A 918204-nucleotide genomic window follows, 5' to 3' on the forward strand; every position below is an offset into this window, starting at 1 on the left:
GCGACATCTAACAAACGATTTGCGCGTGGCGCGTGATCGACGCGAGATAAGACGAACGATCGGCTAAAACCTTCGCATTGCGAATGCGGTAGAAAACATGAAACGTATAATAACATACTTAAAAAATTAATTATTTATTATAAATAATAACTATTTCTAATTATAATAAATAATTATTATTTTAAAAAGCATGTGTTGTACGTTATTACGTTTTCGAAATTATTGCATTCACGATGCGAAGATTTAAGTCAATCGCAAGAATAATGTAATTTTAATTACATTCCTCTTATCTCGCGTCAATCACGGGCCACGCGCAAGTCGTTTGTTAGATGTCGCGTTTCTGGCAACATAATTCTTGTGGTCGCGCAGTCTCCGCGGTCCGTCGCTTCGCGTCGAGTCATGTGCTGTTTGCATTCGCGTTTCTTTGAAAGTAATTTTTGGTATCGATAAATCAATAGTGAGTGAATAAACAGTAAACTCGTTATCGTGTAATCTGTATTGTGTCAATCGAGTGTGAGACTAATAATCGAAAAAATTTCGATGTGTCGCGCATCTCTAGCAATCATAACCGTGCAGCAGATAACAATACATAGCATGAAGATTCGCTACGCTGCTACAAGGTGAGTGAGCAAGTGAGTAAGCAGGTGAGTGAGTGAGTGAGTGACCGAGAGAGTGTGAGTGAGAGACTGAATAAGAGAGTGTATGAGTGTTGCGTAAAAGAGAGAAAGAGAGCGAGAAAAAAAGTGCGTGCGTGTGTATGAATGTCTGTCCCTCCTACCCTCCCTCTCTCTCTCTTTCTCTCTCTCTCTCTCTCTTACGCACACACTCCGCCATACACACATCGCGTGTAGCAATCAGCTGATTGCAACGTCGGACGGCCGGCGATCCGGAACAACTTTTCATTATTAAAATAACGTTATTTTAAGGAACACGTATTTCTGACGTAATTCTAAGACATTTTCTTCTTTACCAAAATTTTATTTAAAGCATAATTTTATGTTATAAGATAAAATAGTTAGCGACTCATGCGGTGATAATCACCCGTCGGGCGGTCAGCTGCGCCCGCGCTCGCGGCACGCCGCGCCGCTCCTGCCTGCCTTCTGTACCCGACGCATGATTTACTAACTATTTTTGCTCATAATTCAAAAACTACGCTTCAAATCAAATTTTGGTAAAGGAAAAATTGTCTTAGAATGGTGTCAGGAATACGTCATTTTAAAGACATAACGTTTTTCAGGATCGCCCTGTATATATACAGGGTGACCCATTTTAACTTAGGCAGCCAAATAACTCGAAAAATAAGCACACTACGAAAAAATGTTTAGAATCAAAATTTTGTCATTTCGAGGGGGACGTACAATGACGTTAAAATGAGCCCCCACACCCCTCCCCCTGGGCGGTGAGGGGGGCAAGTTTGAAATCTTAAATGGGAACCCCTATTTTTTATTGCATATTCGGAATCTTTGGCTAAAAACACATACAATTTGTCTGAAACATTTTTCTCGATTCATGATAGATGGCGCTGTAATCGACGAAATTCAATTTCTTCGATTTCTCTTACTGAGAACCCATGCTTACGATTCTGCAATAAATTAACAATAAAAATACCACGTTTTCATTGTTAATACTCGAAAGTCTGTTAGTCTTAAAACAAACTTCTCATTATTTTTTATTACTCATTAATTACTTCTCAAGAAACTGCTTTTAGCGTAACCCAGGAACAACGTCGTGGACGTAGCAGTTTTCTGTTCCCTTCGGGGTGCTTGATTAACGTGAGTCCCCTCGCCTCTCACAATTCGGGGTGCTTGAACGTGTGGTAACCCAGCCAGTGAAGGCAAGGTCGTGTGGTGATCCAGCCAGTGAAGGCAAGGTCGTGTGGTGACCCAACCAGTTAAGGCAAGGTCAAGTAGTGACCCAGCCAGTGAAGGCAAGGTCGTGTGGTGATCCAGCCAGTGAAGGCAAGGTCGTGTGGTGACCCAACCAGTTAAGGCAAGGTCAAGTAGTGACCCAGCCAGTGAAGGCAAGGTCGTGTGGTGATCCAGCCAGTGAAGGCAAGGTCGTGTGGTGACCCAACCAGTTAAGGCAAGGTCAAGTAGTGACCCAGCCAGTGAAGGCAAGGTCGTGTGGTGACCCAACCAGTTAAGGCAAGGTCAAGTAGTGACCCAGCCAGTGAAGGCAAGGTCGTGTGGTGACCCAACCAGTTAAGGCAAGATTGCATTGTTGTCAGCTCTCTCCGCATGGAGGAGATGCTCAAAGTGTGCACCATTATTTTCTAAGGATAACAGTAATCGACAGCGAAAGTTACGTTGTACATTTTCTAGCATTAAAGGAGTTATAGCTTCACAAGCTCTTCTTATTCTTTCCATCATATTCAATCTTGTCGTTGGAGCTTTACTATACACTGTATCTTTAACGTATCCCCATAAAAAGAAATCAAGGGGGTTCAAATCCGGTGATCTCGGAGGCCACAGAACTGGTCCACCCCGCCCTATCCACCGATTTGGGAACCTTTGATTCAAAAACATCCGTACAATACGAGCATAATGAGCAGGAGCACCATCTTGTTGATACCATAAATTTAGTCTAACTGCAAGGGGAACATTCTCTAGGTATGCTGGCAAATCATTTTCGAGGAATTCTAAATACATTGGACTATTAATTGGACGTTCAAAAAAATGAGGTCCAATGACTTGGCCATTGCAAATGCCTACCCATACATATAAACTCCAACGATGTTGATTAAGCACCTCACGATACCAATGTGGATTTTCTGGTGACCAATAGTGGCAATTATGCCTATTGAGACTACCATTGCTGATGAATGTTGCTTCATCACTGAAACAAACATTACTAAAAAAATCTGGATTCTGATCTAACATCTCAAGAGCCCATCTAAAAAATTGTACTCTGAGTACGTAGTCGGCCTCACTTAATTCCTGTACCAGAGTAATATAATACGGATGGTAATTGACTGATCGTAACAATCTATGTGCTGTAGTTTGAGGGATTCCCAGTTCTCGTTCTATTTGACGGGTACTAATATGGGGATTTTGATGAACCACAGCCAAAACTGCGAGCAATCTAGGGTCATTATTATTATGAAGTCTATTCCTTCGCCTTTCGCGATGAAGTGGATTATTACGAGATCTCCTTTCAATGTTTATAATTTGTTGATCAGTAGGATGGCGGCGATTTGGGAATCGCTCCGCATAAGTACGGGCAGTAAGTCTGTAATTTCTACCACATTCGCCAAAGGTTATAAGAATATCGACTACTTCTGTAGGCGTATAATTTGCCATTTTACCAGAATTTTATCAGAGTACAAATGTTAAAAAAATACATAAACACTTGTGACTTTGGCACTAAATGGACAAAATTTGGGAGGGATACTTAGAGGAACTCCATCAGATGGAAAGTCCAAAATGTCTCGGTACTTTGGACCATTCAAGTTGCCTAAAGGGCAGGTTACGCTAAAAGCAGTTTCTTGAGAAGTAATTAATGAGTAATAAAAAATAATGAGAAGTTTATTTTAAGACTAATTTCGAGTATTAACAATGAAAACGTGGTATTTTTATTGTTAATTTATTGCAGAATCGTAAGCATGGGTTCTCAGTAAGAGAAATCGAAGAAATTGAATTTCGTCGATTACAGCGCCATCTATCATGAATCGAGAAAAATGTTTCAGACAAATTGTATGTGTTTTTAGCCAAAGATTCCGAATATGCAATAAAAAATAGGGGTTCCCATTTAAGATTTCAAACTTGCCCCCCCTCACCGCCCAGGGGGAGGGGTGTGGGGGCTCATTTTAACGTCATTGTACGTCCCCCTCGAAATGACAAAATTTTGATTCTAAACATTTTTTCGTAGTGTGCTTATTTTTCGAGTTATTTGGCTGCCTAAGTTAAAATGGGTCACCCTGTATATATATATATATATATATATATATATATATATATATATATATACATCTTTATTATTTAGAACTTTTATTCTTAAGAAATGTGTAGGATCTACATTGAAAATAATATCAAACTTTCTCTCTCTTTAAATATATAAATTATTTATTAATAGTCTGGTAAAAAATATCTTATTTTCAAGTATAGTCATATTATGAATAAATTTCTATATATTGTATATAGCTATTTTTAGTATAAATCTATATATATATATATATATATATATATATATATATATATATGGAGAAAGAGAGACCACAAATCTTATTTACATTAAAGATGTATACATAACTTGTCTTGCATTCATATTTTTGCAGTCATATTGCCAGCACTTTGTGCATATAGCACGGAACAGAACCACAAATCGTGGACATAGCATGTTACCCTTTGAAAAGTTTCATGGACATGGCTATGTAGTTCAATGTCCACGTTTTATGGACATAGAGGCGCTTCAAATACGGGTTCCACCTAAATCAGGGGCATGGCCGCTCTCAGGCTTCTCTCTGATCAGAGAGAAGAATGAGAGGTGTCATGGCCCGCTTTTAGGTGATCCCTGACAGAGAGAAGAATGAGAGGTGTCATGGCCCGCTTTTAGGTGATCCCTGAAAGCGATACGCCCTCTGTGGACCTTAAAAACGTGCACCTAAACTACGAAGCCAAGGTGCACGAATGTTCTCAGAGGGTAACATATAAGGTGCACAATTTCTGGTTCTGTTCCGTGCTATGTGCACAAAATGACGGTAGCACCAGTGCTGTATAGCAAGACGCTTACGTATATTAAATAAATTTTTAATGAATTTTGTATGACTCTCTCTCTCTCTCTCATATATATATATATAGAAATTTATTCATTATATGATTACAACACTTGAAAATAAGATATTTTATTAGGCTATTAATAAATAATTTATATATTTACAGAGAGAAAGTTTGATATTATTTTTAATGTAAAACGCGTACACATTTCTTAAGAATAAAAGTTCTAAATAATAAAGATGTATGTGTGTATACAGGGTGACCCATTTTAACTTAGGCAGCCAAATAACTCGAAAAATAAGCAAGATAGAGAAAAATGTTTTAGACAAAAGTTGTATGGTTTCGAGGGGGCCATAAGATGGTATCATTGGTTTGACCTTGAAGAGTCATTTGAAGGTCACGTGAAGGTCACTTCAATTTTTTTAAATGGAATACCCTATATATTTTTGTACATTCTTGTAGCTTATTTCGAGAGCTTTCCAAAACACTATAATTAAGTATCTTTCCGTTAAGTACTTTTTGAGTTATGATGCTTGAAATAATTTCTTAATTTTACATAAACCGTAAAATATCTTGTAAAATATTCATTTTTCGATTATCTTACCTTAATACTTTTATGTACAAAATAATGAGAGGAATCAATTGGTGTAAAGAAAACACATAGTTGTTTCGAAGAAAAAATATGGAATTGTTAATTGCAAATTACATATTTTTTCTTCGAAACAACTATGTGTTTTCTTTACACCAATTGATTCCTCTCATTATTTTGTACATAAAAGTATTAAGGTAAGATAATCGAAAAATGAATATTTTACAAGATATTTTACGGTTTATGTAAAATTAAGAAATTATTTCAAGCATCATAACTCAAAAAGTACTTAACGGAAAGGTACTTAATTATAGTGTTTTGGAAAGCTCTCGAAATAAGCAACAAGAATGTACAAAAATATATAGGGTATTCCATTTAAAAAAATTGAAGTGACCTTCACGTGACCTTCAAATGACTCTTCAAGGTCAAACCAATGATACCATCTTATGGCCCCCTCGAAACCATACAACTTTTGTCTAAAACATTTTTCTCTATCTTGCTTATTTTTCGAGTTATTTGGCTGCCTAAGTTAAAATGGGTCACCCTGTATATGTACATACATATAATTACAATATAGCTTATATATTTTATACATATTGTAAATATAATTGTAAATATAAATATGTACAAATGGTATGACCTTTTCGCGATCAAAGTTTTTCATACTTTCTTTTAAAAAAGAACATTATTTATACACATATTTACATACCTTCTTTATTCGATTTTTCTTCTTTTTCTCTTTCTCCTTTTTCTATCCTCTTCACGAGATTCTTTTTATTTCTTTCTTAACGAACTATGTAGCACGAAAGACCAAAGTAACAAATAGGTTATGAATGACGAAGCGCTCGAGCGCTACGCTACTTACCGCGAATATATCGCAACGCACCAGCATCCAATCAGCATCGCAGAAAAGGAGGCTTCAACGTTTCGATATATTCGAGTAATCGACTTAACATACACTTTTTAAGGTAGGATATCACGTTGCAAAAGACAAGAAATCCACACTAAATTATTAACTGAAAGTTTTTCTCCTTTCATGAACTGTATTCTTTTATAAACTTTAACGTAATCACATTTATTTACTCACTCGATGAGACGAGAAATTTACTAATGACTCTCACTAATCACTATTAATCACTGTCGAATAATAACTGTTGGCGATTAAAAATCACTCGATGAAAGAAACACGCGCGGACACGTTACTACACGATGCGATGACGCGACAATGCGACGATAATTACTCGGCGACTGCAAGCAGTTTTTGGTCATGGTAGGTTGCGGTAGGTTAAGGTACTACTGGCGCAATCGAACGCGATCATGTGTTCGATTGAAGAATGCGGTAAACATAATAAACATTTAACATATTAATATTATTATTATCATGAATGTGTGTGATATCCATACATCGTTTATCTATTTAAAAATTAATTAGATTAAATAAGTGTTTTTAAAATATTTATTACTTTGTAATTGTATTGTAATTTTGTATGTGAAATATTTCAGAAATATACCTGCATCATGTTTTTTATAATTATATTATAATATTATAATATTTATATTTTATATAATATTGTATTTGCAATATTTCTGAAATCTTTCAGAAAGATAAAAAGGTTTGCTAAAGAAAAGATTATATCTGTATGTTTCTAAATATGTAATAGTACATATGTATGTATATAGAATATGCCTCCTCGCTTTGCCGCTATGCGGCGCTGCATCAAATTAGCTAACTCGTATTCAACTTTTCGTCATAAAGTGTATATAAAGAACTGATACTAACACGGTCCGAAGTTTATTTTTTCGTTTAAGGACCGTCTACGATGGAAGTAATATTGGTGGAGTGGACGGTGGAGTAAGGCGTAAGCGAATGGTTCTTTTCCATTTCGCATTACTCCTAGTCTTACGCCTTATTCCACCGTCCACTCCACCGATATTATTTTCATTGTAGACGGTCCTTTAGTCAGTTTAATTTAATAAACTGATTTAATTTAAAATAACTTGTTTAATAATCTGGATCGCTTGTTGGGATTCAGAATATGGAACAGATTATTTGAAATTAAACGGATAAATGGGAGATAGCCCATTTATTGCGTATATTAAAAATAAAATATAAATAAAAATAAAATTATTCTTATGGCCGAGTGTATTTATATACTTTTATAAATGTCCAAGATATTTACTTATCAAAAATGAAAAAAGTAATATGTCTCGAAAGTTCATGAAATTTTCACATAGATTCCATGTAGATTCTAGTACCGTTTTTGAGCGGATTATCCACTCGAATATCCACGTGGATTCAACGATATTAATCTACGTGGTAATAACGTGGATTTCACGTACTGTTTTTGTCGGGTATGCCAGAGACTACTCACGTCACTACTAATCACGTTTTTTGGCAATGCCCAAAATATAACAAATCTAGAGAAACATTGATACCGTCCTTGCTTCACATTGTATCTACTCTGCCCATCCCTATAGAATCACTATTAACAATCATGGATCTGGATATCTACTACCCCCTTGCTAGATTCATTTCTAGCATTGACTTGCATATCTAAAAAGATATAACCAGGTTTCTCATTCATAGAACTAATTTTGAATGCAAAGAGAATATATTCCCAGAAAGAGTCAACTTGTAGTTTTATTAATAGAATTGTATTTTTAGTTAAAGTAATCTACAAATTACAATGATAGAACTTCATGTCAATGTATAAATACAAGCCTTTTGAGTTCGATTATTATTTTCAACCTGTTTTCTTTTTTTTTTTTTTTTAATGATTATTGTACAGTTTGTGTATGATATTAGTTATCATCACCATTATTATTATTATTAATTCTATTATTATTATTATTAATATTAATATTGTTATTATTATTTTTATTACCATTATTAGTGTTATTCCTATCATTAAAAGTTAGGGTAAAGGAGATATTTAATTTTAATTTTAATTTTAAGTACTAGAATAGAATAGATGATAGAATAAAACTGTCTATATAGTCCTAAGTGAAAGATAATAATTATGTTATCGTAAATACGATATCGTATAGATATATGTTATTGTATGCTACAGTTTTCTTTTCTTCTAGGTATTTTAATTTAGATTTACAAGTATAAGTGTAAATGATACTTATAAATGTCATAATGAATTTTATTTTATTTTATCTTAGACTCTCGTTATAAATATTGTAATTTCGTGTAAAATGTAGTATAAGAATAACTCGTTAACAAATGTATAATAGCTGGATGGGTAACCCCCAGGCTTTCTTTTATACTCTAAAATAAAAAAAAAATAAAATAAAAGCGGGCCATGACACCTCTCAGTCTTCTCTCTGATAAAAATAATATTAGCTATATTAAAATGGAACATATGAATTCTTTATATTTTATATAAAGGAAGAGATTTAAAATATTTTGCAAAATCAGTGATTAATTTGACAAATTCTATACATGTATTAATAATTAAATTTTTAAATAATTAAAAAAATGATTGATAAATATCAAAGATCAGTTTACTGCTAATTAAGAAGATTTATAGAAATACGGTTAAAAATGTTTTTATCCCACAGCAGGCATTTTGTGTTTTGTAAATAAAAAGATATAAATATGACAATGAATATAGAAAAATATTTATTTCATCTTTGAATATTACATTATCTTTCGCGATTGAATAATTTATTTACTATCAATTTATATACATAAATATCTTGTTATACAGCACTGGTGCTATCGGCATTTCGTGCACATAGCACGGAACAAAACCAGAAATTGTGCACATTATATATTACCAGAGAGAAGAATGAGAGGTGTCATGGCCCGCTTTTAGGTGATCCCTGAAAGCGATACGCCCTCTGTGGACCTTAAAAACGTGCACCTAAACTACGAAGCCAAGGTGCACGAATGTTCTCAGAGGGTAACATATAAGGTGCACAATTTTTGGTTCTATTCCGTGCTATGTGCACAAAATGTCGGTAGCACCAGTGCTGTATAGCAAGGTGCTTACAATATCAAATAAATTTTAATATAAATGAGAAATGACGAATTTGCGATCCTCTCACACTCTCTCTCTCTCTCTCTCTATATATATATATATATATATATATATATATATAATTTTTTTTTTGATATATGAATTTGCAATGAGCAGCGACATATTTTTTCTTAAGAACAATTATATGTTTTTTTTACATTAACTGATTCCTCTTACTATTCTATGCATAAAATTATTAAAGTAAAATAATCGAAAAATGAACATTTTATCAGATATTTTATAATTTATATAAAATTATGTTAACTTAAAGAATCAAATATCTCGTTAACTGTTCAATTTTTGACTATACTATCTTTATAACTTTTTACATGGAATATTGCGAAGAATCGATTTATATAAAAAAATTAGGATGGTTCCATTAAAAAATATGAAGATAATCTTGAAATTTCTAAAACGCTTCCACTTACGAAAACAATATTACTAGCATATCATGGTCCTTTTAATCGTACAATTTTCGTAATTACAATTTTTTCATATCTGTAAAAATAGCGTTGATATTTCAAGTGAGCAAAGTTTTATATACATATATGTGTGTGTGTGTGTGTGTGTGTGTGCGTGTATAGCGTATACGAGTTATGTGAGCAAGCGAGAAGGTAATAAGAGAGAGCGAAATGGCAATAAGAGCGAACGAGATAGCAATAGCACGAGCAACGAAGACTTGGAAATAGAGTCTTTCTTGCAGCCTGGCATACTATTTCTCTCTCGCTCGCTCCTATTACTATCTCGCTCGCTTCTGTTATTGTTTCACTCGCTCTTACGTACTCATATACTGTCATGCTCATCTCGTTATCAAATCTGCCGCTGGCAAGCGGCCGATGACAAATTATGACAAATAAATAAGTTAATTATTTTAAGATATATTTATAAGGGTATAGAAGTAATTTTAATGGAATAATGAAAATTTTGCGATTAAAATAACAAACATGGTATCAATCGGATAAACGTAGTTAAATATATAATCAAAATTTTTATTATCAGACCAATTAAAAATTATCCGATTTACGTCGTGTTTGATATCATTTTAATCGCAAAAATCTCAATAATTCATTAAAATTACTTTCAAATGGATAAAATAAAAATTAGGAGCTTCAGTTTTTATTTTATAAGATGTTTACATTCGCGAGGAAGCCGAGTCCGCTTATCTTTACGACCTGTCAAGTGCGAGAGCGACAGCGAAACCGCGAGTCGAGAGCGAGCGAGATGACCTATCATCAAAGAATTCCGAAGTCTCTTACAATCGGCTTCTTCACTTCCTCTATCCATTCGCAATTTACGAGATTATAAAGTAAAAACTGAAACTTTTATTTTTTATTTTATCAATATGAAAGTAATTTTAATGAATTATTGAGATTTTTGCGATTAAAATGATATCAAACACGACGTAAATCGGATAATTTTTAATTAGTCTGATAATAAACATTTTGATTATATATATTTAAATACATTTATCCGATTGATACCGTGTTTGATGTTATTTTAATCGCAAAATTTTCATTATTCCATTAAAATTACTCGCATACCCTTATAAATATATCTTAAAATGATTAACTTATTTATTTGTCACAATTTGCCATCGGCCGCTTGCCAGCGGCAGGCTTGATAACGAGATGAACATGACAGTATATGAGTACGTAAGAGCGAGTGAAACAATAACAGAAGCGAGCGAGATAGTAATAGGAGCGAGCGAGATAGTAATAGGAGCGAGCAAGATAGAAATAGTACGAGCAACGAGGACTCGAGCTCGAGAATCGGATTTTTCTTGCGCGCTATTATTTTCCTCTCGCTCGCTCCTATTACTGTCTCGCTCGCTCCTATTATTGTCTCGCTCGTTCTTGTTGCTGTTTCGCTCGCTCTCGATTCTTGGGTCCGCTTATCATTCCGGGCTATCTATCACGACTGCCAAGTGTGACAGAGAAAGCAAGACCATGAGTAGAGAGCGAGCGAGATGACCTATCATCAAAGAGTTCCGAAGTCTCTTACAATCGGTTTCTTCGCTTCCTCTATCCATTCGCAATTCACGAAAATGTAAACATCTTATAAAATAAAAATTGAAACTTTTATTTTTAATTTCATCGGTTTGAAAGTAATTTTAATGAATTAAAGAGATTTTTGCGATTAAAATGATATCAAACACGACGTAAATCGGGTAATTTTTAATTAGTCTGATAATAAAAATTTTATAATTATATTTAACTAAATTTATGCGATTTATATCGTGTTTGATATTATTTTAATCTCAAAATTCTCATTATTCCATTAAAATTACTTTCAAATGAATAAAAAATGCATTTAATTTTTTGACATATATTCGTGAATATTATAAATGAAGTCTCGTGTAAGAAACTTCGGAATCTGCGACATCGGGAATTTTTTCATTATTTATAATAATATACGACTTTAAATTGCCATAAAATAAAAACTAAAGCTTTGATATTTTATTTGATCTTTTTGATTAAAAGGGATTAATGAAATTTTTGAAATTGAAAATTATTCTAATAAAATATTGAGTTTAATGTGATTTCAATCGTAAAAATCAAATTAATTCTAAAGTTATGTTCAGTAAGATAAATTAAGTAAAGTACAATGCAACATTTTATACAATGTAGTCTTATTTTCAAAATTATAGTTTAAATTAGACACTATTAATTTATTAAAATAAAATTATAATTATGAGAAATTAAGAGTTTTATTATATACATGTACACATTGATTTTTACGATTGAAATCACATTAAACCCAATATTTTATTAGAATAATTTTCAATTTTAAAAATTTCATTAATCCCTTTTAATCAAAAAGATCAAATAAAATATCAAAGCTTTAGTTTTTATTTTATGGCAATTTAAAGTCGTGTATTATTATAAATAATGAAAAAATTCCCGATGTCGCAGATTCCGAAGTTTCTTACATGAGACTTCATTTATAATATTCACGAATATATGTCAAAAAATTAAATGCATTTTTTATTCATTTGAAAGTAATTTTAATTGAATAATGAGAATTTTAAGATTAAAATAATATCAAACACGATATAAATCGCATAAATTTAATTAAATATATAATAATTATAAAATATAATTATAAAATTTTTATTATCAGACTAATTAAAAATTACCCGATTTACGTCGTGTTTGATATCATTTTAATCGCAAAAATCTCTTTAATTCATTAAAATTACTTTCAAACCGATGAAATTAAAAATAAAAGTTTCAATTTTTATTTTATAAGATGTTTACATTTTCGTGAATTGCGAATGGAAAGGAAGCGAAGAAACCGATTGTAAGAGACTTCGGAACTCTTTGATGATAGGTCATCTCGCTCGCTCTCTACTCATGGTCTTACTTTCTCTGTCACACTTGACAATCGTGATAGACAGCTCGGAAAGATAAGCGGACCCAAGAATCGAGAGCGAGCGAAACAGTAACAAGAACGAGCGAGACAATAATAGGAGTGAGCGAGACAGTAATAGGAGTGAGCGAGACAGTAATAGGAGCGAACGAGACAGTAATAGATGCGAGCGAGAGGAAAATAATAGCGCGCAAGAAAAATCTGATTCTCGAGCTCGAGTCCTCGTTGCTCGTGCTATTTCTATCTCGTTCGCTCTTATTTCACTCGTCCTTCTCGCTTCCTCACGTAACTCTCGCATCGCTTTTATGCATATATACGTACATACATACGTACATACCACACATACCCCCATCCACATATATATATACAGGGTGACCCATTTTAACTTAGGCAGCCAAATAACTCGAAAAATAAGCAAGATAGAGAAAAATGTTTTAGACAAAAGTTGTATGGTTTCGAGGGGGCCATAAGATGGTATCATTGGTTTGACCTTGAAGAGTCATTTGAAGGTCACGTGAAGGTCACTTCAATTTTTTTAAATGGAACATCCTATATATTTTTGTACATTCTTGTAGCTCATCTCGAGAGCTTTCCAAAACACTATAATTAAGTACATTTTCGTTAAGTACTTTTTGAGTTATGAGGCTTGAAATAATTTCTTAATTTTACATAAACCGTAAAATATCTTGTAAAATATTCATTTTTCGATTACCTTACCTTAATAGTTTTATGTACAAAATAATGAGAGGAATCAATTGGTGTAAAGAAAACACATAGTTGTTTCGAAGAAAAAATATGTAATTTGCAATTAACAATTCCATATTTTTTCTTAAAAACAACTATGTGTTTTCTTTACACCAATTGATTCCTCTCATTATTTTGTACATAAAAGTATTAAGGTAAGATAATCGAAAAATGAATATTTTACAAGATATTTTACGGTTTATGTAAAATTAAGAAATTATTTCAAGCATCATAACTCAAAAAGTACTTAACGGAAAGGTACTTAATTATAGTGTTTTGGAAAGCTCTCGAAATAAGCTACAAGAATGTACAAAAATATATAGGGTATTCCATTTAAAAAAATTGAAGTGACCTTCACGTGACCTTCAAATGACTCTTCAAGGTCAAACCAATGATACCATCTTATGGCCCCCTCGAAACCATACAACTTTTGTCTAAAACATTTTTCTCTATCTTGCTTATTTTTCGAGTTATTTGGCTGCCTAAGTTAAAATGGGTCACCCTGTATAAGTATATACAGGGTGTCCTAGACCACACGTACACCCCTTTTCTTTCAAAAACTAAGCATTTTAGAGAAAAATGTTTCAGACAAAAGTTGTTTGGTTTCGAGGGGGCCATAAGATGGTATCATTGGTTTGATCTTGAAGAGTCATTTGAAGGTCACGTGAAGGTCAGATCAATTTTTTTAAATGGAATACCCTATATATTTTTGCACATTCTTATATCTCATCTCGAGAGCTTTCCAAAACACTATAATTAAGTTAGTTTTCATTAAGTACTTTCCGAGTTATGAGGCTTGAAATAATTTCTTAATTTTACGTAAATCATAAAATATCTTGTAAAATATTCATTTTTCGATTATCTTACCTTAATACTTTTATGTATAAAATAATGAGAGGAATCAATTGGTGTAAAGAAAACACATAGTTGTTTCGAAAAAAAAAATTAATTTGCAATTAATTACATTTTTTTTTTCGAAACAATTATGTTTTTTTACACCAATTAATTCCTCTCATTATTTTGTACATAAAAGTATTAAGATAAGATAATCGAAAAATGAATATTTTACAAGATATTTTGCGATTTATATAAAATTAAGAAATGATTTTAAGCCTCATAACTCGGAAAGTACTTAATGAAAACTAACTTAATTATACTGTTTTGGAAAGCTCTCGAGATGACCTACAAGAATATGTAAAAGTATATAGGGTATCCCATTTAAGAAGTTGGTGGTGATTTTTACGTGACCTTCAGGTGACTCTTCAAGGTCAAACTAATGACACCATCTTATGTCCCCCTTGAAACCATACAACTTTTGTCTGAAACATTTTTTCGTATCTTTCAAACTTTACGAGATATTTCGATGTCTCAAGATAAAAAACTCACCCTGTATACATATAGATATGTATACATAAATTATACATATGTATGTATGTATGTATGTATTATTTGTATAATTTCTTATATATTATTTTTTAAAATAAATGTAAATTATTAATATTTATTTCTTTTGTTTCAGGAAAGGCGAGAAAGTTATAAAAAGTGACAAAATAAATAGTAGAAAAAGAGGAAAAGAAGAAGGAAGAGTGAAGAAAGAAAATTATTTGAGAAAACTTTTTATATTGTTATTTTAATTTAATTACAATTAGTATTTTATATTTAATTATATTTTAATTTTATTGTATTATAATATATTTCATTATATTGTATTTATAAAAATTTAATTAATATTTAATTTTATTACAGTAGTATTATTAATTATTATATATTGTAATTTATTTTATTTTTTTATGTATGTGTAATTAATAAATAAATAATATTATTCAGAAGTATTGATTATTAATAATAATAATAGTATTATTATTAATAATAATTATGATATTGATGATAATCGATGATATGAATGATATATAAATGATGATACTGATGATATAAACTATTATAATATTGACGATAACAACAATGATAACGATAAAAATGATAATGAAGATGATGATAATGATGATAACAAAATAATAATTTTAACAATAACTATAATAACCATAATAATTAACTTATTTATGTAAGCTAATTTATTTAAAGTGAGAAAAACAGCAGCAACTTTATTAATTCTTTGAGCGTTGTATCGACATCCATATTTGGTCTTAAAGTAAATGATAATTGTAACTCCGATAATAATTCGTCAGATTCCACTCCTAAAGAGAATATTAATTTTTATTTTAAATTGAATTTAATCTAATAATAATAATAATAATTTATAAGTAATAATAATATTTAAATAATAATATATAAATAATAATAATAATATATTATTAATATAATAATAGTATGTAGATTATTTAAATAGTAAAAGATATTTCAATAGTAAAAAATTTTTTGTATAAATTATTTTCTCTTTATTAATATTTATTAATAACATTACGTGTATATATTTAAGATCTCATATATAGTATATTAATATAGAAAATTCTTATGAAATGACAAGACGTAAAATTGTACGTACTTTAGAAGAAAGAAAAGAATTTTTACAACGACATCGAGAAAAAAGAAGGGAGAATCAACGACGCCGTCGTGAAAATAACAAATTAGTTGAAAATTCTTCAAAATAGTCAAATCAACAAACTATTTGTATTGCTGGTACATCAAATGATAATCGTGTAATAGAATTAGATTGGGAAATTGAAGAAAATCCTTTAAGTGTTAGATCAACATTACAATCATCTGTAGAATATCAAACTCGTTATCGATCACGGCAGAAAAAACAACCTCGTTTAAATAATATTAGTACACTATCACTTACTGATGTAATTGAATATTATATTGGTCCTATGGATGTGTATTGTATTCATTGTAATGCAAAACACTTTGCAGCTGAAAAAGTTTCTAATAGAGGATATTCATTTCATGATTGTTGTAATCATGGTGCAGTATCTGTGCAACCATTGCCTGAATTTCCTCAATTCATTCGTAGTTTATTTGATGGTCGTCACATAAAATCTAATAATTTTTTTCAAAATATTCGTAGTTATAACAGTTCATTTTCATTTGCCTCATTTAACGCTAATTTAATTAACTTTCAAGGTAGACGACCTGGTCCATATTGTTTTAAAATACAAGGACAGATTTATTATCAAATTAATAAAGCATTATATGCTGCACAAAACGAAAGTCCTACTTATGGCCAACTTTTTATCGTAGATTCAAATGAAGCAATAAATCATCGTCTTAATCAAAATTCATACATAGATTTTGAAATTGTACAAAACCTTGAACAAATAATGCGGGAATTTAATGTATTTGCTCAGTCTTATCAAATGATGGCTGAAGAATTAGAAAAGCAACGACGTTTAGAAATGGAATCTGGTGAATTATTACCGGAATTACAATTATCGTTTACTTTAAGACCAAATATGGATCGACGTCGATACAATGCTCAAAGAACTAATGAAGTTGCTGCTGTTTTTTATACAACTGCTGATGGAGAAATTCCAGACTCATATGTTACTATATGTAATAAAAATATTAAAAGTTTACAAAAAGTTAGTATTATGGATCCCAATGTTGAACCATGGGTATATCCTTTATTTTATCCACACGGCACTCAAGGATGGCATCGTGATTTAAAAAAATTAAATAGTAATAGACGAATAACTAGAGGACAATATATTAAATACCGTATAGCTATTCGTGATGAATTTAATGGTTTTTTATTAGGACGTCGTTTATTTCAGCAGTGGCTTGTAGACAGTTATGTAAAAATTGAAAAAGATAGAATTGATTATTGTAAAAATCATCAAAAAGAATTACGTAGTGAAACATATCAAGGTTTAAGAGATTATTTACAAACTACAGCGAATAACTTAAATGGGCGTATTGGAAAAATGGTCATACTTCCTTACACATTTATTGGATCGCCATGTAATATGTTACAAAATTATCAAGCTGCAATGGCAATTGTTAGTAAATTTGGTAAACCAGATCTTTTCATTACCATGACTTGCAATCCAAAATGGCGTGAAATTGAGGAAAATCTTTTACCCGGTCAACAAGCTTGTGATAGACCTGACATATGTGCTCGTGTTTTTAACATTAAAAAGGATTACTTAATTGATTTGATTGTTAAGCAAAAGTTTTTTGGTGAAGTAGCAGCGTTTGTGTACGTTATTGAATTTCAAAAACGTGGGTTGCCACATGTTCATATACTGATTACATTAAAATATAATTTTAAAATAACTCCGCAGATCGTTGATAAATTTATTTCTGCTGAAATTCCTGATCCATGTGAAAATCAAATCTTACATGATATAGTTATGAGACATATGATTCATGGACCTTGTAGCGATTGGTGTTTAGTAGATGGACGTTGTTCGAAACATTATCCGAAACCTTTTCTCGAAGAAACTAGAATGGATGAAGATGCTTATCCTTATTATCGTCGACGAAATAACGGAAGAAATTTTGAACGTCCTGGTGGATATGTAGTTGATAATCGTTATGCTGTTCCATATTGTCCTACTTTATCAATTATATTTAATAGTCATAAATGTTGAAGTAGTTTCAAGTATTAAATCAGTTAAATATCTATATAAATATATTTATAAAGGACATGATGTTGCTGCTATAACTATTGAACCAATAACAGAAAGTGTTGTTATTGATCATGATGAGATACATAATTATATCGAAGCTCGTTATGTTGGATCTGTTGAAGCTAGCTGGCGTATTCTTGGTAAAAAACTACAAGATAAAAGTCACGCTATAATACGTTTACCAGTTCATCTTCCTAATGAGCAAAATATTATAATTGAAAATGAAAACATTGACAATGCAATGACTTCTGCTTTAGATCAAGTTACTATGTTAATAGATTATTTTTCATTAAACTTACGCGATGAAGAAGCAAAACAGTATTTGTATATAGAAATTCCAAGTTATTATACATTTAAAAAAGAGAAAGTTAATGGTAAAAATGTATCACGTTGGGTCAAACGTAAAAGTCATTATAATTGTATAGGACGAATGTATTCCGTTAGTCCAACACAAATAGAATTATTTCATTTACGATTATTGTTACTCACAGTAAAAGGGGCCACAAGTTTTAACGATTTAAGAACTGTAAATGGAGAAGTTTGTCAATCATTTTCAGCAGCATATTTAGCTTTAAGTTTGATTGAAGATGATGATGAATGGAAAAGAGCTATGAATGAAGCTGTTGGATGGATGATGCCACGACAACTTCGTAGATTATTTGTACGTATATTATTACATTGTCAACCATTACATCCTGAAGAGTTGTGGGAAAACTTTAAAATAGCAATGTCTGAGGATTATATTCGATATTTTGGTACGTTACAGGGACAAAAAAAAGCATATGTACAAATTAATAGTATGCTTCGTGGTGAAGGTAAAAGTTTTGTTGATTTTCCACAAATGGAACAATTAACAGAAAATGAAGAAGAAGAGGATTGCATGGCATTTGAAAAAGCTATGGAAATAGGTACCAAACAATATAAACAATTAAATAATAAGCAGAAAGAGATCGTCGATCTTATATTAAATGAATTAGAAAATAATATTATCTCTAATAATTGTTTTTATATTGATGGTCCAGGTGGATCAGGTAAAACATATATATACACAACTATCTATTATTTAGCTAGAATTAAAAATAAACGTGTATGTACAATGGCATTTACAGGTATTGCAGCTACATTATTACCTTTTGGAAAAACAGTCCATAAGATATTTGGATTACCAGTTCCATTATTTGCTGATTCATCATCAACTATTAAAATCCAATCAAAAGAATCTCAATTTAAAAGAAATTGATATTTTTATTTGGGATGAAGCACCAATGGCACCACGATATGCTTTAGAAATAATGGACCGAACGTTGCGTGATATTATGAATAATGATATTCCTTTCGGTGGAAAAATTGTTTTATTAGGTGGTGATTTTAGACAACTTTTGCCTACCTATTAAAGTACATGCTACTCGAAGTGAAATTGTAAATCTTTCTATTAAATTTAGTTCTCTTTGGAAACATTTCGTAAAATTCTTTTTAATACAAAATATGAGAGTTCTTCCAGAAGAAATTGAATTTGTAAAGTTTTTATTGAATGTTGGAGATGGTACATTAAATGATCTTAATGATAATATACAAATTCCTGAATGTTGTATAGCATCTATTAACGCTGATATTGTGGAAGATATATATGGTGATTTAATAAGAAAAAAAGAATTTGTTAAAATGTCTAAATGTGCCATACTTTCTGCAAGAAATATTGATGTAGATGAAATTAATAAGAAAGTTGTGGAATTATTAAATATAAATGAAGAACGAATTTATACAAGTGTAGATACTGTCGTGAATAATGACAATGGTGACATGAGTGAAGCATTGTTACCAGAATATTTAAATAGTTTATCTCCATCGTCTCTTCCTCCTCATGAATTGCGTTTAAGACCAAATTGTATTATTATGTTAATTAGAAATTTAAGTATCAATGAAGGTCTTTGTAATGGCACTAGATTAATGATTATAGAGCTTAAAGATCATTTATTAAAATGTAAGATTTTAACAGGTGACAAAATAGGAGACATTGTTTTTTTGAATCGTATAACGTTATATTGCGAAAATGTATTTCCATTTACTTTTTCTAGGAGACAATTTCCAAAAAAATTAGCTTTTGCCATGACGATTAATAAATCACAAGGACAGACGTTTGATAGAATTGGATTAGATCTTCGCAAAGATGTTTTTAATCATGGACAACTTTATGTTGCTTTTTCGCGAATTCGTTCTTGGCAAGCATTGAAAGTTTATCTTGGTAGTCAACGAAATAACAAATTTGTTAAAAATTATGTATATAAAGAAATTTATATTTAATTTTTTGTTTATTAAATGTGAAAAAAACAATTTTGTTAAAGTAATAATAATAATAATAATTTGTTCAGGGAATATATAAAAATTTTTTACAAATATAAATTTTAATATTGGAAAATTTTACATTTTATTTACTAATAAAATGCAGTGTGTAACGGAAATAATTTAAAATATTTTTATTAATACAAAAATATTTAATATTTTTATTTTATAAATTATAGATTATATAATATTATACATTAAAAAAAATTATTAAATAGAAAAAAACTCATTTTTAAATATACATAAAAAAGTTTCGTCAAATGGATGTTATAAGTAATGAAAATAATAACCGTATTTTAAATTTAATTACCACACGCTGTTTTTAGCTACGACAAACACTATTTTTTATAATAATATATAAATTTTATACTAATTCTATACTAATTTCATACTAATATAAGAAATATAATAAATCTATATTATTAAAGTTTGAATTATGTAAAGTAATATTACATAAAAAAATCACAAGTACAATATCACAAAAAAAATATTTTTATCAATTTTTTGTTGAGAAGATAAGGTAAAGTAACAATAACTATGACATTATGTGGAAGTTGGATTCCTCTTATTCTGATCCTATAAAAAAATATATAAATTAATTTTATATATATGTGTGTGTGTGTGTATGTGTACTATATAATTATAATTATACAGGGTGAGCCATTTTAAGATACCCACCCCAATAACTTTTTTATTTTTGAATCTACAACAAAATGTTTCAAATAAAAGTTGCTTGACTTCGAGTGGGACAGAAGATGGTGGCAAAAATTTGACTTTGGATAGTCATTTGAAGGTCACATTAAGGTCACCTTCAATTTCTTAAATAGAACCTACTATTTTTCATTGCACATTCTTGTAGCTTATCTCGAGAGCTTTCCAAAACACTATAATTAAGTACCTTTTCGTTAAGTCCTTTTTGAGTTATGAGGCTTGAAATAATTTCTTAATTTTACATAAACCGTAAAATATCTTGTAAAATATTCATTTTTCTATCATCTTACCTTAATACTTTTACGTACAAAATAATAAGAGGAATCAATTGGTGTAAAGAAAACACATAATTGTTTCGAAAAAAAAAATGTAATTGTTAATTGCAAATTACATTTTTTTTTTGAAGATAAGCTACAAGAATATGCAATGAAAAATAGTAGGTTCCATATAAGAAATTGAAGATAACCTTTATGTGACCTTCAAATGACTATCCAAGGTCAAATTTTTGCCACCATCTTCTGTCCCCCTCGAAGTCAAGCAACTTTTATTTGAAACATTTTGTTGTAAGTACATTCAAAAATAAAAAAGTTATTGGGGTGGGTAACTTAAAATGGCTCACTCTGTATAATTATAATTATATAGTACACATACACACACACACATATATATAAAATTAATTTATATATATTTTTATAGGATCAGAATAAGAGGAATCCAACTTCCACATAATGTCATAGTTATTGTTACTTTACTTTATCTTCTCAACAAAAAATTGATAAAAATATTTTTTTTTGTGATATTGTACTTGTGATTTTTTTTATGTAATATTACTTTACATAATTCAAACTTTTAATAATATAGATTTATTATATATTTCTTATATTAGTATGAAATTAGTATAGAATTAGTATAAAATTTATATATTATTATAAAAAATAGTGTTTGTCGTAGCTAAAAACAGCGTGTGGTAATTAAATTTAAAATATGGTTATTATTTTCATTACTTATAACATCCATTTGACGAAACTTTTTTATGTATATTTAAAAATGTGTTTTTTTCTATCTAATAATTCTTTTTAATCTATGATATTATATAACATATAATATTATAGAATTATAGAATTATTATATAATATATAATATTATAGATTATATAATATATAATATTATAATCTATAATATAATAATATTGTACTATATATATACATATAATATTATGTATGTAATATTCTTATTTCTTTTTTAGTTTTTTCCAACTTTATTAATATTTTTTAGTTTTTAACTGTCACAAAAACTTATGTTAAGATGTGCCAAAATGTTATTATTCCAAACTTTTGTGTTATATAAACTCTTTCTGTTTCTTTTACGAGTATTGAAATAATCTTTACAAATATTAATCAATAATTTATTACAAAACATGTTTATAAAATGTTACAAATTATTAATACTATTATACCCGCGATGAATATATAAAAATTAATAATTGATTTAATAATTTGATTAATCAAATCAATTGATGATATATTGTAAATTACCTTTCATTAAAATTTGTATCATTTTATATACTTTGATATATTTTACTGTAATATTCTGTATAATTCTTTTTATTGGCGTAAATTTATGTTTTATGCTCGTAAAAGAAACTGATGAAAGAATCGTATATATATATTTGCACTTATATAATTTATACTATCATTTTATTTTATTATATTATTGTATCTTAGGTTAATCAACTGTGATTTGATGTAAACCGAAAGTTCATTCTAAGCCAAAAGGCAAGAAATAAAATAACTAACTATAACTATATACAGGGTGAGCCATTTTAATTAACGCACGCAATTATTTCGGAAACAAAGCATTTTAGAGAAAAATGTTTCAGACAAAAGTTTTATGGTTTCGAGGGTGCCATAAGATGGTATCATTGGTTTGACCTTGAAGAGTTATTTGAAGGTCACATGAAGGTCACCTTCAATTTCTTAAATGGAACCTCCTATTTGTCATTGCATATTCTTGTAGCTTATCTCGAGAACTTTCCAAAACACTATAATTAAGTACCTTTTCGTTAAGTACTTTTTGAGTTATGAGGCTTCAAATAATTTCTTAATTTTACATAAACCGTAAAATATCTTGTAAAATATTCATTTTTTGATTATCTTATCTTAATACTTTTATATACAAAATAATGAGAGGAATCAATTGGTGTAAAGAAAACACATAGTTGTTTTTAAGAAAAAATATGGAATTGTTAATTGCAAATTATATATTTTTTCTTCAAAACAACTATGTGTTTTCTTGACACCAGTTGATTCCTCTCATTATTTTGTACGTAAAAGTATTAAGGTAAGATAATCGAAAAATGAATATTTTACAAGATATTTTACGGTTTATGTAAAATTAAGAAATTATTTCAAGCCTCATAACTCAAAAAGTACTTAACGAAAATGTACTTAATTATAGTGTTTTGGAAAGTTCTCGAGATAAGCTACAAGAATATGCAATGACAAATAGTAGGTTCCATTTAAGAAATTGAAGGTGACCTTCATGTGACCTTCAAATAACTCTTCAAGGTCAAACCAATGATACCATCTTATGGCCCCCTCGAAACCATAAAGCTTTTGTCTGAAACATTTTTCTCTAAAATGCTTTGTTTCCGAAATAATTGCGTGCGTTAATTAAAATGGCTCACCCTGTATACATATATAAAAAGAAAAATTTTTGGTAAATTAAAAGAAACAATAAAGGTAATATATTTAAATCGTATTTCCTCGAATTTGTTACTCATCTTAAATATTAAAATTTTAACTTGTTTGTATTTTTTAATTCTTCAATTATATCTCATGTATGAGCATGTAAAAAATGAGCGCAATATAATTTTATGATCATTAAATAATATTGACTGTATATATAATTGATACTGTATATATATATATATATATATATACATATATATATATATACACAGTATCAATTGTAAGAAATAAATAGCGCGCGCGTAGCGCGCGCCTGTATTGTTCTAGTCTACGTTAAATTTGAGAACGAACGATCTATCGGAAAATTCATTTCTCCTTCAAGCAATTACAGCAATACATCAAAAGTCATCGAACAAGGTAATAATAACTATTTTTTGACGTTATGTGAAAACAGATCTCGGGAAGTCAGAGGGACAGTGTGTCAAAGGAAATTCGTGAAAAGAGAGGGGTTTTTAGTGGGTAGGGAGTACCGAGTTGGTAATTCGACTTGGTACTCGAGTTCCACATAACTCATTGGATCGACCGGTGGGTATACATAAAATGCATTTTCCCCTCTCTCGTAAAAAAAAAAAAAAAACAGGTGAGTGAGCGAATGAGCGAGAGAGGGGGGGGGAGAGAGAGAGAGAGAAAGAGACAGACAGACAGACAGAGAGAATGTATGTGTTCGCATGTGTGTATGTATGTGTATAGCGACCAGCTGATCGCAGCAGGCGCCCCGCGTAAGCACCCGCGTCTGACGGTGAATCGCGTCACCCTTGCCTGCCTCTTGTATTCGACCCGTCATACGTTAACTACTTCCTTTAATAATTCAAAAACTAAGCTTCGGACGAAATTTTGCCAAAAGAAAAATCGTCTTAGAATTCGGTCAAGATTATGTTTTTGCAAAAGCATAAAGTTATTTAGAATCACCCTGTATATTATGTATATATACATGTATATATATATTATTATCTTTGGAAATATCGCTTAGAATATTTAAATGTTTTAACAATATCAAGATCTCTCTATACGCTTTCTAAACTAAAATATTATACATACACAACCATTTATCTAATTCTGATACATGAAAATAAAAATAACCATAAGAGAGCCCCAATTATAGCTAACGTAATAATATAACGTAAAAATATAAAGCGTTTTTTAAGTAAAATAATCACATTTTCTTTAAAGAGTTGTATAAAAAGTAATCTTATCAAAAGACTCTGCCATAAAATAACAACAATCACATTTTCTTTAAAGTATAAAAATAATCTTATCAAAGCACAAATAATCCCATACTGTTCTGTGCAAAATGCTTACGCAAGAAAAGTTGATATATTCATGAACCCATAAGTAATTAAACCTTTGATATATTATTTATAAAAACACTACTCTTGTTCCGCCGTAATTTTAAGATTTTTGCTTCCTATTTCCCAAACTGCCGTCACACTGCTTGCGCCATTTTGCATCTTTTAACCACCCAGCCAAAGCTGCATTTGCTTCAGTAAGATCACTATTCGAAAAAGCTATTTGAAGAGTTCCTAGAACAAGACATGTACATATATAAATATCAAACATTTTGCATCTTTTTGCATAAAAATAATAAAAAATACAATTAACAATATATTAATGTAAATAATTACCTTGAAACAAATCATAAAGTTTAAGAGATTTGAAAGCAATTTTCCCATTAACTCCGTCACAATTTATTTCACTTGCCAGTGTATTAGAGAGTAATTTTGTTAGCATATTTGTTGCGCTTTTCCTTTCAGGATTCTTCACGCTTAACTTCATATAACTAGACATGTAATGACACTGTAAACGAGAAATAATGAAACATTAGTAAGTACATATAGAAGGAAATTTTCTTTAAAAAATCAAAGAGAAATTATTTATTGACAGCAGCAGCTAAATTATGATCCGCTTCCAAGAATTTATTAAATTCTTCTAAATCTTGTTTTGTGTTAAGCGGTAATGCTGGCATTTTTTCAGGACGCGAAATTCTCTTTTCTGAAGGTAGTATAACTCTCATGAGGTTGCTCATGTTCATGTTGAGAATATCTAGCTTTCCAGAAACTTCTTCCACTATAACAAGTGTTCTGTCAAGTTTCGTTTTGAATAAGCTTAATGTCTCCTCTGCAATAAACATAGTAGAAAAATTAGAATCACTAAAAGCAAAGATTGGTTTTACACTCATATCACAACAAAATTACCTTTGTTCTTATCATGCAACTGCTCTTTAAATGTTGTACGTCCGTACGTACGATGGGAAGTGCTTGAATTAGATAATTTTGATGAATGTTCGCAGTTTGAGTCACTGCTGTTCTTAGAATTACGATTAAAATTATCGGTTGTCATAGAATCTTGCGTTGAAGTTGGATGAATAAACAAATTGTCTTCAGGTATTGTATCTTGCATCGGTGATTGTACATTTGAAAAAAGATTTTCTTCTTCTTGAACAGCACTTGTATCAGAATTAGCAGGACTATTTGTAAATAATGAATTGAAAGAAGTTGGAGAAGATATTGACACAGATGATGACACAGGTTTTAATGGACTTTTTACAGTCTTGCTTAATGAGGTTAATAATTCTGGCCTTTTCATTTTCGAGGCCGCAATTTCTTTTGCTGTTTAAATTTCTTTTCCTGCCAAGTTCACGTTAGAATGTTTAGAGAATGGCCTTTTTGTTTTAACCCTTTTATTTACGTTTGTTTCTTCAAACTTTTCTTCTTGAAGTTTTTCAACCTCACTTAACTTAATAGTAGAGGAAGCAGAAACATTCCTCTTCATCAGTTTTGAAGAAGTATTGGAATTTGAATCACTATCACAGTGTTGAGTGTTGGAGAAAGCTTTCTTAAGAAACACAGGAGGAGGAGCAGAAATAATTTTCGTCGTTAATTTTAATGAGACATTAGAATTAGAATCACTGTCTAATGATGTAATTTGTCGACTCTTTTTCCTCCTTTTCCCTCGATCCATGTATTGCTCTATCTCAGTTTCATAATTAGAATCAGCAAGGAATCCAGAAATAGCTGCACGGGCTTTTGGATAAGTATCTAGAAAAATTGTTGAAGTATTTTAATGTGGGTGTGTATATATACAGGGCGATCCTGAAAAACGTTATGTCTTTAAAATGACGTATTCCTGACACCATTCTAAGACAATTTTTCCTTTACCAAAATTTGATTTGAAGCGTAGTTTTTGAATTATGAGCAAAAATAGTTAGTAAATCACGCGTCGGGTACAGAAGGCAGGCAGGAGCGGCGCGGCGTGCCGCGAGCGCGGGCGCAGCTGACCGCCCGACGGGTGATTATCACCGCATGAGTCGCTAACTATTTTATCTTATAACATAAAATTATGCTTTAAATAAAATTTTGGTAAAGAAGAAAATGTCTTAGAATTACGTCAGAAATACGTGTTCCTTAAAAAAACGTTATTTTAATAATGAAAAGTTGTTCCGGATCGCCGGCCGTCCGACGTTGCAATCAGCTGATTGCTACACGCGATGTGTGTATGGCGGAGTGTGTGCGTAAGAGAGAGAGAGAAAGAGAGAGAGAGAGGGAGGGTAGGAGGGACAGACATTCATACACACGCACGCACTTTTTTCTCGCTCTCTTTCTCTCTTTTACGCAACACTCATACACTCTCTCATTCAGTCTCTCACTCACACTCTCTCGGTCGCTCACTCACTCACTCACCTGCTTACTCACTTGCTCACTCACCTTGTAGCAGCGTAGCGAATCTTCATGCTATGTATTGTTGTTATCTGCTGCACGGTTATGATTGCTAGAGATGCGCGACACATCGAAATTTTTTCGATTATTAATCTCACACTCGATTGACACAATACAGATTACACGATAACGAGTTTACTGTTTATTCACTCACTATTGATTTATCGATACCAAAAATTACTTTCAAAGAAACGCGAATGCAAACAACACATGACTCGACGCGAAGCGACGGACCACGGAGACTGCGCGACCACAAGAGTTATGTTGCCAGAAACGCGACACGCGACATCTAACAAACGACTTGCGCGTGGCGCGTGATTGAGTAAATAATAATTATTTATTATAATTAGAAATAGTTATTATTTATAATAAATAATTAATTTTTTAAGTATGTCATTATACGTTTCATGTTTTCTACCGCATTCGCAATGCGAAGGTTTTAGCCGATCGTTCGTCTTATCTCGCGTCAATCACGCGCCACGCGCAAGTCGTTTGTTAGATGTCGCGTGTCGCGTTTCTGGCAACATAACTCTTGTGGTCGCGCAGTCTCCGCGGTCCGTCGCTTCGCGTCGAGTCATGTGTTGTTTGCATTCGCGTTTCTTTGAAAGTAATTTTTGGTATCGATAAATCAATAGTGAGTGAATAAACAGTAAACTCGTTATCGTGTAATCTGTATTGTGTCAATCGAGTGTGAGATTAATAATCGAAAAAATTTCGATGTGTCGCGCATCTCTAGCAATCATAACCGTGCAGCAGATAACAACAATACATAGCATGAAGATTCGCTACGCTGCTACAAGGTGAGTGAGCAAGTGAGTAAGCAGGTGAGTGAGTGAGTGAGCGACCGAGAGAGTGTGAGTGAGAGACTGAATGAGAGAGTGTATGAGTGTTGCGTAAAAGAGAGAAAGAGAGCGAGAAAAAAGTGCGTGCGTGTGTATGAATGTCTGTCCCTCCTACCCTCCCTCTCTCTCTCTCTTTCTCTCTCTCTCTTACGCACACACTCCGCCATACACACATCGCGTGTAGCAATCAGCTGATTGCAACGTCGGACGGCCGGCGATCCGGAACAACTTTTCATTATTAAAATAACGTTTTTTTAAGGAACACGTATTTCTGACGTAATTCTAAGACATTTTCTTCTTTACCAAAATTTTATTTAAAGCATAATTTTATGTTATAAGATAAAATAGTTAGCGACTCATGCGGTGATAATCACCCGTCGGGCGGTCAGCTGCGCCCGCGCTCGCGGCACGCCGCGCCGCTCCTGCCTGCCTTCTGTACCCGATGCGTGATTTACTAACTATTTTTGCTCATAATTCAAAAACTACGCTTCAAATCAAATTTTGGTAAAGGAAAAATTGTCTTAGAATGGTGTCAGGAATACGTCATTTTAAAGACATAACGTTTTTCAGGATCGCCCTGTATATATATACATATATATATATATATATATATATATATATATATGTATATATATATATATACACACCCACATTAAAATACTTCAACAATTTTTGAAATGTGCGGAAAAACATATTGGCCCCCTAATTCAAACTCTGTAACACAACTAGTAAAAACCGAAGAATCTTTTAAAACTAATTGGCCAAAACACGATGTGGAAGTGAAGAGATTTTACAGTAAAATTTTATTTTATTTTTTTGTGAACACACACTCTTTTATATATATATATATATATATATATATATAAAAGAGTGTGTGTTCACAAAAAAATAAAATAAAATTTTACTGTAAAATCTCTTCACTTCCACATCGTGTTTTGGCCAATTAGTTTTAAAAGATTCTTCGGTTTTTACTAGTTGTGTTACAGAGTTTGAATTAGGGGGCCAATATGTTTTTCCGCACATTTCATCATCAAGATCTGTGCAAATCCACTTTCTTAAACCAACATCAAAATATGTATCTGGATCCTTATTTGTTGGCAGAAATTTTAATACAACAAACTGTGAAACAGAAAATAAGAAGTATAAATATATTACGTTCTATAAATGTTTAGATTATTTATGTTTCTAAAATGTTTAGATTATTAATTCATGTAATGTGCTGCATGGGCTTTTTTCATTAAGGGAATAGTGTGAAGTAGCAACACATATAATCAAGTTTCTTGATTTGGAATCAAGTAGCACTTGCATTCTATATCATTGAGAGGATATGCTATTCTCCTCTCCTCAAGCTGAGAAACACAGATAATGCCTAGTTCAGAAGTGGATATGTATAAAAGTCTTTCTGTTTTTGAAACTTATAACCAACAAAAAATAGAGTTCGATGTCTATAAATAAGATTTTTTAGCAAAACAACATTACCGTTTGATGTTTTAAAACAAGAGTCCTTTGTACCTATTCTGACGTTCCTTCGTGATGTTGAGGTTGCTTGCGATTTCTGAAAGATTCATCTGTACGGAGGGGTTGATTAAGGTCTATGAAAGTAATCCTGTGGTTATTGTATTCTCCAATGACGGTGCACTTCTCACAAGCTGCGTAACCTGAATGTCCCTTACAACATTTAATAAATGCTCTTGCAGGAGCGTCTAAAATATAATTTCTAATTATAACTTCATAATTGTTGCCCTCATATTTATAACCATTATGAAATAAATCTTCTAATTCAGTTACATATTTTTCTAGATATTCTTCAATATTCTGAGGATCACTTTTTCCACAGTAAATGGCAATAATAAAAGGTTCATTTAGAGTCCCAACAAGATGCCCTAAAATTGGCCAAAATTTAAGTTTGGAACTTTTAAAGAGCGGCAAACCATCAATATTAATATCAATTATAATCTTTTTATGAACTTGCAAATAATCTTGTAATAACATCTGATCCAAATTAGCTCTAACACCTTTGTACCATAATTCTTCTCCATTTTGACAGATATTTATTTCTGGATTAATATTATTTTTCAAAAGTGTTTTGTAACTTTTAGGCATATTAGGGAAACCAACACTGAGACGTTTTAACAAATTATCGACTTTTAACATAGAAAGGACACCTGATTCAGAAGTCCATGCTCGAAGTGATTCAATAACAAATTGTTCTTTTTGAGCAACATTTCTAAAAACTATTATAATGAAATAAAGGTCCGTTAGATAAAATCAATAAAAAATTAGTTAAAAGGCTACAAGGACCAACGCAATGGTGGAAATATGCAAAAAATAATAAAACGGTTATTACAATAAAATAACCATATGAAAATGTTTATTTAATTTGAACATGACAAACGCCGCGTTTCAATCCAATTCGGATCCTTTTCAATGTCGACTAACAAAGAGAATAATAAACATTAAGATAAAATTAAAATTAACGGTCATAGGAGAAATGTAAATAAGTTTCGGAACAACGCAAAGTCAAAAAATCGGAAGCAAATATATGTACAATAACGGAAAATTTAAACCGTCAATCACAAAAAAGGAAAGAACGCATCGCATTAACGTATCGCCACAGAAAACCCGAAAGCTCGTACCGCATACCACCAGTATACCGTTAAAAACGAGATGATCCTCTCCAAAAAAACCGGAAGGAAAACCCACATACAGGTCCATGACCATTTCCAAAAGAAAAAACAGTCAAAGATGCATAAATCGATGACCAGTTGGAAACTTGATGGTCCAAATATGTGCGAGTAAAAGCTTAAAAATCTGACACTCTAAAAAAGAAAAACAAGACAGAGCAATAATTTAACAAACAATCCGGAAACTACTTAAGAGAAACCTTCATATAAAGCAAGAGTAAAGTTAATATAATAAAATCACATACCGGTCTCTAAATTTGAAAGTGATCTCAAATCAAAAAATCGAACACAAAGGGAGAGCAAGTTAAGCACAACTTAACGTTCCAATCAACAGAGCCGAACTGAGGCACATGGGGATCACATATAGCACAGAACGCGAAACATCAAAAAGAGGGGGGGGGAAGGGGGAGAGAGAGAGAAGGGAAAGGAAGGAGAGGAACAAAACGTCACAGAAGGAAAGAAGACAGAACGAAGGAAAAATTTCAAATAATTACTGCGAACATTTTTTTATAATGGGCAAATACATCTTATCCAAGAATTCGGTATCGCTCTGAATGTTAAGGCCATGGTTCTGACCAGAGATATGTAACATCTCAGCAATTAGCCTCTTTTTATATCTAGGTTCCTCCTCCAAAATGGAAACATTCTCCCAATCAAACTCATGTCCGTTCAATCTATGAAGAGACACAACTGAGAGAGAACCAGAAGATTTATTGATATCAGAACGATGTTCTTTAATTCTGGTCAGTAACTTCCTTTTAGTTTGCCCCACATATGAAGCATCACAGTCTAAACAACTAATTTTATAAATGACATTCGCGTGGTGGAATTTAGATACCGGATCCTTGTACAGTCTAATAAGGGATTTTAATTTGTTATTGACTGTATATGCCAATCTTCTGTTCGCATAACTCTTGATGTTGGAAACAAAACCTCTTGGAAAACTTGAGGAAAAAGGAATGGTGAAGAAAGGAATAAGAGAGGAGGAGGATTGAGTGAGAGCAGTTTCGTTATTGTTCACGTCAGAGATTAAAAACTTTAATCTTTGAGAAATAGTGTGAAAAATAAATTTAATAGGATAACCATTGCCTAATAAAGTCGAAATAATAAAAGAAAAATTCTCATTATGAAACCGTGGATGTGACAGTTTAAAAATTCTATCAGTCAATCCAATGATAACTCCTTTTTTATGTGACAGAGGATGGTGTGAGAAAAATGATAGAAATCTTCCTGAAAAAGTCGGTTTCCTATACCAATTAAATTCAATATAGTTATTGTTGATTATGATAGTTGTGTCCAGGAAATTTATACTGTTGTTGTTTGAATATTCAATGGTAAACCGTAGTCTATTGTGAAGCGAATTAAAAACCTGGAAAATATGTTGGATGTATTGTTTAGGAGCAGCAAGAACAATATCATCAACGTAGCGAACATAAAAGGGAAGGGAAACAGGAAGAGACGAAATTGCTCTGTCTTCCAAATCAGACATAATAATATTCGCTAAGATCGGGGAGAGAGGAGATCCCATGGGAGTGCCAAAAATCTGTTTATATATGACATTGTCAAATTGGAAGTAGGTGGAGTCCATAATAAGATTTAAAGAAATCAAAAATTCCTTATAAGGAATGTTGATGTTGTTTTTAATTAAATGCCATCTTTTAGCAATTCCTCCAATAACCAAATCTAATGGAACATTAGTGAAAAGACTCTCCACATCCAATGAGACCAAATCGTACCAATCATCTAAGAACACATTGTTAAGTCTTTTAATCAATTCAAAGCTATTCGCAATATGGCTATTCGGATTAGGTAAATTTTTGTCTAACATGTTGTGAAGGAAAGACGCTAGCGAATAAAGAGGGCTATTAATACAAGAGATGATGATACGTAACGGGCAATCTTTCTTATGGATCTTTGGCAGTCCGTAGGCACGCGGTAAGATCCCATCTGTACTCAATAGCGCTCTATAAGTACCGTTAGAGATGTAATCATTTTTACGCCAACGCTGTAACAACTCCCTCAACTGGGAGATGACTCTATTCGTCGGGTCGCGGTTCACTACCATGTACGTGTTCCGGTCTGATAGGAGGTCATGCATCTTGTCAAAATATTCGGTCTTATCAAGAGAAACAGTTACATTCCCCTTATCAGCTTTTGTGACAATGATGTCAGGATGGTCAGAAAGGAATTTTTTTGTAATTTTAGTTAAGGATAGCAAACGAGAGTCCAGATCTGAAAAATGAGGAGGGGATAATAGACATTTATTAAGAGTCTGGACTGACAAACATCTAATATTGTTAGCCGTTTCCTGATCCAAACTGGAGATATTATGTTCAATATTCTTAATGAAATCGAATACAAAATGTTGCGAATTAGGAAGGGAACGCAAACAAAATTTCTCTCCCAATTGTAAGAGGGATTGAACTTCCTGAGGAATATCGGTCTTGGACAAATTTACAAACCAATTGTTATTAACCGAATTAACAAGGGATAAATTATCTTTCATGTGAAAATTCTTGGGATTAATATGTACATTAAAAGGAGTATGAGAGGGAGGTTGAGGAGTGGGTGAAAAGGAAAATGTGGGAAGGGGGTGCTGTTCATGAGGGCAAGAACCTGTAAAAGATCTTAACTTTTGCTTGTAAGGATTCATGGGAGGATGGGGGGGGACGGAACAAAAATATTTGATAAGAGGTACGTTAGGACGAAGGAAATCCGGCTGTTTTTTAGCGATCCATTTTAGTTTGTTATTGATTCTCTTATTTTCCATTTTATCGATCGATGTTTCGGAGGCGATGTGAAGCAATGTTTTAAGAATTGGATTGGTTTCAACAAAAGAATTATAGCTACTAAATGTAAAATTTTTTTCTTGAGGGAATGCAAAAGAGTCAACTTGGTTCCGCAACATTTATTTAAATTTACCGATAACGTGATTTCATTTTTTGATGACAATTCAACTTCTTTATACAAAAACTTTGTGCGTGGTTCTATTAGGCGGTTGTTACAGATTGAAATTTATGACGCGTTCAGATTGTTACGATTTCTACAACATAATGTACTGCGATGCTCTAAGATTCTGTTTAGACGGGTCCCGGTTCGTATTCTTAATGAATTTATCAGGAGACAACGTTCCTCTCTTAATCATTTTAATATTGTGGAAAATAAGAGAATCAATAACAAACTAAAATGGATCGCTAAAAAACAGCCGGATTTCCTTCGTCCTAACGTACCTCTTATCAAATATTTTTGTTCCGTCCCCCCCCATCCTCCCATGAATCCTTACAAGCGAAAGTTAAGATCTTTTACAGGTTCTTGCCCTCATGAACAGCACCCCCTTCCCACATTTTCCTTTTCACCCACTCCTCAACCTCCCTCTCATACTCCTTTTAATGTACATATTAATCCCAAGAATTTTCACATGAAAGATAATTTATCCCTTGTTAATTCGGTTAATAACAATTGGTTTGTAAATTTGTCCAAGACCGATATTCCTCAGGAAGTTCAATCCCTCTTACAATTGGGAGAGAAATTTTGTTTGCGTTCCCTTCCTAATTCGCAACATTTTGTATTCGATTTCATTAAGAATATTGAACATAATATCTCCAGTTTGGATCAGGAAACGGCTGACAATATTAGATGTTTGTCAGTCCAGACTCTTAATAAATGTCTATTATCCCCTCCTCATTTTTCAGATCTGGACTCTCGTTTGCTATCCTTAACTAAAATTACAAAAAAATTCCTTTCTGACCATCCTGACATCATTGTCACAAAAGCTGATAAGGGGAATGTAACTGTTTCTCTTGATAAGACCGAATATTTTGACAAGATGCATGACCTCCTATCAGACCGGAACACGTACATGGTAGTGAACCGCGACCCGACGAATAGAGTCATCTCCCAGTTGAGGGAGTTGTTACAGCGTTGGCGTAAAAATGATTACATCTCTAACGGTACTTATAGAGCGCTATTGAGTACAGATGGGATCTTACCGCGTGCCTACGGACTGCCAAAGATCCATAAGAAAGATTGCCCGTTACGTATCATCATCTCTTGTATTAATAGCCCTCTTTATTCGCTAGCGTCTTTCCTTCACAACATGTTAGACAAAAATTTACCTAATCCGAATAGCCATATTGCGAATAGCTTTGAATTGATTAAAAGACTTAACAATGTGTTCTTAGATGATTGGTACGATTTGGTCTCATTGGATGTGGAGAGTCTTTTCACTAATGTTCCATTAGATTTGGTTATTGGAGGAATTGCTAAAAGATGGCATTTAATTAAAAACAACATCAACATTCCTTATAAGGAATTTTTGATTTCTTTAAATCTTATTATGGACTCCACCTACTTCCAATTTGACAATGTCATATATAAACAGATTTTTGGCACTCCCATGGGATCTCCTCTCTCCCCGATCTTAGCGAATATTATTATGTCTGATTTGGAAGACAGAGCAATTTCGTCTCTTCCTGTTTCCCTTCCCTTTTATGTTCGCTACGTTGATGATATTGTTCTTGCTGCTCCTAAACAATACATCCAACATATTTTCCAGGTTTTTAATTCGCTTCACAATAGACTACGGTTTACCATTGAATATTCAAACAACAACAGTATAAATTTCCTGGACACAACTATCATAATCAACAATAACTATATTGAATTTAATTGGTATAGGAAACCGACTTTTTCAGGAAGATTTCTATCATTTTTCTCACACCATCCTCTGTCACATAAAAAAGGAGTTATCATTGGATTGACTGATAGAATTTTTAAACTGTCACATCCACGGTTTCATAATGAGAATTTTTCTTTTATTATTTCGACTTTATTAGGCAATGGTTATCCTATTAAATTTATTTTTCACACTATTTCTCAAAGATTAAAGTTTTTAATCTCTGACGTGAACAATAACGAAACTGCTCTCACTCAATCCTCCTCCTCTCTTATTCCTTTCTTCACCATTCCTTTTTCCTCAAGTTTTCCAAGAGGTTTTGTTTCCAACATCAAGAGTTATGCGAACAGAAGATTGGCATATACAGTCAATAACAAATTAAAATCCCTTATTAGACTGTACAAGGATCCGGTATCTAAATTCCACCACGCGAATGTCATTTATAAAATTAGTTGTTTAGACTGTGATGCTTCATATGTGGGGCAAACTAAAAGGAAGTTACTGACCAGAATTAAAGAACATCGTTCTGATATCAATAAATCTTCTGGTTCTCTCTCAGTTGTGTCTCTTCATAGATTGAACGGACATGAGTTTGATTGGGAGAATGTTTCCATTTTGGAGGAGGAACCTAGATATAAAAAGAGGCTAATTGCTGAGATGTTACATATCTCTGGTCAGAACCATGGCCTTAACATTCAGAGCGATACCGAATTCTTGGATAAGATGTATTTGCCCATTATAAAAAAATGTTCGCAGTAATTATTTGAAATTTTTCCTTCGTTCTGTCTTCTTTCCTTCTGTGACGTTTTGTTCCTCTCCTTCCTTTCCCTTCTCTCTCTCTCCCCCTTCCCCCCCCCTCTTTTTGATGTTTCGCGTTCTGTGCTATATGTGATCCCCATGTGCCTCAGTTCGGCTCTGTTGATTGGAACGTTAAGTTGTGCTTAACTTGCTCTCCCTTTGTGTTCGATTTTTTGATTTGAGATCACTTTCAAATTTAGAGACCGGTATGTGATTTTATTATATTAACTTTACTCTTGCTTTATATGAAGGTTTCTCTTAAGTAGTTTCCGGATTGTTTGTTAAATTATTGCTCTGTCTTGTTTTTCTTTTTTAGAGTGTCAGATTTTTAAGCTTTTACTCGCACATATTTGGACCATCAAGTTTCCAACTGGTCATCGATTTATGCATCTTTGACTGTTTTTTCTTTTGGAAATGGTCATGGACCTGTATGTGGGTTTTCCTTCCGGTTTTTTTGGAGAGGATCATCTCGTTTTTAACGGTATACTGGTGGTATGCGGTACGAGCTTTCGGGTTTTCTGTGGCGATACGTTAATGCGATGCGTTCTTTCCTTTTTTGTGATTGACGGTTTAAATTTTCCGTTATTGTACATATATTTGCTTCCGATTTTTTGACTTTGCGTTGTTCCGAAACTTATTTACATTTCTCCTATGACCGTTAATTTTAATTTTATCTTAATGTTTATTATTCTCTTTGTTAGTCGACATTGAAAAGGATCCGAATTGGATTGAAACGCGGCGTTTGTCATGTTCAAATTAAATAAACATTTTCATATGGTTATTTTATTGTAATAACCGTTTTATTATTTTTTGCATATTTCCACCATTGCGTTGGTCCTTGTAGCCTTTTAACTAATTTTTTATTGATTTCTAAAAACCATCGCATTCTCATTTTCGACTTCACTTCTATCAGACTGTGGACTCTCACTCAATTCACTCTGTGAATCATGCACAATATATTCAGCAACCTGTACCTTCAACTTGTACAGATGTTGTATCACTATTATTACTTTCTTCAGAAACATCACAATAGCATTCATCGTCAGCAACATCTGACAACACTAAATTTTCTTCAATTTTTGATGATACCTCTGAACTATTATCCGAAGATTATACATATATCTTATTGATTTTCATTTGCAATTCATCGGCTTCAAGTTTTTTCATGACAGCTTTTGCAGCTCTTCTACGCAATTTTCTCTTCATAGGCTTAGAAACAATCTTAGATAGTGACAAATTATAAAAAATGAATTTAATAACACTTCATTAAGAAATACTAATAGATATAACATTATATATATAGTATTATAACTAACTAAAATATTAAAATAAATAAAAAAAATATAAAAAAACAAGATTAATATCTCTTATATTACACTCGACTAAGGACCCTGTGCACAATAGAGAAAATATTAGGAATATGAATAAATATTAAGCATTAAGCTTACTGCACAATACAAAAGTATAATTAAGCAATAGGAATAAAAAATAGAAAATATTCATCAATAGAAACAGGGAATATCTATTGTTCCCTAATATCTATCTGCTTCTGTTAATGGAAATTTTTATTCTCTATTCTTATTGTGTATACTTTTGTATTGTGCAGTAGGCCTATCTAATGATTAATATTTATTCTTATTCCTAATATTTTCTCTACACTGTGCGCAAAGTCTAAGAAAATTACTAATAAAAAATAATAGCCCAACCTAAAAATAGTAATTTACAAAACTTACCAAATTTTCTTCCATTGTGTGCTAATAAATGACTTTGTTATAATTGTTTGTTATAATAACAGTTAATCACTATGCCACACACTAATAAATAATGTAACAAAATCCTGGTTAGAATGTTTTATCAGAAAAGTAAATTTCTTTTCCTATAATTTCACTGAGTAACACAAAGGCAGACGGAAGGCGGAAAGACGTATCACCGTAGGCGCGCGCATACTGTTATGTGCATGCGCATATATGGACGTGCACAATATTTTACCAATCAGATGCTTTCCTGAATCGACATCGTTTCGATGTCGTTTCAACATTCAATTTCTCCTATATTTATAATGATGTCGAAATGATATCAAAACGATATCGTTTCGATCCCTGAATAAAAAATAAAAAAGAGAGAGAGAGAGAGAATATCAAATTATATATAAAATATATTTACCTAAAATATCAAAAATTGCATGAAACTTCCAATAAACTTTTCATAAACGCACTTTTATGTTGCTCACAAAATTCAAAATTTCGACGCAAATTTCGAATCGACATCTTTTCGATATGAACGACGTTCAATCGATATCATTTTGATGAATCATTTCTGACTGGGAAAGCAGTAACTAATTTTCGAGATTTAAAAGCTTTGATAATATTAGTGTACAGAATAGCAATATTGTCACTACAAGCTTTTTTTCTGCGAAAACCAAATTGAGAATCAGGAATAACTTTATGATATTCAACCCACCAATTTAGTCTATTGCATAAAAGTCTTTCTAATATTTTACATGTACAAGAAGCTAAAGAGATTGGTCTCATTTTATCTGAACTAGATTTGGGAATAAAACAAACGAGAAAGCTTTTCCATTCACTAGGGTAAGTACAGGATTAACATTTCATTTAGAATTTCAAGTAATACTTTAAGGCCATTGTCAGGGAGTGAAGCAAAGAGCCTGTAGTCGACTCTATCTAATCCAGGACTAGATTTTACTCTAAGATTACTGATTAATACTTTTAACTCTGACAGTTCGAAAGGTTGATCTAAATAGGGGTCACAATCATAGTCATCAAGATTTGGAGGAGGCGATGCAACCCATGGCGGACACAGAGATGATATTACGGATCTGATTGCGTTCGTTTTCTTTGGAGAGTACATATTATTATTACCTGAATTTGACCATCTATTTTTAAAACGTTTAATTGTTCTCCACACGAAAGAAGGATTAGAATTCTTTCTTAATTCTTCATAAAATCTTCTGAAAGATTCCTTTTTAATTTTTTTTAAACCACTTCTAGCTCTAGCTTCATGTTTTTTAAAATCTATAAATTTTTCCCACGTACGATCTTTTCTGAACTCCTTTAAAGCTTTCTTCCTATTGCTAATCAGTTTTCCACATTCCTCATTCCACCACGGGCAAGGCAGATGTTTGTTAGTTTGAGACAGTTGACTAATGTTATTACTTTTATTTTTGGGATTTGCCTCCTCAACTGAGTTAATCATGATGTTAATAAACGCATTTAATCTGCATGCTACATCAGGGAAATGTGCCGAATCAAGTTTTCCTTCTAATACTGAAGAGTTAAAATATTCTTGAAATTTTATCCAATCAGTTTTTTTAGAGTGATACCTTAAGACACCTCTATATGCTTTATAAATTATCGATTTAGTAGTCGAGGAAATGGATATTGGAAGATGATCACTCCCCCATAAATCCGAACCGACTGACCATTCAAAATCAAGACTATCTGATGTATTTAAAAGTAAGATCGACACAGGACTCAACATTAAAGTTCGAGGAACTGATTAATGTTGCCTGTCCCGTATTGAGGCAAGAAAACTGAGATTCTATCAGACTATTTACAAGATTCAATCCTACAGTACAACTTCTGCAGTCACCCCAAAGGGGGTGATGTGCATTAAAATCTCCTCCTATCAGAGTTCTTCCCTTGAATTGATTAAAAAAACAATTCCAAGAAATTATGTCAATTCCGATACCAGGAGCTCTATAACATGAGATCAATGTTAACTCACCTCTGGCATCCCAGATCTTTGCAGCACATACCTTTAATCTATCCATACAATTGTGTTGAATATCTACTTCAAGGTATTTAATATTGGATCGGATCAGGATATCAGTAGTTAGCACTAGGAGAATTCTAACGCAGGGATCTCAGGGGGGTGAGGGGCGAGGGGATCTCAGCGGCGCGGGGGAATGACGTCACGCAGGATGGAGGGGGATGACGTCACGCGGGACGGAGGGAATTTCGATGGCGCGGGGGCTGCGGGGCGGGGGACGCACGTATAAACAAAAATGGCGGTATTCCTATGAAGAAGATTTTGGGTCTCTCTCTATTCCTCCCTCTCTCTCGCTCTCTCTCTTTATCCCTTTATATTTCTATCCCTCTCTCTCTCTCCCTCTCCATCCCTCTATCCCTCTATCTATCTCTTTATCCCTTTTATCTCTCTTTCTCTCTGTATTATCGCAAGTATACAATATTAGTCATAAACTTATATTTTGAGATATTTCGGGGTCCGACGTTTTCGAGCAATCTGTGAATCATAGCGAGATAACAACACATTTTTGAGATATTATACAATATTACCAGTTAACAAACAATATAAATAGAAGTATTCTTTGAAGGATTGGGTGGATGGAAATGCGTGCGAAGAAATTACGTCATGATTTTGTTACAATTAAAAATATATATATAATTTATTTAAATGTGTGTGTTTAATAAAAAGTATACAATATAAAAAAATAATAATAATAATAATATATAAAATAGACCGTCGGGCTATGTTGGGGAAGCCGTTTCTGAAAACAGAAGAAAACATACGCATTTCATTAGTTTAAATTATTTTAATAATTTATTTTAAAATACTTTTGATATATAATAAATTAAGATACTTACAATGTTATCCATCATCTATTTTAATTTGTGCAAATAGGGCACATGTTGCAGGCCAATATTTGATTCAAAGATCTTCTGCACTCTTTGCATGACATATTTTCCAAATGAACATAAGCTATGGTTCTATGTTCTCGAACAGCACTAGTTTCTTCATACTGATCCGGTGCTTCTAGAAAGCATTCGATACAAAATTTTAATCCATTTTCCATGTAGTAATATGAAATGCAACATATCTTTGTTGCTTGATTGTATGTCATTATTTCAGATATGCTTAAATCTCGCTGTTTCTTTTGTAACCGTTCATCAAGAATATCGACACTATTGTCACTATCATAATCACTGTCCTTCGCCAAGATAGCCGTTCATAGCCGTTCGATAGCCGTTCATAGCTGTTCGATAGCCATTCATAGCTGTTCGATAGCCGTTCCCAACCCGTTCGATAAACCTTTGTAGATGCTCATAGCTGTTCGATAACCGTTCTAGCTGTTCGATAGCCGTTCCCAACCCGTTCGATAAACCTTTGTAGATGTTTAATAATTGTACAATAGCCGTTCCTAAACCGTTCACTACAGCCGCTCATTACAGGTTGATAGCCGTTTCTGAATTAGTGTTAATCGCACGCCGAAGCTCGTTTATCGCAGTCTGCAAAGCTCGCACATCCTTCTCGAACGCAGTCAGCTTCTCGTCTGATTCTTTCTGCTGATTCTTCAACGTTTTAACGCATTGTTCCACGTACAGTTTGTTGACTGCATCGGTATCAGCCTCAGGTTGCGCTACACGGCGAATCTTGCGCGACCTCGCGTCATAGTACGTAGCGACGCGACACAGAGCGTTTTGACGCAAGTAACTTGTCACCGATTTACCCCAATGATCGCTAGTTCTAATTGCTTCATTTCTCTGTTCGAATAATCCAAATTTGTTGATGGGCATTTTTTTCTCGATGCGAGTGACGTCGATCGACTGATTAGTTTCGTCGAGACACCGTTTAATTTATAATAAGGCCGACTTCGCGCCGAGCTGGCCACAACGCTCACGACAACGAGATCCTGTCGATTATAGAGGAACTTCGCGAAGTCGGCCTTATTATAAATTAAACGGTGTCTCGACGAAACTAATCAGTCGATCGACGTCACTCGCATCGAGAAAAAAATGCCCATCAACAAATTTGGATTATTCGAACAGAGAAATGAAGCAATTAGAACTAGCGATCATTGGGGTAAATCGGTGACAAGTTACTTGCGTCAAAACGCTCTGTGTCGCGTCGCTACGTACTATGACGCGAGGTCGCGCAAGATTCGCCGTGTAGCGCAACCTGAGGCTGATACCGATGCAGTCAACAAACTGTACGTGGAACAATGCGTTAAAACGTTGAAGAATCAGCAGAAAGAATCAGACGAGAAGCTGACTGCGTTCGAGAAGGATGTGCGAGCTTTGCAGACTGCGATAAACGAGCTTCGGCGTGCGATTAACACTAATTCAGAAACGGCTATCAACCTGTAATGAGCGGCTGTAGTGAACGGTTTAGGAACGGCTATTGTACAATTATTAAACATCTACAAAGGTTTATCGAACGGGTTGGGAACGGCTATCGAACAGCTAGAACGGTTATCGAACAGCTATGAGCATCTACAAAGGTTTATCGAACGGGTTGGGAACGGCTATCGAACAGCTATGAATGGCTATCGAACAGCTATGAACGGCTATCGAACGGCTATTTCTTTCGTTGCTCTTCTGTGTTTCGGTGGTCTGCTGCACTAGAGTATCATTTCTTTCGTTGCTCTTCTGTGTTTCGTTAGTCTTGTGCAATGGCTGAAGAAAACGTAATTATCATCGACGACGATACGGATGATGATTACGATTATTGGATGGATCCAGTTGTGGCGGAGCGGATGGAGATAGAGAGAGAGGAAAGAGAGAGGAGAGAGATGGAAGATGATGGATCTGATATAGAACCCTTGGCGAAGGACAGTGATTATGATAGTGACAATAGTGTCGATATTCTTGATGAACGGTTACAAAAGAAACAGCGAGATTTAAGCATATCTGAAATAATGACATACAATCAAGCAACAAAGATATGTTGCATTTCATATTACTACATGGAAAATGGATTAAAATTTTGTATCGAATGCTTTCTAGAAGCACCGGATCAGTATGAAGAAACTAGTGCTGTTCGAGAACATAGAACCATAGCTTATGTTCATTTGGAAAATATGTCATGCAAAGAGTGCAGAAGATCTTTGAATCAAATATTGGCCTGCAACATGTGCCCTATTTGCACAAATTAAAATAGATGATGGATAACATTGTAAGTATCTTAATTTATTATATATCAAAAGTATTTTAAAATAAATTATTAAAATAATTTAAACTAATGAAATGCGTATGTTTTCTTCTGTTTTCAGAAACGGCTTCCCCAACATAGCCCGACGGTCTATTTTATATATTATTATTATTATTTTTTTTTTATATTGTATACTTTTTATTAAACACACACATTTAAATAAATTATATATATATTTTTAATTGTAACAAAATCATGACGTAATTTCTTCGCACGCATTTCCATCCACCCAATCCTTCAAAGAATACTTCTATTTATATTGTTTGTTAACTGGTAATATTGTATAATATCTCAAAAATGTGTTGTTATCTCGCTATGATTCACAGATTGCTCGAAAACGTCGGACCCCGAAATATCTCAAAATATAAGTTTATGACTAATATTGTATACTTGCGATAATACAGAGAGAAAGAGAGATAAAAGGGATAAAGAGATAGATAGAGGGATAGAGGGATGGAGAGGGAGAGAGAGAGAGGGATAGAAATATAAAGGGATAAAGAGAGAGAGCGAGAGAGAGGGAGGAATAGAGAGAGACCCAAAATCTTCTTCATAGGAATACCGCCATTTTTGTTTATACGTGCGTCCCCCGCCCCGCAGCCCCCGCGCCATCGAAATTCCCTCCGTCCCGCGTGACGTCATCCCCCCTCCATCCTGCGTGACGTCATTCCCCCGCGCCGCTGAGATCCCCTCGCCCCTCACCCCCCTGAGATCCCTGCGTTAGAATTCTCCTAGTGCTAACTACTGTGATAAATAATAAAGTGCAAGTTAAATAATAAATAATTAAATTATTAATTAAAAATTCGCAAGAGCCAGTAAGGTATGATAATTGGAACGCAAGGTAAATAACTATATCTATTTTACAAGCCAAATATAAATATATATAATATATATATATACACTCACCCGCAAAAAAAGCGGTACACCTAAAATTTGAGAAAATTTCATCAAATTTTAAATGATCATAACTTGGTAAATAATGATGATAAAAATATGTTTAAAAAAACAAAATGAAGGCTGTAATGTCCACTTTAAGAATATTTAAGTGGCAATTATGCTCAGCCATTGTTTTCAAAATGGCGGATAAGGAAGTGAAAGGATGTAAAATTGATTATTAAAGGATCGAGTTTGGGACGGTGCACGGCGTAAATCAGGTAACGCAACCCAATGAGACCAAATGCTCGTGAAAGTGTGGAGTGTTATCTTTAAAATGTTTTTTTACCGAGCTCGATACGATGATTTTTCGCTGAGTTATTCCGAATTTAATTAAAAACGCTCTTTTTTCTTCTTCAATTTGCAGCTCAGCGAATAATTATCGTATCGAGCTCGGTAAAAAAGCATTGTAAAGGTGATACTCCACACTTTCACATGCATTTCGTCCCATTGGGCTGCGATACCTGATTCACGCCACGCACTGGAGCAAAGCGGGAACCTTTATTTATCGGTTTTGTATGCTTTCATTTATCCGCTATTTTGAAAAAAAATGGTTGCACATAATTTCAATTTAATTTAGGTGTGTGTGTGTGTGTGCTCGTTTGTATACCACAAGGATAAGGACCCCGTGGTTCGTCAGCTCCACAGTATTTAAAGACTCCAAACCCTCCTTGTGGCGTGTGTGTGTGTGTGTGTGTGTGTGTGTGTGTGTGTGCTCGTTTGTATACCACAAGGATAAGGACCCCGTGGTTCGTCAGCTCCACAGTATTTAAAGACTCCAAACCCTCCTTGTGGCGTGTGTGTGTGTGTGTGTGTGTGTGTGTGTGTGTGTGTGCTCGTTTGTATACCACAAGGATAAGGACCCCGTGGTTCGTCAGCTCCACAGTATTTAAAGACTCCAAACCCTCCTTGTGGCGTGTGTGTGTGTGTGTGTGTGTGTGTGTGTGTGTGTGTGCTCGTTTGTATACCACAAGGATAAGGACCCCGTGGTTCGTCAGCTCCACAGTATTTAAAGACTCCAAACCCTCCTTGTGGCGTGTGTGTGTGTGTGTGTGTGTGTGTGTACGGGCGCACGCATGTGTGTATTAATAGTGGGTATGACCTCCTCGTGCGCGTATTACCTCATTCATACGATCAGGCATACTCTGTATTAGTCTTTTTATTTCATCCTGCGTAATTGCATCCCATGCATTTTGAAGAACTCTTTGAAGTTCTTGCAGTGACTGAGGTGCAGGTACGTGATTTCGTACTTTCTTGCCGAGATTGTCCCACAAATGCTCAATGGGATTTAAATCCGGACTACTTGCTGGCCAAACAAGTCGATTTATGCCAACTTCATCGAGGAAATCAAACACTCTTCTCGCAGTGTGTGGTCGAGCATTGTCTTGCATAAACAAGAAGTTCTCTCCGATAAAGGGTGCATACGGAACAACATACGGAAGGAGTATGTCTTCCACGTATACATCTGCGTTCATGTTCCTGTCAAAAAAGTGCAAATCTGTATGAGCGTCCGCTGAAATACCTGCCCAAACCATCACAGAGCCTCCATTGTAGCTGTACCTTTCACTTACAGTACAATCTGCAAATCGTTCTCCACGACGACGATAAATTCGTTCTCGTCCATCTGGAGAATAGAGACAAAAACGAGATTCATCGCTAAAGAGTACTTTGCCCCAGTCTGCGTAATTCCAGTCTCTATGCGCAACTGCAAAATTGAGTCGAGCTACGCGATGACGACCTGTAAGAAAAGGTACAGCCGCTGGCCTGCGCGAAAACAGATTTTGTTCCGCTAATCTTCTCCGAACGGTGTCAACGGATACATTGCAATTGTGGACATCCCTTAAATTGTTTCGAATTTGAACAGCTGTTCGATGTCTGTCTCTTAATGAATTTAAAACAATAAATCGGTCATCGTTTTCATTGGTACGTCGAGGGCGCCCAGAACCAGGCCTCCTCTTGAAAGAATTGGTGTCTAAGTACCTGGCATAAGCACGTTGCACAGTTGACACTGACAGATCAAGTGCCTCAGCAACGTATCTTCGACTTCTGCCATCTTCAATTAAAGCAACAACTTGAGCAGCTTTTTCTGGAGTTATCGTTGCCATAATCGAGAAGTAATATCGAGAAGAAGTAATTAATTATGGTTTCAATAGATGAAGTCGCAAGGAGCAACGCGTCTAGAGAGCTAGCAAATCAATCGCATAACTTGTACTATAGTCTTTCAATGTACCTGGCATAAGCACGTCTCAAACGGAAAAAACATTGAAAGACTATAGTACAAGTTATGCGATTGATTTGCTAGCTCTCTAGACGCGTTGCTCCTTGCGACTTCATCTATTGAAACCATAATTAATTACTTCTTCTCGAAATTACTTCTCGATTATGGCAACGATAACTCCAGAAAAAGCTGCTCAAGTTGTTGCTTTAATTGAAGATGGCAGAAGTCGAAGATACGTTGCTGAGGCACTTGATCTGTCAGTGTCAACTGTGCAACGTGCTTATGCCAGGTACTTAGACACCAATTCTTTCAAGAGGAGGCCTGGTTCTGGGCGCCCTCGACGTACCAATGAAAACGATGACCGATTTATTGTTTTAAATTCATTAAGAGACAGACATCGAACAGCTGTTCAAATTCGAAACAATTTAAGGGATGTCCACAATTGCAATGTATCCGTTGACACCGTTCGGAGAAGATTAGCGGAACAAAATCTGTTTTCGCGCAGGCCAGCGGCTGTACCTTTTCTTACAGGTCGTCATCGCGTAGCTCGACTCAATTTTGCAGTTGCGCATAGAGACTGGAATTACGCAGACTGGGGCAAAGTACTCTTTAGCGATGAATCTCGTTTTTGTCTCTATTCTCCAGATGGACGAGAACGAATTTATCGTCGTCGTGGAGAACGATTTGCAGATTGTACTGTAAGTGAAAGGTACAGCTACAATGGAGGCTCTGTGATGGTTTGGGCAGGTATTTCAGCGGACGCTCATACAGATTTGCACTTTTTTGACAGGAACATGAACGCAGATGTATACGTGGAAGACATACTCCTTCCGTATGTTGTTCCGTATGCACCCTTTATCGGAGAGAACTTCTTGTTTATGCAAGACAATGCTCGACCACACACTGCGAGAAGAGTGTTTGATTTCCTCGATGAAGTTGGCATAAATCGACTTGTTTGGCCAGCAAGTAGTCCGGATTTAAATCCCATTGAGCATTTGTGGGACAATCTCGGCAAGAAAGTACGAAATCACGTACCTGCACCTCAGTCACTGCAAGAACTTCAAAGAGTTCTTCAAAATGCATGGGATGCAATTACGCAGGATGAAATAAAAAGACTAATACAGAGTATGCCTGATCGTATGAATGAGGTAATACGCGCACGAGGAGGTCATACCCACTATTAATACACACATGCGTGCGCCCGTACACACACACACACACACACACACACACACACACACGCCACAAGGAGGGTTTGGAGTCTTTAAATACTGTGGAGCTGACGAACCACGGGGTCCTTATCCTTGTGGTATACAAACGAGCACACACACACACACACACACACACACACACACACACACACACACACACACACACACACGCCACAAGGAGGGTTTGGAGTCTTTAAATACTGTGGAGCTGACGAACCACGGGGTCCTTATCCTTGTGGTATACAAACGAGCACACACACACACACACACACACACACACACACACACACACACACACGCCACAAGGAGGGTTTGGAGTCTTTAAATACTGTGGAGCTGACGAACCACGGGGTCCTTATCCTTGTGGTATACAAACGAGCACACACACACACACACACACACACACACACACACACGCCACAAGGAGGGTTTGGAGTCTTTAAATACTGTGGAGCTGACGAACCACGGGGTCCTTATCCTTGTGGTATACAAACGAGCACACACACACACACACCTAAATTAAATTGAAATTATGTGCAACCATTTTTTTTCAAAATAGCGGATAAATGAAAGCATACAAAACCGATAAATAAAGGTTCCCGCTTTGCTCCAGTGCGTGGCGTGAATCAGGTATCGCAGCCCAATGGGACGAAATGCATGTGAAAGTGTGGAGTATCACCTTTACAATGCTTTTTTACCGAGCTCGATACGATAATTATTCGCTGAGCTGCAAATTGAAGAAGAAAAAAGAGCGTTTTTAATTAAATTCGGAATAACTCAGCGAAAAATCATCGTATCGAGCTCGGTAAAAAAACATTTTAAAGATAACACTCCACACTTTCACGAGCATTTGGTCTCATTGGGCTGCGTTACCTGATTTACGCCGTGCACCGTCCCAAACTCGATCCTTTAATAATCAATTTTACATCCTTTCACTTCCTTATCCGCCATTTTGAAAACAATGGCTGAGCATAATTGCCACTTAAATATTCTTAAAGTGGACATTACAGCCTTCATTTTGTTTTTTTAAACATATTTTTATCATCATTATTTACCAAGTTATGATCATTTAAAATTTGATGAAATTTTCTCAAATTTTAGGTGTACCGCTTTTTTTGCGGGTGAGTGTATATATATATATATATATATATATATGGGGAATTCTTTTTTAAATCAGCCACCCCCCCTGCCCATTTCAATTTTGGGGAAAAAAATTTTTTTAGCACACGAAAAAATTTGTCAAGAAGTCTAGTTTTTGATGCCGTTAGGTGTTTTAAAAAAAAAAAATTTTCTAACCTCAAAAAAACTGTCTAAAGTGAGGCATCTCGCAAAAAAATGCCATTTTTTAGTCAAAAATGATCGAAAAAATTATAATTCGTCAATAATTTTGACCAAATTACTCATTAAAAGTATTTTGGGGGTCGCTGAACAAGAATCCGATGTCAGATTTCAAATTCAAGATGGCGGACAGTATTTTTCTTACTGTTGACCGATTTCTACTAAATTCTGTATGTAGGGGTTTTTGGGATCGCTGATTACGATTCCGAATTCAAATTTCAAATTCAAGATGTCTGATCCAAGATGGCGGACCTTAATTTCAAATTCCAGATTGCGGATCCAAAATGGTGGACAGATATTTTCTTATTATTGGCTGATTTCTACAAAATTTTGTAAACGGAAGTTTTTGAGGTCTCTGATAACGAATTTGAGCTCAGGTTCCAAATTCAAGATGGCGGATCCAAGACGGCGGACATTACTTTTTTAAAAACAGACATTTATGTCCACCATCTTGGGTCCGCCATCTTGAATTTGGAACCTGAGCTCAAATTCGTTATCAGAGACCTCAAAAACTTCCGTTTACAAAATTTTGTAGAAATCAGCCAATAATAAGAAAATATCTGTCCACCATTTTGGATCCGCAATCTGGAATTTGAAATTAAGGTCCGCCATCTTGGATCAGACATCTTGAATTTGAAATTCGAATTCGGAATCGTAATCAGCGATCCCAAAAACCCCTACATACAGAATTTAGTAGAAATCGGTCAACAGTAAGAAAAATACTGTCCGCCATCTTGGATCCGCCATCTTGAATTTGAAATCTGACATCGGATTCTTGTTCAGCGACCCCCAAAATACTTTTAATGAGTAATTTGGTCAAAATTACTGACGAATTATAATTTTTTCGATCATTTTTGACTAAAAAATGGCATTTTTTTGCGAGATGCCTCACTTTAGACAGTTTTTTTGAGGTTAGAAAATTTTTTTTTTAAAAACACCTAACGGCATCAAAAACTAGACTTCTTGACAAATTTTTTCGTGTGCTAAAAAAATTTTTTTCCCCAAAATTGAAATGGGCAGGGGGGGTGGCTGATTTAAAAAAGAATTCCCCATATATATATATAAAATATATATTATATATACTTATTCTATATATATTTTTATATAATTTGCTTATATTAAAAAATATACATATATATATATATATATATATATATATATATATATATGTATATATGTATATATGTATATATGTATATATATTTTTTTAAATATAATATCTCTTAGCAAATTAGACTAAAAAAAGAATTGATATAATCCCCAAAAACTTACCTTTTTAAAAAAAGGTAAAAAAAGGGCGCCAAGTTCATGCACTAATTATATCCAACTGTCATATTAGGCAATTTTTGGCGATCGTGTGGTACATGTACCAAGGTTGTTATTGGTAGAGGCGGAGCTTATTCTGGTATATATACCACAACCAGCAGGCTAAAATAGATTGGTTAAGTTTCCATACGCGCGAATTCAAAAATAATATTGAAATATTTTCTATTTTTATGCGAATAGAACACATAAAAGAGAAAAAAACATGAGTTTTAGAAAATATTTATCTATATTTTTAATGAATGAAGCATTTAATGATGATGAAGATGATGAAATCCCATTAGTGGAAATTTATAAATACTTTTTTGCAAAGAATACAAAAAAGAAAATTAGATCAAAATTAATAAGAGTAAGTGAAAGAACAAGTCATAATCGTCCTGGATTATATTCTGAAATTTGGATAAATTTATACACCGAATATGATTTTTTTTTAAATTTTAGAATGAAACGGTTAACATTTGAATATTTATTAGAAGTAATAATGCAACAAGAAGGAATACAAAAAGTAAGTAAATAATATTATATAAAGCAACTTATACAATTATAATATAATTTTAGTTATTTACTGCAGGATTTGAACCAATACCACCAAGAAAAATTCAACAAATGGCATTATATTACTTGGCATATCAAATATCAATGGCACAAATTGGAGACAAATTTGATGTAGCAACATCGACCGTTTTAAATTGTATAACTATTTGGATAAAGTGTATTTTAAGATTGGTGTCAATATTAATACAATGGCCTACTATTAATCAAAGGATCAAAATACAAGAAAAATTCAGAAACATCGCAGGTTTTCCAGGTGTGACTAAATATTGCATTGAAGACAGATTTAATTATATTGTTACGTCCCTGGTTCGGGTCGCGGTCGAGTCCGTCGTGGAAAGAGAAGAAGTCCGTTGTCAAGAGGTTGTTGACAGCGGCGGCTGTCATTTGAGTCTGGAGCCAGCTGTCAGGCTGCGTGGACGCGTTTCTCTTACGAGTCGATCCGTGTTATTAATATTGTGTATTTACGTTCTGAGTTACCGTTTGTGTTGTAATTGTGCAGTGCATTAAAGTTCATTAGTTTCTTAAAGTGTTTGTTTATTTAGCGCGTCCCGCGAGCGGCCGATCTCTTTACCGCGCGACTTCGATATTTATCGAAGTCCCCGCCCCGGGCGTAACATTCTTCTGAAGGCTACGTTCAAAGACTGAAGAAGAGATTAAATAACGTACATAGTGAAGCTAGGCGGCATTTGAATCTTCAATCTCTTCGTTCCAAAATTCGTTATGATCAAAGGGCTAGGAAAATTAATTTTAATATTGGTCAAAAGGTTTGGTTCTATAATCCTCGTAGGGTAAGGGGAAAATCTCCTAAATTGCAAAGTAATTGGGAGGGACCTTATGAAATAGTTAGAAAGCTTAGTGATGTTGTCTTCGGAATAAGGAAGTCGAATAGACACAGATGTAAGGTGATTCATTCCGATAGGTTGGCCTCTTTTCACGAACGAAGTTTTGGGAGGAGTTTTCGGGAGCCCGCTATTTAATAAGAATTAATTTTAGAAAAGCTAAGTTTTCTGCTCCTTTTTTTTAAAATTCTTTCAGAAGCTCGACAAAGAAGATGAAATAAAAGTGATAGTTGAAAAAAAAACTGAAGTTTGAGCGGAACCGAAAGGGATCTAGGCTGCCTCACCCACGGTTTTTGACCCGTGGTTTTCCCGTGGGTCTTCGGGCGAATGCCGAGGCAGGGGCCTGAGGAGTTCTCTTGGGAGAACAGAGGGTCCACGGGAGGTCACCCCCCCCTCTTGCCTGAAGATTTTTCTCTAAGGAGAAAATCAGTGAAGTCGTTGGAATCTGCGAAGTCGTTTGATCCCAAGAAGATGTGTGGTTCGGTAACCTGCAACAGCAGTTCAGGGAGAACATGGAGACACGTCGGGAGCTGAAATACGACGAGATTCCTTTAAAGACTTACCACAACGTGATTGTCGGGACGACAATCTTTCGAGAGGGGAGCAAGTGTTACGTCCCTGGTTCGGGTCGCGGTCGAGTCCGTCGTGGAAAGAGAAGAAGTCCGTTGTCAAGAGGTTGTTGACAGCGGCGGCTGTCATTTGAGTCTGGAGCCAGCTGTCAGGCTGCGTAGACGCGTTTCTCTTACGAGTCGATCCGTGTTATTAATATTGTGTATTTACGTTCTGAGTTACCGTTTGTGTTGTAATTGTGCAGTGCATTAAAGTTCATTAGTTTCTTAAAGTGCTTGTTTATTTAGCGCGTCCCGCGAGCGGCCGATCTCTTTACCGCGCGACTTCGATATTTATCGAAGTCCCCGCCCCGGGCGTAACAATATAATAAAATTGCTAATGTTAGTGTGTGTGTGAATTGTAAATTAATAAAATATTGCTAATTGTAATATTTAAGGTGTCATTGGAGCAATTGATGGTTGCCATATAAACGTTATAGCACCAAGTAGACATCAAAAATGTTATCAAAATAGATATTTGACACACTCAATAATTTTGCAAGGAATTTGTACAGCAGACTGCCTATTTACAAATGTATATGTCGGTCATCCTGGATCAGCTAATGATTGCAGAGTATTAACCAATTCACGCTTATATGTTCAAATTGAAGCAAATGGGTATTCACAATACTTCTCATCAGATCAACATTTATTAGGAGACAAAATATATCCTATAAAAGAATGGCTTCTACCTCCTTTTAAAGATTATGGAAATATTACACGTATGCAGGCAACATATAATAAAATACATAGTAAGACAAGAGTTAAGATTGAAAATTGTTTTGGATTATTAAAAGGTCGGTGGCGAAGACTCAAAAATATAACAGTATACAGGGTGATCCAGAACAAACGTTTGTCTTTAAAAAAATAAATTGTCGAGTCTATTCTAAGACGATTTTCACTTTACCAAAATTGTCTACGAGGCTTAGTTTTTAAATTATTAAATAAAATAGTTTGCGAATTACGGAACGAGTACAAGAGGTAGACAGGGACGGCGCAACTCATCGTCCGATACAGGCGATCATGTGGGGTGCTCGACGCGATCAGCTGATTGCTGCACACGATGAGTGTAACAATCAGTGTGTGTGTGTCTGTGCGTCTGTATGTCTGTGTGTCTGTGTGTGTGTGTGTGTCTGTCTGTGTGTCTGTCTGTATGTGTGTGTGTCTGTGTGTGTGTCTCTGTGTGTGTCTGTGTGTGTGTGTCTGTGTGTGTGTGTCTGTGTGCTGTGTGTGTGTGTGTGTGTGATGTATTTATGCACGCGTATCCACACATGCACCGTACTCTCTCTCTCTCTCTCTCTCTCTCTCTCTCTCTCTCTCTCTCTCTCCCTCTTTCTCTCTCACACTCTCACTCACTCACTCACTTATTCTTACCTTAATAATGAGATTTTTCATACTGCTGATAAATAGCAGTGCCCAGTGTGTTGCACGATAATAATCGTCGTCGACGAGACGTCGTTTCTTCAACACGCAGTCTGACACATCGTCAAATAAGCGAAGTTTTTTCTTTCATCACTTTCGACACTTTTACAAATTTACTCGCGCACTTAATCACTCACGATTGATAAAAGGAAAAATTTATCAACGGTTACGGTACGAATTTAATAAACGGTTAACGCATTTAATTATTAATTACACACTCGATTAAAGAAACGCGTTAACAGAACGCGATACTCGATGCAAAGCGCGCGACGCGACGACCGACGACAAGCAGGTCAGGGTAGTACTAGCGCCTCTAGCGCTAGAGGCGCTAGTACTTGGTGTTATTGATAATTCTCTCGTTGCCGAAATATTTTCTGTAATATGAAATATTCGCTCGCGGAATATTAAATTATAGAAGTATTTTAATTTATTGATTAAGATTAATTGATTATTTATTAAACTATTCATAAAGTCTTTCGTTATGCTAATTATTTGCATTTATAATTCGATTGTTTTATATATTTCGTGTTCCCTCATAATCCAAATTATGTTTAGATTGTCAAGTAAAATGATAAAGTAACACGGATGAAATATATTTGACTTTAAGTATTAAAATAATAATTATTGCCCGTAAAGATTGCATCGATGTGATTATTTAATATGTTGGATTCCTATCACATTAAATCGATTCTCGATTAAATTGTACATTGTTTAATTAACAAGGATTGTTAAAATTTAAGGTATTTGTCGAAATATAATTAATTCTAATATTGTTAATGAAATATAATAAGCATCAATGATCGAAAGTTCATAACATAATTAAGTCTCTTATCCCCTTTTATGTATATTTTGTTTCAATTTTTAATCACGATAATGAATGATTGCGATTCGATAAAGATTTATCGTTGCGATACAGTTTCATGTCGTTAATTAATTTTTAATTAATTAATTTTTATTAATATTTAAAGCAAATTATGTTTCGATACTAATCGTAATCGTGTTTAGTAAAAAAATTACAATATACGAAGCGTTTCTCACCACTACTTTATTACTCGAGAGTCATCGTGCGAATGATGACAAAGCGGTAACGGTATAGCGCGCTACTGTTTATATTTTATATTGCCAAAATCGAACACCGTGTTGTCGATAATTCGTTGCCGAAATATTTTATATATTATAAAATATACACTATCGCGTAATATTAAATTATAGAAGTATTTTAATTTATTAATTAAAATTGATTATTTATTAAATAATTTGCCCGAACTCATCACTCCTTCCCCACTCTCCGTCGCGCGCCTAGTATAAGGTTACAATCAGACGACTCTCGTTGCCTCACCCAAATTGGCCGATTTTCTTTAATTAATTTTTCGTTAATTATTACTAATATTGCAAAACAGAGCATCTTCCTTCTTAATTTGAGCCAATCTACCTTCACACTTCGGGACTACAAAAAGTTATCAGACATCCTGTATACATATCTCTTATAGTACGTAAAACACATATTTCGGCAATGAATTTTCAATAACATATAGATAGTGATACGAATAAAATTACTACATGTTCTATACGAATAAAATTACTTCTTTAATAATACATATAGTCAAATATATTTCGTAATAAAGTATAATTTATTATTTTAGATTCGTTGAAACCTTTCAAAACGTAACGATATATCCATCAGGTAATCATAATTTTACTAATCAGGTAATAATATTTTTAATAATATTTTACGATAGTAATTTTTTTAATTAAAAAATAATATGAATAATATATAAAAAATTTATAAATCACTTACCACGCAATTTCATTACTCCGTATGTTGCCTGTCCTATATGCCTTTCCCAATATCCTTTTCCTCCCTTGTTCGTCCTTTGTTATTTTTTCGTGGCACTCACTCTCGAAAATACGACTAATTATAATTATGGAACGATTGTGAGATACCTTGCACGGCATGCCTCATCGCGGAATAATTATACAAGAAATGCACTTTATTATATTGTAAGAGATAGAGAACACACGAGGGACGTATTCGCTCGATATTTATATCGGGTCAAATTCAATACTACTTGTTAAATGCTATTTTCATTGTTGATATATGTATATTAACACGAATTATAAGATCGAAAGATTAATGTAATTGAAGTCATGATATGTAATAATCATTTAATTATTAATTCGATAATATACAAAGTATTTTGTATCACTATCTTTGCTCGAGTGTCATTGTGCGAATAATACCAAAGTCGTGGCATGTAAATATTAGCGCGCTGTTGTTTACGCCACCAAGGCCAAGATGTTATTGTCTGTTCATCATCGAAATATTTTACATTCTTTAACAAATATATGCGCGAAATATTAAAATATAGAAAAATATTTTAGATTATACAGATTAATTACATAATTGTTTATTAAAAGATTAATGTATCTTTTATTTGGAGCTTTTCGTTATATGTTAATTATTTAGACGATTCTACCATTCGACGTTTTAAAGTGCGCGTTTTTAATCCGAATTATATTTAAATGATTGAAAAATAGGTGAAACGTCGGAAACGAATTATATTTGACTCTATATAAATATCAATAAAAAATAATTTTCGCTCATAAAAATTGATTTCATATTAATTAAATCAAAATTGCACATAAATGCCACAGCGCGGTAGTTGGACCGCAGGAAAAAAACAATACTTCCTTTTTATTAATTGTTGTTTATTTCGAACTAAAAAACTACAAAAATAACGAATATTACGGATCGTCTTTGATCCTTCCTCAGCACGATTAACAATATAAAATATTATACATATAATGTTATAATATTGTAATCACATAATATTTTATTATAATCTTCATTGCTGCAATATTTTTTATATTTAAAATGCTCTATATTATATAATACAATGTACTTAATAATAAAGTATAACATAATTACAAAATATATTATTATTATATTATTAGTAAATTTTATAATTCTTTGCAAGCTGTCTTTTTATATGTCTAATCGTTATGCGTCTCTGTCCAATGCATCTTTTTCTTAGAGTCTTCGGATTGTTATGAACTGTCGCACTGCCTCATCCTAAAAAACTGTAGAAACGCTTCTTCTTCTTGTCATGTCCATCGGAATACTTTCTGTGGCCATTTGTTGTCTTCAGGCATTTTTAACAAATATTCAAATTGCTGAAGTCTATTTTTCTTTATTCTTTCGATTGTTGTCTCTTTTGCTTCATTTTACTCAAAAATATTAATAATTCATTTCATTCAAAAATATTAATATAATAATATAATAAATATTATATATTAATTAATATAATAATATAATAAATATTATTATATATTAATTAATATATTAATATAATAAATAATTAATATGAATAAATAATATAATAATTTTGGTATCTCTCTTAGTCTGACTCTTCCCCTTCGACATGTCCGGCATGGGTGTCCCTGCCGGTAACGACGGCCAGTATTCATAATTCACTCTTATATTTAAGATCGTCTTAAGTAAGTTGGAAAATATTATATAACTATTTATTATATAACTTATTATATAACTTATTTTACTAACTAAGCGGAATCTTAAGAAGCAATCTAAGATACTTAAGATTATTTTAAATATAAGAATAGTCTATATGAATATCGGCGTGTGTTACCGCCGGCATAACTCTTAGGTTCATTAGAGTACTCAAACCTCCTCACCAGGCAAATGCCTTCGTTAAGGTAGAGATATATCGAGGAGGAAAAATTTTTTAAATTTTTAATTTTTTTTCAATACAGGGTTTAATAAAAAAGTTAATGTGTAAAATATAATTTGAAATTTAATACAAAATAATTTATTACATGGAATAATTTATTACACGAAATGAAATTTAATACAAAATAATTTATTACATGGAATAATTTATTACACGAAAATGTCCAAAATATACGTATAATCTAAAATTTACTAAAAATTTTTACATAGTCCAGAACGAGAATGATTAGCCGAGAATGATTAGCGATGATTAATTACGCGACATTTATTATTAATAATAGATATGCAATAATAGAATTTAATGTAACGTAATTATATATAACGTAAATAATCGTGATCAAAGGAGTCATTAATAAAATTATTGATCATTTCTACGATTGTAGAAGAAAGTATTTGCATTACTGGCGCATTTTGCGCGGACTTATTAAAGACAATATTCAAAGACATGGAAAGAGAGACAAAGCTTCGATGTATAAGTCAACGATTAAATTATAAGATCGCGATTTAAAATTCCCGAGAAAACTCGACAATTAAATAAATCGATAATATTCGGAATATCCGATTGCGATATGTATAATTTTTATAATATAATAATCGAAGCTTCAATAGACATTATAATCGCGCGCGATATAATTATTATCACATAAGTGTAAAGATATATCGACAGACAATTTGATGTCTGTAATATTTACGAATATAGTACTCACTGTCATTTACGAATCTTTACAAGATAAATGGCGATTTGAATTCACGAGAAAACGCGACGAATAAATAAATCGATAATATGCGGAATATTTGATCGCGATACTTATATTCGAATAATAATCGATTATTATATTATAATTTTTATAATATAATAATCGAAGTTCTCAATAAACACGAGCGCGATATAACTATTGTCACGTAAATATAGAAAATCGAAGATGTTTCGACAAACATTTGAGGTCTGTAATGTTTGCGAATATACAATTCACCGACCGATATATTTGCGAATTTTTATAAGATAAATCGCGATTTAAAATTCGCGATAAAACACGACGAATAAATAAATCGATAATATTCAAAATATTCAAATGCAGATACGCGAGTGACATACCGGTAATATCCGATAAAAAGAGGAGCGATCTTAAAAATGGAGAACGATTAACATCTTGTTTCTACATCAGATTTCGTAAGATCAATCTGCGAAGAAAAGTTAAGTGATCTATTGAACGTCGGGAACGTCGGGAACGTCACTGTAGGAGGGAACGAATCCCGGATCTTCCGGACTATTCCCAATAGCAATGATTTTAGTAATAAATCAACGACAATTATCCCTCGTCATTATGTTCAATTCACGAAATTGATATGCACGTCAGAAAACATGTTCTTCCATTACTAAGAAATATATTTCTTCATTGAAAATTAAATGGATATAACGATTTTATTTATAGAAATGTGATTACGAACGATTATATTTATAAATAATAAAATACATGCATCATTGGAGTTTGTGTTAAATGTGCGAACACATAATTTGGGGTACCATTTGCGCGCGCGAGACGAATCGAACCCGATAACAGCAAGATTTAAAAAATTTCAATTCGAATAGTGTGCAAAATAAAATAAATGAAATAATATTAAATATATAATTAATTCTAGATTAATTCTCTAGATTCTTATTCTTATAACGTTTAAATTAATCATTTTTTTTCTTTTAATCAATATCTTACTGATATAGGGGTACCCATTCGATTCGTCTCTAAATTTTTAAGTATTCGCACATTTTATGCAACATTCATGTATATAATTTCGCTTATATATAATATATAACATTATTAAAAATTATAAAAATATTTTGGATACGTGAATTTGTGCATGTATTTTATTATACATATATATAAAATGGTATATGCCTAAAAACTAATATTTCAAAATGGCGATGGATGTCCAATACCTGCAAATAGTTTCTTAAAAGAAACTAAAAATTAATGTTAATATCCCCAGCACCTAGAAATAATTTTTCAAAAGAGACAAATTATATTAATTAAAAATATATTCGTTCGTAATCATTTTTATCAAAAAATTTATACAAATTAATTACAATATGAAATTACTTGAAAAATTAAAATTTATACACAACGCTATTGTTACGTCCAGACCCTTAAAAGGTCGGGCCGTCTGGAAAGACGCAACCTACTTACCCGGTGACACACTTTTCGGGCGTGTGTATAGATCGGGTCGAGCGCACTGTCAGGGGCCTGGCACAGGTCAGTGACCAGAATGGTCCCTTTAACTCTGTGAGTGTCCCAGGCCGTTACGCTCGTCGGTCCCTTTTCGGTAAGAGAATCGAATCTCTTTTACTCGGGACGGGACCCTGTGCGATTTCGGACTTCAAGGAATGAGAACGGGTAGCAAAATTAAATGAAGATTTTATTATAAATTATCATTTATTCAATAATTAGTCGTTTGAGCGATATGAAATGTTTACATAAAGATCTTTTCTAAAAATACAAAATATAGTTGAAAATTTTATATGTGTGTTGTTTGTATGTGTGAGGGAGTTTCCGCGGGTGTTACATTGGTTCGGAGGACGTCAGCCAGGAATAAAAGTGGTAAATCTAATCTTAAGTATTAACCCTGGCTGGAGATTATTACAATTTTGTTATTTTTAATTTAAAATTTGCTATCTAAACAGGTATCGAGTTTATTACTGTCTATACTAGTGGTCGAACGATTTACTGGACCGCCGATAGCCTGAGCCAGCCCTTCTCTTAACCGTTTGTTCCGGCGATTCCGCCAACGCCTATTGTTTGACCGCGAATTATGAGGCGACACTAGTAAAATTTAAGATACGCGATTTAAATACGGTAATTATTGATGAAGATAGATGATCGATCAGGTATATTAGGTCTCTATCAAGAAACGATCTTCAAGGTTTATTTATCGTTCAATCCTTTCATTTGAAATATATCCGATCACAATTTGAAGAAGTAAATATATATATATATATATATATATATATATATATATATATATATATTTATATCGAGAAGAAAATTAAAGGGAACTAATGGGATAGATTGCTGTAAAGAATCTTTGGAGAGTGGGGAAGTATTCGTGAATTCCAATTCTGAAATCCGCAACGAATAGATAGGAGGAATATTCGTGAATTCCAATTCTGAAATCCGCAACGAATAGATAGGAAGAATATTCGTGAATTCCAATTCTGAAATCCGCAACGAATAGATAGGAGGAATATTCGTGAATTCCAATTCTGAAATCCGCAACGAATAGATAGGAGGAATATTCGTGAATTCCAATTCTGAAATCCGCAACGAATAGATAGGAGGAATATTCGTGAATAATTCTGAAATCCGCAACGAATAGATAAGAGTTATATGGAAAGGGAATTGAATTGTTAAGGATAAATTACTATTGATGGTTATTATGAAATTCTAACTGATCGAGAGTATTATTGATTAAATTTTTATTATTTTAAGGATCTATAGTTCAAACTCTTTAATTACTTAAAGATCGTTTTTGATATCGCCAGTCGAATGGGAAAGAGAAATAGGAGCTGAGAGAGAAATTTAAACTTACTACTTATTGTGAACGTTGCAAGGTGTTGAAAAAGAAATTTAATCCGACCGGAGCTGAAAGCGCAGGTAGGTGGCTGTTGGTTGAAGATGAGTAGAATGCTCAGCTGATCCAAAGTTCACCTCACTCACTTCACTTACTTATTGACAATGATTGAATTTAAACAGATACTCTGTGCTGCACGAAAGAGGTGTCGTAATTTCTTTAAAATGAACTGTGTTCTATGAACTGTGAACTGAAGTGTGTCCGCGTCTTCGGCTCGCAAGTTTTAAGGATTTTACTCCTCCTCCCTTCTGGATGGTGGGGAATCTTTTTAGGCGAATCAAATGATTTCTATTACTCCCTTCCTAAGGTCAAGGAGCTTGATTTTTTAAAAGGAGAGAGGTCTCTTGAGATTTTAATTGGTTAAGCCCTTTGGCTCGAGACTTAGCTCCATCCAGTAGAGAGTGGGAGTGAGCTGATTATCTTATCGCTTGATGATTTGGCGATTCGGAGAACGCTTGAGGGTGGCCTGTCGAACGAGCGCACGTGCACTATCAATTTCGAAAGGTTTTGTCTTACGTTTATTATTTGTCACTCTTCCGAGGACCAGATCTTTATTTTGAAAATTCTTTGGATAGAGAGGCTTGGAACATAAAGCCGTACCCATAGATACGGGACAGTTAGAATTTCTCATAACAACTTTTCATCATATAACTCGTAAATTTATTTAGAGTTTCGTTGACGCTATCTCGACTGGCCATTCTCAGTATTAGATTTGTTAAAGTTTAATGACGATACCCGCGGGTGAGGTTACGTTCTTCTAAGTGCTATCTTTATTTCTAAGAAGAATCGCTTTGCATTCCGAATGCAAGTCGATCCTTGATTTCCTTCTTCCACGAAATCGTTTCGAGGAAAGAAAAGAATCGTGGAGTCCACTGGACGTAACACCCCCCGCCTTAGACAAATGTTGGGGGTACACGACATTTGCAAATAATAAGAATATTAGATTCTTTTCTTTTTGAGAAACGGAAAAAGGAAATTTATACGCATTATTATTATATATTTAAAGTAATATGTAAGAGTATAGTATAAGTGTGTTATAAATTTTAAAGAAGGAGGAAAGAAAAGGCGACCTCCATAACCCCTTCCTTTTATTCTTTCGTCCTTCTTGTACATGATTTCTTTTTATATATGTTTTTTTTTTATATAATATGATTAAAGATTATATAAAGGCAACTTAACATAAGAAGAATATAATGATAGTTTAATAAAAATTATTGATAATTGATATTTTAACGCAGTTATATAGTTGCGTGAAAGAGAAGACTGGAGCGGAGAAAGGATAGTAAGGACAAGAGAGAGATGTGGACATTTTGTCTTTGTCAGAGTCGATACCAGATGTGCGTATGAGAGAGAAAGACAAGGCTCCTTCTTTGTCTTTTGATCTTACTCTTCTCTCTTTAAGGGAAAGACTGGTATTCCCCACCCTCGATTCAGGTCAGTCTCGTCAGTCTTCCAAAATGTTTCAATACAGTTTACACATTCGTTTGCAGGTCTGATTCTCATCATGGTTTGATTGCATTGCGTGCAATTTCTTAGAGGTTCAGTAAGGTCTGTATGAATTAGCATGTGTGGCAACACCATTAAGTATTTACGTCGGTGGCTTTTTGGCACTGTAAGGTAGCAGTGGGTGCAAATTTTTTGATGATTTGTGAGGTGTTGGAAAATATAGTTTCTTGATTGCCTGACACACCTGAGTTCTAATAAGTAATCTGGTGTTCCGGAATGGTCTTGTGGTCTTGTTTTCTGGTAGATCTATGAATTTCTTCTCCATGCGTGTCGGGGTTCCAGGAAAGCCATTGTCTTTCTGCCATTTTGTGCTGTGGTTGATGGTTAATTATTCAAGAATTAACTGTAAATACTTGGAATGCGAACTTATATATATATATATATATATATATCTTATATTCTTGGTTTTTTATTATATATATTTCTAGTATTATTTTTCTTCTCTTATTATTATTATCATTATTATTATTATTATTTTTTTTTTTTTTGTTGAGGGAAAGTAGTGAATAATATAGAGACAAGCAAGGGCATGTGGTTATGGTTACAAAGTCAGGATTTGATGGTGAGAGTGCGAGGGGGAAAAAGGGGGAAAAGGTTTCTCTTTTCACTGTTATGTTTCTTCCCATCGGGCGAAGACAGGCGCTCCCCATCCTTCGCTAAGATATGCTTTATCGGTGTTCAAGTATTTTTCGATGCATCCTTTGCACTCTTCAGCTGGTCTAATTTTTATTATTATTTTATAGCATTGTGTGCATCTGGTTTGATTTTCTACTGATGCTCTATGTACTAAATTATGTGGTGCCACTACAGCGTATTCTTGCTGATAGTCTTCCGGAACTTTAAAGAAACATAAACTGCAGATTTTATAGCAGTCTGAAATACGTTGATAAATTTCGCCCTCGAGTGAAACAATACATCGAAGTTCAAATAGGTAGCTGTAGGTTTCAGGGTGATCGCTTGGTTTTACGCCGTCAATCAGTTCATCGTCTTCTTCCTGATTTTCAATGGATAAGTAATGGTGTCCCGGCATTTCTACGCTGTAAGCGATTATCAAGTGTTCAAGGGTGACTCTTGTTGTATATATATATAAAAGAAATTAGAATAAATAGCTTTTGCGCTATATAGTTGTTATCCTATGTGTTTTACTTATTGTATATATATTTTGCATATATTCATTATATATATATTTTTATTATTATTATTATTTTTTTTTTTTTAAACTGCGGGGGAAACATGCTCCATAATGTTTTTGCTGTGACGAGCTATTCCTAATTTAATTAGTGCTTCTTTAAAATCGTAGGACGCATCGAAATTTACAGATTGTAGTCGAAGATTAACTAAAGCAGCTCCTTTCCAAAGAGGTTGTACTATGTTTATCCATCCTTTATTACCCTCAGCGACTATGCGAGCTAGATTTTTATTAACCTCTGGCCAGGTGGGAGTGGGGGGTTCTGATCCTGTGTGAGCTAAAGCACAAGCGATGGCACGCCACGGTAATTTTCTGAACTCATCGTCAAGTTCGTACAGTTCATTATGAGACAGACATATTTTCCGGCCAATGTCCTTTAGAAAGATTTCGGCTGCTCCTATTAGTCTGCTGACTCTGGTTATTATACCTCTATGCCAGAGCTTGTTGTGCATTACGCTGACGGCTTGATCTTCATGTATATTTGTCATGAGTTTCTTATTAGCGGCCATTTTTATTTGTAATTTATTTTGCAGTTTTTCGTAGGCTTTTTCATCATTTCGGAGTTGTACCCAGAAGAGTAACGGTGATTCCACGCATACAACTCTTACTTCTTGATGCCCTGAGCGCAAATGTGTGGTGTCGATGGATTCGATTTCCATTTTCTATAAAGAGCGATAATGTCGATGGTATTATCGAAAAGATATTTCCTCCAGTGTTTTTATCAAAAGATGGAAACCGTGCGATTATTTTAATTGTTATCATTATTATTACTATTTTTGTCATTACTACTATTGACATTTTATCAGGGAATATAATATATATATATATATATATATATATGTGTGTATATAATTTTAGGGCAGTACAAAGTACAAATTATAAAGAAATAGTGTATAGGTACAATGAGGGAAGGGGGGGAAGGAAGAAAAGGAGAAGAGTAAATTTGCTGATTTAGTACTTAATGTGAGTGTATTGTATAATTTTTCTTACATAGATTAATTCGTTCAATGTATGCGTATTTTAACGCTGAATGGATTGTTATGATGCTAATATCCTACGGTGTTAGTATATATATATTACCTTATAAATTAATGTAAAAGGTGTGTGCTATGGTATTAGAAGTATATGTATGTATATACTAATGAATATATATATACATATATATATATGTAACTGAGTAGTTTTAATATACGTAATAATAACATGAGTATATAAAATATCTAGAATAAGTATATTAGTATGTAAAATATATATATATATATATATATATATATATATATATAGTGGAGATATACTAATGATATAAATGTAGTTGGGTTCTCTAAAACCCCCCTTTTTTTTATTATATATCTATATTTTTTTTTATATTTTTATTTTTTATTTTTTATTTATTTATTTTTTTTTATATTGCGGGGAATACATCTCTTGTTATTTTAGTACTTAATTCTACGTGTCCTAGCTTAATTAACATATCTCTAAAGTTGTAGTTTCCTCCATTATGTTCGCCCTGTATCGTCAGCTTGACGAGGGCCGCTCCCCTTCCTAAAGGAAGTATAATGTTGATCCAGCCGGTATGACCTTCGGCTAGGAGCCGGCAAAGTTCTCGGGTTTTCTCCGGCCATATTGTCGAATTATCGGGTGATCCTGTGTAGGCGAGCCCACACGCAAAGGCTTGCCAAGGCAGGTCTCGAAATCTATCTTCCAGGTGATAGGTTTCGTGCATTGGTCGCCAGGTTGACCAACCGTGGTCGCCTAGACGTACTCTGACCATCCCCGACGCCTGGCTGATTTTCTCTATCCATCCTCGCCGCCAGCCGTTACCTTCTTTGACTACGACGTCCATTTCCAATTTTATGTCTTCTGGGAAGCATATCAGGAACTTGCTCCGTCTTGACATACGGAGGGCAAGTTCCTCTTCCAACTCCTGAAGGTCCTGGTCACCGTTTTTCAACCGGACCCAAAATAATAAGGGAGACACGACCCGGAGAATAAAAACCTCCAGCCGAGATCGTGTAAGGCTTCCCGTGTCAATGGCTGCTGGTTCCATTTTTCTATAAAAGAGGTTAATTTGTCTTATCATTTGCGACTTTTTCGTCGATTATCTATTTGAGTTTTACGGAGTTGAGATAACGTTGACAGAAGGCTGTAGAGAGGGGATAGAGGTTTGTAGCGGAATGCTTAAACCTTCATTCCCTGAGTTGTAGAGTATAGGTAGTGTTCTCTTTATCAGAAAGAGATGGATAGATACGGTCTGAGGATCCTTCAGTGTCAGCGGGGTGTTTATTCTTTTGTGGATTCTCGAGTGGAGCGGATGGTTTGTTTGTTGACGGTGGTTGCTTTAGTTTTAAGTGTAATAAGAGCTGAGTGAGAGAATCCCAGATGGCTCCAAGCAAGTATATGGACCAACCATATACTGTATGCAAAGCGTAGCCATGAACTAGAGTATCTAATATCAATTTAAAAATTCTAACGGATAGATATATTCCCATTATTCCAGCGCTGATATTTCCGAAAATTAAAAATCTATTCCAAAATTTTTCCCAGGTAGAGACGGCGATTTTTTCTATTGCGTCTTTGTCTAAAAGATTGGTAATTGAACCTCCCTGTAAGGATGTAGGTCTTCCCATTATTCCCCTGGCGATGGTGTTAAGTACCGCGGGCCTCTCGGCAGGGAACATAATATGGTCTTTTAGATCTTCCAGATCGTTTTCGCTATATATGCCACTAGTGGCTAGCGAACCAGGGCTAACGTACTTCCAAGTAGGCTTGGTTAGAGGTTTCATAATGGCAGGGGGTACTGTATCTACTGGTTTAGGCATAAGTTTATACCATGAATCTCCCAGCAGGTACATTGCAGGTGCAAATGCGTTGCATGCCGTTTGTATCCCCTGACGCAGTATTACATGTGTCTGCGGTGTCAAAAAGAATGTTCGATTTCCCCTTAATACAGGAAGTTGATTGTAACAATATTCTGTTTGAGCAAGTCTCACCTCGACAGGTACGCATTTTACTATGTGGATTACCTCACCGGCTAACAGTGCCATATATCCTGGTCCTTTCATTAAATAATATGCAAATATATCAGGCGATTGAGTTGCTATGGCTAAGGCGTTTTGCAATAATTGTTGCTCCAGATTACATTGTTGTAAAAGTATATTTCTATATAATTCACTTATTTGTGTACGTATATGTCTTTCTACATACACGAATTTGGAATTCATGTATGTAAAAATGTCAAGATTTGATACTTTTGATTGCTTCTTAAAGATTTCAATGCCAGGTGATGCTTCGAAAATTATTAATTTTGGATGTTCAGTACGAATTAGAGTATATCCACAAGTAATATATTTCCCACGGCTGGTTAATGCGAATATAGTGTTTTGTGCTGTTAACGAATAAGCTACTTGTGATTGCTGATTCATGCTGTCAATTATCTTGTCAGCATATCCTTCATATAATACGCCATAGCTAGAAAATTTGCAAGTATCAGCAGGTACGGGATCCCAGAAGGTATCTCCTCCTTCTATATCTAAACAACTTGTAGCACTGAGTTCACACGCTACTCCAGATCTGAGGTGTACTTTATTAGTATTTATTTTTACGTCGGCTATGTAATCTTGGAGAGTAATTTTAATACTGCCCAGTACAATGACGTCCGCCCATGTTCCATATGGGTCGGAATAAGCGCTTCCGGAGCACGATCCTTCCGAGTCGACGTGACCAGCTAATATTATAGGACGTGTCAGGGTTTGATTTGATTTTAACCCAGTTATATATGTTCCTGCCAATTCATAAGTTCCATAAGTGTGCATACGGCGGCATGCTTCACGAGTGGTTTCTTGTATGAACGAATATTTGCCGTTAAAGACATCCATGGTGTGAGAAAACATCCCGCATTTCTTAATTAATCGGTCGATTTCAATTTTACATTGTATTACTTTCACAGAGTCAAATTCGTTAATTTGAAGTAGTTGAATATAAATTCGGCTTGAATTGACGCTTTGCTGGGGAATATCACATTCTTCGATGTTTAGTAATGATAAGGTGGTGAGATTAGCAGACGCTGAACCACAATCGTAGCCTATTATTCCATGGGTGAATTGTAAGTTCACGAGTAAGAATGTTAACGTAGCTATTCCCCTGGGATCCATCTGCAAATTTTTCTTATATATATATATATATATATATGACATAATTAACCTATCTATTTATCATTCATTTACGTCGATTAATTATTATATTTATTATTTAGTTACTACCTAACAAAAGGATATTACATGTATACGTATATGAGGTTTTATTATTACTACTATTATTAATATTATTATTATCACTATTGTTTATCCTCTTGATGGTTTGATGATTTATTAATAGGTTTAATATAAGAAATTCGCAACCGATTTGGATGTACTATTCGGCTGTTCTTTTTTATTTTTATCCTTACATTATTTTTATTTAAAATTTCTAAAACTTCATGAGGACCTGTGTAATGATCGCCGAATTTTCCCGGTTTCGGGCCCTTTAGTAAAAATACCTGATCTCCAGGTTTAAAGGTTTGAGGATTGATTTTTCTGTCATAATATTTCTTTGATCTATGCTTGGCGCTGATTACATTTTCTCTTGCATTCCCTTGAATGTTGTGTAGCTGTGTTACAAGGTTTATCAGGTATTCATCGTAATTCGCTAATCTATCTTCGGGTGCTGGAAGTTCACTTGAAGGAACTCTTGCTATTTTTCCAAATACTAACTCGTATGGAGTGTGTTTCGTAGCTTCGTGGACGTTTGTGTTATAATTAAACATTGCAAGTCCTATCCATCGGTCCCATTGCTTTTGTTCATTAGCATATTGTTTAAGATATTCTCCTAGTGCGTGATGTGACCTTTCCAAAGATCCGTTTGATTGCGGATGAAAGGCGGTAGTACGGAATTTACGAATTTTAAATAATTTAGCTATTTTCTTCATTAAGTCACTAATAAAGTTTCTGCCTTGATCTGTTAATATAGCCTTGGGGGATCCAAGTATGCAAATAAAACGGTCTACAAATGCTTCTGCAATTGTTTCAGATGTCTGGTTTGGCAATGGTATTCCCATGCAAAATTTTGTTAATTGATCTTGCAATGTTAATATATATTCGTTGCCTCTCTCAGTCTTTGGTAAAGGACCAACGATATCCATTGCTACTTTATCGAAGGCAGATCCTGGAGTGTCAGTGATTATCATGGGCTGTTTAGTTTTTACTCGGACTAATTTCTTTAACTGACATTGTAAACATTGTTGTATATATTTTTGGACGTTTGATTTTAAATTTTCCCAATAATAATTATGTTTTATTCTATGGTATGTTTTAGTAACGCCACGATGTCCTCCTGCTGGTGGACAGTGCGTTTCGCCGATTATAACAGTGCGTAAATCTTTAGGAGAATATTTAATTAATCCATTACATATTATTATTTTAGTAGGTGTGTCGAGAAGTATTAATCGAAGCTGTATCTTAATATTATCCCACGGGACATTGTTAACATAATCAGTCTTTGCTATGCTGAGTGTTTCTAATTTCAATGTTTCAAGTAGATTTCGTAAATCGTTTAATACTGTAACGATTTGGTTGAGAGTTACTGTAGGACCTTCTCGTTGTCCTTCGCTGACAGGCAGTGCCACGTGGTAATAGTTCTTATATTTTATGGCGTTAGCTTTACCCAAGGCAAGAGAATTTAGATGTGGTAATTCATTTCGCTCAAATAATTTTTTAGATCCAGAATCCAGAGGATTTCCTTCAGTATCAACAAAATATGCAATGTTGTCTTTTCGTAAAAATAGTAATTCACGTGAGTCGACAATATTACTCTTTAAGAATTTATTTCCGATTATAAAGGGTTTTATTTTCCTAGATTTTAGATTCTTATTAATGTCATCTTCTTCCGTATCTTCTTCTTCCTTCCTTACTTCTTTTGTGCTTAATTCATTTATTGTTTTATAATTTTTATCAGGTGGATCATTTCGTTCATTAATTTTTTCGGTATCAATCTTGAATTTAGCTGTCTGACTTCTTGTTAATATTCTGTTCTGTTTAGGAGGGTCATGTATCAATGCTTTCTCTGTTAGCTGGGCCTCGACTGGTTCATTTAATTCTTCTAAAGTAAATGGAAGTAAGTCAGGATTGTCTTCCGTTATTATTTCTTCATTATCCTCGCTATCGGAGAGATGTAAATGAAAATAGTCGCTTTCTTCTTCTTCTTCGTCTTCTTCAAGTTCTTCTAACATTTCAGATATTACTTGAGCATCTTCAGGGTTGTCAGGGTTTAAGAGTTCTTTATTTCTTATAATTTTGCAATCAAATTCTTCAATACATGCTGGATTCCTGGATAGTGCATCTGCATTTACATTAGTTTTCCCTGCCTTGTATACTACTTCATAATCATATTCGGCCAATTTCAATCTCCATCTTAATATCCGCATATTTGCATCTTGAGCTTTTTTAAACCACATTAGTGGTTTATGATCTGTAACTAGGGTGAATTTTCTTCCGTACAAGTATGGTCGGAAATGCTTAACGCAATATACTATTGCAAGTGCTTCTTTTTCGTAGGTATCGTACTTTAATTCATTGTCCATCAGAGTTCGTGAGGCATAGGCTATTGGCCTGTCTTTATTTACTTGTCCTTGTGATAGGATTCCTCCTACAGCTATGCCAGAAGCGTCAGTGGTTAAAATAAATGGTTTAGAGAAATCCGGGTATTGTAATACTGGTTCTTCGCACAATTTTTGTTTTAAAGTTTCAAATGACTCCTCTTGAGTGGCCGTCCACTCAAATCGTACATCATTCTTTAATAATAATGTTAATGGTTTCGCTAATTTAGAAAAGTTCGGTATAAATCTTCTATAATATCCGGCAAGTCCCAAAAATTGTTTAATATTTCTTGGTGTTTTCGGTCTTGGAAAGTGTTGTACTGCTTCTAATTTTTTCGGATCTGGTTTTACTCCATCTCTGCCGATTACATGTCCCAGATATGTTACTTCAGATTTCAGAAACTCACATTTATCAGGTTGTAATTTCAGGTTAGCCTCACGAAGACGTTCAATTAATGCATTGTATTTCCTTTCATGTTCTTCCAATGAAGATGCGTAAATGACGATATCATCCATATAAACAAATAATTCTTCACCTTGTAATCCGGTCAACACTAAATCCATTAGGCGTTGAAAGGTCGCTGGAGCGTTTTTAAGACCGAAAGGCATTCGCTCGAATTCATAATGTCCAAAAGGCGTTGTAAATGCGGTTTTATGACTATCTACAGAATCCATTTTTATTTGGTGAAAACCGGATGCTAAGTCGCATACTGAAAAATAACGAGCTCCTCCTAATTGATCCAATATATCGACGATATTCGGAAGAGGATATGCATCTCCTATAGTTTTTTCATTTAAAGCGCGAAAGTCTAAGACCATTCTCCACCTTTTATTACCCTTTGAATCTTCCTTTTTTGGCACAATCCATATAGGCGTATTGTAAGGTGATTGTGAGTGTTTCACAATGCCTCCTTCTAGTAATTCTTCTACTTGTCTATTTATTTCTTCTTTGTGTATTTGTGGGAAACGATACTGTCGGGTATTTATTGGATGGTCGTCTGTGGTCGGAATTTGATGTAGTAATACGTTCGTCGCAGTCAATTTTTCTCCGGGAATGTGAAATCGATCTTGACTATTCGTTATTAATTTTATTACGTTGTCTCTCTCTGTTCCATTTAGGTGTTCTAATCGTAGAGATTCTATTATTTTAACGAGTCGATCCTTCATTTTTATTTCAGTGACCACCAAACACTTGGAATTTGCAGTATTAATTTGTTGATTTTCGTCATGTTTTGATTTACGTTTTCGCATAAATTTATCTATGATCTCTTGAGATTTGTTTAACAAAGACGTGGAAATTCTCGAAGACGGTCTGTATTCTTTGAGACCTTTAATTTTTAATTTTTTATTTTTTCGATTCATCGTTTGAACTTTATTGAGGAGATTTTTTAGAGAAATTTCAAATTCATTATCATTATTTTTTGAAAATAATTCGAATTCCGGAAATTCGATATCAAAGGGGGATAAGGAATCGCTCCCCTTTTTAAAACAAGAAGGTGTCGAATTGTGTAATGAGGTTTGGTAACTTCCCTCCTCACAATTGACGGATCTAGGATTTTCTGTCGAGGTTTGGAAATTTCCCTCCGAAATCCTAGAGTTAATTTCCCCTGGAGAGGTCTGGTAATTTGCCTCTTCTAGAATTTTTAAATTTATTTTCCTGATTTTTTCTTCATGGTTATTTTTATTTTTAGTTTCTTTCTTGTTTTCCCTTTTGTTTAATATCTCTTCTTTATTTTCATTCAATATTCCATCAATAGTAGGATTATGTTGATGGTTTTCATGTTTAAAGTCCGCTCCATTTTTGCAACTTGCAGTTTCCTCTTCTTTCTTCCTTTTTATTTTTATTTTATTTTTATTCTTATTCTTGATTTCATTTTCTTCTTGATTTATTATTTCTTTATTAGTTTTGTTTTGAGATTCCTTGATGCTAACTTCATTTATATTTTTATTTTTATCTTCGATTTCCATCTCACCCTTGTAATTGAGCTCTTCAATCTTTTTGTTAAATTCCTTATGTTTAATTTCTTCCTCCATACGGACTGATTTTTCTAAGTCGTTTCTATTTTCCAGTGTAGATTCATGGTCGTCAAGCACTTCATTCAACGGTTTTAAGCGCAAGTTCGGAACTTGTACTTCCGTTTCTTCGTCTAGGGTACTTATGATGTTTAAATACGCTTTTCCGGATGTATTTTCGACAATGGTGTCTCCTAGATAAATTCCGTGAGTTAATTTTAATCTGGGTATATATCCTACTTTTATTTCTGGATTTTTTATCCTCACATAAAATAATGACTCAGATCGTGGAGCCACTACGATCATCTCCGGCGTAAAGAAAGGTATGTTAATTCCGGATGCAACCAGGCATTCTTCCGCATAATCTATTTTCGAAAAAGTTTGTTTAAAAAATTCGTTGCCTAATATTCCAGATTGCGGAATTGGGAAATCGTTAGATACAATATGAAAGATGACTGGTATTTCAAAAAGAGTTAATACGATTTCACCGAGGGTGTAAACAGGATAATCATTTATACCATTTAATTTTAATATATTTTTGTAATTAATATTAAGTCCCTCAGGCGCGAAATTTTCTTTGATAACATTAGGTCCAGATCCTGTATCTAACATAAGAGTTATGGAAGTCGGCATATCTTTAACGTTAACCCGGACAGTAGGCACTAGGCTTTGCTTGTTGAGATTTACTGTCACAGGCTGTACATTTATGTTATTACTTTCTATTTGACCACTTGAGATTGTGAAGGGTGTGAGGTCTGCCCGGCCCCCTGCTGCACACCCGACGTCGAGGGGCCCTTGTAGTTTCCCTGACTATTTTCCTTGCGACGGTTGTTACTCGTGATACGTAATTGACAATCATCGAGTAGATGACCTCGGTCTTTGCAATATCGACAGAATAAATCGTTCTTAGGCGCCGCTTGTTGATTAATTTTAGAACGACATTCTTTAGAGGTGTGTCCGAATTTGTCGCAAGTTTGGCAAGTAATTCTCGGTTTATTTTCGAGGTTTCTCTCTTCATTTTGTTTTTTCCAGCAATTATTGGCGGAATGCCCTGGCTTATCACACCACTGGCAAATTACAGAGACTTTATTGGGTTGACTATTAGTATTTTGTCGACAGGTTTTTGCATTATGTCCTGGTTTTGAACATAATTGACAGGTGACAGCTTTTTCCTGTATTACGTTTATCGTTTGTCGAGCTTGAGGATCGCGAAACCGACATTTGTCAGCACTATGCCCTCGTTTCTTACAAATCTGACATATTAATATTTCCATGCCTAGATCAGATTTATGGTGATTTTGTAGTGAAAATTGAGAGAGTTTTCGACAATTGTTTGCTACATGCCCCTCTTTGAGGCAAATTTGGCACGTTTCTCGCAATCGATTAGTAGGTAATATTTTTGTCCTGTTTGAGTCATTGCTCTGTCCCTGTCGTAAATCTGTCATTACCCGCAGTTCTCTTTCTATCCTTAAGGCATCGGCGACCGTTTCTTGTACATCTAAATCCCTCGCTATTCTTTGTTCGATTTCGGGCTTAAGCCCCCTTATAAAGCATTTACTCATATCTTTTTCTAGCGATGTCTTAGTAGCTTGGTCTGGCAATGTATTTCCGGGTCCTCTATACGCTTCTAATATCTGTTTTCCTAAGATCTTGACGCGGTTAGCGTAAGTAACTACATCCTCGTCATTTTTCTGATAAACACATCCTAGTTCTCCTTGGAGTTGATAGACGGTTTTTACCGGCCCATAAATTCGTTTTAAATAAGCAGTTAGTTGCGATACTTTATCAAAATCTTGGTCTTGAATCGTTCTGCGTGCTTCACCTACTATTCGTGTTCTTAAAATTTTAGTAAACTGCGGTTCGGCTTCCTTAGGAAGCATTGATCTTGCTTCTTCGCAGCCTTCAATAAAATAGTTAAGCGGAATGTTGCTGCCATCGAAGAAGGGGACAGCGTCAACCGCATATTTCAGTGTGGCGAAAGGATTTTGTTGCGCCATGATTTTAGGGTTTTCAGGATAATTTTCAAAGTTATTACTATCAACTATTTTACTTATACTAGCGTTTGCGGCGGTAGATTCGGAATCGTTGGAAGACGGCTCAGGCGAATCGGCAATTAAGGTATTTTCAGTTAAATTGGAAGAATTTTCCTCAATAAATTGGACTTGTTTAGATGTCGCTTTAGGGGTAGATGTGTGTAAAGGAGTAGAAATAGCTCGAGTGTTTTTTGGTTTACTATATCGCTCTATTGCAGTTTTATAAAGATCCTCTATTTCGTCTTTATTGACTTTACTTCGAGTCCCGTCACTCATTCCGGTTTCCAAGATCGCACATTTCAATCCCGGACGAGCCCCCAAAAATTAATCAGTATGTTACGTCCAGACCCTTAAAAGGTCGGGCCGTCTGGAAAGACGCAACCTACTTACCCGGTGACACACTTTTCGGGCGTGTGTATAGATCGGGTCGAGCGCACTGTCAGGGGCCTGGCACAGGTCAGTGACCAGAATGGTCCCTTTAACTCTGTGAGTGTCCCAGGCCGTTACGCTCGTCGGTCCCTTTTCGGTAAGAGAATCGAATCTCTTTTACTCGGGACGGGACCCTGTGCGATTTCGGACTTCAAGGAATGAGAACGGGTAGCAAAATTAAATGAAGATTTTATTATAAATTATCATTTATTCAATAATTAGTCGTTTGAGCGATATGAAATGTTTACATAAAGATCTTTTCTAAAAATACAAAATATAGTTGAAAATTTTATATGTGTGTTGTTTGTATGTGTGAGGGAATTTCCGCGGGTGTTACATTGGTTCGGAGGACGTCAGCCAGGAATAAAAGTGGTAAATCTAATCTTAAGTATTAACCCTGGCTGGAGATTATTACAATTTTGTTACTTTTAATTTAAAATTTGCTATCTAAACAGGTATCGAGTTTATTACTGTCTATACTAGTGGTCGAACGATTTACTGGACCGCCGATAGCCTGAGCCAGCCCTTCTCTTAACCGTTTGTTCCGGCGATTCCGCCAACGCCTATTGTTTGATCGCGAATTATGAGGCGACACTAGTAAAATTTAAGATACGCGATTTAAATACGGTAATTATTGATGAAGATAGATGATCGATCAGGTATATTAGGTCTCTATCAAGAAACGATCTTCAAGGTTTATTTATCGTTCAATCCTTTCATTTGAAATATTTCCGATCACAATTTGAAGAAGTAATTATATATATATATATATATAATTATATATATTTATATCGAGAAGAAAATTAAAGGGAACTAATGGGATAGATTGCTGTAAAGAATCTTTGGAGAGTGGGGAAGTATTCGTGAATTCCAATTCTGAAATCTGCAACGAATAGATAGGAGGAGTATTCGTGAATTCCAATTCTGAAATCCGCAACGAATAGATAGGAGGAATATTCGTGAATTCCAATTCTGAAATCCGCAACGAATAGATAGGAAGAATATTCGTGAATTCCAATTCTGAAATCCGCAACGAATAGATAGGAGGAATATTCGTGAATTCCAATTCTGAAATCCGCAACGAATAGATAGGAGGAATATTCGTGAATTCCAATTCTGAAATCCGCAACGAATAGATAGGAGGAATATTCGTGAATTCCAATTCTGAAATCCGCAACGAATAGATAAGAGTTATATGGAAAGGGAATTGAATTGTTAAGGATAAATTACTATTGATGGTTATTATGAAATTCTAACTGATAGAGAGTATTATTGATTAAATTTTTATTATTTTAAGGATCTATAGTTCAAACTCTTTAATTACTTAAAGATCGTTTTTGATATCGCCAGTCGAATGGGAAAGAGAAATAGGAACTGAGAGAGAAATTTAAACTTACTACTTATTGTGAACGTTGCAAGGTGTTGAAAAAGAAATTTAATCCGACCGGAGCTGAAAGCGCAGGTGGGTGGCTGTTGGTTGAAGATGAGTAGAATGCTCAGTTGATCCAAAGTTCACCTCACTCACTTCACTTACTTATTGACAATGATTGAATTTAAACAGATACTCTGTGCTGCACGAAAGAGGTGTCGTAATTTCTTTAAAATGAACTGTGTTCTATGAACTGTGAACTGAAGTGTGTCCGCGTCTTCGGCTCGCAAGTTTTAAGGATTTTACTCCTCCTCCCTTCTGGATGGTGGGGAATCTTTTTAGGCGAATCAAATGATTTCTATTACTCCCTTCCTAAGGTCAAGGAGCTTGATTTTTTAAAAGGAGAGGGGTCTCTTGAGATTTTAATTGGTTAAGCCCTTTGGCTCGAGACTTAGCTCCATCCAGTAGAGAGTGGGAGTGAGCTGATTATCTTATCGCTTGATGATTTGGCGATTCGGAGAACGCTTGAGGGTGGCCTGTCGAACGAGCGCACGTGCACTATCAATTTCGAAAGGTTTTGTCTTACGTTTATTATTTGTCACTCTTCCGAGGACCAGATCTTTATTTTGAAAATTCTTTGGATAGAGAGGCTTGGAACATAAAGCCGTACCCATAGATACGGGACAGTTAGAATTTCTCATAACAACTTTTCATCATATAACTCGTAAATTTATTTAGAGTTTCGTTGACGCTATCTCGACTGGCCATTCTCAGTATTAGATTTGTTAAAGTTTAATGACGATACCCGCGGGTGAGGTTGCGTTCTTCTAAGTGCTATCTTTATTTCTAAGAAGAATCGCTTTGCATTCCGAATGCAAGTCGATCCTTGATTTCCTTCTTCCACGAAATCGTTTCGAGGAAAGAAAAGAATCGTGGAGTCCACTGGACGTAACAATGAAATATAAATTATTTTGTAATTACGCAATTTATAACATTAAAGTATATCCATTTGAAAGTAAAAATGTAAAAATTAATTGCGCGCAATAATTAGTTTTAAAATCAATTATTTTGAACATTGCTTTATATAATAGATTTTCTCTTATCTTTTATATTTTTATTTATCGTTCATATTTGCGAATTAAAATTTATATAGTATATTACAAAATAAATTATATATTATATTATATATAAAATTATATATAATATAACCCTCCCATAGGGTACACCTTGTCGCGGTGGGAGGGCTTAGTACTTGGATGGTGCCTTGAGGTTTATTTTAAATTTTTCTATTTATGATATATCTTAAGATGCCTGAATGGGAAGCTAAGTACCCTTTCGCGTCGTCGGTGCCGTCAACGTGCCGCGGACGGCAAGCGGTTCGTTACCGCGTTTTCGCGTTATAGTATTCTCGCGTCGTCGCGTTTTCGCGGAACTTTTGGACTCTTTCATATAAAATCCCAATTTCATTTATTGTCACGAGTCTCTACTTCCGATGCCAACTAACTGGGATGTTTCGAGTTTGCACACGTTGCTATGCAATGTACACTGGCGCTTCGTGCTTCGTCGAGTGATTCGTCCCGAATTAGTTAGAACTCGATCGATTGCTCGGAATGGTCGTCAATGGGTCCCTTCTCTTTGCTCGTCTACAGTCACACGCACTGCGTGTGTTTACCCTGTCGAGGAGTCGAGTGGATTCCCCTAGGCACGATTTTCGCTCGGTAAAAGGGGTTGCCTCCCCATTTTCTAAATTGCTGAATGTTAGCATTTAAAAAATGTGGGTATCCTCTTCTTTTGCCGTCTACTAGCCTGGTGTAGCATATAGCAACCGCGGGAGGCATAATATGTCCGGGCGGAGCACCTGAAATCGTGCTTAGCGGGTCCAGGTTCGATACGAGATAGGATAATTATGCGCGAAAAAGAGTTGGTGAACTTCATTTTACTTTATTTCCGTCAATCGTTTCGTCTTCTTTCCGGTTTGGGCCTAATCCTTGCTCGTCGTATCGTTGCATTCCCGACCTGTTGGCTCGAAGCTGATTCTCGTAAGTGAAATGGGATTTTCGCTCGTACCGAAACCGGGAGTGTCGTTCAAAGTATGTACATATTAAGTATATACATCGCGCGATCAAATAAAAAATTTTTAATCGCATCGAAAGTGCGGAAACCGTTAAGTATCGCGCGTAAAATAGCGGAAATAGCGATATAAAAATATCGCTCGTGAGTGCGGGAGTGCCGTTAAGTATCGCGCGTCTAATTGTAAGACTGAGAGGAGGAGGAGGCCTAGGAGAGGCATCAGGCTCCGGCAGAGCAACCTTCTGGTAAGCAATTTATTTATTTGTAATTGTTCAAAAACATCAAAAAATTAATTAAAACTCTCGCAATGGCCCTCGACTAAAAAGGAGAGTCGAGGGCCCGGCCGTTCGTTCGGCGCCCCTGGCAGCCGATAGCGAGATATCGCTTTGTCAGCGAATATCCGAAAACAGCGCTCGCCCTTCTCGAAAGATCCAACAACAACAAATAACCCGTTAGATCGCTCAATTTAAACATTGTCTCGGTAACCGTCGAGTTCACGAAAAATCGGGATCTTTCGAGAAGGGCTTGAGTATAAATCGACGCGATCACGGAGCACTGAGCCTTTTGTCGAAAAGTCTCCGACGCGATCATTTAGCTCTCGAATATTAAAACGTTCTTTCCGTCGCTCGCGGAATAAATCGATTTTCTCCGTTGTTTGCGGATTCAAAATTCAGCTTGAATTTTTCGATCTTTCTTCGTCGTTAGTCAAGAAACTGTAAATATATTAAAAATTGTATTTGTGAATTAGAATAAAGGACTGTACATAGACACATATATATATCGGGACTTGTCGTTCTCTTTCTTTCGCGCCGCGCTCACTTCTCGGTCTATTCTCGCGCCTTTTGCTAACATTTGCTGGTCCTTCGAGCCGGATCTTCGTGACCGGTTTTTTATACGACGCCGTGTGAGTGAAAAGTGGTGTGCTTCCTCTGTGCTTCGGAGATCAGTCACCTGAAATTCAAGCCATCATGAGTCGTAAGGCAGAGTTAATAATTACCGCCGCAACGGATCTCTACGGCAAAATCGCTCGCACTCACGAGAACCTGATGAAGCTGGGCGCTGCCAGAATCACTGTGGGCGCCGTGGAGGCGCGCCTGCAGTCCTTGGAGAGGTACTGGACCAAATTTGACACTCACAACGATGAGCTTCTAAACCACCTAGACCAAATCGCAGATTCGGAGTATTTAAAACTCGACATACCTGCTCTGGCTGAGGAGGCCTACCTCGGTAATAAAGGTTTGCTGTTGGACCTTCTGCGTAGCCTCAAGACCGAGGAAGCTGCTACGAAGGCGCTAGAGCCGTCCTCTCAGGCTCCTCGCACTACGCTTCCACGGATCCAGCTGCCTCATTTCTCCGGGAAGTACGAGGATTGGCCAGCTTTCCGCGACCTTTTTCAGTCCCTAATCGGAAGGGACACCCTCACAACACCAGTTGAGAAGCTCCATTATCTGAAGGCGTGCCTTAAGGGAGAGGCAGAATTATTGGTCAGAAGCCTGCCTACGACAAGTGAGAACTTCGAGCGCGCGTGGGATGCTCTCATTGCCTACTATGAGAACAAGCGTCTCCTGGTGCGAAGTTACATCTCCCAGTTCACGTCACTTCAAAAACTGAAGAGCGAGTCGGTGATTGATCTGCGCAAACTCTACCACAGCGTAAAGAGCACCGTGGGCTCCCTGGAGAGCATTGGGCGCCCTATCACGAAGGGCGAAGACCTTTTTGTGCACCTGGTTGTCGACCTTCTCGATCCTCGATCTCGTCGCGAGTGGGAGAATTTTATTAGTGACTCAAACGATCCACCTTCGTATGATAAACTGCAGCTCTTCTTGGATCGTCGGTTGCACACCTTGGAATCGTTGCAGCCAGTCAAGGTCGAGGCCGCTTCTTCCAAGTCGAGTTCGAGTACAACGCAGAAAACCCGCACTCTACACGCGCGAAAGCAGGACAGCAAACGAGGTCGCTGCTCCTTGTGTAGTCAGGACCACTACATAATGTTCTGTGATCTCTACCAGAACAAGACGGTGGAAGAGAGGAAGCGTCACGTCGAGGCGAACGATCTGTGTCTTAACTGCCTCGGGAAGCACAAGGTAAGCGAGTGTGCTTCTCAGAAGACGTGTTCGTTGTGTCGCGCGCGTCATCACTCGACTCTCCACGAGGCGTGTCCGTCGGTCGAAGTCGCTAAGACGTCGCACTTAGCGCAACGCAAGGCCGAGCCGACGGTGTCGGTGCTCCTTGCTACCGCGCGCGTTCGCGTAATGGACCGGTTCGGCCGCGTCCACACTGCGCGCGCCCTAGTCGATCAGGGCTCGGAGTCTTCACTAGTTTCCGAAGCTTTAGCCCAGCGTCTTCGTCTGGTGCGATCTCCTACCTCGGTCGCGGTGTATGGAGTCGGCGGCAAGCAGACGGGCCTCGCGCGCGGTCAGGTCGCTCTCCAGATCCGCTCTCTATGCGACGGGCCTTTAATAAACGTGACCGCCTTGGTCTTTCCCCGGCTCACCCTTTATGAAGGCGGGATCAAGGCCGACCGTCAAGCGTGGACGCACATCAAGGGACTGGAGCTCGCCGATCCGGACTTCTCAGCTGCGGACCCCGTGGACATCCTTTTGGGAGCTGATGTCTACGCCACCATCCTCCAGGAGGGACTTCGGCGAGGCAAATCACAGGAACCTGTGGCACAAAAAACGGCATTAGGCTGGATCTTATCTGGGGCCGTCGGCGCAACAGCCACTCCGCGTCGCACGCTAGCACACCACTGCCTGGCCGAGGAAAGTCTAAGCGCTCTCGTACAGAAGTTCTGGCAGCAGGAGGAGCTCTCTGACGCCGCTGTAGCTCTCTCGCCTGTGGATCAGGAGTGCGAGAACTTCTTTCGCCGGACTCATACGCGAACCGCCGACGACCGATACGTCGTGCGTCTGCCGGTCGTTTCTCCTCTGCCAGACTTTTCAGCAACGCGCTCTTCGGCTCTGCGAGTTCTCTTCAGCATGGAGAGGCGCTTCACTCGGGATCCTCCATTTCACGCGCTCTATTCAGACTTCATGCGGCAGTACGAGGACTTGCGCCACATGTCACCCATAGCTCCTGCCGCCAAATCAAATGAGTCGGTGAATTACCTACCTCACCACGGCGTTCTGCGGAAGACCAGCGTCACCACGAAGCTGCGCGTGGTCTTCAACGGCTCCACGCCAGCTACTTCGGGCAGAACTCTAAACGATCATCTTATGGTGGGTCCGAATTTGCTGCCTCCTCTCGCCGACGTGCTACTCCGCTGGCGACAACACCGATACGTCCTCGCCACCGACGTAGAAAAGATGTTCCGGCAGATCCTGGTACATCCGGACGATAGGGACCTGCAAAGAATTCTGTGGCGTTATTCCGAGCAAGACAGTCCAGCGGAGTATCAGCTGAGCACGGTGACTTACGGTCTCGCGTGTGCGCCGTTTCTGGCGATGCGCACCCTGAAGCAGTTAGCCGAGGACGAGAGTGAGCGGTATCCACTGGGGACGGCCGCACTCCGACGGGACGTCTACATGGACGACATTCTGACTGGAGCATCAACGTTCGCGGAGACCAAGGAGATGTGCAAACAGCTGTCCGACATCTGCATGGCGGGCGGCTTTCCTCTCCGGAAGTGGTCGACCAACGACTCGGCTCTCCTCTCCGCCATCCCGATGGAGCATCGGTTGCAGCGCGATCTCCGTGACTGGCGACCACACGAGGCTCGCTCCACCTTGGGACTGCAGTGGCATCCCGCTACGGACGACTTCTCTTTCGCTACCCGGCACATTGCCTTGCAGTCCGTCACTAAGAGATCCGTGCTGTCTTTGGTGGCGCAACTATTCGATCCCCTCGGCTGGCTGGCGCCGGTCGTGGTCCGTGCCAAGATCGCTTTCCAATCTACTTGGCTTCAAGGACTCGAGTGGGATGCCCCGCTCGACGACGTCTCCGCATCAAACTGGGTCGACTTCCATGCGGAAATCCCGGTACTCGAGCAAATCCGAGTACCTCGCTGGATCAATCTGGACCCTTCTTGCACGCACCTGGAGGTCCATGGCTTCTCCGACGCCTCTGAACGCGCGTATTCCGCCGTCGTGTACTTGAGGACAAAATTAAACGATTCATGGGCCGTCAGTTTGATCACCGCCAAAACGAAGGTCACGCCGCTCAAACAGATTTCCTTACCTCGCTTAGAGTTATGCGCTGCCGTCCTTCTCTGCCGCCTAGCCAAACACGCCATGGCGATCCTCGACGTAGCCGCACCGCTTCACCTGTGGACGGACTCCACCGTCACGCTGGGCTGGATTCGAGGTCACCCGACCAGGTGGCAAACCTATGTCGCGAACCGCGTCTCCGAGATCCAGAGGACAACCCCGGAGGCTACGTGGCATCACGTCTCTGGCCAGGACAACCCAGCCGACTGCGCTTCCCGCGGTCTCTCTCCCAGTGCGCTGCTGAGTCACCCACTGTGGTGGCAGGGTCCACCTTGGCTAAGGTTAGAAACCGCTGCGTGGCCGACTACCATCAGCCATAACATCGAGGAGGACCTGCCTGAGAAGCGCACCCGAGTCCACGTCGAAGCAACAGAGGCATCAACGAGCGAGGCCGCCGAGTTGCTGCGTTTCTCCTCCCTGCAGAGACTCCTGCGCGTAACAGCCTGGTGCCGACGGTGGCTGAACGTGAAGGCAGGTTGTGCAGCGGTCACTCGCCGGCGCTCCCCCGGAACGACTCTGTCTGCTGACGAGATAGAGGAGGCTCGAGTTTCCTGGATCCGGCGAGTGCAATCTGAAAAATTCAAGGCCGAATTAAAATTAATAAGTCAGGATCTTACGCTCAGCAAATCAAACTCACTCGTCCGTTTTAGTCCCTTTTTAGATCCTAAGGGCCTCTTGCGGGTTGGCGGCCGGCTTAAGCACTCCATCTTGGCCTACGACGAGCGTCATCCCGTCCTCCTGCCAAAGGATTCGCACCTCACCCGGCTAATCGTGGACGACTGTCATCGACGAGCGTTGCACGGCGGAGCGCAGCTCACATTGTCTCTGATCCGCCAGCGATACTGGATTCCACGAGGTCGAGCCATCGTTAAAAGAGCTATCTCGCGATGCCTCATTTGTGTGCGATGGCGGGCGGCAACCCCACAGCAGTTGATGGGCAACCTTCCACGAGAACGCGTGGTACCTGCGAGGCCCTTCCTTCACACCGGGGTCGACTACGCCGGGCCGATTCAACTTCGCACCACCAAGGGGCGTGGACATCGCTCTTACAAGGCCTTCGTAGCGGTCTTCGTCTGCCTTGCTTCCAGGGCAGTACACCTCGAAGTGGTCTCGGACTATACGGCCGAGGCCTTCCTTGCGGCCCTCAGACGATTCGTCTCTCGCCGCGGCATTTGCCGCAGTCTCCGTAGTGACTGCGGAACCACCTTCGTGGGAGCCGATTCGAAGTTGAGGGCTCTCTTCACCGCTGGCACCCCCGAAAGTCTCTGGGTCATCGACAGACTCGCCTCCGAGAAAATCGAGTGGAAGTTCAACCCTCCCTCCGCGCCGCACTTCGGTGGTATCTGGGAGGCCGCCGTCAAGTCGTTGAAACATCATCTCCGACGGGTGCTTGGCGACGCCACTCTAACATACGAGGAGATGAGCACCCTCCTCGCTCAAATCGAGGCGTGCCTGAATTCGCGGCCACTGCAGGCGCTCTCGGACGACCCTGAGGATCTCGCCGCGTTGACACCCGGACACTTCCTGGTGGGAGCCGCCCTGACTGCCGTACCCGAGCCGTCCTTGCTGCATCAACCGGCGACTCGTTTATCCCGCTGGCAGCTCCTGCAAAAAATGCGGGATCACTTTTGGGAGCGCTGGTCGAAGGAGTACCTCCACTCCATAACTCACCGTCCTAAGTGGTTACGCGAAGAGGCGGGCTTCCAGGTCGGTCGGCTATGTCTTCTCCGGAACGAACTCACACCACCAACGAAATGGCCACTCGCGCGAATCACGAAAGTCCACCCCGGAGAGGACGGCCAAGTTCGCGTCGTCACCGTGCGCACCGCAGCCTCCGAGTTCGTACGACCGGTAGTGAAACTCGTAGTGCTACCCGTCAACAGCAGCGAGGATTACGGACCTCAACCGTAATAGATCCGATCTCGCGAGTAACGGATCTGAATTTTTTAATCAGATATAGAATATTATTCTGAAATTTTTTCCTACTGTAAAATAAATTCTCCCATTGCGTGCAGCGCATCCACTGCCGCAAATAGCCTAATTTCGCCAAACGCCTTCGGCGAGGCGGGCGGAATGTTCAAAAACATCAAAAAATTAATTAAAACTCTCGCAATGGCCCTCGACTAAAAAGGAGAGTCGAGGGCCCGGCCGTTCGTTCGGCGCCCCTGGCAGCCGATAGCGAGATATCGCTTTGTCAGCGAATATCCGAAAACAGCGCTCGCCCTTCTCGAAAGATCCAACAACAACAAATAACCCGTTAGATCGCTCAATTTAAACATTGTCTCGGTAACCGTCGAGTTCACGAAAAATCGGGATCTTTCGAGAAGGGCTTGAGTATAAATCGACGCGATCACGGAGCACTGAGCCTTTTGTCGAAAAGTCTCCGACGCGATCATTTAGCTCTCGAATATTAAAACGTTCTTTCCGTCGCTCGCGGAATAAATCGATTTTCTCCGTTGCTTGCGGATTCAAAATTCAGCTTGAATTTTTCGATCTTTCTTCGTCGTTAGTCAAGAAACTGTAAATATATTAAAAATTGTATTTGTGAATTAGAATAAAGGACTGTACATAGACACATATATATATCGGGACTTGTCGTTCTCTTTCTTTCGCGCCGCGCTCACTTCTCGGTCTATTCTCGCGCCTTTTGCTAACAGTAATTATATATTAAATATTAAATATATTTATTATAATTTAAATTAAACAATTAATCGCAACAATTAATTTGATGTTTTTATTTATATTTTTTTATTTATATTATAAATAAGAGAGAATTAAAGAAAAAGATTTTTAAATTAAAGCTATAATCTTGTAAAGGTGTAAGCTTTTATAAGTTATAAGAGAATTAGTAGATTAGGAGATTAGTAACGTTTTTTAAAATTTATAGAATTATTTTATTAATCTGCTATTATTATATGCATCAAATATATAAAAATTCAATGTATACAATAGTTTTTGAAATATTAATTATTTTGAACGCTGCTACATTGGAATCTTCTTTTGTATGTTATAGATCGATGCAACAACCCTGATGATCTGAGAGGAGGAGCAGGCCTAGGATAGGCATCCTGCACCGGCGGAACAACCTGATGGTGAATATTATTATTTATATATTAATTGTTATAAATTGTTAACTTGTTATAAACGAACAATAATTCGATCTTATTATTTAAATGTATTAAAGAGAAAGATTTCTATAAAAGTCATATAAAATTTTCTATTTAAAAAACGGTTTCAAAAATTTATAAAATTTTTCCATACGGGTTTATCTGCTTATTATTTTACACATCGGATATAAAATTCCGCGCGATAAAAATTTTTTTAAATATTAATTGCATTTTGTGAGCATTATTATAAATGAATTTTATATTTGTATGTTACAGACAACTAGCTTCGATAACAACAACTCCGCTGTTGCGCATCAGTGCCGGTGAGTGAAGAAAACTTTTATTTAACTTTAAGGTAATGGATTCGTAGAGATTGCAGATGTAGATGTAGATGTAGATGTAGATTGTAGATTGTAGATAAATCCGTTGCCTTAAAATAGATGAGCTAAGATGGATTAAATTAAATAAATTAAATAAAATAATTAAGTTAAATTAATTAAATTAAATTAAATCACTTTAATAATTTCTTTCGAACTTATGCTTTGCATCCATTGCGAAAATATATTGAAATATTAATTAAAAAAAGAAGAGATCAATAAAAGATTTTTTTGTAAAGATTTTGTCTAATTTGTTAAATAAAGAACACGCATTAACAATTATCAATTTTATCAATTTTTAATGCTAATTTATTCTTATAATACGCACTTATCTTCTAATTGCTCATAGCTCATCCATCGTAGAATTTGTTTGTAGATATTGTTTTTAAATATCGCATTGAACTGATATTTATATAATCCCTAGATAAATAATATTACTCCGTGCCCCAAAAAATCGCAAAATATCGCAATATGAATAAACCTAAACCAATAGATATAGAATATTACTCTACGTCCGAAAATATCGCAAAATATCGTAAAATATCGTAATAGAAATAAACCTAAACTACCGATAGGTACAGGATATCCATATATTATTCTACAGCCGTAAATATTGCAAAATATCGTAAATTATCGCATTGCATTTAAACTTATACTATCCCTAGATAATTAATATTACAATGTGCCACCAAATATCGCAAAATATCGCAATATGAATAAACCTCAACCAATATATACAGAATATTATTCTACGCACGTAAATATCGCAAAATATCGTATAACAAAGCATTGTATTTAAACTTATACTATCCCTAGGTAATTAATATAATTACACTGTGCAACCAAATATCGCAAAATATCGCAATATGAATAAACACTGCATGCGCCTTAATCCCAAACTTACCAATGGGTACAGAATATTATTTTACGCCCGTAAATATCGCATAGTATCGTAAAATATCGGAATGTATTTAAACTTATACTTTCCCTATGTAATTAAATAATTATATTTAATAATATTACACTGTGACCCAAAATATCGCAAAATATCGCAATGAATAATCTGAGACTTACAGAATATTACTGTACTCTACGCACGTAAATATCGTAAAATATCATAAAATATCACACATTCTATTTAAACTTATACTATCCTTTGTAACGATGCATCCCGATGCATCGTTCCTAATTCCCGGCAGAACACCAGCCGGAAGCTGCCGCCCGGCAGAACACCCGACGGGCAGAGGCAGGGGCGCGGTGCGCCCATCTTTTAATCGTTCTCATTACGGCCCAGAGCCGTTAAGGGCTCAAAACGGCCGAACACCGCCGATCAGAGCCGAGGTGGCCCGAACCGCCGACCGGCGAAAACCCGCGTTCGGCGCTCAACCCGAACCCCTCCGAACGGACCCGACCGTACCGTTTCCGAAAAACCGTTCGGAAGGGGTTATACCGCCGCGCGCCGACGCGGGCAATTAGTCGGTATAAAAAGGGCACATCTCGGCGTCTAATCACCATATTCCTGATCCGCTCTAAGCAGTACGCTTCAGCAGCAATCCAGAAATCCTACCAGGCACTAATTACAGAGGACGAAAGGTGGAGCGCGCTCCGTCTTAGCCGAGTGATCTCGATTCCGAAGTACAAGTGCAAACCGCCTAATCCGCAGCTGGGCCATCACGGAAGGTGGAGCTCAGAGCCGCCCCGAGTCGAGTGTTCTCGACCCAGCTGCAACGCGATCACCATCCTTCGCGACGCGATCCTATCTCGCGTACTTTAACATTGAACGCATACGCGCATTTGATCATCGCGGCCTCCGCCGCCGCACGTATCAACCGCACCGAGCGCAGAAGCGCAACCGTTTAGCGCGGCCTCCGCCGCCGCGTATGTTATTACCGAACGCATAAGCGCATCCGTTTATCGCGGCCTCCGCCGCCGCGTAGTTTGTACCGAACGCATAAGCGCATCCGTTTATCGCGGCCTCCGCCGCCGCGTGTTTTGTACCAAACGCATAAGCGCATCCGTTTATCGCGGCCTCCGCCGCCGCGTATTTTATTACCGAACGCATAAGCGCATCCGAATATCGCGGCCTCCGCCGCCGCCGTCAAAGCGCAACACGCGCATACAATTATCACGGCATCCGCTGCTGTGATTAAAGCGCACCGATTATAGTAGACTGAACGCGGACTTTAAATCGTATCGTCGAGGAAATAATAATTCTCGCGAAAGCAACCGTCGATTCCGAGAACCCGAGGATTCTAAGAACCGCGGGGATTCCTCGCGGAAAAGGCGCCGCAAAAACACGCGCTGTCTCGCGCGCCGTAAACACAAACAGGTGTACGCGATCAAAGACCGGAATTAAAGACGAAACGGCATTTGTCGCGTTATTAATCAGCCAGCGAAATTATTAACCACGCACACACACACACACACACACACACACACACACACACACACATTCGCATACACATACTCTGTACACTTATCTATTCGAATAAATACGTTCGTTTAAAACACTTCACGTATTTTCTTTCCAACGAACCTTGCACCGGCGATCTATCCGCGCTGCAAAGAAAACGGCCGAAAATACGACCGTTACACCTTAAATAATTAATATTACACTGTGCTCCCAAATATCGCATAATATTTCAATATGAATAGAACCTAAACCAATACATACAGAATATTACTCTACGCCCGTAAATATCGCAAAATATAGCAGAATACCGCATTATATTTAATCTTATACTATCCCTAAATAATATCGTATTGTATCGTGTATCGTATCGCATCGTATCGCATCGTATCGTGTATCGTATTGTATCGTGTATCGTATCGTATCGTATCGTGTATCGTATCGTATCGTATCGTATCGTGTATCGTATCGTATCGTATCGTATCCTATCGTATCGTATCGTATCGTATCGTGTATCGTATCGTATCGTATCGTATCGTATCGTATCGTATCGTATCGTATCGTATCGTGTATCGTATCGTATCGTATCATGTATCGTATCGTATCGTATCGTGTATCGTATCGTATCGTGTATCGTATCGTATCGTGTATCGTATCGTATCGTATCGTATCGTGTATCGTATCGTATCGTATCGTATCGTGTATCGTATCGTATCGTATCGTATCGCATCGTGTATCGTACCGTATCGTATCGTATCGTGTATCGTATCGTATCGTGTATCGTATCGTATCGTGTATCGTATCGTATCGTATATCGTATCGTATCGTGTATCGTATCGTATCGTATCGTATCATATCGTATCGTATCGTATCGTATCGGGGGCACGGTGTAAAATATCGGAATGTATTTAAACTTATACTTTCCCTATATAATTAAATAATTATATTTAATAATATTAAAAATATCGCATTGTATATAAACTTATACTATTCTTAGATAATTATTATTACGCTGTGACCCAAAATATCGGAAAATATCGCATTGTATTTAAACTTATAATATCCCTAGATAAATAATAATAATATTACACTGTGCACCCAAATATCGCAAAACATCGAAATATAAATAATCCCATACTAACCAATGGATACAAAATATTAATCTACGCCCATAAAAATCACAAAATATCGTATAATAAAACATTGTATTTAAACTTATACTATCCCTAGGTAATTAATATTACACTGTGCAACCAAATATCGCAAAATATCGCATTGTATTTAAACTTATACTATTCTTATATAATTAATATTACACTGTGCCCCTAAAATATAGCAAAATATCCCAATATGAATAAACCTAAACCAATAGATACAGAATATTAATCAACGCTCGTATATATCGTATAATATCACATTCTGTTTAAACTTTACTATCCCTAGATAATTAATGTTACACTGTGTCCTCGTTCCTCAAATATCGCAAAATATCGCAGTGTAACCTAAACCAACAGATACAGAATATTACTCTACGCACATAAATATCGTAAAATATTGTGAAATATCACATTCTATTTAAACGTATACTTTACCTAGATAATTACTCTACGCCCGTAAATATCGCAAAATATCGTAAATTTACGATAGGGATAGTATACGTTTAAAAGCATTGCGATAATTATCGCAATATACTATCCCTAGATAATTATATTACACTGTGCCCCAAATATCACATAATATCGGAATGTATTTAAACTTATACTATCCCTATATAATTATTATTATAACTTATACTATCCCTATGTAATTATTAATATTACACTGTGTACCAAAATATCGCAAAGTATCGCAATGAATAAACCTAAGTCAATAGATACAGAATATTACTCTACGTACGTAAATATCGTAAAATATCGTAAAATATCGCATTGTATTTAAACTTATACTATCCCTATATAATTAAAATTACACTCAACCCCAAACATCGCAAAATATCGCAACAAGAAAGAACGTAAACCAATAGATACAGAATAATAAATATCGCACTGTATTTAAACTTATAATACGCCGAGATAATTAATATTACACTGTGCCCACAAATATCGCAAAATATCGCAATACAAATAAACTTAAACTACCAGTAAAGAAGATAAGGAATATTTATATACAGACATATATTACTCTACGCCCGTAAATATCGCAAAATATCGTAAATTATCGCAATGCTTTTAAACGTATACTATCCCTAGATAATTATATTATACTGTGCCCCAAATATCACAAAATGTCGGAATGTATTTAAACTTATACTATCCCTGTATAATTATTATTATAATAAATATATAAATATAATTATTATTATAAAAATATATAAATATCGCAAAATATCGTAATACAAATAAACTTAAACTACCAATACAGATACAGAATATTTATATATTGCTTTACGCCCGTAAATATCGCAAAATATCGTAAAATAACAAATATCGTAAAATACGCAATGTATTTAAACTTATAATATCCCTGGATAAATAACATTACACCGTGCCCCCAAATATCGCAAAATATCGCAATATGAATAAACCTAAACCAAAAGATACAAAATATTAATCTACGCAAACAAAAATCATAAAATATCGTATAATAAAACATTGTATTTAAACTTATGCTATACAGAATATTCATTATTACTATACTCCCATAAATATTGCAAAATATCGTAAATTATTGTAATGAATTTAAACGTATACTATCCTTAGATAATTATGTTACACTTTGCCCTCAAATATCGCAAAATATCGTATTGAATTTAAACTTATACTAACCCTAGATAATTAATATTACACTGTGCCACAAATATCGCAAAATATCGCAATATGAATAAACCTAAAACAAAAGATACGGAATATTAATCTACGCCCATGAAAATCGCAAAATATCGTATAATAAAGCACTGTATTTAAACTTATAATATCCCTAGACATTTAATATTACATTCTGCCTCCAAATATCGCAAAATATCGCAATATGAATAAACACTGCATGCGGCTTAATCCTAAACTTACCAATGGATACAGAATATTACTTTACGCCCGTAAATATCGCATAGTATTGTAAAATATCGGAATGTATTTAAACTTATACTTTCCCTATGTAATTAAATAATTATATTTAATAATATTACACTGTGACCCAAAATATCGCAAAATATCGCAATGAATAATCTGAGACTTACAGAATATTACTGTACTCTACGCACGTAAATATCGTAAAATATCGTAAAATATCACACATTCTATTTAAACTTATACTATCCCTAAATAATTAATATTACTGTGCTCCCAAATATCGCATAATATTGCAATATGAATAGAACCTAAACCAATACATACAGAATATTACTCTACGCCCGTAAATATCGCAAAATATAGCAAAATATCGCATTATATTTAAACTTATACTATCCCTAAATAATATCGTATCGTATCGTATCGAATCGTATCGTATCGTATCGTGTATCGTATCGTATCGTATCGTGTATCGTATCGTATCGTATCGTGTATCGTATCGTATCGTATCGTATCGTGTATCGTATCGTGTATCGTATCGTATCGTATCGTATCGTGTATCGTATCGTATCGTATCGTGTATCGTATCGTATCGTATCATATCGTATCGTATCGTATCGTATCGGGGGCACGGTGTAAAATATCGGAATGTATTTAAACTTATACTTTCCCTATATAATTAAATAATTATATTTAATAATATTAAAAATATCGCATTGTATTTAAACTTATAATATCCCTAGATAAATAATAATAATATTACACTGTGCACCCAAATATCGCAAAACATCGAAATATAAATAATCCTATACTATCCAATGGATACAGAATATTAATCTACGCCCGTAAATATCGTAAAATGTCGTAAAATATCGCATTGTATTTAAACTTTATACTATCCCTATATAATTTATTACACTTCTACCTCAAATATCGCAAAATATCACAATATAAATATCGCACTTTATTTAAATTTATACCATGCCGAGATAATAAATATTATACTATGCTCCCAAATATCGCAAAATATCGAAATATGAATAATTCTAAACTAACCAATACATACAGAATATTACTCTACGCCCGTAAATATCGCAAAATAACGCAAAATATCGCATTGTATTTAAACTTATAATATCCCTATATAATTAATATTACACTTTGCCCCCAAATATCGCAAAATATCGCAATATGAATAATCCTAAACCAAAAGAAACAGAATATTAATCTACGCCCATAAAAATCGCAAAATATCGTATAATAAAGCATTGTATTTAAACTTATATTATCCCTAGATAATTAATATTACACTGTGCAATCAAATATTGCAAAATATCGCATTGTATTTAAACTTATACTATTCTTATATAATTAATATTACACTGTGCACCCAAAATATCGCAATATATCGCAATTTGAATATACCTAAACCACTGAGCCCCCAAACATCGCAAAATATCGCATTGTATTTACAGTTATGCTACCCCTCGAAAATTAATATTACACTGTGCCCCCAAATATCGGAAAATATTGAAATTTATAAATGTTCGAAAATCATAAAATTCATCCCGAATTAAATTTCTTAGAATATTTCAAAATGTTCTACAACTCGAGAATTCAAAATTAACGGGCGTCAAGAAACTTCTCGAGATCTCTATTCACCAGAAAAACTCGATCGTTCAAGTTATCTCTAACTTTTTTTGGTCATAAGAAACGCGTGTCATAAACATTGACAATAATAATATCAACCGTCGACAAAATCAGCGTAACGTACGGGCATGCGCGCCCATACGTCACGATCAGCTGATTGCCAATCAGCTGTTCTAAAAAGACTGCGCGCATGGCAACCGCGAAAAAGCCGACGTCAGACCTCATCGGCGGCCAATTACGCGCGGCGCCATGAGGTCACCGCTAAACAATTAAATTTATTGGGCCACGTCGCAACGGGCCCAAAATTCCGCTCGCCTTATAACGGGCACCGCACGCGAGCAAGCCGAAGTCTCGCACTTTTCGTCAAACCGCTTTGTCAAACCGCTTAGTTAAACCGCATAGTAAACTGCTTATAACGATCGCTTACTCTCTTGGACTTTCCGCAATCTCTTAGATAAAACCGCTGATTAACCGCATTATACGACCGCTTACGAATTCGGAAAACGCATTTAGCTCGCTCTTGTTTCGCTACACCGCTCGCGATACCGCTCGCGAAAACCGCGCTCACTTTGTTATACCGCTGTTTCGCTAATCGAAATCACTGCACTAAACTCTTGTCTTTTAATTTTGACTCCAATAAACGTCAGTCTTTTGTGTAAACGAGGCGCACTTTTTTTTCTGAAAGACCTTCCGCTCTTACTGTCCACTGTCGGATTCGCTCGCGAACAATAAACTTAAACCAATAGATATAGAATACTAATCTACACCCGTAAATATCGTAAAATATCGTAAAATGTCACATTCTATTTAAACGTACACCATCCCTAGATAATAAATATTACACTGTGCCAACAATTATCGCAAAATATCGTATTGTATTATACTTATACTATCCCTATATAATTTACATTACACTGTGCCCCCAAATATCGCAAAATATCGCAACAAGAAAGAACCTAAACCAATAGATACAGAATAATAAGTACTTTACGCTCGTAAATATCGCTAAATATCGCATTGAACTGATATTTATATAATCCCTAGATAAATAATATTACTCCGTGCCCCAAAAAATCGCAACATATCGCAATATGAATAAACCTAAACCAATAGATACAGAATATTACTCTACGTCCGAAAATATCGCAAAATATCGTAAAATATCGTAATAGAAATAAACCTAAACTACCGATAGGTACAGGATATCCGTATATTATTCTGCGCCTGTAAATATTGCAAAATATCGTAAATTATCGCATTGCATTTAAACTTATACTATCCCTAGATAATTAATATTACACTGGGCCCACAAATATCGCAAAATATCGTAATACAAATAAACCTAAACTACCAATAGGTACAGAATATTCATATATTATTCTACGCCCGTAAATATCGCAAAATATCGTAAATTAATTCATTGCATTTAAACGTATACTATCCCTACGTAATTAATATTACAATGTGCCACCAAATATCGCAAAATATCGCAATATGAATAAACCTAGACCAATATATACAGAATATTATTCTACGCCCATAAAAATCGCAAAATGTATAATAAAGCATTGTATTTAAACTATAATATCTCTAGATATTTAATATTACACTCTGCTTCCAAATGTCGCAAAATATCGCAATATGAACCAATATATACAGAATATTATTCTACGCACGTAAATATCGCAAAATATCGTATAATAAAGCATTGTATTTAAACTTATACTATCCCTAGGTAATTAATATAATTACACTGTGCAACCAAATATTGCAAAATATCGCAATATGAATAAACCTAAACCAAAAGATACAGAATATTAATCTACGCCCATAAAAATCACAAAATATTGTATAATAAAACATTGTATTTAAACTTATACTATCCCTAGGTAATTAAGATCCCTCTAGTATATACTAAAATCCCCACTGTATCAAATAGCAGTGGCGGATGGACCCTAAGATAGGGCCGGGGCAAGCCTCCAGAAAAAGATAGGGATGTATGTGGGAGGAGGTCGGACGTGTGTATGGATCGGGTCGAACGAATGTGAAGGGCCTGACACAGATCAGGGATCGAAGGTCTCTTTAACGGTGCGTTTTTAAGCCTATTCGTTCGGTGGCCTTTTTTCGGTAAAGGAATTTAATCCTTGTTACGCGGGATGGGACCTAGTGCGATCTGAGGATTTAGGGAAGAGAACGGGTTAAATAATTAAATTATACATTAAATTAAAAATACATATATTATAAAAAAATAAAGAAAGAGAAATACATCTTAGCAGTTGTAGCTATGCGTGAGTGGGTATCTGTGTGTGTATGTATATATTCTCGCGGGTGTTACAATTGTTCGGAGGTCATCAGTCAGAATATACAGGGAGAAATTTACGTTAAGAATTAGGTTCTGACTGGTTATAACAATATATATAATTAATATAATATAAGAAATAAAACAAAAATAAAAGGTGAATGTGTAATAAATATATGAATAACGTTTACTCATTAAAGAAGTATAGAATTCGTCGCTTGCGGATATGTGTTATAGTTAGAATTAAAATTTTCTAAATTCGCTGAAACACAGGTCTAAAATACAATAATAAAATTAAGATAAGAGATTCGCCAAGTCTAAGTTCGAAAATTATTCATCTATTTCAACGGTTTCTTTCAAAAGTAATGACAAAGGAAAATAATATAAAGAGAAAAAGAAAAGATAATAATAATAATAATAATTAGAGATTTGGCTCAAGTAATCAAAAAATTAAAAAGAAAATGGCATAAGAGCCAACGCGCGGTAGTTGGAGCGCAGAGAAGCAATAATACTTCTTTCTTTTTTCAATATTAGTTTATTAAAAAACACAAGAGTTTAAGTAGAATATATTGATAATTATACGTTAGTAGTAAGACTAAGCCGGTTCTAACGCAGGGGCTCCGAGGGGGGGTGAGGGGCGAGGGGGAACCGCGGGCGGGGGGTGACGTCACGCGGGGGAGCGATGACGTCACGCGGGGGGGGTGATGACGTCACGCGCGGGGGATGATGACGTCACGTGCGAGGGATGATGACATCACATGCGGGGGATGATGACGTCACGTGCGGGGATGATGACGTCACGCGGGGATGATGACGTCACGCGGGGGATGATGACGTCACGCGGGGGATGATGACGTCACATGCGGGGAAGGGGGGATCGCGGCGCGACCGGTGGACGAGGGGGTCCGCGCGGGTAGGGGGATCCGCGGCGCGAGCGATGGACGAGGGTGTCCGCGCGGGTAGGGGGGATCCGCGGCGCGAGCGATGGACGAAGGGGTCCGCGGGGGTAGGGGGGATCCGCGGCGCGAGCGATGGACGAGGGGGTCCGCGCGGGTAGGGGGGATCCGCGGAAAGAAGACGGTGGTGTGAGAAGAATAGCGCTACGTGTGGGAAAAGGATAGCGTAAAGTGTTTGTGAAGAGGACAGTGCGACAAGGATGGCATCAACGTGTGACAAGGATGGCGTCAACGTGGGACAAGGATGATGCATTGTAAGATGCCACATAGGTGGGAGCAGGACGACGCAAAGGTAAGTGAGTGAGTGATAGCGGCGAGCTTGTGAATGAGAGAGAACGATAATAGCGCGAAGAGAACGCATACGAAAGAGAACTATAATATCGCGAGAACAACGTGTGCGAGAGAGAACGATAATAGCTAAGATAACGCGTGCGAGCGAGAACGAAGATATCGCGAGACTTACAACTAACGCGAGACTTATTGTTGGAACGATAGCGCGTACGAAAGAGAGAGAGAACGATATCGCTATACTTACAACTAGCGCAAGAGAGACGCAAGGGATGGGAACGCAAGGAGAGGCGCGTAAATAAATACATTTCTTTTCAATACTAAATATAACATTTATTTTAAAATGTGTGCGTGTATTATACAATTTGTGTTTTGTGTGTGTGTGTGTGTGTGTGTGTGTGTGTGTGTATGTGTCTAATAAAATAATAATATAATAATATAAAATTTAAAATTTAAAAAATATAATAATAATAAGAATAGTAATATAATAATAAAATAAAAATATAAAAATATAAAATATATATATATATATATATATATATATATATATATATATGGGGAGGGGGCGATGCACCGGACTAAAGGGAGACCGCTCCTAGAAGGCTAAGGGGTCGATGTGCCGGGCTGAGTGGAGCCGCTCCTGGAACAGAAAAAGATTTGAATAGTTTTTTAATAATTTATTTTAGAACTTTTGATGTATTATAAATTGAAAGTTACTTACAATACTTTCCATGGCATTTTCCATTCACCGTTATACAATACACACAATTTATATTTTGATGCAGGTTTGGATTCACATATCTGTTTATCATCTCGTCGACCATTCATATCATCGCGTAAACTCTAAAATCAAACATATTAATTTTATGTTTTAAATTTATAACACATCGACAAAAATATTTTACCTTCAACGTTTCCAATTTCCGCCGTAGTATATTCTCATGATCATCTTCTTTCAATTTTTCAAAATCTTCTATTAATTCGAGATTTTCACGCAGTTTGTTTCCAATACAATTTACTTTAGAATGATTAGGTTCTATATTGAAACATTTACATCCATGATATTTTGCAAAATCTCGCGCACATATTTCTCGAGCTAGAAGAAATGTCCTCAACGAATTTGTGCGAGGTTTTTCCAAGCCGAGCTCTTGATGTCTTATAAACCGAACGATTGAAGTTTCTAGATTATTCTTTGAAAGTTGTTCCCGCTCGTATTGAAGTAATTCTTCATCATCACTAGTCCGAAAACGGAAATCAGGTTTCCCATCGGATGATCCCTCCTCCATTTCTCTCTCCTCTCTCTCTCTCTCCATCTCATCCATTTCTCTCTCTCTTTCCATCCAATAATCATCATCATCCGTATCGTCATCGATGATAATAACATCGTCTTCAGCCATTGCACTAACGTAACACAAGACTAACGAAACACAGAACAACGAAAGAAATAATATTCTAATGTCGCAGACTCCTCTTCATTATATATCTTTTAATATCTTTTGTCTCATTCCAACTAGAGCATCACGTCTCATCTACCTCAGCATTTTTCTACATCTTTAGCGGAGCGTGTTGAGAAAAATATAACTATTCTTATTCGTATGGAAGGAAAGAATTAAAATCATAGATGGAATAAAAATAATTATTTATTGCAAGCATCATAAAGAATATCATTTACAGCGCATGTTAATAATTCACAATCGATTAATGATTCACTGTTAAAGACATCACTATCGCGTATCGTTTTTACAGCATCGCATACAGTAGTAATATTGTTACGTCGTAAAACAGTTTCAAATTGTTTAAACTTTTCATTCACGAGATACGTATTCTCGCATAACCAATTATGCATATGATCGATACAATTTTCAAAATTAAATAAATGTAATAATGTCGGTGGTTTCATGTACAAAGAATTGTCACATAATGTGAGTTTTACAATTTTCGATTGATACATTTCGATCGATAAATCTCCAATCCTTAATGCTAGAGCAGTCGATTGTAGAAATTGTTCAATGTCTGCTTGCTTCTGCATCAACAAATTCCACGTTGAAAAAGGCAACACTATTTGATTGCCTCGATTATCACCGAGAATCAGTTCCACGTACGACACAGCTCCAACGCTTATTCCAATGTCCAAATACTTGTACGACGTTGGGGTTAGAGCGTATCTTCTTCCAAGTATGCGAGTCGCACGACGAGGCTGAATGCTATAAAAATATATAAATTAGATCAATATTTAAAAAAAATTAATAAATAAAATATTTAAAGATCGAAACTTACGTGTCACATTTTTGCTTCTTACACGGTGGAGTTTCACCGTTTCGAATCGGAACGTAAAAATTCATGTTGATTTCTTCAGTGAACCTTTCACACGCGCGATTGATGCAATACTGATCGTATTAGAATTAATATCAATTCAAATAGTATCGCAAATTGCAATGTAGAGGGGATTATTGCTGACACGACATTTTAATTTCCTCTAAAATTTTGTCGCGCCGATATACGGCTGCGATGACATCATCATCCCTAGAACAAAGATTTAGCTGAATTCGCTAAAATCGAGCGCCGATGTACGGCTGCTCCCGACGCAACCACGTTAGATTTTTCAAATGTATGTGACAAAACGCGAAATTATCAAGGTTAAATTGCAAACGCTACTCCGGGAATTTTTTAAGATGAAATCATTCTAGAATGTTCGATGATATGCATGAGTATATAAATCATGCCGTCAAGGTTAAAACACACATCACCCCTAGACAAAGATTTAGCTGAATGTGCTAAAATCGTGCGCCGATGTACGGCTGCTCCCGACGCAACCACGTCAGATTTTTTCAAATGTACGTGACAAAACGTAAAATTTTCAAGGTTAAATTGCGCATCAGAACAAAGATTTAGCTGAATGCGCTAAAATCGAGCGTCGATGTACGGCTGCTCCTGATGCAATCACGTCAGATTTTTCAAATGTACGTGACAAAACGCGAAATTTTCAAGGTTAAGATGTGCATCGGAACAAAGATTAACCGCCAAGGTTAAAACGCACATCACCCCTAGACAAAGATTTAGCTAAATGTGCTAAAATCAAGCACCGTTTTACGGCTGCTCCCGATGCAACCACATCAGATTTTTCAAATGTACGTGACAAAACGCGAAATTATCAAGGTTAAATTGCAGACGCTACTCCGGGGAATTTTTTAAGATGAAATCATTCTAGAATGTTCGATGATATGCACGAGACAGTATATAAATCATGATCAAGAGGCACGCCCCGCCAGTAATTTTGCTAAAGTACATCCGGAACTATCATTGGGAAGCGCATTTCGCAAGTGTGTTACAATATGGAGGAACAAAATTTGCGAGAGCAATCCACATTGATTGATTCGCTGGAAGATTACATTGTGTGGGAACAACGATGCGACCAATACATCGAGTCGTTGGAAGAGCAAAGTCGCATCAAGCGACCGCGATTATCGATCGGAAATCGACAATCGCTGATTGCTCGGATCGCGCGCCTCGAAGGGTTGAAAAATTCGGTACGTGGACGTTTCGTACACGCGGGTGCCGGATGTAGCGCGCGTCAAAATAGACTTGTGTGGCGCGAGATTGATACGGCGTTCGAGAGTCGCGTATCGACTGGCGCGGTGATAAACTATAATCACATTGAACCTCGCCAATTTCTCGATGACGCCAAAGACATAGTGATAGAACATGTGCAGGACGTTATGAAAAAACACTGTAATGTGAAAGTGAACACTATATTTAACGGTGAATTCGTGGCTGGGGATAAACACGCCAACAAAAGTATCAATACGCGAAACTATGAACTCTTTCGCACATCCGATTTACGCGAGTGGTACGAACGGCGTGTTATCGAACCCACCCTAGCGTCTCTGGAAGAGTTTCAGGAACGCGATAGCGGGTGAGCTTTGTCGCGAATACTAAATTTAACTGTAAATATAAATAAGTATAATCCTATGCGTGCGGGGTGTCACATCAAATTACCGCGGGAGATTATGTTGAAAAGAGCGGTGATTAATGTACAATCTAAAGACAATGCGTGTTTCGCGTGGGCAGTGGTCGCCGCCCTATACCCCGCCGAAAGAGACACGAATCGGGAATCATCGTACCCGCATTACACGACAGTGCTGAATCTCCAGAACATTGAGTTTCCAGTGACTGTGAACCAAATAAAAAATTTTGAACTTGCCAATAACATTTCGATCAACGTCTACAACATCGAAGACAAGAACAGCATTGTCCCGATGCGTCTTTCGCAGCAGAAGCAGGACAAGCATATCAACTTGCTTTACATTGAAGACGACAACAGCGTCGGACATTTTGCATGGATTAAGAATTTATCCCGGCTCGTGAGCTCACAACTGAGCAAACAGGATCACAAGAAATATATATGCGACCGGTAAGTTTAATTTATATTGAATAATTATAGGTTATATACACTTTGTTATATAAATCTTTAAAAAATTTTTCTTTTACAGATGCCTGCACTATTTTAATTCGGACGCCAAGTTGCAGTCGCATACGGTCGACTGCGGAAAGATGAACGATTGCGCTGTCCGATTGCCGAGCGATAAGGACAAGTGGTTATCGTTCAACAACTTTAATCGGAAGGAGCGGCTCCCGTTCGTCGTGTACGCCGACCTGGAATGCGTTCTGGCCAAGATGGATGAAGAACAGCGAAATTTGCGTCAACATCACCAAGTATTTAGTATAGCTTATTATGTACATTGTTCATACGACGAATCTTTATCGGCGTACCATTCGCGTCGTAGCGCCGATTGTATAGCATGGTTCGCCGCAGACCTCAAAAATTTAGCGTTACGTGTAAAAAATATTTTAAAAACAAATGTCCCCATGGTAAATTTGACGTCCGAAGAGTGGGAGAAATTCCATAGCGCCACTCAATGTCATATATGCGAAAAACCGTTCGTGCAAGACGATACACGCGTTCGCGATCATTGCCATCTGACCGGGCGGTACAGAGGTCCAGCACACTCAAATTGCAATTTAAATTATAAAGAATCTTTTTGTATTCCCATAGTTTTTCACAATTTATCCGGTTATGATTCACATTTCATTATCGAGGAAATAGCCACATCGTTCGAAGGGAAAATCGAGTTACTTCCGATAACAAAAGAGAAATATATTTCGTTTACAAAAGATGTTTGTATGGATGAAGAATCAAAAAATCATGTAAAATTACGTTTCATCGATTCATTCAAATTTCTCGCATCGAGTCTCGACAAATTGGCATCGTTTTTGGACAAAAATAAACTCAAAATTTTAAAATCAGAATTTCAAAATTTATCAACAGAAAATTTCAATTTGTTAACGCGAAAAGGTGTATTTCCGTACGAATACATCGACTCTGTAGAGAGGTTGCAAGATACGTGTTTACCACCGCGCGAATCGTTTTACAGTTCCTTGACCGGTGACACTGTATCCGAGAGCGATTACGCGCACGCCGAGAACATCTGGACACGATTCTCCATTCGAACGCTAGGCGAATATAGCGATTTATATCTTAAAATTGATGTCTTGTTATTAGCCGACATTTTCGAAAACTTTCGAGATAAATGTATCGAAAGTTACGGACTCGACCCCGCGTATTACTATACTCTCCCCGGATACACGTGGGACGCCATGTTGAAACATACCAAGATCACGTTCGAGCTGCTTACTGACATCGACATGGTTATGTTCATCGAACGTGGTATACGCGGCGGTCTGAGTCAATGTTCTGGTAGATACGCTCGCGCTAATAACAAGTACATGGAGTCGTACGATCCATCGAAACCATCATCGTACTTGATGTACTTTGATGTAAATAATTTGTACGGATGGGCAATGTGTCAACCGTTGCCTTACGCCAATTTTCAATGGGTCGACGATGTGACCAATTTTGATGTATCATCCATCACGCTAGATTCGCCTACAGGCTATGTCCTCGAAGTGGACCTCGAGTACCCGCAACATCTTCACGATGCACACACTGACCTACCGTTTTGCCCGACACGCGACAAACCACCTGGCAAGCGGGAATTCAAACTGCTTGCAACGCTATACGATAAGAAGCGTTACGTGATACACTATCGCAACCTGCAGCAGTGTACGCGTCACGGTCTTCGCGTAACAAAAATACATCGAATTTTACAGTTTTCACAATCTCCGTGGCTTCGAAATTACATAGAATTAAATACACATTTTAGAACATTGGCTAAAAATGATTTCGAAAAAAATTTATATAAATTAATGAACAATGCAGTGTTTGGTAAAACGATGGAAAATGTGCGCAATCGTGTCGATGTTAAATTATTAACAAAGTGGGATGGTCGGTATGGCGCAGAGGCAATGATCGCGAAACCAAATTTCCACAGCAGAAGCGTTTTTTCAGAAAACTTAATCGCTGTGGAATTGCGCAAACTCGAGGTGAAATTCTACAAACCGATTTACGTGGGTATGTGCATACTCGACATATCCAAGACATGTTTGTACGAGTTTCATCACGAGTATATGACGCCAATGTATCGCGACAAATGCCAGGTAATGTACACCGATACGGATAGTCTCATATATCACATTGAGTGCGCGGATGTGTATGAGAATATGAAGCGCGATATCATCAGATTCGACACGAGCGATTATGCAGTGGATAATGCGTACGGTATACCGCTTGTAAATAAAAAGGTACCGGGCCTGATGAAGGACGAAAACAACGGTACCATAATGACCGAATTCATCGGGCTCAGAGCAAAGATGTACGCGTTACGAGTGAATGGAAAAAAGGACACGAAGAAAGTTAAAGGTGTCAAGAGTAACGTTGTTGCGAGAACGATAACGTTTGACGACTACACGCGGTGTTTGAAAGAAGAAATTGAAATGACGCGTCAGCAGTCGTGTATACGATCTAAACTGCACCAAGTATACACGATCTGCGAGACGAAAATTGCTCTGAGTCCGTACGACGATAAGCGGTATATCGTACCCGAAACCACCGATACGTTACCATGGGGACATTATAGAATACCATTGTAAATAAATGTATATTTTATTTATTATTAATTGTATATTTTGTACATAACCATGTATATATTTTTATATTTAATACATTTTATATATTTTTATATTATTAAATATTTATATATTAAATTATTTATATAGTTTATATGTATATTATTTTAATAAATATTTATAATACACTATTTTTATGTATCCAAGAGTTGTATGATTTATCCATTCCCAACCATTTCACGTATACGTCATCACCCTTTTCCCGCAAAATTTTTTCCACGAGATATACGTCGGGATTAGCGACGCGTTGTAATTCGTATTCGTAGAATCCTCCAGCGACGGGATCTCCACGCGAATCTTCGAGTATGAATGTCGCGGGATTAGTTTTCTGCACCTCGACAATCTTAAAAACTTCGGTTGTCCAATTAGGTGTGAAACCTTTTTCAAAGATGGTCTTGTATTTGCTTACGCGTACCGAATCGCCTACTTTAAATTTTGTCGGAGCCGCAATTTTTACTTTGCTATACACCGTATTTAAAAGTTTTTCGGCGATCGCTGGAGTGACGTCGGCAGGTCTCATACCGATGGTGCGATGTTTTCGCGTATTGTACTCTGCAACGAGTCGAGATAGCTCGTCGATCCATTTGTAATTTCCGTTGAGCGTAAACATTTTCCACATATTGTTTTTCAAAGTACGGTTGAATCGTTCCACGACCGAAGCTTTCATAATGGAATACGTCGAGTAATGATTAATGTTGTGTTTCTTCATGAGTTTCTGCACACTCGCGTTGTAAAATTCTTTTCCTCTGTCGGTTTGAAAATTTTTCGGACACCTTTTATCGTCTCCAATAATCTTTGCAATCGTTTCGGACATTTCGTTTCCGCTCTTACTCTTGAGCGGTACGGCCCACGCATACTTGCTCAACACATCGATAACTGTGAGTATGTATTTATGACCCTTGTTGAGTCGAGAATACGAACGCATGTCGACCACGTCCGCCTGCCACAGATCGTCGTATCCGCGTACAATGACGCGTCTTCGTGGAAAATTTCTTCTCGCCGGAGCATGTAGTTCCTCGACAAGTTGTCGCTTTTCGGAGGTGTTTATCTTCTTTCGCACGTTTGATCGAGGCATAATTAATATTGCGATATTAGTATCTCTCGTTTACTGTGTCGAGTCAGATGTTGCATATCTCAGCACATTCTTTATCTCGTCCATCATTATTCGTAGCGCCTGCACGTGTGTTTCAAGCGTGATAATTTTTTGCTCAATTTCTCCCTGTCGATCTCTCAAAAGTTTATCCACGTATCGTTTGTTGACGGCGTCAGTATCAGTTTCCGGTTGCGCTACACGTTGAATTTTGCGCGACCTTGCGTCAAAGCCGGTAGTAGTCTGGCAGAGAGCGTTATCGCGAACGTAATTTCTCAATAATCCATTCCATTGATAGTACAAATTATTCGACGTTCCGAGCGATAATCCAAATTTATTAATCGACATTTCGGTACCGAGAACTTTGACCGAATGACATGTATCGTTGACGCATAGTTTAATTTATAATAATGCCAGCCTCGCGAAGTTCTTCGATAATTGACAAGATTTCATTGTCGTGAGCATTGTTGCCGGCTCGACGCGAGGCGTCCAGCAATCGCAAACGATCTACCAATTCGTTGGGATCGTTCCAATACACGTAATCGATCATGTTGTCGCTTAGCGTCATGGTGTGCGGCGCGTCTATACCTCTTCCCACCTTTCTATCAGGGAATAATGGTGCAATTATATATTTGTACTTGTATCCTTTGTTACTTTTAATAGGATTATTAACTTTGTTGTCACGTTTATGCGCATTTGTTGCTTTTAATATACTTTGATATTTATACAAATCGTCTTGAGTGTATTTTTTATGATTGGGAAATTTTCTAAAAATCAAATCGTAGATACCTTCGGATCCCGTATATTTTATTCCATCGATAATTATATTATCTTCCATGTCCACATCGAAACGTTTATCACCGAGCATCATTCCTTCGCTGGTAAATTTAACACCGTAGACGTAATCCATACTCTTATTTTTATCAACACTCATGATAGCTCCTATATATTTTTGCGCTAGTGGACCAAAATGATCTCGGAACGTTTTCTGACCTTCGGACGTTTCTAATTCATGTCGGACCGATGTTACAAACGAATCGGGCGTGGTCTCATAAATTTCTTCGACGGACGGGGATGGTATTGTTTGACGCGGTTGTACTTTTATCGGAGTAGAAACAGTAGCCATATTAGAAAATTGTTTCCTTCGTTTCGATCGATTCGGTGTCGAATATATCGGCGAATCGTTTATCGGCATATTTATCCGTGCTCGCTTTATTCCTTGCTTCGACTCTTTTATTTTTTCCTCGTGCTTCTCTCCAAACGTTAAACTCAATGGTTCAATTTTCGGCGCATCAGATTCCACAGTATTTTCGATAAGCTGTTTTAAAGGTTCGGTAATTGGCTTAAATTGTCTTTCCAATGCAACGTCTTCCTCCATTTTACCAGTTTTCAAAGCGCGATATTTTTTGCGAATTGATTCGCTCATTTTTGCAATCTCTATCGCAATCTTTTCACGATCGCCGTTCATGATGCTTGATCGATGTGTCGATGACGACTGATCGCTTTACGGTATCGCGAAATCATTAAATCCTCTTCTATATCGTCCATTGATCAACGTGCTGTCTTTATCAATGACTACGAAGCCATATTTGCGTTGCCAACATTTCTGACACAATGCGCGGAAATCGTTGTAAGACATGTCGGTATTTACATGATCGTTGTACACATGTTTCAAGTTTGTGCCGTCTTGTTTAAATAAAATCAAAAGATTCGCATTGTCGCGTATAAGATGCTTAGGTATCTTGGCATACGTTTGACAAAGATAGAAACAGTCGACGCTCGAGTGTCGACCCATTGCAAAGTATTCTCTTATCGTATCTTGCTTGTCACATGCCACGTCATCAAAGATAAAGATGGAATTCGGAAGCGCCTCGCTCGGTGGAATGACATCGCTGTTATTAGAGAATGTGAAATAACCAATTTCGTCTATAGGTGCTAATAAATTTTCCAAGTATCTATATTTCGGTTGTTGAAGCGATTTCGAGTATACGTACGCGTTCTCGAAACGTACACCGTACAGACTTTCTATCAAACTAATCAACACGTTTGTCTTACCGCAGTTTGAAGGGCCGCAAACGATACCGCGTATAGTAGTCGGTAGCATGTTTCCATGCTTGCGTACTTTTTTCTCCGATATTAGTCTATCGTCGAAATTTGATACTTTGATTATCCGCGCTTGTCGCACGAACCGCATGTTTTCTCTTTCGAATCAATTTTGCGAATGATCACGAGGGGGGAGACCTATTTATAGAGGTGTCTCAACTCGAAACCGTTCAGTATCAAAATGTTTCTCCTTCTGTCGGATGAAAGAGACATTTTCCGGCTTACCGCCGAACAACTGCAGTATATCCCAAAGATTGTTTTACTACAAAATTTTGGTGATTACGTGGAACGATTGTGGGACAAGCTTCCAGAATATATAAAGGCTGATTCGGAGGTTCGACAATATCGTTCGTGCATGCGACATTACAATCAGCCGTGGCAGCGAACGCACATCGACGGTCCGCCACCGTTAATAAAAGATTGCTACGAATGTCAGCGAGAATCGTAAGAGGTAGCGGTCTCTTAAATCGTGCGATAAACGCGCTTCCCACCGAATTACATATTCCCGGTTATCAGTTTTGCGGCCCGGGAACTCGATTAGAGAAACGATTGGTTAGAGGCGATCGAGGCATCAATCCATTGGACGCCGCTTGTCGCGAGCACGACATTGCTTACTCGCGAAGCAACGACCTCGGTCAACGACACATCGCGGATCGCATACTAGCTGCAAGAGCGCGAGAACGCATTACCGCGAGGGATTCGACTCTTGGCGAAAGAGCAGCCGCTACGACTGTTTGGGCGGCAATGAAGGCAAAGACAAAACTCGGCATGGGGATGAAAAAGCCATCGACGACAAAGAGGAGGAAAAAACGAATACTTCCAGTAGCGAAACGCGGTGGTATTTTACCACTTTTACCGTTGTTGGGAGTTGTCGGTTCTTTGGCCGGCGGTGCGGCGGGAATCGCAAAGGCGGTAAACGATAGCAAGGCGGCGCAACGTCAGCTGGAAGAGTTGCAGCGTCACAATCGCGCTATGGAAGGTCGCGGACTTTATCTCGCTCCGTACAAGCGTGGACAGGGATTCTCAACAAAGTCTAAGAGAAAAAAAAAACGTCGAAAAAACATTAAAAATGCCTACGGGTGCGACAACTAACGTGCAATTGGAACAATTGGCGAAACGTATGCACATACCGTTCTTTAGAGGTGTTTTCATGCGCAATAATTTACCAATAAGCGGTGTACGACGAAACGAGAGCGGTATCGTCAATTTGGATGACGTTGATGGTCCCGGTACTCATTGGGTAGCGTACGCAAAGAGGGGAGATCGTGTCGTATATTTCGACAGTTTTGGAAACCTTCGACCACCCAAGGAACTTGTGCGATATTTCGGACGAGTGAAAATTGAATACAATTATGCATCTTATCAAAGTTACAATCAGAGCATCTGTGGACAGTTGTGTTTAAAATTTCTTCAAACAGTCGACGATCAATTTAAAGCCTGACAATCCATCGTCACGACTCAGTATTCGTTCGACATGTCACTGACACTTACGTTGACTGGCAGAAGCAGCGTTCTCGCTGTAAGCTATTTTCCCGCTATAGATTTGACTGATGCCGATTACGAGCTTGGATTAACGGATTTTGAAACTTATCATACGATTCCAAACGTAAATTTTTCGAATAATAAATTTTACTTTGGCAACGACGACAAAGACATTACGATTCCCGAAGGATCGTACGAATTGCACGCTATAAATGACTATCTCAAACGTGCAATTTTGCAAGATGAACACCTTTCCAGAGATGTTAAAAACGATTATGATGAGGAATATCCAATAGCGCTTCGCGCCAATCATAGCACGCTAAAGAGCGAAATCAAATGTGCCTACAGAATAAACTTTACCAAACCCGACAATGTAGGATCCTTGCTTGGATTCTCATCGAATCGTATATTGCAACCTCGCGAGTGATACGAATCGGACGAACCGGTTAATATTATAAACGTAAATATTATTCGTATAGAATGTAACGTGACTACTGGTGCGTACAGCAATGGCATGCGCGTACACACAATACATGAATTTTCACCGAGCGTACCACCAGGATATAAGATATCGGAAACGCCGGCACAGATCATTTACCTGCCGATCATCGTACGGAGCATTACGGATTTAACGATACGTATTGTGGATCAAAGAGGTCGATTGCTCGATTTTCGAGGAGAGGAAATTACCGTAAGATTGCATATACGGCGGCGACAAACATAGTATGCTCGTGCTGAACGAAACGGAGCACGCGAGAGACAATACTTTTACGAGGGACAATACTATTGCGGTATCGGGTGACAATAATAAGATAGCCATTAAGAAGAAGCTGAGCGCGTTGAATCGTGAATTTTTAAAATCATTGGGATTCATCGTACGAAAAGAATGATTGATATTTTGAATATCGGAGGTGAGCCAGTCTTTGACGATCGCATCGTCAAGATTGAGACTCATACATACAATCCGTACGCCAATACGACGCTTGGATACAGCGACGAGATACGAATACCTATACAACATCAGGATTTGTACACGTTACCGTGCGAAAGCTTTCTTTACATCGAGGGAAGGTTTAATGTGCGTAAAGCGAATGACGAAATGAAGGTTGTATTGGGAAACAATTGCGTCGCATTCATGTTTGATGAGCTTCGATACGAACTCGACGGAGTAGAGATTGATCGCAACAGAAATGTTGGAATAACTTCGACGCTCAAAAATTATGTCTCTCTAACGCACCAGAAAAGTATAAACTTGAAGAACGCTGCGTGGGATTTGACGTACAATGGTGACAAAAATTATTTCAACTATTGCGTACCGCTCAACATGCTGCTGGGATTTTGCGAAGATTATAAACGCGTTGTGATTAACGCTCGTCACGAATTGATTTTGATACGTTCGCGCAACGATAATAATTGTCTATTCGGACACCCATCGTCGGAAGCAGAGATTGAATTACTCAAGATACAGTGGCGTATGCCTCATGTAATATTGAACGAGATTAATAAATTGTCGATGTTGCGAATGTTGGAAAGCGGACGATACTTGAACATGAGTTTCAGATCTTGGGATCTATACGAATTTCCTCTGCTGCATAGCACGACTAAGCATTCATGGACCGTGAAAGCCGCCTCCCAGCTAGAGAAACCACGATACGTGATCTTTGCATTGCAAACTGGTAAAAAGAATTCAGTGTCACAAGATGTTACATTATTCGATGACTGCAAATTAACCAACGTTAAACTCTATTTAAACTCGGAATTTTATCCCTATGATGATTTAAATTTAGATTTTGAAAAAAATAGATTCGCCGTTCTATTCAACATGTACTCTCGTTTTCGCAAATCTTATTATGGATGCGATGATAATGCAACGCTATTAACCATTTCAAAGTTTCTACATTGCGGTCCTCTCGCGGTCATTGATTGCTCGCGACAAAACGAGTCTGTCAAAACTGCTACCGTGGACGTGAGAATAGAGTTTGAATGCAGGGAAAATATACCGGCGAATACTACCGCCTACTGTCTCATCTTGCACGATCGGGTTGTCGAATATAATCCATTGACCAATGTAGTCCGCAAAATTACATAAGTCAGCAAATATCCCCTCCATTGCATATGAAAAAATATAAAAGATTGAGATGTTTGACGATCGACATCAGTCTGCGATCGGATCTTGTCATCATGGCTGTGCCAACGTTTGTGGATCTACAAGGATTTATCGTTGGGAAAAATTTTGTCGTGAAGGAAGCTGCTGTTCTGAGAAAGGGATCCGTACTTTCTCATTATATTTTTACATGTCCCGAACCATGGCACATGCTCACAAAATCTGAGAGATGTCAGGTTTTATGGTTGATGAAAAATCACCATGGATTATCGTGGAATGATGGACACGTTTCATATTGGAAATCGAAACGTTTAATTACGACAGCGGTGATGGGTGCAACGGGGGAGGATGATGATGCGTCACCTCTCGTGTACGTTAAAGGGCATGAAAAACGGCAATGGCTAGCCGATATACTGGACAATGATGCAAGAAACGATGTGATTATCGAAACTTTGGATGCAGATTATGAGGATGTAGCTTCTTTAAATAAGTTAGATGTTAAGAATACTGTACGTTGTGAAAATCATGTAAAAAATTGCGCTTTAGAAAATGTATTTAAGATTTATAATTGGTGGTTAAAACATCATGATTCATCGAATCCATATTTATAATAAATTGATGATGCAATATATTTTTATCGTCTTTCTTATTCTCTCCTTTCTTTCCTCATCTCTATCTATGTACGTGTGCAGTATCGTGTTTCCGTACGCGACACAGCTGCCACAGATATTGTATTTCGATACTACATTGTGGTACATGATAAAACATTTAAATATTTGATAATTGAATATAGTTTTACGTTCGATGACCGTTCGACGAGCGTTCATTCCCGTTCGACGAGCGTTTGTTTCCGTTCGACGGGCGTTCGTTTCCGTTCGATTACCGTTCAATTACCGTTCGACGAGCGTTTGTTTCCGTTCGATTACCGTTCAACGGGCATTCGTTTCCGTTCGACGGGCGTTCAATTACCGTTCAATTCCGTTCGATTACCGTTCGTTTCCGTTCGATTACCGTTCGACGGGCGTTCGTTTCCGTTCGACGGGTGTTCAATTACCGTTCAATTCCGTTCGATTACCGTTCAATTCCGTTCGATGACTGTTCATTTCCGTTCGATGATCGTTCAATTACCGTTCGACGACCGTTCAACGAGCGTTCGTTTCCGTTCGACGGGCGTTCGATGACCGTTCAATTCCGTTCGACGAGCGTTCGTTTGCGTTCGATGACCGTTCAATTACCGTTCGACGACCGTTCATTTCCGTTCGATGACCGTTCGTTTGCGTTCGACAGTCGTTCGTTTCCGTTCGATGACCGTTAAATTTTATATTTTATATGTTTTATATATTTTTTATATTTTATATTTTTATTTTATTATTATATTACTATTCTTATTATTATTATATTTTTTAAATTTTAAATTTTATATTATTATATTATTATTTTATTAGACACATACACACACACACACACACACACACACACACACACACAAAACACAAATTGTATAATACACGCACACATTTTAAAATAAATGTTATATTTAGTATTGAAAAGAAATGTATTTATTTACGCGCCTCTCCTTGCGTTCCCATCCCTTGCGTCTCTCTTGCGCTAGTTGTAAGTATAGCGATATCGTTCTCTCTCTCTTTCGTACGCGCTATCGTTCCAACAATAAGTCTCGCGTTAGTTGTAAGTCTCGCGATATCTTCGTTCTCGCTCGCACGCGTTATCTTAGCTATTATCGTTCTCTCTCGCACACGTTGTTCTCGCGATATTATAGTTCTCTTTCGTATGCGTTCTCTTCGCGCTATTATCGTTCTCTCTCATTCACAAGCTCGCCGCTATCACTCACTCACTTACCTTTGCGTCGTCCTGCTCCCACCTATGTGGCATCTTACAATGCATCATCCTTGTCCCACGTTGACGCCATCCTTGTCACACGTTGATGCCATCCTTGTCGCACTGTCCTCTTCACAAACACTTTACGCTATCCTTTTCCCACACGTAGCGCTATTCTTCTCACACCACCGTCTTCTTTCCGCGGATCCCCCCTACCCGCGCGGACACCCTCGTCCATCGCTCGCGCCGCGGATCCCCCTACCCGCGCGGACCCCCTCGTCCACCGGTCGCGCCGCGATCCCCCCTTCCCCGTATGTGACGTCATCATCCCCCGCGTGATGTCATCATCTCCGCGTGACGTCATCATCCCCCGCGTGACGTCATCATCCCCGCATGACGTCATCATCCCCGCACGTGACGTCATCATCCCCGCATGACGTCATCATCCCCGCACGTGACGTCATCATCCCCGCATGTGATGTCATCATCCCCCGCACGTGACGTCATCATCCCCCGCACGTGATGTCATCATCCCCCGCACGTGACGTCATCATCCCCGCGTGACGTCATCACCCCCCCCGCGCGTGACGTCATCGCCCCCCCCCCCCCCCGCGTGACGTCACCCCCCGCCCGCGGTTCCCCCTCGCCCCTCACCCCCCCTCGGAGCCCCTGCGTTAGAACCGGCTTAGTCTTACTACTTACGTTTAGAGGATAGTGCCTCTCAGAGTAAAAATAAAAGTATAATTAATCTAATAATTGAGATAAAGGAACCTATAGATGAAATAATATTTCATGAAAGAAAGTTATCTGGGTAATCGGAGTATCGTCGTGGTATACCTCTTAAACCTAAAAAATGTTGAGGAAAAAATGTTAAATTAACATCAATAAATATTCTAATAAATTGAATATTTAATAGGAAGTTATTGAAAGAGAATCCAGTAATCAAAGGAAATCAATGAATAAAACTTGCAATAATAGCGAATACAGCACCTATTGATAGGACATAGTGAAAATGAGCTACTACAAATAGGTGTCATGTAAAATAATATCAATAGAAGAGTTTGAAAGTATTACTCCAGTTAGACCTCCGACGGTAAATAAAAAAATTAAGCCTATAGCTCATCATAGAGATGAATTATAGTTAATTTTTGATCCATGAAGAGTTGTAATTCATCTAAAAACTTTAATTCCGGTAGGAATAGCGATAATTATGGTTGCTGAAGTGAAATAAGCTCGAGTATTAATATCTAATCCAATAGTGAATATATGATGAGCTCAAACAATGAATCCTAAGAATCCGATGGTGATAATTGCATAAATTATTCCAAGAGCTCCGAAGGTTTCTTTTTTTCCCCTTTCATTTATGATAATATGTGAGATTAAGCCAAATCCGGGAAGAATTAAAATATATATTTCAGGATGTCCAAAAAATCAAAATAAATAAATGTTGGTATAAGATAGGATCTCCCCCTCCAGAGGGATCAAAGAATGAAGTATTAAGATTTCGATCTGTTAATAGTATTGTAATAGCTCCGGCTAGAACAGGGAGGGATAAGAGAAGAAGAATAGCTGTAATAAGAATAGATCATACTAAGAGGGGGATTTTATCTAAGGAAATATTAGTATTATGTATATTTAAAATTGTTGAAATAAAATTGATTGCTCCAAGAATTGAAGATATACCGGCAATATGAAGGGAGAAAATAGTTAAATCAATAGAGGGGCCACTATGGAAAGTGTTGGACGCTAATGGGGGATAGATAGTTCAACCTGTACCAGATCCTTCATTAATAAAATTTCTTAGGATTAAGAGGGATTTTTAAGGGCTATAATTTAAATAAAATGCGATATTATGCGATATTTATGGGCTTAGAGTAATATTCTGTTCTGTACATATTGGTAGTTTAGGTTTATATATATTGCGATATTTTGCGATATTCGGGAGCACCGTGAAATATTAATTATTTAGGGATAGTAGTATAAGTTTAAATGCAATGCGATATTTTACGATATTTTGGGGACACAATGTAATATTAATTATCTAAGAATAGTATAAATTTAAATAAAATGCGATAAATATCACATAAATGCGATATTATGCGATATTTACGGGCTTAGAGTAATATTCCGTATCTATTGGTATTTTAGGTTTGCACAGTGTTTATTCATATTGCGATATTTTGCGATATTTGGAGTCGCAGTGTAATATTCATTATCTAGGGATAGATATCCAGAGAAAGATAGGGATGTATGTGGGAGGAGGTCGGACGTGTCTTTACGCCCATTTGATCAACGAGCGACAGAATCCATCCGTGGCAACGGCATCGACGCATATCCTGTGGAGAGAGCATTCACACATTTTGCAGCCTAACGAATAATTGCTAGAAAACAATATTCGCAGACTAGAAAAGTATGTGAGGCGCAAGCCATATCCTCAGTGTACCACAAAGAATGCTACTCCTCTCGAAAACAAAAACCGAAAGGAAATCCCACATACCAGTCCATGAACATTTCCAAAAGAAAAACAGTCAAAGATGCATAAATCGATGACCAGTTGGAAACTTAATGGTCCTTAATATGTGTAATTAAAGGCTTAATTAATGTGACACTCTAAAAAAGAAAAGAAGACAAAGCAATAATTTAACAAACAATCCGGAAACTAACTATAAGGGAATCCTTCATATAATGTAAGACTAAAATTAATCTAATAAAATTACATACCGGTCTCAAAATTGAAAGTGATCTCAAATTTAAAAAAATCACACGAAGGGAGAACAAGTTAAGAACAACTTAACGTTCCAATCAATAGCGCCGAACTGAGGTATGTATATGGGAATCACGTATAGCCAAGTAACATCAAAAACATCAAAAAAAGGAGAGGGAGGGGAAAAAAGAAGAAGAAGGAAGAAGAAGAGCAAAACGTCACAGAAGGAAAGAAGACAGAACAAAAGTCAAAAGGAAAATTTTCCAAAAAATCAATGCGAATATTTCTTTATAATAGACAAATATAGCTTGTCCAAGAATTCGGTATCACTCTGAATGTTAATGTTATGATTCTGATTAGAGATATGCAACATCTCTGCAATTAATCTCTTTTTATATCTAGGCTCCTCATCCAAAATGGAAACATTCTCCCAATCAACCGAGAGAGAGCCAGATTTATTGATATCAGAACGATGTTCTTTAATTCTGGTCAGTAACTTCCTTTTAGTTTGTCCCACATACGAAGCATCACAGTCTAAACAGCTAATTTTATAAATAACATTCACGTGATGGAATTTAGACACCGGATCCTTATACAATCTAATAATGGATTTTAATTTGTTATTAACTGTATATGCCAATCATCTGTTCGCATAACTTTATATGTTAGAAACAAAACCTCTTGGAAAACTTGAGGAAAAAGGAATGGTGAAGAAAGGAATAAAAGAGGAGGGGGATTGAGTAAGAGCAATTTCGTTATTGTTCACGTTAGAAATTAAAAACTTTAATCTTTGGGAAATAGTATAAAAAATAAATTTAATAGGATAACCATTGCTTAATAAAGTTGAAATAATAAAAGAAAGATTCTCATTATGAAACCGTGGATGTGAAAGTTTAAAAATTCTATCAGTCAAACCAATGATGACTCCTTTTTTATGTGACAGAGGATGGTGTGAGAAAAATGATAAAAATCTCCCTGAAAAAGTCGGTTTCCTATACCAATTAAATTTAATATAGTTATTGTTAATTATGATAGTTGTGTCCAGGAAATTTATACTATTATTACTTGAATATTCAATGGTAAAACGTAGTCTATTGTGAAGCGAGTTAAAAACCTGGAAAATATGCTGGAAGTATTGTTTAGGAGCAGCAAGAACAATATCATCAACATAGCGCACATAAAAGGGAAGGGAAACAGGGAGAGACGAAATTGCTCTATCTTCTAAATCAGACATGATAATATTCGCTAAGATCGGGGAGAGTGGAGATCCCATAGGAGTGCCAAAAATCTGTTTATATATGACATTGTCAAATTGGAAGTAAGTAGAGTCCATAATAAGTTTTAAAGAAATCAAAAATTCATTATAAAGAATGTTGATGTTATTCTTAATTAAATGCCATCGTTTAGCAATTCCTCCAATAACCAAATCTAATGGAACATTGGTAAAAAGACTCCACATACAATGAGATTAAATCGTAACAATCATCTAAGAACATATTATTAAGTTTTTTAATTAACTCAAAGCTATTTTCAATATGGCTTTTAGAATTAGGTAAATTTTTAACTAACATGTTATGAAGGAAAGACGCAAGTGAATAAAGAGGACTATTAATACAAGGGATGATGATACGTAATGGGCAATCTTTCTTATGGATTTTTGGCAATCCATAGGCACGTGGTAAGATCCCATCTGAACACAATAGCGCTCTATAAGTACCGTTTGAGATGTAATCATTTTTACGCCAACGCTGTAACACCTCTCTCAACTGGGAAATGATTCTATTCGTCGGGTCGCGGTTCACTTCAATGTACGTGTTCCGGTCTGACAGAAGGTCATGCATCTTATCAAAATATTCGGTCTTATCAAGAGAAACAGTTGCATTCCTCTTATCAGCTTTTGTGACAATGATGTCAGGATGATCAGAAAGGAATTTTTTTGTAATTTTGGTTAAGGATAACAAACGAGAATCCAAATCTGAAAAATGAGGAGGCGACAATAAACATTTATTGAGAGTCTGGACTGACAAACATCTAATATTGTTGGCCGTTTCATGATCCAAACTGGAGATATTATGTTCGATATTTTTAATGAAATCAAACACAAAGCGTTGCGAATTGGGATGGGAACGCAAACAAAATTTCTCTCCCAATTGTAAGAGGGATTGAACTTCCTGAGGAATATCAATCTTTGACAAATTTACAAACCAACTGTTATTGACCGAATTAATAAGGGACAAGTTAGTGTAATAAATATTAATTATATAAGGATAGTATAAATTTAAATACAATGCGATATTTTGCGTTATTTTCGATATTTACGAGCGTAGAGTAATATTCTGTATATAGTATATCTCTATATAATTAATATTACACTCTACCCCAAATATCGCAAAATATCACAATATAAATATCGCACTTTATTTAAATTTATACTATGCCGAGATAATTTATTAATTATGTAATATTACACTATCCCAAATATCGCAAAATATCGCATTGTAATTAAACTTATACTATCCCTAGATAATTAATATTACACTGCGCCCATAAATATCGCAAAATATCGCAATATAAATAAATCTAAACTACCTCTAGATACAGAAAATACTCTGCGCCCCAAGATATCGCATTGTAATTAAACCTATACTATCTATAGATAATTAATATTACACTGCGCCCCAAAATATCGCAAAATATCGCAATATAAATAAACCTAAACTACCAATAGATACAGAATATTATTCTACGCCCGTAAATATCGCAAAATATAAAATATCGCATTGTATTCAAACTTATACTATCCCTACCCACACAGCACATTATACTAAAAGATAACGAAAAGATGTCTTTTTTAAGGATGTTTTGTACCTATTTTCAAAATATTGAGAATTTAATGAAAATTGTACAGAATGTTCTTACATATGTTTAGAATCTTCAGTACAATTTTTAAATCGATTCACTAAAGCGTTCACAAGTTATAAGGATTTTAATTTGCACCGAATTAACATGTGTTCTTATGGGAAACGTATAACCACGTCGATTCAAATGACAAAAACACATGGAAATAATATTCAGAATTTGTTTAAAATTTGCAAAAGTGTAGTTTAGATATAGAGGAAATATTTGGTCAAATAATATTATACAAGTACTAACTGGTTAAAAAGATATTAAATATAATTCAATTAAATTAGCCATGTATCTGACACAAGGCGAAATTCTCTGTGAAAGTTTGGCAACATCGCACTCGGCTGAGAAGAATGAGAGAGACGGGAATAGTGCCGAAGCATGTTGAAGCTGTATACTTAGAGCAAATTGCGAAAAAATACTAATATATAATATATACGAACTAACCTTACACCTCGAGCAATTTCTGAAAATCTGTCAACCTACAAATGCGTATAAACCATCGACTGATATAAGCAGTATAGGCTTCGTGTGTAGAGCGCGAAGTCCGGCCAACTTACGAAAAATTACAACGTTGTCACATTTCACGCTCGCCAGAGACATGACAAATTATTAAATTTATTAATTAAATTGCTATAAATAATGCATTCTTTTAATTAATAAATGTTTTAATATTTATTTTGACACTTTAAACCACTCAGTATCGTTAAATTATTTTATTCTCAAAAATGAAATTTCGTGTTGTCAAGTTGAATTTAAGGTATCGTCACTGCCAAAAGTTAATCATTTCGATTAACAAAATTCGGAATATTTTAGTAAAAACGCAATAAATATTAAAAAATATATCTGCACTGTAGCTAAGATCAAATTCACGCAATTTCTCATACTCAAAATACACCAAAAGATGGATATATTCGTCAATATTGATTTTCAGCTATTTTTTGCTGGGATTGTACATACAAAACATCCTTAAGTTATCTTTTCGACAAAACGAAAAGATGTCTATAAAGACATAGATGACATAAAAAAGACATAATAGTATGTGGCATTTGTTTCTTCGCTCGCCGCTACGCGGCGAGCCACTCTTGACTTATCTCGTATTTAATATTTGTCACGAAATGTATATAAAGAATTAGTAATTAATATAAGATCTGAAACATATTTTTGCCTTTTACGAGCAGTAATGCCAGAAAGAGGATACTGCTCGCGCGCATCAATCAGGGAGAGCCACATACACGTGCTACGCAGAATGATTGTATGCGTGTGAGCCGCATTCTTTTCCTGACATTACTGTTTATCAGTTTAATTTCTGACAAATTGAATTTAAAATAATTTATTTAATAATCTGGATTCCTTGTTGGGATTCAGAATATTAAACAGATTATTAGAAATTAGGCGGATAAATGGGAGAAATAGCCCATTTATTGCGTGTATTGAAATATTCCTACTACCGAGTGTCGATAATCTATATAGAATGAATCAAGTCTTCTTTTAGTCATCATATGGACAAGACTAAGAAGTCACTGAATTCGGGTCATGAGACGACTTTTAGCCATCTTTCCGTCGACTTAACGATGTCAGTAAAAGATGTCTGTGACAAAAAAATGTCCAGTTTTAGTAGTATTTTTAGACGACTTGGTACTGTGTGGGTTAGGATTAATTACATTACGTTGTTTTACGATATTTTGCGATATTTGGGGCGTAGAATATTATTATGTATCTAGGGGTACTTTAAATTTAATATATTGCGATATTTTGCGATATTTGGGGGCGCAGTGTAATATTAATTATATAGGGAAAGTTTAGGATTAATTGCGATATTTTACGATATCTTGCGATATTTATAGCGCAGAGTCTTTATAGACATCTTTTCGTTTTGTCGAAAAGATAACTTAAAAAAGACATATTTTCGTTATCTTTTAGTATAATGTGCTGTGTGGGAAGCTATCCCTAGATTATTAATATCACTGCGCCCCAAATATCGTAAAATATCGCAATGTAATTAATCCTAAACTATCCCCAGAAAGCGAGTATAAAGGTAACATTTCATGAGCAGTAAAAAGCAGCAGCAGTTTAGTAACTAACTAGCATTGTTTGGTAATTTCACAGAATTGCTGCGCTGCCTATGAAATAGGTTTTCTGCAGTGTTTTAAATCGTTAATCTCAATTTCAATAGTAATTGAGATATAACCGAATGAGTAAAAGCACTATTGCCTGTTTCTACCAACGTCGTTTAACTTTAATCTTAGCTTAACTCACTCTTTGTCTCCTTCTAACTGTTCTTTTAGAAAGAGACAAAGAATGAGTTAAGCTAAGATTAAGTTAAACGACGTTGGTAGAAACAGGCATATGTCGTATAATCAAAAATTATATCAATAGCAAACAGAGTGTTTAATTAAAATTAATGAGTATAATGAAAAAATACATATCTATAATATCTATCTATTTATCTATGTATCTATTATTACTAATTATTATCTAACTATTTATTAGCTTACAATTATTTTTATAATTATAGTTCCTACAAACTTATCTCTGGTGATTCCATACTTTAGAATATATGTACTACATATATAACCAAAACACAGCTTTTACTGCTTTGCTGTTCAACAGAATGAACTTCAAACAGCAAAAACTTGCGCCGGAAGTACGTCACCGATTCTAGTTTCTAAAATGCTGCTGCTTTTCACTGCTCATGAAATGTTACCTTAACACTGCGATACCAAATATCGAAAAATGTCGCAATAAATGAAACCTAAACAACTCCTAGATGCAGAATAATACTTTGCGCTCCAAATATATCTGTGTTCCGTTTAGTCTGAGTTATTGTATGTTTCTCATGATTCTATTAAAGTTCTTGTGTTTCAAAGAACCGTGTTATTATTCCTGAGTGCGCGAGTGTGAGCGTGTGCCGATAATTATGCCGCGCGCATTTCGTTATATATATCGCTCCGCGGGCGCAACAATATATATGAAGAGAGAGAGAGAGAGAGAGAGAGAGAGAGAGATCACAAAACTTATTTATATTAAAGATGTATATATATACAGGGTGGACCATTTTAACCTTTAATGGAGAATAACTCGAAAACCAAGCCCGGGAGAGAAAAATGTTTCAAACAAAAGTTGTTTGGTTTCGAGGGGGCCATAAGATGGTATCATTGGTTTGACCTTGAAGAGTTATTTGAAGGTCACATGAAGGTCACCTTCAATTTCTTAAATGGAACCTACTATTTGTCATTACATATTCTTGTAGCTTATCTCGAGAGCTTTCCAAAACACTATAATTAAGTAACTTTTCGTTAAGTACTTTTTGAGTTATGAGGCTTGAAATCATTTCTTAATTTTACATAAACCGTAAAATATCTTGTAAAATATTCATTTTTCGATTATCTTACCTTAATACTTTTATGTACAAAATAATGAGAGGAATCAATTGGTGTAAAGAAAACACATAGTTGTTTTTAAGAAAAAATATGGAATTGTTAATTGCAAATACATATAGGGAAATAGGTAATATTGATGTCGTATCTAATATTGTGCAATTAGCATATGCTGATTCTGATACTTGATGGTGTACCAGCAACTTTTTATAAGCACTTTCAAATAAAACACTTGATGGATTACTATTAAATCCTCCACGACTTCGGATTGCACTAAAAAATGACTCCAAATGGTCTTGTAATAATTTATATGTAAGTAAATATTCAATATATTTTTTTGAGTATAAAGTTCGATATAATTCAAGTCCATTTTCTAAACTACAAACTATTCCAATAAACCCCGTACTTCTTGTTGAATGTATGATTTTTTGGCCAGTATTATCTTTTAAATTAGAAACATATGTTTTAAATAATGATACAAACTCTGCATATTTTTCAATTGTATTATTATTAATGGGCTGATTGAAGGGTTTTTTAGAAAATTTACTTCGACAGTTTAATATATCAAATGCTTGGTTCATTAATGAACAAAATTCTGCTGTAGCAAAAGCTCCTTTAAAACCATCATATTTTTTCTCCTCACAATATATTAATGCCTTGCTAACACTCTCGCTCAAAACTTGGACTGCTAAACGAACATTCATTTTCTCATTATAATAATTAATGTGACGTCCAGTTAATTTTGTGGCAGCTTTTAATCCTTCTGTTTTTTCTTTATTATAAAGTGCGATAATATAATCCCATTTTATTATGTCCCCTTTTTCATTTAAAAGAATTTTTTTGTCACCAAAAGTATTTCTTATTAACTTTATAGCATGGGAAGGATCCAAAAAAATAAAAATATTGTCTCTTGTTACAGGATGACAAAAAGTATACAAAGAAGTGTTAAAGTCAAAAACAGCACCAAATTGTGCACACATAGACTTATTAACAGGTGCTCCATCCAAAGTAATTGAATGTACATGACATCCTGTATCATATAATAACGATAAACAAGTATTTAATAAATTTGCTCTTTCCATGGCATTTAAACTATTAATTAGAAAATATCCTAATGGTATTTTCCAGTGACTATTTAAAGCTACGGCAAGAAATACTAAAGCATTCTTAGCTAAATCTAATTCATCATGATCATAAGTAAAATCAGAACCTAAGTTGATAAAACCAGAATAATTGTGACCATCCCAGTGAACATGTTGTCTAATGGCCATCTCATCAATTACAACGTTAACAATAACAACTCCTTCTTGTACTTTTTGCCGAATGGAATTGAAAGATTCATGTGTAAATCCTGGTTTGCCATCAATTGATTCAAACCATTTTCGTATTGTACGCTCGCTAGGTAATAAGTTATTAAAAGATCTTCTGACGTAAGCATAAGCTCTAGCTGAATAAAAGTGTAAAGTGATAGCAAATCGTCTTAAATCTGAACTAAACGATGCTTTCTTGACTCCCGACAAATGTCTTTTCATTATCTCTGAAAGCGAATCTGATGTTGTCGTCTATATATAGAAAATAGAAAAAATTAATATTTCTTAATAAAAAATTCCTTTTTTCCATTAATAATTAACAGTTATATTTAAAAAATAACTGTTAATTATCTATATATTAATTTTCTCAGTAAAAAATCCACAAAAAACTGCATTAAAATTTTAAACATTAAGTAGTAGTAAAATCTGAAAAACAGTTTCTATATAATTGATTATTTATTATATATTATATACACATTATATACATGGTAAAGTGTTTTTATTGTAAAGTAAAAATTTCAAACTAAATTATATATAAATGAAAACTGTAAAATATTAATTATGAAAAATATATTTAATAGATTGACACATTAATCATTTATTGCATTAGTTTAACAACAAATTAAATTAATTAACTAATGAGATTAAATAATTAATGAGTGTTTACCTTATTAAGAGCAATTACAGAATTAAGAAGTTATGTTCATTATGATCAATTTTGATAGAAACATTTTGTACATTTCACTACTATTTAATGATAAAATGTTAATGATGACATTAAGATTTTATGTGTACCAGTAACATCTGAGCTGCATTTTCTGAAATTAATCGTTTCTTTTGTAATGTTGAAAGTAAATCCTTCAATGTCTGCACTTTTAATTGCAATCTTTTAAATCGCTTTTTAGAAGCATCTAATTGTTTGTGATATTGAGAGACTTTTCTTACAGCTATATCAAAGCATAACTTAGCACGGCGTGGAGTTGAGAAATGTTCAGCTGTACAATCTCCAATTCTTGCAGGACGCCAAATTTTTGTACTTGCACTATGTGACTCGCTAAAAAGTAAATTATTTTATATAATACATATATTTCTATATACATATAATATATAAAATAATATATATATAGAATATATTTTGGGATAAACAATAAATATATTACTGTAATGGTATTGGTTCCATGCATTTCTCTTCTTCATTAATTTCTTTCCTTTCACTTTCATTTAATGTCTCTTCTTCACTGTTAATTTCTTTTCTTTCACTTTCATTTACTGTCATTGTTGATGCTTCATCTATATTAGATATGGATGACTCTTGAGCTCTACAAAACAAAGATATATATATAAAATATATATTCTTATTTTCATAGGATTATTTTCAAAGAATAATATACCCTGATAATGTAATTTCCATTTCTTCTTGATTATAAATAGATTCTTTTGCATTTTCTACACCTGACGTTGCGGGAGAAGATAGGTTTGATACAATATTTGAAACAGTCAAACATTGTTTTTGTATACTAAAATAATAAATATAAATTATTGAAGCAAAATTTTTTGGAAATTATTTTTCTAAACATTATTAATAACATTTTTTAATAAGATATAGAATATAACTTTTCTGTAGCGATTAAAATTGCATATTACATTTTTTTTGCCTTTATATTATATTATATTTATTATATCTTATATTACCTTTTTAGATACTTTTTTCCTTTTCCAAGAAATAATGATGGAACTGCGTTTGGTTGTAAAATTTTTCGAGATCCATTAGTCCATCGCAAATGAGAGAGAGAGAGAAGAACTGAAGTGACGTGAACATACTCTGCTTTCTTTCGTGATTTCGCTTATATTGCACGCATCCATCCATAATTTTTTATACTTTTCATTTGTTGGAAAACTGAAATTTTTTATGTTTTTCTTTCTTGTACTGTTTACAGAATGTCACTTTAAAATAATTAAATTAATATTAAATACACACACAGAGACTTTCTGAGACTTCAGACACAACCTCAATATTATGTTCTCTCTGTAATAATACATACATATACACATATACACCAATCTGAATGTTTTACTGTATAGTATATGTCATGTGCATGCGCAAAACGTATTTCCGGACACTTGTAGAAAGAGAAGTACCAAAAAGATGTTTCTCTCTCTAACCTCCTCCGGACACAGTCTGATACGTATTGCCAGAGAGAAGAATGAGAGGTGTCATGGCCCGCTTTTAGGTGATCCCTGAAAGCGATACGCCCTCTGTGGACCTTAAAAATGTGCACCTAAACTACGAAGCCAAGGTGCACGAATGTTCTCAGAGGGTAACATATAAGGTGCACAATTTCTGGTTCTGTTCCGTGTTATGTGCACAAAATGGCGGTAGCACCAGTGCTGTATAGCAAGACGCTTACGTATATTAAATAAATTTTTAATGAGTTTTGTATGACTCTCTCTCTCTCTCTCTCTCTCTCTCATATATATATATATATATATATATATATATATATATATAGAAATTTATTCATTATATGATTGCAACACTTGAAAATAAGATATTTTATTAGGCTATTAATAAATAATTTATATATTTACAGAGAGAAAGTTTGATATTATTTTTAATGTAAAACGCGTACACATTTCTTAAGAATAAAAGTTCTAAATAATAAAGATTTATGTGTGTGTATATATATAAATGTGTATGTATATATATATATATATATATATATATATATATATATATATATATATATATATATATATATATACACATACATCTTTATTATTTAACATTTTTATTCTTATATATATATATATATATATATATATATATATACAGGGTGACCCATTTTAACTTAGGCAGCCAAATAACTCGAAAAATAAGCAAGATAGAGAAAAATGTTTTAGACAAAAGTTGTATGGTTTCGAGGGGGCCATAAGATGGTATCATTGATTTGACCTTGAAGAGTCATTTGAAGGTCACGTGAAGGTCACTTCAATTTTTTTAAATGGAATACCCTATATATTTTTGTACATTCTTATAGCTTATTTCGAGAGCTTTCCAAAACACTATAATTAAGTACCTTTCCGTTAAGTACTTTTTGAGTTATGATGCTTGAAATAATTTCTTAATTTTACATAAACCGTAAAATATCTTGTAAAATATTCATTTTTCGATTATCTTACCTTAATACTTTTATGTACAAAATAATGAGAGGAATCAATTGGTGTAAAGAAAACACATAGTTGTTTTTAAGAAAAAATATGGAATTGTTAATTGCAAATTACATATTTTTTCTTCGAAACAACTATGTGTTTTCTTTACACCAATTGATTCCTCTCATTATTTTGTACATAAAACTATTAAGGTAAGGTAATCGAAAAATGAATATTTTACAAGATATTTTACGGTTTATGTAAAATTAAGAAATTATTTCAAGCCTCATAACTCAAAAAGTACTTAACGAAAATGTACTTAATTATAGTGTTTTGGAAAGCTCTCGAGATGAGCTACAAGAATGTACAAAAATATATAGGATGTTCCATTTAAAAAAATTGAAGTGACCTTCACGTGACCTTCAAATGACTCTTCAAGGTCAAACCAATGATACCATCTTATGGCTCCCTCGAAACCATACAACTTTTGTCTAAAACATTTTTCTCTATCTTGCTTATTTTTCGAGTTATTTGGCTGCCTAAGTTAAAATGGGTCACCCTGTATATATATGTGGGTGGGGGTATGTGTGGTATGTACGTATGTATGTACGTATATATGCATAAAAGCGATGCGAGAGTTACGTGAGGAAGCGAGAAGGACGAGTGAAATAAGAGCGAACGAGATAGAAATAGCACGAGCAACGAGGACTCGAGCTCGAGAATCAGATTTTTCTTGCGCGCTATTATTTTCCTCTCGCTCGCATCTATTACTGTCTCGCTCGCTCCTATTACTGTCTCGCTCGTTCTTGTTACTGTTTCGCTCGCTCTCGATTCTTGGGTCCGCTTATCTTTCCGAGCTGTCTATCACGATTGTCAAGTGTGACAGAGAAAGCAAGACCATGAGTAGAGAGCGAGCGAGATGACCTACCATCAAAGAGTTCCGAAGTCTCTTACAATCGATTTCTTCGCTTCCTCTCCATTCGCAATTCACGAAAATGTAAACATCTTATAAAATAAAAATTGAAACTTTTATTTTTAATTTCATCGGTTTGAAAGTAATTTTAATGAATTAAAGAGATTTTTGCGATTAAAATGATATCAAACACGACGTAAATCGGGTAATTTTTAATTAGTCTGATAATAAAAATTTTATAATTATATTTAACTAAATTTATGCGATTTATATCGTGTTTGATATTATTTTAATCTCAAAATTCTCATTATTCCATTAAAATTACTTTCAAATGAATAAAAAATGCATTTAATTTTTTGACATATATTCGTGAATATTATAAATGAAGTCTCATGTAAGAAACTTCGGAATCTGCGACATCGGGAATTTTTTCATTATTTATAATAATTATTATAAACACGATATAAATCGCATAAATTTAGTTAAATATAATTATAAAATTTTTATTATCAGACTAATTAAAAATTACCCGATTTACGTCGTGTTTGATATCATTTTAATCGCAAAAATCTCTTTAATTCATTAAAATTACTTTCAAACCGATTAAATTAAAAATAAAAGTTTCAATTTTTATTTTATAAGATGTTTACATTTTCGTGAATTGCGAATGGATAGAGGAAGCGAAGAAACCGATTGTAAGAGACTTCGGAACTCTTTGATGATAGGTCATCTCGCTCGCTCTCTACTCATGGTCTTGCTTTCTCTGTCACACTTGGCAGTCGTGATAGATAGCCCGGAATGATAAGCGGACCCAAGAATCGAGAGCGAGCGAAACAGCAACAAGAACGAGCGAGATAGTAATAGGAGCGAGCGAGACAGTAATAGGAGCGAGCGAGAGGAAAATAATAGCGCGCAAGAAAAATCCGATTCTCGAGCTCGAGTCCTCGTTGCTCGTGCTATTTCTATCTTGCTCGCTCCTATTACCATCTCGCTCGCTCCTATTACTATCTCGCTCGCTTCTGTTATTGTTTCACTCGCTCTTACGTACTCATATACTGTCATGTTCATCTCGTTATCAAGCCTGCCGCTGGCAAGCGGCCGATGACAAATTGTGACAAATAAATAAGTTAATCATTTTAAGATATATTTATAAGGGTATGCGAGTAATTTTAATGGAATAATAAAAATTTTGCGATTAAAATAACATCAAACACGGTATCAATCGGATAAATGTATTTAAATATATATAATCAAAATGTTTATTATCAGACTAATTAAAAATTATCCGATTTACGTCGTGTTTGATATCATTTTAATCGCAAAAATCTCAATAATTCATTAAAATTACTTTCATATCGATAAAATAAAAAATAAAAGTTTCAGTTTTTACTTTATAATCTCGTAAATTGCGAATGGATAGAGGAAGTGAAGAAGCCGATTGTAAGAGACTTCGGAATTCTTTGATGATAGGTCATCTCGCTCGCTCTCGACTCGCGGTTTCGCTGTCGCTCTCGCACTTGACAGGTCGTAAAGATAAGCGGACTCGGCTTCCTCGCGAATGTAAACATCTTATAAAATAAAAACTGAAACTTCTAATTTTTATTTTATCCATTTGAAAGTAATTTTAATGAATTATTGAGATTTTTGCGATTAAAATGATATCAAACACGACGTAAATCGGATAATTTTTAATTGGTCTGATAATAAAAATTTTGATTATATATTTAACTACGTTTATCCGATTGATACCGTATTTGATGTTATTTTAATCGCAAAATTTTCATTATTCCATTAAAATTACTTCTATACCCTTATAAATATATCTTAAAATAATTAACTTATTTATTTGTCATAATTTGTCATCAGCCGCTTGCCAGCGGCAGATTTGATAACGAGATGAGCATGACAGTATATGAGTACGTAAGAGCGAGTGAAACAATAACAGAAGCGAGCGAGATAGTAATAGGAGCGAGCGAGAGAGAAATAGTATGCCAGGCTGCAAGAAAGACTCGATTTCCGAGTCTTCGTTGCTCGTGCTATTGCTATCTCGTTCGCTCTTATTGCCATTTCGCTCTCTCTTATTACCTTCTCGCTTGCTCACATAACTCCCGTATACGCTACACACGCGCGCGCGCGCGCGCGCGCGCACGCACGCACGCACGCACGCACGCACACACACACACACACACACACACACACACACACACACACACACACACACACACACACACACACACACACACACACACACACACAACTATATATATATATATATATATGTATATAAAACTTTGCTCACTTGAAATATCTACGCTATTTTTACAGATATGAAAAAATTGTAATTACGAAAATTGTACGATTAAAAGGACCATGATATGCTAGTAATATTGTTTTCGTAAGTGGAAGCGTTTTAGAAATTTCAAGATTATTTTCATATTTTTTAATGGAACCATCCTAATTTTTTTATATAAATCGATTCTTCGCAATATTCCGTGTAAAAAGTTATAAAGATAGTATAGTCAAAAATTGAACAGTTAACGAGATATTTGATTCTTTAAGTTGACATAATTTTATATAAATTATAAAATATCTGATAAAATGTTCATTTTTCGATTATTTTACTTTAATAATTTTATGCATAGAATAATAAGAGGAATCAGTTAATGTAAAAAAAACATATAATTGTTCTTAAGAAAAAATATGTCGCTGCTCATTGCAAATTCATAAATCAAAAAAAAAAATATATATTTATATATATATATATATATATATATATATATATATAGAGAGAGAGAGAGAGAGAGAGAGAGTGTGAGAGGATCGCAAATTCGTCATTTCTCATTTATATTAAAATTTATTTGATATACGTAAGCACCTTGCTATACAGTACTGGTGCTACCGACATTTTGTGCACATAGCACGGAATAGAACCAAAAATTGTGCACCTTATATGTTACCCTCTGAGAACATTCGTGCACCTTGGCTTCGTAGTTTAGGTGCACGTTTTTAAGGTCCACAGAGGGCGTATCGCTTTCAGGGATCACCTAAAAGCGGGCCATGACACCTCTCATTCTTCTCTCTGGTATTGCCAGTCCATATCTGTAAGGTCTATGGTCCGGACACTTGTACGGACACTTGTAGAAAGAGAAGTACCAAAAAGTATGTTTCTCTCTCTAACCTCCTTCGGACACAGTCTGATACGTATTGCCAGTCCATATCTGTAAGGTCTATGGGTTCCACCTAAATCGGGAGCATGGCCGTTCTCAGGGTGCAAACCCATGGAGCGGAACGGCGTACGCAGAAAAATCGCGGAACGGGAGCCTCGACCAATCACAGGCATTCCGTGATTTTCAGTGTCATTCCGCGGTTTTCAGCGGATAGCTTTTGTCCGCAAAATGGCAGAACTGCGCAATACGCAATTTCATGTACATGTGCTCAATATCACGAGGTTAAGTATCTTGAAGTGTCAATATGCACAACACAACGGATAAAACGAATATGAATAAGAATATGAACAAGAAATTATCACAAATGGTAAGAAATATTTTTATTATAAATTCTAGTTATAATCAATTAAGATAATTAATTCTAATTTTTTTAATTTTAATGCTTCTTAGAATTAAAATTACTTGTTATTTTTTACATTATGTTATTATTTACTCTTTTTTTATAAGAGAGAATTTTAATAAGGTTATGTTACTTTTTTTATATTTATTATTATATATAAAGTCTATCCTTTTTCTTCATAAGAGATTAATTTCAGAACAAAAAATGCGGATATTATGGCTGGATCCTATCGAGCAAAGTGGACCCATTGCAGCATTCCTGTTTCTCCGATTATGATACAAATGTAAACGTACTGCTCATGGATGAAAATAATGTTATAACAATAAACTGAAATATAGAATATAAACACTATAATAAATAAACACTATTTTTAATATTTTGACAGCACACATTCAAAGGACATTTAAGGATATTTAACATCTTTCGCCTTTTGAACATGTATATGCTTCAGGGATGTTATAATTAAATTAACACCTATTATTTAACATCATTATCTATCCCAGATAGCACAAGGATGTCCAATGTATGTCAAATAAATGTCCGCTTCTAGACATTAGGATATCCATATAAAGTCCAAGTAAGGTCCGTCGGACATTTGATTAACGTCCATTAGATGTACATTTGTCACAACTTTGTACATCCACAAAATATCCAAGATATATCCAATTTTAAATCTATTTTGGACTGATTTTGGAGTAATTTTGGACTGATTTTGGATCTTTTTTTAAATTATAAATTTAAATTTAAATATTATAAATTTTAATGAAATAATAACATTTAAATTATCTTTGTATAAATTCTTTATTTTTATTTTATGAGAAATATTTTTTATATTGAAAAATATGTAACATAAAATACATAATTTTTATGATAATATTGCATATTACTATTATACGATAAAATTCGGTATTAACTGAAAAACAACTTTCTAGCAAAAATATTGATGCTACATATGATATTATATATTAAATATTAAATATTATATAATAATATTGCATACGAAAGTGGCTAATATTAATAATGTACTCTCGAAACAAAAATAGTGGCTTAACGTATTAATCATAACAATACATATGTCTTTGATATGCTATATCACTTGTGCGGCATACGCACGGGTTAAACAACAAAAAATAAAATATATCGTACATGCTATCATACAAAAGAAAAGAAAATTTAAAATTGTAAAAAATAAAATTTGTTTATAATCTTAACGTATTTTTTAACGATTATTCGTTACGTGTTCGACTCAGCAATTTTTTTTTCATTTGCATCGGATCTTTCCTTTGCTCTACGTAACCATTTTTGTGTAGACTCTTCTATGTCCTTTCTTGTAAACGACGTATTACATGCTTCTCCTGCAGCTGAAACGTAGAATATATATCGAGTAAAAATAGAAATTTAAATTATTTTTTTAAATTATTATACTTCTAAAGATTTATTTTCTCCGATTTATTGCGTTTTAAGTTATTTACTATTTCGCAAACATTATGTACTTTATCAAGGTTTGTAAATTTTGTAAGTTTGTAAATTGTAAATTGTAAATTGTTTGTAAATTTTCTGATATACATATATTCTACAGTATCAGAAAGACTAGCTTTGATAAAGCAATCTGTCAAATCTTAATAAAACGTAATAAATAAATATTACTAAAAATCCGAAAATATAGAAATATAAACAGGAAAATCATATGAAAACTTTAAAATTAATTAAATTATTTAGACAATATTAATTACCAATTAACATTTCCGCTAATTTTAGTTCATGGAATTTTTTTTTATGTTTTCTTCCAAACCAACTGTATTTTTCTGCCAATTTATTACTTAAAAGTTGGCTCAAATTTCGTTTCACAAATTCGTAAGAATGTTTGCCACCAGTACGCGATGCTTGTGTTACCTGCAATAAATTTATATTATCTTTTGTTATCTTAATTTTAATCCTTATAATGTGTTTGAATTTACATACACACATATTTACATGTATTTAAATTACATGTATAGTATACAGTAAAATATACAGTAAAATATACAGTAAATATACAGTAAAATAAATAAAATTTTTATATTTAAATGATAAAAATATTCAATATAAAAACAATTACCGATTTCTCAAAATTGGTTTGATTTTTTAAAAATTGTTCAACTTCTTCTAATTGTTGTTCCGTTTCTAATGGAAGTGTGAAAGAGCAAAAAACTGATTCCTGCCTTTGAGTGTCGTAAAGAGCTTGATTTAGTCCAATATTTTTTAAATCTCGTATGTCTTCAGATGTTTGCCACAATTGCGCCTTAAAATAATTTTGTTGACGAATTATTTCTTTAAAATATATTTCTGGAAAATAAAATTATATAAATAATTATTATAAATAATTTTGTATAAACACGTACATGATAATTTAAAATATACACCATTTTTATTCTGCATCTCAACGTGTATTGGATAAAGCTGACATGTGCACTTCATATTAGTCAAGTTATTTTCTTCTGATTCAACAAAATTATCCTCAAAGTCCTGCTGCACAGCGACCAGTTTGCCTATAATATTTGTGTAAAGTAATGAAATTATTTTAACAAATTGGATACATAAAATATACATAATTATTTTTTAATATTTATATTTTTATTATTTAATATTTTTAATTAAAAATTACCAATTGTTAATAAAATTATTAATTGTTAATAATTGCATATACCTTTTATTGGTTGGGCTTTTTTCATATTTAGACTTTTTAATGGATTGGACTTTCTTACAATTAGAGATGGACTATGTTGAAAAGACTCTTCCAAATGTGATTTTGCAAACATGTTATTTGCGTGTGTTACTTCTGCAATTTCTTGATGTGCGATTTCATTTTCTTTTGCCTCGTAATTATCTATATAAACATTTATATACTTTTATTATTTAAAATTTTTAATATTACAAATTACTAATTGTTAATAAAATTATTAATTGTTAATAACGTAACCTTTTATAGATTAGGCTTTTTTTATGTTTGGGCTTTTTAATGGATTGGACTTTCTTACAATTAGAGATGGACTATGTTGAAAAGACTCTTCCAAATGTGATTTTGCAAACATGTTATTTGCGTGTGTTACTTCTGCAATTTCTTGATGTGCGATTTCATTTTCTTTTGCCTCGTAATTATCTATATAAACATTTAAATACATATTTTTATTACAAAGTAAAACATTTATTTAGAAATAACAAAAACGAAAAAGATAATATACGTATATATACACATAATATATACACATAAAATCTCCAAAAAATTAGAATAGATCTTTTTTAATATTTTCATGACTACAATTAAATAATCATTCCCGGAAATTTAAAAATATACAATATACATTTATTATTAAAAAATAAATGTTTATAATTATTAATACATAAATAAACCTTAACTTAAATCTCTATAATTTACCTTTCAAAAGCGGAGGCGTTGGCAAGAATCTATAACTGCAGCATTCATCATCTTCTGAGGAAGAAAATTTCCTTCTTTTAATTTTCCTTTTTGTCTTTTCTTCGCCAGCAGAAATTTCAGAATTCAATTCTGACGTATCTTCAGCTCTTTTGCATTTCTCCCTCGCCATCATGTAATTGTCTAAAAAATGGAAATAAATATTTAATTTATATCAATATATATATATATACATACATACATACATACATACATACATACATACATATATATATATATATATATATATATATATATGTATTGACTATAAATCGCTTTAGATCTGTAATATAACACGTTTTTAGTCAATTAAAAAATCCTGAATAAGATCACAATTTTAACAAATGTAGATCCAACTTACGATAAGTGCTGTTTCGAAAAATGGTCACTTTATATAAAGGCCAATGTATATCCGCTTCTTCATTTTTACGAATTGCTGATATTACTTTGTCACGTTGAAAAGGTGGCCAATAACAATATTTGTTATTAATCCATGAAGTTGGCACGGCTTCGACTGAATTTTCGTCGTTAAATTTTACGACAGTCCACGATGATCCCGGCATTTTTACTAGAAAACTTAACAAAAGCAGTATACAAGTGCATTGAGAGAGAGAAAGAGGGAAAGAGAGAGAGAGAAAGAGAGAGAGAGAAAGAGAGAGAGAGAGAGTACTGTATATAATTAATTATAGATTAATTTGAATGTAAAAGAGGAAATACAACATACTGATTTTTATATTTTAATTTCAAATATTTATATGCAATTAGCTCTAAGTTCCACATTTCTAAGTTTCCGAGATTATCGACTAAATAAATACCAAATTTAGATGATTTACAAGGTTCAACATAAAAATCAATGAGTGAATTATATTTATGTCCAATTATAAAAATATCTTTATCATTGGAAACAAAATTTTTAATAATTATAACAGCTCCACTAGTTAAAAAACAACAATTATCAGGTTCATTCGTTTTTAATGTATAATTTTCAAATGTAACTTTATTGAATTGTTTGCATGTCTGAAAATCTGGATGTAAATTTAAATTATTGATGAGTGGCCCATTAAAATGCAGATTATGAAGTTTACCATTAATTACTTTTAGCTTATGACTATCATTAAGATAAAAATTCTGTTCACTTATTCGACAAACAATTTGTTCCAATACTTTATCATTTTTCCGAATCATTTTTAAAATTGATTGCAAATAATTTTCAAATGGAAAAGCACTAAATTTCTCTAGAGTTCCAAATTTTATTGCATCATCACAAAGATGTAATAAGTTATGAATATTACTTGATGCATTTTCTTTACCATATAAAATAATGAAGGTTTCGACAAAGTATTTTAATAATGATTTAACATAATCTAAATAACAATTCATGTACTTAGAATTTGACAAAATTGTAACAGCTACATGCAAAATTAAAAAGTTAATATATTTATTATAATTAAGAATAGATTTCAAAACAACAGGTCCTGTATACAACAAAAATGTCCTGAATTCTGTTGCTTTCCATCTTTTACATTCAAATAATGTTCGTGTTTTCCGGTTAATTTCACATGGTATATTAATCTTTTGCATTTCTAACATTTTCGAAATTTCAGACATTTCATTAAATGATAATTTAGATCGGGGTGTCCCAAAGCTCCATAATTTGACAACTAATTTTTTGACAACTCCTAGATAAAGCAAATGCATTGGATCTGATGGAAAATCTTTTATCATATCAATATTAGGAATTGATTCTAAGATAGAGGTACCTGTATGATGATTTATTTGTAACTTTAATCTAAAATCACTATCTGTTCTTAAAGGAAAACTATTTAAATATGGATAGCACACGCGATCACGAATATATTCCCCTTCTGCTGTACATTTCGAACACGAGTAATAACCAGAATGGCCTTTTGTAAATTTAATGAAAGATTTAGCAGGTACATCGCATATAAAAGCATTAATTTTAAATGGATAAGTGTGATCATTAATTGTAATACCATAAGTAGTCAAATTAATGGCCTCTTCCGTGAAATCTTTTAGAAAAACGTTTGCATCTGCAGGCTTTTCATTTCCGTAATAAATTCCAACAATATTTACTTCATTGAAATTTTCAACTAAATTGCACAAAATAGGATATACTTGACTATTTGAACTTTTAAATAAAGGAAGACCATCAATATTAATATTAACTTGAACAAATTGCAAATGTTGAACAGAATGCCGCGACAAAAGTTGTTTGACACAATTACTTAAGCCAAAATGATAATACTGTCCTGGTTTTACGTTTTGTATATTTACTTTTCTAGGAGTTTTTAATAAACTACGAGCATCTGAAGGTAATTCCGGATATTTAGGTTTTATAGCTGCCATTAATTCATTTAACGCAACATGAGAAATACGATTTTTAAGAGCCCATTCTTGCAACCATAAACTAAAACTAGACGAATTATCAACAAGACTATTAGATGCAGGAGCATTAACTTCATTAATGTGAAAACTGCTGTCATTTATATTCTCAGTTTCTAAAACATTGTTACTATCTTCAGAATAATTAGAATTGCTATGTACTTGTTCAAGGTTATCTAGATCGTTTAATTGATAATTATTGCTATGGATGTTCTGTTCTAATAAGAAATTATTTGATATAGAGTTTACACTATTACATAATGAAATATTACTACTTGAAATTGAGGATGTGCATTCTAATGAAGTCAAATTACAAATGTTCTGCACAATATTAATTGTTGAATCTGACATCTCCTTAGCTCGTCGATAATAATGTCGTTTTATTTTTGGCATTCTTTTAAAATTACTATAATATTATAATTATTAATACTAATATAATATTATTGTATTCTTACTTACGTTTAATATTACGTTTAATCTCTCTCTCTCTGTTATATATTCGAAACTTTTGCCAAATATATTCGAAACTATTGCCAAAATACTTTTTTACTTCTTTTTCATCAATCTGAAAAATAATTACAAAATATTATTTTAATTATGTATCTTTTTTAATTGAGCATTTAAAATATTTCTAATAATTACGAATTTATTTAATTATTATAAAGATTTATGTTTTTTGTTAAATTCAGTATTCTGAACGGAATCTGAAAACTATTATATATGTTTTATAATTATTGTGTAAATATTTGTGTTAAATTAAACTGTGACACTTTATCTTAAAGTTAGATATAAATTGTTAAATTATAAACATTCATAAAATTTAAACGATAATAATATCAACAATATAAATGTTACACAATAAGATTAATATAAATAATAATAATCAATATATGTAATTAAAACTTATTAATATTCCTCTTTCCATAATTTTGAAATATTTATATTTTATGTTTATAAATGTTCGTTTAATAAATCTTATATGCTTTAATAAAATTGAGAACCTAGTAAACACAAGTATATTATATGAACATGTATATTATATGTATATTCGTTGCAATTTCCTACTCATACATGATATAACATTTATAATTTAATATATAATTTATATGGTTATATCATATGATAGCAAATTATAACATAAAATAATTCTTTTTTGCTATATGGAATATGGAATATATATTTGCCGTGTATATATCACAAATATATATACGTATAATATGCATTTTTATGAATGCAAAATTCTAATAAATATTATTTGTTATAATAAATATATATCATATTTACTGAGAAATGCATATTTGAGGTGAACAACTGATTTTTTAAGAGCACAAATTTGCAACATAACCTTGTAATAAGTATGTAACTGCAATGTGATAATGTCAATATTGAGATACGTTACACAGAGAAGTTTTATATATTAATAAAAGTGCACCTACCTATTTTTAATCGACAATTATCACTCTTCGAAAATATCTTTCTGTAATATTCTAGACACCACTCAACACGTGCGCACATGTGCGAAGAACATATGAGATATGTATCATCTCTCATGCCTTGCGTTTCGCCAAGTTTTGGCGCCAAATATGATAAAGATGAAGCAACGCACATGCGCAATTTAATATCTTTATCAAATAAGATAAAAATGCTGATTGATAATTTTTAATGTTTCTCAAATAGTAGAAAAAACCAACAGACATCTTTTAGTCGTCTTTTAGTCATATATGCTATCTGGGTGTGCTCTTTTATTTATATATTAATAAGGACAACTTATATTTATATAGAGGTACCCATGGAGCGGAATAAGCAAAGCGTAACGATTAGTATATTCCAATAATTACTTTTAAATCATTCTATTTACAAGTAATTATTATAATCATGTTTATAAATATAATATTTAATGGATTTCCTGTTAGAAATATTTAATTTAATGCATAAAACATTGAAATAAAATTTAAACAAATTTTAAATGGAGACTCGTGATTGGTCACATGCAATCCGCGCTGCTTTCGTTACGCTCCATGGGTACATAGGGATCGTGAATCCGCGCAACGAAAATAGCGGAATGCCTGTGATTGGTCGAGGCTCCCGTTCCGCGATTTTCTGCGTACGCCGTTCCGCTCCATGGGTTTGCACCATAGACTTATATAATAGACCAAGCCAACCGTGAGAGCAACCCACGCTGGCACAAAAGTGAGAGAGCAATAGCTGGAGTTGTGCTCTCTCTGTCTAAATGTGATAAGGTGGGGATAAAGGAGAGAATAAGATAGAATAAGATATAGTGCCTTCTCCGCCTTCTCCGTCTTCTCCGTCTTCTCCCACTCTCTCTCAAATATGAGAGAGAGCGGACGACTCCATCACTATCTCTGTCCTTCTATGTCGGCGTGCGTGCGCCCATAAGATGGCGCGGTCTATTATATAAGTCTATGGTTTGCACCCGCAGGCTTCTCTCTGCTGATAGCTATCTCACACACACATACACACACATGAATAAATATGTATAGGATATTATTACGATATTACTTTCGTTGCACGACAAGCTTCGTTGATTGGCTGTTATTCTGATTGTTGAAAGAAACTTTTGGGGATCTCTAAAATTCTCTATCCGATAGCCAATCGGTATGTTTGACACTTTGACAAGTGTCTTTTTGCATGGGACATGCATGCGCGAAAAATTGGACATAACCAATATTCCGTAAAGCGGATATGCTACCTGATGCTACAGAAGCCATCCACATGCTATCTTCCATTATTCCTTTTCTCTAGGATTTACCGATAAGTGCCGCTTGTAAAATTGACAAAAATTCGTATTTTCATACGCAATAAGTTTTTTTAAATCGCTGCAATTTTGAAATATGGCAGATTCATTTGACACCTCTTTGTATGACAATGATACCAAAGGAATTGATCCCGAAATAGCGGGGCTTCTGATGGTCGAAAAGCAAAAAGCGCAACTCAACGCACAGGTGAATTATTATGCATAAATAATTTTTTTTTTATATAAATTAAGCGGTATCTAGAAAATTCTAAATCGTTAACATATACCATTAGATCGCATTGAAAAATAATTGCTCGTCTATTTAATATAAAAATTTTGTTTGTAAAATAAAAGAATTTATAGACATTTTTTGTTTTGTATGTTTATAGAAGTTTCGTTTATAAAAATATTTTTCATTTAGATTCACGAATTTAACGATATTTGTTGGGACAAATGCGTGGATAAACCAGGAAGTAAATTGGATGGACGCACAGAAACTTGTATAAACAATTGTGTCAATAGATTCATAGATGTTTCTGTCTTCATTACTAGTCGTTTTGGACAATACATAAATGCAAATGTAGAAAAATAAAATTTTGTAAAATACATTATTAAGATGTGCTATTGTTTGTTTAAAATTACAAGATATATGTACAGCAATAGTATTATAAGACTATAAAAAAATGATAAAGCTATCTCCTTATATTTGTAATTTTTAACATTTATTAATATATAACAAAATAATTATATAGAATATCTTCATCTTGTGTATATTTTATGTATTTTTAAAGTATGGAATATACATACAAAAATGTGTGTCAAATATCATTGATTATAGAATTTGATAAATAAGTTTGCAACATAATAATGACAAATTCAATATCAGTTCTTGTTATTTCTCAAACTTATTCACAACTAAAATACATATCCATTATTTTTATTGTTGTGTATATCACAAGTGAAATGTTTCAAAAATGCAGTGATGACATTATGAAAATTGCTTTATATGTAGATGTGCAAATAGTTTATTATTAAATAGAGAATTTCATTTTATATATATATATTTCTTTAATTAAATTTTGAAAATTAAATTATGTACAGTTTATCCAACATCAGAAGACTATAGGTCTTTGTGGAAGGCACATATTATAAAATGCATCTTTTCTCCAAAAATCTCTTGTTTTCCATCCACACCATCCTTTATTTATTATGGTAGGTAAATGCTCTGTACCAGTGTAATGTGGATCTAGAATTAAAAATTTCCCCTCTCCAGATGATTCATCATAACTAACTCCCAGAATTGTATGAGCTAAAACTCCTCCACCTACAAAATCAATATCAAAAAATTAAGCAAAATTACAAAACAAAATGTAAATATTTTGTTAAATATATTCAGTTCTTATTATAGCTGTAGAATATGAAGAAAATAATTACCGATCATGATAGGTGTGCCCTGTGTATCAAAATGACTTATAAGTTGTGGAATTAAGGCCGACATTTCTTCTCCGCTTGATGCACAAAGTATTTTTACATCTATATTAAGCAAAGTCTGCAATACGAAACTTACTTCGGTAGAACCAATCCACTGTTTACTGCCAATGAATGCAGAAGGTTTATCACCTATGTCAACTAAACATTGTTGTATTTTGCGATGAGAAGGTATTGGTATTTCAGTATAACCTTGTAGTCTATAATATACAAAAGATTGTAGTTTACTTGTATATATATTTTAGTAGCAAACAAAATGCTACTGCAAAATATAATTATTTCATTTGATATTTTATTACCTAAACCATGAAATGATGGTTTGAAGAGATCTATAGGCACATCCCCAACCATTATCATCAAAATTATTTTGCATATAATGATGATACGAATACAAACCATCCACAATACTGAGTTTTCCTGCAACACCTAATAAATATATTATATAATTATATAATAATTTCAAAATCACATAATTTTCAGTGCTTAAACATATACCTTTATGTAAAAGGGCTTGATGAGGATTTACAAGTATTTCGTTTGCCTGAATATTGAAATGTATAGCGTTCCCATGTCGAAAATATGGTTTAGTCAAATCTAATGCTAAAGCCTTGTGTAAAGCCTTACGATATTCCACTGAAATTATATGACTGGTCTGTATAAAAGCAAATAGATGACACGTATGTTACTGTATGTCATTAAAAATGTGCGGTAATATTAATTATATAGTACTGCAAAAATGATATATAGAACTTGACAATTAGAAAATTTATTATATAACTAACAACAATCAAATGTAATTATAATATGAAAAATCTTACTTGTGCTATCGTTAGTAGAATCATCAGAATATACTATTGTAAATAAATGCCCACAGCTTCGAGGTTTAAAATGCATGATTTCTGATAACTTTGCAGATAATTTTATATTTTTGGACTGGAGACCTCGTTGCATTTCAATTAATCTAATGTTCCGACAAATGGACTCCACTACAATTGCGTGCAACTCAGCTGATGTTGCATTTAAACTTACTAGTGACAATGCATTGATGTGTAGATTGCATTCTAAACCATCAAATGATTCTGTAACAAAGGTATCAATAAATTAAAAATATAATATTAATATCTAATATTTACAGATTATTATATTTTGACAAATTTCTTTGCAATACTCACGTTTGATATGTTGCAAGACAGGAGCATATTTGATAGATTCTTCAGAATTTTTCTCACTTGATATTTTTAATAATATGTTTGCATGTATGATATCCTATGAAAATTAAAAAGATAATTAAATTATATATAAAGATAATCTTTCCAAGTGTATATAAATTTAAATTTTTGAAAATATACCACAGGTCCAATAATGTGATTTATATTATTTGATCCAGTTGAAAATTTCTCTTCTTTGGATAAGGATAAAAAATCTTTTAACATTGTGTCTTTTAAACTGTCATCAGTACTAAAGAGATATACATTATTCAAAAGAAAATGTATTCCTATTTTTCCAGATGCAATCTAGCAACACAAAGTTATATACAATATATAAAGGTGTGTAAAACTATGAAATAAAATATTAATATAATTGTCAAAAAAGAGGAAAATCTTACATTTTTTCGTGATTCTTGTAATGCTTCCAATATGTTTCCATCTTGAGCAACTAATGGGAAAGTTGCCTGTGATTTAATGTACACAAATTGTTGAGAAAGATCATCTTCACTAATAATACTGAAATAATTAACAGCTTCTAATTTCTGATGTACATAAAAATATGCCTGCATATCCAATGTATTGTGCGAGTACTTTAAAAATAAAGGGTTATCTGTAATATCGATATCCTAAACAAAAAAATACATTATCTCATTGACTCATGTAATATTTATATTTATTTTGCAATAATAAGGTAATTTCTAAATAATATAATATTCTATGGATATTTTATATAATATTAATATACGTATAAGTAACATATCAAATATAAATATTTTTGTCATCAATCACCTTAAAAACATCTGGATTTACTTCTTCACATTCACCAATGTGCAATATACCACAAAAATATATGTCTGCAGGTAGATTGAATTGCAGTGTCGTATAATCAATTATACTTTCACTCTCACTTTCATCTGAGTTTAAAGTAAATGTTAGAACTACCAATGTATTATTATACAGAATACCATAAAGATAACCAGTTGCTGTAGTTTCTATGCATTCTAATCGCTGAAAAAATAGTATTTAAGTACTGAATGCATTATTATTAAAGTACACTGAACGAAAAATGATATCTAATGATGTGAAGAGACAAAGTGTCTCCATTTGACAATATGGATTAAATATTTTTCAATTATTGACTGAAACAAACCTGTAGAATATTCGATAAAATTTGTAATTGCAATGCCATCGTGTCGTAGTAAAATCAGAGGTAAGATTACGATCAGAATCAGAAGAGCTTTGATCTGTTAACGGGAGCAATCACCATATGGAAATTGCAGAAAATTACAATTGTATTCTGGAACATGAACCATCTAGATCGAGAGGTTAAATCTGTCTTGCTTGTCAGTTTCAAAGACGCATAGCAAATTACTTTGCAAACTGCCTACCCTAAATTAAATCAGTATATTTCAGGAAAAGGGATTCACTTATTACACATACACAAATATGTATTTTTATTAATTAATTTACGAAAATTCCTTCTTAAACGATAATTAAGGCGCTCTGAAACAATGACATATACGCGCAATTTGGTGGAAAATCGTTTCACGCGAATATATCTCTAGAAATATTTGATCGACCAATCAGGGCAAAGGAAAATTTTGTCTCCTTCGTCCTGATTGGTCAGGGAACTAAGAGTTCGTCCTATCAGCGCCGTCGTCTCTAGCGCGAGCCAATAACGACAATCTCTCTCGCACATGCGTGGAAAGAGCGCTTGACGCTGTCAGTCCATCAATACCCTGGCGCGGACAATTTCAGGGTATCGTGCACGAATCAAGGTACTCCTCTCTTCACTCGAATCGTGCGTAGTAAAATGGCCGTCCGACTCGACCTGAATGAGTGACGTTTCTCGTAAAGGTGTTCCCGTACGCGATTCGCGCCGTGCAGTGTTTCCATGAATATTCGTGCGCGTGTCCGCGCACGGCTGTCACAGCGTGTCCCGCGTGTCCGTCCGCATCCTCGTTCGCGCCTAAGTTCCGGCCGATCACACGGCCAGATACGTGCGCCTCTTTCCACGGCCTCCACGGCGGTACGTTTCGCCGCAAACGCATCTAGGTGTGTATTATCGCATTACGCGTACGCAGGTACGTGCGTGCACCGTGTCCGCCTGCGTGCGTGCGACCGGAGCGGCGCCGAGACGTCTCCCCTTGGTGACGTTTCTCTCGTCCCGGGATCCGCGCACACGCCAGAGTTTGGTTATACCCGAGACGATTTTGTTTCCTGTCGTTCTCAGTGGGCGGTATTTAAATGACAGATCCGGACGTCGCAGGGCGAACGACGGATCGACTCCAACGCAAGCCCGCGTCTGTTTTCTCGATCGACAACTGCCGTCTTACTCGTTTACGTCAATATTTCCGATCCACCGAGAGAGAAAATGCGCGAGATGTTAGGTATGTCAAGATGGAAAGGGAGCTCCTCTACTTTGCAGGTCTTCTCTTAGTTTGATTGTATTGCCAAAAGTTAAAATTTGTCTCTCCTAAAGTCTTGAAAATAATTACTATAAGAGGAGGATTTAAATATTTCGTATTACATGTTTTTTGACAATAGAGAAAAAGCCATCAACAAAACTGTGAATAAATAATCGGAATTTTAACTAAAAAATGTGTCGAGTTAAACATGATTTGCTTGAAAATTCACATTCTTTATTATTATACAGGGTGACCCATTTTAACTTAGGCAGCCAAATAACTCGAAAAATAAGCAAGATAGAGAAAAATGTTTTAGACAAAAGTTGTATGGTTTCGAGGGGGCCATAAGATGGTATCATTGGTTTGACCTTGAAGAGTCATTTGAAGGTCACGTGAAGGTCACTTCAATTTTTTTAAATGGAATACCCTATATATTTTTGTACATTCTTGTAGCTTATTTCGAGAGCTTTCCAAAACACTATAATTAAGTACCTTTCTGTTAAGTACTTTTTGAGTTATGATGCTTGAAATAATTTCTTAATTTTACATAAACCGTAAAATATCTTGTAAAATATTCATTTTTCGATTATCTTACCTTAATACTTTTATGTACAAAATAATGAGAGGAATCAATTGGTGTAAAGAAAACACATAGTTGTTTTTAAGAGAAAATATGGAATTGTTAATTGCAAATTACATATTTTTTCTTCGAAACAACTATGTGTTTTCTTTACACCAATTGATTCCTCTCATTATTTTGTACATAAAACTATTAAGGTAAGGTAATCGAAAAATGAATATTTTACAAGATATTTTACGGTTTATGTAAAATTAAGAAATTATTTCAAGCCTCATAACTCAAAAAGTACTTAACGAAAAGGTACTTAATTGTAGTGTTTTGGAAAGCTCTCGAAATAAGCTACAAGAATGTACAAAAATATATAGGATGTTCCATTTAAAAAAATTGAAGTGACCTTCACGTGACCTTCAAATGACTCTTCAAGGTCAAACCAATGATACCATCTTATGGCCCCCTCGAAACCATACAACTTTTGTCTAAAACATTTTTCTCTATCTTGCTTATTTTTCGAGTTATTTGGCTGCCTAAGTTAAAATGGGTCACCCTGTATATGAAGAAAAATTTTCATCGAATAATCATTTTCTAAATTTCATCTTGTAACCAAAATGTTCTGAGAATAGAAACATCTATGTCATTCATGTGTTTAACAAGAATAAAAAGTTTTAATCAGTTCATTGAAATAAATTATTTAATTATTTAGAATAGGAAAAGAAATAATATGTATACAGTACTAAGAAAAAATTATTTGATGAAAAAATTACTTGTAATGATACTAGAATACAATTTCAAAGTATATATATAATTTACATGCATCAATTAATGCAAAAAGTTCACTCTCTTTTCTAAAATCAAAATTGTAAAAAAAGAGAGATAAAGTTTATCGTCTAATTTTAGCTGTTGAATGTTTATAGGAAGAACCTGTATCTTCCCAAAAGGTACAGAATTAGAAATTGGGACTATTACTAATTAGAAATATCGACTCCTAGGGCTTTTATCCAGATACGCGTTTTCGTCTTTATATCCCCTGACATCATGATCCGGTTCGATTCGTAGCGCGAGAGGAACTTTGTACGAAACGACCGAGTGATTAATGTATCTCGGTGTCTCGAACTGGCCCCGGTCTCGTGTGAACCCAGGCAATTAGTAATTGGCTAATTATACAGTTAACGGGCGACGCTAGCGCGCAATGAATAACGTAGTCCTAGCTTAATTGAGCGCCTTAAATGGAACGTCCTTCCTCCTTTTCTGTCGAATCGCGACCGCAAAATCGAGCGAGATTTTATCCTATGTTCCTCTTATCTAATTAATTCGGTTCAAGGAAGGCACCGACAAAGACGTGTGACATTACACCGGATGGCGTGACTTTAAGTTGCATCTATGTACATAAAATAATATCTGTGAAAAGACTGATCATTATAGGAAAACACTGCAAGCAAAGGACACGGTTATTCTATTTTTATTTACTTATCGCATTGCGATAAACATTTAGTTCATAAATATTGGCGATATTTTTCGCTTATCAATTGCGCTATTAATGATCCGCAATAATTTTTGTGGATGTTTCCTGAAAAATATTTGTGATGTAGAGATTAAGATAAGGATCATAGAGAAATTTAACAATTTTTTATTTCTGTTTCAGAGGGGCAGTATTTTAGGAAGATGGATACTCGATGCAAAGCATAGGTTTGCTTCAAAAACATTTTGCATTACGCTAGATTATCTCCACATTCTATCGTGAGTCAATCTTCGTTTTCGAGCAAGACAAATTCGAAGGGATTAATGTTACGATGCGTGCACGAAAGAACAGAAGCTAGAGATTCGCGTTCCATTCAACGGAATTCTATTTTATTCGGCCCTCTGTGTTGGCGCGAGGCGCGAGTAAGTATGCTAGAGAGATTCGAGAAACGAAAGATAAACGCCGCTTTTTGTGTCGATTCCAATTCTCCCTTTATACGAGAACCAAGTGCCGGGTGTTTGATCCCGCTATTCAACGCTAGCGTTTGCAGTTCACGCATTTCAAGATACGAGCTACTTGTATATTCGACATTGCTTCATTTTTGTCGACGTCGTCAAGAACCGTATGAATGAAAAAAATCTCAGATATGTCAGGCTGACAGAAAGAAGAGAAAAATATGATACGAACATCTTGAAGATTGTATAATATTTTATCCAGAAAAATTCAAAAATACTTTAAACGATATTTATTCAATTTATATTTTTAAATTCATATTGAAATATATTTTTTAAATTCACATTCGTATAGCTAAATAAAATTTATCATTCGTTTAATTTTATTTATTATCCGTCTTGAGATGTTAAAATCAATAATGTAATTTCTATCTAATTAATATATCTAATGAATAATTCAAGAAATATCTTAGAAACCAGATGCGAGATTAGAGACCGTAGAAACGGTAAATAAAATATCTGTCTTCGCGATCAAGAGGATATTTTCTCTGTGCGATTTCATGCTTCTTAATCACTTAATTCGAAAATTATTCGCGTGTCGATAGTTCTGTTAGAGAACGAATCCGCACTAAGAATTGTTTCTAGAATTCGTGCACAAGAAAAGTGGTGACCTGGCATATCTTTCGTCGCGCTGGAATGACTAATGAAATTTCGCGTTTTGACCCATGAAAGATCCCGTTTCAGCGAGCTAATCTACAGACTGTCAGCGCGACTAGACAGAGTAACTAGACAAGTGTCCCTTGCGATGGTCGGCAGAAATTTTCGCGTCGCGCATTCGGAAGTCATCTTCGCGAGAAGCCGGGAAAAGGCGTCGGAAGAGGAGAGTCGAAGGTTTGTTGTCCTCTCTCCCCCTCCCTCCTTCCCCATTGTGCGTGCGCGACGTCAAATGGAAAACGGTGGTGCGGGTCACGGTACAGTAACGTGTACTGTTAAAGAGCCGCGGTAATACCACGGGCTCGTTCGCCGGGCACGAATCTGTTGCACGCGCCCGCACTCGCCTCCTCCTTCTCCCCCTCCCCCCTGCCTCTTCTCCCCTCGTTACGTCTTCCTCCTCTTCTCCGGGTCTTTCGCGGCCCTTTTACGCTCTCTCGCGGGATATTAATAGGACCGCGGTGCGTGCCGGGCACGAGACTTGCGTAAATCGCTCTCGCGAAGCCAGAGATCTTGAATATTTCGTTGTCCGTTTTGTGCGGACGATTTTACACGAATCAGCTATGCGAGAAATTTTCGTCGACTCAGTGTAACGCGTATCTAATTTGATGAATACGAAATATTCGATCTCATGGTGAGTGCGTCCGATTTCTTAGACTTTCAGAGTATGCTATAGTTAAAAAAAAAAGAATATATATATATATATACAGGGTGTCCTAGACCACCCGTACACCACTTTTCTTTCAAAAACTAAGCATTTTAGAGAAAAACGTTTTCGACAAAAATTGTATGGTTTTGAGGGGAACATAAGATGGTGTCATTGGTTTGACCTTGGATGGCATCGTTAAGATGAGGTCAAGGACACCTTTAATTTCTTAAATGGAACCACCTATTTTTTATTGCATATTCTTATAGCTTATGTCGAGAGCTTTCCAAAACACTATAATAAAGTATTTTTTCATCAACTACTTTTCGAGTTATAAGGCTTGAAATAATTTCTTAATTTTACATAAACCGTATAAAATATCTAATAAAATATTCATTTTTCGAATATCTTATCTTAATACTTTTATGTACAAAATAATGAGAGGAATCAATTGGTGTAAAGAAAAAACATAGTTGTTTTTAAGAGAAAATATGGAATTAATTGCAAATTACATATTTTTTCTTCAAAACAACTATGTGTTTTCTTTACACCAATTGATTCCTCTCATTATTTTGTACGTAAAAGTATTAAGGTAAGATAATCGAAAAATGAATATTTTACAAGATATTTTACGGTTTATGTAAAATTAAGAAATTATTTCAAGCTTCATAACTCAAAAAGTAATTAACGAAAAGGTACTTAATTATAGTGTTTTGGAAAGCTCTCGAGATAAGCTACAAGAATGTGCAAAAATATATAGGGGGTGCCATTTAAAAATATTGAGGTGACCTTCACGTGACCTTCAAATGATTCTTCAAGGTCAAACCAATGGTACCATCTTATGGCCCCTTCGAAACCAAACAACTTTTGTCTGAAACATTTTTCTCTCCCGGACTTGGTTTTCGAGATATTCGACTGGATGGATTAAAATGGGCCACCCTGTATATATATATGTGTATATATATATATATATATATATATATATATATATATATATATATATATATATATATATATATATACTCCTTAAAGCTGATATTTAAATTTTAACAAAAAATTTTAAAGAAAAAGTGAAAAAAAATTATGCGTTAATTTTGTCCAGGAGTATATATATAATTAATTACATTAACAATTACTGTGCGATATAATACATTTCATGTAATTTTTTTGTATCTATTATAAATTATTATCTTTCTTTAAGGAAAATTAATGAAAATATGAAAGAAAAAATACATATATATTAAGAAAATATATTAAGGAAAATCATCCAAGGGAAAATCTTCCCTCTTCTAAAAAGATATAATTTGATTTTTTTTAATTTGAAATTTTGCTTTAAAAATGTAGGCTTCCAGTAAATAGCTCTCTTTTTGCAAGCAAGATACAAGATACTCTGTTCATAGAAATTCTTCTCGCCCTGCTTGTCAAAAGCCAACAAGGGGTGGAGTCGTGTGATTATCCCAATTTACTGTTCAGATCCGAAAGCTTATAGTCACGTTCACAGCGCAATCGCATCACGGGAAAACTTTTTACAGGTAAACGAGGGGCTTTTCGTACGCGAATATAATCACATGGCTATCGATGAAATATGCGCGCAATGCGAACTCTGCGGTCTGCGGTTCGCATAAAACCGCCCCGAGAGTGAATCACTCGAAGCTGGACTTCGGAAAATACTGATGTAAACAGAAACTTCCGCGTCGACCTTGAAATTTGCATACGAAATGCATAATTATTACGTATTTGCGTTTTCTGTTGAAATTAACATATATGTATGACATTGCAATCTACTATTCGATCGATTCGTAATATTTTTACAAGTGCATCATACGAAGTTTCCTGAGCCTTTTTTTCGCGAAACGGGCAAGCAATGATATTTGCCTTGTAAAATACTTAGCTTACTTTGCGTTTCTATCTGTCCGATAAACAGACTTGGAAACTCGAGAATTTTAGCCATTTTGCTGCATCAGGAACGAAACAGTAGATACATATCCGTCGATCTTAAAGAAAGTACTTAAAGAAGTTACTTTTCTGAAAATAAATTAACAATCCACTTATATATTTTTAAAACATTATTTTTAAAATATTTTTTCAAAAAATTTATTCAAAATATTTATTAGTTTTACATTATTTAATATTTGTTAGTATGTTATTTTCAAAATATTTTTTCAAAATATTTATTACAAATTCTAAGATAATACTATTAATACGAATAAATATCAGATTAAATCAAAGCTGAATTTTTGTGTGTAATAAAATTTTCAAATCAATTTCTTCCATTATTCATTCATTGATCGGTAAAATCTTTTTTCACGATGCATTTTACTCATCAAGTTTTCTATGAGTATAAGAAATCTCTACAGAAATCGCACGCATTTTGTTCTGAATCACCGATATTGGACTATCTCAGATAGATAGTTTGCGTCATAGAAATGGTAGATTTATAACTATACATATATATGACTCTCTCAAGTACTCGGTTGCATGCGATACAACAGTTTTGCATAGCAGCTTTTTTTTTACACGTGTTATGCACCGGCGAGAGAAGAATTAACGTCGCGTGCAGCCGATAATAAATTTCATTAGCCTGAAATCTACGCGGCCGTGCAGTCGGATGGTAACCCGACAAGCGCGACGTGGAACGTGTATTACACGTGTATGTACGCATCGCGCATTCGGATTCAGCCAGATTGATATTCAAGGCGTTTCGCGTTTGATGAGCGCGCGATGTCCGTTTTTTCGGCTGTGAACAAAATATTTCGTAGAGAAAGACGGTGTTGCGGAGGATACCCTCTCTGACCTATAAAAATTCAACGTTTAACTCTCCGTTCTTGTTTCGTCGAATACGTTTACGTGCGGCCAGCGTGATATGAATTATGCAGTTCTATCGGATATCGTAAATTCGATCGGCGCGAGTTCTCCGAGGTATATATTTTTCAAAACGAAGAGTAACTCTCGTCTAATATTCTCTTCGGCATCTCGTATTCTCTTCGACGTAAAGCTTGACCGCTCTCATCCGTCTGTCTGCCTCGAAATCCGGAGCAGGGACACACGACAGAAATGTGGCTACTTAAGGGAGGAGGGGAAGAAAGGGGGAGTTTATGTAATAGAACGATTCGCATATTATTATTATTATTATTACGTTTCGCTGCAACTATACGTGACATAACTGGCTCGCTCGTTTCTCTCTCTCTCTCTCTCTCTCTCTCTCTCTTTCTCTCTTTCCGTCTCGCGGGCACCCGACCAAGGATAGATCCTCGGTTGAATTATTCAATGTTTGCCGGTACGATGGATTTGTTTCTTCTGTCTTATCGTACTTGATCATGATACGGATAGCGCAAGGAAATCATGCCGGCAAGCATTTTCTTTAAAAGCTATTCCCCTGCATATCGTACGTGTTGTAATATTTCATTCATCTCGTCTGGCAGAGAGATTTCTCCAGCCTCTCTCAATGCGTCAATGCGTGTTCTGATAAATCGATTCGGTCTGACAAAATTCCGTTCTCAAAGTACGACACAACAGAGCATACGTTCGAGAATGGATGCGACTTTAGATTTCTCGCGGTAGATAAATTTTCAATCGGAAACGCAGCCCGCGTAGAAATTATGTCGCTTAGTCAGATTCCGATAATTATAGGCTTACTACCACGCTTATTCGCATTACAATCGTTGTGAAAATAACGCGCGACTGGTGTGACTCACCTATCATACACGTCCCTTGTACGGACGTGCGGCGCATCGTAATACGGCAGATGAGCATCGCGCTAGTATGGTGCCTTCAGACAATAGGCACGTTAGACTAACCGCTGTATATTAAAACTCGCGGTCCGGCACATACATGTACCGGTTGAATTTATATCGAGCTCCAATTTGCCTAACGAGGTTCAATTAATTATCGCTTCCTCGCGAATACGCGTATTACTTCCGGAAAAATTGAGTCGTCCCGACGATGTAAGTCATCGCTGATCACCTCGCAACTTACTTGCATCTTCGTACATAATTTCTTTTCTATCAAAAAAATTTTTTGCGACTTCTTAAGATAACGAAGGATAAAAATTGAAAAAAAAAATTGTCAAATACGCAACTATTTAACGACCTAATTTAACGTTCTCTCCAGGAGTACAGGAGAAAGTAGGTGAATGCTTGTCCATTATGTTCATGACCCTAAAAGATTATCTCGAAAGAAATCTAAGCTACAAGATTCAACGAATACATATAAGGATCATTATGCGCGATATTTAACAATATTAAATATTTGTATATATTTTTAAAAAAATTTTAAAATTACGCCTTGGTCTCAAACTCTTCATCTCACGTTTTTTTCATTTTGTGCCCTGCGTTATATTCTGCATATGAATCACGAATATACCGGAACATCTGTAATACGCGTCTTATTTAATGAGGCATACTGAATAAATCATGCCCGCTCATGTGAATGCGCTTCATTCATTTTCGCAGGTTAATAGAGCCTACTGTGCGGCAACTGCCATGCCAACGTACCACAATGCGGGTGGCGGATACCCGAATGTGTCAGCGCCAGCGCGACAAGCGAAGCTCGACGGCAATCAAAATCATCACACTATCCCTTCAAACGTAACGTCCCATCCCCTCATACAAAACAGCACTCAGCAGCAGCAGCAGCAACAGCAGCAGCAACACAGCGTTCCTTCAAACCTGTCTGCAGGTAACATTCCGTCCCATCCAGTATCGCCGACGATGACCACGCATTCGAGCGTCACCACCCCGAACATCACCACGCACGTGAACGCCGCGCCCTCGCCGGTGATTCTCACCTCCAATGTCATTAATCCGGGCGCCAACACCACCGCGTTGCCGGTCAATCCGCGACACGAGGTGAAGCTGAACGCGATGCCGTATGTATCATCACTCTATCACACACTTAGCTTAACATTTACAGATGTAACAATTTCAAAATTACATTTACTAACTTTAAAACATTAGGATATACGAAAATTGATATATATGAATCGAATTTTTTTCACACATGTACTACTGAAAATATTATAAATTAAAAATCTATAATATTCCATTTACTTTGACATTTTATGACCTTTATGTTACAGATGGTTCCATGGAAAGATATCTAGAGAAACGGCGGAAAGATTGTTGCGACCGCGAGAGGATGGTTTGTTCCTAGTCCGTGAGTCAACGAATTTCCCCGGAGACTACACGCTCTGTGTATGCTACCAAGGACGCGTACAGCATTATAGGGTGAAATATAAAAACAATCAGCTAACGATCGATGATGAGGAATTTTTCGAGAATCTAGCGCTCTTAGTGGAGCATTACGAGCAGGATGCGGACGGTTTATGCACGCAGCTAACAAAATCCTTACCGAAACAAGGCAAGCAAGATTTCTGCGTCGACCCAAAGGCGTTCGTAGAGGCCGGTTGGGTGATTCAGACTCACGAGTTAGAATTAAGGGAGTGCATCGGGAAAGGAGAGTTTGGCGATGTACTGTTAGGCGTCTATCGAGGGGAAAGAGTCGCGGTGAAAATGTTAAAGGATAACAGCGAAGCGGCGCAGAGGTTTCTGGCCGAGGCGAGTTTAATGACCTCCTTGATACATGACAATCTAGTTAAATTACTCGGTCTCGTTTTTAATAATCAACACATGTACCTGGTTACGGAATATATGAGTAAAGGATCCCTAGTGGATTATTTACGCTCGAGAGGACGATTACACGTTTCCAAAAAGGATCAGATCAACTTTGCATAGTATGTAAAAATTATAACTTTTCGCGCCGATTATAAAATATCTAAATGTATTATTAATCGCATTTTTAACATATAGCGATACATGTGCTGGTATGGCGTACCTGGAATCCAGACATGTTGTTCATCGGGACTTGGCAGCGAGAAATGTTCTTGTGGCAGAGGATAATTCCGCTAAAGTATCCGATTTTGGACTGGCACGGGATGAAAACTTTTCCCTCGATGGTGGAAAGCTTCCAATCAAATGGACTGCACCAGAGGCTCTAAAACAGAATGTAAGTATGATAATTAATGATAACTTATAGGTGAATCAAAGATATATTGTTATAACATTGTATTACATTGCATAAGATTCATTATTATTATTACATTGCTATTTCTAGAAGTTTTCAAACAAGTCTGATATGTGGAGTTTTGGGATTCTCCTTTGGGAAATTTATTCCTTTGGTCGTGTACCGTATCCGCGAATTGTAAGTGATATTGTCACATTGAACTTTTATAAGAAACATACGATACATTTTATTCACACGTTATTACTGTAATTATAGCCATTAGCCGATGTTGTAAAATGTGTAGAAAAAGGGTATAAGATGGAACCACCAGATGGATGTCCTGCGGAAGTTTACGATATTATGAGACAGGTAAATTTTAATGATTCCTTGATTTTTGCTACATTATATACATTACATTACATATTTATCATTAGTAAAACACATTATTTTTTTAATAGGCATGGGATTTACAGCCAGAAAAAAGACCGAGTTTTCACGATATAAAAGTAACACTCGGCCAATTAAGAGCTGAGTATACCAAAGGCGTGAATTAAAAAGAAAACTTAATACATTTAAAAAAAACTATAATGAACTTAGCGAGAACTGAGAAAGCGGGAACTGGTGCGTCTGAATGATTTTTGTTTTTGGAGCGAAAAAATAGTGATTCTGAATATTTTTATTAGAAAGTAAAGAAAGAGACAGAACCTCTCTCGATTGTACATTGTATACAAAAAATAGTATTCGCTTTGCTTATATTTATTGTTATTTTAGTTCTTGAAATGTATGGGGAGAGTTTTAATTTTTACATAGTAATATTTTGCACAAGTATTATCTATGGTCAATCGTGCCTTTGTCCAAGTTGACGTTCCGAATCAAGAAATTCAACTTGCACATATATCTGGATAAGGAAATCCAGATATATTCGGAATAAAATCTCAAATTTAAAGATGCGCAATTGCCTACTTAACTTTCAATAGTCACGTTTCTTTGAAGTCTATTATGGTGATGATAAAAATAGCTGATAGCTCGTGACTATCATGGTTTTTCTAAGTAATTCAAGTTTTTCTTTTACATTTATAGCGCACAGGTAACATATGTACAATGTATTGAAGATTTTTTAGATTCATTACACATTACATTATGTATTCATAATTGCATTCATCTAATCTTGGATCATTGATTATTATCTCGTTCTTTGTTAAATTATATAAAAAAAATTTATTTGCAATTTGTATCATTATAAATGTAAAAGATATGCTTCAGCAATCATATATTGCAAGTACTTTAGTTGTTTAAGTTCTTGATCAAAGATTTGTCGTAGAAAGTATTAATTTTTAACTAAATTTTTTTTATATATATCATTTTTTTATAATATGCCATTACTTTGCATGTAATGGTGTACATGTATTTCTCTCTGTAAATATTTTTGTATATATTTACTCATCAAAAATAATATTTTTAAAAATAATTGATATTGATTGAGAGATTTAACAAAAAAATGTTTCTTTTCTTTTCTTATTTTTAGATTTAAGATTAACACACGTATTATGAACGAATGTCCATATGCAATTGTTGCACCACGCCAAAAAATAATTATCACTCGTTTATATATTATTGAGAAAAAATTTTATATATACATATATATATAGTAGTATACAGGGTGATTCTGAACAAACATTTGTCTTTAAAATATCAAATTCTTGAATGAATTCTAAGACGATTTTTCCTCTTGCAAAATTTTGCCCGAAGCTTAGTTTTTAAACTATAAAGGAAAATAGTTAACTAATTACGGAACGAGTACGAGAGGTAGGCAGGGACGGAGCGATATAGGCGATTACGTGGGGCGCTCGCCGCGATCAGCTGATTGCTACACGCGATGAGTGTAGCAATCAGTGTGTGTGTATGAGAATGTGTACGTACGTACGCGCGCGCACACACCACACACACACACACGCACGCACACGCGCGCGCACACACACACACACACACACACACTGATTGTTACACTCGTCGCGTATAGCAATCAGCTGATCGCGGCGATCAGCCGGCTGATCAGCCGATCGCCCCACGTAATCGCCTACGTACATCGCGCCGTCCCTGCCTACCTCTTGTACTCGTTCCGTAATTAGTTTACTATTTTCCTTTATAGTTTAAAAACTAAACTCCGGGCGAAATTTTGCAAGAGGAAAAATCGTCTTAGAATTCATTCAAGAATTTGATATTTTAAAGACAAATGTTTGTTCAGAATCACCCTGTATATTGTTTGCAATACATTGTTTTGTAATCTATCTCTCTTTCATACACACATACACACATATTTTTCATAAAAGATTCTGCCAATAACGGACTAATTTCTTGAATGTTTGACGGCCGTATCTCGCTAAAGTAGCTAGTAGCAACAAGCTACAGAGAAGATCAAATATTTATTCTTTAAGATACCGCGCGAGTAACAAAAGATCTGTAAAATTGTAGATATTAAATTCTTGTATATGTCACATAATTAAAAAAATAATAAATTTTTCATTAATTATATATAAATATCGAGATATCTAATATATATGTATATGCAACAATCGTAAAATACTGTGTATTAAATTGACACTGTATTACGCGATGATTTGTTAAACTTTGAAATGTGACGATGGAGATGTCGCTCAGTTCCTTTTAAAACGAAATCTTTCATAATAAAAGCAGAGATTGTCGTGACTGATTAAATACTTCACAATAATAGGTTCGATCTTTCTTCCACAAGTGTCTCTTCAGTCTGCAGTTAGACGTAGTTCTATAAGAGATCTAGAGCATATTTATCTTAAGCATATGGTCCGTTTATAACTTTGATATTACAGTATGTACTTGAGGAGTACATGTATTAATAATGTGTATTAACATGGCTCTAACTGGCTAATATTTTGAATTGCTTTTTCATTGCAAAGTTTGATATTTGTATGTATTTACAATTTGCGCGAACATTAACACTTCCACACACAAATATGAATTTCACATTACTTGTGTAAAATGCCAATTGTGTATCTCCATTATGTCTTCGATATTTCGATCCATGATGAAGCATCATCTTATTCAGTGAAGAATATTATACATATATAGGGCAGTATCATGTGACGTTGTTATTTGTGTATTTTGATATGTGAAGACAGGATTCCGTTGTTGCGATATTAGTTTAATAACCAATGCGTTAAATTCGTTCATTTTCTACTGATAATCGACTTTAGGATGTAAGAAATCTAATATATATTAAATAAATAAATTAGAGATCGAAAAATTATAAAGAAATTAAAATGTGCTTGATATGCATATGTTCGTATTGTAATGATTACATGTCAGTTCGATGCGAGTGCACGTGGAATATGTAATGAATACTTTTTCCACGAATACTCTCTCCCATTCTTTTGTAGAATCCGAAAACTGATTCTGGAAAAGCGCATTCAAAACTTTATCGTCATACACTGTTACTACGTCACAATTTTAAAGATTCTCATTAGACGGCTATAGCGACAAGAATAGATCACTGACGAAGGAATAAAAGTTATTAATAAAGGAACGAAGTTATATTATACTCGATAATTGTGTACTTTATTTACCTTTTTAGCGAGAAGGAGAGGGTCGTATAAATAATATTTTTATAATTCCGAATTATATTTGCTGGTATAACAGTATACTCTTGTCAGCTGCTAGATAATAATAAACATATGCTGCGATTTTCGCACGTATTTGTATTTATTTCAGTTTGCAATCCGGAATAATCATGAACGTTTATCACGAATTCATCGTCAGCTAAATCGATATTATCAACAATTACGCGTTTTTGCGTACTAAATGCATTATTATTCGTAATATCGTGCGAATATTCGCGTAAAACTTGTTTAAATTCAGTACCGTATTCCCTCATTTCTGATACTTTATCGCGTGTTTTTATAACTTCCGATAATCCCCAGAATTTTTCGCTATTCTTCAATTTGCGTATTTTCCCTTCTTTGAACGTTTCTATATTTTCATTACGTCTCGTTTGATGGAATTTCTGAGGTAAATTTTTCCCAGTGCGTTTCAAAAGCGAAAAAGGATGTGGAGGGTCCTGCGTACTCGAACGATTTTTCAATCGACTGCGTATCAGAAGGCTTCTCTGGACCTCGTAAGGGTGTCCTGAATCACGTATCAGCGTAAGATCGCAATCACGACTCGATGTGTTGATCAATAAATATTTCGTATCATTTTCCTGGTCTTGGATTATCGAGTGTCTTACTTTACGCATCCTATCATATCCCTCTCCCGTAGAAACCCGTGATAAGCTCGCGTCACGAAAATTACGTTTGCTGATTATATCAAGTATTCCTCGATTTAAATTAAAGGGACGATGCAAGATATTTGGATCGTGATCTTTTAAGATTCGTGATCTTTTTAGCTCGGGGTGACTGCATATCGGAGTGACTGCTTCTCGTAAGGGATTAATGTTTAAATGTCTTTTACTTTTTATTACGCCACGATTCGGATACGACAGTCTTCCATTCAATGTAATTACTTTATTGACGAATGCAATCACGCGATTGGCGATAACAGAAAATATTTCTGACACAAAACTTTCTTCGCATTTCGTACTGGAATGCGGATAACGCGCATTATCCTTGTAACGAGTTTCCGGGCTATTTTTTGCGACATCGTTCCAGTGGGATAAACGTTTCCTAGCCGTAATTCCCCCTTTCGTTATCGGACTTGGATAAACTCCTACGTCGTTTCCGTTTCTCTCATTATCTGTATAAAAAATTGAGATTTAAAATTCTGCATTATATATACCTAATATTCAATAATTTTTACAATTATTTCCTGATGATTTTTTTTTCCTTAATTGAAAGCAATTGTTATAATTAATTAATGGAAATGTGAAAAATTATTTTTATTAAAAATGATTTTTAAATTGTTTTTATTTTCAATTTTTTTCTCTTTTTAAGATAGAGGATTGAACTAATGACTTTTACCTGCCCTACATTTATGCAGATTCTTGAACGGAGCAAAGAGATTTATTCTTAATAAAGATATTGTTTTCTTTTCCTTAGATGCAATCTGGCATTGACGATCGACGCAGAGCTTTGAAAGATCTTCAAGTCTTTCTAGAAACATGTTCTGTGGATGATCTTTTCCAATAATATTGTGCGTGATGGCATTTCTTAGATTTTCTATCGAACTGTATTTATCCAATTTTTCAATATCCTGATCGGCAGTTATACTCATCTCTCTTGTTACTATTTTTTTATCAATTTCATTTCGATATTCATAATTTTCGTTATATACGATATTTGTCATCAACGAAACAATCTCGTCGTGAAATCTCGTCTTTTTCTTGCTTTTTGGTACTTGATTTGCGCTTCGGTCTATCGTTTCAATCGCGGAAAAGATTTGGCCGTTTTTATCTTTCCGTTCACCTTCTTGCTGGTCTCTCTTCGACCTTAACGTAATTTCTAGCGATGAAGTATAGTCGTTCAGTGATTTTCGCTTTGTTTCCTGCGCACTCGAAATTGGCTCATCGTCCGTGATTTCTTCAATAGTTATGGTTTTCACCTCCGTCTGCTCAGCTTTCGGCGACGAGACATCCTGCAAGCGCCTAGTCTCAATGTCGTAGTCCTTAATTGCCTCATTCTTTCTCGAAATTGTGATCGCAGTCTCTGCTTGTTTTTCAAACTGTCGCAGATCCGCCGAACTTGTAAATTCCTGCCGATCCATTATTTGGCCCAAGCTTCGAATCTCAATCGCATCTCGCGATTCGCAAACGTCCTCTGCATCGATCTTCTCGCTGAGCGTAATCGCGTCGCTCTCCGATCCCGTTAAAGTCCTCGCCGATTCATCGTCGGTGACATTGATATACGCTTTGGCCATCCAACATTTCGCATCGCATGGAGTCTCCACGTCGCTTTTCCCGTTACATTTTCGCGCATTCGCTCCGTATCTCACGCAGACGTTCGACGTTAGCTTTATCAAGGACGACGGTTCCTCGACGTTACACGCCTTTATCTCGACGATCCTCGGACGGAGTTTTTTTTTAGCCTCATCGACGCTCTCGTCCGACGTCGTCCTGTCGCAGGTGCAATCCTCCGTGCTGGAAGGTCGCTGAAGGTTGGCTGTCGAGGAACCTTCCTTTGTAGGACCGGTACCACTATCGGTCGTGGTTTTTGGCGGATTGCCGGGCGTCCTGGTTGTCGGAGCAGTAACTTGCGTCGACTTAGTTTCGGGCTTGCTCGTGCACGGTTTCAGCAGCAGCCTCTTGGGACTGCGCGGTTTCGCGCAGACGAACGGATCGGGCGAGCGGGGAATGTCCGGGGGTAAAGTGCTGTACAATCTTCTGGGATCCTCGAATCTCGCCGAGTAACACGGTCTGGAGAATTGCTGCACGATGCGCGACGTCAACGTCGGCGCCGGTAGCATCGCGCACCGTCTACGATCGAATTCGGCCTCCACTTGACAAAGCTTGTTTTGAATATTTCTCAGCCGAGTTTCCGCGATCGCACGCTGCGAGCGATAGGGTGCGAAATTCACGTTTACTCGCTCATCGCATTCCTTCTGTCGCAATATCGATAGGAAGTCTCGTAGCTCGGCATCGGACTTTAGAGCGAGTACCGTGGGATCTATAAGTTCCGTCTCCACCTTGGGATGTATATATTAGTGTTTTTAATAATATTCCAATTAATCATTTTATATATAAATATTTCTTTAATTATATTTATGACTTTTAGGATTTAATAAAATTAGAATCTTATAGACAACTTATTATTAGATCAGAGTTAATAAAGTCTTAGACTATCATTAGTTTTAATTAATTTCAATATAATGGAAATAAAATAATCTTAATTAAATATATTTTAAAATATAAATTATATGTAATTCATTTTTTGATGATTATTAAAGTGAGATAAAATTTATACTTCTTTATAATTTTTACATCTGTTAGAAATAAATTTTACAATTTATTATTTTTAACAAAAGAAGACTAAACGTATATATATATGAAGAATAAAATTTTTAATACCTCCACACCGACGCCCTGAATTTCCATCATCTTCTGGTTGATGAGTCCCTCGACCTGCGCCTTCAGCAGATTCATCTTCAGCTGTACCAGGGTGAGGATCGGGATGATATTGGGCGGCGGATTGGCCGTCATGTGCAAGTTGATCAGCGCGTTAACTTGCTGCGCGTTCCTCGACTCCGACAACAGCTGATCCTTTGTCAAAACGCTTATAGCCTTCTGCGCCTTCGCCATCGTATCTTCCATGGTGGTGGTTACGTTCGAACCGGGCACTTTGCGCAATATCAATCGCGTGGCAGCGCACGCAATGATACCCTGCATCGAGAGGAATTGAGATGCCAATGCTTGAAGATGCAGCGAAGACGGACAGTTTCTCTTCGCGCAGATGGTGTCGTCGGTGGTAGGCACGCAATGATGCTCGTCCAGATCGGAGTCGAAACGACAACCGGCGGTTCGCGCGACGCTTCTGATATCCGTCGAATCGACGTCCCTTCGCCGGTAACATCCGCAACTCTGCGCGATATCTCGCGCGCGAGTAGATGGATCGTAAAACGGCATGGGTACGGGATAGGGATAAAACGGCGGTGGCGGCGGGTAACACGCGGCCGGATAAGTCAATCCTGTCGGCGGATACGCGGCTGTTGTCGGAGGAGGCAAACCCGTCGCCTGCGGCAAAGTCGGCTGTTGTTGCTGCTGCTGAGGCGCCGGTGATTGTTGGCAATTACCAGGCAGGATGAAAATGGGCGCGGTGTTGCTGACACACGCACGGATCTGATCCAGAATATTTTGCGGCAGCTGGCCGCAGCTGGGATGATTCGGCAGGGGGTTGCACGGACTTTGGAAGACGGGTTGGCATGGATTCGTTATTGGTTGCGACGCACATTGGTGCGTTACTACATAAGTGTCTGGCTGGCGAACGAAGGGTCCTTGGATAGAGACGAAGTAGAGCGATAGTTTAACATTTTGTATAATTTTTTTTATATATATACATTTTTTAAATAAAATATTTTGTTTAATTTAATATATATTTAATTTATATGTAACATGTTAAAAATATTAATATTTGATTAGTACGATTGACTTTCTACCTTGAGAAATTCCGGAACACGGACCGCATGTAGCAGTTTGCATCTGCTGAGTACTGGTTTGCCGTTGTTGGCATGTTGGAAAATTATACTGACTCGTCTGTACGGGTACGTTCTGACAGGGCGCGATTTGTGACATCGAGGCCACGGTACAAGGTAAATTAATCATCGGTATCAGAGGTTAGATCATTGCTTTGCTTTAGGAATTTAGATCCCGGCTGCGGCTGTCGTGTCCATTTATTTCGGTTGGTGATCAATGATGCATTATTCTGTTTCTTGTTTGTTTGCAATTTAAACTTGGTTACACGTGAAAATTTAGATTAGAATGATGTGAATGATATGTCAAGCACGAGATGTTCGGTGCTTTTGTTGAGATTTGAAGTTGTAGCGGGTAGCGGCTCGTTAAAATAAAAATCACGCCATCGATAGTTTATATCGTTGAGGAAAATTCGTTGGCGCATAAATAATTGCAAAGTGTTTTCTCTCAAAGTATTCGAGAAAAGATTACCGTAAAATAAAAGTGCTTTTTCAGCTATGCAAACATTTTTAATTCCGCATTTTAAATGTACGTTCACCACGGAAACTTCACAATTTATGCTCCGCTCGAAGCTTCAAGTTCGTTTCACGACGAACGTGGCGAGAGACAATTTTTCTTTCGGCATTTTAAAGTCCCAAGCTCACGCGTCACCTGATTAAAATAAATCCGATTAGTTATATAGATCCGATTAGAGTGAGTAATTTCTTTAATAAGACGGTAATCTCTGTAACACAATTTAAAGTTACTTCCGCTGTTCTTACGATCGATACCTTTTTCCGGATTAAATGCCAATGAAAATATACTTAAAACGACAGGAACGATAACTAAACGGTTCGTCACGCTTAGTTCGCGGCATAAACTCGTTTGTGACGTTATTAAAAGCCAATGAAAGTCGGCTTCGTTATCTTGAAAGAGTGGGGAGATATAGCTCATCGTGCCATAACTTTCTACGCAGCGCTCATTCATTACGTGTAGCTGGGTTGGCCCCTCGTGACACGGAGGTCTTTAAACAAGAGACTACGGTATCGTAATTGTGTCTTTAATATGTGTACGATTTTCGCGAATCACAATATCTGATAAATTATACGCTTGAGGAAATTATCGCGAGAAAAAATAATTCCCCGATTTATTGAATAAATCTAAACGAAGATACGTGACTGGACTTTTATCAAGTGTATTAAAGCTACGTTTGACACGTGACATTCCTCGTCTAAAATTAGCTCCAGATCTTTCTCTTTACTTATTCAAAATCGCTAGTGAGTGCTTTAGAAATGAGAGGAAAGAAATGAATAAATAACAGATGATAAATGGATTAAACAGATGATATAATTACTATATATATTTAATATATATGCAAATTAAAGTTAGAAGAAAAAGTAATATTCTCTATTTGAGTTTTTAAAACTGCTGACTGGGTCGGTCAAATGAATGAGGAATCGTCAATGAGACGAATGGAGGGGAGACATTCCAGTTACGTAACGGAGATGGTGAATTTCTAGTTAGCAGTGGCCTACGATAGAGAATTCTACGAGTAATTCTATAATTTGTCGAGATAAAGTATATTTAATAAATCATTTCTTTCGCAGTAATTTGCATACAATTGCGACAACTATTCGTATCACTTGTTTGGTTATTAGTGGTAACGCTCGTCTACGTCGCTCCACGACTGGTTCTCGAGGCCAACAACACGATTAAAATGTTTTTAATTATTCCGGCGACTCGTTGCATTTCGTGACGATAAACATTATTAACGTGCGCGGCACTCGTCGCGACAACGTTATTAGGACGAGGAGGGCATAAGGGAAAAAAAAGAGAGAGAGAAAGAAGAAAAAATTCCTCATAATTCTCGATTTTCCGACTTCAAGTGCGCGCGCGCGCGCGGGTTCTCGTAGTGCCGGTGTCCTTAATTGCTGCCGTGTTTTATTACAGCGATATTATTTTTCCCTTTTGCTATGGCCGACCCAGATTTCCGCACCAAGTCGGAGGTGCAGTGCCGGTGCGGAGACTGCGATTTCATGAGGCAGGAATTGATACCGGAGATGGTGTACGATCGTCGCTTCTGCGAGCCCGGCTCGAGGGAATTCGTCGAGTTCGATTCCCTTGACGTGGAGCATCTCGGGATGCACGATTACAGCACCAAGTTATACCGGGTGACGGCGAGGGTGAAATTTTCCGGCGAGACGTGCAGCTTCCCTCTCGTTATCAAGTTGCTCAAGGCGGACGCGGAATCTCCGCCGTCCGGCCCTTTTCAGAACGAGGAGATATTTTATACCAAGATGACCCTCGAGTACGGGACGGATGGTGTACCCAAGTGTTATCTGTCCGACCTGGGTCGATACGGTCGGCCGGTCATAGTGTTGGAGGATCTAGCTGTGCGTGGTTACGCACATGTAGACGATAAATTAGACGAGGATCACTTCAAACTGTGCGTAAAAGCTCTGGCGACGTTTCACAGCAGAGGATTGAAGCTCAAGGCGCAAAAGTTTCCCGTTTTCCGAGAGTTCTACGCAAAACTGTCTGTGTCGGACAGCTTGTATTCTGTTCAGCAAATACTCCATGCCAGGTAAATCACCTTTTAATACGTACGCACGTTTAAAGGTACCGAAACGATTACACGTTTTTTATAGATTATGTTAACATTTATTATTATTATAATTAATGTTACATTGAATTAAAATATCGCGCGAGATCATTTGTATCGATTCCTGATTTTAAGATGTGACCAATACGTAATCTCTGTTGTTAATTTTTATAATAATAATGTATTATTATAATTGATATTTTATTAATTAAAAAGTATCAAAGTAGAAAGATTTGTAAGATACCCTCGATCTCTTATTGCTTGTAGCGAACATTTGAGCTTGGCATCACTCGAGTCAAGTCTCGTTGAGAAAGTAAAAAGAAAGCTACACGAAATGGAAAGTCTGGCCACGGAGATCAACGATGTATCGATCGTCTGCCATGGTCATTTCACGCGGGATAACGTATTGTTCAAGCACGAGAATGGTAAACCGAGCGACGTAAAGATGATCGATTGGGAAACAATGAAGTACGGCTCGCCGGCGATCGATTTTGGTCTTATTCTCTTCGCCAACATACCCGAAGAAGGTGAACTATCGAAAGTCGAGGCATTCTGCCGGAATATTTTACGACTTTACTTGGATACCGTGAAGGAGGAATATCCGGAAGTGGAGCGCGAACTTTTGGAACGGGACATTATCGCCAAACTGCTATTGGCATACATTAGCTTGTGCAATGACGATCCGATTAGAATCACGTACGAAGAACTGGGGATGATGTTGCGCGTGCTCGATGGTCTGGGTAGCCTCGATTAGAACTGCTCGTACATGTTGTGTACATTGGCAGTTTATTTGATCCTCTACGATGTACGCGATACTTGTTTCACGTGTTAAGCTCTATCGCAACTTTATCGCGCGTGTTCGCGATAAGAACATACATCGAAGAAAGTGTTATTAACAGACATAAAAGGGTGTGTCTGAAAAAAGCGGATGTTATGGCTTCATATTTTACAAATGATTCTATCTCGATATTTAAATTTTTTTTTGTATTTAAATTCGTGAACAAATAAATTTTTGTAATTACTTTTATAATTACTCGTTTCAATTATTTGTTTTAAAATTATTCACGTGTTTAATTCTTGCAACTCTTATCGATGTCTGTAAAATCGAGAGAAATGTAGCGATTTTTAAAAAGCATAGATTGATCGCGTCGTAACAAATTATTATTATTAATATTATTCTTCCTCGATCGTAATAAACTAACTCTGTATGTTACGAAAGCTTTATTATTGCATCTCTTTGTTTTAGTATTCAGCATTACATTTATACGATTGAGATGTTTATTTTTTACACGTGATGAATGTATTGTATAACAGCTGCCGTTATGATATATAACGTCGATGTCCAGCAATGAAATGCAGCCTTGCTGCTTGGAAATGCAAGCTCGTATTGTTACGGATTATGTTGCTCTCGACGCTGATATTACCCTAGTTTAATATTTTTAGATTTATTTGCCAATTTCACATCTTTATTAATCTGCATTACATATTTGTCGGAATCCGTTAGGATAATTCCGATTAAAACTTTCTAAAAATAGGTAGCTATGTATAAAGAAATTATTATTATCCAAGGAATATTTCTCAATTATATAATTCTAAGTTAAATTTATGGAGAGAATTCATATATGTAAGTACATATTTTTTAAAAATATAAACGATAAATAAATTACAATTGTCTTGGAATTATTCTATACATTTCCCGAAGAAATCAGGAATTATCAAGAGTTATAATGATGTTACTTCATCTCTCAGCCGTTTGCGCAGCCTCGGTTCGCTCCAACGCGATATTTCGGGAAGCTTGCGGTTGAAGTCTCATTGGCCGACGTATGTCAGGATTCGCTTGTTGGTTCAAGGATACCCAATATATAGCGGCCAACAAAAAGATCAGGATGACGGCGGAGACGAGCATCCGTCTTGCTCCACAAGTGGACTTCACCATCGCTGTTATGACGGGAGAACATGCCGCCGTGACTTGCTTTGACGGAGTGCATTCCTGCACTTGCTGGCTGCTGTTACACGGGCAATGCGTTCTTGTCAGTCCCCACCCCATTTGGAATTTTGTAATTTTGACTGTTTCGTGTCGAGAAATGTGTGTCAGCCAAATTATAGTTGGAGTTGAATCCGAATCAGATTGTCTGAATCATGACAGCGGATAAAGAGTCGATCGTCTGTCTTTTTAAAAAACCGCTGATCGATTGTACACACTCGAAAAACAAACTCGAGACTTACTTCATCAATTAATCAAATTGGGAATTTAAATTCAAATTATGTAATCTCTTGATTAAAAATAAAAAATAAAAAATGAACGTACGAATTAAGACCAGAACATGAATGTTAGATTAATACATCTCTCGATACAATTCCAATTTAAAAATTCTACTTTCGTCCCTTTCCTGATTGCATATTAAATAACGTAATCGCTTATATTTTCTTCATTCTGTAAATGATAGTCGCGCTGATTTTACGGTGCGATTCGAGCAATTTTCTGTTTTGTCGTCAGTCAATCTATTTTATTAATGAAAACGGTGCATACGAAATACAAATGAGACTATTCCCATGCGCGATGTTATTCGTGTGTCAGGTGAATATATTTAGAGGTGACCGAGAGATTCGGTGCTTCTGGAGAATCGTCCGTTGCAGAGAAACGGATAGAGTGAGAGAAGTTGGAAATTATGTACATAGTTGACGACCCCTTTACGGCTTTGGCGTTCGTCTATTTCTACGATTATGGTACAGATGTTTGTGGCATGTTGATCGCGGTCCTGCGGCGCGGTTCGTATATAGAACAATGTTATGCTTCTTACGCAGGCATAATGCATTCGGCCGCGTTTATGTTTTCACTCCAACAACTTGCCGGGCGTGATCAGTGTTTCAGTTTCACAGCCGTCGAATATACGAAAGGGTCTAGGTAGATTGTTTGCACCGTCACTAACAAGCCGCGTCTGATTTTATCATTTTTGCTTTTCAATCGCTATCACGAATGCGTTTGCGATAGAATGATATATTTCAATTTTGATATAGTAGCCTCGTCTCGCAGAAGCAATGGAATTGCACCCGATAACAATTTGCTATTCCTTTTGAAAATAAAATTGTGCCGCGACGGAATTTTATACCATTTCATTTAGGAAATGAAGGTAAATTAAATTAAATGATATTTTTATATGCGATCAAAAATGAAATCTACTAATTACGATAAAAAGTTGCATTACTCAATGCGCACATGATTATCACATTGTCTTGTATTATTGAAAAAAAAAGAAAATGTTTAATCAATTTAATTTTTTAATATTGTAAAGTAGAGCTTGACCAGAATTTAATGAAAAAATACTTGTTCAAACAAACACGCTGTTGCGTAACGGGATTTTTTCGTGGTATATTATTTCGAGAGTATTAGAGGAAAGCAAGTAAAAACAACTCGTCTAAATAAAGATTCACTTAACGGTCGACAGTTATTTCAAGATTAGACCGCAAACGAAGATGACAGAATGCAGCCTCCATTCTTTTCATTTCGATTTTTCTTTCAATTTCGCGTACACGATGCGAAGAGGCCAACAAACTAGAAAGATTTGTGAACGTTTTATAATGAAGCACCTCTATGGGAGGCAGGCAATTTAATTTTGTAAATATTAGCCACGTATCTCTCTCGAGTACGCATGCAAGAATTAACATTTATTAAAATTTTATAAAATTACAGATTTAAAATTTTATCAAGCTGTAAATTTAATAATACGCGATATCCATATTTTATGTTGAATGAGAATACATGAAGAAACAAAACGCTCGATACGATCGTCTCGATATAAAATCCAATCAAGTTTTATCGTCTAAATTAATTTAAGAAAGATGCTATCACATCAGTCGCTTTCGAGATATATGACTGACGATGTAAATACGCGCGACGGGCCAAATTATTATGCGGCATATATTCTAACCGAGGAATGCGGCTCGAAAAATTTCCAAACGCCCGCGTGTTTCTCACTCTTGGCCCATTAAATTTTTCACGCTTGCATACCAACATTATGCCCGAGAACCAACATTCCTCGTGGTCGAATATATTCTGACATCGCTGACTTTCCTGAAGGATGGTCCTAGATTGTACGACGGCTGCGAATATTGTATATGTCGCTCTTCTTATCATATGAATTATGATAAAATAAGCGTACAATAATAATTCAATTTTTATTACGTTTAAAAGAAAGAAATTTTGAAGGTTATGAGACAAAAATATAGAATTGATTTCATATTGTATATATGTAGCATAATTATTATTTATATATTGCAAAAATATTGATAACAATTATACGAATATTTGAATCATTATTATAACATTTGGATCGATTAGCTACGCTGTAATATGTTGAAAAATAATACTGTGTAAGTGATGCATGTAACAAAATTTTGCAGAGAAATAAAATGCAGAAGGCAAAAAGTATAAATTATAAAAACCATTAATTACTTTTGCGTTACAACTGCATACATATTTATGTGTACCTGATACAATATTCGCAAATTTGTTAATTCGAGATTAAAATAGAAAATAATTTAAACTCACTAGTACGGTGCGCAACGATGAAGTTACTGTAGTTGATGTGTAAAATACAAATACATCCAAATTATACACACATACATAAAAAAACAATGTCAAAAGTAACGGGTATTTCAAAAAGTACTTATACTGCGACTAATTAAATTTTTATCTCGATTCTTTATTTAATAAAAAGTTTTAATTTTTGAAAAAAACTTTTTAGATATAAATTTTTTAAGATATAAAATGTGAAAAATATATAAAAATATATTTATATATGTATAATCTAAATAATTATAAATTTTAAATAATATTGAAACATATTTTATACATCTAAAAATAGTAATAAAAAAGTAAAATAAGTAAAAATATATCAATTATTATGTTAATATCTTATATACATATATCTTTTTGGGGGGGTATTGCGAAATTATATGAATCAAAATTATAATTTAGAATATTTTTTTATTACATCCGTTATATTACGTAATGTAAATAATGTAAGATAAATAAAAAATATAAGCAATTCTCTCTCTCTCTCTCTCTCTCTCCCTCTCTCTTTCTTCACAAGTATTGTGAATACAATATTTAAAATTATAAAATAAAATAGGTTATAAATTGTTTACCTCACGTTTTGCGTTGCTATGTGCGGGCCTTTTTTATTCTGTTCTTTGATGACACTCGCGAAAACACACAGTAATTATGATCGCGCGCGCACTAATTAGCAAAATAAAATGATCGTTAATCGTAGATAACGATTCGATATCTTCTCATATTTGTCGCGTTTAGGAACCCAGGTAGAACATGAAACTCATAATGACATCATTATGACGTCACCTAAAAGTCATTTTTAAGTCATAGAAAAATCATAATGATCTCATTTGATATACTTTTGGCAATGTTTTGGTGACTTATTTATATATATATAAATAAGTATATTACGCAATTACTTGTTTATTTAATTATTCATGTATATTTTAATTATATTTAAGCAACATAATCTTTTTAAAATTATATAACGCGATTATTGAACTTAAAAATTTATGATTCTTTTTGTCATCTTTAACTCATTTTTTAATCATTTTTGTTTAGGTAACTTTTAAGTGATAAATAAAATCATGATGACGTCATAATGATGTCATTATGAGTTTCATGTTCTACCTGGAAAGATAATATGATATCACGCGTATGAAACAGCTGTGTCTGCTCATCGAATCTCAGTGTGCAAATAATAATGACACAAATCAATCGAATATAAACTTTATTATAGAATATAATCGCGTTTCACACTTTCTCCTATCGTATTTCAAAAGATAAGGCGACGACACATGTCATTATCTTCTCGAGGTTACCGACACGACTGATTAAACAGTCGAGTGTACGAATATTGAACACATTTATTACTACCGTATTGTCGATCTATGAATCTAAAAAATATACATATAAACATTGGATATAATAATACACCGCAATTATTTCGTAGTACGTTAAATATTTTGATATATATTGAACGCGCACGAATACACAGTTCTTACTTTTGTGACGTATGCTCGCTACTGTTTATTTCACCGCGACTTTCGCTACATAATATGACGTCATACGTCTGCTCATCAAATCTTGGCGCGCGAATAATAATGACAAAAATTAATCAAACATAAACTTTATATATAGAATACTTTATATATAGAACTTTATATATAGAATATAATCGCGTCTCACACTTTCTCGTATGTGTTGTTATCGTATTTCAAAAGATAACGCGACGAGAAAGACACAATAAGTCATTGCTTACCTTCTCAAGGTTACCGACACGACTGATTAGACAATCGAGTGTACGAATATTGTACACATTTATTACTATTGTATTATCGATCTATGAATGTAAACAATATATATATATAAATGTTACATATATAATAATACGCCGTAATTATTTCGGAGTACGTTAAATATTTTGGCATATATTGTACGCGCACATATACACAGTTCTAGCTTTTGTGACGTAGCTTGCTATAGGTCGCCGCGACCTTCGCGACTCAAATTCTGACTTCTGACGTTATAGTATCTTTCAAGACGCGCGACGCGAAAGGACGGCCGCGAGGTTCTCTTCCTATAATTACGTATTATAATTAGAATATCGACCGTGCAACATTAAATAATTAATCATACGATGGACATTATGGCCGTTGACCGAATTTCGAAGAATTTCGATGCATTTTCTCTTCCGAAAGAATCGTATCGTGACATATTTCGTCGGGTTTTATCCGCGGATATTTCGGGAGTGCCGAGTGAAGCACGCATCGAATGAATATCATCGCGAGTGAATCTTTGCAATGACGCAGATATGAGCATCATGGCCGTTCTAAGTGGAAACTGGGACTTATCGTTAGAGAAATTCGATATTCTTCCTCTTCAAAAGAATGTTGCAACACGTTTTTATCCGCTAAGATCGCGTTTTCGAACGTGAAGTGTCGAGTGAAGTATCGTCTCGCAAATGAATCTACTGGACTTGTGTGTGTTTCTACAAAAAGATAGGGAGGATCGGATTACAACGACGTTTGGTCTGGAGCACAAGATGGTAGATGACTTGGTTACCCGGACGGGACATTATCTATTTGTGAGTACATTTTTTCACTAATATGAGAGAGAGAAAGAAAGAGAAAAAGAGAAAAATTCTTCTTAAATATAATATATGTATTCGAAAATTTTTTATAAATATAATTATATATATAAATAAATTATTTATAAATTATATATAAATAAATATAATTATATTCGAAATATATTTATCGTTTTGACACATCAATATTTTATATATATGAAGAATAATACATATTCGAAATATATTTTAAGCACAGCTATTATTTCAAGCAGTTAATAATGAAAGAACATGGTAAAAAAAGCACCATATATATATACGTATCTTTAACTAGATTTCCACAGCTAATTTTAAGCAAAAGTGTCGATCTTAATGCTATACTAATTTATGGAAAGATTAATATGGAAACAGTAAATATACTCTACGATGCATTTCCATTTTATTTGCGGACAAGAGGTAGGAAGAGCGTTTCGACACGAGAGAAATCGAGCTACAAAAGGTTAGATTACGATTCCCGTGAGATTTTTCGACGGGATGCATTCGCGAGAAAAACGCATTTCGCTCGTTATACCGCGAACGAACTGGATCGTCGCGCGCGATGTTGCATTATACACGGTGTTAAAATTGTCGTTATCGTTTTACGGAATTTGCTTGCGGTGCGCGATGTCGTCGAGAGAGAGAACGAGAGAGAGAACGAGAGAGAGAACGAGAGAGAGAGAGAGAGAGGGAGAGAGAGGGAGAGAGAGGGAGAGAGAGAGAGAGGGAGAGAGAGGGAGAGAGAGAGAGGGAGAGAGAGAGGGAGAGAGAGAGGGAGAGAGAGAGGGAGAGAGAGAGGGAGAGAGAGGGAGAGGAGAGAGAGAGAGAGAGAGAGAGAGAGAGAGAGAGAGAGAGAGAGAGAGAGAGAGAGAGAGAGAGAGAGAGAGAGAGAGAGAGAGAGAGAGAGAGAGAGAGAGAGAGAGAGAGAGAGAGAGAGAGAGAGAGAGAGAGAGAGAGAGAGAGAGAGAGAGAGAGAGAGAGAGAGAGAGAGAGAGAGAGAGAGAGGAGAGGGAGAGAGAGGAGAGAGAGAGAGAGAGAGAGAGAGAGAGAGAGAGAGAGAGAGAGAGAGAGAGAGAGAGAGAGAGAGAGAGAGAGAGTTACGTGCTTCTCGCGGAAACAAGGGAGAGAATAGGCGGACGGGGCAGAGGTGAAGGGGAGGGGGGAGGGGGAGGCAGGGGAAACGTTGCATGCCTAATCAGACAACGACGGCAGACAGTGCTTTATGCGTTCGCTCCATCTGCAGATTTCCGTTTAATAACGTCATCTGTATGCAGGAGTACATTATCTTTAGCCGTCTCTTACTCTCCCCCTCCCCTCTCTCTCTCTCTCTCGCGTGTTCTCCCTCCCGCTCTTCTCCCTTTGAAGGATTCCCGTGCATTTGCGCGGCTTCTTTCCCCGTGACGATTTAGCGGTAGTTGTTTAACGTGCTCGTTAAGCGCTACTTTGGACGATTCGTCTTCGAGCCTCGTCGAGTTAGTTTCGTGATTCTCGCCATAATGCGATTTTCAAAGGAATCGAGCGTAGGAGGGACGCGGAAATAAAGTTCGCATTCTCAAATGTTCTTTCATGTTAAGAATATAATTGTTTTTTTATTCTTCCGTAATATATTTTCTACCGTGTAATATATTCTATATTATATATCTAGATTTTTTCTCTCTCTTTCTCTCATTTTAAAGGTAAAAATATGCAGCGCAACGGAGTATTTATAATTTAATTAATAACACAGTTGCGGAAATTTGTTCATATTTTTTCATTAATTTATTCACATTTTACCGGTGAGCTTTTTAACTTTATTACGCATTTTGAAAAATATAGAATTTACGAGTTTCGCTTCTCTCTACCGTGCGTGCAATATACAAATAGCAATATAAAAATGATATAGTGATAATTTAAAAAAAATGAAAATTTATTAAATTTAGAAAAACTGTTTTTAAAATTTATATTACGAGATTTATGTGAGATGCACGAGTGATTCATTGCGTTTTCTTCCACATGACGTTTCGTAATCTTCTCATTGAACTTAAGAGATACTCATAAATTAGTATTACGATACCTTCTTTTTAGACAGAATATTTTCTTCGTTTTTTCTTCGTATATTTACCTTTGAAAAAAAAGTACAGAGGGAATTCTTCCATAAGAAAGTTCCCAGCCTGATATCGACTACGTTGACGATCGCGGGACTTTGTCTACATAGACGAGCTAAATCTTGGTCTTAACCCTCGCCCACCCTTGTCAAAATATGTATGTCGGGATAAGTTCCGTGCCTACGATCTTAATCCGACGGTTATCCGGCACCGGTAATTTACGTGAATCGGTAGCCTCCGTGTGCGACGATATTGTGCCTGTCCTTAAAAGGGATCTTTAAGCACACACACGATATAATTAACATGTTCAAACTTGTAACGATGCACCCCGAATGCATCGGGGTGCATCGGGGGCCGCGTAACGGCCCAGCTTTAAAAATCCGACCGCCGCCGAAGACCGTCGACCGGGCCCGAACGAGCAGAGCGCACCGGCCCGCGTTCGGCGGCCCCGAACCCCTCCGAGCGGGCCCGAACCGACCGACTACGTTACCCCGTTCGGTAGGGGTAATTCCACAATACGCCGACGCGGGCTAATTAGAGGAGTATAAAAAGACGGTCTCGGCACGGTTCAGATCAGATCCTTCCGATCCTTCTCGAGCCAAGCTAGTCTGACGGCAAGCAAGCGAAGAGAAAATCCGAAGCGAAATCCAAGAAAGCCAGAAGGTAGTGCGAACGCTGCCTCTGCCGATTGATATCGGTGCTTGCGGAATCGCCTCCACCCGAGATCCGAATATCAGGCGTCGCACCTATTCCGGGGGTGGAACTTGAGCCGCCTCCGACGCTTGCTAGCGTCGCGACGCCTTCCAAAACCTCTAATCCTTAAAGGGGAAGAAGTTAAATAGCTAAGCCGAATAACCGCATCGATTTAAAGTATCGAACAGCTGAGCAGTAAGAACCGCGGCAAAAACTGCGACACGCGCGGCTTCGGCGAAATTCACCGCGCGCTCGAGGAATTCGATATTCAGCCGAGCGATTATCCGAGAAATAAAATTAACGGCAATATTAATAATTGTAACGCACTCCACCGCGAGATCTGCGGCCGATTAAATTACATCGCGGCGAGCGAATTGCAACGCGACGATTCCATTCGCGCTGCGCGAATATACACTATATGTAAATACGTGAGTCACAATAAAGGTTTTGTTATCGTAAAGCACTCATCAATTCCTGGAACCCGACGCCCAATTCCGACGGCTATCCGTACATTTCGCGGACACGAAAACCGCACGTTACAAACTTAATTAACATACCATATTAAACAGCAATCAAATAACGAATTGCAAATTGAATTATTAATTTGAATTATATTTGAATTTAATTTGAATTATTTGAATTTATGCTCACTCGATCATTGATAACGTAGTAAATATCCCAGGTAGCAAGGTGTCGTCTATTTGACGTCATGAATTAGTCATTCTTATGACGAATCTGACGTTTAAAATGACGTCCTAATGTCGCAAAAATGACGTGGATTTGTCACAGGTACGTTACGTCATATAGTGACGTAAAAAATACGTCACATAGTGACATAAAGAATACGTCATTATTTTCGTGTTATTACCCAGGTAGCAAGCACACGTCATTTTGACGTTCCAAACTGGTCATTTTTGGTCATATGTCGTCAAAATGACTGATTTGTTACATGACTTTATATTGACGTCTTGAATAATTTTCATCAAATAGCCAGACATTTATTTGTCCGACTTATAAGATCGATTTAATATCTGAAGCCTCTCTATTGAGATTGTATCAGAAATTAAATCGAAGTAATATTTCTAATTTTATCTGTCACTCTTTGCAAACTTTATATAACTCTTATGACTAAAACTAAATACGAGAGAGATAGCGATCATAGCGGTAAACGAAGGAACTAGCGCTTGGAGTATCCGTCTGACGTTAATAATTGGTAAAAGATGTGACGTTGCAAATACGTCGTAGGTTGGATAAATACAGGACGTCATGAATTAGTTGCTATAATGACGTTAGTAGTACGTCGTCGATTGGGGTATCAGTCTGACGTTAATAATTGGTAAAAGATGTGACGTTGTAAATACGTCGTTGGTTGTATAAATACGGAACGTCATTAATTGGTTGCTGTAATGACGTTACTAGTACGTCGTCGATTGGAGTATCTGTTTCACGTTAATAATTGGAAAAAATATGACGTTGCAAGTACGTCGTAAGTTGGATAAACACAGGACGTCATTAATTGGTTAAAAAAATAACGTCATTATTACGTCTTACATAGGTAATATGACGTCAATTATCTAAAATGACTAACTAATGACGTCATATAGACGTCATCTTGCTACCTGGGATATGTTTACATAATTTAATTTAATTGATGGAATTTAGTTGACACATCGCGATATATTTTCTAATCTTTTCTAATCATAGTTTGTAAATCTTTAACATTTGTTACTACGTTTTGAACGTACAATTTTAAAACGTTAAATACGCTATATAAATATTTTATTTTTCTCATTTCTCTTTAATGGGTACCTTCTATCTCTGTAGGATAAATTTCGATGGCAAAATTGCAGTGGTTCGTGAATATTTTAAGAAATGGTATTCGCTTTATACGTGTGTCTTATATCACGCAATTTCGTTAAGACGAGCTAAAATTATCTTAACAGGCCCTTTTCATTTCGCGCACAATGGCTAACCGTATCGCAGTTTTATGTCAGATTTTACTTGCAGTCGCGAAAGAGAATACATCAGCGCTATGTCACAGATATTAAAAATTAAACTACTAAAAGAACTATTGCGTTCGATGCATTAAATTAAAAATGGACGAATTTGTTTGAATTAAATGTTAAAAGTATACAAGATCTTATTTTTAATTTTATTTCAAGTAGATCTCGATTAGAGAATGTTAATCGGAGGGTAATGAGTTACAAGTTTGTTACAGGTACTTAAAATTAAACGTTACGGAGTAACGAGACGTCGGCTTTAAGACAGTAATGAGACATCGACTTTAAAGTGGACGAAAAGAATCGGATAAAGGGAAGCGCCGAGAACCTGTACATACGATTGCGATTCTCGCGTCTAACGTGCCACTAAATTTAACAGCAGTCATTCCTTGACAATTCTGCGCTCGACGAAATCTGCCGCATGAAATTTACACGCCGTTAACCTTTTGTATGTGTTCCTCTTTTTCATGCGATCGCGCCCGTCGTCTTCGTCGTCGACTTACCCGGGATTCGATACGCCGTTATCGTAGCTAGAGATCTCGCACATGCACATGAACGTAAATTTACTTTTCGAGGATCGCGATACTCTCTTTTTCCTGCTCCGTTCTTTTTTTTTATTGAGACGCTCCACCGGAGATAGTCGCGAGCTTTAAACTTGGCTGACGTCGTGCTTTAGGAAAGAAATCTCACAGATTTGGAATGTTATATACGATATAATTGTGATAAATAATTAATAAAGATATATATTCTTTGGCGCAAAAAAATTGTTAAATTCTGACATGTCTCGAGTTTCGGAAATTGAATTTTTTCGACTTGATTTTCTGATTTGGAATGTTATATACGATATAATTGCGATAAATAATTAATAAAAATATATATTCTTTGACGCAAAAAAATTATTAAATTCTGACATGTCTCGAGTTTCGGAAATTGAATTTTTTCTTGATTTTCTGATTTGGAATGTTATATACGATATAATTGCGATAAATAATTAATAAAAATATACATTTTTTGGCGCAAAAAAGTTATTAAATTCTGATATGTCTCGAGTTTCGGAAATTGAATTTTTCCGACTTGATTTTCTACAGGAATCATCGAAATCCGCTCTATCGGATCGTGATATTTTGACAATGAGTAATGACAAGTGCAACGCCCGCTTTTAATTCGCGACGGGGCTCGGAGGTGTCAGAGATTCGTATTTCATGGACGACTTAATCGATAAATTATTGAGGGATCTATGGAACCCGAGGGTGGTTTCGCGTTATTCACCGATTGCTATGCCGTCGCTAGTATGTATAAAAAAAACTCCATAGAGAGACACGATTTTATGACACACCTGCGATTTGTTTTCCTGTTTAATGCACACGCGCGTTACTTCCACACAACACACCGGGAATTTTATCTTTCGATGGGTTTCATACGATCGATGCTTCGATCGGAACGATTGGTCGCGAATGTGTCGCGTGACTATTATAGATCGCTTTCAGGAAATACGGTAGTTCGTCTTGCAGGAATTGATATTGCTGCGATTTATCATTACAACAGCACAGCATTGACTTTATTCTTTGCTTTGATCGTATTTATTTTTTTCTACGTCGTAGTTTCTCTTCTCTCGGAATTACTTAAACCAAATATGATTCAATTAATACGACAAATTTCAGCTAATTTATTGTAATACAACATACGCGAATTTGTTTATTTATTTGAAAAATTATAGATCATTAAATAGAATTAATCATGTACATAGAAGTATAGGCAGTTACCCTATTTATCCTCTATAAATATAAGTCCTGCCAAATTTAGCACGCTAAATAGGGACTCGGCAGCTGATAGGCGCTCATATCCACATCCTTTGATACGCGTTATTTACTTCGTGGCTACGCGCAAATATCGGCATTACTATTCCTATTTGCTTTCCGTTTGTCAATCTGCGCGAACGATGGACCATTACGCGCATCAGTTACAGCCGGCGTATTAATTGCTCAGAAATGAAATTACAATGCGATAGTCCGTGAACGGTATAGATACATTTCCTATTGATCTGATTGTAAGGATATTTGATATAACGATCAATGTTTTACATTAGCCGATTTATCGATATTCGCGTTAAAAAAAATTACTATTACATCACGTGATGTTTTGCGCTTCCCAGAAAAATGATTGTGTTTTACATCCGAGTATAAAAATTCTTTCATTATTCATAGATTTAATACGAAACGAAAACTATATTCTGACGGCAAAGTGAGAATAATTAATAATTTCACAATTTTTTTGCATGTATATTTTATATACGGATGATTGTCGTATGTACGACAATTAATATTACACAGGGTGTTCTGGACTTAATAAAAAAATAGTTGAGCGAATAAATATTTTTTTTATGCTCGATCTGAGAGAAGAGGTATCCTGTATAATTAATCGTACATACGAGAAGCGATGATTAATTTTACATGAAATATAGATTTTTAAAGCGAAGATTTAAAAGCTTTTTTTTCCTTATCCAACGACGTCTGGCGCGAAATAAATTAAAGGCCATCTCGATTGCGCTCTTCTCATCCGTGACTTAGAGTGAATCGCATTCTTTCGCTATAACGTCTATCGGATCGAAACGAACAGGACTAATTTGAAAATAGAAATGACACCCACAACTGCGTTCCAGTCAGCCGAAGGAATCTCTTTATTATAGCACGCCGTAGAGTATTGCGCGATGAGGAATGCCCGTCTTTTTAGCGATAATGACGATGTTCCGGATACCGGATGTTCGATAGCGAAGGAAGCCGTTGAGCAAGACAACTGCGTTCCGCGGATGTATGTAGTCCATGGAGCATTATCGATGGATCTCTCCAACGCGCGCACGTTTAATGAAAAAATGATGCGTTTCCAAGAGCCGATTTATCTCGCTTCGCGTTTGCACTAATTTTCAAATGGCCATAATCGTCCGTAATCTATCCGCCATGCATTATCGTTCGATCGAATTATCATTTGGAATTCGCATAAACGGCTCATATTTAGGGCAGCTCTGACCAACCGAATTTGCTTTCAGCGATAGCTGCTTGTAAATAATGAAAATTATATTTAAATTTTGCCAAATATTTATGGAATGAAAAATCACGATATTCGATTCGTTGATATCATTTTTTAAATAAACAAAAAACTTTTGCGAGGTTTATTATTCATCTTCCATTAATTTTAATATTAATTTCGATTGTTATTTTTTTTTTTTCGTTTTCTCTTTCATTATTTATAAATAAGATTTAGATAAAATTTTGATAACAGATTTATATAAATGTTTCGATACGTACGTAAAAGAAAATATTGAATCATTTCATCTTCTTTTCCTTCACCGAACGATTATATTTTATTACGTTGGCAATCCCAAAGATGAACCGCCTGTAATTCGATAATAGTTGGCTCCCTCTCGTACTTTTCTTTCTGGGTGACGAGCTTGCTTTATCTTTTTTTCTGTCAGCATCTCTTGCTCGACTCGTTTATCGTGTCAGTCACCGCGTTAGCAGCCGTTCCTCTCTTTCTTATCAAACCGTGGCGAGGAACGTTAATTAATCGATGCTTTCTTTGATTAATAATGCTGCTGTATATAAATTTTATCATGAAAATTTTTACCAGAGACTTGGCCGTTCAAGTAAGATCGCGAAGCTTGATCATATATTACAGATCATGTATCATATATTCGCTTTATCTTACTTTCACTTTATCATCGTGTATAAAAAATGAAAAATTTTGAGATATTTTAAGGTTTATTTCGCGTCCGGAGATTTTTACAGAAAATAAATCAAACTTTTCCGCACATATATTTTGAAATTGAAATGATTAATACTAAAAAAAAAAATTTCTAATATTAGATTTTATTCAAAATTTTAGAATTTATTTAAAAGATTGAACTAAATAATATATACATATAATATGTAATTATTATATTTATTTATTTATACATAATTATTATATTTTTATAAATAATATAAATAAAATTATGTAATTGTATTTTTTCAATGAGCGCAGCCTACCCTCATAAAACTAAAGACAAGGTTTTTTATTTCTTTTTTATTATTAGTCATCATATTTTTAACTTTTTCTGTGCTATTTTTGCTGAAATTGTATTCAGAATTTAAATCGACGAGTTTTGTGGTGTCATTTTTAGGTACACTATCGCCGGAATATTCACGAAAATTCACTTGCATATGAAGAAAGCAGTACGGAGAAGATTGAGAAACTTGTAATCCAATTTTTATCGTCGTACACGTAATGAAAGAGAGAGAGAAATGGCTGTCGCTTCTTTCCACGAATCTCTCACTTTTTCGTGCAATTTCGGTAACGGTGAGAAATAATTCTGAATATGTTCTTCATTATACCATTGCACGAGATGGAAATGTAATGTTAAATGTCTCGCAGATTAATAAAAACTCTTTTCATTTCCTATTTCTGTCACTATAAGTATATTTAACAAGCATCTTCAATTCTTAAAATGACGTATCTTTTCGACACATTATATTTCTTATAAAGATCTGCGATTTTAAAAATAGGAAAGACTACTAAGTATCTAAAAAGCACTTCTTCGAGTCATTCATTGTTATCGAGTAATTTTACATTTTACGTCAAAGATTTATAAGAGTTTGAAAAAAATTGAGTTTCACAAACATACATATATAACTAAGCTAAAAGTTTTATTAATAAAGAAAATGATTTTCAAAAATTGTCTCATTCAATAAATATTATCGGCAGTTATTTATTTTCTACAGTCGATATACGTCAATATAAGCAATTTATTGTTATTAAATGATTTCAAAAATTGTTTTATTCAATAAATATTATCGGAAATTATTTATTCTCTAAAGTTGATCGATATACATTAATATAAGCAATAATGTATTTTTCATGTGAAATAAATATATACATATATATATTAGAAAGAAATTGATTGAAAAAAATTTGAGAAAATAATTATTATACATATTATAGTTTTATGAACAAAAATCCAACTCATTTACTTTAACTTTTTATCTTTAAACGCTTCTCTCCGATTTTCTGTCGATCGACCGTGTTTGAGAACCGGTGCATAACTACGTGCGGTAGAGTAAACAGAATAGTAATTATATTTACCGTCTCGTTCTCGATGATAGAGAAATAATAATGTAGTACTGCTCCGCAGTGCTCAACTTCACAACATATTCAGAGTGTAATTTATTTAAATTTGGGCGTCGTTCCGCCCGTCCAGTCTAGGTGTCACTAGGCACCGTCTCGCCCTCTATATCCTCATATTGTTTTGTTGTGCGACGATTTCACGACGTATTATAGAGTGTTACAGTAAATAGTCAACGAAAACAGGCAATTATGTCAAATACAAGGAAGAGAAAACGCTCAAGATCTCATTCTCGAGATAAATATAAAAGAGAGCGAAGAACGGAAAGACAATTACAAGAAATGCAAGACCAGATCTCTAACCTAACCAATACGGTTAGACAGTTGGCGGAATCACAGTCTAAAAATGGAAAAGAAAATCCAGAGGGTATGTAAAATTGAAACAAACTCTTCTGTTCCACACGAACGTTGAGTTATCAAAAAACCATGCGGTTTTTTTTTTTGTAAAAGTGAAACAAACTCTTCTGTTCCATACGAACGTTGAGTTATCAAAGAACCACACGTTTTTTGATACTGAGCATTTGGTAAATAAGTTCAATAAGAACAAGAATTTACAAAAAACACACATTAAAGTGTTACTCAGTTTGGTATTTTATTTCACTTACTCCCTCATAAGATGGCAAAAATCCACACGATTTAGTCAGCAAGTAAAAAAAAAAAAAAGCACAAATAGTGCATAGTAGGGTGCAAAATATGCACAAATAGTGCATAGTACAATACAGATGCTACTCCTTATCATTCTCCCATTAAAAGATGTTCGTTTTTTCAGATATGACAATAGAGACAAATACTAAAAAAGTTATTGTGCCTCCTAAAGATACATCTGTTCCCCTCGAAATAGTTGAGCCTGCAGTCGAAGTAGTCGAGGCTGCAGTTGACGCAGATCAAAAGGACATCAACAGAAATGAGATCCAAAAATTTCTGGGAATAGATCCTAGCGAATCTAAACAATTAAAGATAAATTTTAATGAGGAATTAAAAATCACATGGACAAGATGGATGAGAGATGGTCTTTCAGTTGAAAAGAAAAATCGTATTTTAGAAACGTACTCACGCAAAGAAGATTTTTATACAGAGGCTCCGAAGATAAATACAGATATTATACCAATTCTAACAGATATTGCCAAGAAAAGAGATCAACATTTTGCGGACACTCAAAATTGTGTCGGAACGGCAATATCAGCGTTGGGAGCGGCAATATCAATGATGTTGGATGAACCAGAAGATGATATAGATCAGGAAAAATTCTCCGATCACTTATGCCATGTAGGCCAACTCTTGGCAGAGATTTTCCACCAACACTCACTCGCGAGAAAATCCTTCATCACTCCCCTGTTAAATAAGTCACTCAAGCCAACACTGGATACAACAATCTCGGACGAGTGGTTGTATTCAGAAAAATTCAGGGATGTGGTTAAAGAAGCAAAAATTATTGAAAAAGCAGTAGTTGGCCTTAAACAATCGGAAAAAACTCATAAGACTCAATCAATCCCTCGTAACCAGGGAAACTGGAAATACCCACCTGCGAATTGGAAGCAGGTGGGAAATTACTACAGACGACCAATGTTCAAATTCAGACCGAGAAACCAGGGAACCAAACGGGAGTCTCAACGGAAACCGGCAGCGAAAACGACGAGCCGCTCATCGTCGAAGAAGTGATTAAAGTAAAAACTATAGCTGGTCATCTCCAATAGTTTAGTAACGCGTGGAAAGAAATTACGGATGATAAATTTATTTTAAAGTGTATTAGAGGATACTCAATCAAGTTTAAGAATAATCCGACACAAGAGATAACTCCGAATGAACAGAAATGGTCAGCAAAACAGAGCGTAGAAATTAAAGTTGCACTGGCCCAACTAATAACAAAAAAGGTTATAGAAGTATGTGTAGAATCAGACGATCAATTCGTATCCCCTTTTTTCCTCGTTCCAAAACCAAATGGCGCTAATAGATTTATTATTAACTTAAAAGAACTGAATAAATTTATAGAGCCAATACATTTTAAGATGGAAGATATTCGTGTGGCTAGAGACTTAATTAGAAAGAATGATTTTATGTGCACTGTAGACTTGAAAGATGCGTATTATTTAATTCCGGTAAAAGAAAATAATAGAAAATTTCTGAGATTTCGTTTCGAAAAGAAATTGTACCAATTTAATTGCTTACCGTTTGGCTTATGTACAAGTCCATATATTTTCACAAAAATTATGAAACCTGTGATTAATTACCTGAGACGCGCAGGTATTTTATGTATTATTTACCTTGATGATTTTTTATTTATAGCGAATTCAATAGAGAAGTGTAGAAATAACGTTAAAAAAGCAGTGAAGCTGTTAGAACGACTAGGATTTATCATAAACTATAAAAAGAGTTCCTTAGTACCTAGTCAAAAAAGTAAATATCTAGGATTCATAATAAACTCAGTAGACTTTTGTCTAGAATTAGATAACAATAAAAAACAAAAAATTGTATCTCTGATAGAAAAATTCCAAGAAAATAAATGGTACAAAATTCGTGAAGTGGCACAATTGTTGGGCACATTAAATGCAGCCTGTCCGGCAATAGCGTATAGTGTCATGTATTGTAAAAGAATGGAAAGAGAAAAATTTCTAGCCTTGAAATTTAATGATAACAATTTTGAAAGAAAAATGCAAATAAAAAGTTCAATGGTTGAAGATCTCCAGTGGTGGAAAAGAAATATCCTAACGGGTTCTAACCCCATTAGAACCCAAAATTATTCGTTAGAAATTTTCTCAGACGCATCTCGGACTGGTTGGGGTTGTTATTGCAACAACATAAGCTCGCATGGTACATGGAACGAGGAAGAAAGAAAACATCATATCAATTTTTTGGAGCTATTGGCAGCATTTTTTGCACTAAAGTGTTTTGCTTCAGAAATTTCGAACAGAGAAATTTTGTTACGATTGGATAACACCACAGCGATCTGTTATATAAATAGAGTGGGCGGTATTCAGTTTCCACATCTAAGTAAGCTGGCGAGAAAAATCTGGCAATGGTGCGAGAACAAAAAATTGTGGGTTAAGGCCTCCTATATCGCATCCAAAGAAAACGTTGAAGCAGATGCAGCCTCTAGAGTCACAAATCTAGATACGGAATGGGAATTATCGGATAGATATTTCAAAAAAATTGTTAAAAACTTTGGAAGGCCTTCAGTCGACCTTTTCGCTTCCAGAATAAATAAAAAGTGTAAAAACTTTTACGCCAGATTCCCGGATCCAGATGCATCAGCAATAGATGCATTTACAGTTTGCTGGAAGAAAATAAATTTCTACGCGTTTCCCCCGTTTGCACTCATTTCACGTACTTTAAGGAAAATTATTCTCGATCAAGCAGAAGGGGTGGTTGTAGTACCATTGTGGCCAACACAACCGTGGTATCCTCTATACAAGTCCCTTCTTATTTCAAAATTGCTAGTATTTAAACCGAATAAACATCTTCTAATATCACCTTACAGGGACAAGACGCACCCCAGAGCTTCCCATCTTTCCCTGGTGGCAGGGAGATTATCATATCAGCGTTATTAAGAAATGGCGTAAAAGAAGACTCTATAAATACCATGATTGCCTCAATCACTAACTCTACGTTGAAACAATACCAAAGTGCCTTAAAGATGTGGTGGGAGTTTGCCCATGTCAGAAAACTAGATATTTATAATGCCCCAACTCCGGATATATTAAGTTTTTTATCAAAAAGATTCAACGATGGGGCAAGTTATAGTGTAATAAATACAAGTAGATCGGCAATCTCACTTATCTCGTTAAGAGACATTTCTCAAGATGGTCTCATAACTCGTTTTTTGAAAGGAGTCTTTAAACAAAAGCCGACTAAACCAAGATACGCCAGCACTTGAGATACAGCCCCAGTATTAAACTACATTGAAAAACTTCCTCCAATGTCTAAATTAAAGATTAAAGATGCAGTTGAAAAACTAACAACCTTATTAGCATTATCAACGGCACACAGGCTTCAGACTCTAGCGTTAATCAATATTGAAAATATTTCAAAATCCTCTTCGGGAATTACAATAAAAATACCGGACCAAATTAAAACTTCAAGACCAGGGTCTTTTCAACCGGATTTATATCTACCTTTCTTTACGACAAAGCCTAGTTTATGCGTTGCATCTTGCGTGCTGGAGTATGTGGAAATCACAAAACACTTAAGAGATAGAAGTAACAAAAGGTTATTGATTTCGACAATTAAACCATATGGCCCAGCTAGTCCACAAACTATAGGACATTGGATAAAATCTTTGTTATCCAAAGCAGGTATTGATACGGAACAATTCTCAGCGTATAGCACCAGACATGCAGCGGTCTCGGCGGCATTTAATAAAGGAGTAGATATCGCAACTATTAGGCGAACAGCGGGCTGGTCAGCACAGTCTCAGACATTTATGAGATTTTACAATAGACCGATTCAATCATCCAATGATAGCTTTGCGCGCTCTGTATTATTATAAAAAAAAAAAAAAAAAGGATCAGTAATAAAGATTGAGTTATTGAAGACGCTAAAAATCTACATTATTATTTCTCTATCATCGAGAACGAGACGGTAAATATAATGGAATGATCGAACGATCCCGCCGAAGGCGGGTGAAGTTCGATCGAGATTATATTTACCGTCTCGTTCGAAGATGATCCAAGTCCCCCCCTCATGAACCCAGGTTATTAATACCCAGGATCATCATCAAAAAATATAACTCAAACTTTACTATAATGTATACAAAAAACAATATGAGGATATAGAGGGCGAGACGGTGCCTAGTGACACCTAGACTGGACGGGCGGAACGACGCCCAAATTTAAATAAATTACACTCTGAATATGTTGTGAAGTTGAGCACTGCGGAGCAGTACTACATTATTATTTCTCTATCATCTTCGAACGAGACGGTAAATATAATCTCGATCGAACTTCACCCGCCTTCGGCGGGCTCGTTCGATCATTCCATTACTGAGTAAAATGGAATTCAGTTCATAGTGTTTATCTTTTGTGTAACAATGCCATGTATCTCGCGACGGACAGATCTACCTACTTTGACGTAATGCCATTCGCGAGTACGGCGGGAATTGACGACATCTCCAAGACGATTCGAAGAATCTGACTGGCATAACCGTCTCTGAATACAACGAGGCATTAAGAGTACTTATGGGACAATTCGAAGATGGTTTCGTAGGTTCTTCTATCGGGCATGTAATTACATGGGGGCTGTAACGAACGAGCCGAATAATAGCTCTTAAATAATGTACTCATTTTCAGACTGAACCATTATCTTTTCCATGTTTTTTCCTATTTTTATTTTAAATGTCAAAATTCTCTCTCTCTCTCTTTTTCTCAGTAGAAACTATAGAAGAAGAATCCTGATTCACTATGTTGTGTAAATTTAATTAGAGATTGAAATGCACATATAAAAATGCACACTTGTGAAATAACGCAAATCTCTATGCATTTCTATATATTTACTTAAATAAAATTTTAGTTTTTGAAATAAATTATTATATAATTAAATAAATATTTATATAAAATTATAACATTTTTTTATTATAACAAGCTTGCTGCATTATTACTCTTTAATTCGTAATTTGGGATCAGAAATAAATTAAAAATTTATTTTATTGTGTAACTTTAAAGCTCATCTCCTTTTTAGATATAACAATATAATTATTTCAATACCGATTATTTCGCATTTCTACTTCTCGGTTACAGTTATATTTTTTTATTATAGAAATACATATGACAAACATTACCATATTGTGATAAGTCAATAGAATACGTGCGATTCAAAAATCAAATATTTGTTCGGTTTGGGTATAGAAACACAGTTGTAGGATGATATTGCAATATGTCGGAATCGATAAAGGAATTATCTTGCTTTTAAATCAATTTATTTTCCCGTATGTATCGCAAATATTAAAAGCGCATTTATGCGACGAGGCAGCAATACGCGGTATTAGTTATATATGCGTATATAGATACAAGTGGTACACGTGGAATCGATATCGGCAGCTAATGGGAGTGTAATCAGTTTTGTGGTCATACATACAACGTTATTCAAATTATTGCGCTGACTGTCAGTGAGACGTTCATTGCAATATGTGTGTGTGTGTATATAGAATTGCGTCCAATTTTCCTATCAAATATCATTTTGCCTACGTACTATAACGCCTCGGTAAATACGGGAAAACAATATGGTAAACAAATACGAGAGATTTACTCAACGTCTTGATTTTTGAAGCGGGTAATTTTTTATTATGGAGATCATGTGTTGCGAACGCGTGGCAATAATTTTGTCGCGATTACATGACTTTAATCATGAAACTTACCAACAGCTTAATTAGACGCGAATGGGCCAATTTAAGATAACTGATAAGGTCACGGGGAAATGTGACCCCGTTCATCTAATCGTTCGGTTTTAATCAAATGCGCCATGCTCAGCCCGAACCGCCTTCGTATAACGGGCGTGCAAAAATTGGCTCGTTAATTTTAATTATTTCGTTCTGGGCGTTCAGGGCATTTACGTAAATTTCCTGCTCTTGTAATTAGTCGATAGAAAAGTTCATTTGCGCCAAGTATTATATCAAATTCAGTACGCGCGGCGGTTTTTCTTACCCTCTCGTCGCTGGCAAGTAGGACATTGAAAAATGCTTCGTATACGCGACAAATTTGCGAAAAAAAAAATCTCCACAGAGTAACGTGTCGCCTTGAAACATTTTAATGTTTTCGTGTAATCAAGAAGATCGTGCAATTTCGAGAATTTATATTATCCTACATTTATAAAATATCCTGGATATTTTTTAAAAAAGATATTTTTTAAGAATAATTTTCTTTTGTAAATTTCAAGTAAATATTTTTTTCTTGTACGAAAAAAATTACATACATCTTTACGATGACGTAATCGAGCATAAAACTCTTAATTATTTAAGATTATAACGCTTGATGCCTCGAAATAAATCGAAGTGTCACTCTTTCGAAGAGATATTTTAAGAATTCATCTGCGTCGCGTCGCGGAAAATCCATAATTATCTGTTATATTTATAAAAGTAGATAGCTTAAACGAAGATTATAAGGATCGCGGTCCATTTTAATGTCTTCCTGGAGGTTTATTCAAGCTGCACCGTGTACTAGGTGCATTACTTGATTAAATTGACTTAGTCCTGCACCATGAAGCTCCATTGCGGAAGTCTCCGCTTCATTCTCCGAACGAGTCTCTCAAACCAGACCTTCTTGCAAGACCACGGTTCTTACATAATTGGATACAATTACTATGGCTACATGTAATTCTTCACAGACATGTTAAATGTTCGAACGTTCCTCAAAGTACATCTCTCGAAATTAAATTTACTCGAAACAATTATTGAAAATTATTATCAATCATTAGTTAAATCGCTTATTGCGTTATTATGCGTGCGATATAAATATTAAAAAAATGATTGATGCTTGCGAATTAATATGCTCAATTTGACATTATTTGACTTCCAAAAATAAATATATACATATAATAAACATATTTGAATATATATGTGGATACACCTAATTATTTAACGGTACGTTAACGCAGATACACATACAACTGATAGATTACTATTTACCAAGACTATGCGAAATGATTTATTCGCACAGTTAATCAATTAGTTCTTCGACATGTGGTCCGTTATAACCCTGGTGCAATACGCGATCCATAATCACCGGGCACAAATACTTCTTGATGTCACAGTTGATTAAGCAAATAGAATTATTAATGCTCAGCCTATTATATCGACGTGGTATAACCAAACAATTAACAGTTATGCTCGATATAATTGCGCAGAGTGATAATTATCGCATCTCGTCAATAATTCTGCGATCTCATTTCGACAAAAATGACGTAATCTCGATCTTTAATACGTATGAAATATCAAATAACATACTGGTCTATTGTTTTATAATTTATCCGATTTATTGCTTATATGTATTAAATTAATATTTAAACGATTTTAAAGATGACGATAATAAACGCCTCGCGTACATTTATCGAGTCGAATATCTCGTCTAGAATTTTGAAAAATCGCGTTTACGTTTCGGCGCGTTTAATTCGTATTTATCAAGTATTTCGGGGTAACCGAGTCGATCGGTTTTGAATTCGATAATACTTTTGAAATAGAACCGACCGACACTAAATTACTTGGACCGGATCGATCTCGTCCTCTAGCTTCGCCAATTTGCTTCGCGCAGTCCCGGGCTAAAATATAAGGTTTACCGTTAAAAGGCGATCAAAGCGATCCGAAATACTCGGCAGATGCGATAGCTTTGCTTCATCGTCATTCGTCGTTGATCGTCTTGAAATGGCATGCAAACGCGATAAAAACTAATCGCGCGCGAAACGCGCGACGTACAACTTCCGTTGGCTGAGAAAATGACTCGGGACGCGCGTAACTCAATCGACTTTGCACGTGTTCGCGCGTCATGGTTCGCGTATAAAACAGTCGCGAGGGCGATCGTCATTCAATATTGGCAACAGCCAGATGCAATATCATTTCATTCGCCTGTGTATCCTGTTCGCGTCGCTGTTTTCGAGATTTAGCGCGTTCTGTGGCGCATTGAAAAATTGATTTGTACTTTCGTTTACACACGAAACGCGCGGCGCATCGAACGGGATCCCCGGCCGAAAATTAAACTTCGAGACCTTGATGGATTTACATGTTTTAATCCCCGAACATGGCTCCACCATTTTTTAGATGAGATCTGCGCGCAAGCGCAGCTTTGTACCGCTTAAATTCGTCAACACGATCGTTGAATAAAAACCGATTATCCGATTATATCGGAGTTTAATAATCTTTTCGTCGAGAAAATATAAAAAAAAAAAAATGAAGCCGCCGATCATCGCTTTCTCGGGAACGCATTAATGCGAGATGCAAAAAATTATGCGCACTCGATGAGCGCAAACTTTCCTCGTGTCACGTGTATTCCAGCGATATTTTTCGAGAGAATCGTATTTACAGATGCTTCCCCAGGTAGAACATGAAACTCATAATGACATCATTATGACGTCATCTAAAAGTCATTTTTAAGTCATAGAAAAATCATAATGATCTCATTTGATATACTTTTGGCAATGTTTTAGTGACTTATTTATATATATATAAATAAGTATATTACGCAATACTTGTTTATTTAATTATTCATGTATATTTTAATTATATTTAAGCAACATAATCTTTTTAAAATTACATAATGCGATTATTGAACTTAAAAATTTATGATTCTTTTTGTCATCTTTAACTCATTTTTTAATCATTTTTGTTTAGGTAACTTTTAAGTGATAAATAAAATCATGATGACGTCATAATGATGTCATTATGAGTTTCATGTTCTACCTGGGTCATCTCCCGAGCAAGCAGCTTATTCTTAGTTTTCTGCCACTCGGCCTAAAGAAAAGCGCGCGTTACAAAGTAGACGAGTTGACTCATCGCGCGCGTTAAATCCACCGTTTCTATCTCGCTTATAGAGCGTAAAAGGGAATGCTTTCGGGCGCGACTTCGCGGGTGTCGCAACAGCGTTAGATAAATCAAGAGCAGAGGTTGCCAGGAAACACGTAGAACGCGTGCAGCCTTCATTGTCCTACTTGTCACGTTTATAAGTACACATATGCCGCACGTATACGCCGGCGTTTTAGGCGAGGAAGGGCCGCGGTAGGAAGAGAGGGACTTTGTATGTATGCGTGTATGCGGGTGGAGAGGGATGCCTTTCGTCTCTGCGTGTATCCGAGAGCTGCCGGCTCGTCTAGTCAGATCCCAACTAATTTATACCCTACTGCATTAATATGCGCATTATTCTAGAGGAGGAGACAGGTACAGACGCCCCGTGCGCGCTACGCGCGGCTAGGGATATTACATACACACGTGCACACGCGCATGCATATATTCCATTCGGTCCATCGAATAATTATTCACTTTATATATGCTTTATGCACTTCGGAGCATTGACTGACTATTTTAATGAAGGAAACTTCGGCTAGACCGCGAGAGAGAGAGAGAGAGAGAGAGAGAGAGAGAGAGAGAGAGAGAGAGAGAGAGAGAGAGAGAGGAACAAGCGGGCGAATGTCGTGTACTAGGCGCTCTCGAGACATCGATAGGAACGAACGAACGAACGAACGAACGACCGGATACGTCCGATTATTATGCGTAGTCACGCAAATCAGCCGGGAATCGACGTCTATCGCCGTTTATACCGCATCCCGCGGGGCTCGAGCCTCGTATATACGGTTACGTTCATTCGCGCGTATTTCCATCGACTGATCGATCCGCGAAGATGCTTTCCGCGTATCGGTTTTCAAGTGGGTCATCTCGGCGGGAGCGACTTGTTTCATGCGCGTTTGTCGCGCCGATTGTTATTTAAGCGAGATTAGTAATCGACCGGATACGGTTGTGTACATAAAAGACTGAGATGGACATAACAGCGTACGTTTGCCATTCGAGCGTGCGCGATAGAGATCGCGCCTCGTGTATGAATAGTCGGCGAATACGATAACGCGTATTTTACCGCCGGTGTACTTAATTCTATCGACGTTTCCGCGAGGGTTTCTCACTCGTCGACAATAAAATTTGAAAAAGTAGGGAATTTCGCGTCGCGTGGAAATGGAATATTTCAGAAATGGATCCACTCACGCAAGGAGTCTCGATGCCAAAAAAGCCCGTTTGACTTATGTCGGTTTTACCAGGTCTGAATTTCTCCCTCTGTGACTGTTCAAGGCATTTTTTTTTCTCATTTGTAATTCTCAGATCTCTCCATCTTGCCGTATTTTTAAATCGCCTTGTCACCAAAAATCACGTGTTGCGTGTCTTTATTTTTTACTATTAAAATTTTATTTTTCCCAAGAACTGGATATACTTCTCCCTTCTGCATGATTAGATTCAAATTTGCGGATTCAAATTCTGTATATACCGCGTCCGTATCGTTTTCAGCGGAATGCATTCGCATGCACAAAACGAAGAACAGGGAGATGTCCCGCTCTACGTATCGGCAACGCTACGGTCCGTTGTCTTTTCTGAATTTACCCGTTCAATTGAATTTCATGCTTTGGTATCCCTACGATCGGCGATTGTGCTAGACTCGTGTGACCCAAATTATTCCTACCCTCTCTAAATACGGGCCGCGAATAGTTTCCAGGCGCACAGCCGGGGACTAAATATCCATACCTACCTACTTATCTCCGGCGTCAAATCGGGAGGAGAGCATCCTTTCGAAACTCGCGACCCACTTTGCACGAAGATCTCGAAATTCACCTACGGTCGAAATGATTTATCGCCACTTTTACGAATTGCATCGGTTATTGCATATAAGGGACTCTCCTCGCTTTTCATCATACGCGGTCACGTGTGCTCTTATGCACTCTTGGTTCCTTTCTGTTATGTTCAACATGCCCTGCACTCTCCCCCTCTCCCTTTTCATCTACCCCATCATTCGTATCTGCATAGATCTGCTTGCAAAAAAAGAAAATTTGAAATAAAATTTATTTATACAATATTATAATATGATGATAAAAACAGAATGGAAAAAACAATATTACAAAGAAAAGAAATCATATAAAATATAAATCATCTAGATACGTATTATATATTGTTTGCTGCATCGCGATGCGAGGAAAATATCAAGTATCCTTGGAGCTTGGTAATAAAACGTTTTGCGCGCAGAAATTTCGGAGCAAAATTGCATTGGCGAGATACGAACGATCGAAATATCCAGATTCGTCCATCGTTAGAAACAATGCGATATGCAGTCTTAAATTTTCGTCACGATGGAAAAGTCACGAGGACAGGTCGGAGGAATGAGAGAAGCGATAGGCTGGCACGCCTCACCGTCACCGATGAAGAATATAAATTACAGAAATGGTGCATTCTGAAAAATGACGTCTCGAACAAATGGCGACATCCGCTATGCCCGCAGGCTACGTTTGTTCCTGACGGCATTGTAATCTCGCGCGAGTAACGATCCAATAAAAGATGTGCGAGCGCGAATCGTTAGCATGAATTCAGTCGGGAAATAATGACGCGGACGCAACTTTCGAATCGGCGCGATGCATGTGCAAAATCTTGAAACGCGATTAACGCGTTTAATCCGTTTATCCTATAATAAGAGAGGCTGCGCGGAATTACGATGGGTACATGGGAAAATTTGACAACGTAATATACCGATGGAATTATCAGAAAATCAATAGTGGGACACATAAACGATGTATCGATCAGTTTGAATCCCATCAAAAGTTTCTATCGCGCGTGATGGAAATAGTCGAGTCGTTTCTTTGAAGCGATCAGCGAACAATGAGGAGTGATAGTCATCAACAGCCGAGGGCAAATCGGGCGCGTAATAAATATTTGCGAGGGATATCTCTCGCGCTCGAGCAGCCGTATGATTATTATATTTAACAAGCAGGAAAAGAGAGAGAGAGCGCTTGATAACGAAATCGGCGAGAGGAATTTTCTGTAATGGAAAATTCAACGCTGTTAAAATAGAAATCATTGCTCGCAAAGTGTCTTCCGCCTTGATTCACCTCGCTGTAAAATTTATCTGATGTGATATAATTAAGTAGCATAGCGGGTAATCGCGTTATGTACGGCATCGAGTCCGCACGCGACGGACGCGTCGTAAAAATAAAATGCTCTCGGTGTGAGAGGAAGCTCATCGTTATATCCGTCGCGTGCAACTGCATTTCCGCCTTTATACTTGTCTCGCAGACCGGATAACATTGGTTCCCGCCAACGTTTGCGCTCGAAGAAGGAATTAATTATACTACTGCATCGGTTCAACGCGCTTATCTCGATATGAAATTCTATTGTAAAAGAATGTTGAGATAATTGATGGGGAAACTAATACAGACGGATACCGTGAAAAAGGGAGATTATTACATACGCGTTCATTAGTTTTCGTATTAATACGCGGCACGTGAGGGCGCGGGACTTGATCGTTAAATCAGAGCGCGACTACCCTACTTATCTATCTCGGGGGTAACTTTCCTGAAATAAAAGTTGCCGAGCGAAACATTGTCGCCCGAGCTCCTCATGAACGCGGAGCATAATAGATATTTAGAAGCGGGGAACGGAAAGGAGGAAAGGAGGTGGAGAGGAGGGTGGCCTCCCTCGGATCGATGGCACGAGAAATGAGGTTTCTCTCCGCGGCAATCATTTTTCTACGCTCCACCCCGTAATTACAAGTCATTACCGGTCAAAGGAAATTTCGCTAGGTGTCGACTTTCCGAACGCGCCCGATCGAATTTGCGGTCGTGTATGTATTTTCCTTCGATTTAATTAAGACGACGGCGGATTTATTAGTGCCGTCCGCCGGCACAATGGGCGTCCCAAAATTGATGCTCGCGGGTGATCAAGTACGTGAATATTGCGGGAAATTGAATTTTCACGCCGACGTTTACGTGTCACTTGCTTATTCATTCGCTCGCTTTTTCTAATTAATTGTGCGATAAAAAATTACACGTTCGCGCTTCTCGTAAGTCAATTCGTATTATTCAGATTTTACTCGTTTTTTTTCTCCTCCATCGCAATTATTCCGTCAAAATTTTATTGAGACAATTTTATAATTAAATATCGGTGAAATAAAGGCTCAAGCGAGGCGACTTTTGTATAAAAACCACGTCGGAAGATATATGTGACCGTACATAATGAATAATTTCAGTTATATTTTTAGCGTATTTTTTTGTACACTAATGTATGTATAGCGTGCTCCCCTTCTAAGATACAAGATTTATTTGAGGGAGCGTAGAAACGTCAATATCATTACGTAACGTGGCAATAATCCTAAGATCAGCGGCTTCCCGCAATGAATGTTGAAAACTTTTCCACTTTCACGTGTCGACAAGCGACATGTTTCACTCCAGCGCATCTTAAGACATACTTTAGAACGATATCCGTACTTTGATCTTCCCTCCGCTCTATCATATACCCAATACGCGGTGCGTCAAACTTGTTCCTTTCTCGCTCGATAGAGACAAGAGTTTTACAAGCGTTCTCTTTTTTCTTCGGTAAACAATCTTTCCAAGTCTTTTCTTCTTCGTTCTCCCCTTTCCAACTCTTTATGAAGAAAATAACTTGATATTGGGGCACCTGTTGGTTGACGACTATACAAGGAGAAATTAGCACGTCAACAGCATGGAGGAATTATTAATTGAAACTACACGGAAAAAAAAATTGTTTCTATCACAGCTAATTATGGTTTGCTGAAACTATATTTGCTGCTATAGCAATCAAATTTGCTACTACATAACAAATATTTGCTGCTATTGCTAATACGCCGATGCAGTAGCAAAATATCGTAGATAGTCGCATGTCTGTTACAGTCATTTTATTTAGCAACATAAAGTTAACTGTCCTAGCTACTTAATATATCTACGGAAAAGAAAATTTTGTCTGTTATAGCTAATCATGTTTGCTGAAATTATATTTGCTACTAAATTTGCTGCTATACAAGAAAAGTTAGCTGTCCTAGCTATCTGATATATCTCTTCGTCGACGTTCGTTTTTTGTTTTCAACGACGCGGTGTATGACGCAACAGTAGTGTACATGCAGTATAACACGCAATACGTTAAACTCTGCTGCATATTAGACGGACGTAATATTTTGTTAAACAGTTTCTTGTCTTTTGAAGCTTATTTCAAGAATATGTCAGACATAAGTGCGTGTAGTTTATTAACAAAATGGGGATTCTCTTCTGAAATAACAGCGAATTTTACAGGTAAGTACAGGTTAACTTATTTTCGACAAAAAAAGCAAGAGCAAGGGCCTTAGTAGAATGATTGTAATTTCAAGCCAATGATTTCATGCTCTTTGCCTAATGTTTTAATTGTGTTTGTTTTAAGTAAGGCATAATACTGTGTTCAGGTCTTCAACCTCATATAATAGAAATCAATCTGAAATCTCGGTCTAAGAAATGTGTAATAAAATTGCTGCTCTTCCATAAAAACTGCGAGTTGATTTGCTATATATTTCTTAAACCAAGATCTTGGATCGATTTTTGTTATCGTGGACACAAGGCTTTACATGGATTTACATATGTACACGAAAACAATATTTACAAGAAATAAATGTATGTATGTAAATATTCAAAAATAACAATTTTAGTGTATGACTAATAATACTAATAATATATAAACATTTTATAAATATTGTCTTGAACATTGCAAATCATTCTGCTAAGACCTAATATACCTTTTCTCACGACAATCTATTCTCTTCTTTTACCAAATTACAACATTTCACGCGTATTATCTTAATATATTCATTAGAGTATAGTGTTATTTTGTAGTTTTATGTTTTTGTAGTTATTAATTGCATAATATATTAGTTGCTGAAATTATTTAAAATTGTTTTATAATACTTTGCACAGTGTTAGAACTTTCTTTATAATATGTTTGTTTTAATTCCTATCTTGTTACTTGAGATAGTTAAGTTTTTCTCTCTTGTCGTTTGTAACTATTCATTACAAACAGTAAGAAAAAAAATATTATATAATAAAATACATAAAATAGTCTTATTGATAATTTACTGTTTAATATTTAAATCTGATATATCTGATATATGTATTTTTTATTTGCATTTTAGCTCAAGAAATTGAAATAGATCAATTTAATATTTTAACAGAAGAAGATCTGAAAAGTTTAATCCCAAGTATAGGACCTCGAAGAAAATTTCAAAGTATTGTAAAACAATATTTTTCAAATGAAAGAGAGGTATTCATTTACATTTTACATTTTCTATACATTTCTTTGTTGAGGCAATTTATATTTCTATATAAATAAAATTGGCATAAATGTTTGTTAAGATTCAACAATCATATCCGGAAAATTCTAATATAATTCATCAAGAACCATCAGTACAACAGGAACAAATAGAAAAAACTACACAAAAAAATATAGAGTGTAATACAAATACTCAAGATATTGTTATATACTATCTACAATCATTACCTGAAACCCAGCATAGTCTCTCAGACAACATCTCTATTGTTACAACAAGTGAACTTAGTGGTGAGAACAGAGAACTATCTAATCTAATCATTTAATATTAACGATTATTAAACAATAATAACTGTTTTCTGATTAGATGCATCACTTGAAAAAAAAGAAAATCAATCACTGAAACGACGTTTGACTGATGATGAATATGTAAGAATGTTACATATTACATTAACAATAATATTTTAATTTGTTATGTTTCTTATTATTATGTTTATCATTGCAGGATCTTGAAACTGTGTTAAAAAAATCTGAAGGCTTGTTGGTGCTAAGTTCATACCAGAAAGAAAAAAAGTTGAATAATGATATGCGAAACAAGCTTGCAAAACTAATTGTTAGTAATGAGCTATCACCTAACATAAACTCCAGTATTACGAGTAGCAGAGCATTATTTTTAAGCGGAGAAGTACAAAAATTATTTCCTACTGAAGAAAAAGTAAGTTTAGCTCGTGTCTAATAATAATAATAATAATAATAATAATAATAATAATAATAACAATAACAATAACAATAACAATAACAATAACAATAACAATAACAATAACAATAACAATAACAATAACAATAACAATAACAATAACAATAACAATAACAATAACAATAACAATAACAATAACAATAACAATAACAATAACAATAACAATAACAATAACAATAACAATAACAATAACAATAACAATAACAATAACAATAACAATAACAATAACAATAACAATAACAATAACAATAACAATAACAATAACAATAACAATAACAATAACAATAACAATAACAATAACAATAACAATAACAATAACAATAACAATAACAATAACAATAACAATAACAATAACAATAACAATAACAATAACAATAACAATAACAATAACAATAACAATAACAATAACAATAACAATAACAATAACAATAACAATAACAATAACAATAACAATAACAATAACAATAACAATAACAATAACAATAACAATAACAATAACAATAACAATAACAATAACAATAACAATAACAATAACAATAACAATAACAATAACAATAACAATAACAATAACAATAACAATAACAATAACAATAACAATAACAATAACAATAACAATAACAATAACAATAACAATAACAATAACAATAACAATAACAATAACAATAACAATAACAATAACAATAACAATAACAATAACAATAATAATAATAATAATAATAATAAGAACAACAACAACAACAACAACAACAAAATAATGAAACACATATAAAAATAATACATATAAAATAAACAAAATATATATAAAAATAATAAAAAACAATTATACAATTTATATACATATAAAAATAACAGAAATAAATAACATAAATATACAATTTATATTGTTATTCTTGTCTGCAATTATCTTATTAACATTATTTGTTTTTGTAGAGTGTTTGGTATATAAAGAATAAAAAAGGGGAATCACAAGGAAGAGGTAAAATTCTTACAAAATATTATTCTATGCGAAGACAACTTATCAAAGCTGGTTTGTTGGCTATAAAGTCTATTATACCTACTACAACAATTGTAACTAAAAGTAAGTTTTGCTTAGAAAAGTTTAAATATGTTGCAAAAAAAAACATGAATTTAGAGATATTTATATTAGTAATATACGTACATTTGTGTTTATATATTGTTCTGTGTATATATGTATCTATACAATAAATAATGTTTATAACAACAAATTATTTACAAAAAATATTATTAATATTTTATCATTATTTATAGATGAGCTGAGTGATGATGACTTCGCCAATTATGAAGAATATTTGTTATGGCTGAAGAATAATTCTATACCATAGCAAAAAGTAATTACATACTGAATTCAGACTTCAAAAAAACGAGTTCAAGATCTTATAATAATCAGCCTTGCCATAAGTATATGGGCTAGTTTCCAGCTCTCTCTGATCCATTAGATTATCTATTAGTGAGTATATAACATGTAACTATAGTATCTATTAAATAATTCAAAGCATGGATTTTTAAATCACAGTTTTCACTTTTTTACTTTAGACAACATTGTATTGAACATAATTCACAAAACATATACAGGTATATACATATACATATATATAAAATTTTTTGCACTTGAAATAAAATAAAATGTTAATACAAATATTTTTTTAAGCTGGAACAAGATTTTGAAATATTACATCCAGATCGTAATTTAAAACTTTATATTGCTTGGCCACGATTATCAGAATTTGTAACTAATAGAGTAAATTCTAAAGCTAAAAAACGTTTGGATAATGTTGCGACACCTGGTAAGATTTTAATACTTTATTTTATAGTGATATTGTCTAATAATTATATTTAATTTATTTTTCTAGTAATATATTTTATATTTCTACAGAGGGTACCAAAGTTGTAATTCTATCATTAATGCCTCATTTATTCCCTATAATCACAGTAAAAAAAGGTAAACCACGAGATTGGAAACCTTCTAGAGAAGAATGTGAAGAAGCATTTCTTTTACATGTGAAGGTAAATATGCAATTAAATTGAATACACTTTCCAATTTTTCCTTTTCCACACGTTAGATTCTTTGGAATTAAAATCTATGTTATATTACAATAAAATTTGAATTTTTTAAAATATTATACCAGAAATACGTTTATATTTTGCAGACAATTACTGATCAGGATGCTAGATTAGAAGAGCGTGCGAAAAAATTGAAATCATTTGGTCTGACCTCACAGCCCGTTGCAGTGATACTTGGTCCCAACTTTGATGAAATTCATCAGTGCTTCGTGATAATCAACGAGTTAAGATATCAGGTAGAAACACCACTAAAAAGTGTAGACTTCGTGTTTAAATCATGTAATGCTTTAAACCTTCAATATCCTCCCGAAGTAGGAACTCTTTATGTTTTTGTAAAGAGCTATATATGATTTTGAAACTTTATGGGATAAGCATAAAAATTCTCAACGTACTTCTAATGCTCTTGCTTTGATTGAAGAATACAAAAAATTATAAGTCCTTTTCCAAAAGTATTTTATTTGCAATCATGCCTACGTTTTTTTTATTTGTTTCTCTCTTTTAAATATGGGTCTTAATTGTGATATTGGTGGTTTTGAAGTAGAACGAAGTACAAAGTGGATTTTTACTAAATATGAAGACTTACTGTATTCTTTTCCTTTATTCGTTTATACTATGGCAACTGGTGAGCGATATGTTATTTTACATCATCCTATATAATCATATACTTTTTATATCCTACTTTTCTGTTTATATTTTTGTGTATAATATCATATATTTTATGAAAAGATTTATTTTATGTTAAACTGGATATATAAATTTATTTATTAATATTACATAAATAAAGCACACACAATTATATTCATTATTATAAAGTGATAATAATATTATAACATTATAATACCATTATCATTTTATTATACTTATATAGTTTAATTAGAATTAAGATTTATAATATTAAATATAAATAATTTCACATAGTTCTAAGTAATCTTTCTTACAATATGTTGCTAATATTCTATTTAACACAATTAGTTTTGCAATATATATTATAATCAAATACAATTTTGCATTTTAATATATTAATTTTAGCGTTTACGCTTACTTTTCTTGATTTCTCATTTATTTAAGAAAATAAAAAAATAGGAATACTAATAATAATGGCGTAAAACCAATGCAAAATCGTATTAGATTCGATATAATTTATATAAGAATTAATAGTCATGTATACGTGTATAAGAAAAGTAAATATAAAATATTTTTGCATATATATGTATAATTTATAATTTCTCTTATTTATTATTTATTTATTATTTTTTAGCCTCCGCCAATAGAATTAACAATTATTGGCTGCGTTCAGCAGAAAAAGCTGTTTTGCAACTGTTGTAAAATTCGTGAATCTGATTGACGTATGCTCTTAGATTCAGTCAAAATTAAAAGCATGCGTCAATTAGATTCACAAATTTTACAACAGTTGCAAAGCTGTTTTTTCTGCTGAGCACAGTCAATAGCTATCGCGTTTATACCATTTTTGATACTATTTTAGCTGTAGGATATACCTCGAATATACAACGTCATTTGTGTAGATTTAGCTAAAATATTAGCTATGATACTGATATAGCTAAAATAATAGCTATAGGACTAAAACTTATAGCTCTAACAGCTAATTAACGTGCGCATCACTACTAATTGTTGTTGTGCATATTGCCATAGCTATTTTCTGCAATGTGTACTGCAGCTAAATCTTTAGCTGCCACAGTTACAAATGTTTCAGCTAATAGAAATAGATATCGCAGCTACAACTTTAGGTGTCCATATAATACAAGCGAAGTTTAGTTACAGGACCTAGTTTTTAGCTGTGAAAGCTAATTTTTTTTTCCGTGTAATGAGAAAGGCGATTTGAAGAGGCGAACTTTACGAATCATCGATCGAATCGCCTCGAAACAATGACAAAAGTTGTTTTTTCTCTCCTTCTCTCTCTCCAAGCCTTTGTTCGTCTCGCACGCGATCCGTCTTCTCCGTCTCTAAAGTTTTAAATTTTGTACCCTCGCCAATTATTCAAAAACTACCCCCGACCCTCATCAGTTTGAAAAATATGATACTCTATCCTATCGGCAGAATACATACACAACATATCATACAATTTTCTAAATTAGATATTTTTTACAGACTGAATCGGGAAAAATGACGTTTGTATGTATCACTCAGTCAACAATAATATTTGCGCGATGAACGTTTGAACATTGAATGATTTTGACGAATTATATATTAGATAGATAATATATAGAACACACACACTATTAGAGAGCACACATCTATTAGAGAGATAATATATAGAACGATAAATTGTTCTCTTCATAAATCATAATCTAACGGAATTTTAATTTTAATCCAGATAATTAGCAAATTATAAATGAGGAATTGCGAAGAAAATTTGAAAAATGTTGATTAAAAGATATTCTAATCTTTTATCTTGTTTTTTATAGTTACTAATCAATTATATAAACTTTATTTATGTATATAGAGAGTGAGTTGTACGTATGGAACGAGGAGGGAGAGGAGATAAGAAAAAGGAAGAATTTTTAGGAAAGAGTCGAGAAGGAGACGGAGAAGAGAGAGAGGCAAAGGGAGATAAAAGAAAGAGGAAGGACGGAGGTAGAAGAAGCAAGAAAATAAACTCAGAGCTAAGGATGATCTTTTGGAACGTTGCAGGGTTGAAAAAGAAGGACAGAGATTTTTGGGAATATATTAAAGAGTTTGATTTTATTAGCTTGTGCAAGACGTGGGTAGAGGAAAAGGGTTGGAATAAATTAAAAGGATATTTGCCGAATATTCACATGTGGGAGTGCAGATATGCAAAAAGGGATAATAAAAAAGGTAGAGCAAGGGGAGGTTTTATAATAGGAAACAAGAAAGGAGGGGGGGTAGAAGATGAAGAAATGATTGAGAAATGTGGGGAGGGTTGGACAGTAACCAGAATGAAGGAAGGGAAAAATGGAAAGGATTTAATAATTGTATCGGTATATAATCAAGGGAAATGGGAAAGTATCAAAGAGGTTATAAGAGAAATAGTAGAAGAAAATAGGGGGGAGAATGTTATAATAGGGGGCGATTTTAATATAAGGATAGGAGAGGAAGGAATAGAGGATGAAGAAGAAAGGATAGGCAGGAAAAGTTAGGATAAAATTATAGGTAACAGCGGGTGGGATCTACTAGATTTAGTTAGGGACATAGGAGGATATATTCTGAATGGAACGGTAAACGGAGACAGAGAGGGAGAGTTTGCATATATAGGGGCGAGAGGTAATACAGTGATAGACTATGTAATAGCGAACGAAATTTGTGTAGATAAGGTTAAGGAATTTAAAGTAGGGGAAAAAGTGGACTCGGATCATATGCCTATGACAGTAAAGATGAGGGTGGAGAGGGAAGAGAAGAAAGAAGAGGAGGAAAGGTCCGCGGAAATGAAGACAAGAATAAGATGGGATGACGAAGCAAGGACCTTTTACAAGGAAAAAACGGAAAGGGCAGAATGGATTAAATACCTGAGTAACGAGTCAACAGAAGAAATCTGGAGGAAATTAAAAGAGATGATTCAGGAGGCTATGGTAAAGAAAGAGATTGGACGGAAGAGAAAGAAAATAGGTGGCCACAAGGAATGGTGGGATAGAGAGTGTACGAGAGAGAAAAGGAAGGTGCATAGGACTTTAAGGAATTGGAAGAAAGGAAAGATCACAAGAGAGAAATACATAGAGGAAAAGAGCAAACTGAAGATTTTTTTGGAGCGGAAACAAGAAAAATGAAAGGAAGAAGAGGAATCAGAACTTAAAGATCTGAAAAATGAATCTGAAGTGTGGAGATATATAAATAAGAGAAGAGGAGGAAAAGAGAGGATAAAAAATAACAGGAAAGGAAGATTGGAAAAAACATTTTGTGAAGCTATTAAATGGAGCAGAGGTTAAGGAAAGAGAAGAACCAGGAAGAAAGGATGAGACAATTAAGGAAGGCGAAGATAGGAGAGGTGATGTGGAGTTTATAGAAGATGTTGGAAGCGCAATAGAAAGATTGGAAAATAAGAAAGCACCGGGAATAGATGGTATACCGATGGAAGCCTGGAGGTATGGAGGTGCTGCAATAAGGAAAGGATTAACAGAGTTATTAAGACGAATCTGGAATGGAGATAACTTATCAGAAGATTGGAAAACAAGCGTAATTTTACCGTTATATAAAAAAGGAGATTAAGAAAAGACAGAGAACTATTTCAGAGAGGAATTTCATTGCTTTGTTCAGCATATAAAATCTATGCTGAAATGATAAGGAGGAAACTGGAAGAAGAAACAAAAAGGTTGGAGGTACGAGGCCAGAGAGTCAAGGAGGATTTAGGAAAGGAAGAGGAACAATGGACAATATCTTTATATTGAATCATATAGTACAGAGAGAGAGAGAAAATTAAAAGAGAAAAAAAGGTTTTTGCCCTTTTCGTGGACTTGAAAGCAGCTTTCGACAACATAAGAAGAGAGAAGTTATGGAGCATAATAGAAGAATTAGGAATTGAGAAGCACACGATTGGAAGAGTGAAGAGGATGTATGAGGACACAAGGGTGACGATTAGGACTGAGGATGGATTGACGGAAGCTTTCAGTACGAAGAAAGGAGTAAGACAGGGATGTGTCATGAGCCCACTGCTTTTCAATCTGTATATTGCGGACTTAGATAGGTGCATGCGGAAAAGAGGTACAGGAGGTATTAAATTAGGTAATGAGAGGATTTGGTCGCTACCGTATGCGGACGATATGGTTATTTTGACAAAAAATAGGGAAGGTTTAATGGACATGATAGATACACTGAAAAAAGTTTTAAAGGATAAAGAGCTAAAGTTAAATACGGAAAAAACGAAGATAATGGTATTTAATAGGAGCGGGAAAGAAAAATTAGGAAAATGGAAATGGGAAAATAAAGAGCTAGAAGAAGTAAAACTGTTCAGATATCTTGGATTTACATTTAATAGGAAAGGGGAATATAAAGATCATATAAAGGAGTTAGAAAGAAAGGGAAAGTTGGCAGCTAACAAAGTTTGGGGGCTAGGAGAAAGAATGTGTAAAAGTGATTTTAGAAGATGGGTGCTATTTATCTATTTGGTTAAAAGTGTAATGACATATGGAGTGGAAATATGGGGTTAGGAAGAAAAGAGGGGTTTAGAGAAGATAATGCTAGATTATGTGAGGTGGATTTTTAATTTGGATTTGTGTACACCAAGATATCTGATGTCAAGAGAACTAGGTTTAGAAAAGTGGGAGTGGCTCATTGGCGCACAGTACAATTGGACACGTTGCAATTGCACACCGTGCTCTTACAAGGGGACATCGCGACATGATACCAATCGATTTTAACCAAACTCGTTGTAGCGATAGATCTTTATGTCAAATAATATTGAGTAAAGGGATAAGTTGCGCTTCTTAAGTATTTGCGAGAAAATCAAAATTAAAGATTTTCGAGCACCTTATGTGCAAATCGAATAAAGCGTTTTATCGAAGAGCGCGTGGCGCAGCGACAGCGTGTCAGACTCGTAGCATCAAACGTTGCTGGTTCGATTCTTGATGAGATTTTTTCAAAATACAATTTTTTTTGCATCAGAATGCAATTATTACACAAAATAAATGTACATTACATGAATTAATACATAAATGAAATTTAGTATTAAGTATATAAGATTTAGTTATATAATCGCACAGTGATTCGTCAAAAAGTTCACGTGAAATCATTGAGTGAAAAGTGAAGTGAAAAATTCCGCTCAAAATTACATGATAAATGCCCAGGACCCACAATTCCAGCACCCCTCGGGTGAGTCAAGGTCCGATGTGGACAGTCCGGAGGATGGTGTTGGCCATTGCGGGGAAGCCCGCTTCAGGGAGCTACCCCAGGGAGATTCCCAGCGCGGAAGCTCCTCGTCGTCCTCGATCGTGGAGTTCGGTTCCTGGCTTGTCGAGGCGGTTTGGGTCGCGGCATCACGCCCCAGCTCGAAAGCGATTTCGGTGGTCGCGTCCCTCGTGGCGATGACAACCTGGACCCCGGCTTCTTTCTGGGGTGGAAACTCGCGCACTACGGCGCCACGAGTCGTGACGCGCGCTTCGCGCATCTTTCGATACTCGTCTGTCAGTTCAGTCCAGAAGCCGGGCTTAAGCTCATCGACCACGTCAATAATATCGCAGTGTTTCTCCCAGAACTCTCGCGACATTCCTTTATAATCCTGGAGGGTTAGGTGGAACATTATATGGCTTTAAGTCCTTAATGTGTACCTTGCCTACTACTCTATTCGCGCTATCTTTTAACTCGTATACGACCGGTGACAACATTTTCGCGATAGTAAACGGACCGTGGAACTTAGTCGCTAACTTAGCCGAAATGTTCTGAGCGGCGGACGACAACACATGTTGCCGCTTTAGAACTTGCTCACCAATCGCAAAACGATGCTCTCGTCTTCGCAAATTATAATAATGTGCCTGTTTGTTATGCGCAGCCTCCAAATTTTCCACTACCCAATCTCGCAAAGCCTGTATTCTCTCCATACGTTCTCTCCAATTATCGGGATTAGCCTCCGCAATTTCGACAGCTGGTTCGTGTCTCCCGCGCACGGTGTTAACCGGTTGAGGTTCTCTGCCGAAATTCAAAAACGCAGGGGTGGCCTGTAAGGACGTGTGATACGCCGTATTATACACGAATCTAAATTCTGTTAAGTGAACGTCTCATTCACAGTGATCGTTCTCGAGAAATGCCGTAATCATCGTCTTAAGCACTCTGTTGACGCGTTCCACCGGATTTGCCTGAGGGTGGTAAGGCGGTACCGTCGTCGTATGAACGATACCATACTCTCCCGCAAACGCTTGTAATTCGCGATTTACAAATTCGATCCCGTTATCGGTCAAGAGGATTCGCGGCGCGCCCCAACGATTGACAACTAACTCGTCTAATAGCTCGCGAATTTTTTTCCCGGTAGCTTTTCGGAGTGCGCTACACTCGATCCACTTCATGAAAAAAGATCTTGAATAACCAAAATATACGCGTTACCATTCTTACTAGGCGGAAAGGGCTCCATAATATCCGCGGCGACAACCGTCCACGGAGTTTCGACCGTTCGTTATCCCATTAACCCTCTCGGGACATTCTGTTCCACTTTCGTCCTCTGGCAGGTATCGCACCGTCGAACGTAATCCGCGATCTCGCCAAACATACGCGGCCAAAAATAACGAGTCGCTACGCGCTGATACGTCTTTTCGACTCCTAGGTGACCGGACTGTGGCACATCATGCGCTTCTCGAATGATATCCGCGCGCTCTTCCTTAGGAATTACTAACTTCCACTGTTCGAAATCGTCCACAACCTGCGATACGACAGCGTTCGGTTTTCGAAAGTAAAGCTAGTTATTTTCTATTTTCCAACTGGAATATTTACGCGGTTCTGTTCCCACGTATCGAACGCATGCATCGTACCAATTATCTCCTGTGATCGCGATAGCGCACAGTTCGTCGGTATTCTCATATATTCGCGACAACGCGTCAGGGACATGGTGTAGCGCTCCTTTACGATGTTCAATTGTGTAATCATATTCTAATAATTCTAGAGCCCATCGTGCTAGTCGACCCGTGGGATTTTTTAAGTTGTGCAACCAACGCAAGCTGCTATGATCCGTGATGACCTTAAAACGATACCCCTCCAGATACGGCCTAAACTTCTTAATAGACCACACGACGGCCAAACATTCCTGCTCGGTGGTAGAATATTTCCTTTCGGCCTCCGACAAGGCCCTACTCGCGAACGCGACTACGTGTTCCACGCCCTCCGATTCCTGCGTCAACACGGCTCCCAATCCGACCGAACTCGCATCTGTCTGTACCACGAACGGCAATTCAAAATTTGGGCACGACAACGTAGGCGGCGACATAATGCATGATTTAATAGATTCAAACGCGGCTTTTTGATCCCCACACTTCCAAGAGAAATTCTTCCGGAGGAGACGAGTCAGCGGTTCTAAGCACGTCGCGCCCTGCGGTACCAAGACACCATTCCGATAAAACGTCGTAATTGCTTGATGTTTTTCGGCGGTGGATATGCGACAATCGATGCGGTTTTATCGGGGTCTACTTTGAGCCCTTCTTGTTGTGTCAGGAATCCGAGATATTTCACCTGCGACAGAATTTGTTCTTTTCGGGGTTTATCGTAAGACCCGCCTCTCCGATCCGATCTAATACGCGTTTTAACCAGACCAAATGTTCTTCAAATGTACGCGTCACGACAACGATGTCGTCTAAATAGGCGAAAGCGTGTGGTTCCATCTCCGGACCAATAAGTCGGTCTAATAAACGCTGAAAAGTTGCGGGTGCCCCGGTAAGACCGTATGGCATTCGGGTAAAATGAAAAAGCCCTTTTCCTGGTACTGTAAACTGCCGTTAATTCGCGACTATTTTTCTCGAGCGAAATTTGGAAGTAGGCTTGGTTCAGATCGATAGTCGAAATATATCTCGCGGATCGCAATTTATCGAGAATTGCGTTCATGTACGGCAAGGGGTACGCATCTTTCTTCGAAACGCTATTTAATTTTCGAAAATCTAAGCAAAATATCGATAAGTGCCGTTAGGTTTTTTAATCATGACTATGGGACTAGACCATTCGCTTCTCGACGGTTCAATAATTCCCGCCGCTAACATTCTGTCGACCTCAGCGTAGATCGCTTCTTGAGTTTTTGGCGAAACGGGATAATACCGCTGTTTAATAGGAGCGTGACCGCCGACATCGATTCGGTGCTCCGTCAAAGTAGTCGCTCCCGGATTATCCGGATCGCCCACGATATGTTGTTTTAAAAATTCGGTCAATCGACAATTTTCTCGCGACGACAACTCATGTAAACCACATCAGGTAAGCGAGTCAGATTTCGATAGCCGATCTCGTTTCCTTTCGCGATTAGAGGTTGTTTTCGCGGCACGAGTAACCTCTCGCCCGTCGTCTTCCGATTTTCGGTTTTCTAATTTCGTGTTTTCTGATACGGAAGGATTATCCGATTTACTATTGACTGAATTCTCGAGCGCTATACTGAGGTGATAAATCGAGTCCCGGGGCTGTTCCTCAAAATGATATACGACAGTCGGCTCATCCTCGAAATACCACTCGGGGCGTGCAAAGTTAACTATTATTCCGAATATTCTCAAAAAATCAAGTCCGAGTATACACGGTACGGCTAGCGTTGGTAAGCCATACGCTATTACGGAATTCGTTTTCTTTAGTACAGTAAAAGGAAGAACCACCTCCCCCCTTATACGCGTCGTTTGTCCGGTGGCAGTGATTACTCGACGGCCATCCGATTTTCGAAACTGTAATTTTGACCGGTTCACTAGCTCGACAATACTAGGACCCAAAAACGTACGAGTCGAACCGCAATCTACTAAAGCGCTGATTTCGCTTCCCAATAATTTAACACGAATAAATAACATAGATGAAAGATCACGATACCCGAAAGTACTTAACGAAAATTCACGAAAACAATTGACGACACGAAAAGGGGGTTGGGGTTTAATAGGAGTCGGGTCCCCCCCGTTATTCGACTCCCTTATTCTTTTCCCGAACAGTCGGGACACGTTCGTAAGGTCACCTCCGCTCGACCGCAACGATAGCAGTGTAGGCGCGGAGAGGCGGCACAATTTCACGAAATATGTCCGATATCGTCACAGTTCCAACATTTTAAGCTGGGAGATCGCGGAGTTCTCGTGTCGGCAGCCGTCGTCTCCGAAGACGACGAAGTCGACGGGGTGGCCTCCACCCCGATCGCGGCTCGATTTGCGCGATTCTTATTTCTTTTGTCGGCGCGCGAACTAGATTTTGTTTCCGGACTAGCGGTCGACGTACTCAATGCGGCAAGGGTATTTCTGACCGGACTGCTTAGCGTTGCGCGGCGCGTGATATGCGAGATCCGGAAATAAAGACTTTTCGGGAGTCGGAGGGGCTCGATATCGTTGCGAAAGTTGATGACTAGCTTCCACGCGTGTCGCGACATCCTCTAAATTGTCCAAATATTCCACTTCATTTCTCCGGATCGACTGTTGCAAGCGCGGTAATAAATTTCGAAACGCACTGCTGACTTGTTCCGATTCAGTCCACGGGGGCGACAACCGATCAAACATAGCACGAAGACACGTCAGAAAATCCGCGACAGACTCATGCTCTCCCTGAGTCCTTCTCATAATCTCTTCGCGAAGAGCGAACTGAAAATCCGGGTCTCCGAATCGAGTCCTCCACGCGTTTTTAAAGGTGGCCCAATCCGACAGTCGATCACGTCTACCCCGGAACCAATGCAAGGCCATACCGGTAAGGAAAAATGGCAAACAACGTAAGATGTCTTCGTCGGATACGGGAACTAATTCGCGGCCTTCTTCAATACGAAGTAAAAAAGTTTCCGCGTCTTCCCCTCGTGTCCCCGAGAATTTGAGATTCCATTTGCGCATGACGTTATAAGCGGTCATCGCGGAATTCGCGGAACTTTCGGGTGTCGAATTTCGTCCGTTCGATCGGGGGGTGACAGGGGAACCCGACAACGTGCACGGTCTCATCTGATCCATCGGGCTATTAGGCCGGGTTCTCGTGTCCCTCAGAACCTCCAAGCGCTCCTCGTCCGACATCCCGCCTTCCGCGTTATATCTTCGGTCTTTTCGCACGCGACGTAATAACCGTGCAGTCTGAATTGAATAACTCCCCTCAGTCGGGAGTCTACACCGCTGTAATTCTCGAATTAATTGTTCGCGACTTAACACGAAGATCCAATCGTCTTCTGGATCGACTTGACTCATACGATTCTCAGAAAAAAAATCAGCGAGAAATATAATCGAGGAAAAAAATTGAAGCTAAAAGCGAAAAACGTAATCGAACTGAATGATATTTTAAAGACCGATCGTCGACAATCTCAGAGTTTTCGAATCGATCAAAATTTCGACAATAGTCCGACAGTGGTTAACGAAAAAGAAGAGAAAAAAAAGAAATTTAATACTCCTCGCGAGAGTATCAGTTGAGTCGTTCAAGAACAATAATATTTGCGCACAGCCGTTATACTTGACATCGTCGTGTTATTCTCAGTATTATTCTGCCGTTATTATCCCGTCCGGCGACCTTGTTTTTCAGTTCCCCGAATATTTATGGAATTTCGAAACAACGAAAGGTACGTTGTGATCCTTCTCGATATTTCCCTTACGAACGTTTAAACGGAAATTTTTAAACGAAACGGACATAAATAATTTAAACGAAACGAAACGACGCGAGCAACAAGAAAAGGAAAAAAAAGACAATGGACGAAATAATACCATCCGCGAAACGATAGCCTAATTACGCGAGTCCAAAAGTTCTTTTAAGATGCCCAAAAAAAATTTTCCAAGATGCGGTTCCTCATAAATATTCCCCAGCGAAACCTTCCAACGTTTAGCGGTTCAAATTTTCAACGCGGTGGCCCCACATTGGGCGCCAAATTTTTGCGAAGTGTATTTCAATTTTTAAGAATTTTTCCTCGGATGGAAGAGAGAAATAAGGGGAGCGAAAACGTCGTCAAAAAGAGAGAGCGGGAAAAGGTACTCGCGTCTGGGGGAGCCGGGATGGACGGTGCTCCTGCGCGAGCCACGGCGAAGCGGAGGCCGTTTCGATATCTGGAAGTGGGCGCCAGATACGGTCTTTCACGTATCAATTCGCGAAACGCAAAATTCACGACAAACACGGGCCTTTTTCGCCACGGACCGACTAGCTCGCCTAACGGTAGAGGGGCGGGGTTATGGGAAAGTTTGCTATAATCCTTGATTACGAGGCTCCTCGAAATTGGAGAGATCAGGCAGGCGAGACAACAATTTAACAATCACAGCCGACACTTAAATAAATTACGCGAATTTAGAATAAAGAGAAATAACAAATTTATTAAAAAAAAATTAACAGAAATCAATGAAAATTAAAGAAAAATACAGTAGTTAGAGAAAATCATAGAATAATCGGGCGGTAATACAGGCAGTAATAATAATAATAATAGAAATTTCGAGAATAGAAAAGGTAGATAGACTGGACAATAACATAAAGTTACGAATGACAAAAATTACCCGGAGCACGACAACGGTGATCGAAATACTTGAGATTCGCAGAATCGTTTTTGTGGCTAGGATTCGCCGAACGGCGCCTCGCCGTAATATTGTATTTTCGCCTTGCTTTTCTCTGCTGCGATAATTTTGCTAATTCACAATAGCGACACGGAGAATAATTTAATGACAGGACTTACGCACTCATCGGCGAAGACGAGGGGGCTCGTTAGCGTTGAGCACAGGCGTAGCGATCGATAATCGATCGCCGTCGGACGCTGATTCCGCTACTCACAACTTAGCGTTTCTTAAAATTCTTCTAACATGCGCGGACTTCCCGATTCTCAAAGATCTCACGACCTACCGCAATCCAATGCGCACCGTGACACACTCACACACGCGACATACAAAACAGTCATGCAATTCAATGAGCGCGACAAAGATAACGATACCCTCGACCACACACACGCGCAGCACACCGATTCTCATTTACACACGAATTTTTCACTCGAGATTTGATTGCGGGGGTATTTTACGCTGTCTCCACGGTCTCGTTACGAAGTTACGCGTACCGCGAACGTCTATATTGCGCGTCTACCGCGCACGCGATCAATTGACGAGAGCCGATAAGTTCGCGTGTTCCGACTATGTTCCGACACCCCGAATCCCGAAGAGACGAATGGTTCCTGATCGCTTCCGGCCGCCGTTACGATCGTCGTCGATATTCCGGTTGCTTGACTTTGACCGCCCCGAATACTCTACCACGAAATTTTAAGGCCGAGCCCTCATAAGCTAGAACGCGAAAATGGCGACCACGGCAGAACAACCGGCTCGCGGACGATAACGCGTACGTGGCTCACAACTTTTTAATAAGGATGGGCAACCTCACCGATACGTCCTGGTCCTTGGCCAAGGAGTGGTCCTCGGTGCCGTCCTCCAAGGTCCTCAATGCACGACAATCACACGACAATTGAAAAATTGACTGATTGAGCCAAGCGCCCGTGACAGAGTGAGTCCTGGATCGCGCGATCCGGGCTCGATAGCGGCGTCAATCCTGCGCACAAGGGTGCGCAGATTCGCGGCCAATAGCGCCGTTACACGGGGGTCTCATGGCGTCACGTGACAATGCCGTATCGGGTCATTAACGGCCCCGAAATTCGCAAAATGTTGGAGGCGGTTTAGCCTCCCCAAGGGCGACTTCTTCCGGTCGCTCTTTCGCCTGGATCTGCTGCTGGTGGCGGCGATATAGGCCCGGTGACCTCTGGGTCCTGCGGCCGGCTTTTATTGCAGTCCGTTCACCCCATGTTTGGGGGTGGACGCCACCCAAGATTTCGAGTGGTCCTGGCTCGGCGCCGTCAAAATTGGTCGCTCGTATCGGACTGAAGTGGCTTCTCGAGCCGTCGATTTCCTTCCTTACTCCTCTCTTTCCATCAACCGCCGCTCGGACGAGGTGCCCGTATATAAAGCAGTTATCGAAAACAACAAAAAAAATAATTAGAGTGCGATATCGCTAATTTTTGGTTCGCCCCTCTGGAGATCTCGACGCGGCTCTCGCAATCCCCTCCGGCGCGGCCGCTCGGCTCGCGTTCGTCGAGGACCTTTGGGGAGGATGGACGCGCACCGTGACGGCAACGTCACATCCCCCTTTGCCAAGAGAGACCGTACCAGCTTCAGTCACCCATCATGGCCACTAGTTCGAACTTCGTTCGTCCAATCGTACACGTTCGGGAGACGGACACAAACACAAATAACGTAACAACAACAACAACAACAAAATAAAAAATTGCAACACGACAAAACGTAACGGGACGGAAATTTGCAGCTCGTACTTTAGCGATTCACTTTCGCGCTTTCGTCTCTCGTTGTGGTCCGTGGTCCTGACTTATTAAGGAGATTAGGCAGGTTGAACGCAAAGGTGACGGAACGAAAGAAAAGAATAGCATAGAGGTCTATCTCAGCTCTTTTATTAGAACATTAGAACGTTGCGACACAGTTTCCCTTTAATACGACAACCAGAAAATCGATTTAAGGGAGGAAACGAAAACTCTTACGCGATCGAAAACAAGGCCAACGAAACTGAGGGGGAGAAACGGAAACTACGGCTCCCAAAAAAAACTGAGCGACAACAAAAAAAAGAAAACAGTACTCTCACACGGGGCAACGCGAGAGCCGAAGAGAAAAAAATAAAAAAAAAATCTTTGGTCCCTTTGATAGATCGTCAGTGACAGTCGGGTTTTAATATGACACGGAACGGGTACCAGAGATGCCAGTTTTGGCCCATTGCACTCTCACTCACACAAAGAGTATACATACATATATATACAGGGTTTACCAAAAGTGTGAAAACCCCTTAATATTTCGAAAAATACGCATTTAAAAAAAAAATGTTTCATAGAAAAGATAGGGTTTTATGTGGCGCATTACACAGCAACATTATTATGACCTCGAATAGCGTTGTCAAGGTTATGTGAAAGTCACCTCCAACTTTTTAAATGGGACACCCTATATGCTCTTGTAGCTTATCTCGAGAGCTTTCCAAAACACTATAATTAAGTTAGTTTTCATTAAGTACTTTCCGAGTTATGAGGCTTGAAATCATTTCTTAATTTTACATAAACCATAAAATATCTATGTAGTAAAATATTCATTTTTCGATTATCTTACCTTAATACTTTTATGTACAAAATAATGATAGGAATCAATTGGTGTAAAGAAAAAACATAGTTGTTTTAAAAAAAATATGTAATTGTTAATTGCAAATTACATATTTTTTCTTAAAAACAACTATGTTTTTTCTTTACACCAATTGATTTCTTTCATTATTTTGTACATAAAAGTATTAAGGTAAGATAATCGAAAAATAAATATTTTACTAGATATTTTATGGTTTATGTAAAATTAAGAAATTATTTCAAGCCTCATAACTCGAAAAGTACTCAATGAAGAAATACTTTATTATAGTGTTTTGAAAAGCTCTGAAGGTAAGCTGCAAGATAATGTAATAAAAAATATAGGGTTCAATTTAAAAAATTGAAGCTGACCTTCACATAACCTTGACAACGCTATTCGAGGTCATAATAATGTTGCTGTGTAATGCGCCACATAAAACCCTGTAACTTTTGTATGAAACATTTTTTTTTAAATGCGTATTTTTCGAAATATTAAGGGGTTTCCACACTTTTGGTAAACCCTGTATATATATATATATATATATATATATATATATATATGTATATATATACATATGTAGGATATTTTATAAGTACGTATGCTGACCAGTCCGATCGCGTATTGTGCACGGTCACACAGCACTAAAACACGAAGCATCTCGCGCGGCGTTATGTCTTCCGCGTGTGGACCTTTTGGGACGCCCCGCACAGCTCCTAGAACGTCCTGCGCGTTAAGATTATTTTATAACTAACGTATGTACGACGGAAGGACGAGCATGAGCTGTAGCAAGACAGCTCAGGCAGACAGTTCCTAACGATCGTTCGAAGAATCACGACGCTCTACCGTACCCTAACCTTGTAACTACACATATTCCGTTGTATATTACTTTAAATAAACTATACTTGTAAATAACATCCTACATATATATATATATATATATATATATATATATATATGTATGTATGTATGTATACACACGACTTGCAAAAGCTGATCAACTTTTCCCTAGTGCATATTAGATCGGCAGTACGACGAAGAGTTCGTCATCGAATCTCGAATCGACATGAGGCGCACAGCGGCATACTATATTATTAATTGTAAAAAGCGCGGAATCTGATCTGCTGTGACGTCGCATAGCATAACTATAGTATATTTAATTGATTGTTGGAAGCAGAGCGCTTACTAGACCTCCGCGGGATGCAATTTAGCGTCACCTACGCGTCAAAAACAAATTCGTTTAATGTAACGCGTCACTATCTGTAATATATATTGTTAACATTGCGCTGAAGAAGGATCAAAAGATGATCCGAAACGTTCGCTTTTTGTTATTATAATGTATTTTTTAATAAAAATATTGAAAAAAAGAAAGAAGTGTTGTTGCTTCTCTGCGCTCCAACTACCGCGCATTGGCTCTTATGCCATTTTCATTTTAATTTTTTTTATTTAATAATAGTTTGAAGTTAATTGTATTAATATTCACAAATAGATATTATTTCACTTTTCTAAGCTTAAAAGACATAAGTTAAATCGACCACACTGGCAAATTTATTGATTGGTAATATATCACAACGTTTCGACCAAGGTTTCGGTCCTTATCAAGTGAACTACACAATTTTTTACAGTATTATAAGAAGTAATTGACATACAGTAAATTGATAATAAAAAGTGAAAAAAATCATATACATACAGTGTCTTAGTTAGATATTAAATTGTGAGAGAAAAGGAAATCACTGTGTCAAGATTGCATTATGTCAACCTCTCCATCAAACTAACTGAGAAAGACTAAACGACCTTTATTAGTCTATCATAAATATTGTTTAAATTCTCAGTGTCCTTCTGTAAGTTAATAGTGTTGTCAAACTTTTTAATAAAAAACATTTTAGCAATTTCTCTTTTTCTCACATGCTTTCCATTATGTAAAATAACCGGTATTGACCAATCGAAGTCATGATTAAATTCCAATTTATGTTTACTAATGACAGAAAGATTACTAGCGTGCACTTTGATGTTATTAAAATGTTCTTTAACACGAGTACCTAAATGTCTTTTCATTTGGCCACTATATGACGTATTACAACTTTTACAATCTAATTTGTAAACGACTTCAATCCTGCTATTAATAGGCAATCTATCTTTCCCACGTTTAATCAATGCATTAAGTTTTTTAGGTACATTATAGACAACATTAAGACCAATATTCTTAAAAACACGGCTAATCTCATCACTCAAGCCATCCACAAACGGTAGAGAGATGTAGGAAGGTGTGATTGAATTATTACACTCAGTATTCGTATTTACGTCATCACGATGTTTTAAAAAATCAAGTCTTCTTTTTAACGTAACGATTAATAATTTGAGTAGGAAAACAATTGTTGAATAAAATCTTTTTCACAATATCTATATTCTTAAAATGAAACCGAACATCAGATAATAAAATAGCATGGTCAACGAGATTATAAATGGTGTTCATTTTATATTTAAACGGATGCTTAGAATGAAAATTAATGTATCTGCCAGAGCACGTGGGTTTTCTATACCAATCAGTCAAAAGACGACCATCTGAACGAATGATAGTCGTGTCCAAGAAACTAATACAAGAATCAGACTCCATTTCGTGAGTAAATGTCAAACGTTGATGATAATTATTGAAGGTTAATTTTATCTCGTCAACCTTAGTGCGTGGAACAATGGTACAAATGTCGTCAACATATCTATAATACATTGGAACATTAAAGCTCAACAAACTTAGCAATGCGTCTCTAAATCATCCATCACGATATCTGACAGAATAGGTGACAGGGGAGAACCCATAGGACTACTAAAGATCTGCTCATAAAATTGTCCATTAAACGAAAAACTAGTGAAATCCAAAACAGTTTCTATCCCGTATAAAAACTGAGAACAATTAAATTTCGTGTTAGGAGCAATATAATTCCAACGTTTAGCAACAGCACTCAAAACTAACTCTTTAGGAATATTAGTAAATAATGCAGCAACATCAAGTGAAATCATTATTTCGTCATCATTAATAAATTTATCTTTCAAATTATTGGCAAATGTCCAATCATCCTTAATATGAGATTTAGGTTCCAAAATCAAAGTCTGTAGTATATCATGAATGTATTGCGCGACATTGTATAACGGACTCCCAAGTGCTGACACAATAATCCGCAATGGAAAACCAGTTTTATGATTCTTGTTTAATAAACAGTTTAATGAACACCATTTATAATCTTGTTGACCATGCTATTTTATTATCTGATGTTCGGTTTCATTTTAAGAATATAGATATTGTGAAACAGATTTTATTCAACAATTGTTTTCCTACTCAAATTATTAATCGTTACGTTAAAAAGAAGACTTGATTTTTTAAAACATCGTGATGACGTAAATACGAATACTGAGTGTGATAATTCAATCACACCTTCCTACATCTCTCTACCGTTTGTGGATGGCTTGAGTGATGAGATTAGCCGTGTTTTTAAGAATATTGGTCTTAATGTTGTCTATAATATACCTAAAAACTTAATGCATTGATTAAACGTGGGAAAGATAGATTGCCTATTAATAGCAGGACTGAAGTCGTTTACAAATTAGATTGTAAAAGTTGTAATACGTTATATATTGGCCAAACGAAAAGACATTTAGGTATTCGTGTTAAAGAACATTTTAATAACATTTAATAACATCAAAGTGCACGCTAGTAATCTTTCTGTCATTAGTAAACATAAATTGGAATTTAATCATGACTTCGATTGGTCAATACCGGTTATTTTACATAATGGAAAGCATGTGAGAAAGAGAAATTGCTGAAATGTTTTTTATTAAAAAGTTTGACAACACTATTAACTTACAGAAGGACACTGAGAATTTAAACAATATTTATGATAGACTAATAAAGGTCGTTTAGTCTTGCTCAGTTAGTTTGATGGAGAGGTTGACATAATGCAATCTTGACACAGTGATTTCCTTTTCTCTCACAATTTAATATCTAACTAAGACATTGTATGTATATGATTTTTTCACATTTTATTATCAATTTACTGTATGTCAATTACTTCTTATAATACTGTAAAAAATTGTGTAGTTCACTTGATAAGGACCGAAACCTTGGTCGAAACGTTGTGATATATTACCAATCAATAAATTTGCTAGTGTGGTCGATTTAACTTATGTCTTTTATTTTATCTACTGGCGACATTGAAGAATTTAACATTATTTTCTAAGCTTATATTTTTATTATTAAATATTAAATATTTGTGAAATATTTTTTTATTACTTAATATTTTTGTTTTATTTTATTTGCTTTTCGTTTTTTTATTTTTTTATTCATTTAATTATTTTTTATTTTAGATTTTTATTTGTTGTTTTTTATTAAACTTTACTTTTTATTTTATTACTTATTATGTTCTTTTTTACAATTTCATATCTACTTTTTAATTTATTATTTATTATCACTTTTTTTGTTTTTACTCTTTTTATTTATTAAGCTTTTTTATAATGATTTAAACGTTGTACTTTTTTTGGTAGCAGTCGGGAGTATTTTTTTTCAAAAAAGTTTTTTTGTAATTTAACCTGTTGCGGAGTGTCGGCAAACTGCCGCCCAAGTCTTTTTACCGCCGGCCGGCTCCGTCCGTAAAATGTTAAATATCCATTTCTCGACTGCAACTGGCGTGGATGCCTTCGGCACTTTTCATTCGCTATTTTCACTGTTTGAAACTGCACTCGCGGGCGAATGCCCGCGAGGTGCCCCCTTGATGTTTCGCGCAGCGAAGATCACACGGATCGGTTTTACCGCGCGTCATTTTCAATTCCGCGGCTGTTCGACCGGGAGGACATTTCATACACCGGCGGGGCGCGCTCGCGCCCAAAGGGCGCGTTACAAAGCGCGCGTTACAAAGCGCGCGTTACAAAGCACGCGTTACAAAGTGCTCTTTCAGCGAAACTGACAGGTTTGGTTTAATTTTGCTGATTTGGTTCTTCTGGCTTAAGGGGTTATACCTAGTAAGCAAGTCGAAGAAAACGTATTTTTGGGGAATTAAAAAAAAAACTGTTAAGTATTTTTATTTCATCGATTCTTTATCACAATATATATCTATCAAAGAAGTTTTTATAATTTTTTCAATTAAAAATATTGAGAAATGTAGGCACAGTAGCTATTTTCCAGAGACATCTTTTTTCGGAGGCGCTTGGCGGTGAGCAAGATTGCTTGGAGCTGGATCATTTGAAATAAAAAATTTAAAAGGATTTAGCTTTCGTATAAATTGATCTAGTCGGTGAACGAAGAATTTTACAAAAAATTGATTTTTGACAATGTGACAGACGTTTGACGCAAAAATACGAATTTTTCGTGTTAAAACTTTTTCGTTCTTTTGTTAATAAAAAAAAAGATTTCATCAAAATTAGAATTCCTTCGTTCACCGACTAGATCAATTCATACGAAAGCTAAATCCTTTTGAATTTTTTATTTCAGATGATCCAGCTCCGAGCAATCTTGCTCACCGCCAAGCGCCTCCGAAGAAAGATGTTTCTGGAAAATAGCTACTGTGCCTACATTTCTCGATATTTTTAATTGAAAAAATTATGAAAACTTCTTTGATAAATATATATTATGATAAAGAATCGATGAAATAAAAATAACACAGTTTTTTTTAAATTCCCCAAAAATACGTTTTTTTCGACTTGCTGACTAGGTATAACCCCTTAACAGAGGTCGAAAACTTCCTTCTGTAAATATCGGATATTTCGCGAGACGAGTTTTATTTTATCTCTTCCTCTATTTTATTCTTGAAACCAAATTTTCAACTGTGCTTACGCATCAACCTCCTGTGTATATCGACAATCTAAAAATCCCGTTTTACATCACTGATTATATCGTTTTATTTCCCGTGCGCAAACTTTTGCGATTCGAATGCTAAAGAGTTGTCAAACGAAACGTACGAGTGACGTGTTAAATAATATAAAAGATTGTTATTCCCGTGAAAACTGTTTCGAGAGAGAATCCCAACAGGAAATATTATTAGATACATTTTAGCGAAATGTCTTATCTTACTGACGAGTTTAAAATAGTTTGTATGTACAAAATGGCCAACGAAAGCACGAATCGTAACTTATTGGCAAATTGAATACGTCCATTATAAATGTTTTTTGTAAATGAAGTTTATATATATACATATATATATAGGGTGATCCAGAACAGACGTTTGTCTTTAAAACAATAAATTGTCGAGTCAATTCTAAGAAGATTTTCCCTTTACCAAAATTGTCTACGAGGCTTAGTTTTTAAATTATTAAATAAAATAGTTTGCGAATTACGGAACAAGTACAAGAGGTAGACAGGGACGGCGCAACTCACCGTCCGATACAGGCGATCGTGTGGGGCGCTCGACGCGATCAGCTGATTGCTGTACACGATGAGTGTAACAATCAGTGCGTGCGTGCGTGCGTGCGTGCGTGCGTGCGTGCGTGCGTGCGTGCGTGCGTGCGTGCGTGCGTGCGTGCGTGCGTGCGTGCGTGCGTGCGTGCGTGCGTGCGTGCGTGCGTGCGTGCGTGCGTGCGTGCGTGCGTGCGTGCGTGCGTGCGTGCGTGCGTGCGTGCGTGCGTGCGTGCGTGCGTGCGTGCGTGCGTGCGTGCGTGCGTGCGTGCGTGCGTGCGTGCGTGCGTGCGTGCGTGCGTGCGTGCGTGCGTGCGTGCGTGCGTGCGTGCGTGCGTGCGTGCGTGCGTGCGTGCGTGCGTGCGTGCGTGCGTGCGTGCGTGCGTGCGTGCGTGCGTGCGTGCGTGCGTGCGTGCGTGCGTGCGTGCGTGCGTGCGTGCGTGCGTGCGTGCGTGCGTGCGTGCGTGCGTGCGTGCGTGCGTGCGTGCGTGCGTGCGTGCGTGCGTGCGTGCGTGCGTGCGTGCGTGCGTGCGTGCGTGCGTGCGTGCGTGCGTGCGTGCGTGCGTGCGTGCGTGCGTGCGTGCGTGCGTGCGTGCGTGCGTGCGTGCGTGCGTGCGTGCGTGCGTGCGTGCGTGCGTGCGTGCGTGCGTGCGTGCGTGCGTGCGTGCGTGCGTGCGTGCGTGCGTGCGTGCGTGCGTGCGTGCGTGCGTGCGTGCGTGCGTGCGTGCGTGCGTGCGTGCGTGCGTGCGTGCGTGCGTGCGTGCGTGCGTGCGTGCGTGCGTGCGTGCGTGCGTGCGTGCGTGCGTGCGTGCGTGCGTGCGTGCGTGCGTGCGTGCGTGCGTGCGTGCGTGCGTGCGTGCGTGCGTGCGTGCGTGCGTGCGTGCGTGCGTGCGTGCGTGCGTGCGTGCGTGCGTGCGTGCGTGCGTGCGTGCGTGCGTGCGTGCGTGCGTGCGTGCGTGCGTGCGTGCGTGCGTGCGTGCGTGCGTGCGTGCGTGCGTGCGTGCGTGCGTGCGTGCGTGCGTGCGTGCGTGCGTGCGTGCGTGCGTGCGTGCGTGCGTGCGTGCGTGCGTGCGTGCGTGCGTGCGTGCGTGCGTGCGTGCGTGCGTGCGTGCGTGCGTGCGTGCGTGCGTGCGTGCGTGCGTGCGTGCGTGCGTGCGTGCGTGCGTGCGTGCGTGCGTGCGTGCGTGCGTGCGTGCGTGCGTGCGTGCGTGCGTGCGTGCGTGCGTGCGTGCGTGCGTGCGTGCGTGCGTGCGTGCGTGCGTGCGTGCGTGCGTGCGTGCGTGCGTGCGTGCGTGCGTGCGTGCGTGCGTGCGTGCGTGCGTGCGTGCGTGCGTGCGTGCGTGCGTGCGTGCGTGCGTGCGTGCGTGCGTGCGTGCGTGCGTGCGTGCGTGCGTGCGTGCGTGCGTGCGTGCGTGCGTGCGTGCGTGCGTGCGTGCGTGCGTGCGTGCGTGCGTGCGTGCGTGCGTGCGTGCGTGCGTGCGTGCGTGCGTGCGTGCGTGCGTGCGTGCGTGCGTGCGTGCGTGCGTGCGTGCGTGCGTGCGTGCGTGCGTGCGTGCGTGCGTGCGTGCGTGCGTGCGTGCGTGCGTGCGTGCGTGCGTGCGTGCGTGCGTGCGTGCGTGCGTGCGTGCGTGCGTGCGTGCGTGCGTGCGTGCGTGCGTGCGTGCGTGCGTGCGTGCGTGCGTGCGTGCGTGCGTGCGTGCGTGCGTGCGTGCGTGCGTGCGTGCGTGCGTGCGTGCGTGCGTGCGTGCGTGCGTGCGTGCGTGCGTGCGTGCGTGCGTGCGTGCGTGCGTGCGTGCGTGCGTGCGTGCGTGCGTGCGTGCGTGCGTGCGTGCGTGCGTGCGTGCGTGCGTGCGTGCGTGCGTGCGTGCGTGCGTGCGTGCGTGCGTGCGTGCGTGCGTGCGTGCGTGCGTGCGTGCGTGCGTGCGTGCGTGCGTGCGTGCGTGCGTGCGTGCGTGCGTGCGTGCGTGCGTGCGTGCGTGCGTGCGTGCGTGCGTGCGTGCGTGCGTGCGTGCGTGCGTGCGTGCGTGCGTGCGTGCGTGCGTGCGTGCGTGCGTGCGTGCGTGCGTGCGTGCGTGCGTGCGTGCGTGCGTGCGTGCGTGCGTGCGTGCGTGCGTGCGTGCGTGCGTGCGTGCGTGCGTGCGTGCGTGCGTGCGTGCGTGCGTGCGTGCGTGCGTGCGTGCGTGCGTGCGTGCGTGCGTGCGTGCGTGCGTGCGTGCGTGCGTGCGTGCGTGCGTGCGTGCGTGCGTGCGTGCGTGCGTGCGTGCGTGCGTGCGTGCGTGCGTGCGTGCGTGCGTGCGTGCGTGCGTGCGTGCGTGCGTGCGTGCGTGCGTGCGTGCGTGCGTGCGTGCGTGCGTGCGTGCGTGCGTGCGTGCGTGCGTGCGTGCGTGCGTGCGTGCGTGCGTGCGTGCGTGCGTGCGTGCGTGCGTGCGTGCGTGCGTGCGTGCGTGCGTGCGTGCGTGCGTGCGTGCGTGCGTGCGTGCGTGCGTGCGTGCGTGCGTGCGTGCGTGCGTGCGTGCGTGCGTGCGTGCGTGCGTGCGTGCGTGCGTGCGTGCGTGCGTGCGTGCGTGCGTGCGTGCGTGCGTGCGTGCGTGCGTGCGTGCGTGCGTGCGTGCGTGCGTGCGTGCGTGCGTGCGTGCGTGCGTGCGTGCGTGCGTGCGTGCGTGCGTGCGTGCGTGCGTGCGTGCGTGCGTGCGTGCGTGCGTGCGTGCGTGCGTGCGTGCGTGCGTGCGTGCGTGCGTGCGTGCGTGCGTGCGTGCGTGCGTGCGTGCGTGCGTGCGTGCGTGCGTGCGTGCGTGCGTGCGTGCGTGCGTGCGTGCGTGCGTGCGTGCGTGCGTGCGTGCGTGCGTGCGTGCGTGCGTGCGTGCGTGCGTGCGTGCGTGCGTGCGTGCGTGCGTGCGTGCGTGCGTGCGTGCGTGCGTGCGTGCGTGCGTGCGTGCGTGCGTGCGTGCGTGCGTGCGTGCGTGCGTGCGTGCGTGCGTGCGTGCGTGCGTGCGTGCGTGCGTGCGTGCGTGCGTGCGTGCGTGCGTGCGTGCGTGCGTGCGTGCGTGCGTGCGTGCGTGCGTGCGTGCGTGCGTGCGTGCGTGCGTGCGTGCGTGCGTGCGTGCGTGCGTGCGTGCGTGCGTGCGTGCGTGCGTGCGTGCGTGCGTGCGTGCGTGCGTGCGTGCGTGCGTGCGTGCGTGCGTGCGTGCGTGCGTGCGTGCGTGCGTGCGTGCGTGCGTGCGTGCGTGCGTGCGTGCGTGCGTGCGTGCGTGCGTGCGTGCGTGCGTGCGGTGTATTTATGCACGCGTATCCACACATGCACCGTACTCTCTCTCTCTCTCTCCCTCTTTCTCTCTCATTCTCTCACTCACTCACTCACTCACTCACTTATTCTTACCTTAATAATGAGATTCTTCATACTGCTGATAAATAGCAGTGCCCAGTGAGTTGCACGATAATAATCGTCGTCGACGAGACGTCGTTTCTTCAACACGCAGTCTGACACATCGTCAAATAAACGAAGTTTTTTCTTTCATCACTTTCGACACTTTTACACATTTACTCGTGCACTTAATCACTCACGATTGATAAAAGGAGGAATTTACCAACGGTTACGGTACGAATTTAATAAACGGTTAACGCATTTAATTATTAATTACACACTCGATTAAAGAAACGCGTTAACAGAACGCGATACTCGATGCAAAGCGCGCGACGCGACGACCAACGACAAGCAGGTCAGGTTAGTACTAGCGCCTCTAGCGCTGGCAAACATAAACGTGTAGCATTACGCGCGAGACGCGAGACGCTACCGTGTGTCTTATAATTAGCTGCAGCTTCCGCATTGTGAATGCGATAGTTTGGAAAATCCAAAATCTGTAGTATTATATTCGGTTTATGTAAATAATTTATTAATATTTATTTTGCTTTATCTCCTTTTTGCAAGCGAAATGTTCCATGTAAAAATATGTTGGTCGCTCTGAAAAGAGCGGATTATCTTTGATCGCTCTGAGAAGAGCGGATTTAAATATGATTTATAATAAGTGCTCGAAATGAGCACCATTCATTCTAACGCATGCTCTCATGCGTTTCACTAAATTATTTTGGACGTTCTCCATTATTTCGTCTTCGATGGCCCAAATAGCATGTCGTAATCTTGTATCTAATTCGTCGACATCTTCGGGAAGCGTTTTGTAAATTACTTCCTTACAATATCCCCATAAAAAAAATCGAGAGGGTTGAGATCCGGGGATCTTGCAGGCCACCGTATCGGGCCATATCGATCCATCCAACGTCCAGGAAATTGCTCGTTTAAATAATTTGTTACAACTCTGGCGTTGTGTGGTCCAGCACCGTCTTGTTGAAAAATAATCTTGTGTCTGTCTAATAATGGAACTTCTTCTAAAAATTCGGGCAGATTATCTCTTAAAAATTCAGCGTATGTTTGGCCTGTTAAAATATCTGGCAGAATAACTGGACCAAGTATGTGAGTTCCCATTATTCCAACCCACAGATTCATCTTCCAGCGAACTTGGAAATTTCTTTGTCGCGTGACTCTGGGATTTTCTTCGCTCCAAAAATGCATATTATGTGTATTAAAAATTCCTTCTTGTGTAAAAAACGATTCATCGCTGAATATTACATAAGAAGGAAATCTAGGATTTTGATCCACTTTTCGTAGAAAATTTTCACAAAACGTTCGTCTTGTGTGGTAATCTTCTGCTCGCAAATGTTGCACGCGAGTATAATGGAATGGATGCAAGTTTTCTTCTTTCAGTATTCTGTGTATAGTTCCGTAAGATAAATTGTATTCTCGAGCAATCACCCGAATACTTGATTCGGGATTATTCTCGAAAGCACGCAGAACTTGCTCCGCATTTCGTACATTTCTTACATCGCGATGTCTCCCAGTGTCCTGTTTGTTTAAAAGGACACTGCCAGTTTCGTACAGCCTCTGAACTGCTCGAAGTATTACGGCAGCGGATGGATGTCTTGCTCGATTCGGATACAATTCTGTGTATCTTTTCGCAGCTACATGATATTGCCCATGACACTCGCCAAGTGCCATCAGCATATCGTAATATTCTTCGTTTGTGTACGACATATCGTTCTTTTAACGCTTCTAATGATTGAAGGGTTATTGATTGCAGCATCGATCGCCCGACCGTATTTATACGATCCTCGCAGGGGGTCCATGCCGATCGCCTGTATCGGACGGTGAGTTGCGCCGTCCCTGTCTACCTCTTGTACTCGTTCCGTAATTCGCAAACTATTTTATTTAATAATTTAAAAACTAAGCCTCGTAGACAATTTTGGTAAAGGGAAAATCTTCTTAGAATAGACTCGACAATTTATTTTTTTAAAGACAAACGTCTGTTCTGGATCACCCTGTATATACAGGGTGACCCATTTTAACTTAGGCAGCCAAATAACTCGAAAAATAAGCAAGATAGAGAAAAATGTTTTAGACAAAAGTTGTATGGTTTCGAGGGGGCCATAAGATGGTATCATTGGTTTGACCTTGAAGAGTCATTTGAAGGTCACGTGAAGGTCACTTCAATTTTTTTAAATGGAATACCCTATATATTTTTGTACATTCTTGTAGCTTATTTTGAGAGCTTTCCAAAACACTATAATTAAGTACATTTTCGTTAAGTACTTTTTGAGTTATGATGCTTGAAATAATTTCTTAATTTTACATAAACCGTAAAATATCTTGTAAAATATTCATTTTTCGATTATCTTACCTTAATACTTTTATGTACAAAATAATGAGAGGAATCAATTGGTGTAAAGAAAACACATAGTTGTTTTTAAGAAAAAAAATGGAATTGTTAATTGCAAATTACATATTTTTTCTTCGAAACAACTATGTGTTTTCTTTACACCAATTGATTCCTCTCATTATTTTGTACATAAAACTATTAAGGTAAGGTAATCGAAAAATGAATATTTTACAAGATATTTTACGGTTTATGTAAAATTAAGAAATTATTTCAAGCCTCATAACTCAAAAAGTACTTAACGAAAATGTACTTAATTATAGTGTTTTGGAAAGCTCTCGAGATGAGCTACAAGAATGTACAAAAATATATAGGATGTTCCATTTAAAAAAATTGAAGTGACCTTCACGTGACCTTCAAATGACTCTTCAAGGTCAAACCAATGATACCATCTTATGGCCCCCTCGAAACCATACAACTTTTGTCTAAAACATTTTTCTCTATCTTGCTTATTTTTCGAGTTATTTGGCTGCCTAAGTTAAAATGGGTCACCCTGTATATATATATATATATATATGTATATATATCCTAGAGATATATAATAATATATGACAATCTCAATCTCTGAGGTATCATCGATATGTTGTCACTCATAAACCAATCTTTATTCGAACCACAGTCAAGTCTGAAGTGAAACCGTATTTCTTTTACGCAATCATACCGACTCTCGCTCTGAATTCAAATCATAAAGTTGGTGAGAGAGAAACGACCACCTCTCTTGTAAGCGTCGAGCAGAACGATTGCTCGTGAACCGCGCGCGCACCAACAGCGCTCAATTTGGAAATTGGTGTCCATTGAAATTGGAAATGAAATTTCGTAAAGGTACAAATGTGGAGTGGCAAATAGGGTTGCAACACTGGTTACATCCGTAAAGCGCGAGCAATGTACCGTGTGCACGGCGCGCGCCATCGATCTCGTGGGAACCGATTTATGTTTACGAGTCCACACGGTGAAGCAAACGACGCTATGTAAGGAGAAAGAAACTCCCGTGTATTTCTTTTCATTGTTATTGTAACCGTATAAAAATTCATCTGAAATAGAAAACGTTTTAGCAACAAAATAAATATAAGCCGTATGAATATAATCGTAAAGAAATGTTATCTTTAAAAAGATGAAAACATTATATATCACTTACGTTACTATCTTCTTAAAAGGAAATAAATAATATTTTTAATTATTTTCGCAAAATATAAGTATCAAATATTGTACTAACACAATAAGATTATCAGGATTCCTTTTTAAAAAGAATATATTTAACAACTTTACATTACTCTTTTTAAAATAAACACCTACTTTCGGATGAATTTCTCTCTCTCTCTCTTTCTCTTTCCTTCTTTCTCGTTCATATCGCGAGGTTACAGATGTTGATGTTATGCCTCCGGAGCGTGCATAGACAAAAGTGAGAAACTCTCTCGAGGCAATCTTACAGTTAAACATCTCTTTTCGCGCGCGCGAATATAGCGGGGTTTAATCAGAGTAAAGTGTGCGGCGAGAAAAGTCGTCAGCTTTTGATATTTCGCTGTGATTTACTGTAAGGGGTGGCTGATGGATAAAGGGCGCGCAGATCTCGGCGACCGGCCGAGAAACCGTCTCGCTCGAGAGCTAACGAAAAATTTTCAACAAACTTTCTGAAATACGAGCATAATCCTAGGAAGTTCTGTACGTCTCGGATGTTTCGCGGGGCTGGAAATTTTGTTATCGCTTTAAAGCCTTGATCCGTCGGTCGGATACCTTCCTTAGTTATCGTGTAACCTAAATAATCTAATTTTGTCTGAAGGAATCGACACTTATCCAGACGTAGTTCCAGAAGATTCGCAGTGAGGAGCTTAAATATCTTTTTTAATACCCGAAGATGATGCTCTATTGTTTCGGTCGCGATGAGAAAGTCGTCCAAATAAACATATATTTCCCCTGCGGCAATTTGATCTTTAAAGACCTGCACAACATAACGCTGAAATTTGAGAGGGGCGCCTTTTAACCCGAAGGGCATTCTCACGTATTCATACTGCCCTAACGGTGTGACGAATGAAGTATATTTTATAGAATCTTCATGCATTTTTATGTCAAAAAATCCATCTTTTAAATCTAATGTTGTAAAATATTTTTTTCCCTCTAATTGGTCCTAAATCCTAAATCCAATTGGTCTTCAATTATGCGGCGTCTACAATGAGATTTTAAGGAGACTTAAAGCGTAAGACTTAAGAAATTGATCAATCACAGTCAAGTATTAAGAGAATACTCGACTGTGATTGGTCAATTTCTTAAATATTACGCCTTAAGTCTCCTTAAAATCTCATTGTAGACGCCGCATTAACGGGAGTGGAAAATTATCTCGAGTTGTTATCGCGTTAAGCGCTCGAAAATCAATGCACATTCTTGTTTCTCCGTTCTTCTTTTTCGTTAAAACGATTGGCGAGGCATACTCTGACGTACTCTCTCGGATGATGTCCTTAGCTGTCAGGTCGTCTAAAATACGTCTCAATTTGGACTTTTCATCGTACGAAAGTCTACGCGGCGTACACGAAAACGGTTTGTTATTCGTAAGCGTAAGTTTCATGGTGTTCTCTACCGCGGGATTCGACGGTTTTTGCGCGTTAGCGTAATATTTCTCGAATAAATCACGCGCTCGCGTTTTCACCCCAGTCGGAAGGTCCTCGTTAATACGCATATCTTGTGACGTTGCGCGAACGTCTTCGCCTATTTCAATATTCATAATATCGACGATCTCTTTTTCGTCGCTCAATGACAATTTTGCTAATCTCATAAAGTCACGTCCTAAAGCGTCGTCTACAATGGGAGTAATATCGGTGGAGTAAGGCGTAAGATTAGGAGTAAGCGAATGGTTTTTTTCCATTTCGCCTTACTACACCGATAAAACTGTCTTACTTCCTACTCTGACATCTTATTATATACATTTCGTAGGGTACTGTCTTTATTGCTTAGCTGTAGCTCTATCGCCCGTCGGAAATCATCGTTTTCTTGTTGCTCCTGCGCCACGTAATTGACGTCTTCCTTCGGTGTGCTGCATTGACTCGCCCGATGACCAAATTGTCCGCACTTGAAGCAAGATCCTCGCTCCCTTTTCGGCTTGTTGCAGTCCGCTGCGAAATGTCCAGTCTCGTTGCAGTTATAGCACTTCCGCGGATTCGCTCCCTTGATTTTATTCTGCTCTTTGCCTTGCTGCTGCTTATTTTTCCTCGGCATCGACGGATCTCCCCGAGGTTGCGTAGAGGATCGATGAGACGTTCCTTTTGGCGACGGAACATCTGCGAATGCGGTCAGCATAGCGTCCACCGACTCATAACGTTGCAGTTTTGCTTGTGTGCGTAATTCTTGACTCGGAACGCCTTCGATAATATAACTAATAATCCGTGTCTGAGACAGGCATCCGATTTGCCAGCGTTACCTTGTCGTGCAAATAATCAGCAAATGTTTCTCCGGCGTTCCAAACTCTTGCCTCGAATTCACGCCGTAAAATTAACTGATCGGATCGCTGCCCATACATCCTTCTTAATTCCCGCAAACGATCACCGCAACTTAAATCGACGCAGTCGACTCTCGAATGATACCACTTCAGCGTCTTGCCTGTCAATCTGCTGCATATTAGCGCTTTCCCTTGGTGGTCATCCAAATCATAAGAGGAGAGTAGTTTATTTATCCGTTTCTCCCAGCGATCAAAATCTAAGTTGTTGCCGCTAAATTCCCCGACTAAATCCTTGAGCTCTTGCTACTTTCTAAGCCGGCTCGAACGGGCGTATTTTCTGACCGTGGCGTCATTCTCAGCAGCTCTAATTCTCTCCTCAGCAATTCGGCCTCACGTGCAGCCAAATCTCTTTCCTTCCGCAAAAGCTCAATTTCGCGGAGAGTAGGGACGTCGACTTGAGTGCTCGTCCCTGGCGGAGGTTCGGTCGATGCCTCAGATTCTTCTTCTGCGTGCGCCATCCTGCCTCCTCGCCATCGAGGCGAATCCTCGGGTTGGAATCCTGCTTCCAACAACCGCTTTACTAGTTCTGCCTTCGTGCCCGTTGTCGGCAAACCTCTGCTCTTCAATTTCTCCTTAAGGTCGGGTGCCGTAAGCGCATTCATTATAACACTCTCTCTCTCGAGTCTATCAACCTGTCGTAATTGTTCGTAAAATTTCTACCAGCTCGTACGCAGATAGTGACACACAGTCTTAAGAGTGTAGCCAACCGTTGAGATTCGCAACACACATAAATCAGACTTAAAACGCGAAATCTGAACGGCTGCGGTAAAAGGCGTTACTGTTCCATAAACATAACACAATAAGGATCCATAAGTTCATAAGTTTGCGCGAACCGGACACATAAGATTATATAAGTCGGACGCACAACATAAACGATTTTCTCTTAATTCGTTCGCGGTTTCACAAACATAATTTTCCGCGACTTCGTAAATCGGACACATAAACATAAACGATTTCTTCTTAATATGTTCGCGGCTTCACGAACATAATTTTCCGCGACTTCGTAAATCGGACACATAAACATAAACAATTTCTCCTTAACGTAATGCCGGATTCAACGCCGATGGAATCCCACTTCTGAATTTGTAAGGGGTGGCTGTTGGATAAAGGGCGCACAGACATCGGCGACCGGCCGAGAAACCGTCTCGCTCGAGAGCTAACGAAAGACTCTGCCCTTACGGCTGCATAACGACTGCATAAGACATAAGACAGCTCGAGACGTATCAGGTTCAAGTACCGGCGACGTGTCCGCCTGGCGCCAAAGCCTTACATTACCTACCTTGCGAGCGATAAAAAGCCCCGGCCTTGGTAGTCGGTATATGATGTATAGTGTTAATAATGTTCTCTCCTTCTTGCTTATCCTCTTACTTTCTCCGTCTTCGCCAAGCTCCTCCACTTTTACCAGTCGCGGCGCGTCTCTCTTCACGTCCTCCACGTCTTCTCGTTTCTCTCCCGACGGAGCCCCTTCTCTCAATCCAGACTGAAGTATATGTGTTACGCTAGAAAAATACGTATATACATAAATATATGCTCCAAAAGCGCTGCTGGGAATTTGTACTTAATCGTACATATCTTAAGATACATTCTTAATGCATATGCACGGTTTCGAAGGCTATTCAGTGTTTTATATACATATTTTTTTTATGGAACTCCAGCGCTTTGGATGAATTTATCTCTTTTAAGTAATAAAATCTTCGGACTAATCTAGAAAGCTATTTCTTTCTGCAATATCTGAATAATTTCTTAAAATCATTTTTCTGTTATTCCACTCTTTGCATCTTTCTTTCCATCGATTTTACGTAATTTGATATTTAGAAATTAATATTTATATTAATTATCTTACTTTCTCCATCTTTTGTCTTCGCCGAGCTCCTCCATTTTTTTTCAGTCGCGGCGCGTCTCTCCTTACATTCTCTTTCACGTCTTCTCGTTTCTCTCTCGACGAAGCCTCTTCTTTCAATCCAGACTGAAGTATATGTGTTACGCTAGAAAAATATGTATATGCACAAATATATGCTCTAAAAACTGCTGGGAATCTGTACTTAATCGTACATATCTTAAGATATATTCTTAATGCATATGCACAGTTTCGAAGGTTATTCAAATATTTTATGTATTCTTTTTTTGCGGCACTCCAACGCTTTGGATGAATTTATCTCTTCTTAAGTAATCTTTGGACTAATCTAAAAAGCTATTTCCTTCTGCAATGTCTAAATAATTTCTTAAAATCATTTTTCTGTTATTTCAATCTTCACATCTTTCTTTTCCATCCATTTACGTAATTTAATATTTAGATATTAATATTTATATTAATATTAAAAAAATGCTAATGCCGTCTACATTGATCATGATCGAATTTATTGTCGACGATACCTCGCGATAGAAGAAATGTCAATATACTCGAAATTTATTTTTCGATACCTATTTGGAGGGAAAAGAATTGCGATGAAGATTAATCGACGGAATGAAATGCAGAACTGTAGGGTTTTTCTTACGGATTAAAGAATTAAACAGAAAAATCTATCGTCACGTATATGAGAACGTGTCGATTCCGGAGAATCATGGGATTAATACCAAGTTCTCATTGGTCAATTTCAACTTTCCCATTTTACCCGAAATAGAATCGCGTAAAAGGGTGACCGATAAATTAACGACGTATAATATCGCGCACATTATGCCGCTATAAAGATAATTGCGGTCAACAATGCGAATGCAAGTATAATGAAATTTACACACAATCCGGGGCAAACAGTATTAATGGTACAAATGATGTTGTTACATTATCCGATACATGTTTAACCGAAATTCGTTGATGGGGAAATATCAGTGACGTTGTACGCGTGCAGAACTATTCAAGAACCACGTTATGCGTTTCTAAAGATTGCCATTGCGAATGGTTTAATCCTTCAAAACGTATCGAACAGCATTACATATTTAAAACATTATACATAAACCACTGTATTCTCTTGCTCTCTTTACCTCTCTTTCTCTCTTTCTCATTTATTTATAATTAATTTTATCATCTCTAATAATTAATTTGAAGTATAATTTATAACGTATTGCATTTCTAACACACAAGCAACGTTCACCAATGTCTCCCGCTATTTTTTTATTATTATTAAATCTAGCATTTATAAATCAGAAGACTTACAGATTTAAGAGAACCAAGTTGACAATTGATTCTGCGTCGAAAAATAATAAATAATAATTTTAATAAACATTCGCGACTCAGATTCGCATACGTCGGATCTTACATACTCTGGACGTCAACGACGATCGGTCTCGCCGATAACGCCGCGTCTCACGCAGATGCGCACATCCTGCCTTCCGGGGTGCAGGTGCGAACGTACATGTATGCACGCGAACGACTCATAATGGAATATGCACCGTTGATACGAGACGATATCACCCCTTCCCTTTCCCTTCTCGCCGACCGGAGACGGCGACACAAGACAACGCGCTCGCTAACAAACCTAACCTAAACACAACGGCGGCCCTTAAGGCCATCACACACAAAATTGCATAGCTGCATATGCACAACATAAGACCATATGGACCAATGAACATCGAATATTATGTTATGTAAGTCAATATGGCGACTTAATACTCAATGCTCATTGGTCCATATGGTCTTATGTTATGCATATGCAGCTATGCAATTTCGTGTGTGATGGCCCTTATCGTATTCCTGTCACCTATCGCCAGGCTGCACCCGTTGCAGCACATTAGAAACGTTGTCCTCTTCGTCGCGTAAGCGCGTCGCATTCCAATGCGTACCAGGACGGACCGCCTGCTGTCATTCGTGTCGCGGGATAAAGTTATCGAGCATTTATACATCGATATTTCGAACATCGCTGAATGCGCTGGAAACCATTCAAGACACATTTTATTTTGCAATAATTAAAATGATATATTTTTACGTATTAATCGAATAAGTCATACTAAACAAAATACATAGACATATTATTTTATTATAAGAAAAAAATGAGAAAAAGCTCCGAGATTTTTTTACAGTTGAGTGATTACAGTTTCTAAAATATCAGAATTATAAAATTTTTATCGCGAAGCGCTAAAATAATGATGATAATAAATTATCAAGCATTAATTTCAATAAACCTTTTATCAGGTACTCTAGAAAATCATTCATATATAATACATCGAATTGAAAATTTGAAGCGGTTTATCCATTAATGCAATCGATGTTATTGCAGTAAGTGTTAAATAGTTTTATGACTTACAATTTATAATCTGCAATATAAAATCCGCAATATATTAATGCTATTTCATATATTGTACAAATATTTATTTGGATCATACATAATAATGTATTTTTATATATCATACAAAGTATTAAACTTATTTTGAAAATCATTTTCATTTTGTCAAGAATCTAATACATAAATGCAAGATTGAATTTGTGACAAATATTTCAAATTACAAATCCCTATCAATTGCTTCAATGTACTTGGCTAATTAATGATTGATTTCATATTTAGTTTTGAATTTTTTTTAGGAAAAATATATATTTATTGTGAGAAAATTTTTATTCTAAATTATTCTTAGGGATTTTTTTTTTAAACGTTTTGTTGCATACAAGGCGGAATATTTTTTATGTACTTGGCGTATTTTTTTTACCTTTGTAAGGTTTTTTTGGAGTCAAATATTTCATAAATAAATAAAGCGGTTTTACGATCGCTATTTAATACGTTCATATAAAATTCGTAATATCAATATTGAATTTTCTACAAAGAACGTTTTATATCGAAATAGGCGGAAATCCGATAACAGGTAAAGTCTGTCTTTGCGTTAAAAAAATCGAAATGAATTATGATTGTGAACTGCGAATGGAAATAACGCGATATTTGCTTTTTCTTTTTGATGCAGAATCGAATAAAACGATATTTCGATGTTGCATGTAAAATATTTCGAGATTGCATGTCAATAGTTAATGATAGCCTTTAATTCGCGTATCTCGACAAATTTCATTATGCGGTTATTGTCCATTAAATATTTTATTACTAATAGTTCAGAATAAGAGAGAAACGGCAATTCAATATAAAAATATATTAAAAATCGATTCTATGTTGTGTCAAATAAAAAATATCTATTGAAAGTCGATTTGTATATTTTTGTTTCCAGTAGTACATATGCAGCACGCGATGTATATTATATATCGTAACTTATTCCATCGTAATTTATTTTTTCACAGAATAAAATATCCCTCCAAAAAAACCTTACAAAGGTAAAAAAAATACGCCAAGTACATAAAAAATATTCCGCCTTGTATGCAACAAAACGTTTAAAAAAAAAATCCCTAAGAATAATTTATAATAAAAATTTTCTCACAAAAAATATATATTTTTCCTAAAAAAAATTCAAAATTAATATGAAATCAATCATTAATTAGCCAAGTACAATGAAGCAATTGATAGGGATTTGTAATTTGAAATATTTGTCACAAATTCAATCTTGCATTTATGTATTTGATTCTCGACAAAATGAAAATGATTTTCAAAATAAGTTTAATACTTTGTATGATATATAAAAATACATTATTATGTATGATCCAAATAAATATTTGTACAATATATGAAATAGCATTAATATATTGCGGATTTTATATTGCAGATTATAAATAGTAAGTCATAAAACTATTTAACACTTACTGCAATAACATCGATTGCATTAATCGCCAATTTTGAATTCAAAAGAGAAAAACTAATCGACTTCTTTTAAGATCATAAGTTTTACTATGTAGACCTGGAACTAAAAGATTTAAGAAGTTATACAGGGTGGCCGATTTATCTGAAGACATTGAAATATCTCAAAAACTAAGCCCAGTAAACAAAAATGTTTCAGACAAAAGTTGTATGGTTTCGAGGGGGACATAAGGTGGTTCCATTGGTTTGACCTTGAAGAGTTATTTGAAGGTCACATGAAGGTCACCTTCAATTTCTTAAATGGAACCTACTATTCGTCACTGCATATTCTTGTAGCTTATCTCGAGAGCTTTCCAAAACACTATAATTAAGTATCTTTTCGTTAAGTACTTTTTGAGTTATGAGGCTTGAAATAATTTCTTAATTTTACATAAACCGTAAAATATCTTGTAAAATATTCATTTTTCAATTATCTTACCTTAATACTTTTACGTACAAAATAATGAGAGGAATCAATTGGTGTAAAGAAAACACATAGTTGTTTTGAAGAAAAAATATGTAATTTGCAATTAACAATTCCATATTTTTTCTTAAAAACAACTATGTGTTTTCTTTACACCAACTGATTCCTTTCATTATTTTGTACGTAAAAGTATTAAGGTAAGAAAATCGAAAAATGAATATTTTACAAAATATTTTACGGTTTATGTAAAATTAAGAAATTATTTCAAGCCTCATAACTCAAAAAGTACTTAAAGAAAAGATACTTAATTATAGTGTTTTGGAAAGCTCTCGAGATAAGCTACAAGAATATGCAGTGACGAATAGTAGGTTCCATTTAAGAAATTGAAGGTGACCTTCATGTGACCTTCAAATAACTCTTCAAGGTCAAACCAATGGAACCACCTTATGTCCCCCTCGAAACCATACAACTTTTGTCTGAAACATTTTTGTTTACTGGGCTTAGTTTTTGAGATATTTCAATGTCTTCAGATAAATCGGCCACCCTGTATAACTTCTTAAATCTTTTAGTTCCAGGTCTACATAGTAAAACTTATGATCTTAAAAGAAGTCGATTAGTTTTTCTCTTTTGAATTCAAAATTGGCGATTAATGCAATCGATGTTATTGCAGTAAGTGTTAAATAGTTTTATGACTTACTATTTATAATCTGCAATATAAAATCCGCAATATATTAATGCTATTTCATATATTGTACAAATATTTATTTGGATCATACATAATAATGTATTTTTATATATCATACAAAGTATTAAACTTATTTTGAAAATCATTTTCATTTTGTCGAGAATCAAATACATAAATGCAAGATTGAATTTGTGACAAATATTTCAAATTACAAATCCCTATCAATTGCTTCAATGTACTTGGCTAATTAATGATTGATTTCATATTAATTTTGAATTTTTTTTAGGAAAAATATATATTTTTTGTGAGAAAATTTTTATTATAAATTATTCTTAGGGATTTTTTTTTTTAAACGTTTTGTTGCATACAAGGCGGAATATTTTTTATGTACTTGGCGTATTTTTTTTACCTTTGTAAGGTTTTTTTTGGAGGGATATTTTATTCTGTGAAAAAATAAATTACGATGGAATAAGTTACGATATATAATATACATCGCGTGCTGCATATGTACTACTGGAAACAAAAATATACAAATCGACTTTCAATAGATATTTTTTATTTGACACAACATAGAATCGATTTTTAATATATTTTTATATTGAATTGCCGTTTCTCTCTTATTCTGAACTATTAGTAATAAAATATTTAATGGACAATAACCGCATAATAAAATTTGTCGAGATACGCGAATTAAAGGCTATCATTAACTATTGACATGCAATCTCGAAATATTTTACATGCAACATCGAAATATCGTTTTATTCGATTCTGCATCAAAAAGAAAAAGCAAATATCGCGTTATTTCTATTCGCAGTTCACAATCATAATTCATTTCGATTTTTTTAACGCAAAGACAGATTTTACCTGTTATCGGATTTCCGCCGATTTCGATATAAAACGTTCTTTGTAGGAAATTGAGTATTGATATTACGAATTTTATATTAACGTATTAAATACCGATCGTAAAACCGCATTATTTATTTATGAAATATTTGACTTCAAAAAAACCTTACAAAGGTAAGAAAAATACGCCAAGTACATAAAAAATATTCCACCTTGTGTGCAACATAACGTTTATAAAAAAATATCCCTAAGAATAATTTATAATAAAAATTTTCTCTTAAAAAATATATATTTTTCCTAAAAAAAATTCAAAACTAAATATGAAGTCAATCATTAATTAGCCAAGTACATTGAAGCAATTGATAAGGATTTGTAATTTGAAATATTTGTCACAAATTCAATCTTGCATTTATGTATTAGATTCTCGACAAAATGAAAATGATTTTCAAAATAAGTTCAATACTTTGTATGATATATAAAAATACATTATTATGTATGATCCAAATAAATATTTGTACAATATATGAAATAGCATTAATATATTGCGGATTTTATATTGCAAATTATAAATAGTAAGTCATAAAACTATTTAACACTTACTGCAATAACATCGATTGCATTAATCGCCAATTTTGAATTTAAAAGAGAAAAACTAATCGACTTGTTTTAAGATCATATGTTTTTCTATGTAGACCTGGAACTAAAAGATTTAAGAAGTTACATACAAAAATTTGACCCGAGTCGTATTATAATTTACACATTTTTATTATTAGGAAATATTTAATTTTGAAATTAATCATAAAGCTTTGCCAAGTAAATTTGGAACTAAAAAAATTAAGACCAAAACGACTTACAAAAACTTGGCGTGCTCGGGCCACATTATAATACACATAATTTTATAAAATTTGCGAATTATATACCTATAATTAATTTCAATTATAGAAATATGTGAATTATAATACGACCCGAGCACGCCAAGTTTTTGTAAGTCGTTTTGGCCTAAATTTTTTTAGTTCCAAATTTACTTGGCAAAGCTTTATGATTAATTTTAAAATTAAATATTTCTTAATAATAAAAATATGTAAATTATAATACGACTCGGGTCAAATTTTTGTATATAACTTCTTAAATCTTTTAGTTCCAGGTCTACATAGTAAAACTTATGATCTTAAAAGAAGTCGATTAGTTTTTCTCTTTTGAATTCAAAATTGGCGACTAATGCAATCGATGTTATTGCAGTAAGTGTTAAATAGTTTTATGACTTACTATTTATAATCTGCAATATAAAATCCGCAATATATTAATGCTATTTCATATATTGTACAAATATTTATTTGGATCATACATAATAATGTATTTTTATATATCATACAAAGTATTAAACTTATTTTGAAAATCATTTTCATTTTGTCGAGAATCAAATACATAAATGCAAGATTGAATTTGTGACAAATATTTCAAATTACAAATCCCTATCAATTGCTTCAATGTACTTGGCTAATTAATGATTGATTTCATATTTAGTTTTGAATTTTTTTTAGGAAAAATATATATTTTTTGTGAGAAAATTTTTATTCTAAATTATTTTTAGTGATATTTTTTTATAAACGTTTTGTTGCATACAAGGTGGAATATTTTTTATGTACTTGGCGTATTTTTTTTACCTTTGTATGGTTTTTTTTGGAATCAAATATTTCATAAATAAATGAAGCGGTTTTACGATTTAGCGAATCTTTTACGAATTTCTTCTGCAGCAGTCACATAAAATGTTAAACAGTTCTCTCGAACAATTTTAACTATGTTTATTTGATCTTTCAACGTTAATTCGTTCAGATATTCCTCACATTCTAATCCCAAAATAATTTCATTAATAGGTTTTTGATTTTCTTTTAATGAGAATATAATATTTGAAGGAAATGGTTTTAAATATTTTTCTTTTATAAAATTTCGACAGATTTGGAAAAGAAAGTTTAAAGATTTTGGATGCAATAAATAAAACCTTGTTTCTAATGCTTGAAAAAATGCATTAAATGCATTAAATGCATTAAAGAAATTCAAAACGTATTTTAGAAATAGAAAATAAGCTTTTATCTCAACGTTGTCCATCATAGATAATAAATATTTTCCAGAATGTGTTTTTTCACTCGCAACCATTTCAGTAAGAAAATATTTAATTGTGTCCCAAGATTCAAGAAGTCGTTCGATGCATAAATAATGCGAAAGCCAGCGCGTATCACATAATTTCAATATTTTGCGATTTGTTTCTTGGAAACACTCACAAAATTCACGAAAAATAGCCGTACGTTTTGGACTGTTATTGAGATAAGTAGCAATTTTTTTAGAAATTCCTCGCAATATGCAGGCATTTTAGAACATGCAGCATGCGCTGCTAATGCAGAAGAATGACATGGGCATGAAAATGTTAATAAATGTGGACATATTTCTTCCAATTTTTTTTTAAACGATAAATGTTTTCCTGTCATAACAGATGCATTGTCACATGATAAAGCTAAGATATTTAAAAATGGTATCTGTAATTTCCACGTTTCACATTTCAATGCCTCAAACAATTTTTCTGCACTTGAATCTTTGGCATCAATATTTATTAATTTAACTAATTGCGAGCGAACATCTAATGTCTCCGGATCAACGTATCGGACAAAAAAAGTCATCCATTTATCATTAGTTATATCAGATGTTTTGTCAATAAAAATTGAAAATTTTGTATTCTGAATTTTATTGACGACACGATCTGTTTCAACTGGGCACAAAACATTTGTAACAATGTTTCTATGATATTTACCCGACGACAGCAAATAGTTTTTGGTTATGGTAAGTTACGGTAGGTTCTTCAATCAAACACATGTTCACACGTTCGACAGCGCTGTTATACCTTAACTTACCGTAACCTACCATAACCAAAAACTGTTTGCTGTCGCCGAGTAAATATCGTCGCGTTGTCGCGTCGTCGCGTCGTGTAATAACGTATGTGCGCGTGTCTTTCTTTAATCGAGTGGTTTTTAATTGCTAACTGATTATTCGACAGTAATTGATAGTGATTAGTGATAGAGTCATTGGTAAATTTCTCGTCTTATCGAGTGAGTGAATGAATGTGATTATGTTGAAGTTTATAAAAGAATACAGTTTATAAAAGAAAAAAAAACTTTCGATTAATTATTTAATGTGGATCTCTGTCCTTTAGAACGTGATATCTACGTTCAATTTGAGTGAAAGTACGATCTATCGGAAAATTCATTTCTCAAGGAATTACAGCAATACATCGAACAAGGTAATAATAACTATTCTTTAGTGTTGTGTGAAAACAGATTTCAGGATGTCAAATAAAGTGTTAGAAAAAATTCGCGAAAGAGAGGGATTTTTAGTGGGTAGGGAGTACCGAGTTGGTAATTCGACTTGATACTCGAGTCCCACATAACTCACCGGACCGCCCGGTGAGTATGCACAAAATGCATTTTCCCCTCTCTCGTAAAAAAAAAAGAGAAAAACAGTACAATTTAAAATAATAATAATAATAATAAAATTAAAGCGAAAATGTATAATAATAAAAAGTAAATAATAATTTAAGTAAGAATAATAATGACTTAAAGTGAATAAGCAAATGAGAGAGACAGAGAGAGAGGCGCAGAGAGAGAGAGAGAGAGAGAGAGAGAGAGAGAGAGAGAGAGAGAGAGAGAATGAGAATGTATGTATTCGCATGTGTATGTCTGTAGCGATCAGGTGATCGCAGCAGGCGCCCCGCGTCTGACGGTGAATCGCGTCACCCTTGCCTACCTCTTGTATCCGACCCGTCATAAGTTAATTACTTCTTTTAATAATTCAAAAACTAAGCGTCGGACGAAATTTTGCCAAAGGAAAAATCGTCTTAGAATTGACTCAAGAATGTGTCATTTTAAGGACAATTAGGTTATTTTGAATCACCCTGTATATTACAAAGTTACTAGATTTTCACTTTTTCGCCAGCAAATTTGATGGCGAAAAAGTTCACGTGAAAAGTTTCTCATTTCCACGTTTTGTCGAGTTACATGATCATGAGTTCACGTGAAACTTTTCACTTTTCGCCTTTCTGACCTAGGAAAAGTTACATGATCGCTGCCCAGGGCCCATTTAGCCGGGGAATGCCCCCGAGAGCGACGCAAGGAATTTTGTTTTTGATGCGGCACAAGGGGCTATACCGTACGAACATGTCCGTATTGTCGTGGTACATACACTTATTCTGATCGGTTTCTTTTAAGCCTTCTCTCCTTAGTATCGTCTTCTCTTAAATCGCCTCGTTCTTAGATTTCGAGTATTAACAAACTTATTCAGTGTTTGCTGCACAGAATAGCGGTTAGCCCCAGATTCGCACTCTTTATTGATTGAATTTTAACTAACGACTGTCCGCCGCGGACCCGCGGTGGACGGTTTTTAACACCTCATTTTTAGGGGTATTTTGGAAGGGATCGCCTAGCGACATGACCATATATGGTCATGGAAGATTTTCGTGGCGGTCAAGTCCAAGTGCAAACGAAGGAGGTTCAAAGTCGAATTCCTTCGTTGGCATTTTCATGTTTCCGGCGAACTCGCGCGTGGTTCGCTGAGGTAGCGGTTTTACGCGGTTTGCGAACATTCTATCGCATTTTAATTGTATAAAATTTATTAATGGTAAAGTAAAGTAAAGTTATAGTCTTTCGAACTATAACAATAAAAACAAATTGCAAAGATGTTAACTAATTTGAAAAATAAAGGATAGAAACAGAATATAAATGATAAAAACTCCACTCTTGGCCAACATGTACGTTTTTCTCTCAAAAAATCATGCATGTTAATAATATTCTTTAATGAATGATATTCTAACAATATATATAATATATATAATTTACCAATTCGTAAATAAACAACGTACATGTTGTTGCTCAACGAAAACCGCGAGAAGGTGGTGGTCTCTTCCGTCAAGAGGAAATGTAAAAAATGTTTCTTGAAAAATATATTAAATATTATATACAATTATATACTATTATTAAATACTAAATTAAATACTACATTAAATAATAATTAAATATATTAAATATTAAATATTAAATAAAAAATTATATATAATGAAATAATACTATATGATGAAATAATACATATGTACATATATACAGATAATAAAATATATATGTATAAATAATTGAATATGACATCAAAGAAAAGAATTTTGTACATTTCCAAAAAATATAGAAGATAGAACAGAGGATATTTATAGAAAGGATAGTAATAGAAAAGATAGACATATAAAAAGTAAATATAAAAATAAACATAAAATTTAAAAGAATACAAAGAATAGAACATAGAAAAAGAACAGAACCAGAAAAAAGCGCACATGTTTTATTTAATATCGAGAAAATAATGTGTGTGTCTGTGTGTGTGTGTGTGTGTGTGTGTGTGTGTGTGTGTGTATGTATGTATGTATGTATACTCTGTGTGAGTGAGCGTGCAATGGGCCAAAACTGGCATCTCTGGTACCCGTCCCGTGTCATATTAAAACCCGGCTGTCACTAACGACCTATCAAAGGGATCAAAGACTTTTTTTTATTTTATCGTTTCTTCCTGTAAATCGATTTTCTGGTTGTCGTATTAAAGGGAAACTGTGTCGCAACATTTTAATGTTCTAATAAAAGAGCTGAGATAGATCTCTATGCTATTCTTTTCTTTCGTTCCGTCACCTTTGCGTTCAACCTGCCTAATCTCCTTAATAAGTCGGGACCACGGACCTCAACGAGAGACGAAAGCGCGAAAGTGAATCGCTAAAGTACGAGCTGCAAATTTCCGTCCCGTTGCGTTTTGTCGTATTGCAATTTTTTTATTTTTTTATTTTATTTTTTTTTGTTGTTACGTTATTTGTGTTTGTGTCCGTCTCGCCTCCGGAGACTTTGGTCGCCCGAACGTGTACGATTGGACGAACGAAGTTCGAACTAGTGGCCATGATTGGTGACTGAAGCCGGTACGGTCTCTCTTAGCAGGGGGGGATGTGACGTTGCCGTCACGGTGCGCGTCCATCCTCCCCGAAGGTCCTCGACGAACGCGAGCCGAGCGGCCGCGCCGGAGGGGATTGCGAGAGCCGCGTCGAGATCTCCAGAGGGGTGAATCAAAAATTAGCGATATCGCACTCTAATTATTTTGTTGTTGTTGTTTTCAATAACTGCTTTATATACGGGCACCTCGTCCGAGCAGCGGTTGATGGAAAGAGAGGAGTAAGGAAGGAAATCATTCCCGACGGCTCGAGAAGCCACTTCAGTCCGATACGAGCGACCAATTTTGACGGCGCCGAGCCAGGACCACTCGAAATCTTGGGTGGCGTCCGCCCCCGAACATGGGATGAACGAACCGCAATAAAAGCCGACCGCAGGACCCCAGAGGTCACCGGGCCCACATCGCCGCCATCCGCAGCAGATCCAGGCGAAAGAGCGACCGGAAGAAATCGCCCTTGGGGAGGCTAAACCGCCTCCAACATTTTGCGAATTTCGGGGCCGTTATTGACCCGATATGGCATTGTCACGGGACGCCATGAGACCCCCGTGTAACGGCGCTATTGGCCGCAAATCTGCGCACCCCTGCGCGCAGGATTGACGCCGCTATCGAGCTCGGATCGCGCGATCCAGGACTCACTCTGTCGCGGGCGCTCGGCTCAATCAGTCAATTTTTCATTTGTCGTGTGATTGTCGTGCATTGAGGGCCTTGAAGGACGGCACCGAGGACCATTCCTTGGCCAAGAACCAGGACGTATCGGTGAGGTTGCCCATCCTTATTAAAAAGTTGTGAGCCACGTACGCGTTATCGTCCGCGAGCCGGTTGTTCTGCCGTGGTCGCCATTTTCGCGTTCTAGCTTATGAAGGCTCGGCCTTAAAATTTCGTGGTAGAGTATTCGGGGCGGCCAAAGTCAAGCAACCGGAATATCGACAACGATCGTAACGGCGGCCGGAAGCGATCAGGAACCATTCGTCTCTTCGGGATTCGGGGTGTCGGAACATAGTCGGAACACGCGAAGTTATCGGCTCTCGTCAATTGATCGCGTGCGCGGTAGACGCGCAATGTAGGCGTTCGCGGTACGCGTAACTTCGTAACGAGACCGTGGAGACCGCGTAAAATACTCCCGCAATCAAATCTCGAGTGAAAAATTCGTGTGTAAATGAGAATCGGTGTTCTGCGCGTGTGTGTGGTCGAGGATATCGTTATTTTTGTCGCGCTCATTGAATTGCATGACTGTTTTGTATGTCGCGTGTGTGAGTGTGTCACGGTGCGCATTGGATTGCGGTAGGTCGTGAGATCTTTGAGAATCGGGAAGTCCGCGCATGTTAGAAGAATTTTAAGAAACGCTAAGTTGTGAGTAGCGGAATCAGCGTCCGACGGCGATCGATTATCGATCGCTACGCCTGTGCTCAACGCTAACGCGCCCCCTCGTCTTCGCCGATGAGTGCGTAAGTCCTGCCATTAAATTATTCTCCGTGTTGCTATTGTGAATTAGCAAAATTATCGCAGCAGAGAAAAGCAAGACGAAAATACAATATTACGGCGAGGCGCCGTTCGGCGAATCCTAGCCACAAAAACGATTCTGCGAATCTTAAGTATTTCGATCACCGTTGTCGTGCTCCGGGTAATTTTTGTCATTCGTAACTTTATGTTATTGTCCAGTCTATCTACCTTTTCTATTCTCGAAATTTCTATTATTATTATTATTACTGCCTGTATTACCGTCCGATTATTCTATGATTTTCTCTAACTACTGTATTTTTCTTTAATTTTCATTGATTTCTGTTAATTTTTTTTTAATAAATTTGTTATTTCTCTTTATTCTAAATTCGCGTAATTTATTTAAGTGTCGGCTGTGATTGTTAAATTGTTGTCTCGCCTGCCTGATCTCTCCAATTTCGAGGAGCCTCGTAATCAAGGATTATAGCAAACTTTCCCATAACCCCGCCCCTCTACCGTTAGGCGAGCTAGTCGGCCCGTGGCGAAAAAGGCCCGTGTTTGTCGTGAATTTTGCGTTTCGCGAATTGATACGTGAAACACCGTATCTGGCGCCCACTTCGAGATATCGAAACGGCCTCCGCTTCGCCGCGGCTCGCGCAGGAGCACCGTCCATCCCGGCTTCCCCGGACGCGAGTACCTTTTCCCGCTCTCTCTTTTTGACGACATTTTCGCTCCCCATATTTCTCTCTTCCATCCGTGGAAAAATTCTTAAAAATTAAAATACACGTCGCAGGCTGTATCATATTTTTATTACAATCATTCTTGGCTACGCAGCAAATATATAAACTTCTATGATTGCAAAAATACTATATAATCATAATTATGTGGCTACGCAGAAGATTATTGACTCTCACATTATGTTATAAAAACTGATGTGCAAAAGATGACATCTGTTGAGGATCGCAACTTTTGTTTGCGTGAGTGGTGACGGGAGCGGGTTGGAGAGAAAAACGAACGCAGCAGATTGAAAAGTTTAACGTTAACCTTTTATTAACGCACTGAGCACAGATGATTATGGACAGATTTTGATAACGCGTGTCGTTTCTTAGTATCGCAAGACTCTAACTGAACTTGAGACGACGTGCGAGCAAGGCTACCAGATTGCACACGCTGCGTCCAGCGGCGGCACGATTTGTATCCCCACCACTTTCGCACACTAAGGCATAAGCTCTCATCCGTGTACGCTCGACATTCGGTCATCTTCGGTTTACAGAGGAAGACGGACAGATTAGCTTCTATCCCCTTCTTTCCTGAGAGGTCTAGTGTATCTCATCTATCTCTCTGAATACAATAGCTATCTGATCCTCGAAATCTCGAGCTGGCGAGTTGGCGATGCAAGTTGCATCGTTGCAAGTATCGCAGCGATACTTATTATCACACATAATATTTCCCTATTAATTTCTTTTTTATAAAAGTTTATATGTTGTTTAAAAAAGAGAATATATCATATACAAAAACAAATTTTACATATTTTTATCTAAATTTTTATCTAACATATTTTTATCTCAATTTTTATCTAACATATTTTTATCTCAATTTTTATCTAAATTTTTCCACTCGGCCAATATGTAGGCTTTTTTATTAAAAAAAATTTCTTTAAAAAAATAATTGTAATAAAATATTTAAATTTATTTTAATAGAATTGTATTTTTTATTATTATTTTGTATTAATGTATGACGTACATCTTGTTGCTCAACGGAAACCGCGAGAAGGTGATGGTCTCTTCCGTTAAAAAGGAAATGTAAAAAATTTAATAAATGAATAATAATAAAAATAAAATTAAAATAAAATAATAAAATAATGATAAATAATAAATAAAAATAAAAAATAAAATTATAATAAAATAATAAAATATAATCAATTTTCTAATTGATAAAAGGTCAAAATATTATTTCACATTTCCTTACATACATACACACACACACATATATATATATATATATATATATATATATATATATATCTTTACACACTTATTTTTTAAGTGATATATATAAAAATTTATTTTAAAATTATTTATCGCAGGAAGGGCCTGCTACGTGTGTAAAGATATATATATACATATATATACATATATATACATATATATATACATACATATATACATATATATATATATATATATATATATATACAGGGTGACCCATTTTAACTTAGGCAGCCAAATAACTCAAAAAATAAGCAAGATAGAGAAAAATGTTTTAGACAAAAGTTGTATGGTTTCGAGGGGGCCATAAGATGGTATCATTGGTTTGACCTTGAAGAGTCATTTGAAGGTCACGTGAAGGTCACTTCAATTTTTTTAAATGGAACATCCTATATATTTTTGTACATTCTTGTAGCTCATCTCGAGAGCTTTCCAAAACACTATAATTAAGTACATTTTCGTTAAGTACTTTTTGAGTTATGAGGCTTGAAATAATTTCTTAATTTTACATAAACCGTAAAATATCTTGTAAAATATTCATTTTTCGATTACCTTACCTTAATAGTTTTATGTACAAAATAATGAGAGGAATCAATTGGTGTAAAGAAAACACATAGTTGTTTCGAAAAAAAAAATGTAATTGTTAATTGCAAATTACATTTTCTTTCTTCGAAACAACTATGTATTTTCTTTACACTAATTGATTCCTCTCATTATTTTGTGCATAAAAGTATTAAGGTAAGATAATCGAAAAATGAATATTTTACAAGATATTTTACGGTTTATGTAAAATTAAGAAATTATTTCAAGCATCATAACTCAAAAAGTACTTAACGGAAAGGTACTTAATTATAGGGTTTTGGAAAGCTCTCGAAATAAGCTACAAGAATGTACAAAAATATATAGGGTATTCCATTTAAAAAAATTGAAGTGACCTTCACGTGACCTTCAAATGACTCTTCAAGGTCAAACCAATGATACCATCTTATGGCCCCCTCGAAACCATACAACTTTTGTCTAAAACATTTTTATCTATCTTGCTTATTTTTCGAGTTATTTGGCTGCCTAAGTTAAAATGGGTCACCCTGTATATACAGGGTGTTTCATTTTAATCCGACCAGTCGAATATCTCGAAAACCAAGCCCGGGAGAGAAAAATATTTCAGACAAAAGTTGTTTGGTTTCGAGGGGGCCATAAGATGGTGACAATGATTTGACCTTGAACAGTCATTTGAAGGTCACATAAAGGTCACCTTAAATTTCTTAAATGGAATACCCTATATATTTTTGCACATTCTTGTAGCTGACATCGAGAGCTTTCCAAAACACTATAATTAAGTACCTTTTCGTTAAGTACTTTTTGAGTTATGAGGCTTGAAATAATTTCTTAATTCTACATAAACCGTAAAATATCTAGTAAAATATTCATTTTTCGATTATCTTACCTTAATACTTTTACGTACAAAATAATGAGAGGAATCAATTGGTGTAAAGAAAACACATAGTTGTTTTGAAGAAAAAATATGTAATTTGCAATTAACAATTCCATATTTTTTCTTAAAAACAACTATGTGTTTTTTTTACACCAATTGATTCCTCTCATTATTTTGTACATAAAAGTATTAAGGTAAGATAATCGAAAAGTGAATATTTTACAAGATATTTTACGGTTTATGTAAAATTAAGAAATTATTTCAACCCTCATAACTCAAAAAGTACTTAACGAAAAGGTACTTAATGATAGTGTTTTGGAAAGCTCTCGAGATAAGCTACAAGAGTTTGCAAAAATATATAGGGTGTTCCATTTAAAAAAATTGAAGTGACCTTCACGTGATCTTCAAATGACTCTTCAAGGTCAAACCAATGATACCATCTTATGGCCCCCTCGAAACCAAACAACTTTTGTCTGAAATATTTTTCTCTCCCGGGCTTGGTTTTCGAGATATTCGACTGGTCGGATTAAAATGAAACACCCTGTATATATATGTATATACAGGGTGACCCATTTTAACTTAGGCAGCCAAATAACTCGAAAAATAAGCAAGATAGAGAAAAATGTTTTAGACAAAAGTTGTATGGTTTCGAGGGGGCCATAAGATGGTATCATTGGTTTGACCTTGAAGAGTCATTTGAAGGTCACGTGAAGGTCACTTCAATTTTTTTAAATGGAATACCCTATATATTTTTGTACATTCTTGTAGCTTATTTCGAGAGCTTTCCAAAACACTATAATTAAGTACATTTTCGTTAAGTACTTTTTGAGTTATGAGGCTTGAAATAATTTCTTAATTTTACATAAACCGTAAAATATCTTGTAAAATATTCATTTTTCGATTATCTTACCTTAATACTTTTATGTACAAAATAATGAGAGGAATCAATTGGTGTAAAGAAAACACATAGTTGTTTTTAAGAAAAAATATGGAATTGTTAATTGCAAATTACATATTTTTTCTTCGAAACAACTATGTGTTTTCTTTACACCAATTGATTCCTCTCATTATTTTGTACATAAAACTATTAAGGTAAGGTAATCGAAAAATGAATATTTTACAAGATATTTTACGGTTTATGTAAAATTAAGAAATTATTTCAAGCCTCATAACTCAAAAAGTACTTAACGAAAATGTACTTAATTATAGTGTTTTGGAAAGCTCTCGAGATGAGCTACAAGAATGTACAAAAATATATAGGATGTTCCATTTAAAAAAATTGAAGTGACCTTCACGTGACCTTCAAATGACTCTTCAAGGTCAAACCAATGATACCATCTTATGGCCCCCTCGAAACCATACAACTTTTGTCTAAAACATTTTTCTCTATCTTGCTTATTTTTCGAGTTATTTGGCTGCCTAAGTTAAAATGGGTCACCCTGTATATATATATCTTTACACACTTGTTTTTTAAGTGATGTATATAAAAATTTATTTTAAAATTATTTATCGCAGGAAGGGCCTGCTACGTCAGCATCCGCATGGACATTTAAATTGTTTTTATTAGCGGCATATAATTTATCCGCCGACATAAGAGATAAATGCTCTTCATTAATGAGCATTATTTAAAGCTGTTTCTCCTCTAGTTTTTAATGCGGACTTAAACATACAAATAGCATTAACGGAAACCGTTGAAAAGCTATTACGTGTTTTCGTTTTAAATTGTTCAAAAGAGAAAACATTCTTTCAGGATCGGCATTAGAATTCGGAAGCGTCCGAATAGTATTTATAATATTCGTTAAATTGGAATATTTAGAAACATTATTCGTGTGCCGACGTTGTAAAATTGCTTTCCACATATTGTCAAAATTTAATTTAGAAAAATTTTGTTTTTCTTCCACTGTCTGATGCTAATGCAATCCATTCTTTTTTTAAAGCATCTTCATCAAAACCGCCGAGAGTTTTAGCTACGAGAGAAACATCATCAAATGATGTTTGTCTATTATTATCGAATAAACTTACAGATGGTTGAAAAACTTGTAACTTTAATAAAAATTCATTATTTATAGGTAACCTTTTACAAATTTCTTCTGCAGCAATCACATAAAATGTTAAACAGTTCTCTCGAACAATTTTAACTATGTTTATGTGATCTTTCAACGTTAATTCGTTCAGATATTCCTCACATTCTGATCCCAAAATAATTTCATTAATAGGTTTTTGATTTTCTTTTAATGAGAATATAATATTTGAAGAAAATGGTTTTAAATATTCTTCTTTTATAAAATTTCCACAGATTTGGAAAAGAAAGTTTTTAGATTTTGGCTGCAATAAATGGATTCTCGTTTCTGACGCTTGAAAGAATGCATTAAATGCGTTAAAAAAATTTAAAACATTAAAAAAAAAAATACGTTTCAGAAAAAACGTTTGATACAAAAGTTTCTTATTTTTTCATGTACAATTCGAATCTGTAATAAAAAGTACCATGTACCTCTAAAAAAATTCGACTTCCGATGCGGATGGCGTATTTCCGGTCGGAATCAGAAGTTGAAAATATCACCATTTGATAGAGCGTACCCGATTTACTTAAAAATTGTTCGCGATTTTTGATAAAAGCCATTTATTTTCATTTTAAAAGGGATGTACGGGTGATCTGGGACACTCTGTATATCCAAATATATATTTAAAATATTATATGTGTTTGACATTGTTTTTTTCTCGACTCATGTCGACTGTTATCGACTAATTGTTGATTGTTGACTGTTGACTGTGCTTGTCTTGCGAATACGTTTGTGACCCAGTCAAAAGATAGTTCAAAGCAATCGACAAAAGATTGATGATATTGTGCCGACGAGAAAATAAATTAAGTTAAGAATAGATAATCAAAATGTGTGATCAATTAACCAAAAAACGTAAGCGAAATTTTTTAGAAGCTTGGCTTAGTGATGATCGATATAAATCTTGGATACGCAAAGTACCATCCGACGATAGTCTTTATTATTGTAGTATATGCAATAATAATTATTCGTGCAATTCAACACTATCAAGACATGCGGATTCTGCGTGTCACAAAAATAATATTAAGGTAAATACGCTAACTGATAATAATAATAATGTTGATTCGCCAAAAAAAATTGCGTAAATCAAAATTTCAACACAAATGGTTAGAAATTCAGCAATTTAAATGTTTTTTACGTGAAGTGCCACATGATGCAAGATTATTTTTTTGTTCGATTTGTGATAAATCTATCGCTGGCGGTTTATGGCAAATCTATCATCACGCAGAATCTAATGTTCATATAAATAAAGAAAAAAATTATATTGAAACAAGAGTTTCGAATGAGGATTCAAATATACAAATTAATGAATCACTTTTATCTTTTGATGAGCGTAAGAAATCAGCGGAAATCAGATATGCCGCATTAATTGCCGAGAAAAATATTCCTTATCAAACGGCAAAAGAAATTCTTAATTTTTTCCAACATATAGGAAAAGATCCTAATGTGTTGAATAGTATGAGTATGGGCCGAACAAAATGTATAAATATTATTACAAACGCTGTATGCACGGTTGAGACTAATCGTGTTGTCAATATTATTCAAAACACAAAATTTTCGATATTTATCGATGAAACATCTGATCTCACTAATAATAAATGGATGACTTTTTTTGTCCGATACGTTGATCCGGAGACATTAGATGTTCGCTCGCAATTAGTTAAATTAATAAATATTGATGCCAAAGATTCAAGCGCAGAAAAGTTGTTCAATGCATTTAAAAGTGAAATGTGGAAATTACAGATACCATTTTCAAATATTGTTGCCCTATCATGCGACAATGCTTCCGTCATGACAGGGAAACATTTATCGTTTAAAAAAAAATTGGAAGAAATATGCCCACATGTTTTAACATTTTTATGCGCGTGCCATTCCTCCGCATTAGCAGCGCATGCTGCTTGTTCCAAAATGCCTGCATATTGCGATGAATTTAAAAAAAAAATTACAAAATATTTAAATAGCAGTCCAAAACGAACAGCTATTTTTCGCGAATATTGTGAATGTTTCCAAGAAACAAATCACAAAATATTAAAATTATGTGACACACGCTGGCTTTCTCATTATTTATGCATCGAACGACTTCTTGAATCTTGGGATACAATTAAATATTTTCTTACTGAAATGATTGCGAGTGAAAAAACAAATTCTGGAAAATATTTATTATCTATGATGAACAACATAGAGATAAAAGCTTATTTTCTTGTTTTAAAATGTGTTTTAAATTTTTTTAACGCATTTAATGCATTCTTTCAAGCGTCAGAAACGAGAATCCATTTATTGCAGCCAAAATCTAAAAACTTTCTTTTCCAAATCTGTCGAAATTTTATAAAAGAAGAATATTTAAAACCATTTTCTTCAAATATTATATTCTCATTAAAAGAAAATCAAAAACCTATTAATGAAATTATTTTGGGATCAGATTGTGAGGAATATCTGAACGAATTAACGTTGAAAAATCACATAAACATAGTTAAAATTGTTCGAGAGAACTGTTTAACATTTTATGTGAGTGCTGCAGAAGAAATTTGTAAAAGGTTACCTATAAATAATGAATTTTTATTAAAGTTACAAGTTTTTCAACCATCTGTAAGTTTATTCGATAATAATAGACAAACATCATTTGATGATGTTTTTCTCGTAGCTAAAACTCTCGGCGGTTTTGATGAAGATGCTTTAAAAAAAGAAAGCATTGCATTAGCATCAGACCTTACAGTGGAAGAAAAACAAAATTTTTCTAAATTAAATTTTGACAATATGTGGAAAGCAATTTTACAACGTCGGCACACGAATAATGTTCCTAAATATTCCAATTTAACGAATATTATAAATACTATTCGAACGCTTCCGAATTCTAATGCCGATCCTGAGAGAATGTTTTCTCTTTTGAACAATTTAAAAACGAAAACACGTAATAGCTTTTCAACGGTTTCCGTTAATGCTATTTGTGTGTTTAAGTCTGCATTAAAAACTAGAGGAGAAACAGCTTTAAATATGCTCATTAATGAAGAGCATTTATCTCTTATGTCGGCGGATAAATTATATGCCGCTAATAAAAACAATTTAAATGTCCATGCGGATGCTGACGTAGCAGGCCCTTCCTGCGATAAATAATTTTAAAATAAATTTTTATATACACTTAAAAAATAAGTGTGTAAAAATTTTTATATACACTTAAGAAATAAGTGTGTAAAGATACACACACACACACACACACACTCACACACACACACACACACACACACACACACACACACACACACACACACACATGTATGTATGTATGTATGTAAGGAAATGTGAAATAATCTTTTGACCTTTTATCAATTAGAAAATTGATTATATTTTGTTATTTTATTATAATTTTATTTTTTATTTTTATTTATTTTTTATCATTATTTTATTATTTTATTTTAATTTTATTTTTATTATTATTCATTTATTAAATTTTTTACATTTTCTTTTTAACGGAAGAAACCACCACCTTCTCGCGGTTTCCGTTGAGCAACAAGATGTACGTCATACATTAATACAAAATAATAACAAAATACAATTCTATTAAAATACATTTAAATATTATTTTATTATAATTATTTTTTTAAAGAAATTTTTTTTAAATAAAAAAGCGTACATATTGGCCAAGAGTGGAGAAATTTAGATAAAAATTGAGATAAAAATATGTTAGATAAAAATTTAGATAAAAATATGTAAAATTTGTTTTTGTATATGTTATATTCTCTTTTTTAAACAACATATAAACTTTTATAAAAAAAATCAATAGGAAAATATTATGTGTGATAAGTATCGCTGCGATACTTGCAACGATGCAACTTGCATCGCCAACTCGCCAGCTCGAGATTTCGAGGATCACATAGCTATTGTATTCAGAGAGATAGATAAGATACGATAGACCTCTCAGGAGAGAAGGGGACAAAAGCTAATCTATCCGTCTTCCTCTGTAAACCGAAGATGACCGAACGTCGAGCGTACACGGATGAGAGCTTATGCCTTAGTGCGCGAAAGTGGTGGGGATACAAATCGTGCCGCCGCTGGACGCAGCGTGTGCAATCTGGTAGCATTGCGTGCGAGTCGCTCTCGCGTGATCTTGGCGGGTCACCGCGCGTGTTGTGAAGACGCGACCGAACAAAGATACGTGACCAAGCATGTTTTTATTTGGTAGAACTCGAATTAACGGTCGCGCTTGGATTATTTGTCGTAGCTTTGAACAACACCGAACTATATTATTGTTATCGAGAATAGCGACCAGAACCGATCCGAGCTCGGTGAAACGCATACTCCCTTCGTCTTTTGCGAACCGTAGGTTGGCAGCAGTCGGGAGTAATAAAATATAAAATGTTAATTTTATCTCGTGTACATATAATGAAATCAAAAGCGCATTTGCTCGATATTGTGGCCGCAATAATCCTGTAATTTTTTTAGGGCTACTGATACACCCCCGCGCATCTCACGCTGCGTGACACATTTTCTTTTTACATCGAAGTTTTTTTTCAGCGATCTACCGCTCACCGGTTGCCCATCGCGTTAAGCTTCCCGCATATTTATCCGCGGACCTTTTTATATCGAGCAGCTCGCCAGCAGCCTGCTTCCCACGGCGCGGTTAATGAAAAATTAACATCCTGCGAGGATAAGGTGATACGGAATAAACGTGCTAAAAGCTTGTCTTTCGCCTCTTCGTACAGAGACAGGAAGCGGGGGCGTCTCTTTATGTACCGGCGCTAATCTCGTCGTGTGTGCGACTACGACACGCACACACACACACACACATATCATCATGTTCTTTTCAGTTAGAATTTACGCGCGCAAATTGTGAGAAGTCCGGGTTGCCCGTCTCCCTTCGTTCTCTTACTTGTTCTCTTGCTTGTGTAATTATTATTCCAGTAGGAAAGACACGACGTGCCTCGCCGTTGATGTTGCAATTAAAAATGTATTATTGCTGTAAACAGGACGGTGAACGAGCGCGCGCGGCCGTTTTCGTAATTTATTACGCCTGGCTGCCCTATTCCTCGGGGAATCTTTAAGCGATAAACGGTGGCGCGCGGCAAAGACATAACTCTAATTAAACGGCAACGGTAAACGGACGTCGGGGTCGTCCAAGAGCGCGGCCGGCGCGGCGTCGAGGAATACGGCCCGAGGACGGAGATTTTACGCACGACGTGATACGGGGAACAAAAAGATACACGAGATTATATCAAGGCTACCAGATTGCATACGCTGCGTCCAGCGGCGGCACGATTTGTATCCCCACCACTTTCGCGCACTAAGGCATAAGCTCTCATCCGTGTACGCTCGACGTTCGGTCATCTTCGGTTTACAGAGGAAGACGGATAGATTAGCTTCTGTCCCCTTCTCTTCTGAAAGGTCTATTGTATCTTACCTATCTCTCTGAATACAATAGCTATGTGATCCTCGAAATCTCGAGCTGGCGAGTTGGCGATGCAAGTTGCATCGTCGCAAGTATCGCAGCGATACTTATTATCACACATAATATTTTCCTATTGAATTTTTTTTTATAAAAGTTTATATGTTGTTTAAAAAAGAGAATATAACATATACAAAAACAAATTTTACATATTTTTATCTAAATTTTTATCAAACATATTTTTATCTCAATTTTTATCTAAATTTTTCCACTCTTGGCCAATATGTACGCTTTTTCATTAAAAAAAATTTCTTTAAAAAAATAATTGTAATAAAATAATATTTAAATTTATTTTAATAGAATTGTATTTTGTTATTATTTTGTATTAATGTATGACGTACATCTTGTTGCTCAACGGAAACCGCGAGAAGGTGGTGGTTTCTTCCGTTAAAAAGAAAATGTAAAAAATTTAATAAATGAATAATAATAAAAATAAAATTAAAATAAAATAATAAAATAATGATAAACAATAAATAAAAATAAAAAATAAAATTATAATAAAATAACAAAATATAATCAATTTTCTAATTGATAAAAGGTCAAAATATTATTTCACATTTCCTTACATACATATACAGGGCGATCCCGAAAAACGATCCGTCTATAAAATGACGTATTCCTGACACCATTCTAAGACAATTTTTCCTTTACCAAAATTTGATTTGAAGCGTAGTTTTTGAATTATGAGCAAAAATAGTTAGTAAATCACGCGTCGGGTACAGAAGGCAGGCAGGAGCGGCGCGGCGTGCCGCGAGCGCGGGCGCAGCTGACTGCCCGACGGGCGATTATCACCGCATGAGTCGCTAACTATTTTATCTTATAACATAAAATTATGCTTTAAATAAAATTTTGGTAAAGAAGAAAATGTCTTAGAATTACGTCAGAAATACGTGTTCCTTAAAATAACGTTATTTTAATAATGAAAAGTTGTTCCGGATCGCCGGCCGTCCGACGTTGCAATCAGCTGATTGCTACACGCGATGTGTGTATGGCGGAGTGTGTGCGTAAGAGAGAGAGAGAGAAAGAGAGAGAGAGGGAGGGTAGGAGGGACAGACATTCATACACACGCACGCACTTTTTTTCTCGCTCTCTTTCTCTCTTTTACGCAACACTCATACACTCTCTCATTCAGTCTCTCACTCACACTCTCTCGGTCACTCACTCACTCACTCACTCACCTTGTAGCAGCGTAGCGAATCTTCATGCTATGTATTGTTGTTATCTGCTGCACGGTTATGATTGCTAGAGATGCGCGACACATCGAAATTTTTTCGATTATTAATCTCACACTCGATTGACACAATACAGATTACACGATAACGAGTTTACTGTTTATTCACTCACTATTGATTTATCGATACCAAAAATTACTTTCAAAGAAACGCGAATGAAAACAGCACATGACTCGACGCGAAGCGACGGACCGCGGAGACTGCGCGACTACAAGAGTTATGTTGCCAGAAACGCGACACGCGACATCTAACAAACGACTTGCGCGTGGCGCGTGATTGACGCGAGATAAGACGAACGATCGGCTAAAACCTTCGCATTGCGAATGCGGTAGAAAACATGAAACGTATAATGACATACTTAAAAAATTAATTATTTATTATAAATAATAACTATTTCTAATTATAATAAATAATAATTATTTATTAATATTTATTTATTATTTATTATTTATTAATAAATAATAATTATTTATTATAATTAGAAATAGTTATTATTTATAATAAATAATTAATTTTTTAAGTATGTCATTATACGTTTCATGTTTTCTACCGCATTCGCAATGCGAAGGTTTTAGCCGATCGTTCGTCTTATCTCGCGTCAATCACGCGCCACGCGCAAGTCGTTTGTTAGATGTCGCGTGTCGCGTTTCTGGCAACATAACTCTTGTAGTCGCGCAGTCTCCGCGGTCCGTCGCTTCGCGTCGAGTCATGTGCTGTTTTCATTCGCGTTTCTTTGAAAGTAATTTTTGGTATCGATAAATCAATAGTGAGTGAATAAACAGTAAACTCGTTATCGTGTAATCTGTATTGTGTCAATCGAGTGTGAGATTAATAATCGAAAAAATTTCGATGTGTCGCGCATCTCTAGCAATCATAACCGTGCAGCAGATAACAACAATACATAGCATGAAGATTCGCTACGCTGCTACAAGGTGAGTGAGTGAGTGAGTGAGTGACCGAGAGAGTGTGAGTGAGAGACTGAATGAGAGAGTGTATGAGTGTTGCGTAAAAGAGAGAAAGAGAGCGAGAAAAAAAGTGCGTGCGTGTGTATGAATGTCTGTCCCTCCTACCCTCCCTCTCTCTCTCTTTCTCTCTCTCTCTCTTACGCACACACTCCGCCATACACACATCGCGTGTAGCAATCAGCTGATTGCAACGTCGGACGGCCGGCGATCCGGAACAACTTTTCATTATTAAAATAACGTTATTTTAAGGAACACGTATTTCTGACGTAATTCTAAGACATTTTCTTCTTTACCAAAATTTTATTTAAAGCATAATTTTATGTTATAAGATAAAATAGTTAGCGACTCATGCGGTGATAATCGCCCGTCGGGCAGTCAGCTGCGCCCGCGCTCGCGGCACGCCGCGCCGCTCCTGCCTGCCTTCTGTACCCGACGCGTGATTTACTAACTATTTTTGCTCATAATTCAAAAACTACGCTTCAAATCAAATTTTGGTAAAGGAAAAATTGTCTTAGAATGGTGTCAGGAATACGTCATTTTAAAGACATAACGTTTTTCAGGATCGCCCTGTATATATATGTATATATACATATACATATATATATATATACACACATATATATACATACATATATACATACATATATATATATATATATATATATATATATATATATAACATACATATACATATACATATATATACATATATATATATATATATATATATATATATATATATATATATATATGTATATATATATGTATATATATATGTATATATATGTATGTATATATATATATATATATATATATATATATATATATATATATATACATACATATATATACATATATATATACATATATATATAAGATATATGTATATATATATATATATATATATATATATATATATATATATACATATATATACATATATATACATATATATACATATATATATATACATATATATATACATACATACATACATACATATATATATATATATATATATATATATATATATATCTTTACACACTTATTTTTTAAGTGATGTATATAAAAATTTATTTTAAAATTATTTATCGCAGGAAGGGCCTGCTACGTCAGCATCCGCATGGACTTTTAAATTGTTTTTATTAGCGGCATATAATTTATTCGCCGACATAAGAGATAAATGCTCTTCATTAATGAGCATTATTTAAAGCTGTTTCTCCTCTAGTTTTTAATGCGGACTTAAACATACAAATAGCATTAACGGAAACCGTTGAAAAGCTATTACGTGTTTTCGTTTTAAATTGTTCAAAAGAGAAAACATTCTCTCAGGATCGGCATTAGAATTCGGAAGCGTCCGAATAGTATTTATAATATTCGTTAAATTGGAATATTTAGAAACATTATTCGTGTGCCGACGTTGTAAAATTGCTTTCCACATATTGTCAAAATTTAATTTAGAAAAATTTTGTTTTTCTTCCACTGTCTGATGCTAATGCAATCCATTCTTTTTTTAAAGCATCTTCATCAAAACCGCCGAGAGTTTTAGCTACGAGAGAAACATCATCAAATGATGTTTGTCTATTATTATCGAATAAACTTACAGATGGTTGAAAAACTTGTAACTTTAATAAAAATTCATTATTTATAGGTAACCTTTTACAAATTTCTTCTGCAGCAGTCACATAAAATGTTAAACAGTTCTCTCGAACAATTTTAACTATGTTTATGTGATCTTTCAACGTTAATTCGTTCAGATATTCCTCACATTTTGATCCCAAAATAATTTCATTAATAGGTTTTTAATTTTCTTTTAATGAGAATATAATATTTGAAGAAAATGGTTTTAAATATTCTTCTTTTATAAAATTTCGACAGATTTGGAAAAGAAAGTTTTTAGATTTTGGCTGCAATAAATGGATTCTCGTTTCTGACGCTTGAAAGAATGCATTAAATGCGTTAAAAAAATTTAAAACATATTGCGGATTTAATTAATTATTTTTTATTTTTCTTTTCGGTTTTCTTTGTGCTACTTTGACCATGATTATTATATTGCGTTTTTATTTAATAGAAATTTTGAATCGTCCGTTTTGTTGCGTATCTACTTTCGACTCCTTTGACTTTGTAAACAGTACATTTCTCGCGTTTTTGCGTTTCCGAAACTTATGTATATATTATTATTGTGTTTTCACATTTTGACTTGTATTTCCATGTCGATCGTTATTACTTCGTTATCAGACATTGAAAAGGATCCGATGTGGATCGAAACGCAGCGTTTGTCACATTAAATAAATGATTATATATTTTCCATCATATGATTTTGTAATAATTTATACTTTCGCATACTTTACACCTATTGCTTGGTCCAAAAAGCCTGTTACTAATTTTCGATTTGATTTTATCATACGGACCATTTTCCAATTTTAATTTTTTATCTAACATATTTTTATCTCAATTTTTATCTAAATTTTTCCACTCTTGGCCAATATGTACGTTTTTATTTAAAAAAAATTTCTTTAAAAAAATAATTATAATAAAATAATATTTAAATGTATTTTAATAGAATTGTATTTTGTTATTATTTTGTATTAATGTATGACGTACATCTTGTTGCTCAAAGGAAACCGCGAGAAGGTGGTGGTCTCTTCCGTTAAAAAGGAAATGTAAAAAATTTAATAAATGAATAATAATAAAAATTAAATTAAAATTAAATAATAAAATGATAATAAATAATAAATAATAATAAAAAATAAAATTATAATAAAATATAATCAATTTTCTAAATGATAAAAGGTCAAAATATTATTTACATATTTCCTTACATGTGTGTGTGTGTGTGTGTGTGTGTGCGCGTGTGCGTGTGCGTGTGCGTGTGCGTGTGCGTGTGCGTGTGCGTGTGCGTGTGCGTGTGCGTGTGCGTGTGCGTGTGCGTGTGCGTGTGCGTGTGTGTGTGTGTGTGTGTGTGTGTGTACAGGGTGTCCCATTTTAAATAACGACCTCAAATATCTCCCGAATAATACGTTTTACAGAAAAATGTTTCAGACAAAAGTTGTATGGTTTCGAGGGGTCCATAAGATGGTACCATTGGTTTGACCTTGAAGAGTCATTTGAAGGTCATGTGAAGGTCACTTCAATTTTTTTAAATAGAACATCCTATATATTTTTACATATTCTTGTAGCTCATATCGAAAGCTTTCCAAAACACTATAATTAAGTACCTTTCCGTTAAGTACTTTTTGAGTTATGATGCTTGAAATAATTTCTTAATTTTACATAAACTGTAAAATATCTTGTAAAATATTCATTTTTCGATTATCTTACCTTAATACTTTTATGTACAAACTAATGAGAGGAATCAATTGGTGTAAAGAAAACACATAATTGTATCGAAAAAAATGTAATTTGCAATTAACAATTACATTTTTTTTCTTAAAAATAACTATGTGTTTTCTTTACACCAATTAATTCCTCTCATTAGTTTGTACATAAAAGTATTAAGGTAAGATAACCGAAAAATGAATACGACGTTCTATTTAGAGTTCTGGATAGCCCCTCACGAATTCTAACGATTATTATTAAGACTCGAAGCGCTAAAACCAAAATTGTAAAAGTTCTCGCCAATTTTCGTCTTCTAAGTCGAGAACTTTAAATATAATTTTTGTAGTATTTTGAGCAGAACTATTTTTGAAACTTATCTAGAACTATAGAACTATTAGAAATCTACCCAGAACTCTAAAGAAATTGGCATTTTTCATAGAATGGGGGGCGTCATGAAGTTAGCCCCCCATTTTTAAAATGGTGTTTTCTTTACTTTAAATGACGGAACTCTTTCTAAAATGGATTGGGAACTTTAGAACTCTATAAGGGGCACCCAGAACTCTAATAATTTTTTTCAAATTTGAAGAATGAGGGGCCAACTTCATAGAGGTCGCGGAAAAACGGAATAACTAAACGGTAACGCGCTTATAGCATTAATTAAAGCCGGTGTTTATTTCAGGCTGCGTTTACACTGACATTTTGCGTTTCGGAACACGACACTTTTACGAGCGCGGAAAAGGGGTGAGAATGAAAACGATTATCGAAAGTAATAAAGAATAATTGACGAAGTCTGACATTTGAACGCGTATTCGATTAATATTTGGAAATATTTTTTTATAATTTCTCTTATTGGATTTTATGCTGTTTATAGTTTTGTTTGAGTTGTAATATCTCAACTTATGTAAATCGATTCTCTGTCTTCAGAGACAGGATTAGAGGGAAAATAGAAGAATCAATCAAACTTTAGTTAACTTTAATTAATGTTTGTGGCAACGGTATTTATACATAAGTAATAGAGACGGCGATGAATTATTCAATACTTGTCTGGGTTGCTGTAAAAGTTGTTTAGTTTATATCCGTTTTTACGAACACAGAACAGAGATCGCTCCTGATCTCGCCCGACATGAATACTCGCCGAAGCTAAAATAAAAAGTTAATACACTGTCTGTTCGCGTTACTTTGTCATGTGGAAGCTTCTGATACTGGCTGTAGCAACGGTAATTGAGGAACATCAAACACCTGGTTCTCGCTTTCACCCCATCCGATGACGGATAAACCTCGCGAAGAAGCGAGTACGCGAGGTTGAATTTTCCAACATCAGAGTAATAACACTCGCTCGATTTCATCGCTATCGATAAAAAAGCATCGTTCGTAAAAAGTGTCACATGTTTTGTTAATAGTTGATATCGAACACAGACAATATCGACTCATATATCAGCCTTATAAGAGTTTATCCGGGGATCCAAATGGATTCCATGTTATTTTCATGTTGTTTCGCTACAATTGCAGAGGCTAAAAATGAGATATTTATATTTTAGCATGAAAAAATTACGGTCTCTTCCCCATTCCTTTTTAATATTTAATTATTCTCCGCTTTTAAAAAAATTTTAATAATGTTAACGAAAATAAAAATACAAAAAGTCTGTTTGGTTAATTGAAAAAAAATCATAAGAGGAGCTGGAGGCAATTAAATGTCGTGGGGTATATTTAGGGGTCCCAGTGAACGCTTTGATTGTATCACGGGGTATGGATATTTAGGGTTAACAAAGGGTTCCCTTTGGTTTAGAAGCCCTTTGGCTTTGTATTCTACGGAGTCGTAATACTGGGGCATCGTGAATTAATCTTCACGATTGCACTCTATTGTCTTATCTTCGCGGAACAATATTGAAGGCGAAATGTTGATTTCGATCTTTCCGTGGCTCAATTGCACGGCGTCGAGCCAAAATCACTGTTGTTCCCGCAAAATTGCCAATATCGTCTGCACAAAGAGCACATCTTTGCAATATTTATATGATGCTTGGAAAAATGCAGAACTGCAAAATTTGCAAAATGTCTATCGCGACGTCCTAGTAATTATACGGTAAATATATATCCTTGAAACACTTTTAACGTATAATTTTATCGACAACATACTTTTGATGTATATGCATGAGTTTACTAACAAGATATATTTCCAGCTATTAGAAATATTTAATAATTTGAACAAAATTGAGGAAAATTAAAATATTTACAAGATCATTAGCTTTATCAGAAAATTATAAAATTTATTTTTACTTCTTTATCTCTATAATTCTTATTTCTTTACGATCCATATAAACAAGATTTAATTTATATATTCGCAGAGTATCCTCAAAAATTAAAACATGTTTGTCACAAATTTTATGTCATACAAAACAGTTTTAAGACAATGATCTTACGATCCTAGAAAATAACTTTGAAAGCGCTGTAGACAAGAGCTGATATTCTCTGCACGTGTCGTGAAGCGTACTTTTACACCTGTGTGAAGTTAGCCCCGCACTTTTTGAATTTTGAATTTTTATTGATTGTGCTGTATTGTGCTATGTTTGTGCTAATGTGTGCCGCAAACCTCAACTCAATAACTTGAACCATATTCGAGAAAATAAAAAAAAATAAAAAATTACTAGCCCCGCACTTTGTCCCAATCGAGTTCAATTTTTTTTAATAAATTGGCATAAGTTTGTGCCGTATTGTGTCGTTAAGCAAACTTTGTTATCTTATTCCATTTAGCTAAAAAAAATTCGTAAAGTTAAAAACAATAATACTACATAAATCATTTTTTATAGCGTTAATTGAATTTCTATCAATTGTGTTATATTGTCCTCATAATTAGAAAGGATAAACAGATAAAAAAATATAGGTAATTATAAAGTTTGATTAAATATCAATTAAAAAGGGGTGGGGGTGAAAAAAAATTTAACATTTTTAATTTTTTTACTCTTGTGCCAGATTGTGCTAGATGAGTACAACAACTTTTCCTAATGACAAAATGCCGTCAGATCAATAGTTTTTTTTGTGGAACAGAAATTAAAAACGAATTTTTAGGAATACGAAACTTTACATGTATATATTTTTCAAACTATAACAGATAATCCGATTCTGCAAGTTGTGCTATGTTATGCTACCAAAGGCGAAGAAATAACATGCAAAAGATGCATAAATAATCCAAGGGATTGATTAAATATCGATTAAAAAAGGGTGGGGGTGAAAAAAAATTTAACATTTTTAATTTTTTTTCTCTAGTGCCAGATTGTGCTAGACGAGTACAATAACTATTCCTAATGACAAAATTTTCTTAGATCGTTAAATTGCGTAGCATATACGAAATTCCTAAAAATCCGTTTCTAATTTCTGTTCCACAACAAAAACTAATGATTTGACGACATTTTGTCATTAGGAATAGTTATTGTACTCGTCTAGCACAATCTGGCACAAGAGAAAAAAAATTAAAAATGTTAAATTTTTTTTCACCCCCACCCCCTTTTAATCGATATTTAATCAATCCCTTGGATTATTTATGCATCTTTTGCATGTTATTTCTTCGCCTTTGGTAGCACAACATAGCACAACTTGCAGAATCGGATTATCTGTTATAGTTTGAAAAATATATACATGTAAAGTTTCGTATTCCTAAAAATTCGTTTCTAATTTCTGTTCCACAAAAAAAACTATTGATCTGACGGCATTTTGTCATTAGGAAAAGTTGTTGTACTCATCTAGCACAATCTGGCACAAGAGTAAAAAAATTAAAAATGTTAAATTTTTTTTCACCCCCACCCCTTTTTAATTGATATTTAATCAAACTTTATAATTACCTATATTTTTTTATCTGTTTATCCTTTCTAATTATGAGGACAATATAACACAATTGATAGAAATTCAATTAATGCTATAAAAAATGATTTATGTAGTATTATTGTTTTTAACTTTATAAATTTTTTTTAGCTAAATGGAATAAGATAACAAAGTTTGCTTAACGGCACAATACGGCACAAACTTATGCCAATTTATTAAAAAAAATTGAACTCGATTGGGACAAAGAGCGGGGCTAGAAATTTTTTATTTTTTTTTATTTTCTCGAATATGGTTCAAGTTATTGAGTTGCGGTTTGCGGCACACAGTAGCACAAACGTAGCACAATACAGCACAATCAATAAAAATTCAAAATTCAAAAAGTGCGGGGCTGCCGCAAATTTCGTTTCTTTTAATTTTCTCAAAAATGGTTTAAGTTATTAAGCTACGGTTTGCGGCACAAATCAGCACAAACGTAGCACAATGCAGCACAATTAATAAAAATATAAAATTAAAAAAGTGCGGGGCTAACTTCACACAGGTTACTTTTACTCGACATAAATACATACGTGTGCACGTTATATCCCTCTCATTGCTAAAGAGACCTTCTTTGATCAGACTGTGACTAGGAAGATGGGGGCTTTTGATTACAATCTTACTAGTCTGGTAGATGAGTAAAAAAATCGGGGGTAGGACAAAAACTTTGAGTCGCTGTCACAAAAGTGCAATGGAAAATCGGATCATGTGTATTTACTAAAAGTAATGGCGAATAAAATATTACGCAATTTTCACGAGTAAGAATTATATATTAGTGAGAAAGGATAGATGAGTTTTTTTTCATCGAAAAGCACAGTATGCAAATATATATATATATACAGGGTGTTGAAGAAAAAGGGTCACATATTTTGATAGCAGGTAGTATTGATCAAAACAAGAAGAAAAGGTCTAATTAACATGGGTCCTAAGACTAATATCTTCAAAGATACAAGCTATTTTGTTATTTGAGCTCTTTGTTATTTTCTTATTAGTCGTGTCATCTTTAGAATGTAATGAACAAAGGAGTAGGGGAGAGTGGGGTACAATGGGGATATCTTTTTTCTAGGTGCCTTAAAAAATAAAAAATAAACAAAGAGAGATAAAGAAACAATTTTTATTTTAATATGAAATGTAATCATTTATCTTCTTCCATTTTGTTATCATACATTCAGTTTCTTTACTTCAGTTTTTTTATGGAAGATAAATGATTACATTTTATATTAAAATAAAAATTGTTTCTTTATCTCTCTTTGTTTATTTTTTATTTTTTAAGGCACCTAGAAAAAAGATATCCCCATTGTACCCCACTCTCCCCTACTCCTTTGTTCATTACATTCTAAAGATGACATGACTAATAAGAAAATGACAAAGAGCTCAAATAACAAAATAGTTTGTATCTTTGAAGATATTAGTCTTAGGACCCATGTTAATTAGACCTTTTCTTCTTGTTTTGATCAATACTACCTGCTATCAAAATATGTGACCCTTTTTTTTCAACACCCTGTATATATATATATATAATTTGATAATAATTTTTAAATCAGAATCTGATTTTCTCTTGCTAAAGCTTGAAACATCTCGCATATATGATGTAGCTATTTAATGTTTTAAATAACATTCACAATTATTTAAACTGCACATTAGAGACTATCTACAATATCCACATATGTAATAGTTAACTAAATGAAAAACGAATAAAAATACCAGAGAGAAAGGATATGAAATGTGAAATTTATATATCGTGTAATAAAAAATTTTAACATTAAATAAATGTTACGGAACGTATAGTTAAAAATGCCAACTAGTCAATTAATTAGTCATCCGCAAAAAATGCGAAAGATTATTGCCGGATTTGTGACATGCATATAAATGTTACTCGTGCAAATAATTCTCTTGTTCTTCAACAGAACACGTTCGCGTCGTTAAAAATATTACTTGCGAAAAAATGCGTAACGAAACGATCCGTGTATAATGCGTTTGCTCATCGTTACAGTCGCGCTAAGCGATGTACCGTTAAGGCAACATTATGCAAAACACTAGGAGGATGCTAATGCCCTTCGGTATAAGAATCATAGATGCCAGTGACACGCACCCGTAACCATATATGCGTGAAAAGAGGTTCTTCTGTATATTCTGCAAGAGCGATATCAAGAATAGTACAGTCGCGACCAATACAATAATATTAAGAATATATCAACGATATGTAAATTTTATCGGCAAATTTATATGTCAAGCTATTAATAGATTACAATAAAAATTCAGCGTCAATGAAATTGAGAGAACGAAATTAGTTAAACATGCAATTACATTTTCTTTTTACAAAAATACTGAATTTTTAAGCGAATCGATAAAGCCTGCTATATTCCCAAATTTTCGCATTATCAGATTCATTATTTTCTAATTCTATATATTTGAATATATATTTGCACGAGTTAAATCGCGCGCACAGAGAGAGAATATATATTCCATTATTTCTACTATTTAATTTTAAATGAAATTTGGATGATAAAATTTACAAGAATACACGTTTATCGGAACGATTTCGAAATCGATTACTTTAACACGACTGCAATCATTCTTATTGTTTGGATAATTCGCGCTAAATGAAACTTCTATCGAAGACTGTACGATGCAGGATTCTCCTCGGATTGCCTGTGCGCGACAGCTGATTGTGAGCTCTGTTTCGGTCATGGTTCGCTCCATTTCAAACTCTTTTTGACCCCCACCTCCCCCGCATAGTTCTCCTCCTGGAAAAGCCCGAAGCATGCGACGTGCTCAAACGAATGGGCTCCTACGGGAGCGTGGTTTATTGCGTCCAAATCGCGGGCGAGTGTTTTGTGATTTAAACAAACGACGGGGCTGATGAATGGTCTTAAAGTCGAAGAGCTTACCTGGCGTCGCCGAATTTTATGTCCGACATGAGCGAAGCAAAGAGCCACGGAATTAGACAGCCGGTAGATAGAAGGGAGCGGGGGGGGAGGGTCCGTGGATTACAGATCTCGCGTGAAATAACGGGGGCTAAAAGGGGCATGAAGGGAGAGACGTAACCTTTTCAGTTTTGCGCAAAGTTTCGCGAGCCGGTATGGATCGGGAAATATTTAATATTGATTCTTAATTCATGCAACCCTCGACGATGGCGGAGATCGTACCCCGTATATACGCTTAACGCTCGCGGAACTTGAAAACGTGTTTCCATGTTTGTGATATATCGTATGGCCGATACATAAATGTGTAAAATTTGACTCGGTGCTATACCTTCCAATAATCAGACTTTCTACCGTGAAATGCGCGTGGTACCGATCGCATCCTGTTGCTTTTAACGGATTAAATGGGATACACGGTATATGCTACCTTTCGCTGTATCAAATTTGAATGTCTTTTTGACAAAGGGAGAATAATCGTATAATTGACCTAATTATTAACAAAAATTCGAAATGTCTATAATAATAATATATTGCGGTAATATATTTGACGTTAAAAATTTAACAATTGTCACCGATAAAGTTAACAGCATTTGAAAGTTTAAACTTTAATTAAGCTTTCAAACGATCGTGTAACAAGAGTGCCAATTTCCAATTGGCACAAAATTTAATAATTTAATAATGTTTCTTCTCATCGATTTATATTTATTATGCAATTGCATGCAATTATTTTATGTACGACCCTTCGAGTATTTTAATTAAATTTCCTCGCAAGCTTCTTACGAAATATTTTTATATCGACGTCACGCTATATCGCGTATAATGTCCGAAAATACTATTATGGATACAATTACGTGCTAACACGGCTGTTAATGAATGCGAACGGCAGCGATCAATGCCGCGCCGACGCGTCAGGGCCAAAACTTAATCACGCACATTCGCGGAATTACATTCGGCTTACAGACAACTGCGTTAAATGGAAATTGCAGGCTAGCGAAACTAGCAATCACGATTGGGCCATTGTTTCGATTGCGTATAGGCATTTCGGGTAACTGTCTCACCCGCAAGTGGTGAGGCGGGGGGACGCGTCATGATTCGTCGTTTTTCGCGGTTGCATTTTTATTTTCGGACCGCGTGGTGTCGAGTAATTTTCGCTCTCTCTCTCTTTTGATTAAGTTATTTAAATATTATCCGGACTAAACGAGCCGGTGAGGCCTGCGCGAAAAGTAAGGCATATTTCGCGATCGCGCGATATTTTTGTCGGACTGGACAGCGAATGTTCGTTAACATCCGTTTATTCGATGGATGCTTGGATTTACGAGCCGGTATCCGTGTTTACGAATTGTTCATAAATCATGAAAATGAAATCGAATCTATCTTTCGACGTTTTACGAACGACACGTGCATTCCGTGTAACGCGTCCGAGCATCGAACTCGTTACAGCTTTCTATTACGCGTAACGAGATTTATGGCACACGGAGTCAAAAAAATTATCATTAATTTTTTGCCAGTGATTATATCAGTGTTGAGAATGAGTCGCAAGATTTTCGATGTTACTTTATTGCACGGGCGAGAGAGAGAGAGAGAGAGAGAGAGAGAGAGAGAGAGAGATTGATTGATTGATTGATTGACCTTTATTAGCTTTCTCAGCTATTTGTAGTATACAATTTTAAATACATTAAATAACATTAAATAATATATATTCCTTTCACATTCGCTTAAATGGTTCGATCCTATCACAATGTTTCATTTCGGCTGGTAAATCATTATATAATTTCACTCCTTCATAAAACATACTCTTTTGCGCACTTCTTGTTCTGCGAAATTGTATTGCAATATCTCCGGCCTGTCGCGTTTGTCTCTCACTTACATTTCCTACTATTTCTAGTCTATTTCGTAGCTGCTCTGTCAGCAAATTCCTTACAATCTTAAAAATAAATAAACATACATTATAGTATAGCCTCTGTCTTACGGACATGAACTGCAACGCTTGCAGCATATGTTCCACTTTGGTATACCTATCACACTGTAATATAACCCTCATTGCCCGATTTTGCACTACTTGCAATTTATCCAGCTGTGTTTCTCCCATATTCATTAACAACGTTGCACAATATTCGAAGTGAGGTGCTATGTGATTGCCTTATATACAATACATCTAGTATATGCCGATATACAATTTCCTATTCTATTTAAAAAACTCGTCTTCTTTCCTATCTTTTTTAACATATAGTCACAATGATCTTTAAATCGAAGTTTATCATCAATAATTATTCCTAGGTATTTTATTATCTCTACTCGTTCTATCTCAGTTCCGTCCAAGCATTTCAATACAATATTTCCTTTCAGTTCCTTTCTTACACTCTTAACTATCATATATTTCGTTTTTCCTGCATTCATTTTCAATTTATTTGTATTCATCCATTTTTCTACCATATTAAATGCCATATTCATTTCTGACTCTAACTGCTCACTACTTTCACCAGGTACATATATTAATGTATCATCCGCAAACATTTTTATACTACATCCTTCAGGGCAAATTTTAATTATATCATTAATATATACAATAAATAACAAGGGTCCTAGTACAGATCCTTGCGGCACTCCATATTCAGTGGCAATTAATTTAGACCATTTATCGTTGAAACGAACTTGCTGCGTTCTATTATTTAAGTATGATTTTAACCATTCTAAAACCATCCCTTTAATTCCATATTGATATAATTTTTCTATTAATCTTTTTCTATCTATTGTTTCGAAAGCTCGCTTAAGATCCATAAATATTACTCCAACCATTTTTCCTTCGCTAACTATTAATTTCCATTCGTCAACAACAGTTTGAATTGCCGTTTCACACGAATACTGTTTTCTAAAACCTGATTGATATTCTGTTATAATACTATTAGATTCCAGATACATTTCAATTTGCTTCTTTACCACTAATTCTAACCACTTTCTCATATATTGGTAGCATATTAATAGGTCTATATTCACTTGCTTTTTTAGCTTTTTCTATTTTTGGAATCGGTATTATCGTTGATGTTTTCCAACTCTCTGGACAGCAACCTTCCCTCAAAGAATTATTTATTATTTCAACAAACTCTTCTTTTATTACATTAAACGTTGACTTTAATACATCGCCAGTTATTCCTTCTTCCGTCCCTTTCTTTTTTGGTAATCTCATAACAATTTCCTCTAAATCCTCTACATTAATCATCTCAAAGTTTTCTACAATTCCTGTATTGTCAATAGGATAAATAATTCTTCTACCCGTATCTCTAGACTTATCAATATTTATAGATTTCACTATGTTACTAATACTTTGTACGTAATATATGTTGAATTTATCAGCTATATTACATCCGTTAATGTCGTCTATTATCTCAAAATCTATATTATCTATATCTTTTGTACCCCTTGATTCACCTCTAATTAATTCTTTCAACGTTTTCCACATTTTCGTAGGGTTTTCTTTATTACTATCTATCATATCTTCATAGTATTCCTTCTTCTTTTCCCTGATTAATTTAACTACCGCATTTCTTTCAGTTTTAAACTGCAACCAATTCTGTTCCATATTGTCGTACACTGCCTTATTATACGTTTCATCCCTTTTATTTGCTGCTTCTCTTATATCATCTGAAAACCATTGTTTCCCTTCCCAAACTTTTGGAATTCTAAACTTTTTCTTAGGTGCTATAATGTCCAGTGCCTCTACTATGCTATCAACAAATTTTTTCGCTTTCCAATTTACTTCCAAATCTTGACCTTCCCCCATTCTGTTTTCTACTAGATTACTAAATTCATCTATACTAAATTTACTATAGTCTCTGGCATTAAATTCTCTATACTTACTTTTAATTTTATTTAAATATAACACGATTTTTAGCCACGCATGATCTGTTATTTTAGGTTCATGAATTACCTGTAATTGCACTTTATTATTAGCAAAATGTAGATCAATAATTGTTTGACTGTCCTTTGTGACTCTCGTCGGTTTATTAACATATTGTTTCATACCTAGACTCAACATTAGGTTTTGCAATTTCTTTGTATAGAACGAGTCTACCATAAAGTCTATATTAAAATCTCCTAATACCATACAATCTCCCTTTGTTGTTAGTTCCTCTACAGTATCCTCTAAAAATATAACAAAATCAGCGTCTGATGCACTCGGTGAGTGATACACTACCATTATCGTACCTTTATACATTTTTTCTTTTATTTCTATTGCAACACACCAGCAATTCGAAATTATTTTTTTTGTCAGTAATATTTCATACTTAACATCGCATCTTACATATAAAATTGCTCCTCCTGTATTTCTATTTTCTGAATCGCATCTAATTATACTATAACCTGGAACATTCACCTCACTATCTTCAATTTCAGCAGTCAATCTCGTTTCAGATAATGCTACAATTGCAGGATTCAATCTCTTCATAATCTGATGCTGATCTGATCTCATCTTTATGCGCTAACAGACTTTGCGCGTTTGTATAAAATATTAATTCTTCTTTCTTCTGTGATTGCTATTTCGTATCCTCCCAGCCGGCTCTCCTCTTCTCTTCCTGTATCGCCCTTCTGAATGTTGAACATTGCGGATCAAGCGCATCGTGCTCATCACTTATCTCCAAGTTGTATGCTTGAATTTTAAACATACAGTTTACTCATCTCTTCTTGGTTTCCCTGCATTCCAATGCTTTATGTTTTCCGGCACATTTGTAGCAAGTTTCATCTCGAGTACAATTTTTCGCAATATGAAAATAACCCCAGCATTTAAAACATCTTTTAACACTAATATGATTAAACACAGGGCACTTATTCCATCCTACACTTAGTTTTCCTTTACTCAATATTAATTCATATGTTTTTTTATCTGTTTCAATTATTACAGAACCTCCTTCCTTTTCTCTTCTTCGTGATTTACTATCATCATTTTGCTTCTCTTTAATTATTCTCTTCACAATTCTCATTTGAAATCCTTCATTCGCCGCCATTTTATTTTGCTTTTTAATTGTATCTATTAAATTATCATCATTCAATTTTATTTCCTCTTCACTAATATTGACAATCTTTATCTTCGGTTTTATTTGCGGTGACTCCGTAACCTTGAAATTCTCACCCAACTTGGCTTGTACTGTAGTCTTTAATTTTTCCATCTCCTCTTCTGTCTCACAACTCAGAATAACTGTTCCTTTGCTTCCTTTTCTTAACTTTGTTATTCCTACAGCCATGTTCTTTATATCTACTTTTTCTTTTATCATTTTTTTTGTAGCTTCACTTTCCTGTTGTATCTTAGGTTTAATAATTATAATATTTTCATTTTTCTTCTCTTTCATTGCTTCACTATAGCTTCTTTGTGTTCTTTCAAGGGGAGCGTTAGCGCCTCCTTGTATCATTCTTCTAAAATCTTCCATCCACTCTCGTTTAATATTTTCCAATTCCTTTTGTACTACTTCCTTAATCAGCATCTTAACTTTTTTCTTGCATGCTACTTCATTTTTCATTTCTTTCACTGTTCTTACAATCCAATCTATTTTTACTTCAATACTCAAAGATCCACTCATACTTGTCGTTTTGCTTCCGCCTGGTGTTGTAATCGATTCCGCAGATCCTGTTGAACCCAGTCTATCTCTGGAGTTTCCCAATGATGATGTTGTCTTCTTCATGTCTGCTTCCTTATCACTTTCAATCATAAATTTCTCAAACGGGCCTTGGCATGGCACATATTCATAGTTTTTGTCATAAATTTTATGTTTACTTACACATCCCGAATGGTAAAAAAGTTTAACACATTTTTTACACGTCACTACTTGACTTTTTATTGCCTTCTTACATGCCGAGCATCGATATTCAACATATTCATCATCCATACCGACCAAAATCGCTAATATCAGCGTGGCCGATCATTCACCTATATGTCCACCTTCCACACGTCAGCACTTTTGTCACCTTTAATGTCTACCTGTCGAGACTTCAATGTTCCGTCCCGAGAAGAAAAAAATACTTCGTACGCTCACCAAACTGCATATCCCGGCTAGATAACACTCATGGTTAATCTCCGCCCATGCAGCTAAGACTTGAACAACTTTTTATCACTCTCCCTATCTATTTAACCATTTAATAATTAAAACTTTTACGGAGCGATGTTTGACACGTCCTCTCGATGGCAGAGAGAGAGAGAGAGAGAGAGAGAGAGAGAGAGAAAGAGAAAGAGAGAGAGAGAGAAGAATTGACGGATGGTTTCGTTTAATACAGAGCTGTCCACGTTTTGCACTTTTCGGCCGATTTCCGTGAGTCAACGCCTATCGCCCCCTCCTTACGTCTCGAGACCTTAGCAACGAGCCATCTAACAACCGTAACCAAGACGCGCGGTCTTGGTTACGGTTGTTAGATGGCTCGTTGCTAAGGTCTCGAGACGTAAGGAGGGGGCGATAGGCGTTGACTCACGGAAATCGGCCGAAAAGTGCAAAACGTGGACAGCTCTGGTTTAATACATCATTTTTTCTTAGACAGGGTATACACGTGGTAAAACATATTTAGTCAATTTTACATAACTAAATTTGTTGCGCGAGATGGTTGGATCGGTGAAAGCGCAAACACGCGCGTGAGCTCATTGGTTCGTTAAAGCCGGTCGATTTACCTTCAGTGCCAGATTAATTTTCACGTTGGGGCGTTGACATCAATATGGTGGAGCTCGCAAAGATCGCTGAGCAGATTCTGGCATCGGTTAGGTTCGTTGACAAATTGTCCATTGTATCGTTCTGTGGTGCGCGACGATTGGAACCACGCGTGTTAGCTCGCGTTTACACGCGAAATTCCGGATGCGACTAGCTCGTCGAAACACAAAAGCGCCACATTGCCAACAGAATCGTATTAGGGTGGGCTAGATGAAGAGACGGGGAGGAGAGGATCGCCGATACAGGATGCCGCGAACAGATAGGCCGATAAGCTTCTGCGATCGTGATTCCATATAAATCTACTTCGTAATGTATTTGGGAATTAATAACGTTTGCGGAAACGCGTTTATAGAAACGAAGATATCTTTAATTTAAAAATTCTTCGCCTCTCACATTACACATGCCGAATATTTATATTTCGCTCGTTTGTTAAACGCGATCGCCGTTAAATATTAATTCTGTCGATATCTACTTAATGATATCTACTTAATGATGATATCTACTTAATGATGATATACATATACTATCATTGGGGATTGTACGGAAATGAATAATGAACTTCAATTTTCCGCGCTTTTGTTTTAATTTAACATTAAATTTATGATATTTTAATTTTCAATAATCGTAGCTTTCCCAAATAGTACAATTTGGCTCAATTTTATCAAAATAATGAGGATGATTGAAATCGAGATGTGAATACAACGGTATTTTAAAATGTTTCTCTTGCGTTTGCCTCATTTATATAGAAGTGAATACTCGCAGTGCAAATATAAAATAATAATATATCAAAATATAATATATCAAAATTTAAATAAATATAATTAATTAATTAATGTAATATAATACAGGGCGATCCTGAAAAACGTTATGTCTGTAAAATGACGTATTACTGACACCATTCTAAGACAATTTTTCCTTTACCAAAATTTGATTTGAAGCGTAGTTTTTGAATTATGAGCAAAAATAGTTAGTAAATCACGCGTCGGGTACAGAAGGCAGGCAGGAGCGGCGCGGCGTGTCACGAGCGCGGGCGCAGCTGACCGCCCGACGGGTGATTACCACCGCATGAGTCGCTAACTATTTTATCTTATAACATAAAATTATGCTTTAAATAAAATTTTGGTAAAGAAGAAAATGTCTTAGAATTACGTCAGAAATACGTGTTCCTTAAAATAACGTTATTTTAATAATGAAAAGTTGTTCCGGATCGCCGGCCGTCCGACGTTGCAATCAGCTGATTGCTACACGCGATGTGTGTATGGCGGAGTATGTGCGTAAGAGAGAGAGAGAGAGAGAGAGAGAGAGAGAGAGGGAGGGAGGGTAGGAGGGACAGACATTCATACACACGCACGCACTTTTTTTCTCGCTCTCTTTCTCTCTTTTACGCAACACTCATACACTCTCTCATTCAGTCTCTCACTCACACTCTCTCGGTCACTCACTCACTCACTCACCTGCTTACTCACTTGCTCACTCACCTTGTAGCAGCGTAGCGAATCTTCATGCTATGTATTGTTGTTATCTGCTGCACGGTTATGATTGCTAGAGATGCGCGACACATCGAAATTTTTTCGATTATTAGTCTTACACTTGATTGACACAATACAGATTACACGATAACGAGTTTACTGTTTATTCACTCACTATTGATTTATCGATACCAAAAATTACTTTCAAAGAAACGCGAATGCAAACAGCACATGACTCGACGCGAAGCGACGGACCGCGGAGACTGCGCGACCACAAGAGTTATGTTGCCAGAAACGCGACACGCGACATCTAACAAACGACTTGCGCGTGGCGCGTGATTGACGCGAGATAAGACGAACGATCGGCTAAAACCTTCGCATTGCGAATGCGGTAGAAAACATGAAACGTATAATGACATACTTAAAAAATTAATTATTTATTATAAATAATAACTATTTCTAATTATAATAAATAATTATTATTTTAAAAAGCATGTGTTATACGTTATTACGTTTTCGAAATTATTGCATTCACGATGCGAAGATTTAAGTCAATCGCAAGAATAATGTAATTAAAATTACATTTGGAAAAATTTATTTTTATTCTGCTCACAATGAAATGTTCCAACGTGAAAATGTATTGGTCGCTCTGAAAAGAGCGGATTGACTAAAATAAATTTTAAAGCAGATGCTCAAAATGCCCGTCATCCATCCTAATGCAAGCTCTCATGCGTTTTAATAAGTTTCAAACACGACGCTGGGAGAAATCGCGATGTTAGAAATGTACGGAACACGCGCAAGTCGTTTGTTAGATGTCGCGTGTCGCGTTTCTGGCAACATAACTCTTGTGGTCGCGCAGTCTCCGCGGTCCGTCGCTTCGCGTCGAGTCATGTGCTGTTTGCATTCGCGTTCCTTTGAAAGTAATTTTTGATATCGATAAATCAATAGTGAGTGAATAAACAGTAAACTCGTTATCGTGTAATCTGTATTGTGTCAATCGAGTGTGAGACTAATAATCGAAAAAATTTCGATGTGTCGCGCATCTCTAGCAATCATAACCGTACAGCAGATAACAACAATACATAGCATGAAGATTCGCTACGCTGCTACAAGGTGAGTGAGCAAGTGAGTAAGCAGGTGAGTGAGTGAGTGAGTGACCGAGAGAGTGTGAGTGAGAGACTGAATGAGAGAGTGTATGAGTGTTGTGTAAAAGAGAGAAAGAGAGCGAGAAAAAAAGTGCGTGCGTGTGTATGAATGTCTGTCCCTCCTACCCTCCCTCTCTCTCTCTCTCTTTCTCTCTCTCTCTCTCTCTCTCTCTCTCTTACGCACACACTCCGCCATACACACATCGCGTGTAGCAATCAGCTGATTGCAACGTCGGACGGTCGGCGATCCGGAACAACTTTTCATTATTAAAATAACGTTATTTTAAGGAACACGTATTTCTGACGTAATTCTAAAACATTTTCTTCTTTACCAAAATTTTATTTAAAGCATAATTTTATGTTATAAGATAAAATAGTTAGCGACTCATGCGGTGGTAATCACCCGTCGGGCGGTCAGCTGCGCCCGCGCTCGCGGCACGCCGCGCCGCTCCTGCCTGCCTTCTGTACCCGACGCGTGATTTACTAACTATTTTTGCTCATAATTCAAAAACTACGCTTCAAATCAAATTTTGATAAAGGAAAAATTGTCTTAGAATGGTGTCAGGAATACGTCATTTTATAGACGGATCGTTTTTCGGGATCGCCCTGTATATCGAATATAAATATAATATATCAAAATTTTTTTATCCATAATTAATTTTAACACTACGTCATGATAAATTCAACTTCTTATATCCGTGTATATTTTTCAAATAGTAAATTGATTTAACTCGTTAAATTTTCTTTTTCTCTTTTGTTAAAGTTATTTAATTAGAATCATTAATTAAATTTATTAGATTCAATTAAAATTATTTGATTAAAAGAACTGTCCCACTTACGTATAAAATATTTCTCGTTTGACCCCCGGTAGAAGAAAAACATTTCATATCTCTTAACCGGAAGATTCCGCGGGTCGATACGATATCATTGCCGTTTTAGTCACTAAGAGAATCACGTACACGTTTCCGTTTACCCGGATGGAAATTATGTAATTTTTCCCTCAAAGCTCTGCTTTTATCTTAATGAAGTGTCATTACGCGAGCGCATAACTACTGAACCACCGGTAGTGGTGGTTTCGCGAGCGCGGCGTTACTTTTTTTTTCTCCACCCACGCTCTGAAGTCACATTGCCATTTCGTTGACCTCGTCGAGGAGGTTACGCTAAAACCTTGGCGCACGCTGCGTGAGAGTAACCGGTTGCTGCTTTAGTACAGCACGATGCCCATGGTTGAGATCTTTTTGTCGTAAAATTATTTACGTGACGCGCGTATGTATGTTAATCGCGTTGCGCGTTAACCGGACACTCTGTGGTCGGCGAATTACGCGAAGAATTTTCATCAAATAGAGAAATGTTATTTTAATTGTAACAGACATAATTTGAGCTCGATGTGACAATTTTATTTAATTCATTACTCTCATTAACGCGATTATTTTGACTTTATGGATTTTTTGAGTGGGAAGGATTACGATTCGCGATGGGGATAGCTTTAAGTAGGGATTTCTTTGAAAGATCATTTTAATTTTGCAAGGTCGCCGATGCCTAACACGTGGTCTCGCGGGGCGCCAAAGTCTCAAGAATTGAAATTTACACCGTTATGAATCATCGCCGCGGAAAAAGTATGACTCACTCGGTGCGACGATAATGTACCGCCATCGTATTAGACACGAAAGGCGAACCTCAAAAGGTCTCCCTGTGTAACATACGGTACCGTACGGGCTCCCCGAAGTGCTAATACTCGTAGATATATATCAGCGTCTTCGCAATCGCTGACCTTTCGTAAATTTCTTCGTCCTCGATTACGGCGGTGCGCCTATCTCGTCGGGAAAAACGATTGCGCCATCGTTCTCTTTTCTCTCTTTCTTTTCTCTTTTTTTTTATAGTTGCGTCCGCTGTAAATAACGCAGCGGTCCCGGGGTCGGGTTGTGCGCTCGCGTCTGACAAAAATTTCTACCTCACGGTATAACGACGATTTGTCATATCAGTTTCGTCGCCACGTGGCGAAAAGCGAATAAAATCTGCAAAGAAACCAGAGAGCAGGGAGGCGAGAGGAGGAGAGAGAGGGTTGGAGTTGATAACTCTTTTCTCTCGTCCTTCGTCCATCGTCGTCATTCTTCTTTCCTTCTGTCGTCCCTTCTCGGCTTCGATATAAGAAGCCGGTTTCTCTTTGGCTTTAACGACTGTTTTCCGACTCCAGCGAACCAACTTTCGGCATCATTTTCGGCTGTCCGTCGCAGAACGCTCTCCTTATTCTTTCGTCGACAACCGAGCGCGAAATGTCTTTCCCTTAATGATTTACGTACTCGAACGCGCATGTTGATGTTGTTGAATAGAAACAAATGCGGACGCGGAGCATCTCACGATTTTTCTTACAAAGTTTCGACGAGAAATTTTGCATCTAGGAGAGTTACATCTCGTTTGTAACGTTGAAACACGAATTGTTCGAGTTTTAACGTTAAACTCTTTTATAATTTATTTTTATCTGGGAGGAGGACACATGTATACGATAAAATTATAAATTATAATTTCGTAAAATAAAAGCATGTCTTTTCACAATGCATTATTAAGCTCTTATTTTACAAAAATTGTTATTACTTTTACTTTTTGTTTTTACTTTTTGCTAACATCATTTGCCTCATTTTTACTCAGATTATTCATATTGCATTTGCGATAATAGTCTAAGAGCTGGCTACAAAGCGAGCAACATGCCTCTGTCCACGAAATATCTTACCTGGAAAAGGTTCGATTGCAATCGGCAAAGTGAAAGCCCGACCGTCAGAAGGCAGTCTGGAAGCTAAATGCGTGGGCGGGCGACGGAACTCCTCCGACATGCTCCTCGATAACTATGCAAATTTTCAGCGGTGCCAATTAACAGTTTTTTACGCGCGCCGCAAAACACTCTCGCACTTTGCACCCGAATTTCTCATGATCTTTTCCACTTTGCCTTCTGACACTTTGAACGTAGTTTATTCTATACGTAAACAATACAAATGCAAATTGTCAGAAGTTCTTCTTAATATGTAAATTTTCCGAGATTTTTCGCAACTTTGACAACTTCTGACAACCCTTTAGCTTCTACTTATCCTTCTGACAATTTTTTTTCCTACTTTCTCTCATGCTCCTCGATACCTATGCAAATTTTTAGCGGTGTCAATTGACAGTTTTTTTTGTCGGGAAATCTGCACGTTCCGTCGCCCGTCCACGCATTTAGCTTCCAGACTGCCTTCTGACGGTCGGGCTTTCACTTTGCCGATTGCAATCGAACCTTTTCCAGGTAAGATATTTCGTGGACAGAGGCATGTTGCTCGCTCTGTAGCCAGCTCTTCGTCTAAATATTAATGACTTTTAAAACAAAAAAATTCTGTAGAACGGAGATAAGAAAGAAATATGTATAATTATCATTTACATTTTAGCAACCTCGTTAAATTTTGAGTGTATTTATGAAGTTAGTGTATCATTTTATGGAAATAAAATTATTAAAAATTATAAAAAATTACTAAAAATTATTAAAAATTTTAGCTTTATTTTCAATAATTATAGAAAGAATTCTTGATATAGTTTATACAAATAATGTATGTGTGTTCTGGTCATTAAATCAACAAAAATATCTTAAAAGAAATTGAACCGCCAATTTCATGCAGTATCTCATTTTGTCCTGACATTTTTCTTATCAATAATTGTCAGAATTTTTGAGTTTCCACGAAATAATACATCAGCTTCAGACACATTTGAGTTTTTAGTTTTAAATTCTTATTAAAAATTTAATCAAATATTTCTTCTTTAAAAAATATTGCTCTCTCGATGGGATCACTGCATTTCAAATTACATAATTTTTATTTCATATATATATATATATATAAAATTCAATCTCCAAAAGGTTAATTTCATTTGGTATGTAAAGGGAAAATTAAAATGTAGATTCAATCGGATTCTGATCGAATTTCAACTATTTCTAATGCTAAACTAAACAAATATACACATTGCGAACTATATATAATTACAAGAACCTTAGATATTTTATAGCTTTGCGGATTTCTCCTATTCACATTGGGCCGATTATGCTTATCCAAAGCGCAGCTTTCGCACTTTCCATTAATCATTTCATCTCTCTCTGCTTGTGAGAAACACACTTGCAATTCGAACAGCATAAAGCTGGATGCACACTAATATGTAACGTCAAATATCTCCCTTATATGAGTTTCGGATAAAGCGATATACGTCAACTACTGCAAAACTGGATCATCGTTGATGCTTAAAAAATAAAAGAATATTTGATGTTACACTGACAGTGACAGTTAAATGTAGCGTGCATCTAGCTGTTCAAATTCAGATAAGTAGCGGCCGCTCAACAAGTACATTTCGCAAATTGGCGAATATCGAAACGCAGGGTGTCGGCGATTTCCCTCGGAGAAAACGGGAATTTTGCGCATTTCGGGGGGAAATATCGCAAAAATACACGTATACACGACGAGTCGATTATACCGCGGTTCCGCGAGCTCTCTGCGGTACCGCGTCCGGTTACTGCGATATATCGGATATCCGGCCGCTAACGTTCGATAGATTTGCAGGCGCTGCGGCGCTGTAAAGTGTCCGCCGCTAATTAAACGTCGCCACACGTTGCTCTCTCTCGCGATCCTCCCCCGATCCTCCCTCGATCCTCCCAACGTACATACATACATATTTGCCGATGCATCCGCGCGGCAGTGCGTTTTTCCGTTGGCGGCTAGATGCTACTATTCATTCGCGTTGTTTTCGATTGTACGATAATGAGCGGGCGAATGATCGCCATGTGCGAGCTTATTTATCGCGTCCGCGCGCGTTGAATCCGCACGAATTAATCGCTTTCATTGAAACGACGCGAAATGCGCGCGTATATTTATCTCCGCTTTGTAAACTGTAACGAAAAGCATTGGAATATTATTTCGATATAGAGAGCATTCGCATCGTTTTCTCTTTATGGAACGAGTTTCGAATTTTATTTTATTTTTTTTAACGTGGACTCTATATAATATTCAATTTCACCTGGTCGTAATTTTCTCCGTAAATATTGTTCGTACAACACGCGAGGAGTTCAATGAGTTTCTCGTGCTTTTAATTACTCCCTCGCCGCAAACGTAAGCAAAGAGGCTAGGAGGGGAGAACACGGACGTGACCCGACGACTTCTCCCTTAAATCAAAGGACGGAACAACACTAGCTGCGGCCAAGTTAAATGTAGTTTCCGTTTCGATCTTCGATACTTGCGCCAGCTCGTACAAAGATTAAGAAAGCGGGGTTGCGTGGAAAGCGAAATGTCGGAGAAGGAAACGGCAAGAGAGAAAGAGAGAAAGAGAGAGAGAGAGACCACGAAGTAAAAGCAGGGGCCGCCGTTTACGCCGAAATCCAAAGCGATCGGTGCAATAAGCGAAACAATAGTGCTTACGAACACGCCAACTTCGCGCGCCCTGCAACTTCCTTCCCCTCCCGCACCTCCCTTCTCCCATCACGGGCGGCTCGGCTTCCTTATCTACCCCAGAGTTATTTAAACTCTCGTATCTCTGTCAGTCCACCCCCTCACAATTCCGTCCTCCTTCTCCTTCCGCCCTCTCGATGTTCCAGTCGTTCCTGTGAGCACGGTTAGAACACGACGCTCGTTAGTCGCGAACGCTATGGCTAATGATTATGGTTCGCCGCGCTAAGTCGCGACTATCTGTATCGCCCCTCTGTCTGTGGAGGGAAGAGTATTATTTTTGAAAAATCCAAAATTAGCCCCGAAGCGACCGCGTCGACTCGGAAGGAAGCCAGGGGAGGAATTTTAAGCCGCTTGCCGCGACTCCGTTGTTCAACGGTACGTCGTGCCGGAAGATAGGAAAGAGAGCACGCTTTTAGTTTTTATTACTCTTTTACGATCCATCGAGAGTTTCTGGGACTGCGGTGTGTTAATTTTATTTCTTATCTATATCCGCCTCTCTTGTTTGTCCCTAATAAATTTTACTAGCGGATCCCTCGCGCGGATATTTCGTTCGATCGCTCGTATCGTTAACCTGTCATCGCTTAATTCTATAATTCATGACACTAGTGGCATTAGTCACGGACATGATACAATTACTGATCGCTTATATCGCTTATAATGATACGTTACAAGATGTATCCATCAATATTATGTTACTCAAATATTAATATTTGCATATTGCTTTCGCATAATAACTGTTGATGACAACTGTTTGTGACAAAACTTTATACACATTATATTTGATAAGCGTCGTAAATTATGTACGTTGAAACAATGTTGAAAAGGGCGACGTCAGATCTGAGAAAGTGACATGATTCTATCGGCGATAGTGGAGTTCAAAGGCGGATTTATCGTGTTTGTTAACATGGCGCGTCCTACCGTGTCGTTGGTGTGTGGCGATATACGCGTATAATGCGCCGGTTTACGACGTGTTTATTAGAGTGGCCTGTGGAGCGTACAGTTGGCGCGCATACCATGCTCGTCCCGCATAAGCTGACAATTACTGGCGCGGCGGCAGGTGACAACCAGTCATCGCGCGCGATTCCATGGCACCGTCGACGAGTCGCGCTTCGTCCCGCATAAGCGTACACGCTCGACATAGCGAAAGGATACGATCCGTATAGAACGAGGGAATTTATGGCGTTATCCGTCATGCGCAGCACACGTGGCCGGCTCGCCAATTTTCAAATCTGATTCTCGAATTAGCGCGCTCGTCGTCGAATTCAGCTCGCGAATGAATGAATGAAAATCGTGAGATATTTCTTACAACGCTCGACTCTGAATTTTATTCGCGATAATACAAGTGGAAGAGTCGAGATTTTATATTCACAGCGAATCGCTCTCTCTCTCTCCCTCTCTCTTCGCGAGAATTTTCCGAGCGCACGAGCGTCTCGCTGGAGCGAGCAATGTTGACGACAAATGTTCGCCAAGACGAGAGGCAACCGTGCGTACATTTACCGGGATCGTGGGTTGCTCCCTTTGTAATTTTCGAGTGTCCTTAACACGGCGTCGTGAACCGTCTATTTGCGAACTGTCGTTTCGCGAAATTCAACAGCGACCAGCGCCATAACGTTGCTCGGCGACGATAAAGTCGCATTAAACTATCGATTTTTCCGACACGACCAATGGCGCTCGCACTTTCGGCAATTTAACGGAAATCGAAGGTGAAGGATAATGGAAGGGAAGCAACTAGTCGTCGTCTACGAATTGCGCCCGGTCGAGGCTGCTTTCTCTCTCTTTCTCCCTATCTCTTGAGTTTTCCGCCATCTCCCACTTTCCTCTCTCCCCCCTCGTTTAATGGCGGGACTTCTTTCCGTGAGAAATTGAAATCCACGATGCTCGATCTTGGGGTCGGGACGACTCGGCGGACGATTCGCGTTACTGCATCTATCCTTACGTAATTCCGGCGCTTCTTCTTTCACTTAAACCGATCTCGGTCGGGGGCGTTCGTGAATTCAGGTCGACAACGATGGGTCGGGGGCGCCCGTCGTTTGAAAAGGATGCAAAACCGTTTGTTCTCGACCGAAGGTTGATGCCTTCATTAGAATGTACGATGAAACCGAACAGCGCCAATGGAAGAATCGCGCCCAATTACCGTGGATCTTACCGGAGGCATATCTCACGTTAATGGAATGAGATAAAATGTATCATGAGAAGATATATCTCAACCTTCTCACCACCGACAGCGAGAATGTAAATACGTGTTCTTTTTGTTCGCAAAAGGCTCGCCGATGTTTTTTTTACGCCGACGTTCGATTACTCTCCCCGTTGCAAATATTTTCCCTTTTCGTTGCTTTGCTCACATTTTTTTTTTACAACACGCCGGAGTTTCGAATTCGAATTCGGACGGTAATTCGTAAATTTACACCAAACCGTACTGTTACAAAACAAAAGATACCCTTACAGTCAATTAAAAAAAAATACCCTGTAACTCGAAGCGAGGATTATTGTTGTATCATGGCAGCAAAATGTTTCAAAACTGCCCGTATATTACAAAATGATTTTTTGAATGAATAGAGACCGTGTTATCCGAGAAAAGGACTGTTTACACGACGATTTTCAAACATTGCTCTGATCTCGAAACAACATTTTTTCTCAATATTTTACAGTATTAACAATCCCTTTTAATTTCATCGAAAAAAAAATAGAAATAATTTTAGACCGATTTACACTTTAATCAACGGGGCAATAAAAATATAATATAATTAAGGAAAAATTAACCTTTATAACGCTTTTCCGCCACGGTATTTCTGCGTAGACAAGCGTAACGGCTTATGCTTTCCAGAATTATGACTTGATCGGATTTCATCGCGAGAGCAATCCTCGAGAATGTATATTAGTTGGAAATTACGCGACGTCATCCGTTCCTCTCGTATCACGGTCGACGTTAAGTCTGCTAGAAATAAATGCAAATGAAGTCGCTGTTGGCGGTCTTGTTACCCGTTAAAAGGTCGTACATTGGTTACGGCGTTGGAGGGGCGTTGGCGGAAATAGCAAAATGTGCACGTCTTGGCAGGGTGAACTCGCGCTTGCCCCCCTTCATTCGTCCCTGCGGCCGTTCGTGGCAGAAGCGCGCGTACAATGTGCGGTAGATTAGCGAGCGAAACGTTTGGAGAATCCGGGGCTGGCACGCACCTCATCCCGACCTCGTCGTGTCGGGCCGCAATTAAATTATACGGAGTCATTAATGGTTTACGACGGTTTATGACCGCGAAGAAGGCGACTTCGCATGTGCGAACAGAAACGCAGACGTGTTCTCTCTCTCTCTCTCTGGATTTCGATACCGATTTCCTCGTCGGTCGATCGCAATCTTGTCCTCCTGATAATTACCACGCGTATTATCTGACGGCGGGTGACACCAACGTTGAATACGTCCGCCGTCTTTATCAGGCGAAACTCGTGGCATGTGTAAGCCGAACATATTAGCTATCTACCGAAATTGACACTAATTCCAGAATCTCGTCAGGACGACGGTGAGCAGATTGCCTTTCTCGTATCGTACATTACGATTCGATAACCTAAATGTACGCGCGCGGTCGCGTTAGTCCGTATCCTATTGGATAGGTATAGCTCTCTGCGGCGGACGCAGTTTCTCTGTTCAGAAGCTGAGCTGACGGCGTGCAATGTCCGATCCAATCTGCGTGTGTATGGGCTACGGCTAACGGATGCCAACGGATGTCTAACCGCTCTAGTGTACCTAGTATCGCCATTCCCTTCGATCTACGTGCACGCATCGGCGGCGCAAAGCCCAATGTAACTAGCACGCGTGTGGATACAGCCGACCGAGAACGCTGTGTTCAGCTGCACAGAATGACCAGTCCGGAAGCCTCGCCAAAGGCGACAAGGGATGTCCGCCGCCCAAATTGCCGTCCTTGCTTACAGAGGCCACTTTTTCGATCCTGAAGCTTGCTCAGAATACGCTCCATGTTTCCTTGCTTTCTTTTAGATTTTTAAATTTAATCTCTACCTCTCTCTCTCTCTCTTTTTGGTTATTAATTTCAAATTATATTTAATTAGATGTAAAGAATTTTTTTATTTATGTACGAAATTTTTTTGTTTACATACACGAAATCTTTTACAAGAATTTTCAGCACACAATATATAATTTATAATTTTATGCAGTTACTAAAAATAAGAATATCGTGAGCAGCGCCAAGTTAGTAGTTTCATAAAATTTATTAAAAGAGCCTTTAGAAATTTTTTTTACAGCGGTATATAATTATGTAAACGTTAGAAGGTTGTGTGTGTGCATATCATTTTGAGAAATTGAATAAGTTTACATATCTTTCTTTCGAGGGGGCCTCATTGTGTATGCAGTCAATCTCATGTTTAATCGAGACGGTTCGACTTGAACAAAATGGTTATGGATAGTGTGACTGCGCTGTATTGAATAGAATGTTTGATTAGTTTTATTCATCGGGAAAATGTCAAAGCTGCAAAGTTTCACGGTATTTGGTAAATTGATCTCGCGAATACTACCGGAGGATTTTCGAAAACGTGGCTGTGATTTGCGCCCGGGCGTTTGTTTTTAGTATCATTGGATCGCGTTGTCGAAACACCAATTTATTGTCCATGAATTTTCCGTCGGCGATTCAAGAAATATTAGATTTATGGCTCAGAAATGCGTTACAACCCGAAAATGACCGCACTAGCGAATAAAGTTGCAGCGGTATGCGATAAATTGTATTAACCGATCGTATTGTTGGGCGAAATAAATGACGGTTGGTCGCAAATTTTTTTTTCCCCTCGACAATTGAATTTGCGCGTCGCGTCGCCTTGATTTTTTTTTCGTACAAAGTTGGAAAATGTGAAAATCGCGATTAGATTATCAGAATTCGAGGCTGTCGCGATGTTACCGTAAAATATGAGCTTTCGTCACGACTCGTGGGCGGATAATAAGCTACAGATACTCGGATATTATATTTAGCCGGCCAACTCATATCGGCCAGTCACGAGATTAATTATATTGTAAACCGAGCCAACTGCAGTTCGCCAACTACAAACCCGCGGACTCGTTTCCGTATTTGATATAATTCCGAAGTAATACGAATCCGGGTACCGGGTGAACCCTCGTTCGTTGTTGAATCTAGGGTAGCAATGGGAATAGTTCGTAACGTTATAAGCTTTTGTTGGATGGCGTGAACTGTGAGCTAAACGCTCCTAACTCCAGTTACTAGTAACTGGTAATTAAGCGAGGCGCTGCTGTGTGAAACGACCCATCTACCTCTATCCCTCGCACCTTTCAACCATCCCAAAGGTTGCGCCGCAAAACGTCCGTGTCCGTGTCCGTGTGTCTCGTCTCATTGTTGCGCGCAAGTCCGTAAGAATGATATACGAACATGTACAACATAACGAATCCTCATCTTTATGACATGGATATATTCTGATTTATCTTTACAGTCACATCTTTCTTAATCTTTTCGAAACGATATTTGAGAATCACCAGATGCGTGTGGAAATGTAAATGAAGAGAATGTATCATTATATTTTAACCAACAGTTTTTATTCGCTTCGTTTTGCCTTCATTCGAAAAAGTACAAATTTTAATCGAGGATTGTTTTCTCGTGCTATGTAATTACTTTTTCACGCAATTATACACGCTTTTCGTGTAATTGCATATTGCAAACACTGAGTGTATAATATTTGAAAAAATATCTCAGCCAATATATATCTAGGCCATGTATGTAATATACATGTATTGAATTTAATACGAATTTTATTAAATATAGTTATATCGAATATATTTCAATAATCGGAATAGTTGAAATTGAAATATCGGAGAACATTTAAGAATATCGTTCATTTTTTCGTAATTACAGAACATTTTAAAACTATTTCCGTAACTTGGTAGCTCTCAAATTACTACCTGAAATTAACCGAAAACTACTACGTGAAATTAACCGAGTTTTATTCTTTTATGAATTGCAAAATTTTGGCTCGCATCTTATGATTCTGAAATTATCTATCTTTTCTAGATATTGAAGCACATGGCCAAATCTTTTCGAGTTTAGATTCAAATATTTACGGCCACACATTTTCATTCTCGATAAATTTCGTCTCTTATATTGAGATTATATAATATAATTAAAATAAGAAATTCAGACGTGATAACGGTCTCTCGTATGCAAAATGTAAATCGTAATATAATCCAGGAGATATAACGTCCACTGGCGCCAGTATTAATAACGCCTTAATTGGAAATTAGACTATGATATAGGCATTCGACCTTCCTTTCCACGAGCGAGGGTCGCACAGTATATGCCACCAAAGTTAATTCCTTTAATTAATAATACAGCTTAGACCATAAGACTATAAAGCGACTAGCAAACGCAAATGGTCTTGTACAGTAACGGATTTGAACAATTTTCCATCGTTTTGTTGATAGGGGGCAATGTTCGCGTGATGTGCTCTTTTCTCTTTTTCTTCAACGCGGGAAGATTCGCGCCGAGCGATTCGCAATAAAATCGAAAAACAGAGCGATTCTCGCACGGATTGCAAATTACAATTTTAGGTTTATACCGTATCCAATTCAGAATGATGTAAGACCGTCTATTAAGTGGCCTCCGCGAATCACGTGACGTTTGCAAATGCATGCAAGTCTTGGAAAACACGCAGCTAGGAACGCGAGCCTTATTCTGTCGTAAAAATGATTTAGGCCATATTGATTAAGAAATTACGCGAACCTCCTCTTCTCGTGCCTTTAGGTTACGTCCTATTCGTCATTTTTAAACGTCTAATACGTCATGTACAAGTGTGTAATAACTCGCATGAAAATAATTTATAAAAGTGACTACGTCAAAGGGAGTGTGTGTAAATATAAATTATAATGTACTATGAGAAAATTAATTAAATTTAAAAGTAAAAATTAATATTTATATTAAAATTGCAATGTATGCAATTGATACGAGGCAATTTTTTAAATACTTGGATTCTCTTTTTTACATGCGAAAAATATCGAACATATAGGTGAAGGGATTTGCGAGAAATGTCTAAAATAATTAAACCATTGAAGTTTAATTCCGTGCATCCTGTTTCCAGGATTTTTGAAGCGTCGATCGATTGCATGTGAAAATTAAGCTACTTTGTTTTAGTTACTTATGATGGATTTCACACAAGAATATTTCGCATATGTACTCTGCTTCACAGTTTCTATTTATTTTCAAACATTTTAGAAATGCTTTTAGTAAATGCTTTTAGGGAAATGCTTTTAGTAAATAAGTTTAATGCAGATAAATTCTTTACCCGCTTAAAATAAAGTTTGTAATTCAATCAGTCAAACGATTTATTATTTTTTTGCTAATAAGATAATCAAAAATATTGTATACAGTAGAGGCGTGCAAATCTGCTCTCACTCCCGCTCGTTCTCGACAGCGAGACTGAATTCTCGAGACTCAGATTATCGGGAGCGCTGTTATCGAGAATAGAGGCTCGAGAACGAGCGAGTCCCGAGTCTCGATGCTCTATTAGACGGAGTGGGGATAGAAATCCCCCACTCCGTCTAATAGAGCATCGAGACTCGGGACTCGCTCGTTCTCGAGCCTCTATTCTCGATAACAGCGCTCCCGATAATCTGAGTCTCGAGAATTCAGTCTCGCTGTCGAGAACGAGCGGGAGTGAGAGCAGATTTGCACGCCTCTAGTATACAGTGATGCGTGCTTAACGCGAGTCGGAATCCAACAATTTGATCGATAGAAAACTTTCTCCGCAGCCACGTGTGTCACGAATCTCTGACGATTTCTCGTCCCTGTAAAAGCCAGCGCGATGTCGAAAAACTCGTTTTCGATATGCACGAGGAGAGCGATGCTGCACTTTCGAAAATTTGCTGCAATTTCGCGCGGTCGCGCGTACGACGGTGCCCTCTCGACGACAAGGTGGCACGGGCAAAAGCGGAGCACTGTGCCTGGAGGAGGGGGTTACACCGGGGTGGCTGGAGCGAGGGAATGGGGGTGGTGAATCTCTCTCCCGCCGCTCGCTTCACGGCGGATGGTTCGCCCTACGCCCGTCGTCGGGGCGCTGCAGCCCGTCAGGACGTCAGTTCTCCATCGTATCGCGCCACGGTCGGACCTGGATCCTACAGGCGCGTGCTACACACACATACACACATATACACATATATATATACAGACACACACATACATCACGGATATATCCATGCGCGCGCGAGCGGACACCCTCGCCTCGCCGGGCGAATCCCTCCAGTGAACGGCGGGACTGGTCGCGACTATGAGCGAATCGCGGCCGCGATGATTACCGATACTCGTCGGCGATAAGCAGCGGCAATCGAACGCGAGTGCCTCCAAGTTCGCGCGAGTGTCAGCCGCCGGGACACTGGCGGCTGTCGAGGGTGAGCGCTGAGAGTGACACGTTCGAGTGACGATCCGACTGATTAGTCGCGAGGAGTCGAGTGTGCCGCGAGAGGAAGAGAGAGATATCTATATCGACGAGCATTCGCGAGGCCGTCGTGAAGCGGTGACGGCGCGATATCGGAAACAGCAGCGGTAAACAGGATCGCAACGCGGACAGGCAGTAGTGAAAGACAGTCGCGGGCGATAAGTAGTGACAGATCGTAACGAGGCGGGCAGACGCGGGTCGCTCACCGAGCTCGGTGATACGAGGCTCCGCGGTGGCCGGATCGGTCGACGGACGATTTCGGTGGATCAGCTGATACCGCGATCCACCGCGATAGAAACGCGAGACCATGGATCAACGTGGCTGGTGCCTACCCTACATGCGGCATGTGTCACGACAACGACTAACATGCGAGCGCGCTTAATCCACGCATACACGCATCATCATCGCGGCTCACCACCGATGAGGATTCGATTAAACCTCCCGCGAGGAAGGTCAAGTACGCCATGCGAGCGACCTATAGGGGGCTGTAGGAGGCCCGAGAGTTTTAATTAAAATCGCCCGCGGGATTCTCATTATCGCGCCTTGTATTCAGGATTAATTAGCCGCGGCTCGGAGCGAGAAGGAGAGAAAGAGAGAGAGAGAGACAGAGCGAAAGGGAGAGCGGCGGCGACCGGGCGAAAGGGTGATATAGGAGGACGTGATTTTCCCGGTGGCGCTCGTATATCGTGCTCGTAATATCGTGCGACAAGTTTTGTGCGACGCGCTGCGAGCTCCTCGAGTCCGCTGTCGTCGCTCTCATGGACGAACCTCTTCTCCGGTCGCGTCGCGGCTGGGTTGCACCTTATTAGTGATCGCGACGGTTTTTAACAGCAGCGCGCTTTCGCGATCGAGTGTCTTAATCGTCGCGAGTGGCAGATCTGCATCCGACAAGATACAAGTGGTCGCTTCAAGAGACAGGCGAGAGAGCACGTTACATTCTCGATGCGCTTCCGACGATGATGTCGAAGTGAAACGATATTCGGCAATTAGCAATAGGTAATCAAAGTGATACGATTCTATCTAAAGATCTGTATAAATTTTTCCCTCTCTATAATTTCGTATTAAATAATATTGTATATTGCTAAATATAACATATGATGTTTTTCACAAAAGGAATATAAGCTAATGTATACATCATCTTATCGAAATTTGAAAATGATTGAAACCGATTTACACGGCTTTCAAAATGTCCGAATCGTGTAGTATTTTTGCACCATATATGGCTATAATGCATTTACAATATCAATTTCCAGTTATCGTGTATTATATCAAATGTATAATTAATTAAACTATAATGCATTGTAATCTGTTAATGCTATTATATAACATTCGATCTTGTTGAGGCTCTCGTAGATTTTCCTATTTTTCGTCGCATTGCAGCGTCAAAACCTCCAGGGCGATATTTAATTGCTATCTCATGCGAATATGTACCTTAGACCCATCAAATATTAGTATCGACTAATTACATCGATCGAACGCGCAATCATAATTCCATTAATTTCAAGTAAGTAATTTCGATTCGCCGTGAAATATAGAGTGCTATTTCGTGGTATATGCGTGTTTTGCAACGCGATTGTCAATGTAACATCTTTTATGAAAAATGCAAAATTATTTTTCGCGAAAGCTTGTAAATTGGAAAAATGTAATTCGCGAATCAAATAAGAACAGAGTACAATGCTGCGAACGAAACAATGAGCGAGCGAATGTTAGGCGTTTCTCTCTGTGGCAAATTTTATTGCGTATAGAATATATCAAAATATGAAAAGACGAATAACACCGAGTACATATATTTTAATTACTTTAATAAAGGATGGGAATTTTTTTGCACGGCTAACGATTCTAGAATATATTACTGTATGAATTTACAGCGGGCAAAATGCTTTTAGAGAAATTGCATTTCGCGTAGTTGGAGAAATGTCAGAAGTTGCGAAGCTGCGTGAATCTTCGTATCACGTAGCGTTATCTTGACGGTTCTTTTGACGCCTGTAAAGATGCGGTGGCGTAGATTATCTAAGACAAAGGCAAAGAGGTAACCGCGGATCGTATCCGTTATCTCTAGGTGTTGCATTAATTATCTTCCATTTTATAAGCATCCGCAGACGCTCGTAAGATGGCAAACAACGTAGTACCTGAACTGTTATCCCGTTTATGTGGAAGTAACGTAAATGAGACGCGGGCGATACGCTCCCGGATGTGTCTCGGCGCGAATAAATGCCAGGCCATTGTGTCTCGACGTTTTGCGTTGCCAAAATTTCCCTGCGTGTTACTCGAGGGCGACCTTTATGAAACGAGCGTTTCATACCTTCGCGATTTACGCGGCAGACAGTCCATCAGCGACGGCAAATCTCCCCGTTACAATCGCTCGTGTTTTACCCCCTGTATGATCTTTACACACTCCAGTTGTGTCCATCAACATTCCATCAGATAATAACCCTCGCAAAATACGCCCTCGCGTACAACACGTTCGTGTCTCGTGCGCGCCATGCGTTATTCAATCGTACATTCGCGATACCCGATTGCACTTCCCCCTTCGGGTCTTATTAATAGCACTTACGCGCGTTTACATTGAGTTATTACCGGTTGTGCCTGCCGCCGGTTTGTCGTGAGATCGCGCCATCATTTTGCTCGTGGCATTCCTTACCGGTGATCGATCGACATCTCGTGTAACGGTGCGATAGCGATCCAGCCGTCGTCGTTATTGCTCGTACCGATAATAACGTTAATAATCGTGGATGCCGTTTACGCGATAGCCAATAATGTTGCTCGCGAGTCGCTTCATCCCGAGTGAAAAATGTGTTTGTGCTGTGTAAATAAACGTTAAAGGGCCATTCGCCGTCTCACGAAAGCGTGTGTGCGAGGCTGGATCGTCCCCACACGAGATATGCGACAGGGTGTCTTCTCACTCCGAAAAATAACTCCGCTTTCGCGCGAGGACACTAATTGCGAGCGTTATTTACCGCGCGGGTTCGGCTAGTTTCGCAGATTACGTTGGTCGGACGTTGGGTTGTTTGGCCGGTTTAGGGCATGACACGAGGATGGCAGAGGGGCTAATTTAACTTTTCGTTTTAAATTATGGAGATGAGGCTCGCGCCGTTGAAAGTTGGCAAAGTTGCGTCAGATACGCGTAATCCCGTTGTTCCGATGTCATCGTCGGGTGGCAACGGCGGCAATCGCGGCCGCTTCGTCGAGAGATTAAACGCGCCGTCAGGGGGTGATAGAAGGAGGGGGAAGGCGAAAAGGGACGAAAGCGGAATTTAAAATTAATATAGAAATTAATTACGCGCGTGCGATAAATAGTATATGCCAAGTATTTATTTTTGTTTGACCTACATCATATATATTTCGCTTTGAATAATTCGCGTTTTTTTTACAATTAACTATCTGCTAATTAGGAAATGTTTGAATATTACATATTATTGATATGCAAGATAAATGCATTTTTTGGAAGGGTTTCTCTCGCGCTTTGTCTTTGAAGACATCGACATTTTTTAATGTCTCTTTAAGATTTCACGATACTCTTGAAAACACACACCCTTTGTCATCGTAATTAATATTTTCTTCCTTAAGTATTTTTATAAATTTCTTTATCTAGAATTTTTCTTCAAAATTACCTCTTATCTCTTCCTCAGTTCAGCTTGGCGCATTTTTTCGTTTCTGCAAAGTGGACGCTGCAGATAATATAAATAAAAAAGGATCTTATCTTCTCACTGCGCATAAACGAAAGCTATATGGCATTCCAGTTTAATCTGCTTTAGTGGCACAGGTGCAACTCGCAAGAAAGAGCGTTTGGTCTTTTATCTTGAAAAATGTGCTGGATACGATTTCATATTTTATAAGCGTTGCGCGCACGTGTTTTCCCTCACGCACAACGAAGCAACAGTTGCCTTTCCTCCAGCTGCTATTTTCCCTCGTAGTCTAATCAAGATCATCAAGACACACGTTGCACATTTTTTTCTATTTGTCGAGAAACGATGAGAAGCGATGAGAAAGTAGGCGCTCTATGTCGCGTTCGTTTTATTTTGATATTATTGTAAAAATCCCGCAGAATGTGTAAAGATTTTATAATACGGGGATTACATTATAGAGAGAAAAAAAGCGGTTCAATAGTAACTTTATAAAATACATATATTGATTAATGCATTTTATGCGACAGCTCTTCTTCGCGACATTTTTCGATATGAAGTTCACACACATATATATATGCATGTTTTTTTTTCTATATTCTTACACGCGCCGCAGAAGAATATGTATGAGAACTCGTCGTGCAGGATTATAAAATGATATAAAATATGCGAACGCGAGACGAGCGATATCGTAATTTTATTACGAACCCGCGGAAGTGCGGCGAAAAATTCATTTTGTATTATTCATATTACTTATGTGCGCGGTGCGAAGACGCGCTGAAATTGTGCCTGAGAACGTATGGCTTGTGGGCGTCTCGCGACACCATAGCAAAGCAGAATTTTCGGGTTTCCAAAGCACACGGTGTACAACGGTATAAAGTTCGCGCGCGCACAACCGGTGCATAAAGTAAAAGCGGACCGAGATGAAAGGAGTGGAGAGCCAGCGGGAAACGTGCATCTGAAGGGTTGCCCGGTTTGTGTGGAAGCTATGAGAGCAGCAGTCGGTGCAGATAGAACGATAGCTACCTAGTTCGCTCTCTTACTCTCGGTGGACACAAAAAGAAAGACAGAGACAAAGAGAGGGGGTGGGGTAGAGGCTAAGGGGAAAGCCAAAAGCGACAGAAAAAGAAAAATCATTTATTTGGCGTTTTAGGATCCGTTCAAGAGATAGAAAAGAGATACAGATAGTCCTTTAAAATAATATTTTATTGTGTTGTTTTTCGAGATTTTATCTACGCTAAAAATAACACGCATATCATTTGGCAATTTAATTTAACAATCTTTAAAAATGTTACATTAATAATAAAGAAGTTATAAAGAGCTATATCAGTTAATTTTACTTTCGCTCAGTCAAACTAATTTTAAACAGTCCGCAAAGTACCGTAATTTAATTTCATTGCAAGTCATGATTAGCTTATCATTTTATTTAGTGTTTCGCTAGATAATGTAAAATATTTAGCGAAAATAAAGTGACGCGATGATTATGCTTTGACATAAAGACACCGCGTACGGTTTGTATAAATGGACCGCGTTACAGAGTTGAAGATAACTCTGGGATGAGAGACCCATTCCGCTAACGGTTATACCGACGTAAGGGGAGGAAGTCGCGTCTCTCGCGGATCCGTCCAAAGGATGACGCTATCTCGACATGACGAATGAGCAGCTTCCCGGGACCATCTCGCGGGGGCGGAGAACGCTCGAGGAAATCATCCGCCTGTTCCGGGAAATTCTCGAGTAAAATTTTCAACGGACCACGTGCGACCATACAAGGTGTTTTCAGGCTTCTCACGCTTTTTCTCGTATTCGTAAGGATTCTTGTATCATTTGTGAGGTAGATTTTTCCATATATACAGACGTAAGAAAGTGATGTATTATTCTGATATTTAATATAAATGTTTCTTTTCGGCGAGGTGCGTTTCCCTTTAACCAAGAAACTACACCGATATATAGTTTTCAAGTTAGAGAATTAATAATCTAATTAAAAAGCTAAAGAGGTCTATGGGATTTAGTCTGTATTTGAAAATTATAAGAAAGCATTCAAGTAAATTTTTTACTATAGAAAAGTCGATTTTATTTCTTGCTCAAGAATTTAATATACCAACCAAAGTTTGGAAAATCTGAAAAATTCTGCACATCTTTTTATAGTATCTTTTACCAACGATTCACTATACCGTGGATTACGATTTATTACGAGTTTGATTCTGGTTTCTGAACGCAACTCGTGATATCAATCGCGTTAAGCGATAAAATTGTCCTTGTTGCGAACAAGTGGCACCGTCATTGCAAATTCTTCTCACGTGTAGCTTTTCAGTTTGCGCCACGTTGCGTCTCGCATACATGCAGCGAAAACCCTCCATCGTTAGGTTGCAGACCTACGTTTTTAGTGATAATTTTTCTCCCGGAGTGAACTTTCTCTTACGCGACAAAAAAATTTCTATAATCACAACAAACAATATTACAATTGTTATAAATTATAATCAGCGAATAAATATCCAGGTTTATTGCAAGGATATGACATACAATATTTATCTTTTTTTTCCTGTGTTATTGTAGTCGGAAAGAAAAAATATTTTATATTCGTGAAATTGCCTTTCCCTCTGTTGTTTGTAAGTTAAATAAAACATTATTTCTCAAGGTATCTTGAAAGGAAGGAATATTACATAATCTTCGAGCTGCAAGAGGACATTTTTTTCGAAATAAAGCATACATGCTTGAAAAAATGAATGCTTCTTATTTTAAATCATTGTATAAACTAGTACTTGTACTAGAGAAAATAAATATCGACAGTTTATTTGTGTTAGCAGTTATAAAATATTTTTTTATACCGCGCATAATCGAATAAATATCCGCTGTTGTGACTAAAAGGGATGCTTATGGCACGCGAGATTATGTAATAACAAACAGCGACGTTAACACAATCGTTATCTCGGTTTTCTTCGCCGGTATTTCAGTGCCAGGTGTTTACGAAAGCTTAATCTATGTGAGAGATAAATGCGCGACCGAACTTGTAATATCTTGTGACACATCGTGCACGCGCAGCTTAATATAATGCGTTCCTCTTCTTGGTTCCAGAGCTCCTTCTAACGCACGCAAGGCGCGTATTAGGAGGAGAAAGTCACGAGGGAAACGAAGATGTCCGCCGTCAGCGTCATCGCATGGCTGCTCGGTGCCGTCGCTTTGGCTGCGATTAATAATGGTGAGTCTTTCATGTCGAGACGCCATAATTGTATCGATGATAATATGAGGATTTACCATGAAAAGTCTGTAAATGTCGCTTCTTGAAAAATTATCAACTTGCTGAAAAATAAAAATTAAATCAAAAGTGGCATAACAGCCAATTTGGCTTTTATGCTAATTTTGATTTAATTTTTATTTATTTATTTGAGCCAAATTCCTAACTATTAATTTTAATTTGCTGAAAAATCCTATGTATCATTAAGGTAATTTTTGCAACTATTTATGATATAAATTTAATGGAAAAAAATGATATATTTCACGATATGTTTCATAAAATAAATATATTATTTAGAAAAGTAACTCTGGAATTTTGTTTCTGACAATTACAGGCTTTTTAAATCAAATATTCATTTTCATCGTCACTTGATTCATTATCTTGATACAGTTCAATATAACGATATCACGATATTGCGAAAAAATAGATGGATTTTTTTTGATACATTATTTTATTAGTCCTTCGAATTTACTTTAATTAATTTTACACTTTTTCTTCGAATTGATTTGTCTGGTAGTTAAGTAGATCGAAGTAATGTTTGCTAATGTTTTCGAGAGAATTCGCTTGTTTGCTGGTTTTCTAGTATCAATCAAACCGGTCAATAGACGAAATCAATCTGAATATTTTTTATTTATTGTATTGTTTTCATATTGTTTTTTCATCCTGCTTTGATGAAAAATTTATAAAAGAATTGCTTTCCGGGGTTTCTCTCGAAAATGTTACAATCATATTTAAAAAATAACAGTGCGCAATAATAGTATTCAATTTATATAATGCATTAAACGCGGTTTTATTATTTACCAAACTTGTTCATTATACAACGACAATATGAAGAATAAATATATATATTTATACATATTTTTAGAAATATATAAAATAATCGATTTTATAATAGTTATAATTTATCCGTTTGCTTTTGATTTTTGCGTCCTTTTGTCTTTTCTATATTACGGGCCGTATAAAACGTGAAATAACTCAGAGATATGGTCGAAATACATGCTTGAATTATGGCGATAGCACGTTGTTTATACAACGAACATATTAGTATCTAAATGAAATATATCTACGATATTTTTTGAATGCATTGCACTACAGATTTTAAGAATATTCAATAAATATCGTGAAAAAACAATATAGGAAATTGTTCGAAAATCATAAAAATCATCTGGAATTCAATTTCGCAAATATTTCAAATTATATTCTATAACTCGAGGATTCAAATTTAACGGGCGTCAAGAATCTTCTCGAGCTTTCGACCCTTCACAAAAACGCGACCGTTCCCGTTATCTCGCATTTTTTCTTCGACCGAGAAACGCTGATTATAAACATTGACAACAACAACATCAACCGTCGACAAAATAAGAGAGGCGTATGGGCATGCGCGCCCATACGTCACGATCAGCTGATTGCCAATCAGCTGACAGAAAAAGGTTGCGCGCATGACAATTAAAGAATTGTCTACCTTAGACCTCATCAGCGGCCAATTACGCGCGGCGCCATGAGGTCACCGCTAAAGCACAAAAATTATTGGGCCACGTCGCTACGGGCTCAAAATTCCGCTCGCCTTATAACGGGCACCGCACGCGAGCAAGCCGAAGTCTCGCACTTTTCGTCAAACCGCTTTGTTAAACCGCTTAGTTAAATCGCATAGTAAACCGCTTATAACGACCGCTTACTCTCTTGGACTTTCCGCAATCTCTTAGATAAAACCGCTGATTAACCGCATTATACGACCGCTTACGAATTCGGAAAACGCTTTTATATCGCTGCAACGCTCGCGATTCCGCTCGCGAAGACCGCTGTTCCGCGAATCACTCCATCGCTGCACTAAACACTTGTCTTTTAAGTTTGACTTTAATAAATGTCACTTTTCGTTTTGTCAAACGTGGCGCACTTTTTTTACTGAAAGACCTTCCGCTCTTACTGTCCACTGTCGGATTCGCTCGCGAACAGAAATACATATTTGTAAACGAATCGTAGAAATTTATATATAAATAGTCAAGAGAGAGGGTCTCTATTTTTCCGAGATGCAGTTAAATCGGATAGAAAATATACACTAATTGATATGCGTAGTGTGATGTATGATTTGGAATTATTTATATCAAAATTGATTAGAACGGTGATCTCGTTTAATTGTTTTCTTATATATTTGTGTATCACAAAAGTAGCACTATTTCACAAAAAATCCCCGAATCACGAGGGCATTATTTAACGTAGATTCCTGGCGGGACCGAGCTTTAGGCTTCATCGTGTGGGCGGCTCTAAAAAAAGTCACTTATCCGCAGACATTGCCTCGAGTCGAGAATTTCCATTTCTTCGCGTTTCGATACAAGAATTTGTCGCGTGGGTGCGTGAAATTTGAAAGTTAAATTTGCGGATGTTTCTCGAAACGCGTTTTTCCATTGATTGCCGTTCTGTTTTTTCCCTTTTTCTTCATCATCTAATCCAAGTCGCGTTACGATATTTTTTTTCCGCGAGAAAAAGCGCGGAGATCTCCTCTGTTTGATCCTCCCGCGCGAATCATCCGTACGTTCGAGGGTGAAATTCGCGCGATAGCATACGAAATTCGAGGCTCATCGGGGTTCGATTGTCGATGTGGCATGGCACAATGATTTCGAATCAACGCGTGTCCACGCGTATACGCGCATCGAGTCTCTCGTGTGCTCGCGGCGTCTATTCAAGTATGATTGTCCGCTGATCCGCGACTCTGTCGCTCGTACGGACGAGAGAGCGGAAATATCAAGAGCTCGGCCGCTCCGATACTTGGGTGACCTACTCTCCCCGGCAAGGAAAGTTTCATTACTCGCTTCCCATTTCGATACCGATCGAAAGTCGCGTGATACCATCTATAAAAGAATGATCTTCCTGGAAACGTCGTAAAAGAAGGACATTTATAAATAAGAAATGTTTGATACGAGAAAATGCAATTTTCCGTTTATCTGCGGAAAAATGACGATAAATGCACAAAACGTCGACTTAATTTTGACAAATATATTTATCTTATTTATTTGAAATAAATAATAATTAATAATTTGCACGCGTGCCATATCGCGATAAAAAGTTGGTTTTAAAAAAATCTCAAAATATCTCATACAATTAGCGAAACATATAAGCTTCATCGAATCGTATAGAGTTGATCCCTACTGGATTTTTAACAAACTCAATATCGTTTCTCTTTCCAGACTCAAGCGCGGCTTTTGAACGCGCTCGTTAAATCGAAATCATTAAAACGGGGATGTGCAGCACCCGAGGTTCGCGCCCGCCCACCCTCTCTCATACATACTTGCGTAAACAACGTGTAGGTACCGGTGATAGTTCTCGAGCTGCGGGCAATAAACACCCCTTTCCCGGGCAAACAATGCAGCGAAAAATTAACGAGACTCGCGTCCAAATTCAAACTCGTCTCGACTCTCTTCGTGCCTCTTCACTGCTTCCCCTTTCTCTGCGCGAAATGTCGGATGCGCGTAAATCGGAGCGTAGTTACACGGACGAACAGCTGTAACAGGACCGTGACGCGAACGTATGTGTTACTAGGTTGCTATACGTATTCACGTATTCCGGTTGATACAGGGTTCCGATCGGCCGTTACGAGCAATTCCACGAGACAGGTAAGCCCGTGAGGGAGCGAAGATCCGTAATTACGTCACCAATTTACCGAACGTTCGTTGACGAGGCGATCACCGGATATGATATTAAAGACGACGTGGCGAGAGATTTATATGTTAAAGTCGTTCACCGAGTTATTCTCGGGATCGTAAAGCAGACTCAAGTGCGTACGATGTCGTATAAAATTGTGCGAGTCAGATTTGATCTCCTTCCGTACCCTCCTACGCTTTTCCCTCTTCCCCTATTCTCTTTGTAATTTCTTCACCTTGGGTTCGTTTACACTATTTATTTATGAATGCCCTTAGGATTTCCTCACATCGACCTGTCATCGACCTGTCGCTCGTTTCCATATTGTAAAATGGTTATTAAAACGCGGCGTCATCCAATTAACGAGTAATTACCGTTGCTTATTATTGCTTGATCAGCGCCATAGCATCACGTTATATCGCGACGTACGTGTTGTCTAGTATTCCATTATCGATGAATATTAATTAATGTAACGCGCGCGCGGATAATTAAATTGTTATAAATTGTCGTGAAATGTTCGCGTACGCGAGGGGATCTTTGGGCGCGATGATAATTACACGCGTTATCGCGACTCGCGCCAACCCTAATTTTTAACCCACTAGTCTCGTCAGAACCCCTATTAACCTGGCACCCCCACCATGAAAAATCGAGTTCAAATATAGTGCATAATTAAGTGCTAATTTGTTGCTAATTTATTGCTATAAGCGCGAATTTGTTGCTTCTACCGATTAGCAGGAAAATCATATTAAAGGTGGGGGTGCTAGCTTAATGGCAAGCTAGCACCCCCACTTCCGAAAAACACTTATAGAGAGTCGCAAATTAAAAAACAAATACACTAGAATTTGTTGCTAATTAGTTGCTCAAAGATACTGCAAATAGATTTTAAAAATATTACATTTTTTAAAATACACCAATATAACATATCATATACATATAAGCGTAAAATCATTAAAATAAGTAATTAACAATATCAGTTTGTCATAAAATTGTTTCTCGCATAAAATAAACCATTTCTTAATTTATTGCCTATAATTTAAATGAAAAAATCAATCAAAACGAGTGGCGGTGTTATCTTGCCACAAAGAGTAAAGTATATTAACGCAATTAGTTGCTTCGATTATTTTAGTCCTAAAATGTTTCCGTAATTAGTTGCTCGAAGAATATATAATATCGAATTTGTTGCTCCACAATTAACTTAAGAAATTCGACTCGAATGGGTGGTGGTGCTGGCTTGCCACCAAGAGTGAAGTATATTAACGCAATTAGTTGCTTCGATTATTTTAGTCTTAAAATGTTTCCCTAATTAGTTGCTCGAAGAATATATAATATCGAATTTGTTGCTCCACAATTAACTTAAAAAATTCAACTCGAATGGGTGGTGGTGCTGACTTGCCACCAAGAGTAAAGTATATTAACGCAATTAGTTGCTTCGATTATTTTAGTCTTAAAATGTTTCCCTAATTAGTTGCTCGAAGAATATACAATATCGAATTTGTTGCTCGACAATTAACTTAAAAAATTCGACTCGAATGGGTGGTGGTGCTGGCTTGCCACCAAGAGTAAAGTATATTAACGCAATTAGTTGCTTCGATTACTTTAGTCTTAAAATGTTTCCGTAATTAGTTGCTCGAAGAATATACAATATATCGAATTTGTTGCTCGACAATTAACAAAAGATTTGACTCGAACAGGTGACGGTGTTAGCTCGATTTTTTTAAGTTAATTGTTGAGCAACAAATTCGATATTGTATATTCTTCGAGCAACTAATTAGGGAAACATTTTAAGACTAAAATAATCGAAGCAACTAATTGCGTTAATATACTTTACTCTTGGTGGCAAGCCAGCACCACCACCCATTCGAGTCGAATTTCTTAAGTTAATTGTCGAGCAACAAATTCGATATTATATATTCTTCAAGCAACTAAGTAGGGAAACATTTTAAGACCAAAATAATCGAAGCAACTAATTGCATTAATATACTTTACTCTTGGTGACAAGATAACACCGCCACTCGTTTTGATTGATTTTTTCATTTAAATTATAGGCAATAAATTAAGAAATGGTTTATTTTATGCGAGAAACAATTTTATGACAAACTGGTATTGTTAATTACTTATTTTTAATGATTTTACGCTTATATGTATATGATATGTTGGTGTGTTTTTAAAAATGTAATATTTTTAAAATCTATTTGCAGTATCTTTGAGCAACTAATTAGCAACAAATTCTAGTGTATTTGTTTTTTAATTTGCGACTCTCTATAAGTGTTCTTCGGAAGTGGGGGTGCTAGCTTACCATTAAGCTAGCACCCCCACCTTTAATATGATTTTCCTGCTAATCGGTAGAAGCAACAAATTCGCGCTTATAGCAACAAATTAGCACTTAATTATGCACTATATTCGAACTCGATTTTTCATGGTGGGGGTGCCAGGTTAATAGGGGTCTCGTCACCCACTGCGTAATCAATGATACAATGACGATGGTTATTTGAATGATTTATTCCAAGATCGCGGACGATATCTTGCGAGCGCTCATTACGAGTTTTCACCGTGGAACTCTGGCAATATTAGGGTCCTTGATCTCTTATTGCGAGTACCAATTCGTGTTGCTGCTCTCGACAGAGTTCCGCAAACTGTAGAAAGGAACTCGTCAGGAGGGTGATAGGTTGATTTAAGCCCTGCGGCTCGGTGGCGGAAATCTTTGATAAGGCACGGCTACCATAAACGCTGATTGGTTGCCCGAGGCCTCGCGCCGATATGACGTTCAAACAATACGCTCCATGCTAACAATGCAATCGCGGCCGAGATAAAGATGTGTAGATACAATCGATATCTATCCTTGTCGCCCGTATCCTGTCGAATCTATGACCCTGGATATCCTCTCGACATTCCCGTACCAATTTCAGGACTTCGATAATTAAAAGGGTGAAACATGATCGACATCGTGCGTATTTTTTCGTTATTTTTAAAAGCGAGGATACACGGGATGTGAAATATCCCAAGTATCAAGACGGAATTTGCGATAAACATGACGTAATGTTGCTCGTAATTTTATTTTCTCGTACGTTACATGAAGGAATGCACGAGGCAGATTACGCGTGCAACAACGTTACCTTAGCCAAATTTTGCATAATTCCCTCCGATCGGCGCTTCGCGGCGTTCTTTGGTGTGATTAAATTAATTAATCACTTGTCGTACACGCGTCTTTGTATTTGTTGCGTGTCGGTGAGTGTACACTTTAGTTTCCACTTTAATATCGGGGCGAAATTGGAAGACATAGAACGTTATGGAAGCCGCTACCTCCGGTGCACCGTCCGATGCACGGTGTATATAGCGGTCGGTGTATCGCGCGTTTACTTTAAGTATACGTATATACCCATCTACGTCCGTTGATAAAGCCGCGAGATGTCTAGATGCCAAGATACATCGTTGTTGCGTGCGATCGATGCGGCTATATTTTTCTCGAACCGTGTAGATACATCGCGGACCTTGTTTCCCCGGGTATAATGAACCTCGTTTGTCGTTAAACTTCGTCTCTCGCGCACCTATACATAGATCACTCTCGGCTACGCTGATGTCGCGGCAACGCATTCGAGCATAAAAGTGCCGCCTGTGATGTATATAAACTGGCGCCTTCGGTATTGTTCGATACCGAGCGAGCGAGAGAGAGAGAAAGGTGGCCAGAAGGTTATTATAAACGTCGAGCAAAGAAATATCGACGTAACTTGGATGCCGGTCGTCGAAGCGAGGAGCCTTTTACCGTACTTACTTAACTAGGTGTCGCGCACCTTTCCGTCAGCCGCCGGTTATCGTATACGCTTTTCCAGGAAGAATTCGCATCGTCGACGTTATTCCAACGTCGGTTACTTCCCTCTGGCTTTGGTCACGCCAATCTCTTTTACGCGAAGGGGATGATGAGGTAACACTGGGGACAGAATAATTGAATCCGTCATTGCGGAGAAAGCATGTGTCAAAACAGGAGAAATTTTTTAGCGAGAAAAAAGGTTTTTAAAATGACTCGCTACTCGTTGCTTCACAGAAATTTTCTTCCACATGATATTTTTGGCCATTAGATATTTTTGAGATACGTCACAATATCATTTTCAGGAAAAGAAAATAAATTTTTTTGGAGTTCATTCTTTTCCGCATAACTTGGATCTTTCCTGCAATAATTCAGTTGTCGCGTAATGAAATGTTCCATTAAAGGTTTCCAAAAAAGTTTTCATGCCAACTAAAACTGTCACGGAAAATTTAGGATTACTTTGTAGAAAAAAAAATAATATATTAGGTGCGCAACTAAGTTCTCGCTGTTTTTTTTATGAAAATGCAACTTTATTGTGAAAAAATGGTTACAAATGAATCATTCAAAGTATTGCCCATCGCTAGCTACAACTTTTTCCCCATCTTTCTGGCAGAGCTCGAATACCGTTACGGTAAAAGTGTTCATCTTTTGAGGCTATCCACGAATCAAGCCATTTTTTGATGTCTTCATATGAGCGGAACTGCTGATCAGCCAGACCATGTGCCATCGAACGGAACAAGTAATAATCGGACGGCGCAATATCTGGGGAATATGGCGGGTGGGGTAGGACTTCCCATTTGAGCGTTTCCAGGTAGGTTTTAACGGGTTTGGCAACATGAGGCCGAGCGTTGTCATGCTGTAGAATCACTTTTTCGTGCCTCTGCTCGTATTGTGGCCGTTTTTCGCGCAGTGCTCGGCTCAATCGCATCAATTGAAGTCGATACCGTTCCCCAGTGATGGTTTCGTTCGGTTTCAACAGCTCATAATAAATAACACCGACCTGGTCCCACCAAATACACAGCATAACCTTCGCAGCGTGAATATTCGGCCGAGCCGACGACGTAGAAGCATGACCGGGCAGTCCCCATGACTTTCTTTTCTTTGGGTTGCTGTAATGAATCCATTTTTCATCACTCGTCACGATGCGATGAAAAAAACCCTTCCTTTTTTGCCGCTGGAGCAGTTGTTCACAGGCGAAAAAACGACGCTCAACGTCCCTTGGCTTCAAATCATAAGGAACCCAAGTTCCTTGCTTTTGAATCATTCCCAACGCATGCAATCGCTTGGAAATGGCTTGGCGGGTAACTCCTAATGCTGATGAAAGCTCTTGTTGCGTTTGGCATGGATCCTCATCGAGCAATGCCTCCAATTCAGCGTCTTCGAAGGTTTTTGGCCTTCCTTCACGCGGACGGTCGTCAACATCGAAATCACCGTCTTTGAAGCGACGGAACCAATCACGGCACGTTGTTTCACTTAGAGCAGCATCTCTGTAAACTTTGTGGAGCTCTCGATGCGCTTCAGCCGCCGTTTTCTTCGAATGAAAGAAGAAAATCAACACTTCCCGCAAATGACGATTATTTAGCACAAAATCAGACATTTTCACACAACCAAAAGTATATGACGCCAAAACAAAATCACTACTGTGTCAAAACGGTTTGTTTACCATATGTCTAAGCTTGGTTCATGACGTTTTGGATATGTCGAAATCGACCAACACTTATTGGTGGCGCAATCTATTGACAAACAGCGGGAACTTAGTTGCGCACCTAATAAAATAATATAGAAAAGCGGACAACACAAATATAGAGGTATCGGAATAGCAATTTCTGAACATTCAGAAAAAAGATGGCTCCAAAGTAAGGTTGATAAATTGCCAAGTAATATTTTTGCAACGAGTGCGAATCTTTTTTCGCTGTTTTTGAATTATTTACATATGAAAATGTTAGAAGCGCTGATATGTATTTTCCCTTACGATGTAAACGGCGAGTTTTTCCTACCGAGGTTTCCGGCTACGAGGAAACGAGGAGAAAATCGTATAACGTGTATTCTTTATTTTACAATGACACGATTCTCCATTACGTGCCCGAATCTGGCCTTCTCACGTTAATAGGACGCGCTCGCATTGAATCGGTCTGGCGTATCGGGATGCGTATCGATGAAGGAAATAGAGAAGCGTGTTGGAACAGGTTCGAATAGACACCGATAACACGTATTGTCGTTTTCCTATCACGTTGCTCGGGCGGAATGGGAATCGATAATGAGAATAAGCTTGCGTATCCGTAGCGCGCAAGCTCGGGTCGGATTTCGCAAAAAAATCCGCACGTATGATGCGAAAGTATCAACTTTTGCATGGGGTATACGCCGTGGTGTATCGTAGTCGACGGGCGATACGCTGATATACTTGGCGATGAGTTTATGAAACTTACTTTTAAGTGTCTTTCGGACTGATGATATACGCGCGCGAAGATTAAGACCAAAGTTTTCCCTTAAAGCTGGGCAAAGTATGTAGTTACTGCCGTGGATATCGTGAACAAATTTTAATAGCATCGTATAAGAGCGTGTAACTTGACGTTTTTCAGTTCGTAAAGACGAAAAACGTTTCAATCCATCGCAATAAGCTTTATATATACAGGGTGGCCCATTTTAATCCATCCAGTCGAATATCTCGAAAACCAAGCCCGGGAGAGAAAAATGTTTCAGACAAAAGTTGTTTGGTTTCGAGGGGGCCATAAGATGGTACCATTGGTTTGACCTTGAAGAGTCACGTGAAGGTCACTTCAATTTTTTTAAATGGAACACCCTATATATTTTTGCACATTCTTGTAGCTCAACTCGAGAGCTTTCCAAAACACTATAATTAAGTTAGTTTTCATTAAGTACTTTCCGAGTTATGAGGCTTGAAATCATTTCTTAATTTTACATGAACCGTAAAATATCTTGTAAAATATTCATTTTTCGATTATCTTACCTTAATACTTTTATGTACAAAATAATGAGAGGAATCAATTATATATATATATATATATATATATATATATATATATATAAAAAGAAAGAGTAGCGAGTTACTAACAATACTATGCGTAAAAAATAAATGTAGATATTTAACAAACATATAACCATTATGTATAAAGAAAAAAATATAAATAAAATTTATTTATATTTTTTTCTTTATACATAATGGTTATATGTTTGTTAAATATCTACATTTATTTTTTACGCATAGTATTGTTAGTAACTCGCTACTCTTTCTTTTCTACACAAACCGTACACCCTGTCTTTTTTTTCTTCTCTTTAATAATCCCTGAAATTTATATCAGGAAAACAATAAGCAATAGAAAATAAAAAAAATTGATGATGATATCGATCTGCGGTTGTTTAAAGTTTTGCATCGATACTCGGATCACGATTTAAGCTTCGTTAGCGCTCTAATAAATAGAGTTGTTGCCGCATCGATTAATCAATGCATATACACGGGAGCTCGTTACACTTCGTGTCTATTCAAAACGTAATGTTAACAGGGTTCTACGCCGTGTAAACCGAAACGCGCGCAGTTACGGCAAAATTTCTGTTCGAAGCCATTAACGTGGTTCAGACGCCGATTCAGGCGAACCGGCGAAACGAGCACGTAAGTTCAAGGGGGCACCTACGAGGCTAACGTTGAAATGGCCCGTAGTTTGCCCGAGTCACCTCGTAACTTGGAAGACATATGTTTCCGAAGCGAACGAGGGTCATTCTTCGCCCTCCCCTGCTCTTGCCTTCCTTCCCCCTCCCCCTCCTTCTTTTATTCGCAAAGTTATTCTTTGATCCACTGAGACTTGATAAGAAGATCACGGAAAATGTTTTAGTATCTCCGAAAAGTTTGGAGCGGTAACATTCCAAGTTGGATAAAAAATTTTTTCATGAAAACTATCAAAGAAGATTATAAGATATTAATGTGCGATTTAATATTTAATTCGCTCTTTCCTCTCTTCCTTGCCCTCGTCATAATTTCTGAATTTTTTTCGCAGTATTTTATCGATAAGTTAAAATTGACTAGAATAATAATTTGGTATAGTTGATTAGAAAACAATTCTCTTGGCAACTATTGATAAAATTACGTTATACGGCATCTGGTATCTTTCTCGATTCTTTTATACCATCGATTCTCGTGATTATTGTTTCTCTCTCATCCTTTCTGTTCAGCATCGTCGGATGTAACGCAATTCCAAGCGACCTGGATAGGTATTGTTATTGAGAGAAAAAAAATTAGTTGGAATTATTTTTCAATTTACGATCCGTTGTCCCGATAAGCAATAACATTGATTTGGGATAGACGGAATGCGGAGAACGAATACTTGGTTGAAATCCGCGGAGGAGAGCAAAATGTATTTCGGTTTAATGGAAAGAAAAAGAACTCTCATCTTTGTTTGTAACGTGATCTTTCATCGTGTGTCGCTATTAATAAAACGATTTACAGAGATACATTTCGAAAAATAAGCGGGACGAGAGATATAGAGGAAGAAGGGGGCGGGGAAAAAATATCCTTCCATTTTAAAAAGTAAATGCAGCAACTGCTAGTTCCGCGAAGATGCTTCAGTGTCAATATTATGTCTAAAGTAATGTTTAACTCGCTGTGTTTGCTTTGGAAACAGCGTACGTACGGAAGAGGATGATGAATTTTTGAGAGGAGAATTTCTCCTTCAAGATTTTCCACGAGACACTGGTGGCATTCATTTAACGTCGCGCGAGTTCGTTTCCATCGATCCGTGCAAGCACTTTACCACACTTGACCGAGAACAGCTTTTAACGGTCCATCACTTCGGATGGCTACTCATCGACACGGAAAGTATATTCGGAATACCTCTAATACGCTTTGAAGGAAAATCGATACATGCCGAACGGGGCGGAAGACAGAAAAAGAGATAGAGAGAGGAAGAGAGAGGGAGAGTCGCGCAACTACCCCCTCACTATCGGTTATCGGTGGTCGCGATCTCCTTTATTGAATTCACGGGGAAGTCTATTTATATCGTAACGATGAAGGAGGAAAAGGAGGCGCGGGAGGAGGGGAATTAATTGAGCGTCGATTCCGCTCGAGTCCGCGAGCGATTCGTTTTACCCTGGCAATAAGTCGTTGGGAGATAGATACGTGTATATGCATAATATATACGAGCCTAATAGTTTATACAAAGAACGCGAAATCGCGTTCAATTCGAGCTATCGATCACGCGCGATATTTTGCGTCGCGCTAACGTTACGTGTATTTTCCTCAAATGTCATTGATATACGCGAGGATTTCCGCTGTTTCGACGACGCGATGTTTCGTATCCATGGTGTCTCCCCGCACATCGATCGTTTGCCTCATTCGATAGGACATTATTAACGAACGCGCGAGACTTAGTTGGAACTTTAGGGCGAATCAGGATGTCCTGATGTCTCCTAAACGCGACTATTTCCTTAGTTCTCGACAGCGACGGACGCAAGGGACATTACTAGGTTTGAGGGGGTGAAATTAAGTGGATTTACCTCTTCCAGTCGTGATGATCAGACATAGTTGAGGCTTGAGTTGGGTGATTTAGCTAGAGATTTAGTAGAGTCAAATGAAAGGGTAATAGTGGGTGAAAGAAGAATATGTACATGCTGGGAAGGCAAGAGTACATAGGAAAAGAGAGAGAGGGGAAAGAAAGGAGAGTGCGAGAGAGAGAAATGGCGGAGGATGAAAGCTGCGAGAGCCGCAAGTTCCTTCCTCTCGTATTCCTGCAAACGTCTCAGAGTCTCGGGGGCATACGTCGAAAGAGGGAGGGAGGAAGGGAGACCAGAGGCGGCACAAGGCGTCTTAATCTTCCCGGCGAATTTATGACCGAGTTGTTTAAGGGATGTTTAGTTGTGCTTAATCCGTAACTGCTGCATTCGCGTTTCCTAGTTTCTCGCTCCGAGTACCCATCCCGTGCACTCTTGTTTTCCGCGCGTGCTCGTGTTCCCTTGGCTCGTCTTGCTGTTCTCTATTTTTTTTCTTTGAAGGTATGATATTCGCAAGCCGGCAACCTTGTTCCGGTCTTGGTTAGATGAAAATCAAATGCACGGTGTATCTTGCGCTCCCTCTCTTGTTCGTCTAATTCAACCCTTCTGTTTTCCTCTTTCTTTCCCACTTTCTTATTCTTTATGCATGGCCATTATTTAGCGAATATCTCGGCATAAAGTCAGTCGTAGTACATTCGTGCTCATGAAGCGGCAGACGAGAGAAATATAAACTAGGTTACATAAGAAGAATACTCTATTAAAATATCCGATATATATTTTCCGTGCGTATATTGTGCGTAATGTTTCAGCGTATGTTTCACCAGTTCTGAGGGAATTAACTGTAATTAAAATCCGCTAATATGATTACAGTACTTTATTGCACTTTTGTTCGTTTTCTAGATTTAATTATCTTTTCAAATTTTTTTAAATAAATGAATTAAATATTATTTCCACAAATTTTTGTTCCTGACTTTAACAAAGAAAATACTGTGTAATTTTAAAAAATTTCATTTTAGAGAGAATATTATATAAAATATATTTATATTATACGATTTAGGTCAAGCCCCGCGGCAATCAGCCTAAGTCAATATTTTCTAAAATGTCATTGCGGCGAAATGCAAGTAATTAATCGATCGCTGATATATATATATATATATATATATATATATATATATATATATATTCGTGCTCTAATTTTCATTTAGCGAGGACCGCATCTGCGGTATCGAGTCCCTGTTAAGTACACGAAGTTAGCGAATTCTCTCGATGACATTTGCACCGTTCGTTCGCCAATTCTGGTTTCGCTGACCATAGTGATCTCCAAAAGGATCGTTTACTACGAGTTCCTCTTCTGGTATTTGGCGAATTTCTTGGCGAAATTAAGGTCTGAGGGAGATGGAACTTGTTTAAAACTTAATTAGCTAAACTAGTCAAAGCGCGACTGTTAAAGAGGTATGTCGCTATCTTCTTTATCGTAGTCGATAAACGAATACGATCACAAAGACAGTCACGATGTTCTTCATACAATTAAAGATACTTCCAATTAACGTTCTCTTACAAATTTTGTGATTTTTGTTAATATTTGCCTTTTTAAATATATATATATTTGCGCCACATATATGATACTTGAATTATTTAAAATACATCAGATTTCTAACAATAATTTGATATATTTGGAACGCATAGAATATAATCTTTAATCTTCTTAACTAAATTTTCGTAAAAAGATTATAAATATATAATCGGCGTGTATATCCGAAACTTTTATTATATTTTATTTATCATATTGCCAAATCCTATCTTTTTATTTTCTCTCTGCTATTATATCGCTCGATTAAATACGGATTAAATCAGGCATTGTTTACGCGAGTTCATTCGAAGCGAACCTCTCGCGATCGAAACGCGTTTATGATCGATTTAACCAGGATTCGAAAACATCTAGTCAACACGCCTTTACCGCTCCATCGAGATTGGCGCATAAAAAAAATGTTGCGAATGTTCTAACTCTTGCATCGCGAAAAGTACTCGCGTCGCAAGGGATCTCTCGGAATTGGCGTGTGCGATCATCGATTTGCATACGACTAGGTTGATATAGTCGTCGCGGCGTGTTGTTCAATGGGAGTCTGGGAATCTGAAATCCGGTTCCGTTACGCGAGGTCGACCGCGCTCGTATGTCGAGCACGTAGAAATTCGTGCTTTCCCTTTACCTTATCTGCCGCTGTAGCGAGTCTCGAGAGTCTCACTCCGCGAGAGACGACATCGCGGATCTTGAAGAAGGGAAGAGAGCGAGTTTTCCTACCTTTCGTACATCTCCACTTATTCATCCCTACGTTTAGTTTCTTTCCGCTTGCCACCCCGACGCGTTCCGACGTCGGTCTGGCGTTTGTATCTCTCTCTCCGCTAGTTTTGCTTGTCGAAAAGCGACGATATTTCGCGAGACAATTGCTGCTAGATCGGTCTGATTGCAGCGAACCAAGTGACCCAGCGCTATTCTTATTAATCAAATTTTAGATAACGAAAAAATGCGCCGATATATTCCTCGAAATTGGATCGGTTGCTTTTTTTATTTATTTTTTTGTAGAACAACTTGTTATCGGTTTTTCAGACTCGACAGCTATATATTAAAACGGTAAACGTATAAAATATTATAGGAAGATATATACAGATAAATATTTATTATCTAGTCGTATTTTCATTTAAAGTAACGTAATTCATCCTCTCTTGTGATAATTTAATTAAATTCGTAATTTTTGTTTATGTATAATATACATTGTGAGAATTTGTTAATTTCGTTAATAGAATGATTTTAAAAAAAGATATGCTGTTTGTTAAACAATATGCCATATTTTAAACTGTCTACTTTCGAAACGAAATTAATAGCGAGGTTACTTACAAAGCTAATCGATCGTTAGTATTTATGACGAACGTAACAACAGTGAGCTGTTTGAACTCGAGTGATTTGGATTTCATTTTATTTTTGCGTATTATATGTATATATTTTAATTGAAATTTCTTTTAGAAAAAGAGATATTCATCTCTCTTTATCAGACTGTACAATATCCTATCGTATGTATTTGGCATAAATCAGTGTAGACAACAACGCGTTAATTACATAACGGAAAAGGAGCAGCAATCGTTATAAAATAGGAAATTTGTCTTTCACAGTCCTATCTGATACGGACGCTGCTTTGTATATGCAAATTGTTAATAGAGTTGATTCACGATACAACCCGAGGCTGTAAGACTAGACGACCGAAAATAAATGCCAGATACACGCCAAGATCGAGATACGGTACGAGAAACACGTACGTATAACTTAGTATAAGTATTTGACCTGGTATTTACAATTTTATTAGATTTAGGGTGTGCACGTTTCTCGGCTCTGACCTAGTTGTTGAAAGTTTACTATTTGCGACCGGAGCACGAAGACGAAGAGCGTTATGAGACGTATCTCGCGAGAATCTTTTCGGGAACATTTCAGAGATTTCGATCGATTCGAGGTAAATTAAATTACTGTCGATGCTACATCGTGGACTCCTTCGTTCAAAGCACTCGGATGAAGGATCGTATCCGCGATCGTTTACCCCGCAATGCGATAATATGTATATCAGATTATGAAAAAGTTTCTCCCTCGATTGTTTCCCCGTCCAAGTTAGCATCTCAACGTCCCCTTATAATGTTATATACATCCGCGAAAGCTCGTCTGGGAAAACTTATTTAACTTAAGCGATATGATTCGATACGTCGATTCGTTCGGATACAAGTCAAACAAAGTTCATCCAGAAGTTCCCGCTGACACATATCCTCGAAGGGGAAAATTCCTTTTCCTCGCAGAAGTTGCGGTCGTTTATTTTACTTTGCTTTCACTACGCGAAAACCTCGCGAATAGAAAGATCGTCCGAGTAGCCAAGTTTTTTCTCAATGATACGTCACACACACAATTTGCTACGTATATTTACTTTATTTTACCCTCGACGGGTAAAAATAAAGCTTGTACGCGAATATTCGAAAACATTTTTTCGAGTCGCATGATATGTTCGCGCTTCACGTAAACGCAATTAACTATAGTTTATCGCGCTGGTATTATCTCTCAGGGGGATTCAATCCTTTTTACTCTCGTCAGATTGCATTTTATCGACTTCGTGACCGAATTAACTTTCGCGAACGGTAGTTACCGGGCCGAAGTTGAAAGTGTATCGAGTTCTTTGTGCAAGATAGGACAATACGAGGCGGTAGCGCGATGCAGCTCTTGGTAGGTTTATTAATAACAGAACAAAATAGAGTTTGCGAGCAGCGGGAACTTTCTCGACATTCTGGTGGATAACGTAATGCTTTTCGCTCGCGGACCCTTGTATCGAGCGACTTACCAGTTGTTACTCAACGAACCTCGCCTCGGTCCCGATAATTGAAGTTCCTTTCAATTGGAGAATTTTGTAGTTTAATTCTGGATTTTAGATCTCTCGGAAACTGAAAGTGTCGTCCTTTGTTCGCGTTGTAATCGCTACAGCGCTAATATCTGACACTTAACATCTCGTCTTACTTATTCATCTTGTTTTACTACCTTGCCTCATTTCGCCCAAGTGTAGATTTTTTTTAGATATACGAGGAACTTGTAAAAATTAACACCGACGCGTAACGCACTTTGCCAAAACGATCGCTTTCAGAGCCGCGTTCTGTGTCGTAAAATGCCTTTGAAGTAGCCGTAAACCTGAAACGCTCTTTATGAGGACTTTAACCTTTACTTTCAAGAAGAATGGATGGATCGAACGATAGTATACTTTCATTAGGACGATATACCTCGCTCTTTTTTTTCGCGTATTTTATCCAACTGTCCTCTGAAAGCAGGCTAGAGTTTTGATGTGTAAAAGTATAAAGGTGCTTTGATACGCTTAAATGTATGCGTATAACGGTATATGAGATGAAAAAGATGAGTCATTCAGGCGCAGTCGTGAACACGCTTTCCAATAACGCAGACCTCGTAAAGAAAAAACTATCGGGCTGGATCTTTTATTCTTTTTGAGAGACGCGCAGGTTTTACGCGTTGAAAGCGATAGATCCTGCGAGAAATGTATGTTGCTTTTGTTCGCGCACATTCACAGTCGGAAACATATTTAATTGGTTCGGATTAGATGCACTCAAGCTTGAAATATCGATATCGTGACACGAACTTACAACAGTCAGCTCTTGGCGTTATTTTGCGGTTTATCCAATTACTGGGGGATTATCGGATAGAAGTATTGGAGCTGCGCGTCGAACCGACGTAAAATTGGCCTTTCGACAAGTCTCGGATTGGCGAAGCTTGCGAAGGAAAGGGAGGCTTAAGAGGAAAGGGGAGCTTTCGAAAGCTCCCTCAGAAACGAGACGAATGGAGCTTTGGTAGTCGGTATTTTTCGCACCAAAGATTGAATGAAATCTGTCTTATTTCGGTGAGCTCGATCCTCGCTACTACGGATATAGAAAAATTTATTTTACGTCAATCATTACGCGCGACTCCATTATTACGAATAAAGAGAGAAGTTATCTTCACGACTTGTACATGAAATCATATCGTATAATTTCGTAAATTGATATACGCGGCAAATACGCGGATTATATTCTATGGAAAATAATTTAATTTGCTTTTATCAAACGTAAAAATGATATTCTCTCACGTGCTTCCTTTTTTTTTTAATTTTACCATCGAAAACATTAAAATATCGCGCATAATTTGAACAGAAGTCAGTTTTAATGCACGTATAATTTAATAATGTAAAATTTATTATGCAAATCTCAGTATTAGTTTCTCCCGATAATAATATATTCGTTGCAATATTAGGTCCGCGATGTCGACAATTAATAAAATGAATTTGATATTCCTGTATATTACGTTCAATACTGCACCACTCGCGCAATTACAACTGAACCGCCGCTTTGAGCTTTCTCTTGTTCGACTCGTGAAACATTATTCCATATATTACATCGCTTTAAAGCACCTTCACCCTATTGCAAACATTATTTGTGTCATGCGTCCTTTCATTTAATAAACGTTTCGCCGACAAAATGTGACTACCTCGTTCTCTCTCGAAATGCGACGCATTACGTGTACGGAATAACCGTCGTCTACACCATTTAGAGTAATTACTCGACACTGTGGAGATGTCTCGTGCAACATTTGTACACGCATAACGATTAACGGAATATAACTTGTATGTGCGTGCCTTAATTTTCGGCATCTTGCAAATCTTAGGAAATGTTCGAGGCTTTGAGGAATTCCATTTGCGAGCTTATAGAATTTGTAAAAAGATGCAGAGACTTCATTGTTGAGTTATCAAACCAAGATTTTACGCACAAACAATATTATACGATGCGTAGAATTAAGTATAGTAGAGAAAGTAATATAATTAAGTATAGCATTTTTAAAATTCGCGCAAGTGTTTACGAAGGGAAAGATCGATACGTAAACATGTCGGAATGGCCGATACTTTGATATCCGTTTCAATGTTCAGGACGAGGCGGAATAGAGTTTATAGTATACGGTATATACTGCAGGTTACGTGAGCGCAATGATATCGTATACTTACGCTCGTCGTAAATACGTGCTGCGGATGTAACCACTAACCATTAAAATGTTTATAGATCGGAAGCTACGAAGCAGCTCCCGAGTTATATACGGAACGTACTTGTCCGATCTACGGGCTTCCGGTACCCAATACTCGCGCTTTATCTTTCCAATCACTTTTTTTATTACTGCAATATCGAGCTTTAATTGCGATTGATAATACACTCGATAAAACAGATGATTTCATGGGTGCGCCAATGAAATGATTTTTATTTCAACTTTACATCTTTATCTTATTTTCTTTAAATTGAAATTTAATCAATAATATTCAATTTTTTTAGTTTATTAAAAATAGTAATTTAGCAGTATCGTTTAAAAATAAATTTTTCACAGTAGATATAATTATGATAAGAAAACCTCTTTTTATTCTTGCTATATCGTAATGTCAGATGCATATTAGCTATTTCTCGCCCTCACCGAATTATTACATTCGTATCGATATACAGGGTGTATCTGAAATGATGCACTAAACTTTAGGAGCGTATTCTAGAGGTCAAAATAAGACTTTTTTTTCTTATAAACATGGGTCCGCAAATGAACCCCCCATCCGAGCTAAAATTCGAAAATGTGTGAAATTGACCAAACACTCGCAACGCAAATTTATTTATCTCTCAAGAGAGGGTGATAGGTAACGTCAAAACCAAGGTCAAATAATTTTTTTCTGAAATACAACCAATTTTCAATTTTTCCCTAAACTTTAGGGGCCTCTAGCTCGGACGGGGGTTCATTTGCGGACCCATGTTCATAGGAAAAAAAAGTCTTATTTTGACCTCTAGAATACTCTCCTCAAGTTTAGTGCAAGTTTAGTGTTACACCCTGTATAACCGGTGATCGCGGGGAAGAAAAACCTGTCGGTAATTTGGCAGAGTGCGGGGGTTACCGTGATACTTTATCACTGTAAACGCGCCAAATTACGACAGGTTTGCCTCCAGTTCGGTGGGAGCGAAACGTTTCTGCGGTCTGCGAAGGTGAACTCGTGCTCGCCCTAAGAAATTTTCGATAAACCGATACCGCCGCACCTGATGCCTATATCGCTTTGGAAAGTCTGACGTTGGCCCCGATATCTTCCGGCAAAATATATAGCGGCCCCTTAAGCATCCCCCTCCCTCTCTCTCTCCTCCCGGTATCCACTCTTACTAAATGCGCGTCTATCGCGCTTCTTGAATAGTTCATGTCTACCCTGTGCCCGCAACACGGCAGACGCTCCATTAATTTTACAGGAGCCATTATAGGCTACAGTTGCATCTCCACAAAAGAGCCAGCACGTGCATACAAGCCTTTCTTCGCGTCTCTAAAGCGGGATAAGCTTTATACGCTGCCAATAACTTGACGGTTATACTTACACGCGCTTCTTGTTCGCCTCCCTCCGACTTTTTTCGATACTATTTACAATCTGTTTCGTACGACAAGCGTCGCGATCCTCGGGAATAGAATAGCGGTATCTCGGTGCATCGAGAATTTCGCTGGTCGTCTTGAGAGTTTGATCGTCGTCTCAAGTAACGGTTAATTATGCAATCGCAGCTGTGCTGGCAAGCTCTGTAATGCGGTTTCGTCGGGATTTCGCGAGATATGTTTTTTACATGTGTACGAACGCGTTTTCGTTCGCGGGAACTCGAGGGAAGAAAGACGACGGGATAACAAAAGCTGCAACACTGCGAGGATTAACGAAGTGATGTGTAATGAAAAAAGGAAAAGAGGAGGAGAGGGAAAAACATGCAAAGCCCGCGAGCACAACCGGCGACTTCTTCGTCATCTTGATTGCATTATATCGCACGCGATTTTTGCATAAAGCGCTATGCACGTACACATACACGTACATACGTACATGTAATCGCCGTGAGAGAGCGAGCGAGCTTTTTAAAGCTTCGCGGGGATTCGGAGTGCACAAAGGTTACTTTGTTTCGCGACACTATCGGCGTTATTAACATGGCGGAATATATTTTCCGCCGAGTTAATTTTTCAAGTGTAAAGCGCCGAGTGTAAATCGCTCAAACCGCTTTACGATTCGCATTGACGTGGCGAGAAGTACCGTCGACGACGTGATGACGATTAACGCGGGTAATAACCGCGTTGTCGAGGCAGTTTCAAGAGGCAGTTTTTCTCAAACTGTCTCATCCCGATCTTAATTAGAGAGTAATTTGTCCTTAAACGGCTTTCCCCTTCCCTCTCTTTTCGGTGAAAGCTTTTAAACGGATTCTCTATAATGGCGATTCGAAGCAACCCATGATGCTAGTTTACGTCTATAATTTACGTGGCCATTAGCTAGACTTTGTTTACAACTGGTTTTTATAAGCTGATTGCAATGATGCGAGATCCTTTTTAAAAATAAATTTATAACATAAATACGTCTCGATGTCGAGCTCTGTGATATATCACTTGGTTCTATTAAAATGTACAAGTCTATTACACTTGTATACTATTTGTCAATTTCGATTCAGTACGAAAACATATTAAATACAAATGGCATCGCGTCTAGAAGAAAAAGAGAGAAAAGGACAGCGAGAGAAAAGTGCGACACGAAGAGAAATACGATGGTAGATCGACAGCAAAGGCTGGGCCAGCCGTAGTAGGTAGGGGAATGTAATCTGTGAATTAAGGACCAACCCCGTATCACCCTAACAGCACCCACGAGAAAAGCCCGTTACCTTAGGGGAGGATATAAATTGTTTTAACGCCGCTCTGATGCGATTTGACGAGGAGCATTCCCGGTGGAAGTACGGGTGTGCGAGATATCGCTATTAAATAAAGGATTTCTGCTGCCCTTTCTCCTCTCCCCCTTTGGACTAACCTGCCCCGGCTCTCTCTCTCTCTCTTTCTCTCTCTCATCGGACAGATGGCGCGTGCCCGGACCCCGTAAAGTACGATTTGCATAAAGCCGATCGTCGCCTAAATCGACATCCGTATGGATTCGTCTTCGTAAATGTCTCAACATCCGTAGCGGCGTTTTAATCCCATATGTATCCCCATATGTAGATAACGAAGCCGCAAACGCGAAGCGCGATAGAGACGTCGTGGGTTGGGGGGGGCCGCCTCTGGAATCGACGTGTGTCGCGTTCGACATCGCGTATCGATCTCGTCTCGCGACCAGGCCGCGATGAGAGTGGTTGTTATCTATCGGATACCCACATGGGTAGTTTTCGCTTCTGCATCCCCGCGTTTACGAATATCGCGGATCGCTATACGTATACATAAACGGATGTCGGAGTAAAGTCTTGCCGCGAGAACGCGGCAAGATTCGCGGGGCAGGCAGATAAATGCAAAAGAGAGAAATTTCTTTCGCGCGAAACAAATTTCTATCTCGTTTCTACGAGAGATGGCAAATATTTCCCTTTGGACGGTGAGAAACGTGAGTTTTTTCCCGTTCGCTGGTGCAACGCGCGTCACTAACGGTAATTAAAAATGTGCAAAAAGGAAGGTTTTATGACTCGATTTGTCCATATAATTTCTAAATGGAGTACCGACTGGGAGAAGCGTGATTCTCTTCAAGCAGACCGACTATTTCAATTTCGCATTCGGCCTAGTAACAGCAAAGTGCGTGCTGCAGCGACAATTAATCGCGGGAAATTGACTGCGTCCGTTTTTTTGCTCCAGTCCCGAGTAAGATTGGAACGAGGTTTGACGTAGAAGGGAAGGACGAAGAAGACGAGGTTGGAAGAGGGTGAAGTGAACGGGCCGACGAAAATGTAAATACTCGCTCGGGGAATATCACTCGGTGCCGTGAGAAAATTAACTCGAAAAATTCTTTCTCGGTGGATAAGTTGAGACAAAGAAAACGCAATGCCAGGGTTGAGGGTAAAAATGAAGGAAGGAGGCGCGCACGTGGAGATGGAGGCGAGGGCAGAGGTGAAGGTGGAGAACAGGCGGTGGTGGTGCTCTCTTCTTTCCTCTCCTCCTCTTCGCAGTATTGCGATAGTCTTACATCACGTCGGAATTCATTTCAATGAATTTGCATTTCTCGAGGAAGAATAGTTCTCCTCGGCCTTGTCGCTCATCCTTTTCCTCTCACGTGTTTTTTCTTTTCTCTTATCTATTTCCCGCGTGCCCCATCGATATTTGACCTATCTCGAGAAAATTTTTATTTGATCGAACAATGTGAAAAGTTACTGTACGCTTCTTTATTTTCCTCTTTATTCTCCTTTTTCGTCTTTTTTCCCTCGATCGAATGTTGACACAATGCATTAAAACGAGATGAAAATAACGGAAAGAATTTGGAACTTTCGATCGGACACGGTCGCTTTTTTGAAAAGTATGGATTCATGCCAGAGAAGAAAGATAGACGGGAAAGTTTTCGATAAGTTCACCGACTGTTCGCAATCTCCGCGCTTCTGTGTAGCTCAAAGTATAATTCTTCCTCACGCTGAAAATCTGGTAATTACGGTAATATTTTAATTACAAGACGCGCGCGCGCGCAAGAAAGTAGATACGGTTCGTTACTTTACACAAGTAAAATGTCGACTTAAATGCTATTCATATTTGCGTTAATGCGAATTTAAATCTCAAAGAGGATAACTGAAAAAAGAGTAAAAGATAGACTATTGACTGCAAAATATTCCAGTGGTTTTTAAAAATATGCCTCTTTTAAATATACTTGTTTTCTCTTTTTTTCTGTGATAGTTTTTTATAAATCTAATGATTTTTCCTTAAAATGTTTTATTTTCTCCATTAAACTACACGATCGATCAAATATTCCACAATGTTTTACAATTCGTTTATTTTACAATATCTCATTTCTTGTCGTAATTTGCAGCGCTATAGGAAAATAATTGGAAAACTGTCAGTTTTGTCATATATCGAGAAAGTAGAGATCTATTACTGACACATAACGTCACCGTGAATCTCATTGTAGCAGGTATAGCCCAATCGGATATATTACTTACATCGATTTATGAATTACGTAGCAAGTGTAAATCCGCGCGAGTAAAAATATATACTGTATTTTTCGACTTGGTATAGTTATAAATACATACGCAAGCTCTGAGTTTGAAACAGAATCATCGAACTCGACGCCGGGCAGAAGCGTTCGATTACTCGTTGCAGGTTTTGTTTACTGCGAATAGAATTTATCGATACATCGCTTATTATGCTCCTCTTGCATTCCACGCTATCGCAGTCTAGTTTCGCGTTACGTACGATATCGCACAATATAACAAGTACGAGGACTTAACAACTTCGAGTATTGTATTAAACGTATCGATTGTGTGGATGTCGAGTACTTGAACCTACTTGCTTCGAATCCGCGTATTGATCCCGACACGCGCAGTTTCTGTGTCACTTTTCTTGTCCGGATCTTCCGAGAAGTGACGAATAGAAATTCAAGGCGTTCATAGTCAATCGAACGCGACTATCCGCGTGTTGGCTCATGCTCGTCGATATAGTTTCGAGTTTAAACTACGTCGAAGACGAGGAAATTTAACTGACGTTGATTGTAATCGCCGTGAAAGTAGCTCACGAGCAGACGCGTTTTGATATCGCCGATATCCTCGGTCGATCGATACAACCCTTGCAAATATACATGTATTCGCGATTTTACACTTTTCGAGATTATGCAACTTTATTTATATTAACGAATCATCACTCGAATTATTAATCATTACGCGCGTATTTTCCTGCATATCGGTTAATAACTATAATATGTGTAATTAGTCTCATTCATTATCCTGCGATGAAACGCGCTGGTGATGATATTTATTTGATCTTTTCTCTACTGCAGTCGTTGGAAAAATGATGCGGCTTATCGGCTCGCATGATACGCCGTGTATGTTTTACGCCTGGCAATTATGTATCTTATGGCTTATGCCTGTCTATAAGTCCGTAAGAATAACGAGAAGGGGGGTGCAACACGAAACGATTGATTATTTACGCAAGCTCGTAAAAAGGGGAGGTATTATTCGCGAACGGGAAAAATTGTGGCCGCGGAAGAATCGATAGACGCGGCCGCAAGAGAGATGACGGGGCATCTAGGAGAGCAAAGCGAGATCCTATGAATAATAATGCGACACGGTAGACGTCGGGGCTCTAAGTAGTACACGAAGCAAATAAACAGTGGAAGGACGTATAATCCGCCGCTGGAAAGTGCATATATTACGCTCGACTGCCTCCTCCTGCTCCTCGTGAATTTGCCGAGCGGGCAGACGGGCCGGATGTAACCGCGTAAAATCATATCTTTCACGGTTGCTAATCTCGAATAAGTCTTGGCTGTCCAATTTCGAAGTGATTCCGGATTTATATTGCCGCACCGAGTGAACTTCGCTCTTACAAGGAGATCAGAAAGACGACGGATTTGTCATTGGGGCGAGGCTTTCTCGCCGGTGCAAACGCCATTATGTCGGATAGTCGCGGCTTAAAGTATGAAATAGTGGCTTTCTCTTTGCTAATTTTTTGCATCGCGACCGTATTATTGTACCGTTTAATCTCATTTCTTCCATATATAAGATAATGATATCGTCGACTTCTTTATACTCGAATTGTGGAAGTTTCTCAACTTGTCTTGCTCATCTTTTATAAAATAAAATAAATTTTAAATACGTACATTTCGTTTTGCGAATCTGTATTATTGTCAGTGCTTTATTGACAGAGTTAAGCAAATTTTCTTTATCGAAGAATGTTGGATGTAAATTTAATTTTGGTGATATCGAATGTTTATGATGACGCAATATTGCATTTCGTACAATGGGAGCGGACGATATCGAATCGACCATTCGTCCGCACCGAAAATGTTCGGAGAGGATAGCGCGTGCTTCGGTAATACTTTAAGCCCTGTATTCTGAAAATTTATGACAGTTTGCTAAGCCTAGTATAGTGTGCCTCCCCGAATTTCCCCAGCGCAAACATCTGGCTCTATAATCCGTTGCTCTATCTTGAAAGCCGAAAAGAGGCCAAGCATCTTCGTTATTGTTGCGCAAAAATGGATTCCGATCCATCTCTAGAGTATCGAAATTAAGATAAACGTTATTTGCGCCGGCCAAAATGAAAGATTAACGAAATAACAAAAGTATACAAGTAAATCATATTACTTTCTTTTTGAGTAAATAATAGAGAGATTTATCGATTCCTCTTCTCTTTCCCTCTCGACCGCCATATGTTTTCTCCGTCGCTTCCGACCCTGTCTTTTAAATCAAATCAATCATAATCTACGCGACGCGATAATATCTTTGAATTTCAGATTTAACGTTGAGTCAGTAACGTGAATTGATTGCCGGGCAAAGATATGAGTGGGCGATATAGTACTTGTACATCGCGAGCCGATGATAACGGGGCGAGATTTTGAGATGTCAGCTTATTACACGTCACCGTCGCGCTGGTGCGATGAAATTTTCAAGCGAGATTTCTCGTTTACCATCCACGTTCGCGATTCGTCGCGCGTAATTATCATAATTAACTTATACAAGCAGAGAGCTCGGTATGAGAAATTATGCAAAAGTTAACGCGCGTATAATGATAGCGCATTCTGTAATTGCGCGACAGCCATCTCGAATATTAAATACCGAGAGCTTTCGGAGGCGCGTTCGCGATACGATCAGCGTTATTTAAGAAAAAAATATCCCCGCGACAGTATCGGGAGAGGAGATGGCGAAATTTACAACAAAAATTAAACCGTATTCTCCCCGAACGAACGAAGAGAAGAAGATCCGCCGGCGAAGACAATCGTTCCGCGACGCAATTTACTTTTAAAGGGAACGCGAAGAATGTTCGATCATTCGATTAGAGTTTACGTCGTAGTAACGTCGACGAGTCCTCCGGCAAAGTTAAGTGGAGTTTGCAAAAGTAGGTTATCTGCAATTCAAATATACGAGGCGCTTCGAATATTCCATCCCTCCGACAGTTACTTAATCTCTGCGCAAAAGTACACATTTCCGCTTTCTCGCGACATATAAAAACCGGGGTTGGCCTAGAGTTCGTCGGGAATATCTCACGTGCGGACCGGAGTATCACACGTCCCCTTCTCCTTTTTTTTCCTACGTACCTCTGACTGATACATAAGATCGTACACGCTATTTGAACCCTTTTCGGGTACGCCCTTTCCCGTCTCGAACTTGCTTACTTGGCTTGTCTCTTTTTTTTCCTTCCTTTCGGATCACCGTTCTTAACACGTACGTGAACGACACGAGGGTTCTCGAGTCGAGTTTCGGACGACTTATCGGCCACCTCACGTTCATTCGACCACGCACCCTCTATTACGAGGTCCTTCGAGATTGCGACACGTAGGCGATCGTGCATGTATCGTGTATTATTCGGATTCGTTCTCGAGCGACGAGAGAAGGATCGTTGATCCGAAAAGGAACGTTGATTGATTGAACTGGGGACGATGAAACAAAGATGCGTGTGACTCTCTCGCAAGCGAATACCCGTAAATTTGAACGATCCGTGCTGATATAACCGTGGACCCACCGCACGTTCGGACATTAGATGGAATGTAATAGAGGTCCTGGCGAATGTCCAGGACCGGGCAAATGCACGCGGAGGGAAGACAGCTGCATACACGTACGTACATACCTCAAGCGTGCACGCGCGCGCACGGTTGCGCTTAATACAGGCACGTATTCAGGAATGTCGCCGCCCGAGAGAGGTGATCCCTGGGGAAGAGAGAATCCGTGGTATAGAGAGCTTAGAGGGACAACCCGCCTCTCTCCGGGTTCCGGATACTAGATCGAGCGGCAAAACCTTATCACGGTTAGCCTCGGTGAGACGTGTCCGTCCGATGAATGGGCTCTTCGACCACCTCACGCTTGCGATTTTGGACGCGCGACGCGAATCTCGCTTGGTTGTAAATGCGTCCTGGCGTATATTATTCCCCGCATTATCCGGATTTCATTTGTACCAGTTGCATTCCTCGTGATGTTTTACGCAAAGAAGTGCAGAGGCGTCTATTGGATTGTAATCCTTGTTGATTATAATGGAATGAAATCTAATTTTACAGCAGAAATTTTATACTAAAATTATACTAAAATTATACTAAAATTTTTATACTAGAAAATTTGAGTTTTTATATCTTTATTTTAGTCTCTTCAGTATTTTTTGACATTAATCTTTCATTTTTTCAATACAAAAAAATGTAATTTAATTTTACATAATTTTCTTACTCAAGTTGACTTTATTATAAAACTTATGTAACTTTAATTGTAATAGTCAGAGATCAATTATCTTCCAGAAGGATATATTTTTCTCTCTCCTTTGTGTGGAGGAGTTACAATTGTATTTCTGCTATCCTCTTCATTTAGAGGTCTTGAGAACAATCATGTTCATACATCTCGTTTCATTAACCTTTGAAGTAAGCCTCGAGATCTTTGTGGGACTTTGAATTTATGTTGCTAACACGGCAATAAGTTAACCACCTTCGTACGAATGCAACGGAATAACTTTACTGGGTCGGATAAGTTTGTTTCGCGGCATGTTCCGCATCATATTAAATTTGGATTTACGATGAAGGCAAAGAGAAAGAGAAGAAGAGAAGGAGAAAATAAATCGATGGCAAAGAGAGGAGTAACTGAATAGCAGTAGTCCAATAAGACTTTAATAAAGCCCGATGCGAACGGTAATTAGTTTTGTTCACGCGGCCTTTCTCTTTGCACTCGTATTCCGCAGTGTCTTCTTTCACTTTTTTTCGTACGATTGAACCAGATACAGATATGTTTGTCACTTTTGTAGAACATCATATAAATGCGTTTATAACATTTTACGATCTTTGATAATAACTTTAAATGCGATTGAACCATATTTTCGACCGATTAATTTATTCTTTTACGGAGAATTTTTCATTATTTGGTGATTAAATTATTGTGATGGTGATGTAAACAATGATTGATTGGTAAAATATAAATTTAATAAGATACTATGGAAAATATTTACATGTGTACATATCTCTTATAATAATCGCGCATGCATTTTCTTAATTAAAGCGATTGCGAATAACGAGGCTTATGATAATTTCGCGATCGGAGAGTTTCAAATATATCGACGTTCCGCAAACGAATCGGTCAAATTCGATTGGATATCGCCGGGATTTTCCGAGCAAACATCGTCTTGCGATTCGTCTGACAACCGATCCCTGGAAATCCGCGCGACCGAAGACGAGAAAGAGTTATTTAATTTTCTCCCTCCCTCCCCCTCCCCCGCAAGAGCGCTGACTTGGCGCCAGGAATGGCAGCCGCGATTCCCGAATTGGCCGAATTGCCCTTACTCGGCGGCGGCGTCCTCTCCACGATTCCTCTGTCCGGTCTGGTATTTCCCCGCAATCGGAATTCGACGTGTTTTCGCCGTGGCGGGTTTGCAGAACCCTCGACCGCGAATCTCCGATTTTAATTTCATTCCGGCGTAGTAGGCGCGGTCGGTCGGTCGGCATCGCCGGATCGATCGTGCATCTGTGTGCGGGATAGAAATATATGCGATGCAGGTGGATTGCGAGCGTGGTATACGGATGAAAAATAGATTCTGCAAATGCGCGCGTCTCGGGGTGCGCGCGAACGCGGTGAATTAAGACCCGCTCTTTTTTCCGCAATTGAGACGGTAATTGGGGAATGAACTCGCGTAGCGAGCTGTTTTTTATTCGATTGTACCCATAAAGCGAAGGAATTATTCATCCGTGTTACCTTTAATCGCGGGATTATTTTTTTCCCCCCTCGAGGAATCGCCTCGAGATTTCGAAAGATAACGATGCTATACGAATAGTGTCATCGCGGGCAGCGAACGGAATGTGTTTTAACGTCAACCGCAGAGGAGAACACCCGTTTGTACGTTTCCGGGAGGCTACGGAAAACCGTGCGCGAGAGCAATCGGCGCCTGGTATTGGCATCGGGATTCATTTAAATATAAAACATGGACGACACATTGGCCGTTTAGTTCTCGATCGCGAGCGCAACGATACGCGACAAATTCGGGTCAGCTCATTCGACGTACTCTTGCCCCTGTTCGGCCGGGCATCGATGATACTTCCTCTCGTCGAAACAACAACGGATCGCTCTGACAGGTCAATGCACCCATTTTATTTCCCTTACGACCGATTTCAGGCGCAGCTTATGCCGCGCATAATTCGCAATATCGTCTAATAGCGTGCGCAGTCGCCATTATAGCCGCGCGCATTACGTTTGTGTTGCGCTAGCTAGAATTATGTGTTTTGTGATCGATAACGTAGGGTGGTGGGGCGTAACGCGTGTGCGAGTGTGCGTGTACATGTGCAAAATTCTTAAACAACTTTTCGAGGGAATTTCTGCACGAATGCGCGAATCTGTAAGATTGCGCTTCTCTATACTTTGTAATGTAGAAGCTTGATTTTCCAATATAAAAAGGAGCATAAAAATTCATATTCTAAGCAACGAAATGGAAATTTGACAATTTTTAGGAAATTCACCGGTTAAAATTTTTGGATATTTTAACAATATTGAGAAAAACAGACGGCCCTTTTAGAGGAAGGAAGAGGTTTTGCTCGAATGCGTAGCATAATGACTTTAATATTCGGTTCATTAATTGCTTCATTCGTGTGAGAAGAGGGCGGAAAGTTCCTTCCGATAAAGCCTATAATTATGCATGGAACGTAAATATAGTTAGCTTTACAATAAAGAAAGTTAGCTTTAGTCGGTTAGCTTTTGAACAAAGTGCACATTTTTGTAAAGAACCGCGTATTTGATCATGAGTGAAAAAATATTTGATTCTCGTGCCTTTGTTGCTGATTGCGTAATTGAGTTGGCCGTGTTATTTTCTGATGAGATTTGCTTTGTCTCTCTCTCTCTCTTTTTTGTTTCTTTCTTTATAACGCGCACGCATGAGTTAATATTTTCAAAAATATTTCGAAACCGCCCTCGACTCTTCATTGTACGCGATCGACGCAATTTTTTTTTTTTTATATTTTATATTCATCCAACTCAATTTAATCCGCCTGTATTCCCTCGAAAGCGCGGAACCAGATTTATATATAAATTACATTCGGTCATAAAGCAATGGCACTTAAAATCGGATCATGGATTTACTCGAAATAGAAAACACATTAATGGGACACTGCGTATGTAAAACGTTTCAATTTGGAAAACATTGTGGAAGGGGAATCGCTTCTCGATATTCTGCAAACCGTGTCGGGAGACGATATCGATAAAATTTTCTGAAATTGCGTGGACGATAATTAATAGGCATCGTAACGTTTCAATAAACAACGTTATGTTGCACGATAATTGGCTGGCATACATCACGTATTACGATATATGTATATGCACTGCTTATGTTATTCCGTACACATCATATTTTCACGTGTTTTTTTCATTCGTTATTAATATTTTCTTTCGGATTGAAAATTCTCTCGTTTTACGCATAGAATGCGTTGTATTGAATTTCCAGGCATTGTCCTCAAGGCGATATAAATATGTGTCAGTACGCAAGACTCTCACAATAGAATTTTCGCAATTTTTTAGTTACAATTATATAACATGCATATTAGATAAACTGAAAGTTGTAACAAATATAAAATGTATACAAGATAAAAAGAGGGAGAGAGATCAATTAATGAATTGGAACAACATCAGACTCGAAAGTTCGCTACAGAAATCATTTACACGGCCTGATAAATTGCTTGACTCCCGATGGAGATACATTTCGATCAAGAGACCATCCGATAAATTCGCAGAAACTGTATATTTTGTATCCGGTAACGTCACCGAGATGTTCCTCGCGAGACTTAAGTTACGGATACTAATGCGGGAAAAGTGTATCGTTTTTACGACGTGTGGAAGTCGAGCAAAAATTGTTCACGCAGCGCAGGAAATCGAGACTGATACGACTTTATATCCCGCATCCTGCGCGCGACTACTCGGAACAATAATGCTCTTCTTTCCATTATATCGATCCCCGTTAACCCTCGTTAGGGAGCGAGAACCATCGTAGCTTTCTATACATATCCGAACGTCATCGTTAATTTGAACGTCACTTATCGCGCTTGGCTCTTTCGCTCTTTCGATGACGTGTGGGTAGACAAGCGTTTTATTACGCTCTAGTTAGTGGAAAAATATAATAGAAAAATACCTCTAGAAAACAAAACACAATACAACATACATGTAAATAAATCTTTCTTGTTTTCAAGATTTTAATTTGAGATCGAGTTAATATAAATATTTAATAAAAATGATGTATCTCAAAAAATGTTCTTAAAGCAAAGATGTTTACTCGTCAAAAAGAATCAAGGATATAATCGGAAATTCTGAGCAGATTAGCTTTCTCGTACAGTATTTATTCGAGAAAGGAAACACAGGAGGCGGACAATGATCAATCGTAGGATTCGTGGGGCATTATGGTAGAACGAAATTACTGGGAAGAGAAAAGGCGGGAGACGAATGCCTTTCGCGTAGGTGTTATCGTTAAGAGAGATTTTTCTAGGTGGATTGTATTTTTGATATTAGCGGCAGCTCCACCATAGTCGTAACTGCCTCCAATCTTCCATCGCAATCCCCTAACGGGATGTCTTTCGTCTTCATCGCCATCTTTCCCTCCGATGTCCATCCCAGAATGTTGTTTTCCAAGAGTCCTTTTTTCGGACAGCGGCCAGTTATCTCGATCCACACCTGGTCAACGACTCCGTCGAGAAGAATTTCGGGAGATGAGGCGACGGGTGTGTCTCGTGCACTATATATGACCGTAATAGCTGCTTCTGACGGTCGATTCTTCCGTCGTGTACCACGCGAAATGAGTTTCCCCGAGTTTCTCAGATCCTCCTTTCATTCGTGTCCCGTCGTACGGATTTACGGCGCGCGGCTCTTTTAGGTGTTTCGAGAAATACCGTCGTGTAGATTAAAGAATCGGCGCTCTAAGCTCATCCAATGTTCAAAATCTCGTCGACTGGCTGACTCGAACAATGACACTAGTAAAATATTCAATGTCCGTAACGTCGAAACTCGATGAAAAATATTTTAAAAATCAATCTTGTTTATAGAAAAGACGTTAAATTATCATTTGCTGCGACCTGCAAAATTTAATAAAAGTGTCTTTATAAAATTAGAAAATTGGATTCTAGATTGCGAAGAATGTTCCTTTAATAGCTTTTACATCGATGTTACATAATATATTAGTAGATTCATATATTGTCCCGTAAATAACTCTCGTCGCGAATAAAGCTTTCAGCAGATGAAAAGAGATTTGTGACTATATCTGGATGAAAATATCATAACATTGGTCAATGATACAATAGAGTCAGTCGTCGCATTGTATCTCCCGAGCGACGAGACAGTGGAGTGAATTGATGCACGGTCGTGTTATTTATTGCAGGAGTTTGAAGCATCAGCACATATACATTGTTTCACTTTGTAAGTAGTTATTCCCCAGTGCGGGTAGACCGAACGCCACGATCATCTCGTCTTGCTAGTTCTGCTTTAACAGGCGTTGCCTTGCCTCGCCTCGCCTGTATACGCGACAACTATCTTTAGAACGTTCCACTTACATTCTACTTTAGTTGCTTTCTTCAAGGTTTGACTATATCTCACGCTCCATAGTTAATAAGGATCAGATCAATCTGCCACTCGTGTATTATTGACACGAATTTCGAGGGCAACAGCTCGGTCGTGAAATATGTTTCGCCGCTCGCCAGATTTTACGTCATAGAATCAGCAAAATGTTTCGAAAAGTTGTTTGTACCTTCTTCTTTAGTGATATTTTCTCGAAGGGGTCGCGAAAAGTACGGAGAAAAGAAGAAGCATTAGAAAATTATTGGACCGTCCGGTGTAATAAAAGATGTCTGTCTTTTGTAATGTACGGATGGAAGTAATATTCATTATCAAGTTTATAACTCTGGTCTTTCTTATAGGAATATATAAAAACTTTATATTTTTAAAGTACTGGATATAAATTGTTGCTGTCGAGACGGAGGCGCTAGATATTAATATAATTATAATTACACCCTTCGAGTTTCATGGACAGCAGTATAAAAGGAAAACTAAGAATATGACGTAGACATTACGCGTCCCTGTGACTTATAAAGGTTTTCAATATTTATGTTTCAAATTATGTATATACATTATATGTGTAAATTAAATGTTGAACAATATTACACGAGTAAATATTATATTCATACAATTTTAATTTTCTCTTAAATTCTTTTTAAAAGATTTTTTAATATCTCTCGGTGACTTAAGTTTCTTCTGTACTTACTTTTACACTTTCTTCCCCTCTCTGTCACTTTTTAGTTTGTTACACTTTTATTCGAGCGATCGCGTCCCCATTGTGTATTTGATCGCGTGGCACAATTAAAGCCAAACCATAGTGCTTAGTATACCGCATCGTATTACTGTATGCATATAGCATGATGCAATATCGCACCTGCCGCTGCAATTGCAATGTGTACAAGATACAAAGCTCGGTCTGAGTAAATCTTGGGAACACAAACTTCAACGTGGCCCGGGTAAATTCCGCCAGCAGCTGCATCCTTACACGTGCGGGACATTGCGGGAAACGAATTAGCAGACGGTGGCGTTTGTCTAGATTTAAAATCTGCAATTGTTAACGCCGAAATATTCATCAGTGTTTGCATTGCTATTCTCCATTTCGCGTTGATGAATGGCGCCGAAACGCAGCGGTGCGCGCGATACGCATTTCCATTCATGACAAATTCCTGCAACGGGTCAGCGAATATTCTGACGCTTCGCTTTGCTACTCGAATTGATAACGTTGTTTTTTCTATTCGAGATTTTCAATTCAATTCCATCTATTATGTCCAATTTTCGACGATGCTTCGTGCGATACGAGAATTACGACAGCAGTAAAAAGAATGGGTAGAGTCTCGATATTACGGAAGGATTCTCGCGAGACAAGAAGGTAGACTAAAGATGGTTTAGATGACCTTCGTTATTCTTTCGCTAATTTCGTACCGCTTGTCATTCATTTGTAAGCCACCCACGTGTCACTCAACTTGAGACTCCTCCAACTCGCTTCTCTAATAATGTACTCTGGAACTGTCATTACGTGGGGATTTTGCACAACCTGAGTATCCGACCGTGGGATGACCCGAGACAAGCGCTTTGCATTCGTTCCGTTGGTGTGCTCACCTTCTCGTTAACGCACGCTCGTATTTGCTCTGCGACGAACAGTACGCTGGTAGTTGTCATTTTATATTTCTCGATAATAATTTCAAGAGTCGTGCTTGTTAAATATTATCAAGATTTTTTAATAATAATATTTTATAGTACATGTCACTTTACGAAATATGGTTTTATAATAATTAATATTAATTTCACATTTCAGAAAATTAATTTCGCGTCTCGTTCTTGTTATTAAAAAATTAAGGAATGATATTCGATATAATAATAATATTTTATAGTACATGTCACTTTACGAAATATGGTTTTATAATAATTAATATTAATTTCACATTTCAGAAAATTAATTTCACGTCTCCTTCTTGTTAGGAAATTAAGGAATGATATTCGATATAATTCGTTGGAGGAAGGGGTGGATACGATAACAGGATGGCGTATCTCGACGGAAGGTACCGACGTTGTGATCATTGCTCGGTAATCCCGGATTATATTGGCTCCCCTATTCACGATCGAAGATCGGGAGCAACGTATAGCACGACAGAGTTAAGAAGGTCGTAAATTGCACCAATTAATTGCGCGTAGCCTGTTGCTCCTTATGGTCCCTCGGCATCTACTCGGCGATGCATTACAAATTTGTACCTGATAATTATCTCGCGCAGATCGGTGGTCGGGTGATGCATTATTACTCGCCGCAAAACAAAACCGGTGACTAAATCATAACGCGTGCAAATTAAAGCGGTTGTCGATATTGTAGTTAAAATAAAAAATTGCGGTTGTATAAACATTTATATGTTTTGCGTGAAACAAAAAGGTTGTAAAATAGAGAATGCATGCCGATTCAAAAACGTTCACTACAAAATACCCATTTTCCTAGAAAAACAAATGTTTTATTATTTTTTTCTACGATCTCTATTGTATATTATAGCGGATTATTTCGATTGAAAACTTAACGAATCAAATTAAAAAAAAAAGAAGAAAACACGCAGTCTATTAATTATATAGTGTCTGCTTTGCGGACTTTTATTCCGTGCTCGAGGCCTCTCTTTCTCTCTTCCTTCCCATGAAAATCCATTATTGTAAAACATTGATGTTGAAGATTTTAGCTTCTTTGTCAGGCATGCCAGGGTGAAAAGCTCAACTTCCGCTCCGCTTCCTACCTTTTCCACCCTCCCCCTCCGCGCGGAACCGACCCGTTTCGCGCGCGCGCGCGCATCGATGTAGTAACGTAAACTTTTCCCTGTCATGTATAACAACGGCTGCAAGTTTTACAAATACGAATCGACGAAAGCTTCTTTTCTGCCTTTTTCCTCTTTTTTTCAAATGCGCCCGTTAACTCGACCGAGCGAGTCCGGTTTACGAGCTCGTGTGGACGCGAAACGACCGTAATATCGTTGTCGCGGCGCGAACGCACAGTAATATACCTTCGATTCCTCGAAACATATATTTGTCCGTCGTTGTTTCCTTCGCGAGAATCATCCGACGAGAGAGAAATCGTTAAAGCGTACTTTCGCGAAATGTCGTTTCCCCGAGCACGAGGCGCGCGAGTTAAACGGCGCGGCTATTTCGAAATAATGACCAAGTTAAATAAAGTCGAGGGCTGAGGGAAGCAGTGGCATTACGAGTGCAATGTCTGTTTAGCGAGAGCAATCGAGACGAGAAGTACCGTCTCGTTAAAAGCTATCGCGGCGATGCTTTTTCCCGCGAGATCGTTATTATCGAACGGCTCCGTCGAAGATTAATTGCTATAAGAACCTTATTTATGCGCTAGTACCTCGTTTCTCGCGCTGCGAGGGAATAAGATTTAAAAGGCGAAGGAGAAGGAGCGAACGATAACGCATTCCCGGCAGATACGTATGGCATCTAGGGTGTTTTCCGTATGTAACTTATCTTTATTTTAGGACGGAAAAGGAAACGTCTGTTTCCTCATTCTCACTTGTCACCTGCGCTGCTGAATTATGTATGCAGCGTATACACATGCGACGTTTGGAATACGGTTGTTCGCGGGCGTAGTATCGTGTCTCGATACGACGTTTACCGCGTTTTATCCGAAGTAGCTTGAATTTCGAAACGGGACGTTGAAACGACAACGCCAAGACGCGTCTTTATAGGTGGAAAATTTTTAGCACCTCTCTCGTCCTCTCTCATGCGAGGGAAAACGTCACGGGTATCGCCGAGGATTTTACGCGCGATTAAGCTCGCGCGATTATTATTACGCGGTTTTTATTACATATCAATTCTCCGCTTCATTTCATACAGCTCGCTCGCTAACGCAAATTATCGAATAATCTTTTTCCGTGTGCGACAGCGTGCGATGTAATTAAATTCTAGCGCGCAACCAATTTTTCTACAATCGCGAACACGAAAATACTCGGCTATTTTCCTATATATTATATAATGTGTATACTCTCCACTGCTCTTGGGTATTGGACAGAATATAACGAAATATATATTTGCGTTCTGCTCTTCTAGCGATGTACGAAACGCTTTGTATTCGTTATATCGTGCGGGGGTCCTGCAGCTATCTCGTCACCGTTGAAAATTATCCACGATTTGGGGAGGAAAAAAGCCCCACGAAGAATCAGATTAGCTGTTGGCTCTGCGTAGTCGACTATTAAAACGGAGATAATTAAAACAGGGAATATTCTCACCGTTAACCCGCTTTTTTTTGTTGCTTCGAGCAACTATGACATCGTCATGTATCATGCATATGCATGTATATCCGCTAACCATATGTACGTACGATATTGAGCTGGCAAAATATAGAGGTAACAGCAGCGAAAATGTGAACGAAAAAGTTTCGGTTAAACGTTAGGATTGTATGAATCTTAGCAAAAATGTTGCTACGATCGATTGCGAACACAATTGAACTTTCATCGGTATTTTTAAAATTCGCTGAGTTTCTTAAACTTTTAGTATCGTAAAAACAAACGAGCTCAAGGAGCGAAAAATGATAGCGAATCAATAAACTAATACAATTAAAAAAAATAATTTTTTTAAACACGAGAAAAAAACATTTTCCGTAATTTTCTTGAATATGATCTTAATCTCCAAACTACTTTTTCACATTACAACTTTGAAAAACTTACAAAAAAGTAATGTGGATAAAATTTCTCAGGCTATTATCAAGTGACATTTTTAAATATCCTTTTTTAAAAAGAGGATAGGAAAAACGTCCAATTTTTCTCAAACAGCAGATGAATATAATAGTCGCCAGAATTTTCAAACAAAGACTTTTACGCAGACAATGTTCGATAATTAATATGCGCGAATTAATCTGCGCCCTATTTAACGCTATACGAAGCGAATTTATTATCGGAATGGTAATATATCGGTCGCTTTCGTCGAAAAGCCGCGAAAGTTGACCGGACGCTCGTACCTCTCTTATACCCCCGGATTTACAAACCAGCGAGAGTTTACCGGTTTACACTATTACACAAAGCCAGTTTTGTAGCCGCCGTTAAACTCGCCGACTAGCGACGAGCAAACAGGCTCGTTTACAATGTTTAATCGTTGCTTTACCATGCGCGAGGCACGGTGAATTGTGTTTTCGCCATTAGTAGAACTAAGTGTGTCGTGAGAACGAGGATATTGTGTACCTAAAGCGCCTTGTTTGCGTTCGCGAAATATATTTATCGGCGCACCTAACCGAGACGGCGATAAAGTCACCCTTCCTCCCCCTCGCTTTTAAGGTGGTTGAGATCGAGAAGTGTCGCGTTGGATTTTTATTCCTAAATTACGGCCTGAATAAGAAAGCGGAGCGGCGTCGAGGGTTGAACCGAGGCCGAGCGTCGCGGAGTCTGCGCGACCACGAAGGTTCGCTGACGCGTTCATCTTGTTGAAATATTACACGCGTTCCCGGCTCGCTCGTACGCCAAGTCGCAGTGCACAGCGACCTCCCGCTATTTATTAGCCCGGCGCCACGTTGACGAGCGCCGGCGTTGACTACTGTTAATTAAATCCGGGCAATTATTTCGCTCGACCCGTCCGTAAACCATTCGTAGCTACGTCGCTTTGCGGACGGCCACGAAATGTGCCTCATGATCGTTTGCGTGATCGATCGTTAACATCGGTACTCGTGGCGCACGTCGATGGCTTTTCGTGGCCGTCGCGAGGTCGAGATCTAAAATTCCGTCTGGTTTGTCCTCACTCTCCTCGAAAGTAGATTATTGATCGATTAAATTATTTATTTGAAAATAAAATTTATTTGAATATTTATTTAAAATCTTTTATATGTTTCTCGCCCAATCATCGTAGTTTCTTTCACAAGAAAAAAAACTTGTAAGAAAGTCTTAATTTATTTCTTCTCCCCCTCTTATTCTTTATATATTAATTATTTTATACGTTACATGCGATACACAATTCGTGTCAAGCAAACATGTATATTTAAATATTACTGAATTTTTTTAAAGATTCATATTGACAATATTGTCCGAAGGCATTTTCTCCAACAATTACACTTAAGAGTGTATTCTTGTATACATGGGATAAAATAAAGTTCCACTCTAATCTAGTAGCTCTCGCGGTTAACATAAGTGGATGAGTAGATGTATATTTAAATATTACTGAATTTTTTTTTCAGATTTATATTGACAATTTTGTCCGGAGGCATTTCATCTAACAACTACACTTAAGAGTGTACTCTTGTATAAACAGGATAAAATAAAGTTCCGCTCTAATCTAGCTTTCGCGGTTAACATAAGTGGATGGGTAGATTAACGATGTCTCCGACTTGATTGAAATTAGAGACGAAGGGCTAGTAATACTAAGAACACGATATCGTTCGCCGCAGTGCCAATCTCTCCTGTCTAGCCCGACTAAGGATAAACTAGCGCCTGATCAAAAGTGACAACGACTTGGTTGAAATATCGATCTAACGATTGCCATCAGACACAAAATAGTCTGTCCAATATAAAAGGCTAACAGGCCAACGCAAACTTCCAAAGTCACTCTTTCACAATCGGCAAATCGATCACGAAGTAATATCGCGGGGGTGAGAAGCGAAATTACTTTCAAATGACCAAGCGGATAATCAATCAATATTAAATGTATTATCGCGTTTGCTCGCGCGAGCAGCTTTTACGAAAAACAGGGTATACTGAATTTAAGCAAAATAACCGTGAATTCTGTTCAAAATACTTGGACGTGTACACGCGGCAAATCCTTTGATCATATAAAATCACCCGTTTGGTTATCTAATCCGCAATGCTAGCGAACAGTATATAATCCCGTGCAAATCTCGTCGCTGCTCTCGTCAATTTGTTGAACATCGGTGCAATGCGAATACCGGTATTTGTTTCGTTTGACAGCTGAATCATATGATCGCAATCGCGTGATCGCGATACGTTTCTGATACGAAATATCGACGAATCGTGTGGCGAACGAATCAAGAAATTGTGTGGAACGAACGTCGAATTATGTCGTGAGAAGGAAAGGCTCTCTTGTAACGAAGCGGCCAGCATTTTTTATCGTGTTTAGTTTATTCGCCGTAAAATATCGTCGCTCGGTTACCGCGAACTTCGTTACCGTTGTGGCCGCCAGTTCGCTGCAAAGAAATGGCTCGTGGTCGTGGATTTTTCGCAGCTTTTCGGCAAAGTCAATTTCGTCGCGCTCGTAATTTGCGCGCGAAACGCAAGGACATCGGCCGAGTTAAGGAGTATCACCGTAAACATTTCTTTTGCCGGAAATTCATGGGCTAAATCTTTGATGGGATCTTATTCTGCGAGAAATGCGAGCTTTCGACTCGGCAATTATTATTAAGTTTTCGATGAAGAGAGAGAGAAGAGAATGTGCATCGATTGCTTCCTGTCAGGGAAATTGCGCCAACTGGGCCGCGGAGACATATGCTTGGATTATTCGCTCCAAGGATGGAATCTTTGTGAGTCGAACACATATCGAGGATTTTTCTATTTTTCAAAAATATATCGGAGCGTGTCTTGGTGCTTTTTCCAGGCATGAAAAACATGCGGATCGATATCTCTTGAACTGCAGCGTTTGCTACGTACAAGTATCTCTGTTATACATCGTACATATCCGTATGTATGTGTTTTAAAATATTTAAACAGAGAGAAAGAGAGCAGAAGAAAAATAAAAGCGACGCGAATCGGAGAACATGATTTGACATTTCGCCAAGGGGGGATGGACATTAAAATATAGCTGTTGCTTTCTCGTACAGGGTGGAATCTTAGGCGAGCTTCTTCAGATGTCGCGGTGAAAATATTACTTTTCAACTCGTCGCCAGTGCAGCATCCGGAATATCTCGAAAATCCGAAACATCCCGAACGCAACCAATTTGTATAGCGGGCGATCGGGATGTAGCCTGGCACGCGGCAGGAATGCGTAACTGCAGATGAGGTTTCGGGTGAATGTTTTCGGTGTCTCGCAAAAACTAACGGAGCAAATAATTAGATTGGCTTATTTCGGGGAACGGAAGGACAGTGTCGCGTGAGACGAGATATTAGGTTGCTTCAATTCGATATTATCCATTAAAGACACATGCACATTGGCAAGCGATGAATAGCTAGAATTAGCGAAAACTAGATGATTAACTGCTTTACAAAAATTTACAAAAATTTACAAAAATTCGCAAGCCACATCGAGCAATGTAGACATACAATAATATAGTAATAATAAGGAGTTGAATCGAAAGATTCGAAGCATCATCGCTAATTCCATCGCCTGTTTTTCTACAGGCTCGTTAAAGGAAGCGCCTTTGAATTTTCAAACATAAGAAATGCTTACTCATCTCATCGCGGATAATTCACAGCCGATCGCTTACCGATGATGCGCGCGAGCGCCCTTTAAAGGGTGGAGGGATGGGGGAACGGGGAAAAAATCGCGTACAATGAACCCTCGTGAATTTTTCCGTGCCGCACGTCAGCCAATAGTGAAGTAATATAACGGAGGATTCCGGGGCGTATTTATGCCGGATTCCAGGACGGTCCCTATTCCTGTTATTGGAGAATGCCTCGAACTTAAATACGCCGACGATACGAATACCTCTATCTGCTGCGTCCGATCGTACGCGAATGTATTGCCGGAACGAATAGACGATCGCGCGTTTCCCTCCGGTATGTTAGTGCGCGCTATATTACCGATAACATTATCGAGCTCTGAAATGTCGCTCGCGTCCCGATAATTCCGTCATAGCCATATTCTGAAACGCTTCGAATGAAGTTATCGGTTTCTTGCGGATATCCTCCATTAACCCTTTCCGGTCGAGGATCCTGGTATTCCCTCCACGATTATGCGACAATCATTTAATGATAAAACACTACACTGCTTATCTTATACTTTTAAACGCTCTGTGAACCCTTTATTTTCAGAACCAGTCGGTTGAAATCGTTCTTTCAGAACAGACAGCAGGAAAACACGATTGGAAAGAGTTAAAATCCGGCGTGAATAATTGATTATTATTATCAATTGCAACACGAGCGAGAATATTTTATCTGTAAAATTCGTAACGTAGACTTTACTCGAGTTTTCTTCATTTTATGTAACAATTAGCAATTATTGATAAACGTTTCGCGTGTCTGTAACGGAATAATTCCGAATTTCGCAGTGATATGTTACGATTTTATTTTGGATATTAAATAAATGCTTTTTATTCTCCACTGTTTAACATCGATCGGCTCATTAATATATCAAATTTATTCATTCATGAAAATGTAAACATGTCTCGCCGAAGCTGATTTTGCTCCTTTTTCGTTACATCGACGGCAATGAAAATACGTTTGTAGAGCATAAGAACATCAAAGTGTCTCAATTCGCTTCTCGTACGGTACAATAATCCCGTTTTGTTCCGCTACGCTTTGCCGGCTCGTTTGACATTCGACGCTCGAAATATTTGTGCCAGCTATATGTATCCGACTGAGCGCGGTACACGTCAATACGACTCGAATCATATTTCCTGATTTTGTTCTTGCGTTAGGAATACCTATATATTTTCGTTTCGCGCGTACCGCACGTGCGTACGTTACATTTCTACTGTCTAGTTCCGTCGTGGGAATTTTCACCAAGACGCCGTCGGTGGGAATGATATCGTAAAAATTCGTAAAGCGGATCTTTCTTAGTGTCTATATATACTAGCGGATGCCGCGCGTTGCACTCACTGCACCGAGTAGCATTCGATTTAAGTATCACATTCTGGGGAGCAACGATAAATTCGCATTCATGCTCCGCGAAGTAAGATTTTATGGTCAATTTGTGGAATCGACTTAAATAAAAATAGATGCGCGAATAAATTCAAAAAACTTTACGATAATTTTCAAATTTTTCTCCTTTTGTAAGAGAAGGCAAATTTATATTAAAGCATCTATAGAGTGCGAAATTAATATGCGACGAGATTTTTGCATATACATATTTTTTTCGCAAAAAATACTTATTTAGATTTATTTTATAATAGATTTTTTTGTCAGAAGCCAAAGATGAATAGTGCATTTAGTGCGGGTGTACGTTTAATCGGTGTATTTGGGTTGACGGAAGAGCGAGACGCAACGAACATCAAGATCTTTACAGACCGTAATTAGACAAAGTTTAAAGTTTGCGAACTTAAATCCTCGGGCGGCTTCCGCGAGCTGAGACCCGGGCACTACGTTACGTTTAAAGAACTTGGTGACCCGCTCGGTTTGAGTTAGCTCTTCCTTCGTGGACGAATTCGCTTTTCGCGAATTTATACAACCCGTATTACTATTCTCGTGATCTTTCAATGAAATTTCAACGGCGCTCCGGCAATTTTCCGAGCAAGGAAAATTTTTGCAAATTTAATTTACATCGCCTCGACTTTGTAAGTTTTAATTTAAATTTTGAGACGAAGTTACACAAAGTTACGAGAAAAATACTTTCCTTGTAAAAATGTATGGTAAATTTTGCAGAAATTTTTTTTACGGACAACGTTTGAATAAGAAAGAATAAAATCACACGGTTAAAAGGTACTTGTAGAGTTAATAATCGCAAATAGCTTCAGAACGTATATTTTTCTAGAAATAGTTACGTAATCCGAAACGTTTTGGATAATGGCATTCTTCGCTTTCTTATCAATTTCAGTTTTATCGCTCATTGAAAGCACGAAGTTGTCTAGGATTTCGCTATCTCAGCAGTTTCCTCGGGGGGTCCGAACTCTGTCAGGATGTACGAACTTTAAATCGATCTTGCGATATAGAAGTATCACGAGTGCCATAACTCTCTGCTTGCTCCACTTAACGACAACGGATCGATCGCTTTGGGCAAAGTATTTTCTGACGTTCTCTTTGATTATTAACGTTGCTTTGTCGATCCTTAGACATTTCGAAATCGAGTAGTTTTGCGAGAAAATATTTTCAATTTTAAAAATAAAAATATTTATTTAATCAATGATAATAAATATAATTTTGCGACTGGATTGGGGGAAGAGGAAAGGTAGGGTCATGAAATAAATTATTCTACAAATATATCGCGCAACGATGCGAAATCGCGAATCGAATATCGGCTCGAATTTGGAATCGCGAAAACCGGCGTCGATCACGCCGGTATGTAATTACGTATGATTAAACAGCAATATCGTCACCGCGATTTGGATTAAATGACAATAAGGTTGATCGGCACCCTATTAAATGAGCTCGTCGCGCGTTACCGCGCTGATCGATAAATTGTGTTTCCTGAAAAAATAAGGGCAAACCGATGCAGTTTCCGACGTACGATTATTATATCCGTTGACGCGAGGCGTCGTCCTGTGAACACTGTTGAACGTATCGTACAAATTTGCAATAACAGTTGCTACCGGAGCCGGTTGACGGTGCTTTAATTCAATTTCACGCGACAGACTGCCCGTTGCTCGTCAATTATATTGACTGCTGTAATACCGAGAAACTCACTCTGAAATTTCGTGAATTATCCCGCGAATTATCAGCCACGCGACGCGCGTTTCCAGTTGCCGATTCGAGCGGGGGAGAGGGGGAGGGCTGTATTTGCCGCAATTAAGTGAAAATGCGTTACGTGGCTAATTTCCTCTATGACGCAATTTGTATTCTATTTAGCGGGGCACAAAATGCGGACCATTAAACGAGTATATTTTCCCCTTTATCGGGATTTTTCGAACGCGCCGTTGTTTCTTGTAGAACATCGACCAGCCATTATCGCGTTTTATTCGCGATACAAGGCCGGCGGCGACGGCGACGACTTCCGCTTTGGCATCGAAACGTGACAACTTCCGTCGCAGCATCGCCATCTCGTTATTCTCGCGAGAGTCGTTTGATTTCTCGCGAAAAGCTCTCTAAGCCCGCGTCTCATATCCCGGCCGAAATGCCGTATTGCGGCTGTGCCCCAGATTCCGCTCGTAATTCGGAGTGCGATCGTTAGCGAAAGAGCCTACGGAAGCCTAGGCGGGTGGTCGTTTGCCTGGTGGTTGACCGCGCTATATCGCGGGACATGCGTACATTCGTATACGTGTTCATATGCCGCTACTGCTCATTAGTTTTCGGACGCCTTGAATTTTCACCGACTCATTTTTCACGACTCGACGTTAAAATCGCGCCGATGCGATCGTACTAATGGAGTGCCAGGACGACGAGCAAACTTAATCAAAAAACAGGAGCGCGTAATACCATTCAATTAACGTGGACTTTTGTAGCACGTAGCCTTCTTTAGCTTGAGACATCCTGCACGGAATGAAGAGCAGGAAACTTGGGATAAACTTTTATTTTCATATAGTCTCTCTCGTATCTCTCGCTGAATTAACAAACAGTGCGTATTGCCTTGACGGAGAATGACATGCAGTTGGCGTGATGTTGTTATGCGTACGCAAACGTGCGTCTCTGTAATATGTATGTACGTATCAACGGATCTGTTTGTACGTTTCGTTTGTACACGAGCGATTGTTTGCCTGATTTCCGCGTAGTAATATGCATATCCTTCCCATAGTAAGGAGTTGCGACAACCGTGTACGTTATTTGCATGATAGGTCAATGATTATCGCATGAACCGAAGGAGAAATATTTTATTATCGTAATCCATCCACGTACAGGTATTTATCTTATCGATTTATAAATTTTTAAACCGATATATAAATTTATTATTATATTGATATATAAATTTAAATTCAGGAGTGCCAAATTTATCTCAATGCGCGAGCTACATAAGAATATCAGAGAATATTTCAAGTGTACCCATAAAAAAATTGCAAGCTGTAAAAATATTTCTGCAGATATTTTTGTTTCTTATAAAGCTTCTCTTTATTTGTTCGCGACGAAATCGCGGCTGACAGATGTGCTTTTTTCGATGTAACGCGTAACCAGAGACAGCGCGTTATGTTGTTATGATGTAGGTCTTGGTGATCAGAAACACGATGTACACGAGGCGCCTTATAATTAACAAGACCCGGCGGGTTAAAATTATGTCAGGTCCCGCCGTTTACTTCCATCTCCGCGGTGCGACCCGCGGCCTTCGTCCTCGCCGCATCTACCGAGTAAGTATTCCCGCGAGCGTCTTAACGTAACTCGCTTCGCAACGTATGCCAGGGCTTCTAACGCCGTGTAATTAAGCGCCCTCGGCGCGACGATAATGGCGTCATAATTATGGAGTCTCCTCGTTTTCCGGCCGATATAGCGGCGACGGTGGAAAGACGTTGTCGGTGCCAGCCGGACCAGCGAAATAATTTTGTACCTTGTACAATTTTGAAAAAAACTGTGACATTGCCACCTTAATATTAAGCCAGCAGGACCACAATAAAAAAAGAAGAAAAAACGAAAATCAAGTACAGAAATATAACGGACTGAATTTGTACTAATTTGTACCATTAATAATAATTTTGTAACCTGTGCAATTTCGAAAAAAATCATAACACTGCCACCTTAATATTAAGCCAGCAGGACTACAATAAAAAAAAAAGAAAAAAGAAAATCAAGTACAGAAATACACTAGACTGAATTTGTACTAATTTGTACCATAAAAAAAAACTTAATATATTCATCCCTTCTGCTTCAAACAATCCCCAATTGAATTTAGCCCTATCAGTCTCACGAGTAAAGTACTCGTTCCCATTAGCAGAATCAATCGCTACTTGTACAATCGACGTAGCATAATTTGTACTATCAAAATATAAAATTTTAGATTTTGTACCCTCGCCGATTATTCAAAAACTACCCCCGACCCTCATCAGTCTCAAGAGTAAAGTACTCGTTTCCATTAGCAGAATCAATCGCTACTTGCACATTCGACGTGGCATATATTGTACTATCAAAATATAGAGTTTTAGATTTTGTACCCTCGCCGATTATTCAAAAACTACCCTCTCATCAGTCTCAACAATAAATATAAAGTTTCAATTTTTATACCGTATTGTTCTTTTTTAATATTACATTCAGCAATAAAACTTATTCTTTTTTATGATTCTATATATAAAATATCGAATAAGTATATTTATATTTTGATAATACAAATTATGCCACATCGAATGTACAAGTAGCGATTGATTCTGCTAATGGAAACTGGAGTACTTTACTCTTGAGACTGATGAGGGTCGGGGGTAGTTTTTGAATAATCGGCGAAGGTACAAAATCTACAACTTTATAGTTTGGTAGTACAAATTATGCCACATCGAATGTACAAGTAGCGATTGGTTCTGCTAATGGGAACGAGTACTTTATTCTTAAGACGGATAGGACTAAATTCACTTGGGGGTTGTTTGAAGCAGAAGGGATGAATATATTAAGTTTTTTTTTGATGGTACAAATTAGTACAAATTCAGTCTAGTGTATTTCTGTACTTGATTTTCTTTTTTTCTTTTTTTTTTTATTGTGGTCCTGCTGGCTTAATATTAAGGTGGCAGTGTTATGGTTTTTTTCGAAATTGCACAGGTTACAAAATTATTATTAATGGTACAAATTAGTACAAATTCAGTCCGTTATATTTCTGTACTTGATTTTCTTTTTTTCTTTTTTTTTATTGTGGTCCTGCTGGCTTAATATTAAGGTGGCAGTGTTATGGTTTTTTTCGAAATTGCACAGGTTACAAAATTATTATTAATGGTACAAATTAGTACAAATTCAGTCCGTTATATTTCTGTACTTGATTTTCTTTTTTTCCTTTTTTTTTATTGTGGTCCTGCTGACTTAATATTAAGGTGGCAGTGTCATGATTTTTTTCGAAACTGCACAGGGTACAAAATTATTATTAGTGGTACAAATTAGTACAAAATAGGTACTAAATAATTTGATAGGTTTGATTTGATTTTGCTAATTTGGTCCTGCTAGCTTAACAGAGGTGATTTTCAGCGACGTGTTTATGAACTCGACGAGCTCGACGGAACTCGATTTTATCGGAATTAATGAGCGAGACGTTTCGATTGACATGCGATCCGTAATGTACGACTTGGAATATACTAATATCAGAAAGTTGAAATTAATTATGCAATGAATGAAATTGATGACAAAATTAATAATAGATGGAAAATTTCGATTCTGAGTCAAGTCGGAGACCATTTGTGTGCCTTAATCTAAGGCGAAAATGCAAAATAAAATGATTCCGTGCTGATCATGCGATTTAATATTAGTAAGAATCGCTGGATTCATCGACGAGTCATATCTTTAATATTTATTGTTATCTACTAGATACTCGAAATTGAAAATAAACACGCGAGATTAACATTATCGTTATCACACTACTATAATCTGGAGCACCAATGTTTACCATTGATCAGCACATAAAAGTCGAGTCTCGAAATGATATCGTATCTGTTCGCTATTGTAGCCTCTCGTATTCATGGAAATTTTAAAGACCCTATAAACCCTGTTTAAGGATCATTTCGATCGAATTAGGTTGGTCCACATGTACCCGCTTGCAGCATAATGGAATTCCGATACCAATTTGCACCCGCTTTGCTTTACGTCAGCAAAGTGACAGCCGCGACCTCACCACGGTGTCACGCCCTTTCGAAATAATTATTAAAATCGGGTAATTGATCGACGAAAGGCGGGAGAATATTTTTCTCGTCGAACAAATGTTTTCGTACATAATTCAGACACCTGCGAAAATTTTTGCAACAAGAATTCGCATTAAAGTTTATTTTATTCGTAAACATTTATCTCAATAAATCTCAACATATTCAATTCCCCATTTAAAGGATTTAATTACTTATTTATCTTATTTAATTACATAATTATTTAAAACGAGAAAGAGAGAGAGAGAGAGAACGGGGGCACGAGTGCAATTCATCTGCTCCTTAGTCGATCCAGCATCTCTCGTTGAATAAACATTTTAGTTTTAGTCGGTTTTCGGATCAAACTTTAGTTATGGAGATTAACTAGCGAAGTAAGCCGGGTCTTCGGGAACACCGATGATGGACTCACGAGATATCGCGGCGGGTTGAAGAATACGAGAGAAAACGACGCGAGGCGAAAGGACGAGGTGGCGCTCGAATAATGATCGATCACACGTCCCTTCTGCCTGTAGAACCGGATGTCGTACCCTTCCGCAACAACCCGCGACGGACGGTCATTTGTTGTTCGGGCTGGCGCTTATGTACGATCTCGGGGCCGTGTCATGCGGAAGCGTGGATGCTCGTTCGTGCCGATATATCGACGCTATTACATCAATGTCCTTCCCTCTCCTGCACTTCCCCTCCCCTCCCCTTCCTATTACGAGCAAGTTTTGGCTGTCCTTTTCTACTTTGCGCGATATTTAGTATCGATAACGCGAAGCGAACTACACGTCTCAGTTGGTGCGGCCATTACATCTGTTCTTCAACTACATTTGTATTATCCTCCAGCAATTTGCCGCCGCAAATAATGTCGCAAACCGCGAAACTCGTTCCTCGCGCGCGTCGCGTTTTATTGCTGTGCCCGCGAGCCAAGCGAAATTTTAAAAAACGCAAAATTGATTTTATCTTCAACGAGAGTCACTCCACCGCGCTCTCGTGTCGTTATGCATTTGAGTGTCGAAAACCGCAAAAATTTTCCTTCCGCACGCTATCCCCGTCGTCATCGTTTCGTTCCATCTCTCCGCGTCTCCCCGCGGAGAACGTTAAAGTTTTAATGCGGCAAGGATAAGCCGTCTTTTCGCCGCACCGCGGGCTATCCACTAAATGCTCGAACGACAACCGCTGCAATTTTAGTTTGGCCGAGTTGCACGCAATTCTTGTCCCGAAGTCTCATCTAAAAGACTTTTGTTTGAATACACAGGGCCGATTAAAAAATCTGAGATCATGCAAGAAAAACGCAAGAGCTGCAAGAAGAGAGAAAATTTCCGCTCGAAACCGGGGATACCGTGTTTTTCTTTTTGCAATTATAAAACGCGAACTTTAATTATTGGAACGAGACTCATAATAACCAAAGTTTCGTTATAACGTATACAAACTTCATTAAGAACGGATTAGGCCAATATCTCGCTATTACGAGGGAACGAATTAAACAACAAAATAATTAAAATCGCGCGATTAATTAATCAGTTGTTTTCCTCCGACGGATAATCTATCAAATAACGCATCTAAAAATACAACTTTTCGTATACCCGCATCTCTATAATCGTAGAAACGATACTTATCTTTTAATATTTTCCGAGTAAAAATAGATGTGAATAAAATATACATCTTCTGGATTGCGTTTGTTCGGCTGGTACGCGAGGTACTCATCGCGTCTCGTTGTTCTCGCGTGATATTTCCTAAGGACAATTTCATCGTTTCTTTAAGAATTCAACTAGGAAACTGTCTCTGTTGTGTAGGGCGAGTTTGTTAAAACTTTGCGCTGGAACTTTGCAGCGCAACGAAATGTACACAAACGAGCGTTGCCATGGCCGAATCCGGACGATTAATCACTTTCCTTGCGCAATGCACGACTTTTAAAAAGTCGCGCGTTTCGCGCACCATGACAAATCGAAAAGGTTGCATTTCGAAATTGGAATCCAATGCGCCGAATGGTAAAACTTTAGCCTCCGGAATACGACTCACTCTACCTAGATTAAATCGCGTTTATAGACATTCCTGATGAGTTCCCGAGAGATTCCTTCGCGAAAATTTCTTTCCCGAGATAATGCTCCATATTAAATAATGCAGTCGCGCGGTGAAATGAAACTTTAAGCGTGTAAAACTGTGCTGTATAGTAAACCATTTCGCCAAACTTTATATCAATATACAAGTTACTTTGCAAGATCTTCGTTCATTTAGCGCTTTCGTAGAGAGGAGGATATTGTTTAACGTCTAAATTATTTTGCGCGACACACACTTGCGTATGTTAAAATTTAAATTAATTTTAATCATCTAGATATTTTTTATTCGATATAAAATTTATTCGCTCGCGATTTATTATCGTACATACGACACATGTAGATTGAGTTAAAACGAGTAATAAATCAACTTGATCCGATAAATTAATTGGACGCTCGCTCGAGCTTCCGACTCTTCCTCTCTTTTGTACCCGACGTGCAGTCCGTAGAACATCGAAGGTGATATAACGCGCGAGTGTGAGACTAATCAAGCTTGCGGCATCACTCGCGTAGGGTGATTAGATGCGCTATCCGACCTCAAACAACCCGCCGCTCGAACTCAAGCACCAGTCCTTTAAGGAAACTGAGATGTTGGATTATGTTACGTTATTAAAGGTAATTAATATTCTCTTTCGTTCGCACGTTTCGACTTTAACAATTTAATGACACGTGTCATTAGCGTATTTCTGTTAAATATCTATTATCCTATTACACATATTGCTTTGACACTTACATGTATAAATTGGGAGATTGCATCGGATATATGACAATAATATGTGTATTTTATAAAAAAAGAAAATGAAAAAGAGAAAGGATTTTATTCCTATATTTTTTTGGTATTCGCTTCATCAAGACACTAGCAAATTGGACGTAATTAATTTCAAGAACAAGAAAGGAAAAGGAAAAGAAAAACGTAAGAAATGCGACATTTACGCTATTGTTAATGTTTTTAATAGGCGAGGAGGAGGAGAAGGAGGCAAGTGCGAGAAAAATGACGTCGCTCTTAATTAATGGAGCATGTTAAGCGGCGCCGTGTTCTATATGGATTGCCTTTGTTCACGGTTTAAATGACGGGCGATGTTAATCATCGCGACGCACATTACGGGGTGAATTGGCAATGTACCCTCTTTAATAGGCTACGTGACAGGTGGGGAAAAGTTGCCACCGACAAGCAGTCCCATACAAGTTGTATAATGTGTTACGTAATCTCGAGACAGAGAGAGTTAACATGCTCGGAGGCACAAGTTAAGTACATTACAACGCGTATGCCTCGCCGTTTGAGTATCGCGTCATCGATAGCATCAGCGAAACATTCCGGGGATAATAACCATAATTGGAAATTTATATTGCTCGTTAACGAAGGTTACCATCGAGGAGACGCAATTTCACATTTCTCGAAACAATATCGTAAAAGAATATCGAATTTTACTTGAAACTCGTTGAGCTGTGAGATGTTTTTTATTTTAACAGTTGTTTAAATTATTAACATAATGAAAAATATTGCTTCGCTTTTAACTCTTTTTAATTAACTTGCGTAAATTAAATGTGTTACATTTGACTGCGTGTTGTTAAATATTACTAATATTTATTGAATATTTAATCTTTATATTGATTTCTGCAATATTTGCATGTTTAATTGAGTATTGCTCGCGATTAAAATAATATCGCAATTTTGATAACGGTTTTGATAACGGTGGACAGTTTCGAAATTTCTCACCGAAATTCGTATTTCGGTCACGCTCGGAAAGATTTTGGCGGATCATCAAAGGCTTAGTCTCGAAAGACGAGGTTCGCACTCGCCTTCGATGAGAGAAAATACAGCAGCACTAAGGGTTAATCCACCACCAACCCTCCGTCACTCGCCGCTCAATCCAAAATCTCATCCTTTCGTCATGCGATATTCCGTTGCGAATTTTCGCGACCGCAAAACAACAATAATTCAAAGACAAATAGAGAAACGCTTTTATCTATATATTTTAATTTGCGTAAAATTAGTGAAATTGATATTTTGACGCAGCGAATGTTGAAAAACGCGCGAATCTTTTAATACTATATATTTTTCATCTCTTGCAATTAAATCTACAATTCGAGACTGCGAAATGCTCTTTCAGAATATTTAATTTATCGCTTTAATATTGTATCACGCGTTTTATTACGACATTAAGTAACATTTTAATCTTGGCTGTAAGGTAGTTGACACTTTTGATTTGCGTCTTGCAAAGTTAATCAAAATTAAGAGAAAATTTCCATCAAAGAGTTGCGTGAGAAAATGTGGCAAAGAATACACGTACTTGTGGAAATATCGGAAAATACCTTTTGGGTTGCAACCTAAAAAAAATCCAGAGCGGTGCAGAATCTGATAAATTTATAAATCTCAACGTTAATTAATTTATCGAAACTCTCGTTAATAGTTGTCTTGTACGAAATATAAATAAGAGCGATTGAATTTTTCTTTGCGTTGAAAGAAAACTTATTTATAATACAAGATCAATATTTCTCATCTCGGAAGCGACGTGTTGCAACACGCGAATGCAACTTCTAGGGAGTGTCGTCGCATTCCAAGTCGCGCGTTTCTCATTCTCGATGACATACCGGATACGTCTTGACGCGAGAACATAAAAGAAACACAGAGAATTATTTTTTCTCTCTCACACTCTCCATGTCACTTTCTCGCTCCTTTGACGAAAAATATATTGAGTTTTAAGCAGTTAATTTCCAGTTTTGCTTATTTTTTTTGTCAGCGAGCGCGAACGTCTCTTCTCGGTTCGATCGAAAAGATCCATGTCGAGATGAGAAACCCCATAGTAACGGTTTCCTCGAAGTGCTCGAAGTAATTTCTTTGAACGCCGACGAGAATTCTACCCCGCAGGAGAAGTTTGCTAATGAATCTCCCGCTGTTGGCGCCGTCGAAGTGTTTACGCCACATTCAGCACTCCGCGAGAACGCGTCTTTCTTTCCCCCTCAAGCTTCTCCCTTGAAGAATGACCGAAATATAATACGCTCCTCGTAAACCATATATACGACTCGAGGCTATTAAAAAACCGTGACGAATGAGAACCTATTACGCGAAGCATTATGAGACGTCGGAAAACCTCTGTATACGAATGCGTAAAATAGGTGATCCGGTCTTACGTGTGCGCTCTTTATCTACTTACGTCCTTCTTCTCTCGCGCGCGACGCCGCATAAAAGCCACGACGCCCGTAAATGCCTCTATTTGAAATGCATTGGTCGTCGGCGAGAAGCACGACGACGCTGTTTGCGCTGTCAAGCGGCATATAATGGATCGGGGTTACCGGACAGGTCGCTGTCACCGCGACGACGGTTGCTTTCGTCGTCTGGCGGGGGCGACCCGTTCAGAAAAATGACTATTACCTCGCCGAAGATCAGGTTAATAAAACGATCGGTCAATGTTCCTCGCGACCATCCCGGGAACTGCCATTTCATCTCACCTCCCCGGATACTCGGCGTATCGCGATGCTCTCAGACATCTCGCAGAGGAATGATCGAGCGACGTGTAATTTTAAATCGACCATACGTGAATGTCCAAGTATCGTCCGGATGTCAGCTCTTGGATGTTCAACAAACGTGAAAAGTTTTCAAACGCGTGTCTCGTTCTTATTTCACACTGCAATATCGTAACACGACGTACCGAAATAAAGAATCATCCCCTATCGAGGGATAAGCGTCTTTTTTTTTAGTGAACAAATATGAATGCATCACGCATATTTTTCTTTACTAATATTATTGAAAAATATTATCTATACAGGTCATTGCTTTGCATTTTTTTCTGCTGTTTCGTTTTTCTGTATAACAATGGAAAAATCGAGCGCACACCCGCCAGTTCTATCGAATTGTTAATTCCGATATACATGTCGCAGTGCATCATCGTCGCCCAATGGGAGAGAGATTCATGCTCGTCCTAGGCTGTTTAATATTCCTCATTTGTAAGCCGCGCGAGCGGACTGTACTTTTTTTCTCCTCTTGTTATTCGTATCATACATCGCTTTCGTCGATTTGTATTCGACAATTATGAATGCATCACGCATATTTTTCTTTACTAATATTATTGAAAAATATTATCTATACAGGTCATTGCTTTGCAATTTTTTTCTGCTGTTTCGTTTTTCTGTATAACAATGGAAAAATCGAGCGCGCACCCGCCAGTTCTGTCGAATTGTTAATTCCGATATACATGTCGCAGTGCATCGTCGTCGCCCAATGGGAGAGAGATTCATGCTCGTCCCAGGCTGTGTAATATTCCGCATCTGTAAGCCGCGCGAGCGGACTGTGCTTTTTTTCTCTCTTTCTCTCCTTCTCTTTCTATTTGTGCGTGAGATACACGTATGATATTTTCTATGGCGTCCTAGCGCGCGACGGAAGGAATACCGAAAGTACGTTTTCTAAAGGACGGCCCGAGCGACGCGTGACATTCCTTTTATCATGTACATCCACGCGGAAGTGGAATACGCGAGGAAGAAATATCGTTTGTGCATTCCATGCCTTAGAGAAAGAGAGAGTTGCGACCTCTTGTAAATAATTTGCGCCTTCGTGAACGTGCGCGACTGTACGACAATCTGCCAAAGAAATTTATTCGCCGGTGCAATAAATTTCCCTTTTTGTGGTGCTACTTATTTTTACACCGTGTCCTTTTGATCAAAGGGTTTACGCGCTCCAAACCGGCGCTCTTAGCTTCTCCTTTTTGCCATACGGATACGAAGTCGATATTAATCGCGGCTGCTAAAGTGGCTTGTAAAATTGATTGAGTTTTCGCGAAATGATGAGGTTGCTTCCTTTATTTTTCTTTTTTTTCTGCGTCCCTGTCTAGAAGAAATAGAATCGCCGAGAAAGCACGTACCATACTCGAAGCAATAATGATGCCTACCGATGTAATGATGTCTATCTATTCCTTTTGGAGATGTTCTCCATTAAGTTTAGTCTCGTCAATTAGCAGCTCATGTCGATCTACGTTATTGCTTATTGTTATCGATTCTCGACATAGGTATACTAATAGTCAGTGTTTGCTGTAGATAATTTCAAAATTATCTAGATAAAGATAAAGATAAAAATCCGTAAATTTATCTTAGATGAGATTAAGATGATTTTGCTTTTACTTAATCTAGATGAAAGATGAGATGATTATTGCGATAATCTAGATAATTATCTAGATATTTTTGTTTATTTTATAAGACTATAAATATTTGTAGAAAATGTGACGCAGATTATAAATGGGATATTAAAATCATAAACACATATTCTTTCTCTTTTCCTAAAGAATATTTATTTAAATAATAACAAAAAGGTATATAAATGATATGATAAATATTTATTTATTAATTTATATTTATAATATATTTATAATATATATATATATATATATATATATATATATATATATATAATATATTTATGATATATTAATAATATAATAATCAATGTGTAACAATACATATATCATTTTTATAAAATATACATTAATGCATTGCACAAATTTAAGTAAAACAAGTACAAGTACGTAAATTTAAATAAATGAACAGAATGAAAAAGACTCGACGGCGTTCTTTTCTCATTTTAAGTTATTAAGTTTTAAGTTCCTCAAAAATAAAAGTTTTTCAAACGTCATATCTGACAATCGGTTGCGACGAGGTATAGTTATTTGCTGTGCCATACTAAAAAGGCGTTCTACTGGCGCCGACGATGGTAAGGATGTATTATACTTCATAAAAATCATTTTAACATTTGGAAAATTCGTAAGAGATTGGAGTTCCTTTGATTTGCATTCCAAATACGAAAGTGCTTCGATTTTACCGCTAAAAACTGTTTGATTATTATTCTCACTTTTTTTCTCGAGATCGCGGAAGAAATCTTCCTCCCCACTGCTACTAGAAGTTGATTTTTCGAGTATAGTGACATTTTTGGAGTATAAATACTGTACTTCTTTTAAAAATAAGTCTTTACATAACTCCACATAAGCTTCTGGAATCCAATTTAATTTAAACCGCGGGAAAGAAATAGCAGAAAGAATGTAAATTCTACTATTAGAATGATCAAGCTCAAAAACATGCTTAAATCGCTTTTCTAAATTCAATACAATTCCAGTTGCTAATGGGTTACAGTATGTCAAGTGAATACAGTTTTTTAACTTATTTCGCAATACAATAAGAGTAGGTGCAACCAAACCCAAAAAACTCATTTCTTCGCCTTGTAAAATATCAATACTTGTTGCTAAAGGAGCCATAATCATAACAAATCCTTCTAAGAACTCAATTTCATTATTTCTTAATTTCTGAAGCTTTAGTTTTTCGAAAACTGTATTGAGCTTATTTTTATAAGCAAGAATTTTTTTTACAGCATCGTACTGAGAATTCCATCTTGTAATAATGGGTACAGGAAATTTACATCCGCATTCTTTAATACAAATGTCAGAAGCTACCGTGCTACGACTAAGTATGTTCCAAAACGCACTTAACTTTGCAAAAATGGAACGATAAATTTTTTTTAAAGTGGCATTACTAGGATTCTCTAAAATTTTTTTACAATCTGTAGTAACGATTAAATTTAATGAATGGGAACAGCATGTTAACTGTGAAGGTAATATAATTTCATTTCCCAACTCATCTGTAAATAAATTATCATTCTCAGTACTATCGGGATTTCTAAGAATATTTTCAAAATTATTGACTTCAATATCTGAATCTTCATCTATGCTATCTTCATTTTCTTCTTCTACTGTAAATTGAGTTAAATCTGAGTTTTCAAGTTGGGTAACACCAAAACATCTAAATGTTTTGCCAAAATTTGTGGCATTATCCGTTATTACATGAGTAACTTTAGATACATCAATATTGAACTCTGTCAATATATGATGCATAAGCAAAGCAATGTTTTTGTATGTATGATTATACAAAATTCTCTTACAAGCTAACATATAGGACTTTCTTTCAAATGTATTTACTATAAAGTGAGTCGTCATTCCTAAGTAACTCTTGTTGCGACAGGACCAAATATCAGTGGTTAGACAAATATAAGTTTGTTTTTCTAATAAAGCTTGTAGTTCAGTTTTTTTTATTTCATATAAATTATTAATCTTAGAGCGTACAATATGTTTTCCAGGCACAAATTTGTCTGGCTCATTACAGCCTACTAATCCGCAAATTAAATTTCGGAAAGACGGTTTATAAACAGTACTTAGAGGACGCATTTCTTATATCAAATACGTCAAAATTAAATCATGAACCTGTAAATACAAAAATATTTTTTTACTGAAATATTGATGTTTAAAATTATTTTTTTTTAAATATGTTAAACAATTAAACAATATTTACTTGTTTTGCTGCAACGGTTGATTTCTTTTGGAACGTTGGTAGTGTTGTTACAATATTTTGTTGTGTATCTGTTTTGAGTTGTTTTTTGTTGTTTAATCTTTTTAACTTAATTTTTTTTATTAATTGAGGATGTAATCTCTGAAAGAAGAAAAATAGTAAAATAACAACAATGTAATATATCACAATTTAAGATTGTTAAAATAAATATGTATAGTGAGTGATTTTTCATTTTTTACCATCAATTTTTTACATTAAGTAATCTGTTTCTTCTACCCGAAATCGGATATACACATTGATACAAAATATATAATTATATATCTATTAAAGGAATTCGTAAATGTTTCAATTAGAATAATTTAAAGTTTAAAGTTAAGTCAAATTTTCGTTCAAAAATAAGGACTAACAAAAATACAAAAAGCAATATAAATATTAACTAATGTAAAATTTTACATTAGTTAATTTTGTAATATGTGGAAAAATACAAAAATAAAAGTCAGTAAAATCTGTATAATGCATAAATAAGAAAAAAGCTAGCGAAAATGTAAAGAATGGATAACTTACATTATAATGACTAACAAAGTTTCCTGTAGAAGTTCTCGAACCACTTATAATTTTGGGACAATTTGTACATTGCGCTATTATTTTCTGTCCTGTACTTTTCGGTGTCACTTTGAAAAACTCGCCTTGTAATATAAATGGTAACGTAGATGAAGTCGAAGGCGTAGGATTTTCACTCATGTTGTCGTTGTTAACATCATGATCATAATCGACTTCGACCTCTATAACATTTGAGGTTACAGGTGTTTTTGTTTTCTGCATGTCTTTAGCTGTAAGAAAGAAAAGCAATCATTTTTTATAATATTAAAACTATCTACGATCATACACTGATATTGCGAATGTCGCAAATTTGTCTATATTTTTTGTGAATATTAAGAGAAATGAGTCAAATAAGAATATACAATATAGGCTGTGTTCCGATATTCACTGCCAGTACTGAAAAAATAGTTTACGTTACGTATACTATAGATTTTCAGTACTGGCAATTCATATCGGAACGTAGCCATAGAATGGACTGTTCGGAGGGGAACAAAATCACCAATGAGATGCTAGCGAAAGAGACAGACATAGGCCTTTCATATAGTATCTCTCTTTCTACAGCGAGCGCGCGCTTGCCTTTCTCAACGCTCAGTCCATTCTGTATGTCGATGACTAACCGCAACCGGCGTACCGTAAGTAAGATAAAGTATATTTGTAATATTATTTTCCAAATAAAAAATATATTTTAGATATTTTAGATAGATTTTTAGAAGTTTGCCTGGAAAACTCTTTTGCATAATGAAAACGTCATCTTAGACAATTTTTAGATAAGATGACATATATTTTTCATCTAAGATAAAGATAAAGATACATTGTATTTCTTCATCTAGTTAAAGATAAAGATGATCCATTTCTTTATCTAGATAATTATCTAGATAATTTTATCTAGATACCAGCAAACACTGCTAATAGTGGTTTATATCTTCTCTTTGCCTCTGCCTTCCTATGATGATTCTATTCTCTCATCTTTGGAGTTGCAGCTAGAGCTAGAAAATACGATGGCACTCGAAAGCTTTGCTCTCTCCAGCATGCGTATCGAAATCACGAGCTCTTCCGAACATCGGAAATCAACATTGTTGCGCCGGCTCGTCTTTATTAAAAATTCTTAGTGCAAATAATCTCGATTAGGTACCATGTGTCGGGCGGAAGAGGGGGAGAGGAACCAAAAAAAACGAGTATAATTTTTTCATAATTATTTATATTATCATTATAGCAATTGCTGCACTGCTGCTCTCTCCTAAAAGGGGCAGGAAAGGGAATTGTAGTTGTCGGTATATTCGATTTCTCGAGTACGTACTCGTTCTCTTTTACCTCTATCGCGGGGTGATTTTTGCGAAACTCTAAATTTTCCGCCCAGAGAGCTCTAGGCGATCTCTCTGAAAACGAGGACCGATCGCATGGTCGACATCGTCGACATTTCCCGCTACTCGCCTTTAAGCTATGAGATAGAACCTCTCCTCGAGAGAACCTTTTTTCGGTTGTATCGCTGTTGCTCGAGACTTAATCTTCTCTGAAAAGTTATGAAAACGTCGCTCACCAGTCGCACGAGAGATCCGGCAGAACGTTCCGGTAATGAAGTACATTTCCGATCAAAGCGCGGCGTAAATTCCGATAATGCAGCACATCGTAGGTTAAGTTGGATCGCCGGGAAATTGTATCGAGAGAGGACTTTTCTAATTAATGGAATTTTTTATTGTAAAGCGGTTATGTCGCAACTAATATTTCTCTTCACTTATTTTGCTACTTGTTCCTGTTATCCGCTTCTCAGCGCAGAGAAATACCTCTTGACTTGACGTCGCGTAAATAAAGAAAAGGTTTATTTTACAAATAACTGATTTTTTAATTGGATCTCCGCAGTTCGTCATTTTTATTTTATTTTTAATATCCTTGCTATTTAATAACGCACGATCTATAAAAGATAAACGAAAAAAAAAAGTTGAATGGTTACTTCAATGTTGAGCGATTGAAGGTTTAAAAATGTCTCAAAGAATAATTCGCTCGCAGATAATTAAGGAACAATTAAGTTAAAATCCTTGACGCTTTAATTTTGTGACGGAAACGTCCGGATTAATTGCGCGCAGCTCGATGCATATTTTTATCATAATGGCTTCATTATAACGGCAACAGAATTACCATCCTGCCTACGATGCAGAAATATCCCGACCTAGACATGATCGAGTAGCGTTATCCGCGCGCATCATCGTGTAAGTCAGCCGTCCGTCAGCAACCTTGGAAAATATTAAACAACGGCTCTCGCGCATCTCATTTACCGTAAGGATGCAGCCTCTTGTGCAAATCTCATTATCCTTTCTAATGTATATGATATGTCAACGCGTGAAATTCGCTCCTTTCCTACGCGGTACATATATTACTCATCGTTCCTCATTAATATGTTAAAGTTTCTAACGCGTGATTAAAAAATTATTGTTTTCAACAAGATTAATTTAATAAATGAGTACGTTGTATATTTATATCACTCTCGTGGAGTTTAAATCCGCCAGCTAGTTGCGCGGTCGCTGCTCGAGTACTGGCCGTTAAAAAGGAAGTACGAGCTGGTGGAACGCTTCTGTCACGTAATTAGCCTGCCAGAAAGATTAAAGAGATTTCGCAACTCCTTTTCTTTTTCTAGCTTACTCGCGCGCCACTGCCCTGGATACTTTACGTGTGTCGCTGCCTGACATTTTCCTCGGCCACTTCGCCTTCGACTCCGAAGGTTGGGCGTTTTTATTTCAACGATTCGTGACTCTCTAAAAATGAGATGTTTCGAGTGCGCGAGTGCGACGGATTGACACTCTGGAAAAAAAAAAGACAGAGCGAAAAAGAAGAGCGAGAAGAGCTTTAAAAATACGTCTTATATATTATCAGATATAACATAATCAGCTGTATGAAGTTGAACGATGATAATGAGTTGGCCAAAGTAAAACTCGGATTCCATACAGATTTATGACACTTTTACAATAGGTTCGTCCTTTAAACGCTTTATTTATGCGATCTATAAATATACGGCTGACTAGAACTGTATCTTCACTACTTGAATTTTACTCTCTTGACTTGAAACGATACTTCATGCTCTGTCCAGGTATATCTGTAATATATAATACTTTATCTAGGATATGAGAGAAGGAAAAATAAATAGAGAGAAATTTAATTTTGCTAAAGGACACTCGTTCTTGTTACGGCGATTTTCAAGATTCTTGCATGATCCATCAGCGACATTGCGGTTTCATTGCCTGTCCATGATAAATATTTCTATCGAAATTGTAAATTTTCTGCGAGAGACGATATATTTGATTATTTGCTATACTTGAGGCTACGAATCGCGCCGATAAATTTTCACATATTCCTTTAATATTCTTGAACATTGCGCAAAAGAAACACCAAAACATAAATTTGGTCGCGCACGAGCGTCAAATTCTTCAATTTTTGCGGTGCTTTTTTCTTTCCCTTCTAGGTTTTTTCTTGCACCTCGTGATTCGGTCTTTGACGGCTTTCCTAAATCGAGCTGTCGAATAAATCGTCCATCGCGGATAGTCCGAAAGGAGAGCGAATTGAGCGGACGGACGAACGTGAAGGACGAGCGGGTCCTATTATCAAGCGCGGGTGGGATGAAAAAAAAGAGAGCGAGTCTTTCGGACGGAGATCCGTGCCGGACACGCCCAGTCGCGTTTGCAACGTTTTCCATCGTTTTACTCTTTTTCCTTTTCTTTTTTTTTTCCATTCCCAGAGTGCCGCGGGCGTTTCTTTTTCCAGCGGAATGGAGGTCACGATATCTGCATTTCCGTCACGTATCACTTGAATAATATATCGTGATCTAACACACACCGGAGCGCGTGCGACAAAATACATTTCTCATTTCGCGGCGTAGTAATTTCCTTTCATCGGAAGTTTCGACGTTTTTTCTATTCGTCGCGCGCGACTATCTTCCTCGTCGGTGAAAAAGGGCAGTATTTCCGACACCGAATGGTTTCGATAAAGTGCGCTTAACGCATTTAACCATGCGCAGTTTCAGTTAATTTTTTCCTTTTAAAATTTCTCTCTTACTTTTTTAAATGAAACGCCGTGTATATTTGACGAGCTCGAGGGGCCCCAATGCGAGGAAGAGAGGAGGAGGAAGGAGGAGAAAAAGGCCGGAAAATTCGAAGCCACACCGGTCGAAAGTACTTGATCGAATCTATCGAACTTTTGCCGCACATATACGGAATGCGAGACTGTTGTTCCGCCAGGACGACGTAATTCTCGATGTACTCGAGTCCAGAGTTGAAATATCCCCTGGACTCGAGAGCGTAAAGCGAAAAAACTCCAAGTTTCCACTGTTCAAAGTTCGTTCGCGCCGCACTTTGGCGCGATAAGAATCACTCCCATGCATTATTCATATTGCGGGCAATGAGACCGATATATATTGTACTTATGAGAATCAATATGCGTACTCGAAATCGCACTTGCATAGAATAGTAACAATCAAAGTGTCGAGAAAAACTCTCCATTCAAGATGGAAGATTTCGTGATGATGATAAAAAATTATATATCTCGTGTAGCTTTTTAACAGACTTTTAGAGAAAATTGAGAAATTCTAACATTGACATTCTTAATAATACTAATGATATATGTTGAGAAAATTGAGAAATTCTAACATTGACATTCTTAATAATACTAATGATATGTTACATGTTATTTTTATAATATTACAAAGAATAATTCATTGAGATCCGCTGACATGTACATTTCAGATATATTTGCATCTTCTTTCATCATTACATCGATTCCGTTTACTTTTGCTGATTCATTGATAAATGTTTTCCAAAATCCTAACATAACATTAATTCCATTTTTAACAGCAATTTCCTGTTAAATAGTAGAGATAATAAATTTGGAGTTAAAGCAACAAACCAATAATAAATTATCGTTCAATTATTTCATACATTCAAATATAATATCTCATGAGAGGATGTCAGATTAACGGAGGTTTCTTGTAACATCTTTCTTTTGCAAAAAGATTATATTTATAAACATTTATATCTAATATAAATGCGTATACCACAAAGGAGTATTGAACGCTACTGCTATTGAATAAAGTTACTCGCAATTGATTCCTATTAGCATTTATTTTCTCTCGCAATGCATAGAAAATATATCGAAGATAAACCAGCACTGTTACGCCAATTCAGCTTGGTAATGGAAATGTTTCATATTTTCCTGTAAAAAAATGTTTTAACGTGTTCGTCGCGATCCATAGGAGCATAAAATGTAATTATGTATGAATATAATAGAAACGGGAAACGTGAGAAAAATGTTTGACGAAATATTTAGCGTAAAATTTCTTTATGCTTTTTTATATTTGTATGTGAATTGGACTGTACTATTGCATATTGGACAGCGGATTAATATCACGTAAAGTAGCAACGAAAGCTGCGCATTTTTTGTATTATTCTTCTCTTTTTTTTTGCACGGCTGCAAAACATTTTCATTGAAAATATCAAGCGCAGTTGAAATCAGCAGCGATGTCCAATCCCGCTTGCTTTCAGCCTTGTTTCAACGCTCATCTCGCATCGTTCTCCTCATTTGGTATTCACCATTCAGCTCGCACTGTTAATTGCCTTATATTGGTAAAGTTTCTACTTTAAATTATACCGAGAGAACGAGAGTATTCCTTTCTCGCTCTGCGGCCGCGATGTGAGATGAAAATACGAGCAGCTGGCGCGGCCGGTGGGATACATTCATTTTAAACTTTACGTGTGTAACTAACGTGTGTATTTTTTTAACTTTCAGGTGAGTAACCGAAACACTACCATGCCGCGGATATCATTTCGGATCTTGGCGAAATTGTCGCAAACTTGCGCGCGAGATGCGGCTACGGCCCCGCATGACCCGGTACGTATTTGCAATAATTATTAACATCGAGTAGATAGTCGTAATAGTTCTAATTGGCATAATTACTGTCTGTACACGGAGTGTGTCAAATGAGCAACTTCGTTGTCAGCAAATGTCAATAATGAAGACACACGCTGACCACGTCGTGTAACCACTGTATCGAACCGTCATTACGATGCATGAAGAGTCGCGGCGCACCGTAAGGCAAACAATGTTAAAGTCGTGATTTGATTAATTAGGTCAGCGATATTCCTCCATTCCTGCAAAAATCGATCGCGAATGGCAAATAGGAGCGCGGTTTTATGAACAAGAACGAGAGATAAAAAGAGAAAGAGAGAGACATACGAGACTGGCCGTAATAAATATTAGATACGTATGTATTTTGTAGCGCTCGTGTCTTATAATTTATTAAATAAACCGTTTTTGTTTTTAGAGAGTTCTTATAAATCTAATAAGAGATAATATACCAGCTGATTGATATTAGATATAAAAAAAGTACTTTATATAAATCTTGAAATTAATTTCTGCGTCGAGATCGTCATTCATACAATGATACGGGGATCTTGGGACGTTTAAAACGCATAAAAAATGACAAATGTGTTTTTTTCGTTTATAGTTTTCTGACAAAATATTCGAACAGTGCTCCAAATGGATCAAATGATAAGCTTGGCGGAATCAGTCACGTATTATTCATCGTGCGTTTCCGGGTTTTCGAACACACGTGTCCGTAAAATATTTGTCATTAATCAAACGGGGACTCCGACCCCGGCGAGCGTGCTGTCAGATACATGCTCGCGAATATATGTATATATATATTTGTATATATATATATATACAATATATGTATATATTTATTCTGAGAACACATTTGCGCGGAAGACCCAGTCGTTTCTTTATAACGTGTCTGCCGGCGTGGTTGACTTTACATCTTCCGCGCAGCATCATCGTCGCGCCGAAAAACATTATGCTAACGACGTTTACGCGGATACGTCTCAGACGACGATAAACTCACTATTTATATTCCCCCGATATAACAAACGCGAAACGAAATCATCGGCGCGGGACCCGGGACCCCTCTCACACTTCGGAAAAATGCTAAACGCCGCCACGCGAATGGGAGTTACGTGCAAATGCGTACCTCGACGCGGTTTACATCGTTTATGAAAAAATTCTGATGCGTTTCGCAAAAGAAATTTCCCATTTATATGCCCACGAGCGTCCGATATTAAGGCGATCTTGTGCGCTGCTGCAACGATCGTGCTACGGGAAATCGATTATATCGAATAAAAATAATGGCCGTGTCATACTATGAATCCCTAAAGACGGTGATATTAGTTAGTTAGACATTATTAATTACAATTATTAGTTACGAGAAGTTGGGAAAACTAATAGTGTCTTATTCTCTCACCATCTTTTTATTTATAATTTTTTAATCATTACTTTTTAACGCATTTTACAATTTTAAACTTAATCCAAGAATGAATGATTGTTTTATATTATTGTTCTCTTTTTTTACAAAACGATTTAATTGTGCCGTTCGTTAACGTTCGTGCGCGGTCGCCATGTTACATTTATTCGCGTTACATTTATTTATTTCACTGAGCTTTTTTACTTTTGTGATTACGATTTTGAAATTGGTACGTGCTATGAAACGATAATTAATACAGGATTTGCGCAATTATTTGTCGGTTTTGTTTTTATATCTGAGCATTTGATAGAATTTATCATAAATGCAGCACATTTTTTCATATTATATTCATTATTTCTATACATATGTATAGATTGCCACAAAAAGAGAGAGGAGATGAGAGGATAGGTTTCGATATTTTATCTATATTTCTGCTTGTACGTATATATTTCAATATTTTCCTCAAAGCCGCGCTGGCTCTAATTTATCGTCTCGATGATATGCGAGCTTTATCGAGGCGTTTTTTGTCGTCTGGCATTTTTTCGCGCCGACTGACGTTTTTTTGCGACTAGATTATATTGGAATTGAAATGTTGCGACCAATACAGGATCGCTCGATGACAGCCAGAGATGCATGGCTACATCATTAAAAGCGGCGTTTCTCTTTTTTTTTATTCTTTTAACACATGAGATAATTACGAATAACGCATATGGATCTCTGGAGTTGGATGAAAGCATATTTTAACGCTATAAAAATTGAACGATTCTGACGTTACGTTCTCTGATAATGTTATATTTATTTTAACGCTGTAAATAAATCATCATCGATATATAAAAAGCAACTGGAAAATTCAAATAGAAAAAAATCGCAGCAAAAACGACTTAAAATATGTCGCAGAACCGATGCATACCGTCACTTATCACTTCACTAGGTAACCATTTCCTTGCGGCAAAAATATCGGTGCATTTTCGAATCTCAGCGCAATATCGCAAATGGGGAATCCCCTGGGTGACGAGAAAATACGTCGTCGTCATCGTCGTAGTCCGGTCCAATTCTCTCTCGTAGAGATTCTCGCCAGTCGGATATCCGCGAATAAAGAAAATCGTATAATCTGTGAAAGGGGCGGTTGAGGAAGCGGCTCGATGGCTTGATCGCGTACTATCTTTCTCCGATGATGAGACGAGACGATCTTATCTTCTTGGATAACCTCGTTCTCCGGCTCGACTTCTGGTCGATCGAACGGGAGACGTCGTTGACGTTACCGTGGCCACATCCGGTTAGGGACTCGCGATTTATCTCGACGATTTCCTTTTCTATTTCATTTCACACCCGAATTCTCAGTCTGTAGCAACGCATCCCGAAAAGTCTCAGTTGCCAAGTATCCTCAAGGACCTGGAAAGAGATAGGACCTGTATCAGAGTCACTTCTCTCAAGAAAATTGAGTGATTTTTTATTCACGGAGCATCGCGTCATTACAATTTTAACCAGAGCATCACAAATGAATCTATAGAGCTTTAATACGCGCATCAGGAACGAACGGTCGGAAGGAGCGAGAGGACAGATAGGTACACGAGAGGGCCAAGAATGAAAAAAAAGGGAGAATCGCACGAAGGGATAGTCACAAATTGGACAAAATCCCTTGGGCATAACGGTATGTAGATATGTCGAGTGGACAGGAGAGTCTGAACCGGCTCTCGATCGGGTTCCGGAATAATGGAATGCAAAAAAAACGAAGATGAGCGAGTCGAGTACAAGGGTTCTCTCCTTCGAGAGAGCCTGAAATGTCCGACGAGCCAGAGGGTCTCGATAACGCCATCGAGCGATCGACGGTTTTTATTGATACACTAAGCCATTCAAGATGAAAACTTTGTTCGACTAAAGAATTATCGACATCTATTTAATCCGCGAATTATTAATTCCAATGTAATTAGAACTCTTCTCTCTCGATCAGAGTTTAATTCAAATACTTCGAAAAGAATATCGATGGCACAGTGATCTATAATTTACACATATCACAAGCAATCTTGGTATCATATGTTTCTGTCGCGACGTTTAATTCGCACCGATATAAAATAATTCTACTGGGAGTCCGGTCAAGATTTCTATCGCGTTGGCTCATCGAGATAGGAATATGCCATAATTTGCCTCTTATTATCCCTCTGAGACTAAAAGCTGCCGTATTTATACGATAAGGAAGTTTGCGCGGAGTGTCGATTTAACGAGTTTATTCGACAAGGAAACTCGGCACGTTAATGTTTATCGCGTCGCTTGTAGTAAGAATTTTAATGTTGACAATCGCACTTATACACCTCGCGAGTTTCGTCTTACGGAAATAAAGCAAGAACTGGTAAATAACTATGTTCTTGTTTTACTTGGCAGTACTCCCGAAGAGAAAATCTGAAACAATCATTTGTATCACGCGGCGAGATATAAATGTACTTGGTAAATTTACGAGAATGGAGGTAGCGAGCAACGTAGGACGGGCGAAACAATTTTATACGAACGTTGCTTGCACATTAATCAATGCTTTCTTTTTTTTTCTGCCTTTCTAATGGAGAGAAAGAGCGCGCGCATCCGGTCCCGCACAAACCGAGATTATTGATCGAATCAAATACGCGATTTTACTTTGAAGCGTGCATGCCGCTATACTCATATTAATTAATCAGTATACGGAAGTGGAAGCCGGGGAGAGAGAGAAGGTCACAGGGAAAAATCTTATTTAATTAGTTGATGAAACGACCCAGAAATCCCGTCAAACCCGAGCAATTTGCTCTACGAAATTTAATTCATAATATGGCGCCCAGTTTCAACAATACGATGAACGAGAGATGGTAGCGGCAGCGGCAGCGGCGGACTTTCATATTATTGTCAGTTTAATTAAATAAAGCAGCTGTTCGCGCGGAGTTAATCCATTCAATTCAAAGCTAACGTAACTAGCTAGCTATTCTTTTCGCGCTTTTGCACATGACGGTTTCCATAAATCTCTAAAGACAAAGGGAAAATATATAAGGGATGCGTCAATTTCAGCGCGATTTTCCACCAACGATATTTTCGGATCACGAATCTCTCGCCCGGCTCGCCTCGCTTATTACGCGGGATACGGATACGCGCGAGGTGTTTCTCTTGCAGAACGTATACAGCAGTGCTGGGATTTACTTGCAACTTTCGGCCAGATTTCTTAGCTTACGCCTACTGTTCCCCTCTTACCGCTCGCGCCTTAGCGACCGCGCCACCGAACGCTCGTAACTAAGGAGCGCTCAGGAACGTGCGCGTTACAAATGTAATATGGCAATCTATCTAAGTTCTCTTTATTGTTTATTAATAATAAAAATAATTATTCTATTATTAATTACGTATATGTTCTGTAACAATTTAAAATATTTGTGTTTTGAAACGTAATTACAATAAAGAGAACTTAGATAGATAGATTGCCACATTACATTTGTGACGCGCATGTTCCTGAGTGCTCCTTAGTTACGAGTGGCACGAGCGGTAAGAGGGGAACAGTAGGCGTAAGCTAAGAAATCTGGCCGAAAGTTGCAAGTAAATCCCAGCACTGGTATACAGGATGCGCCACGTCGAGAATATCGGATTCGAACCGACAGGAACTTCATCCATGAGCAATTTCAAAATGTCGAAACTTCATAACAGGCGATATTTAACACTTTGCGCCCATGAGTTTCGCGATTCGCTATTCGAGCATGCACGGGTTATCATAACATTCATGATAGTTCTCAAAGAAGAATCATCAGGCTAGTCAAACGTTTAGAAATTATCGTGCGAGTATGAAATTTTGAAGAGAGGAAGAGGATTAAAAAGACCGCTTTTCGACATCTTGATTATAAATCTTGACTTGAAGCTTTAGGATAAATCGATTCGATACTCTTGTCAAAAAATATCGATTAAATTTAATGCTAATGTTTTTATTGAATGTTTAATGTTTTAAAATAAATACGCCAACAAAAAACACCGCACAGAGTGTAAGTCATTTCCGATAAGAAATCAATCTTTATCAATTTAATTTTAGACTTATAAATGTGTGTACAGAAGGTATGCATCGTTAACTTTCCTCCAATATATACAGAAACGACGGCGTTATTGTTAATGCGCGAAAAGATATATTCCGCCCTTCCTTTTATGCGGTTAACGCTTTTTCTTGCTTTCGGTGGCGATGTTTCTCTTTCGCCCCATAAACTGTGGCACGAAATGCCTAATAATTATAAATTATAGATATTTATGGACCATAGAATCTAGTTACCCGTAATTGTGGCGCAAATTCGCGGCAGCCATTTACCGAAAAACGAATTTAAAACATTAGCATGCCAGATGCAGGTATTCTTTATGTTCGTACTTTTACAATTTCGTTCTTTTATAAATGTGCTCGTGCGAGCAGACAATGAATGTGTTTGTTAACAGTAAGACAGTAAATGTATACGTAAAAGTGAACGTAAGAAAAAAAAATATCGAAAAATCCACAAGTATAAATGAATTTGAAAATTTGCGCAACATTTTATCAAGGTAAAATTTACTCGCAATTAATGGAAAAATATAATTTTGTCACATGTTTATACTTTTCTGTTGATGCTGTTGGTTTACAAAAACCTTTCACACACATTTTTTATCGCATGCAACTGTGATAATGTAAATTAACTAAAAATCGGACCAAAAAGAATCAAAGAAACTACGCTGTTAATAAAAGATACACCACGTACATCATACTTGAGCTTGATACGCAAGTTACAAAGTTTTGTAACGGCATCTTTATAATTATTTTTCTATTGTCTGACTAGTTGCATCTCGAGATGAAACTCGTTTTGAAAATTTTCATCCACGTCGGTTGGATCGCAGACGGTTACGTAAATCTGCGTTAGCCACGTGGAAGGCTCCCGAGACTTATTCTTCCCCGCGCCTTTAATATGACATTAATGTCGCGCCGCATTGTGGTAGTGGCGGCTTGAAATTACGACGGTGAAATATCTCCTGAATGCCAAATAATAGCGGCGGATATATTTCTCGGTATTCTGTTACGGAACGCGAGCGTAAACGCCATTAGACAAATCTGTTGTATAATTTTGGCGTCAGTTGTCGCCGTTTATCTATCGAACTGAATTATTTATCTCTCTTCGACGTCATACAAACGGGAACTTTCCGTTTTACGATTGTCCCGCGCAATTTCGCGAAAAGTTTGCGAAAAAGATCTCGAGCGATCGCGTGACGATAAAACGCAACAATCATTTACGACAGGTAAATACGTATACATACATAACGTAGCGATGGGGAATCGCAGCATGCGGTACAAAATTTCGCGTACTCGCCCTCTCGCCGTTAAATCATCGTGCGAATGCGTCGCCCTTTCCTGTACATGTGTACCTCACGCATGAAGTGCGCGACGCGAATCGATCCGGGCCAGGTTTTGATGTCACACCGGAGGATCGGGTCGGTTCGATAAATCGTCGCCCCATTGTACAGCGCAATGGATCTGGAACGATTGTTCGTCCCTAGCGCCAGCGCATGGAATCTGTTATAGAAGTCATTATTCTTTTCATTGGCGTCTCTCCTTAGGATGCATATCATTCCAGCCAAATAAATGTTAGTATAAATAGTACTTTTATTTTCAATTTTGAAATTTGATTGATGAATATAATATTTCGCATATTGATTATTAAGTTTAGTGTAGATGATCTGGATTGCCTTCTGGATTGCTATTATTTTTTCATGACTTTTGAAAATATTTTTTTATATAACAATCTGAAAAAAATTATTGGAAAAATACTATTTTTATACCCTGCTTTTTATTCTATTTTTCCACACGAAATTGCAAGTATTCTCTTAATAGATATTAAAAGAGCAGCTTTTGTATATTCGCTTCGATTGATCATATGTTATATGTCATTACAAGAAGCAAGTGTCAAATGCCAGGGAGTGCAGTTGCGCAAATTTTTTCGTCTTGCCTTTTTTCCTTTTATCCTTCCGTTGCGACGAGGCATCTACAATTGTTTTCCTATTCCTTTTATTCAAGGTATTCGTCGCCTTCTGAATATAAAAGCTCAAGTTCTTCCGTTCGAGCTATTGGCCATCAGATTGAGCGGAAAATGTCTGGCTTACAAAGTTGCCCGTTGTTCACTCCCGACTACTTTTTCCTGGTCAACCTTTACACTGTTTCTTTTCCTTCTGCTTCTTAGCTTTCCTTCTGGTACACGTATATCGGGTGTCTAAATAATTTAATCAATTTTTTAAAATTTGGAATTAATAATTCTTTGCGAGACACTGAATAGGGTATATGCTTTTTAAATTTATATTTTAATCAAAATCCTATGATGAAATTCACACAAGTTTAGAAAAGAAAAATTTTTTTATTTTTAATTTTCCAACTTGTCTGTTGATGCAATAATTATTGCCGTCATTATAATAATCATTACAGGTCCTATCCTCTTTAGTTTGCGCTTAAATAGACAAACGATGAAATCGAGACATCCTGTACATGCATATACATCTCTCCTTCTTGGTGGTCTCTGGCGACATAGCAGAAAAGCCGATCGACCGTCTTTGTTCGCGGCTTTTTTCGCTCGCAAGGACTTTGTCCAATTAAAGACGAAGTCCCGCCCCTCGATGTTGAAGTATGCTCGTTTGCTCGAACATAAAGGCGTCCGTGTCTTTGGCCGATTCGCGGCCAAAGCACCAGCCAATTTTTCGAAATCGCTCTTGGCTTGCAACGTGACTCGTAAACCGAGCAAATTCCTTTATTCAGTTTGCGCGTACTTCTGCATCTGTATAGCGCGAAAAAAACGCGACGGTTAATCAATCCGTTCGTAATGAAAAGCAATATAAAAAATATTTTCTCGAATCATTTTTTTGTATATAAAAATCATAAAAATTTTCGTGTATTGGCTATCGCAAAAAAATAAATAAATCACATCAAAAAATTCAAATTATTTCTCGATAAATGAAAAATTCGAGAGAATTGATATAATTAACTTTTTCCAAGGTCGAGTCACTAATTAATCAATTTCACCCGAACGATGTGCGCACCGATCGCTCACGTCATACATATATCACAGGTTCGCGGATGCGGTCGAGATAGATTTTTTTTACGGCTTTATAAATTTTAGTACAACAATCGGCGCGAAACTATTGCGGACCGGGGAGAAAAATATTTTGGCGACCCAAAAATTTTTTCTCGATAAAGTTGACCGGTTTTCCTATCGATTGAATCACGTTTAAATTTAAATAAAATCACCGAAAAGAATTAGTCAATCAGATTTTGCACAAACAACATATAAATTTAATTATTATTTTATATTATTAAAAGAGAGATTATTTATGTTTTTCGAGACTCTTGTCCCTGATACTTCCATCTTTATCAAAGACTTACTTGGCAAATATTTGACCGACCGATTTTATTTCGGAAATTCAAAGATTAAAAGTGCACGTGTTCGGTTCGAAGCTTATTCATATTTGTCATTTAACGCGAAAGCGCAGTTCGCGAATGTGATCGAGATGAAAGAATAGATAAGCCTGCGATCGGTACATCTCGTCTTCTCATCCGGGAAAGAGTCGTTCCCGAACGATCGTTCTTGGTCGCCAACAAAAAGTGTCGCTGGCCCGACTTGCAGCCGTTGGTCCTTGTTTACGGCGGGGATAAAGCCGATGTACGTACGTAATTCGAATCCTATTCCGTTATACTGCTTTCGGATGATGCGAGAACGCGAATGTCGGGATTCGACGGATACTGGATCATGACGCTCTCGTTTTCCGTCAAAGGCGGTTTCGCCGTCGCCGGGGCGCGAGAGAGATCATCGTCGCGAAATGGTCGATGACCATCGCGTTGGCGAGGAAGCGAATGGCCAGTTATACGACCGCTGTACATCCGCGTCCCTGCTATTAACCGGATAGCATCGTGCTTTTTCGGGCAACGCCGATGCGAAATAAAACGGTGAAATGAACGAAGCGCCATAGAAAAGTCACGTAGGATAAAATAAATGGATTATTTTTGGAAGCACAGGTCGTCGCGCATTTATGTATGTTATTTCGGTACACATATTTTATTTACGCTGTATTGTATTACGAAAATTTTGGCAAAATTTATCCAGCAAACGTATATATGTAATAATATATTTTTATCGCAATTATCGATTGCGATTCGTATTGATTCACTCCGCTATTTTAAGGCTCATACTACGTCAATCTCTTGTTCGCCTATCGTGACTGAAAATACCTCCGGCGCCATTTATTATCCAAATCCTGCGCGACGAATCGCGCGGTAAGACGTGGTCGCGTGTAAAGCCGAGGCGTTTTCCTCTCGCGGGCTTTTGTCCCGGAATCGAGCCAATCGGTCGGCGCTAATGGCCGTTAACCATGAATAATTAGATACGGCCGCGCTAATTGCCTATTATTAATCATCGAGCGCGATCACCGGTATCAAACATTGATTGCGACGATTATGTTTCCGTCCGACGTGCAGGATTCGGGTTCAATTATAATAACGAGGGGGCCACCACCGCGGCGCGGCTTTCCGGCTCGTGCTAAGGGCGAGCCGGAACCGTATTTCGGCCAAAAGACCCGATGTATATATTATATATATGTGTACATATATGTGTGGACGCTTGAGAACGGAAAAGGCGAATAATTTATTCGCAAGGAATCGAAACAGCTGCGGCGCCGGCGGGTGCATCGTCCTTGCTGCAATCGCGCCAATGGCTTCTCCATCCGTTCGAGCGAGCTACCATCGATTGAAGCTATTTATACTGCAGGGTAGTAGCGGTTCGGCTAATATCGCGTGGTTTGCCGCTGATGGAAAAAGTGCCGAACGGCGCCGTTCCCCTCCGCTCATGAAACTTTAATGTTACATTTTCTCGCGCGCACTGGGTTAACTTTTCGTGCCACCCTCGCCCGCTCCGATATCCTCGTCATAATATCGTATGTACGGTATATACCGATATTACAAATGTGATGCGTCCATAAGACGCGTTTTAGCAAAAAACGATTAATTGCACGTCGTGGTTTATCGAGCATCATCTCTCTCCCTATTCGAGTGTCCTCGTTCGAAAGTAAAGTGATTTCTACGACTCGAGTCGAAATTTTGCTCCTATTTTTGAAACTTCAATTTTCTCGCTTTTTATCAATTCTATAGAATTTCGATTTAAGTTTAATTTATATAAGAATTGAGTTCTTGCTTTGTACCGCAAATAGATAAACGACCGGATTCTCACTTAAAAAGTTTAAAAGAGAAGCTTTCGACAAAACCACAGGTTAAATAGTTTCAAAAGAGGGTAATCTAACTGTATGCGCTTAAAGTACCAAATTAGATGTTAAATTAAATATTGAGGTGAAAAGCTATCTATTCGAGATACCATAAAATATACACTCGAATACTTGAATTGTTGTTCTTCTAAATTACAGTTTGAAAAAGAGAGATCTCTTAAATATGTTATGACATTTTATATTTGAGGAAAACTAGAATTTTGGGCTACTCGTGATTAGCAGGGAATAATTCCCCTGTCTGGCCATTTCCGATACATTTTCACTCATTTACCGCGTTGCGTTAAATCCTCTTTTAATATTAAATTAGGAGAGACGATGCTTGGCCCTGCTCTCTCATTGTCGCGGAAAACTCGAAGGCAAAAAATTTCCCACATCACGATCGGTTCGGTGAATTTGCGAGAAGAAAGAAATGAGCACTCCTCTCGCGTGCGAGTCGGATCGGTACTTTTGCCTCCCGTATACACGTTAGTTTCTGCTCCGCTATATCCATCGCCGTTTACTTCGCACGCAACCGATATTAGGCCGCGTCGAGTTTTCAATATGCACGAAAGCGCGATAAGTACCGACGAATGCGAGGCATTTTGCCGCGCGACCGCCCATTTTTTCCCTTTTCCTCCAAGTGGAAAGAGCGTTTCGAGAGAACGAGGCAGCGAAAGCAATACGAAAATGGCGTTGTTGCTGTAAAGCGACATACCCGGTAGGGTACCGTATATTTACGGAGCGCGAGATAGTATCTAAGATTGCTACAAGTTTCCGGAAAACCGGAAAATCAGGGTAAAACGATAAAAATCTCCGAAACTTTACACCGTGTAGCGAGTGGAAGCGGGACAAGAAGTTTCTAAAGCAATATTCGACAATGTTTGAGCATAGTATGCCAATCGCTATATATTGTATGGGAGGAAAATATTGACAGAAAGTATTAAAGTTATTTTCTTCTTGTTAATTGAAATTTTTTATCTTTCGGGAACCTTTCGATTTGCGTGGAATTAACGGGGTATCTCGCCAAAGGAAATTTTCTCGGGGTGTAAAATGAGTGTTTCCGAAAGTGATCCCTCGTGAAATGTGTCTCGAACGCCGAATACTTTTGACATTCTACAATAAGCCGATGTAACGTTACAAGCGCCAGCAAGCGAAGCTATCGGAATGTAATTTGGTGCGAGAGCGAAAGCGTAAGCTTCGTCTGGTATTCACGAAACTTTGACCTGGGCCGCTTTTCGCGTCGAAAATATCCGGCGTATTTTGTCGCTGATCCATCGCAGAGATCTGGATTGCCTCTAATGCCTCTGTAATACCGGCCATCGCTTTTTACGCACCACTCCGGCGACATGAGTCCCCCTGTATTTTATTTTGTCGAGGTTTTTGTCGAGAGGACGGAGAGAGAAGCTGACGTTAAACCTTTCTGACTAAAAAAAGACTCAAAATCTCATTTTTGAGAAATCACTTCGCGAGCTCTCTTTGGCTCTAAAACGCACTATTTATTAATGGCACTATCGTCGATCAAGTTCTTAAATCAGTAATAATTGTGAGATAATCGAGAGATCACTTTAAATAATTATAAAATTAGATAATGGTGGAATATTAATTTTTAGCGATTCAATTGATGCTTTTTTTAAGTACAAGATTATTAGAAAGTATATTCAAATTTAAAAGGATAATTACAAGTCATTGTTAACTTTATCAGCAGAAAATTTATCGCGAGACCTTCGCAGAAATGACTTTGACCCAGAAAATTATACATTATTAAAATGCCAAGCATAATGGTTTCCAACCTTTGGAAACACGCTTTTTACTTGACTATAATAGTCAGAGAAAAGAAACTGCCGCATATTACGTCTTGCAATCCCTTAAGGAACGAGCGGTAGATTTACGGTTGGCATGAGAGTGGGCTCGCGTGTCCCTAACTCATCCTTAGCCGCTCGTATTTTCGTATTTCAACGAAGAAAGCGTCGTGCGGTCATCGACTCGAATCAATTTTACGATAATAAAAGCCATTTACACTTTGATGCGAGCCGACGTTCTTGCGAGCATGTTTCTAAGACGAAGAAGTTGTTCACAAAAGTATATACAGGGTTTACCAAAAGTGTGGAAACCCCTTAATATTTCGAAAAATACGCATTTAAAAAAAAATGTTTCATACAAAAGTTATAGGGTTTTATGTGGCGCATTACACAGCAACATTATTGTGACTTCGAATAGCGTTGTCAAGGTTATGTGAAGGTCACCTCCAACTTTTTAAATGGGACACCCTATATGCTTTTGCATATTCTTGTAGCTTATCTCGAGAGCTTTCCAAAACACTATTATTAAGTTATTTTTCATTAAGTACTTTCCGAGTTATGAGGCTTGAAATTATTTCTTAATTTTACATAAACCATAAAATATCTAGTAAAATATTCATTTTTCGATTATCTTACCTTAATACTTTTATGTACAAAATAATGAGAGGAATCAATTGGTGTAAAGAAAAAACATAGTTGTTTTTAAGAAAAAATATGTAATTTGCAATTAACAATTACATATTTAATTTTTTAACTTAACAAAAATGTCATGCTATCTTTAAATCATTTAATAGTTAATCCACTGATGTTCTTACAATCTCTTTTCAGTTTTCAGATAATTTAGTTTCCTAATTTTAGGTATAAAGATAGTTAAAATTGAATGCTAAAGAGATATACTAAGAACGAAAAGAGGTCGCAATTAAATTTTCGCGAAGAAGAATTCGACCTTAAATTGTTCACAGAATTCGCAGTTGAGGGATCATGGCACGCTCCAATATCGCCAACTGCACCGTGAGAAAATTCGTAATAGTTTTCTCGTTGAAACGGAAGAGAACGCGGTCCATTTTCGACGTTTCATATCTTCTCCGGTACGGCGAGTAAACCGAAGAAACAGTGGACGGCATCCGCGCGAGTCGACTGATCCTATCAAAAAATTGCTTCGCTACTGGCGCCCGAATGTCTCGAGTGTTGCTCGTGTACCCTCCGCTGTGATGGTTATACACTCTCCAATATCCTCTCTGTATAGTGTTCCCTCACGATCAATGGCTTTCTTCCCTCCAATCTTGTTCCTTTTCTTCTCTCATTTTTTCCTCTTGATGGGACAGTTTGCGCTAATTAGGTTTTATTCGAATATCGTATCTGCTAATACATGTAATTTCCGATTCTTTGCTTTCTTCAATAAGAAATTGCCTTTAGATAAATCGGTCTTAATAGCGACAAGATAATTATACATCGCTTTGATGTTAATAGACCGCTACTTCCTCCGGCTTTATTTAATCATCAAATAATTACACAACGAAATGAGTAAGGAAATTGATCCACTTTTGGTAAGAAATTAATGTCATCGTTAATATTTAAGAGTTTCGGAAAGGGATTTCATTTTTTACGTTATTATTATCTATCAGACGAGATTTTTTGAAATTATTAAAAGGTGGAGCACAATGTTAGGAAACTGAAATTCTGGCCGGTATTTTTTGTTACGACCGCTTTAACAAAAGTGTATATCGCCGCCAAGATTTTTCATCCCGTAGACGAGGATGGCAAACTTGTCGCCGGTGTAAGCCGCGTAACGACAAGTCACTCCGTCGAGCGGACAATTCAATCTTTGCAAATTGGCGGCGCGAGGAGGTGCGGGTAGCTACCCACGAGGAAGAGCATTATTCTTCCACTTCCACCTGTTCCTTTTCCGGGTTGAAATTCGCCGGAGATAGTACAAAGCGCTCCTACTCCGCGTCCGTTGACGTTTCGCGTGGGAAAAAGCTGCCATAACTCGCCGCCAGAAACTTCCGACTCGGACATTTTCACTTGCTCCTTCACCGAGCCGGGAACTTCTGTCACCGGTCGCACACTTTTCGAAACCAGCGAAATTTCATTTCGCCGCTCGCCGCTCGGCAATAACTTGTAGACTCGTGCGAGAAACGCTTTCTCGCGAGAAGTGTCATCTTCAGAATACGAATATCTCGCGACATGTCACGATTATCCTCCGCATTGGATATTTTTTTTTTATCTCCTCTTACCTCCTCGGAGAAACTTCATTCCGAGAAAAAAGTCTACGATAAAAAATCTTTCTCTCTTTCTTCCTCGTAAAGAAAAATCAAGCCCTCGGAATGAGGAAGCGCTCGACAGTCCCCGCTAAATTACGACATCGTTTCAGCGTGAGATGCGACCTCATCTCTTATTTAAATTAAACTGGCATATAGCGTGTAATCCCGGGACGTGCGAGCGTGCAATAAATCCGTCTCTGGTTCTCGAAGACGCTGGTTTTCGCTCGCGAGTGAGACACTCTCGTTAGGCGGATCGTTGTGCGTGAATTTTCCGCGACCGATCCATTTTCGCTCTTGCTCCGCGCGCTCTCTCGCAAGAGAACATTCTTATCTCGGGTACGCGAGAGATATCGACACGACGTGTCTCTGTCCGCGACATCGTTCGCCTCTCGTAATTCTTCCAAAAGCTTTCCCTCCCATTTCCCCCAGTGGGTAACCTATCTCCCCGATTTGTCAGTAAGAGACGGGAGCGAGATCGCACTTCGGACGGTCTTGGAATTCCCTTTTCTTGCTCCCGTCCTTGCAAGTTACTCCGCGATTGACACGCTTATAAATCACGACCGAGTCAATTCCCCCTATTTTGTTTAACTTTGGGAATTTCGCTTTTAAAGCAATCGAAAATTCAGTATATATGTCCAAGCTCTTTAAACAGAACTCGTATATAAATATAAGTTTGAAAGAAGAGTTATCTGACTGCTTAAAATAAATAGTAAATTAAAAATTGAGATCGAAAGGAAGAGAAAAGTTTCGACTCGTGTCATATAAATTGCTTGAATTACAGATATGTTAACGTGATTCGAAAATAGCTGGTCGCTTCTTCCGAGTAATTTAATAAAATTATGTCACAATCAATTAAATCGATCGCTTCTTCCTTTTTTTACATGGCACGAATAGATTTCGCATGAGCGTATCATGACGTTATATACATTAATATTACAGTCACGAGAAAGGACAGTCGATCCGGCTACAAACTTTGTCGAAAATTGCTTGTGTTTAATAATTAAATTAGACCCAATCGATATGGGCAAACTGCCGTTGTTGTTACAGTTTTATTCGATTGACGAGATAAAGTTACTCGTTTGCCGCTCGTTGCTGTCGCTTTGTCACTGACGCTAAGTAGATTAAACGTTAAACAAGCCGGCTACCGAAGGTCTTTCGGCAGATCGCGCGGCCCAATATCAAGTGTCACGCGTCTGATTAAAACTTTCATGAGCTCGCATGTAGCGCAGAGTCGCGCGGCATGCAAGTATTCTCACATATTCATGAAGTTTCAAGTCGAACTCGGTTTCCAGGATATTCCCAACTTTGGCACTTCCGTGGTTTGTATGCAAACCATGACCGACCGATCACAACGCGAACCCCCCGTAAAAAATCATCGGGTTCTGCGGACAGAGTAACCTATTTATATCGGGTAACGCGGTCACTACGAATGCGAGTAGCCTTAATTCGCTTAAAAGCGCACCATTGTCACCTGCATGTTGCGAGTGTCACATGGTTAATCACGCTGTCGGATATGTGCGACCACAAAATGTACCTAAAAGCGCCATATAAATTAATGCGACAACGCAATGCATTCTCTCGAGAAATTCCACTTTTTCAATCTCGATTTTTTCATATTTATGGATACGAAAGAATTTCGATAGTTTTAATAGAAATCGAGTTTCTGTTTTATCTTATTTTGTTAACAGTTTTTCACTTGAATGAAGAATTATGGATTAAATAGTTTTAAAAGATCTAACTACTTGAGATAATAGATGTAGATTGAAAATTGAGATTGGAAGTAGAAGAAAAATTTCGACTTCCAGACTGATGATTACACAGGCCCACAAAAAAAAAGTACCCTGTGTTGGCGATCTGACTAGGCTAGTCTTATGTATTTTGGCCCGCTGAATTCGAATCTGACGTCAGAATTGCTCCATTACGTCACAGTTTTTTTTTAAATCTCAAAAGAGAAAGACGAAAATTTCGTAAAAATCGACATTCTAGGGTAGTAAGACTGCGCTTCTTGAAGAAAAAGTTACAGAAATCATATTTCCATGTATTTTCAGGCATTATAAATCTAAATCCGATTTGTCACACCAATCATACCATCGATTCCATTAACATTTGTCATGAAAAAGTAGCAATCTTCCGTATTCCGTATTTGATTTTAGTTAATTCATAAATCTTATATTGGAAAGAATTAATCTTATATTCTCCAAGTCCAAATTTTGAGAAAAATTTTTTCGAAACTTACAGCTTCTAGCTGTTGAGTTCGTATAAGATGCAGAAATTTCTTTATATAGGTCACAAACCTCTTTTCATGTCTTTAAAGCGCTAGAGGTACATGAAAAAAAAAGATTGTGCTATCTGGAGGTAAAAACCTATCTTAATATCTTCGCATCTTGATAAATAGAATCTGTTTGCAGTAAATTTTAGGTGTCACAACCTGAAAAAAAAAAGAAAAAAAATGAGCACAAAAAAAATTGAGCACAACGTTTATATTCTAGGTCGGATTTGGATTTATAATGTCTGAAAATACATTAAAATATTAGGTGCGCAACTAAGTTCTCGCTGTTTTTTTTATGAAAATGCAACTTTATTGTGAAAAAATGGTTACAAATGAATCATTCAAAGTATTGCCCATCGCTAGCTACAACTTTTTCCCATCTTTCTGGCAGAGCTCGAATACCGTTACGGTAAAAGTGTTCATCTTTTGAGGCTATCCACGAATCAAGCCATTTTTTGATGTCTTCATATGAGCGGAACTGCTGATCAGCCAGACCATGTGCCATCGAACGGAACAAGTAATAATCGGACGGCGCAATATCTGGGGAATATGGCGGATGGGGTAGGACTTCCCATTTGAGCGTTTCCAGGTAGGTTTTAACGGGTTTGGCAACGTTAGGCCGAGCGTTGTCATGCTGTAGAATCACTTTTTCGTGCCTCTGCTCGTATTGTGGCCGTTTCTCGCGTAGTGCTCGGCTCAATCGCATCAATTGAAGTCGATACCGTTCCCCAGTGATGGTTTCGTTCAGTTTCAACAGCTCATAATAAATAACATCGACCTGGTCCCACCAAATACACAGCATAACCTTCGCAGCGTGAATATTCGGCCGAGCCGACGACGTAGAAGCATGACCGGGCAGTCCCCATGACTTTCTTTTCTTTGGGTTGCTGTAATGAATCCATTTTTCATCACTCGTCACGATGCGATGAAGAAAACCCTTCCTTTTTTGCCGCTGGAGCAGTTGTTCACAGGCGAAAAAACGACGCTCAACGTCCCTTGGCTTCAAATCATAAGGAACCCAAGTTCCTTGCTTTTGAATCATTCCCAACGCATGCAATCGCTTGGAAATGGCTTGGCGGGTAACTCCTAATGCTGATGAAAGCTCTTGTTGCGTTTGGCATGGATCCTCATCGAGCAATGCCTCCAATTCAGCGTCTTCGAAGGTTTTTGGCCTTCCTTCACGCGGACGGTCGTCAACATCGAAACCACCGTCTTTGAAGCGACGGAACCAATCACGGCACGTTGTTTCACTTAGAGCAGCATCTCCGTAAACTTTGTGGAGCTCTCGATGCGCTTCAGCCGCCGTTTTCCTCGAATGAAAGAAGAAAATCAACACTTCCCGCAAATGACGATTATTTAGCACAAAATCAGACATTTTCACACAACCAAAAGTATATGACGCCAAAACAAAATCACTACTGTGTCAAAACGGTTTGTTTACCATATGTCTAAGCTTGGTTCATGACGTTTTGGATATGTCGAAATCGACCAACACTTATTGGTGGCGCAATCTATTGACAAACAGCGGGAACTTAGTTGCGCACCTAATATGATTTCGGTAACTTTTTCTTCAAGAAGCGCAGTCTTATTACCCTAGAATGTCGATTTTTACGAAATTTTCGTCTATTTTTGAGATTTAAAAAAAACTGTGACGTTATGGAGCAATTCTGACGTCAGATTCGAATTCAGCGGGCCAAAATACATAAGACTAGCCTATTCAGATCGCCAGCACAGGGTACTTTTTTTTTGTTGGCCTGTGTTATTAATGTTAATGTAAAGTGTAATTTGTACGCTACTGCAAGATTACAAGTGTACACACAAATTTCCTTTTGATAATCATATTTTTTTCAAGAGGGTAATCTCAGTAGCCATTAGACATACCGTACGGTCACTGATGATGTATTAGGTCAACAAAGGAATTAATATTGCAGTAATGATAGTTATTATCGTATATCATGAATAATTACAAACATCACATGATATGATAATCATCTTGTATATATGTATAATTAACGACGTGGCATATTTACATTCATGATTGAAAATCAGAAAAGATAACTATAAAGATTATATCGATTGGAGTATTCGCTTTTCTGTGTATGATCCTCTTCTCTCTGTATTTTTTTAGACGAATAGAGATTCGGCGTATTAATAATTAATATACCTGCTATAATTATTGCACGTCGCAGGCGTGATGAGGCATTTCGTTGTTTACACGGAGAATTTATGACACTTAAATCTCTAGGGTCATCCTATTAAGTATTCATCGCTCTGTATGTACTCATAAACGTCATTTCAATTATTTATTGGTATTTGTTTTTTCAGCTTGTCAGACAGAAACGTCAGTGTTGTTCGTACTGACGCAAATATAATGCAAATACAACGAAATCAATTACGCGTTGAATTAATATTTTTATTACAATGTTTGCGTCAAACGTGCGATTGAATGAATTACAATCCGAATATCGGAAAAAATTATCTGCTAATGACGGGGACGCGAAACGGGAAACAAAAAAGAAACAATATAGGAAGCGATATACATCATTAACAGTATCATTAACATGAACAGACGTTAAAATGGACGACGCGACATTTTAATGAGGTACGTCACGACGCATACGACGTGACATTTTCGTGAAAATGCATAAAGTCGATGGTCGTGGGATAAATAATTTTGAGGAGCATTATCGCGGTTCGTCGACCAAGAAATAATTCTGAAAAAAGTATAATTACTGCCGTCATCGCCGCGGGTCAAGTTCGTGAAACTTTATCGCGCTTTCTTTATCCGCTCTCGCCCACGAGGCCGGATATTTCAACGGTGTTTTCTTTCGATATAGCTCCGGAAAGGACAGAGGAAAGTCGAAGATAAGTGCGAAAACACTCGGGTCTTAACGAGGGCTGTCGCCCTCATATGAACTTATCGCCGTAATTTCCTTGTCTCGGAAGTGTTTGTCGTCTTATCGCGGTTTTATGCGCGTATATAATCCAAGAGTGCCGAAAAACAAACGGTGCTTTATCTCCGACGGAAATGATATACGATCTTATATTTGTATTATCACTGGCGAATCTCACATTCGATAAAATATCGCAAATTTAGCTCGCGATAAGATTTTAATGCGACATGATGCCGCTGCAAGTTTGCGCATCCATATCGATCGCGAACGAAGCTCGTGATGCTCGCGATTTGCACGCTTATCTTTTAATTGAATCCTGGCTGTTTACCGTACTTGATTTATTCGCGCAAGAAAGAGTGAAAGCGGAGACGAGTCGTTGAGTTTTCAACAGATATTTCGCAGTCATCCCGCCGATTGTTTATCCGCGTCGAGTACATTCCCGGCGAATTATTTCGTGACAATGTTACGCGCTACATTTACACGACATTCGTCATCGAGTCATATATATATATATATTCTTAATCATTGTTCTTTAAATATATTCACGGACGTTGCTCGTTTATCAAATATATTTTTTGATTAAAACGTCAATGGTCCGACCACGAACGTAATTTCATTGCTGGGTCACGGATCCGCAATAATTTCATCTTCATATCGTTAAATGATGCACTATTTATTGCAGCGGGGAGACCGCTTTGTATATAGTCAGTTTTGTTTAACATGGTTGACGCGGTTAATTTCGCAGTGTATTTTCAGCACCGTGACATACCGATGACTCGACTGCTCAGTCAGAATTATCACAGATAACAATTTTCCTCAATCTAATTTTCCTCATCCATTTAACCCATTAGCGCCTGAACGGACATTTTTCGGTACCAAAGTTCAGAGAGTCACTGTACGATGCATTTGATCGAAAAAAATTTTGGAACCACTGTTCCCTATGTTTTGAAGGTTGCTCTTTCGAATGGTGGTGGTTAGAAGACCCTAAAATGAGTTTTTTTATGGAAAAATAGTAAATTAAAAAAAAACAGAAATTTTTTGATGAAATTTTTTTTTGAGGTAATTTTTTTTTGCATTTGCATTTTTCTACATACTTAAGACCGATAAATATCGCGTCCATGACACCAAAACTAAAAGTTATTGGCTATACATAATTAAAAAAAATTTTTTATTTAGACAAAATGGCGTCCGAAACAACAAATTTTAGTTTTAAACTTCAGTAATTTTTTTTCTCGATAACTATGGACTTGAGGAAAAATTTTCTAACAACAAAAAAGTCTTAATATTAGTCAAAGAATACCCTCAAATTTTTTCAGGACCGTAAAAGAAAATTTTTGATTTTCCAGAAAATGGGAAAATTGAAATTTTCGAAAAATCGTTTAAAAAATCTGAAAAAATTTGAGGGTATTCTTTGACTAATATTAAGACTTTTTTGTTTCTAGAATATTTTTCCTTAAGCCCATAGTTATCGAGAAAATAATTGCTGAACTGTTTTTGAGGTCACTGATCACAAATTCAACATTTTTATTGTATAATTAGTTCCAAAGAGATTTTTTAAATGAATCAGTAATGTAATATTTTTCAAATTTTTCTCGAATTAAAATGCAATCAGATTGAATTATACATATATTACATAGAAATATTAACCATATATCAATACTTCACATTGTTTGCATCAATAAATCATATTACTTCGAGAGTTCACTGTATTACTGAAGAAGCTTTCTATGATAGTAATTCGTGAGTAGTTATTTCTCTAATCTCTCTAAAAGTAATCCAAAAAGAGTATAATTATTTGATTACTACTGTCATTTGGTTATTTACTCTTTGACATGTCACATCCACCTCAACTGAAAAAACAAAAACTAGTTCGAGAAGAACTCATTGAACTGGAAGAAAATGAAAATGGCACTTCGAAGGCTATTTTCATTCCTTGTTTGAATGATTCTGGATCTTCTGATTCAGATTCTGAATCTGATACGGAATCAGGCGCTTCCTCAAGTGGCATCAAAAATATTCCAAAAATGTCCTATAGACAGGTACGAAATAGTTATGAGGAAAATCAGACAAAATTAGCGCCAAATCACGATTACAAATGGGTAATGGGAGAAAGGCAATATTATGAAATACCCAAAAATGATATTCTACTTTCTGATAAAACAAAAAAATTTTTGAAAAATTTGTCATCAGTTCAGTTGTTTGAGTTATTTTTTTCTAGCGGTATAAAAAAATATATTATAGAAAATACAAATTCCAATGGGTATCAGCTAACTGCTAATGAATTGGATATTTTTTTGGGAATAATCATTACAACAATATTTAATGAACGTAAATCGCAAAGAGATTATTGGTCTTCGAATGAGCTGTTACGCTGCAATCCGATTGCATCAGCCATGAGCCGCGATAATTTCCTGAAAATTAAACGAAATATAAAATTCAGTAAACCGCAAGATAAAAATGAACAGGACAAAGTTTGGAGAGTAAGAAAAATACTCAACATGTTTAGAAACAATATTCTGCAATTCGGTTTTTTTTCTACGGCTCTATCCATTGATGAGATGATGGTCAAATACCATGGGCGAGCTCCAGTCCTACAGTTTATGCCAAATAAACCTGAAAGGTTTGGCATAAAAATGTGGGCAATATGCAGTCCAGAAGGATATTTATTTGATTTTGATGTATACTGCGGTCAAGGATCTAATATTTATTCATCAGATAACAAAATGAAATTAGTTAAATGTGCTGTGGGTAGTCGCGTTGTTATGCTAATGGTCCAACAATTACTTTCAACAGTATCTCTAAAAAAATTAAGTTCCTATCACTTGTATTTTGATAATTACTTTTGCAATCCAGACTTATTAGTTCACTTGAAAGAAGTTGGTCTCATTGCTACAGGAACTGTTCGACCCGACAGAATAAAAGAAAAAAATGTACTGGATAAAAAAGCTAAAAGAGGTACTTATATAGTCAAGCAGGAAAAAAACAGTGGCATCAATTTTATAACCGTTATGGATTCCAAACCTGTTTCAGTTTTGTCAACAGCAGCTGGAGTTACCCCTCTAAGTACCGTTAGAAGATACTCGAAAAACAGTCATTCTAAAGAAGAAATACCATTTCCTATGGCGTTTAGACTGTACAACATGTTCATGGGGGGTGTCGATCAACATGATGCCCATTGTAGTAATTTACTTCCAGGAATAAGAGCGAAAAATGGACGTGGTCGATTTTTTGTAGATTGATACAATCGTCAATCACCAATGCAACTGTCATTCGAAATTTAGTGCACGAGAAGAATGTTGGAACCAAAAAAATATCTTTGGAAATTGCACAGTACTATCTTGACAAGCATAAAAATAAAAAAGTACACGAGAGTATTATTACTGTCAATAAAAGATACTGCAAATACTCCAATAAATGTAACGCAAGAACACAGAAAATGTGCAAGACCTGCAACATTTATTTATGCTCGTCCTGCTTCTTAGTTCATGAAAAAAATGAAAAAGAATAAATAAAAAACAAAAAAAAATTAGAAAAAATATTAGAAAATACCAAAAAAATCATAAAATACATAAAATTAAAAAAATAAAAAAAAAATAAGGCTCTCGAAATTACGTTCACCTCCCCGTGGTGAGAGTCAGGCAACGGCAATAGCACTTGTCGGCTAAGCAATGTACGTATTTTACTAAAGCGAAATATTTCAGCAATACTCAATATTACATTACTGATTCATTTTAAAAATCTCTTTGGAACTAATTATACAATAAAAATGTTGAATTTGTGATCAGTGACCTCAAAAACAGTTCAGCAATTATTTTCTCGATAACTATGGGCTTAAGGAAAAATATTCTGGAAACAAAAAAGTCTTAATATTAGTCAAAGAATACCCTCAAATTTTTTCAGATTTTTTAAACGATTTTTCGAAAATTTCAATTTTCCCATTTTCTGGAAAATCAAAAATTTTCTTTTACGGTCCTGAAAAAATTTGAGGGTATTCTTTGACTAATATTAAGACTTTTTTGTTGTTAGAAAATTTTTCCTCAAGTCCATAGTTATCGAGAAAAAAATTACTGAAGTTTAAAACTAAAATTTGTTGTTTCGGACGCCATTTTGTCTAAATAAAAAATTTTTTTTAATTATGTATAGCCAATAACTTTTAGTTTTGTCATGGACGCGATATTTATCGGTCTTAAGTATGTAGAAAAATGCAAATGCAAAAAAAATTACCTCAAAAAAAAATTTCATCAAAAAATTTCTGTTTTTTTTTAATTTACTATTTTTCCATAAAAAAACTCATTTTAGGGTCTTCTAACCACCACCATTCGAAAGAGCAACCTTCAAAACATAGGGAACAGTGGTTCCAAAATTTTTTTCGATCAAATGCATCGTACAGTGACTCTCTGAACTTTGGTACCGAAAAATGTCCGTTCAGGCGCTAATGGGTTAATCCATGTTACTATCATATTTTACGTTTTCCACAGAATTTTTAGTTCCTTTTGTATTCGAGTGTACACGAAACTTTTAATTAATTTAAAATTCAGTTTTCGATACCTAAGTGATTTAAAAACTACAAAGTTCATGAAAGGAAGACTTAAAAACTGCAAATGAGAAATAAGATACTGCTGTTCATTTAATTTTCCAAACGAACTTTAAAGAAGTCTTAATTATAGAGGATTATAAAGTTTCTGTTGAGAAAATATTTAAATTTGAATATTGAAAAGCTGTGTGAAAAAGACACGATATCCGATCGAATTTCTCTGGAAGGAAGATTGTCTTGGAATTCATTGGAGAATAAAGTTTTATTGTTATAAGGACTTTTGCACAGAGTACTCTACTGTAATTTCTTGGCTTTCGAGCTTAATCAGCGAGCATGTTTCACGAACATGTTCTCGCGTCCTTTCGCCTCGTTTCTACGATTATTTGGCTCTACATATTCGCGAACCATGACCATGTCCATTTCGACAGACTGTGTAGCATTCGTACATTCTCTCTTCCCTCATCCGGCAAAACTCGCCGACAGAAAGTTTTGACAAGCAGGTGGATCGTGCAGTCCCAGTTTGTTTTCCCAGGTATACCGCGGGGAATAGACGTTAACCCGTTACACAGTTTCGCTATAGAACGAACAACAACACGTCGGCGACCAGCGATCGAACTGTTGACACGCGATACACATCTTCAATTCTTTCCAAGACGTGCCACTCTCTCGCAGTATCCTTCGCGGTGCAAACAAGAGGCAACGTATCCATGAATTTCTTCACATTCGATCCATGTATATATATCACATCTCGATTAATTTAGGAAAAAGGTAAAAATGCAAGATTATATAATAATTATGCAAGGCTGCAATTATTTAATTTACGCAATATGCATGAATGCAACAGGATTATATATCGAGAAATACTTAAAGGACAGACATGTGAAAGGGCGGAATTAATTTGTAGATTAATTAATTTCTGCGTAGCGAAAATATCCTTTAATTTTCAACAGACTCCGAAAGTCAGAGATGTATATATCTAACTTACTCTCATGAGCATTTCGCGCTAATATATCTTCGCAGATTAACTAATTACACAGAGAGAAAGAAAGATACGCGTTATACAATTGAGCACATTATAGCGCACGGGATATATTGCCGAAGCTCAACAGCGTTGACGTTACAAATTGTGACACTTATAAATCTTGTCGCGAGAGCTTTCAGAGAGAGGTATATATCGCGTAGCGTCGCAGAATTACAAAAATGATGCTGCCATTGTAAATTTGTGTAGCCATGAATTTATCGTTGCTGTCCCGGAAATTTTTGAAAGGGGACGCGCCATTTCCAACGTACACCACGACGTGTTCCAGGATTATGGAGATTGACGGGCGATATTAATTCGGGACATTTTTACTCGCGATCTCTGAAAGGGCCGAAGCGTCGATGCGCGAAAAATCGAGTAGAAGCGCATAAAAGGGGAAACGACAAACCGGTGACGAACTTAGGACACGTATAACGCGCGACACTTTTAAGTATTTATCAGATTGTACGCGCGCGTATCGGCGAGATGCAATCACTTCACTGTAGGAGTTATGGGGTCGTAACTTGCCGTCTAGTGCAATTTTGAATCGTGCCTCTATTTACGTCCGTGTATTATGTAACCTGGCGGGCGCGATACACGCTTTATGCGCCGCGTTTATGATATCACGTTCGTTCGCGAAGAAAGATTACAATATATACTTTGGCTTTGCTGCCTATCAGAGATCCCGCACGTGTAAAATAGCTTAGTCAGCGATGATTACGCGTCTTTAAAAGCTCGCGATGTTTTTTTACACCGTACGTCAAATCGTCCCGACAATTTGCACGCGTGTAACATTTCCGACGAAGATTTTCCAGCACGGTTTTACGGCTACGGAAATTAAAGCTCTTTCGAAATTTAACCTCAAGAATAGCGTTACATTTTTCGTTTCATTTCGGTTGAATGTTTTAATAGAAAATTTTATCCGCAATTTTCTTGTTAAAAGGAATGTATTAAAATTAAGAATTGAAAAAAACATGTTTTTTTTACATGTATTAAGAATAAGACAAACAATCTAAATTGTTCAGTTTTGCTGTGATATATCCCATGTTACAGATTGAAAACGTGCGAAATTCCGTGGAAGAAGGCACGAAATCTTATTAATTAATCTTAGAAGGAGAGGCTAACGAAAGCGAGAAGCAAAAAAACGTGCTCTTTTTTTCAGCCACCATTCCCGTCGTCCGTGTCGTTTGTCGCGGTTTCGCAGCGAAAAAGCTTACTCGCGATGAGAAAGAGAAGGAGAAAGAAAGAGGAGGAAAATGGGGCATCCTTCTTCACAAAGCGGGAAACGTTAGCATCTGTGCGCATTGTCATTAAAGTCGAAAATAAAAGAAAATTCTGGGTACGTATCTGTATGGCATAGGCGTGTCTGTTTGCGACGGAAATTTGTAGAATGACATTCGCGTATCATTATGACGTGACAGCATCGATTTCACGATGATCGATATATCTCTCGGTTTCGATATATCTCTCGAGGATTCCGCCGCGGAAATTTTTATCGGGACGAGAAAGAAGAAGACTGTTTTCGCTAGAATAAAGTTTGTACGTATGTAAATTGCCGGCATGTGCTAGAATATTTACACGTAATTTACGCGTATAGCAATGCAAGATTGAAGGGAGGATTCGTTGAAGATCGCCGATTGACAGAGCATCCAGAACAGTGAAGATTAGTGTTCAACGATTGGTCGTTAAACCGAAATCAAATTCTCTTGTACGGTCACCACTTGTGCTAAAAGAGGGACGGAGGTAGAGAGAGAAAGAGAGAGAGAGAGAGAGAGAGAGAGAGAGAGAGAGCACGAGAGAGACGGCAAGTCGCTACACCTTCAAACAATTATTACGGTTCGATCGTTTGCTTCGACGGTGGGATGGCGCATTCTACAATTTGGAATTGCAAACAGCTTTGGGAATAGCTTTAAACTTCATCGCGGAGCTAGATGAAGTTAGATGACGCTATTATTCATGGATTCAGTATTGAAGTTTCGATTAAGTTCACGACGATTAGGATAATGCATTCTTTGCATGCTGCATCGTTAAAATGTATTTTAATAGAAATTTCTTATTAGAATTGCATTTTCGGAAATTATTCGACTTAAAAATGCAAGAGAAAAGTATAATTCTTGTTTTACACATCGAATTAGAATCAAGAACAGTATTTCCTCTATTATCTCTCTTTGCGATAAAGATATCTAGACAATCAAAATTGCAACAATAATTGCTTCATCTCTTATCAAAGTGTTATCATACGAAATATTTTTTGATCTCATTTATCATTGACATAAAGCAGGATTACCTTATCTAAGATATATTTTCGTATATTTTATCTAGATAATTTTGAGATTATATCTAAGTGGAATACCGATAATAATTAAAACATTGCTAGACCGAATGATATGAATGTTTAAGATAATGAGAAAACCTTCCACTGAGGCAAAAATATGACTTGTATAGATTTCCAGGAGCGAGAGGGAAATTAATATTTCACTTTATATATCGTTAAGTGAATTCGTCCAAAGACGAAGACGAAGCAGGCAGGGTAAGAGTGAAGGATAAATATTGAATCTTTTGAGCAAACAGTGTAATAACTTAGCACAGTGCTGGGATTTACTTGCAACTTTCGGCCAGATTTCTTAGCTTACGCCTACTGTTCCCCTCTTACCGCTCGCGCCACTCGTAACTAAGGAGCACTCAGGAACATGCGCGTCACAAATGTAATGTGGCAATCTATCTATCTAAGTTCTCTTTATTGTAATTACGTTTCAAAACACAAATATTTTAAATTGTTACAGAACATATACGTAATTAATAATAGAATAATTATTTTTATTATTAATAAACAATAAAGAGAACTTAGATAGATTGCCATATTACATTTGTGACGCGCACGTTCCTGAGCGCTCCTTAGTTACGAGCGTTCGGTGGCGCGGTCGCTAAGGCGCGAGCGGTAAGAGGGGAACAGTAGGCGTAAGCTAAGAAATCTGGCCGAAAGTTGCAAGTAAATCCCAGCACTGACTTAGCAAACCAGGCCTCTTGATTACGGCCGGTGGTTTTTACGTAAATCGAGAGCCTCCGACCGCGACGCGCTCTTATCTGCGCAGATGTCTCAGCTTTTACGTGAAATAACTTCCAGTGTGTGTGTGCTTTTTACACACAGAATAATCAGGGGATAATTAAAATTGTGCGCGATCCTCGCCGCGTTATAATATTTTAACGCGAGCTGTAATAAACATGATGTGCCTCGTGTGCGCATTTGCGTAATATTTCTCATTACATGGGCGTGCGATGTAATTAATGTTATTCATGTATATTTATTGATATAGATTATATATATACTCAGTATATAATCCGCGATGCGCGAATTTTCTCTCTCTCTCTCCCTCTCTTATTACTCTCTAAAAGTGAATCAGTGTATTATCACTGTAATCAGTGCTGTACTTATAACTGCTTGTAATCAGTGAGTATTTACTGTTTTTCAGTGTATTATCACTGAAAAACAGTAAATAGTCACTGATTACAAGCAGTTATAAATACAGCACTGATTACAGTGATAATACACTGATTCACTTTTAGAGAGTAATTTTAATCATTCGCATAATGTTACACATCATCATCCCGATTTGTTTGAGTGTGTTATTTTCGATAATAATTCATAAAATCAATTGCCTTTTAATTTTATAGAATATATTTTTGCAATTACAGCTGTATTACAGCCTTTTGTAAAACCGCGGAAAAAATATCCTCTCGATATTTCGTACCGAGACGCGGGGCGTTTCGTCGTCGTTTACGTTACGGCGATTTATGGTTGTGAAATAGATGTGTTTACTAAGCGGCCGTGTCCTAGCCTAGCCGAGGCCATTATGGAGCAAGCGCGCTTAAGAGATAATACCGGGTTAAGGTGCTGAGAGTCTTGGAAAATTGGATTCTCCCCGAAAATGTACTTTGTATAATGCCACTACAAGCCTCGACTCTTCATCACGAACAAGAAGTACTTACATATTGTCTGAGTTATACAATGTGCGTTACTAATACATGGCATGCGTCAAAAGAGTCGCATTTATCGAAAAGGGATTTGAAATGGAATTTTCTCCGCGAAAACTCGATTTATCGTTATATTATATTAATTAATATTTGTGTGATTTTGTGGAAAAAACATTACAGATGCTAGATTTATTCAACGTTATTCAATGTTTTTTAGCGACAGATATAAATACAAAAAACACGAGATTTAACTAGAAAGAAAATATTAATATAATTTATATTAATAGCGCAAAAATAGGTTACATACATAAGGCACACGCACAACAGCTGTTTTAATTTAATTCTTCGTGTCAAATGAAGATCTCTGCAAATTCTCAAAAAGTTTATTCACTAATTAACTAGCGCAATTATTAATCAAAAATATAATTAAACGCATAATATAAAATTTAATTATATCGAATGCTTATCAATAAATTATTCAATATAAAATACAGTTAACTATTTAATTATATATTACGAATTTTAGATTAATAAAATTTTATAAAACTTTAAATGAGAGTGCGCCTCGATATAATTAAATTCTAAATGAAATCTTCGCTTGTCATTACACGAGATTCAATAACTCATCTAAGAGTTGCTCTCTACCGAGTATTTTCTTCGGGGCATATCCTGTATACGTGGTATTATATTCCTGAATGGTCACATGGACGCGCGAGAGCATCTCCCCTATGAAACTATACAAGTACCATGTACTCGGCGTGTGCAGGGCATGTACTCGATGAGTACATATACGGGAGATCGAGTTTCTGCTGCCAGTGCCCCGTTGCAGTTTAGAAGGAGCTCGCTTTCTTTAGAGAAGTCCGACACGCTTGATACGATTTGCACGTACGAGATTGGATATCCCATGAAAGCAATGTATCGATCAGAATGCGCGCATCTTTTAACGGCCGACAAAATTGTTATTTTTCGAGATCTCGATGAAATCTCGGCGAGATCTTATTGCTTCATCATACTTTTCCCCTCTCTAGAGATATTCCCGAATTGAATTGGATAATTCTTTAAAAAGGAAGCGTCTCAATTTTCTTCTATCTTTCAAAATGTACATTCTTCAACAGTTGAAGAAAATGGGCGAAACTTATCTAAAATGTATTATAAAGTACGTCTTAATATACTGAATTATGTTGCTAGAATATTACTCGGAAGAAGAGAATTTGTAGAGAGACTTATGCAGCATTCGACGCGAAAATTAGCTAATTATTTTATCGCGGAAAAGGGAGTAAATCAGCCTGAATGATGACGTCGCTAAGACGTAAGAGACTAATGAGAAGCTGTAGATCAGTACGTATCGTCTGCGTGCGCGATTCGACGATGCATCCTCACACTGATGACGCGAAACTGGCGTGCATCGCGATGACGCGACTTCGCAAAATCTCCCCTCGTGTCTGATTTTACCCAGACCACGCGCAGAGACATGGCGGACACGTATAATCCTCCGCTTGTAAGTTGTGTTATTGAACGACCCGTTAAGACCTCCTCTATTCTCAACGTTACCGCTTTTCGCGTCCTTTGACCTGCTTCGGCTTCGACCTGCAACTCGAACGGCTTCCTGTATTTGTTACAAATCGCTGACGGAAGACACTCACCATGCGCCTCGTGTCAAATTTCAGGGGTATATTCTCGCGAATTTGCCGACGAGAATCTATCCGTATCGAGTAAGTTTCGAGTTTCCAACGCGAGATTTGATAACTTCGTTCGTGCACAATTCCAAGATAATCGATTAAAGAGATCGAAGAGAAGAGACTACCATTATTCTCGCTTTTACTTGACGTTACGTTCAATACGATTGTCTGATTTATGGATTTAATAACAGTTAATTATGTGGATTCTTTGCAGACAGTAATAGAAAGATATCAAGATTTTATTAAAATGACTCGAGCGAGGAGAGACATCGAAATGGTTCTTTAATCATTTTATCGAGAATATTCGAGCTTTATAATAATTATTAGATAATAATTATCGGACGTAGCTACGAGATTTTATGCGATAAACGCGCGGCATTTGCGAACATCAATGGCTCACATTAAAAAGAAGAATAGATATTTAATATTAAAATTCCTGATAAATATTCAACGGGTTTCGTTCGCCGGGATCTTAATATCGCGGATGCTGTTTTTATACAGGTAGACTATATAAGATTTTCGTCGGTTTTTCTCGCTGGCACGCGGCGTCTGTCGGTGGATTCCGCCACCTCGCGGAAGTTTGTCCGGGTCTCTCGGGAGCAAGCCGGTTTTCCTTCCTGGCCCCTCTATCTCCCCGACCGACGACAGTAAATCCTGCTGCGCGATAAAACTCACGCCAAGAGCCCTAATCGTTTTTCCACGAGCTTGCGAACACGTGCCCCCCCCCTCCTCCTCAAGAATAATATAAATCTTCAACTAGTGTACAAGGCACGAATAATGAGCGACGCTTCACTGAGAAAAAAATCTGGTTGCATTAATTAGAAATCTGGTAGATTCAACCAGTATGTCTGTTGGAAAATGGACGAGTCAGAATTCCTTTAGGAATTACCAGGTGAATATGATTAATTTCTTCCTGTTAAATTTACCAAATTTTCTTGATAATAATGCTAAATTTACAACAAAAATAGCATCACTGTGTCCATGTTTAGTTAATATAATAAGAAGTTTTATAGATCCAACTAGAAAATACTAACAAAATTCTTGTAGTAAAGTCTATTAAACGTTCTAGTTATAAGAAATCGTGTCTTATCGTGATAACTAGAAATTCTGCTTGGTTTAACCAAAATGCCTTCTATCAGATACGTCTTGTTGGTACAATCAAACGATTTTTCTCAGATTCTAATACACATTATATTATTTCCTTTGCGAAGATTATGATTGACAAAATTTCACGAGAGCTCAAGAAAATCTCGGAAAATCGCCCAAGTCTCATTGCGAATCTACATATATCACAGCGATGATACCGTGGCGTTGAGATAAAAGTAGACTGCGTTAACCAATTCTTGCCATAACCAGTTTTTAATATCTTTTTTTATATATCCTAACGTGCACGGCGAGAGTTTTAAAATCGCATGCACTGCAGGCTGGATATATCGCGGTGTTTTGCCATCGGGGAAAATAAAACGCATATGTACGCGTATTACGCGTGCATTTACATGCAAAGCGGCACGGAGGTTGAGCGAATTCTTGCGCCTCGCTGTGCCCTTTATTGGCAACTTTTCAAACTGAATATGACTCGACAAAAGAAGCGAATTCATGGAAACATGGTCCATTAATGGCTCTCAAATACGCCAATTTTTCTCGCATGTGAAGCACGAAAGAAGGATAAAAAATAGATATGACAATATAAACTTTATTTAGAAAAGTTGAGCGAGAGATCAAATTTTAGATTAGGTTTCTCCATAAAATATTAACTCGAAATTAAAATCAATCTCTAAATTTGGAGAAATAAATCGCACTCGCGACCAACGGAAAATCAAAGTCCGAGGCGGACTATTTTGTCGCCAAATTAGTTTGTTCCGGAACGCAATATAAACAGAGATGAATTAACTTTGACATACCGGAAATACTCGGACTTTCATTATTACTTTCATTATTACAGTATCACGCGCTCGCCCGAGAATAACGTTCTCGCAACCTTTTGTCGCGTGTACGTAATATAGGTGCATTCTACGGCGAAACGAAGTCACGACCTACTACTACGGGATGCAAATGTATATTGGCATTATATTGTTGAAAATTGTGCGACGCGGCTTATGTAATCCGACAGGCGAATCGACAGCATCTCGACTCCTCCGAGACGCGGGATTCACGCAAACGATTCGTGAATATTGTCGCAGTTGCATCGCGGACGGTGGTGGTTTAGTATCGATCGTACTACTTCTCGACGGGAATTTCGCTTCGCAGATATTGTTGTAATGTATTGGTGCAATCTTCCGAGTCGAAATTTGTCTTCTCTGCTTTCGATCTCAATTTTCAATCTATTTTGACGCTTTAAGCGATGGGATCATTCTTTTTTTTCTAAATAAAGCGATCTTAGGATTCGTTATAAATGCAGTTGCCTTATTTTTATTTTGTATATTTATGTTAAAAAATATAATATAATCACTATAATCGTAAAATCAAACGGATATTAATTTCAGAATCAAATGGATATTAATTCTTCTTCAATCCGACGAGAACGGATGGCATTTAACGAATATCTCTACTATGAAAATATATCAACTATGTATATTTCACGTAGAATTATTTTATTCATCATGAAAGAATATTTACGCGCGTTTTGATTGATTCTTCAATAGCATGTGCTGTTGCAATTTCGCGCAATCACCCTCTTAAAGTGAATTAGTGAAAATTTCATTGGTCAAAGCACGAGATTTCACAAAGGTTTCCTGATCAGTGAAAAAACTTACACTTTCATTTTATGTCCAATTAATTACATAGTAAGATTTCATTGAAAAATCAATAATAATTATATATATCTGCAAAATTATAATTTTTAAAGCTACTTTTATTTAACTTGCTATTTATTAAAAATAGGTTACTAGTAATTATTCAGTGCTTTTGATATAATTCTATTTACAAAAGTAGAATGAATCTCAATCGATTTTCTAAAAATAAAAGTTTATTTCGAAACACGTAATTTTCTTAATAAAAGTCATATCAATTATTCCCCAAATTATTATTTTATCCAACCAACGTTTCTAGATTCTCTCCTTTTTTATATTTGGCAATTAAATCTACATTCCGCGAGATATATAAATACATATACATATATGTTAGGGCCGCGCCATCGTAATCAAAATGGCCGGAAGTGCAAATAGTAAAAAATCTCGCTGCGAAAACAATCATAGAAGAATGTCGAGAGATTTTTGCGATGTACGGTGTTCCACAAATTTTTGTAACCGATAATGGTAGAACATTTACGTCTTCGGATTTCAAAGCGTTTTTAGAACGAAATGGTGTAATATTTAAGTACACGGCACCTTATAATCCGGCAACTAATGGCCAAGCGGAACGTTTTGTTCAAACGTTGAAAAATGCGTTGCGACGCATGGATGCTAATGCGGCAAATGTATACGAGAAACTATGTAAAATGTTATTACAGTACCGTATCGCGCCTCACGCGACAACTAACAGGTCCCCAGCGGAATTATTTTTGGGTAGAAAATTGCGTACCAGACTAGATCTACTTTTGCCGTCACATGAGGAAGACGGGGCTTATATGCCATATCAAAATGACAGTAGAAGTTTTAAAATAGGCGAGCGAGTATCATGTAGGAATTTTGTAGGCCGCGATAAATGGAGGTTCGGTAGAATTAAGAACCGTTGCGGGAAACTTCATTATTTAATTAGCCTTGATGACGGACGAACCTGGCGTAGACACGTAAATCAAATGCGTTCAATTGGTCAGGCAACTCCGAAGCAAAATTCAGATTTTGATTACGGTTCCGTGGAAGATTCAATGATTCGGACCGATACGAATGTATCAGAAAGAAATTTAAATGAGCAGGAACATATAACGGAAGAATTATTACAGAAGGTTCCACAACACCCTCCGGATCATCCACAGCCACAGCAAACGGAGATAGCTCCGCAGAAGTCGGATACTCAACAAAGGAATAAAGGCCGGCAAGGAATTGTTCGAAGATCAAAATCGTTAGTTAATTTAATTCGCAGGTCAGAGAGAATTGCTGCGAAGGAAAAACCGTCATAGGACGATATGATTAATTAAAGATTGTTTTTATTATACGTAAGCGAAATAATTCGTTTAAGAAAGGAAGGTGTTAGGGCCGCGCATTACCAGTTGTAATTCGCGGGCCTCGAATTGGAAATAATCGAGTATGTCGATTCGCGGCGCTCTTATCATAAGCGGCGATACCGGGTGACTGTGCCGTTTTGGAGCTCTCTCTCTTCCCGACCATCGCCGTGTGCGGATCGCAGCTGTATCATTGTTCATATCGAAGCAGAGAATAAATTCATTAAGTGCATTTAACGTCTAATTGTAAAGAAAGAACCTAACAATATAAAATATATAAATATATGAAATGCGTACAAGTATGAAAACATACAAGAAATTATGACGAGAGAGATGGGCAATCTCTTTCCAAGCGAAACGATAAATTGCGAATAACGTTCGATGCATGGCACGCGCGACATTTCAAAGGCCCCGAGCTTTACCGTAAAGTGCAGTTGGCTGCGGGGGTAGCTTTGGCCGTCTATTAAATCCTGCGCGCGCTCACTGATTCGGGCATTAAAACTTTAAGTCACCGAGCAACGCGCGCCCGTGGCAATCTGGCTTGAAAAGGGGTCGACTATGCGAGGCATGAAAAGGGATGACTGTTGTATTGTATAATCGTCAGTCGAGGGACAGCTCGCTCGTCTCCACCCATTGGATTTAATTGAATTCTAGTCACCCCATCGTTCTTCGTCATCAGGATTCGGGGTAAACTGAGCTCTTCGCGATTTATTTTACGAATCGACGGTACTTTTTCGCGACGTTCCCTAATTTCTCACGTCACTTCGCGCGTTGTTTCGGGCGAACGTAACCCTCCCTCCCTTTTCCCTCCTCCCCACGTCTCGAATTAAACCCGTTTGACTTTGAAATTTGAGTTTTCCGGTCCCTGCCTCTGTGCGCGCGTGCATCGTCGCGTTTAATCCATTTCCGCGCATTACGGCGACCAATTTCAAGTCTGATCCGTGGCGTGAAACAGAGAGCCGCAATAGGGTCCATTAAATGTCATTTAAATGCTACGCTATCGTCTGAGCAACACCCACCTACTACGGCCACATCCACCGTGCGATAGTCTGCGAAGCGCAGACCACCGTGAAATTACCGCCGGTGCAATGGCGATGGTTTCTCGTATCATATTTCAATTTTTCTACGTGAACGTTACGGCGCATACGGGCCAGTGTATGCGTTTGCGAAGGTGTCACGTGTAAAAGGGGAAAAAAGAACGCGGCAAAAATAAACGCAGATTCGCGCTGATCATTTTCTCCTCCTCCGTGAATTATCTTTCCTTATTTTCGCGCTCGATGACACGCGTATCGACGTGACGCGGCATTTAACGCGGGCGTAACGTTAATAAGATTTTTTTTCAACACCTCTCGGTGTAAAAAAATCCGACTCGCGACGCGCGCGCGATATCGCAGTCGCTAAATTCGTTTCGTCGTAAAAGCCGTAATAAAAGAGTGCGCGATCCCATAAAAGGGTTTCCGGCTCATTCGTACGCGATAACGCTCGGGTGTAATTAAGCCGTTGCATCTCGCTGCCTGATTAAAAGGATTAAAATATACCTCTCCATTAAGAGCGCGCGCGCGTTGTGCGTTATATTAATAGTAACCTACGAATGTGTCCCCGCCCGACATTATACGGTTTGACAGGAGTTATCTCGCGCGGCTTTAATGGAATTTGTTGATTAATATCCCTAGAATTAATACGGAAATATCGCGCTCGCGCTAAATTGCCTCGCTATTGCGCGATCGAGTTTTTGTTATTACGTCCGACGACTATCAGCATCGCAAATTCGATCGCGCTGTTTCAAGTGCATTTGTCATTATTGCACTCGTTTGCGCGCAGGACGTTTTTTTCTCTCTTTTTTGCGTGTTCCCTATTTATTTTCAGATAACCGTGGGTTCCCTATTTATTTTCAGATACGACGCGCGCGGTTTACGTTACTGCTCCCTGTATCGCTTCAATTTTTCACGTAATCTTTCACGCGAGGGCGCAAAAGATATACGTCGAATGACGCGAATAAATGTGACGCAACGTTGCAGCGAAATACTAATTGTTTCGTAGAGTTATTAATTTATGGAATTATTGTAATTATTTATTCATACATTGTGTGTAAATTAACTGTTTCACAGAACACACATAACGGGGGAGAAATGACGGTTTATTACGTGTAATATAATGATATTATTTACATTTGCGGAATTGCTAATAAATGTCACATTGTCTATTGATCCGTGTGGTATTATAGTCACTGCGATATTACCCCACGCAAATTAACTCCAGGATCAAATGTAGAGCGAGCTCGCATTTGCACGCATTTGAAATACGATTGACTCAAAGAAGACGCGAATAAAGGGAAATGTTGTTTCCCTCCGTTGCCTGCCGCGCGTTGCTTCGGCGCTCCCTCTCCTATTCTAAGCACGTATCATTACTGTTGCATCTGTGATTCCTCTTCAGATATTTCTTTTGTCATCGCTTTCCCGTGCCTTTTATTTACCGCATTGTTTGCCGCTCTCTTTCAATTTTCTTTTTCCATTTTCACACTCGTCTCTTAAGGAATACGAAGGAAGGAAATGAGGAATGCGAAGGAGAAATAAGCTATTCTTTACTTGTTTCTCTTTATAGTCGAAGATAAGATTGCAATTTCTCTTCTCATTGTTTCTATCTTATTCAACGTCTTATTATGCACCGATGAGTGAAAAGTCGGAACGTCGCAAGGGAGCAAAATGTTTAACGAAGGAGATACATCAATAGTACTGTTCCTGTGCTCCGATTGTGAAAAAGTATCGGGTGTTTCGTGTCATCGAAAAAAAAAGATCGCGCAAGAAGACGGAAGTGTTCTCTTTAAAGCAACGTATCGGACGGGAGATAAAGTACTCCGTTACTCTCTCGGGAAGAGGACTCGATCGCCCGGACGGCAAAATAACAGACCTCAACGTGGCATGAGATTTTATGACTATGGACAAGCACTCGATGCGGTCCGCGCATTCATACCCCGCTGCACAAATATACATAAAAAAAAAAAAAAACGCCAACGGAAGTTGTAGCGTAGCGCGTTACCGCGAATGCCGGACATATTTTCAAATAAACTTTTTTTTTTATGGATAGGGGTTTGTGTGCACGGAGGTGAGTAATAAAACACTTCTGTACTTACGCGCAGCATAGTTCCAATCGTTTGGTTTTACTACATGTAATGTATGCCTTTGAATCCTGTTCATTCGACTCGCGCGATACTGAAGTATCAAAAAATGTAACGTAGTACATTATTGAAAAAAAATATTCTCCCATCGAAGTAAAAAATTATTATCGATTATCCAAGACCGAAAATTATGTTGGCTTTAATTTAATCAATGTATATTTAACGAAAACATATATGCAGCTGAAAAACAATATAGTACATGAGGGTTTACTACAGGTATTTATTTATAATATGCGTGAATCGTGTGCGATTTAAAAGAGAATTGAAGGTTGTTGAATTAAAAGGCAGATTAAAGAAATAAAAAACGGAATTTCTTTCTTTCATGTAATGTGTGCCTTTGAATCCTGTTCATTTGACTAGCGCGATATTTAAGTATTAAAAAATGTAACGTAATACATTATTGGAAATAAATATTCTCCCATCGAATGAAAAAATTATTATCGATTATCCAAGACCGAAAAATTATGTTGGCTTTAATTTAATCAATGTATGTATATTTAACGAAAACATGTATGCAGCTGGAAAACAATACAGTACATGAGGGTTTACTACAGGTATTTACTATAATATGCGTGAATCGTGTACGACTTAAAAGAGAATTAAAGGTTGTTGAATTAAAAGGCAGATTAAAGAAATAAAAATCGGATTTTCTTTTTTTCATGTAATGTGTGCCTTTGAATCTTGTTCATTTGACTCGCGCGATACTGAAGTATCAAAAAATGTAACGTAGTACATTATTGAAAAAAAAATATTGTCCCATCGAACGAAAAAATTATTATCGATTATTATCCAAGACCGAAAAATTATGTTGGCTTTAATTTAATAAATGTATATTTAACGAAAATATATATGCAGTTGGAAAACAATACAGTACATGAGGGTTTACTACAGGTATTTACTGTACTATGCGTGAATCGTGTACGACTTAAAAGAGAATTGAAGATTGTTGAATTAAAAGGCAGATTAAAGAAATAAAAAACGAATTTTCTTTCTTTCTTTGGCAACGTGCATTGTGTTAAAGCTTCGTATTGTATTTCTTATTTAAACGATAGAGAAGCACAAGTACTAAAACTCTGCGCGAACGTGAAGAAGAGAGTTTTGAAAAAAAATCTTTGAGGGTAAGAAGGAAGAGAAAAAGTATGGGAAAGGTAGAATTTCCGCGTGGTTTCCCAGGCACTTTCTTCTTTCCTGTCTGTTAGTCTATCGTCTTTGCTCTTCCACCGCGAAGAATGGTTGGTTTTTCCGCGTCATGGAATCGCCGCAGCGGAAAGCGATGCTGCGGATCTTGAAATTGTTGGATCTTTTGCGCGCGGGGTGTTCATGTATTTATCAAAGGGAGAAAGAAAAGCGCGAATGAATAAAATAGAGCGTGATATTTGTCCCGGATAATAATGAGAAATTGCGATTTATACATCTCGATTTTTTCAAATCATTTTATGGATTTATTTTTCAAACGTATAAATCAGACAAAAAGCGGGGCCAATAAAAAAATATCGTGCGCTAAATGTGTGACAGAGCGGTTATTTTTATTTTTATACGAACGTAATGTACGACATGTCTATCTCACGTGTGTGACTCACATTTGTCTTTATTAAACGTGTACAAAACAAACTTACGGGTTAGGATTAAAGTAAATTGGTTGGAATTGGTCGGGGGGATATATCCCCGACCTCCCTCCCTGATTTAACGTGACACGCGTTCGTCCGTGCACTTTCAAAACAATGATTTTTTTTGTATTCTCCTCTCTTCCTCCCTGTTGGAAATGCAGATATCCGTGCAAAGCGCCGAGCAATTATTTGGATTTAATAGTTCGCGAAAGTGTCGCAGTTACGCCTGTTGCTGTCTGCTTGTCGAACATACTGGTTGTACTCGGATATCTCTCTCTCCAGATTCGTCGCGTATTTTCGTTGTCACGGTAAAAACAATTGGGCAATCGTGTACGCAAATAATAATGGGAATTGCCCACATTTGATGCAGTTTGCATTGAAAGTTCTCACGGCAATATATTTTATAAATAACGGCGAGATATATCCCCTTATAAATTTCTGCAAGTTAATAAACTTTATTAAATTAATTAATAAAATTCAGTGCATAATGTCAGAATTTTAAAATCGTAGAAAGTTTAAAATGCAAGAAAGTTGATTTTAGACACATTTATAATTATATTTTAAAAAAAGTAAACTTTTCTTTGTAATTTAAAGTTACAAAATTTGGAGATTTTCAAGAAAAAATTTTTTCTGGTTACGATATTAAAAAAAATCATTATTAAAATTATTATACGATATATCAGTGGTGATATATTAATATTGAAATTATATTTTAATAAAACAAAATGTAAATTTTATGCGTATGTGTACTTTAATCTTGTGATGAAATTTTAAAAAATAATGGAAATTAACTCGTTTTTGTGCAACTAAAGCAGCAACCAGATTAATTTTTTAAAATCAGTAATGAGTAACAGTAGTAATGGGTTATCTTAATTTTAAAAGTTACTTTTTAATTTTGAATAATTTCTAATCATTTCGCACAATTTTTTTTATAAAAGAGATGCACAATTGTCTTATTAGTGTTTTTCGCCAATCTTAATCCCTGCAAGAAAAGTTTCTTTCCAAAGGGCAGTTATCTTTCGGATAGAAAAACATTTACGTACTTTCTTCGTTCGGCAAACTACCGAGCGGCAAAGAGAAATACTACTCGCAGTATTTTTGTCACGATCGAGTTTATTCGACCAGAATAGCGTCCCTTTTCTCCGACTCTTGGCACAGACCGATCGACAGTCCCTTCGTCGTCGGCTAAAAATCCCGGACTGTTTGTCTTCGGGCGTGGTGACCCCGAGATTTACGGAACCGAAGAAAAAGCTCGCGTTACGGAAACTTTACGGAATAGAAGCTCCGAGTCAGTTGTATCGATTCGAGCGGGAAATTCCGGCTGTCCATCACCCGATGTTATCGAACATTGGTAATCGCGGCGAGGATGGGGCGAGCAAGAGTTTCGAGTTGCTGTTGGCGAGGGACACGCGAATACATTTCGATTAAAATCGAGAATGCGGTCAAGGTTAAGTTTCGAAGGATCTCTTTAAAATCCAACCGCGTTCTGCAAATCGAATCTGTTTCTAATCGGGATTGCACGCGATCTCGCTTGCTAATCTAAATTATCTCGCTAATTTCGATTATCTCGATACCGATTGTATACAAATCCAGATTTTTCTTATCCCTTCGGGATATCTTAATTGCTCGAATTGGGATTGTTTCCTCGAATTGGAACGCTACGTCAAAGCTCGATCCTTCTCTATCTACTTGACGGCGATTGAAGAATTGTTGTAAGAATTGTCTCTCATAGAGTATTTTTTAAACAGCTAAAAAGATATAAAAGAGAAACTGGAGCAGATATATATTATAGCTGGTCGCAGCCCGTTTGTAGGTATTATGTATAAAATTTTTATTCGTAGTATATTTTAGATTCTCATTATAATGAGAAATATTCTCTGCGTTTGCTAGCGTATTTAGCTAAATGTCAGATGCTTAATATTAATTAATTGCTGTCGAATTACGGAGCGAAAAAATATACGGAAACCAGGCGTATTGTGGTTCGAAATAAGTTTATATTGTCGGATTAAGAGAGAAATAAAGCATTGTAATACAAAGAACGATAGGATCAAGAGAAGGATAATTATTAATTAAAAGATAATTATGTTTTTTAATAAGTTCTTCTGATATATTATTTCACATCATAGAGATTCGATCGCGGTTTACGCTTATGTTGTCGTTAAAGTATTTGAAATTGACTTATTTTCTATCACATTCAATTTTTGTTTCTTTTGGAAACTCGATGCGATCCGCAGAGAAATTGTTATTATGATTGCATTTATTGCGATATCCGCACGTGTTTTTTTTTGTTAGGATTCGAATCAATTTGGTTTCTATTTGAAAAAACATAAAATTCTCGATTTATACGCGATAAAATTGAAGCGACCGCATACTCTTCGTTTATGTAAAATGAGAAATTAAAATGTATCTCATAAAAAATTGCAAACGTAGAATTGCGCTAGCGTCGTCGTATCGTAAATCGATACAATGTCGATATGATGAGTTGGTTTAATCCATTTGGCTGTAACAAAGAGACATTTCGATCGACAATGTAAAATAATAATAACTTTCGTAAATGTAAGACCTCAAGAGAAAAAAACTTTCCACTCGAAAAAATTGATTTAATTTTCATTATACCAAACAATAAATTTGTACAAAATAATTGATAGTCCCAAATCTCTCTCAAAATTTTTTTTTGAAAATGTATACAAATAAAATCTTTCTTTTTTTCTCATATAATGTCTTTTAAATTTTTTGCATAGATTTTGTCTATTTGTTTATTTGTCAATATAAAAATCCCAATTATAAATAAAAAGAGAGAAAGTAGTAGAAAACGCATTAGCCTGGAAAAAAATAAGAAACCAAAGTAATAACTGATGAATCGCAAGTAGAAGTAAATCGAGATAATCTCTCTTCTTATCGTCGCTAAATCCAAACAATCTAAACGAGCTGATCTCCATAGATGACCCTTGACAGTGCACTCTCGGGTTGTCTCCTCTTTGGTAACGATTTTGGAAATTAATCGCGTTGCTCGGACTTCAAACCACGTAAATCGACTTACGTACGTCGGGAATTTCTGCGGCCGCGCGTATCTCGTGCTCTTGCATGATCAACACCAACTATGCTCTCAGCACTCGGTTAGAGGTAGAATGTAGGTGTAAGTGTTTGTGCCGCGTGTTTGCGCCACTTGTATAGATACACGCGATACATACATGTGTGTACCACAGTCGGGCGCCACTGTACTTCGGGAGCTTTTAGTCGTTTCATACCGATTCGCAGCTTAATTATATGGAGGAGAGCCGGCGCGGATGAAACTCAACCAAGGCGAAACTACGCGAAACTGCGCGAAACTGCCCGAATATCCTATTCGACGTTAATGATGCCACTGACCCCGCACAAGCCCGCCCCATCTGCCGACTCGCTATCGTATTGCTACGGGGTTCTCCGATCCTCCCCAGGTCACAAATTACAGGACCAACTAGGACCGCGACCGGCTTTTCTCAAGATCCATAAAGCACGGGCTCGGAACTTGCTTCCGAAGCCGAAGAAGAAGCCCCGTGAATTACCAGGCGCGTCCGTGTAATCAGGACGAATGAAAATTAACGAATTGGGAAACGCGCGTTGCTCGGGAATCAAATGGGAAGACGAGAGGTAGAGGAGAGAGAGAGAGAGAGAGAGAGAGAGAGAGAGAGAGAGAGAGAGAGAGAGAGAGATTGTCCTGGGACCGCAGAGATCCCAGGACGCCTTCAATTATAAGTCGCGAGTCTCTTCCGTAACTCGATTAACTTCTCGTCGTCGTGACACTTCTTATTAACGGCAAGGAGCAACGAACCCAAAGAGAATCCCTCGGAATCGATATATCGCGGTTGTGTGATCAACTTGGAGGACCCTCTCAAATTTTGACACCATCATCCCACGCATGAACGATCGATGCTCATTCTCTCCGACCGTAAATTGAATTCCGCGGATTACGATGTATTGTCCGATGGAAATCCGTGCGTGATGCGCGAGATAAATCACCGCGGTTGAAAACGCATAGTAAATATTCGAGCGTATCGATTCTGGGTGTATCGGCGATACGTGGCAGGCAGGCTTTTGCGTCTCGTGGCCGTCTCGAAACCACGAAAGCGCGATATATATCGGCCTCTGCCGTGGCCGGTGTAATGGCTCGTTCGTGTATGCAGGTGTTCTCGATGATGTCACGTAGGCCGGACAGCAAAGCGAGACCTGACGACCGACGTTAGACGCCACAATTGGACCGCCGGTATGTCGCGCGTTGAACTAGAGGGATTCTTTATTATCTATTAATAAAAGATTCCCTCTCTCGCGACGAGCGTTAAATTTCAACGCTGATACCTGTACAACGAGTGGCCGACAGCTCATTAAAAGCGCGATTTTAATCAAAACACCAACGGCGCGGATAAGAGGCTTTGCTGTTACCATTTGTTACGCGAAACTATACAATGTCGCGCTCTGTATTTTCATTGTAAATTTAATGCGATCATTCGCACCCATCGCGATGGATTCGAAAGGCTCTTTTATCTTCATTAATTAATTCCCCCGTTTTTTCGCGCGCGTACTTGCTTTTGTTCACGTTCGCGCATTAAAATATGCGCATTAAATTAATAGGTTCCATTCAAACTCTCTTTCCTTCCTTCTTCTTTTTTCTCCAAATTACATTGTAGATGCGTATCGCTCAATTGCCTGAGATTCGAAAACACCGACACAACTGTGTATGTTTGAACAATGTAATAGCGATAATAATATTCGAGCGATTCCGAATATCTGGATAAATATTTCGAAACTGAGTCCAAGTTTATTCGATTCGTATCCGAGCCAATCTGATATTTCCGGATTATTTCCGAGCTGTCGTCGGGGAAACGCCAAGAATTTTCGAATCGACATGCTGCGCTGCACACATCGTCCGTGCAGGATGGCAGCTTCCAGCATCCCATCTCGTCGCTCGGAGTAACCGTGGCACTGAATCGAGCGACGAACGATCCGCCCTGTGCGAATACCACCCGCATAATGCGACCTGGCCCGGCGGGACCTCTCGCGTAAAAGCCATAACTAATCTACAAATATCTGCGAAAGTTCCCCCTCGCCTCTCCCCGCTCGCAAGCCTCTGCGTAAACCGCATTGCCATTAAATGCCAAAGGCCCGCAGGGTGGGTCAGGGAAAGCGAGGTGAGACCAGATGATCTCTATTCTGCCCCTCCAACCCTCTCCCTTCTATTCTCCTGTTGCCGCATGCAACTCCTAAATATTTGACGACACTCCGATGGTCAATTATTAACCGCCCTTTTATCGTAATTGCTGCAAACGGATTTATGTATTGATGAAAGGGTGAAAGAGGGAGGGAGAGAGGGAGGAAAAGAGCACACGAACAATAACGTTAGCCTCGCTACCAGAGATCGATTATTCGCATGATTCGAGGGTCGTCGAAATGACGAGATGGGGAGCGATCGCATCCAGCTCGAATGATGGATTGGCTTTTTGTTCGATTTAGCGTTATCTTTTACGTCGCGGTTCTTTTGTATCAAGTGAACCATTATTTTAACACACTATTGTGGTTGAATATTAATAATTATTATTAATTGCTTAAGACATTTTTTTCTTGAAATACTAATTTCTAGTCTTTATTTTCATATAAAATATATTCCGTCTGAAAAAGAATGCGATTAGATTTTATTAAATTTTTTTATGGACATTGTTACAAAATAAAATATTTATTTCTGTTTCAAGTAAGTGACTTGACGGAACAGTATAATAATTTCTGAAACCAACCCCAATCTTACATTGATGAGACACGACGAGAAGACGAAGATCAAACGGTAAGCGAATACGTGCCTTAGGAAATTCTTGTTAGATAACTGGAATATACCGATGTATTAGGAAGGAACACGTTTCTCCCTCTTTCTCTCGTTGTGGACGAGATACCAAAATTAACTAACATAGGTATACGATTAGGATTAATTACGAAAGGCAAACAGATGTAGATTGTCATGCATGATTTCTCATAGTTCGCGGACGGAGGAATTTCGGGCACAAGTCAGACACAAATAACGGTTAACAGATCTGAGAGACAGTTGTTACGTATTATCCGCACAAAACTGCGAGACGAACTTACAGGCAGAAACTAATTAGGCAGACGAATCACGTGTGGCGCGGCGCGTATCTCTCGTCGCCGTCGACGATATTCCGCGGGAAGAGATTAAACTCTCCGGACCCTTCGTGCACAGAACGTCGGTGTGTCAGCACGACGGAAGGAGGAGGAGGAGGAGGAGGAGGAGGAGGAGGAGGAGGAGGATGAAGCAGAGACGTAACCTAGTTCACCTATCAGAGATCTACGAGGTAGATGTACTGCAGATGTACGGCAACGCATACACCCTCGCACCCACACACACCCACGTACAGATACTTGGCACTCAATGTTGTAATACGCGACGGCGCGCATCGCTCGCGCCCGCGAGACCCCGTTATTAGTATTCAGTTTGTTTCGCGGCAGCAGATGCAGTTAACCTCAGCCACCGGGAAGCACGGCAAACACGTTACGAGCGCGGCTCGTCTTCGTCGTCGTCGTCGTCGTCGTCGCTGATATCCCCGTGATCCGCGTTGAATATCGCTCTAACGCGCACATCCGCGACATAAAATTATACCGACTGTTACTTCAGACGAGTGCAAACGCGACTCTCCTTCGGACGAGTGCCTCTAAATTCTGCCCCAACGCTTCGTCCATGGCAGTCGCGAAAGGTCGTATCCTTATCTTTTCTCCCCCTTTCTCTCTCTCTTTTTCCCTCTCCGTTAACAAGGATCCGACGTAAAGTACGATACTTTGTTTCTTCTCGCGGGGGATCTTATGGCGCTGGTTTTTACGTCGGTTCTCATATTTCTGTCGCAGTGGTCCTGATTAGTATTCGGCCGGCGGTGTTGCGTCAGGTGCCGTTTGGAGGCCTGTTGGCACGGTTATTGTGGTCCACAATACGCGTAAACGTATGTACGTTATGCTAAAACCAATAACTAATTACGGGCTCCCGCATTCATTAACCACATCCCCGAAAACAGCATTTCCCCCGCCAGTAACGATCGTCTAGGCGCGTGACTATCGAATTCGCTTTCATTATACAAGAACATGATGTGTTAATTAGCAAAATTAGCGGTAAAATTGCCTTTCTCTCCCTTCGATCGGCCGCTCTTTCTCCGTATTTTCGCTGGTATTTAATTAAACAGAAGAAAAAAACGCGCATGTTATACCTTGCGTATCGAAAGAAGCTTGTTTTTTTTCTTTCTCATGATTCTCATTTTCTCTCCTCATTGTTCTTTTTCCGCAAAATTACACTTGCAGCGGAAGAAAGCTGTAGATTACGTATTCGCAATTTATGGGATTTTGCCGAAGGTCACATCTTTTAGTTTCCTTTTTAATCGCTCATTCTTAGCGCGGTGCATAAAATTAATTAATTCAAGTTTTTAATATCGGTCGACTTGGAGAATTTTTAGTCACCGCGACCTGATTCGAGTTAATCAGGTTCTCGACGATTAATCGTCAAATGAACACGTCGCACTCGAATAATGATAGATTCAGTTCGATGTACTTCAACGAGAGAAAAAGAAAGACGGGAGGATCATGAATCGATCGCCGAGCAAAAAGTGGTGGCGTAAAACGCGAGAGGAAGACACACCTTTTCCCTTCCGCCTTTTGAATATTCATAGATCCCGGGCAGGGAATCTAGAGGAACCTATGGCGATTCTCGTCGATCGATTGCCGAAGCACGACGCGAACGAACGAATGGAGGCGTATGACGTTTCCGCGGCGCATAACGTATATATTTCTAAAAATACGACTCCGTCCCGGAAGATGTTATCTTACGAATAGATGCGGGCTATGAATAAATTTCTTTCAGTGCTTTCACTTGGAATTCGGCATACCAGGCTCGTATTTGTATATATGTACGTCGGCTGTAGTCGCCGCCGAATTTTCACGACTCGCGGGATTTTATGAATGTCATGAAGCATTTTTAGGACGCAAATTTTTGGCGGAAATTGTTACGACTCGTTGACGTTGGGGTTCCGGTCCCCAAACATCGTCGACAATGTTTCTGTTTTATATTAGCGCCGTCGTTTCCGCGATACAGTAGCAGATATAGGACTTTTAGTTATCCTTTGCCGCGCCCCGAGAATAATTCCTGAAATTTATTTTGCGAAATAGCAATTTTGCGATGAGAAAAGAGATTGCAAATATCGGCAAATATTTTCTTTTTATCGTAAACAAAGCCCGGAGGTTGAAATAATTTGATGATATTATCCGATATAATCTCTCGCAATTATCAATTAAATAACAGTGAAAGATATTACGTTAAAATATTTCAATGTTAGTAGATATACAATAATACATTTTTATGTAAATTCGCTCGATTTGGCGAAAATTTCAGTTGGAAAGACTTTGTTTGCGGTTGCATAAAAGGATTTCTTAATTCCATTAAAATTGTTGAAACTCTCGACAGAGAGAGAATTTTCAGAATTCTTAAATTCACTAACATTCCAAGTTCTTCTCGATAATAAAACGTGCGGCAAATTTCTTCAATTACACTTTTTTTAATCCATAATTGCGTGAATTTTTAAATTGCGTGGATTAAACTGTAACAATTTTAGTAATGTTATCTCTCACAGGATTTACAGGAAAAATGTTTCAATAATTCTGACCGTTTGGTTAATATATTTAGCATTAACACGTATACCATAAGTATTTCATAATATCGTATTTACTCGGGATTCCACAGTGAAATATAGCATCCGTTGCAATTGCAATTTAATAGTGGCACAAATCACTATAATAGTTATGGAGATATGAATAATCCGATGAATGGGGGATGGTCGAGAGAACAGAATGCTATAAACTTCAAGGCAAACCTTCCGCTATGATTCGGCGATTTCTCTCGCTGATTGAAACCAGCACTGTTCGATATGATAATATCTATTTTTTTTCGCTCTTGCCGATAATCTCGGCTGCTTCCTCGCATTCGTCGAATGGAAATTTTCCTTCGTTTCTCTCGGCAAGACTTCATTCATCATCGTCAATTCACCGTAATCTCACATTCTTCAAGGAGGATCTATAATATCGTCGCCGACGAAACTCTCGAGTTCTTTTCACTCGCCTATCCACCCACCCACGTCATCCTCCACCCCGTATTTCGTTCACGCTCCGTAAAACTTCAATGTCCACGCGTGGAATCGCGATCGGAAGCAGGAAGCACCAGGTCGTTCGCACCGAAAGCAATGTTTCCCGATGATAAAGTTTGCCCGTAGTTTTATCGAGCGACAAAGTACAAAGCGACACGACAGATTTCGAAAGTTACTTGCGAATTCTTTAGCCGAGATTAGGGGAACTGCTACGGTCAATTACCCGGCGGATTAAATAGGTCATAGATGGTCGACCGTGTTCTCTCAATAGATCCGCGCGAAACTTTCGGGAGACTAGTAAGCGTTCCTCGGCGAAAAATTACATCTTTCTCAAGCATTTAATTTTTCTTATAATTAACGAGAATAGGAGTAGAGAATATAGAGTAAATTATCGCACGTGACACCTTTTAGTTTATTAAATATTTTAAAACTCTTGTATGTAAAATTTAAAAATAAAAAAATAAAAAAGACAACTGGAATGTGACTTGTACAGAAAGAGAGGTAAGGATTAAAGTGAAATAAAGTTTTCACCTTGAAACTTCAATTCGTGAATATAGAGTAAACTATCGCACGTGACACCTTTTAATTTATTAAATATTTTAAAACTCTTGTATATAAAATTAAAAAATAAAAAAATAAAAAAGACAACTGGAATGTGACTTGTACAGAAAGAGAGGTAAGGATTAAAGTGAAATAAAGTTTTCACCTTGAAACTTCAATTCGTGAATATAGAATAAACTATCGCACGTGACACCTTTTAATTTATTAAATATTTTAAAACTCTTGTATATAAAATTAAAAAATAAAAAAATAAAAAAGACACAACTGGAATGTGACTTGTACAGAAAGAGAGGTAAGGATTGAAGTGAAATAAAGTTTTCATTTTGAAACTTCAATACGTTTATCGTTACATTTGCGATTGGAGAGACTCTCGCTCGTAACTTTGCGAAAGGAGAACGCGGGTATCGTATCGCGAATGGACGGAGAAGCAAAAGAACGGCTTTACGTTACGGCACGTTTTAGCTTAATCTCAATCCGTAGCTCGGGGTCACGTGATTTGATCGTTAGATCGGACGCCAGAACCAAATTAGAAAGCGGAGTAATTGCGGGCCGTTTGCACGCTACCGAACGTATATAGCTGACCGAAATACCGCGCTGATATCCTTCCACGATGTAGCGATTCCGGGCGCCCTCGGAATCCGTGCTCGCTTCCTGTTACGATTTGCGTTACGTATTAAGCATTCCTTCCACCATCCGACAGGGGAGAAAAATCTCGAGCGGTCGCCCCGCGGAAATTGCGCGCGCGGTGTGACGTCCGACAAATGTTACATGCAAAGGGGAAACACTGATACGGATAAAAAAGCGTCGCCTTTTTGTCACTATTTTCTAGAAAATGCCTGGGCCATTTTTCGAGGAGAAATCTGCGTGCGACGCTATTCGCCAGGCGCGCGCAAAAATTGTTTCGCGAGATCCCTGGCTCTGCGCTGTACTCGATTCGACGTGCATGTACCTTTTAACCCTGTAACTGAATTACTTCTGTGATTCAAATAGCGGGAAACGGATGAAAGGTAAATCCGCGTTCTCGTCAATGATCCATATTTCGCTCGGTGTAAGGAAAAGCCAGGTAAGATGACAAAAGGGTAAAGATGACAAGTTGCCAACCTTTCTAAACTAAGATGACAAACTGGATGTTCAAAAGTTTATTAAAGAAGTTTTTGATAATAGTAAATAATCTGATGTATAAGTACAATGATCGCAGCATAAGAGATGAGGAAATTAATTATAAATAATTATTTTTGTTTCATCTTCAACTTTATTTTGTTTAAATTATGTAAATATAGACAATTGCTCTTTTGTCTTCGTGTCATATGTTTAATTTTATTATTTTTTTAAATTCTATTATAAAAAATATTTTTGTCTTATTACGTTGTTTAAATTATAATGACAAACCAATATAAAACGATTATTAAAATTAATCTTTTTATTCGTAAAGAATTCATGTTTAATCTTCGTCTTAGACGCTACTAAAAATCATTTTATATCTGCATAGGATTAAAAAAACTTGATGTTGATTTTTAAAAATTTAAATTAAAAAAGAATTAATTTATCAATTTCTCGGTAATGATATTCAATTTAAAAAAAAGTAATCAATACTTTTGCGTCATCACAAAAATTAAAAAAAATCGATAAATTTTAAGATTGTCATCTTACTCTTTTCTCTATTTCGAGAGTCTTTTTTCTTTTTATTTCTCTTTGATAAGATGACAAATAAAAGAAGATTGTAATGTTCGTGTGCGACTTGTGCACTGTGATAAGAAAATAGCGTCCGCTGACTTAAGGTTCCATAACAAATTGTTTTCTTCACCAATCTTTCTGTACAGCTCCGTAACGTCATCGGGATGATTGATTTTGACGATTTTTACGCCTTCATCACTGATGCGCGAAATGCAGGAAGGAAATGGATTTATTATTATTATTATTATTAAGAAATATAATCGCGCCGCGAATTTATTCCGCGTTCCGCGATGCTTTTTTGTCGGGTAAGATGTCATTCGCAAAGCCTCGATATATTTATAAGTTTGGCTCATCGTGCATTTAAGATGTATGTCAGTATCAGATAGCTAAATCGAGTCAGTCCTAAAATGCACTCAGATAACGTATAAACGTCTCATATGTCTGTCGGGAGTCGGGAGACGACACGTTGACTCAAAATATGCGCGGGCGAGCAAAATGGCTTCTCGCTGATATATTTCCCCATATTTTTCGCTATTTTTCCCAGAACGTCTCCCCTCTCCCTCGAACATACGCGAGGAGGAAGACATAGCTATGCGTCGTAAAATCCGAACGGATCGTCCAATTCCGTTAAAAGTGAGTCCGATGGAAAATCGTTGACGCTGCTGACTGCCATTTTTCGAGAAAAAGCTGCGGAACACGACGACGGAAGCGAGGAAAGAGCTTGCTGGCGCATATGTTCTCTCTCTCTCTCCCTCCTTCCCCCCTTTCTCTCTCTCTCTCTCTCTCTCTCTCTCGCGATTAGAAGATTAAATTTGTGCCCGGTCGATCGCGCGGGTCGATGGCCCACTCGATCGAATATAATCGAGTCTCGCTCGTCCGATTACACGCTGCAACGACGACGTACAATTTCGCATCGAAAGATTAGCTTCGTCCGGAATATCCGGTAAATATTAGAGTCACATTTAGCTCTCGCCCTCTCGTACATGTCCCGTAATTCGGCTGGCCGAATCGACGATTTCGTTGAGCTACTGCATATCCGATGGAAATAAATGCATAATTTTAGGTAAAAACGAAAATTCTCCTAGAGCAACGACGCGAAAGCTGTTGGAATATTTCGAAAGAGCGGAAGAGGCGGAACGACTCTTGAAATTCTTACGATTACGGTTCGCGATTGTTACCCACCTCCCCCGGAGATTTTTACTAGCCGTACGTGACCGAGCGACCGTTTTATTTAGCGTAATTGTCACGTGACCGCGGGATACACGTAATATCTTTGATGATTATCTCGCGCGATGAAATAAAAAGGACGTCTCGCGCGATATGGTATTTTATAGCTTGTACATTATATTCGAGCTGTAAATATAAAATCTGATGCGTGCACGAGAGAGGGAAAAATTTACGTTTGTAACATTTCGGCAAAAATAACAACAACGTCACGTCTGTCCGAACTGACCGATGAAATGCAAATTGCGTCGAGGCACGAATCACAATATCGAGCGAGCCAGGACTTTGATGATATCGAATATTATGTTACGTTCAAATCTAATCCAAATCCGGTGAAATTTACGTGCCAACGTGATCGATTCGCAATTGTGTACGGAAGAGTCACGCGCGTTTTAATCCTCCGGTTACGAATATTATGCATGCACATTTCGATAAGATTGAAAACTCGCCGTATTCGAATTGTAAATCGGATCTTGATGGCATTGGACGTCGGGCGAGCTAGTCGAGCGAGCCCGAGCGGAAATGCACTTCCGGAGATGGCGATGCACCAGGAGCTCCGGAGATGCAGCATGCCGTGTCGCGCATACGCCGTTAAGCTTCCCGTACCCTCCTTCCGGTTCTCAATGGCCGAACAGGCCGACTTACACAGCCGCCGCTGGTGACATTTAAATTCGACTGCGGATCGTGATTGCCTCAGATACGCGCCTCTCTCTCTCTCCCTTTTTCTCCCTCTCTCTCTCTCTTTCTCTTTCTTTTTTTTCGTAGCGGTTTGATTTCGCTGATTCAATTGTTCTTTCTCGCTCGAGAGAGAAGGAGGAATAATATGAGAGAGAGGAAGAAAGAGAGAGAATTCTGGGGGACTCTGCCACCTTCTCCGTCCGACCTCTGGTTTCCTTTTTGCGTCCGCGTCTCTTCTCAATCTCTTCTTTCCACTCTTTGCGCTTCCTGGCCGGCTTCTCGAGGCTCACCCCTCTTGTAGCTCCCATCGATCTGGAAACTTCGACGATTTCCCACTTCGTCGTCTGCGATCCGACACCTCGTTCTGCGGCGCGACACAGAACTCTTTAATCCCCGATTTCTGGCTCGCTTCGCCATGCGAGATATCGTTGTCGTTATTTGGGTCGCGGAACTTTTTCAACGATTTTGCGAGAACGACCGAGGGGACGCGTACTAGATTTTTGGTAAAAATTCTATTTTGCCACGATGGATAAATCGTATTGTCTCCTTTCCTTTTTTTTTTATTACGCACGCTCTATTGATTTAGCAGGAACAGAACTCGATAAACCAATCGATAGATGTTCTCTCAACAATCTAACGACAACCGATGCTTATTCTAATTTAAAACAAGGTAACGTAATCATGCTGACACAATAACGGTACTTGATTCAACGGAAGAGCATCGTATTACTTCACATTATTCACGTGCATCGAGAAAAAATCTCAAGAATGTCCTTTGATATTCGATCTTGAATGAAAATTTTTGCACGGCGACAAAAGCGGATACGTGGCTAAAAAATGTCACTAAGGGCGGTTGAAAAAAAGGAACAAAGAGAAAGACAGAAAGGGAGCGACAGACGCAGGTAATTCTTTTTGCTATTCGTTAACGCGAATATAATGACACTTGTAAGCTGGTATTTCTCCGATCGAATATCTCCGGCATATGATCGCGCCGCATCTTGCCGCTACATTTGCTTATTTAAACACACGTACGCGCGCGCGCGCGTGCATGTATCCGTGCGATTTATCCTGTCGGCTTTTCCGCCACCGCCACCGCCGCCACCTCGCCACGCCGATTCGATATTTCTTGTCTCGTAAATAATAGGCGCGGGCGGCCCTGTTTATTTACTGCGCGTTTTATCTCAATGGCTCGCGAGCTCGCGCACAACAGGTTAAATGCACCTCCGTTCGATGCGGCATGAATTGCACAGCCAGGTGAGGCCGCGCGTGCGTCATGTACGCATGCAAAGAACGGGTTCGAGGTTTATCGCCAATAACGGTGCGAGGCCCAGAGTGCACTTTCGAATGGCGTCCGTGTTAAGCCGAAATTATGCGCTTTTGATGCTCGTTTGCGTTTCTCCCTTTCTTTTTTTTTTCACCCCGATATATAAACATACGAATGCGCGGAATTATACCGGCGCCGCCGGTCGGGAATGCAAAAACGCTCTCTTATATGCGGGAGGAAAATGTCGCATAATCACGAGTGGAATATTATCACGTGATGTTTTTTTCCTCCTCCACCTACCCCCCCAACAGCCCCGACGCCGATGTTATTTTTCATGAACATGGGTCTTATTTTCGCGCGCGCGCCATTTTCGTGATTTTTACGAGAAGCGCGTTTAATTGATTCGAAAATAAAATTCGCACGGTGTTTACGGGACGCCGATAATATGACTGCGACCGGTGGACTATCAGTCGTTATGAAATATTGCCGCGGCTACAATTTAATATTTTATCATACAAATGATTTGTTCCCGACGGTATCGATCCGCCGCTTATCGCGTCGGTGTTACCTTTGTGCTCGTATTCATACAATGTAAGTGCATTAATATTCCTGCACTTGAACGTCCCTGCTCGAGCTCCTCTCCCTCTCCTCTCCAAGTTTATGCGCGAACGCAATTTTTGCACGGCAGCGAAAACTCGCGTCGATAATGAATATGATAACGAGTTTTCCTCGAAAGCATTATTGATGGAATTTTTATAAATTTAATACGTCACTCTCTGTGTCTCTCTCTTTCTCGTGGTTTCTTTAGCATATAGATGAGCTACGGTATGGAATTTTGTTGCATTAAGATGGTCGTGCAAATGCATTAATAGCGTATTGTGAGATTTACATTGCAAGCTTTACGGGTTAAACCGGGCTGTTATAATATGGAGAAGATATATTTTAAAACTCCTCTTTCTTCCTTTACACGATATATATATATATATATATTTAACGTAATTTTATGTATATTTAAACAGTTAAATTAAGGATCAAACTTTTTTCACCTTTCTCATATTAAAATTGTTTTATCTATTATGTCATCTTCTCTCCCTCCAACTCTCACGTAGATATACATGTACTATAATTTTATCGCCATGTATTTACGTGACAGGATTACATTGACATTTTACAGCTCGGAGCTAGAGTATGCGATTAGCTCACTGTTATAAATTCGAGATACGTAGCCGGACGATGGCTTTGATACGTATTTCTTTTTTTAATATTAACCACGAGACTCAGAGCTAGTTTAAACTTACATTACTTATATATTATTTTCAAATTACATTTTCATTACAGCAAAGTGTATGCGAGAATATTTGAATAAAGAGAAAGAGAATAAGTAAATTTCGTAATTTTTTAACTTTTTCGTATTCTTGGACACTTTTATATTTTCAGTCGTTTTTATTCAAGTAAGAGCTATCGATATACGCAAAGGAAACTGCGATCAACGCACATGTACACATGATTCATATGTTGTGCAATTCTATATGCGATTTCGTTTCTTCATCCCAGTCTAGACTAATGTTTTTTTTGCCGCCACCCCCATCCCTTACATAAATGCAGAAGTGTACACGCGACGAATGTTAAAAAGCCGTTTATAAGCGTACCACACATGAAACACGCGAGTTCCGAGTCATAGTCGCCGTTCGCGAAAATGCTGGCAAAAACGAGAGTCACGAGCCATGAAAATCCGTCATGCGACGCGATGCGATTCTTCGTTTTTTAAGAGCTTAAGTAAATCAGATCGAATACCGCAAACGAAGGAGCGTAAGTAATAATGGAGTACTCTCATTTTTTAACACATATCACGTTCGAATCACAAGATCTTCGATAAGATTAATTCGTGTGCACAAATTTCACGCGATTATCGCTGATATCAGTTTTATGACGCGTCATTCTTAATCAGATGCGATATATATTTGAGACGATTCACAATAAGACCATGTTGTATAATTTTTGCGACATATTTGCAGGAATTAGTTCTTCGTTCGATAGATACGTATAGACGACATGAAAGACAACATTTGTTTTATTAATAAGACTCGCGAGCGTTTTTTGCTCGATAGAAAAACACACGCGACATGAAAAAATAAATCGGTCTGTTTTAACAATAAGCGTGATTACACTATGTTCTTTAGCGTGCATCGCATGGAATGTTATTTTTCCACATCACCGATTCGGTATTCTTGCGGCAGCGGAAAAAAACGCTTGCGTTTATAATCTAAAAATTGCAGAAAAATATCAGTATATAAATAATTATTCATGGATGTGTGCAGCGATATTCGCTATAAAATTGGTAAAATTGGTTGAAATAAATAGTTACAAAAGCTATATAATAAAAATATTTTTTGAATAGCAATTTAAAAAAAGAGCTTTTTTATTGTAAAAAGAATCTGTATTATTTCAGGAAATAAAAATATAAAAAGCGGGGAATAAAAATGATGATACGAGTAAACAATTTACAGAGAAAGGAATTTTTATATATTTGTGAGAAAGATACAAATAATAAAATGACAATACGTGTAAATAATTTATAGAGAAAGGAATTTTTATATATTTGAGAAAGATATAAAAATAATAAATTATATCTTGCATATCGTTTTTATTTATAATTTTTTATTCACTTTCTCTCTTTTCTCTTTTATATAAATAATAAATGCAATCAAATAATACTTCTGCGCGATGATTATTTCTTGTATCAAGAAGGGAATAAAGACCTGGTCGCGATCTCAAGCGGGCGATAGTCGCGCGAATCTGCATTTCTAGTATTCGCAAAAACTATCGATTTCGCTCGGAGCACCGCCTTCGATATGAGACTTAACGCACGACACACTTGGTCGAGACTGCATGTAAAATAGCGTATGAGTGCATAAAACACTTAAATTATGTGACCTGTCGGCAACAGTCTTTTAAACATTTGCTGTGATAAATATTAAGTCCCTTTGAAAACAAGACAAAGTATTTTCAATTGCACAGCATGGTCGCCATTGTGCGCGCGAAAGAAGAGAAAAAGAGAGCGAGAGAGAGAGAGAGAGAGCGTTTTATAGAAAATATTTCTGTGAACGGCCAGAGAGAGAAAAAGAGAGAGAGAGAGAGAGAGAGAGAGAGAGAGAGGGAGAGAGTTGTACCGAGTAGCCGGAGGTAAAATTAATGTCGAGATTGTTCGAAACTCCGCGGTTTTACCGCCAAGTATTTTCTGCAGGATGTAACGGGCCGGGGGGAAGATGAAAGATCCCATTAGCAAAATCAAATTTTCCGCTACGATGTGATATGACGGTTTTCGGGAAATTTCACGCACGTGATTCACGTAATGAACTTTTCAGATTATGCCAGGGAGCCTGTTCTCGACGAAAATTTAATTCGGCCGCCGCCATTTTTCGCCACGATTTTTCAATATTTAATGTCAATTATCTCGGCGCATATAAAAGTCATACGTAAATTAAGAGTTTATTTCGGCAAGATTCTACCCGGCAAGACAATCTCTCTCGTCGAAATCGCAATTGAATATCGAGAAAATAATTTTGTATAGATTTCATAGAGCGCGCACCTCATTTCTACATCTCTCGTTTATCATTTAGATTACATTAATACAACAATACGCGTTTTCTCCAGTGGAGCTGAAAATCGGTCGGTCGGATCGTTGAATAATATCCAACGTGTGTATTATGCACGATATTCGAGTAATAAGATAATACGGGATAAAATTAATAAAAAATCGATTGGAGAAATATCTAACTGCATTCGTATACATGCAATCCTTTTTTTTTATTATTTTATCCCAACCACAGAGCGAAGCTGGGAATGCATTTAATAATCCAATTAAAAATAAATATATGATACCTATCGAAAGAGCAAATAAAGATTGTTGATTTTTATTATGTGATAACGAACGAATCTCTGTGCATAACGCAAAGTAAATATCGAATTGTGAAATTTATACATAATATATCATACAACTTGTATAATATAATATACACCTCGTATAAATTTATAGTTTACGTTAAATGAATATAATGCAAGATTGCCTCCATCCAAAGTTTAAAAATTTTATATATCTTTACTGTTATATTTATCTTTAATTTATCTTTATTTTTATAATTATAGCTGGAAGATATTCATTTCGAGTGTCTAATTTCTTATCTCCGCCCGAAAAGTGGTGCAATAATTACAGATAATACGAAGCCGTAATTTGTGTCTTGTTAGCGTCTCTGCTTATATCCAAAGAGTTGTAATCGGATGTAAGATAATCTGACCACGTACTCGGGCTTCTTTTCTCTCTAATCTCTTGGTCAATCACACTTTTCATCGAACGCCTTCGCGGCTATCAAATTAATTCGCGATGTACATTTTCGGTTCAACAAATCATTTAAACTGACTTTGCATCACGATTAAACATTTAATCGAAGAAAAAAGCTTTAACCAAAATGAATGAGATAAGCTTTTTGGAAAATAGACCATCGCAGAATACTCTTCATTTTGAATATCATGCTTTTGTGTAATAAATCTTTTGATACAAACGATATTTAAGATAAATGCACAGAGAAGCACATAGTGAATTTATCACATAACTAGTTCCTGACGAATCACAATCGATAACCGACGATGCTTTTATTTGCATCTGAGAGCAAGTTACCGAACTAATAGTTCACAGAAAAGCTGCCCTCAATCGCGTTCTACCTTGTCTTCAATGACTCACGAACTTTTATGGATACCCCATTCGATTCGTTCGTCATTTCTCGATTACGTAGAAGAAATCCCGTTCTATTTGTCCTTTATCATTTGCATAAAATGCGAGGAAAATGCAGTCGGATTTTGATCGCGAGAATGTGAATTTCCGCTTTTCCTCTCACGATCTCGTCATCCCTTGCGACGTGACCTCCATTCTTATTTTCTTCTTTATATCCGGTCAAGCACTATCGCACCCAAACAGAATATGTTACGAGTAGTTATAGTTTAAGAAAATTAATCTTGCAATTATTTTATCTTTTATACAATTATCGCTTTTTATTTATTTTATTTATGTTAAGATAATTTTATATAATATCGTGAGAAAAAAATTTATCGACGCAATAAAGTGTAGATCGATAATCTTCGCATTGCCCTATATTTTCGGTAATAATCACGCGTTTCGACGTTGTCAACGCAAATTTGAGGGGATACGGCAATATTTACGATATGAGCGGATGCGAAATCGGACGGAACTATGTATTCCGATATATAGTCTTAGAGACCCAATTACACGTGTGACGATCAACACGGTCGCTGTAACTGCGCGATTACGGGGTAGAATATGGTACCTGGTGCTGTGGGCCAAGATAGCGGACGCCCGTGAATCTATCGACAGGTCGGGCACGATGACTATCGGCATCCAATAATGGACCGGCGTCGTTGTTTGCGACCCAAAGTGACAAAAGAAAGAAATTGGAGCTTGTGTATGTACGTACGTGAAGCGTGATCCGTCCGATCGAACGCCGACACTTGGCGCCGATATAATGAGAAAATTGCCATTAATCGAGCAAACTGAAAGAGAACGCCCTTTATCTTCCTTCCTTTCGCGATAATATGCGGACGATATTAACGAGCTTGTACTTCATATTACGGTTCTTCGATAGGACACGCAGTTTTTCCGACAATATCGGGTAACGTTCCTCGATACCGTGTACCACGTGCTATCACATGAAGTTTTGCGCAATTTTGCGAATCGTGTCAGCACGCGAGTTGTGCTTTATCGCGAGTCACGCGCAATTAACGTATAATTCACGATGCAGTTTTCCAATTTTACTCGCGAGAAAGTTGCACGGCGATGCAAACTCGCGTGAAAATGCCGCTCAAAGCCCGCACAATTTGCATTGTAATTCGGCAGCCACGATAGTACTAGTATTCGCTTCCTACTGAAATTACTCATCAAAGTGGCAGTGACTTGTATCAATCAATCTTTATAATATTCGTGGTGAACGAAAAAGGATACAGATAAAAATTAAGAAAATAGACAATTTTCGCATAAATATTTCATTGTGTATACGTTAAATATAAGGAATATATTTTTTACAGAATGCAAAAATTATGAAAAGTATATATTTCTTCAAAGAAATTCAATTTTATTAACGAATCATCTTTATCTATAATAGAAGCTTTTAAAAAGGACTTCTCGTTACTTATAATTAATGATCGTCAGATGCCACTTTCTCTCCGAGTTTCGTCGAGATTTGAATAGATTACTATGCGGTTTACAACTTTATTATTACCGCGGTAGCATGCATATTCTTAGGCAATACTTTAGGGAATGCAGAATGTGCGAAGTCGCGCGTGCATCGATAAATCGGGTTGGGAAAACTATCGGGAGAATTTAATGAGCCGTACCGGCTTTACTGGCCCGCGCGGCTTTATTACCACTCCGTAATTTAACGTGCATCGATTTCTTGTCGTTGCGAGAAACCAAGCGCGATAATTCATTAAACTTGCCCGCTTCTTGGTAATAAGGGTGTGTCCATCCAATCCATTATGATTGTCTTTCTTTTATTCGTCTTTAATTAGTGCGATACATTATGGCAAATCAATCGCATCTTCTACCTGTATTGCTCTCCTGAGAGAGAGATTCGCGATATTTATATAATTATTATCTTTAAAACATTATATTTTTTCATTATACAACTAAATTATAAGACACAGAATAATGTAGTATTATAGTTATTTTTAAAAACGACTTGAAGAAATTATTCTCAATGGGAATAAAATTTTATTATTATCGAAATATTTTTTTTTCTCTTATGCGATATAAACAAAGATACATTTGGCAGATAATTTTGCACACTACATTTTTAATTAAAGCTTACAATCTTCCTTTTAATATATTCTACTTTATAAAATTACTCAATAAAGTTCATCGTCAATTGACGTTTGTAAAGTATCGTAAATTAATTCCATGAATTTATATCATGATATTCATATCATGGTATAAATTCATCGAACAACATTTACAACATTGCTCTAGCTGCTTCAATTAAACAAAAAGTCCATTGATTATCGCGGCGCGAATCTGTGTGGAAGTTTGCGTACCCGGCTTATGAGGGTTCTCGGTGAGCTTAGCATTCGTCGTATGATAAAGTGGGTGACCGAGGAACTTTCTCGGTTATAGAGGAGAGGCCCACAGCCCCGTGTCCGAGTGCGGCCGCATCGCGAGACCTCGGAATAAATTGACCGACGTCGCCAATGGTGGTTGTTTATTTTCGAAATTAAATTGAATTGGCCCATAACTTGCCGGTCTATTAGCCCTGGGGACCGAGCTAGTTTGCTCGTAAATCTCCGGAGTATCGGACCGGTGGCACATACGCATACAGACGCGTATACGTGCGTATAGTATTTATGTGTGTATGTGTGTGTGTCGCCGGCGGGATGGCGAGCGCGGGGGAGGCGCGGGTATTCGATTCGCTCCCGACAATGCGTCCGGAAGCTCCCAGGAAATACATGGGCGTGGTGCCGAGATAAATGTACTCTCGCATTTGCATACTTCTCGCCCGCACGGTTCCCATATCCTCCCGGACGGCGTTCGATCCTCCGTTCAGATCCTATCTACACTTGTCCGCCTTCTCCTGCCTCCTTAGCCTCCTGTCTCTTCTCTTCTCCCCCTTCCCTTTCACGCGTATCTTGTATCGTTCATATGATATCGAAATGTCGGGTAGACCCAGTCGAAAGTAAGAATAGCAATGTCCGCGGACAAATATGATGTCATATTTACGATATTATTATATATTTCGTCAAAATTATTTATAGGGATTCGATTCAAGTGTCTCTTTGCGAGACTCACACCTTTTGGGGACATCAGTAGTGTTCTCGAGGAATTTGATGTCGATAAAAATCGATCGCGCGAAAGAAGAAGCGCGCGGAAATGGATTGCATAGAAATCATAGCGCAATGTTTCGAATGATTGAAATAGTTCGAGAGATGATTAGATTGCCGTAGGTAGAGAGATATCTTTTCGCGAGACAAATGCGCGCGAATCGAACGGTAAACCAGCACGGTATTCCTGTGGGATAAACTCCTTTTGGGACGCTGGCGGTAGCGTGGATTTATTCATCCTGCTCGATTACTCGCTTGATTATCGGAACAAATCGAGTAATTTCCGTCCTTCTCATGTAGATATATTTTGCCGCAAAATACTCGTACGTCAAATAATTTGTCAAAGAGTCCTAAACAACTATCTATCTATTTATCTTATTTGTCTAGTTCAAGTGATACTTGGATAGCGGAAGTGCTTCCGGTTGCATCACGTATTTAATAAGGCTATACATATAAATGGAATCATTATGAAAATGTGTCTCTGGGACATTTGTGACTTAATAGTGAACACACGCACACACACACAAATTAGATACTTATATCGTTTCGCGATATGTATAAAAGTATATATATTTATTTATTAAATTTTCTTTTATATATATATTTATTTATTTATATTTATATTTATATTTATATTTCCGAATGTTTATCACAAAATGCATCAACGTTTTCAAAATATTTAATTTCTCTTGAAACCATTTTACATCGATATAAACTAATAAAATATCAATTTATATAAATATTTTAATTTAATTATTAAAATTAATATTCCAGAAAGAGGAAACGATTGGATAAAAATTCTTTTAATAGGATTTTCTCGTATTGATACAGATACAGATATATTCTATCAAAAAGATAAACTGGGTATTAATTTTTCAGACGCAAGATTATATAAAAGTCATCAGAATATATACATAAGAAGCATTCTCTTATAAAATAATCTAATCGATTAGAGATAAATAGATAGAGAACTGATTTTTAATTAATATTGATTTTTAATTAATTAATATAATTATCTCCCATTTTATTATTATTAATCTGTTGTGCCGGGGGCGGCACGGGATGTGGAGTAGCCGGGAGTTTCTCAGAGGATGCCTCGGAATCGTCTCTTAGGATTACTCTCTTTATTAATTTTTTATCAAATCGTTTATTTCAAGATTTGTACACAATTTGGTTAACTTTTAAATATATCTTATTTCGTGATCCTTCTCAGGAGTTTCAAGTTTCTTTCCTTAATATCGCTAGCCTTCGAGCTTGAACAAATTTCCTTTAGCGTTCGATGCACAAAATAGCGGTTAGCCCTGAATTCGCACTCTTTGTTAATTGATTTTTTATTAACGACTGTCCGCCGCGGACCCGCGGTGGACGGTTTTTAACACCTCATTTTAGGGATGTTTTGGAGGGGATCGCCTAGCAACATGACCATATATGATCATGGAAGATTTTCGTGGCGGTCAAGTCCAAGTGCAAACGAAGGAGGTTCAAAGTCGAATCCCTTCGTTGGCATTTTCACGTTTCCGGCGAACTCGCGCGTGGTTCGCTGAGGTAGCGGTTTTACGCGGTTCGCGAACATTCTATCGCATCTAAAGCGTATAAAATTTATTAATGGTAAAATAAAATTAAGTTATAGTCTTTCGGACTATAACAAATCTTTGCAATAAAAATGTCTCTCACGCTTTAAAAGAGTAAGTAAATAATAAATTCAATAAGAAAAATGCATCAACATAAATTTCTATCGAAAATTGAAAGGAGAATATGAAGAGCTCACATGAAGAATACGATTATATAATAATGTATTGTTGCTATGATACTTTGCCAACTATTTACGATCGAGCCAATCGTTGAAGAATAGTAGTTTCTAATTTATTTCAAGGAGGCACTATAACAAAGGGAAGTGACAAACGACTGTTTACGGAAATCACTTTCTTCGACATCGTTACAGTGTGGCAACGTTCTCGAGCTACACCGATAGAAGACTATCAAGAAAGTCGGAGGAGGCTCCGCTCGAACTCGTAACTGCAGTTCGATTAAAGTGTTCCTGCACCCATCGTACCTCGTTCCGGCTTGCGCTTGTCACCCCTTACCTCGATTCTCTCTAACCCCTTTGCCGTTTCTCCTCGTGTTTTTCTGCCTTGCTCATCTTCTTTCTTTCGCTTTCTCCTCCCTTTCTCTGTCTCTCTCTCTCTCCCCCTTTATCTCTATCTTTCATCGCGGTATACATACATACTTGCCTATGTTCTCCGATATCGCAACTACCCAGTAAGTTCAACACCAATTGTTAAACTCGCTCCAGCCCTCGAAAAGTTTCGCTCTAAGCGATGTATACGGTGTCGCATTCTTTGCTCTTAACGATCAAACTTATCCCAGGCGACACTTCGACAACTATGCGAAAGAGAAAGAGAGAGAGAGAAGAGCAAGAGAGAACTTATATTGGCGATTGTCGGGTTCTCGAACTATTGTAACGGCGTTGTTCGTTTCAAGCGAACAACGAAAACATTTCCAGCAGTTAAAATATCGAGAGATAATTAGTCACACAGATATCTATTTTGATTTCGTCATTAATTGTTTCATCGATCGATTGTACAATTTATTTACTAATATATTTATGCAACTAATATATTTATGTCTATTGCGAAATAAGATTCCACGATGAAAGAATTTCACTAAAAATAATATTTCTAAAATATAAAAATTTTCGATAACAGTCTTTTTACTTATTATATTCACTATTTATTTCATATTTATTATATATATATATATATATATATATATATATATATAATAAATATAAAATAAATAGTGAATATAATAAGTAAAAAGACTGTTATCGAAAATTTTATATATATATATATTATATATAACAGCTGTTTACAATTCTTTTATTTAATGATTACTTTTTCAGGTAACAGCTGATTGATATTTCTTTGAAATAAACAAAGTAACATTTCTGTGTTACGTAACTGTAATGAGTTAGGAATATCATTCTAAATAATTATGTAACGTAAAAAACACGGCGTTGTATATGTGCGAGAGCTCTTTTAGATACAATATCGTATCGTTCTTTGTAGCAGCAATCATAAAAGATTAGATCAGCGCTATTTTAATCTTTATAACCAGCTTGAACGGTAGCCTTGCTTCATAAATGCTCTTATGGTATGAATACAAAAATAGAATTCTGTCACATTACGTGCCTACGTCAGCAATCTAATAAATAGTTTTTACAGTTTATAAATGTTAAAAAGTGCAACGCATTAAAGGTATAAATTTAAAATCGAGATAAAACTTTGTCACACATATTAATCTTATATTTAAATTACTTGCTTAGATAATTATTTAAATTTCGTTTCTAGATGAATTTTAATGAATAAAGGATAAACTATAAAATGATGCTTTATATTGATATGATTGATTGAGAAGATTTTTACGAATTCAACATATAAACTATGTATTTATTATTCACATTTTTCATAGATATACATTAGTTTCCTCGAAACACATCTCTGATATATCGAAGTTTTATTGCGCAATATAGTAACAGTATACATGATTCATCAAATCTCGCATCTCCAATCACACTCGTAGAATTTTTTTCCTCGTAATAAAAATATTGTACAGTTACAATTATTGTAGAAATATCATGATAAACGTAATAACGTTTATAAAGAGAATTTTTTCTTCACAAACGAATTTTTCTCTATTACGTGCACTCATATATATCTATATTTTTTAATTTTAACAACAAATATTTTTTTAATTTAAATAGTACAGAAATATATATATATGGAGGCTAATAATATTATGAATAAATTTACGTTATCAAACGCGATATTTTATTTCTCTATCTCGCGTGTGCTTAATACTTTTTATATATTAAGGAAATACTTTTTTCTAGAGGGAACTTCGACTGTATGTGTGAATCTGGGACGCGGCATAAGTGAACTTGGTGATAAACGCCGCTGCTAGCTTGGAAAGATATATGGAAATGACAAAGTTATTCTTTGGTGGTTACGCGTTTCTTTATTTGAAAAGTAAATCCGGATTTGTGTAAAAACGAAAGAATAATTTCATCAATGTGTGGGTATCTCTGCAATACTGTACTTATTTTTATATAATACGCATGTATATATCTTTTTCTCTACATATATAAGTATGCAATGTAGATATGAGATTAAAATCCACTTACATATATAAGTGGATTTTAATCTCATATCTACATTGTTTTCGTGATATTTGTTTGCACAGTTGTTTTACAAACTATATGCGACAATTTTCAATCGATTCATTTTATCTACCTGATAAAAGTTACGTTCAAGTACGTAGGAGTAATTATTTAACATTTTTCGATCTAATAAAATTAATTGATAATAAAATCTAAATATTTTTTTTTTATAAATATAAAATGTCTTAATATCGCTAGTCAATTAATCAAAGAATCAATTAAAATAAAGTATTCGACCAAACTAGCCAGAAATTTTGGTTTATTAATACAATTGTATTAATAAACCAAAATTTTAAAAAAATTATAAAAAAAAATCAATTAAAATAAAGTATTCGACCAAACTAGCCAGAAATTTTGGTTTATTAATACAATTGTATTAATAAACCAAAATTTCTGGCTAGTTTGGTCGAATACTTTATTTTAATTGATTTTTTTTTATAATTGTGACCCGAAAATTATTTCTTCATCTAAATTATTATTTATCTAAATTATGCCGTATTGACAGTTTATATCTGCTTGTAATTTACAGTCCTTTTATATTTACGTTGTATGCACTGAGAAAGAAATCTGGTTGCATTAATTAGAAATCTGATAGATTCAACCAGTATGTCTATTGGAAAATGGACGAATCAGAATTCCTTTAGGAATTACTGAGTAATAATACTAAGCTTACAAAAAAATGACATCATTTTGTCCATGTTTAGTTAATATAACAAGAAATTTTATAGATCCAACTAGAAAATACTAACCAAATCCTTGTAGTAAATTCTATTAAACTAGTTATAAAAAATTTTAGTTCTAGTTCTAGTTATAAAAAATCGAGTCTTATCGTGGTAACTAGAAATTTTGCTTGGTTTAATCAAAATGCCTTTTATCAGATACGTCTTGTTGGTACAATCAAACGATTTCTCTCAGTGTGCGTCCCTGACATGCAATTACTTATTTAAAGATCTTTCGCATTTATCACACCCATTAATTAATATAGACATATACATTATGTAGAAAACAAACAATCATAGGATATGTTTCAAACAACCCAAATCTTTTAACTGCAACAACATATCAGCTAATATTTTGGATACTTTCTCTTCACCGGCTTGCTTGTTGTGTATTAGATAGTCCGTTTGAGACATGTTCCCTGTTATCATTTTATCAAATATTTCTTTGCCATCATATCCCATCAATGTTGTTAAAAAGAAGGACGCGATAATGAAACCAAAGAGAGCGCCTCTTTTGAAATCGTCCAAGAAAGCATCATACGAATATTTATCGATGTTTTGTACGCCAGCGTCCAGCAAATGTTTTTTTATTGTGTCGTGATAGGCTCGTATGATGTCGAAAAAATTATCCTTTCTAACTTCATTCGAGCAAGAGAGATAGAGAAAAGTGGAAAGATCAACGACCGGAGTCGAATATCTCGAAAGCGCGAAGTCGATCAGCATCGGCCGTAGTTCTCCATCATCTTCCGTCTTAAAAAGAATATTGTTTAATGTAAAATCGCCGTGACACAACGTGGCTAAAGGTTCCTTTGGCTCCGCCGTTTTGACCATCACTGTGTCGTACGCTTTAGAAAGGAAGGCATCCATTTTGTCGCAAAAAACTGCATCGTATCCTTGATTACGGAGATATTCCACTGCCCGGTTCGCGGAAAAGTTCATGTACAACTTTTCCGACTCGTTCCATGACACGTCATATCTACTTTCTTGAAGCTGCTGCACGATGTCGAAGAACTTGTCGCTCTGCTGCTCCTTCATGATGTAACCTTTGGCGTGGAACCGTCCTATCTCGCGTATCGCCGCTAAAATATATTCCACAGAAACGTCGTATGCGGACGGAGGAGGGCAGTATCCTCGTTTGATAATATTTTCTAACGCGATCACCGAATCGGTGGGCGGTTTCTCGTCGGTATAGAAGCATCTAGGAAAGTTCTCGTCGGGTTTGAAGTAGTTCCGATAGAATAAAATCTCGTTGTGAAACTGAGGATCGATGAGAACCATTTCCCTGTGCAACTTTATTCGTACGGGTCTCTTTAGTATCAAGGATAGTTCCTCATTCTGTCCTTCATTCTTGTTTTTAAATTTCACGCATACGTGATACAACGTAGACATGAAAAGATCGCTAGGTTCGGATACTTCGTATCGAGCTTCCTCGACGTTCGACCCAAGACTCTCGATAACTTTTGGCATCACTTCTTTGATCCATCTTTGAAAATCATCCTCATCAGACATTTTGTCTCTACACTTTCTATCTTCCTCGGTTATAAATACAAATATACGACACTGCAACTTAGCGCGAGCTTATCTTAATTGACTACTGAATGGTACTATGGTTCTGATGGTAGTGACATTCTACAGGCAGAAGCTAATGCCATGCCACCTTGCGTTATAAGAATGTATGAATGCGAAAAGAGTGGGAGATTTAATGCATCGCGATGCTGCTGGATCGTCTGTCAACACGACATGGAATTACGCACGGAAGTACTGCTTGTTATTGACTGATGACCGTGTATCTAGGTCACCGGAATTGACCGATTATCAAATATTACAGAACGGGAAAAAATCAATTACAGCATGAAAAACATATATTATAATGCGGTTGAATAAAATCATTCATTACCGAACGCGTTGCTCTACATTAATCAATTAAGAATATTATACTTTTATATTTTATACTTTTAGAAAGGAAATACATGATTTCTCGAGAATTCAGAATAATTTTGTCTTCCTTTTACGATGAATAACAAATTAATACGCGAGTATTTTTATATGAAATTAACAATTAAATTATGTAATATGTATTGGATATTTTACTCATCGACATACAATTTGCGAAGAATGAGACAATTAGTATAATTGTATTATAATGCAATTAAACTTTGTTATAAGAGAATGATTTATAATAACTTAATTATATATAATATAAATAACTTAATTATTATTTTCATGTTATTATAAATAACGAGAATAATAATTAAGAATATGTTATAAAATAATACTGAGAAAAGTTTAGACACACACATGTACGCACGACGCGTACATGTAAACATATTAATCAACGATTAAATATGAAACAAAGTTGGCATTTATCTTTGTAAAATTCGCTAAATCATTCTGTTAAGAACTAATATTTAATATCATATGATATATTTTGTGATAGCGTTCTCTAATCTTATCTAGACCGTTATCTTGATATAACGTATTATTACGTATTATTTACGTGCAGTTACTAAAATAAATTTTACAAGTTATACAAAATATATTCAAGCAATAATGCACGGTCAAATTATTATTTAATTGCAAGAAGCATTACTGCCCCTGTTTCAATAAGTCAGATTACGTGTATTATATCAAATTGCTTTTCTTTATTTTTGAGTGAATCTAGAAAAGTCGTAGAGTACTTGAAAATGAAAAAATCTTTTTTTATGTATTCTTTATTCCGAGTTCATCTCTTTAGCCGCTCTCCCGTTTTTGGCGTTCGTATAAGTGTAAAAAGAAATGGGGTCACGAAAGATGCTTTCGAGAACAATACCATCAGACACGGTTATCCAAAGAAAACTGGAAGAAAGTGGATGAAATATCGAATCGTGTGAAAACTAACGAACGACTAAGAAAACTGAGTGACTCAATCTAAATGGAGGACTAGATAGGTTTTTTGATTTTTAACTTGAGATTAAATGTAACGAAAACGAGAATTTTAACTATTGTCTTAACGTCTAAAGAATAGTGCCGGAAATTTTTAAAGATTTATTCTTTTACACATCGACCAAGAATTTTGGAAAATTTATTTTTAATTTTTATCATATATTTTTTAACTTATTACATTAAAAGGTTTAATATTTACTTGTTTATTATTTTCTATTTATATAATTTATTTATTCGTTGTACAGTAATACTATTACATTAGCGATAGAAACATATTAGCGATTGAAAACATATTAGTGATATATTATTAATGTTATCGCAAACAACAGCTATAAGGTGATAAGTAAGAAATGCCTAAATGATCAGTAAAATTATTTCATCGATATTTTATAGTTATTATTATAAGTTTTAATTGATATGGATCTTTATATACTTTTATATATTTTTTATTTATATATATCCGAATAAATATTCAAGAAATCAAACAGGTTTCCCTATAATCATTCAACAAAGCAGGCCTTTTCAGTATGATAGAAAGTTCTTTGCTTTGTCCCTTCACTTTGCTTGTACACCTTACGCATATGTAATACAGATCGCGTATAAAAAGCTTATTGCTCTTGGATAATTCGTACCATGCTTCGTTCACATTTGATCCGATATTCTCGATAATCTGCGAGATGACCTTTTCTATCCATCGTTGAAAATTCTCGTCGTAAGACACTTTATATGCTTTGTAACGTGTGACTATCTATCGTTTTTTAAATGCTAACTGTGTTAGGTGAGTCTAGGTAAACCTTGTTGTAGTATAGTTTGAACAATCCTGCAACTTTTTTAATGTAGTCTTTAAACATATAGATATTAACAACTTTCATAACAACTTTCTTAACAATCATAACAATCGTAACAATCTTATCATATAACGCACAAGAAACATGAACGCACATAGCATAAAAAGGTCGTATATTAAAAATATTTCATGGTTAAATATTTTGTTTTTGAGTTTATTATTTTTAATATTACCTCACATACATGTTTTTGTTGTTTATTATTTTTAGTATTACCTCCTATAATTATGTAAAAAATTGTTTCTTAATTTTATATTCTTAATTTTATCACGCTGTTTAATGCGCTTGAGAAAAATTAGCTATTATGTAACGTAATTAAAATTTAATACATTATGTATGTGTGTATAGTTTTGATTTCATATATGATTTTTAAAAGATTTCTTTTTTAATCACACACATTTATAATTTAAAAATTATTATATACTTCGATTTTTCATTAAAAAAGAAATTATCTTCATCTTAGTTAAAGAATCTGCTCATAAATTTATCTTTTTTCATTATTTAAAATTGTTACAGATATATATAATCTAAAGATATTAAAAACATGAAAAATATATTTTTAAATCTATTTTATCTTTTTAATCATTGTTTTCGTTTGTTAAATATTTATCTAATAAAAGAATATACATGTATAAATGTTAGTATCATTCACATATTCTATTTTACGTAATTTGCAAATAATATTAGATTATTCACGCGGTGTTTTATATATCTGGAAATTACATTTACGCTTAATTGCACAACTAAAAGGCCGAAAGGTAAACAATCGAAGGGAGCATTTTCGAATGCGAATTGCGTGCACAAAAATTCTTTGGTGCCATTGTTTTGATAATGCATGCAAATAACAAATCCATTTACATGCTACGGTACTATTATAGTAAAATACCCACAATAAGGGAGTCACGTAATCGAATCAAAGTCTATCTAGGTCAAATAAGTGTTACATAAAGTCGATATACAAAGATACACGTATATAAAGGTGCGAAAGACGCACATATATACATCTAGCATAAGATATTTTTATATCAGAGAAACATGAGTAACTTTCCGTTAGTCTACTGTCTAGTGCATCAGAAATGTGTGCCTATATAGTATATTAAATATTATTCACATACGCGCGCAATACACACAATATACACACATATACACACAAATGAGCTTTTTACAAAACGTCATTACTATGGAAAATAATAGTAATATTATTGTATTTAAATTTTTTTATACTAAATAACTTTGTAATTTTAAAATAATTTAAAGTTAGACTATCTCTAAAGTAAATGCGTGTAAGGAAAATTATACTCTATACAATGTAATGTGCCATTTTAATTGTCATTTATAACAAGTGTTTACCTTCGATCACAGGAAAAAAAGGTTTTATGCACACGGCAGAACGAATAAAAATTTCTAGACTCGGAAGAAGTTGACGTTTTTCCGGTCAGGTAAAGTGCGTCTCGAGAGTGTCGAGGATACGGCTATCGGATGGAAATGGCATTCGCATTTTCCGCTTGGAAAGGAATATTCCATGTGCTTCTTCCGAAAGAGAAATTTAAAAAGTAATTACTATTGACGTTTTTAAGTAACTTCTTGAGCAAATATTTAATGCTGGTTTTTGAATACTGATATTTTTCCACAAAAGTCTATAAAATGTGTACGAGATTGATAAAAAAATTGCAAAATAATTTAATTTGCATTTCATATGGAACTCTTTAATTAATCTACAATTAATAGCATAAATAACGCTAGTTATATAGAATGGATATTTTATTTAGCACTGAGAATACATAAAGGCCACTTTTAAATCAAATTTCAATTAATTTAGTCGATGATTAATTTAATTGAAGTAGAATTGCCTGCAACGTTATTTTTAATTACGTAATTCATACGTTGCAAATCTAATCTTTCTTTCCTTGTATCAAAGATATATGTAATAATTTTATTTGTAAACAAAATACTACAAATATTATGGAATAAATTTAATATGATTTGATAAATTGTCAATTAAGGTAATAAAAATTTAAATATAACATGTTTGTACTATTACGCTTGTTTCACTTGAATTTATAACTGGTATTATAGCGAGTACAAATAAAAATTTAAACATTCTAAATTGTTGCAATAGTTAACATCATTTTATTAATATGAATAAAATTATCAATGTTTGTAATTTGACACGGGAAAATAAAGATAAAATTTAGAAACGACGAATTTTATACATATATAATTAGAAATTTAGCTGTGCAGGAGAGTTTTTGGCATTTGAATTAATTGCCGATTAAGTTAATGGAATTTTGTCGAATCCCTAAATGCTTAACAATGTAAAGCGAGATAGAAATGCCTCGAGCGTGATCATGCGATGACGATGTGCGGCTTTTGAATCTACGCGGTGAGGCGTATCGAAATTTTCTCTCGATAATGCATTTTTGGCCGGGAATTTATTGCGCCGGCGTTAAAAGCGCATTAAAGCCTCACGTCCCGAAAACGCCTCGTGCCCTCGAAAGCACGCTGCGAGGTCCATTCCAAACCGACGATCAAGCTCGGTACATTCCCGCACGGCTGACGTGAGTGTTAGGCACGGCTCGGATGACGGGAAAACGTCTCTCGCGATTTTCCCAGGTAAAGGGACTTTGCATAATCGCCGGTGACGTTGCATTTAAGTGGCTTGCACGGTAAACGGCAAGGGAGGCGACTCAAGCCATGGCTATCTAAATAGCGCATTGCGCGATGGTTTTAACGAGAAGGAACTTTGGACCGGTGCTGGTGGAAACTTTCAGCGTTACGTAGCTCTTTTTTAAATTTTAATACCAGCGTCGGCTGGTTATCTACCGTCCTCGTATGTGAATTTCGTACAATTCATAAATACTGCTTCTGCGAAAGATTTATAAACGAAAAATTCTACGCTTCCTCCATTCTTGCTTCTGCTGAAGCGCACTAGTGTCTATTGCGATATTAATAATCAGTTTAAAGTTTTTGATTTATGGTGAATTAAAGTATACGGTTGTTTTCATTTCTGACTGTTAGAGATTTATTTTCGCACGTTTCTTGTAATGTAGAGCATCTACGATAACGTTAGTCGCGGTTATCAGTAACGAGTTACTGATATATCGACTATTAGTTGACAATTACTATTTTTACGAGTCCTTATATATCAATTAAACGACTTAAATTGGCTCAAGTTTGTTTGCATGTATACGCAAGAAGTCTCGCGATAAATAGACCGATTGTTATAAATAAAATTATCTTATCTGCGGCTGTACTGAAATAAAAGAAATTTATATAGATGAACACCGCAAAGTGAATTCGTTACGTCACGCATTTAATATCCTTTGATAAAATTTCAACGTCTTTCGCTAAACGACGACAATTCATTCCGCGAGCTATTCAGAGAGTTGGAACCCGTCATCTCTCGACGGAATATATAATTACGGGGAGTTGGTTACGAGAGAGAAAGAGAGGCGCGATATTGCCGCGTTCTTTTCCCAGGGCGCACAATTCCCTGTCGAAAATTCCGCAAAACATAACAATGACTGGCGTTAAGGAGAAGACTGCCGGCTACGCGGGACGAATCGAGTCAGATTAAATTTCCATTGCAAATTTCATTCAACCGACTGCCTCGTATCTCATTCGCGCTCCTTCTCCCTCTCTCTCTCTTTCTCGGCTGCCGTCTTTCTTGAGCGCTTCCTCGCTCTCGACGACGCGACGACGACTCAACGCAGCGTCGTCTCTCGACAAGATGAACGAGGCGGCCTGGTATTTACGCGAGGAACGATGAAACGTTTGCGGGATAAGCGTCGAGTCGCTGACATGTATATCCAAGCGTCGTTATCCGTTTTCTTTGTCGAAGAGATTATCGTCCCGTATGAGACTGTCATGATCTATCCAGAGATGGATAATCGTCCCGAAGCTGCACCGCAATCGAGCGTTTTAGCGTCTACGAGTCAACTGTAATTGGAGCAACTAAGATGCGTTTTGATGAAGAACGGAGTATCTTAGCATGCGATTGCAACTTCGAAGGAAGTAGCCTTCTCGACGACGACGCGAGTATCTGATGCAGTGTCATGCTTCTTGCTCCGATGGTGATGTTCATCGGTGTGACTTGTGACGGCGACGGATAACGATAACGAGAGCTTCTTGCGTCTAATATAGCGCGATTTAAGCGCTCGTTAGACTAATGAGCTCTCAAAAAAATGAGCGCTTTCTTGTGTTATCCCGGGGAGAAACAGGCTATTGAATGAGGACTTAATGACACGTTCACAGGTATCTTTTGTCTTTGTTGAACATGATCTGTCACCTCGACATCATCATCGCCTTCGACAATAGCAAACATTATCATCATTTATGAAAATCACTTATAAAAGATGGATATCCGAGTCGCAATTTTGCTCCTACAACTTCAATTTATTTGTCGATTCCAAAAGATTTTTATAAGCTTAATTTCTTCAGTAATAAACAAAGTTTTTTACTTAAGAATTTGAAAGAGTAAGATGTATAGTTTTTGGCAAAATTATATATTAAATGGTTTGAAAAAAAGAATGATTTGATTGATATTTAAAGTATCAAGATGGATATTAGATCGAGGATAAGAGCAAAATTTCGAATAATTGCAATAATTGAGCACTGATAATGAATTGAATAATGAAATAATTAATGAAAATTTAATGAAAATATATAAATAGACAAATATTTCTTTCGATCTACCACCTATGCATTTGATATATATTATATTATCTCGTTCACTTAGCACGCGACTATTATTATCTCTCATGTTGTCACAACCAAATATATCAAGAAAGAGCTTTCGGTGAAAATGACGGACAAGCAACCGCGTTTAATGATGACGACAAATCGATTCTCTCTGCCAAAGCTTATGTCTGAACTTGGAGAACTTGAGTCTCGCGAAAGAGCCGGGGTGAGTTTCGCGCTTTGTTTGGCGCGAAATAAATTCGCGGACAATCGACGGGAGACCCGCGCGCGCCTCGAAAGTGAAAATTAATCCGATCGGCCGTGCGGGAAATCAATTCCGTAATAAATCTCTCCCCCGAGTGGGGTCGTAAATAATATCCGCGCCGTGCTCCGCGAGATAGCGCGTTGGCGCGCGACAAAGAAATATGACACCCCACGGTCAAGCTTATTTATCGACGAAACACCGTTGCCGACGGCTTCAACCCCCATGCACCGTGGCTAGGACATTTTCATCCCTGTTCCATCCTTGCCCCTCGGCCGAAATCCTTGTCCGCCACGTGCGGGGGAGTTTGCGCTCGGACACGTGGAGCGATCATAAACTTTCCGACTTGATTCTCTCGCGACTCGTAGCTCTCAAACGGTTTTCACTAGACACTCTACTGTATAGTCTCCATCGATTATTTTATTTTGCGAAAAAAGAAAATGCGATATAAATGGTGGAAGTAAATTCCAAAGTCTTTAAAAAGTCTGGAACTAGATATATTAAACAGCGTAAATATATTGAAGGTATTTTTCACTGATCTAGATTGAGTAGAAATAAAATACGAAAACCAATATTATTGAAAAAATATAGAACCAAAGTCGCGGAGTTTTTTCTCTTATTTATGTCAAATTTATAATTCAATTATTAAGATGAAAATAAAGAATTTTTTCTGATTTTTTAGAAAAATCTCATCGAGATAAAAATATACGCATAAAGTAATATCATTTTTAAAATCATTATCATTTTTAACGCAATTGTTTAAAAAATTCTAGACTTATTCTACAACAGTACATTACATTAATTATTTTGATTGCTGAAAATTACTCGATTACGTCGCTTTCAAAGCAATTAATTTAATGTAAGACTTGAAGTGTTTATGCTACAAATATATTATGTACGACACGATAAGAATGTAAAATGCAATGTTTCTCGTTATACGTATCTTGTTGAGCGTTATTTGTTACATCACTCTATTTCTTCGCGTAATTCCCGCAACGTTTGATCTAAAGTAACGACCGTTCTGGCGACATTTATTTTCCATTAAGTCGCGCAATATAAAATCGTTTGCCATGGCACATACGACCGTAATACATTGATGTTCGAGCTTACACACACCGCTATCTCATCCGGAGAATCTTTGCGTCTCCTCCCTCTTCCCTCGACAATTATTTCACTTCTGAGGCCAATCATTAGCAGAGGTCGCATGCGTGCGATTTCTTGCGATCGGTCGCCAATGCCAGGCCTTAGTGTCGTACTCGGTCAATAATGGGCAAACTTTGTTCATGTAATCTCGATCGGAGAGGCAGCCATCGGAATTGCAACGCGAGACTACTAATGCCGGACCAATTTAGTCACGAGACGGGGGGAAAATTTACGGTAGATGTAAGCTTTCGCGCAAGCTTTCGCCGTTTGTACCGATATCGAACTAAGTTTCTTGCTCGCGTTACATTTTCGTGCTTCGTTGATTTTACTATTCTCGATTAGCGTGCTGTTTTTTTTCAAACAGAGAATTATACAAATGTAAATACGTTGCCGCAGGCTTAAAAATGCAGGAATGAGTCGTCAAAACATTTTTACGCGGAATACTGGAGAAGAGGAAGGGGCGGATATGTATGTCCGCCAAGTCTATCTATGAGGCGTTTAAGCAAAAGTTGCAAATCTGAATTTTAAAACAGGAGAGACAGCGCTCTGTCCGCGCTTTCGACCTCGCCCCGGGTAAAGAGTTTCGGTAAAAGTAGATTGAAAGATAACTCTCTACGCGGCCCTCTATTTCTCCTCTTCTCGCCCGGTCCTATCCGGCAGCGTCTTCCTTTTATCCTCGCCCGACCTTCCCATCGTCGCGGATATTTTACGATGTGGCTTCGACGCGCCGGCCGTAAAATTTCGAAATTTAGGAGGAGATCTAACCGCAAGGACGCGACCCACTGAACCCACGACCCCGCGTATGTACATTCGCCAATCTACCTATACAGGGTTTACCAAAAGTGTGGAAACCCCTTAATATTTCGAAAAATACGCATTTAAAAAAAAAATGTTTCATACAAAAGTTATAGGGTTTTATGTGGCGCATTACACAGCAATATTATTATGACCTCGAATAGCGTTGTCAAGGTTATGTGAAGGTCAGCTTCAATTTTTTAAATGGAACCCTATATTTTTTATTACATTATCTTGCAGCTTATCTTGAGAGCTTTTCAAAACACTATAATAAAGTATTTCTTCATTGAGTACTTTTCGAGTTATGAGGCTTGAAATAATTTCTTAATTTTACATAAATCATAAAATATCTAATAAAATATTCATTTTTCGATTATCTTACCTTAATACTTTTATGTACAAAATAATGAGAGGAATCAATTGGTGTAAAGAAAAAACATAGTTGTTTTTAAGAAAAAATATGTAATTTGCAATTAACCCCTTCACTGTCAGGGACCCCTATAGGGGCCAAAAAAATTCGTGCCACTTTTGCTTCATGGCCCCTATAGGGGCATCTTGAAAAAAACATGTTATTACTGTTACGATTTGATTGTCCTTGGGTATTTTAAGGTTTTTGAGGTCGCTGAATTCGAATCTGAAATCAGAATTTCGAACTTTAAAATGGCGGATCAAAATTCAAAATAATTTTGATATAAAAAAAGGGTTTGAATAAAAATAGGTTTCTTATCGTTTTTGGGGTCGCCGAATTCGAATCTAATATCAGATTTTCCAAAATAAAAATTGCAAATTTAATATGGCGGACCAGAACAAATAGTTGCCATACATAAAAGATGTACACTTTTTTCTTCAATTACTTATAAATCCCGCTATCTGCTGAATCCAGAGTCACGAATTATCAAATCAAGCTGTTTGCACAGAAGTGGAAACGTATACCAATTTTCAAGAAATAAAAAAAATAAAAAAACGGAGTCAATAACCGCCACGTCCTTGATTCGTGACTCTGAGTTCGGCAAAGAGCGGGATTTAAAAATAATTGAAGAGAGAAATATACAACCTTTATGTATGTCAACTATTTGTTCGAACTCTGGTCCGCCATATTGGATTTGCCATTTTCAATTTGGAAAATCTGATGTTAGGTTTGGATTTTGCAACCTCAAAAATGATACACATTTTTATTGAAATCCAAAATTATTTTGAATTTTGATCCGCCATATTGGATTCACCATTTTGAATTTTGTAATTCTGACTTCAGATTCGGATTCGGCGACCTCAATAATATTTATACTGACGTATTCATGCAATTTTAAAAACTTTTTTCTTCAATACACTTTTGGCACGGAAAGTTTCTTTTCGCTGGACTGTGAAGGGGTTAACAATTACATATTTTTTTTTTAAAACAACTATGTTTTTTCTTTACACCAATTGAGTCCTCTCATTATTCTGTACATAAAAGTATTAAGGTAAGATAATCGAAAAATGAATATTTTACTAGATATTTTATGGTTTATGTAAAATTAAGAAATGATTTCAAGCCTCATAACTCGGAAAGTACTTAATGAAAACTAACTTAATTATAGTGTTTTGGAAAGCTCTCGAGATAAGCTACAAGAATATGCAAAAGCATATAGGGTTTCCCATTTAAAAAGTTGGAGGTGACCTTCACATAACCTTGACAACGCTATTCGAGGTCATAATAATGTTGCTGTGTAATGCGCCACATAAAACCCTATAACTTTGGTATGAAACATTTTTTTTAAAATGCGTATTTTTCGAAATATTAAGAGGTTTCCACACTTTTGGTAAACCCTGTATAACTATACTATATACTATCTCCTTTGCGAAACCATTCGCGGAATCACTCGTGGGTGCGCGGAGGAACGCGGCCACCCGGTAGACAATCACCTCGAAAGCTTCGACTCCGTTGCGTATAATTCGAAATCCGCCGGGGAATCGCTGATGCGCGCATTCCGCGGCTCATCAGCCATAACTCGATACTATCCGGGATTTAATGGACCGTCGAGTGAGATAAACGCGTAACAAGTATCGCGATTAAATCCCTTCCTCCCTTGCTCCCCGATTCCCTTGCGTTACCGGCGCGAAAGGAAGCGTCGCGCGGATTCACGCTTGTTCTCCACGATTTGCTCCTGTAGCCGGATCGCCGCGATAAATCCTCATTTCTGCCGACGACGCGACCGAGTCTCCGCGGACGGAAATCGTAGACCAGGAACAAAGAAGCGAGAGCGAACGGCAAACACACGTCGAACTATCATACTTTTTCGCTGGTGATCTCTTACGCTCCATTTCTACTCTCTTTTTCGCTCTTTTATTTACACAAAATCCGCAGAATAATCGAATAAGATGTTATTTGATGCATCTCTTTTCATCATCCATTAATTAATTAATTCCTTGTACGAAAAATAATTTATTTCCATCAAACAGATGTAAAAGTGCATTAGAATGTATCGGATTTAAATTGCGATTGGAACATGGGATTCAAACATGCGGGAAAATTAGATTGATGCGTATTGAAATGATACGAGCTATCGCATCTCGTTAAATTGAATTCGCATTCCTTTTAAATCGAGTTAAAGGCCGAAATGCCGGCCCTCACAGACGTACGAAAGGACAAAAGGAAAGGAAATTGAGGAAATCGGGCAGATTGCGAGGACTTGAAGGGGTGGTCAATGGCGTTAACTCATAATTAAATTAGCTCGAGCTCATTGTACGAACACGGGTGGACTCTTGTAACTCGTTTGTTCCAAACTTCGGCGATCCCGACGTTCCTCCATGGGAGCTCGAATTTCTTGTCGTCCGAATAAAACAGACCCGTCGAAATTGTTCGCGGCTTTTCGCCAAATTTAATAAAGAAACTTGCTACGGGACCTTACGCTGCGAACAAACTTTTATCCGTTATACACCGTGTGTATCGCGAGGGAACGTATTCACTTTATGTACGTAAGACGTAACGTTCGTACATAATGCGATAAGTGGAAGTTTACAATTTTTGAATAAAGCGAAAATGGAAGAAATTTTGCGCGAAAGACGCGTTCATTAATATCGGAGCAAAATACGGGCGAACATTTCGTAATTTCGTTAACTATTAAAGATTGCATCTCGCAGCTTGCCAAAGAGCGGTGCAACGAAACCACTTGCTTGCCGTTTTATCATTATTATGACAGTTACAAGCGAGCATTGGTACGAAGGAAACGCCGCGATTAAACTCCCGGATAACTTCCCGCCCGGGATTTGACATTCCCGCAGTCGTTCACCGGCTACAACGTGTATAATTGATTATAGCTCGTGGAAAGTTCCGTTTTCCGTTCATTTTCCTTCGTTCTGTGTCCGGGAATGGAAGCGATGTGAATATTGTCCGACGACCGGGGCTGATTGCGAGGCGACCGGGGAAGGAGGAGGGGAGGGGGAACGAAGAATTCGCGATATAAGTCGCGGATAAAGTTCTCCGAGATTCGCGCCCCTAAGGGATAACCATCCCCTGGGAAGCAGTATCGCTGAGAAGAGAAAATGAGGACCGGATTATTCGCTTCTCGGCTACGTCGCTCGAGATTCAATATTTGCCACGTCAGCCGCGAGCGCGCGCGCGCCTTCGTCGCGCGTAATCACGGCCTAATCAAGAACGGCGAGATTCGATTATATACTCGCCGAGTTGCCGGCAATGGAGCGTAACTAGCGTATGATAGCAACGAGGCCCGAGCCGAGGAAACGAGCCGGCCCGATTCGACGCGGTGGATGGCCCGTCGACGACGGCCAATTATACCCGGTGCGCTCGAATGTGTATTCCAGCCGAGACGAATAAACTCCGGATCCGTACAAAAGCTGATAATGATATAATTCGTTAGCTGCTTTTTAAGCGACTCGGTTTTATCTCGAGACGAGCGAGCACGGGCTGCCTGTCGCGAATTGGGAGCGACGATGAGAGGAGGCGACCGGGCTCATCCTTGCGCGCGCATGCATGGGCGAGCAAGGTAATTGCGAATTACGTTTTTAATCTCAAAAATCCTCTCTCTCTTTCTCTCTCATCCGTGCAGAATATTTCGCGTGTTGCTGCCTCGAACCCACCGCAATAATTCGGACACTTTATTGAACGGTGCGGTCGGAGCGATTCTCGTTGATTGCGCGCGATTCTTGCGCAATAAATTAAACGAGATTATCGATGTACTTTGCGGAAAAATTATTTCCCCGTCATCGATTCCAGAAGTCGTCGGACCGATAAACAATTATTAATTCTCGCAACTCCCCGAGGTGTGCCCGCGACAATGATACTTTCTTCTCGCTTTTGAAAAGTTTATCGCTAAAGCTTATTCGCAGTTGGAAACACTTAACTCGATTTATCTCGAGATGAGTATAAACATTTGCGCCATTTTTGTCGCGATCGCTTTCCTACTCTTTTCTTCCTTTTTCTCGAATTAATACGTTTTACAGCATCCGCTTAATTAACGATACTAAAAAATATAAAAATAAAAGTTTAATGTATACGTCAGCTTTCGCTCTGGAATTATTAAATTAGTAGCATAAAGTTTTCTATCCTATTGCTTATGAAAAAGAGCAAATTGTAAAATAATAAGACAATAATGAAGAATAATAAAAAAATAATTGTACTTTATGTTCAACGACTCTCTAAAAACGTACTTTGTTTTTTTGTTTTTTCTCTAAAAAAAGAAGAACTTCGTTATCGAAGAATATCGTTATTCTGCTCATTTATCGTCTTAGTGACACAGTTTATTTATCATCTTAGTGACGCATAGTGGTGCATTCGGGCAAATTTAATTGGATGAGGCAAATCAGTCCTGTTTGCGAGAAGAAGCGCATTATTGCGATTTGTGCGTCATTCTCCTTTGTGCTGCTATAAGTCGCGCGCCATCATTGCGGCATTACAATGAAAACGTCTTCTCGGTACGAGGGACGACAAAGGAATTTTCTTATTTTCCTAGTTTATGTGTACGAGAGACGTGCAGAGAGAAACGGGGAAAAACGCGGTATTGTTGATGTGAGAGTTACCGTTAAATGTCAAGCGACAAGGAGCAGGGCGGTTAATGAATGACTCGGCTACCTCTGTAAACGGCAACAAGCGCGCTCGTTACGTCTTTTGCTAATTGCGATTTCAGTCTTCGTAAGCGCGCTTTCTTTCCGCGATCCATCGTAGAATAATTTACGGGCATCCAAGCCCGTAAATGGATTTTGCGTCGGCCAAATTTTATTTATCAACGCGCGTTTAATTAAAATCCCGCGGACTCTGCGGATTTTTTTTTGTTTACCAGGTGTGTATTCGCGCACTCTTATTATTTAACGGGAAATTTTACGCGTTGCAGACCTCATTTTCGCACACATTAACAGTTTAGTATAATACGATAAATATTCATACGAGCAATGATAATATTATAATATTAGGATTATAGTTATTATTATTGTTATCATTTTATAATCATGATAATTATACTGGATTATTCTTGTGGTATTTAAAGTTACATATTGCGTGTTGCACGAACGAATAAATATTATATATATATATCTCTGTTTCTCTCTATTGTCGATTTGAACTTATCTACCCTTTGATTATTCTTGCTCGGAAAGAAGTGCTTTTGGATAATAAAATACATGATGCAAAGAGAGCTTGAAATTCCCGAAATGTCGTCATTTTTCTAATTCCTGTTTGTTTATGCGAAAAAGTAACAGTTTTAAAAACTTTCTCTTTATTCGCCGGAAAATCTCGGCGTCGTGTATCGTGAATTTGTCGATATTCAACGTGCGAGAACGATGGACGAGGGTGCGGAATACCTCTCCCCTTCCCTCCCCAAATGCTTAGCATCGAAATTGCCGCATTTACACAGCGTTTCTTATTCCGGATTGCTCGTGTTTCAGAAGTGCACTGCCACAATATGCCGCAAGGCGGTAGCGGCAAGAGCGGCGACACGTACAACCAGAATGCTCTGGAGGAGAACGCACGGACGACGGGGCCGTACTTCGATAAATCAGCCTCGAAGAACGTGACCGCGCTCCTGGGAAAGACGACGTACCTCAATTGCCGTGTCAAAAATTTGGGGAACAAAACGGTGAGTGACACGAATCCGTCGTATCCGAAAGATAAGTAAAAGAGAAGCGATGTTACATCTCTCTTTGTTACCAATACGTTCTTTTTATTTACTTACAAGACCGTCATCATACGATGTTCTCCGAAATTATTTCTGACATAATAAGACGTATAGAATGAGAGATATATTATAATAAAAATATAATAAAAATATTATAACTATAAAATATTATAACTATAAAAATATTATAACTATATTATAATAAAAATATTATATTATATAAGGCGTTGAGACACTAAGTATTTCTTGTAATAAGATGTTAGGGAAATATAGCGATGAGAAAGATCTTATTTTCTGCGCGTCGAGAGGATACAAAATCTTTTCTAAAAAGGAAATTTTATAATTTTTGAGAATCCCAACGTTATCGCGATATTATTCTTCTTCTGAAATTTTTACGCTGAAAAAAAACATGGAGAAAGTTTCGAATAGACGTGACTCTCGCGTCTTTAATTAGAAGGAACGAATTTGGCTTGCGCTTTTTGTCGTCCGACAATTCGAAGGCGGCAAAACGAAGCCAGGTCACGACACGTTATGGGAGTCCCCGAGTCATGGGATTAATTTACGGCAATTTACGGGTGTATACTTAAATCCAACGACGCGGTATAGGTCTCTCAGATAAAGTCTCTCGCGCGATAAAGTCTCGCTAATGGCGAGCTACTAAAGGACGAGGGAGGATTACGCAGCGAGAAACGCAGGGACGACGCCTACGTCAACACGAAAACGGATACTACGCCTTTTCTCGGCCCCGCTAAATGAATGAATGGTGGAATATATGGAATGTCAATATTTTATCGACACACGACGAAGCGTCACGCCTTTCCCCGGGTAAACTGCGGGCGGTATTGCGCCGGAAGTGCACTCGGACATCGGATCTCTCGACGACAACGTCATTGAAGAAAGTGCAGGTGCCTTCGATCAGCTCCAGGTTCCAAGCTCTACGCGAGATAAATAGAATTTTGGAGCGCGATATTAATTTCCGATAAATTTGGATCGATTTTACATTTTGGTTTTCGGTTTTTTCCAGCAGAGAGAATAAAAAATTAACAAAATCATGACTCGTTGTGTCTCGGATTTTATACAATTTTTCTATACAATTTTTCTCGAGAAGACCCTTGTTTTAAAAATGCTAATATAATAAGAAATATCTTATATCCCGTTTGGTGCGGCGTACATATCTTGAGCGAACGTCATATGTATATGTTGGAAAACAGGGTGCGATACGGACGAATACATCGCCAAGGATTAGATATAACTCACGGGCAAAAGCGAGGGAAAAATTGGTCCGGTCATAACTCACGTTAGCCGTATTTTACGTGTCTTTTTGCTCGAGTCTCGCGGGAGCGATTAGATAGCTTGGATTATTCACAATGACTTTTCACCGATTCATAGTTACCGAGACGTATCAAAGAGTTAGTTTACTGTTAAGTCGTATAATCTTCTCGCGTCCAACCACCTCATTCGTCATTCTGTCTCTTACAGATATCAGAGATCAATTATCCGTAATTGATTGTCGTAATCACATTATAAATTTATAATCGCGTCTCGATAAATCAGAAACTTTAGAAACATATACTTAAAAAAAATGAGAGATTAATGTCGTATTTTACTGAAAATTTGAAACACAAAAGAATCTTTTAGTAGTTTCACTCGCATTGTATTTCGTATAGGATCCATTAAGGTTTTATAAAGCTTTGAACGCCCGATCAATCGCATTTTCCATATCTTGTAAAAAATGAAAGATACTTAAGAAACTCTGAGGCATAATACTTTGTAACAATTGAATTGGTAATGCACGTCAGTTTATACAGCGATGCAGCTGCTTAGTCGCTGCAGGGGATGGGGGAGCGTATAATTCGGTATTGGAATCGACCGACTTTCCGAACACGACGTCCGGATTTATCGTTCTTGTGCGAAATTCGCGGAGAATCATAGCAGCGCGGACCAGATTTATTGGACGAAGTGTACGTCCGCCACGACGAAGTAGAGATGCATCGCGAAAGCGATGCGGAGGAAGGAGACGTGTTTTACTTAATCTATGAATCGCAAGCAAAACGTGGACTTCGACGTTCAAAAAGAGGCCCGGACTCATTCATATGTATGACGCGTAACCCAGTTTGAATTCCATTCTAGTCGAGAGGCATTTGTGTGGCGTTTGCCTCGAAACTTGTGCAAGCTCTCTTCCGGTGATCATCGAGCACTCGCGAGTGCCCTCAAAAATTTCCAATCAGCCTCGAGAGTTGACGTAATTAATCTCAAGACGTAGCAAGAATAATATTTATTTATATACTTTTTTTAAGAGAGAACAATATTTATCCGTTTCAATGATATAATCGAATTCTTTTCATGAATAAACGAAGTAGCGCATTTTGATAATTCAAAGAAAATTAACAATATTTTTAAAGAACAAGGAAAATTGTAGTACTTTTCTCAAATTTACTACAATGAATTGTTTTGATGTCAAGAGCTTAAGCGAATAATTTTAGATTTTATTTGTTATAGAATTATATTTAATATAGAAATTCGTTTCCAAGGGATCTCATACATTAGGCGATATTGATATTACGCGTATTTGTTTTATCGATCAATTTAGTCCACTACTAAAGTGTGTGTGGCGACTGGGTATTTGATTTCTAAATCGTGTTTACTGTCATCGGGCGTTCGCCGGAAACTCATCGATGGCTTACGATTGGAGTGTATAGGAAATTTCGAGTCGAATCGAAACCGCGTAGGAAGCTGTACTTGGCTAGACCTTAATTAAATTCAACGCTTAAATGTCTAGTTGGAGGGAGCACAATCGAAGCGATCGCAAGCGGATAGATGGAGAAACTCGCCGGCGCTTCCCGCGCTCGTTCGTCTGCTCGCAAGTTGAATTAAAATAAATAACTCGACCGTTTATAAAGACGCACTCCGAGGAAACTGTAATATAACTTGCGCGCAAAGAAAGAAAGAGAAGCGGAGAGTTTCGGGTTCATCGGTGGATCCTTACAGCGCTCCTTGGAGAACGGGGTAAAATAAATGCCCGAGGAGAATTTCTTTTCTCTTCATTGCAATGAACATCGATTCGATATAGAAGGAATGATTATCGCGCGCGGTTGATTTACATTAATTCAAGATCAAAGCTTTCGAACCGAAATGCTCTCCGGCCGATGTAAAAGAGATCTTTCCTTTTAAAATCCGAAGAAACGAGCGCGGGACATTGTTAAGTATAAAGAGGCGAATTCCTTTGTAACACCGCGAGAGCCTCATAAAAGAGAGCGGATAAAAGACGATAATCGTCATTTCATCGATTGCGATACGTGGCTACCGAGTTAGTTCCGTTCGATGACCGTCAGCCGGTCCCTTCCGGGGAAATACGACTTAACTCCTTGTGCTCCAATTACTGAAACCGAGCTCGATCCCTCATCATGCATATCGATGAAAGGAGATATCTCTCTTCTTAATTGCTGACGAAGACGGGGGGTTCAAGGCTTCGCCGGATAGATGATACTTGAGGAAACGGCTCCGTTACAGTTAACGTTTAATCAACAAAGGACTTTGCCGATCGATTCCATTATATGATTCCGTCTTTCACTTTCTTGCGCGGTCAGTTCAGTTCTTCAGTTTCTTTTTTTCCTCCTCACAAAACTGTTTTCGAATTATAAATTTCTACATGTGTGTGTATTTGTGCGTATGTCCTATAATATATTTTATTTCTTTCAATCGAATCGATTGTGATATATAGCGTTCGTCGAGTCGCTCGACTTTTTTTCGACAGGACCATCCATTATCCCGTTCACGATACACTTCGCATTGTGGCCCGGCTTTGATGCATCGCGCCGACCCTGATGTCACCGTCTACACGTTGCGTGGTACACGGTCAACTAACCCCTGCCACATCCCCACGGCACATTCTCAGTCAGCGCACGCGGGCTCGATATCAACGTGATGCGAATAGTCGATACGCGTGCGAACAGTCGATCGAACGGAACGATAACGAAAAAAAGCGCTCCGAGATTTCATTGCGTCCCACCCGCAACCAACAATCGGTCTCATTTCTTTTCCGCGGACGTACATCGATCGCAGGAGAGCATCCTCGGGTTGAAAAGACGACAACCTCTCTCCCCCTCAGCGACAATGCTTCCCTATTCTTGACCTTATCGTCTTCGCGACGAGTCTTCGCCGGCGCCATATCCATTTCAATGGAGCCTTATCAATCGAGTATCTCCTCGCTGCGGTGGCCGTTTGTCATCTCGATGTAATAATTACGTTGTTGGAATAATATTTTTCATTTAGCGCGCGTTTAATTTCAAAATTGGGGGATGCTTGAATCTCCGACTGAGAAGGAGAATTAATATCATATAATTTCGTGTCTTCCTTGAACGCCACGATTCGCGATAATTAATCAGTATTAGTCGGGGAATCGAGGAGAAGGCTTCGCGTTATAGTGTTTTATGTGTCCGCTAGCGTTAGAGGAAAACCGCGTGTAAATCACAATTTTCGAGTTACCGCACTGCAAATACCACGGTATATCAGGCCTGTCCGCATAACAAAACTAAAGTATGATGTATCGGGACTTCGAAATTACGCCGGGTCTGATTTATATTATTGTCACAACTTGGCACTTTGTCCGCGTATTAGTGCTGCGTTTCATTTATTCACGCCGGTCTGTCGAATCGATCGAATGATATTCGGTCGCATTAGTATCTATCATAATACCTGTTTACACGCGCGATGATAATGAGCAGCGACGGTAATAGAATATTCCTTTTGATTGAAACGCGAAATTTATTTCGATCGATGACGAGTGGCAAACATCGCGTAATACGAAACAAGAATCTACATAATTGCTACTACAATAACGCAAATATGAATAGATAAATAAATTAAGTTCCCTCCTCTCTTTTCTATCACCCCGCTCCTCCGAAATAAATTGGCTGCGTCAATTATAAACTCGTCGGTTCTCATCAATTCGCGAACCGTCCAACGGTCGAATTAAATCGCGCGCAACAAATCGATTTATTATCGCGCGACTCTTATAAATCGAGTAATAGCCACAAACACGCGGCGGGAAAATGAAGGAGAAACGTGCTTCTTGTTGCTTTATTAGGGCGACAGATGCACTTTATCTCGATGCAGCAGCGCTCGCTGCTCGCGTTCCCTTATAAGAGTTACTTTATGCCCAGGATAATATTCCGAGAATGTATTTCAAGGTGTTCTCCGAAGAGTTGCAATCTCTCCGGGGAGTCAAAGTCACGAGATACGTATCCTTTTGACGAAGTATTGGAGTGTGAAACATCATTTGCTTATATGTGTTATACGGGAGAGGAAGAGAGGGAGGGAAGAGAGCAGGGTGGAGTTGAAGATACGCGTTTTACCGTCAATTTAAGCTTCAGCGATTACGAATCGTTTCTGCTATACCTCGATTCGTCTCCCTGGGAAAGGTAATATCGCCCTCTTGTTTAACTTTGCAGATACTCGCGTGTATCTCGACACAATTCTGTAATCGAATGTACGAGTGCGGAATGCGTTTAACCCAGATTTTGCTTCGAGAATCCTTCCTCGCCGCGCGATTTTTTTCTTCCTTCTTCTCGCATGCAGATCACGGAAATAAATATTTGAATGCGCACGTGAAAGGGAAGAAGAGAGGGGGAAATTTTACGCCACTCCTTCCGAGTGAGGAAATGACACGTTTGTATTATTAAAACTGTGCCTTATTAAAATTTATGAGTGCGATCGATAGGTCAATATATACTTTATGAAGGACGTTCCATTCGGCTTTCGCGTTCTGCACGAATCAGATCAAGCATCATCGGAGAAAGATGCCAAACAAACGGTGAGGCTAGAGATTCCACTGCACGACATTCTGTCACTCATATAAAGCGATCATTAAAGCGATAATTTGTTTTATTGAATTGAGAGGTATGATATATTGACTTTTTATTCGATGAGAAACACTTTGGAGCTTCTGTCTGGTCCGCCACAAAGCTATTATGATGTCAGAATCTCAAGTGGTGGTACCTGTATTTTGTGCGACAGACAGCTACCCCTTATCGATGCAGCCTTGCTCCGTTTTACGTGCGATGCTTCGCGCCCATAAGCCGCAACTGTCTTTCGTTGCAGCTTGCCTTGCAGGATCTTGACATATATCGGACGAAATAGCGATCTTCTGTGGCTGATTATGGGCCGACTTGGACGAACTTGGACGAGCGGCCTCTTTTCCGCAGAATTTAGCTTAATGGCCGCCTTAAAGAAATTACTGCCATGGCGGCCGTAAAGCACGGAAAAGTTTATTACACGCCGGGATAGCGAACAATTTCGCCCGGGAAGATTAGTCCGCCGCTGCGCTGTGAAATAATCCCATAATGTATACCGAGGGAGGTAACCGCGGCCGATGGGAAAACCCCGGGAGCCGACGTGGCGCAACTTCTTAAAATCCGAGCACGCGCCGCTCCCAATATCCACTCGCGCGGATAATCTACCGCCTTAATCTTTGATCTTAAATCCTCGCGTTAGCGCGCTGCTCGACGACAAAAAAAATCAAGTGCACCGCCCTCACTGATTTTTTTTTTTGCCGCTTATTATACGCGACAAATCATTTTTTTCAACCACTGCATATCATGATAAGCGTCATATAAAGACTTAATTTTTTAAACATATTATATATTGCAACAAAGTTATTTATTTGAATTTTTCAAAACAAAGTTGTATTTTAGATTTTTTCGATATTTATCCCTTCGAATATCTCGTTTCCTTAGATTTTCTAAAACATACTTGTAATATATAAATGAATTTGCCTCGGTGTTTTCTGTGAAAAATCTTTGATTGAAACCAATTGCTTGCCCAAGACTTTTTATTACAAATTGAATGGAAATTCAGTGGTTATAATAGACGTAATGTATGATGACAAATATCGAATATAAGTCATTTTTTTATATATATTCTGTATTTATCAATATTGCATTACGCATAGCGATTGAAATAGCGAATGAAAAGCGCCGAAGGCGTCTACGTCAGTTGCAGTCGAGAAATGGATTATTTAAATTACAAAAAGGATATAATGAATCGCATTTTCTACGCGAAACATTTAACTAATATCGGAGAAAGTTGTGAGAAAAAATTCCCCTTTTGCCGACGTAAAAAATATAACATTTTCAAATATTATTGTATTTTACTTGCTTGCATTTTAATATCGCGAAAATTTCTTCTTGTTGAGACGTTGATTTATTTCAGACAGATCCGTTCCAAAGAGATAGTTGTGAAAGTGTAAACAGTGAAAATGTCGTCCGTGATAGTCCCTACGTTTTCATTGTTGACTTCGTCGGTCATTGTCGCGGAAATATTTGCGAGATTCACCGGTTGTCCACTGCTGCTCGAATTAATTAATTCGAGAATGTTTCATTCTCGTTTCAAATTTTCACGCTTGTTGCAACGGCGGAAAGCGATAGCGGCGTGCATTGTTTGTTAGTGCAGACTACAAGATTGTATCCACTCTGTACATTGATGAAATTTATCTGTACACAGAGAGAATGATTCAAACTAGATCGCGAAGCACGGACGTTATTCGTCAATCAGTTTGAAGTTGATATTTCCATACAACGGCAAAAGAAAATGTCTACGGACATGTGGAAAGCCTTTAAAATATTATAGAATTTTTACGAAAAATACAATACTTTAATAGCATATTAAATTTTTTCATTTAGACAAAATTTAGTTTAAATTAAAATAATAAATAAGATTTTTTTCTCTTTACATTATAATTTTCAATTTATAATAATTCTTTCTAAATTTTAATTTGATTTAAATTATAAATGACAAATTTAAAAAAAAGTATTAGGTTTTGTAAAAAAATAAATTTAAAAAAAATCATTTCCATAAATTGAAAATAACAAATACAAAAATGAAAAATATCTACTTTTTTATTCTAGATAATTTATCAGAGTTGAATGTTGGTCATATTATACGTGAACGAACGCTATTATATATAAAACGTCATCATTGTTTTTTTCATCATTGTTATTTCAATATCTGTTGGAATTTTTTATTTTGATCTTATTATTAAAAATATATTTTAATAAAAATATGTTTTAATAAAAGATATTTGTACATTCGTTTAAATAAAAATTTTTCACAATATTAAAGTATATCTTATCTTTCAGAGTTCACTAAACTCTTATAATCTTTTAAGAGATATTAAGAGAAATATCGCCGAGGCGGCAACGGCAAGAAAAACGACGAGCGCCTGTTATGTGGCATGCGGTCAAAACGCAACGACACACCCCGACTCCGATTATATGGAACAATGGCGCATTCATTCGTATGCCCGTCGACCATTCGTTGCCGATATTTAATCGACACGAGTTCCATTAGGGAACACATGTCCGGTGAAGGTGTACCTCTTGTGATTTTCCACCGCACCGTCATTTCCGTTGACACCGATCGAACAATGACAGCGCGCGGCTCTGCAGCAAGCGTTTTACCTGATATCGGAGAATAGAAGGCGGAAACAAATTCGGAGATCGCTCCGATCGAGTCGTCGCGTTTCGCGTAATCGCGTGCGGGAAATTGTCACCTGGGTGATAACGTGATCTTAGAGCCTTGTTACTTCCGGCTTATTAGAATTTTCAATGCATTTGGATCTTTGAAGATGTGACTGTCATATTTATGGAAACGCGCTCACAGTTCCTTTGAAGTGTTTTCTTTCAGAATCGTATCTTTTACTTTCCATTCTCCTTCACGAGAAAATAAATATTCAGACAAAGACATTTATTCTTATACATATATACTTATTAAGATATTCTTATCTATACTTATTTATCTTGTGTAGTTGATAATTATCGGAGAAAGATTGACAAGAGACTGGCAGGTTCGTTAAAATTATTGCTCCGGTTAATTAAGATCGAGCGAAGGAGGCCACGGAGATACATGTTCGTTGCGAAATGGGTGAATAAACTCGACGACTCATTACTGATAACCGACGATCTATTTATTTTCTCGTACTCTTTTTCTGGATTGAAACCGTTTTAGATTGATGCGAGCCACTATGCATAAGCAATCAATGAATACGCGGATGAGCGATTGAACGCGTTAACGTCTAAAGTTGCTGAAATTATGTTGGACATTCAGATTAAATGACAATCGATATATCTGGATGAATATCTCGATTCGATTCGCGATACACGTTTGTTTGCACGCGCGCCAAAAATGATTCCAGATTGTTACGATTTACCGAGTTGAAACTTTCGGCTTGTGTTGGCGTAATTTATCAAACTTCCTGCGTAAACTTCGCAACGGCTTTATAATTTATCACAGAAGCTACTTTGAAAGTTGTAAGAGGATAATAATGATTTATTATATAAGCATTCTATGGTTGACTTTATGGGTAACGAAGTGAGCATTAACGACTCGACGATACCGGCGAGTGTCATGATTTAGTAACGAATTGTTTTAGAATCTATTTCTTTTATTTTAATGATTGTGAGCTTTACGACTTTAAAAATCATTTTGAGAACGTTGACATGTAGTATTTCGAACACAATCATCACAATAAATATATCAAAATAAATTATGGAACTATAGTTTTATAATTAAAACTATAGTTACAATTAAAAAATCATCATGCTTACCTGACGTTTCCCGAATAAAAATAAAGCAGCATCTGCTCAGTAATATTTAAATTCCAGATAAAATATGTACTTCCGCTGATTGAATTTACAGTCATACCACAACAGCGAGGATTTCACATTGATTTCTTTTATGAGTCTCAAATTCCACGAGTCTCCCTCCGCGTCCCCCATCGACAAGGAATGCGACGCTGCATCGTCGTTTCGATGCCAGATCGTACAAAGGAGAAACGTGAAAAAGCGATCGGAAGGCGGCAGGTCATATAATTGCCGGGAGATTGAACATTCCGTGGCACCTCGACGCTCGATAAATCCGCCTCGTCTGCTAAAGCGTCGAACGCCGACGCTGTCGATTGTCGGAAACGATCGACAATTTTTGAATACGTCCTCTCAACGGGACGAATGCCGGTTGTTCCTTTCCTTTCCACGATCTTCGTATCTTGAGACTCATTTCTAGGAAAATATCATTCGTTTCCGACTGTCTCGTTCCTTTATGAAATTTTATCGTGGTTCACAGATTACTAGAGCATCGTTGCCGCAGGAATTTCATCTTCGAATAATGCCTTGATGCATTGTTCGAATTGAAGTCCGATTATGTCGTTATTAATTATTTGTCAAATAAATAGTTTATTTATTAATTTATTGAATAATTATTAGCCATAATTTGCATAGTTTTCCAGTTTTCTTACACGTTCTTGTAAATATAGTCATCGTTAATAATATAATAATAATAAAATAATAATTTATTAAATAATTAATTAGCGATTTAGATATTTCAAAATTAATCTCATCCCCGGTTTTTTCTTACACATTTTTATAAAATCTGCAAATTGCAAATGTCTGTCTGTTATTTGCATGCAATACTTTCCCTTGGAAAATATCGAATTTTTATTCTAAACAATTTGAATTCTTTGAGAAGCAACTTTTTGAGTTAAACTTTGAGTTTGTTTAAAAAGGGAAAATGGAAAATAAACTTCGTTGCTTTGATGCTTTGCAAATGGCGAGGTATTTCTGCTGATCGAAAAGAACGGATGTAATATCTGAATCTCCGTCTAAAGTTTCATCAAATCGCTTCGAGGAAATTGGCACGAGACAAGACGTTTACAGGCATCGTGGAATCGATCGAGATCGTTGATCGATATTAACCGTCGCGAGACGAAGGGTCTGGCAGCGGACACGGCGAGGATTTAATAAGACGAAGGGAGGAAGGGAATACGGGCACTTCGAATAAAATTTGCAGAAGCGCGGATAAGGAGGACGAAACGAAGGAAGGACGAAACGGGGTAAAGGGCTAATACCTTTCTGTAATAGCGTAAAGGGATAGACGTAAAGTAGGTCGTAGGGTGAGAAGGTCGCTTTATCGCGTGTCCTGCATATTCTCGAGCCTAACTCGAAGAAGTGGGATCCGCCGGAAGCAATGAAGCTTCATTACGATTCTGGACGCGTTCTTTCGTTCATTGAACCCGGGTCCAGAAAATCTGGTTACGCTATAAGCACATGGTTTTACATGCAATCCGGAATCCCTTTGACTTGAAAATACGCAAACGCTAGTTACATTGAGCGTAAATGTCAACGACACGCCGCAAATGTGTACGTCATGAATTTGTCATTCGCCAATCTCGTCACTTAATTCTAAATCTTTCCCGTCGTTTCACGTCGTTAAAACATTCTTTTTAAACGAGAGAAACATATTTTTAAATTATCAAGATTTCCACGAGTTTTTTTTATAGTTGTTTTCACTTGTTACAATTATTTTTTGTATCGAAAAATGGGAAAATACGAGGAAAGTAAGAGCTTTGAATTTGATTGCGCCGGATGAAAAGAGTAAATCTCCGCGAAATCATGGTGTATCATATTCATCGGTCGAGTAGAATTGCCCGAACGCCTCAAAGCGAAACGTCGTCCTATACTTATATTAGACGCACCCGGTTGGAAATGGAATCTGTGGAACGACATCTAGGCAAAAGAGATCCGGCGGATAATCCCGCAGTTGGCTTCCGGCAGACGTCTCCGTCGTATCGGATCGGAGATCCTTTCGGGAATGAATTCGCGGAAAGTATGAGAGGAGCGAAAAAGAGAGAGAGAGAGAGAGAGAGAGAGAGAGATGAGGGAGACGAGGGGAAGGATGGGCGCATGTAAAAGCGCGACTGCGAACGAGTAGGTCATGTCGTCAGGACCGACGAGAGAATCGAGGGCGAACTGAAAAGGAGAGGACGCGGGAATCTCTCTCGGGACAGATGATCCCGGGGGGGGTGGGAGGTGGCGGCGATTCTCCACCGCGAGAATCGGAAGGGGAAACGCGCCAGGAGACAAATGGGGTGGAGTCGGAGGATGAGGAACAAGAAAGGCGGTAGGAAAGAGAAACGGGATACCTTGAAAGGTTTTCCGGCCAGCAATTAGGCAACTGCTTGATCTCACACTTTTTCAGATTCGCCCCGTTCGTCGATCGACCGGCACTTTTTATCCCTTCCGTTCGCCATCGCGAAGACGATGTTTTCCGCTAACGTAACTTCCTTGCGGGACGTTTGCGAAGAGTTTTCTTGCAAGTTTTATGAACTTGTTTATAAACGATTATCCCACAAAGATATTTGTTTCATTAGGCCTTTATACGCGTATTTTTAAAACAATCGTAAATATCTGTCGTATTTCGTTTACACGTCCAATTAAAAAAAAAAAAATAGTCTGTCAGTCACTGAATTTTTCTCGGATGTCGCTTATCTAATAAAGCGTTTTCATATTTTGGTTAAGGAATTTATCGCTACATTTAGCAGCAAATGGACGGCGGAAATGTATAAAACTTGGCTCGATAAAAAGGTTAATGAGTTGCTAAATTATCGAGTCGCCGCACTCGACGAATTAATTAGCGCAAAACACGAACGTCGCGATACTGGCCCAACTTAGTCGAAGCAAATGACAAATTAATTTTTAGCAGTTAACTCTAGATGGCGGTTCCTGAAAAAGCGATTACTATAGCTAGGAAGCTCAGCGGGCAGATCCTCTTTGTCCAGTGAGTTTTCGACCGAAAGAAAAGGGCGAACGTCACAAAGACAGATAGAAGACGAAAGAAAGAACGAAGAATGAGAGGTGAAGTAAGAAAAGCGAACGTTGAAGCTTCCTACGTTTTTCCTAGCAGCAATTAGACACCTTTCCGACCTCCTATGAGCCATTCTCGAGTATCTAGAACTAGTTCTTTCTAAAGTTACCGCTGTTCCTCTCCCGCTGTCGATGTGACTCTTCACGATTAAATATATATTCCGCACAACACACAGAAATCGCTAAATAATTATATAATCTCTAGATACTTTTTATCGGAGATTTCTACCAGCTATAATCGACGAAATTCTTACTTAATAATATGCGAGTCATTTGCGATGGAGTCCCGGCAAAAGATGCGTAAAACGGAGAAAGCATACGGTCACTATCGACTGTGAATATATATTCCCCTTTTGTGAGCAATCTCGTTAAAAGCTCGGGAAATGCACTAAAGCGTGCCAGAGCGGTTGCGGGCCGGCCAAAGGTATGGTTTAAAGAGCTTTAAAAAAGAGAGAGAGAGAGGAAGAAGGAAAAAGAAACGCGGCGCACCCACGTGTACTTCTTAATGGCTGCGCAAGAGAATCGCCTGCATCGAGGGGGAGGCAGTGGGGTACGTTAAGAAGAAGTCAGAGAAGTAGTGCGGTATGCAGGCGCAATTCTCCCCCTCGTTCGCTTAGAGAGTGCGCGAGGGTGAACCCCGAGAGAAGGAGAAAGAGAGAGGGAAAGTGACGGGAGGGTGGCCTTAAGTTCGAAATCTTCTTGCGACTGCCGTGAAGGAGACGCCGTGACTGCGGAAAGGCGAGGACGTTAGAACTAATTGGATTTTCGCGTCCGTAACGAGTTTTTTCGCCGATAATTCCGACCTTTTTTCTCCTTGCGGGACGGTCGTTAAAGTCGGAACGCCGCCGTCGCCGCCACCTCCGCCCCCGCCTCGAGTAGAGGCGTCTTTATAACTGTTTCGGATCGATCGCCGTACTTTCGTAGAACATTCCAGCTACCGGCGTCTATAACAGAACGCGAATCGGAATTGGAGCGTTTATATACGAATCAACATCAAAAGACTCTCCCATGGTCAGTGCTCGAGCGATTCGCGATTCTTCGTCCAATTGACATTCTCGTGATTCCGTGCGTTGTATATCAACGAGAGAATTATCCTCGCATTTAAACGCTTCTTTAATCCGTTGGCCGATTTTCACCCTGTTGATTAATTTCGAGTCAATTTTGAAACGTAAGACGCGACAAAGTGTCCCGCTTTTCGGAATCGAAAGGAGAAAACGATGCACTTAATTGGTCCTTATAATCGATGGCGAATTTTATCAGCTAACAAGTTGATTTTGTTTATCAAAATTATGTTAATTAGAGAAAGATTTTCCGGAACGAGCGTCCATGTCGCTCATCGCGCGATCGAATCTATCTCGTGTTACGCGATCCGTAAGCAAAAAATTCAGTGACTTTTCCAGGTCAATCCTTCTAACGAGTCGACAAACGTTCTCGTTGAAATTATTAGTGGCGTCCGACTTAATGATTCTCGCGAAATCCGTACTCTGCGCTTTACTCCTTTTTAGTGTTTCTTCACAACCCACGAATTACTTTACAAAATCGTCAAAGCGATGTATATTTTCGAATATATTATAGGTCGACATTTTTATTATAAAAGTTTTATTAACAACATGTATTTACTTTTTTAGATATAAATGAAAAGACAGTTTGAAATATTGAGAGAAGACGATATTCTTTGGAAAACTTTTCAATTAATTTTGAAAATAAATTTTGACTTTAATTTAAAAATTAATTTTGATTTTAAGATTATTAATATTTAATACTGAAAACATACAAATAGATTTCGACAACGCGAGGTGATAGTTTTGATGTCACGTTTGTTTGGTGGCGAGCAAAGTGTCGATGTTTCCCCGAGGAGTTAAATGCCTGATGATGCAGAGACTTCTATAAACGGATTAATTAGAAACACGTACGGAATATTAATGATGCCCGCGTTTGATTGCATGTCGCAGAGAGATTTGCGCGAATACCCTTCGCGATCAGTTTCAGCGACATGTGGTGATAGATTTAAATGTATATTGAATTGAATGTCGTTAAACGCACGTGTTAACACATTTATATTCAGCGCCTTGACAGTAAACCGATACGTGCCAATGTTATATTCGCAGGTTCAAGTACTACTTGTAAATATCTTTTCAACTTGGTATATGCTGTAACTCGAGAGATTGTATGCATCGGAGAATTCCTAGTAAATGCTTAAATTTTTAGAAAGAATCTTACTATCGTTTAAGCGTGAAATAAATGCATCAAGAGTGTTACCTGCCTCGATCATATCCCGTACGTTCCGTTGTTGCGACGCGATGCACAGATGTTGTAATTCGAGAAAACGACGGGGGTTAAATTACCTACGGCACGATTTTCGGCTATAAATCAGGCCGAATGCGTTCCATGGCGAGGCAGCCAACTGATTCCGCCTTAACGAATAATTTACGACGACTGTTTTCACCCCTATAACCATCCGACCACCCCAAGATACCACCGCATACGTGTGTAGCTTTATATTGCTTTTAAGGTGAATAGAGAATTCTGCGGTAGACAATTTTATTCTACCGGTTTATTGCGTCAGTGAACGTATAATTAGTGAATGTATAATTAGTGAATTCATGAACCTATTTACAGAATCGCATGTATAAACTAATGTAATTATGTTCCTTACAAACGATTGTGCATTAAAAATATCGATTTTAATTATTATATAATTAAACAGATTGTGAAAATGTAAAAACATAAATAGCATTTAGTTTGGAGCTTTCGTCATTTTGAATACTCTCTTTTCACTCACTGGTTCATCTACTCTAATAAAGAACTCGGCACAGCATTATTCCTTTTTTTATCAGTTTTTTTTCAATTTGAAAGAACTCTTTCTCTTTCTTTCTCGTAACGAAAAGCCGCTTCTTTTTGGCAGTAAATTGTGAACGGAAATCCGAGGGCAATTCTGAATCTAGGTCGTCTGTTTCCAAAAGCCGCTATCTCTAAAGATTGGCATTTTTCAAGATGTGAGAAAAGCATGTAATAAATTGATCGATGCGATAAGTTTCGCCTCGAAAACTTTGTGACGATGACACATCGAACTTTCCAATTTATTTCTTTGTTTCGAAATATCGCGCATTCTTATGCACCGGCGATCTTTTCGATAACTGCCAGAAAAAGAAAGATATCGAGAGATTTTTCAAGTGTCCATTTCTGACTTGGAATTTCTGACGGAATGAATTTTTGGTCCGCAAATATCAAATGGCTCGAATCGGCTTTAGACCGAAGGAGAGAAGGCATTCCCATCTCATTTTCAATAAAAAGATCGAGATTGCCGGATTTTCGAAATAGACGATCAATTTAAGATGCGCAAGTCCTCGGACGATTGCCGAGGAACGTCGCCTGTCGCATGGGTGACGCTGCCTTGCGATCTTTGTGCTCTCTTGGAATCTTGGATCTGACGCGAACGTGAAAACTGTCAAACGATTCTTTGCTTCTTCCGATGCGTCTGGTTGGCGTCGCGGAACAGCTGCTCGCGAGAAAATTGGAAAGCATTTGCCCACGAATTTCTCCTTTATTTTCCATCTTGGATCCTGCACCGAATCTCCCATCGCTATTTGAATCTCCAAATCACGTGACGCGCGACAGAAGGCTCGATATTTCTAAGAAGTTGTATGAAATCCCGGAAAAGAGGCGTATCTCTCGCTCCAATTTTTCTTAAATTAACGAGGAGTATCATTTTGTGAATTTTCGATCGGCACATCACATTGTAATGAGGTTAATGGAAAATCGGGCATAGAATTTTCTTTTAAACGGTAATATATAAATAATGTATTAATGCACATACCAAGAGAAAATTCAACCAAATTATTGATGCGCTTGATGTGCGCCAAAATAAATTAAAATTAACGAAATATGTTGAACAACCTGATATTATTTCAATTAAATTATTTATCGACAAAACATTTAATTTCAGCAAATCAATAGCCGTTCCGATAAATATCAAATAAAAATCAAATAGATTTAACACAAAATATTTTATTAATTTCATTCAATATTTATCCGATTCGAACGGCTGGCTGCTAATTTGCTCGAATTAAACCTAGCTTTCTCTCGATTTAGAGAGTATCGTTTTAAAACCATTTAAAATGTCGAGACGTCGTCGTCGAGATATTAAATGTAAGAACGTATATAAATAACCAGATGAATGAATAGAGAAAGCAGATGGTAGAAACGATGGTAGAAACAGAGAGGAAGAATTTCGCCGCGACTCTTTTTCAGCGAATCCGTCGTCGACTAAAGGAAACAGCTGTTTCGCCAGAGAATTCGCGTTGCTACATAAAATCGAGGAAGACGAACGAGAGATAGAGAGCGAGAGCGCAAATGCAGATGTTTTCTCGAATGCTCGCGTGGCAAAAACCAATAATGCGAAAGCCAATATTCTCGCAAATTTCGGAGGCGGTGATTTATCGCCGCATCCAGCCGGAATTCTTATTAAACCTCCTGAGATATAGCTTGTATATATATATATATATATATATATATATATATATATATATATGTGTGTGTGTGTGTGTGTGTGTGTGTGTGTGTGTGTGTGTGTGCTTTTTTTTTCGCTCGTGTTTCACGAGAATTCCTCGAAAATCTCGCGAGGAAACGATCGCGACAGATCTCCGCCATTTCTTCTCGGCGCTAATTGAGAACAGGTTCTCGGTAAAGGGAAACGTGAAACTGCCACCCCGCGTGATTTCCGCTCGGGCACTCTGCGGAACGTTTACGGCCGCGTGTTCCGTTTCGAATTTAATGCATGGATCGTTTTACTGGAACCACCGCCGCGCTGTCGGTTCTACGAGACTACGTGGTCTGAAATTTCGCGCCGGTGCTTAAAGGCCATCACCGTCTCGGTGCACGCGAAACCTCGTCTCTCTCTCTCTCGCAACCGACAGAGAGAGAGAGGAGACTCTTTGCTTTTCCTCTAAGACCATAATTTTCTATTCGCGCCTGGCTGTCTAGTCGCTTTACGAGAACACTCATTCCCCGCTCGCCTTCTTGTTTTATCGCTCCTTTTCCATCTTTTTCTGCCTTCGTTTCGTGGTTAAAAAATCGTAAAAGGTCAGAGATCAGCTGACTTTTTCGATTACTATTTGCTAAAGATGAATTTTAAACGAAAATAAAACATCGGAAATCAATCAAGTTCACGCTATACTTTCGATAACTTTTGAAACTTTAGCGAGACTATTAACATTCTATGTTAATATAAGATTAATGGAAACATTTTAGATTGGCTCTTAATTTCTCGGCGTAATTCGATGTTATATACAAACGCTATTATCGTCATCTCTTATAGTTATATAGATGTCAAATATTCTCAAAAGTACCATCGGTACAAAGTGTAATTTTGACTAAAAGAGTCTGCAAATTTAGCTGAATATTCATGATAATACCTCGCGCAACGAACAGCAGGATTCTTTGAATAATGTAGTCACTTCATTATCCTATATTGTTGGAAATTCGATCTATTTGTGAACGGGATAATCACGTATACATTATGTGTCGAGTAGTAAACCTAGATAAATCCAATTTGATACAACATCGGTGTCGTTCGGAACGAACGTTGTTTGTTGGAAATATATAGACTGGGAAGAGGTAGAGAACTGAACGCTAAATACATATTCGTACGCGGTTCTATATCTGCATGCGTATAAAATCATCAACGCGTATGCACAATAACACCGTAACGGCTCTACGAAAATAAACGAATAGTTTCCATGCGCATGACGATGCTGTTGGTGCTTATTTTTATATCATGGAAGGAACCCCGAGCAACGAATAACGCAGTATAATAATAATACAGAGATTATTGATCGAACCCTCTCTTTCTCTCTCTCTCTCCCTCTCCCTCCTCTCTCTCTCTCTCTTTTTTCTTTTATACTCATATTTAAAAATAAAACAAGTCCGAGCTAGCCTATTCTTGGGTGCACGACCGATGTTAAAAATATCAATTTTTCGTTAGAGAATTTGTTTAAAGCAAAACTGCAGCCGTCTGCTATCTGTTCGATATAACAATCGTGCGGAAACATTTATAAATAACACTCCGATTTCAATTTTGCGCGCACTTTCGCGATATTATTTTAATTTATTATTTCTATAATACGCATACGTATATATATTTGCCGTGTGATATTTCGCGTCTGAATTTTCCCGGATTTATCGATTACGTAATAATTAATAAAGTAACACAACGCGACGCACATACACCGACGTCGTTGAATTACTCGTAGATGCGCTGAATTATTTCGACGTGTTTGTCGACGAGAGTCGAAGCAGAATCTATATATTACATAAACAGAATGCTAAGGATGTGTATACGTTTAGTGTCGAGATACACACTCCATCTGCTCTCGATCTGGATTACAACGCGGGTAACCTGCTCCGGTTCTCCAACTATTAAGGCACAATGCAAGGGCGAGGCATCAAAGCGCTTTTTGCGAAACGACGCGTCGCGACTATGGGTTGACTATGGGATGCGCTCGGAGCTGACATCAGAAATTCGATTTACCTGGCGCACGAGACGCTTCGCCAATTCGACCCTTAAATAGCGCGGCCACGCGCTTTTTCGTCGATTAATATGCTCTATATATGACGTAAACAAGGAAATCAACGAGTTTTGAATTCGAATGCACTTCTGCAATATTCCACATTAATTTCCCGTTTTTTACAGGCAATTCAAATCCTAAAATCTCTCTTTTAAGTAGCATCATGCATTATGTTAGTGTCTAAATTTTTTCTCTTGTGGCTGTATGTATGTGATGTGTATATGTTGTATATAAAATTTAGATTAATTTAGATAAAAAATTAAAATTTTTCAATAATAATTATAATGCATCCATCAAACTTTACTGCCCACCATCGAAAAGGGATAATTAATTACGCGAATTAAATGCACAATGCGGCGTTTAAACGTCAAAAGAGAATCAGCGAGCTTTCTATTGTACCTTTTGGCGATGAATGATACGTTTATGCGTGTGATTGTACAGTATAATTACAAAATTACGCAGAATCAAGCTATTATTGTTGTTGTACATTATCCGGATATTCATCGATTTTCGCTTATGTCGGTTATTTAAGAGCACTTTCGACGAGAAAGCAACGCATATATGTATGTAAAAATCGGACAATGTTTGGTGGAGAATTTGACGGCAGTATTCGCGATTTAACAGTTTGATTTTCCATAATTTCATGCAATTTGCCTCGCCAGATTTTCGTTATTCAACCATCTGCCACGAACGTGTTTCGCGAAAGCGTAAATACTGCGGAAGAATGAGATGCAATGCGACTCAGCTTTTCGAAAATTGACCCTTCGTTTGTAGACGATAAATATTATATATTTTGGCGAAAAAAGCTGTTCGAGTTAAAGACCGACATGGTGCGATGCAACACTTAATTTTACGTCAATCTATTTTAGAGTTTCACACTTATAGAAAGAAACAGATTTGTTGAATACAAATTTGCGATTATTATCAAAATTATTATAATTTTATTAAAGTTATTAAACGCGTATAAAGAGACGCACATGGCTAAGATGGATGATATTTTAGGAACAGATTATTTTCCACCATAAGAGATTTTTTCTCTCGAGCAAAAATAATTGATTTAGTTTCCCGCGGAAAATAATCAAAAGCAAACGTCGCTTGATAAAATGCTCATGCCGGACTTTAGCGCAGAAGCGGCCGAAACAGGTGGACAACGGCAACGAGAGGAAACAAAGAGACACGTGTCGATCGTATGGGTGGGAACAAGCCGAGAGGAAACAAACGAGAGGCAAATCGGAGGAAGTTTTAGCGGCCATGTAATGGCATTGCTCGCGCCACGTCGCTCTCTTGGAGCCGTTCAAAAGTTCCATTTACGTTGAATCACTACTACGACGGGCCCCGGACTCGCTTTATTCACCGAGTGACCGCCGAATCCTTTTGCGGCGGTCCACGAGGGACTATCGATCAATCCGCATTTCCATTCTCCGCCTCCGACCGAACGCGACCGAAGCGAAAAACGGAGTACGAAGGGGCGGAAAGACGTTGCGGCTTGAATACTAAGTAGTTTTCGGTTACACAATTTGCAGCTTAAAGTATACTGACCGCCCTTTCCTTTCCCTCTATCCTTGTGCGTTACGTTCTCTCTCTCTTGATCTATCTTGCATCTCTTGGAGGTTCTTTCTGCCCCGGAATTTCTTCTACGTGTCCGAGCGACACGATTGCCATCCAGCCATGTGATATGCATAATGCAATAATGCAAAGGGGGAGGTGGAAAGATGCGGATGAAGAAGTCGCATCGGAAAACAAAGAAGGATAGAGGCAGTTTTTCAGACTTCCTTGATTAATGCGCTTTGTATAAAGTTGTACAGCGAGCATATTCGTCGCGTGTATTTATATGTTTTACACGTCGACCGGATAGAAACGGAATAAAACGCGAAATTCAATATTACCGCGAAATACAATATTATCGTGAAATGTAAAATATGGTAATTAACTCGTAAGCGAGTGGAACAGAGATGTGTCAAGAACTGCATTTCCGCGGAACTTTGTGAAATTAAACATAATTTTAATTATATTTTAGGTATGTTGCGTTATTTTACGATAGTTCGCGTGTACGTCCGTGCACGAGAGGATAGCTGTGTACGAATATTAGTACACGAGAATCGTTGTCACGGCTTGTCTCGTTAAAAAATGTAATTTGCCTTACTTGTAACGTTGCGCCAAAACTTTTCCACGGCTTTGTATCCGTACCATCTCTCTTCTTTCTTTCCCTTTGCTTCCTCTCAAATTGCTCACCTCGTTCCAGCAACGTCTTTACTTTCGAATGTTTGCCGTTGACTCACCACATATACATGTATCTCATACGTACGTATATATAAACGAGTCTAGCGAAGCATGGCGGGAATATATCCGTAAAGGTTAAAGGTTCGCGAAAACGCTCGCGGGTGAAATTTTGCGCTCGCGAAATGCTTCTCGATGTCAGCGAACGCGAATCGAAGAGCGAACTTTTCTACGTTTTCCTAACTGCGGCAACTGTAAAATCTTAAAGATACCTTCCATTCGCAGGGTAGCATCCAATCCCTTGTGGACAATCCAGGAAGTATTCTTGGCTGAAAATGGTTACGCGCAGACCAATTTTCAAAGACCACTTTTATGTTTTGTTTTTTAAAATTACGATAACACAAGCGAGAAAACGCGATACAACTATTGAAAATATGTTATATTATTATTATTATTAGTATTTTATTATTGGTATATTATTATTATTATTATTTTATTATTTATTATTGATACACTATTATTATTATTACTAATAAAATTCTATAATAATTTATATAATTTCTATAATTTTTTTTTCTATTATAATTTTTATAATATTAAAAATAAATATATATATATATATATATATATATATATATTTAAGTAACATTGCATTATGTTACAATAATGTTCAAATTATTTTCGGAAAACCATTAAAATTGGATGTAACCTCAGCTTTTATAATAAACGGCGAACGAAAATTGTAGTGAAATAAAAGCAGGACAAATTTAGAATTGATAAAAAAATGATACAAAGCCATACACTTGCTATTTCTGGCTCGAATCGTTTTCGATGAATTTTCATCGCTTCTTTCATTCGCGCGTGATGCTCTTCAATTTTCTCAGCGATTCAGTAATTTTTCAGTTGCTCTCTTCTTGTATGTTTGTCCGAGGAAATTCATTAAATTTCGATATTAGAAGAGACGGCTCAGAAAAGAGAATGGTGGCGCAGGTAAACGCATCGAGAGTGCACTTTTCATTTTCCGCCGTCCGATCCGATAACTACCTGCAAGATGGATGTACTCGGTTAGTGCAACCATCCCTCTTGCCCCCTCTTCGATGATTAGGACAACGATAATTCTCCTCGTAACACTTAATGAATCAGTTTAATTTTTAATTTAATATTTTTCTCTCGATATAAAAACTCTATTCTTCTAAAACATCCGATCGGACGTGGCATATTTCCGAACAATGCGGGAAGTGCATTGTAAATCTGCGCTAAAAATCGTGAATGCGCACTGGACGAGAAAATCTGAAAGAGCTCGCTGAAAGAGCACAATACACCACGAGTATCTAGCCCGAAATCTGACCCTTCACTGGTTAGTACGCGGGCCACCACGTACGTAAGCGCAGATAAATCGATGGTGGCGACCGACTCTGAAGATTTCCCGTACACGTCGCGCGGCATGTTTACTCCGTACACTAAGAAAGAGAGAAAGAAAAAAGGAGCGACGAGAGAAAGAACTGTAGAAAGGCCGATGTTAAAAAAGGGCGATTTTTCGCCGTCAAGAGAAGTGAAAAAGAGTCTTTTGAAATTCGTGGAATTAATAATAAAATTATACATTAATTATAGAAAAATAATAGAAAAATAAATTGCATTAATAATAGAAAAAAATGAAAAAAATACATGTTTTTTAATTTATAATACAGCGTTATCTTCTAAATTAATATGTATGTGTGTGTGATTCGGTACAAATTTAAATGTCTCTAATAATTTTTCCTAGCTTTTGCGAGTATTTAATTTTTTCTATTATTATTAATGTACTTTTCAGCAATATTAAAAGACTTTTTTCTTTCATTTGCCTTAAGGATGAAAAATCGCCCTTTTTTAACATTGTTGTTTTTACGGTTTCTTTTCTCATCGTTCATTCTTCCTCAAAAATTCTGCTTTTGTACATTTTCTATTGCTTTTTAGGAAGATTGCTTACTCTAATTTTTTCGAGCTTTTACGGGTTTCTAATTATTTTTCCTATCATTATTAATGTCTTTTCTTTGAATTTCAAAAGGTTTCTTTTATATCTCTTGAGAACGAAAAATCGCCCTTTTTTAACATTGTCCTTTGAGTTCATCCCTAGAGAATATATAGCGAGTAGCGAAGAGCTCTTTCTTCGCGAGACGCCATAAAGGACTGTAGTGAGAGCACTGTAACCACCGAAGACAAATGGTTAACCGATAACACACGGTAGACAAACTAGTTCGCGACACGCAACCCGCCTCCCTCGAGTCGCCATCCTTTCTTCTCCTCGCTCCTTTCCTCGCGGGAACGTCGTGCGATTTCCCCAAACGGCGACGCGCATCCACGACTTTAAACTCCTTGACCTAAGAGATTCCAAGACAGGATCAATCAGTCAAGAATCTGGACTTTGGATATTCTAAAATTACTTTAGCCGAATAATTTTATATTATAATCAAATAAAATATCTTTTATAATTTTATGAATTTTCGGCTAAAATAAATTTTTAAGTTATTTTTAAGAATTTCTCTTTTTCGATGTTCCATTCTAACATTTGGTTATATTAGCACATTTTTGTCAGTTTAACTGTATAAAATACAGACACACATACGTGCACGCTTATTCGCGAGCTCGTTTTGTGCGGGCATATTGTGCGTCGAAAGTCGTTTTTACGCTGGAATAAAAGTAATCTCCGGAGAGTCGACATGAAGGCGCGGCTACGGGCGCTTTTGCTTTGACGACACTTTGGACAGCGAAACTTGTGGCAATAATACAACTTCCTATGTGCCGCGAGTTAGGGCTTTCTTTTCACAGAGTTCGCAAAAGAGAGGATGAGACATAAATAAAAGTACCCGTATCGACCGTTTTCATGAAAGGCGGATAATTGAAAGACTTTCGAAAACAACGCGTTCTAATTGCTATTTTTTCTCTTGGTTTTTTTTATTGAAATTGATCGGGAAATACTATCTACTTGACGAAACATATCAAACAAAATGAATAAGTAATTAAAATAATTAAAATGTGACAGAAAATAACATTTTAATTCGAGTTAAATTTACTTTATTGTTAACAAGCTTACTGTATAGCAAGTTTCTTGTTATATTATGCATTGATGTAACGAAAAATGCATCGTTAATAGAATCGGGGTCGATTTTTCAATCATATTGTGATAATTTTTGCACGCGAAGTACGCTAATGACGCATTTAATTATTACACGCTTAATCGCGACTTTGAATTAATCGATCGCAGGACAGAACATGCCCTTTGACCTTTTGCATCCGCAATGCATACCGCATTCGCAAATGGGATCAAATTAACCCCGTCTATCCTACTACCGGATGTAAAAGCGCGATGACTTGGGAACTGTCGGTTATCAAGCATTTATACGCTACCGAATGCTCCACTTCAGAACGATAATTGCTAATTGAACTTGTCGCGCATAATTAAGTATTCAAGTATTCGCCCGGAATGGGAACCTTCTCTCGGAATAATTATATATTCCGAATTTCTGCCGATTTTCTCTCTCTCTTTCTTTTTCTCTCTCTCTCTCTCTCTCTACTCGCGTTTATGATGTATATTCGCATAAAGTTTCGTCGACCGATGCGTCAACCGAACGTATCTCTTTTTAATTATTTTAATTATTTTTCATATACACTTTATATTTGATTTTTTTATGAAACTCTCTTGGCGCCTCGAGGAAAAAAGGGTCGATTAAATATTCGTCAAGAACGAGTCGTTGCTAAAATATTCCACAATCTGAAACAAGTAGTTGTATAATCAATTAGTACTTATCAAATCTATTCGTGGGCGTTGAAAATCGAGGGAAAACGAGCTTCCCTCTCGTTGTACACTCGAATCCGTTGCATCGGTTGATCGGAGAAGAGCGGTGAAAAATTTTTGATGTTCGGGGAGCGATAATTAACAACACCGCTTAATTAAGTATCGACGGCCGGTGCGAAACGGTGCGAGTTCTGTGTCGATATAACGCGACACATCGTCGAGAGTCGATATACAATATACCGGAAGCGGACGCGGGGACACGCGAGACATTATCAGTGCCTCTCGCGACTGATAAGCTACGAGCGGTTTCCAGTTGGACGCTTTAGAATTCATCGAATGGAACGTATCGATTCAGCAGCATCGCGTCGACGAAGAGGGCGGAGGAGGCTGCGGGGGAGGATGAAAGACACGGATAGCTGGTCATCGCTTCTTCTCGACGTGCGTGTACCAAGCTTTTATGCTTCGCGTGTCTGTCATATCTTTCGCAAATTACAGGCAAATTCGCCAAGATTCGCGGATGTCGCTTAAACGCGAACACGCGCGCGTTATCGTTTTATATAAAAAGTATCGTGATTTTTCTTGCGTTCCCAACTGTTCCCATTTTCTCTCTCTCTCTCTCTCTCTCTCTCTCTCTCTCTCTCTCTTATCTTTGTATGAATACGGTTCTATCGGTGGTTGACGAGAATCGTGCGTGCTTGGCGACCATTTCAATTCCTCGGCTAATTCCCTTTGCCTTGTTTCACGAACGTTGTCTTTTTCGGTGTGCATCGCGGGCTTTAATGACAACCGACACCGAGTTCATCGCATTTAGAGGAATATTTGATGGCGCGCCGCGAAATTAACGTTCGCCGAACGAGGAGAAACATCGAGAATGATTGCAGTTTTCAGAGAACGGGGGAGAAAGGGAAAGAGGAAGGGGAATAAATAATCGATGTGCTGCCACTTTGATGAAATCCATTAAACTGCATTGAATTCGTTGCCACTCTGTTGTCGATGTATAAACGTTTAATTTTCCCCGTGACGATTTAAGTGTCTATAAAAGATGAAATTCCTCTGTAACGTGCTATACTCGCGCACTGCGCTTTTCGTATCTCGTTGTCTCATCGTCTGAATTTTTCACGACAATTTTCGTATATTACATTATTTTACGCGTAGACATTTTATTTTCGCAGCAGAGAGAGAGAGAGAGAGAGAGAGAGAGAGAGAGAATTGCAATTTTCGCAAATATAAAATCTGCTGAATAGAGTCTCGCTGAACGCGCTGTAATAATTATTATAGATACCGAGTGGAGAGAAATTAAATATCATATAATAATTACATCCGCACGCTTTCGGGTTGCGTTCAAATTAAATATAGCTTATTTATATAGAGAAAAAGAGAAAGATCCCATCACAAATATAATTCCGTTTTTCTACGCTTTAATTTCCTTCCTCCTCCTCTCGCGTCCCTTCAAATTCACCACAAAGCGCGTTACGTGTACGAAAAAAAAAAAAAACAGAAGGGAAAAAGAAGAAGGGAAAAAACAGAGGGATTCGATGAGACTACTTTGACAGTGCGCGGTGATGCCGAATTTGCCTCGTGCGATTAAACGGCGCGTAATCCGCGCGTCCGAAATGCAATTTGGCGGTCAGGCTAATTATCAAAGTGCCGCTAACGAGCAATGAATTATATCTACGTATTTAGCGATTCGTAATCCGACGCGCGGCCGCGGCACTTTTGTCGCGACCCGGGCGGTAGTGAAAAGCCCGCCCGATTTCCAATTTTATTGTGTGCACGCGCCGGGGAATTTCGCTGACAATTCGCCCCCGTAAGCGTTTCTACCCGCGTTTATTCGACTGCGATAGCAACGAAATTAACGTAACCTCGTTCGCCCAGCTGGGTCGGTTTGCAGGCAGCCGACACGCAGTATATATATATATATATATATATATATATATATATATATATATATTGTGACACAAATCTGTTTTGAAATGTGTCGATATGAAAACAGGGTCGATATGATTTATCTGAAATATTTTACTTTATTCACAAATATCTTCCGAGTGCGGAGAAATTTAGGGTGGTTGCTTACGTGTTTCATCCCTAATGACACGTATAATTATAGATAACACAAATAGATGAGAATAGATTAACATTTAGTTGATTGCAATTAACAATGCAGGGACAACTGACGTCAACTGCAGTTAATCGATCGGCCGTTTAATCCTGAAAACTCAATTAAGAGCGATGCTAAGCGAGTCGGGATATCGCTATGGCGGGCGAGGGCTTCGCAAAAAAATCTATCGATTAGTAGACGAAAGGGAGTAAGGTGAAACCTTACCTCTCCCTTGTCGTCGAGAGGCAAACGAGGAGGAGAAGCGTCTTCACGGAGAAAGCTGATGGCGCCTTGAAAGTGATTCGACACGTGAACTATCGAGATATCGGAAATCCGTTACGTCCTCAGAGATCATTAATTGGCGGTAGTTAGGCACCTTAACTCTATCGAACGAGTCTCTTTTGCGACTTGGAAAGTCTCGGGATATTTCGGCACACTTGAGCGTAAAACAAGGCGAACGATCTTATTTCAGGATGATCCTATTCCTCGAGAAGAGACGTCTCTTCAGATATATAATACTCGGAATGGAAAATCATCGCGATATAGGATTGTTTGAATAATTCTAGCTCCTAATTGCATCAGCATATCAAATTACAAGTTTATCCAAAACTTGATCATTTCAAATATCTTCACGCTATTAAGAAGTGTTTCAGAAGGTAATTGTTTACTCCAGATGACAAGATTTTATATAATATCTGCTTTCTCGCGTATCTTTTTTTTTCCTACAAAGTATTTAAAATCTTCATATGATATTTCGCAGCAATTTTAATCTAAAGTATCGTCAAAGAGAAAATCTTTCTGCGATTAACTTTTCCATTTATCTTCACTTTTACAATCCTTTATAAAAAAAAAAAATAAATAAATCTATCTTATTATCATTTTATTTGCCTTCTTCTCTCGATGAATCTTTCTCGTTGAAAGATCGGAGCGTTAAATTCGCGTCTCGTTAATCGCGCGCGATCGCGAAAATCGCGCGAATGATGAAAAATACGGGAGCACATCGGGGATAGGAGTAACGCGAACCGCGCGCGACATCGTAATCCTCATGAGAGGCTTATCGGACGGGACATAGAGCGTATATATCGTCGCGTACGTATGGAACATCCGCGATGCAACATCCGGTACGCGCTAAAACAACGCTCTCTTCCTGTTCCCGCCGAGCGCAACAACGGCAATTAGCGCCGGCCTCCTGCCGACGATAACCGGCGAAAAAATATATTCGGGGGACGCGCTAATATATGCACGCGTTCTGTCCAGGCTACCCGTTAATGTCCGCATGTTAAAAGCGCATGTTTTTCCCGCGTGATTATCGTGTCTCGTCGCGTTTCGGCGAGTATTTTTCTTCTGTAAAATTGATTCGCGCTTCTTTCCGACAAAATAAAAAATCCAACTATCACTGTACAATATTAAGTTACTTGTTCGTGTCAATTTTTTCGAGCATTCTTTATGCGCGCAATTTTACACTGATTGATATTAATCTTAAACGTGTCTCTAGGCTGAAGAATATTAGAAATATAGATTGTTAAAAAATAATGTAAGAAGAAAAAAATAAAAAATAGTGACGAAAATCGTTAAAAGCGAGCAATAAGCAGGTTCCTGCCGTTCCGTAATCGTCTAACGTGATGGGACAATACGATCTTTGGGACACTTCTGTCTGATGTACGGTAGAAATGTCTTACAAAGGTACAAAAGGACGTGAAGTCGTTGAGAGGTAAAAACAGCTACGTAGACGGTTCGATTGGACGACGTGAATGTAGATTGTCGGGATAAAATTGCGTGGGTATGGGCACTTAATCCCGTGGGATAGATAGACTATTCGCTCCCGTTGACCCTCGGGATGATTGTCTCAAGATAAACCTGAAAATCAACGATCTACGCGAATCGACAAACTGTCATCCGCGAATATAAATAACACCATATGATCCAATAAAATATACGAACAGTATTTATCTAACATGTATAAATAAATTACATTTGATGGAGGAACAATTTTTCTGATTGATATATTTTAAATGATTATTAATTTATCAGATTATACTTTAAGATGTAATATTTCAAAAAAAAGGAGCAAAAGACATTTGATAAATCTTGATTTAGAATTGTTAAAAAAAGTAAAGAAAGAGAGAAGAGAGAGATAAAAGAAATATATTGAAACTGTTATAATATATGTCGAAGATAAAAATTGAAGAATGATAACGACTAATATAATTGATCCAAATTATCTTGCTTTATGTTGATTCGTATCTAATCTTATTATTTTTTTAACTGCTTAATGTAATCGTAATAGTATCTATTGAGTGAGATAAAATAAACTAACTATAATAATCATATAAAATAAAAGATGTCGAAATTCATCTTTTGTATCATATGAGATTGTCAGTTTTTAATCGTTAAATGTCGTTTTCTCATCTTCAAATCAGGCAATTGAATGGCGTAGCAATTATATTCATTATGTGATTTGTTGAAAGCAATCTCTTTGGCTCTATTCAACAGAATAATGCATAATTTCGAATGTCTCGTGTCGGCGCACGATTTTTTTTAAATTAATTTTTCCGATTAATCGTTTTAACAAATGCGTTTTCAATTCAATACTTTAACTGTTTAAATCTCGCGATCTCCCGAAGCAATGAGCTTTTACTGAAACAAACAATGATAAATGTAAAGATAAAAAATGCCTATTTTTTATTTTAGATAATTTATCAATGAACTATTTTTGATTACCAGACGCGCACGATTATTTAAATTGCCATTATTGTTCTTTCGTTTTAATATCTTTGCAATTCTTTACTTTTATTATTAAACATATATATTTTTTTAGTTTTTATTATTAAAAATATTTATTTTTTAACAAATTAAAACATTATTTGTCTATTTGTTTAAATAAAATTGTACGCGATGTTAAGAAATATTCTATTTTTCAAGGTTAGCTAGATTCTCATTAAGAATTTCTTTAACCACTTAACAATTAATCGATTCTTCCTCGATATATTCACCTAAAATCGTTACTCTATTGACAGATATTTAATATTTTAACATAAAACAATGAAGGAATATTATATAATATTATATATTATATAAATATACATCGCTCAATGTGGCAGCAATAATTAGAATCGGAAACATTCGCGTAACCGTGACGGAATCAATCCGGCATTAATAATCAGATTTGTTGTATCCGGAATCACATTATGCCGGAGGCCTCATGTGAGCAACGATTTGTATTTCCCAACAGAGTATACTATCGTGAGTCGAACGCGTTCTTTGATTTCTCAAATATATGCTTCGTGATAAAATACAGAAAAAGAGGGAAAAAGGAAAAGAGAGTAATTTACTTTCCGCCTTTTCGTGCCACGATCTCATCCTCTGGCGCGAAATTGGGTCAGAATCTTCTTACGCGGGATTTGTTTACGTCAGATAATTGATCGGTAATTCGATCAACCTCAGTACGGCGTAAAGCTCATCGAAAATTTTCAGTTGGAAACTCGTATGCGATATTTGATTCGCCGAGGGCGAGGCGTTAACGTGCTAATCTCGTCCGACGTCGATTCCAATAACTCAAACGTCGAGTGACATAACATCGCGACGAAACGCGCGTCGGTAGATTGATCGATTCTTCATCACACGTGGCCGTTGATTCCGCCAAATAATGTCGTTTCATTTATTTATGACAAAGCGAACGTAACTTCCGCGAATTAATTGGCACCATTTTATTACTTGAAAGAAATAACGTTAATATTTTTCGTTTATCTATCACTGTACTACTAGAATGTATCTGCGCGATATTATTTTTTTTTCAACACATCACATTTTCTTTAATCATAATTATAATTTCATTTTAATTAAAAAATATGTATTAAAAAGTCTCGCACGTAAAAGCAAAAATTTATATTAAATCATACATTATTCCGGTCGATGTATAACGTCCCGTCGTCCTCGGCGGATTTTTATCAGAGGGCAGAATATAAATCCATGTCCATCTATCTATCTATCTGCATTCGGCGAGTTTCGGTGAGAAAGGGAATTCACATAAATCGTACAGGCGACAGCAGAATCGGTATGTAAAAGCTAGCTAGCTAGCTTTGCGGTTCAGTGTCGGAAACCAGGATGCGCGGCTCCGGAGTCGACGGTGTTTGACCCTCGGCGTCCTGAATCCGTTACGGTCCCAGGCACCCCACTGGGAGCAGAGCCTTTTAGCTCTACCGTAGCGCGATTATGGCACTCCGCAAGCTGCCCTCGTATTATAAATTAGCGAAAAACAAATATAAGCGTGCAACGTCAGCGCGAAGGCAGAAACGAATCTCTTGTCTGACCAAACTTGGACCTATCCACTTACTTCAGACTTGGAGTCCTTCGTCGTCAAGGGGACTCCTTCCTCCGTTTCTCTCTGTCTTTCCGTTAGGAAGATGTCCTTATCTGACTAAAGCCCTGCCTCGACCGCCCCTTATCTGCTCGGGATATCGCCGCAAGTTTCTTGAACAACGAGACATCTTCGGGTCGCCGAAACTTCCGCGGCAACTCGTATTCGTCCGGTAGGGCTCGCCGACCACGTTCGAGTCTGCTTTTGGAAACTACGAAGTGAGTTGGATAAGGATTCAGAGAGGCGAAGCCCGTGGAACGGATGGCGGATAGCGGATAGCGGTGGAATAAGGTACACCGACTCCCCCGGGATTCCCGGCTGGTGGCGTTCTTAATGAAAGACGGGAATTGAAGCGAGCATTAAAATTTAAGGCCGCACGGAAATGGCGCGGAGGATGAGTGCTACTGGCGCAACACGATCTAGCACATAATACTTAACGTCACGGATCTCGAGATTTGTTCAAAGTTGCCGTTAATATCCCAGTATCACAGCAAACTCGATTAATTCTAATTCCCAATTTCCAAGTCTCCGTACGTTTATGTCCCGCGTTTATTCGCTCGCGACTTATTAATTCGTGCTTTAATTAATCCCGACACTTTATCGACGCAAACTCTCGATTAAATTGAGATTGTGAATTTAATTTGATCGGCAATATTCCATGATAGGAAAAATATAATATTTCGCCTAGGGGATTGATTTCAAAACATCTTCCATCGTGTAGAAATGTAATCCGAACTACGTTGCTGTTGCATGTGCACAGATTCGTATTTCGAGTATCGACCCCGCTCCAAGGGTACAAATATTTGCACGTCGCCGCGCTCGGGTGTCCAATTATCACGACTCGGGCCGTTTTATTTCGCACGTTAACTTTGTAACGATATGCAAAGCGACTCTATCAATTCCTCCGTACGAGAAAGAGGAAGAAACGAAATTTGTATCTGATGCGACATCGTATATTCCGCTCGCTTGTTCCGAAAATAAATCTTGTTTGTAATTTATTCTATTGCCATTAGAGAGAAATATCGCCGGATATCAATCTACACGAATCATTTTCTTTGCGCATGCACTTTTACAAAAGGCGCAGTTGTAATTCAGTATAATTCAGCTATAATTCAGCATAAGAATGAAAATCGTGCTTTCGAATGAACAAGTGCAATTCTACGCGATTATTCGATTCGTGTTTATTTGGATTTTTTGAGAAAATATTTTTCTATTAATTTAATTTTCATATAAAAGCTATGCGTTTGTTCGCGATAATCGATTATTTCATCCCGCAGCGACAGAGTGTAGCGTGTTTTACAGTTGACATTTTATACGAGAAAATTGCTCCAGATATATGAACCGAGAAAAATTATTCGTTTATTCGTATCTCCATCGCACACGTTTGCTTTAAAGAAGGAAACTTGCATCGGATGATAAAATGCCGGCAGCGTAGTCGAGATCTGAACGAGTCGGGAACGTGATTAAAAGTCCTGACCGATATTTTGCTAATTACGGGCACGCCAGACACAAACGTGCCGCTAATTACGTGTCCCGGCATAATAATGGATAACCCTTAACCAGGCACAAAAGATTTCGACTTGAACAAGTTCAACCACCGTAGGAAATGGTTCATGATTCCCATAGGCCAACGCAGTCCTTTCTCTCTCTCTCTCTCTCTCTCTTTTCTGTCTATTTTTCTTTCGCTTGTGCCCTAATTCCAAGCTCATTTTTTTGCAGATGACGCTACAAGTATCGTGGGTCCGACACAGAGACGTCCATTTGCTCACAATTGGCCGTTACACGTACACGAACGACCAGCGATTTCGAGCGATCCACACCGCCCATTCGGACGACTGGACGCTCCAGATAAAATATCCGCAGCATCGGGACAGCGGTATTTACGAGTGCCAGGTTTCCACGACGCCCCACATGAGTCACCTAGTCCATTTAAATGTAATCGGTAAGTCATCGTTGCACGCGCCGCAATATCCATCCAGCGGAAAATAATATCGAAAATTCACCGAGTGTTAAATTAAACGAGGGCGCGCGCAAATTACACGACTCTCTTTCCCGAATATTATAATAATATACCCCATCGATTATATAAAATATCACGATTCCATATCCACGGAAATAGATTTAACTTCCTCTCATGTGGATATCCCGCGGTTCCGATCAAATATTAGTGTGCGGGGAGCACGCGGGAATTTCACCTAATTAGGATGGTGTACGCAACAATTAGTTAATTCTAATCCGAATCTGCCCCAGTTACTGTAATAGTCGTCGTCGCAGTAGTAGTAGCGGTAGCAGCGACTGCGCAAAATTTAAGCCGAGCTTAAATTCTGGCGGAGCGCCAATTGAACACCTGGGATTGGTTGATACCGATGTCGGGCTAAGCTCTAGCCCGCGCAGATAGGGCTTTCCGCGAAATTATACCGAGCAAACTTAAATTCGATAACGGTGCCCTTCAACTTTTTATCACCCCTGCGATAGAAAAGAGAGATGGAGAGACGGATACGCCAAGATCGACAAGTGGAGCAGGTCGCTCCTCGGAGTTTACGTAAGTAATTACTCGGCGATCGAATCGAGCACACGTACGGTCGGCGCGAACGTACATCATTCGCGATGCGACACCCGATTTAATCACACGGTTCACCCCCTTCCCCGGCGCATCCCCGAACGAGCGCGGAAAGAAGTTTGCCGACCTTATCGGATCGTTTAAGGAGCAAACTTTTGTACCACGCCATATCGCACGTACCGCCAAGCGACGACGGCGCTCGGCGCGCTATGAAAAACTTTCGCGATCGCTTAAACGTCAGTCCGGGAATTTATTTTACGCGGCGCAGCGAATTGATTTAAATCGTCCCGCGGGCGTCGCCGCGTCTCCTCTCGTCGCGACGGATGCTCGTCCGACCTGGACCATCGTCGTGGTAACAAATTTTCCCTTTAACCTCCCCATCGAGGAGAGCTGCCGCTTTAAATTTCGCCTACATTAAAACGAAGGTGAAGGAAGGGACCGAGAGGGTGATCCTATTTCTCTCTTACCTCCTCCTCCTCCGCTAAAGCCCGTTATACTCCCCTCGAAGATGATCCCGGAGGAGGAATAGGACGCAACCCGGTGGCGAAAAGGAACGAGGCGAGGGGATCGTTTATCATTCTTAGCCCTGACCCTTAACGCAACGGCTGAACAAATGATCCTAAAGAGTAACGACTATACACACCTGCTTGCACGAGGAGGATCGCTCCTCTTCTCGAGAAAAAGAGAGAGAAAGAGGGAGAGAACATTGTACTTTTCTTCGCACGGCGTAATTACTCATCATCCGGGGAAGAAGTGGGCGCGTTTACACAACATCTGGACTCTCACGCTGATAAAATCTCGCTTCTCTTCCTTCTTCCTTCCTGCTCCGAGCGTAATCGCCGTTCCGTTAACCGAATATCGCTGTCGTTGATAAATAACACGCCTCGAATCGAGCTCTCTCGCGTGAGAACGCGAGAGAGATCTCGCGGTTACAGTTAACGTTATTCGATTCTTTTTCGCGTTATTCTATACATTACTTCTATATAGAATTAGCGCGCAAAAGTACACGGAAACGATCGCGGAAATGCTCTCTTACACCGAACCGATAACTATCTCGGGACTTGGCGAACGATAAATTTCACGATTCGCCTCGTATAATCGCATCAACGAGCTTGTACGACAATCGGAAAGCAATTTAAAGGATTCTTATACGTTTACGACAAACTTACAAAGTCCCATTGCGCTCTTAGGAAAAAATATATACATATACGGGAATGCTGTGTTTAATTTTAATTCGCGGTGAGAAGCGCATTATCGTAAATTACACGATTGCATCTATAAATTAATTAGTATATTATTTACCAATATTATCTCTTGTAAAATTACAATAGATAAAAGTGCACAGCTTTCGTTTAAGGAAGAAAATTTTGCATTTTATCGCGCCGTTTACGCGTTAGCGAGGAACTCCTATCTAAAGACTTGGGTACGGATTGTCATTAGCCAGCAATTAAATGCGAGCCTAAGCCTCGAGATTGCCGTCTACGCGACTTTCACGATAAGTACAGGGCGAAATAATATCGAGACGCGAGGGAATCGCGCTTAAGCTGATTATTAGTCGAGAACTCGCGAGTATCACCATTTAAATGAATACTAAACTTTCGCGTGGCACCAAAACCACATCCGTAAATATTTCCGTTTCCCGGCGACATCCGGCAATGGCTTAAGTCGCGTCTGCCGTATTTACATTCACTTTACCGTCTCACCCGGTGGCTTTCACGCGACGTCTTTCTCGGCGATTGTATTTGCACGCTTGCCTTCCAGAGGCGCGAGCCAAGTTCCCGGCTGATGGTCGCCATTAATGTCTCCTCTCGGAGGCACGACTTACTAATTGGTACTCTTAAAGCCCTTGTATTTGAAAAATATGCTCTTTCATCGTGAATAGGCGGGGAATGCAGTTAAACCTCTTTCATTTTACCTCGCTTTCCATTCGAGTTATAGTCGCCTATCCGATGCGCACGACGGTGATGTAACGGGGTTTATTTTTCTAAGTCGAGGCACAATAGATTCCGCGGTGCGATTTACGAGTCCCGCCGCTTACATTCTTTCAAGATTTCGTTTAACCATTGTAAATAAAATTGCTCGACGACTGCAGGTATTTTTCTTCAAGTATCACGCGACGGGGTGTCGGCCGCTTTTCCTCTCTTCCTCTCACACTTTCTCTCTCTCTCTTTCTTCTCTCTTTTATCTTTTTTTGTCAATCTTTCGTTGAAAAATTGTTTTTCAAGCTCGATCGTAAAACGTCTTTATCATCACGTTGCCTGTTTTCAAATAGCCTTTTGTTTAAAGCCCTCGAGTTAAAGTTTCGTAATATCGATTTAAAAAGTATCTCTCGTTAACGCTTCCAATCGATATTCAATAATCTCCCAGCCTCTATAATTTTTTTCTTATTATAGACACAGTAACATAGTTTTCTTTCTCGTTTCTAATACACGCATAATTTTCTGGCGTTTTTTAATAATGAAACTTTCCTCGAGAACATTGTATCTCACCCTAAAATAAGTACAATGTATCTGAGGTATTACGCACATCTTCCAATTACGAGGACGTTGACGACCCAGCATCGCTTATTAATGCGTTAAGCTTGGATTTCACCGAGATAGACGTCGCGCGGTTGGATAGTATCGCCTCATATTTCACTCCAGCGCCTCCTCCGCGCGACTATAAATGCTTTCTCTCCGGTAATATCACTCGCAAATTTGCAATATCCATGCCTTCCTGTTACCCCTATTACACTGAACCGCGCTCTCTCCCTCCGTCACTCCATTTCTGTCTTTACGAGCGCGTAAAAGCTCGTAATGATACCCGTTGTGAACCGTCCGTGAACCACTTTCGCGCAGACTGCCGGAATACTTTACGACGGAACATGCGAGACTTTTCGCGACAATTAATAATGAATAATCACCGTCGAGAGCATCATTGCAAACGTTTGCGCCATAGAAAAAATTATGTGAAGAGAATTTAAAAATGTGAAACTATTTCTCTTATTTTTTAATCTTCAAAAAATAATTATCGGAAAGATTAAGAAGATAAAAAGAAAATAATATGAAAAGAAAATAGTAAAATTACAATACCATATATGAAAACAATGTGTAGTTTTCAATCACTTCCTAAGGAAATCTGGTTTCCAAATTTGAGTGTTTGTCAGGTTAATCGTCGTAACCTTGCAACGCTGAATCATTATGTGGCAGAGGGCGATAAACGGTAGTACAACGATCTGGAAGCAATTTTTTCATTAGTTTCAAGTGCTCCTTATCGGGTATAATTTGAGATCTGGGAGAGCCATTCGCGGTGGAAAGTGTCAGATTCTCGCGGTAAAGTGCACTTCGCTTTATCTTAAGTGGGAAGAACCGAATAGTTTCTCTCCCTCTCTTCCTCTCTGCCTCGGTTTTCTATCTCAACTTTGATTAGGCGCATTCAAATCGAACGGCTTTCTTTTCTATCTTCCTTCCGTCGTCTCCTCGAGAAACTTGGTGCGAAATAGTTTGCGATGAAGAACGTAAGAAGATCGCAGGCGTTTAACTCTCCCGCTTCTATTCGCTTCTCGCTCACGTCGGATCAAAGTTACTCGATCATGGCTCTATCGATGGTCGCGAATAGTACAAGTTGTAAATACTTGTACTCATGTGACGTAAGACAAAGTGTAACATCTACGTGTTACCTTCGTCACCAGCGGGCATTCGCTCAACTTGTTCCATCGGTTAGTTTCTCAACTATCGACTTATTTCACTTAAGGCGATACGGTAGATCCTATCCACGTTCTGCATTGATTACAATTCGCTATTAGAATACACAGAAATTAGATCTCTCAATGTGACGGGAAACAATTTGGGAATCGTCTCTGTTCCATTAACTATTTTTGCCCGACATTTAATTATATTCGTATTTTGTATTAATTTTGTCATCGAGAAATTCAGGAAAAAGCTTCGAAAAAGATTTATAAAAGACAAGTAATAAAATGTTGTAGTTTGTGAAAAGAAACAAAAGTCTCTTATTGTATTTATCAAATTTTAAAAAATAAAATTTTTAATTTTTGATAACCAAAATGCAATTCCTAAATAAATCACTTTAATATGCTATTTACATGTATTTATTTAAATTCGAATCTCTAAGTCTCTACGTATCTAATTTTGTTAAACTTTCGATTGCAGCAAATCGCTAAATTGCGATTCTGAATGGATATAATCGAAAAGGAATATCGTTCATATGGCAGAAGACATTTCTATTGACTCGCGAAAACAAAGGTGCCAATAGAGTGCACAAAGCGAATACGAAAAAGCCGTTTTATTACGATATTTTGAGGTGCATATTTTTCCGAATCTTTATTCACGGGAGCGTTTCTGTCCGCGAACTTTAATAAATGACATTTGCAGATTTTATCTAACACTTGTCGACCAAACGTTCATTATAGAAATTGCATCGTACGAAATGAGTTTGTAAAAGCAAACGATTATTCTGCGACACTGTATTCGTTATGTATACCGCTTTTATACGACGGTTCATGTATACTAATTATGATATAACATAGCCTCGCACTTCAAAGGAGACATCTACAGAGGGAAGATTACTTGAATATATAGAAGAGGAAATAGATAGATAGATGTATAGATAGATAGATAGAGAAAGAGAGAGAGAGAGAGAGGGAGCCTTAACTAGATCTGCATACTTATGAATGTAAAAGGTTCCTTTGAGTTTTGACCAGCTTTCTGCTTAGGACATTTCTTAATTGCATTATGAATATACGGTAGAAACGTAGCACGAAACCTCAGGATGTGGCAAACGAGATGTAATTAAAAATTAATCTCACAGTTTAAAACAATACGGATAAATGAATGCAATATAATACGGATGACTGTATAACTCAGAGATTGATGATAAACTAATTTATCAACTCTGCACGCACAGACATTGTTTATTTTACAATGGCTTATATAATAAGCTCGTTGCTTATTGTTAGACAAAAATAAATGCAATGATAATGGCCGTATAAAATGGCAGATAATATTATTATGATAAAATATATAATTAATGTAAATTACATTGCATGTATATGTTTTTTTCAATAACATAAATTTTATATTATTAAAGTATAATATATTAAATAATTTTCAATAAGGATTAAATTATTATTCCATATTATCGCGAATTAAAATGATTATAAACATGTATTTGCGTTAACGACTATTCATTATATGTGACAATTTCATTAATTTTACATCTCCATTTGTATTCATTTCAATGGAATACTCAAAATCGATGGAAAAATTTAAATTTTACTGAAAATTAGATTTTATATTATCCATCCCTACACATCTACCCTAAAAAGATGATATTATCGAGATTACATTCACCATGTGGGAAAGATGATTGGGCGAAGCGTCGGCACTCTAGAAATTGTAGGAATTCTTCGTAAGACTCTGCCGTAATCAAGTTATCCCCTATTCCCTTCCCCTCGAGATGTTCGTAGGAACGTGGGAATATTTCGTAATAACGCGGATCCCTACCCCGCGGGTAAAGTCTGGCAGACGTCTACGGAACCGCTTCGAAAGTTTCGTATGAAAACAATCCGACAAGTCTCCACCGCTCTCTCGATGAAGATTAACCAACTTTTCTCCGGTTGATTTATCTCGAATCTCCTATCGACGGCGGGGCCATATTTACCGTAGTTATGACGAAATTCTTTTCCGCGCCGTGTAATTACCGTCACGTAATCGTTATCGAGTTTACTCTCGCAAGAGTTCTCGGTTTCTTGTAAACTATGTACCTAGCACGGCAAAACTTTTATCTTTCCTCGTGTTTTGTAGGATGCAATATGGAAGAATACGTAAGGTAGAACTTGCGGAATTTTAATTTTCAATGTCTAATTAAGAAAATTACGTTCGTGCGAGACAGACTCGATACATGTGTATCGTTTGCGCTTAAAAAAAAATATGTATGATTAAATTTCTAATTTTTAAAGACGCGTGCGCGTAATACGAAATCGAGGGAACCAATGTTCGATAATTCCTGGCAGGCCTTCGCTTCTGGTTTGCCGTGTCGACGACATTTGTGTGTCATTGCCGGCGGCTGCGGGCGGTTCGATTAATGCATTTTTTTTCCTTTTTTTTATTATTTTCCGCTATGGAAAACAAACGCCGTAACAAGAGCCGCGCTACCGAGGACTCAGCATTTCCATTGTTTTTAATTCAGCGATCGTGGCGCGCAGGGGCCACCCACAATGCGCGGCGCTCCCAGGCTCTGTGCACAGTTTGAAAATTTAATCCTCCCGACCCTTTCGCCGCTTTTTGTTCAGACTCTCCGCGCACGTTTTTTCCATTCTTTTTTTCTCTCCCCTTGGAGCCGCTACGTCGTTACCCTCTCCTTCCGGGTTTCGCTTTTCACAGACGGACATCCCGTGCGGTCTGTGCGATTTAATCCTCGCGAAGTAAATCCCGTGCCAGGCGCAGGCAGAAAGACAAAGGCATTCCATTAATGTAGCAGGCAACCAGCTTATGCTACATGCGTAAATGAACGTGCGCGGCTAACGTGAGCGGCGTAAATGTACAACATAATAAACAAGGCTCGTGCCTTTCGGCAGATGTGCAATCAGTGCGCTCAATTTTGCAATATTACCTTGCCTAGATTCTATAATCCCCTGACGTGAGCTCGTATGATATTATCAAGATTACATTCACCATGTGGGAAAGATGATTGGGCGAAGCGTCGGCACTCTAGAAATTGTAGGAATTCTTCGTAAGACTGCCGTAATCAAGTTATCCCCTATCCCCTTCCCCTCGAGATGTTCGTAGGAATGTGGGATTATCGTAGGACACAATAACTATTATTAACTTGCACATTTCTTTAAATTTCTTCTCAAGTATTATACCGTCAAATTGTATCTAAAACCCTTCGAGAGATCTGTCATCAGCATGAAGAACTTTAGATGCTCCGAGTGTCGAATGTCGTTTATCAGATTCAATCATCGAGGTCGAGTAGCCCGCATGATTTACCCTTATTTAATCTTGATGATTCAAGCCTCCGCGCGATTTCTCATACCGCGACCTATCGAAGGATTCGAGAGGGGAGGGTGAATGAAAGAAGCGCGCGATGAAAGGGAGGTCGACGATTCTTCGGTCGCTATTTCCGTTCGATCGAGAACGACTCGGTCGCTGTCGTTGACACCGGCCTTTCACGAAATAGGTATCGGCGACGATACAATGGCAGGCCCCCACGTGCACCGTCTTTGTGCCACGCACACGAGACAAAGTTCGCGTTTCCTCGATCGATCGGCGCGATTGCCAAAGACGAGGATGTGTGTCGCTTCCTCGACAGGAAACTGATAATTCCTAGCTGTCTGCCTGGTGTTCGAGTATCGACGATGATATACATTTCGCCCTGTTGCGATGTGGTGCGCGTCGAGATTACGTTTCGACTTTGTGCAACGAATTTCACGCGACGAAATCCTTTAGTGAAACAAACATTTTACTCGTACTTTACTTAACCGATATGTTTACGAGTATTTTTTCATTTTATGATGCGCATGCTATGTACCTTGAATCGACCGTTCTTATCGAATAAAACGCAGCACAGACTTATTTACCTTTAAAAAACTTTTTCCCATAAACTTTCTCGAGGACCAGACAATGGGAGCGACTGAAAGAGAATAAGGGAACAATTGTCGGCATCAAAGAGCTAGAGCGTTGCCAGATGTCGACCAGATGATCGGGTAAAACTCGAGACTTGCTCGTTCGAAAAATGATGGAGATAGTTCACTGTCACAGAATGAAGAAAAATTCTCTTGAGAAATAAGAAAATACTGTTTTTCTACGCGTAGCCAGTTCATGATTTCACACGTGGAAATGAAGAAATAATGTATCATGTATGTAACAATATCTTAAGATTAAGGGCTATTTAAAATTTTAACGTCGCGAAATTTTTGAAAATTTTAGGCTTGTCATTTTAAACAGCAATTTAATTTTCCCTTGTACAATTTTTAATTTTTTAAATATCTCTGTCTGTAACACTTTAAGAATTGTTTTGTGATATTATATCTAATGTTTTGTCTCTAATTCTCAGTTTATATCGACTGTGATCGTGCTTGTTAAATTAAATTGTCTTTAAATCTTTGAGCAATTGGTTTTGAAGAAAGCAATTTTCTAGGTATTACTGCTATCGAAATAATTGTCAATGGTAATGAATAATGTTAATATTATCTCTGATGAAATAGTACTAATGTTTTTTTTGTTCATATATATGTATATATTTCTTCGGAAATTTATTATCGAAGATAAAATTCTTTACTTTAATAAAAATTAGTCACTCTAATGTCCAGTATTGCTCAAGAATCTAAGAAAGAGTTAAGAGATCTTAATAAGATACAGTTCTAGAAACTTATTTTCGTCAAGATAAATGTTCTTAACTTAATTTAACTTTAATTAATCTTACGAAATTCGTGTTTTCTTAACAAGAATATTAAAATAGTTTTAAATCTATATGTAAAATATCTTTCTTAATTTTTCAAACAATTAATGATAAAATTTCCAATCAAAAAGAAGTCAAGTATAGTTTAATGTTTGAATATATAAATATATTTCGTTTAATATATCTCCGAATTATTATTTGTCAACTTATAAAAAATAGAAAGATTATATATTCTTTAAATATCTCTTGAAAATCTCTCGTTTTGCTCAGATAGGCAGAAATCAGACATGCTCATGTTCATTAGGAAGAATGCCTTGATATATCATAGTAAATTTATTTACTAAAAACAGGCAATATTTAATTAATAAGAATATGCAGTTTGAAATATTAACTGCAGAACACCATTATTTTTAGAAAATGGAAAAATACTTGACTTTTTAAATTCATTTATCCACTTATTGGTTTGTATTCGTTTTTCATATTTTAATTCTAATTTTTCTTCTCTATAGCGGAACAAATTGTTGCACTCTTATGCTTGTCCAGCAAAAATATATAACACTACTATCCATAGGAAATTACCAGATGCGAAGATTTTATAGTAGCAAATTAGAAAGCGCATCAATTTCATTATTAAAATTATACAGCAATCATATAACGTGAATGCATTATTTTTTTAATTTCTGAGAAATGAATGTTGATGTTTATCAATGCTTCACAAAACTCGTAGCGCTAATTTAGTTGATTGTTAGATTATTATAAAATAAAAAGATAAACTTTTAATTGCAATCGTAAAATTGGAGTAGCCACATATGGGACAATAAATACAAAACACAAATATAAAGTGATTTGTTTATAATTGCATATAAATAAATAATAAAAAAATAAAAATTATATTATATTAAAAAGTAAAATAAATATTTTTTTTTAAATAATAATTATATACATATATAATTTTCTGAGATTTTTGAATTTGTTAAAGAAGGAAGATTCGAAAATATAAATATAAATATAATTTACAATTTACATGAAAATATAATAATTGCATGTACAAAATTATACGTAAAGTATTTCATCATGTATATATTTACAATAAATTTTATGATAAGGAGGTACAAATATATTGCTTGTATTTTTACGCAACAATTTAAGGAAGAGTTAAACGTTAGCTAAATCCGCTTGATTAAATCCACATAATATACGCCATAGCAACGATGCTTACATGCAATGTTGAACAGTTTGCGACACACGTATCAAACGGACGACATAACACGGGATGATAGACGACGTATCAGTCAGTCCAATAAACAGGCGAGCGGACAATATCTTGCAATGTGCGCTGGCTTTCTCCAATAGATGCATATAACCTTCCTATTTACCCGGATACATGGGAAATCGGTTATTGGTCCATATTCGCAATAGGCAAATCAATACGTGCATATCGGAATATTCGTCTTCGATTGATTGCAACATGATCGAACAAAAACGAAAAATTCCTCGAAAATGTGTATATAAACGTTGCAATAAAATGTATGCATTCAATGGCGCTATTTTAGAAAACATTATTACGCACTCTCGAGACGGAAATGAAATCTTTCCCTACATGTGAAAAATAATGATATTTCTGTCCAAACGGCTCGTGTCCAAAAGAAGGTTTTCTTAAGGTGCATTACTATTTGTAATCGGTATTTTCGATCCGGCAAATACAATTGTGTATTATTAACGGTGATCCAATCGTGAGATTGGATCGGAGTCTCCGAGACCGCAAGTTTTCGGGGATCCCTGCCAGCCGGACCAACTCGTGCGGTTAATTCGCTCTCGTGCACTTTGAAACTCGATAAGCTCACGGATTGCTCGTCATAATTGTAAACCAATGTCGTTACTGGCGATTCTACGCTAGGTTGCCCGCGACCAGCTTAAGCGTAAGGCCATTTTCCGCTTCTGAACGGAAAACAGCGTCCAATATATGTATTTTGGCAGCACGCATTTGACAAATCGTCGCGATCGAATCATGTGTTTTCATAATTTACGATACGCGTACGTTCTCCGATCGTCGATTCATTATTTCTCGAGAGCGAGTTACTTTACGAAAATGTGAATCCATTTCGCGTAAATGATAGAGGACGATATTTCACATGTATTTCACGTGTAATAGTCTTCTTCGTACGAAAAGTTACGAAAGATTCATACGCCCAAGTTTCGTATCCCGCTCGTACTCTGGATCATTTCGCAGCACTTTCGTGAAGCGCAAAATGAGAGAAAGTCATAACACCCGGGCTTAACATTTTAAAGTAATTTCCTTCAATTCTCAGGAAACTTTTCCAGTGCAGTCACAATAACGATTCTACGCTGTCAGAGCAGAAACGGCTTTATAATTTCCACGTCCTGTAATAACATCATTTTTTTTCAATCGTGCATTCAGTTATAAGTTTTTTCCTTCGTAGCACTATATCGTAGAAGGAAATTATGAAGAAAGAAAGTTATGAAGGGAAAAATTGAACGTTATTTTAAGCAATTAAATGGAATAATTTTTCAAAATAATACTTTATAAATTATAAAATATATTAAAATCAAGAAAAATATTCAATACACATTAAATATTTCAAATTTTATTAATAAGAAAAAAACTCGAGAAGTGCGAAACCTTTAGCCTTATTGTTCTTTTATGTATGTGAGTGATATCATAATTTTTCATTAATAAAAAGATACTTAGCTTTCATTAGGCATTTAATAATAGACTGACATTTCTCTCCAAATTCAGGACTACGAAACTAGGACTAAAAAATCAAAAGGATGGAATTAGAAGAGACTCTGCATAATATAATCCGCAAAAGTTAGTTCCCTGTTTAGCGAGATGATTGGGTAGCGACCGACACGGTGGAACAGTTGGCTGATGATGCTTTCTCGTTTGAATTCGGATCAATATTGCTGGGTGTCACGCCATCTTTATCGAAATTCTGGTCTCCAATGTTGAATATTTCGAGCGCGACTGAAATTGCTTTCGATTGCGGCATGTTTGTTTAAATAATGCATCGTTGAGGATTAACAACGCGGAGGATTAACAAACTCGAAATCTTTTAAGACACATAGACTCATATATTTTCTTGGGAAAATCCACGCGGAATAGTTTATTCGTGCTAATTTCTCCGTCTTTTTCTTTAGCGGAAAACTCGACGAGTCAGCGCAATAAAATATCGGCGTAACCGAGTTGTCTTTGAATGCAAGCAACAGCTTAGAACTTTTGCGACAGAACGTAATTCACCGAGAAAAGACCAATTGGCGACGTCGTTGCCGAACATGCGCGCCGTTCGATTTGCAATTCAAGATGTAGTAAATTAGAAAACGGTCGAGAAAGATGCGCTCCGGCGAGCGCCCGAGCGACCAAAGGATTTCGCGAGCTCGCATTCAGATTAAATTTAATTACGAGCATCTCTATCGCGATCCGGTCTTTTCTGATTGGAACTGGCGATCGCATGAATATGCGGTCTATGGAGTGAATAGAGGATCCTTGACCCTTTTAAAATTGGCAAGTGTCAGTCGAAAACTATGAATCTTTGAAGACCGGATACCTATACAAGACGCATATTTCAATTTTCAAAAAAAGATATTAGCTTATCAGATTCAAGACGGACTTTTATATAATAGAAAGATTGGAGTAATCGATTTGATCGTTGTTGACTCTTGTTAAATAATTGTAAAATAATTGTTTTTCGAATGAATCATGTATTTATAATGGACGGTCTTGAATAATCGCTGTAATTTTCTTGTCTTAAGAAGGATGTTCTCGGGCTAAGAGAGAATCGTCGTTCCTTTAACGTCGCATTGTGTCTATACAGGCCATATAGCATAAACAGCAAATGGAATATCATGAAAGCTGCGAGTAGGAAAAACTTTATATCTCGCCTCCGTCCTTTTTATTTCGCTGAAAGTGTACATGCGCCGCGACACGCGTGCCTCTCACGTTGCGCACACGGAGTGAGTGGTCCGTAAATTTCTATTTCTTTACGACTCTATATGTGCTCCGAACATGGACGCGTCGTGGCCGGGAAAGCGCACGAAGAACCGCATTGCGGCGTTCGACAAAGAGATAAAGAGTGAAAAAAAAGACGGAGAGACAGATATTTATCTTCTGTATTCTCTCTCGGGCACTGCTAAGTGCATAAAGAGTTGTAAAGCGGAAAGAGTACGTAATTACCTATGCCGCAAGGTTTGCTAAACCAGTACGATAAAACTTTACGCTTAATTATGTTCTGAAAGTGATTTTAATAAAGATGTAAAAAGTATAAAAGGGAGGAAAGACGGAGAGAGAGAGAAGGAAAATACAAGTTCGCTCCAGTCCTCGGTCGAGCTATTTGTGTGTTCAATATTTTTGCCTCGCCTTTGATCTCGCGCTGTGTTAGGATAGTTTTAAAGTGCTCGACTTAAAAGTTTTCCAGTTACGCCTACGGGCCGATTCCCCATCACGGTTTTTCTTAGGAACAGCTCAAACGATCCCCTTCCAAGCTGATGACTCGCTGATGGTTTCACATACCATAACTGCGGAACGAGAGGTATTTTTGACATATGTGCATCGTATGTACCTTTTTAACAACTTTGACTATTCGACTCGAGAGAGAAAGAGTACGATCAGAGTTGGCAAAGCGAATCCGAGTTATTGTTACCACGAATATTGTTACTGTGATTTTACAACGAGAAGTAAAATTTAGACCTCTCTCTTTTTACAGAGAAAGGTAAAGAGATAGAGAGGGCTGTTTGTGAAGTCTGCGTCAGAGATATTTCTACAATTACGTATTATACATTTTTATATCGAGGGTACGAATGAAAAATATCGCAACTGTGTATTTTTGCGAATTACACATAAAAGGTACAATTTCACAAAGATAAAATTTTTCACGCGTAATAATCCCGAACTCTCACAATTTCCATTTTCTGGCGAGAAGTTATTGAACAAGTCTTTTGAATAGTTACAATTTTCCCGTTGCAATATTACTTTTCAGCGCGGTATTATCAATATATACGGAATATCTCGTGGCAAGTATATAATTTTTGCACACGATTCGCGACGACGCCATTGCAGCCGTACAAAAGAAGGATGGTGAAAAGTACCGAGGTTACACGCACACCTCGGTATCTGGAGATGCCGTTGTAAGGATTCCGTAGTTACTCGACACCGGCTTCTTCCCGAGACGAGCGACGTGTGACAACAAGAGAATGGGAAATAGATGTATTCCTCCTACCGACCTTTCCGCAATTATATAGCAATGCGTGAAATCCTTCGATTTCACCTGGCTGGTGACGCAAGCGCCTTAATCCTTCGACGCGCTATTCAATTTGCATCTTCAAAATTTATACGCGCGAGAGAACGTATATAGTATAATGTAACGCAATTTTATACGTACACCGTAACACTAGATAATCCCCGACGAGTGCGTATCCGCGACAAAAACCTCAACAATAGAACAATAACGTCGCCAAGTTGCAATAATGTAATTGTATGAAAGCTCTCGCTACATCTTTGGTTTTCTCCGGACAAAGAGGAAAATCTCTGGGTTTTACATAATTTTTATCTCTCTTCACTTGTTTATACAATTTTATATTCCTGACCGCAATATTTATTCCATAGTCACCCATCGCGCGCGGATTTGATTATGTAATCTGTTTTTTCTAGAGGACAACCAACCTTCGCACCGACCTGATCAAAGCGCGTATCGGGGAATTAAGCAACACGTACGCGCATGCAATTGCATAAACATACGTGTTTCATTATCAATATCGTTACTTGGCAACATTCCATTACGAACGGGCGAACGACATTAATTCCTAGCGACTAGTCCGGCATTTACGAACGATGAATCGTCTCCGCAATCGTGTTTAAAATTTGCGGTCGACCGTATCTGCAGCGATAATATATAGATCGCCCTCGTCGCGCATCCGTTCGACGCGAGAATGGGAATGTGACTTAAAAATTGATTCGAAATTAGAACGTTAGAGCGCGAGATCGAGAGATAAAATACGACCAGCGGGCATCCAGAGAGAATCCCGTTTATTCCCGAGAAAGAGATCGACGGATCCGGTATCCCAATAAGCTCTCTGGCTGTTACGCGTCGCGTTTAACGCAATTAAACAAAACCGCGCATCGCAAACGCGGCTCTTTATTGCTCATCAGCAGGCGGGACTCAATTAGGGGCGGCCGCGAATTTGCATAAATAGTGCGAAACGAGCATCTGCACGCGTTGCACCGGCTGTTCCAATGCCGATCGTAATCGCTCGCCGATATATACACGGAATGCTGGACGTTAATTTAACGAAAACTTTATTTTTTTCTCGATAGATTCGCACCCCGCGGAAACTTTTCCCGGCGAAAATCCATTCAACACGAGAAAATCCGTCGCGTCCTCGCGTGTCGCGCACTTTATTAATTTATTAAACAATCGCGATAAAAAAAATGAAAGTTGTCGAATGAAAGTTTTATGGTAGAGAGGGAAATTCTGCGTTCGAATTTACGGCTTTGTGATTTAATCGGCCGCGCGAGAATCTATCGTTAAAATTAAGGTCAGGGATATATTGTGTGGAACACACTCGGTATACCCTCTGTCCTCGCGTAATCGGGCCTCGCACTATCTCAATTAATTGCCGTCACATTATTTGCGGTCGGCGGAGCTTGCCGAACCTCGGCTTTCAACCGCGCTCATTCATCGAGCGCGGGCGGGCTCCAACGAAATCGGTTAATTCCGGATTATCCGAATCGCAAAATGGCACTTGCTTTGGTCCTTTAGCGCCGCGATTCAATTTGCGCGCGATTAGATAACGAGAGGTGACGCTGACGACGATTATTATATCATTCGCAGAATTCTTGAAAAGAGGAAAGATTTGTCTGAAAGCGTCACCCATTTTGCTAAATTTCGTTGCGAGGGCAATAAAGAGAAAAAGAGACAGAGAGAGAAAGGGAGATACAAACAGTATTCTAATTATAAGACTAAAGATTCCCGATGAATCAAACTACAAGAGAGCAGAACGAAACTTTATTTTCAGTTTATTTGAAAGAGAGTTTACCTCGGTAGGAACCTAGTTCGGGAGTTACTCTTATCGAGATATTTAATGTTGAAAATTTGAAAGTTAAGGAAATTAATCTCTCAGGAAGTGAGTTTACGGCTGGAGGTTAAACGGATCTCTCGATACTTTCTCGTTTCGCTAAAATTGTTGCACCGATCACATACGTTCCGTCAATGCAACCCATACATTCGATATAAATTTTGTTTCTAAAAGTCTAATTAATATCCGCTCCAAATTATAAAGTTTTCTAATAAAGAGAGAAATCTCCTCGAGTCTTTATTGCAATATAAACACGATCCAGTATTTGTTTGGTTGATCTTCTCGATGAAGAACAACAAATAACTCGAGTTTCTCCGTTGATTCGTTTAACGATAACAAATTACTGCATCGAATCTGGGCGAAATGAAATCGAGCGACTCGTTAACAGGGATATTTTTACGATCATAAATGTGTCTGTAAGCGTCGAAGGGATCGCCGGCGTGTGCGACCTCGTATTTATACGGTGACATTTTGTTCTGCCATCATCAAATATTATTACATATTATTCTGCGGCGAACCGTATTCGCCCACTCGTTCATTTCGTCAGTCATTAAAGCACAATCAAGTGGTGTCGCGAGTTGATGCGCACACAGCACGTGTGAATTCATGCACATTCCTCCCCCACCCCATCTATTGAAATCATTTAAATGCTATGTCGCGCGACAAATTTATTCGTTGATTTTTGCCAAGCATTCGACGCACTTTGTCCTTTGATTCTATCGCTATTTTACGAGCAAGCGAGTAATAATCGATCGTAATAATTAATCATTATGAGCGAGACACGCTATACAATGATATCGATATCGATTCTCTGGATTTGATCCTACAAAACTGCATCCGATATACGACGAGTAACAAGTGATAAATTATCAGGCGCGAATCTCATTTCGCGCAAAGTGCTCGTCGATTAATTGCAGCCACTTTATTTATCAGGAAAGTACATATATCACACCGCGTGGACGCGTTTCCTCTTGCACGTATCCGACATTAATATCGATTAGTGTTACATATAGATAATATTTGCATCCCTCTATTTTATATCGTTATTGCATATTCTCTCGGTTATATATATATATATATATATATATATATATATATATATATATATTTTCCAGTTTCGCGTTTTTTTTAGTTTTTTTTTATTGTACAGTTTATTATTTATTTAGTTTGCTGTTCAAATATTTTCTGTTACATTGTTAAATTTTGCCGCATGACCGTGTTCAATGTTCTTAATTCGGTAAATGGGGTAACGTGCGATAAATTAGTTTAACCTCGATACATCTCTGGAGAGATTGAAATAATATTTTCATTTCTCTCCGCGCAACGTGTATAGACAACTTTCGAGATGCTTATATGAACATTTATTATGTTACTATGTTGGATCTTCTCCTCTTAATTTTTTAAATCATCGAGAGAGATTTTTGCTCAGATACAAAATCAAATATTTAATGACGCAAAATATTTTATATTCTCGTGGCAAATTTCATTATATTTAGAAAATCTATTTTAAAGAATGGTGTATTAATATTGCTCTTGTCGAAAAAATAGGGTTGTTGAAGCTGAAAATTGTCTCGCTACAATAACTAATCAATTTTTATTCCATCATCAAAGCAGTTACGGTCTCGTTGTAAAAGCAAAATAAATTTGATAGAAATGAACGGTTTTGTTTTAGTAGCGTCTCTCTATATGAAAAATTCAATAAAATTTTTCTATCTCTCTGATACAAAACAGATTTGCTGTAATATGTAATATCGTTGTATAATTGGTTATAGTAGCAAAATTTTATCGTTTTTATATCGAATATGCAGTAACAGCGAAGCCATTTTGTGCTGCGAGAGCAAAATTCTCTTTTTATGCATATTTTAGAGATTTTCACCAGTGTATTTATATCGCGACTGAATCGCAAAATAAATTTCGCAAAAATATCTACGCGTCTCGATGCGTATAATTATCCAGCCAAATATGATCGGGGATAATTCGAAGATATTATTGCCATCATAGTCTCTCTAAATAAACGTTTACAGTTCATGTCCATACGAAATACAGTATTTTATAGCCCGCATCATTTCAACGGATTACCATGGGCTGATTTCCAATAGAGAAACAAGCGGAGAGACACCTCGTCCGCTCGTCTCGTACTCGTATTTATCCGCTCGCTCGCGCATTCAACCCAGTTTTACGCCGATCGATACCGTCGCTCGCCTCTGATAAAAATCACACGAGCTCTTTGATATCGCAGGATAATGCGTCGCGTTATATTCGCTTCGCGTGACGTAAGAGAGGAGTGAAAGAAGATCTCGGTGCGAAAACCGAGACGAGTTTTCAAAGGGAAGAAAGCGCTTTCTCCTAACGTGCGCGTAAATGGTTCATATCTCCTCTATCCGCGTTTTTTCTCTCTCAAAAAAATGTTGGAGGCATCATAAAAAAGTTCGTTACATCGAGTGCCAAAACAGGATGAGGATGAGACTTGATAACCAGGTACATCAGCCGGCAGGTTGCGCGGAAAAGGATGCGCGGCAGCCGGAGATCGCTAGGATTGCATTTCCATTAGTTAATTTACTTTCCTGTGAGGTAAATCCCACCCTTAAAACTGCTCGCAGCAGCGCCCGCGGTGAGGTCCGAGTATCTTGCGTTAAGCCGGCGCGACTCGCGATTAAAATTCTCTTCCTTCCCCCCCGGACAAGTTGTCGCGGGCACGTTAACGTCGTTTTCAAAGAAAAAAAAAAGCGTAATTAGATAATTCGTTTCTCCAAATTTGCATTCTCAGCGAGCATGATATTTCTCGGCGCGTTAACTTTGGACCAGGGTCGATATTTCTACGAGCTTACGTAAGATGAGATATTCATGAAATTGATCCACTGTATTTTCGTATCTCGTATTTAACATTGCGCCCGGCTTCAATTCTGACTCCGTATTGGAAACCCGAGACCGCATTTAGAAAATTTGAATATCAGGTTTACGAACGAGACATTCTAATTTCCGCCCGATTAAATTGTTTCCATTTTCGACGAACACAGCGCGCGATCCGAGTCGAAATTTTTCTCCATTTTCGATCTCTCAATTTTCAACCCAATTCTCTATTTTTTGATATTTTAAGCAGAATTAAATATATTTTAAAACTATTTAATTCATAAATTTTAAACCATTTAATCTCTATAATTTTATCGAAGACTCTTCTTTCAGATCTTAAATAAAAAAATATTTTACTGTTTATTTTAGGTACAAAGGAGGAGCTTAATTCCTATATAAATTAAGTCTAAATCCTAAAATCCAAACGTGAGATAATTGAAATTGAAGTAGGAGCAAAATTTCAACTCTCGTGGAAAAACAACGTGGATCTTTGTCGGATCTCATCGCGCGTTCCTTATTTCTCCATCGCTCTCACGCGAGTACGCGTTTCACGAAGACGTATATTGGCTATATCGCACCGAATGTTTATGATCATCACGCGGATGGTTGGGAAAATGTTCGAATACGCTCGCCTGTGCGCGCGCGTTGCCTTCTCAAAGAAGAACCGTATCCGGCCGGAGGGTAAAGCAAGTCGGGGCGCGCGCGCGCGACCATCGTGGAAAGTCGTTCGATACGAGAAGAAGGAAAAATAGGAGCCCCTTTGCCAAGAGATAAAAGGAATCTATGGCCGTGTTTACACGGCGCCCCGAGATTGAAGCTCATTCTCGACCATCTCTTCGCTTTTTAAATAAAACTCACTCAGTTTAGCGCCGCCCATGTTGCAGCCGCTCTTTCCCATTCCCAGCATATTTGTTGATCTTGCGTGACACGAGATAATACTGCAACTGTCGCCCACGCCAGCGTTTCTCAAACCGAGCGCTTAGCCTGAGATAGATGCGGGTGAGATCGACGCGCTTAATATCAAAATACACATAAAATTTATTATTGAATTTATTAACATCGAAAATTTATCTCCTGTTTTTTTTTTTTTTATTTACCGGTGACTTCATTTTATCTCAATCGATCGATTTAAATGCACACACGTGTTCTCCCTCTGTAAAATTTCCGAATATAAAGGACGTAAATATTTAAAAGAATCTTCGTCTCTCTTTGCATAAAACAAAGGTGATATCGTCGAATATTTCACAGAGGCGGGTAAAAGCTGAGAAGAACCTTTACCTTTACATAACGGAGGGTGACGTTATTATAGCAGCCGCAGCGAGAGCCATCGAGCGCAGCGGGAAGACGAAACGCGCGATGTAATATCCACGACAGGAACAACGGAATAATGGAAAAAGAGATGAATGGTTTTTGGGCGCGTGTCGCGGTGGTAAAATGGCACGCGACGTCCGTCGTGATAGGTGGTGCCGACATTGCACGGGAGATTAACGCAATTGTCACTTGAACCGGCTTTTAGTAATGGCTGCCGGATTTAGCTCCAACAGTTCGGAGCGGAGCGCGATAATTACCTGCGTCGTCGAAAGTGACGACGGTTAACGCGGGCGATAAATCCTCCCTCGTGATCGATATTATTTCGTTACACGTTAAGTCTACTGCCATAGTAAGACCGGGCGATAATTACTTTCGTATTGATATCAAGCGCGCATCCATCAATCTCCATAATACTTCTCCAGTGCTTAATCTCTCCACGTGTCGCTCTTGCTCAAACGTCACGCGTCGCAATTATGCACGCGAGTATGCGTGCAATTTACAACCAGCACACGTATACCTCTTTGATGCGTCGTGATATCTTTAATTAAGTCTCGCCGCGTACTCTCTCGCAAGCATTCTAGAAATAATATTCTCCTCTCGGTGAAAATATTTGAAAAACACGCGCGATGGTTCGGGGTTGACGAAGGAACGCGTAGGAATAACGAAATGATGAATTAATTAAATGCTCGCATCATCATCATCAGCATCGTCATCAGCATCGCCATCGGCGTGAAACCGTGTTTCGACTAGCCCGCACCGTGTAATCCGATGCCGAGCATGCTCATCTATCACCTGGAGCAGAAAACGCGGCTATCGATTTCCCAGCGACGTCAATAATCTCGCGCGACGTCGTCGCGGCGATGCATCATGCGGCCGGCTTCATAAGCAAGCCGGACGTCGTTTAATTACCGGCCCGAGATGTTATCCCGCGGTCTCGATTATTCACCGACGACGTCATCGGGAAAGTTTGCGCGCAGACGCGCAACACGAGACCGAATGCGCCGAAAGCGTATGGCTGCGTATTAATAATCGAAGAGAGAAAAAAATAAACGGCTTAACTTCATCGCGAGTCGTAAACCCTCCGCGCGAAACATCGACGGGGAAGATGAGCTCTTTCGCGCGCATCAATCTTGACTCCCGGAAACAAAATTACGAGGGTGGCGAGTCGATATCGAGGGTATCGACAGGATAAGCTTCGGAGTCCCTGACGGATTCGGATATACATCCGGATGTTTTCGATTCGCATGATGTAACGCGCAGAGTCCGAGTTTGCGACACGCGTTCAACACGCTTTTCACGTATGTCATCCGTGACACGCGGCCAGACTTTATAACGTCCGCTATACCGTGCCGTGTCGCCATTCGTTACGTCATGTCGCGCAATCGGTGACGATGATTACGATGAAAAACGGGATGGAAACGGACGTCTCTCGAGGCTGGGCTCGCGCGGTCAAAGTCGTGCATCACCGCACGCGCGATGTCCGGTCAATTCTCCGACGTTTCACGGGCTTCCCCTCTAATCTAACCACTACATAACGTCGTTTTAATCACCATTCCGTGGAAATTAATATCGTACGATACTCGCCATTTTGGCACCGCTTGTCAAAAGTCGATGGCACTGAATCAAAATCAAGAATTGCAGAAACTTGAGCTCAATCGATTACACAAGATGTTTACTAGAAAATTTATATTAATAAATTCCAAGTAATTAATATTAATTTTCTTTTCGATTCTTCGTTATAAAGAGATTTTGATTATCGATTGCGTCACGACGATCGGAAATGGATCTGCTTTCTCTGCGAGAAAGGAAACGTTTCAGTGTGTCTATTCGATTGCTTTGGGAAACGTAAAGCCTTCTCGGGATGACAAGACTAGCTTGATCGTGGGACGTGGCGATAAACGAAGGGAAGGTTTCGTCTCGCTTCGAGATATGATCGATTGCCGCGCGATCGTTTTCTATTTATATCGTTCTGAAATAAATTCTTCTTTTATTGCACGTTCATAAACGTGGCTGCATTATTCGGTTCTCACGCAGTCTGCATTCTCCGCTGTCGTGTCATTCAAGACTAGAGGTAAGAAACGGGAATATCGACCTGAAAGATGCGCGATTCATAAGTGTTTCTATTATCGCGCTGAGAGAAAATGAACCAATTTATTTATGCCCTCAATTTTACAAGAAACGGAGACTATTCGTACAAAATTTTATCCTTGTATAAAACATACATAATATTTACTTTATTATTTGGGCGCACGAAAACGTATTAAAAGATACCGTCAAAAGAGATCTTTTATAAATCGTTTATAGATCGTCGTATTAAAAGAAACATCTCTCAAAGATATTAGATAGATATAAAATATCTTTTTTCCACCGAAAGCCTCAGATACGCAGAAATACGAAAATAGTTGCACGTAGAATGCGATAGTATTTGAGGAAGCGGAGAATTTCTTCTCGATATCGGATTATGTTCAAATAATATCAACCATTGACTGTCACTCGCCAAACTCCTCTCGCAAGTTTTCCATTGCCGTTTTCTTCTGAAGATTTTTTTCATTTTACTTTCCTTTACTCAGCTTTCCCCTGTACATGCACTTTCAAAGAAAATAAAGCATTCCATGAAATCGTTCTGCCCCGAGGCAACATTTCAACATATGTTTGTCCGTCAAAAGAGATCTCGTTTGGATACTCATCATTTGGAAATGTCTGTACAATTTTGCCTGTGGTCAGTGTTTTCGTCTTTTCTCTATTTCGTGTCCTTCTCAAAAATTCCGTAAAATCTTTTATAAATCATCTATAGATCGTCGTACGATCAATGTAATATGATTTTAATTATAAATGCATCTCTTTCTCTCGGAAAATGAAAGATTAATATATTAAAAACAAGATTGTACATAAAATATGTATGTACATAAAACATTTACACGAGCTTTTCCGGAAATCTCTTGCATTCGAGATTGCCCAGATCTCTTTTGGAAATTTTATTATCAAGACAACATTGTGAGAAAAGTTGCAACATAAATTGTGATCTCTCGAGAGGGAGAAAGTTTCGCATCCAGGAAAAATTAATTCTGTACTCGTAAAAGTTGACATTCGCATTGCTAAAGTTAACATCGTTAACTTTATTCCAAGGTACAAATTTTAATTTGACAAGTTTATTTGCATCGAATAAATTATTTGATTGTCCGACAAATATGAATATTGTCAAAGGGACGTAGCATTTTCAGCAATATGCGAAACCTCCGGTTTAATATCTCCCTTTTCCACTTTTATACCGGAACGGGACGCGCGGAGAAAATATCGGATATCATGAGCGAGGCACTTTTTGTGACAAAATACCCAGTAATATACAACAAAATGTAGCCGCTTTCTATATATCTCTTTTTCGTGATATTATTCTGACAAGCGTTTATAATGCATTTGAAATAAGATAATATATAATACAACATGTTTATATTATAACGGTATATTAAAACGGTGCTTTCCACGATTTCTATATAGTCGAGTAAATATTTATATATGATAATTAATTAAAATGCAATTGCGAATCGCATTTGTTATCAAATTTTCACAAACGTGTTCATCATGTTAGCCATATACATACGCGTACGAATGAAGAATTGTACAAGTTTCACGAGGTATAACAATTACGCTAAATATAGTCGATTCGAGATAATTGCTCGCCGTTATCCAAAGTCGGCTAAACTTTATTAACGTTTCTTCGAGATAAAATTTCGCTGCTGACGAAGCCGCGCAGTTATCCCGCGGTTCAACTTTTAACAGGACCCAAGTATTGCCGGTTTTGCTATTTCGTAGCCGTTTAACGTAAGCGGCGTGGAAAGAAGCCGCGCTTCCCTATCTCTAATCTCGGAGTATTCTTCGATATAAAATTACCAAGTGGAATTCTCTTAAATGAGTTTGTATACCGGGCATAATTAAAAGCACGCGAGCAATTAAAAAGTCCTCGGGAGAAGTGATCGAATGCGTTTTGCGAGCGCGAAGGAAAAAAAAACAATCGCGCGCAATTTAAGAAACTCGCGCAGAGTAATTATCGTAATTATTTTAATCGCGCTTCGCTTAAGCGGAATGAAAGCGTCCGTGCAATCTTTTGGATAATCTCGTTTTTTTTTCTCTTTTCATTTTTATTTTTCGAAAAACCAAGCAAGAGACCGGTCAATTTGTTTCGCCGACAGTTGCTCCGAAAGTCAAGACTCCGGAGAGAAAGAGAGCGCGCGTTTCCGCGCTTTTAACGAGTCCGGGCGTCTCTTACGCGGAAAATACTTTATCGTCGTCCTCTCGCGTGCAGGACACTAGCCGCTCGCAGGACGAAACTCGCTCGTTACGATTCCGGGCGCGTGCCCCCGGAACGAAGTGAGCGCTATTTCTCGTAAATTTAATTTCCAAAGTATTACGCGGAGAGAACAAGCGAAAGCGGCGCGAGAGCTATTGGCTACCGGCTACCGGAAAAAGGAGCGCTCTGGGAGAGCGTGACTCCCGTCGCCGTTTGTCGGGATGTACGCTCGTTGCGATCGATGGACCGTCTTAAAAAAAAGAGAGAAGCGAGACCAAAAGTTCAGTCCATTTCCTCGCCAAAGAGAGGATGTTGCGCAAGTGCTTCAACGGAATGATGAGGATGCAATTTTTTAGTAGCGTTATTTTAATCCCCGAGATTGTAGAAATATTTTGACATGCGTCTGTCTTTTCGCGCGCGGCTCTATCAGTCTGACGTGTAATTAAAAATTTCTCCCTTTACAGAGAGTGAAAGGTACAAGAATTCAGCATCTATTCTGTCTAAGAAGAATGCAAAGAAATAATAAAAAACTCGAAACTGAAAAAACGTAACAGAAAAATAATATTCTTCAAACTAGCTACGCTCTTTCCTTCCTGCAAATACTTTCACGAAGAGAGAATCAATTATCGATTTAAAATATTAGCTCGCTCCCCAAAGATGTAAGTATTTCTCAAAATAAATCGTAAAAGGATGATGTCAAATTGCAAGAATCTCGTTGAAGCATCTCGTTATACGTGTGTCAAAGTCGCAATTCATCCTTAAATTCATTGTGTTTCGCAAATTGATTCATGTCATAATGTGACGTACCTTTCGGATATTTCCCTAATACCTCTTCTATTCGATAATAGCATCTCTCTGGCGAGACTGGTTTTTTTTTCATTACATCGAATCGAGACTGGGAAGACGATGAATTCTCCGGGACGCCGATTTCAGCGAGAGAGTTACCGGATACTCCAATCTGCTAAGTGAAAGTCCCCCTCTGTTATCAGGTTTGGTGGCAGGCTACTCGCTCTCTACGTAGCTTTACCGGCGCATCGACAATAGAATTATGTCGATTTTGAAGGCGATGAAGTATAGAGGAAATCTGTGCGCGTTTCGCAAAAACCGCGGAACTCGCCGATGGGAATTGCATTAGAATCGATCGTGATCGAGCGTTCCGTATCCCATGCTTCATGTTCTTCTCGTTCTTCTCGTGAATATACATATATCGGCAAACACCAGACGACATTTATCGCGATGTCGCTCAATACCTATCTACCTATCTACTTTGGCGAAATAGGTTATTCGGTGTCCTCGTTACGTTTCCCCAAATTAGTCGCGTAATAAAACGCATCCGCGCGACATCAAGATGACTTTGACTACGCAAACATACCGCGAGGCGTCGGTAAACACGTCCTACGCTTGCCGGAAATTACAGTTTGACGTTGAAACTTTTTGCGCTAGTTACTTGCATGCAAGCTCGCCGTATCGATTGAAAATTAACGGAGAGTCTTCGAATATCACTTGGATTTACACAGCTGTTAATTGTACGTCGAAGATAAAAATAATTTTCCTCGAAAAATTCAATCGGATCCCCTTTATATTAAAATCCCGTATGCTTTTTCCGATCGTAACATTCGTATATAATATTTTTTTGCCAAAACGATGAGGGAAGAAATACGAGACGAGGTAACGATACGAGAAGAACAATACACGTTTAAGTCCCGGGGAAAAGCGAGACGCAAACTCCCCGCACATTGTTCGATGATATTTCAGCGACGCTCGTTTCCATTTCGCAATAGCGTCAAATTACTAGAAACGACTCGTGAAAAGAACACCCGGCCATGCTGTAGCGATTCATAAAAGCTCGGAGCGCTGCAAAGGTCGATGAAAAGCGGCGACTTCGAAAGCCGTATCAACGGCTGACCGCGACACAAAGAAGCCCATATCCTGCCGCAGGAACAAAAAGCACTTTGGAGCTAAAAGCGCGCATCGTCGTATGGTGGTGGCAAGTTATTTTTATGAAGTCGTTGAATATATAAACGTGTCGCGAGGGACACAACGATTGCGTACGCGTGAACGCTCAATTATCGAGTCTTCCGGCGGCACTTCAGGGACGAGGGGAAATTGTATATTAAATATACGCAAAATACATGAGATTAAAAAAAATCCATTAATTTACAGCGAGGTACTTTGTGTCGCGGTCAGCCGTTGATACGGCTTTCGAAGTCGCCGCTTTTCATCGACCTTTGCAGCGCCCCGAGCTTTTATGAATCGCTACAGCATGGCCGGGTGTTCTTTTCACGAGTCGTTTCTAGTAATTTGACGCTATTGCGAAATGGAAACGAGCGTCGCTGAAATATCATCGAACAATGTGCGGGGAGTTTGCGTTTCGCTTTTCCCCGGGACTTAAACGTGTATTGTATCGTAGATAAATACGGGAGAATTTGAGCGACAAAAGCTTCAAAGAGATTAAATTGGATTGAATACTCAAAATGTTATTTTTTAATCTATTGAATTTTTCCAGATATTTTAATTTAATAGAGTCTTTATTTTTTTTACACTCGATTGTCAAAATGTTTAACGTTAAAATTTCACTCGAGCCATCGCGCGCATTGTGCAAAAATCATCTCTGAATTCTTCGGAAACGCGGAACCGAATGTTGCTATCGCGACAAAAGCGTCACTTTATATAACGCATTCGCGTTTTCATTTCTGCAACGATGATAATTTAGCGCGACTTTTGCATGTACCGGCAAAATCAAAATGACAAAAGTACGAAACATTATATTTGCATGCAGAAAAGGGGTGTATCGTGCATACACGGTGTGCCACAAGTGCAGAAAATCCGAACTCGAGCTTTCGTCTCTTCGCCGCGATGTTTCGTCGCGTCTCATCGTGCGGTGAAAAAGCGTAGCGAATATTTCAGACATCCTATATACACAGGGGAGAGGAGAGGAGGTCGAAGAAATCGCGTAGAGGAGAGGGTCGCGTTTTCATCCACGGTAGAGATAGCGCCGCTTCCTATCGGACAGGCCGGTTTTATCGTCTCTCGCTCGCCTGGCGTCGTCCGCCGAGAGGACAAAGAATCCTCGGGATAGAGGATTCACCGGAATAATCGCGGGGAAATTTATGAGAGCGGACGCGTTGGAAATTTCGGTCACGTAACGCGCTATCCGCCGTAACGATACCGCACGAGACAACGTAAAATCTCTACCCGCTACCCGGCTAACGAAACTAATTCACCGTCCACCGCACACAAGCTTGTTCCCGCGCATTCGGTCGCACGGCGAAGGTAATGGAACGTAATCTATTTATGTAACTGCCTCGCTACGCCGAGCAACTCGCCTCGCGAAAAGTAGTTATGACAATGCTCCCTTGTGTCCCGCGCGACGCGTCTTACTTTCAATCCTGGCTCGCGTAACTCTCGCGCAAAACAATCGATTGCCTGAGATCCAAACTTTATTAATTCCAAGTATACAAAGTTTAGCGTGTAATCTCTCCCGATGTAATTTCTCGAACTGCAAAACTTTGCAACGCAATCGTAAGAGGTATTCCTAATTATTTTTTGTCATAAGAATTAAGACTCTTGCCTTGCAAAAGGATGTGAAACACACAGTGACTTTATCATTCTTCTGTAATAATTGATATTTTTTCAAATACGCGACAGCAAACATTTCTCTTCGACATTTTTCAAGTTGTGGTGAACGTGAATTAGCAAAGGCTCTTTCGTATAATTACGTATAACGATGGTCGCGTGTTCCCGCCGTTTGGTTTTGTCGAGTCCGAGGGACCAATAAGCGACAAAATGTGACGCGATTGTTCCATGAAAGCGAGGAAAAAATGCCCTTTCCAATAAGCGCGCAAACTACTCTTCGCACGCAGTGTTTTCATCATTTATCCGCGCAATAATACTTTAAATTGGCGTATCTCCGCAAACGAAGCCGCGCGCATAGAATAGAATTACCAATCAGCTGAGTCAATTTTACACACAGTGCGAGAGACATGACTCGTTAATTGTTTTCATTCGAAATCTTGGTTAAACGCTAATATCGGGGCCGTAAAAAAAAAAGAATATTTCACCGAAACTGTATTTAAATTTTCCGCAATCACTCAAGACGATGTCTGCACAGAGAAAAATATCATTCTACTGCCAAGAAAAGCTCGGTTTATTTTTCTTTTTTTAAGTAATAGTTTTCTTCAACAAAGAGAATATATTCTTTATACTGTCTTAAAATATACTCATCACAAGTATTAGAAAATCTCATTATCATGTACTCAAAAGAAGAATTTATTTTCTCTTCAAGAATATTGTAAAATTGTATCAAAGAAAAATCAAACTTACTTTAAGCCAACTCTATGTAGTAAGCAAACCAAATTTTTGTCTTAATTTAATATTCTTGACTAAAATACTGCACTTACTAAAATTCAGAATATATTCAATTAAATTTAATGCTTGTGTGAACTTATGATATATTTGCGGATATACAAACTTATGATATACTTAAAATAAATAATATTTACTTGAATACAGTATACATTTTTCCCTGTATGCGACATTTAAAAATCCGATATGCGATTTCGCGAAAGTCGCTGACAAATGTTCCCTTCATCTCTCCTTAATTAATCATCGCTCGATGATATTGACGTGTCGCATAAAGAAAACATTCTCCGTTGTCTGACAACTAATTTCGAAGGCTCGAGACACCTCGTTCTCTCTCACCCTCCGTCTATAAATATGTTCTCACGTCTCGCAGAAAGTACGCTGGTTTCCGTACACACGTACAACCCTTTACAGGGAGGCGCGCTCGCGCGCTTCAGAGATAGGAGCAAAGATATGAGCGCCTTATCGACCGCTTTATCGGGGCACCTGAGCCCTTAACTGTGACCCCCTGTAACGTGGCGCGGTCGTAGATAAAGGACTCTCTTTCCTCAGCTATAACGCGTTCCGGAGCAGGTGTACGGTAAAGGGAAAATTGCGAGTACTACCTATACACGGCTACACGATGGCAGACTTGGCGCTCCGATGGCGGTCATGAATCTATCCTCGACATCGTGCCTCGTTGTATATACGCGCCGATCGAAGGTCACGCGCCGTCACTGAAGCACGTAGGCGCTTTGAGGATGAAAGCTTAAGCATGTGTGTGTATCCTCAGACTTACGAGAGCGATTACAAAGCGTAGCTCTCCGAAATTCGGGAACATGCGAGCTGAAACAAAGCGAAATGAAATGTTGTTGGAATAAAGTTTAACGAGGAGAATAAGGATGGCTGTCGAGAGAGATAAATATAAATGTTGCGAAAATATATAAGAAATATTGTATATTTTTTCAACTAATTTACTTCACCCCCTCGCATTCTTCCAACACTTTCTTGATATTGTAACGTCATCTCGACAGTATTATGCGCGCGTGAGTCTAACTTTTCAATTCGAACGTGGATCCCAAAGTTTCTCGTCCTGCAGAGAAGTGAAACACTACGCGATGCAATCGAAGAATCTATCCGGAGGGCGCAAGATATGAAAACTTCTTTAGAGAGAACGACGTGGAAATCGTTGTTACGACCCGCTCGTGTAGAACCCGTTGCAACTTTTACGATCGCATGAGAATGTAACGCGTAGCGAAATGGAAAGGAAAGCGGGAGGATATCTTTCTCTCTCTTTCTCGTCTCTCCTATGTACATAGGATGTCCGCGTGTCACTCGGAGTTTGGAAGAAAACGTGGACTTTGAAGAAGAGGGAGCGTGACCGGCCTGCGAAACAGACTCACAGACTCAACAGACTCGGAGTTTATTTCGCAACGCGACCATTGTCCCGCTCGCAAATCATCCGACACGATAAATACCGTCCACCGCGACGAGTATGCGATGCGACAGCCTTTACTCCAACTCTGCTGCGGCATAAAGCTACGTGATAATGTAGATGAGCAAAATATGCGCGGTTTTTCAGCAATTGTGCAATTAAATCCCGACATATGCCTTCTTCATCTGAAACGCGTTTCCGTATCGAATCGATTTTTAGACCTTTCCGGTTTTCATGTCAGTCACATATGTTGTCAAAGAGCTAATAATTTTGCTTATAATATATATCTTATAAAATCGCATACATAAAAATCGTTATTATCAAGAAAAAAGTGTACCGTTCGAAATATTCCAGAACAAGGCAAAAATTAAATAAAAGAATGAAAAATTGAACAAAATCAGAAATAAAATCCTCGATCTTGATATCGAGAATAGTGTACAGCAAAAATTTCAAAAAATTTAGTACACTCTACTCTTTTACGACAAAAGTCTAACAAAAAGAGGCAGAGAGAGAAAGCGCATTTATTTTCTCACAATCTTTCAATCACGTAGCGATGTCGATTGACGATTCGATTGGCCCTCGGAAAAACAACGCCGACTAACTCACGTCGCCGACTCAATTCGATTTTGCGGCAAAACGTTAGTGTTTTTCGGGGCCGAGTGGCGCTGATACGCTTCGTTTTCACTAATAAAATAATCGTGACCGAGCGACAAGAGCACGACGCGAGTGTGACAGCGGTCAGTGAGGTGGATACCCTCCCCCGTAGACGTCATCGGTGTTACGCGTGACCAGGTTACGGGATCAGGCTACGAAGGGGTAGGTAGGGGAATGGGGTTTATTTGTAGCGAGAGTGATTCGGTCACGAACTGGAAGCGGCCAACTGCAGTCTCTCCCCGGTAATCCCGTTGTGGCCGTTGTTCCCGTCGCGTGGATACTCGACCAGTCGTATGGTCAAGTCGCGTTACTGGTAGAAAAAAAAACACGGCTTGAAAAAAGGAAGACGAAAGAAAGAAATGAGTAAATAGAATGAGAGCGAGGTTTGGGGCGCTCTCTTTTAAACTCGACGAGTTTTTCGGGGTTAAGTGAGAAGTCGTATAAAGACCGCCACGGTAAGATCCGCGTTAGAAATTATCCACGAGAGCACTGTTCGAAGATAGAAGTAGATATGGGAAGTGACTCTGTAACTTTTTCGATATCTTACCGGTTTTTCCTTTCGGTAGCGAGTTTTGACGGATGAAAAGTCGCGCAAGTTGCAATTTAGATATGAAATTAATTAATGAATATGTACATGTATATTGTAAGATTGGGTATTTATAATTATTTCTATTATTATTTTATATTATTATACATTGTTATAAATTATAAATTATAATAATAATAATTAATAATTAATAATTAATTTATTAAATTATACATTATATATTGTATAATATTACACATTAATTATACATTTAATTATACATTACATATTATATAATATTATACATTATTCTCCGTGTATTGCAGTGCCTGTTATGTAATAGTATTATTTTTATAGAACAATTATTATCTTGGAAAAAGAAACTTGAAAAGCTATTTTTAATTTATGTCATTTATCTTTATTACAACTTTGATTATAAATACTAAAAGTTTCGAGTGCAGTCAAAAGTGATTTTGTATTAAAAACTTCCTGGCAGAGATGTAAATAGGTTGCATGAATATTAAATCATATTCTTAGCGTTAGAAAAATGGCTCGCCATTGATGATGCTATCGTGTCAAATATAATTATATTATTTGTCAGGTTAGGCAAATATATTTGGATCACAGCTTGTCATAGCGATGCCAATCTATTTCGAGTAATCGGATATTCTTGATCCTTTAATCCGAGTAGATGTGCCATCGAGAGAGAGAGGGAGAGAGAGAGAGAGAGATTGTTCAGATATTCTAAAAGTTTTTCGTATCGATCGCTTTTAATCTCCAAATGCTCGTAAAATTAAACGATGGCTAGGATTCGCGGAATAAAACGAGATGTATCAAATCGATTGTATTATTTCTCAATATTTTCTCACTTGACAGTATTATATAAGTCAATCGTTTTTTTGAGTATCATCAAGAAATCGTTGATTCGGTTTATTTGATTTTGCACTTTTAGCACGATGAAGTGCTCAAGGAAAAAAGAGAACGATCGATACTTTGCAGCGCTTATCAACGTTTATCTTTTCCACTAAATTTTCTCCGCGCAACTAATATTGAAGCAGGAACGACGACCGTAATAGTAAATGATAACATTTTCTTTACTCGTCGTAAACAATTTATCAACCATTTTGCCGCGCGCTTTATCGATCTTTCTCGCGTTTATAAAGCGCAGCGTGGGAAACTTATGGGAAATAATAGGAAGTTTTCCGGGAAGGAGGAAAGTCAGCAGATAAACCTGGTTAAGAAAACCGAAGAAGAGTGAACGGCGGTGGGTCGCAAAGTCGAGGAGTTTACGACCGATAGAGGATCGGCGATTCAAATTGTTTCTCGGCGCACCATCGTCGAGCGGCAGCGAACCGTTTCATCGTGTAACGTGATAGTTAAGATGATTTAATGCCGCGAAATTCCTCGTTACGCCAGCTCCTTTCGTCGAGAACGGAGTTTAAAGTTTTCCCAAAGTTAGCTTTTTGACACAGCGTCAATATTTTCCTGTTTATCGGCGAAGCTCCTCGCCTTCTTCCTGGCATACAATATATATAATATATCTCTCAGGACCTTAAGAAACTGCTATCGGAGCGCGATTTCGAGCTCGCGAGACAGCGAGAGCGGAAGAAGGTCAATAGAGAGATAAGCTACGGAGGAAGAAGCGCAGGAAACAGATGGTCAAGGAATAAGGGGTCGCGAGATAGAGGAGATTGTTGGACGGATGGTAAAGGATAGAAAGACGAGAGGGTGGGAGAGCGGATGGAGGACACCGGCGGAGAAACAGAGGCAAACGGAAACGAAAACTGCTCCTTGACGAAACTTTAGCGGTATCGCGGAACAGGAGATAGACTAGAAATAAGAGAGAGAGAAAGAGACGCGAGGAGGAGGAAGAAGCGAATGAGACAGAGACGGTAAATAAATTTATGGGGAAAGTTAAAAGCATTGCAAGCTCAGCGGTGCAGCGTGTTGCCCCGAGCGCATTTATTTTTCATTTTTCTTTTACCACACCCCCATCTAACCACCACCAACTGCTTTCTCTTCCCCTCTATCCGCTTCTCACCAGTCGGTTCGTCGTGCTGCAGTTCCTGGGTGTAACGGCCCACTTTCTTTCTTTCCATTCTCTCTCTTTTTCTTTCGGGCTCATTCAATGCGCCGTTTTTGCAACGTTCGGACGGCAAATTGAGTTATGTAGAAACACGTCCTGGCATCAGGAAGTCACTGCTAGGGGGTTAATTAACCGTGCTTTGCGAGACAAGACGCGTTTCGGTAACGAGATACGCAGCGAAATGCAGATTTCACAGCCGCGAAATCCTTACTTGTTCACTCTTTCTCCCCTCACATTTATCCACAATCTGTCTTTGATCCGATAAAACACGTGCGGATGTGTGCATTAATTTCGGAAGAAAAAACGGTCGACCATGTTTCTGTAAATTACATAAATTTCCATACAAGTAATTTATCATCCGATCTTCCTGACCAGGACTAGGTGCTTATGTTAATCGGTGCGCATGACGTACAGCTTGGTCGTGCCAATAATTCATGAGACGAGAGTCCGCAAAAATACTCGACGTATGTGGGTGCTATTTCACACACTCGGCACAAAAATGTCCCGTTGATCCCGGAAATAACTCGCCGTGTCCTTCGTCCCGTTATGTCTGCGAAGCGAATTCCGGCTACGTTGATGAATTGCTCACCGTGTTCGCGATACCAGCGTGGAATCATGGGACCGATACGTTTCCGACGCTCGTAAACGCGATCGAGAGATACTCCCTGCACGACTATCCGACTATACGTTTTGCCGGCATAGTTTTGCCTCGCGAAAACGCGCGTTGAATTTTGGAGATGCCGAAGACCCGATCGAACTACGAAACAATCTGACAGGGCAAAACAAATAAGATAATAGATCAGTTAATTACGGAGTTCCCTAGGAAGAAGCAAAGATCCGTTCTTGTTCGCGTTAAGTTTAGGTTGTCCGACATGGACTTCAATCTTGAGTTTAACCATTGACCTTCTTGTTAAAAAAACAGATTCTGTGCTCGCGAGAGAGATTGTCGATTATAAACTAGCACTTGAAATATTAACGCGTTTCAATAACCGATAGTTCTCTTTGAGATCCTACGCTTGTCGTGGAAAATTTATCAAATTGACAATAATTGACAATTTGATAGAAAATTTTCAGAAATTCTAGATGTGTGTTTTCAGTATTGAAAATCTAAAAATAAAAATTTCACACAATTATATTAACGTGATATATTCGATGTTGAATTTAACGAGCGCTACTTGAGGTGAAAAAAATATTTCCAGAAATATTTTCAGAATACTTTCACAGAGAGATTCTTTTCGGAAAATGTATTTTTTTCTTGCGATGCCAAACATCGTTGGTAATTAAGGCGGATAATTATCAAAGCTATGAGTGACGTCAGTTTCATTAAGAACGCCCGAATGCCAATCGGTGACAGTTTCACCAATTAAATACAGCGCTCCGAGATATCGTAGGAGCGTAGGTACACGTAGGAGTATTTGTAGTCTGATTATGGTGCTGCAAGCAATTATCAAACCAACCGCGCTAATCGGCATCCTGTTGTCATCGCGCCGTCTGCGGAACACTTCGGGATTGGCGTTTCCCCTCCGCGCATACAAGATGTTGATGTCAAACACCTGGATTAATATCGATCGAACCGCATCAGCATCCATCTCGGCCGATCCTCGAGGCTTCGAGAAATTGCGCAGATTACCTGCGGCCTGAATATTTTAACTCGATGTGTGTTTACATGTGTGTATGTATGTGTATGTGTGTGAAATATTCAACGTACTTGCACTTAGCACTGTTCGCCAACATTCCACTAACCAAACGAATTACGACGAGAACCCACTTCCATGATAAACATTTGTTAAAGCAAACCTCTTCTGTGCACAGTAGTAGTTACGAACAGCATTGAATAGACCGGAAAGAGAATCGTCGAGTCCAAAGAGACTCTAATGGAGGCTTTTCCCCTTTAAATGTAAAAAAAAATACAGAGATTAGAATAAAACTAAAAATAAATTAACTACACATACATATATACAGGGTGTTTCACTTGTAAAAGAGATGGACTGATATTATCGTATTTAATAATATAATATCATATTTAATATAGCATTTTTTTTTTAAAAACATTTTCCTTTAATAAAATTTATTATCTAGTGTTATTTGCTGTTTCTAGATTTTTTTTATGAAAAATTTTACTATATAATTTTGTTATAATTAAGTCTAATATTTATATTACATATAGATATTAATATCTCCTTGTTTTCATGAGAAAAATACATTTTGTAACTCTATAAAAAAATTTGTTTTATTTCAGCTCAAATGAAATTTTTTCGCACACAAGTGCTTTACTATAAAAATTTAAATATTAGACTTAATTAATACTATAACAAATTAATATTATAACAAATGAAATAAAATTTTTCATGAAGAATTAAGAAACAGCAAATGCACTATTGGCATGATATATACATGTATGAAACATTTTGTGTATATGTGTATATTACAATATATTTGTAAAATAAAGAACATGAATTGCGGAGACGAAATTGTTTGGGAAATCGAGCGAGTCGAGGGAAAAGTTGATCCAATATCAAGAAAATCGCCGAAATATGATTGTAATCAAAAAGAATGCGAAAAAATACGAGAAACAATAGGATAAGGGAGAGAGAAAGTTATGAGAAACGTGGATCAGGTGTACATCCAAACGACACCAACATTCTCTCTTGTCAGACAGTCTTCTACTCAAACTATTTATACTTTTACGTGTTCCATGGATCATCTCGAAGGTGCATGCCATTACACTAACTGCTTTCCTCCGAATTTATAGCAATTGTTTAATTTCCTCCGCAAGGGATGATGAGTATAAAAATACTACAGAAACGAGCGACTCGGTTTCATGTGTGGCAATCCCGAAATACTTCTATAGGATTATCCGATAGGATTTTCCGTCTGCGTAAACATGTTCGACGGCGTCGTTCGTACGTAAATTTTCGTACAAACTGACGCAGCTTACGAAAGAGGAAGGAAAAGAGCGAAGAGAGCTACGCGATCGGTCTCGTGCAATTTTCTCAAATCTTCAATCTTAATATATCTATTTTTTCCTCATTTGTTGCCACTTTACGTTCTTGACAAATATTTGTCGACAACTAAAAATGCGATTCAGCATCAGCAAATTATGTCCTCTATTTATCATGATTTTTGCCTTACAAAGATTTGCAAGGCATAAGCTTTCCAAGGCAGATCGTTCCATCTATAACAATCTAATAAATATACGATGGCCACACGAGAATGTTGGCACGTATTACGGCCGAGGCTCGTAAAGTATACCGCAAGGACGTGTCGAACGCTTAAACTTACGAGACGGAACTGCGGCGGATTCATGAATTCTGTTTACGATCCCGCTCTCGATAGATGTAACGTTCGAGATATCGGAGCGTGCCATCGATGCGGCAGGGGTTACTTTTACCGCAGTGCTTGTCGTCGTTCGAGAAAGTATATACGAGATTTTTACGCGCGTAAACCCTTATAAAGCCGCGGCGAAATTTACACGAGGGAGGCTTTTGTGAACGATTAAACGGCTGAACAATTACACGAGATACTTTACGACCGTATTTATCACGACAAGCGCACTGTAACTTTTATTTGTATACCAGCGCAGACAAGTTATATTTACATCGCGACTTGTGACAAATGTTGTGTCAGTCGTCCTGGATTCTTTATTTAAATATGTATTATATATTCAAAAGGATTGAGAATTAGCTCCGCTTTGATATGTATTTTAAATATCGTTAAGGTATCTTTATTTATCTACTCGAGATATTTTTGTTAATAAAACTGCACTTTTCTCCAACATTCTTTTGGAGCAGCTCCAAAATTCACAGCACCACAGAATTTATTCGTTACGGATGCTGTTGTCTCATCCAATAGCCACGGTTGTTTGTGCAACCGAGTCGCATCGCAATGCTCGTTCTACGACTTGCACACCACGAAAGGGAAGCCAACGAGAGATCGCGACGAAATTGCACTTTCCTGCAGTTTGATGTGTCCGTGACGTATCCGTTCTCGAGAAGAGCGAAGGAGAGCTTCATTCAGCTTCGTATCTGTCCATATCGTAAAATAATTCGCACGATTCTCAGGTGAATCGAGAAACAAAAACGCGCGAGTAACGTTACACGGATAAAGGATTGTCCGAGGCGCGTATCGCGCGAAAAAAAGAGGAGAGATTTATACACAAATACACGTCGTGTCGGCGCGACGAATTTGCATCCGCACGATAGCACGTGGGGAGAAAATATTACTGACGTGCACGTCATCCCCTGGGCGAGCGTTTCTCGAGGGCGCGTCAGTGCCTTGAAAGCTCGCGTAACACTTGTAATCGCGCGCGGCCAAATTGGCACGTTGCCGTTGAAAATAATTGTACCGTCGCGACTAGAATGTATTGGCGAATCGATGGCCTGGCGCGATAACCGATTATATTTCGCGCGCATGGCTTCCTCGCGTTTCTCGATAATAACTCCGACCGATCGACCGATCAGCGATGAAACGAACCACGCCTGCATCCATTCCGTATCCATTAGCTGTATCATCGTTAAGTTGCTTAATTTATGGATTCGTTATCGAGGACAACGAAAATTTAGTCTAGTCGCGATCGACGTTAATAGAGAGAAATTTTACGTGTTCAAACTTAAATACGCTTATGTTATTTATATAAGATATAAGAATAAAATTTGTTAACGATATCTCTCTCTGTATATATTATTTTACACATTATATAAAATTAATGCATTACAAATTTATATTAAAAGAAGAAGACTATTTGACGTCTTATATATTACAGCTTCGAAGCGTTAATTCTAAAAAATAATCGGGATTTTCAAGAAGAAAGGGACGATATTACGGTCGCTGCGAAGAATTTTTAAATTTTCTAAAAGTAATAAGGCAGCACACACACGAGAGAGGCGGGCAAAAAGGGGGAGCGACGACGACGTAAAGCTCCATCGTTATCCGAAGAATGCGCAAAGCCGAAACGAACGTGGTGCGGTTACACGGCCGTGATATAAGCTAGTTACGACAAGAGGAAAGCAAAAATAATTACGGCGCCAGTGGTACAAGTTATCGCGGTAGCGTGACCCGCCGCAAAAGGCGTATTCGGATCATTACTGACACGAACGTGTACCACATCGTTCTACATCCACGAGAGCAAGCTCTCGTGCAACACACACATACACAGAGTAACGTATAAATATATATATATGTATTTTCATATATATGTGTAATGATCGTGTTTAAAAGGAAATTGCAAGAGCGCGGAACCAAACAATTGTATAACCGTTCCGTGGGATGGTCGGCGTCTCGTAATGTATTATGTAACCGAGGGTGGGTTATAATGGCACGCGTAGTTACAATGGATCGTCCTGCGCTGCGGAATTCAGCGAGATTAAATCTTTGTGTGTACGTCACTAGAATATCGCGTAAACTTTAGTCGCGGGCCCGAGAAGATGCGGCGTATAAAGAAAGAGAGAGAGGAAGAAAGAAGGAGAAAGATGATGATGAACATGTTAGAATCCAGCGGTATTTTACAACGCCATTTTTATCCGAGAAGACTAGAAACTCGGAGAGTAACAAGTATCGTGACATGATGCATCATTCATGCATGTAATATTGCACATCATTTTTCTATTCCTTCTAAAATTCCATCGGTAACTTTCTACACGCGTAGATTTTCGCGAGCAAAAAGTCTTTTTAATTCACGGGGAAAAAATACCTCGTAACAGTTTCATAATTATAACTTTGTTTCGCGTTCTTGTATCTGGAGCAATGACGGTAAAAATAAATCAGTCAACTTCGAAATGAGGACAAATTGCGAAGCCGAGATGAGACCAACCTGTTTTTCTGTGATGTCATAAAATGTGGTTGCGTTAAAGAATTTAAATTATCTACGTAATTTTTATAACGAGAAAAATCGTATTCATTGTGCGCAGTAGTAGGTACAGATATCTCTTTATATTACTGGCGAAAAGAGAAATATTAAATCTACCAGGTATTGTTAAGCCACCTTGGATAAGAGCTGAAAGTAACGTCAGCGTATCTTATCCGAGGAATGAAAATTTTATTCGGGAAGCGTCGGCGCGCCTATCGCCGACTTTCCACGTGATTTACTAGACAAAGTTCTGTGTGCACGTAACGCATTTTTAAGATGACATTCGTCCTTTTATCGCCCGCAACGTGTAGAAAGAGATACACTGCCACGATTACATAAGGATACGATGGTCGGTGTAAGTCAAGTATCGTAAAAAAAGTCGGATTTGAAGGACTTACAATTAGATAAACGAGGCATCATCCATATTCGTGCGATGAGATTGACATACCTGAAGGAAGACTCGCATTGGAAAACATTTTTCCCTGGAAAAATTCCTAGCTTAGGCGCTTAATGACGTGAAAATCTCGGAAAATATAATACGGTCACACAAATGTCTCCTCGCACCGGCAATAGATGGAACGGAATGATTTTCGTACGTTCTTTTCCAAAGGAGTTCGCTAGATACAGCTTTTGGAAAGTCGCGATTCTCCCAGATCCAATTTCGGTTCTTACCCAGTCTACTTCGAAGATCAGCTTTGCCGGGAGTTTTTAAGGATTATCTCTCGAAAAGTAAAGGTAGATACGTGTGTGAGATGTAGTCGCGCAGAGCGACGACGTCTATTCGTATACCTGGCGACGAGAAAGTCCTCGTGGAGTCCTCGCCCTCGCGGACAGAATAGGTCGCCGCAACGAGACGAAGCTTCTGCCTCGTCGTAACTCGGCTTCTCTACGATTTCCCTGAGATGCTTCCGCGTACTTGAATTTAATAACTGTGCTTTCGGTCTCGCCGTTCCTCGAGTGCGCGAGATCAAAATTGAGCCGCAACTTTTATAATCTCTACATTGAATATTTAATAAAAATTGCCGGAACTTGGCTGTGTCATCGTCGTGTCGGCTAGAAATTAAACGTAAAAGTTACATGCGCGAGTTATCCGCATACTATCTAATGTTTCCAACGTTTTTTCCGTCTTTTTCAGGATGTTGAAAAATTTTAAAATGTAAATTGCGGAAATTCTCGATTTCGGATACAGGATTCATCTCTGTCTCTCTCGAGGACTCGCGGGTTATTAATGCACTTTACGCACGATGAGCAGTTCTGCGCAAGAGAATCACCTCCGGTGGTCAGATTTAATTACTTGGATCACGCGTTTGTAGCTTACGAAAACCCTCGCGCTCGCATACAAAGTACCAAAGGGTCATGCTGAGCTTGTCCGTATATAAAGAGCGATGTAATTACACGGCAGCGACCATCCGGCACAGAAACGCATTTCTCTGTAAATCCTTTTCACGCTGTTCCAAGTGTTCCAAATGGTAGTTACAACATTCAACAACATTGTCCGACCTGTCTCTATTTACTTACCAAACACTGCGGGAACTCTAGCTGGAAGCGTCCGAGGCTCTATCCGACGCAATCTGTTTATTCAAGCGTCTTTTCGAGAAGAGAACAGTTCGAGAAACGCTGGCGCTTTTATCGTGCTGGGGAAAAAAAATTCGACCGATACGTTTCTCGAGATCGCTTGATGAAACGATTCGAAATGTAGGTCGTATGAGTGATTCACGCTCGAATCGTCTATCGGCTATCATCGTATAATTCACGGCAGACTTCAATGGCTTTTGAGATGGCCGACGATTGTAATAATAAGGTAGTTTGAATCTAGAGCTTTGATCGCGCGACCATATCTATTTCTCGATGCTTTCAATCGCCAATTTCGGGGGCATATCGAGTCCGTTATTACTCGTCGTTTTTACCGGGTGATGATTCCCGACGGGAGATCGGAGATATATTTTTTCACCTCTTTTCTTTCTCTCGCTCGCTCGCATTTGTCGATAGACGAACTTTTCGGAGAAAAACTTGAAAATTCGATAAACGCGACGTACATCATATTCGAGGATATACTATAGTCATCTTATTTACATCAACATAGTAGGGTATCTCTTTTATTTCGCGTATGCAATATAAATATCTTTCTATGTGTGCATATTCGTATGCATTTCGGCGCTTAGTTTGCCAACATCGACATAAGTCTTTCGATTACTTCGAAATTGTTACCCGAAAATAAAAGTTTGATAGCTGCTTCTAAACAGCAGTTTCATACATCTCCCCCTCTTTATCTTGAAGGTCCATCCGCCCATTATTTGGCATAATGGGGATATTATGGGGAGAGAAGCCATATTAAAAAAATTAATATTATTATACAAAATCAGATTAAATTGTAAGTAAAGGAAGCAGTTCGATGCGATCACCAATCGTGAAGTTTACTTACTAATATCACTGCTAAAGTGCTGGAATAGCCTTCACGATTGGTGCGAATTAATATGTTATTCTTTTATTTACAGTCTAATCTGATTTTGTATAATAAAATTAATTTTTTCCCATATATTACAAATTTCGGTATCCAATTTATTTTATGCATTCCTATTCAACGGCAAGATTTGCATACGTCTCTCTTAATTACGGATTTCCGATAATAGTCGTCGTAATCATCTCGCGTACAAATCAATTGTCAAATCGCAAAAATATACAAAATAATCGATGTGTCGTGTAACACGGCATAATATTCGATAATACTTATATATCTTACATAAATAAACACGGGGAAGCTTTTATGAGATACCGCAAACTCACCGCAGCGTACGTTTTAAACGATTTTGCTTTTAAAAAGCGATAGCTTTTCCTTTTATTTCATCGGCATAGTATTGAGAACTTTTGTATATCCGCCAGAAAATATATTCGGTTGATATATTCGGGCCGCGGTATGTGCGTCTTTCTCTCCCTATATATGTATATATGATGTGTGTGCGGCTGAAATCAAATCTCTCCATAAAATATCGCTTCTGGTGATACAAAATGGCAATCGACGATATTCGTTTTTTTCCCTTCAATGTTTTAAATAATTATCCATCGTTGCTATCCATATTAAAGCGCATGTGAAATATCGCGCGTACTCTAATTATTGACGGCGCGATAATTGCATCGATGTCGAGCAGTATTATAAATGAAACATCGGTCATTTGGCGACGGAAGTAGCATCAAGTCGAGCGGAAGTGGCCCCGAGATGGCTGACGGAAATGAGGGGAGAAACGCAACTCATCTCTCTCGCTCCTCTCTCTCTCTCTTTCTCTCTCATCAATTTCATCATCATCAATTTCGCATGCTATATTATCAAAATTTTGTACTTTGCATTATTTTTAATGGACTTTTTTCTTAAGACAGATTTAAATTAAGTTCCAGTTAGTTAATAAGTTAGTCTTTCTTCCTTTGCAAAGACAAGATCGATACACTCGAAGTTTTTCACGCGCGCATAATGAATGGAAGGTCAAGCTTCCCTTAAAATGTACCTCTTCCCCACGGGTCTAAAAATATTTTTTTGCCTGGGACGACAAACGCGGCTAAAAATATGGATTTTTCACCGACGAATGAAACATTATATATTATCACGTCGGATAGACAGCTGAATTGGATTAAAGTTGATGTGCTCGCAAACGAGCGATTCTTCATTGCCCATTACTTTCAGCGAATACAATGTGAGAAGGCACAATAAAACTAATAAACCGTTGCGTTTGCCATGAGAATCTCGTTATCATGCCGGATTATAGAATGATGATGGAATAAGCTTGTCACAGTCCGATAACCAATCAATCGAGAAGAATTAATTATTACATTTTCATTTTTATTAATTCGAATAATACGCATTTTTGTTAAAGTCTAGGAATCTAATTAAGACATGTCAAGTTAGAAATTTTTTAAAAATATACATATATTATTGTTACAAGTAAATAAGAGTCGATGTAGCAAATCTTTTTTTTATTTCTTTAGAAAAAAATTAAAAAAATAATTTTAAAAACGAAATTTTAAACTCACGTTCAACCGCCTGACAACATCAAATAATTCAAAACTAGTGCAGCATCATGGGAGTATGTTTTAAATATAATTTAAATGGACTTTAAATATATGCAAAGTTGAATTTATCGGCTTGTAATGTGATTTCTTATTATTTATTATAATTAGAAACATTCAATTTTATCGAAAGATAATTTAATATTATTCGATACTAATAAAATGAAAAAAATACAAGAGAAAGAGAGGCTCTTTTTAAAAAGTTTCAAATACATTGCAAGACGCTCCACGTCTTTCGTAGCCGTCTCCAAGCTTGGCTTCCTTCCATCATTCTCCTCGCGTCATTTCACGTGACTCGTTTCGCCGTTGATTGTATATCGCGCTGGACGAGCCCGGTGGAAAATATAAGCACGACGCGGATGACACCGGAAGCTTTACGGCCGCGTTGCCCCGACGAATTTTGCGCGGACGTAATCGCGCGGGACACTCTCGTGATTGCGTCGAGTATAGTTTCCCCTCGTCCTTTTTTCTCTTCGCCCGCGGCCTCGGGAGAGAACATCTGCTGTTTTACCATTTGATACACGCGCTAGCTTCTCGTTTTCCTTGCGTTAACTCGGCGCGAGAACGTCACTAAAACAACGGACGCAGGACGGTGATGGCATGTATGAACCTGGGCAAATGGAATTCTACGCGTCCCGCATAAACATCGAAATATTACATTTGCCTGCTTGTCCTTGTGGGACAAAGTTTATTTTGGCGAGAAGAAATTGGAGGCGAAGGGAAAAATAAAGTTGGAATTCTGGAAAATTCGTTTCAACTTTGGTCGATTGAGTTTCATATACCGACATATGTAGGAATTATTAGATCAATGCTCATGATTTCGAATCTTTTTAGGTCACTGATAGATTTAGCTTCTTCCGCGATAGATGTTTTTTTTTTACGGCATGATATAACTCGGCGAAAATGAAATTTAAATATATTCACGCGTGAGAGAAATTATTTTTGTATTATATCAAATTAAAAATTTTCCTCTCTTCGCATGAAATAATTTTTTATCTCGTTATTACTAAAAAATTAATTTAATTTTGATACACGTGCATATGTATAGTCCCTCGTGATTTTCCGCTCTACAATTTCATTTGTCGCTCATAAAGTTAAATAATATGCACGTGCGGCGAAGCACCATAGGATTAACACTAGATGCATCTCGCGGTACGTCAAAAGCGTACCGCAGGAAATGTATATTTCCGAAAAGAGGAAAATGCAGAACATTCGCACATATGCATATCAAGGATATCGCGTATGGGCATGTTTGTTCATACATTTACTCCTGAAAATTTCTCGCGTATTATGTTCATTACCTATGTTATAATCACAACACATATTGCATCTTTGAATCGCGGCTTTCATATAAATTACTTTTTTTTTGCGTGCATAATTAATACAAGTCAAACAAAATCGCGTATAATTTTCTATGTTTAATTCGCCAAACACAGTTTTCATATTCGCGTAATTATAATTTACGAAAATATATTACGTATTTGCGTTAAAAAATCCTTTTATCTAAAGTATCATCCTATAAGTAAAATATAAAAATCATTGATATATAAAAAATGACACAAGGATCTACTTTATTATTCGTGAAACGATAGGCAAAGCCGATCCTAACGGGCATTAAATTCCAGATTTCCGAGGATTATAATATATTATTCATGGCTAATAAATAAAATCGCAAGCGCTCTTGGAAGCTTTGTAAGTTATGGAGGAAATCTGTTCTGCCGCTATTATTCGACACAAGAGGCAAACGTTAGTCGATATAGTTTACGAATCGGATGACGGAGGGAATCATATTATTATGATAACGAAAGGGATCTGATTCTACGGATCCACTTTCTTTGATGCTGGCTTATGTTAAAGAGAGATGCGGTATCGCTATCGTTGATCTCGAAAGCAGTGTACAATGCAGCTGGGATCGACTCTCGATTTGTACCTCGAAAGAAGGTGAGAAGAATTCCATGCTGATTCGTGAAAAGTTCGATTCGGGCTAAATTGGATTGAGCCGCGAAATTTGATTTGCCGAAATTTCAACTCGACCTTTCTCTCCGCGCTGACACATAAGCGGTTGTTTTATTAAAATCAACGAATCGTCCGAAATAATTCCGTCATTTCAATCGAACAGCGAAAAGCTAAGAGACGAAGCTTTCTTTTTTCGAAGCGAGTATTTAAAATTCTATCAAATTATGCGTTAGTCGCGAAAGAGATGAGAATAAACGAGAGAATTTAAGATAACGGATAGTTTAAACGAGGTTCTGTTCGGAATCGCTATCGGCGGGTACCGCGATTGGTTTTCCAATCAGCGAATAAACTTTTCAGCAGTTCGATCGGGAACTGTTCAAAGTACAGAAGTTTGTTTGTTACATTAGATATGCGTCTGCCTTATGCACGTCTTCCTAGCGCACTCTCGTAATTCTGCCGTTGACGACAATCCATCGAACTTTCCGCGAACAAAGTTCAAACTACGCTACTTATAATAACTTGTCGCTACTAAGACGGTGGGGTATTAACATAAAGTTTACGCGAGCGTCATAAAACTTTCGTGAAAATGCGTCCGCAAAAAATGCTACATCCTAACGTTAAATTGCTTATATCTCTCGTGCGCAAAACTCGTTCTCGGTTCTCAATTAAATCGAGCCACCAATCGATAACCAAAGTTTGCGGATAAAAAATTATTCTGCGCTTTAGTTTTTACAGCAATGCATGTTTGACTGAGAAAAATCGTGAGATTATTCGTCAATCATTATTGTCGATTCGATCTGTTTTCTCGATTGGATCGTGGGAGGGAGCTTTAAGCTCGTGAAAGATGGCGTCATCAATCAGGCAACGCGATCGAGGAACAGAAGAGCGCGATTACGCGTTCGCGGTTCCGCGGACGACACGCGAAACGTCCGATCTGATGGAAAAGCGAAGGAACTTCTCTCCTAAGGACGAAGGACGAGTGAGGGATGGCGATAGTTGCCGGCAGCAGATGCGTGACACCACTGCGATCCTCGCTGCACCTAATGCACCCAATTATACGAGGCGCGCGCGATGCATCCGGCTCGGTGAGCACGGCAATTCCGGCGAAGTTCATCGCACGTGAGGGAAAGCCCAGGTCGTGGGCGCAGGGAGGCAGAAAAAGGTCACGGCGGAGAGTTAGACGGTAATAGTAGGGGTGGTAACCGGCAGCAGGTCGCGCTCGAGGTGAGATGGGGAAGGAAGGATGATTAACAACAGGTTTATTAATCATGAAGACCGGGCCACCTAGCCCGCGGGTTACAAGTTCAATTGCAACTCCGCTTGGTCCTCTTCTTGCTCGTGCTCTCTTTCTCCTCTCCTCCCTCTCTCTCTTTCCCTTTTACTCGCGTTTCTTCGTGTCGTTACAGGCGCGGCGCGTTATTGTTCGCTCATAAAGCCGCGGAACGAGTCCGCATAAAATATGACTCCCGACGTTACTCCAGAGTCGTCTCGCCAGAAAGTTTCGCGTCGAGAAGGAAAGAGAGACGACGGGGATAAGAAACCGGATAGCGATGTCTTTCAGAGTCGAAACTTTCGGGAGCGCTTATCGGGAGCAATTATCGCGCTTTACAGGTACGCGGCAAAAGCAATACGGTTCTAATTGCAGCCGAGTGAGAAATTTCTGAAAAGTACGTTTAATTTGAAGCAAGAGACGAGAGATGTCCTAGCTTTGATAATTACTTATCGCGATTCGCGCGGTGCGAATCAAAATCTCATGAAAATTTATAAATTTGCAACCAAAATGTCTGAAACTCTGGCTTCAATATAAATATACATATTTCACTTGTATAGATATAACTAAATATTCATTGTTCGAAAACCGAAATATCATTTCGCTTAAAAATTATTCGCAAGTAAAATCCGCATTTTTCAATATGTTATAAATTCGCAAATTCGAATTTAACGGGCGTCGAGAAACTTCTCGAGATATCTATTTTTCAGAAAAACTCGATCGTTCGTATTATTTTCAATTTTTTTTGGGACATAAGAAACGCGTGTCATAAACACTGACAATAACATCGTCAACCGTCGACAAAATCAGCGCGACGCACGGGCATGCGCGCCCATACGTCACGAACAGCTGATTGCCAATCAGCTGTTCTAAAAAGACTGCGCGCATGGCAACCGCGAAAAAGCCGACGTCAGACCTCATCGGCGGCCAATTACGCGCGGCGCCATGAGGTCACCGCTAAACAATTAAATTTATTGGGCCACGTCGCAACGGGCCCAAAATTCCGCTCGCCTTATAACGGGCACCGCACGCGAGCAAGCCGAAGTCTCGCACTTTTTGTCAAACCGCTTAGTTAAAACCGCTCCGCATAGTAAAACCGCTTATAACGACCGCTTATTCTCTTGGACTTTCGCAATCTCTGTATCAAACCGCTGATTAACCGCATTACACGACCGCTTACGACTTTGGACAACGCATTTTTCTCGCTCTCGTTTCTCTACACCGCTCGCGATACCGCTCGCGAAACCGCGCTCACTTTGTTACACCGCTGTTTCGCTAATCGAAATCACTGCACTAAACACTTGTCTTTTAATTGTGACTCCAATAAACGTCAGTCTTTTGTGTGAACGAGGCGCACTTTTTTCGCTTTAACGACCTTCCGGTCCTATCAACGCACAGTCGGATTCGCTCGCGAACATTCATTAAAAATTGTCATTATTATTCTGGCTCATCCGTTCAATCGTGTATTCAAACCGCAAACAAACGTGGAATAATCGTACTTGAGATTACGCGAATCATTTATCTTTCTGCTTCAATTATTTTACATTCATTGTCTCTCGTAATATTCAAAAATGAGAGAATCTTACGGTTAATCTATCCTTGGGAATTATCGGAGAAATATTATTACCTCGATCTCGTCAAGATCATTATCGAACTGCCGTAATAATCAAGTTCTTTCCTTCTCCTTCGTACCCGAGTCTGTCTTTTGCACCATACACGCGAGTATCCGCGGAAAATGAGCGAGTCGTAAACGAGGAGACTACGAGTCGTGGAAGGGAAGCACAGTTTCAGAGAGCGGGAGAAGAATGTCTAACGACTAGAAGATGAGTCGCTTCGCTTGATAACGGGAAAAGCTTTCACAAACTCACCGGATAACGGGACGACGTCTCGAAGACGAGGAGAGGCGAAGAAAAGCCGCCCGAGCTTTATCAGTCATTTGTGATTTCCACTTGCCGCCTCCCACGAGGAAAGCGCGACAACCCGGCTTTTCTTCCTTCGAAGAGATATTTTCCGTCGTTTTATCTTCTCAAATGAGGACCGTTCTCAATAGATCCGAGAGTGTTACTATCCTCGCATAATTGTGGAGTTTGTAAACATATTCCTGCGGATAAAAAACCGAGTTGAAGGAATATACCGTAAAGATTTTTTTCCTTATCGCAGATTTCTGCGTAAAATATGCTATAAACTTTCTCTCTAGGACAACTATCACAACAACACTATCTAATTTGTAATTATTCCTTCTCCCGAATAACAGAAAAACGTGAAAGTCGAAAATTTATTTACGTTATGTGTTTTTTTTTTCTTTAAACGCAAATGTAAAAATTTGTTCGTGACAAGGCTTTTTCATAGCACGAGAAAAATGTCGGACTTAATCGTACAATCAATTTCGATTTATTGTCATTAGTTATCGTCGTTATTTTAGCGACACGTTGAAATAAAATTCAACGAGCACTTTTCCAAAGGGTCAAGTTTATTGATTGACATTAACTTCCCCTCGAGGGGCTTCCGTTCCCATTTCGTGATTTAGCTTTGATCCACAATTCCAATCCACTCATTCGTCAATTATACGTGATAACCATTCACTCGGTACGATAGGCTGTTCCATTCGTTGTCGTTAGCTAAACAAGTAGATTGACAAAGTGTCCTATACGCATCCTCTAGACATGAAGGGGAGAGCACGACGAATATATATATATATATGCAAGTCTATATCGCTTATAAAGAGCGGACGTCCATATCATAACTCGAGTATCTTTATGTAGCATCATCTCGACTCATTCGTTTAAACGCGAATAATACGCGAAAATCGACATGAGATACTCGCGTATTAAACGTGGAATTTACGAGATGCAAATATTAATAGAGTAAACAGAAATATTTTCGCAAATTCGTCAAGTATTCTTTAAATATATCAAATTTTTCATACTCAAAACAAGTAATCTTACTTTATATATTGCTCTTCGTCGTGGATTAATTTTCATAGTACTTGCTTCAGTCTTCGTTCAGATTTTCAGTTAAGAGTTGACGAATAAATTTAAGACTCGGTGTATCTATAAAGCCCTATTCTGTCTCAAGAGAATAGATTTCATTTATTCGTTTATTATTTAAATCATTAGTCGAGACATCTGCACTTCATTAAAAACAATTCGTATTGAATAGCACGTCAAGAAAAGAGGTCGTTGTCTAAGAAAATGAATCGAGATTTATCATTTTTATTTTCAAGAGAAGACGCTTTATGACCTGTAAAATGAATCGGCAATTTTATTAAAAAGAGATTACAATCTTTTCATCGATGTCTCTACTTTATAAACTTCGTAAACTTTTTTTCAGCACCGTTCGATAACGATGCGATGACCCTATTTTCTTCTTGAAACTAGAGAATCAGCAAAAGCCATATAATTGCGACAAATATCGCATAACGCTTTGGCATATTTGTACGCTGCGGTAGGATTTCTCAATTTACGCAAATGAAACGTTTACCGAGCAAAAGCCATTGGAAGAGCCCTCTTTTTATCGTAGCCTCGTTTGCCACAATACGTACGATATTGCCACTTAATCGGCGGGGATATTGTCAATAAAAATCCGAAATGTTTCTCCGCCGAAAAAACAAATTGGGATTATTCGATTATAAGAAACCGTTGCAATGTTGCGGTCGACCAGCTACTTGACGTAAGAGAAAATCGATATTCGTCGTATATAAATGAAAATATGAAATAACTTTCGCGCTTCAGACGAGTGGATGCGCGAGTTTGCGCGATGTGTTGCGGTATTGCCGGCTATAAAAGTAAAACTTTAAGAGCTTCCGGGGTGATTCATGCCGCAACTTAAAAGATATGCGTGGCAACACGTTCCCAAAATTACTTAGACCATTTGTTACACGCGGTGATTCGTTCTCTCGTGAATTGAAAGAAGCGGGGAATAAATTACCGAGGAATTTCGAACGTGATCGCGGTGCGATGTAATTACATATTTTCTCAACGCGACGTTAATCCGAAAATGACGTTGTTCACTTTCACAAAGAGCTACGGAGGGCTACGGAAGGGCGGCCAACTTTCTAATATGTATCGTCTTACACATTAGGTATGCAGTCGTGTAACCGTCCTTCGGAGAATCCAGGAACGTCTCCATACACGCTGTCGCGGCTGAAGGTTGGCACTTTAAGTGACACACGAGTACCGTCAGTTGTTAGCTCGGGGAAGAAGGTAGGAAGCTCTTCCCTTAAATGAACCTCGCGAGATCAAAGTTTGCGTCGCGCGCTCCTTCACAAGAAACGTGGGATGACAAAAATCCCGGAATTTCCTGCGCGTCGTAACAGCTTCCGGCCTGCATTCCAACTTCCTGTATCGTGTATCTTCGATAATCCTCGCGAACGAAAGACGCCCTTCAGATTTTCCGCTACTCTTGTGTCAGAATTTTATTAGAAATAATAGTTATCCGTGTATCTTCTTGAAAAATCTTTCCTCTTTAGAAAATTAAAAAAATTATATATTTCTTTGCAATATATTTTTTTTTTAAATTTGCCATATTTCTTCGAAAGTTTTAAGAGCGACATTATCTTTTATGGTGAAATTTGTAAAATACTTTATCCCTCCACTGATTAATTATATTGTACTTTAATTTTCCACGTCCATACTAGCATTTAATAAAGCCGCAGCTTTCTAGAATGTTTCTGCACAATTACATATGCCCCGCGGGTCGGTGCACTGAAAGTCCTTTGAGAATTTCATAACAGGATCGTTATCATACGCAAAGAATTCCATCTTGACCCTAGACGGTGTCGAGAACGTGGTGGGCTACTTTTATCTTTGACACAGTTTTTCCTCAAGCGGTCACCGGCACTTGAGTTCTAGACTGATATAACATCCTCTACAGTGTCATACATTATATTACTACAAGAAGAATCGCGAGGAAGTTTATTAAGTTTGTAAAAAAGATTTTATAGCGAAAAGAAAAAGAGGGGATATAAACGCTAAGAAGATTTGAATTTCTTACAGTCGACGAAATTTTATGTTTTTCTTTTGGGATCACGTTTATGATAAGTAACACGAGACAAATCATCAATTACAATGTATCAAATTCCCTATCGTGGTTTTTGAAGCAAATATAGTCTCGAAGAAGTGTCGTTTTCAACGAGTCACACCATAAATTATATTTTTACTCGAATGCGCTTTATCAGTCCGTAATTAGGGTGAACTTGCTAAAAAGCCGTCGCTGGACGCGGAACTCTGATCTGTCATAGCCGGTTCTCGGGTTTCTCGGGGGAAGATTAACGAAAAACCAACCCTCTCCCTCATACGTTCGTAATTCTACGATTACGTATGCGCCAAGGATAAATGTCCGTCAGGAAATATTCCCGCGCGTTACTCGTCGTCGCGCGTGTCGCAAAAGTTCGCCGTTTTTTCCCTGCTTTTTCGCCAGGAAGACGAAGCGTCGCGGGACCGTGTCGCGACTTTTATTTCACCGAGCTTCGACCATAAGAAGCATTTTCCATCGCTCTTTCCTCTCGCGTGGCGCACCATAAATTATACTCCCGGCCATCGAGTGTCATCCATCCTGACCAAAGTGACAAGCTAGCATCTCGTCGCGTGCTTGTATACATCGGGTATCGTTAGCGAACGGATACGTCACGAAGAAAACCGTGTTTGCAAGAAAATCGCTGAGCATCGTGAAAATCGTCGCATTATGGCTCATTGATCTTCCCGATTGAATTTTCCAACAACTACAATTTTTTAATTTATGTTAATAATCTTAATAAATAAATAAATAATTTTAATTAAATAAATAATAAATAAATTTTTTAAATAAATAATAAATAAATAAAAAATAAAATTTTAAATAAATAATAAATAAAGAATGCAAATCTTAAGATGGCGGATGTACACAATCATATATTTTGAATTATTTATTAATCATTAATATTTTTAATTTATAATTCTAAAACTATCTATTTATATAGAAATTTGTCGAGAATTTAGATAAGCATCTTTCAATATTTTCTTTTAAGAAGTGATGTTTCCTCTTGATCGTTCGCAAAGATTTCCCAAAGCATAAATTTCGGATCGGTCGTGAGATAAAAGCTTTTTTAATATGTTTCGCGCCACATTTATAGATTTCGTTGAGAATCTATCTTTTCCTTTCAATAGCTGTCGCGTTGAAAATTTTCTATATCCGACTCGAGGACGCGGGTCATGCTTATCCATGCGACAAAAATCATATCTCCGATGTAGCGGATGGGGGAGCAGAACCCTAAGAGGCTTCTCGCCACAAACATCTCCTTCCCATCACGTATGCATTCGCGCGGCTGTTCCCTCCGGGATTTCGACTAAGGAGAGCAACTTTGCACGTACATGTCTCCGCGGCTAAGAAGGTCTTCTCTTCTAAGACCTTCGCACTGTTTTACACAGTGCGGAGAAGAGAGATAACATAATCTGGGATTTTTATTTCTCATACCCTTTGTCGTATCCTTACGAAAATTTCTGCAAAATATTACAATGTTTCGATAAAGAACATAGCTCCCGGTTACGTTGCTTCTCCTCACATATGTTTACTTACTACGATGTATCTCTTAACGTTATTCCTCGAGAAATGGAAAATATCCCCGAGTCAGCGAATTTTTTCGCGAATTGCAAGAAGACAGAGCTACACGTCGCTTTGTAGTGTTTCGATTACGCGATATAGACGAGCAATCTCTTGCGAGAATGCAAGCACGCTTACACACGCGATAGCATTCAATCTCCTTACTCGATAAAAGCAGCTTGACCAGATTCCAATTTCCCACAATATAACCATTGCATTCCGCATGCACCAACGTATACACGTATCAACCATAAACAGTCTTTGTGACAAGGCAAGGTGGGTGGGAAACGCATTTGCTCGAAGCATTGAGAGATAGCGGACATAAAAGCGTAATATAATATAGCATAATATAATTGCATATTATGATATTAGATAGGCATCGTCACGATACGTAATAAATATTACAGAAATGTTTACGACTTTATAATGTGCCCCGCGGAACAGGATATAATAAATTATTCGCGCTTTTATCTTCGTATCATTACATTTTTAATATGTAGGTCAATTATGTAAGTAAAATGTGGACATATATAAGATATTATTGTAGAAATATGCACTTTTTGTCTAGGAAAATTAATAGAAAATTAAAGCATGTACCTTCGTCGGGCATTTTTCGACACGTGAAAAAAGGAAAATAGCGAGACGTTATTATTAACGCTGGATCCGAGGAACGAAAAATTGAGATTGCAGCAAAGGTTTAATTCGCCAAGTCCTGTCTACCAAGCGCTTCTCCAAGAAACCGTTTTATACGATAAACAGTAATATGACTATAATCTCGTCGTGAGGCGAAATAAAAGAATATTTTCCCGCCCACGATTTCGCAATCATCGCCATTCCAGTATGCGAGTCGGGCGTTTTTGCCGAGGAAACATTTCCACATGTGTCTCGGTGGCTTAAAGGGCTTTGCATTAAGTGGCACACGGAGCACCTTCCGTCGTCTAAGAAAAGCTTCCGAGTTTGCGCGGGAAAGTTTAGGTCTGCCTTTCTGAAAGGAGGACGCTCTGAAACCGCGCTGCCACTTACGAAACAGGGCCAGGTGAAAGAGGGCTAACCAGCCGAGCTTTTAGCTGAGAATGACAAACGTTAAGTTTTGTGGTTACTCGCGCTATATACGATCCTATTGAGTTTCGGTAATGGTCTCCCGTTATAGTCCTCGATTTAACGCAGCCCAGCAGACTCCGACTCCGATCACCTTAGATTCCCTATCCCTTAAATTCGCCGTTTGCGAAAATGCACGCGTGCGTGTCGTAAAGAAGGAAACGACTCGTACACGATGATACCGACGAGACTATGTAATTTCATTTCATCGTCGCCGTTTGCGCTCCCCGATGCTGAAAATGGCGCTTGGCCAAGCGAGAAACCGTCACCCGCGGGAACGAAGAAAATAGCGACATGTTCAGAAACGTGGTTCACTTCATTGGCAAACAACGAAAATAAACTCCATCGCTGAACATAGTGCGTAATTAACATAAAACACGCGAAATATCTTCCAGTTCCGCCAATGGAAAAATAATTTGGATAGATTTAAAAGTAAACGATCCTAATTTTTAATTTTTTTTGTATCTAAACCGAACTATATTTCTTAAGTTTTCTTGCGCAAATATAATAAGAATTAATCATTTTTTCATTGAAATGCGTTTCTTTTAATCAGTCTCTATGAAAATCAATTTTGATTAATTTTTTTTACTTGTAGAAAAGGAAAGAGGAGAGAAAGAGTTATTTACATGTACAATCTTCTTACTTTTATTTTTGTTTTCTTTAAAATGCTATGTTGCATTTTTTTTATTGATCTCTGCTATAGCGTTCTCTTTCGCAGATTTCAGAAAAGCCGGTCAGCACCGTGAAAAGTCAATTTGCTCCCGAGTTCTTCATTAATCTGATAGTAATTGGCTACCTCAATTTCAAGCACGAAATTGAAACTTCTACCAGCACACGAAGGAACAATTGCGAGCAGAATAAATAATTACATAAATCAGCGCTTAGTAACTATGAAAGATTTCTCTTTACGTAGAGTTGAAGCTCCTTATTTCGAGTTCTTTCCATTTTACTTGTATAGAACATTCAAAGTATTTTATTACTCGGGATACATTTTGTTCCGTTTTATTAATGGTAATTGCATAAAATAACAATACATTGGATAAAATCGTTTGCATCAAACTCAATAATATACAGGGTGTCCCATTTTAATGTCCCACCCCAAATAACTTTCTTATTTTTAATTTTAGAAAAAGATGTTTCAGACAAAAGTTGTATGGTTTCAAGGGGGACATAAGGTGGTGTCATTAGTTTGACCTTGAATAGTTGCTTCAAGGTCACGTGAAGGTCACCGTCAATTTTTTAAATGGAACCTCCTATTTTTTATTACATATTCTTGTAGCTTATCTCGAGGGCTTTCCAAAACACTATAATAAAATATTTTTCGCTCAAGTACTTTTTGAGTTATAAGGCTTGAAATCATTTCTTAATTTTACATAAACCGTAAAATATCTTGTAAAATATTCATTTTTCCATTATCATACCTTAATACTTTTATGTACAAAATAATGAGAGGAATCAATTGGTGTAAAGGAAACACATAGTTGTTTCGAAGAAAAAATATGTAATTTGCAATTAACAATTACATATTTTTTCTTTACACCAATTGATTCCTCTCATTATGTTGTACATAAAAGTATTAAGGTAAGATAATGGAAAAATGAATATTTTACAAGATATTTTACGGTTTATGTAAAATTAAGAAATGATTTCAAGCCTTATAACTCAAAAAGTACTTGAGGGAAAAATATTTTATTATAGTGTTTTGGAAAGCCCTCGAGATAAGCTACAAGAATATGCAATAAAAAATAGGAGGTTCCATTTAAAAAATTGACGGTGGCCTTCATGTGACCTTGAAACAACTATTCAAGGTCAAACTAATGACACCACCTTATGTCCCCCTTGAAACCATACAACTTTTGTCTGAAACATCTTTTTCTAAAATTAAAAATAAGAAAGTTATTTGGGGTGGGACATTAAAATGGGACACCCTCTATATTTTCACGTAAAATCTCTGCTAAATTACATAGTCTCTATTTATATATGATTCAAGTCAACGCGGAGAAATGATCTCTCTCGAGATCGCTATAAATAAATCCGTCCATTGAGACTGCTTCACGAATCAATAGTATTATATTAGGAGCATGTAGCAAACATAATAAATCGCTTCATCGGCGAAAGTAATAAAAACTTAGATGGGATAGAAACATGCTCTCGCTGATAAAGAACGCTCTTGAAGTAGAAGAAGAAGAAGAGAAAAAGAAAGAAAGACAGTGAAAGAGAGAGAGAAGGAAGACAATCGCGAACTTTATGAAATGATTCTATTTACCATGCCACTGCCGACATATATTCGGTGTCTCTCGTGTAGTTCGCAGCCGCGACTCTTAACGACGTTGCACCTTTGAGTGACAGTAAAGACGATTAAAGCGCCGTTAAACTTCTCCGCGATTCAAGTGTTAAACAATGCTTCGCTGTCTGCGAAAGCGCAAATATGCCAACTCGGTTCTTCCAAAAGTTCGGTTGGAAGATTCGGCCGTCAAAACAACACTCATTCCAACGCGAGAAAAGAAATCAAACAGGTATCTGTCAAAAAACGTGCCACGTATCGAATCGATCCGAATAAAAAAGCGCCATCATATGATTCTAAAATGAATTCCAACACAGCTATTAATACACAGTATCTTGTATAAAATAGAAAAAATATTATTGTTTATTATCAATTATTATTTGACAAGGAGTACGCGGTACCCTACTTATATAAAACATCCTGTAGCGACCATAGGTTGTCACTTATCGAATTTTTGCCGTCTAACAGTTAGTGATGGACGATAAACGACGCATCATCTCGTTACGTGTTACTGCTTTCATTCGAGACATATGGTGGCTTTTTTGGCCATCGAACGCATTCCATCTAACGTTTGGCGGTCGAAACGTTTTTCGTCCCCTCAATCGACTTCGCCGCCGACTATATCGAACCCGGTAATAGAAACGATGGTATTCGGGGGCGATTTATATCGCGCAGACCGACTACTACGACCACGGTGTACACGATAATAAAATCGTAGTCGCGCTCGTTCAGACCGTTCCGAATCGATGTTTGCGCGTAATCAAATTCCCCGATACGGCGACAGCAATTGCGACGGTAAAACTAATTTCGTGCTCTCCGTGACGGGCTGGGACGATGGTGCGCATATGTAACATAGGTAGATATCGCGTAAAATGTGCGCGCGATTATTCGGGGAGATTGTCGTAACTTGGAAAGAGCAGAGAGAGAAAGAGAGAGAGAGGGAGAAAGAGATTGATGGAAACACCGCTGATAATATAGCAATCATCTCGGCTTTTGATTACGAATGTGCAGAGCATATTACGCGAGTGTATTAATTAACCTATCGAAATCCATCAGCGGAGAACTCTATTATTATTCGATATGATACACTATGGGAATCGTATCTCCCAAATCTGACGCTTCATATACCATCGAAACAGGCTTCCTAATAAACATGCCCCATGATAAATTACAGGATACAATTTATTCCATGATGCAGACAACGATCCGATAATTCCTTATGTAACGAGAAAAAAGAAGAAGAGTCGCGTTTTTCTTAAATTTTCATGAAAAGTCATACATCATCGATTATGATCTCTCTGGTAACGCGAGTCTTTCGTGACAAACTACGTGATTCCCCCCACTCTCTTGCCGAAGAAAGAGAAGGAAATGAAAAAGCGTGGCTCGCTGCTCTTGATGGCCAGTAGTAAAGTAACCAGTCCCGAATTACAATTCAGATCGGGAAAAATTGCTTGGCGGTCATCGCGGAGAAGAATTTGCGGAAGTTGCTCCTCGATCATGTCGCGTAAACGCAAATACAGGAATATAAAGGGAAGGAAAGCTGTCCTGCGTTTATATTTCATTCGGGAGGAGAACGAATATCGGCGAAAACCTGTTTTTATCGATGATAAAAACTTTCCTTCTAGGAGGTCCTGACCTCGGCTTCGAATGGCCGAAAAAAAGTGTAAAATTCATTCCAACTTGGAGTCGTTCAAATCCAGCGAGCGTTTTTTATCGCAAACTCTCGCCCCGAGAATTCCTCCTTCCGCGTGAACCGAAGGCCGATCGCAATCGCAAATATGGAAATTTCGATCGTTCTTGGCTTACGCGGTAGCAACTTTACGAGATGTATATGTAAGATATACGCAGGATGCAAGTGAAACTTTTAAACGTCGCATATACATATGTACGTCTCGCGGCTTATTTTTATTCGCGATTATTTTTCGCAGCGGTACTTAAATTTGATATCGTGCAAAATGTGCTTTTTTGATTTTGAATAATATTTTACATATAAATTTAAACTGCAAAATTCTGCGAAATAAAACATAATTACGTCGAAATGAAAATGACACCCAGTTATGCAAAAATTCCTTTTTCGATATATGTTTTGTTTGACTTCCTTCTATATCGGAGGGAGAAAAGAAGACCGGTGAAATCTGTATTCATGAGAGAATTTCTACATTTCGCTTATTCCCGCTTTATAAGGTTTCTGTCTCTACGGCCATGTCCCTATCCATCGATTCGAACGAGAAATAAGCAGTTTGCATTCCGTCAGTCGCAGCGACGCGCTATTCGAAGAACGAAAGAGGTAAAGCCGATCCCCGGGGTGGGTGGTCATTTCTTCTCCACGATGATGTTGGAGAAGTGAAACGCGATTTCCACGCGAACATAACGGAGAAGAGTGACATTCGAGTCCAGTTATCGAAAGCGCGGATCCGAGCTGGTTGCTGGGTCACGGAGGTGAAAGAAGAGCGCGACGATTTGCATTCACCGTATTTCTCTGCCGAGCGCGGAATCAATTTACTCCCTGTGGGATACACTACGATGACCCACTTTGCGACAAACAAATGACCGACACGAATGTTATAATTCGTGATGCAACTGACTGTCTTCATAAATACTGCTTAATAAATAAGTACGCTTAATAAATAAGTTACTTAATAAATAGCTTAATAAATAAGTAATAAACTGTTTAATAAATAAGTTTGATATATCCGTTACAACACACTATTTTTTGATATTCGATCCGATCGCAAGATTAATAATTAATGTATATTCGTGATACTTAAATCGCTGGAAAATAATACTGATATTTTTGAAAATCTGTAAAAAAAACGGTCGTTCTCATCAATCAAACTATGTAATCGTTTTGATAATAATAGTAAATCTTTTCTCAACTGTGCGATTTGTCTTAATTTTAATGTTGATCGATTGATTGTTCCATCTTTTGGATACAGCCACAATCATACAATTACACTTCTCGGGACGTACTTTTCCACAGATTGAAAAGCTTGAATCGCCAACGAAGAAACAAGAACACTCCCTATTTGAGAGGTGCGCGTAAATAGTCGAACGTAAAGATTCATTTCGCAAATCAGATCAACCATAGCTCGTAGCGCTGGCAACAGATTCTGGTTTCCTTCCCTCTTGTGGATCGTTTCGATTGCCGTGCTACACAGTCACCCTTCTACTAGGTCGCTCATTTCCTATCTCCCCCACAGAATCGTCTTATTTACATCGAAACCCTGTATTTGGCGGACACGTACACCGTCGCGGAATCGCTTAAATGCAATTTAGCGTCTCGTCCAAGTACATCTTTAAGTTCGATGCAATTCAACCGCCTTTCACGAAATATCCGAAAAAACTTCAATCTACCGAATTTCAACATTCGAAATAATGACTCGCCGTAGGCTTAGTAAACTTCAATTCGAAAAATTCGCTGTGATTTGCATTTATACATATATATGGAATGTGAAAAATCGATATGAAGATTTTTACAATCATGAAACCGAGCTCGACACGAGTTTGTTCAATAATTAATGAAGAACAAGTCGGGATAAATATGCATGATGCGCGAAACTAAATTCACAATTACATTTATCTTAAATTTGGAGCGCGTTTTCCAAAATAGTTGAATCCGACTGGTCGAGCTGACCAGCGGATGCGGCTTGCACTTTGCTGAAACCGCAGCCGGTAGGAACGAGCACCCGCAATTGTCCAGCTGCTTTATTTAGGTCAAGCATCGAGAGCGCATCGTGCGCAAGTGTATTTTGCGCGCTTGACAAATACCGATTGCAAGCGAATTATCGTGTACCGGCGGCGATGTTCTCGATTGATCGATCGATGGATGGATGGCTCGATTGTGATAGGTAAATTAACAGACAGAGCAAAACGGACGAAGCACTCAGCCCCGAGAATAGTTGACATGACTTTCGATATATCTCTAAATGCAAGACAAAATCAATTTCAAGAAAGATAAAAAATGCACTAAAACAAGAAATATGAAAAAATGCCTGTTTTTAGACGAGAACTTCTATTTATAAACTGCTGTTTGTTTTACAAAAAGAAGTCTCTTGAGTTTGTATGAGTTTCTGTTAAATTCATACTCGGAATAAGAAGCATCTTTGAAACTTTGCAGAATATTTATCTTTTTACGATATATCTTCGATCTTCGAAAATTTATCTATTTTTCTAAGTAATTTTTCAAGAAATCTTAAAATTATCTTTTGACGATACTGAATTTAAATCGAAATTATTTTTCTATCATCTCTTTCAATTTTTACAAATTTTTATTCGAAAAAGCGGTATAACCGAGAATTAATTATCTCAATTTTTTATATTTTCTTTTCATTTAAAATTTTGTAAGCAGATACACACAAGAATGGATTTTTTTAATATACATAATATAATATTTTCTGTAATTTTAGAACTCTACTTTATTCATCAGTGTCACAAAGTACGCGAATTACATTAACCCGAATCCAAAACGCATCGATTCCAAGATATATCGCGCGAGGAGCAAAGACGAAATCGATTTCTTTAGACGATGCTCTTCTCTTCGTTGAAGACGTGTCCAACTTATTCTAGTTTACATTTTACTCCCGTCGTCTATCGACATCTTTTATTCATTCGGCCGCACCCGAGTCGCAAAATCGCGTGACAAACTTCTTTAATAAAGTTTCAAATAAGCGTAACGCGGGCTATTGTCTCGTACCACTCTTTTTCGCAAAGTTACATATTGAATTATCATCGAAGACATCCTCGTATACGCTACGAGCTAAGGAAATACTCTTTCTACTTGCGATAAACATGTAAACTCATAAAATTGACTGATAAAAATTCACTAGATCCTATCTCGTAGAATCGTATATCACATTCATCTATTTAAGCTTACATTATATATCGTTTTATCAGGAGACATGACTATGTCCCGGCAATTAATCGTAGATAATAAATGATTGAGATATACTTTGTGTAAAAATTTAAAACTTTACTAAGCAAATTTTCATTTATCATAGTAATAAAAGTTTCAGCAACATTATATGCGATAGATTAAATATTATATAAGATTAAGTTGCATTGGATTTCAAGATGTATGTAGAATAAACAATATATGAGACACATAATATAAAAAAAAACACTATTAAAAATATATTCCAAGTACATAATATATATTTATATTTATACTATTTTATTTATGCAACAAATAGAAGTTCAAAAAAAAATAAAAATTTATAGTGCTACATATTGAAATCCACTATTTATATATGCTTACGGTTTTATTATAAAATAAAAATTTATCACTCACCAATCGATGGCTCGATGCATAACAACGGAATTGATTACGTAGATTAGGTTAATCTGTAACATAAAAATATAAGATCTAAATTAATAACAAGATTCGAAATAAAAAATATTTTAAAAAATTATAAACGAGCCACGATCGTGACTGATGACGTGAAGAAATGGCGGTGTGCTCGCCCTCCGGCATCATTAATTCTTCCGCGCTTATTTAAAAGTCAGCCGAGATCATAATGACTATCCGAGCGAATCGAGAGTTTCGGGAATTCTTCGTTGAGGAACACTGATTTCGTCTTCCAAAAGTTCGCCAGCTCTGACGAGGCTTTCATTCAGCGGTTAACCGACGTTAAAGCACTTTGCGTATGCTCGTGTTATCGATCGACCCATAGGCGCCGCTTTCTCTACGCCTCGATAAGGTATGTCGTCGACAAGGAAGCAAAATAGAAAGAAAAGATATATATATCTTTTCTTTTCATATATATGAATATCCCAAAAGCATCAGATGTCTTTTTTAGTAGCAGATTCTTTAGTCAATTTGAAATAGATTTTTCTTTTGCGAAGATGTCGGAAAAGATCATAATTTTTTGCAGGTTTTCATGCGATATTTTCCATCATGTATTTTATATTAGGGGAATACTGAAATTAAAATTCTATTAAATTTCACTTAAAATTAATTGAAGAATGTAGTTTCATTAATCTCTTAATTCCATAAAGTTTGCAGAAAGCCTTTTTGCAATCATTTATAATTCTTGCAAACTATTGACGACTCAATATTTTCGCTAAGGAAAAATTGTCTTCAAATTGGCCAGAGAATGTGCTATTAAAAATAATTTTGAAACATTCTGTGGAGGAGCGAGTTTCTAGGTGGAGAAAGAGGGAAAATAAGGAATTATAAAGAAAAGAGAGAAAACATACAAGCAATAAGAACGTTGGATATATCAAAGTGTGTCCTGTAGAATAAAAAATTGAAAACGTCGTTAAAAGATTCTAAATCCAGATCCGGATTCGGCGAGAAATCCGGAAAAGAAAAAGAGCTCCGTAACAAAACTAGAGAAAAGAGAAAGCATCCATGTTTAGAAGGGATGGAGGAAATGCTTCAGCGCTGTTAACCACCCCAGGGGTAAAGGGAGATTAACCAAAGAGGGAAGTCGCCCCGAGGGTTATCATTCGCTGCACAAAAGCCGTAAGGCACGCTGTCCGGTTATTTCGGTCAATTCTCGAAGAGGAAGCCGCCCGGCAAATATTCACATCGATCTATTCCGCGTTGACCTTTCTCTCTTTCTCTCTCTCTCCCTCTCTTTCTCTTCCCATCTCATTCACATGCACATAGATTCTCACACGCACGCATTTATACGCGCAACAGAAACAGATACACCGGCTGTATGAAGCGCCTCAAAGTGCGCGCCTTTCGTAGACCAGGTCAACCTCATCGCTCTTCCACGCCACAAAAGGACGCAAAATGAACCGTCTGTCCAATCGGCTGGATGCGAATACGGGCTATAAATACCGAGATGAAAATCGACGCACCAGCTCGGCATTTTTTGGCATTATAAATAAATTTCTGACGGTCGGTCCGATTCACACTCTACGCTGACTACTTGTCGGAGCGACGTGTGAAAGGATTTCCGGAAAGGCTTCCTGCCTGTCCGTGTAATTCTACATAATTCTGTTATATTCTAATCGCGACAAAAGCGAGGCAGCTCGACCCAGCTTTCAATAACGATCTCCTCGCCAAAGAATCATTCTTTCTAAAGCGAATCTTGCTCCAAATCTGTAAACTTTGGAAAGACTGCGACAAGTGTGGCAAATTTAATTAGTGCCAGAGAGATGAAATTTATATCTCGCGATAATTCAAACGTCTTGTACATAATACATATCTTCACGTTCAGATCGCTGAAGGAATTAAATGTATATCTTTTATCTTTTTAATTTTAATGTAAATGATTAAAAGAAATTATGAATAAAATTCTTCGTAACGAGAAAAATGTTTACTTTAATGAGATGTACAGGCTATCTCGAAACCATAGGAAAAAATCTTTGCTATCCAAACACGCGATGTTCATGGCAGGCAAGACAAGTTTTCTACTCGCGTAATATTCGAGATAAAAAGATACGGGAGAGGATTAGCTTTGTTGTTTCCATAATGCGCTGACGGTAATGAATGTTGCCGTTTTACAACACGTACCTAGATCCTTCGCGGCGATACAAATAATAAGATTTAGTATTACGACGTTTTGCGTTAAAAGCAGAGCAGAGACCGACTCTCCTCCTCCTCCTCCTCCTTCTTCTGCTTTCTCTCCTCCCTTATTCCACCAGCGCCATTGTGCTTTTTATAACCGCGATGCGCGTAGCTGAAGATTCGCAAAAATAAGACGCGTCGAGGCAAGAGACATTTACATGAAAGAAACGTAAAATTCTGGGTCGCGACGGAATCTCATCTTTAAATCTTTAGATTTAATCCGCCAAGAGACTAACAATAAGCTCTCTTACGTCGACGTGGCAAACTGTGCCGCCCCGAAGCGCAATGTGACAAATATATGCTTTTATTTACATAAAACGCGCATAAAATCATGTGACGCGCGATATGATCCCGTATATTCAGATTCTCAAGTTTAATGCGGAAGAAAATCTAAAGCACGCAATACATTCTCGCTGAAATCATAACAAATCGCTGAAAGGAAAGCATCGTCCAGGACACGACTTGATCGATATTTGTAACGAAATGAGGATTTTAAACGGATAAATAATTCTCTCGTGAATTTAATTCGGACGAGAGTTACGCGCTCTCGTTTGCCGCCTACAAAAAGAGCGAAAATGAGATACGAGAGAGAAAGAAAAAGAAATAATACAAAATATTTCCACCCTTTATTCTCTCTACCTCGCGTAATATAATATTTAATTATACGACTGCAAATTATCACGGCGCCCAACTGTTCTCTTCCGTCGACAAAATAGGTCCGACGATACATCATCTCGTAGCCTCGCGCATCTTTTCTCTCCCTTTCCTCCTCTCGAATAACACCCGCAATTTCGAAAATTTACTCGTGCGTAAAATAGCGACATTTTCACTTTTCAGAGCCAAAAACCGAGATTCTGGGTGCGCCGGATCTGTTCATCAATCGAGGTAGCACCATCAATCTCACGTGCGTCGTCTTGCAGAGTCCAGAGCCGCCCGCCTACATTTTCTGGAATCACAACGATGCGGTGAGTCCGATGCATCTAATTGATTATTTCCCATTTTCAGAGGCATTCGCGACGCACAACCGAACCCTCCGGACTTAAGCGCCAAGCCAAGTTTACGCGCGACGAATAATGCACATAGAAACGCGGCTGCAATATCGCGCGATTAGCGCGACCTAAATTTATTACTGACACGCGCGCGACTCTAGCCAACGTTGACTTTGCGCACGGATAATTAATGATGATCCTACTTCTCCCCGGGATATATATGTTTCCTAATATCGCGAAAGGCAACGCGTCGAATAAGTTTCTGCTTCTCGCTTCACCGCGAAAAGCCAAGTTTCCGCGAGATGAAATTTTCAGCGCCGCGCCGGCTGAAACTTCCATCTCCCTTCGTCATGTTTATTACGCGTGCACAGTTGCTCGAGATTATTATTGTTGTTGTTTTGCTCTCCTGCCGTTATATATTATATTTTTCAATTTTTTTCGTTATTAATGCCGACAAACAAACGAAGTAAGTACCTGTAATACGCAAATATGGTTCACGCCTTTGATTAAAAAATCTCACTTTCTATCTTGATTGAATTTATTATCGAAATTATATATGTGATATTTAAAAAAGAAAAAGTATAAATTGGTATAAGTGGCAATGCGAGTCTAGTGTCGAAATTATTACACCGCTATTTATTGTACAAAAGACAATCATATAAAAAAATATACATATAGTAAATATACATTTGAGTAAGTTACGAACGTTTCGACCCTATTTTTGGGTCATCTTCAGCGCAAATTTAAACTAAGTAATGAAATGATACAAATTCGGAGTCAAGCATACGAGTGCTGTCTAAAAATATGCTTGACTCCGAATTTGTATCATTTCATTACTTAGTTTAAATTTGCGCTGAAGATGACCCAAAAATAGGGTCGAAACGTTCGTAACTTACTCAAATGTATATTTACTATATGTATATTTTTTTATATGATTGTCTTTTGTACAATAAATAGCGGTGTAATAATTTCGACACTAGACTCGCATTGCCACTTATACCAATTTATACTTTTAATTTTATATTCACGAGTCTGACATTTTTAATAATTTTAAAAAAGAAATCTTTCTTATAAAAACAATTAATTTATTAATAGTGCTCAAAAAAGTTGGCACAGGGATTCTTTTAAGATTATTAATTTTTTCTGAAAAAATATCTAGCGTGTTTATTAAGAATTAATCATTTCGCTTTCTCTCGATTCGCTCAATCCCGAGAGGATTTATGACAATATGAATAGCGGATATTCGAGTGGCTATCTGAGATCCAATCTGCCTTCGTAAATTTCGCTACGGGGATAATAGCGGTAAAGAGGTGCGTGATAAATGGCCGTACAGAGGCGTCGGTGAAGGTCGTTCCTAATTAGGTACCTCGCCTGGAACTCCCGGAAGTCGAACAGTTCCGATTAGGGCGCTGATAGCGGACGAGTAAGCGCACTTAACCACCTGCTGTCATACAAGAATGTTGAGCGGCTTGAAACGTCGCTAAGAATTAATCGAGCGGCATTTGCATCTTACGAGACGAGCCAACGTATATAATTTTGACCGTAAAATATTTTCGCCACTTAATCCTGGTCGTGTATGTTTGAAGTCACAGGACAATATTTGCGCATTTATAATGAGCGCGCGGGTTGTGTTATACGCATTTACCCACGTATTTATTATAATTAAAATATCGCGCGAGAGTCGCATGCACGTGTTTATTATTGCGTGGCAACTATTAAGCCCGACCAAAAATATGCTCTAAAAATTTTCGAGTTTAAGCTCGTAAAACACGCGGTACACACAGGAATGCAAATATTCCTGTAAAGAATTACTTTTCCCGCAAGAATTTTCCCACAAATAATTCACGAGTCATTTAAAATGATAAAGTACGAATGAAAAAAATAACACGAACAAAAAATGTAAAAGAGAAGATATTTTCCTCCTTCTTTTTGTCATATTTATTCACGCAACGGAATCTATTATTTTATTCTTTCCTAGACCCAAACTCGAAATTCCCACGACGGGGACTAGCTTTTTAGCCCACGATAACAGAGTTTTTCCAGGACGAATTAAGTATGCGCGCGCACAAAGGAAGATCATAAAACATTCCGACGACGGCGACGGCGACGGCGGCGGCTGTTTGCGAACGGTTGACCGGCCAATAAATTTTGATAATGTCCCGACTAGCTGGCCCGCCGCTAAATCGTGAGAGTCGTGGCAAAATTGGTAACGGCACTCGGGAGGTTCCATTAGGCGCATTAAGCCTCACTGAGAGCTTTGGGGCTCGGCTGGACGCGCAACGTAGAAACAACGCTCGCTCACCTTAAAGAGGGCTCCGTCGTGCGTGACTAACGCGCGTGTAGTTTCGAAGGGTCAGGTTCTGGACCATAAATGAGTCGAGAGGGAATCCCAAATCCTAAATCTACGCGATATTATTCCATCCTACAGTCGCGTCTCCATCCTCTCTCGCGCGCAAAGCTGACCGTCATCGTGGAAAATATCGAAATGCGTTGTACGATTAGCTTGGGTCCAGATTTATCAGAGTCGAATGTTGGCTCCGCCGTATTATAATTAATTCAACGATCGTGCCACCCTGAACGGAATATCTCCCGTTACGTGATTGCGGAGGAAGTACTTTGTAGTGACTGTTTCGTCTTATCGAGAGGCGAATCGAATGTTAAACTCGAGAGCGTTTTTCATGTTAGCGAATCGGGACAAATGTTTGTCCTCGAAGTAGCTTGAATCCTCTTAAATATTATCGCATGTATTCACGAAGGATTACGCGTGGATTTCAGTGGAAGCTCGTTCATCTCAAGTAGTAGCTTCGGATCGTCCTCTTTAAATATTTCGTCAGCGCTGCCGATAAAGTGCCTCGGTAAAGAGATCGCATAGGTTCCCATAGGATCGATTAGAAGGCCGAGCAAAATAACCGTGTTACGATCCGGTAATCGTGATCTTGCGCGATCCATAATAATGATTCATGCGCGTTCGCGAAAGACGGCACGATGGCCCCTGGACGTGATAAACCCCCTGGTCGCTACGAGCGATAAGGGAGCGCGAGGAACAATCATCCCCCGCCCTTCTTCCTCTCCAGAAATCGTCCCGGGGGAACCGACCGAAATTCCCCTTCCGATAATAAGGTCGCCCTCTCCTTCCTCTCTTTCTCCTTCCGGATCGATCCATCGCGCGCGAAACATTTTCCGGCCGCAAGGAATCCACCGGAACCACCCGGGCGCGTTTGCTTTCACGCTCCAATACACCTTATCCCTTTGATTTTGATTGAATTTCGTGCCGGCGTCTGTTGCGGCGACCGCATCCCAGACGCCGCGTCGCTTATCGATGCGCTACGAACGATACGACACCTCTAAAAAGATAGCGTCTTTACCTCTCTCTTTTTTAGAAATTTGTGTCTTAAAAATGCACGGGTGATATTTCGATATACAGGATGTTTCTTAATAAGTATGAAAAATTTTTTGAAGATGATTCTTTGTCGAAAATTAAGGGAGGTTTTTCATATAAACGTATACTCCTGCATCCCTCCCTGTGGAGTTGCACTCCTCCAAAAATAGGGGTAAAAATTAGGTTTTTATTTTTTTTCTCAAATTTGGAACAAGTTGAAGAAATGAAATTAGGTGGTTATTTTTTACTAGTAAGGTTATTTATTAATACTTTTTTCAGCCTCCCGTATTGTTATAAGGGGATGAGACTAGCAACCCCTATTCAATTTTTTATTAAAACTTTTTAATGTTTATATGAAAAACCTCCTTTAATTTTCGACAAAGAATCATCTTCTATTTTTCGCATTTATTAAAAAACATCCTGTATATTGACATTACGCTCCAAAAATCACCGGAAAAAATTCTGCTCCGAAAATTCTCAAGGAAAATAAAAAAGAAATAAATGTGTGGTTTCAAATTTAATTTTCGTGACATGTATGATTCCCGATCAGTATTAAAAAAAACAGTTGGATATTAATTATTTGTCATATCAGGCCAATTAATCAAATCAAATTTCGATCTAATCTCATTTCTCTCTGTTTCGCTTCTCGAATCAATCCAAATCAATCAATTCATTTCAAAGAAATCTCCCTTATTGAAAGATGATTAAATGTATTCCATCTTATTTATATGTCAATCATGGGGAGATTGCTAAAAGGAGAAAAAGGAATTTGGCACGGATTGCGTGACAGAAAGAAAAGCACATTTCGCACAAATTCAAACGATTGTGTCGAAAGTGACAGACGTATCGGAAAAAATCTGCACGCGAACAAATCGTAATTATAATTTTGGACCGATTACGGATCGTTATGTACCTCAGATTTTATTCGTAATTGTCCAAATAAAACGCGCTTTTTGAAACGTTGCATTGATTTCGCGTATCCCTCTCGTCATTTCCCTTTGGCCTGCAAATAAAACTGCCATTGCTGCCGTTGACGGAGAGATCTGAGATTTCTCGATCCTGCCTAAATAGAGCGGTATAAGATGTCAGAGACAAACAGTACCGGATTTATGTACCGTCTATAAGTCCCAAGCTCATTTTCTGCGATGAACGCACTTTTCATCCTCATGTATAAACACATTTCCAAACCGAGTGTGATCTTTATTTCGTTGATTCTCGTATACGAAATGAGAGAGCGTCCCTCGGCGTGGGTGTGTCGACCGGACACGTGCGACGCGGCCGCTTTTATTTACGGCTGTTTGCATGTGTCGGCTACAATTCCGTGTCGAGTGTCGGCAAAAAAAAGCTAGTAACAGATCGTCGAGAGTGCCGCTCATGTTACGCTTACATGCGTGACACGCGCGAACGCAAAATTTTTCTCTCGCAAAATGGACTATGATTCGAGCGAAAAACGAGCGACGATGAATCGCAGGCGAGTACTTAAAGAGAGCAGTGCGTATGATATAGATACAACAAAAATGTATCAATCATCGTTAACAAGCAGTGAATTAATTAGCGAAAAAGCGATAGATCAAACAGCACTTATTATTGATGAATTGGCGATTATTCAGATAAACATTTTCCCGTCTCATGTCTATACGAGAGAAAATAAAAATTTCTACCATCACAATGAAAAATTTGATATTTTCTTCCATATATTTTTTTCCTCGTTAAGGATAATATCCGTCGACAGGCATTAATTATGCGAGAACGCGATTACACGGCTTCTAAATATTCTCTGCGGAAAATCGATTGACTACTCCAGCTGGGAGATAACAAACTTATTATTTCAATAACGAGCGTGCAACGTATTAAGCATAAAATTTGAATAAATGGAAGAATAATACGGTAAAAAAGTGATCCATTTACGATGGTTTTCCATCATGTGTTGTTCCTCTAAATCTTTGTTCGACTATGAGATGTGTATGTTATTCGACATCATTACATCACGACATATAATATCGTTGCTCGCACAATATGAGGAAATATAAAAACGAGAGATCACGATGAGACAATCAATAATTAACGGACCGCTATTTCTCTGGGCATAAAACGAATACTTAAATAGAAGATTTCGTCCCGAGAGTGCTTCGCAGAAGTAACGCGTGCAATTTTCCAGCGTCGTAAGGAAACCTAAAGTGAAATTAGGAAAGGTGGGATGAGCTCTGAGTGTGTTGCGACATAAATACCGATTCATTATAATTTTCCGAGGTACAAGCAAACGTAGTCGCGCGCACAAAAGCATACCTGGGGGGCGACAAAAATTACCGTTATGCGATATAGAGACTCGTTGCTGTTTTAACGAGTATCAAACGATACGATACACGACAATCCAAATTGCATTTGGATTATTCGGGGACTTTTTCGAGGGTCGATCATAATGCAACCCGCGGTATTTTGCGGTGATATTGAATATTCCACGTGTCAGATGACGACATAATGATATTATATCGTAGAATATGTATTTGTGAAAAATGTGTCGATTGCGTCACATTTTTCGAAAACACTTCACATTTGCCGTACTCATTTGGTCTGCAGCGCAAAACAACAAAATCCCAAAATAACAACCGATTTCAACGTAATAACCGGCAACTTTATTCTATTCTCGACGAGAAGGAAACGCGAAGTGCAGCGAGCGAAAGCACGTGTGAAAAATTCATCCGAGAAAACCACGGATTGAAGGTTGGATTTATCAAAGCAAACGAAATGGCAAACGGGGGAACGCAAAAGGCGAGAATATAAGTAGAATGTCGCAAACAGAAATGTCAGTGCGAGAAATAAATGTCCGGTTATTAAAGTTAATTTCATCTCTTTTATTATCAGGAGTTTAAAATGTTCGAGGAGGCAAAATTATGCATATCGCGTATTTACGTGGGATGAATACAGAATTATAGAATAACTAAGAATTATGCAAAACGTGTTAAATCTAGTTAGATAAATTCGTGAAGAATTGGTGGAGAACGTAGCACTGTACTTTTTTTTAGACCAATTAAAAAAGGACGATAATACGCGATATATGCAGTTTCATTTCATATACTCAACTGCGAATGACACAATGCTGTACTGTAAATTCGTTTAATCCATTCGTATTTTATATTCCCTCGAAAGGATATATAGGGTGTTCCTAAATTCGCGATAAATATTTTAATGACAAATTCTTTGTAACATTTTAAGACGAAAATTCTAATACGAAAATGTCGAGGCTTTTAATAGCTTTTCCAAATGGGAAAAGTTTAAAGATCACGATTTTTAGTGAAATTCTTGAATATTTTCACAATAATTTCACCAATATCAAAAGCACTCGATTCATGGAAGCATTTTTATTATTAGCCATTTTGCCACCGCTGAGAGTGCGAAAGTCTAGCCCTGTCATTTGTGACCTTTAAACTTTTTCCATTTGAAAACTACTACAGCCTTGACATTTTCGTATTAGAATTTTCGTCTTAAAATGGTACAAAGAATTTGTCATTAAAATATTTATCGCGAATTTAGGAACACTCTGTATATACAGGGTGTTTCATTTTAATCCGACCAGTCGAATATCTCGAAAACCAAGCCCGGGAGAGAAAAATATTTCGGACAAAAGTTGTTTGGTTTCGAGGGGGCCATAAGATGGTGACAATGATTTGACCTTGAACAGTCATTTGAAGGTCACGTGAAGATCACTTCAATTTTTTTAAATGGAACACCCTATATATTTTTACACATTCTTGTAGCTTATCTCGAGAGCTTTCCAAAACACTATAATTAAGTACCTTTTCGTTAAGTACTTTTTGAATTATGAGGCTTGAAATAATTTCTTAATTCTACATAAACCGTAAAATATCTAGTAAAATATTCATTTTTCGATTATCTTACCTTAACATTTTTATGTACAAAATAATGAGAGGAATCAATTGGTGTAAAGAAAACACATAATTGTTTTGAAGAAAAAATATGTAATTTGCAATAACTATGTGTTTTCTTTACACCAATTGATTCCTCTCATTATTTTGTACGTAAAAGTATTAAGGTAAGATAATCGAAAAATGAATATTTTACTAGATATTTTACGGTTTATGTAGAATTAAGAAATTATTTCTAGTCTCATACCTCGAAAAGTGCTCGATGAAGAAATACTTTATTATAGTGTTTTGGAAAGCTCTCGAGATGAGCTACAAGAATATATAAAAATATATAGGGTGTTCCATTTAAAAAAATTGAAGTGACCTTCACGTGACCTTCAAATGACTCTTCAAGGTCAAACCAATGATACCATCTTATGGCCCCCTCGAAACCAAACAACTTTTGTCTGAAATATTTTTCTCTCCCGGGCTTGGTTTTCGAGATATTCGACTGGTCGGATTAAAATGAAACACCCTGTATATACACACATATATAAGTGTGTGTGTGTGTGTGTGTATAAAGTTAAATTAATATAATTCGCATATACACACACAATGTATCAATTATTGATGAAATTAATAAATTAATATTTCGCGCAAATTTATTAAAAACTCATGCGTTGCGCAATATGCGGCAGCGATTATAACATGACTAGTGCATTCAACCGCTTTGTTAATAATTTCGATACGTTTTCAGTAATCACGCAGCGAATAATCTACGTTATTCTCGACACAAAGCAATTGACTTTGTCTGCATTTTGCAATTTTCAACTATATAATGTACAAGAATGGCAATGGTGGGTGATGCGAGAGAATCATTTTACAATCAACGCCGAATTAATACGACAAATTTGATAAACGATGAGAGAGGAGAGGGTGAGAGGGACGAGTAAGAAGGTAAAACTATAGATGGTATGGTATGTACAATGCCAGAGATGCAGAGGGGAGCCGTTATCTAGAAATGCGCGAACGAAGGCTGATAAGACAAAAGTACTAACCCGTAAAGGAAAGGAAGGGCGGGGAAGCCATTTCGACGTACCATTGAGTCTGAGGCGCTCCATCTCGACCGACAATCCCGCGGGATACCGATTTCCGGTAAGAGCGTGTAATGAGGTTGACGAGGCCGTCCTCTGCCTCTCTTCTCGCCTCGTCGTCCAAACTTTTGCACGCGTCAAAACTTAGGGAAATTACGAGTTCTGTGAAACGCACTGCAAAATTATTCGAGTCGTTGAGCTGCGCTCTTTGATCAAATAAAGATATATTTTTGCATATAAAATTCCTTGAATAATTAAATAAGAAAATTCGCGGCTCAATTTATTACTGATGAGGATTGGACCAGCAGTAATTTTGCCATCTCTGTCATTTTCATCTATTCTTTTTCGATAGTTAAAAGCGTATTATTAATTCCAATGTGTATTATTAATGATTTAAAATATGTAAAATATGAGTCTCTCTCTCTCTCTCATCAGAGAGGGAGAAAGAGAGAATTATAATAAATTTTGTAATCGACAGAACGAAAACTGTAAATATGTTTAAATGTAACATCCATTTATTTCAGATCGATTTAGTCGCCAAAGTTAATCGGTGAGTAATTGGTCGCTGTTTTAATTCAATCGTCAATGCAGAGTCAGCACTTTATACGATTAATGAACTGAAAATTGGATATTATTTATCTATCTTGATGATCGAGTAGAATTGGATAAAAATCGATTCGATTCAAAACACATCATCGCTCGTTCGAGTAATTATAGAAATGTCATTTATCGTATAAATCCGCGCATATATCGCGTAAAAAGCGATACTATATTAAACATTTTGATATAAGATTATATATATATTGCAAAATATTCAAGAGAACGATCATTCGCTCGATCAATATTGAAGACGCGATCGTTTATCGTTCACGTGCGCGTTAAAGAGAACGCGCGAAGAAACTTACCACGGATCGTAAAAGTTTAAGGAATTCTCAAGACGTAAGTTTACGTTACGCAGTTTCAGAGGTACAACTCGAGCCGGCGTTGCTTAATTTTATGCTCGTGTATATGAACTGCCGGAAGAACGACCACACCCTTCGAAAACTCGCTAATTTGCGAGTTGTAGCGGGTTATAAAAAGTCGACGAGAATCCAGCTTCACATACAATTATATCGGCGTAAGAAAGTTCAGTTTTCATAGGCGGCAGAAATGTACACAGAAAAAGAAAGTGTCAAATAAAAACTTATATACTTAAACTAACGCGTTCATTGTTTCGTACATACGCAACAATTTATAATCTTCTTAGAAGAATTTAATAATTTTAAATTTCAACGATATTATAGTCTTATTTTAATATTGTAATTGTCACCTCAAGAATATATAATTATTTAATTCTACTTTAAGAAAATTATAATCTTTGATTTAAAAATGTTATTTTCTATCCAACATTGTTTCTTTTTCATTCAAGAAAATTAAATCTTAAATCATAAGAATATATTTTTCTCGATTGAACTATATAAAATGACTTCATTCAAGTAAGCAATTATTCAAGCAATTATATTTTTCTTTAATTAACGCAATATAATCTCACTTTAAGATTTCCATGTTAAAACTAAATATATTTTCAAAACAAGAATGTTCTTTCTTTGTGCACAGAAAAAAAATAAATGTCAAATCAAAACTTATATACTTAAACTAACGCGTTCATTGTTTCGTACATACGCAACAATTCATAATCTTCTTAGAAGAATTTAATAATTTTAAATTTCAACGATATTATAGTCTTATTTTAATATTGTAATTATCACCTCAAGAATATATAATTATTTAATTCTACTTTAAGAAAATTATAATCTTTGATTTAAAAATGTTATTTTCTATCCAACATTGTTTCTTTTCCATTCAAGAAAATTAAATCTTAAATCATAAGAATATATTTTTCTTGATTGAACTATATAAAATGGCTTCATTCAAGTAAGCAATTATTCAAGCAATTATATTTTTCTTTAATTAACGCAATATAATCTCACTTCAAGATTTCCATGTTAAAACTAAATATATTTTTAAAACAAGAATATCCTTTTTTTCTGTGTATGTACAGCTGCCACTAAGGGAGCATAGACGTATGCATGTGTCTGTGCATCCGGCGCATTATTACATGGGTCCGACCCGATTAATAATGGATTTTGGAAACGAAAGTTCGCGTATTATCTAGAGTTAGGCGTGCTTTAGATAACGGAACGGAAGGAAGGTAGCCGCGGCGCTTATCAAACTCGACGACAGCGCTAACTTTCCTCCCCCGGTTCGATTAATCGCACGCTTTGAGAACACGATGGGAATAAACAACTCGGCGACCGATATTCTATTCTTATTCCCGGGGATTCGATGCGCGCGACAGTCCGGAAAGATTAAATTCCCTCCCGAGCATAGCTTATACTTAATCGAAAGAAACTTCAAAGAAATCTCTTGTCCCGTTCCGTCTTTCTTTTCTCAGCGCGAGACAATTACACTTTGCATACAATTACTTCGAATTGCCCTTTTGCGAGAAGGAACTTGAGCGCGCAATATAATATAATACTTTAATAGCGTATTGTGGAGATAAAATAAAGCGAGAAAAATCTGAAAATCTTAAAAAGCCCTTAATGTGAATATCAATAATACATGACAGATCGTACATGTAAATGCAATTGCAAGTCTAAGTGCGCGAATTTGACGCATTTTAGGCTTTTTAGGTAAAAGTTCCTAAAATTGAAATTAGATAGAATCGCGAGAAAAACATACTTTAGCAAAACTCTTGAATTTTACATTAACTATGGAGGCGAGTGCGGCTTGTACGAAAATATAGCATGCAAAAGAAATTGAATTAATAATAAAACATTTATCCTTGCTGAGATGATCGTGGAAGAGCACGACGCTCGAATTTCTTAACGTCGAAACACAGAAGTGAATATCCAACAACGTGTTGTTGGGGATGCTCTACAATTCTCACTCCCTTAAGAAGGCTTACGTGCCTCTCTCAGACGGAAGCGAGCGTAAAGTTCCGGTTCCGTGGATTATTTATTTAAATCCTTCTCGGCTCTTGCCGAGACTTTCTTCGCCCTCTCTCTCTCTCTCTCTCTCTCTCTCTCTCTCTCTCTCTCTCTCTCTCTCTCTCTCTCTCTCTCTCTCTCTTCCCTTTCCCTTTTCTCTCTCTCTCTCTTTCTCTCCTTCTCTCCCTTTATTCCTTTCAACTCGCGTGTTCCAAATGTTGGACTCTACCAACCTCGCGTCAAAGCGACACTCGTGACGAGCGTCGTTGAGTGGAACAGACATAGGATAAACACGACGTTCGTCGGAGTCTTGCAACGAGTACACTACTAGCGTTTAGATGTCGCGCCCAATTTTCCATTGCAAATTCGCAGGTTTAAATAACACGTAAAATATTGTGAAACTGTTGGATTATTTTCGCCCGCGAGGAAGATTTATTTTTTCATATTATATATATAAACAATACAATATTTGATTTATAACAATGAAATATGTTCAGGTTTAATTTTTCTATAGAGAGATATTGCTTCAAAATATTTTCCTCAATTTTTCAATATTTCCTATGGAAGAATCCGAGAGATATTGCTGCGCAGTATACACTCCAATAACTCAAATTAAAAACTATACAACGACACGCAATATTGCGTAGAAAACACACACACACACACACATACGCACACGTACATTTACAAAATTCTTACGCACTTGTCGCGAAAAATCGTCCGGAGTAACATTTATCTTGGAGAATATCATCGAGGCATAAGTCGCTGGCGAAGTAATTTGCATCGAACATCGGGACGCAAACCCTTCCTTCCCCCTCGCGTCATCGAGAAAAGAGAGCCATTCCAGTATCGTTTACAATCTTTGATCCGATCGTGGATCGTGTAAAACGCGTCAGGAGAAAATTCCCGCTAAAAAGGAGAGAAGAAACGTCGTATTTTTTTTTCTAACCCTCGTACTTTACCTTCCGCGAGCGAAAAGGGAATCCTTCGACGGCTTATCTCCGTCCGCGTCCTCATCGTCTCAATACCCATCGGGACCAGTCCAATAAAAAAGTGTATCCGCCGCTGGTTAGCCGATTTCTCACTCGTCCCCTTCCTTTTGCAGCTTCACGTTCGACCCGAGAGATATCCGCGTCTCAAGGCGATCGCTCGATCTCTGTTCCAGATAATCAGCTATGACTCGAACAGAGGCGGAGTCTCCGTGGTCACAGAGAAGGGTGACAGCACGACGAGTTTCCTCCTGGTGCAAGAGGCGAAGCCGTCGGACTCGGGACGGTACACTTGTAACCCCAGTAATGCTCAACCGAAATCGATCACCGTACACGTACTCAACGGTGAGTGATCGAAGATGCGAGGACGATTTCTTGCGAGGAAAACGATCAGGAGAGACATTAAGAACGTATATCTTAAAAACGTGTCAGAAATGTCTGGGCAAGAAATTTCGAACAAACTTTTGCGGGATCCCGCACAAATCTACTTACTTTTTCACTTAGAAATTGTAATTAATTTATTTGAGGGGTAAACCGCTGAGGGCATTGCGGTGTACAGATTTGGCATTACTTGGGCATTATTAGGTTTTATTGAAGTATTAATGCGTATTATAGACGTTATTAAAGTATTATTAAGTCTTCCAAATAATAATTTTAAAACATAAACTTAAATTTAAAGGCAATAAGAGCTAAACGCGGATGGTAGTGCGTAAGTTCAACGAGAAATAAGTTTTCGTTGAAACTTATTTGTGTGCACAGGGCACAAATTTTCTTGGTACGATACCAAGCAAATTTAGATAATTCTCAATTCGAGAATTTATTTAATTATTATCCCTCTTTCCCCCCTGTAATGTTGTAGGCGAGAAAAATATCAGGGCAATTTGTGCCCTGTGCACACAAATAAGTTTCAACGAAAACTTATTTCTCGTTGAACTTACGCACTACCATTCGCGTTTAGCTCTTATTGCCTTTAAATTTAAGTTTATGTTTTAATACACAGAGCCTAATTTCTTATAGTTAATAATTTTAAATTTATTAAAATTTAAATTATTAAATTTTAAAAATTTAGCAGTAATGCCCAGGAATTGGGCATTAGTAGGCATTAGTGTACATAATTTTGATCAGCGGTTTACCCCTCGAATTTATTGCTCCGTCAATTTTTCTTTCGCTGATCCATAGTCTAAAAATTTTTAATTTTCATTGTTAGATAATTATAATCGTTGTAATTTAAACTATAATCGTTCATCCAGAGTTGACAAATTCTCTTTTTCGGAAGAGATCGCGCGTCTCGCAAAACCGCGTTAATTATGCGGACGGGAAAATAATTAGCCAAATTGTAGTCGACGCGTTTCATTCCATTATCAGTCGGAAAGTACAATGGTGGGGAAAGGAGGGAACGGGAAGAAGGGAAACCGTGCGGATGGGAAAACGCCAGGCGTCGCGGCTCTTCAGAAAATTTAAGTGTTGCCCTCTGTTTCAGGAGAGTATCCCGCGGCAATGCAGCACGGCGGTCAGGCCAAACAACCGAGGCTGTACTCTCTTCTGCTCTGCCTGTGTCTGCTACTTTACTAATTGCTCCATTTCATCGCGCATTTTCGAAGGAAGAAGTCGGAGAGCACTTTAGAGCGAATGAGAATGAGTGCGTGTGCGTACGTGTGTGTAGGTAGAAATGTGTATGTGTGTGTGTAAGAGAAGAAGAAAGAGAGAAAGAGAGAGAGAGGGAGAGAGAGAGGTATTTTCGTCACACGGGTGGCGCGAAAATTGCCCAAGTGTCATGGATGCTGGCGAGATGGGACGGTGCGACGAGGCGCATCCGACGAGGATGCTTTTGACTGTGCACCGGAACGATGACTCTTTCGCAACGGCGCGCCATTTCTCGATGCGACAACGACAACGCGCCCGGAAGGAAGGGTGCAGCCAAGCAGTGCGATGACGCTTTTAACGGTGGCTTCGCACAGGCCACGCGGCCATCCGGGATCGCGAATAAACGTGCTACGATAATAATACGTGTAAAAGAGCGCGCGCACAAATGCATCATGATTATGAAAACGTAACACAGGCGTAGTCGGTACCAGGTTGGGCTACTTATTTGCGCGAGCGAGCTCATATAGTTTGACGTTATACAAGAGAAAAGGCGAGTACGTTTATTCGACGGATAAGTCGTAGCTCAACGTCGATGAAATTGCACAAAGGGCAGTTAAAATTCGCAAACGAGAGAATACGATGTCCCCGGGGTGTCGCGCAGAAATCACGGACGTTTTCAGTTTTCATTTAAATATTCTGAATAATCGCGCCTTAAATGAGAATTTTCTCCAAGTCCTCGCTTCGGAACATGACTTCCCCGATTCATTTGCATTTCATCGAACATCTTTGAATTCCGAATCGTTCGCGATTCAAAAAGACTCTCGAAACAATCGGCTCTCCTCTCTCCAAATGCGATGGCAAATACCTCCGACTCGAGGAAAAAGTGAGTCTTCCGGGGGCGAGGACGCATGGCAGAGGTGACAGAAGATCGACCGCGGGTTCAGATGCGTCGCGAGTGCTTGGCTTCCTCCGCGATTAATTCGAACAGGCTTGAAGATTGCGAGTCTACCGATTCACTTTCCGGATACATCGAGAAGAGAAGAACAAATGCGTTGCCACGCAACCGCGGTTTTGACGCGATACACGCTTCGGAATCCGCGCAACTGGGCGACCATCAACGACCGACAACGACTGTACCGATGTATACCGCTATATATTCTTCCCCGACCGCATACACACAAGAGCCTTTTGTGCGATCCTCGCAATTCTCATGTTTCAAAATTGACGCCGCCGCACTTCCGGCGACCAACGAGCGGCAAAATCTCGAGTCTCTATCGTCGTGATCGGCGGCTATTGCGGAAGCGATTATCGCGCAATCGAATCGTACGCCTCTCGACACTTTCTCCTATTGTTTCTTTTACGTTTCGCCCAGCACGTTCTCCTTTCTCGTATCAATCGGGTATAAAATCAACACGATTCTAGGTCGAAATCGCTAATCTAAGTAGCGTGATCTTTATTTCATTATTCTAGATTTATATATCGATTATAAGCAATCGTGCTTCTTCACACTCAAGACAGTTGGCGTTTATGTAAAACGGTGAAATTAGCTGATACGAAACAATAGTGGGATATTGTGAAATTCAACAGCAATTAACTTTTCTGTACCGACAGTTGTCGTCAAAAGATGCAGAGACAAAGACTCGCGCGGTGTATATGATGGATATTTGCATTAAATCCAATCTCGCGTTATCTCTGATGCGTTGTGAAAATTCGAGGAGGAATGGAATTTTTTACATTGCAAAACAAGCGAATATTTATGCGCGGGAGTTGCCTAAAGGAATCTTCTTCGACAAATTTTTTAATATTAATAGAATTACACAATCCAGAGCAATATTTCTAAAGCAATGTAAAATTCATTGTTCGCGCGAGATGTTAAGAGACGTTTGACTGATACCTCTCTTATAAAGCAAATTAAATTTCGTAAACGCACGAGAGAGACTTCTTTCTGTATCGGAATTAATAAAAATATCCTAAAAGTAGCACACGTGAAGTGTCAAAGGGATGAAAATAACACTACAACACGGAATTTAAATAAAACCCTATTAATTCAAATATGCCCAACCTTTCTCTGTATAATATTCCATAGTTTACGCCAGTTTCTATGACACGTACGTAGTTGGACAATGTCGGAGAAAAAATGCGGGATCGTAGAAAAAAGGAGAAAAAGGATGGAATTTATTCTCCTCTTCCGAGGAGATTTCCATGGAGAAGGGGAGGGTAATTAAGAAGGATCGACCATGCGTGCAATTTGTGCAATTAGCAGACGCAGGCGCAAGCGCAAGTGTGGTGAAGACGGCGCAACGAAATCGATCAAGCTCGTGCGAGGAAGGCGCGAGACGCATCCGGTTCAATTAGCCCTCGCAATTTGCTCTTTTCAAGCAACCGCCCATTCGTCTTGGCCGGGCAGTCGTATCGGCAACTTCAAATATAATATCGAATTTTGCGCAACACCCACCCTCGGCGCGATTCATAATTCTTGTTCGCACCGTTCCTGTCCCATTCGTTTCTTATATTACAACGTACTTTGTCATTCTTTAGCGAAACACGCTCTACGGAAGTTTTTGCTTATTTTATTATATTTTCTTCGGAGAGGAGATTCTCCTCTCTCGTTTCTAAATTATTCTTAAATATTGAGGAAAGAAATTTGCATGATTTTTCACTCGTATTTACATATATCTTTATTTATGTTTGAGATTGATAAAAGTATAGTTTGATAAATCGTGCTAAAATCGACATATTCTATGAATTTATCCCCGCGTCTCATTGAAATGCATAATGTTTTAAAGATGATCCTGTCGAAAAGAAAAAGGTTTGATTTTTCAAAAATTTATGCAACTCTCCTTCGATTCTATCAATCTTTACGTTGGAAATGAAGGGAGGATTTAAATATCTCGTCTCTCGTGATTGAGTTAAACGCGTGCGTAAAAAGGTAGCTATTATAGTCGATTCGGTAACCGGTTTAAAACACATTTAGGAACTTCTTGCCATGGACGGCGCATAATTCAGTATGACCGCGTTCCCGCCACCCCGTCGACGATGTTGCGCTCTCGTAACGATTAATAAAACTCGGGGCTGTCGCAAACGCGAATAGCGGAATAAAAGCAGACGGAAAATATGAATAATGAATGAAAAAGGGGGGAAACACGTGCCGGCCGAAAGCGCGTGCGCGAGCGCGAGCGCGAGGAACGGGCGACATCCACGGCGGAAGGAGGATGGAAGAATTAAAAAAAAAGTGCCCAGCTACCCCAGTAATACAGTGGCTCGACTACGCGTAAGAACATGCCTCTTGTCATCATCATTCTCCTCCTCATCGTCGTTGACCGGATAATCAAGCTCCTGTCTTTCTGGCCCGCTCCCTCCTTATTTCCCGGACAAAAAGAGCGACCTCCGGCCGGAGGTAGACGTTTAGTGGACCTTTCCTCCCGTTCGCGGCTGGTCGCCTCTCCATTCTTTCCCCCGACCGAGGAAAATCGGATGGTTCCGGAAAAAAGTGCGGTCATGGAACGAGAGATACGGGAAAAGAGAGACAAGGAGAGAAAAGGGGAGGGAGAAAGAGAGAGGAGGGTCGATGCTCACCGATCTGCCTTCATTTATCAGGTTAAACGCGAGGTACACCACATAATGTCGTCGACGAGGTTCTCCAAGCGGATGTACGCCCTCGCTTCTTCTCTCATTCATGCTGTCACGCGTACACGCACGCACGTACTAATTCGCTCTACATCTCGTGTGAGCATTGAATTAACGCGTGGTCGATCGCATCAGTCGATCGACCGATTAATTCGATGTTTCATACGACGGAAATTATATCGCAGATAGTATCCAGAAAGAGAGAGAGAACTGACGTGTATTACGCTTATTCAAGATGCGAAACTGCGAAGGAAAGATAAAGCTGTGCAGCTTGAGGTCTTTTTTTTAATCTTTTGCAACAGCAGAACTAAACAAAAAGTGTTACAGAGTGTCTCGTTCTGACTAATAGTACATTTTTCATCTAAAACAACTTTATTTTATCGCCCAAGTTTTAACATATCTATAGAATTATTATAAATTCATAACATTAAGAAATCTATACCGTCGAAGACAACAAAAGTCACTATAATAGCTCTCGTGTCAGAATGAAAAGAGTTAAGGACTCTTATCAGAGTTTTCCTCGCGAAAGAATCTTGATTTATATACAATGTGATTATGAGACATTGTAATAATTCAAGATCGCTAGCCGGTTGCACTTCCGTTGCAGGACGTCATATTCTTGGATACATTTTCAACCGTGAAGAGGATAATACCCCACATCTATGTTCAAAAGATATTCACAGGACATCTTGAAGATGTCCAATCGCCCAAAGATGTCTTCTGGATACCTTCTGGACGTCTTTTGGATATGTATGCTATGTGGGACTGTGTCGAGAGAGGAAAGGAGGAGGGAAAGGAAGAGGAAAGGCGAGGAAGGGAAGGAGAAGGACTCGAAAGTGAACAGGGCGCTGCGCAATATTCAGGGAGTCGCGTGCAACGCGCGCCTATCGTCGTTCCTTGGTATTTCCATCCACTTTTATTCTTTACTATAATAGCATCCGACATGGAGAATGCCGGATTCGTGACCGGCAAACGAGACTCTCTATGTGCTTCGCGCTCGGTCAGACGGACGTGCTCGTTTTTCCCTCCCCGTTTCGCTTTTCCCGCAGCGCAGCTCTCTCTCCGCGTACGTGCAGCTGGCTTTAATTAAAAATGAGCGGCATTTTTTCTCATATTACGTCAACGAGCTTATCCCGTACCCGGACTAAACGTTATTGTTTCTCATTTCTGACTGTTATTTCGCCCGTCTTCACGGATTATTGAGCCGCGCAATTTCTAGTAGTCGAACGACGTGAACGAAATAATTGTAAACGGCATCGGAAAATGCGAGCAGCTGTACACGATTATAATCAAACTTGAATGAACAGTGAAAAATTTTTTCATTTTAATATTCTGTTTTAATTAGAATCTTTTTCACGCAGTTATTGAGTAATATTGAAGAATTAGAAATATATTCTCTTTATTTTTTTTTGGCGCAAGCAGAGGATAAAGCGTGAATTAGTGTCTTGCAGTCTACATTGCGAGCATAATAATAAAACGCATCTCGTCGAATGAATACGATAAGTACAAAGGAACGGAATCGCTAACTTAATTTGCTGCTGAAGTCGGTTTACGTTACATTTATGTTAAATACTTGTGGAGCATCTCGGCCGACAACTGCCTCTCCGAAGAGCGCGCCGCTCATTAAGCGCGCAAAACTAAACGTCGGTAAAACTTCTGGTTCCGGTTACAAGATTGTTACCGCCGCGAATTAGAGTCGCGTTACAAAGCCGAAAGCTCATTCGTTCTCTCAGGAACATTGTCCGAGAACGATAGCCGAAGCCGAGGAAACCTGAAGAGTCGTTCATCCAGAAAGACGTGGGGAGGAGGGAAGATACAGCCTCCTCTTTTTTTCATATCACAAGCTTTCGAGTCAATTAGGAAAGGCAGCTGCTCCTCCATCGCGATCAGAGTAATTCAATGCAATAGCATTTTCCTTTCACGAGAGGAAAAATATCAAAGGACACGCGCGCGTGTTTCGGCTCGGGAAAATGTATGCGTTAGCTTTTCCAACAGATCCAGAGATAAAAGCTGATATATTTACTACCGTCGAGTTCTCCTGCGACGGCGCGAAATATCCGCAGGTGGACCCCGCGAGTTATTTTTCTCCTCCTCTTTATTTTTTTTAATTCGTTTTTTTAAACGTTTCGCTTTTACCCGCTCTTGCGCGGCCGGATGAATCTCTGTCCGCTTAGAAGTTTATAGGGTTTGTAAAGTAAAACTTTATACGGTTTTTATAGCAGCGCCAGGACGAAACGGGAATGCCAAAGCGGATCCGCGAGCACGTACACGAGAGAGCGTGCATGTCCTACCTATCCTACCTGCCTACCTATCTATCGGTCAAAATGCAATTTCGCGCGTCGAAAAAGTCGCGAGTAGCCCCGGTGAATTTTTACACAGCCGGTCGCGCACAGTCGACGTGCTCGTGCGCTTGGTTTTAATTTACAAGCTAAATAGCTGAATCAAAAAGCGGATTGAATCGCACGCGGGGTGCATTAGTATTCAGCGACAAGCGCGCGCTGTGGATTCCGCGCTGCTGCGAGGCCTGCATTAATACCGAGAGAGGGTGTTGAGCGCCGAAGCGGACTCGGAGTGCACGCGAGGCGGACGAACGGGAGGAAAGAGAGCGCGAGGACGCCGGGGAAAAAAGGGAAATCGAGTAATCGTGTAACAGCTAACATGGAGAGGCGCGATAGACGCACTCGGAGAACGGGCGGTTGCCGTTTTTCATTCAGATAGCGGGGGATACTCAAATAAAAGAAGCGCGCGCGTGCCGCGATTTCGTTATTTCGCCTCCTCGCCCTCCCTCAGCATCGGCGGTGCATACTCGACTATACACGAAGACGAAGGAGACTCTTCCAGTCACGAGTCGATATTCGCGAGCAGCCTGATTATGTGTTTCCCGAAACCGATTGTCGAGTGAAAACTAGTGAAAAAGGGTAAAACAGACGAAACACCATCATTATAGATCCTATTGCTCCTATACAAATGCGATTATTTGTATTTTCTTACTTTGGTATCTTTTCGATTGTTTTCTTTTGATTCAAGAATAGCAACATTTTTCGCGCAACATTAAAATTACAGAATTGATTAATACGAGGGAAAAAGTCAGATAATGTCAGACAATATGTATGTCTTTTTCGTCCAATAATTCGCAAATGCAACTGCTTTATTTCTATACATTTTTATCTCTTTATTTTTTATCAAACTCTCGATTCAGCGTAATATGTATATAGCATACATTCGTTTACGATTAGCACCGATTTGATTTCGCCGATATCCTGATAGCGCAAATTAAAGATATCAAAAGTAATATTTGACGCGTAACGATTGTTGCACCGAATATCACAATACATCATTTAATCATATCCATCAGAGTACTCTTGTTTCCGGTCATTGTCGTCACAATAGAATCGATTGACTGACCTCTTTTCATTCGGTTGAGCTTTGTCAATTTTTCACGTACGCAAGTTTCCAATAACTATGCTCGGACGTGCATATTTTTTGATTCGAAAATCTGACCGGTGAAATAAAAAAGGAAGAAAAATAAACAGAAAAACGAAAAAAAAGGGGCGCGATAAGCCACTTTCGTTTGATGCGGCGCGATACGCGCACACGGGAGGTTCTATACGTGACAATTTATAAAAAGTCGGTGCATTGTGTGGGCGAGATGTGACATATGACGACGGCGACGACGACGATTCGTGTCGCTTCGAAAGTGCGCGAAAAATTAAGGATGTTTTCTTCATGTTTTTTTAAATCCGTATCCTCCTCCCCTGTCAGCGATCTCGAAAACGAGGACACTTTCTTAAGATCATTTCGTTAAGACTGAATTTCAATTATTAATCACGATCAAATATAGCGAGAGGCATTTATCTTTTACATAATCGATTTCACGCGCAATATAAGATCGTTAAATCTTGTAATTGGCGAGAATAACCAAAGATAATGATTCCACGTGAAAAATAAATTCTAAAATAAAATTTTTTTATAAAGAAATTTGTTTCGAGAAAAATTGGCTTTAAAATTTGGAGAATTAATAACAGATTTACGCTTTTTTAAACTTAAATGAACTCTAATGACTTTGCATCATATATATCTAATGACTTTGCATCATATATATTTGAATTCGTTTCGACAGTGAATTAATAAAATAAAATACATTTTATTTATTAAAAAAATGTAAAATATTTTACGTTATTGAAAAAAAGTGCATAAAAACATTCATATAAATTTTATTTTTTTATAGAAGAGCGTATATTTTTATACATATTTTAATGCCTCTTTAATAGCTTTAGATATATTTAGTATCTTTTTACATACAATTTAATATCTAAAAAAATTAGAATATATATGTAAAATTTTCGAGAGATAAATTCGATGATATACAAGATCATCAAAATCAAAGATTATTATTTAAATTTAAAAAAGGCATAATATTAATTCTGCAGTGTCTATTTGCTTGAATAATTTTTTACGAATATTATTCTATATAACTTTTTTTCATGTAGAATCATTACCTTCTCAATTGTATCATTATTTATAAGATATTCAAGAAAGGATCACATGTCGATCATAAAGTTTGAAATCTCTCGATTTCACTGAAAATATCCGACTTTGATCGAATGGAACACGCACGAAGAGACAAAACGCGGATATTCTGCGTAGCACTTGTCGCGCATTCCTAATGGACGGTTCGTAATAACAGAATTGATGGCGAATAATCGAACGGTTATCGTTTAATGATATTCAGTTCTCTACAATATTCGCGTAATAATTATGCGCACGTGAAGCAGTGAAAACCGAACGCAACGCAGTCTCTCAGCCTAATTTCAATAATTGAATCGACGACGTCGAGCATTGATATACAGACAATCTGCACTTCAGCGCATTATATCTCGTATGAATGGAATTTGTTGGAGTACGAGCGAGGGCACGATTTCGATAACTTTGGCGACACGATTTAATAAATATTTTTAGCTGTTTGATTAGTTGTAAAATACAATATGAAAAGTCCTAGAGTGCGATTTAGCTTTTCCAATCAAAAATAAATGATAGACTGAAGGGAAAGAATTCTCACCCCAAAAAATCTATAAAAAAATCGAATTTAATCTTTATTAAATAATTCTTCCAATTATATATAATATAAATAAAATAAAAATAATATTATAAATTTAGTTAATTTTGACTTTGACTTCTTACAATATTGTCTCATTTTTATTAATAATTTAAAGAGAAACAGTCGCAGGAACGACTTTTTCGTAATGTTTAACTTTCAGAAAACATTCTCATATTGTTTTACCAAAGTTATAAAAATTCTCTGAAGAAATTTCTCTGAGTGAGATAAATATGAAACGTGGCATTATATCAGGTATAGGCGCGAAACAGATCTTCTTCGTCGGGATCGCTCTCATTGGCTAACGTTTACGATCGATTGACGATGCAAACTACTTCTCTCGTATGTAAATATGTACTTAAAAAGAAGGCTCAGTTAAAAGAAGGTTTAGTTGTTTAGTTGGTCTCGACAATACACGATGATCACGACATTACCGTTACCACGATTCATTTTATACGATACGTCTGTACATGTTTGCCTGCGCGTGTGTGTACGACCTTGACTAACTGCACCGTGACGGTGAACGCGATGTTAGAATCAAGGTAAGTAGCGTCGAAATTTACCGCGTCGCATTTAGACATCATAAACGAGCTCGAGCGAAAACGTCGCAAATACATAACGTAAAACACCCGCCGGTAGTTCATTAAATCGAGCGATAATGCTTCAACGTATTGCTGCCGACACACTCCATCATGTCACGGTAATACATGCAACTTATTGTCATTGTAATTATTGCCTAGTTCAGTGTGAAGAAGAATTTCTTGTTCTCCAAGTCGACGACTGAGCATACGCCCCGAATTTATATTATTATGTGTGCGTGAAAGACATCCTTCGTATAAACAGCGGATCTAGAAAACCTATCGAGGACGCTGAGATCGTCAAGATAAAAAAAAAAAAAGATTTTCAGACCTTTATTATAATTATCGTTTACACATTTTGTACTTTATGATCTTTGTCAGGTGTGGTGTGTGGAATTAAAATGTGAGAAAAAATGAATCTTGGAGAGAAAGAGAGAGAGACTCTGAATCTGGCAGTGTAAATGACAGTGTGCCTGCGCTAATTACGTTCGTAAATCTCACGCGAGACCGCCGCGAAGATGGCCACGCGCCAAATCGGACAGTTTTAACGTAATCTTAAAATATTCCGTGTCCCTCCCCCCATCCGCGGAGGCGCACCAGCGTACATACGTCATGTACGAGCAGTGATGACTTTTCCGATATTCGATTTGCCGCTCGATCCACGTGAACACTTCTCATTAACCTTTCACCGTCGAACGTGAACGTGTGGGAGTGAATTGTCCTTTTTTTTTAATGATCGCGGCGTTGTCGCGCGATAATTGCGACACTTCCGCTTTCCGCTTTTTTTCTCTCTTTCTGTCTTCTTCCTACATCCTCGTGCGTATCTGTCCGCGGAAATCGCATATCCCGCAGACGAATCCGCATATCCCGCCCCGGGATACGTCCAAGGATCCCCCTACGAACGCGTGCAACGCATCTGCAATACTCGAGGATTCGCTTCCTCCAAGCGACCACTTCCGATACAATCGTTACCGTTTCGAATATCGAGTCGACAAACTTTTCTGTTGACATTCGTGTCTGCGTGAAATGTCTTCGAGGCATCCTCGCGATCGAAGAGCGAAAGTTGTATATCAGCTGCATACTAGCCGAAATCGATGCAATCCGAGTTACGACGGGGAGAGATTTCAAATTCCTCACAGATTTTTCAAAGATATTAAATATAGTATTAAGCTGCTAAATTAAGTAACTTAAAACATTAATAAACGGTTAATTTCTCTGGCACAATAAAATTTGTAATACTTTTCGTCGTAACTCAAGGATCACTTCTGACGCTTAGAGTCGAGACTCTCTTGACTTCCGCGTTTCGATTCCGCGAATACAAACAAAAGATGTATGTGGCTCGCCTTATAGAGGAAGGAATCAATCGGCAATCCTGAGTTGTCGAATAAATTAACAGTGAAAAGTACCGTAAATATCGCGCGAGAGACTGATTCCTTCCTGAATAATGCACGCCACATCCTCGCGTAACAATATTCCGATATGCTAACGTTGAAGATATCAACAATCACGTGCGACTAATTCATTCAACTTCATACTCACTCGCATACATATACATATACACACCCACACGTATACACATACACATACATACACACATGCATTGTAAATATGTCAATATCAGAGACAAGATCTTCCGGCCAGGATGCCGCGTCCAAGCGTGATCGATTCGGTCCGACCGAGAGAAGCTTCGTCTGTACTTATCGATCTCTCTCGCGAAAAGGAGACAGAATCTCGAAGTTATAGCTGTGAATATGTAAGTAAGCGGAAAAAACGTGGTGTACGTGAAAGCGCGGTTTGTCTCGCATCGGGGGAAACCGATCGGAAGTGTCGGAGTGGCGAGGAAACTTTAAGGCTTTCTCTTTCCCAAATCGGCTTTCGGTGGTAAAAGACAGAGGCGAGAGGGAGACGGAAGGAGAAGAGAAAATCACAGAAGCTCGTAGTAGAGAAGAGAAAGTATGAAAAGGGGGATAAAAGGAAGTCGAATCAAAGCGAACCCACTCGCTGATGTGAGGAGAGGCGCGCACGAATGGAACTATTCGTGCAAAAGTTTGAAAATATAAAAAAAAAGAACTTTCGCAGATTCGACGTTCGCAATCTCAACCGCACGAAGATTCTCTCCCGTCAAGGTCGTCCTCCCACGTCTTTCGGTGAACCCCGAGTGCGAGGGAATAATATCGAGAAGATCGGGCCATCGGCCGATATGGCGCGATCAGTAGCGCGAAGAAATGCGGTACGATTCGATTTGCGATCCGATCTGATAGAACGGTAGAGAGAGAATCTCTCGACTTACTTACTTGGTTACGCGGATTTGAATTTTAGATGCGATCGTTCGCGTCCGTTAATTATAGAGAAGCGTGATCGGATTACGGATTTATAAAATTAGTAATTGACTCTCGAGTGATGAAACGGATCTGATAAAGTGCCGATAATTATAGCCTCAATAAGGAATATTGTCACACATACAATACAAAGAACGAGGTTTCACGAGTTTAAAAGAAGTAAATCTATGAAAATATTTTTCGTAACAATTTTTTTATTTTCTTTAAATGAATATTTAATGAATAATCTAATAAATGTACACATGCTAATGTCGTGCAAAATTATCTCGGCATTAGATTGATAGACACAAGGAGAAATTATTCAATTGTCAACTGCAAGAGATAATTTCACTTATTTTTTATTACAAAGTATATAGTCGAGATGGAGAGTAAATTCGAAAGCGAGAAGCTCCGAAACATAAGATGTTTCTTCAGCAATTTCTTATGCTCTCTCGAGCTCCTCCTATGTACGAGCTATGGTGAGCGACTGTTCATGACGTTATGTGCTCTAAACCTTGTCGCGCCAAATCATCGGATCGCGCATCGACGTACCGTCAGTTCCGTTCGTTGGACGCGTTACTTAATAAATGGCCGTGTAAATATTATATCGGATTATACTTCGATCATCTCTTTCATTCGTGCGAGAGTAAGTAGCTAAAATTTATGCCGAATAAGGAGACAGAGTGATAAGATATGTCGCGACAATGATGTTAAATAAAAAAACAGGTGCCGTTTATACACCTGCATACGTATACACTCACGCGTACATAAATAAGGGATAAAACATACGAGCAAATTGCGAAAAGTAGGCGAAATTGCGCGTATGAGGTATTCGCTTCGCGCGCGAGTCCCTTCCTTAACTAATGCGCGGGTGAGTGAGACATACAACTAAAAAAGAACGAGATCACCCTCGCATCCATCGGTCGACTTTACGTTTCCTCGCGAGACGTCGCGTTGCACGCGACGGTGTGTAATGAGTTTCTATCCGTTTTACATTCCTAACTCGTTGTGTGTTACGTTCACACCACGTACCATTTATAGATAGGCTAATATACCTAATAAGTGTTTCGTCTAGCCTACGATGTATATTGTACCTATAATCAGAAATAAATTATCGACAGTATAAATCGTGCTGGTAATTTTTCCAATGACATTGCAGTTACGCCATCTCCTCTGCCAAACAACCCAAGTGCCATTTTCCTCGCAATGTAAGTATTCTTTAATATTCTAAAGAACTAACCGCGAATCGACGACAATATAAATTAATTTTCTATCTTATTATTAGCGATAGAAAATAAATATAAAATTGACATCAACGAAAAATTGGATATATTTTTTGCAATTTATATTATTATATTATTGACGGAGAAAGCTTGTTAAAATAAGCTTCATGACGGATGCGATGTTAAAAAGTAAAATTAGAGATGCATAAAGTAGCGGATTCGCGTTTGACTTTCAATTGAAATGTCAAGTAGGTATACGTTTAAAATCGCTCGCCATAAACGGCTGAAGATCCGGTTGTTAACGAAAAGGTAATAATTATACAATAATCGCTAAAATCTTTGCGAAAAAACAGCAAACATGATACGATAAGAGACACAAAATCCTGTCAAAATTTACCCGATAATTATAGCTTAATTAAAATCGATGATACGAGGTCCCCCTTATACAGGGTGACCCATTTTAACTTAGGCAGCCAAATAACTCGAAAAATAAGCAAGATAGAGAAAAATGTTTTAGACAAAAGTTGTATGGTTTCGAGGGGGCCATAAGATGGTATCATTGGTTTGACCTTGAAGAGTCATTTGAAGGTCACGTGAAGGTCACTTCAATTTTTTTAAATGGAACATCCTATATATTTTTGTACATTCTTGTAGCTCATCTCGAGAGCTTTCCAAAACACTATAATTAAGTACATTTTCGTTAAGTACTTTTTGAGTTATGAGGCTTGAAATAATTTCTTAATTTTACATAAACCGTAAAATATCTTGTAAAATATTCATTTTTCGATTACCTTACCTTAATAGTTTTATGTACAAAATAATGAGAGGAATCAATTGGTGTAAAGAAAACACATAGTTGTTTCGAAGAAAAAATATGTAATTTGCAATTAACAATTCCATATTTTTTCTTAAAAACAACTATGTGTTTTCTTTACACCAATTGATTCCTCTCATTATTTTGTACATAAAAGTATTAAGGTAAGATAATCGAAAAATGAATATTTTACAAGATATTTTACGGTTTATGTAAAATTAAGAAATTATTTCAAGCATCATAACTCAAAAAGTACTTAACGGAAAGGTACTTAATTATAGTGTTTTGGAAAGCTCTCGAAATAAGCTACAAGAATGTACAAAAATATATAGGGTATTCCATTTAAAAAAATTGAAGTGACCTTCACGTGACCTTCAAATGACTCTTCAAGGTCAAACCAATGATACCATCTTATGGCACCCTCGAAACCATACAACTTTTGTCTAAAACATTTTTCTCTATCTTGCTTATTTTTCGAGTTATTTGGCTGCCTAAGTTAAAATGGGTCACCCTGTATAATCGCCGTCTCGTGCATACACGTATTCGAGGCGCGATGTAGAGAAGGACACCAATGAAGGATAAACGTTGGGCACGCAAGACGCGAATTTGCATGGACGATGTATTATCTCTACACGTGTAATGTGACATCCCCATCGCGCCGATTATCGAAGGGAGAGCCCGCTCGCAATTAGACCGCCTGCGGTTTAACCCCGGCTTGATCTCTGGACGATTACCTGCTCCTACTCGCTGTGGAGCCTCGCTAAACCTTTCAATTTGTCTAGGGGCTCGCTGATTTGTTGCGGCCGCGTGTAAGAAAATTCGCGTGTTCGTGGCGCAAAAACGCGCCGCGAAAACTGTTCTCTAAAAGTAAGTGACGCGAAAGATTCCCGCCGGCCGCGGGATTGGTTTCGCTTTACATACTCACGACCTCGCACCAAAATAATATTTTTGTGTTCTCGTTATTTTGAACGAATTGCCAAAACTCTCTCTCCCTCGATATTTTCGTATTTTTCGAATAAATTTTTATTCACCCCTTCGATGTGCAAATAAAGATACCGACAAAGTTCAGAAATCCTGCTATCTCTTTTTTGTTATGTCTGAAACAATATATATTATTTCTCGCGAGAAAGAATTGAATGATGTATCGAGGCTACGAAAATTTCTGCGAATTTCATTTGAAGAAAAGAGAGGCAGGCTACTATTAAAATAGTATACTTGGCCGGATGCCGCGATATGTATCGAAATGCATTTCTTCGAAACAATCACGATTTTACATTCAAATAGCATCTCGCATCTTGAAAAATAGCAGCGAAGATGCTTTGTGACAAACATGCAGGAATGTGGCATACAAATGTTGCAATCAACATGTTTGACTCGATAATTCTCTCTGGACAATTATCTTCTAATAGCAAAATCCACGACATCGAGCAAGTAGGCTCTGCAAGTTGCCGATTAAAAAACGCGAAATATTTCGCGTAATCTTTATCGATTTCTTCTTATGCGAGTCTTACGCAAGAAAAACAAACGAAAGAAATGAGAGCAAACGTTCGTTACGTTTTCATCCGCGTAGTGAAAACTTTTGACTTAATCTGAATACGATTTGTTTTTTATAAACATCTATCATCATAAAATTATGGGCGAATAAAATTGAAGAGCATTTCGCGAAGCGAGTTTCGAACTTGTTAATGAATAACAAAACCGTCTTCGGTTATTTTTAAGTGAACTTTAATTAAAGGGAATTTTAATTTACGGCTTAGTTAGCGGAATGTTTAATATTGGATATTGAAAAATTGAGGAAGAGGAGAGATACTGTGCAATCAAAATTTTCCTTAAGAAAAAATCGCCGAGCTAAAGAATTTTACTGTGTGAAATAATTATAGCATTTATAATCATGAATTACAAATTTATCAACAAGCTATGTAATAAATGTTCCAGCAACGAGCGCTTATAATAATATAAAAGATAAAATATAAAAATAAACGGGAAAGTCAACAGGCGAACTAACAAAAAAAAGATATAGATATAAAAATCACTTTGTACAAGACACAAGAGAAATCAATTAAATACTGTAATTACATATGAATGATTTATAATGACACCAAGTTCATCATCGACAAATAAAACTTTCATAATTTTTCCGATTTGTGTATTTTATGTATACATAAGAATTTTCTATCTCTTGGAATTTTTTAGACAATATTATATATTACTCTCCACTTTTAAATTCATTCTTTCCTTTTCTACGAGAATTATCATTAGTTTTTCAAATTAAAACAATATTAAAATGGAATGAATATAATAGGAAGAAAATGACATAGAGCCGCTGCTGTCCCTTGACCTGTCATTGCCCCGAAGAGAGAGGGGAGAAAAGTCGACGATATATAACGGTGACATCAGATAATCTCGTGTCATATATAGCAGCATCGAAAACGGAACTCGAATGCAGATCGAACAGGTATTTGCCGCGTATCGAGCGAAAGAGTGAAAGAAGGTAGGCGGACGGGCCTCTGCATTTATTCAGGTATCGGTAGGCGGATGGATAAGGGGTGAGCCTGGCGCAACGCGCGCTTTCTGTGGTATTGATTACAGCCTCCTATCCAGGTGCACAAGCAGGGTCAAATCTGCCCCTCTCTCCACCACCGTCACCTCCTCCTCCTCCTCCTCCTCCTCCTCCTCATCCACCCCTTCTACCGCCATCTCTTCATCCCTTTTCCTGGTCTTCCTCTCATGTCCGACTCTCTCTTTCCCTCCCTCTTTCGCACACACATATACAAGTGTTTCATCTTTTCTTTCCTCTTCTCCCCAGTAACTCGACCTCACCTTCTCCACCAACCGCTATCTCATTCCTACTCCCTTTCTTTCCCTTTCCACCCTCCCTCGGTCACTCTCTCTTTTCCTCCGTTTCGACCCTCTTCGCTTCGGTCCCCTCGCTCTGGCACGCTGCCCCATCTGCGCGCGTATCGAGTGCAAAGGGAAAGAGAAAAATATGTATGTACATCGATACACCGCTCTATAGTCTCGCGCCGGTTGGATTTAGACGCGTTCATTCATACGTAATTGCAGATCGGTCCCAAGGCGTGCCCCACGCGCAATTTGTCATCGGGATAGAAAATGTCGTAGAGAATCGGAAGAATATTCTCGAGCTTTCGCGCGTATTTATCAGACGGAGGCATTAAAAAGAGACTCCGCGATATTCACTCGGACGTCGCGAAAATAACGCCATCGTCTCGAATAATACTTAATCTCGATATAATCCACCAGTCTAGACGACGATGACTCGCAGTAAAATACGAATCGTTAAATATCGACTTTAACCTCGGGCAAATTATTCTGAGCAATTCTCTCCATTGTTTCTTTTTTTTTCTCGCACTCCACGGTAAGGACATAAGAGACATGTAGCGATACACGTCGAGGAGCCGCAATTCCCAGCGCGACCCCGATATTTATCTCCGGGTCGGCACATACGTTCACCTTCATTTGTACGTACATACGTCGCATCGTACCTACGTCCCCTTTCGATATAAGGTCGCAGACTCGAATCGGCCGATTTATCCTCATTACGTCATCGAAACGGAATGAATCTTAGCGGCATCGATCGTCACCAGCCAGTACCAGCCAAGCCGAGCCAAGTCGAGCTAAGCCAAGCCAGCCGGGAGATGAAGAAAGAGAAGAGGAGAAAAAAGCAGAGAAAGAGGAAGAATGTGTGTGCATCGAGCCATCTCCGCTGCCGACTATCGCACCAGCAACAACAATCTCTCGCCTGCCGAAGAAAGGTCCGTAGTTTTCTCCGGGAATTTCCGCGTCTCGCTCGCTCGCTGCTACTCTTGCCGTAATTAGATCGCGTTGCCTCTTTCACGAGGGCAAAAAGAGGAACGAGTCCTCCCCGGCCTCGTTACGAACCCACCAACAGTAGCGAGGCCGTGCCACGGTCGCGATGTCCGATACATTCGTATCGACTCCGTCGATTTTTCACTCGTTTAGAGCACTCGGGGACTTGTCGCCGGTGCTCTGCGGCCCGGTAATGCGTTTATGTTAATGCGGAAGTCCGTTCTCTCGCGGTGCGGGACGACGAATGGAAATCGGAAGGGCGGACCTCAGGGTGTAGCGCCGGGTATATTTACCGGGTAAATATGCAATGCGCATTTCACGATGAATTATCGACGCGAACTGTAGTCGATAACATGTCTCGATTAAATTTCAGCGACGTACCGTAGCCTCCTTTCTCCCCCGCTCGAGCTTTTACGCCTGCCTATTTTCCTCGAATGACATAAATTTTTTATTTTTGTCGTATTAAAGACTATCATTTATAATTCGATTTTTCCTCTGGCTCGGATATATAAAATATCTTCAATTTATCAAAAGGGAATAATTGAGAAGGGGAAGGACTCGGGGGGGAACGTCGCGATATAATTCGACGCGGAATTACGCGTCGGGGAGGGAATCGTCCACCCTTGCGCAACGAGGGGATGCATGTCGGCTTAATTAACGCATGGGCCGACACTGTAGTACGGCGGGTGTAAACAGATGTACTCGATCGCGGCGCGCGCGGTCTAGGCTTGAAAAATACGCCCGCCGCGTTATACGGATCGATATTAGCAGCTGGCGGACCGTTATTAAGAACTGACATTACTGGTAGCAATTTACCGCGGCCAACCTCGAATGACTCCCAATCCAGCGCTCGTATAATGCCGGGTCACTCGCCGTAACGAATATATTTCCGCAGCTCGCGACGTGACGAATTATATTTGGCAAATAGAAATTGTTAACGATTCTCCGGAGATTTACGCCGACGAATGCATGGCCGCGCGTTTCATGTTAAATGCGGTTGCTCGATTCGCGTTCCGCAATTTACTTCAACGAGAGATCTTAACACGCAGACAAATGCGATAAAATCGAGCGCAGTTGCATTTATCTCTAAATATGACAGGGTTGTAAACAAAAAAGATATATAGATGTACACGATGAAATATGAAATAATAAGATCCGGACATTGATTTGCGGTACCGATCTTTGCTGTTAACTTTCGTGTAGCATCTCTTTGCTGAAACATTAAAGATATTTGGATCCTGCGAGAATCTTCCATGACTTTTCAATTTTAATAAGCTTGATTAATTAGCTTGTTATTACTCGGGTCAAACTTATCAATGAGTATAAAACGCGATTGTGTTAATGACAAAGATTCGAGCAAACTTTTCTCCGTTGGCGATGCGGAAATCGGGGAGAAATGTTTGATGATCTTATCTTTTTGACCCATTAAGATCCTCTCGACATTTGTAAAATTATACGATTCGTTTCGTTGCCAAAAACATTCTGTATATATATTTATTTGTTATACACATATAAAATACTGTAAAGATCAATATCGTTGATATTAATCGAGAGAGTGAAAAATGAAATTTATAAAATATATGATTTTAATCTCAGTTGAAATAATTTTCTTCAGGATAATTAACATAAGTGACATGCAAGTGTAGTTAAACAAAATTATAATTTTAGACGTCATTTGAATTTAAACAAGTGACAGAATAGGTCACTATTATTAAGTAATTAATTAATTAATTAATTAATTAAGCGAAAGAATAGAATCGTTTCATCGATCGCATTTTTCTCGTCGTAACCTGGCACAAAAGAAGCAATGTATGGGACTGGAGCGAATTAAACAGCGACAAATAAAGCAGCGATGCAGCTATTTTTTTTTCTTGCGCTATTGGAACAAACGGAGGTAGACGCGAACTATTTTTATTGAACTTCGCAGAGAGCTTTTCAAATGGGCTTTTAATCGCTCGACGGAGAGTGTGTGTGAGGAACGTATAATTAATTTTCACAAGTTCCATCTCACAAAGTTTCGGTGCACGTTTCTAATTAAATCGAAGCCACGAACGCGCGCGAGAAGTATTCGCGAATTAGTTTTCCAAAAAGGCATCCTTTAACAGCAACGTTCGAAAGTCGCCGCCGCCTCTCACGTGAAAATATCAGTACGTACGTTATACGTGTAATGAGATAAACACTACATCGCGTGGACTTCGCCCGGATAATGGGATAACGATGAATGATATCGCGAGCCTTAATAATGCGATGTTCGAAAGCGTGCGTAACGCAGTGTATCTTGTAATGTAATCGCGACGCGATACCGCATTTATCGCAAATGTTTGCTGCTGATGTATAATCAACGTATAAATTCTGCGATAATGCGCGCATATTGATACGCGCGTCACGCGCTTAAAAAGTCTCTCGGAACGAGAAGAGCCCATTTTCGCAAAATTCTCTTGAAATCCAATTATCAATGTTTTATTCACCGCCTTGCCTATATATAGATAAAGGATTAGTAGCACGTTTTAATGAGATAGATATTGTTAGTGGAAAAAGAGCTTCCCCTTTAAATTATGCATCTGGCTCAAGATGGAAGTATTTTAAATCGCTACCCTCTTCGAATGGAAATATCGATATTCATGCATGTCGCTTACCGCGCAATAAAATATGTACAATAGTTCTATATCCAATAGCTTCTTTTCTATTTTAATTCTAAGTAAACAATTAGCGTTATCTTATATCGTTTCAGATTTGAAAGTGATGCGTAAGGTGCTAATAAGAACGATTTATCGAGATTAAAATCCTACGTTAAAATATTCGTTTTTGAAAAACGATAATAAAATCATATATCTTGTGCTTTTAAATTGAATTAGTGAAAATGTCATTGATTAATAGTAGTGACACAAGGTTTCATCGAAGATGAGCGAGTATTTCATTGATTTTCAGTGAAAGCATTTACAGTTTGCTCCTCCATCTTATGTGCCATTTATTATGACCAGTAAAATATCATTGAAGAATCAATAATAATCGTATATTTGCAAGATGTAACTTCAAACTTTACCTATTTATCTTAAAAAATTACTATCTTTTGAGAAAAAGGAGAGATTGTCTCTTCCCTCTCTACACACATATATCTGGTGTATTCAAAAATTTAGAATTACATATGTATATTATATTTTTCTATGATAAACTTTTTTATTTTATTACGATATTACACTTTTGAGATGTGATAAATCCTCAAAAAATGAACAAAACTCTTAATCAAACTCAGATATTTCTTCAACAAAATATATTGCTATAAATTTATCTTATATTTTCAAAATATTATTAATTGAATTAGTACTGATTCCTTCAGTAAAATTCCACTGATTCGCTATCTTTATAACTGAGACCACCAGTGATTATTCACTGTTCTTCGGTGATAATACACTGATTTTATTTAAGAGAGTGATAGAGATTAATACCTTTCCTTTATCCACCACGATCCAGCTGTGGATTTACTAGGGTTAAATTCAGACACACACATTGGGAGAATCAATAAGGCACCACGTTCAAATAACGACCGACTTGTCTGAAAGGTCCGGTGAGATTTATACGTGCGGCCAGGAGAGAAGAGATTTTACGTGAGGGTTCGGCCTATATTCACGATGCCGCGATTCGCCGCGGATTTTAAACACGCGGGAGGAAAAAGCCGAGCGTGCCGCGAAAACAATCGATATAAAAACGTTTATACTTCGCGAAACGCGGTTACAAGTCCCAGGGGTCGTGTTTCTCGCATTACAGAAATCCCCGTCGGGGATATATAATAAGACGCCGGTCATAAAGGGAAACGTGAGGTGTGCCCGAATGCCGTTAACGACGCATAGCATTCCCGAAAATCGCGAGGCCGAAAAGATTTAATAGCCGTCCATTAATCTTACTTTAAGCGGCTGCGGAGGTAAGCGGCTGTTACGCCGGATGACAAATTTTTACCGATTACAAAAGCTTCTTACTAAGCCTCAATTCAGATTATAAGCATCACAGTGTGCTCCTTAGATATTAAAACGGGTTACGATGGGTTAAGGCGATTTTTCTTTTGCAAACAGAAATCTAGACTCGTAACAGGAAGTTAAAAACATTAAATTTAATAATTAGAGATTTGGCTGGAAAAAGCGTTTTTTGTTATTATAATGTGGTTTTTAATAAACTAATATTGAAAAAAGAAAGAAGTGTTGTTGCTTCTCTGCGCTCCAACTACCGCGCGTTGACTCTTATGCCATTTTCTTTTTAATTTTTTAAAAACATTAATACGAATTGGATAAAGATTAAAATATTTTTAAAAATCTGTCCAAAAACTACTATATATCTTCAACATATTTATATATATCGCGCGTTGTCTGATTAACAAGTATGAAACGAAATTGATTAAGATGAATCCAAATATTTAGATGCAACACCCCCATAATCGATCATGGCATCCCCAAGTATATAAGTAATTAATAAAATAAAATTTTTCTGGATTTAATAAGACGAGCGTAAATCGAGATCCGAAATATTTAATGCTTTTTGGGCCGAGGGGGCGATCGAAATCGTCAATATTAATTGCCCCAAGATGATGACAAGATTTATCACTGCCGACGTGACGCGTGCGACGCTTGCGCTCGGATCCCGTCTTGCACTTTAATGCACATCTACAAAGGCTGTCGCGTTATGTACGTGTTTGCGCGTCTTCCTCTTCCTTCGTCTTTTTACACCCGAGTCGTAGCTCCGGGGCGACCCACTTTCGAAACGGACCGTATCGCGTGAGAATAGGACGTCGTCTCTTGAGGGAAAGATATATTTCGTTATTATGAAAATAGAGCCGATCTTCTCAAAGGAGAGGACGGGGGAAGTAAGATCGACGCTGCAACCGTTTCTGGGGCGGACAGACGGACGGTGAAAACACGAGCTGGCGAATTTCTGCGAGACGCGTATCTCTCTTCGGAGACCACTCGAAAACTAAGTTCATGATTTATGCGATGCTTGAGGTTAAAAAAAAAAGGAAGCGGACGATATCATCGAAGCGTGGATGAAAATATTCCGTGTGCAGTTATATAAACATGGATAAAAGGATGGTGCGAGTAGAGATCGTGTAGCGAAAGAATAATGTATCAATCAAACGTGTAATGCCCTCCATGTTTTTCAATTATTTCAATCGCATCGAAAAGTGTTTTGCAGAATTCTTTGCCGCGAACACAAGACACGTTTTTTCTTATTGTTAGTAAAAGGAAAAAATAAAATATATTTTCACAATAAAATAAATACATTTTGATAATTATATTTCTCTAAAGGAAATCTATACAAATTTACCAAAACTATGATTTGTTTCGAAAATAGGTGGCTTTTAGGTGGTTGCCAAATATGGAATGCTATATATCAATATTCGGGAAGGAAAATATATTAAGAATGGGACATTTACTATTTTACTACTAAAGTTGCGTTAAGGGTTCTCGTTTTATGACATTGATATAAGGAAGTGTATTTTTCTTCCAAGAGAAAGTATTGCCGAGCTTTTCTCAAGTACTTGCATACTCTTTTGAAATATGTCATTTGTAACAATGCAAGTACGCCATAAAATTGTCATCAAAACTAGCTTTAGAAAAGATATGTTACATAATTTTTGTGATATCAGGGAGAATTAAATTTTTATTTACATATCTAAATATTAATTAGCGGGGGAAGACCACGTATAAATAAAAAAAAAGTATGCAAAATGGCATCCTATAATATATTAGCTGCGCGAACAGAATTAAGTAAAGCAAAAGCAAATATTTTCCTACGCTTTCCTACTCTGGTTATGCGAAAATATATTTTACTTTGCGCGCGCAATACATGCCTCAAAATTTGCAGAGAAACGTGCAAATGTATTATCAGTATTTTTCCGCGTCATTTCCGCAACGTACGTTATGTATGTTGTATTAAAATGCCATTAGCATGTGTATTTTATGTGTTTCCGGTGCAACCTTAATCCGTACCTTATGCACGCGCGGGCCTTTATTCCAATTTAGAGTCATATATGTATATTGTATAGAATTCATGCAAAAAAAATAGCAGACTGAAAAGGAAAGTTTGGAACGTAAAATTTTATCTATACACACACACACGCGCGCGCGCACGCGATTGCTCGGAAAATGTACTTTCGTAAAAAAAAAATAAATAAATAAATAAAAAGAACCAGTCAGTCGGTTTTCGCGAGCCAGTTAACTTCAAACGACCATGTTTGCCGACGCAGGTTACACAGAAGGAAACTTCTCCGCTATCCGGAACTGCTAATTAAACTGCGGGGCGCACTTTAACGTTTAGCGGTGATTTGGTTTTTGTTCTTAGACCGCACAAGCCGCTGTCGCGATGCCACACGTTAAATACTGGTCAGGGATTCTCTTAAATTCTGGTTGTAATTTCTAATAGGAGAACGTGCATCTTTTTGCATTTCTCGTCAAAAAGCAATATGCGTACGTTGTTGCAATACACTGCAAAAACGCGGCGTTTCTTTTTATTCGTTACCTTTTCTAGAGTCTAATGAAAAAATATATTTAATATAAACAAGAGAAAGTTGAGAAAGAAAAAAAAAATAAAATGCGCTCTCTTGTAATTTATAATGTTGTTTCAAAATATGATATATCTTAATAATATTTATATAATATCGAATATACTTTAATAGGAAATATACGTGTTAAACAATTAATCATTTTTAAAATAAGAAATTTAGTGAAATTTACTATGTATTATTTTTGCGACTATTTTGCAAATTAATTTAGAAGAAGAGACTCGAAAGAGAATCTAGGATCCACATATACGATATGATAAAGTCTAAAAATCTATTATATAAAAAATAATTAAATAAACATGAATCTTACATAGATTATAAATAAAAAATTTAATTGTATATATTTCTAATATATATTTCAAAATTATATATTTCAAAATAAGATATATCATTTTTTAATATGCGTTATATTGCACAATAATGTAAGATTGATATAATAATAAAACCAACGAGTAATTAATTTCACGAGTAATAAATAATAAAATAATTATAATTAATAATAAATAAATTGCTCACCCATCGGATTGCTTTGTCGTCGCTCGATGTATATCCTCGGGCCTTTCTCTCCTTTTCCCTTGTTCATCCTTTGTTTCTTCCTCGTGGCATGCACTCGCGAAAATACCGTTGATCACAATTATGTTCACAGAACACGACGCACTTTGCACGGAATTTCTGAAACGTTAATCGCACACGCACTTTATTTATTATATCGCGACAGGAGAGAACGAGTGAAAACCGCAATCTCTGTGATTGAAAACCACACGACTAAATTAACGCGCCATTCGCAATGCATATCCGCACTATTTCTAACAAACGTTGTTCTCGTTTCAAAACGGCTGCTATCTTGTATCAAAAATATTATATATATAAATATACTATATTGTATATTTATATAAGTTCGGTATGTGATCAGTCTGTAAATTAAGGATAAATGTCCATAGAAAATGCAACATCCGAAAATATGTTCTCGATAATTTACTCTTGAATAGATTTTGATCGAATAAAAGATACGTTTTAACAAATTCTCAATGTATATATAAACGTCGAGTTTTACTATACGATTGAAAGATATTAAAATTCATGATTAATTACGATTTTATTTGCTGATTATGCTTCATCTATTAATTAAACGCCATTAAAACGCCGCTTGACTCGACCTGTATCCACGAGGCAATGCGCAAAGAATTCTAAGTCGACATCGGTAGATAGTGTAAAAAACAGTGACGCACCATTTTTTACATCTTACGTACCCAATGGAATGTCAACACGGCATAGTGAAATGTGCCCCCACTCTTACAACGCCCCACCTCAAAGGAATCGAGAAGGGGAACGGGCTAAGGACCGACGCGCAAACGAAAATATTTCTATTATTCTATCAACGATCGTGCGTAAAAGAAAGTGCCCGCGTAATATCGATTAGTACACTAATACAAGGGAAATTAATTTTACAAGACGATTGTATAAAATTACTATCGAACTACTCGAAGATTGCAAAAAATTTTATCCATAATATGTATCTTTTTAACATACATAAATTATAAATTGAATTAAAACACGATTGCGCGCGCAACGGAAAATATATTGTTGCAAACATAGAACATTTTTTATAGTATTATTACGAAAAAAAATTAAAAGTTACGAAAAATTAAATATTACGAAATATATATATTATTAATTAACAATTGATGTGCAATATCTTTAATCATTCAATTCTCGCGTATTATTCTGCGCTCTCAATCAGAAAAATAATGAATAAATTATAATCATTTAAATGTAATTTTAAATCTGCGAAAAATTCAGAGCCGGATATACACTCGAATTTAAACATCGAAAAAGCAATTATCGCCCGAAAAGATCACATTGAAACAATAATTCTAATCCGCTTGAGAAACGTATAAACCATGCGAAATATCCGACAAATAGTCGTCGTTGCGTTTACGTTTACAGCTGTCGATCTCGCTCAAGTTAATTATTCGCGCAATCCGATATTCGCTAATTGTAATAATTTGTAAAGGAAACGATCGCGCATTTGATATCTCCTAATGTAATCGCGATTGTAATTGGCGAGATCACGCGTGACATATATGGAGCATCGTCGAGACTCTCATGCGAACAAGGTTACGGCGTGTAAACAATAGTGCGCGGGAGATTAACGCCAAATTTTAGCTGTTGTCTATATACATTGTCATTCGCCTTGTAATCTTGTGCGAACAGACAGTAGTTATTCCACGTGTCGTCGAGTTATACATCGCACCCCGCTCATTGACTACGCGAACGATCTATTTAAACGCGTATTTTACGTGATTTATTCGATCGAAATTTATTGCGATTATGTAACCAGCAAAGCGACGATTTATTTTCGGATATACGCATATTTATCTTTGATTTTAACTTGATACGTATATTTATTCTCTCTTATGTTGTAACATAAAATTGAATTATCAGTTAAAAAAATATTCGAATGAAATGCGCGTTAGTAACAGAGATAATTGCAACGCGATTTTTGAATATCAAACAAATAGGAACATTTTGAATGATTAAATCTTCATGTTATTTTTTTGTCACGATATAATAAAATGACCATCACATACACACTCATAAACATACATTCTATCGATTAGTGCAATCATAATTAGTAATCTCGCGAGTGAATAGTGCCATAAAAAGAAGCAACAAAGGGTGAGCAAGAAAGAAGATGAAGGCCCGGGGATACATCGAGCTACGACGGAGCAACATAGGGTGAGTTATTTATAACTTATCTAATTTAATAATTGTTACTCGTCTTCTCTCTCTTTCTCTCTCTCTCTCTCTCTTTTTCTTGAAATTAATTGCTCGGTTATTTCCATAATGGCGAGACATTTTGCATCTTATCGTACACAATATAATGCGCATATATAATACATTGGAGATTTTTTATTTTAAAAGACTTAAATTTATATTATAGATATTTTATTTTTATAATAAAATTTATATATATTTTGAAAATCTATATTTTATTTTTATAATAAAATTTAAATATTAAATTTATATTTTATAGTGTGAGAATTATAAAAAATTATATATATATATAATATAAAATATTTTATTTATAATAAAATATTTATTTTAATAAAATTTATATTTTTGAAAGCCTTTTTTCTCTCTACTCACAATCTAGACACGTCTCTCGCTATTTATTTACTTTTCTCGAGCCAAGGAAAAGTCCCTTATACAACAGTGGCAGTGTAACAGGTCGAGTGATTTCACGCTCCTTCAGGTATAAACGGGGACACGAGGATAAATTAACACGTGACATAAAAAGACATTGCAAAAAATATGATGAAAAAACGCGTCCAGCAAAAATGACGATGGCAACTGAAAATTTCTCCTACGCTAGGTGTAGGTGCGGAAACGTAAAATATTACGTATATTTGGCAAGATAATACAAGAACGAAGTCTGAAGTCGTCAGGGGAAATTTTCTCATACATCTGCGGATTGCACATCATTCGTATGTTTCACGATCCTTGCATGCGAGATTGCCGTTTCTCTTCCTCTTTCTCTTCCTTTCCTCTCCTCTCCTTTCTCTCTGTCTGTCTTTCTATACGCGAATCAAATTCTTGACGTGGCAAAAATAAGAAAATTTCACGGCTCGATTGAATACGTGCATTGTACTTCTACTACGTACAAGATATATTAAAATATAGATACTATACTTGAAATTATTATTACGTCCGTTTTTATTCGCCTGTATTCAATTTTATTCGTAAAATATCGAAAAAACACGTCCAGTAAAAATGCGATGGCAACTGAAAATTTCTCTTACCTTATGTAGATGCAGAAACGTAAAATATTACATACATTTGGCGGGATACAAGAGCGGTTGATAATTTTGATTTACTGTATTCGAATTTCTACTTAATATAGTGCAGATATTTGTGGCACAAATTCAACGAGAAAAGAAATGCAATAAATAAAATAATGCACAGATCGTGAATTTTTCATCTGTATATTCAAAGATTTAACGAAAATGAAATTTGACGATATAATTGCGTATTCATGAAACACATGTAATATTGGATCGATTATATTATTAACGAAGCTTGTAGGGGGATTAAACTCAAATAAGCATAATAATTATTAATTCCACTTATACCATAATTGAATCGAATCAAAAGGTGAATCCAAAGTATCGTCGATACTGACACGACGTTTCGGTTACTTTCGTAATTGCTACCTATATTTAGATATAGTGAAGGACCTCGTTAAAGCCACAAAGTCGACCGACACGGAATGGACGACCGGTTGGCAAAGCGGGGAGGAAGAGGCGAAAGAGAGAGAGGGAAAGAGGAAGAGAGAATGTATGTGTGCGTGTCAAACGTTTTCCTCGTAATTATAAAAGCAAAGTGTAGTCGACACGGTCGCGCGACAGTTTTTATCTTCCAGCCTCTTCATCGTTCATATATCAATTTGTGATTCAAAGCTTACAACGATCGCGCGCACACAAAGAGGAACAATTTTTTTTCTATCTCCCCCATCCACCTACCCATCCTCCCTCTTTCTGGCAACTCGCCGAACTTGATCGAGCGCTACTATACAACAAGGTATAAGCGGAATAAAAAATCGACGATAGACGATTTAAATTTCAATGTAAACCGCTCGCGGTTTCTTTCTTATTGGCCGCCGTGATACGAATGCCAGCGTATTGTGCGATTGATCGATCGATACTCTCGTAACCTCTCCGACGCGCCGGAAAACGTTACATTTTTACAAATCTCCGATCGATGGCAAGACTATTAAAAGATTCATTGGAATCGTCGTGTTTTGGGATTTCGCGAGCATTTCATCGCGATACGCACACTATTAAGCGAAAAATACCAGCCACCTTTTTCAATTTCGCGAAACTAAAATATAATCTTTGAACGACTATGTTTGCATAAATAAACTTTCTATTTGCAAAATCATTGAAAATCGTTTTGAATTGACCCTTTTTAAATTGTTTTAATTATCCGTTTGATTTTTCATTGCTTTGAGAAATATATATCCAAAGAGTATAAGGAGAACTTTCGAAGAAAATACATCGCGTAAATTCATAAAAAGAATACATATAACGAGTATGGTTCTGTAAAGTTAACACCTCATTTAAAAAATTTCAATATAATTTGAGAGCACATTTTAATGTTTTTTTTTTCAAAGAATTTCTAATAAGCTTCTAATAAATTAAAAATATTCAAATAAATTTTCTAAAAATATTTCTGGAAAAATTTAATGTAAAAAATAAGCAGATATGTGTAAAAAAATTGATAAAATATTTCCATTTCAATGAAAAATCGACTGGAATCATAATACTTTTCAATAAAACTTTTGAGGCGCTATTCATAATTCTCGGGAAATTGCAAGAAAAGCTAGAACTCGATTACATCTCAAATCTTAAAAAATAAGATGCTGACTTTGCAAAGGTCAGCGAGACGCGATCAAACGGCGGGCTCTAAATACGCTTAAGGATTAATCGCGGCCATTTAAATCGGAAGGAAACGACTTTACGGTGAAAATACTAAATACTCGGCGAGCTCTCAACCGAAAGTAACGTTGAAGAACCACGGCGGTGGAAGAGAGCGACGCCTCCTTCTCCTCCTTTCGTCAGGCGGGGGTGTTTCTGATGCTGTATATTTTACGCGGTTAGAGTTTCGCGTTGAAGCCAGGTTAAGAGCTGAACCCTGACCTATACTCCGACTAAAGCCAGAGTTCGTTTCGATGCGAGTCTGCTTGCCGACTGAAATATTCAGTCCATTCGTCCGTTCCAACTCCCTCTTTCTATCTCTCTTTCCCATAGCCACCCTCATCCTCTTCGTTTATTCCCTGCTCTTCTCTCGAGTCTCCTCTTTACACGTGCACATGCATCCGTACTCAAAGTGCCGCCCACGCGGACGCACACATGCACACGTATCCACGTTGCACGTCCATGTATCGATGTCACTAATCCTTCGGGCAACAAAGAAAAAGAGAACAGAGGAGAGAGATAACATACGATCGTTAATAGAAGCAAAAAGGTCGGTCAATTGATCGCAAAGAAATTGAGAAAAATTCTGTTGCCGTCGATGCGATTCAACAGTTAACGATAAAGATCCATAGTTCGTTTTAAACGATATCGTATATATGTATTTCTTATGTAAAACCAGGATTAAAGCGTCCAATGAAATTTTCATCTAATCTCTTCTCTAAGGGTTTAAAAAATTAATTTTTAAAACGATATATATTATTCCATTTTAGACGATATCGCATGAATAATTGTTACATAAAATCAGGATTGAAATGTCCAATGTAATTTTCATCTAATCTATTTCTTAAGAGCTTGAAGAAATTCATTTGAAATGAAGAAAATTAAATTTGTACGCAGACCAGTTAAACGTGAATTAATTATTCTGACTTCTGGTAAAATAATAATTTAATTTTCACATGTAGTGTATATTATAGATGAGATATAACTTCAAGTTCTCAATCCAACAGTATGAAAAAATCGATAAAAGGCACGCATAAGAGGCATGCATTACCAAAATCGCAGCTTTCCTATAAATGTCTAAGGCTCTCTCTCTCTCGCTCTCTCTTTTGCGGCTCAAATAGCGTCATGCGATTTCGTGAAAGTTACGGTTTGGACGTGACGGCTGAAATATTTGATTTTTATTGTAGAGATTTACGTGTGTAACGGAGTGAAATGTTACTATCGCGCATTCTGGCAATTCTCGTGAGTTTGTAAACCGCTCGTTGACGGGACGCACCATAAACATATCAATTGCAGTTAACGCTCTGTTTGCAGCAACAAGATTGTTGGCGTCCACTTGAAGGTCGAAACGTTTATGATAAAATCGAAAACACGAGCATAACGTACGTATAATATAACGTAACAGTTGTACAAGGGACCGCAAAAAATATACGCGTATCATGAAATCGAAGATCGGCGATTTCGTTTTAAACAAGATTGCTCCAAAGAGCTTGTCGTTTTGACGTGTTTTCTCACAACATGTACGGAATCTGCAAAACGCACATAACTGTATCTTTTCGCGTTAAGCGTATTAACCAACGTGTTTTTTCTCTTCTGTCAATTTGTACGGCAAATATTCAGAGCAAATAGACGCGTGAGGTTTGTGACGCGCATTTTCCCGCCATCATGCGCGACGAACGATTTTACGAAAACATTTCGCGCGAAATAGCCAGCGGAGAGGATTTCATTTTTTTTCCGTCGAAAATATTTAATTTTTCCGTCGCGGTAAAATTTACTTAAAACGAAATATCGTGGAGCCGTATATGCGACGCGAGGATATATGTATATGTTGCGCTCGCGAATAACTAATCCTACGGTTGATGCAATAGCATAGTCGTAAAAAAGGGACCATATGGAACACATGGAGAAAGAGAGAGAGAAGGCAAAACGAGACGAGCGAAGCGTATAGATAAAATTGAAGGAAAACGAAGGACTGGGATTATGCAGAACACTCGAGAAAGAAAAAGAAAGAAAGAGAGAGAGAGAGAGAAAAAAAAAGAGAGAGAAATGCTAATCTTTCGACTCGTCATCCATTGCATTCAGTGACGAATTCTAGCAAATACTCTACATTACTCTACAATGCTTTAAACGCGCGCTCTATATCGCATGCGAAGCTTCTTCTACATTCCATCATAAAAAGTGTAAGGGACGTAACAAACGAGCAAAAAATAGGGATTAGCGGATACCAATGTATTTGTAACAAACGATAGAGATGCACGTAAAATGGCGAAACTGAATGTTTTAACGTTGGAATAAATTATTTTTATTCCGAAAAAAGCGTATGATTTAATCGGCAATAAGTTAATAGTAATAAAAATTAATACGTATTCTTTCTCGCGTGTGTTATCCTTTTTTTTTCGAAACAAATCACGGATTTTATTTGTATTTTTCTCTCTTGACGCGATTTACGGCGAATTTTTCAGAATTTCGAGACACCGGAGAGCAACTTGAGAAAGACAAGAATGGTTTCCAAGATATATGAATTTATGTTCCTCTTAAAGAATGCACTTCTCCGTAAAGCACGTTACAATTGCAGGTGCATAAATCTACCTCGATTAAATATGCTCGTGTGTATACGTATGTGTGAGGAAGTGTGTGTGTGTGTGTGGGTGTGTGTGTGTGTGTGTGGGTGTGTGTGTATGTTGAGTGCCTCGTTACAATATTAGAACGCGCGCGGCTAACATCGATTTGCCTGTGTGTTACCGCTCGTGCCGATCGATTTTACGTCCAGTTAGCTGATTTCGACTACCGTCGAATCCGATAATGCTACCTATTGACGGGCGATTACGCGAAACGTGTCTTTGCCACGGGCGCAATTATTCAAATGAGATTATAGAAATACACGATTGCGAATGGAAGTGAGGTAATTGATGGACTAGATTTAATCTTTCATATTGCATTTATTTGATCAGAGGGAAAATTATCATTATTATGCTATGTAAAAAATCTTAACTTAAAACTTCGCGAGAGATAATAAATGTAGGATACGGAATGGATAAATTATCTTCGAAGGAGGAGATTCTCTCTCTCTCTCTCTCTCTCTCTCTCTCTCTCTCTCTCTCTCAGAGGACAATCCGATTCAGATTATCCAAACAATTTATGCATCCTATTTATGCGTCAGAACTTTTGACAGATCGAATTATAGCAGCTCAAACAACTCGTCGCGTACAATTTGTGTCTTTGCGGTCCGGCTTCGATATGTCGTATACAGGGTGACCCATTTTAACTTAGGCAGCCAAATAACTCGAAAAATAAGCAAGATAGAGAAAAATGTTTTAGACAAAAGTTGTATGGTTTCGAGGGGGCCATAAGATGGTATCATTGGTTTGACCTTGAAGAGTCATTTGAAGGTCACGTGAAGGTCACTTCAATTTTTTTAAATGGAACATCCTATATATTTTTGTACATTCTTGTAGCTCATCTCGAGAGCTTTCCAAAACACTATAATTAAGTACATTTTCGTTAAGTACTTTTTGAGTTATGAGGCTTGAAATAATTTCTTAATTTTACATAAACCGTAAAATATCTTGTAAAATATTCATTTTTCGATTACCTTACCTTAATAGTTTTATGTACAAAATAATGAGAGGAATCAATTGGTGTAAAGAAAACACATAGTTGTTTCGAAGAAAAAATATGTAACTTGCAATTAACAATTCCATATTTTTTCTTAAAAACAACTATGTGTTTTCTTTACACCAATTGATTCCTCTCATTATTTTGTACATAAAAGTATTAAGGTAAGATAATCGAAAAATGAATATTTTACAAGATATTTTACGGTTTATGTAAAATTAAGAAATTATTTCAAGCATCATAACTCAAAAAGTACTTAACGGAAAGGTACTTAATTATAGTGTTTTGGAAAGCTCTCGAAATAAGCTACAAGAATGTACAAAAATATATAGGGTATTCCATTTAAAAAAATTGAAGTGACCTTCACGTGACCTTCAAATGACTCTTCAAGGTCAAACCAATGATACCATCTTATGGCCCCCTCGAAACCATACAACTTTTGTCTAAAACATTTTTCTCTATCTTGCTTATTTTTCGAGTTATTTGGCTGCCTAAGTTAAAATGGGTCACCCTGTATACCCGTCGCGATTGACGAACGACCACAACAGCGTCGCCGCAATCGCTAAATGCAAAACCGATGGGTGCCCCGGTCCTGTTCCGCGAAATTCAGGTCCCCTTCGGTTAATCAGTTTTGACATGCAAATTGCAGTCGACAGTGTCATGATTCTTCGCAGGAATTTTGATGTCCGTAAATGAGGCGCTCGAGCTTCGTAAAGTGATGGCAGGACATGAAGATGAGATAACAGGTTCGATTTAGATAGATACAGATATTGTACGATGGATGCTGGGAATATTCGAAAAGCCCGCATTAAGTTTATCGTTCGATGATAACAGATAATGGTATAGAATGATTAAAATTGTGAAACTTTCCCCTCTACGAGAATTTTCAGATCGTATCCGAATAAAAGAAATTACGCTGATATATATTATACTCTGATCTAAGCTTGGGATATTTCAGTTTAATCCATAAATATTACGATATTAAAGTGTATGTGTTCAATATTTTTGATACAATATTTGATTTAAAATTAATTTTTAAATTTTTTAAAATATTTGTTATATTTTATGGTATCTTAGTATATTTACATATTAAATATTGCTGAATTCATTTAATCGTAAAGTGCCATTTTTAATCCTTCAATGTAACGATTAATATGACATTAATATATGACATAACAGTAATATAAATCAAATTTCAATAAATTATAATATATGTAAAAATTAAGATATTAGACTTAATACACAGAAAAAAAGGACATTCTTGTTTTGAAAATATATTTAGTTTTAACATGGAAATCTTGAAATGAGATTATATTGCGTTAATTAAAGAAAAATATAATTGCTTGAATAATTGTTTACTTGAATGAAGCCGTTTGATATAGTTCAATCAAGAAAAATATATTCTTATAATTTAAGATTTAATTTTCTTGAATAGAAAAGAAACAATGTTGGATAGAAAATAACATTTTTAAATCAAAGGTTATAATTTTCTTAAAGTAGAATTAAATAATTATATATTCTTGAGGTGACAATTACAATATTAAAATAAGACTATAATATTGTTGAAATTTAAAATTATTAAATTCTTCTAAGAAGATTAGAAATTGTTGCGTATATACGAAACAATGAACACGTTAGTTTAAGTATATAAGTTTTGATTTGACACTTATTTTTTTTCTGTGCATGTAAATATATATTTATTTAAATATATATTTGTTTAAATATTATTTATTAGATAACTATATAAGAAATTAGGCTCTGTGTATAAAACATAAACTTAAATTTAAAGGCCATAAGAGCTAAACGCGGATGATAGTGCGTAAGTTCAACGAGAAAATAAGTTACAGGGGGGAAAGAGGGATAATAATTAAATAAATTCTCGAATTGAGAATTATTTAAATTTGCTTGGTATCGTACCAAGAAAATTTGTGCCCTGCGCACACAAATAAGTTTCAACGAAAAACTTATTTTCTCGTTGAACTTACGCACTATCATCCGCGTTTAGCTCTTATGGCCTTTAAATTTAAGTTTATTATTTATTAGGTTTTAAGTTTCAGGCAATCTATAATTTGCGACAAAATTCTCATATAATTTGAGACAGAATTTTATTTATAAATTTTACGTCTTGTGTGTAAAACAGAAAATATTTAAACACGCATATAAAATGCATATAAATTTAAAAATACATCAAAATATTGACACATGTATATATTAAACATGTATGTATTAATAATGTTAATGTTAAAATAAGTATATTTTTCTTTTAGCAAAATTTCTAGAGAAAGAGAGCGAGAGAGAAATACATTTTCGAGATATCTCAATTTTTAATATGTCATCAATACAGTACATTTATATTTATAGTATACTTACTGTACTTATATCTTTTTATATAAAAAATTTTATAATTTAATTATAATTAAGTCTAATATATACATTTACATTTTTATATTGTATATATAAATATCGTTTACTTCAGAACAAGAAAACACACTTCGCTGCCATAACAGAATTTATTTTATGTTAACTCAAAATTTCTTCAAGTATCTTATTATAAAAATGAAAATATATATTAAATTTTATTATATATTAAAAAATTGAAATATTTCAGAAATATATATTTTCCGGAAGTTTTGTCAAAGAAAGTATACACATTTTCTGACAAATAATACAAAATACTCTCTGTCTGTATCAGTCTGTATCAGTCTGTATCTTATCTATATGGCATACGTTTCATAACCACGTGTCCAGTAGTTTACGTCCAATTCGCGTTATTACCCACTTTCTCATCTCTTCGAATAGGCCGATATCCTAACCGAGGATACAACCAATCGGAAAACGTATAGCTAAGAATTTCAAGTACGGACAGTTGAACCGTTCGTCCTCCTACGGGTCAAGAGATCTGTCGTCATCATCATTCAAGTTGCTATCGGCGCGGTGACCGTCGCGAAAGTTCTTCAGGGACGGAAGGAAACGAGCGGTCGAGAGACGAATCCAAAGTCACTCCTGAAGAGGAACGAGCCTCAAGGGATACGCCGGAATATTTGACAACATGTTTCCCTAGACGGTCGTCTGAGAGGAATCTTGCCAAGATACGTACGTACGTCTTAAGATTCGCCGTTATCCTGCTCGTTTCGCAGCATAAATATAAATATAAATATATAAATTTCACACATGTGGAATTAAACCGCACGTTCTTATTTTATTTGAAATTTTTAGGGATGAATTTATTCGGTCATTTATTCGATGATGATAAGAAGTTCGTCTACGAGTAGATGGAATATAAAAGAAGAAACATCAGTGCATCTCTATTAATTGGATCTAACTTTTATATAAGTTACATCGTTCAACAAATTAACATTCGAAATTAACGTTTGTTTGACATAGAAGCGGCTAGAAACAAAAGGATCTCAGGATCATCTAATGAAATCCCGATTCCCAGAGAGCTCACCAACAAGTTAAAAGTTTACGAACATTTCGCGCGCAATGGCTAAAAAAAAATTCGAGCGATCCCTGCGTCACTCTAAATCGTCCGACGCATTTTTCACGAAATGCGCCTTTCGTGCGTCAGCACGAATTTTCTCACGTTTCGCGAAACATACCAACGGAGAGTACTAATATCTCCGTCAACTAGCTCTAACGCTGGATTTTTTCACGAAAAGGTTTTGTTCGACGGGTCAAAAGTTTGAGAAAAAACGAAAAAGTACAATAGTGACTCGACTACGCCATCGATCTTATCGCGACGTACATCATTAAGCATGGTATCAATAGATTATAAGCTAAACAATAGATTTTTTTTAGAGAGCTTTTAGTTCCATAAATCTATTAATATACTTTGAAATGCGCGCATAATCATGTTTATAGACGCGTTATATGTTCCTTAGCGGCACTTCAATGTAACGTATAATGACGACAGCCACATAATAACGACGAAGTTGTGAATTAACGGGACGGTAGACACTAGTCTCCTATCCTCACGGAAGCGAGACGCATTCACCGTGCCAATCCAACGTTCTTGAAGCACGATAAGCACGTTGCTTAGAACCGCGAAATAGCTTAAACTGCGCGAGCAAAGATATAAATACCGGAAGACCGCCGTCTAAAGCACAATTAGCGAAGTTGGGATGGGAGCGCATCCCCCAAGTTAAGCCGGCTGTTCTTGGAGACAACTTGGCCGTTTTGCTGTCCAAAATAATAACGATGACACATATATAATCGCGAGAGGCGCGCACGCCAAAATGTGTGAAGATTCCCTCGTTGCGATGATAAAATGTGAGAAATGCGTGAGACTGCGATATGGAGGAAAACGAAAGAGGCTTTCTTTCTGTAGTAAAAAGACAACGCGACTTGAACGTAATACAATGTGTTTCAGGACGGCATTAAATTCAGTTAGCGTTGCTCTCGTCGCGACGAAACTTTTCTTCTACTTTACGTCGCCATCTCGAATAGTAAGTATATCGTTTTTAATTTTGCCTCGACGGGACGATCATTTCATTCCAGCCATAATTCAACGCGTAAACGAAATTATGCGAGACGAAATAATGTAGAAAAAAATTGTTTCCATGTTTTTATTGTCTTTGAAACCTACGATGACATGTGTTTAAAAAGATAATCCTTTTTAAACACAGATGTATCGAATGCGATGTTTTGAGCAAATTATTGCCTCGACAGAAAATTAAATTAAATCGCTAACGTCTTGAACACCAAAATAATTGATAACATATACATGAAACAGAAATGCTTAATATTCGCACGCAATGCGAACAATATTTTGAATGATCAAAGTCGCGGATTTAGATTTTGATACTCCAAATACTCAAGAATGATCTCTATATTTATTCGCGATGATGGATTTGCCGCAAGAAACATCCCTTTCCGTATCTGCAACGTCGATGTCGTTGCATTTCCTTACGCGTACCTTGCGATTTGTTCAGCAGGTAAAAAAGAAAAATATATTTATCGATGTAAATATCCGCTTAAACATTCAAATACGTTTGCGCAAATATTTGTGCCATCTTAACTAATCGTTCTTCACATACGTAAATTGGCGGAGTTTTAACATGTGTATAAGAGAAAAAGAGAGAGAGGGCGGAGAGAGAGCGCATCCTATACATAAGGAATAAATATTGCACTCGACATTTCACGTAATCTCGGTATTTTCATATTTGTTTCGTATCGCGTTTGCCACGCGCGTTTTGCGCGAAAAATTTGGTCCTTATCGGGAGTTATGTACATCATGCGCGTTGAATCTTACATACGACAGTAGTTGGAACTGTTTCCGTGTATTATCCAGCGGGAAGAGGCACTTTCATACGGTGTTACATTCGGAAAACTGTCAAGCGCTCTCAAGATTTCAAATAAAATGCGCATTTTTAATAAATGCATGTGTTATGTGTATATACAGGGTGACCCATTTTAACTTAGGCAGCCAAATAACTCGAAAAATAAACAAGATAGAGAAAAATGTTTTAGACAAAAGTTGTATGGTTTCGAGGGTGCCATAAGATGGTATCATTGGTTTGACCTTGAAGAGTCATTTGAAGGTCACGTGAAGGTCACTTCAATTTTTTTAAATGGAATACCCTATATATTTTTGTACATTCTTGTAGCTTATTTCGAGAGCTTTCCAAAACACTATAATTAAGTACCTTTCCGTTAAGTACTTTTTGAGTTATGATGCTTGAAATAATTTCTTAATTTTACATAAACCGTAAAATATCTTGTAAAATATTCATTTTTCGATTATCTTACCTTAATACTTTTATGTACAAAATAATGAGAGGAATCAATTGGTGTAAAGAAAACACATAGTTGTTTTTAAGAAAAAATATGGAATTGTTAATTGCAAGTTACATATTTTTTCTTCGAAACAACTATGTGTTTTCTTTACACCAATTGATTCCTCTCATTATTTTGTACATAAAACTATTAAGGTAAGGTAATCGAAAAATGAATATTTTACAAGATATTTTACGGTTTATGTAAAATTAAGAAATTATTTCAAGCCTCATAACTCAAAAAGTACTTAACGAAAATGTACTTAATTATAGTGTTTTGGAAAGCTCTCGAGATGAGCTACAAGAATGTACAAAAATATATAGGATGTTCCATTTAAAAAAATTGAAGTGACCTTCACGTGACCTTCAAATGACTCTTCAAGGTCAAACCAATGATACCATCTTATGGCCCCCTCGAAACCATACAACTTTTGTCTAAAACATTTTTCTCTATCTTGCTTATTTTTCGAGTTATTTGGCTGCCTAAGTTAAAATGGGTCACCCTGTATATATCTAAAATGAACATTTCCAAGCAACATTTCGCGATATGTAGCTTTTATACCGCGCGTTGCAAAAAGTACAAGATACGAGATATATACAAGATGGTCGAACAGCGCATGAATTGATACGATTGCACAAAATGAGGAATGAATTAAATTAAGAGAAACGATCGGAGCGATGCAAGCCGAGCTATAGAAGAGATATCAAAATAAATATCAAGAGAATTAATTCGTTTTGCTTGAGGTCGTTAATGCGGGATGGCTTAATGCCAGTCGTGTGTCCTATACACGTTTCACGAATCCCGAGTTATCAACTCTCAAAGTCACTTGCTCGAATTCCAGTCCAACGTGCGTTAAAGCCGAAAGATCTCATCGTGTTCTTATCTTATAACCGAACTTGTCGGCAAATGGAATGCAACACATCTAGATGGTATCTGTTGCGAACCGCGCTCGCATCCGCTCGTCGTCCATAAACTTGCAACGATATTCGCTGAGAAAGCATTCGCCCCCTTTAAAACTATCGAATAATCAAGTACTGCTGTTATGCTTGCTGCGTTTACGCTCGATACGTTTCTCTACGATATTTTTAACGTGCATCGTTAATATTCTAATTTACGAGGCGGCTTTATTTTTTTCACTTTATATCTATTATTAAAATGCTGTTAAATTTATCAGTCTGACCTATCAGCGTACCTATTGATCGAATCCTCTGCATTATTTATGTTGATAGAAGAAACTATTTAAAACTAATGATTATATATCTATTTCAAACACAAACATCATCATCAAAGTGCATCGACTATACATTGATGGCAACATAAATTTTGTCGATGCAGTTGTTTTGATAACGAAATAATAGTTACATGAGTGCGTAGTCTGTTTACTCGATTTGCGATTAAAACAAATTTTATTTACTGGAGCATCTTTTTATTTTTGTCAATTAAATATCTCCTACAGATATATAATAATATATGACAATCTCTGAGGTATCATCGATATGTTGTCATCCATAAACCAATCTTTATTCGAACCGCAGTCAAGTCTGAAGTGAAACCGTATTTCTTTTACGCAACCATACCGATTCTCGCTCTGAATTCAAATCATAAAGTTGGTGAGAGAAACGACCACCTCTCTTGTAAGCGTCGAGCAGAACGATTGCTCGTGAACCGCGCGCGCATCAACGGCGCTCAATTTGGAAATTGGTGTCCATTGGAATTGGAAATGAAATTTCGTAAACGTACAAATGTGGAGTGGCAAATAGGGTTGCAACACTGGTTACATCCGTAAAGCGCGGGCAATGTACCGTGTGCACGGCGCGCGCCATCGATCTCGTGGGAACCGATTTATGTTTACGAGTCCACATGGTGAAGCAAACGACGCTATGTAAGGAGAAAGAAACTCCCATGTATTTCTTTTCATTGTTATTGTAACCGTATAAAAATTCATCTGAAATAGAAGACGTTTTAGCAACAAAATAAATATAAGCCGTATGAATATAATCTTAAAGAAATGTTATCTTTAAAAATATAAAAACATTATATATCACTTACGTTACTATCTTCTTAAAAGGAAATAAATAATATTTTTAATTATTTTCGCAAAATATAAGTATCAAATATTGTACTAACACAATAAGATTATCAGGATTCCTTTTTAAAAAGAATATATTTAACGAATTTACATTACTCTTTTTAAAATAAACATCTACTTTGGGATGAATTTCTTTCTCTCTCTCTTTCTCTTTCCTTCTTTCTCGTTCATATCGCGAGGTTACAGATGTTGATGTTGTGCCTCCGGAGCGTGCAACATAGACAAAAGTGAGAAACTCTATCGAGGCAATCTTACAGTTAAACATCTCTGTTCGCGCGCGCGAATATAGCGGGGTTTAATCAGAGTAAAGTGTGCGGCGAGAAAAGTCGTCAGCTTCTGATATTTCGCTGTGATTTACCTACCTTGCGAGCGATAAAAAGCCCCGGCCTTGGTAGTCGGTATATGATGCATAGTGTTAATAATGTTCTCTCCTTCTTGCTTATCCTCTTATTTTCTCCGTCCTTGTCAAGCTTCTCCACTTTTACCAGTCGCGGCGCGTCTCTCCTCACGTCCTCTACGTCTTCTCGTTTCTCTCCCGACGGAGCCCCTTCTCTCAATCCAGACTGAAGTATATGTGTTACGCTAGAAAAATACGTATATACATAAATATATGCTCCAAAAGCTGCTGGGAATTTGTACTTAATCGTACATATCTTAAGATACATTCTTAATGCATATGCACGGTTTCGAAGGCTATTCAGTGTTTTATATATTTTTTTTATGGAACTTCAACGCTTTGGATGAATTTATCTCTTTTAAGTAATAAAATCTTCGGACTAATCTAGAAAGCTATTTCTTTCTACAATATCTGAATAATTTCTTAAAATCATTTTTCTGTTATTCTACTCTTCGCATCTTTCTTTCCATCGATTTTACGTAATTTAATATTTAGAAATTAATATTTATATTAATTATCTTACTTTCTCCATCTCCTGTCTTCGCCGAGCTCCTCCATTTTTTTCTGTCGCGGCGCGTCTCTCACATTCTCTACGTCCTTCACGTCTTCTCGTTTCTCTCTCGACGAAGCCTCTTCTTTCAATCCAGACTGAAGTATACTATGTGTTACGCTAGAAAAATATGTATATGCATAAATATATGTTCTAAAAACACTGCTGGGAATCTGTACTTAATCGTACATATCTTAAGATATATTCTTAATGCATATGCACGGTTTCGAAGGCTATTCAAATATTTTATGTATTCTTTTTTTGCGGCACTCCAATGCTTTGGATGAATTTATCTCTTCTAAGTAATCTTTGGACTAATCTTAGAATAATATTTAGATATTAATATTTATATTAATATTTAAAAAATGCTAATGCCGTCTATATTGATCATGATCGAATTTATTGTCGACGATACCTCGCGATAGGAGAAACGTCAATATACTCGAGATTTATTTTTCAATACCTATTTGGAGGGAAAAGAATTGCGATGAAGATTAATCGACGGAATGAAATGCAGAACTGTAGAGTTTTTTTATCGATTAAAGAATTAAACAGAAAAATTTATCGTCACGTATATGAGAACGTGTCGATTCCGGAGAATCATGGGATTAATACCAAGTTCTCATTGGTCAATTCCAACTTTCCCATTTTACCCGAAATAGAATCGTGTAAAAGGGTGACCGATAAATTAACGACGTATAATATCGCGCACATTATGCCGCTATAAAGATAATTGCGGTCAACAATGCGAATGCAAGTATAATGAAATTTACACACAATCCGGGGCAAACGGTATTAATGGTACAAATGATGTTGTTACGTTATCCAATACATGTTTAACCGAAGTTCGTTGATGGGGAAATATCAGTGACGTTGTACGCGTGCAGAACTATTCAAGAACCATGTTATGCGTTTCTAAAGATTGCCATTGCGAATGGTTTAATCCTTCAAAACGTATCGAACAGCATTACATATTTAAAACATTATATAATAAACCACTGTATTCTCTTGCTCTCTTTACCTCTCTCTCTCTTTCTCATTTATTTATAATTAATTTTATCATCTCTAATAATTAATTTGAAGTATAATTTATAACGTATTGCATTTTTAACACACAAGCAATGTTCATCAATGTCTCCCGCTATTTTTTTTATTATTATTAAATCTAGCATTTATAAATCAGAAGACTTACAGATTTAAGAGAACCAAGTTGACAATTGATCCTGCGTCGAAAAATAATTAATAATAATTTAATAAACATCCGCGACTCAGATTCGCATACGTCAGATCCTACATACTCTGGACGTCAACGACGATTGGTCTCGCCGATAACGCCGCGTCTCGCGCAGATGTGCACATCCTGCCTTCCGGGGTGCAGGTGCGAACGTACATGTATGCACGCGGACGACTCATAATGGAATATGCACCGTTGATACGAGACGATATCACCCCTTCCCTTTCCCTTCTCACCGTCCGAAGACAACGCGCTCGCTAACAAACCTAACCTAAACACAACGGCGGTCCTTATCGTATTCCTGTCACCTATCGCCAGGCTGCACCCGTTGCAGCACATTAGAAACGTTGTCGTCTTCGTCGCGTAAGCGCGTCGCATTCCAATGCGCACCAGGACGGACCGCCTGCTGTCATTCGTGTTGCGGGATAAAGTTATCGAGCATTTATACATCGATATTTCGAACATCGCTGAATGCGCTGGAAACCATTCAAGACACATTTTATTTTGCAATAATTAAAATGATATATTTTTACGTATTAATCGAATAAGTCATACTAAACAAAATACATAGACATATTATTTTATTATAAGAAAAAAAATGAGAAAAAGCTCCGAGATTTTTTTACAGTTGAGTGATTACAGTTTCTAAAATATCAGAATTATAAAATATTTTATCGCGAAGCGCTAAAATAATGATGATAATAAATTATCAAGCATTAATTTCAAAAAAACTTTTATCAGGTACTCTAGAAAATCATTCATATATAATACATCGAATTGAAAATTTGAAGCGGTTTATCCTTTAAAGAGGATTTTCCATGCGTTTTAAAATGAGCTTACCTTTGCAAAATAGAAGTAACGGTCGCATAATGAATTATGTGTTCATTTGCTCGAAAATTGATGCCTTCCTTCCATTTCCTCCTTCGTGCACTCATGATGGCGAAGTTCTGTCGATAATTTGTCGATGATTTGCGTTTTTTGATTTACTATGACACGAAAATAACATGCACAATTAACGCAACACAAAGACGTGACGACATTTCGATGGTGAATTCAAGAAATGATACCGATGTATTGGCGCTAAATTCAAAGTGATACCAGCGCGCCAATTTTTGTATGATAGCGCCATCTCTATTGGAAAAAACGTTTTCACATTTCAAGAAATTGTCCGAGGGTACAGAAAGAAAAAGAGGTAGTAAACTGTTGATAATTGGGCGAAACATTACCGATAATGAATAAAAGTGTAAATAAAATTTAAATTTATGGCTACCCAGACAGCACACATATCCAAAAGACATCTAAAAGACGACTTAAAGACGTCTTAAAGTTCTCTAGACGTCTTTAAGACATCTTTTGGTCTTTTTGTGCTGTCTGGGTAATACTGTGAAGGTGAAAGCACATAAAATTGCATAGGCGCATAACCATAAGCATAAGGAAATTAATTGGTCCACAAATATATGCATAAGAAAATGAAGCAATCAACCCAGTGAACACGTTTTATAACGGCAATATAACATGAAAGTTACATGTAATGTAAAATTTGCTACATGCAGGTAATATAACTGTTATATATTGTTTTGGCATTACAGTTATGTAACAAAAATTGTGTAATTGTTACATAATATGCTTGTATCAATGTTAATATAACTTTGAGATATTCTGATAATATTAATCAGAGAGAAGAATGAGAGGTGTCATGGCCCGCTTTTAGGTGATCCCTGAAAGCGATACGCTCTCTGTGGACCTTAAAAACGTGCACCTAAACTACGAAGCCAAGGTGCACGAATGTTCTCAGAGGGTAACATATAAGGTGCACAATTTTTGGTTCTATTCCGTGCTATGTGCACAAAATGTCGGTAGCACCAGTGCTGTATAGCAAGGTGCTTACAATATCAAATAAATTTTAATATAAATGAGAAATGACGAATTTGCGATCCTCTCACACTCTCTCTCTCTCTCTCTCTCTCTCTCTCTCTCTCTCTATATATATATATATATATATATATATATATATATATATATATATATATATATATATAATTTTTTTTTTGATATATGAATTTGCAATGAGCAGCGACATATTTTTTCTTAAGAACAATTATATGTTTTTTTTACATTAACTGATTCCTCTTACTATTCTATGCATAAAATTATTAAAGTAAAATAATCGAAAAATGAACATTTTATCAGATATTTTATAATTTATATAAAATTATGTCAACTTAAAGAATCAAATATCTCGTTAACTGTTCAATTTTTGACTATACTATCTTTATAACTTTTTACATGGAATATTGCGAAGAATCGATTTATATAAAAAAATTAGGATGGTTCCATTAAAAAATATGAAGATAATCTTGAAATTTCTAAAACGCTTCCACTTACGAAAACAATATTACTAGCATATCATGGTCCTTTTAATCGTACAATTTTCGTAATTACAATTTTTTCATATCTGTAAAAATAGCGTTGATATTTCAAGTGAGCAAAGTTTTATATACATATATGTGTGTGTGTGTGTGTGTGTGTGTGTGTGTGTGTGTGTGTGTGTGTGTGTGCGTGTATAGCGTATACGAGTTATGTGAGCAAGCGAGAAGGTAATAAGAGAGAGCGAAATGGCAATAAGAGCGAACGAGATAGCAATAGCACGAGCAACGAAGACTTGGAAATAGAGTCTTTCTTGCAGCCTGGCATACTATTTCTCTCTCGCTCGCTCCTATTACTATCTCGCTCGCTTCTGTTATTGTTTCACTCGCTCTTACGTACTCATATACTGTCATGCTCATCTCGTTATCAAATCTGCCGCTGGCAAGCGGCCGATGACAAATTATGACAAATAAATAAGTTAATTATTTTAAGATATATTTATAAGGGTATAGAAGTAATTTTAATGGAATAATGAAAATTTTGCGATTAAAATAACAAACATGGTATCAATCGGATAAACGTAGTTAAATATATAATCAAAATTTTTATTATCAGACCAATTAAAAATTATCCGATTTACGTCGTGTTTGATATCATTTTAATCGCAAAAATCTCAATAATTCATTAAAATTACTTTCAAATGGATAAAATAAAAATTAGGAGCTTCAGTTTTTATTTTATAAGATGTTTACATTCGCGAGGAAGCCGAGTCCGCTTATCTTTACGACCTGTCAAGTGCGAGAGCGACAGCGAAACCGCGAGTCGAGAGCGAGCGAGATGACCTATCATCAAAGAATTCCGAAGTCTCTTACAATCGGCTTCTTCACTTCCTCTATCCATTCGCAATTTACGAGATTATAAAGTAAAAACTGAAACTTTTATTTTTTATTTTATCGATATGAAAGTAATTTTAATGAATTATTGAGATTTTTGCGATTAAAATGATATCAAACACGACGTAAATCGGATAATTTTTAATTAGTCTGATAATAAACATTTTGATTATATATATTTAAATACATTTATCCGATTGATACCGTGTTTGATGTTATTTTAATCGCAAAATTTTCATTATTCCATTAAAATTACTCGCATACCCTTATAAATATATCTTAAAATGATTAACTTATTTATTTGTCACAATTTGCCATCGGCCGCTTGCCAGCGGCAGGCTTGATAACGAGATGAACATGACAGTATATGAGTACGTAAGAGCGAGTGAAACAATAACAGAAGCGAGCGAGATAGTAATAGGAGCGAGCGAGATAGTAATAGGAGCGAGCAAGATAGAAATAGTACGAGCAACGAGGACTCGAGCTCGAGAATCGGATTTTTCTTGCGCGCTATTATTTTCCTCTCGCTCGCTCCTATTACTGTCTCGCTCGCTCCTATTATTGTCTCGCTCGTTCTTGTTGCTGTTTCGCTCGCTCTCGATTCTTGGGTCCGCTTATCATTCCGGGCTATCTATCACGACTGCCAAGTGTGACAGAGAAAGCAAGACCATGAGTAGAGAGCGAGCGAGATGACCTATCATCAAAGAGTTCCGAAGTCTCTTACAATCGGTTTCTTCGCTTCCTCTATCCATTCGCAATTCACGAAAATGTAAACATCTTATAAAATAAAAATTGAAACTTTTATTTTTAATTTCATCGGTTTGAAAGTAATTTTAATGAATTAAAGAGATTTTTGCGATTAAAATGATATCAAACACGACGTAAATCGGGTAATTTTTAATTAGTCTGATAATAAAAATTTTATAATTATATTTAACTAAATTTATGCGATTTATATCGTGTTTGATATTATTTTAATCTCAAAATTCTCATTATTCCATTAAAATTACTTTCAAATGAATAAAAAATGCATTTAATTTTTTGACATATATTCGTGAATATTATAAATGAAGTCTCGTGTAAGAAACTTCGGAATCTGCGACATCGGGAATTTTTTCATTATTTATAATAATATACGACTTTAAATTGCCATAAAATAAAAACTAAAGCTTTGATATTTTATTTGATCTTTTTGATTAAAAGGGATTAATGAAATTTTTGAAATTGAAAATTATTCTAATAAAATATTGAGTTTAATGTGATTTCAATCGTAAAAATCAAATTAATTCTAAAGTTATGTTCAGTAAGATAAATTAAGTAAAGTACAATGCAACATTTTATACAATGTAGTCTTATTTTCAAAATTATAGTTTAAATTAGACACTATTAATTTATTAAAATAAAACTATAATTATGAGAAATTAAGAGTTTTATTATATACATGTACACATTGATTTTTACGATTGAAATCACATTAAACCCAATATTTTATTAGAATAATTTTCAATTTTAAAAATTTCATTAATCCCTTTTAATCAAAAAGATCAAATAAAATATCAAAGCTTTAGTTTTTATTTTATGGCAATTTAAAGTCGTGTATTATTATAAATAATGAAAAAATTCCCGATGTCGCAGATTCCGAAGTTTCTTACATGAGACTTCATTTATAATATTCACGAATATATGTCAAAAAATTAAATGCATTTTTTATTCATTTGAAAGTAATTTTAATTGAATAATGAGAATTTTAAGATTAAAATAATATCAAACACGATATAAATCGCATAAATTTAATAATTAAATATAATTATAAAATATAATTATAAAATTTTTATTATCAGACTAATTAAAAATTACCCGATTTACGTCGTGTTTGATATCATTTTAATCGCAAAAATCTCTTTAATTCATTAAAATTACTTTCAAACCGATGAAATTAAAAATAAAAGTTTCAATTTTTATTTTATAAGATGTTTACATTTTCGTGAATTGCGAATGGAGAGGAAGCGAAGAAACCGATTGTAAGAGACTTCGGAACTCTTTGATGATAGGTCATCTCGCTCGCTCTCTACTCATGGTCTTACTTTCTCTGTCACACTTGACAATCGTGATAGACAGCTCGGAAAGATAAGCGGACCCAAGAATCGAGAGCGAGCGAAACAGTAACAAGAACGAGCGAGACAATAATAGGAGTGAACGAGACAGTAATAGGAGTGAGCGAGACAGTAATAGGAGCGAACGAGACAGTAATAGATGCGAGCGAGAGGAAAATAATAGCGCGCAAGAAAAATCTGATTCTCGAGCTCGAGTCCTCGTTGCTCGTGCTATTTCTATCTCGTTCGCTCTTATTTCACTCGTCCTTCTCGCTTCCTCACGTAACTCTCGCATCGCTTTTATGCATATATACGTACATACATACGTACATACCACACATACCCCCACTCACACATATATATATATATATATATATATATATATATATATATATATATATACACACACATACATCTTTATTATTTAGAACTTTTATTCTTAAGAAATGTGTACGCGTTTTACATTAAAAATAATATCAAACTTTCTCTCTGTAAATATATAAATTATTTATTAATAGCCTAATAAAATATCTTATTTTCAAGTGTTGTAATCATATAATGAATAAATTTCTATATATATATATATATGAGAGAGAGAGAGAGAGTCATACAAAATTCATTAAAAATTTATTTAATATACGTAAGCGTCTTGCTATACAGCACTGGTGCTACCGTCATTTTGTGCACATAGCACGGAACAGAACCAGAAATTGTGCACCTTATATGTTACCCTCTGAGAACATTCGTGCACCTTGGCTTCGTAGTTTAGGTGCACGTTTTTAAGGTCCACAGAGGGCGTATCGCTTTCAGGGATCACCTAAAAGCGGGCCATGACACCTCTCATTCTTCTCTCTGTTTTCACTTCGTTTCAAAAATCGTAATAGGCCCCCTGACCAATGGACGTCTTTCTGATGTTTTTAAGAACATTCATTTTAAGACGCCATTTTTAAGATGGCCACGGTGCCAGGCCAGCCAGGAATTAGACGGGATCGAGTTAGAAAATAAATTATTCCATTTACCAAAGTTGAGCAGTGCTTTGCACAGGTAAGAATTAATGATATTTAAAGCCGGGTCTGCAATGGCCATAGCATAAGGTTCTAAGATGTAAGCGAAATAACCAAATCCATTTCCTATGGATTTCGTGCGTTCTACGGTGGTCTTGCATACGCAGTCACGGAAGAATTCTGCGTTCTTAATTCTTATTGCGCGTCCGCCGTAGAACATACATAGAGCCCATTCTACAATGGCAGTAACAAGACTGTAGGAGTAGAGATTAAATCGTTTTTAGTGAAGTAAAGAAGAAGAAGTAATGAAATAGACAATTCTCATTTTGTACTACTATTACCTTAGAGTACTAATGAGAATTTCTATTTCGTTACTTCTTGTCTTTACTTCACTAGAAACAGTTTATTCTTTACTCTTACAGCCTTGTTATTGCCATCGTAGAATGGGCTTAGGGTGTGTTCCAAAATTCACTGCCAGCGCTGAAAATCTTTAGTTCATGTTACGTATATTATATATTTTCAGCGCTGGCAGTGAATTTTGGAACATGGCCATAGTAGGAAATGGATTTGGTTCATTTCGCTTACAACTTTATGCTACGTTATATATATACATATATATATATATATATATATGTATATGTATGTTATGTGTAAAAAAATTAAACTCTATATTGTAAAAAAATATATTAATTATCTTTTGTATATGTTTTTGCAGCATTATGACAACATATGAAGATTTTATTCAACAAAATTTTATTCAACAAGATTGTGACGGTGTGCGTTCCATAAATGGAATGCTTGGCCATCATCGCGTATTGATACTACTAGACTAGTTGTACTATTGAAAACTTTGTATCAACCAATTAAGGAACAAGTAGATCTTCCGCCAATTCAATATGATCCAGTTTTATGTACAAGATCTACATGCAGAGCTATTTTAAATCCATTATATCAAGTTGACTATCATGGTAAGTAATAAGGTATTATAAATGAATAGAACAAAAATCATTTTTTATTTATCACAAGAAACATTTTGAAAAATATTAAAGTAGTTTATTTCTATTAGAAATTAAAGTATATTTTAATGTGTTTCTTTATTATGATGTATTTACATTCATATTCTTTATTATTCTTTATACTTCATTTAAATTCGTATTTTATTTAATGCATAATTCTCTTGTAATTTTCTGTCTATATCATATAAGATAATTTAAAAAGTCAAATTATTTATTAGGAGCATATAGTATTCATAAAAATATTGTAAAGGTATTTTTATATTTCAATAAATTCTAAATTTGTGTTATCATTATATATTATTTTTTTTTAAGTTACATTATAATACACATATTGTGACTTATATTAATAATTATGAGAAAAAAACTTTGCAAAAAGAATTTATGAGGAAATTCTTCGAAATAAGAAACAAAAGGGAAATATATTTAAATGATCAAAATGTATGCATTTATTTGAATAATAGTGTTATATATGTGTTATATATGTTGAATAGTTATATTATGAAACAAATATTTTTGATTTTACTTTTTTTAAGATTTGATTCTTTTCGAACATTTTTTTTTATTATCATTTATTGACATTACATGATTTATTATAGTTTTTATTATATATAAATTTGATATATATATATATATATATATATATATATATGTTACTTATATATTACTTTAAATATTATTGTATCTCAATCCAATTGTATGTATTTATATGTATTATTTAGCGTGCCCAATGTTTGCCATCAATATTTTTATTTTTTGCGGATACATATGTCTGGATGATGAAGAATTAGGGGCACTTAAAGATTCATTACAAATGTCATTGTCTCTGCTTTCACTCAATGCTCTTATTAGTCTTATCACATTTGGCAAAATGATTCAAGTTCATGAATTAGAAGCACAAAGGATCTTCAACCAAAAGTTCAAGATATGTTAGGTACGAATAGAATAAGTCCCAAGTTATATTTACTATATTAGTTATTGTTCTTCATGATTACTTTATTGCATTTTATTCACATTACATTTTGATAGGTATAGGTAGACTAATTCCTGGACAAAATCCAAATCAACCAAGAGGATCTGGTGCGTATCTATTGCCAGCTGCTAATCGCTTTTTGTAACCAGTACATAAGTGTGATATGAGACAGTTCGACAGATCTTTTAGGAGAACTGTAACGTCATCCATGGTCTGTTGGGCCAGAGAAACGTTCATTGCGATCTACAAGTGTGGCATTAGCAGTCGCCACGGGTCTCTTAGAAGCTAGTTATGCAAATACCGATGCTAGGTATTTATATGTTGTAATATGATGTATATATGTTATGTTTTTCATTGTAATCCTATGTATAATGCTATCAATGTATTTAAGGATTATGCTATTTGTTGGCGAACCATGTTCTCAAGGACCTGGCCAAGTTGTAACTGATGATTTATGACAACCAATCAGATCACATCATGATATTCAAAAAGATAATGCTAAGCATAGAAAGGCATTTAAGCATTATGATACACTTGCATCACGTGCTGCAACTAATGGCCATAATAGATATTTATTTTTGTGCTCTTGACCAAACTGGTTTATTAGAAAGGCGACAATATTGCAACTCTACTGGTGGTCATATGATGATGGGGGATTCATTTAATTCTTCATTATTCAAACAAACTTTTCAACGAATATTTGCTACAGATGCCAAGGGTGATTTGAAAATAGCATTCAATGCAATCTTAGAAGTAAAAACATCTCAGAAAATTAAAGTTTCTGGAGCAATTGGATCTTGTGTATGTCAGTGGGAGAAAGGATCAAGTGTTGGAGTACTACAAGAAGTAGGCTTACTTGTCAGTGGAAATTTTGTTCATTGACACCATCTACAACAACAGCATTATTCTTTGAAGTTGCAAATTAACATACAGCCCCAATTCTGCAAAGTGGAAGAGGCTGTATTCAATTCATTATCCAATATTAACATAGTAATGGACAAAGGCGAATTAGAGTTACTACTATTGCAAGAAAGTAAATATATTTTTTATTATACATTATATGTATATCATAAATATTTATAATATCATAAATAATAATATAATATCATAAATATTTATGATGTTATAGGGATATCTTTAATTATTAGTTGGGCAGATGAATCATCATCTTTGCATCATGTAAGCATGGAATTTGAGGAAGCAACAGCTGTTTTTATGTCACGTTTAACTGTATTTCGAGCAGAAAGTGATGATGGTCCAAATGTTTGAAGATGGGTTGATCATATTCTGATTAGACTTGTTAGTAGTTTCTATCATTAAAATTGTGCCCAATTACACTTAATATAAAGCTTAAACTTTATATATTTATACATATAGAGTTGCACATAAATATATATTTTATCTATTTTGAGGTGTAAAATCTTATTATTGCAGTATCAAAAATTCGGAGAATATGCAAAAGATGATCCAACTAGCTTTAGATTGGCAGAAAATTTTTCCTTGTATCCACAATTTATGTATCATTTACGCAGATCACAATTCTTCAAGTATTCAATAATTCCCCAAATAAAACTAGTTTTTATAGGTAAGTTGTTATTTGTATAAAACACATGATATATTTAAAACTTATTGATACTTTTAGGTCTCATATTTCATATATCAATATATATTTTTTGACATTCTTTTTAATTGAAAGAAGAAAGGAGCATCTCAGATAAAGTTTTCATTTATCTTATGACAGCAGTCATTTGTCATAAGTTGCTAGTGTATTCGCAATATATACTGTGTCCATTTTGTGTGCAACATTCAATTTAATTTCAAATAATTGCAAATATGCAATAATGCAGTTATTTGAAATTAAATTGAATGTTGCACACAAAATGGACACAGTATATATTGCGGATACACTAGCAACTTATGACAAATGACTGCTATCATAAGATAAATGAAAACTTTATCTGAGATGCTCCTTTCTTCCCATCTTTCATCGAGTGCGATTGTGATTGTGGTTGTGCGTTAAGTGAAAATTATATAAAATAGTTTACAATGAATGAAATTTAATAACACTGTGATGAACAGTATAACTAACAAAATGAACTCACAGACTTTATATTTACAGATGTTGACATTACTGATGAGGAATGGTTGAACGAAAGTTTAGTAGGTGATTACGTGTCTTGCGGTAATGCTAATGTGCGTGATGATGGTAATGGGCTTAATAATGACAATGTGCCTGATGATAATAATGATGATGATATTGGTGACAATATGATTAGCCCCGATAATGTGCTTGACGGTGATGACATGACAACTTTCAATGCCAACGGCAATCAGTTGGAAAAATGCTATGGTATGTATTAAACTTTATTCTTTATTCTTCCTTCTTAATTATATCGTTATATTGTACTTATAATAGCAATATGTTATATGTACTTAATTTCGTATGTATGTACTTGTGTAAAATAACTAAACAGATAATTTTAATGATACTTATAAAGAGAAATAAATATTTTTCTTTTTTATCTTATACAGATGCGCGTCGTACCGAACAAAAAATTATTAAAAATCTCATACAAAAGAATACGAGACTGTTGGAGATAATAATAAATTTAATAAATAACGCAGGACCAGCTAATACAATATATAATAATGACGAAGTCCAATTATTGCCGGAATTTCCGCTATCAACAGTTGACGAATTTTTCAAATTTGACACGGATCTCCAGAAGGACAGAGAGATTCGGAAACAATTAGTGAGTACTTTTCTGTTTTTGCGTCCATTTCTTTTTTCTTCTTCTCTCTATTTTTAAATGTGAAATAAATGCATATTTCTATAATTCAATCAACAACGAAAAATTCTTTTGTAGAGATAAAAGTAGAAGACAAAATCTAGATATTGAATATACTGGGTGTCACACTAATTAATTCCTCTCGTTATTTTGTACATAAAAGTATTAAGATAAGATAATTGGTGTAAAAAAAACACATAGTTGTTTCGAAAAAAAAAATGTAATTTGCAATTAACAATTACAATTTTTTCTTAAAAATAACTATGTTTTCTTTACACCAATTGATTTTTCTCATTATTTTGTACATAAAAGTATTAAGGTGAGGTAATCGAAAAATGAATATTTTACGATTACCTCACCTTAATACTTTTATGTACAAAATAAGATATTTTACGGTTTATATAAAATTAAGAAACGATTTCAAGCCTCATAACTCTGCAAGTACTTAATGAAAACTAACTTAATTATAGTGTTTTGGAAAGCTCTCGAGATAAGCTACAAGAATAATAACGCAATGAAAAATAAATGGTTCCATTTAAGAAATTGAAGGTGACCTTCACATGATTCTGACAACGCTATTCAAGGTCGTACTAATATTACTGTGCATTATTTGAAACCCTATAACTTTTATAGGAAACATTTTTGTCTGCCGTTCTCGGTTTTCGAGATATTCGGCTGATACGGGTGGTCTGACACACTGTATATATATATATATATATATATATATATATATATATATTTATTTATTTATTTATTTATTTATTTATTTATTTAATCATATAATAAAAACAATTTTGAAAAATAAAATAATGAAAATAATAGGCTCAACATAATAATAAATTACTAAGGGGTAAAAAGGCAAATAAAAATTAAAAGACACGCGGTTATTAGTGCGCAAATTTAGATATATAGTATAAAATATTTACTTAAATTTACTTAAAGCGTAATATATAACATTCTTTTAAATTTTATTACAATTTTTGCTGCCTTTTGTCGCTTAGTAATTTTGAAAGAAGCTCTTAAAATATATTAAATTCATGTTTCCTTTTTCTTCAATTCAAGCGGCTTAAATTGAAAATATTATTAAACATTTTTGTAACATTCTGTTATAGAAAAGGAAAATTGCAAAAATTGGAGGAAACACTTTCGTTCACAAGACAAGGAATATTATAAAATACACATTATCGGATGAATTGTGCCGCAAATTATCATGGACAGGCCAAAAAGGATCAACGGCAATTAAGGACACAAGTTTTGTCACAGTTATTATGGGTAATTATTATTTCTTTAAGATACATTTTTATTTCTCCTTTTTATGTAATATTGCTTAAAAATAGTTGCACCTTTAATGTATTCGAACATCAGTATTCGAGATAGTATCTAACATATGCTTAGATGTAACGTGCACTTTTAACTTTAAATTTTTCTTCAGAATTATTAATAAGATCTTACTTCAAATTTCGTTCAAATATTCTTCTACACTTTATACTCTTTCCAATTTTTTACGGATCAAAATTTTTATATTCTTTCCAAAAGTTACAAACGTTTATAGCTATACTTTACTTCATGACTACCCTATTCTAACTATTGGAATTAAAGCACAAAATATTTTAATAATTATGTAACAAATCGTTTTTCAGCATACGTTTCGGACGACGAAAAAAGTAATATGCACGATATTAAAAAGACCATCCAAGAATGGTTACGACATGCGGGAGATCGCCTCGACTATTTAAGAAATAAGGAGAAAAAGGTTGGTAAATTATTGAAAATTCCATACGATATTATTTAAAAAACAATAGGGCTGTATAATGTTGCTGCATAACATTTTTAGTGTTGAAAATGAGAAAACATTGAAATTAATATGTTTTTTAATATATGTAAATGTATATCATCTTATATCATATTTCACTTATATATTTAATTTTGTGTGTGTGTGTGTGTGTGTGTGTGTAAAAAATTAAATTCTATATTGTAAAAAAAATATATTAATTATCTGGTATATTTTTTTACAGCACTATGACAACATATAAAGATTTTATTCAATAAAATGAAGATTGTGACGATGTGCGCAATGGAATGCTTGGTCATCATCGCGTATTGATGCTACTAGACTAGTTGTACCATTGAAAACTTTGTATCAACCAAAATATAATAAAGAAATGAACTTAAAATGATGAGTTTTGTTATTTATTATAGAATAAATCAATATGCAGCTATTTTACCGACTGAATTACGCACGTCTAAAAGTCGTCTTAATTGAAATGTCTGAGACGTCTTTATAACATCCTGAGTGAGATATTTAATTATATGTCTTGAGTGAGACGTCTTAAAACAATGCCCGACAGATATCTTAAATCGGGACATAAGACGTCTTAAAGACGTCATAACGATGTAATTCTGATAACTTCTTAAGACGTCTTTAGAAATTTCATGACGTCTTTAAGACGACATAATGTTGTGTGGGTATAAGATCAATTTATAATCCGTATTCATCCGTATCGGTGGATAACGCGTATTAATCATTGCGCGTATGGTATAATGTCACGAGTGCCGTGTTGTGAGTTAATTGTGAAGTGCCTATACTGCGACTGTGTCCAAGAAGAGAATGTTCACCGATCGGACGAAAACTCTTTCGTTTCGCGTAGGTCTTCGCCCATAGTCTTCTCCTGTACTGTTCGTGTATTGTTTAAAGCTTGTCAGTGCTGTAGCAACAAATGGCACCAGGCCCCCGAAGCATCGGACCTATTTATAAAATAATTATTATTAATATATTTTAAAGAAATTAGTTTAATTATTTTAATCATTTCAATTATATTTCAATTATATTTAATTATTTCAATTATTTCACTTTTTTAAGCTGAGATTCAAGCGTGCCCGAGCGTGTATTTACGTATGCGGCACTGAATAATACGCGCCACGTTCTCCCCACTTTGCCGCCTATGCGCAGACCGAGGGACATTCGTTCTTTGAACGCAGTATAGAGGGCTGAGAACGGCAGACGTGTGATATGTGTAACAACGTGAGAGAATAATTAATTCTTTGTTCTCTCGGCAAAACGTGTACTACAGCGTCTTAAAGAAAGGTATGTATATATGCTGAAGGATGTATATATGTATATAGTGCTGATAGAATATTATTTTATAAGAATCTCGGAGAATTTGTCTATTTTAAAATTACTCATAATCGCTTTTGGCACATGCGTTAACCTCATAACCTCAATTCAACTACATTTATAATTCGAGTCATATTAAAAATGCATGCTTATTTCTCAGCATATGTTTCTCAGTGAATTTTCTAACTTGAATTGTATAGTTACAGCTCAGCAAATAAATTTAATCTTGATAATGTATTTCACAGATTCTTCGCACTTGTGCAAGAAACAAATTTTTCTATAGATGATTTCGCACTACCAGAAAGTAGAAGGGGCATTGATGAGATATATACAATATATAATAAGGAATAATTCATAATATAAGCACAATTTACAAAAGCTCGCATTATTAATCAGGTACATATGTGATAATTAAGTGAACTATTGTCTCTTGTTTCATTTCATTGTTAGTTCCACATTTGTAAATAGATTAGCCTCGCTCAAGTCTAACTATCATTCTGCATTTTATTACCTAATTTTGTATTTTGTAGCTTTCAAATAGCCGAAGTTAAAAGCCAACTGCATTCGCATAAACCATTATAGACAGTAAAACGATAATTATACTTGGGCAATCTGGGTTTCTATTTTTGTTTCATCTATTACACGCTACTACATTTTGCCATATTCTGAATAATACATTGTTACGAATATACACACACACACAATTACGAATACTTACAATTTCTTTTTAGTTACTAATAATTAATACCAACAAACACTTTCTATTATCGTCATAATAGTGTAAAGGCAAATTACAGAGAAAACTGTTGATATTTAAAACTATTATCATTTCTTATTTCTTATTTCTCTTTATCTTACAGATTTTCCAACTGTAATTGCACTCAATATCTTCAATATTATACACCTATACTACCTTTTTATCCATCATAAGTTTAAATGTATGATAGCAAGTAGCAAGTATTTTTTACTGGATCGTTTTTTCAAAAATGCCAAAAGATATTGCCTCATTATCTAAACGTAGAAAAAACCAATTGCTCAATGCACAAATCGCACGGTACTTGACAGATCATAATCAGCCATCTACTTTTCATATAACACCTTTATCTCATAGTTGCCATATCGATCGTGTCAGTCCACTCAATTATTCAATTGCCAATAAGATACACAACGACCAGTTATCAGCTTTTTTCACGGATTTTGATATTCCTATAACTCAAAGCAATGTCTTTATTCACACGGGCGATGTTGCTGATATTGGGACAAAACATATAGCGGAATATTTGTCAAGTGACTCTAGTAATGAGTTTTTCGTTGAAACTAATTGTGACATTCCAAGTACTGTCAATGTAAGTTTATCAGACGAATTGCGCTGTTGGACTGTACAAAATAACGTGTCACACAGAAGCGTGAATGCATTATTAAAAATTCTTTCTTTGCACGGTCATTCTGATTTACCAATAGATGTTCGAATTCTTATGAAAACACCTCGAAATACATCGTATAAGATTCAGCCAATGAATGATGGCTATTACGTGCATTTCGGACTAACAGATGGACTGAAACGTTCGATTGCAAAGTACTTTCAAGTTATCCCCTATAAAATAGAAATAAATATAAACTGTGACGGTTTACCTTTGTTCAAAAGTTCGCGAGCTCAATTTTGGCCAATTTTAGTATCAATCGAAACTTATTTCTACACCGAGCCTATCGTTGTTGGCATATACTATGGTGACAAGAAACCTGCTGATGCTAATATTTATCTGAAAGAATTTATCATTGACATGACTGAAATTCTTAGAAACGGCCTTAATGTTGATGATCATAAATGTTGTGTAAGTATCAAGGCAATTGTTTGCGATGCACCTGCAAAGTCGTTTCTCACTTATACGAAAGGTCACAATGGATACTTTGGATGTTCTAAATGTATTCAAGAAAGAGATGCATTGGGCCATCGCATGACATTTCCTGAAATAGATAGCGAATTAAGAACCGATTATTCCTTTCAACATCAACAACAGCCTGAGCATCATGTGGGTTATTCAGATTTATTCAATTTAAATATAGGTATGGTTTCCCAAGTTGTTTTAGACTATATGCATCTTGTATGCTTGGGAGTTACCAAACGTCTTCTTCAATTCTGGATTAAAGGCCCTAAAAATGTTCGACTTACTAACGAACAACTGCAGGCTGCGTCAAAAATTATAGAGTCAATGAAATGCTTCATAACTAAAGAATTTAGCAGAAAACCGAGAAGTCTTAACGATGTTGATAGATGGAAGGCTACTGAGTTTCGTCAGTTTCTTCTTTACACTGGCCCCGTGGTTTTGAAATTAGTTTTGCGGAAAGATTTGTATAATCATTTTCTTTCATTAAGCGCAGCAATCCGTATTTTAGCTGATCGTAAACTGTGTTTAGTTATGAATGATTATGCTCAATCTTTATTGCGCTGGTTCGTTTTGCATTATGGAGAATTGTATGGCTCGGAAAACATTACGCATAATATACATAATCTCGTGCACCTCGCTTCTGATGTAACCCGATTTGGCTGCTTAGATCAATTCAGTGCGTTTAAATTCGAAAACTGTTTGCACGCAATAAAGAAACAGGTTAAGAATTCGCAAAAACCATTACATCAAATCGTTAATCGTATAACAGAAGAAAATGCTCTACCTATTCAAACTCAATACCGCAAATCGTATCCAGTTGTACACTATTCGAAGTCTGCAATAAAGATCAAATTTCTCGAGTTCGATAGATTTTTCATCTCAACAGAGGATTATGAGAATTGTTGCCGATTGAACGATGATTCGATTTTTATTGTAACAAAAATTTTTAGCGACAGTAATGTTCTTTACATAAGAGGAAATAAGTATAGCAACACGAGGTCAGTTTTTTCAGTACCGTGCGATTCTCAGAAATTTGGCATCTCTCTGGTTAACAAAAGATTTATATCAGAACGGATTACGTTGTTAGCATCGCAAATACAGAGAAAGTGTTTGAAATTGCAAAATCCCGAGGAAACCACTCCAAGTGTAGTGATTCCTTTATTGCAATATAATCATTAATTATCTAGAATTCAATCCAATAGAAAAGATCGTTCCTCGTATTTTTCAAATTCTTTCCTGCAATCTCATTTCCTCTTGTTCCTTTTTGAAATTACTTCATTTTCACTTACGATTGGTGATAGACATGGCGTATGCAGTCGTAACATTCAACAACAACGAAGTTTCCGAAGTACCATCCAATTGGCTTGAAACAAATGGTGATGAACCGTCATGTTGGTGGCCGACAAATTGTAAAAATGTCAGTACGCTAATAGCAAAAAAATCTGAACCAGATAAAAAGTTATGGGATAACTTGCCTGTTACCATCGAAAAATTTTGCAGTAGGCATACTTCTTTATTATAGAATAAAGAAATATCTGCGATATTTCTAGTTTCTATTTATAATAAATACTTTTTTTCAGCGTCTCTTGAGAAGGCTCGAAAGGTCGCGGAAGATGCAAATTATATAACTACTGACGATGACCAACTCGGGAAAGGGCATAGAAAAGTGATACCCAATAGACGAATATCGAGCTCCTCATCCGATGATGAAAATGAAACTCAATCTAAAACATTGAAGCGGATAAAAAAACCACGAGAGCTGCGTAAGTTTTAGCCATTTTATAATCTGATTTAACAAATTTTTTAAAGATTGTGATGTCTCGTCATCTATTTTTTGAATACCATTAGGGGAATCTGTAGTGTATTTTCTCCTGTTTAAATCCATTTCGTAATTTGCACTTTATACTTATACAGTTATTAAATTGAACTTGAAATCCCTATGAATTGCAAATCCTCACATCTTATCTCTTGTGCATTCCATCTTGAGCTATTAAGATGAAGCTGTTTGTAAATCCTTGTGCAGAAATCTCAATGATAGTTTTACATCATGTCTGTAAACAGACTTTTTTACTATACATCAACGCATATTGTATATACAACTGACAACGAAACATCATCGAAAATCAAATCTGGATTTTTAGGTCGAAATATATTATCAGGTCTTCCACCGATTCCAAACAGCTCTGGCGAGATATCAGAATCTGAAAAGTTTCAAAACTCGCACGACGTCGTAGAGGCAAGAGGATCAAAACAGCTCACAAAGTCGCACGACATCATAAGTAAGGGTCTGACTCAGACCGTCTGAGCAGAATGGTTGATTTATAATTTTAAGACAATGTTTTATGTTTTGAGTCTTTGTCTTTATAGTACCGCACAAGAAAAATCTGGAATGTAAGGAATACTGTATGCATACAGTAAAATTATTACTTTTATATGTTTATATACATGTTTATTCCTTACAAACGTTAACACTTCGTACATATGATTAAGACTTGAGACAAAAGACAGTATTGTACGTTATTAAAGACAAAGACTTAAAACATAAAACATTGTCTTAAAATTATAAATCAGCCGTTCTGGTCAGACCCTAATGATATCTTCTGTTGTGCTATCCCACACAACATTATGTCGTCTTAAAGATGTCTTAAAGACGTCATGAAATTTCTAAAGACGTCTTAAGAAGTTATCAGAATTACATCTTTATGACGTCTTTAAGACGTCTTATGTCCCGATTTAAGATATCTATCGGGCATTGTTTTAAGACGTCTCACTCAAGACGTCCCAATCAAGATATAATTAAATGTCTCACTCAGGATGTTATAAAGACGTCTCAGACATTTCAATTAAGACGACTTTTAGACGTGCGTAATTCGGTCGGTAAAATAGCTGCATTGATTTATTGATTTATTCTATAATAAATAACAAAACTCATCTTAAGTTCATTTCTTTATTATATTTTGAATATTTATACATATTTTTATGAACACTATATGCTCCTAATAAATAATTTACGATTACTTTTTAAATTATATCTTATATGATATAGAGAGGAGAATATTACAAGAGAATTATGTATTAAATAAAATACGAATTTAAATGAAGTAATAAAGAATAGAATATGAATGTAAATATATCATAATAAAGAAATACATAAAAATATACTTTAATTTCTAATAGAAATAAACTACTTTAATATTTTTCAAAATGTTTCTTGTGATAAATAAAAAATGATTTTTACTCTATTCATTTATGTGTATAGCATATATATGCTGTGTATATACATACATACTATAATACAAGATTGAAATCTTATGATCTGTACAATCTAAATCATATTATTTTAGTCATTTTTATCAAGGACCTATAGCTTACTATTCTGCTGAATTTACTTCCAAAATTGAACAATTGCTAGCTTAAATCTAATTAAGTTAAACTCTAGTCTAGCTAAAATGATTTAGTTTAAAAGAAAATGGATAGAATTTTTTCTTACAGGATTTCTCTGAGAGCAAAAATTGCAGATCCATAATTTTGCACGATAGTCTACTTGATATAATGGATTTAAAATAGCTCTGCATGTAAATCTTGTACATAAAACTGGATCATATTGAATTGGCGGAAGATCTACTCGTTCCTTAATTGGTTGATACAAAGTTTTCAATGGTACAACTAGTCTAGTAGCATCAATACGCGATGATGACCAAGCATTCCATTGCGCACATCGTCACAATCTTCATTTTGTTGAATAAAATCTTCATATGTCATAGTGCTGTAAAAAAATATACAAAAGATAATTAATATATTTTTTTTTACAATATAGAATTTAATTTTTTACACACACACACACACACACAAAATTAAATATATAAGTGAAATATGATTTAAGATATACATTTACATATATTAAAAAACATATATTAATTTCAATGTTTTCTCATTTTCAACACTAAAAATGTTATGCAGCAACATTATACAGCCCTATTGTTTTTTAAATAACATCGTATGGAATTTTCAATAATTTACCAACCTTTTTCTTCTTGTTTCTTAAATAGTTGAGGCGATCTCCCGCATGTCGTAACCATTCTTGGATGGTCTTTTTAATATCGTGCATATTACTTTTTTCGTCGTCCGAAACGTATGCTGAAAAACGATTTGTTACATAATTATTAAAATATTTTGTGCTTTAATTCCAATAGTTAGAATAGGGTAGTCATGAAGTAAAGTATAGCTATAAACGTTTGCAACTTTTGGAAAGAATATAAAAATTTTGATCCGTAAAAAATTGGAAAGAGTATAAAGTGTAGAAGAATATTTGAACGAAATTTGAAGTAAGATCTTATTAATAATTCTGAAGAAAAATTTAAAGTTAAAAGTGCACGTTACATCTAAGCATATGTTAGATACTATCTCGAATACTGATGTTCGAATACATTAAAGGTGCAACTATTTTTAAACAATATTACATAAAAAGGAGAAATAAAAATATATCTTAAAGAAATAATAATTACCCATAATAACTGTGACAAAACTTGTGTCCTTAATTGCCGTTGATCCTTTTTGGCCTGTCCATGATAATTTGCGGCACAATTCATCCGATAATGTGTATTTTATAATATTCCTTGTCTTGTGAACGAAAGTGTTTCCTCCAATTTTTGCAATTTTCCTTTTCTATAACAGAATGTTACAAAAATGTTTAATAATATTTTCAATTTAAGCCGCTTGAAGAAAAAGGAAACATGAATTTAATATATTTTAAGAGCTTCTTTCAAAATTACTAAGCGACAAAAGGCAGCAAAAATTGTAATAAAATTTAAAAGAATGTTATATATTACGCTTTAAGTAAATTTAAGTAAATATTTTATACTATATATCTAAATTTGCGCACTAATAACCGCGTGTCTTTTGATTTTTATTTGCCTTTTTACCCCTTAGTAATTTATTATTATGTTGAGCCTATTATTTTCATTATTTTATTTTTCACAATTGTTTTTATTATATGAATAAATAAATAAATAAATAAATAAATAAATATATATATATATATATATATATATATATATATATATATATATACATATATACATATATACATATATACATATATATATATGTATATATATATATATATGTATATATATATATATATATATATATATATATACGGGGTGTGTCAGACCACCCGTATCAGCCGAATATCTCGAAAACCGAGAACGGCAGACAAAAATGTTTTGTATAAAAGTTATAGGGTTTCAAATAATGCACAGTAATATTAGTACGACCTTGAATAGCGTTGTCAAGATCATGTGAAGGTTGTCCTTCAATTTCTTAAATGGAACCATTTATTTTTCATTGCGTTATTATTCTTGTAGCTTATCTCGAGAGCTTTCCAAAACACTATAATTAAGTTAGTTTTCATTAAGTACTTGTAGAGTTATGAGGCTTGAAATCGTTTCTTAATTTTATATAAACCGTAAAATATCTTATTTTGTACATAAAAGTATTAAGGTGAGGTAATCGTAAAATATTCATTTTTCGATTACCTCACCTTAATACTTTTATGTACAAAATAATGAGAGGAATCAATTGGTGTAAAGAAAACATAGTTATTTTTAAGAAAAAATTGTAATTGTTAATTGCAAATTACATATTTTTTTTTCGAAACAACTATGTGTTTTTTTTACACCAATTATCTTATCTTAATACTTTTATGTACAAAATAATGAGAGGAATTAATTAGTGTGACACCCAGTATATTCAATATCTAGATTTTGTCTTCTACTTTTATCTCTACAAAAGAATTTTTGTTGTTGATTGAATTATAGAAATATACATTTATTTCACATTTAAAAATAGAGAGAAGAAGAAAAAAGAAATGGACGCAAAAACAGAAAAGTACTCACTAATTGTTTCCGAATCTCTCTGTCCTTTTGGAGATCCGTGTCAAATTTGAAAAATTCGTCAACTGTTGATAGCGGAAATTCCGGCAATAATTGGACTTCGTCATTATTATATATTGTATTAGCTGGTCCTGCGTTATTTATTAAATTTATTATTATCTCCAACTGTCTCGTATTCCTTTGTATGAGATTTTTAATAATTTTTTGTTCGATACGACACGCATCTGTATAAGATAAAAAAGAAAAATATTTATTTCTCTTTATAAGTATCATTAAAATTATCTGTTTAGTTATTTTACACAAGTACATACATACGAAATTAAGTACATATAACATATTGCTATTATAAGTACAATATAACGATATAATTAAGAAGGAAGAATAAAGAATAAAGTTTAATACATACCATAGCATTTTTCCAACTGATTGCCGTTGGCATTGAAAGTTGTCATGTCATCACCGTCAAGCACATTATCGGGGCTAATCATATTGTCACCAATATCATCATCATCATTATTATTATCAGGCACATTGCCATTATTAAGCCTATTACCATCATCACGCACATTAGCATTACCGCAAGACACGTAATCACCTACTAAACTTTCGTTCAACCATTCCTCATCAGTAATGTCAACATCTGTAAATATAAAGTCTGTGAGTTCATTTTGTTAGTTATACTGTTCATCACAGTGTTATTAAATTTCATTCATTGTAAACTATTTTATATAATTTTCACTTAACGCACAACCACAATCACAATCGCACTCGATGAAAGATGGGAAGAAAGGAGCATCTCAGATAAAGTTTTCATTTATCTTATGATAGCAGTCATTTGTCATAAGTTGCTAGTGTATTCGCAATATATACTGTGTCCATTTTGTGTGCAACATTCAATTTAATTTCAAATAACTGCATTATTGCAAATATTGCAAATATGCAATAATGCAGTTATTTGAAATTAAATTGAATGTTGCACACAAAATGGACACAGTATATATTGCGAATACACTAGCAACTTATGACAAATGACTGCTATCATAAGATAAATGAAAACTTTATCTGAGATGCTCCTTTCTTCTTTCAGTTAAAAAGAATGTCAAAAAATATATATTGATATATGAAATATGAGACCTAAAAGTATCAATAAGTTTTAAATATATCATGTGTTTTATACAAATAACAACTTACCTATAAAAACTAGTTTTATTTGGGGAATTATTGAATACTTGAAGAATTGTGATCTGCGTAAATGATACATAAATTGTGGACACAAGGAAAAATTTTCTGCCAATCTAAAGCTAGTTGGATCATCTTTTGCATATTCTCCGAATTTTTGATACTGCAATAATAAGATTTTACACCTCAAAATAGATAAAATATATATTTATGTGTAAATCTATATGTATAAATATATTAAGTTTAAGCTTTATATTAAGTGTAATTGGGCACAATTTTAATGATAGAAACTACTAACAAGTCTAATCAGAATATGATCAACCCATCTTCAAACATTTGGACCATCATCACTTTCTGCTCGAAATACAGTTAAACGTGACATAAAAACAGCTGTTGCTTCCTCAAATTCTATACTTACATGATGCAAAGATGATGATTCATCTGCCCAACTAATAATTAAAGATATCCCTATAACATCATAAATATTTATGATATATTATTATTTATGATATTATAAATATTTATGATATACATATAATGTATAATAAAAAATATATTTACTTTCTTGCAATAGTAGTAACTCTAATTCGCCTTTGTCCATTACTATGTTAATATTGGATAATGAATTGAATACAGCCTCTTCCACTTTGCGGAATTGGGGCTGTATGTTAATTTGCAACTTCAAAGAATAATGCTGTTGTTGTAGATGGTGTCAATGAACAAAATTTCCACTGACAAGTAAGCCTACTTCTTGTAGTACTCCAACACTTGATCCTTTCTCCCACTGACATACAAAAGATCCAATTGCTCCAGGAACTTTAATTTTCTGAGATGTTTTTACTTCTAAGATTGCATTGAATGCTATTTTCAAATCACCCTTGGCATCTGTAGCAAATATTCGTTGAAAAGTTTGTTTGAATAATGAAGAATTAAATGAATCCCCCATCATCATATGACCACCAGTAGAGTTGCAATATTGTCGCCTTTCTAATAAACCAGTTTGGTGTCAAGAGCACAAAAATAAATATCTATTATAAATATCTATTATGGCCATTAGTTGCAGCACGTGATGCAAGTGTATCATAATGCTTAATTGCCTTTTTATGCTTAGCATTATCTTTTTGAATATTATGATGTGATCTGATTGGTTGTCATAAATCATCAGTTACAACTTGGCCAGGTCCTTGAGAACATGGTCCGCCAACAAATAGCATAATCCTTAAATACATTGATAGCATTATATGTAGGATTACAATGAAAAACATAACATATATACATCATATTACAACATATAAATACCTAGCATCAGTATTTGCATAACTAGCTTCTAAGAGATCCGTGGCGACTGCTAATGCCACAATTGTAGATCGCAATGAACGTTTCTCTGGCCCAACAGACCATGGATCACGTTGCAGTTCTCCTAAAAGATCTGTCGAACTGTCTCATATCACACTTATGTACTGGTTACAAAAAGCGATTAGCAGCTGGCAATAGTTACGCACCAGGTCCTCTTGGTTGATTTGGATTTTGTCCAGGAATTAGTCTACCTATACCTATCAAAATGTAATGTGAATAAAATGCAATAAAGTAATAATGAAGAACAATGACTAATATAGTAAATATAACTTGGGACTTATTCTATTCGTACCTAACATATCTTGAACTTGTTTTGGTTGAAGATCCTTTGTGCTTCTAATTCATGAACTTGAATCATTTTGCCAAATGTGATAAGACCAATAAGAGCATTGAGTGAAAGCAGAGACAATGACATTTGTAATGAATCTTTAAGTGCCTCTAATTCTTCATCATCCAGACATATGTATCCGCAAAAAGTAAAAATATTGATGGCAAACATTGGGCACGCTAAATAATACATATAAATACATACAATTGGACTGAGATACAATAATATTTAAAGTAATATATAAGTAACATATATATATATATATATATATATATATATATATATATATATCATAAATTTATATATAATAAAAACTATAATAAATCATGTAATGTCAATAAATGATAATAAAAAAAATGTTCGAAAAGAATCAAATCTTAAAAAAAGTAAAATCAAAAATATTTGTTTCATAATATAACTATTCAACATATATAACACATATATAACACTATTATTCAAATAAATGCATACATTTTGATCATTTAAATATATTTCCTTTTTGTTTCTTATTTCGAAGAATTTCCTCATAAATTCTTTTTGCAAAGTTTTTTTCTCATAATTATTAATATAACTCACAATATGTGTATTATAATGTAACTTAAAAAAAATAATATATAATGATAACACAAATTTAGAATTTATTGAAATATAAAAATATCTTTACAATATTTTTATGAATACTATATGCTCCTAATAAATAATTTGATTTTTTAAATTATCTTATATGATATAGACAGAAAATTACAAGAGAATTATGCATTAAATAAAATACGAATTTAAATGAAGTATAAAGAATAATAAAGAATATGAATGTAAATACATCGTAATAAAGAAACACATTAAAATATACTTTAATTTCTAATAGAAATAAACTACTTTAATATTTTTCAAAATGTTTCTTGTGATAAATAAAAAATGATTTTTGTTCTATTCATTTATAATACCTTATTACTTACTACAATAGTCTATTTGATATAATGGATTTAAAATAGCTCTGCATGTAGATCTTGTACATAAAACTGGATCATATTGAATTGGCGGAAGATCTACTTGTTCCTTAATTGGTTGATACAAAGTTTTCAATAGTACAACTAGTCTAGTAGTATCAATACGCGATGATGGCCAAGCATTCCATTTATGGAACGCACACCGTCACAATCTTGTTGAATAAAATTTTGTTGAATAAAATCTTCATATGTTGTCATAATGCTGCAAAAAAAATATACAAAAGATAATTAATATATTTTTTTACAATATAGAGTTTAATTTTTTTACACATACATACATATACATATATATATATAACGTAGCATAAAGTTGTAAGCGAAATGAACCAAATCCATTTCCTACTATGGCCATGTTCCAAAATTCACTGCCAGCGCTGAAAATATATAATATACGTAACGTGAACTAAAGATTTTCAGCGCTGCCAGTGAATTTTGGAACACGCCCTAAGCCCATTCTACAATGGCAATAACAAGGCTGTAGGAGTAAAGAATAAACTGTTTCTAATGAAGTAAAGACAAGAAGTAACGAAATAGAAATTCTCATTAGTACTCTAAGGTAATAGTAGTACAAAATGAGAATTGTCTATTTCATTACTTCTTCTTCTTTACTTCACTAAAAACGATTTAATCTCTACTCCTACAGTCTTGTTACTGCCATTGTAGAATGGGCTCTATGTATGTTCTACGGCGGACGCGCAATAAGAATTAAGAACGCAGAATTCTTCCGTGACTGCGTATGCGAGACCACCGTAGAACGCACGAAATCCATAGGAAATGGATTTGGTTATTTCGCTTACATCTTACAACCTTATGCTATGGCCATTGCAGACCCGGCTTTAAATATCATTAATTCTTACCTGTGCAAAGCACTGCTCAACTTTGGTAAATGGAATAATTTATTTTCCAACTCGACCCCGTCTAATGCCTGGCTGGCCTGGCACCGCGGCCATCTTAAAAATGGCGTCTTAAAGTAAATGTTCTTAAAAACATCAGAAAGACGTCTATTGGTCAGGTCTTAAAGACGTCATAAGAAAGGCATGTTTAAGACGTTTAAAAAAATACGTCTTAAATTGAATGTCTTACAGACGTTAGAAAGACGTCTATTGGTCAGGTCTTAAAGGCGTCATAAGAAAGGCATGTTTAAGACGTTTAAAAAAATACGTCTTAAATTGAATGTCTTAAAAACATCAGAAAGACGTCAATTGGTCAAGTCTTAAAGGCGTCATAAGAAAGGCATCTTTAAGACGTTTAAAAAAATACGTCTTAAATTGAATGTCTTAAAAACATCAGAAAGACGTCAATTGGACAAGTCTTAAAGGCGTCATAAGAAAGACATGTTTAAGACGTCTTCAAGACATGCATGTTGTGTGGGATAGATGAAGACCAACGCGACACAGACAAGGAAGCAGAAAACGTGGATGACTCATACATGACGATTCCGAGTCCGGTTGCGATGGTTGCGAATCCAGCAACTCGCAAGAAAGAAAATTTTTCTGAAGTTTCAACGCTTGCCAGAAAAGCCTTTGATGGCATGGAAGTGATGGACCGTAATCAGGAAGGTGAAACTGACTGGACTTATTGGACATTGGACATTTACAAGGAACATCTCAATACTTTCGATATTGTCTATTATTTATTCTGATGTAGAATATTCAAGAATAATTATTCGGATGCTCGCATCGATTCAAGTAGAACTACGAGAGCTTCATCAGAAAGTCGAACGCGGAAGACCTATGTTTTCAGGAAATGTCGGCCTCGTAGCGCATCTTCTGCCATTAAAATCGATCGCGGAGATTGAAGCCTTCGAGAAAAAAATCCATGAAAATTCGGAAGTGAAAGAACAATTCGTAAGTTAATTCTTTCAATATCTCACGAAGATAGATCAAATTTTGTTCAATTTGTTGCAAATATAATAATATTTCTATTGCAGAATACATTTGTACGGAAAATTGGAGGTCACACAGCGCGTGAGGACATCCAAAGAATTTGCACAAAGATCTTCACAAATTCCTGCGCAGAGTTATGTTCATGGAAAGGACGGAAGGGAAACTTTTGCATTGAAGGTCTATGTATTATAAAAATAATGCAAGGTAAATAATATAATATCCGAGATTTTAACACCAGAAAATACCATTTTAACGTTGTTTGAGAATACGGTTTCTCCTTTTCTATAGTCCGATTTTTGGCAGAAACATTGACTGATTAATGCTCTTGCTGCAAACAGACAGTTCAATAATGTATATAATAATTATTATAGTTAGGAATAAGTGTTCCCAATCAGCGTTGTCGATATCGATTCGAAAAAATAACTTTTTTTTTATATAATTGTCTTTATGGTTTCTTGCAATGCTATTTGAAAGGATTAGATTTTATAGGCATTTCTCATTCCATGATAATATTGTGAAGAATTTTAATTTTTGCCAAAAATGTCGAATTGTTGTCGAATATCTTTAAGTTTTTGTTACAGAAATTTTATAAATATAAAAAAGTTATATTTTAAATCTAATTTTTAACATTTTTCACTTAGAGTAGGGCAAATATAAGAGCTGTGTGGTATTTAGATCTGCAAACATGGTCGGTTTTTATATAAAAACCCAAATAATTTATACTATAATCGTTTTAGTATCTAAATAAAAATAGAACGAAACAAAATGCAAAATAATTGGTTACTTCACCTCGTTCAATTGTTTATCATAATAACCCCACTGTTAGAAGTTAGCCCCGTCAACCCTAATAAATCTAAATTTACTCTGATTTATTATCTAGTCTTTAGATGTTTCACATTGTATTTACAATTTACATAATTAATTATATTAATTTGTTCACAGATGCTATTTTACATACATATCCGACAACGAAGGAAATTGAATTTGAAGAGATCGTCGCAGAATGGTTCCGGTTTGCTAAACAACGACGAACTCGAACAACAGAAAAAGAGAAGAAAAAGCAGAGAGAAGAAAGACAACGGAGGCAAGGGAGAAAGAGGCAAACTCTTAACAAGGTTACAGAGTTTATCTTCTTTAAATAAAAGATAAAGATACTTTTGCTATTGTCATATACAACCGTGAAAAAAAATGCCTTTGTGTCCTTTGTCAAAAAGTCTTTTTCTTATTTTTTTTTTATAAACATTATTATATAGTATCTAGACTATTGAAGAAATTCACTATACACCGGAATAAAAAAGTCTGCACCGGAATTGCCATCCTTAACGAGTGATGCGTAACACCACGTACAAATAATAATATACACATGTAATGTAACGCGCAATAAAGAGGTGGGATATGTATTATATGTAACTGTGATAGCGACATGTGATAGCGACATTGCAAGAACCCACGTATTATTTTATCACAGCCATCATCACTCGGTATCTAGTCGATTAGTACCTATTAGTCACTATTAATATCGTATCTAGTCGATAGACAAAGGTCCATATTCTGAATCCTCTTTTATCGATAAAAGTGCCTCTAAAAGTGGCTTACAGCCAATCAGAAGGCTTATAAGCCACTTTTAAAGGCACTTTTATCAATAAAAGAGGATTCAGAATATGAACCAAAGTTTGCAGGAAATGTAAAAGATATATGTTCCTAATATAAAAAATATATTACTAATCTCGTTTTAAGTTTGTTACATTTTAATCTTATTGATTTGATACACATTATAATTATTTTGTTTGGTGTAATACATACATTTCATGAATAAATAAGAATTTTGAATCAATATATTTTTATTCAACTTTTGTAACACGCTTATCACCTCAATATAACTGTAACATTACAGTTATATCTACTATTATATTGCATTTATATAACAGCTATAATATTTGTTATATTACAGTTACATTTACTGTTATGTAACGGTTAGATAACACGTTATATAACATGTTATATTGCTGAGTCGGAAAAAGTAACTTACATGTAATGTACATGTAACATTCTGATAATATAACTGTTATATTCGGTTACATTGCCACTACATTGCTGCTATATTACTTTGTTCACTGGGTTGTTAATAATATATATTTATTTATAAACAGTTGTATTTCGTTAAAAATATTTATTTCACAAACAGACATAATCTTGAAACTAAACCTTTTCTCTCTCAATCATCTGACCATACCTCAGCTACTCGGTCCACCTCAGCATGAATCAGAAAGAGAGAATGAGAGAGTAGAAGAAGAGAAACAAGAAAGTGTTTTACATTCAATTAAAATACAAATGTGTGAAATACGTTATAACATATATGTCATATAAACGTTTGATGTTTACATCATATAAACATCAAACGTTTATATGACATATATGTTATAACGTATTTCACATTTGTATTTTAATTGAATGTAAAACACTTTCTTGTTTCTATTCTTCTACTCTCTCATTTTCTCTTTCTGATTCATGCTGGTGGATCGAGTAGTTGAGGTATGGTCAGATGATTGATTTGAGAAAGAAAAAGTTTAATTTCAAGATTATTTCTGTTTGTGAAATAAATATTTTTAACGAAATACAACTGTTTATAAATAAATATATATTATTAACAAATATATATTTCTTGTTTTTTTATTTATTTTGCTCATAAATATATATATTTTATATAATAAAATTTAAGTGATTGTAGTCTTAATCTAAATGTTTTTTTTTTAATTTTAAGTTTTTGAATATATACATATATAGAATATACGTATGTACAATTAATATATAAATATATTAAAAATTATATATATAAGTATTAATATGTAAATATATTATAAATTATACGTGAGTATTATGAGTTATATCTTTTCTGCTATCAGTTATACAGGGTGACCCATTTTAACTTAGGCAGCCAAATAACTCGAAAAATAAGCAAGATAGAGAAAAATGTTTTAGACAAAAGTTGTATGGTTTCGAGGGGGCCATAAGATGGTATCATTGGTTTGACCTTGAAGAGTCATTTGAAGGTCACGTGAAGATCACTTCAATTTTTTTAAATGGAACATTCTATATATTTTTGTACATTCTTGTAGCTCATCTCGAGAGCTCTCCAAAACACTATAATTAAGTACATTTTCGTTAAGTACTTTTTGAGTTATGAGGCTTGAAATAATTTCTTAATTTTACATAAACCGTAAAATATCTTGTAAAATATTCATTTTTCGATTACCTTACCTTAATAGTTTTATGTACAAAATAATGAGAGGAATCAATTGGTGTAAAGAAAACACATAGTTGTTTCGAAGAAAAAATATGTAATTTGCAATTAACAATTCCATATTTTTTCTTAAAAACAACTATGTGTTTTCTTTACACCAATTGATTCCTCTCATTATTTTGTACATAAAAGTATTAAGGTAAGATAATCGAAAAATGAATATTTTACAAGATATTTTACGGTTTATGTAAAATTAAGAAATTATTTCAAGCATCATAACTCAAAAAGTACTTAACGGAAAGGTACTTAATTATAGTGTTTTGGAAAGCTCTCGAAATAAGCTACAAGAATGTACAAAAATATATAGGGTATTCCATTTAAAAAAATTGAAGTGACCTTCACGTGACCTTCAAATGACTCTTCAAGGTCAAACCAATGATACCATCTTATGGCCCCCTCGAAACCATACAACTTTTGTCTAAAACATTTTTCTCTATCTTGCTTATTTTTCGAGTTATTTGGCTGCCTAAGTTAAAATGGGTCACCCTGTATATGACATATAAAATGGTTAATTAATATTCACATCATGTCATATGTACTATTTTATATATATTTGCATTATATATTTTGTATTATATTTTTCACAATTTCTTTATGTACATATATTCAAGTTTTATTGAATTTAATTTATATTACATATTATAATGTGTTAGAAAGAGAACGAAAACCAAAGGAGAGAATGAGAGGAAAGTACAGATGGCAGTACTAGTATACTCGCTGACTTCGCGCATGCGCATTCCATTTTATGCTACACAAAATCGGGAGAGTTGCGCTACTGTATATACTGTGGTCTTACGTTATCTCGGCGCAATCTTGGCGTGAATATTGAATGGAATATGTATGACTGAAAACATGAACGTAAGGTTAGATTCATGAGTGAATGTATATTTTCTCGAAAAATCATGTCATTTCATTTGAAAAGTGAGAAACCGATAACTAAGGTGAGTCGTGATGAAGACTTGAGTGCTCTAATTCAATAGACGAAAAGGACAGATTTTATAATTTGCAACAAACGTTTAGATGATTTCCTTCGTCAACTTTGCTATTTTTAATATTTTAAATTCATTTGCTTTAACTAAAATTTTCGTTAAAGTAAATTTGATTTATATAAATTAATAAAAACGTATAGAATCTGTTACATATAGCATGCTTATACTTACTTCCTTCAAATTTAATTTGTATTTAGTAAAAATTAACAATATAAATTGGTTTTATAGTTTTTATTTTGATCTCTGAAAGTTTTTATATTCGAATGCACAATAATAAATACTGTTTTAAAGGTACACGATATGGATATAACATCGGACTTTGAGAGTCTCAAAGTGTCCACTTTAGAGAAAGCATCGCGTATATCAGCGATGATGGATCGTATCTCAATTAGTCCCCAAGCAGTGCCAAGTAAAAATGACTCTGATAAACTGGAAAATATTGAGAATGAACAAAATTCTTGTAACATTAAAACTCCACAGAAAACTAATAATAATTCCAAGCAGAACACAATATCTACTTCAAATGGCATTCACTTTTCAATCAAGAAAATTCTTTTGGAAAGTGAAAAGCAAAGGAAAGAAGAAGTCAGGGTAATTTAATTATCCTATAGTTGATCATATTCAAGAAGATTTAACAAGATTTAATACTATTACATAAAAATATTTTTATTAATAAATATATGTTAGATTATATATAAGAGATATTGATCAATGTTTTATATTTTGATACCTTTAACTATATTACAGAAAAAAATCCAATGTCGTATTATTCACATGAAGGAAAATGGTCGTGTCATTCAGGAGCAAATGGCGAATTCGCGCTCGCTAATGGCACGTGAGCGTGAACGACGGACGGAGGAGAAACTGGCAAATATCCTGGCCGAAGTTGAGCGAATTGCAGAGCAAGAGGAGATTAAGAGGCGGCATGAGCAACAACTACAAGCACAACGTGCTCAGGAACAAAAGGAAAAGCTGGAACGAGAAGTAGAAGAGTACCGGAAACGAATGAAAGAAAAGGAGGAGTTGACAAAGATCGTGATGGTCCATCGAGGCCAGTTTACAGCTAAATACTGTGATATCGTAACGTTATCCAAGAACTGTAAAGATAAGCACGCATTTGACGTGATTCTCACGGCAAATTCCGCGAGAATAAAGGAATTGATTCAACAGATTGAAGCCTTAGATGAAAAAATCAAGGTAATTATAAAAAAAGGAAATTAAAAAAGAAAAAATTAATTATCCCAAAAAGTTTGTTTACAAATTAAAAGTTTGTAGACATTTTTATTGAATGGCAAATTGAGATAATTTACTACAAGAGATGATCATAAATTTTTGAAAACGTAACATTTTTTATTCCGTACAAATTGTTATATCATTTGTAATAATAATTATGGATTTTTATAGAGTGGAGAATTGATTCCTTCGGATGTGAATATTATCGAGAGTCTAGTTCATCATATTGACGATATATTGACTACGTTTCGGACGGAGATAGGTTCGTGAATTTCTTGCAGATAGTCAAATATACATATACATATATATGTATATCTTCTATTTTTATAAACTACTATTAAATATATTTTGCTCTAAACTTTAGAAAAAATAGATGCCCAATATGAAGCAGAATTGGCTCGTAAAGCACAAGCTACGAATGAGGTCCAATCAGTTGTGGAATCTGAAAATATTGTAGCTGGTGATACAGTACCTTCTCAGCATCTAGATAAAAACAAGGCTGAGGAGAATAATAAGAATAAAGACCAAAACTCCAGTGTAATAACCAATCAGGAAGTAGCAGCTACAACAATTAATGAGCCAGTTACATCTGTATCTGTACCTAAATCGGAAGAAATTACTGTAGATTCTAAATGCAAAGAAGGCATGTTAAAATCTATATAATTAAATAATATATTTTAAATTTTATTTTAAATATTATATGCATATACAATATTTTATATTCTATTCTACAAATTCATATATTACATATCTTAATTACAAAAAGTATGTTCATTAAATTTAATCTAATTTAATTAGTGTGTTTTTTATGTCGAAAATTTTGCAGGAAATCTTTGTGAATACGTTGATAAGGAGTCATTGCAAATTTACATTCAGAGTCAACAATTTTTAAACCTTTATAAAAAAACTTGCAAGGATTTCTTACAATCGATTGCTACGAAGAAATTTCGCTTCGAGTGTCAGAAAGCAATCAATATTCCAGTAAATGCGATCTCTGGCGTTAGCGAACAACATTTGAGAGATAAATATGACAGATTGCATAATCTTTTGATTGGAAAATCATCTCAGAACGTGATGCAACATCCGCAAGGAGTGATTTTCTGCAAGGATCATTTGGCAAAAAAGATAGTTGTACGTATCTGTGGAAATCTCTTTCTTAAAGTCATAATTAAAAAAAAAAATAAACAAGTTACATTATTTGTCACATTAATAAAATTTTCTTTTAAATAGAAAAATTAATTTTAACTATAAACAAATTATTTTATTAGCTTGAAATTCTGTTATCTTTCTGTTATCTAAGGAATGAATTTTTATTTGATATGAATATGAATTTCTAGAGTCAGGGCGAGACGCTGGTGTCCAGCAAGCCGGAAATGGCATTTCCCGTGGCGATGATCGTTGTTGCTCTCTGGAATGAGCATCCGGATTTTGGTGAACTTTTCCTAGCACATCTTCACGAAGCATGTCCGTTCACTATTCCAATCTTCCTATCGCAACAAGAGGGCCAATCAAATGAGGATTATTATAAATCCCTTGGCTGCAAATACTCTGAGGATGGCACTGTCGAAAAGCAAGACAAGTTTCTAAAGAGAATGTCAGGCTTGATGAGATTATATGCGTCGATTACTGTCACAGCACAGCGGAGGAGTATCGCCAAGGCTCATCCCTATGGTCTTCAGCATGCTTGGAGATGGTTGGCGGCCGTTTTAAATATTGGTAAGAGCATTACATTTTATGATGTAATTGTTTAAATTGAAGTATTAATTTTCTAAATTTGAGACGCGCATTTATTGGAAATATAAAAAGACAGATTTATAAGAAATGAAATCTATAAGTACCGTCTGTATATAAAAGTGTCAAAAATATAAAAATATAAAAAATATTTTTATGCGAAACAAGAATCTTGATAATATATAAAGAAAATAAATTTGTTGTCAATATACTGCGAAAAATAATCCAACAAAAATGATGCTGTGAAAGTAAAAACTTGTTTCTTTAATTTTCAGAACCAAGAACTGACATGTGCGACTTGTGCGCGACTTTAATATTGGATATGCTCGAGGTTGCTGGTAATGTGTTATGGACTGCCTATCCAACACAGTTTCACAAATTGCTGATGCTATTGTCGGAGCAATATTATTCGCGTATGCGAAACATTACGGACGGCGGTGGTGGGCCTTTGATGCGGCTAGAAGGGTTTCTGAACAATGCTTTAACGAACGGCACTATACGTCCAGCTGACGGAATGCTTCCGCCTAACTTTTTGTGATCTTCTCTGAGGTCCTTCCGACGACGTAGTGATTTAAATGTAGGCTGAAGCTATCACGAGCTTAATAAATTAGACTAAGAAATATTTTTTAATTGTTTTGAAACGTAAAAATTTCAGATCGCTTTGAGCATTATTTAAAGCAAAATCTCAAGCATCTTGAAGAAATTAATGATTTTTAAGACTTTTGTTTCTTCATTGCAGCCATACGAAATTATGATATCATAAGCGAGAAATTATATGAATTTTTTTTTCTGTAAAATATGTTGAAATTAGTTTTGTCATGTGTTACCATACATTCTGTAACATAAATTAATAAAACGCATTAGTATTTTGACGGTTCGTGAATTAATAAATATAGCTGTAAATCTCAATCTTTCATTTTACAATGATTTATATAATTCAATTATAATAACTGCAATGGGGCACAAAAAGCCTTCAAAATTTTTTTTTATTAAAAAAAGTCTAAGTGCAGAATCTAAAAATGAAACGTAAACTTTTCTGAAAAATTTTGAAAAAGTGAAAAATTAAACTCTTGAGACATCAAAAATAAAAAGCAAAAAAAAAATTAAATGCACCAACCAGGATACAAGTCTTATCGTGTTGTTATTGTTACTTATGTCATGATTTATAGAAATAATGTACAATTTAAAAAGTGAATTTTGATAATACTTTATTCTGTATGCATCGATCGCGGATCAACTTAGAATCGATTGGAGTGTGTACTATTACGGAGAGGAGGCGAAATTAGACGAGGGAAAAAGAGTGAGAGAAAATGAATGAGTGGGCGAGAGAGACAGAGATAGAAAGAGAGAGAAACTTTTTTTAACGAATCATGTATATAGTCGAGGATAAATTTATTATATATTGAATTATTATATTTACTTAGATTTAATAAGAGATTATATTATTAAGAAAAATTCAAATAAAAGAAAGTATACATAAAAATTACGAGAGAGATAAATAACAAATATATCATAAAACAATCTTAACTAATAATAACGTACACTAGTGATTACAGACTTTATCTCATCCAAATTATAAAAGTCCGTTGAATTTTCGGCAAAACCGACGATGCCGAAGGATGACAGCCTGTCCATCCATTCCTTGCGCTGACTGATATTCAGCAAATAAGTTGTGAGCTCTTTGGCAAGTGTATTCTCTAATAAACAGTAGAAAAATTAATTATAGAAATTAATTACGGAATGTCAACTTATTACAGAGCGAAATGGAATGAAATTAAAAGTAAAATTAAAATCAAAAACAAATTCGTGAGTTTTTCCTTTTTGCTGCAATTTTAACGTTAGAAGGAGATCTGTTATATTTTTCATATTGTGTATAATACTTTTCATATTTATAGATTTTTTAAATTTTAATTTTACTTTTTGAAATGCTTTTTCTTCATGAATTAGCCGCGTTACATTAATTTTATTTATTATTTACATTAATCATTATCAGCCATAAAAACGGTAGAACGATTTCATAGAATCTTTCTAACGTTAATATTGGTATTTTGAGAGTTTCTAACGCAGATAGAGAAATGTTATACCTAGTGCTTTATTGATCATGATGCGATAAGGCGGCAAAGGTCCCAAACTGATGAGAATTTGAAGAAATTCTGCGCCGATTATGGTCATCTTGTGACATCCGATTACCGGTGCTTCCAGGATACCCACTTCCGCTTGCTTGCCGGCAACCATTTGCAATACTTCAAGTTGCGAATTAGCATCTGCAAAATACAATTGAATTTTCGGTAAAATATACGATCTACAATTACTTCGCCCTTTTTCCATCGAGAATGCAACAGATGATATATTATTATTTAATACTATCTCACCCCAAATAATTTTTTAGTATCTATATAGACACTATATATAATTTCTATATTCTGTATATTTTCTCATAATTATTTATACTAAGATTCTCACTACATAAAACATACATCAGAAATATATCTTTTTAATTCGATTTTTTTTTACATTTTTTATATGTGTAATCTTTCAAGAAGAATTTTAGCAAAAATAAATGTAGATAGTAAACGAATATAGATAATAAATATGAAAATCTGTATGATAGATAAAAAAATATAATAAATATATATAAATGAGATGTTGTAAACCGACCGAGTATATTTCCGAAAAACGCTGGGTTTTCGCCTTTCGATTGCAAGTAGTTGAAGAGCAATGAGGTAGCGCAGATTTTATCGCATCTATTTGGAATGGCACATCTGTGTCCTCGCAGGTCCTTAATAGTCTACAATTTTAACAAAAATGTTTGCCTCAAAGATGAGTAACTCAAAATTAAGTCCTAATGAAAGAATTTTTGACGTTTTACTTTTTATTTTTAATTTTAAACTGATATAAAATTTAATTTATATTTGATATTAATTTAATCTTAAATAAATAGATTAATTTTTTAAAAGTTAACAAAATGATTAAAAATTTTATATTTTAAATAGTCGAAATATTTATGAGAATTGCAAAGAAAGTAATATAATACAATGTAAATCAAAATTGTGAAAATTGATAGAATCAATTAAATAAAACTGTTAATAATAATGATTCTCTACTGCAGACAAAAAGTTTTTAATGAAACGTTTGAAAACATAATTCTATTTTTAATCCGAAAATGAATAATAGCAATCATAAACTTATCCAAAGTTTTAGATTGTTTATATTTCTAATCTAATAAATTTAATTAGTTAAATTTATCAAATTTTTTCATAATTTGATGATTTTTCTGATAATTTTAATTACGTCAACGGGAGAAGCGCGATCATCCGCGACGATTACGTCGGCATAAACATGAGGCGAATTGTTCTTGTTCAGATGATGCTCAAAAACGAAGCTGGCGGGTAGGAGCACACCATCGTCCCAATTGTTAGCCGCTGGCAGGATAGCTAGAAAATAAATAAAAAAATTAAATGATATTGATAATAAATTTCTATTTTCTAACGTGATAATACATATACATTTCATGTTGTTCCCGGATAAGTATCAAACAATCTCTACACTTTTATCCGTCTCAAGGTGAGAGAGCGTGATGACGTCATGATGAATCATTGCAATTAAACATCGCGAAGATCACGGAGACATTTAATGATGTTTAAGGAAAGGATCTCGAACAAAAATAATGTTTAAGCGAACAAATTTTAGATGTCTTCAAAAATCTCCTAAAAGTCTTTATACGAAACATTGTTTCCTATTTTTTATAGAATCGTAGGATTCTTCTCTGTTACCTATATCGGTGATATCCTTGGCGACCGGTCGTCCAAATCTAGTCTCGTACAACAGAACGACCGGTTTCTTCGTGACGACTTCGATAATTTCCGCAAACACCTCGAAGATCTCAATTGGCAATGAAGGCGACAGATGTATCGCTAGGACCAAAGGACGCTCGTTCATATTTGGTGCTGATATGGGCCTCCAAATTTTACGCACGCCAATATCCCAAGGGTTGAGCAAATCCTACGTTAGTTATTTAATTTTAATCAATTTTCACGTACTTGAATTATATTTTAAAACTCTTTTAAATAACGAATCTTAAATTTAAGTAATTTTAAATAACACACACACGTATATGTACATACATACGTGTTGCGTGTACTTTCGTTATTTATCATTTTTTGTTTATCAAATTTAACTAAAAATGTGTCCTGCGAGGAAAATTGAATTCTTGCTAGATAAAAATAAAAATAAACACATGAAATATGTATCAAAATATATAAAATTAGATAGATAAAATATTTTTTAGTCAATAATTTAACTTTACAGTGATAATATAAAGTTTTTACATTAGTTAATTACTGAAAATAATTTTGAACAAATCAAAATTTTAAATTTTTAAACTTTTTTTGATTTTTAAGTTATTTTTTATATATATTTTATATTTATATTTAAAAAAATACTAAATGCATTTAAGTCAATATATTTTAGAAAAATTATTTTACAAATATAAATTAAAACATTTCTTCAAAAATTTTTATTTAAATTTTTATTTCATCTACTAGTAAGTATTTATTTATTTTATAATTTTTATATAAGTTTTATTTTGTAAGCTATTTCCATTAGTATAATTTTAAACAAAGCTTATACAACCTTTCTAAGGACAGGAATCTTCTTCGTTTTCTTTGCATCTTTATCTTGATAGAGTTTTATATCTTCGTCATTACTTTCTTCGGGATCCTGAAAAAAAATTTCTGAACTATCATCTTTGATAGCCTCTGTAGACTTTGCCTTCAGCGCTTCTACCGTATCTGTAATTTCAAAAGCCTCAATGAAGGATTTTAATATATCATCTTTGATATCCTCTGGAGATTCTTTCTTCATCTCGTGTACTTTTATAACTTCAACTGCCTCAACTGGTTCTGTATTTTTAACAGAACTTTCTTCAAAATCTTTCGTTGGAATTCCCGATTTGTCATCTTTAACATCTTTCGTAGATTCTGTCTTCAGAGTTTCGATTTTTATCTCATGAATCTCAGCGGGAGTTTCTAATTTAATATCTTTGATATCTTTAGGAGATTCTTTCTTCAGCGTTTCGTGTACTTTTATAACTTCAGGAGCATCAGCCAGTTTTATATCTTTAACAGGACTCTCTTCAGGAGCTTTTGCAGGAATCGCTTTCTCATCTTTCTCATCTTGATCATCCTTCGTAGACTCTGTCTTCAGACTTTCGCTAATTTTTGTAATCTCACCAATCTCAGCAGGAATTTCTAACTTAAAATCTTTGACATCGTTAGGAAATTCTTTTTTTAGTGTTTCATGCACTTTTGTAACTTCAGGAGCCTCAGCCAGTTTTATATCTTTAACAGGACTCTCTTCAGGAGCTTTTGCAGGAATCGCTTTCTCATCTTTCTCATCTTGATCATCCTTTGTAGACTCTGTCTTCAGAATTTCGCTCACTTTTGTAATCGGAGTAGAAGTTTCTAATTTAAAATCTTTGACATCTTTAAAAAATTCTTTTTTCAACGTTTCGTACACTTTTGTAACTTCAGGAGCCTCAGCCAGTTTTATATCTTTAACAGGACTCTCTTCAGGAGCTCTTGCAGGAATCGCTTTCTCATCTTTCTCATCTTGATCATCCTTTGTAGACTCTGTCTTAAGAATTTCGCTCACTTTTGTAATCGGAGTAGAAGTTTCTAATTTAAAATCTTTGACATCTTTAAAAAATTCTTTCTTCAACGTTTCGTACACTTTTGTAACTTCAGAAGCCTCAGCCAGTTTTATATCTTTAACAGGACTTTCTTCAGGAACTCTTGTAAGAATCGCTTTCTCAGCTTTATCATCCTCTGTAGATTTTGTCTTCAGAGTTTCGCTCATTTTTGTTTCACAAATCGCGAGAGTTTCTGATTTAATATCTTTGATATCTTTAAGAGATTCTTTAGGAGATTCTTTCTTCAGCGTTTCGTGCACTTTTGTAACTTCAGGAATCTGTTTTATATCTTTAACAAAACTTTCTTTAGTAGCTCTTGTAGGAATCGCTTTCTCAACTTTATCATCCTTCGTAGACTTTGTCTTCTGCGCTTCTTGTATTTTCGTTGTTTTAATTGCAATCTCTTTAGGTTTCTCAATCGGTATTTCACTTGGTGCTATCTTCTTCTTCGAGCAACATTCTTTTATTTCGCCCACGACGTTCTTCGATCTGTCGAAAGATTCGGCGACTGAGAGTTTTGCTGCAGCCAGCTTCTTGCTCATTTTCGCGTTACTGAAAAACTCCGGAAAAACTCTGTACTGATGTCTGAACCGCCAAAAAAGACGTGCACCGAGAGACTCCTCGAAGAGACAAGTTTCGAATCGATTAGAATGACTGCGAAACGTCGATCCACGGCGACAGGCAGGGGCTTCGATCGCCAATCTTCGTGTTTGCGTGTGTACGTTTATCGTCAGTCGTCGGCCGCGTGACAATCGCGTGTACTATAAGAACGACGGTTGCTGTTCCATCATGACAGCGATACCAGTCCCAAGAAAGGTCGCGATAAGTTGCTACAATTTATTTTTCTTTCTCTCCCTTGATCTTTCTCTCCCCCTTCCCTCTGACAAAGACGCTTATTAAACACAACGTGACGCCTCCAGACAGACGTTGACTTTTTTTACGGATATCAAAGGTCGAAAGAGACGAGAATCTAATTCCAGCATTTTAACTTGAAAAATATTTGCGATATGTGTCATTTGTGTATTGTTTCAATAGTTAATGCGTATTTATGCATAATTTATAAATTACGTATATCTAGGTATGCATAATTTATAAATTATGCGTATATACATATTAATGTACAATTAAAAATTAAATAGATAAGAAAAATTCGAAATTTTCGACAAACGATGATCGGAACTTGCCGTTCAAATTTCAAATTTGTTGTTTACTATTGAATATTTATCATGTTATGTTGATCATTTATCGTTGTTTGGCGAGTCTTGCAAACGGACGAAAGTCCCACCGACCCAATATAACGCGATTTACGGCCGATGAAGACTTCATCCGGATGCATCATTCGCTGTGAAAAACTCCAAGTAACAAAAAGAACTCCGTGGTTGTTCTGATTAATTGAAGTCAAATGTCACAGTTTGTCTTTGAATATATATTCATGAAATGGTATTGAACTGCGAATTCAATGCAGTTTAAACTGAAAGCGCCGAGAATACAAATGTAAATTACAAAGCATCGATTTTCTTACTGAAAGAAAATCAAAGGTAAAAAGTACATCTCTGAAAAATGGCTACAAATGCGAAAAAAGATAATTATTTAGCTTAGGGGAGCCATCTCGGATAACCTTGACCTTGACATATGTTATCAAAGTCACTGTTCTGAGTAACATTCAAAAGGTTTTAGCCGGCGCTCATTGTTTATTTAAAAGTTATTAACAAAAGAATTTCATAATTTTAATGCTTTTTATCCGAAAATATTGATTTGAGAAAAAAATTTTTAAGCAAAAAATAAAGCCGCTGAAAAACTCTACAAAAAAGGTTATATACACTTTTTCCATAAACCTACTATTTTAGCTGATATATAAAAAAATAATAATTTTAAATACATTTAATACAATTTAAATTTATATAGAATTTAATACAATTTAATACAATTAAAAATTATCACAAATGTATGTGTACACACACACACACACACACACGCGGGGGGTGCAAGGGGGGCCTTCGGCCCCCCTCCCGCAACCACCCCGCCGGTAGGCAAGGTGGACCTCGCTTTATAACTTACAGCATATATCCATTGTGATTCAACTCTTCGTAATGTGTCCCCTACCGGCGGGGTGGTTGCGGGAGGGGGGGCCGAAGGCCCCCCCTTGCACCCCCCGCGCGCGTGTGTGTGTGTGTACACATACATTTGTGATATTTTTTAATTGTATTAAATGTATTTAAAATAAAGAATAATAATTTTAGGAAGTAGCATAAATGTTTATTTATTGTAATTTATAATTCATTTATATTTTTATTGATAGGATACATAACAGCCATTATTCGAAAGAAAGCATCTAATCGGTTTTCATCATCGAATGTCTTTTTGAAAATAAATTCCGCTAAATAATGATTAAAGTGATCCTCCAAGTGATGATATTTAAAATAATTATTTTTTTATATAACAGCTAAAATAGTAGGTAGGAAAAAAAAGGATATAACCTTTTTTGTAGAGTTTTTCAGCGGCTTTATTTTTTGCTTAAAAATTTTTTTCTCAAATCAATATTTTCGGAGATAAAAAGCATTAAAATTGTGAAATTCTTTTGTTAATAACTTTTAAATAAACAACGAGCGCCGGCTGAAACCTTTTGAATGTTACTCAGGACAGTGACAACATATGTCAAGGTCAAGGTTATCCGAGGTGGCTCCTCTAAGCTAAATAATTACCCGAAAAAATAACAAGCGCTAATTTGCTTATTAATAAAAAAAAATATTGAGAAAAAGTCACATTGAATGAGATTAAATTAAGATTGAAATAAATTTCAATCAAATTAATCTTTTAAAACTGAAATAAAAATTCGATGAATAAAATTAATTCATATGAAAATAATTTAGATCAAGACAAATATTTATTATTCGAGGGGCTTAATTTCTATGAAATTAGGGGCTCTTTTTCCACAAATTGCTTTACTTATTCTTCGCAGTGTTTCTGATAAATTCAAGCTCTCTACAAAAATTACGCGGCAATAATATTCAGTATTATATGAGAGAAATGCATACAAAGCAAAATATTATTGTGCATTTTGTATAAAGATGTAAAGACTTCTCACCGATCGACTTCTCTCTTCCTCGTTAGAAGTTACATTCTTGGATGCCTTTCAATTGGAAATGTGCAGACTATCGCGCATTCCACGATCCCGTGGAATGCACAGTGGCCGCTCCACACAGGTGTAACCCATTCAAGTGATGTCACTACGCACACTCGAACATTTCGCGATCGAGCAGTCACTTACGATCCAATGTGATCGAGCGCATCGCCAGTCTTTCATTCCGTCTGTAGGAAAAAAGATCAATACAATGTTTAATCTGTCCTCCTTAGCTGCCCTCGTATCTTTTGCACTCAATAGTGTGCAGTTACAAAATATTTTTATTGGATGAAAAATGAAAAGAAACACAGACAAAATATAATGATAAAATTATTGTAAAGATAAAATAAATTAAATTGTATAAATCTTATATTAATATAAAAATTAATCCCCTGTAGGGATTAAAAACTATGAAAGAATTTTGATGATAAAAATTAAAATTACAAAAAAATCTGTTATTCTTTAGTTTCTATTAATTTATTTATGCTTTGCACAGAGGAATCGTGTACTCAGCAAATCGATATTCTTAATAAGATCTCGATCTGGATGAATTATGTCGAGTTCTGCGCCAGTGCGCAATAAAGATGCTTATCAGCAAGCATGCGCTGCAGAGAGAGGAAAGTCTGAAGATTCATCGAGATTCGCGAAAAAAGTATACTATTTGACGCCTTGGTTTCTTCTCGCATATAGTGCGCGAAAAAGCGGAAATTAATAGAGTAATAAGAGAGCACATTAATGTCTCGAACTTAAAAATTTGTAGCGCGAGAGATCGAGAGATCTCTTATTCTTCGAATTTAAGACTTTCACAAATGGAAAAGTCCTTGATGATCATGCAGCGCTAATGTGATTTTAATTATAAAATTAATCAGGAGCGAACAAATGTAAATAAAAGTAGATTAAAAGAATAATATTCGCGTGTGCCACTTAATATTTATATATAATTAAAAGAAAAAAATCCTGTCAAAAATAATTACAAAAATTATTAAAATTCGCAACATGGATAAAAATATGAAGAAACTTAAGATAAAAAACTTGAATATATATTATCAGAATTGCAAACGATAGTTTTTCCAATTGAATTTTCATTAAGCAAAAGATTCTCAAAGAATGTCTCCTTAGGATCCGCAAAGTTTCTTGACAAAACGTAATCTTCGGGTTATCCGACTATACTGGCGATAATGTTGACGATAAAAGCGATTCGAACGAACATACTTGGAGGAAAATGATTTAACGCGACGTCGTTTTTTTTTTCAATGAGAGAAAGGGAAAATTTTAGCGCGCTTTTGACGTTCGACGAATGAATTGCGAAGATCAGCTGATGGCGATCAGAGCCGACACGTCGCATATTCGCGTTATCGCACGCCGCTAGAGTTTCTCTCGCAAATTCACGTATATTACGTAAATCTATGCACGGTCCCGCGTGTACACGCGGACCAATTAACGGCCGACATTTTTATCGCACCGTCATGGTTCAAGGCAACAGGCAACCGGCCGTCGCGACAACCTCCAGTGCGTGTCTCGATAATGCTCCGAAAATCACGAGGCTGGACCGGCGGTTTGCGAGAGGATCCGTCAACTTTTATAGAAGCCCAATGATATATCGCAAAAATCGTTAACGTAGAGAAAAATTCAAGAATGCGTCAAAATTTTAAATTCGAGTCAAATCGAGATAAGAATGATTTTTTAATCGGCTTTAAAAAAAGAATAAAATTATAAGAGATTAAAGTCGAAAGTTTTAATTTTATCAAAATAAATTTAGCATTAGATTCACGCTTATGTTCTAGAATGTAGAAAGATGAATTGATTAACTATACAATCTCTTATTGTCAAAGATAGACAGATGTGTATATAGACAAAGTATGTTACTTAGGCGAACGTAGGAAAGGCATTCTGACTCGTGCGATGTATTTCCGTCGATGAACTCGAGTGCGCGAGTCATTCTCCAGAGAGAAAAAGAGAGAAAAAGGAAAAGAGAGAAAGAAAGACAGAGAAATACAGGTGGACTTTGTCCTGATCCTTCATTAGTTAGGATATAACAACGTTACTACTTCATAATTTAAGGAACACAAAAAATATGTCTAAAATATGTCAAGAGAGACAATATAAGAGAAAACGTACTTTTCTCTACAAGTGCTAATCAGTCAAAGTAGTAAGACATCACTGGATTAAAGAGACATAATAAGGGTCTTTTTTGAATTCGGAAGGAAAACGGACTCGATTTAAATTAATGTAAGAATTTTCAATCGTTAAGATATCTGTCGCACCGATTGAATCGTCTTGAATATTAATGTAATTAATTGATAGAATTTGTCGGCAATAAATTCTATTAAACCGTGATAAGTGTGACAAGACTCTGCAACGTGAGGAATTGCCTTTCTAATGGGCGATATCGAAAAACAAACAGACCCGAAAAAGCTAACGCCTACTATTTACGTGATCGTTCGTCAGAAATTTGCATAGTTGCCTCGACTGGACGAAGAAAAAAAAATAAAACAAAATAACAGCGACGTGATAAGAGCTGTGTAGGATCTCGCATGTTAGAACAAGTGTTCCTCACCAAATCTGGCACGAGGCGACATAATGCTCACGTAGAGACTAAATTATCGCCTTCCTGAATTCTATAAAGTTCCTTCGCCTGCGGCGAATCTTTATGCCAGCGAATCTTTCTCATTATTGGACACGATTTTCACGATATATATATATCTTTGAATATAATATGTATATATAATAAAAAATATATATGAATAGTGTAGTGTAATAATTATAATAAAATTATAATGAAATTATTATAATAAAAAATAAAAATATAAATATAAAAATGTAATAAAAATATAATAAAAATATTATAAAAATATAATAAAAAATATATAATAAAATATATATAATATATATAATAAAATAAAAATATATAAAATAAAATATATATAATATATGTATATAATAAAATAAAAATATATAAAATAAAATATATATAATAAAAAATATATATATAAAAATAGTGTAATGTAATAATTACAATACAAAAAATATAATAGAAATAATAAAATAATGAACAAGCTTCTACTATGCTTGTGTTATGTATCTTATTATAGATTATATTTTTTAATCTTTATTGTTTTTCTGCAAAAATATCTATACGTGATTATCATTGCATGTCATATCACATATTCTTAGTATGTGTTTTTCACGGAAACTCGTACTCGCCATACTCGATCCAAGTTTAGAAAAACTTGAGATCCATGATCGAGTAGTGAGTTATCAGATTGAGATCTAGCTGCTTTTGATGCAAATTCCTTCATTACCACTGATCGAGGCGTTAATCGTTTTCGCGAATGTTTCGGTAAGAACTATTTTACATCATATTGGAAGTGTATTTGCGTCAACATGCTACATTTAGCATTCCATTTAACACACTCTAGTATTTCCATTTATTCGATATTGCAACTTTTGATGAATTGATCTCGACTCGATCGAATGTTTGACTCCGTCTGACTCCGATTATAAAATATGTCGGTAATATATTAAATTAATTATCATTCGGAATTGAATCATCTGATTGAATCATCGTCTGAGAGTCGCACGATTGCATTTAGCGTTAAACACGATCGTTTAATTCTCGGCGCCGGCGATAACATCGTGATAACAACGTCATGTGCTATGATTTACACTAAACGGAGCATCTGAAAGTAGGCACTTTTAATGAATAATCATACTAAATGCAATCGATTTTTTACAATGATTAATGTTGAATGTAATCTTAGTATCAAATGAATAAATCATACAATGACTAACACGCTAGATGTACAATTTGTTCAACATTAAAATCGCAAGTTTGACTAACAAGTACAAATTGTGCCTCGGTCGCATTTGACAGTTAAACGTGACATCTATATAATTTGTAATTTATCCAACAAATTAAAACGATGATTTAATAATCAGTCACACTTTTAGGCGTTAAACATGGCCGTCCATTCCGACTGTGTTTTCTTCAATTTAAAGTCGCGCTCGTGACTAAGGCAAGTATGCCTTGGGAATTAGCCACGTTTCCACCAGATCCCATCCATATATCGAGTTGGATTTATTCTAGATTGCTTCATTTACTCACTTTACTCGATTCATTCCGTTTATTCAACAATTCAACTTTGCTGATTGCACTCGATCGGTCGGGGAACCACCGTTAAACGAGCAGTATCACGAGTGTACGGTATCGAGTACGGTATCAAGTATAAAAAAATCGATCGCGCGTTCAGTACGTCATTCGATTACGATTGATTGATACACGGTGTCATTATTTCGTCGAATCATTTTACTCGATCGCCCGATCGCGAGCCGTACAATCGCGCGATACAAACCGGAACCGCTAAGTGGGTCACTGTCATGTGTCCGGCCGGTGTCGCGGATCGACGACCTGCGTTCCCCGGTTCGTAAACGTTCGGGATCGCGAATTCGAGAATGCGAAAGAAGTCGACGACACGGCGAACTAGAAGAAACTGGCCCGGCAACGAAACAGCGCGACGTCGATTCCTGGCCTGCCGGCTCGGGCTCCTTCCTCCTTCTCCACCTCCTCCTTCTTTTGCCGATCCGCGATCATTGTCGACGTCATCGTACGCGATCATCGCCGTATGACGTCATCCGCGAGCGCCGGATGCTGTCATCGTGCGCGCGGTCGCACCGAGATCTCCTAGATGTACGTTCACGAGGAGAGCCTCGGTCCGGTTTCTGTCATAAACATGTGTGAAGAATGATCCTCTTCTTTTCTTTCGCAACATCTCTATAATTTATATGTAAATTTTTTTCTATTTACAGTTTTACTTAAATCATGACACATTGACTTATTAAGCACATGCAAAATAGAAACTTTTTTTTTTTAAATCTTCAAGTAATATTCAAATAATGAGTAGTAATTGTTATCGATGTGATTAAATGTAGTTTGATTAAATTGGGTATTATTAATGCAAAAAATAATCTTTAAATTTTTTCAAAATCTAACAGTGTAAATTTTTTTTACTAAAGCTATATTTGCGTTGAATAAAAAATTATTAATATTGTAAATAATTGCTCGATTTACATATCGTGTCAAGGACGACTACGACATGGATACAATTATTTGGAGGAGGATTTTTTCTGGTACTGGATCATCGCATCCTTCAAATATAAGAAGAAGAAGGAGGAAGAGGATGAGGTTGACGCACCGCGACCTCCTCAAGGTAAACCCGCGTGCCATCTTCGGGCATGAGCTCGCGCATGCCGTTTTAATTCGTGTCGCGTCTTATGCAGTCAATTAAGCGGTTGCTTATCGAACGCGGTCAACTACCTCTATCGCGAAAATCTAGCTCAATTAACAATTAATTCTCGATAATTCTCAGTTTGCATAACTATAAAATTAGCGAAAGAGAGAGAGAGAGAGAGAGAGAGAGAGAGAGAGAGAGAGAAGTTTCTTTCGTTAAAAAATTTGTAAAAAAGTTGTTTAATTAAATGTCAAAGAAACTTATTCAGTTTTTTATTATACGTTAGAAGAGGTAGATTAAATTTCTCCTTATTTATTAAGCGTAAAGTAAAATTGATATCTGTGTATGAAAGTGTTTTAGTTATGCGTGACGCTCCAAATCAGATTTTAGATTTTTCCAGGTTATATAGGGTTAAAATTGCGGTGCGGAACACGTGCCGCCGCGTCAATGCCCCGCTACTAAGCGGGGATTTAGACGTGAATGAACGGCCAGCTCGCATTTTGCGCGGCGGAATATCCGCGAGTGGGGCTCCGATAGTGTCAGCAGGGCTGTAATTTACACGTTAGCCGAACAAACTGTAAGAATCGGAGTCTCGTATCGAAAGAGGCCTCACATGTCATTAAAGTATCACGTAGACAAGTCGTTCTCGGTACCAATGTCTTAAGCTCAATTAACAATTCAACAATTAATTTAATATTTAATTCAATTATTTCTCAAACTTCTATCAAAATTCTTCATTTGAAAGGAAATTCATATTCATGCGAATTGTATCATTAAACACCTATCTTGTAAAACTAATTATTTATCTGTCGCGAAAATAAACTATTTAATTAAATTAAACTATTTAATTATTTTCTAATATATTAATTAACGAAGAAAATTTTGTGTTTGCTGGTTATGACCGCTGGTTCAAATAGCTTTACGTCCATCGCTGGATGGCGGCTCGTTACCGGCTTGCTGTATCAGGCCGAGCCGACGTCACGGTGAGCGAAGATATTCCGGACGTCGCCGTCGCGGACACGTCGGTTAACCTGGCCCAGAAACCGAGCCGGAACTGCCGGTGGAATCAATGACCTTGGCGCGCGAGCTCCGCTCATGGCCACCGACCTCGGGAAGAAAGTTTCAGCATCGAGAGCTTTCAACGGCGACGAGAACGACGACGACGACGACGATGGCGATGGTTATGATTGGACCTTAAAATTTAACGCAAATTTTATAAATCTTATTTTATTTTAATATTTTTAAATATTATTATTTTTAATGTATAAAAAGAAAATTTTATTTTATTTTAATATTTTTAAATATGTGGATTTCATATGTTCGATATCTTAAAGACAAACTTATACTCAATGTTTTTTTATTTTACTTATTACTAGTATGTGTTTTATTTCCTATCTTGTGATATATAATTTATATAATATATAATTTATGATATATAATTAAATTTATGATAGTATATAATTTAATTTCATATTTGTATTAAAATTAGATACTGGGTGTGTGGTTATAAAAATCATCATACAGTCATAGTTTATTTGACAAGCTAAAACAAAAATTTAAAACTTGGTTACCGTGAAGTGAAAAATTCGGTTTGAAATTAAACAAACAAATCCGATTGTAAATAAAAATAAAATTTGCAGTAGAAATAAAATAAAATTCGCTGAGGCGACGTGCGCGGATTTGCTTTTTAATTTGACAATAAAACAAAATTTGTGTCGAGCGTTTTAGAGGAAAAAAATCGATTCGTTTAGCGTAAAAAAAAAAAAAGAAACGGGATTTTTCGCGAACGGCGTAAAATTAGTCAAATCGAGATTCGGTTCTCGCGTGACGTGAAATAAAATCGCGTTGAAATTGCGCACTTGGGTTGACGCACTGTGTCCGGCACGTGTGACGTATGTATTATACTCTCTTGCCGCAGGAATGCGAATTTCCATTCGACGGCGCTATCACGCGCCGTGAGATCGCATTTAGAGATCCAGGTCAGTTCCGCCTCCTCCTCGAAATCCGCCGTCCTGCTCCGTAATTTCTCTCTTTGACAGCGTATTTGCGCGAACGTAAATTCCAAACGCTACTTTCATCACGCTAATGTTCATAAATATAAGGCGCAACTTGAATTAAATTTTTATCATCGGAAGCTTCACGTCGAGTTAGAATTGTGCGGAATAAAGAGAGAAAAATAAATGGTACATACAGAATGGAAAATAAAATTGAAAAAGATTGTTGGAATAAAAATCCAAATTATTTGGTAACCATTTTGAGAGAGAGATAGGATTTTCCCTCGAAAATGGATTAGGTTACGTTTGGAAAAATAATATTTTTTTTATCTTGTAAAATAGAAATCTTTTGGTTTTTTTAAAACGATTCAATATTTAATATCAATAAAGTTGATTAAAAAATTCATTAAAATTACTTTTAATTACACAGGACAATTTATCAAGTTGTCGGAAACAGAGAAAATACATATAAGAAAAATTACTTTATTTTACAAGTTCATACTTTGCAAATAGATATAGACATGATTTACATTAAATATCGTATTAAATCTATTTTCCATTCGACGGCGCTATCACGCGCCGTGAGATCGCATTTAGAGATCCAGGCCAGTTCCGTTAATAAAAGTATAAATCTCTACCGAATTTCTCACCGAAATTCCTGTTTATTCTCGTTGATAAGCATCATAATTAATAAAACTTCACAAAAATGAGGGTAACTTTTATGTATGTTACATCTCTTTTTCTCTCTCCTTGAAACTACAAAAGCTCGAGAAATTTAAATTTATTTCTTTCATCGAGCTGCAGATGGCGTTATGTGTATAGAGTGTGTTCAGAAATTCTGTTTGCAAGAAAGAGTGCTTTTAATTGACCAATCAAAACAAAAGAAGCAGAAGATTTTTCTTTTTCCTGATTAGTGAATTAAATGGTACTCTGTCCCATAGAATAGGATTTCAGAACTCATCCATATTATGGAGTCGACCGTGCGTCACGTGCTCACATAATATGTCTGTGACACGTGCTTGCGTCTTTTCTGACGTTTTATAAATTGAACAGTCTATTTATCACGGTCATGACAGATAAAAAGTATTGTATCTGTGGAAAGGAAGACGCACCTTACAAGTGTCCGATATGCAAAACACCCTAGTAAGTGTAACTATTTATAGATACTTTAGGAGGTTATATTCTCTCTGGATTGTTTATATTATTTTACATGTTACATTTGTTAAAAATTATCGTATTATTGAATGTAAATATCGGAAAGTTACAGTAAAATATGTTAATTTGTTATATTAATTTATTATATTAATTTGTTATAATAAATGGTTAAAATATTTCTTTTATTATTTTTCTTCCTACTATATAAATATATAAGTATATAAATTTTAATTAAATTTATTACTAATATTAGGCCATATTCTTTTCTTTATCTTAGCTGCTCTGTAACATGTTGCAAGGAGCATAAAAGTCAAGCTTGCGAGCCTCCTAAGTTACCTGAGAAACCCAAAGAACATGAAAGTGAACGAAAATATCAATTTTCAACAGAAGATACTGTGCCTGTGGAAAAACTGCAACAATTGTGGCATAGCAAGGAACTGAAAGAATGCCTCAAACATCCTGATTTACGCGATATCATGAAGGCAGTTCTCAATGATCTAAATCCTACCAAGGCAATAGCATCAGCCATGAAAATACCTTCATTTGTAGAGATGGCTGATATTTGTTTAAAGATTGTGGAACCACCAGATGCTGTTAAGCCATGCTGAGTGATTACTGAGTGCTGTATTATTATCAGTGAGACTATAGGGCTATATTAAAAAGATATATTGTATGTCTATTTGTAAATATATTTTCATACTGTGAGTTGTATAAAAACGTCAAGAGATGATTCTGTTTTCCATTTAAAATATGTATATAATAAGAATACACAGAGATACATGTAAAGATTTAATTCTAGATAATATAGATAATTTTAGATCTTAGAAGATAATATCAAATTTTTTATATATCTTCCATACAAATGAGTGTTAAATGAATGGATGAAATATTTATATCTTTATTGTGAAATGAGAGATTTTGTGATAGATTATATATTAGGTGAATAATTTTATATATTAAGTTATCAGTGCAGTGTTTACTTATCAATATATAAAACGAACAATAGAGTCTTATTTTATCAAGAATCAATTAAGACTCTGCGAAACGGTTTTTACATTCCAAAATCTTGTGTCTTTATTTTCTTTTTTTTTTAATTAGTCAAAGTTCTGAGTGTGAAGAATAATAGGACGAAATATAATAATCTTCGACATCCTCCGGTATCTGCACACCATCTAGTTCAACTGCGAGGGCGTGATATCTTTTCCTAACATGATGGGCTGCCATTTTTGGTTGCCTGTCCCTCGTAAAAATCCCTTTTTTATTGCCACCCACTCTGGTATACGCTGTAATATGTAAATATGATTAATAAAAATTGTTCACGAGCCAATTCTTATAAATTCTAGCGAAATTCATTCAATCTTTTAATAATATCCCTTGTAAATTAAAAACAATTGTTAGTTAAAAATATATTTTTTTATAATTATGCATAAGAAATTGCGAAAAAAATTGCGCACAATCTCTCATAATCCGTAGTAAGGTGATGTATCTTCACGATAATATTAATATAAGTTTATAAGATAGATTAGTAAAGATTATAGTAAAATAAATTATATTATTAAATTAATAAGCAATGTATATATTTTTTATTCGGTACTCACTTTGTGCTGTGCGGAAATCGGCAAAATTCCAGATGAATTCGCCGATGAAGTAGCCTTCGTGTCGCAAGCGATCGAAGGCCTCGAAGTGTTTAGAGAGCAATTCCTTCTGATATTCCTCGCTCCACACATATTCCGGTAGCTGCAAATAATTAATGTAGGAAAAATAATGCTATAATAATAAAACAAAATACACAATTATTTTCTATCTTCTGATTTATTTTTTTTAATATTGCTTTGCTTTATTTTTGTTTTTGACTCTGATTTTATTTTTATGTTAAAAATTTCCTTCTATATTTTTATTTTATATTTATTTTATTGAAATGTATAAAATATGTAAATGTGTAAAATAGCTTTTTTGTGATAATAAGGCGGATTTTACCTCGTGCAAACCGGGCATGGTGTCAGCTCCGTATTCGGATATAAGTACCGGTTTATTATATTTTTTATGCCAAGCCTCGGCTTCTCCATATACCTTGTCATTGATCATGTCCATTCTGCCGGGATTGCTATACCAGGCGTTATAACGATTGAAACTGATCACATCGAGAAATTGACCAGCTTCGTCTTCCTAAAATTTGCAATATCTATTTATTGATATTACAATTTATTAAAAGTGTAATGAAATCTCAAAAGAAAAGCTTTTAAAGAATAATAGAATAATGAGATATTATAATAAACGAATAATTATATAAGCACACCCACACAAGAAATTGCATTTATGTAACTTTAATTTGATTTAGCTATACGTGTTTTTAGTTGGAAATGCTTAACGTTGAAAATTAGGTAACTGTCAAGAGAATGTTAGAGGAAGATTTTTTTTATATTACAGGTGTCCGAGTCAGAGAGCAAACATTAATTTATTTTATTTACATTACCTTAACTGCACTAGCCAAAGCAATAGTGACCGGCCTAGTGGGATCGATTGCTTTGGTATGATGAGCGATCTGTTTGAAGTATTCGTCGGCCCCCTTCAGTTGAGTCCTCGGCTCATTAGCTAGAGACCACATGATCACGGAGGGCCGATTTTTGTCTCTGCGGATGAGCTCCGAGAGCGAGTCCTTGTGACGCGAGAGCAACGACGGCGAAAAGTTTTCCGTGTCGACGGAAGGACACTCGTCGATTACAAGAAAGCCCAATCTTCACAGAATATAATTTAATAAAGTAAAGTAAAGCCGAACAAATTAAAGTGAAAAGAGGTATGAAAAGAACTGACTTATGAAAAAGAGGAATAAGAGATTAAAAATTTATGATAAATTTCTCAGATATCAGGCAATTTTAGATACCTGTCAGCCATGTCAAGAACCTCGTCACTGTAAGGATAATGGCTGGTCCTGTAGGCATTGGCCCCGACCCATTGGAGCAATTCGTGATCCCTGACAGAGGTGACGAGATCAAAGCCACGTCCTCTGATAGCAGAGTCCTCGTGCTTGCCGAAACCACGCATATACACCGGTCGATCGTTTAATAGGAGGCTCGTGTTGGTCCACGCCAGGGTCCTGATACCGATCGGCAATCGGTAGATGTCCACCTTGGTGTCATTTTCCACCCACAACTTCACCTGAAAAGAGACGTGACAAGTATTTTAAAATAATTCATGGAACAAGTAAAAATTATTTTATCATATAATATCTTACAAAGAGTCTTCTTATCAACATTTTTTATGCAATTTTTAAGCAATTTGGAATTAATTTTGTTACAAAAAAAGATATTAAGATATTTGCTTTTGAATAATCAGGTGATCAAAGTACCTCCAAAGTGTACAGGTAACCCGGTTTGGAATCCATGCCTCTGGGCCACCAGGGTTTGACGAACGGAACCTTCAAGGTACCAGACAAGCCTTCGACGGGTTCTTTGATGGCCAGATTTTGCTCGGCGTCGTACAGAGAAACCATGCAGATTGGTATATCTCCCTCGCGTAATCCATCTGGTTGTATGATATACTTGACAATTCCCATCTCGCCGATCAAGCTCGTTCTCACCGAGATGTCCTCGACGTAAACGCGCGGCGTGGTGTACAGTAAAACGGATCTTCGCAAAGTGTCCCAAAGTGTGTGAACTTATACTTTCAGAATAAAATTTATTTTATTCTGAATATAATTAACATCTGATTGACTTTGATCTAGTAAACGCAGAATTTCAAGCGCGAAACATCAATATATAGAAAAAGAAAATTATTTCAAGTTTAGATTATTTGATAAAAAATGATTTAATGGAATCATTATAATGTTTTATTTAATTATTACGAGAAATAATATTTATAATTTTAATTATAAATTAGCTATTAAAAATATCTAAACTTAATAAATAAATTTGAAAATATTTTCATAAATATTCGATATAAATATTATAAATATATAATCGTTTTATAAATATTATAAATATATAATCGTTTTACAAATGAAAACTATATTTTCTTTACACATTTCTATATCAATTAAAAATAAATCACTATAACTATTTTGCAATTGTCTTAAATTATTGTACTGTGACTAAAATAATCAAATTGTGCATCTCTATTTTTCAACGTTACAGACCGAGACCTTTTTTTATCGAGTAACGGAAATCTGACCTCGATTATCTCGTAACACATCGAATGCTCTCTCTAGTTTTTCCACAAAGCCTTTGATAAAGATTTATTTGTGAAACGCGTCAGAGAGCTCAAAAAACCTCTCGTAATACAACAGCAAAACAACGTGATTACACATGCTGAGTATTTTCATTTATCTGATATAATTGTTGATCGAGAAGACCTGTATTTTTAAACTAATTACTTCCTTTCAAAGATTCGAGATTTAATTTGATAAACGAGATTTTTCAATTCTTTTTAATCTGTCTATCTATTGACAAATTTAAGAAAAATAAATAGATTAAAAGGAACTTGTTCATACGAATTTAATATTAATTGAAAACAAAAAAAGACACAACAATATCAATTAAATTTATAAAAAGATTTTTGCTTGTTTCAACTATCGCAATTGTGACTGCGTTAAAATGTCATCCGAATTGTTTACGAATAAAGAATTAAAAATAGATGAAATTGATTTTTGATTGTATGATCTTACCTATGTATACCCGCGTAGTTGAAGAAGTCGAAGGTATACGTCTGCATGTGTACGGTGCCATTGTCAGTGACCATCTCCACGATTTTTCCCTGGGGTACACTGGTTTGTAATAGGGTGTTATCTACGGCGACGGTAATACGATTCTCGGCACCGAAGGTCAGATACGACGAGAGCTCCCCTTCAAAGGGCAGATGACCCATTTCGTGATTGGTCACCAAGACGCCGTTAATCCACTAATTGCAAGCGTACAAAACTATGAATCGCATTAATACTTGAAAAAAACATATGCTTTCATATATTAGATAAAATCTTCTCTAAAAAACGTTATTATTTTTAAAATAATTATTATAAATAAATGTATATAAATAAATATAATATTATTACTTTTTAAAATCATAATTATATATATAATAAATATATATAATTATTATTTTAATTATATATTTAAAATAATACACATATACACTTATTTCTAATTGCGAAAAAAATAAATGTTATTATATAACCGAGATTTTGGAAGATCTTTTGCTTCTTTTTTTCATATTTTTTTAATTATCTTCTATATTTTCAAATTAATAACGATCTAGATAACACAAAAAGCCAAAAGACATCTTAAAGACGTCTAAAGGACGATAAAACATCTTTTTAAATCGTTTTTTAGACGTTTTTTAGAGATATATGTTGTCTGAAAAATTTTCGACTTTTCGTATTTTCCATCGTTTTGGGGATAAAAGACTGCAAAGGATGCTTACCACTTGGGCGAGATAGTTGACCGAGCCAAATCTGACAAAAATCCGCTGATCCCGCCAGGACGAGGGCACGAAGAAGGTCCTTTGATACCATACGGCACCGACATGATCCCTGAGATTCCGTGATGTTGTGATATCGTTGTAAGATGAGGGCACCGGCATCTTCATCACTTCACTAGCCTGTGTACAAAGCCGGTCAAATCTTGCACGAACAGATTTAATGATGAGAGTTAATGACAGACAACGTGCAATTATGCGAGATTATAAAAGATACGTGACTTGAAATGCGAAAAAAATCGGGCAAATATAGAATACAATTCAGCATTACGTTTATTGTTTCAAGAAGTCACACTGAATCATAAATCCATAAAGAAGTATAAATAAATCTAAATCTAAATTTTATATAGGATTCTACTATAATTCCAATAAATTATTTGGATATTGCTCTTCTTTTTTCAATTGTATTAATTTTTTAATTACGGTTTGATCATGCTTTTTTCAATTACAAATTTTTTGACAAATTTGACATATGACTTGAGACATAATAAAAAACCTGAATTTCTAACATTTATAAAAATTTATTTGTATTTTTTTAAATTTAAGTTAATTCTAATTTTTGTATATTTGTTATTGTTGATTATTATTTCACATAAGATTACAATACCTTCGATAGATCCAAGGCGTACCATCCTTCTCTGTAACCCCTTAGCGCATCTCCTTCAGACACGGCGAAATCCCATAATCCATCAAGCGATCTTACCTGCCAAAGAAAAGGAATGAAGAAAATGCAATGTTTTTTTCGTTGCATTCTCATATAAAACTTTTATTAAATGTAGAAAATTATAATAAAAACAATATAAAAATACAATACACTAATACAAGACAATTTATTAATTTTTAATTTATAAATATTTATTAATTTTTTATTATCTTAATATTTTTCTTAATAAAAAATAAAAAAAATAATTTGGAATTATCATAGATTTAATAAGCGAAATAAATTGAATTTAAGATCACAAATATATTAAAGTCTTTTATGATAAATATTAAGTTATCTTCCTGTTATAAATTAGATTTGTAGAAATGTAAAATCGTGGATTGATTATCTCAAACTCGCAGATTCGGGCGGCGTTAAATGATCAATGTAATGTCATCAAGATTTACCTCGCGAGATTCACTTTCTCTAGGATACAGCAGACCAGGAAGCGGAATTGGAAATTCCTCCTCATAAGGCAACGGTGCTTCGATCTTGATCGTTGCATCGAAAAAATCCGTTGGTGACTCCGGCCCGGACTCGCCGGCCATTGCAGAGCCGATTAACAGAAAGATCAAATGCCACATACTTCTGCGACCCTCCTAAATTAACACCCGCATTCATATAATTGAGAGATCTTAAGATTTACAATCTCAAGATTATAAATAAATCGATGGTAAAAAAATGATATAATTTCGTGGAACTATATTTTAGGGAAAAAACTCTTATTTGAAGAAATCTGTTTTCTTTAAGAATCGAAAAACGGTATTATTTTATAAATATTATTAAACTATTTCTTTAAATTTTATTCGATAGTTTATATCCGAAGATTTTGAGTAATTTTATTATGATTAAACACACAATGTGTTTGGTAAAGGAAGAATTTTGGTAGATTTTTCAAGTTATACTTCTTTAAGCGATCGAGCGATCCGAATATGACACTGTATATTTTGCAAATAAGGTAATTTATCGTAATTTTTGTTTATTTACAAAACCATAAAATTACATGTTCTGGAATTGATATTTGATGTGAAAATTTAATGATAATTATATGTAATTAATTATATAGCTATGATATAATGAAGAAGAATTTAATATATAATTTAATAAACCTCTCCAGAATACAAAGAACTCAATTAGTTCACAATAATTAAAATATCATTGAAAGTCTTTTGTTATACAAGTTATAATATTAATCAATAAATATGTGTCAATATCACGGTCTTACATACAGGTCTGGAAACTCCGGTGGTGGGGGAGGTCTCACTTAGTGTGTCCGTTTTTCGGGAGTTCACAGTTTGCCTGCTAGGTTCGCTGCGATCTAGAAGTCGCATTTAGACGTATGTTAGAGAGAGAACGACTACTGCCGTCTATCTCTGTCTCTCTCGCTCGTATTGCGACTTCTAGTCGAAAAACGGACACACTAAGTGAGACCTCCCCCACCACTAAAAAAGGCCTGAGTTTCCAGACCTGTATGTAAGACCGTGGTCAATATTCTCGTGATTAGTCGGCTATTTCCAGAATTGCATCATTTTCTCTATGATAAATGAAAATAACAATTTCCAAAGCCTGCATACAACAAAGCTCGACCTCACATGATATATGTATAACACTGATTCTTTTTTAACACGGAAAATAACCCTTATGCTTATCGTTTAACCTTACGCCATGTCAAACGTCATATAACTGTCAGTTATCTCTTATTGCCTATTTCTCTATGATATGACGAATAGTCACGACGAGTGACGCTTGTGACCCCCTTTCTTCATTACGAATGGTTATGACTTGCAACTATACATATAAGAATCACACAATTCTCTTCGAAAATAGAATACTGTCTTTTCGTGAATCTTAAGGTACTTGCAACGCGTGCACATATATTACACTTAACATGTATTTTATATATATTATATAATAATATATATATAAACTATATTAATAGTAATCGATATATGCACTTACGTTTATGATACGACCAAATCGACTAATCGCGACAGCTAACTGTAGTCGACTGATACAAATAGCGAATATCCGATACAGAATCAGCAAAAATCGTTCATCTGATAAGAAATTTGTAATTACCACATTTTTGCACCGTCTCCAGATAATATCTATCTCTCCGATGAGACAGAAAATCCAGCATTATTAAATAAACATAGTAATGGTCTTATTATGACATTATTATCGCGAATCGCAAGAAGGTGAGGATTCTGATCTTATAATTACTCAATTATATTTGTTATATTGACAGAAATTGAAATAATCAAAATTGTTCGTCTGTGCCTGATATGCTGATTAAATAATATTTGTTTTCAAATAAGGAAAATTTTATAAATTAAGATTAATTAAAAATTAAAATTTAATTTAATGAACGTTTATATATCTTATATATTATTGATTTCTAGAATAAATTATTGTTTTAATCATCTATCTATGATATAAAGTATAATCTAAAAATATGCTAAGTTTCTTTGATTGTTAACTTTGTGTTTTACGTCACATTTTTCTTTTTTTTCCAAGATTCCTTGAGATAAAAATGTTAAGATATATCTGTTAAGGACAATAAGATGTGCAATTTGCTTAGCAATTATTTCTATTTTCTGTTCAAAGGTATGTCTCATTGAATAAAAGTTGTTTGTGAGCGATTCTGTGACTGCTTATTTTTTTTCTTAATCTTATTCCACACCCACGAAGAGAAGAAGACCGGTCTTCTGGCATTTATTCTTTCATGTGAAGAGGTTCTAAGAAGTGCTCTTCGACGGCGAATCATGAGTTTCGCAGTGTATCTCGATAATAATTTACCCTTGAAAAATCATTTTACATTTTTTGCTACAATTTTTTCAAAAAATTATGGTCTGTAAAATTTGTAAAGTAAGTAATTGCATATTGCAAAAATAACAAGTTAAAATCATTCATTTGATTATTAAGAAAACAAAAAGGAATTTTAAAAATTAAACATTATCGAAAAATTTAAATATGTAATTTACAATTTTAAATTTTCGAAAATATAAAATTCAGACTAGGCAACTGTAAATTCTTTTTTTATTATATATTAAATTTAGAATAATATATCTTATATATAATGCTTATATTAATTAAATTATTTATACATAAAATGTCTTAGATCTAGAAATATAGAAAAAAGAAAAAGTTAAAACAATTTTAATTCATTTTTTGCTTTAACGAAAGACTGACTTAAAATTTTTCAAAGATTTCAATGTGTGTGTGTATTCGTCATGTGATTTAAAAATTCTTATTTTAAATATCCTAATGTTGGAGGTAAATAAGCGTAATAATGTTTTTTATTGATTAATTTTTAAAGAGTCGACTTTAAATTCCACTTTTTCCAATTGTTTGTCTTTTTTTCAATGAAAGAATCTGTCTGGTCGAGTGATTGGTTTCGCATGACCTTTCGACGAAAGCTAACTGTCGGGCAATGAGCCTGTCGCACCCCACATACACACACATTCCGCGGACTCTCGTTCGCAGCAATATCGGCTTCCTGGCACCGTGCCCTCCTACGAGAGCAGACTTCCCTTCCCAAAGCATCAAATCGTTTCCTCGTGTCGCATGTACAGATCCACTACGGCACTGGTGTCCCTAATTCCTCGAATAGACACCATTGTTCAGCTCTGAACTTTAACACCCAGTCATAATATATAGTCACCACAATTTTGCCATCTTTTGTTACTTCGAAATTTTGTCATGCGAGAGATTTTTTTCAAGAAAATTTATTTCAATCGTTTCATTTATGATTAGTTATCTTAATCAAAAGACGCGATATGCGAAACAATCATCACTTCTGACAAAAAAGGAAAGTATCAAAATGATTTATGATTCCTTATTAATGATTCCTAATTATTGCTACCGTGTAATTAATAATAATTAATAGGATGCAAAAAAGCATAGATACAATATAATAGAATAATTAGAATATTTCTATTGTAACAATTTAAATTTTGATGGTATAAAAGACATTAAATAATTTCTAATGATAATTTGTAATGAATTAATAAATCCTGCTGTCGATTCTCTCAGAATTTAATTGTCTATTCTTACGTTAGCTGTCAATAAAATTTCTAATCGTGGCCTCACTTTTTCTTTCGATTTCTCTCGATTTGCGCTAGCATAGATAATTCATAGACTCAATTTCATATTCGAGATAATTGATCCGCGAAAGCCATAAGACTTTAAAATAGATGATCCTAACGGACGCTCTCGCGTGCGCATTTTCGTAACACCCGCCGCGTGGTTGAATTTATTAAGACCGATATATTCATATCTCGAGCGCGGTGAAGTGTAAGAGGCGCAATTACGAGAGATGAAAATGGAGCAGTAATGATATAACGATGCTAATATTCTATCGCTGCAGGATAGGTCAGATTACCTTATGCAGTTCTCTTAATTTCCTAAATATCGCACATGGAAATAAAAATTGAAAAAAGCAAAGCAAAAATGGAATGAAAATTTCGTGAGATATTTTTTATCATTTTAGTCTATTAAATTTTACGAAGATAAATTGCTTTTAAAAGAACAGATATTTTAAATGCATAAATATACCGTTAAAATCGATAGACATATTGTTCGATATTCCGCGCTTAAGGCATGCAGGAAATTACATTGGACGGCGTCTGGAAAATGAAGTATCGTTCGGTCGCCGGAATTACGGCTTTTCAGCCAAAATTTCAGAACGGATTGCCGACAAATTGTTGCGAATTTATTGTTCACCAGCATTGAGGAGACAGATTTTAATTGTCAAAACGAGAGGTGCCGCAAAACATAGGACAACCTACGATTAATGGTCGTAATGTCCAAAGCTTTGCATAAACAGATAATTCATACAATCATTATTTTAATATGGAGAAATAATAGTGTTTGAAAAAGAACAAAAGTAATATACGGGCCGATACGAGCACGAAAATATACTTAACAAAAAATTTCTTTTAGAGAGAACGTAGATAATTAATTATCGAAATATCCTTAATAATTATAAATGGGACGTTTTGATAATTACTTGTGATTGAAAAGATAATAAATGTCGAAAAGTTTTTATGTCTATTAAAAATATTTTGAATTGTTTTTTAAAAAAATTTTTAACATCGGTTTATTACTTTTTCGATATAATGAACCTTTTTACATAAACTTAATAATATTTTTTAAGATCGTAATTTAAGAGTCGTCAAATTTATCGTTACTCCTTTGATAACGAGATCAACAAGATTATGATGAAAAGACCCATCGTTAATTAGATAGATAAACATTACATTTTGCTAATTAAACCGCACTTTATTAAAGGCAATTGCTGCAAAAATAAACAAAAATGTTTCCCATGTGTATATAAGATATCAAGAATGTATTGTAGTTAATTAACACATGTTATACATCTGTCGGTTTATCAACTGTGAATTTTTCACTGATAAACTTTTAATTAACTATATTGTTGATCTCGCAATTAATAAATCGTAATATTATTGGAGATATATTATTGGAGGGAGTAACTAACCTTGCAGCGATCGCCGCGCTCCATCGTGAGTCCTGACACAGCATCTGACGAAAAATTACCGAAAAGCGGAGCAGCTCCAGCCATCTCTCAACGTGTATCCGAGCAATTCTAATTATACATTTAAAGTGAAAAGAATCTTTTTCTCTCGTGAATGATATCACTCGAATTCCTTTCTCTTCGTCTTTATATCACGCTGCCTTTTTTTCGTTCCTTGTAATTTCACACTTAATTTTCCTTTTAAATACGTCTTTTTGTTTTTTTCTTTCTTCCCTTTCTACACCGTGTTTCGTATTTCTTCACTGGATTCTGATACTTAGCTTATCGAATCGAAAATTTTTCTTCTATTAATTCGCATTAATATCCTTCAAACTCCGTTGAATACAATTCTTTCCTCTCGTTTATACAGTTAGAACTGCATTATCTTATTAATATAAATGGAGACTAACATAGAGAAAAGCAAATCTATGTTACATTAATGTAATTATTACAAAAGTTAGAATTATAAAAGACGGAAACAAACAATTACTTCGCCAATTCGAAATTAGCTGCACTTGCGTAAATCGTCATTAATTTCGATTGTACATTAAATTTTCTTTCTTTTTCCTCCTTAAGTCACAGTGAGAAGCACCAAGTGTTCAAATCCGCGCGTTAACCCGGAGACTGTGAACTCTCGATGTGCAACACTCGAGCCTGAGCCTCGGGCTCGCCGAGCGTGACTACTTCGCTTCGGCGGCGACGAGCAGAGCTGAGGCCCGCAGGAAGCCGACTCGAAAATCTCGCGCTCCTCTCTTCGCTTCCTCGTATTCTCGTTCTCGCCATCGACGTTTTTATTGTCAAGAAGTCTGAGTAAAAATAAATAAGATTATTTAACGAAATTAAAAATTCAGAATGCTATATTCATGAAAATATTTTAGAAAGAATAAGAATTGAGATCATAGTTGTCGCGTCCTTTCAATTATAAATCTCTATATATTTCCAAATATCTATATATTTCAAATATTTACTATATAAATATATATCATAAAATTTAAATAAATTATAAATTATAAATTAATAAATTATTAAAATAAATTTATATATTTATGTTTATAAATTAAAAGTTCTACAAATTTTATATATTAATTTTTTGTTCACATATTTAACATTTTTAATAATATAAATGTTTATGAAAAATGCGTTTGTGAGTGTGTTGCATTAAAAGAAGTAATAATGCATTAATAAACAAAATTTTGAATGATTAAGATATAAGAAGATATAATAAGATATAATGAAAATAATTCTCTCTCTTTCTCTTTCTTTCTTTAATAAAGATACATAATTTCTTATCAATATGAAGTATAAACGAAAAGCATTATTTATATCAATTAAGATGATTATTATTATATTTCTTTTTATTCATCTTATATTAAATAATTCCCACACGGAACAAAAACCTTTAATGGATGTCCTGGGAACGCATTAATAAGAAACGTTTTTATAGGAACGCTTTTAAAACCATAGTTAAGGAAACGTCTCAGGTAGCACACATTCGTTTTATATATGTTTCTTAAACGTATCTAATGTTTTTTAACTGTAAAGCATTAATAATTATATATTATATAGAAACGTTTTTAAAACCATAATTAAGGAAACGTATTTTTCACGTTTCTATAGACAAAATAAAAACTAATTTTGGACAAACTTCCGAAAACCGATTACCTCCGATTTGAATGAAATTTTGTAAAAAGCTTCCTTTTAGCTTAAAATACAAGCCTATAAAAGGAATTTTGGCGACTCCTACAAAAAAGTTTTAAACATTTTAAACATTTTTTTATCAGAAAAGGAACGTATCTCTTAACGTCCTTCAAGTGAACATTTTAACCAATCAGAAACGTTTTCAAAAGTCGGTTATGAAATGATTCAAAGAAACATTTGTAAAACGTTTTTGAAACGAATATGTGCTACCTGGGTAATTTATTAATCGTTATATTTAAAATTCGAAATTTTGAAACATATTGTGAGTGATCAAATTAATTTTAATGTATTTTTATGACATATTCTGAGTACATAATAGCAATTAAATTTTTAGAGAGAAATGTTAATCTTTAGAAAGCGAACACACAGAAATAAATTATACACAACCTATACATTTTAAATAAACTCTCTACCAGAATTTACTTTCTTTCAAGTTTGCTTTTAAATTTGAGCATAGTTAAACACGTTTTTGCACATCTGTCGCATATCTTCACCTCATTTTAGGTGAAATTGTCCTTGTTGTCACGTATTACACATGCGATTACTGCCATCACGTTCTCACACGTGCTCTGCATTTTTTTAAATTAAATAACTTTGTGTACATATAACTGATACTCTGTTATCGTACGAGAATTCTCCTATCTATTCTCCTATTACAAAAGATTCTATTTATCTTTATTGTCAGAAGAAAAAAGATAAATATAATAAAATAAATAAAATAATATAAAAACTACAATATTTTGAAATAAGTAAAACAAAACAATACATTTAATTATATATAAAATATAATATATAAATAATATTATTTAGGAAGAAACATTTATGAATACATTTACAAGAACATCTATGATATACGTAATATAATTTTTTTTATGGATTTTCAGTATTAACAATATTGGAAAATAGCCTTTATCACACTTTCGTTGCATTAATTAATTATTTTCTCACATATACATTGACAAAAAATTTGCTAATCGTAAATTAAACCTTAATCTAACAAAAAGAAATTAGTGTAATCTTAAAAAAATGCATATAATTAAGAAAAAAATCCTACGTATATGCATATGTATGTGTTGTGCGAAAAAAAAATTTTAGCAAATTCTATTTTCACGCGACTACAGTAATTCTCATGATGTAACTTCTCACTCTCGGTTTGTTATCATCGTCGAAGAATACCTGCTCTAAGGAACTATCAATTGGACGATCTCGACGATTGCGGAAAGGAATCGCGTAGGGAAGAAGAAAAGTAGAAGAAAAGAAACGGCGAGTGAGCTCAGGTTAACGACCATCCGATAAGACGTTAGAGAATAGAACGGTCGATAGTATTTTCCAGCTAATGTTTTACGTTTATCCATCTTTTCCTCGCGTATTCTCCTCTTTTTTTGTATAAATTAAAATAAAAATTAAAATAAAATACTCAATTAAAGCAAACAATCGCCGATGGGGTTGATCGTCTCTTTTAGATTTCTCTTTACTTAAATTAATCATAGTCTGATAAGGAATTGCGAGGGAGGATATACATAATTTCCAATCTTCGTAATCTTTAATCAAATATAGACTGGTATTCCTGATCCATTTTTATATTTAAAATCATCTTAAGTAAGATTTGAAAGTGTGGTATGACCATTTCATTGGTTAAACGAAATCTTAAGACGATTCAAACCCTACGGCCTGAGACTCAAAATGATTTTAAATATAAGAACGGTTTATGAATAAAGTGGGATATAGAATGTAATTGATTAATTAATTCTAGATGTTTCTTTGTCGAAAGATTAAATGTAAATATCTTTTAAACAACAATTAATAAATTAATAAATAAATATTAATAATTAATAATTGTATTATATATAAATATTTAATATTTAATATGTAATACTTTTAATATTTAATTTTCAATACTTATTAATATTTTTTAATATTTATTTATTAATAAATAAACATTAAATATAAATTATTAATTATATTAATAATTTATATTTAAATAATATTTATTTATCTTTAATTTATATTTAATTAATATTTACTAATAAATAAACATTAAATATTAATTATCACTTATATTAATAATTAATTATTTATAATTTAAATTTTTAATTAATAAATAAATATTAAATGGCAATAATTTCCAAATGTATAGAAAATAATTTCTAATTATTTTCTCGAAGATGTTTTAAATATTTCTTCATGCTCACAATATACGTATATGATAGATTGAAAAGTACATATATATATCTTATATGATATAATTATATACCTCACGATAAATGTCGTCTAATTATGTTAACATTGACGTGCCGAAATATTTCTCCGCGTGTTACGTCGATCAATGTCAAGTAACGAAAGGAATGCGCGGTAAAAACAGAACCATTTTTTGCTCAACAATGTCAACAATGTGCTGCTTACCAAGCTACGAGGCTCGTTTAATTCAATTCATACGCTCTTCTCGTTAACATCTTCTCGTCCTCCGGAAATTCCTCTTATCCTAAACGTAATATAAATGTAGACTGCGCGTCTTGAATAAGTGTCGCGTCTTGAATAAGTGTGTTTAAAGAGAGAAAGGACGTTTCTCTCAACCAACAAGATAGTTCTTCTCTCTCCAGCGTAAGAGAGATAAAAGATAAGTTCTTTTTCCAATATCTACAACAGAGGTCTCTCGCGATTAAAATAGCGAGTGCGCTATCTGCATTTATTGCATCTATGCTTTTCAGAGGACACTTTGGTTCATATTCTGAATCCTCTTTTATTGATAAAAGTGCCTTTCAAAGTGGCTTATAAGCCTGCTGATTGGCTGTAAGCCACTTTTAGAGGCACTTTTATCGATAAAAGAGGATTCAGAATATGGACCTTTATTTTCAAACATCACATTGAGCATCGAATATACAGCTGCTGTTACTCTGTTTATTATCCTGCGATCCTCAAATGCATTCCTCCACATTTCACTCAACGATCTTTATTCAAGTAGAGAGCGAAAGGTCTTTTGATGCAGAAATCTTCGCAATTCAGATTCCGCAAGATTTGAATCTGCGTTCATATTCACGTCGCGCGTTATCCCTGGCTGGTCGATAAAGCAGAACTCTGCCTTATCGACGTCATCGCCTTCAAATTCTCAACAGTGTATGTCCAACGGTCGACTTGCGAGCATTTCATCTTGACACTGTTTAATGTGAGTAGTTTTTCAATTAATATTCGCTTAAACATCTTGCACGCTAAATATAAACTCGATACACTAGCTGCTTTCGTTATATTGCCTATCACAAGCGTTTTTAAGACTTCAAAATCAATATTTCTAAATCGCCAATCATTCACGTATCGCAAATCATGATGGCGTTGTTAATTGCTGTAACGAGAATAATTTCAGAGACGTATTCCCACAGCATGCATATCTAGAAGACATTCAAAGGATATCCCGAAAATATCTTTGTCCTAAAGGTATCGTAAGATATCTTGTAGATGTCTAATGCATTAACCCATACAGCACAGGTAGATCCTGAGTATGTACTCAGTATATCGCAAACGTAGATTGTGTATATCCCACTAATATTCGATATACATACTATGATATTTTGAGAATGTACGGAGGATGTTCCTATGTCTGCCTTAGAAACCTACTCAGTACCCATACAGCACAGAAGCTTGCATCAACATTGCTGCAATGTTACAACATTGCACATAGCAGTGTAATGCTGCAGAAATATTGCAGAGACATTATTTTGTAATATTACTTTGGCAATGTTGCAGCAACATTTTAACATAGCGAAAATATATAACATGTGTTTCTTTACTTGCCGCTATGTGGCGACATCAAACTTAACTAACTCGTATTCGAATTTTCATCTAAAGTGGATATAAGGCCTACAAAGGACTAATGTAGTAATTATATTTTTTGTCTTGTGTCAGTTAAATTTCTGATAAACTGACTTGATTTATTTAATATTCTGAATCCTAATAAGGGATCTAGATTATTAAACAAATAATTTGTTTAATAATCTAGATCCCTCGTTGGGATTCAGAATATTAAACAGATTTTTCTTCATTGAATCGGTAAATGGGAAATAATTCATTTATTGCACGTATTAAAATATTCTGGTACCGAGTGTATGTAAAATAATTGTATGTATATTATTGAGATAAATATTTAATAAGACACATTTGATAAAAAACACTAATAGATATTTTTTTTCAAAGGCGGTAAATGTTTTTTTTCCTATCTTTCTTAAACATTTCTTTATATTTTCAAAGTTTATTTATTAAATTTAAAACGGTCTGCATTTGCAATAGCAAAACGCGTTTTAATATTGCAAATACGTTGCACCGTAACATTACTACAATCTTACATTGTAATATTTCTGAGGGCGGACATTTCAACGTTGCTGCAAGCTTGCAGTAATGTTGCAGAAACATTTCGCAACTTCTATGCAATATTACAATGTTTCAATGTTAGGTCTATGCAACGTTTTTGCAATCTTTCAGTGCTGTATGGGTATATACTCAGAATATTTCTTGGTATATTATGAGTATATTTTTAGAATATTTTAAGCATATTTTTACATTAATAAATTATATATGAATATAGAAGACAGTTGGACTATATGTAGAATAAAAAATAGATTCTTCGTGATGTAAAAAATAAATAAAAATGTGAAATTATTTACTTTATAAACAAAACTTCAGACAAAAATGTTATTTCTAATAGATGAATATAAAACGTTTGAAAAACACCTATTGGTGTTTATTAAATGATTCTTATTGAAATATTGATCTCGATAATCTATGTACAATTATGTAAGTACACTCGGTAATAGATGAAATACCTTAATAAATGCAGTAAATGGATTACTTCTCATTTTAATTTCAAATAATCTGTTTAATATTCTGAATTCCAACAAGGAATCCAGATTATTAGACAAATTACTTTAAATTAAGTCAGTTTATTATAAATTAAACTGACTAAAAAGAAGAAACTTTGGAATTCATGTTAGTACCAGTCCTTTATGTCCATTTCACCAAAAATTAAGTACGAGTTTGGTGGCGCGCGTAGCGGCAAAATGAAGAAACACATGCAATATTATAGGCCGGTATTCATAGTCCGGTCTTATATTTAAGATCGTCTTTAGTTCATCTTCAGATAATCCATAGCCAATAAAATGATACATACAATATCTAAAGATGAACTTAAGACGATCTTAAATATAAGAACGGACTATGAATACCAGCCATAGAGTATCCTGAAAATATACGAGAAAGAATATACTAATACGAGATATTCAAAGTATATTCTGAGAATATATGAAAAATAATATACAACAAGAGATGTTATGGGATTATTCTTAGTATATTACATCTGTAACGTATATTTACAGTATGAGTATAGAATATTCGAATAATATCATGTGCTGTGTGGGAATAAACTCGATAAAAATTATTCAGTAAAAGTTACTAAATACTTTACTTAATAAGTATTATTATTACGTTATGCAAGAATATATCACTTCATATGTGTCTTACATGTACTATCTTTATTGAAAAATTATTATTAAAAATTATTTTTCTTTTTTATTATTATCCTTTTTTATTATTAAAATTATTATAAAATTATAAAATTACTATTAAAAATTATTATCCTATTATTATTAAAAAATGATCCTTTTTATTCTCTTTTTCAGAATTCCGGGCAGTGAACCCGGATTCGCGCCAAGCGGCCATGATGACGTAATACGCAAGTCGCCGTCGGCGCGATGGTCGCGGCCGCGCTGCGCGCATGCGCCCCGCTAGTCCGTAGCCGGCGCGCCGCGTCGCATTTGGATTTGCAGCCGGCGCAGTTGCGTCGAATTCCGCGTTTTCCGCGGGTTCTCGTTGCGACTCTCTCCGTGTGATACCGTGCGTGGTCGTCGAACGATTTCGCGGGTGGCGAGAGAAAGTATCGATGATTGATCGTGTTCGGTCACGATCGCGATCAAGTGTTCGAAGTGCGCTACGAGAGTTTCTCGACGCGTTCGTTTCGCGAAGTATTTTCGTCGTCGTGTCTCGCGAGTGCGAATCTTTATCGTCGAAGAATTAATAACGCGAAAAACAGCAGTGTCGATGAACTATCGTTTTATCGTTAGAAATGCGATACATGAAGACCGCCATGTTCGCGTCGCGAAATTCGGATCGCGGCGGAAATAGTCATCGCTGTGATTCCCGCGCTTTCCGCCGACGATAAATCGCGCGTTATGGCGGAAATGACCGCGAGTGTCGCGTGAAGAGAGTCTCGCGTTTCGCGAAATAATTCTTCTCGTGGTGATTGAAGAATATAATCAACTGCGTCGCCCACAAGAAAAAGGACAACGTGTTTGCATCAAGGTACTTTGATGGGACGATCCACGGTGCTTCGACAGCAGTGCAGCGATCGGTGAGTAAATCTATCGAATAGAAATTTTTTTTTCTTTCATTTAGAGAAAAATTTTGAAAGAAATGTTATTGGAAATTATTCATTTGTAATTACATTTGAAAATACTGACGAATAATTTTATTATTAAGTAAACAAAGTTTCTTGATTAATTTATGGAAAATATTTTCTTAAAAAAAAATAGTTATTTTGAGTTACATTTAAATAGATGAATTTTTCACGATTTTATGCAATTAAAATCACTAAAAATAAAATTTTATCTGCTTTATTTCATGCAAGTACTTAAGTAGGATTTCTAAAGCCTAAACAAAGCTTATTTGAAACAGAGAAATTATTTAATAAAGCATTTTATTAAAAGTAACAAGAAGAAAAAAATAATAATTTTCAATAAAATTTCTTTAGAAATAGAATCGATATCGATATCTCTTATTCAAACATTATAGTACATATTACGTATAATACATAATATTAAATAATACATATGTCTTATTAAACTAAATAAAATTATAAAAATTCATAAAGTTTATATTATTATAAAGTTTATAATATTATTACAAACTTATAAAATTTTTATAATTTTATTTAGTTTAATAAAACATATGTATCATCTCATTAAAAATTTATAAAGTTTATATTTTATATATGTATAACGCGCGAGATATTTTTAATATAAGAATAGTGGAAAAATTAATTAAATATTGATTAAATTACTGATTAAATAATTAGAATTTTATTCAACGTATAAGAAAAAAAGAATTGTGCGCAACTTTTTTAAAGGAAAATTAAATTTTAGATTGATCAAAATAAAATAAAATGTTGCATTGGCTTATGGATATGAATTATAAAAACAAGAATACCTTTATTTAAGAAATTTCTTTGATTTCAAATTAATATATTTTGCTTTACCGAAAAATTGTCATTGACGCAAAATGTTTGCGAAATTATAATCTATTCTTTTAATTATCTATTCTTTTTTTTCGTTCCATGATTTAAAATTTACAACTAGAATCCATCGTTTGGGACGTTTATGACCTCGTAATTCTCGATTTATTGCTAAATTACCTTTTTTCACGAGCAGCGTTATATTTTCCGGGAAACAGATTGCATTTCGATAATTTCGTTCATTAAATCAAATTAATGTCTTCATGTACTACATAGCGTGTAACATATATTAATGTATATATTCATAATTAATGATAGCATTAGAGTTGTAAAGCATTGATGGCAAATATTACATTTCACATATGTACGGATTAAACGATTGTATCAGTTTCATTGTAAAGCTATCGGAATGAAATTATCATTTATGATTCGCTTCGCGATTTATCAAACAAAATATTGTTTAATTATCTACTTATTTATCTAGTTTTATTGTAATTGTATTATGATGTTTACAAATAGATAATTCGAATTTATAGGTGATCACAAATCGTGTGAGTTTTTCATGCTTAGAGAAACTATTTCGGAAGCGTTATCGTTTATTGCCGTTACACAATATTTAATATATTAAATATACAATAAAAATTATAAAAAATAATTATTTATTATATTTATTAGTTATCGCAATTAAATATGCAATATCAAGTAAGGAAACAAAAGAATGGATTATCTAATAATATCTTAATCATTTTATTAACTTTATTTAATATGCATAACTCTCGAGAGAGATACAGATGATCTCTCTCTCTCTCTCTCTCTCTCTCTCTCTCAATTAACTTGAGTAATCTGAAATTTACATCCGCTAATTTTTCCATCACCATTGAAATTCGTTCAGGGTCGGCCACATTTAATTGGCAAAAAGGCGATTGACCCTTAACAGAAGTTCACCACCCTTCAGAACAATCAGTAACTTCCGGTGTGTCGCGCCTGCCTACTTGTGAATCACTTTGATATTTCTGTGTGTATCAATGTTTTTATCCGCCTGCTTTAATTAATACACTCATAAGGCGGTGCCTTTTTTTTACCGCGCTATTCGTCATTGTTCGTGAAGGCGGTTGCTGTTCGTCTGACCTATTCATTATCTCCTCCTCTTTTCCTTTTATCGAGCGGCATTTTAATGGTATGTCATTTGACATTTTACGATTTAGCTATCTCGAACAGCCGCACGGAATTATATTTCGCAAATAGAGAGACATTCATTATATTATACATAAATTATGCATAATATGCAATAATAGACATTTGCTTCAAAATTGGAAATTGCAATTGATGAAAGAATCTGTTTCATTATGTTAATATTAAAAAAATTGTTAATTTTAAACTATTTTGAAATTTTTATCTAACTTTAATATAAAGTCTAGAATAAAAATAATTATTGAAAGTGATAGAAAAGAATAAAGAAATTTATATTATAATTTATTTTTTTTAATTAAGAATTTTATATATATTTTGCTTTTTTATATTAAATTAATAATAATATAATAATAAATTTCATTAAATTAATAAAATAGATTAAAAATAAGTAAAAAATATAAGAGAGAGATAAAATAAAACACTAGATTAATCTCTAAATAAGTTATAAAAATAGACGTGATGGGAAATTAATCTTGCAGGAAGCGCTTTTTGATTCCGTTTTACCATTGAAAAATATAGATAAAAGGGTTAAATTTAGGTTTTGCTATTTCGCGAGAGTCAGTGCCGATTGTCGCGGCACCCTATTGAAGAGGAACAGGAGGGCATATCCACTTCCGGCGCAGCACCCACACGTCTTGGGCAGGATGAATCCGTCGCGGGGTTTATCTTGCAACGTGTACTCTTATCTCGCGGGAAGCGGCTGGTCGTTGGCCCACACATTGCCCGTTGATTTAACCGTCCTATTCATCGCACGCTGTTGTACATATATACGTTTGTTGATGATGGGTTTTAAAAGCGTTTCGGGCTCGACGCGCTTTGTATACATAATTAATTGGCCGATATCATCGGGCGGTTATCAGGCGACCGCAACCTCACGTAACTCGCCTTTCGGATAGTCTTCGTCCCTCAAGATCGCTTCTCCGCACCCGATACAAGCCTCATGAATTTTAGAGTCTCATTTTCATCTTCTTGAGGATATTAATCTAACATATGTGTCATTTGTTATTATCGGATTCAAATATCGTGACTTTCTGATGTTGTTAATTATTGTTTGGCGATTAACATAATTATTCAAGTTAACTATAATTTAATTAATTAATTAATTACATGTCATGATTGCATTGGTAAAGGTGTTTGATATTCATAGCAATATAAAAAATATATTGTAGAGGCTTTCTCTCTAGGCTAATAAATTCTTTATTTACACATTCCATACAGCACATATTAATAATATTGCTGCAATATTATGAGCTGTATAGGATGAAGGAATTTTTAATAAAAATATAAATTATATAATAGTATATATAACGAAGAAATATTTTATGATAAAATATAATACAATAACTTTATTATTATTGAACAAAAGATAATTATTTGCATTAGTAATCATGATATAGATTGAATTATCGTGTAATATTTGTAATGTATCATTTTCATTCTTTATTCATATATATATCGAGCGATTGGATGGTATTTAGAGATATGTTTTAAATTTTCTTTTTAAATTTTTGCGGTAAAAAAGAAATTTAAAAAATCCGAAAAAACATTTTTATATTTATTTCGAGGATATATATTTCAATAATTATACATTCGTCAATATATATTTTTTACAATAATAAAAGATCTAGATTACTTCGAGTGCACGCTTTAATTAATATGCCATGTAAAATCGATAATTTCATCTTGTAGTTACCCAACTGTACCCAATTGTATCGAACGAGAAGGGGACGGAAGGAGGACAGGATAAGATGTCCTATGTGTACCATTAATGGGGGTCAGGTGCATTCGATGCTTGTTCGTTATTGAATTCGCGCAACCCACGAATCCCTTGAAAGATACACACACACACACACACACATTTTTGCACGCATATACACATACATATATGTTACGCGTAGTATACGACAGGATTACGGAAAATGTCACGACGTATGATATTAAATTTAACCTCGTGCTCTTCGTATACACGTGCTGTGTGCGCTCTCAAGCATTTCCGTTTATTTACATCGCAATTACTTTTGTCGCACTCGACCGTGCGCAAGAGATTTTCTTGGCTTTCTTTGAACTTTGAGAGAGAGAGAGAGAAAAAGAGAGGTATCTTTCACGCTTTAGTGTGTCTTTCGAGTTTTTTTATGTTGGCTGAAAAGGCTATCACAAAATATGATATAAAATCTTTGCTGTAAAACTTGCCCGCTAAAACTTAAAATTAAGTCATAATAAAAAATATAAAAAAGTATAAATATACGACAATGTAAAAAATAAAAATTTATGGAACAGAAGAATTAAAGAAATGAATGGATAATAAAGAAAATAAAAATAATCTATGTGAAAAAGAAATTTGCTTATTGATAATTTTAAGTTGATTCTAATGTATATAACGACTCTACTTTTTTGCTTTCAAAATAGATAAATATATGTATCAGGCTATTGTAAAAGAAAGAATATAAATAGAAAGTTTAAAAAGACACGAGTCGCATTTGAAAAGTGGACAAACTCAATAATGGAACAGAAAGATAAACTTGATAGAAGGAAAGAGACAGAGTTCGAAGGAAAGAGCTCCACCTTCAGTTGCATCTGCATTTTTATTCACACCAGACTTATCTTTTCCCGCCGACTTTATGAATTTTCTGGACGATGTCATGCTGTGAGGCGCTTTGTTCAGTCTCATCAGGCGACACGACGAATAATCGCTCGGTCTCACAAGGAGGACACGTAATTCTCTATTTGCACTTCCACGATCGTCCATTTTAGTAGCATCGATTCTCGCGTGTTACGGGAGAGAACATCGTTTATCTTGTCAATTTAACAAATCGCTCTTACCATTTTCGAGTGCACCGTACGATTCCGGGCGGTACGTATGTGTCACCCGCATACCCGGTTCGCCAACGCGCGAGGACGGGCCCTCTGTTTGAGTGGGTGTACGAAAGACACGGAAGACGGGGGACATTAGTGCACCCTGTTTTTTTTTATCTTTTTATTTTTTTATCTTTTTAATCTATATAATATCATGTACGCACACACACATTTTAAAATAAAAATAATTTATATTGATAATAATATTGCTAATAATTTTTTTAGTTTATTGAAAAATAAAATTGAAAATTTACTATTTTGGATTTCAGAAATTAATTATTATTTATTATCGAAATTATAATGTAATTTGAGTATAAAAATACAAGATAAAAAGTGGGAAAGAAAGATTGTTTTAAAATATTAATGTATCTAAAACGATAGGAAAAATAAATTAAATGAGGCTAAGAGAAGAATAAAATTTTTGATCAATAGTTCTATGTAATTTTACGAGGGAAATTTTTCGGGAGACAAAAGAACGACAAATAAGTCCGCTCTATTACTTTGTTCTTTTAATTCCGATATTCTACTCTTTTTATCTTTTTTTTTAAATCACATAGAAGGAGCATGGTATTTTCATGTCGGTTAAAATTACTGTCGCATTTACTAGACTATAGAAACTTCGGACTTATTCAAATGTTTTCTTCTGTATTTTTTGCGCGATAAAGAAGGACGACGCGGGAAAAAAGAACGAAAATTCTTGAATGCACGCCAAGAGAGATATATGTACGTGGGTGACTTTTATTCGTACGTGCTTTTCTTTGAATTTGATTAATTTTGATAATATTAGCACTCAACCTAGATTTCGTATTCACCAAAGCCACAATTGTTTTCAAAGGCTATGGAGACTCGTTGAAAAACCATTCAATCTTTGTAGCGCCATTAGTCTCTTTTTTGCATGAGTTTGGTAATTATACATGATGTAATTACCCAGATTCGCCATTTTTCATACAGCTATAATCTCCTCGACACATTTAGCGTTGCTTTTTCTGACTGCTTGATTTTCGATATTAAATTTCTGAATAATATTAAAGTTTTTAAATGCATTTGAATTTTCATGATAAAGGAATTTATTGTGCATATTATAAATTTATTGTACGTTTCATTTTTGTCAGCTTAATTGAACTTAGATTAAAAGGCAAGTAAGTAAGTCTGGGATACTATGCATATAAATTATACGCATATAAATTATATGCATATAAATTAGCTGCATAACTTTGGCTTTCTCAAGATCTAACATATCTTTAAGCATTAGATAAAAATGTTGCTCTTAAAATTTCATGTTTTTATTATCTTTATCAAGTATTAGTTTCATTGTTGCTAATTGTAATTAAAATATATTCTTATTCAAATCGCTATCATAAAAATTCCTAGAAATTCATCAATAGAAATTTCATAGAAATTTTATTTACCCTAAAAATCCTCATGATAAACATAAGTGACTAATTCAATAAATTAAGCAAATCATTATAAATATAGTAAAATTTGAAAATACCTTAAAATTAAAGTTTAATAAATGTATATAAATAAAATTAATCTTTCTAGTCTGTTTATCACGCAATAATAAGTATGATAATAATATGTAATAATATAAATGCACAATAATAAATGATAATAATATGTAATACTACAAATTTAATAATAACAATACAGTGCACATAAATTGATAATTACAATGTCAAAATACATAAAAATAAATAACGGTTGGATTATTATATTTTACACAAATCTATTAGAGATAATCTGTTACAAAATAAGTGAAGCGAATAAATATATATAATAATTACTCAAAAATTACTATAAATCTTCTTTAATGATTTTTATTTTAGTTTTTTTCATAAAATAATTATGTTTCATGTACTTGAAATAATTACATTAAAATAAATAATTACATTAAATAGATTAGATAAATATAAAATAAATTATTCAGTCTTTTGGGAAATGCAAAATGAATTAATTACTCGCGACGATCAAGAATCGAAGTTCATATTTATGTTTGGTCCAGCAGCCTCTATAAAGTAATATAGAGATAAAGAGAAATGGATTTTTAAATTCATCTTCGGCAGAAGGACTTTCTTCTTCTCTCTTTTTTTCATTTTTTCTTTTCTCTCTCTCTCACTCTCTCCCTCTCTCTCTCCTTTTCTCATTTGGTCGACTGGTAGCGGGACGAAGATAGATTCTGGGAGTGGGAGGACAATGGGGAGAGGGACCATAGAGTGGGCCCTCGAAGGAGTCGGGCGTCAGTCGCGCGGCACGCGGCGCACTGTTCGCACGTGGGTGTTACTCTCTCTCTCTCTCTCTTTCTTTCTCTCTTCCTCTCTCTCTCTCTCTCTCTCGTCGAAAAGGGTGCGCAAGTGTGTATTCGCGACCCTCCTGGGATTAACGCGATTGACCTCGCCGCCGAGAACAGGAAATGACGTCGTCGTCGCGGAGATGATAGCGCGAATCTCACCGTTTGCAGCATTGTACGTCTTCGAGCTTTGTCCGAAATGATTTCTCCGATGCAATTGCAACGTTGTTGTACCGTTGTCGAAGTTGTGCAGAGTGTGCAGGATAGTCATTCTAGTACTGACATACAGAGATCAGTATGACGATTCAGCAGCGAAGAGCCCGATTATTTAACACAGTGCTTATTTTGATTGTTACATCGAAAAATTGTTTTTTTTATTCAGTGTAAATTAAGAATATAAATTAATTGGACTTTTTAATGTTTACATGATCGTAAGATACTTCAATAATCTTGCAAAAACAACAACAAATGTATAATATTTGTACAACAATTAATACAATAATTTTAGGACATTGATAAACAAATGTTTGAATTTTATAAATAAACAAACTTTTCGGCAAGAAAAAGGAATCTTTGACGGGAATAAACGTTGCTTTTGCATTGGGATCACAAATGACGATTATGAGAAATAAATAAATCTTGCGCTTGTGTACATGTGCATATGTATGTGCATGGCTATGTAAACGTATGGGAGAGGGGGAAGAGCGGATATGTGCTGAATTTTTTGTGCCCGACATCAATGTGTTTGTGCAAATGGAAGCATATGATATTCAAATATGAGATCAATTTTTTTTCGAAATGGACGAATAGACATGTTGCATATCCTGCCATGTCATGTTTTTAAATCGCTAAACAAAAACCGAGTTTAACTTTTACAAAGCGAAAATAGTTTGTTGATAAAAAGAGTTCGGCCTTTGTTAGTACTCAAAAAAATTTGATAACGTAATTTTTGAACGTGAAATAAAATTTTGTAAAATTTAGAAGCCCCGTGAAAAATAGTAAATGGAAATTTGTTTCACAAATTGAAAATAATGCAATAAAATAAAAACGGGAAAAGTATATATACATAATTTATTTTTATAAATTTATCTATTTTGTATGATAAAATTATACTGATGCAAAAGATACATATATGTGTGGCTGTATGGTGTGTCTGCGTGTGTGTATATCAAAGAATCGATAATTATAAATGAAAAGCATAAACTTGGTTAATTTTTACAGACTCGCGTAAAGTGTAAAATTTCGTTTTGTAATTAATTTTAAATCTGTATAATTACTTTCTGCTTTAATGGAATTTCGAATTTAAACGTTATTTTAAAGATATAGCGTGATTAATTAAAAATTTGCACGGAAGAATCGGAAATTTTATTGTCGAATTATTATTTAGTGAAATCAGTTTTATCGCATCAAGTAATAAATAATCTTTTAATAAATATTCAAGTAATAAATAAAATTTTATTCTCTAAATTACATCTATAAATACTCGAATAATTAATTTTAATGCGTAATGTGTGTATGTGTCGCGAGAAATTGATTGAGACATTTATCTTATCGAATGTGATAAATCTCTTTTTTTATAATCAATAAAGTTATGTTGTAACAGTATCTTCAATATGGCGCTTACGCACGAATCATCATAGATCAAATTAGATAGAGCGATTAGCATATCGGGTGAATTATTTATATTAGTGTACGTTGTGAAAAATCCTCTGATTGCTGACCAAGTTTATACGCTGTAAGGTGCACGCAATATATTTTACGATCTATGTTCAAGAAACGAATGCATCTTTAATGCAGGCAAATAAATAGCCTGTAGGAATGCTGACGATCTATACTGTATTGCAGCTTTTCAGACCATTTCCCTGCAGAGTGGGGATAAGCACATTTGATCTCTTTTTGATTTCTTTATGGAAAAAAAATATATATAAAAGAAAATTATATAAGAAAATGAAATACAAGACAAATAAAATTAGACAAATATTATTCAAAAGAATTTAAATAAGTATTTAAATGTGAAATTGATATATATATATATATATATATATATATATATCAATTTCACATTTAAATACTTATTTAAATTCTTTTGAATAATATTTGTCTAATTTTATTTGTCTTGTATTATAATATATATATATATATATATATATATATATATATATATAAAAGAAAAATATAAGACAAATAAAAAAAATCAGATAAAGATTATTTAAAATTTAAATAAATATTTAATATGAAAATAATATGCATATATTGTGAAATTAAATATATATATTTATGCTATTTGCTATAAAGTATATAATTTCTGCTATATATTATATTTATATTTTATTTAAAAAACAATACAGATCTCTGATGAAGGAGAGAAAATTAATTTACTAATTATCTCGCAATTTTACGAAAATACACGGATAATGTAATATAATTTGTCTAGAGCTTGTCTTTTACGTTTGTCAAATTATTATTTAGAGATTGTTTCGAAATATATCTATAAACAAAACATTATAAGCTACTGGATGCGAGGATGAAAGTAAAGAAGAGATGCTTTCGCAATACAGAAAATATCCATGCAATGACGCTTATATAGCTACCCCTTTTTCTTCCGGTTTTTCTTTTTTTCATTTTTTTTTCAATTTTTTTCCGGAAATGCAAAAGATTTCAGATATGCGAAAAAATATGCATAGATTTTCCGGACACATAAGTGACATACGAGAGTAAATCTAAAAAAAGAGTATGTCGATTGGATTTTGAAAAATAACATAATTCGCTCGATTACTAGATTACATTTTCTACCGCATTTTGAAATTGTTTCGTTTATCGATTTTTAAATGCTTGTTATAAAAAGATTAATACGGTTTTTCCACAATATGCGGAAAAAACAGTTCAGCGTTCTTCAAATAATGACTTAACGATATGCAACTTGATAAGAAATTATAACATTTTTAAATATTTCCTCTTTTGTTTCTATTTATTTTACGCATGTGTAACACTTTGCACTGCATTTCGCCCCATGATTATGCTTTTTTTAATCGCGTTCACTCTTATGTTGCGGTTGCACGTAGTTAAATAATTAATCATTATCTTTTACACAGAAAACGACACGGAGATACCATTTCATATTAAATATTGTAATTTCATATGGAACTGTTCCCTTGCAATGAACCGTTTTTTTCTTAATTCGCCTCAATAATTGCGTCTCTTAAATATAATTTAGTTCTTTATTTTATTTGCTGTTTTGTACAGAATAAAGTTTTATGATAAAATGTGATTAAATTGAATAGATATGTGTCATATTATTATTATTTTGAATTTAAATAGAGAGAGAGATATCTGTTATATATAATAATTATTATTTTTAACTTAAATTATGAAAAAATTTTAAAGAAGAGTAATTTATTTGAGAATTTATACACACACACATATACACACACACATATATATATATATATATAAAATTATTATTTAATTTTATACATTAAGTTTTTGTTTGATTTTCTTATTTTAATATTTCATTTAGTGTAATTTTTTTCTTTGCCACTTAAAGCACTTTTAAAAAATATTCTTTTTTTTCTGTGTAAAGTCAAAGTTTTTGCAATGTTGTTTCACGACAATTTGTGGGATTTTGTGTGACATCACAATATTAAAGCGCGAATATAGATTTAAAGGCAATTGGAAGACTACTCAAATAAAAGTATTGCTATCTCTTTAGGGTCTTCGACCGATTCTTTTTCCTTGAATCAGCGGTCTTTTATCTGTTGTGTTTACTGCGGAAAGAAAGAAAGACTCGCATGTCATTGCCCTGATAGTGAGATTGCGCACTTCACTCGATTGCTTCACCTGCACTTTTTTTTTATTAATATTTTTGGAAAATTCGTTCAACTAAAATTATCATCAGTTTTCTAATTAAAGAGGAATATTAAATTTTGTAAGTTAATTTTCCAGGTTTTTGCATTTTTTATGAAGAAAAGAGGGAACGAAAGAAAAAGAGCCATAAAACACCATTATTGCCCATTCGCGCGAATATTTTCTGAATTGGAAATTCTCTCTTCTCTGTTCTTATTCTCACGTCTCGTAGTTTATGATGTTTTATTTATAGATATATTTTGGAAGAATCTCTCAAAATTTTTAATCAAGTTTTAATCAATTTCTTCTTAATGGAAAAAATAGAAATTTTTAAAATTTTATCTTTATACTATTTTTAAAAGATAAGGGAGAGAAGTAGAAAAATAGGAAAAAATATATATATATATATATATATATTTTATATATACCTTCTTGAAAATTTATTTTCGAGAGAGATTTTTAAAAAATCTGTGTGATCATGATTATATTCAAAAATTGAATTCAACTAGAATTCGTTTTGTTGTGCCCGGAAGCGGCACGGGATGTGGGGAGCAGTCGGGAGATATAAAATATCTCAGGCCGCCGAGGATCAGAAACCGGGGTGTCGGCTGCTTCAATGATTTAAAATACTTTTTGTTTTAATAATACCTTGTATTCTAATCTTCAGAATATACATTAATTTGTACAGGAGCCTTTCTTATTTCTGCGCTGATTTAGTTGAGTCTTTCCGCCTTGTCCTTCGTCTTTGATAGTAATCTTTAAAACAATTTTCTTATAACGCGTTATCGGTTCGCACTTAACACTGATTACACTTGTGTTTCGACTGTCCCGTGCTCCTCCGGTGGTTTGTATTTAAACCCTTGTTTGAGGAGGTTTTTCTTTGAGAGGGGGACCGCTTAGTAACATGGCCCGGGGTCATGGTGCGGTCAAATTGAAGTGCAAGCGAAGATGATTTGGTGTCGAAATCCTTCGTTGCACTTCCGCGTTTATTGGCGTATTCGCTGATGGTTCTTGGACTTAATGAGGTGAATGCTCGATATCGCATTTAGCAATAATATTTTATGCTAGCGTTTAATATTTTAATTATGTCCGGATTATAGTCTGTGAGACTATAACAGTTTGTTCTATCGAGATATCGATTCGTGAGGACGAGAAAAATCGTTGTTAAGGATGAAAACGCGAGATGAAAACACCGTGTATGTCGCAGGCGGACAAGCAACCATGCGGCAAAGAATGCCGGTGATTATCGAGACACGAGACAAAACGAGGTCAGCTCGTTCGCGTTGGCACGTACCCCGGCGATAACGATCCTCTCGTTCTTTCGGCCCCGCATGTTGATCTCTTTCCGGTTTCCGGTTGCGCCAACCCGATCGGCTTCCCATTATCTCATGTCCTCGTTCCCGTCAGTTTTCCAACCATCGGATGATGACGATCATTCCGCTTCGATTGCGATCTTTTGCGACCCAACCGGCCGATCGGCGGTGGCCTTCTCGTTTTCATGTCTTTCATAAAATTGTGAACCTTCGCGGTTTAATACACCAACGATCTTTTTATTACACGGTTTATTGTATGAATAAGAAACATGAGCATTATACCTCGAGATAATTTTATATTTAATTTAATATATTTATTATAATATATTTTTAATAATTTTTTAATATCAAGAAGTACTCTCTCTCTCTCTCTCTCTCTCTCTCTCTCTCTCTCTCTCTCTATATATATATATATATATATATATATATATATATATATATATATATATATATATATGTGTGTGTGTGTGTGTGTGTGTGTGTGTGTGTGTGTGTGTGTGTGTAAAATCAAAATGATATTATTATTATTAGTGTGATTATTATTCTTAAATATATATACATATTAAGTTTAAGTAATCGATAAAAATTGTAAAATCACATAATAAAATATTTTTCGAAAATTTTAAATAGTTTTAATAATTTTTAGAGTATTACATATTTTACATATAATATATATTCGCATATAATGATTTCATTAAATTTGCAATAATTAGAAAAAAATAAGTGAATTAATCAATCAGGTTTTTTGAAATTTTTATCTCTGCTTTAATTGACAAAATTCTTATTGCTTCTTTAAGCCTTAAATGTGAGTAAGATGAAATGGACCGAATGAAATTCTCGTCGGACACGCGCGCGACTTTATCCGGCGTAAGACAAAATTTAATTATGTTTTCCTGAATTCTATTATCTACTTCCGACCGTCTGTTTAATATTCTCCCGAGAACTTATTCAGTTTATCCTTGAATACAGTATAAGGTTTCGAAGTTCTACGTCAATTTTGAAAACACGTGCGCGTGTGTTTCCTCAATAATAGAATAGAAGCAACTCTTTCTTCTCTCTTTTCTTTTCTTTTACTGAAACATATTACGTATTGTGTGTATGTGTTACGTTACTTATTCGGATTATATCATAGATTTAATATTATTCGATAAATTTAATAAATTATTATTCGATAAATTCACATTGAATTTTAGCAGACTCCATTTTCCTCCCATATAATTTTCTGACTTTTAATTTAGTTGATTGGATGGAAAAAGCACATTATCTGTCATAGCAATAATTCAAATGTACAATAACGACAAAAAAAAGTCAATATGTGTATTTTTTTTTTGTATTGAAAGCTATTTGATGTATTTATCTTTATTGTATTTATATTTGTATTTATATTTATATTATTGTATTTATATTTCTTTTGCCGTTTGATCAAAGTTTGATTAAAATGTTTTGTCTTTATTTATGATTTGAACAAGCTCTTTGAAACATTTTGCACACGCTTTGTACTTTACGTATCGATTACTTTACGTACATGATCATGTGCACCCGATATATGGTGATTCATAAAAATTCATGAGATTCTTTCTCGAACGATCCTCTCTCGATCACGGTTGAAATTCAACTTAATTCCCTTTCCTCTGTGTCCTGCTGCCTTCCATATTTCTCAAAGGTGACGAGAAATCTGGGCTCTTCGAAGCCATTAAGCCCGGCAGTCGTTTATCGTCCCGAATACAAAAGAGCACTGTTTCGCGCGAGTCGTCGAATGGTTCTTTTGAAACCGTACTTGGAACTAAAGGGCCCGATGAAGTTTGCATACTTTTTGTCCCCTCCACTCAGACAGTTTCTGTCGGGGATAAATCTCGATTTGTGGTCTTCTGACTGCGATATTAAACTAATATTCTTTCTCTTTCTCTCTCTCCCTCATCTCATAATATAGAATCTGTAAGTATTCGGTATTTTTTGCGTGTTTCATTCCGTAACTGACTTATTTTTTAATTAAACGATTTTAATTACGAATGTAATAAACCTTTAATTTCCAAGTATGATTGCCAAGCGTACTTTAACGTGTTAACTAACGTGTTTGCACATCTTTTTGAATTTTGTTTCAAGATATAATTTGAAATTAAAAGCATCAAATTAAACACTATTTTGTATAAAATTTTAAACCGCCAATACGTATATTTTATGAATATTTGGTAACATAATTCTTATATATAATAAAAATAATTAATAAAAATAAATGTTATATATGATATTTATTCTTACAATAATATAAGTTTTGATGTGATCTTTTTTTTAATGGATGAATTTGTCACCCAGGTCGGCGGATGGACGTGCCAGCCGCTGGAAAGCCCGAATCCGGAGGAAAGTACGAAGAAGCCGGTAATCATCGCCGTCGTCATCATCGCCGCGGGCGGCGCAGAAGGACAACTGAGTTGACGAAAGTCGACCGATTTACGAAGAGGAAAAGAGAAAGGAAGAAGCGCGAAGCAAGTAAGTAAGCAACGACACGGAGCATCAGTTAATCACCGTCATTGCGGTCGATCGAGGCGAACGAAGAAGAGGAAGAAGAAGAAGTGGGAAAAAAGGAAGCAGGAGGAGCATCCATTGGTGGGAGAAACGATCGGTGAAGGAGAAAAGTCTCAGTTCGCCTCTGAAGACATAAACGACGTAGACAACGTCCGACCACGTAAATGTGTTCCCATCATCCGTAGCTTAGGCGAGAGTGATTGCCAATTCCCATTCATTCATTGGCAACATGCGCTAGACGCTAATCTCGATCGAGAAGCCGATTATAGTGATTTTCTTACGAATTATTTTCAAATTGATTTTACTTGATTAGTCTTCTTCTTTTTATATTTTATACCTTTTGAGAGAATCTTGAAGAGCTCAACAAGTATTTATATTTGGAATATTTCGCATTTTACGAATAACTTGAGGAGACTATCAGGATTATTTAGCGATTGGAGAGGAACTATTCCGTGGGATTCCTGTTCCGGCTATCTCGTGCTTTGATCGTCTTGAACGGATTCTCCGAATCACTCATTCGGTTGGAATCTTCATTCTCACTGCTTCGTGTTTCGTGGGTAGAAGATCCTGAAGAGACTCGAGAGACCAGCCGGTGGAATCTCGATCTGTTCTACTTCGCGTGCGCTTTGATTATTCCGAAGGGACTTCGAATCGTCAGTGGAATCTTCATCTTCGCTACTTGAATTCCAAAGGGACTCAAAGTGTCATTATTACTCGTGGTATGTGATCTCGTTGGTATATTTGACTTTGACAGTGACAGTGCTTTCGTTTTTTTTTTAATCGTTATTAAGTTTGCGAATTGGCGTGAAACTCTCGTCTGTGGAAAACATCGGAACAATCTCTCGCGAGTGTTGTATCAGTGTTGCCTCTTCTTTTTAGGGAAATTGGACAGATGCGCTCCGTTGCGAAGATGATGCGTCACGTTCTCATCGTCGCCCTTCTTGCCGTGCTCGTCAACGGAGCACCGAGATCATCGATCATCTACGCGGACGACAAAGCGGTGAGTGATATTATCTATTGATTGAATCTCGGCAAAGCGAGAACTAAAACATCTTTTGGTGACTAAATCATCAGCGATGAAGTATTCAATTTAACCATTTTTATGCGAGTAGTAATTGATTGATTATTATTCACAAAAAACTCAGAAAACCATTTATCTTGTACCAAAGATCTTGTACTGCAGAATATCGAGAAATTTAAAGAATAAAAATAGTATAAATAATTTTTTTGTTATCGATTTGCATCTCATATTTTTTTATTATAACATCTTTAAAAAAATATCTTTTTGTCATTTAATTCATTAAAAGATGGAATATGACTTGAAAATAAATTGGATAAATATATGAATTATTATAAATTTTTTTATTATTAAATTGTTAAATATTATTTTGCAGAGAATTTATTTATATATATTGTTTTTTCCTTCATATTTTTTCCGTATTTTTAATTTAATAGACCTGTAATTCTCGTATCTATTTCACTGCTAAAGATTCTTTATTTGGTAACATGATTAAGCATCTCACTATGTTGAATGACAAAGTTTCATTTTGCACTGTTGGATATTTCATCATCGCAAACACCGAATTACGCCATTCCGAGATCAATTATAATTGTGCCATACACGTGGCGATTATGACGGCCTTGTCCTGGAATAATTTAAACGGAACCCGTGCGAGTAATTAATCGATTACTGCTCACGAAAATCCAGGTAAATCATATTTTGTCAAAAAGATTCGTCCGTATCTTTGAACATATATATCAATTTTAATAACATCATTATAAATTCATATCTGAAAAAGTCATATTTATACATATATTAGCTTGATAATGTATGCATCAGCAGGAATTGGATTATATTTTATTTTATAAAAAGTAATATATAATTCAACTATAGAATATTTTATAGAATAATATATAATATATAGCGAGTATACTTCAATTATAAAATAGCGCTTATACTTTCATGAATTTAATTATACTATATTCTCTATATATTTTATTTATCATACTGAATATGTTTGAAGAGGATATATTATAGTATCCTTTTTTTTAATGTATTTTTGAATTTTTAAAATTTTATTCCAGAGCTTCAATTGCTTTACTTTACCTGGCTTTTCGCGGATTGTAATCAATTATTTTGCACACATACATTTGTACTAGGTTACATTTCGCGACCATGATGCAGGATTAGCTTTTCCTGCAGAACGTCATTCGGGGAGCAATTTAGCCCGTGTTTCGACGGTGAAGAATAATGGAGCCACGGATATTGGAATCCACGGGGATTCAGATGTAACGGCGAGTTTCGGAAGCGAGTTTCGACAATATTGCGCGGGTCAAATTTGGTGCGCCGAAATCGCGCTCCGGACAGGATATTAGAGATATTCAATCGCGCGATATCGAGTAGACAAGCGAGTTTAGAGAATTGCAGTATCGAGGCAGTCAATAGCGGTGTTGACACCAAGTTTATTCAGTATTCAGGATGAATCGGATATTTCCGTGGTTATAACAGTATTATTTGGATATATATTAAAATAATTATTGTTTAATTCATATGCATCATATTATCGTAATGTAATTTTTTCCATGAAATCATAATTATTTTTTTCCTTTTTTTTCCTTTTTAAAGATTTTACGAGATGTCATTATTTTTATAATTATTTTATTCCGTATCAAATATTTTGGCTATTAAGATTGATTTCCCTTAAAAATCTCTCTTTTAATTAAAATTTTTATTAAAATAAAATCCATTTGCGTGTATGTGTGTGTGTGTGTGAGAGAGAGAGAATGTAAACTGCAATTTTTAAAGCAGAATAAACGTTCAGTTTTCAATCGTCATCGTAAATAACAATTTCACAGATTTTTATGAAAAATAAATATTTTATTTTTTAATTAAATTGCTTAAAAAAAGAGATATTTAAATTATACTTTTCAAATATATTTCTAAACACACACATATGTATAAAGAATTTATATAAATATTTTAAATAATAATATTTTATATAATTTATGATTTTTTAATGAATAAGAAGATGTGCTTCGTAGAGATTCAAGATATCGATAAATATCTGCATCTTTCTCTCTTATACTCCTTTGTTTTAGGTAAGGGTAGATTATTCCGAGTGTTTTTAATCTTTAGCAGAAGAAGACGGTCATATCCCCTTTAACCTTGCTTATCTACGGGCATCGATCATATTAATTCGTAAAGCTACACGCATGCAGATGGTGCTTCGTAGTGTGCTCGTATTCATAAGGCACTTAATATCAAGCAGAAGCTCGTAAAGCCGACTGCGGTGTTATACCGTTGTGTGTATGAGTATATGGGATACCCCCGCGATAGCGTCTGGGACTCCCTGTGGGCTTTGCGGTTCTACCAGGGACAGTTCTATAGTTTTCGCCGAGCTGTAACGTTCCATTACCTTAATATATTACGAGAATCGCTCGTTGAAACGACTTACAGACACGTATGAATAAAGTTTTGATTACTTGCGTTATAAAATTCATATGAATAAAAATTGAATGCAACGCGAATATAGTATTTATATTTGTTAAATTAATTTAAACGTAGTCGTATGTGCAATTTTAATTTTTGATTTTTTTACATGGCATATATGATAACCTTACATATGATTTTATACTAATTTATAAAAAAATGGAATTATAAAAAATATGTAAATAAGGAATTATCTTCTCTCTCTGTTTCTAACACAGGCAGTGATAACTATTTTCGAATAGGATCAGGTCGCAATAGGATGAAGATAATTGTACACGTTTAATTTCCTTAATGACTTTTTTCGATAGAAAAAGGTTTTTAATATAATTATATTTCGGGATGAAAGAGTGAGGCAAGGTGCATTTGGCAATGCAAAAGTAGGATTCTGCGTCGCTAAAGTTGGTCGCTTGGGAATTAATGGTACGCTGCGTTCCGCGGCATTAACTTTTTCCGTGTGGTTTCAGGCACAGCTTTATTGTACTAATGACTGCCAGGAGAGAACGAGCTTAGTGTTGGCTACGTATAACAAGTATATTTTCTTTTTTTTTGTTTGTGCGCAAAAAAATATTTTCTCCATTCCGCCTCGTGTATTTTTCGCCGCGGAATCATTAATCCGATTGGCGTCCGAGTCTCGTCGGAGATACGTAATGACTTACATTTGCATCCCTGGTATATGTAATTATTCGCGTAAATTATCAAATTTTATTTTACCAAATTGTAGCTAAAACGCTTCAATTTTTATCTGCATCGAGCGACCGACAAGGAAAAATTTAATACATCGCGGGGATTTTTTATTCAAAGCGAGGAGCCTCAACTAGGGGAACATAATATGTCGCGACAAGTTAAGTTAGGTTGACAAAGAGAGTCGGAATTAATTGCACTCTGTGATGGTCTTAATACACTACGCATTTTTCGCAAAAGAGACGTATACATAGTTATATTTTGTGCTTTTATTTTGAACTGTCTAATGTAATTTACCTACGTAATGTATCTCTCAACTCTCTTTCCTTTTATTATATGATTATCATGCATTTTAATTTTAATTTCATTTTTAAACATATAAAATGAATTTCTATAAATACGTACATACATATATTTTCTAATAACTTATTCTTCTGATTATAATTGAAAATATCATTAATTCTGATTATATTACCACTATTCATTATATACTAATGAAGGCAGATGCATGATTTAACTCGTTTGGGGAAATGAGAACATATCGTATTAATAATAGGTAGTGATTGTTGTAATAAGCTCAACAGCAAATTATGAGAACAATGTTGTCGATAATCATGATATCAAAATTGCGGATAATCTTTCGATTATATTAATTGAAGCCAAATATAATAACATATATTTTGTTTGTAACAGTAAAGGGTTACATATTAATAATGGCTTTCGAGAGTGTAACAAGGCGCATACATTTATCTTTATATTTTATCAACATGGTAATTTAATTATTAATTGTCTTATAGTTTATTAAATTATATTTAGCTTGTTGAAGAGATATTACCTTTAGACTAATATTTATTAAATTATAAATAGATTTTATATAGCATGATAATTAATATAATAAGAGATAATTAATATCATAAGATTTAACCAAGTATATATATTTAATTAATTTGTATTTAATTTATATTTTTTATTTACATAGATTTCGTTAGTTTTTAATATTTAATTAAAAATTCTCATCAAAAATAAAAAATAAAGCAAAATAGTATTTATATAAAATGTTTTATATCTGCTCTTTTACAATGCATTTCCCATAAAGGTTTCGGAACGCGAGGAAGTTACGGAAAATATATTCCAACCATCGTCGGATACGTGATCCATTCGGTTTATTTCCGGCGAACATAGCGCGCGACACACGTTATACCTTCGTTTCTCTCCATGTAACTGGTCAGAATATTTCACTGGTCGGAATATTCCGTCAAAATTCCGCGTAATGGCTGCCGTGCTCAATTTTTGATTTTTCTCTTTTTTTCATCAGATTCTGCAATAAATTAACATAATATTTACATTCTAACGACTTTTTTGCGCCATTAGTCAAACTAATTTCGTATGAATAAAAAGGAAAAAAGAGAATGCAAAATTATATTCGTAATTTTGCTCGCGATCCCGAAAAATTTGTCGCAATATATTTCATTTAGTTTTATCATGAGAAAATATTAATACGAATTTTTTTTTAATATAAAAAGCATTGAAAAGATCTAAATTAAATTAAACAATACATAACAAATTTAAGTAGTGGAGACAAGAGCAAAGGAAGTGATTTAAATGATAATATATAGTAAAAGAAGTAATAAAAGAAATGGACGAAAAAAGCTAATGATTAATATTATAAAATCAATTTTCAGCAAAACGTATATCACAAACATTTTTAAATTTTGTATAATGTTTAATGCGATTTAATATCAAGTTATCTAACATAAATTGACTTGTTAGATTTTTGATATTACGCCAATTTAATTGATATTTAATGCTACAAATTTGACGATAACTTTTGGTTGCATCTCGTATAACTTACATATGTGCTGTGGCGAGTTTTGCTAATGCGTCTCGTTGCATCAATCAGCATGGAAAATTTAATTCTTTTGAAAGGTCCACCAACACTTGGCACAGTCACAACATCGCATATCGAGAACGGAAGTCGTATTGGAAGGGAATATTGTGTTATTTCGATCCTCCTTGATCGGGCGAAGAGAGCGCGTATCTCGTTGCGAATAGAGAAAACGCAAAAAGAGACAGAGCGTGTTTCTATTCGATCGATTCGCCCGACAGATCGTGTTATTCCTACGTTCGTTCGCTGCATTCGTTTGCATTCTTCGACGGGGCGGCAAAATAAAATGCATCCCTGCCGCGGTACGCGCCGCAAATTCTTCCTCTCTTTCTCCCCCCGACCGAGTTTTCACCCAGTGAGTCAATACTATCGAGACGGTGGAACGAGCTTTACATTTGTCTCTGGCTATTGTGAAATTCTCGCGGCGGAATCTTCGCGATTCGCGTTCGAGGCAAATCTTGTCAGCTAGGAATGCAACCTATAGAGAGTAACGTAAACAAAGGGATTCACTTTTGTTCTTCGAACGGTTGAGCGGTTTATTTCGAAGAGCCTTGAATTAAGCATAAAATGATGAATTTGCGAAATACTCAAATACTAGATGCTATTTCCATTTCCGAACCATGTATTTGCTCCGTAATTATCTGTTGTGTATCTATGAATAATCTCTAATGATCGTAATGTTTCAACCATGTGCAAGATACTTTTGATCTCATAATCAGAATTGATATATCGGCGGGAAGTGCGTTGTAATTTTTCGAATCCTACACGCAATGCGACTTTCCATTTGTTTGCGGCTGATTAAGTGCAGCGCTCGTCATTTCCGGATATTTTTCGTCGCGTTTCCGCATCCACGGCGCGCATTATTAACTTTGCTATTATCTTCAGAATTTCAACGCACTCTTGGCTGCGCGCATATATTAACTTCCGCTACCCGTTTATTATGCGTTTTGTGGCACGTCGCGACGTCGAGAGAGCCTCCTCTCCCCTTTAGCCTCTCTTTCACGTTACAATCTGAATACAGTCAAAATGCAGGCATTGTCGTTTTGTTTTCCCGATATTCTGCCGCGATAAGGGATTTCCACTCTATAAATAATCGAGTGAGAAATTATTCAGTAGTCGAATTTACGTTGAATTCTCTCGTTGCGATATTTCATCCTGCTTGGTATATTTATATCGTTGCATTAATAAGTCGTTTTACAACTTTTATATTTATATTCTTTTATTATAATTTTATTAAGTATCATAAACACAAAAATATTTATTCGATGTTTTCTCTCTCTCCTTTCTTCAATTGAAATCTTACGTTGTAAAATGAAATTCTCTTCTCAACATTTTTCCCTGAAACTTAGCTCTTTTTTTTTTAAATCCAACTCTTCTCGCGGTACTCGAAAAATGCATAAACAAGAAGAGCAATATTTCGCTTTTGACAGCGGATTAATGAGTTTGCCGAGCACGTTCCTCCGTCTCTCTTACGATGCATTTCCGTTCCGTCGTAACATCGCGAGATGCATCCGCATCTTTCAGAAGCTTCTCCGCAAACTTCTTTGGACTGTATATGGATGTGGATAGAAGTCTGAATTAACTGTCGAGCATAACTTGGGCGCGCGAATAATTTGCGGAAAGTTCGCGGGATGCGCACGCGATCTGTAAATTTGCTCAAGGCAACGCCATGATCGCAAGCGCTTTCGTCGACAACTGCAACGGCACACATAAATACGCAAACGAGTAAACGATGGGCAAATCTCGGGTTGAGATTGCAGAGAATATTCTTGTATGCTAAATGTTTAATGTTTAGCGTACAGAGATTTCGTTCAACTTGGTTGTAATTAAGAGGCACAATGGCTGCTTTAATCTTAAATAATTGTAGTGTCTCTTAAAACTATTGTAGTAATTATAATTGAATTCTAATCTCTAGGATAAACGCTTAATTCTTTGAGAAGAAAGAGAACGAGACATTTCCCCTTTCCCTCGTTTTTAATTATTATCATAAATCGGAATTACTCAAATTAAGAATTTTATCTCGTCTCATAACTCCTTCTGCCTTTTATTAATTTTAGACAATTATAATTTTCACAGAAATTATATGAGTTAAAATGATGGTAAAATTAAAAATTCGGAAATTCAAATTTTTCTCGTACGTCTATGGCTTACGATTCCGTCTTATCGTGCGGTTTACGCTTCAAAACGTGTCTCGCATTAACAACGACGTCTCGCCAGAGTTTTTGCGTGCGTGCGTTACTATCGCGCGTGTCTCGCTCCATTCGTGCTATATCGCTCGTCTAATACGTACCTTTCATATGTCGTGCAGACACGGGGTGGATGACTAAGAGCCGCACACGGTCGATTCCGAAAGTCGCTTCAGCTTATCGACTACACGCGCGTGTTGCACGCGTACTTGGAGCGTCGTGGCGCCTGCGCCCATCACTCTCTGGCCTTCCCTCGCTACACAAAAACCATTTCCCGTCCCTCGAGTTCGCGTTGCCACCCCTTTGTGGGAATCCACCCTCGTTCTCGAGGAATGTTCTACGAAACATCAATGATAATACTAAAAGAAACACGCAATGTTCTGCGCGTACAAACTTTATTATTTTACATGAATGGAAGCATGAACAAATTTTATTTTTATGAAATATATCATGATTATGTAAGAGGAAAAGAGAAATGGAAAGAGAGAGCATTAAATAATTATGGCAGAGTGTATTGAGATTAAACAAAATGTGTAAAGCGATCGATTTTTTTATTTAATATTCTTTCGTGGTATTATTGGATTTCTATGGCATAGACGGTATTTTTATCTGCAAAAAAAATTGAAATAATTATGAAATTTTATCTGTAAAAAATTATGAATTTTTATCTGTAAAAAAAATTGAAATAATTATGAAGAGAAACAAAACTTATATATAACGATATTATAAAGTTTTAAAAAAATTAAAGATTATATAAAATTGAAGTATTTAAATTTCGTAAAGGTGTTTAAGGATTAAAGAGAGTCAAAGCTCCTTGCAAGTCGACTTAATCAAGATATGAATCTGATAATCAAGAATATGCGAGCAAGCATTACTCGTGATACGTATGTTTTTATTCTTTTTATAGACATGTAGAGAGAGAGAAACTCGCTTAGGAATCAGTAAAAAGGAATAACGAGGGAAACGCCTCGGACGTCTTTGAATTGCCTCGAAAGTTTGCTTCTGCGAGACGTAATGCATGTGATTCCAATTGAAGCCATTAGATCGGAAAGGGTTGAAAGCACGTCAGATCTTGACAGAGAGAGAGAGAGAGAGAGAGAGAGAGAGAGAGAGAAAGAGAAAGAGAGAGAGAGAGAGAGACAGAGAAAAAGCTTCCAACTCGGTCGCGCCAAACGACACGTCGTCTGTTGAAAGTCTGTTTGACAGATAGACGTGATCGCGAGCAATGTTATCCTCTTAGTCACTTTAAGCGAACATATCACAACACGACCTCGCATTCTCGGCGAACATTTCACCCTAAACGCGACTACGCCGCATTTCTAGCCTCCAGCTTATCATGCACACACACATACGTACACATACAGTACGATTTTGATATCGTGCACCGTTAAATCAACTCTCTTTGAGCTACTTAAATCGTTACTTTGCATTCAGGATTGAATTAATACGTAACACAAACGGTTTCTAATACGTAATATAAACGGTTCTTCGAGAGCTTATGGCCTTTGGTTTAGATAATAAGCTCTCATTTAGCGCTAAAGATGTTTGTGATCCTGCGTGGAATATACAATCTTTTGTTTGGATAATTAATTTCGGGTGGAGCAGTTAGTTAACGCGCACAATTAAATACGCGATATAATAAGCGCAGAGTTATATTTTTCAAATTTGCAGAATGCCATTTAAATCATAATTAAATTTTGTTGTAATTATAATCGATATAAAAAGATTTTCTCTTTTTATATTATTTTTTTTATTTAAAATTATATTATTTATAAAATTATTGTTTAGTTGAATATGTTTTAATATATATAAGAGCAATAAAACTATATTTTTTCATAAGAAGAGAATATGTTACTATCAAACTGAATAATTATTATACAATCAAGAGTAATTAAAATATAATTAACTGAAGTTAATGGATTATTATTGGCAATTCCGTCAGCTTAACCTTTCGAAATCGAGTTGGAGCGATGGTTAAGTACACAAGTGATTTCTAAGACGCGATATCGAGGGGTTAATCGATAACTTTGTCGGAGATCACTATTAATCACGTTAAAGATGTTCTCGTGGCACTGCAGGGGATGACACTATTCACTTTTGCTTTCAAATTATTAAAGAGCAAACCCTATCGTGGTATTGTGTAATTCGTTGACGCGTTTACATATTTACAGTTTTTGGGATATTCATTACATATATCATAAACTGTGATGTCAGATTTAGCATATAATTATTGCAATAATCGTAAAAATTCTACGAATAGAATCAACATATTTAGATTATTGTTTCCTGAATAAATTATTTTATGATTTTGTGATTATAAATCATAATTTGAAAATTCTGTAAAAAATTATAAAATCTTTTTCTCAAAGTGTTTTCCATTTACATAACTCTTTACATAAATTTTTCTGTAAGGTAAAATAAGATAATCTTACATATAATCTTGCATATTTACTTTACACATATTTTAGTGATATAAGTTAATTTTTTTTTATTTTATGATAATTTCATATATGCAGCGGGTTCGTAAATTAATTTTTAATTTTCTTAAAAAATTTCGCATAATATATTTGCTTCTATTATAATAGTAATATATTTCAATGTGTTTGTATTACATTCGTTATATTGATTACTACATGTTCTGTGTTTTCTGTATTTTTTTATTCGTTTTCTGTTTTCCAAAGAGAATATAAAATCAATACCTCCGTGCTGGAACAAATATGTGCTTGAGAAAATGAAGGATTACTCAAATATTTGTTCTTTAAGCTTCGGAATAATAATATTCGGTTAAAGCAAAATATGCGCATATTGAATATCTTTTCTTTATTTATAAATCAATATTTTTAAAACATATGCCAGTAATTTAAAATAATATCTGTATGTAACACGCTTATATCAACATGCTATATTATATTGATATATCACCCATCTCTCTGGAAGCATAGCCTTATTGCAATTTTTGCCCACGTCGATATTTGCTTTCGTCAGCGTCATCAGAAGCTTTAAAAAAATATATACACATACTCGCAATGATATATGACATTTCTATTTTCAAGCCTAGATATCAGCTGCTCCAATTTCATGATATTGACATATTACTACTCCGAAACTCGTTTTTTTCTGGGACCCAAACGATGTTGGTCTCGTCGCTCGAGAGTGTGTATTCTATCAAATGCCGGGGACCTTACTTTGAAACCATTAAGCCGGGCATTTATACTCGATTGAGGTCGTTAACTGCAGGAAGCGTCGGCCGGCGCGCTTAAATACAAGAATGTGTGTGTGTGTCACGACGTGCGTACGTTGCGTGCATGCGTACATCGCTGTCTCGGTCGTCGATGATATCCAATCGTGATCTAAGGGACTCGACTTCGCGGAAAAAGGGAAAAAATCGCGCCATTAAACGCCTACGCGATTATCGGGTTCACGCATGTCTAGACGTCAATCAAGGGTATATGTAAGCATATACTCCATCCTCGATTTTGCGTTTCTTAAGCGAGGGAAAAAGCGTCGGTTGACACACGTTACGAGCGATAATTTATCTCGCGCGGATGCAATGATGCGTTCGTCGCATCTCGAGAGATGCTGCCGGCGCCGATCGATCGTGTAATTACCGCAGCATTTAATTAAATCTCCGTGGCGTGTGGATTTATGTCTCCCGAATCCTATTATCTGTTCGCGACTTCGCGTTTTCGGGTTGGAGTTATTCGAAAACCGCTGGCTGTGAAATTATTTATTTAGTTATATTCCGATATATTTGGTAAAAACAAAATTCTTTAAAATAATAAATATAAGAATTTAAAATAATAATAAAAATGAAGACAGGTAAATGAAAATAATTGATAAATTTTTGTGGAATGGAAAGGTTTTTTAAAGAATTTTATATTTTACTTTTATATATTAATTTTAATTATAAATATGTATTAATATAATTATAAAAATATAAATATAATTATGTATATATTAAAAAATATATAAAAATTATTAATCAGAAATATATAGAATTTTTAAAAGATTCTCCCCAATACACATAAATAAATAAATAAATAAATTAAGTTAATTAATTAGTTAATTAAGTTTATAAGATTGAATAAATATCTATCTATATGTATAATTGATCTTTAAGTTACAGTCTGATCTTAAGTTGAGTTTCGAAAATTAATATTTACAAAGATTAAATATGCAATTGCTGTTAATTTTTGCAAAACGCGTGAAACGAAAGAGAAATGTTATCGAGGTAAAACTAATTACGCGATATTCGACTCTGACCAGTTGATATAATTTCCTGTCATCGCATTATGTATGATAATTATCTGTGCCATGAAATTATGATCGATTTGTTAATCTTCATTTTGTTAATATTGATTCATAGAGTTTTTAGATTTTTCGGACCTCATGAATAAGATTTTTTTCTTACTCTTATTTCTAGTGCTATTTTTACGCGATTTTTCAAATTCTTTAAATTTCTACAAATAAGGGGATATTTTATATTTCTGATACATTCGATTGAAACCACACGCTCGTTGTTCCATAAAAGTCTCTATGGAAGGTATCTAATATTTCCTCGTGATTTCGCATTTATTCCCGCAGGATTCCCGCTGTGTTTCCGCCGCATCGGCTCTTCTCCTCGGTCGTGAACCAATCGTGCATAAGATCGCGATGCGTGCACAGGCGTGACTGGCATCGCGTACGAAGCCACCGTTGATTCCTCCCGACGAGACCGGCCGTAATTAGTAACACATGTGGCGAACGTCGTCGGCCGCGAGCAACCCTACCCCTCGACAGATCGTGCCAACGCTCTCTCCGATCGCACCACATTGTAGATTCAGAGACTGTACACTCGAGACTACATTGATAAACCGCGCGAGTTTATAAAAATTTGTAATAAAAAACATTAGAAATACGTAACATTAGATATTATAGTGTAATAGCAGATTAATCTTGGTAGAAAACGCGAAAGCGTATGTCTTACATAATGTATCGCACGACATATTTAAACTTGAAACAAAACTGACTAGAATTCACGAAGAGAATATTTTTCTACTTTACTTAGGTAATTTATCGTACCTTTTTATACTCCTATATATTTTCATTGCGTTTATCAGCTTCATGTCGCTCGAGCAAAAATTGGAGGAGTAATTACATTTCAATTAGATGGACTAATTATCCGTGCACGGTACATTATCATCGCAATCCGGATAATTCTGGCAAATGTCAGAAGTTGGCTCGAAAAACGACATTTTAAGTGTTCCTGACGATTATCCTTGCACCGTAAAACCAGTCTATAAAAACGACGGTCTCCTCTCCTAGTCGCGCAGCTGTTCTCGTCGTCGTGTATCTCAATTAACGACGAGTCCCGTTCATTAGTCATCCTCCGGTTAGGTAGACAGACAAGGCAGTCGGACACAAAGAATATCCGTTATGGAAGTCGCTCCGATGGAAGTCATCGAAAAATGTCGTGACTCGTTCTCTCGTGCTTTCCGTGTTATACGTGACATTTTTCCATCCCTAAAATCACTCGACCGTGCTTCTCTTTCACCGAGATTCTCGCGGAGAGCTTCTTATCGGCAACGAGACTAGATTGTTTAATTCTACATACGGTCTATGATAATTTGATCGCCGACAAGCCGATTCTTCGCATGAATCATTCATCGACAATTGAGACTCGTTAGAATGAGATATGTAGTACGGTTTTAATGTAGGAGTAATGGTGTTGGAAAAAGTCAAAGAGTTAATCTATAGTCCTTATATAGATGTACATATATTTATTATTATGTAAATATACTTGTAACGTTAATTTTTTTGATAGATTATGATAAAGAATTATCAGTAAAAGATATGATAATGAATTGCTATATATCTTTGATAACGACATATATAAAATAAATATACAAGATATAATATAAATAAAATGAAAAAATAGAGTCGACTTTATTGATCATATTTTAAACATTTTGAAAATTCATTTGAATTATTGAATCTCTCTCGATAATTAAAAGAAAATATCAAGAAACGTAATAAACATTCTAATGAAAAAAATATTCCAAGAATGCATAAAAAATTAGTTAAAAGGCTACAAGGACCAACGCAATGGTGGAAATATGCAAAAAATAATAAAACGGTTATTACAATAAAATAACCATATGAAAATGTTTATTTAATTTGAACATGACAAACGCCGCGTTTCAATCCAATTCGGATCCTTTTCAATGTCGACTAACAAAGAGAATAATAAACATTAAGATAAAATTAAAATTAACGGTCATAGGAGAAATGTAAATAAGTTTCGGAACAACGCAAAGTCAAAAAATCGGAAGCAAATATATGTACAATAACGGAAAATTTAAACCGTCAATCACAAAAAAGGAAAGAACGCATCGCATTAACGTATTGCCACAGAAAACCCGAAAGCTCGTACCGCATACCACCAGTATACCGTTAAAAACGAGATGATCCTCTCCAAAAAAACCGGAAGGAAAACCCACATACAGGTCCATGACCATTTCCAAAAGAAAAAACAGTCAAAGATGCATAAATCGATGACCAGTTGGAAACTTGATGGTCCAAATATGTGCGAGTAAAAGCTTAAAAATCTGACACTCTAAAAAAGAAAAACAAGACAGAGCAATAATTTAACAAACAATCCGGAAACTACTTAAGAGAAACCTTCATATAAAGCAAGAGTAAAGTTAATATAATAAAATCACATACCGGTCTCTAAATTTGAAAGTGATCTCAAATCAAAAAATCGAACACAAAGGGAGAGCAAGTTAAGCACAACTTAACGTTCCAATCAACAAAGCCGAACTGAGGCACATGGGGATCACATATTCCAAGAATGCGCCAAAAATAAAACACTCAATTTATTCAACGTTAACCAATATAATAATAAAATTCTTGAGAAAAATTATATTATTATATAATTTTGATATTTGATATTTGATAAATATAAAAGTGTATTAATAATTGCTATTCATCCTACATTTTGCAATTTCCAATTTTACATTTTAGAAATGATATCGTTGAAATAAGCATCTCAATTTCGCTACTATAGGAATAAATTGATGGAGATGAAAATTCGCGTAATTTTAGAGAGTATTAAGGAATTGTGATTTTCGACCACCCGATGACGTCACCAGCGCGACGCCCTCCTTGGCGCCGTTACACATACATGAATACACATACATAAATACACAGATACAAAGAGACACACACACAAAGAGACACACACACATACACATGCTTCTGTACACATATACACGTGTACGTGCGGCGTATGTGGGGCAAACAAAACGCTCCAAGGGAAGCGAGCTGACCCTGAGGGTGTAGCCGTCATCGTCGTCGTCATCCCTTCGCTGCGCCCTCCGTCGTCGTCGTCGTTTCTCGTTGCACCCTCGTCCCCCCTCTCCTCCCTCGTATTCGCGTTTCCGGCAAACAAATATTTACAAACGTCGAAAACGAGCCGCGATAAGCACGCTCGATGCATTCGAGCCGCGTCGAGGCCAATTACAATGTAGAAATGTAATGCGGTATTTTGCTTGCATTACTTCATATAAATAATTAATATTAAAATTTTATTTGCTCTCTATTTATCTCTTCGAACGATATTTTGCGCGGAAAATTATTATTTTTCGATCGTTTGAGCATTTTTTTTATGTCTGACATATGTCAAAAATTATGAGAGAGAGAGAGAGAGAGAGAAGAGTGCCATTGAAAATAATGGTTCTCATAAATTCATTAATACACTTATGATTTCACGTTAGCAGCGTATAATTTTATAGACCGCGCTCTTCCGCGTACTGTTGCATGCACGTAATTCTTATTTATTAGGTTTATACATACGACAATTGACGTCAAGGAATCGTTCGCCGGCCACATTTGACGCATACGTTTGCCGAACAATCTCCGCGTGGTTTATTTCCCTTCCGTTTTCTTCAGAAAAACCAACGATTGTGGGAAATTGAGATTATGAAACATCAAAGAAGGAAAGAGTATGAAGCGAAAATTAAAAATTCCGTTCTTTTCCATCGAATAACACGCTCTCTTCGATCGTTTATCTTTATAGCTCTTATCTTCTGCAAGATCGTTTTAATGCATATCCATGATTGTCGGGATAAAGAGAACAATAGAATAAGGATTTCAGATTTAGATAAGCAAATGGATAATGTCCTCTTTAACTCGCTCTCTCTCTCTCTCTCTCTCTCTCTCTTTATACAGGGTGATTCAAAACAACCTGATGTCTTTGAAATATGATATTCTTGAACGAATTCTAAGACTATTTTTCCTCTTGAAAAATTTTGTCCAAAGCTTAATTTTTTCCCCAGACAGTCAATTTTATTGCACAATATTTAATCCTTTGAAGTGTATTAAATTATTATTGCAGTTTCTACACAATATTTAACAATATTATTACCGTCTAGGAAGGTTATAACGTAACGCTTAAGAATAAAATATCAAAAAATATAAAAAAAATTAAAAAAATTAAAAAAATTAAAAAATTAAAAAAAATTTTTTTCAAGAGGAAAAATAGTCTTAGAATTCGTTCAAGAATATCATATTTCAAAGACATCAGGTTGTTTTGAATCACCCTGTATATATATATATAATTTAAATAATCTAAGTTATGTTTTTAGAAAATACATATATAATTTTGATTTGACAATTTTATCTCTCTCTTATGTATATAAACACTAAAATTTTCAAAAAATTATATAATATATTTTTAAAAAACTACGATTAGAGAGATTACTTAAATATATTAAAAAATATATCTCTATAATTATATGAATATAAAAATAATATAAAATTATATAAATTATATCATTATTTTTATTACATTATTAAATTATTATTATATGTATATAACACTAAATTAATTTTTAATAACTGAGAAATCATGCTCTGGTACTATTTTATGTTTTTATTAAATTCCTTGAGAGTGTGTGTGCTGATATTTCGAGATATTGAATCCTGAGGTTATTTTATTGCTCTTCGTTTTTTTTTCGCTTCTATCTGTTGGAGTTTTTCCATTTCTTTTAAAGGATGTAGTACGGTGCATTTTCTGCATTTGCGGTAAAACGGATGTATCAAGCAGTGCTTTCATATGATAGATTAAATCTCATCATGGATACAATGTGTTATCAAATTTTCTTCTGTGATTCAGTTAATTCAATTAATTTTATCAGTCTATTTTACCTCGACAGGAATGCGTTCTAGTGGTAACTTCATAGTTATAATTATTAAAAATATGAAACTTTTGGCGAATTATATTATGCGAATATATCGTCTCTTTTTATGAATCTAAAATATATAATATATTCTCGTAATAAAAATTTAAAATGCATGAAAGTGTCATCTCGTTTTATAGATCTCTAAAATATATAAAATATATTCTCCTAATAATTTAAAATGCACTAATATAGAACAATATATTGTGTACATATACATATAAAACATGTATCAATACTTTAATAGTCTTCGATACTTAGATTAGTTAGCAAACAGACTTGAGGATATCTTGTACACTCTGTGCATACACTCTCGAACGAGTTTTCTGAAAGAAAATCGAATAGCTGCAGTTACGAAGGTCGAACTTCGCCAACGTAGTATCTCGCGCTAGCGTTCAATCAAGGAGTTTGCCGGTATCTCATCTCGTCGTCTCGTTTCTCACTGGCAGGAATCGATCTGAAGTGTGTTAGAACGACGTGCTTCGCCGGATTCTCGCGAAACTTTCTATTCGCGCAACTTGTCTCTTTCTCTCTCTCTCGTCCAATAATCCGTGACAGGATGCTAGTTTCGCCTCCGGGTCATTTTGATTATCCGAGATTAGACTTACATGCCGACTTGGTTGATAGCGCGATAGTGAAATCGATAATATTATGATAACGAGGAAAGTTTAGATCTCTATTGCATATATTTGGAGCCACATATACGATCTTTACTTAGCGATAATACAACCTTTTAAAAGTTTGGGATTGAAGATTAAGAGAATCTTTACCTTTTCTCACACAAAACTTTTATATTATTATAAAGAGCTTTTTTATTTTTCATTTAATATCTTTTACATTTAAATAATATTAATATGTTACACATAAAGTATATTTTATAATGCACATTAAAATGCAGTAAAAAATGCAGAATATTATATATACATTTAATTTTTAATATTATGCATACATTTAATTTTTGATATAAAAATCCATATGAAACAAAAAATGAAGTTGTTTATTGTAATTATTTGCGCCGCTTTGTGTGTTATTTAATTTTTCTAATATTATTTTTTATACGATCTATTCCTCGCTTATCAGTAGGTTTATCGCTTATTATTTGCTGTGATTTAGCAACGTCATCATCTAATCTTATACATATAATAATAATACCGGTTAATGATACTGTCTTTCTCTTTTGCATCGCATAATAGAAATTCCACGGAAATTTCTATTTTTTTTTCGTCGTTGACAGCCTTGCAAGGATTCTCGATGTACCTTTCGCACACATTCGATTTTTAATCACCATGTAGTTTCGCAACGTTAAGTGGAGGCTGAGGACGAGTGAAGGTAAGCTAATTCGATTGTCTCTCTGCCTTCGCTGCCATAAAGCACATCTCGTCTTTTCTCGACCTCTTCCTCCGAGATTGCATTCTCTATCTTAGAGTAATCTCGATTCAATCGTAAATCTCTCCCTATAAATTGCCTATAAACATTTCTATCTCTAAATATAAAAAATTTATGTAACAAATTTAACTAGTTTGCAAGTTTATAGATTTTTATATAAATTTAAATAGTCTGTATAAAATTTTATATATAAATTTCTCTATAAATATATATAAAATATTTTCAATAATATGTAAATCGGATATATAAAATTTTTTATATATTTATAAAAATTTATATATAAATGCTTATAAATTTATCTACGAATGAGGGTTGCAATAATAATAATTTCTTTCTAATAAAATATAACGAAATGTTGCATTCTTTGGTTCTTGCATCGTTTGTTGCTTTTTAGGATTATGCTTTTGTCGTAGAAAAATTGAGCTTTGTTTCGCAGTCGCTCTATAGCAATCTTTTTTTTTCTTTTTCTTCGTATCTGGTCGATGTTGTCGCAGCAGTTTTGTAGCCGTCTTTCGAATATTTTCCAATAACCTTTTGTTATTGCGAAACTTTCTCAATGGATATTTGGACTTGTACTGTTCGTTCGCTGCAAAATGTTGCCAAGTTTCGACGGCTGTCCGATAAAAACTTCGTAATTTCTTAATAGTAAAAGAAGCTTGCTTTTTCATTCCTGTTCAGAGGTTTTTATCGACAAATTTTACTGTAAAGTAATCGAACTGCAAATTAATTAATTCTTAATTGTCGCTCATTATAAACGTCCCAGGTATAAACAATTTCAGAAATGCGTATTTAAAATTGCACATTATTAAAATGCATTATTAAAATTCTTTGAAATATTCTCATTTTCAATATCAACTTTACTTTCTAGAATATTTTATGTAATTTCGAAGATCCTTTCTGACTTGTTTATGATAATAATTAATTTTATAGTAAATAATAATATAAACTTATTAAAATTGGTTTTAAAATAATGGGTTTAAAATAATGAAAAAAAGCAGTAATAAGACTTAATTTAATCAAATAATAAAAATTAAAAGTTAATGAAGTCAAATAACGAGAAAGTATAAAAAGGCATCGTCAAATAAATGCAATTACTCTAATTTGTTGCAGCTGTGATCGAAATCTGCTCATAAACTTTTCTCATTCCATATTTCGATATAATTTCATCGCGTCGAACGGGAAAACTTGTTCGAAAAAGTAAATTTTGAAGATGCCGCTTGGTGAAGACTTGAAATCAGTTTTATGCGCTCGTGATGTAGTTTATCGTCGAATAATACTGTCTTTTGCATGCGTATCCGCATCCGAAAGTGGTTCGCAAACTTTGATAATGGCACTATGAACGAAATTTAGATGATTGATTTTGAATTTTTTCGCAGGATATTCGTGGTCAACGAAAAGATTAAATACCACGATTTTTTTTTTTTAAATAAGATTGATCTTTTTATGATCTTTTTTGCATATTAAATAATATATATTCGCCGATATATTTGTTCGAAGGGAAAACCTAAGTTTTACGTATGTCTTGTATATGTATTTTATATTTTTATATAATTATATGTTTATAAAAAAATTATATATTTATACAAATTATATATCTATTAAAAAATCATATATATTTACAAAAAAGTCATTAGAGGAAATCATATATTTTTCACTAGTATATTTTTTATTAGTATATTTTAAATATATTTAGGTTATGGTATTTCATAATCTGAATTTCATAATCTTCGCTTTGCTAGATTCGCAAGAGTTAAGTGACTGTCTCGATACCACTTCGATCTCTCTTTCACTGACTGTAATCTCGACAATCTCCGCGACAGGGGCATTCGATTATTCTCTCTTGCCCCTTCTGTACTCTTCGACGACTGAGACCTTCGCGACGGCAATCTTTTCGAGATGCATAATCGCGGCTTAATGATGCTCGAATAAGGCGCGAACATGTTTAAAGTATGCGGGTCAGCCGAGTGAGCAGTCGCTACATTCAAAACCTGTTCCTTTGTTCTGTGATATTCTTTGACACAAATATTCAAATTAAATTTTATTAAAATCTAAATATAAAAATTTGGATTTATACAAATTTGAAAATTTTGTAATGTGAAAATATTTTGGATTTATGCAAATTAAATTTTTATACACATTATTTATATGTGCCTTTTTTTCTTATTTTGGACTAATTATGATAAAAGGTGCTCTCAATTTTATTATTTTTATAGCTAAATACAGCAATGATTATTTGTATAAATTAATTAAATCCACGATAAACAACATTCTTTACATAATATTATATATTTAAGATTAGTCAAGTCACTTCCGCTAAAGCATATAATTTTGTTATAATTAGAGATACAACCAGCCGATCTTTTATCAAGATAGAATTCATCTCTCTACCATCGAATGCATTTAAGAATTATATTAATTTTTGCTATACACATGTGATTAAGATAATGGTTAGAGATAGTTACATTCACGATTCACATTTCGTACGCGTAGACATAATTGGCATATGTGTAGTCGCACCGCGGGCGTGTTTAATGCACGCGTGATGCAAGACCTAACGTTAACAGGGAGCACAGTTAAGCATTCCATTTCCGGCCGTTGTTGCGTAAACTCATCCTCACATTTCGTTTTTCCACCAGCTGGCGCGTCGCTGAAAAATAATTGGATTATCCAAGTTAACGAGTAAACGAATTCCTCTAGGAGCGCGTATCTCCCTCTCTTTTATTTTCTCTTTTTGTCTCTGAAGTCTTCATTATTTACATATGTTTTGTTAAAGATAATTTTAAAACACAAAGGATAGACGATCTTGTTACGCTATGAACGCGCTAATCTTCTGTGCAACATTTCTTTTATTCTGTAGAGAGAACAATGGGAGAATAACAAAGACAAGAATTCCGCACAAGTGCAAATTTGAAGTTACATCAATATAAAAAATAATAAAATTGTGTATTGTGCTAGTATAAAAAAGAAATTCTGTGCGAGTATATGAAGCGAACATTTTGCTCCATAAGCATAAAGATAAAGGCTCTAGCATAAAAATAAAAGTTCTCTGTGAATGAGAGTACATACAAAACAACCATTGGAAAAGTAAATGGCTATTACTTCGAACAAATAGGTGCGCCGAGCAAAATAAAATCATTTTTTAAAACTTGTCAATTTTATTATCATAAGTATGAAAAAATGTAATATTTTAATAATTTAAATATACATAAAAAAGGGACAAAAATTTATTTGCGCGCATAAATTTAATGATACATGTTTTCAAAATGTCCATCGGAATCAACACAGAACTGCAATCGTTTTTGAAAACTGAAGTAATATAACAAATTATTTTCAACACATCTCTAAATAAAAGTCAGTTACAAACATAAAATTCCTTTAAATATAAACGTAAAAATCGTGCACTATTATAATAAGAAAAATTTCATTCGAGCAGATAAAGAGAACACCTTATAAACGTAAAAATTCTTTCGCTTCATGTAAAGATATTTATTATTTAATAATTCGCATTTTTTCCAAAATATAATCGCGGGCAACTTTTATACGAATTAACAATTATATTCGTAAACTCTTCTGTTATCAAATAATTTTGCATGGTTGGGCAATGCGTGAATTAATCGGCTTGAAGGCATAATCGGAATAACATCGCCAATTTATCTTTATTCATTTATTGAACGAAAAAATAATCAACGTGTGACGCGATGCACCCAATACAATTTTTGGCGTGTACTTAAAAAAAAGTAATTTCTACGCGGCGATAAGATTGACGGATTATCTCGAATTCATGAATTTATTTAATTATCATGCGGCATAAATCTCTGGAATTATTGAAAACGCATTAATATGCTCGAAAAATGGAGCGCTATTTGCGAAACAACGAAAAAAGGCACTTTCACGGAGGCCGGAAATTGAATTTCCGGATAGACGATGGTTCGCCATTATTCTCAAGTGTCGATAAAAAATTGCGCTCATTATTTTGTTCTAATGAACGTCTCTCGACTCGAAAAATGTTGCGGTCGCGGAAAGGTAACGAGACTAAAAATGAAGAAAAACGGACGACGAAAAAAAAAGCTATTACAATTACTTTCATATCTAGCATTGTGTATCTGTGGATCGAGAAACAGAAATAAAGAAACTCTCGTGTACATCTGGAAAATCATTATAGGACCTAACGGGCAGAAGGTTTAATTTATCTTTTAAGAGAGAAACTGAGAAAGGATGAGTCTTAAATTGACAAAATTAAATTTGAAGAATTTTAATTTCAATTTATAGATGTGAAAAATTTAAAAGATTAAATTCTTTCAAACGCAGATTCAATCTGTTTTTCGCTAAAATTCAAAAGAATAAATTCTGAAATAGAGAAAATTCAAATTTGAAAATTCACAATATACGAGTATGTGTAGTAAATGTAGTTTCCCCGATCTAGAATCCAAGGTGGAGTAAATAAGAAGCAGTTGCGATAAATTTATGTAATATTATGTAATATTACACATCAGAGAGAGTGAACATAAATTTCTTGAAGAATTTTCACTCTCGCTTTCTCCGTTGCACAAAATTCTTCGATCGCGAACTTGGAGAAATTCCTAACCGGTTTCACAGTCCATCAGAACTAGTCTGAATCACGATACGTCACTGGAATCTGGCGCCATGTCGTCGCTCTGTCCAATTACTCGCTCTCTTGTTTCTTTCCGCACTCGGAAACCGCCACTCAACCCGATCCCGCTCATCCCTGTCCCTTTAACCCTTTCGGGCGAGAAATAGCGAGATAAGAGAGAAAGAGAAAGTGTATTCAGCGATTCGTTCAATAAAAACCTTATAAAGAGCAATCAATAAAATATATCGGACGCTATCATCAACGAGTATAAAAACGACCGTGCGTGTTTAACGATGACTCAGCGACGCGATCGATGCTTCCGCAATCGTTTACCTTCCTTCCTTCATATTTCATTTGCAATTCCCCCAGAGACTTTTGTGTCGACCACGATGACTGGCGAATTCAGGTTCGCTGACGAGTCGATCTGCAAGTTATCTCCACAAACACCCTGAAATCGCGTGTAAATTCTCGCGCTGACTCACGATAAAGCTACAATGTTCTTCATCCGGATAGATGATGCGTTTATTAAAAATTTTGCGGCCTGAACGATTTCATCACTGCTTCCGTTTACATCTTCAACATGGGAATCGTTACCGATTGTTTGATCAACGATTTAAACGGATAAAGAACTTAGATCACGTTTATGTTTGTGCAAAAGTCGAAAGTTGACATGTTATTCTTCTCAAGTTTTAAAGAAATTTATTTGCGATAAAATAAAAAAAATTTAATATAATTTAATTTAATCGAATCCCGAATGTCTAAAAATAATTATTGCACTGACACGACAATTTTATTTTTATGTGTTTTGAATATTAGTATTATCAAACGTTATTGTACATAATTTATATCTGATATTAAAGACAAAAATTATAATAATTATATAAAATATTATAATTATATATAATTTAATAAATAATTATATATAATATTAAATGCTTAATTAAATCAATGATTAACTTTGCGTTGAATATTTATTCCTTTTTTTTCAATATTCATATTTACTTAATGTCGGCGAATATACATTCTGATATATAATCGAATGTATAATTAATGACTAATTTTGCATTAAATAATTTTTTATTTTTTCAATACAATATTACTTAATATTATTGAATATATAATCTTAAATTTCTTGGAGAGGATATTGCTGTTGCGCAAAAGTGAATGCTCTGATGATTCAATTTTTTCCGACCTTCAAGGTTAAATTGGCGATTCACGTGACACCAGAAAGCTGCAAAGGAAAATTAATGTTGCAACGGCCATTATCGCGATGATCGTCTTTTTCTCCGAAAAACGACGAGTCCGAGCGATTTGGAACTTTAAACGAGATTTCCTATCGATGAGATTTCCTCAACTTGTTAGAAACGTCGGACGGAAATCAAGTGGCCCTTTAAATCATCAAATTTGCTTTCTGACTTCCACCGAGCCGTTCAACCGAAAACTGATCGTCAAATTCAGTCACGTTCCATCTCTTAATAATTCTCTATACTGTTATGTGTCTCGCTTCCCCTAAAAAGTCTCCGGGGCCCACTTAGCGATCATCGAACTCTCGGTGTGTTAGAGTCGCCTTTTCTCCTCTTCTTTCCGTGTAAAACCACCCGATCGTGAATGAGACGCGATTTTTACAAGCGTTGCTTAAAAGTACGAAGAGCGCTTTTTTTTGTCGACACAAGGAGCTGCGTTGTTCGCTCGAAGGCAAACGAAGGAGCTTTCTTACGCGAGTAAAGAGAGAAAGAGAGAGAGAGAGAAAGAAAGAGAGACTTTCAGTCTCTGTCCCAGAGTGTGTATTTTGGGGGGAGGGAGGGTTTTTCATGAGTTTTCTCAAGCACCGACAATGACAGGTTAATTAATGGACTCGCGACGTTCCGTTGCTGCGTTTCGTTCGCCTGCGTTGCCCCCATCCTTCGAAAATGATGGATATATCGTGGAAAAAATGAAAGTATATATCATATTTCACACGAGTATGAAAGACTCAGTGGCTGCACGTCGCGATACGATTTCTTTTGAAAAACGGACATCCATCAGCGCAATAAATAGCCTCGTAATTACGCGAAATTAGCATTCGATTTTTGTTCGTGGAGATACACGAGCGATGGGTACAATATGTCGGATATTTCTTTGATATTAATCATATCATCGAATAATTTCGCGATTTGCACCGAGCGAGATAAAATCACATTTTCATACAACATGGCAATGTCGATTTGCGAAATATCCTATGCGCGATACAGCTGGTAAAATATAATTAATATATGATTAATGCGCGACACGCATCGCAGCATATGATTTGCCATGCGATCAATGCTTTTGTCATAATTATATTCTTTTCCCAGAAATTATAATCACACAATTCCTTTTAACATATACATAAATTTAAATGTAATAAATAATAAATTTAATAACAATGGAAAATTAAATTTTTTTATTTAATAACTGCTCTTCTCGTTAAGTCGTATTTTGTAATGTTTTTTTTTTCTTAAAATTTAGAATAAATAAAATAAAATTAGATAAAGAAAGCGTTAAAATTGTTAAAATTTTGTGTGATATAAATCACTTTAGGGTTCCAATTATGAATTTAAATGATTCTGCATGCGCGATTGTTGTGGATCGCTGTATGTTTCGCCTTCGCAGAAACATACTGCGATTCTGTTGCGCGGATAACGACGACGATGATGACAACAACGACCAAGACGACAACCCTTGACCCTTAAAAGACAGTGAGTCGCCCCGGGAACTACAGACTCTAATGATTAGTCACCGCCGGACGACTCTCGAGAGGTCCTGGTCTCATTGACGGAGTTAAATATGCTCAGCAGGAATGCATTTGACCCAGGAAGGCACGTTGGTTAATTTCGTTGGCTACTGACAGTTGAGAACGAGGCAACTCAGCATGACGAGAGACTTGTGTGAAACAATTTTTCGTCTGTTTACCATTTTATGAATTAATCAAGCGAGATTGATCAAGATTATCGATTAATTAAGATTAATTTTTTTCTAATGCTCGACGATAAAGCCAATTAATTCGATGTCATCCGATGAAGAATGTTTCGGGAAAGGCGAAATATGTACAAAGGAAAACAATACATGGAATACTTAAGTTGTGGATCCATTTTTTCGAAGAAGGATAATTTATCGTAGCTTGACTTGGGTAGAGTTTGATCGAGACAGAGTTTTTTAAATTCGTTCTGTGCGGAACGCGTTGAATACTTTGATTAGATGGCGGAAAACTTTCATCGAACATACGCGCGAGCTGCATTATACATCTCATCTCTTTTGAGCGAATGCGAAGAGATGTAAGTTGAAATTGCTGTGACAGTTGGTATATGCATTACATCGCTGCACAAAGTGACGTTCCATTTCCAACCACGTGTCTATTACGATAAATCAAAGTCTCGCGTCTCGCAAAATTCTTGACGTGTGCATGACACGTTCTTGTAGGAAGATACATATATTATTCCCCAAGAGGAATTTATTCCCGACAAATTTGCGATGCAACTTTTTCAGAGAATTAATGGATTAATCGTTGCTTCACAAACTTCATAATTTTGAATATCTTGAAAATTAAAATTGAATTTAGATTTCCACTAAAATCGACATTTTTCTCAATCGTCTTTTAGACTCTTCGTTTTCGTTCGTCACGTTTCTCAAAATGTTTCCCTCGATAAATTCGCCGGCGACGCGTATAATTCGAGCGACTCGTGTTACTTCAAATAAATACGCATTATAGCTTGAGAATTCGCGAGACGAATGTCGGAGGGGGAGGAGAGTGGATGCACTCTGTGGATGCATCGCACCAGGCGGGCTCTCCTTTTTCTGGACACGACTCGTTTGCCGGCGCTGGGGCGAGATCGCATTTATACGCACACAAAACGGGAAGCATCCTGTACCCCGCGCGCGGGATTTCGTCCGGTGACCCGATGCAGCAGGCTTGCTCTTGGAATAAGTTCGGCTAAATATAGGCCTTTACAAAAATAACTTCTCCGTGGCGACGGGGACGGGGTTGATGACTAGCTCGGTCTACGCGGTGAGTTTAGGACCGTCGGCAAAAGAAGAAGAAATGGTGAGAGAGCAGAGACGAAGAAGACTAAGGTAAACCCCCCGCCCTCCCGGACGAATTAGTCAATGAAGACAAAAATCCTTTCTCTCTCGCACAGCCAATTATATCTGCAAGTAGCTCTACATCGATGAATAATATTCATTCCTTTGGTTTATCTACGAAAGTCAGCGATATCTTAATCAATTCGATTTAAATCTAATTTTTCAATAATTGGTTTACTTGTTTTTTTTTTTAAATATATTTTATCAATGCAAGATTAAATATATTTTATCAATACAAATATTATCTTATATTATATCTTTATATTATATTATATTTATATTATTATTATATTATTTATATTATTATTATATTATTATTATATTATTTATATTATTATTATATTATATTATATTTTTTTTACCAAGCAATATATTATAAATAGGAATGATAGATAGTTATATTATTCATTTCTTTTTTGGAGAAAGGATAGATGATCCGCTTTTTGATTGCAGCAGCCGAGTTCTGCTGGGTTTGCAATTGCATCGCGGAAAACTGATGTCTTTATCGCGATTGAATTTATCTCGCGTTACTTTGCTTCGCGCTTTACATAATCGTTCTAGACGAACGCGCCGGAATCTGGTTATAGGCTCGTAAATATTTCATACGCAGCGATATTATCGCGGAGTCGATTCTGATTGAGTTCATTTAAATCTCATCTCGCATAAATTAGCAAATGGGAATTAATGATGTGCCACAGTGTTGTGCTATCACAATATTAATAGAGCTTTATCGCGTTAGCACTTACATTAGCGGTAAAGGAGCGATCAGTGAATTTGCAAAATGCAAATTTGCCGTTAATTACGCTTTCATAAAATGAGTTACGTTTTCCTCAGTTTTATACGAACTTGATGGATAACTGGGTGGAATCCAATGAAATGCTTTACTTAATTTCATCGTGATTATTATTAACGTTCCATAATGCAAGAATGATTGCTCTTCTTCCTTCCTATTATAAGTTAATAACGATATTTCGACAGGATGAATCGCAGGGCACTTAATTAAAATTTTACCGCTTTTTATCTCCATTTTTACATATAATTAAACACACACGGCTTTACTTTATTATTAAAAATTGTATTTTAGCGTTTTAAATATTTTTGCGAATTCGTCTTTTTTTTTTAGATTGTTTTGTCGTCACTCGATGATGCATTCGAATTCCAATGTACTGCAATATATAAATGTTTTTACAATTTCTCTCGTTGTTGTTTCTCTCCAGAAAGTTATCTCTGCGAGTTTTACACGTCGGGATACGCATGTGTCACGCGTGCGTGCGTACGTGCGTGCGTGCGTGCGTGCGTGCGTGCGTGCGTGCGTTTCGCCGACGTTGACGGAATAGAGATGACGGAACTTCCGGTGGTTGAATGCATCCGATACGAGACGATACGACGTCGAGTTTCGAATCGACGAGCGTGCTCGGCAAACACACGCGGTACATAAGGCCATTCACGGAATCTAATCGGGTCGTCACGATAACTCGGTTTACATAGAGCCCCTCATTTATTCTCGGTCTAATTAAACCGACGGAGGAAACGTCTGCTACGTATACGTGGCTACTCGTATATGTATTTCTGACGGCGATTTGAATCGCTCCGACGATCTCTCGCGCGTGATTAAATAAGGTTGATACGACTTTTGATATACTATACTTTTTTTTAGAAGCTTTTCTTTATATTATATAAGTGCAGAAATTTTTCTATTGAAACTAAAATTAAAATTTATATGTCGATATAATTAAAATAATTTTATTTGTAAAATTTTTAAAATTTACAATGAGATATTCTTCGTTAAAATTCTAATTGATATGAGAGATTTCCAGATTACATTAAGATTAATCTGATTAACAAAAATTAATTTGATTAAATTTTTTCTGTAATATTTATCATAATGAAAAATTTTACTTGGATGACTTGATTTTAATTTTAACATGGAATGATTGTTTTGGATCATGCGACTATAGTCGCTTTTTAGTAGCGAAAGATAAAGTTAATAAAATACTCAATATAACTTAATACATTAATAAAATTACATTTTTTATTACTTACTATCATTATATTACAATAATATTATTGTAATAAAGTTTGATATAATTTCTGGATAATTGATTAATAAATAAAAACTGCGCCATGGAACATAGTGGCAAGTTTTAATAAAGTAATCTGGCTAACGTAACCTGATAAAATCTTTCGTATTGACTATAGAATTAAAACTAAGAGATTCTTGCGAGGGGAATTCACGTAGTTTAATTTAATCGGAAGAGGCTTTAATTAGACTAAGATGCTCTCCAACTTCAGATACAAGTACGCTGATGGTTTAATTACTAACTGATATAATTTAATCGAACCAATTTAATTTTATTAAAAATTTGCTTCTATTGGTCTAAATCTAAATTCATATGAAAGATGGATCGTATGCATGCGAATATGTGTGTATAATAAATATTCGTATATTTTTGAGTTATAAATTAATTAATCTTTTAATATACATATTTACATTTTAAAGAAACACATAAAATATCTAGGTTATCAATTATAGGAATATTTTTGTTCCAACATATTTTTGAGATCAGTATTTCTTTGTCATCTCTGGCTGTTATATTTGTCTTTATTATGTATAATTGGATAAAAAATGCCTCAATTTCGGATATAATGCATTTTCCGTCTTTTCGCGCACGCTTGTATCAAGTTAATAACGTCCGACAATGAGAGCCAGACAACAATACCGGTCTGTCCGCCTTTTTCTCTTCTCGTCGTTGTAGCAAGATGAATTTCAATATGTTCATTATAAAATAGAGACAGTAACATACTGAATGGTTAAATATTTCAACACAAGAGATCAATAACACGCGGTTTTGTCTCATTAGCTATATTACCTTGTTATCCGCTCTCTATCATTATCTTCGTGATTGATGCGACGATCGTGGCAATCTCATCAGAGAGAAATTTAATCTCCAGCCGCGGCAAAGAATTGGCCTTGTGATTTTCAATTAATGGCGATACCACCAGAATTCAATTAAATCGCTGCCACACATGAAATGAATTTCGGTCAATAGAATTGGATGCGTCATCAAAATTAGTATAACTTAATCACGCCGCCGTTAAATTCTCTACATGCGGTCTGCGACATCAATAACAATTTTAAACTGCCTCATCATTTTATAATCCCGTACACTTTCGTAAACAAAACAAGGTGGATTATAATTATATAAGTTAAATCGTGATTTTTCGATTTTATGGTATTATTATATATGCTTTTTTATAAAGTATTATTATAATTAATTTGTGTATTATTATAATTAATTGCGTATTTTAAGATTTAAGATTTATTTATTTAAATTTCATTTTAATTAACTTTACTTTTTGTTACAATTTAATTTATTTTATTAGATAAAGATATTTTCTATCTTGTTTTAATTAATTTTTGCTAATTATAGCACATTGATTCTTTTCTTGACCTTATTTACTCAAGCTGAACTTATTTCTCGCGAGTTCAGGACAGCGAAAATAGACATAGTCTATTTTTGTCTAAGAATAAATGGTCTATTATTGTGACCTAGCAAAGACAAGCATCAAAGTGATAAATTGTGATACACTTTTCCGGGAAAATTTCGATATATGCATCGGTTTCGCTCATTTATAAAAGTTGCACATTTATTTCGTATAAAGTAAATTAATTTTCTCTCTCCCTCTTTTTCTCGTAACAACCGGGCCGTGCAAATGCTCCGTCGTCAAAATGGTGGTATTAATCCTGAGGTACGCCGAGAATAAAATTTAATCACCAAGCGCTTAAAGTTTGCCATTGTTACCACCAAACCCGAGTCTGAAGCCGGAAATACAGGTACGCGAGATGAATTTAAGCGGAATTTCCGGCCGAGACACGCGGAAATGAGTCATTTTCTTACGAAAGCACATAATATCCTTCTTCCTAGAATTAGCCACCAGTCCAGTCACCGTTTTATACGAAAATTATTTACTTATTTATAGGAAATCTTTCCTCTTTAAAACTTGTAAATAAGATTAAGCTGAATTATTCAAAACAGTAAAATTTAATATGAAGATAGTGTGTAAAAATTTTTTAAAATACATCTTTTTCTTTTCCTTTATTTTGAAAATAAAATAAATAAAAATAAAATAAAATGTTTATCTCATATGTGAGATAATATAAAATGTTTTTAATTGTACGTTTATTGCTGTAAAATATTTTTTAATATAAAATATATATTTCTTTAATTAATAATATAGAATCTTAATGAATCAAAAAGCCTTTATCATATATATATATATAAATCGTAACTTTATAAAAATTAAAAAGATCATATTTATTAATATTTTTATATATTATTTGAGAGATTAAATTACATTTATTACATTAATTAAAAGGATTGAAACGGTTTTTGAGACTTGTTGGAAATTTGGTTTTATTAAAAAAGAAATATATAATCTTTTCTTTTTCGTTCAAATATAATATTTTTAGTATGTTATAATAAAATTTTTACAGACGTAATTATATATCTTATGATAATTTTAACATTTTGTATATAGAATCTTTAGTGACTATGTCCGACTTTTGGAGTTGCGTCTCTTCGTTCGTCGTCTGCGCTCACTAAGCAAGGCAAAACTGATTTAGGGATTAACCCAAATACACGCAACGAGATTGCGGCGTGGATTTGCACGCACAAACACCCACCTACGCCGCTGCTGCGATTGTTCACTCCCTGCATTTCGCGATAAGTTCGCGACACGCAAATTCTCGACAACAATGCTTTAATGAACCGACGGTAACGCGCGACACCAGGTCGACAGCTTTGCTACTTAAACCGAAATGTCTTTCGCGAAAAATCGGACGAGTCACATTTCACTGGAAACAGCAATCCGAAATAAACTTTTTCTTCGGTAAAATATATGTAGATGAGAGGGAGAAGATCTAAAGATGACTTAACATTTGAAATAATTATTATGAAGATATCATTGATTTATCTTTATTAATTCTGTATTATCGTACATATTATATTTTATATTATATTTCATTAATTCTCTCTCTCTCTCTCTCTCTCTCTCTCTCTCTCTATATATATATATATATATATATATATATATATATATATATATATATATTGTATAATATCTGTTTTATATTTTGCGTAATTTATATTTCCATATATATTTAAATTATCGATTTAATATATTAACGCAAAATATGAGATGTTTGATTGCTCTTTTGATAATTTTTGTGCGATTTTTGAGTAAACGAGCGAAAAATAAGAGAATGTAACGCGGTTAATTTTATTCAATCGTGAATAGAACTGAATCAGCGGCGCCTATTTTTAAAGTTGCGACGTTTCGTAAGCGAATATATCCCGTTTAATTGAAATCACAGACAATATTCTTCCAGCAAAATATTTTTCCCGAATTATGGAAATTCAAGACGGACGAATAAAAGTCACGATTTTAAAACGCTAAATTCAAATTTTACGTTAATTTTCCTATCAAATTTATACTAATATATATTTTATATATTTACTCATTGCAACACATCTCTTTCTCTGAATCTAAATCATTTCAACTGTCTTTTGCAAGTTATTTTACGCGAATATAGTAGCAGATCAAGGACTGTCTTTGACTATGTTTTATGTTATAACTGCTCCTTTGTTGCATAATTACAATAAAATGTCGCGTGCCGCGGGCGAGTGCGCTTTCGTGCGAGATCGCAGGCAAAACACCGTGAACGATTAATCTCGGTTCCACGTAATCTTCGCTACGGTCGCTAAAAGCGGTCTGCAAATGAGAAAGATCTCTCGCGAAAGATCAAACGGCGGATTTTCGAAATCAGAATTCAAACATGGGACTTTTTCTTAAATATTTTTTTAAAAGCACAATCAAACAGGTGCTCAAAGGAAAATGTAAATGAGAATTAAAAAATTTAAATATACATATACATAAAATGTAATATAAAATATATATAATAATTAAATATAATATAAAAAAGATTTATATACATATAATATCAAATTATAAATATATTTAGTAATAAAAAAATTTTATATAATACAAATATTATATATATATACATATATAATATATATAATAAATATAAACACATATAACAGAGTTTTATAAATTTATTAAGATTATTTCTCTCTCTCTCTCTCTCTCTCTCTCTACAAATATATAAAATTGCTAGCAATATTACTCCATTAAGTTGGATTTTCGAAATTATTATTTGTAAGATACTTTCTTCTCGAAAGTAGTTTGTACAAATGATTTTTTTATTGTTACAAATAAGTAACTGGGCTTACACCGATTCAGACAGGCGCTTTTAGACCCCATACCAGTTCGCAATGATCTTGGCTAGGTACCGCGTCATCGCGTTTATGTTCTGAAAGGGGTTTATTGCCTCTATGAGAGACGCGCGCTATATTTCCTCCCAGCGTCGTCGGTTGTGCCGCAAAGAAAAGATCGCCGGTTTTTATGAGGTAATCGCAGAACTGTTAGCTTATTTTCCACGACATACAGAGCGTGCACAAAAGCGTATACATTGCCTGACGATAAAGTCACGATAGTAATATGACATGTTACGTACCGGAACACCGTTTCAGCAAAAATTATACAGTGTGCATCTAGAAAATCTCATTTTTAATATTATTTACCACCTAATTAATAATAATTTTTATTATTAAATATTTGTCTGCACATTCTTAATGATTAGTTAATGATAAAGAGAGGTCATTATATAAATTACTCGTCATGTAAATTTACATTAGATCGTTCAATTTTTGACAAGATATCAAAAATAAATATCTTTTATAATAAACTATGAGGAATTTAATTTTATTCATCTATCTATATTCCTTCAAGGTTAAAGCATAAATTAATCAATTTCGATAGGGAATGCCAATTGTGCGATTTTAACGCTATGACGCCGTCTGAATCACGTGTGTGACACGGTTGTCAGAAACAAGCATTAAACTAATTTCACATGTACGCTGTATGAGCACGTGTAATCGATTAAATCATCCAATCTGTAGAAAGCCGGGCTACCATTTTGCCGAAGCTTCCCATCCCGTTCCGTTTTACGTACATGTCAGAATATTAAACATGCATACGACTCAAGATTTATTGCTATTATTTATGCAGACTAAAACATGGTAAATTTCAATATATAATCTTCATTTTGACATTCTATAAAACGTAATAAAATGCGATTGAATTTTATTATAAGGATATTATCAGATCGAGAATTTCTCTTTGAGATAAAATTTAAATCATTTTAAGATTTTTCGATAGCAAACACACATATACATTTATTTAATTTCATATTATTTAAAGAATCTATTTGAAATTGTCATGTTTGTTTAAAATCTAATTTAATAATAATTTTATAAAGCGATATATTTTTTATTATTAATTTATATATTTATTTAAAATTATTAAATTTTCTTTATTATAAGATTTTAGAAATATATTTTAGTTATATAGAATTTTTCCGAGAGAGATGTACTATTTGTTTTACATAATTCGAAACATCAACTTATTGCCACAGTAGCGAAAAGTAAAAAGAAATGTTTCTGTGTATAACAGCAATTACATAGTCTGTACTTCGGTATAAATATTCCGTTCTACATAAAATGCATGCTCATTTTAAGTTATTTTCTTGTTTCCTCCGTGGTAAAACATCAGGACAATATTTTCTCCGGATTGTCGAAATAAAAGAAACATAAAGCTAAGCATTGTGCAAATTTACTTATTATCTTCAAGATGGTAATACACATTTAAATAAAAATTTTAAATATACATATATTTAGAATTTTTTAATAATTATATAATTAAAATAGTTATTATTAATTATAATTATAATTAATTATAATTTATCAAATTTTAGTAACATTAATAATAACACTAGATAAATCGCGCTTTTTTTAAGTTTAAGTTCAACTTGATTTTGCTATTTAGTATTTACTTGAGCATCCAATTGTAAAACGTTGTATTAAACTGTATCAACGAGAAAAAGCTGGAGGAAAAGACTTACCGAGGAAGAATAATAATTGACCATTGCGAAAGTCTTTCATTTTTCTGAGTACGATCTAAAATCAACGAAGAATTTTCCCTTTTGCCGTCATTATAACTTCTCTCTCCGTTTCTCGGCACGCGAGGACTAGAATTTAATTTCTTTCCCGGCACTACATCAGAGATGTAACTGAATTTGCCGACTCGCGCGTGTTCCGGCTGCTGCTCGCTCGCGGTTCGCTTAGAAACATTGTCAGATGTTCTTGCACTTGATGTAAATTTATGCAGGAAAAGGAGGATCTTTCGATCACTCTTATTTATCCATCTCGAGTTTTTTCCTTTTTTTCTCTTTTCGTCGCTAGTACACATATCTGGATGTTGATTCTTAAGTGAGTGTTATATGAGTACTTTTCAAACTTGATAAAATTAATATAATAAATTTGTTAGTAAAATAAACAAAAATAGGTAAAATATATAATGTGATATAATAATAAATTAATAATAAATCCATTAATTAAAAATCTATAAAATCCATTAATTAAAAAAATAAAAAATATTTTTTAAAATTTTTTACAAAAGAGAAATTCTTCTATACTTGTATTGCATTTTTTTTCTTATTTTTGATTATAAATTTTTTACTTTATACCTCGGATTTTACGGCTGTCAGTGGAAGTTACGAAGCGGCATCTTCTGCTACAACTCGTCACGAAAATTACTCTCGTTCACCGAGAGAGGAAAAGATAGAACGAGCGTATTTATGCGAGTCGGACGCGTATACATAGGGTGTAGTCGGCGCTATCTCGCGCTTCTGAATTTTCTCTCTGGCCTGCCTGCCGTTGCTCTTGTCCTTTTGACCTTCCTTCTTTTATCCGTTGGATCTTCTATCTTCTCGTATCCGTCGTTGATCTATCCATCCACGCCTAGTAAGGGATTGAAAGTTGTAGCCTATAGAAAGAACCTAATAGAAAGAAAAGACTCTTTCCTCTTCGACAAAAAAATATAAAATAAGAAATAAATGTATAAATAATTTAAAATAGAATATATGGAATTATTCTTAAAATATTCTTGCAAATCTCATCGTTGAAATGATTCGAATATCATCGTTTAAAACTGAGAGTTCTTTTCAGTATGTTTTGTTTAAATATTTATATATAAAATTTTATACTTGGAAGAAAAAAATACAAGTATTTAAAGTGAAAAATGTCTATTACATTATATATGTGCTTATTTGATAAAGTATTATAATTATTTTAAAATAATATTATATATTTATTTTTAATATATTTTTTAAGAATATTATATTATTTAACCTATATAAATAGTAATATTATCGTATACAAAATTTATATATATTTTATATATACAGGATGAGCCATTTTAATTAACGCACGCAATTATTTCGGAAACAAAGCATTTTAGAGAAAAATGTTTCAGACAAAAGTTTTATGGTTTCGAGGGGGCCATAAGATGGTATCATTGGTTTGACACTGAAGAGTCATTTGAAGGTCACATGAAGGTCACCTTCAATTTCTTAAATGGAACCTACTATTTGTCATTTGTCAAAAAACACATAGTTGTTTTGAAGAAAAAATATGTAATTTGCAATTAACAATTACATATTTTTTCTTAAAAATAACTATGTATTTTCTTTACACTAATTGATTCCTCTCATTATTTTGTACATAAAAGTATTAAGGTAAGATAATCGAAAAATGAATATTTTACAAGATATTTTACGGTTTATGTAAAATTAAGAAATTATTTCAAGCCTCATAACTCAAAAAGTACTTAACGAAAAGGTACTTAATTATAGTGTTTTGGAAAGCTATCGAGATAAGCTACAAGAATATGCAATGACAAATAGTAGGTTCCATTTAAGAAATTGAAGGTCACCTTCATGTGACCTTCAAATAACTCTTCAAGGTCAAACCAATGATACCATCTTATGGCCCCCTCGAAACCAAACAACTTTTGTCTGAAACATTTTTCTCTAAAATGCTTTGTTTCCGAAATAATTGCGTGCGTTAATTAAAATGGCTCACCCTGTATATAAATTACACATTATTAATAAATAACACATTATTTATAGATATATCGATATATGTATGTATATTATTTTTTTTTTAAATAACTTGCAATGTAACCGTAATATAACTTGTTTGGTTGACCCATGTTTAGTAAACTCGGGCCTAAATGCACGATGTATAAGCGCATACGATGCACTACGCGCGAACTTCCTCGCCTCTGCGGTTTATCATCGACTGTTGCGGTGAATATTAATGGATAAATATCGACCGATAAAGGGATGAACATTCGAATATAGGGAAGTGGAAAGGAAATGTGCTGTACTTGCGCGAATAATCTCTTTGATCGTGTCACAAAAAACATCATTATTGCTTCGTTCCGTGAATAGAAAGATAGATTCCTGAGAAAAAAATTGTGTTCCATAGTTTCGTCACGCGCGTTATTTTTGGGAATAATTAAAGGGACTCCTTGTATGTACTTTTCTTTTTTTATGGCGAAGTAAATTTACATCGACGCAATTTGTCTTTCTTTTCCTCCCAGTCTCTTTTACTCATCACCTCGAATTTGCATGAAAATTTCGATCGTCGTCGAGCGTGTTCATGTATCAAGAATGAAATTTTAATCTTCGCTTCTAGCATAGCGGAATAAAAAAAGATGGAACTTGCAGTGAGTGTTCGCCGCTGTATACATTCGCTAGTAATTTTTCGTTATTTCACCGTCAACGGTGGCTTAATTCGTTCACACTATAATCTTTTACCAGACACAAATATATATATATGCATATATATATACAGGGTGTTTCTTAATAAATGCGAAAAATTTTAGATGATTCTTTGTCGAAAATTAAGGGCGGTTTTTCATATAAACATTAAAAAGTTCTAATAAAAAATTGAATAGGGGTTGCTAGTTTCATCCCTTTATAACAATACGGGGGGCTGAAAAAAATAATAATAAATAACTTTTTTACTAGTAGGAAATATCCACCTAATTTCATTTCTTTAACTTGTTCCAAATTTGAGAAAAAAATAAAATCTAATTTTTGCCCCCATTTTTGGAGGAGTGTAACTCCACAGGGAGGGATGTAGGAGTATATGTTTATATGAAAAACCCCCCTTAATTTTCGACAAAGAATCATCTCCTAAAATGTTTCGCACTTATTAAGAAACACCCTGTATAGAAAGATAATATTTTTGATAAAAATAAGATTTTTTTTATTTATTTTCTAAAAAAATATATAATTAAACTATTATTACCAAATATACTATACAATTAAACTATTACGACAAATGTAATCAAGTAAGACGGAAAAGAATTTTTGAAAATAGTTCAAAGAATTAAATAAAACATTTTCTGGAACATTTTCTTCACAAAATACAACAATAAATTCCTAAAAATCGACGAATCCAGAATAAATAGAGCGAGATGATAAACGAGCGAAATTTCAAGATCATTGTTTTCGGTTAAATTCGTGTTGTGATCGAGAGACTTATGGCGAAATAGAATCGCTGATGGGACGCAGGAGAATCAGAGGTATATTTTATTGCGACGTTAGTGTCAAGCGTTTCTAGCATGATAGCCAGAATGTTTCGCAGCTTTGGAAGCTGGCGCTATGTTATGCTATAAATTAGCATTGACCGAGATGTACGGATATTTATTGATATTTGCTTTCGCGAAAATTTCTCATTTCGCGAATCGAATAGTTATACGCTTTGTTTTCGCGACGATGCATTCAATAGATCTCACGAACGGAAGCGCTTGAATGGGCCGTCGACGAAGTAATTACTTTATAAAGATGTTCGATTTCAGATGTTTGTCGTCGAAAATTGTCGACCGTAATTTACGCCATTCATAGGGACCTCGATATATATGGGCGCTCTCTTGGCGCAAAATTGCGTGTAATTTGCACAAATTGACCGGGAATTTATGGCGGTTTGTTACGGTTACAGTTATGTGAAAAATATGGCTTGGACAGGAACGAAGTTTCCTTCGCTTCGGAAGGAATTAACGGGTCGCCATAAATCGTTGCTGCAAATTTGAGTGGAATAAATCGATTCTATAAAGAGCAATGTAGGTGAAAACAGACATTTGTTATTTTTTTTTGCAGGAAACTTGATACAAAAATTTCTCAGCCATTGAGTATAACATAATATAATTTTAAAATTAATATATAATGCGTACAAATAATCCTAAAGTAGGATAAATATGACTTGGATTACATTATTGGTTCGGGCAGTAATTGTTTTAAAATATACTCCTGCGATAAAAAAATTGAAATTTCTATGTTTTAATGAAAACACTATATATTTAAATATTGTTTCAATTTGAAACGAATATCTTTTAGGGTATTTAAGAAGAACTTGAATTTAGTTCTGGAAAATTAGACTTTGTATTTCACAGAACGTATATGGGATACATGCTTCCATGCGGGTTCTTGTCTTTATATTGTATTCGGCAGGATTCTCACACATCTGTTATTCGGATCCTATCCGAGTATCGCGAGAACTTCGATATCTCTCAAACGTGCCATTACTATATCGAATAAAGACACCGTCGTGTCTTGAATTTATTTCCACTTTCTACAAGATCTAAAAAGCTTGTACGACTTGGAAGAGTTTTTCGAAATTCCCAAGGATCCGAGAATACAATCAATATTTAAGGCATCGAAGCACTTCCTTGCAAACTTTTCTTTCTCTTATTTAATTATGAAGAAAATCCAATCTATTGCATATAAAATTGCTAATTATCTTGTTGATGCACATATTAAATTATCTCGAGAATTATCTACAGTTGTATGCATTTTTAAACAAGAATCCTTTAAACATTAATTATAATATAAAGTATAATTTTAATATTAAAAATTGGAATATTTTAAAGCACAATAAATTATTAAAATTGACCAGATCAATCATCGATGTGTACAAACGATACGCAAATACAATTACAATTTTAATTAAAATTGTTTTCTCCTTCGTTGATTCGCAAGAACAGGTATTGTTACGGAAGTTTCACTTATCGCTTCGCCAGTGTGCAAGTCGATTTCTCGAATCAGCGAGGCGACAGCCGGTCCGAATCAGCATTATCAAAATGTCAATCGCTGCTTCTTCGACGATGTAATTATTCGCGAACCTTGAGCAAATTGCAAACTCTCTCTTCCTCTAGCAGTTTAGTCGATTAATTATCACCGTCCGCCTACAACAGTCATCTTCGCCTCAATTAACTTCCTCTCTCTCTATCTGCCTCTATCTATCTCTGTCTCTTTCTCTTTCTCCCTTCGGGTTATATGCGCTTACGATGTGCAACGGGTGCAACGGTCCCCAGGTCAACATGCGTGACGAGGTGACGCAGTGATGCATTTAGCATCTTGCATTCATTGTCTGGAATATCGCAAATAGTCGTTCGAAAATAAGAGTATATTCTTTCTTTTTTTATGAGAATAGAAAAATTCATAAGTACAAGCCATATAAATATTTATATCCATATTTTGAATAAAGATAGATATATTTTCTTTTCTCGCTTTATATAAGTTCTTAAAAAAATTCTTTTAAATTCTTTAAAAATAAATTTATACAAGAATTTCTAAAACTTGAAGACACATAAAGAAATTTATTTAATTTTCTTGAAGATCAAAACAAATTTTTAATTGCAATTTTCCAGAGCTAAAATATTTAATTCTCAGAGATTAAAGAAATTATAAATTTTTCAAAGCGAACATTTACGCGCGACAACGAGAATATAAAATTAAATTAAGAGAGAGCCGCGATTAAGGGGTACTTTTCGACGTTGCAGAATCGTACAATCACCGATTGAGAATCATTAACGAATAATAATGGAGAAGTATTGAGAGTGCTACATTCGAGGATGCGTTACTATGCGCCTTATAATATATGAATATAGTGCCATTATCTTTAACAAGTCATGAGCTCGGTAAGTATTTTAGAAGCCCTCCTGCTCGTGCGAGCGAGCATATGTTCGACATACGGCGGCCGCGTTATAACAAGAGGTCCGTTTCAATTTATTTCATCGATTAGCGCGAAACTGGCGATGTGATTTTCTTCTTCGGCTATTGGATTTTTTTTTCAGACAATTACTTTATTCTAGTTTGTTACGTTGTTGAATCGTCAAACGTTTATGTAATCTGAAACAAATTGTTGACTGATAATATCGTGTATATGTTTATGCGATCGTGACAGTTTTTCGCGCCGCAGAAATAATAAATCACGGGAATTCGCGAAGTAAAAAATACAAGAGCGAAAGACACATACGTTATCGATTGACAAGGCTCTACAAATATAATTATCGTGATTGTCAAGTGAAATAATAAAATTATAAAGAATTAAAATTATTGTTCTCTTATATATGTATACGAAAATAAAAAGAAACGTAAATATAACGCGTAAAATGATAATTACAGAGTTTCCGAAAACAATTTTACAAAACATTTTAAATGCGCGTGTTCTCTTTGTTGACAAATGATAATTACCCCTTCTCTCAAAAAGCCACAAGTGCAAATGATCCGACAAGCATTTTCAAAATGACTCGATAAACAAACGCTACAAGTTTCCGAGAACAGAATTCAATTATTTCGCGATCACAATTTTGCAGAATATTTTAAACGCGCGTTTTTTTCTCGTGAAATGATAAATATCTCCCTCCCTCAAAAAACTACAGAATGCAAATGTTCCGATAAACATTTCGGAAATGATTTCGTACAATGTTACGAGCGCGAACGCGACGAAAGACGGGCTCGCGCGATTAGGTTTGTTGCTTTAGGGTCACGTTGCTGAGGGAACAACGCCACAGTTAGTAGGAACGCTTCAATCGCGGCAGATGTTGCAACCTAAACAACGACGAATGTGCCCTGCTGTCTTTCAAGCATCGCCTCAAACGCTATTCCAACAAATTTTATATCTAATCGTCGGGTCTCTGTGATAACAATTCTTCGCGAGCTGTTTGACTCAAGAATAATACACCTATTTCATTTTTTTAACTCCTCATATCGAATCGATCATTTGCAAGGAATCTCTATGGGAATCGGGTACTATCTCTGCGCTAAGAGGTGAGGAAATGCAGTCGTTACACAAATTACGCGAGAAAATTACTGTCGGAGAAGAAAAAGAAGGGAGAGGACGAAAGGATCGATTGAAACAAAACAGTTGAGGCGATTAACGCGCTTTTTTTCGGCTATTTGTTTTTTCCTCGGACAGTTATTCTACCCACGTTTTGTTTACCGTTCGGAGTATTCGGACCACCCGAATGCCACGTAACCGGAAACGGATCACTGGCTGCGCGATCGGCGGATGTGAAGGAGAGAGACCATGACCAAAATGCAAATTCCCATGCACTCGTACAAACATGTTAAATCGCTTTTATCGACTTTTATTTGGTGGCTAGATTTTTGCAGCAAGATGTATAAAGTGTTTTAAAATACATAGCACGTATACAAAATAATAATAAGATATAATAATAATAAGATAATAATAATAAGATAATAATTTTAAGATATATAATATGCATACAAAATAATAATAATATCCTTGTATAAACTTATGTATATAAATATATCAAATATAATTAATATAATAAAATATAATAAAATAAAATGTAAAATAAATATAATAAATTTAATTACATATTAATTATATAATATAATAATTAATTATAATATATATTATAATTATAAATATATATTATATAAATGTATATTATAATTTAATTATAATAAATATAATTAATATAATAAAATATAAAAATATCCGTAAATATACATTTTTATAAAATAAATTATTATTTTTAAAAAATAAATAAATTAATAGATGACATATTTTCTATACATTACATTAATTTTTTGTCTTGGTAAAGAGCCTTTGCTAGTTTAGCCGATATAGAGACTTTTCAAATAGAATCGGAGATCTCTCTTCCGTATTTGATCTTCCCGTGTTTGATCTTCCGATAAGAATGAAACTGGCGGAGCGACGACAACGATGACGATCGAAGAGAGCATCGAGAGCGAACCGGAAATCGGGTCAACGAGGTCAAGTGGCCGACCGGCTGATCGAATTGGTCCTCGTTAAAAGACTAATACGCGAAACTACGGCGAGGCGAAGATGACGAAGAGACACGTTTGACAGATGGTACTCGTCATTGAAAGCTCTCGTATCTCGCAGTCTCTTCCCTTTTCTCTCTACAGTCTCCGCATATTTCTCTCTCTTGTTCTCTGTATATACGTGATTCTGTATAGATGCGCTTTGCATTCGCTTGCTCGCGAAAGCGCGAGTGTGGTGTTCGTTAACTGAAGCATCCGACCACGATGATATTGCGGCAAATCGCAACAACCTTATATCTCTTGCAATTGCAGCTTGTTACGACAACACGTCGCTTATTCATGACGCCATAGCTGCTAAATACATGTATGTGATAATTCGAAAAATTTCCGCATCCGAGAAGCATTTGTCGGAAATTGATAAGTGAGCCAATTATTATCTAGAAAATTAGAACAGAAAATTTGGAGAATATATAAGTATAATACATATGTATAATTTTGATTGCATAATATGTGACATCTTTCAACAAACCGAAAAAATTAGATATTTTAATTTTATTAAATATAATAAACATTAGAGAAACTAATTCAATAATTAATGGAAAGCCTCGAAAGAGTCTAGTAAAACACATTTATAATAATTAATTCTGGTAAATTAAATATGGTAGCTATAAAATTACTATGATACTAATACAAATTAATCGCAGAAAATTTTGAGAATATTTTAGTAATAATTATATGCATTCATTGTAACTCATTCTAATTATTTTTCATTCTTTTTTCTCTTTTTTTCTTCGCGAAGTTTTCCGCAGATTAAAATTTATGATTAAATTTAGAGCTTCGATTGTACTCAGAGCTCAATCAACATTAACCGAGCTTGTTATTTATGATTGAATTTTCCTTGCAGCGCCAACTTGCATGCTCCATAAATTTTATTGTCCTCGAAATTATCTTTTCGTAGTTATTGATTCCGTGCATTTTGTCCTCATTGCCATTTTTTTCCGTCGAGGAAACATCCATACATCTCTCCACGGTTTTTTTATTAGCCAGATTCGCGCAATAAAACGGGACACTTTGTCAACATCTTTATTACATTCCGTATATCTTGAGAATATATATCGTAAATATTCGCAATATATAATCATAAATATTCGCAAACAGTGCTCGTAACAGTATTATGTATTATATTTTGTATTGTATTGTTCTAAATGCGTTAACGATGTAAACGGTGTTGGTATAATGTTACAGCTTTACGGATCTATTTTGGGATTGTAACGTGATGCAAATATTAATTGACATTAATTCAATTTTAGATAAATATTTGGCAGACATTATAGTCAATATATCGAAACAAGCAATAAATACCATACAATATATTAATTATTAATATGTATAATAGTTCGCGAAGGATACATCAGATTAATTAAATTAACGTTGAACACAATATGTCGCTATTTTTTGTCGTAATATTAAAGGAAATATTTCTATATGAAATAATAATTTTTTAATCGGGAAAACTAGAGATTTTTTGTTCTAATAAAATAAATTATGCTTCTCCAATATTTAAAGAAAATATTCGAATTCTTAGAGAATAATTATTTAAAGAGTAGTATAAAAAAGTAAGCATATTATATATACACATATCTTTTTCATTTTAAAACTATAACTTTTAAGACTATAACTTTTCATTTTTATCATATACGGTGAAAAATTAACTAATGCTACAGCGTTTGAACTGGATTGTATTAGGGATGCAATATGTCGGCACGATTAGCTTGGTGCGATCGACTTCACAGGCATTTCCACTTCGATAGCTTTTAACCGCATCGTTTTTCCGCTTGTATGCCATTCCGTCGTTTACGGAAGCGCATAGACGTCGAAAGTCACGTCTCGCACGCGGTGCGATGAAAGGGTTAAAGAAATATCGCCGTCACGATTCAACAACACGAAAGAAGCGCAAAGAAGTATTCTCGTATTTTTCCTAGAAGAAAAATCAAATGGCATGTGTCACTTCTTTATTAAAAACAAAGACTAGGCTTCTCAAGGTATATATCTTTGCGTTTTTGCGTTTACACGAGAATTTTTTTTAAGAATATTATACATATATAAATAATAATTTTTAAATAATAAAATAAAATCAAATGTTATCTATTGTATGCCATGACTTTTAAATTTAAAAATATAATTAAAATATATATCAATTTTAAAATATTAATAAATTCCAAAGAGTATTAATCATCAATTATTAATCATCAATTTATTTTATTAATTTAAATACAATTTCTTTTATAATGTGCAACTTTGACAGGTTAAATTTTAATACGAAAACGTTTATTATGACAACAAATGCGTATATTCTATTACATAAAAATGCGAAATAAATTATATATCATTAATTATGTACTCATAACTTTTTTATCAAAAATAATAATAATAATTTATAATATTAATAATAATAATAATATGTACTCATATATTTATCGTTAAATTAAAATAAATAGTACCCATTGTTTGCGCATGAACTGTTTAATTTCAAGATTAACATATTTATTGCAATATTTAATGCGCACATACAATGAGAGTATGTTTATTAGAATTAATAATCTTTAATGTATAAATTCGTGATTCGCTCTTCCATGAAATGTAATCTGACGCGTTCGCTCCGTTAAATGCGGAAGGCCAAACGAAATGAATAGTCGTCCGACATCAAAGGCAGGGAATGCTTTCCTGTACTCGCACGTAAATATGCATGCACCCCGTCTTATACAGGGACAAAGGCGAGAGAAACTTTTCCAAGAGACATCGTACCATCCGACTGCGACTGTACATCTGGACGCGAATATTGTGTTCCACCGTAGTAAGCAGTGTAACTAGTGTATGTACGTTCTTTGTATGCTTGCGAGAAAGCATAGAGACTAAAGAAAGAAAGAGAGAAAGAGAGAGAAAAATTACATTTTTCTCACCCCTTGTTGTTTTTGCGCCCGATTGCGATACGGAGGTATCTCCTGAGATTGTCACACCTCATTGTTACCCTGGCGTTGAATCGCAAAATTATAAGAGATAATCTTGTCAATATACCTTCGACCGAAAATTGCGGTGACGTAATCTTCTTGAGTTTGCTCTTATATTTTTCAAAACTTCTCAAGCAATTTTTTTAAGATTTTCTCAAATCTTTTTTAAAGCGAATTATGTCAATTATTATTTTCTGTCATTTAAATTATTAATAATTTAATTAGAATAATTAAATTATTTCAAAAATTTCAATTCTTTTGCGACTCTTGATGTGTCGACCATAAAAATTTTACTCCTCTTTTCGACCTTATTTTTTGTCGCTTTTATGGATTCTAGAAGATATTTTGATAAATTTACTTTATATGGGAATTGAGCTCTCTTACTTTATACGCGGTAAACGAAGTTTCCCACTTGAGATTTAAAAGACGATCTTTCGACGAAACTGTAGATTAAATAGTTTTAAAGGAGGATTATCTGACTGCTTAAAGTATTAAAGCAGATGTTAGATTGAAAATTGAGATGAAAAGTAGGGAGGAAAATGTCGACTCGGGGTAGATCAAAGATGATCCAAACACACCCACATCTGAGAAACGCATCTTCCCCTTTCTTTCATCGCCCTCTGAGAAAAAGATTCTTCATTTTTTTTATAACACTATCGGGAATCATGACCGAGTTTCTTCACCGCGCGAGTTTTCTTCTTGCTGTGATTCGATAAGCGCGATTGCTGTGCCAGGAGCAAGAAACGTTGCGACCTTGCTCTTTTGTACAGCAGCTTCAGGGTTCAATTGATAACGTTCGATAATGTTTGTTGTGGGACGCGCGAGATGAGCTATACGTCGTCTTTAATTCATCCTGACACTTTTTCCAACCATTTTATTACTTGCTGCTACGATCTCATCGTGGCAATGAATAGCTATCGTTGTTTTTTTATCTTTCTTGACTGCTTATGTTAAAAAAATTACGAGAGGGTGAGAGAAATTTCAACAACTCACAATTTATTGCAGCTCGTAAATATATTTTAATTTTAATTTTTAATATTATTAATTTATATTTTTTCTTATTATATATTTTTTCTTTTATATTTTAATTTTAATTTCTAATTATTATATATTTTTTCTTATTGTATATATTTTTTCTTTTATATTTTTAATTATTAAAATTAAAGAAAGAGATAGAAAGACAATTATAGAAATTTAAGCTTTAAAATTATAAAAAGGAAGAATATGTGCGCGGGAAATTTTTTCACGTCAAGAAGATGTATTTACGATAAGTGTTTTGACGGCGCGTTAAAAGAGGGCTAGAGGGAACGAAAATATCTCTTTGTTCGAAAGATACATTCCTCAATATATATATTATCCGCCTTAAATGGCGGCGCAAGCGAGCAGTGACGTGTTACGCGATGCAACCGGTTCTCCAAAGCAAAGGGGATCCGCGAACACAATGCGGGAGAAATCTTGCGTGCTCGATGACCAAACACGGTCTAAGTCCAACGGTCACCCTTCTCAGGGCTCCTTGCGTGTCTCTCCCTTCGTGGAGGACGCACGTGTTCGCGCGATTACCAGTCGCTCATATATGGCCTCGGCAAAACATAGTTGGCGAAAACCGCGTACAGTAACGCGTCGTAAAACATATTTTATGACCGTGGTAATTAGGACGATCCAGTTTGAAAAATAGATGCGAAATTGTGGAATGCGAAAAGAAGCACTAACTTGATCATTATGTCATTGATTTTCTCGAAACTCAATGATTATTTATGATTACAATTATAACTAAATTATAAATAACTAATCTAATTATAACTTAATATTATAAAAATAATTATAAAAATAATGATAAAATTAATATTAAAAAAATAATTATAAAAATAATGATAAAATTAATATTAAAAAAATATATTGAAAAAATATGTATTTTTTAAATATTAAATCTCGGCAATTTTAGAAGAATAACTTTAATAATAATGGTAATTCTTTCTCTTGTCATTTATATTTATACATTATTTTAATTATATTTATTGTGATATTTCTGTGATATTTTAAAGTAAATTATTTTTTTCTACTTGTTTCGGGAAATGTTCTTATTAAATAAATAGCGTAGTTTTTTCATCGTTGACGTTTTCTTTCGATAATATTACTCGCCTGGCCCTTTTATCTAGTTATCGTCGGTCCTATAATCATTCTTTACATCTTTCGATAAGAAGATAATATAAAGAAGGGAACTATGATAAGCGGAAATAGTGAAGAAGTTTTGCGAAATACTTTTTGACTTGATTGTGAGATATATTCTTATCTTAAGATATTGATGAAATAATATATATAACGATAAATAACGATATTATAACGTCGAAAATAATATTATGCTCAAAAATAACGTATACAAATTAATTAAATTAATTTATATTTTTAATTTTATAATATCATATAAATTTATATAATAGTTATATGTAAAGTTATACAATTTAGATATGAAACAATATGTTCGTGCCAACATATTCTATTAATTAATATAAACTCTATTCATTTATATTCTATTGATTTCAATACATTGTGTGTAGACTTTTGTTTGTAAAGTTTCTATAACTATTTATAAAAATAAATAGTTTTTCTCGGCGTCCTTTATGGTATTTTCAATATTACGAATATTTTATGAGAAAATTTCACGATGCGAATTTTCTTGTAATCTGCCTTTTATAGTCAAAGGGCAAATATTGTCATTTACATGTATAGATTATATGTATATACACGTTTAGAGAAGTAGAATTGAAACGTCTGAAAGGGAGCAGATTGAATGGAGGAGAATCGAACATCAATCGTCATAATGACGTCCCATGATCTCAAAGGCCCTTTTGTCGAGAAGATCAGAAGCGGATCTCGAATTGCTGTTACTTGAAAGGTCCTACAAGATGCGCGCAAAGAGACGAGCAAGATTATTCGTATCATTTGCATCCGGCAATTTCTCGAGTATTAAACATGCTACGTGAATTTGTGACGATTTTCTTGAAAATAATTCTCGCTTATTTTATTATCATAATTATTGTATTATCATAATTGCGTGTTCGTTGCGGGGGAGTGTTGAAAGATAAACTTTATATCCTATTCAATAACGCTAATTAAAAATTATTACGGCTTGGCTTAGGAGGGTCATAAATCATTTCGCGCTCTTCCGTTTTGCTGAATGTCCGTTCGTCGGAAGGATAACCGTGTCCATTTTCTCTTCCTCCTTCTCCACTTTTTCTCTTCACCGAAAGACGGAACGGCGGCGCGCTTTTTTTATTTTCCGGCGCGAATCGGAATTCGTTCCCGACGACGACGGTCGGGAACAAGACGCGCTTCCTCCGTCTCGAGGAATCCCTAAAGATAGCGACACTCTGCCACGTGTCGACTAGCAGACAGATCTGCGACCGTTTCGTCATCCTGAGCTTTTCGCGAAATGCGCGGTGATTTTAGTACGTCGACAATCAGCGAAATTGTGTTTACTCTTGCTTCCCGCGAGAAATATTTATTAAATTAGGAAAACGATATTCAAGATTAGTGATTTCGTGTCTATGAATTTAATTCGAAGAAAGCGAGATTGATAGAATGCATTTTCGCATTGATGCACATTAAAGGTTGTGCACATTAAAGTCGTCTATAAATTTATATTAGTATAAGTAATTAAAACCGTAAGATAATTAATACCACGAATTATTATTGTTATTTAATACAAATAATGATAATAACTCGTGGTATTAATTAACTTGCTGTTTTAATTACTTGTGCTACTATAAATTTGATAACAGTCTTTAATGTGTATTAATGCATCCAACCGAATTATAAAAGAGAAATGAGTTTTTGCTTTTCACGAGGATAAATATATGGGAATAAATTTAAAAAATATAAATTTAAAATGCACTTGAAAGCATTTTAATTTATTATTATTATCTATAATATACGGGATTAATTGATTACGTACATATACCTACTATTATATACCTAACATGAGATTAATTTATTTATTAGAATTTATATTTAAAATCATTTGTTTTTTCATATATCGCATACATATCACGTTTAGACAAAACGATTTACGTATAATATTATCCGTACATTTATGTTTTATGTAATAATGTTTTGCAATCCTTGTATGTAGTCTCTTTATTGATCTCGCGATCTTTAATTTAACAATTTTCTATGCGCGTATAATGATTTAAAAAGAATATTTAATGAAATAATTAACCGTGACTCGGGATGCGAATGAGCGTTTGAATCTCCCGGATGTTCATGGATTTATAACCTTTCATCTTTGTCGGCTCTCAGACTTCTATCATCTCTTACAATTAGAAATTATTCCCGCAAGCGATAAAAACGATCTTCGTATTATTTTATCTATAAATCAATTCGACGAAGTTACGATTTAGCAAAATTAAGACCGAAAAATCCATAAAATTTTCATTTAAAATTAGTAAGATATCAAAAAGATTCATTACAATTTGTATTTTCTCTCAAACATATGCATTTTTTAAAAATTTCTTTAGTCAACAAATTAATTATTATCGTTCAGATAAAATTAAAATTCTGTCTTCAATTTTTTATTCGCGCCAAAATAAATTTTTAGATCTTTCTCAGAAAGAAAAAACATGGAATAAAATCGTACATAAAAGAACACAAGTAAAGTAAAAGATTGATGGATGAATACTAATTGGGAAAACATTTCTCTTCGAGATATCGGGCATACTGAAATTTTCCAGCTCAGTTGGCTGTCGCAGTTTGTATCCCAATGCGACACGCGGATAAATCAATACAGTTAAGTGCATATAAATAAACGTATCTCCATGATACGTATATTCCAAGATTACATTGCGCACGCTTTATCCTTGTTACGGTAAAACGATCTCATGTCGCAAAATAATTTTCACTCCTATCGGTTCGCTTTTCGTGTTTGTGCAGAGAGCGTGAAAAATGAAGAGAGGAGAGGATTTTGCCGCGATTTTCCATCATCATGCGATTCGATAAATCGTCATGCCACTCGAAGTTGTAATTGATCGAAAGTTATCGTTCTGTAACGATCTGCGCGATCTAATAATGCATTCTTGCTAAACTATTTCTCATTACGGTAGCTAATCAATGTGCATAAATGAACAGTTTATACATCGACACGAGAGCACGAGATGACTGTAAATCTGCGCGAACATATCCCATGTAACGTAAACTATCTTCGCGATTTAGAGTATGTATATCTTTTATGATAGGCTTTAAATTTTATATTAATAACGTAAAATCAAAGATATATTAGATTTGTACGAATAGAAAAAAATAATTTTTAGTATATTTTTAATTTTACTCTTTTGGTTTAATATATATAAATTTTATTTATATATTAAACTAAAAGTAAAATTAAAACTATATATGTGTGTTTTTTTAACAGTTGTGATTTAAAGAAAAAGTTTTTTTTCTGAAATATATGTTAAAGTTTATTTATTATTAATACTATTGCAATATTGTAATATTTAACTATTTTTTCTTCTTTTTTATTGCAGCAAAATTATCTCATGAGATTCGGTTATTTACCCCAGACTGATTTCGAGACGGGAAATCTACGGACAGAGGACCAACTCAAGGATGCTATAAGAAATCTACAGGTGAGCGAAATTATGACATAGAGATATGATCATGATCGTATCATGTATACCAAAAAAGCTAGTAATTTAATAGATTTAGTTTTACAATTTTAAATGTAAAATATATGACTTGTATATTTTGCTTATTTTGTAAAATTTTCTCATCTTAGAACTTCAACTGAAACAACTTACTCAAAGTTTTGACTTACTAATTAGTAGATAAAACTCGATTGCGCGCCAACTTCTGTAAATCGGCTTAAATCAATGATTATTCTCGTTGTAACTTATACATCATTTGGAGATAACACGAATCAAATGCACTGTGAATCAAATAGAGTCTCAAGCGAATTTCTCCATTCCATGAAAGTACGTATATACCTATCTCAAAAACGCGATCGATTCAATACGGATTCTCTAGAAGCCGTCTTGAGCGAGTCGATGAAAATCCTGTCGAAGGAAGTAGAGAAATGGGGCAAAATGTCCTAAGGAATTCCTTCGAGTGTCGGATATATGCTTCTTCTCGATTCTCATGCAAATCTTTATTGAGTAAGCTCGAGTAGCATTTTTACTATTATATTTTCCGCTCGCAAACGATTGCATTCCATTAACCATTCTACGAGGGAAGTGGGCAGAAGGGCAGGATATATAACTTGATCGAGGGTATCAGACTTAAATGTGAAATGGAACGCATCGGAATACTTTGGACGTTCTATAATCTTGGGTCCAGAGGGGAGCTCGAGTTTTATCCATCGACGTTCCTCGATGGTTTTATCGATAATCGCGTTTGTCAGATTCCGGACGCGTTTCTGGTTGAAATGCTCGAAAGCGTTTATCTCTCTTCAAAAAGATAAAACTTTGTTGACTGAAAGAAGCGATTATGTTTCCAGAAAAAACTATTCAATGAGCTTGTCGAAATATCGATGACGTATAAAACAATGAAATATTTTGGATTCGTTGATTTTTATATTCATTTCGAAATATTGTTTTCTGTAAAAGAGCGCGCTTTAGTTAAAATATTCCATAATTTATAGAGATGAAAAATGAATAAAATGCTTAACTTTTTGATGCAGGAATTTTTATATACAATATTATTATTTGATTTTGCAAAAAACAGTTTTTCACAGCATTTTTCATTTATTAGAAGCAAAGAAAAAATTAAAAAGAAGCATTTGTATTATAAATATTTAAATCTATAATTTTTAGCATTTTTTATCTTTTTTAACATTGGTCACAGATAGAATAAAGAAAATGCAATTTCTAATAATTTTTGATATTTCTGTGAACTTTTTTTTAAATAATATTTCGTTTTCGAGAGATTATATTGCATATATCATATATATTTACATTCTTGTTAGCAATTCGGTGGTATTCCCGTCACGGGGGAGATCGACGAGGCAACGAAGGGATTAATGACAGCCAAGAGATGCGGACTGCCAGATCAGCCGGATCCTAGATTCATCAAGACGAGGCATAAGCGATTCACCATCCACGGACAACAATGGCAATATCGAAATCTCACCTGGAGGTAAGTACACTTCAAAAATATTAGTCGAATATTGTTTAGAAATAAGAAAAATAATAATAATTCAAAAACAAAGAATAGAACGTGAAACAAAATTCGACTAAAAATTAAAGGAATCATAGGATGAGTCTTTCAAAAATGTTGACATAATATTCTTATACTCAATATTCCTGATAAGGCAGTTTATAAAATCATTTTACAAATTTTTTATAGGATGAGGGTCTTCTCATTGTTCACTAAAAGTATGTGAATTATTTTAATCATTTATTTGCGCGAGGTTTTAACATTTTACATTGACTTGAGAAATTGTCAAAATTTTTATTTGGCTTTTTACGGAAAATTGAAAACAAGGTCGCATATGAGAAAATTTCAATCTTCAATTTTAATTTGTTTTTTTGCACGAAACGTCATGTGTTTTCGAGCCTTTCTTACTGACGCATTTCGCGCACGCGTATATATATCTTTTGTTAAATTATTCAAGAATTTCGACGATGGGAACGCATTCGGAACGAATCGCAAGTCACGCGTTGTCAAGATGCGGCGACGCGACGCGTTTTTCGCGTGAACTTGCGGACGGAATTATCGCGGCGCGTTGTAAGTAACGATAATAATATCCTCGTCGAGATGTTTCTCGACGCGACGATAACTCATCTGTATAGGTACCTGTTGGTTAGAGACGGTCCAAACAGGATGTCTGGCCCCTTAATTGCGGGCTTCCTCGTGTCGGGGCCTCGCCCCGCATTAATGTACTAACTCGCCTCGGAAATGCCATTGACATTGTTGGTCCCCGGCCAACTGGCGGCTTCTTGCGAATTGCAGAACGATGGGAACCGAGCGTCTCTTGCCGAGAAATTAAGAAACGCTTTAGCTCGTAGAAACACGGTATTTACACGCTATTTTTCTTGGCACGCGTCTCTTTTCATCGACACATGCTCTTATCTTCAACAATAAGTCTTACACTTTATAGCTTCATCTCGATATACCTTCTTGTCTTTTATTACTTATAAATTTGAGAGAAAATATATTCTCTTCGACAATCTTATGAAGTTTGAAATTTGATTTGGCAAATGTGTAAGATATATTTGAAAAATAAGTACTCAAGAATAAAATATGTACGATATACAATTTTAATTTTATTTAAACATATTTGAAAGGGATATTAAAAAATAAAAGAACAATATATTCTAATACTTTAACGACGCAGTTTGCACAATAATTTAATCGTTATTTAATCATTATTGTTTTGGGAAATATTATCATGTGAATTGAACTATTTCTATTGTTTTATTATTTAAAAAATTAATTAATTAATATGTGTCTGTGAACACATGTTGAACGTTAGCGGTAAAATAGGTCTCTGTTTTGATGTTGTGCCGGTATCATAGAAAACTTCTAAGCCTTCATGTTGATAGGGAGACTAGCTGCAATATCGACTATATTTTGACGCATCATGTGGCACCCTCTAACAATTAATCGATAGTCGTGATTTTATTAATTCATAATTGAAAAATGTTAACAATTTAAATTATGAAGTTCGCATTTTTTACCTTCTTTTGTTGAGATAATTAATATTGTATCGTGATATAGTTTTTATTTTTGCACAAGTTTGCTTCTAATAGTAAAAATAAAAGAATATTTTATCTTTTAATACAAATGTACTACTGTAGTTTTTTTAATTATTATTATTGTTAAAATATTTTTCAATATTATGCGTTTTAAAATACATATCCCGAAATAGTACACAAAAACAATTTTTTTTTTGACGATTCAATTTCTATTTATGACATGGATTATTCGAATTGCATTTTTATTTTGTTGTTTTGACTTTTTTATTATATTTATAAACTGGATTGCAAGTTTTGGTTGTACATTTTTAAATGAACATTTTAAAAGTCACTAAAATATAGAGGAAGAAGATATATCCACATTATTTTAATTAACAAATAGAATTAAAGATAAGTTCAAGATAACTAAGATAAGTTTAAGAACGTGAATAGTGACCTGTCATATTAGTATTTTCATTGTTAGTTATCTCTGCATTGTTCGAAGTGCATTTGAGCGGCTTTGCAAATTACACCCGATGATAACGTCGTACGGCATCTATAACGTCGTACGGCATCTATTACGGCCGTTAATATTCAGACATGCTAATTAGCGCGAATCCTACACTGAGCTCGTTATTAATTAGCCGCTTTAACGAGTCGCCGAATTTATCCTACGGTGGGAACGCGAACAGAAACTTCGCGAAGGACGAAAAAAATCCCCGTAATTTTCACTCTCCGGGAAAATCCACGGTGTATGTACTCTACGTCCGTCATGCAATCGGAACAATCAGAATCAAAGTGCGTTGCCTACCCGGATTGGGTAGGTCGAGTGATTAACTTCGTTATCTGGTTATCGCGCTACGGCTTATCCGCGAATTTTGCGAGAGGACCGATGGATGTCCAGGCCTTTGTGTACGGATTTCGATCGGGGCAAATTTGGTAGACTTTCATGCGCATCGATGAGAATTTATTTACCCTTTTCTAACTTGACTCTATTTGTTCCTCTCAACGTGTATGGGGTCAAAGGAAAATGCGAGCTTTTTATCGAGGGAGAGAAGTTTGCTAGAATTGTTGGATTTGCATTTTCACGCAAGTAATTTGTATTTTTTGTATTTCATCATCAAAAGGAAAGCTTTAAATGATGTGCGATTACTTTTATTTTAACGCGATTAGGAATTCGTATATATATATATATATCGATTTTTGAAAATTAAAAATAAATTTCATTTTTTCAAAATCACACGTGCATATCATATATATGCATGATTTTTTACGCAAATATATATTTAATTAAAAAAAATATAGAGAGAGGAAGAATATCTTTATATCCTGTTGCTTCTTAGATAGTAAAGAAATTAAATTCTTTTTTAATTTGCGACATTAAATGTGCGGTGCAATTTTAAATTGAAGTAGAGATTGAGCGCCACGCAACCTAATGGCAATTACGAGGTAAGAAATTCACGACGACGGCACTTTGCCTAATTTTCCCTACGTTGCTTGAACGAGCAATTCAAAATTAGTGTCTCGACGTTCCGAAGTTTCGAGTGTCTGGATGCCTGAAAATTTTGTCTCCTCCTCCTCAATTTTATATTAAGTGTAATGCAAAGTAATTCAGTGAAATTAATTTAAGACAAGCTTTTAATATTTATTAAATATAGAGCTCTCGCGAACCTCTAACTGGCAAGAAAATACTTAATGATCCTTTTAAGGAGACCAAATCTTATTGAAATATTTTCTAATGATAAGTAAATAAATTACAGGAAGAAAATTATATAATATTATTAGAATATTTCTATTATTGAAACTTTAAGTTATCATGTTAGACAACATCATAATATCGTGTGGTTTGGAAATTCATACAATTATTGTACATTACTTGCAAAAGGAAAATAAAATTATACTTTTAAATTTTTGCACGAAATATTGAAGATTTCGCAATATTATAATAATCTTCTAAAATCGATAACTGTTAACGCGACAAATATTTACGAGTGATACTCAGTTTGCGATATCGATATCGTCGCGAAAATTTGCGTTTGATTCGCAGGAGAAATTTCTAGTCAGTCTAGTATTGGCTTATGGACTGTCACTGTTTAGAGACAGCTGAACATTTCTACAGACTGCATGATCCGCGGTGACATAGTAGGATTCATCATCGTCGTCTCGCGCGACGAGCCAACCGAGCTTTGAACAGGCAAGGGCGAATCCGCAAAGCTGCAAGTCAAGAGTTGATTTACTGTATTTGTCTTTGCGAATATAGCGGAGAAACGTCTCTTTGTAAAAATGCGGAAAGATTCGCGTGTATTTGCGCCGTAATATCAAAACGATTCGCTTGATAGTGTTGAAATAAAAACCTTGTGTAAAGGAAGAAATAAGTAAGAATACCATTAATTTTACCGGATATTCTCGGTGAAAAGAAAATGTACAAGAAATGTCACATTTTTATATAGAAGCTACTTTGTTAATTGGATTAAATCAATTTTTTTCTTTTATGACTTTCTCTCTTTTTCTTTTTTTATAAAATATAAAATTAAATTTTTTATAAAATTGTTTATTAAATTAATAGTAAATTAAATATAAAACTTGCGTACGTAATCAAGAATTAATAATATTTTGAGTCATCGAGAGATTTTTTCTGCTTTGAATTTTAATCCTTAATTTAACATCTATATATACTTTCATATTTTAAGCATAGTTAAATTATTTTCTCTTTTAAATTATTTAATTTACAGTTTTGTCAAAAGCTCTTTTTAAACTTTTAAGTGGAAAATTCGTTTACTGTTTATGTATTAATCAAACTAGAAATGTTTAATTTCTATATAAATTAAATTTACTGAAATTCTTTAAAATTTAACGTGAAGTAATTGAAATAAAAAGTAGGAGCAAAATTTTGACTTAGATCATTAAGAATATTTAAATTGATTTCTATCTTTTTTTATAAAAGTTATTATCTGATTGTCTTTTATATATTATAGTTAGAGTCGATTAAAATAATTAAAGCGACATTATTTCCTCAGTGACACTATAAAAACATTCGAGAACCATAAATAATCCAGTAGTGGCTTTACGAATTATTTGTTCGTAAATTTTTGAAGAGCAAAATTAAAATAGAAATGCAATATTAAAATAGAAAAAATATCGTATATGCTATCATGTGTCGATGTTTTCCGAATCATTTGGCACGAAGTTAATTTTTCGCAAAAAAATCAACGATTGGCCCGATTTTTCCAACCTCTCTGTCTCTTTCTTTCCATTTCGCGTCTCTCTTTTCCTCGATTTATATTTCTCTCTTGATATCGACATCGCCAAACTTTGAAGTTGGCTGCATAAGACGACTAGAAATGATCGAGATGTAAGTCTAGAAATCTCGCTTGCCGAATGCTGCGAATAAAATTAGCGAAGTGTTAGTTAAACGATGTTTCTTGGCGATTTTTCTGCAAATTTTTCGTAATGTGCAGTTTTACGCGATAGAATATCTTACATCATGCCTGTTAAAAAACTTAGAAATTGTTTTTTATTGTTAGACATTTTCTTTAACCCCAATTATGAGAAAAAAAATTAAAATTACATATATACATACTATTATATATATTTTTATTCCTAGAGAAAGGGTGAGAGAGAGAGAAGATTTTTGTTATATAAATTTTATAAAAATTTTGTGGAGATTGTGTATTTTTTATTTAACTTGTGTATTTTTTATTTAACTGTATCATCCGAAATATCTATCACCGAGATATCTTTGCTCATTTTTTTATCGGAGTATACATTATAGTATTCTTTGACAGAATCATTTATATTTACTTTTCCACAAAGGAGCTATGATTCCCCCGCTTGAAATATTACGTGCATTACGCTGAAACGGCAGCTCATTCCGCTTACGAACGGAACATTTTCGCGCGTTTTACATGGACGTGACGAAATTTACCAGTCAGAAACTGGAGCACCGCACGTTACGGCGTTTTCCTCGCGTGTTTCCGCTAAGAGAAAGAAAGAAACAGAATCGAAAGTGCAAATTGAATTGGGAATACGTATACGAGGGAATTTTCACGAGAGTGAAGGCGGAGAATTGTGATCGAGACGGAAAACTTTGCCTCAATCTCAGCTGATATAAAAATACGCGATAAACGTTTAAGGATATATTCGTGAATTTCTGCAAACTCGCGTGAACTAAACGTCCCGATTTGCGACTGAAAATCTCGCGATGTCGAAGCGCTTGTCGATTTACAAAGCGATGATTTTAAATTTTTGAATTTTTGACGTATCACGCCTATCATGCATATTTGAAAGACACTAATGTATCCGTAATTGCAGTGCATTTAGTGCGTAATAATATTTAAATTTTTTTATTGAAACTTATAAATCAAATATGAATAACGCTACTTAAAATTTAACGAGAATTTTACAGTGAAAATAAGGTAAATGATGGAGAAAAACTCATAATTATACACATGGATTTTTATTTTAGTCTAAATATAATATGTATCAAATATATTTTAGTCAATAAATAATAATTTAATTGAATATAAATATGTTGAGAAATATAATAAAATAGAAAGAATAGAAAAATATAAATAACACTAATGCCCGATTTCATCAACCGCGTTTAACTTTAATCTTAGTTCAACTCACTCTTTGTCTCTTTCTAAAGGAAGAATTAAAAGGAGATAAAGAGTGAGTTAAACTAAGATTAAAGTTAAACGCGGTTGGTGAAATCGGGCATAAAAGATTTTTAAATCACTCTCAACTATATCTGTATTTTAAATCCGAATCTCGTCAGAAATCGAAGGGATACACTGTAGACATTGGTGATTCAGATGTATCGATAAATTGTCGAACAATAGGTTAGTTTATAGCAAAATAGTATGTGTGATGCCGTTTTTCCTTTTGCAATCGTGTCTCTACGTTTCTTGCGAATCCCATTCTTTGCAACGCCATTCAGTTGGCAGTCGTCCAGCTAACGGCCATCCAATTTGTTCCTAAAAAAGAGAAAAGTAATCGCTACATAAATCTTTACGTTAGTCGTTCCCATTATTTTCACCTTATATTTTTCCCGTGCTGTAACAGAAGAATATAGGCGTGCATGATTTATAAATTTTAAAAATGATATATCGCAAATAACCATTTGATTTAGAGCATTCCTTCTTAGAGAGTTACGAAGCCACAAATTTATTTAATATAAATAATAATTAATGTAAATCCAGAAATTTTTGCGTTTTTTACACTTTTTTAGAAAAATAGGAAGATGTATTTCCTATACAAAAGAGTGTATATCTAAACTACTGTAAACTAATATTTCTTTGATGGTGTCATATAAATTAAAAATTAATTATATGGAAATTTTTTTTAAAGATTTTAATGCACTGAGAAAAAAATAATATTGAATCAACAACATCAATGTAATTGAAATTTATCTTATTAATTCAACACTATTAATCAAATCAATACACCATATAATTTGATTAATAATGTTGTTGAATTAATAAAATAAATCCCAATTACACTGATGTTGTTTATTTTTTTCTCAGTGTGGACTTTTCTAAAAAATAAACATCTTTATTTCATTATTGAAGATTGAACATTTATTACATAATTTATTAGAAAAAATTAGGATGTCCTTTTGAGATCAGCTGTATCAGTTTTAAAGAGCAATTGAATGATCGATATACCTACAAAGAGTAACATTCTACATGTACAATTTTATTTGAAACTGATGAATTCGGATCGATCGCGCGTTCTCTTACCAGCGAAAATATTTTTCTTGATGTTTGGAAAAGCACATTGATATGCCCAATATTTGCGATATTCGTGAATTATACTGCTCGCCACACATATGATCCAGATTATTCGAATATTCGATGCACGAATATGATTCTATTCATCCGTATGGAAAAAATTTATAGATATTATTCATGGACTTTCGAATTATTTATGACGCGAAAAATCAAGGGAACAAGAGAATGCTGAAACAATACTGAAATCCTACGAATTATTCCAACGAGTAGACTTCTATAGTTCGCTTAAATTATTTCGACGAAAGTTTTTTTTTATGACATCGCAAAACATTAATTTAATGATTTTTCCAGTATAAAAATCCAGTAAGAAAAGACACTCTGAGAATTATGTTATGATTTGCACTCATATTTAATGCTATCTAGATATAAAAATTACACATTTAGAATCTCTGCGTAAAATATATTAGTAAGAAAAGATAAATATTTGCAGTAAACGAATTGACAAAAATTATAAAACGTAAAATATTAAATATATTTATGCAAGTACTTTAAAATATTTTTGTTTCAAGACAATGCAACATGAGGCTTAGCTTTTTTTACATCTTGTACAGAGGTCAAATTGCAATTTTGTTTAGATAAATAAAGATGATAAATGATATATAAAAGGAGATTCTTCTCTCTCGCATATATTTTTATGCATGATGAAAAAATTTATTAATTTTTACTTATTCGTTTATAAAATAAAGTAGATTTATACGAAAAAAATTATTGAGAAATCTATATTATTTGATTTTTATTTTATCACGAGAAGAGCAACTATGTGTATCTTAAAAAATGGATGTACAAACATGGATAATGATAATCCCCGAAGAGTTTAAGACGAAATAGATATGGGCACTTTTGATTCGAGTGCAGGAAAGAAAGATAATATTTTTTCATAATAAATATGTTTCTATTTCTGAAGCATGTCATAAATATGCGAGATAGTCCTCACAATGTAGCAAAAGTGTTTGGACTTTTATGCAGATATTTTGTTGTGCATTTTCTCTTATTTTTATTAGATTCTCATCATTTTATAATTTTTCTACGATATAAATTAAAAAACTAATTTCTCTTCCTCTCTTTCTTTATTAAACGAAGAAAATTTTTTATTAATTATGATATTAATTAGATTAATGTGCAAACAAAATTTTTATTATTCAAATATATTTTTATCTGTTAATTTCTTCATATATTGCCTGAAAAGAAATAAAAATTAGCTGCCTACGGGACTGAATCGAGGTTACTGAGAATGCCCGAGATAACGTAATTTCTTAGCGCGTTACTCTCGTGTGGAAGCTTTATTATTTATCCATGATCCGACCTAAGGTGAATAAAATATCAAACACGAAATGCTGATTTTGGCGGTGCTCGAACAATGTGGGCGCCTTGTCAAGTAAATTTTGGAATGGACGACTCGTTTCCTCCGTCCGCTAAATAAAACGCCGCTATTTAACACGCAGAATTATGTGAATGAATTTTATCTCGTTTATCGCGTAAATTTACAATCGCGCATTATATATTTTTGGAGAGGAAGAGTGAATTAGTTTACATATTTAAAAATGTTTTTATACTTTATTAATATTTAAAATTAGTTTAAATTTTAATAATTTGCAAATTTGGAAATTTGAAAAAATTTGAAAATTTTGCAAAGATGAAAATTTGTCTAAAAAAGAATTGCGCATTCAACAATTGATTGAAATGTTAGTATGATAAAAATTAAAAGAGAAAATAAATTATGAATATAATAATATAATAAATTCTAATATATTAATAATTTAAAATAATAAAAAATATATTTAAAAAAAACAAAACCTTTTCAAAATATTTTTCTCTCTTTCTCCTTCTTTTTTAAATCGATGTTTTAAACATTTTCCAATTTCATAATAGAACATAGATATTTATTTTATTTTTACTATATTGTTTATACAATTTAGTTATTTGGTTTTAATAAATTGTATTAATTTTTTGTGTTTTATATATTGTAAAATTGGGAGGTCTATATAAATGAAACTCTAAAATTCCTTATTTATGGCAATTTTTTCTGCCATTTGGATTAATCATAATTTCTTTCGCCAATTTTGATACAAGTTTTTTTAAGCTAAATTTAAACGCCATTAGAAGTTGGGTGCTACTTGTTAAATGTTAGAAGAACTACTGTAAGCAATTCTGCCTGTGCACTATTTTAAATTCGCTTTCATTCTCGTATGGAGTATTTCTGAGGAACTTTTGTCTCCCGGTAATTAAAAACTCGCGGAAAATAAAGGTCGAGAGTCGAGTAAGTGTGCTAATTGATCCGACTTCGTGACGAACAATCGCGTTTTACTCGCCGGAACAAAGTTCTCGATTTTTGCCTATTCGCCTCGAGGTAAATTTTCGCGTTTCCTCTTACGGATTCAGCGAATATATATATTAGTATAAAAGAACTTTATATTTCGACTACACACACCAAGATGATTTCTCGATTTATTCTGCAAATTTACAATTCTTTATTTTATTAAGTCCATGTACGTATGATATTATTAATAATTATTTAAAATAGAGATAATAATTTATATAGATTTAATATTTTTGATATAATGTGAATAACGCTTTTTATATTTCACATATTTTATTATTTATTAGCCATTTATTTTACTTATTTTCTCGCTACTTATGTTATTTAATTTACCATTTTGCTTGATTTTTTTTTCGCTATCTGTATTTATTTTGTTTTACTTCAGAGATTATATTCATAGCAAGAATTCTGAAATTGTGTTTGATTTTGGAACTTCTAAAGGAGATTCTAAATCCATCATGAGGCAAATTCGGACATTTAATTTATTCGCCACAATTACACCAGGATAATCATCATCGGTGGCCACGCATGTCGGAAGATAGATTATGGCATGACCGAAACGACCGTAATCACAGTCGCGAGACTCAATAATTTGAATTCCAGCAATCGGACCTCTGAGCTTGCGGATCGATTCTCGTAATTGTCGTTTATCAAGAGCTAAACGATTAAATTAAAGCTAGAGCTTTTCGTTCTAAAAACTTCGGTTAATCCGTTTTTTTTTTCTAACATAGATTGAAGTAACGTAACTTTTCATAAAAAAGATAATAGTATCAACATTATCTGTCTAATTTTATTATAGAAAAGAAGATATTCTTGAGAAAAGTTATTTTGAACGAGGCAAATGTAGAGATGACGAGAAAATTTCCCTCGAGGCAACTTGCTTCCGCGCGAGAAAGTTCATTATAATATTAAATTTGTTCATTATAATAATAAGCTTTGTACTTGCATTTTAACATTTGGCTTAAATTGCGCGAGATGACTTCCGATCGGAAATGTTCGAAATAAGTTAGCGCGACATTGGAATGGGATACTTTGTGGATTATCGTAAAAGTATATAGCGCCAAGAGAGGCCAAGAGTCGATTTCCTGTGGACAATGGGATCATCGTCGGTGCTTCGGTGAGAAGAGAAAAATACGCGAGGAGACGGCAGTTACGTGTCTTGTTAAATTCGCTAGAAAACGAGGCACGAAATCGCCGTTTCAAATGGAATGAGATTCGTGTGTAGAAAATTAAAGTAACAATCTAACATCCTATTGCGGCGTAATATGAATTTTTTACGAATATGATATTTTTCATGGCGCACTAAATAATTTTGTCGCATAAGAGTTTCATCGTATCTTTTTTATAGCCTTTTACACATTTATATGTATTTTTATGTTTCTCTTTTATTGCTTCTTAATGTACTGTTGCAAACTGCTGCTGATAGAAAAATAAAATATAAATAAAATTGCTTTCTTGGACTCTCGATAAAGGGATTAATTAAAAATTAGATCGTGTAAAGATAGAAAACGGGTGGAATTTAATCGAAGAATTTTTACTACGAGGTCACATATGGTTTATTTTTTTCGTCCTTTTTTGAATTGGATATATGCACACCGTGTGTCTCAGATAACGAGCTCTGCCGTGAATTAATATCTCTCTATTCCCCGCGAAATTGCAAAAAGTATGAGAAGAGTTTGTGGAATCCAGAGAGAGAACATGAGACATGGAGTGAGAGATGACGGGACCGAAAGGAAGAAAGGTGAGCAACGTGCGCACGAGGGCGATAAAAAGGAAACGGGAAAGTGGCAGCCATACTACTCCGACTCAAAGTACCTCAAAGGACTTCAAAGGACCCCAAGGATCTTGATGCTCTTCTCAAGGAGCTCTCGATATTCACGTGGTTCCATTATATTGCATAATTAATTAGATCGTTATGCAATGGCCGTTGCAACATGCCGGCTGCGAGAAGCAGCGCCAGGTCCCAAAGGATGAAGGGACCCACAGGTCTGAAAAGGGACCCACTCGAAAAGAGGGAAGGGAGGAAGAATCTCCGCGTCTCGTGGGTCCGGCTACAATAATCTTCATTGTTTCTAGCAATTAAGCCTCGCGCCTATCGTCCTTGTAGGAAGTCCTGTGGCCCAAGAAGTGGAAGTTCTCTGTCTCTCTCTCTCTCTCTCTCTTCTTGTGGACGAATTACGTCTCTCGATCGCGCGACACGTGATTGGCCGCCATTGTCCGCGAGATTCACAACGATCCTGAACAAAGGGATCGTCTGTCATGGTGCCCCATTGTCTCCCAGCTTGTTTGCGTTATCCGCGAGAGGCCGGTTTGCGTTGCGCAAACTTCGACCCTTGACACGAACTCTCTACCTCTCTCTCTACCTCCCTCTCTCTCTCTCTCTCACGCTCCCTTGTCCATCTCTTTTGCCTCGTCCTACTTGCGCTCCTCTCTACTTGTCTGCCTCTCGCTCTGACTCGGCATTTCGCGCGCGCTGATATCCTTTACGCGCGTTCTCCGCGTTTCACCGAACGACGACTCAATTAAGTTGAGCCAGCTTAACGCGATTATTGCAAATTCTCCGAGGATCGGAGCCGGATTCTAATACGGCTCGCTCGTCAGATGATCGAGAAGAACGAATAGTTTGCTTCAGCATGAGACGGGTAACTGCTCGATTCTAAAACTCGTCTCAGAATCACATTAGAGAAACTTAATCTCAATCTATTTCTTTATCTTATTCAATTCTACATATTATATCTTTACGTGAATTTCTAAAATTCCTCTTTTTAAGAAATTAAAAAAAATTAGGAAAAAAAATTAGAGAAACTAAAAATTAAAAGTTGAAACTCTCCTTAAGAGATGCTAAAAATTTGTTTCAAATCTTCTCTTAAAAATCGTGCTATGCCACGTTGCAGCGAAATCTTCGACATTTTTCTGCTTGGAAACAGTAAAAGCTACAGCACTTTTTCTCCGGTGATTCTTTTCGATATGTCGTATCGCTCCTTTCCTCCGTTAAAAAAAAGGAAGAAATCAGTCGGAGACAGCCGTCAGGTGGAAACGCCTACACATCGTCTTACTCTCGCGGTTAGGAGGGCCACAGTAGGATGCAATAAATTTCCTTCCTCCGTCGCTTTCCTCTTCCGTCACTCTCTATACTCCTCTATGTCGTCACAGGCCACGCTTAGTTGTCCACGTTCCCTACTTCGGAGGATGATTTATTAACTCTGCCACGAGACCCCGTGCAGGATGTCAGAAAGTGGAAATGTTCTTCCTGCCTATCGGACCTTATCTGTATGCTCCGCTTGTCGCACGATGCATAATCGTCCTGTGCGACTTGCAAGTTTCATTCTTCCGTCAATCGTTTTTCGTCACTGCATTCGTTATTGTTTTTATTATTTAACAAACGAAATTATTCTTTATCCATCTGTATACTAATTTCTCCTTTTTTTTATTTTACGCACACACACTGAAAAAAAGGACATTCTTGTTTTGAAAATATATTTAGTTTTAACATGGAAATCTTGAAATGAGATTATATTGCGTTAATTAAAGAAAAATATAATTGCTTGAATAAAGTCATTTTATAGTTCAATCAAGAAAAATACATTTTTATGATTTAAGATTTAATTTTCTTGAATGGAAAAGAAACAATGTTGGATAAAAAATAATAATTTTTAAATCAAAGATTATAATTTTCTTAAAGTAGAATTAAATAATTATATATTCTTGAGGTGACAATTACAATATTAAAATAAGACTATAATATTGTTGAAATTTAAAATTATTAAATTCTTCTAAGAAGATTATAAATTGTTACGTATATACGAAACAATGAACGCGTTAGTTTAAGTATATAATAAGTTTTGATTTGACACTTATTTTTTTTCTGTGCACGCGATAACGATTTCGTCCTTTCTTCGCTAGTTTTATTATATAGGTGCAGTTTATGAATTAATATAGAAATATTTTTTTTCTTCGAACTGGGGAAAAAAACGGAGCTTGTGCATTGTGTGGAGGAGAATTAATTGGACGGAAAGTTTTATTCTTGTGAAAGCGAGTGTATTACTACAATTTTGCGAATAAATATATATGTGGAATACATTACGAATGATACAATGAATAGACTCGCGTATCTCTCTATTTAAAAAAATTGAATTAATAAAAAGAAGAATTTTTCTCCCGATGCAGGAGAAAAAGAGAGGCATGATGCGTAATACGATAGAGTTATGTGTAATAAAGCTTAATGAATTATCACGTATAAAATGCATCGTGATAATAAAAGCAGAAAAATGGATATTCTAAATACTTTGCGAGAGATTATAATTGGATGATATAAAGACGGTTTTAAAAGAATTGATTTGGTATCTGTTGTAAATAGAACCTATACCTGTTGTAATAGAACCTACTCGTTTTCCATGAAAAGGAAACGCTGACGCTTATGAAAATTTGAGGGCATTACTAATGGGAATAAATTCGATGCAGTAACTTGCAATAATTGATCAACCTTTCGATAACATAATCGCACTGTGCACGCTATAAAATATACAGTTTTACATTCACGATTGTAAATTATTAGTTCGGAGCATTTCGGATTATCAAGATTATAATCCTTTCGATAATTTTAAGCCAATTTTTCTCAGCGATAAATATCGCTTAGTATCAAAAATTCATATTAATATATTATATATACAATTGAAGATGAGATTTCTTTTCGAATCGCAAAACTGCAACTTATCAACGTAGCTTTATATAAAGAATTAAATCATTGTTAATTTAATAACATCAATTAATAAATAAATTGTTTGATTTTTCAAAATTTTAACGAAACTTTCAATCTTGATAAATAACCATTGCAATAAAGTTTTGCAAAATTCTTCATCAAGTTTCACGAATGATCCGTTACGTCTTTATTAACTCAAAAATTCGCGCGGTTTACCACTAATCCCGAGGAGATTAATAGCGTCGTAACAATATGAGTAAGAACTAACAACAACGGTGCAAGACGGAAATGAGGAAGAAACACGCGGATGGCGAAAATGCATCTCGAAGAATTATCGTTGCGGGGAAAGAGAACAACGAGCTTGAAGGGGCGTATGCGATGCAACGGGAGCGTGTTTCACCACACATGTTTCGTATCAGTTGAGCTCGGAGTGCGACAGATGAGAACCGGCAGTCTGTCAGCGCTGCGCACAAAGAGCGCAGTGGTTCGTAATCGCTGATGCGATATTATTTAAAAAAAGAGGAAGAGAAAGAGAGAGAGAAAGAGAGAAAATTTTTAATCTTTTTTAGTAAAATTTGAATGAAAAATTTTATTGTTGTCTCAATTTCCTACAAAAAATGAACGATTGATCCGAAAAAAATTCTTTTCTAAAGAAAAATAAAATTGGATAAAAATAAAATTCTTTTTGAGATAAAAATAAAAATTCTTCAAGAATTGTAATCTTAGGAGAAACACTTAAAGATTTTTATATTTTGTTGCCTTTTTTTGCACAATATTGCACGCACGTAATATTCTTTAATAGTTTGCACTTATCGTTGCCTACTCATACGGCCGATATCTCGCGGACCGTATGGAACTAGAAATGTTTAGCGACAATACCGTTTTATCATCTTGCTTTCGGGTCTGTTATTTATCACTGTGTGATATCGTCGACGCCCTTCGCAGCACAGCATTCGCTTTCCGAATGGTATATCTAGGTTGCATTGTAAAACGCGCGCAGAAAGAATTTTTTTCTCAAAAATTTTCCGGGAACAAGTTGTTTTTTCGGCTACGGGCACGACATGCAAATATGCATGGAAAATCGCATGGAAATATATTGAATATTGAATTTTTCAAACCTGTCATATTTTCAACTTCTGAAAATAGAAAATGTGCGATGTCTTAATTTTATTCGCGTTCGATTAGACAATTAGGTGAATAATTGAGAGAAAGAGAGAGAAACCTTACACTTTAGAGGAATTGTCAAAGGTTAAGCTATTTTCGATTTGTGAATAGTTATCTGTAGGCTGCTATCCGTAGAGATGTCGAATGACATTTTAAGATCGGATCAATAAGCAACGAATTAATCGATTTAAAACGAATTGCATCATATTGTTAATTTTAATATACTTTATTCATAGTAAAAAATATTTTTATTAATTTTATTTTTGCATTAAATTTCTTTAAAATAAAAATATTTTTATTAATTTTTATTTTTGCATTAAATTTTTACTTAATTCCCAGTTTTTATTTTTAATGTTCAAAATTGATAAAAACTGTTCTGGAAAATTTTCATTCAACGACGATGAGATTTCTAATATCAGCGATTTTGCGACATTCGATAAAAGAATAGCAAGGAATTTGGAAAGATTTTAGAGAGGACAAGCTTCGAGAGAGGACACGCTTCAAGAAGACGATGCGATATCTAGATACACTGAACAATGGCTGTCTACGACGCGCGGTGAACCGTCTGACATCGCGATCTAAGTCAGAGTAAAGGAAGTTCTACCTTGAGATAATGTCGGGATGCGTTGCTTCGGGCTTTGATCTATCGTCGCGTAATTAGCGCCAACGATGGCAAAGTTCGACGATGCGGAAATTGCTGCATCTCTGATAGATTACGAGGACAATTAATTATAAAAAAATATTCTATAAATGCTAATAAATGTTAAATACTTTTTCTAATCAATTTCATTCATAAAATGAGTAGCATAAAATAAATTATGATAATTAACATCGTACGCTGTAGATAATTTTTTATCTGAAAATTAAAAATAGGATAATTTTTATCTGAAAATTAAAAATAAGATAACTTTTATTTGAAAATTAAAAATACGTAATCGCGTCGAGTAAATTGTGAAAATAAGTTCAATTGATCAGCTAGGATTGATATCTAGATTTTCTTTAACATATTTATTTCGAAATAAATAAACTGATTATCGAAAATTAATTTATATAAAATTGTCAAAACCTGTAATATTATCTGTAAAACATAAAATGTAATATTTTACCTGGGGATTTTAAATTTGCTCCATTTTGATACGTTCATGAGACGAACATCTGTTGTCGAAATACCAATTTTAGTCGATACACGACAACGACATCCTTAATTACACGCGCTATGCGATGTATCGATGAGAACAAATAAACATGGTAATTTCGGGTCTCGCAAGTTTCCTCGAGTGTTGTTATCCATTAGGAACACCTGTATGTCATGTAATCACAATACAACACCGCCATAAATGAGACCAGATGCAGCGGGTATGTATTATGGACACACATGCGTGTGCGACGTCGCAACGAGAGGCGCGAATAGCTGGTTCGAGGATACCTCGGCTCATTGTTAGTGCTTTTCAACCGGTATCGTACGAGCATTTTGAATTTTCCGATGACACTATTGAATTATTACATTGCTATCTTGAGGAAACAGCTGTGTCATAAAGCTGACATCACATACTAAGTACATAATTAAAAATTGAATTATTCTGTACAACTTTATAAAACAGGTTTTCGATTGATTGACACATTTTTCAGAAGCCTTTTCGAAATATATGTATATCTTTTAGGCGAAGTTATTATATTTGCGTTTTTAAAATCTCGGATCCGCGAAATAAATGCTTTAATTAAACTCGCACGCGCAATCAACAAGAAATTTCGGTCCATTAACGGCAGGCTCCAACGTGCTGATCTAAGGGGTAGAAAGGAAGGGGAAAGGAGGACGTTGAATCTACGACACCGGGGGTGTTGTCGTGCTGACTTTTAATTGCGCACATGGTCGACGCCTCGCATTCTCGATAAGGGACAATTATCGTCGATAGTCTCGGAACAACGCCCCCTCGCTCTAGGCTTTGCGTACACCGGGTGTCGCGAGCGAGCGAAACAATGGACCCTCTTATATTTCGTCGCCTGTCCCACCTTAGGGGCCTTTGTGCCGAGAAAAAAATGCACCTCATTTGGCCTCGACTCGTTGCACAATATGAAATGCGGGAGACCGCTCTTCTAGCGCAGTTAAAGCCATGTCTGTCATTTTGATTTATTTTTCATAGGAAATTAATTGAGCCTTTTTTTCGAGCCTCTTTCGAAAATTTCTCGAATTTTATCGTCATTTTATCAATTCTATTATGAAATAAAAATGAGAAACATTACATAAGATAGAACTATAAGAATTATGATATATACCTACAAGAATTATATAATATAATATTAAATATAATATTAAAATATAATATATAACTATAAAAATTATAATTTATTATTTTTATTTTATTATTTTTATACATATAAATATAAGTATAAAAATATGATTTTATTATTCTAATTAAATTAAATATATTTCTCTATAAAAAGGAATTTAAAATATTTATATATAACATTCAAAAAATTTTATTTTTAAAATAAGATAATATTAATCTTCTCCTCTCTCTCTTTTTCTAATACTTTCTTCTTTCTATAACTGCGATCGCAAAAAATACCCTAGGATTAAGTCATCGATGAACGTTGAATGACGAAATGGTGATCTCGCGAATTTTATCAAGGGACCGTAACGGACGAAAGAGATTGCTGCTCTCGGCTGGACGGGGACGAGCTGCAAATCGCATTAGAAGATTTCTGAGACGCGACGGATGCAATTACACGAAAGTTCATTTTATTCCTCCGTCTCCGTTGAGGGAGAGAATTGGCTTCCTGAGATAATCGAGGGAGAAGGAGGGAAGCTGGAGATTCCTCGCGAGGACACGGTTCGTCGATGAGGGCGAATCGCTTACGCAATCTGGGATTTAACAGGGGTGAGGGGGGACAGGGGGTAGGGGAGATGAAGGTGAGAAACTATGAAAAGTTATCACCTCTATCATTTCTGCATAATCGACATTCGCGACTCATCTCCAGCGTCGACAGTAAGATATCTTATATAATACTCAACTACCAGTACTATATTCAATTTGAACGTCGTATGCAGATAATTTTCTCTGCAAAACGTCGCAACTCTCGTCTCTAAAAATTAGTTGTCAAAATTTTCGCGTGTGCGAAAATTTGAAATGCGTAGAAATAAAAAAAAAATGAAAATATGTCATTTGAACATCAACCCTGAGGAGTCGCGCGAAAATTCCGCAGCATTCCTGGATGTGTCGGGGACAGGAGAGCGCGTGGATCCTCTCTCGCGAACTATCCAATCATCTAATTCCGCGATGCAATCGCGACGCATGCGCACCTCTCTGTTTCTCCCTACTCTCCTCTCTTCCTTCCTCCCTCTTCTCTGGAAGAACGCTTTGGAGTGACCAGACCTCGTTCCGGTTTCGGCTCAGTGTCTCGGCGCGTTTCGTATCGTGTACATTGCGTCCACCGCATCCTAGGAAAGCGCAGCGAGAGCAGGAAACATCGAGGATGGTCCCGGAGATGATTATTATCGTATGTCGAGAGTATGCGAAATTTTCCCGCGTCGAGACGCGATCTATTTCCTCATTTCGAGCCTTCCGCAAATTCAGTGAATTGTCTCTTTTTTTTCGAAAATGAATCGAGACGATCAAGTCGGCGGATGTCGAGTTTCTCTAATGATTGAACAAGTAAGTTGTTTCGAATTATTATCAACGCATAAATTATATTCGAAAGTCGCCATAAATTAATTTGCATTTTTATAAAAAGTATGATTATAAATAAAAAATATTAATGAAATTTTATTACAAAATGAAGAAAAAATGACTTGATATATTATAGAATTATCAACTTTTAATGTATTGCAAAGAAAAAAAATTAATCTTGAAATTTTGAATCTGTATGTAATGAATTAAAAAAAAGGATATTCTCATTTCGCATACTTTTCAAGAATATTTTATTAATAATCACATTTAAAAGCTATCTGATATTTACAACTTATTTGAAAAAAATTAATTATAAATTAACTCGAGCAAGAAAATCAGTCGCTCATATCGTGATAAATTGCTTATTGTAATATATCATATATGCGGATTGCATTTCTGATTCATGTAATTATAGCTATAAATCCAATTTGAGAGATTTACAATGTGGGATCGGCGAGAACCATCGTTTCTGAGCGATAACTTATCTATTCTAATGAGAATAATCCCGTGGTGCGGTTTGCGCAAGATTTCTCGAAGCGATAAAAGATGCGTCTCACGTTCGATTCATTGCGATTCACTCCTCTTTTAGCTGTTTGCAAATTATTATTTATTGCTCGCTCTTTGCAACGTGACCACGCGTGACGTCGCCGGTTTTGTACAAGTAGCAACTCGGCTCACATTTCACGGCCACCCTCGCTTAAATTCGATCACGGTGGCTCTTTAACGTCTCCAACCTCTCGGCTTGAACATGAGGCTGACAAATGCTGTCGTAAATACGAAACTCGAATATATTGGGTGGCGAAAATAATTTTGATATTAAGCAGAAAATTTCCAGCGGCAAAATTGCAATTTTCGATGAGTATTCTCGATGAAATTATTTAAGAATGATTTTGATTCTTCAAAACTAAGAAAAAATGTTTTAAAAGGAGCAATTTATTTACAAGAGACATCAAATTTATGCAATTTGTTAAGTGAAGATTATTGTTCGCTTAAGAAATTAAATATTTAATGTTGCATGCATTAAAAAGTCATAACAAAATTTAGGAAATTTGAAAGAGACAACTCTTCAAGATTCTGAAAGGATATTCCATTTAAAATTTAAATTGATATTAAAATCTCGATATTAAAAGTTTACAAATTAGATAAAAATAAAAAATTTATTTTATAAAGAATGAGAAAAGAACGAAAATGAAAATCTCACGAAAATCGATAAAGTTGAGAGTATGTGTATCGAATTAAATCAAGGTCGAAAGTTACATGCAGCCTGTATAGCGCAACAAATCACTTAAATATGTTGCAATCAAGAATGCATCATTTCGGGATGAGATCCATCATCAGCTTGTCAGTTGATAGATTCGAAAGCCGTTTCACGAGCAATTGCAAGTCTACGCTTGATCAAGGATTGAGAACTCTCGTGGGAAACGAGAGAGAGAGAGAGAGAGAGAGAGAAAGAGAAAGAGAGAGAGAGAATAATGTCCGGTAGTTCCGGAAACGTTTCGCGAAACATATTTCCCCGATTCCCCCAGTTCCTTTTTCTTCTCGAGTCTTTTTGTGGAAGTCAATGGTACCTACTTGACAGTGATTCTTTGTCGACGTCCTTTTGGACCTGCAGGATTACTTTCAGGAAGAAAGAGAAAATAAAGGAAAGGGAGCGAGATGAGCGAATCGTGTTGATAGGAAGTTGCGCCGGAATTTCCGGCGAAAATTCCGGCTATGAAATCAAATTCTCGCCAAAGATTTGCGACGATATCAAGAAAAGGCAAACAATTCTTGTCGAAATAGTTTTACTTATATCTCTATCAAAGCAGTCATAGAGTCATGTAAACGAAATCTCTCTCTTTGCGTACTTCTTTACGTTTAAATTTTTATCCAACAAAGAATTATGTATATAAACAGAAAAAAATTTTATTCTTAAAAAAATTTCGTATTCGAGCGATAAATCGATTGGCACGATTGTCTTCACGAAACCAACGTATTATCGCCGGACTTGGATTTCCGTTCCCAATGTTGACAAGTGTTTCTTATCGCACGAATTTTTCGCCTTATTTTCTTACACGTCGGTTGGCGAATGCAATCACGTGAGTAGTTCTTTTTGCAAATGGGATTTGCAGGAATATTGTTCTGCATCGCAGGAGACACCGCCAGGATTGTCTCTGCTGTTGCGGAGAGACAATATTTATACAAAAAACCTATAGCGTATACTATTTTACATAAAAATTACTATGAAATATTGCATTTATTTATTATATAATGATAATTATTATTATTACATATATATAATTATCGTGTTATTATAGAGTATAAAAATCATACAAAGATTACCATTTTCATGACTACAGTGTCATATATTAGCAGCAACATCATTAGCCGAGAATGGTAGAAGAAAATGAGAATTCTCGTTGACCTCATTCAGTAGCGAATTTCCCGCCTTATTTTCTCGAGTCAACGCGCGACTTGGCGCAAATATAATGGCGCCACGTTGTTAAACGCAACAATCGCAAACTACGCAGATATATTTCGTTTTACAGCGCTCAGAGATTATGTTGTCGTAATATTTACGGTCGCCATTATATGATTCGTTTTGTTTCCTTCTACTTCCGTTGCTGCTGGCGTCGAAGTGAGGACGAACGGAACCGCATTTTCCTTTGGAAGGTATCCCGAAGAAGAAGAAATCCTTCGGGAGTAATCTTTCGAGGTAATCCTCACTTTTGACGCGATACAAAGAGTAATTTGATAAGAAGAAAATTTCTTTCTTTTTTTTAAAGAAAATAATAAATAAATAATAAATAATAATAAATTATTTCGAAATTGTAGGAGCTCTCGAATTTCCCTCTTGCTTTTCAACATTTTTTCTTTACGATTTGAAGTCCCAGGATTTTGTCAATTACTTTGACTACAGATAAACGTGACAATTATCTCGATCGAAATGCAAAAGGCATATTAACGCAATTAACGTGCCATCAATACCGCGGATTCATAGCCGTTGCGTTTCGCTTTGTTCGTTCGTTTGCTAACCACTTATAGTATCGTGCGGCATATATTGTCCTATTACGAACGCATAAATTCCAATGTACGGCGGTTATGTCTGTCGGCGACGTATTTCACAACAGGGAGAGGTATTAATCTCGTGACTGCGAGTTTTGGGAATAAAAAAAAAATAGGAAGAAGCTATGCGCTAGAGTTTGCATCACATTTTTCTATGTGCATGTACATATACATATATATTCCTGTTTTTTCTCTTTATACACTGCCCGTCATTCGCAGAAATATGTATAATTAATTACGCATTAATTACTCGATATTCACGAATAAACAGATGGGAGATAATTCATTCTATTATAAATATATTCTATTGTAAATATATATCTCTTTCCGCCCTTTTTTCTTTTCAATTTTTATCCTTGTTAATGTATAAAAAAAATTGTAAATTTTTGATGGCTACTTAATAAGCAATCTTAATAAAGCAGTACCTCGTCATAGCTTTGCGGCGCGCAAACGTCGGCTGTTTGTGCGCGCAGGCATATTTGCAGAGATAGCGGTTATCTACGTCCAAATACGACTTCGTAATATCTTGTTCCTCTAGAGTGAAGAATAATTACGATCGATGCGCGAATTAACGGGGTTTGCGAATTTCGCAATCATTATATCTAAAGAAACTCGGGGGAATAAGAGATGGATGGCATTTAAATTTTCATATAAAATAACATAAATCCATTAGAAGAAAATATATGAAAATTTTATTAAAAATTCATATATTGTAAATATTAATATTTCATTTTTTATCGAGATTACTGCAGCTTTGTTTAAATTTAATTAACATATATATATTGCACGGTATTTTTTAAGGGAAATTTTTTATTAATCCATAAAAAAAGTCGTAAAATTGTATTTCAGTAAAAATTGATTCTCTTAATGTATTTATGCGCCAACCATACGCACTATGTGCAGTGTATATTAATCTTATATTTATCTTCCGATTATATTAATATCTTATATTTATCTTCCGATTATATCGAAATTCAACAAGCGGAGGGTAAAAATTTTGGTCGGCGAGCAGGAAATCAGATTCGCAAGTAGAAATTCCATTAAAACTCATATTTGTTTTCGGATATCGCTAACGAACGAATCCAGTTCTCTTCAGTTTAGTAATTCTACAAAGCAGACAGATAGCGAGAATGAGCTCTCGAGAATTATTGGAGAGAATGAGAAGGAGAGGATACTCTGTATTTCTGTTGCCCGTTGTTTATCATTTCAAGTGCAGCAAGTGCAAGGAGTAGATTTCCGTTACCGGGATGTTATTTTAGGACGAATCGGTGAATTTATGAAATTGCACATGAAATGTATGTTTGATGTAAAGTTAATGTTTCGACTAGTTTTCGAGGAAATTAAATGCACTAAATATTGGATGAATTTTATTAGAACAGTTATTAATTCTTTTGAGTTTGTTTGACAATAATTCAGTCAAACCGCTTAAAGATATCGAAATATTTCTTAAAACATTTTAATAAAAGTGTGTCTTTAAAATTTTTTTATAAAATAAAAATAATATAAAATTTAAATAATATAAAATAATATAAAATTTAAAAATAATATATATACACACAAAATTATACAAAGTTTTATATATTTTACATAACTGTTTAGATAGATATTTAGATATTATTATATAAGTGCAGAATATCGCGAAAGAGAGAGAGTTAATTTCAGAGATTCGTTACATGATACTCTTTAAGGATTCATTTATTCATCCCTCATCTTTCAGATATGCTGTCGCATCATCCTGGCATTTGTCCAGATCTGTTCGAGGTTCATTCTACAATCTCATTCTCGACATTGGTATTTTTTTCTCGCTTCGTTGCAAAAAAAACTCGTTTCGCAAACTCAAAGGAACGTGCAACTTCAGGGTTTCATTGCGGTTCTACATTATTGAGAATGAGATACTTGAAGTATCTACAAAGCATTTCTATTGGTATTGCACCTATAGGTTTTTATATAATGACGTTTTTTTTATAAATTAATTTTTTTAAGGAAAGTTTCTCTCTTTCTCTCTCTCTCTCTCTAATCGTTGAAATTAAATTTTGTATATATATTGGTGTGTTTGAAAAAATTAAGATTTATAAAAATTCTCGTAAAATATAGTCGACTTCAAAATAATTAAAAGATAAAATTCGATCGCGTATTATTTCTTATCTCTATATTTTTTTACATCTCTATATATTTTATATGTTTAGATATTTTTGTATCTATTTATGTTTTTAATGGATTACTTTTCAAAATAAATTAGTAACTTCAAAATTATTGACATCTCGCGCATTGACTGATAACTCCCTCTTTATTCTTATTTAATTCTTTTCGTTCGTGTGATACGTTTTTTCATCGAGTTTATTTGCTTTAAGTTTATTCAATCTCAATTTTTCAATCATGTTCTTGCGCAAAAGAAGAGACTTTTAATAATGCTATTGTTAAAATAAATTACAAATAAGCGGTGAGGAAATTGCAATAACTATCTGTAGACGTAAACAAATTAGAAATCGATTGCTTTGAGAGAAAATTACATGAGCGAGGCGTGCCAAATTACGACAAGCTGGTAAGTCGCTTTTAATCATTCACAGATTCTTACAATAATTCTATAAAGCAAAATTGACTTTGTAGAAATTAAGCGACATATATTATAAGTAGATATTATCGCTGTTTTAATTTATTGCAACTTATTACATGATATTAACTCGTTACTGATGATTTTATATATATGTATGATTTGATTTTCTGTTTATATTATATTCTTAGAAGCTTTAAATTTTAATATATATCGCTTTCAAAAATATTAGTTTAAAAATTTTCTAAATTTCGCTTAATATCAACGAAGTCAATTTTGTTTTATAAAATTATTTTAAAAATCCGAATGATTTAAAGCGACTCACCTGCTTGTGATTTTGTGTCGCCTCGCATGTAACTTTCTGTCGAAGCAATCGATTTCTAATTTATTTACGCCAACAGATAGTTGGAATTCCGCTTCTTAGATTTGCAATTTAAAAATTTTCAAATTTATAATTTCGAGATCGTTTTTCGAGTCATAAACGGTTTATCCGGCTATATGTTCGTGATATATCCACCAGGGAACTGCATGGTTAATTACACGTCGTTAACATTGTTAGTATTTTCAACGCGTAGGTATTTTTCCGCACGAAAATGGCGCGCTGGTAATTTTGTTCGCGTTGTGTTCGCGAGAAAAAAAGAATAGTTCAATATCTGCCGCCAGTTCTCTTTTTCTGCTCGCGATAGAACTTCGTTCAATCTTTTCGTGTACGCTCGTCTTTGAATCCGGAGTGAATTTTAAAGAATAATACAAGAAATTAGAAATCTTTTTAGAAAAAGAATCTTTTTGTTATATTATTATTTTAATCGAAGAACTAATAAGATTATAATAAAAATTGTTATGATTGTTTTCCAAAAAATTTTTTTCTTAAATTTGTCTTTAATGTTTTTAATGTTTTTATAAATGTTTAATATTTATAATTTCTTGCAACTTTGTACTTATGTATTTATTTTTATACTCATATGCATTTCGCGCACTTTATCATCGCTGGCTGCTTGTTAATTTATGACGTAAACATGCTCTTTAGGCTTGCCCGTGACTTTTTCGAGTTCTTTCGTTCGCAAAAAGCGAGTGCAAACATTAATGCGCTGCGCGTGTCAGCGACGTTTTCGCTTGCTGCGCAGTTAATTATTTTATTAAGGCAATTGTCAGAACTATTCGAAATAGGGCTGGTTTCCATTTCACGCCTCGTTCGTTGAGCCTGTGAAAGAGCATAGCAACGTGATCCGCATTAATACTCTTAGAATAGGAAACGCGTCATTACATATATATTTAGATATAGAAAAAAATTAGAAAATTTACGAAGTTATTAAAAGATTTAATTAAACATTTAACATTTATAACATAACTCTGTAAAATTTCCTAAAAAGATAAGATCACATTTTCATAATTTTCGAAATGAAGATATTTAAATAGTGATTTATTTTGAAATTTCATGTAAAGTTGAGAGAAAATTAGCGTATCTTTTGTAAACGTTTTTTATGGAAAAAAAATTAAAAAACTTGTTAAGGTAGCAAAAGAGCTCTTTGCGAATAAAATTCCAATTATAGTACAGAGTGATATAATGCAAAAATATGAAATTCCGTTACCGTTCTTGCAGAGAAAATCACGAAATCTACTAATGTTATGATATCACAGAACTATACAGAATGTATTTGAAATTCCTGTACTTTTTGCGAACGCATTCCTTCGCGTGTTACTTTGCGCGATTGCGGGATTAATATCAATTAACAAACAAACGGGGGGCTCGTTGTTGAGCACAGACGGATGCTGCGACGAGAATCGACGTCATTATGCAGTCGTTATCTCGGGGACGGCGGATGATAACTCGTGCGGAATGCATTTCGCGTGAGAAACCAGACGGCAAGACGTTAAACGGCGCTCTCGAGGCGCCGTCACGTGTAAGGGATGAGGGACGAAGGATGAGGAGATGTGCTTCGGGATTTACCGTCCTTCATCTCCGATTCCGAGGATTCTGTTTCGCGCGCGTCGCGCATATGTTCGCGATAAAAATCTTCGCGTAATGGATATCTCGATGCATCGTCGTATTGACAATTGCAATATTGCAATATTGACATGCTAGATGCATTCGAGAGAGTCCGGAGTAAAGCTGTCATTTTGCAAAATCCCTTTTAAATGTATGAAATTGCACATGTTTGCGAAAGAACATTTATTCGATATCTATTCGCGAAACAATTATTCTTCCCTGTTTACTTTGGATATTTCTTCTATTTGTCACTTATTACTTTGAAATTCGAATCTGAAAAATTTCTTACTGTTATTAATTAATTAATTAATTTTTAATTTACAGAATTTAATTATTTCTACCTCTGTAAACAACTTATGTTGGTTTTACTGAATACTTTTCTTTATTACTTACAATCTTAGAAATTATTGCTTTTTTTTTGTTAATAAATGTCAGATTTATACTTTTTATTCGTAAATGAGAGTATATGCTTTTGATTAGGATTAAATAATCCGTGAAGCCTATCGTGCGTCCTAAGATTCCTTCAGTGAACCCGACATCCACTCGTGTCCCGACATCCACTCGTGTGGTAAATGACGTGACACCACACGAACTATCGTGACATAATATTTCAGTGAAAGAGAGAAAGAGAAAAAAGGGATGAGGTGTCTCCTTGCGGTTGGACGACCTAATTACTTGAAAGCCTACGGGAAAGAGCACGCGCGAAGGATCGTCCGCCACTGGAGGCTTTCAATTTAATTTAGTCGTCGGTTATTGCGCGTCTTCAAGACACTCGGTTGCTGCGGCCACCCGTCTTCATCCCTTTTCTCTTCTCGCCCTCGCCCTGCAATCTTGTCGCATCCTTGTTGCACTCTTTGACCTTCTCCCGCGGCGCACGTGAATCCGCTTTCGACGATGACGACGTCGTTGCTCGTGTACCCATCAATTTGGGCGTCGCCCTTACACGCTTTCGAGCTTTCAGAGCTTAAAGCGAGAACCGTTCGTCCATTAAGCTTTACGCCGCTGCTCTTTGTGAGACTCTCGATTCAATTATGTATGTCGAATAGTGATACGTGTCGGTGTATAATAGCGTTTTCGCCTTCCCATGATGAAAAAGCTCGCGAGCCCATTTCAATTTGGGAACTTACCTTTGAACGAGATTTTTCAGACTTTGATTGAATTATTCGGCCATTTTCATAGAATGACGCGCGACATTAAATAAAGGTTAATTTTTTGCTTAATTCCTCTTTCATTTTATAAAGCTTCCTTTCGTTTACGTAAAAGGGTGCAAGGTTTTCAAAACTCGCTCATTATTCAATTGTAAAAGTTTAACTCAAGATTATTATTTTTTAAAAATAAATACGTCCTTTTTTTCGCAATTATTTCTGGAAAAAATGCATTTTAAGGAGATAAAAATTTTTTTCATATTTATGAAGAATTTGTAATAACCTTCTGCACATTTTTTTTCTCATTTCAATGTAATTTTAAATCTTTTTTTCGATCCGGATACTCTTGCAGAATCAATTATTAATTAATTATCTCTTTTCATTTATTGTTAATTGACTTAAAATTTATATACATATATAAAATTTCAAATACACCTGGAGATAAATTTAATGCTAATCATTTATTTATCGAATCGTCTCTCTCATATAAAATCCTCCTTGATATTCCCAGCCTGAAAACCGAAGAGACTTTATAAGAAGCACACGAGAAGGCTTCAAAAGTAGCTTAAATTTTTCAAGTTTTCAGTTATAGTAATATTTTCCTCTCTATCTTCCTTGCGAAGCAAATAAAAATATTAGTATTACTTCGCTGAAATAGTACGCTTTCGTTTCGAATTCGTCACTCCGAAGGAGCTAGCAGCTCGAAAGTTCGTCTTGTGATAGAGATGCTCTTGCTGCAGAATTATTGATGGCGACTGCTCCTATAAACCGCTTTTAAACTTTCGCGCATTGAGAATAAAATTGTCCGTTGGGAGAGGCGTTTCATCGCTGGTGCTGACACAGATCTTTCTACGAGGCTTTCAATTATTAACAATTCCGTTGCCGACACGCACGTTCTGGTAGCAATGAAAAACGATGGCTTTCGATTTTTCGATAGACTAGTAAGAAAAAACTATATTTTTAGTCACGCGAAACAACTGAAAAATACAGGAGGACATTTTTAATCATTGACAAGTGAATAGAAATTGATTGTCAAGTCAAATAATAGGAATATAATAGATCAATTTCACACACGGTATTTTTATTTGATTATATCTTATTTTACTGCAGTATGCGATCATCAAAAAAATAGTGTCTCCAATAAAAAATATATAGAACATTATTTTTTATTTGCACAAAATGGTGCAGGCACACGATATGACATTTTTGTTTTATCCGATGAGATATAAAGCTTTATAAGCGTTAGGGATTGTGGCTGCAAGCGCGGCGCAAAGCCCCGATAAAACATTTAATATTACAACAGGAGCGAGTCATATTTTTTCAGCGATGAACGTACATATATTCTGATAAAAAAATGAAAAAAATAATCGCGTCGTTTCATTACTATGTTACGCACCGAGTGGGACAAACTATTCGACGATTAACGCCATGAAATAACATCGAGTGTTACAAGATAGTCGTTTTTTTCTTTCCTTTTTTTCCTCTTGAAAAATAGAGCGAGAGAAAGTTCTCAGGAAATAGAAAATTATGAATTATTATTTTGATTAATCATCAATTTTTATCGATTTGATTTTTAATAGTGATTATTATCACTAGAGCATTTTGAAGTTTAAATTTTATATAATTAATCGAAATATTATGAAAATTAAAATTAATTAATTTATTAAATTAGAATTGTATTTATTTTAATTCAAATATCACGTGATTTTTGAAAAATAATTTCGAAGAGAATGTGTACTTGTGTGACATTACTTGCATGATATACTATGTAATACACTTTATATCTCCTCAAGTTTAGCCCCTAAACTTCTTGACGTGCTATCGATTGCACCGAACACAATTTCGACGTCCATCTAATGCCAAAGCTCGAGAGACAGATGACTCGCGTAACTGTGCGAAACGAGGAAAATTCAACGGCGACGGAATTCGGCTGGGTTTAATGAAAATGGATGGATGGCGTGATAAATTATCGCGAGGCCGGCATAGCGTCCGTTTTCGCTGAAGTTATCATTTTTTTTTCGCAGCACCCTATACGGAGTAAACGCTGATCTTATCTCGTCGCGCTTAATTCGTTTAACGACTCGAATCTCCTTACGAAGTTTACGAAGTTCGTCCGTTCGACGCGGGAGCGTTAAAAAAAGAAATTACAAACTCCCGTAAATAAATTGCCTCGAGCGCGTCGCGTCGGTTTATCCGATTTATGGTCGCCGTAACGCCCATTAAATACCGTTGATTATTCGCCCGCGTCCGGTACTCGGATACTTAATGTTTTCTATTTGTGAAACTTGGGCACAAATAAATTTCCTCCCCATTTTAGAAATTAATTAGAAAGTGATAGGAATCCATGCGTCAAAAAAAAGTTAATTTTGATTATAATAATATAAAATATATGATAAGACATATATGATAACATTTTTAATATAATCCACATATGAATCTCTTTATTTTTAAACAATTCTAAATTTATAAAAAAATTGGAAAGATGATTAGCAAGTATTGATAACAATGTTTAATACATAAAATTGGAAGAATCAATATGTACATGTATATTGATTCTTCCAATTTTATGTATTTATTCTTACATATTAAAAGATAAAATCATTGTTATCAACACTTGCCACTCATCTTTCCAATTTTGTTATAAATTTAGAGTTTTTTAAAAATATAAAGAAAGACTCGTATATGAATTATATTAAAATTGTCTATTATAATTTATCATACGTTATTATAATCAAAATTGTCTTTTTTGACGTTTTTTTATATGCTTTTAACTAATTTCTAAAATTCGAAAGTGTTTCGTCGTGTGCCAATTTTTCATAAATTGCACATCACATATGTTATCGCTGCTATGTAACGCGCGTTGTAAATATACACAATTTTCGCGGTGTATATTCTCTCTCGCCCTCTATTTTGTTTTTTTTCTCGTTTTTTTTAACAGGATTTATGTTCCTGCAAAGTCATCCGGGTGAGCATGATTTCAGAAGAAGACAATTTCCGGTTACAATAACGCGCCAAGCAGCCATCTACAGCCGACACGCGCGAAACGCAATACACGTCACTTGACAAAGAGCTTTCGCGGGGGCTTATAAGCGATTTGCTTGCGCATTGTGCATATATAAACATTAAACTCAGATTACATGGTCGGTTTCTCGCTACGGCGCCGCGATTCCGTCTCGTATTGCAATATCCGGATAACGATGTCTGATGCAGGATTGCAATTGTCCGTACAAATTCGTCGTGCAATTAATTCGCAATGGTCGCCGCGGCCATTAATAAATACAAATTATTCGACGATCGAAAAGCTACTGCCATTTTCACATTATTTGTCCCTGAATAAATAATTGTCGCTTGTAAATAATTGTTAGTAAAATGCACGCATCATAATATTTAATCTTCTAAAAGCTCTTTTCGCTATAAAAAGAAAAAATTGGCAAAAACAATGATAAAAAATAGAATTTTAATATACATTCTAGAATAAAATACATGCATTGCGTGCTTCTATTATATTAATTCATTTTGTTATCATTAAAAAATCATACATACAAGTAATCTGATTTATCAGAATAGTTGGTATACACATATACAGGGTGATCCAGAACAAACGTTTGTCTTTAAAAAAATAAATTGTCGAGTCTATTCTAAGACGATTTTCCCTTTACCAAAATTGTCTACGAGGCTTAGTTTTTAAATTATTAAATAAAATAGTTTGCGAATTACGGAACGAATACAAGAGGTAGACAGGGACGGCGCAACTCACCGTCCGATACAGGCGATCATGTGGGGCGCTCGACGCGATCAGCTGATTGCTGCACACGATGAGTGTAACAATCAGTGTGTGTGTGTGTGTGTGTGTGTGTGTGTGTGGTGTATTTATGCACGCGTATCCACACATGCACCGTACTCTCTCTCTTTCTCTCTCTCTTTCTCTCTCACTCACTCACTCACTCACTTATTCTTACCTTAATAATGAGATTCTTCATACTGCTGATAAATAGCAGTGCCCAGTGTGTTGCACGATAATAATCGTCGTCGACGAGACGTCGTTTCTTCAACACGCAGTCTGACACATCGTCAAATAAGCGAAGTTTTTTCTTTCATCACTTTCGACACTTACAAATAGACTCGACAATTTATTTTTTTAAAGACAAACGTTTGTTCTGGATCACCCTGTATATATAAATGAAGAAAAATATAAATGCAACATATACATTTTTAAAATATTTATAAAAAATATGAATCATAGAATAATACTCATACTTTTTGCCAATAAAAAAAAACGACGAGAGATTGATTGACTCGGTGGCACACGAGAGAAAATCAGCTGAAAGTAATCGCGATTAAAAGAATATTTTTACATGTGTAAAATTATTTATATAAAAGTATTGTAAAAATACTCTTGTATTATATATAATAATACAATAATAATTGAATTTTATATAAATAGCGCACAAGAAAAAAAGCAATTTTTCCAGGAAAATTATTTCCATGCAGAAAATTCACGGTGCACGGAACATTTTAAAGAGAGAAAATCGTGCTTCCCTTTTTTTCGACAATTTTTGCCGATTCTTTTGTTTTCTTCTAATTTCTTTCAAAGCACGTTTAGTCGAGACGACAATCTCTCCTTCTTTTTCGATTCCGCATTTCTCGTGATAGTATTCCAAGGCTGTTGGCGTGCCCTTTAACGGGCATTACATTAATTACGAAGCCGCCGCGACGGCGGTCATTAAACTCTTCTACATCGATGCCGTTTCCTTTCGCCTGACTAATGCCGTTCTTTTTGCCCTTTTCGACTTTTGGCTGTTGATCTTCGAATATCACTGATGATTTGTCTGCAATTCCACGATTTTCTTAAAGAACGTATAGACATTCTTAAAATCGAGTCGACTTACAATCAGTCAATAAATTTGGACAAGTAAGAAATTGTTGGAAATTTGAAGTTATAATAATCGATTTTTTTTCACTAACACTTTGATCATTTCAATATTACCACAACAAAATAAATCCTTAATTTATTATTTCGTCATATTTTGGCAAAAATCACTACTTGACTACTTGAAGCAGATTTGGCCCGATCTGTATCGATTGTAATTCAAAATATCGCAATTCATAACAAAGACATATTTGGCACCATGTATACCTGATGAGATGCTGTTTTTTTATGCTAGTATGGATGTGACATTTCGCCAGGAATAATGGCGGATGATGTATGTAACTTCTGTAGCTGCCAAGTTCTTTTTTATCGTAAATGTGACTCATTAACGTTAAAGCGACGTTTTTGTGACAATTTATTCAGCCGTAATTAGTTTGATGATTCTCCTTCGTGTACTGTAAGCGAATCAGTCTTTCTCTTTTTATTAGTCTTATCTTTTTTATAGGCGATTTTAAAAGATATGATATAATATAATTCTATATACACACACATGATTTCTACTTTAAAATATTTTAAAAATATGTTAAATTTATATTTTTGCCTTCATTTATACATATAAGTACTAACTATTCCAATAAATCGGATTATTTGTGATTTTTTAATGAAAGCAACATGAATAATTAATAACAGGAAAATGAAATGAATGAACACATTTTGCAATGGTTATATTTACATTTATATTTCATTTAATGTCGAAGCGTTGTGTCAATTTATTCCGTGAGTAATATACATATATACATTCTTTTTATTTAAATAATAATAATTTTTGTTAATATTTTACAAAAAAATGATAAATGTATAAAACTCTGTGGCTATATTTACTTATTTAACATTGCATTAAAATATATCATGTATGTAAATAATTTACGCAATTTTTACTTCAATAATAACACACAATATTTTTACAATTAATATTTTTAAAATTCAATTGATATAAATTTTTGGTCGCATTTATCTTAATTATTTTAATTTTGTCTGTTTCTTATTGAAATTAAATAATGTTGGAAAGCGCGATAAAAAGAATTGTTTCTCTTTGTAGTGATTTTTTGTGTATTTATATTTTACTATACGCGACCCATTTTTTTAGAAAACCGCATTTTTTTAAACTTCTATGCAGCAGATGATAAACAAGTGGCAGAAGCGTAAACGCATTTAGCGTGATGCCGAGGCGCGAGCGCGGGTGATAGTTCGTAAATCACGTCGACGGCACAAGCATAATGACGCATAAACGCGATATTGCGATGTCAAAACGCGAGGTTCTAACGCAACGTTATTCAATTTTGTCGCATGCATAATGCATGCAAACGCGGGCGGCGGCGCGCGCGGATACATAAAATGCGCGCGAAGCATAAAGTCCCTCGGCTCTTCTTTTTTTTTCGCTCGGTCGGAAGCGCGCGAAAAATCGCGGATATTTGCGCGAGAGCTCGATAGCCCCTCGAGAAAGGGGGAAGAAACCCTTAGCCCTTTAGCGTATGCGATTCGCTGACGCGGTGTCACATTTCGTCTCTTCGGCAAAAACCATTTCGATCCATGGGAGCGCTTTTCACATTTGAAGAACATCAGAAGGGACGAAACGGAAAGGGGTGAGAACCCGCAGTCATATCCAAAGACACGAAAACCGACACCTCGCCGGGGAACTTGAAGGGCTTTCGCGATCATACGGGTTTCTCGTACATGAGCTTCGATGCTCGTACGTAACATTAGCTGACGATGAGTACGTGCAGCTGTCGAATCCTTTAATTCTAAATTCAAGTATTCTTGTTAATAGTATTTTTCTCAAATTGTGCTTTTAAACTGTTAAAGAATAAAGTGTTTAAAAAAATTAATTATTAATTACATTTGTTTAATAATTAATTAAATTTGATTTTTTAATGTTAATATGTATAAAAGGTATTTTCTTCAACTATAATTATAAATAAAACATTTTTTATGTGTGTGCATGAATCACAGAAATGCAATTCTCTTCAACACATTAATTCTTGCTATTATGGAAGCGTATTTTAGGAAATTTTTAATTTAACGCTTCCTAAGATATTGAATTTTGTAATTGAAAAATTATGACAGACGACTACTTGTAGTTTTTAGATTCACAACGAAATATGTGTCCATTTTCCGAGACATTCTATGTATTTTCAGCGCAAGTGTCACGGATTCCCAGATATGGTACTCGTGACATTTCATTCTCATCCAATTAACGATCCACCGAGAATAACGAGGAGCTCATCTCGAGGTTGGCAGCGGAATAAAGTGCGAGAAAATACGCGGTTGTCGGCGACAAACAAGATGAATATCGCGAATTTGCGACAAAAGCCGTGGAAATATTTTACTACTAGATATTCCTTTGTACGCATAATCTCGTCTATTTGACCCGCCGGCCTTCTTTTTTCATGCGAGTAACTCTTGTAACTTAGCGATTTAGTAAACGACGTCACTTTGTAACACGATGTCACCTTGAACTCCGAGCGTTTAAATTAGCATGCCTAAAGGACGAGAGCAGATATGAATCGACCTCTTTTACCAGATCTTCTGCGCATTATTATACGCTTCTTCGCCGCTAATGTTCGCCCTCCTTATCGGCTCTGCGCAGATTTTTCTAATCGACTCGGAAAACAGATACGGGATAAGCTCTACGAGATAAATTTCCCTTGTAATGTTAAAATAAATTTTTCACGGGGTTGAAATTTTCTTTTAAAGTAAATCTTGCATGTGTAGTTTTTCAAAATTATAACGTAAATTTTGAAATATAAAAAAAATGACGAGCAACAGTATTTTCAGACTACGATTATGTTTTGCCGAGAAGTGATTATAATTATTTAGAAACATTAATACTTTAATTTATACTGATTTTAATTTATACGATAGGCCTCAATAATTGATTTTGGATATTTCGAATCTCTCGTAGCTCATTTTCGTACCTTCTATCCTCCTTTAATTGATTATGGCGAATATTATCAGCGAGCGCCAGCCACTGCGTTTAAGTCGATTCTCCGGAATCTCTAGAATATCCGAATTGGTCGGCGACTAATTATCGAGGAAAATAATGCAGCCGATAAGTCTCGTTCATCCTTAAATCCCATGAAACTCTTCCTTTCCGTCTCTTTCTCTCTCTCGATAATCCTTCCATCTTACCATCATTGTCTTTGCAATTTCATCCAATTTATCGGCTGTGAGACGTTCAATCACTTTCGCCTTGAAGTCTCATCTTTTTCTTTCTTGGTCTTGGACAAGAATTAAATGTTCTCAACATAAGAAAAAAAATAATAGATAGCTTCGGATACTTTTTGCCTTAAAAATAAATTATTCGAAAATAATTCAAGTATGATTAAAGTTCCATTCATTTTTTAAATTTAATCTATTTAATTTATACTAATTAATTCAAGCATGTATTATATATTAGTCTGCCCAAAATTATAAAAATCTTATTCTAAAAAAAAACAGCAGAAATATATACAGGGTGATCCAGAACAAACGTTTGTCTTTAAAAAAATAAATTGTCGAGTCTATTCTAAGACGATTTTCCCTTTACCAAAATTGTCTACGAGGCTTAGTTTTTAAATTATTAAATAAAATAGTTTGCGAATTACGGAACGAGTACAAGAGGTAGACAGGGACGGCGCAACTCACCGTCCGATACAGGCGATCATGTGGGGCGCTCGACGCGATCAGCTGATTGCTGCACACGATAAGTGTAACAATCAGTGTGTGTGTGTGTGTGTGTGTGTGTGTGTGTGGTGTATTTATGCACGCGTATCCACACATGCACCGTACTCTCTCTCTTTCTCTCTCTCTCTCTCTCCCTCTTTCTCTCTCACTCACTCACTCACTCACTTATTCTTACCTTAATAATGAGATTCTTCATACTGCTGATAAATAGCAGTGCCCAGTGTGTTGCACGATAATAATCGTCGTCGACGAGACGTCGTTTCTTCAACACGCAGTCTGACACATCGTCAAATAAGCGAAGTTTTTTCTTTCATCACTTTCGACACTTACAAATTTACTCGCGCACTTAATCACTCACGATTGATAAAAGGAGGAATTACCAACGGTTACGGTACGAATTTAATAAACGGTTAACGCATTTAATTATTAATTACACACTCGATTAAAGAAACCCGTTAACAGAACGCGATACTCGATGCAAAGCGCGCGACGCGACGACCGACGACAAGCAGGTCAGATTAGTACTAGCGCCTTTAGCGCTGCCAAACATAAACGTGTAGCATTACGCGCTAGTACTAACCTGACCTGCTTGTCGTCGGTCGTCGCGTCGCGCGCTTTGCATCGAGTATCGCGTTCTGTTAACGCGTTTCTTTAATCGAGTGTGTAATTAATAATTAAATGCGTTAACCGTTTATTAAATTCGTACCGTAACCGTTGGTAAATTCCTCCTTTTATCTATCGTGAGTGATTAAGTGCGCGAGTAAATTTGTAAGTGTCGAAAGTGATGAAAGAAAAAACTTCGCTTATTTGACGATGTGTCAGACTGCGTGTTGAAGAAACGACGTCTCGTCGACGACGATTATTATCGTGCAACACACTGGGCACTGCTATTTATCAGCAGTATGAAGAATCTCATTATTAAGGTAAGAATAAGTGAGTGAGTGAGTGAGTGAGAGAGAAAGAGAGAGAGAAAGAGAGAGAGTACGGTGCATGTGTGGATACGCGTGCATAAATACACCACACACACACACACACACACACACTGATTGTTACACTCATCGTGTGCAGCAATCAGCTGATCGCGTCGAGCGCCCCACATGATCGCCTGTATCGGACGGTGAGTTGCGCCGTCCCTGTCTACCTCTTGTACTCGTTCCGTAATTCGCAAACTATTTTATTTAATAATTTAAAAACTAAGCCTCGTAGACAATTTTGGTAAAGGGAAAATCGTCTTAGAATAGACTCGACAATTTATTTTTTTAAAGACAAACGTTTGTTCTGGATCACCCTGTATACATATATAAATTATCTTGTAATAATATTTTTCAATATATATCTGCTGAAGATAAATTTTTATCAATTTGAAATAATTCAAAGATTTGAGAAAGACAAAGATAAGATTTGATCTTGATAAAAATTGGGGTTTGCTGAGAAACTGGCTAGCGGTTTTCTAACCGAAATCGAAAATTCACGTTAAGATTGTCTCGAGAACAACCTTATACTTTGTCGCGTTCAAAAGTTTCATCTTCTTCGAGAAGATAACGGTGGATGCTATTTTCTCGAAAGGGCGCCACTACTCTTGTGTTCCTATTCCGAGCTATCCGATTATCAGGCGCGACCCGATGCAGCCCGAAACTCGGCTTTCAAGTAATCCACATATTCAGGAGATCACCGTAAGGCCAATTTGTGGGAATTTGCATGAAATTCTCTCTCGTTCGGCGTCTTCCGAAAATTCCTAATTCCCACGAGGATTTCATACTTTAAGCCTCTTAATCAGCATCTTAAATGCGCCACAATTCGCGAGAACAAAGCACGATACAATAAGCTTCATGTTGTCTCTTTTATAAGTCAAAATATTTTTTGTTATGTTTTATTATAGAAAATATTTTTTTAAATGAATTAATATCGTAGAAAAGTAAATTAGAAAAATATCCTACATTTAAAAATTTTATTTTAATTATCTAATAATCTTTTTCTGGATTAAATAATTATCTAGACTAAATATTGGTGAGATAAATATTTAAGATTATTTATCGTGATGCGAAAGAATTGAAAATCTGAATATATTCTAAATCATGTATTATTTTCTACTCACAAAATCATGCCGTGATATTCGTTTATTTTACAATCAATTCTTATTATGCTTTTTCTAAATTTAATTCTTTTAATTTCTTAAAACTATATAGATTATTAGAAAAGAGTTAATTTATATTTATAAGATCAATTTAGTTACAAGAAAAATAATGAAAAAATTAGATATATTTTTCTTCTTGCCTCTATAATTTTAGATTTCTGATTCGAAATGTCTCAAATATCGTGTACAATCGTTAAAACGGTACTATTTGATTAGAATCGAAACATGAGGAGGATGACGCGCGATTCGTAATGACGTCGCCTTCTCCGTTTGCGATATTGAAAACCGCTGTTGATATATAATCCTGGAGCTAGAGGAGCATTCCTGTCATGCGCCACGGCGATGAGATGAGGAAATAAGAGTCTGCGAAACCCGAAGAGAACATTGTACGTGACGAAGATGTGGAGCAGGAGCGAATGGCGATCGCGCGGACTCACTCAACCTGGGTGTGATGCTTGCCTATTTATCAGGCCCTAGTGGTCATCACAACCTTTTTGAGTGAGCGAGCGAGATAGTCGCACCAATCATCCATCAACGAAGACGAAGAAGATAAATTCCAGATTCGAGGATTTACGTTTCCGTCATATAATATTTAATTATGACCCAACAGCAAGAAAATAAATTAATTTAGCAGTATATTTTAGATAAAGCAAGTCTATCTAGAATCACGTCGAATATTTCCATTTGAAAATATTTTATTATAATTTTACTATAGATGTATTTTTCGAATCTTATCAAGATAATGAACAGATACAGAATATTCAAATTAGACGTCGATTGTCGGAGAATTAGATTCGTTTGACCGGTAAAATATTTCTCGGTGAACCTGGAGCACTCTTGTGTCATTCAAATTGTCGGAGGAGATAAGATCGCTGGATTGGCCGGGTCACGTATAAGGTAGACGTAAAATTTTTCCAAGCGTCACGTTTTACGTCAATAGAGAGTCGCTTATCTCGATCGTTCCCGGCTCTCGTTAGTCGGGCTGATTAATTCCGGCGCTGAGAAAGGAACTTGAAGATATTGAAATATTTAAATCGCGTCCACACAGATTACGATCGTCGGCGAAGAGCGGTCACGTTCCGTAATAAGACGTGTGTATAGAGGTAAAAGAGGCAGCATTCTGTGTATGTGTGAGTAAAAGGTTCATGGAATTGCCGCCATTCCTCGGCGGTTTTTACGGAATTCGATACTGACTTCCGGCGCGTACTAGTGTCGTTTCTCATGTCAACCACCCTTCTGATCGTGTTATTCGCTGACAATCACGCTGCGAGAGCTAAAAACAATGTACGACATATTAATTGAAGAATTAATTATATAACAATTATATAACAATTATATAACAATTATATAACAATTATATAAAGCTTTTTTTTTAATCTTAAGAAAAAATAATTAATAAAAAATACAAGTATTAATTTTTATACTATAATTATTTGATGTTATAAATAAATAAAAAAAGAAGAAACACTCCCGCGATTAGCTTGACACTGTATTGTGTGAAGCTTTATTTCTCGTCTTACTTTATAAAGCGCGAGAGAAGAGGAATCGAATGTCTCAGTTATGACGTTTGCGAGGCAGTAGAAATATATTGCCTGAAAGCTCGCGACTTGGCTTTTCGCCGAAAGGTTAATTGCAATCGCCCTATGAATATTCATCTCGGTCCATGATAAGATCATTCTCGTTTTAAATCGTCGTCGAGACGCAAATATCTCGCAGCGATCGACGACATTGAATTTCGCTTTTACTCTAAAAATTTCAGCTCTGCAAAAATAAAAACTATCTTTTCTTTTTTTAATACTTATTTCTTCGCGCGCAGTTTACATATATATTTACATTAATCATGGCTGTTCGCTGCAGTTGTCTGGCCGCAGATACGTGTTCTACTTGTGCGCCGCAAACGAGATGATAAACGATAGAATGCAGGAACGTCGGTCGCGCGCGCGATGTAATTAATCTCATTTTGCACAGCTGATTAATAATCAGTCTCGTTAATTTCCTTTGCAAGTGGAACAACTCACTGTGACAGTTTAGATAATAAAACAATAATTCCGAATATGTATTAATAATTATTCGAATAATAATTACAAGCAATTTACTTCGCATAAAGCGATCGTGAATTTATTTGCGAGTATATTTGTTATAATAGAATTAATAAAACAATCTCTTTAATATCTTTTAAACATCGAATAACACGTCTTCATCGATCGAATACCATTCGTTCATCGAATAGCCATTGAATGTCATTGATGCGGCGGTTGTGCAAGGACGTCTCTCGAAACGAGATACATTCGTCGGCCGCTCGGTGTTTCGAGACTGATCGTATCGTGACCCGAGGAATCATGGGAATCACATGGTCGCACATAAATTGGCAGAAACGTTCGTCCACTCGAACGGCCGCTGATCGGAGTCGAAGGTCGATCGATCGCGACAACGAGCTCAACAACGATTGACTTGCGCGATCCGTCACGTCACGACTTGCCGCCGCAATCGAAAGGCTCCGAAATTAATTATTTCGAGCAAAACAAATCGCGAATGCGGCAAATATATCATCGTCTTAAATTACGAGTTCTCGTTTTCCTCGAGAAAAATGTGATGCCAGTCAGCAATTTATTGTATAATAATATAGGTAAAAAAAATAAATGAACATCTCTAAAACAAGGAAAAGTTAATTTGACTTTGACGCAAATCTGGACGACTGAAAGATATGAGAGGCTCTCTGAAAACGTCGCGAAGAAAATGAGAAACTCTGCCAACAATACAATTCCTCGTCCTTGGAATGAGCCGAGTAGCTAACTACACGGTGAGACAAACACGTGTTTAAGTGCAGGTGCTTAAACGGCGAAATTAGAAGAATTGTGAAGGAGGACAAGGATGAGAATGAGGCGACGTGTGCATCCCAATTATTTTCAGATCTCTCGCCAATTTGTCTCTTTTATTATTCACCACTCGCGCAATTGCGTTGCGTTGTTTTAATGCTGCTGACGTGGAAAAACTTTGAGATAAGATAAGATAAATTATATATAAGAGATCTGTCTCTCTGGAAATAAAGAGAAGATACATTATATTTCAAAAGTTAACTTGAAGATAACACATCGGATGTTTGAAACTTGCTGTTCCGCGGCAAACTTTCTTGTACCTGTAAACTTTAACAATAATTTTCTCTATTATTGACAAAAAATTTAATGATTATAAATTATTTTGTTTGTTGCAATCTGTAAAAAATATAGACTCATTTTCACAATCTTTTATATATAAAATCATGTAAAACAGTGAGTTGCTTTCCTTCGAGCTATTATTTTTCAGTATTAAAAAGAATTTGATAAAACACTGTTACTATAAAATTTAAATCCACGAAATGCGAGGAGTCGCAGCTACGGAAGATTAATACGCAATGACAATTCGTAACTTCGAAGAGAGCGATATAAAGTTTTCAAGGAGAAAGAGCGGGACACAGTGGCCATTTATTCGCCATACAAAGATACGTTTGAGAGATGCGACGGTTTGCATTCGATGGAGATAGAAGGATCCGAAAGAGAGATGGAACGAAGAAAGAGGAAAAAAGAGAGAAAGATGAGGAGATAGAAAGAGAGAGAACAAGACAGAGATACGACAAGTGGAGTCAAGTGGCATAGGCTCCGACAAGACGCCTCGCTTCTCCTCGACTTATGCATCTGCTCGCGGTGCGTCTTTCCTGTTGTTGAATCTTCTCTTTGGAGCATTTATCGTTAAAAAATGCAGATATTGACGGAAAAAATCGAACGCTATCACATCGAAAATTACAATGTAAAAGTTTGTCGTTATGTCGGATATTAAAAACCTAGGGCTTATAAACATGTGCTCCTTATCTTGCTAGTAAATTCTAATTATCATAATAGTAATTTTAATTTTAGATATATATATAAATATATGCAATTTGCATTTTTTTATATTATAATTTTATTTAATTATTTTTTATAACTCCTCTGACACATTAAATTATATGTACTTTTTATATGAACTTTTCTGACGTATTAAATTATACATAATGGAATTATAAATGCGCAATATTAGCATGGAATAGTTTACGGAAATTTAAAATATTATTTTTCATTGTCTCTCCGTCTGGGAATACACTTGTTTCACTTTAAATGCGGAGAATGTGTGTATATGTGTTATGTGTAGAAAAACGTTAAGAGGAGACCGGACTGTCTGTCTGCATCTGTCAGATTTTCTCTCCGTTTTTAATTTTCAAACGCAACGTATGTAGCTAAAATGTGACATATAAATCGTATTTTCTAATAATTTTCATATCATTTTACTTTTTTTTCAATATGTTATAATATTTAGCCAAATCTATAAATCAATCACTTAATATCTTCTTGAGTTTAAAATTATTTTAAATTTATTTTATGACTATTTTCAATATTTATTTTTAATGTAATTTATTAATATAAAATTATTATTATAAATATCTGCAAATTTCGGACGATTGATTTTCCACTATTTTTAACGTTACTATCCGTTTCGCGGATAGCTGCATTTTGTGCTTTTGTCAAGTTTTCTGGATTTTATCTCGCGGCACAATATAAAGAAATTCTTTCCTTTCTCTCCTCGTATTCTGGCAAATCTTGTGCTTCGTTCGGGGTAGGCTTCTGTCTTTTCCACGCGAATCTTAAACGACATCCGTGACCACCTTTGTTCGCCGACCGCATGTGTAATGAAATGCATCACATCGCTTCATGATGCGCTCGATGACGGCTACGCGTTTGCATCGCGTCGAATTTCTCAAAGGCAGGAATGCCTTTGAGATCACAAACACTTTCCGGTTCAGCGATTCGGTTAACTACGGGAGAATAATTTCCTCAGTTAACACCAATCTCGCTTAGTTAAATCCTGTCGAGTCCTACGAAATTACAAAAACGGTGCAAATCCAAAATGCATAAGGTTCTAAAATTTTTAATAACAGCATTCGAGCCAAAATTCTCATGGAAATTTATGGACAAAAAATTATATTTAAATATACATCTCACACTCACATTAATATAAAGTAAACTTACTTGTATTATTATGTGGCAATTATAATTTTTTAATTATAATTAATATGTTATATTTTTCAAGTTAAAAATTAATAATATTTTTTAAGTTAAAAATTAATAATTTTAATTTTACTTTCTAATTTTTATAATATTATATATTTTTTTAATTCTATTGATAAGATTGATGTTTGATGATACTGTCTTCCATTTGAGTTTAATTTAAAATGGTTGATATTTCGAGAGCAATATCGAGATGACGAGTAAAAACGTCGTAATAAAGACAGATTGTTTGTGCCTCATATCTGCCATCAGTTCAGCAGTGTTTGCATATCTTGCGCGCACGTCACGTTATGCAATAACGTTCTCTTATTGTGTGTCACATAGTCTCGGGGAAGGTTTAGCGTGCAATTTAGCTAGCTTGGAGCCAGCGTCGACGACGATTGGTATTCTGGACGCGACGGCTGCGGGGAACAATTGCCATCAATTTGCAGGCCGTCGCGGACACGCATTCCCCGTCATTCTACATACGAGAGGCATCTGCCGCATCCATGCCTCGAAGAAGAGGAAACTCCTTGAGGAAGAAACTCTCGGGACTCGAGCTCCTCGGATGTACGTAATTTAATCCTCGCGATAACAGTCAACAAATACTGCGTGATATTAGACGATAATTTATCTTTCATATAGTGCGCGATATTTTTATTCAGGTCGAGTGAAAATATATTAAAATATATATTAAAATATATTAAAATATATATTAAAATATATTAAAATATATTAAAATATATTAAAATATATTAAAATATATATTAAAAATATATATTAAAATATATATTTAAAAAATTTATAACTTTTTAAGGAATAATAGAAAAGAGAAGGAGAAGAAAGAAAGAGACAAGCGTATACAGTGATGGGAAAAAGTTCCAGAACGGTTGAATATTTCATAAACTATGCACTTTAGAAAGAAATGTTTCAGACAAAAGTTGTATGGCTTGAAGGGGGCCATAAGATGGCGTCATTGGTTAGACCTTGGAAAGTCGTTTGAAGGTCACGTGAAGGTCACCTTCAATTTCTTAAACGGAACCCCCTATTTTTTGTTACTTATTCTTGTAGCTTATCTCGAGAGCTTTCCAAAACACTATAATAAAATATTTCTTCATTGAGCACTTTTCGAGTTATGAGGCTTGAAATAATTTCTTAATTTTACATAAACCATAAAATATCTAGTAAAATATTCATTTTTCGATTATCTTACCTTAATACTTTTATGTACAAAATAATGAGAGGAATCAATTAGTGTAAAGAAAATACATAGTTATTTTTAAGAAAAAATATGTAATTGTTAATTGCAAATTACATATTTTTTCTTAAAAATAACTATGTATTTTCTTTACACTAATTGATTCCTCTCATTATTTTGTACATAAAAGTATTAAGGTAAGATAATCGAAAAATGAATATTTTACTAGATATTTTATGGTTTATGTAAAATTAAAAAATTATTTCAAGCCTCATAACTCGAAAAGTACTCAATGAAGAAATACTTTATTATAGTGTTTTAGAAAGCTCTCGAGATAAGCTACAAGAATAAGTAACAAAAAATAGGGGGTTCCATTTAAGAAATTGAAGGTGACCTTCACGTTACCTTCAAACGACTTTTCAAGGTCAAACCAATGACGCCATCTTATGGCGCCCTTCAAGCCATACAACTTTTGTCTGAAACATTTCTTTCTAAAGTGCATAGTTTATGAAATATTCAACCGTTCCGGAACTTTTTCCCATCACTGTATAAAAAGAAATTTTTTCACTCTTATATTATATTCCATCAAATGCAAAAAAATGATATATGTTTAAAAGAATTTTAACACATTTTTGAATAATCTATTGAAGTAGTGAACCCATTTAGCGGAAATATTATGCAGAAAGTGCGATAGACACTTATCGTTAGAGAAACGAGAATATAGTAGCCCGTGCATGCGGACTGAATTAATAATTGCGAGAGTTAATTAATTTCGGGATAACTGTCATCGCGAGCATAACATTATCATTATTATCATCGAGGCGAGCCTTACTCGTTGCATAACGTATGCACGTTGAGAATAGAGACGATAATCTAGTCAGTCGTAGCCTGCCAATCGCGAAACAGAAGCCCGAACGAACCAATTCGGTTATGCAATTGAAGGCAGGCAAGCGAGTGGAATGCAATTCGTGTGGAGTGCAACATGTCCAGATTGTGTGTATGTGTGTGTTTGTGGAGGTAAGGCCGCGTTGCGTTATTACATAGCTACGGGCGTTGCGTTACGTGTTTCAATGCCGACTGTGCCAATGTACAACATATTATTGTGTGGACCACTCTCCGCAGGTGCGCGAAACGCAGGCTGTCGCTAATGGAGAATCGCGAGTGGAGTAAGGTGGCTTAATTACCGCACCCCCGCGCCCCCCGCGACTCACGTGAGATTACGTGGATGTGTATTTTCGCGAGCACCCACGCGAGCCTGCTTTGCAGGGGAAGAAGGATGCCGTTTGGTTTTTTGCGCGAAGGTTTGCATCTGTCAACTCGGGATTCGATTCGTCGAGCGAATTATTTTTTTATCGAATTAATTTTGTCCACGATTTATTGATCCTTAATTCCCACAAATTTTTAATTTTAATATTTTTTAATTTTTAATTTTTAATTTAAATATCAATTTTTTCTATCCGCTTTTGTATAAAAGACACACACACACACACACATTTATATATTTCAATATTTTATATTTTATTGACATTTATATTCAATATTTTATATTTTATCGACATTTTCATTAAATTTCTCTCTTTATTGCTTATTTATAATAATATATTAATAATTTTCGTTGGAGATCTCAGTGAAATTAATCTATATTTTGTGTCTTATCATCGAATTATTTATTGAATTCTCAACTTTGAATACATTAGATTTCGTTAGCGATGGTCTGACGGCGCAGTTTTCATTCGACAAACTTTCGATGTCGCAATTTTCAGTTCACACACTCAAGCACTCACACACAGGTAACGTTGGCAAAACAGCAGTGGAAAGATTCAAATTTTTTTCCCTATCATTGAAACCTATCTCTGTACACGCACGCGTGATTACAATGGGCGCGATCTCGCGTAAATCCGGGATTTTATACGATCAAACGCGTTCCGAACGAACTCCGGGAGATAGAAAAATTCGAAACGATTGAAAGCCGACATGTTTATTCGACGTAGCATCGTGTAAGCGAAGCAGGGGGAGAGAAAGAGAGGACAGAAATTAATAAGAATCGAAGTAAATCAACGCGACTGTAATCAACGAATAAATACTTTATTTTCATTTCAAGTTAACATATCGCGGAAATGCCAATATTTCAAAGAATGAATATGTACACCACGTATGTGATGTATCCATTAAAATATTGACATATAATTATTTTATAATATATATTTTATTTTAAGTATATATATTATGTATATATAAAGTATATTTATTACCTATAATTAAAAAAAAATACTCGTTATGACGAGATAGAGAGAAAAATGCCTGCTTATGAAAGAGAACATATGATCTCTTTATGATTGTATTTTGTTCGAAATTTACAGCGCTAAAAATTATGAAAAAAATAATATGTCGCCACGTCGAATTACTGGAGAGAATTCTTGGGGACTCGAGGAAGGAACGTCGCGGGAGAAAGGGCCGCGATTCCCCTCTTCTATTTCTGAAAGGCCATCGAGGCCCCTTGGTCCTCGGCGAAATTACGCGATCGTGACTGGCGGGGCGTTTGCTTCCGCTCAAAGTGCATTGCGAAGTGCACGCCGGCGAGGCTCGAGTGCGCCCCTCAAAGTGCACTAGAAACGGCAGCGCAAGATGTCGCATCTCTTTTCTTACGAGGGAGGCGAGCGTCTCTGTCAGAGGGAGAGAGAGAACACTCGTGATTTCCCTTGCCTCAACTGGAGGGTTGAGAGTGCGCCTGGATAAGGGCAAGGGCAATCAAACAAAGAGATCCGACGCCGGAAACGGCGAGGGAACCCCTCGCATCGACGGACCAATCTTAATCACGATCTCGCTTTCGGCATTTGCTTAAAAATCGTTAATTTCTTCTGGTTATACCGAGAGTGGCGTTTTAAAAAATATGAAAAAAAATATTCTCTTAAATTATTCTCCTTAATATGTGTTCTAGAATTAAGTACTTTGAAATAAATAATTAAAGTCGATGATTGTTATCGAGTAAAATTAAAAATACAAGTATTTTTTTGAGATTAATTTTATTATACCTAATTTTTTAATTGCTTTGCGATTAATAATGACTAATATTTCTTTATTTATTATTAGATAATTAATTTAAATAATAATTAATTTATTACTAATAACTAATGATTAGTAATTCTTATAATTCATTGATATCTTTTTAAGAAATAATAACTAAAGGACATGTATACAATAATGATTAATAAATTTATTTATTTTTTGATATTATCCCTTTATTTGGATAATAATGATGATGTAATATTAAATATAAAAAATTTGATTCTCTTGTAAATCTCAACGAGATATTCGAGTCACGATCGAAAGAGATGAAGGTTGTTTTAGCCCCTCCCCTCGCCGGAAAGCGATAAACGTTTCTCCCACTCATAATTATTTAATCTTTTCCCTCGTCGGCCTCCCTCGCCTGTCTTCGCCTTCTTCCGGTTCCCTCAATATCCCGAAGGGCGGGAAATGAATTTTGCAGGAAGCGCCGCAGTCGTTCTAGGTGTCTCGTCCCGTCAGCGCGCGTTTACATCCCCCTAATCTCGAGTCTAGATCGAATCAGACGAAGTCGTTAGAGAATCACGCGATTCTGCGTATCCGGCGAATGAATGGCCCCGACTGAGAAACGCGATTTCTCAGGAAATTCGATCGATTGATCGCGGCTTCGCACATCATCATCCCTCACACCTCCTTCGCCAAACTGATGGAAAATTGCAATTCGAACGTAGTTACATATAACGTATATAAAGTGCTTTAAAAGGAGTTTGCACGCGTCGTCAGAAATGTCGGATTACTTGTAAATTAGCGTAACTTTTAACAAGATAAATAAAATAGCCTTTTTTATTTTCAAGTGTCAAATGTATGCGTGATATTTTTTGAAATTAATTTAAAAGTTTCTTTTTTTGACATTTTTTTGAAGTTACCCCATATAAATCCAATTACAAATTGTCAATTATAAAGTTAATTTTAATTAGAATATTGTTTGTGTATTTTCACCGCGAGCGATGAATTAAGTTTCACCTAATTCAGATAATTTCTCAAGGAAAATTTCCTTTTATAGAAAGTTCAATAGCCCCTTAAAGTAACATAATTTTTCCCTTGCCTAAATACACTGTCAAGCATATTTCCCGCGCAGGACGTCGCATTTGCACGTAACAATCTAATAAACATCTCTTTTTCGGAGCTGGCGTACATAAGGTGGGGCTAACCACGAACGAGAGATTAGACGGCGAGCAAAGCCTCGAGTCCTCCAGGATGTCGTGTCCTTGCTTGTTCAAGAGCTTACACGCTCTTACGGTCGTTTACACAGGCGACAAGTCACACGGTGGTCCACGATAGGTCGCGTTGTTAGTAGTATCGGTGATAGTAGTAGTAGTGGTAGTATTAGTAGTCCCTTTTCCTATGCGATATATTCGGTCGGAAGGACCTGTACGGTTCTGCTCCTCGCTCTTGACCACCGACCCCATTAACTCTTGTACGATGGCGTGTACCAACCCCGCGACCGTATCTCGTCTCACGTTTCCACTTGCGGGAAACCACCGATAAGAGAGGCACGGGTGACCTTTTAAATTGAATTATAGCGCGATTAGGATCGTTGCTCCGATTATGCCGTAGACGGGAAAAAGAGAAGTCATAAGTCGATTATTTGCGAAAGAGATGAAAGGTCAACGGTCAGATCGTTTCTTTTCCCGAAATGTCGATTTCTCTCTTGCCCCGAAATTAAAGTGTAATTTAGTAATCTTCATTTAACTTGCATTTTTTTAATAATTAATGTAATGTCGCTTCGATAATATTTTTTTGAGTGTTTTGATTTACAACTCAATAAATAATATCACATTATTAATATAAAGATAATTATCGAAAATTATATTGAAAATAATTTTACTATAAATTAAATTTGAGTTTATAAGCAATTTATTTATTCTCAACTTAAATAAAGTTATATATTTTATTTTATTATTTTATTATGATTATTTTATTATATTTTATTTTTTCTTTTATTTAAATTATTAATTTAATTTGATTATATCACTATATTTCGACATATATTAATACGCATATATATGTATATTAGCTCATGTATAGGAAACACATATGTAGGAAATTGAAGATCCAGAATCTCTCTCAAGGATAACTTTATTTTCGTAGAACGCTCTCTATTTGAGAAAAAGGGAGCTTAAAGAGAAAGATTGGCATCGAACGATGGCGATTTATGACGGTAGAAATAGCTCTCCATGACATACGACGATTTTAGAAGCATCGTGGCGCGTTATCCTTTTCGTGTCGTTCTTTTTCGCGATGCATTGCTTCTATATATGCCGATAGATATTCCATGGATTTTTCCCAGAGCTTGATACGCGCATTTTTCCGGGAAATGGCGAATTAAGTGTGTTCGGGCTCGTGAATAACATAACGCCGTCGATATCGAGAGAGAAAAATCTCACGAGAAAAGAGAGAGAAGAGAGTGGAAGCATTAATAAAAATTTAACTTTTTTTTTATAGAAATAATATAAAAGCGAATAATTTTATAAAAATTTATAGAAATTTATAGAAATAATATAATTTATAGAAATTTATAGAAATAATATAAAAGCGAATAATTTTTTCATAATTCACTCGTATGTTTTTGCGAAAAAATAATTAAAGGGCATGCGTACCTAATTAAAGAAATCTAAAAGAGACGGATATTTTGCATTCGTGAGGGGTAATTTTCAAATCCATCCCGAAATAAATTCATACATAAGATAATGAAAATTCGTTATCGTTGTAACAACACGTAGAAAACGGGTTCCGTAATAGCGTAATTAGGGACAAAGCTGTTTGCAAATTGATTATTGAACCAGTTTCTACATTGTGCAGGCGACATAACGGCGGACACGACAATTATGTAAATTTTAATAACATCCGATGTTATAGATACGGATAGGACGAAGATTCTCGCGCTTACATAGTAATTATCGCATTACATCGCTATTCACCAACATGTATGAACGCGATATAATGATTTATTGTAACGAATAGTTGGCGACAATTTGCATCGCGCACTTTGATTCGGACGGGATGAACTATGATCCGCACATTATAATCTATTATAATGTACGTCAATCGTTAGATAGATAACAATAGGCCTTTTTCTATTGGAATAAATTTATCGAGTTCATTGTGATTCGGAAGAATGTTATTGATAGTCCAATTACGAAGTTGTATTACGATTTCGAAAGTTTGTGTGAAATGTTTCAATCGAAAGTACATCAATTTCCAAGACCGTAAATAACATAATTCGAAGTTTAAATTAACTTGGAGTACACTTTCACAGAATTCTACTTTATTTAATTTATTTCAAGCTTATTAACGTATAAACGACATTATGAATTGCTTAATAATTTATAATAAAATCAAGTTGTATTGAGCGACTCTGCACCAAGTTCTACATTATGTTTTTTCACGTTAATAATTCTTATGAGGAAAAAAAATATATATATATAATATGATTTATCATATATATTATATATTATTATAGCTATTATATAATTTTCAGGAATGAAAAATATTTTTTTAATATAGTCTATATTAATCAATATATATAATACATTTTATATTAATATAAGAAATTAGAATATCTTCATAATTTTTAACATTTTATAATTTTTTCTCTAGACACACACACACACACACAAATATGTATCAAATTGATCAAACATTAATATAAATGCTAGTTATTCGTTCTCGGACGATCTTATATAATTATGTGATAAAAATAGTAACAATTATAAAACTTAATAAAAGAGAATCAAAGAGAATTGTTTTAGCCGCTTTTTTACAATTCTGCTAGGTACGCTTGCTTCGTTTTAATCGTAAAAAGAATATAAGAGAGTCGAGAAGAAAAAATCAGCACACGAACCCAACGACAGTTTCCTGATTTTCCTCTCGCTTTCTCTCTCTCTCTCTCTCTCTCTCTCTCTCTCTCTCTCTTTTTATTCTATGATCATTACGCGTGGTCACACTGGCAATTAGATCGCTAACTTTTAATATCTGCCGCTAATAGCCCTTTCAGCAGCGCGCGTAATCCGATTTTGCGTTTTTACGTTCACGCGTACGGCGACCTGGGCACGGGTTAATTGCGCTAATTGGACATACGGTTATGTTTAGGATCGCGTAGAGGAAGCATGCGCACGTCTAATTTCCCTTTTTTTGTACCTTCCTCTCGCTTTCCTCCTCCCCCTTTCATCGCTTTTTGTCCTGCGTCGTGTTGACTCGATTAAAAGTCTCTTTGTCGAGATGCGTCAACTAAAATGAACCTATCTAAAACGAGAGAGAAAGAGAAACAAAGAGTGAGATAGAACGTATGTGTGTGCATGCGACAAAATTAATTCAGCGCATCGTATTAGCTCCTTTCGTTCTAGTAGCATTAAAATACGACGAAGATAGCAATTTCAAATGGCCGAGTTAAAGAAAGAACTTATGTGCGTTCATCCAGAGACCTGGACCATCAGTTTACTATTGCATGTCTTTTTTTCTGAATTTATCTTCTTGAAATTTTATCCTGGTAGATGCAATCTTTTTTTGCAACGCAAAGATTTATATTGATGGCTTGTATATTTGTATTCGTGGCAAGTTCGAGAAACTTTAATACGGCCATCTATCTTTGTCTTGACTTTATTTGACAATAAATATAGAAGAGATGTCCTTATTTTTCTCGATTAAAAAATATGCCCACTTTTTCTTGATATTTGACTGTATTTATTCGTAAAAAGTTTGCATTTTTACGTCATTGTATTAGATTATTTATTTCTTATGATTATAATAAATATTAATAACTTTAAATTTATTTATTTTAGTACACACATCATTGATTACAATAAATACAAAGATAAATATATTTTTACAAAAATATGATATCAATTATATATCTTAAATCGTTGAAATTTTTTATTATAAATTCGATTTAACTCGACTTTATGGATCTATCGATTGTCGTGAATTAATGTGGCATTAGATATCGAAGGCTAAACAAAAATGAACAAGTTGTTGTGGCGAAAGATTAAACTGATTGGAATTCGAAAATGAATATATTTAATCTCGAAACACCTCTTCATATCTCTATTCGTTATATTTTCAACAGCTAAATACCATGAGATACGGTAATTCCGGATAGTCATGGCACTTTGCGCCAGCTTTTATTGGAAGATTTTGTGAAACGACAGGTACATATAACAGGAATTTACATAATCCTGCCTCTTCGCGTTATGTAATATATTGTCATGTGGGAAAAATTTCTCCGTCGAACTTATTCGAACAATTTCGTGATCTCCCGACAGAGGAAAAAATGTCGAGGAGAAAATCCGTACTTTAAATTACGCGTGTATATTTCTGACGTACTACATTTTTATTTTACTTTTTTCTTAAATTCCTATCATTGTATAAAAATTCTATTTTTCTTTGGCAGTGCAACTTTGTGATCGCATTCCAATATAAACGTTTAGAAATGACGAGATTTAAATATCACACATGTATCCACAAATTTCGAAAAAAATTCGTACAAATTTAATTCGTCATAATTTGTTGGCATTCTAGTAAATTCTGGAAAATTTGACATTTTATTGGAAAATTTATATATTTTTTACTTATTTACGTAGATAAAAATTTCGAAAGAGACTTCAAATGATCAACTTGATAAAGTGGATTACAAGGTGCAAAAATAAAAATCTCTCGGAAAATTGAGTTACTATAAGAAAGAAAATCATACACGAGAAATATGTACTTTATACATCATTTATGGCACCTCATAAACATGATCACATGATCTATGACCTTTCACGAGTATTATCGGTCTTATCACGTAAAATCGCTTTCTCGAGGAAACGCAATTTTCCGATAATATGGCATTTACCGATCTTTTCTTTATATCCTGTCTCGAAAAGCCTCGAAAACTTCTATTTTTACGACATATAAGACGCGAAGAGGATCGATTCGCATTTCTTCTTGGCTTCGTTTCTCCTCGGCAATTTATCTACACGTATTTAGAGACACATTGTTTGTTCTCACAAGACAAAATATCGCGTCAAAGTAAGGAAAAACAGCGCACGCGCGCGCATGAGTTTTCCACCACGTTTTCTTGAACCCCCGTCGGGCTCGTTTATTTTCTCATGCGAGAGAAGAATTCCAGACTTCGGAATACGTGTGACAAAATTCGTGAGGGGAAGATTTCCCCCTTATTTGCTGAGAGAGGTAGCGCAGCCAAAAAATAGAGATATTTTATTTTTAAATACGTCTTTATTTATGATAATATATCGATATAATAATTAGATTAAAAGAAAAATTAAAATTACATTAATATAAATTTTATAAATCAATTATGTTAATTTAAATTTAAAATAAATATTTAAAATAAAAATTTATATAATATTATTAAAATGCCAACAAATTATGACGAATCTATTAAAAATATAACAATTTATATATTATAATAATTTAATTCGTTTTTTAATTGAACATTATAATTATAATTATATGAAATAATGTTGCATTGGTTTAAATAAATGTTACAGCTTCTATTTATCATGTTTACTTCATCGTTACTATTCGTCATGTGTTCTCTTCTTTTCTCTCTTTTTTTCTTTTTCTTTCCGCAGAGATCAACTTTCTCGAAAATAACTCTTTTCGCATTCACAACGCGGTCAGATCTTTGAAAAAAAAAGTCCAAACTTTTCGCGAGAATATTTTATTGCCTCATTCGCGAACTGCGGAGTCTCATCTCTTTCAACTTATTCCGTATATCCGGGCTATTTTTTTTCTCCCTTTTCGCGTTCTCTTCTCGTTTTATTTTCACTCTCTTTTTCCTTCACTTGAGTTAAGACTTGCCATCTTTTACGGTACGAGTAATACATGCAACCACATTGAAATTTTTTCAGGAGCGAATTTTGCAAAAAGCATGAAAATTCTTTGCGTCGAATGAAATTTCGATATTTCTACATCCGACATCCCGAGCTTCTTGGGATAAAATTTTCTCTTTACTTTAACCGTATTATATAATCTGCAATCTTACATTTTAGATTACGTTTTTTTTTGAAATTTTAATTTTCTTTTCTCTATTAATAGCCGAAACTTAATTTAACAGTTTAATTTCTTTCCCAAGAAGTAACCGGGCTACTTCTTACCCGGCGATATTTTTCATCGAGCTCTTGTTATCAAGGACGCTCGTTTAAGAGACGCCAACTAATCGCGAAAGTTCGGTGTTTTCTTTCCGGTTATGAAGAAACTTTGATCGATCGAGTCGACAAAAGTGGTGAAAAAAAGGAAAATTTCTTAATTCCATGCTCTCATAATATATTTATAAAGTTGATTGTTTGGAATTAACTTTTGTTTAATCGTCAAGCCGAAAACCATTCCTGAAAAAGAATTAACAAAATTTACCGGGATTAAGTGTCCCTTGAATGTTGAATAAGAGATTATTCGATTTGTATGCCTTTGAGATTTGTACGGTTTATCTCTCTCTTTTTCTCTCAATCTCTTGTTAAAAAAATTTAAACTTATATATATGCGTCATTTGTGACTAATATTACTTTAATAAAATAAGATTTTTTTATCTAGTTTTATTCTCTAGAATTGAAATATATATATTTTAAATGTATATAATAATTATTTGTGCAAATTATTCTGTGGGTTTTTATCAAGGGAAATTGTATTTTATCTTATTTTTATACACAAAGAGAAAGACTTCTTTTTCCTACGGATTATTTTCTACATATATATTGCGAAAGAATACTACAAGCTTGCGGAACGGTCTGCTTTTTTCGATTACGAGCGTTATTTCCGGTCCAGAGAACCGACAATAAAGTCCGCCCGAAAGATCCCAGGAAAGATCCAGCCGAAAGAGTAGGACGGCTGAATCACGTGTTACGGTCATTCGAATTTTCTGTCGAAATTCGTGGATTAATTTAAGGAGGCTGTAAAAACGTCAGCGACAACATCGATTCGTCGATGGAAAAATAAGACCGCTGTTGACAATTTATTTACCGTAGAGCAAAAATAGTCGTTGATGCCAAGTAATTTCGTTTCCGATCACAGGTTTGACGCCAACACATTTTCCCCGCGAAATGTAGTTCGTTATACGTATCTTTTTATTATTTTCTTGCAGATTTATTCACATATAAAATAAATGGAAATCTCTTTATAAATATTAAATAAGTTTTATCTTGAACTTCGGGAGATTATTCCTTTATAATTCAAAAACCGAGTTTCTTTCACTTATAAAATTTTGATTAAAGATTACTAAAAATGAGAATTTAAATCGAGATTCTTTCTCTCTCTCTCTTTCTCGTCTAATTTGAGTCTAATTTTATTTAGAAATTAAAGACATTTTATTCGCATACAAGATCTTGATAATTGATATTCAATTCAATCATTTTTTTTACTTGAATTTCCTAAAGATATCTGGAATTGGGAAAAAATTTTTCCCTCGAGAAGAAGCAACGTTTTGCCTCGAAATTCACTAGAGATTATCCTTCCGCACAAAGTTTCGCAAATATTCGCAAATGCAGCTTCGCGCGACAGACAAGATCGATTGCACGCTCTTTTTCCCGTGCTTATTAAACGTTCATCCCGTTCGTTTCGTGGGACGACAAAGGATCAACATTAATCGCGATGCACGACACGAGACATGTGCTGCCTACAAATTGCCGCGAAATAACGGATAGTTTTCGTTCGTTCTGAGCAATTCGAGAACCGAATGTGCAACGAACGACCGATCGACGTGATTTGAGTTCTACGGACGCGCTTTTGTACGACGATCTGTTTTGTCCCTTATCGGAATCGCCGTTAATTGACCCTTTATTGAGTAGTTATTTTCAAACAATCATTCAAATAGTTACTACAAGCTGCGTTTTATTACATGTATATTCTGTGTTAAAAATTTATATAAACTAATTATTTATATTCAAATTATTAAATTATTAAATTCAATTATCAAATTATTAAATTATTTAATTCAAAAATAAATTAAATCAATTTATTCAAAATTAAATTAAATAATTTGAAATAAATTACCATATTATTGATTTATATAAATATTTAAATATTTAAATATTATTGATTTATGTAAATATATAAATATCAAATTATTGAATTTAAAAAATATATATTATTAATATTTTAATATAAAAATAACTGATTTAGATTACTGATTAAAGAATGAAACCGACTACCGCTTAAAAAGATGAGTTTTATTAAAAATAAATTGAAAGAATTGTAGAAATTAAATTATATTATATCTAAAATTAGATTATTATTAATTTACAAATAAAATTAATTTTTGAAAATACATAACAATATTTTAGAGTTTGTTTAAAATTATTTATTTTAAAATTATTTATTTATTTTAATAGATTCTTAATCTTTATTGTAGTTGAGAATCGGAGCAACTGTTTCGGTGACAAAATGAATCGTTACCGCAAAAATTCTAAATCTTTCGCATCGTGGGGAGTCCGGTAAAGTTTCGATGCAACTTTATAATACTGTAAATGTATCGTCGACACGAAGGATTTATGCAGTTGATCGTAAAAGCTCAGGTAAATTCCTGCGTTGTAGATAAACTGCGGTTTGAAATCCTCATCGAGATTACGCAGCCCGGACACGCGAATGAACGAACGGACGAACGAATATAACTCACACTTTATACTTTGCACAAAAAGCGACCAACGGAGCGACCAACCCCCGTTTTACAAAATATCGCGCATACTAATTAATCCGAGTATGTGGTCGCAGAAGCTATCCATATGGTCGATATTACGTCGGGTGTAATATATCGGCGATATTACGTCGAGTAGTCCTCCTAATATTGTCTCGGGATAATTGGATCGATTCTCGTTGAATCGAGAAAACTAGAGGATGGAGGAAATTCCACGGGCCGCGAAAAATTCCGCGAGAAATATGTGGAACTCGGATAAAACCGTCTCCAAAAAAAATTCACGTATCGCTCACGGTTATATTTTCCTAATGAATAATTTATTTTGAGAAAATCTTTATAGAAGAAAATATATGACGGGTCGATAAAAATCATTCTTTACATCACGAAAATTATATAAATTCACTGAGAATTCGTCGATTTTTTTATTTTCCATAAAATAGTGGATCTACGCAAAGTTGGAAATTTTATTTTTCCGCGGAACAATTAAATAACGATATACCAAATCACGAGGAAGCCCGAATTTTCGACGCTATTCGAAGCCTTTCAAGCTCGTTATATACAACGCGCTCGTTATGGAAAAGCGTGTCAATAAGCGCTGACAATAGCACACACACACAGACATACACATTCGGATCATGAATGAGATTATCGATAACATAATCGCGGGCAATTTAGATGAAAGAGACGTGTTTCTCGATCTCTTTCTCTCTTTTTACCTCTTCATGACTATTCGAGGACATAAGCTGAATAAAATCGCTGTTAAAGGTCCTCTGCTTTTATCTCTCGTTATCTCTTTGTCTCTCTTCATTTCTTCCCTTATTTACCCTTCGATTTGCTCGATTTATGAATCGACCCGTCAATCGCGTCTCGATATCGGCGAGATACTTGACCATCCTAAACTGTCGTCCGCAAATCCCGTCGCGAAAGAAAGAGCTTTCGATAGAGACCGCGATCACGAGTACCCGTGGAAATAGGAGTCGCATGGCACCGAGTGTCATCAACATCACGACACGATCGAGTGTCGGCCGTGTCGGTATCGACGCGATCGCTTAACAATAGGTGTATTAATTCGATAACGGATGTCAAGTATCGTAATCTCGCCGTGAATTAGTTCCACTATATTCCTCGATATCTCTTTCCTCGAGTATGGCGTATTCTGTCGTCGATTGCGCGAAATTTTTCGCCGAGTCGAAAATTTATAAAACTCTCTCGACGGTATCTCCTTCTCGAGAAGTCCTCGGAAAATCGCGCCTACATCAAAGGACCCTTGAGTCCTTGCGCCGCGTGTTTTCGAAGTAAGCGAATTAATTTTTCTCCGCGCAAAATGTCCGTCATCGGACGTTGAGTGCTGTCATCGCCAATCTCCGCGCGTTGTCATCTGTTCCGGACGATCCGCGGGACGTTTCGCGGTGGCAATTGCCACCGAATATCGGACAGCGGGCGGAGGGAGGGGGTGTGTAACGCGCGCTTTGGAAATCGGACGATGGTGCTTCACAAGCTGTCGCGTACACGAGCGACAACTTAAACAATATCATTCGACACTCGCGGAAGAGGCGGTGAATGAGAGCCGGATTTCGCGCCATGAAACATTTTCCATCGACGATTCGCGCGAATAATGGAAAAATAAAAGTACGGAACGCGAGAAACAAAAATGACGAAAATGGAAATTATTGACAAATGACGGATGCTTCAAAAATTTTGGATCGGAGATTATGGTTTATAGATTGCAATAAAATGTAATAAAAAGATGCATGTTTAATGATGGAATAAATATGTATTATGTTAATTCTAAATTTTTCAGAAATTTCTTTTATTTTTACGGGATTAAATTTGCAAATCAAGTTTATCTTCAATTTTTTTACTTCATTTCTACACTGTTTGTTATCAATCATTTGACGGGTGTTTTGACACTTTGTCCGCAATAGAGTCGATGCCGCAATTTTTGTAATTTTCTATCGTAAATATCAACCGCGATGGACGTTGTTTTATCGCGACACAATTGTCGATGGCGAATACCCGTTTCAGTTCGCTACTTTATTGAAAATTAATGTGGTGTTGCGATGCATGGACGTGTGCTAATTAGCGGCGCATTGATGCGAATATGGTATTCGCAATTGATTGAACTTGCCCGCCTGAAAAGCCGCGAAATCGAGAGTGCTTGTAAAAGCGACTCGACGGCGATTCTAATTATCCATGTTTTTACGCCATCGTCGTTTCTGCACATCTTGCTTACTTGCTTTTCAACTTTGCGGCTCGTTTCGCGAATACGTTTTCGGCCGCGTGTTTTCGTATCTGCCCTTTTCACCCTCTTTCGTATCGTCAGCGTTTAATAGCATCGCGAAAAAGAGAATATATCTCGCGTTCATTTACGAAAGAAAAGCATAAGAAAGCTAATTTCATTCGATGTAACGATCACTTCTCTTAGCGCTTTTCCGTGCAATATTTCTCGCCTGTTTCTAGTGCAAAATTGCCTTATCAAATGCAAAAGGAGTACTTCACACACACATATTATTATCTATGTTGACATAACTTTCCCTCTTATTATAAAAAAAAAATCTATCGGTAATTATTCTACATAAAACTGTTCCCTGTTAAAGACATTTTACAACTGCTTTTTGAAAATATTTATATAATTAAATTTTTTATGCACAAGTCTTAAAATAATATACATATAAAATTATTAATAAGTTATATATAATATATTATATGAACATAATATTTTTAATGATATGATAGCGAAACTAATTATATTAATATATATTAATATAATTATAATAAAACTATTAATTTTAGTTATATTATATTAATCTAAATATTAGAATAGTTAAAGATCTTAAATCGGATAATTTTAAATATTATTTTATATATTTTTTAAATTATAGCAGAAGTGCTTCTTTCGTGATGTATAAAAAAACAATAAATAATGAAAAATAATGAAAGAATCTTTCATTTTTCATTAAATGGATGCAGGATAAATTGATGCGAGTCATGGAAAGAATGAGCGAACGTATTTTCATTAATTAACTCGTTAATTAATTAACTCATCGAATAATTCAGCTTTCATCGACGAAAAAAAGAAGCTATTTCGAATTTTCTCGTTTTTTCTCGTCCATTCGCATCTATGCATAATTTGAGTGTTATACTGGACGAATGTCAAAAGCATCGCGAAAATGAAACCGGTAAAATAGAGTTGGAAAATTAATATCCTCGGATGATCTATTGTTCCATTTTCCGGTTTATTCGTTTCACCGCGACTTCTTATTGTCGCGCGAATACATTCAATTCTTTCAGTGTTTCCCGGTTCGTGATTTAATTTGTTTGGTGAAGATTATGTCGTAACTTTGATTATTTTGCTTAACGTAGAAGCGAGTTTCATTTGTGACTAAAAATAGTTTCTTAACGTTTGAATTTTTCAACGAATTCGTATCTTATCTTAGTGAAACAAGGAAAAGAGAATAAAAAGGCTATTATATCTCTCGTGTGTACATTTTATCTCGAGAAAAATAACATCGCGTGTCTACAATTTTAAAAAATTTTTTGTTTTATTAATTTTGTTTAATAATTTTGCTTTAAAAATTCTCTCATTTTTATCAATTTTTCTTCTCCCTCTGCATCTCGCATGCAAAATTTACTGAGAAGTAAGAACACACGCTCCATTTTGAGGAAAAAATCTACCTTATGAGACATGTCTGTGTGCTGCAGGCTACATCTTCCTTTAAAATAAATCATATTAAAATTACGATCGTGTCTTGGCGATGGAAGAAGCAACTGTGCCGTGCCATTTGTCGGCGAAATTTACGAACTCGCGAATAAAGAAAATTGCGAACGCAGCTGGGACGGTTACGAGCGGACTGGGCCGCGTCTTTCCGTTCGAAAATTCGTGCCCACCGTTGCGGTAAAAAATGTCTTCTTACAGGACTCGTCCCATCCGGTGAATTGAATTTTCGCATATTTTTCGTTAAGGAAAGAAAAGGATGTAAAGAGAGAGTGCAAACTATAGTCTGAGGATATATCTCGAAATATTTTTCACATCTCACACACGCAAAAAGTGTTTTTATTTCTACTAATTTAATAAATCACTGCGAAGAATTAAATTTTATATATTTATAATTTTATATATTTATAATTTATTTATAATTTTAAATATTATTAATTATAATTAAATAACATACGTACATATGTATTAATTATTATTATTAATATATTAATTTACATATGATATTTATACATGATAAACATTGTAGCAAAAAAAATATTAAAATTTCTATGTTACAATGAAAAGATTCATCTTCTTTAGTCGATTTAATATTCTTTTTTTTTAATATTAAAGAAATTTTCTTTTATTTCTTTTCACAAAGTTCTTAAAATTATATTTTAATTTTTTTTATACTTAAAGAGATATTTAATTTACGTACAATAGAAACGAGGACGAGGAATGTGTCGCGGGATCTTATTATTAGAGTTAGGAAAAGATGGCTTATGTGTGGTGACATACATAGTGACTTGTTGTAAAGTTCATTCATCAAAGTTTCCGAGGTAAACGTTCACGGAGAAAGAGAGGGGAGAAACGAGCTTGTACACAGGGGTGTTACACAACCGAAGTTTATCAAATTTGTACTGTTCCCGGTAGTTTATTGTTGCCGCAAAATTTGCATCGTTCTTTCGCATCTAACGTATTATCCTCATCCAGTCTCTAAGCTAAGTCGCTTCTATCTAATTTATTTTTTTTAACTCTTCGAAAGGCATTCCTCCCGACGTATCGAAAATTCACAGAGCGAAATTACAAGCGCCTCGAGATTAAGAAAGAGTAACAGTATTCGAATAAGAAGTATCGTTATTTCGTATCGGTTTTTTAATATTGTGTCGGAGAATGTATTAAAATACTTAAACCTATTTAATTAAAATTTTTCGTTTAAATTCCTTATTTAAAAATTCAGCTTTTAATTAATTAGATAGTTGATTATACCCTTTATATACAATTAATAAAACACTGTATATGAAAAATTTATTTAATACGAATAAAAATACAAGATGATTTCATCGCAAAATTTTCGCATTTATGTTAATTGGCGAAACATTCGACTGTATTGAACGAACGAAATTCCGCGTGGAATTTGATCGCCGGAGTTAGTTACGCCGATGAAATATGTAGTCGATTTTTCAGAATAATCACAGAACGCGTGCTATCATTTAGTGCGATAATTCGGTCAAAATATGCATTGTTTCTCTCTCCCGGTCTTGTAAACCATTAATAAAGCAAAATTCGTTTGGAAATATTTACGAGTGCTGTGCCGCATTACTCGCTACATTTTCGATGCAAATGATATTTATCATGATACCATTCACGCTTTTCGATGTTCATTTTACCGATTGGCCGTGGAATGAATAGAGACGAGACGAGACGATATTGAAGACGCGATATTAATGGCTCGTACGCGGATACGGTTATTCGCGAGATTAAACACGTCCAATATATAGATACAACTAGTCTCGAGGTAAATCGTTTGATGAAGGCAAATGGTCGATGAATCGATAAGTGAGTTATTAACTGAGAACGAAACACGATAACTTGCATCAAGGCTTAATTGCGACATCGAGAAATCAAAGAAAGAGAGAGAGAGAATTTGTAACAATATAGTATCATTACGATAAAAGCGATTTTCACTCGAAATTGTATTTTTCCTTCTTTCTTCATTCTCATTTTTCTATATTATTCTTAAATTTAAATATTCCTTTCTTTTTCTAATTATATCTTGGATGTTTTATTATGTGTATTTTTAGGAAATTTTTTTTAGGAGAGAAAGAGAGAGAACATGATGTGTAAAAATTTCATCCACCTACGATGTTGACGCTGATGAGATATCATCGATAGATAGATTTCTGCACATCCATTTAAAGTTTATATCGATGTCTAAATAAACTTAAATTAAGGCGGGTAGTGTGAGAAAATTCTCTCGGCGTTCTAGCAAAGCACGCTCGTTTCAAACTCAACGAACATTGCTCCATTTTATCTTAGGCGAGCTGTAACTATCAATTTACTTATTTGTCTGAACGCCTATTCATCCATTAATCTCCGTCGACTGTCTAACGGGCGTTAAATTGCCTGTATATTGCGCGCGCTTGATTCTTTTTTCTTCATTTATAGGTCAGATACGGGACGATTTAAAGAGCAAAGGTTTCACTTTCTGTTTTCAGTACATTATTGGTTGGATATGATGAAACTTTTTCCGACCAATACATGTATCATAAAGTGTACTCAATTATTAAATGTATATAATTTCTATAGCCATTGATTATTTCGCATATAAAAAAGGGATTTTCAAGTATGGAAATTTTAATTCTTCGTAAAAGTATATTGGAAAAAGGATATTTTCCGCTTTCGAATACATTTTTTTGCATTTACACATATTATATTTATTTAAATTTAATTTAATTGATTTAAATTTATTTTAAGTTTTATCTTTGTTAAAAATTTTGCACGACACTTTCTTTTTCGTTGTCAATTATCTCTGTTCTACTTAGGTCGCGTTTCTTCTCGACTCTGTTACGAACTTCTATTATTCTTACATATTACAAAGACGTGTTATACGCCAGACTATGAAAAGACAGCGCAGCGTGTGTCGCCCGTTGAGGAAGAAAAGGGTTTTCGCGAGAACGATGCGGAAGGGAACGCGATCGATAGCGAATTTTATCGGGGATAATATCCTCCCGCTATGGAACCATCGCGTTTACATGTCGCAAATGTATCTATTATTGCGTGTACTTACACCGATTGCTCGTATGAAAGTAACTCCGATAATTTCGCCGTTTCAAGCGAAAACGTTCTTGCGATTTGTCGCGCAAATGCACGCGAAAATTAAAGTTTTCATTTCAAGGTTTCGATCGTTGCCAAGAGTCGGAATTCCAAGCTCGGAATCGAGATAATTTTTCGAAATGTATTCCTACATATGTGGGAATTTAGACAGAATGTCCGTTTCTTGGAAAAACATGGAACACTTGGAATTCTCAGGGATTTCTTTTATGTCTGAAAAAGTCAAGAGATTCTCTGGAATTTTATTGAGAGACTCAGAATTTTTAAAAAAATTCTTTCTTTAATAATTTTTAATTAATCTTATATTGCAAACAATCAGCAATCTGATAAACATATATTTATCTCTGTTTATGTATATTTCAATATTTTTACAAAATATTGAATATGCAGTAAATATTTTTCTTTGTAATGTTTTGTGATAAAAAATGAAAATTAGTGCAAATGAAAAATGTTACGAAAGCTATTTAATTCATTTTCAATACATTTGTAAATCTGACATTTGAAACCTAAATAATTCTATGTTTTTCCTTCCTTTGAGTGAAGTATTAGAAAACGCATATAATAAAAAAATTTATTTTAAAAACGCGTCATAAAATCTCTAAAATATTTTCTCTACCTAGGATTTTGGACAAAAATATCTGGAAGATCTGGGAATTTTCAGTAAATTTTTTTAATAATATTTGAATAAAACTCTGTTAAAGTTCAATTTTAGAGCGTATTCAAAACGTGCGCATACATATGAAGAGAAGATTCAATTTTTTAAATTCTATTTCCAGAAATCTGAATTTTTTCGAAATTTCTGAATGCATGGGCGAAACTTTGAACCAGATGCATATTCGCAAACCGTCCGACGAGAATTGTTATGTGTATTCCCGGCAGTTAAGAGAACTATACGGGAAGTTGAGGTCATTATGAGCACTGGCCGGAATCGCGCGAGATCTCATCGGAAACGCGTCGATTCGCTTATCGAATATACGTCCAAGTGTATCGATCAGTGTCGCATCGATTTGCCTAATTAACGATATGTTGATCGTTTTAGTAAAACAGGCAACGAGACGATGCGCAGTCATCATCGTTGATATTGTCGGACCCCGTTTCCGATATTACCGTTGGATGGCCGTTAATAATGTAAATCGTCGTGGCCGGCTTTCTATTGACGTAAATCGCGTGTATTGACGCGATTCGAATCGCTTCATCAAAAGTCGGATGAGAGTTAATGCGTGGTCGTTTCATTTGATATTGACGTACGGTACGTGGTGCGTTTCGTTTGTATAATAAATGCGATCAGAATTAAACGAATGGCAAAGTTATACGATTAAATGAATGGAAAAAGTCGTACTTTTTGATTAATTGTATAATAAAAATAAAATAGAAATAATATTTTGAATAAAATTTGTGATAGAGAAACTTTGATCTTAATAAAAATATAAATGTGTAGAATAACATCTTTATTAAAAATAATTAATTTAATGGAACAAGAAAAATTGCAGAATTATAATTGAATTGATAGATTAGAAAATAATTGTAATCTAAGTAGATAAAGATATTTAATGATTAAATGAAATATAAAATTTCTCTTCTAAAATTATTATGTATTGAATTTTTATATAATTCACTATAACAAAATCTCTGTTATTTTTGAAAATATAAAAATATTTGAATGGAAAAAGTGATTGATGTCAACGTAAAAGAATTTAACGCAAAAGATTCGGTGCATTGCAAAATTCTCTTTTTTTCCGAGTTTCGTAAATAAATAAAAGAGCAATATTCTAGATTACAGAATTCTCTTTTCCCCGAGTTTTATAAATAAATAAAAGAGCAATATTCGAGATTGCAGAATTATCTTTATCCGTGTTTCATCGAATAAATAAAAGATATCGCAAACATTTTTCCTCGCGATACGCACTAATTATATAGGGGAAGGTCATAAAAACAACCGAGGTCATTCATCGCGAAATGATTAATTTGTTTACTTCAAAAGTCAAAATCATGATACGGAAAGCGGCGGCTTCAAAGAGCAGCGATATTTTCAATTAATTTAACGCTGCCGCGTCAGCCTCGCGAATACACAAATGCTAATGTTATTTGGGAAACGTGCATCGGAGCGTTTCCCGAAAAGAAAAAAGAGACGATCCCCGTTCCTTCAACTGTGAAACTTTTCGTATCTTCCGTACCTTGCCGAACTCAGCGAAATACTCGCGTCTCCCGCGAGAAACTTACGGCTGTTTTACTTCCCTGACCTCGTGTAAATAGTAAGTTCGCCGAGAACGAGACAGTGGTTTCTTGTGCGCGAAGTGTAATTGCGAAGTTTCGCAGAAGAGTGACTTAAATCGGGAAAATTGCGACGATGGATAAGCGGGGATGAAAGATTTTGCTTTTAAGCGAGATTTAATTATATATCTTTGCAAAGTTTATGCCCGTAATATGATTTATTTACTACAAGCTACTTTAGAAATATGAGAGATTTCGTTATTTAAATCTAATCGAGCGCGCGATTAAATTTTTTTTCACTCTAAAAATTACATTCGAAATTAAAATTAACCGCGACATGGAAAACTTATATTTTCTTTAACGAACGATAATTTGTAAATTGAAGATTTATTTTATTTTATTTAAACGAAAAATAAAATAATTGAAAAAAATACAAATTAATAAAAATACGGAAGCCGTAACTTTACTTTTATAGCTCACTTATATATCATGTGTGTATAAATTATAAGGTACGCACTGTATAAACATTATCTTATCGTATAATTACGTTCAAACTTTAATGTTGACAACCTTAAAATGTCACATGTGTGACGCATTTCCTTCGTCTTTACGTAGCGGTCGCGTGTAGGTATAATTGATAATAAGGCAAACACTTGAGCGGAGCGGGTGTAATCGATCAGTGGGGGTTTGCTCAGCGTTTATCGGGAATCGTCTTGGCGAACGCTGAGCAAATGTTCCTTGTTTATGTCGCCATTCGTCCTTCATATCGTCGATTAATCGATTAATCGATTTCTTACAAGGGGACCTTTCTCCCGTTTCTGTTGCAGTTTAAGATCCGAGCAGCCCAGCGGTCTGGACACAGGCGGGGTCCGACTGGAATTGAGCAAGGCCCTCAACCTCTGGGCCAGAAATTCGAAGCTCACCTTTCAAGAGATCAACAGCGACCACGCCGACATCCTGGTCTACTTCCATCGGTAAGTTTAATATGTAAATTGCAGTTTATATTTACATATTTCCATCTGATTTATGCGATGATAAATCATTTTACGCGTTAAAAATATTTACATTATGAAAATAACGAATTTTACGGTGAATGCACTTTACTAAATAAAAAATTATGTATTTTATACATTTGTTAAGTAAAAAAAGGAAAGATAATTTTAAAAATCAAAATATACAGTAAGTGCACTTTACTAAATAAAAATACTTTACTTTAGATATATTAAAAAGGAGAGATAATTTTAAAAGTCAGTTTGACATTTAAGGATAGGGATGGGATTCGAGGGATTTGGAAAATTCGAGCTTTGATACGAAACGTGGGGCAATTTTGCTAGCTATTAATTATGTTTCACTAGCGTTTGAAATTTCCACTATATTGGGCGACACGATATCCCGTATACGATATAATAATAATAATAACATTGTAACGTAATTCTACGCGAAAATTCCGTGACATAATTCCACAGTAGCCGTATATAGGTATAGAATGCAAACTCACGGCGGCCAATAATTTTGTTCGGTAAAACGCCACGTAATATTCCCTGCGCATTATTCAGGGGTTATCACGGAGATGGATATCCGTTCGATGGCAGAGGTCAGATCCTGGCGCACGCGTTCTTCCCGGGCAAGGATCGCGGCGGGGACGCTCACTTCGACGAGGAGGAGATATGGTTGCTGAAGGACGATAGCAATGAGGAAGGTGAGTGGATCAGGAATTTTCCGATTCCGGTTGAGAAACAATTCGAACGGGCTCAAGTTCGCGTAGCAACATCCTCTCTCTCCCTCGCTCTCGAATAACTGGACTCCGAACTCGGCTGAAGTAGCAAAGCAAAGGAGGGAACGAGCGGAAGCTACTTAATTCTGTTTGCGATGGATACTATTCACGCTCGAATTGTTTTTGTCCGAACTGCTCGAATCGTATTGATGCTCCGGGCGAAATCGGTTCGGCCAACTGTACGAAATGTTTCCGCTTCTCTTCCAACATCACCTGCGATAGACTTTCACGCAACGATCGAGGTAACCGCATTTTGGCGGCGAGCCAAATCGACCACCCGATACAAAACGCGTGGTCACGTCGTCCGAACGAAAGGTTCCGCTTCGCTCGAGAAAGTGGTCCTTCGATTCTATCAAAGCCGCCGTTATATTGTTAGGATCGATATAAAATGCCGGATATGGTGCATAAAGGTATTCGCATGAGCGGCGTAGGAGGATATTCGAAATGCTTGCGAGCCTCCTTTATCGATTCCTCTTTGCCTCCTTTCTTCTAACGTCATAAAAATCGCTTTCGAAATTTGTCTTCAAACAATTTTTCTGAGATACATATATTATCAGTCGCGCGTTTCCGCATCAAAGAGTATATATTTGTGAATTAAATGTAGGATTATTTAATTATTTTCCCTCGTCTTTTTTATTAGATTGAAAACTTTTTTTATGCAGAATTAATTGTAATTAATTCATTTTTTTATTATATCGTTATATCTTCTTCAGGAATATATTTAACAAATTAAATTATAATTAATGACGAGCATGAGTAAGAAAGAGTAGGTCAGGCGCGACAGACAACCTGTTGGAATGATTAACAGTATTTCCTTAATGGGTCGATTTGCGTTTAATTAGTGCACGATCGAGACGATGACTTGCAAGATATAGACAGGCCAGAGCGAATCCATCTGTCTTTCGTGCTTGCTCTTCGAGGTTATTTAATTGCGTGATTCGTGTCGCATCGAGCGATTATGATGACAATTAGCTAACTGGTGCGCAATAGTGTTTGCCCATTAACGTGCTGCAACTCCTAGATTTATATTTCTCGAGATAGACCTCGTTTCTTTCGCGATTTCTCGTTTAGAGTTGCCTTTAACATCAGAGTGTCTTTGTAACAATTATATAATAATTATATAATAATTATATAACAATTATTTAATAAGTCTTATACGTGATAAAGATATTTATTAATTATTAATAGATATTAATAGAAATATATTTATTAATTATTAATTATTATATTTCTCTTTGTAAATTATAAATCAAAATATCTAGTATAAAATACTTTGTTGCAGAAAATAGTAAGAAAATGTACATTAAAAAGATAATTACATAGATATTTTTAGCCAAATATTTATTAATTTTGACTTATCAATTTTTTTGCAGGTAGAAAATTGTATATAACATCGAATTAACAGATGTTTTTTAGCTCGATTATTTTATAACAAATTGGAGCTCTTGTTCCCTATTGCAATCGTTTAATTATTTTTCATTTTCGCCAAACAGACTTTACTTCATTGATTCATTACTGGAGGAAGAGTAATTAGCAGAGAATAATTAGGGGCGATTTACATCCGGTTGACGATTTATCGCGAGTATCGCGGGGAAGACGGAGTGAAATATTCCAGTCGATATGTCCGCCCTCATGCAACTCGAGCGCAGCAACAGAATCCGTCGTATCGTTTTTACCGCATTACTGCAACGTCGTTGCAACATTCTGCATAATACGTTTCTGTATTTTCTTCGCGCTGCGTCGCGTCATACTCCACTTTCCGCAGCCGGAAGTTTCGAGCGACGGCGAACGAACATCGCGAAGTACAATTCGCGGTACCAGCTTTTTCCTCGGCAAGAACTAATTTGCTCTCACGCAAAATCGCTTTGTAGAAATAAAATTGCTACAACGCGAAAATCTTCAGAGAACGCGAAGACGGTGCGAAGAGTTTTCAAAAAACAATTTATAAAGATAATCTCTCTTTTTTAGGATCGCGAAATTTTTGTACAGAATAAAATTTTAATTTATATATTGCTTAAATACATTAAATACATACTCTGTTGTCACATAACTAATTATTATACTAAAACATTGAGTTATAATATTAAATTATATATATAATAAATAGATATACATATTTTTAATGAATTATATATGTAAATAATTTAAATTAATTTCTTTAAGATTTCTTTTTAGAACAAAATCTTAGATAAATAGGAAAAAAAATTAACGGAATTCTCAGAAGAATTGTTTTCTGGAAAACGAAAGTAAATTAGATTGTCGAAAATAAATTTGAACTAATTAGAATAATTATATAAACACACAAATATACATGTTTATATATAATTTAATATTTATTGAGAAATTTCTGTCAAGTGCGATAAGTCCAGAATTTTATTTGAACGCAAATCTTTTTCTCTGTTAGCTTTTTAGCTATCTTTCCTCCGAGAAGTTTTACGCGACCAAACATTTCAAAACTTTCGCCATAACTTACGCATTAGACGCTTAAAGTTCAATCATTACTATATACTTTTATGGCGGCGAGTTAAAATTTTCTCAGCGAAACTTTAACTTTAATCGAGACTTTTAATAATAACATCGTTCGTTTATTACCAGCAGTAACAGCACAACGCGCGCTCGTAAATTCCTCTTTAAACGTCTTTTAAACGCAATTGCGTGTACTGGCAAAACCATTAATTTTTTGTCACCCTCAGAGCGAGAGAGAAAGGCTAATTTAATTGCCGCCATGTTCGAGCTATTAATTAAGCGTATTAATTAATCGAATCGTTCCAATATCGGAAACCGGATTTTCTTCGGCGCGATTATATCTATAGGATTATTATTATTCTTATTATTTGGGTCCGATTCCTTTCCCTCTATCGAGGTATTCGTATTTTATAGAGCATTGCTAATGTCGCGCTGGCTTAACATCAGGCACGTTCACAGTTTCCGTAGCATAGTTATAACCATCGTACATTACTGCGACACAGGACTCTCCCGCCTCCATTAACAGTCGTTGCATGCAATTCAAATTGCTAATTTCGGTACTTTATGTTGGCATCGCGACATCGCGATGTTTCGACTTGTCGGCTTAAATCCTTTTGTTCGACTGTGACAAGGACGAAAATTCTCAACATGAAAGAAAGTACATTTTGCTTTCTAATTTTAATTACTATAGCATATAAATTAAAATAATATTAAAGAATAGTTTGAAATATAATTTAAATTATATATATTAAGTAAATCACTTTATTAAATTAATTTTATGTTGCAAGAACTTTAATTTTACTTGCAAAATTATTTAAAATACAATGTTTAAAATCTATTAATATGATTAAATTAATTAGAAAAAAAAAATTTCTATAATAAATAATAAATTTTCTACACATGTTATTAAAGAAATCTAGTTATCTTTAAGTCGATTATGAAGCTGAAAAAGGCAGTGGCGATTTTGGAAAGCCCTGTACGTAAGTTGTCTATAAATGTCGAGTTTGATTTCGGTAAAATAGTTATTAGAGTTGGTCTCGTTGATCGAATCAGAAGACCTTTGCGATATCGATGTACTACGGTTAAAGGAAATTAAGGTCTCCACAACGTTGCGAGCGAATGTTTCCAGTGAGGGAATTAAAATCTCAAAAGCTACGCGCCCTTTCGGTTAAAAAAATTACAATCTCTGCGTTCCGTTTATCCTGCTCTTTCCTTGTGTTTCTTTTCGTCCACAATTTGTCTCCAAAAGATTCGAAATTTACGAGATTTGCCAAAAATTCCGTGAAATACATGCGTTTCTCTCCGACTCGAAATATTAAAAAAATATACATATATTAAAGTGAATATAATCGGACATCGCGCGAAATTGAAGCAACTGGTATAATAATTGCTTTGATTGCCATTAGTGATTTTCATAGAGCGAAGTGAAACCTCCCGCGAGGCATCAGTCACACAATGTAATTCGCAAATCTAACTGTATCCCAGTTTCTCACTATTTGCAAAGATAGTACGATGGAATCTGCAGGGACGTCATTAGCAATTCATAACTGACATAACTGCTATTTGAACGCCACTCGCAAATCGGTTACATTTGTTCTCTATCCGAGATGTGTATCATCCTCTCCCGTCTCTCGTTGTAACCAGGTTAATTTAAAGCGAAGGCCGCCTCGCCATTAATGACGTTTGCCTAATGAGAATTATTAAGCATTCGCGTGTAGGGCGATACTACTCGCGACAGTCATTTAGGCTAATAGCTTTCGAGTGAGCAGATGTCAGTTGAGTTTGCAATTAACTTGGCAAACCGCAAATTATTATACTTGTTAAAACATCTATTTGAAATATTCAAAGTCTTTGAGAGATAGAAATTTAAAAAAAAAGATCTGTTTTTAGATCAGATAAATATTTTTTATTTTTTTTAATAGAAATCCTTTTTTATAAAAAATATATATAAAAATATCTAATAATATTTATTATTGCTTTTTAGCCACGCAATCGTTCATGTGGATGCACTTTAACATTGTACAATGTAAAGCGTAGAATAATTTGGTGCACACATTAGAAATTTACGCGACTTGAGAATCTCGTCGTCTCGTCTTTAGTCACGTCTCCTGTGTGTTTAACTTACGAGAGAGATGAATATAGTAACCTAAGAAGAAAGAGAAGAGATGTTCGCGAAATATAGCAAAAGTTTTTTCCTTACTAGATTGCACATTTATCTCTCGGTAATATTTCGACACTCATATCAGTGGAAATTCTTGAGTTAAGAGAAACTCGATATCACTTAAGCATATAAAATTTATATTGCGTTATATCGAGAAAAAATAAATAAATGAATGTATTATCTATGTTACTTCTTTAATTTTTTTTAAGATTTTGGACGGAATCTTCTCTTAGAAAAATTTTTTTATCGATATAGAAATATATTGTATCTCTTTAAAAATATTTTATAATTTTTTTAGAGAAATTTATGTAGCTCTAGGAAAAATTGCACGGCGGTTATATATCCTTTGCAACTGAGTATGAATTTACGGATGAGAATTTTTCGTGAAATTTCGACATCGAGGAATTCTCCCGCCGATACTATCAACGACTCCCGGCGATACTATCAATTTTTCCGGCAACGGCAATCTCCGGTATCGGCGATCGCTTTACAATCCTAACCCATATCTGGAAGCGTACTTTTTTCGACGTGGATTGGAATCGAATCGAAACGAAACGAAACGAAGGCGGAGATTCCGCGGCGGTGGCGGTAGTTCCCGATGCAATTGCCCGGAAAATTCGGCACGCGAAAAGTTTTCAATACGCGCTGCTTCTCTCTCGCGAGGGAGTATCTTTCGAAGCAATCGTGAAAAATAAGATCAAAGTCAATTTTTTAAATATATACTCAAGTGTTGATTTTTGAAAAATGTAGGAAGCAAAATTGAGAAATTTATTTTACATATATATAGTTGCATGATAGATATTGTTAATTTTATAAAATATATCCTTTCAAATATTTCGACTCTAAAAAATAAACAGCATCTTTGTCTCTGCATAAACTATAAAAAAATAGAATATTATATAAAGATTAATTTATTTTGTTTTATCAAGAAGTCATTATATTTCCTTCTTGATTCTCAAAAATTAACTCCAATTAGGTTAATTTCAAGCACACATTTTTAATTCTCGATTTATGTTATTTAATTCAAATTACTTGGTGTTTCCTGATAAATTATATAATAATTATATAACAAATATATAACAAATTATATAACATTTATTAGATATAAATTATATATAATGTGTGCGTGATTAATATAAATAAATTTACGTCAATACAGTATAAACTTTCTAACTTAATTATTCTATTAAAGAGAGTTATACCGCTATGTTTCCCTCCTCGCGAAATATCGGCCAGACTGCGTAGTGCATAAAAATTCCGCGGCCCTGCGAATCTGTATGCCACCCCTCTTGTGTCGCATTCCGCGCACACATGCGCGGAATGCTCACAGATATTGCGGTTAACATGAACGCGCGTGGGTGGGAGGCTGGCTTAGGGTAGACCATGCAGATAAGCGAGTTTTGAATATTCCTCTCCTCTGTTCTTTCCTCTTTCAGGCACCAGTCTGTTCGCGGTGGCCGCTCATGAATTCGGTCATTCCCTGGGACTGGCGCACAGCTCGGTCCAGGGAGCGCTTATGTATCCCTGGTATCAGGGACTGAGCCCTAACTACGAGCTGCCGGAGGACGACCGGCATGGGATTCAGCAGATGTACGGTGAGTGCTATTTTTCGCAACATTAGTATTCGCACACGATCAGGGTAATTATACAGTATTTAAGTAGCATTAGCGCGACTCTTTGATACGTGCTTCTTCAATTTATTCCATAAAAAAATGTGAAAAAACTCTTCAAGTATGTGTGTTACTCTTTATAAAAAATACTACATTTTTGGAAGATTAAATTTATTTAAATAAAATAAGGCAAAGTGTTATCGGAATTAAGATCCAATTAAAATAGACATTAGCTTCGAAAATATAATTATAAAGTTAAAATCCAACAAGTATATTAATATTATGATCATTTATGAGTTTAAAAGAGAAAAAGCAAAGTTCAGAATTATTAAAAATTAGAAATATTATAAATTAAAAATTAAAAATATAAAATATATTAAAATTATATTATATATATTTAAAATTAAAAATATAAAATGTATTAAAAATATATTATATATTAAAAATTAGAAATATAAGTTATAAATTATATTGCGACATTAAAATTAAATATATTGCTTTAAACTGTAATAAGCGGAAACAGGAGCGAGAATTATCCCGCGATGCGATCGCGGGATTATGGCGTTCATCGACTGTTTCATCTTTCGAGGTCCCTTCGAATACACGCGGTGAAAATCGCGCGAGCGGTTTATCTCGATCGTAAAAGTCTCGGCAATATAGTACTGGCAGATTTATGGGAGGGGGCTGTTATCAGACAGGGGGAAAATCGCGCAGCATGGATGAGCGTCGTTCGCGCAACGTTTAAATTTCGGAATTTCGGGCACGCTATCGTAACTATGGGCGTTAAGGCGATGCTGTTGCAGCCGCGACATGACGTTAGCGTGTTGGCCGGCAATTTAAAGTATATTAGAAAAGTTGTTTATTCTCTCTCTCCCTCTCTCTCTCCCTCTCTCTGCCTCTCTCTCTCCCTCTCTCTCCCTCTCTCTCTCCCTCTCTCTCTCTCTCTCTCTCTCTCTCTCCTCTCTTCTCTCCTCTCTTCTCTCCTCTCTTTTTGGCCTGGCAAGCTCGACATATAGGGGTACAGAGTAATTCATGCGGGAGGTATGTAGGTCAAATCTCTTCGTCAAATTTTTGCAACATTTTGTTTTGTCAACTGCATGCCATTCATTTTATGAATGTAGTTAAATATATATATGTGTAAAATAAATTTTTCAAAAAAGATACATTTATATAACATTTATTGTTAATATTTATATACATTTATATAACATTTATTGTCAATATTGTCTGGAATTAATTGAAAATAAAAAAAATAAATTTTAATATATATATATGCATGTATATTTGTTAAAAATAATACGTCGTAAAATAAAAATTTATTATTAAATAAATATATATCTTTTTATTATTAAACAAATATAAATATATTATTAAACAAATATAATATATATATAATTATAATATATATATAATTTTTTTTATTGAAATATTTCGCGTAATTTTGACATAAATAAGGTTTCCCAAGATTGTTTTTGACATTTATATTCGCTTGAAAATTTGATTCTTATATCGGATTTTATATATTTAATTTTGAATATATATACATACACATGCTGATCATATATATTCGAAATTAAATATACAGGGTGTCTGATTCCTAAGTGACCAAACGAAAAGTAGTAGTAGATTGGGTCAAACTGAGAAGAAAAGTCCTCTACCATTTTGCAAAATTCGCAATAATTATTAAAAAATAAGCAAAAATGTCTCGGTACATGAGAAGCGGTAAACCGCTTGTAGTGTGTGATTATTAAGTGATCAAATGAAAAGTGGTGATAGATTGGGTCAAACTGAAAAGAAAAGTTCTCTACCATATTGCAAAATTCGCAATAATTATTAAGTTATAGGCAAAAATGTCTCAGAGTATAAGAAGCGGTAGACAGATCGCTTCTCATGCGCTGAGACATTTTTGCCTATAACTTAATAATTATTGCGAATTTTGCAAAATGGTAGAGGACTTGTCTTTCCAGTTTGACCCAATCTACCACCACTTTTCGTTTGATCATTCATTAATCGGACACTGCGAGCGATCTACCGCTTCTCATGCGCCGAAACATTTTTGTTTATTTCTTAATAATTATTGCGAATTTTGCAAAATAGTAGAGAACTTTTTTTCTCAATTTGATCCAATCTACCACTACTTTTCGTTTGGTCACTCAGGAATCGGACACCCTGTATGTATAGAGGTTCGATAAAAGGAGGGATAAAGGAGTTAAATAAAGCGAATACAGAGTCAGGAACAATCTCGGGAAACCTTATTTATGTCGAAATTACGCGAAATATTCTCGATACGTACCGAGTTGCAGTGATACATACATATTGCTGGAATTACCCGCGTCATTTCATCTTGCGCAGAATTGTAACTTGAGCATATCGAATTACTTTGACTGTGTAGTCATGAGAAACAGCTTAGTTATATTCACCCGACCGAATTGCATGGAAATTAGCAGTCTACTATATGGACTTTCAAAACTAAACTCAAACTCTATAATATATATTTATCTACAAGTAAACATATATAAACATATAAAAAATTAAAAAAAAAATATATATATATATATATATTGTTTTTTCACAAGTCTTTGCTAGATTCGTTTCGGACTTGCTGTGCAATATATACGTCGAATTTAAAGTAGATTCAGTTATCCTATATGTGGCTCTTTAATCGAAATTATAGGCGCCGATATGCCAGAAATTTGAGTTTTGGAACAAGGATCTACATCTACATGTAGTTTCGCAGTAGATAAGGTACTTTGTAGTCCGACGACCGAGTAAAGTTGGCTTTTCAGTAGCAAACCCGTTTGATAGTCAGCCACCTGCACACAAGCGAACTGCGGTTGCACTCGTCAAGTACGTAAGCCATAAACGGTCTTATGGCATTTCATGCACGCACGTTAGGCATGAAGAATATAAAATAATTCGATTAAACGAAAAATAAGCGCATTAAAAAAGGCCATTATTCACGCGCATTGATTCTTCACGTTATGCAAAAAGCGATAACTAGAACGCTTCTCTTTGTGCACGGATCTCTTGAATATTATTTTAAAAGAGCACGTCGATAATTTTAATTTTTTAATGATTTGTTGTTATGATATGATAAAATATCGTTGAGAATAAATTTTAATATCGCTTAAATAAAAATTTTTGTATAATTTATTGAGAATCAAAGTTGACTGTGTAAGAAAATATATAGAATTCTTTGATATAAATAGAACTTATCTTTCTTTTGCGAAATATGTCTTGATTTCTCTGACAGCCAATAAGACCGACGATAAAGGTGATGCATCATATGCTTTATATAAAATGCTGTTGGAAGGTTACAAGACAACGACAAGAACTAGTTCCCGACGGTTGTTGCGATGTTTGAAAATAGAGAAACTTTTGACCTACTATCTTTATGCAGCTGGCTTTATAACGTGAAGCAGAAGAACGCGAGTATATTACACGGACACAAATATACGCGACGTTTACCGTCTTCTCACGCAAAAATAAATCTCGTAAGGAGTTTTGCGTATAAATTTTCCGAATCTTATCTTTAAATTTTCAAACTGATTTACATGCATTATTACTGATATTACTTTCTCGAGTTTTCGAATCTCACAAACTTCTTAGCGTGATTATAAATTATCTAATCACGTGTCACATAAAAGTTGTGTCTTTCCTCCCTCATTTGCTTAATTTATATGTATTAAATTTTGTTTTTTTTTCTATAATTATATATATATATATATATATATATATATATATTTATATTAATATATTTATTATATTTTTATTATATTTATATTTTATATAATATAATTATATAATATAATTATTATAGTGTTATTATAGTATAATTATATTATATAGTATAATTATTATAGTGTTATTATAGTATAATTATTGTCCATAATTACGGCATAAATATTTTTTATAATTACGACATAATTTAATATATTTATATATATTAAATTATATATTAATTATATTAAATTATATCAAATTACATATTAATTTTTTAATTATATATATATATATATATATATTATATATAAATTATTTAATATATATATGTATATGTATATATATATATATATATATATATATATATATATATATATATATAGTATATAATATATATTGAATTATAGATTATAAATTATTTTAACTCGCTGCAACGATTGATTCAATAATGTTTTCATGCTAAGATTATTATTATTCTCTCCAGGAAACTATCGATATTTTTTTCTTTTCTCAAAGATGACGTCGCGATGCATCATCGCGGGTCTCTGGCTGCATCGCGCGATGATGCACTGCCGTTCTCGTTACGGGCCGCTCTCTTCGGTCGTGTTAGGTACGGTCGCGGGTGAAATGAAACGTGAATAAAATATAACGAATGACCGGACTCGCTCGCGCGCTCTTTTATTTGCCCTTCGTCATCCCGCAGGGATGGTACCGTCGAGGCTGGTGATTTAGTGTACTGTGTCGGAGGTTCGCCGGTGTTCTCTCTCTCTCTCTCTCTGGGGGAGAAAGTCGCGAATCCATTTCGATTCTTCTCCCTCCTTCTTCTCCTCCCCTGTTTGCGCCACCATCGTTGTTATTCTTGTTTTCTATGTGTCTATCAACGTTATCCTTTCTTCCTTGATCTTCCAGCGCGCTCGCTTGTTTCATGCCGTACTGCATCCGCGAAATTCCATACGAGAGGCGAGCCAACGTACTGGAAGTGATTTTTATTCAACATTTTTGCTTTCGAGAAACATTTACATAGCACAAAGCTTCTATATCACATTCATATACTTGACCTTTCAAATTAATAGGTTTTTTTATTACATATGTATGATGGTAATTATTGAAGCGAAGGATAATTACTAAAGCGCGAAGTTATAACTTATTAAAACAATGTATCCAGAAACCTAATATATTTATATAATTATATATGATTTATTTAATTTATTTACATAGCCTACCGCTTATTTTTGTAATTTACAATTTATTGCCTAATTAAGCGTGCGTTTAATTTAATTTTAATTTATAAATTAATCCTTACAATCCGTGTAAATTATTTAAATAAGTAATTATTTATTCTGTATACACGTTATATTATTACTTCGATAATATAAAGAACGTGTAAATCTACAAATAACGCATCATAAGAGGTGAAAAAGGCGCAGCTTTTATCCCTCGCTCATCGACATCGTTCTTCATTTTCACCCTCTCGTTTCTTCCGTTCGTGCCGTATATTTTCCCCGGTTGTGTGTTGTCGGTGGTAAACGTATTACGCGCACCACGTACCTCTGTCACGCGGAGAAGAGAGCGCAAATGCGAAAGCGCGGGCTCGCATTTGTCTTGTTTGAAAGGACCCGCCATTGACAGGCGCATTTGCTTTCGTTGCAGCGCGTCGTCTGTGCAGTCGAATGCATTGTCGAATGCAAACAGCGGCAAGCCTAGCCTCGTTCGCCATAATAGAGAGAAAGGGGAAAATGTGGATCTTATTCGCGCGACGTAATTGCGGTACTTCCCCCTTCGAGAGAGCCGTTTCAATGTTTCGCCTCGCCATTCGTATTGCGACTGCAAACGAATCGATCGTCCCGAAAATAAATCTGAGAGCTGGGAAAAACGCAATTGCACTTTAATATCTAACGGAAGATGAATCATCCCCTCTCTCTGTCTCTTTCTCACCGAGGGATATCTATAAATTTAAAAGTTAATTATTGACGACTCCTTTTTCAGGAAAATTCCATTTTAATCTTACGAAATTAAAACCGTAAAAAAAGAAGATTTATTAAAGTAAGCTTCGGAAATTTTATTTTAATTCATAAAGAGAGAATCTAATATTTTTATTAATCCTAGAAATTTCAGAATTACAAGGACTTTAAAAAATTTAAAGAATAATCGAGTGAAGAAAATTTGTATGCGCAAACCTAACTTAAGAGAGATCTTTTGACGGCGGTCTTATTCTTCTTTCGCGTTTTCAGTGCGTTCTTCAGTTTTAAAACGGTCGCATTGAGTTGGCGAGCGTGCGCCTGCAGATGCTTTATCTTTTCATTGTCCTCCTTCAACTCCTCCATCGCCACCTCCCAGACAATCTTTGCCTCCGCCGGCACCTTGGAGATCTCGTCCCAGTTGACGCTCTTGAGAAAGCGCACGTACTTGATCGGCTGCGTCTCCCTCATCTCCTCATCCGACAACATGTGAATACGCCTTCCTCTTGGAAAGGAAAACAGCGCGTTCATTGAACGTATCAGGGAAATTCGAAACTCGATTAACGCGATTGATGTTGGAAATCAATCGTTAGATTGTTTATTCAATTCTCGAAAGAATTAACTACATCTAATCCAAGTAATTTAAATTGCGATTTCGTATGTTTCCTCAGATAAAAGACTAGTAAATACGGTGTATCTCTTTTTCTCTGTCTCTCTCAAACGTAAACCAATTTTTTCACAAAACTTACTCTTTGTAGCTATACGTTATAAATGTGCCATAATTGTAATTATACTTTAATCAAGCATGTTTCAATATATATTTGAAATTTAGAAAAAAAGAAGAGAAAAAAGAGAGAGAGAGTGAAAATTTATTAAATGCAATTATTAAGTGCAATAAATGCAGTTAAAAAGAATAAATTCTCTTGTCTTTTTTATACAGAAAGAGTTGAATTATAAGATATAAATAGATATCTCTCTTCTTGACAATTTTTTATTTCTATTAATATACGAAAATTTGTTCAGTAAATTTATTCAATCACTTACGAAATATTATTTTATTTTTATGAATTATTATTATAATTAATTTGCTTACTTTGAAACTGTCGGTCTCGTGATTGGGACGAATAACTCGGTTTCCAATTCTTCCTGCGATTGATCTTCTTCTGCTGAAAAATATGATTCTGGTTGCAAAGTTGGAACAGCATTGTCCATCAGACTCGAGCCTGTGAAACAACTTTGTGAGAAATGACGCGAACACAGTGCCGATTGAGCAGGCACTTCCGCATTAGTTTTGCCAATCGCGTCCAGCCATTTCTTCCGATGATCCTCGTTCTCGGGAAAACTGGAAAGAAAACACGCAAATAGGAGGGGAACAATGTTAGTTTTTGTGTATTTATGTCGTTGAATATTTGGAATGTTCTCTCTGTGATTTGTAATGATTTTCTTCGCATAGGTTTATGAATACAATTTGAGTGTGTGTATATGTGAAATTATATAACGCACATATTCAAATTTTATTTATATTTTACGTATATAAATGTTTATGTGCATTTTTCATATATTTATTTTAATTTTGACAAAGTTTTCTCAAAAAGGTTCAAAGAATTTATACTTTTTTAGAATCTCGACAAGACTAATACGTAAAATTTTATTATTATTTACAAAGATAATACTATTACAGATATTAATCACACATAATCAATTGTATATACACATAATCATATGATATGTCATGCAGATTTTTTTTTTAAAGAGAAAATTCTTTCTATATTTAATATTAAAATTAAAAAATATTTAATAGGAATTTAATATTAAAATTAAAAAAATATTTAATAGAAATTTAATATTAAAATTAAAAAATATTTAATAGAAACTTATTTTGGATTAATAAAAAATGGACTTGAAATAAGAATCTTTGGCAATAAGCTGTTTAAGAGAGACTTAATCACACACATACACACAAAAGCTAATATAATTATGAAATTCAACATTGCTAGAAAATATGCGCCATTTCTGATAATTTCGTTTTTAATCAGTCGATCACTCTTATTCATTCATTTTAAAACATTGTATTAAATCATAAAATAATAATAGAAAATCAGATCAGAGATACAAATAAAAATATTAAAAGTTATCAATAAGTTTCATCAATATTACTTATCTCTCTACATTATTATCTACACAAACATGCACAAATCTATCGAACTTTATACATTGGATGTACTGGCATTTAAGATATCAGCCAAGAGAGATAGCAAGAATCAAGCTTGAATCATTGTTTCTTTCTCGATAAAATCCGATAGAAAATTTTTCTTAATTTCACAAATGGAAATATTTATATCTGACTCTGATAAAAGCTCTGAACTTTTGACAGGGTTTGTACAAGGTTCTCAATACGCATGCGTTTAAAGGCGTGCGCTCGAACGCTCTCTCTTTCTCTCTCTCTCTCTCTCTCTCTCTCTCTCTCTCTCTCTCTCTCTCTTTTGCATTTCTTCTATATCACAGAACCATATGGGAGAGCGCATTCAAATGTGTCACGTATAGAATCCTTACGCGTGGAATGATATCTCGTGCGCGTCTTCGGAGCGTCGTTCGCAGAGAATGCAACTCGTCGCCATCTCAAGATTCGCGCGACGCACCAGCGTCGCTCTCACAACTGGCGTACAAGACGCGCGGGAACGAACTGACAACCCCACTAAAGCGAGAGGTTCTCGATATGCGTTGTCCTCGTTTTACACTCGTGCCCATTGGTCGTCGCTGCTGCGAGATATCGGATCGATGCTGGCAACTGGCGCGATATTACGAACAGAGAAAGAAGAGAGGAAAGGAGAAAAATAGAAGTCTATCGAAATTTGAAATCTTGTTACCTATCAACAGTGATAAAATATGCAGTGAGATATAAGTTAATTAATCAATTATATCAATCTTGAGGACTCTTGGACATTTTCAAAGAATTTTCTGTAAACATTAAAAATCTAATAATTAAGTAAAAGAACGTTATCTAATTTTATGAAGTATTTACTATAACGTAAGTGTTAATAAATTGAGAAAATTTTTCATTATGTAACACACATACATGTTGCGAAATTTAGTTTTCTGAATAATTTTTTAGCCTTTGTGTATGAATTGCAAAAAAGAAAACAGACAAGAAAACAGTATTTTATGCGTTTCGTTATTGGATCCAATCCCTCTTGAAATCACAACGTCTCGCCAACTAGCGAAAAAGTGCGGACGGGTTGCCTGAGAGAATCGCACATTTTTACGTAAATAAAATGATAGTCCCACGCGGGAATAAAGATTGGCCGTAACTTTTGCGAGAGAAATAATAAAACCGCGAAGCGCGAACGATATACGTGCGTGGCGTGAAATATTTATGACGTTTCTGCTCGCGCGAAATACAGAGTTTTCGTTCTCGAGTATGGATGAAAACCGCGCGCGAGCGGAATGAAAAAGAGTCTAAAAAAAAATATATCGTCGATCGTGTACGTGATCATTCCGTGAGCACTTCTCTCTTTTATTTTGAGCTACAACACGCTGCGTTCGCGCTGCGTTCTCGAATTATTTACAGTATCAATATTTGAATTGTGCATGCATATAGCAAAAATTACATAGAGTTTCGCGCTGAGAAAAACATGATAGATAAAATGGGAAACGTTGTCGTAGAAGCAACAACAACGGTTGTACGAATCGTGATCATCTGCCTTTTCGAATTAAAAATATTCAAGTGTTCTTTCAACTCTCGGCGAACAAAGGCAAAACGAGAGAGCTACGCAAACGGACCTCGCAGTTTGAGCCAGTTTTCGAGGCAGAGAAGAAAAAGCTCAAACTCTATTAATAACTTTTAACCTAGTTTTTCTTTCGACGTGCTTGCCTCTTCATGCTCTACTTATCTACAAATATGCCTGCCGGCAAAGCAATATATATATGCATTTTTAGAATTTTACAACATACACTTTTCTGCGTTGCAACAAATTCCGTTGCAAGTCGAGACGATTCGATGTATTTAATTTCAAACTGTTAAAATATAACATAAAATATTTTGCGCATTCGATGTATTTAATTTCAAACTGTTAAAATATAACATAAAATATTTTGCGCATTTTAATTAAAACATTTTTATACATATTTGCTGAAGGATTAATAATCATTTAAATCTCGCACAATCGAAGAGAAACTTTATTCCAACATATGATGTTTGAATATTTTTCCTGTCTTCTTGAACAAGAACCTACGACAATTGCACCTACGAGGCGAAAGAAAAAAATGCGCGATCGCCAGTCGCGGAAATCCATTTTTATTACACGTCGATTTTTTGCAGAATTATTGCCATTTGGGCGCGCGCTCGATTTATGAATGAAGAGCGCGCGCGAAGGCGAGGGGAGTGAGGTAGGTCGCGGCTACTACGCGCGTACGCATGGCCGATTCCAGTCACGTGAGCGAGTCAGCTGTTCGCTGTCACGTCGCGCGACTCGCGCGCTCCCTCGCGCCTTCGCTCATATATCACCGGTCAGTCGCAGCGAGTTTAGACGAATCGCGTATAAAAGTCGAAAGTGAAGCGCACCTAAGACTTGAGAGATATCTTTGATTGATAATTTTCGCGCGATGATATACGATCGATTAATTTTATAAATATTAAATTCACGCGAGAAAATGAAGCGTCCTTTATTTCCAAAAAATTATTATTAAAATTATTATTAAATGATGAAAATAGCGATATCTTTGCGTAGAAAGGTTGTAACGAATTGAAATAGAGATCGCGTATAAAAATTGAAATTATTATTAACGTCATGATATTTTTCCAGTGAAAAATGGCGAAGTAATTTATAAAAAGTTACTATTGGAAAGTTATAAAATTCATATAGTAAATCTCTCATTTTATTAATAATTACGCTACGAATATTAGAAGGAAGACAGAAGTGTTATTTATATTATTAGATTATTAGAATTATATAAGATTCTTTATTTATTACTCAAATATTAAATTTAAATTTAGATTGTATATATATCGCGTAGAATTTATATATGTATATTATATACATTTGCAAAAATATCTTCTTAGAAAAATTAAACTATGCAGAAAAGTTACATCGAACAACTTAATTGATGGTACTCAAATTATTCAGCTAAAAATAGATAATGATAGAGAAGTGTCGACAAAATTTCATGGTAAAAGAGACATAGCTGGCCATAATATTTTTTTAAAGAGTCTCTCGACTAGATCGGACGAATTCTCACTGTATTTCAGGATGTTCTCCGTTTGCATTTTTCATTCACACTCTAGTCGCGCGACGAAATTCACACTAGAGTTCTTCCTGCTCGACTCTTCGACTGCGATCTTGTTTCATCCCTCTCGCTTTTCTTCTCTCTGCTATCTTTTCTGGACTAGTGGACGTATTATTTACGCCGGCCGTTTTGTCCTGCCGTCATCCTCAGGAGATGAAAGCGGATGGGGTATTGCCTTCATTTCCTTCGTCTGTTTTCGTCGAATTACGCGAAAACGTCGCGTGTGCCGTCTCCTCTTTTCCTTTCTACCGTCTTTCCTGCTTCCTCCCGCGCAAAGAAAAATGTGTTCTGTCAACTGCAACTCGTATCGTAACGACTGGAATGAGATTTCGAAGCCATTGACGACACTCGCTCCGCCGATCGCGCTGTTGTATCGTAATAATGAAATCGTGTATCTCTCTAGCGATTTTCCCGGGAAATCGCACAGAGAAAGAAAATGTATTAGAAAATATATCGCTCGTTTATTCTTTCTTCTCCCTCGACATTGTGATTTTGCCAAATGCATTGTCTGCACTTGCACTCTCTATATAAATTTATTATTATAAATCAATAATCGTGTCTATTAACAGATTAATGATATGATTTGTTTGATATCCTCTGGAATGAAAAATGTATATCATGCAAAATCAATTTTTTTTTCTCAGTGTGTATTAATTTTTTTTATTTATCTTATATTTTCCTTATATATATTTTTTAATATTATTTTATAATATTAATATTATTTTTTTAAATTTTATTTAATATTTTTTTAATATTTTAATATTATTTTTTTAATGTTATTTTTAATATTAAAATTACATTAATCTTTTGTACCGCTTGCAATAATAGGTAGACATTCTAGGGAGTCTCATGCAGAATAATTTTCTTATTATTATTCTCTATCTTCCAATTCTCTATCTTCCAATTTTTATACGATGTTCCACGAGAGAGAAAGGATTGTCTCCAGGACGCGCGCAATAAACTTTGTCTTGTTTTATTCTTTTCTCTCATGCCGCTTTATTACTATCGCTAGAGTGATCCGCGTTCCGTAGGGAGGAGGAGGAAAAATACGTTTCCACGTCGATGTGCGCTGAAGAAACGCGCTCCCGATGAAAAAACTGTGTTCCCGCGAGGAAACTCGAGAGTGGGATGGTCATCAAAGTATCATTTGGATCCTTCAATTATCATCCCCCGCGCCATCCCGGCGGAAACGCCTTGTTATTCGTCCACGTGGAACTTGTCGGAACATTTTCTTGCATCCTGTAACCTTGTTATATTCAGGAGTTTTTGTTCTCGCGAAATATGAGATATCGAGATGTAATTTTAGCTCTTTTTGAAGAGAGAAAAAAGATTTTGAATACGCGACAATTTCTATACGCAATGTATATATTTGTTTCTCATTAAAATTCTTTTACAAAATCGCAAGCATATATTTATAATTACAAGAGAACAGACAAGAGGGAAAATAGAATTTAATGTTTACTGAATGGAGTTTTACAGAAACGCATTTAACGCTAATAAAGAATTGAGTCTTTCGCACGGAAGTTAAATTTAGATCGCAATCAGGGAATAAAGGACCTGATTTTTCCATGTACAGACTGAGACAGAAATGCCTTTCCTTTTGAACTTGACACACTTTATTTTAATAGTAATATATAATATACAGAATATTAATAATAAAAAATATAATATTAATATTTTAATAATAATATTTTAATAATATTATATACAATATTATTATTAAAAAATATACATTTATATAAATTTATAAATTTATATTAAAATAATAATATATAATATTATTTTTATCATTAATTTTAATATTATTTTATTATTAATACATGATATTAATATATAATATTATTTTATTAAAATAATTATTAAAATAAAGTGTGTAAATTTTAGGTGAAAAGGCACTTCTATCTCCACACATATTTGAAATGTCCAGAAATTACCAACGTTCTAGAGCGATATTCATTTCGTGTCCGACATGGAAGCACCAAATGAACATAGATTAATCACATTAACACACCGTCTAATACTAGAGGGAAAAAGAGGAAGGAGGAAGAATAATAGAGAACAGTATTTCGTTGAAATATCACTAGTGGTTTAATTTTCTAAGTGCACACGGTAATAAAAGCGTACGCTGATAAATAACTCAAGTTGCAACGAGAAGGGAGCGGGAGAGGGATTGAATAAACAATCTCCTTTTGATCGGCCGATTATACTTATCAATATCAATTATACATCTCGCGTTCTTTTTGATCTCTCTGCCTCTTCCCTTCTCTCTTGCTCGTTGCATCTCGCTCTTGTTCCGATGCGGCCGACCGCAGTAATTGGCCCGCTGCAAACTTTTGCAGAAGCTTCCCCGAAGGATTCCTCTCTCGATCCCGCTCGAAGCTCGAGGAAAGGAAAAAGCGAGAGAACGAGTTGCAGTTGTAGACGGGAGGAAGTTTTACTGCAAACTTTCGATATCCGTGTACAGGCCGCGATGATGACTCGTTTGAAAGTGGGAAACTTGAGCGAGATTGTTGTTAAACACGACATAATTTCTTCCGCCCCAGCTCCGTGACCTAGAGATATTTACAAGTGCGATAAAAACGTATTCTCAACAACACGGGAAATTTTAGCGGATTTTTCTTTTGAGAATTTTGAGTTATCTAATATTTATTTGAACTTTTTCTTTCTCGCAGTAATGTTCATTAGAGATTAAGAGAATTTATGTAAATTTATTTCAACATCTCCAAATCTGATAATTAAAATTAATTTAATTTATCTAAAATATTTGTAAAATATTTGTAATTTTATTTCTTCATGAAAATACTTCTGGAATCATGATAATGTTAAAGTCAAATTCTTGTAGTGAGATCGAGCCGCTTGATTGGAGAAAATAAGCTGAAAAGACAAACTTTATCGTATCCTAAAGTTTACAAAGTCGGGAGAAACGGTAATTTTAACTACGAAATATGGCCAAAATTCGCGACGCGATGGGGGTCAAAATCGAGAAACAGTGCGAATTGTCACAACGCTAACATGGTCTATATTCTAGGCACGAAGGCATTAGTTGTTAAAATGAGGTTTCGTGGCCAGAATCACGATGGTTCCCGACTTGGCCAGTAGTTTGTAGATAATGTGCATGAGTTGGAACAAGATGACATATCTCACATAAATGGACTCAAAGAAGTGCGAATCTGATCGTTCAACTTTTGTTATTCCGATGTGCTGATTCCGCTTTGATTTATGATTGTTGAATAGTTCTTCATATCCATCTCTCTCTTTGATTCCCTCTTCCTTTTTCATTTTATTAATATTTCTTATGAGATTGGTAGAAAAATAAAAAGAACGTGATTTTTCCTTTTCACAATTTAATAAAATAGAAAATTGAAGCCAAAGACGCAATAGACTTTGAATATAATTTTTAATAATTCATTTAAAGTAGTGAGATTAAAATGCAAAGTATTTCTTAGTAATTGTATTTAAATTCATAATGAGAGTATATTAAAAACATATATAAAAGTACAAAAATGCATTATGTATATAAAAAACATGTATACAAAAACATAAGGAATATAAGAAAAATATGAGTTTTAGTGCTGACATTGCTCGTTCATACAGGAGAAACTTAAACTCGCAAGCTCCCTCGAGTGTTTAACTCCCAATGCCACCCTTAGCCACTCCCTCGCGAAAATTTACGTGCCCCTTTCTGCGAGAGTTGAAGTGCTCCTTGCAGCTGTTTTTTCGCTGCGATATACTTCCTTTACTCGCTATAAATTAGATCTGTTTGTTAAACCTATTATGGGATTATTTTGATGTTTGAGTACAGTTTTAGATCAGAATCGAAGGTAATCTTGCATTGTCAAGTTAAAAGATACAAAAAAAACCAAAAACTTAATTCATAAAAATTATAAATAAATTGACATGTCATTTAATTATTAAATTTAATTTAGAAACAAATTTCAGTTAAATTTAAGAACTAAATACTTGCCAATTTTCTACTATTATACTAAAGAAAATATTGTTTGTCACGAAATAAAATTGGAAATATAATACGAAATAGAACAGAACATTGTTACACATTGAAAATTGTCAGCAAACATACCTCATAGTCAACATACCTCATCAACATACCTAACAAAAATAAAATATTAAAGTATTCGAATTTCTGTTAAATATAGATATAGCACTGAGAAATAAATGATTAATAAATGACATAAAACAATATCCTCGAGAGAAGAAATGCTAAGAATCGATAAGAACGAAGAAAAATGTTGTTTAAAGAGTTTTTATTTTTGGAAAAATTTTTTTTAAATAAATTGCATTATTTTTCCGATATTTCTAAAGAGAGTTAACATCTGCGACTTGACAGAATTGATTTACGAAGGGAGTATCGACGAAATCGCAAAAATAAACATTTTCACTGCTTCTCCAAGGCGCTATAAATTATAGACAAGAGTTTCCTCGTAGAGAACCCTCCATATAATTCTCTTTTCTCTGGTTTCCCTCTCTCTCTCTCTCTCTCTCTCTCTCTCGACTTTTTAAATTTTTAAAAGCGTTTTATGATATATCAATCTAGATCGCCCGAAGCTTTCATCTCTATTTCCATTTGTCCTATTTCATATGTTCGTCTATGACTTTGATCAAACAATACTCGACAGTAATTCTGTTGATTAAAACGTCCATCGAATTATGATGGGGAAATTACTGGAAACTGCAAACTGGATAATATATAAATTTAAATAAAAATGTTATGAAGCATAGAAATATTTATACCGAGTGAAATATAAATTTATAATATATAAAAGATTCGTTTGTAAAATAGATATTAAAAAATCGTTAGAAAGTCGTGTCTATGAATTAATGAATATTGAATCACTTTCTTAAAGATGATAAAACTATGATATATTTTAAAATATATTCATTCAATAATAATTAAAAGAAAAATAATAAGAAAAAATTATTGCTATTATTTTTCTTAATATTCTATTATATATTTGTTTTAATCTTTCAACGTTGTTCTTTATGATGTAAATTTTCCTCTTTTATAAAGTGTTCTTTTTAATTGTGCTCGTTTCCGCATTTTTTTCCCGCTTTATTTTCAGCTGTAAATATATTACATAAGGATTTCAAAACTATATTTTTCTCATTACGACATAATTAAATTATCCTAATCAGAGTAAAGTCTGAAAAGCGATTTAATTTCGCAAACGCGAGATATTAAATCATCATCCGACGATCTGCAGTTTTTTTTTTATTCTATATTTCTCGCGAGAAAATCTAACAAAGAAACGTAAGGCCTGTGCGGAATCAATGCAGTAAACCCGCTTCTCGTGGAACGTATGTACGAAAGATCTTTTGTCGAGGGATAATGAAGGACGAGGGTCAAAAATACACTTTCTTTCTTTATGTTCGCGTAAGCTTGCGTGCTTTATCGAGGTATGTTGCTTGAAAAGCTCTCTCGGATTTTTCAATTCACAATGGTGAAAAAAGAAGTTCGCTTTCTCTCGTGAATTCTACTCAATCCTTCGAGCAATCGTTAATATTAAAGTACTGATATATATATATATATATATATATATATATACGAAACATTTTTGTTATTATTAAATATATTTATCAGATTATATCATAAAATCCGATTTTTTTTGCATTTCTTTTTTTATTATTTTTTAGTGTAATCAATTTTATTATTTTTATCTTATTTTTCGGCGCAAATTCGAGTTTTCTAAACATGTTTTTAATTCCAGATTAAATTTTTATCGGAAAATTTCTTGAATGCCTATTACAACAAATTATTACAAGTAGCATTTACATTTACAATGTAAACTGGAAATACACATCTCAATTTATACTTTTATTAATTTCTACCTTTATTCATTATTCACTTATAATCTTAAATTAATTCACTTTAACCTTAACTGCATATTTACTCGAATATAATTATAATACCTAAAAACTATTAATGATATTATGAATGAAACTATAATATATATGCAATATATATATTATACATTTATATTGATAATATTAATAAACTTCAGAAGAAATTACATTCACATTTGAAAGCGACAAGATTGACAATATTTACATCTAAATTCAAGAAGTAGATATTTTACACTTTATATTATGTTGAATAAAAACTATTTTCGCTAGAATTTTTATATTTACCAAGCTTACGATGCTATAAACAGGATGCTTGTTTTTTCTCTTTTATACACATGCGTATATTTCGCGATAATAAATCTGTGTTATTTCTAACTCGGACGGAAGGAGGGAATATTTTCCCGGATGTGTTCCGGAAGAAAGTTGTGTTGGAGGTTGATGATAATTTTATACATTCTCGAATGACGTTATCCGACTCGTCCACGTCTCTTTCATACGTTTAAGATCGTTATTCCTATTATTTCTCATATTTATCTTTTAATGATGCTGGGGCCCTAGGCTCCTTGCAGTCGTTTCGATTTTCATGGATCATAATTCCACTACTCGCAAGTTATTACGCTAATGTACGGCCGATTACTTTAATCGACGCAGCTGTTAGGAAGCAAGATATCCTCCGAGAATAAAATCTCGGACGTAGTTCCGCCTTTGCAGATAAAATTATCGAATATTTTTTTTGAGCGAAGTAAAAATTAAATTTAAAATTAAATTTAAAATTAAAAATACGCTCCCTTTTATCTTGTCTAAAATGAAGTTATTGTTGAAAGATTAGAGAAAACATTTAATTTAAAATTAAAAATTTAAAACTGTTAAAATGTTGAGCATTCGAAAATAAAATTGAAATAGATATTAATATTAAGATTATATGAATTTTTCTCTATGTTAACATAATAAAATTTAGAGTTAATGACGACGTGACTAACTTGTTTATTACGATCGGAAATTACTTGGCGTGGCGGCAAGATCTCCTGCGGCCGATAAAAGAGGGACTAGATCGAGAGAGACAGTTAGAATATTGGGGGGGTGCGAAGGCAATTATCGGGCGCGTCATTGTAATTGCATCGGTCGGGAATTGAGATTAGATTCGATGTTCAGGAACTGGCGGTTTCCTCCCTCTGTCTCTCCCTTTTCCTCTTCTCCCTCTTCTCTCTCTCTCTCTCTCTCTCTCTCTTTCACTGTCTAGATTACGCTAATTGGTAGGTCACTGGCGAATATTAATTATCATTCGACTGCAGAACCGTGCACTACGCCAGGCGGGTTATCGCGTTCACATGCTATTCGATAAGCTCCGGTCGAGTTCGGATTTCTATGCAAATGGTGCACGAGACGTGTCAAATTCCCGCAAAAAACGATCCAGATTCAAGTCTTTTAAAACTCTGCACTTTTTTGGATCGAGGATAACAATCAATGTTACGTTTCTTTTAAAGATATCGGTTTATACCGTTTATGTTTATTATTTTTATCATTATTTTTTATTATTATTTTTATTTTTAGTATTTAATATTTAGTATTTTTATTGTTAGTATTATTATTATTGTTTTTAGTATTTATTATTATTATTTTTCTATTATTATTATTATATATATCTATATTTTCTATTATTATTTTTCATTATTATTATTTTTTTTAATAATTGATTCTTATACGTCCTCAAATATTTTGAAAGAAACATAAGAAGCGTATTCTAATTCTATTAGACATTATCTCATTTCTTTATCTAAATTATATATGCATGCATATATTGCAACTTGCTGAATTTTTAATAAATTTATATGCAATATAAAAATCGCTGACATTTTTCAGAAAAATTTTTATAATAATTTTATATTTCTTCTAATGCACGTCATTATTTTATATGGCGTACAAATATTAAGTATCTATATAAGATATTTTATTACATCACTTTTACTTTTTTATATATAAGATTATATATTAAATATCTTGTAAAATTACAGTTGAATTTTGAATGAATCGAATTAGATGGATTTTAATCTTTCCATCCTTCATTTAATTTACGCTCATTTAACGCTTAATTTATACATTTTTATCGTTTTATCTGTAGTCGCTACCATTTGACAACAAAATTACGCAAATGTATTTAAATATCATTTCTCTTCGGCGATCAATAACGTAAACCAGTATGTACGCACAGTTATGTGCGTAACACGTATCGCATACAGGGTAAATTGAGCGGATCCGTCGTTGCGCCCGCATTGCGCACATTACGAGGAAGAAGAACGCGATTTATCACTCGTGAACGCACTCGTAATTTTATCCTATTAATCCGATTTGTGCGCTCGTCGCAATCGCGGAATTAATCGAGTGATTTTCCCGGAGTAGGATGACACGATCTTCATCGAGAGAGGCAAAAAGAGCGAATGTAAAACGCATCAGTGCGATAAAACCGAATGTTGATCGTGCAACACGCCCGCACGTATCATCCAAGATTTATCGCTCCACAACTGCAGTTTGAGCCTGTAAAATATTTCTACCGCTAGCGTGATATTTTTCCCTCGCGTGCAACATTGAGCGTAAGTTATACGCTTATATATAAATATTTTTTTTCCTTTTCTCTTTATTATTCAAACACGTGCACGTTGGTTATCATTATATTATCGATAACCTGATTTTGTTATCTACTAATGTGTGTTTAAATATTAAACTGGTCGATAGCTTCGAATCACTATGCATCTGTATATTTATACGAAATTGATCGTACCATATTTTTTTTATATAAGCATTTTTTTATTGAAATTAAAGTGATATTCTTTATATCAATGAAATTATACAGATTTAACTTTTAATAACCAGTCATATAATATGATGTTTGCATCGTATTTACTTTTCATCAAATATATATCAATCAGATTGAATTCAAATGTAATTGGAAATTGCAATAATTTTTATTGCGTCCTTAAACTTGCTATTTAAATTCCATCATGCGAAATGACTTAACAAGAGATGAGGGAAAAAATTGAATCCGTTGAAGAAGCTAAAAAATACTATTGCGCAATATCTTCGTATACGTAATATCGGAAAAATTCAATTTCCCGAGAGTAAACCGGAAACTGGGTGGCGCAAAATCAACTTCTACGCACTTTAAAAGCGAGAGGCATTTTAAAAGCCCCCGCTGTTTGTGCCTCTTCTCCATTGCCAATCACACAAAGTAAAATAATGCCCGTATATCAGCGAAAGTCAATAGTCACTCGACGGATCGCAAACGCATTTTATTTGAACTGGTTTGTCGAAAAAACGCGCTTGTTCGAAATTGGTAAATAGTTTCAATAGACTGATTAAAATCACGGTAACTCCAGGAAAATTGTAATTGCAGTGTAAAAATATTTATTAAACAGAGAGAATTGCAATGCAATTTTTGTAATCTATTCGCTTTAATTAAAAGATCTCTCAAAACCTTTTTGCGTTGTTCTCTCTGAATAGAAAGATTGCACGTTCATTACACAGGCCCACAAAAAAAAAAAAGTTTGCAGTACTTTTGACCAGACATACTTTTTCTTTCGTATTTTTTGATGCTGAATCCGAATCTGCAATAAAAATGTAGCCTTCTCCTGCATATTTTTAACTTTCCTTAGAAAAACCCCATTTTTTACGTTTATCATTAAAAGTATGAGACACTTTCTTGAAATTAGCTGAAAATACCGGGGTTTATTAGCGTCGCTGATCATGAATTTCAAATCCAATTCACAATTAACAGTCCAAATAAACCTTGTTTTCATGAACCATGTTATGGAAAACCGCCAAAATAGTATTTGAAACATCGATTTTCAGAAAAACCAATTAATTTATCCCGTATGTTATCCACTAACGTCTCCTGGGAGTGGTCTTTTAAAAAATCTGACATCAAATTCATGATCAGCGACCTCAAAAATCTCCAGAGTAGTATTTATAATGCCTATAAACTCTTTCAAAGTTGTAGAATCAAATTTTAATCGCGTTTTAATCAAATTTGGAATGAATGTTGGCTTTTTCTGGTTCTTTAGCCTTTTCAACGCCGTATGAGGGGTTGAAATCTCATTAAAAAAATATTCAAGACATGGTTTTTGATGTATTTTTTACCGTAGAATTCAATTCTGAAGTCAAATTAATCGTATCTTTCTTCCATTTTTTTTTAATTTTTTTTTTTTAAAAACCACGAAAAAAACGTAAAAAATGGGGTTTTTCTAAGGAAAGTTAAAAATATGCAGGAGAAGGCTACATTTTTATTGCAGATTCGGATTCAGCGTCAAAAAATACGAAAGAAAAAGTATGTCTGGTCAAAAGTACTGCAAACTTTTTTTTTTTGTGGGCCTGTGTTATTATTCAATACTATTTTGTAAGAAATAAAATGTATCAAAGAGAAAGAGAGAAACAGCCTTTGCACATATATTAGAAAATTTTTGTTTATATATCTATTTTAAATTTGTGTGCATATTTTTATAAATATTTCTTTCAATAGCTTGTAATAACTAAATATCTACATGTACTGTTTGCATCCGCTGATTAAAATATTCCGCCGCGAAATTGCGCTCTATGATTAGTAAAAATATAATATTCGAGCGATAAATTTACTTCCTTTTTATGTTTTAGAGAGCATTTCCGTACATATATACTTGCTCATGTACATGATTATATTTCTATATCGACCGCGTTTCTATGACAGAATTTCTTTTCACGGATAGTCGGTCGTCATGAAAGGCGAGGGGATGAATTCATCGCGGATGCAGGAAGCGAGAACAGAATCAGCTCTTTTTGCTTCTCTTCACATTAGCGTGTGCGCTTATTCGTGTACTCACCCCTGGATGAATCGATCTGGAATGCATCCATCAATGCATTCGCGTTGATAAGCAACTTCGTATCACATTGAGCCACGTCCATTTATCATCGGCCTGCAAAATTTCTTTGAAAAAACCAAATTTCCTCTCCACGTTAATTTTACGAATTTTTACATCATTGCGTTATTTTGATTCTTTTAAATATATTTATATTTTATTATTTATTATTATTAATGTAAAACATAATTATAAAATTAAATATTATAAAAGAATATTTATTAATTAGAATTAAAATCTTTAAATATAATTTTGTGATCTGTGATTTTATTTTACATAACTGTCGCTAGAAACTTTCAGTAAAATTTTGCATAAACGAATTAATCATATGCATATGTTTAATTAATAATTTCAATTTAAATAAATTAAAGATGTATTTTATATTATTAATTTTAAGGATGCTTTGTATGTACAATCCCAGCAAAAAGTAGCTGAAAATCAATATTGAATATATCCACTTTTGGTGTATTTTGAGTATGAGAAATTGCGTGGAATATTACAATTTGATTTTAGCTACAGTGCAGAGATGTATTTTTTAATATTTATTGCGTTTTTACTGAAATATTCCGAATTTTGTTAATCGAAATGATTAACTTTTGGCAGAGAATTTCGCCTTGTGTCAGATATATGGCTAATTTCATTGAATTATATTTAATATCTTTTTAACCAGTTAGTACTTGTATAATATTATTTGACCAAATATTTCCTCTGTATCTAAACTACACTTTTGCAAATTTTAAACAAATTCTGAATATTATTTCCATGTGTTTTTGTCATTTGAATCGACGTGATTATACGTTTCCCATAAGAACACATGTTAATTCGGTGCAAATTAAAATCCTTATAACTTGTGAACGCTTTAGTGAATCGATTTAAAAATTGTACTGAAGATTCTAAACATATGTAAGGACATTCTGTACAATTTTCATTAAATTCTCAATATTTTGAAAATAGGTACAAAACATCCTTAAATATTGTTTATTAAATAAACAAAAGAGAAGAAAAATGAAGTGAACGAAAGAAATGATCGTTTCTCAGGTGCTCCCGAGGACAAGCTATGGGGCAACATACCGGGTGGCCCGCCGCGACCAGAGCGACCGCCACCGCCACCCCCGACGACAACAACGACTACGACGACGACAACAGCCTCGACGTACAGACCCTGGAGGACGAGGCCTACTAGGCCCAATCATTATCCGGACGATGGCAGGCCTCGACAACCGGGTCGTTATCCGCAAAAACCTGAATATCGACCACATAAGCCCCATCGCCATCACCCGACATGGTCGACGACGACGACAACGATGAGGCCTACGCCGAGGTTTAGACATCGATGGACCCCACCGCAACGAGACGACGTGCCCGATAAGTGCGACACCAGCTATGACGCCATCAGCATCATTCGCAGGGAGGTCTTTATCTTCAAAGGACGGGTAAGTGTTACAATAATCAAATTAAGAAAAGAAGATAAAATAATAAGAAAATGTAAAAATAATAAGAATTTTTTAATAATAAATTTGAAAAAAGAGATATGATAAATCTGGACGTTATTATTTTATCTCATTGCAGGAAAAAGAAATTTATTTTCTAAAGGCAAAATGTGATTAATATATCTAATATTTCATAACTTTTAATTCTCAAAAATAAGATAGTTCATTTATAACTATTGTATCATAATTTTAATAATATATATTAAAAGAATGAAGCATTTTTGTTAGAAAAATCAGATTATCGCATATATTATTAATTATTACATATATTTATATATACTGAACGTTATAATTTTAAAATTAAATATTTTTTGATTATTAAAGCTCTGTGAGATACTCTAAAAAAGCCAACTTCTATTGAGGAACTCTTTTTGGTCCACAGTATCTGTGGCGAATAGGCGATCACGGGATCTACGAGGGATATCCAGCAGAGATTATCAGGCTATTTAACTTGCCGCCGAGCATCGATCACGTCGATGCCGTGTATGAACGCCCGGACAAGAAAATAGTCTTCTTCGTCGGTCGTGAATACTATGTCTTTGACGCCATCAGTCTGGAAGCGGGTTATCCGAAACCATTGACGAATCTGGGATTGCCAGCTTCTTTGGAGAAAATCGACGGCGCCATGGTGTGGGGTCATAATGGCAGAACTTATTTCTTTAGCGGTTCCATGTATTGGAGGTGATTAAAGCGCGATTCCTAAAGTTTCTTAAATTAAATTTACTCTCCTTTCTTATTCTCTTCTATACGTTAGCCCATTTTTCAACTTTTCTAACAATCTATGCCCCTGAAAAGAGATGTTAATCTGCACTAAAATCACACTATATAAATTTTTTAGATACAGTATCCTTTACATATCTTATCATTTAAATGTCAATACGTACAGCCCGATTTGCATTTTCTCTCTTCGCTTTTAATTCTCAAATAAAATTCAATTCTCCAATTTAATTTTCTATCACGCAGATTCGATGAATCTGTTAATTACGTGGAACTCGATTATCCAAGGGACATGAGCATGTTCGCCGGCGTTGGAAACGACATCGACGCCGTTTTCCAATGGAAAAATGGTAAATCTCGAAAATCGCTTTTTCAGTTCAAAATAAATTTTAATATAATTATCAATACGACTAATATATGAATAAATTGAATTTTTAAAAGATATCAGTGATTTTTTAATATAATTTTAATTTTTTTAAGTTTTTAATATAACTTTTTTAATAATTCTGTAACATTGATCTTCCACATGATTCTACGATTTCGTTTTTTTCGGCAGGCAAGACGTACTTCTTTAAGGGTAAAGGTTTTTGGGAGTTTGACGACCTCAGGATGAGGGTGGCGCACGAGAAGCAAAAACTCTCGGCGCCAGTCTGGATGGGCTGTCCGCCGCCGGAAGTGGAGACCAATGACATAGAAACCAATCTGCCTAGGAAATCGAGGATTGTCTCGGCTTCCGCCGCCTCCGCGAGAAGAATCATCCCGATTTTCGCGATAATCATTGCTATCTTTGTCATGAGAATATAATGTATGTTTGAAAATTAAATTTATGCTATTTTTATTCTCTTCTATATAATTATCTTGCTAGATATTTCAACTTTTCTAATAATCTCCCTGAAAAAAGATTTTAATTAATATCGAGAAGCCACATTTCATTACATTTTTTAGATAATTTAAACATTAATGCGATCCAATTTGCATTCTTCCTTCTCCTTTTAATCTTCAAATAAAATTTAATTCTCCGAATTTAATTCTCCTTCTTCCAAATTTAATTTCCCATTATGCAGAAAGTTAATCAAAAAATTATTGTACTTGAATCATTAATTTTGCAAAGCAAAAGATGATATAACAATTAAAAAAAAAGTAACTTTAGAATGACAACTATACTAAATATAATATTATTTAGCGTTAAATACTCTTCACAATTTTTGTAGATATCATAAGGCTGTATAATATTGTTTGATCATAATTTGTATTATAAAATTAAAATTATGACATTATACATATATACAAGATAATTGAAATGATATCTAAGATTTATATATAAATTTTCTAGCAATTCAAGATTGCGAGTAAAGCAGTACATTTGAAAATAATGTTATAAGGATCACAAATATAATTTAGCAAAAATTTAAACCTATTTAAATCAAGAAGTTAAAAATGAAAAGGCTACTGTTACATTTGTTTTTGTTTTCTTATGCTTTCAGATTATCGCTGTAATACAAGTGTCCTTTCAGCCACCAAACGGCATTTCGCACAGGATATTTAGGTGGGGACGTCGATGAAAAACGACGTATCGATCAAAATTCAAAGTTTGTGCTTTGAATTCATAGCATAAATATCGATTTCTCCGCCGATTCTACTAATGAAAAAAATCGCGATTACGGTTTGAACAAAACTCGAGGAATGATATCGAACTAAGTCACTAAGGGAACTTTATTTTCGAAGAGAGGAAATATTTTATGAAATGGCAATCGATGGGAATCGATGAATCACGAAAATATCATGATATCATGTTATACGAAATAAAAATAAATAAAAAAGATGATAATTTTTACAGAACCACTTTTATAGTATCACTTTCTGTATATATCTCTTATAAAAATATAATATTTATATCGATATAAAAATTTCAGTCCTCTCTCACAGGAAAGAAGTGACTTAGCTCCATATCTTCATCGATACCAGCATTTCTTGGAAAAATCGCGCTCCTGAGCTGCGCATATTTTTGAGCATTTTTCTATATCATCTTTTTACATGGCATTTATATACAAAGTAATTAACTTAAGAGATAATTTATATTGTACGATGAACGAATAATCGATCCTCGAAAAAATGTAAATTCTTGAGGATATTTCACAATCTTGCGCGCGATTCTAACAATTACTAACTACCACTGCCAAGAAAATCCAATATTTTTCATTATTCTGTTTTCTACAGAGATTTTAAATCGAGATAGAGATCCTTGTTATTCCAAGGATACGCGCCATCCATAAGAAATTCCGTACGACCTTCCGTAAATGACGTAATTATTATTCGTGACGCGATTATTATTCGGAATCTTTGTAGATGAAGATAGTTGATTCCGACAAGAGCACGTATTTTATATAAATATTGTATTAATTATTAATATAATCGCATAATTTAGCGAAAAAGGACACAGGCAAAACGCAGTGTCGCCAGTTTTGTAAACTGTGATATTTATATACCGCGATATCTCGAGTAGTTAGGCATAATGTCAAAAGGGAATAGCGTAAAAGCAATCTCGCAGATTTATATATGTATACGGTGCAGTGTATTCCTGAAATATTTGCATGAATTTTGCGAACATAAACTTTCAACTTACAATTAGAAGAAATTGATTTCTTAAAATTTTTTCTTTACATTTTTCATTTAACGAAAAAAATATTTCAGGATAGAAATAAATAGAGAATCTTATTCCGCATTTTTAATCTTAATTGAACTTTGACTCGGAGAATTTTTTGTCGAAGCTTCAATATAATCGTGAATCTAATCTTTAAGATCAAAAAAGATAGAAAAAGGATACAATTGTCATTAAATTTTTAATAAAGAAATGTCGACTTCAAATTAATCTCGAAATACACTTGCAAGGTTTATATAAATATTTCTATGTAAAAATACACTTTCGTATATATTTATACGTGTTATATATATAATAAAAAGTTATATTAAATCGTGCGTGTTGCAGAATGTATCGTATGTTTATAAAGCATGCAGCAACAAGATGGGGACAAACGATACAAAATTATTATATTTCTGTTATCGATTAATTCAATGATTTTGATTGAGTTATATCTTTGTTACGAGAAAAACGAAATGCATTGAAGCGATGTATCTCACTCGCAATTTAACCGAAAACGTGAGATGAGAAAAAACCCTCCCCTCTGTTTATTCCAAACTTAAGGGATAATTAACATAAAATGTGTAATGTCATATGCTATATGTATTTTGTATTGCAAGTTCGTGCTTTATATGTGTATATACGGAAATAAAATGACTTTGCCGAACAAACTTGATACGCTATTCTCCTGAAAATTTTTACGTCGGCTTTGTACATGCATACATGTATGATGGAAATGTTAAAATTGTAAAAAAATTCTTCTCTAGAGGAGAACACTTTGTATATTTATTTATTCATATATTATATCGTTCATATATTCAACAAAAGCATGTACACATTCTGGCAAATCAACTTTTAGGATATGTCAACACAGAATCTTCTTTACAGCATCTTTATATATCGCATTTCGGCAACTGGACAGATAAAATTACGATTATCTCGTTTGTTCCACTCTCTGTAAGATTGATTTTCTTATTCCAGGTTGAGCAAAGAATATGACGACCATGATGCGTTCAAACTAAGATTTCACTGTTTGTAAATTCCTACAGATTTCTAATTAATAATTTTATCTTATAATATATAACAATAAAGGATTCCATCTTAAAAACTATTTAAAAATACGATCCTTAGAAAAAACAATATAATTCGAGGAGAAACTTAGCGACAGATATTTTTATTGATAAACAAACTCTTTATCATATAACTGGTATACAGCCCGAGATTTCTGGTCCTTAGGCTCGCAATCCTGATCCTGTTAGATAAGCGATATTGGCGTATATTTTATTAAGCGTATGTTCGAATCGCACCATAGCGCATCTCTCTGGAGATCTTAATGGGACATGTTTTAGACATCCTCATCGATATTCGCGTGGCCATCGACGATATTCGCACGAGGATGACCTCGGCCGCTGCTAGAGAAGCGGATCCAACGAATCTGCCCAAGGAGCCAAAGCTCGCAAAGTAGACCGCACAATCGTGTCCACTTCGGCCATCGCGCCCATTCCTGTATCGCCGCACATTAGCGTCTTGGATACGCAATGCACTTCCTTGTAGCCCCAGGATTTAAGTAGTGATACCTGAAAAGCAAAATTCAACTTTATAACTTTCTGTGTCTATCATAAACTTGGATGAAAAAATACAAATCGAGAAACAGAATAAAAAAATCTATCCCTATTTATGTGTAAAGATGAAGAGGAAAAAATAAAGTATAAAAAGCACAATCTAAAGGAATGTAACATATATTTTTTGTACTATTTCTATATATGCATTTTTCTATTATTGAAAAAATTTTGATAAGAGAAAATATTTAGAGAAGAGAGAAATTTAAAAAAGAATTTAAGAAGAATTAATTTTTACTCGACTTATTATATTTTTATATTAGTTATGCCATATTTCAATGCAAGATTTAATCCATAAGCAAACAATATGCAGAGAATTTTTCCTTTATTCTAACATTTGATATATTACTCCTTTCATCTCACTTGCGGCATGGTGATTGGATGTTCCCACATTTTGGTATTCATGGCTGGACAAAAGAGTAGTGGCTTTGCATTGTCCCAGGCACGAGCAACGCATGTAACGATATTGTCACATATGCCGCTAGCAATCTTGCCTAATGTATTGGCGTCTAGTGGCGCTATCACGAATATGTCTGCCCACTTCACCAGGTCTATATGTAATACTGGATCGCCTCGGTCCTGCCAGGCAGCCCATTCCACCGTATCGGACAGCACTTGGATTTCAGGTGGCAGCTGGGCATCTTTCAGAAAATGCTTGGCTCTCTCCGTCACGACTACTCTCACCTCCAGATTATTTCGCCGCAGCATCTCCACCAGTTGTGGCAGTTTGATCGTAGCCACGCTACCGGTGCAACCGACCAATACTTTCTTCCTGGAAGTACTTGCCATATTTTTTCCTTTGTTACTTTAACTGCTATACCAATCTGTGCGATAAATATCGATATTCTATATTCTATTTACGATATCTTAGGCCACTTGGGTTGCAACAGAATCCAACCGCGTAACAAGCTACAGGGGAATGCCTTTACATTAAAGCTTGAAGACTCACCAGTGTGTCGAGCAATAACTTAATTTTCAATCTTCCTTCTTATGAAAGCGGAAGATACATACACAGATTTTTAATGTTCAATTTTTCTCTCTCTTCAACATGTATTGTTCCCTCTCTCTTCAGATATCTGATGAAGTTCCGCAACAACACTGGCGTGGGGAAAGCTCAAAGTTCTTATCACACCTGGCTGGCAGTGCGTATATTCTTGCCTGAACACACTAATTTCGATTGTGAATTATTCCACGACTACTTGGTACCCTATTTACATCGAACGTAAGTTCCAAGAACACTAATCGGCTAGGGGTGTCCACCCTCGGAGCTCGGAATCTCCGGAAAGGATTAACGGAAACAGAGAGATGCCCGACTCCTCGTCTGGTCAAGAGAGGGACACGCAAGGATATCTCGGAGATGATCTCGGCGTTACGTCTCGCTGGCCACCTCGTTGGTTTCGTCGCTTTCGAAGCCAAGATTGGACCAATCGTCGCGCGTCATCAGATCGTGGTCCATGCGGCAGCCGAGGTACTCCTTGGCGACGTCGCGGCACATCGTGTTCTGATTGCGATTGTCGGCCAGGCAGCGCATATACTTGATCATGATGCGTTTGCAGCGGCTCTCATGATCCAGCGGGAAACTGCCGCGTTCCGGTGGCGTAGGCTTGAACAGCTTCTGCGAGAACGTGTACGAGGACATAATACGTAAACGTCACTTCACGGCCGTGCGAATCATGCGTGAGCGAGTATTCCAGGGGGGAAGTGAAGAATGACGTCGAAAGACGAGAATGAATCTTCGCCCCTCCTCAATGACGGAGCACGACGGCCGCCATTTTGGCCACTATACTCCTTCCACTTTCCACTTTCCATTGATGTCAGGTCAGGCGTCAGGCGGAGGGATTTCCTAACCTAACCCGTTACGTGCGAGCGACCACGTGACTGCTTGACAGGTCCGTATTCATGTCAGCTGTATGGTGCTCTTGGACCGCATATAGACCATTAATATATGTATTTTTGATATATACTTTTTCTTATTAATTATCTAATATAAAAATAAATATTGTATAAATAAAATAAATACTAAATAAATAAAAGCAAATATTATATATTTTCTTATTAATTATTTAATATATAAAAGCAAATATTAAATATATATATAAATAAAATTACATATATATATATATATATATATATATTTATATAAATAAAATATAGAGATGAAAAAAAGAGAAGAAATTAATGGAGACTTTTACGAGATGTTTTCATATTTCCTATTTCCTTTTGAATTAATAGTGACTAATCGGAATTGCGTATTGCCGGTTTGAATTGATTTCTTTTCCAACTTTTTCTTCACATGGATGCAATTCTACAACATATTTTTAAGAAAATCATTATATTTTTCTGTACTTATTTATTTATTTCGCTATTATTTATTTATTAATCTATTTATATATTTTCTCTGTCTTATTATTTATTTATTAATCAATAAATAAATTATATTAAAATATCTTAATTATTTATTAATCTATTATTTAATTATTTAATTATTTATTAATCTATTTATTTCGCTATATTTTTATATACATTTGATTTTTAAATAATTTTTTAATTGTATCATATTTGTTTTTACATTGTATATTATAATTGATTGGCAACAAAAAAATTTTATATAGAAAGTTTTCTTTTTCATAGGATGATTTATGTATGATGATTTATATGTAGGATGATTTATATGTAGGATGATTTATGTGTTGTAGGTTCAGGTAGTTGTCCCGACTACCCAAAAACTTGTTTTTTTTTTATGTTACCGTTCGATTTGGACATCAATCATTAGACTCACTCGAGCAATAGCTAGCGTTTGAAACATATTGTGTATCGTGAGTAGTGCAGAAAATAGCTAAACAATAAAAGAGTCAAGTGGTAGTGCAAAAAGTCTTTCCAACAGTGAAATTAGAAATAAAAAATGTAAAAGAAAAAGTTCAGAGAAAAAACGATCTTATAAATGCTCTGATACATAAAAAGAAAGTATTATGCATAATTAACACTTATATAACACTTTAATCAAAATTGCTCGTATTGTATTTTTCTCTATATTTTGAATTAGCTATATGTTTTTGAAATAAATTGAAGACACGAAAAAAAATTGTATCGTAAAACATTATATTTTAATATTGCATTTTATATTTTACGTACAAATATAATATTCGAGAATAAAACTAGAAAGTGAAAAAAAAATTACGTCTCAAAATATTTTGCAATACGATGAATCGTAGTTACGTATGAACTGTATAATGAGTGACAATGTTTATTTTCTGTAAAATATTTTTGTAAATATGCAATATTTTCTTTTTACTTATTATATACTTAAAGCTATTGAGCTAACTCTTAAGTTTTTCATATATTAAAAATTAGCTTAAAATTATTTCAAAGTAATTACATATTCTATAAATTTGCTTTTTAATATTCAAAGATCTTGACATGAATTTTTTGTAGAAAAATTATTGTATATCTTCAATTCATTAATCAATTGTTTTATATCGTAATAATAATTTTAATAATAATAATTTTAATTTTATGTGTATATTCTCTGCATTTGTCGAAACAAATAGTCTTAAAATTGTTCATTTAAATAAATTCAATAAACTTGTTTTCATTCTCTAATTACTTTATTCATTACTTCAAATCTCAACATTATCGGCGATTTACAGTTACAGTCTATTCATTAAACAAATATTATATAATTAAAAGATAGAAAACTGTGATATTGCAGATGAGAAAATATAATATCTATTTAAAGATTATTATATATTTTAATGTTTATTATTATACATAATATTTATTTAATGATTATTACTCTTACATTAAATATTCGATCTTACATTATATTTCCACAAATGTTTTGTGACAAACATATGCTACCTTCATATGTAAGATCGACTATATTTATTATAGATTCGACTAATATTTTTTATTAATATCTCAAATTACTGCTATTAAAAAAAATTAATAAGCATTTATTATAATATACTCTCTTCTAATCTAAGAATTTTTTCATTAGCTCGGAATCGGTTGAAAATATTCGAACTAGATTCAAAAAGTCTCGAGCCATTTCGTGACAGAAACTATTAAGAAGCATGCCTTTTCTCAAGGACTTGAAAGTCGAACGAGTCGAAGGTGAATTAGCGATCGCACTGTCCAAGTTGTATCCGGTTCATAAAGGTTTTGCCAAGATCGGCGAGAACAAATGGTTTCTGCCATACAAATATGTCGAGCAAGGCGATAAAGTACTTAACTTTGAGACTCGTCCCGATGACACGTGGATCATTACATATCCTAGATCAGGTAAGCTACTTTTTTTGTCTTATTGTATTTTTATGTAATTTATTTCTTCTTTATTTCCTAAAAAAAAGTTTAACCTGCTTAGTTTCTTATAATCGATTTTCTATTTTCGCATATAATTTTTGTATTTACGATTTATCATTAATTCTGCTATTGTGCGAATAAGTAGCTTTAATGATTTTGTAAATATAAGAAGCGATCCTAATTGTGATTATATATGTTTTGTGTCCATCAGGTACGACGTTGACACAGGAACTCATATGGTTGGTAGCGAACGATATGAATTTCGACGAGGCGCACCGAAGGCATTTAATAGAGAGATTCCCCTTTTTAGAGTACAGTATAATATTTAGATAAAAATCACAGAGAGAGATATATAAATTTCACATTTTCTATATTTATCTATTTTTAGATTTACATTCTTCTTATTTCATCCAAGTTGTAATCGAGAAGACTTGGATGAAATTTTTGTGCAAAAATTAAAACCTAACATTTATTTGGTACGCAAATAAATGTGAAATGCACAATAAACTATTTCATTAATAACATTACATTTTTGATCGAATAAAATATATGGAGAATTTTAGAAACACAATCTTTCTCTCGCGCTTCTCTTTTATGTAAAATGAAGAAATTATGTGCGAACTAAATTGTTCCTTTTTAAATTAGAGAATACTTTCTGTGATAAAAAAAAGCTTTTCTCTTTTAGTTTAAGCTTAATAATAGAAGACGAGTTATTCGCGGGGGACACTCCCGAAGAGCAAAAAATTTCGAAATATAGCGTCGAATTTGTACAAAATCAGCCTTCACCGCGTTTTATCAAAAGTCATCTTCCTCTCGATTTATTGCCAACAGTTGTAAACACCGATTGCAAGGTAAGCATGTGTGTCGAAAAATGCAATTTAAAACGAATCTTTCCGAAAATGTTATTTTCATTTTTTCTAGATTATTTATGTCGCGAGAAACCCAAAAAATGTGGTGGTCTCGTGGTATCATTTTCAGAAAGACAACAAACGGATTCAGTATCAAGGAACCTTTGAACAGATGTGTAATGACTTCATAGACAATCATTGTAAGTTTTGCAAAGTCTCAAAAGTTTGCAAGTCTATCAAAAAATCTCGATCGATTTTTTTAAATATAATCTATACATTATTTATTTTCAATTACTCATTTTTATTTTTAGCGATATGGGCTCCATATTGGGAGCATGTAAAATCAGCTTGGGCAATTAGACATAAACCAAATATTTTGTTTCTTTTCTATGAAGAAATATTTTGTTTCTTTTCTATGAAGATTTAAGAAAAGTGAGATGCAAATTTTACGTAAAGATTTGCAAATTTAAAATATCATAAATCTGATTATGTTTGTATTTTTTTAAAAATATGTATTACTCAATTATAAAATACGTCATCTATTTTACACAGAATTTAATCGAAAGCATCAAGAAAGTCGCCACGTTTTTCGGCAAAACTTACAACAATGAACAAATCGCTAAATTAACGGAGCACTTGAATATTGAAAATTTCCGTAAGAATTCCATGGTGAACCAACCGGCGCCTGGTCAAATAAACCCCGAATTATTTATTCGGCAAGGAAAGACGGATGGAAGTTGGAAAGAAATATTCACGCCGGAGCTCGAGAAGAGATTTAACGAATGGATCGCCGATAATTTGAAAGACACGAACTTGGTTTTTCCTGATTAAATTTATCGCACGAGATATTTATTAGCACAATAATTCCACATATTTTGATATAACAATGTGCATACACAATTTTTATATACAATTTTTTATATATAATTTTCACACGGAAAATATATAATTAATAAGATTTGTCATTTTCATTATCGAGTCTAATTTTAATTAGGCTTTTATTTTATTTTATTGTAAGTGGGCTAATTTTTTCTCGAAGGGGGTGGAAAAAGAAACTAAAATGGAAATTTATTAATAAAAGTTATTTCAACTATGTGCATCCTTTTTTTTACGAGAGAGGAGAAAATGCTCTTTACGCATACCCTGAGCCCCGTAGGTTAGGGTAGTGTGAGACTCGGCCTATTTAGCGGCCCCTACTCCACTAAAAACTCCTCTCTTTACTTCCTTCCCAATACCTTCCCACTAACTGTGATACCTGTTTTTACATTACCCACCCAAGTGCATCCTAGCGGGCGAGCGCCGCGAAAAGCAGTACCGGTCTATTGATGGTAGCAAAAAGGGCACCGTCGCGTAGAAAAAGAAATATAATAATTTATTATATTATTTTATATTTTGCATATTATATATATTATTTTATATATTATGTATAATATTAAATAAACATATATTCTATATTAATATATATATATATATATATATATATATATTTTTCTTTTCTATGCGATGGTGCCCTTTTTGCTACCACCACTAGACCAGCATAGACGATAGTGCTTTTCGCGACGCTCGGCCGCTAGTATGCACTTGGAGTAAGGAAAACGGCACCAAGATCTAGATTCTGGTAATAATTAAGGAAGCATGTCATTCCTCAAGGATTTGAAAATCGGACGTGTCGAAGGTGAACTAGCGGTCGCGCTGTCCAAGTTGTATCCGGATCACGGCAAAGATTTCGTCAAGGTCGGCGAGAAGAAATGGTTCCTGCCATACAAATATGTCGAGCATGGCGATAAAGTACTTAACTTTGAGACTCGTCCCGATGATACGTGGATCATTACCTATCCTAGATCAGGTAAGCTTTTTTTTGTTTCATCATTTTGATCATTTTGATGTATTTTATTTCTGGAAAAAAAATGATTAAACTGCTTATTGTTAATTATGTACTTATAATCGATTTTCTATCCTCGCATATAATTTTCAATTTTATAATTAATTCTGCTATTGGGCGAATAAATTAATTTTAATGATTTTGTAAATGCAATAGAAGCGATTCTAATTGTGATTATATGTGTTGTATCCATCAGGTACAACGTTGACACAGGAACTCGTATGGTTGGTAGCGAACGATATGAATTTCGACGAGGCGCATCGAAGGCCTTTAGCAGAGAGATTCCCCTTTTTAGAGTACAGTATAATAATTACATAAAAATCACAGAGAGATAAATTTCATATTTTCTATATCTATTTTTAAATTTTTCTTATTTAGTCCAAATTTTGTGAGAAGACCTGGATGAAATTTTTGCGCAAAAATTAAATTCTAAACATTTATTTTGGTAGTGTGAATAAGTGTGAAATACACAATAAACTATTTTACTAATAACATTTTTGATTCGATAAAATATGTGAAGAATTTTATATAAACGCAAATCTTTTTCCCTCACTTCTCTTTTATAGTGAAGAAATTATGTGAAGTAAATTGTTTTGTCTTAAATTAGAGGACATCCTCTGTTATAAGAAACCTTTTCTCTTTTAGTTATTGCATAGTAATGCCAGACGGGTCACATACAAAAGCCAGTTCCGATTTGCAAAAAATGACGATACATAGCATTGAGTTTGTACAAAATAAGCCCTCACCGCGTTTTATCAAAAGTCATTGTCCTCTCGATTTATTGCCAACAGTTGTAAACAATGATCGCAAGGTAAGCATGTGTTGAAAAATGCAATTTACATAATCTTTTTGGAAAATTAAATAAATTGGAAATTGGCTCGAATAATGATAATCAAAAAATTAAATCAAAATTGGCAAAATAGAGCCACATCGTGATAGTTCGAGCGCAAGAAAGGAACAACACTTCCTTTTTTCCAATTACTAGTATATTTGAAATTAAATATAATTACATTAATAAAAACAAATGTTTCGGATCCCTCTTCAGCGTGACATTAACAATGTGCTTTACAAATTGTTATCCAGTGATTGAATTATAAAATACATTGAATTATAAAATATCTGTCGTTGACGCGTAGATAATATTAAGTTGTATCGCAGGGATCTGGCAAGCACATTGTTTCAAATAATTCTTCAAATTGTAGTATTGTACCAATGTGTTAAATTCTAATAAATTCTGCGCTTTTTTTTATAAATTGATAACGGTAGGCCGTTGTGTATCTCTCATGTTGGCTGAGATTCAGTAAGGAAATGTGACACTTATAAGACGTTGTGACGCATATTGTCAACGTCACGCTGAAGAGGGATCAAAAGACGATCCGAAACGTATGTTTTTATTAATGTAATTATATTTAATTAGAAATATACGAGTAATTAAAAAGAAGGAAGTGTTATTCCTTCCTTGCGCTCCAACTATCGCGCTACGGTTCTAATTTGCCAATTTTTATTTAATTTTTTAAATCTTTATGGAAATGTTATTTTTATTTCTAGATCATCTATGTCGCGAGAAATCCAAAAGATGTGGTAGTCTCGTTGTATCATTTTCGGAAAGACTTCCACGGATACCGAGGAACCTTCGAGCAGATGTGTAATGATTTCATAAACAATCACGGTAAATTTTGCAAATACTCGATCGATTATTTTTATATAATATATATTTTACCTATCTCCAACTACTAATCCTTATTTATACTTTCATATTTTTCAGTGATATGGTCTCCATATTGGGAGCATGTAAAATCAGCTTGGGCGATTAGACATAAACCAAATATGTTGTTTCTCTTCTATGAAGATTTAACAAAAGTGAGATAAAGATTTTCCGTAAAGATATGCAAAAATTAAAATATCATAAATCTGAGAAAATGAAATGTAAATTATTATGAAGGAGATCAATGGACATAATTAATTCAATATTTTGAGCATTATTTACACAACTATTTTCGTGAATTTTATTTTGATTGTATGCATTAAGATTTTCAGTTTTTATTTGCCTGACGATACACTCCAGTAAAAATAACTTATTCCAGACAATTAGACAATAAAACGACTCAGTAAAGATAGGGATGTATGTGAGAAGAGGACAGACGTGTCTATATACTCATTCGGTCAACAAGCATGCATCCCTATCTTTATTGTGTGTGTGTGTGTGTGTGTGCGTGTTCGTGTACGTGTGCGCGCGCGCGCGCGCGCGCGTGTGTGTGTGTGGATGGCCCTATACTTACTGTTCTTTTTTATTTATTATTTTATATCTTTTAAGAATCTGAATATCTGCATTATTTAATCAAAGATTTTAATTATAAATTCCAGAAATTATATTTATAACAAAAATAACGCATCTTTAATAATAAAATTATTATATTTGTAATTTTTAAAAATATATATGATGCAATTATAAAATATACCACCTATTTTACAGAATTTAATCGAAAATATCGAGAAAATCGCCACGTTTTTCGACAAAATCTACAACAACGAACAAATCGCTAAATTAACGGAGCACTTGAATATTGAAAACTTCCGCAAGAATTCTATGGTGAATCAAGGGACATCTGGTCGAATAAAACCCGAATCATTTATTCGGCAAGGAAAGACGGGCAGTTGGAAAGAAATATTCACGCCGGAGCTCAAGAAGAGATTTAACGAATGGATCGCCGATAATTTGAAAGACACGGACTTGGTTTTCCCTGATTAAATTTATCGCACGAGATATTTATTAACACAATAATTCCACATATTTTGTTATAACAATGTGCATATATACAATTTTATTAATAATACACGGGAAATATATAATTAATAAGATTTGTCATTTTTCTATCGAGTCTAATTTTAATTAGGCTTCTATTTTATTTTATTTTAAGTGGGTTAATTATTTCTCACAGGGGGTGGAAAAAGAAACTAAAATGGAGATTTATTAATAAACGTTATCTCAACTATGTGTATGCAATTTTATTTTGTCAATTGAATTATGTATTTGTCTATTTCCTTTCATTCCCTGAATGATGTCATTAATCTTAGTAAAATACATAACTCAGTGACTCAGCATCACTTGGATCTAAATGAAAAGCAACTTATATATATATATATATATATATATATATATATATATATATATGTATATGTTTACTTTGTATATATTTTCATGCATACTTCATATATTTCATTAGATATGCTTTCTATTCTTCAGCAAGTCAGTTCTGTTTCGTTTTAATAAAATCTATTACAATGATTTTTATATTATTGTATTGTATTATATATATTATTATTAATAAAAGTAATATTCAGATTTTTTTTCATAATTTCGAAGCTTTTTAATTTATAACATTAAATGGAACGTTTATAGTTGGTCACCGGTGACCGATTATAAGCTTTCCGTTTAGACCACGTCAGTCACCAGTGACCAACAATACAAAATTTAATAAATAATAACTTTATGTTAAAAATTAAAAAGGAATAAGAAAATATATACAAAATATACATATAATATTATAAATGTTCTCTTATCGCAGCCTTATTAATTAAATTTTGGAGAGATACGCAAGATAAACATTACACATGTTATATATAATATATATTTCCGCGGCATAGAAGGCAAGATTTAATAAGAAGTGCTCGGCGCTTAATGTAATAAGAAAGTATGCCATTCCTCAAGGATTTGAAAATCGAACGTGTCGAAGGTGAACTAGCGGTCGCGCTGTCCAAGTCGTATCCGAAACGCATCAAAGGTTTCGCCAAGATCGGCGAGAAGAAATGGTTTCTGCCATACAAATGTCGAGCAAGGCGATGAAATACTTATTTTAATTTTGAGACTCGTCCTGATGACACGTGGATCATTACCTATCCTAGATCACGTAAGCTATTTTCTTTTTCTTATCGTATTTTTATATACTTTATTTCTGGAAAAAAAATATTTGATCTGCTTATTGTTATAATCAAGTTTCCATTTCCGCATAAAATTTTCGATTTTATAATTAATTCTGTTATTGCACGAATAAATTAGTTTTAATGACTTTGTAAATACAATACAAGCAATTCTAATTGTAATTATACGTTTTGTATTTATCAGATACAACGTTGATACAGGAACTCGTATGGTTGGTAGCGAACGATATGAATTTCGACGAGGCGCATCGAAGGCATTTAAGAGAAAGATTTCCCTTTTTAGAGTACAGTATAATAATTACATAAAAGTCACAGAGAGATAAATTTCACATTTTCTATATATTTCACTTTACCTATTTTTAAATTCTTCTTATTTCCTCCAAGTTGTGTGGTCGAGAAGACTTGGATGAAATTTTTGCGCAAAAATAACTCCTATACGTTTATTATGGTAGTGAATAAATGTGAAATGCACAACAAACTATTTTACTAATAACATTTTCGATTCGATAAAATATGTGGAGAATTTTAGAAACCTTTCTCCCTCGCTTCTCTTTTTAGTGAAGAAATTATGTGAAGTAAATTATTTCGTTTTAAATTAAAGAACATTCTCTGTTATAAAAAAAGCTTTTCTCTTTTAGTTATTGCATGATAATACCAGACAAGATATTCATGAAAGCCAGTCCTGACGTCCAAAAAATAACGATACATAGCGTCGAGTTTGTACAAAATCAGCCCTCACCGCGTTTTGTCAAAAGTCATTTCCCTCTCGATTTATTGCCAACAGTTGTAAACAATGATTGCAAGGTAAGCATGTGTGTATGTATATGTGTGTTAAAAAATGCAATTTACAGAATCTTTTTGGAAAATTAAATAAATTGGAAATTGGTTCGAATAATGATAATTAAAAAATTAAATCAAAATGGGCAAATTAAAGTCACAGCGCGATAGTTCGAGCACAAGAAAGAAACAACACTTCCTTCTTTCTAATTACTCGTATATTTCAAATTAAATATAATTACATTAATAAAAACGAATGTTTCGGATCATCTTTGAGCCCTTCTTCAGCGGGACATTAACAATATATGCTTTACAATGTGTTATCCAGTGACGCATTAAATTATAAAATTTACATCTGTTCTCATTGCGTATATAAATGTTAAATTGTATTTCGCAGAGATCTGGCATGCACATTGTTTTAAGTAATTCTTCTAATTGTAGTATTGTAATGTGCCAATGTGTAAAATTTCAATAAATCAGATTCTGTGCTTTTTGCAAATTGATAACAGTATGCCATTTTATATCTCTCATGTTGGCTTGAGATTGATAACAGTATGCCATTTTATATCTCACATGTTGGCTTGAGATTCAATGAAGAAATGCCTCACATTTCAAAAATTTATTAATGTAATTATATATTTAATTTGAAATGTACGAGTATGAATAAAGGAAGTGTCATTTCTTCCTTGCGCTTCAACTATCGCACTGTGGCTTTAATTTGCCAATTTTGATTTAATTTTTTAATCTTTTTGGAAATGTTATATTTACTTCCAGAATATCTATGTCGCGAGAAATCCAAAAGATGTGGCGGTCTCGTCGTATAATTTTGAGAAAGACATCAACGGATACCAAGGACCCTTCGCGCAAATGTGTAATGATTTCATAAATAATCACAGTAAGTTTAGGAAAATCTCGATTGATTCTTTTTTATATAATCTATTAATACATATTTAATATATTTAATATATTTAATATATTTAATATATATTTTAATATATTTAATTATATAATCTATTAATCTATTAATCTTTTATCTATCTTCAGCTACTCATTCTTATTTATTTTTCTCTCATATTTTCAGTGACATGGATCCCATATTGGGAGCATGTCAAGTCAGCTTGGGCAATAAGACATAAACCAAACGTTTTGTTTCTCTTCTATGAAGATTTAACAAAAGTGAGATAAAGCTTTTCCGTAAAGATTTTCATAAAAATTAAAATATCCTAAATCTGAGAAAATTATAAATTAAAATAAAAAATTATAAATCATTATAAAAAAGATCTATAGACATAATTGAGTCAGTATTTCATCATTTTTTACACGAAACTACATTCAAAAATTTTAGTTTGATTGCATGCATCAAAATTTGCGGTTTTCATTTCCTGATTTACTTATTGTTCTTTTCTTTCATTTTTTATTTTATATCTTTTAAAAATCCGAATATTTACATCATTTAGTCAAAAATTTTAATTATAAATTCCGGAAGTTATATTTAGAACAAAAATAACGCACATAATAATAAAATTAATATATTATATTTGTGATTTTTGAAGATATGTATGACGCAATTATAAAATGTATTATCTATTTTACACAGAATTTAATCGAAAGCATCAAGAAAGTCGCAACGTTTCTCGGCAAAACTTACAACAACGAACAAATCGCTGAGTTAACGGAGCACTTGAATATTGAAAATTTACGGAAGAATTCTATGGTGAACCAACCGGCGCCTTCAATAAAACCCGAATCATTTATTTGGCAAGGAAAGACGGGCAGCTGGAAAGAAATATTCACGCCCGATCTCGAGAAGATATTTAACGAGTGGATCGTCGATAATTTGAAAGATACGGATTTGGTTTTTCCTGATTAAATTTATCGTATGAGGTATTTTATTAGCACAATATTTCCACATATTTTGTTATAACAATGTGCATATATACAATTTTCACACGGAAAATATATAATTAATAAGATTTGTCATTCTTTTCTATCAAATCTAATTTTAATTAGGCTTGTATTTTATTTAATTTTAAGTGGGCTAATTTTCTCTTAACGTCATCTCAACTATGTGTATGCAATTTTATTTTGTTAATTGAATTATGTATTTGTCTATTTTCTTTTATTCACTGAATAATTCAATTTTGTGTTACATGTAATTTTTGCCTGTTCCTATTTATTTTAAAATATTTGAAATAATGAGTTAATAAAAAAAAAATTGGAAAAAAACCGCGAATCAAACCAGTGTTCCAGCGTTTCGACCGCTACCGCCTTACTCACCTAAATACGCTCAACTTGAGATTTCTGTGTTATTCCACAGTCTTATATGGTGCTCGCGAAACTTTTAATGGTTTTTTTTTCGAAAACGATTGCGTAGTGCGTCTTACTATTTTACATAAATTAGTTATGTATTAAGCACTACACACTTTCACAAAGTTTCATTAAAATCGATGACCCGAATGTCGTGTATTCTCCTTGATAGATCCAGCTTTAAGTCAATCTCGATTTTTGCACGTTTTGATTTCAATTTTAATTGATTTTAATTTGTTGTTTTAATGCCAATCTATCTGAAATTAATTTCAATTTTAATCTCGACATGACTTTAATTTTTTAATGGCAAAATATTTTTAATTCTACCTCAAAGGATTTAGTAAATTTCTTTAATTACATATATATTGTAATGTCTCCAGATATATTGTAATATCTCAAGAAATGATTTAGACTGGATAATAAATACTGAAACATTTAAAAAAAAACACTCAATAAATATGTTAATTTTTTTATATTATATTTTATATTTTGATATTTTTTTATATTATATTTTATATTTTGATATTTTTTTATATTATCCAAAGTTTATTAACGTCATGAAATCCTATCCTTACCAAATTACGTGCAACGCGCGAAAGACAAGATCTCATACCTGCCGTCGTACGAATCCACAAGATATTCATCGTTGGTGAAGCAAAGTGAAAGTAATCGATTGTTAATCCTTGTCTGACTCGTTGGACTTTTATTTTTATTTAGTTCAGAGAGTAGTACATATGATATCTGAGTGTCCGCTGAAGCGAGATGGCCGCTTTCAGGTTTCATATATATTTACGTGGCATAAACGGAAAGATTTAACAAAAAGTGCTCGGCGTTTAACGTGTTAAAAAAGCATGCCTTTCCTGAAGGATTTGAAAATCGAACGTGTCGAAGGTGAATTAGCGGTCGTGCTGTCCAAGTCGTATCCGAACCGCATCAAAGGTTTCGCCAAGATCGGCGAGCAGAAATGGTTCCTGCCATACAAATATATCGAGCAAGGCGATGAAATATTTAACTTTGAGACTCGTCCCGATGACACGTGGATCATTACTTATCCTAGATCAGGTAAGCTATTTTCTTTCTCTTATCGTATTTTTATGTACTTTATTTCTGGAAAAAAAATATTTGATCTGCTTATTGTTAATTATAATCGATTTTCCATTCCTACACATAAAATTTTCAATTTTATAATTAATTCTGCTATTGCGCGAATAAATTAGTTTTAATGATTTTATAAATGCGATAGAAGCGATTTTAATTGTGATTATATATTTTGTGTCCCTCAGGTACAACGTTGACACAGGAACTCGTATGGTTGGTAGCAAACGATATGAACTTCGATGAAGCGCACCGAAGGCCTTTAAGAGAGAGATTCCCCCATATAGAGTACAGTTTAATATTTACATAAAAATTACAGAGAGAGATATATAAATTACATTTTTGTTATTATATTTATATATTTTTAGATTTACATTCTTCTTATTTCATCCAAGTTTTAATCGAGAAGACTTGGATGAAATTTTTGTGCAAAAATTAAAACCTAACATTTATTTGGTACGCAAATAAATGTGAAATGCACAATAAACTATTTTATTAATAACATTACATTTTCGATCAAATAAAATATATGGAGAATTTGAGAAACGCAATCTTTCTCTCTCGCTTTTCTTTTATTTAAAATGAAGAAATTATGCAAACTAAATTATTTCTTCCTATTAAATTAAAGAATACTTTCTGTATAAAAAAAGCTTTTCTCTTTTAGTTTAAGCTTAATAATAGAAGACGAGTTATTCGCGGAGGACACTCCCGACGAGCAAAAAATAACGAAATATAGCGTCGAGTTTGTACAAAATCAGCCCTCACCGCGTTTTGTCAAAAGTCATTTTCCTCTCGATTTATGGCCAACAGTTGTAAATAATGATTGCAAGGTAAGCATGTGTGTATGTATATATGTGTTGAAAAATGCAATTTAAAAAATCTTTTTGAAAATTAAATAAATTAGAAATTTGCTCAAATAACGATATTTAAAAAATCAAAATTAACAAATTAAAACCACAGCGTGATAGAGCGATCCAAAGATTATCCGAGAAACGTTCGTTTTTATTAATATAATTATATTTAATTTAAATATATGAATAAGAAGGAAGGAAGTGTTATTTGTTCCTTGCGCTTTAACTACCGCGCTTTGGCTCTAATTTGTCAATTTCTTAATTTTAGAAATGTTACTTTTATTTCTAGATCATCTATGTCGCTAGAAATCCAAAAGATGTGATTGTTTCGTGGTATAATTTGCTGAGAGACCTCAATCAGTATCAAGGCAACTTCGAGCAGATGTGTAATGATTTCATAAACAATCATAGTAAGTTTTGCAAAGTCTCAACTGATTTTTTTAATATAATCTATATTTTACCTATCTTCAACTACTTATTCTTAATTATACTTCTTCCATATTTTCAGCAATGTGGGCGCCATATTGGGAGCATGTCAAATCAGCTTGGGCAATTAGACATAAACCAAACATTTTGTTTCTCTTCTATGAAGATTTAATAAAAGTGAGATAAAGATTTTTCGTAGAGATTTTCAAAAATTAAAATATCATAAATCTGAGAAAATAAAGTATAAATATTACAAAGAAGATCGATAGACAAAATTGATTCGGTATTTCGGTCATTTTTTAAACGAAACAACATTCGAAAATTTTATTTTGATTGCATGCATTAATATTTTTCATTTTTATGTACTTGACGATTTAAGTACTGTTATTTTACATTTTATATCTTTCGACAATTTGAATGTTTACGTTTAATCAAATATTTTAATTACGTTTATTCAAAGATTTCAATTATAAACTCCAGAAATTATATTTATAACAAAAATAACGCACCTCTAATAATAAAATTAATATATTATATTTGTGATTTAAAGATATGTATGACGCAATTATAAAATATATCATCTCTTTTACACAGAATTTAAGCGAAAACATCAAGAAAGTCGCCACGTTTTACGGCAAAACTTACAACAGTGAACAAATCGTTAAGTTAACAGAGCATTTGAATATTGAAAATTTCCGCAAGAATTCTATGGTGAACCAACCGGTGCCTGATCAAATAAAACCCGAATTATTTATTCGGCAAGGAAAGACGGGCAGTTGGAAAGAAATATTCACACCGGAACTCGAGAAAAGATTTAACGAGTGGATCGTCGATAATTTGAAAGACACGGATTTGGTTTTTCCTGATTAAATTAATCGCATAAGTTATTTATTAGCACAAACAATAATTCTTATTTTGTTATAACAATGTGCAAATATATATACGCAATTTTCACACGGAAAATATATAATTAATAAGATTTGTCATTTTTCTATCTAGTTTTATTAATAAGACTTTTATTTTAATTTTGAATTTAATTTTGAGTGCGTTAATTTTTGAGTCTCTCAGTGAGGATGGAAAAAGAAATGAATACTAAAATGGAGATTATACGTATTAGTTGCTTTCCATTTACACTCAAGTGATACTGATATATATATTAATACATTAATATTTCTACATATATATACTATATATATATATAGTGAAAATATAAGAACATAAAACTTTTTGATCATATCTATGAGTTGCAAGTCGTTTCAGTTTCATGCTCTTCTCTAGCCATTGCTTCTCATGCCATGCTACGTTCAATATACATATAAGATCTATCCAAAATAAATGTAAATAATAAAGTTGTGTAAATTTTAAATATGAAAATAAAGAAAATTAATATAAATTTAATAATTAGAGATTTGGCTCAAGTAATCAAAAAATTAAAAAGAAAATGGCATAAGAGCCAACGCGCGGTAGTTGGAGCGCAGAGAAGCAACAACACTTCTTTCTTTTTTCAATATTAGTTTATTAAAAAACACATTATAATAACAAAAAGCGAACGTTTCGTATCATCCTTTGATCCCTCCTCAGCGATGTTAACAATATATATTACAGATAGTGACGCGTTACATTAAACGAATTTGTTCTCGACGCGTAGGTGACGCTAAATTGCATCCCGCGGAGGTCTAGTAAGCGCTCTGCTTCCAACAGTCAATTAAATATACTATAGTTATGCTATGCGACGTCACAGCAGATCTAACAAATTGAGAGAGTAAAAATAATGAAATAAATACCGAAAGATATTACACGTGAATAAGCTTTTTTGCTTAAATTAATAGTTAGAAGCATGGCTCACCAGATTCCGCGCTTTTTACAATTAATAATATAGTATGCCGCTGTGCGCCTCATGTCGATTCGAGATTCAGTGACGAACTGTATATTATATATAAAATTATACATATATATATAAAAGAAAATTTAGAAATATTAATGTATTAATATTAAATATAAAAATTATTCATTAGAAATAAGAGTTAGTCACATAATTAACTTGTGAAATTTGAGAAGTCAAATATCTCCAGATCAGTCCTCTTGTTAGTAAATATTATTTTTATTAATAATAAGATATATTTAATACAATACAATAATATAGAAATCATTTTTAATGAATTTTATTAAAACGAAACAGAACTAAATTGCTGAAGAATAGAAAGCATTTTTAAGCAATCATATGAAGTAAACATGAAAATATGTATATACAAAATATATACACGGAGAAAATTTTATATCAAAGATTACTATAATGTGGTAGTAGCTGCGGACCATCGAGAATTTATAAGCTTAAATGCTATAGTCATTATTTTAAAAACAAGAAAACAACGTAATTTTTACACTTTCTCATAGTAGAAATTATTATGTTTTAAAGCAAAACTTGCTAGATAAAAGTTAGTATTGAAAAGAAAAATAAAAAATATATACAAAGTCAATTTTTACTGTATACTATAGTAAAAATTAACTCTTCCCACCTTAGAATATGGCTTGAGTGTCGGTTTAACAAAAATTACTTTACTTATGTGATAAAAAACAATGTTGCCATAGGAAAAGTTACGTCAAAATCATGTACTAGTTGTTAAGAAATCGGAGAGAAGAGGAAAGCGATAGGTATCGCCTGCAAGAATAAGCCGAAACACGCAGAAGCTTGTTTTATCATACAGTGTACACTTCTGGCTGCAGCTACCGCGTGTCGCATTCAATCGTTAACTCGATAACGTATGCGTTTTGTTGAGCTTTGTTTAACGCTTATTTTATTGTCTTTCTTATTCGTTATAGAAGAATAAAAGAAAGTGTTGTGAATGAAAATGCTGTGAAGATAAACGAAAAAGAAAGCGTAAGTATCTCTTCGATAAGTCGATTTGCAATCTTTATTATTATATTACATATTTATTTATCGTTTTCTATCTATTATTTTTCTGTTAATGTATCTCATCTATTTATAATTAATATCTCTGAGTGCTGTTAAATTAATTAATAAAGTGTATGGGAAAAATAGCTTTACAGTACATATAATAGTTTGATCATATTTAAGAGATCTTAGATATAAGATTCAATTATAAATACTTACAGATACATTTTGTATCTGTCTTTAATAAATTTTTATTAAATTAGATAAAATTGTATATTATTTATTGTGTCCGTTCAATAATGAATGAAATATTATTAATTATAAGTAAAATTAATAAGAAAAGCAAAAAAGAAGAATCCGGAAAAAAGTAATAAAAGAAAGAATAAAAAATACATTTATCGAAGTTGAGATTTAATATTATAATGTTTTACAATAATACATAATAAAGATTACAATTTAGCACCTACGAATTTTTACTATGGCAAATAATAAAACATGTTATGTAAGTGTTAGTTTAAAATTTTACTATGTTGTACTGTAATTTATTCTATAAAGTCATGATGGTCCACCGATCATACAAAAAATAGTAAAATGTGATATAAAATTGTATTACATATTAATATAAAATTTTCTCCGTGTACATATAAGTATACATATATACATATGAAATTACACATGTTATCTTATCACAGCCTTGTGAATCTCTTCAATTTCGGACAGATACGCAAGATAAGATTACATGTTATACATATTATATGATACGTAATATATATTTACGCGACGTAAACGGAAAGATTTAACAAAAAGCCGAGCAGCGCTTAACATGTTAAGAAAGTATGCCCTTCCTTAAAGATTTGAAAATCGAACGTATCGAAGGTGAATTAGCCGTCGCGCTGTCCAAGTCGTATCCGAAACGCGTCAGAGGTTTCGTCAAGATCGGCGAGAAGAAATGGTTTTTGCCATACCAATATGTCGAGCGAGGCGATGAAATACTTAACTTTGAGTCTCGTCCGGATGATACGTGGATCATTACCTATCCTAGATCAGGTAAGCTATTTTCTTTTTCTTATCGTACTTTTATGTAATTTATTTCTAGAAAAAAAATATTTAATCTGCTTATTCTTAGTAATAATTGATTTTCCATTCCTGCATAAAATTTTCGATTTTATGATTAATTCTGCTATTGCGCGAATAAATTAGTTTTAATGATTTTGTAAATGCGATAGAAGCGATTCTAATTGTGATTACATGTTTTGTGTCCATCAGGTACAACGTTGACACAGGAACTCGTATGGTTGGTAGCAAACGATATGAACTTCGATGAGGCTCACCGAAGGCCTTTAAGAGAGAGATTCCCCTATTTAGAGTACAGTATAATATTTATATAAAAATAACAGAGAGATAAATTTCACAATTTTTACACACACATTTATCTATTTTCACATTATTCTTATTTCGTTCAAGTTTTGTAGTCAAGAAGACTTGGTTGAAATTTTTATGCAAAAATTAAATCCTAAACATTTATTTGATACGCAAATAAGTGTGAAATGCACAATAAACTATTTTACTAATAACATTTTCGATTCAATAAAATATGTGGAGAATATTATAGAAACGCAAATCTTTCTCGCTTGCTTCTTTCTTATAGAGAAGAAGTGTGAAGTAAATTGTTTCTTCTTAAATTAGAGAACATTCTCCGTTGTAAAAAATGCTTCCCTCTTTTAGTTTAAGCTTAATAAGAGAAGACGAGTTATTAGCGAGTGGCAGTCCAAACGAGCAAAACATAATAAAATATAGCGTCGAGTTTGTACAAAATCAGCCCTCACCGCGTTTTGTTAAAAGTCATTTTTCTGTCGATTTATTGCCAACAGTTGTAAACAATGATTGCAAGGTAAGATGTGTGTATGTATATATGTGTTGACAAATGCAATTTAAAGAATATTTTTGGAAAATTAAATACATTGGAAATTGACTCGAATAATGATAATTAAAAAATTTAATCAAAATTGGCAAATTAGAGCAACAATGCGATAGATCGAGCGCAAAAAAGGAACAATACTTCCTCTTTTCTAATTACTCGTATATATTTCAAATTGAATATAATTATATTAATAAAAAAGAACGTTTCGGATCATCTTTTGGTCCCTCTTCAGCGTAATATTAACGATATGCTTTACAAAGTGTTATTCGGTGACGCATTAAATTATAAAATACCTCTCCTCGACGCGTAAATAACGTTAAGTTGTATTTCGCAAAGATCTGACACACATTGTTTCAAATAATTCTTCAAATTGTAGTATTGTAATGTGCCAATGTGTTAAATTCCAATAAATCAGATGTTGCGCTTTTTACAAATTGATAACGGTATGCTATTATACATATATTTCTCATGTTGACTTGAGATTCAATGATGAAATGTGTTACATTCAAAAATTTATTAATGTAAATTTATTAATGTAATTATATTTAATTTGAAATATACGAGTATGAAAGTAGGAAGTATTACTTCTTTCTTGCGCTTCAACTACCGCGCTTTGGCTCTAATTTGTCAATTTCTTAATTTTAGAAATGTTACTTTTTAGAATTGTTACTTTTATTTCTAGATCATCTATGTCGCTAGAAATCCAAAAGATGTGGTGGTTTCGTTCTATAATTTTCTAAGAGACCTCAATCAGTATCAAGGCAACTTCGAGCAGATGTGTAATGATTTCATAAACAATCATAGTAAGTTTTGCAAAGTCTCAACTGATTTTTTTTATATAATCCATATTTTACCTATCTTCAATTATTTATCCTTATTTATACTTCTTCCATATTTTCAGCAATGTGGGCGCCATATTGGGAGCATGTAAAATCAGCTTGGGCAATTAGACATAAACCAAACATTTTGTTTCTCTTCTATGAAGATTTAACAAAAGTGAGATGAAGATTTTCTGTAAAGATTTGCAAAAATTAAAATATCATAAATCTGAGAAAATAAAATATAAATATTATAAAGAAGATCGATAGACAAAATTAATTCGGTATTTCGGTCATTTTTTACACGAAACAACGTTCGAAAATTTTATTTTGATTGCATGCATTAATATTTTTCATTTTTATGTACTTGACGATTTAATTACTGTTATTTTACATTTTATATCTTTCGACAATCTGAATGTTTACGCTTAATCAAATATTTTAATTACGTTTAATCAAAGATTTCAATTATAAATTCCAGAAATTATATTTATAACAAAAATAACGCACCTCTAGTAATAAAATTAATATATTATATTTGTGATTTAAAGATATGTATGACGCAATTATAAAATATATCATCTCTTTTACACAGAATTTAAGCGAAAACATCAAGAAAGTTGCCACGTTTTACGGCAAAACTTACAACAGTGAACAAATCGTTAAGTTAACAGAGCATTTGAATATTGAAAACTTCCGCAAAAATTCTATGGTAAATCAAGTGGAGCAGGTTGGTCGAATAAAACCCGAATCATTTATCCGCCAAGGAAAGACAGGCAATTGGAAAGAAATATTCACGCCGGAGCTCGAGAAGAAATTTAACGAGTGGATCGTCGATAATTTGAAAGACACGGATTTGGTTTTTCCGGATTAAATTTATCGTATGCGATATTTATTAGCACAAACAATAATTTCACATATTTTATTATAATAATGTATATATGTATGTATATGTATATATATATACAATTTTTAACAGAAATATATAAGAAAAATATATAATTGATAAGATTTGTTTCCTTATTGAGTTATTTTACTCTATTTTGGTTATTGAGATTTTTATTCTATTTTAGTTAGAGTTCTATTCTATTTTAATTAAAGTTTCTATTTTATTTAATTTGAAATAGACTTATTTTTGAATTGCTCAGAAGAGATGTGTGTGTATGTGTGGAAAAAGAAATTGAAGTGGAGATTTATTAATAAAAGTTACCTCACGGACTGCGTGTATACAATTTTATTTTGTAAATGTCAATTGAGAATTATGTTACTACTACACGACTGTCTTCGCTTTCATCCAGGAAGCACGCAATTATGTCAATTACTTCGTTATAACTTTGAATTTTTTCATTCTCATTACTTTCCATACGTGATAAAAGATTTTTTTCGTTAAATATCAATGTAGAAGGAATACAATGCTGATTTTATAATTTTTATGGATTTCACTTTGTGCTACATACAGAACATACAGCTGAATATCATAGCATATAAGTTTACTGATAATGTGCATGTATGTCATAATGACTAGAATGATTAAAGCACAAATTAAAATTATTTATAATACCAGTCTATATTACCTTTTTAAGAAGATCCTTTCTTATATTTTAAATTTTATACTTATATAAATTTCATTTAAATAGAGATAAGAAGACCTATGCGTATTGATATATAAAAGATTTACAGAGATATCTCGTATCAGGATTATTCTTATCTACAAAGCATTATGCATTACATGTTACAACAATACGATCGACTTAGAATATATATATCTTCAATCCTAAGAAGATTCATTCAAAAAGGCAAGACAATAGTAGGCCATAATATTTCTTTAAGTCAGCTTCAAAATTGTTCGACATATGTATCTATATTTTTTAAGTATAATTATTTTTTACTTCTTTTATTCTTTTTACTAGACGAAGAAACTTTAAAGAATTTCTCAGCAAAGAATATCATAAGAATATCGAAGAAGACCGCCTAAAGTGATCGAGAAGATCCTCTCATGCCTAAACTGCAGTTTTTGCTAGCGAGCATTATAGGAACTGTCTTCTTAAAGTGCGCAACAAACGCAGAAAATAAATATTATATAAAACAATAACATAAATTAATTCGAGTATGTCTAATATAAATTACATTATTTCAATTTAAATCTTATCATTTTTTCTCGAGAAGTTACGAGTCATTTTGTGATAGAAATTATTAAACGCTGTGTCGGACATCGGTGACCGACAATACCAAATTTAATAAATAATATCTTAATATTATAAATTAAAAAATTAAAAAGATTATGAAAGAAGAAAAGATGCATCTAAATTATATTATTATTATTAATGATAATATATATAATACAATGCAATTATATGAAAATCATTTTAACGGATTTTATTAAAACAAAACAGAACTAACTATCTTGCTGAAGAATAGAAAACATTTCTAAGCAAACATATGAAGTATACATGAAAATATATACAAAGTATACAAATGAAATTATACATGTTATCTTATCACAACTTCGTGAATATTCAATTTTGGAAAAATACACAAAGCTGAGGTAAGATTACATAATACGTAATATATATTTACGTGGCGTAAACGGAAAAATTTAACAAAAAGTGCTCGCGCTTAATGTGTTAAGGAAACATGCCTTTCCTTAAGGACTTGAAAATCGAACGTATCGAAGATGAACTAGCGATCACGCTGTCCAAGTTGTATCCGGAACGCGTCAGAGGTTTCGTCAAGATCGGCGAGAAGAAATGGTTTCTGCCATACAAATTTATCGAGCGAGGCGATAAAGTACTTAACTTTGAGACTCGTCCCGATGACACGTGGATCATTACCTATCCTAGATCAGGTAAACTATTTCTTTTTGTCTTCTCGTATTTTTATGTACTTTATTTCTGAAAAAAAATGTTTAAACTGCTTATTGTTAGTTATGTACTTATAATCGATTTCCTCTATTCCTGCATATATAATTTTTTAATTAATTTTATAATTAATTCTGTTATTACGCGAATAAGTTAGTTTTAATGATTTTGTAAATGCAATAGAAAGGATTCTAATTGTGATTATATGTTTTGTGTCCATCAGGTACAACGTTGACACAGGAACTCATATGGTTGGTAGCGAAAGATATGAATTTTGACGAGGCGTATCGAAAGCCTTTAACAGAGAGATTCCCCTTTATAGAGTACAGTATAATATTTACATAAAAATCGCAGAAATAAATTTCACATTTTTTACATATTTACATTTATCTATTTTTATATTTAAATTTTTCTTATTTCGTTCAAGTTTCAATTATAATCGAGAAGACTTGAATGAAATGCAAAAATTAAATCCTAAACATTTATTTAGCACGCAAAGAAATATACAATGCACAATAAACTATTTTACTAATAACATTTTTGATTCAATAAAATATGTGGAGAATTTTGTAGAATTTTATAGAAACACACACACAAATCTTTCTGCAGCATTTCTCTTTTATATGAAGTGAAGAAATTATGTGAAGTAAATTCTTTTTAAATTAGAAAACATTCTCTGTTGTAAAAACAGCTTTCCTCTTTAAGTGTGAGCTTAATCAGAGAAGACGAGTTATTAGCAAGCGGCAGTCCCAACGAGCAAAAAATAACGAAATATAGTGTCGAGTTTGTACAAAATCAGCCCTCACCGCGTTTTGTCAAAAGTCATTTTCCTCTCGATTTATGGCCAACGGTTGTAAACAATGATTGTAAGGTAAGCATGTGTGCATGTATGTATGTGTTGAAAAATGCAATTTAAAAAATCTTTTTGAAAATTAAATAAATTACTCGAAATTTGCACGAATAATGATATTTAAAAAATCAAAATTAACAAATTAAACCCACAGCGCGGTAGAGCGATCCAAAAATCATCCGAAACGTTCGTTTTTATTAATATAATTATATTTAATTTAAATATACGAATAAGAAAGAAGGAAGTGTCATTTGTTCCTTGCGCTTCAACTACCGCGCTTTGGCTCTAATTTGTCAATTTCTTAATTTTAGAAATGTTACTTTTTAGAAATGTTACTTTTATTTCTAGATCATCTATGTCGCTAGAAATCCAAAAGATGTGGTTGTTTCGTGGTATAATTTGCTGAGAGACCTCAATCAGTATCAAGGCAACTTCGAGCAGATGTGTAATGATTTCATAAACAATCATAGTAAGTTTTGCAAAGTCTCAACTGATTTTTTTAATATAATCTATATTTTACCTATCTTCAACTACTTATTCTTAATTATACTTCTTCCATATTTTCAGCAATGTGGGCGCCATATTGGGAGCATGTCAAATCAGCTTGGGCAATTAGACATAAACCAAACATTTTGTTTCTCTTCTATGAAGATTTAACAAAAGTGAGATAAAGATTTTTCGTAGAGATTTGCAAAAATTAAAATATCATAAATCTGAGAAAATAAAGTATAAATATTACAAAAAAGATCGATAGATAAAATTAATTCGGTATTTCGGTCATTTTTTAAACGAAACAACATTCGAAAATTTTATTTTGATTGCATGCATTAATATTTTTCATTTTTATGTACTTGACGATTTAATTACTGTTATTTTACATTTTATATCTTTCGACAATTTGAATGTTTACGTTTAATTAAATATTTTAATTACGTTTAATCAAAGATTTCAATTATAAACTCCAGAAATTATATTTATAACAAAAATAACGCACCTCTAGTAATAAAATTAATATATTATATTTGTGATTTAAAGATATGTATGACGCAATTATAAAATATATCATCTCTTTTACACAGAATTTAAGCGAAAACATCAAGAAAGTCGCCACGTTTTACGGCAAAACCTACAACAACGAACAAATCGCTAAGTTAATGGAGCATTTGAATATTGAAAACTTCCGCAAAAATTCTATGGTAAATCAATTGGAGCAGGCTGGTCGAATAAAACCCGAATTATTTATCCGCCAAGGAAAGACAGGCAATTGGAAAGAAATATTCACGCCAGAGCTCGAGAAGAGATTTAACGAGTGGATCGTCGATAATTTGAAAGACACGGATTTAGTTTTTCCTGCTTAAATATTTATCGTATGCGATATTTATTAGCACAAACAATGATTTCACATGTTTTATTATAACAATGTATATATGTATGTATATGTATATATGTACAATTTTTAGAAATATATAAGACAGAAATATATAAGAAAAATATATAATTGATAAGATTTGTTTCTTTATTAAGTTATTTTACTCTATTTTAGTTATTGAGTTTTTTTATTCTATTTTAGTTAGAGTTCTATTTTAATTAAAGTTTCTATTTTATTTCATTTTAAATAGACTAATTTTTGAATTTCTCAGAAGACATGTGTGTGTATGTGTGGGAAAAGAAATTGAAATGGAGATTTATTAATAAAAGTTACCTCACGGACTGCGTGTATACAATTTTATTTTGTAAATGTCAATTGAGAATTATGTTACTATTACACGACTGTCTTTGCTTTCATCAATATCCAGGAAACACGCAATTATGTCAGTTATTTCATTATAACTTTGAATTTTTTTTCATTCTTATTACTTTCGCTACGTGATAAAAAGATTTTTTTCATTAAATAAGTATCAATGTAGAAGGAACATAATGCTGATTTTCTAATGGATGGATTTTACTTTGTGCTACATACAGAATAAACAACTTTATATCATAATATATAAGTTTACTGATAATGTGCATGTATGTATGTCATAATGACTAGAATGATTAAAGCACAAATTAAATATTATATATTTATAATACCAGTCAATATTACCTTTTTAAGAAGATCCTTTCTTATATTTTAAATTTTATACTTATATAAATTTCATTTAAATAGAGATAAGAAGACCTATGCGTATTGATATATAAAAGATTTACAGAGATATCTCGTATCAGGATTATTCTTATCTACAAAGCATTATGCATTACATGTTACAACAATACGATCGACTTAGAATATATATATCTTCAATCCTAAGAAGATTCATTCAAAAAGGCAAGACAATAGTAGGCCATAATATTTCTTTAAGTCAGCTTCAAAATTGTTCGACATATGTATCTATATTTTTTAAGTATAATTATTTTTTACTTCTTTTATTCTTTTTACTAGACGAAGAAACTTTAAAGAATTTCTCAGCAAAGAATATCATAAGAATATCGAAGAAGACCGCCTAAAGTGATCGAGAAGATCCTCTCATGCCTAAACTGCAGTTTTTGCTAGCGAGCATTATAGGAACTGTCTTCTTAAAGTGCGCAACAAACGCAGAAAATAAATATTATATAAAACAATAACATAAATTAATTCGAGTATGTCTAATATAAATTACATTATTTCAATTCAAATCTTATCATTTTTTCTCGAGAAGTTACGAGTCATTTTGTAATAGAAATTATTAAACGCTGTGTCGGACATCGGTGACCGACAATACCAAATTTAATAAATAATATCTTAATATTATAAATTAAAAAATTAAAAAGATTATGAAAAAAGAAAAGATGCATCTAAATTATATTATTTTTATTAATGATAATATATATAATACAATGCAATTATATGAAAATCATTTTAACGGATTTTATTAAAACAAAACAGAACTAACTATCTTGCTGAAGAATAGAAAACATTTGTAAGCAAACATAGGAAGTATACATGAAAATATAAACAAAGTATATAAATTATACATCTTATCACAACTTCGTGATATTATTCAATTTACTATTCAATTTTGGAACGATACACAAAGCTGAGGTAAGATTACATAATACGTAATATATATTTACGTGGTGTAAACGGAAAAATTTAACAAAAAGTGCTCGCGCTTAATGTGTTAAGGAAGCATGCCTTTCCTTAAGGACTTGAAAATCGAACGTGTCGAAGGTGATCTAGCGATCACGCTGTCCAAGTTGTATCCGGAACGCGTCAAAGGTTTCGTCAAGATCGGCGAGAAGAAATGGTTTCTATCATACAAATTTGTCGAGCGAGGCGATGAAGTACTTAACTTTGAGACTCGTCCCGATGACACGTGGATCATTACCTATCCTAGATCAGGTAAACTATTTTTTTTGTCTTATCGTATTTTTATGTACTTTATTTCTGAAAAAAAAATGTTTAATCTGCTTATTGTTAGTTATGTACTTATAATCGATTTCCTCTATTCCAGCATATAATTTTTTAATTAATTTTATAATTAATTCTGTTATTACGCGAATAAGTTAGTTTTAATGATTTTGTAAATGCAATAGAAGGGATTCTAATTGTGATTATATGTTTTGTGTCCATCAGGTACAACGTTGACACAGGAACTCATATGGTTGGTAGCGAACGATATGAATTTTGACGAGGCGTATCGAAGGCCTTTAACAGAGAGAGTCCCCTTTATAGAGTACAGTATAATATTTACATAAAAATCGCAGAGAGATAAATTTCACATTTTTTACATATTTACATTTATCTATTTTTAGATTTAAATTTCTCTTGTTTCGTTCAAGTTTCAGTTGTAGTCGAGAAGACTTGGATGTAATTTTTATGCAAAAATTAAATCCGAAACATTTATTTAGTACGCAAATAAATCTACAATGCACAATAAACTATTTTATAATACCAATAACATTTTCGATTCAATAAAATATGTGGAGAATTTTGTAGAAACACACACACAAATCTTTCTGCAGCATTTCTCTTTTATATGAAGTGAAGAAATTATGTGAAGTAAATTCATTTTAAATTAGAGAACATTCTCTGTTGTAAAAAAAGCTTTCCTTTTTTAGTATAAGCTTAATAAGAGAAGATGAGTTATTAGCGAGCAGCAGTCCCAACGAGCAAAAAATAACGAAATATAGCGTCGAGTTTGTACAAAATCAGCCCTCACCGCGTTTTGTCAAAAGTCATTTTCCTCTCGATTTATTGCCAACAGTTGTAAACAATGATTGCAAGGTAAGCATGTGTGTATGTATATGTGTTGAAAAATGCAATTTAAAAAATCTTTTTGAAAATTAAATAAATTAGAAATTTGCTCAAATAATGATATTTAAAAAATCAAAATTAACAAATTAAAACCCACAGCGCGATAGAGCGATCCAAAGATTATCCGGGAAACGTTCGTTTTTATTAATATAATTATATTTAATTTAAATATACGAATAAGAAAGAAGGAAGTGTTATTTGTTCCTTGCGCTTCAACTACCGCGCTTTGGCTCTAATTTGTCAATTTCTTAATTTTAGAAATGTTACTTTTATTTCTAGATCATCTATGTCGCTAGAAATCCAAAAGATGTGGTTGTTTCGTGGTATAATTTGCTGAGAGACCTCAATCAGTATCAAGGCAACTTCGAGCAGATGTGTAATGATTTCATAAACAATCATAGTAAGTTTTGCAAAGTCTCAACTGATTTTTTTAATATAATCTATATTTTATCTATCTTCAACTACTTATTCTTAATTATACTTCTTCTATATTTTCAGCAATGTGGGCGCCATATTGGGAGCATGTCAAATCAGCTTGGGCAATTAGACATAAACCAAACATTTTGTTTCTCTTCTATGAAGATTTAACAAAAGTGAGATAAAGATTTTTCGTAGAGATTTGCAAAAATTAAAATATCATAAATCTGAGAAAATAAAGTATAAATATTACAAAAAAGATCGATAGATAAAATTAATTCGGTATTTCGGTCATTTTTTAAACGAAACAACATTCGAAAATTTTATTTTGATTGCATGCATTAATATTTTTCATTTTTATGTACTTGACGATTTAATTACTGTTATTTTACATTTTATATCTTTCGACAATTTGAATGTTTACGTTTAATTAAATATTTTAATTACGTTTAATCAAAGATTTCAATTATAAACTCCAGAAATTATATTTATAACAAAAATAACGCACCTCTAGTAATAAAATTAATATATTATATTTGTGATTTAAAGATATGTATGACGCAATTATAAAATATATCATCTCTTTTACACAGAATTTAAGCGAAAACATCAAGAAAGTCGCCACGTTTTACGGCAAAACCTACAACAACGAACAAATCGCTAAGTTAATGGAGCATTTGAATATTGAAAACTTCCGCAAAAATTCTATGGTAAATCAACTGGAGCAAGCTGGTCGAATAAAACCCGAATTATTTATCCGGGAAGGAAAGACAGGCAATTGGAAAGAAATATTCACGCCGGAGCTCGAGAAGAAATTTAACGAGTGGATCGTCGATAATTTGAAAGATACGGATTTGGTTTTTCCTAATTAAATTTTTGGTATACGATATTTATTAGCAACAATAATTCCACATATTTTGTTATAACAATGTATATATGTGTATGTATGTACACACACACACACACAAAATTTTTAACAGAAATATATAACGAAAAATATATATATATAATAATTTTATATATATATATATATATATATATATATATATATATATATTATATTATATTATATATTATATATATTGATAGGATTTGTTTTTTTTTTTAGTTCTATTTTAGTTAGAGTTCTATTCTATTTTAATTAAAGTTTCTATTTTACTTAATTTTTGAATTTCTCAGAAAGGATGTGTGTATATATGGAAAAAGAAATTGAAATGGAAATTTATTAATAAAAGTTACCTCACGGACTGCGTGTATACAATTTTATTTTGTAAATGTCAATTGAGAATTATGTTACTATTACACGACTGTCTTCACTTTCATCAATATTCAGGAAGCACGCAATTATGTTACTTCGTTATAACTTTGAATTTTTTTAATTCTTATTATTTTCGCTACGTGATAAAAGATTTTTTTCGTTAAGTATCAATGTAGAAGGAATACAATGCTGATTTTATAATTTTGATAGATTTCACTTTGTGCTACATACAGAACATACAGCTGAATATCATAGCATATAAGTTTAAATGTGCATGTATGTATGTCAGAACCGCTAGAATAATTAAAGAACAAATGAAAATTATTCCTGCCAATAGTCAATATTACCTCTTTAGGAAGATACCCTTTCTTATATTTTAAAATTTATATTTATAAACTTTTCTTTTAAATAGAGAGAAGATCTATGCGTATACATATAAAAGATTTACGGAGATATTTCGCATGAGGAATTTGTTTATTCTTATCTACAAAGCATTATCACCAATGCATCACATGTTACAACATTACAATCGACTTAGAAAATATATCTTTAATCCTAAGATTCATTAACAAAGAGGCAAGACAATAGCAGGCCATGATATTTCTTTAAGTCAGCTTTAAAATTGTTCGACACATGTATATTTTCTACTTTCTTTTTTTCTTCCTACTAGACGAAGAGACTATAAATTATCTCCCAGCGGAGAATATTATAAGGATATATCCAAGAGGGACGCCGAAATTGATCAAAAAAATCCTCTCATGCTCAAAATTGCGCTTTTTGCTAGCGAGCATTACAGGAACTGTCTTCTTAAATTGCGCAAAAAAAACGCAGAAAATAAATATTAAATAAAACAATAACACAAATTAAATCGGATATATCTAATATGTACATAATTACATGTGTAACTTCGTCACAGAGATGTTAAAAAATAGATATTAAAATTGAAAAACAAATATATGCTCCCTCCAATACTTCTGTGCATAAAAATTAAACATTAGCAAAATAATTAAATTGTTTTTTTTCTCTATTCCAAAGCAATGAAATTACATTAAGCATATAATTTCTGAGACAATCCAATTAATATACAATAAATAATATAATATCGTAGAATGAATTTTAGTATAATTGTTAACTTTTCATGGTATATAATTTCGGATTCAATAATACAAGAATAATTATATGTGTCCAAAAAATGTTTATAAAAAGTATTTTGTTAAAATTGCGTCACATTTGGAGGGAACATAAAAATGTTGTTTACAATTTTAAAGTGCGTTTCACATAGGAAGACTCATATATACTCAGAGATTTAGGATACAATCGAAAAATCTGCCATACAAAAATATATATATATATATACTCTGTAAAGTCTAAAACAGATCTTTTTATAGCTACGCGCGGGATCTTGGCAAGCAAACGAAATGGATTTATGGACGTGACGTAACGTTAAAATGTTTCGGCATCGTCGCAATCGTGTGTGTCATGACCGAACATCTCACAGTTTTCGCAATACGGCCTCTCCACGGATTGCTTCTTCGACTTCGGCACTTTCTCCGGAACTCTATCCGAAAAATCCTGAGCCTGCCGGGGACAGTCTTCCGTCTCGTGCAGATCAAACCGATCGCAAATATCACAGAACATACGGGGCGTTGCCGTTCGCTTATCCAGCGTGCTTCGAGTATAATCCTCGGCTTCGTTAGCAGGGACCCCCATCTCGAGAACCTCGATCTTACACAACAGACTTTCGTTTTTACGTTGCATATCAACTATTACGGAGTTCAAAAAATCTATCTGACTCTTTGCGGTGTCGTTCTCTTCTTGCAACTTCGCGACAATATGTTGTTGTTTCATGTCACCTGTCCCATCATAAGTATTTTTCAAATTTTCATGCGACAGTTTCAACTGATTTGTCGCTTCCATCCACTTCGCAGTGACCTGCTTGTTCTCCTTCTCCAACCGACTTAGCTCGCTCAGAAGTCGCATCTCTTCTGTCTTGGCGACATTCAGCTTCTCTTGCAGATTCTGGACATTTTTCTTCACTTCCTTCTCATTATTTTCCATAGTTCTTGCCATATCGGCTTGCTCCTTCAACTGCTTCTCTAACGTGTTCATTGCATTTTGCAACTCGTGGATCCGCTTATTCGCGCCACTCAATTCAATCTGTTTAAATTTGGTTTCCTCATTTCGCGACTCTTGTTCTGCTTTGATCCTTTCCACCTGCATATCTTCCAAAGCCTTCATTTGCGCCTTTATTTTACCGATAATAGTCTCTTTATCATTTAAATCAGATTTGTGCCTATCAACAGCGTCCTGAGATAATCTCAATTTTTCTTCTAGCTCTTTATTTTGCCTATTCATGTCTTCAACTTCCTTTTGCTTTGTTACAATCTCACATTCCAACGAATTTCGTAACTTCAGCATTTCTTCCTTCTTAGAAGTTTCCGATTCCTTTATCGTAACTTCCATCTCTGCCAGAAGCTTCTCTCTCTTGTCCAATTCCTCGTGCAAATTCGATGATTGAGTTTCCAAGGACTTTACTGAATTTTCCAAAGCAGTTTTATCTTTAGTCAATTCATTTATCACGCTTTGTTTCTGTGCAGCTACTTCTTGTGCGTTTTGCAATTCATTGATGCTACGAATAAGCTCCTCTTTCATGGAAGAGGTTGTAGAGTCCATCTCAATTATTTGTGCTTGTGACTTTTTCATCTCTGCTCTTGCCTTCGACATCTCATCCGTCTTATCTCCAATTATTTTTTCAGCGTCCTTTAATTTGCTGTTCAATTCCTCTATTGTGCTGGTCATGGTATTTAAAGATATAGTTAAATTTTTATCGACTACCGCTTTATCGTTAACCAAAGTATCGTGTGTCTTTTGCAATTTTGATAATTTATTTTCTGCATCCTGTAACTTCAATTTCTTCTCCTGAATCAAGTCCTCTAATTTTGATGATTTATCCGATTCGGTTTTCAGTTTCTCTGTTAATTCCTCAATTGACCATAGATTCGCACTTTGATTGGCTTCTAATTTATTTTTCAACTTTTGTAACTTTGTTATCTCGTCGCGCGAAGTTGTTAATTCCGTCGACAAGTCCACAATTTGTTTCTGGAATGAGGATATCTGTTCTTTATGGGAACTTTGCAAGGTTTTGTGGTCCTCGCAAAGATTAACAATCTCTTGTTCTTTCTTTGTCAATCTTTCCGTAAGATCAGCGATTTCACCAGATTTCTTCTCCAAACTTGTTTTAATATGTTCGCTTTCCTCCAACTTTGTCAATAATTCATTTTCTCTTTGTTTATATTCGCGAATTTTCTCGGCATAGTCTGCATTTGATTTTTTAGTATCATCTATTTGTGATTCTAAGGTTGATTTTTCCGAGCGCAATTGCTCAACTAACGTTGCATTTTTATTTGATTCCGTCTCAGTGTTGAACAATTTTCCCTCTGTTTGTCTTAACGTAGATTCTATATGGAAGATCTTTTCGCGAGCTTCGTCTAGCTCCTTCTCTTTTTTCCGCAAGTCTTCATTATATTTTGATAGCTGTTCCGATGAATCAGCAGAGCTACTAATCGCATTCGCCACATCACTTTCCTACAAGTGGATTAAATTATGCATTTAATAAATTGATAATTAATCATCAAGCAATCATTCTTTGTATACTAACCAGTTTTTCCTTTTGCAACGATAATTGCGATATTTTCTCTTCTGATCTTGCGATCTGTTGATTCAAATTCTGCATGTTTGACTCGAATACGCGAAGTTCGCTTTCCAAATTCGTTTTCGTTTGTTCAGATAACGTGAGAGCATCTTGCAACTCTAAAAGATATAAAAGTAGTCTTGCTTCATAATTTTTTTTCAAATTTCATGTTTTTAAATAAAAAAAATATAAATTATAATAAAATATTTATTCTGTATTTTATATAATTTTAATCTAATTTTTTCTTTTAATGTTTTTAACAAGCTATATCTCACGTTTAATTTTACCTGAAGTCTTTTCGAGAAGATGTTTAATCTCCTCATCCTTGCTCGCTATGATTGCCTTTAAATCAGCAATGTCTTTTTCCAGTTTAGCAAGCATCAAAGCTTTCTGCGTGATGTCAGCATTTATCTCATCGATATATTTAACTTTTTCATTAATTTGGGCCTCGAAACGTTTAGTTATTTCTTCTAATTGCGCCACGCTAGCATTTCGCAGTTCCGCGAGCTCTCGGTCTTTCACTCTCAGCTCTTCGTTCAATTTATTTAATTGTGCGGTAGATTTTTCTTCGGAGGCAATTAAACTAGCTAAATTTTGCTCCTGAACCGATAAGATAGCAAGAAAATAAAATCTTGAATGTTACATTCGTATAAAATAAAAAAAAGATGTGCTCACCAACTGTTGCTTCTCGTGAACTATTCTTACATTGTCGTCACTCTTGGCTCTATAATCTTGAATCTGTTTCGTCAACGCATTGTTACTTTCTTCGGCCAATTGGAGTTTCATACTTAACTCTGTAAAATATACGCGATAAATTAGATAAGATTTTATCTCGCCAATTTCTTTATTTATATTATTAGTATTTATTATTATATATTTTATGGCTTATTTATAGAATGGAAAAGTTATTGTTGTAACAAATTAATTGCTAGATATCAAGAGAGATATTTAAAAATTAAGAATATTAAATAAATATAAAATAAATAAAAGTTATAAGAAAAATTTAAACTTCACAAAATATATAAAATTATTTGCAACTGTAGTAAAAGATAATTTTTTTCAATTTTAATAATTAATCAACTTTTTCGATTAAGTAATTTTCATGGTACCTACCTTCCAACTTTCGTAGAGCGTCAATCAGTTCTTCATCCTTCTTCTTACGAAGCTCTCGTTCAGCGGCCAATTCGACCAATAATTTCTCGGTCTCAGACACTCTCTGACTGAGTTGTTGCGAGACCTCTTCGATTTTCGAGTCCTTCGCACGCAACTGTTGTTCGAAAGACTCTGAAAGTTCATGGATATGCTTAATGTTCTCGGTTTTTAGGCTTTCCAGGACCACGTTCTGCTGTTCTAACAGCCTCTTGGACTCGTTCTCCAACTCCTCGGTCTTTACCTTGATCAATCGATCTCTTTCTTCGATTGTCTGTCGATACTCTGACAGCAACGAGTCTTTCTCACTCGCGCTCTCTCTCTTTATCGTTTCGATCGTTTCTTTCGACTTTCGTAATTCCTCGCTCAACAAATTCGTACTCTTTTCGAATTCTTGTTTCATATTTTCTATCAATGTTTCTTTATTCTGCAGGCCTTGTCTAGCCGCTTCCAATTCATCTTTCAGATGATTTTCGGATTCGCTGTGCGACGTGTTCTCTTCCAGCGTTTTATTCAGCACAAGCTCCAGTTGCTGGATACGCTCCATGCATTGGTTTAGCGCATTTGATTTTACTTGCATTTCCTCCTTCAAGTTATTGTTAATTTCCTCTAAGCTTTGATTGCGACTCTCCAGATCTAAAAATTCGATCCAGTTAAGTGGAAGTCGAGAAAAGAAGGCGAATAAGATCGCATAAATTTTAAATGTAAAAGATTTTGGATATGATCGCGCCTAAATCTAAGGATTATCACGGATTACCATGAATTTGAGAATTGTGCGAGCTGACTGTGCAGCTGATTTCGTTACGCAGCCGTGTCAATTCTTCCTCGGCTTCGAAGAGTTTAATACTATCGCGTTCCAACTGAACGGCGCGCTCTCGTCGCTCCTCAGCGAGCTCTTCTTCGAGTTGCTTGATCCTGCTTTCATTTACAGTATTTATGACCTAGCATGATAAGGGAAGCTGTTTAGTCTTTAAGAAAGTACAAAATACATAGCATATTCGCGTTTCGAGTATTATAACGTATAATTTTCTCCATTATATTAGAAAATATAAAATATTAATCTCGTGAAAAATAAATATTTTGTTTTTTAAAGAACTCATATAATAATATAATGTGTAATCATCTAAAATAAATTATATGTATATTTGGTTTTGTTTAATATTTTATTTGTGTAGGAACCTATTTTTTTTAAATATTATTCAACATAGACTTTATAAATCATATTTTCTTAAATTTAAGTAATAGCACTTTGTAATAAAAATTAATCATCTAAAATTACAAAATATTTATTACTATAGAATATTTGAATTCATTGTGCAATTTTTTATAATATCGAAAAAATTATATATTTAGAATAAAATTGATAATTAAAAAAAAATTATATATTTAGAATAAAATTATATATTTAGAATAAAATTGATTTTAAAATAAATAAAATATAAATAAATATAAATAAATATAAATAAAATATATAAATAAATAAATAAAACTTGAAATTTTAATTATTAAAGTTTTTATTATGTAAGAATTAATATGTAAGTTTGTTAAAATAACTTAAATAACTTGTTTAAATTAAGTTTGTTAAAATAACTTAAATAACTTGTTTAAGTAAGTTTGTTAAAATAACTTAAATAACTTGTTTAAATAACATAAATAATTTTTGAAAGAAATATTATTTTAAATTAATAATAATTATGGAGATAATAAGTGTATTAATACTCGAAAGCGCATATATTGAAAAAAGAAAGCACAATATGCAAAGCACAATGATTGTCGATATGTAAAAAACTCAATGTTTTATCAGGTTTAGTGAATAAAAGAGATAAATAACTGTACGCGTGTATTCAAAATGCAAAAAAAATATATATTATTCGATTTTGATATTTGAGCGTACGAACATGTATCACAAACAAAAAATATTGAAAAAATATTATTTAAATAATATAAATTGCTTTGAAATACAAAAACTAAAAAGAAAGCCAAAATACAATGCATATAATAAATAAATAAATAAATAAATAAATGCAATAACTATAATTAATAAACAAGTAAATATAACGCTTACGATATTATTTTATAGTTATAAAATTAGAATGTAAAGTGTTCTACACAATTACGGACAATATTTGTGTAACATATTTTAATTATATTAAAAATTAGAGCTTAGAAAAAATCCTAATATAACAATATCGAAATTATACAATAATTCTCGAGTTGTAAGCCATTAGAATTGAATAATGCAGTATCATGTAGAGTTTGAAATTCCGTTCAAATCCATATTAACATAACTGCTTACAAGCATACTTTGTTATTGTAGTCCAAGTTTTTTGTTAATTATTAATGTTGGATTAATTATTCCGCTTATAATAAATTTATTATAAATTTGTAAAATTTAGATTCGTTATTACCAGAAACAGAAAGATATTTCCTCTTTTTTAAATTTTGTTTTAATTTTACATTTTTCGCGACGTAAAAATTTAAAGAAAAGCAATGTAAGACAAAAATCATTTATATAAATATTTCTTGAAATAAAGTTAATTTTTTATTCTTCAAATATGCATTAGATTTAATAATTTCTTTTAGATGAAATAATTAATCGCGCCACCTAAATTTTCATTAAAATTGAAATGCTTTAAATTATTTATGTGTATAATAATTGAAAATTGCCATTAATAATCACAACTTGCTAATATCTAACAATAACAGAGATAGTAATATCTATTTACAAAAAGGAACTCAGAGAGAAAAATGTAATCAGTAGAGTTGTAAAAAAAATAATAGATCGATATTCTCTCTCTCGTATAAGCACAATTATAAAGCTGAGAATGCAAGTTCTTTGTAATTATTTCATTAGCGATTAACTCTTACTGCTCATAATGTAAACTATTGTCTTATTTCGACATTTTTATATTAAGATGATTTTCCAGATTCTAATTAATCTTCAAAATATGTTATTATAAAGTACGGTAATTGCAGAACACATTCCAATAGCTTTGTGCATATAAAGCATGTGATTTATGAAGCTCTCTCAATTACATAACAGCAAAAGCGTGATTAAATTAATATTGTTAAATTAAGATTTCAATTGTGCCACATTAAAGTCGTGACAAAAGTACTCATTAACGATATATAATTTGTACACAATTTATAATTAAAAAAAAACTTTCTTAAATGCTCGATGCAAATATATTGCACATGTTTCTTTCAAGATTAATAGGACTTCGATATAGCTGTGTAATTTAGCGTTGTTAGTACGGTGCAAAATTAATCAGCGATAGCGTTTTTCTTTGCGTTTGTCGCGCATTGTACACATCAATTAGCTCTTCGATAAAAGCTCTGCGACGAAATGCAAAGATGCAGGTATAGACTGATGATTAGATTAACGGTGCTGAAAAACTGGATCACTTCTGCCAAGGACCGTCGGATACTCACACTTTGCTCAGATCTCTCTTTCTGAAAATAAACGGTAAGTTTGCCAAATTAACCGAAGAACTGAATGTATTCTTTTCTCTTCAAAAAATTACAGATTTTTCCTTTTTCGTTCGAGATTGTTTAATGTAAAACTTAAAATTATAGGAATTATAAATTAAAAAAATAATTTTTCCAGATTGATATTTTTGCTGAGTTTTATATTTGCATATATAATTAACGCATCAAGTCCAAAATAATCTTTTATTCAAAACAAGGGATAAGTTATACTTTTGCGCGCTGCGAAAAGTTACTGGGCTAATTCTGAGCTCTCTGCCAAGTTGCCAAGATGTAGCCAAGCACGCGTGTGTTGTAACTTACATCACCCGCCACCGTTTATCCCATTCGAACGAAAGCAGTGTACAATATTTATCGCGAATAATATACAGGATCATCTAACATTATGGGATTTTCAGGAGAATTCATGTTTATTAATTGGAGCAAAAACGTATTTTTGAAGAAAATTAAAATAATGTAACAAAAACTTGAAAATTTAATATTATTCGTCCTTATTAAATATCTAAAGTATGTTCCATAAAATTTTCTCTCACAGGTGAATTTTACATTCATAAACAAAAATTACTATTAAAATTACTAATGAAATTACTATTAAATTATAATAAAATGAATAAGAATCTGTGAGACTGTTATTATTGTCAGATGTAAAACAAGTTGACAAATAGCGTGGATATACTTACCGGGTATTCCGAGTATTTTAACGAGATACTCAGCCTTTATCATACTTGATAAATAATCATAACTATGTATATATACTATGTTTGATATTAACGCACGAACATACCTGTATGTCGTCTTTATTCACGGATTCCTCTTCAAAGCGGAAAAGAAGATCTTCGCACTTCCGTTTCTCCTCTTCCAGCTGTACCATCAATCCGTTTCTCTCGCTGACGAGTTTGTTGACAGTGAGCTCCGCTTCGCTGACCGTTTGTTGCATCTGTTCGCGATACTAAACATCGTCAACGACGAAGAAATGGAAGCAAAAAAAATAAAACTCAACAGAACAGAAGGATTTCGAAACTGAAACAAAACTCTTTGGCAATCCAAAGTTTCAATTTATCACGTCGATAATAATTTTGGATGTACGATAGAATTTTGCTAATAAAATAATAAATCAATCAATAATAAAAATAATTATAATAATTATAATAAAATAAAATAATTATAATAATTATTATAAAAATAATTATAATAATTATAATAAAGCAATAATAAAATATATATAGGGTGTGCTTCCAGCACATGCAAAAATAAAACATAATAAGCGACGCGGTATTTCGAAATTCCAGATCTTTTAAAAGTTCACCAAGTTTTTCCATAATCCTTAATTTAATTTAAATATCTTACCTTATCGTACTCTTGTTTGATGGAAAGCGCCGATTGCTCCGCTTGATCAGCTTGACTCGCTACTTTGGTGACCCTTTCGCGCTCCAAATCCCGTTGCTTTCGCAGAAGCACTATCTCTTGCTGCTTCTCTTTCAGAATGTCCTAAAACCACGAGTTAGGTTCTAATTCAAAGTTACACAAGTATCGTGAAGAATTTCTAAGAAAGGATTTTAGGAAAAGAATCGTTCTATTGTATTATTAACGCGCGATAACGTACATTTTCAACTATATTTCCATCTTAATTATAATATCTATCTTAACAATCATTTTAATATATTAATATTATTTATATGGAATTTACGCGGTAAATAATCTAACATAAATTATAAGCGATGGAATTGACGTAAAGAAGAAACGCAGAGCTGAAATAATCTATTTCTCGATTTTCTTCGGTATACTTTTCATCAAATCTATCGAGCAGGCTAAAATAAAGCAAAATGCTTCACTTATTACGTCATAAAAATTTTTACAAACTAGTGAAACAAGCTTGTGATACTAGAAATACTTATTGAGTCTCCTACATCGATATATCTCTATAAAATTTTTTACAAAAGCCGCGAAATGTCAGACTAAAACAAAGGTATAGATAAATAAAACAATTCTCCTGTCGCATTGTATAAGTTTATAAATGATACACGAGCAAAATAAATAAAAAATACTGTGTCAAATAAAATTGACATTAAATTTCTCAAATATTAAATTGGAATTAAACCATTAAATTAAATAATAGTTAGTCGAAATAACAATTGTCAGAATAATTGTTATGCAACAACTTTGCTGCGCTATCATCTAGTTTATTCGAGTTTTTAATAAAGCGAAATAGCCATTAAAACACGCAGATGACGATCTGGATCGACAACGTGCGATTAGCAATACAAATCAAGAGTAAACACGTTACATCGCATTATCCGATCGAGTTTGATTAATCGATTCGATGATGCTGGTCGTCGTTTCTACGCCAACGCAAATATTACGATCGGACTTATATTTAACTGGTCGTAGAAAATGTTTTCGTGATATAAATTAATCCAGCTGCCACGATAATCTCATACGATATCGCCAAAGAAAAAATGCATCGGAAGCAAAAACGACAAACTGTTAATTATCGCGATGAAAGAAGCGAAAAGATATACTCACCCAGAGTCTAAATAAAGAAAAGAATTTACGAGGGAGAGAAAAAGAGGATGTAGGATTTTATTAACATTATATACACACTGATCGACTATATATTACAAGCTCCGACGAGAGCGATGACAATAAATTAATAAATAAATAAACGCAATCATACACAGGGCGACGTTAACGATCCTCGCCAATCGTCTAATTCGACTCGCTAATTATCCTAATATACGAAACTAATTGCGAGCGATAGGGGTGACTTATCAGCGATCGCTTCTAATTGGCGGGGATAATGAATTAATCAGGAGCTATTATTGGAGTTACGGTCTCACCTGCAGTGAATCTCGTGAAATAAGTGATGACATGCGCATGCCAGGCCTCTGCAATTTTCATGTAAACGGAAACAAAAAATAAATAAATAAATAAAGATAAGATCGTGCACAAAAGTCTTAACGGCAACCTTAGATAACAATTAATAATACATTAATCTCGCAAATCAACGCACGTTAAGATACAATAATTTTTGTTAAAGAAAGAAGGAAAATGTACAGGCTGTCTATAAAAAGCGAAAACGATGACTACAATTTACCGTAATCGACCTTTAAGAAACTCAGCAGAATTTAAATCAATTCAATTCAAAGAATTTAAATTAAAGTGAAGAATTCAATACAAGAAGAGATTGACATTTAGAATAATATTTTAAAAATTAATTTTTTAAATTATAATAAATCTTATAATAATTATAATAAATATAATTATAATTATAATAAATCTTATAAAAAATTATTATTATTATTCTTTTCTTGTATTCTCAATTCTACATTTTTAAATTCTTCTCTAAATGTCATATACAAGAGACTGTGTCTATTTTTACAAGAACTGTTTAATTTAAATTCTTCTGACTTTAGAATTCTTTTGGCTTTAGAAAATTTCTGGGATGTTTAAAGAAAAATTTAGATGCAACGAGTTCAAGAAGAATAAATTAAGTCTTCAATTTTCAAAGTTTAGATTTTAGAATTTAAATTTTAGAAGTAAAACTCATTTAAATCTCTTATTAAAATTTAAACTCAAGTAAATCCTAAATTTCTAAAGTCAAAAGAGAAAAATTTAAACAATTTCTTGTGAAAATAAATATAATTTCTTATTTATAATATTTAGAGAAGAATTTAAAAATGAAGAATTGAGAGTACAAGAAAAGAATAATTTCAATAAAATTTATAGAATCCTTCGTAAATTGAATTAAAAATCATTGACCAAGTCTTATTTCAGATCTTTTTCGTAAAAAAAAAGTCAAACGAACACACGAAGGTTTCCCACGAGATGGTTCTTTAAAGGAAAAGACTGATTACAAGATTAAAGATTGATTACATCGAACATCATCAACGAGAAACATCATCAGCAACACACTCTACAGTTAAATAATAGAAAAATAGGGCTGACAGCGATGACAGATGCACCTCCTCATTCCCTTATTCCGGCATGGTGAACCTTACCCTCGTCGTGCCGATCGACGAACTAGTTTTCGCGTTGACGCTGGCGATGCTGGACGCGAGCGAGTCGCGCGAACCGCTTCTCTTCTGGAGGCTGGAAACGTTAACGGCGGTGCCGCCGCTCGGCTTGTACACCATGGACGATTTTCTGGCGGATGGCGACCTGCTGACCTTGTGTGGGACCGTGAACAGGCCGTGCTTGGGCGAGCATTCGAAGTATCTGGATCAACGGGTGGGTTAGTTCCGCGGGGTCTCTCGGGAACGCACGGATTGCAGAGAATAAGGGGAGATTATGCGAACTATGCGTGTCTTGATCATTCCAAGCGTTTTCGAAATCGTGCATGCTCTGGTGACGGAATCGAATGAAAGAGGAACTATTGGAGAGATTCCTAACATTGTTGCGTAGGAAATTGGAAAAGTGGAAATATTTTTTCTCTTACACACTTTAAATTAAAAATTAAAATTCTCTCCTTACATTAAATTCGAGATTATGCTCGACATTCGCACTTGATTAATTATTAATAATTTTTGAATTTTAATTAAATTAAGAAGGGAAAGAGAAAACACCTTTTAATGATCTTTCATGCAACTAGCAAGCTCAATGATTTTTTGGAGAGCAACTGATAGTTTGCTCTGATCGCGAAGACATCTCGTGCAGTAAAGGATGCGATGAAGGGAAAGGGGGATGTTTTTTGACGAAATTCGACAAGGAAATGCACACCTTTTCCCGTTGACGGAGCCGTCGTTTTTACCGAGCGGCTCGTCCAGTTCTACACCGTACCATTCACCCCCGGCGAAATGCGTGGGCCCTTGATACTTGAGCACGCCAGTTTTGCTACCCTGTATCGACGATACTATCACCCGATCACCTATCTTCAGCTCATCCTTCTGTGACATCGACGAGGACAAGCTTGTCGTTGATACATCTGCGCTCACAGTTTTTAGCGATCCGCGATCAATAATAGTGATTCATGCTTAAAAGCCACGTGAGCTGATTAATTTTTCATGTAAGAAGAAACTAAATCATACAGCTCTGTCTCACATGCTTCTAATATATAAAATATATATTTATTGTATTTTATTTCTTAAATATTCGCTACGAAAAAAATTTATTATTTTTAACTTAAATTAAATTTATAATTTTTTTATACAAGATAAAAGAATGAAATATTATTTTTTTATTGCACGAAAAATTAATTGCTTTTCTGTGTTCTCGCTTCCTATGAATATGTAAATATTAATTAGTTTGATATATATTTTTGATTAATAAACTTATTGCACTCAAAATTATAAAGGATTTCTTTGCTTTTCTAAAAAATTAGATAACCTAGTTACTTCTTTTGTAAATAATTTTTACAAATAAAAAATAAAAGTATCTTCTATTGATGTAAGTGCGTTAAATTAAATTATTCTTTCAAAATTAAATAATAACATGTCGCAAAACTAAGTTATTTCTATATGCGATCAAAAAAACTAGATTTATCTCTTCGCCCTTTTACACTAAATTGCATACTTTACGTGGTAGCGTGTTTTTTAAAGCAACATCATAATGTTATAACTAAAATAATGATATTTATGCTCTTGAAGCTTCTAACGTATAACATGATCGACTAGCTCTTTCATCCCCTTTAGCTTTCCTTTTATTACTCAATTCTTAATATTATTAATATTATTAATATTTTATTATAAAATAATACATTTTTTTTCGATATAAATATGCGCTGCAACTTTTTAAATAAAGTATTTGTTTAAGGCTGATCTTTTTCTAATAATGTCGGTCATTTACTTAAATTTTAAATCAGCTGATATTTTTCTCGGATTATTTATCGGATATTTTAGGAATATAATAGGAAGGAGAGGGGGTGAAAGAGAGTCCAGATCGAGAAATTAAATAAAATTCGTGAATGGGGCGTGCAACGCTAGTTAGATATCTACGGACGTGGCGAGTATCTCTTGCAGCGATCCTTACTCAAAGACGGCGACATGGATTTGCCGAGATAGCTTCCCCTGATGCTTTCGGGTGGCGATGTCGGCGTCGAGGTCGTACTCGTTTGATAACCACCCAATGGTGCCCTGGTCAGCCTGGTCAGCCTCGAAAATATCCCTTTCTTTGGCTCGCACTGGAAGTACTGGCTACCCGCCACCGAACCGTCGTTCTTCCCTGCAGTTCAAGGTCGCGTCTTCTGTGAGCTTCGCCAATTTTTTCTTTCATAATTTATTTTTTCTAGCTCTGTCTATCTTTGTCAATTAAAGAATATGCCGATCTCTACTCGCGATTAATGGAGATTCTTTCGGAGGTGAAAGGAGGTATGATGTGGATTGTGCTGGATCTTGATTAGTCAGGACGAGACAGAAAAAAAATTCTTAAAAAATTCTTAAGATTTATGGATTTCTGATACTCGTTGGATCTCTTCAGGATTCCCTCCTAAGCTTTACGGTTCGTACGATCGGCTAAAATCGTTAGGGTAGTCCTTACCGATGGGCTCGTCCAAGACGATTCCTGCCCAGTCCCCAGGAGCGAACTTGGTCTCGCCGATGTAGGCGATTCTGCCGGGTTTCGTGCCGCCGACCCATACTCGATCACCGATCATAAAGCTTTCTGTGTCTTCGGTTAAAACGACGCTGGTATCTGCACGGGATCCAAGATGATTCTCTTTGAAATGCGACTATGTCGACAACATTATAATCCGACTAACTAACTTAAAAATATAATTTAAAATTTGTTTCCCCGCAAAAAAATTAGAAGTAAATCACAGTTTTGATGATAGATACTTTGATATTATTATAAATTCAGAATTTTCATAACTCACTTGATTTAAATTCTTTCTGAGAAATTTCAAATGTATAGTCTCTCAAGAAAATTTATTGAGACATTTATATATTTTAAGTAAGTAATGATAAAAGATATTTTAATTTAACAAAATTTTAGTTTTAATTACAGATAAACTATATTAAAAAAAAAAAAAAAAAGATGCTATAAATGATTATCAGACATAAACTTCTTAAAAATTTTTGAATTGCAGGAATTATAAGTAATATACCAATTATATATTAATTTATTAATTATTATTTTCCATATATATTAATTATTATTTTCGAAGTCTGCCAAACATTTATAAAATACTTACTGATTTTAAAAATCTGCAGATTTTTTCAACGTTATATTGAGCTAGTACTACACACATTTTTTAATTTTTATTTACTACAAACATTTTACACATGTGTAATATTATACCTACTATCTACATACATACAGGGTTTTCGAAAAGTCCGGAAACGGTCGAATATCTAAAAAATAAAGCATTTTAGAGAAAAATGTTTCAAATAAAAGTTGTTTGGTTTAAAGAGAGCTATAAAATGGTGGCAATGGTTTGACCTTGAATAGTCGCTGGAAGGTCACATGAAGGTCACCTTGAATTTTTTAAATGGAACACCCTATATATTTTTGCACATTCTTGTAGCTCATCTCGAGAGCTTTCCAAAACATTATAATTAAGTTAGTTTTCATTAAGTACTTTCCGAGTTATGAGGCTTGAAATAATTTCTTAATTTTACATAAACCGTAAAATATCTTGTAAAATATTCATTTTTCGATTATCTTACCTTAATACTTTTATGTACAAAATAATGAGAGGAATCAATTGGTGTAAAGAAAACACATAATTGTTTCGAAAGAAAAAATGTAATTTGCAATTAACAATTCCATATTTTTTTTCGAAACAATTTTGTGTTTTCTTTACACCAATTGATTCCTCTCATTATTTTGTACATAAAAGTATTAAGGTAAGATAATCGAAAAATGAATATTTTACAAGATATTTTACGGTTTATGTAAAATTAAGAAATTATTTCAAGCCTCATAACTCGGAAAGTACTTAATGAAAACTAACTTAATTATAGTGTTTTGGAAAGCTCTCGAGATGATCTACAAGAATGTGCAAAAATATATGGGGTGTTCCATTTAAAAAATTCAAGGTGACCTTCATGTGACCTTCCAGCGACTATTCAAGGTCAAACCATTGCCACCATTTTATAGCTCTTTTTAAACCAAACAACTTTTATTTGAAACATTTTTCTCTAAAATGCTTTATTTTTTAGATATTCGACCGTTTCCGGACTTTTCGAAAACCCTGTATATGAATATAATGCAAAACAAAAATGTCACACTATACAAACGACACCATCAAACTATTTTCTTACAAATCTACAACATTTATAAATTTATAGCTATATTTTTGAAGTTTTATATTTATTCAATATTGTTGTAAAAGCGGAATAATTTTGAATTTCGCTATAAAATCCGGTTTTGCAACGAATGTCTTGCGAAATTAAACTTCAAGCGGTTTCAAAATTATTGTCACCTTTCTCGCAGGTGCAGGGATTTCATAATTGCATTGCGATCTCCGAGAACATAGAAAAATTTGAAAGTGCCACTTACCTGACCCTCTTCGCAAGCTAGCCTCGTCTATTTGACGGCCGCGCGATTCCCAAAGAGGCTCCATCTGTTCTGCCGTTGTCATGCAAAATAACGCAAATCATAGCAAAAACGAAAATAAAGAACAGTGTTTCTCTCGCGCGAAAGATGTTTTACTTGGTCATATAATCGAGAGTCCATCGTTTAATTAAAACTTGTCCCAATCAATTTTAATTAACACTAATTGAGTTAATGATAACACAGGTCTGCGAAATTAAGGGTATTAAAAGTTGTTTAAGAATTATAGGTGGTTTCCTATACGTAATTTTGTACGCTGAATACGAATCTGGTCGCAAAAATTGCCTATTACATTAGATTTTTCAGATAAATAGAATAAAATGGCCAAAAAATGACGATTTTCTGATTCCTATATTCATAAAAATATTACAAAGAAAACAAATTATTTCCTATATTTTAATCGATGGTTTCATATAGTACTATCTTTTCTCTTTAAAATTAATTTTTATTTGCCAATGTGTGATTTTTTCTCGCCGAGATATATATTAGTTAGAAGTTATTAACTTTTTTTCTTGCTTTTGAAAGCAAAGGAAACCTCCGAAAAAAATCGCACATTGATAAAAAAAAATTAATTTTGAAGAAAAGGCTAAAGCCATCAGTTAAAATATAGGAAATAATTTGCTTTTTTTTCTAACATTTTCATGAATATAACTGAAGTCATCATTTTTTGATTATTTTACCCTATTTATTTCAAAAACTTGGCATAATTTCTGCGGTCAAATTTGTATTCAGTATAAAATTACGTAGGAATCTACAATTCTTAGACAACAAAACCTCGCAAATCTGTGTAACTTGTTGTATAAACGTATTACATCAACAAGATAATATTTATCTAAGAATTTTCCCTCGCTCTCTTAATAATAATGAAAATATTGCGAAGATTAATATAGATTAATTACAAATTAATGCAGAATAATGTGGATGATTAATATATTAAATATAATATATACACATGCAATTTACATCAACTCGTTATTTTTTCAAGGTCAATTTGAATAATGTCGATAATAAATTTGGAGACATGTGATGTCGCCAGCTAGATCGCACAAAGTTGATTATAGCTAAGTTAATTACTAATAATTACGAAGTGAAGAGACACAACGGAAGATGACTCGGCGTGAAATAGATCAGGGCTTGGTTTGGTAATTGTCGTTGCGATACTCGTCATCGGAAGTTGATCACAATCAGCTCAAGACAGAGAGTTATGTAAAAGAATTGTTAATGACGCGTCAGGGTGTGTGCAGATGACGCCGATAAGATCTTGCGATTTCTAGCGCAATATGCAATCGTTCGAGATATTTTTAGATGATCGTTCATATCGCATCTTATTATTTCGATAAACCGATAAAAAGGAAAACACGTGCTTTCCTATCTCCATCACAAATTCTCCTAAAAAATTTATTTTTTCATTTTTATTTCTATATTTATTTATATATATCTTTCTATTTATATCGTTATATTTATACCTTTCTATTTATATATTGTATTTACATTATATTTATCTTTCCATTTATATCTACTTTTATTTCTATTTATTTTTCTATTTACATTTATTTCTATTTTTTTTAATTATTCATCAAAAAAGTACATTTAATTTTAAATTAATATAATTAATAATTTTATATTTTATTAAACTTTTAATATAATACTTAATAATTTAATATTTATATATAATAAATATAATATATAACTATATAAATATAATATATAAATATAATATATAATATTTATATATAAATAATTTGTATATAAATAAAAATATGATATAATAAATGATATAATAAATATATAACTTTAATTCTAAATTATTTTCTAAATTTTATTAATTCTATTAATTAATTTTATTAATTCTAATTTTTTTCTAAATTTAATGGACATTTATTTCTATAAATTCATCATGGATTTCCTCTCATATTTCTATATATCAATTCAAAGTCTAAGTTTCCACCAAGTTTCGCGATTTTTGATAGAAATATAAGGCAAAGTATCGCAGTTTATGTGACGATTACGCATCGGCATCCCAAGTTTCATCTTGTTAATAGTTTCGCGGCACGTGCCGCGAAAAAATCTCCGCAAAAGGAGTCGCTGGTATATATATGTCCGGGTATATCGTGGCGATTTTATCGCGATACTTGATTAATTATTTATGGAAAAGCGACGCGTGGGCGCGTGCCTTGTCGTAGTAGGTCGATCGCGTGGGTCGAAATCTCTGTTCGACGAGATGAAATCGCGATTACAAACCGCGGCGAGATATCTCCGCCGCAACCGCAGAGAGGCATTATTATGCATAAATCCCGGCAATTTTATCACACAGTGCAATCTACATTAAATGCGCTTTTTTATATGCGTATGTTGCTTTTTACTTTTAAAAACGCGAGCGAGCGATTGACGGTGCTTATTAATATTAAAAATGTGATCAGATAGACGTTCAATCGTAACATCGATGTGTGAAAAGAAGCAATAATAAACAAAATTATTATTAAATTTAACTATAATATATATATAAATAAACTCTGCTGACAAATTAAAGTGACTTTTTTTTATTTAATTATTAAAATGTTAAGAAACGTAATATTATAAAATTAAATAAATGTTTATATATATATATATATATATATATATATATATAAAATAAAATATAAAATTAAATAAATAAATATAATAAATAAATATAAAATTAAATAAATTTTTATATATATAAAATATATTTTTATATGTGAATTTTTATATATGAAAATGTAACATAATTTTGAAAAAATAAAAGATTACGAAACGAATCTTGATCCTCGATTAAGGAAACATTTATCCCATATTTTTATTAAGAAACATGTATTTCTTATTAAAACTTGCACGACTCGTTTATTTCCATATAATTTTTGTTGCCGCGTAAATTTATGCGAAACCTTGCGCGATTAACAATCTATGATTAGAGTCATACGTGATGTGCGTTGCACGATGATTCAATGATAGAATACACTGTATTTTTTAATTCGAGCGTGTTAACCGCATTTAATATATCAATGGGATCTGATGCAAACAACTGCGGCGCCATCATTCGTTCGCGAGTCTCTGTGAATTATTTTGCATCGCATAATGAATTGCCTTTACATTTTAAATCTCTATGTATCTTATAGCCTCTGATATGGGCCGCTAATTAATTGTATAATTGAATTATATAATTTCTACGAGATTCATTAAATACATATAATTGTTTCCAAATAATGTGTATCTCGAGAAAAATTTATGAAAAATTAATTGAATAATGTTAAAGTAATGTTAAAATAATAAAAAAATAATTTTATTTTTTTATAATATTAAATATAATATTAAAATAATTTTATTTTTTTTTGCTCAAAATATGATAAAAATACAATTCTTTCCTATAACATTTGTAACAAAAATTCTATAATTATATCATATATATCTTGAAATTTTAACATTAAAATAAGACAAAAACAATTTTTTTTAAATTTAAGATAAAATTTTTAGACACTGACCAAGATATATAGAATATCCGAAATAAACGATTCACTGTGGATATCATCGAATTGATTAATCTTACCAATACCGATTATCCCACGTTCTGAATCTAAGGTTAATAAGGTGTCAAGTGATCACTCGATATGTAACGTAATCTATAGAAACAGCCATCGCGAATACCGGCGCTTTGCTCCTTCAAGCGTGAATATTCACATAGATAAACAAGGTTAATAGCTATAGGGAGATGCTATTATTGCTATTACATGTAATCCATTCTGCATTGTAACAAGATTATGACGTAATAAACCAATACGATTAAGCAATTACAACCAACGTGTCAATAATTATGATATAATTAAATGATAGATTTATCTGCCGAATTGCAAAAATAATTTCGAATAAATAAAAAATAGAATTCTATATTCAGACAGATATATAATAAGTGGAATGCGACACGCCCTACACTTATATTATGCATACGTTACTCGGATATTTCTAATAAATAATTAGCTTTCAGGAATGGAATGTTTTTAAGATAATTCTTAAAATAATTTTATAATTAAAATTTATAATTTTTAAAATCGCGAGGATAAAAAGGGATGTACAACACAAGCTCGTCGCGTTACATTGCTACAATTTTAATAAATCACGTATGTGTTTAATAGTTTAATATTTACCGTAGACTTTCGTCAGACCACAGAATGGAAAGTTTTAAAACCGGCTTTAATATCTTGAATACCTTGTACAAATAGATGGGCAAAGCGACCCGAAATGAGCATAACCCATCAACAGAGCCTCACACGCTCATAAAACGTTTATCGCTCCATATTTAGCCGATAGTCACAGTTACGGTAAAACACCATGGTGATTACGTCATTACAAAGCGCCGAAACTTTTCTATTGGCTCGTTTTTTTTATTAATAAATTCTCGTTGAAAAAAATTAATTGATCAAAATCGAACGCGAACGAATAGAAAATCCATGATATTAAAATAAATCATATAATTTATACAGAATATCGCAAAATCTAACAATATGTATTTTAATGATGGTTTGAATATTTTCAGGTTGCATCCATTAATCTTAAATAAAGTGTTAACATCATTTCGCATTTTATTCCAATAGTTTTGCTCTTACACATGTTTGGCTAATTTTAAATCCAAAACTTGAATTTTTTTTAGAAATTATCATTGAAATTATTCTACAAATATTTTCATTATTAAAAAATATAATTATATATATGATAATTTAATTCAAATTTTCATTTAAATTTTATCAAAGAAAGCAAATTTATTTATTTACACCTCTGAAGATTAATCTATTAAACTAAAATTGTGTAAAAATTTCTTTTCACTCTTTCAATAAAAGCATTCGACATATTTCTTTCTTAATTTCATGTAAAATTTTAATAATTACATGCAATTTTTCTTTATGTATAAATACAGAATAAAATGAGAAACGAAAAGCAAATAGGCCTTGAGACTTTCGATCGAGTTGCGAAATTTGAGAAGATCGATCGATCTCTTACAAGAGGCACAGATGAGAGAAAAAGAAATGAAACGAAAGAAATCGAAAAAAAAGAGAAGTCGGGAAGAAAAGACGAAACTCGGGATGAAATCGCGGGCGCGAAATAAACACCAGCGGCTTGCATAATCGCAATGCGTCAGCCGACACGGCACGATTGTGCAGGGAAGGTAAATGCAATGGAGTTGCACCAATAAGGTAAGATACGTGCTCTGGATGTAACAGAGACGCGAAAACGCACTTTGCTCGTTACGCGCCGCCGCAAAGATGCACCGAGATCACAATGGGAACATAAAGCATGATAAACGTGTCTCATACCTGCTTCCACTGTATGCATCCAAAATAAAGATTGCGGGAGAAAAACCCAAAAAATAAAGAAAAGACACGGAAAATTTATAACTAACTTAATAAAACAAAATTTAGATTTTTTATGAAGGAAAGAAGAAAAAACATAATGAAGAAAATAGGAAGAATTCAAGTTTTTGAGCTTAAGAAAATGAGAAAAAATTGTAAGAAGTATATAATGGAAATAAAAGTTGACCAAGGATTGAAGAAAATATTATTTTTTAAAAGTTAGTAGAAGTAACATATTGCGAGAATTTTTTTCTCTCTTTTTTTCTTAAAAAAATTATTAATTATTATTATTGTCATCAAGAATTTATATAGATCATACGTAAATATCTTATTTCAGTTGACATGTGATAGCAACATTGCATAAGGATTAATTATAAATGAAGCATTTAAAAAAAATATATCTATGAAATTAAAATCGTTATTTCTGTGAGATTTATATACATTTTTAATTCTCGAGTTACCTATTAATTATATTTTGTCATTATTAATTATTTCCATTTTTCAAAAATCGGTTATTACTTAAAAATATGAATCACTCTCAATTAACAATAAGTATGATGAATCAAATTAGTCGGCGTTTACGGATCGCACATAGGAAAAAACTAGGAAGAAATATATATACATACATATATAATAAAATCGTAATAATTGAATTAAAAAGTAAAAATAAAAAATAAAAAAATAAATAATAGAACAATATCACACACATATAATTATTAATAGATACAATGTATTTGTATATTCACACACACACATGTATCTAATTATTATAAAATATTAAAAAATGTGTGACAATTAATTATTACCTCAAATTAATTACCTTAAAGTCAATTACTAAACCATTTGCTTCGGACCTTTGCGTTCAAGCGACTAACTTGATTCACCATAATTTTTGGCAAAAAATTGCGCGCCGAGATAAAAATATTCGTTTCCTTTTAGCAAAATAAGTAAAATAAACACTTTCACTACTCGTGATAAGTTTGAGCAAGTCGTTAATCATACAATTCTTGATAACTTTTTACTAAAGATATTTACCAGTTTTTTTTCTCGCGAGGGATGCGTTGTCGCGAACGGTCGAGGAACGACTCGCGCGGTCAACTCGCGGAGACTCGCACGCGTGTAAGCAAAGCTTGTTCACGAGCGCGATCCGTGGGCGTGCGTAGCGTTCTCGTGTGCGTAAGAAGTATACGCTGTGACGAATTTTAACGAGACGCGTCATTCGCAGTGCGTACTCCAGAGAGAACGAGTCGCTCGTAAAACAACATTAGTGCATGGGATACACGTCATACAACACGTGGAATCCTCTTCAGGACCCACTTTATGTAACAACGAATTACAGCACATCTGAATTAATAAATGAACAGTACACACCTCTCCTTTCTGTTATTTGTTTATTAATTTATTTATTAATTTCCGCTGTAATTCGTATATATGAGAAAAATCGATCTAACTTTGTGTAATAAAATAATCACGAGAAATAACGCTTGGCAAGATTTCTTGCCGCTAGAGATGTAGAGTCCTAAAAATTAGAAACAAATTCAAGAGAAACATAACTTCTGAGATAATTCTACTATTGTATATTATACAAATAAAAAATATAACAGATGTACATGTTCATTAATGTCTCCTTGATACCTGACTTATTTTCTGACTAGAATATTACTAGATGTCTACATTTTGTGTTGATCTGCATCAAAATATTTATACATCTTACATCCATTTCACAGAAATGGATAGCACATAATCAAACAAGATACTACCAAATAATATAAAACTGTAACAGGCATGCAATATGTACAAAATAAAATAGCACACAGTTTTGTCAAAGACTCACTGATCTTTGTAGTCACTGATTTCACTGGGGAAGGTGGTGGAATATCTGGTCTACGTGGCCTAGAGGAGCAAAGTCTTTCGATCTTTGACGGTGGTCTTATTCCTGACGGCTTTGGCTCTGATAATTTTGTCTCTGATAACTTTGTCTCTGGTTGCTCTGCCATTAACGGCTCTACTTCTGATAACTTTGACTCTGATGATTCTGCCTCTGGCTCCGCCTTTGATGGCTGTGCCTCCGACGACTCTAATTCTGACATATTGTCAGAATGTAATCACTGCACTACACTGTAATAATAATATTATACATTATTAGTAAAAGATGATAGTAAAATAAACAATAAAGGGACTTATAAAAAAAATAAAATAAAAATAGACACAAAAATGTATATATTTAATATATAAAATATATATAAAAATTAAATTTTATGTAAAAACTATATTGAAATAAAATTCCAAATAAATTCTAAATATGTTAAATAATATTTTATTACATGCAATATTAGGAAAAAGTGTAAAAGGAATAGATAAATTTCAATATAGTGTTAATTTTAGTAAATAATCCACAGAAAAATTGCAATGATATCTAAGAAAATATTCACCTATCTATATAAAATACAAATATCAGATAAAAAATATGAAAGTACGTGAAATTGAAATAAATAAAAAATTGAATATATCGGATGAAAATAAAATTGAATCAAGATAACACGATAAGACTACGAAAAGAAATTTTTAAATTAACAGTTAAACTTTCAAAATTAACAACCGATCGATCTAAAATTTGTTATGTCACGGAAAATGAGTCCTTGTCAGTTGTCGTATTTTTTCTTAGGAAGGGAAAAAAATAGCGCGGGTAATCACGAGCACTTGCGATTAAACGCTTGATTAAACGTCATTATTCACGTGACACGGTCAACCGAATGCGTGTTTTGACGTTATTATCGCTCGCGATGATAACACGCAAGCCATGCAAATAATTTCATGTGATAATTAATTTTTGAAAGATCGAGGAAAGTCACATTTGACGAGAGAGGGTTAACCTCAAGGGAACGATACGCGGACTCGCGTTCGCAAACGAAAAGGAAATGCGATCTCACCTGAACGGAATATTACTCGGGATGATTCGTGAAATCAACAAATTCACATTTCACTCGCGACGACGTAAAAAAGTTTACGCGATTTACGCACACGACGTAAAGCTCGCCCAACCACGACTCGCACAGAAAAAAATGACAACTGCCGCAACTGCCGCTGTAATCAGGCGTGCCAACTTATGACATGAGGGGCCTGTTCTTTTTAGCTGCACTGCTGCACTAGTGCAATTAGTTCGAGTGAAAGAAAGTATGTTTGTCTTTTTCTAACTTATTACACTAGTGCAGCAGTGCATCTAAAAAGAACAGACCCGAGATGTCCCTCGAATCGATCACATTCGAAAGACCATTTCAAAAGTATTATTATTATCAGAGTGAAGAATGAGAGGTGTCATGGCCCGCTTTTAGGTGATCCCTGAAAGCGATACGCCCTCTGTGGACCTTGAAAACGTGCACCTAAACTACGAAGCCAAGGTGCACGAATGTTCTCAGAGGGTAACATATAAGGTGCACAATTTTTGGTTCTATTCCGTGCTATGTGCACAAAATGTCGGTAGCACCAGTGCTGTATAGCAAGGTGCTTACAATATCAAATAAATTTTAATATAAATGAGAAATGACGAATTTGCGATCCTCTCACTCTCTCTCTCTCTCTCTCTCTCTCTCTCTCTCTCTCTCTCTCTCTCTCTCTCTATATATATATATATATATATATATATATATATATATATATAATTTTTTTTTTGATATATGAATTTGCAATGAGCAGCGACATATTTTTTCTTAAGAACAATTATATGTTTTTTTTACATTAACTGATTCCTCTTACTATTCTATGCATAAAATTATTAAAGTAAAATAATCGAAAAATGAACATTTTATCAGATATTTTATAATTTATATAAAATTATGTCAACTTAAAGAATCAAATATCTCGTTAACTGTTCAATTTTTGACTATACTATCTTTATAACTTTTTACACGGAATATTGCGAAGAATCGATTTATATAAAAAAATTAGGATGGTTCCATTAAATAATATGAAGATAATCTTGAAATTTCTAAAACGCTTCCACTTACGAAAACAATATTACTAGCATATCATGGTCCTTTTAATCGTACAATTTTCGTAATTACAATTTTTTCATATCTGTAAAAATAGCGTAGATATTTCAAGTGAGCAAAGTTTTATATACATATGTGTGTGTGTGTGTGTGTGTGTGTGTGTGTGTGTGTGTGTGTGTGTGTGTGTGTGTGTGTGTGTGTGTGTGTGTGTGTGTGTGTGTGTGTGTGTGTGTGTGTGTGTGTGTGTGTGTGTGTGTGTGTGTGTGTGTGTGTGTGTGTGTGTGTGTGTGTGTGTGTGTGTGTGTGTGTGTGTGTGTGTGTGTGTGTGTGTGTGTGTGTGTGTGTGTGTGTGTGTGTGTGTGTGTGTGTGCGTGCGTGCGTGTATAGCGTATACGAGTTATGTGAGCAAGCGAGAAGGTAATAAGAGAGAGCGAAATGGCAATAAGAGCGAACGAGATAGCAATAGCACGAGCAACGAAGACTTGGAAATAGAGTCTTTCTTGCAGCCTGGCATACTATTTCTCTCTCGCTCGCTCCTATTACTATCTCGCTCGCTTCTGTTATTGTTTCACTCGCTCTTACGTACTCATATACTGTCATGCTCATCTCGTTATCAAATCTGCCGCTGGCAAGCGGCCGATGACAAATTATGACAAATAAATAAGTTAATTATTTTAAGATATATTTATAAGGGTATAAAAGTAATTTTAATGGAATAATGAAAATTTTGCGATTAAAATAACAAACACGGTATCAATCGGATAAACGTAGTTAAATATATAATCAAAATTTTTATTATCAGACCAATTAAAAATTATCCGATTTACGTCGTGTTTGATATCATTTTAATCGCAAAAATCTCAATAATTCATTAAAATTACTTTCATATCGATAAAATAAAAAATAAAAGTTTCAGTTTTTACTTTATAATCTCGTAAATTGCGAATGGATAGAGGAAGTGAAGAAGCCGATTGTAAGAGACTTCGGAATTCTTTGATGATAGGTCATCTCGCTCGCTCTCGACTCGCGGTTTCGCTGTCGCTCTCGCACTTGACAGGTCGTAAAGATAAGCGGACTCGGCTTCCTCGCGAATGTAAACATCTTATAAAATAAAAATCGGATAATTTTTAATTAGTCTGATAATAAACATTTTGATTATATATATTTAAATACATTTATCCGATTGATACCGTGTTTGATGTTATTTTAATCGCAAAATTTTCATTATTCCATTAAAATTACTCGCATACCCTTATAAATATATCTTAAAATGATTAACTTATTTATTTGTCACAATTTGCCATCGGCCGCTTGCCAGCGGCAGGCTTGATAACGAGATGAACATGACAGTATATGAGTACGTAAGAGCGAGTGAAACAATAACAGAAGCGAGCGAGATAGTAATAGGAGCGAGCGAGATAGTAATAGGAGCGAGCAAGATAGAAATAGTACGAGCAACGAGGACTCGAGCTCGAGAATCGGATTTTTCTTGCGCGCTATTATTTTCCTCTCGCTCGCTCCTATTACTGTCTCGCTCGCTCCTATTATTGTCTCGCTCGTTCTTGTTGCTGTTTCGCTCGCTCTCGATTCTTGGGTCCGCTTATCATTCCGGGCTATCTATCACGACTGCCAAGTGTGACAGAGAAAGCAAGACCATGAGTAGAGAGCGAGCGAGATGACCTATCATCAAAGAGTTCCGAAGTCTCTTACAATCGGTTTCTTCGCTTCCTCTATCCATTCGCAATTCACGAAAATGTAAACATCTTATAAAATAAAAATTGAAACTTTTATTTTTAATTTCATCGGTTTGAAAGTAATTTTAATGAATTAAAGAGATTTTTGCGATTAAAATGATATCAAACACGACGTAAATCGGGTAATTTTTAATTAGTCTGATAATAAAAATTTTATAATTATATTTAACTAAATTTATGCGATTTATATCGTGTTTGATATTATTTTAATCTCAAAATTCTCATTATTCCATTAAAATTACTTTCAAATGAATAAAAAATGCATTTAATTTTTTGACATATATTCGTGAATATTATAAATGAAGTCTCGTGTAAGAAACTTCGGAATCTGCGACATCGGGAATTTTTTCATTATTTATAATAATATACGACTTTAAATTGCCATAAAATAAAAACTAAAGCTTTGATATTTTATTTGATCTTTTTGATTAAAAGGGATTAATGAAATTTTTGAAATTGAAAATTATTCTAATAAAATATTGAGTTTAATGTGATTTCAATCGTAAAAATCAAATTAATTCTAAAGTTATGTTCAGTAAGATAAATTAAGTAAAGTACAATGCAACATTTTATACAATGTAGTCTTATTTTCAAAATTATAGTTTAAATTAGACACTATTAATTTATTAAAATAAAACTATAATTATGAGAAATTAAGAGTTTTATTATATACATGTACACATTGATTTTTACGATTGAAATCACATTAAACTCAATATTTTATTAGAATAATTTTCAATTTCAAAAATTTCATTAATCCCTTTTAATCAAAAAGATCAAATAAAATATCAAAGCTTTAGTTTTTATTTTATGGCAATTTAAAGTCGTATATTATTATAAATAATGAAAAAATTCCCGATGTCGCAGATTCCGAAGTTTTTTACACGAGACTTCATTTATAATATTCACGAATATATGTCAAAAAATTAAATGCATTTTTTATTCATTTGAAAGTAATTTTAATGGAATAATGAGAATTTTGAGATTAAAATAATATCAAACACGATATAAATCGCATAAATTTAGTTAAATATAATTATAAAATTTTTATTATCAGACTAATTAAAAATTACCCGATTTACGTCGTGTTTGATATCATTTTAATCGCAAAAATCTCTTTAATTCATTAAAATTACTTTCAAACCGATGAAATTAAAAATAAAAGTTTCAATTTTTATTTTATAAGATGTTTACATTTTCGTGAATTGCGAATGGATAGAGGAAGCGAAGAAACCGATTGTAAGAGACTTCGGAACTCTTTGATGATAGGTCATCTCGCTCGCTCTCTACTCATGGTCTTGCTTTCTCTGTCACACTTGGCAGTCGTGATAGATAGCCCGGAATGATAAGCGGACCCAAGAATCGAGAGCGAGTGAAACAGCAACAAGAACGAGCGAGACAATAATAGGAGCGAGCGAGACAGTAATAGGAGCGAGCGAGAGGAAAATAATAGCGCGCAAGAAAAATCCGATTCTCGAGCTCGAGTCCTCGTTGCTCGTACTATTTCTATCTTGCTCGCTCCTATTACTATCTCGCTCGCTCCTATTACTATCTCGCTCGCTTCTGTTATTGTTTCACTCGCTCTTACGTACTTATATACTGTCATGTTCATCTCGTTATCAAGCCTGCCGCTGGCAAGCGGCCGATGGCAAATTGTGACAAATAAATAAGTTAATCATTTTAAGATATATTTATAAGGGTATGCGAGTAATTTTAATGGAATAATGAAAATTTTGCGATTAAAATAACATCAAACACGGTATCAATCGGATAAATGTATTTAAATATATATAATCAAAATGTTTATTATCAGACTAATTAAAAATTATCCGATTTTTATTTTATAAGAATTCATAACAGCAAAATATTTAATGCTTGATGCTTTATATGTATATATAATACAATGTGCTAAATTATAAAGTGTAACATAATTATATAAAGTATTACTATTATTAGTCGATTTAATTGTAAGCTATTCTTAATTACTACGCATTTTTATCCAATGTATCTTCTTCTTCAAATCTTTGCAGTGTTGTAATCTGTCGTATTCCCAAGACCATAGGGACTCGTGCTTCTTCCTTCTTATGGTTTTATCATTCATTATATTTCTTTTACTTTCATCTTATTCAAAAAATATGATAATTATTAATTATTATAATATAATATATTGTAATATAATTATTATATTAATAATTAATAATTATTAATATAATAATTATAATTACAGGGTATCTCTCTTAGTCTGACTCTTTCTCTTTGACCTATCCGGCATGGGTGACTCTACCAGTAATTAAGGTCGGTGTTTATACAGTCTTATATTTAAAATCGTTTTAAATAAAATTTAGAAAATGTTTATTATTTCATTGAGACTGAACAAAATTTTAAGATGCGATCTAAGACCATATTTAAGATGATTAAATATAAAAACAGATTATTTAAATACCGGCCTATGTTACCGCCGGCATAGCTCTCCGGATCATTAGAGTACTCAAACCTCCTCACCCGGCAAATGCCTTCGTTAAGGTGGAGATACCATCGAGGAGGTAAAATTATTTTATTTTATTTTATTTTAATAGTGTAGGTTTTTCAAATTTTCCAAATAGAAAATATAATACAAAGAATTTATAAAATATACATATATTATATAATTATAAAATAATATAGTGTATAATTACAGCTTGCAGTCATATAATAATATATTACAAAATATATATTATAATTATATCATAGTACAATTTATAATTTGGTGATGCTATCAACATCAAATAAATATACATATATTCGAATTTATTCAAATATTTTCAATAATACGGGTAATGATGTTGGGAGCATTAAAACACACACGCTTACAATAATACTATGTATATATGGAAAGGAAAGTTCGGAGAGTAAGACAATTTTTCGAAAAATGAAGATATTGCAAGATATTTTCCATTTTTCAACTTTTATTCAAGATTTATTCTCTATTCTAAGTTATAATGAAGTTATAAATAACTTTGACACATAATTTTACTATCATTTTCATAATAGTATAACTTGATATATAATATTTTATTTTGACGATATTTTAGCTCGAAATACAATATAAAGAGTTATAAAATATAAATTACAAAATTAATTTAATATATAATAATACAATTAATTTAAAAAATTAAAATTTTATATTAATATTTTATATTAATATTTTATAATACAATCAAATTGAAAATATATAATGTATAACAATAACAATAATAAAATATACATATATTGTTACGTGCGCGCCCGAGTCGTCACGGCTCTGCCGTTGTCCGGATCCCGTGGTCAAGAAGATTGTTTATAAACAACGAGAGTCAGCTGAGTCTGGAGCCAGCTGTCAAGCTGCGCGGACGCGTCTTGATTTCTCGAGCTAATATTATTGTTTATCCCGTTGCATTCTGGTGTTATTAAAGTTCCTGTGTTCTCTTTTAAATACGAGTTCTTATTTACGAGTGCGTGAGCGTGTGCGCGAGCGAGTACGCGGGTGTCGATCTTTGTGTCGCGCGCGATCGATAGATATCGTTCCGCGGGCGCAACAATATATATACATAATACATATATATAATACATAAAATTATTAATATAAAAATTATTATAAAAGTTTAAATCATTCATATAAATCGAATTAATTTATTTATTTATATAAAATTAATATAAATAATAATACTCACCATTAGGTTGTTCCGCCGGGGCAGGATGCCTTTCCTAGGCCTGCCCCTCCTCTCAGATCATCTGGGTTGTTGCGTCGATCTATAACATACAAACAGAAGATCTAAATTGTAATAATGTTCAAAATAATTAATATTTCAAAAATTATTGTATGCATTGAATTTTATATCCGACGCATATAATAATAGCAGATTAATAAAATAACTCTATAAATTAAAAAAAAACATTACTAATTCTTTAATAACTTTATAAAAGCTTATACCTTTACAAGATTATAGATTTTATATAAAAATCTTTTTCTTCAAAATTCTCTCGTATTTAAATCATATGAATAAAAAAATCAAATTACGATTAATTGCTTAATTTAAATTATAATAAATATATTCAATATTTAATATATATTGCAAATAAATAAACTACATATTTACCAGAAGGTTGCTCTGCTGATGCCCGATGCCTCTCCTAGGCCTGCTCCTCCTCTCATGTTGTTGACGCGCGATACTTTCAACGGCACTCAATCGCACTCACGAGCGATATTTTTATCGCTATTTTCGCACTTTTACGCGCGATACTGAGCGGTTCCCGCACTATTTCGGTACGTTAAAAAATTTTCTATTTGGTCGCGCGATGTATATACTTAATATGTATATACTTTGAACACTCCCGGTTTCAGTACGAGCGAAAATCCCATTTCATTTACGAGAATTAGCTTCGAGTCAACAGGTCGGGAATGCAACGATACAACGAGCAAGGATTAAGCTCAAACCGGAAAGAAGACGAAACGATTGACGGAAATAGAGGAAAATGAAGTTCACCAACTCTTTTTCGCGCATAATTATCCTATCTCGTATCGAACCTGGACCCGCTAAGCACGATTTTAGGTGCTCCGCCCGGACATATTATGCCTCCCGCGGTTGCTATATACTACACCAGGCTGGTAGACGGCAAAAGAAGAGGATACCCACATTTTTTAAATGCTAACATTCAGCAATTTAGAAAATGGGGAGGCAACCCCTTTTACCGAGCGAAAATCGTGCCTAGGGGAATCCACTCGACGGAGTCTCGACAGGGTTAACACACGCAGTGCGTATGGCTGTAAACGAGCAAAGAGAAAGGACCCATTGACGACTATTCCGAGCAATCGATCGAATTCTAATCAATTCGGGCCGAATCACTTGACGAAGCAGGAAGCGCGAGTGTACGTTGCATAGCAACGTGTGCAAACTCGAAACATCCCAGTTAGTTGGCATCGGAAGTAGAGACTCGTGACAATAAATGAAATTGGGATTTTATATGAAAAAGTCCAAAAGTTCCGCGAAAACGCGACGACGCGAGAATACTACAACGCGAAAACGCGGTAACGAAGCGCTTGCCGTTCGCGGCACGTTGACGGCACCGACGACGCGAAAGGGTACTTAGCTTCCCATTCAAGCACCTTAAGATTTATCATAAATAGAAAAATTTAAGATAAACCTCAAGGCACCATCCAAGTACTAAGCCCTCCCACCGCGACAAGGTGTACCCCATGGGAGGGTTATATTATATATAATTTTATGTATAATATAATACATAATTTGAAATTTATTTTGTAATATAATACATAAATTTAAATTCGCAAATATAAACGATAAATAAAAATATAAAAGACAAAAGAAAATCTATTATATAAAGCAATGTTCAAATAATTGATTTTAAAATTGATTTTAAAATTCATGTCAAAATAATTGATTTTAAAATTAATTATTGCGCGCAATTAATTTTTACTTTTAAATAGATATATTTTAATGTTATAAATCGCGTAATTACAAAATAATTTATATTTCTTATAGATATAAACTTTTAAAAATATGATAAATAAAAAAATTTCTATATTTTTATATATGAAATATTAAATAAATATATTAATATGAAATGTTTTATAAAATATAAGAAGTATCTGAAAATATTAATTAATAAAAAATTTTATAAATGTTTTAATTATTTTAAAATAAAATGGAATATTTTTTATAAGTATATGTATTATATATGTTACAATTTAAAATCACTATTGAATCACTATCAAAGAAATAAAACGAAACATGAAATATGTATATTTTGAATATATACTAATGATAAATAATTTATATATTATTGCGTCCGCGGAACGATATACATATATCGAATGCGCGCGACACAATCGGCATACGCTGACGTTCGTGCACTCGTAAATAATAACGCGATTTAAGGTGCACAAGAATTTTAATAAACCGCGAGTAACATACAAGAATTCAGAATAATCGTAAAACGGATCACAAATAAACGCGCGTCCGCACAACTTGAAAGCTGGACTCAGACTCTCTAAGGCTGCGTTCGGAAACATCACCCGAGTGCCTCCGGGTATCATTTTATCCTTGTTGTTCACCGAATGTTAAACAAGGATAAAATGATACCCGGGTACACTCGGGTGATGTTTCCGAACGCAGCCCAGTCGTTGTTTATAACATCTTGACAACGCGCGCAGAAACGATCTTCTTCGAAAAAATTCAACGGGTGACGAATACATTCAGCGGGACGGGACGCGGGGACGCAACAATATAATAAATAATGAATGTGATAAATAATTTATATTAATGACTTACATCATATCTCTCATTGGTCTATCCATTTCCAAAACTTCCTTTTTTCTTTTGCTTTCTTCGCTTTTGACAATTTTTTGAAAAAATAAAAAAAAATAAAAAATGAGCACAAAAAAAATTGAGCACAACATTTATATTCTAGGTCGGATTTGGATTTATAATGTCTGAAAATACATTAAAATATGATTTTGGTAACTTTTTCTTCAAGAAGCGCAGTCTTATTACCCTAGAATGTCGATTTTTACGAAATTTTCGTCTATTTTTGAGATTTAAAAAAAACTGTGACATGATGGAGCAATTCTGACGTCAGATTCGAATTCAGTGGGCCAAAATACATAAGACTAGCCTAGTCAGATCGCCAGCACAGGGTACTTTTTTTTTGTGGGCCTGTGTAATTATTGTCCGTAAAGATTGCAAACATCGATGTGATTATTTAATATGTTGGATTCCTATCACATTAAATCGATTCTCGATTAAATTGTATATCGTTTAATTAACAAGGATTGAGAATATTTAAAGCATTGGTCGAAATATATTTAATTCTAACATTGTTAAATAAATATTATAATAAGCATCGATGATCAAAAGATCATAATATATTTAATTCCCTTGTCCCCTTTTTCAATTTTTATTCGCAGTAATGAATGATTACGATTCGACAAATATTTATCGTTGCGATACAGTTTCATGTCGTTTATCAAAAAGTTAATTAATTTGTAATTATTAATATTTATAGCAAATTATGTTTCGATACTAATTGTAATCGTGTTTAGTACAAAAATTACAATATACAAAGCGTTTCTCACCACTACTTTATTACTCGAGAGTCATCGTGCGAATGATGATAAAGCCGTAACGTATAGTGTGCTACTGTTTATATTTTATATTGCCAAAGTCGAACACCGTGTTATCGACAATTCGTTGAAATATTTTATATGTTATAAAATATACACTAACGCGAAATATTAAATAACAGAAATACTTTAATTTATTGATTATTAATTAAACAATTTATCACGGAGCATTTCGTTTCTTTAATTATTTGCATCTGTAATTCGATTGTTTTACTTCGTGTTCTCTCATAATGCAAATTACATTTAGATTGTCAAGTAGTATGATAAAGTAACATGAGTGAAATATATTTGACTCTAAGTATTAAAATAATAATTATTGTCCGTAAAGATCACAATGATCGAAGTGATTATTTAATATTTTGTATTCTTATCATTTTATCGATTCTCGATTAAATTGTATATTGTTTAGTTAACAAGGATTGAGAATATTTAAAGCATCGAAATATATTTAATTCTAATATTGTTAAGGAAATATCATTATAATAAGCATCAATATGAATAACATAATTAATTCTCTTATGCCCTTTTATGTATCCCCTGTTTCAATTTTTATTCGCAGTAATGAATGAATGCGATAAAGATTTATCGTTGCGATACAGTTTTATGTCGTTAATTAATTTTTAATTAATTAATACTTATTAATATTTATAGCAAATTATGTTTCGATACTAATCGTAATCGTGTTTAATACAAAATTACAATATACGAAGCGTTTCTCATCACTACTTTATTACTCGAGAGTCACCGTGCGAATGATGACAAAGTCGTAATGTAGCGCGCTACTGTTTATATTTTATATTGCCAAAGTCGAACACCGTGTTATCGATAATTGGTTGCCGAAATATTTTATATATTATAAAATATGCATTAACGCGGAATATTAAATTATACAAGTATTTTTTAATTTATTGAGTAAAATTGATTATTTATTAAACAATTTATCACGGAGCCTTTCATTATGCTAATTATTTGCATCTATAATTCGATTGTTTTACTTCGTGTTCTCTCATAATCCAAATTATATTTACATATATTGTCAAGTAGAACGATAAAGTAACATGGATGAAATATATTTGTGCCTCTAAGCATTAAAATAATAATTATTGTCTGTAAAGATTGCGACGAAATGATTATTTATTATCTTAGATTTCTATCACTTTGATTTTTGATTAAATTGTACACATCGCTAAATATGCATTTTAAGATCTATTGTCGCGACACAATTTTGCGTATTATTTAGCATATATAAAATTAAGTAATAATCATATCAAATTATTTCTTAATATACTTCTCAAATCAATTTCGTTTAGAAAAGGAATTTGATGAAGCTTCTCGCATCACTATTTTGTTCGAATTCATTTCGCGAATGATAATATAACTAAAACATGTAAATATTAATGCGTTATATGTTGCAAAGATCGGACGCGGTATTATTATTAATTTGTTGCAAAAATATTTTATATATAGCATACATGTACGCGCGAAATATTAAATTAATTTAGAGAAGTATTTTAAATTATTGATTAATTTACTATTGATGTATCACGAATCTTTATATTAATCTCGACTTTGCGATTTGACTGTCAGACTGAAAACAAAATAAGCATTTAATCAAGTTAATATTTTTTTGTATAATATCTACATATATGTTATGATTATTATATAAATAAGACATCTAAATAATTTTCTTTTTTTTAGAAAGAGAAAGAGAGAAAGAGGAAAATGACTCGCAGTAATATTAATTTCAATTTCGAGAACTTCCTCTAATTATTTGTTATAAATATAAACGCCAAGCACAAATTCAGCATGCAAACAAACAGTACTTTTACAGATTCCTTTTATATAAAGCAAAGTGTCCAAAATAAATGATTTTGAGAAACTAATTATTACGCCCTATTTATATTTTTATTTGTCCGTTGAACAGATATTTAATATCATCAATTGCACAATTATCGAAAAAATTGTTCTTGAGTATAACTTTTAAAAAGTGTAATAAATAAAAAATCTAATTCTTATATATAAAATATCTAAATAAGTATATTATAAAAAATATTTTATAACGTATCTATTAAATGTTAATATTATTATAATTAAATATTAATATATTATAATGTATCTATTAAATGTTAATATATCCATAGTTTTCATGTATCTCGTATAAAAATATTTTATTTTATTTTATAATTTTAAATATTTGAAATTAAAATGTGGAATGTATGTTATATATATATTATGTGTCTTATATATTATATATACGTTATATTGCATGATAATTTAGAATGAATCACTATCCAAACAATGAAAAAAGAACAAATAATGTTTATTATATGTGAAAATAATATATAAATATGATAAATAATAAAATTACTTATCGTATATGTGTGTGTGTTCCGTACGTTGTCCAATGCTTTTCCAGATTTTTTTTTCTCCCTCATATATTTTTCACTGTTTCCTGGTGACACTCATCCGCATATATAAATACAATTAATTACAATTAGTAGAATACGATTAATTACCATAGTCTAATATGTGGGACATTTTGCATGCTATTCTCGATCACGGAATAATCATATGAAATTCGCACTTTATTATATCATAAGAGCAACATTTATACGAGATTAAAATTAATAATATAGCAGTAATAAGCAGAGCGAGTAGCACTAGTACTGTTGATGTATGTATATATCCCCAAAAACTTATCTTTTTAAAAAAAGGTAAAAAAAGGGCGCCAAGTTCATGCACAAATTGTATCTAACTATTGTCTTATCTACAAAAATAGTGATATATAAAAATTGCGCAATTAAGAATAAAAATTTGTACAAGATAAATAAAAGTACAAGGAAGAAAACTTGTACAAGTCAACTTGTACAAATTAATATAAAACAAAAAAGTAAAAAAAAATTTAATTAAAAATTTAATTAAAAAAACTTGGCGCTGCCAATTTTATTATATTATATAGTATATTTTATTTAGTATATTCTATATTGTTCAGCTTAAAAGTCTAAATTTCCAAATATAAATCAATATAAATTAATGAAAAAATTAAGTCATTAAATTTTAATGTTAGACTATAATAATTAAAATTAATAATCAGAATATATTCCAATTTTTAAATATATATTTAATTAGAATATGTGCCATTTTTATTAGCAGCGCCAAGTTTTTTTAATTAATTTTTTTTTTATTTTTTTGTTTTATATTAATTTGTACAAGTTAACTTGTACAAGTTTTCTTCCTTGTACTTTTATTTATCTTGTACAAATTTGTATCCTTAATTGCGCAATTTTTATATATCACTATTTTTGTAGATAAGACAACTGTTAGATACAATTTGTGCATGAACTAGTACTGTTGATGTATGTATATATAGTATATATGCATAAAATACAAATCTCGTAAGATCAAAAATTAAAGTAATGAAAAATCGTGATATAACTATTGTTTAATTAATAATTAATTTATACTTGCTTTTTAGACAAATTTAATCAAAAGATACTTGTTAAATATAATAATTATAACGAATTATGTTGCAATATTAGTAACGATCGGGTTGGAAAAAGAATTTGATAATATACGAAGCGTTTCGCACACTACTACTTTATTATTCGAGTGTTA

The 918204-nt window shown here is 35.6% G+C and overlaps 38 protein-coding genes, 7 long non-coding RNA genes and 4 pseudogenes across 97 annotated transcripts; 26 read left to right on the top strand and 23 right to left on the bottom strand.

Annotated features, from left to right (window-relative positions):
- Positions 1–16720: 16720 nt before the first annotated feature.
- On the top strand, positions 16721–19271 carry LOC145959273 (uncharacterized). Its single transcript, XM_083077946.1, has 6 exons — positions 16721–17933; positions 18046–18171; positions 18589–18692; positions 18798–18939; positions 19054–19062; positions 19141–19271. Exons 1-6 carry the CDS (start codon positions 16721–16723, stop codon positions 19269–19271), a joined length of 1725 nt encoding a protein of 574 aa, XP_082934072.1.
- A 5529-nt stretch (positions 19272–24800) lies between these two features.
- Positions 24801–38465, bottom strand: LOC145959188 (uncharacterized; annotated as a pseudogene). The gene is made up of 6 exons (XR_014434933.1): positions 38278–38465; positions 29293–29506; positions 26025–26867; positions 25712–25947; positions 25455–25626; positions 24801–25352 (listed from the first exon to the last, which is right to left on the bottom strand). The product of XR_014434933.1 is annotated as an uncharacterized LOC145959188 (transcript).
- Positions 30742–33671, bottom strand: LOC145959187 (uncharacterized). The gene is made up of 2 exons (XM_083077804.1): positions 31317–33671; positions 30742–31206 (listed from the first exon to the last, which is right to left on the bottom strand). The coding sequence occupies exon 1, from the start codon at positions 33575–33577 to the stop codon at positions 31562–31564; it is 2016 nt and encodes a 671-aa protein (XP_082933930.1). The 5' UTR covers positions 33578–33671; the 3' UTR covers positions 30742–31206; positions 31317–31561.
- LOC145959189 (uncharacterized) lies at positions 34745–37325 on the top strand. Its single transcript, XM_083077805.1, has 2 exons — positions 34745–36750; positions 36861–37325. The coding sequence occupies exon 1, from the start codon at positions 34898–34900 to the stop codon at positions 36503–36505; it is 1608 nt and encodes a 535-aa protein (XP_082933931.1). The 5' UTR covers positions 34745–34897; the 3' UTR covers positions 36506–36750; positions 36861–37325.
- Positions 38466–40940: 2475 nt separating the features above from the next.
- Positions 40941–43587, bottom strand: LOC145959190 (uncharacterized). Its single transcript, XM_083077806.1, has 2 exons — positions 41170–43587; positions 40941–41072 (listed from the first exon to the last, which is right to left on the bottom strand). Exon 1 carries the CDS (start codon positions 42097–42099, stop codon positions 41749–41751), a length of 351 nt encoding a protein of 116 aa, XP_082933932.1. The 5' UTR covers positions 42100–43587; the 3' UTR covers positions 40941–41072; positions 41170–41748.
- On the top strand, positions 41553–43706 carry LOC145959191 (uncharacterized). The gene is made up of 2 exons (XM_083077807.1): positions 41553–43477; positions 43575–43706. Exon 1 carries the CDS (start codon positions 42319–42321, stop codon positions 42667–42669), a length of 351 nt encoding a protein of 116 aa, XP_082933933.1. The 5' UTR covers positions 41553–42318; the 3' UTR covers positions 42670–43477; positions 43575–43706.
- Positions 43707–65439: 21733 nt separating this feature from the next.
- LOC145959192 (uncharacterized) lies at positions 65440–68198 on the bottom strand. The gene has a single exon (XM_083077809.1). It carries the CDS (start codon positions 68173–68175, stop codon positions 66211–66213), a length of 1965 nt encoding a protein of 654 aa, XP_082933935.1. The 5' UTR covers positions 68176–68198; the 3' UTR covers positions 65440–66210.
- Positions 68199–73384: 5186 nt separating this feature from the next.
- On the bottom strand, positions 73385–75679 carry LOC145959274 (uncharacterized). Its single transcript, XM_083077948.1, has one exon. The coding sequence runs from the start codon at positions 74972–74974 to the stop codon at positions 73385–73387; it is 1590 nt and encodes a 529-aa protein (XP_082934074.1). The 5' UTR covers positions 74975–75679.
- A 3855-nt stretch (positions 75680–79534) lies between these two features.
- Positions 79535–84682, top strand: LOC145959292 (uncharacterized). The gene has a single exon (XM_083077974.1). It carries the CDS (start codon positions 79535–79537, stop codon positions 84680–84682), a length of 5148 nt encoding a protein of 1715 aa, XP_082934100.1.
- Positions 84683–113899: 29217 nt separating this feature from the next.
- Positions 113900–121142, bottom strand: LOC145959194 (cytochrome c oxidase subunit 1-like; annotated as a pseudogene).
- A 2443-nt stretch (positions 121143–123585) lies between these two features.
- LOC145959195 (uncharacterized) lies at positions 123586–124893 on the bottom strand. Its single transcript, XM_083077810.1, has 4 exons — positions 124615–124893; positions 124314–124439; positions 124083–124241; positions 123586–123976 (listed from the first exon to the last, which is right to left on the bottom strand). Exons 2-4 carry the CDS (start codon positions 124331–124333, stop codon positions 123700–123702), a joined length of 456 nt encoding a protein of 151 aa, XP_082933936.1. The 5' UTR covers positions 124334–124439; positions 124615–124893; the 3' UTR covers positions 123586–123699.
- A 5156-nt stretch (positions 124894–130049) lies between these two features.
- On the top strand, positions 130050–130926 carry LOC145959197 (uncharacterized). The gene is made up of 2 exons (XR_014434936.1): positions 130050–130519; positions 130749–130926. It is a non-coding gene; the product is annotated as an uncharacterized LOC145959197 (long non-coding RNA).
- A 408-nt stretch (positions 130927–131334) lies between these two features.
- Positions 131335–137984, bottom strand: LOC145959196 (uncharacterized). The gene is made up of 10 exons (XM_083077811.1): positions 137843–137984; positions 136866–136971; positions 134365–134579; positions 133968–134147; positions 133512–133691; positions 133239–133418; positions 132955–133080; positions 132651–132877; positions 132286–132445; positions 131335–131913 (listed from the first exon to the last, which is right to left on the bottom strand). Exons 6-10 carry the CDS (start codon positions 133348–133350, stop codon positions 131786–131788), a joined length of 753 nt encoding a protein of 250 aa, XP_082933937.1. The 5' UTR covers positions 133351–133418; positions 133512–133691; positions 133968–134147; positions 134365–134579; positions 136866–136971; positions 137843–137984; the 3' UTR covers positions 131335–131785.
- A 1129-nt stretch (positions 137985–139113) lies between these two features.
- On the top strand, positions 139114–139923 carry Tim8 (translocase of inner membrane 8). The gene is made up of 2 exons (XM_083077828.1): positions 139114–139369; positions 139583–139923. Exons 1-2 carry the CDS (start codon positions 139259–139261, stop codon positions 139751–139753), a joined length of 282 nt encoding a protein of 93 aa, XP_082933954.1. The 5' UTR covers positions 139114–139258; the 3' UTR covers positions 139754–139923.
- Positions 139924–140029: 106 nt separating this feature from the next.
- On the bottom strand, positions 140030–143524 carry Ufsp2 (UFM1 specific peptidase 2). Of its 2 annotated transcripts, XM_083077815.1 has the most exons (11): positions 143246–143524; positions 143008–143170; positions 142647–142865; positions 142256–142483; positions 141999–142163; positions 141822–141915; positions 141468–141728; positions 141145–141282; positions 140949–141075; positions 140596–140849; positions 140030–140485 (listed from the first exon to the last, which is right to left on the bottom strand). In XM_083077815.1, exons 2-11 carry the CDS (start codon positions 143044–143046, stop codon positions 140274–140276), a joined length of 1737 nt encoding a protein of 578 aa, XP_082933941.1. In that variant the 5' UTR covers positions 143047–143170; positions 143246–143524; the 3' UTR covers positions 140030–140273. The 2 variants fall into 2 exon arrangements, with proteins under 2 accessions (XP_082933941.1, XP_082933940.1); XM_083077814.1 differs by having other exon boundaries at positions 143008–143524.
- A 63-nt stretch (positions 143525–143587) lies between these two features.
- Positions 143588–157684, top strand: LOC145959200 (tyrosine-protein kinase CSK). 11 transcript variants are annotated; one of them, XM_083077819.1, is made up of 9 exons: positions 143642–143912; positions 144091–144285; positions 146485–146723; positions 152562–152977; positions 153188–153841; positions 153918–154113; positions 154222–154308; positions 154387–154479; positions 154569–157684. In XM_083077819.1, exons 3-9 carry the CDS (start codon positions 146625–146627, stop codon positions 154662–154664), a joined length of 1641 nt encoding a protein of 546 aa, XP_082933945.1. In that variant the 5' UTR covers positions 143642–143912; positions 144091–144285; positions 146485–146624; the 3' UTR covers positions 154665–157684. The 11 variants fall into 11 exon arrangements, with proteins under 11 accessions (XP_082933951.1, XP_082933945.1, XP_082933943.1 ...); XM_083077817.1 differs by having other exon boundaries at positions 144091–144247; XM_083077818.1 differs by having other exon boundaries at positions 144112–144247.
- Positions 157449–162612, bottom strand: LOC145959198 (uncharacterized). The gene is made up of 4 exons (XM_083077812.1): positions 162226–162612; positions 161141–162063; positions 159099–160758; positions 157449–158874 (listed from the first exon to the last, which is right to left on the bottom strand). Exons 1-4 carry the CDS (start codon positions 162389–162391, stop codon positions 157793–157795), a joined length of 3831 nt encoding a protein of 1276 aa, XP_082933938.1. The 5' UTR covers positions 162392–162612; the 3' UTR covers positions 157449–157792.
- Positions 162613–163210: 598 nt separating this feature from the next.
- Positions 163211–166514, top strand: LOC145959202 (uncharacterized). Of its 2 annotated transcripts, none has more exons than XM_083077829.1 (3): positions 163211–163281; positions 164189–164822; positions 165108–166514. In XM_083077829.1, the coding sequence occupies exons 2-3, from the start codon at positions 164212–164214 to the stop codon at positions 165592–165594; spliced, it is 1098 nt and encodes a 365-aa protein (XP_082933955.1). In that variant the 5' UTR covers positions 163211–163281; positions 164189–164211; the 3' UTR covers positions 165595–166514. The 2 variants fall into 2 exon arrangements, with proteins under 2 accessions (XP_082933955.1, XP_082933956.1); XM_083077830.1 differs by having other exon boundaries at positions 163231–163281; positions 164225–164822; positions 165108–166513.
- On the bottom strand, positions 166047–167013 carry LOC145959203 (uncharacterized). The gene is made up of 2 exons (XM_083077831.1): positions 166578–167013; positions 166047–166265 (listed from the first exon to the last, which is right to left on the bottom strand). Exon 1 carries the CDS (start codon positions 166885–166887, stop codon positions 166579–166581), a length of 309 nt encoding a protein of 102 aa, XP_082933957.1. The 5' UTR covers positions 166888–167013; the 3' UTR covers positions 166047–166265; position 166578.
- A 3383-nt stretch (positions 167014–170396) lies between these two features.
- LOC145959215 (uncharacterized) lies at positions 170397–171635 on the bottom strand. The gene is made up of 3 exons (XR_014434944.1): positions 171532–171635; positions 170898–170978; positions 170397–170789 (listed from the first exon to the last, which is right to left on the bottom strand). It is a non-coding gene; the product is annotated as an uncharacterized LOC145959215 (long non-coding RNA).
- Positions 171636–171714: 79 nt separating this feature from the next.
- LOC145959213 (neurotrimin) lies at positions 171715–573951 on the top strand. Of its 8 annotated transcripts, none has more exons than XM_083077841.1 (8): positions 171715–171979; positions 180931–181106; positions 298993–299116; positions 448276–448466; positions 481927–482149; positions 547183–547310; positions 559805–559973; positions 561109–573951. In XM_083077841.1, the coding sequence occupies exons 3-8, from the start codon at positions 299053–299055 to the stop codon at positions 561198–561200; spliced, it is 867 nt and encodes a 288-aa protein (XP_082933967.1). In that variant the 5' UTR covers positions 171715–171979; positions 180931–181106; positions 298993–299052; the 3' UTR covers positions 561201–573951. The 8 variants fall into 8 exon arrangements, with proteins under 8 accessions (XP_082933967.1, XP_082933973.1, XP_082933974.1 ...); XM_083077847.1 differs by having other exon boundaries at positions 561112–573951; XM_083077848.1 differs by having other exon boundaries at positions 448279–448466.
- LOC145959212 (uncharacterized) lies at positions 181971–186410 on the top strand. 2 transcript variants are annotated; one of them, XM_083077840.1, is made up of 3 exons: positions 181971–182295; positions 182698–183592; positions 185404–186410. In XM_083077840.1, exons 1-2 carry the CDS (start codon positions 182121–182123, stop codon positions 183585–183587), a joined length of 1065 nt encoding a protein of 354 aa, XP_082933966.1. In that variant the 5' UTR covers positions 181971–182120; the 3' UTR covers positions 183588–183592; positions 185404–186410. The 2 variants fall into 2 exon arrangements, with proteins under 2 accessions (XP_082933966.1, XP_082933965.1); XM_083077839.1 differs by having other exon boundaries at positions 182698–186410.
- LOC145959204 (uncharacterized) lies at positions 193378–201288 on the top strand (annotated as a pseudogene). The gene is made up of 10 exons (XR_014434937.1): positions 193378–196670; positions 197537–197664; positions 197757–197961; positions 198038–198099; positions 198176–198385; positions 199358–199505; positions 199697–199895; positions 200097–200232; positions 200322–200452; positions 200596–201288. The product of XR_014434937.1 is annotated as an uncharacterized LOC145959204 (transcript).
- LOC145959208 (uncharacterized) lies at positions 431382–433383 on the bottom strand. The gene has a single exon (XM_083077835.1). The coding sequence runs from the start codon at positions 433258–433260 to the stop codon at positions 432046–432048; it is 1215 nt and encodes a 404-aa protein (XP_082933961.1). The 5' UTR covers positions 433261–433383; the 3' UTR covers positions 431382–432045.
- Positions 511082–605415, bottom strand: LOC145959214 (uncharacterized). Of its 5 annotated transcripts, XR_014434941.1 has the most exons (10): positions 605220–605415; positions 604651–604855; positions 603119–603265; positions 602561–602780; positions 585759–585914; positions 544114–544166; positions 530737–530969; positions 517450–517630; positions 517199–517378; positions 511082–511886 (listed from the first exon to the last, which is right to left on the bottom strand). XR_014434941.1 is itself a non-coding variant. In XM_083077850.1 (5 exons), exons 1-5 carry the CDS (start codon positions 605245–605247, stop codon positions 602379–602381), a joined length of 621 nt encoding a protein of 206 aa, XP_082933976.1. In that variant the 5' UTR covers positions 605248–605415; the 3' UTR covers positions 602300–602378. The 5 variants fall into 5 exon arrangements, 1 of the variants encoding a protein (XP_082933976.1); XR_014434940.1 differs by lacking the exon at positions 511082–511886 and having other exon boundaries at positions 516902–517378; XR_014434942.1 differs by lacking the exons at positions 517199–517378; positions 517450–517630.
- A 5212-nt stretch (positions 605416–610627) lies between these two features.
- Positions 610628–617688, top strand: LOC145959219 (uncharacterized). 5 transcript variants are annotated; one of them, XM_083077860.1, is made up of 13 exons: positions 610628–610776; positions 611452–611704; positions 612472–612683; positions 612779–612829; positions 612903–613032; positions 613114–613755; positions 613852–613901; positions 614157–614307; positions 614842–615072; positions 615255–615475; positions 616624–616783; positions 617152–617264; positions 617527–617688. In XM_083077860.1, the coding sequence occupies exons 6-13, from the start codon at positions 613716–613718 to the stop codon at positions 617542–617544; spliced, it is 984 nt and encodes a 327-aa protein (XP_082933986.1). In that variant the 5' UTR covers positions 610628–610776; positions 611452–611704; positions 612472–612683; positions 612779–612829; positions 612903–613032; positions 613114–613715; the 3' UTR covers positions 617545–617688. The 5 variants fall into 5 exon arrangements, with proteins under 5 accessions (XP_082933986.1, XP_082933987.1, XP_082933985.1 ...); XM_083077861.1 differs by having other exon boundaries at positions 612779–613032; positions 613852–614021; XM_083077859.1 differs by having other exon boundaries at positions 612779–613032.
- A 272-nt stretch (positions 617689–617960) lies between these two features.
- LOC145959216 (uncharacterized) lies at positions 617961–633992 on the top strand. 4 transcript variants are annotated; one of them, XR_014434945.1, is made up of 11 exons: positions 618012–618155; positions 618372–618596; positions 618872–619022; positions 621814–622011; positions 622093–622275; positions 622654–622791; positions 631653–631835; positions 631924–632123; positions 632207–632366; positions 633105–633704; positions 633835–633992. XR_014434945.1 is itself a non-coding variant. In XM_083077852.1 (10 exons), the coding sequence occupies exons 4-10, from the start codon at positions 621816–621818 to the stop codon at positions 633302–633304; spliced, it is 1260 nt and encodes a 419-aa protein (XP_082933978.1). In that variant the 5' UTR covers positions 618012–618155; positions 618372–618596; positions 618872–619022; positions 621814–621815; the 3' UTR covers positions 633305–633770. The 4 variants fall into 4 exon arrangements, 3 of the variants coding, with proteins under 3 accessions (XP_082933977.1, XP_082933979.1, XP_082933978.1); XM_083077852.1 differs by lacking the exon at positions 633835–633992 and having other exon boundaries at positions 633105–633770; XM_083077853.1 differs by lacking the exons at positions 618872–619022; positions 633835–633992 and having other exon boundaries at positions 618011–618155; positions 633105–633770.
- LOC145959218 (uncharacterized) lies at positions 623446–629448 on the bottom strand. Of its 4 annotated transcripts, none has more exons than XM_083077854.1 (10): positions 629234–629448; positions 628885–629138; positions 628147–628803; positions 628004–628053; positions 627598–627748; positions 626813–627046; positions 626410–626630; positions 625018–625177; positions 624537–624649; positions 623446–624278 (listed from the first exon to the last, which is right to left on the bottom strand). In XM_083077854.1, exons 3-10 carry the CDS (start codon positions 628184–628186, stop codon positions 624264–624266), a joined length of 984 nt encoding a protein of 327 aa, XP_082933980.1. In that variant the 5' UTR covers positions 628187–628803; positions 628885–629138; positions 629234–629448; the 3' UTR covers positions 623446–624263. The 4 variants fall into 4 exon arrangements, with proteins under 4 accessions (XP_082933980.1, XP_082933981.1, XP_082933982.1 ...); XM_083077855.1 differs by having other exon boundaries at positions 629212–629448; XM_083077856.1 differs by lacking the exon at positions 628004–628053.
- Positions 633993–636246: 2254 nt separating the features above from the next.
- Positions 636247–640902, top strand: Gle1 (Gle1 RNA export mediator). The gene is made up of 8 exons (XM_083077865.1): positions 636247–636404; positions 636744–637043; positions 637200–637649; positions 637857–637947; positions 638050–638328; positions 638512–638816; positions 639023–639401; positions 639692–640902. The coding sequence occupies exons 1-8, from the start codon at positions 636336–636338 to the stop codon at positions 639952–639954; spliced, it is 2136 nt and encodes a 711-aa protein (XP_082933991.1). The 5' UTR covers positions 636247–636335; the 3' UTR covers positions 639955–640902.
- LOC145959220 (uncharacterized) lies at positions 640790–646139 on the bottom strand. Its single transcript, XM_083077864.1, has 6 exons — positions 644049–646139; positions 643190–643418; positions 642708–642850; positions 642075–642204; positions 641501–641680; positions 640790–641113 (listed from the first exon to the last, which is right to left on the bottom strand). The coding sequence occupies exons 1-6, from the start codon at positions 645645–645647 to the stop codon at positions 640944–640946; spliced, it is 2451 nt and encodes an 816-aa protein (XP_082933990.1). The 5' UTR covers positions 645648–646139; the 3' UTR covers positions 640790–640943.
- A 5225-nt stretch (positions 646140–651364) lies between these two features.
- LOC145959223 (uncharacterized) lies at positions 651365–654804 on the top strand. 2 transcript variants are annotated; one of them, XR_014434947.1, is made up of 2 exons: positions 651365–651566; positions 653308–654804. It is a non-coding gene; the product is annotated as an uncharacterized LOC145959223 (long non-coding RNA). The 2 variants fall into 2 exon arrangements; XR_014434946.1 differs by lacking the exon at positions 651365–651566 and adding an exon at positions 651580–653010.
- A 1565-nt stretch (positions 654805–656369) lies between these two features.
- On the top strand, positions 656370–657930 carry LOC145959225 (zinc finger HIT domain-containing protein 3). Its single transcript, XM_083077871.1, has 2 exons — positions 656370–656591; positions 656881–657930. Exons 1-2 carry the CDS (start codon positions 656518–656520, stop codon positions 657209–657211), a joined length of 405 nt encoding a protein of 134 aa, XP_082933997.1. The 5' UTR covers positions 656370–656517; the 3' UTR covers positions 657212–657930.
- Positions 657681–668991, bottom strand: LOC145959224 (beta-glucuronidase). Of its 4 annotated transcripts, XM_083077866.1 has the most exons (12): positions 668796–668991; positions 668270–668710; positions 663177–663368; positions 662677–662772; positions 662016–662192; positions 661264–661496; positions 659950–660229; positions 659485–659759; positions 659077–659338; positions 658581–658769; positions 658202–658340; positions 657681–657886 (listed from the first exon to the last, which is right to left on the bottom strand). In XM_083077866.1, the coding sequence occupies exons 2-12, from the start codon at positions 668351–668353 to the stop codon at positions 657702–657704; spliced, it is 2112 nt and encodes a 703-aa protein (XP_082933992.1). In that variant the 5' UTR covers positions 668354–668710; positions 668796–668991; the 3' UTR covers positions 657681–657701. The 4 variants fall into 4 exon arrangements, with proteins under 4 accessions (XP_082933992.1, XP_082933993.1, XP_082933996.1 ...); XM_083077867.1 differs by lacking the exons at positions 668270–668710; positions 668796–668991 and adding an exon at positions 664729–664812; XM_083077870.1 differs by lacking the exons at positions 668270–668710; positions 668796–668991 and adding an exon at positions 664432–664626.
- LOC145959226 (uncharacterized) lies at positions 664477–665784 on the top strand. The gene is made up of 3 exons (XR_014434948.1): positions 664477–664622; positions 664709–664967; positions 665377–665784. It is a non-coding gene; the product is annotated as an uncharacterized LOC145959226 (long non-coding RNA).
- A 6855-nt stretch (positions 668992–675846) lies between the features above and the next one.
- Mmp2 (Matrix metalloproteinase 2) lies at positions 675847–846854 on the top strand. 3 transcript variants are annotated; one of them, XM_083077875.1, is made up of 12 exons: positions 675847–676394; positions 691074–692283; positions 743415–743516; positions 744851–745020; positions 812449–812595; positions 813178–813320; positions 819459–819617; positions 842377–842771; positions 843211–843509; positions 843792–843895; positions 844102–844350; positions 845030–846854. In XM_083077875.1, the coding sequence occupies exons 2-11, from the start codon at positions 692176–692178 to the stop codon at positions 844347–844349; spliced, it is 1875 nt and encodes a 624-aa protein (XP_082934001.1). In that variant the 5' UTR covers positions 675847–676394; positions 691074–692175; the 3' UTR covers position 844350; positions 845030–846854. The 3 variants fall into 3 exon arrangements, with proteins under 3 accessions (XP_082934001.1, XP_082934000.1, XP_082934003.1); XM_083077874.1 differs by lacking the exon at positions 675847–676394 and adding an exon at positions 683570–683779; XM_083077877.1 differs by lacking the exons at positions 675847–676394; positions 691074–692283; positions 743415–743516; positions 744851–745020 and adding an exon at positions 788865–789280.
- On the bottom strand, positions 696526–698342 carry LOC145974852 (uncharacterized). Of its 2 annotated transcripts, none has more exons than XR_014439823.1 (3): positions 697959–698342; positions 697307–697817; positions 696526–696772 (listed from the first exon to the last, which is right to left on the bottom strand). It is a non-coding gene; the product is annotated as an uncharacterized LOC145974852 (long non-coding RNA). The 2 variants fall into 2 exon arrangements; XR_014439821.1 differs by having other exon boundaries at positions 697927–698342.
- On the bottom strand, positions 705656–706317 carry LOC145970346 (uncharacterized). The gene is made up of 2 exons (XR_014438406.1): positions 706231–706317; positions 705656–706120 (listed from the first exon to the last, which is right to left on the bottom strand). It is a non-coding gene; the product is annotated as an uncharacterized LOC145970346 (long non-coding RNA).
- Positions 763759–780751, top strand: LOC145959237 (uncharacterized). The gene is made up of 2 exons (XR_014434951.1): positions 763759–764186; positions 779996–780751. It is a non-coding gene; the product is annotated as an uncharacterized LOC145959237 (long non-coding RNA).
- On the bottom strand, positions 824532–828012 carry LOC145959232 (uncharacterized). Of its 2 annotated transcripts, XM_083077880.1 has the most exons (4): positions 827867–828012; positions 826407–826655; positions 825533–825818; positions 824532–825300 (listed from the first exon to the last, which is right to left on the bottom strand). In XM_083077880.1, exons 1-3 carry the CDS (start codon positions 827929–827931, stop codon positions 825533–825535), a joined length of 600 nt encoding a protein of 199 aa, XP_082934006.1. In that variant the 5' UTR covers positions 827932–828012; the 3' UTR covers positions 824532–825300. The 2 variants fall into 2 exon arrangements, with proteins under 2 accessions (XP_082934006.1, XP_082934005.1); XM_083077879.1 differs by lacking the exon at positions 824532–825300 and having other exon boundaries at positions 825413–825818.
- Positions 846855–846955: 101 nt separating the features above from the next.
- Ppcdc (phosphopantothenoylcysteine decarboxylase) lies at positions 846956–848890 on the bottom strand. The gene is made up of 3 exons (XM_083077881.1): positions 848752–848890; positions 848166–848626; positions 846956–847760 (listed from the first exon to the last, which is right to left on the bottom strand). The coding sequence occupies exons 2-3, from the start codon at positions 848589–848591 to the stop codon at positions 847596–847598; spliced, it is 591 nt and encodes a 196-aa protein (XP_082934007.1). The 5' UTR covers positions 848592–848626; positions 848752–848890; the 3' UTR covers positions 846956–847595.
- Positions 848175–854243, top strand: LOC145959235 (sulfotransferase 1C4-like). The gene is made up of 7 exons (XM_083077883.1): positions 848175–849691; positions 851800–852083; positions 852316–852415; positions 852790–852955; positions 853026–853152; positions 853264–853347; positions 853494–854243. The coding sequence occupies exons 2-7, from the start codon at positions 851876–851878 to the stop codon at positions 853781–853783; spliced, it is 975 nt and encodes a 324-aa protein (XP_082934009.1). The 5' UTR covers positions 848175–849691; positions 851800–851875; the 3' UTR covers positions 853784–854243.
- Positions 849172–849602, bottom strand: LOC145959234 (uncharacterized). Its single transcript, XM_083077882.1, has one exon. The coding sequence runs from the start codon at positions 849439–849441 to the stop codon at positions 849172–849174; it is 270 nt and encodes an 89-aa protein (XP_082934008.1). The 5' UTR covers positions 849442–849602.
- A 342-nt stretch (positions 854244–854585) lies between the features above and the next one.
- LOC145959231 (sulfotransferase 4A1-like) lies at positions 854586–857815 on the top strand. Its single transcript, XM_083077878.1, has 6 exons — positions 854586–854798; positions 855031–855130; positions 855480–855645; positions 856383–856503; positions 856600–856694; positions 857308–857815. Exons 1-6 carry the CDS (start codon positions 854588–854590, stop codon positions 857581–857583), a joined length of 969 nt encoding a protein of 322 aa, XP_082934004.1. The 5' UTR covers positions 854586–854587; the 3' UTR covers positions 857584–857815.
- Positions 857816–858482: 667 nt separating this feature from the next.
- Positions 858483–861420, top strand: LOC145959236 (sulfotransferase 4A1-like; annotated as a pseudogene). Its single transcript, XR_014434950.1, has 6 exons — positions 858483–858742; positions 858958–859057; positions 859412–859577; positions 860325–860445; positions 860632–860726; positions 861148–861420. The product of XR_014434950.1 is annotated as a sulfotransferase 4A1-like (transcript).
- Positions 861421–862433: 1013 nt separating this feature from the next.
- LOC145970208 (sulfotransferase 1C4-like) lies at positions 862434–865371 on the top strand. The gene is made up of 6 exons (XM_083096765.1): positions 862434–862919; positions 863141–863240; positions 863617–863782; positions 864093–864213; positions 864312–864406; positions 864824–865371. Exons 1-6 carry the CDS (start codon positions 862709–862711, stop codon positions 865097–865099), a joined length of 969 nt encoding a protein of 322 aa, XP_082952891.1. The 5' UTR covers positions 862434–862708; the 3' UTR covers positions 865100–865371.
- Positions 865372–867888: 2517 nt separating this feature from the next.
- LOC145959239 (luciferin sulfotransferase-like) lies at positions 867889–870816 on the top strand. Its single transcript, XM_083077886.1, has 6 exons — positions 867889–868169; positions 868389–868488; positions 868848–869013; positions 869726–869846; positions 869945–870039; positions 870457–870816. The coding sequence occupies exons 1-6, from the start codon at positions 867959–867961 to the stop codon at positions 870733–870735; spliced, it is 972 nt and encodes a 323-aa protein (XP_082934012.1). The 5' UTR covers positions 867889–867958; the 3' UTR covers positions 870736–870816.
- Positions 870817–872419: 1603 nt separating this feature from the next.
- On the top strand, positions 872420–875044 carry LOC145959240 (sulfotransferase 1B1-like). Its single transcript, XM_083077887.1, has 6 exons — positions 872420–872706; positions 872943–873042; positions 873425–873590; positions 873918–874038; positions 874137–874231; positions 874649–875044. Exons 1-6 carry the CDS (start codon positions 872496–872498, stop codon positions 874925–874927), a joined length of 972 nt encoding a protein of 323 aa, XP_082934013.1. The 5' UTR covers positions 872420–872495; the 3' UTR covers positions 874928–875044.
- Positions 875045–876526: 1482 nt separating this feature from the next.
- On the top strand, positions 876527–879263 carry LOC145959243 (sulfotransferase 1B1-like). Of its 2 annotated transcripts, XM_083077896.1 has the most exons (7): positions 876527–876630; positions 876715–876930; positions 877165–877264; positions 877650–877815; positions 878125–878245; positions 878344–878438; positions 878856–879263. In XM_083077896.1, the coding sequence occupies exons 2-7, from the start codon at positions 876720–876722 to the stop codon at positions 879132–879134; spliced, it is 972 nt and encodes a 323-aa protein (XP_082934022.1). In that variant the 5' UTR covers positions 876527–876630; positions 876715–876719; the 3' UTR covers positions 879135–879263. The 2 variants fall into 2 exon arrangements, with proteins under 2 accessions (XP_082934022.1, XP_082934023.1); XM_083077897.1 differs by lacking the exon at positions 876527–876630 and having other exon boundaries at positions 876677–876930.
- A 247-nt stretch (positions 879264–879510) lies between these two features.
- On the bottom strand, positions 879511–904781 carry Clip-190 (Cytoplasmic linker protein 190). 7 transcript variants are annotated; one of them, XM_083077889.1, is made up of 17 exons: positions 904621–904781; positions 903525–903808; positions 896280–896348; positions 894318–894470; positions 893811–894002; positions 892563–892767; positions 891845–892061; positions 890684–890731; positions 889194–889334; positions 888631–888783; positions 887793–887813; positions 885118–885301; positions 884325–884996; positions 883887–884005; positions 883499–883811; positions 883179–883330; positions 879511–883105 (listed from the first exon to the last, which is right to left on the bottom strand). In XM_083077889.1, the coding sequence occupies exons 2-17, from the start codon at positions 903778–903780 to the stop codon at positions 880964–880966; spliced, it is 5037 nt and encodes a 1678-aa protein (XP_082934015.1). In that variant the 5' UTR covers positions 903781–903808; positions 904621–904781; the 3' UTR covers positions 879511–880963. The 7 variants fall into 7 exon arrangements, with proteins under 7 accessions (XP_082934015.1, XP_082934014.1, XP_082934018.1 ...); XM_083077888.1 differs by having other exon boundaries at positions 888631–888795; XM_083077892.1 differs by lacking the exon at positions 896280–896348 and having other exon boundaries at positions 888631–888795.
- Positions 904782–918204: the final 13423 nt, after the last annotated feature.

This window comes from Camponotus vicinus, unplaced genomic scaffold (assembly GCF_025532165.1).
Source record: "Camponotus vicinus isolate PSW18456_S1 unplaced genomic scaffold, iyCamVici1.0 SCAF_1, whole genome shotgun sequence".
Classification (NCBI taxonomy): Eukaryota; Metazoa; Arthropoda; class Insecta; order Hymenoptera; family Formicidae; genus Camponotus; species Camponotus vicinus.

Bases quoted from the DNA above. Each gene is read 5' to 3' on its own strand.
- LOC145959273 (XM_083077946.1), top strand. From the start codon at position 16,721: ATGCGGGAATTTAATGTATTTGCTCAGTCTTATCAAATGATGGCTGAA. The intron at 18,172-18,588 runs GTAAAAAACTAC...AATCATTTTCAG, and splicing joins AGCTAGCTGGCGTATTCTTG to CAGCATATTTAGCTTTAAGT. The intron at 18,693-18,797 runs GTACGTATATTA...GGTACGTTACAG, and splicing joins GACAACTTCGTAGATTATTT to GGACAAAAAAAAGCATATGT.
- LOC145959187 (XM_083077804.1), bottom strand. From the start codon at position 33,577: ATGAAAGATAATTTATCCCTTGTTAATTCGGTTAATAACAATTGGTTT.
- LOC145959189 (XM_083077805.1), top strand. From the start codon at position 34,898: ATGCATGACCTCCTATCAGACCGGAACACGTACATGGTAGTGAACCGC.
- LOC145959190 (XM_083077806.1), bottom strand. From the start codon at position 42,099: ATGCCCATCAACAAATTTGGATTATTCGAACAGAGAAATGAAGCAATT.
- LOC145959191 (XM_083077807.1), top strand. From the start codon at position 42,319: ATGCCCATCAACAAATTTGGATTATTCGAACAGAGAAATGAAGCAATT.
- LOC145959192 (XM_083077809.1), bottom strand. From the start codon at position 68,175: ATGGATCCCAGGGGAATAGCTACGTTAACATTCTTACTCGTGAACTTA.
- LOC145959274 (XM_083077948.1), bottom strand. From the start codon at position 74,974: ATGAGTGACGGGACTCGAAGTAAAGTCAATAAAGACGAAATAGAGGAT.
- LOC145959292 (XM_083077974.1), top strand. From the start codon at position 79,535: ATGAGTCGTAAGGCAGAGTTAATAATTACCGCCGCAACGGATCTCTAC.
- LOC145959195 (XM_083077810.1), bottom strand. From the start codon at position 124,333: ATGGAAATTACATTATCAGG. The intron at 124,242-124,313 runs GTATATTATTCT...TTTGTTTTGTAG, and splicing joins ATGGAAATTACATTATCAGG to AGCTCAAGAGTCATCCATAT. The intron at 123,977-124,082 runs GTAATATATTTA...TTTACTTTTTAG, and splicing joins ATGGAACCAATACCATTACA to CGAGTCACATAGTGCAAGTA.
- LOC145959196 (XM_083077811.1), bottom strand. From the start codon at position 133,350: ATGTTTGCAAAATCACATTTGGAAGAGTCTTTTCAACATAGTCCATCT. The intron at 133,081-133,238 runs GTATATGCAATT...CAAATATTATAG, and splicing joins AAAAGCCCAACCAATAAAAG to GCAAACTGGTCGCTGTGCAG. The intron at 132,446-132,650 runs GTAATTGTTTTT...AATTTATTGCAG, and splicing joins AAACCAATTTTGAGAAATCG to GTAACACAAGCATCGCGTAC.
- Tim8 (XM_083077828.1), top strand. From the start codon at position 139,259: ATGGCAGATTCATTTGACACCTCTTTGTATGACAATGATACCAAAGGA. The intron at 139,370-139,582 runs GTGAATTATTAT...TTTTTCATTTAG, and splicing joins AAGCGCAACTCAACGCACAG to ATTCACGAATTTAACGATAT.
- Ufsp2 (XM_083077815.1), bottom strand. From the start codon at position 143,046: ATGGCATTGCAATTACAAATTTTATCGAATATTCTACAG. The intron at 141,076-141,144 runs GTATATGTTTAA...TATATTTATTAG, and splicing joins TCAAGCCCTTTTACATAAAG to GTGTTGCAGGAAAACTCAGT. The intron at 140,486-140,595 runs GTAATTATTTTC...TTGATTTTGTAG, and splicing joins GGGCACACCTATCATGATCG to GTGGAGGAGTTTTAGCTCAT.
- LOC145959200 (XM_083077819.1), top strand. From the start codon at position 146,625: ATGTTACGATGCGTGCACGAAAGAACAGAAGCTAGAGATTCGCGTTCC. The intron at 152,978-153,187 runs GTATGTATCATC...TTTATGTTACAG, and splicing joins GTGAAGCTGAACGCGATGCC to ATGGTTCCATGGAAAGATAT. The intron at 154,309-154,386 runs GTAAGTGATATT...CTGTAATTATAG, and splicing joins GTGTACCGTATCCGCGAATT to CCATTAGCCGATGTTGTAAA.
- LOC145959198 (XM_083077812.1), bottom strand. From the start codon at position 162,391: ATGATTAATTTACCTTGTACCGTGGCCTCGATGTCACAAATCGCGCCC. The intron at 162,064-162,225 runs GTAGAAAGTCAA...TCTCTATCCAAG, and splicing joins GTGTTCCGGAATTTCTCAAG to GACCCTTCGTTCGCCAGCCA. The intron at 158,875-159,098 runs GTAAAAGTCATT...TTTTTTATACAG, and splicing joins TCTGCATAAATGTAGGGCAG to ATAATGAGAGAAACGGAAAC.
- LOC145959202 (XM_083077829.1), top strand. From the start codon at position 164,212: ATGGCCGACCCAGATTTCCGCACCAAGTCGGAGGTGCAGTGCCGGTGC. The intron at 164,823-165,107 runs GTAAATCACCTT...TATTGCTTGTAG, and splicing joins CAGCAAATACTCCATGCCAG to CGAACATTTGAGCTTGGCAT.
- LOC145959203 (XM_083077831.1), bottom strand. From the start codon at position 166,887: ATGGGGTGGGGACTGACAAGAACGCATTGCCCGTGTAACAGCAGCCAG.
- LOC145959212 (XM_083077839.1), top strand. From the start codon at position 182,121: ATGTCAAATACAAGGAAGAGAAAACGCTCAAGATCTCATTCTCGAGAT. The intron at 182,296-182,697 runs GTATGTAAAATT...TCGTTTTTTCAG, and splicing joins TGGAAAAGAAAATCCAGAGG to ATATGACAATAGAGACAAAT.
- LOC145959213 (XM_083077841.1), top strand. From the start codon at position 299,053: ATGTCCGCCGTCAGCGTCATCGCATGGCTGCTCGGTGCCGTCGCTTTG. The intron at 448,467-481,926 runs GTGAGTGACACG...ATTTTTTTGCAG, and splicing joins AAAATTTGGGGAACAAAACG to ATGACGCTACAAGTATCGTG. The intron at 547,311-559,804 runs GTGAGTCCGATG...TCTCTGTTCCAG, and splicing joins TCTGGAATCACAACGATGCG to ATAATCAGCTATGACTCGAA.
- LOC145959208 (XM_083077835.1), bottom strand. From the start codon at position 433,260: ATGTCTGATGAGGATGATTTTCAAAGATGGATCAAAGAAGTGATGCCA.
- LOC145959214 (XM_083077850.1), bottom strand. From the start codon at position 605,247: ATGCGACCGTTACTTCTATTTTGCAAAG. The intron at 603,266-604,650 runs GTTAGGTTTGTT...ATATTTTTCTAG, and splicing joins AGGACCGCCGTTGTGTTTAG to CGTAACACATAGTATACTTC. The intron at 602,781-603,118 runs GTAAGATAATTA...GTATTTTTCTAG, and splicing joins GAAGACAGGAGATGGAGAAA to CGTAACACATATACTTCAGT.
- LOC145959219 (XM_083077859.1), top strand. From the start codon at position 613,716: ATGGACAAAGGCGAATTAGAGTTACTACTATTGCAAGAAA. The intron at 613,902-614,156 runs GTAAGCATGGAA...TTATTATTGCAG, and splicing joins AATCATCATCTTTGCATCAT to TATCAAAAATTCGGAGAATA. The intron at 616,784-617,151 runs GTAATTATTATT...ATCGTTTTTCAG, and splicing joins TTTTGTCACAGTTATTATGG to CATACGTTTCGGACGACGAA.
- LOC145959216 (XM_083077851.1), top strand. From the start codon at position 619,613: ATGCCAAAAGATATTGCCTCATTATCTAAACGTAGAAAAAACCAATTG.
- LOC145959218 (XM_083077854.1), bottom strand. From the start codon at position 628,186: ATGGACAAAGGCGAATTAGAGTTACTACTATTGCAAGAAA. The intron at 627,749-628,003 runs GTAAGTATAGAA...TTATTATTGCAG, and splicing joins AATCATCATCTTTGCATCAT to TATCAAAAATTCGGAGAATA. The intron at 627,047-627,597 runs GTAAGTTGTTAT...TTATATTTACAG, and splicing joins AATAAAACTAGTTTTTATAG to ATGTTGACATTACTGATGAG.
- Gle1 (XM_083077865.1), top strand. From the start codon at position 636,336: ATGAGTGAATGTATATTTTCTCGAAAAATCATGTCATTTCATTTGAAA. The intron at 637,948-638,049 runs GTTCGTGAATTT...TCTAAACTTTAG, and splicing joins TACGTTTCGGACGGAGATAG to AAAAAATAGATGCCCAATAT. The intron at 638,817-639,022 runs GTACGTATCTGT...ATGAATTTCTAG, and splicing joins ATTTGGCAAAAAAGATAGTT to AGTCAGGGCGAGACGCTGGT.
- LOC145959220 (XM_083077864.1), bottom strand. From the start codon at position 645,647: ATGAGCAAGAAGCTGGCTGCAGCAAAACTCTCAGTCGCCGAATCTTTC. The intron at 643,419-644,048 runs GTTGTATAAGCT...TAACTAACGTAG, and splicing joins AGATTCCTGTCCTTAGAAAG to GATTTGCTCAACCCTTGGGA. The intron at 641,114-641,500 runs GTATAACATTTC...ACTGTTTATTAG, and splicing joins CATGATCAATAAAGCACTAG to AGAATACACTTGCCAAAGAG.
- LOC145959225 (XM_083077871.1), top strand. From the start codon at position 656,518: ATGACAGATAAAAAGTATTGTATCTGTGGAAAGGAAGACGCACCTTAC. The intron at 656,592-656,880 runs GTAAGTGTAACT...TCTTTATCTTAG, and splicing joins CCGATATGCAAAACACCCTA to CTGCTCTGTAACATGTTGCA.
- LOC145959224 (XM_083077866.1), bottom strand. From the start codon at position 668,353: ATGGCTGGAGCTGCTCCGCTTTTCGGTAATTTTTCGTCAGATGCTGTG. The intron at 662,193-662,676 runs GTATTGTAATCT...CTTTGTACACAG, and splicing joins ACGCCTTGGATCTATCGAAG to GCTAGTGAAGTGATGAAGAT. The intron at 660,230-661,263 runs GTAAGATCATAC...CACTTTGCGAAG, and splicing joins AACTACGCGGGTATACATAG to ATCCGTTTTACTGTACACCA.
- Mmp2 (XM_083077875.1), top strand. From the start codon at position 692,176: ATGCGCTCCGTTGCGAAGATGATGCGTCACGTTCTCATCGTCGCCCTT. The intron at 813,321-819,458 runs GTGAGTGGATCA...TTCCTCTTTCAG, and splicing joins GGACGATAGCAATGAGGAAG to GCACCAGTCTGTTCGCGGTG. The intron at 843,896-844,101 runs GTAAATCTCGAA...TTTTTTCGGCAG, and splicing joins CGTTTTCCAATGGAAAAATG to GCAAGACGTACTTCTTTAAG.
- LOC145959232 (XM_083077880.1), bottom strand. From the start codon at position 827,931: ATGGCGACGAGTTGCATTCTCTGCGAACGACGCTCCGAAGACGCGCAC. The intron at 826,656-827,866 runs GTAAGGATTCTA...TTTTCTTTCCAG, and splicing joins CACGAGATATCATTCCACGC to TTTTCCCGAGAACGAGGATC. The intron at 825,819-826,406 runs GTAAGCAAATTA...TTCCTTTCCAAG, and splicing joins ACGAGACCGACAGTTTCAAA to AGGAAGGCGTATTCACATGT.
- Ppcdc (XM_083077881.1), bottom strand. From the start codon at position 848,591: ATGGCAAGTACTTCCAGGAAGAAAGTATTGGTCGGTTGCACCGGTAGC. The intron at 847,761-848,165 runs GTGAGATGAAAG...TTTGCTTTTCAG, and splicing joins ATCCAATCACCATGCCGCAA to GTATCACTACTTAAATCCTG.
- LOC145959234 (XM_083077882.1), bottom strand. From the start codon at position 849,441: ATGTCCTCGTACACGTTCTCGCAGAAGCTGTTCAAGCCTACGCCACCG.
- LOC145959235 (XM_083077883.1), top strand. From the start codon at position 851,876: ATGCCTTTTCTCAAGGACTTGAAAGTCGAACGAGTCGAAGGTGAATTA. The intron at 852,084-852,315 runs GTAAGCTACTTT...TGTGTCCATCAG, and splicing joins CATTACATATCCTAGATCAG to GTACGACGTTGACACAGGAA. The intron at 853,348-853,493 runs AAATATTTTGTT...AATACGTCATCT, and splicing joins TTTGTTTCTTTTCTATGAAG to ATTTTACACAGAATTTAATC.
- LOC145959231 (XM_083077878.1), top strand. From the start codon at position 854,588: ATGTCATTCCTCAAGGATTTGAAAATCGGACGTGTCGAAGGTGAACTA. The intron at 855,131-855,479 runs GTACAGTATAAT...TTTCTCTTTTAG, and splicing joins GAGAGATTCCCCTTTTTAGA to TTATTGCATAGTAATGCCAG. The intron at 855,646-856,382 runs GTAAGCATGTGT...TTTTATTTCTAG, and splicing joins TTGTAAACAATGATCGCAAG to ATCATCTATGTCGCGAGAAA.
- LOC145970208 (XM_083096765.1), top strand. From the start codon at position 862,709: ATGCCTTTCCTGAAGGATTTGAAAATCGAACGTGTCGAAGGTGAATTA. The intron at 863,241-863,616 runs GTACAGTTTAAT...TTTCTCTTTTAG, and splicing joins GAGAGATTCCCCCATATAGA to TTTAAGCTTAATAATAGAAG. The intron at 864,214-864,311 runs GTAAGTTTTGCA...CCATATTTTCAG, and splicing joins TGATTTCATAAACAATCATA to CAATGTGGGCGCCATATTGG.
- LOC145959239 (XM_083077886.1), top strand. From the start codon at position 867,959: ATGCCCTTCCTTAAAGATTTGAAAATCGAACGTATCGAAGGTGAATTA. The intron at 868,489-868,847 runs GTACAGTATAAT...TCCCTCTTTTAG, and splicing joins GAGAGATTCCCCTATTTAGA to TTTAAGCTTAATAAGAGAAG. The intron at 870,040-870,456 runs GTGAGATGAAGA...TCTTTTACACAG, and splicing joins TCTATGAAGATTTAACAAAA to AATTTAAGCGAAAACATCAA.
- LOC145959240 (XM_083077887.1), top strand. From the start codon at position 872,496: ATGCCTTTCCTTAAGGACTTGAAAATCGAACGTATCGAAGATGAACTA. The intron at 872,707-872,942 runs GTAAACTATTTC...TGTGTCCATCAG, and splicing joins CATTACCTATCCTAGATCAG to GTACAACGTTGACACAGGAA. The intron at 874,232-874,648 runs GTGAGATAAAGA...TCTTTTACACAG, and splicing joins TCTATGAAGATTTAACAAAA to AATTTAAGCGAAAACATCAA.
- LOC145959243 (XM_083077896.1), top strand. From the start codon at position 876,720: ATGCCTTTCCTTAAGGACTTGAAAATCGAACGTGTCGAAGGTGATCTA. The intron at 877,816-878,124 runs GTAAGCATGTGT...TTTTATTTCTAG, and splicing joins TTGTAAACAATGATTGCAAG to ATCATCTATGTCGCTAGAAA. The intron at 878,439-878,855 runs GTGAGATAAAGA...TCTTTTACACAG, and splicing joins TCTATGAAGATTTAACAAAA to AATTTAAGCGAAAACATCAA.
- Clip-190 (XM_083077888.1), bottom strand. From the start codon at position 903,780: ATGTCAGAATTAGAGTCGTCGGAGGCACAGCCATCAAAGGCGGAGCCA. The intron at 896,349-903,524 runs GTGAGTCTTTGA...TGACAACGGCAG, and splicing joins ATCAGTGACTACAAAGATCA to AACAGATGGAGCCTCTTTGG. The intron at 885,302-887,792 runs GTGAGTATCCGA...TTATCATGCTAG, and splicing joins AAGAGAGATCTGAGCAAAGT to GTCATAAATACTGTAAATGA.